This window comes from Mastigoproctus giganteus, chromosome 1 (assembly GCF_048544385.1).
Source record: "Mastigoproctus giganteus isolate SK-2022 chromosome 1, ASM4854438v1, whole genome shotgun sequence".
In the NCBI taxonomy this organism is placed as follows: Eukaryota; Metazoa; Arthropoda; class Arachnida; order Uropygi; family Thelyphonidae; genus Mastigoproctus; species Mastigoproctus giganteus.
In genome coordinates this window covers 199,734,026-200,887,458 of record NC_143575.1, presented here as the reverse complement: position 1 = coordinate 200,887,458, position 1,153,433 = coordinate 199,734,026, and the positions used below count along the sequence as shown (strand labels likewise).

Below are 1,153,433 nucleotides of genomic sequence, written 5' to 3'. Positions count from 1 at the left end.
ACTATAAACTTCTCCAGGGCAAGTTTAGCATTATTAGAGGAATATGATGCAAGAAAGCAAGCTTATATAGCATTAGCCAAAAAAAAAAAAAAAACACCTCCCATTTCAACCATCCATTCACTCCAAATGTTTGTCTAGTTCTAACTTGAACCTATTTAAGTTGTTGACCTCCATTACAACAGATGGAAGTTTGTTCCACCCGCTGGCTAAAGGCAAATTTCCAAACATCTATTCTACAGTTGTCTTTCCTCAATTTGAATTTCTGTCCCATCATGTGAGTAAACTGAGCAAGAGAAAGAATCCCATTAGCATTGAGCTTGCTCAAAACATTCAAAGCCTTAAACACCTCAATTAGATCACTTCACAAGTGCCTAGTCTCCAGAAGCTGCAATTTGCAGAACTTAAGCCTTTCTTGGTAACACCACCAACCCTTTGTTCCACTCACCAATCTCATTGCCCTTCTCTGTACTCATTTCAGCAGCTCTACAACTTTCCTAAAATGAGGCCTACAGACCTGTATGCAGTACTCAATGTGCGGCCTGACCTTTGCATTATACAAGGGGACAATAACCCCCTTATCCCTGCTACCAAAATTCCTGTATATCATTGACAAGACACCATGAGCTACTCTTGCAGCCAGTATGTACTGCTCAGAAAACTTTAATATCTGACTGCACAATTACCTCCAGGTCCTTTTCATTCTCCACTACTCTGAGTATAGTACCACCCAGTTGATACATTATTCTGGAGTTACTGCTACCTATATGCAATATGACATTAATATGCAATATGACATTAATGATAGTAGCATACTATCATTACTGTCATTAACAACCCTGCCAACCTTGGTATCATCTGCAAACTTAGACCGTAACCCGAATATACCATCATCGATATCATTGATAAATAACGAAAACAACAATGGGTCCAACACCGAACCCTGGGAGACTCCACTAATAACATTAGTCCATGAAGAGCAGTGTCCAGTGATAACCACTCTGTCTTCTCCCACGCAACCATTCTTTTATCCATTGTAGCAACTTGCCCTTAATGCCATACTGCTCCAATTTGTACAGTAGTCTTTCGTGTGCCACAGCATCAAAAGTTTTCCTAAAATCCAAGTATATGATATCGAAATTATTTTTTGCATCCAGTTTCCTTTATGACCACATCATAGTATCCAATCAAATTTGTCAAACAACATTTCCGTTTAACAAATCCATGCTATGTCTGAACTATAACTGCTGTCTTGACCAGATGATCCTGTAATGCTTCCTTAACTAGTGACTCCATTATTTTCCCTGGAACAGAAGTTAGACTAACAGATCTGTAATTACTCGTGTCACTCTTTGATCCCCCTTTGCGAACTGGGGACACATTTGCACATCTCCAGTTCATGGGAAGCTCTCCTGAGTCCAAGGAAGCTTTCATAATTATGGATAAAAGTTTGCTTACTTCCTTTGGTGTTTCCCTTAATATAACTGAATAGATCCGATTCATCCCAGGTGCCTTGCTTATGTTCAATTTCAACAATTTCTCCTCCACTTTACTCTCAGTTATTACAAAATCATTTAGCTCCTTGCCAGAGTTTGATAAGCTTCTGGCCTCCACTTCCCCACAGACCTCCTCATGTGTAAATATAGATGCAAAATACTCATTCAGTTTGTCAGCTACCTCAGCAGGTTCATCAACAATTGAACCGTTGATGTCAAGTGGACCAATCTGATTCATCCCCTTATTTCTAGAGTTTATTTAAGTAAAGAAGCCTTTACTGTTTTTCTTTGCATTGTATGTCAAAGATTTCTCGTAATCTACCTTTGCTTGCCTAATGTCCTTTGTGACTTGATTACAGACTACCTTATATCTACCATGGGCATCTGTATCTCCTGAAAATTTATATGCGTCCCATCAGGGCCGCCGTGTGGGTGTCAGCCACCTGATCGCTAACTTTCATAAGACTGCCCTCCACTAGAAAAGGGTTACAAAAATAATTAAAAATTTTATTATATATTTATTATTCTAATCACAGTACAGCCAGTTCTAAGTATTGTTAAATATATCATAAAAACAGAAAAAAAATAAATAGGTAACAAAATAAATTTTCGGCATAAAAGAAAGATTACATAGTATGATAATAATCAATTCAACTTGTTAATAATAACTATCACTAAAAAAGAATTTAAATTTCTTTATTATTATTTTAGTAATCAAAGTACATCCAGTTCAACTTGTACAATATATCACAAAAAAAAAAATATATATATATATATATATATATATATATAAAAAAATAAGTAGGTGACAAAATATTTTTTTGGCAGCACCAAAAGATTACATACACTGAGTGATCACTGAATTATGACCACCCCTATGAAAACTGAATGGGACCCACTGACCACGTGAGGTACAAGAGTGCACAGTCAGTCAACCTACGTAGCATGGATAAGGTGTCAGTGAGTTCAGTAGGTAGTAAAATTCTGACCATGACGGATAAAAGGAAGGATTTATCGGACTTTGTTAAAGGACAGATTGTGGGAGCTCGATGAGCCGTGCCTCAATTTCCCAAACGGCTGAACTCGTGGGGTGTTTGAGAGCCGCCGTTGTTAAAGTGTACCAGGACTGCCGTCTAAATGGTCAAACAACGACATGACAGCAAAACTACAAAGGTCAGCGAGAGGTTGATGTAGAGGTGAGTGCCGAATCAAACGACTCGAACAGGTGAAAAGGCGCAGCACTGTTGAAGAGTTGACTACCCAATACAACATGGACCAACCTGGAACAATATCTGGCATGACCATGCATCGCACATATAGGCTATAACAGCTGACGACCCCTATGGCATCCTCGCCTAACCAAGGTTCATCGGCGTAAAAGAGTCACCTGGTGCAAAAAGCATGCAAGTTGGACATTAGAAGACTGGAAGAAGGTGTGTTGGTCAGATAAGTCACGTTATTTACTCCACACTTGGTCGTGTACAGATGGTCGTGTAAGATTTGGCGTCGACAACATGAGGCTCTTCATCCATCATGCATAGTATCAAAAGTGCAGGCCGGTGGAGGTTATTGTTATTTGTTATTTGGTTTTTTAGGAACATTAGCAACTAAGGCCATATTACTCTGGGGATATGCGGTGGTCATTCCCTGACCTTTCCGCATCCTCCATATTTGGTGGTCACGGGCTCGAACCCCGGTCTAATCAAGAAGCGTGTGCTATGCACTGCTGCTCCTGCCCACCTGGCTACGGAGGCACCCTACAGTGGAGGGGCATGCACTTTTGATACCATGGTGTGAGGCATGTTTCACTGGCAGGAACTTGGACCCATGGTGCATGTGGAACAACGTATCACTGGTCTCCGCTATCGTCAACTGCTTGCTGACTGTGTACACCCCACTATGTTACACTTTTTCCCAAATGGCGATGGTTTCTTCCAAGATGACAATGCGCTGAGCCATCGGGCACTTGATGTGCAGGAATGGTTTGAGGAACACAGTTCTGACTTCCAGCATATCGACTGGCCTCCGAACTCCTCCGATATCAATCCCATAGAGCACTTGTGGGACACTATGGAAAGGCATATCAGGCGTCTGGATACACCAATCACCTCCATACCTGCATTGCTAGCCGCATTGCACAGCTTGGTTGGCCATACCACCCGAACGCTTCCGAAATCTTGTTGAATCAATGCCACATCGGATAGCTGCTGTACCAAGGGCAAAAGGAGGACTTATGAAGGTAGGTGGTCATAATTCAGTGATCACTCAGTGTATATAAGCAACTATTAGTCTAATATTCTAATTTTATGTAATATATATAATAACTATAATCAAATAGCAGTCTATTGCACTAATATTTAGTAGTATGTAAATTTGTATTATATTTTTATATAATCAAGGAATTTAATCACACACATTATAATTAAATTAACTACATAATTTGTACTCTTCGAGCTTTTGCAGCTACAAAATTCTTGATTAATGCACCAATGTCCAAATTATCCGTAATATAATTTTCTACAGATATTATATATAAATTTTCCTCTGCCGTAGTTGATCGTAAATATTTTTTTATAATTTTAAGCTTCGAGAAACTTCTTTCCCCTGGAGCAACTGATGCTGGCAGTGTCAGAAAAATTCTTAGGACTACTGAAATATTTGGAAACGCATCCTGTAAATTGTTCTCACATATAAAATTTAATAAATCGCGAGGAGACGTTTCTTTTTTTAAAAAAGATTGTAAGGATTTTCCTCAAAAAGAGTTATGCTATCAAATCACGATCATTCAAATTTTTGTCATCGCTTAATTTCATTTTCAAATCTTTGCAATGTTTTAATATATCATCCTCATTCCATTCTTTTAATGTGTTGATATTATCAACAATTTTAAACACTTCATTATTCTCTTTCAACAGCATAAACCTTTCTCTTTGAACAGCATAAGAGATGACAGAGTAGTGTCAAGTGTCAAGAAAAAAAAGTATTTTAAAATTATCTTTGGCATTGTTTATAGGTTCATCCCTTGCTTCATATTCAAACATGTTTTTCTTTGGTCTTTTTCAAACCTTGGGAAAAACAGGATCAATATCCAAAATATTCACTATTTGTGTTGCAGAATTAATAACATTTTCAAATTTCTGGTCTGTTCTATAATCTTTTAAATGATTTACAAGATATTCAACACGTTCAGTAACTGTTTCTATATTAAATGACGTGTTCTGCATCATTTTACTGATGACATTAATTTGGCTTAAAATATCATGCCAAATAATGATCGAGCAAAGAAATTTAAATGAAGTTATTTTTGAAATAAGATTATTTGCCTGAGCTCTTGAATTGATATCTTTAGTTATCACCATTATATCCAAGAGGGCCTGATAAATTTCCAAAATGTTAATTTTAAGAGGCTTTGATTCTATTCGACTTTTCCATCTTGTATTTGATAGCGATTTTAGGCTTAAATTTTGAACGTGGGATTTTAATATAGCCCAATGCTTAGTAAATGAGGAAAAATAATTGTATAATTCCTGTATAACATGGTACAAAGAAGGCTCTAGAATTTGCTTCAATAATTTTTTGTTAGAGCCAGTTATTGTCTACCGCGCATATTTGCAACGTTATCATATCCTTGATCGTGTAAATCCAAAATGTTAAGATTTAATGAATTTAAATTATTTGAAATAAATGTATATAATCCCTGGCCAGTGGTATTGTCAATAGAGCAAAATCCCAAAAAATGTTTGTGATTTCTGCAGTGTTTTTATTTTTATTAAGATACACAAACCTGATAACAAAAGTTAATTGTTCTGTTAGGCATATATCAGGAGTTGTATCGAGAATTAAAGAATATTTTGCATCTTTAACCATATCTAAAATATTTTGTTTTATACCTTCAGAAATTATATGAATTCCTTCATTCTGTATATTATCTCCCAAACAATATGCAATATTCTTTTTTTGGGATGTTTGAATGCAACGTGGATGTTACGACATTATTGAATCAAATTTAGCAACCGTTTCTACTAATTTTAGAAAGTTACCATTGTTCTTATCATATAAATTTTTGGAAAAATCTCTAAAAGCAATACACTACCTTGATAAATACTGTATTATGTATATTAAATGTTCAATAACTGACTGCCAATATTTTTTCTCGGTGTCGTACAGTCTTTTCTATTACGTCAATCATTTATTACTTAAAGACAGTTTGAGTTCACAATACAGTCATACTTCAGTTAACATTACCTCTGATAACGAAGCTTCGATATAACGAAGTCCGCAATTTCAAGCCCCATTTAACATAAAAAATATTCCAATTTAAGGCCAACGCCTGACAATCATCCGGTTGGTGGCTGACGGCGACTCATTACATACTCCCGAGATGTGGGTGTGTCTGTTATAACAGTTTTGCATGTCATTCGCCTAATTTAGTCGTTGTTTACACTTCATAGGGTGTGTTTCAGTGTGGTGCATTGCAATACATGATTGATGAAAAAAAGCATTATTTTTGTTTAATCACTTGAAATCTAAACAAACTGAAGAAATTGGGGAAACTTTTGGGGCTTCTCGTGGTTGGTTCGAGAAATTTAAAAAATTGGCCAGGATTCATAGCGTAAAATTAACCGGAGAAGCTGCAAGTGCAGATGTTGAAGCTGCAAAAAAGTTTCAAGAAAAACTAAAGGAAATAATTGAACATGAAAATTTTCCACCAAATTTGGTGTTCTATGTTGATGAAAGCGGTTTGTTCTGGAAACGGCTGCCATCAAAAAGCTTAATTTCTATTGAAGAAAAATCAGCTGCTGGGTTCAAAGCAGCCAAAGACCGTTTAACGTTACTCTTTGGATCAAATGACTCTGGTGATTAAAAATTAAAATTGTTATTAGTTTACCATTCAGAAAATCCGAGGGCATTAAAAGGTAACACAAAAAAGAATTTACCTGTAATATGGAAAGTAAATAGAAAAGCATGGGTTACCAAAGAGTTATTTACTGATTGGTTTGTTACCCACTTTTGTCCTGAAGTAAAACGGTATTGTCAAAAAAACAACTTTGAAGAAAAAGCTCTTTTGATGTTAGACAATGTTCCGGGACATCCTACTGATCTTAACACGTTGGACACGCATTCCTGTCAAAGTTGTGTTTCTTCCAGCAAACACAAGTTCCCTGATTCAACCATTGGATCAGGGAGTAATAGCATCATTTAAAGCTTATTATCTGCGTCGAACATTAAGCAATTCAATTGAACTAGAAGATAAAGAAGAAATGACAGTTAAAACTTTTTGGAAAAACTACACCATTAAAAACGCAATTGAAAACATTGATAGTTCTTGGAAAGAAGTAATTAAGAAATGCTTAAATGGAGTTTAAGCATTTCTTAATGACTAGAAATTTGTACTAGAAATTAGAAATGAAGTTATCCAGATGGCTCAATCGACAGGTTTCGAAAATGTTGAAGAGGATGTTAGAAATTTATTGAATGCAGAAGATGATGGTTTTTCAGTGGAAGATTTAGAAAACCTTGTTCGCAACGAACACAAAGAAAATGAAGACGAAGTTAAAGAAGTTCCTGCCGAAAAAGTGTTAAAAACCAAAGATTTAAAAAGGTGCTTAAATGACATTGAAAACGTTTTAAATTTTTTTTAGTGAAAATGATCCTGATTTAGGAAGAAGTGTTATTGTTAAGAGATCAGTGTTAAATGCAATAACTCCGTATAGGCAATTGTTAAATGAAAGAGAGAAAAAGCATAAACAATCAACTTTAGACTCATATTTTAAAATGTGATTTCACTTTGTATGTAAGTTGACTGTTTATTTAATAAAACTTTTCTTTGTTTGAAAAAAAGCTTTTCATTTTCTTTACATAGGAACGTATCCCTATTCTGGCCATAGTATTTTTACCTCTGAAAACGAAGTTTCGCTTAACGAAGTAATTTTGTGGAATGCATTCTATTCCTTAATCGAGGTATGACCATACTTTGTACTATTTTTAATATGGAGGGCACTTCTCTCATGTCTTCTTAGTACAGGTGATAAATGTTGTCAATCATTAAAGCCATATTCACTGCTAAACTGTGATTTTTGATTACAAATAGCCTACAATAGTAGCAAAAAACAGAATTTCGCAATTTTGAGTATATATCAAATAATTTCTTTTGACTTTTTCCTTCTAATTACAACTGTTTTTCTCAGTTCATGTCCATCACGCAACCTTTTGTTCGTCATATAATGTAACACAAGGATTACCGTTACAGAATTTGAGCGTTTCTGTGGGAAAAAATAATAATAATATAGGATATATATATATTTTTAATTTATTTATTATTATTTTTTTAATATTCAACTAATTGAACCCAAATGTCACCCCCTTGATGAACCACATGTGTGCAGGGCACATCCTGAACACCTGCACGTGGCGGCCCTGCATCCCATGCATTTTTCTTCTCTGCCACAAGTCTCATTAGGTCATCTGACATCCATTTAGGCCTAATCCTTGAACAGTATTTCTTAGTTGGTATGAAAATCCTAGTAGCTTCCAAAATTAATTCCTTGAATGCTTCCTATTTAGAATTTGCTGTTGGTAAGATCGTCATTTGGTCTCACTGTATAAAATTTTAAAAATCTCGAGATCACTGTAACCACTTATGAAAGCAAAAACTGTTCCTTTTACCTGTGGGATTTACTTAAAGATGTAGTTACATCTTTAAGTAAAAAGTTACATCTTTAAGTAAATTAGTTACATCTTTAAGGAAATCCCACATTAGTATGCTGTGTTCACTGCCACCTAGTTGGTTCCTTTATCTGCAGATTCTTAATGCATGAAGGATCAATACTGATAATCGGATCTAGAGTATTACTCCCTCTGGTTGCCTCTCGAACATGCTACTGTAGAAAACAATCATCCAATAAATCCAGAAAAGCCTTGCTACTGTGTGGGTAACCAACCCACAAGTTCCAGTCTATATCTGGGAAGTTAAAATCTCCCATTATAAGACAATTTGATTTACTGGCCCACTATTTCCCTGTACAATTGTTCGTTGTACTCATCAGAGTCATTAGGCCTATAACACACTCCTACTCTCAACTTGGTTTTCAAAGTGCTTGTGTCACACCAAACCAACTCAACACTGCACTCTCCGCCCATGTCAACTGGATGCACTTCCTTATATTTTGTGTTTCTTAACTAACAGCATCACCCCTCCTCCCTTTTCTATCCTTTCTGTACACACTGTATTCTCCAAATTCCAATTCTGCATTCCTTTAACTTTGAGTGTTACCATGTCTCTGATATCCCAACAACATCAGCCTTTGTCTTCGCCAGCACCTCAAATTGATCAAATTTATTTATTATAACTACTAGCATTGGTGTACATGTAAGTATACATGTACTATTCCTACTCTTAGTTACCCTAATTCTCTACCCATGTATTTACTACCCATGTTCCGTGATGACTCCCAGCAGCCCTTGAAATCCCCAGTACCTCACTTTCCAGGCTGTTGCTCATTCCAATAGAAGCAGTGCTAGAATCATTTTCAACTCTGCCTGTAACTACTGTTAATCTATTAGTCTGTGAATTCCCCCAAGCTAGCAATTTTCTGACCCATCTAACACTGCCTCGACAGCATCAGCAAATATTCTTCCACCCTTCCTATTTAAGTGTATCCCCTCCCTGTAGAAACAAACTCTCCTGCTAACAAGCACAGACCACGCTGAGAAAAATTCTGCCTCATGAGCCTTGCACAATCTCTCCAGGGCCGAATTGATTGAAGGCTCTCATCATATACTCGCTCCTATCATGTCTGGGCAGAATTGCAGACACTTTCAAATTTAACCCTAACTTGCAACTTTTTTTTCAACACTGACCTGTACTTGTTAATTAAGTCCACAGATCTCCTACTCCTAATGTCATTAATGCCAATGCATACAAAAATATCACCCTTTGTGTCCTTAAAATATTATATCTTCTCTACAGTATCATCAACTTTTGTCCCTGGCAGACATACCCTGGTCCTATTCCACCTATTCTTTTTGGACAATATATTTCTAGTCTCCCTGACAACAGAGTCACCAACTTAACTAGCTCCTATGGGAAGTTAGTGGATATTAAAACAGCACCCAACAAATCAGGCATGAAAACTAACAAAGAGGGAATTACTGTCTTACTGTGTGCAAACAAGACTGGAAACCACAAGCTAAAGCCATTGTGCATCAGTAAAAGTCAAAGTTTTGAGCATATCAACATGATATTTCTACCTGTGATTTATAAAAATAGCTCCAATGCTTGGATGACTTGATATTTTTGCTTCATGGTTTGAAAGTGAGTTTGGTACCATCAGTGAGACACCTGATTCCCAAAAACTTGAAGATATGGCTCTCTTACTGCTGGATCACTGCCCCAGATCATCATTCAGCTGATGTCCTGAAATCAAAAGATGGCAATATCAGAGTTACATTTCTACCATGGAACAAAACTGCACTAATTCAGGGAATTATTCGAGCCTTCAAAGTCTATTACTGTCGTGAGCCACTTGCTGGTATTGTGAACTCCAAAATTCAAGCTCTAGAATTTCTGAAAACATTAATACTGAAAGACGTTGCATACAATATTGGATTAGTGTGGGAGAATGTAAGCTAAACGGCAAATGAAAACTGCTGGAAAAAAATGGGAAAAGATGAGATCACTAATAATACCCTTAAACTAGTAGCATTTTCAGAACTAGAAGCAAAGGCCACTTTTAACGTACTTACTGGTGGTCTTGGAGTAAATGACCTAAGCTGCCTGGTTGAGCTGGATGTGGAACATCAGCAGTTGCACATTACCTGAGCGAGGAAGAAATCACAGCCTCTGTGAACAGTGGGAAGACAAACAGAAGGCTGGTGACACAGGGAATGACTCAAAAGATAATGTCGATGACTTGTGTAAGGAAAAAGCAGCAGAAATTAAAGTGCATGAAAACATTAATGAGGTGATGACAAAGTTAGAACGTCACAGACAGATAGCAAACATCTTCATTTATTGAGTCCGACCACCATTAAGAATTATGTTCTGAAAAAATGCTGTCGTCAGTTCCAGCAAACATGACTATTTCAGAACAGATGCATAAAATGTAGGTCCATAACAGCATTACGTATTAGTAGAATGTAAAGGGAATGATATAACCTTTAATAATGTCTTTTAGTCTGTATACTCATAAAACATTAGTAAATAAATTATATGAAATAAATACACTTTATTTACATTAGTAAATAAAGCGTATTTCTGTTTAAAAACTGGAATAAAAAAAATGGAAAAATTTTTTTGGCAATAACATGCTTCACTTATAACATGGGTATTAAAGTTGTCCCCTGACACCAATGTTATATCGAAATTTCACTGAGTGCGTGCATGTGTGTGTGTGTGTGTGCATGCACACATATATATACACATACAGAAAAAACAACAGACAGCTAATTTCACAGTAAGTTCACCTTCATTTGTAATTCAAGAGATTATTGAGGCTCAAAATAAGAACCTAATAATGTGAGGCTATTTGCCAGAGTTTTAATCAAATCTCAAAGTTGGAGACAGGAGCTTGTCAAATGTAAATAACAAATATGAAACCTCAGCAAAGTGGAAAAAATATATAACCTTTGAAACAGAGAAAGCATATACCTGATAATCTTTTAAATTGTAGAGCTTACTGCACAATCTAAAAAAAACTGTACAGTAAACTGTCGCAATCAGCACCAAAATCATCATTAAACAGAACATTTTATTCTGTATGTTCGGTTCAGAACATTTTAATCAGTATTCAGAAAAGGAGTAAATTAAGTTTTAAGACTTACAAAAAATAAACTCTTTTTAAATTCAAAGTGAGAAGGTATGGTGGTACAATTATATTTACTATATTATATATGTTCAAGTAAAATATTAATTACAGTTACAAATATGGTGAGGGAGGTTAACAATTACTTTTAAAATCAGAATTAATTCTAAGCATAAAAAACCATGTGTAAATATCTGGATGATATAAAAAATGTTATGAGATCTGAGTGAGGATTTATGTAACAAATACAGGGCAATATCAAGAAAAGGTCTCAAGTTAAAATTAAATTTGGGTCTGGAATTCTGCCGAGACATGAAAGGAAGGAGTACATGATAAGACCGCTGTAAATCATTTCAGCTCTGGACAGGCTGCACAAGGGGTAGAATTTTTCTCAGCTTAGTCTGTGCTTATTAACAGGAGTGTCTTTTTACAAGGATGGAAGAGTTATATAGAAGGGGTGCAAGATTGTTATTGTTGTTTGTTATTTTTGATTTTTAGGAGCATTAGCAACTAAGGCCATATTGCTCCGGGAAATGTGGTGGTCATTCCCTGACCTTTCCGCATCCTCCGTATTTGGTGGTGATGGGCTCAAACCCCGGTCTAATCAAGAAGCGTGTGCTATGCACTGCTGCTCCTTCCCACCTGGCTATGGAGGCGCCCAGGGGTGCAAGAATTTTTGCTGATGCAATTGAGGCAACGTTAAGTGGGTTGAAAAACTGCTAGCCTTGGGAAATACACTGACTAATAGTTTAACATGTTCAACGTTGACTTTTCTGATAATCTTTTTGACCCAGGATTGAGTCAATCTGGATCGCAAAGAGCAGACACATTTTTGGACTATCTTCTTACTATGACCAAATTTAATCAGCCTCCCTCCGGTGAAGGTTGCTTGACAAAAATATCTGGTTTCTCTTCTGTCAAATTGGAAAAAAAAAGCTCCAAAATTGGGTGGTTTCCACTCCAAGTGGATTAAAAATCCGATGCTACATATTTTCACCACGAGCAATAGGCAGAGGTAAAATTTGTTCTTGTGCAGCTGTTATTGGGATGCAAAGCAGCCAAGAAAACAAGGTGTGGGAATTACAGGGCCTGCATATCACCCTCACGGAACATACAAGGGTTGTGTCTGAGTTACTAGGAACAAAAAAAAAAAAAAAAAGGTACATATATATACTTGCTCGTGCACTAATGCTAAGAATATAGTAAACAAATCTGATAAATTTGAAGTATTGGGTTAAGTCATCAAAAGCAGATGTAGGCATATCAGAGACATTTTTCACATCAGACATATGGGATGTGAAATTTGAATATGGCGAGTACAATGTGATATGTCAGAAAGGATAGATATGACAGTAGGGTGGAAAGTAGAGTTATACACTTGGTACTTCTTAGTACACAGAATCTAAGAGAGTGGACTCAGTCTGGTGAGTCCACTCTCTTAACAAAAGCACTGTAAAAACAAAAATAAGAATAAGTGTGTGTTACAGGCCAAATTACTGTGATAAATACTGGGTTCTCTACAGACAAATAGAACCCAATATTAGAATCGCCACTACATGATATCAAAATGTTTTATAATGGGGGAGTGGAACTTTCCAGATATTCAATGGAACTTGTGGATCGGTCACATGGTAGCATGACTTCTCTGGATTAACTGAATGACTATTTTCTACACCAGCATATCAGCAAGGCAACAAGAGAAAGCAATATTCTTTATCTAATTATTGGCAGTGATTCTTTGTACATGAGGAATCTCAATAAATGAACTACTGGGTGGCAGTGATCACAGTATGCTGATGTGGAATCTGGTGTATTTAAAAAGTTTGTGGCTTGAGTATGAAGGGTTATATGAAGAGTATGGTAACATGTTACTTTTCAACATAGTTCCCTCTGAAGTCAATATACACTATAGTGTTGCCAATGATGCTGCAATGTATTGATTCCAACTGCAAAATTAGGCATCCACTGCGGCAACGACATCACTGTTAGTGGGAAAATGGATGCCAGCTACGTATTTTTTCATTTTAGGAAATAGGCAAAAATACAATAGTATTAGAATTGACAAATATGAAGGATGGTGCAAGATTTCAAAGCTGCACTCATGCAGTGCAATAATAGCAACGATAGAGTTGTAATGGTGGAAGACTCCTTTGATGAGTTTTCTTAACCATTTGATTTTTGATGTTTTCATGCAAATCCTCACAATGTCAGTTATATGCCCCTGTAACTGTCTGGCCCTTCTGAAGGTAATCCACTAGCAATGCTCCATCAGCAAGCCAAAAAAAACTGATACCATCACCTTGGCAGCAGAAGAAATCGATTTGGCTTTCTTTGGAGAGGAAGAAGAGCTGTTTTCATTGTTTAGACTGTTCCTGATAATGCCTCCTCATTTAAATTCTGTTGCCAACTTCTTAACCATGGAATTCTGTTACTATTTTAAATGTTATACATTAAGTACAGAAATCTGTAACAGTACCACTATCCTTTCATACAAAGTTCACAAAATTTTCGAATGCCCCTTGTATAACTACTGTCAAATACAAAGGGTATTTGACAGTAGGGGTTTGCTTTCGTAAAAGTGACTAAAATAATCTGAGACAGTTTTTACATTCTTTCAGTGGAACCAATTGATGTTACAAATGCAAATTCTAAATGGGAAGAATTTGGGGAAGTAAATGCAGAAGCTACTCAGCTTATATGCCAACTAACAGATACTGCTTAAGACTTAGATCTAAATGGTTGTTAGATGAACTGACAAGACTAGTGGCAGAGAACAATATATGGGGTGCTTTCCATTATCAGGGAATACAGAAACCTAGAATAAGCATAATCTACTCTAAAATTAAAACATTATGGGGTTATGCAAGCTAAGGAAGGTTATTATCAGATGTCAGAGACTTCTAACAATCTTCCTTAGCCTGCATCTGAAGTCCTTGCCATGGGTATCGGCAGGATATTTTGCAAGGTGGTGCAAAAAAAAAAAAAAAACCTACAGTAGAATGTCAATTATCTGAACCACCACCTCCTCCCAAAAAAATTGCAGTATCTACTTTCAGTGCACTGGTTGTTATGCTGAAATATCACTCCTGCCACTTAATGCATTCGTTTCCGATTATTTATTCGAAGATATATGCAGTATAGCATAGAAATAGTCTTAATTTGTCATTACAGAAGTTACAAAACAAAAGTTGGCTTTAGCTGCATAGACCCAGGACAGTCTCCCAAGACCTTCATGTGTCATTGTCTGTTGTCGGCACAGGAATATGGTAGGGGGGGGTTTGCTTTCACTGTCTGCTGCAAGCTACTGCAGTGTGAGGTTATTGCAGGCATTCTGTTTCTCATCTCTCAATGTTCGAGTTTTTGTTCATGGCTATTTCAAAATGAAACACCGTGTCATTTTGCTTTTTAATTTTAATACTGCTGCCCCTTTATGTTAAGAATGGCATCTACAGGCAAAAGAAACCGCAATGTTTTGTCAATAGACGACAAGATAACAATTATTAATAGACTAGAAAAAGGGCGAAACTACGTATCTCTTGCTAAGATTTTTAACATTGGCAAAGCAACCATATCTGATATAAAGAACAGAAAAAATGAAACTGAAGTTTTCTTCAAAGTTAGACAATGAAGATGGCTCTAAAAAAAAAAGGAAAACTATGAAAAAAATCTAGGGATGAGAAATGAGAAGACTGTTTATTCATGGTTTCTACAAAAGAGAAGTCAAGGCACACCTATTTCTGGACCTCTGTTATGCGAAAAAGCATTACAATTGAATCAAAAGTTTAAAAGTCCATCTGAATTTAAAGCCAGCACAGGATAGCTGAAAAATTTCAAATCTCGTCACAGTATAAGGGAGCTTGAAATTCAAGGAGAAGCTTTATCAGGTGACATCCCGGAAGCAGAAGCTTTTAAAGGGTCTTTTCTGAAAATGGTGGAGGAAGAATGTTTTTCCAAGGATGATGTTTACAATGCAGATGAAACTGGTCTTAATCAGAAGTCACTCCCTCATAAATCTGGACAGGCACTTTCTTTAAACCCCAGGAGCTCACATCTGGCGAGTATGGGCTTGGCAAACCCACGGTCCTGAACTGGATATCATATTCTTCTCTTTCTTGGTGATTCCTTTTTACTTCTCTCTCTCTCTCTCTCTCTCTCTCTCTCTCTCTCTCTCTCTCTCTCAGGGTAATTCGGGAAATTTTTTTGGCTGGTGCAGCATACGCCTCAGACCCACTCACGCAGAGGTGTAAATAACAGTCTGAATGCAGTTCTACGGAGATACTGCTATCAAAGAGGATGAGAGACCTCGTCGCAAGAAAAAAAAGACAATCTTGCATGGTTGAAAGAAAACTTCAAGATTACATATTTTAAAAAATGAATCTTCCCACGATTCATTATACTCTTATTTCTGTTTATGTAAAAAAAAAGTGTGGTTTATAGTTTAAACCATGTAAAACAATTAGCTAAGTTCAAAATAAATGTAATATAAAATATACATTGTTTCTTCAAAATGTTTTGGTTATTATTTACAAACCATTTCCTAAATCAATTATTTTTTTTTATAATACTTCATATTTCAAAATGCAGTAGTAATAACCTTGCACAGTAAGGTTATATCCAAAGTAGTAGCATTTGAACCAACCTTAGTCCCAATTAATTCAGATAATCGATGTTCTACTATATTACATTAGGGTCACCTGGTAAGTTATTACATATACCCATTTGTATTGTGTTTGTAAATTGCATGTGTTCTCTGGTGGATTTGCCTGTTTTGCTGGACAAAAAACCCATTTCCTCGAGAGGGGGGGGACCTTGCTATCTACGCCTGAGCCCAACCAACTCAGCGACAGAGTGAAAAACTCGCATAAAAGTTGCTTGTGTCATCGACAGGATTCAAACTCGGGCCTTTTCCACTCTGTGTGGGGAAGATGTTGATCACACCACTGTGCTACCCATGCAGACTGAAGGTGGTGCACATATGGAAAGAAATTTTTTGTTCACTAAATTTTCAAATACATGCAATATCTTAATTAAGTCAAGTTTGACTGATTTCTGTGTACAGGCGAGCCAACGTTTACTGATCAGTGGGAGAAAGTACTGTGCATTCGGGCAGAGTGAAAAAGAAAAAGGCACGAAATTTCGTCATTGGCAATGAAGATTTTATGAATACAACTATATCAAACTATATTCGTAGAGAAGCCGAGAAGATTGCAATTTTAATTTAAAGATAATGAAAAAAATTAATGGGGTCTAATTCTGTTTTTTAAGAGTTATTTTAATTTTGTTGTTGTTTTGATAAATTATTTGAATTAATATTTGTTTTTTTTTGTAGAATCTGCATGTTTTGATGTTTCAATAAATTAATGAAAATATTAAAAATTGTGTATTACTTCGACATCCAAAGGTGGTACACTTGCACCACCTTATTATTATTATTATTATTGCTGCTCTTATATTATTTCTCCCTGATTGGGGGTTCCACCTCGTGACAGGTACTGCTACCAAGTACACAGGGTGGTTGTTGTTACGTCTGATGTTACTGTTGGTCGAAGAACTCTCTGACAAACCTACAGGTGTTCAGGATTGCAACTTTCTGGAGTTCCTTGTAGGTGTTCGCTGGGAGACCTGTTGCTGCTAGGCTGTTATGTAGAGTCTTCGGCACATACCTGTGGTTGACACGATGATCGGGATGGTCGTTACTTATTGCATATACCACATCTCTTTGATCTCCTGTCTTAGGTTCGTGTACTTCCTGATTTTTTCCCCATGGGTTTTCTGCAGGTTGCCAGTGTTGGGTACCACTATGTCAATCAGATGTGTAGCCTTTTCCTTCTTGTCCACAAGTGTTATGTCCGGTCTGTTGTGCGGGATTGTCCTATCCGTTATGGCACGGTCCCAGTACAGCTTGTGGGTTGGGGTCTCTAGTACTGCCTGGGGTTCGTACTTGTAGTACGGTACACTTTCTTCGATCAACTGGTATTTCCTTGCTAGCTTCTGATGTTTGATTCTGGCTACCTGGTCGTGTCTATGAGCGCACTCAGTCTACTAACTCAATTTTTTTTAAAAATTGTATAGTCGTCAAGCATATTATTCCAATAAAAATGCTTGTGAAATTTACATTATTGCTATTGTTAAAAGAAATATACCTCATTTAAAAAGGATTGAGAAATCATGTAGAGCAGGGGTGGCCAACAAGTCGATCGCGGCCTTAATTTCGGTCAATCATGACAAATTTTAAATATACAGTCATCCCTCGATTTGCACGATCAGGTATACTACCAAAATTTTATATTGCACAGCAGGTTTCGCTACCTGTGCGTTATTTTATTTATTTTTTTTTTTACGAAGCTTCAAAAATAGGAATGAAGAGTAGAATTTCAAAATTTATTTATTATTTTTTTTTTTTGCATGATTGAAGATTTCATTGAAGGAGAAACGCATTTCACCATAATAACGTAAAATCCCACAGAATTCCAGCTGTCAGTATTATTGCAAATGCAAGAAGATTGAGTTTACTACCCGTTTATAATTAGATTCACTAACAGTAAAGCCCAATAAACCGGAAAGTGCAAATTGTTTTTATTGTTTTATGGTAGTGACCTCCAGAAATAGCTTTAGAGAAATATCACAAAGACGTTCAAAACTAATTCTTATAATGATATAACCAAACAGAGCAATAAATGGTGGTGTGTTTGTCTGGTTATTTTGGAAACAACTTCCTCATTCAGGAATCCTCTTCATCAATTATCCTACATTAGCTGTTCAGACAGAATATTTTTCTGGTTCGTGCAACTTAAAGTGTTTTAATCAGTGAGCATTGCTTTTGCTGATTTAATAACTGGACAGTACTTATGTGTTAATTTAATACCTTTTGATTTAAAATGAAAACTACTAAAAAGAGTAAAATGTATCATTTTCATCAAGAGTGGGAACTAGAATACTTTTTGTAATAGTGAAAGAAAAATGTTGCTGTTTGATTTGCAATGCTTCCATGGCTATACCCAAAAAAGGAAATTTAAGCTGAGGCCACACAGAGCGCTACGTACGCTTTGTTTGCTATGCGTGGGAAAAATAGTTCGCTTTATAGACAACGTAAGGGGCCACACAGAACTGCGTATGCTATGTATGCTATGTTCGCTGTCTAGCTACGTCGCCGTGTTGTTTGATTTTTGGCTATATTTTTAAGCGTCGCTGATGACGGGCATGTGCAGTAGACCCGCATGACGATAGAAAAAGAAATTTAGTTCTTTTTCTCTGCTGAAGTCTCGTACGAATCGTAGCCAGTGTAGCGAACGTAGCAAACATAACATACAAAGCATATGTAGCATACATAGCATAGCGTTCTGAGTGGCCTCGGCATTAGAAAGGTACTTCAACGCACTCCATGGTAAATACCAATTGGATTTTCCACCGAATAGTGACCTTAGAAAAAATAAATTAGAACTTAAATCCAGATTATTCACACAAAAAATTTCTTCATGACACCAAATTTATAGTCTAAAGCAGCAACTGTAGCATCATTTAAAGCGAGTCATCTTCTTGCAATAAAAATGCAAATCATTTTCTGATGTCAATTCATCAAAGACGCATTTTTAGTTCGCTTTATAGACAACGGATTCACTTTTTGAAAATTTTAAGAACAAAAATGAAACTAAAAGTGCTATATCTCGAAATACTGTGATGCGACGCATCGAAAAAATGAGTAAAAATTTGAGCGAACAATTGCGTGCTCATATTGCTAATTGTGTGTCCTTTTCTTTAGAGATGAATCTACAGACGTCAGTGATACAGCTCAATTGCTCGTTTTTGTTCATATGGTTTTGATGATTCTGCAACTAGAGAAGAACTGCTGGGTATGGTTTTGTTAAAAGAAAGAACTAGAGGTCTTGATATCTTTAACTCATTCAAACATTTTATTGAAAAAATTAAATTAAATTACCACTATTTAAGCTCGTATCAGTAACAACAGATAGAGCTAAAGCAATGATGGGTCATCTTAACGGATTCATCGCGTGCCAAAAGGTTGATGAATTCCCAGATTTTTTGAGTTACCGCTATATCATCCACCAACAAGTGTTAGCCAGCAAAAGATTATATACTAAAAGTGTTATAGACATCGCTTTCGAAATCGTGAATTCCATCAGAGGACAAAATGCAACTCGATGAAAATGAACCAGATATGATATTACACAGATGTGAGGTGGCTGAGTCGGAGTAAGTTTCTACAGAGATTTCAAAATTTGCTGAATGAAATTAAAAAATTTGTTGATCAAAGGGGAGATGATTATCAGCAGCTACAAGATACGGAGTGGTTGTGTGATTTGGCTTTTTTTTGACAGATTTTTTTTTTTTTTTTTTTTTTATGTGAACCCCAAACATGAGAGGTATTAGAACCTATAGTACTTAGTACCGTGCTTGGGTTAACAATTTACCAGTAAATTAAGTGATCTGAATTTGGAATTACAAGGAAAAAATAAAAATGTGGGTGACATGATTAGTAGTATTTCTGGATATAAATATCAATTTTTAGCAATGGCTAAGGATCTCAAAGGAAAAAAATTCGATCATTTTGCAAAAATATCCTGTTTTTGAATTTAATAGTGAGAAATATGTTTCTGAAACTGAGAATGTTGTTGCTGATTTTGAAACTAGATTCAATGATTTTAAATCTCATATTTTAAAACAATTGAAGACATTGTTCAATATATTTCTTATCCATTTAATGTCGACTTAGATACGAAACAAATTGCAGAAAAAAATCGCTGCTATTTTTCACATGGAGAAAATATTACTTGAAAATGAAATTATTACACTGAGAAACGATATCTTCCTAAAAGGCAGATAAATCATCAGAAAAAGACTTTTGGAAATATGTTTGCCGAGAAAAGTACCCAAATGTAAAAAAATGCAGTGAACTTTTAAATTCCTATTTTGGTTCCACATATCTGTGTGAATCGGCCTTTTCGTATTTGAAACAAACAAAGAATCGCTGTGCTCTCATGGACTTGCATACAGAAGATTCTTTACGGTCGGGCTTATCACAGTATATCTCCGATTTTGAAAGCTTTGCAGATGACATGAAGACATAAACTTTGCATAAAATTAAAAATTTAAATACGTACGAATTTAAAATAAGAATTCTGAATTGTATTTAATTTTAAAATTTATAAACAACATTTTTCAATATGTGTTGATTAACCTTTTTAACCATGTGCAATGAAATTCTTGAGACGGTAGATCGCGGCACATTTTGAAGGAAAAAAGTAGATCGCATCACAAATTAAGTTGGCCACCCCTGATGTAGAGTATGAATGAAAAAGTTTCAAAAAGTGTTAAGAACCTGATTACAGGATATCAGTTAAAGATAATCTGCTATAAACCAGATGAACAAGTTAGTTCAATGCATCATTTCAGTTCATAGCAAATCACCGAAGTAGGTGAAATGCCAACCTTTTAGTTACATCTCATATTGTGAATGCCATCAAGAATTGCCTGTTATTGCACTACTTTGAATAAGCAATGCTTCCCCAGCAGAGAAGACTAATGTTCCTTATTCTTGGCAGATACCACAGATTACTGCACTACTTCGAAGCTTGTCGGCCTCTCATTAGTGAACAGGTAGGTTTCTCGGTGATACGAGTGACAACCCAATTATGAAGTTTAACTCAACGATATGAGAAATGCTAAATGGTGTGCAATAGAAAAGTATTAAAAATAAATAAATAAATTTTCTTTTTATACACCGGGGTGACAACACAATCAGAGGAGTTCACAAGAATACAAGAAACAGCACCGTATTTAAAGGGTTTGGGGATCAAAGCCTCAGACTAGGGGAAATTTACTAGATGAACAAGTTAGAGCAATGCATCATTTCAGTTCTTAAAAAAATTACTGAAGTAGGTGAAATGGCATCGTTTTTGTTACATCTCATATTGCAAAAGCCTTCATAATGATGCCTGTTACTGCACTACTTTGAATAAGCAACACTTCCCTAGTAGAATAGACTAATGTTACATATTCTCGGATACCACCACCCAGATGGCACTGTTTCAAAGTTTGTTGGCCTCTCATCAGTGGGCAGGGGTACACCAGTGATACAATGTTCACAATATGAGATGTAACAAAAATGATATTATTTCATCTACTTCAGTGCTTTACTAGGAACTAAAATGATGTTTTTCACTAACTTATTCATCTAGCAAATTTCCTGAAGTCTGAGGCTTTCAGCCCTAAACCCTTTTCAATACTTCAGCTATAAATCCTATAAGTATTTTATCAATAAAACTGGGTAATGGAAAACTGAAAGCCTGCTATATGAAAATCACAACAACAAAAGATTTCTAGTCACTGCCAAACCTGTCAAATAGCAGTCTCAATTTTGTTGTCATTAATCTACCAACTTGACCAAATGGCAGCCTCAAATTTCTTATTACCCATTAGGATTGAACTGAGAAAATAGGGAAAATTCTTAGATGGTCTTGCTGTTTTCTAGTGCCTTGTTATGGTCACCAGTACACTTCGGGATCCAAACAAAAATACTTCTCATTCATAAATATGTAAAACCATAAAAAATATTGCCGCCTACAGTTCATAAACTTCTTATACATGGAAAAGACATAATAAAAAGACAATTGTCCCAATTAGCCATCTTTCCAAGAAAGCACAGGAAGCAATCATTAAGAACTATAAAAGACAAAGAAAATGAAATTCCAAAAAATTTTATACAAAAACAATTTGATGTTTTAATAGGATGATACTAATAAATTATTTGCATAATTTAAGAAATCAAAGTACACCAGGATGATGAACAGAGCATGGTATGTTATTTAAGTGCTAATAACTCTAATGATTAACTCTGGACAAAAATTAGCAGCATGTTTAAATTAGCTGGGATTCTGCAAAGGCACTAGGAATTTTTAAGGCCAGCTACTGCTACAAAATTGTGTATTTAAAATTTAAAGTCAGACAATTAAAAAATGTGTTAATCTGATATGGTTAGGAAATGATACATGGTGAATATTCATTAAGATAAAATAAATATATATATATATATATAAAAACCATATTTGTAATTTTAAAAAAATTTTTTTTTTCAATCTATATAATATAAGAGAGTGCTTTAATATATACATATATATTTTATATATAGTGCATTCATATACAATCAGGCACCACACAACTGTGACATGCCTCCAAGATTATAAATATCAATCGTGTTTTTTTTTTTTAATTGGGAATGTCCAAACATTCTTTTAAAAATTCTCTCAGGTGTAAGCTTGTGAATAAATAAAGTTTTTACTTACGTACAATGTTCCAATATCAATGACTGATTAAAATATTTCCTTAAACATTTTTTATATACCTTTTTATAAATATACTACATCTATCCACTTGCATATAAAATGGATTAAATAAACTCTTCCAGACACCACAGTATTTGCAGTCATATATAACAAATAATGATATTATTATTATTGGCCATATGGTGCAAGGAAGCCTAAGGCTTACTCTGCATCAGCAAAAAAAAAAAAAAAAAATTCAGAATTACCCTGAGACAGAGAGAGAGAGAAAAAAAAAAAAAAAAAAAGAGTCAGAAGTAGAAAGGAATCACCAAGAAAGAGAAGAATGATGATATCCAGCTCAGGACCCTGGGTGTGCCAAGCCCATACTCACCAGATGTGAGCCCCTGATATCAACGTCACTAAACAAATTAACGTTGTGTACATTAACTTGCATATGTAATTACACTTAAATCAAAAGGAAATCTCAACAAAAAAACATATCACACTTTTTTTTTAACCACTTGTTTCCATAACTCTTCCAAAATTATCTTCCTCTATTTTTCAGGCTTATTCATAGTGGGAGTGAGGGTGCTCACTCTCACTATGAATCCCATGCAAAATGAGCACCCAACATCAATGTTGGGAGAAAATAGGTATGTAGTATTGCTGAAAGTGAGGGATGTTATGATAACACATCCATGCATCATGCAAAAACATAAAAATAGCTTTAGAGTGAGTTAATAGTTCATTACAGGTAAGTACTCTTGTTTGTTTAAATATATTAACTTCAATAACATAGATTTGTAAATTTTAACTACAGCAATGTTAAGTCTAAAATCAAATTAAATAGCATCATTAACAAACATAAAAATTTATCTCCTTCACTAAATGGGAATTAAATACAGGTAACCCCCGTAGAGCATGATAGTTAGGTTCCTATAAAATGTCGTATTGTGCGAAACTGTGTTATACAGGACTAAAAAAAAGTACAAAAAGGTGGGTTACATTCCAAAAGCTAACAAAAATGCATTATTTTGTTAACAAAATGTTAACAAAACTAACAAAAATACACCATTCTAGATTTCGTGTATCTTCTGCACTCTTTAAAAAAAATCAGTAATCTGGTTTTGTTTGCTTTAGCTTCATAAATCTTTGTGAATGTCATCGTATGGAACTAAGCATTTTTGAAACTCCCTTTTGAACTTTGGGCTCCTTTCATTCAAAACTCTGCATTCAAAAAATAAGATTCTAATTGCTCGGCTAACTTTTATGCCTTCCCATATGCTTTTTAGTGTAAAATTTGTAAGTTTAGAATTTTCATCTGTGCTATCATCCTCTGAATTGATTTGGTTTACCTCCGATGCCATTTCCACCAAATCTGCTTCACCAGCCTCTTTATCTACCAGTAATCCTTGAACATCTTCAGTACTCATATATATTTTTAAGAGCACCGACGACTAAGGCCATGTTGCTCTGCATATATTGTCTATAAATTGGTTGTGTCCTAAAGTTAATTTTCTATTTTGATGGACAAAGTAAAATAAAATAAATTAATTTTCTCTTTATACTCTGGGGCGACCAAACGGTCAGAGGAGTTCGCATGATAGATTGAATACAAGAAACAGCACCATATTCAGTAGTCACAGGCTTGAACCCAGTCACTCAAGGCATGTGTACTTAGGCACCCGCACGCCTGACCACTAGGCTACAGCAGCCTTCAAAGTATCCGAGTTTCTGGGAGAAAAAAACATGCTATCCTTGCCTGAGCCCAACTAAATCAGCCATGTTGTGAAAAAGATCCATAAAAATTCCTCCCGTTATCAATGGGATTTAAACTCAGGTATTTTCCACCCAGTGTGGGGCAAAGGGCAATACTATCAACTGTGCTACCCACGAGGGCTTCAGTAGTCATATCATCAAAACCTTCCCCTCCTACCAACGTAGCAAGTTCTACTATCACACCGATTCCGTTTTCTGATGGTTCGAACTGACTTTGGCCATACATTTTTCCACATGTATTTAATGATGACTGTTTTACTTCTTTGAGCAATAAAGCTATGATTCCGATACATTCCACAATTGAGAAATGTTACCATGCCTCCATTACTTCAATAGATTTGGAATAAATTTTTTCCAAAATCCATTGTAACAATTTTCTGATGTAATGAGTTTTAAAGGTGAATATAATGCCTTGATCTAATGGCTGAATGAAAGAAACTGTATTAACACAACTGTGGTGGTAGAAACATAACTTCAAAGTTTGAATGACTGAAATATTTTGGATGGCCTGGCATGTTATCCAATAGAAACAGAACTTTGAAATCTAGATTGTTCCATAAGTTCAACAAGCACAAGTTCAATAGCACAGAACATAACACAGGATTTCCTAACAAAATAAAATACGAGGATTTCTCTTTTTTTTCTTTTTTTTTTTACCAACGAGTCAACAGCGGAGATTCAAAAAGAGTGGAAATGTTGAAAAATTAAATCCAACATAATAACAGGGTTTTCCCCGCACAAAAGCTGAAAAATACCCTCTTATGCAAGGTTTGCCGAAATTCTCTAATTGTGTTATATAAGTACCGTGTTGTGTGAGGATTCCTGCAATTTATCAATTATGTTAGAATTACCATGTTATATGGGGGTTGCCTAAATATTAACTGAGACAATCATTCTACAGCTGCATATGTGCATGAAATTTGCAAGTGGTTCCAAGTGTTTTTGTTTTGCTTTTGAATTTGCATTGTATTTCTGAAATTTTTTTCCCCTCTTTTCCATATTTCATAATTTTCGCAATAGGCAGAGTGATTACCTCTACAGTTTGGACACTGTAAAGACTGTGCAGAACATTCAGCATAGGTGCGTTTCTTGGACCCAAATGAACCACATACAGCTGTCCTTTGACATACTGCAAGTGAAGGCCCAAATTTCAGACATTTTAAGACTCTGAAAGGGTTTATTAGTATATATAGTCTGTCATAACACTACTGTTACATATGTTGGTGGATTTCTTACATTAAATGTTAGTATATGTCTTGATGAAACTAAGGCACCACCTCTTTTAACAATAATAATTTAACAATAAGGGTTATAAGGAATGCAGAACTGGAATTTGGGGAGTACAACGTCTACAGAAAGGATAGACTGGATAGGAAAGGAGGAGGGGTTATGCTATTAGTTAAGAAATACATAAAATCCAAGGAAGTGAAGCCAGTGGACATCGCTGGCTGGTGCAGATTCGAGCCAGTTTGGTATGGCATAAGCATTGGGAGATCAAAATTGAGAGGAGGAGTGTGCTATAGGCCTAATGACTCTGATGAGTATAATAAGAAACTGTACAGGGAAATAGATTGGGCCAGTAAATCAGAGAGTCTTATAATGGGAGATTTTAATTTCCCAGATATTGACTGGATTTTGGGGGTTGGTCACTCACACACTAGCAAGGCTTTTGTGGATTTATTGGAAGATTGTTTTCTACATCAGCATGTTCGGGAGGCAACTAGAGGGAGGACTACTCTTGATTTGATTATCTGCAGTGATTCTTCATGCATTAAGAATCTGCAGATAAATGAACCTAGGTGACAGTGATCACAGTGTGCTGAAGTGGGATTTACTCAAAGAGGTAACTACCATTAGGGGTAAAGCGAAGGGTTATTGCTTTCGTAAAGGCGACTACGATGGACTGAGACAGTATTTAAATTCTATACAGTGGGACCAACTGATGATGTTACCAACAGCAAATTCAAAATGGGAAGCATTCAAAGAACTTATCTTGGAAGCTACTAGGCTTTACATACCAACTAAGAAATATTGTTCAAGGTTTAGGCCTAAATGGATATCAGATGAACTGATGAGGCATATGGCAGAGAAGAAACATGCATGGGATACATACAAATTAACACATGACACAGAAGCCTATGATAGATACAAGTTGATCTGTAACCAAGTTACAAAGGAGGTTAGGCAGGCGAAGGTAGATTACGAGAAATCTTTGGCAAGGAATGCAAAGAAAAACAGCAAAGAGTTCTTTACTTACGTAAACTCTAGAAGGAAGGGGATGAATCAGATTGGTTCACTTGATATCGATGGGTCAACTGTTGATGATCCTGCTCAGGTAGCTAACAAATTAAATGAATATTTTGCGTCGACATTCACATGAGGAGTTATTTAGCGAGGGGAAAGCCAGAGGTGTATTCAACTCTAGCAGTAAGCTAGAGAATCTTATAATAACTGAGAGTAAAGTGGAGGAGAAATTGTTGAAGATAAACACAAGAAAGGCACCCGGGGTGGATGGGATCTATCCAGTTATATTAAAGAAGGCAGCAGAGGAAGTAAGCAAACCCTTAGCCATAATTATGAGAGCTTCCTTGGACTCAGGGGAGGTACCCACAGACTGGAGATATGCAAATGTGACCCCAATTCACAAAGGAGGATCAAAGGCTGACACAAGTAATTATAGACCTGTGAGTTTAACGTCTGTTCCAGGAAAATTAATGGAGGCACTAGTTAAAGAAGCACTGCAGGATCATTCAGACAAGAATTCAGTTATAGCTCGGACACAGCATGGTTTTGTTAAGGGGAAGTCTTGCCTGACCAATTTGATTGGATACTATGATGCAGTCACAAAGGAACTGGATGCAGGGAATAACTTTGATATTATATACTTGGATCTTAGAAAGGCTTTTGATACTGTTGCACATGGAAGACTGCTGCACAAATTGGAGCAGTCTTCCATTGGAGCAGGCACTGGAGGCAAATTGCTGCTATGAATAAAGGGGTGGTTGAGGGGGAGAAGACATAGTGGTAATCAATGGACACTGCTCGTCGTGGACTAATGTTATTAGTGGAGTCCCTCAGGGCTCAGTGTTGGGTCCATTATTGTTTTCTGTATTCATAAATGATATTGATGATGGTATATCAAGCTTAATGTCGAAGTTTGCATATGATACAAAGGTAGGCAGGGTTGTCACGGACACTACTGACACTATGCTGCTGCAACAGGATCTGGAAAGGTTGAGCAGATGGGCTGAGAGGTGGCAAATGAAGTTTAACATTGACAAATGTAAAGTACTACACATGGGAAAAAGCAACCCCAGAGCAACGTATCAACTCTGTGGTACTACACTGACAGTGGTAGAGAATGAAAGGGACCTGGGGGGTGGTTGTGCAGGCAGATATGAAGTTCTCTGAGCAGTGCAGATGGGCTGCAAGAGTAGCTCATGGTGTATTGTCAATGATATATAGGAATTTTTCAAGCAGGGATAAGGAGGTGATTTTTCCCTTGTATAAGGCAATGGTCAGGCCACACCTAGAGTACTGTATACAGGTCTGGAGGCCTCATTTCAAGAAGGATGTAGAGCTGCTGGAACGAGTACAGAGAAGGGCAACAAGATTAGTGAATGGAACAAAGGGGTGCTCTTACGAAGAAAGGCTTAAGTTTTGCAAATTACAGTTTCTGGAGACTAGGCACCAGCGAGGTGATCTGATAGAGGTGTATAAAGCCTTGAATGGTTTGAACATGCTCAATGCTGATGGGATTCTTCCTCTCGCTCAGAATAATCACCTGAGAGGGCATAAATTCAAATTGAGGAAAGACAGATGTAGGATAGACGTGCGGAAATTTGCCTTTAGCCAGCGGGTGGTTGGTTGGTGGAACAGACTTCCGTCCCTTGTCGTGGAAGTTGATAGCCTAAATAAGTTTAAGGCTCAGCTGGACATGTATTTTGAACGAACAGAGGGGTGAAGTGGAAGTGGTTTTTTTTTTTTTTTTTTGGCTGATGCTGCATAAGCTTGCTTTCTTGCATCAAATGCCTCTACTAATGCTAATGCTAATGCTCTTGGCCAGAATTTCATTTTCATCCAAGAGTTCTGCGCAATCTCTTCATCGAATATACTTCTCTTCATAGATATACATAGAAGTCCCATTTTGTTATGACTCCTTTCAAGTGGAATGGGGGGGACTTGCATTCCTTCAATCCATTCAAGTAACAGTTCACATTGGTGCCAGCTGTCAATTTTCAAAAAGATAGATATCAAATAATTCTGAGCAAGAGAAAAACAGGAGCTTTTTGGAAAAAGCAGGATATTTTTAAAATCCAGACTTTAGATATGATGTTAAAATCCACTGACAACATCACATTTTACATTAAAATATAGCTGAAAGAATGTGTACCAGTAACAGTACGCTTTAAAAGCATATCTAGAATTTTTCTGTCTGTATATTTCTGTTTGGACTCTGTTAGACATCAATTGATAATGATTACTTCAAGAAAGATACTCCTGCAGCCTTTATCCTCATTAGAAATGCTCAGCCACTAGCCTCATAAGTTCATCTCTCATCCATATATATCTAAATCTTAAACAATGTCACTCTTTGTGTGAGGCGCCTCCGTAGCCAGGCGGGAAGGAGCAGCAGTGCGTAGCACACGCTTCTTGATTAGACCAGGGTTCGAGCCCGTCAGCACCAAATACGGAGGATGCGGAAAGGTCAGGGAATGACCACCGCATATTCCTGGAGCAATATGGCCTTAGTTGCTAATGCTCCTAAAAACCAAATAACAACAACAACTCTTTGTGTGAAAAGCTTGGTAGCTTCTACAGTTACTTCCTTGGGTGTTTCCCATTTAGAACATGAAGCTGGTGGCATTATCAGTCAGTCCAACTGAAAAGAATTTAAAAACTGTCTAAGACCATTGTAATCACCTTTATGAAAGCAATATCCCTTCCTTTTACCCTTGACAGTAGTTACATCTTTAAGCAAATCCCACATCAATACACTGCGATTACTAAGACCTAGCAGTTCCTCTATCTGGAGTTTCTTAATGCATGAAGAATTACTGCTGATAATCAGCTCGGGAGTATTGCTTTCTTTTGTTGGCTCTTTTCCACTAGTGTAGGAAGCATGTAATCCAATTAATCAAGAAAAGATTTACTGGCTGGTCACTGTGCAAGTGACCAGCCCAAAGATGCAATCAACATCTGGAAAATTAAAGTCCCCTGTTGTAGGACATTCTGATTTACTAGCCCAATCCTAACTTATACAAATTTGTCTATATTACACATTATATCATTTGGCCTATAACATACCCCTACCATCAATTTGTTTTTCTAATGCTTATGTTACAATTGACTCAACTTTGCACTAGATATCCATGTCAACCAGATGCACTGCCTTCGAGTCAATGTGCTTCTTAACCAAGAGGTAAACACTCACCTTCCTGTCCTGTCTGTAAGAATTGTACACGCCATATTCAAATCCTGCATTTTCCTTCATCTGAGTGGCACTATGTTTCTACTAGCCTTATGATGATTGCATGTATACTTGCGTGTACACCAATGCTAGGAGTTTGGTAAATAAATTTGATGGATTTGAAGTATTGCTCAAAGCATCAAAGGGGGATATTGTTGGGATATCAGAGAGGGTGTCACACAGATATAAGGAATGCAGAACTGGAATTTGGGGAGTACGGCGTCTACAGAAAGGATAGACAGGATAGAAAGGGAGGAGGGGTTATGCTATTAGTTAAGAAACACATAAAATCCAAGGAAGTGAAGCCAGTCGACATCGCTGGACAGTGCAGTGTCAAGTCAGTTTGGTGTGACATAAGCATTGGGAGATCAAAACTGAGAGTAGGAGTGTGCTATAGGCCTAATGACTCTGATGAGTATAATAAGAAACTGTACAGGGAAATAGAGTGGGCCAGTAAATCAGAGAGTCTTATAATGGGGGATTTTAATTTCCCAGATATTTACTGGAATTTGGGGGTTGGTCACTCACACACTAGCAAGGCTTTTGTGGATTTATTGGATGATTGTTTTCTACATCAGCATGATCAGGAGGCAACTAGAGGGAGTAATACTCTTGATTTGATTATCAGTAGTGACTCTTCATGCATTAAGAATCTGCTGATAGAGGAACCACTAGGTGGCAGTGATCACAGTGTGCTGAAGTGGGATTTACTCAAAGAGTTAACTACCATCAGGAATAAAGGGAAGGGTTATTGCTTTCATAAAGGCGACTACGATGGTTTGAGACAGTATTTAAATTCTATACAGTGGGACCAACTGATGATGTTACCAACAGCAAATTCAAAATGGGAAGCATTCAAAGAACTTATTTTGGAAGCTATTAGGCTTTACATACCAACTAAGAAATATTGTTCAAGGCTTAAGCCTAAATGGATGTCAGATGAACTAATGAGACATATGGCAGAGAAGAAAAATGCATGGGATACATACAAATTTACACGTGAAACAGAAGCCTATGGTAGATACAAGTTGATCTGTAACCAAGTTACAAAGGAGGTTAGGCAGGCGAAGGCAGATTACGAGAAATCTTTGGCAAGGGATGCAAAGAAAAACAGCAAAGAGTTCTTTACTTATGTAAACTCTAGAAGGAAGGGGATGAATCAGATTGGTTCACTTGATATCGATGGGTCAACTGTTGATGATCCTGCTCAGGTAGCTAACAAACTAAATGAATATTTTGCGTTGACATTCACACATGAGGAGTTATTCAGCGAGTGGAATGCCAGAGGTGTATTCAACTCTGGCAGTAAGCTAGATAATCTTGTAATAACTGAGAGTAAAGTGGAGAAGAAATTGTTGAAGATAAACAAAAGAAAGCCACCTGGGGTGGATGGGATCTATCCAGTTATATTAAAGGAGGCAGTAAAGGAAGTAAGCAAACCCTTAGCCATAATTATGAGAACTTCCTTGGACTAAGGGGAGGTACCCATAGACTGAAGATGTGCAAATGTGACCCCAATTCACAAAGGAGACTCAAAGGCTGACACAAGTAATTATAGACCTGTGAGTTTAACTTCTGTTCCAGGAAAATTAATGGAGGCATTGGTTAAAGAAGCACTGCAGGATCATCTAGACAAGACTTCAGTTATAGCTCAGACACAGCATGGTTTTGTTAAGGGGAAGTCTTGCCTGACCAATTTGATTGGATACTATGATGCAGTCACAAAAGAACTGGATGGGGAACAACTTTGATATTATATACTTGGATCTTAGAAAGGCTTTTGATACTGCTGCACATGGAAGACTGCTGCACAAATTGGAGCAGTGTGGCACTGGAGGCAAATTGCTGCTATGAATAAAGGGGTGGTTGAGGGGGAGAAGACAGAGAGTGGTAATCAATGGACACTGCTCATCGTGGACTAATGTTATTAGTGGAGACCCTCAGGGTTCAGTATTGGGTCCATTATTGTTTTCTGTATTTATAAATGATATTGATGATGGTATATCAAGCTTAATGTCCAAGTTTGCAGACGATACAAAGGTTGGCAGGGTTGTTACGGACACTACTGACACTATGCTGCTGCAACAGGATCTGGAAAGGTTGAGCAGATGGGCTGAGAGGTGGCAAATGAAGTTTAACATTGACAAATGTAAAGTACTACACATGGGAAACAGCAACCCCAGAGCAACGTATCAACTCTGTGGTACTACATTGACAGTGGTAGAGAATGAAAGGGACTTGGGGGTGGTTGTGCAGGCAGATATGAAGTTCTCTGAAGAGTGCAGACGGGCTGCAAGAGTAGCTCATGGTGTCTTATCAATGATATACAGGAATTTTTCTAGTAGGGATAAGGAGGTGATTATTCCCTTGTATAAGGCAATGGTCAGGCCACACCTAGAGTACTGTATACAGGTCTGGAGGCCTCATTTCAAGAAGGATGTAGAGCTGCTGGAACGAGTACAGAGAAGGGCAACAAGATTAGTGAATGGAACAAAGGGGTGCTCTTACGAAGAAAGGCTTAAGTTTTGCAAATTACAGTGTCTGGAGACTAGGCACCGGCGAGGTGATCTGATAGAGGTGTATAAAGCCTTGAATGGTTTGAGCATGCTCAATACTGATGGGATTCTGTCTCTTGCTCAGAATAATCACCTGAGAGGGCATAAATTCAAATTGAGGAAAGACAGATGTAGGATAGATGTGCAGAAATTTGCCTTTAGCCAGCGGGTAGTTGGTTAGTGGAACAGACTTCCATCCCTTGTTCTGGAAGTTGACAACCTAAATAAATTTAAGGCTCAGCTGGACAGGTATTTCGAACGAACGGAGGGGTGAAGTGGAAGGGGTTTTTTTTTTTTTTTTTTGGCTGATGGTGCATAAGCTTGCTTTCTTGCATCATATGCCTCTACTAATGCTAATGTCCACATTTCATGAACTAAAAAATACTTCAAATTTCTGAAATTTGTTTACTATACTCCTAGCATTAGTGTAGCAAGTATATATGTACCTGTTTTTGCTCCTACTAACCCTGACACATCTGATGTAACTGCTTGTCACATGAGGGTTATTAACACACCTTGTAATCCCATACATGTTGTTTTTCCTAGCTGCTGTTACCCAATAGAAGCAGAGCCAGAATCAAAGCTGTGTATCCCCCCCCCAAACACTAAAAGATTACTAATCCACCTAACGTTGCTTCAATTGTAGTTTTAGTTGGGTTTTAGGAGCATCAGCAACTAAGGCTGATTTTCTGTTTTTGCTGGATGAAAAACCCAAGTTTCCAGGTGAAAAACCTTGCTACTATCAACCACAAAAACTCAGCCACATTGTGAAAAAGACTCACAAAAATTCCTCCCATCATCGACAGGATTCGAACTCTGGTCTTTTCCACCTGGTGTGGGGAGGACGGCAATCCTACTAACTATACTACCCACGAGGGCACATTGCTTCAATACCATCAGAAAATATCCTTGCATCCCTTCTATTTATGTATATTGCATCCCTTCTATTTATGTATATCGCATCCCTCCAAAAAACACTCTTCCTTGTTAAAAAGCACAAGCCATCAGTCATGAGCCTCAGATGCCAAACTGACTGACAAGGTTCTCATCATTTACTACCTCCTGGACAGAACAGCAGATGCTTTCAAATTTAATCTTAACTTGCAATTTTTTCTCAACATTGACCTATACCTATTAAATAAATATTCAGATCGCCTATTCTCAATATCATTAGTGACAACACTAATGAAAAGTTGATGAGCATCACCTTTTGTGCCCTTAAATGGCAGTAATTGTTCTACAACATCATTAACTTCTGTTGGTATCAGGCATTCCTTGGTCCTATTCCACCTATCCTTTTTGCATATTTTCCATTTCCTAAACTAAAGATCCAACAATAGCTACTTCCTGCAGAAACACTTTCTGCCATTGGGATTGTTGCTGATACACTACTGTACATGTTGGTAATGAGGTGGCACTTGATGGGATCCCCATTTTAATTCCTTTAAGGGGCTTCAATTCCTCGAGCTCTCATACCCATCAAAACACTGAGTTTGTGCTGAATTTCCTCACATTCTTTTGCATTCACAAAGACATCCCCTTAGATAGAAACATATCTCACTCCACAAACATCGAACAAGAAGCCCTTTTTAAAAAGCTGTCTTGTAGGAAAATGCCCTCTTCAGTTTTCCCCTAGCGAGAACAGCTCTTTGAGCTCTCTGCTTCACTGCTCTACTCCAAGGAATGATTTCTGTTTAAATTTAATTTATTTTGAGAATAATACACTAAAATGAAAGGAATGCCTAAGTAACAATCAATAAGATCAATAATAAAACTACACTCTTCACACATTATGCAACATAATATGTATTATGCTTACATTGTATATTATGCTATACAGTTATGTTCATAATGTTATAAACTTAGTTTATAGCTTTAGTAAAAACACTTCTAATATTAATTATACTCCTATGGAACTACAAAAAATGAATTCATCCACCATAGCATTGACTATGGTGGATAAATTCCCTCTGACTCATTTTTAAGCAGTTTTGGAAACTAAATATGAAACAATTTCACTTACTTTATCAAATAAACACAAATAATACCTGCACTACTAATTTTAAAATGTCCTTAACAGAGTACAAATAATGGTACCCACTGAATTTCACTCTACTTCATACACACCTACGTAATCTATTATGTTCTATGATATACACTGAAAGGACAGAATTCGTGGGATACCTGGTTCCTGGGCAACACGACGCCGTCAGTCACCCCTCTCACTAGTGGATGAACTTACTGCTTGGCAGGTATATAGGTACACTGCTTTCACATAGACAGTAATTCAATATCAATATGGATAAATGTTGGGAGTTAATTGACTTTGAAAGAGGTTTGACAGTGGGTGCCCAATGCATGGGGATAGATGTCTATCACTATGTCTATCACAGAGGTGGTACAGAAATTGCATTATCCCCGTTCAACAGTATCAAGAGTGTATTTGGAATACATCTTTTCTTAAATAACAGCTCATTGTGGACAGTGCTGTGGGTGGAGAAGGTGGCCGTCGACATCTGTCTTGAATTGTTTCAGCCAACCGGAGAGCAACAGTGGCACAAATCACCGCCGACTTCAACAAGAGAGGTGCCAAAAACGTCTCCACCAAGACTATCCAGAAATCATTAGCTGCAATAGGTAAGGGGACCCACCGACCCACCAGAGTCTCACTGCTAACACCACTGCTAACTCTACTCCTCAACCGGGCGAAAGATCGGCATTGGACCTTGGATGATTGGAGATGGGTCTCCTGCCCTGATGAGTCCCGTTTCCAGTTATTTCGAGCAGACGGGAGTTGTGTGTATCTGGCGGAAGCTGCATGAAGCTATGCACCCATCATGTCAAAAGGAACTGTTCGGGCAAGTGGACAGTCGGTAATGGTCTGGGGCGTGTTCAACTGGCACATGTTGGGACCTCTGGTATGCCTAGACGCATCTCTGAATGGTCCAGGTTACGTGTCCATCCTTGCAGACCATCTGCATCCCATCACGCACCCACAGGGCAATGGACTCTTCCAGCATGACTGACCCCCCAAGGAGCCATGGTGACTAGAATATGATTCAAAGAGCATTCTGCAGATTTTTACCACATTGGAATGGCCTCCCCGTTTACCGGAAACGAAACACGGGGAGCATTTTTCGGATGCTGTGGAAAGGTCTGTTTCAGCTTTGGATCCTCCACCCAGGAATGCGACGGAATTATGGACAGTGGTGCAGCAAGCATGGACGGAAATACCTGTGGAATGCTTTTGTGAACTAGCAGACTAAATGTGTGACTGCCCTTATCCGGGTGAAAGGTGGGTTTACCGTTACTAGGTAGGTATCCCATGATTTCTGTCCAATCAGTGTATTATGTTGTATGATAAATGATGTGAATAAATATTCAACACTTATGATAGTATTATCATCACTGTGAAATGCTGCATCTATTTTTGCATTTATTTCTACACTGTGTATATTGTCTTTAAGTTTATTTGCTTCAATATGTCAAATAAATGTCAATTTCAAATGAACTAATGAGACTCGTGATATAGAAGAAAAATGCATGGGATGCATATAAATTATCAAGCGACTCAGAAGCCTATGGCAGATATAAGCTAGTCTGTAATCAGGTCATAAAGGAGGTTAGGCAGGTGAAGGCAGATTACGAGAAATCTTTGGCAAAGGATGCTAAGAAAAACAGCAAGGATTTCTTTACTTATATAAACTCTAAAAGGAAGGGGATGAATCTGATTGGTCCACTTGATGTCGATGGTTCGACTGTTGATGATCCTGCTCAGATAGCAAACAAACTGAATGAGTAATTTGCATCTACATTCACACATGAGGAGTTATTAAGGTTTGAAAATGGCAGAAGGTTATCAAATTGTAGCAGGGTGCTTAATGATTTCGTAATAACTGAGAGAAAAGTGGAGGAGAAATTGTTGAAGTTAAACATAAGAAAGGCACCTGGGATGGATGGGATCAATCCAGTTTTATTAAAGGAGACGGCAAAGCAACTAAGCAAACCCTTAGCCATAATTATAAGAGCATCCTTGGACTCAGGGGAGGTCCCCACGGACTGGAGATGTGCAAATATTTCGCCAATTCACAAAGGGGGATTGAAGGGTGACACGACCAATTAGTTTAACTTCTGTTCCGGGTAAAATAATGGAGTCACTGGTTAAAGATGCATTGCAGGATCATCTAGACAAGACTGCAGCAATAATTCAGACACAGCATGGGTTTGTTAGGGGAAGGTCTTGTCTGACAAATTTGATAGGATATTATGATGTGGTTACAAAGGAACTGGATGCAAAAAATAATTTTGATATCATATATTTGGATTTCAGGAAAGCTTTTGACACTGTTGAGCATGGAAGACTATTGTACAAATTGGAGCAGAATGGTATTAAGGGTAAGTTGCTACAATGGATAAAAGGATGGTTGAGTGGGAGAAGACAGAGGGTGGTAATCAATGGGCTGATCTTCGTGGACTAATGTTATTAGTGGAGTCCCACAGGGTTCGGTGTTGGGTCCAATGTTGTTTTGTATATTTATCAATATACAAAAGGTATATCGGGGTTGTTAATGACAATAATGGCAGTGTGCTACTGCAACAGGATCTAGAAAATTTGGGCAGATGGGCTAAGAAGTGGCAACTGAAGTTTAACCTTGACAAATGCAAACTACTGCATATGGGTAGAAGTAACCCCAGAGAAACGTACCAACTGTGTAGTACTACACTTAAGGTGGTAGAAAATGAAAAAGACCTGGGAGTAATTGTGCAGTCAGATATGAAGTTTTCTGAGCAATGCAGACAGGCTGCCAGGGCAGGTTATGGGGTTTTGTCAATGATATATAGGAATTTTGCTAGCAGGGAAAAGGAGGTGATTGTCCCTCTGTATAAGGCAATGGTCCGGCCACACCTTGAATACTGTGTACAGGTCCAGAGGCCTCATTTTAGGAAGGATGTAGATTTGCTTAAGAGTGTACAGAGAAGGGCAACAAGATTGCTGAGGGGAATGAAGGGATCCTCTTAGCAAGAGAGGCTTAAGTTCTGGAAATTGCAGTGGCTGGAGACTAGGCACCTGTGCGGTGATCTGATTGAGGTGTATAAGGCCTTGAATGGGTTGAGCACGCTGAATTCTGATGGGATCCTTCCACTCGTTCAGATTATGAACCTAAGGGGGCATAAATTCAAATTAAGAAAAGACAGACGTAGAATAGATGTGCGTAAATTTGCCTTTAGCCAGCGGGTGGTTAATTGCTGGAACAAACTTCCATCTGTTGTTGTGGAAGTTGATAGGTTATATAAATTTAAAGAGGAACTGGACAGGCATTTGGCGGGAATGGTGTGATTTTTTTTTTTTTTTTTGGCTGATGCTGCATACACTTGCTTTCTTGCATCACATGCCACTACTACTACTACTATTTCCCTCCACTTGAAATTGAAAAATCACATCTACATACAGTACACAAAGCAAAAAATTTTATTCTTTCCATATTTCACATACATAGAAATTCTTTCACGTCTTCTGAAATTTTACATTCTATTTCTTTGGAATCTTACTGAAGATCACTGTTAATTACTTTCATACAACACATGAAAAAGAAAGATAAATACAATGAAATGTTATGGTATCAAAAATCAACACTAAGCATTTCTGGCATTCTAACTTCCATATACTTCAAGCAACACAGACTAGAAGTCTGACAGCCAATTCATTAATGAAATGAAAATAAGGAAAAATACACAGAATTTTTTAAAATTTCTGAATTTAATGGTAAAGCCGTAGTTTTACTCTTTATTATTTTTTTTTGCAAAAATGAAGTAAAAATATGTTAAAACAGTGTGTGTGATGGAAGAGTCAAAAAGACTGATTCTCTATCATAAATCTAAAGCACTAACAGGGAGGGTTCAGAGTATCTCTGTTATGTTGTTTTAACAGAAGGAAAAAGGACTCACACCAGAATGTTAAGTCCTTTTGGCGTAGGACAGATTATGTCACTGTCATCTGGTCAATCATCTGTCTCTAAAGTGGTTCCAGGGTGCATAAGATGGAGTATTTGCATAATCCATATTTGCTTTTTAAGTCTATAACACTTTTCTGAAGGGCTGAAAGGAGCAGCTAAGCAAAGGCTGATGCAGTGCCACCAAGTGGCCAAGATAATCAGAAATTAGTAGGGTTAATTATGTTAATTTAAGAGAAAAAAGAAAGGTAACTTTCCTTTCTGAAAACTCTGCTGATTCCTTGTAGCAAAGGAAGACTTATTAAGTAGAGAGATAAAAAGAAAGCACCATAAATGTAATGAAAATCCAAACCTCCCAAAAACTTGATTCATTTCATTTTCTTACTTTTTCTGATAGTATCCCAATTATCAATTGTTTCAACCACTTCTCAGTTTTAGAAGTGGTTACCAAAATAATCAATACAATAGTTAGAAGAAAAGAAGAATGCTAGGGTGTCAGCTTTATCTTTAGCTGAGGATGCAACATAACCATAAGATTTTAACAAAAGTGGAAGTATAGATGGACAGAAGTTGCAACCAATAGTTTGGGCAAGACTCAACAGTCATTTGTGTAAAAGCAAGTTTTTTAGCACATTTATTGGAAAGGGGATAAGGAGGAATGCAGATTTAAGGATTTCATCCCTAAAGAATAATTTCACTGACACAATCTGAGGAAACATTGGGATCAGAGATTTAAAACATAACCAGAAAAATCACAAGGCAAAGTTGGTGCACTGTCGGGAATGACATGAAGCTAAGTGGTGCAGCATGTGGATCTTGTTAGGAAACCACTGCAGGAGAGATTAAAAGTTACTTTGAAAACTATTACCCATGAAATATCTAATTATCATGACTCTATTCTGGTACTAAGCAATGGTTAATTGTCATTAAAATCACTGTTATTAGCAACAATGATAGTGATTTTTAAATCAATCCATTTTTGAAAAATGGAGGGGGTGGATTATCTTCTTAAGTTTTTGAAATGGCAGTACTGCTAAAATCACAGCCAAGGCATTATTGTTGTTTTAGTAAAAGAGCTTTACCATAAAAACACAATTTTTCAATTTCAATATAATGCTATTTGGGTTGCATCTGTTTTTATTGCATCTAAAATTACAATGTCATGAGGTCTATTTTGCACATTCAGCAAATTCAGTGCCAAGCACATAACCTGGTGTCACTTCTATATGGTCTTGACACCATCTATTTTTCATTACAAATGAAATATTTCACTCCTGTCATTAAGTAATAAGAATAAATTGAAATATACTCTTCAAAAAAAAAAATAATAATAATAAATAAATAAAATAAAGCCTGTATTTCACTTACCATGGATTCTGAATCACAAACTGAAGAAGACCACTACGTAATGATTCAATAGTAGATTTTTCAAGCAAAGACCATTCACGGATTACAGCTTGTTTGAGTAATGAAGCTGCTTGAAACTGGACATAGTCTACTCTACTATTCTCTGGATAAAGAGAGAGAAAAAAATTGTGAATGTATAATTCAATATAAAGAGGCAAAAAGCAATTACTATTTTAGCTTTTTTCAGTGTGTTGATATAAAGACTAGGGCAGAATAACAAACAGAAAAAATAACACAATACAAAGTTTACAGAGAGGAAGCCTATATCTGTTGAAAATTCTTGGTGTTCTTTTACCAAGTACCTTCTTGCTTGTGCAATACACCTATCCCTATGTTTTCGCATATTGTAAATCCTGTAAACTAATTTTTTTAATGTCTTTAGAACTAACTCAAAACAGTGATCAGTTCCACATCTGTTTAAGCTTTTCTAACCTGCGCCTTTAAATGTGTTTCTGAACTTTTACATAGAACTCAACATAGAAAACAATTTTGTACAGCATGCAGGCAAACAGTTCCTCTTGCATTCCATCTTTTAGTTTTAATGGATATAGGAAATATACATTCCTGCAAGCAGAATATATTTTGTTTGTTTTGAAATTATGTGGATTTAAGGTTGCATCTGCAGCAAACACAGTTTTCAACTGCCTCCAAACCCTCCTCACTAAAAGTGAACTCAAACACAGTTAAACTTCATCAAATTTCTGATGATTGATGAAATGTCGTGTTATAAAATTCTTACCTTACAAATGCGGGAAGCTTCCAACTGCAAGAGATCAGCTACTAAGACAGAGTGGATGAAACAATGTTGATTACCTATATATATATATATATATATATATATATACACACATAGGCCAGATAGTACTATCTGCAGTGAAACCAACACTCAACCATAACATTATTCTCAAGGCCAAATACTGAATGAATAAAACCATAATATAGATTATGAAGAAAAAAAGTCATTATCAATAATAATAAAATAAATACTCTCATAAATTTTATTGTCATCAGGCTTGCAATCATCAAGAAAGAATTACTCATTATACATTAAAAAGAATACAAAGCTTTTTAAAATTATTGATCAAAATCAGACATGTGTTCGCTACTAACTGACACAGATTGGAGGAATAATATTGACTTATCTATCTATATACAATTTTGTATGCTGGACGGTTGGCCAATTATAGCAATGTATAGATTCTAGTCAGAGGTTTTAAATTGTGATTGGTGGAAACAGTGGCCTGATGATATGAATATGAGAGAAGATCCTTGGGGCAAAGAACAAACTTAATCTTCTTTTGACAGATCCTTATGTCTTATATAAGGACATATTCCATATGTCCTTATATAGGATATATGGAATATTATGAAATAAACACCCTTATACCATGTGATAATGCATTAACATTTTATTCACCTCAAATACAATGACTAAAAAGCTACATTTTAAGTTAATGACTAAAAAGCTACATTTTAAGCTACATTTTTACGTCATCAGCCTGCAATATGCATTATGTTAAACAATTTAGTATGCCTTATATTACAATAGGAAATATTAATATCAGGTTTTTGGTTATGATGGCAACTATACATTTCTTCTGAAGCAATTACAGTAAACTCTTTAAAATCTAGTATCTTCAGGGATTGAGAGGTGCCAGATCGTAAAATTTGCTGAATTTTAGAGATGTATACCATGAAGGTTGAGCAGTTTTGGAAAATCAAATTCAAATGAATATTTAACAGCTCAATTTATTTTAATCTGTAAACATTATAACTGGCTTGTCCTTTCATCTGTTTTTGCAAGATTTAAACTGCATGGATAATGCAATAGTCTTTATTCTCATAGCAGAACAAACTTATCTTCATAATGAGTTGCCCTGGAATTTCACAACTTTCAACAGACAATTTAAGCTACATTACAACTTTGAAAAAAAAACTCCAATTTCAAATATAACATCGAACAACTTCTTTACAACCATTTTGTCCAAGTATTGCTTCTAGAGACCACCTGCTATCTGATGAGGAACCAGTTGGCCCAATAACAGGCTGTCATAGCAGCCTCATCTTTTAAACAAATTGCCAATTAACTAAACAGCAAGCCATCTGTTTGAAAGCAGTGCAATACTAAGGCAACTCAATGCAAAGGCAGGTTTTTGTTCTCCTATGATTATTAAGGCCATGGCATTATCTATGCAGTGTAAATCCTGTTGGTTGCAAAAGCAGATTAAAGGACAAAATAATCCTGCAAGAATCTTATAAAGAAAGAAATTTCATTCTTTTTTTGCATGGATTCTTAAGAACAAATGGAATCATTGATAAGAGTGCCTGATTACTTTTTTTAATATTTCCAAATTGCAATATGTTGATTTTTTTTAGAAAACTGTGCCAAACTCCATTACTGTATATGTACAGTTATCCCCCCACTGTGTTTTCAAATGGGAGAATCTTTCTCCATGCAAAAAGAATTTAGGCAATTATAACTGGTCTATGTGATTAATGTGATTAAGACAATCTTCCTATATGACAATATTAAAATGTAACAGAAATTATGTAACTAAATGTTTCCACTCATTAGCAATCAATTAAAATTTGATAATGTCAACCGATGTGTGAGGGGAGATTAACCACATGCCAAAAAAATCTTATAACAATGTTTATGAATAGTTGTCAGTTAATTTTTCCCCTCTGGCCAGCATGTTCATAACATTATTTTTAATTTAAAAAATGCTTTGTTTTCACAAACTAAATTTAAATATTTACAGCATGACAACCAACAGATTTTTGCAAAAAATTTATTTAGTAGATAAATGCTGAAAAAATTCACTAATGATATATACATTAAAAAATATATATATTGTATATACAGTAAGTGCCGGTTACAGTGATCGCATTTTCAAATTTAATTTTGACTTTAATAAACGGCGATTCTAATAAGCAAAATTCAACAAATATTATCCACAGGCTATATAAAGCACAAATTTACACTTTGTTATCAAAAGTTTATTACTAATTAAATGATTCGTGAAAATCAGAAGAATATTATCCACAGGTTAGCAAAATAAAAATAAATTTATACTTACGTTATGTATATAGCTTAATTAATATATATATTAATTAAACAACACTTTGTAATATGATTATATGCAATTTTAAATAGTCACTTTAGTTTGCTTTAAATTATCATGACAAAGTCTATTTATAGATTTTTTTCAATATTGTATAACAGTCTATACAACAATACACCACATAGCACTGATAATTGGTACCAAAATTGTTCCCTGTTATGTGAAACCTTGCTGATTGAGGTATAATTATAATGGGTTTTAATTGAATGCATACCAGAGAAATAGTCTATAAACAAATTATAATAAATCTATAAACAATTTGCACTTGACAGACAATTAAAAGGATTTGAAATAAAATATATTGCAAAAATTTTATTAATGAAATGGTAACATCATGAGAGATGAGAAAAAAAGTTTACTGTTTATTTTGATATTTCAATAATGAAGTCTGAAGTCATCTCTTCTTTTTCTCAGCATGCAAGTCTTTGTAGCATTGAATCCCATCGTAAAATTTGCCAATCTTGATGCTACGTTCAACATTCGGATCTCCATTCATAATCGCCTCGCAGGCCATACAACCTCCCAAAAAACTTTCTCCAATTCTTCTGTTGAAAATTCTTTTGGTGCCACTTCAGTGTTATCCACTTCAGAATTGTTTTCCTCTTCTTCATATGCAGTTTGCTCATCAATTTCAAGGAGAGTTGCACTGTCTAAGTCATTTGCATGTGAGTCAATGCAGTCACGTACATTGGCAATGTCCAAAGTTTCAAATCCCAAGTCTTTTCCATTCTTCACAATGTCTTCGGCAATTGTCTGAACTTGTGATTCAAAAACAGTGAAATCATTAGCCAAATGGGGCAAAACATGCTGCCAAACAAATTGCATGTTGTCGGCAGTGATTTCTAGCCAAGATGCAAATATATTTTCGATCACATTCCTGATGTCATAATTTTTCCAAAATGTTTGTAAAGATGATGATCCCACTCCTGCTGAAGCTTCAATCACTTGGGAAAAAGTTCACTGCAGATAATATGCCTTGAATGTAGCAATTACACCTTGATGCATGGGTTGTAAGAGAGATGTTGTGTTAGGTGGAAGAAAGTATATTTTTACATTTTCATTGAGATCAGAAATTTCAAGTGGATGGCTTGGTGCATTGTCTAAAAGCAACAAAATTTTGAACTCCATCCCTTCATCTTCACAGTAATGTTCAACAGTCAGACAAAAATAATTTGTAAACCATTCTGTAAACAATTCCCTTGTAATCCATGCTTTCTTATTGGATCACCAAATTACTGGCAATGTGTTTTTTACGCAACTCTTTAAGATTTCTTGGGTTTTCTACTCAGAACACGAAGTAGAGGCTTCAATTTAAAATCCCCAGATGAATTTCCACTAAACAAAAGTGATAAACCATCTTTTGATGCTTTATATCCAAGGTTGGGCCTTTTCATTTTCAGCTAAAAAAGTTCATGAGGGCATTTTTTTCCAGAACAGTCCAGTTTTGTCGACGTTGAAAATTTGATTGTCCTTGTGGCCACCTTCTTTAATGATATCTTTTAATTCACTGGGAAATCTTGCAGCAGCATCTTTGATTGCACCTGCACCTGAGATATGAACATTGTGAAGGCCAACACGGTTTTTAAAGCGGAAAAACCAACCAAGACTGGCTGTAAATATTTCTTTAGTCTCCTCCTCTTCATTTTCTTCTTTTTCCTTCAGTGTGTTATAAAGGCTCGTGGCTTTCGGTTGAATGATGTTTTGACTCAAAGGAATTCTCTTTTGATTACAATCTTCTATCCATATTAATAAAAGACGTTCCATATTAAACAACAGCAAACTTCTTTGCTTAGTTATCACTTTCATCATGTAAGATGATGTAGAAATTCCCTGCTTTTTATACTGATCCTTCTTTCAAATAATCATTCGCACTGATGCTTCATTCATTCCATTTTCCCAGCATTTTAGTATACAATGCACCATCGTCATGGCACTTGATAATATCAAGTTTTTTTTTCTAATGTATTTAAAGGAGTAAAAGAAATGAAAAGTTTGAAAAGTTATCACGTTGTCTCATCAGAATGGAACGCTGAACACTTGCATGTTGATGCTGACTGCCTGAGGCAGGGCTACTGGCACATGTACATGTGAGAAATAGAGTTGGCACTGCAGCATATATGTATGCATACCTAGGCTATAAGGCAGCATATATGTAGAGTACTTGTCTAGCCAATTACTGAAAATTTAACTTAAACTTAGTCATAAATTTTATTTCTTCCTCCGAAAAATAACAGATTTATTATAAGTCAAGTACAGTGGTACCTCGGGTCACAAACTTAATTCGTTCTTTGACTCTGTTCGCAAACCGAAACAATTTTTCCCATTGAAATTAATGCAAATCCAATTAATCCGTTCGCCCGCCCCAGAAACATATTGTTTTTTGACTTTTTTATGGATTTAATGTGTGGCAAAAATATATAATATGAAATATACAGTATAACTTTACCTTTGTGGTTGATAGTTGCTGGCACAGGTAGATAGTAGAGGAGGAAGACTACTCCTTCGAAGGAGAGTCCCATTCCATAATAACATCGGGCATTTCTGGTGTTTTTTCTCTTATTTGTATCCTGGGAAGTGGTTCGATTGCTGGCTTGGTGGCTGGTGTTTTCACAAGATAACGATCCAGAGACATTTGTCTTTTTCTTTGTTGGATAATTTTCAGAAAATGGGACATCACGTTGTCATTTAAAATGTCCATTGCTCTGCTGGTCACAGTTTTGTTAGGGTGATGTTTCTCCATGAAAACCTGCACTTCACTCCACTTGCTACAAATTTCTTTGATCTCAGCACTTGAAACATGTACCATCTCTTCCTCCTCCTCTCCTGAGTGCTCCTCCTGCATAACTTTCATCTGTTCACATTGCAACTCAACAAGTTCTTCTGTGTTGATTTCTTGTCTGCGGCTCTCCACCAGCTCCACCACATCCTCCCCGTTGGCCTCCAAGCCCAAACTCTTGCCAATGGTCACAATCTCGTTTACTAGAGTTACATCTGTCTCCTCGAAGTCTCTATCAGGCACACAACCTGGCCAAAGTCTCCTCCAGGCAGATTGAAATGTGTGGTTAGAAACATTGTTCCATGCCTTGTCAATGAGGTTTATTGCAATGAAGGATATGGAAGTGATCCTTCCAAAAATCACGCAGGGTCAAATCCGTGTCGTTGGTTACCTGGAAACACCTGGAAAAAAGAGCCTTTGTATATAACTTCTTAAAGTTGGAAATTACTTGCTGGCCCATGTGCTGGATGAGAGGAGTGGTGTTAGGAGGCAGAAATCTGACTTTTATGAAGTCATATTCAACATCATGGTCTTCTTCCATACTTAGAGGATGGGCAGGAGTGTTGTCCATAACCAGCAGACACTTAAGGGGCAAATTATTTTCCTAAAGGTATTTCTTGACAGTTGCCGTAAAAACTTCAGTCAACCACTCCATAAAAAGTAATCTTGTTACCCAAGCCTTACTATTCGCAATACCGGAAGTTTACCCTTTAGCACTTTATTGCGTTTAAAAGCGTGCGGGTTTTCAGAGTGGTAAACTAAAAGAGGCTTAATCTTACAATCCCCACTTGCATTAGCGCACAATAAAAGTGTAAGCCTGTCCTTCATTGGTTTGTGGCTAGGCAGTGACTTTTCCTCTTGGGTTATGTAGGTCCTTCTTGGCATTTTTTTCCAAAAAAGTCCCGTTTAATCGCAATTAAAAACTTGATGCAGTACGTAACCTTCAGAGTTGATAAAGTTCGCAAATTCCTCCATATAGGCATCTGCTGCTTTTTTTGTCCGAACTAGCTGCCTCTCCAAGCCTAACAACACTATGAATTCCAGTTCGTCAACGAAACTTCTCGAACCAGCCTCTACTTGCTTTAAATTCATCAACGCTAGCATCACTTGTATTCAGCGTTTTCGCCACTAAATCACCGTGCAAAAGTAAAGCCTTCTCGCATATTAGGGCCTTGCTAACACTATCTCCAGCAAGCTGCTTTCATTAATCCAAACTAACAATTTTTCTACTTCTTCTAATACTTGAGACCTTTGCTTCATTAACATAGTCACTCCTTTAGCCACATCAGCCATCTTTAGCGCATCTTTGTTCTTTAAGATAGTACAGATCATAGATTTAGCCATGTCGTACTGCATGGCAAGATCAGAAACACAAACACCATTCTCATGTTTAGTTATTATTTCCTTCTTCGTTTCTACTATAATACGCTTAGGCTTCTTTACACCACTGTCACTAAGGCACCTCCGTAGCCAGGTGGGGAGGAGCAGCAGTGTGTAGCACACGCTTCTTGATTAGACCGGGGTTCGAGCCCGTCACCACCAAATACGGACGATGCGGAAAGGTCAGGGAATGACCACCGCATATTCCCGGAGCAATATAGCTTTAGTTGCTAATGCTCATAAAAACCAAACAACAACCACTGTCACTAACACTTTTCACTTTCTTGGGAGCCATAATGAGGGTTAATTTAATGCAAAAAGCAAAAAAAAATTTTATCAAGAACAACGCAACGACAAACAATGTTCACAGCGCGCAAACCTGAGTACAACTGATGCTGTTCACGAGCTGAAAACATGGCACCAAAGCCATGTTTGTGCGTTCGTGCGTCAAGGCATTGTTTGCGGGTCAAGTCAAAATTTGTTTGGAAATTGTGTTCGTCAGCCGATTTGTTCGTGACTAGAGGCGTTCGTGACCCGAGGTACCACTGTATATAATATTGGTGTAAATACACCACAGTTAACCCATAAGTTTAACTACATAAGTAGTGTAAAGGCATTGTTTAATTTTATCTCATATTAGTAGTGGCATGTGATGCAAGAAAGCAAGTGTATGAGCTTATGCAGCATCAGCCAAAAAAAAAAAAAAATCACACCATTCCCTCCAATATTGTGGTTACCTTCACAATGAGATAGCATGTATTGCACTACTTCGAATAAACAACGCTTCTCTAATGGAGGAGACTACTGTTATTTATTCTCGGTGGGCACCACCACACAGACGGCACTGTTTCAGAGCTTGTAGGCTCACTCTTCGGTGGGCGGGCAGGTAACCTGATAAGGCAAACATGCCATGACGGTTGCCAAGTTAATTCCACAATATGAGAGATAATAATAATATTTTGCAGACTAAATGCACAAGGCATGTTATGGGTTGAATTTAACTATATAATATTGGTGGAAATACACCATGGTTTACCCATAAGTAGTGTAAAGGCATCGTTTGATTTTATCTCATATTGTGGCTACCTTCACGAGATACCAGGTATTGCACTACTTCGAATAAACAACACTTCTCTAATAGAGGAGACTACTGTTATTTATTCTCAGTGGGCACCACCACCCAAATGGCACGATTTTGAAGCTTGTTGGCTCACTCATCGATGGGCAGGCAGGTACCCTGGTAATGTAAGCATGCCATCACGGTTATGAAGTTATGAAATTAACTTTATTCGAGTTCATTTTCCTCCTCCTTGGCAAAATTATCAGTAACAGACTGGGCAATTTCTTCTTCTTCTATTAAAGCTGTAGTAACTACCCGTTTATAACAGATTGTACAAACAAAAAGGCCCATTAAACCAAAAACTGTGAATGGTTTTTACTGTTTTATGGTTGTGATCTCTAGAAATTTGACCTCCAGAAGTGTGCTTCAGAAAAATATCACAGAGCTGTTCAAAACGGATTCTTATAACCGAAGATTCTAATAAATTATGAAAGTGTACTGCATTTTATCAATTTGAATCAGTTCTTTGAAATTTGATTCTGTAAAGCGGCTAATTCTAATAACCAGTGATCACTATAACTGGCGCTTACTGTATATATATTTATTTTTAAAGTTTCTTACTTAGTCAAATGCATACAGGGGGTGGGGGAGCAGAGAGAGAGAGAGAGAGAGAATCAATAACAATATTGTTATCAGAGAATTTTGCTCTATGCTTTAACCTATTTGCATGTACTGCACTGAACTGCTGGTTCAAGAGCCCACCAGCAATTACTGACATACAAAAAATGTCTAATTCCATTTTCTTCTGAGTTTGCTGAATGTGGTAATCATCCCATTGTTAAGTTGAATTACTGAAATAGCAGTGTACTGAAGTTACTAAATGTGTTGCATCACCGTCCAATTCAAGTGCTTTTTTGTAAAGCAATCATGCATTACACATATATACATAATTTCATCCCGTATGTCATGTACTTCCAATATCTTCCCTTATATATTTTTAACTTCTTCATTTGAGAGACAAATTTTTTTTTTTTTATTCAAACAGACTGTCATTGGACACTAAGAAATTTAGATAGGTACATGCCATCATTAATTGAAACTACTTAATAACAACTCATCTCTGTAGAACCCATGTAAAATGTCTCTATATGATGACAAACTATAGCTTCTTTGGTTTTATACGGTATTTTCAGCAAACTGCATAATCTGCATCTGCATAATCCTTCCGTTAAATGAAAAATCCTTCTGTTAAATCCCTTCATAGAAGTATAATACCAAAACGTGACTAAAGTAATTAATTTTGTAGGATTGGGTGAAAATCCTTCCAGGACTGTTCCTGGTCTGGGAATCATTGTTTTGAAAACATTCCCAACCCCAGTACAAATTCCTACATATGTTGAAAGCCACCACTTCATCACCAAAATAAATTCAACCATAAGAGCTGCATACCAACACTGCAGATGCATGCAAATGATATTTCTGCATACGAAGCACTTGTAGTGCTTCGTATGCAGAAATATCCTTCAGTAATGTTAACAGGTTTTGGGCATACAAAAAAAAAATTAGCTGTCAACTTTTCTTCTATGCCTGCTATGAATTGAGACATCTTCTGCTGTCTCTTTTATTTAGCAACCCACATTAAATTTGCCCATATTCAAAATTCAGTAAACCCTAAAAGGAAATTGCAATACCATTATACAAGGTGTGGCTATTAAATAATGAGACTGTTGCAATAAAATAAATAATGAAACATTTCACACCTTACAAGTTATCCCCTTCAATATAATTATTTATTTCTTCATAAATAAATATATAATCATATATTTCTTCCAAGCACAGAAACATTTCTGAAAGTAATCTTCTGTAAGCACTTTTAATGCTTCGGTCATTTTTTACCGAATATCTTCAGCGGTCTCAAAATTTGGTTCCCTTAAGAACTTCTTGTTGGTTTAGAAAAAAGAAAAAAACTCACAAGGGATTAGGTCCGGCATTCACACAGAGAGATTTCTTTTTTGTTCAGAAACTGGCAAACAGAGAGTGTGTTGTAGGCTGGATCATCAAACCATCCTTCCACAATTCCAGTCTCTTGCTTCAAATTTTTTCATACAGTCTTGTCAGAACTTCAAAGTGGGATGTTTGATTGACATTCTGATTTGGTGGGACATATTCAGCCATAATAATCCTTTAATATTGAAGAAAACAAGGAATGTATTTTTCATTTTGACATTTTTTCTCTTTTTTGGTCTAGGGAATTGTTTTGTCTTCCAATGTGTTGACTGTCTTTTAGTTTCTGAGTTTTAATGGAACAGCCATCATTCATCACAAATAATTACAGGAATCAGAAAGTCTAGATCGAGGATTCTCAAAGTGGTCAGTAGCAACCCCCAGAGGTCTTTGGGCAAGTTTGAGAGCTCGTTAATTCCTAATAAAGCCACTGGGGGTCGGTAAGATTATTAAAGAAACTATTTCCTCATAAAGATAATTCTAGAAATCTAGAATTAGTATACAAAACAAGTCATTAACTCAAGTCGCTAATGAAATAAGTTGTTAACTCAGGCAGTCAGCAAAGTGGCTTAGGGTGGAATCACACTATTGTCACCTCATGTGAGGTTACATGGAAACAAGTCAAAAATATAGGAGAGAGAGCTATATTTCCCATTTTGTTTACTGGTCGGAGACAAACTGTTGGTAATAGCTGTAGTCGCAAGTAACGCGTTGGCCTTATCGGCTAACGCGTTATCTTGCAAACTGCGAACACGTCCTCACGAGTTCGCAGTTTTCTGTTTGAGCAGAAAATTTTGTACGCCGTGAGTTTTCTGTCACACTGATAAAGATGGCCAAAGGAGGAAAATAGACCAACAGTATTACAATTTACAAATTTAGAGGAGGAACAAGTCGATCATTTCAGTTTGTACAACTCAATTTCTAACAAGTTCGATTTTTAGCATTGTGATGTTGTTTTTGTTATTAAATTTAATTGAAAAAAAATTTTGTTTTGTATTGTGATTGAATAAATCCTTATTCCAAATTAAACATTATTTCAACTTAAACATACAACTAATTTTTCCTTACCGTTGACTGAATTTCGAAATTGCGTATTTTGCCCTTGTATGTCATCCTTAATTAGATTACATTGGAAATTAAATTCTACTTTATTCATCTGTAAGTACATCTTAAAACGATTTTAATCTTCTTCTAAGTCCTGCAATAAATGATGGAATTCGTCTTTTTCTGTTCTCTTCCAGTTTATGTTGTGTATCTTACTCCCTTTTGTTTTCTTGGCCATCATTAACCGGCTATGGTCCTCATTTTCAATTTAAATATTTTCTGAAGTAGTGATAAAAAATTAAAGTTATATATTAAAGGGGCCCCAAAATTAAATATGGCCGGGGAAGGCTATTTCATCCTTAATCCACCTCTGTTCTCAGCTATAAGAAAATCATTTTCTAAATATTCTTCAAAATCTGAAGAAGAGGATGAAGTGTGGCAATTCATTTTGCCTCAGCTTTCCCCAAAGAGAACAACACATACATAATGTAGCATGGTAGTAATGTATCTCCTATGACCGACTTCGCAATTTACACTGAACAGTGTGTTTAAGGTAAAATGGCATGGGGGAGGGGTTCTCCCTTCTCCGAGTGACACAACATAAGGTGACAATCACTGTGTGCCCTTTAAAACATAAATAAATTGTTTTAGTTAGTGTACAAGCAGTTTTTCTTTCTAGTGGTCACACTCAGTTTTCATTTTTGCTGTCATCAAACTTCAGTGCTATTTCTAGTGTCAGCAGATATTTTCGTTCTGCAGTGTGTATTATTCATTTTGTTTTAATAGTTTCTTATTAAAATTATTTTAGTAAGAGTTTGAGTTGTGTTGAAATAATTTCTTACAGTAAACTCCTAATGATCATGTGTGACGCAAAAAAGAAGTGTCGTCAATATTCAGTAGAATATTTATATTTCAGGTTTGTGCCTTCTCCCAGTAATGACACAAAAACAATGTGACTTATGTAAGAAAACGTTTAGTGGTGATGCTATGAAACCTTCAAAAATGAAAGAACATTTAAAAAAACAGCATAATGATAAAAGTGACAAAGACCTTGAATATTTCAAGACAATGAAGGAAAAGTTTTTAAATTGTACAACACTTAAGCCCTTTATAAAATCATCTGCAGTACTGGCAGCCAGTGGTGGACTACAAGCATCATATGATATTGCTCTCCTAATTGCAAAGAAAGGAAAGTCACATACTCTGGGTGAAGAAATAATTCTACCCGCTATAAAAGTAGCAATAGAGTCAGTTACAAAAAAGGATGCTAATCCAGTTTTAAGGGGTATTCCACTTAGTAAAAATACAGTGCAACAGAGGATTGCTGAGAGGGCAAATGATGTCCAAACAACAGTAAATTCAGAGCTGAAAGAGGTTATGTTTGCTATGCAATTAGATTAGTCAACATTTGGAAGTATAATATTTTAATGTCATTTGTACTGTATTACAGTACAGTAAACCCCCGCTATTCGTGGTATCTGTATTCGCAGTCGCTGATTTAATATAAAATGAAACCTAAAAAAATGTGAATTTTAAAGCGCCTTGAATATTTTCCGCCATAAAAAAACATGGGCGTGGCTAAAATTATCTTTCTCAGTCAAAACAGCGCTTAGTGGGTGGGGGGAGAGGGGTGACAAAATCGCGAGTGTGGATGTTTCTCGCTAATCCTTGTTCAGTATGTGTTATGCGCTTGTCATGGAAGGTTTCGTCGTTTGCTTTTAATTTATATGCTTAAAAATTGAATAAATTTATAAATTGATATGCTTACAAAAGTGATAAATCTACCGTTTTGCAGTGTAAAACAGACTTTTTCGAGTGTGTTAACGGAAGAAGATGACTTTATTGTGGACAAGTTCTTTCTAACCCATACAAAAATATGGCTACAAATAACAAGAGAAATGTGAAAATATCAAAGAAGGTGATGACATTAGCGAATAAAATTGAGTTATTCGAAAAATTTCTAATGGTGAAAGTGTCTCCTCAGTGGCAAAACATAAAATCAATGAGTCAAGGGTACGATCAATCAAAAAATCGGAAGAAAAAATCTGCCGTAGTGGCCGTGAAAATGCGCTAATTGCTTCAAAAATTTGCTCTGTAACTCGTGATGTTAAATTAGAAAAAATGGAAAAGCTTTAAATCTGTGGATAGAAGACCGAACTCAAAATAAAATTCCGTTAAGTTCACTCATCATTCATGAAAAGACAAAACTCCTTTATCAACACTTTAGCGAAACTGGTGAGAGCACTGGCGGGATAAGTTTTTTTTGCTAGCAAAGGTGCTGGTTTGAAATTTCTAATAAATATCACATTTAATATTAAATTGTTTCTTATTTTCATTTCGATGCCTTATGCTTGCATTTCACTATGTACTGTCTACGTACATAGTCATATTATGAAGGTACATATAATACATACATAGACAAAATTTTAGAGTAGTTTTTCTTATATATTTCATACTTAGGAACGGAACCCATTTATTACTATGGGAGCCATAACTCAGTATTCGCGTTTTCGGTATTCACAACATTTCTCAGGAACGTAACCCCTGCGAATAGCGGGGGTTTACTGTACAAGTAAAAAAAGCAATAATTGATGAATTCCTTTTTGCCAAATCTTAAAAAACCAAAGGTGAAACAATTTTTAGATGTGTGAAAAGTACAACATTCCCTTTAGTAATATAACTGCAATTGCAACGGATGGGGCTCCACCTATGGTTGGTAAGTACAGAATATTTTTTGCTTTAGCTAAAAAAAGAAAATCCTAAAATACAAACAGTACATTGCGTTTTACACAGACACCACCTTGTTGCAAAAAACATAAGTGAACAATTGCATGCTGCTTTGCAAATTTGTATTAAGGTAATAAATAAAATAAAAGCAAATGCTCTTAACAGCCGACTGTTTGCTATGCTATGTGAAAAAAATTATGAAAATTTCAACCAATTGCTCCTTCAAACAGAAGTAAGATGATTGTCAAAAGGTAACTGTTTGCAAAGACTTCTAGAACTTTATAACTCAGTGGTGGGATTTCTGTCCGAGCACAATCAATCATTTGCTGATAAATTTAGTCAGTGTAAAAACCACCTCTTTTACCTTGCTGATATATTTTCAAAATTCAATGAAGCACAAAAAAAAAACTGAAAGGCAAAGACATCACAATTATACAGAGTTGTACAATTATTTTGGGATTTCAAGAAAAGTTAATGCTCTTCAAAACTTCACTGGGTCGTAGAAATTTTCACTTCTTTCCAAATGTCATCTTTAGAACAAGAAGCCGATGGAAATTTTTCAGATGCCGACATATTTATTTATGTAGCTCACCTCGAGCGCTTAAAAGAGGATTTCTAAAATAGATTCAAGGATCTCAAAGTTATGAAAGTTCCAGAATGGATATGTCTCCATTTCATGCAGAGGGTGATAGGAACAATTTGAATCTGGATTTGCAAGAGGAAATTATTCAAATGAAGATGGACCTAGAAGCTAAATCACTGCACTCAAAAGAAAGTTTCAGGGGATTTTGGACAAGTAAAAATATTATTGAAAACTACCCCAAACTGTATAAAACTGTTGAGCCTTTATTATTGACCTTTCCAACTTCATACTGGCAGAAGCCGGCCTTAGCCACACTAACAGTATTTTAACTAAACAGAGAAATCAACTAGATCTGAAAAATAATGGAGATCTAAGATTAAAACTAACAAATCACAAACCCAATATTTCCTCTCTTCTAAAAGCACATCAACCACATCCTTCACATTAGACATGCAGTAAGTGTTAGTGTTCATTAAATTTTTTTAATATGCATTGCAAATCATACATTTTCTAAAAAAATTGTTTATAAAATATATTAACTCAAAGCTTATTGTTCTTGGGGATTTTTGTTATTACTGAATTTTTACTTAGGGGGTCTCTGACCAAAACATTTGGGAACCCCTGGTCAAGATCTTCTTCAATGTTTTTCAAAACATCTCCACAAACTTGGAGTCTTCTCGTTCTTTGATCTTATCTACATTCAAAATTTCTGGCATCATCTTGGCACACACATTTTTCATGTCTAATTTTTCAGTTAAAATTTGTCTTTGTCCATATTGAGTTCTCATGCAACCATTTTAATGCTTAAATGATGATTACTCCTAATCAATGTCCTTGGCTGATCCAAATTTTCATCTGTGCCATTCAAACATGTAAGCTCTTAACGTAGTACCTTCCCCATAATCTTGACATAAGTCATAACTTTCAAACTTTCAAGATGGTGTTTTTTTTTTAGTTTTGTTAAAAATTTGAGGTTGATTTGTTGTTCAATTCTTTTGTCTGTCATTTTTCTGGCAAACAGAAAAAACGCAAGATAATGAAAACATGTTTCACTGCAAAGCGAATGAGCATCTTAGAACACGATTTGGCAGACAAATACGGAAAGGTTCAAGGTCAACTTCTGTGACCTTGTTTAACAAGTGGCACTTGGTATGTAGTGGCTGCACATGCAGTCTCATTATTTAATAGCCCCACCTTGTACTCAGGACTCCACAAATAGTGTTGAAATCATGATGATGCCTGAAATAGGGATATACAATATTACATTTGGTTGGCAAAAATTTAGGATTCATGTTGGATTTATTCACGTTGGATTTGCTTGGCGTTTTTTTTTTTTTTAAGAAAACTCCAATACTTTAGCATTAGCATTAGTAGAGGCACATGATGCAAGAAAGCAAGCTTATTCAGCATCAGCCAAAAAAAAAAAAAAAAAAAAAAACACACACCACTCCCATTTCACCCCTCCGTTCGCTCGAAATACCTGTCCAGTTGAGCCTTAAATTTGTTTAGGCTATCAACTTCAACAACAAGTGATGGAAGTCGGTCCACCAACCAACCACCCGCTGGCCAGAGGCAAATTTCCGCACATCTATCTGACATCCGTCCTTCCTCAATTTGAATTTATGCCCTCTGAGCTGATTATTCTGAGCAAGATGAAGAATCCCATTGGCATTGAGCATGCTCAAACCATTCAAAGCCTTATACACCTCTATCAGATCACCTCGCCGGTGCCTAGTCTCCAGACTCTGTAATTTGCAAAACTTAAGCCTTTCTTCGTAAGAGCAACCCTTTGTTCCATTCACTAATCTTGTTGCCCTTCTCTGTACCCGTTCCAGCAGCTCTACATCCTTCTTGAAATGAGGCCTCCAGACCTGTATACAGCACTCAAGATGTGGCCTAACCATTGCCTTATACAAGGGAATAATCACCTCCTTATCCCTGCTAGAAAAATTCCTGTATATCATTGACAAGACACCATGAGCTACTCTTGCAGCTCATCTGCACTGCTCAGAGAACTTCATATCTGCCTGAACAATTACCCCCAGGTCCTTTTCATTCTCCACCACTGTCAGTGTAGTACTGCAGAGTTGATACGTTGCTCTGGGGTTACTGTTTCCCATATGTAGTACTTTACATTTGTCAATGTTAAACTTCATTTGCCACCTCTCAGCCCATCTGTTCAACCTTTCCAGATCCTGTTGCAGCAGTATAGCGTCAGTGGTGTCCTTAACAACCCTGCCAACCTTTGTATCATCTGCAAACTTGGACATTAAACTTGATATCCCATTATCAATATCATTCATAAACACCGAAAACAACAACGGACCCAACACTGAACCCTGAGGAACTCCACTAATAACATTAGTCCACGTTGAGCAGTGTCCATTGATTACCACTCTCTGTCTTCTGCCACTCAACCATCCCCTTATCCATAGCAGCAATTTGCCTCCAAACTTGGACATTAAACTTGATATCCCATCATCAATATCATTCATAAACACCGAAAACAACAACGGACACAACACTGAACCCTGAGGAACTCCACTAATAACATTAGTCCACGTTGAGCAGTGTCCATTGATTACCACTCTCTGTCTTCTGCCACTCAACCATCCCCTTATCCATAACAGCAATTTGCCTCCAATGCCACACTGCTCCAATTTGTGCAGCAGTCTTCCATGTGCAACAGTATCAAAAGCCTTTCTAAGATCCAAATATATAATATCAAAGTTATTCCCTGCATCCAGTTCTTTTGTGACTACATCATAGTACCCAATCAAATTGGTCAGGCAAGACCTGCCCTTAACAAAACCATGCTGCGTTTGAGCTATAACTGAATTCTTGTCTAGATGATCCTGCAGTGCTTCTTTAACCAGTGCCTCCATTAATTTACCTGGAACAGAAGTTAAACTAACAGGTCTATAATTACTTGTGTCAGCCTTTGATCCTCCTTCATGAATTGGGGTTATATTTGCACATCTCCAGTCTATGGGTACCTCCCCTGAGTCCAAAGAAGCTCTCATAATTATGGCTAGGGGTTTGCTTACTTCCTTTGCTGCCTCCTTTAATATAACTGGATAGATCCCGTCCACCCCAGGTGCCTTTTTTATGTTTATCCTCAACAATCTCTCCTCCACTTTCCTCTCAGTTATTACAAAATCATCCAGCTCACTGCCAATGTTTACTTTACCTACATCATTCTCCTTCCTGAATAACTCCTCATGCGTGAATGTAGATGCAAAATACTCGTTTAGATTGTTAGCCACCTGAGCAGGATCCTCAACTGTTGAACCATCAATATCCAGAGGACCAATCTGATTCATCCCTTTCCTTCTTGAGTTTAAATAGATAAAGAACTCTTTTCTGTTTTTCTTTGCATCCTTTGCCAAGGATTTTTCGTAGTCTGCCTTTGCCTGCCTAATCTCCTTTGTGACTTGGTTACAGACCAACTTATATCTATCATAGGCTTCCATGTCACCCATTAATTTGTATGTATCCCATGCATTTTTCTTCTCTGCCTCATGTCTCATTAGTTCATCTGACAACCATTTAGGCCTAAACCTTGAACAATATTTCTTAGTTGGTATGTAAAGCCTGGTAGCCTCCAAGATTAGTTCCTTGAATGCTTCCCATTTTGAGTTTGCTGTTGGTAACATCATCAGTTGGTCCCACTGTATAGAATTTAAATACTGTCTCAGACCATCATAGTCGCCTTTACGAAAACAAAAACCCTTCCCTTTACCTCTGATGGTAGTTACCTCCTTGAGTAAATCCCACTTCAACACACTGTGATCACTGCCACCTAGTGGTTCATTTATCTGCAGATTCTTAATGCATGAAGAATCACTACTGATAATCAGATCAAGAGTATTGCTCCCTCTTGTTGCCTCACGAACATGCTGATGTAGAAAACAATCATCCAATAAATCCACAAAAGCCTTGCTAGTCTGCGAGTGACCAACCCACAAATTCCAGTCAATATCTGGGAAATTAAAATCCCCCATTATAAGACTCTCTGATTTACTGGCCCACTATTTCCCTGTACAATATCTTATTATACTCATCAGAGTCATTAGGCCTATAGCACACTCCTACTCTCAATTTTGATTTCCCTATGCTTATGTCACACCAAACTGACTCGACACTGCCCTGTCCATCGATGTCGACTGGCTTCACTTCCTTGGACTTTGTGTTTCTTAACTAATAGCATAACCCCTCCTCCCCTCCTGTCCTGTCTATCCTTTCTATACACATTGTATTCCCCAAATTCCAGTTCCGCATTCCTTATATCTGTGTGACACCACGTCTCTGATATCCCAACAATATCTGCCTTTGATGTTTTGAGCAATACCTCAAATTCATCAAATTTATTTAACCGAACTCCTAGCATTGGTGTACACACAGGTATACATGCACCTGTTTCTATCTTGGCTACCCTAACACAACCCATGTGTTTACTTGTACCGCAATGACTCCCAGCAGTCTCTGAAATATCCTGCATCTTGTTTTTCAGGCTTCTGCTCATTTCAATAGAAGCAGTGCAAGAATCACTTCCACCTCTGCCAGTGGCTACTGTTAATTTATTAGTCCTTGTATCCCCCCCCCAACTAGCAGTTTTCCGATCCTCCTATATTGCCTCGACAGCATCAGCAAAAATTCTTGCACCCTTTCTATTTAAATGTATCCCATCCCTGTAGAAGCAATCTCTCCTGTTAACAAGTACAGTCCAGGCTGAAAAAAATTCTACCCCTTGAGCCTTGCACAATCCCTCCAGGGCCGAATTGATCGACAAGGCTCTCATCATATACTCCCTCCTATCATGTCTGGGCAGAATTGCAGACACTTTCAAGTTCAACCCTAATTTACGGCTTTTTTTCAACAGTGACCTGTACTTGCTAAGTAATTCTGCCGGTCTCCTACTCTTAATATCATTAGTGCCAACGTGTACAACTATATCACCTTTTGTGCCCTTAAAAGATGATATCCGCTCTACAACGTCATCAACCTTTGCCCCTGGCAGACATACCCTGGTCCTATTCCACCTATCCTTTTTGCAAAGCATGTTCCCCGCTTCCCTGACAATAGAGTCACCAACAACTACTAGTTCCTGTGGGACCAGCGCATTCTGCCTAGGGGGCTGCCTCTGTGTTGCCTGATGACCAAGTGCAAGCTCTGGCGTTGATGTGGGCGGCTGAGAGCTTGATGGGCCCCTCAATTTATTTCCTTCGAGAGCATCCACCCTGTCCTTCAAGCTCTCATAAAGGCCCATAACAACGCTGAGTTGTCGCCTGATTTCCTTGCACTCCTTACATCGTGCACACACAAAGACATCCCCCTTGGCAGTATAATGTCCCGTACCCGACTGCTCCGGAAACATCAAGCAAACAGTGCATTTTAAAAGACTGTGATTCAGAGGGCAACTGCCCCCCCTCAGTTCTCCCCTGAACCACAGCACTCCCATTAGCTTGAGCCTTTTGCTTTGCTGCTCTGGTCTGAGTCATGATTCCAATTTAATTCAATAAAATTTCCAAACAAAATTAAATCCTTAAGTTATATCCCAAAACAGTTATAACGCTATATTTATTTTTTTCGGTATCTAGTGTTTTCTACGAGTTCCCTTTATATAACTTCCGTATCACGTGTACCACTATAGTTATGTATTAATTATTTGTTACGATTAAGTTGTTATATATATTATATATAGAGTTAAAAGTACAATTTAATTGACAATAAAGTTTATCAAGATTAATAGATTTACTGATTAATTGACAATATTATATTATGCACTATACTACACTAAGGTTATGCTATCATGTAAAAATGGCGGGAATTCACGAACGGTACTTCTACGGACTCGTAAGTATTGATTAGCTTCCAAATCTCGCTATCTCAATTTAGAATAAACTAAGGACCCTGACTAGGTCTATAATCTACTTATAGAAGATAATTTAATATAACAATTGGTTAATAAATCGACTAAATTTGGTTAAAAAAAAAAAGACCTCTCGTTCAATTTGTAACATGTGGATTTGATACCGTTACCGATACTAAGTAATACCTACAAAATCTCTGTCTAAGTTAAACTTTAAACTAAGTATCGTAACTAGGAATATAAAGCTACTCTAGGAATAAGTTAATATGACAATTTAAGCTAATAAATCAGGAAAAACTTCTCTGTTCCAAGAACGTCAAAGAGCTTCGTCCACACATGCTACTCTCGTACCCAGACTTGTTCACATTAAACTTGAATTTCAGCAGATTGCAATTTTCAGAAAATACAAGTGAAGGAAGGTTGTTCAAAAAAACTAAAGTTGCAGGAATAAATGAGGAAGAAGAAAAGATGGTTCTGTGTACCTGAAGTTGACTAGTAAACGGATATTCCATGGTTGTGGCAGGTGTTTGGATCGGTTCAAAAAAGGAAGTTGGAAGACTCACATCTGGTGAGTATGGGCTTGGCACACCCTGGGTCCTGGAGCTGGATATCATCATCCTTCTCTTTCTTGGTGATTCCATTCTACTTCTGACACACACACACACACACACACACACACACACACACACACACACACACACACACACACACACACACACACACACACACACTCTCTCTCTTTCTCTCTCTCTCTGGGTAATTCGGAAATTTTTTTTTTTTTGGCTGGTGCAGCATAAGCCTCAGGCTTCCTTGCACCATATGGCTAATAATAGTGATAATAATTACAGAAGCCTATTCAGAAGGACAGTGCCTATGGAAGTATCTCTAGAAAAGGCATGTAGCAAAAACGGAACGTCTATGAGACTGAGAAATGGAGAGATTTTGTAAGAGTGTGTGTGTGCTATGGGGGTTTATCGGCACATAAGCTGCTGTGGCTATAATGCGCCTATTCACATGAAAATGCTAAACACAAAATTTAAGCATAGCTAAAAACATGATTTAGGCATAACAGCTTGGTTGCGTTTACAGAGATATTTTAGAATTTATCATAAAGTCCAATTATTTTCAAATAAGAGAAAAAACTCGTTGATGTTTGCATCATCTCCAATAATATGTTGCAATGTCATTTGTTCTCGTAGATTTCTCAGGGAACACAGGACGGATGTTCTGTCCTGTTGATATTGAGGGCAGTCAATCAGAATATGTTTGACTGTTAAATTTTCTGAACAGTATGGACATTGAGGAGGATCTTCGCCTCTGAGCAGATGGAGGTGGGTCAGATATGTGTGTGTGTCCAATACGTTCCCGTGCAAGAACCACTTCTTCTCTTCGCACTGTTTTGGTGCTAGAGCGCCAATGCTTTGGATCCTGTTTCAACTGATAGAGTTTATTATTCTTTTGCGTGTGCCATAGCTCTTTCCACTTCGCGAAACCTGCTGTTCGTATGATGTGACAGTAGTCAGAGGCTGGAACCGGAATGGAGGTTAAATCAAAGGTTGACGGATTTTTAGCATTTTCATCAGCAAGTTCGTTACCCTTTATCCCCGAATGTGCTGGGATCCAGCAAAAGGTCACTGATTGATGGCATTCTTCAATTTGTAATAGGAGTCTTCCGATTTGATTTAACACAGGATGAGCCTTGTAGGAGGAGTTTTGCATTGCAGTTATTGAGCTGAGAGAGTCTGTGTATACAACATATTTTACAGATGGGTTGAGATTCAGGTTTTCTAAAGCTAATTTTATTGCATGAAGTTCTGCGGAGAAGCTGCTGTACTCAGGTGGAAGGGCAGCTGAGATGATAGTAGAGGGGAAATACTGCCGCTGCTCCAACGGCTGAATGTGATTTGGAGCCATCAGTATATATGGGTAAAAAATCAACGTATTGCTGAATATGGCTTGCATGGAGTTGTTTCATATTGAGTGTTGGTAGACGATTCTTTCCCCATTTGTCAAGATAAGTATTCAAATATAACTGAGGAGGCGGAATCCATGGAGGTTGGGAGTAATTCATTAAATGTTGCCTGTTGAAAATTTGAACATTCCAACTCTGCATTAACTCAATGAGGCGTAAGCCTGCCGGTCTTATTTTACTGGGTTTATTTCTATAGAGGTTTTGAAGTGGTGGATTAAAGAGGTATGGCTGAACAGGATGATGACCGCAATTTTGTATTCGGGCTGCATACTTTAGAAGCAGCGTTTTTCTGCGGAGGTGAAGGGGGGCTCATCAGCTTCAATGTACAAACTATGAGTAGGAGACGTCCTGAAAGCACCAAGTGCAATCCGCAATGCGCTATGCTGTATAGGATCCAGCCATCTCAATGTACTCTTACGGGCGGAATCATAAAGAGGAGCACCATAATCCAATCAGGATCTGATCAATGCTCTATATAAGAGCAACAAAGATGTACGATCTGCTCCCCAAGACAAGGCAGATAAAGCTCTTAGTATGTTCAGCTTTTTGAGGCAGGATATACGCACAGATTTAATGTGCTCAAGGAAATTTAGTTTCCTGTCAAGGATTATTCCCAAGAATTTGATGTTGTTAGTCACTGGAACGGTAAAGTTTTGCATCTGAAGTTCGGGATCTGTATGCATTTTCCGTTGATTACAAAAGTGGATTGCAACAGTTTTCTGCTGTGACAGATGACAGCCATTTAACTCTGCCCACCTTTGGACTTTATTTAAAGATATCTGCAGCTGCCGTTCAATGGATCTCATATTCAGAGAATGGCAAGAAATAGAGAGATCATCGGCATAAAGGTAGGTCTCAACAGTATTTGGAAGATCTTTTGTGATGGAATCGATTCTTAGGGCAAATAGGGTTGCACTCGGTATGGACCCTTGTGGCACTCCTTCTTCCTGTAAAAATGTCATAGAAAGCGAGTTGCGGTATCGAACTTGGAACGAACGAGTCCTGAGAAAGTTCCTGATGAATATAGGAAGGTTGCCTCGTAGACCTAGAGCATGGAGGTCACTGAGAATGCCACGATGCCAGGTAGTATCAAATGCCTTTTCTATGTCTATGGAAACCATAACATGATGTTCATTTTTCACAAAGGCATTACGAATTGCAAACTCAGCTTTGATCATGAGATCTAAGGAGGACCTGTTCTTTCGAAAGCCATGCTGATTATTGCTAATTAGTTGTTGCATTTCGATGATCCAAACAAGGCGATTATGGATCATTTTTTCAAGTAATTTACCGAGGCAACTGGATAGAGAAATAGGTCTATAACTGTTAGGACAGGTAGGATCTTTACCGGGATTCAAAAAGGCAAGAACTGTGGCATGATGCCAAGAGCTGGGATAAATGTTTTCCATAAATATCCGGTTATAATAGACCAGCAGTATTTGTAAATTTCTGTCACCAAGGTTTTGTAACAATGTAAGATATTCCATCTGGCCCAGCGGCACTGTTGCGTGTTGTTTTAATGACATGTATAAGTTCATGATATTGAAGAGGCTGATTATATGGAAAGAAAACTGAGGTTCGAAAGTTGATGGCTCGTTGTTCAGTCTTGGTCTTTATTTTCTGGAAATCCGGAGAATAATTTGATGCCGCAGAAACTTCGGCAAAAGTTTTAGCCAAGGCATTTGCAATTTCTTGAGGAGTAGATAGTTCTTGCCCATTCCATGAAAGAATTGGTGAAGGGGTGGTTGGAAATTTTCCGGAAATCTGCCTGATTTTCTTCCATATTGACCTGGAGTTAGTGTTTCTGTTTATGGTAGATGCAAACCGAATCCAAGAATTTTTCTTTGCTTCTCTTTGAGTGCGACGTGCTTTTGCTCTTAGTTTCTTGTAATTGATAAGATTAGCTGTGGTTGGGGATCTACGAAATAAATTCCACGCTTTATTTTTTAACTTCTTAGCTATTGTGCATTCTTGATTCCACCAATAGTTAAGGTGCCGTCGGGATTGGGGATTCGACAATGGAATTGAACATTTAGCTGCAGATATTATATGTGAAGTGATATAATCTGTGGCTTCATCTATTGACTGTGTTCGTATATATTGTTCATCCAGGGTGACAACTGATTGAAATTTGACCCAGTTGGCTTGAGAGAACTTCCATTTCCTGCAGGGTATGACTAACGGTGGTTGTGCAGTGAGCAGATCGCAAATAATCGGAAAATGGTTGCTGCCCATGGGATCGTCCATAACAGACCATTCTATAATTGGAAACAGAATCGGGGAACATATTGATAGATCGATTGCAGAGGTTTGTCCAGTTGGTAGTTGTATGTGAGTAGGTGCACCAGTATTAAGAACAGTAAGGTAATATCCAGAAAGGTTTCAATTACGCGGCCATGTATATCTAATTTTGTCGATCCCCATAAGGGGTTATGGGCATTGAAATCACCCAAGAGACAGACGGGGGGGTACTAGTTGCATTAGCAGGTTTTCAAGATCTTGGTAAGAGAAGGTATGACTTGGTGGGAGATAGACTGATACCAGTGTTAAAGCAATCTGGGTTATCAAACGTACGGCGACAACTTCAATTGTAGTTTGCAAAACAATTTGCTTGGTCGGGATATTTGAGCTGATTAAGATGGCCACACCCCCACGGGCAGTATTTGAATTATTACGATCGTGCCGATAGATGGCATAGTTCTTTATGTTGGTGGAAATTTGCAGAGTTAGATAGGTTTCCTGTAGACAGAAACCAACTGGAGAGTAGCGGTTAATTAAGACTTGAATATCATTAAGGTTGCTACGAAATCCTCTACAATTCCATTGTAGAATGTAAGGCATTACTGATGTTTAGTAGAAGAAGTTGCTTCTGACTGTTTTTTTAATGTGACTGTCTTGTGACGTTCAGGCCTTGGTTTGTCTTTTTTTGGGAATAATGGTTGACCAGTGTCCATTTCTTCTTCCGCATATATTTCTAAGATCGGTTCTTCCTGTCTGGATGAGTCAATAGTATCCATAGACATTTCTTGGATATTCTTTTTTAAATTTGTATTACAATTGTTCGATACAGAAGAAATCTCACTGGGGGAGGAGAAGGAGATGTAGCTGGTACTGTAATTGCAGTATTACTTGCCTGGTTCAACTGTTTTGGGACATTGGACTGTTGCTGAGAGAGAACAGTCCGAGCCCAGCCAGAGATTGAGGTGGTAGAAGGGCCTGTAACATCAGTTTGGGTGGCTACTGATTGATATTTTTGCGCAATATTGGCATACGTACGTTTATTCATACTGGGAGCAATTAATTTCCGTGCTTCCTGAAAGCTCACTTTATTTTCTATCTTATATTTAACGATTTGCTTTTCAGTTTTCCATCTGTCACATGTCCTTGAGTAGGCAGGATGGTTTCCCTTACAGTTGGGACAAGTCATTTCTTTTGCTAAACAGTCACTTTGGGTGTGGTCAGCGGACCCACAATTAGGGTAAACCTGGTTTCCTCTACATGCCGTTTGAGAGTGGCCATACTTCTGGCACTTAAAACATCTCAATGGGTTAGGAATATATGGTCTAATGCGGCAGAGTAAGTAGCCTGCTTTTATCGATGGTGGTAGATTTGGCATGTTAAAAGTTAGAATAATATTCCTTGTAGGTGTGAGTGAGTATATTTTCTCTTTTCACCATAATTCTTTTCACAGCAATGACATTTTGATCTTGATTTTGATTTGGTAGTTGTTGGCGCATCGGCTTCTGTGGCCATATTGCACCTCCCAAGGTTTTTGCAGTACTTTGACCCAAGCCCGAGGCGAGAATCGAACCTGCGACCTTTGGGTTGCCGGGATTTTGATCTTGAAGCTCTTGTGTTATCTCCTCTTCCGCGATATTCAATAGATCCTAGCTGGATATAACACCCTTAGATGTATTTAGGGTAGCATGGGGAGAAACTTTTACTGGAATTCCAGCAAAGCTTGTAAGTTTAAGCAGTTTCTCTGAATGTTTACAATTCACTGTTTCCAATAGAAGGTCGCCTGATTGTAGCCTCTTGACTGTCTTAGGAGATCCTGCCAGACTTTCCAGGTGTTTCTGGATAAGGAACGGAGAGAGCTTACTGAGAGGCTGATCTGTAAGAGAGTGCATTATAAGGAATGTAAGATAAATTGTCGCTGAGGAAGTGGTTTTCAACCTTTTGGGTTGCCACATGTTATGGTCAATGTCTATCTCTGGCCGAGAGCTTGTCGGCTCTAGAGGCGGAAACGTATTTTGGTCCATGCTTGCTCCTTTTGGCCCTTGGCAGATTAGCTTTTCTGCCAAGATTTCCGGCCCTGCCACGGGGAGGCAGGAGCAGTGCCCGGTGTGACCAAGCGTAAAGTAGTAAGTGTTAGTACAAGAAATATGAAAAATAAAGAAAGGTAACTTTTCTTTCTTGCTCTGTACAAATACTTTTGTAACAGTAGCTGATTTTAAATAAATAAATAAACTTGTAAGGGCAGAAACTTAATATAACTCAAATCGCTTTTGGATAATCACACTTTATGCACAGAGAAAACGCTCGATCACAATCGCTTGGCACCCGTGGCCGATTTTGTAAGAGATGAGTCATTAATTAACCTGACCACCCTTGAATGAAGTCTAGATTAGGTTAGGTTATGATTTGGATTTTACTGGTGCAAAAGCAACTAAGGCTATGGTGCACCATGATTGTGACATCTAGAAGCCTGAGAGAGGTTTTGGAGGCATCATCCCAGATACAGAGCGAGTTGTTTAGAAGTAAAATAATGCTGAGAGCGAAAGAGAAAACCCATTTTTTAGATGCAAAGGAATCAATATTTGTGATGTGCTTAGGCTAAGAGAGATTAGAAGTGAGAGTAATCTTGTCTATAAATCTGAATGTCATGAAATATAAACATAGGAGCAGAAGAATCCTTTTTGCGAAAAATAAAACAGAACTGAGTTTTAGAAGGACTGAAATTAACTAAGTTATCTTTGCCCCAATGCAGAATTACCTGGAAATAAGCATTTCAGAAACTGGTAGAGAATATTCCAAAAGTTGAAGCAGGGCAAGATTTCTCAAACTGGAAAGTGGAATGCAATGTCTATCATCAGCAAAACTATGGATCAGATTTCCAGTATGGAAGAAAGTCATGAACATACAAGAGAAAAAGAGCGGGAGAATGAACTGAACTTTGGGAAACACCAGGATTAGTGGAGAAGTTAAAGACAGAGAGCCAACTACAATCAAACAGCAGTGAGCAGTCAGAAAACCAAAAACCCAATTAAAAAAAAAAAAAAAAACAGTCAGCAATCCATAAGATGAAGGATTATTTTGAAGCGGTTTCATGGTGGTGAGCATGGGCTTGGCACACCCAGGGTATTGAGCTGGATATCATCATTCTTCCCTCTCTTGGTGACTCCTTTCTACTCCTCTCTCAACAATGCAACTGGGAAATTTTTTTTGGCTGGCACAGCATAAGCCTGGGGATTCCTTGCATCATATGGCTAATAATAATAAAAGCCTTTGAAAATGTCGAGAGTAACTGCTTGAGTTTCACCACTTTTCCATTGAATTTTTTCATAGATAGACAAGGCCTTCATAGCCAAGTGGTGAAGAGGGGGAGTGCAGTAGCACACGCTCTTTTCAAGTAGACTGGGGTTCGAGCCCCTGACTGCTAAATATGGTCGATCTGCCAACCCACACTGGACCAGCGTGGCAGATTATGTTCCATTTCCCTCAACATGAATTGCTGAGGACGCTTCCATCGTGCAGTGGGTTGATAATGGCAGCAGTTTACTTTAGGCAACATAAGCCAGTATTTCACCAGTGAATCAACAATGACAGAATCCACATTGGTGATCACTGACCAGATGGAAAGTTTTAAGATAATTTAGGATTTAGCAGTTAATGGATTTCTCCATTACTTTATAAAGAGTAGCATGCAATGGGATAATAACTGGATAGGAGAGATTTGTCATCCTTTTTAGAAACCAGTTAGATAAGAAAAAATTTCCAAGTAGAAGAAAAAGCACCAGTGGAATAAAAATTGTATTCAGGTGACACATGACAGGACTAAGCTGAGGAGCAAAGGTTTGGAGAACAAATCTGCAGCTGTTTTGGCATCAATATTGTTCAAAATTCTTCAGACATCCTTCTGACGGAAGACCACAGGAAGAATTGAGTGCAGTGTACTGGGAATGGTGAAGAGAGGAGCAATGGAACCATCTGGTTTCAACAGAGGTGGGAAGAGAAAAGAGCAAAAGTTGTGGCCAATAGCTTTGGTAAGAGATCAGAATGCTCAACCATTTGGACAAGAAGCAAATTTTCTACTCTTTGCCTGTTCAAAATCTAGTTTAGACTGATTAATAACTGCTTTTCAACCGTTGTGAGCTTTGGTGTAGGCAGAAAATAAACCTGGAGATCTGGACACAAACCAATTATAATATGCAACATTCTTATCTTGCCTTAGCACATTTACTGGAAAACCAAGGTTTAGATAAAGGACGAGATTTTAAAGTGGAGTGCAGAAGAAAGGACTTCATCCCTACGAGAATAATTTCATTGAACAAAGATTGACGGTGAAGGCAAAGAAAGCCAACACAAGAACCATAGCAAACTACGGAAGACTTACCAGACAAACTGGTATGCTGCTACAGCAGTTTCTCCCTGCATTCTCAATAAACAGACAGTGCGTGTTATCAGTAGCGGCATTAGAAGTCGAGAACGATATACTGATTGACACGAAGTCGGGACAGACTGATTGGTGCGTGAACATAACAGATGATAACATCATAGCGTTAAGTGATTGATCGATGTTATGTTGTTATTTGGTTTTTAGGAGCATTAGCAACTAAGGCCATATTGCTCCGGGATATGCGGTGGTCATTCCCTGACCTTTCCGCATCCTCTGTATTTGGTGGTGACGGGCTCAAACCCTGGTCTAATCAAGAAGCGTGTGCTACACACTGCTGCTCCTTCCCACCTGGCATTCTGGATGGCATTCAACACACTTTCTTCCATGGCGGGAGTTCGTTCGCGTCGAACGTGGTCTGCCTGCACTACTCCTGTTACCTCTAAATGACCCATAATTGCACAAATTTTGATGCACATGCGCAAACAAATGGTGGTCCGGTACATGTCTGTCTGGGAAGTGTTCTCCAGAAATTCATTGAGCAGCTCGTCCATTGCCCTCTGCTAATCCATACACTAGGTGCATGTCTGCCAGCTCACAGTTCGTATATCGATGCATGCTCTTCATGCGGTGGCTACTGCTTGAATGAGTAAACCAGAAATTTTCCCTCTCACGAACTGATGAACAGCGCCGTGTACTGACTTACAGCGATGTTTCCGATTATGGGTTCCTATGCGATTCACATTCCTTTAGATGTTACCTACCTCCCCTAAATGTTTGTACCAATATTTTTGAAACACCCTGTATGTATATGTGTGTGTGTGTATATATATATATATATATATATATATATTTAAATAATGGCTTAAAAGTTTAACATAAAATAAGAAAATAAATAAATAAATATTAAGCTATCATTAGAGGCAGCAAAATGCACATCCTCCACATGAAGCCCAGATACAAAGGGTACTAGGAAAGTTTTGCAATATGATGCAACAATGAATCACAGGAAGCTGCTTGTTGCTGCATGTTGAGACATGTTCATACGTGCATAGTAGCCGCCGCGCCAAGTCGATGGGCTCAGTTATTCATTAGTAGTGAGAGTGTAAAGTGCTTGCGATGGCATCGTGGTCACGAAATGAGATAAGGACAGTTTTGCGGTATAATTTCGTGCGTGGTTTAACCATAGACCAGTGCTTAGAAGAAATGACTCTTGCACTAGATGATGATTGTCCACATCGTACAACGATATTCAGGTGGTATAGAGAATTCCAAAGGGGAAATTTCACTCTGGAGGATTCTGAGAGGCCGGGAAGGCCACGAACGTCAGTTACGGAGGAAAACGTTACTGCTGTGAGGAAAATGCTTGACGAAAACAGGCGAGTGACCTACCAACAGATAGAGGATACTTTGGGCCTAAATGCACCAGCAATTCATTCGATTCTGCAAGATCATTTGCACGTGAAGAAACTTTGTTCTCTCTGGGTGCCGCATCAACTGACTGAAGAGCAGATGACACGACGTGTGACTTGGTGCCGGGAGATGTTAAAAAAGTTTGATAAGGGACAATCTCGGTATGTGAACAACATCGTGACAGGTGACGAGACTTGGCTGTACTATTACGATCTGCCGACCAAGGCTCAAAACAAAGTTTGGGTCTTTGATGATGACGACACACCCGTAATTGTCAGAAAATCCCGATCTGTAAACAAGAAAATGATAGCTGTATTTTTCAAATCGAGTGGAATTGTGGAACGTGTCGTTTTGGACACGCAGAAGACAGTCACAGCTAAGTGGTATACTGAACAATGCCTGCCTAAAGTCATTGGATCTATGAAGAACCTGCGGCCAAAGTCAAGAATGGACACCTGGTACCTCGATCACGATAATGCTCCAGCTCACTGCGCCAAAGCCTGCACCGAATATTTGACCACGACAGGACTGAAACTTCTTGAGCACCCTCCCTACAGTCCAGACCTTGCTCCCTGCGACTTTGCACTGTTCCCGCATGTGAAAATGAAGCTAAAAGGGAGGCGGTTTTCCAGTGATGAGGACCTTCTACGGGCTTGGGACAATGAGTGTGCTTTACTCCCTAGTGAAACTTTGCAGAACTGGTTTAAAGATTGGTTTCGGAGGATGGAGAGGTGTATTGAATGTAGAGGAAATTACTTTGAAAAAATTAAATAAACAAAGCTGTATTGCAAAACTTTCCTAGTACCCTTTGTATATCCGATAAAACAAAATAAAATAAAACATAGGCCAGTAGTATGGCAAAAACTGTAGAGTGAAAATTAACATAAAAATAACATAAAATAAAATAACCAACAGGTTATTTTATTAGAAAGTACTATTCTCCACTTTATAAATAAAGTAAATAACGTTATTTATAAAGTGGAGAATAGTACTTTAAATCCAATTAATTGGATTTAAAGTGCTAAATTATATAGGGGACTATCGGCTACTGTTTATGTCTTATTACCTTTACTTCCCCCTCCCTGTTGGTTATTTTATGTTATTTTTATGTTAATTTTCGCTCTAGAGTTTTCGCCATACTACTGGCCTATGTTTTATTTTATTTTGTTTTATTTTGAATTATCGGATATATATATGCATACAGCTTACACTCATTGAAAAAGTTGTACCTATATTTGTTCCTAAGGTAGGAATTATTAACATTTTAACTTCATTTTATATAATTTCTTCATTACTATATGGTAAAATATATCAACCTAAATGCCATCTATCCTTTTCAATTTTCACTGGATATTCTATAAACAATTTCAACAGTATTTTCAGATTACTTGTTAGTTCTATAATCTTTACTAAAATATTCAGAGAGCACTGCTGCCTCTGTTTAAGGTTAATTATTTAATTTATTTCTTGGTCCTTTAGACTTCAGAATAGCGATGGCGCTAGTATCTCTAACTGTTATGTATTTTGTAACACGTGCTCAAAGGTTCATTCTTTCTTTCACGTTGAACAGTTCTACGTGGTAAGCTGCTGCTAACTACCTGCTTTTATTATTTGTTCAATATAGTATATACACCATTTTAAGAAATGGGATAATTTATTATAAATCTGTTAGTTATATTGTATTAGGAATTAGCCATTCCTCTTATATTTCTATATTATTCTATACTTCACCATTATTTTAATCTAATTAACTCTAGAAGTTACCCTCTTATAAGCATACCAGGATCCCTTACTAAGGGTCGGGCAGTTACGCTCCCGGTACTATCCCACGTAAAATTCTAAAGGCTTTTTCTTTACTTTTCACTTTCTACTATCTAACTCTAATCTTTTCATATCCCAAGATCTATTAGAGCAATTCGAGGGAAATTGAGGTACTATTACTATACTTTTCCCTACTTCCTTTCTCCTAATGTTAGCTATTGCTTTCTTTCATATAAAGAAAATGTATACCACAAAAGGAATTGAAAATTATAGTTGGCCTTCTCTTTTTATTTTATTTTATTTTCTTGTTTCCTTTTCTATATATTTATTTCGAAAGTATCTGTCTGACTAAATGTCATCTTGCCTGTTTGCCACTGAATTATATCATAATTAAGTTTACGTTTTGGACACAGTTAAACAGGCAGAGGGCAAACAGAAACAGATAGCTCTGTTAATTGTTGGTGGGATATATTGAGAGGGTTAACCCTTGAAAACGTTCCATTCAATGTATCTCTACACCAATAGTTAACTACTACATAATCATCATTGTAAAGTATATCTTTTATATTTTATTTATAAAAATTATATGTATTTTTCCAGGGTTCGGTTTTGTAGGCTAGCATTGGCTTTAGTAGTCCTTATAAGTTATTTTTGGCTGCAATGGTTTACTGTTAGCTGTATATCGTTGTGTTCATATACATGTTCAGCTGCTGTATAATACTTATTGCGTTTACTATAATAACTAGATTACAGACTGATGTAATGTACAATCAACTATTGATGGCATTAATCTGATCTGAAAATTATACTTTCATATTTATACTTATCCCTATTGTTCTTATATATATATAAGAATATATAATATGTAAAGAATATGTAAAGAATATATAATATGTAATATTTACATTTGATATATAAATATATCAAATGTAAAGTACTACATATGGGTAACAGTAACCCCAGAGCAATGTATCAACTCTGCGGTACTACACTGACAGTGGTGGAGAATGAAAAGGACCTGGGGGTAATTGTGCAGGCAGATATGAAGTTCTCTGAGCAGTGCAGACGAGCTGCAAGAGTAGCTCATGGTGTCTTGTCAATGATATACAGGAATTTTTCTAGCAGGGATAAGGAGGTGATTATTCCCTTGTATAAGGCAATGGTTAGGCCACATCTTGAGTACTGTATACAGGTCTGGAGGCCTCATTTCAAGAAGGATGTAGAGCTGCTGGAACGGGTACAGAGAAGGGCAACAAGATTAGTAAATGGAACATAGGGTTGCTCTTACGAAGAAAGGCTTAAGTTTTGCAAATTACAGAGTCTGGAGACTAGGCACCGGCGAGGTGATCTGATAGAGGTGTATAAGGCTTTGAATGGTTTGAGCATGCTCAATGCCAATGGGATTCTTCATCTTTCTCAGAATAATCACCTCAGAGGGCATAAATTCAAATTGAGGAAGGACGGATGTCGGATAGATGTGCGGAAATTTGCCTTTGGCCAGCGGGTGGTTGGTTGGTGGAACCGACTTCCATCACTTGTTGTTGAAGTTGATAGCCTAAACAAATTTAAAGCTCAACTGGACAGGTATTTCGAACGAACGGAGGGGTGAAATGGGAGAGGGTTTTTTTTTTTTTTTTTTTGGCTGATGCTGAATAAGCTTGCTTTCTTGCATCATATGCCTCTACTAATGCTAATGCTAATATATATATATATATAAAGAATCTTTCTATCTTTTCCTATTCAAGAAGTTAGGTAAAGTAACTTTTAAAGTTAGGTAAGGAAACCTTTTCCTATTATTTCCTAACCTAATATTTAAGGTCAGGTTAGGAACTATAATGAAAAATAAAGAAACCTTCGTAAAACTTCAGAGCAGGGTGCACACTCCATCATAACCTAACCTTTTTTCACTAGCCTATTTGAATTCATCCTGAATTAGTGGCATAAGCTAACCTAAAGCTTTTTTTCACTAACCCAAAAGGAGTCTATTAAAAAACCCACACTAATAACAACCCACCATTAAAAAACGCCGACAGCCTGGAGTATGCACCCTGTTTTGAATTTAGCCAAAAACAGTAAACCTTTTTCTTTTTCCTAACCTAACCCTAAAGGTTAGGTTAGGAAAAAAAAAAAAGAAATCAGTAATATGGTTTTTTTTAATAGCGTGTAATAATAGCATTTAATATTAATTATTAATTTATATTAATTTTAATAGCATTTAATATGGTTTTTTTAATAACTCATGAATTCCAATAATCTCTTTTAATAATGAGAAAAAACTAATCATTACATTGTCTGTTACGCCTATGTGTCAATCAATATATCATTCTCGACTTCTACTGCTGCTACCGATAACATGCACTGTCTGTTTATCAAGAATGCAGGGCGAAACTGTGGTAACAGCAAACCAGTTTGTGGAGTAAGTTTCCCATAGTTCGCCTTGGTTCTTGGGTTGGCTTTCTTTACCTTAACCAGATTGACATAAGAAAATTTAAAACAGTAATCCAACCAAGGAAAAGAAAACAGAAATCTTGCAGATCATCCCATTTTGCATTCTTGTAATGCCAAACACCATGAGGTTGAGAATGACACAACAGAATAGCTACATTGAAGATGAGTCTATTACCAAGTTGTGATCTGAGGTGCCTAGAGGACCACTCACCTCAACCATGTAGTTGGATGGATCGTTAATCAAAGAGAGATCAAGTGTGTTGGCTGTGTGGTTTGGATTATCTGGTAAGAAAATGAACAATCTGTGTAAAGTCATTAGTAACTGCAAAGCTTCAGAATCTCGGTCAGCTGGGTCTGTATGAACAGAAAACAGAAGCCAGCTGGAGTTGTGAACATTAAAATCACCAAGGAAAATTACCTCACTGTTAGGAAAGTTGGACTGGAGAATATCAAATTTAAAATAAGGGAACTTAAAGAGTTGAAGTAATTATTAGAGTTGGGAGAACAGTAGAAACAGCAGATGACAGAATGTGGTAAAGACTTGAAGCAAAAAGACCTAAAAGAGGAGATTCCAAATTCTGCATCTCTGACAGAATATCAGAGCAAACATAATTAGGACAAATGATATGAGCAGTGTTTGAGGCAACTGAGAATTGAGGTTCTATCGGAAAAAGTAAATGGAGCTTGACAGACTGCTGCCAAAAACACACATCAAGATTGGAATTGAGATAACATATATTTGTGAAATGAATGAGAATGTTTTTGAAAATGGCATATATACACAAATAATATACCCGACCCCTTGACATAACGTGGCTTTGACAATGTCCCCCGCAAACACACTAATCAGGCTCTCTCCAGTCACTGTCTGGCACAGCAGAGACAGCAAGATTCTACACTAGCTGATCCAGATGCTTCCTAAAGAGTTACCAAAAGATTCAGTCCTGCGGACTATCTAGCGGCTGGCCTGCAAACACCGTTTTAGAGCTGTACCCTTGAAAAGTAAGGAAAACTGGATCTCACCATGATGCCCCACCACAACCTCAAAAGATATTGATGATACTGTGTTATGGAAGGGATGGGGATTGCCAGAACTTTGTTCTGGAGACTAAACATGAGTTTCACCACTTCAAGTCTCCAATAAGCAAAGGGTAGCAATACAATGGTTGATGAGTCATCTATCACCAAGTATTGTCTCATAACACATAAGCATGGCATTCCTCTATGTGGAGTGGATGCCACACCTTGACCCCATCCAAGTATGAATGCAGGTTCACACTTGGGTAGTCATATCCAGTATACCTGGTGCAGCATTTCAGAACTTGCACTCAGGAGTTACACCCAAAATTATTAACAGTCCCACCATTACAAAGGTGCAAGAAGAGGATTTGGCTGATGCAGAATGACCAGACTTCACTGAAATTCAGTCCACTTGACTCAAGTCACCAGAACATCAGTTCCATCAGCATTTTAGACTCTCAGGTAGCAAGCCCTACCTTACGTACCTGAGAGAATATCTTGACAAACCTAAAGGACCAAACCTGCCCATCTTAAAACAATAGTTAGAGAAGGAATGATTAAGGGGCATGAGAGGATAATGGTTCATTTAGAGAAGAGAAAATAAATGGACAGAGACATGATTCATTCAGAAAAAAAAAAAAAAAAAGGATAAACGAACAGTGGCCTGAAGAAAATTTTTAAAAACTAACTGTTACCAAAACACTATGCACTTTTCAATTTATTATCAATGGTTACAATTATGCACAGGTGAGAGTTGCTATACTCAGATTATTACAATACGAAAATGAAATATTTATAATAGTAACTTAAAACCATAATTAAAAAAGAGCAGCAAAAGTTTAAAATTTATTTCTTGCTCTAAGCATAGCTTTTAAAAAGGGACTTAATTAATTTGGGAGTCCTGTGTACCAAAACATATCTGAAACTTTGAATTCAGAGAACTGTGTAATGGAAACCAGAGAAAAACACTTAAGAATAGGTGGATCCAGCAACCCGATCTTAAGTAAAATGAGACCTGTTGAATCTTGAGATGGGTAGTTGTGAGGTATAGTTTCTTCTTGAGAGAAGAATCTGCTATTGGTTGTTTGTTTGTTTGTTATTTGGTTTATAGGAGCATTAGCAACTAAGGCCATATTGCTCGGGGAGGATATGCGCTGGTCATATCCTGACCTTTCCACATCCTCCGTATTTGGTGGTCACGGCTCAAAACCCAGTCTAATCAAGAAGCGTGTGCTACGCACTGCTACTCCTGCCCACCTGGCTACGGAGGTACCCTCTGCTGTTGGAGTTTTGAACGGGGCCAAGTCAGGACTTTATTTCTGTGGGCTACTGGTTTTGTGGACATATGCTATATGGTTTCATGTTCAAAAACTACTTGTAAAGATTAATCATTTGGAAAGGCCATGGTCTAAGTTAGAGGAAGTAATGATGCTTGTCATTACTTCTGTTTTGATGTAATACTATCAATTCTACATCTATTTATGTATCATTTTATTCAATTTCAAAGTTCTGGTTCTGAATTCCAAAGAACTAACTTCTTTAGGTCAAAATCAGATAAAATGTCTGACAAGTGCAATCACCACCAAAAATTTTCAAATCAATTTATGATTTTAAATAAGAGATAAGAGTTGGCTACACTTATTGGAGCTTAGAGGGGGAACAGGTATTGTGTGTTATCAGACACTCAGTCTAAAACACTGATGGATCCAATATCTTTCTATTACAGAAGATTTAGAAGAAGTCCGGTTGGCCTGCCTCCCTAAAATCCACTCATGCACACCTTCTCAGTGGTAAGCCCTGTTACGTCACTTAGGTGGCAATGAACGTATAGAGTGGTTCTCTTCAAGACGCCTGGTCAGTGTGAAGAGGAAAAGACCAAACCCTCCAAGCATATGACAGCACAACGAAACAAATGGCCCTCAGTCCCCAGCGACTTTCACTCCCCCCTCTTACGACAGCGAGAGGATCCGAGTGGAAGCAGAGGGTGCTAAGAATCTCTGGGTACGACCAGGCTGCCATGCACGGAAACTGAACTTGGCCTGTTACAACGTAAGATCGCTCATCGGTGAAGACAGAATATTAGAGCTGGAAAAGGAATTAGAAAATGTGAATTGGAATATCATCGGTTTGGCTGAAACCAGAAGAAGAAATGAATCACTTATAAGTTTATAAAGTGGCAATCTGCTGTACACCAATAGTAACAGTGAAAGGAGTGAAGGTGGAGTTGGGTTCCTGGTCCAGAAAGATTTAAAAAACAACATTTTGGAATTCAAAAGTACATCAACAAGGGGTGTCAAGAATAATACTCAAGATTTCTAAGAGGTACAAGCTAAAGGTTATAATGATTTATGCACCAACATCGAGCCATGATGATGAAGAGGTTGAAGAAATGTACACCAAAATTGAAAGTCTTCTAGATGAGCAGAAAACCCACTACACTATTATTATGGGGGGACTTCAATGCTAAGGTTGGAAAAATGCAAAACAGTGCAGAAAGGGGAACTATAGGAAATTTTAGAATTGGTGAAAGAAATGAAAGAGGTGAAAGACTTGTGGAATTTGCAGAATCTTAAGGATTGTCAGTAATGAACACTTTTTTCAAGAAAAGGGTGAACAGAAAGTGGAGATGGAAGGGTCCAAATGGATTAACTACTAATGAAATCAACTTCATCCTCACTAACAGAAGATATATTGTAAATGATGTTACAGTCCTGAATAAGGTAAATGTTGGAAGTGATCACAGAATGGTAAGATGTACACTTGATATAGATGCAGGAAAGAAAAAAACTGACTCGAGTAAATAATACAAAGGTCTTTGAGATAACAAAAGAGGAGAAAAAGCAGTATGTACTGGAACTTAAGAACAAGTTTGAGCTTCTGCAGACTGCTCAGGACCAAGATATCGACGAGGAATATTACAACTTTCTGAAAGTGATAAAGCCCAAGAAACCTATAGAGAAAAAGAAATCCAAAGAAAAAATTAGTCAAGAAACACTTATGATGAATTGAAAGCAACAAATGAAGAGCAAGATAAACACTGACAAGGAGAATACTGAGTTATACTGAGTTATGCAAATCCATTAGAAAGAGACTCAGAGAGGACCATAAGAAGATTTAACACAAGAAAAGTAGAACAAGCATTAAGGGAAAACAAAGGACATAAATCAGCAGCCATGAGCAGTAATACAGAAAGACAAATGATACTGAAACTGAAGAATAGCGATGGTGTACATATAAATAGCAGAGAATGCATAATTCAAATAGCAGAAGACTACAACAGAAAATTATACAAGGAGCGAGGGAATGATGCCAGAAGTGGGGAAGGTGGATCGCAAATTAGCAACACATACGACATACCCAATATTCTTCCTGATGAGATAGAACATGCATTGAAGAAAATGAAGAATCAGAAAGCCCCAGGGGGAAGATGAAATTACTGCAGAGTTGTTAAAACTGGGAAGAAGAGACATAACACAAAAACTGGCAAGGCTGTTCACAAAGTGCATTAGAAAAGGTGCGATGCCTAAGCAGTGAAATAATGCAATCAGTTTTGCTGCATAAGAAAGAAGATAAATCAGAAATTGGACTGGTCGCAGTCCAATTTCTTGATGGCATTAGACTGGTCGCAAAAAGGAGTCAATGTGAATGGAGAGTACCCAAACCATTAACGATTTGCAGATGACTTTGTGGTCATAAGCCACGATCCCAAAGAATTAGAGGAAAATCTTAATCAGTTATGCAGAGTTAGTAAGGATTTTGGACTAAAGTTGAATATGGCTAAAACAAAAGTAATGATGAACAAGTATGCCACAGAAAGGGAAATAATGATTGAAAGAGCAGTAATTGAAAAGGTGGAGTCATATACTTATCTGGGACAAGTTATTAGCTGTAATAATGATAAATCGCTGGAAGTCAAGAGAAGAATAAATTTTGGATGGATAGCACTGAGGAAATATAGTCACATACTGAAGAGCAATATCCCAGTTTGTCTGAAACGTAAAATAATGAACCAGTGTATACTCCCCACCATGACTTATGGAAGTGAAACTTGGGCACTCACCAAAAGAATAGAAGAGAAGCTGAGAACTACACAGCGAAGAATGCAACAAATTATATCGGGAATCAGGCTGTTAGATAAGAAGAGAAACACATGGATTAGGCAGCAAACTCAAGTAAAGGACATTCTTATCAAAACTAAAGAACTAAAATGGTCTTGGGCAGGACACATAGCTCGGAGACATGATGACAGATGGACTAAGAAAATAACAGAATGGTACCCAAGAGGAGCTAGAAGAAAACCCGTAAGACAACGGCAGAGATGGATAGATGAAATTCATGAGTTTATGGTAGTAAATGGATGGATTGAAAAGGCTGATGATGATGATCAGAAGATTTGTAATAGAAACATTACCTGAAATGACTTTGAAAAATGTATATACATTTCTCAATTACTGTGTTTTGATTTCATCTGCATCATTAATTGCTTTGTTATCAAAAAAAATTTGGCCATGAAAACAGTTTGGAAAAAATGAATTAATTAAAACATTTATGCAAGCTTATCCTTGTATATAATCATCAAGTGCTGAAAAACAAGAATTCAAAATTAATGACATTCTCTTCAGAGCCTGCACACACAAAATGTTTATATATAGTCGGGTCTCCATATTTGTGGGGTTATGTGTCAACACTAATCGTAAAAACATGAAATTCCGCAAAAATCTGTACTCTCGCCCAAATAGCCCCGGATGTTTTCTACGCATGCCTAAACACTTATGCAACCATTTACAATTAACTGAAAAATGTTTAAAAGGTTTAGTGTTTTACAATAATGAGTAACATTTTGGACCCATGTTTCGAAAACACTGTATAAAAACTTTATTATATAGTTAAGAACAAGGCATGCACCAGAGTATTCACCACGGGATTCAGTACACCTCGGTAGCAGGGATCTCAGTGGCTGGAGAAGAAGCAGGGTTGGCTGATGTCAAGGCTTGTGGTTCAGGGATATGAGGAGTTTTAGGCATTGATATAGAAGTTGTCCTTTTCAGGAACAATGTGATGGGAAGCTGCTGCTTCTTTTGTTTGAACTCGTTGAACATGGCTGTGTATGGTGTTAAAATATCCTTGAGGCTTTCCTTCGACTTCACAGCACAAATCATGTCATCGTCATATTCATAGAAGAAGTCCGCAAGGCGTATGGCATCATGCATTGCCTGCACTAGGTTTTCCAAGTTGAACTTCTTCTCTTGGCATGGTTCTTCCTCAAGCTCCTCAAACAAACAAACAAACTTGGAACAAACAAGCTCCTCAAATTCATCATCTGTTACTGTTGTTGCCGGTCCATCAATTAAATCGTTGATGTCCTCCTCCTCTAAGCCCTCAAAGCCTAAACCCCTTATTGTCTTGGCCAACTCCTTTATTTCTGCGATTGGTTTCTTGCACTTTTGTCTGGAATAGTTCATAATAAGACTTACAATACCAGGATCCCGGTTATTTTTTTCCAGTATTCAAATACCGATATAGATACAAAAATACCGATTTTTCGGTACTAATTTAAAAAAAAAAGCTTATAATTTAATCACATAAAGGTAATAAAATCACCTTTATGTGATTATGACGTTCTTATCTCTACTAGCAAATGTTTGATAAATCATCAATAGGACACCATGCAACATTGCAACCTGTCCACAATTCTCGGACAACTTCATGTCTGACTGTATCATAACTCCCAAGTCCCGTTCCTCCACTACTGACTTTAGTTCAACTCCACCAAATATATAAGTTATTTTGGGGTTGCTGTTACCCAGGTGTAAGACCTTGCATTTTGCTGAATTAAAGCATATAGCTGACACTTTTCTGACCATCCCAGAAGTCTATCTAGGTCACTCTGAAGAAGCTCTGCTTGGCAGTGATCATTAACTACTCTACTGATCTTTACATCACCTGCAAGTTTAGACATCACACCCTATATCCCTTCATAGATGTCATTTAAGATAATCAAAACCAACAGTGGTCCCAATACTGATCCTTGGAGAGCCCCACTTCTTACATTAACCCAATCTGAGGAATAACCATTTATCACAACCTTCTGCCTCTTGCCCTGAAGCCGTCCGAATCCAGCTATCCGAAACTTTGAATTCAGAGAAATCAAAGGATTTGATTTTCCCTATGATTCCAGCCTGCTACAACTTATAAAGTAACCACTCATGTGGGACTGAGTCAAATGCTTTGCTGATATCTAAATAAACGATGTCGAAATTATTCTCTAAATCCAACTCACGAGTGACCTGTCAAAATGGCTAACCAGATTTGTTAACATGATTTTCCCTTTACAAAACCATGCTGTGTATCCTACAGAATTCCATTTCCATTTAATGAATCTGAATTCCACCCTTGATCATTGCCTCCATGATTTTCCCTACTACTGAAGTTAGACTGGCCAGTCGGTAATTTCCCGTTCAACTAGAACCTAGAACCGCCTTTATGTTCCAATTTACACCAATTCAACGGAATCTCTCCTGAGTCCAGTGATGCTCTCATAACTAGCCTTAATGGGTCAATGCACTCACTTGCCACTTTAAGATTATAGGGTATATGCTATCAACCACAGGAGCCTTACTAGCCTGTGGGCACAAAAGTTTTCTCATTAAATCAACATGTGAAATTTCAACATCATTAATTACATTTTTTTAAACTTCACTCCCATTATTTCTCATTGACGTGAAGGGTTTTCTTCTGTAAATATCAATGATTTTTTTTTTTTTTTTTTTTTTTTTCCTTGTTAGTTGTTGGCGCATCAGCTTCTATGGCCATAATGCATCTCCCAAAGTTTTTGCATTTTACTGTGATCCAAGGCGGAAATTGAACCTGCGACCTTTGGGTTGCCAGGCATGCACTTTACCTACCTGGCTAGCCCAGTCGGCAAATATCAATGCAAAGTAACTGTCGAGTACATCAGCAACATCAGTTGGGGTATCTAATACTATCCCAAGCAATTACATATGCAACCGATCTGGTTTGTCCTTCTCTTCTTTTCATTTATATATGTGAAGAATTCCTTTGCTCTTTTTATTCCTTATCCCCACTCTTTGCTCCCTCCCAGACTCATTAAAGATACTATAGTGAAAATTATACTTCACTGAATAAAATGTCTTTCTCCTTCAGAAAACGATGAACATAATTCAACCACAGAAGACCAATGGAACAGAACATCAGTGTTCCACAAATTCTTTCCGAAATAAGAAATTGCCCGACTCCAATGAGATTTTAAAAGATGAACTTGAGTCAGAAATTAATGAAATACTTTTAACAATTTTTGCTAAAAAAGTTCAAACCTCAGAAAATATGGACTGAGATCGTCTATGATTATCTCAATACAATAGTACCAGAATAGAATCCGAAAGGGCGTTTAAGAACATATTCTTAAACTCTCCAGCTATTTCCAAGACTGCAAATTACAGAGGTTCAGCTGTAGTAGAACATGCCTGGGAAACTGGGCATGGCATTACTGCTAAAGAAGCTGTGATCGCGGATAAGGAACATGGCTTTTGGAACCGGAAATGGCTGGAGAGTTTAAGAATATGTTTGTCCGAGTGCTACAGTCTTAATAGGGACAAGGGCTGTCGCATTCATCCACTCTTTGAAGCCCTTATCCTACAAAGAGACAAACGGTTTAGAGTGGCCCGTCCATTTTCCGGTTCCAATGCATGAGAAGTGAACCGTGCGCAGATGCCATAGTTTGTGTCGAAGACCTGCTGAGATGTGTGGTACATATAGATTGTCGGTCATCCTGCAACCACTACAGCTGATGAAGGCAGCCACTGCTGCTGAAAGCTCGTGTATTAGTGGTTTTAAACAACTTTTATCGCTTTTAATTTTATATATTTGACTGAATTTTATTCTTGTTATACAACATTTATTTTATTTTATTTTGTTTTAATATTTTAACATAGTTATATAATCAGTACGCATGTATTTTATTTTATTTTATCATAATAAAGACGTTTTACAGATTTGTCAGTGTTATTTAGTAGCATTACAGATGAATTAAGGTGAAGTGCTTCCAAAACTGAATGTTGACATTGTCGTCACTGTCCACGGCCTCAAATTTGGTCCATACGCCTCTTCGTGTAGTTAGCCTTAAAGACCGTGATTACTCCCTGTTCGAGCAGCTGGGCAAACGATAAGGGAGGTAGTGTTAGGGGATAGAATGACCACTTCTACATCATCATTTGCATAGTTTGTGCATCATTGGGTGTCCTGGGGCATTGTCCAGTACGAGGAGGACTTTAAATGGAAACTCCTTTTCCTCCAGGTATTCCTTGACTTTGAAGATGAAGCAGTGGTGGAACCAGTTCAGGAAGAGGTTCTTCAGCGTGCAGGCTTTTGCATCCCACATCCAGTACACAAGCAGTATAATTCTTGTTATGTTCTCTAAAAACTCTTGAATTCTGCACGTAGAAAATTAGGCCAGGCTTTGTCATATGGACTGTTGCATTGCTGCAGACTACCAACATAACCCGATCTCGTGCTGCCTTGAATCCTGGGGCCGCCTTCTCTTCAGCAGCTATATAGTTGTGCCGAGGCACCTTCCAGAATAATGCTGTCTCATTGGCATTGAAAACATGTTCGGGTTTATATCGTTTCTCTTCGACGAGCTGCTTGAGTTGCGCAGGGTAGGCCTTAGGAGCCTCGTGATCAGCTGAAGAAAACTCACCCATAATCTTTATGTTATGGAGTGAATAACGCCTCAAATTTCTGAAACCAGCCTTTGCTGGCAACGTTTGTTTGTTTGTTATTTGGTTTTTAGGAGCATTAGCAACTAAGGCCATATTGCTCCAGGGGATATGCAGTGGTCATTCCCTGACCTTTCCGCATCCTCCGTATTTGGTGGTCACAGGCTTGAACCCCGGTCTAATCAAGAAGCATGTGCTACACACTGCTGCTCCTGCCCATCTGGCTACGGAGGCATCCTGCTGGCAATGAAAGTGGTTTCCACAGTGCTGCTGGTACGGGGGGGGGGGGGGGGGGTTTGCTGCTTAAATCTGTTGTAAAGAGCGAGGGCCTTTGTGGAAATCATACAAATATTCACAGGCAAGTTTTTCTTGTGCTGGTCTTTGATCCAAATGAACAGTGCATTCTACATTTTTAACATCACTTTATCACATACATAAGCCATGTATTTAGCAGTAAGAATTCCACCAGTTTGCACGGCCTCTCTAATCTCAGTTTCTTGTGTCCTTATGTATCGTATGGTACTTTCATTGATACCAAACATACGGCCTAAGGCCACATATATGAGCTATTCTCAACATTTACCTAGAATCTGCATTTTCTCATTCAAAGTCATCACTTTCTTAGCCCTTTTAGGCTTTTGTCCATCACTGGATGCACTTCATTCAGAACTCATGCATATTCACATAAACACAGGTAATTTTAAGCACAAGTAGCCTAACTAGACACACACAACACACAAAGGTCACAAGTCATCCAACTTGGATGATGCTCACTCTGAGATTGAAACCAAACCAAAACTATTATATTAGCAGTGTTCTCCCCAGAAAATTTTGCCAGCCGGGTGGCATTATAAAGTAGCCAGGTGGGGAAGTGTGATACTTTGCAATATTATAAAATTTTCTGTTATTTATAAATGTGACAAGCGATACAGAGCAAAAATTAATTGCATAATTTAACATTATATTGATTTAATGATAATTTGTGCAACAAACATTGAAAAATTTTAATATTGGCCAGTGTTATATTTTTTAACTTAAAAATGAAAATTCCAACACATACATATAAACACACTAACACTTAAGGTACTTTAATTTTAAAAGTAGAACATTGTAATAACAAGTTTAATAAAACAATTTCATTAGAATTCGATGTAGAAAATAATAATGAAAAATATTTAAATCCTTATAGTGATTTTAACTCAAGAATATTTTAAATATTAATTCTTCTCTTTTTCTTAGAGGCCCAATTGTCTGCAGCTTTTTAAAAATCAAAGTCTGTTGGATCAGGACCTTCTAGTGAAATAAACATCAGATTATAATTTTTTTTTTTTTTTTATGAAAACCATAAACACGAGAGTTATTAGAACCAATAGTACTTAGTACCGTGCATGGGTTGGAGGTTGAGAAGACGAAAGGAGATAATTGTTGACATTAGACCTGCCCTTCTATAGACTGTAATTTTCAGGAATACCTATGAAGGAAGGCTGTTCAAGAAAACAGCCTTCATACAGTTGAATGAATAAACGAGGAAGATTTAAAGTTGGTTCTGTGAGTTTGAAGATGGACAGTAAATGGATGTTGGCTGGTGGCAGCACATGTTTGGACTGTATTGAAAGAGAGAGCGGGAGTTATAGAAGCCAATTAAGAAGAACAGTGCCCATGGAAGTATCTATAGAAAAGGCATGCAGCAGAAACAGTACATCTATGAGCCAGAGAGTGGAGAGACTCTGTTAGAGATGAGTCATTAATCAACCTAACTGCCCTCTTCTGAATGGAATCTAGAAGAATGAGAGAGGTTTTGGGGGCATTGCCCCAGATGTGGGAACAATATTCAGTGGTAGTGCAGTTGAAATTTAGAAGGGTTGAAATCAACTAAGTTGTCTTTTCCCCACTGGAGAATTACCTGGAGATCGGCATTTAAGGAATTGGTAGCGGATATTTGAGAAGTTAAAGATTATTGGGCAGGGTAAGGTTTCTCAAACCGGAAAGTGGAATGCAATATGCTATCATCATCAAAACTATGGATAGGATTTCCAGTCAATCAAAGAAGGTCATTAATATACAAAAGGAAAAGAGTGGGAGAAAGAACTGAACCTTGGGGGGACACCAGCATTAGTGGGAAAGTTAGAAGACAGAGAGCCATCTACCATCACCCTTGGAAATAAAACTGGATAGTCAACTCCAAAAAATTTTAGCAAACCATAAGATGGAAGCTTCTTTAGAAGACCTTATTGCCAATCACGATCAAAAGCCTTTGAGATGTCACGAGCAACTGCTTGTGTTTAACCAAACTTCTCCAATGAATTTGTCCATAAGTGGGTAACATAAGAAAGAATATCACCAGTGAATCGACAATGACAGAATCCATACTGGCGATCATTGATCAGACGGTAGGTTTCTAGAAAGTTTAAGAGTTGGCAGATAATTGATTTCTCCATTAATTTAGAAAAAGTAGAAGTAATTGCAATGGGATAATAACTGGATGGGAGGGATTTGTCACCCTTTTTAGGAACTAGCTGGATATGAACAAATTTCCAAGCAGAAGGAAAAACACCTTTGGAATAAGAAAGTGAAAAAAAAAGCGACAAAGGACAGCAGTAAGTTCAGGAGCAAAGGTTTTGAAAACAAGTGGAGAAATGACCTCCGGACCTGGAGCTATCTTATTCATCATCAAGATTCATCAAAATCCTTCTGGCATCCTTTAGACGGAAGACCACAGGAAGCATTAAATAGAGCATACTAGGAATGGTGGGAGTTGTTTTAACAAGATCATTAATACATGAGCTGGAAGGAAAATGGGATGCTAGCAGGTCAGCTTTATCCTTGGCTGAAGTGACAAAAGAACCATCTGGTTTTCACAGAGATGAGGCCAATAGGTGTGACATAAGCACTGCGAAAGCAAAAATGTGAGGAGTAGGAGTGTGTTATAGGCCTAATGACTCGAATGAATACAATGAACAATTGTTTGTTTGTTATTTGGTTTTTAGGAGCATTAGCAACTAAGGCCATATTGCTCCGAGATATGCGGTGGTCATTCCCTGACCTTTCCGCATCCTCCGTATTTGGTGAATGAACAATTGTACAGAGAAATAGAGTGGGCTAGTAAATCAGAATGTCTTATAATGGAGGATTTTAACATCCCAGATATTGACGGGAACTTGTGGGTTGGTCACTAGTCAGACTTTTGTAGGTTTATTGGATAACTGTTTTCTGCAACAGCATGTTCGAGAGGCAACAAGAGAGAGTAATACTCTTGATCTCGTTATCAGCAGTGATCATTCGTGTATTAAGAATTTGCAGATAAAGGAACCACTATGTGGCAGAGATCACAGTGTACTGATGTGGGATTTACTTAAAGATTTAATTACCATCAGGGGTAAAGGAAAGGATTTTTGCTTCCGTAAAGGTGAGTACAGTGGTCTCAGAAAGTTTTTAAATTCTGTACAGCGGGATCAGTTGACGATGTTACCAACAGTAAATTCTCAGTGGGAAGCATTCAAGGAATTAATCGTGGATGCTACTAAAAGTTTCATACCTATTAAGAAATACTGTTCAAGGTTTAGGCCTAAATGGCTATCTAATGAACTAATGAGACTCGTAACAGAGAAGAAAAATGCATGGGATGCATATAAATTACCAAGCGACTCAGAAGCCTATGGCAGATATAAGCTAGTCTGTATTCAGGTTACAAAGGAGGTTAGGCAGGCGAAGGCAGATTACGAGAAATTCTTGGCAAAAGATGCTAAGAAAAAAGCAAGGATTTTTTCACTTATATAAACTCTAAAAGGAAGGGGATGAATCTGATTGGTCCACTTGACATCGATGGTTCGACTGTTGATGATCCTGCTCAGATAGCAAACAAACTGAATGAGTATTTTGCATCTACATTCACACATGAGGAATTATTAAGGTTTCAAAATGGCAGAAGGTTATCAAATTGTAGCAGGATACTTAATGATTTTATAATAACTGAGAACAAAGTGGAGGAGAAATTGTTGAAGTTAAACATAAGAAAAGCACCTGGGGTGGATGGGATCTATCCAGTTATATTAAAGGAGGCGGCAAAGCAACTAAGCAAGCCCTTAGCCATAATTATGAGAGCATCCTTGGACTCAGGGGAGGTTCCCACGGACTGGAGATGTGCAAATGTATTCCCAATTCACAAAGGGGGATCGAAGGGTGATACGAGTAATCACAGACCAGTTAGTTTTAACTTCTGTTCCAGGTAAAATAATGGAGTCACTGGTTAAAGATGCATTGCAGAATCATCTAGACAAGACTGCAGCAATAATTCACACACAGCATGGGTTTGTTAAGGGAAAGTCTTGTCTGACAAATTTGATATGATATTATGATGTGGTTGCAAAGGAACTGGATGCAAAAATTAATTTTGATATCATATATTGGATTTCAGGAAAGCTTTTGACACTGTTGCGCATGGAAGACTATTGTACAAATTGGAGCAAAATGGTATTAAGGGTAAGTTGCTACAATGGATAAAAGGGTGGTTGACTGGGAGAAGACAGAGGGTGGTAATCAATAGGTGCTGCTCTTCGTGGACTAATGTTATTAGTGGAGTCCCACAGGATTCAGTGTTGGGTCCACTGTTGTTTTGTATATTTATCAATATACAAAAGGTATATCAGGCTTAGTGTCGAAGTTTGCAGATGACACAAAGGTTAGCAGGGTTATTAATGACAGTAATGGCAGTGTGCTACTGAAACAGGATCTAGATAATTTGGGCAGATAGGCTAAGAAGTGGCAACTGAAGTTTAACCTTGAAAAATGCAAAGTACTGCATATGGGTAGAAGTAACCCCAGAGAAACGTACCAACTGTGTGATACTACACTTAATTTGGTAGAAAATGAAAAAGATCTGGGAGTAATTGTGCAGTCAAATATGAAGTTTTCTGAGCAATGCAACCAGGCTGCCAGGGCAGGTCATGGGGTTTTGTCAATGATATACAGGAATTTGCTAGTAGGGAAAAGGAGGTGATTGTCAGCCCACGCCTTGAGTACTGCGTACAGGTCTGGAGGACTCATTTTAGGAAAGATGTAGATTTGCTTGAGCATGTACAGAAAAGGGCAACAAGATTAGTGAGGGGAATGAAGGGATCCTCTTACCAAGAGAGGCTTAAGTTCTGCATTGCAGTGGCTGGAGACTAGGCACCTGCGCAGTGATCTGATTGAGGTGTATAAGGCCTTGAATGGGTTGAGCACACTGAATTCTGATGGGATCCTTCCACTTGTTAAGATTACGAACCTAAGGGGGCATAAATTTAAATTAAGAAAGGACAGATGTAGAATAGATGTGCGGAAATTTGCCTTTAGCCAGCGGGTGGTTAACTGCTGGAACAAACTTCCATCTGTCGTTGTGGAAGTTGATAGGTTGAATAAATTTAAGGAGGAACTGGAGAGGCATTTGGAGGGAATGGTGTGATTTTTTTTTTTTGACTGATGCTGCATAAGTTCATACACTTGCTTTCTTGCATTACATGCCACTACTACTACTTCTTTGGCAAGAAACCAGAATGCTCGGCTACCATTAGAGCAAGAAACAAGTTTTATACTCGTAGCCTCTTCAAAATCTAGTTTGGACTGATTAATAACTGCCTTATAATTGTTGCAAGTTTTGGTGTAGGCAGAAAATGAAACCGAAAAAGTGAGAAGAATGTTGCATATCGTAATTGGAAACAAGCCAATTACGATATGCAACATTCTTTTCTTAAACAGCCTTAGCACATTTACTGGAAAACAAAGGTTTAGATAAAGGAAGAGATTTTAAAGTGGAGCATGGAATAAAGGATTCCATTCCTACAAAAATAATTTCACTGACACGATCTGAGCAAACATTGAAATCAGAAGTTTTAAAACAGTAAGCTGACCAAGAAGAAAAGAAATCTTGCAGATCAACCCATTTTACATTCTTGTAATGCCAAACAACACGAGGTTGGGAATAGCCATGAGATAAAGGCTCCACTAGAAAAGAGACAATCACCACGTTGTGATCTGAGGTGCAAAAGGATCACTCACTTCGACTTTGTACTTAGAAGGGTTGTTTGTGAGAAAAAGATCAAGCGTGTTGGCTGTATGGTTAGGATTGTCCGGTATTCTGGTATGTGAATGAACATCTGTGCAAAGTCATTAGTAACTGCAAAAGCCTCAGCATCTCGACCAGCTGGGTCTGTATGACTAGAAAATGGAAACCAGCTGGAGTTGTGAACATTAAAATCACCAAGGAAAATTACCTTACTGTCAGGAAAGTTGGACTGGAGATAGTCAAGTTTCAGAGAGGAAGTCAGAGTTGCAACTGATTAGTGGAATTGGAAGAACAGTAGAGACAACAGATAAATTTGAGAGAATGAGGTAGAGAGATTTTAAGCCAGAGAAGATCAAAAAGAGGAGATTTCAAAGTACTAAGTCTCTGAGAGAGAATATCGGAACGGACATATGCATATGCACATGTACCACCTTTGAGACGAAAGGAATCATACAGTGAATAAGTTGGGCAACTCAGATGAGCAGTGGTTGAATCAAACAATAACTTAGATTCTGTCAGAAAAGGTACATGGGGTTTGGCAGACTATAAGTGGAAATGGAAATCGTTGAGATTGGAACTGTTTGTTTGTTTGTTTGTTTATTTGGTTTTTAGGAGCATTAACAACTAAATCCATATTGCTCTGGGATATGCAGTGGTCCTTCCCTGACCTTTCCGCATCCTCCGTATTTGGTGGTGACGGGCTCAAACCCCGGTCTAATCAAGAAGTGTGTGCTACACACTGCTGCTCCTTCCTTGGGTGGTTTGGATCTTTTCGCAGATTAGTAATCTATTGGTTTGACAATTCATGGTGTATTCAATAGTAAGACAAAGTGGGGGGGGGACATGCTGTATGAAGTAATGAAATTTTTGGATATGGCATACCTTAACATTACATGGCCCAAAATTATGCCCCACGCATACACACTACTCAGACTTCCTCCATTCACTATCTGGCAGAGTAGAGGTAGCACGATTTATACACTAGCTGATCTGGAAGCCTCCTTGTGAGTTACCAATTGGTCGGTTCAGTGTAACTATCAGCTGGCCTGCGAACACCATTTTAGAGCTGTACCCTCGAAATGTAAGGAAGTTTGGATCTCGCCATGGTGATCATCATAACCTCAAAAGACATCAATCATACTGCATGATGGAAGAGATGGGGAAGAGTTGACCGGAACTTAGCTCTGGAGACTAAACATGGGTTCCACCACTTCAAGCCTCCAATAACCAAAGTGGTGGTATTGTACTGATCGATGAGAGTCATCTACCTAGTGTTGCCAGGTGACTCAACCCTTGCTTACTTTGGTTCACACCTGGGTAGTCACCCACAGTGTGCATGCATATGGGGGTTATACCCAGGATTATTAACAGTCCCACCATCATAATGGTGCAGAGGATTTGGCTGTCACAGACAGTCTGGACTTCACCGAAATTAGGTCCATTTGTCTTGAGTATCACCCAAATATCAGTTCCACCAGCATTTTAGTCTCCCACGTAGCAAGCACAGCTTGTCTTGCATATCTGAGAGAATGTCTGCAACAGCCTCAAGGACCAATTTTGTGTACTCTGCTTCATGCAATTCCTTAAACAGGTTTAGAGTGGGAAAAAACCTCTTTCACATTCAGCTGTGCTTACAGGTAAAGCCAATCCAATGGCAGCTAGTTTTTCTAAATTTGGAAAAGATTCTTGGAGCTCAGGTGTTTTTGAAAATTTAAACATTATTTGTTTTGCCTCTAGATTTTTGTATGACTGTCCTTTAAACAATTTTTCTGCAACTGCCCATTCTACTTTACTATTTTCATAGTTTAAAATTGCAAGACTATAATTTTTATAATAATGCTCAATAAGAATCTCAGAAGCCTCATTTTGATCAAGGCTTTCTGGATTGAAATGAAAGATTGAAAGAAATTTCTGGAAATGATTGGCATATCTGTAAATCTTGTTTCTAGGTGGGTAATAACTGTGTCTACGTATTTATCATAGATTATTGTCTTAAAAGCAATAGCATTAGAGAGGCACATAATGCAAAAAAGCAAGCTTATACAGCATCAGTCACGGGAAAAAAAAAAAAAAAAAAAACTTTCCCATTTCACTGATCCATTCATTCCAAATGTTTGTCTAGTTCTGTCTTGAATTTATTTAAGCAATCAACTTCCACAACAGATGGAAGTTTGTTCCAGCAATCAACTAGCCGCTGGCTAAAGGCAAACTTTCACACATCTTATTCTACAACTGTCTTTCCTCAGTTTGAATCTATGCCCCCTCAGATTCATAATCTAAGCAAGAGGAAGAATCCCATCAGCACATTAAGCATGCTCAATCCATTCAAGGCCTTATACACCTCGATTAGATCACCTCGCAGGTGCCTAGTCTCCAGATGCCTCAACTTGCAGAACACAAGCCTTTCTTTGTAAGTGCACCCATTTGTTCCTCTCACCAATCTTGCCCTTCTCTGTATTCATTCTAGCAACTCTACATCCTTCCTAAAATGAGGTCTCTATCCCTTTACGCAGTACTCAAGGTGTGGCCTGATCATTGCCTTATACAAAGGGATAATCAACTTTTTGTCTCTGCTAGCAGAGACAAAACTTAAGCCTTTCTACATAAGAGCACCCCTTTGTTACCTTCACCAGCCTTGCTGCCCTTCACTGTACTCGTTCTAACAACTCTACATCCTTCCTAAAATGAGGCTTAGAGACCTGTACACAGTACTCAAGGTGTGTAGCCTGACCATTGCCTTATACAAGGGGATAATCACTTCCTTATCCCTGTTTGCAAAATTCCTGTATATCATAGACAAGACCCCATGACCTACTCTGGCAGCCTGTCTGCACTATACAGAAAACTTCATATCTGACTTCATAATTACCCCCAGGTCTCTTTTCATTCTCCACTACCCTGATTGTAACACCTCCCAGTTAGTACATTTCTTTGGGGTTACTGCTACCCATACTTTATATTTGTCAATGTTAAACTTCAGTTGCTACTTGTCAGCCCATCTGCCCAACTTTTCCAGGTCCTGTTGCAGCAGCATACTGTCATTACTGTTATTAACAACCCTGCCAACATTTGTATCATCTGCAAACTTTGACATTAAGCTTGATATACCTTCATCAATATCATTGATAAATATACAAAACAACAGTGGACCCAACACCGAACCTTGTGGGACTCCATTAATAACATTAGTCCATGAAGAGCAGTGCCCATTGATTACCACCCTCTATCTTCTCCCACTCAACCATCCTCTTATCCATTGTAGCAACTTACCCTTAATACCGTTCTGCTAAAATTTGTACAGTAGTCTTCCATGCGCAACAGTGTCAAAAGCTTTCCTGAAATCCAAGTATATGATATCAAAATTATTTTTTGCATTCAGTTCCTTTGTAACCACATCATAATATCCAATCAAATTTGTCAGACAAGACTTTCCCTTAACAAACCCATTCTGTGTCTGAATTATTGCTGCCGTCTTGTCTAGATGATCCTGCAATGCATCTTTAACCAGTGACTCCATTATTTTACCCAGAACAGAAGTTAAACTAACAGGTCTGTAATTACTCATGTCAGAATTCAATCCCCCTTTGTAAATTTGGGACACATTTGCACAACTCCAGTCCGGGGGGACCTCCCCTGAGTCCAAGGACGCTCTCATAATTATGGCTAAGGATTTGCTTACTTCCTTTGCCGCCTCCTTTAATATAACTCGATAGATCCCATCCACCCCAGATGCCTTTATGTTTAACTTCAACAATTTCGCCTCCACTTTGTTCTCAGTTATTACAAAATCATTAAGCATCCTGCTACAATTTGATAACCTTCTGGCATTTTCAAACCTTCATAACTCCCCATGTGTGAATGTAGATGCAAAATAATCATTCAGTTTGTTTGCTATCGGAGCAGGATCATCAACAGTCGAACCATTGATAACAAGTGGACCAATCAGATTGATCCCCCTTCCTTTTGGAGTTTATATAAGTAAAGAAATCCTTGCTGTGTTTCTTAGCATCCTTTGCCAAAGATTTCTCATAATCTGCCTTCGCCTGCCTAACTATTTCATACCTATTTCTTAATAGGTATGAAACGTTTAGTATCTTTCACAATTAATTCCTTGAATGCTGCCCACTCAGAATTTGCTGTTGGTAACATCATCAGTTGACTCCACTGTACAGAATTTAAAAATGTCTAAGACCACTGTTTGTTAGTTTGTTATTTGGTTTTTAGGAGCATTAGCAACTAAGGCCATATTGCTCCGGGATATGCGGTGGTCATTCCCTGACCTTTCCGCATCCTCCGTATTTGGTGGTGACGGGCTCGAACCCCGGTCTAATCAAGAAGCGTGTTCTACGCACTGCCGCTCCTTCCCACCTGGCTACGGAGGCGCCCTCTAAGACCACTGTAGTCACCTTTACAAAAGCAAAGGCCTTTTTCTTTACCCCTGATGGTAATTATATCTTTAAGTAAATCCCACATCAATACACTGTGATCACTACCACTTAGTGGTTCCTTTATCTGCAAATTCTTAATACATGAATGATCACTGCTGATAACCAAATCAAGAGTATTACCCTCTCTGGTTCCCTCTCGAACATGCTGCTGCAGAAAACAATGATCCAATAAATCCACAAAAGTCTTACTGGTGTGCGAGTGACCAACTCACAAGTTCCCGTCAATATCTGGGAAGTTAAAATCCCCCATTATAAGACATTCTGATTTACCAGCCCACTATTTCTCTGTACAACTGTTCATTGTACTCATTCAAGTCATTAGGCCTATAATACACTTCTACTCTTATTTTTGCTTTCACAGTGCTTATGTCACACCAAACTGATTCAACGGTGTACTGTCCATCTATATAAACTGGATGCACTTCCTTAGATTTTGTTTTTCTTAATTAACAGCATAACCCCTCCTCCCCTCCTATCCTTTCTGTACACATTGTACTCTCCAAATTCCAATTCTGCATTCCTAATATCTGTGTGACACCATGTCTCTGATCTCCCAAACAATATCCGCCTTTGATGTCTTGACCAAAACTTCAAATTCATCAAATTTATTTACTATACTTCTAGCATTGGTATACATGCACCTATTCTTATTCTTAGTTACCCTAACACATCCTATATACCCACCTGTTTCACGAAGACTGCCAACAGTCCCTGAAACCCCCAGCACCCCTCAATCCAGGACGCTGCTTATTCTAATAGAAGTAGTGCAAGAATCACCTTCACCTCTGCCTGCGGCTACTTTTAACCTTTTAGTCTGTGAATTCCCCTAAGCTAGCAGTTTTCCGACACACCTAACGCTACCTCGATAGCATCAGCAAATATTCTTGCGCCCTTTCTGTTTAAGTGTATCCCATCCCTGTAGAAGCAGTCTCTCCTGTTAACAAGCACAGACCACGCTGAAAAAAATTCTACCCCATGAGCCTTGCACATTCCCTCCAGGGCCGAATTGATCGACAAGGCTGTCAACATGTACTCCCTCCTATCATGTCTGGGCAGAACTGCAGACACTTTCAAATTTAACCCTAACTCATGACTTTTTTGCCACATTGACCTGTACTTGTTGAGTAAATCATCAGATCTCCTACTCTTAATGTCATTGGTGCCAACGTGTACAACAATATCACCCTTTGTGCCCTTAAAAGATGATATACGCTTCACAACATTATAACTTTTGCCCCTGGCAAACGTACCCCTGGTCCTATTCCATCTATCCTTTTTACACAATATATTACCCATCTCTCTGTCAATAGAGTCACCAACAATAACTAGTTCCTTTTGGGACCAGCACATTCTGCCTTGGAGATTGCTGCTGTGTTGCCTATGCACAGGAGTGAGCTCTGACGTTGAGTTGGGCAGCTGAGAGCTTAATGGGCCCTCAATTTCTTCGAGAGCATCTATCTTACACCTCAAGTTCTTATAGATGCCCATTAGAATGCCGAGTTGATGCCTAATTTCTAGACACTCTCTGCACCTGGCATGCACTAAGACATTCTCCTTGGCTAGATCATGTTCTGTTCCAGAGAGTTCCACAAACATTTCACTAGTTGCACATTTTTTTAGGCTGTGATGCATTGGAGAATCGTACCCCCCCCCAGTTCTCCCCCCGAGTCACAGCACTTTTGCCACTTTGTGCCCGTTGCTTTGCTGCTCTAGTCTGGGGAATAATATTTTAAATTAATAAGATCAATAAATTTAATTAATTAATTGTCAATACTACACTATCTAATAGAATCCTAAATGCAGCAATGCTATATGCTATTAATTATGCTATATGTATTATGGTATATAATTTTACGTTCGAGCTACCTAGTTACCACAATTAAAAATTTGAATTCCCTACATCTCTCTGTACATAAACAATGGCTGCAAGATTCGAACAAAACAATGGTTTTACGTATATTAAGTAGTAATCTACAAAAACTCTTATTTAAATTAAAAATAAATACAACCAGCATAACTAGAACTATAAGGCTACTTATAAAGTACAATATAAAATAACAATTAGGTAAATAAAACGGCAAACACATCACTTTTTCGGAGCCTGTAATTCACAGCTGTAATTTTTACAGCTAGTGTGCGAGTGACCAATCCACAATTCCAGTCTATATCTGGGAAGTTAAAATTCTCCATTATAAGACACTGATTTACTGGCCCACTATTTCTCTGTATAATTATTCATTGTACTCATTAGAGTCATTAGGCCCATAACAAACTCCTACCCTCATTTTTGCTTTCCCAGTGCTTATGTCACACCAAACTGACTCAACATTGCACTGTCCATCTATGTCAACTGGATGCACTTCCTTAGATTTTGTGTGTTTCTTCACTAACAGCATAACCCCTCCTCCCTTCCTATCCTTTCTGTACACATTGTACTCTTCAAATTCCACTTCTGCATCCCTTATACCTGAGTGACACCACATCTCTGATATTCCAACAATGTCTGCCTTGGATGTCTTAACCAGCACTTCAAATTCATTTACTATACTCCTAGCATTCCAATAGAAGCAGTGCAAGAATCATTACCACCTCTGCCAGCTTCTACTTTTAATCTTTTAGACTGTGAACTCTTGTAACATTCTTACACCGGTGTATTTAAGTGCATCCCATCCCTGTAGAAGCAATCTCTCCCGTTAACAAGCACAGACCATGCTGAGAAAAATTCTACCCCATGAGCCCTGCACAATTTCTCCAAGGCTGAACTGTATGACAAGGCTCTCATCATATACTCCCTCCTATCGCGTCTGGGCAGAATTGCAGACACTTTCAAATTTAGCCATAACTCGTGACTTTTTTCAACATTGACCTGTACTTGCTAAGTAAATCCGCAGATCTGCTTCACTTAATGTCATTAGTGCCAATGTGTACAACGATATCACCTTTTGGATTAGCATCTGAACAATCAATACGAAGGTCTGAATGAATTGAAAGAAACCCTTGCTAATCATTTTAAAAATCTCCATCTACACCTGCAAGATGTAGATGGAGATTTTTAAAATGATTAGCAAGGGTTTCTTTCAATTCTGCAATGCTTAGTTTTGTAGCTTCTAAGATTGGGTCTATTTCTGTAAAATTAACATCTTGCCTTTGCAACACTTTAGAAAATTTAGACAAATGAGGTAGCACATCTGAAATCATTAAAAGTGAAACTACAAAATTGTATGTTCTCATACATCTGCTTAAACCTTCAGCTGTGATATCATTTCATTTGGTGGCTTCTCTTTCCAGTGCAGCAATGATACTCACCAAGACTGTACTCTTAAAGACTGTACAGCAAAGTCAACAGACAGCCACCTAGTGCCACTAGCCATTTTAAGTTTAATCTGAGGAATGTTCAGTATATTTTGGATTTTAGTTAAACCAGTCAACCTAACAGATGAATTTTGAAAGAAGAAAAACAGTTGTCTTAAGATATCATTAAATTTAGCAAATAAGGCACCTCAGCAGCTGCCTGGGCACTAGCAAGAGCCAAGCAGTGGTTTATACAATCGCAGTTGACCATGAATCAAACTTTCATCTTTTAGTACTTTTGCTATTCCTTTCTGCTTCCCAATCATCATCACTGCTGCTCCATCAGGTCCTAGACCCACAAGTTAGACATTTTCAACCCTATAATGCCAACTGTTGCAATAATTTTGTTAGTTATGGTTTCAGCTTTACCATAAATGATATTACAAGTTGATATAAAACTAACACTGATCTCTTTTTTAAGTTGACAACATATTTAATGTATACTAGGGGGATTCACCCCCTGCTCACTTCTTTTGATAAAGTAAAATAAAATACTTACAGAAGCTTTCAACACTGTGTATGTCTGTTCCTCTGCTATGACTGTTACATGTGGAAATCAAGCGTGATCATCCTTAAACTCTTCACCCATTGGCTGAATAAATATCACTAGAAGGTTTTTATTTTTTATGTATAGAAAGATAATAAGCTGCTTCAAAACTGAGATGTCTGTCATTTCATCACACAGAACAATGAAATAATTTGCCAAATAAATGCACATTTTTTAGTATTTCACATCTAATTTCTGAAGCCAAAATGTCAAGAAATTCTTGCATTATTCTTTCCGAAGTACAATGTGCATTCTTTCCAATATCAAGGTGGTTTAAATATGTGCAACCCATAGCCTTACAATGCTCGAGCAATTTTTCGTACAATGTAGTGTGTGGTAGTTCATTTTTTGCCAACCAATACATAGATCTTAAAGCTCCCACAAAAGCATCTCTCTCTGCAAGTTATTCAAAACTGAAATTGATCATTCAATTTGTCCCAACCCAGATTCTTCAAGTACACGTTTTGATTTATATCTGAACAGGAATCAGTGTGTAACCTGCTTTCTTCATGGTCAATTAAACTTTCTTTTCGAAGTCTTTTGCATGGTATAGTCACTCAAGTCACTTCCTTGTTTCTGGGTCATCTCTTTCCATATTTCATACATATGGAACACATCATTCCATTATCTTTTACCACTAACCAATTAAATGTTTGAAACCAGTCACTCTTTACAACTGATAAGCAGTGTTTAGAAGCACATTCTTCATTTGAAACAGACCATGTTTCCTGAGATAGAGCAGCCTCTGCAATGTCCTTGTCGGAAATTGTGGGCTCTGTTGTTGTGTTCGTAATTTCATTTTTCTTAAAGAAACTTAAGTGTTGTTTTCTGATTTAACTTCTTACTCATTATGGGTTCTTATTTTATTTCATTTCATTGCAATATATATTATTCTATTTGTGCACCTGTATGGAAACCAAGACAAACGATGCATCTAACAGTTCACAAAATTTAATGTGGTGCACTAACTTGCTGAATTTTAATACTCAGCTTGCTGTAGAGATGGCTAGAGTAAGTATGTCAATACACTGAGTCGACTCAGAAAGTGTCCAAAAGATCTGAATAACAAAAGTGAATCTGAATCAACTCAGTGAATCACAGAATTCAACCAACATATCGATGCCGTCAACCAACTGATATCTGATAGCTCAACATAAAGCACACAACAATATTCTCAATAATCTGGATTTGCAGCACTGAGCTACGCAATGCCACGTGACGTCAAAGTGATGGTCGAATAAGTGTAAAGTGTATTTAGGGTCTAATGGCACCAGGGGTTCCCCATCTCTGCATTGCTTTCATTGTAGGTGTGAGACAGTACTCTGTCAAGGCCAGAGGTTTAAAAGCGTGTGGGCAATGTATGTGTAGTGTTGTGTACCGTTGTTCCTCTAATTTTTTAGCCATTGGGCCCCTGATGGGACCAACCGTTTTCACACTTTGCCGAGGGGAAGCAGGTCAGGTACCCAGTAGATTTAAATTGTACTCTGGCAGGCCCTGCCACCTAGTTTCCTGAGATTTCAGTGGCTAGGGTCTATATATTAAAAAAAAAAAATTATTTTTTTTTTTATAGGGGAGAATGCTAGAGATTAGAAGGCCAAAAAGTTTGACCGTGATTTAATTTTGACGTAATTAAATTTTGGAACTTGTGTGGGGCATATAGGTAGAGTGGGGAGGAACCAAAGGCTGGGGGATGACAGGCAGAAATATGGGGAGGATAATGAAGGTGACCCCAAGTGGTCAGAGAGGCTGGCCCAGGCCCCACCAAAATGAATGGCAGGGAGGGGACAGAGGGCCACCTCCCCCCGAGGGGATGTGGTAAGAAAGAACTGTGCAAGGGAGCGCAGGTGCAAATCACCATATGGCATTGGCAGCAGAGCTGCAAGGAGTCATTCTTGGTAGAGTCCAATCTGAGAAGGCTGGTGCTGAAGGTTTATCTTCCTGGGACAGAGAGGTCCAGTCCAAGAAATGAAGTCATATCGGCCATGCCTTGGTTAGTTTGGAACCGAGTCCACATTCGTAAATTTTTGAATTTGGTTCATAAAGGTCATTGGAAAAACCATCAGCAAAAATATTAAACAATCCTCTTTTTTTTTTATTCCCCAATTAATCTCAAAATTCTGTTATGAGAATTATAAGAAATGAACTTTGTTATCATCATCATCAACCATTTTCCATCCAATGCAGATGAAGGCCTCTCCAGCAAATTCCCACTAACTTCTGTTTTGTGCAATGCCATTTACTACCCACGAACTTGTGAATTTCGTCTGTCCATCTCCATTGTTGTCTTCCAGGTTTTCTCTTAGCTCCTCTTGGTTACCATTCTATTATTACCTTTGTTATATGTAAAGTAAATTTGCATGTAAATATTGACTAACTTCAAGGTTCCGTGAAAAAAAAAAAACTTATGTAGGAAAATTAGTAGGCAACACAACCATCCCTATAACATAAGTCTGCTATATATATTCCTATTTTGCATACTGGGGCAGATAAAATTTAATTGTTTAATACAGTGCATAATATCACATTATTCAATATTTAATCTTTTTATCTAAGCGACATTTGTGAACTTCAAGGCCCTGTCTAATCACTCAAAAATGCCTCCACCTTCTGATAAACTGTTCAAGTGAACGTACCATATATATAAAAATCACCCTTTGTTTTTTCTGTGAAAATAAAAATAATCCAATTAATATGTTAGAACACGTGGTTCTCAATTAATGGTTCAAACCTAAAGAAAATTATCTCTCTCTCTTTATTATAATTTTATTAGTACATATGTAACTAACTAATGCTGAGGAAAAGGGGCAGTTTCAGTGATGCAAGATAACAAAATTATTGGCCTGTTAAGAAAAAAAATTAAATTTAATTAATTAATTAATTTAAATTACATTAAAAACTAAAGTAGCCAACGTCAACTTCCCTCACATCATTTACCTATTCCTTTCAAGAATTTATCCAATCCATCCTCAGATGTAGATAAATTTCTGAATTCCACAAGAATAGGTGAGAAATTTGTTAGTCAATTGCTCTTTGACTATAGGAAAATTTTCAGATATCTAGTTTGCAATTAATATCTAGTTTGCAATTACCCATATCTCAATTTAAATCTATGTCCACTTGTGTATATTACATGACTAAGTATAAAAATTCACTTAGAATTTAGTTTACTCAAACCTTTCAAGGCCTGAAGCATCTTAATCAGGTCCCCTCAACAGATAACTGGTTGCCAAACACTCTTGCTTACAGAACTCTTCTCTGTTGATAAGAATATCCCTTTGAGCCCACAATTAATTTTATTGCTCTTCTTTATAACTTCAACAGGTCCACATCTTTCTTATGTGGTCTTTTTCCAACAGTACTTAAATATCTTATAAACCTTAGTTTTGCTGAGTGAATAGCCAAATAAAAACAACTATTTTGAACTACTGGTTTCCTCTATTTGTTTCATAATACACTGGTTCAGCCTTTCATGCAATAAATAAGAGGACAGCTCATACAAATTAGTTTCAAGGTATGTAAAATTAATCATGCTAATAATTTACATGCAATTTCATACTCAAACATATTTTTTGTTTTGCATTAGAATATAATCATTCAAATCATTCTGAGACTTCCTCAACAAAAACATTTCATTAGCAACAATTAAAATACTCTATTAAAACAAAGTATGTTCAGTTGTTAGTCTAAAGAAAATTTTCTCACACAATGTGTTTGCATCTTACAAACAATTAGCATGCAAGCAATCCAAAACCAAATTAAAGCATCTTACTTCAATTGTTGTAGTACCTCAGAATGTTTTGTCAACATACACATAAGAGTGGTAATATAGCTTTAAACACCTCAGTGCTAACTTAGCACTTCCAGTGCCAATAGTTACTACTTGAATGAAATGAGACTCTATAAAACAAAACAAATACTGTACATAGTTTTCCAGAGCAATGTAGAAAAGTTCTGCATCCAATTATGAATTCACACACTGGATTTACACATCTTTTCAATAATTTAATGTGCTCTTAGCTTCATCATTATAGCCAATGTCTAACATAGTACATATATATATATTTTTTTTACCCCATAATTGTCTCTAATCTAGCTTTCTGTCACATATCAAGTAACAAACTTATTTTAAGTTAAATATAAACTCATAACTAAGATAAATGCATTAAACAATTAAATTTAAAAAAAACAGACTTACAATTGTTTATTTGACATTGCACGTGTGCACACACACACACACACACACACACACACACACATACAAGAAGGTTTAAGCCTAAAATGAGATCTCCAAGCCCACATGCAATATTCAAGATATAGGCTAACCATTGCTTTAATTAATGTAATAATTGCATCTTTATCTCAACTACATCTTTTCAATAATTTAATGTGCGCTTAGCTTCATTATAGCCAATGTCTAACATAGTATATATATATATTTTTTTTTTTTACCCCATAATTGTCTCTAATCTAGCTTTTTCTGTCACATATTAAGTAACAAACTTATTTTAAGTTAAATATAAACTCATAACTAAGATAAATGCATTAAACAATTAAATTTAAAAAAAACAAACTTACAATTGTTTATTTGACATTGCACGTGTGCACGCACACACACACACACACACACACACACACACACAAGAAGGTTTAAGCCTAAAATGAGATCTCCAAGCCCACATGCAATATTCAAGATATAGGCTAACCATTACTTTAATTAATGTAATAATCACATCTTTATCTCAACTACACAGCTCCTACATCATTAACATGAACTATCCTGGCAGCATGTCTATACTGTTGAGAAAAACCTCATATTGCAATGCACAGTTATTAAACCCTTTTCATTAACAATCTTGAGGTTGGTGTTAAACCTCGGCTATCATTTCTCAGCCCATCCAAATAATTTATCTGTCTTGTTGAAGTTGCATATCTTATTACTGTCATTACTGACTACCATGCCCACTTCTATACCATCAGCAAACTTAGACATTAAACTTGAATTACCAATATTATTTATAAATATTAGAAATGGTATGGAGCCAAGAATCAAATCCAGTGGGATCCCATTCATAACATTAGTCCATAAAGAGCTATTGCAATTTATAACTATTCTTTTTTCTCCTTCCACTTAACCATCCCCCTTTATTCATAGTAATAACTTTCCATTAATGACATAATGATTCAATTTATACAAAAATCCTTAATGTGGATGTAATAAAAGCTTTACTAAAATCTAAGTAAATGATATCAAAATTCTTCTATTCAATTCTTGCTGAAAACCTCGCAGCAGCTAATTAGATTAGTCAAACATGATTTGCCCTTAAAGTCCAATCTGCAATTCCTCTGTAATTCCATACATATCCACATGACCCTGTATTTAATCCTTAACTAAGGCCTCCAAAATCTTGCTTAATACAAAAGTCAAACTGACAGGTCTATTTTAACTCATTTTACCCGTTTAGCCATTTTGTGAATAGGAAACACATTTCCACAGCTCTAATCTATAGGGGCTTCACTAGAACCCAAGAATACTTTCATTCTAACAGCTAATGTTTACTCACACCTGTTGCTTCCCTCAATATAGATTCTGCAGCACCTGGTGCTCTGTTCACTTTTAATTGTAACAACTTTTCTCCTAAATCCCTGTTTGTTATTATTAAAACTATTACTCACAATTAGTATTAGCAAGTCCAATGGCACTCTCTTTAAGAATTACCTCCTGTGTGATTCTGGATGCAAAATATTTATTCCATTCATCAACAACCAATTCAGAATCATCAGATATCAAGTGAACCAATATGGTTGATTTGCTTCTCCTTTTACAGCTAACATGAGCAAAGACTTCTTTGCGGCTATTCTGTTCTTTGCACTTAGCTAAGGACTTCTCATCTCGTGGTTCAGCAAGCCTCAAGTCCCACCGAAAAAGTGGGAACCATTGTAATGGTTAAAGTCTAAGAACACTGTAATGTCCCTTATAAAAGCAAAACCCTTCCCCTTTCCTTTGACAGTAATTTATTTTTTAAATAGATTCCACATATATCCATATTTTATTGTTTTATTGTAAATATATTGCATATCCATATTTGTAGAGGCATATGATGCAAGAGAGCAAGCTTACACAGCATCAGCCAAAAAAAAAAAAAAAACTTCCCATTTCTACCATCCATTTGCTCCAAATGTTTGTCCAGTTCTTCCTTGAATTTATTTAAGCTATCAACTTCCACAACAACAGATGGAAGTTTTTTCCAGCAATCAATCACACGCTGGCTAAATGTAAATTTCAGCACATATATTCTACAAGTGTCTTTCCTCAATTTGAATTTATGCCCCTTCAAGTGTGTAATCTGAACAAGGGGAAGAATCCCATCAGCATTGAGTTTGCTCAAACCATTCAAGGCCTTATACACCTCAATCAGATCATCTCGCAGGTGCCTAGTCTCCACACGTCTTAAGTTCTGCAATTTGCAGAACTTAAAGCCTTTCCAGATAGGAGCAACCCTTTGTTCCCCTCAAAAATCTGAGTGCCTTTCTCTGTACTCATTCCAGCAGTTCTACATCCTTCACAAAATGAGGCCTCCAGACCTGTATGCAGTAACCAAGGTATGGCCTCACCACTGCCCTTATACAAAAAGATAATCATCTCCTTATCCCTGATAGCAAAATTCCTGTATATCATTGACAAGACCCCGTGATCTGCTCTGGCAGCCTGTCTGCACTGCTCTGAAAACTTCATATTTGACTGCACAATTACCCCTAGGTCTTTTTCATTCTTCACTACCCTGAGTGTAGTACTGCACAGTTGGTACATTACTCTGGGGTTACTGCTACCTATATGCAGTACTTTGCATTTGTCAATGTTAAACTTCAGTTGCTACTTCTCTGCCCATCTGCCCAACTTTTTAGATCCTGTTGCAGTAGCATACTGTCATTACTAACCTTGCCAACCTTCATATGGTCTGCAAACATGGACATTAAGCCTGATATACACCTTCATCAATATCACTGATAAACACAGAAAACAACAATGGGCCCAACACCAAACCCTGGGGGACTCCACTAATAACAAGTCCACAAAGAGCAGTATCTATTGATTACCAGTCTCTGTCTTCTAACAGTATCGAAAGCTTTCCTGAAATTCAAGTATATGATATCAAAATTATTTTTTGCATCCAGTTCCTTTGTGACCACATTGTAGTATCCAATCAAATTGGTCAGACAAGACTTCTCCTTAACAAACCAATGCTGTCTGAACTATAACTGCAGTCTTGTTTTGATCCTGCAATGCTTCTTTAACCGGTGACTCCATTATTTTCCCTGGAACAGAAGTTAAACTAACAGGACTGTAATTACCCTTTGATCCCCCATTGTGAATTAGGGATACATTTGCACATCTCCAGTCAATGGGGACCTCCCCTGAAACCAATGATGCTTTCATTAATATACTATAATCTACTAATATTAATATACTATGATCACTGCTTGCCAGTAGTTCCTTTATTCAAAGATTCTTAATATCTTAAAGATTTTTACAGATAATAGGATGAGAACATTTTGTTCCCTTGTGGTATCTCTAACATGCTGATGACAATCCGACTACCCACAAGTTCCCATCAATCGCTGGAAAATTAAAGTTCTGAATAACAAGATGCTGTTGTCCACTATTTGTCTGTAAAGATGTTCATTATACTCATCACAGTCATCTGGTCTATAACAAACTTTTACTTAATTTTTGCTTTTCCAATGCTTATCTCAAACCATATTGATTCAACATAATATCTACTGGATATGCTTGGCAATTAAAAGCAATAACCCCTTCATGCTATATTCAAATTCTGTATCAGATACATCAGAATGACACCACGTTTCTGATATTCCTATGATGTCTGCATTTGCTGACTTACCTCGAGGCTCGACAAATCAGGTTGCCGCTGGCAACTAGAATTTACAGGTTGGTCTAGCTGCTGTGAAGTTAAAACTTCCAGTTCTTTGTTTTACAATTACTGTAGTCTATATCCTGTCAAGGACTGGCAGATTGTTAACAGAGTTATAGTCTATTCATAGCATTCATTCACTCGTATTTAATCATGGGAGGAGGGGAATAAATGATTATGTGAACATTTTTCACTTGTCAAAACACTGTACTAGTTCTGATATGATAAAAGTAAGATGTGAGAGTATGTAGAAATGAACACACACTCACTTAGATTATGCTTAACATCTTTACTCACCCATACCTCTTGTTATTATGTCTTGAAAAGAGAGACCAAAGAGATTCAGAACATTAACTATTGTGTAATTGAATTAATTTATTTGAGGAATTTGTTTGGTGTAATCTGTAAATTTCATTAAACTAATCATCATCATTCTACTTTTCCGTTTGGCATGGGTTGAGTCCCTATTTATATATCGTCCTCCATTGTTGTTAATCTCTTGAATCTTGTATCATTTGTTGATAACTCTGAAAGTCTGTATTTTCCTTTAGGCATTGGAGCCATTCTCTTTTGAGTCTTCCTGGTGGTCTTATCTCCAATTCTTCCTGTCAGTACTAAATTAGGCAACCTGTGTTGTTTCATCCGGTTCACATGTCCAAACCACTGAAGTTGTTTTTTGTAGATCTACTCTATTATTCTGGGTTCAAAATTTAGATCTCTCCTTACTTGTTCATTAGTTTTATATTCTCTCCAATTTTATTGATTTTCCTTAGACATCACATTTCAAATATCATTATTTTTTGCCTTTCTTTCTTATTTATTCTCCAAGTTGCTGTGGGTATGATGACAGTTTCATATAGTTTAATTTTTAGACTATTTGAGATTTTATTGCTCTTCCATATGTTTTTGAGTTTGTGTTTGTCCATCCGATGTTCAGTCTGTGATTAATTTGGTCAATATTACTTAGGTTTCCGGTTATTAGAGAGCCCAGGTATACAAATTTTTGTACTTGTTCTATTTGTTGATTTTGGATGTTTATGTCTTCTATGTTTTTTCTGATTTTCATTACTTTGGTTTTATTTATATTAATATTAATTCCATAATTGTTCCTTGCTTTGATGAACCGAAGACGACAAATGAAAAGCAAGAAAAACATTGAGAGGGAGAAAACTGAGTATACTGAGTTATGCAAAGCCATTAGAAAGAGACTCAGAGAGGACATAAGAAGATTTAACACAAGAAAAGTAGAACAAGCATTAAGGGAAAATAAAGGATTTAAATCAGCAGCCATGAGCAGTAATACAGAAAGACAAATGATACTGAAACTGAAGAATAGCGATGGTGTACTTATAAACAGCAGAGAAGGCATAATTCAAATAGCAGAAGACTACTATAGAGAATTATACAAGGAGCGAGGGAATGATGCCAGCAGTGGGGGAAGATGGATTGCAAAGTAGCAACACATACGACATTCTTCCTGATATTCTTCCTGATGAGGTAGAACATGCATTGAAGAAAATGAAGAATCAGAAAGCCCCGGGGGAAGATGAAGTTATTGTAGAGTTGTTAAAATTGGGAAGAAGAGACATAACACAAAAACTGGCACAGCTCTTCACAAAGTGCATTAGAAAAGTTGTGACGCCTAAGCAGTGGAATAATGCAATCACAGTTTTGCTGCATAAGAAAGGAGATAAATCAGAAATTGGAAATTATAGACCAATTAGCTTGTTATGCCACATCTACAAGTTGTTCACAAGGGTCATTACTAACAGATTAGAAAGAATACTTGATGAGAATCAACCGAAAGAGCAAGCTGGCTTTAGGACAGGATTCTCAACTATGGATCACCTTCACGTAATGGAGGTGATCCATAGGAGGTGATTCTCAACTATGGATCACCATCACAGCTAATGGAGAAAGCAAACGAATATAAAACACCATTATGCCTGGCATTTGTGGATTATGAAAAGGCATTTGACTCCATACAGCATAAGGCAATGTTTCGGGCACTGCAAAGACAAGGCAAGGCATAGATAACCCATATATTATGATTTTGAAGAAAATATATGAGAGTGCTACCTTCTTTATTAGACTAGACAAAGACAGTAGGAAATTTAAAATTGAGAAAGGAGTTCGACAAGGAGACACTATCTCCAAAGCTGTTTACTGCTGCCCTTGAGGAAGCTTTCAGAAGATTAGACTGGTCGCAGAAAGGAGTCAATGTGAATGGAGAGTACTTAAACCATTTATGATTTGCAGTTGACATTGTGGTCATAAACCACAATCCCAAAGAATTAGAGGAAAATCTTAATCAATTATGCACAGTTAGTAAGGATTTTGGACTAAAGTTGAATATGGCTAAAACAAAAGTAATAATGAACAAGTATGCCACAGAAAGGGAAATAATGATTGAAGGAGCAGTAATTGAAAAGGTGGAGTCATATACTTATCTGGGACAAGTTATTAGCTATAAAAATGATAAATGGCTGGAAGTCAAGAGAAGAATGAATTTTGGATGGATAGCATTGAGGAAATATAGTCACATACTGAAGAGCAATATCCCAGTTTGTCTGAAACGTAAAATAATGAACCAATGTATACTCCCCACCATGACTTATGGAAGTGAAACTTGGGCACTCACCAAAAGAATGGAAGAGAAGCCGAGAACTACACAGCGAAGAATGGAACGAATTATACTGGGAATCAGACTGTTAGATAAGAAGAGAAACACATGGATTAGCTAGCAAACTCAAGTAAAGGACATTCTTATCAAAACTAAAGAACTAAAATGGTCTTGTGCAGGGCAAATAGCTCGAAGACATGATGATGACAGATGGACTAAGAAAATAACAGAATGGTATCCAAGAGGAGCTAGAAGAAAACCTGGAAGACAAAGGCGGAGACGGATTGATGAAATTCATGAGTTTGTGGGTAGTAAATGGATGGCCAGTGCTCAAAACAAAAGAAACTGGAAAGTTGCTGGAAAGGCCTTCATCCTGCAGTGGATTGAAAATGGTTGATGATGATGATGTTTTTTCTGATTTTCATTACTTTGGTTTTATTTATATTAATATTAATTCCATAATTGTTGCTTGCTTTATCGATGTTTTGTTAATATTTCTTTGGTTTCTGTTAAAATCACAATATCATCTGCATATTTTAGGTGTTTTATATTTTTTCCCATTTATTATTGTGTCTCTTTTTTCTTCAATTAATTTCATTAGTTCTTCTAGGTAGGTATTAAATAGATATGGAGATAAAGGGCATCCCTGCATGACTCCTTTCTCTATTTAAAATTATTCTGTTTTAAGGTTGTTGAATTTTACTATTGCTCTGTTTTTGTAGAAATTGTTTACAAACGTGATTATTTCATGATCAAGTTGGATTTTTTGTAGTTGCTTCATTAAATTTTCTCTGTTTACAGGGTCAAACGCCTGCTTGAAATGGATGAGGCACAGATAAAGAGGTTTCTTCTTTTTCCATATTTTTCTGCAATGATCTTTAGTGTGAATATTTGGTCTATTGTTGATCGGTCTTTTCTAAATCCTGCTTGTTCTTCCCCTATTGTTTCTTCATATATTTTAAGCATCCTATTTTGTAAGATCCTTATAAATATTTTATATACAGTGGATTCCAGTCATTTGAGCCACCGGTTAATCGGGGCAGCCGTTTATTTGGGGCAAATCTTAAAAAACGAAACCAATCGAGAAAATAGCCAGGATTTACTTCGCTTAATTGGGACAGCATGCTGTTTAATCGGGGCAGGAGACGCAGCACTGGAGATTACCCTACGATTGTCTCCGACGGTACCACGTGGTTCGGTCAAAATTCCGGAGGTCACAACCATAAAACAATTAGCATCACCTGTTTATTGGGCTTTTCTGTTAGTGAAATCTATCATAAACGGACAGTAAACTCGATATTATTGAATTTGCGATAATACCGACAGCTGGAATTCTGTGGGTTATTATGGTGAAATGTGTTTACACTTCCATGAAATCTTCAATCAAATAAAAAAATTTATTTTCAGATCTTCTCTTCATTCCTATTTTTAAAGCTTTGTAACTCGTTACTCCGTTCTCACTTGCGCGTATCGTGTTACTTGCAATTTGTGTGTGTGCCGTATTCTTTGTTATTGATTGCTTATCTTTTTACTGTTTTAAATTTTAACCACCCACCCACAAATGTCAGTGAACAGAAATGTCAACTAGTTTGTATGTACATATTACAGTACGTATTAATTATTCCAATTATCACGTATATTCTTCAGATTTTCACGTATTTTTTAATTGGTAAGGTAATGAAGGGTAAATTTGTGCTTAATATATCTTTGCTTTTATAGCCTGTGGATAATATTCCTCCTATTTTCGCTAATTAGAATCGCTGTGTAATAAAATTAAAATTCAATTCACAAACTTGATCACAATGACCGGCGCTTACTGCACATTGTATAGTGAACGGTACTTTACTATGTTGAGTTCGTCGTAACGTGATTTGATTGTACTGTGAACCAATTGTAAAAAAAAAAAGGGGGGGTACATTGTATTTTTAACTATTTACATGAAACTTCGGATAATTGGGGCAGCCACTTAATCGGGACAAAATGCACTAGTCCCGATGTGTTCCAAATAACCGGAATGGACTGTATATGGTTTAAAAGGGTAATGGGTCTGTAATTCTGATGATTTTCTTTATCTCCTTTTTTGTGTATAGGTACTATTATTCCACTTTTCCAGTCTTCTGGTATATCACCTGTAAATAAAATTAGATTAAACAATCGTGCAAGGTGTTTTAACATTGCATCTCCTCTGAATTTCCATAGTTCTGCTTGGATACCATCATTTCCGAGTGCCTTGTCATTCTTCATTTGGCTAATTGCTTTCTGAACTACTTCTTTTGTTAACGAGGGTGCTTTATCTCTTCTATTATCTAAGTTAAGAGCGTTTTTTCTTTCCCCTTTAAACAGGGTTTGGTAATATTCTTTCCACATTTTTTTTAATTTCTTGCATGTTTCCTGTTTTTATATTGTTTTTATTTTTCATCATCAGTGTTTTCGGGATGTATGTTTTAGAGAGTTCCTTTATAACCCAGTAAGTTGTTTTAGAGTCATGATGTTTATTTGCTTCTTCAAGCTGCTTTGCTTTGTCTTCCAACCATTTACTTTTAGCAGCTTTACATAGGTTGTCTATTCTGTTTTTTAGGGTTTTATATTTTTTCCTTTTTCTTGACAATTTTCTTTGTTTAGGAGGTTTTTCATTTGTCTTTTTTCCATCCATACATCTAAAATTTCTGCTGTAATCCAAGGATTATTTGGTTTTGGTTTTGTTCCCAAGGTTTCTATGACTGCATCTTTAGTCATTTGTTTACTTTTCTCCCATATATTTTCCACAGATGATGAATAGCTTATATCTTTTAATTTTTCTTGTAGTGTTTTCCCATAAATTTCCTTTATTTTGTCTTCTTCAAATCGTGATATATTTAATGTTGCTCTACTGTTCTTTGGTTTTGTATTTTTAAATTTCCATTTAATTGTTCTACTAGTAGTTCATGGTTGGTATCAAAATCTGTACTTCTAAGAGTTTTAGCATTTTGAATGGATGATTTCCAGTTGTTATTTATTAAAATGTAGTCAATGCAGTTTTTTGTATTTCCATCTGGTGATGTCCATGTATACTTATGTTGAGATCTGTGGTAGAACAGTATGTTAGTGATGAATAGTTTATTTTCTTTGTAGAAGTTCAAGAGTTCTTCCCCTCGCTCATTTCTATTTCCTATCCTGAACTTTCCTAATACGTCGCTGAAGTCTGTGAAAAGCCTCCAACTTTTGCGTTAAAGTCTCCCATTATTAGTCTGGGGCATATACCTGGATTATTTTTATGAAGATTCCTTTTTCTTTACCTTTTATTCTTAAACTTATCATTCTTGAGCTGTGTGGGTGAATTTCTATTAATGAATTTAATAGATATTTCTTTACTATGAAAGTGACTCCTTCTCTATGTATGTTGTCTTTTCTCCCTGAGTAAAATATTCTTCCCTCTGTCACATTCAGTGTTCCTTCTTCTGTCCAATGTGTCTCTGACATTCCTACGATATCCCATTTGATCTTTTTTCAATTCTTCTTCTTCTACCAATTTTATTTTCCCAGGCTTGTAAAGGATTCTTACGTTTAGTGTTGAGAGATACATTTGAGTTTTGACTGACCATATAGCTTTCTTCACAGCTGATCTCCATGGTATAAGAACAGTCATGTCAGTTACCCCGGACACGGTAGCATGAATGTTTATCTTACAATGCCTGAGATCCATAGGGTTTGAGGCAGATAATGCAGACGGCTTGCCATTCCTCTGCTGCATAGTCTACAATTTAGATGGGACTTTAAACTAATTAGTTAAGCATAATTTTTTCCTAAGTTTGTGTATTCATTTCCACATTAAGAGTTGTACTGGTTTTCTTATGGTACTCTGTTCGTAGGCACAATCCGTAACTCAGATAACTACAAGAGACGATAAATATTACCTGGTAATATTTATCAACCCTTATAGTTTTTTATTTGTGTTGCTTTGATATGCTGGTAATGATTTATCATTTATAATAAATATATAGTAATATCATTTATAATTAATTTAGCATACAGCTAAAAGTAAATCACAAAGAAATTTATAAGCTTTTAATTTTCACAGGGTTTAGTTATTAACTATTCTTTATGACAGCACAAGTTTGATTGCTACTGACCACTTTGGGAGGTTAGCATTATTTAACATTAACAAGCAAGGTAAACGTGGGTATTTTTACTTCATCTCATGACATAAAGATGTGCATTTTTGTGTAATGACTGTTCTAGAAAACCTTTTCTTTTAGTATTTCCAGCTCCTTACATGGCAACTAACTTTTCACAGGTGACAACAAGATCTTAAACAAATTTGTCAAGGGCTGATTTAACTAATACAGTCGATTCCGGTTATTTGGGACACATCGGGACTAGTGCATTTTGGCCCAATTAAGCGACTGCCCCAATTATCCAAAGTTTCACATAAATACAGTAGTTAAAAATACAATGTACCCCCCCCTTTACAATTAGTTCACTGTACAACGTTACGACGAACTCACCGTAGTAAAGTACCGTTCACTATACGATGTGCAGTAAGCGCCGATCATTATGATCACGTTTGTGAATTGAATTTTAATTGTATTAAACAGCGATTCTAATTAGCAAAAATAGGAGGAATGTTATCTACAGGCTATAAAAGTAAAGATATATTAAGCACAAATTTACCCTTTATTACCTTACCAATTAAAATATACGTGAAAATCGGAAGAATATACGTGAAAATCGGAATAATTAATACGTACTGTAATATGTACATACGAACTAGTTGACATTTCTGTTCACTGACATTTGTGGGTGGGGGTTAAAATTTAAAACAGTAAAAAGATAAGCAATCAATAACAAAAAAAAACACTGCACACACAAATTGCAAGTAACACAATACGCGCAAGTGGGAATGGAGTAACGAGTTACAAAGCTTTAAAAATAGGAATGAAGAGAAGATTCTGAAAATTATTTTTTTTTTTATATGATTGAAGATTCCATGGAAGTGTAAACACATTTTACCATAATAACCCACAGAATTCCAGCTGTCAGTATTATCGCAAATTCAATAAGATAGAGTTTACTATCCATCTACGATAGATTGCACTAACAGAAAAGCCCAATAAACAATTAAACAAATTAAAGTCCCATCTAAATTGTAGACTATGCAGCAGAGGAATGGCAAGCCGTCTGCATTATCTGCCTCAAACCCTATGGATCTCAGTCATTGTAAGATAAACATTCATGCTACTGTGTCCGGGGTGACTGCTAATTGTTTTTATTGTTTTATGGTTGTGACCTCCAAAAATCCAACCAAACTATGTGGTACGGTCAGAGAAAATCTTAGGGTAATCTCCAGTGGTGCGGTCTCCTGCCCTGATTAAACGGCATTTTGTCCCAATTAAGCAAAGTAAAATCTGGCTATTTTCTCGACTGGGTTCTGCTTTTTAAGATTTGCCCCAAATAAACGGCTGCCCCGATTAACCGGTGGCCCAAATAACCGGAATCCACCGCACCTCAAATTCATCAATTATACTCCTACCATTGGTGTGAAAACATGTGCAAAACAAGCCTTATGTTCATTGCAGCTAATACATCCAACATAGTTGCTTACAACATGTTCTTCAGAGCAGGTATACACTTTAATACCTGTTCCCTTCAAGTCACATTGTCAAATTAGTTGTCCACTAAAAAAAAAAAAAAAAAAGCATTCGCTTTTGTTTCAAGTGGCAGAAGTTGATAGCCCTGAGCAATCACAGCCAAAATGGTTTCCAAAAATTATCCATGGGCCACAGACCAAAAATAACTCAAAAATGTGTGTGCAATGTTTTTGTGATATTACCTTTTTTCCCAAACCATCTTGATGATGCATTTTGCTAGAACAGAAAATAACAAACATGATTATTACTGAGGTCACCAGAGCTTTTCCACACAGCAAGTTAAAAAAAAGGTAAAGTGCAGCCATTATCAACCCACTGCAGGATGGAAGCCTCCTCAACAATTCATGCTGAGGGAAATGGACCATAATCTGCCACGCTGGTCCAGTGCGGGTTGGCAGATCGACCGTATTCAGAAGTCAGGGGCTTGAACCCCGGTCTACTCAAAGAGCGTGTGCTACTGCGCTCCCGCTCCTGACCACTCGGCTACAGAGGCCCCACAGAAAGGCACAACACCACAAACAAAGGTATAACATTAGTAACTATCTGGAAGCTACTATTAAATTTTAAAATATAACAGAAATTAAGCATATAACTAAAGTTTGCTGCTACTGAAACTTACAGAATTTAAACTTAAAAGTTCAAAAAAGAAAATATCTTACAATAATTAACTTTTCTAAATGTAAGAATTACATTTACAAAAAAAAAAAAAAAAAAAAAAAGCGATTTCAGAAATTAAATTTTTAGAATTATAAAAATTAAGCAAAGTAAACATGGTGCTTAAGTCTTAAGCCAAACACGGAATAATCTGTAAGCATCAAAAAAGTGCATCTGCTGTCTACAACTGCCAACTGTAAATCAGTTAAAATGGAATACAGTTAAACAAATTAATTTGAAGCAAAAGGGAAATTATCAAAAAACAAAGGCTGTTTATAACAGCTTTTAACCCTATTTAGCCTATGGAACTGAGACCTGGACAAGGGAAAAAAACGAACTAATCAAAAATTGTAATCATCAGAAAAACAAATAGAACTAACAGGTGGAAGCAATAAGGAAATACAAAAATAAGCAAATTCCAAATGAGGAAATACAAAAATAACCAAACACATATATTATATTCTCCAGGAAGACAGCCACTCATCTCAGATGTTTCTGGGTTGAGGGGATATAGAAACATCACATTCTTCCTTTTCCCACTAGAGTGCCTTGTCATCATCATCAGCCATTTTCAATCCACTGCAGGATGAAGGCCTCTCCAGCAACTTTCCAGTTTCTTCTGTTTTGAGCACTGGCCATCCATTTACAACCCACAAACTCATGAATTTCATCTATCTATCTATCTCCGCCTTTGTGTTCCAGGTTTTCTTCTAGCTCCTCTTGGGTACCATTCTGTTATTTTCTTAGTCCATCTGTCATCATGTCTTCGAGCTATGTGTCCTGCCCAAGACCATTTTAGTTCTTTAGTTTTGATAAGAATGTCCTTTACTTGAGTTTGCCGCCTGATCCATGTGTTTCTCTTCTTATCTAACAGTCTGATTCGCAATACAATTCGTTCCATTCTTTGCTGTTTAGTTCTCAGCTTCTCTTCCATTCTTTTGGTGAGTGCCCAAGTTTCACTTCCATAAGTCATGGTGGGGAGTATAAAATTGGTTCATTATTTTACATTTCAGACAAACTGGGATATTGCTCTTCAGTACGTGACTATATTTCCTGAATGCTATCCATCCAAAATTTATTCTTCTCTTGACTTCCAGCCATTTATCATTATTACAGATAATAACTTGTCCCAGATAAGTATATGACTCCACCTTTTCAATTACTGCTCCTTCAATCATTATTTCCCTTTCTGTGGCATACTTGTACATTATTACTTTTGTTTTAGCCATCCATATTCATCTTTAGTCCAAAATCCTTACTAACTGTGCATAACTGATTAAGATTTTCCTCTAATTCTTTCGGATTGTGGCTTATGATCACAATGTCATCTGCAAATCGTAAATGGTTTAGGTACTCTCCGTTCACATTGACTCCTTTCTGCGACCAGTCTAATCTTCTGAAAGCTTCAAGGGCAGCAGTAAACAGCTTTGGATATATTGTGTCTCCTTGTCGAACTCCTTTCTCGATTTTAAATTTCCTACCGTCTTTGTCTAGTCTAATAAAGGAGCTAGCACTCTCATATATTTTCTTCAAAATCATAATATGTGGGATATCTATGCCTTGTCTTTCCAGTGCCCGAAACATTGCCTTATGCTGTATGGAGTCAAATGCCTTTCTAATCCACAAATGCAGGCATAATGGTGTTTTATATTCATTTGTTTTCTCCATTAGCTGTGATATTACATGAAGGTGATCCATAGTTGAGAATCCTGTCCTAAAGCCAGCTTGCTCTTTCGGTTGATTCTCATCAAGTATTCTTTCTAACCTGTTAGTAATGACCCTTGTGAACAACTTGTAGATGTGGGATAACAAGCTAATTGTCTGTAATTTCCAATTTCTGATTTATCTCCTTTCTTATGCAGCAAAACTATGATTGCATTATTCCACTGCTTAGGCGTCACACCTTTTCTAATGCACTTTGTGAAGAGCCTTGCCAGTTTTTGTGTTATGTCTCTTCCTCCCAATTTTAACAACTCTACAATAACTTCATCTTCCTCCAGGGCTTTCTGATTCTTCATTTTCTTCAATACATGTTCTACCTCATCAGGAAGAATATCGGGTATGTCGCATGTGGTGCTAATTTGCAATCCATCTTCCCCACTGCTGGCATCATTCCCTCGTTCCTTGTATAATTCTCTATAGTAGTCTTCTGCTTTTTGAATTATGCCTTCTCTGCTGTTTATAAGTACACCATCGCTATTCTTTAGTTTCAGTATCATTGGTTTTTCTGAATTACTGCTCATGGCTGCTAATTGAAATCCTTTGTTTTCCCTTAATGCTTGTTTTACTTTTCTTGTGTTAAATCATGTCCTCTCTGAGTCTCTCTCTCTAATGGCTTTGCATAATTCAGTATACTCAATTTTCTCCTTGCTCTTCATTTTTTGCCTTCGGTTCATCATAACAAGTGTTTCTTGACTGATTTTTTTCTTCTTTGGATTTCTTTTTCTCTATAGGTTTCTTGGGCTTTATCACTTTCAGAAAGTTGTAATATTCCTCGTCGATATCTTGTTCCTAAGCAGTCTGCAGAAGCTCAAACTTGTTCTTAGTTCCAGTACATAATGCTCTTTCTCCTCTTCTGTTATCTCAAAGACCTTTGTATTATTTACTCGAGTCAGTTTTTTCCTTTCCTTTCCTACATCTCTATCAAGCGTACATCTTACCATTCTGTGATCACTTCCAACATTTACCTTATTCAGGACGGTAACATCACTCACAATATATCTTCTCTTAGTGAGGGTGAAGTCGATTTCATTAGTTGTTAATCCATTTGGACTCTTCCATGTCCACTTTCTGTTCACCCTTTTCTTTAAAAAAGTGTTCATTACTGACAATCCTTGAGATTCTGCAAATTCCACAAGTCTTTCACTTCTTTCATTTCTTTCACCAATTCCGAAATTTCCTATAGTTCCCCTTTCTGTGCTGTTTTGTCTTTTTCCAACCTTAGCATTGAAGTCCCCTATAATAATAGTGTAGTGGTTGATTTTCTGCTCATCTAGAAGACTCTCAATTTCGGTGTACATTTCTTCAACCTCTTCATCATCATGGCTCGATGTTGGTGCATAAATCACCTTTAACTTGTACCTCTTAGAAATCTTGAGTATTAGTCTTGACACCCTTGTTGATGTACTTTTGAATTCCAAAATGTTGTTTTTTGGAGTGCCTTGTAGTGTTCCCTAAAGAGATGAGATATAAGTGGCTAAATTTGCTGTTACATTTTCTCAGGTTTATTTTTGCCATCCTTTCTTTACATAGGTCACACAACCTCTGTTTTCGCTCCATTAGGTTCTTTTAAAATTCATTTCAGTTTGTGAGAGTTCTTGTCCAGTAAGGAGACATATCATCTTGCTGGTTTCCCAAAGTTTTTCACTTCTGAAAATTCTCTTCTCAGTTATGTAATTTATTTAGGATATATTTATGTTTGGCACATCGGCTTCTGTGGCCATAATGCACCTCCCAAAGTTTTTGCATTTTACTCTAATCCATGCCCAAGGCAGGATTCAAACCTGCGACCTTTTGGTTGCCAAGCAGGCACTTGACCCACCTGACTAGCCTGGTTGGCATATATTTATGTGTGAAAGACATCTCACAGACATTTTATAGTTATCCTTCTTTCTCCGACCATTTCATTCACCTTGTGCAAGGGCAAACTTTATTTATTCCCTTAAAATTTCATTAAAATTTTTCATATTTCCGTTCCCACTTCTGTTCAATCAGTGACTTCTAGAATATTAATGTATCTTATTCCTGAACTCACAAAGGACTTTTATACTTTATTGAAATAAGTAAATTCCAAATGAAGTAAGATGAGGAAATAATGCAATTAAAAATAACAGAAGAAAGAATAAGATGGTGCCCACATAGAAAGGATGGGAGAATAACAATTAGCTAGCTAAACAGATATTCAAAGGTAAAATGAAGTAAAAGATCTAAAGGCAGACCAAGAGGAAACTGAATCAATGGTGTCAAGTAAGCATTAGAAAAGAGGATTTACACAGACTAAGATTAAAAATCAAATAGGAAATAGAATGGCATGAATCAAAACAGAATTAAAGGCTAACAATCTGAAAATAGCATAAATTATGAACAGAAAACAAATTAAAGTAACAGCATCTTACTTAGCACATACTTTTCTTTGCTGAGACATGGTAGTACAGTATGATATTCTTGATTTTTTTGAAAAAAAAAAAAAATTAAGACTAAACAATTATATTCAGACCAAGTTAATAATCAAAAGCATTGACCTCTCCACAAGAAGTGTGTTTCAACTTGTTTTATTAAATCCACTCGAACACAAGCAATGGTCATTAGTGATTCTGCAGTTCAATCTAAAACTCGTCAAGCTCAATTTACTTTTTGTCTATTCATCCATCTCCTCTATTAGGAATGGCCTACTAAATGTTACAACACATTCTATGTTATAAAAATTCCAACTCTTTCACTGTAACACTAAGAACAAGCATTTAACTTTGTGAAAAATAAAAAACAAAAATGACTGCACTGCATTAACTAAACACTAATGAAAGATAATATAAAAGCATCTATATTTATGCATACCCAGTATATATTTACACAGTTCAAATGGTGACTTAGTTTTCTGAAAGTTAAGAAACACTGTTTCTGCTGCATGCCTCTGCTGACTGGTTACAACATTTGGTGGGGCCTGCAAAAAAAAAATTATAATGAAATAATATAATAAAAAATATTTCAATATATCACTCAAAAAGAGATAATTTACATTTTATGAGTGAAAAAAGGAATAGTAACCAATAGCAGCCACCAATGATTTAAATGGTGGCAAAACAAAAATAAATAAATAAATAAATATTTTCTTTTTTTTTTCATTAAATTTCAAGTCTATTATTACAAGTAGTAGTGACAAATAATGCAAGGAAGTAAGCTTATACAATGTCAGCCAAAAAATAATAAAAATAAAACTACTCACTTCATCAGTCCCCTCTAATAATGTATAATTCTTCCTTAAATTTATTAAAATCTATCTATAAAAAATCTATAAAAAAAAATATGCTCCTGCCCACAGAGGTGCCCTATATAGGTATTTCTGTGAAATAATAATACTATATACTGCTTTTAACAATAAAACAAGAAATTAAATAAAATAATTAAATATATTTTTCCATGGAGGAAATTTTTCTTAATAATTCTTCATTATTTACTATTTCTTTATAAAATTCTTCACAAGAATTAGCAAAATTGCACTTAACTTGTAGTACTGCTTTCAGCATTTCTAGTGTTGTTTTTTCTGACATCCACAACTTATTTACTAGGGAAAAAACTCTTTCCGTTATACTATTGATTCCAAGAAAACATAATGCAAATCCAATTACTGTTTTCAAATACTTCCAAGGTATGTCCCTTGTGTCAAAATGTTTAAATATTTCGACCCAACTCATATCACACAAGGATGCAGAATAAAATAAAAAATGGAAAATTGTGATTCATGATAAAAGTATGGAGGCTACATAACCAATCTGGGGCATTTTCCGGGGCAGTTTGCAATGCGGGGAAAACAACTTAAATCTAGGACTGTCCCATATAATCTGGGATGTCTGGTCACTTTAAGTATGGGTAACTGTTTGGAAGCAACCAGCATAAAAGTCACTTTGTCTCCAAAGGAAAATTTAAATCCCTATGTTAATTATGTGCAACTGTGTATTGAGTATGGAAACTTCAGTTTCCTTCAACAAGGAAACTGAACTTTCCATACTCAACACACAGAACAGCACAATACCGAATTAAAGTTATAGCACTTGTGCCTTAATTGTCTCCAGAGCACTAAAACACTATTAGGCATAAAACATGACATTTGAAGATAACAAAGCACTCAAACATTAGTTGGTTTAATTATGTTTATTTCTGATTTGGAAATATATACATAATGGAATCTAATGTTTCATAGTATTATCTTACTACTTCAGCGAATGACGATAACTAAGGGTTATTATTAAGTAATTCTTGAAATTCTATAGAATTAAATATAGAATTGCAAGCGAGGTTGCAACTAACATGATTTGCATGGAGTGACAAGTTTACAAAGCTTAAAGAAAAAAGAGGATGATGATAAAATTCTGAAAATTTATGTTTTTTATATGATTGAAGACTACAGTGAAAGGGAAACACATTTCACCATAATAATGTAAAAACCCAGAATTCCAGCTATCAGTATTTTTGCAAATGTGATAACATTGAGTTTACTACCCATTTATAATTGATTGTGCTAAGAGAAAAGCCCAATAAACTAGAAAGTGCAAATTGTTTTTATTGTTTTATGGTCGTGACCTCCAGAAATGTGCTTTAGAAAAATATCACAAATGCGTTCAAAATTGATTCTTATAACGAAACATATGATAATGAAAGTGCAGTGTGTTTTAATGATTTGAATTGGTAACTAATACAATTTCCATTATAAAAATGACCTTTTAGAGAGATAAATATTGAAAAAAAAAAAACTCGTAAACCCTGGAATCCATGCTTGGAGCCATTCCAGCTCAGTTGAAGCTAGGCGTACCGAGATTTCCAGAGTGAGAATGGACCTGGTCAATTGTGGCTATCCAACCCACATATTGAACAAGTGCAAGAGCTCTCGATCCACCCGAGACCGTCATCAACACATGACAATATACATACCACCTACATTCCCTACTATCCGGGCATGTTGAGGCAGATTTCAAAAATCCTCCAGGAATACCACATAAAATACGTGCAACTAACTACCCAGTAGAAGCTTGCATTCTCTGGTTTCTAAAGTGAAGACTCCGATCGCCCCTCTTTTACGCAGCAATGTGGTATATACTGCATAACTTGCAAAGACTGTGGCAGCTGCTACATAGGGGAAATCTCGAGATCCCTTCAAGACCGCTTTGCAGAGCACGACAGGTAAATTTGCCTTGGTGAGACTGACCAATCCACAATCGCGGAACACTTCTGGGCGACCCACCATGACCTTAATCCCAAGCGCGACTACAAAGTGACTGACCAATCTCAACACTTTCGCCACCGCCTCTGGCTAGAGTCACTTAACATCTAGTGCAATTCAAGAACTATGAATCGCTGCAAGGGCACGAGGCTACACCCTATCTTAGAGGCAACTATCTTGAAACTGGATAAACGCTGGCAGCAAATCCACACACACACACATCCATGCAACAATGAGCAGCATCCAAGTAGTTTAATGTTTAATTTCATGCACGCATCACAGTACACACAACTCTGTATCTGTTAAATTTGTCTCTAACGTCTTTGTCGCATTAGAATTTTGCTAAAGAAAGGGTCCATTTAACCCTGAACGCTACATGTCATTTATCATTTATTATTAAAACTTTACTGGATCACACAGAATCTGTCTATTTAAGTCAAGAATATCTGATATACCTAGAAATTGGTTGGGGAAAGCAGTATGTATCTGGTCGCATTTGGTGAAGGAGGGTTTTAGTCTCTTCTAAAGGGACATTAGTGAACATACCATCAAAAAACAAAGGAGACCAGATCTTCAATATTGATGTTGGTGTTTTTAGTGGGTTTTTACCTTAAAACCTAAAGTTTTTCAACTTTTAAAACATCTTCCGTGAACCTACCAATAAGGCCACCAAGATAAGTAATCACTCAAGAAATAGGTTAACAACTTTGCATCCGATTCATATTTCAGTAAGTATAAGAATTCTGGAAGATTTCTTTCTGGTATGTTGCATCCTCACAGTTTTTTGGCATCTATGTGAAGAGAGTTAAATATTTTTGCTGCAGTTGATGGGAAAAATCTTTGCAGGCTACTAAGATTATTCAAGATTAGACTATCTCTAACCTTACTTCTTTTCTCTTCTTTTGCATATATCTTTCTGCCTTCCTTATTCTCTTAAGTCATTTCCTTATCGTATACTATATGCCTACTAGTTACTTTAATTACCTTTTCTACTTAAATTCACCTGTGCTAAGCCTTCAATTAGGACCTAGCAGAGGTGAATACTATTTCTTTTTGGCAGTTTACTACTCTCTTCCATATAATTCGAAAGCAAAAAATAAGAGGAGTGTGTTATAGGCCTAATGACTCGAATGAGTACAATGAACAATTGCATGGAGAAATAGAGTTGGCTAGTAAATCAAAATGTCTTATAATGGGGGATTTTAACTTCCCAGATGGAACTTGTGGGTTGGACACTCACACACTAGTAAGACTTTTGTGGATTTATTAGATATCTGCAGCAGCATGTTCGAGAGAGGGTAATACTCTTGATCTGGTTATCAGCAGTGATCATTCATGTATTAAGAATTTGCAGATAAAGGAATCATTAGGTGGCAGTGATCACAGTGTACTGATGTGGGATTTACTTAAAGATATAATTACCATTAGGGATAAAGGAAAGGGTTTCTGCTTCCGTAAAGGTGAGTACAGTGGTCTCAGACAGTTTTTAAATTCTGTACAGTGGGATCAACTGACGATGTTACCAACAGTAAATTCTAAGTGGGAAGCATTCGAGGAATTAATCATGGAAGCTACTAAAAGTTTCATACTGATTAAGAAATTTTGTTCAAGGTTTAGGCCAAAATGGTTGTCAAACGAACTAAAGAGACTCGTGACAGAAAAGAAAAATGCATGGAATGCATACAAATTATCAAGAAACTCAGAAGCATATGGCAGATATAAGCTAGTCTGTAATCAGGACACAAAGGAGGTTATGCAGGTGAAGGCAGATTACGGAGAAATCTTTGGCAAAGGATGCTAAGAAAAACAGCAAGGATTTCTTTAATTATATAAACTCTAAAAGGAAGGGGATGAATCTGAATGGTCCACTTGATATCGATGATTCGACTGTTGATGATCCTGCTCAGATAGCAAACAAACTGAATGAGTATTTTCCATCTACATTCACACATGAGGAGTTATTAAGGTTTGAAAATGGCAGAAGGTTATCAAATTGTAGTAGGGTGCTTAATGATTTTGTAATAACTGAGAGCAAAGTGGAGTTGAAGTTAAACATAAGAAAGGCACCTGGGGTGGATGGGATCTATCCAGTTATATTAAAGGAGGCAGCAAAGCAACTAAGCAAACCCTTAACCATAATTATGAGAGCATCCTTAGACTCAGAGGAGGTCCCCACGGACTGGAGATGTGCTAATGTATCTCCAATTCACAAAAGGGGAATCGAAGGGTGACACGAGTAATTACAGACCAGTTAGTTTAACTTCTGTTCCGGATAAAATAATGGAGTCACTGGTTAAAGATGCATTGCAGGATCATCTAGACAAGACTGCAGCAATAATTCACACACAGCATGGGTTTGTTAAGGGAAAGTCTTGTCTGACGAATTTGATATGATATTATGATGTGGTTACAAAGGAGCAGGATGCAAAAAATAATTTTGATATCATATACAGTGAAACTTCCCTTTAACGGACAGCCATGGGGAACGAAAATGTGTCCGTTAGAGAGAAGTGTCCGCTAACAAGAAGTCTGAGGGAGGGAAAAAAAAAAAAAATCGTTAAACGTTTAAGGTAAAATTAAATTAAAATATACAGAGATTTTGAACAATATTTTTGTAAATAATATGCATACAATTGTGCTATGCATATTATGACTATCTTAAGAAAAATACATACAGTAATCACTTATTTTCTTCTGCACCTTCTTCCGGCTGATAATTTTGTTTTCAACATTTGTTTGGAGTGAAGAAACCATCGAAAGTCCTTCAGTATCTTCTTCAGCGGTGAAAAACATTTTTAAACGATTGATTTGTACGAGCGCTTCTTCTATTTTCATCGTGGTTCGTCGTTAATATGTTCTTCGACAGAATGACCTCCTTCCATTTCTTCATCCTCATGGGGAACTTCTTGAAAAATATCGATGATAATGTTGTTGATATCTAGAGCACCATCTTCTGTAGTGAGGTTCGAGTCTATATCTTTGTAACCAGGGTCATTTGTAGCGGAAGTATCGTACATTATCAATAGATGTTGAAGTTCTTGTTCTTCTTGGTGCTCCACATTGCTGTTCACAACTTCAATTTTTGCATTTGAGAAGCCAGACTTTACAAAACAGTTCACGACAGTTTGTTTTCTAATTGCGTTTACTGAAGAGGAAATCCATTGAATCGCATCTAGGATGCTGATTTTCTTTGCAAGGTCACTCGCACGTGTTACATCGTTCATGTTTGCAATGAGATGTCTTAAAACACGTTTTCTGTTGTGAAGTTTAAATTTTTTTATTATCCTTTGATCCAAGGGCTGACACTCTGCAGATTTGTTTGGTGACAGAAAAACGATTTGAATGTTGGACAATTCAATGTGCGGGTGAGATGCAGCATTATCCATGAAAAGAATAATTTTTCTGTTTTGACGAATCATGTTTTGGTTAAAGAAACTTACCCATTCGCTCATGATATCTCGTGTCATCCACGCTTTTTTATTAGACTTCCAGTCAACATTCAAAAGATTCAACTTTATGCCCTTGAAACAAGGATTTTGTGGTTTTCCTATAACAAGAGGTCGTTCAAAGTCTCCCAGCATATTTGTACACAATAGAACAGTCAAGCGTTCCTTAGAAATTTTTCCGCCCTGGCACTTTTCATTTTTTAGACTCATTGTTTTTTCAGGAAGAGCTTTAAAAAACAACCCTGTTTCGTCACAGTTGTAAATACCCTTAGCTTCAAAATCACGACATAAATCTTAAAATTTGACGGTCCACTCTCTTACAACCCCAGTATCAACAGATCCACTTTCACCACTTACGGTTTTCCAAGAAATTTAATGCCGAGTTTTGAACTTGTCTAGCCATCCCACAGAAGCTATGAACTCATTTACTCCATAGATTTTGCAACCTCCAAAGCCTTTTCCCTAATAATAGGCCCATTAATGGGAATTTTTTTAGCACGTTCGCAACAAAACCACTCATACGTAACATTGTCAATTCGAAGTCCAACAGTTTACGGGAATGATTTTGAACTTGATCATTTCCGTTTTGCCAAAATTGTTTGAGAAGTTCATTTTTTCTCTTTAGGATGTTGCTTACCTGCGTCTTCCCGATTTTGAATTTTGCAGCGAGATTGCGAACGCTATTTTTTTGCCGATCATACGCATTAATGAGTTCGACTTTATCTTTTAAAGTTAAATGTTTACGAGAAGACATTGTGCACTTCACACGACACTGAACAAAACTGAAAACTGAAACTGAAAAGACGAAAGGCCGACCATATTCCCCCCCCCTCCTGCACACACCGAATTCATCAGAAGTTTTACGTGCCTTAAAATTCTTGAAAAAGGGTTTAGAACCGCGACGTAAACCTTGATAAAATTCAGAGAATCGGAAATAGAAAATAAGCATACGGCTAAGGCAATACGTGGAAGAAAAGTTCCTAGAAAAAGGGCCGTAAGCTCGCCCGCTGTCCGTTATGGGGAGATCAACTTAAGTGCTAATCTAAACTAAACAGTGCAGATTGCCTGTCCGTGTCCGTTACAGAGAATGTCCGCTAGACAGAAGCTGCAAATACGTTAAAACCAATAGAGGTGAGTTGGGGAATTTGAAAATGTCCGTTGTAGAGAGATGTCCGTTAACGAGAGGTGTTCGTTAGGAGAAGTTTCACTGTATTTGGATTTTAGGAAAGCTTTTGACACTGTTGCACATGGAAGACTATTGTACAAATTGGAGCAGAATGGTATGAAGTGTAAGTTGCGACAATGGATAAAAGGATGGTTGAGTGGAAGAAGACAGAGGGTGATAATCAATCGGTGCTGCTCTTCGTGGACTAATGTTATTAGTGGAGTCTTACAGGGTTCGGTGTTGGGTCCACTGTTGTTTTGTATATTTATCAATATACAAAAGGTATATCAGGCTTAGTGTCGAAGTTTGCAAATGATACAAAGATTGGCAGGGTTGTTAATGACAGTAATGGCAGTGTGCTACTGCAACAGGATCTAGAAAATTTGGGCAGATGGGCTAAAAAGTGGCAACTAAAATTTAACCTTGACAAATGCAAAGTACTGCATATGGGTAGAAGTAACCCCAGAGAAAAGTACCAACTCTGTGGTGCTACACTTAAGGTAGTAGAAAATGAAAAAGACCTGGGAGTAATTGTGCAGTCAGATATAAAGTTTTCTGAGCAATGCAGACAGGCTGCCAGGGCAGGTCATGGGTTTTGTCAATGATATATATGAATTTTGCTAGCAGGGAAAAGGAGGTGATTGTCCCTCTGTATAAGGCAATGATCAGGCCACGCCTTGAGTACGGCATACAGGTCTGGAGGCCTCATTTTAGGAAGGATGTAGATTTGCTTGAGCGTGTACAGAAAACGGCAACAAGATTGGTGAGGGGAATGAAGGGATCCTCTTACCAAGAGAGGATTAAGTTCTGCAAATTGCAGTGGCTGGAGACTAGGCACCTGCGTGGTGATCTCATTGAGGTGCATAAGGCCTTGAATGGGTTGAGCATGCTGAATTCTGATGGGATCCTTCCACTTGTTCAGATTATGAACCTAAGGGGACATAAATTCAAATTAAGAAAAGACAGATGTAGAATAGATGTGCGGAAATTTGCCTTTAGCCAGCGGGTGGTTAACTGCTGGAACAAACTTCCATCTGTCGCTGTGGAAGTTGATAGGTTAAATAAATTAAAGGAGGAACTGGACAGGCATTTAGAGGGAATAGTGTGATTTTTTTTTTTTTTTGGCTGATGCTGCATAAGCTCATACACTTTCTTTCTTGCATCACATGCCACTATTACTACTACTATTCAAGAATATTTTGCCTCAACTCTATTCTTTACTTTATTTACCATTTATTAGTTGCCATCTTTTTTCCTCCAATCACATACACAGCATCCTATTCAGACAAGTGACCAATTACAATAATTAAATTATCTATATAACAACCATTTTGTATAATTTAATTATATTGTAAATTTAAATTTGGAACATAGCATATGGACCACTATCCTAACCAATGCAGTTTCTAAACCTATCACTGTATTATTATTACTGTCTTGCTCATGTGGTCTGAACATATGAAACACCATATCCAAGATGGATGTCCCTGACAATGTTGCAATGATAATCCATCCTCTTATATTTTTGATATAACCCCAGGGGCTCACATCTGGTGAGTATGGGCTTGGCACTACCAGGGTCCTGAGCTGGATATCATCATTCTTCTCTTTCTTGGTGATCCCTTCTACTTTTGTCTCTCTATCTCTCTCAGGGTAACACTCGGGATTTTTTTTTTTTTTTTTTTTTTTTTGGCTGGTGAGGCTTACTTCAGGCTTCCTTGCACCATATAGCTAATAATAATAATAATAATATTAATGTTTAAAATGTTTGCTTTTCACCTTTTCTTGGCCTTTAATAATAAATTTCTTCAAAATGTTTGCTATTTTTCCTTTTAATGGAAATTTCCTTAACTCCTATGTGTCAGTACTGATTCATAGGAATTAATTCATCACAGCTATTATATGGCTATGATCTATCTTACAGTATATTTTATACATATCTTAGTTTTTTTCACCATTTTTTTTGTTACTTTTCCTTATTACTTTCCTCCTTGTAGGCTAGCAACCTATACAATGAAAATCTCAACCTACCGTTTTCACACTTAATTTCTGATCTATATACATATGAGATGCTACCCAAATGTTCCCAAAATATGAATGTTGCACGGGAATTACGTCTAGTACAGACTTGTGGTGCTAGGTAACACTGCATGCATCCTTTGTGAATCAGTGTGACACATTGCATCGGGCTGGATAGTCATTAAATATTTATGCGCAGTTCTTTGGTGGTGTGTTTTACGTAGTTTGCACTGTTGCGATGGCTGATGTGAGAGAGCAATGTGCTTGCATCAAGTTTTATTTCCTTCTTAACAATACAGCAGCAGAAACAAGCTTTTGATGACAATGCATTAGGCCAGAAGCAGACCCACTACTGGTTTAACCATTTTAAAAACGGTCGAATGTCAGTTGATGACGATGATCACTCTGGGCGTCCATCATCAAGTACCACCCCAGAAAATTTCACAAAAGTTTGAGCAGCAATCTGTGAAGACCGCAAGCAGACCATCCACGACATTTGTGGCATTGTAAGATTATTGTGCGGCACATGTCAGAGGATTTTGTCAGACAAGTTGAACATGAGAAGGTTTGCGGCCAAGTTTGTGCTACATTACTAAGACCAAAAGTAGCATTGCATGGAAGTTAGCAGAGATCTTCAAGAATGGGCCAGGAGTGATCAAAACTTCCTTTCTACAGTCATCACAGGTGACAAGAGTTGGGTATGAGTATGACCAAAAACCAAGCAACAATCATCACAGTGGAAGAGCCCATCTTTGCCACGACCAAAGAAAGCCCAACAAGTGAGGAGCAATGTGGAGTCCATGCTGATCTGTTTTTTGGACATTGAATAACTTTTGCCCACCTTCAATCTTAATTATGTGCTGTATCCTCATCAATAGATCATGAACCAATTTCCAAAAACAGGCAACTGATAATTTGGTCCATTCAGCTATTAATTATGGGTGTGCTGGTAGGGGCAAAACTGATGTCCCAGTTTATCCCAAAAGTGTTCAAAGGGGTTACGGAAAAGCTCTACACAAGCCAATGAAGCTTTTGTACAATATGAAATGGTGCACTGCCATGCTAAAAGAAATATGGGTTATCCCCACTGTAATTGTCATCACAGAATGGGGATGACCCATACTTTGGTGACAATTACAGTGCAGGCAGAGTGGAATTGTCCTGAATATTGCATAGCATTCAAAGTTTCAGAAATGACAAACTATGGTCAAAGCTCAAACACAAAAAACAATTTATTTTATTTATTTTTATTTTTTTTTCATGCTGGCACTGGCTTTGTTCAGTGAAGGATTTGTTTATTATTTCTTTACTCTTTTATTTCCTCCTTTCTTCAGTTTCAATCTTTTCTATCTAAGGTGTGAAAGTGTCTGTATATGAGTGGCTCCAGCATGCCAGTGGAGGATTTTTCTTTGTTTCCCATTCTTTCTTCGGGACATTTAGTACATTTGTGGAGGCCTGCATCCATATAGCAAAGATGGATACCAGGAAGTCGTGGTTAGTTGTTTGCTTCCTGATAGCTACATGGCCAGCCAACATCACAACATCACCCAAAGACTACACTTCACAGATAAGACTTTAATCCCATGACTGACTAGAGTAACTAGCACTAGCTAGTTACTCTGTGACTAGTAACTAGCACTAGCTAGTTACTCTGTGACTAGTAACTAGCACTAGCTAGTTACTCTAGTCTGGTTTTCAACGGTAACTTTTACAAGGAAGGAGAACTAGCATGCAAGTTCTTGTGTGTTGGGTGCTATATCTTTCAATTTCCCTCCTAGGGTTCCCAACGGAGACTAACAGATAGTGGATCTGATTTATACTAAGAACAGAATAATCCTCATGTGTAACTGTGGGATAAGCATGGATGTGTGGTAACCATTCTGATATCATGGTATGTTGCTTGTACTGCATTAAAGCATGTCAACAAGGAGACAAGAGTTATAGTTCACATCACAGAGATACCAAAAGTAAATTCATCTAATGATGGGACTCAAAAGAAGGAGAATCGTGGGATCGTGTGTAGCAAAGTAGATTGCAATAAAGACTATGGCAATTTATCTAATTTAATTTATCTACAGCATCATGGAGGCTAGTGGGCAAATAGGTAAATAAAAGATCTGGATCCTAGTGGTGAATTCGCAATAACGTCTGAACTTGTACTAGACATAGACAAACCTGTGCGTCTGAACTTGTACTAGACAAACCTGTGTGGTAGGTTGCTTGTACTGCATTAAAGAATGTCAACAAGGAGACAAGAATTATAGTTCACATCACAGAGATACCAAAAGTAAATTCATCTAATGATGGGACTCAAAAGATGGAGAATCGTGGGAACGTGTATAGCAGAGTAAATTGCAATAAAGACTATGGCAATTTATCTAAAGCATTATGGAGGCTAGTGGGCAAATATGTAAATGAAAGACCTGGATCCTAGTGGTGAATTCAGAATAACACGTCTGAACTTGTACTAGACAAACCTGTGTGGCTGCTTGTGATGTTAAATCACCTGGATGTTTGCACTACATGGAATATCGCATCTGACCACACAATGAGAGGCCTGTGGCTCCTTGTGCTATATAATCTGTGGATGTTTTATTTGTGCTATATAAATAATACTGCAAGCTACCTTCTTAAAACTTCAGTATTTGTTTTTCCTTCTCTATTTGCAATTTTGTGTCAATCCGGGTAGACTTTTGGAACTGCAACATATTAGATACAGAAGTGAAATGATCTTTTGATTTTTCATGCATTGTGATTCTTGCATGTGCATTTTTCCAGTCATCGAATCCAGTTTGAAATTGATTACATATCTCATTAAGTCCATCCTTAAATAACATACACACACATAACAATACACTTTTCCAGTAGTTTCTGAGAATATTAGCCAGTCTCTTTTAACGACCTCGCCATTTCCAATTTTCCTATAAAACAATTATTTTCTTGCATATCTTACTTTTCGCCAAATTTTTTAGATGTTGATTTCAAATTGCACTCAATTCTAAGATGGCACATTTTAGACAACGTGATGAGTGAGATCAGCGTTTATTTTTCATTTAGACAGACCAGTACTGAAATCCAATAGTCAGATGTTTTTTGGGTACGTATGTCATTCACAGGCTCTAATTCATCCTTATGTGCAATTACAACAATTGTCGATGTTAACACTATGGAATCTATCTGGTCTGATCCTAATTCTATATCAACTTGACCTTTATTTTTCCTTCATGGGTAGGCCTAGAGGTAGTCCTATGAATGCCATCACTGAAATCTTCAGATTGGAAAAGAGTAGGCTTATTGCAGGAGTGGTTTGGAACATTTATATATTTCAGCATTGAATTTTTCATTTTACCCAAAGCTTTTTCTTCTTTCATAACCAGATTCGTGTTTTCACATTTATCAGTCAGACATTAAATCATGTCAAACACAGTTAACACAATAAATTCTTCTAGGATCACAATATGAAAAACTGAAAATACAGCTCACCAGTCTTCTTTTAAAATTCATACTATTTTCTTAAAATAGTCACACCACAAACTTATTCCACTATTTACTACTGCTCTCTTTACATATAACTCACGCGTACAACTGTTTTGAGTACAACTGTTTTGAACAGGAGAATGGACGTCTAACTCTACAAAACAGGTTAGTTTAACAAGATAAGCATGAGACAACAGTCATACATGTTTATACACTTTCATACATGCGTACACTGCTGTGCTGATCAACTGTTCATACTTACATTACATCAAAATATGTAATTTGCAGTCAGTGTGTTAATAACACTATCATTTATTATAAGAAATATTTTACTCCTCTTTTCCCACTTTTCAGAATAAAAGTGCCCAGGGCCTACAAACATTAAAATCCAGCCCTGCACAAAAGTATACAAATTGAAAGCAGATAGATGAATGACCATGGTTGAAGTCCATGTGAATACTAAATATTATGGGTATTAGTAGTGGCAAATGATGTAAGAAAGCAAGCTTATACAGCATCAGCCAAAAAAAACCTTCCCATTTCACTTATCTATCTCCTCCAACGTTTGTCTGAAATTTATTCAGGCCATCCACTTTCACAATATCAAATGGAAGCTTGTTCCGGCAATCAACTACCCATTGGCTAAAGACAAACTTCAGCACATCTATTCCACAACCATCCTTCCTCAGTTTGAATTTATGCCCCCTCATGTGCATAATCTGAGCAAGAGAAAGAATCCCATCAGCACTGAGCTTGCTCAATCCATTCAAAGCTTTAAACACTTCAGTCGCCTCGTATGTGCCTGATCTCCAGACATTGCAATTTGCAGCACTGAAGCCTTTCTTGGTAATAACATCCCTTTGTTCCCTTCACCAATATCGTTGCCCTTCTCTGTACCTGCTCCAGTGGCTCTACATGATTCCTAAAATTAGACTTCCAGACCTGTATACAGTACTCAATATGTGGCTTGACCATTACCTTATACAATGGAATAATCACCTTATCCCTACCAGCAAAATTCCTGTATATCATAGAAAAAACTATGTGTTGTCCTGGCAGCCTGACTGAAATGCTCAGTGAACTTCATAACTAACTGCACAATTATGCCAGGTGTTTTTTTATTTTCCACTAATCTGGGTGTAGTACCACACATTTGGTATGCGAATCTGAGATTACTGCTAACTTTATATTCAGTACTCTGCATTTGTCAATGTTAAACTTGCCTAATTGCCATTTCTCAGCACAACTGCTAATTTTTCTAACTCTTGTTGCAGTAGCATACCATCATTACTGTCCTTAACCATGTTGCCAACCTTCAATATCATCTGCAAACTTGGACATTAAGCCTGATATAACTTTATCAACCACCAACTTAACATTTCATCACCATAAACAGTGTTTAATAAATACAAAACAAAAATGGGCCCAGCACCAAACCCTGGGGTTATCCATAACAGTAACTTGCCCTTAATGCCACAATGCTCCAATTTGTCCAGCAGTCTATTATGTGCAACAGTATCAAAAGCTTTTCTGAAATCCAACTATATGATATAAAAATTATTTTTTGCATCCAGTTCCTTTGTTACTGCATCATAGTATCCAGTCAAACTGGTCAGACAAGATCACCCACCCCCTTGCTGTGACTGATGTATAAGTGCACTCCTGTCTAGATGGTCCTGCATTACTTCTTTAACCAGTGACTTCATTATTTTCCCTAAAAGAGAAGTTAAGCTAAAGTTCAGAAATACTCATGTCAATCTTTGATTGCCTCGCCTCTTGTGAATACATTTCCACATCTCCAGTCCATGGGACTTACTCTCATTATGTTCTTATATGTTATCTTTTGAATACCTTGAGGAGTTCACGCTGATCAGAGTTTGAGGGTTGGAATAAAATCTTTACATCTCAAAATGCTTACAGTTTGAAAACTTTTGAGGGCGAAAAAGTATTTTTGAATGAAAAACTGCCATTTGAGATTTCTGAATGAATTTTTTTTGAATGACTGTTAATATTATGATATCTTCAAAAGTAAATTACCACGTTCATATACTTACAACGGTTAATTTTTTGGAAAACTAAAGAAACAAGGTTTTTTATGATTTACTAACTGAAGCATCATATTCTAACTCTTTGAATCATTTTCCTAAAACATTAACATTCAAATAAAATGTGCAACACACAAACAGGTAATCTTTACTAAAAATAGTGAAAATTGTACTTTGCCAGTAGTAAGTTATGGTGTTTCACTGCTTCAACAAAGCTCATATTACTGAATATCACATTTCTTTATCACAATCTGCATTAATGTTGCAAATGATTCATTGCACTGCAGGAAAAACAGCAAAGCCAGTGTTTGTTAAAAAATGAGAAGCAGGAGGAATGAAAACATGAAAAGCAAAAGTGGGCATTTCTTAATTAGCTATACATCCGGAAGTTAATTAGCTACAAAACTGGGAGTGCCTTTCATCAAGTCAAACAGAAAAAGTTTCGTAAAGTAAAAGTATGCTTATTTTATTTTTTATTATTGTACTTCTCCAGTTTTAACAGAATCAATGATGTGAATTAATCAAATGTAAGAACGATACTTGGGTAATGCTAAATTTGACATTGTCATTCTGATAGATATTTAATTTTCAATATTTAAATGGCTTTGTAATGGAGCATCGTGCTACATCTGAGGTGTGGCAATAAAGTTGCTGGACAGGTGTAATAAAAAGAACACAGTGGTGGAGCTCAAAAATGGTTTCATTTTTATTCAAAATAATCACCACCTAAATGAATGCACTTATTGCACCATTTTAAAATTTTCTGAAGAGTCAGCAAAGGCATCCAAAGAGATAATGTTCAGTTTGGCAGTTATATTTTTCTGTATTATTACTAGCCATGTAGTGCAAGGAAGCCTGAGGCTTATGCTGCAACAACTGAAAAAAAAAATTTCCAAGTTACCCTAAGAGAGAGAGAGAGAGTGAGTGAGTGAGTGTCAGAAGTAGAAGGGAATCACCAAGAAAGAGAAGAATGATGATATCCAGCTCAGAACCCTGGGTGTGCCAAGCCCATACTCACCAGATGTGAGCTCCTGGGGTATATGTCCTCAACATCCTGAAATCTCCTTCCTTTGAGGACAGTTTTCATCTTAGGAAAGAGGAAGAAGTCCACTGGTACTAGGGTGGGAGAGTAGGGTAGATGGCTGATCTGCACAATGTCATGTTTCATCAGAAATGTCTTCATAACAAGTGCAGCATGGGCAGGAGCATGCCCATGCAACAAGAAACAGCTGCCTCTCCCGAAATGAAATTGAATTGTACACAACAGAGGCCTCAGAGTGCCTCAATAGTCTTTGAAGCATCTGTATATAGAACATACTGATTTTCTCTCCTAAAGATACAAATTCCTTGTAAATTACACCTTGTTTGTTGATAAACACGATCAGCATCATCTTGATCTTGGACTTCTGAAAATGAAACATTTTGGACTTTGGTGATGATTTAAGTCCGCTGCATGGTCTGACGTGTCATCTCCAGTGACAATATGAGCAGGGAAATTAAGTCTGTACTGATAAATCTGGATGAATTCTTCTCATGATGACAGTCTTCGTTGTTGCTTCTGCTCATCCATAAGGCTGTGCAGCACAAATTTTGCTCAGACCTTCTTTTCACTAAACCTTCACTCAGAATTTGACAAACAGTCTCCATATTCATATCCAACCCATCAGCCATCATTCTGAGGGTCAAACGACCATCTCTTGCCACAATTTCCTAAACTTCTAAACTCTGACCTCATTTCAAGAGATCCAAGAATGGATCCAAGATGGATTCAGTATGGGGTTGTTATGAACATCCTCACATCCATCTTTGAACCACATAAACCATTCAAACACACTAGCACAACTTAACATTTCATCACCATAAACAGATTTTAACATTTCATGCATTTCTGTTACGGCTCATCCCAGTTTAGAGTAAAATTGGATATTTGTTCATTGTCCATTTCAAATAGTGACATGGAACTTTAACACTACTAACAAAACAGGTTATTATTTGAAAACCTGTCAGCCTACTGAACAATCTCTGTACCACCAGCTGTTGGAGCAAGTTTGAACAACAACATAGCATTTCCATTTATTTTCAAATTCGTCGCATATGACTGCAACAGCACCAGTCAGGGAACCTTACTGTTACACCTCGTATTTGTAGCTCTTTATACAGTGACACCCAGCAGAGATGTCAAAAAACATCTTGGCAAGTCACGTTTCAGCTGATAATGTTAAGACAATAACATATCTGCAAATGACTACTGTGCACCAGACAAATAAATTTTACCATTCTTTCTAATAACTTTCCTCCTCTCCCCAAAACCTTTGCGGTCTTTTAAGCCTAAATTAAGCATCTGCACAATTAATTACCGAAAAGATTTTCGTCTTAATTTTGTCCTAATAAATTACTTAAAAAATTAATTATTTCGTTACAACGTAACGTAAAAAATTTGTACTTTACATGAAAAAATGTCAGGATTGCCATTACAACTATCTCCGCCACTCATAGTCGTAGATTTTGAAGGGGTGACAACTCGTCACGTCTTCCGTGACAGCCTTTATTTACGTTACGAAAACCTATTATCAAAATATTCCTGTCGTAACAAAATATCTACGAATACCTTCTTCATTTCGCTTCGCCATGCCTACAACAATACATAACACCGCGATACCAATCACAGGCCCTCACTGATTCTGTGGCTTCTCTATGCCATTATAGATTACCTTCTGGTTCCGTAGTTATAACGGGTGTCAGCCTGAAATCAGAAAACGCATAACAGGAGCACAATCCGGCGAAAACAATAATACCAATCTCTGCTTCTTCTCCTCTTTTTTTTTTTTTTTTTTGTCATTATATCTTACAAATAAAACACCAAAAAAAAGAAAATACACATTACCAATAACACTCCAGCAGATCCCTCTAACTCGCGAATAACTTGATCAGCCATAGCTGTCAACTTATGCCGAGATTGCTAGCTTAATTGCCGCCAGGTGCCACCAGAGTAAAAAGTGTGATCAAAACGTTCTGAGTAAAAGACATATGTACAAAATGCCATACATATTTTATTTTTCAATGTATAGTATTTACTTCGAAGTTCAATGCACTCATTGTATTTAATCTGCAAAGAGTTTAAAAAATAAAAAAAAATTCTTCAGGTTGAACATCAAACCAGGATTCGACAGCTGCTTTTAGCTCTTCGTCATCTTAATAAAATTATGATGATATATAATTAAGGAAAATATATAATTAAGGAAAATTTACGGATATATAAGTCAGAGCAAGTAAGTCATGTGTTTATTAAGTATTAAACTATTAAACACAATTTGGCATCTTTCATATTGTTGAATTATTTAAGCACTAGATTGTCAACTCTTATAACATCGGGTTACCTATCCACCCACCCATGAAGGGTCAAATAGCCTTGAAACTTGCCGCCTGGATGTGGTGTTCACCGAGGAAAAAATAACGATCTTCTCTATTGGAGAAGCGTTACTTCTACGAAGTATAATCGAATAAGCAATTACATCTCATATTCACAATATGAGATGTAACTAAATGATGCCTCTACAATAGCTTCGATTCATTTACTGTATACAGACATGATGCATTTGCACTAACTTATATGTTGCTTAATCTTCTTTAAAATGAATTCTACGAACCTTTTACTTCACTTTTTTGAACAAATAATAGTCATTTGTACTCAGACCTCAGCTGTAAAGGGGTGAGGGTGAGGGTTAATTGTTTAAACCCATATTCAACCCGGTCTTTGTATTACCATGTTAAAACCCCAGGGGCTCACATCTGGTGAGTATGGGCTTGGCACACCCAGCGTCCTAAGCTGGATAACATCATTCTTCTCTTTTTTGGTGATTCCCTTCTCCTTCTCTCTCTCTCTCTCTCTCTCTCTCTCTCTCTCTCTCTCTCTCTCTCTCTCTCTCTCTCTCTTAGGGTAACTCGGGAATTTTTTTTCGCTGGTGCAGCATAAGCTTCCGTCTTCTTGCACCATACAGCTACTACTACTAATAATAATAATAATACGAATACTTCATTGGATTTACCTTCCCCAAGGTCGGAGTGACGGCTGAGGTATGTAGTGGCGCCATCTTGTGTCACTCGCGAGAACTAAATAAATAAAAAACCAATTGACATGAGCCGAAGCTAAAGAAGTCCACCTACTTATATGGATAATGTCGCAAAGAAATATTATTCGTACTGTATCGAGTATGGCACAGGATAAAGTCACTCGCGTTCAGGCCTTAGGCAGAGGGGTCGGTTCGAAAAGTTGGAGACAGTCTCCCAAGCAAGACAGTGGAGCAAGTGACGCTGTCCCCGTAAGGCTACCTCAAGAGAAGGGCAAGAGCATCCAGCCCCACCAACTGGAAGTGCTTCCGGTGCAACTGCCCTAGTGACCACCCAGAAAGGAAGAAAACGCCAATGCATGAAGTGAAGCATTGAAATGAATACGTACATCATGCGAGCATACTATGATATAATCAGGATAGAGACCGATATGACAATGTACAGGTCACAATTACATACCTAACGGTTGGAACGATACCTGGATATTCAGGTCACCGAACAGCGATTAGCGGACCAAAGAAGGACCACCGTCACTAAGAACCTAATAGCTCCTGCCATCTTGGAAAAAATCGAGCAGGATGTGAGTAATCAACTACAAAGCGCAAATATGGTCAATATGGAACCAGAGGAGGAAGAGCAAGAAGAAATACAACCCAGAGAAGCAGAAGTGGAAGGAGACGAAGTCATGCTATCCAGAACAGAAGACAAGTGGAAGAAGGCCCTAACAGAATTTGAAGGAATAGATCCTACAAAGAACTAGAAGGAATAGACCCCACAAGAACCCACGTGATACCTAAGCAGAAGCCAAATAAAATTCTGTGTAGAGTAACAGACCACCTCAATCGGAAATAATGCCACATTACCTTGACAATAATGGTGCAACGCTGGAGGCTATCCACACAGCCGTATACTGTGCTGCCATAGCAGCTACTAGGATTAATAGAAAATAAACCAGAGACCACCAGCAGCAGAAGAACTGAAAACAGAAGGAACCGCCAGTTTGGAAAAGACGAATTCAGCAAAGATAGAAGAATTAAGAGTCAAGATAGGCCAGTTGACCCAGTACCAACAGAGTAATAGAAGTAAGAAATTGATTGGAAAGGTAATGAGCATCCTCAAAAGGTACAGCGTCCACAACAAACATGAGACCAGAAATCAGAGAATGGGAGAACACTTAAACACAATGAAGCAGAACCTCCTTGCATTCAGCAAGAGACTACACTGATACAAAGAGAGCTCCCAGAGGAAAATAAACAACCGAGACTTCGATGAGGACCAAAGAGCCTTCTACAGGAAACTGGGTGAACATGAGAAAGCAGGAAACGGAACACCCAAGAAGAAGACGATCGAAGAGTTCTGCGGAAATATCTGGAGCAGTGAAATAAGACATAGCAACAGAGCACCCTGGATAGAAGTAGAACGGAATAAAACCAATTACATACAAGAGATGAGACAGTGGGAATTCGAGAAGAAGTAAAACAGTCGATCAGGAACACCCACAACTGGCGAACACCACGAATTGATAACATCCACAACTACTGGTACAATAAGCTAACCTACACACACAAGCACCTAGCAGAGCAGTTCACTCAAATAATAAGGCACCCGGAGAAAAACCCGAAGTTTCTCACTGTAGGAGTCACATATCTGAAGCCTAAAGACGAAGATACAAGAAATCCAGCGAAACACAGGCCAATCACTTGCCTCCCAACGATGTTCAAGATTCGATAAGAAGAAGTAAAACAGTCGATCAGGAACACCCACAACCAGCTGCAAAACAAGAAGATATCAGACCACTTAGAGAATCAGAACATAATGACCGAACAGCAGAAAAGATGCACATGGAGGAGCAGAGGATACAAGGAGCAATTAACCATAGATGCCGCAGTTATGGAGTAAGCCTACAAGAAGCACTGCAACCTATACACGGCCAACATCGATTACCGCAAGGCCTTCGACTCCGTACCTCACAGCTGGCTAATAGAAGCTCTACAATCCGATAGTTACAAACTTACTAGGAGCAACAATGGCGAAATGGAGTACCACGATTAAGGTCGAGAACATCACAACCAGGCCAATCCCCATTAGAAGAGGAATCTTTCAGGGAGATGCTCTGAGCACACAATGGTTCTGTCTAGCACTCAACCCGCTATCCACCATGTTTAACAGTAGCAAGTATGGATATAACCTCATAGAAAGACGAAAGAACCTATACACCCTCACCCACCTGATGTACATGCATGACATCAAGATCTACGCGACAACCGAGAATCAACACCAGCAACTACTCCGGATCCCCGAAGAATCCAGCAAAGACATCACGATGGAATTTGCTCTAGACAAATGCAAGACCCACACCAGGGAAAATTAGTTGCCTAAACTACCAGCTGCTGACTGGTAAAGAGATCGAAGCTCTGACAGAAGGAGAGACCTACGAATACCTAGGGATGATGCAGGCTCAGTAGCTAGAGCACAAGGAAATCAAGAAGCGCCTGACCTAAAAATATCATTACAGACCCAGAAGCCTGCTGAAAGCAAAATTGAACGGAGGGAACACACTTAAAGCCATAAACACCTATGCAGCTCCAGCACTAATAAACGGCAACAAATCGCATATAACCAGAAACTGAAGCCAACTTTCGTCTGGTGTATGCATTCGTTCTTCAAGCCATTGAAGTCCCCAAGCATCATTATACAGGGTGTTTCAGTTAAACGTTTCAGAACTTCTAAGAGGGGTAGGGTACATCCTGACAACTCGAAATCATATACCAATGTGCAGAATCGAAAATTCCGAGCTTTAGTGCAGGGAATCTTAATTTCGCACAAGAACGCCAAGTTAGTAGGATGGATGATTACACGAACGCAGAGTTAGCCGATATGCATTTGGCGTACGGGGCTGCAAATTGTAGTGGGCCAGCCGCACAGCGTTTGTACGCGGAACGATATCCGACGAGGCGTATTCCCAGTCATAATTTCTTTGCAAGACTGCACCAGAGGTTAGCTGAGAGAGGTTCATTTGAAAGAGCTGACAGGGACAGGGTAAGAACAGCACGGACTCCAGCCGTCGAACAGAATGTGCTGCAGCATGTACAGGGAAATCCAAGAACGAGTACACGAAGTCTAGCAAACGCAGTCGGGGTTTCCCATTGCAGCGTCTGGAGGATTCTCCGAGAACAAGACATGCATCCGTTTCACGTGCAGCGTGTCCAGACACAGCAACCGGAGGATTATGCACCTCGTATTGCTTTCGCACAGTGGTACCTTGGAAAATGTGCTACAAATCCCCTTTTTCCTGCTGAAGTGTTGTTTTCCGATGAGGCATCCTTCACAAGGGAAGGAATTTTCAACACGCATAACGACCATATCTGGGCGGTCGAGAACCCGCATGCAATACGACGTCGTGCAGCACAGATTCGATTTTCGGTCAATGTATGGGCCGGTATTATGGGAGATCACCTCATCGGACCTTACCTGTTACCGTGTCGTCTAACCGGACCTATCTACTTGATCTTTCTGCAGCAAGTATTGCCACAACTTTTGAGAGATGAACAGATTTCTGCATCGACGCAACAGACAATGTGGTTCCAACACGATGGAGCCGCTGCCCATTATAGCGGAGATGTTCGTAACTACCTGGATGTCACATTTGGTCAACAGTGGATCGGACGTGGTGGTCCCGTGCGTTGGCCTGCTCGGTCACCCGACCTATCATGTCTTGATTTTTATTTCTGGGGTCATATGAAATCGCTAGTTAATGACACCCCTGTTGACAATGCTGAGGAGCTGGTTGCAAGAATCGCAGTAGCTGCCGAAGAAATTCGAAATTCGCCTGGAGTATTCCAGAATGTTCGGATGTCCATGCGTCGGAGATGTGAGGCGTGCATTGTAGCCCGTGGAAGAAACTTCGAACACTTACTTTAATCCATGTACCTTTTGCTTCTTTTCATGTATTATTAAAACGATTTCTCACTTGCAGATGACCTCATCCTCCTTATCAAAGCTGATTCTAGAACTCAGCTTGAGCAAATTGCCTCCCCTGCCTTAACGATCCTCCAAAATTGGGCAAACAACCACAAGTTAGTCATCTCTGGGGAAAAAACGAAGACAATCCTCCTCAAAGGATCCTTGGACATAAGAAGACCACCCCAAATTAAAATCTCTGGGCAGACATTGCAACTCAAAACAGAACTAAAATATCTAGGAGTAACCTTTGACTCCCGATTAACATTCTTACCTCATCTTAATTACCTCTCCAATAAAATACGTCGTTATACTGCCATGATCGTAAGAATTAGCAGAGCAGACTGGGGTTTGAAGAGGAGGACTCTCATTCTACTTTATAAAACCATCTTCTTACCAGCTGTGTGCTATGGTGCAGCCATATGGTTCCCTCGTGCCATCATTGCACGTAATAAAGCAAAGCTACATACAATTCAACGCAATATCCTACTCACTGTGACTAGAGCATGCCGCACAGTCAGTAATCCTGCCCTGCAGGTCTTAGCAGGCACTCTTCCTCTGGACCTGGAGGTTATTCGTCGCGGCCTTGCATACCGCATAAAGAGAGGAATTGCCACCACCATTCTGGATATAACACTCGATCTAGCTAATGATCCAAAAAACGAAATGAAACAGATTTACACTAAGCTCTTCCAGCATTGGCAAAGATCTTGGGAGCAAACAACCAAAGGTGAAACAACTAAAAGATTTCTTCCACAAGTTATGATAACTGCACCAAAACCTCCTCCGTGGTACTCACCAGGCCTTCACGTCTCGTTCTTCCTCACTGGTCATGGATCGTTTCGGGCCAAGCTGCATGCCCTGGGTCTCACCGATTCTCCTCTCTGCACATGCGGTGACAATGAAGACTGGATTCACCTCATGTATAATTGCCCTCTTTATGATTTACCCAGAAGTCTCCTAATTACCAAAACTGGAAATATACCCAGTGGGCAGGAACACCTCTACATAATTGACGAAACCAACTACAAAGCCTTCACTACTTTTGCCCAGACTGTATTTGAAATGCGTCAAATTCACCTACAGCAAACTGTTCAACGCACCCCCATCTTATAATGAACCCAAAACTCAATTCACAGAACATATCCTGAATGGAATCAAAGAAAACACAAACAGAATATTGATCTTTGTCATGACCTAACAGGAATCTCTCGACGTTCACAAAGGAAGCTATCTGACAAACCCACGAACCCAAAAAGGACTTTTCTACAATAGCCACAAGAACTCCAAGCAATCCTTGAGTTTCATGAATCCATGTGCCTCCTCTCATCCCCTAAGAGAAGATTATCCAAGTCCCAGTGTGGGACACTGCCCATTGCCTACAAGTCACCCTTGGATGAAGAAGATTAAATTGTTGACCCTGGGCCCCCTGCCCATTGTGGGACCCACTCACTTGCTGGCACCTCTTCTCTTCAAGGTGTATGACAATATCTGATTTTCCTACTTGTGCAGGAACTCATATAAATACTCCTCTGGGAGTGGGGCTGGCATTTGACTTTCAAATGCAGGATCATGCTATTAGGCAATCTGACTTTGTGGGTCACTTGACCTCACAACCTTTTCTCTTCTTCCTGAGGTAGGGTGGGCTCCCCCAGGGGGGAGCCCACCCTACCTCACCCTCTCTCTTCTGCTTACCTTCTTTCTTCTCCTCAATCTCTCACCCCTTCTCCTATTTCAAAAAAAAAAAAAATTTTTTTTTTTTATTTAATTTTTTATTTTTATTTATTTTATTTTATTTATTTATTTTATTTTTTTATTATTATTATTATTTTTTTTTATTATTTTTTTTTTTTTATTATTATTATTTTTATTTTTTTATATTATTTATTATTATTCTTTTTTATTTTATTTTATTATTTTTTTTTTTTTTTCTCGGCCCTCCCTGGGAAGCTCAGGCTAACCCCAGGGTCGGCCAGCCAGAGTTCTCTTTCCACATACCTGGTCCGGCTCCCAGTGCCAGTGACGGTAACTAGCAGTCTGTGGTGTTCCACAGACCCTAGGCTAAGCGGCCAGATGAACAACATAACCCGCACTAAGCAAACATGAACATACACTAACATATGATATCTGGCCTTGACAGTACTGTACTGTCTTACTTCACAAGAGATTCAAATGCGGAGTTGTGCGAAAGCACCGGTGCCGCTTGTCAAAAAACACTATGTCACTATGTCTCACTTACGGTCTCTTTTCTTTATGGTGCTTCTGTGTACAACACCGCTTCAGGAAAGTATTTCCGACCCCACATTGCTATATGATTTCGAGTTGTCAGGATGTACCCTACCCCTCTTAGAAGTTCTGAAACGTTTAACTGAAACACCCTACATACATCAGTGGATTATTTACTATATCTAAAGTATGAGAGGCAGTCTGAGTGTAACTCATTGCTTGTCTTCATTCTGTTGACATACAAATGAGTGCGTTATATAACAACGGTTATAAATACAAATTAATGCAAATCTTATATTAATATAATAAGTAAGAAATACAAAAATACAAAAAAAAGGGTCATAGATTGGTCTAACAGACCAATCTATGACCCTTTTTTTTGTATTTTTGAAGCTAGAAGATATCATGCGAAAGACAAGGACAATGATGACGAAGAGCCGCTAACACCACCCGAATTCAGCAGTGGAGAGACTAACAATAGCTCGGAAAGCATTAGCATTAGTAGAGGCATATGATGCAAGAAAGCAAGCTTATGCAGCATCAGCCAAAAAAAAAAAACACTGCCATTCCACCACTCCGTTCTTTCCAAATACCTGTCCAGCTAAGCCTTAAATTTATTTAGGCTATCAACTTCCACAACAAAGGATGAAAGGCTGTTCCACCAACCAGCTACTATCTGGCTAAAGGCAAACTTCCGCACATCTATTCTACCTCTGTCTGTCCTCAATTTGAATTTATGCCCTCTCAGGTGATTATTCTGAGCAAGAGGAAGAAACCATCAGCATTGAGCATGCTGAAACCATTCAAAGGAGGAAGGGTCCTGATAGACCTGATCGAGCAACAGAAAACAGCGATAGTTAACCTGAAGGATTACTTCGAGAACAATACAGCACCACTCCACCAGGCCATAAGAAAGATAGATAAGAGGTATACCCCCACTCAACCTAAGTGAGGAACCCCCTCCCGCCCAGACGGCACAAAAAAACGAAGTTAGAAAGATGGGCAAAGAAGACACTCCATGACAGACACTACAATTTCCTCCATCAAGATCACATCGATAACATTGCCTCCAATGTATCGCTCACAAGCGGGACGCTCTTCCCAGAAACTGAAGGATTCATGCTGACCATCCAAGACCAGGTAATCGACACCAGAAAGTATAGAAAATACATCGCAAAAGAGCCAGGAACGTCAGATGACACATGTCGACGATGACACCTGGCCTCAGAAACGATCCAACACATCACCGCAGGATGCAATGATCACCCAGACTGAAACACTCATAGACACGACCAGGTAGCCAGGATAATAGATCAGAAGCTAGCGAGGAAATACCAGGTGACCAAAGAAAGTACACCATACTACAAGTACGAACCCCTGGCAGTAATAGAGACCCAAACCCACAAGCTTTCCTGGGACGGCGCCATAATAACCGATAAGATCATCCCACACAACACACCGGACATAACCCTTGTGGACAAGATGGAAAAGGCTACCTTCCTGATTGACAAAGCGGTGCATAACACTAGCAATGTCCAGAAAACCCATGAGGAAAAAATTAGGAAGTACACGAACCTGAGACATGAGGTCAAGGAGATGTGGCATATGCAAGAAGTATCGACCATCCCGATCATTGTGTCAACACACAGGTATGGTGCCAAAGACTCTATCTAGCAGCCTAGCAGCAATAAGTCTCCCAGAGAACACCTACAAGGAACTCAAGAAAGTCGCAATCCTGAACACCTGTAGGATAGTCAGAGATTTCCTCGACCGACAGTAACACCAGACATTACAACCACCCTGTGTAATTGGTAGCAGTACCCGTCACGGAGTGGAATCAATCAATCAGGGAGAAATAATATAAGAGCAACAACAATAATAATAAATCAAAACCCAGTGAACTAACTTTCCTCGTCTTTTTTTGAAAATACAGTTTTTAACTTTCGCAAAATGCTGGGATAATAATCCTCAGCCACTGTGTTTTTAGGAGGATTTTTATAACACAAAGGATTTTTATAACACAAAAATCCTTTTGTCTTATAAAAAATCGAGACGAACAGTTTTCCAGCCGATGGTTGGATACGATCCCTTGCGCTACCATTGCATACTTTCTAATTTGGATTCAGCATCATAAAAATGTAGCCAGGTTGCAAGAACCGTCACCAAACGGGATAAAAATCTATCTGGGCAAAAAATCAAGGCAATGGTTAGGCCACACCGAAAGTTCTGTGCAGAGGTCTGGAGGCCTCATTTTAGGAAGGATGTAGAGTTGCTAGAACGAGTACAAAGAAGGACAAGATTGGTGAGGGGATCAAAGGAAGTGCTCTTACCAAGAAAGGCTTAAGTTCTGCAAATTGCAGCGCCTAGAGAATAGGCACCTGCGAGGTGATCTGATTGAGGTGTATAAGGACTTGAATGGGTTGAGCAAGCTGAATGCTGATTGGATTCTTCCTCTTGCTCAGACTAAGAACCTGAGGGGGGCACAGTTTCAAATTGAGGAAAGATAGTTGTGGAATAGATGTGCGGAAATTTGCCTTTAGCCAGACGGTAGTTGACTGGTGGAACAGGCTTCCATCTTTTGTTGTGGAAGCTAATAGCCTAAATAAATTTAAGGCTGAGGCTGGACAGGCATTTGAAACGAATGGAGGGGCGAAATAGGAGGGATTTTTTTGGCTGATGTTGCATAAGCTTGCTTTCTTGGATCGTATGCCTCTACTAATGCTAATGCTAATCTGGAGTAGCAAATATTAATTTTAAATTCTTTTTTGGTGATTCCACCATCTGATGTTTTTCGTAAATGGAAAAATTTCTGGGAAGGGAATCCATCTTTTATAAAATTTGAATATTCCCGATGCACGTGTATTATTGTTAAAATGCTTCAATGGGAAATGTTAAGTACTTTTTTTTTTTTCGAATTCGGCCGTTAATTCTTCGGTATTCTATTTTTTTTTTTTTTTTTCATTCTTCGACGATGGAAATAGTTTCAGAACGGATTGCTTCAGATGACAAAGAAGATCCTGTATCACCCTCAATTGGCTCCATTTCTCTTTTGAACAATATACAAAATTTAATTTTAGAAACCACATGAGATATTGATATACAATTTTTTCATATTATTTTAGAAGACATGAAGCTATCAAAATAACGTGTTCAATGATTATTAATACATTTTATATGTTCTGTTCTCAAAACTTTTTGACCGCCCATCGTGTACTCTAATAACTGAGTCGGTCTTCTTCCTCCAACAGGAATCCAGTTGAAAGAAGAAGAACGAACAGAGCACTGCCAGACAGCAACAGCTGAAACAATGGTTCTCATAATACATGTAGGAAAAATAGAAGATGTTTTGATTCTAACTGAAACAGGGGAGCACCAGAGAAGGGAGAGGTTGGCTGCTGGGACCGACACCCATCTTAAACCACTCGATTAAAACGAAAAAAAAAAAAAAAAAACCTAAAAATCAGTAATTTTCTATGGGTCAAACCAATTTTCTGGCCACCAATTTCTCCCAAAATAAAATACTGTGCTAAAAGTAGGGAATTCAAAAATATTGCGAATATGACATGTTGCTAGAACAAGAAAAAAAAAAACGAAGTAGTACTTATACAATACTGACCGGAGTGAACGGGTAGAGAAGAGAGAGAGATTTCTCAGTATCTCGCCTCTTCTTGAGACCCAAGAGAACTTACTTATAGCAACGTAGCTGTGGCCAGGCGCAAGGGTTCGTAAGTACACGTGCCTTGAGTGACCGAGGTTCGAGTACGTCACTGTTAAATACGGTGTTGTTTCTTGTATTTTCTTTATTTGTGAAACCCAGTGGCTCACATCTTGTGAGTATGGGCTTGGCACACCCAGGGTCCTGAGCTGCATATCATCATTCTTCTCTTTCTTGGTGATTCCCTTCTACTTCTCTCTCTCCCACTCTCTCTCTCTCTCTCTCTCTCTCTCTCTCTCTCTCTTCTCTCTCTCTTTCTCTCTCTCTCTCCTCTCTCTCTCTCTCTCTCTCTCTTTCAGGGCAACTCGGTAAATTTTTTTGGCTGGTGCAGCATAATCCTCAGGCTTCCTCGCACCATATGGCTAATAAAATAATTTAGCAGCCTAGCAGCAATAGGTCTCTCAGAAACCACCTACAAGGAACTTCAGAAAGTTGCAATAGAGAACGAGTGTAGCATTGTGCAGGCAACGTTTTTACTGCTCCTGGAATAGAGAAAATTTTTTTCTGTTTTATTAGCTTAAATTGGCATATTAACTTATTTTCTAGAGTAGCTTTATATTCCTAGTTACGATACTTAGTTTAAAGTTTAACTTAGATAGAGATTTTGTAGATATTACTTAGTATCGGTAAGGGTATCAAATCCACATGTTACAAGTTGCAGCTCCCAGAACGAGAAGTTTTTTAGCCATATTTAGCCGCTTTATTGACCAATTGTTATATCAAATTATTTTCTATAAGTAGCTCATAGACCTAGTCAGGATGCTTAGTTTATTCTGAATTGAGACAGCGAGATTGGGAAGTTAATTAATACTTACGTGTCCATTGATTTACAGTTCGTAACTTTCCGCCATTGTTATACGATACAACGTTATATCCCGAACTAGATAGCGTTAGCTTAGTATAGTATAGTATATAATATAATATTGTCAATTAATCAGTAAAATCTATTAATCTTGTTAAACTTCATTGTCAATTAAAATGTACTTTTTAACTAAATACATATAACGACTTATATTTTACAAACGTAACATAATTAATTAATACATAACTTGATACGGAAGTTATATAAACAGAACTCGTAGATAATGCTCGATACTGAAAAATATATATAGTGTTATAACTGTGTTGGGATACAAGTTTAGGGTTATAATTTTATACTGAAATTGAAATTTTATTGAAATTAAATCGAAATCACGACTCAGACAAGAGCAGCAAAGCAAAAGGCTCAAGCTAATGGGAGAAGTGAGGGGGGAGTTGCCCGCTGAATCACAGCCTTTTAAAATGCACTGCTTGCTTGATGTTTGTGGAGCAATCGGGTACAAGACATGATATTGCCATGGGGGATATCTTTGTATGTGCGAGATGTAAGGAGTGTAAGGAAATCAGGCGACAACTCAGCGTTGTTGTGGGCCTATATGAGAGCTTGAAGGACAGGGTGGATGCCCTCGAAGGATCTAAATTCAGGGCCCATCAAGCTCTCAGCTGCCCACATCAACGCCAGAGCTTGAACTTGGTCAACACGCAACACAGCGGCAACCACCAAGGGAGAATGCGCTGGTCCCATAGGAACTAGTAGTTGTTGGTGAAACTATTGTCAGGGATACGGGGAACATGGTATGTAAAAAGGATAGGTGCAACAGGACCAGAGTATGTCTGCCAGGGGCAAAGGTTGATGACGTTGTAGAGCGGATATCATCTTTTAAGGACACAAAAGGTGATATAGTTATATACGTTGGCACTAATGATATTAAGAGTAGGTTACTTAACAAGTACAGGTCACTGTTGAAAAAAAAGCTATGAATTAGGGTTGAATTTGAAAGTGTCTGCAATTCTGCCCAGACACGATAGGAGGGAGTATATATGATGAGAGCCTTGTCGATCAATTCGGCCCTGGAAAAATTGTCAAGGCTCGAGGGGTAGAATTTTTTTTCAGCCTCGTCTGTACTTGTTAACAGGAGAGACTGCTTCTACAGGGATGGGATATACTTAAATATAAAGGGTGCAAGAATATTTACTGATGCTATCGAAGCAGTGTTAGGTGGGTCAGAAAACTGCTAGCTTGCGGGAGGGATACAAGAACTAATAGATTAACAGTAGCTACTGACAGATGTGAAAGTGATTCTTGCACTGCTTCTATTGAAATGAGCAGCAGCCTGGAAAACAAGTTGCAGGGTATTTCAGACACTGCTGGGAGTCATTGCGGTACAAGTAAACGCATGGGTTGTGTTAGGGTAGCTAAAAATAGGAAGAGGTACATGTATACTTGCCTATACACCAATGCTAGGACTTTGGTAAATAAATTTGATGAATTTGAGATATTGCTCAAAACATCAAAGGTAGATATTGTTGGGATATCAGAGACGAGGTGTCATACAGATATAAGAAATGCAAAACTGGAATTTGGCGGAGACAATGTATACAGAAAGGATAGACAGGATAAGGAGGGAGGAGGGATTATGCTATTAGTTAAGAAACATAAAATCCAAGGAAATGAAGCCAGTCGACATCGCTGGACAGACAGTGCAGTGTCAAATCAGTTTGGTGTAACATAAGCATTGAGAGATCAAAATTGAGAGTAGGAGTGTGCTACAAGCCTAATGACTCTGATGTATAATAAGAAACTGAACAGGGAAACACAGTGGGCCACTAAATCGGGGAGTCTTATAATCGGGGATTTTAATTTCCCAGATATTGATGGGAATTTGTGGTTGGTCACTCACACACTAACAAGGCTTTATAGATTTATTGGATGATTGTTTTCTACATCAGCATGTTCGGGAGGCAACTAGAGGGAGTAATACTCTTGATCTGATTATCAGTAGTGATTCTTCATGCATTAAGAATCTGCAGATAAAGGAACCACTAGGTGGCAGTGATTACAGTGTGCTGAAGTGGGATTTACTCAAAGAGGTAACTACCATCAATCAGGGGTAAGGGAAGGGTTTTTTCTTTCGTAAAGGTGACTACGACGGTCTGAGACAGTATTTAAATTCTATACGGTGGGACCAACTGATATGTTACCAATAGCAAATTCTAAGGAATTAATAGTGGAAGTTACTAAATGTTTCATACCTATTAAGAAATATTGTTCAAGGATTAGGCCTAAATGGTTAACAAATTAAATAATGAGACTCGTGGCACAGAAGAAAAATGCATGTGATGCATATAAATTATCAGACTACACAGAAGCCTATGATATATATAAGCTAGTCTATAATCAAGTCACGAAGGAGGTTAGGCAGGCGAAGGCAGGTTATGAAAAATCCTTGGCAAAGGATGCAAATAAAAACAGAAAAGAGTTCATTACCTATGTAAACTCTAGAATGAAAGGGATGAATCAGATCGGTCCACTGGATTTGATGGTTCAACAGTTGAGGATCCTACTCAGGTGGCTAACGAACTAAACGAGTATTTTGCATCTACATTCACACATGAGGAATTATTAAGGAAGTGGAATGCCAGAGGTGAAGTAAACTCTGGCAGTGAGCTACATGATTTTGTAATAACTGAGAGGAAAGTGGTGGAGAAATTGTTGAGGATAAACATAAAAAAGGCACCCGATGTGGATGGGATTTATCCAGTTATATTAAAGGCGGCAGGAAAGGAAGTAAGCAAAGCCTTAGCCATAATTATGAGAGCTTCTTTGGACTCAGGGGATTTGCAAATATGACCCCAATTCACAAAGGAGTATCAAAGGCTGACACAAGTAATTATAGACCTGTGAGTTTAACTTCTGTTCCAGGAAAGTTAATGGAGGCACTGGTTAACGAAACCCTGCAGGATCATCTAGACGAGACTTCAGTTATAGCGCGGACACAGCATGGTTTTGTTAAGGGAAAGTCATGCCTGACCAATTTGATTGGATACTATGATGCAGTCACAAAAGAACTGGATGCAGGGAATAACTTTGATATGATATATTTGGATCTTATTTATTTGGATTTTGATACTGTTGCACATGGAAGACTACTGCACAAACTGGAAGCGTGTGGCATTGGAGGAAAATTGCTGCTATGGATAAAGGGATGGTTGAGTGGGAGAAGACAGAGAGTGGTAATCAATGGACACTGCTCATCGTGGACTAATGTTATCAGTGGAGTCCCTAAGGGTTCAATGTTGGGTCCATTATTGTTTTCTGTATTTATAAATGATATTTATGATGGTATATCAAGCTTAATGTCCAAGTTTGCAGACCATGCAAAGGTTGGCAGGGTTGTTAAGGACACTACTGACGTTGTGCTGCTGCTGCCGCAACAAGATCTGGAAAGGTTGAGCAGATGGGCTGAGAGGTGGCAAATGAAGTTAAACATTGACAAATGTAAAATACTACATATGGGAAACAGTAACCCCAGAGCAACGTATCAACTCTGTGGTACTACACTGACAGTGGTAGAGAATGGAAAGGACCTTTAGGGTAATTGTGCAGGCAGATAGGACGTTTTCTGAGCAGTGCAGATGGGCTGCAAGAGTAGCTCATGATGTCTTGTCAATGATATATGCAGGAATTTTTCTAGTAGGGATAAGGAGGTGATTATTCCTTTGTATAAGGCAATGGTCAGGCCACACCTTGAGTACTGTATACAGATCTGGAGGCCTCATTTCAAGAAGGATGTAGAGCTGCTGGAACGAGTACAGAGAAGGGCAACAAGATTAGTAAATGGAACAAAGGGGGCTTAAGTTTTGCAAATTACAGTGTCTGGAGACTAGGCACCGGCGAGGTGATCTGATTGAGGTGTATAAAGCCTTGAATGTTTTGAGCATGCTCAATGCTGATGGGATTCTTCCTCTTGCTCAGAATAATCACCTGAGAGGGTATAAATTCAAATTGAGGAAAGACAGATGTAGGATAGATGTGCGGAAATTTGCCTTTAGCCAGCGGTTAGTTGGTTGGTTGAACAGACATCCATCCCTAGTTGTGAAAGTTGATAGCCTAAATAAATTTAAGGCTCAGATGGACAGGTATTTCGAACGAACGGAGGGATGAAATGGGAGTGGTTTTTTTTTTTTTTTTTTTTGGCTGATGCTGCATAAGGCTAATGCTAACACCTGTATAGTCAGAGAGGTAAACAACCAACAGTACCACCAGACATTACAGTCACCCTGTGTACTTCCAGCAATACCCCTCACTGGGTGGAATCCCCCAATCAGGGAGAAACAATATAAGAGCAAAAACAATAATAATAATAATAATAATAAATCTTGTGACCGTTTGATCGTCCAGGAGTATAAACAAAAGATTTATTTATTTATATTTATTTAATTTAGAAGAAATAAAATTTAAATAAATAAATATTAATAGAAAATTTAAATATATTCCTTGACTACGTATATGTCAAAGAGTATGAAAAGGCTGTTTAAGCATGAGTAATGCATTTCCATCATTTGTACTACTCAGGTAGTATGCATGCATCGTTTTATTATATCTCATATTGTGAACACCTTCACAAGGCGTTGCCTAGGTATTGCACTACTTCTAATAAATAACGCTTCACCGGTAGAGAACACTACTGTTACTTATTCTCCGATGGGCTCCACCACCACCACCCAGACGGCACCGTTTCGAAGCTAGTTGTATATGTGTGGGATAATAACTCTACTATCCACTTGTCCCTATTAAATTTAGAAAAGCAAAAAATTAGAGGAAAAGTTATAGTAGGTTTTGTTTTGTTGTTTGTTTGGTTGGTTTTTAGGGGCATTAGCAACTAAGCCATATTGCTCCGGGAATATGCGGTGGTCATTCCCTGACCTTACTGCATCCTCCGTATTCGGTCTTCACGGGCTCGAACCCCGGTCTAATCAAGAAGCATGTGCTACGCACTGCTGCTCTTTCCCATCTGGCTACGGAGGCGCCAGTTATAGTAGGAGAGGAAGCAGAAAAGAAACGGTGCAGAAGAATGAAAGGGACTAACTCCTTCGACTCACACCACTCAAAAACTCAGACTCCCCGAATAGGCAACGCTGCCCGGTAGGGAAGACTGTTGTTACGTTTTCTCGGAAACTCACGGCAGCATAAAGCACCTCCAGGTTCGAAGCTGGTTGGCTTCATCATCGGTGGGTGGGCAGGTACCCAATTGCAATAGAAATAATCGATTTATGAAGTATAACTCCACAATATAAGAGATGCTTGATGGTGTGCACGTTTTAATCTAAATATTTCTAGTATGCATGCATCGTTTTATTATATCTCATATTGTGAATATGAGTGGCTTCTCTACCAGAGAAGCGTTAATTAAGCGTTAATTGTGAATGTATTCACAATATGAGATATAATAAAACGATGCATGCATACTACCTGGATAGTAGAAATGATGGAGATGCATTACCCATGCTTAAACAGCCTTTTCTTATTTAAAAATTGTTCTGAATATTTCATTCATAAGTCATGTATTTGTTATTTTGTTCTTTATGACTTCAAATTTTCGTGGTCTGAAATGTGTGACAATGGAAATAGCGTTATTTGCTCAAAGCTCAGACGTGTAACTCGCAGTTCCTCACCACACACGGCTGAAACGTAATGTAGTGATGTCTTGTGTTTGGTTGTATTATTTTATTTTTGATGAAAAAGTGAAGCCCGAAACAAGTTAAGCACCTAAAACTAAATAGTATAAATGAAAAAATAAACAGCGATATAAAGAGGCATTAATATCTATATTACAAATTATTAATGTGGACTAAATAGAACTGCGCAAAGAATCAATTCATTCCGCAGATCTATCTTAATATTGTTATTATTATTATTAATAGCTACATGGTGCAAGGAAGCCTGAGGCTTATGCTGCACCAGCCAAAAAAAAAAAAAAAAAAAAAAATTCCCGAGTTACCCTGAGAGAGAGAGAGAGAGAGAGAGAGAGAGAGAGTTCACCAAGAAAGAGAAGAATGGTGATATCTAGCTCAGGACCCTGGGTGTGCCAAGTTCATACTCACCAGATGTGAGCCCCTGGTTCAGTGAAAATTATCAAAATTTTAGAAATAAAAAAAAAATTGAATTGTGTCATAACATAAACGGGGATAATTCATGCAGAGATTGCGTTCATTGTATATTTAATGTTATTTGAAGACACAATTTGCGTATTTGCACATACTTTATTATTATTATTACTAGCCACATAGTGCAAGGAAGCCTGAGGCTTATGCTGCACCAGCCAAAAAAAATTTTTCCGAGTTATCTTAAGAGAGAGAGAGAGAGAGAGAGAGAGAGAGTCAGAAATAGATGGAAATCACCAGGAAAGAGAAGAATGATGATATGCAGCTTAGGACCCTGGTATGCCAAGCCCGTGACTGCACGTTGTTTTCCCCATAATTATCCACCAGACAGTCCAGGAAATCTATAATTTATTTTTCATTGTCTAATAAGAACTCGACTGTTCTTTCTCTATGTATGAGAGAACTCATTTCTGAATTCTAACACTTAAATTCACTAAACTGCACAAAGATGCAAAAAATAAAAACGGACACCCTTCCCAAAGCACAAACGTTGGCTTTAAGAAGGCCAGGTGCTCAGAAAATAAAACTTACTAAACGTCAAACAAATGAGCAAAATTTACCAATCCAAACCAATATTCAAATGAGATACGCACCTGGTCACATAAACAGGTAAAGGGCCATGATAATCATTATAAATTTTTACGGATGTAAACCTGAACGAAACCAGTTACAAAACTGGCAAATTCCTGAAGCTATATCCGTATCGTGTTGGGCCACCGTTCGCACCGAAAACAGCCGCTGTTCGCCTAGGCGTTGACTCCACTAGATGTCTAAAGACGATCGTAGGGACGTTTTGAGATATCTAATGGAGTCAATGCCAGAATGTAAAAGCGAAAGTGTAGTCAATGCCTGGAAAGTGAAAGTGGAGCTAATGCCTGGAAGGTGAAAGTGAAGTCACTGCAAGGCAGCATGGCTGCCTGCAAGGCTTTCCACAGTGTCAGAATAGATCAGCGGTTCCCGATCAGCGGTTCCCGACCAGCGGTTCGCGAACCCCCAGAGAGAAAAAATCTTGCTACCTACACCTGAGACTGACTAACTCAACCACAGAGTGAAAAAAGCCCATTAAAGTTCCTCGCGTCAGCGATCGGATTCGAACCCAGGCCTTTTCCACCCGGTGTGGAGAAGACGGTCACGGTACCACTGTGCTACGCTCGCGGAGAAGATCTGCCGGTAAATCTCACCAGTGAAACATTGATCCATATGCAGCAGGGTTCCTAGTACTTGCCACCAATGCACGATGGGTCCACGGACTCGTGTTGCTTGTGCCACACACGAAGGCTTGCATCTACATTTTGCACCAGGAATTTGGACTCATACAACCAGCACGCTCGTTTTCAGTCCTCCAGTGTTGCATTAGCCATCTACCACTGACAATGAACAGCAGTGATGAGATGGCGTCTCTTCGGTTGTCCTGCTGTGGAACCCTATACATCTGAATGTGCAGCGCATCGTCATTTGGGATATTTATCTTTAATTCCCAATATTTTATTGAGATATCAACTGTCGCACAGTGACCTGCCGTTGAGCATGTCAAAGGCGCCGCACCCTTTGCTCATCACAATCATCCACTTGCTTAATCCTTTACAATTCTATCAGGTGGAGGTGACCTGACAGTTCATCATCATTCTTTGTGCATCTTAAACACAGCGGTCCGTGAGTAACCGACAAGACATGGGATGGGATACACTTAAATAGAAAGGGTGCAAGAATATTTGCTGATGCTATCGAGGCAGTGTTAGGTGGGTCGGAAAACTGCTAGCTTGGGGGGGAGACAAAGACCAATAGATTGACAGTAGCCACTGGCAGAGGTGAAAGAGATTCTTGCACTGCTTCTATTAGAATGAGCAGAAGCCTGAAAAACAAGATGCATGGTATTTCAGAGACTGCTGGGAGCCATTGCGGTACAAGTAAACACATGGGTTGTGTTAGGGTAGCTAAGAATAGAAACAGGTGCAGGTATACTTGCGTGTACACCAATGCTAGGAGTTTAGTAAATAAATTTGATGAATTTGAGGTATTGCTCAAAACATCGAAGGCAGATATTGTTGGGATATAAGAGACGTGGTGTCACACAGATATAAGGGATGCAGAACTGCAATTTGGGGAGTACAACGTCTACAGAAAGGATAGACAGGATAGGAAGGGGGGAGGGGTTATGCTATTAGTTAAGAAACACATAAAAACCAAGGAAGTGAAGCCAGTCGACATCGCTGGACAGTGCAGTGTGGAGTCAGTTTGGTGTGACATAAACATTGGGAGATCAAAATTGAGAGTAGGAGTGTGCTATAGGCTTAATGACTCTGATGAGTATAATAACGAACTGTACAGGGAAATAGAGTGGGCCAGTAAATCAGAGTGTCTTATAATGGGAGATTTTAATTTCCCAGATATTGACTGGAATTTGGGGGCTGGTTACTCACACACTAGCAGGACTTTTGTGGATTTATTGGATGATTGTTTTCTACATCAGCATGTTCGGGAGGCAACTAGAGGGAGTAATACTCTTGATTTGATTATCAGCAGTGATTCTTCATGCATTAAGAATCTGCAGATAAATGAACCACTAGGTGGCAGTGATCACAGTGTGCTGAAGTGGGATTTACTCAAAGAGGTAACTACCATTAGGGGTAAAGGGAAGGGTTATTGCTTCCGTAAAGGCGACTACGATGGACTGAGACAGTATTTAAATTCTATACAGTGGGACCAACTGATGATGTTACCAACAGCAAATTCAAAATGGAAAGCATTCAAAGAACTTATCTTGGAAGCTACTAGGCTTTACATACCAACTAAGAAATATTGTTCAAGGTTTAGGCCAAAATGGATGTCAGATGAACTAATGAGGCATATGGCAGAGAAGAAAAATGCATGGGATACATACAAATTAACACATGACACAGAAGCCTATGATAGATACAAGTTGATATGCAACCAAGTTACAAATGAGGTTAGGCAGGCGAAGGCAGATTACGAGAAATCCTTGGCAAGGGATGCAAAGAAAAACAGCAAAGAGTTCTTTACTTAGGTAAACTCTAGAAGGAAGGGGATGAATCAGATTGGTCCACTTGAAATTGATGGGTCAAGTGTTGATGATCCTGCTCAGGTAGCTAACAAACTAAATGAATATTTTGCATCGACATTCACACATGAGGAGTTATTCAGCGAGGGGAATGCCAGAGGTGTATTCAACTCTAGCAGTAAGCTTCAGAATCTTGAAATAACTGGGAGTAAAGTGGAGGAGAAACTGTTGAAGATAAACACAAGAAAGGCACCCGGGGTGGATGGGATCTATCCAGTTATATTAAAGGAGGCAGCAAAGGAAGTAAGCAAACCCTTAGCCATAATTATGAGAGCTTCCTTGAACTCAGGGGAGGTACACATAGACTGGAAATGTGCAAATGTGACCCCAATTTACAAAGGAGGATCAAAAGCTGACACAAGTAATTATAGACCTGTGAGCTTAACTTCTGTTCCAGGAAAATTAATGGAGGCACTGGTTAAAGAAGCACTGCAGGATCATTTAGACAAGACTTCAGTTATAGCTCAGACACAGCATGGTTTTGTTAAGGGGAGGTCTTGCCTGACCAACTTGATTGGATACTATGATGCAGTCACAAAAGAACTGGATGCAGGGAATAACTTTGATATTATATACTTGGATCTTAGAAAGGCTTTTGATACTGTTGCACATGGAAGACTGCTAGACAAATTGGAGCAGTGTGACATTGGAGGCAAATTGTTGCTATGGATAAAGGGGTGGTTGAGGGGGAGAAGACAGAGAGTGGTAATCAATGGACACTGCTCATCGTGGACTGATGTTATTAGTGGAGTCCCTCAGGGCTCAGTGTTGGGTCCATTATTGTTTTCTGTATTTATAAATGATATTGATGATGGTATATCGGGCTTAATGTCCAAGTTTGCAGAGGATACAAAGGTTGGCAGGGTTGTCAAGGACACTACTGACACTATGCTGCTGCAACAGGATCTGGAAAGGTTGAGCAGATGGGCTGAGAGGTGGCAAATGAAGTTTAACATTTACAAATGTAAAGTACTGCACATGGGAAACAGCAACCCCAGAGCAAGGTATCAACTCTGTGGTACTACACTGACAGTGGTAGAGAATGAAAGGGACCTGGGGGGTGGTTGTGCAGGCAGATATGAAGTTCTCTGAGCAGTGCAGACGGGCTGCAAGAGTAGCTCATGGAGTACTGTCAATGATATACAGGAATTTTTCCAGCAGGGATAAGGAGGTGATTATTCCATGGTATAAGGCGATGGTCAGGCCACACCTAGAGTACTGTATACAGGTCTGGAGGCCTCATTTCAAGAAGGATGTAGAGCTGCTGGAACGAGTACAGAGAAGGGCAACAAGATTAGTGAATGGAACAAAGGGGTGCTCTTACGAAGAAAGGCTTAAGTTTTGCAAATTACAGTGTCTGGAGACTAGGCACCAGCGAGGTGATCTGATAGAGGTGTATAAAGCCTTGAATGGTTTAAGCATGCTCAATGCTGATGGGATTCTTCCTCTAGCTCAGAAAAATCACCTGAGAGGGCATAAATTCAAATTGAGGAAAGACAGATGTAGGATAGATGTGCGGAAATTTGCCTTTAGCCAGCGGGTGGTTGGTTGGTGGAACAGACTTCCATCCCTTGTGGTGGAGGTTGATAGCCTAAATAAGGTTAAGGCTCAGCTGGACAGGTATTTTGAACGAACAGAGGGGTGAAGTGGAAGTGGGTTTTTTTTTTTTTTTGGCTGGTGCTGCATAAGCTTGCTTTCTTGCATCAAATGCCTCTACTAATGCTAATGCTAATGCTAAAGACATGCCGTTTCTGATATGGAAGCATCCAGCCCCATATCATTTCATAAGGGGTATGGAGCTAATGAGCTCTATACCCCTTATGAAACTCCCTGATATCTTTATTAAGTCCCATGACTTCTATTTTATCACTTTGACTTTGCACAACCAGATGCCAATTACCATTGCTCTAGCGCACGAATCTGTTCGGCTTATTATACTGCGAGCTATGCCACATAGTCATTTGTGGATGTGGTGATCACTGAGGGTATATTGAAACTTTCATCCAAACAACTAGCATGTAAACCTGTATTTTCAATATTAAAAATAAAATAGCGTTTACGCGTCAATGGGGGAAGAAATTTTATAGGCTCTTTCTCTTTTTTATTATTATCATTTAATACATTATTATTATAATTACAATATAATACAGTACATTGGTGTGCAATATTTAAGGACCAGTCAGGTTTTCACCTGTAGCTTCTCATAGGAGTGGGCTGGATATGGGAAAATCATACCAAAGGAACCTCGTGAGGTACATAAATGATAAAGAAACAACACCGACACAACAACGGAAACAAAACGGTACAGAGGGACTTTATTCAAAAATGGTAACATAGCACTGGCTGCGTAGAGATGTATCACTGCCAAACATGGAACAAAGGGGTGATCCTCAGTAGGAGATATGGCCACCCCTAATGTCGATGCAGGCTTTGCACCGCCTGTCCATAATTAGAACAATGTTGTTGATAAGTTCTTGCGGTAACATCGTCCATTCCTCTGTCAGCAGCATCTTCAGCTGGTGAACATTTTGTTGTGGGTGTGGGCGTGCCACTAGGCGTCTCCCCAGAGGGTCCCATATGTGTTCGATGGGATTTAGATCGGCAGAAACAGGCAGGCCAATCCATACGAACAATGTCTTCTCTTCCCAAAAGCATCGGTGGCGCCACTGCTCTCTCTCTCTCTCTCTCTCTCTCTCTCTCTCTCTCTCTCTCTGTGGTTGTTTGTGTGTTTACTCGTATTAAATTAGTTTGTATTTATGGATATAAAATATTCTAACGCCCGCCATCGATTTCAACTGGAAGAACTAATCATCTAGGACTCTCAGATGAATTTTTGAAATATTCTGTATGATAAATTTAAAGAGATCAATGATTGAAATATTTACTTATGTAATCGTGTATATGCTATGGCTGCCACTACATACATTTCTAGAGCGATGATATAGGCTACTGTTTACAGCTGCGTTAATAAATTAACTGCTTGTTGGTGATTATACATATTACAATGATATACTATAATGCCTGTGTTATCGCCACAGTGTGTCATTTGATTTATTGCAATGCTCATAATTTGTTAACTGCTCTTCTACACGTCGCGATTACAAATGTCTACCGTTACTTGTAAAAAAGGCTCCGCTACTGTTGTTTCCATAGCCGCGACTACCAGGGAAGTGGCTTTCCTCTGAAATACTGGCTTAAATAATAAAAATACTGACTTAAGTACATATACTGAAGTCCATATTATTTTAAGACTGATGCCCTATCATATTACTATGTCTTTGTTTACTTTTCAAATGCAATCCCAATTTGTGTGCAAATTTCCATCTCTCCGTTCTCCTGATAGTGAGATCTAAAAAGTGGCAGTAGGATATTACCGGAAAGAGGGAGCATTCCTCAATTACAGGCAGCCAAACTGAGTTTATAAACACTACTTGTACAGAAACGGACGTGGCGAACTCCAAAAAATTGTGACAATAACCCCACTGCTAGGGAAAGAAATGTACTTATCTCAGTGGAAAATGAATTTAATAATGAAGGTAATGCAGGGAAAACTGCCAACAACCCTGCACCAAAGGAGTGTGAGCCTTTGGATGCAATCTCACCAGAACTCTCCATAACGCCCGAGGATCTAAAATAGACCTCGTCATTGCTCTTAGCGGGAAATCTCCTAGGCACTATAAAACAAGGATCTCAAATCACAGAGAAACTGATATAAGACGTAACAAATATGGAGCCACCTGGAAAGGCTTCTACTAGAAACAGCGATAGAGAAGGAGAAGCTAAAGACAGCCTTCCAAGAGAAAAAAGTACCACTAAGAGCTTTACAGAAAAATACCAGGGAGCAAAAGCAGATGAGGAAGTGACTCAATCAGTCAAACCAGACAATCCCCCCGACATCACTACTGACACCCCATGCCCATAACACGAGGGCCCATGCTCGCTGCTTGACACCAATTATTATCCGCATTAACCCACACATACAAGAAATGGATAAGACTGCCCAAAATTCATTTCATGGATGTACTGAATGCCCGAATACGCAGAGCGACCCACCTATAACAGAAAAAAAAAATGACGAGCTGGAAGATACCAGACTCAGCCCTGCCTCTAAAAACAATAGTTGGAAGATCACCTAGTGAACCAAAAAAGCCACAAGACCACTCAGGCTCCCAAGTAGCAGTCCCTGACTTAACTGATGCAACTAAACAATCAGAGTCAACCGTAGATCCCACCCTGCCAGAGGGCACTGCCCTATAGCAGATGTTAACCCTCAGAACACAGCTCGAGGATTTAATAAAGGAATCCTGTAACAGCATCAACACCGTCCTCCGTGGAGACACTGTGATACTTCGGAGCAAATTAGAAACAATCCTATTAATTTCTCACCTAGAGTCCAAAAATAATGCCGCCAAGCTTGAAGCATTCCTTGAAGGTAGGGAAAACCAAATGTAACTGCCCGCCCCTACTTATACAGACGTGCTGAGGACCGATAAACAGACCACTGCGACAACCAGACAAATCCCAAAGAAGAAACCACCAACTAAGCAACCACACGTAGTGGTACTTCGCCCGCTTGACACAAGTGTTCACCAGTCCCATGAAGGGGTTAAAACCCAAGTTATCACCAATTTGCGAGAAGGATTTAAAACAACGAGAATTAAGACAATTGTAAGACAAGAAATATAGGTGTTGTTATTGAGACGGAGTCCAAGGAGGAGTCTTCGACCTTGGCAGGGATATTACTGCAGAACAACTCACTCAGGAGATATATCAACGCAACCTCCTAAACTACCTACCCAACCAAAATAATCAGAAATTCAACACCAAAATTCTCAACAAAGTCCAAAACCGGACACACCTACAACTGAGTTGTTGAACTGGCACCAAGCGCATAGCAGTTTCTTAATATGCAGTTAAGAATTTACATCAACTGGGACAGCCAGCGCTTTCGTGAACACGTGGCTGTACCCAAGTGCTTTAAAGGCTGCAGATTTGGGTACACATCCCACACCTGTGGTCAGGCTGTTTCCATGTGTGGCCACTGCTCATAGAAAGGGCACAATTATAACACCTGCCCAAACAAAGCTCAGCAGCCCGTCTGTGTGAATTGCGAAAGCCTGAAGATGAACGGTGCCCACTCCTTACTGGACAACAAGTGCCCAATTTATCAAAACACCAGAAGTTACTACCAAACAAGAACCGATTATGGCTCCAAACCTTGAAGGATTCAATGCAACTGTGATCAAAATTTTCCAAGTCAACGCACAGCTGGCACGAGTTGTGCCTGACCAAGTTCGGCTAAAAGCGGATGAAGAAAACTCGTATCTCATTATACTTCAGGAACCACATACCCACATGCGCCGGGTCAGGGGTACCAATTAAGATACAAAATTATTCAGTCGGACGATGATACCTCATGGGCTGCTATTGTAGTCCGAAATCCAAACCTCATGGTAACCAATATTACCCAACTCTGTATAGCCTGGCAATGTGTGCCCACATTATCAGTCCCATTGGAAACTTCTATGCGATCTCCTGTACTGCAGGACGGAGTAGGACATTGATCCAGCCATCAGATACCTAGAATCGGTCCTGCAAATACTCCCGAATGAAAAGATCGTCGTGGAGGCCAATGTCAAATGTTGCTCCCCAGCTTGGGACAGCTCCACACCAGATAGACGAGGAACAAGAAATGGTCAACGGCTGGAAGAGTTCCTTTCCAAATCTTCCTTTACAATACTCAACCGTCCAAATAACCTCCCAACATTCTGTAACACCCTGTCGGAGGCAATGATTGATGTTTCGCTCGCGACCAGATCCTTTCTCTGGCAACATTACAGATTAGATGGTCCAAGATTCATGGACCACATCGGACCACCGAGTCATCACATACCAATTGAACAGAAACTTCGCCCGACAGTGCCCACCCAAACGGATAATACTCAGATATGCAATCCAGAAAGCGAACTGGGAGCTCTTCAAGGCTCTGCTGGCGGTGGATGCAGCAGTATTTACACCGGATTACTGCTCTCAAAAGGACCCAGATGAGCTCCAGCAGGAAGTCACAAAGATTATCACAAATGCGGCTGACAAAGCAATAAGGAAAAAGAATCCTATACCTGGCGCAGTCCCTTGGTGGTGTCAGGACTTGGTCCGTCTACGGCGAGAAAAAATTTCAAAACGTCCAAAGAACGCGGCCTTTCTGGCCTGCACAAGAGATCGAAGCCGTAAGAAACCTATACAGAGAGGCCCACAATAGATACACAACAAAGATAAGAGAATGCAAAAAACGCTCCTGGGAAACATTAGTGTCCACTACTGGTAATGACAACTACCACCTGGGAGTGGTGTTCAAAGTCCCAACCAATAAGCTCCCCAGGAAGAAGTGGTCACCACTAGGACCCCCACAAGGTACCGTGACTAATTCTTGGGAGCAGACGGTCTGCAACATTCTGGACGTCACCTTCCAGCAGCCTGCGGCCCCAGCCACAGAGGAGCAATTGCAACTCTACCTTGATAACAACTACAAAATCCAGAACATGGAACATCCCTTTAACTTGGAAGAGCTACACGCTGTAGCAGCATTCATTAAAAACAAAACATGCCCAGGGACAGATCTTCTGGAGCCGGAAATAATAAAAAAGACCATTGAATTCTGCCCGGAAATGATTCTTGATCTCTTCCACTGCAGCCTACTAGCTGGAATTTTCCCCAATGACTGGAAAGTTGCAAACTTAAAACTAATTCCAAAGAATCCCAACAAGCCCCCTGACCAATCACAATCCTACAGGCAAATCGCTTTACTTCCTGCTATAAGTAAGCTCTTTGAAAGACTCCTATACCAAAGAATCTTCGAGCACTATGAGAATGCTAACCTTGCAGCTATAAACTAACCAGGACTTTCTATTGTCGACACCCTTCACAACCTGCTCACATCGGCTGCCAAATGTGACAAAAAGTATTTTTTGCTGATTTCTGTCGACTTCGCCAGGGCGTTCAACACTCTCTGGTGGCCGAGCATCCTCGGCAGGTTGCGCAGAGCCAACATACCAAGGAACCTATATGAAACTATCAAAACATACCTCTCAAACAGGAAAGTGGTGGTTAACGCACCATACCAGAGTGTTTCTAGAACAGTTCTCTGGGGCTGTCCACAGGGCTCGGTGTTGGGTCCTCTGCTCTGAAACATTGTCATGGATGGTTTCCTCAACAAGGACCTGGGGGAGAAAAATCGCCAAGCTTATGCCGATGATCACTGTGGCTGCTGACAGTAGAGCCCGCCCCTGGCAAACCAAGCCTTCCATACTCTCCAAGAATGGGCCTCAGACAACAATCTCCATCTATTCCCAACTAAAACCAATTCTCTCCTACTCACAGGCAAGCTGGATATCAGAAGACCCCCGCTGATCAGAATCAGTGGAACAACTATCAAGTTCTCAACAGAATTAAAGTACCTAGGAGTTTTCCTCACCACAACATGCTCATTCCTACCTCATCTGAAATACCTCAGGAAAAAGGTACGAAATTATGCAGCCCTGGTTGCCAGGGTCTCACGTCGTGACTGGGGACTCAACCGGAAGACCTTATCTTTATTCTTCTAAACTGCTTTCACACCGATAATAACATATGCTTCTGGAATCTGGTATACCAAAGCTACCACTGTGCCACCAACAGAAGGATGCTGGATGCCATCCAACACCCCATACTGCTCTTCACCTCCCGTGCCTACCGCACAGTGAGCACTCACGCACTCCAGGTCCTGGCTTACGCCTAACCTCTCGACCTCGAGGTCTTTAGAATTGGTCTACTGTACCACTTTTCTAAGGGAAACCCACAAACCTTCCTTAACTTTACAATTAATCCAGCAAATGGCAAGACAGCTGAAAAATATCGCCCCCGTGTCCATCTGCCGCAGGAATCGCAAACCAGGTGGTCAAACTCTACAAAGGGAGAAATCACCAGAAAATTCCTACCAGATGTCAATAGAACCTTCCCCAGACCCCCACCATGGTTCTAGCCAGGCCTATACACAACGTTTCTACTTACTGGTCACGGTTCTAAAAATGCTAAACTCTTCGCTCTCAGCATCACAGAGGACTCAATATGTACCTGCGGGGGGCTTGAGAGTTGGCATCACCTTGTTGTTGTTTTTGGTTTTTAGGAGCATTAGCAACTAAGGCCATATTGCTCCGGGATATGCGGTGGTCATTCCCTGACCTTTCCGCATCTTCCGTTTTTTGTGGTGACGAGCTCGAACCCCGGTCTAATCAAGAAGCATGTAATACGCACTACTGCTCCTTCCCACCTGGCTACGGAGGCGCCCGCATCACCTTGTCTACGACTGCCAGCTATATGAGGACCTTTGTTGTTTCTTCATTACGAAGATCAGATATATTCAAAAGGATCAAGGATCTCACCTCTTATACACCCAGGATGAACACAGTGCCTTCTTTTGCTTTGCAAAGGATCTCTTCCGGAGACGAATAACCGTCCTTGTGCAACAAAGGCAGACTTGAATAAGATGATCCCCAACAGCGAAAGTTATATCAGCAGAACCAAGATGCCCATTAGTAAAACAGAACAATTAATAACAGAACTGTAAGGACAATTCTTGACCCCCTCCAGACAAACCTGATGAAATCGACAACCACTAATTTGGACTTTACCAACTGGAATGACAACACCAAAAGCTTTTTGGCAACCTACACCAGGACTCCCTTGCACGGTGCCTTCTTTACCACTTCCCGGGGGAGGGGAGGGCCCTGTCCCTCCCCTCCTCGCCTCCCCACTCTTCCTTCTGGTGGGACATGGGCCTGTCTCACTCTTAATTGCAGGGGTCAATCTCTCTATCAACCCCTTACTTCCAACTTCTAACTCCCAGCCTTCAGTCTCCCCACCTGGCCTGTCTACTTCTCACAGTGTATACCCCACACAGTCGAAACTTAAAAGTACTAAAATTCTATTCACCCAATTTTTCGGCCTTACACACCTTTCTGCGTATAACCCCTACAGAGTTGTTATTTTATTTATTTATTATTATTTTTTTATTTATTATTATATATATATATATTTTTTTAGGCCCTTGCCATTGAATTCCCAGGAAATTAGGTGGCAGGGCCTGCCAGAGTTCAAATTATGTGATGGTGCACCTAGTCTGCCTCCACGGGGCAAAGTGTGGGCAACGTTGGGTCTCATTAGGGGCTCAGCGGCTAAATGACCAGATGAACAATGGTACACAACACTACACTGTACAATATCCATACACTTTTAAATCTCTGGTATTTACAATTACTGCACCACACTACAATGTAAACTCGCGGTGATGGGACAAATCCCTGGTACCGTTTGACCTTCAACACACTGAACTGAACGCTTTCTAAAAGCATATCAACAGTTGCAGTGCGATGGGGTGTGGCGTTATCACACATAAACACGAACTCGGGACCAATGGCACCTCGGAACAGACGCACATGGGGAAGGATTACCTCAGTACAGTAGCGTGCACCGGTTACAGTACAGCCTTCCAGTATCTGGAGTTGTGTACGTCCATTCAAGATAATGCCTCCCCAGATGAGAACACCTCGACCGGCATATCGATCCCTTTCAGTGATGTTTGCGGGGTGATACCGTGTTGCAACCTCTCGCCAGATTAGCTGACGTCCAGAATCGCTACTGAGACTGAATCTACTCTCATCAGTAAAGAGTACTTTAAGTAAAGATTTTGTGATTAACCTTTAGAAATAGTGTTGGTCTTTAAGTTTTGCACAGCAGTGTAATAATATAATATATTATATATAATTCATATTATAATATTATATATTACATAAAAGACTTTACAGCTTCGTAAGTGTATAGAAATTTATGCAGGAGACTTATATAATTTATTGAACTGTTATATTGTAGCAAAAAACTTCAAGTTTCACCTAGAATAGTCATTTTGGTTCGATGTGACTTCCATTGGAGATACGGCGGACATCCTACCTGAAATCAATTTTCTCCCAAACACGACGTAACATATCCGGCGTAACTTCTGTAACTGCTGCGGTGATTTTGTTTTGAACTCGGCATTGGTAGGTAAGGATTGATCAAACACTCTTTAATGAACCCACATAGAAAAAAGTGTAGAAGTTTCAAATCTGGGGAACGAGGTGGCCATGCTAACGTCCCTGCTCGACCAATCCACCGACCTGGAAAACGATTATTGAGGAATTCCCATACCTCGGTCAGGTAGTGAGGAGTTGCTCCGTCTTGCTGAAAGTGAAAGCGTCCTTCGTGGTCATCTTCGTCGAACTGTGAAATGAGAAAACTTTCTGGCATATCCAGATACACGATACCGTTGATGGTTGTCTCATGGAAACAGAAGGGTCCGTAAACTTTTACTTTACTGAGGGCGCAAAAAGACATTCACCTTTCGGCTGTCACGAACATGTTCCAGACATGCAAATGGGTTTTCGCCAGCCCAAATCCTGCTGTTGTGGGTGTTAACCCTACCACTAACATGAAATGTTGACTCAACATTAAAGATTATGTTGTGCAGTAATGTCTCGCCTTCCTCTGTCCGTTGTAATATGTCTGCCTAGAATTCCTGACGAGCAGTCTTATCTGAGTGAGCAATTTGTTGCACCATGGTAAACCGGTATGCACACGGCAAACGGTCGGTTTTGGGAAGTTAGTCTCAAGGGACGCACGTCGCGTTGATTTCACAGGATTCCGAACAAACCTCTCCCTCACTTTTTCCACGACAGCATCAGAAACACGTGGGAGTCGTGGAGTTTTGTCCTGGCGAACAGAACAACCTGTCTCAACAAAAGTCTTGTGCCATTAGTACATTGTAGATCTACTGGGAGACTCCTTTCCATATTTAGTGCGAAAATTCCGTTGCACTGTTGTCGCAGATTTCGTTTCTTCAAATCAACCCACACACACCGAGCATGCTCCGTCCTATGAAAGTAGCCATTTTTGAAATGCAAGCCGCTGGCGTTCGCGGTGACGGATTTCGGTACTACAACACTACGAGAAAAACTTGATGTTTTTTGCTACAATATGACAGTACAATAAATTATATAAGTCTCGTGAATAAATTTCTAAATACCTACGAAGTTGTAAGTGTATAGAAATTTGAATTACCCTGTATAATGTAATAATAATATTAATATAATAAATCCATACAATACCCTTCACGGCACCATGCCAGGGGATAAGTACACGTGCCTTGAGTGACCTGCGTTCAACCTGTGAGTGCTGAATACGGTGCTGTTTCTCGTATTCGTCTACAGCTGCAGTGCGATGGAGTGTGGCGTTATCACCCATAAACACGAACTCGGGACCAATGGCACTTCGGAATAAACGCACATGGGGAAGGATTACCTCAGTACAGTAGCGTGCACCGGTTACTTATGAACTAATCTGGTTGTCTCGGAGTACATATAAACAGAAATTTTATTTTATTTTATTTTATATATATATCCAGAAGAGCTTAATAAAATTATTGGTTCTCAAACACAATATAAAAAATTATTGATGCCATAATTCTGCTTAATCAGGAAAATACCTATTTTGTTTTTGTCCCTTTCATTTAATAAAAACACACAGAGAGAGAGAGAGAGAGAGAGAGAGAGAGAGAGAGAATTATTTAATTTTTTTCATACACTTAAGGGTTTATGGTTAGGTTTTTTTTTTCTTTTTATATCAATTGTATATTGGCTGTGCACTGATGCGATACCACGTCAACATGGTCAGACGGAAAATAAAAGACTCACCGAGAAATTAGAACTTTAGGGCGCCATATATATTTAAACAGGTTATATAAAGTAGGTTCGTATGGTTATAAAATATCCTTTATTATAAGTTTCAAATTTGAGACTTTAATAAAGGATATATAAGTAATTAAACATTTTATTACACAGTCCTAGTAACCATTTTAACAACACGAACCTAATTTATATAATCTATTTAAATATATATGGCGCCCTAAAGTTCTAATTTTTCGGTGAGCCTTTTATCTTCAGTCTGACCGTGCTGACGTGGTATCAAATCAGTGCAGAGCCAATATTTGTGGTCCTGCAGATACCTGGATGCAACTGCTGACATAAAAGAAAAGTACATACATACATATTGGGTTATCAGAAGTACTCTTTAAAGAGTAGATGTGTTATTTTTTTGTTATTGCTACTAGGGGCGGCTCGTTGGTAGGCATAACGAAACTGCAGCAGCAGCCCTACTTTTTAAATCTAAATATACAGTCAACGGAGTTACATGAAATTTTGTGAAGAACAATGCAACACAATGAATATTTTTATTAACAGATCCAACATAAAGTATACTCATCCTCTATTTCCAAAAATAATAATAATAATAATAATAAATAAATAAACATTTTAAAAATAAAAAAAATATTTTTTTTTTTTAATACAAGTATTAAACAGAGCTGGGGACGTCCAGGCGCAACCATAGCCTAAGGCCTTTGGTTCATGGGAAAACAACTATTTCCGATACTCATTCCAATAATAAACGAATAAAAACAAGAAATCGTTTTCAACTTTGAACTGTAACTGTACGCGAAAACTGTGCGCTAGACAGTTCCAAATTTTGCTCCCATTGGTTTAGTCAATGCTTGCTCAGTGGGTTGCCAAAGCGCATTTTTGGAGATGACAAAACGAGTCAAAGGAACTGCAGAGCGAGCAGTGCCGATTTGAACAGTGCACCAAACTTGAATGAAAAAGTTATAAATCTATTTTCAACAAATAAAAACCGAAGAATTCATTTTATTTTTAAATAAAATTTCAAGATTACCCAAATCTGTTCATGGTAAGTGTCCAGTTAATGTTTTGAGTTTTGTAGTATTTTTAACTTACTTATTATTATTACTATCTATGTCTTCTTATAACCAAGACAATTCAATGTAACTTTAAGAAGCAGCACTCCCATACATCAGAGCCAGGGTTGCTATATACTGTTTTATTAAAACTTTTGTTACTCGTGTCAGTATTGTACTCTTTCCATCTTAATAAATTAAAGTCATTAACTCCTTTAAAAACCGCAAAAACAAACTTTTTCTTAAAATATTGTTTCTTTCTTTAATTATTGTACCATTTTGAGGTGGGAGACAGCATAATAACATAAAACCGATTATAATAAAATGTGTTATATTTCATATTTATGTTGATATAAATACAATTATTGCAGTATAGCATTCTGGGAGAATATTCACTATGCTTCTCCTATATATCCGCTACACTTTTCAATATTGGTTAATTTTACTTTTTGTTTTTATTAATAACAAGATACACAACAGTAGGGTTACCATTTTCTGCACTCATAAAAAGAGGACATTTACATGTTTTGGAGCGAATAAAAGAGGACAAAAAGTTCATCTTGGATTAAAAAAAAGAGGACAAATATATTATGCAAATAATAAAATAAAGACAATGTAAACCACATTTACTGATGTTTAGGATTAGTACATTCATATTTGTCTTGAGAACTTATTTCTTTCAATAGCTCTGGATTGCCTCTCAAATATGTGTAAAAATCAACGCATGAACTGCAAAAACAAAATACCTTTTACAGAATCGACATTTAACCTATTCCTTCCTTTCGTCCACTGACTTTGCATTAGAGAGAATACTCTTTCTACATTTGCATTGTGAGGAGGAATTGCAAAGAAAGAAAAACTGGGCACTTTTCAACAATTCTGAATGAAATTCAATATTTTTTGAATTACTAAAATATTTGGCCCACTTTTCATGTATAAGCATATTTTTAAAGTCTTTATTATTCATTTGACCCTTAAAAAATTTCTTCAAATTGTTAAATTGGTCAAAACACTTAACATCATCAATTGTTACCCCTTTGTCAATCAAGTAGGAAATGGAACATTCTACAACTTCGAATTGGTACTGCATCCATTTTCATCCATATAAAACAGGAAATGGTTTCCATATAGTGAAGCCACTTATCTAAATATTCCATGCAATTTCTATACAGATTTTTTGTATCACTAGAAAATTTTTCACATTCAAGTACAAGTCCTTCATCATGTTTTTTATAGTATTTCCTTTACTCTTAATGGCATGAAGTTGTGATCCATCTGTTTCTAGATAATTTCTTTCACTGAGACTAAGACATCTAGCACTTCTGCAGCTGAGTTACTTTCCCTTTCAATTCCTTGTATGTGTGTATGGGATACACTCATAAGTGATTGCATGAACCAAAGATGAATCTCACTAAATCCATTTTCAAAGACACTTTTAATCACAATGGGAGGTTTTTCTTGGGACAGAAAATAAGCCTGTAAAGCTGGAAACATATCTATGAGCCTTGTGATGCTTGGAAATAATGAAAGCCATCTCGTCTTGCTGTGAGAAAGGAGCTGCTGTCTATATTCAATCTCAACAAACTCACAGTATTCCTTAAGCTCTTCAGTCCGGATTGTATAATTATGAAAATACTGGTAAATTTTAAAAACAATGTTCTCTTCATCAACTTCCCAAAGTTCTGCGGCATTCTGAAGACAATTGTTCAAAATATGTGCAGGGCAGTCCACCCCAATCAAAGTCTTGTTATGCAACAATTTCTTTAATTTTGCAAAGACATTATTCCCTTCTTCATTTCGGCTCAGTCCTCCAAACATTGTATTGCAATTGTCCCCAGTGAATGCAATACATTTTTCACACAAACCATTTTTTTCAAGAGTTTCTTTAACATACGTATAAATGGTATCTGCAGTCTCATTAGGCATCTTCTGTAATTCAGTTAATTTTGTTTATAACCCTCCTTCATTTACATCAAAATACTGAATGGGAAGATTTTTTCAGAACCATGATTACTTCCATCAGTTGAGACTCCACAGTATGCAATTTTATTTTCTTTTAAAGTTTTTACAGTAACATTAAGAGAATGATTGGCAAGTACAAAGTTTACAATGGCTTCTGTCTTGGTTCGAGCGCAGGAAAATCTTTTTGCTATCTCAGAATCAAAAAATACATTTTTTACTCTCTAAACCAAAATATTGTATTGCTAGACTATATATATATAATTTATATGTGCGTAAATTCCGAAGCAGGCGTGGGTTGGTAACAATCTCAATGCACTAAACTGAGCGTCATCGGGGTCTTCCGTCTAATTGTCAACGCGGAAATTCGAATTGAAGAATCGGCTCCTATTCAGAAAAATATTCTGTATAACATAACTCGGTAGTTTTCGTCTAGCTTGCATAAAAAAATGGCGTATAATATAAAAATCCGGACATTTAGACAAATTTATAAAAATCCACTCGAACAAAAATTTTAGACAAAAAATCCGGACAAATGCGGTTAAAAGAGGACGGATGGTAACCCTACACAAAAGGTAACCATTAACAGTGTATCTGAGAGCAGAACAATGAACACAATTGATAACAATAATAAGAGATCCAACAGGAAGATAAACAGTGATACAGATTCAAACATTAAAATCATATGTACAAAACAGGTATGCATTAAGTTAAGTTGCCGGTAAAATAAATAATAAAGAAATTAATTGGAGAATAGGAAAATAATAATTAAAAAAATATAAAAAAGTAATAATAAGTAAAACAAAAATAGCTGAATATACGAGTGATTCCGATATTTTGCACAGTATTCAAAGAACTAGTGACAGTAGCGATGTAGTACTAGTGGCATGTGATGCAAGAAAGCAAGTGTATGAATTGATGCAGCATCAGCCAATAAAAAAAAAAAAAAAAATTCACACAACCGTTCCCTCTAAATGCCTGTCCAGTTCCTCCTTTAATTTATTTAACCTATCAAATTCCACAATGACAGATGGAAGTTTGTTCCAGCAATTAACCACCCGCTGGCCAAATGCAAACTTCCGCACATCTATTCTACATCTGTCTTTTCTTAATTTGAATTTATGCCCACTTAGGTTCATAATCTGAACAATTGGAAGGATCCCCATCAGAATTCAGCGTGCTCAACCCATTCAAGGCCTTTATACACCTCAATCACATCGCAGGTGCCTAGTCTCCGTTGTTGTTGCTATTTGGCTTTTAAGAGCATTAGCAACTAAGGACATATTGCTCCGGGAATATGCGGCGGTCATTCCCTGACTTTTCCGCATCCTCCGTATTTGGTGGCGACGGGCTTGAACCCCGGTCTAATCAAGAAGCGTGTGCTACGCACTGCTGCTCCTTCCCACCCGGGTACGGAGGCGCCTGCCTAGTCTCCAGCCACTGCAATTTGCAGAACTTAAGCCTCTCTTGGTAAGAGGATCCCTTTATTCCCCTCACCAATCTTATTGCCCTTCTCTGTACACACTCAAGCAAATCTACATCCTTCCTAAAATGAGGCCTCCAGACTTCTACGCAGTACTCAAGGTGTGGCCTGACCATTGCCTTATACAGAGGGACAATCACCTCCTTTTCCCTGCTAGCAAAATTCCTATATATCATTGACAAAACCCCATGACCTGCCCTGGCAGTCTGTCTGCATTGCTCAGAAAACTTCATATCTGACTGCACAATTACTCCCAGGTCTTTTTCATTTTCTACCACCTTAAGTGTAGTACCACACAGTTGGTACGTTTCTCTGGGGTTACTTCTACCCATACGCAGTACTTTGCATTTGTCAAGGTTAAACTTCACTTGCCACTTCTTAGCCCATCTGCCCAAATTATCTAGATCCTGTTGCAGTAGCACACTGCCATTACTGTCATTAACAACCCTGCCAACCTTTGTATCATCTGCAAACTTCGACACTAAGCCTGATATACCTTCATCAATATCATTGAGAAATATACAAAACAACAGAGGACCGAACACCGAACCCTGTGGGACTCCACTAATAACATTAGTCCACGATGAGCAGCACCCATTAATTACCACCCTTTGTCTTCTCCTACTCACCATCCTTTTTTCCATGGTAGTAACTTTTTTTTTTTTTTTTTTTTTTTTTTTTATGAAAACCCCAAACACGATTCCTTTCGCCTCAAAGGTGGTACTTGTGCATATGTCCGTTTTGATATTTCTTGTCAGAGACTTGGCAATTTGGAATCTTCTGTCTTTGATCTTCTCTGGCTTAAAATCTCTCTACCTCATTGTGTCAAATTCATCTGTTGTCTCTACCGTTCTCCCAACTCCACTAATCACTTGGAGCTCTTTGACTTCCTCTCTTTGCAACTTGACTTTCTCCAGTCCAACTTTCCTAACAGTGAAGTAATTTTTCTTGGTGATTTTAATGTTCACAACTCCAGCTGGCTTCCGTTTTCTAGTCACACCGACCCAGCAGGTCGAGATGCTGAGGCTTTTGCAATTACTAATGACCTAGCACAGATTGTTCATTTACCTACAAGAATACCGGACAATCCTAATCATACAGCCAATACGCTTGATCTTTTTCTCACAAACAACCCTTCTAAGTACACGGTCGAAGTGAGAGGTCCTTTAGGCACTTCAGATCACAACTTGGTGATTGTCTCTTCTCCAATGGAACATTTATCTCATGGCTATTCTCAACCACGTGTTGTTTGGCATTACAAGAATGCAAAATGGGATGACCTGCGAGACTTCTTTTCTTCTTTTCCTTGGTCGAATTACTGTTTCAAAACTTCTGATGTCAACATTTGCTCAGATCGTGTCAGTGAAATTATTCTTGCAGGAGATTCCCTGTGTTGCAACGATGTTTAGAGTGTTCCCATAAAATACGGATTCTACTCTGGATTATCAATTCCCTGGACTGTGACGACCATTTCAGTGGATGCAGCATCGCTTTCTCTACCTGCAGGTAAAATTTTATCTTTTATTTGATGTGGGAAGGCCATTTTACAAGCAAGTGAAATATATCGTCGTATCTTCCCTATGGAAACCCACGTGGTCGCCGTAGAGATAGTGTCACTGAGGCAGTGAAACCTGTAAACTGTGAAACTGACTGGGAACGGAGTTCTCCCAGGAAACTTTTAAACTGGTCACCTCACATACAACGTCTTTATTTTAGATCATAGCAGTTTATTTTACCTTTTACCATGTTTATCGCCAGTCTCCTTTGTTCGCCACCATATTGTTTCACTTAGCGAACCTACGTTTTTCGAGTTGGCATTAAGAAGCTTCCTGCTAATTGGCTATAAATTCTAGCTGTTTTGAACAACTTCAAAAAATAAAAAAAATAATAATAATAATAAATAAATGAGTAATAATTATAATACATGGATAAATAATAATAGGTGAATAATAATAAATAATTGATAATAAATAAAATAGTAATAATAAACAAAAATAAAATTAAAGAAAATATGTCAAAAATCGAATCTCAAACGGGAAACAGTACTCCCGTAGTTGTGCTATTGCGCCCTTCATGCAGAGCACGGCACACCTCAAGCAACCAGGAACTACGTGAAAACACCTGCCCAAACTCGGCTCTGATTAAACAGCTCAACAAACAACCAGCTAAGTTAGGCACTGATGTTTCCTCGCAACGGGATCCAAATAATAGCAATATTATTATTGATGAGGAGGTCGCGGGTGTGGACACCAATATGAATAACCCCACCCCTCCAGCTGAGCGAAAACGGCTAAAACCCAAAAAAAAAGGTCAAGAAATCCACTAAAACCTGTTCTCCTTCAGCTACTCTCTGGGAGAACCTAGAAGAAGAACTGAACTCCATGCAGTCCTCACTAGATAAGGATTGCTCTCACTTGGAGAAAATTATGATCCTCAGGTCCATGATGGAATGCTGCCTTCGCTTTGAAGGAAGTAGAATAACCAAGCCAGCTGCCCAAAAAGTTACAGGCTGCTGGGGTACCCTCGAGAAAATGTTACATGACCTAATACTACAGAATGTAGTATTACATTCTGTAGTATTAGGGTACAATTAGTGTACCCAAAACGCAATATCCTACTCACTGTGACTAGAGCATGCCGCACAGTCAGTAATCCTGCCCTACAGGTCTTAGCAGGCACTCTTCCTCTGGACCTGGAGGTTATTCATCGCGGCCTTGCATACCGCATAAAGAGAGGAATTCCCACCACCATTCTGGATATAACACTTGATCTAGCTAACGATCCAAAAAACGAAATGAAACAGATTTACTCTAAGCTCTTCCAGCATTGGCAAAGATCTTGGGAGCAAACAACCAAAGGTGAAACAACTAAAAGATTTCTTCCACAAGTTATGATAACTGCACCAAAACCTCCTCCGTGGTACTCACCAGGCCTTCACGTCTCCTTCTTCCTCACTGGTCATGGATCGTTTCGGGCCAAGCTGCATGCACTGGGTCTCACCGATTCTCCTCTCTGCACATGCGGTGACAATGAAGACTGGATTCACCTCATGTATAATTGCCCTCTTTATGATTTACCCAGAAGTCTCCTAATCACCAAAACTGGAAATATACCCAGTGGGCAGGAACACCTCTACATAATTGATGAAACCAACTACAAAGCCTTCACTACTTTTGCCCAGACTGTATTTGAAATGCGTCAAATTCACCTACAGCAAACTGTTCAACGCACCCCCATCTTATAATGAACCCAAAACTCAATTCACAGAACATATCCTGAATGGAATCAAAGAAAACACAAACAGAATATTGATCTTTGTCATGAGCTAACAGGAATCTCTCGACGTTCACAAAGGTAGCTATCTGACAAACCCACGAATCCAAAAAGGACTTTTCTACAATAGCCACAAGAACTCCAAGCAAGCCTTGAACTTCATGAATCCATGTGCCTCCTCTCATCCCCTAAGAGAAGATTATCCAAGTCCCAGTGTGGGGCACTGCTCATTGCCTACAAGTCACCCTTGGATGAAGAAGATTAAATTGTTGACACTGGGCCCCTTGCCCATTGTGGGACCCACTCACTTGCTGGCACCTCTTCTCTTCAAGGTGTATGACAATATCTGATTTTCCCACTTGTGCAGGAACTCATATAAATACTCCTCTGGGAGTGGGACTGGCATTTGACTTATCAAATGCAGGATCATGCTATTAGGCAATCTGACTTTGTGGGTCACTTGACCTCACAACCTTTTCTCTTCTTCCTGAGGTAGGGTGGGCTCCCCCCCAGGGGGGGAGCCCACCCTACCTCAGGAAGAAGAGAAAAGGTTGAAGAGAAAAGAGTAGGGTAGGCTCCCCCCCTGGGGGGAGCCCACCCTACCTCACCCTCTCTCTTCTGCTTACCTTCTTTCTTCTCCTCAATCTCTCACCCCTTCTCCTATTTCAAAAAAAAAAAAAATTATTTTTTTTATTTATTATTATTTTTTTTATTTTTATTTTATTATATATTTTTTATTTATTTTTTATATTATTTTTATTTTTTTATTATTAATTTTTAATTAATTTATTTATTTATTATTATTTTATTTTATTTATTTTATATTATTTATTTATTTATTTTTATTTTATTATTTTTTTTTTTTATTATTTTTTCGGCCCTCCCTGGGAAGCTCAGGCTAACCCCAGGGTCGGCCAGCCAGAGTTCTCTTTCCACATACCTGGTCCGGCTCCCAGTGCCAGTGACGGTAACTAGCAGTCTGTGGTGTTCCACAGACCCTAGGCTAAGCGGCCAGATGAACAACATAACCCGCACTAAGCAAACATGAACATACACTAACATATGATATCTGGCCTTGACAGTACTGTACTGTCTTACTTCACAAGAGATTCAAATGCGGAGTTGTGCGAAAGCACCGGTGCCGCTTGTCAAAAAACACTATGTCACTATTCTTGCAGGAATGGAATCCTTTATCCCACACTCCACTTTAAAATCTCGTCCTTTATCTAAACCTTGGTTTTCCAATAAATGTGCTAAGGCTGTCCAAGAGAAGAATGTTGCATATCGTAATTGGCTTGTTTCTAATTCTTCAGTTTCATTTTCTGCCTACACCAAAGCTCGAACAGTTGTAAAGCAGTTATTAACCAGTCCAAACTAGAGTTTGAACAGGCTAAGAGTAGAAAACTTGCTTCTTGCCCTAATGGTAGCCGAGCATTCTGGTCTCTTGCCAAAGCTATTGGCCGCAACTTTTGCCCATCTTTGCTCCCACCTCTGTCCAAACCAGATGGTTCTGTTGCCACTTCAGCCAAGGATAAAGCTGACCTGCTAGCATCCCATTTTTCTTCCAGCTCATGTATTAATGATCTTGGTAAAACACCTCCCACCATTCCCAACACGCTCCATTCAATGCCTCCTGTGGTCTTCCATCAAAAGGATATCAGAAGGATTTTGATGAATCTTGATGCTAAGAAAGCTCCAGGTCCTGATGGTATTTCTCCACTTGTTCTCAAAACCTGTGCTCCTGAACTTACTCCTATTCTTTGCCGCCTTTTTTCACTTTCTTATTCCAAAGGTATTTTTCCTTCTGCTTGGAAATTTGCTCATATCCAGCCAGTTCCTAAAAAGGGTGACAAATCCCTCCCATCCAATTATCGTCCCATTGCAATTACTTCTACTCTTTCTAAAGTAATGGAGAAATCAATTAACCGCCAACTCTTAAACTACCTAGAAACCTTCCGTCTGATCAACGATCACCAGTATGGATTCCGTCAGTGTCGATCCACTGGTGATATTCTGGCTTATGTTACCCATTTATGGACTAATTCAATGGAAAGGTTCGGTGAAACACAAGTAGTTGCTCCTGACATCTCAAATGCTTTTGATCGTGTTTGGCATAAAGGTCTTCTAAACAAGCTTCCATCTTATGGTTTGCCAACTGTTTTTAGTAATTGGTTATCCAGTTTTCTCTCTGATCGCTCACTGAGGGTGATGGTAGATGGCTCTCTGTCTTCTAACTTCTCCACTAATGCCGGTGTCCCCCAAGGTTCAGTTCTTTCCCCCACTCTTTTCCTCTTGTATATCAATGACCTTCTTCCATTGACTGGAAATCCTATCCATAGTTTTGCCGATGATAGCACATTGCATTCAACTTTCCATTTTGAGAAACCTGTCCTGCTGAATCAGCTTCAACTTCTCGAAAATCTGCTACCAATTCCTTAAATGCCGATCTTCAGGTAATTCTCCAGTGGGGCAAAGACAACTTAGTTGATTTCAACCCTTCTAAAACACAGTCTTGTCTTATATCTCGCAAAAAGGATTCTTCTACTCCTATGCTTATCTTTAGTGACACTCCGATTTCTAGGCAAAATGATATATCTCTTTTGGGGATTACCCTGACTTCTAATCTCTCTTGGCACAAGCACATTACAAATATTGCTTCCTCTGCATCTAAAAAACTTGGTTTTCTCTTTCGCTCTCGGCGTTACTTTTCTTCCAAAGAGCTGCTCACTCTGTATAAATCGCAAATTCGCCCTGCCATGGAATATTGTTCCAATATCTGGGGTGGTGCCCCCCAAAACCTCTCTCCTGCTTCTTGATTCCATTCAGAAGAGGGCAGTTAGGTTAATTAATGATTCATCTCTAATAGAGTCTCTCCACTCGCTTTCTCATAGACGCACTGTTTCTGCTGCATGCCTCTTCTACAGATACTTCCATGGGTACTGTTCTTCTGAATTGGCTTCTATAATTCCTGCTCTCTTTCAAAACAGTCCGAACACGTGCCGCCACCAGCCAACATCCATTTACTGTCCAACTTCAAACCCACAGAACCAACTTTTCATCTTCCTCATTTATTCATTCAACTGCCGTTTTCTGGAACCACCTTCCTTCATACGTATTTCCTGAAAATTACAATCTACAGAAGTTCAAGTCCAATGTCAACAAATATCTTTTGTCTTCTTAACCTCAAACCCAAGCACGGTACTAAGTACTATAGGTTCTAATACCTCTCGTGTTTGGGGTTCACATAAAAAAAAAACAAAAAAAAACACGAAAACCTATAGTACTTAGTACCGTGCTTGGGTTGAAGGAGAAGTATGGGGGGATAGGGGGAGGGGGTGCCGGAAACTTTGCTCTAGAGACTAAACATGGGTTTCACCACTTCAAGCCTCCAATAAGCAAAGTGGTGGTATTTCACCGGTTGATGAAAGTCATCTACCACCTCAAAGCTTACCCTTAATACCATTCTGCTCCAATTTGTACAATAGTCTTCCATTTGCAAAGTGTCAAAAGCTTTCCTCAAATCCAAATATATGATATAAAAATTATTTTTTTGCATCGAGTTCCTTTGTAACCACATCAAGCAACTTTGAGGTAAACTTTCCGAAGATGAAACGTTGGCAGATTTGCAAACCGCGTCGAGGCTTTCACTGTATTTTGCCTCTACATTCTCACACGAGCAGTTATTCAATGAGGGGAATGCCAGAAGTTTATCAAACTCTAACAGGGTGCTAAGTGATTTTTTTAATAACTGAGAGCAAAGTGGAGGAGAAATTGTTGAAGTTAAACCTAAGGAAGGCACATGGGGTGGACGGGATCTATCCAATTACTGTATATTAAAGGAGGCAGCAAAGGAAGTAAGTGCATCCTTAGATTCAGGGGAGGTCCCAATGGACTGGAAAAGTGCAAATATATTCCCAATTCGCAAAGGGGGTTCAAAGGGTGACACGAATAATTAGTTTAACTTCTGTTCCAGGAAAACCAATGGAGTCATTGGTTAAAGAGGCAATATAGGATTACCTAGACAAGACGGCAGTAATAGTTAAGACACAGCATGGGTTTTTTAAAGGGAGATCTTGTCTGACTAATTTGATTAGATACTATGATGTGGTCACAAAGGATTTGAATATCAAAAATAATTTTGAAATGGAAGACTGCTGTACAAACTAGGGAGGTATGGCATTAAGGGTAAGTTGCTACATTTGATAAAGGGATGGTTGAGTAGGACACGACAGAGAGTGGTAATCAATGGACGCTGCTCTTCATGGACTAATGTTATTAGTGGAGTTCCCCAGAGTTCGGTGCTGGGCTCGTTGCTTTGTGTATTCATCATTGATATTGATGAAGGTATATCAGGATTAATGTCGAAGTTTGCAGATGATACAAAGGTTGGCAGGGTTGTTAACGACAGTAAAGACAGTATGCTACTCCAACTGGATCTAGACACGTTAGGAAAATGGTCTGAGAAGTGGAAACTGAAGTTTAACAGGTTCCACTTCTTAAGGCCATATTGCTCTGGGAATATGCAGTGGTAATTCCCTGACCACTGCATGTGCGGTGAGAGAGAAAGAGGTGGGGGGGGGGGAAAGTTGTGAAGGCACCCACCTGTTTGAAAGGAGGAACAGAAGATAGGTGGCAGTGGGGTTACCACTAGGCAAGAGGGGAAGATTGCACCCAGATTGGTGGAAGGAGATGGGGGAGTGAGAGATCAACAACCCAGGTGGTAGGAATGAAAGAACCGAGGGTAACAATTTCTATGCAGGAGCACCTGCATTATTGCCTTATCCCAAACTGGCCGGAGAAGGGGGTAAGCCATGCTGGCCAGTAGCAGCATCCCACACCACTGACGATCATCTTATTCGGAGGGGATAGACATATATTTGCTCCACTCATAATCCACTTTCACACTACTTCCATTCAATTATGTGATTTTTCTTACATTTTATAATTTTTAAACCTTTTTTCTTACATTTTCTGGTTATGTTTTTCCTTTTTTTTTTTTTTTTCATTCATTCATCCTCTTTATCACACACCAGGGGGGATGCAATGGTTTGTAATGTAAATTAATATACTAGTACATAATAATTAGGGTTAGATAAGTATAAGGTTGTTAGAAATTTAAAACTAGGGTTAGTGTGTACTTAACTGTAATATTTTATGGCTTATGTTCTTTCTCTCACACATTCACATTCTCATTCATTCTTCTGGCTTGTATTTCGCTTAATCAACTCTTTCTTTCAGCACTCTCTGGGCATCTCGACTTACTGTTATTGTTCAGTTGAGGTACAAGCCCAACTGCAACTTTTTTTGCAGGCGAAGGGAGAATGCAGTGGGTGTGTTTATGGTGTTAGATTATAATAATTTTATTTTGTTAGTATATATAAACTTTGATTTTTGGTGGTGCTCTACATAGTGATTACAGAGAATTAGAGATTACAGGGTTCAATACTGCTTTTAAATAATTTATTTAGTGTATTGTAAAGTTTATTTTGATGTTTTTTTCCCCCCCTGTAATACTGTAGTTTGATTTTTGTTATAAATTACTTTTATTTGATATTGAGTAAATTTAAAATGGTTGTCACAAGATCTGTCTTGAACACTTCGTCGGAGGGTATCACGACTCACGAAAATAGCTGATGGCGATTTCCGGGTGAGTCATGATTTTATCCTTTGGCAGAACCTGTGGCATGTATTCCAAGTGGATAATCATTGCTCACCTGGTTTTTCTTTTCTTTATCACCGTTGTATGGAGTGTATCGATCTTAAGTTAAAATATGGTGCATTGCTAGAACAATTTGAGACACTGAAAAATACGGTTGCTTGCCCTCGAGAATAATGTAACTGGGAGCTCGTCAGAGACTCGATACTCTAGTAACTTACCAAGTGATGCACCCCCGATTCGGGTTCCAAAACAAAATAACCAAGTGCAAACTACTCTGGTTCAAAATGACTTAGTTCTAATAGGAGACTCCATTGTCAGGGAAATGGAAAATATATATTTTTTTGTAATGAGGATAGGTGGCAGGGCCTAGGGAGTAGACCTCAGAGGGGTGCAGTACTGATCTTTGAGGGGAGCAGTTTTATAGATTATTATTTTGTTTAACCCATATAAAAAATGCAACTGACAATTTATATTTTTTATTTTAAGATAAATACCACAACAGTGCTGTGAATTATAATTAATTATAACGTTTATAAAAAATTCTATACTTTAAAGGATGTTGTGCATGGTTAAACATTCATTAGTCAATTTTACAAGAAGCTACAACAAAATAAGGAAGCCGATTTAAATTCAGCTACAAGCCAATTGCAAGTCACCAAGAATTAATTACATTGTGGGGTGCAGGTGTGATGATGGCTTTCAATAAGTTTTGATAGATGCTATTGATCTAGAGATACTACCAAAGTTTGAGATAGAACACGTTAGAAAAAGGAGAAAGAAACGACAGTCTGAGCATGAGGTCCAAGAAGAGGGACAACAAGATCCATAGCAGGTATTCAAAGTATGTTTCTATTATGCTGTCTTAGACATAGCCATACAATCTGTTGAAGAGAGACAATAGCTACAACAGCATAATTCCCTATTTGGCTTCCTGTACGATATATACAGTATCAACAAAAAATCTACTGAAGATTTGTTGATACTGTATATATCGTACGTGTTGATACTGTACTTAAGGCAAAAGATATCTGTGCTGTGAACTTATAGGAATAGCTCGACGACTTCCAAAGTCTATGCCACTACAAGGAGTATTTCTCTTCATACTACAACAAAAACTCTTGGATAATGTGCCTGTTTCTGTTGCTCTAAGGATGCTTCTCACACTTCAGTGGAAAGTGGTAAAAGCAGTTTCTCAAAACTCAAACTTATAAAAACTTAAAGAGACTAGTTGGCTTGGCATCAATATTAATTGAACATGCCCACTTAACCAGAAGGAATTAGTGAGAAAATCTGCAATGTGAAATTTTGATGTGCCTGAAATTTAAACTTTTAAGAGACTTAAATTTTAACATCACAATTCACAAGATTATTCAAAATGATTTGTGTGCTAAAACATTTTATTTTGTATTTGAGAAAGTTAATGAAAGATTGCTGTGTTACTTATTCTTGCAATTTAAAATAAATTTAGCAGTTTCAAGTTTTGTGCTTTTCATTTTCTCTAGAAGACATGTTTTTGAAAATTGAAGTTGGCAATTTTTTTTCGGGTGTGCCTTGCCTAGGGCGCGAAATATCCTGGCACCGGCACTAATAAGTGGACTAGAACCAAAGTGTCTGCTGGGAGCAACTATTAATGATGTCACCAACAAACTGTCAGATTTTTAAATGGAGTAAAGAGAATATTATTATTAATGTGGGGACTAATGATATTAAGCATACACGATCTGACGATTTGTTAGACAAATACACGGACCATGCTGAAAAAATGCCGCGAGTTAGGTCACAATGTCTGTGTCTGCAATTCTCCCTAGGCACGATAGGAGGGATTATATGCTGAAAGCCTAGTGGATTAACTCACGACCTGCAAGGTTTTTGAGGGGAAATTTCTATCAGCTTGGCACACACTTGTAGGTAGAAGGAATCTGTTTTGTAGAGACGGGATACATTTAAACAAATGTGGTGCAAGAGTTTTTGCCAGTATTATTGAGGACACCCTAAAGGTTCAGGGAAACTGCTAGTTTGGGGGGACAAGGGTGATATAGATACGCATTTATCTGATAATACTGGTCAAAGTAACGCTTGCACATACCTCAAGAGTTCTTGTTTGTTACTGCAACAGAACATATTATTATTATTAGCTATATGGTGCAAGGAAGCGTGAGGATTATGTTGCATCAGCCAAAAGAAAAAAAAAAAATTCCGAATTACTCTGAGAGAGAGAGAAGTAGAAGGGAATCACAAGAAAGCGAAGAATGATAATATCGAGCTCAGGATCCTGGGTGTGCCAAGCCCATACTCACCAGATGTGAGCCCCTGGGGTTAATTAGCCAGATGTTCTGAGGGCAGAAACGTTTCAAATAAGCGGGTAGCTAATGCCAGGGAAACGATCTTAAATAAATTGAAGGGGTGCGTCTAGGTAGTTAGCTGTACAAGAACACTAAGTCAGTTGTTTATGCAGTAATGTCAGAAGTGTCGTTAATAAAATGAGTGAATTTGAACTGCTTGTTAGGACAAGTAACACCGACATAATAGGGCTTACGGAAATGTGGTGCCACCCGAAAATAGGGGATGATGAATTTTATTACAGTATTTACAATGTATTTAGGAAAGATAGGGCAGATAGAAGGGGCGGTGGGATCATGTTTCTTATCAAAAGCAAGTCGAGAGCGACGAAAGTTTTCCTTGATTCAGACCTTTTGCATGCTAGTATAGAATCTGTATGGTGTGAGATAGTTGGAAGCAAAGGTATAATGAGAGCGTGAGTAATCTACAGGCTAGGTCATTGTGAAGATTATGATGCCAGCCTCTACATGAAAATAGAATGAGTAAGTAATCGTGAATGTCTTATTACGGCTGATTTTAAGTTACCTCTAATTGATTGGAGTAAATGGGAAGGAAATTCTATATGGGGGGCCAAAATTTTAAAATCAACTAGATGATTTTTATTTTTACAAACATGTCATCAGGGAAAGCGCTAGGGAAAAGAATATTCTAGACCTCATCATCACCCATGATGAGCAGGAACTGATCGCAGATGCCTTGAATGGGTGTATACCATTAAAAAAAAATACTCCATGAGGATTCCAAGTTTCATGAATAAGGAAGTTACCACATTACTTGAACAGAAAATGATGGTGTGGAAAAGTTACAGAGCAATAAAATGTACTGAAGCCAATAACAGCTACAAATTGATCTGTGTAATAGTGCCACAGAAGAGACTGCTAAAGGCAGATTATGAGAAATCGCTGGCAAAGAGCCGGGATAAGGAATTCTTCACATATATATATAAATGCAAAGAAGAGAACAAACCAGATCGGACCCTTATGTAAAGGGACAATGATCAAGGGTGGAATTTAGGGTCAATTAGATAGAAATGGAATTCTGAAGCATACCCAGCATGGTTTTGTAAAGGGAAAATCATGTTTAACAAATCTGGTTAGCTATTTTGACAGGGTCACCAATGAGCTGAATTTAGGGAAAAAATTGTGACAATGTTTATTTAGAACTCAGCAAAGCATTTGACTCAGTCCCATATGAGCTGTTAATTTATAAGCCGGAACAGGTTTGGAATCACAAGGAAAATCTTAGATGGATAGCAGGATGGCTTCAGGGTAGGAGGCAAAGGGTTGTATTATTCTTCAGATTGGGTTAATGTAATAATTGTGGTACCTCAAGGATTAGTATTGGGACCACTGTTGTGTTTGATTTTCTTAAATGACATCGATGAAGGGATAGAGAGCGTGAAGTTTAAATTTGCAGATGATGTAAAGATCAGTACAGTAGTTAATGATTACCACCAAGCAGAACTTCTTCAAGAGTGACGTAAAAAGACATCAGGGATGGTCAGAAAAGTGGCAGCTATATAGTGGAGGAAAGAGACTTGAGTGTTACAATTCAGTCAGACATGAATTGCTCTGAGAATTGTAGACAGGTTTCAAGGAAAACTTGTGTCCTATCAAAAATTTATTGTAACATTTGCTGGTAAAAATATAGACGTCATAATCCCATTATATAAGGCTATTGTTAGACCACACTTGGAATACCGTGTTCAAATATAGAGATCGCACCTAAAGAAACACATTGGGCTTCTTGAAAAGGTCCAGAGATGGGTAACTGGCCTGGTGAGTTTGGCAAAAGGGTTGCCATATGAGGAAAGACTTCAAATAATGTGGGTTGCAGAGCTTGGAACCTAGGCGCCTTAGAGACGTGATTGAGATGTATAAGGCTCTGAGAGGCACGAGTAAAATGAATGAGGATGAAATTTTTATGGTTATAAATGATTCTAGAAGTAGGGGCCATAAATCCAGGTTACGGGTGGGACAAAGATGTTTAGACTGGATTGCAGGAAGTTTCATTTTAGGCAGTGAATATCAATGGCTGGAATAAGTTATCTGCATGGATGGTAGAGGCTGACGGTTTGGGGAAATTCAAAGGTCAGCTGGACCTGGTCACCTACGGAAGGAAGAAAATGCATAGATTGACTATTTCCTTTTGTTTTACATAAATATTTATTTTTTAAAATTTTTTTCTCATTATTTTATTATTTTTTTGGCTGGTGCAGCATAGGCTTCTGGCTTCCTTGCACCAAGTGGCCATCGCTAATACTAATATAAGTTAGTAGCATTAGTAGAGGCATTTGATGCAAGAAAGCAAGCTTATGCAGCATCAGCCAAAAAAAAAAAAAAAACCCACTTCCACTTCACCCCTCTGTTCGTTCAAAATACCTGTCCAGCTGAGCCTTAAACTTATTTAGGCTATCAACCTCAACAACAAGAGATGGAAGTCTGTTCCACCAACCAACCACCCGCTGGCTAAAGGCAAATTTCCGCACGTCTATCCTACATCTGTCTTTCCTCAATTTGAATTTATGCCCTCTCAGGTGATTATTCTGAGCTAGAGGAAGAATCCCATCAGCATTGAGCATGCTCAAACCATTCAAGGCTTTATACACCTCTATCAGATCACCTCGCTGGTGCCTAGTCTCCAGACACTGTAATTTGCAAAACTTAAGCCTTTCTTCGTAAGAGCACCCCTTTGTTCCATTCACTAATCTTGTTGCCCTTCTCTGTACTCGTTCCAGCAGCTCTACATCCTTCTTGAAATGAGGCCTACAGACCTGTATACAGTACTCTAGGTGTGGCCTGACCATTGCCTTATACAAGGGAATAATCACCTCCTTATCCCTACTAGAAAAATTCCTATATATCATTGATAAGACACCATGAGCTACTCTTGCAGCCCGTCTGCACTGCTCAGAGAACTTCATATCTGCCTGCACAACCACCCCCAAGTCCCTTTCATTCTCTACCACTGTCAGTGTAGAACCACAGAGTTGATACGTTGCTCTGGGGTTGCTGTTTCCCATGTGTAGTACTTTACATTTGTCAATGTTAAACTTCATTTGCCACCTCTCAGCCCATCTGCTCAACCTTTCCAGATCCTGTTGCAGCACCATAGTGTCAGAAGTGTCCTTGACAACCCTGCCAACCTTTGTATCGTCTGCAAACTTGAACATTAAGCTTGATATACCATCATCAATATCATTTATAAATACAGAAAACAATAATGGACCCAACACTGAGCCCTGAGGGACTCCCCTAATAACATTAGTCCACGATGAGCAGTGTCCATTGATTACCACTCTCTGTCTTCTCCCCCTCAACCACCCCTTTATCCATAGCAGCAATTTGCCTCCAATGTCACACTGCTCCAATTTGTGTAGCAGTCTTCCATGTGCAACAGTATCAAAAGCCTTTCTAAGATCCAAGTATATAATATCAAAGCTATTCCCTGCATCCAGTTCTTTTGTGACTGCGTCATAGTATCCAATCAAATTGGTCAGGCAAGACTTCCCCTTAACAAAACCATGCTGTGTCCGAGCTATAACTGAAGTCTTGTCTAAATGATCCTGCAGTGCTTCTTTAACTAGTGCCCCCATTAATTTTCCTGGAACAGAAGTTAAACTCACAGGTCTATAATTACTTGTGTCAGCCTTTGATCCTCCTTTGTGAATTGGAGTCACATTTGCACATCTCCAGTCTGTGGGTACCTCCCCTGAGTCCAAAATTTTCTTCTCATTATTTTATTATTTTTTTGGCTGGTGCAGCATAGGCTTCCGGCTTCCTTGCACCAAGTGGCCATCGCTAATACTAATATAAGTTGTTTTAAATATGCAATTATTTGGCCTATTAGATTTGCTCCTTCACTCATTTCTATTTACCATAACTCATTTTTGTTTTTATAATGGGTTACCATCTTTCACCAAAACTAACATTCATTCTCTTTTGCCACAATGCCTTTTTCACGCCATCATTCAGTGTTCTTTCACTCAGCCTTTCATACTCTTTCATTCATTGTACATTGCATTCCCTTTCTACTAGCTTACTAATATTTTTTGGCTTAGCTGCTACTTTCCTGCACTTTGCCCCCCCCCACATGGGTAATTATTTGGGTTGGCAGGGTAGTCCTGGGGGTACCCTGTTCAGTCCAGTTTAGTCTTATCAGATTACTGTTAGGGTGCTGATACAGCTATCCTGACAGTTTTTTAAAGTCATCATCTGGGTGTGGTGGGAGACAAGGACAATATGATGAACAAATCTGATACTAATATGGAGTTCTCATTCATGTTTTTCAGTGAAGCAGTTACCACAAATGAGCCTACCGACAGCAAGACATCTGGTATGACAATGAAATTAGCTGGTTCAGGTGGAGCAGAATCTTTGCACATCATGAACATTTTTAAACTTTGGTTCCAGTTCATCAACTCTCCTCTGTGTAAAGCAGTTATCATATACACTACCAATGAATTTCAATGGGTACAATCTGCTTTCAGAAAATCATAACTTCTCTTCATCTTCTTTAATACAACATTCCACTAACAATGACAACTCCAGTGGTGGAAACTAATCCAACATAACTCCCTAGATCAATGATTTCACATTAAATATACAAATGGAAATAGTATTAATGCTGGAAAATGATTTTTAGGAAAAAAAGCTCATATGGCAACACCAAACAAGAAAAAAAAAAAAAAAAACACTTACTGTTATTAGCCACATGGTGCAAGGAAGCCTGAGGCTTATGCTGCACCAGCCACAAAAAAAAAAAAAAAAAAAAAAATCCAGAGCCACCCTGAGAGAGAGAGAGAGAGAGTCAAAAGTAGAAGGGAATCACCAAGAAAGAGAATGATGATATCCAGCTCAGGATCCTGGCTTCACACATCACCTGTCCAGTCTTTGTTCCACTGATTAACTACCTTCTGGTTGAAAGCAAATTTCCACACATCTATCCTGTGTATCCATCTCTCTTCAATTTAAATTTATGCATATGTTATTTCAGCAAGAGGAAGAATGCTATCAATATTTAGCTTACTCAATCCATTCAAAGCCTTAATCTCAATCAGATTTTCTTGCAGGCACCTAGTATCCAGACACTGCAATTTGCAGACTCAAGTTTTTTTCTTGATAAGAGTACCCTTTCATTCCATAAACTAATCTCACTGCTTTTCTCTGCATCAGTTCAAATTGATCCATGTACTGCTTAAAATGAGGCTTCCAGACCTGTACAGTATGTAGTAATCAAAATGTGTCCTTACCACTACCTTGTACAGCAGAATAATTATCCTCTTATCTTGACAAAATTCCTGTATATCACTGAAAAAAATTCCTGCTTAAAAAAGAAAGCTGTAGTCTGCCACTATTATTACTGTACTCCTAAGAATGATTTAAACACAATTTAGTTGTCTTCTATGTAATTCTGTGGTACAGTAGTATACTTAATATCAGAAGTTTTTTATTTTAGAAGCTATAAATTTATAGCAACACAAACATGATTTCATAACATCACATTATTGCATTTTACATAATGCAACAATATACTGTAGTGTTATGATATTTTTATGCTTCAGAAAAGAGCAGTAAAGCAAAAGACTCAAAGCAGTGGGCATGCTTTGGCTCAGGAGAGGACTACCAACAGTAGTTCTCTTATGAATCAGGATATTATAATGTGCTCTACTTGTTGCCTTTTTCAAAACTGCATTTAGTCAGACAAAATACAACCAAAGGGGATGTCTTTTTTGCACATTCATTGCAAAGAGTTGAGGAAGTTAAGTGAATTTAGCATTTTTATGGGCTTATACAAAGGATTTGAAGAACAGGGCTGATACCCGTGAAGGAATTAGAGAGGGACTCATCATGTCATGTCAGTACTAATGATATTAAGAGTAGATCTGAGGATTTATATAACAAGCACACAGCAAGGTTCAGAAAAAGTCACTAGTCAATTTGCTGCTGCTGCTGCTACACAAGCAGGGTTATTGTAACCAACACAGAGAGAGAGAGAGAGAGAGAGAGAGAGAAACAGCAGCCTGGAAAGCAGAGTCAAGAATATCAAAGCCCGCTGGGGATCCTCGTGGAACAAGAAAATACATGCAAAAACAGGTACATATACAGGGTTATTATGTGACTGAACCACCTACCTAGTATCCAGAATATGTGCCTTTTGCAGCATGCAGTGCACCCAGGAATTCCTGTAGGTTCCTTGGTGGAGGATCCATCCATCCATCAAAGCGGTCCCATAGATTTTGAATTGGGTTAAGATCCAAGGAATTCGGTGGCTAAGGGAGTAGCTTGAAGTCTTCGTTGTGCTCCTCAAACCACTCACGGACAATTCTGGCAGCATGGCATTGTCTTGCTGATAGATACCATCGCCCTCACGGAACACAGTCAACATGTACGGGTGTACTTGATAGGTGACGATCGATGGTAACCATTTGTGTTCAGGGTGTCCTCCAGAGGTATCAACCCATGCCACAAAAACATTCCCCAGACCATAATGTTGCCCCCACCAGCCTGCCTTCTGCCAACAATCGTGTCTGGGTGTCTGTTCTTAGAGGTTTCATGCCTAATACACCACCGTCCATCCACTTAGTGGAGCATAAACCGTGACTTATCAGAGAAGGCCACTCATTGCCACTTGGCCAGGGGTCCAGTGTTGGTACTGCTGTGCAAACTGACACTGCTGTTTGCAACGAACGGCTGTCACAAAGCGTTTGCTCCAGAGTCCAATGCGCAACAGGGTTCACTGCACTGTTGTGTTGGAGATCTTTCTGGTGGCCTCACGGTTCACTTGGACAGCCAGTTGAGCGACAGTAGCGTGCCACTTCAGCCAACATTCACCTCTGGGATCAATGGCACACAGGGCTCCACAATTGGCACGTTGAGTCGTTAAAACTGTCCCATTCATCCAGTCTTGATACACTTTCACCACTGCAGTACATGAGCATTTCACAAAGTCCGCTGTTTTGGAAATGCTGGAATCCTGGCCCAATAGCCGATGAACGTGCTTTTTTCCAGGTGCGATAGGTTGTGTGCTTTGCCCATGACAGAGGCTGTTACTGTGTTCACGGATGCCGAACATCAAGCCTTATATGCTTGCGGTGTGTGAACTTGACACGTGCACTGTATGATTCGCTAAGCGTGTGACGTCTGCATTGAGGGGTGGTCATAATATTGTGAGTGGACTCTGTATACTTACATATATACTAATGCTAGGAGTATAGTAAAGGAATTTGATGAACTTGAAGTGCTTGTTATGAAATGCAGACATTGTACAGATATTGGCGACATGATGTCACTCAGATAGAAGGGATGCAGAATTTGAATACAATGTGTAACAGAAAAAACAGGAGTTATTCCCAGAATCTATGATAGTACACCTAGTTGACTGGGTGTCCAGTGATGTTGAGTCAATTTGATGTGAAATAAGCACAGAAAACAAAAATGAGAGGCCCAATGGCTGTAATGAGCATAATGAATAACAGTACAGAAGTATTATACAGAGTGAGCCAGCAAATCAGAATGTCATATAACAAGGGATTTTAACTTTCTGGATATCAACTGGAACTTGTGGATTGGTCACTCACTCCATAGTACGACTTTTGTAGATATATATTGGATGACTTTTTTTTACACCAGCATGTTAGAGAGGCAACTCTTCATGTATTAAGAATCTGCAGAGAAAAAAAGGGGCTAGGTGGTAGTGATCACAGTGTATTGATGTATTTACTTAAAGATGTAATGATGAAAGTAATGACAGGGAAGGGCTTTTGTTTTTGTAAAATTGACTATAATGGTTTCACACAGATTTTTAAATTCTATTCAGTGGGAACAACTGATGACGTTACCAACAATCAAATTTTAAATGGGAAGCATTCGGCAAAGGAATCATAGAAACTACTAGGCTTTTTTATAACTGAGAGAGATATAGTTCAAGGCTTAGACCAAAATAAATGGCATGAATTTGTGAGACTCATGACAGAGGAGAAAAATGCATAGGATACTTATGAATTATTAGACAATACAGAAAACTACAGTAGATATAAACCAGTCTGCAAACAAGTTGCAAAGGGAATTAGGCAAGCTAAGGCAGATTACAAGAAGTCTCTGGTAAAGAAAAGGAAAGTAGCAAAGACTTCTTTATTTATGTCAACACTAGGAGGAAGGGAAACGAATTACAATGGTCTAAAATAGTTTAACTGTGAATGTTGATGATGCTACTCAGGTTTTTGATGCCCTGAACAGATATTTGGCATCTATGTTCAAACAAGAGACATTTTTTAGGGATGGGAATACTAGAAATGTATCAAATTCTAAAAGGGAGCTAAATGATGGTAACTGAGAAAGTGGAAGAGAAACTGCTGAAGCTAAAAGTAGACAAGCTACCTGGAACTGATGGGACCCCTCTAATTATATTAAGAGAGCAGCAAGAGAGGTAAGCAGGTTTTTGACCACAATTATAAGAGCATGTTTGGATTCAGGGATGTCCCTATAGTTTGGAGATGTGCAAATGTCTCTTATATTCACAAGGGAATCAAAGAATGAAGTGAGCAAGTGCAGACCTGCTATCTTAACTTTTCCTGGGAAAATAATGGAGCCACTGGTTAATGAAGTAACTCAGGACCATCTAGATGGAGGCATGCAGTCACATTATGCATTTCATAAGGGGCAATTTTTTCTGAACTATATGAGTGGATACTATGATGCAAAAAAGTATTATTTGAAATCATGTGCATAGATTTAAGAAAAGCTTTTGATACTGTACCACATGAAATTCTTTACAAATTGGAGCAGTTTGGAATGAAGGGAATAATATTATTATTAGCCATATGGTGCAAGGAAGACTGAGGCTTATGCTGCACCAGCCAAAAAAAATTCTCAAGTTACCCTGAGAGAGAGAGAGAGAGAGAGAGAGAGAAGTAGAAAGGAATACCAAGAAAGAGAAGAATGATGATATCCAGCTCAGGATCCTTAGAGTGCCAAGCCCATACTCACCAGATGATACGAAGGTTTGCAGGTTGGTTAATGACAGAAATCAGCAACAAGATCTAGAAAAATTAAACAGATGGGCTGAGAAGAGCAATGAGATTAGTGAGAGGGAACAAAAGGTTACCCTTACTTTTCTAGATACCTGTGTTTTCCGACTGATGGGTTTAAGTGGATTGAGTAAGCTAAATGTTGATGGCATCCTTCCTCTTGCTCAGACACACAGGGAGACATTTAAATTGAGGAAGGATGTTTGCTGGATAGATGTGCAGAAATTTGCCAGCAGGTAGTTGATGGTTGAAAAAATTCCATCTAGTCTAGTGGAAATGAATATGTTGAATAAATTAAAAGAATAATTAGACAAATTCTTACAGTGATTGGACAGGTGATGTGGGAAGTGTTTTTTTTTTTTTTTGGTTTTGTTTTGTTTTATTTATAAGCTTGCTTCCTGGCATCATTGCCACTGCTAATACTACCCCCCCCCCCCTTTAAGTGTATGAGTCTGTGTAAAAGATTTAAATATGTGCATTTGTCTAAAGTAACTTCCCTTAGTTAATCCACAAGTGATTTTAAACACTTATGATTGCTGTTTATTTGTAATAATGAATTTATTGAATATTCAGTCAAAGATTTTGTTATGCTCCATTATGAAGTTAAAATGAGAAATAAAAGAAGAGGAGAAATGCAATTTGTTAAACTTATCTAGATAATTTATATACATTATAGTTGTGGCCACTTGTAGTTCAGAGGCTGCCAATCTGTATGTTTTATTTTATCTTTGTGTATAATGGAATGGCATCTGTTACCACAGTAATAAATTGTTTCTAGAACCTGTCTCAGCTAGTTAAAGACATTCTTAATAAATAAATATCTTTTTTTTTTTTTTTAGTCAAATTAAAACGTGCATAGGGTAGAAAGAATCATTTACCGGATTTGGCAGCATATGAGATGCATGGACATATAGGACACACCACCATTTGAGAAAGGAAAAAAAAGTTTTAGTGTATTTAGGCATTTAATATTTATTCTAATCTGTATTAGTAGAAAAAAATCTCATCCTAAACATGTGATCAAAACAGCAAGAAAAATACTAATACTGTATAATAATACATTATTTAATTATTATTAATTTACCAATAGAGCAGTTTAAAAGAGAAATAAAAGAAGCTTAGCTACATTAGAAAAAAAATTATATGAAGTAAACTGGAACTAAAACTGAAAATGAACAAAAAGATAGTGAGGGAATTGGTAAAAAACATTAGCATTCTGCAAAGGGAAAAATTTCAGAAGTTCAGTCATTTTTGAAAATCATCACCTTCAAATCCTAAAAAATCTTCCTTGCAAATGTTGATATCACTGTCTTCAAATAATTCAGTGTCTTCAGTGCCAACATTACTAATTCCAGTCTTCTTGAAAGACTTTATAATTATTTTACCACTTATATTTTTCCAAGGTTCCTTAACCCATTCACACACTTGTACAATGTTGGGCCTCTTCTTTCTTCCTGTGGGTGTGAGGTCATGATCAGGTTCTCCCATCCATTTGTTCCACTGTTCTCTCATGTTTTGCTTAAATGGCTTGTTCACTATGCTGGAAGTTTGAATGGTCAAGTAAGATACGATGGAGGAGTTTTCAAAGGCTGAAATTGGCTTGTCAGTCCACCAGGAATGATAACTACCTGGTATTCAATTCCCTCACCCTCTTTTTAATGACTTCAGTTCTATGGGATCTGAACTGGTCGGTCTCAAATGAGAAGGGATGGTTTCTTTAAGAGATCACCAGGATGTCTTGCCCATATTTTTTGGATCCATAAATTCATTCCAGATTCATCCATCCATCCTTTTGGATGAACATGGATAAATACACCTGGAATTTTTTTCTTAGGTGGAGTTTTTCTTTTAAATATTAGTAAAATAATAAGAGGAGTTTACCTCAATATAGTACGCAGAACACTTCAATATAGTACGTAGAAGTGTTCTACGTACTATATTGAGGTAAACTCCTCTTATTATTTTAATAATATTATTATCAACATAGAACATATTGAGTAGTACGGCTCTGATTCATACTATCTAATTAATTTTTAACCTCTTATTGACTATTTCATTCACTTTCTGTCTCTCCAGCAGTAAACAATCGATACACACAACTATGGGAGATTTTTTGAATGCTTGGTACAAAATTACATTAAATCTACACTAAGGTACTTGGCCCAAAGTACCATATTTCTTTTCTAAAATATTGCCTTCAAAACAACATTGTTCCTAAGTTTTCCAGGGTGAATTTAAATCAAAAAATTTCATGCATAAAACAACTAACACTGGCGACATCGCGTATTATTGTTAAGCTTGCCTTAAAATCATGATATTCGAATAAACAAAAATATCTTTCTCAGGTTACGAAGCTTCGCGATAAATTAAAAAATTATCTACATCCGAACGATTGATCTGTATTGAAGACCTCCATAGATTTGTGACGGGAAGCACTGGCCTCAGAAATAAAAAAACAGACACGTTAATAAGAAGTGTTCTACGTACTATATTGAGGTAAACTCCTCTTATTATTTTACTAATATTATTATCAACGTAGAACATATTGAGTAGTACAGCTCTGATTCATACTATTTTTTAAATATTAAAAATGGTGGTAGCTTTGTGCCATCAGCATAGCAGGCCAAAACTACTGCATCATGTGTTATCATATGCCTGGTGTTTTTATTTACACTGTTTTAGACCCTTTGAAATTCACAGTTGGTTGGATGATGCATCAAAAGTTAGTGGGACCTCATCCATAATTCCTATTTGGCCAAGTTCGTTTTCATGCCTTTATTACAAATTTATGGAATTCCAGGATTTTTTCTTCATAATCTGCAATTTAATTTTTGTGCAACTGATGTTTTTGTATGCACTGATAAACTATGCCTTTGCATGAATCAGTAACACCAACCTTCTGTTCCAGAAATATTCGGAATTCCTCATCGTTCTGCTAATATCCTGGCCATATGCATAATCATTTTGGTAAAAACACTTCTTCCTAAATTTCTTTCACCTACTACCCACTTTTTTACATCTTCTTCAAGTTCTGGTCAATATGGGGTGGGGCGACAAAGGTTATGTTTACTTTTTTTTTAGAAGCTTTCTTCTTAAATTTCTTTGTCTTGCTTCCACCAGACACATATCATTTTTTCCATAGGCAGTGACCCAAAAACCTTTCCGAAGCTCTGTTACCATGTTTTTTAGTGTGATCTGTTAAGTTTAGTTTATATCAAAGAGTGTAACTCGACCTCTTTTCTCCGACAGCCATTTTCTGGGAGTAAAATACTTTAAAATAATGTCAAACGCCAAAATTAAATAATATTGTTACGAAACAGGATTCTGATTAAAAACAACTGGTATAAAGTTAACACTGTTCTTTATTTTATTTCAGTCACCCACAATGATTACAAGTCATTGTTGTGATTATAGTCACTTCACACACAATTAAAGTACATTACCGTGCATGGATACACACTCAATATGATGAAAGCCTGTACAAAACTAACTAACTGGCCTGCTGGTCATGCCACCTTTTAAAGGATCGGCAAACTATTGAGAAACCTGTAGAAGAACCTTGAAGCTTCCATCACCTTCTAAGGCTTTTCCTGTGTTCCCTGGCTTTCAAAACTTCTTGGAACTGATTTCAAATAACTCTGCAAGTCCAAAATTACCCTAGGGTGTCCCGTTATCCTTCAGAAATGAAAGTATTCTGACCGAACAGTGAAATACAACCTGCTCGCTCGCCCCGACACCAATGAGAGAGGGCTCACTTCTGCATATAGGATACAGAGGGATTTTTCAAGCCATTTTTTCGGGAAAACAATGCGTCTTATATGGTGTCAAATATGGTATATTAGGATTTGCATAACTGCAGTGATGGTTTTATTTGTTGAAAATTAGATTTAAAAGCAGACGCCGTCACACAGTACTACAATTTACTTGTTACGAGATACAATGTTTAAACCAAAATCATCAATAACAAAGGCTCTATGAATATTAAGTTGTAACTTAAGAAATTCTTAGCTAAAATCAAAAATAAGCCACTTTATATGATTAGGACATGTTTGTCAGGCTGTGCTAGTGGTTTCCCACAAAACTGAACCTGGTGACACTGTGTTGATGCAAAACTCTGCAAAGCCAGATGAGTGTAAGTTGTGTTGGTGTGTTGTTCATCTGGCCACTTAGTTACTGGGAGGCACAATCACCAAGAAAAGCTCTTTCCAGCATCTGTCCACGGTAGGAGAGATATCTCATGGAGCCTCCCCTCCAGCCAAGCAAGGAGGGAGAGCCCAGGAAAAGAAATGGGATAGGAAGAGAGTTCAATGTAAGGGGGGAAAAGGAAAGGAGTAGACATACAGGGAATGTCCCCAGGTGAGCAGGAGTGCAAAACCACTAGTGGGTAGGGAGCTCTACAGGAGGGATGAAGGAAAAAGTGGGAAAAACAGTAGGGCAGTTAGCTTAAAAAAAAACAAAAAGGTCTGAGTCAAAAACCGAGTAATCCTACACTGGGAAAATCCAGCAACAGTGTCTAGTCTGGAGTACACTCCTAGAAGGTGAGTTTATTGATGAGCAGTGGCAGCACCAATCTTCTCCTCTTGAAAAGATTTCAGCTGAAGTGAAGGAGATCAGTGAATGCCTCTTCGCTTTTTATCAGGTTGTGGTAAGGCTCAAGCGAAGTAAGACTGTTAGACAGCAGAAGATGGTTTCTGAGATCAAGGTAAATATTACAGTTCTGCATGAGATGGATCCAGTCCTTTGGCTTGCTGCAAAAACACTTGTCATCATCATCCAGTTCCAGATACTTTAACTCGGTTCTAATTGAACTGTGGCCAGTTCAATTAGAACCAAAAATGTAGGTCATTTCCAAGTTAGGAGTTAGCCAGGTCAAGGTGCTGGGAGAGAGGAAGCTTATCTCAGGAATGAAGTTCTGGGTTATCTCCCCTTTATTACTAAGAGTCCACCGAGTTTGCCAAAGTTTGTGTACTTTGGTCCATACCCACTTCTTTTCTGTTTGAATTTTCTGATTGAGCATAGTAGTGAGCCCTATAAATTCTACTGGCTGATGTTGACGTAAGTTGGCTGTGTGTCAATCCAAGGAAGGCAATAATTATGTAGGACCGCAGGTAGCATACTAGTGATAACTTGTAGGGCTGCGGTGGATGTTATGTGGCAGGCCCTAGTCATTCTAAGGAGAAAGAGTCTCTGGAACTGGCTGTTTGTTTGCAATTGTGATTTTATCTACTCTGCAAAACTGGACTAGGGCCCCATAAGAGACAGTTGAGAGGAAAATTGCTTTATACACAAACCACAGAGCTCTTCCCTTGAGACCCCAATCTGTTTTGGTAGCCTCAGCTAGTAATATGATATGATTAGGACAGTTAAAACTATTTACTAAACACAGTGTAAGGTGGTAAATAAGTAAAACCTACCCGTTTACAAGAACACGAATTTTTAGTAGCTGCACACAGTAGCCTCCTACTCCATCCAGCTCATAATGATTGACTTTTCCATTAGAACCACATTTGTATACTATTAACCTTACCTATACTTGAATTAGGGATAAACTACATTGCATTACATATTAATTACATTTATTAATTTAGAAAATGTTAATTTACTTTAGCCTGTTATGATTTCAGCCTTAAAAACTTCATCAGAGGCATAACAAAACACAAGATTAGACTAAATGCACTTTATGCTTGTCATGAAATTGCTCTATAAACTACTGTCTTGTATCACAAGACAGTTCTCACATAAGAGGGCTAATCTTTTGTGATGGAAGTCCATAGATTGTAGGACAATAAGCATGTCAACTGTATTTCATTTAATTTTATTCTAAACAGCTGTAGAAGGGCATAGTCTCATTCTGTAAGTGGCAACAAGCAAACTAGGTTTGTGTATCAATATCATGTTGTAGTCATTTCACTGAGTTACCTCGACATTGTTCCAATGGAGAAATATATTGCCATTGATTAATGAGCATGCCATTATCCATACTGCAATTTCGATCCTTTTGGGATTTCACTGGTGGATAAGTATACAATGTGAAGACCTGAATGACCCTGTGACAAGGTATATCCACAATGTGTCAGATGCAAGATGATGTAGCATTCAAGTAATTTAGGGCAAGCCTTGTGCTAGGAGAACAATACAATATTACTGCACAAGTGGAGCACAGCCCCATTTTGTACACGGCAATGAGAAAACAATGACCAATTTCAGTGCATTAATCTCGTATCTCACTGATGACCCAAAAATGGTTCAAAACACAGGTATGAGCAATTGCATACACTTTAAATAAATGGCAATATATTTTTCCATTGGTATAGTGCTTTTTATTTAAAGAAGTAAAATAATGGCATAACTTGAGGTGAAGTGTCTCCGCAATATGAGATTGCTACATACAAATGAGGCTATATCTTAAATTTTCTTGAAGTGATCAGTAATTGCTAAACAGAATATTTCTCTCCATTAAGTGTGCAAGTTTAGTTAGAAAAAAAATTGTACTAACAATATAGTGCAAGGAAATCGGAAACTTTGGTTACACTGACCAAAATATATATATACAGTAAACCTTCGCTAATCCGGTTACAGTTAATCCTGATCGAAATATGAAAAATTCTGTTCACAGTTTAGTACTTTGAAAGACACACAGAATTTAGGAAGTCAAACGAGTAACTTTGACTGCGTGCTGATTAATTGTGCAGAGAGAGAGACAGAATATACATTACATTGTCTTGCGTGTTGTTCAGTATCATTGTTGACTTTGAATTGGACTCAGATGTATGCACATAAGTCAACATATTCTATATAATTATGGGTTGTAAAGAATTAAAAAGTGGAATAAAAAAGAAAACCTGCAACTTTAACTTTAATTAACAAACTCAAAGTGATAGAACAACTTGAAAATGGTGTTACAGGGGGGGGGGGGGATTTCTGAATAATTTGGCCAACAGACTGCGTCAGATATTACAAAATAAAAAGAATCCATAAAGACATTTGCTTTAAAATTCGATGCGGGGAGTGATAAAAGTAGTGTATCAAATAGCCAGACATTAAAAAAGCCAAAAGAAGTGTCAATCAGGTGGCACTGACAACTCGATCGACACTTCTTTTCCCAATGCCACCTGATAAATGTAAAAAGACAATACAATTTATCCATCTATCGGGTGGATAAATGTATTTAAATAAAGGCTCTACAGTGACATTTTTTATTTATTTTTATCACCACATCATTAAATTTTCCATTTATTTGTGTTCTAAGTTTTTTTGTCTTTTAGGACTATCTTTTGCTTCACAAATCTGGATTATCGCTTAATCCAGATTAGTGAGGGTTAACTGTGTGTGTATATATACAGGGTATCTCAAAAATATTGGTACAAATGTTTAGGGGAGGTACGTAACATCTAAAGGAATGTGAGTTGCATAGGAACCCATAACCGGAAACGTCACGGGAAAGTAGTAGCAGAGGCACAAGAAGCAGAAATGACACAAGACAGTAATTAGTGGCAAACATTTATTTGAAATAATATTAACAATGGAGTACGAGATGGATGCATTTCATGATGTTACAACAGCTGCTCGAAGATTCCACCATGAGATGCGATGCATGCGTGACACCGATGCAGCACGGATTGGCGGAAACGGTCGAACACACCGGGAGTTTCTTTGACAGTAGCAGCACTGCAGACGAGTCTCGCCACGAGATCCATTTCTGTCTCCACAGGCAATTCATACATGACAGATTTGAGGGTCCCTCACAGAAAGAAATTAAGGCTCGATAGATCAGGTGAGCGTGGGGGCCAGGCAACGGGTCCACCATGGCCAATCCATCGACGCCTAAAACGCCTGTTCAAGTGGTCACGAACACACCTTCCATAATGGGCAGGAGCCCTGTCATGTTGAAACCAAATGTTGCGTCACATTTGCTGGAACATCGTCAAGTAACTCTGGTAGAACTTGTTCAAGAAAGATCTGATATTTAGCGGAGTTCATGCGGGATGGTAACAGGTATGGGCCGACTAAGTAGTCACCGACCATATCTGCCCACACATTTATTGCGAAGTGATGTTGTGCTGCATGGGGACGCACACCGTGTGGGCCCTCTGCTAATCCATACACTAGGTGCATGTCTGCCAGCTCACAGTTCGTATATTGATGCATGCTCTTCGTGTGGCAACTACTGCTTGAATAAGTAAACCAGAAATTTTCCCTCTCGCGAACTGATGAACAGCACCGTGTACCGACTTATGGTGACGTTTCCGGTTATGGGTTCCTATGCGATTCACATTCCTTTACCCTAAACGTTTGCACCAATATTTTTGAGACACTCTGTATATATATATAAAATAAAAAAATAAAAATATTAGGTGTCTGGTTACTGAGCTAAGCAGCCCATCTTTTCTTGTATGGGCACCCTTTTGCAGATCTTACTATGTGGACTGCTTGTCTTTGGACTCTTAAGAAACACATTGTCTTATAAAGCGGGATCATGAACTCCGAATCTCCATAAGCAGATGCTCGATAGATTACTGACGGGACATTGCAGTCTTCCCTTTCCACCTGTCAACACTGCTTGGGAATATCATGTCTGACAACATCATCCCAAATCCTTTCCTTCCTCTACTCTTTTAATTCAACCCCACTGAGTGTATAAGTTATTTTGGGGTTGTTTTCTTGCATTTTGCTACATTAAAACATAACTGCCACCTTTCTGAATATTCTTGAAGCCCATCCAAGTCATTATGAAGGAGAACTGCTTGGTGCTGATCCTTAACCCCTCTTCTAATCTTCACATTCTGCAAATATTCTGCATCACACCCTCTAATCCCTTCATCAATTTCATTTATAAAAATTATAAACAGTGGTCCCAGAACTAATCCATGAGGTATTCCAATTCTAATATTAGACCAGTCTGAAGAGTAACTATTAATAATAACTCTCTGCCTCATGCCTGGCAGCCACCCTGCAATCCATCTTAGAATTTCACCTGTGATTCCAAAATGATCCAGCTTATACAGTAACTTTTTTTTTTTTTTTTTTAGGAGCATTAGCAACTAAGGCCATATTGCTCCGGGATATGCGGTGGTCATTCCCTGACCTTTCCGCATCCTCCGTATTTGGTGGTGACGGGCTCGAACCCCGGTCTAATCAAGAAGCGTGTGCTACGCGTTGCTGCTCCTTCCCACCTGGCTACGGAGGCGCCTGTTATACAGTAACTTCTCATGATGGACCGAATTTAATACAGTAGACTTTCAGAATAACAGCACCTTCGGGAATTTAAGGTGCCATTATTCCGATTTTCCGTTATCAAGAAAGTTTTATTTTTAACATATTTAATGCAGCAATAACGAGGCTAAATAAGAAATAGAGAGTTTAAGTATGCAATTTTATTAACTGCACATAAAAAAACAAACATTTTGACGATTCAATGTTATATTCTGCCATTAATACATTCCTGCTTACGGCCCTTTCTATTTTCTTTATTATATCAAGTTTAGTCTGCGTAGTAGCACAGTAGTATTGTCACAATTCTCCCCACACAAGATAGATAAGGCTCAGGGTTCGAATCCCATCAATAGCAAGAGGAAATTTTATGGGACTTTTCCACTCTGTGGCCGAGTTAGTCAGTCTCGGGCATAGATAGCAATGCTTGTCCCCCCCCCTCCCAGAAAGTGGGTTTTTTTCATCCAGCAAAAGAGGCAAATTGACCAGAGAACGCATACACATGCAATTTACAGACACAATACACATGGGCATATGAATTAACTTTCCAGTTGACCACAATGTAATAGATTATATCAAATCTGTCACTAGGCTTTAATGTTGTTCTTTTTTTCTCTGTATGAAGTTTATTAACTTTAGGAGCCATAATGAGATGTTATCAATTTAAAATAAATGTAAAACAGCAGTATAATCCGTGATATCACTACAGAATTCATTTTCAAAATGGCGAACGTAAACAAATACAGTAATCACGCGACTTGCCATTTTTTTCGGCACTGCTAGACTTCAGCACCACATGTAAACATCCGATTTAAATGTGCCGTTAGCTTGACTGTTCCGTTAATTTGAAAGCCTACTGTACTTTAGTAAAATACATATACGAGGTGGTATCAAAAAGTTTGTACCCTTACCTAGAAATAATAGCCCTAGAAAGGATGACTCTTCACAGGAACTTTAATCCTTTTCAATGTACTCTCCATGTACAGTGACACATTTCTCCCATCTATGGATCAGTTGTTTAATGCCTTGATCATAGAAGTCCACACTTTTTGCCTGAAACCATAATTCCACTTCATTGATGACTTCCTAGTCTCCGGTTCATACTGGAACACCCAGCATTCGTCTTTTATCACCAACAGATCAAAAACAGTTCACAACATTAGCATTACACAAATCTAACAGTTGGCGAGAACACTGCATTCAACACTGCTCCTGCAAAGGCATCAGCAATCTTGGAACCCATCGTGTAGAGACTTTAGACATGTGCAAATGGTAAAGTAAAATGCTGTGGACAGACACGTAACTGATTCCCACTGCATATGTGATGAAATGAATTGTCACATGTCAGTCACTCAGCACCAGCTGCTCACCCTTTGCAACCATCTCACTGTCTGTGGATGTTGATGGCCTTCCTTCTTTGCCTTGTCAAAGACACTTGTACGACAGCACTCGAATTTCCTTTTCCACTTTTTTAGTGTCATAGAATGGACAGTTCTGTCCACATGCAGCTTTCATTTCTTCGTCAATTTCCTGAGCTTTCTTGTCCTGCAATGCAAGAACTTCATCACTGCTTGATACTCCACTTTGTCAACCACAGCGTCCTTCCTTAGGTTCCGGGCTCAATCTACGCGAACGAAATTTGACACGTTAGTTATTGAATATGTAGACAACTTATAATAAAAACTGCACCTTCCTACTGATGTTTTATCTAGGTTAGGGTATGAACTTTTTGATACCCACTCCTACAATGTTGAAATTGAAAGTGGCTGTTTTTTTTTTTTTTTTTGACGTCTAACCGCTGTTATATTTCCGAAACCAATAGTATAAACAATTTATACTTATTTTGTCGGGTATATAAGGCCGTCGACGAATATACAAGAAAAAATTTGAAATTTTGATATTTAATATAATTTTTTTCGAAAAAACTAAAAAGTTCACAATTTGGTCATTTGCTGTTGCACCTTGGTTAATTTCACTCTCTATAACTTCTAAACTACGATAAATAGACATAAACAGTAAGCAACAAAATTCTTCAGTCGGAAACATAGTTTTTACATCTACAAATAGTTTTGATGTAGCTCTTATGGTTCCCAAGTAACAGCGATGCAAAGTTCAGAGAGTTGAAAAATTCGAGCATTTTCAAGTTTGTTTTCGCAATAACTTGAAAACTATAAATGATAGACAAAAACAGTAAGCAACAAAACTGTTGCCCTTTGAGAGATCTACAAGGATATATAACTAGATTCAAATCGGGGTTATAGTTTTTGAGAGTTGAACAACTTGTTAAATTAACTACTTCATTCAGTTACTTCACATTTGTCTAGCAGTGCAGTTGTGTTTCATTTAGTTAAGTTGTGACGAAGTTACATCAACTAAACATGTTCAAAGATTTCAACAAAATCACAAATCTGAAAAGCAAGCAAAGTCAGTGGCAGAACACAAGAGAGAGAGAGAGAGAGAGAGAGTCATCTAGATTCATGTTTCGTTCCAATTTCCCTTTCTTTCTTTCACAATATAACTTCGAATGCTGGGCTGTAGATTTTGGCATGCGTTGTACTTGTTGCATGCAGTGATGCAACAAGTACAACGCATGCGCTTAAGAAAACTCAATTGTACGCAACAAGTTGCATCGGGTTTTTATTTTTCGAGAGATGAACAACTCGTTAAAGTAATTAATTCGTTCAGTTACTTTGCATTTGTCGAGCAGTGCAGTTGTGTTTAATTTAGTTAAGTTGTGACGATGCCGAAAGTTAAATCAACTAAATGTGTTCAAAGATTTCGACAAAATCACAAATCTAACGTTGAAATCAAGCAACAAAGTTGGTGGCAAGAGCGAGAGTCGTAAGTGTAAACGTGAGCAAGATCAATTAGAGGCAGATGTTCGGCCATCAACATCGAAAAGAACAGTGCAAACATGCAACAATAAAGGTTACCACAAATCTTTGTTGTTGATTGTAAATGAAAATACCGAATAAAATAAAACTGATTTTATTAAGCCTAAATTGTATTTTTTTCTATCAAATCTACATCCTTTCCAAAATGAGGAACCCCCCCCCAGACCTGTATGCAGTACTCAAGATGCAGCATAACCACTGCCTTGTACAGTGAAATAATCATTTTATCCCAGCTAGCAAAGTTCCTATAATGGGGAACATGCTTTGTAAAAAGGATAGGTGGAATAGGACCAGGGTATGTCTGCCAGGGGCAAAGGTTGATGACGTTGTAGAGCGGATATCATCTTTTAAGGGCACAAAAGGTGATACAGTTGTACACGTTGGCACTAATGATATTAAGAGTAGGAGACCGGCGGAATTACTTAGCAAGTACAGGTCACTGTTGAAAAAAAGCCGTGAATTAGGGTTGAACTTGAAAGTGTCTGCTTTTCTGCCCAGACACGATAGGAGGGAGTATATGATGAGAGCCTTGTCGATCAATTCGGCCCTGGAGGGATTGTGCAAGGCTCAAGGGGTAGAATTTTTTCAGCCTGGACTGTACTTGTTAACAGGAGAGATTGCTTCTACAGGGATGGGATACACTTAAATAGAAAGGGTGCAAGAATTTTTGCTGATGCTGTCGAGGCAGTGTTAGGTGAGTCGGAAAACTGCTAGTTGGGGGGGATACAAGGACTAATAGATTAACAGTAGCCACTGGCAGAGGTGGAAGTGATTCTTGCACTGCTTCTATTCAAATGAGCAGAAGTCTGAAAAACAAGATGCAGGATATTTCAGAGACTGCTGGTAGTCATTGCGTTACAAGTAAACACATGGGTTGTGTTAGGGTAGCTAAGAATAGAAACAGGTGCATGTATACCTGCGTGTACACCAATGCTAGGAGTTTGGTAAATAAATTTGATGAATTTGAGGTATTGCTCAAAACATCAAAGGCAGATATTGTTGGGATATCAGAGACGTGGTGTCACACAGATATAAGTAATGCAGAACTGGAATTTGGGGAATACAATGTATATAGAAAGGATAGACAGGACAGGAGGGGAGGAGGGATTATGCTATTAATTAAGAAACACATAAAGTCAAAGGAAGTGAAGCCAGTCGACATCGATGGACAGGGCAGTGTCGAGTCAGTTTGGTGTGACATAAGCATAGGGAAATCAAAATTGAGAGTAGGAGTGTGCTATAGGCCTAATGACTCTGATGAGTATAATAATATATTGTACAGGGAAATAGAGTGGGCCAGTAAATCAGAGAGTCTTATAATGGGGGATTTTAATTTCCCAGATATTGACTGGAATTTGTGGGTTGGTCACTCGCACACTAGCAAGGCTTTTGTGGATTTATTGGATGATTGTTTTCTACATCAGCATGTTCGTGAGGCAACAAGAGGGAGCAATACTCTTGATCTGATTATCAGTAGTGATTCTTCATGCATTAAGAACCTGCAGATAAATGAACCACTAGGTGGCAGTGATCACAGTGTGTTGAAGTGGGATTTACTCAAGGAGGTGACTACCATCAGAGGTAAAGGGAAGGGTTTTTGTTTTCGTAAAGGCGACTATGATGGTCTGAGACAGTATTTAAATTCTATACAGTGGGACCAACTGATGATGTTACCAACAGCAAACTCAAAATGGGAAGCATTCAAGGAACTAATCTTGGAGGCTACCAGGCTTTACATACCAACTAAGAAATATTGTTCAAGGTTTAGGCCTAAATGGTTGTCAGATGGACTAATGAGACATGTGGCAGAGAAGAAAAATGCATGGGATACATACAAATTAATGGGTGACATGGAAGCCTATGATAGATATAAGTTGGTCTGTAACCAAGTCACAAAGGAGATTAGGCAGGCAAAGGCAGACTACGAAAAATCCTTGGCAAAGGATGCAAAGAAAAACAGAAAGGAGTTCTTTACATACTTGAACTCGAGAAGGAAAGGGATGAATCAGATTGGTCCACTGGATATTGATGGTTCAACAGTTGAGGATCCTGCTCAGGTGGCTAACAATCTAAACGAGTATTTTGCATCTACATTCACGCATGAGGAGTTATTCAGGAAGGAGAATGATGTAGGTAAAGTAAACATTGGCAGTGAGCTGGATGATTTTGTAATAACTGAGAGGAAAGTGGAGGAGAGATTGTTGAGGATAAACATAAAAAAGGCACCTGGGGTGGATGGGATCTATCCAGTTATATTAAAGGAGGCAGCAAAGGAAGTATGCAAACCCCTAGCCATAATTATGAGAGCTTCTTTGGACTCAGGGGAGGTACCCATAGACTGGAGATGTGCAAATGTAACCCCAATTCACAAAGGAGGATCAAAGGCTGACACAAGTAATTATAGACCTGTTAGTTTAACTTCTGTTCCAGGTAAATTAATGGAGGCACTGGTTAAAGAAGCACTGCAGGATCATCTAGACAAGAATTCAGTTATAGCTCAGACGCAGCATGGTTTTGTTAAGGGCAGGTCTTGCCTGACCAATTTGATTGGATACTATGATGTAGTCACAAAAGAACTGGATGCAGGGAATAACTTTGATATTATATATTTGGATCTTAGAAAGGCTTTTGATACTGTTGCACATGGAAGACTGCTGCACAAATTGGAGCAGTGTGGCATTGGAGGCAAATTGCTGCTATAGATAAGGGGATGGTTGAGTGGCAGAAGACAGAGAGTGGTAATCAATGGACACTGCTCAACGTGGACTAATGTTATTAGTGGAGTTCCTCAAGGTTCAGTGTTGGGTCCATTGTTGTTTTTGGTGTTTATGAATGATATTGATGATGGTATATCAAGTTTAATGTCTAAGTTTGCAGATGATACAAAGGTTGGCAGGGTCGTTAAGGACACTACTGACGCTATGCTGCTGCAACAGGATCTGGAAAGGTTGAACAGATGGGCTGAGAGGTGGCAAATGAAGTTTAACATTGACAAATGTAAAGTACTACATATGGGTAACAGTAACCCCAGAGCAATGTATCAACTCTGCGGTACTACACTGACAGTGGTGGAGAATGAAAAGGACCTGGGGGTAATTGTGCAGGCAGATATGAAGTTCTCTGAGCAGTGCAGACGAGCTGCAAGAGTAGCTCATGGTGTCTTGTCAATGATATACAGGAATTTTTCTAGCAGGGATAAGGAGGTGATCATTCCCTTGTATAAGGCAATGGTTAGGCCACATCTTGAGTACTGTATACAGGTCTGGAGGCCTCATTTCAAGAAGGATGTAGAGCTGCTGGAACGGGTACAGAGAAGGGCAACAAGATTAGTAAATGGAACAAAGGGTTGCTCTTACGAAGAAAGGCTTAAGTTTTGCAAATTACAGAGTCTGGAGACTAGGCACCGGCGAGGTGATCTGATAGAGGTGTATAAGGCTTTGAATGGTTTGAGCATGCTCAATGCCAATGGGATTCTTCATCTTTCTCAGAATAATCACCTCAGAGGGCATAAATTCAAATTGAGGAGGGACGGATGTCGGATAGATGTGCGGAAATTTGCCTTTGGCCAGCGGGTGGTTGGTTGGTGGAACCGACTTCCATCACTTGTTGTTGAAGTTGATAGCCTAAACAAATTTAAAGCCCAACTGGACAGGTATTTCGAACGAACGGAGGGGTGAAATGGGAGAGGGTTTTTTTTTTTTTTTTTTTTTTTTGGCTGATGCTGAATAAGCTTGCTTTCTTGCATCATATGCCTCTACTAATGCTAATGCTAATGATAAAAACCCCATGCACTGATCTGGCAGTCTGCTTGCTGCTCAGAAGTTCATATCTAACTGATATAATTAATCCAGGTCTTTTTCGTTTGAGACTACCATCACTGTAATACCACACAGCTGGTATGTTAATCTGGGATTACTACAACTCATATGTAGTACCTTGAATTTGTCAATGTTAAACTTCAACTGACATTCCTCAGCCCATCTGCCTAATTTTTCTAGATATTGCTGTAGTAGTTTACCTTGAATATTGTCACTAACCACCCTGCCAACCTTTGTATCATCTGTGAATGTAGACAGTAAGCATGATATACCTTCATCAATATCATTATTAAATACAGAAAATAACAATGGGTGCGGCACCGAACCCTGAGGGACTCTCCCCTAATAACATTAGTCCACGAAGAGCAGTATCAATTAATAACTACCCCTCAACCATCCCTTTATTCACAGCAGTAACAGTAACTTTCCCTTAATGCCACACTGCTCCAATTTACACAGCAGTCTTTTATGTACAACAGTATCAACAGCTTTCCTGAAATCCAAGTATATAATATAAAATTATTTTTTGTAACCAGTTCATTCTTTTGCTACTGCATCACAGTATACAACCAGATTGGTCAAACAAGATTGCTACTTAACAAATCCAAGCTGTGACTGCAGTAGAACTGCATTTCTGTGTAGACTGTCCTGCATCAGTTCTTTAACCACTGACTCCATTATTTTCTCTGGAACAGAACTTGAGCTAACAGGTAACTTCTTAAGTCAACTTTTGATCCACCTGAATCCAAAGATGCCCTCATAATTAGGGCTATATCTATCCATGGATATGAAGGCTTCAATACAGTCTCTTGAGCGGATGTAAAATGCTGTGGGCAGACCCATAACTAATTCCCACTGCATTTGCGATGAAATGAATTGTCGCACATCTGTCACTCAGCACCAGCTGCTCAACCTTTGCAACCATCTCACTGTCTGTGGATGGCCTTCCTTCTCTTGGCTCGTGAAAGACACTTGTCCAACTGCACTTTTTTATAGTGTCATAGAATGGGCAATTCTGCCCATACAAGGCTTTCATTTCTTTGTCAATTTCCTGAGCTTTCTTGCCCTGCAAAAGCAGAAATTTTATCACTGCTCAATACACCACTTTGTCAACCACAGCTTCCTTCCTCAGGTTCCAGACTCCACCTCTGGTGTACAATCACCTACTGGAATGAAATTTGACATGTTAGTTATTGAATATGTAGACAACTTATATTAAAAACGGCATCTTCTTACTGATGTTTTTCTCTAGGTCAGAGTATGAACTTTTTGATACCCCCCTCGTAGAATGGCCAGATCCAGCATAACTTGATCTTTCTTTGATTTTTTTTTCATTAACCCCCAAACTCTTTAAGTCACCAGCAACTTTTACTGAATCCCAAGGGACTGCACTTTGACACTTCACTTTACTCTGAAGATTACCCATTTATAACTTCCCTGTCTTCCAAAGAACTTGTAATTCACTGATTGATTTTCCAAGCTATCCCGACCTAGCGTAATTTCTACAACAACCTCTCATAAGGAATTATACCATACCTTACTAAATTCCAGTTATATAAAGTCGCAGTTGTGTTTTGTTTCAAGCTACATCATAACCATGTCAGTAATTAAGAGATTTGTCAGGCAAGATTTCCCCTTCACAAAACAATTTAGGATACCATTCTTGTTGAGATGGACTATACTGCATCTTTAACCACAAACTCCATATAAATCTTGCCAACCACAGATGTAAAACTGAATGGTCTATAACTGTCCATTGCTTTTTTTTAGCTACTCCCTTATGGATCTGGGGAGATACTGAAACTTCTTAATACAAGAGAACAATCCCCAAACCTAATTATCTCATTAACATCATTAGTGGTTAAATACCACACCTGCTGTCCTTTTCAGTATAACTGGATATACATCATCTGTCCCTGCAGCTTTACATACACATACACACTCTTTCCCCGCCTCAATGGCTTTGAAGATAAATGGTTCTCTGATAACGTTATGTCACAAATTTTACAGTGGTTCAAATGAACTTTATTATTCTCCCTTGGCAATAATGTGGTCAGTAGCAAAATATCTATTCAACTGAGCTGCCATTTTGGGTGGATTGTTGATTACATCATCACTCTGATCTCACAAGGGGTCCCGTTACGTGTGCCCTCTGCTTCTTTTGCATTCACATAAGAATAAGGCCACTTTCCGAAGTTCTTAGCTCTCTCCACCAGTGATTTTTCATACCCATCTTTTTTCACTCCTTCCATGGTTTTACTATGTATTTGCTTATATAAGATAACCTGTAACTATCCCATGCATTTTTCTTCTTGCATAATTAAGTCTTTCAGCTCCTTTGACATCTATATTGGCATCTTTTTTGCAGTACTTATTAACATCTTAGTTAATAAGTGTCTGCTTAAGTGTCAGAATGTGTCTGCTTATGCCACCCCCAAATAAATTCTTAAGCATTCTTTATAATGCATTATAACAGATAGGGAAAAAAACGGCACCTCAAGTGCTCCCTTGACCTTTTCTTCTATAGCATTAATACAGAATGGAAAGCCAAGTAAGCAACTCACCTTGAGAGCCTGTTTTTCTCCCCTCCCTGCAACAATATCAAACAGAATACAGTAGTAATTCCAGATAATAGAACTCAAAGACTGCCATAGCCTCCAATCAATGAAATTAAGAGCCCTACCCTTTATGATATTATTAATACTTGCCACCATTGGCTCCTTAACTGTCACATTTTTGATATTTCTTGAATCCTTGGCGGGAATTAGGCCAAGGATATTTGACCTCATGCTTTTTCTAATGTGTTGTAATAAATAGCAGTCATTTAGTCAATTCAAGAAACTGCTACTGCTTACGTTATGCATATCATTCAAGTTGCATAAAGAGATTTTTATTGTACTCTGAATTGCTCGGCCTGTAACACATGCCCACTATAAACTTTCCACTACCACTAGTCAAGTCAGAGCACACGGAGTCAAAATTTGCCTGGACTTGATCAGGCTCTAAGAATCGTCTTGTCACATTCAACCAGCATAACCACCCCACCTCTTTATCCCTCCCAAAATTATATTTATTTTTTTTTTACTTTCCTAATTATTTACCTAAGTCTTTCTCTGTGGCAGGTAACTCCTTGAGATTGTTGTGTCTAATTCATTGGGCCTTTCAATGCATACAGAAGAACATGGGGTATGCCATAATTCTACATGCATGGAAAGGTGTTCTCAGGTAGATTGCAAATGTAATTTTGGTTGATTTCCTTAATCTGAATCTTACCACAAAATTCTCTTTCTCACCAGTTAGCACTACCTTTAAGGTCTTCTCCATGGCAGACCACTGCAATGTCACCTGACCTTATTGGGAGTAACAAGCAAACTGGCAACTAGCTTCTCCGAGAACACGTTTGGAGGAAATTCAGCATCAGAAACTAATCATTCTGGAATAAAATTCAATGGGTTAATTCATTTAAATTTCATCTCTTTCCTTTCCTTTGTCTGTTTAGAACTAAAATAATGTTATGTTCCTGAAAATAATAAAACTCAACTACATACTGCAGCAGGCCAAGCCGAGCAATCCTTATAAGTATTGCTGAGTTCCTTAACTCAGCAATACTTATAGCGCTCAAGCGTTATGTTGAGCAACAGATCATATTAGCAAGATGTTCTGAAGAGCAGGTAGCTAATGCCAGGGAAGCAAGCTTAAATAACTTCAAGGGAATGTCAGGGTAGTTAACTATACAAGAACACGAAGTCTTACTTGTTTATACAGTAATGTCAGAAGTGTCATCAATAAAATGAGTGAATTTGAACTGCTAGTTAGGACAAGTAATGCTAACATATTAGGACTTATGGAAACATGGTGCCACCCGGGAAGAGGGGATGAAGTTTCATTATGGCATGTACGTTGTATTTAGGAAGGACATGGCAGATAGGAATGGTGGGACCATGCTTCTTATCAAAAGCAGCGTGAGCGCAACAAAAGGTTTCCCGGATTCAGATGTTTCGCATGCTAGTATAGAATCTGTATGGTGTGAGATAGCTGGAAGCAAATGTATAATGAGAGTGGGAGTAATTTACAGGCCAGGTGATTGTGAAGATTATGATGAGAGCCTCTACATGCAAATAGAATGGGCAAGTAAACGTGAATGTCTTATTACGGGTAATCTTAATACGCTTCTAATTGATTGGAGCAAATGGGAAGGAAACTCTACATGGGGGACAAAATTTTAAAATCAACTAGATGATTGTTATTTGTATTAACATGTCAGGAAAGTACTAGGGAAAAGAATATTCTAGACCAGATCATCGCCTTTGAACCAGATGACAACAGGGCTGACTGTGCAGGAAGTCATCAAAGAGTCTTATAGTGGATGATAAAGAGAGAGAGGTTGCAGTAGAAGGCAAAGGAGAATGGGTTATAATTTCAGGAAAGGGAAATTATGACCAGTTAAGGTGTTACATGGCTTTTATTAACTGGGTAGATATCTCACATAAAGCGAATACAATTGAATTATGGTATACCTTTAAAGCATTAATCCCAAAAGCCTTGCAAGCATAAATACCATTAAAAAAATACTCCATGAGGAGGATTCCAAGTTAGGTGGATAATGAAGTTATCAGATTACAGGCTGGCCTCGATTAGTGCGATTAATTAGACTCGTGAATGAATTGCGCAAAACGCGTTAATCAAATATAATAATCAATAGGAAAAATTATAATTGGTCCATAAAGAATTTTAAAAATACCTTTTAAATAATGTTTTAACTGTATACCATGTAAAAGATAATAAAAATAATTATAGAATCAAATGTTTATTGCATAAAACAGATAACGAAACTATTTGCTATGGAAATATTTGAACAGTTTTGGCTTTCTTTTTTTCATCATACAATTTCCAATAGTCAACAACAAGCTTCTCCAGGCCCTGGCGAAATAATATGCTTCTTTCGATGTTAGGATCAACATCCATTACCTTTTGTTTAAAGTTCTATGTGATACAAAAGATTTCGCCTAGTTCTTTTACTGTTATCTCCTTTGTTGTAACATTTTTATCTGGCTCTTTATCTTCAGTTTCTTCGTATGCACAGTGATCCACTATTTGAAGGAGATTGTCTCACTTAGCTGTTCTGAATGCGAATTCAGTGATTCTCGAACGCTAGCCGTATCCAAGCCTTTGAAACCAAGGTCATTACCAATATTAGCTATGTCTTCAATAACTTTTTGAACTGCGTCTTTGAAGCCAGTAAAATTGTTTGACCAATGGGGTAAAAGATGCTTCCAAACTGCTCTCATATTGCTGGCTGTCACTTCTTCCCATGCTGCATGGATATTTTCAATGGCTAATTGTATGTAATGTTTTTTCCAAAATACTGGTACAGAAATTGCACTGTCTCCTGTTGTAGCTTCAAGTGCCTGCGCAAATGTTCTACGAAGATAGTAACCCTTGAAAGTTGCAATCGTCTCCTGGTCCATAGGTTGCAATAACAAAGTTATATTCGCCAGTAAAAAAAAAAAAACAACTTTCACATTTTTATTTAAGCCACCAAGTGCAGAAGGATGTTCAGGTGCATTATCTAAAAGCAACAGAGCTTTAAAATTAAGATTATTTTTCTTGCAATATGCTTCAACTGTTGGAGAGAAATAAGATGTAAACCAATCTTGGTCATCCATGCTTTTTTATTTGAATGCAAAATGACTGGAAGAGTTCGATGGATATACATCATCTGTCCCTGCAGCTTTACACACACACACACACACACACACACACACACACACACACACACACACACACACACACACACACACACACACACACACACACACACACACACACACACTCTCTTTCCCCGCCTCAATGGCTTTGAAGATAAATGGTTCTCTGATAACGTTATGTCACATATTTTACAGTGGTTCAAATGAACTTCATTATTCTCCCCTGGCAACAATGTGGTCAGTAGCAAAATATCTATTCAACTGAGCTGCCATTTTGGGTGGATTGTTGATTACATCATCACTCTGATCTCACAAGGGGTCCCGTTACGTGTGCCCTCTGCTTCTTTTGCATTCACATAAGAATAAGGCCACTTTTCGAAGTTCTTAGCTCTCTCCACCAGTGATTTTTCATACCCATCTTTTTTCCCTCCTTCCATGGTTTTTACTATGTATTTGCTTATATAAGATAACCTGTAACTATCCCATGCATTTTTCTTCTTGCATAATTAAGTCTTTCAGCTCCTTTGACATCTATATTGGCATCTCTTTTGCAGTACTTATTAACATCTTAGTTAATAAGTGTCTGCTTATGCCACCCCCAAATCAATTCTTTACACTTACAAATAAATTCTGTATCCTTTTAAAGCCCTAGGATTTTGTGTATGGTACACAAGCATAGGCTTCAATTTAAAATCACCTTCAGCGTTACCTCCTAATAAAAGCGTTAGTCGATATTTTGAGACTTTATACCCAGATTGGGATGCTTCATTTGCAGCCAAACAAGTTTTAGTTGGCATCCGTTTCCAAAATAGGCCCGTTTCGTCAACATTAACTGTTTGCTGATCGCCGTAATCACCATCCTGAATGATTTTTTGCAATTCTGCAGTAAATTTGGCTGCAGCATCTTCATCAGCACTAGCAGCTTTCCCTGTTACTTTAACATTATGCAGTCCTGCTCGATTTCTGAAACGTTCAACCCACCCCGAACTAGCAACAAACGTTTCAGTCTCCTCTTGGTATTTTGTTTCTTTGAGCTTAGTAAAAATGTTAATAGCTTTGCTCTGAATATTGTCCTTAGATAATGGAATTCTTTTTTGATTGCAATCTTCTATCCAAATTGATAAAAGACTTTCCATTTCAATCATTACTGGAGTTCTGTACTGGTATTTTGTAAAACAAATGGAAGTTGATGAAACTTTATCTTTCTCTTTATTGTTGTTATTTGGTTTTTAGGAGCATCAGCAACTAATGCCATATTGCTCTGGGGATATGTGGTGGTCATTCCCTGACCTTACCGCATCCTCCATATTTGGTGGTCACGGGCTGAACCCCGGTCTAATCAAGAAGAGTGTGCTACGCACTGCTGCTCCTTCCTACCTGGCTATGGAGCTTTCTCTTTATATTCGTCCTTACGGCTCAAGATAGATTGTATTGTAGACAAACTGTATCCTGGATCTCTTACGATTTTTGCATGATTTGCACCACTTTCATGTTTTTTAATAACTTCAAATTTTTCAGCTAAAGTAATAGCTTTTAATTTTTTTTTATTGCAATCACATTGTTTTTCACTCTTTCTTTTATCCATAATTAACAGGGGTAGAAAATTAGAATTTTTAAATACGTTTGCATGTGACTTTATTAGCAGGAGACAAACAAGTAACATGTCTACTTCCGATGGTTGATGGAACACACTGAGGTGGGCAAACGCTTGTTTACTGGCCGTCAGGCGCTTAAGGTGCAATTCGAATCTTTTTCAACTATCACATAAAAAAGATCGCGTTAACTGGAAATCTGAATCGCGTAAAGTAAAAAGTGGTATATTTTTTTCAATTCGTGGCAACTGAAAATCACGTAAATCAAACTCGCATTATGCAAGGCTTGGCTGTCCCTGAGCAGAAAGAGATGGTATGGAAAAGTTAATAAAAAGCACTGAAGCCTATTACAGCTACAAATTGATTTGTAATAGTGCCACAGAAAAGGTTAGGCTGGCAAAGAGAGCAAAGTGTGGGGATAAGGAATTTTCGCATATATAAATACAAAGAAGAGGACAAATCAGATTGGACCCTTATGTAATGGTTGTGGGATAGTATTAGATACCCCAGCCGATGTTGCAGATGAACTCAACAGTTATTTTGCATCGATATTTACAGAAGAAAAATCCTTTATGTCAATGAGAAATTATGGGAGTGAAGTTGAAAAATATGTAATTAATGATATTGAAATATCACATGATTATTTAATGAAAAAACTTTCGAGCCTCCTGGGGTGGATGGCATATACTTCATAACTTTAACCGAGGTGGCAAGTGAGTGCACTGAACAATTAAAGCTAATTATGAGAACATCAATGGACAGGAGAGATTCTGGTGGATTGGAAAAATGCCAATATATCCCCAATATAAAAGGGCAGTTCTAAGAGTGAAGTGTGAAATTACTGACTGGTCAGGGTAACTTCAGTAGTAAGGAAAGTCATGGAGACAATGATCAAGGGTGGAATTCAAGATCAATTAGATAGCAACAGAATTCTGAAGGATACTCAGCATGGTTTTGTAAAGGGAAAATCATGTTTAACAAATCTGGTTAGCTATTTTGACAGGGTCACAAATGAGCTGGATTTAGGGAAAAAATTGTGACATTGTTTCTTTAGATTTCAGCAAAGCATTTGACTCAGTCCCACATGAGCTGTTACTTTATAAGCTGGAACAGGTTGGAATCACAAGAAAAATCCTTAGATGGATAGCAGGATGGCTTCAGAGTAGGAGGCAGAGGGTTGTATTATTCTTCAGATTGGGTTAATGTAATAATTGTGGTTCCTCGAGGATTAGTATTGGGACCACTGTTGTTCTGATTTTCTTAAATGACATCGATGAAGGGGTAGAGAGCATGAAGTCTAAATTTGCAGATGATGTAAAGATCAGTACAGTAGTTAATGATTACCACCAAGCAGAACTTCTTCAAGAGTGACGTAGATATACATCAGGGATGATCAGAAAAGTGGCCGCCATGCTTTAATTCAGCAAAATCCAAGGTGTTACACCAGGGGAACAGCAACCCCAAAATAATTTATACATTGGTGGAGTTGAACTAAAGCTAGTAATGGAAGCAAGGGACTTTGGAGTTACGATATGGTTAGGCATGAAGTTCTCCAAGTATTGCAGTCAGATTGCAAGGAAGACCAATTGTGTCCTTTCAATGATTTACTGAACATTTGGTAGTAGAGATAAGGACATCATAATCCCTCTACATAAAGCTATTATTAGACCGAACCTAAAAAAAGACATTAAGCTTCTTGAAAGAGTCCATAGACGAGTCACTCACCTGGTGAGATCGGCAAACGGGCATCCATACGAGGAAAGACTTTAAATATGTGGTTTGCATAGCTTGTTAACTAGGACCTTAGAGGAGACTTGATTGGGGTGTTTAAGGTTTTGAGAAGCAAAGGTAAAACGAATGAGAATTAAAATGATTTTAAGGTTATATAAATGATTCTACAACTAGGCCATAAATTCAAGTTATGGGGAGAAGTTTAGACTGGATTGCAAGAAGTTTTATTTTAGCCAGCAAGTTATAAATTACTGAAATAAGTTACCTACAAGGGTGTTTGAGGCGGACAGTTTGGGGAAATTCAAAGGTCAGTTGGAGAGTTACCTACGGGAGGAGGGAAATGCATAGGCTGTCAATTCCCTCTTTTTTTATTGTTTATTAACCATTTTATATTTATTATTTTACTCTTTTCTTTTTTTTTTTTTTTTTTTTGCTGGTGCAACAAACTTTAGACTTCCTTGCATTATACAGCCTTTACTAATACTATCACTAACTCTGGAGTCAATCCATAAGACATTCGCCATATTGTCATTCCTATCATACCTGAGCAGATTGCAAACACTTAACATTGCCACATTGCCACTCTCTGTCCTTTCCCACTCAACCATCCCTTTATCCATAGCAGCAATTTGCCTCCAATGCCACACTGCTCCAATTTGTGCAGCAGTCTGCCATGTGCAACAGTATCAAAAGCCTTTCTAAGATCCATATACAAGTACTCCTCGACTTACATATACTTAATCAGTATTTTTTCATGTATGTAAGTCCGTTTTGTACATAAGTCCATTGCAGAGATTATAACCCCCAACAAACTTCATCATGTATAGCATTTTAAGATTTATAACCAAGTTAAATGAGGCTGAAAAACCATACAATGAATAATAATTTAGAGTACAGTATTTTTAAAATTATTTTTATAAATAAATTATAAATTATAATTTTATTAAATAAATTAAATTATTTATTTAATCTAAATAGGATACATAATCTCCGATCGACTCTCCAAAATAAAACTGTTCACTACTGTATACAATATGTAGGAAGTGCCGATCATTGTGAACACATTTGCAAAATTAATTTTAATTGTATTAAATGGCAATTATAATAAGCGAAAATAGGAGAAATATTATCCACAGGTTATAAAAGTAAAGATACAGAGCACAAATTTACACCTTACTTCCTCCAATTAACAAAATTAAATGATGCATTAAAATCGGATGATTATTTCCCCACAGGTTAGCAAAACAAAAATAAATTTACGCTTACGTGCATAGCTTAATTAGTATGTACTGTAATATGTACATATTAACTAGTTGATGTCTCTGTTCACTGACATTTTCAGGGATGGTTTTAAATTTAAAACAGTAAAAAAGATAAGCAATCAATAACAAAGAACATGGCATACACAAATTGTAACTAACACGATATGCACAAGTGAGATATAGAGTACTTTATGAAGCTCAAAAAATAGGAACGAAAACAAGATTCTGAAAATTTATGTTTTTTATATGATTGAAGATTTCAGTGAAGGGGAAGTACATTTCATCACAATAACGTAAAATTCCACAGAATGCCAGCTATCGGTATCATCGCAAATACAATAAGATCGAGTTTACTACCCATTTTTAACAGCTTGTACTAAGAAAAGCCCAATAAACTGCAAACTGCTAATTGTTTTATGGTGGTGACCTCTAGAAATCGGCTTTAGAGAAATATTACGAAGGTGTTCAAAACTGATTCCTAAAACCGAACATAACAACAGCTTTGATCTTTGTACGTATCTGCGAGTTGTATGCAAGTCGTTTGTAAGTAAGTAGAGGAGTGCCTGTATATGATATCAAAATTATTCTTTGTATCCAGTTTCTTTGTGACCACATCATAGTATCCAATCAAATTGGTCAGACAAGACTTCCCCTTAACAAACCAATACTGTGTCTGAGCTATAAATGAAGCCTTGTCTAGATGATCCTGCAGCGCTTCTTTAACCAGTGCCTCCATTAATTTCCCTGGAACAGAAGTTAAACTGGTTGTTGTTTATTATTTAGGAGCATTAGCAGCTATTGCTCCGGGATATGCGGTGGTCATTCCCTGACCTTTCCGCATCCTCCGTATTTGGTGGTGACGGGCTCGAACCCCGGTAATCAAGAAGCGTGTGCTACGCACTGCTGCTCCTTCCCACCTGGCTAAGGAGGCGCCTTGAGAAGTTAAACTAACAGGTCTGTAATTACTTGTGTTGCCCTTTGATCCTCCTTTGTGAATTGGGGTCACATTTGCACATCTCCAGTCCATGGGTACCTCTCCTGAGTCCAAGGAAGCTCTCATAATTATGGCCAAGGGTTTGCTTACTTCTTTTTCTGCCTCCTTTAATAAAACTGGATAGATCCCATCCACCCTAGGTGCCTTTCTTATGTTTATCTTCAACAATTTCTTCTCCACTTTACTCTCAATTATTACAAAATCATCTAGCTCACTGCCAGAGTTTAATTCCCCTCCCTGAATAACTACTCATGTGTGAATGTAGATGCAAAATACTCATTTAGTTTGTTAGTTAGCTGAGCAGGATCATCAACGGTTGAACCATCGATATCAAGTGGACCAATCTGATTCATCCCTTTCCTCCTAGAGTTACATAAGTAAAGAACTCTTTGATGTTTCTCTTTGCATCCTTTGCCAAAGATTTCTTGTAATCTGGCCTTTGCCTGCCTAACCTCCTTTGTGACTTGGTTACAGACCAGATTATACCTATCATAGGCTTCCGTGTCACCTGCTAATTTATATGTATCCCATGCATTTGTCTTCTCTGCCGCATGTCTCATTAGTTCATCTGATATCCATGTAGGTCTAAACATTGAACAATATGTCTTGTTTGGTATGAAAAGCCTAGTAGCTTCCAAGATTACTTGGAACCAGAGTATTCTTTATTTTATGATCAATTTCTGATGCCCATCCCTTTGGGAAAGCTCCTTCGGTTTTTGGTACTGGACACTTTGGTAACTGATGAGCCCCTTGATTTGTTATTCTCCAGGGCAATTACTCATCTTTGAGACTCAATCTCACCCATTAGCAAACCATGTTTTGGCCTAAGATAGTTGCACTGAGCATACATGTGACAATTTGTGCAAGAAACTCACAGCTGAATCACCAATGGTAGTACTGAAGAGACACACTATCCTGATGCATGTTCAGTTCTTTTTTATTTTGGTTTAATTTTTAATTTTTTTTTTTTTTTTTTCATTTCCTGTGGTCTTTAGGAAAAAATTTGTCTCGTTATCAAAATAAACTGTTTGATTGGCATGTTGGTGTATTTGAGACCGAAAAACAGTAAAACTTGAGTTTAATTATCTATTATCACATAACTTATTTCTAAAAGATGTTTTTTGATCTTACAAAATATACTGTTAGAATTAATATAAAATTTTGAAGTCTCCCAATTTAAACCATTTCTTGCTATCCCCCCCCCCCACACACACACAAGAAAAAAAAAAATAAATAAAGCTTTGTGAAGCAAATACTGTGCCTGATGTTGTTATGAATGACAGTTAGAGAGAGAGAATAAATTTTTCAAGTTTATGATTTTCAATTACGTCTTGCTGTTTATCCCAAACAAACTTGTGTTGAGATACAGAATTCACCAGTCAGATGAATTATGTACACCAATGCATCTCCTGTCACGACTTTTTTTTTTTTTTTTTTTTTTCCACGACTGCAAAAGGACACAAACAAACAAACCAGTTCGACTAATGTGGAGAAGCATCCTTCGCACCAATGCAACACACCATAAAGCATTTATTACTGTATATGCTTCAAGTACGTGTGTGCAAAAGAATGCCTTTCATCTCAGAGATGTAACCAATTTCCAAATTCTTGTGTCACAAGTGCTGCAGAAATGAGTTCCCTCCTCTTCTCTGTGTAATGAACATCATAGTATGCATTACTGCCTATATTCTTTAGTGCACAAATAGAAACAATTCAAATTGTAGCAGCTTATTTAAAAAAGAACGATTATTAAAATCAAACTGGTTTATTCCAGACGTGTTCAACAGGTTTACAGTCATCATCACAGTTTTTCACATGCCAGGGTGCAGCCACCAGTTTCAGGGGACCGATTAAAGGTTACCAGCCAGTGCCTCGCTAGAACAAAGGCTTGCAATACACTTTTACAAATCAACAAGAGATTACTGTTTTAACAGCAAATAAACTAATTAATAAATCAGAATACATCATTTTAACAGAATGTTTGCACGTGAATTAACAACAGAACGTTTTGTATCATGATCACAAAAACTCCAGGACTGATTAACAAAACTGGGAAGTTAGTAGATGCTAATACTTAACAATCCAAATGACTACAGCAGTGCAGTGTGTAAACATACAATGCATGGAAATATTTCAGTACCTGTAGCTAAACTAATGAAGACTTAAACACAAAATATGAATTACATGCACTACTTTATTAAATGCGGTCCCAAAAGCCAATTTAAAGGTGTTTCAAACTTGGTTATATAAATTTGCTGAGGAAAGATTAAGAATAGAAAAAGTCTAAAAAAAAAAAAAAATCATTATAGTGCAAATTATCTGGCATTATCAGGAATGTTTACCAGTAATTTCATTTCATGATGTGTGAGGACAAAATTTGCTATGTTGGCCATGCAAATAAATTTCAGATGATTAATGGACCTTTCTGGAAACCAAATTGCTAGAAAGTATTTCAGCTACATCAATTACCCAACTCACAGTGGCTTTAAAAGTTCTAAGAACACCTACGGATTTAAATTTGTATTTAACACTTAATGATTAAATTTCACTAAACACTGTAATACAATGCTCAAAATATTTAAATTTTTTTAATATTTGGCACAACAGTTTAATTTTATGAAGATTAAAATCCCTTCAATTAACATTAAAACATTTATTCAAAATATTATTTCTTGAGTATATCTGTAAATATAATTTTTAGTTATGAAGATGTTCACATTCTGAAATGTTATTACAAAGTACATATTTCTAGAAAGGCCCATTCTGAAAATGAACAATTCTGCTTGTGGATATCCCATTGCAGCTGGTGGCACTAATCAGAACACAGTTTCTTCTGAATGGCTCACCTAATGCATCACTCAGTTCTCAGGCCTCTTCACTGTATATTATTTTCCTACTCCCTTACACTTGAGCACAAAAATATGCCCCCCCCCATCACTTTTCTATCACCAACACTGCTAACATAATTCAAATGAAGGCTTTCTCTTCCTTACAATAAGGATACCTCCTCTATGGAAAACATAGTTAGTTTATGCTGGTTCAACCCAGCCACAAGCAGAAGCAAAAAAAGTACTTTGCTACACTAGCACACACACACACACACACACACACACACTAGATCTGCCTGCTGTGGGAGGATAAATTGGCAGATCTAAGTGGATTTCTCAACCTCACTGTTGATCAAAGGAATCCTGATACCACTGGGGGTTGTTCCTCGCAGCCCACCTCCGGTAGCTGTTGTAGTTTGAGGAGTCCAGTGGCTGTTGAGGAATTGGCTGGCTACCCCAAGCGCCACCAAAAGTAGCTCTACTGTTCTGAATGTGCCATTTAGAGTCCCCTTGGTTCTGGTGGCTCCCAACGAACTTATGCTTACCGGCCAGACTTTCCTGTGGAACGACCCCAGGAGTGGGAATTAGGACTGGACCAGGAATTCCATGGGTTCCCCCATGAGTATCGTGGGCGAGGGCCAGGGGGAGAGGAACCAGGGCCTTGCCATGGTGCAGTTGGTGGCCAACGACGTGTCCAAGGGGTATACCACGGCCACCACGAGCCTGCCAAGAGATAAAAAAAAAAAAAAAAAAAGCATAATCAGATGCCATTTTAATAATAACATAAACAATAGCTTATCATTAAAAATGATTTAAACTGTGGCACTGTAGCCATTAGGAAAATCAGGGCTACCAACTGTGAATTACTGAAAAAGTTGATTATGTGGATTAATAAAAGAAGAAAATGTGTATTTAATAATTTTATTTATGGACATGAATCAAACAATACTTTTAAACTTACTGAAAAAAAAAAAAAAAAAAGATGATAAAATATGCAAATAAGAAATGATTTTTCAAAACATATGAAAAACAGCAAAATGCATACTTTACACAGCCTTTAATTCTATAGCAAGTTACACAATTAAAGAGTTTTCAATATTTTTCAGTCAATTTTTAAACACTTTTTAACTGAGGAAAAAAAAAAAAATTGTTTATATATATATATATATACACATGTTAATCCACGAAGCTATTAGAAGGTATAACTTAAATATACATATACAAAAGTATGATTTTCGTGTCTTCTCATGGTCCACAAGATTTAAACTGCCTAATAAATGCAATGGTCTTAATACGGAAATATTTAATACCAAATTCACCTTTACCAGGAGTTACCTTGTTATTATTCCACTTTTATCTATAAAATATCTATCACTTACTTCTGACACCTTATGAGACCATATTTTGTAAGTTACCAATTCACTGTATCTAAACACTTGCTATCTGATAAGGGCTCAGAAAGTTACAGACTATTTACAAGACAATTTCACTGAGTAGCACATTCCAAAAAAAAAAAAAAAAAAAAAAAGCCTCAATAACAATAATCATATTATAACCCCCCAAACCTCTTAACTACAACTTGCAACACAATGGGTGGTATAGAATAAAAGGACTCAAAGCTGAAGCCACAGATCTATGGAAAATTAAGAGAAGAGCAGATAATGAATGATGTTTGAGCGAAAAAATGCCTCATCAGATGTATTTTGTACAGAAACAGAATTGTGAATAATTTTTTATGGCCATATTTCTCCACTTAAAAATTCATCTGGACTCCATCTAAAAATTCATTGAACTCCCTTGCATCTGGCAAGGGAGTTCAATCCTACAGGGCACAAAAACACAACAGATGATACGATGAGAAGATCTTCCTACTTTTCACAAGGCCAAAACACAATTACTACTTTTTAATTTTGAGGTATAACTTTTTTTTTTTTTCGTCACAGGTAGTTAAGATTAATTAAACGCTTAGTATTTGATGCAGTATATACAAACTTCTTAACTGTAGCAACAACCCATTTATCCTTAAGAGCTCCACCGGGAATAAATGTAACCATGAAAACTTCCAGGTGAAAATAACTTAAGGGAAAAAAAAAGCAATTATATCTATATTAAAAAAAAAAAATTTGTTTTTGTCCCCAAGAATGAATTAGATGTTTCATACTAGAGTAATACTTCTAATTCCAAACTTATTTTACAAAAAATAAAAAATAAAAAACCAATAATCTAGAAATTATTCTACAAAAAATTTAAAAATTAAAAAACCAATAATCTAGAACTTATTCTGCAAAGGCTACACTTCTTTAGGTGCTATTGCTTTGGCTTTTATAAATTATACACAACAATAGAAAATCTGAATGTAGCTTTCTGAAGCAGCACTCCATCAGAAAGCTGCACTAAAATTGAATAATTTTTTGTCCAAAAACTTTTCTGTAGGGGGTTTGGCAATCACAGTGTATCATTTATCTTAAGCAACTTTGCTGAACAATCGCATTCTAAAGCAGTGACAAGGATAGGTCCCAAAAAACAAATTTGGTTTCATTAGGTTGGTTCTGCTTCAAAGTTGGTTCTGCCCAAGAAGTAAGTGGAGATTGCTGATGCTGTGCACAAAAATGTAGAGTGGTTGTTCTTTATACCTAAACATGTTTATTAACTGGAGGTGCTCTTTATTATTATTATTATTTATTTATTTTTTTATTATTATTATAATATTTTGGCTTTTACTTTTTTTAAACTTAAGTTGACTAAGTAGATTGCAACCTAAGGTTTCTCAAAGACATTCTCCCAGGTATGACAGGCCAGAGCTTGCTGGAATGAAGCTGATAAAGAGGTCTAATTTGCATATCAGAACAAATGAAATTAGTGAAGTCTGGTTGTTCTGCAATAACTGGATACTCTGGTTGCACCTGCATGATGGGACTGTCAGTAACACTGAATATACCCCACAAGGGCAAGGTGTGAAAACTGTACTTGGCATACTGCATACTGGAGGTGATCACCAAGATGTGAACCAAAGTAAGCAGGGATCAAGGTGTGGCATCCACATCATACAGAGGATGCTGCTCTCCCCCCTTTCAACAGGCAATACTAGGTGGTTGATGACTCTCCCCATTCAGTGCAAAACTAAGACTTTGCTGGAGGATTCAAGTTGTAAATCCCATGTTGCAAAGGTCCAGCAGCCACATCTCTTTTTTCATGCAGCATAAGTGGATGACTCTTGAGGTCATGATGAGATCCAATATTTCTCATATTCTGAGGGTACAGCTCTAAAAGTGTTTGCGAGCTGGCCATTATAACAATGGACAAACTCTGGAAGGTATCTGAATCAGCTAATCAGGATGACTGGAAGGGGTCTGAGTAGTATGTATACAGGAAGCATTGTAGACGCCACATTACATTATGTCAGTGAACTGGGTGTGTACACCATAACCAAAAATTTCATTATTTCACACAATGTCTCCACCCTCTATGTCTCCTCACCAACGTTCAATTTCTGCTGCATAGTGTATAAATACTTACAAGGATACTGTTCTTTTGAACTTTGTGTAACAGTACACAACCATTCACTATTCCACTCCAAACTCACAGAACTTTTCCTCTCCTCTGTTCCTTCTAGTTTTTGGAATTAGCTTTCCTTCACATGTATTTTGTGAACATTACAATCTCCATAAATTCAAACACTAATGTCAACAAGTATCTTTTGTCTCCTCAGCCTCCAATCCATGCATAGTACTAAGTACTACAGGTTCTAACAGCTTCTGTTTCTTTCGTGTTTGGGGCTGTCATAATAATAATAAATAAATTAAAAAGTGGATGGTTTTAAAAATGTAAACAACAGATTTGGTGAAAGCTTGCAGTTGTCGCTTTGTGCTTTAAATCTCGGTGAAAGTAAAGAAAGCCAACGCAAGAGCCACGGGAAACTTTTAGCGGTCAAATGCGTTTCCCGGTACTGCAGCTTCTCCCTGCATTCTCAGTAAACAGATGGTGCATGTTAACGGTAATGGCAATAAAAGTCTATAACGATGTACTGATTACCTTTTTCTCATTATTAAAAGCAGATTATTGGAGTTGCCTTTGCGGCTGAAATTTAATTACCGGTACACCCTCCAGACTGCCTCAGTCTTAGGGTGTTTATACATCCCCTTCCTGCTGTTTTAACTTGATAGAAAAACAACTTCTACTGCAACTATTGATAACACAGACCGCCTGTGGAAGTCGTTTTTGTATCGGGTTAAAACAGCGGGGAGGGGAGGGATAAACACCCTAAGACTGAGGCAGTCTGGAGGGTGTACCCATAAGTAAATTTCAGCACACTTATGAACTCTGATAATCTGCTTTTAATAATAAGAAAAAAACTAATCAACACATCATTATCAACTTCTACTGCCACTACCAATAACATGCACGTTCTGTTTACTGAGAATGCAGGGAGAAGCTGCGGTATGGGAAAACGGTCTTGACCAGTAAAAGTTCCTGTGGTTCTCGTGTTGCTTTCTTTACCTTAGCATAAATCACAACCCAGATATTTAGTATATTGAATGTAATTAACTTTTAACCCTTTGGTAGATGTAGTAGGCTGTATTACAGTTCCATCCATTTCACAGATATTTTTCTTATAGAAATACACTGCACCCTTGATATAATGTGGGTATTGGTGGGCTACTTTAACCCCCCCCCTTCCTCCGCAAGGATGTACTACTACCAATTGTGTTACAAATAACAGAAGCAAATTTTACAGATTGCAATACTGCAGTCTGTAACAGAGAACACTAACTGCAGTCAATAGCGGCAACTTATAAAAATACACAAACTATTCATCATGCACTTTGCAATTATTGTTTCTTGCAATTTGAAATATGATTTTATCCTAGAAACAAATGTTACATGTTGTTGTTTACAAAAATTCATAACTGAATAAACTGATACTGACAAATATGGTAGCTAGTTACCGTCTCAGAGGCCAATGTCTATTTTTGCCAGTGTCCTGTGTGAAAGTCAGTGATACACAGGAATTTTGCTAGCAGGGATAAGGAGGTGAATGTCCCCTTCTATGAGTAAATGGTCAAGCTACTGCTTGAGTATTGTATACAGGTCTGGAGTTCTCATTTTAGGAATGATGTAGAGCTGTTGGAATGAGTACAGAGATGGGCAACGAGATTGGTGAGTGGGAAAAAGGGTTGGTGTTACTAAGAAAAGCCAAGTTCTGCAATTTGCAGGTTCTGGAGACTAGGCACTTGCAAGGTGATCTAATTGAGGTGTATAAGGGCTTGAATGGTTTGAGCAAGCTCAATATTAATGGGATTCTTCCTTTTACTCAGTTTACTCACCTGAGGAAACAGAAATTCAAATTGAGGAAAGACAACAGTAGAACAGATGTGCGGAAATTCACCTTTCCAATCCTTCCATCTGATCAATGATCACCAGTATGGATTCCATCAGTGTTGATCCACTGGTGATATTCTGGCTTATGTTACCCATTTATGGACAAATTCAATGGAAAAGTTCGGTGAAACACAAGCAGTTGCTCTTGACATCTCAAAGGCTTTCGATCATGTTTGGCATAAAGGTCTTCTGAACAAGCTTCCATCTTATATATTGCCAACTGTTTTTTGTAATTGGTTATCCAGTTTTCTTTCTGACCACTCATTGAGGGTGATGGCTCTCTGTCTTCTAACTTCTCCACTAATACTGATGTTCCCCAAGGTTCAGTTATTTCCCCCACTCTTTTCCTCTTGTATATTAATGACCTTCTTCCATTGACCGGAAATCCTATCCATAGTTTTGTTGATGATACCACATTGCATTCCACTTTCCAGTTTGAGAAACCTAGCCTTGCTCAATCACCTTCAATTTCTCGAATCTGCTACCAATTCCCTAAATTCTTATCTCCAGGTAATTCTCCAGTAGGACAAAGACAACTTAGTTGATTTCAATCTTTCTAAAACCCAGTCTTGTATTATATCTCACAAAAAGGAATCTTCAGCTCCTATGCTTATCTTTGGTGACACTCCGATTTCTAGGCATGATGATATATATCTTTTGAGGATTACCCTGACTTCTAATCTCTCTTGGCACAAGCACATTACAAATATTACTTCCTCTGCTTCTAAAAAACTTGGTTTTATCTTTCGCTCTCGGTGCTACTTTTCTTCTAAACAGTTGTTCACTCTGTACAAATCTAAAATCCGCCCCTACCATGGAATATTGTTCCCACATCTGGGGCGGTGCCCCCAAAACCTCTCCAGCGTTGTAGATTCCATTCAGAAGAGGGCAGTTAGGTTAATTAATGATGCATCTCTAACAGTCTCTCTCCACTTTCTGTCTCATAGATGTTCTGTTTCTGCTGCATGCCTTTTCTACAGATACTTCCATGGGCACTGTTCTTCTGAACTGGCTTCTATAATTCCCACTCTCTCTTTCAAAACAGTCCAGTCCAAACACGTGCTGCCACCAGCCAAAACCTATTTACTGTCCAACTTCAATCTAACAGAACCACACTTTTTTTATCTACCTCGTTTATTCATTCAACTGCTGTTTTCTGGAACAATCTTCCTCCATACGTATATCCTGAAAATTAGTCTAATGTCAACAAATATCTTCTTACGTCTTCTCAACCTCCAACCCAAGGACGGTACTAAGTACTATACTATAGGTTCTAATACCTCTTGTGTTTGGGGTACTCATAAAAAAAAGTTTGACCTTTTCACTCCATTTTTTTTTAAATTCTCTTTTACATTCTTGGTGAGTAGACAATTGAAAATAAATTTTCTCTCGTTATTTATTTTACCTGAAATTCATCCTAATTTGGATTTTACTTATTTGAACCTTATTTTACCTGAAATTCATTCTTAATTTTAAAAATGTGGAATTGTAATGAAATTAATGTGGAATTGAAAAGAATTGTAATGAAATTAATGTGGAATTAAAAATGTGGAATTGTAATGAAATTACAATTCCACATTTTTAAAATTAAGAGATCTCACATTTTCTATTCTTTCAGCAGTTCGTAGAAACTATAATTTGTTCAGCTTCAATTTGTCGTATTTATTATGAGTAAGCACAGCTTTTGTATGCGGTATTTCTTAATTATCAGCTGATGAAGTAATCTGTCACTTCTTCAAATAATCCCTTAATTTACACAAATTCGGGAATACCTATTATGCCAAAAAGGAAGTGCAAGTTTTGGATGACTTGAGGATAAAATATCCAGGTTTTTGAAAGAGAACAGTAGATGAGGTGGCAGAATGCATCGTTTGCAGTCCAGAAAGCTACATCTTGGTTGCTAATAAGGGTTCAGGTGATTTGAGCATCCAACATGAATTCAGAGAAACATAAGAACATTAGATTTGAAAAATGTTGCAGCAAGGTAATGGATTTTTTAATAAACGTCCCTAAACGGCTTGATGCAAGAGTGTTGCTGAAGGAACCTTTGCCTTTCATACAGTGGCACATCACCACAGCTATAATTCGATGTCTTCTACAACAGAAGTTGATATGCTCTGATTCAGATATTGCTAGGAGATTATCTTGTGCAAAAACAAAGACTGAAGCCATTAATAATCCTGTCTTAGCAGTCCATTCAGTTGAAGAAGTTGTTATGTACAGTTTTTTGGAGTTTCCACTGATGCCAGTAATCATGGATTTTTGAAAATTTTCCCTATTCTTGTGCATCATTTTGACTGGACAAATGGTGGCTCAAAGGTTAACAAGAATTAAATAAGTCAGGTAAGACTGCAGCTACTATTTCTGGCTATGAAAAATATTGCATTAGGTGGAGATAATTGTTAACACAATGTTTGGAGGAGTGCAGAGATACAATGAGAATAATGTATTTTAAAATTTACAAAGATTATTTGGTTGACCGCTAATAGGAGTGGGCTGCACTGCCCACATTCTGCATAACTGTATCCAGCATGGAGCAGATGCAACTGATGTAGATATTGACTCTTGTTCCTAAGATTTTTAATTATTTCAGTGTCTACACACTACCTGTTGAAAACCTAAAAAAATTATGTGAATTTACAGAGGTTACCTATAAAAAACTTCTGTATCATAGCAGAACATGCTGGCTTTCTCTATTACCTGCAATTGAAAGGATTATAAGTATTTATCCAGCCCTAAGGTCTTTCTTTTTGTTTCAAGAAATCTCCACAAGATTTTAACTTTTCTTTGAAGATGAGTTTAGTGAAAGTTATCTTGTTCATTGCTGAACCGTAATGTCAGTCTTCAATTCACATATAATGAGCATTTAAAGGAATGACAATTCTTTGATAGAAGTTATTGAAGCTCGTGCTTCCGTAGGTGATACTTCTTTCTGTCAGAAAGAAGTAAATGTCAGTTAATTTCCCTCAAAGTAAAGTAAATGTTGGAGAAGAGCCAAGAAGGATATACAGAGAAATGCAGAATTTTCAGAAGAAATATCCAGAAATTATATTCATCATGCACTGAATACTTGGACATGTGGTTGAAACCAATGGATGAAGTTTCTTCATTCAGGTGGATGTCTTTAAGAGAGCCACTTGAATGGGATAGTGCGGTTTCAACAATTAGGTATCTTCATACAAAAGGAGTGTGTGTGTGGATGATGTGAAGTGCTTTGATCAGTTTTGTAATTAAAAAAAAAATTAGTAGTGGAAATTAAGGATACTGAAGTTTCTGTTCCTTGTAATGTAAGATGGGCTAATCATTTTAGCCACTGTAAGAATGAAGAGCTGTTAATAATTCCTCAATTTTTCTTTTCAATAAATGCATTTATTGAAAGACTGTTTTCAGTGATAGAAATTCGATTGATGTGGATTCAATTAAGAGACTATTGCTTACAAAATTCAATTTCAGTGACATGCTGTGTAAAGATTTCCATTCATATTTATCCTAAAACACATATTTACAGAGAAAAATTGCATCAGTGGAAAAATATAAAAGAAATGTAGAGAACAGCAAATAAATTATGCTGAGAAAAAAACAAAAGTATTTTTTTCATTCATAACATAATTAAATTTTTTTGTGCATAATTTATTACGAATTAACAATCTGCATAAGAATGGTAAGTGTGAATTCTGTTAATTAAAGGGATTTGAGCTATTGAATTAAAATATTTAACATGTTATTACATTGCGAGTGATGTGTCATTACCCTATTATCATAATAAACTGTTATTAAAGATTCAGGCATTTTTGAAAAGACTGTAAGAGAATGTAAGCTGTGTGTTGGTAAAATAGAGAAAGGCATCCTCAAAAGTCCAGATTTTTTGCCCAAATGTAAGGTTAGAGAGGTGGCAGCCCTACCTCCTTTAACAGAACTGTATAGATCCCATCCACCCCAGGTGCTTTTCTTATGTTTAACTTCAACAATTTCACCTCCATTTTCCTCTCAGTTATTACAAAATCATAAAGCACCCTATTACAATTTGATAAACTTCTGGCATTTTCCTTCCTTAATAACTCCTCATGTGTGAATTTAGATGCAAAATACTCGTTCAGTTTGTTTGCTATCTGAGCAGGATCATCAACAGTCAAACCATCAATATCAAGTGGACCAATCAGATTCATCCCCTTCCTTCTAGGTTCATATAAGTAAAAAAGTCCTTGCTGTTTTTATTAGCACCCTTTGCCAAAGATTTCTCGTACTCTGCCTTCGCTTGCCTAATCCTTTTTATGACTTGATTACAGACTAGCTTATATCTGCCGTAGGCTTCTGTGTCGCATCATAATTTATATGCATCCCATGCATTTTTCTTCTCTGCCATGAGTCTCATTAGTTCATTTGACAGCCATTTAGGCCTAAACCTTGAACAATATTTCTTATTCAGAATGAAAAGTTTAGTAGCTTCAACAATTAATTCTTTGAATGCTTCCCACTTAGAATTTGCTGTTGGTAACATCATCAGTTAGTCCCACTGTACAGAATTTAAAAACTGTCTGAAACCACTGTAGTCATCTTTACGAAACTAAAAATCGTTTCTTTTACCCCTGATGCTAGTTACCTCTTTGGGTAAATCCCACATCAGTACACTGTGATCACTACCACCTAGTGGTTCCTTTATCTGCAAATTCTTAACATACCAATGATCACTGCTGATAACCAGATCAAGAGTATTACCCTCTCTGGTTGCCTCTCGAACATGCTGCTGCAGAAAACAATCAACCAATAAATCCACAAAAGTCTTCCTAGTGTGCGAGTTACTAACCCACAAGTTCCAGTCAATATTTGGGAAGTTAAAATCTCCCATTATAAGACATTCTGATTTACTAGCCCACTTTATTTCTCTGTACAATTGTTCGTTGTTATCATTCAAGTCATTGGGCCTATAACATACTCCTACTCTTAGTTTTGCTTTCCCAGTGCTTATGTCACACCAAACTGACTGAACATTGCACTTGTTTAGATTTTATGTTTTTCTTAATTAACAGCATAACCCCTACTCCCTTCCTATCCTTTCTGTACAAATTGTACTCCTCAAATTCCAATTCTGCATTCCCAATATCTGTGTGACACCACGTCTCTGATATCCCAACAATATCCACCTTTGATGTCTTGACCAGCACTTCAAAATCATGAAATTTATATACTATACTTCTAGCACTGGTGTAAATGAAAGTATATATACACCTATTCTTATTCTTAGTTACCCTAACACTGTCCATGTATTTATTTGTTTCATGATGACTAGCTTCAGTCCCTAAACTCCCAGCACCCCTCTGTACAGGCCGCTGCTCATTCTAATAGAATTAGTGCAAGAATCACCTTCACCTCTGCCGACTTCTAATTTTAACCTTTTTGTCTGTGAATCCCCCCAAGCTAGCAGTTTTCTGACCCAGCTAATACTGCCCCGATACAATCAACAAACACTCTTGCATCCTTTCTATTTAAGTGTATCCCATCCTTAAAGACGCAGTCTCTCCTGTTAACAAGCACACACGCTATGCTGAAAAAAATTCTATCCCACAAGCCTTGCACAATCTCTCCAGGGCTGAATCGATTGACAAGGCTCTTATCATATACCCGTAACTCACGACTTTTTTTCAACACTGACCTGTACTTGTTAAGGTTTTTTTTTTTTTTTTTTTAATGTAAACCCCAAACACGAGCGGTATAAGAACCTATAGTACTTAGTACCGTGCTTGGGTTGGAGGTTGAGAAGACGAAAGAAGATATTTGTTAACATTGGACTTGAACTTCTGTAGACTGCAATTTTCAGGAAATAAATATGAAGGAAGGTCATTCCAGAAAATGGCAGATGAATGAATAAACGAGGAAGATGAAAAGTTGGTTCTGTGAGTTTTAAGTTGGACAGTAAATGGATGTTGGCTGGTGGCGGCACGTGTCTGGACTGTTTTGAAAGAGAGAGAGCGGGAATTACAGAACCCAATTCAGAAGAACAGTGCCCATGGAAGTATATGTAGAAGAGGCATGCAGCAGAAACAGTATGTCTATGAGACAGCGAGTGGAGAGACTCTGTTAGAGATGAATCATTAATTAACCTAATTGCCCTCTTCTGAATGGAATCAAGAAGCCTGAGAGAGGTTTTGGGGGCACTATCCCAGATGTGGGAACAATATTCCATAGCAGGGTGGATTTGCGATTTATACAGAGTGAGCAGCTGTTTGGAAGAAAAGTAACACCGAGAGCGAAAGAGAAAACCAAGTTTTTTAGATGTAGAGGAAGCAATATTTGTAATGTGCTTGTGCCAAGGGAGATTAGAAGTCAGGGTAATCCTCAAAAGAGATATATCATTTTGCCTAGAAATCGGAGTGTCACTAAATATAAGCATAGGCGCAGAAGAATCCTTTTTGTGAGATATAAGACAAGACTGAGTTTTTGAAGGGTTGAAATCAATTAAGTTGTCTTTCCCCCCTGGAGAATTACCCGAGGATTGGCATTTAAGGAATTGGTAGCAGATTTTCGAGAAGTTGAAGCTGATTGAGCAGGGCAAGGTTTCTCAAAATGGAAAGTAGAATGCAATGTGCTATCATTGGCAAAACTGTGGATAGGATTTCCAATCAATGGAAGGTCATTAATATACAAGAGGAAAAGAGTGGGGGAAAGAACTGAACCTTGGAGGCCACTAGTAGAGAAGTTAGAAGACAGAGAGTCATCTACCATCACCCTCAGTGAGCCATCAGAGAGAAAACTGGATAACCAATTACTAAAAACAGTTGGCAAACACGATCGAAAGCCTTCGAGATGTCAAGAGCAACTACTTTTGGTTCACCAAACCTTTCCATTGAATTAGTCCATAAATGGGTAACATAAGCCTTAATATCACCAGTGGATCGACACTGACGGAAGGTTTCTAGGTAGTTTAAGAGTTGGCTGTTAATTGATTTCTCTATTACTTTAGAAAGAGTAGAAGTAATTGCAATGGGACGATAATTGGATGGGAGGGATTTGTCACCCTTTTTAGGAACTGGCTGGATATGAGCAAAATTTCCAAGCAGAAGGAAAAACACTTTTGGAATAAGAAAGTGAAAAAAGGCGGCAAAGAACAGGAATAAGTTCAGGAGCACAGGTTTTGAGAACAAGTGGAGAAATATCATCGGGACCTGGAGCTTTCTTAGCATCAAGATTCGTCAAAATCCATCTGACATCCTTGTGGCGGAAGACCACAGGAGGCATTGAATGGAGCGTGTTGGGAATGGTGGGAGGTGTTTTATCAAGATCATTAATACATGAATTGGAAGAAAAATGGGATGCTAGCAGGTCGGCTTTATCCTTGGCTGAAATGACAACCGAACCATCTGGTTTGGACAATGGTCGGAGCAGAGATGGACTAAAGTTGCAGCCAATAGCTTTGGGAAGAGACCAGACTGCTCGACATCAGACATCAGGGCAAGGAGCAAGTTTTCTACTCTTAGCCTGTTCAAACTCCAGTGTGGACTGATTAATAACTGCTTTAGAACTGTTGCGCGCTTTGGTGCAGGCAGAAAATGAAACTGAAGAATTAGAAACAAGTCAATTACGATATGCAACATCCTTCTCTTGACCAGCCTTAACACATTTATTGGAAAACCAAGGTTTAGATAAAGGACGAGATATTAAAGTGGAGTGTGGAATAAAAGATTCCATTCCTGCAAGAATAATTTCACTGACAAGACCTGAGCAAACGTTGACATCAGACGTTTTAAAACAGTAATCCGACCAAGGAAAAGAAATCTCGCAAGTCATCCCATTTTGCATTCTTGTAATGCCAAACAACACGAGGTTGTGAATAGCCATGAGATAAAGGCTCCATTGGAGAAGAGACAATCACCAAGTTGTGACTGAAGTGCCTAAAGGACAATTCACTTTGACCATGTACTTAGATGGGTTGTTTGTGAAAAAAAGATCAAGCATGTTGGCTGTGTGATTAGGATTGTCTGGTATTCTTGTAGGTAAATGAACAATCTGTGCAAGGTCATTAGTAATTGCAAAAGCCTCAGCATCTCGACCAGCTGGGTTGGTGGGACTAGAAAACGGAAGCCAGCTGGAGTTGTGAACATTAAAATCACCAAGGAAAATTGCCTCACTGTTAGGAAAGTTGCACTGGAGAAAGTCAAGTTGCAAAGAGAGGAAGTCAAAGAGCTCCAAGTGATTAGTGGAGTTGGGAGAAAGGTAGAGACAACAGATGAATTTGACACAATGAGGTAGAAAAATTTTAAGCCAGAGAAGATCAAAGAGAGGAGATTCCAAATTGCCAAGTCTCTGACAGGGAACATCAGCACAGACATATGCACAAGTACCACCTTTGAGGCAAAATGAATCATACAGCAAATAATTTGGGCATCTGAGATGGGCAGTAGTTGAATCAACTGATAACTGAGATTCTGTCAGAAAAAATACATGGGGTTTGGCAGACTGCAAGTGGAAATGGACATCATTGAGATTAGAATTGAGACCACGTATATTTGTGAAATGAATTAGGAAAAGTTATTGGGAGGTTTAGATCTTTTCGCAGATAAGCCTGCTCTATTAGTTTGACAATTCATGGTGTATTCAATAGTAAGAAAAAGTGGATGGGACACGCTGTTTGAAGTAATGAAATTTTTTGATATGGCGTACACATGGTAAGAATATAATGTGGCCTTGACAATGCTCCCCGCATACACACACCGCTCGGACTCCCTACAGTCACTATCTGGCAGAGTAGAGGTAGCAAGATTATACACTAGCTGATCTGGAAGCCTCCTAAAGAGTTACCAATAGGTTCGGTCCGGTGTACTAAATAGTGGCCGGCCTGCGAACACCGTTTTAGACGAACACCCCATCATAACCTCAAAAGTCATTATTCATACTGCATAACGGAAGAGATAGGGAAGGGTTGACCGGAACTTAGCTCTAGAGACTAAACATGGGTTCCACCACTTCAAGCCTCCAATAAGCAAAGTGGTAGTATTTCACCTGTTGATGAGAGTCATCTACCACGTAGTACTGCCTGGTAACATAGAGGGGTGGCATTCCTCCATGTGGTGTGGGTGCCACACCTCAACCCCTGCTTACGTTGGTTCACACCTGGGTGGTCACCCACCATATACTTATGCATGGAGGTTATACCCAGGATTACTAACAGTCCCACCATCGTGAGAGTGCAAGCAGAGGATTTGGCTGTCACAGACCGTCCGGACTTCGCCAAAATTGGGTCCACTTGACTTGAGTGTCACCCGAATATCAGTTCCATCAGCGTTTTAGACTCCCAGGTAGTAAGTACAGCTTGTCTGGCATATCTGAGGTAATGTCTGTGACAACCTCAAGGACCAAGTAAATCTGCAGATCTCCTACTCTTAATGTCATTGGTGAAAACGTTTACAACAATATCACCCTTAGTTGCCTTAAAAGATGATATCTGCTCTACAACCTCAACTTTTGCCTCTGGCAGACATGCCCTGGTCCTATTCCACCTATCCACAGAGATCTCACATATCTTTCTGAGTAAAAACTACAATATTTATTTTGGTTAAAGGGCATCTGGAAAGAGAAGTAATTTATTAATTTTTCATTGGCTTGGAAAAAAAAAATAATGATTACCTAAACTAGTTAAAAAAAATAAAATAAAAAGTAAATCTGCTTCTAACCATGCTAAGGAAAAAAACATCCCCAACTGCATTCTTTTATTTTTAATTGTAAAAATATATATTGCACATCGTACAATTTTAATTGATAATTATTGACTTCAGCTGCAGAACTGTGCCATCTGTGGCTGAATTTATTCTTTTATGAGATCAACTATGTCTCTCTTCTTCATTTCCATTAAACTACACATTTCTTTTTGTTTTCTTATTTTAATTAAATAAGCTTTTAATTATGTTAATTGTTTTCACTTTATATATAGCTTACTTTCATTTATTTGAAGCATTTCTTGAAGTTTCTATCATGTTTTAAATAATTTTAAGGTGTGTAAGTCCCCAGCAATGGACCCTGCTCTGTGAATATTTCTCCAGGCAACGGTAGCATTCAATAGCATTCATGTTTTTCAAAAGATATTGTGTGCTAACTGAGAAACTTTTCTCAACAGATTCAACATGAGATAACATTAAAATCTTGCATATGAAACCAACAAGAGCAGTAATGCACACAGTGCTTTTACTCAAAAAAAATGTCAGCTGATGAATCATGTTTTCTCAATGAAATTATTGAATGGTGTTGTTCCTTGAGAAACATTTAGGGATGGAATCAATGTGATGTCACGTGAATTTTGGTCATTTGAATTACAATACTCAACATTTATCATCTTTTCTCAGAAAATGGTCTTCTTTAATCATTTTCTAATGCTGATTCAAAAAATGACTTCCATTTATTTCCATCAGGTGAGGTGTCTTACCTCATTAATTTTCTTGCAGATCCATCTACTTTATAGTCCCTCTTCAGTAGCCAGCAATGTTGCCTCTGTAGCCAGGTGGGCAGGAGCAGCAGTGCGTAGCACATGCTTCTTGATTAGACCGTGGTTCAAGCCTGTGACCACCAATTATGGGGGATGAAGAAAGGTCAGGGAATGACCACCGCATATCCCCGGAGCAATATGGCCTTAGTTCTAATGCTCCTAAAAACCAAATAACAAACAGCCAGCAATAGTCAGCCATCATGCTGACATTCCACCTCCCCTGATACCTCATCTCCATGTCATTATTGTTGTCCTAGTGAAACACTTCCTACATTTTCTGCAAAGTAGTTGATGTGAGAGTGAAAAAATATACCATGATACCTCATGTTGCAGCTCCGCTTCTTAAACTTTGCCAACATATTTTCAACTACAGTCCATTCCGGTTATTTGGGACACATCGGGACTAGTGCATTTTGGCCCGATTAAACGGCTGCCCCAATTATCCGAAGTTTCACGTAAATACAGGCATACCTCGAATAACGAATAGGATGCGTTCTACGAAATTACTTCGTTAAGCGAAACTTCGTTTTCAGAGGTAAAAATACTATGGCCAGAATAGGGATACGTTCCTACGTAAAGAAAATGAAAAGCTTTTTTTCCTAACAAAGAAAAGTTTTATTAAATAAACAGTCAACTTACATACAAAGTGAAATCACATTTTAAAATACAAGTCTAAAGTTGTTGTTTATGCTCTTTTTCTCTTTCATTTAGCAATTGCCTATACGGAGTTATTGCATTTAACACTGATCGCTTAACAATAACACTTCTTCCTAAATCAGGATCATTTTCACTAAAAAAATTTAAAACGTTTTCAATGTCATTTAAGCACCTTTTTAAATCTTTGGTTAACACTTTTTCGGCAGGAACTTCTTTAACTTCGTCTTCATTATCTTTGTCTTTGTTGCTAACAAGGTTTTCTAAATCTTCCACTGAAAAACGATCATTTTCTGCATTCAATAAATTTCTAACATCCTCTTCATCGACATTTTCGAAACCTATTGATTGAGCCATCTGGATAACTTCATTTCTAATTTCTTGGATGTTATTTTCTTCTTCTAGTACAACTTCTGGCCATATTTTGCGCCAAACTCCATTTAAGCATTTCTTAGTGACTTCTTTCCAAGAACTATCAATGTTTTCAATTGCGTTTTTAATGGTGTAGTTTTTCCAAAAAAAGTTTTAACTGTCATTTCCTCTTTATCCTCTAGTTCAGTTAAACTGCTTAATGTTCGACGCAGATAATAAGCTTTAAATGATGCTATTACTCCCTGATCCAATGGTTGAATCAGGGAAGTTGTGTTTGCTGGAAGAAACACAACTTTGACAGGAATGCATGTGTCCAACGTGTTAAGATCAGTAGGATGTCCCGGAGCATTGTCTAACAACAAAAGGGCTTTTTCTTCAAAGTTGTTTTTTTTTGACAATACCGTTTTACTTCAGGACAAAAGTGGTTAACAAAACAATCAGTAAATAACTCCTTGGTAACCCACGCTTTTCTATTTGCTTTCCATATTACAGGTAAATTCATTTTTATGTTACCTTTTAACGCCCTCGGATTTTCTGAATGGTAAACTAATAACAATTTTAATTTATAATCGCCAGAGGCATTTGATCCAAAGAGTAACGTTAAACGGTCTTTGGCTGCTTTGAACCCAGCAGCTGATTTTTCTTCAATAGAAATGAAGCTTTTTGTTGGCAGCCGTTTCCAAAACAAACCGCTTTCGTCAACATTGAACACCAAATATGGAAAATTTTCACGTTCAATTATTTCCTTTAGTTTTCCTGGAAACTTATTTGCAGCTTCTCCTGTTAATTTTACACTATGAATCCTGGCCCGTTTTTTTAAATTTCTCGAACCAACCACGAGAAGCCCCAAAGGTTTCCGTAATTTCTTCAGTTTGTTTAGATTTCAGGTGATTAAACTGGAATATATTTTTTTAAATGTTAAATGGGGCTTGAAATTGCCGACTTCGTTATATCGAAGCTTCATTATCAGAGGTAACGTTAACCGAAGTATGCCTGTAGTTAAAAATACAATTTACCCCCCCCCCTACAATTAGTCCACTGTACAATCGTTGTTTGTTTGTTTGTTATTTAGTTTTTAGGAGCATTAGCAACTAAGGCCATATTGTTCCGGGATATACGGTGGTCATTCCCTGACCTCTCCGCATTCTCCGTATTTGGTGGTGACGGGCTTGAACCTCGGTCTAATCAAGAATCGTGTGCTACGCACTGCTGCTCCTTCCCACCTGGCTACGGAGGCGCCATCCTGTACAATCAAATCACGTTACAACGAACTCACCACAGTAAAGTACCGTTCACTATACGATGTTCAGCAAGCGCCGGACATTGTGATCACGTTTGTGAATTGAATTTTAATTCTATTACACAGCGATTCTAATTAGCGAAAATAGGAGGAATATTATCCACAGGCTATAAAAGCAAAGATATATTAAGCACAAATTTACCCTTTATTACCTTACCAATTAAAATATATGTGAGAATCGGAAGAATATACGTGATAATCGGAATAATTAATACGTACTAGTTGACATTTCTGTTCACTGATATTTGTGGGTGGGGTTTAAAATTTAAAACAGTAAAAAGATAAGCAATCCATAACAAAGAACACGGCACACACACAAATTGCAAGTAACACGATATGCGCAAGTGAGAACGGAGTAACGAGTTACAAAGTTTTAAAAATAGGAATGAAGAGAAGATCTGAAAATTAATTTTTTTATTTGATTGAAGATTTCATGGAAGTATAAACACATTTCACCATAATAACCCACAGAATTCCAGCTGTCGGTATTACCGCAAATTCAATAAGATCGAGATTACTGTCCGTTTATGATAGATTGCACTAACAGAAAAGCCCAATAAACAGGTGACTGCTAATTGTTTTTATTGTTTTATGGTTGTGACCTCCAGAATTTCGACCGAACCATGTCGTACCGTCGGAGACAATCGTAGGGTAATCTCCAGTGCTGCGGTCTCCTGCCCCGATTAAACGGCATGCTGTCCCAATTAAGCGAAGTAAACCCTGGCTATTTTCTCGATTGGTTTCTGTTTTTTAAGATTTGCCCCAAATAAACGGCTGCCCCGATTAACCAGTGGCCCAAATAACCGGAATCCACTTGTAGTCTGGATCCTTGTTGTCGCCTAAGTAGTTCTCAACAGACCTGAAGCTAATCCATGCCTTTTTCATAGTTCCCTCAAAATCTCGGATCCTCATCAGTTTGCGTATTTGACGTCCAACAAAAACACTGTGTTTTAGCTTTTCTTCGGTAATTGATGGGATCCATGTCTTTACTATTGTCCTAGGGAAACACTTCCTAAGATTTTCTGCAAAGTAGTTGATGTGGGAATGTAAAAAATGAACCATGTTACCTCATTTTGCAGCTCAGCTTCTTAAACTTTGCCTATATATTTTCAACTATATTCTAGTAGTTTGGATCCTTGATATTCCCTAAGTTCTCAATGACAGACCTGACGCTAATCCATGCCTTTTTTCTCTATTTTATTCTTATAGAATAAAATCTCCCTCAAAATCTTGGACCTTTGTCAAATAGTGAATTTGACGTCCAACAAAAACACCTTGTTTTAGTTTTTCTAGGGTGATTGATGGGAATTTAGTAAAAAGGTAGTTGAAGAAGGGACCTTTTTGATGTAAAGCTTTCACAAACTGTTTTACCAAATCCAGTCCGAGTGCAAGAGTAGAATTAGGACAGTTTTGGGGGTCTATGAACTATGTTTTTGGATCCAGGCAAAAAACTGGCCCTCTCTGGCCAGACCTTGACACCCCAGTGCTTACTCCTTGGCCTACTGTCCCACTCACACAAAAACAAGGCATTTTTCTGTAGCCAGATTGATGTCTAAGTAACATGCCTATCACTTTAAAGTCAGCATAGACCAACCATGTTCTTCATACTTAATATATGTCAACAACTTCTTTAAGTTTTCATATATTTCTTTCAAGTGCACAGAGTGAGCTACTGGAATTGACACGTATTTATTTCCATTGTGGAGCAACACAGCTTTGAGACTCCTATCTAATATTGATCTAATAACTCCTATCCTTGATATTGATGGGTCAACTGTTGATGATCCTGCTCAAGTAGCTAACAAACTAAATGAATATTTTGCATCGACATTCACACATGAGGAGTTATTCAGCAAGGGGAATGCCAGAGGTGTATTCAACTCTAGCAGTAAGCTACAGAATCTTGAAATAACTGGGAGTAAAGTGGAGGAGAAATTGTTGAAGATAAACACAAGAAAGGCACCCGGGGTGGATGGGATCTATCCAGTTATATTAAAGGAGGCAGCAAATGTAGTAAGCAAACCCTTAACCATAATTATGAGAGCTTCCTTGGACTCAGGGGAGGTACCCATAGATTGGAAATGTGCAAATGTGACCCCAATTCACAAAGGAGGATCAAAGGCTGACACAAGTAATTATAGACCTGTGAGCTTAACTTCTGTTCCAGGAAAATTAATGGAGGCACTGGTTAAAGAAGCACTGCAGGATCATTTAGACAAGACTTCAGTTATAGCTCGGACACAGCATGGTTTTGTTAAGGGGAAGTTTTGCCTGACCAATTTGATTGGATACTATGATGCAGTCACAAAAGAACTGGATGCAGGGAATAGCTTTGATATTATATACTTGGATCTTAGAAAGGCTTTTGATACTGTTGCACACGGAAGACTGCTACACAAATTGGAGCAGTGTGACATTGGAGGAAAATTGCTGCTATAGATAAAGGGGTGGTTGAGGGGGAGAAGACAGAGAGTGGTAATCAATGGACACTGCTCATCGTGGACTAATGTTATTAGTGGAGTCCCTCAGGGCTCAGTGTTGGGTCCATTATTGTTTTCTGTATTTATAAATGATATTGATGATGGTATATCAGGCTTAATGTCCAAGTTTGCAGACGATACAAAGGTTGGCAGGGTTGTCAAGGACACTACTGACACTATGCTGCTGCAACAGGATCTGGAAAGGTTGAGCAGATGGGCTGAGAGGTGGCAAATGAAGTTTAACATTGACAAATGTAAAGTACTACACATGGGAAACAGCAACCCCAGAGCAACGTATCAACTCTGTGGTACTACACTGACAGTGGTAGAGAATGAAAGGGACTTGGGGGTGGTTGTGCAGGCAGATATGAAGTTCTCTGAGCAGTGCAGATGGGCTGCAAGAGTAGCTCATGGAGTATTGTCAATGATATACAGGAATTTTTCCAGCAGGGATAAGGAGGTGATTATTCCCTTGTATAAGGCAATGGTCAGGCCACACCTAGAGTACTGTATACAGGTCTGGATGCCTCATTTCAAGAAGGATGTAGAGCTGCTGGAACGAGTACAGAGAAGGGCAACAAGATTAGTGAATGGAACAAAGGGGTGCTCTTACGAAGAAAGGCTTAAGTTTTGCAAATTACAGTGTCTGGAGACTAGGCACCAGCGAGGTGATCTGATAGAGGTGTATAAAGCCTTGAATGGTTTAAGCATGCTCAATGCTGATGGGATTCTTCCTCTAGCTCAGAATAATCACCTGAGAGGGCATAAATTCAAATTGAGGAAAGACAGATGTAGGATAGATGTGCGGAAATTTGCCTTTAGCCAGCGGGTGGTAGGTTGGTGGAACAGACTTCCATCCCTTGTCGTGGAGGTTGATAGCCTAAATAAGTTTAAGGCTCAGCTGGACAGGTATTTTGAATGAACAGAGGGGTGAAGTGGAAGTGGGTTTTTTTTTTTTTTTTTTGGCTGATGCTGCATAAGCTTGCTTTCTTGCATCAAATGCCTCTACTAATGCTAATGCTAATGAGTCAATAAAAAGTCTCCACTGTGTAGAATTGTAATTAATTTCTAAATAGTTCATTAAGTCATTTATCATCATCAGCCATTTTCAATCCAATGCAGGATGAAGGCATCTCCAGCAACTTTCCAGTTCTTTCTGTTTTGAGCACTGGCCATCCATTTACTACCCACAAACTCATGAATTTCATCTATCCATCTCCGCCTTTGTCTTCCAGGTTTTCTTTAACTCCTCTTGGGTACCATTCTGTTATTTTCTTAGTCCATCTGTCATCATCATGTCTTCGAGCTATTTGCCCTGCACAAGACCATTTTAGTTCTTTAGTTTTGATAAGAATGTCCTTTACTTGAGTTTGCTAGCTAATCCATGTGTTTCTATTCTTATCTAAATGTCTGATTCCCAATATAATTCGTTCCATTCTTTGCTGTGTAGTTCTCAGCTTCTCTTCCATTCTTTTGGTGAGTGCTCAAGTTTCACCTCCATAAGTTATGGTGGGGAGTATACATTGGTTCATTATTTTGCGTTTCAAACAAACTGGGATATTGTTCTTCAGTATGTTACTATATTTCCTGAATGCTATCCATCCAAAATTTATTCTTCTCTTGACTTCCAGCCATTTATCATTATTACAGCTAATAACTTGTCCGAGATAAGTATATGACTCCACCTTTTCAATTACTGCTCCTCCAATCATTATTTCCCTTTCTGTGGCATACTTGTTCATCATTACTTTTGTTTTAACCATATTCATCTTTAGTCCAAAATTCTTACTAAATGTACATAACTGATTAGGATTTTCCTCTAATTCTTTGGGATCGTGACGTATGGCCACAATGTCATCTGCAAATCGTAAATGGTTTAGGTACTCCCTGTTCACATTGACTCCTTTCTGCGACCAGTCTAACCTTATGAAAGCTTCCTCAAGGGCAGCAGTAAACAGCTTCGGAGATATTGTGTCTCTTTGTTGAACTTCTTTCTCGATTTTAAATTTCCTACTGTCTTTGTCTAGTCTAATAAAGGAGGTAGCACTCTCATATATTTTCTTCAAAATCTTAATATGTGGGGTATCTATGCCTTGTCTTTCCAGTGCCCGAAACATTGCCTTATGCTGTATGGAGTCATTTATACTAATGGAAAAAAAGAGAGTCATCCTCAAAAAAGTAGGGGACTAGTTCTTGTTCTCTGAGTCTGTACCATAAGGAAAACAACAACAGTTGGGGAATGCCAATTTGCCACACATTCAGCCCTATGGTGGTTCTACAGCAAAAAGCCCAAGAGACACCCTCTCTTCAGCACTGTCGAGGGTGAATTGTGTCAGTAACACAATGGTTGGACAGTGGAGAACTGGAAACGTGTGTGCTGGTTGGATTAGTTCAATTACCAGGTGCAACATGCAGATGGATGCCTTTGTGTATGGCACAAGCAGTACAAGTCCATGGACCTATCGTGCATGGTGCCTACTATCCAGACAATTGGCAGTGGTTATGAGGCCCATTTGCTGGCAAGAAGAAGGGGGCCCCTGTTGCATATGGACCAAGATTTCACTGGTGAGGTCTACCGGCAGCTCCTAAGAGACCATGTGGACCCCGCCATGTTGCATTTTTCCCTGGACAGAAAGAGGATCTTCCAAGATGATAACAAACTGAATAATCAGGCACACACACCTTGCACGAGTGGTTCCAGAAGCACCGTTAAGACATCACCCATCTTGATTTGTTTCGAAATTTGTTTCACCTCAAACCAACCGAACACCTGTAGGATGTTTTGGAACCGGAACTGAGGTGCATGGAGAAGCATCTATTCCAACACTGCATCTATTCCAAGCATCTATTCCATCATCTATTCCAACACTGTGGAAAGCCTTGTAGGCAGAATGGCTGCAGATCCCTACAGATGCTCTCAGATATCTAGTGGAGCCAATGCTCAGGCATATAAAAGCTGTTATCCGTGTGAATGTTGCATGCACGGATAAGTCACTATTTGTGTCCAAAGTTTGCACAATATATGGTAGGTGGTCACAATTCAACAATTATTCAGTGTAAAGAGAAGGTGCAAGAATATCTGCTGATGCTATCAAGGTTGTATTAGGTGGGTTGGAACATGGGCTATACTGATGGGGATATTCAGACTAATAGATTAATTAATTAGAGCCACAGGCAAAGGTAAAAGAGGTTCGTGAACTGGAACATGCAGCAGACTGGAAAGCAAGGTGTCGAGTATTTCAAGACCTGATGTGGGACCTCATAGAAGAAGCAAATACATGGACTGTGTTAAGGCAACTAAAAGTAAGAACAGGTGATGTGCACTTGCATGTAAACCAATGCTAGAAGAATAGTAAATAAATTTGATGAATTTGACGTATTGATTAAGTCATCAAATGGAGACACTGCAAGGATATTGCAGACATGGTGCCACTCAGACATAAGGGATGCAAAATTTGAATATGGGGAGTACAATGTGTACAGAAAGGGCAGATAGGACAGTAGGTGAATTTTGTTCTTAATAAAAACACACATTAAATCTAAGGCAGTGCATCTAGTTGACATGGAGGGCCAGTGAAATTTTCAGTCAGTATGGTGTGACATAAACATCACAACAAACTGGGAAAACAAAAATGACAGTAGGAATGTGTTTTAGGCCTAATAACTGTGATGAATATATTATGCAAACAACTATACACAGAAATAGAGTGGTACAGTAAACCAGAATGTTTTAAAATGCAGGATTTTAACCTTCCAGATATTTACTGGGAACTTGAGTTGGTCACGCACTCACACATTAGCAAGAATCATGCAGATTTAGTAGATGACTGTTTTCTATAGCACCATGGTAGAGAGCAATATATCTTGATGTGATTATCAGCAGCAATTCTTCATGCATTAAGAATCTGCATATAAAAGATCCATTACGTGGCAGTGATCACAGTGTACTGATGTAGGATTTACTTAAAAATGAAACTGCCATCAAGGGAAGAGACGGGCTTTTGCTTTCATAAAGGGGCCTACAACAGTCTCAGAGAATTTTTATATTCTATAGAGTGAGAGCAACTGATGACATATTACCAACAGCAAATTCTAAATAGAAAAAATTCAGGAAAATAAACATGGAAGCTACTAAGATTTCCATTCCAACTCGGGCCTGGCCAATCCAAATCATTCTGAAGGCAGAATTGATTTGGGTTGGACCTTGGACTACAATTGCTTCTGGCCGCACGTAAAATAAAAAATCAAATGCCATAAAAATTTATTTATTCATTTATTTTCATTATATATCTATATCAATGAGATTTTTACTTTTCTTAGCGATTACTCAATTTTTTTAAAATCTACTTCAATACTGGTAGTTGCACATCTTAATTGATTTTTCAGATTTTCATCTGTTATTAAAGCTCAAGATTTACATTTAATAAATTTCATTTTTGAAAAAGTTTCATGAAAGTATGTGGATCTGAAGGTGCTCACAATTTTTTGTGCAAAATATCTTACTTTGGGATACTTTTCCGCTGTCACATACGTGCTATAAAACTTGATTTTTGATGTCATGGCACAAATGTTTTAATTCATTGTTGCACTGTAAATCAATTACTTCCATCTGCAGAGTTTCTCGTTCGAAGAAGGGAAGGAATGGTGGGTATTTAGGGGAGTACAGCTGGTCTAGTATTATATTTCTAGTTATTTATCATGCCTGGTGTAGCTGGTGAATGATTTCCCAGGCCTGAACTAAGAAATACTGTTCAAGTTTTAGGCCTAAATGGATGTCAGATGAACTAATGAGATTCATGGCACAGAAGAAAAATGAATGGGATGCATATAAATTATCAGGTGATACAGAAGACTATGGCACTTTAGAAGGTTAAGCAAGCTAAGGCAGATTATGAGAAGTCTCTTGCAAAGAATGGAAAGGAAAGTAGTAAAGGCTTCTTTATTGATATTAAGAGTTGATGGTTTAACTGTTTATGATCATGCTCAGGTAGCTGACAAGCTGAATAGGAATTTTGCATCTACATTCACACTTGAGGAATTTTTTAAGGATGGGGATTCAAAAAGTGAGTCAAATACTGGTGGGGAACTGAATAATTTTGAGATAATGGAGAGAAATGTGGAAGAGAAGTTGTTGAAGCTAAACATATAAAAAGCACCCGGGGTGAATAGAATCTACTTAATTATATGAAGGAAGGCAAGCAAAGGAGGTAGAAAACCGTCAGTCGGAATTATGAGAGAATCTCTGTATTCAGGGAAGATCCCTGTGGACTGGAGATGTGTAAATGTATTCCCAATTCACTAAGGGAGATTAATAGGTGACATGAGCAATTATAGACCTATTACTTTAACTTTAGTTCCAAGGAAAATAATGAAGGCCAACCTAGACAGCAGTGTAATTATAGTTCAGTCACAGCATGAATTAGTTAAGGGCCAATCTGAATGGATACTATGATGCAGTAACAAAGGAACTGGATACAAAAAATAATTCCGATAACATAGAATTGGATTACAGTAAAGCTTTTGATACTGTTGCACATAAAAGATAGCTGTACAAATTGGAACAGTGTGGCATTAAGGGTAAGTTACTACTACAGATAAAGGGATGATTGAGTAGTGAAAGACAGTCTTTGACCACTCACCCATCAATGGACACTTGGACTAATGTAATTCCCCAGGGTTCAGTAATGTCGAGCCATCTAGACAGGAATGCAGTTATATGGCAATCAAACCATGGATTTAATATTAATATTAATATTAGCAAATGATGCAAAAAGGTAAGTTTATACAGAATCAGCAAAAAAAACCCCCTACACTTCCCACATCCCTTCTAACAATGTGCTTAGTTCTTCCTTGTTCAAGCTACCCACCTCTAATGCCAGATGGGAGTCTGTTCCAACATACTGACACTTTCCTAAAAAGAGGCCTCCAGACTTGCATGCAATATTGAAGATGTAGCCTGACCATTGCCTATACCAGCGTTTCCCAAACTGTGTTCCGTGAAAAATAGTAATTAATAATTAAAAAATAAAATAAATAAATTTTGCATATTTGTAGTGTACGCCACTTTTGTATCATTATAATATATTTTTTTCAGTTATTAATATACTGGCATAGACTAAGAATCAAATAAGACTGCAGAACACTTTATTATGGCAGGCTTTTGCATAGAGAAGTATGCGTAGGGGTAATGTCATCTACAAAAAAGTAGCAATGTAGTGATCTAATATGCCATTCGTATGTGATTTAGCCTGGAGTACATGGGTTGAAGGAGAGGGAGAAATGAACCGATACCACAACTAAACTCACTTCCTTGTATAATTTTTTTTTGATAATTTTTAGCGAAATACTAATATTATTAAAATGTGACCATAGATTTGTGGTTGAAAAAAGGAACTTTAAAACGAGAAGCAAGTACTCCTAGCATTGCAACTGTGGTCGATGAAAATGAACACAATATTGTCATGCTTCAAAGTGAGAATGAACAACCGCAGCTTTCTGTTCCCCAAAAATCTGAAGTGAAAAAATAGGAAACGCCTAATAAAAGGCCAAAACGAAAGTATAATGATAGTTATTTGAATTTTGGCTTTACATGTGTTGGAAATAAAGATGCTCCTGGTGCACAGTGTGCCATATGTAATACAATATTAGCAAACAATTCTTTGGCTTCCACTAAACTTGTGTTCTGTAAGAGTTCTGTGAATACACTGTGAGATGAAAGGTGTTCCGTGAATATGTTGTGAGATCAAAAGTGTTCCCTGACTAAAAAAGTTTCGAAAAACTGGCTCATACAATGGGATAATCATCTTCTTATCCCTGGTGGAAAAAAATCCTGTATAATACTGACAAATTCCTCATGAATAGTTCTGGGAGCCTCTCTGCACTGCTCAGAGAACATCATATGTAACTGCACAATTACCCCCCAGGTCTGTCTCATTCTCCACTGTCCCGACTGTTATACCACACAGCTAAAACTTTAACCTGGAATTACTGCTTTCCATATGAAGTATCTTGCATTTGTCAGGACCATGTTACAGTGGTACCCTGCCAATCCCAGGGGCTCACATCTGGTAAGTATGGGCTTGGCACACCCAGGGTCCTGAGCTGGATATCATCATTCTTCTCTTTCTTGGTGATTCCCTTCTACTTCTGACTCTCTCTCTCTCTCAGGGTAATTCAGGATTTTTTTTTTTTTTTTTTTTTTTTGGCTGGTGCAGTATAAGCCTCAGGCTTCCTTGCACCAATATGCTAATAATAATAATAAAAATCTTTGTATCATCTACAAACGTTACACTGATATACCTTCAACATCATTAAAACCACAATGGGCCTTGCATTGAACCCTGGGGAACTCTACTGATGCCATTTGTTGTGGGCAGTCATGCCAATCAACCTGAATCATTTGCAACTCCTAGTACTTATACTAACATGTAAATAAACCTGCATGCATCACCGTTTTACAAGTGAAGGTCAAACAAAGCAGACGAGCAACACATGGGCCAAATGAATAGTACTAATTAAGTTAGATCTTGCGGTTATAAGCAGGGTACTATATTATTTACTGAATTTCATTTCCTCAAAAAAAAAAAAAAAAAAACCCCAAAAAACTATCATGCTTGAATCTAAATTAACCACTATTTTTATTCAAATAAATATTCTAGCAAAAGCTTATTTTTCCGGTACTTACCTCATTTATCCGTGTTAACTACACTGAAGTTTTTGAAGGCGAAGACATTAAAAAGCACAAATTAATTAAAAGTAGAAAGATTAAGATACATTAATAATTTAATTAAGATTAAGCCCAGAAGAAATTCCTACAGGCTTATTCTTGTTTTGATTATCAGCAGTGACTCATCATGTTTTAAGAACCTTCAGATAAAAGCCTCATTAAGTGGCACTGATCACAATGTGTTAATGTGGGATTTACTCAAGGATGTAACTATTGTCAGCAGAAAGGGAAAGGGCTTTTGTGACTACAGCAGTCTTGGATAGTTTTCAAATTTATGCAGTGGGTGCAACTGAAGAAGTTACCAACAGAATATTCTAAATGGGGAGCATTCGGGGATCTCTCACAGAAACTACTAGACTTTTTATACCAACTAGGAAACAAAGTTCAAGGCATAAACCTAAATGGATGTCAAATGAACTGATGAGACTTGCAACAGCAAAGAAATATGCACAGGATGCATATAAATTATTATATGATACAGATGCCTACAGCAGATTACAAGAAGTCTCTGGCAGAGAAAAGCAGCAAATACTTCTACACTTATGTAAACAGTGGAAGGTAGGGGTTGAATCAAATTGATCTGAATGGATTAACTGTTGATGATCCCTGCTCAGGTTGCAGCCAAACTTGAATAGGTATTGTGCACTTACCAATTCGCATGTGAAGAATTTTTTTAGGGATAGGGATGTCAAAAGAGTCAAATTCTGAAGATGTGAAAATGTATCCCCAATTCACAAAGGGAATATAAGGGAGACATGAATAATTACACACCTGTTAGCTTGCTTCAATTCCAGGAAAAATAATGGAGTCACTGGTTAAAGAAGTAATGCAGGATCACCTAGACAGGAATATAGTTATACTGCTATGACTACAGTATAGCTATACTGTAGTCACAGCATGCAGTTGTTAAGGGGCAACTTGTATGACCAATCTGATTGGATACGATTGCGCAGCAACAAAGGAACTGGATGCAAAAAAATAATTTTGACAGCAGTGTGGCATTAAGGGCAAGTAGCTGCTATGGATAAAGGGATGGTTGAATGGTAGAAGACAGTGGTTATCCACAAGCACTGCTCTTCTTGGACTGTCATTAGTGGAGTTCCCAGGGTTGAGTTCTGGGTCCATTGTTGTCTTCTATATTTATTAATGATATTCATTAAGGCATATAAGGCTTAAAGTCTAAATTTGCAAATGATATGAAGGTTGGCAAGGTATGCTACTGCAACAAGATTTAAAGAAACTAGGAGGATGGGCTGAGAAGTGAAAACTGAAAATTAATACTGACAAATGCAAAGTACATCATAATGGGAGCAATACTCTCAGATTAATGTACCAGCTAAGTGGAAGAATGAAAAAGACATGGTAGTAATTGTGCACTCAGATATGAAATTCTCTGGGCAGTGCAGACAGGCTGCCAGGACCATTTACTTGGAACTGCAGAGTAATGTGGATTTCTACATGTGTTCAGGTGTTCGTGAACTGAAGATGTGTTTGACAAAAGACACAAGAGTCGAGATCACATTATTGGTTGGTTCAAGATCAGCAGGGGAGACTGCAGAGGGATTTAATGCTAGGCATTGTAATTGTGAATCCATAACACACAGTTGCTACAGAAATTCAAAGAGACAGGGTTTCTGTTGGAGAAATCCTATGAGTGAAAGTGTATTCTGAACAACAAGAAGATGAGCACCTTCATTTTGGAAAGCTTTGGTGCAAGTCCCAGTATGTCACTGCATCATATGTTAAATTAGACTAAGGTTTTGACAACATGTTTCAGCAGAATTCTGCATAAAAACAAGTGGCATCCATATAAGATGCAGTTGTTGCAGAAATTGAAAGAAGATCCCGATAGAAGGGGACAGAGCTCTGTTAATGGACCATTGAGGATATTAAATAGACCACTTTCCATCAAACATTTTTTGTCTCATTCTTACATCTCCGTTGAAGTAAACAAATGAAATTTCCAATATGGCTGCCAGATAATTCCCAATGGAGCGACCCTGCAAGGAACAAGGATGTCCTAGAGCAGGGGTGGACAAGGTTTTTAAATGGCACACCAAATAAAATGTATGTGAGGTACACACAGGATTCATAATTATTTTTATTATGATTTTTAGGATTATTAAAATGATGTATAATGAAAAAATTGTCATAAACAGTTTTATGTTATTTATTGTAATATTTATACACTCATACATTTAATTAATTTTATTAATAAGAAAAACAAAATACAAATTGAAGTTAAAGTACAAAAATATAATTGTAGTAACAAAACGCAAATACAATTCCAGTAACAAAAATTGAAATATTTTATTTTTATAATATTTAATGAGAGATTTAATACTGATTATTTTTTTCAGTGTGAATCAATATCTGGATTGATATTTGTCGTAGCAATACTGAGAGTATTTTCTAAATTTACATCAGAAATTTGTGATCGGATGTGCTTTCAAATAATGAGTTTTCTTTGCATTATCTATCACCCGGGAAATTTTTCTCAGTTCAAATTTTTATAAAATTTGTGTTGAGATAATTCCAAAAATTTCATTATATGCATTTTGAAAACACCTGGAGTTGGCCCACTGGTTGCCCACCTCTGTCCTAGAGTAATGGTGCAGTGTGGGATACGTAATGATTTAACTGTGAGATCTCACTTCGTGAAGAGCAGTCAACAGAGAAAATTATCTAGCAATGCTGGAGGAAATCATGTTCAAAATTTTGAATGAACATGGTACATTTATTTCCAGAATGGTACCAGCAAGACGGTGCCTGCCCATTATGTTGTGATTGTGAATGGTTAGATGATCAACCAACTGACCCACTGTGGAATTCACTGTTTTTTTATTCATGACTTTCATAAATAATACACAATTGAAGTAACAGTGCAGTATCTTACCTACTTAAAAGATAAACAAGATGAAAAAAAAAAAAAAAAATGCCGTCTGATTAGTTTGAGTCATAAATGACATCAAACTCCTTCAATCCAATAAATACAAGAAACAGATGTGTACTACAATAATCCTGCAACTTGCTTTGCATCTATCGATGGCATGCAACAAACACCCACCAATGTTTACAGAAACTACAATCTTCTGCTCTCAGCGAGAGTGGGTACACAAAGAACATAAACAAGAGAAATGTTTTAATTTGCTTATTTATTTCACAGAAAGGAATTCAAGGGAGTGTAAATAAATATTTTTCTAAAAAATAAAAATTATTTATTTATTATTATTTTTTTTATCTACTGCAATTATAAACATGAAATTTTATATTTGCAATGCCAATACTACTGTTAACTTGGCAGTAGAATTGCATCACCTGACAGGCTCAGAGAGAAAATATTTAATCCTGGTCATTCTTTGTTTGAGGTAGTTGTTAGCTTTTGTATTGTATTAATGGTCTTTAGCTTTGTATGCACTGCTCGTTTTTGTCCATCTACATGGTTGTTCACTTTGCGTAGGCCGAGTGGGCATGTGATGCTACATGATATTGTCTACATTACTCCATTATGTCTTCTGGCAAAGTATGGTTTGTGTTTTAAAGGCTTTGTGTTTTAAAGTGTTAAAAGTTGTCCACTGCCTATGTGGATATTATCACAGAAAACGAGAAAAATTCCAGTTGAATTTGTGGCCACAAACAGTAAATCAGCTAATTCAAGTAAATTTTCATGCAGTGAATATAACAAGGTCCTTGGGGGGGGGGGGATGCAAGTGATTTTGCATTACTATTTCATACTTATAATATTTGTTATATACATAAGCAGAATTAGTAGAATTTTATTATTATTATTATTTATTTTTTTTTTTATTCTTAAATATTAGCTTAAGTTATTGTATTGGAGAAATTTTTTTTTTTTTTTTTTTTTTATGAAAACCCCAAACATGAAAGGTATCAAAACCTATAGTACTTAGTACCGTGCATGGGTTGAAGGAGAAGTATGGGGGGAGGGGGATGCCGGAAACTTTGCTCTAGAGACTAAACATGGGTTTCACCACTTCAAGCCTCCAATAAGCAAAGTGGTGGTATTTCACCGGTTGATGAAAGTCATCTACCACCTGGGAAATGCTGAATTCATGGAATCAATGATTCTAAATTTAAATTTGGCACAGATCCTATCATGTTTCTATTTTATTACCATTTTTCTGAAAATTTAAGTCTAATTAATTATTTTTTTTTCATTAAAACTAACAGGTATTTTAAGTGGCCAAGAAACATTTGCAAAATTTGATTATTTAAAAAAAAAAGAAAAAAAAAAAGAAATATAAAATTAATAAGCATCAGTAAAAGGTCAAGCATTAATATATGCTTTGCACAATTCTTAAAAAACCAAATACTTTTTTCAAATATTAAAGTTAGTATCTGGGGCCTTGTTACGGAACGGGGTGATAAAATTTCCGATTAGCAATTTTAGAGAAAAATTAAAAATATATTTATATAAAGTAAATTATAAAATTCCGTTAAAATATATAAAGTATATTTTAATGAAATGAATGCAGTACAGGCAATCCCCGTATAACACTGTACTTCTACAACATGGTTTCACTCCAACACGACTGATAAATTGCTGCAATCCTCACACAACACGGTATTTAAATAACGTGGTTTTGCTCTAACATTGTTATAGAATTTCGATAAACCTCGCATAACCAGGTATTTTTGAGCTTTTGTGCGGGGAAACCTTGCTATTATGTTAGATGTAATTTTTCAACTTTTCCACTTTTTCAATTCCCGCTGTTGACACGCTAGTCAAAAAAAAATTATTGAGAAATCTCCATGTTACGTTCTGTGCTATTGAGCTTGTGGAAAAATCTAGATTTCAAAGTGTTATTACTATTGGATAGCACACCAGGCCATCCAAAAGATTTAAGTCATCCAAATGCTGTGAAGTTATGTTCCTAACACCACAGTTGTACTAGGTTAATATAACTTCTTTTATTCAGCCATTAGATCAAGGCATTATTATCCACCTTTAAAACTCATAACATCAGAAAATTGTTACAATGGATTTTGGAAAAAATTGATTCCGAGTCACTTGAAGTAATGGAGGCATGGAAACGTTTCTCAATTGTGGACTGTATCAGAATCATATCATAGCTTTATCGCTGAAAGAAGTAAAACAGTCAACAGGTGCATGTTGGAAAATTGTATGGTCAGAGTCAGTTCATTGAGGAAATATGATCAAACCAGCAGAAAATGGAATCGGTGCGATAGTAGAACTTGCTATGTTTTGATGGTATGACTAGTGAAACCCTCATGGATAACACAGTTGATAGAATTGTCCCCTTCCCCACCCTGGGTGGAAAAGACCCGAGTTCGAATCCCGTCGATGGCAGGAGGTATTTTTATGGGTCTTTTTTCACAATGTGGCTGAGTTTGTTGGGCTCAGGCAGCATGGTTTTTTCCTCCAGGAAACTCAAGTTTTTCATCCAGCAAAACAGAAAATTGACCTAAGGACACACGCAATTTACAGACAATATACACAGAGTAACATGGCCTTAGTCGCCGATGCTCCTAAAAAAAAAAATAAAAAATGGATATAATTACTGAAGACATTCAAGAATTACTGGTAGAAAAAGAGGATGGCGAAGCGGATTTGGTGGAAATGACATTGGAGGTAAAACCAAATCAATTCAGAGGATGATAGTGCAGATGAAAATTCTAAACGTCCAAATTTTAGAACTAATAAAAATAAAGTTAGCCGAGCAATTAGAATCTTATTTATTGAATACAGATTCTTGAATGAAAGGAGCTCAAAGTTCAAAAATGCTTAGTTGTATATGATGAAATTCACAAAGATTTATCAAGCAAAAGCAAACAAACCCAGAGTACTGATTTTTTAAAGAGAGCAAAGACACAAGAAATCTAGAATGGTGTATTTTTGTTAACCTTTGGAATACAACCCCCCCGTTTTGTATTTTTTCTTAGTCCCATATAACACGGTTTCGCACAACACAACATTTTATAGGAACCTAATTACCATGTAATACAAGGGTTACCTGTATTTCATTTTAATAAAGATTACAATATTACTGAATATCCAGAAAAATTTATTGAGACAGACCTAGTTCCAGCTAAGCAACAGCACTTTCTAAATCGTTGGTATAAGACAGCTTGCTTTTTTTAATAAATAAACACTACCAATATAAAAATGATGTTTATTTTTTTGATTGATAAATAAATAAAGCCATATTGATTGATAAATAAAAAAATAATAATAAAAATATCGAGCCATCTAGTTCTGGGAGTGTGTAACCAAACTGCATATTTCAGACAAAGTTTAAATACGAAATAATAGTCCTAACCCACAGAGATCCCATGTACCTCTAAACTAAACCACATCTGTTTTGCAATAATACACATTAGTTACTATATATCCTGTCATATACAGTAAGTTATGCTCTGAAGCATTAAAAATTCTGAGGTTTTTATATGCTGGATCTAAAATCCTAAGCTGAATTACAAGCATGAATTAACAACGTATATTCACAATTTATTATACATGAACAGTAATTTGTTTATCTTCCTTGCCAGGTGAAAACAGTCCTCAAAATTAGCATTAGCATTAGTAGAGGCATATGATGCAAGAAAGCAAGCTTATTCAGCATCAGCCAAAAAAAAAAAAAAAAAAAAAAACACAACCACTACTCCCATTTCACCACTCCGTTCATTCGAAATACCTGTCCAGCTGAGCCTTAAATTTGTTTAGGCTATCAGCTTCAACAACAAGTGATGGAAGTCTATTCCACAAACCAACTGCCGCTGGCTAAAGGCAAATTTCCGCACATCTATCCGACATCCGTACTTCCTCAATTTGAATTTATGCCCTCTCAGGTGATTATTCTGAGCTAGAGGAAGAATCCCATCGGCATTGAGCATGCTCAAGCCATTCAAAGCCTTATACACCTCTATCAGATCACCTCGCCGATGCCTAGTCTCCAGATTCTGTAATTTACAAAACTTAAGCCTTTCTTTGTAAGAGCAACCCTTTGTTCCATTCACTAATCTTGTTGCCCTTCTCTGTACTCGTTCCAGCAGCTCTACATCCTTCTTGAAATGAGGCCTCCAGACCTGTATATAGTACTCAAAGTGTGGCCTGACCAATGCCTTATAATACAAGGGAATAATCACATCCCTATCCCTGCTAGAAAAATTCCTGTATATCATTGACAAGACACCATGAGCTACTCTTGCAGCTCGTCTGCACTGCTCAGAGAACTTCATACCTGCCTGCACAATTACCCCCAGGTCCTTTTCATTCTCTACCACTATCAGCATAGTACCACAGAGTTGATACATTGATCTGGGGTTACTGTTTCCCATATGTAGTACTTTACATTTGTCAACGTTAAACTTCATTTGCCACCTCTCAGCCCATTTGCTCAACCTTTCCAGATCCTGTTGCAGCAGCATAGCATCAGTAGTGTCCTTAACAACCCTGCCAACCTTTGTATCGTCTGCAAACTTGGACATTAAGCTTGATATACCATCATCAGTATCATTTATAAATACAGAAAACAACAATGGACCCAACACTGAACCCTGAGGAACTCCACTAATAACATTAGTCCACGTTGAGCAGTGTCCATTGATTACCACTCTCTGTCTTCTGCCACTCAATCATCCCTTTATCCATAGCAGCAATTTGCCTCCAGTGCCACACTGCTCCAATTTGTGCAGCAGTCTTCCATGCGCAACAGTATCAAAAGCCTTTCCAAGATCCAAATATATAATATCAAAGTTATTCCTTGCATCCAGTACTTTTGTGACTACATTATAGTATCCAATCAAATTGATCAGACAAGACCTGCCCTTAACAAAACCATGCTGTGTCAGAGCTATAACTGAATTCTTGTCTAGATGATCCTGCAGTGCTTCTTTAACCAGTGCCTCCATTAATTTTCCTGGAACCGAAGTTAAACTAACAGGTCTATAATTACTTGTGTCAACCTTTGATCCTCCTTTGTGAATTGGGGTTACATTTGCACATCTCCAGTCTATGGGTACCTCCCCTGAGTCCAAGGAAGCTCTCATAATTATGGCTAAGGGTTTGCTTACTTCCTTTGCTGCCTCCTTTAATATAACTGGATAGATCCCATCCACCCCGGGTGCCTTTTTTATGTTTATCCTCAACAATTTCTCCTCCACTTTCCTCTCAGTTATTAGAAAATCATCTAGCTCACTGCCAATGTTCACTTCACCTACGACATTCCCCTTCCTGAATAACTCCTCATGTGTGAATGTAGATGCAAAATACTTGTTTAGATTGTTAGCCACCTGAGCAGGATCCTCAACTGTTGAACCATCAACATCCAGTGGACCAATCTGATTCATCCCTTTCCTTGTTGAGTTTAAATAGGTAAAGAACTCTTTTCTGTTTTTCTTTGCATCCTTTGCCAAGGATTTCTCATAATCTGCCTTTGCCTGCCTAATCTCCTTTGTGACTTGGTTACAGACCAACTTATATGTATCATAGGCTTCCATGTCACCCATTAATTTGTATGTATCCCATGCATTTTTCTTCTTTACCATATGTCTCATTAGTTCATCTGACAACCATTTAGGCCTGAACCCTGAACAATATTTCTTGGTTGGTATGTAAAGCTGGTAGCTTCCAAGATTAGTTCCTTGAATTCTTCCCATTTTGAATTTGCTGTTGGTAACATCATCAGTTGGTCCCATTGTATAGAATTTAAATACAGTCTCAGACCATCATAGTCGCCTTAACGAAAGCAAAAACCCTTCTCTTTACCTCTGATGTAAAGGGAAGGGTTTTTGCCCTCTCTGATATCCCAACAATATCTGCCTTTGATGTTTTCAGCAATACCTCAAATTCATCAAATTTATTTACTAAAACTCCTAGCATTGGTGTAGACGCAAGTATACATGCACCTGTTTCTATTATTAGCTACCCTAACACAACCCATGTGTTTACTTGTACTGCAATGACTTCCAGCAGTCTCTGAAATATCCTGCATCTTGTTTTTCAGGCTTCTGCTCATTCCAATAGAAGCAGTGCAAGAATCTCCTTGAGTAAATCCCACTTCAGCACACTGTGATCACTGCCACCTAGTGGTTCCTTTATCTGCAGATTCTTAATGCATGAAGAATCATTACTGATAATCAGATCAAGAGTATTACTCCCTCTAGTTGCCTCCCGAACATGCTGGTGTAGAAAACAATCATCCAATAAATCCACAAAAGCCTTGCTAGTGTGTGAGTGACCAACCCACAAATTCCAGTCAATATCTGGGAAATTAAAATCCCCCATTATAAGACTCTCTGATTTACAGGCCCATTCTATTTCCCTGTACAGTATCTTATTATACTCATCAGAGTCATTAGGCCTATAGCACACCAAACCGACTCGACACTGCCCTGTCCATCGATGTCGACTGGCTTCACTTCCTTGGATTTTATGTGTTTCTTAACTAATAGCATAACCCCTCCTCCCTTCCTATCCTTTCTGTAGACGTTGTACTCCCCAAATTCCAGTTCTGCATTCCTTATATCTGTGTGACACCACGTCTCTGATATCCCAACAATATTTGCTTTTGATGTTTTTAGCAATACCTCAAATTCATCAAATTTATTTACTAAACTCCTAGCATTGGTGTACACACAAATATACATGCACCTGTTTCTATTCTTAGCTACCCTAACACAACCCATGTGTTTACTTGTACCGCAATGACTTCCAGCAGTCCCTGAAATATCCTGCATCTTGTTTTTCAGGCTTCTGCTCATTCCAATAGAAGCAGTGCAAGAATCTCTTTCACCTCTGCCAGTGGCTACTGTTAATCTATTAGTCTTTGTCTCCCCCCAAGCTAGCAGTTTTCCGTCCCACCTAACACTGCCTCGATAGCATCAGCAAATATTCTTGCACCCTTTCTATTTAACTGTATCCCATCCCTGTAGAAGCAATCTCTCCTGTTAACAAGTACAGTCCAGGCTGACAAAAATTTTACCCCTTGAGCCTTGCACAATCTTTCCAGGGCCGAATTGATCGACAAGGCTCTCATCAAAATTCATTAAAAATGATGTTTTCTGATTTCATTTTTGAGTTTTGGAAAAGTAATCTTTCGAGGCTGCCAATTTCTTATTCTTAATACACTTCGATATTATGGCAATGTTTACAAAGAAACCAATTTGTAGTACAGTACTAAACTAAGTCCAGTGCCATCTGGATACATGGTCACCATGTAGGCCACAAAACTTGGCCCAAAACAATGCTAAAGTAGCATCTAGTGGTGAGGATGTGTTCAATGGGGGTTGAGGTGGGGACCTAATGATGTCCACAAAAACAACTCCAAACCATGATACTGCTGCTACCAGCCTGCTTTCACCCAACCATGCATTGTGGTTGCCGCTGTTTCCCAGCTTGCCATAGAATATGCACTCATCCATCAGCACGATAGAACTGGAACCTTGTTCATCCAATCAGGTAACTGTTTTCCAGTCGTTCAATGGCCAAGAACGGTGCCCCAGTGCCCACTGCATGTAGTGGATCTGATAGCCAGTCATCATAGGTACTTGAACAGATTAACTACTCAGTAGGCTTATCTGCAAGTGTCTGCTGAATGATGTGCTCAGAAATGTTTCTATGTGAACCCTGGTTGTAATCTGCTGTTAATTGAGGGACTGTGCACCATCTGTTGTCCTGGAAAGCATGTGCCAAGTGCTGTTCACCTTGGCTGTCAACCAGTGTAAATCTCCATGTCCCAGCATGTTGGATGGTTGTGTGTCCTTCTTTGGACCATTCCTACCACACCTTTATTATGGTAGCCCTTGAATTCAACAATGCCTGTGGTTGCTGAGATGCTGGCCCTTGCCCACCTAGTGCTCCAAATCACTTCCTGTATCTGAAGTGTCTGATGGATTTATTTTCAGTAAATCCACCAGCTACTTCCCTTTCTCCCTTGCATGGGCTTTGTACTGGTGGGCACTGCCCGTGCTCTCACTATATGTATGCTGCATCAGTCAGTGCTGTCACTCATGGAGATAGGGAGGTCATAATGTTTCTGTTCATGAGTATATATATACATGAGTATAGACAAGTGCATCACTGAGAGTGTATAATGTAACGAAATCCACTCTACACTAAAAAGGTGGATTTACTGAGGTTGGAGTAGTGTAGTTACTCCACTGCAGAGTCTCTAAAATCACAGGGTTTTCCATAAACCTGTCCATGTGATGTATGCGAGTTGGAAATAAAAACTGTCGGGTTATTTCATTTAGGGAGATTGTACTAAACCATATACATTGTATAAAAAAAAAAAAAAAAAGGTTGCAAACAATTTGGTTTATATAAATAAAACTATGTCTCAAATCTGTAGTTAGGGAGGAATTCCTACTTATAAAAACCTTGTATGAATACTACTGACTAATATATCACAGTAATGATAAGAACTCATGCTCAGTGAGCAATGAATTATGACCACCCAATTTGTAATGGACTTTATCGCATAGTTTGCAGTACAAAAAGCCAAACAGCTTTGTATGTTAGAGCAGTGGTAATTTGAATATGGTCATGCAAGTCAAAGTGATAAAATAGCAGTCATGAGACGTAGTAAAGATATTACAGAGTTTCAAAAGGGCATGATTGTGGGAGCTCATGTGTTGGGAACAGCTTGTCTTGTCGGTTGCTCAAGGCCCACTGTGATTAGGGTGTATAAAGAATGGCACTGGATGGGTCAAACCACCTCCCACTAATAGGACTGTAAAGGATTAAGCAAGGTCAATTTGTGGTGAGTAAAGTGAGCTGCACACGTTGTATGGGCTCAATGGCAGGTCACTGTGCAACAGTTCACATTGCAATACAATATGGGGAATGCAAAAACAATATCCTAATTAATGATGGACTGCACATTCAGACATATGGGGTACCACAGCAGACAACCCAAGTGACACCCTCTCCTCACAGCTGATCATCGTCAACAGCAAATGCTATGGTGTCAACAACACACGGGATGGACAACGGACGACTGGAAACGAGTGTGATGGTCGGATGACATAATCAGCAACGTGACTCCACAGACTAATCATGCATGGTGCCCACTATCAAGGTAGATGACAGTGGTTGCTTATTATGGGGCATGTTTGAAAGAACTAAAAACCCTGGGTGTGTAAGGATCAATGTTTCACTGGTGAAATATACCAGAAGCTCTTAGGAAACCATGTGGACACTGCCATGTTGCATTTTTTCCCCAGACAGAAATGGGATCTTCCAAAACAATAATGCATTGTGAATGACTGGTTCGAGAAACACAGTAACAACATTACTCATCTTGATTAGCCTGCAAATTCACCTGATCTCAATACAATTGAACACCAGTGGAATGTTCTGGAATGGGAAGTGAGGCATATGGACATGCAGACCCCTACAGACTTCTTCAGACACTTAGTGGAGTCAATGCTAAGGTGAATGCTGGCTGTATGGTAGCCCAACATAGTATTAGGTAGGTGGTCATAATTCAGCGATCACTTAATTATATATAATACTGAACGATACATTTAATGATGCAAAAACATGCACCTTCAACTGCTGCCAAAATAGTGACATAAAAATCAATAACACCTTCTGGAGATAGTATACAAAATATATGTGAAACAAATAAATATAAACATACTTTTTTTATTACCCAGTGCAAAATTTTAGTATTCTTATTTGTGAAGTTTTATAATTTATTATTTTTTAAAATTATTTAATGATTAAATTTAATCTAGTTATTATGAAATAATTTAATAAAAAGTGTTAATGGAAAATAAAGGAAATGCCCAAAAATTTAGCTATTCTAATTGCAATTAATACATCTTAGTATTTGGCGGTAAACTTTTTGTCTGTGGTTTGGATTTACAGTATTTTTTTTTTTTTTTTTTTTTTTTAAGTTCATCCCAATCAAAGCAGAAAAAAAGTCCATCCATAGTAAAATTTTTAAGGATAAAGTTCCAAGCATTATGGTTGTTAAACCACTTTTTCCAAAATGTTAAGATACACACTGCTGATACATAAAAGGATAAATTTGTGATATATATATATAAAAGACAACCTTGATATAACACAAATACTGGGGTAGAATTTACAGTGTTGCAGATGAAAATAAAATTTCCAATTTTTTTCTGTAAAAACACAATAACCAAAAGACATCGGCAATTAGGCAAACATCTTTACTGTAAACAAATTTCATTCTGCACTATTTTTTAAATCTTTGCCATTTTAACAGTAGTAGACTGAATTCATTAAAATTTTAAACATGAAAATAAAGAAATAAACAATGACTATACTTTAAAATTGAAATTTAACAATTGCCAACTTCTTATAGAGATCACAATTCTATACTTTAAAATGTGGAATTTTTACTGGAAAGCCAATTTACTGTACAGAAAGGTAGTACAGCAGAGCACAGTAATACACATTACATGAACTGGCTAAGATTCATAAGAGCTAATTTTAGCTGTTGTTATAGTACACTATCCTACAAAAAGTCTGAAATATCTGTAGTTATAAAGAAAACGATTTTATTGTAAAAAATATATAGCATGATGCCTCACCTTTGTCATATTACTTCAATTGTTGTGGAGGATTTTCTTTTTGTAGCCGAAAGAATATTCCAGTGTTATTCTTTTCAGATCATGCATTCATAATCCCTGCTTGCTAATATATTTATATATTTCTTTATAATGTGAACAAGTTCACATTATAGGCTGATTCCATATGATTGTCACAAAGCTAATTCCATATAATTGTCACAATACAGAACTGTAAATATCATGAATTTGCCTTTTGTGATTCCATAAACTGCAACCAATGGACACAATCTATACAAGAGTTTCTCCAACTTTTTTTTTTTTTTTCAGATATATAATATATAGGGCTACTTTCATATTTAAGGTAGAGGCTATGGATCACAAAAATATTAAACTATGCAAATAGATTCAGGCTAACACATTGGGTACTAAGCATTATCCAGGCATCAACATCCATACCCAAACACATCATTTAGACTAGACTTGTTGCACTACAGGGCAGATTTCCACTGACCCATAGACTATGTTCAGTATGCGAACTGGTTGTGTGTATGCATTTAATTTTGTTATCGATGGCTTGTGGACTGCAGCTCGTCGTGAATATTAATTGCCTGCAGCTCTCTGTATGTTGTGGAAACAATTAAAGTGATTCTTTATAGCTCCAAGCTCAAGATTCCCCTTATGGCCTAAGGGGCGTGACCACTGTAGAGCCTAACAAATGAGGTAACCAGCTACTTCAAAGTGAGCTGGCACCTGTCAGTATTTTAGACCTATCTGGATGTTTCAAAGGCTCAATGACACCCTCATACATTTCTTCAGAATACTGCCAGTTTTCAACTTGGGAATGTTAATTTCTGAGAGCAATAACATACAACACATTTTACTTCCCATGATATCCAACTAATATTGCGCCCCCCTCCCAAACATTCTGTTAGCACTTTGCACATGCTTATTGTGTGTTACACATGCGAAAATGTATTCCTGGGTACCTACTGATCACTTTATAGGCAAAGGTATTTGCATATTTTGTAGTTGCATACAACTTCCTACAATCGACGTGCCCATTATTTATTAGTACAATATAGTTTTATGGAATTCTGATGGAACAAGCACTCTGAGGTAGCAGTAAAATATACTTACAAATTATCTGTGAAATCAGTTTCTTCTTCCTGTATTTCGAAAGAAATAACTAGTGATTTTCAAAAAGTTCAAGACAAAATGAATATTGGTAGTTTTGTTCTTAATGGCTTGTGCAAAGTAGATTCCAGATGTAATATGGTCAGTAAGCTACAGGCTTTGATTACCAGGAGATTCATCAGAGAGTATAGTAATTTGTTATACTTATTGTTTTCTGTACAATTTAATCTGATGTTCTATTAGAAAAGTAGCAATGCCTAGAGCAGTAGTGTACAACCTACGACCAGCGAATAATTTTTATACGGCCCACACAGAAAGTGAACTAAAACAGCATTTTAGAGAGTCACACCACTGCATGTACAGGTATGCAAGCATTGAGCTCAACTGTATCAAATATGTAAAAATATAGTATGTATGTATAAATCTTTTCATGTTGTGAAATTGTACTATTTTCATTTGACTTGTTCATTGTATTGAATTATTATTAATTTGTGTTTAATTAAAAAATCACCATTAAGAATGTTCCAAAAGAGAAAAGTTGATTTGGAGTGCACTGTTTTTAATGAAAGGTGGACTGACGGCTATTCCTTCATTGAGTATGATGAAAAAGCAGGGTGTTAGGAGACTGTCAGTTTTTAAAGAATATAATTATAATTTAAAATGACACAACGATTCCAAGCATAAATCTTATGATCAATATAAAGGAGCGTTCAAAGTTACAAACTAACAAAACACACTGCTGTAAGTGCCAGTTAACAAGTTGCTCATTTTGAAACAACATTTTGCAACATTGTGCAACATTATGCACAAGTTTCACTTTTGAAAGTAAACCGTTCAGTGATGGTAAATTTGTTAAAATTTGTGGAAGAAAGTTGCCTGGAGATACAAACAATTGTTTCGAAACAAAACACAAATGAAATATTTTAGTGTGATGCTGGATAACAGTAATGACGTAAATGACAGCCCAACTCCTGATCTTCATACATGGAATTAATGATAATTTTGTACCAGTTGAAGATTTAGCTGATCTACAGAGTATGCACAAAACAACTACAGATGAAAATCTTCTTTAAAATTTTTGCCAATTAAATATTAAAAACCTGGTAGGAGTCACAACTGACACTGCAAAAAATATGATTGGTAAAAACATTGGGCTTATGGATAGAATAACCAAGAAAATAACAGATATTAGAGCTGAACCTCTGATTGGAATTCACTGCATTGTGTACCAAGATCTCTGTAAGAAAGTATTGGATCTCCAACACGTTATGAATGTGGCTATTTCAACTATAAATTTTATAAGATCACATCGCCTTAATCACCGTATGTTTCAACAGTTTCTTGCAGAAACTGAAGCTGAATAACAAGATATAATTTTACATAGTGCAGTGAGATGGGTTAGTCACGGCAAAGTATTATAACGTTTCTTTAGACTGCATTATGAATTTGATATTTTTATGACAGAAAAAGGAAAACCAATAAAACAACTATCAAATATGGAGTGGCTGTTTGATCTTGCAATTCTTACAGACATTTCTAGTCATTTAAATGCTTTTAATTTAAAATTACAAGGTAAAGAAAAATTTGTCTGATTTGTATTGTGACATGAAATCATTTCAGAATAAGTTATTATTTAAATCCCAAATTGGTCAAGACTAGTTCATTTTAAATGTTGTACTGAGCTAAAAGAGAAACCCATATTTCCAAAGAATTATTACCTCTCATTATTACAATTACTTTTTGACAAGTTTAAAAGTCAATTTACTGATCTCATGAAAAAGACAAGCTTGTTTGAAAATAAATTTTACTTATATGGCTGAAAACTACAATTCCAGCTTGAAATGATTGATCTTCAAGCCAAAAAATGGTTCAAAAATAAGTATATAGACTGCTAAAATAAAGTACATTAATTCTACAAGACTTCCCCCCCCCCCTGAAGATTTTCTGGTAATAAAAGAAAATGCCATGAAAATGGCTACTTTGTTTGGACCAATGTTTGCAAGAAATTTTTTCATGCATGAAATCTAATAAATATTTAAAAAGAAACAGAGCAACAGATGAGTATCTGTTGTTCTGTTTCATTCTGTATTGAGAATTGGCATCACAAAATTTCAAAGAAAGTTTGAACAATTATCTAAAAATATCCAGCAGCAATCACCTCATTAAATGTTAAGTTTTGTTCAGTAAATGTTATTGTGCATTGTACATAATAAAAATTTTGAATATTTTCAATTTTAAGTGTATCATTATATTTATTTATTCACCTTAATATTGAAAAGCAGTGATTCTTTTCAGGTTGTAAATTTTCGAAAGTGAGCATTTAAAAGCAAAAGGAAAATGTAACACACAAATTTTTCTCAAGTCACTCAGTGCGGCCCACAAAACACATCTAACTTTGAATATGGCACCTGTACGGGAAAAGGTTGGACGCTACCGCCCTAGAGAATAATGGCAATATTTTAATTACGTTGCAGTGAGTATATAATCATAACCAACCAAACGCAAATGATGCTCTTCTCCTTTGCCAACCTCCTGTTTAGTCTCTAGAGCAAAGTTTCCGGCATCCCCCTCTCCCCATACTTCTCCTTCAACCCATGCACGGTACTAAGTACTATAGGTTTTGATACCTTTCGTGTTTGGGGTTTTCATAAAAAAAAAAAAAAACAAACAAACCTCAAACTATCTAAGCTTGATAAGACATAAGAATAAAATGTAAACAATACTTCAGTTCATTTCAGCAATTGGCTATTAAGCATATTGTACGCTTAAGATTCGCTACACAAATTGTGTGCTATATTAGCACATAAAATCATCATCATGCTAAAAAAAAAACCAATTCCTAGATGCCTCCAATTTTTTTTCTCAAAAATATAATTAAACCATGACCTTATCTTAAAAAATAAAATTTCATCATACAGTAGAACCATGCTGCCCAAACTGTAAAGTGAACTGCGACAAACTGCTGTGCCTCATTGTGATTAACTTTTAATGACAGAAGAATTGCATCGTGGTACATTTTAAAATCCCTTTCAAAATTTAAAAATGAAAAGTAAAAACCAATAAATCAGTAAAAATCTGCCCCATGCCTTTACCAAAACACATATTACAGTCTCTTCCTAACTGGTATCCCTCAAATTCCATTAATGCACTATCAGAAATCATTACATAAGAGGAAAATTGGCATCTTCGAAACAATTTTCCACAGAAAACAAGATAAGGGGTCATGTTACATTATGTTATGGATAATGTATACCGGATTCCACCTACAAGGAATGTAGATTCCAGGTTTGGAAATATATTTGCCTATATAACTGAAATCCTGAATAATTTGCAAAAAAAAAAAAAAACAAAAAAAACATCATAAATGCAACAACAACAACAAAAAAAAGTAAATATATTTACATATATACTGTGTTCATATTTAAAAAAGCATACTAGGGAAGATGACATAAAATTTAATAGGTACATATTTTAAAAAAGGAAAGGCCTAAAGTTTGCATTTTCCCTTGGTTTGCCTTCCTCCAAATGCCACTAACTAAATTTTGCATTATTGTCAGAGAACAATGTCATTTTTATTCCATATAAGTGAATACAGACTTGTTAAAATTGACATTTGAGCATGTTTCATATATTTATTGATGAGTTGAAGTTTTTATTCAATAGAAAATATAACTTGTGTGTATTTTAACATGAAATAGAACATCAATGACAATATAAAAAAAAAAAAAAAAAAAATTTGAAGAAAATTAAAATTAAGCTAGTAGGTAGAAAGAAAAGATTGAGATGAGGTTCCCATTAATACAAGGATCCTGACTACAGAAACATTACAAATGTTTAAACAGTTAACCAATTTTCTTATTCTCTGATTTCATAGTCTAGAAAAGATATCACGCAATGTTTGCTTACGACAGTTTGCATTATAACCATATATATCATAAATGATAAAAGCAGCACCTTGTTCCCTCTCAATAAATGTTTACTTTTATAAGTTTTAAATGTATAATTAGCATTTAACTGATGATTTTTTTAAAATATGTCTTGCTGGGCTGAGATCAGGAAGAAATTGCCATTCTAGAGTAATCAGTATTGGCACTGGCAATGTGATGCAAATAAGTAAAGCTTAGATACACGCAAAAACATCACTTCCCCATTCCTTATAGTAATTTGTCAAAACTTTCCTTCAATTTGCTTAAACAACCTACAGGTGGAAATTTCTGCTGACAACTGATTACTATTGAATGCAAATTTCTGCACATATATTCTACAACCTTTCCAATTTAAATGTATGCCCCTTGTGTGTTTATTCTGAGAAAGAGTAGAGCCTTACACACTTCAATCAGGTCACCAATTAGATGTGCTTACTTTCAAGAAAACCAATTTACAGAACTGCAGTCTTTCTTGGTATCCTTTTGTGCACCCAAATCTTGCTGATCTTCTCTGCTGGCAAAGTTTCTGTATATATACTGCTCAGAGAACATTGTGTCAGACTGTACAATTGCCCTAGATTTTTTTAACACATTCACTGCCTTTTATATTCACAAGGGTCCTTTATGTGTGGCTTAGGATGCTTCTATGGGTTGCTGGAACAAGTAGGTACTACTTTTTAGTAAAGGAATTTTATCTATGAAGGATCATCACTCCAAGCAATGCCGGCATCTGTTGTTTGTAGCATGCTAACATCAACAGATGCACTTTAACAAGATTCAGAATCCATATCACTTAAATAGAATTCTATTTCAGTATCAGATGACATATTATAGGCACCTCCGTAGCCAGGTGGACAGGAGCAGTAGTGCATAGCACATGCTTCTTGATTAGACTGGGGTTCGAGCCCGTATCCACCAAATACGGAGGATGCGGCAGGTAAGGGAATGACCACCGCATATTCCCAGCCCGGATAAAGGGTGAGGGTTGGCGTCAGGAAGGGCATCCGGCCGTAAAAAAAAAAAAAAATATTGCATGCCAAAACAATAAAAACGCTGACTCCATATAATAATCGGAAAAGGAGACGACAAAAAAAAAAAAAAAAAAAGACATATTATAAAGAGCTGATTTAATTTTATCAGCTTCAAATACTGTCCATCCCTGTTCCTTTTCAGTCCTGATGTCCCAAGCTGTGGATCCATTATAACAACCCTTAGGTTAAAATTTTATAGGAAAACACTTTTTACAAAATTTTATCAGCAGGCACACACTAAGGGTGATCTTTTCATTTTCACCAACTAAAGAATTAAGCATACATAACCTTCAAAAAATTTTACACATTCTTCTTGTGAAAAAAAACTAAACTAGATAAAATAACTTCCAACATAAGTTCAGTAACTTCTTCATAAGCAAAGAACACATGAAACCGTGAACCAAGTATAGCTGAAACCCGTTAAAACGCGATTCTGCTTATAACACAATGCAAACATGGCTCCCATTTTTCATCAGTTGAAATGTGTTTTTAGTCACTGAAGATCAACATTTTGTATTCCTTGTAAACATGTGGCAATATTTTCAGTTTAATGCAAATCTGCGATATGCATTATCCTTTGATTTCTGTAAGAACAATAATAAACGATTTGTTACTTTACTTGTTGACTTGTATCATGGAGGCACTTGCCGGTTTGCAAACTGGACTTAAATATTAAAATGTGCAAAAGTTTGTTTTCTAATGCTACTTAGTAGTTGAAAGAACAAAAAATGCATTATGTTTTCCTTTTTCTCCCGTTTGTTAATTTTAAAACACAAACCTAATATACAACCATATGAAAAACCAGTTTTTTTAAGTATTGATTTGTATTTGTGACAAAAGGTGTGTTTATGTATATTTACCAACATGAATATTGGTTTCTTAAATACTTTAATGTACAGGACATCGATAAAAGTTTGAAACTATGCAATTGCATATTATTTCCATTATTATGCTTTGCGTGATTTTTCTTAGACGTAGTATTGCAATTATTACATAAAAAAAGAGATGAGCAACATTGATAGTACATATGAAGTTTGAATGCTAAAAAAATGACTAGAATATTCTAATGTGATCCCGCTTATATTGAAATTTGATTCTTCGGACTCTGAGCATCGTGTTATAACAGGTTTCATCCATATACAGCTTTTACATTGCTTTCTGGAGCATGTGAATGGAGCTAAGCAAAATCCCAGCTGGGCAATAACCCATGGCTCAATTAGTGGGCTCATATCACTCAGTTACAGTATTCATTTCATGTGCCATTCCTTTTACAGAGATTGCAACTGAATTGACCCATATGTTTAGGCACAAAAATTGTAGTTCATTTTGATGAAATTTTATGTCGGGGCAGCAAATGTGTTAACTCCACTAAATTGAGATGATACTGAGTACTACTGAAATGGCATGTTATTATGGGATTACTGCTATGCAAATTCAGTTCCTTTCATTTAACAATGTTAAACATGATTTACATTTTTCAGCCCGTCCAATCACTTTGCATAAATTCTTAAAACTGCACACCCTAAATACTGTCAATAAACTTTGTGCCCGCTTTTGTATCATTAGCAAACTAACACATCAAACTTGAAACACTTAACATTAATATCATCAATAAACATTAAAACAATAAGAGGTCCAACACTGACCCCTGTGGAACTAGTATCACCATAATACTCCATGAAGAGTATGAAGAGCAGTGGCCATTTATAACAATAAAGATAAATGATCAATTCTAACCACTCTCTGCCCCTACTAATTAACCATCTCTATAGTAGTACTTTCCCTTAATACATCTTGCTCCTATTTATACAAATGTACACATGCTATACTCTCAAAGATTTTACTGAAACCTAAGTGTATAACATCAAAATTGTACTTTGCATCCAAGCAAATCAAACTGGTGAAGCATAATCTATCTTCTACAAACCAATGATGTCACTGACTTATGGTTCTGCTCTTCAAGATGATCTTACATTACTTCTTTAACTCTTGATTACATTATTTTCCATGACACAGAGTAAAATTATGGGTCTGCCCAGTTCTGCCACTTATAATGAAGTTGTGTAATATAACCTGGATATTGCTTTACCTGTTAAAATTTGTAATCTAATTATTACTGAAATAGTTAAATGAATAAATGAGGAAGAAGAAAAGTTGGTTTGGTGAGTCTGAAGTAGGACAGTAAAAGGATGCTGACTGGTTAAGGCATGTGCTCAGACTAGTTTGGAAGAGAGGGGGGAATTACAGAAGCAATTCAGGAGTACAGTGCACAGAGGTATCTATAGAAAAGGCATGAAGCAGAAAAGGAACGTCTATGAAACAGGAAGTGCAGAGCCTTCCTAACAGATGGGTCATTAATTAATCTTATCTCTCCAACTTTTAAATGGAGTCTAGAAAACTCAGTGAAGTTATGGGGACACTGCCGCAGATATGTGAACAATATTCCCAGGTAGGAAAGATTTGTATAACATAAGTTTTTGGATTTGTATAACATCAGTAGCTGTACAGAAGGAAAGTAATGCCAAGGGTGAAAGAGAAAACCCAGTTTTTCAGATGCAGAGGAAGCAAGGTTTGTGATATGCTTATGCCATGAAAGATTAGAAGTCAGGGTAATCCCTAATAGAGATATGTGATCTTATCTAGAAATCTAAGAGTTGTTGAATATAAGCATAGGAGCATAAGAATCCTTTTTGCAAGATATAAGACAGGACTGAGTTTTAGTAGGACAGAAATTAATTAACCTATCTTTGCTCCACTGGAGAATTACCTGGAGATCAGTATTTAAGGAATTGGTACCACATATTTGAGAAGTTTAAGCTGTTTGTGCGGGGCAAGTTTCTTAACTGGAAGTTGGAATACAATGTGCTATCATCAGAAAACTATGTATAGGATTTCCTGTCAATGGAAGAAGATCATTAATATGCAAGAGGAAATGAATGGAGAAAGAACTGAACCCTGGCTGGGGATACATCAGCATTAGCAGATAGAGACCCATCTACAATCACATTTTTTTTTAATTTATTTTTTTTTTTTTTTATGTAAACCCTAAACACGAGAGATATTAGAACTTATAGTACTTAGTACCGTGCATGGGTTGGAGGGTGGTTGAGCAGACAAAAAAAGAAAAAAGAAATTTGTTGACACTGGACTTCAAACTTCTGTAGACTGTAATTTTCAGGAAATACGTATAAAGGAAGGTTGTTCCAGAAAATGGCAGTTGAATGAATAAACGAGGAAGATGAAAACTTGGTTCTGAGATGTTTGAAGTTGGACAGTAAATGGGTGTTGGCTGGTGTCAGCATGTATTCGGATTATTTTGAAAGAGAGAGCAGGAATTATAGAAGCCAATTCAGAAGAACAGTGCCCATGGACGTATCTGTAGAAGAGGCATGCAGCAGAAACAGTACATCTATAAGACAGTGAGTGGAGAGACTGTTTAGAGATGAATCATTAATTAACCTAACTGCCCTCTTCTGAATGGAATCAAGAAGCCTGAAAAGGTTTTGGGGGCACCACCCCAGACGTGGGAACAATATTCCATGGCAGGGCGGATTTGCGATTTATACAGAGTGAGCAGCTGATTGGAAGAAAAGTAACGCCGAGAGCGAAAGAGAAAACCAAGTTTTTTAGATGCAGAGGAAGCAATGTTTGTAATGTGCTTGTGCCAAGAGAGATTAGAAGTCAGGGTAATCCCCAAAAGAGATATATCATTTTGTCTAGAAATCGGAGTGTCACTAAAGAGAAGCATAGGAGCAGAAGAATCCTTTTTGCGAGATATAAGACAAGACTTCGTTATAGAAGGGTTGAAATCAACTAAGTTGTCTTTGCCCCACTGGAGAATTACCTGAAGATCGGCATTTAAGGAATTGGTAGCAGATTTTCGAGAAGTTGAAGCTGATTAAGCAGGGCAAGGTTTCTCAAAATGGAAAGTAGAATGCAATGTGCTATCATTGGCAAAACTGTGGATAGGATTTCCAATCAATGGAAGGTCATTAATATACAAGAGGAAAAGAGTGGGGGAAAGAACTGAACCTTGGAGGCCACTAGTAGAGAAGTTAGAAGACAGAGAGTCATCTACCATCACCCTCAGTGAGTGATCACAGAGAAAACTGGATAACCAATTACTAAAAACAGTTGGCAAACCATAAGATGGAAGCTTGTTTAGAAGACCTTTATGCCAAACACAATCAAAAGCCTTTGAGATGTCAAGAGCAACTACTTTTGCTCTTGACATCACCGAACCTTTCCATTGAATTAATCCATAAATGGGTAACATAAGCCAGAATATCACCAGTGGATCGACACTGACAGAATCCATTCTGGCGATCGTTGATCAGACGGAAGGTTTCTAGGTAGTTTAAGAGTTGGCAGTTAATTGATTTCTCCATTACTTTAGAGAGAGTAGAAGTCAGGGTAATCCGCAAAAGAGATATATCATTTTGCCTAGAAATCGGAGTGTCACTAAAGATAAGCATAGGAGCAGTAGAATCCTTTTTGCGAGATATAAGACAAGACTGAGTTTTAGAAGGGTTGAAATCAACTAAGTTGTCCCCCCCCCCCCCACAGAGAATTACCTGAAGATTGGCATTTAAGGAATTGGTAGCAGATTTTTGAGAAGTTGAAGCTGATTAAGCAGGACAAGGTTTCTCAAAATGGAAAGTGGAATGCAATGTGCTACCACCGGCAAAACTATGAATAGGATTTCCAGTCAATGGAAGAAGGTCATTAAAATACAAGAGGAAAAGAGTGAGGGAAAGAACTGAACCTTGGAGGCCACTGGCATTAGTAGAGAAGTTAGAAGACAGAGAACCATCTACCATCACCCTCAGTGAGCAATCAGAGAGAAAACTGGATAACCAATTACTAAAAACAGTTGGAAAACCATAAGATGGAAGCTTGTTTAGAAGACCTTTATGCCAAACATGACTGAAAGCCTTTGAAATGACAAGAGCAACTACTCGTGTTTCACCGAACCTTTCCATTGAATTAATCCATAAATGGGTAACATAAGCCTTAATATCACCAGTGGATCGACACTGACGGAAGGTTTCTAGGTAGTTTAAGAGTTGGCGGTTAATTGATTTCTCCATTACTTTAGAGCGAGTAGAAGTAATTGCAATGGGACGATAATTGGATGGGAGGGATTCGTCACCCTTTTTAGGAACTGGCTGGATATGAGCAAATTTCCAAGCAGAAGGAAAAACACCTTTGGAATAAGAAAGTGAAAAAAGGCGGCAAAGAATAGGAATAAGTTCAGGAGCACAGGTTTTGAGAACAAGTGGAGAAATATCATCGGGACCTGGAGTTTTCTTAGCATCAAGATTCGTCAAAATCCTTCTGACATCCTTGTGGCGGAAGATCACAGGAGGCATTGAATGGAGCGTGTTGGGAATGGTGGGAGGTGTTTTACCAAGATCATTAATACATGAATTGGAAGAAAAATGGGATGCTAGCAGGTCAGCTTTATCCTTGGCTGAAATGACAACCGAACCATCTGGTTTGGACAAAGGTCGGAGCAGAGATGGGCAAAAGTTGCGGCAAATAGCTTTGGGAAGAGACCAGACTGCTCGACATCAGACATCAGGGCAAGGAGCAAGTTTTCTACTCTTAGCCTGTTCAAACTCCAGTTTGGACTGATTAATAACTGCTTTACAATTGTTGTGAGCTGTGGTGCAGGCAGAAAATGAAACTGAAGGATTAGAAACTAGTCAATTACGATATGCAACATTCTTCTCTTGAACAGCATTAACAGATTTATTGAAAAACCAAGGTTTAGATAAAGGACGAGATATTAAAGTGGAGTGTGGGATAAAGGATTCCATTCCTGCAAGAATAATTTCACTGACACGATCTGAGCAAACGTTGACATCAGAAGTTTTGAAACAGTAACCCAACCAAAGTAAAGAAATCTCGCAAGTCATCCATCCCATTTTGCATTCTTGTAATGCCAAACAACACGAGGTTGGGAACAGCCATGAGATAAAGGCTCCATTGGAGAAGAGACAATCACCAAGTTGTGATCTGAAGTGCCAAAAGACCTCCCACTTTGACCATGTACTTAGAAGGATTGTTTGTGAGAAAAAGATCAAGCACGTTGGCTGTATGATTAGGATTTTCTGGTGTTCTTGTAGGTAAATGAACAATCTGTGCAAGGTCATTAGTAATTGCAAAAGCCTCAGCATCTCGACCAGCTGGGTTGGTGTGACTAGAAAACGGAAGCCATCTGGAGTTGTGAACATTAAAATCACCAAGTAAAATTGCCTCACTGTTAGGAAAGTTGCACTGGAGAAAGTCAAGTTGCAAAGAGAGGAAGTCAAAGAACTCCAAGTGATTAGTGGAGCTGGGAGAACGGTAGAGACAACAGATGAATTTGACACAATGAGGTAGAAAAATTTTAAGCCATAGAAGATCAAAGAGAGGAGATTCCAAATTGCCAAGTCTCTGACAGGGAACATCAGCACAGACATATGCACAAGTACCACCTTTGAGGCAAAATGAATCATACAGCAAATAATTTGGGCATCTGAGATGGGCAGTAGTTGAATCAACCGATAACTGAGATTCTGTCAGAAAAAATACAGGGGGTTTGGCAGACTGCAAGTGGAAATGGACATCGTTGAGATTAGAATTGAGACCACGTATATTTGTGAAATGAATTAGGAAGTGCTTGGGAGGTTAGAGAGAAAACTCGATACCTAATTACAAAAAAAAAAAAAAAAAAAAAAAACATACTGGCAGTCCATGAGATTGAAGCTTATTTAGAAGACCTTTACACGAAACACAACATAATCAAAACCCTTTGAAATATCAAGAGAAATGGCTTCTGTTTAATCAAACTATTCCACTGAATTTGTTCATAGACAGATAACATAAGCCAGTATATCCCCAATCGATCAACACTGAGAGAATCCATACTGGTGATTACTGGTCAAATGGAAGGTTTCTAGATAGTCCAGGACTTGGATTTCTCCATTACTTTAGAAATATAAAAGTAAGTACAATGGGATGATAACTGCACACAAGATCAACAATACAAGAGTTAGAAGAAAAGTAAGATAGTACCAGTTAGCTACCATCCTACTTTTCATTTATCTTTAGCTGAAGTGGTAATAGAACTATCGGGTTTTGACAGAGGTGGGAGTAGAGATGGGCAAAAGTTACAGCTAATTGCTTTGACAAGACACCAGAATGCCTGACTATCATTTGAACAAGAAGCAAGTTTTCTAATCTTTGCCAATTCAAAATCTAGTTTGAACTGATTAATAACTGCTTTATAATTTTTGTAAGCTTTGGTTGTAGACAAAATGAACCTGGAGATTTGGATGTGAGCCAAATGCGATAAACAGTCTTATCTTGAACACCCTTAACACATTTACTGGAAAACCAAGGATTAGAGCAGGGGTTCTTAACCTTTTGCCTTAATTGAGCAAGAATTTGCAGCTTACAATATGTGTGAGCACCATATATTAAAATATAAATTTTTTTTGTTAAAGATTAAAAATGCATTTTTTAAATTAATTTTTTAGCCATATTATGCACACAAGAATTATATTTCTCAATTAAATTTTTTGTAAGTGTGAACTTTGACTTCGAAAAGATGATGCCAAACCTTTGAAATTAATTTCTTCATTATGAACAAAAAATCAAATTTTCTTCCAAATGTGATGTCAACAATCTTGTACCTTTTTTTGTTTTTGATATTGTTAATTAATGAAAAAACACTTTCACAAGTGTATGTTGATCCAAACATAAAGTACTTTGAATGATTCTCTTTGTAATAAAGGAAATTTTTTTGAATTCAGAAGAACGCCAGAATTTTAAAATAGTTTTGTGCTAGAAAAGACATTTCAGAGCTAAGGACGACTGCATATCAACAAGTTCTAACTCGGCAGCTTACTTCATTTTGATTTAAAATTTGTCCCAAGTTAATTTCAAAATTTCTGTAATTTGTTAATTCAAATTTTGGGATGTGCTCTTTCACGTATTCAAATCTTTCTTGGAAGTGGTCACTAAGGTCTTTGATTACATTCATTACAAATGATGGGCACTACTCACCATTTTTAAGACAGACATTTTTAAGAGTAGGAAAATGAAGCAAATTTCCTTTTAAAACTTGATTTGGAAACACTTGAAGTTTTTTCTCAAATGCAATAATCTCCTTGTATGAAACTACCACAAATTTATCCTTTTCCTGCAGCCTCAAATTTAACTCATTTAAATGGCCGAAGATGTCAACTATGAATGAAAGTGTAATCTTGAAATCTTCAGTAAAAATTTCCTTAATAAGATTTTCTTTATTGCTTTCTATTAGAAAAGCTTTTACTTCAAACACCTCCCAAATTCTGGAGAGTGCCTTTCCACAACTGAGCCAACGAACCTCTGTGTTCAAAAATATTTTTAGAAGTCGCTTATTTAGGGATTTAGCAATAAAATGGTTGATGACTTTAACAATTACTTCAAGACATCCTATAATTTCTTTTCCATCTTTCATTCATGAACTCAAGGCCTCAAGACAACTCAAACAGTGATAATGCACAAAATTAGGTATCTGCTCATCTCTATAAGCAATAACGACTTTGTTTTTACCTATCATGGAAGGCGCATCATCAGTAACAACTGATATAAGTTTACTCAGATCAATTTTGTGCACTGTAGGGAATTTGGTAAGTGCATCATATTCATTTTTTCCAGTTGTATGAGCAGTAAGTGGCAAAATAACCAAAAAATCTTCTTTACAGCTGCCATTATGTTGAATCAAAAGAGCAAAGCACGAGTTGTGATATGCCCCCAAACATCAGTCGATTCATCAAGTGCCAGTGAAAAAGAAAAACACAACTTTTGATTCTAACTAATATTCGCTGAATACTACATCTGCCATTTTATGAACTCGACTTGAAACTGTATCGTTACTAAAAGGAATATTTTTGGCGTAGTGAATAAAGGTAGTTTACTATTTTTCTGGTAAGATGCTAGCAAGCACTTCTAGCAATGACACCACACAATTTTTTATTATTTCACCACTAATGTAAGGCAATGAATTATATTTGATAAAACAAATTAGCTTGACCTAAATTTAAAACATTTTTGTCTTTCAAGTTATTTTTTCCTTCTTGAAGTTTAGCTTTTCTATTATCACTAAATTTGAGAAAACCTTCATGAAAATTCCTATGGCATGTTTGGCAATGTCTTTCACAATTCGACTTCCAACAGCCAGCCAAACATGCCTGACATATTAAGCAAATTACACCAGTTACACTACTATTATCTATTACCAAATAATCATATTCCCAAGAGGACTGAAATGCATACTTTTTATTTTTTTATTTATTTATTTATTTTTTGCATTTGAAACGTGTAAGTCTAAATGAGACAATTGCAAAGGTAGTGTTAATACAGCTCTTTTTTCCTCATCATGATTGTTTCAGTTTCTTTTTAAAAACGTATCTATTTTGAAAGGATTTAGTAACTTTAGTTAAATCTGTTAAAAGAAAATAGCTTTAAGCATTTGCAAACAAAATCAAAAGATTTCTTACTATAACACTTTCATCACTATACATATACAGTACCTATTGCAGCAGTGTAACTGAGAAAAACACGGCAAAAACCTGTTAAAATCAAAAACTGAGAATCTCATGAGGCAGTATCCTCAGTCTGTAGCAACACAACAGCAGCAACAATGATCATACTCTCAACAAAGTATTTTGCAAAAATTTTTCTTACTAAATAAACATCAAATTAATAATAATTAATAAGAAAAAAATTTTAAATAGTATAAACCAGAGCTGTAATGCTCAATATGTTCTACGTTGATATCAATATTTGTAAAATAATAAGAGACGTTTACCTCAATATAGTATGTAGAACACTTCCGTATGATACTCCCAGAAATTAAAACGTAAAACTTACATTAGAGAAACAAATAATAAATAACAAAAAATAAATTTAACGCAATTAAAAATAAGAAAATTAATTAAAAGAATTAAATGAAAAAATTGCAAAACGATTTTCCTTCCTGAAGCTGACAACGCTTTTCGACTGTATGTTGTGATCACAGGAATAAAAATTACTGAATAGGGGCGACTGTGAAACTTAAATATGGATTATTTGTCTTTGCGTATGTGCGTAAAAGCCAACGAATCGGAGATGAGATATGGCTGATGAACGTTAACAGAATTTTTGTGCAATTTAATTTCTAGGGTTTCTGCAATTAATAGTCACGTATAATTACATTGGTAAGACGAGTCGCAATCACCGCAAGAAATGTTGTATAGCAGGTCATTAATTTGTGTTGTGAAGAGGAAAGGACTGAGTGATTGTTCAGTATAGTGTGTAATTTCCGTTACCAAGGTTCAATGTGTTTTCCTTTGAATATTCGTGTTAATCAACATGTGGGTTGATTAACACGAATTTTCAGCAGTGTCAGAATTTGCCTTTCATGCTGTTAACGAAAAACATACTTTTTTATTTAACGAGGCCAAAATACTTAGTGTCCCAACGTAATTATACGTGACTATTAAATGCAGAAACCGTAGAGATTAAATTACATGAAAATTCTGTTAATGTTCGTCAGCCCTATCTCATCTCCGATTCGTAGGCTTTTACGTGCATGCGCAAAGACAAATAATCCATATTTTAAGTTTCACACTCACCCCTATTCAGTAATTTTTATTCCTGTGATCACGACATACGGTCGAAAAGCGTTGTCAGCTTCAGGAAGGAAAATCGTTTTGCAATTTTTTCATTTAATTCTTTTAATTAATTTTCTTATTTTTAATTGCACTAAATTGATTTTTAATTATTTTTTAAATTATTTGTTTCTCTAATGTAAGTTTTTCGTTTTAATTTCTGAGAGTATCATACGGAAGTGTTCTACATACTATATTGAGGTAAACGCCTCTTATTATTTTACAAATATTGATATCAACGTAGAACATACTGAGCATTACAGCTCTGGTTCATACTATTTAAAATTTTTTTTCTTATTATTTTTAATTTGACATTTATTTAGTAAGAAAAATTTTTGCAAAATACTTTGTTGAGAGTATGATCATTGTTGCTGTTGTGTTGCTACAGACTGAGGATACTGCCTCATGAGATTCTCAGTTTCTGGTTTTAACAGGTTTTTGCCATGGTTTGCTCAGTTGCACTGCTGCAATAGGTACTGTATAGTGATGAAAGTGTTATAGTAAGAAATCTTTTGATTTTGAAACCGTAGAAATTAAATTACACGAAAAGTCTGTTAATGTTCGTCAGCCATATCTCATTTCCATTTCGTGGGCTTTTACACGCATGCGCAAAGACAAATAATCCATATTTATTCAGTAATTTTTATTCCTGTGATCACGACATACGGTCGAAAAGTGTTGTCAGCTTCAGGAAGGAAAATCGTTTTGCAATTTTTTTGTTAAATTGATTTTTAATTATTTGTTACTCTAATGTAAGTTTTTCGATTTTTTCGTGTTAATTTCTGGAAGTATCATACTGTTTGTTTGTTATTTGGTTTTTAGGAGCATTAGCAACTAAAACTAAGGCCATATTGCTCCGGGATATGTGGTGGTCATTCCCTGACCTTACTGCATCCTCTGTATTTGGTGGTGACAGGCTCGAACCCTGGTCTAATCAAGAAGTGTGTGCTATGCACTGCTGCTCCTTCCCACCTGGCTACGGATGTGCCTTGGAGAATATCATACGGAAGTGTTCTACGTACTACACTGAGGTAAACTTCTCTTATTATTTTACAAATACGAAAAAATTTTAAGAATACCATCAAAGTTGGACTGTTTTTGAGATTAAAACGTTGTGAAATATATAATTTTCTTCCAATCAGTAACAAAAGAAAGGATTTATAGCAAAGATTAGCATGAATTTTTGTAGAATATCTTAGAAAGTTGAGTAATAGAAAGCACCTTTTTAAAATAAAATTTATATATAAATTTTTTTGCTTAAGCGAAGATGCTCGCAAGCACCCATTTTAGGATTGGTAGCGAACAAAATTTATTTTTCAAAGAGCACAGTGGTGATCACGAGCACCAAGTTAAGAACCCCTGGATTAGAGAAAGGATGAGTGTGGAATAAAGGGCATCATCCCTGGAAGAATAATTTCACTGACACAATCTGAGCAAACATTGACATCAGAAGATTTGAAACAGTAATCCAACCAAGGAAAAGAAGAACAGAAATCTCACACAGATTGTCTATTTTGCATTGTTGTAATGCCAAACAACACAAGCTTGAGAATGGCCACATGGGAAAGGGTCCGTCCACTGGAGAAGAGACCATCACCAAGTTCCAATCTTTGGAGCATAGACCACCTTGACTGAGTAATTGGAAGGGTTGTTTGTGAGGTTAGAATTGTCTGGTATTCTGGTAGATAAATGAACAATCTGAGCAATGTCATTAGTAACTGCAAAAGCCTCAGCATATCAACCTACTGAGTCTGCGTGACTAGAAAATGGAAGTCAGCTGGAGCTGTGAACGTTAAAATCACCAAGGAAAATTACCTCACTGTTAGGAAAGTTGGACTCGAGAAAGTCAAGTTTCAAAGTAAGGAAGTCAAAGAGATCCAAGTGATTACTGGAGTTGGGAGAACAAAAGAGGCAACAGATGAATTTAACAAAATGGGGTAAAGAGATTTTAAGTCAGAGAAGATCAAAAAGAGGAGATTCCAAATTAATAAGTTTTTAACAGTTATACATACATACATATGCACAAGCAGTGCCATCGTGATATATTTTTGTACCCTAGGAAAATCAGGCATTTGCCTAGAGCATATGGATTACCCATAAAATTAAATAATCTGCACAACGGCGAAGCCACACCCCACCCAAATAGTGGCCTAGGCATTTGCCTAGATGCCTACCATACCACACCACAATGACACTATGCACAAGTACCACTTTTGAAGAAAAAGGAATCACAGAGCAAATAAGTAAGATAACTGAAATGAGCAGTGGTTGAAATAACTGGTAACTGGGATTCTGTCAGAAAAAGTAAGGGTGACTTGGGTGATTTTAGATGGAAATCACTAAGATTTGAATTAAAAGAACATATATTTATGAAATGAATGAATAAGCTTTGGGAAGGTTTAGCTCTTTTTGCAGATAAGTTTCTACTATTACTTTGATATTTGTAATGCATTCCATAGATAAAGAAACTGTGAGGAGTGAGATATGTTGTACTGTGCAATAAAATTTTTGGATTTGTTATACACACAGCTAAAAAATAGTAAGCTCCTTGACATAACATGCTCCCTTCCCCCACCATATACACACTTCTTAAACTCCCTCTAGTCACTAGTTGGCAGTGTAGACCAAGCAAGATAATACACTAGCAGATTTCGACGGCCCCCTAAAGAGTTATCAATAGGTTCAGTCTGGTGGACTATCTAGCAGCTGGCCTGTGAACACCATTTTAAAGCTTAAACCTCAAAATATAAGGAAGATTTGATCTTTGCCATGGTGCCCATCACATCCTCAAAAGACATCAATCATAATGCATGATGGAAGAGATGGGGAGGGGGCTTCAAAAAAGGTACTGTACCAGACAGTACCTACCTTGAAAAGTTGGTTCACGGTTTTATTTAACACGACATCACTTTTCAAGACTTGGTTGTCAAGAGCATTTCCAAAACTGCACAAGAAAGAGATCTGACTTCAGTTCCCCCCACCCCACTGCAATTTAGTATTAGTATTAATAGAGGCAAATGGTGCAAGAAAGCAAGCTTATACAGCATCAGCCCCTCCCCTTCTCAAATCCCATTTCACCTATCCATCCTCTCCAAGAGTTTGTCTAGTTCTTTGAATTTATTCAATTTATTCACTTCCATAACAATGGATGGTAGTTTGTTTTAGCATTTAACCACCTGTTAGCAGAAGGCAAACTTCCACACATCTATTCAGCAACCATCCTCTCTCCATTTGAAGGATCACAAGGAAGAATCCTATCAGCAATGAGTTTGCTTAAGCCATTCAAAGCCTTACACACCCTTGCAGGTGCCTAGTCTCCAGACAAAGGAATTTGCAAAAGTGAAGCATTTCTTGGTAAAAGCACCCCCTTTGTTGTCTTCACCAACCTCATTACCATTTCCTGTGCCTGTTCCAGCAACTCTACATCCTTCCTAAAATGAGACCTTCACACCTGCATATTACTCAAGATGTGGCCTGACCACTGCTTATACAATGGAATAATCATTTGTATATCACTGGTAAAATGCCACGAGCTGTCCTGGCAGCCTGTCTGCACTGCTCAGACAACTTCACAGATTGCACAATTATCCCAAAGTCCTTTTCATTTTATACTAACAAGAGTGTAGTACCACACGGTTGGTGCATTATCACTCTTCTGAGATTACTGCTATCCATATGCAGTACCTTGCACTTGATATTAATCTTCACTTGCTATTTCTCACTCCATCTCGGCAGGAAAAATGGACCATTCGCATTCTATCAGAGACCCGAACTGTCCAGTTTATCTTAAAGTAAAAGGGTTATACCAGTCACAAACCGACTATGGAGAGATGCTCTAAAGAGTACAACAGATACAAAATTGCAATAATACAGCATAACACGCAGAGGAGCTAGATCAGTGGCCCAGCAACTTAGAGTCATAGTGGACAAGGAAGCAGCAGATGTCCTACTATTACAGGAACCATGTACCTACTCAAAACAAGTGTGCGGATATTCAACAGCATACAAAATAGTCCATGATGAGAGTGGCACCCCATGGGCTGCGGTTCGCAATCACAATTAAACTGTGACTAAAGTAACACAGCTTTGTGCACCCTGGGCGGCGTGTGCCCACATCTTAATGCCTTTGGGCCAAATCTATGCTGTGGCACTTTACAGCAGGCCGGGCGAGGACATCACGCATATCACCAGGTACTTGCAGGCCATGACCGACATGCTCCCTGATCAAAGAATCATAATTTGGGCAGATGTAAACTGCTGTTCTCTAGCCTGGCACAGTCTGACCCCAGACAGGAGAGGTACCAGAAATGGACAGATTTTGTTTCGAATTCCCGGTTCACTATCTTGAACAGACCACACCAGATGCTTCCATTTTGTAATACCCTGTGGGAGGTGACTATTGATGTCACATTGAGGATTGGATCGTCAGAGACTCGTGGACAACTTCTGACCACAGGGTGATTACCTGCCAAATCAGAAGATCATTAAACAGGCTACTGATACCTAAAGAAACACTAAATCACTTTGCCAACTGCCGGGCGAACTGGAAAAGGTTCAGAGAGGTCTTAATGCCTGCTGCGGCCCAACACCAGGAAACAACAAACCAGAATGGGGAACCAGATGAGAATCAAAAGAGGGTAATAGAAATAATACTTGAGGTGAGTGAAGCATCAACGAAGAGGAGAAATCCCAAACCGGGAGCAGTCCCTTGATGGACTTGCGAGATCCAGAAACTCAGGAGGGAGATCATGAAAAGAAGAAAACAGTTTCAATGGGCAAGATGCACATGGCCTGCTGCTGAGGTCCAGATCCTTTGCACACATCAAACAAAGAGCCTGGAAAAACTTCGCAGGCATAACAGGAAATAATGAGCCATGGGGGTAGCCTATAGGATAATCACAAACTCCTCAGGGTGGAAGTTATTTCTACCACACTGACACCACAGGGGAGCAAGACCACCACATGGCAACATTAAATCACCAATATTTTCTGGGTGCTATTTTCTTGCAGATTGATATGCCTACTTCACCTGAACAGCATAGAATATGCCAAGAAAATGACATATACACCACTGACTCCTGTGACACCATTCATGCTAGATGACATCAAATCCGCGGCAACTCACATAAGAAATAATAAGTACCCTGGCCTTGATTATCTTGAGCCGGAAATTATCAAAAAAGTAAAGGGCCTGACCCCCCCCCGAACTCCTCCTAAATTTGTTCAATAACTGTTTGGATCAAGGCATCTTCCCAAGAAACTGGAAGACTGCAGGACTGAAGCTGATCCCAAAAACACCAATGAAGCCTCCACAACAGCTAGCCACCTACAGACCAATAGCTTTGCTACCGGTGATCAGAAAACTATTTGAGAGAATGCTATATGAGCAAATTGACACACATTACAAGAGTGCTGAACTGCACGTCTACCCAGTTCGGCTTTAAGCCCAAGTCTTCAACAGTAGAGGCACTTAGACATCTGCTGCACGGTGTGGCCAGTTGCAACAGTAAATACTACCTAATCATCTCCATTGATTTTGCCGGGGCGTTCAACACCATTTGGTGGCCGAGTGTCCTGGCAAGACTAAGGAGGGCAACCTTCCCTGCAACATGTATCTTACTATCAAGTTTTACTTTACCGGCAGGAGTATTAGTGTCATGGCACCCTATGGTAGGGTAAACCGCTGTGTCTGCAGGGGTTGCCCCCAGGGCTCCATCCTGGGACTGCTCCTGTGGAACACTGTCTTGGATGAGTTCCTGGCCATGGACCTCCAAACCCAAGCTTTTGCAGACAACTTGATCTTGAAAATTGCTGTTGACAGTAGGAGGTAAAAGCAAACCATGCCATCAAGGTACCACAGGACTGGACTATCTTACACTGCCTAAAAATCCAATGCCACTAAGACATCCTCAATCTTACTAACAGGCTTCCCTGACCTGTGCAGGCTGCTTCAAATAAAGGTGAACAACCCCACAATTAAACTCCAAAGCCAGCTTAAGTACCTAGGGGTGATATTAGATTGCAATCTTTCCTTCAAGCAGCTTCGCACACATCTAAGGACAAAGATATGGAAGTACTCTGCACTTTTAGCTTGTGTGGTCCGTCGTGACTGGGGACTTAAACGTTGTGTACTCTCCTTATATATATGTATAATCGACTCAATCCATAGAACTATCCTGTTAACCATTACCAGAGCCTGCAGCACCACTAGCACTGTTGCCCTACAGGTCTTGGCCTGAGTCCTTCCTCTTGACCTGGACATCATGTGCACTGCAATAACCTATTATACAGGGTGTCTCAAAAATATTGGTACAAATGTTTAGGGGAGGTAGGTAACATTTAAAGGAATGTGAATCGCATAGGAATCCATAACCAGAAACATCACTGTAAGTCGGTACACGGCGCTGTTCATCAGTTTGCGAAAGTGAAAATTTCTGGTTTGCTCATTCGAGGAGTAGTCGCCGCACGCGGAGCATGCATTATGAGCTGGCAGACATGCGCCTAGTGTATGGATTAGCAGAGAGCCCACACGGTGTACGCCCCCATGCGGCACAACATTGCTTCGCAATAAATGTGTGGGCAGGTATGGTTGGTGACTGCTTAGTCGGCCCATACCTGTTACCATCCCGCGTGAACTCTGCTAAACATCGGATCTTTCTTGAACAAGTTCTACCAGGGTTACTTGACGATGTTCCAGCAAATGTGAGACACAACATTTGGTTTGAACGTGACGGGACGCCTGCCCATTATGGAGGGTGTGTTCAGGACCATTTGAACAGGCGTTTTGGGCATCATTGGATTGGCCGGGGTGGACCTGTTGCCTGGCCCCCACGCTCACCTGATTTATCGAGCCTTGATTTCTTTCTGTGGGGGCCCTCAAATCCATCGTGTATGAATCGCCTGTGGAGACGGAAATGGATCTCATGGCGAGACTCATCTGCGCTGCTGCTACTGTCAAAGAAACTCCAGGTGTGTTCGTTCGGTGCCAATACATGCTGCGTAGGTGTCACGCATGCATCGCATCTCATGGTGGAACCTTCAAGCACCAATATTTTTGAGACACCCTGTATAACCAAAGGAATGTCTTGCATCCACCTAGACTACACAGTGGATAACAGCGCAACTCACAAGGCTGCAGAAATACCTAAAACAAACCTGACAATACTGCTGGACAAACACAACAAAAGGGAATATCACCAAAAAGTTCAACCTGGACGTAGACACGCACTGCTGCTCCTTCCCACATGGCTACGGAGGCGGCTATTATGACAAGTGACTCTATATGCAGATGGAATGAGAGATCAAGTGTGGGGGAAACTCACAAGGGGGAGGCAAATTTATAAATAAATTTAATATATATTTATTATATAAACAACATGATTATTAACCAGATGACATCAGAAGGCTCACAGTACAGGAAACACTAGTAGGAAGTCCTTAGTGGAAAAGGAAGAAAGTGATTGCAGTTGTTAAAGGAATAGGCATGTGTTTTAATTTTAGAAAATGGAGGCTATGACAGTTTAAATGCTCCTTTATCAACTGGACAGAAAGCAGTCTGAATAAATTTAAGGTTTGATTTTAAGAACGTAGAATACACAAATTATTACAGTGAGTGGAAGGCTAAGGTGGAGCGGGTTTTTTTTTTTCCTGATTCTGTATTAGCTTGCTGCTCTGCATCATTTGTCACTACTAATGTCTTAGAATTACAGAATATCTTTAAAACCACAGTTCCAGAAGCCATTGCAGATATATTGAAGAAGCCAATGAAGAAATTATATAAAGCATGCGGGGGGGGGGGGGAGAATATAAGGATAGAAAGTGAAGGAGATCGAGTAATAGAAGAGGAAGAGAATAAAGGACAGGAAGTTACAGTGATGAAAAGCAGTGAAATCTATGACAGCTACTACAAGTTGATTTCCAGATTGCTGGCTAAGAGAGTAAAGAACAGGAACAAAGAGTTTTTGACATAGTAGTAGTAATGGTGGCATGTGATGCAAGAAAGCAAGTGTATGAGCTTATGTAGCATCGGCCAAAAAAAAAAAAAATCACAAAACTGTTCCCTCTAAATGTTTGTCCAGTTCCTCAAATTTATTTAACCTATCAACTGGTGCATGCATACCTGCGTGTACACCAATGCTAGGAGTTTGGTAAATAAATTTGATGAATTTGAGGTATTGCTCAAAACATCAAGGGCAGATACTGTTGGGATATCAGAGAAGTGGTGTCACACAGATATAAGTAATGCGGAACTGGAATTTGGGGAATACAATGTATATAGAAAGGATAGACAGGACAGGAGGGGAGGAGGGATTATGCTATTAATTAAGAAACACAAAGTCAAAGGAAGTGAAGCCAGTTGACATCGATGGACAGAGCAGTGTCGAGTCAGTTTGGTGTGACATAAGCATAGGGAAATCAAAATTGAGAGTAGGAGTGTGCTATAGGCCTAATGACTCTGATGAGTATAATAATATATTGTACAGGGAAATAGAGTGGGCCAGTAAATCAGAGAGTCTTATAATGGGGGATTTTAATTTCCCAGATATTGACTGGAATTTGTGGGTTGGTCACTCGCAGACTAGCAAGGCTTTTGTGGATTTATTGGATGATTGTTTTCTACATCAGCATGTTCGTGAGGCAACAAGAGGGAGCAATACTCTTGATCTGATTATCAGTAGTGATTCTTCATGCATTAAGAACCTGCAGATAAATGAACCACTAGGTGGCAGTGATCACAGTGTGTTGAAGTGGGATTTACTCAAGGAGGTAACTACCATCAGAGGTAAAGGGAAGGGTTTTTGTTTTCGTAAAGGCGACTATGATGGTCTGAGACAGTATTTAAATTCTATACAGTGGGACCAACTGATGATGTTACCAACAGCAAACTCAAAATGGGAAGCATTCAAGGAACTAATCTTGGTGGCTACCAGGCTTTACATACCAACTAAGAAATATTGTTCAAGGTTTAGGCCTAAATGGTTGTCAGATGGACTAATGAGACATGTGGCAGAGAAGAAAAATGCATGGGATACATACAAATTAATGGGTGACATGGAAGCCTATGATAGATATAAGTTGGTCTGTAACCAAGTCACAAAGGAGATTAGGCAGGCAAAGGCAGACTACGAAAAATCCTTGGCAAAGGATGCAAAGAAAAACAGAAAGGAGTTCTTTACATACTTGAACTCGAGAAGGAAAGGGATGAATCAGATTGGTCCACTGGATATTGATGGTTCAACAGTTGAGGATCCTGCTCCGGTGGCTAACAATCTAAACGAGTATTTTGCATCTACATTCACGCATGAGGAGTTATTCAGGAAGGAGAATGATGTAGGTAAAGTAAACATTGGCAGTGAGCTGGATGATTTTGTAATAACTGAGAGGAAAGTGGAGGAGAGATTGTTGAGGATAAACATAAAAAAGGCACCTGGGGTGGATGGGATCTATCCAGTTATATTAAAGGAGGCAGCAAAGGAAGTATGCAAACCCCTAGCCATAATTATGAGAGCTTCTTTGGACTCAGGGGAGGTACCCATAGACTGGAGATGTGCAAATGTAACCCCAATTCACAAAGGAGGATCAAAGGCTGACACAAGTAATTATAGACCTGTTAGTTTAACTTCTGTTCCAGGTAAATTAATGGAGGCACTGGTTAAAGAAGCACTGCAGGATCATCTAGACAAGAATTCAGTTATAGCTCAGACGCAGCATGGTTTTGTTAAGGGCAGGTCTTGCCTGACCAATTTGATTGGATACTATGATGTAGTCACAAAAGAACTGGATGCAGGGAATAACTTTGATATTATATATTTGGATCTTAGAAAGGCTTTTGATACTGTTGCACATGGAAGACTGCTGCACAAATTGGAGCAGTGGGGCATTGGAGGCAAATTGCTGCTATGGATAAGGGGATGGTTGAGTGGCAGAAGACAGAGAGTGGTAATCAATGGACACTGCTCAACGTGGACTAATGTTATTAGTGGAGTTCCTCAAGGTTCAGTGTTGGGTCCATTGTTGTTTACGGTGTTTATGAATGATATTGATGATGGGATATCAAGTTTAATGTCTAAGTTTGCAGATGATACAAAGGTTGGCAGGGTCGTTAAGGACACTACTGACGCTATGCTGCTGCAACAGGATCTGGAAAGGTTGAACAGATGGGCTGAGAGGTGGCAAATGAAGTTTAACATTGACAAATGTAAAGTACTACATATGGGTAACAGTAACCCCAGAGCAATGTATCAACTCTGCGGTACTACACTGACAGTGGTGGAGAATGAAAAGGACCTGGGGGTAATTGTGCAGGCAAATATGAAGTTCTCTGAGCAGTGCAGACGAGCTGCAAGAGTAGCTCATGGTGTCTTGTCAATGATATACAGGAATTTTTCTAGCAGGGATAAGGAGGTGATTATTCCCTTGTATAAGGCAATGGTTAGGCCACATCTTGAGTACTGTATACAGGTCTGGAGGCCTCATTTCAAGAAGGATGTAGAGCTGCTGGAACGGGTACAGAGAAGGGCAACAAGATTAGTAAATGGAACAAAGGGTTGCTCTTACGAAGAAAGGCTTAAGTTTTGCAAATTACAGAGTCTGGAGACTAGGCACCGGCGAGGTGATCTGACAGAGGTGTATAAGGCTTTGAATGGTTTGAGCATGCTCAATGCCAATGGGATTCTTCATCTTTCTCAGAATAATCACCTCAGAGGGCATAAATTCAAATTGAGGAAGGATGGATGTCGGATAGATGTGCGGAAATTTGCCTTTGGCCAGCGGGTGGTTGGTTGGTGGAACCGACTTCCATCACTTGTTGTTGAAGTTGATAGCCTAAACAAATTTAAAGCTCAACTGGACAGGTATTTCGAACGAACGGAGGGGTGAAATGGGAGAGGGTTTTTTTTTTTTTTTTTTTTTTTTGGCTGATGCTGAATAAGCTTGCTTTCTTGCATCATATGCCTCTACTAAAGCTAATGCTAACTTCCATGACAGATGGAAGTTTGTTCCAGCAATTAACCACCCGCTGGATAAAGGCAAATTTTCTATTCAACAGCTGTCTTTCCTCAATTTGAATTTATGCCCCCTTAGGTTCGTAATCTGAACAAGTGGAAGAATCCCATCAGAATTCAGCATGCTCAACCCATTCAAGACCTTATACACCTCAATCAGATCACCTCGCAGGTGCCTAGTCTCCAGCCGCTGCAAAATACAGAACTTAAGCCTCTCTTGGTAAGAGGATCCCTTCAATCCCCTCACCAATCTTGTTGCCCTTCTCTGTACATGCTCAAGCAAATCTACATCCTTCCTAAAATGAGTCCTCCAGACCTGTATGCAGTACTCAAGGCATGGCCTTTCAGCCGACCGGGCTAGCCAGGTGGGTAGCGGGTTCGAATCCCGCCTCTGGCTTGGATCAGAGTAACAATGCAAAAACTTTGGGAGGTGCACTATGGCCACAGAAGCCTATGCGCCAACAACTAACAAAAAAAAAAAAAAAAAAAGCATGGCTTGACCATTGCTTTATACAGAGGGACAATCACATTCTTTTCTCTACTAGCAAAATTCCTGTATATCATTGACAAAACCCCATAACCTGCTCTGGCAGCCTGTCTGCATTGCTCAGAAAACTTAATATCTGACTGCATAATTACTCCCAGGTCTTTTTTTTTTTTTCATTTTCTACCACCCTAAGTGTAGTACCACACAGTTGGTACATTCCTCTGGGGTTACTTCTACCTATATACAGTACTTTGCATTTGTCAATGTTAAACTTCAGTTGCCACTTATCAGCCCATCTTCCCAAATTTTTTAGATCCTGTTGCAGAAGCACACTGCCATTACTGTCATTAACAACCCTGCCAACCTTTGTATCATCTGCAAACTTCGACACTAATCCTGATATACCTTCATCAATATCATTGAGAAATATACAAAACAACAGTGGACCCAACACCGAACCCTGTGGGACTACACTAATAACATTAGTCCACGAAGAGCAGTGCCCACTGATTACTACCCTGTCTGGTCTGTCTTCTCCCACTCAACCATCCTTTTTATCCATTGTAGCAACTTACCCTTAATACCATTCTTCTCCAATTTGTACAGTAGTCTTCCATGTGCAACAGTGTCAAAAGCTTTTCTGAAATCCAAGTATATGATATCAAAATTATTTTTTGCATCCAGTTCCTCTGTAACCACATCATAATATCCAATCAAATTTGTCAGACAAGACTTTCCCTTAACAAACCCATGCTGTGTCTGAATTATTGCTGCAATCTTGTCTAGATGATCCTGTAATGCATCTTTAACCAGTTACTCCATTATTTTATCCAGAACAGAAGTTAAACTAACTGGTCTGTAATTACTCGTGTCACCCTTCAAACCCCCTTTGTGAATACAAAGAAGAAAAGAACAAATCAGATCATATCCTTGTGTAATTGGGTGCAGGTTTTAAGTCTTGGTTAATCCCATGTGCAGATGAATTGAACAGATTTTTCACAGTGATATTTACAGACAAAAGATCCTCCATAACAAAGAGACTGTGTGAACGATGCTGATCGATATGAAATTATAGAAAATTATAAAAGTACTTCAGCCTAAAGACAAGTAAGGCTCCTGGAGAGTGTGCAGTGAATCATTAAGATTAATTTTGAGTTCATCGCTGAATTCATCAACACAGGAATATAGGATGTGATGTCCAAATTTGCAAAACTTCTTGTTGCCAGCAAATTACAGCATATTGTGCCAACAATGTATTATATCTGTACACGTGTGTGTGTGTGTGTGTGTGTGTGTGTGTGTGTGTGTGTGCGTGTGCGCGTGTGCGCGTGTGTGTGGTGTTGTTTCTTCACAAAAAGAAAAGCATGCACTGATTTTCTTTTTGTGAAGCTTAAAAATGCAGAATATCCCACATGAGAACTTTGTTCCCTCTGCTGTAGACTGTTTAAATATAGCTTTGATTAAAAATGACTTAAATTTTCCTCCAACTGTTAACAGGAATCAAACCAAAACCTCTGAAAATAAGCAAAAAGTGACAAAACCACCATACTTTCATGGTTCATCACCACCAAGGATGGTCAGAAGAGTGGCAATATGTTTAATGAAGCAAAATGCAAAGTCAGAGTGTACTGGGGAAATAGCAGCCCCCATATCACACCCTACCCTGCCCACAGTTTTGCTGATGATAGCACACTACATTCCACCTTCTAGAAACCTTGCCCTTATACAAAGAGCTCCAACTCAAAACCCACTACTAATTTCTTAAATGTCAATCTCCCAGTAATTCTCCAATCAGACAAAGAAAACTTAGTTAACTTTGATCCTTATAAAACTAAATTATGTTACATTTTTACAGACAAAATCACATATCTCTGTTAGGAATTACCAACTTCCAATCTCTCTTGGCATATTTTTGATGATCTTTCATTACAAATATTGTTCCCCCAGCATCACTTTTCTTCTGAAACAACTGCTAACTCTGTACAAATCTCAAATCTACTTGCCAATAGAATTTTATTCCCCACATTCTGGGATGCTCCCCCAATTCTCTCTCAGGCTATTAACCCCCTTTCAAAAGAGAGCAGTCAGGTTAATTAATGACCAACCTCTTAAAAAGTCTCACCACAAACTGTCTCATAGCCACTAGTTTTTGCTGCATGCCCTTTCCATAGATACTTCCACGGGCACTGTTCTTCTGAATTGGGATCTGTAATTTCCCCAATCTCTTCCCAAACCAGTCTGAAGATGTGCCACAGCCAGTCAACATTCATTCACTTCCCAACTCCAAACTCATAGAACCAACTTTACTTTTTTTTTATCTGTAATTCTGTTTTCTTGAACAACATCCTTTACATGCATTTCCCGAAAATTATATATACATTCTATTATATTCTACTGAAATTCACTGTCTTTATGATTTCAGAAGTAGGGATCATAGCTTTAAATTACAGGGAAAGAGATTTAAATTGGATTCTAGTAAGTCTTCTTTTTCCAGCAAGTTGATAATTACTTTAGTAAGTTGCTCCTGTGGGTAGGTAAGGCTGACAGATTAGGGAAATTCAAAGATCAGGCAGAAACAACTCATAGGTAGTTTTTCTTTTTTATTTAATTTTTGTTACCATTATTTATGTTTATTATTTATTTATTTTTTGTTAAATATATATATTTTTTATCATTATCATTGTGGTTTTTTTTTTTTTTTTTTTTTTATTTGCTGGTACAGCAAGAAACCTGTAGCTTTCTTGAACATTATATAACTAATATTATTACATTCTCACACACACACACACACACACACACACACACACACACACACACACACACACACACACACACACACACACACACACACACACACACACACACACACACACACACAATTTAAAAGCTAAACTCTTACCACACACATATATAAGTATAACAGTGGATGGACCTCATTCTTAGTAATACTAACTATTAATTTGGTAAATTAGCTATCCGTCGGGCTAAATGTCATCACGCCAGTCTACGGCAAAATTTTATCATACTTTATTATAATACATTGATAACCTTACAACCTTATGACGTTTAAATTTTCGGGTATCCCCTCCACCCTTGGGTATTAACTTTTGGAACTCTCATTTTTGTATACCACATTTATGTATACTTTTACTATTATTTGGAAATTGTTGGACTGGATGATGATAACAGAAACGGATAGCTTGTTAATTATGGTTGATTAGCATTAGCATTAGCATTAGCAGAGGCATTTGATGCAAGAAAGCAAGCTTATGCATCATCAGCCAAAAAAAAAAAAAAAAAAACCCACTTCCACTTCACCCCTCTGTTCGTTCAAAATACCTGTCCAGCTGAGCCTTAAACTTATTTAGGCTATTAGGCTATCAACCTCCACCACAAGGGATGGCAGTCTGTTCCACCAACCAACCACCCGCTGGCTAAAGGAAAATTTCCGCACGTCTATCCTACATCTGTCTTTCCTCAATTTGAATTTATGCCCTCTCAGGTGATTTTTCTGAGCTAGAGGAAGAATCCCATCAGCATTGAGCATGCTTAAACCATTCAAGGCTTTATACACCTCTATCAGATCACCTCGCTGGTGCCTAGTCTCCAGACACTGTAATTTGCAAAACTTAAGCCTTTCTTCGTAAGAGCACCCCTTTGTTCCATTCACTAATCTTGTTGCCCTTCTCTGTACTCGTTCCAGCAGCTCTACATCCTTCTTGAAATGAGGCCTCCAGACCTGTATACAGTACTCTAGGTGTGGCCTGACCATTGCCTTATACAATGGAATAATCACCTCCTTATCCCTGCTGAAAAAATTCCTGTATATCATTGACAATACTCCATGAGCTACTCTTGCAGCCCGTCTGCACTGCTCAGAGAACTTCATATCTGCCTGCACAATCACCCCCAAGTCCCTTTCATCCTCTACCACTGTCAGTGTAGTACCACAGAGTTGATACGTTGCTCTGGGGTTGCTTTTTCCCATGTGTAGTACTTTACATTTGTCAATGTTAAACTTCATTTGCCACCTCTCAGCCCATCTGCTCAACCTTTCCAGATCCTGTTGCAGCAGCATAGTGTCAGTAGTGTCCTTGACAACCCTGCCAACCTTTGTATCATCTGCAAACTTGGACAATAAGCTTGATATACCATCATCAATATCATTAATAAATACAGAAAACAATAATGGACCCAACACTGAGCCCTGAGGGCCTCCACTAATAACATTAGTCCACGATGAGCAGTGTCCATTGATTACCACTCTCTGTCTTCTCCCCCTCATCCACCCCTTTATCCATAGCAGCAATTTGCCTCCAATGTCACACTGCTCCAATTTGTGTAGCAGTCTTCCATGTGCAACAGTATCAAAAGCCTTTCTAAGATCCAAGTATATAATATCAAAGTTATTCCCTGCATCCAGTTCTTTTGTGACTGCATCATAGTATCCAATCAAGTTGGTCAGGCAAGACTTCCCCTTAACAAAACCATGCTGTGTCCGAGCTATAACCGAAGTCTTGTCTAAATGATCCTGCAGTGCTTCTTTAACCAGTGCCTCCATTAATTTTCCTGGAACAGAAGTTAAGCTCACAGGTCTATAATTACTTGTGTCAGCCTTTGATCCTCCTTTGTGAATTGGGGTCACATTTGCACATTTCCAGTCTATGGGTACCTCCCCTGAGTCAAAGGAAGCTCTCATAATTATGGCTAAGGGTTTGCTTACTTCCTTTGCTGCCTCCTTTAATATAACTGGATAGATCCCATCCACCCAGGGTGCCTTTCTTGTGTTTATCTTCAACAGTTTCTCCTCCACTTTACTCCCAGTTATTTCAAGATTCTGTAGTTACTGCTAGAGTTGAATACACCTCTGGCATTCCCCTTGCTGAATAACTCCTCATGTGTGAATGTCGATGCAAAATATTCATTTAGTTTGTTAGCTACCTGAGCAGGATCATCAACAGTTGACCCATCAATATCAAGTGGACCATTCTGATTCATCCCCTTCCTTCTAGAGTTTACATAAGTAAAGAACTCTTTGCTGTTTTTCTTTGCATCCCTTGCCAAGGATTTCTCGTAATCTGCCTTCGCCTGCCTAACCTCCTTTGTAACTTGGTTGCATATCAACTTGTATCTATCATAGGCTTCTGTGTCATGTGTTAATTTGTATGTATCCCATGCATTTTTCTTCTCTGCCATATGCCTCATTAGTTCATCTGACATCCATTTTGGCCTAAACCTTGAACAATATTTCTTAGTTGGTATGTAAAGCCTAGTAGCTTCCAAGATAAGTTCTTTGAATGCTTCCCATTTTGAATTTGCTGTTGGTAACATCATCAGTTGGTCCCACTGTATAGAATTTAAATACTGTCTCAGTCCATCGTAGTCGCCTTTACGGAAGCAATAACCCTTCCCTTTACCCCTAATGGTAGTTACCTCTTTCAGTAAATCCCACTTCAGCACACTGTGATCACTGCCGCCTAGTGGTTCATTTATCTGCAGATTCTGAATGCATGAAGAATCACTGCTGATAATCAAATCAAGAGTATTACTCCCTCTAGTTGCCTCCCGAACATGCTGATGTAGAAAACAATCATCCAATAAATCCACAAAAGCCCTGCTAGTGTGTGAGTAACCAGTCCCCAAATTCCAGTCAATATCTGGGAAATTAAAATCTCCCATTATAAGACTCTCTGATTTACTGGCCCACTCTATTTCCCTGTACAGTTCCTTATTATACTCATCAGAGTCATTAGGCCTATAGCACACTCCTACTCTCAATTTTGATCTCTCAATGCTTATGTCACACCAAACCGACTCAACACTGCACTGTCCAGCGATGTCGACTGGCTTCACTTCCTTGGTTTTTATGTGTTTCTTAACTAATAGCATAACCCCTCCTCCCTTCCTATCCTGTCTATCCTTTCTGTAGACGTTGTACTCCCCAAATTGCATTTCTGCATCCCTTATATCTGTGTGACACCACGTCTCTGATATCCCAACAATATCTGCCTTTGATGTTTTTAGCAATACCTCAAAATTCATCAAATTTATTTACTAAACTCCTAGCATTGGTGTACACGCAAGTATACCTGCACCTGTTTCTATTCTTAGCTACCCTAACACAACCCATGTGTTTACTTGTACCGCAATGGCTCCCAGCAGTCTCTGAAATACCATGCATCTTGTTTTTCAGGCTTCTGCTCATTCTAATAGAAGCAGTGCAAGAATCTCTTTCACCTCTGCCAGTGGCTACTGTCAATCTATTGGTCTTTGTCTCCCCCCAAGCTAGCAGTTTTCCGACCCACCTAACACTGCCTCGATAGCATCAGCAAATATTCTTGCACCCTTTCTATTTAAGTGTATCCCATCCCTGTAGAAGCAATCTCTCCTGTTAACAAGTACAGTCCAGGCTGAAAAAAATTCTACCCCTTGAGCCTTGCACAATCTTTCCAGGGCCGAATTGATCGACAAGGCTCTCATCATATACTCCCTCCTATCGTGTCTGGGCAGAATTGCAGACACTTTCAAGTTCAACCTTAATTCACGGCTTTTTTTCAACAGTGATCTGTACTTGTTAAGTAATTCTGCCGGTCTCCTACTCTTAATATCGTTAGTGCCAACATGTACAACTATATCACCTTTTGTGCCCTTAAAAGATGATATTCGCTCTACAACGTCATCAACCTTTGCCCCTGGCAGACATACCCTGGTCCTGTTCCACCTATCTTTTTTACAAAGCATGTTCCCCGTTTCCCTGACAATAGAGTCACCAACAACTACTAGTTCCTTCGGGACCAGCGCATTCTGCCTTGGGGGTTGTCTCTGTGTCACGCGATGCCCAAGTGCAAGCTCTGGCGTTGATGTGGGCAGCTGAGAGCTTGATGGGCCCCTCAATTTAGTTTCTTCGAGGGCATCCACCCTGTCCTTCAAGCTCTCATATAGGCCCACAAGAACGCCGAGTTGTTGCCTGATATCGATACACTCCTTGCATCGCGCACACACAAAGACATCCCCCTTGGCAGTATCATGTCCCGTTCCCGATTGCTCTGCAAACATCAAGCAAACAGTGCATTTTATAAGGCTGTGAGTCAGAGGACAACTGCCCCCCTCAGTTCTGCTCTGAGCCACAGCGCTTCCATTAGCTTGAGTCTTTTGCTTTGCTGCTCTGGTCTGAGTCATGATTCTATTAATTAATTAATTAATTATGTTATGTTATTAATTATGTTAAATATAATTAATTATATTACGTTTGTAATCTAAGTCGTTATATGTATTTATTTAAACGTACAATTTAACTGCTAACGAAGTTCAACTAACGCTATCTAGTACGGCATACAACTATCGTATCACAATGGCGGGAAAATTACGAACGGTACCGGAGTTGAAACACGTGGAAACCTTTCAACGTATCTACTTACCTATAATTAACATGTTAATAATTTGTATATGTTGCATGTGTATATATTATTTTTTTCCAGTTTCCATTGGCGGGTACTCGGGTCTTCATGTCTTGATGGGTTATGGCATATCACAGGCTACAATGGTTCTACACTATACTGACCTATATATACCTCACCTTTGAGCTACATTTAACTACTACCATATATATATATATATATATATATATGGACAAATATTAGGAAGAGGAAGACTACATCCATGTCTCACCTCTCTACCTTTGACCCTAGTTATAGTTCCTTTGGCAATATTCTATTTCTCAAATCAATTTCCGTATCCTTCGGTATGTGTGTCTATTTTTTCCAATTTACCCATCAAATGCATTTTAAAAATGCAAAACAAACATTCTTATTTTTATCTTAATGTCATATATATTTCCATATTTTTTTCCCATCACAATTCCCTTATTATTCCTATTGCATCCCTCATTCCTTTCCCTTTCCATAATCCTCTCCTCTCCTCTCCTATGATTTCCTCCATTCTTTCCTTCTGTCTATTATCATCGGCAAGCCGTGTACTGCATTCAATATCAAACTAATAGTTCTGAAATCATTCAATTTGACTGCATTCCTTTTCTTCTTTATTGAAATAATAGTAACTGCAGACCTCTGCTCATTGATAATAAGTGATGAACACTAATCTTGTACACAAATAGTAATTATGCTAGTGATGAACAAAACATGGCATGCAATCTAATTTCAGGAACAATTTGAGGTATTGCTCAAAACATCAAAGGCAGATATTGTTGGGATTTTAGAGACGTGGTGTCACACAGATATAAGGAATGCAGAACTGGAATTTGGGGAGAACAATGTCTACAGAAAGGATAGACACGATAGGAAGGGAGGAGGGGTTATGCTATTAGTTAAGAAACACATAGAAAATCCAAGGAAGTGAAGCCAGTCGACATCGCTGGACAGTGCAGTGTCGAGTCAGTTTGGTGTGACATAAGCACTGGGAGATCAAAATTGAGAGTAGGAGTGTGCTATAGGCCTAATGACTCTGATGAGTATAATAAGAAATTGTACAGAGAAATAGAGTGGGCCAGTAAATCAGAGAGTCTTATAATGGGGAATTTTAATTTCCCAGATATTGACTGGAATTTGGGGGCTGGTCACTCACACACTAGCAAGGCTTTTGTGGATTTATTGGATGATTGTTTTCTACATCAGCATGTTCGGGAGGCAACTAGAGGGAGTAATACTCTTGATTTGATTATCAGTAGTGATTCTTCATGTATTAAGAATCTGCAGATAAATGAACCACTAGGTGGCAGTGATCACAGTGTTCTGAAGTGGGAGTTACTCAAAGAGGTAACTACCATTAGGGATAAAGGGAAGGGGTATTGCTTTCGTAAAGGCAACTACGATGGACTGAGACAGTATTTAAATTCTATACAGTGGGATCAACTGGTGATGTTACCAACAGCAAATTCAAAATGGGAAGCATTCAAAGAACTTATCTTGGAAGCTACTAGGCTTTACATACCAACTAAGAAATATTGTTCAAGGTTTAGGCCTAAATGGATCTCAGATGAACTAATGAGACATATGGCAGAGAAGAAAAATGCATGGGATACATACAAATTAACACGTGACACAGAAGCCTATGATAGATACAAGTTGATCTGTAACCAAGTTACAAAGGAGGTTAGGCAGGCAAAGGCAGATTACGAGAAATCCTTGGCAAGGGACGCAAAGAAAAACAGCAAAGAGTTCTTTACTTATGTAAATTCTAGAAGGAAGGGGATGAATCAGATTGGTCCACTTGATATCGATGGGTCAACTGTTGATGATCCTGCTCAGGTAGCTAACAAACTAAATGAATATTTTGCATCGACATTCACACATGAGGAGTTATTCAGCGAGGGGAATGCCAGACGTGTATTCAACTCTGGCAGTAAGCTAGAGAATCTTGTAATAACTGAGAGTAAAGTGGAGGAGAAATAGTTGAAGATAAACACAAGAAAGGCACCTGGGGGGGGGGGGGGATCAATCCAGTTATATTAAAGGAGGCAGCAAAGGAAGTAAGCAAACCCTTAGCCATAATTATGAGCTTCCTTGGACTCAGGGGAGGTACCCATGGACTGGAGATGTGCAAATGTGACCCCAATTCACAAATGAGGATCAAAGGCTGACACAAGTAATTATAGACCTGTGAGTTTAACTTCTGTTCCCGGAAAATTAATGGAGGCACTGGTTAAAGAAGCACTGCAGGATCATCTAGACAAGACTTCAGTTATAGCTCGGACACAGCATGGTTTTGTTAAGGGGAAGTCTTGCCTGACCAATTTGATTGGATACTATGATGCAGTCACAAAAGAACTGGATGCAGGGAATAACTTTGATATTATATACTTGGATCTTAGAAAGGCTTTTGATACTGTTGCACATGGAAGACTGCTGCACAAATTGGAGCAGTGTGGCACTGGAGGCAAATTGCTGCTATGAATAAAGGGGTGGTTGAGGGGGAGAACACAGAGAGTGGTAATCAATGGACACTGCTCATCGTGGACTAATGTTATTAGTGGAATCCCTCAGGGTTCAGTACTGGGTCCTTTATTGTTTTCTGTATTTATAAATGATATTGATGATGGTATATCAAGCTTAATGTCCAAGTTTGCAGACGATACAAAGGTTGACAGGGTTGTCAAGGACACTACTGACACTATGCTGCTGCAACAGGATATGGAAAGGCTGAGCAGATGGCAAATGAAGTTTAACATTGACAAATGTAAAGTACTACATATGGGAAATAGCCATATGTAGTACTTATGTAGTACATAAGTACTACATATGTATGTAGTACATACCCAGAGCAAAGTATCAACTCTGTGGTACTACACTGACAGTAGTAGAGAATGAAAGGGACCTGGGGGTGGTTGTGCAGACAGATATGAAGTTCTCTGAGCAGTGCAGACGGGATGCCAGAGTAGCTCATGGTGTATTGTCAATGATAGTAGTAGTAGTAGTAGTAGTAGTAATAGTAGTAGTAGTGGCACATGATGCAAGAAAGCAAGTGTAGGAGCTTATGTAGCATCAGCCAAAAAAAAAAAAAAAATCACACCATTCCCTCCAAATGCCTGTCCAGTTCCTCCTTAAATTTATTTAACCTATCAACTTCCACAACGACAGATGGAAGTTTGTTCCAGCAATTAACCACCCGCTGGCTAAAGGCAAATTTCCGCACATCTATTCTACATCTGTCCTTTCTTAATTTGAACTTATGTCCCCGTAGGTTGGTAATCTGAACAAGTGGAAGGATCCCATCAGAATTCAGCGTGCTCAACCCATTCAAGGCCTTATATACCTCAATCAGATCACCGCGCAGGTGCCTAGTCTCCAGCCACTGCAATTTACAGAACTTAAGCCTCTCTTGGTAAGAGAATCCCTTCATTCCCCTCACCAATCGTGTTGCTCTTCTCTGTACATGCCCAAGCAAATCTACATCCTTCCTAAAATGAGGCCTCCAGACCTGTTCGCAGTACTCAAGGCGTGGCCTGACCATTGCCTTATACAGAGGGACAATCACCTCCTTTTCCCTGCTAGCAAAATTCCTATATATCATTGACAAAACCCCATGACCCGCGCTAGCAGCCTGTCTGCACTGCTCAGAAAACTTCATATCTGACTGCACAATTACTGCCAGGTCTTTTTCATTTTCTACCACCTTAAGTGTACTACCACACAGTTGGTACGTTTCTCTGGGGTTACTTCTACCCATATGCAGTACTTTGCATTTGTCAAGGTTGAACTTCAGTTGCCACTTCTTAGCCCATCTGCCCAAATTATCTAGATCCTGTTGCAGTAGCACACTGCCATTACTGTCATTAACAACCCTGCCAACCTTTGTGTCATCTGCAAACTTCGACATTAAGCCTGATATACCTTCATCAATATCATTGATAAATACACAAAACAACAGTGGACCCAACACCGAACCCTGTGGGACTCCACTAATAACATTAGTCCACGAAGAGCAGCACCCATTGATTACCACCCTCTGTCTTCTCCCACTCAATCATCCTTTTATCCATTGTAGCAACATACCCTTAATACCATTCTGCTCCAATTTGTACAGTAGTCTTCCATGCACAACAGTGTCAAAAGCTTTCCTAAAATCCAAGTATATGATATCAAAATTATTTTTTGCATCCAGTTCCTTTGTGACCACATCATAATAACCAATCAAATTTGTCAGACAAGACTTTCCCTTAACAAACCCATGCTGTGTTTGAATTATTGCTGCAGTCTTGTCTAGATGATCCTGCAATGCATCTTTAACCAGCGACTCCAATATTTTACCCGGAACAGAAGTTAAACTAACTGGTCTGTAATTACTCGTGTCACCCTTCGATCCACCTTTGTGAATTGGGGACACATTTGCACATCTCCAGTCCGTGGGAACCCCCCTGAGTCCAAGGATGCTCTCATAATTATGGCTAAGGGTTTGCTTAGTTGCTTTGCCGCCTCCTTTAAAATAACTGGATAGATCCCATCCACCCCAGGTGCCTTTCTTATGTTTAACTTCAACAATTTCTCCTCCACTTTGCTCTCAGTTATTACAAAATCATTAAGCACACTGCTACAATTTGATAACCTTCTTCCATTTTCAAATTGTAATAATTCCTCACGTGTGAATGTAGATGCAAAATACTCATTCAGTTTGTTTGCTATCTGAGCAGGATCATCAACAGTCGAACCATCGATGTCAAGTGGACCAATCATATTCATCCCCTTCCTTTTAGAGTTTATATAAGTAAAGAAATCCTTGCTGTTTTTCTTAGCATCTTTTGCCAAAGATTTCTCATAATCCGCCTTCGCCTGCCGAACCTCCTTTGTGACCTGATTACAGACTAGCTTATATCTGTCACAGGCTTCTGCGTCACCTGATAATTTATATGCATCCCATGCAATTTTCTTCTCTGTCACGAGTCTCATTAGTTCATTTGATAACCATTTAGGCCTAAACCTTGAACGATATTTCTTAATCGGTATATAAAGTCTAGTAGCTTCCACGATTAATTCTTTGAATGCTTCCCACTTAGAATTTACTGTTTGTAACATCGTCTGTTGATCCCACTGTACAGAATTTAAAAACTGTCTGAGACCACTGTACTCCCCTTTACGGAAGCAAAAACCCTTTCCTTTACCCCTGACGGTAGTTACCTCTTTGAGTAAATCCCACTTCAGCACACTGTGATCACTGCCATCTAGTGGTTCCTTTATCTGCAAATTCTTAATACACAAATGATCACTGCTGATAACCAGATCAAGAGTGTTACTTTCTCTGGTTGCCTCTCGAACATGCTGCTGCCGAAAACAATCATCCAATAAATCCACAAAAGTCTGACTAGTGTGTGAGTGACCAACCCACAAGTTCCAGTCAATATCTGGGAAGTTAAAATCCCCCATTATAAGACATTCTGATTTACTGGTCCACTCTATTTCTCTGTACAATTGTTCATTGTACTCATTCAAGTCATTAGGCCTATAACACACTCCTATTCTTATTTTTCCTTTCGCAGTGCTTATCTCACACCAAACTGACTCAACAGAGCACTGTTCATCTATATTAACTGGGTGCACTTCCTTTGATTTTATGTTTTTCTTAATTAACAGCATAACACCCCCTCCCTTTCTGTCCTGTCTATCCTTTCTGTACACATTGTACTCCCCAAATTCCAGTTCTGCATTCCTTATATCTTTGTGACACCACGTCTCTGCTATCCCAACAATATCCGCCTTTGATGTCTTGACCAACACTTCAAATTCATCAAATTTATTTACTATACTTCTAGCATTGGTATACATGCAAGCATACATGCTCCTATGCCTATTCCTTGTTACCCTAACACATCCCATATACCCAACTATTCCATGATGACTGCCATCCGTCCCTGAAACCCCCAACACCCCTCGCTCCAGGTCGCTTCTTATTCTAATAGAAGTTGCGCAAGAATCACCTTCACCTCTGCCTGCGGTTACTGTTAAACTATTAGTCTTTGTATCCCACCAAACTAGCAGTTTTCCGACCCACCTAACACTGCCTCGATAGCATTAGCATTAGTAGAGGCATTTGATGCAAGAAAGCAAGCTTATGCAGCATCAGCCAAAAAAAAAAAGAAATAAAGTAAAATAAATAAATAAAAAATTCTAGCAGGGATAAGGAGGTGATTATTCCCTTGTATAAGGCAATGGTCAGGCCACACCTAGAGTACTGTATACAATACTCCAGGTGTGGCATGGAGGCCTCATTTCAAGAAGGATGTAGAGCTGCTGGAACGAGTACAGAGAAGGGCAACAAGATTAGTGAATGGAACAAAGGGGTGCTCTTACGAAGAAAGGCTTAAGTTTTGTGAATTACAGTGTCTGGAGACTAGGCACCAGCGAGGTGATCTGATAGAGTTGTACAAAGCCTTGAATGGTTTGAGCATGCTCAATGCTGATGGGATTCTTCCTCTTGCTCAGAATAATCACCTGAGAGGGCATAAATTCAAATTGAGGAAAGACAGATGTAGGATAGATGTGCGGAAATTTGCCTTTAGCCAGCGGGTGGTTGGTAGATGGAACAGACGTCCATCCCTTGTCGTGGAAGTTGATAGCCTAAATAAGTTTAAGGCTCAGCTGGACAGGTATTTCAAACGAACAGAGGGGTGAAGTGGAAGTGGTTATTTTTTATTTATTTATTTTACTTTATTTATTTTTTTTTTTTGGCTGATGCTGCATAAGCTTGCTTTCTTGCATCAAATGCCTCTACTAATGCTAATGCTAAATGCTAAAAAGAAACACAAGTCCTATAATAATGAAAATATAAAATAATTTTTTTAATGTTCTATTACTTATAATATAACTAATACTTTGGATTAAAAATATAAAACAAAAGTTTCTTCTCTCATAAACATAACTGTCACTATTTGTCTTTATTGTTCTGGTTTAGGTTTCAGAAAACAACAAAATGGTGATTTTGTTGTTTATAAATTAACACAAAATTTATAATGCCATTAATGATAAATAAATAATTTCATTGTCTATTCATTTATAATCAACCTGAATTTTTTTTTCTCCCTTCTCAATTCAACCTCATGCTAAAAAAAGGTTGTTCAATGCTAAATTAAGCAATTACATGACCAAACAAATTTCTCAAAACAGCACGGACTTGAGCCAAAATCTCCAACCTACACAATCAGCACTGGCACAATGCTTTGATAAACGGTCAAGCTAAGAACTAAGAACCAGCACAGTGATTAAATTATATGGATACAACTAGTGGTGAGCTATAGTGGGCTCGCAAGAGCCCATTGTTATTTTTTTTTGAAAATTTGTGAGCCCACTGTTGAGATGATCATTTATTTTACAAATGAAATCCTGAATGCAATTATTCAGTATCCAGAGCCAAAACTATGGCAGGGACACATCCCCACATTTTAATGGCGCAATTGACCAGTTATGTATTTTAAAACTGTTTCATTTTCGATTTAATTAAATAAGACCTCTGTTTAACAAAGTTCTTTATAGCTAATTTTTTTTTACTTCTCCTTGGTAATTACGATAGTTTCCGTTGAACGAAGAAAATTTTTATATAACGGATTATGAGAGACAACTTTGTATACATTGTTTTCACCTTTGGCCTTTAGGTAATTGTAATAGTGGGCTTGCAAGAGCCCACTGTTGAGATGATCATTTATTTTTCAAATGAAATCCTGAATGCAATTATTCAGTATCCAGAGCCAAAACTACGGCGGGGTCCCATCCCCCAGCAATTATAATGGTGGAATCAACCAGTTATATTTTAAAATTGCTTCATTTTTGATTTAATTACAGTCGGACCTCTGTTTAACGAAGTTCTTTATAGCAAATTTTTTTGAATTCTCTTTGGTAATTACAATAGTTTCCGTTGAGCGAAGAAAATTTTTATATAATGATGGATTACGAGAAACAACTTTGTATGCATTGTTCTCAACTCTGGCCTTTAAGCAATTTAGGTAACTGGAAAGTGCAAGTTAAGGGTGAAAGGATTACCATTTCACAATGTTAGTGGCGTCCGTAAAACCTATGCAGCCATATACTGAAAAGTCGTGCTAGTCAATATGGTTGTTATTGTTATTATTATTATTATCATTAGCCATATGGTGCAAGGAAGCCTTATACTGCACTTTTTTTTTTACGCCTGGGGGGTCAGAACAAGGGTCAGAAGTAAAAGGGAATCACCAAGAAAAAGAAGAATGATGATATCCAGCTCAGGACCCTGGGTGTGCCAAGCCCATACTCACCAGATGTGGGCCCTTGGGGTCACATCTGGTGTCGAAGGACAGAAGATTCTCAACATGGATAATAGCCTCTGGTCAGCCTGTGTTGTGGTTCTCCTTTACTCCGACAAACAGGCATATGTTTTTTGGAGAAGCGAGTGATCCACGCCTTCTAGTAAATTTCTGGAAGGCGTGGATTACTCTGAATATTCTAGTGATTTCGACATTTTGCACAGTATTAAAACAACTGGTGACAGTAGCAACGTAGAGGGGGTGGCAGGGATTGAGGCAACCAAGATATTATATAAATTTTACAAAGATAAAATGTTGCCAGATTTTGAAATTTCATCGAGGCTTTCACTGTGCAGAAAATGTTCTAAAATATAATGGCATACAGGCAATAATTAAAAAAAAAAAAAAACCTGTGCGCATTATATCACCAATCTCCAAAAAACCAGCACGAATTAAGAATGATTGCTGAAGAACTTGATGGGCAAACTATAGAAATCAGCCATGTGTTCAGGCCACGATGAGCAGTTTGTAGCTTGCAGACGGCAATTGCCAGTTGGAGGAATTATACATATCCCAGTTTGTGCAAAGATTTTGAATCAGAAGTTAAATATTCCGGATTATTAATCCGACTTTTAAATCTGAAATTTCTTAGACATTTAGAACTAATGATCGACATCCTGCAGGAGCTCTCTTAACTTTCAAAAGCTTTACAGAATCGCTATGGTAAAAGCAGATAAATTAATTATTCAAACTATCAATGCTATTGCTAATTTGAAAAATTGTGAAGGAAATTATGAAGCTAAAATTGAGAGCATGATGAAGTGTAAAGAATTTGAAGGAATCAAAATAGAAAGTAAGAACACATTTAAAAAGTGTGACCTCATGACAAGTTATTAAATGCACTGTTTATCCTTAAAGGATAAGTTATTAATGCAACACAGTGATTTTAAATGAAATAAAGAAAATAATGATACCATTGACAACGACGAATTGAAAGAAATTATAAACGTTTGTTACCCAAAATCATGGAATATGAAAGAGCTTTGGTCTCGTTGGCAAGACGGTGAAAGCCAAATAAGAAATTTTAAGTTTTCTGATAAAATAAGAAATAAAAATTAATGATTTTAGAGATTTTGCCAAACTCAGTTTATCTTTAAAATTGAGTGAAATTTCCTTTTCAATTAAGAAAGCCAGAAATCTCTTTGAAACCACTGTGATTAGCAGTGCTGAAGCTGAGCAAACTTTCAGCGTAATGAATAATATTGTATGAAAGAATGAATAATGTTGAAAATTAAACATGTTGCAGATCATGATGACCATACAGCTAAATGGAAAACCATCGCTTCAATATGATTCAGATTACGTCAAATCATTCCTCTGTAATCATTGCTCAGCTATTCAGAAAAACAGAAGATCAACAAAAAATATTAATGAAGAATTAGTAAATTGTATATGGCAATTTTTAGAATAAGTTTTTCTTGAATATTTGTGTAATCATTTTTTTTTTCATGTAATCTGTGATTTTTGTGTACCTTTTCTAGAATAGTTTTTTTTTTATGTAATATTTGTTTTTATATTGTGCAATGTTTTGTGATAGTTTTTATGTTATTTGTGATAGGGAAAATTTCATGTTATTTTTTATTTGCAATATTAAAATTTTATCATGAAAAAAATTTAACCATATTTCCCTAACAGTTAAAAAAAAAAAAAAAAAGGAATAAAAAAGTTCTGGATGTGCCAAGCATATGTGGTAGACGGTTTATGTGAAATAAACCGTCTACCATGCGTTTCTTTTAGATATTTTGATTATGAAATAAAAGAGCTTTTTTATTGTAAATATTTTATTGATCATTCACAATTCTTCATAATTTCTGGAAGACAAGATTAAATCGATTTATGATAACTAAAGTAAGAGATGTATACTTGCGATTTCAACATATCTATTGAGTCTCTGCAAAACAGCGTCGACTGAAGTACCGTTCCTTTAGTTGAAGTGACATACGCAGCTGTTAGGGATACTTAACAATGGAATGAAAAATAGAAATTGTTGATGACAAATACTATATTTTTGCAGTCATAATTACTGCAGTAGTAACTTCAGGAGGAAGTATGATTGTGATGTCGCACTAATCAAAAATTCAAAAAAAAAAGTTAGGACTCCAGACACTGGAGTCCTAACATGATTATTGAAAGTTATACTTCTTTTCAAATGGTTGTGGTAACCATATTCTATTAAAGATGATTTAATTCATCAAAATTTCTTATAAATCAGACATTTATAGCCATTGCAAAAAAAAAAAAAAAAACCCATATTTAACTGAATAATAAATAACATTTAAGGTTTTATTTATACTCGAATAATATCCTCTCACTGCCTATTTCCAAAGTTTTTCACAAAAGTAATAGCAGCTTAACCTTTCAGTGGTGGGCTCTGTGGAGTAGGTTATTTTGTGAGATTTTGTAAATATTGTTTTCAAAATAAAAATATTCACTATCTAGCTACTCTTCTCTGTACTAAATTTGGTTTGGATCCAACTATAAACACTACAGTTCTGAATGGAGTGCTACACTTTGTGTGGTGGCCATCTTGTTTCCAGATGGTACACTGAAATAAACTGTTTCCATCTGAATATTATAGCCAGCTACACTTTTACGAATACAGTTTTGACTTCTTAACAAGAGGGGTTAAGGTAATGTGTAACCTGAATGATAGCCATTTTGTTTCAAAATCATTGAGTTAAAAAAAAACATATCCATCAGAGTATTTAGAATATCTTCAAATTTAATAGAAATTTACGTGTGCCTGTAAATAATGAAGTTCCATCTGGATGGTAATTATAATCCGATCAGACTGTAATCACTACCATTTATTTTGATCAACCGAGTCTTGGGACAAGTCAGCTGATTAAAACAAAAATGCTCCTATCAAAATAGTCCAGTACCATTCACCTGTAGCATAAATTTGGTTTGGATTGGTTTATAAATGCAAGAAGTCTGCATGTGTGGTAGACCTGTTTTACAATTTGTGTGGTGGCCATCTTGTTTCGAGATGGGTAGTGAAACTGTCCCCAATTGGTTACTCTAGAATATACAAGGTTTAGATTAGATTAGATTATGATTTTATTAGTGCATTAGCATTAGCATCTAAGGCTATTATGCACCAGGATACATACAAGGTATGGCAATAAAATTCCCAGACTGGTGCTGCTAGGTCATGTTCAATGAGTTTGAAAATAAACAGAAGTGGTATGTTGTAGCTCAAATTTCGTTAAACAGATTGTTGTAAGACAATGTCCACTAGACTGACAGGTTGCAAGTAACAATCAGTTTTGTTAGTAGTGCTACGTTCCATGTCATTATTTTGCAATGGAGCAATGAATGGATATCAAATTTTGTTAAGTGAGAAAATCTGCAACAGAAATGTATGAAATGTTAAAAACTGTTTATGGTGATGAAACGTTAAGTTATACCATTGTGTTTGAATAGTATAAGAGGTTCAGAGATGGATGTAAGGTTGTCTGTGATCACCCAAGAAGTTGGCAATCCATCAGCTTGTTGATATGAGAACAGAGTTGCAAAGGTCTGGAAAACTGGTAAGAGATCATTGTTTGACCCTCAGAATGATGTCTGAGCAGGAGCAACGAAGAGTATTATCATGCAAAGACTTCATCCAGACTTGTCAAGACAAATCCTAATTTCTTCAACTGAATTGTCACTGGAGATGAGTGTTGGGTATTTCAGTACGACTTAGATATTGTTCGAACAAAGGGTCAAGCATGCAGTGGCCTACAAAATTATCTCCAAGTCCAAAAAAAAAAAAAAAAAGTTTTGTTTATAGAAGTCCAGGATCAAGACGATGCTGATCATCTTTTTCACCAAACAGGATGTGTTTCAAAAAGAATTTGTATCTGAAGGGGAGAGAGCAAACACTTCATTCTAAGTACAGGCGTTTCTAAAACTACTGAAGTACATTTCCAGGGGGTAGAACACAATTTTGAAAGGCAGCTGATTCTTTTTGCACGACAAATCCCTCCAATCCATTCTGCACTTGTTGCGAAGACATTTTGGACAAAACATTGCATTGTACAGAACCACCCTACTTCCCCAATCCAGCACTAGCAGACTTCTTCCTCTTTCCCAAGGTGAAAACTGCCCTCAAAGGAAAGAGATTTCAGGATGTTGAGGATATAAAGAAAAACATTATCACCAAACTGAAAATAACAGTGCTTTTTTTTTTTTTTTTTTTTGTTAGTTGTTGGTGCATCGGCTTCTGTGGCCAGCCATAATGCACCTCCCAAAGTTTTTGCATTTTATTGTGATCCAACCCCGAGGCAAGATTTGAACACGCAAACTTTGCAAGGCAGGCACTTTACCTACCTGTCTAGCCTGGTCGGCAACAGACTGCTTAAGGGAGATACTGAGTCACTTCCTGTATGACAGGATGCCTGACATTCTCTTACATTTGAATAGAACTAATAAGGGTAAATAATACATGATGCAAGCTTACATAGCATTTCTTCCCCACCACCAATTCACTTTCTTATCATCTGACTAACAGTCTATCTAGTTCTTCCTAGAATTTATTCAAACTGCCAACTTCATCATCTGCAACACTAGATCCAGCTGTCTTCACTTCCCTGATTTGAAGTCATGCCTCCCCTCACACATATCACTCAATGAGATCTCGCAGGTGCCCAGTCTCCAGACGCTATAATTTGCAGAACTGAAGCCTTTCCTGGTAAGAATACCATTTTGTTCCCCTCATTAAATCCTGTGCTCTTCTCTATACTGATTCCAACAGATCCACATCTGCCATAAAATGAGGACTCAAGACCTGTATGTAGTACACAAGATGTGGTTTAACCACTGCCTTATATAACAGAATAGTCATCTCCTTATCCCTGCTGGCAAAATTACTGTATATCATTGACAAAACCCCATGATCTGTCCTGGCAATCTGGCTACACTGTTCAGAGAACTTCTGCTTGACTATAACAATTAGCCCTAGGCTTCTTTTTTTTTTTTTTTTTTTTTAACTAATCTAAGTGTGGTACCAAATGATGACAGTTATTCTGTGATTCTGCTTATTAATATGCGGTATTTTGTATCAACAATTTTAAACCTCATTTGCCAAATCTCGGCCCATCACCCTAATTTTTCAAGATCTTGTTGCAGTATCACATCCTGATTACTGTCATTAACCACCTCCTCTGTATTATATGAAAAATTAAGATATTAAGCCTGACAAGGTTTCATTAATATTATTAACATAGAAAACAATAACGGGCCCAGCATGGAACCCTGGGGAACTCAACTAATAACTGTAGTCCAAGCACAGCAGTGCAACCACTCTTTGTCTTTCTCCCTTTATCCATAGCAGTAACTTGCACCAATACTACACCAATATGGACAGCAGTATCTAAAAGCTTTTCTGCAACAAGGATAAGATGTAAAATAATTCTTTGCATCCAGTTTATTCCATTATTACTTCCTCACTGTATCCAATCAGACAAGATCAGCCCTTAACAAATCCATGCTCTGACTTCATTCCTGCCTAGATGGTCCTACATTATTTCTTGACCCAGTGGCACCACAATTTTCCAAGGAACAGAAGTCAAGTTAACAGGACTGTAATTACTCCTCTCACCCCTTGTAAACAAGGGATATATTCGTATAACTCCAGTGTCCATAGCGATATTCCCTTATGGGTAAACATTTGCTTACCTCCAACACTGCTGCCTTTTTTTCTTTTCTCTTAAAAATAATTCAATAATCTGATAAATTTCTGGCATCTCTAGCTCTAAAATTACTCATGTGCAAATTTAGATGCAAAATATGTATTGTTTGTTAGGAAGCTGAGCAGCATAATCAACAGTTAAACCATTCATACATATTGGACCAATATGAATCTCCCTATCTTTTTCGTTTTACTCAAGAAAAGAATGTCCTGCGGCTTTTCTTTGCCAGAGCTTCTCGTAATCTGCCTTAGTTTGGCTAATCTTTGTGACTTGATTGTAAACTCAATTATACTACAGGCTTGTGTATTGCCTGATAATTTATGTGCATCCCAGCCAAGAGTCCCATTAGTTCATCTGACATCCATTTAGGTCTAAGCCTTGAAGATTATCTCTTAGTTAAGGAACACCTAGCAGATTCTATGATTACTTTCCTAAACTTCCTATTTATAATTTGCTATGGTAACATCATCAGTTGGTCCCCCTGCATAGAATTTAAAAGCTGTCTAAGGCTATTGTAGTCGCCATTACAAAATCAAAAGATTTTGCTTTGCCCTTGACATTAGCTACATCTTTAAATAAATCTGCTCCTGACCACTCGGCTACGGCCGAGTGGTCAGGAGCGGGAGTGCAGTAGCACATGCTCCTTGAGTAGACTGGGGTTCAAGCCCCTGACTGCTAAATAGAGTCGATCTGCCACCTGCCAACCCACACTGGACCAGCATGGCAGATTATAGTCCTTTTCCCTCAACAATTCATGTTGAGGGAAATCTTCCATCCTGCAGTAGGTTGATAACGGCTGCAGTTTACCTTTTTTATTATGCTTTCCTAATTTCTGATTTGCTATTTGTGCGTATAGCTGTTCATTATACTCACTGCAGTGATTGGCGTATAACATACATCCCCTCTCATTTTACATGCTTCTTAACTGTATATTTATTTTATGCATTTATTAGCTAAGAGCATAACTACTCTCTCCCATCCTGCTCTCTATCCTTTCTGTACACATTCCACTCCCCTTATTCAACTTTTGCATTGCTTATGCTTGAGTGACACCATGTGTCCAATATTCCTACAATGTCAGCATTTGATGACTTGTACTTCGAATTAATCAAATTTATTCACTACACTCGTGCAATAGCATACACACTTTGCATCCTTTGGAATCAGTTGTGCAAAGAAAAACAGCAAAGACTTCTTCTTTACATGTGTAAACTCTAGAAGGAAGGGAATGAATCACATTGGTCCACTTAATATCTATGGTTCAATTATTGATAATCGTGCTAAGGTTGCCGACAAGCTGAATAAGCATTTTGCATGTACATTCATGCATGAAGAATTCTTTAATGGATAACAGAAGTTTATGCAGTACTCAAGGTGTAGCCTGGCCATTGCCTTATACAAAGGAATAATCACCTCCTTTTGCCTACTAGCAAATTCCTGTATATCATTGACAATACCCCATGACCTGCTCTGGCAGCCTGTCTGCATTTCTCAGAAAACTTCATATCTAACTACACAATTACTCCAAGATCTTTTTCATTTTCTACAACCCTAAGTGTAGTACCGCACAGTTGGTACGTTTCACTTGGGTTACTGCTACCCATATGCAGTACTTTGCATTTGTCAATGTTAAATTTCAGTTGTCACCTCTCAAGCCCATCTTTTCCAGATCCAGTAGCACACTTCAATTAATGTCACTAACACCCCACCAAGTATCACTTACTACTACTCTGTGTGATGATGGTGACCTCCAGAAATGTGTTTCAGTAAAATGTGAGCTCGTGAGGTGATAATAGTGTGTTTTCGCTTAATCATGTGAAGTTTTTTACAGAAAATTTCATTTTGACCGTTATCATGGTGCCGAATAAGAGAATAAGTGACAAAGGTACTAGTAAATCTACCAAGAAAAGGAAAGCGATTGATTTGGATCCGAAAATTAAAATAATAAGGATGTATGAAATGGTCAAACGTTAACAGGTATTGTGCTCAATTTAGATTTGTCTGTGTCAACAGTGAACACAATAATAAGGGGTGAAGGGATTGGCAGCAATTAAGTCAACAATAATAACCAACTACCAAGGTTAAGAAATAAATATCAGTTTTTACAGTATAAAAACATTCGTTTTTTCTTCCTTTATGTTTTCTTTTTTTTTTTTTATGTGCCATTCCGGCTTCTTCACTGCTATTCCCAGATAAAGTTTTTAATTGAACTAATTAAAAATATATAACTATTTTTCTATATACAAGCAACCCCCACATAATACAGTACATCTACAACACGGTTTCGCTCTAACACGGTATTTTTGAGCAGGGAAAAACTCTGCTATTATGTTGAATGTAAATTTTCAACATTTCCATTCTTTTTTGCGAATCCTGCTTTTGGCTTGCTAATCTTTATGCAAAAAAAGAAAAAAAAATATTGGGAAATCCCCGTGTTATTTCTGTGCTACTGAACTTGTGCTGGTTGAACTTATGGAAAAATTTAGATTTCAAAGTTTTATTACTATTGGATAACATGCCAGGCCACCCAAAAGATGTAAGTCATCCAGATGTTGAAGTCATGTTCCTACCACCTAGTACAACTTCTTTAATTAGATCATGGCATTATATCTACCTTTGACACTCACATAACATTAGAAAATAGTTACAATGGATTTTGGAAAAAATTGATTTCGAATTGAATTAACTGAAAATTGAGTGATGGAGGCTCGGAAATGTTTTTAAATTGTGGATTGAATTGGAATGATGGCTTTAGTACTCCAAGAAGTAAAACTGTAATTTTAAATGCCTGTTGGAAAAATGTATGGCGAGAGTTAGTTCATTCAGGAAATATGATTGAACCGACAGAAAACGGAATCAGTGCAATAGTAGAACTTGCTAGGTCAGTGGGAAGAAAAGGTTTTGATGATATGACTACTGAAGCCCTCGTGGGTAGCACAGTTGGTAGAATCTCTGTCATCCCCACACCGGCTGGAAAAGACCTAAGTTCAAATCCCGTCGATAGCAGGAGAAATTTTTATGGGTCTTTTTCATAACATGGCTGAGTTAGTCTGTCTCAGGTGAGGGTAGCATGATTTTTTTCTCCCGGAAACTGAGTTTTTCGTCCAGAAAAATAAAAATCGACCTCAGAACAAGCAGAGCAACATAGGCGGCTTAGTTGCTGATGCTTCTTAAAAAAAAAAAAAAAAAAAAAAAATTACTGAAGATGTTCAAGAATTACTGGTAGAAAAAGAATTGGAGGCAAATCAAATCAATTCAGAGGGTGAAAATTTATTTATTTATATTGTGTGTGTACACAGATGAAAATTCCGAAATTATAAATTTTACACTAAAAAGCATATGGGAAGGCATTAAATTAGCCGAACAATTTGAATCTTATTTTTTGAATTCAGATTCTTCCACTGAACGGAGCCCGAAGTTCAAAAGGGAGCTTCAAAAATGCTTAGTTCCATATGATGAAATTACAGAGATCTATCAAGCAAAAGCAAATAAACTCAGTTTAATGATATTTTAAAGAGAGCAGAAGATACAAAATCTAGAATGGTGTGTTTTTGTCAGTTTTGTTAACAAAATGGGTGTATTTTTGTTAGCTCTTTGAACCTAACCCCCCCCCCCCTTTGTGTACTGGCTCTTAGTCCTGTATAACACAGTTTTGCAGGAACTTAACTACTGTGTTATACGGAGGTTACCAGTGTGTGTATATATATATATATATAACTAATATATAAAAAAATATATAACTAATTAATTGAAAAAAATATAACTTTTTTTTTTCATTCTTCTGAAGATACTATGTGGTTTTTGTAATTTTCGCACATCAGGGAAATAGTAGCAATATTTTGTTAGTCATTCCTGAGTTACATAAAACTCGACTTACATAAGCAGTCCTGGAACATATCTCTTACATATGTCAGGGACTTACTGTATTTATTAAAGATGTTGATGAAGGTATTTCTGAGGTTAATTTCTAAGTATGCAGATAAGGTTGACAGGGTGGTTAATTAGGTAATGATGGTATGCTACTGCAACAAGATCAAAAAATTATGCAGTTGGTTGGGCTGAGATGGTTGGTTTGGTATACGATTTTACTAGCACATTAGCAGCACTGGCTATTAAGTTCCAAGATAACGGTTGGACTGAGAAACAAGAATTGAAGTTTAACAGACACAAATGCAAAGTACAATATATATATATATGAATAGAAGTAACTCTAGATTAACTTACCTACTGTGTAGTAGTACACTCAGGGTAGTGGAAAATGAAGAAGAAAAAAAAAAAAAAAAAAATCTGGAGTAATTGTGCAGTCAGATAAAAAGTTCTCTGAGCAGTGCAGACAGGGTGTCAGCAGAGCACATGGGGTTTTATGAATGATATAAAGGAATCTTGCTATTAGGGATAAGGAGGTGATTATTTCATTGTATAAGGCATTGGTCAGGTCACATTTTGGCTACTGCATACAGGTCTGGAGGCTTCATTTTAGGAAGGATATCTAGAGCTGCTGGAGTGGATAGAGTGAAAAGCAGAGATTGTAGATTTTAATAAAGGATTGTACTCTTACCAAGAAAGGCTTCAGTTCTGCAATTTGTAGTTTCTGGAGACTAGGCACCTGTATGATGATTTGACTCAGATGCTTAAGGCTTTGAATGGATTGAACAAGCTCAACATTGATGGGATTCTTCCTCTTGCTCAAACTACACACAAGAGGTGGCATAAATCCAAATTGAGGAAGGATGGTTGCAGAACAAATGTGCAGAAGTTTGCCTTTAGCCAGCAGACAGATGATTACTAGAACAAATTTCCATCTGATGTTATGGAAGTGGATAACTTTAATAAATTCAAGAACTAGACAAATGGCTAGAGCGGAAAGATAAGTGGAAAGCTTTTTTTTTCCCCTTGGCTGATGTTACATAAGCTTGCTTTCTTTCATCATTTGTCACTACTAATACCTCTGCTTTCATATTTGTGCAGTTTCAGCAACAGTGATTGTAAATATTTCTTTGGATTCTCATTGTTTCTGCTCTTCCAGAACTGTAAGTCCCCCCCCTATTTTTCTATTGGAAAATATATTTCTGAATTGCACATATCGTGCAGATGCATGATCCATGCAACTCAGACCTTTCTATGGTTAAGTATGGAAATAAACATCTGGCATGGAGTACATGATCGCCATGAAATGGAACATCATCCATTATCGCATTTCTTTTTATGTATGGCAGATGCATAAAAAGAAAAAGAAGTATAAAGAAACCTTTATACTTCTTTTTTGCAAGAATTTGAATTTATTGTATTTCCCATGGCATGGGATGGAAAAATCGTATCTACATATAGCATTCAAACCAAGTACGTTACTTTTTTTTGGATTTTACAATACGTGGAAAATCATAAATCAAAATTTTTCATTGTAAATTTTTTTTTGGCATTTCACTGAAAGACACTATTAATTGGCTTTGCTCTATATAAGTAATATGAAATGACTGCACATAACAGAGAATGATGCTACTGCCCTTCATTTCTGTTTTGCAAAAGCAGAATATACATTTGATGGCCAATTTGTTAATGAAATGGCAGCAAATATTTACAAAATTAAAAAATTACAGTTACAATTTCAATGTAGTTTTATTATTTTAGTGAAGATAAAGGGAAAAACTGAGTTTTTGCAAAGAGCCAGATAAACGTTTTTCAGCAAATGTATTGTGGGTGAGTCGAAGAAGGGTCAAGTCAAATAAAAAAGATGGATTCCACATAATTTGGGAGTTACCAGTTGTGCCTGTGGCTTAAAATCAGTTTACCCCAATCTGTCAAATTCATCTGCTGATTTTATCATTCTTCAAACTCTACAGATCACTCAGAACTTTTGCTGACTTTTATCTGAAAACCTAATTTCTCTGTAATCTAACTTTCCTAACACTGAATTAATTTTCTCTTGATAATTGTAATGTTCACAACTTCAGCTGTTTCAGTTTACCCGTTTCACTGATCAAGTTGATGAGCTACTGACAATAACTAATGACCATACAATTCTCACTATGTACCCAATACTTCTCATCATTTCCCTACCAAAAACCCTTCGAAGTACACAGTTAATGTTAGTGGTACTCTAGTTACCTCGCATCACAATTTGAAGTTATCTTCTCCAATGGATCAGCCTAATGTCTCTCAATGCGAGAATGTGAAACTGGAAATTGTGTGAATTCAATTCCTCTTTCCCTTGACTGGTTTACTGTTTTAAAGCTTCTGGATCCTAATGACGTCTCAGATTGCGTTAGTGAAATTTATGAAATCCTTTATTCCTCATTCCACCATAAAAGCTTGTCCTTGATTTTCAACTAAACCTTGATTTTCTAATAAACATGCTAAGGCCAAAGGAAGATTGTAGCATACTGAAATTTATATTCAATCAATGAAACTTGATTTTCAACAGACTAAGAATGAAAAACTTCCTGCTTGTTCATATGGCAGTTAGGCCTTCTGGTCCTTACTGCATTATCAACTAAAGATACCTTTTATTTCTTCTCTTTTATTGATGACCTTGTTTTGTGTCTTATATCAACACACCGACTCCACTCAATGCCTCTCCTGGTCTTCCAGCAGAAAATATTAATTGAATTCTTAACTTGACAAACTACATATCTGACTGCACAATTACACCCAGGTAATTGTGCATATGAAGTTCCCTTTCATTCTCCACCACCCTGAGTAACCCCAGAGGCTTACATCTGGTGGGTATGGGATTGGCACACCAGGGTCCTGAGATGGAAATCATCATTCTTCTCTCTCTCTCTCTCTCTCTCTCTCTCTCTCTCTCTCTCTCAGGGTAACTTGGAATTTTTTTTTTTTTTTTTTTTGGGGCTGGTGCAGCATAAGTGTCATGCTTCCTTGCACTATATAGATAATAATAATAATAACACCAGGCCCCGATGGTGTTATAATACTTGTTCTCCAAAACCTTCGGATCTTCAAATGCCCAGGTTTTGAGACATTATCAGTCATTGGACCAGACTCTGCTGAAGTAGTCCAATATATATGCCACGTTATAAGATTGGTATTGGACAAAGTAAAATAACTGCTTCCATAATAGGATGTACGCCGATGAGACAAACATTATGACCAGCAAGTCGTTACGTAAACCAAAACAACTGCAGGTTGAACTACATGCAGGTTGGGACATGGCATAAAAAACACCTAATACTGAGCTGCTTTAATCAGTGTTACTCTTGTTCCTCAGATGGGAAAGGCAGTGGACTTAAGCGAGTTCGACAAAGGCCAAATTGTAATGGCCAGACTAATGGGTCAGAGCATATCTGAAATGGCACGGCTGGTGGGGTGCTCACGGTCAGCCGTGGTTGGTACCTACTGAAAGTGATCCGAGGAGGGAAAACCCACGAACCGAGGTGTTGGACCACCACAGCTATCGATGCTCGAAGTGAGCGAAGGCTCTCCCGGATGGTACGTGGCAACAGAAGGGCAACTGTGGTATAACTCACCGATAATTTGAATGTTGGTGACGGGAGTAATGTGTTATAACACAAAGTATATTGAACCCTGATGGAAATGGAGCTGCGTAGCCACAGGCCTCTCCGAGTGCCCGTGCTAACCATGGTTCACTGACGACAGCATCTACAATAGGCACGCGAACATCGAAACTGGACCTTGAGTGATTGGAAGAAGGTCGTCTGGTCCAATGAATTATGTTTCCTGTTGCACCATGTGGACGGCCGGGTATGTGTGCATCGTTTACCTGGGGAAGTGATGGCACCTGGATGCACTGTGGGATGAAAACAAGCCGGTGGCGGCGGTGTCATGCTTTGGGCAATGTTCTGCTGGGATACCCTGAGTCCAGTCATTCATGTGCCGGGCACTCTGACGTCTACCACCCACCTAAACATCATTGCTGACCAGGTACACCCTTTTGTGGCAACGGTCTTCCCCTCTGCGATGCCGCCTTTAAGCAGGATAATGTGCCAGGCCACACCACCCGGTTTGTTCGAGACTGGTTCGCAGAACATGAAGGAGACTTCCAGGTATTGCCCTGGCCTACAAATTCTGTACGAGCTGTTTTGGCTGCACATGGAGAGCCAACATCATATTAGGTAGGTGGTCATATTAGGTTTTGGCTCATCGGTGTATGTAGGTTCCACAATTATGAATAATGTTGGAACCCACCAACACATATATAGGGTGCAAATCTACATATATGGAGTGCTTCCAACCAGGAATGATGAGAATCACATGCACGGTCAAAAATTTAAACACTGGAATGTAGGTTACTGGTGTGAGCAGCATGTTAATTGTAACCCACATTTCAATGTTGAAATTTTGGACTGCATGTGATTCTTGCCATCGCTCCTGGCATGTGTGATAGGCTCTGTTGTTCTGCAATATAATGATGATATGCTATACTATGTGTCTTTAAATGTTGACAAAGGGGCTCGTTGTTCTGAAAGTTTCTTGGTGTATATATAATTTTTTTTATTATTTTTTAAAAAAATTTATCGGTATATTTTATTTTCTGTTTTAACATTTACTCGTTCTGCTGTAACGTGCGTTTTAGCAACACAAATTTGCTCCAATGCAACTGATATATTAGGGAACAATGCGAGTATAACGTGATTTTCACATTGGCTCATGCACAACTTCATCTGCAAGTAACACCAGGTGAACGCAAAGCCCGGCACCATGCTGAATGTAGCTAGTTGCTCAGCAATAAATTCAGAAATGAGGAGTACATTTCTGAAGGACACTGCCATAAAACAATCTGAAGTTCCAGGTTTATTCGGCTTTTCTGTTAGTGATATCTAATTACAAATGGGTAGTAAACTCTATCTTATTGCATTTGCAATAATACCAATTGCTGAAATTAGGTGAGTTTTTATGTTATTATAGTGAAATGTGTTTCGTTTTGCACAAAATGTACAATCATATAAAACACAAATTTTCTGAATCTTCTATCCATTCCTATTTTTTAAGCTTCATATTTTTTACAGCATATCTCACTTGTGCAATTTATGTGTGCCATTATCATTGTTATTGATTGCTTATGTTTTCTACTCTTCTAAATTTTACAGTACAAAAAAAAAAATCACTGAACAAATATATAAATTAGTATGTATATATTACAGTGCTATATTTATTGTAATATTTATTTATTAGAAATTTAAGATGTTTAAACCTGTGTTAGCAATTTTATTGGATTTCTAACTTTTTCTTTTAGTGTTTTACGTACCACACCGAACTTTTTTTTTTTTGAGTGCACTGCCCCTTATTCCTATTTTCACTATAAACCCTGTTGTTTTTGATGTGCAAAATTCCATAAATCGGAGATTTTTAGGAACACATGTACCGCATTATAGCAGAACTGACTATATATAAAGTTACGTTGTGCTGTACTGTATTTATTTTTTTCACTATATTTGTAGGGTAAATGCCCTCGAAAAAATTAATTTGAGTGGGACCATCAAGCTCTTAATCTGCTCAACTCAATGCCACAGTTCACTCCTGTGCATTAGACAACACAGCTGCAACCTCCAAGGGAGAATGCACTGGTTCCACAGGAACTAGTTATTGTCGGTGACTCTATTCTAAGGGAGATGGGGAATATAGTATGCAAAAAGGGTAGGTGGAACAGGACTGGGATATCTCTGCCAGGGGCAAAAGTTGAGGACATTGTAGAGCACATATCATATAGGGTGCAAAAGGTGCTATTGCTGTACACATGGCACTAATGACCTTAAGAGTAAGAGATCTGCAGATTTACTTAACAAGTACAGGTCAATACTGAAAAAAAGTCGAGAGTTAGGGTTAAATTTGAAGTGTCTGCAATTCTGCCCAGACACGATAGGAGGGAGTATATAATGAGGGCCTTGTCAATCAATTCGGCCCTGGAGAGATTGTGCAAGGCACATGGGGTAGAATTTTTTCAGCATGGTCTGTGCTTGCTAACAGGAGAGACTGCTTCTACAGGGATTGGATACACTTAAATAGAAAGGGTGCAAGAATATTTGCTTATGCCATTGAGGAAGGGCGTGGTGGGTCAGAAAACTGCTAGTTTGGGGGGGTTTCACAGACTAAAAGATTAACGATAGCCCCAGGCAGAAGCCAGAGTGATTTTTGCACCGCTTCTATTGTAATGAGCAGCAGCTTAGAGAGAAAGTTGCTGGAGATTTCAAGAGCTGCTAGGAGTCATCATGGAGCAAGTAAATATGGGGAGTACAATGTGTAGAGAAATGACAGACAGTGTAGGAAGGGAGAAGTGGTAATCCTGTTAGTTAAGAAACATAAAATCGAAGGAAGTGCATCCACTTGACACGGGTGGACAGTGCAATGTTCAGTCTGTTTGATGTGACATAAACACTGGGAAAGGAAAAATGAGAGGAGGAGTATTTTATAGGCATAATGATGCTGATGAGTACAATGAACAGTTGTGCAAAGAAATAGAATGGGCCAGTGAATCAGAATGTCTTGTAATGGGAGATTTTAACTTTCTAGATATTGAATGGAACTTGTGGGTTGGTCATTCGGGCGCTAAGAAGACTTTTGTGAATTTTCTGGAGGATTGTTTTCTACAGCAACATGTTCGAGGGGCAACCACAGGGAGTAATACCCTTGGATCTGATTATCAGCAGTAATGACGCATGCATTAGGAATTTGCATGATAAAGGAAACACTAGGTGACAGTGATCACAGTGTACTGATGTGGGATATACTTAAGGGTGTAACTACCATCAAGGGTAAAGGGAAGGGTTTTTGTTTCCATAAAGGTAACTATGGTGGTCTCAGACAGTTTTTAAATTCTATACAGTGGGATCAACTGATGGTGTTACCAACAGTGAATTCTCAATGTTCAAGATTATTAAGTCCCTGAAAGGACTTAATCTTGGAGGCTACTAGGCTTTTCATATCAACTAAGAACTATTGTTCAAGGTTTAGGCCTAATTCGATTTAGGAAGAATAGTGAGGCTCGTGGCAGGGAAGAAAATGCATGGGATGTATATAAATTATCAGGCAACACAGAAGCCTATGGAAGAATATAAGCTAGTCTGTAATCAAGTCACAAAAGAGGTTAGGCAGGTAAAGGCAGATTACGAGAAATCTTTGGCAAAGGATGCATAGAAAAACAGCAAAGAGCTCTTTACTTACGTAAACTCTAGAAGGATGGGGATAATTCAGATTGGTCACACTTAACATAGATGGTTCGACTATTGATGATCCTGCTCAAGTAGCTGATAAACTGAATGAGTATTTTTCATCTACCTTCACACGAGGAGTTATTCAAGGAGGGGAATGCCAGACATTTATCAAACTTTAACAGGGAGCTATGTGATTTTTTGATAACTGAGAGCAAAGTGGAGGATAAATTCTTAAAAGTTAAACCTAAAAATGGCACCTGGGCAGATGGAATCTATCCAGTTATAACGAAGGAGGCAGCAAGGAAAGTAAGCAAAAACTTGGCCATAATTATGAGAGAGCATCTGTAGAGTCAGGGGATAGATCCCCTGACGTCAGGGGAGTTAGGGGAGATCGTCTGCTGACGAGGCTACTAGGAGATGGTTGTGTTCAAAGCCGCTAAGTGGATTTTTCTTATTTATTGATTTGAAATTATTGTTTTTCTAAAACTTTTGATTTAAATTTAGTATTATAACATTATTTTGTGATTTTCTGATTTTTTTTGATTTGGCATTTGTTGGCGCATCGGCTTCTGTGGCCATATTGCACCTCCCAAGGTTTCTGCAGTACTTTGATCCAAGCCCGAGGCGGGAATTGAACCCGCGACCTTTGGGTTGCCGGGCAGGTACTTTACCCACTCGGCTAGCCCGGTCGGCGTGATTTTCTGATTAAATTGGTGTATTTATTCTTTACTCGGCCTTTTAATTGCATAAAAGTATCGGTAAGGGTATCCACGTGTTTGCAACTCCGCTGAACGAGAAGTTCTTTAGCCATATTTAGCAGCTTGATTGAATATTTTTTACATCGAATTATTTCTGTAAGTAGCTTATAGACCTAGTAAGGATCGTTAGTTTATTCTGAATTGAGACAGCGAGATTTGAAAGTTAATTAATACTTAAGTGTCCGTAGATTTACCGTTCGTAACTTCCCGCCTTTGTGATACGATAGTTATATACCGTACTAGATAGCGTTAGTTGAACTTCGTTAGCAGTTAAATTGTACTTTTAAATAAACACATATAACAACTTAGATTACAAACGTAATATAATTAATTATAATTAATTAATAAATTAATAGAATCATGACTCAGAGCAGAGCAGCAAAGCAAAAGGCTCAAGCTAATGGAAGTGCTGTGCTCAGAGCAGAACTGAGGGGGGGGGGGGAGTTGTCCTCTAACTCACAGCCTTATAAAATGCACTGTTTGATAGATGTTTGCAGAGCAATCGGGTACAGGACATGATACTGCCATGGGGGATGTCTTTGTGTGTGCGCGATGCAAGGAGTGTATCGATATCAGGCAACAACTCAGCGTTCTTGTGGGCCTATATGAGAGCTTGAAGGACAGGGTGGATGCCCTCGAAGAAACTAAATTGAGGGGCCCATCAAGCTCTCAGCTGCCCACATCAACGCCAGAGCTTGCACTTGGGCATCACGTGACACAGAGGCAACCCCCAAGGCAGAATGCGCTGGTCCCGAAGGAACTAGTAGTTGTTGGTGACTCTATTGTCAGGGAAACGGGGAACATGCTTTGTAAAAAGGATAGGTGGAACAGGACCAGGGTATGTCTGCTAGGGGCAAAGGTTGATGACATTGTAGAGCGAATATCATCTTTTAAGGGCACAAAAGGTGATATAGTTGTACACGTTGGCACTAATGATATTAAGAATAGGAGACTGGCAGAATTACTTAACAAGTACAGGTCACTGTTGAACAAAAGCCGAGAATTAGGGTTGAAATTGAAAGTGTCTGCAATTCTGCCCAGACACGATAGGAGGGAGTATATGATGAGAGCCTTGTCGATCAATTCGGCCTTGGAAAGATTGTGCAAGGCTCAAGGGGTAGAATTTTTTTCAGCCTGGACTGTACTTGTTAACAGGAGAGATTGCTTCTACAGGGATGGGATACGCTTAAATAGAAAGGGTGCAAGAATATTTGCTGATACTCTCGAGGCAGTGTTAGATGGGTCGGAAAACTGCTAGCTTGGGGGGGGAGACAAAGACTAATAGATTGACAGTAGCCACTGGCAGAGGTGAAAGAGATTCTTGCACTGCTTCTATTAGAATGAGCAGAAGCCTGAAAAACAAGATGCATAATATTTCAGAGACTGCTGGGAGCCATTGCGGTACAAGTAAACACATGGGTTGTGTTAGGGTAGCTAAGAATAGAAACAGGTGCAGGTATACTTGCGTGTACACCAATGATAGGAGTTTAGTAAATAAATTTGATGAATTTGAGGTATTGCTCAAAACATCAAAGGCAGATATTGTTGGGATATCAGAGACGTGGTGTCACACACACAGATATAAGGGATGCAGAACTGGAATTTGGGGAGTACAACGTCTACAGAAAGGATAGACAGGATAGAAATGGGGGAAGGGGTTATGCTATTAGTTAAGAAACACATAAAAACCAAGGAAGTGAAGCCAGTTGACATCGCTGTACAGTGCAGTGTTGAGTCAGTTTGGTGTGACATAAGCATTGGGAGATCAAAATTGGGAGTAGGAGTGTGCTATAGGCCTAATGACTCTGATGAGTATAATAAGAAACTGTACAGGGAAATAGAGTGGGCCAGTAAATCAGAGAGTCTTATAATGGGAGATTTTAATTTCCCAGATATTGACTGGAATTTGGGTGCTGGTCACTCACACACTAGCAGGGCTTTTGTGGATTTATTGGATGATTGTTTTCTACATCAGCATGTTCGGGAGGCAACTAGAGGGAGTAATACTCTTGATTTGATTATCAGCAGTGATTCTTCATGCATTAAGAATCTGCAGATAAATGAACCACTAGGTGGCAGTGATCACAGTGTGCTGAAGTGGGATTTACTTAAAGAGGTAATTACCATTAGGGGTAAAGGGAAGGGTTATAGCTTCCGTCAAGGCGACTACGATGGATTGAGACAGTATTTAAATTCTATACAGTGGGACCAACTGATGATGTTACCAACAGCAAATTCAAAATGGGAAGCATTTCAAAGAACTTATCTTGGAAGCTACTAGGCTTTACATACCAACTAAGAAATATTGTTCAAGGTTTAGGCCAAAATGGATGTCAGATGAACTAATGAGGCATATGGCAGAGAAGAAAAATGCATGGGATACTTACAAATTAACACATGACACAGAAGCCTATGATAGATACAAGTTGATATGCAACCAAGTTAAAAAGGAGGTTAGGCAGACGAAGGCAGATTACGAGAAATCCTTGGCAAGGGATGCAAAGAAAAACAGCAAAGGGTTCTTTACTTATGTAAACTCTAGAAGGAAGGGGATGAATCAGATTGGTCCACTTGATATCGATGGGTCAACTGTTGATGATCCTGCTCAGGTAGCTAACAAACTAAATGAATATTTTGCATCGACATTCACACATGAGGAGTTATTCAGAAAGGGGAATGCCAGACGTGTATTCAACTCTGGCAGTAAGCTAGAGAATCTTGTAATAACTGGGAGTAAAGTGGAGAAACTGTTGAAGATAAACACAAGAAAGGCACCCGGGGTGGATGGGATCTATCCAGTTATATTAAAGGAGGCAGCAAAGGAAGTAAGCAAACCCTTAGCCATAATTATGAGAGCTTCCTTGGACTCAGGGGAGGTACCCATAGACTGGAGATGTGCAAATGTGACCCCAATTCACAAAGGAGGATCAAAGGCTGACACAAGTAATTATAGACCTGTGAGCTTAACTTCTGTTCCAGGAAAATTAATGGAGGCACTGGTTAAAGAAGCACTGCAGGATCATTTAGACAAGACTTCAGTTATAGCTCGGACACAGCATGGTTTTGTTAAGGGGAAGTCTTGCCTGACCAATTTGATTGGATACTATGATGAAGTCACAAAAGAACTGGATGCAGGCAATAACTTGGAAATTATATACTTGGATCTTAGAAAGGCTTTTGATACTGTTGCACATGGAAGACTGCTACACAAATTGGAGCAGTGTGACATTGGAGGCAAATTGCTGCTACGGATAAAGGGGTGGTTGAGGGGGAGAAGACAGAGAGTGGTAATCAATGGACACTGCTCATCGTGGACTAATGTTATTAGTGGAGTCCCTCAGGGCTCAGTGTTGGGTCCATTATTGTTTTCTGTATTTATAAATGATATTAATGATGCTATATCAAGCTTAATGTCCAAGTTTGCAGACGATACAAAGGTTGGCAGGGTTGTCAAGGACACTACTGACACTATGCTGCTGCAACAGGATCTGGAAAGGTTGAGCAGATGGACTGAGAGGTGGCAAATGAAGTTTAACATTGACAAATGTAAAGTACTACACATGGGAAACAGCAACACCAGAGCAACGTATCAACTCTGTGGTACTACACTGACAGTGGTAGAGAATGAAAGGGACTTGGGGGTGGTTGTGCAGGCAGATATGAAGTTCTCTGAGCAGTGCAGACGGGCTGCAAGAGTAGCTCATGGAGTATAGTCAATGATATACAGGAATTTTTCCAGCAGGGATAAGGAGGTGATTATTCCCTTGTATAAGGCAATGGTCAGACCACACCTAGAGTACTGTATACAGGTCTGGAGGCCTCATTTCAAGAAGGATGTAGAGCTGCTGGAACGAGTACAGAGAAGGGCAACAAGATTAGTGAATGGAACAAAGGGGTGCTCTTACGAAGAAAGGCTTAAGTTTTGCAAATTACAGCGTCTGGAGACTAGGCACCAGCGAGGTGATCTGATAGAGGTGTATAAAGCCTTGAATGGTTTGAGCATGCTCAAAGCTGATGGGATTCTTCCTCTCGCTCAGAATAATCACCTGAGAGGGTATAAATTCAAATTGAGGAAAGACAGATGTAGGATAGACGTGCGGAAATTTGCCTTTAGCCAGCGGGTGGTTGGTTGGTGGAACAGACTTCCGTCTCTTGTTGTTGAGGTTGATAGCCTAAATAAGTTGAAGGCTCAGCTGGACGGGTATTTTGAACAAACAGAGGGGTGAAGTGGTAGTAGGTTTTTTTTTTTTTTTTTTTTTTTTGGCTGATGCTGCATAAGCTTGCTTTCTTGCATCAAATGCCTCTACTAATGCTAATGCTAAAATGCTACTCCCCATGAACTGGATATATCCCCAATATACCCCAAAATATATCCCCAATTCACAAAGAGGATTCAAAAGGTGACATGAACAATTATAGACCTGTTAGTTTAACTTCTGTTCCAGGGAAACCAATGGAGTCACTGGTTAAAGAGGTGATACAGGATCTCCTAGACAAATCAGCAGTAATAGCTCAGAAACAGCATAGGTTTCTTAAGGGGAAGTCTTGTTTGACCAATTTGATTGAATACAACAATGAGGTCACAAAGGAACTGGATGCTAAAAATAATTTTGATATCATATTCTTGGATTTCAGGATAGCTTTTGATACTGTTGCACATGAATGACTGCTGTACAAATTGGAGTTGTATGGCATTAAGGGCAAGTTACTGCAATGGATAAAGAGATGGTTGAGTGGGAGATGGCAGAGAGCGGTAATAAATGGACACTGCTCTACGTGGACTAATATTATTAGCAGAGTCTGCCAGAGTTTGGTGCTGGGCCCATTGTTGTTTTGTGTATTTATCAATGATATCGATGAAGGTATATCAAGCTTAATGTCCAAGTTTGCAGATGATACAAAGGTTGGCATGGTTGTTAATGACACTAAAGTTTAACATTGACAAATGCAAAGTACTGCATATGGGTAGCAGTAATCCAAGAGAAATGTACAAACTCTATGGTACTACACTCAGGGAGTGTGGAGAATGAAAAAAACCTGTGGGGGGGCAATTGTGCAGTCAGATATGAAGTTCTCTGAGCAGTGCAGATGGGCTACCAGAGCAGATCATGGCGTTTTGTCAATGATATATATAGGAATTTTGCTAGCAGAGAAAAGGAGGTGATGATCCCTCGGTATATAAGGCAATGGTCAGGTCACACCTTGAGTATTGTATACAGGTCTGGAGGCCTCATTTTAGGAAGGATGTAGAGTTGCTAGAACAAGTACAGAGAAGGGCAACAAGATTGGTGAGAGGAACACAAACGGGTGTGCTTATGAAGAAAGGCTTAAGTTCTGCAAGTTGTAGCAACTGTAGACCAGATACCTGCAAGGTGATCTGATTGAGGTGTATAAGGCCTTGAACAATTTGAGGAGGCTCAATGCTGACGGGATACTTATGCTTGCTCAGAGGGAGCATAGATTCAAATTGAGGAAAGATAGTTGTAGAACGGACTTCCATCTGTTGTTGTGGAAGTTTATAGATTAAATAAATTTAAGGCTGAACTAGACAAACATATGGAGTGACCGGATGGGTGAAATGGGAAGGTTTTTTTTCCGATGCTCTGTAAGCTTGCTTTCTTGCATCATATGCCTCAACTAATACTGATGCTAAGTTTTAATATTTTCTTCAGTAGTTAAAGATTTACATGCACCATGCACATATGTTTGGTGCAACTGATAAGCCAAAAAATTATGATCAGTGAGTGGTTATGCAAATCGAAGCAACTGCAGGTGAACTACAGCACATGTGCGAGTCAGGACATGGTATAAAAAACACCTAATACTGAGCTGCGTTAATCAGGTTTACTCTTGTTCTTCAGATGGAAAAAGGGGCAGAAGACTTAAGCAAGTTCGACACAGTCCAAATTGTAAAGGCCAGACGAATGGGTCAGGGCATATCCGAAATGGGACAGCTGGTGGGATGCTCACAGTCAGCCGTGGTCAGTGCCTACTGAAAGTGATCCGAGGAGGGGGAACCCATGAGCCGCTGGGAAGTTGTTGGACGACCATGGCTCATTGATGCTCGAGGTGGGTGAAGGCTATACCGGATGGTACGTAGCAACAGAAGGACGACTGTGGTGCAACTCGCAGTGATCGGAATGGTAGTGATGGGAGTAATGTGTCACAACACATGGTACATTGAACCATGTTGAAAATTAGGCTGTGTAGCGACAGGCTGCTCCGAGGGCCCATGCTAACCACAGTTCACTGAAGACAGTGCCTACAATATAGTGCCTAAAAATAGTAACACAATATTATCCACTTTTAACAACACAAAACTTAAATGTGGTAGAGAAAATCAATGCTCTGTTTCTTACCTATTACCAGAAATTCAAGATGAATTTATTCATTTATTGTTTCTATAGTAAGGAAGCAATTAATAAATGAAAAAATAAATACTATGGCATTTTACTTGATTAATAAGCCAGATAAGACCGAATGCCTGATCTTTCACATTAAAAGCAGTTATCTTAGGAAATTAGGGTGGATACTGATTTATAAACAAGAAAATAGAAATTAAGGAATCATTTCTGTGTTATATTGAGGTACATACCAATGATGCAGCAAAGTACACAAAATGTTTTTGCAAATGTTTTGGACTCCAATAACCTATTTTTTGCCTACTGTGGATCTCAATGCTATGATAACACAGCTATGATATCTGGACATAAATCATGTGTTCAACAAATGATCTGTGATAGAAATCACATAACACTGTTTCTCCGTTATACCAATCGCAATTTCACTTTGACAAGAGTAAATTCAGCCAAAACAGACCAACTCAGTATAACATTTTTTTTGGTATCATTGAGTATTTATCTGTTTTTCTCTCATTTAATTCTTCATTGGGAAGAACTAGAGAGTACTTACATATAACAATAAAATATCAATCTGAAACACAGTGGAGTGCAAGGGAAGATACCATTAAGGTCATTTTATGGACTAGATGACCTAATAGGATTAGAAGAAATATTGTCAGAAACTGCAAGTGCTACACATGGAACTAGGAATGAATCATAGTGCCTTTTACAGAATATACCCAACTTTAATTTTATAGTTTTAATACAATTCTGGCATGGGGGTTCTTAGAAGAGGTGATTGTATCCAAAAACAATTACAGAATCCCACCATAAACTTCAGAGATACATCTTGTGACCTTGAGTCCTTGGAGGTCGAACTTAATAATACAGTGGACCCATACTTTACAATATTAATCGGTTAAAGAGACACCATGATATCATGAAAATATCGTGAAGCTGATTTCCTTTGGTTGACATCCAATAAAAGTGACACCCCATGACACCCTAAACTGGTCCAGGGCAGTAATAACAGAATGGAACTTATAAATTAACTGTATCAGAAGAGAAAATCATCTAAGAGCTACTTGAACAAAGAGCCATCCATGCAAGGAGAATCATGAATTGAAAAGATGGTAGTGTTGTTCTTACAAGAAGCAGAATTCTCACTTTTAACTCTCATAACATACGAACATCTGTCAAAGTAGTCTATCTCCACTGACTTGACATACCTAATACCGTCAGGTGCTACAAGTGCCATAAATACATTCACTCTCAAATTGCATGTCACGGTGAGGCTATATGTGCTAATTGCGGTTCAAAGGAGCACAACCAATCTGACTGCACTGTTAGCACTCCTCATTGCGCGAACTGTAAGGTAACTACTCTTTGTTCTTCAAAACATGTAAGCAGTGGAGGCAAGGGGAAAAACTCCAGACACCATCGTATCATTAAAATATCGTAATGCAAACCCAATAACACATTGTTTTTTTTTTTTTTTGGTAATTCGTTCAAAGACCCCAGAAGTTGAAAATTTCCCCATATAACTAGCCTTTTTATTTATCTCTCTAAAAGGTGATTTTTATAATGGAAATTGTACATATTGATTAAAGCACAACACAAAAAATCAGGGGGGGGGGGGAACATGCCGCCCACACGGTTAGAAATGCTACTATTCGCCGAAAGGAAAGACCACGTGGCCAATTCAGAGACAATTGTAAGCCCATCCCTTGTAAAGTTAAATTAATAGGTGCTGGTTAGCATGGTCACTGGTTAGAAGAATCAGCCAATTTATAGAATAAAATTTAGAAACCAATTCAAATTATTAAAATGCACTACATTTTCATCATTATCGTTATATATATTTCATCGTTATATATATGTTTGGTATCAATTTTGCGTCCGTAGCCGAGTGGTCAGGAGCGGGAGTGCAGTAGCACACGCTCTTTGAGTAAACCGGGGTTCAAGCCCCTGACTGCTGAATACGGTCTATCTGCCAAGCCGCACTGGACCAGCGTGGCAGATTATGGTCCATTTCCCTCAGCATGAATTGTTGAGGAGGCTTCCATCCTGCAGTGGGTTGATAATGGCTGCGCTTTATTTATTTATCAATTTTGAATGCCTTTGTGATATTTATGGAGGTCGCAACTATAAAACAATAACGACAGTTTGCAGTTTCCGGTTTATTGGGCTTTTCTGTTAGTGCAATCTATTATAAATGGAGAGTAAACTTAATCTTACTGCATTTGCGATAGTACCAATTGCGGGAATTCTGTGGATTTTGAAGTTATTATGGTTAAATGTGTTTTCTCTTCCATGGGAATCTTCAACTGCATAAAAAACATAAATTTTCAGAATCTCCTCTTCATTCTTATTTTTAAAATTTTCGTAAACTTGTTACTCACTTGCATGTATCGTGCTAGTTGAAATTTTATGTGCCTTGTTCTTTGTTATTGATTGCTTATCTTTTTTACTGTTTTAAATTTTACAAAAAAAAATCTCAGCAAACAGAAATATATATTTATTACAATAGTGATTACGCTACGTATGTTAGCATAAATTTATTTTTATTTTGCTAACCTGTGGAAAATATTCTTCTGATTTTCACATATCATTTAATTTTGTTATTGGCAAGGTAATAAAGAGTAAATTTGTGCTTTATATCTTCACTTTTATATCCTGTGGATAATATTCCTCCTATTTACACTTATCAGAATTGCAGTTTAATAGAATTAAAATTCAATTCGCAAATGGGATCACAATAACGGGCAGTTTTTTTTTTTTTTTTTTTTAATGTAAACCCCAAACACGAGAGGTATTAGAAGCTACAGTACTTAGTACCACGCTTACCACATAGTGAACAGAGAATCCATTGTAAATTGATTTATCATAAAGTGAACCAATCCTTAGACAGGGTCCACTGTATTCGAGATAGTTTTTGTGAAAATGCAAAAACAAAATGTCAACAGTGAGGATTAGTAACTGAAGCTTGACGAGGGCAATGACGAAAATGCCAGGCTGTTACACATGTAATGAAGTTGCACTTTTTTTGCATTACAGATTTAAATTCGAAGTTTGGATTCCACCTTGATATTAAAATTCTTCTGAGAATATAAACAATCTTCATAAAGAATGAATTGATTTTGGTAATTTTTATGATTCCGATGTTGAAGGCAAAGAAACTGTACAATTAAATTTGTGACTGGAAAATGTTACTTAATACTTGAAATATGCTTTATTGAAGAACCCACTGGAACTTCTTTCATTTATAATTTATGTTTGGTATTTGCTAGCAGTGAACACTCTCTCTCCCCTATATAAGAGCGCTGATATAACAAAAATGGCCTTAGTGATCTGACTTTACTAAGTTGTAGAAAAAGAAACTAGAGAATACTGATTTTAGTGACATTGTTCACAAATATGCAGTATTAAAGGCCAGAAAAATTAATCTTTATATATTTTTTGTTTAGATTTATAGAATTTACCTTCAGTATTTGTTCAGTAATTAATACAAGATAAAGATGAATATACTGATTATTTTTTTTTAATCTCTCAATTGTGTGACAGTGTTTTGCATTCAGTGTTATCTTTGTGAATAAAACAGCAATAATAATTATTATTTTATTTTTGTATTTAAATAATTTACATTTGTAGAAAAATAAGAGAAATTTATCTCAATATGATATTCACATTGAGCATCACAGATCTGGTTTATACTATTAAATAATTTACATAAATGGGAACAAATATATTGCACTGTCCCTAGGCACCATATAGCTTCATGATATCTCTGCTTATAAGTTGGGAGGGAGGAATGAGCACTGTAAGATAATTGGTAGTCATATTACACAGGAGAAACTAGCAGAAGAACTACTGAGAATACAAGAAATTGAAGGTATTTAACTAACCATACTGAAGGATGATGCAAACAGTACATCGAGACATGATGGTTAATCATGAAGTCATTGTTGGCTCAGGGCCAATCCAGTGGAATAAGGACATGCAATTATTATTATTAGCTATATGGGATTATGCTGCACCAGGTAAAAAAAAAAAAAAAAAATTCTGAATTACCCTGAGAGAGAGAGAACAAGAGCCAGAAGTGTAAGAGAATCACCAAGAAAGAGAAGAATGATGATATGAGGGGAGATAAGGATGAGATGGTTAACTATAGACAAGTAGGACTGATCTCAATGGAGAGGAAGTTAATGGAGTCAATGGTCAAAACTGTTCAAACTAGAATTGGAACAATTTTGACATTATATATATATTGGCTTAAATCAGCATCTTACACAGAAAGTTACTGTATAAGGTGGAGCATACTGAGATTCTGGACAAAATACTGGAAGACTGAATGATAGTTGAAGACAGAAATTTGTTATAAATGGTTGTACTCTGTAGCAGGCTGGATTATAAGCTCACCACACCACATGATTTGATGCCGGGCTGGGTTTGTTTAATATTCGTGAATGACATTGACAAGGGAATGAATGATGTCCCCAGGTCTTTTTCATTCTCCACTAACCTGAGTGTAGTACCGCACATTTAGTATGTTAATTTGCAGTTGCTGCTACCCATATGCAGTACTTTGCATGTCAATGTACCATCTCTCAGCCCATTTGCCTAACTTTTTCTAGATGCATTTTTCTTCATTTAGACGAATCAAGCAGCCTATCCGCACTGCTCAGAAAACTTCATGTTTTCTGACCTAGGGGTAATTGTGCAGTCACAATTACCCCCAAGTCTTTACACGAGTCACATTAGTTCATCTGACATCCACTTAGACCTAAACCCTAAACAGTATTTCTTAACTGGTATGAAAAACCTAGTAGCTTCCAACATTAATTCCTTGAATGCATCCCATTTACAATTTGCTGTTGGTAACATCATCAGTTGATCCCACTGCATAAAATTTAAAACCTGTCTGAGACCACTATAGTCACCTTTATGAAAACAAAAATCCAACCTTTACCTTAATGGTAGTTACAACTTTAAGTAGATTCCACATCGGCATGCTGTGATCACTGCCACGAAGTAGTTCCTTTATCTGTAGATTCTTAATGAAACAAACTGATGTGACATAAGCACTGGAAATGACACTAGGAGTGTGTTATAGGCCTAATGACGCTAATGAGTACAACAAACAATTGTATAGAGAAATAGAATGTGCCAGTAAATCAGATTGTGTTATAATGTGGGGATTTAAACTTTACAGATATTGAGTGGAACTTGTGGGTTGATCACTTACACACTAGCAAGACTCTTGTAGATTAATTGCCTATTGAACACCTCTTGATCTGGTGATTAACAGTGATTATTCGTGTATAAAGAATTTGCAGATAAAGGAGCCACTTGGTAGCAGTGATCACAATGTGCTGATGTGAAATTTACTTAAAGATATAATTACCATCTGGGGTAAAGGGAAGGGCTTTTGCTTTCGTAAAGGTGACTACAATAATCTCAGACAGTTTTTAAATTCTGTACAGTGGGATCAAGTGATGATGTTACCAACAGCAAATTCTAAATAGGAAGAATTCAAAGAATGCCTTGGAAGCTACTAGGTTTTTCATACCAATTAAGAATTATTGTTCAAGGTTTCGGATTAAATCGATGTCAGATGAACTAATGAGACTCTAGGGCGAGAAGAAAAATGCATGGAATGTGTATAAATTATCAAGTGACACAGAAGCCTACGAGAGATATAAGCTAGTCTGTAATCAAGTCACAAAGGCAGTTAGGCAAATGAAGGCAGATTATGAGAAATCTTTGGCAAAGGATGCTAAGAAAACAGCAAGGACTTCTTTATTTATATAAACTCTGCAATGAAGGGGATGAATCAGATTGGTCCACTTGATATCGATGGTTCGACTGTTGATGATCCTGCTCAGATAGCTGATAATCTGAATGAGAATTTTGCACTTGCATTCACACATGGAGTTTATTAAGGAAGGAAACTGCCAGAAGTTTATCAAACTGTAACAGGGTGCTTAATGATTTTGTAATAACTGAGAGCAAATTCGAGGAGAAATTGATGAAATTAAACATAAAAAAAGGACATGGGGTGGATGGAATCTATCCACTTATATTAAAAGAGATGGCAAAGGAAGTAAGCAAACCCTTAGCCATAATTATAAGAACATCTTGGGACTCAGCGGATGTCCCTATGGACTTGAGATGTGAAATGTGTCCCCAATTCACAAAGGGGGATCTAAGGGTGGCACAATAAATTATAGACCTCTTAGGTTGACTTCTGTTCCGGGGAAAATAACGGAGTCACTGGTTAAAGAAGTGATGTAGCATAACCTAGACAAGACTGCAGTAATAGTTCAGACACAGCATGGGGTTTTTAAGAGGAAGTCTTGTCTGACAAATTTGATTGGATAATATGATGTAGTTACAAAGGAACCGGACGCAAAAAATAACTTTAAATCACATACTCGCATTTCAGGAAAGCTTTTGACACTCTTGCATATGGAAGACTACTGTACAAATTTATAATAAACACTGTATAAAAAATATAATAAATTTAAGGCTGATATAGACAAACATTTGGAGTGACCGGATGGGTGAAATAGGAAGGGCTTTTTTTTTGGCTGATGCTACTTAAGCTCATACGCTTGCCTTCTTGCATCACCTGCCTCCAATACTACTACTTTCTAAAAGGATACTAATTTATTCTTAATTGGCAATATTTTGTCAAAGAGAAGAACAGAAACCTTAAATGCAACATTGAAATAAAATTATATTGATAATTTGCTTTTGATATTTTATATCTTTGCATCCAGTTTTAGATTCTTTATAGTATTAGTATTAATAATGGCAAACGATGCAAGACAGTGAGCTTAAACCGAATTAGCCAAAAAAAAAAAAAAAAAAAACCACTTTCTAATAGTTTGTCTAGTTCGTCCTTGTATTTGTTTGTTTGTTTGTTGTTTTGGTTTTTAGGAGCATTAGCAACTAAGGCCATATTGCTCCGGGATATGCGGTGGTCATTCCCTGACCTTTCCACATCCTCTGTATTTGGTGGTGACGGGCTCGAACCCCGGTCTAATCAAGAAGTGTGTGTTACGCACTGCTACTCCTTCCCACCTGGCTACGGAGGCGTCTGTCCTTGTATTTATTCAAACTACCAATTCCACACAGGCCGAAGCAAATTTCCACAGATATAACCTGCAACTAGCCTTCCTCAATTTGACTTTATGACCCCTCTTGTGTGTAGTCTGAGCTTACGCCATCCATTTAAAACCAGTCTGTTCTCACAGGTGCAGTCATCAGGTACTAAAATTTGCTGAACTGAAGCCTGCCTGGTAAGAGCACCCGTTTGTAACCCTTGCTAATCTGACTGCTCATCTATGCACCAAACAGTGTTCTAATCATTGCCATATAAATTGGAAAATCAACTTCTTATCTCTGCTTGCAAAATTCTTGTATATCATTGTCAAAACCCCATAAGCTGTCCTAGCAATCTATCTTCACTGCTCAAAGAACTTACTTCTGACTGCACAGTTGCAATATTATTCTGGGATTGCTGCTAACCCATATGCAATACCCTGCATTTGTCAATGTTATAACTTCAATTGTCGCTTCTCAGAGCATCCACATAATTTTTTAGATTTTTTAGATTCGTTGCATCTGAACCCTGGTAACTCGACTAATAACAGTAGTACAAGAAGAGCAGTGCCCACTGATAAACACTCTGTCTTGTCCCACCCAACTATCCCTTTATCCATAGCAGTAACTTGCTTCTATAGTCACCAACTTGTATATAATATCTCCAACTTGTACAATTGTCTTTTATATGGAACAGCATCAAAGGTTTTTCTGAAATCTGATAGTAAAATTATTATTTTTTGTATCCAATTCCTCAGTGTACAAAGGAACTGGATACAAAAAATAATTTGCGCCTTCTAGTGTATAATCAAAATAGTCACACAGGATCAGCTCTTCATAAACCGATGCTGGGACTGCAATCCTCTGTAGATGGTCCTGCTTTAACTAGTAAGCCATAATTTTCCCTGAAACAGAAGTCAAGGAACAGGTCTATAATTACACTTCACCCTTTGTGAGTTGGGTATACATTCACTTACCTGCGGTAGATAAGAATGTACCCCTGAAACCAATGATACTCTGAAAATTATTGGTTTGTTTACCCATAATTATATTACGGGAGGAAGAGGTTTGCTTACCTCTAATATAATTCGATAGATCCAATCCACTGCAGGTCTCTCTTTTAGGTTTAGCTTCAAACAATTCCCTTTCACTTTGCTCTGGGCCAGCATTTCCCAAACTGAGATCCATAAACCACTTCCAGGGAGTCTGTGAAACAGTGATCTCGACCATATCACTCACTCACACACAAATATATTATATATATGGGTCCGCAAACTGTTTTGATATTTGAAGGGGGTATGTGAACTTTTTTTTTTTTTTTTTTTTTTGAAAAGGTCCATAGATCTCAGTAGCTTGGGAACCACTGCTCTAGGTTATCACAAAATCATTTAACTCCCTTTTAGAATTAGATACATTTCTGACATCTTTATCTCTAAAAAAATGCATATCTGTGAATGTAAATATAAAATATCTATTCAGTTTGTCACCAACCTGAGCAGCATCAAGTAAAACAATTCATATTTACTGTTTATATAAGTAAACAGTAAATATGAATAGTTTACTGCTACTGTTGATATAAGCAAATAAGCATTTCAGACTTTTCTTTGCCAGACTTCTCATAATGTGACTTGATTGCAGACTACTTTATATACACCGATAAGCCAAAACATTATGACCAGTGAGTCGTTATGCAAATTGAAGCAACTGCAAGTGAATTACAGCGTGTGCGTGGGTCGGGACACAGTATGAAAAACACCTAATACACAGTTCAGTTAAACAGTGTTACTCTTGTTCTTCAGATGGGAAAGGCAGCGGACTTAAGCAAGTTTGACAAAGGTCAAATTGCAATGGCCAGACAAACTGGTCAGAGTATATCCAAAACGGCATGGCTGGTGGGGTGATCACAGCCAGGCGTGGTTAGTACCTAACAAAAGTAGTCCGAGAAGAGAAAACCGCCAGCGAAGTGTTGGATGACCACAGCTCATTGATGTTCGTGGTGAGCGAAGGCTCTCCCAGATGGTACGTGGCAACAGAAGGGAGACTGTGGCACAACTAGCTCGTAATTGGAATCCTGGTTACGGGAGTAATGTGTCACAATACACAGCAGTACATCGAAACCCTGCTGAAAATGAATAAAGGCTGCTCCGAAAACCCTGCTGAAAATGAATAAAAGGATGCTCCGAGTACCCATGCTAACCACAGTTCACCGGCAACAGCGCCTACAATGGGCATGCAAGCATCGAAACTGGTCCCTGAGTGATTGGAAAAGGTCGTCTGGTCCAATGAATCATGTTTCCTCTTGCACCATGTGGACACCCGGGTACGTGTACGTCGCTTACCTGGGAAAGTGATGGTGCCTGGATGCCTGTGGGATGAAAACAAACCAGTGGCGGCGGTCTCATGCTTTGGGCAATGTTTTTCTGGGATACCCTGGATTAGGTCATCCATGTGCTGGGCACTCTGACGCCTACCACCTACCTAAACATCATTGCTGACCAGGTACACCCTTTCATGGCAACGGTCTTCCCCTCTGACAGTGCCGTCTTTCAGCAGAATAATGCACCGTGCCACACCGCCCGGAGTGTTTGAGACTGGTTCGCGGAATATGAGGAAACTTCCAGATATTTCCGTGGCCTGGAGGACCAACGTCATATTACGTAGGTGGTCATAATGTTTTGCCTCATTGGTGTATACTCTGTAGCACTTGATATTTTATAGACTCTCGGCAAAACGCACGGCAACATTGCAGTTTCAGTACCACCACGCTCTTATCACATGATCGGCAACTGTTACCCCACTCTGCATCATGTGATAAGTTACCATCAACTCAAATGAGTCAACTGTTGCAGTGATCCTCGAATACAGCTAGGTACTGGGTCATTTTTTCCCAGTTAATGCTTGTTCTCTGGGAGATACCTCCTTTTAGCGGAGTACTTGTGTTGTGTAAGGTTAATATGCCCGGTAAGTGTGTGAATAGTCCAGATGACTTCTGTTACATATGGGGAGAAGTCACGTTAGCTTCAATAAAGCGCCCCTTAACTCGAGCCATAAAAAAAAAAAGGCCTGGGTTTAAAGCAGGTGACCAGGACAAGAACTGGGCTCCACACATATGCTGCACTACCTGTTCATCAAAACTCATGTTTTATGCCCTTTGCAGTGCCCATGGTATGGAGGCAGTCAATAAATCATCACAGATTGTTACTTCTGTATGATGTCTCCTATTAGAAAATGGGATGACAATGAAGAAAAAGTGGACAGTGACGTACCAAAATATACCATCTGAAATTCGTTCCGTGCTTCATGGCGAAGTACTACCTATTCCCGAACCACCCGACCGTTTTTCTGTACACTCTGATGAACATCCACTCGATATACACGAAGGACAGCAGCCACCTACATCAAGGGATCCACCATTTTGTCCACATCTTTATCCTTCTGAACCACATCACAGAAAGTGAACTTAATGACCTCATCAATGATCTCAAGCTGCTGAAGAATAAGGCATAGCTTTTGGCCTCGAGGCTACAACAGTGGAATCTTATAGATCAGCGTTTCACAAACTGGGGTTTGTAGACCAGTTTCAGAGGGTCCGTGAAATATTCAGAAGGTATCAACGTAATATGCATTTATTTTCTTAAAAGATATACGGATAGAATCAAAATGAATTTCATTATAGAACGCTACTTATTTTCAATACGATTAGTATATATATGAACTGTATACATATTTGAAATGATTCATTTACTATGTATAGCAAATTGATAATAAATAAATAAAGTTATAATTACATATCTGTATAAAAATAAAAATAAAGTTGAGTTACTTCACACATAAACATATGCAAACACACATGTGCTGTGCGTATATGTGTGTGTGTGTGGGGGGGGGGGGCACAAATTGTTTTGATTTTTGAAGGGGTCCGTAAATCTCAGTAGTTTGGGAACTGCTGTTCTAGATCCTTTTGTTAAATTGACAATATTTCTTACTTGAAATATAGACTATGATAAATTCTATCAAACAGAAGGTGAACTCACTGTTTGTGAGGATGTTGATGGTCTAATGGCAGCAATGAACATGAGGCATGTTCCCGAAAAAATGGAGACTACTTATAGATGCTTCTAAGATTAGCCATAAGGCTGTGTTATTACACAATGGAAATATGCTGCCTTCAATCTCTTGTATATGCTGTCCACAAAAAAGAAACGTGCAAACATCCTTTTAGGTGTACATTATCAGAAGTATGAGTGGTAGATATGTTGTGATTTAAGGTAATCGCCATTTTATCACGACTACAAAAGGGTTACACTAAGTATTTTTGCCTTCTCTGCGAGTGGGATAGTCGTGCCAAGGATATGCACTATGAGAAGAGGAGTTGGCTCCAATTAAAAAGATTAACACCTGGAATGAAGATCGTAGCATTTGAACTTCTGGTAGATCCAAATAAAGTTTTGCATCCACCACTCCACATAAAACTGGGAATCATGACAAATTTCATGAAGTCTTTGGAAGTGAACAGTTCTGCATTCACATACTTGCAAAAGAAATTCCCAAGACTTAGTACAGAGAAGATTAAGGCAGGTGTTTTCATTGGTCCACAAGTATAGCAACGTTTCAAAGACGAACAGTTTGAATGTGTCCTTAGTGATAACGAGATATCAGTGTGGAAAGCCTTTTGAAATGTTTTCCACATGCAACATGTCATTGAAGATGCATTTTTTGCACTTACACCTGGATTTCTTCCAGCCAAACTGTGGTGCAGTCAGTGATGAACATGGCTAGTGTTTCCATCAAGACTTTGCAGCAATGGAAGAAGGATGAAAAGGGATGCTCCCGAAGCTGAATACAAGCGAAAGGCGAAAAGTTCCTGCCTTTCACTTGTATTCAGCTTCAGGAAATAGTGCTTAAATGGAAATTTAATCACTATTTCCATGTTTAACACCCCCAAAATCTATAAAGTAAACTTATTTGCATGCCCATAACAAGATATGTCCAAAGATTTGTTCAGTGCAGATGTAAATCAAAAAAAAAAAAAAAAATAAATAAATAAAAATAAAAAATAAAATAAATAAATAATAATACAACATACAATTAAGGGAAACCTGCAACAAAAAAAAAATGGAATTCACTCTTCTTTTGTAATAATTATATACACAGAGCAATTTTTTTTTTTTTTAAGGTAAAAAAAAAAAAAAAAAAAAGTAATCCTTAACATATATATATATACAGTCCATTCCAGTTATTTGGGACACATCGGGACTAGTGCATTTTGGCCCGATTAAGCAGCTGCCCCAATTATCCAAAGTTTGACGTAAATAGTTAAAAATACAATGCATCCCCCCCTCCTTTACAATTGGTTCACTGTACAATCAAATCACGTTACAACGAACTCAACATAGTAAAGTACCGTTCACTATACGATGTGTAGTAAGCGCCGGTCATTGTGATCATGTTTGTGAACTGAATTTTAATTCTATTAAACAGCAATTCTAATAAGCGAAAATAGGAGGAATATTATCCAAAGGCTATAAAAGCAAAGATATATTAAGCACAAATTTACCCTTTATTGCCTTACCAATTAAAAAAATGAAATGATACGTGAAAATCGGAAGAATATACGTGATAATTGGAATAATTAATACGTACTGTAATATGTTATTTGTTTTTTAGGAGCATTAGCAACTAAGGCCATATTGCTCCGAGGATATGCAGTGGTCAATCCCTGACCTTTCCACATCCTCCGTATTTGGTGGTCATGGGCTCGAATCCCGGTCTAATCAAGAAGTGTGCTACGGACTGCTGCTCCTGCCCACCTGGCTACAGAGGCGCCCACTGTAATATGTACATACGAACTAGTTGACATTTCTGTTCACTGACATTTGTGGGTGGGGGCTAAAATTTAAAACAGTAAAAAGATAAGCAATCAATAACAACGAACATGGCACACACAAATTACAAGTAACACGATACACGCAATGAGAACGGAGTAACGAGTTACAAAGCTTTAAAAAGAGGAATGAACAGAAGAGCTGAAAATTAATTTTTTTATATGATTGAAGATATCATGGAAGTGTAAACACATTTCACCATAACAACCCACAGAATTCCAGCTGTTGGTATTATCACATATTCAACAAGATCAAGTTTGCTGTCCGTTTATGATAGATTTCTCTAACAGAAAAGCCCAATAAACAGGTGACTGCTAATTGTTTTTGTTTTATGGTTGTGACCTCCAGAATTTCGACCGAACCACGTGGTACTGTCGGAGACAATCATAGGGTAATCTCCAGTGCTGCAGTCTCCTGCCCCGATTAAAAGGCATGCTGTCCCAAATAAATAAAATAAATCCTGGCTATTTTCTTGATTGGTTTCTGTTTTTTATGATTTGTCTCCCCAAATAAACGGCTGCCCCGATTAACCGATGCCCCAAATAACCGGAATCCACTGTGTGTGTGTGTGTATATATATATATAAAATGTGGTTATTACGTTTAGATGTATGTATTCTTTTAGATTTTCGTGTTCTTCTGTGCTGTGTTAATGCCATTGTATTTTTGCCATAGGCCAATTGTACATTATATGCGCCAGTATATATTCATTTAATTGTAGATTGTTACCGATTATTGGTGTTTTTCATATAAGTATTAGTGTTCATACAAATTTGTAATCAAATTATCCTAGTTTGGTTATCTTCAATACATATGGCCTATACATTTTGAGTTAAGATAAAAAGTATAATGCTAAATGATAATGATTTTTCATAACATTTTACTAATGAAAACATTTTATCTGTAGCAGGATAATTATTAAATCTTAATTTCTGTATAAATTTATATAATAATACTAAATCTTCAAGACTGTACAAATTTATATAATAATATAACATATTGCATTACACCACGTGGACGTCAATCCCCTACTTCATCGGGGGGCTTTGAGTGGATTGACAGCCTCTTTTCAACGTAATGCCGCATTACGTCGAAACAATGCTTCTTGGTTTGCCAGTTTATTTCCGAAAAAGCAAATCTTGTGTGTGAACGTGCACCTTACTCTGGTGAGTAAGGTGCATGTTCACACACAAGGTTTGTGTTTGCAAGTCCAAGGCAATTATTTTGAAGGGGATAATTTGTAAGGTACCAAATATTTCATCATATTTATTTTCATCCTTGTCACTTTTTTTTCTTCCCTAAATTGAAAAGTGTATTTAAGGGCACCCATTTTCAGTTCACTGAAGACATTAAAAAAAAAAAACCTGACGTGTTAAAAGGGCTTACATGAGATGACTTCCAAAAATATTTCTGTGCTTGGAATAAACATATGGAACAGCGTTTGCAAGTCCAAGGCAATTATTTTGAAGAGGACAACTTGTAAAGTGCCAAATATTTTATCATATTTATTTTAATGCAAGTCTTATTTAATAGCCACACTTTGCAAATGGCTACCCATGCAAATTGTATAAATTTAGAACTAAAATAAAACATAATCCAGTGTAATTTATTTCTAAGTTAATACACTTTGTGAGGGTAACTATTTACTAAATGTATTTTACTGTGGCCAGATAAGAATGTCAAAGAGGTGTGCAGTACCATAACAGCAAATCATACAGCCAACACTCCATATATACACAATTCACCTCATATGGAATGCTGTTGCAACGAATTCCAATCCATATGAAATGTAGGCCTATTATGGGAAGCATTTATAAAAAAAAAAAAAAAAACATTTATGAATTCACTCTAAGTTAATGCATTAATACTTTTGTAAAACTAAGCTATAGGTGAGAAAAATTATACTTAAGAGCAAATGTAATCTAGCTGTTATAGCTAAATGAATGAGAACAATGATGGATACTAGAATGAAAATAGTTTAAGTGTTTGAAAGGTCTCATTTACACAAAGATTAAATGCACCTTGGGTTGTATGTATTAGAAGTACACTGGATAGCATCAACTTAGAAGGAACCTTTTGAAAAGGGCAAGGCTTGCTGGGACCAATTTTGTGAACTGTATAACTTGTGCTTTAATAAGCACAAGTTATACAGCACACAAAATTGAATTTGTAAAATAAAATAAGAAAAAAAAAAAAAAAAAAAAAAAAAGCAAGCAGAATTACACTCACCAGGGACCCATCTCAGGAATGAGATTAAACTCCAGTGGTCAAAATTCTAATTTCTTTTTTTATATTTAATACAGATTAACATAATTATTTTTACAGTGTAGTTTATAACATACAATTATTATTCATGGGTATATCAATCCTCATGTACATATGTTATATTTAAGCTGCTTATGGATGTATACACAAATGTTGCATGGAATATATATGTGTATATATGAGGGAACAGAGGAATATGAATTTCATAATACCATCAAAAATCTGAATTTAAAGTCATGATTGGAATAGCAATAGTTGAGTGGTAAGTTTATCAGTACAGAATTACTTACATTACTTGTTCAAATCCACAGATATGGTAATGCTCAAGTATTCCTTATAGTGTAAATTTCCCCACCCCACCCAATGTGGCCCTCCTGATGTATACACTGAAAATTTATGAATTTAACACCTGAAAATATTATGTCTACAAAAGAGGTCCATGATTGATGTGCTGGCAAAACTACTGGACTCTGCTTCAGTGCACTCCACTGTTTCCAAGTGATATACAAATTTTACCTGTAGCACATTCATATATGATAAAAAAAAAAAAAGTCTTTTTAAACGTCACTGTAACCGGTTTATTGCAGCCAACATAGCAGTGTAGTAGATAACAATGGGTGTGCAATTTTTGTGAAAGTGTATGGAATTATTTTGTAGCAGGATAATTATCAGGTTACCAATGAATATCTCTCAATTGTCAGTAGTGAGAATGAAAGAAGGGAAAGAAATGAGCATATCAAGCCATGAGTTGAAGAAAAACTAAATACACAATTATATGGGAACTGCATAGAGCCATGGTGATAACAGATCTTGAACATTACTTACAAGTTTGGATGGATATGTTTTGGGTGCAAAGAGGGATTCACAGAGAGGTGAAGTCAGCAAAAAATCAAACAGTATGGTAACTGATTGAAGCATTATTTTAATAAAGTTTCTACATGAACTAAGTAAACCAAACTGCTTAGGAACTTTTCTCAGGTGATATACCCAACATTGAAATTGTCACAGAAACTTGCAGAACAGATGTATAAAAATTTACCTTTAGCTCCAGCAATGGACTACAGAATAAACTTCTGCCACCTATTAATAGTGGTAAGTTTTTCTAAAATTTCAAAAAAAAAAAAAAAAGACTGGAAAAAGGTAGTAGGTTACAAACAGTTAATATATTTTTCTCTTTTTTTCCCCTAATTTTGATGCTAAAAACACCTCATTTATTTTGCCAATATTAATACTATTAAAAAAAGATTGGAAAAAGGTCACATAGGTTGTATTTATTTATTTTTTTGGATGCTACATACACTCCTTGCACTATTTTGCTAATAGTAATATTAATACTCCAGTAACAGTGGAACAAAGTTACTGCAGTAACATGGAAGCAACATCATTGTAAACTAATTCAAATTAAAGATTTATTTAATATCTCTTATATTGTAGTTAAAATATTAAAAAAAATTAATCACTGTTGATTCCTAGGTATTCTTAACTTTATTTATAGTTCCAATATGCTTTTCTGGTTTAGTCGTACTAAAAGAGGAGCTTCTGAATATGAGAATACTGAAAAATTACACTCTTATGCCTCACACATTCCAATCAGCAATAATAGTGATGGAAGTGTAAATTAGTCTATTTTTTAAAAAAATGTTTCTTGACTTTTTAATTATTTTTGCTAGCAGTTAGTGTTACCATATGGTCATGGTAGGGTTTCATGCACATTTTATCCAGCTGCACGAAGATAATAGCACACATCTCAAATCTAACAGAATTAATTAGCGGGTCAATGGAAATGGATGAAAATATATGTTCTATCTCACCAAAAACAAACTTATGAAAACAATGTAGCAGTTAAGAATGGATGCCTCCCCTGAAATTTAGCTTTCTAGTGCATTTTTATGTGAAAGCATTATCTTATGCAGAATTTTTTTTTTTTTTTTTTTTTTGTTAGTGGGAATTTTTTACATTCTGGGATAATAATTAATATGCAAATGATATGTTTAAACAATTTTTTTATATATTATGTGCTGAAATTGCAGCTTTCCATAGGAAATATTAACCTTGGGCTCAAGGTAATGAGTAAAGTAAGCAACAATAAACTATCATATGTACAGATTAAGCAATTTCATTGAAAATATTACAAAGTACTGTATATTGAAAATAAAAAAAAAAATAATAATTTTTACCACATATTCAATTCCACAATTCCTCCATTTTGATAACCAAGTTCCCAAAGTTGTACACCAATGGACATGTTTTTAATGAGACATATCTTTATTAATTTCGGGACACAAAGGAATAATTATGGTTCTTAAATTCAATCTATTCACGAGTAAAGAAGGTTTCTGGCAGAACGTTTTCCCTTTGTAGAAATCCCACAAGAAGATACATTCACCTAGCCATTCAGCTTTACAAATAAAAGTGTGTACATTCAAGATGGACGCAACATTCTATCAGTTCTTTATGCCATTGATCTAGTCTGATACTTTACTCTATAGCTATTATTTAATACTTTTCTTCCTTTATTTAGCTTACTCGATCCATTCAAAACCTCAATCGGATCTCCTCACAGGGTGGTTAGTTTGCAGATAGTCCAATTTGTAGAACTGAAGTCTTTCTTTGTAAGAGTACCTTATTGTATAGGTTCGTATATGCATACACATACACATATATAGATGGTGGTGCATGAAATATTGATACATCTAAATGATTACTAAGAAACTGATTTATTGTTTCAACAATTAATCTTATGAATTATGAAATTCAAACAAATTTTCATTCTCAAGATTCTTAGAAAATATTTTAACTCACATTCAATATGTCCATGTTTTGTGATGAATAAAACATGAATGCACACACCAATAATTGTAATAACACATCATAATCAGCTGCACTGCATTACTGATTAATCACTGCTTGAGTCCTTCAGCAAAGTTCCCTGAAAGAAACTTCACTCTCAAAAAAAAAAACTCCACAAGAAAAACTCACACGGTGACAAGTCTGGATGCAGAGGCAGCAAAAAAAAAAAAAAAAAAAAACTACCTGCACTTGCAAAGTAAGTAGTAGGATTATGGGCTATACATTTGTAGTGGTTCAAAAATATGCACAAGATCGATGACTTTAAGACATCAACTTAATCAGTAAAAATGAACTAAAATCAAGATGACACTTTCAAAATAATTAGAAATCTTTCCTTTCAGGTTACTAAGGTCGCAGGAAGAGTATTTTGGAACAGTTTTTTTTTTTTTTTTTAATACTGACATTAATTTACTTATACAAAGTTCTTGTTTTCATTCTTGCTAAATGTGCACTCCTGCTAAATTAATTTAGATATCAGTTATGGAAAATTAACTGTACAACTGTACCACAATGGTACAGTGGACTTGCCATTCATTTGGAAAAGCGGATTCAAATGTTGCCCAAAACTGGATGAATTTGGATCCTCTTCATTTGAGGTTATAGCTTTGTGATCTCAGGTGATGGAAGTACAGTTCCTTTCCCCATCAGTCATTCTGGGTTTTCATACCATGTAACAAGTGGATCAACCCGCGAATATATGCAAACTGGAAATGATATAACACCATTAAAAGCAATCACACATTGACACAGTGCACTAAGACCAAAGCAATTGCAGTCCATAGAAAATTTCTCAAAAATGCAAACCAATGCCGTTTTTCAGTAACAGTGAAGCATCTGAAACAAAATTTAGGTTTGTCAATTAAATATGATATATTTAAAAGAGCACAAAGTGAATCTATCTTTTGATGAATGGCAGAACAGATCATTGCAACCAAACAAGAACTTCAAGGACACGCTAGTCTTGTTTTTCCACCACTGATCTTCCAGAAACTGTGCACACAACATTGGATCTGTGTCATCATTATTCAACTGTAGCAGAACTGCATTTCATTAGTTATGTGGTTTTTATTCTTATGGCATATCATCTGGCAAGGAATTCTCAATCAATGTGCATAAGGATCACGTTTAGGGCTTGGAACAGACACCATAACAGCATTCTATTTCATCATATGCACCAATAATGTCATGTATATGTGTTAACTGCCTTCTGCACTTACCTTGGCAAGCATTTTGTTTCAAAGTTTTCCATTTTGACCCCTGATCATGATGGTGGTGGTGCAGTGATATGACTGAGTGCCTGAAAGTGTTTTGAATTATCATGCATATCCTTGGTTTATTTATACACCTCATGGCAAATGACAAATGCTCAGCCTGCGATATAAATCCTCATGTGGCTATGCATCCACCAGAGTCAATATACTTTAAGCATTCCTTCAGCTGCATTAAAACTAAAATTAAATATGTATACCATCCTAAACATTGGTAGAAAACAATGCTTTTATGTAGGCCCTTAAACTAACAGCTGTCAACTACACAGTACTGAAACAAATGAGTATAAGCACTGTTTTTGTTGTTATATTAGTTCTGTATCCGGTGTTTCTCAAAGTAACACACATTCACAAGCAAAATCTTATCAAGCTCATTTTACCTACATATCTCATTTTGCAACACAAAGTTTACTTATGGCTAAAGCTCAGCTTCTCATATCCAGTCGATTTAATTTTTACATATGCAGTACTGTACTGTACTATACTATACTTTACAGATACTTAATTTCAGCTCTCCTAAAATCATAGTCACATAAAAAGGATCTCTATCATGACAATTTGAAACTTTGCTTCAGCGCATTACTGAATTGGATTTTCGACAGTTATAAGATCAATACATTTACAAAGCTATATATATGTTTTATTAGCCGGAGAAAAACTTTGCTATTTAGAATCAGCGAGTTCCTTCATCTGCAGTATGCTATAAAGCAAGTGATATTTATAGCTGAAATGACCAGTTGGCCACAAGGCATTGACAACGAACAGGACAGCAAATGACACAAGAACACTGCCAGAACCACACTTGCTTGCTAATATAACTACATGATACTAACTGTTTACCTTCTCAGCTCTACACTAATCAGTTTCTCCTTATGACTATCTCATTTATGGACCATGGAGTTCAACTTTAGTTTTACTGCAAAAACAATTCAGCACACGTTTCAACATGCGTGCTGAATTTGAAGAGGGTATGATGAGAACCTTGTCGATCAATTCGGCCCTGGAAAGATTGTGCAAGGCCCAAGGGGTAGTATTTTTCTCAGCTTGGGCTGTGCTTGTTAACAGGAGAGACTGTTTTTACAGGGATAGGATACATTTAAATAGAAAGGGTGAAAGAATATTTGCTGATGCTATTCAGGCAGAGCTAGGTGGGTCGGAAAACTACTAGCTTGGGGGGGGGATACATGGACTAATAGATTAACAGTAGGCGATGGCAGAGTTGAAAGTGATTCTTGAACTTATATTGAAATGCAACTGAGCAGTAACCTGGAAAGCAAGGCAATGGGGATTTCCAGGACTGCTGAGAGTCATAGTGGAACAAGTAAATACATGGGCTGTGTTAGGATAATTAAGAGTAGAAACAGGTGCATGTATACTTGCATGTACACCAATGCTAGGAGTATAGTTAATAAATTTGATCAGCTTGAAGTGCTAGTCAAGACATCAAAGGCAGATATTGTTGGGATATCAGAGACTTGGTTTCACACAGACATAAGCAGTGCAGAATTAGAATTTGGGGAGTACAATCTGTACAGAAAGGATAGACAAGACAGGAAGGGAGGAGGGGTTATCTTGTTAGTTGAGAAATGCATAAAATCTAAGGAAGTGCATCCAATCAATGTTGGTGGACAATGCAATGTTGAGTCTGTTTGGTGTGACATAAGCACTGGTAAAGGAAAAATGAGAGTAGGTGTGCATTATAGGCCTAATGATTCTGATGAGTATGTTGAGCAATTGTGCAGCAAAATAGAGTGGGCCAGTAAATCAGAGTGTCTTATAATTGGGGATTTTAATTTCCCACAGATCGACTGGAATTTGTAGTTTGGCCACTCACACACTAGCACGGCTTTCGTAGATTTATTGGATGATTAATTTCTACAGCATCATGTTCGGGAGGCAACTAGAGGGTGTAATACTCTTGATCTGATTATCAGTAGTGATTCTTCTGCATTACGAATCTGCAGATAAAGGAACCAATAGGTAGCAGTGATCACATTGTGCTGAAGTGGGATTTACTCAAAGAGGTAACTACCATCAGGGGTAAAGGGAAGGGTTTTTGCTTTAATAAAGGTGACTATGGTGGTCTGAGACAGTATTTAAATTCTATATGGTGGCACCAACTGATGATGTTACCAACAGCAAATTCAAAATGGGAAGCATTCAAAGAAATAAAATTGGAAGCTACTAGGCTTTTCATACCAACTAGTATTAGCATTAGTAGAGGCATTTGATACAAGAAAGCAAGCTTATGCAGCATCAGCCAAAAAAAAAAAAAAAATAAAAATAAATAAATAAATAAATAAAAAATAACCAGTTCCACTTCACCCCTCTGTTCGTTCGAAATACCTGTCCAGCTGAGCCTTAAACTTATTTAGGCTATCAACTTCCACGACAAGGGATGGAAGTCTGTTCCACCAACCAACCACCCGCTGGCTCAAGGCAAATTTCCACATATCTATCCTACATCTGTCTTTCCTCAATTTGAATTTATGCCCTCTCAGGTGATTATTCTGAGCTAGAGGAAGAATCCCATCAGCACTGAGCATGCTCAAACCATTCAAGGCTTTATACACATCTATCAGATCACCTCACTGGTGCCAAGTCTCCAGACACTGTAATTTGCAAAACTTAAGCCTTTCTTCTAAGAGAACCCCTTTGTTCCATTCACTAATTTTGTTACCCTTCTCTGTACTCGTTCCAGCAGCTCTACATCTTTCTTGAAATGAGGCCTCCAGGCCTGTATACAGTACTCTAGGTGTGGCCTGACCATTGCCTTATACAAGGGAATAATCACCTCCTTATCCCTGCTGGAAAAATTCCTATATATCATTGCCAATACACCATGAGCTACTCTTGCAACCCGTTTGCAGTGCTCAGAGAACTTCATATCTGCCTGCACAACCATCCCCAGGTCCCTTTCATTCTCTACCACTGTCAGTGTAGTACCACAGAGTTGATACATTGCTCTGGGGTTGCTGTTTCCCATATGTAGTACTTTACATTTGTCAATGTTAAACTTCATTTGCCACCTCTCAGCCCATCTGCTCAACCTTTCCAGATCCTGTTGCAGCAGCATAGTGTCAGTAGTGTCCTTAACGACCCTACCAACTTTCGTATCATCTGCAAACTTGGACATTAAGTTTGATATACCATCATCAATATCATTTATAAATAGAGAAAACAATAATGGACTCAATACTGAACTCTTAGGGACTCCACTAATAACATTGGTCCACGATGAGCAGTGTCCATTGATTACCACTCTCTGTCTTCTTCCCCTCAACCACCCCTTTATCCATAGCAGCAATTTGCCTCCAATGCCACACTGCTCCAATTTGTGCAGTAGTCTTCCATGTGCAACAGTATCAAAAGCCTTTCTAAGATCCAAGTATATAATATCAAAGTTATTCCCTGCATCCAGTTCTTTTGTGACTGCATCATAGTATCCAATCAAATTGGTCATGCAAGACTTCCCCTTAACAAAACCATGCTGTGTCCGAGCTATAACTGAAGTCTTGTCTAGATGATCCTGCAGTGCTTCTTTAACCAGTGCCTCCATTAATTTTCCTGGAACAGAAGTTAAACTCACAGTTCTATAATTACTTGTGTCAGCCTTTGATCCTCCTTTGTGAATTGGGGTCACATTTGCACATCACCAGTCCATGGTACCTTCCCTGAGTCCAAGGAAGATCTCATAATTATGGCTAAGGGTTTGTTTACTTACTGCCTCCTTTAATATACCTGGATAGATGCAATCCACCCCGGGTGCCTTTCTTGTGTTTATCTTCAACAATTTCTCCTCCACTTTACTCTCAGTTATTAAAAGATTCCTGCCAGAGTTGAATACACCTCTGGCATTCCCCTCGCTGAATAACTCCTCATGTGTGAATGTCGATGCAAAATATTCATTTAGTTTGTTAGCTACCTGAGCAGGATCATCAACAGTTGACCCATCGATATCAAATGGACCAATCTGATTCATCCCCTTCCTTCTAGAGTTTACATAAGTAAAGAACTCTTTGCATCCCTTGCCAAAGATTTCTCATAATCTGCTTTCGCCTGCCTAACCTCCTTTGTAACTTGGTTACAGATCAACTTGTATCTATCATAGGCTTCTGTGTCACGTGTTAATTTGTATGTATCCCATACATTTTTCTTCTCTGCTATATGTCTCATTAGTTCACCTGACATCCATTTAGGCCTAAACCTTGAACAATATTTCTTAGTTGGTATGTAAAGCCTAGTAGTTTCCAAGATAAGTTCTTTGAATGCTTCCCATTTTGAATTTGCTGTCGGTAACATCATCAGTTGGCCCCACTGTATAGAATTTATATACTGTCTCAGTCCATTGTAGTCGCCTTTACAAAAGCAACAACCCTTCCCTCTACCCCTATTGGTAGTTACCTCTTTGAGTAAATCCCACTTCAGCACACTGTGATCACTTCGCCTAGTGGTTCATTTATCTGCAGATTCTTAATGCATGAAGGATCACAGAACTAAGAAATATTGTTCAAGATTTAGGAAGAAGAAGACAGAGTGGTAATCAATGGACACTGCACTTTGTGGACTAGTGTTATTAGTTGAGTTCCCCAGGGTTCAATGTTGGGTCCATTGTTGTTTTCTGTATTCATTAATGATATTGATGATGGTATATTAGGCTTAATGTCCAAGTCTGCAGACGATACAAAGGTTGGCAGAGTTGTATCGTGGCAACTGAAGTTCAATATTGACAAATGTAAAGTACTGCATATGGGAAGCAGTAACCGCAGAGTAATGTATCAACTGTGTAGTACAACACTGACAGTGGTAGAGTGAAAAGAACCTGGGGGTAATTGTGCAGGCAGATATGAAGTTTTCTGAGCAGTGCAGATATTATGCAAGAGTAGCTCATGGTGTCTTGTCAATGTTATACAGGAAATTTTCTAGCAGGGATAAGGAGGTGATTATCCCCTTGTATAAGGCAATGGTCAGGCCACACCTTGACTAGGGTATACAGGTCTGGAGACCTCATTTTGAGAAATGAGAAGGATGTAGAGTTGTTGGAACGAGTACAGAGAAGGGCAGCAAGATTAGTGATGGAACAAGGGGTTGCTCTTATGAAGAAAGGCTTAAGTTTTGCAAATTACAGTGTCTGGAGACTAGGCACCTTGCGAGGTTATCTGATTGAGGTGTATAAAGCCTTGAATGGTTTGAGCATGCTCAATGCTGATAGGATTCTTCCTTTTGCTCAGAATAATCGTCTGAGAGGGCATAAATTCAAATTGCTGAAAGATAGCTATAGGATAGATGAGTGGAAGTTTGCCTTTGGTTAGTGGGTGGTTGATTGCGGGAACAAACTTCCATCTGCCATTGTAGAAATAGAGAGCTTAAACAGATTCAAGGCAGAACTAGACAAACATTTGGAGCAAGTGAATGGGTGAAATGAGAAGGGGGGGGGGGTGTGTGTGTGTGTGTGTGTGTGTTTTTGGATGATGCTATATAGTCTTGCTTTCTTGTATCATGTGCCATTGCTAATGTGTTTACATGTTTTTTTGTATTTCTGTAAAATGCAGAATCATTACAAATGCACACACGCATTTGTGCATGCAAACTACTGTGAAACTGACAAACTTACTTTTTCAAAAGAGGATCAGATAACTAAATAAAAAAAATTCTTATTCACTTTCTATTTTTAAACAAGGGAATATGGAGGGTGTACACCCCCCCCCCAGTTTATTGGTTAAAAATAGCAGTCACAGTTTGAGAATTTGGGGTGGATGGGATCTATCCAGTTATATTAAAGGAGGCAGCAAAGGAAGTAAGCAAACCCTTAGCCATAATTATGAGAGCTTCCTTGGACTCAGGGGAGGTACCCACAGACTGGAGATGTGCAAATGTGACCCCAATTCACAAAGGAGGATCAAAGGCTAACACAAGTAATTATAGACCTGTGATGTTAACTTCCGTTCCACAAAAATTAATGTAGGCACTGGTTAAAGAAGCACTGCAGGATCATCTAGACAAGACTTCGTTATAGCTCGGACACAGCATGGTTTTGTTAAGGGGAAGTCTTGCCTGACCAATTTGATTGGATACTATAATGCAGTCACAAAGGAACTGGATGCAGGGAATAACTTTGATATTATATATTTGGATCTTAGAAAGGCTTTTGATACTGTTGCACATGGAAGACTTCTGCAAAAATAGCGGCAGTGTGGCACTGGAGGCAAATTGCTGCTATGGATAAAGGGGTTGTTGAGGGAGAGAAGACAGAGTGGTAATCAATGGACACTGCTCATCGTGGACTAATGTTATTAGTGGAGTCCCTCAGGGTTCAGTGTTGGGTCCATTATTGTTTTCTGCATTTATAAATAATACTGATGTGGTATATCAAGCTTAATGTCCAAGTTTGCAGACGATACGAAGGTTGGCAGGGTTGTCAAGGACATTACTGACACTATGCTGCTGCAACAGGATCTGGAGAGGTTGAGCAGATGGGCTGAGAGGTGCCAAATGAAGTTTAACATTGACAAATGTAAAGAACTACATATGGGAAACAGCAACCCCAGAGCAACATATCAACTCTGTGGTAATACACTGACAGTGGTAGAGAATGAAAGGCACCTGGGGGTGGTTGTGCAGGCAGATATGAAGTTCTCTGAGCGGTGCAGATGGGCTGCAAGAGTAGCTCATGGTGTATTGTCAATGATATATAGGAATTTTTCTAGCAGGGATAAGGAGGTGATTATTCCCTTGTATAAGGCAATGACTAGAGTATGACAGGCCACAACTAGAGTACTGTATACAGGCCTGGAGGACTTCTTTCAAGAAGGATGTAGAGCTGCTGGAACGAGTACAGAGAAGGGCAACAAGATTGGTGAATGGAACAAAGGGGTGCTCTTACGAAGAAAGGCTTAAGTTTTGCAAATTACAGTGTCTGGAGACTAGGCACCAGCGAGGTGATCTGATAGAGGCGTATAAAGCCTTAAATGGTTTGAGCATGCTCAATGCTGATGGGATTCTTCCTCTCGCTCAGAATAATCACCTGAGAGGGCATAAATTCAAATTGAGGAAAGACAGATGTAGGATAGACATGCGGAAATTTGCCTTTAGCCAGCGGGTAGTTGGTTGGTGGAAGACTTCATCCCTTGTTGTGGAAGTTGATAGCCTAAATAAATTAAAGGCTCAGCTGGTCAGGTATTTCGAACGAACAGAGGGGTGAAGTGGAAGTGGGTTTTTTTTTTTTTTTTGCCTGATGCTGCATAAGCTTTCTTTGCATCAAATGCTATTGCTAACACTAATGTTGCATTTAAAAACTCATTCACCTTTCCCAATTTTTAAACAAATCCCCAAAAATCAATCTCTCAAACAAACATGGGGGGGGGGGGATTAAAGAAAAACTGAAAATTGAAACCTGTAAGAAGCTGCAATGTTATTTTAAAAAATTTTCCAAGTCAATGATTCACTCATTTTTCTAATTTACAAGGAAACAGGTAAGGTCACTTTTCGACTGGACACGGATGCATGATGTATCTTATAGAAGGCATCTCCTAAATTTTAGTTTACTCTCTGCCGTGGTTCATTCGAATGATGCAGAACTATGTGAAATGATCGCAAATGTGTAGGTAATGTTATTTTTGTAATGTGTCCATGTTTTTTTAGTTGTTCCTGGCCATTTTGCTACCAGGAAGTCAATCAAGCTGGTAGCCAATTAGCCAGAAATAACAAAACAACTACTTTTCGGAACAGAAACAACAAAATTTTAAACTATCCAATTAACTAAAGTCCCACTCTCAACACAGAAACATTATGCATCAGGAAACTAGAATTAATCTGTATTTGGTATTTTGTTCTGAGGTTTGTATCATTTCTTTGGTGATGTTTTTTTTTTTTAAATGGCAAAACGTATTACGGCCTTTACACTTGCTGGTGCTGTTATGGCATCTTACAATAACCAGTGCTAGATGAGTCTCTGAATCATATATTTTTAAAAGTCCATACTATGAAGAGACCATAGTATTTAATATGAATAGAATGCAAAAAATAATGTATATCAGAAAGATATTATTTAATGTAAGAAATAAAATAAGCAATAATCAAATTAAAACAAAACATGCTTAACAAAATATGTTACGTCTTGCACTAATTGTTAGTCCAAGAACAAGTATTTAGAGTACTTGTTTTCATTTTTGGAAATCTCATTTCTGATAATAAAAAAAAAATAAAATAAATAAATAAAAAAAGTATCATAAACCACTGTTTTGAAAATCTATTACCTTCACCTACAAAGACTCAATTCCAAGAAATACATTCTTATTATGAAACATACTCTAACAGGACAGCAAATTTTTAATTATTCTTCAGTTGTTTTCTGAGGTTCAAAATATATTTGAAAATGGATTCCATTTGAAATCAAGAAAACTTTTATTTCAAAAATAAAAACTGAAATGTGTAAATATATCTTCACTTGCATACTCTCTGTGTCTTCAAACAGATTTTTGAAATTCATGAAGACTACACTCTGAAGTAAATTTTTTGGACAATGCTAACCAATTCATATAAATTTGGCAGTTTACTTAAAGATGACAACACTGAAAACTGTTAAATGTATTGTGATACAAGTCAGCAATGTAAGGTTTAGAAAACATTTTTTGTTTCCCAATTGGGGAATGTCTTCAATTTCACAAAGAAAAAAAATTTAATTTCAATCAGCAAATCAGAGAAATTAGCAAGATTATTTCCTCTCGGCCATGAAATAGTGTATTTTGACTTATTTTTTTCCTAACTTAGAATCATCAGCAGTCAGAAGCACGCTATAATGTACAACGTATTATAAAAATCATCTTGAATGTAAGATTGTTCATGATACTGGCCTCTGGTTTTGCATCAATAAAGATAAATCATGTATAATTTGAAAACCTGCAACCAGGAATCAAGTTTCTGATATTAACTAGAATTTAATGAATTAATTTTTTAAATATGACATTTAGTCATTTATATGTCAGTTATTTATACTAACTCACATTATAAATCAGAATATTATAAGCACAGTGACTACAGATGGACCAGTAAAGTAATGGGTAAAAGAGTCATGTTTTTATTATTTGGGATTTATGTGATTGAATCTACAAAATGGCAGTCCTTCACTCCACAACTACTTCTATATTCTTTCATTTTACCAGCCAGGAAGGGAATTTGCTGATTTTCACTAAATATTTAAACAATTTCTGACCTACAGAGATGCTAAAATACCTTGGAGGTCTTTTTTAACTGAAATTTTGTGAATTTAGAGATGCTATCAAAAATATCTTTACCTTTTGTAGTTCCCTACATCAAGAACATACCACATTTCTCTAATTGCTGATTTGCAGTTTGCTGAATAGAACTGTGCAACTAATATCAAAAAGGCAATAGCATTTATGTCTCTGCTTTTGTCCAGAGTTAGGCTTCATATTCCCAGATCATTTTTAACTGCACATCTGTATCTTCACCATGTCATGGTTTTCAATTTTATACAACACAGCTAATGCAAGCTAATGCTTGGATGGACCTCCCCCCCCCCTTTACTAATTTAATTAAGCCACTTTTGGGCCTATCTTCATAATCCATGCAGAAAAACAATATTTCATTTAGTGTCTACTGTTGTAAAGCCTTACAACACTAGACACAAAGTTTAAACTATGCATGAAGGGATGGGCGAGTGGCATGAGACAATCGTTATTAATGGGCACAGCTCTTTTTCTTGGTCAAATATTATTATTGGGTTCACTGCTAGCCCGGTGACTGTTTTCAATATTTATTAATGATACTGTTCACAGCATATCAAGCTTACTGTCTAAATCTAGACATTATACAAAGGTTAGCAGGGAAGTTAATGACAAGAATCATGATGTACTACTGAAACAAGGCCTAGAAAAACTGGACAGATCAGTTGTGAAGGTGCTTTGGAGATTTACCACTAATAAATGTAAGGTGCTACCCAAGGGCAGTAGTAATTCCAGAACAACGTACCAGCTGAGAGGTATAACATCTTACTGAGAATGAAAGAGTATTAGGGATAATTGTACAGTCCTACATGAATTCTCTCTCAGCAGAGTTAAAAGTCTGCTAGGTCAGCTCACTGTGTTCAAGCAATGATATACAGAAATTTTTCAAGCACAGCAATAAGGTGACTATTCAGTTAATGGAATGGTTAGGCAATAAGGCAATAGTTAGTTTTCATTTTGAATATAAAAGTCTGGAATCCTAATTTTAGGAAGGATTGGGATCTGTTAGAATGGGTGCAGAGAAGAACACAAGATTAGACAAGAATGCAGAAACATACTCATATCATGAAAGACTTCAGTTGTGCAAACTGCATCACTTGGAAACTAGGCACTTGCAAGGAGAACCGATGTTTATGGTTTTAAAAATGGATTAGGTAAAATGCTGATGGCATTCTTAATTTTTCTTGGATAAAACACACACACACACAATTTTAAATTGCAAGGAAACTGATATGTTTAAGGTTTTAAAAATGGATTAGATAAAATGCTGATGGCATCTTAATCTTTCTTGGATATCACGCACAAAAATAATTTTATTTTAAATTGAAAAAGGATGATTGCACAATGCAGTACTGATTAGCTTGCTTCTTTGCAATATTTGCCACTCATTATACTTCAGAAGCAGTTATACCTCACGTCACACACAGAATGGGTTTGTTAAGGGCAATTCTTGTCTGAGCAATTTAATTGGATACTATGTTGTAGTCACAAAGGAAATGGATGCAAAAAAATAATTCTGATATCATATACTTGGATTTCAAGAAAGTTTTTCATACTGTTGCACATAAAAGACTGCTGAAAAAATTGAAACAAGGTGGCATTAAGGGCAAGTTGCTGTTATGGATAAAGAGATAGTTTAGTTGAGTGGGAGAAGGCAGAGAGTGATAATCAATGGATACTGCTCTTCGTGGACGAATGTATTTAGTGGAGTTCCTGGGGTTCGGTGTTGGGCCCATTGTTTTTTTCTATATTTACCAATGATATTGATGAAGGCTGTTACGCTTAATGTCCAAGTCTGCAATAACAGTTAATGAGAGTAATGACAGTATGCTACTGCAACAGGATCTAGAAAAGTTATGCAGATGGGCTGAGAAATCCTAATTGAAGTCTAACATTGACAAATGCAAAGTACTGCATATGGGAAGGAGAAACCCATAGAGTAACATAACTGTACTGTGTGGGTAGTGGAAAATGAAAACAACCTGGAGGTAAGGACTGCTGAAAAAATTGAAACAAGGTGGCATTAAGGGCAAGTTGCTGTTATGGATAAAGAGATAGTTTAGTTGAGTGGGAGAAGGCAGAGAGTGATAATCAATGGATACTGCTCTTCGTGGACGAATGTATTTAGTGGAGTTCCTGGGGTTCGGTGTTGGGCCCATTGTTTTTTTCTATATTTACCAATGATATTGATGAAGGCTGTTATGCTTAATGTCCAAGTCTGCAATAACAGTTAATGAGAGTAATGACAGTATGCTACTGCAACAGGATCTAGAAAAGTTATGCAGATGGGCTGAGAAATCCTAATTGAAGTCTAACATTGACAAATGCAAAGTACTGCATATGGGTAGGAGAAACCCATAGAGTAACATAACTGTACTGTGTGGGTAGTGGAAAATGAAAACAACCTGGAGGTAAGTGTACAGTCAAATATGCAGTTCTCTGAGCAGTGCAGACAGGCTGCTAGGGCGGCTAATAGAGTTCTGTCAATAATATACAGAAATTTTGCTGGCAGGGTTAAGAAGGTGTTCATACCATTGTATAAAGCAATGGTCAGGCCACATCCTGAGTACTACATACAGGTCTGGAGGACTCATTTTAGGTAGAATGTAGAGCTGCTGGAATAAGTATACAGAAGAGAAACAAGATGGTGAGGGGGAACAAATGGGTCCTATTACCATGCAAGGCTTTTTTCACAAATTGCAGCTTCTGGAGATTAGGCACCTCTGAGGTGATCTCATTGAGCTGTTTAAGGCTTTGAATGGTTTGAGCAAGTTCATTACTTATGCAATTCCTCCTTTTGCTGAGATTATGCACAAGAGGGGCATAAATTCAAGCTGAGGAAGGACTGTTGCAGAACAGAAGAGAAGTTTGCCTTTAGCCAAAGGGTGGTTGATGTTTAAATAAATTCAAGGTAGAACTAGAGAAACTTTTGGTGGGTATGGATGGGCAAAATGGGCAGTGTTTTTTTTTTTTTTTTTTTTTTGCCTGATGCTGTATAAACTTGCTTTCTTGCATCACACGCCACTAGTAATGCTAATGATGAAAATTTCTTAATTTTGATATTGATGTTAAATTAGAAATATTTTTAATTTAAATGTAGAAGAAAACACTACTTATGTTTTAAAGCTATTAGTCAACTGAATAAGTATAATCTAATCCATGATAAGTTTGTAGTAGGGATGATATCTTAATATTTACCTTTTCCAAAAAGTGAATCTGAATGTATTTAGAGAGTCCAAATTCTCATTCTCTACCCTGCCAAATCTGTTATTATAAGATAAATTATATTCATACATGCTTTACTTTGACTGTGAGTGGAATTCATGCACTTGGTGTGCAAAAGATTCTGATAAATTTTACTTGACACGGGACAGATAAGGAAGCAAGTACTGGGGTTGTTGTTTGTTTTTTGTTTGTTTTTTAGGAGCATTAGCAACTAAGGCCATATTGCTACGGGGATAGGCGGTGGTCATTCCCTGACCTTTCCGCATCCTTCGTATTTGGCGGGCACAGGCTCGAATGCCGGTCTAATCAAGAAGTGTGTGCTATGTACTGCTGCCCCTGCCCCACATGGCTACGGAGGCGCCTCGCAAGTACTGGGGTAATAAACAGCAAAGCATCATACCAAAACTGTGACAAAGAAAATCTTTCCACTCACCACTCAGTGGCTCTACATTTTTATTTAAAAATTTTCATATGTGGCAACAGATCCCGCCATGCTTTGCTCTAGAATTTTTTGATTTTATTCATTTTAATATTTCCAGTAGAACTTTTTTAACTATTCTGTGTGGTTTAAGAAATTTATAGGAATTCCCAATTTTCTTCAAATGAAGATGTCATGAATTAGTGTGAGGAGCATTTATGCAAATCGAGTAGATATCATGCCAACTGGGCTAGCCGGGTGGGTAAAGTGCCTACCTGGCAACACAAAAATTCGTGGGTTCGAATCCCATGTCGGGCTTGGATCAAAGTACTGCAAAAACCTTGGGAGGTGCATTATGGCCACAGAAGTTGATGCGCCAATAATTACCAAAAAAAAAAAAAAAGTAGTATCATCTTAGATTGGGGTTACTGTTGGTCACACGCCACGAAGCATTTTGGCACTGGGAACAAAAAAAAAATAACTGTAGACTTCCTGAAATAAAGCCTCCTTTTTCATGCCTTATAAATATCTGGCCTGAAAAAATTCTTTTTATGGCAGAGGCATGTTCTTCTCAAAGTCAAACAACAGAATATGCAAAAATTTCAGTTTCTAGAACTGCCTTTTTAGCTTGCTTTGTACTACATTACAAATGCAAGCAACAAATTTCAAGCTCCAAGAAATAAGTTTTTTGAAGCCATTTGCCATTTTATTTAATTAATTGTAATATTATATCATACTTTATAAGATGCTTTACTGTCCTAGTTATGCTTATTTTTATTTAGATAGAAATTTTGTAGGTTACTACTTAACCCCTTCATGGATTATCCCTAGAAATTTCATTTTTAGTTTTAAAAGTTATTTGGTACTACATGAAATATCCTGGGATACAATAATAGCCGAAGCAAACAATAATACTCCAAATTTACGATTGAAACGTATTTTCTCGGGCATTTATCTGGCTAATTTTGCATTAACCAGGTAAATCCCGAGATTTTCTTACACTTGGCAGCAGACATCTATCTTTTCATTTTACTTATATTAACTTATTATACAGCAATGTCAGAACAGTAAAGTGCATTCCTATGTGCCACCAGCAAGCAAAATAAAATTTGCCGTCCTAAATGCTGAATACTAATAAGCATTAACCAATTAGAAAACAATATCGAAAAATATTTCGGCACCCTCTTGAAATTCAGCCTGTAAGCGATGATTACCTTTCCTATCCACTTGTGTCGCCTATGTGTCAGAATGGAGTTAGTTCACGATTATCAGTTGTGGCTGGAGGTTACTGCTTGTGCGTGCCACTTGATATTTTAAATTTATTTATATAATGAGTAGTGAAGAGTGTTTTTCTGTTCCTTTCTTCAGCTCACCTTTTGCCCCTGAAAGATATCATCTTTCAGGGGCAAAAGGTGATACAGATGACTCCCGCTTAATGCCGATAATTTGTTCCCGAAAAACAGAGCGCTAAGTGAGTGCCGTATTCCAATAATGTAGCCTATCTATTTGTGAGTCACAGTCTATGCCATTGGATATTTCCTAATCAATAATAAACGGTAGTGAAAAGACGCACAAATGTCGGTCAAAATATTTAATATTAAAAATTTGTACATATAAAATATTCTCCATTATATATGTATATAATTATGTGATAAGTAAGTATGTTACCTATCTAAATTAAACTTAACATGCCAATAAAAATCATGAATTTATTAATCTGATGGCCCTGAGCTGTTGAGTTTTTGTATCTTTGGTCAATTTTGGGCCTCTTCCCAGTAAACTAAAAGGGTTTTCTTTAAAATCCCCAGCAGCACTAGCACTCAACAATAGAGTCAACCGATTTTCGCTGCTTTGAAGCCTGGCATGCTTTTTGTTGACAAGTATACCACCCCTATTCGATAATTTTTAGAAGTTCTTTTTTGAAAGTTTCAGCTTCTTGATCTGCACTTGCAGCTTCTACCTGGATTTTAAATCTATCAAACCAGCCCTTACTGGCTTTAAATGGTTCCACATTTTTTTAAGGTGATCTTTCTTCAGATCATCATATAGGCTAATTGCTTTTTCTTTAATAAAATTTAACTTAACGGAATTGGCCGCTGGATATTATCTTCAATAAAATTATTTAGATGTCTTTCCATATCAATTATAATAGCCGGCTTAGCTATTATCAATTTAGTTGCTTGCAGTGGAACAGCTGTCTTTCCCGCTCTAAAATTAATTCTTTATTTTTTATAATTGTTCTTACAGTTGAACTTGCCAGCCCTACATTATTGAACACATCCACTTGTGGTTGAGCAGAATCAATTCGCTTCAAAACGTATAATTTAATTTTTAAATTCAGTCCTTTTCTTAATAGACTTCGTACCGCATCCAGACGTCGTTACTTTTTAATTCTTATCTGCCATTATTAATCTTCAAAAATGTAACTGCGTTGCATTAATTATGACACAATGTTCAAGTAGACTGTCTGTTATGGACGATGTCTAACACTGTACTAAGTGATGACTAGACTTCAAATAAATGCATATAATGCAAATATTACAAGCAATATACTTCATCATTTTTTAAAATGTTGATCTTGGAACTATGTAACAAGTCACTGTATTGCAATTAAATTAAATTAGCGTGGGAGAAAATTTCACCAAGGGTGAGAAAATTTTCCAAGTTGGTGTGGGAAACTTTGCTATTCATTTTCAAGCTATCGACATCAGATGAAATGTTTTCATTAATTAACCATGCCAAAAATTCAATCTGTATGCTGGAAAAAGAGCGTTATAGTGAGTTGTGACAGCATTAGAATGAGATATGGGTTATAATACAAGAACAGCCTTATAGCGAATGAGCATAAAGCAAACCGCATTATAACGAGAGCCTGCTGTATTGTTGTACACATTGGTACTAATGACCTTAAGAGTAAGAAATCTACAGATTTAATTAACACATACAGGTTAATGCTGAAAAAAGTTGTGAGTTATGGTTAAATTTGAAAGTGTCTGCACAATTCTGCCCAGACACGATAAGAGGGAATATTTGATGAGACCCTTGTCAATCGATTTTGCCCTGGAGAGATTGTGCAAGATAGACTGCTTCTACAGGGATGGGATACTCGGGGTGCAAGATTGTTTGCTGATGCTTGAGGCAGTGTTAGGTGGGTCAGAAAACTGCTAGCTTGTGGGGGGGGGGATTCACAGAGTAAATGATTAACAGTAACCGCAGAAAGAGGTGAAAGTGATTTTTGCACTGCTTCTATTAGAATGAGTCTTGAAACCCCCCAGCTCTCAGCCTTTCCCCCACCTCCACTTGGAAGGTGGGGAAAGGGCTGGGGGGTTTCAAGGAATGGTGGGAGCCATCATTAAACAAATAAATACATGGGCTGTGTTAGGATAACTAAGAGTAAGAACAGATGCATGTACACCAATGCTATAAGTACAGTAAGTGAATTTGATGAATCTGAAGTTCTGATCAAGACATTAAAGGCAGATATTGTTGGCATATCAGAGATGCAGTGTCAGATAGATATAAGCGGAGCAGAATTGGAATTTGGGGAGTGCAATATGTACAGAAAGGATAGATAGGATAGGAAAGGGGTCATGCTATTAGTAAAGAAACACACAAGATCTAAGGAAATGCATCCATTTGACATAGACAGTGCAATGTTGAGTCAGTTTGGTGTGACTAAGCACTGGGAAAGCAAAAATGAGAGCAGGAGTGGGTTATAGGTCTAATGACTCTAATGAGCACAATGAACAATTTTACAGAGAAATAGAGTGGGCCAGTAAATCAGAATGTCTCATAATGGTGGATTTTAACTTCAGATATTGACTGGAACTTGTTGGTTAGTCACTTGCACACTAGCAAGACTTTTGTGGATTTATTGGATGATTGTTTTCTGCAGCACCATGTTCAAGAGGCAACCAGAGAGAATAATACTCTTGATCTGGCGATCAGAAGTGATTATTCATGCATTAAAAATTTGCAGATAAAGGAACCACAAGGTTGCAGTGATCAGTGTACTGATTTTGGATTTACTTAAAGATATACCATATTTCATGGCATAGAAGACACATGAGAATATAGGATGCACCCCCATTTTAGAAATGAAAATTAAGGGAAAAAAGTTTTAGTATATTTAGGCACTTAATATTTATTGTAATGTGCATAGTAGAAAAAATTGTCCTAAACTTGTGATCAGAACAGCAAGAAAAATACTTATACTGTATAATAATACATTATTTAATTATTATTATTAATTTACCAATACCACAATTTGAAAAAGAAATAAAGAATCTTAGCTACATTAGAAAACATTTAAGAAGCAAATTACCACTAGAATTGAAAATGAACAACAAGACATTGAGGGAATGGTAAAAAACATTAGTGTTCTGCACATGGCATGAACAATGATTCAAGGCATAAACTTTGCTAAAAGTTTGTGCCTTGAATCCCCACTGATGATCACAGAGTTCAGCTAGTTCTTGCATATCACCATCTTTGTGAATATACTGCTGCTGATTCCCACTTTGTTTCTTCCATTATTACTTGTGGTAAAAAAAATATGACTATGACCCAGAAACAAAGGCCCATTCTCAATGGAAGCTTCTATCTTCACAAACTCCCAAAACAGCAAGGCAATCTTGATAAAACGTGAAGCTTATACTTATTGTTTTTGATTCATGGGGTATTGGTCAGTATAAATGTGCCCTACAAAGTCAAAGAGGGAGAACCATGAATGTTACAAAACAATTCTTGATGCTTTCTTCCATCATTACTGGTGATAAATCATGGGTATGTGTATGACCCAGAAACAGTGTTGGTAACCATCCCGATATGGCCAGGATTGTTCCGATTTAGAACTTCAAGTCCCATTTCCTGATAATACCATCATTTGTCCCGATAAGAGAGGGAAAAAACTGTTAATTTGTTGATTTTACGTATTTTTAATTAATTCTTATTGGAATCTAACGGATGTGTTAAAAATTAATTCTAATAACAAAAATACAATTAGAATTGAGGGCAGGAGCGGCAGTGCGTAGCACACGCTTCTTGATTAGACCGGGGTTCGAGCCCATGACCACCAAATACGGAGGATGCGGAATGGTCAGGGAATGACCACCGCATATCCTCGGAGCAATATGGCCTTAGTTGCTAATGTTCCTAAAAAAAAAATAATAATAAAAATAAAAATAAAAAATAGAACTGAGAAATGTTTTTTCTCTTGGTTGTTTTAAATTACAAGTATAACATATTAATTTATCTGTGCCATACATTATTTTAATAATAATTCTCAAATGAATTTTCGTTTTTATGAATTGTTAAAGTGAAGTAATTTCGAAAATTAAAAAAAAAAAACAGTAATAATCATTTAAGATAGTGTAAAGTGCAGTGAATAACCACATTCAAATGCTTCATCAGAAAGAGTTTTCAGCTTAATGAAAACTGCTTGGCGGAAAGAAAGAAACTGTCTTATTAGAAAAGTTAGAAGATGAACTTATGGCAAAAGAAAACTATAGCATGTCCTGTTCAGAATTTAAAAACTTTTTAAAATCTTTGGAAGAAGAAGAAATTTTAAAACTAGTGAAATCTAAAGAAAAATATTTAAAATAAAAGTAAAAATAAAACTATTTTTAAAATAACCGCTACAAATATTATAGTTTATATAGGACAAATACATATTAACAACGATCATATAACAAATAAATATTATGATTGGTTGATAAAAAAATTTATTTTAACTGTAATTTTATATTTTTATTTTACGTTTCAAGTTGTCCCGCTTACCAATTTTCAAAATAAGGCCGCCCTGCCCAGAAACAAAGGCCCACTCTCAGTGGAATCCTCTGTCTTTTCAAATGCCTGAAAAAGCAAGCCAATCTTGATAAACTGCGAAGCTTCTACTTATCATTTTTGATTCATGGGGTATTGTTCATTATAAATGTGCTCTACATAAGCAAAGAGGGAGAACCATGAATGCTACAAAAGTTCTACAGTAATGGCGTGATGCTTTTTAGAGAAATTTAGCTCCGTGTGATTTTTTTTTTTTTTTTTGTTTCCTAAGCTTGAAAGCCCATTTGAAAGATCACAGATTTGCATTGAGTAAGGATATTATTCAAAACGAAACATAGGAATTATCTGCAATTCCAAACAATGGCTATCAGGAGTTTCCAGAAATAGCGGAAACATTAGAATCAGTGTTTCTACAATTTTGTCTCAAGGAGATCAATTTGAAGGGCTGGTAGGCTTCAGTTCCCAAATAAGAGTTCAGCCTGTGAACTTTTTGATCGCATCTCATATTTATAGAAATATGGAGTACATACCGATGCTTTACAATTCTTTATAAACAAAAGTGATTTTATTGTACATGGTTTAAATAAATTTCATTTTTAATTTACTGAAAATTTATTTACATAAATTTGTATTTTTCTTTATAAACAAAAGCGATTTTTTTCTTACATGGTTTTACGTTAATTTTATTTTAATCATTTTTTGGACTGCACCAAAAGCCCATGACTTCCCTACACTACATGGATAAAACGACTAAAGCAGAGAAGATATAAAAAAAAAAAAAAAAAAAAGGTGCTTTTGAGGTCATTTTCTTGGCTTCCCATGCTGTTCTAACACTATGGAAGAAAAGGTCAAGTTGATGGTAACCTTGAGATAGCTGTCCCCCCCCCCCCTTCCATGCTGCATACTAATATATGAAATCACACTGTGAAGTCAAACATACAAACTAAATTCTCAATAACATTTTTTTCTTTTAAACAGGGACAGCAAATTACTTTCCATTCGCAAAACGAAACTCTAAGTCAGAAAGATGAGTCAGTTTACAGTGTTCTACCATTAACATCCTGACACCTCCATATTTATAAATAACCTTTATTTGGAAGAAAACTTTATTTGTGCTGAAATCTTTAACCTTATGACAGTCTCTAGTCTCTGTGGAACACTCTCCACCAGTGTTTTGGAAATGTTCTTTTAATCCATGGTAGTAGCTTGCTCCTGATTTTACTGTGATCAAATTTATGATAGAATTGTTCATGTAGAAGAAAGGAGTATATGTACAATATGGTGAAGATGCCTCATTAAAAGATTATGTGTGTATATATATGCCTAGCACAAATAACTTATGATATAAAAAAGTCGTCAAATGATCACATATATAAGGCAAGTATTTGTTGCACTACAAAAAAGAATTTTGGAAAAAAGAGTATTATTGTATCCAATACTGCATCTAAACTGTATGTGCTAGAAGTGTGAAAAATTTGTTTATGGTCACTTTTACTGTTATGTATGAGGGCTGTTCCGAAAATACGCAGACTGAGATCACTGCTCTGAGTCTTAGTCACTTGGGAGGTTGGTATGGGTCTCCTTTTCAAAATGTGTCCTTCACATTCTATACACCTTTTATATTGGTTCACTACCTTCTGAAACACATGCTGCAGCACAATTTCTGAAAGGCAAATGTGGCAGATTTAACTTCTTCACTTGTGTTAAATTTTTTTCTTCTCAACTCTTTTTTTGAGGCTCGGGAAAGCCCAGAAATGGCATGGTGCAAGGTCTGGGCTGTATGGAGGGTGGTCCAGTGGTTGACCACCAATTTTCTCTAAAGCTTGCATTGCTGGTTGTGCAACATGTGGCTTAGCATTATCTTGAAGAAGAAACCGTGCTTGATTAAGAAGTTCCGGTCTTTTTTTACAAATTGTTCCTTTGAGGTGAACTGACGTGTTAGCATAATATTCTCCACTTACAGTTTGTGTCTCAGGAACTCAATGACTCGCGATCAAAATGTTTAATGCAGGACTCGTCACACATGATTATTTTATTCGAAAAGGCGGGCTCTTCTTCCACCTTGTCAATAAAGGCTTGACAAAGTTCAATGTGCCATTCTTTTTGCTCTGTGGTAAGATCGTGGCATACCCATCTTGCGCAAACATGTGAAATATTAAGGTGTCCCTTTACAATTTTGCGACATCTTGCCGCATCAACATTCAACTGAACTGCCAGATCACAAATCGATAAATGTCTATTTTATTTCCATAACATTTTGGCTTCCTCAATGTTTTCATTGTTCACTGAGGTTGACGGGCGCCCACTTCTTTGTTAATCTCATATGCTTTTTTCCCCATCCTTAAAATGCTTCCACAATGTTCTGCCCAAGGCTTCTTCACTGCATGCTTCTTGAATTATCTCAAACATATTTTGACCACTTTTGCCTAACTTTACACAAAATTCAATTGCGATTCTTTGTCTAATAATTAATGAAATATCTTTCTCAATTGCCCTTCAGAAAACACACTTCACATAAACTGTTATAACAAACACAAAAATGAATACTACATGATACACTTGCACAAACTAAGAAAAGGTGGAGGAACGTTCGTAGACCGCAAAATCGTCACCATAGCAATGAAGCAGTGTTGCCAGTCAGTGTATTTTCTGAACAGCCTTCATATATATAAAAATGCCAGTAATAGGTATCAAATATGCTAGTGTTTGACAGGAATAAGTGAACTGCTATGTTCACAGAACATTTGCGGTGGCAAAATTTGGAAGGAGATATACATTCTTGCAGAAAATGCAAAAATGAATTATGAAACAACACTTCACAGCTGAGTTAATGTGAACCAACTCGAGTGGTGCCACATGTATCTCTCTTTCTCTACCCAAAAAATTCAAATCAGTATGCAAAGCATTGGCCAATGTCCTTTTGGCAAATTTGCAGTGCAGAAGTAAGTCAAATTGAATTTTTGCCACAAGGTTTGACAACTAATGGTCATTATTACAGTAACCAGCTATGTAAATGTTGTGTACCAGCCAGTTCAACAAAAGACCAAGGAAAATGTCAGAGCAGATTATCATGTTACAAATCAATGCAAGAATGCACACTCGTAAGCTAGGCAAAGAAATAATGAGCCAGCCTCTATATATGCAGAACTTGGTCCTTACTGATTGTTAGCCCATATCTTTCTTTGGCAGGCATCAAGTTTCTTTCCCTGACAATGAAATTAATGTGTCAGCACAAAAAAGTCATCACCTTTTTTTATTTTATTTATTTATTTATTTATAGATATTTACTTAACTAAATCTTACTAATTGTATATTGAAGTACCTGAAATAAAAAAGAGAAGATAGTTGATTTTAGTTATAGTGCCTATGTATTACACACTGTATGACTCAATAACGAGAGTTGCAGGAATCTACTTAAATGTGATTATTCCTAATTCTGCCTACACAATCATTTACAAGTCAAAATTTCTACTTCTACTGGTGAAATAATAACTGAGGTTTTATGTTAACATCATTCCAAGACCATCAAGCTCTTGTTTCAAATTTAATTATAGTGCTTTTCACGAAGTATGACAACAATGCTAAGTGAACTGAATTAAAAATAACAGTGGGAATTAAAATGCAAGTATATTCTGTGTATCTGACAGCACTATGTTTGAAATAGTTTAAAAAGCAATCAAAGTGAAAAAAGCTCTATTCATAAAAAAGTTCAACTTTTTTATTTTCCTTATTTCAGTCCAATGAACTGCTCGGCAACACTGTATATCAGAACATCATATGAATATACAAGTCGGGGAAAAAACTCAATCCAATTTCATATATATTTTGGACATTGTGTATGTATATATATGTGTGCATATACATACATACATATACAATACACACACACACACACAGTTATATGTATGTGTGTGCGCATGTTTATTTTTCACCATCAACAGACTTTGGATTGAGGACGTATGGCACAAAAAGCTTCACTCTCAATCTTAACACGACATTGAATATCAAAATCACACTAAAAGAATTTGTAGTGTTTCTAATCAGGTGAGTCACAACAAAACATACAGGTATGAAATTCTATTAGATTAATTTAAATATATATATATATATATATATATATATACATAAATATATATATATAAAGACAACTGTACACATCTTTCTATTTCACAGAGACACAAAATTTAGTTCATCCTCCCTCCCAGATTCTAATTCTTCCATTTTATTATCCCCTTTGACAAGTAAGTAATTCTTACATAAAAAAATAAAATAAGTGATTACAATGATCTCAGCTTTTTTTACAGAAAGATTTGAAGTGTGTGAAATGCATTCACACTATACAGAGGTGAAAAAATTAATAAATTTAAATATGTGTAGTAAATTTATGGAATAAAGCAATCATTTTAACCAAAATGCACAATGAATATAGTAACTCAGAAATTGAGAAAATAACGTTAGCAATATGAGCAATTTGGTAAGTCTAGTACAAAAAACTTAAAAAAATAAAAATAATAAAAAAAACCAGAGATCATAATGCACTTTAAATACCATTCATGGGAAATTTAGCTATTTTCAGAAATTCAAAAAATAATTTTAAAATAAAATAATTTTATTACCTAGTTTTCATTTTCTGAAAAAAAAAGGACTTTTAAAAAAAAATCTTTTCAGTCTATATGAATTACAGGTAAAATTAAAGAAAAATTTCATTGATAAAATATGTCAACAGCAAAGCATAAGTAAAAAATTAATCCAGGTAATTAAATAAAATTCTGGAATACTAAAAGAATTAATAGATGAAAATTATTTTAGTATATTCATCAAAGGGCATTTCTGATGGATTAATACTTTGGTATATGACACTATTCTGCATAAAAATTAATTTATTAGTTGCCTAATAGATACCACATGTGATGCCTTTCTCTGGGAGATATCGTCAATAGTTCTATACACAAATCATAAAAGAAAAATATATATACAGCGAAAAAGCAGATAACTGGAACATGATAATAACTGGATTCAAATGTTGTATGCTACCACTTTTGACTTTCCTAACATATCATATATTCTGCTCATTACTAAGAGAGCCACGCTAAGGTACACACTGTACCAGTGGTACACTAATTTCTCCTCCCCTGCTTGCAAAAGCAGGGGAGGAGAAATTAGTGTGAGATTGGAACCGAAATTTGAAGGATGTTCACTAAGCATTTCACAGGTTTCTTTTATAAAAGAAACCTGTTTTTCTTTTGAAGAAAGAAACAGGTCTAGAAATGTTTTCTGAATTAGCTTTGGAACTAGTTTTCTAAATTAGCTTTGGAATTACCAAAGCTAATTCAGAAAACTAATGCCTATTATAATATGTATAGTAAAGTCATGGAGCAGAAACTGAGGATCACAATATTTTATGGAATGAGAGATTGAAAATTGTACAGATTTGGAAACCCTTAAAAAAAATTATAATGGGAAAAGAGTAGTTGTTTTGATGCAAAGACAGCAATATTTGTAATTACACTTGACTTCCAACTTCTAAGTTTAGTGTGTTGATTTCGTCCATAAAAGAACCGAACCGAACTTTAAAGGATGATTATTCCAGTGTAAACAATCTAAGCAAATATCTGAATCAGAGGGGTGTGTACACATAGTGATCCAACTAGGGATGCTGATAAATTATAGGTCATTTTAGTAACAGAAATTTAATCAGTCTTGGGTTTGTACAAGAAGAAAAATGAAGCCAGTCAGAGTTGCAAACACTAAAATCACCACAGAAATTTACTTCATTATTTGGAAAGGTAGAGCAAGGAAAGCCATTTCAAAGAAAGAAACAAATTCAAAAGATGAATCATCTAAGGAGTTACCAAAGTGACAGGGGGCAAGAAATGAATCTGACAGAATAGGTAGATTTAAAACCACAAAAAATTAATAAAAAAAAATAATAATAAAGGGGGGGGGGAGGAAATTCCGGATTATGAAGTATCTTATAAGGAATCCCAAACTGTACAAGCATAAGAACCACAATCTGAGCCTTAAGAATCACAAAGCATATAATTAGGAGAAAAAGTCAGATGAGTGCTGGACAAGGACACCAATTGCTGAGATTGACAGAAATTGTAAATAACTTAGCAGACCATAGACAGAAATGGGTGTCACTAAAGTTAAAAATTAATTGTTATATATTTGTACAATGTCTTATGCAGATTTTTTTGGAAAGTAGTTTTTTGTGCAGTTAATGTTCACTTATTTTGACTCTACATGATGCACTGATGTGAAGAAGATTCTGAGTATTCCATGTGACAGACAGATTGGTTTATGGCCAAAGTTTTTATCCATCCATATTTCAACCTCTGTTACAACCTGATGGTTATGTTATATCCCCAGCTAAAGATAACACTACTTATTAGTGTGCTACTTTGCCTCCAACTTTTGCTCTGGTGATTTCTGGTATATTACTAACTACCATGCCAAGAAAAGTCGCTTAATTCTTCTCATGTTCTTGTAACACAATAGCATTAGAAGAATCTGGAACTATCTTGATGCTAAGAAGTTTATTGTCCTGATAGCACTTCTCCACTTGTTCTCAAAGCTTGTGCTCCAGGGCTTAAGCCTGTTTCCTGTCCCCCTTTGGCATAGAAATTTGTTCATATCCAGTCATTTACCTCTAGTAAAGAAGTGAAGAAATAAGCCAAATAAATGAGGGACAGGAAGGATTCCAACAGTTATCTTGGCCAATGATACTCATCTTTGAACAAATTTGATGAAAAAGTTCTGAAAAACTGAAGTAGCTGCTCCTGACTTATCCAAGGCTTTTGGTTGTGTTTGGCAAAAAGGTCTTAAGCAAGCTACCAACATATAGGATGGCTTTGATTTTTGCAATATGGTAGCCAGTTTTCTTTTTGACTGCTTAATGCGAGTGATGGTGGATGGGTTTCTAACTTCAACTAATGCTGGTGTTTTCCACAGTTCTTTCTTGCACTTTCTCCCACTCTTTTTCTTATATTGATGACTTTCTTCATCTGCTGGGAAATCATCCTACTGAATATCCAGCACCAACTCCTTAAATACCAATATGTGGTTAATTCTTCAATGGGGTGAAAAAAATGTGTTGCTGTCATGCTCACCTTTGACAACACTCAGATTCTAAACAAGACACATTTTTAATGAGGATCACTTTATAACTGACTTGTAACCTTTATTCACATAAGGACATAACAAAAATTGTTTCCCCTGCTTCAAAAACTGGGTTTTCCTTTTTGATCTTGACATTACTTTTCTTAAGAACTACTGACTGTGTACAAATCTACCCTGAAGTGGAATATCATTCCTGCATCTTGGGTTGTGCCTTAACTCTTTCAAGCTCCAACACCAGTGGTTCTCAAACTTTCTCGGCAGACAGTACCCTAAAATTATGCACTATGATTTGACACATGCCCCAAATTTACAAATGTAAATTTAGTTCTACTGTAGCAAAATTTTACAAGTTTATTCTTCTGAAAGAAATGCTGCTGAATTTCTTTTACAGTAGAATGCTGGTCAACCAAATCATCAGTTATTCAAACTGAAAAGACAGGTGAGTGAATTCCACGAAGTTTGTCTCCCAATTTGGGCAACTTTCTCAGAATGCAAATTCAATAACACACTCCACTCTACTGATTGTTAAAAATAAGTCTACATGTTTATCAAAACTTTCTGAGAATGGAAATTTAATTACACTCTCCACTCTACTGATCATTAAAAATAAGTCTAAGGATTTATCAAATTCATGAAAAAGGAGATAAATTTTCAGGAAGTTCATGGCATCTCTATAAAAAGTATGAGCACCCAGTTTGCAAACCACTGTCAAACCACCTAACACTCCATTCTCCATGGCAGTTGTTCAGTTTCTGTTGCATGCCTTTTCTAAAGATATTTCGATGGGTACTGCTCTTCAGCAATTCCACCGCTCCCTTACAAACCTTCCAGAAACTTTTATTTCCTCTCTTCTTTAATTACCTTTTTTTTTTTTTTTTTACTTCCGTTCTTTGCAACAACCTTTCCTTCACAAGTATTTTTAAGTAGTCCAACTTACATCAATTCAAGTCTAATATCAACAATTACCTTCAACCTACACATAGTATTAAAGTACTATAGGTTCTTATTCGTTCTGTAACTGGAATTATAGCAATAATAATAGTAAAAAACCCTGTCAGCACAATGACGTATCAGCAGTGGCACCTGCACATACACACTACTTTGATTTCATTAACCTAACATAATAATTAGAAAAGTATTTAAAATGGAATAAAACTACAAGAACTCATAATGGATGAAATAATGGAATATTAAGAGAAAAAAATACACACAAAAAAGTGGAGTATAAGATATTGTATCCTTAAATGGCTATATTACAGAAATTCAGAGGCAGATGCTTTTAAAGTTAATTAATTAACCACAGGTATTAATTAAATTATAGGGATCAATTAATCCCAGTTCGTCCTTATTACAAGTATATAGGGCCCCAAATCAGGTCTTACAATAGCTCATGACAACTATTCATGACTCCTGTCCTTTTACTGCCATTACTGAAGTAGTAATTCAAAACTGACCTGTAAATTCTGTATCGGTGAAATTACTACAGACATATGTATGGAAGTCTCTGAGAGTAATGCAAATGTCCAGGAATGAAATCACCTTTCCTTTTCGAGAGAAAACCTGATATTATTGTCCTGACAAAATTTAAGAACAAAGACATTCTGCGAAGGAAGACTATAGCCAGAATGGCAAAAGCATAATAAGGGAATGATACTCTGTTTGCATTAGAATTGAGTTTATGTTAATGTCAGAATTCACTGAATAAAATTGGTTTTGTTACATGAAATCCTTGAGACATGCTCACGAGCTTTGAAATGAAAAAAAATTCCTTAGCCGTCCCCTTTCCAACTTGAAAGCTTACATGCTACCCCTAATTTACAGAACAGTAAGTTACATCTGTAAAATGAAAAAGACTATGACATTCCTGGATATCTCTATGACTATCAAGGATGGTACTATCCATACTTGTCTACAGAAAACCCACAAATGTCAGGTGGGATTGGAACCATCATTCTGCCTTTATGACTTCTAACTATGCAATCATATTAAAGGTACAAGCCATTAATATAGAGTAAAAATTTAAATAACTGATTAATTTGAAGAGCTAGAAGTCATTTTAGACGAATGTGGAGCTGGCTGGTCAAACAGAACAGAAAAAGATAGCACTGGATAGTTACAGATTGATAAAAATAACTGAAGCCTACAACAAGTACAAATTGATCTGAAATAATACCACAAATAAGGTTAGAAAGGCCAAGGCTACATATGAGAAAGTACTGGCTAAAAGAGCAAAGAATGGGGACAATAATTTTTTCATGTATGTGAAGCCTTAGACTACCCAGGTGATGTTGAGGAATTGAACAGGTACCTTGCATCCGATTTCACTGAAGAAAGAGCCTTCATGCTTAGAAGAGGCTGTGCGAGTGAGGCTGAGTCACAGGAAATTAGCAATTTCAAAATTACAGATAACTGTTTATTAGAAAAACTTATGGGCATAAATGCAAGTAAAGCTCCTAGAATTGATGGCATATACATAGTAATTTTGAGGAAGGCCATCAGGGAACGTATTCAACCATTGAAGTTAATTATGAGGGCATCTCTAGACTCGGGAGAGATTCCTTTGGATTGGAGAAGTGCCAATTTTTCACCAATACATAAAGGCAATTCTAAGAGTAACTACAGACCAATTAGTCTTAATTCAATGCCAGGAAAAATCTTAGAGGCAATGATTAAGAGTGCAATCCAGGGACATTTAGATTAGATATAGAATTCTGAATAACACACAGCATGGTTCTGTTAAGAGAAAACCATGTTTAACTAAGTTAGTAAGCTAATTTAACACAGTTACTCATGAGCTGGAGGTAGAGAACAATTTCAACATAATTTATTTGGATTTTGGCAAGGCATTTGACCCAGCCCCTCATAAGGGACTGCGTCAAATGCCTTGCCAAAAAAAGTTACCGTATAAGCAGGAACATGTTGAGATTACTGGAAATATTCTAAGATGGACTGCTGAGTGGCTGTAGGGCAGAAGGCAGAAGGTTAAGATTAATGGATATTATTCAGATCAATGTAAAGTCTGAAGTGCCCCCCCCACCCCCCAAGGTTTGGTTCTTGGACCACAGTTGTTTCTCATTTACATAAATGACATCGGCTAAGGGAGAGAAAGGATTGATGTCAAAATTTGCAGACAATGTAAAGACTGGTAGATTAGTTGATGTTGAGTACCAAGAAACACTCTTTCAGAATTACTTGAACAGACCTCAAAGATGGTCAGAAAAGTGGCAGCTTCGTTTCAATGCAGCAATATGCATGGTTTTGCATAGGGGAATAGAAACCCGAAAAAGGATTATACACTTGATGGAGTTGAATTAAAAAGAGTAAAGGAAGAAAGGGATCTGGGAGTTATAATACAGGCAAATATAAAGTTTTCTGAGCAGTATAAACAGGCAGCCAGGAAATCCCATGGTGTTCCATAGATGATTTATTGAACGTTATCCCGTAGAGATATGGAGGTCATAATCCCACTGTATAAGGCAATTGTAATACCATTTTTTGGAGTACTGTGTTCAAGTATGGAGACCTCATCTGAAAAAAGACATTGAGATTCTTGAAAGGGTCCAAAGATGGGCAACTCGAATGGTGAGATTGGCAACCTAGGCATCTTAGAAGTGACCTGATTGAGGTTTATAAAGCTCTGAGAGTGGTTAGTAAAATGAATGAAGAAAGAATTTTCACTATTAGGGAGAAATCCAGAAATCGGGGACATAAATTCTAATTACAAGGGAAGAGGTTTAGACTATATTGTAGGAAGTTTTCTTTTAGTCAGCAAGTCACTGATTGTGAGAACAGGTAATTGAGGCTGATAGTTTGAACTATAACTTCAATTTATCATAATATAAGGGAAAATGTATCAAAGCCAGTAACACATTACTGAAATTAATCCAAAGATTAATATGAACAGAAAAACAATCTCTCCCACCACCTGCTTTTTGTTTTCTTGTAGCGCTAACACTTCTCTTAAACTTTCTACTTCTCTGTCCCCACTCAGATTCTCAGGAAACCAAATACTGCTTTACTACAATTTACACTCTGTTATTGGTACTAGAGTATAAAAGTAGAAATGGGCACTGGCATAAAAACACTTTGTGACATCTTATTATATTCAGAATCACAAAATCACAATAAAATCCAGAACCAAAAAAAAAAAAAAAAAAAAAAAAAATTTTTTTTGTTATTTTTATTATTATTATTATTATTATTTTTTTTTTTCTGTGAGTGTATATGCACAGGGCAACACTGATGACGACTCCCAGGGAGAAGTCGTACCATATGGTATCAGTGCAATTTTTTAATTAACTAAGAAATTTACTTTCATGTAGAGTAGTCGCATATATCTAAAATTACGTACACTCACTGAGATATCAACAAGTCACAAAAGTGTATACCTTAGGAAAATTTAAATATAAATAGCTGATTACAGATTTATAACACTAAATTTCAACAGCTGGCAATGTAAAACACAATTTTATACATGCCTTACAAGGACAGAAAGTATGTGCTCACATCTTAACAAGTCCCAGAATTTTTTTATTATTACTGTTTTTTCTTTTTAATGAAATTAATTTAAAAATTGTGTGTGTGTGTGTGTGTGTGTGTGTGTGTGTGTGTGTGTGTGTGTGTGTGTGTGTGTGTGTGTGTGAGTGTGTGTGTGTGTGTGAGTGTGTGTGTGTGTGTGTGTGAGAGAGAGAGAGAGAAGGGAGTAAACATTATTTATTTGTGTTTACTCCCTCCACACAACGCACATTTCCCATTTAATATATATATATATATATATATATAAATATTAAATGGGAAAAATTTTAAAATCCATTTTTTTTAATGAAGAATATAAGATTAACTATTGATAGCATTATATCAATTATAATATTTTATGTAGACTCGTGGTCCCCACGTGGAAGAGTTTCATTTTTATTTTTGGCATGTGACTAATATTCTTTCACAGTCACAAAACATTAATATAACCACAAAATATACATAGTGTAAACAAGAGTTACACTGCGAAGCAGTAAATGAGTGGAGATAACATTTAACTTGTACAGCATGAACAATAAAATTGAACAACGGAGAACGATTTACAGCTTGAATACTAAGAAAATTTTTTTGTTTACAATTTTTCCACATTCACATTTAACAGACAGGGTAGGACATCTGAATAGAATTAAGTCTTGTATTTTGTTAAAACAGAAGCTGGTAAACACAGAGCTTCTTTCTTTACACTGGCGATGAATAAAAAAACACATTATACTCCAAGTAACAGGCTGTAATCCTCCTGTTACAGAGCAGTAACAGACCTATACATTTGATACAAAGTCACATTTCATCTCTGTATATCAGAGTAAATAAATTATCATATCCGAGCTTTCACTCTTAGAGTGATGGTACAGAAAATTTTTATCATCACTCTAAGTATGGGGGAAGGAGATGAGGAAGAAAATGAAGGAACAGAAGAAAAATGCATTTTTTCCCGGCGTTTTATTAGGTGTGTATTATGTGTGTGTGTGGAGCATGTGAATGAGAGCAAACGTGAAGCTCGGATATGATAACCTTGTAGTGAAAGGATGCCTTTCATTTCAGAAAAGGGAGAAGGAAAAAAAGTAAAGTACAGTACTTCTTTTAAAAGGCATCACAGTTCACCCCAAGTTAATTAATGCTTTCTTTTTATTAAGACTACCGACCAATTAAATAGGACAGAACATTCCAGTAATATAACCCACCCTCTCAGGTCCACCACGGGCTCGACCCACTGGTTCCCTGGGTCGTGGTGCAGTTCCATAGCCATAGTCATAATAGTCATCATAACAGCCATAATAATCGTCATAGTAGGGGTCCGCATAGCCTCCCTGATAGTCACCATACCCGTAGTAGTCGTAGTCATAATCTGACGAAAAGTAATAAGCACGTCTGTTCTAATAGCTCCAAACATTTGGGGCGAATTTAAAAGAAAAAAATCAAGTTGCATGAAAATAAAATGGAATGCTTGGAATGTGATTTGTTTTTACATGCCGGGAAAAACAAACACACAATAAATAAAAGAAATCATGTAAGATAGCTGTTGACAAGCAAGAGAGAGAGAGAGAGAGAGAGAGAGAGAGAGAGAGAGAGAGAGAGAGAGAGAGAGAGAGAGAGAGAGAGAGAGAGAGAGGGAGAGGGAGAGAGAGGGGGGGGTGAAAATAAAAGTTATAAAAAAGGAATAGTATCACAAACTTACCATAATTACGAACTGTTGAAGGTGCTACTCGGCCACCTCTTCCCCGGGGCGGCGGGGGTGGTATGCCCATCATCCTAAATTGAATTGTTGGTATCATTACACAGAACACAATTAGTTACAAATCCCTAAACTATATACATATATGAAATAGCCATATTATTTAAAAACTGCAACAAAACAAAATAATTTTTCTCAACTGCTCAGTGAGTATCAATCACTTAAGTTTCTCTCCTAAACAATAAGTGTAGGGTGTCCACAAACCTCCTTTACAAAACTAAAACCTTATTGTGTGAATAGGGTACATAATACAAACCTGAACCCATTCAGGAGACAGGGGATAACTTCATTCTGTTATTCCCCAACAGGAAAGTGTGCATGATGTAGAATATTATTACTATTATAAATAGTAGTAGTTGTTATATATGATGTAAGAAAGAAAGCTTAGACAGAATAGGCGGGGAGGACACACTTCCCATTTCAACTAGCAGTTTATCTAGTTCTTTCTTGAATTTATTCAAGAAACATCCACAATACTACAAGGCAGTTTACAAGGCAGTTTTGCTCTAGCAATTCACTACTGCCTGGCCAAAGGCAAATTTCCGCACATCCAATTGCAATTTGAAGTGTGTAGCCCGTATGTGTGTGTAGTTTGATTAAAAGGAAGGATTCCATCAGCATTGAGCTTCATCAATTCATTAAAGCCCTTAAGCACCTCAATCAGCTCTAGTCTCCAGATGATGCAATTTACAAACTTATGACATTCCTAAGAAGAGTAGCCTTCTCAAGAACATCATAAGTTAATCACCTCTGTTGTTTTGTATATTTATCAATGATATTGATGAAGGTATATCAGGCTTAGTGTCGAAGTTTGCAGATGATACAAAGGGTGACAGTGATGGCAGTGTGCTACTTCAACAGGATCTAGAAAATTTGGGCAGATGGGCTAAGAAGTGACAACTGAAGTTTAACCTTGACAAATGCAAAGTACTGCATATGCGTAGAAGTAACCCCAGAGAAACGTACCAACTGTGTGGTACTACACTTAAGGTGGTAGAAAATGAAAAAGACCTGGGAGTAATTGTGTAGTCAGATATGAAGTTTACTGAGCAATGCAGACAGGCTGCCAGGGCAGGTCATGGGGTTTTGACAATGATATATAGGAATTTTGCTAGCAAGGAAAAGGAGGTGATTGTCCCTCTGAATAAGGCAATGGTCAGGCCATGCCTTGAGTACTGTGTACAGGTCTGGAGGCCTCATTTTAGAAGGATGTAGATTTGCCTGAGTGTGTACAGAGAAAGGCAACAAGATTGGTGAGTAGAATGAACGGATCCTCATACCAAGAGAGGATTAAGTTCTGCAAATTGCAGTGGCTGGAGACTAGGCACCTGCGTGGTGATCTGATTGAGGTGTATAAGGCCTTGAATGGGTTGAGCACGCTGAATTCTGATGGATCCTTCCACTTGTTCAGATTACGTACCTAAGGGGACATAAATTCAAATTAAGAAAAGACAGATGTAGAATAGATGTGTGGAAATTTGCCTTTAGCAAGCAGGTGGTTAATTGCTGGAACAAACTTCCATCTGTCGTTGTGGAAGTTTACAGGTTAAATAAATTTAAGGAGGAACACTGGACAGGCATTTAGAGGGAACAGTTGTGTGATTTTTTTTTTTTTTTTTTTTTTTTGGCTGATGCTGCATAAGCTCATACACTTGCTTTCTTGCATTACATGCCACTACTACTACGACTTAAATGACAAAATCCCAGTAGAACGACAAAACGCCACGATCTCTTCTGGCAGTCTGCCTGCACTGCCCAGAGAATTTCATAAATGTCTGCACAATTACCCCCCCCCCCCCCCCCGGGTCTTTTCATTCTCCACTGCCCTGAGTGTGGTGCCACACAGCTGGTATACATCTGAGATTACTGCTCCCCATATGAAATACCTCGCATTTGCTCAGATTAAACTTTACTTGCTATTTCCCAGCCTATCTGCATAATTTGTCTAGATCTTAATGGAGTAGAATATCCTCATAAGTGTGGATAACTACCCAATCAACCTTTGTATCTGCCGAAAACTTAAGACATTAAGCCCAACATCCCTTCAATCAATATCATTAATAAATATAGAAAACAACAATGGGCACAGCATTGAAAAATGGAGGACTCAGCTAAAAACATTAGTCCAAGAAGTGCAGTGTTTTTTGATAACTACTCTCTGTCTTCTCCCACTCAACTAACCCTTTATCGATATAGCAGCAACTTTCTCTCAATTGCTCCAATTTTTATAGCAGTCTTTGTGTGCACTAGTATAAAATGATATTCTGAAATCTAAGTACATGATGTCAAAATTATTTCTTGCATGCATTAGCATTAGTAGAGGCATATGATGCAAGAAAGCAAGCTTATTCAGCATCAGCCAAAAAAAAAAAAAATAAAAAAAACACACCACTCCCATTTCACCCCTCCGTTCGCTCGAAATACCTGTCCAGTTGAGCCTTAAATTTGTTTAGGCTATCAACTTCAACAACAAGTGATGTAAGTCGGTTCCACCAACCAACGACCCGCTGGCCAAAGGCAAATTTCCATACATCTATCCGACATCCGTCCTTCCTCAATTTGAATTTATGCCCTCTGAGCTCATTATTCTGAGCAAGATGAAGAATCCCATTGGCACTGAGCATGCTGAAACCATTCAAAGCCTTATACACCTCTATCAGATCCTGTATACAGTACTCAAGATGTGGCCTAACCATTGCCTTATACAAGGGAATAATCACCTCCTTATCCCTGCTAGAAAAATTCCTGTATATCATTGACAAGACACCATGAGCTACTCTTGCAGCTCGTCTGCACTGCTCAGAGAACTTCATATCTGCCTGTACAATTACCCCCAGGTCCTTTTCATTCTCCACCACTGTCAGTGTAGTACCGCAGAGTTGATACGTTGCTCTGGGGTTACTGTTTCCCATATGTAGTACTTTACATTTGTCAATGTTAAACTTCATTTGCCAGCTCTCAGCCCATCTGTTCAACCTTTCCAGATCCTGTTGCAGCAGCATAGCATCAGTGGTGTCCTTAACAACCCTGCCAACCTTTGTATCATCTGCAAATTTGGACATTAAACTTGATATCCCATCATCAATATCATTCATAAACACCGAAAACAACAACGGACCCAACACTGAACCCTGAGGAACTCCACTAATAACATTAGTCCACTTTGAGCAGTGTCCATTGATTACCACTCTCTGTCTTCTGCCACTCAACCATCCCCTTATCCATAGCAGCAATTTGCCTCCAATGCCACACTGCTCCAATCTGTGCAGCATTCTTCCATGTGCAACAGTATCAAAAGCCTTTCTAAGATCCAAATATATAATATCAAAGTTATTCCCTGTATCCAGTTCTTTTGTGACTACATCATAGTATCCAATCAAATTGGTCAGGCAAGACCTGCCCTTAACAAAACCATGCTGCGTCTGAACAATGCCATTCCTTTGTTACTGTGCCACAGTATCCAATCAGGTAGTAGTAGTAGTGGCATGTGATGCAAGAAAGCAAATGTATGAGCTTATGCAGCATCAGCCAAAAAAAAAAAAATCACACCATTCCCTCCAAATGCCTGTCCAGTTCCTCCTTAAATTTATTCAACCTATCAACTTCCACAACGACAGATGGAAGTTTGTTCCAGCAATTAACCACCCGCTGGCTAAAGGCAAATTTCCGCACATCTATTCTACATCTGTCCTTTCTTAATTTGAATTTATGCCCCCTTAGGTACGTAATCTGAACAAGTGGAAGGATCCATCAGAATTCAGCGTGCTCAACCCATTCAAGGCCTTATACACCGCAATCAGATCACCGCGCAGGTGCCTAGTCTCCAGCCACTGCAATTTGCAGAACTTAATCCTCTTTTGGTAAGAGGATCCCTTCATTCCCCTCACCAATCTTGTTGCCCTTCTCTGTACACACTCAAGTAAATCTACATCCTTCCTAAAATGAGGCCTCCAGACCTGTACACAGTACTCAAGGCGTGGCCTGACCATTGCCTTATACAGAGGGATAATCACCTCCTTTTCCCTGCTAGCAAAATTCCTATATATCACTGACAAAACCCCCATGACCTGCCCTGGCAGCCTGTCTGCATTGCTCAGTAAACTGCATATCTGCCTGCACAATTACACCCAGGTCTTTTTCATTTTCTACCACCTTAAGTGTAGTACCACACAGTTGGTACGTTTCTCTGGGGTTACTTCTACCCATATGCAGTACTTTGCATTTGTCAAGGTTAAACTTCAGTTGCCACTTCTTAGCCCATCTGCCCAAATTATCTAGATCCTGTTGCAGTAGCACACTGCCATTACTGTCATTAACAACCCTGCCAACCTTTGTATCATATGCAAACTTCGACACTAAGCCTGACATACCTTCATCAATATCATTGATAAATATACAAAACAACAGTGGACCCAACACTGAACCCTGTGGGACTACACTAATAACATTAGTCCACGAAGAGCAGTGCCCACTGATTACTACCCTGTCTGGTCTGTCTTCTCCCACTCAACCACCCTTTTTATCCATTGTAGCAACTTACCCTTAATACCATTCTTCTCCAATTTGTACGGTAGTCTTCCATGTGCAACAGTGTCAAAAGCTTTCCTGAAATCCAAATATATGATATCAAAATTATTTTTTGCATCCAGTTCCTTTGTAACCACATCATATTATCCTATCAAATTTGTCAAACAAGACTTTCCCTTAACAAACCCATGCTGTGTCTGAATTATTGCTGCAGTCTTGTCTAGATGATCCTGCAATGCATCTTTAACCAGCGACTCCATTATTTTACACGGAACAGAAGTTAAACTAACTGGTCTGTAATTACTCGGTGTCACCTTTCGATCCCCCTTTGTGAATTGGGGATACATTTGCACATCTCCAGTCTGTGGGAACCTCCCCTGAGTCCAAGGATGCTCTCATAATTATGGCTAAGGGTTTGCTTAGTTGCTTTGCTGCCTCCTTTAATATAACTGGATAGATCCCATCCACCCCAGGTGCTTTTCTTACGTTTAACTTCAACAGTTTCTCTTCCACTTTGCTCTCAGTTATTACAAAATCATTAAATATCCTGCTACAATTTGATAACCTTCTGCCATTTTCAAACCTTAATAATTCCTCACGTGTGAATGTAGATGCAAAATACTCATTCAGTTTGTTTGCTATCTGAGCAGGATCATCAACAGTCGAACCATCAATGTCAAGTGGACCAATCAGATTCATCCCCAACTTTTAGAGTTTATATAAGTAAAGAAATCCTTGCTGCTTTTCTTAGCATCTTTTGCCAAGGATTTCTCGTAATCTGCCTTCGCCTGCCGAACCTCCTTTGTGACCTGATTACAGATTAACTTATATCTGCCATAGGCTTCTGAGTCGCTTGATAATTTATATGCATCCCATGCATTTTTCTTCTCTGTTACGAGTCTTATTAGTTCATTTGACAACCATTTAGGCCTAAACCTTGAACAATATTTCTTAATAGGTATGAAACTTTTACTAGCATCTACGATTAATTCCTTGAATGCTTCCCACTTAGAATTTACTGTTGGTAACATCGTCAGTTGATCCCACTGTACAGAATTTAAATACTGTCGGAGACCACTGTACTCGCCTTTACGGAAGCAAAAACCCTTTCCTTTACCCCTGATGGTAATTAAATCTTCAAGTAAATCCCACGTCAGTACACTGTGATCACTGCCACCTAGTGGTTCTTTTATCTGCAATTCCTAATACATGAATGATCACTGCTGATAACCAGATCAAGAGTATTACTTTCTCTGGTTGCCTCTCGAACATGCTGCTGCAGAAAACAATCATCCAATAAATCCACAAATGTCTGACTAGTGTGTGAGTGCCCAACCCACAAGTTCCAGTCAATATCTGGGAAGTTGAAATCACCCATTATAAGACATTCCGATTTCTAGCCCACTCTATTTCTCTGTACAATTGTTCATTGTACTCATTCGAGTCATTAGGCCTATAACACACTCCTACTCTTATCTTTTTGCTCTCTACTCTTTTTGCTTTTGCAGTGCTTATGTCACACCAAACTGACTCAACAGTGCACTGTTCATCTATATCAACTGGATGCACTTCTTTTAATTTTATGTTTTTCTTAATTAACAGCATAACACCTCCTCCCTTCCTATCCTGTCTATCCTTTAAAGATCACCCCCTTTAAAAAAATCCATGCTGTGACAGCAGTATAATTGTATTCCTATCTGGATGATCCTGCATTACTTCCTTAACCAATGACTACATTATTTTCCCTGAACCAGAATTCAAGCAAAACAGGTCTGTAATTACTCAAGTCTCCCTCTGATACCCCTTTGTGAATTGGGAACACATCTCTGATCTATAGGGACCTCTCCTGAATCCAGAATGTTCTCATAATCATGTGCAAAGGTGTGCTTATCTCTTTTGCTGGGTCTTTAATATAACTAGATAGATCCCATCCACCCAAGGTGCCTTTTTTTATGTTTAGCTTCAACAATTTCTTGTCCACTTTCCTCTCGGTTATCACAAAATTAATCAACTACCCACCACAATTCTACTCACTTTTTGGCATTGCCATCCCTAAAAAATTCATCATATATGAATGTAGATTCAAAATACCCATTCAGTTTGCATGAGCAGGATCATCAACAGTTAATCCAATCACATTGAGTGCATCAGCATGATACATCATCTTCCTTCTACTTTTAACATAAGTAAAAAGTAAAAAAGTCCTCGCTGTTTACCCTTCATTGTTTTATAGACTTTTCATAATTTGCTGTAGCTTGCCTAAGGACTTGATAATTCATAATTAATGGTTTATGGACCAAGGACATTGCCAAAATTAAGCAGAAGGAACCCAACGACCATAATGGATACACATGTTTGTAGGTAGCGAGTGGAATATGCAGACTAGTTAAAATTATTGCAGGCATTTTTTTTTGCTGCCACGAGTCACATCAGTTCATCTAATGCATTCAACTGCATCTCTTAGTTGGTATAAAAAACCTGGTAACTTCTACAAGTGATGTACAGAAGGTGGCAACATAACTGCAAAACTATTACAGTGGAATTTACCAACCCTGAGCAGGCATAGTGCATTTTTTTGTTGAAAAAAGTGGTCTGTCACTACTGTTATGCATAAATATTGAACATGGTTTAAAATAGAAATCACCAAATAGAAGCCAATTAAGTGGTACAGAAAATTCATTCAGAATATTTGCTTGTGCAATCATCCTGGCCAATGTGGTGGCCAAAGAAAATTGAGGACACAGTGGAACTGGTTCAAGGAAGGTTTACATGAAGCCCAGAGAAATCTACAGACTTTCCATTCATGATCTAAACATGTCAAGGTCAACAATGTATAATGTCACCATCCAAGGACTAAATCATACAAATTACAACACGTGCAGCAGCTGTCAATCAATGAAAATCCCAAGAGGGCGGAAATTTGTTCAGAAATGTTCCAGTTTATGAAAGGCAGTGACAATTTTCTGGAAAGAAGTACATTTCGTGAGAAGTGTGCTTTTCAGATCAGCAGGAAATCAAACAAGCAAAGTGTGAGAATACAGAGCACAGAAAAACTGCAGGTAATTTTGTAATGGCAGTGCAACCTCCAAATATAATAAGTTTTTTCATGATAAGTTTATACAAAGTGTAAGTAGGTAAGTGAGTTTCATTTATTTGTATATACTTTATTTCATTTATTTGTATATACTGAAGTTCTGTATGGGTTTTAATCATAAAACCCATACAGAACTTCTGTGAAACTGAAGCATAAAGACAACTGAAAGGTAGTGATTAATCTAAATCCATTCAAGAACTTGATGCTTTTATCACTGATGCTTTTATCACTGTACTTTTAGCTCACAGAGCATATGATGCTATAAATTTAGAACTGAATAGTTTGTGGTCAACCGTATGGGTACCTGAATTTTTTCAGGATGCAAAGTCATGTAACAACTTTCATGAAATTAACCATTTCATAAGATTCAAAATACATTCTTCAAGGAAGGAGTGCCGAGGAAATGATGCATTTGCTTTAGTTTCAGAAATATGGCACAAATTTATTTCAAATGTAAAAACTGCTATATACCTGGAGAAAACATTACAATAGATGAGCATCTATTTCCAACTAAAGCTAGATGTCAATTCACCCAGTATATAGCAAAAAAAAAACAGACAGCTTCAAAATATCTACTAAGTGGCTTTTCTTATTTGAGGAAACATAATATACACCCAGCTGGTCAACTGCTTTCTGAATATGTTGCCAAAAACTAATTGAACCATTTTTCAATTGAGGTAGAAATGTAACTACTGATAACTTCTTTAGCAGTTTTGAAATGGCAAAGATTTTAGCCCAAAAAAATACTACTAAAGTGGAAACTGAATTGTACTTGTAGAGAAGTTCTACGTCCAGAAAAAAGAAGGCGGAACTATATTCTACTTCAGTTTTCGAATCTGATGATTATACTCTGATGATTTATCAGGTCAAAGCAAATAAATTTGTCATAATCTCAAGCACACATTAAACCAAATGGAAAAAAAAAATTCAACAAAAGCAGGTTCATGTAGATGACCAAATAAACGCAAATAAACAGTACAGCAGGCCCTCGTTATGGCGCAGTCCGCTTTATGCCGATTCACTATAATGCTGTCACAAATTACTATAAAGCTCTTTTACCAGTGTTCAGATTGCATTTTGGCATATTTAATGAAAACATTTCATCTTATGGATTCGCCAGCTTGAAAATGAATAGCAAAACAGCATTAAAACGTTTCCCATGCTCAGTGAAATTTTCTTGCATGCTAATTTAATTGCAGTACAGTGACTTGTTATGTAGTTCCGAGATCAACATAAAAAAAAAAATGATCAGGTATATTGCTTGTAATATTTGCGTTATATGCATTTATATGCATTTATCCGAAGTCAAGTCATCACTCAGCATGGTATTAGACATCATGCGTAATGGACAATTTATTCAAACATTGTATCATAATTAATGCAAATAGGTGGTAGATGACTTTCATGAACTGGTGAAACCCATGTTTAGTCTCTAGAGCAAAGTTTCAGGCATGCCTCTCCCCCCATACTTCTCCTTCAAATATATATTTTATAACTGATTTGGCATTGATCATTGATATTTTAAACGAAATTTCTCTTCTTTCAAATGCACTGCAAGCAAGAAATATAGACATAATAAAGGCTGAAAAACTCGTGATAAGATCTATTAAAGCATTTCAAATGCTTGGAAAGGAAAAGGGTACATAGGAAAAAAAAGTTGATGAATTTATTATTTCAGAAACTTTCAAAAATAAAAAATTTGTAGAAAATCATCGATTTGTCTCGGGCTTCCTCGGAAAAGACTTTTAGAAAACATCGTAACGAATTTGAAAAAAAAAAAAAAAGACTAATGGATTGTGAACATTTAAAAGCAAGTTGTAGCCAATTTCAAGATAGGAATAAATTACAATTTCTCAATTTTTTGGATCCAGATTGCTGGAATATTGAAGAAGTACTAGTTCCATGGAAAGCAGCTGAATAACAATTGCTCGTATTTAATGACATTTTTAATTACCAAATTGATATTAAAGATTATCGAGATTTCTTTGAAAACGTTTTAAAAAATTCTCAGAATTATGCAATTCCTGAAAGTGTTCAAAGAGCTAAAAATATTGTCAGAACAATTGCTGTAAGTTCAGCAGAAGCGGAAAGGGATTTTTCAAAGATGAACATAATATGTTCAGAGAAGAGAAGTCGCCTAACTGTTTCTAATATATCAAACACAATGACTATTAGTCTAATCGGCCGACCTCTAAAGGAATGGGATCCTACTCCTACAGTGGTTAAGGATAAATCACTCAGCCGATGATGCTCGGATAAAAGCGAAGAAAATTGCAAGCAAGGATGTCAATCAAGAAGCAATACGGAAATATCTTAAATAACAGTTTTATTGTTTTTTGTCAGGTATTATTTAATATTTTTTCATTAATATTTTAAAACTCTTTCTTATAACATAATCTAGTTTTGTGGACCTCTTTTATTGTTCTTATTTAAGTATTAACTGCATGAAATAATAAACTACCTTTCGGTATATAGTTTTTTATACTTAGAACGGTCATTAGGGTAGCGAACCGGTTGTTGAATTATTTGAATCCCACCACTGGTGGTAACACTGCGGGAATTTTAATATTAAAACCCTTTTAGTTTACCAGGAAGAGGGCCAAAGTACAAAACCCAAAATTGACACATTTTTCATGATTAAAATTCATGATTATTCTAGACATTCACTGGAATAATGACTGTCATATAAATAACAGAAAATATTTACAGCCCACAACCTGGCTCAAGTTGACTATAGTGCATCATGTCAACTTATATGAATCAACTACAACAGCATCGTCACACAGTTAAAATTAACTCAATCTTCTTTCAAAAATAAATTCTTTATTCTCTTGAGACATATGACATACACACTTAAATTTCCACAATCCTCATTTAACAACAAGAACAAATACAACACACCACCCAGAACTACTGACAAACAGTAACAATGATGGTGCACTAAACTTGAGTAAAAGTACTTGAGACTTGAACACAAGTAGCATTCTTTGTTCTCTGACACTACTTAATTTCACTCAAAAATGTTTTGTTGTCTTACATCAAAATTTTCTACAAAAATTGTCCTGAGTGGTTTTAAATTACTGATTTTAGTTTATGTTCCACCATGAATACAGGCTCCTCTAGGCTAAACACCATATTCATTTATTGTTTGCTCTGTGCATGGATATTCATAGTTTTACAGGTGAACAGTTAGTGACACCATGCAGTATTTGAAAATTTCATATCATTAGCTTTCTTTTACTCAGTTATTTGCATTTTCTTGGGTTCTCATTTAAAATGTTCACCCTTTATAAGGAAAATGGAATTTATTTGATTTACAACAATCACAAACTGACACCAGAAATAATGCATTCCCCATTTCAGCTTTTAACCACATCCTCTTCAAGCAGGAAATAACACATCAACGATTTTCTTATAACCAAACCTTGTTTTATTATAATTACACACACTTGGTTATGTCTACAAAACTATTAATAATGAAAGCAAAACACTAATGGTCACAAACTGGTTAATGCTACAATTAGCTACCATATTGCTACCTGAATACAAAGACACCCAAATATTAAAATAAAATAAAATCACAAATAAAAATTTCGTAAAAATTTTTTTATCTTGAATTAGACCCAACTGACACAGTTCTGCTCTATAAATAAGCCTAAGAAAGTTAATTTCAATGAAGTGGGATTCCATATTAATGAAGTTCAGGGGTAATAATGATATGCTTTTCAGGTCAAAAACAAGAACTATTTATAATTCAAAAAGCCTGAATTTCATTCATAAAAGATTAAAATTTGTTTACTCTTCTATAAAAATAAATAAGAAAACAGTACTTACATAGCTCTTTGTTGCATCATCTGCATCATTCTTCTTTCACGATTCCTTAGAATTTCTTCTTTTTTCTTTTTGTCTGAGGGGGGCTTTGCAAGAGATACCTCCATTGCAGCTCCACCAACTTCTTTGCCGTTAAGTTCTTTCATGGCTTTCAGGGCATGGTCCCTTTCTTCAAAATGGACAAAAGAATAATCCTTAATTTTTTTCACCCTCTCTACTTTACCAAATGCTTCAAACATTTCCTTGAGCTTGTCTTCTGTGACTTCTGATGTCAAATTTCGGACATAGAGAACTTTTACCTAGGAAGCATGACATGAATTTAAGAAGAATCACATTTTTCATATTTTGAAAACAGTACTTAAAAGCAGAGTAAAATTTAAATATATATAAATATCATATTGAAAAAAAGGTTTATACAATAACTTCATTGTAATAAAGTTAAATCTCTATAATAATTTGCTTATGTCACTTTATCTGGAATGTTCTTTGAACTTCAATAACTCAAATTTTAAACAAGCTTTTGATTTGAGTCCTTCCGAAACAAGTTTTATCGAGATGTAAAATGGGGGGGGGGGGTTCACTGATTGATTTTCAAATCCTAAAAATTGGTTTAGTTCTGGGTAAAACTATCTTGTAGATTATTTTGAAGAGAAGACAATTACTTAGCTTTTGTCATAACAATCAACAAATCTCAGGGTCAGACTTTCAACAAAGTTGGCATTTTTGCAGACTTTTTATGTACAAAAATTTATGTAGCAGAATCCAGGTCCAGATAATTTTTGTGCAATAACTAAATTTTTTAAAGGTTGATACACTTGTGCACGTCAAAAATTATCAAACTGATTTTTTATCCAGGTCCATCCCACTGACACCTTAGCAAGTAGTGAAGGGAGCCAAAGGAAAGGTTTTTGTAATTAATTCAATATTAATTGTTACTTATTCTCTGAAAGAATTTTGGCAAAATATTCACCATAGGTAAGCAAAATAGTAGTACATATTTTATTTAATAAATATATATATTAAATTACGAATATATTAAATTACGAATTAAGTTAATATATTAAAATGCCATCCATAAAGAATTATGGATGGCATTTTTGGATATAAAGAAAGCATTTGATGCCTAAAGAGAGAAAAAGTGTGGGAGGTTTTGAGAAGCTTGGGGATAGAGGAACATCTTGTGGAGAGAATTGAGAATGTGCACCAATACAGTGAGCAAAGCAAGGACAGTGATGGGGTTGACGGAGAGCTTCGAAAAAACATCAGGTTTGAGGCAAGGAGGCATCCTGTCACCAGTACTATTTATAGCTGTCATGGATGATGTGCAATGTAGAGTGGTGGAGCAACTTGGACAGGACCAGATGAAAGTCATGCGCTTCGCAGATGACCTCTGCATATGGGGAGAGAGAGAGCAGGGAACAAGTGCAATGACAAGTTGATATATGGGCTAGTATGGCCAATGAATTTGGAATGGTTTTCAGTCAGGAGAAGAGTGAAGTAATGGTTCTAAAGAGGAGTGAAGAGCTTGACGGATACATTACAATGGAAGGGAAAGAGCTAAAAATGGTCAACAACTTCAACTATCTAGGAAGCACAATTACAAAGATTGGAGTGATAGACGAAGAAATAAGTAGAAGGATACAAGTGGGCGGGAATTTCTATAGGCAGACAAGAGATCTGATCTGGAACAGGAACATACCACTGAAGTGTAAGAACAGGAACATACCTCTGAAGTGTATATCAGGCCTATTGCATACCAATTCTGACATATGCATCTGAAACTTGGACTATGAGGAAAAAGGATGAAAGCAGAATTCAGGGGGCAGAAATGAGATTTGTGACGAGCATAGCCAGAAAGACACAACACGACAAAAATCAGGAATAATGTGATTAGGGAGAGAATTCAGGTTGAAAAACTACAGAATAGGTTCGAAAGGTCCCGTTTGAAATGATTTGTGCATATCAAGAGGATGAATGAGAGGCATTTGCCAAGAAGAATATTTGATCTACAATTAAGGGACAAAAGACCAAGAATGAGATGACAAGACATGATAAAGACCAATGTCATTAAGAGAGGAGGAAACTGGAGTGAAATCAACAACGGAGAGCAAGTACATGAACAGGGCATTGTGGCTAGGCTTCATACGTTGACCCATGGAATAGAGGAATGATGACAATATATATAATACTGGTGTGACAAATATATATACATATATAAAAAATAAAGAATGAATGGACAACGATTGAAGAGCAAAAAAGAAATAGAAATATTAGGTCTTATGGACCAGGGACTTTGTTTGCCTAGGCAAACGAATTCTACAACATAATGTATAAATAGTGATTTATTGAAAGAATGAAGAGGAAAGCTGTTATTATTGAATTTACGGTACACATGAGAAATTAAAAAGAGATGAGGCAACACTACTATAAAGGACAAGAGGGAAAGAATATGAAATGAGGTAAAATAGTATAAAATATAAAATAAAATGAGATAACACATTGCCGTATTAATCACAATCTCAGTTATTTGGTTTTTAGGAGCATTAGCAACTAAGGCCATATTGCTCCGGGATATGCTGTGGTCATTCTCTGACCTTTCCGCATCCTCCGTATTTGGTGGTGACGGGCTCGAACCCCGGTCTAATCAAGAAGCATGTGCTACGCACTGCTGCTCCTTCCCACCTGGCTACGGAGGCCTCACAATCTCAGTGTCTTTGTCAGAGATCATCCACCAAAATTATGAAAGAGAGGGCAATAGGTAGGCCTCTGTTTCCAACATAGTCTGTATGCTAATGAACACGTGGTGTGAAATAGGTTTGAATTTAGTGGAAAGAATAGAGCTGAATAAGGTACGCCAATCATTATTTGTAGAGCATATAGATCATGGATGACCTTACAGAGGCAAGAAGAGAACAGAAAAATTGAAGTATATTGATGAAAAATGAGATACGGTTAAACAGACTGTAGGAATGAACAAGTAAGGAACTTACCGTAACCTTGTAGAACTGAAAATCACCAATATTGCATTTTATGTACATAAATGTATGTACATTTATGTATGGCGCACTAGCAGTTCCTAGTTTTAGAAAAAGGTAGTAGTAAAAAAAAAAAAAAAAAATGAAGATATAGTTGAAAGATTTTATATATGTAATTCTAGCTGGATGCATAAGTATATATAGAATTTATACAATGTATGTCATGAAAAGAAATTAAATTCAGTAAGCACCTGTTGATCACTGGTTATTAGAATCAGCCATAGAATCAAATCAATAAAATGCACTAAACTTTCATCGTTTATTAGAATCAAATTTTCGGTTATAAGAATCAATTTTGAACGCCTGTGATATTTTTCCAAAGCATATTTCCGAAGGTCACAACCATAAAACCAATTTGCAGTTTCCAGTTTATTGGGTTTTTCTGTTAATGCAATTCTGTTAGTGCAATAAATGGGTAGTAAACTTGATCTTATTGCATATGCGATAATACCGATAGATGGAATTCTGTGTTTTCACATTATTATGGTGAAACGTGTTTCCCCTTCACCGAAATCTGCTCTTCGTAACTTTGTCTCACTTGCATGTGTCGTGTTAGTTCCAATTTGTATGTGTGCCAAACGCTTTGATATTGATTGATGCTTATCTTTTTTTTTACTGTGTTTTAAATTCTACTAACTAAAAAAAAACAGTCAGTAAACAGAAAGAGAGTGAATTTAAGTGAAAAGGACAAGTTATGTATTATAGAAATGTACGATAAATTAAACTGAGGCTATATGTCTCAAAGAGAAGTGGCAGTAAAATTAGGAGTGCCTCAGTCATCTTTATCAAAATTATTAAAATCACATCACACATTAAATACTAACGTGATTAGTGAAACCAGAAAAAGGAAGCATGAAGGGCACCGCTTTGCTTATTGGAGGCTTGAAGTGGTGAAACCCATGTTTAGTCTCTAGAGCAGGGGTGGGCAACTCTTTTTGTCAGCAGGCCGAATGAAATTTATGTATCATGATGCGGGCCGGAATAGATTGAACGATTTAATAAAAAAAATCAGAACCTAAAAAAATGTTATATTACTTGAATTACCAAATTATTAACGTATTTTTTAAAAAAAGTAAATACAATATTTAAATTTGTCAGAGCTCTGTTTTGACAAAATTTTCAAAGTATTTTGTTGCTTACGCAAACCACATTTAAAATTTTCTGCTTCAATTTTCATTTGTTCCGGTGAAAATACCTTATATTTTACGAAATGTTTTTTTTGAATTAAAAATTGTAATAATTAGAAAAGGCATAAAACATAAAATATCTCGCACCAATATTATTTTTTTCAATAAGAAGTCAAACCCAAAGGAACTTCATTCGATCGATGCTACAATAATAATTAGGAAATAACTCTTTGACGCTGCGTAGAATCACTTGGTTACTGTTGTACTGGCCGCGATTCCCGACTGAACCGAATTAAGCCGAACGTTTACGGCGAGTGTAGTCAGGTATGGATTTTCTATATTTATGCATTTACCGAGGGGGCCGGATTCAACATCGTTGCGGGCCGGCTGTTGCCCACTCCTGCTCTAGAGCAAAGTTTCTGGCATCCCCCTCTCCCCATACTTCTCCTTCAACCCATGCACGGTACTAAGTACTATAGGTTTTTGAGACCTTTAGTGTTTTGGGATTTTCATAAAGAAAAAAAAAATATACCATACAGCAGATGGATGAAGTTCTCTTCATTTGGTTCAAACATATTTTTTTTTTTTTGGTGGTAGTTGGTGCATAGGCTTCTGTGGCCATAATGCACCTCCCAAGGTTTTTGCAGTACTTTGATCCAAGCCCGAGGCGGGAATCTTTTTTTTTTTTGTTTTTTTTTTTTTTTTTGTTTTTTTTTTAGGAGCATTAGCAACTAAGGCCATATTGCTCGGGTGCGGTGGTCATTCCCTGACCTTTCCGCATGCTCCGTATTTGGTGGTGACGGGCTCGAACCGCGGTCTAATCAAGAAGCGTGTGCTACGCACTGCTGCTCCTTCCCACCTGGCTACGGAGGCGCCTGAGGCGGGAATCAAACCCACGACCTTTGGGTTCAAACATGCCAGTTCATTTAATGCACCAATTAGCTGCTATTGGCAAGTCAAATCTAAGTGATATTGACTAGAACAAAGATGTGTGCTTTATGTAGTCATATTTTATTTTGTAAGTTTTGTGCACACATCTTTGTACTCAATGCATTCGAAATAAACAAAGAAATGCATCAATCAATCATAGCATTCTTCTTCAAAATGCTAATAATTTTGCTGAAGAGTTTAAGGCAACGGGCAGATGGCTGGCAAGATAGAAGGCGAGGCATGATATTGTTTACAAAAGACTTGACGGAGAAAAACAGGATTCCGATGGTTCTGCAGCTGACACCTGGTTGAAACCCTCTTGGCAAACTGTGTTGCGCAATTATAATCCTGAAGACATTTTTAATACAGATGAAACAGGGTTGTACTACAGGGCTATCCCAGACCAGTGAATGATTATTAAAAATTCACTCTGCATCTGCAGGAAAGAAGATAAAGGACAGGATTGCAGTTCTTTTGACATGCAACATGATGTGAATAATCAAGATGTCAAAATATGCAATGCTTGGTTGATAGCTTCTTTTTCTTTCAAGATTATATTGGTAAATGGGATTTGCAATTGGATAAGAAAAACTGAAAAAATTTAATTGGTTTTGGCAACAGCCCAGCTCATCCAAAGTTGACTTTCAAAAACATTGAATTAGTTTTTCTACCTTCAAATACGAAGTCACTGATTCAACTTCTTGACCAGGGATTAATAAAAACCTTTAACACCTTTTATAGATCGGAAATGATGCAAAGCATCATCCAGTCTATAGATGAACATTTTGGACCATCATCCGATATTACAAAGCAGATAACTATTCTAGATGCTATTGTTATTGTTATTTGGGTTTTTTTTTAGGAGCATTAGCAACTAAGGCCATATTGCTCTGTGGATATGCGGTGGTCATTCCCTGACCTTTCCGCATCCTCCGTATTTGGTGGTGACGGGCTCGAACCCCGGTCTAATCAAGAAGCGTGTGCTACGCACTGCTGCTCCTTCCCACCTGGCTACGGAGGTGCCATTCTAGATGCATTTCATATGAAAATGAGTGCCTGGAATGAAGTTTCCAAAACCTGCATTAGAAACTGTTTCAAAAAATGTCGATTAACTATTCATGATTGTCAACTAAGTCATGATACTGATCATGTTCAAAAGCCTTAAGACATTGGCAAACAGAAGCTTAATGACTGGGTGGACACAGAAGGTGATCTACAAGTTACTACAGCTTTCTACAGATGAAGAAATTGCCCCATCTACTACTGCTAATTTTGCCAAGGAGGAGGAAATGAAGATGAACCCGAACGAATTCCAGTTCGAAAACGGCAAACTCATGAAGCTATAGCCATCGTGAGCAGAGAGTGTTGGAAGAAACTGGTGCAAGTGATCGTGAATATAGACTGTTATATAATGTTGAAAAATCTATAAATAGACTTTGTAGTGATAATTTAATGCCATCTAAAAATAAGTAGCTATTTAAAATTATAATCATATTACAAAGGACATAGAAGGTGATCTACAAGTTACTACAGCTTTCACAGATGAAGAAATTGTCCCGTCTACTACTGCTAATTTTGCCAAGGAGGAGGAGGAAATGAAGATGAACCCGAACGAATTCCAGTTAGAAAACGGCAAACTCATGAAGCTATAGCTATCATGAGGAGAGAGTGTTGGAAGAAACTGGTGGAAGTGATCGTGAATATAGACTGTTATACAATGTTGAAAATCTATAAATAGACTTTGTAGTGACAATTTAATGCTATCTAAAAATAAGTAGCTATTTTAAATACTTACATATGCTATGTAAGCAAAAATTTATTTTTATACTTACAATTTTCAAGTATCATTTAATTGGAAATAAACCTTTGGAAATAAAAAGTAAATTTGTGCTTTAGATTTTTATTGTCTCTGGATAATAGTTGTTGATTTTTGCTTATTATAATAAAATTCAATTTGCAAACATGATCACTGTAACCAGCGCTTACTATACATGATGTACACACTGCCCAGAATAGCTAAGAATTATCATAGCTTTCAAAGTAGCAGTGAACAGCAGCTAAAACTTTGTTAAGGCGAAGTATAGGTTGGGTAAAGGAAGGAGGTAGCATTCCGATTTTGCATTTGTAAAACTAATGGCTCAAGGGAAATAAGATGTAGGGACAAAGGAAAGCAGAAAGATAAACAAAATAGAGATAAATAGATGGGCTTGCACAGTTCGAGGTTGCAAATCCTATTCCAGTAGTTAGGACCCTGAACGAATGTCTGGGAGTGTGTGTATCTCGTGTATATAAGGTCAGTCGTATGGGCAAGAAAATAAAGGAATGAAGACATAAAATATATACAATTATATACAGACTTAATACACTGTATAAAAACAATTAGCAGTTTCTGGTTTATTGGCCTTTTCTGTTAAGTGTAATCAATTATAAACAGGTAGTAAACTCGATTTTCTTGCATTTGCTATAGTACCGATAGCTGGAATTCTGTGGGTTTTCATGTTATTATGGTGAAATGTGTTTCCCCTTCTGAAATATTCAATCATATAAAAAACAAATTTTCAGAAACTCATTATTACTCCGTATCATGTTTGTTGCAACTTGTGCATGTCGGGTTCTTTGTTATTAATTGCTTATCTATTTTTACTGGTTTAAATTTTACAACTAAAAAAAAAAAAAAGTCTGTGAACAGAAATATCAATTAGTATGCACATGTTACAGTATGTATTAATTAAGCTATGTATGTAAGTGTAAATTTATTTTTATTTTTCTAACTGGAAAACATTCTTCCGATTTTCACGTATCATTTAAAGCAGAGGTCCACTGTATTTTGTTGGGAGATCCCTGGGTTCAGTTCTGTGCTAATGAACTTGTGTTTGTTTGAGACCATAAAAAATAATTGTGACCTCGAAGAATGCAGTTCGTGACTTTTAAAGAGAGCAGACGGTACAGGAATTCTAGATGCTGCAGAAGAGATTGCTTAGCAGCGATGAATAGGAAGAAAATTAAATGAACATACATTATCTGACAACACGTTTGTTCAGTTATTACTATTTAAGTTACTACTATTATAAAAATTAAATTACCGATAGTTATTAAAAAAATGGCGTATTTTTTGTTAGCTTTTGGAGTGTAATCCCCCTTTCTACTGGTTCTTAGTCCCGTATAACGTGGTTTCGCATTACACGAGATTTTGTAGGAACCAATCTACTGTGTTATACAAGGTTACCTGTACACTATGTACAGACCTGTAGAATATCTTAGGTTATAGCTGATTACATTATTTATTGGTTGGCAATTATATTTTTATATTTGATAATATTGAGAGTTCTGCTAAAGTTGTAGTAAAGATATGCTGGAGGAAAATGGTTATTGATCAGATTTTTAAAATAACATTCTGATGTTATTGATAGTTATGTACGTATTGCTACATATAGTTGTTATCCTACTGCATAGCACTAGGAAAACGGCATGCACTCTTTTAGTTAAGTTGGATTGCCACTGTGTAAGATTGACTAAATTAGAATGAAATGTGTCACGTTTATTATACACATTTATAATTGCATTGCATTTGTCTATTGTAATATTGAGATACTGAAAATTGGCTGTAGTATCACTGCTGTTTGTTTTTTCTAGTGTGAATTCATTGGGATATAAGTGTCCATACTCTTTGAGAAAGTTTGGGCAGTTCATTAGTATGAGGTCATCTATATATCTGTAAATGCTAAGTTCTTGTATGAAGGAGGTTTCAGACTAATATAGGTTGTAATGACTATAGATATAGGTTGGCTATTACATGTGAAGCAGGACTCTCCATAGGCATTCCATTAATTTGTTGATAGACAGTATCACAATCATACACAAAGTTATTGGAGACATATAGGTTAACTAAGTTATTATTATCCATATGATGCAAGGAAGCCTGAGGCTTATGCTGCACCAGGGGAAAAAAAAGGTTCGAGAGAGAGAGAGAGAGAGAGAGAGAGAGAGAGAGAGAGAGAGAGAGAGAGAGAGAGAAAAGTAGAAGGGAATCACCAAGAAAGAGAAGAATGATGATATCCAGCTCAGGACCCTGGGTGTACCAAGCCCATTATCACCAGATGGGAGCCCCAGGGGTTAAGTTGTTCCAGTAAGTGGTATTGCAAGCTATTGTCTGTCTGTATTTTTTGTATAAATTAGCACAGTTTTTAATTTGATTTCATTGATACCAGTGAATAAGCTATGGAAATCAAACGTTTGTATATTTGAAATATTTCCTTTTTGTTAGGCTTCTAATACTGGTAGGCTATTGCCAATGATTTTTCTATTTGGTATGGCACTTAACAAGGATTTTAATAAGTGCTCCAAAGTTTTTCCAGGTTTATGTACATAACTACTCTTACACGAGGTTATAAATCTGAAGCCTATAGGATTTTTATGGAATTTGGTTATAAAATATATATATGGCAGACAGTAATTACTAATGTTCAGTTTTAATTTTTTGTCAAAGGCGATAAAGTTTCTTTGTGATAATATTGTAGGAAGTGGATATAGGTTTGTACATATTGCTGGAATTGAGTTCATTTCTTAAGGTATATGTATAAAATGCTTTGAAAAAAAATGCATAGTAGCTAGATGCTTCATCCACAGGTGTAATAATAAAATGCTCTTGTAGCTCTAGCAGTTTGTTTTAGTTTGGCTAGGTTATTGTTGCAGACATTGCCCTCTGGATAGTTATCCTAATTCTGTGTTGTATATTTATTGATTAATAATGTGAACATAGTGGTAATTCACATTTGATAAGCTTCTATTTATTTATCTCTACTTCATTTATCTTTCTGCATTCCTTTGTCCCTACATTTTATTTCCTGTGAGCCATTAGTTTTACAAACGAAAAATCGGGATGTAACCTCCTTCTTTTGCTTCACCTTAAAGTTTTAGCTGCTGTTCACTGTACTTTGTTGTTTGTTTGTTTGTTATTTGGTTTTTAGGAGCATTAGCAACTAAGGCCATATTGCTCAGTGAATAAGCGGTAGTCATTGCTGACCTTTCCGCACCCTCCATATTTGGTGGTGACAGGCTCGAACCCTGCTCTAATCAAGAAGCATGTGATATGCACTGCTGCTCCTTCCCACCTGGCTACGGCTGCTACTTTGTAAGCTATGATAATTCTTAACTATCCTGGGCAGTGTATACATCATGTATTTAATTGCATTCATCATCACACACACATCATATCAATTCGCTATATACTTATACATCCAGCTAGTACTACATACATAAAATCTTTCAACTATACACTGTTTTTTTTTTTTTTTTATTTCCGCCTTTTTCTAACACCAGGAACCGCTAGTGCACCATACATAAATTTACACATACGAGGCCATATTGGCCATTTTCAGTTCTACAAGGTAAATATAAGTTCCATACTTGTAGGAGCATATAGACCATGTCAGAAACAGAGGCCTACATATTGCCCTCTTCCTCAGAATTTCGGTGGATGACGTCTAACGAATAAGACACTGGAATTGTGAGTAATACAGCAATGTGTTATCTTATTTCATTTCATTTTATATTATTTTACCTAATTTCCTATTCTTTTCCTCTTGTCCTTTATAGTAGTGTTATCTCATCTCTTTTTAACTTCTTCTGTGTACCGTAAATCCAATAGTAACAGCTTTCTCCTTCACTCTTTCAATATATATATATATATATCTAAGTTTCAGTTTCACCCTATTATATTAATCACTTTACTGATATACAGTTAATGGTTTGCAAAGTATTAGGTGAAAGTGATGTGCCCAGTTGATGCCAAGGGGGAAAAAAAAAGGATAAAAAAATTCTTTTTGTTAAATTCAACTCATAACTGTGCTTCAGGTTTATTTAATGAAGCATACCTATGAATCAAATGCTGTTAAATCTTCTTTGCTCTCTTCTTGTTTCCTTCATCTCTCTTCACTGTAAAGGAGGAAATGTTATTCAAACTCATGTACAACAAACAGTTTAAATGTAAACACTTCAAATGAAGTGGAAGTGATTTTAATAAGAACTATCGATTGAAGCAATTACTAAATTTATGAATTTGCTTGTTGAAACATTGTTCTTAGATAATTAAAAAGCAGCACACATGACTTCCAAATACGACTGAACTGAGAAATGACTCCTGGTAAGTAAAAATGACCTTACAAAGAATAACTGCAAACATCATGATCTACTGTAACCAAAAATTGAATTAAATCTCACAAGGTATAGTCCTAATTAAGGGAATTCCTTACAATGATTCTGATCAGGAATTTTTGTTAGAAAAGCAGACGTTTTGGAGAAGAGGTTGGGCAAATACTCCCATCTTCACTGTAAGTATCAATTATTGTGCTTTAAAAATTGCAGTTTATTCATAATGTGCGATGACAGTTCCCCCTCTATCTACTAAACTTACAAAATAAGAAATAATGTCAGCAGGTCCAAAGTCTGATCTCCAAGTACAACAGACCAACATATGTTAATAAAATTAATTTCATGAAATCACAGTGTGATTTAAAAGAATTATTTATTTTTAGGAGAGCATAAGTTATCTATAAAATAAAAATGTTATAGTATATCAGGATAATCTCTTCTCAATATACCAGTAATCACTTTTTATTTTCTTTATGCAAGATCTGATGCTATTGAGATTATGAATTTTAAATTTATAGCTACATCTTTGCAAAAAGCAATTACAAAAATATGTGAAATTCAATGGATTCGTTTTTTATTATTAAAGTCACTTCTAAACTCATTTCAAATGTACATATTTGAACTAGTTATGTTGTTGTCTCCTTTGAACAGTGTGTGTGATCCATTAAAATGGGGGACTCACAGGAACAGAAAGCAAATTAGAACAGAATAGCATTTAATTCATAGTACACTCTGATAGATAAAATATGCACACTCAGCTAATAAAATATGCTAGATATGTTAACTTACAAATCTGAGTAGAAGCAATTAATCTTCAGTCTGTGAGTGCATAGCCACACAAGTTAATATACAAATAAATTTAATCAAAAGTCAAGTAACAAATTTTTACAAATTTATTAAGTTAACTAGGGAAATTCTTTCCAAATTTCTTTACATTCAAGATTACAGCAATTTTCTGTAATCCACAAGCTAAGAAAAAATACTATCAACAAATATGAAACTTATTACAAATTGTAATTCATTCTTGGTACATACTTTTTACAAATACTGCTATAAAATACTTTCTTCTAATATACAGAATCCTGAAATTTAAGTGTCCTGGTGTTAAATGTAAATTATTAAAATTGGATTAGAATTAATTGAAACACTAACTACACATTTTAAACAAACAGTTTGTTTTCATTCATGTCCACAACCTTCAATCTACTAATCTAATTGCTTATTTAGAAATAAGTTTTAGAACCCACTTTTGGATTCTGTCAGCAAGTAACAAACAAACAAACAAACAAAAAAAAGGATTATCTTCAGACAGATATGAAAGAAAACTCAGTTTCCTTTCATATCAGTATTTCTATTTCATAAATAGAAAGGGTGCAAGAATATTTGCTGATGCTATCGAGGCAGTGTTAGGCGGGTCGGAAAACTGCTAGCTTGGGGGGAGGCAAAGACGAATAGATTAACAGTAGCCATTGGCAGAGGTGAAAGAGATTCTTGCACTGCTTCTATTGGAATGGGCAGAAGCCTGAAAAACAAGATGCAGGATATTTCAGAGACTGCTGGGAGTCATTGCGGTACAAGTGAACACATGGGTTGTGTTAGGGTAGCTAAGAATAGGAACAGGTGCATGTATACTTGCGTATACACCAATGCTAGGAATTTAGTAAATAAATTTGATGAATTTGAGGTATTGCTCAAAATATCAAAGGCAGATATTGTTGGGATATCAGAGACATGGTGTCACACAGATATAAGGGATGCAGAACTGCAATTTGGGGAGTACAACGTCTACAGAAAGGATAGACAGGATAGGAAGGGGGGAGGGGTTATGCTATTAGTTAAGAAACACATAAAAACCAAGGAAGTGAAGCCAGTCGACATCGCCGGACAGTGCAGTGTTGAGTCAGTTTGGTGTGACATAAGCATTGGGAGATCAAAATTGAGAGTAGGAGTGTGCTATAGGCCTAATGACTCTGATGAGTATAATAAGGAACTGTACAGGGAAATAGAGTGGGCCAGTAAATCAGAGAGTCTTATAATGGGAGATTTTAATTTCCCAGATATTAACTGGAATTTGGGGGCTGGTCACTCACACACTAGCAAGGCTTTTGTGGATTTATTGGATGATTGTTTTCTTCATCAGCATGTTCGGCAGGCAACTAGAGGGAGGAATACTCTTGATTTGATTATCAGCAGTGATTCTTCATGCATTAAGAATCTGCAGATAAATGAACCACTAGGTGGCAGTGATCACAGTGTGCTGAAGTGGGATTTACTCAAAGAGGTAACTACCATTAGGGGTAAAGGGAAGGGTTATTGTTTTCGTAAAGGCGACTACGATGGACTGAGACGGTATTTAAATTTTATATGGTGGGACCAACTGATGATGTTACAAACAGCAAATGCAAAATGGGAAGCATTCAAAGAACTTATCTTGGAAGCTACTAGGCTTTACATACCAACTAAGAAATATTGTTCAAGGTTTAGGCCTAAATGGATGTCGGATGAACTGATGAGGCATATGGCAGAGAAGAAACATGCACGGGATACATACAAATTAACACATGACACAGAAGCCTATGATAGATAGAAGTTGATCTGTAACCAAGTTACAAAGGAGGTTAGGCAGGCGAAGGCAGATTACGAGAAATCTTTGGCAAGGGATGCAAAGAAAAACAGCAAAGAGTTCTTTACTTATGTAAACTCTAGAAGGAAGGGGATGAATCAGATTGGTCCACTTGATATCGATGGGTCAACTGTTGATGATCCTGCTCAGGTAGCTTTTTTTTTTTTTTTTTTATGAGAACCCCAAACACGAGAGGTATTATAACCTATAGTACTTAGTACCGTGCTTGGGTTGGAGGTTGAGAAGACGAAAGAAGATATTTTTTGATATTGGACTTGAACTTCTGTAGATTGTAATTTTCAGGAAATACATATGAAGGAAGGTTGTTCCAGAAAACGGCAGTTGAATGAATAAATGAGGAGGATGAAAAGTTGGTTCTGTGGGTTTGAAGTTGGACAGTAAATGGATGTTGGCTGGTGGCGGCACGTGTTCGGACTGTTTTGAAAGAGAGAGCAGGAATTATAGAAGCCAATTCAGAAGAACAGTACCCATGGAAGTATCTGTAGAAGAGGCATGCAGCAGAAACAGTGCGTCTATGAGACAGCACGTGGAGAGACTCTGTTAGAGATGAATCATTAATTAACCTAACTGCCCTCTTCTGAATGGAATCAAGAAGCCTGAGAGAGGTTTTGGGGGCACCACCCCAGATGTGGGAACAATATTCCATGGCAGGGCGGATTTGCGATTTATACAGAGTGAGCAGCTGTTTGGGAGAAAAGTAACGCCGAGAGCGAAAGAGAAAACCAAGTTTTTTAGATGCAGAGGAAGCAATATTTGTAATGTGCTTGTGCCAAGAGAGATTAGAAGTCAGGGTAATCCCCAAAAGAGATATATCATTTTGCCTAGAAATCGGAGTGTCACTAAAGATAAGCATAGGAGCAGAAGAATCCTTTTTGCGAGATATAAGACAAGATTGAGTTTTAGAAGGGTTGAAATCAACTAAGTTGTCTTTGCCCCACTGGAGAATTACCTGAAGATCGGCATTTAAGGAATTGGCAGCAGATTTTCGAGAACTTGAAGCTGATTGAGCTGGACAAGGTTTCTCAAAATGGAAAGTTGAATGCAATGTGCTATCATCGGCAAAACTATGGATAGGATTTCCAGTCAATGGAAGAAGGTCATTGATATACAAGAGGAAAAGAGTGGGGGAAAGAACTGAACCTTGGGGGACACCGGCATTAGTGGAGAAGTTAGAAGACAGAGAGCCATCTACCATCACCCTCAGTGAGCGATCAGAGAGAAAACTGGATAACCAATTACTAAAAACAGTTGGCAAACCATAAGATGGAAGCTTGTTTAGAAGACCTTTATGCCAAACACGATCAAAAGCCTTTGAGATGTCAAGAGCAACTACTTGTGTTTCACCGAACCTTTCCATTGAATTAGTCCATAAATGGGTAACATAAGCCAGAATATCACCAGTGGATCGACACTGACGGAATCCATACTGGCGATCATTGATCAGACGGAAGGTTTCTAGGTAGTTTAAGAGTTGGCGGTTAATTGATTTCTCCATTACTTTAGAAAGAGTAGAAGTAACTGCAATGGGACGATAATTGGATGGGAGGGATTTGTCACCCTTCTTAGGAACTGGCTGGATATGAGCAGATTTCCAAGCAGAAGGAAAAATACCTTTGGAATAAGAAAGTGAAAAAAGGCGGCAAAGAATAGGAGTAAGTTCAGGAGCACAAGTTATGAGAACAAGAGGAGAAATACCATCAGGACCTGGAGCTTAATTAGCATCAAGATTCATCAAAATCCGTCTGATATCCTTTTGATGGAAGACCACAGGAGGCATTGAATGGAGCGTGTTAGGAATGGTGGGAGGTGTTTTACCAAGATCATTAATACATGAGCTCGAAGAAAAATGGGATGCTAGCAGGTCAGCTTTATCCTTGGCTGAAGTGACAACAGAACCATCTGGTTTGGACAGAGGTGGGAGCAGAGATGGGCAAAAGTTGTGGCCAATAGCTTTGCCAAGAGACCAGAATGCTCAGCTACCATTAGGGCAAGAAGCAAGTTTTCTACTCTTAGCCTGTTCAAACTCTAGTTTGGACTGATTAATAACTGCTTTACAATTGTTGCAAGCTTTGGTGTACGCAGAAAATGAAACTGAAGAATTAGAAATAAGCCAATTACGATATGCAACGTTCTTCTCTTGGACAGCCTTAGCACATTTATTGGAAAACCAAGGTTTAGATAAAGGACGAGATTTTAAAGTGGAGTGTGGGATAAAGGATTCCATTCCTGCAAGAATAATTTCACTGACACGATCTGAGCAAACGTTGACATCAGAAGTTTTGAAACAGTAATCAGACCAAGGAAAAGAAGAAAAGAAGTCTCGCAGGTCATCCCATTTTGCATTCTTGTAATGCCAAACAATACGAGGTTGGGAATAGCCATGAGATAAAGGTTCCATTGGAGAAGAGGCAATCACCAAGTTGTGATCTGAAGTGCCTAAAGGACCTCTCACTTCAACCTTGTACTTAGAAGGGTTGTTTGTGAGAAAAAGATCAAGCGTATTGGCTGTATGATTAGGATTGTCCGGTATTCTTGTAGGTAAATGAACAATCTGTGCTAGGTCATTAGTAATTGCAAAAGCCTCAGCATCTCGACCTGCTGGGTCAGTGTGACTAGAAAACGGAAGCCAGCTGGAGTTGCGAACGTTAAAATCACCAAGGAAAATTACCTCACTGTTAGGAAAGTTGGACTGGAGAAAGTCAAGTTGCAAAGAGAGGAAGTCAAAGAGCTCCAAGTGATTAGTGGAGTTGGGAGAACGGTAGAGACAACAGATGAATTTTACACAATGAGGTAGAGAGATTTTAAGCCAGAGAAGATCAAAGAGAGGAGATTCCAAATTGCCAAGTCTCTGACAGGGAATATCAGAACGGACATATGCACAAGTACCACCTTTGAGGCGAAAGGAATCATACAGAAAATAATTTGGACATCTGAGATGAGCAGTAGTTGAATCAACTGATAACTGAGATTCAGTCAGAAAAAGTACATGGGGTTTGGAAGACTGCAAGTGGAAATGGACATCGTTGAGATTAGAATTGAGACCACGTATATTTGTGAAATGAATTAGGAAGTCCTTGGGAGGTTTAGATCTTTTCGCAGATAAGCTTGCTCTATTATTTTGACAATTCATGGTGTATTCAATAGTAAGAAAAAGTGGGTGGGACATGCTGTATGAAGTAATGAAATTTTTGGATATGGCGTACATGTGGTAAGAATATACCCAGATCCTTGACATAACGTGGCCTCGACAATGCTCCCCGCATACACACTACTCGGACTCCCTCCAGTCACTATCTGGCAGAGTAGAGGTAGCAAGATTATACACTAGCTGATCCGGAAGCCTCCTAGAGAGTTACCAATAGGTTCAGTCCAGTGTACTAACTAGTGGCTGGCCTGCGAACACTGTTTTAGAGCTGTACCCTCGAAATGTAAGGAAGATTGGATCCCACCATGATGTTCACCATAACTTCAAAATTCATCAGTCATACTGCATGATAAAGAGATGGGGAATGGTTGACCGGAACTTAGCTCTAGAGACTAAACATGGGTTCCACCACTTCAAGCCTCCAATAAGCAAAGTGGTGGTATTTCACCGGTTGATGAGAGTCATCTACCACCTAGTACTGCCTGGTAACATAGAGGGGCGGCGTTCCTCCATGTGGTGTGGGCGCCACACCTCGACCCCTGCTTACGTTGGTTCACACCTGGGTGGTCACCCACCATGTACTTGTGCATGAAGGTTATACCCAGGATTACTAACAGTCCCACCATCGTGAAGGTGCAAGCAGAGGATTTGGCTGTCATAGACCGTCCAGACTTCGCCGAAATTGGGTCCACTTTGACTTGAGTGTCACCCGAATATCAGTTCCATCAGCGTTTTAGACTCCCAGGTAGCAAGAACAGCTTGTCTGGCATATCTGAGAGAATGTCTGTGACAACCTCAAGGACCATATTGGGTCCTTGAGGTTGTCACAGACCACAGACCAATGAACGTTGGGTCCATTTAGCTAACAAACTAAATGAATATTTTGCATCGACATTCACACATGAGGAGTTATTTAGCGAGGGGAAAGCCAGAGGTGTATTCAACTCTAGCAGTAAGCTAGAGAATCTTGTAATAACTGAGAGTAAAGTGGAGGAGAAATTGTTGAAGATAAACACAAGAAAGGCACCCAGAGTGGATGGGATCTATCCAGTTATATTAAAGGAGGCAGCAGAGGAAGTAAGCAAACCCTTAGCCATAATTATGAGAGCTTCCTTGGACTCAGGGGAGGTACCCACAGACTGGAGATGTGCAAATGTGACCCCAATTCACAAAGGAGGATCAAAGGCTGACACAAGTAATTATAGACCTGTGAGTTTAACTTCTGTTCCAGGAAAATTAATGGAGGCACTAGTTAAAGAAGCACTGCAGGATCATTTAGACAAGGCTTCAGTTATAGCTCGGACACAGCATGGTTTTGTTAAGGGGAAGTCTTGCCTGACCAATTTGATTGGATACTATGATGCAGTCACAAAGGAACTGGATGCAGGGAATAACTTTGATATTATATACTTGGATCTTAGAAAGGCTTTTGATACTGTTGCACATGGAAGGCTGCTGCACAAATTGTAGCAGTGTGACATTGGAGGCAAATTGCTGCTGTGGATAAAAGGGTGGCTGAGGGGGAGAAGACAGAGAGTGGTAATCAATGGACACTGCTCGTCGTGGACTAATGTTATTAGGGGAGTCCCTCAGGTTCAGTGTTGGGTCCATTATTGTTTTCTGTATTCATAAATGATACTGATGATGGTATATCAAGCTTAATATCGAAGTTTGCAGATGATACAAAGGTAGGCAGGGTTGTCAAGGACACTACTGACACTATGCTGCTGCAACAGGATCTGGAAAGGTTGAGCAGATGGGCTGAGAGGTGGCAAATGAAGTTTAATATTGACAAATGTAAAGTACTACTCATGGGAAACAGCAACCCCAGAGCAACGTATCAACTCTGTGGTACTACACTGACAGTGGTAGAGAATGAAAGGGGCCTGGGGGTGGTTGTGCAAGCAGATATGAAGTTCTCTGAGCAGTGCAGACGGGCTGCAAGAGTAGTTCATGGTGTATTATCAATGATATATAGGAATTTTTCTAGCAGGGATAAGGTGATTATTCCCTTGTATAAGGCAATGGTCAGGCCACACCTAGAGTACTGTATACAGGTCTGGAGGCCTCATTTCAAGAAGGATGTAGAGCTGCAGGAACGAGTACAGAGAAGGGCAACAAGATTAGTGAATGGAACAAAGGGGTGCTCTTATGAAGAAAGGCTTAAGTTTTGCAAATTACAGTGTCTGGAGACTAGGCACCAGCGAGGTGATCTGATAGAGGTGTATAAAGCTTTGAATGGTTTGAGCATGCTCAATGCTGATGGGATTCTTCATCTCGCTCAGAATAATCACCTGAGAGGGCATAAATTCAAATTGAGGAAAGACAGATGTAGGATAGACGTGCGGAAATTTGCCTTTAGCCAGCGTGTGGTTGGTTGGTGGAACAGACTTCCATCCCTTGTCGTGGAAGTTGATAGCCTAAATAAGTTTAAGGCTCAGCTGGACAGGTATTTTGAACGAACAGAGGGGTGAAGTGGAAATGGTTTCTTTTTTTTTTTTTTTTGTGGCTGATGCTGCATAAGCTTGCTTTCTTGCATCAAATGCCTCTACTAATGCTAATGCTAATACACCTTAATTAATGTGTTTCATTATTTCATTAGAGGAGTTAGTAATTACAATTTTTGTGGCAATAGAAAAATGGAAAGTTAACTTTTCAAGAAATCTATGCAATGGACGATTGTTGGTTAATTTAATTGGTTATAAGGGGTGCACTTAACATTTGGTTCTAGCAAATTTGTAGTTTATGTACTATTGATGTAAAAGCAATCTTAACTGTAGAGGGTGGGGGAGAAAAGAAAGGTAAAGAGAGAGACAAATGTAAGATAGCAAATATGAATCTTACATATGAATGTAAGATTCACATTTGCTAAATTCTCAAATTTAGCAAATATGAATACGTTATGGCTTTCTGCACATATTATGGCCACATTTCATAGCTTTTTTTTTTTTTTTGCAACCCACCTCAGCATCAGCAACATGATATATCAAATTTATCAACACAAAAGGGCACCTACCTTTAGACATTTGAGTTGTTAAAAATTCCCAAGGAGAACTCGTTTATTTTGATCAGAGCTGGTTTTCCCTTCAAACATATGTTAGCCTTGTTTCAGGACAAATTTTTGCAGCTCACTGCCCTTGTCAGTAACAGCAAACTGATGTGTCAAATTTTTAGCCTACAAGGAAAGCAAATTTCGACTTTTGTTCCTTCAATGCAGGATATCTCTTTGAGCAATTGTTAAAATTTTCCAAGCAGTAGGTTACTTTTTAAGAGGAAGCCTGTCTTTTAATCATTGTTCCTCTGTGTTGAGTATTCCATTGTGCCAATGGCAAAAAATTTATAAACGGTACACAAGCCTGACATTCCAACATACAAAATATTAGCTGCACTTTCTCGTGGCTGATACGACTGCACTGTCACACTCAGGAATTTTGTCTAGCTACCCAAGAGAATAACTCAGCATTAAAAAAATAAATAAACAAAAATAAAATGAAAGTGAAAAGCAAACCAACAAAAAAAAAAAAAAAAAAAAAGAAAAGAAAAAAAAAAGTGATCGGAGGAGGGAAAAACCATGAATGGTGAGGTGTTGGACGACCTTGGCTCACCGATGCTTGAGGTGAGCGAAGGCTCTCCCGGATGACACGTGGCAACAGAAGGGCGATTGTGGTGCAACTCGGCAGTAATTGGAATGCTGGTGAAGGGAGTAATGTGTCACAACACACAGTACATCAAACCCATCAAACGGGTAAAATAATGGAGTCGCTGGTTAAAGATGCATTGCAGGATCATCTAGACAAGACTTCAGCAATAATTCAGACACAGCATGGGTTTGTTAAGGGAAAGTCTTGTCTGACAAATTTGATAGGATATTATGATGTGGTTACAAAGGAACTGGATACAAAAAATAATTTTGATATCATATATTTGGATTTCAGGAAAGCTTTTGACACTGTTGCGCATGGAAGACTATTCTACAAATTGGAGCAGAATGGTATTAAGGGTAAGTTGCTACAATGGATAAAAGGATGGTTGAGTGGGAGAAGACAGAGGGTGGTAATCAATGGGTGCTGCTCTTCTTGGACTAATGTTATTAGTGGAGTCCCACAGGGTTCGGTGTTGGGTCCACTGTTGTTTTGTGTATTTATCAATGATATTGATGAAGGTATATCAGGCTTAGTGTCGAAGTTTGCAGATGATACAAAGGTTGGCAGAGTTGTTAATGACAGTAATGGCAGTGTGCTACTGCAACAGGATCTAGATAATTTGGGCAGATGAGCTAAGAAGTGGCACCTGAAGTTTAACCTTGACAAATGCAAAGTACTGCATATGGGTAGAAGTAACCCCAGAGAAATGTACCAACTGTATGGTACTACACTTAAGGTGGTAGAAAATGAAAAAGACCTGGGAGTAATTGTGCAGGCAGATATGAAGTTTTCTGAGCAATGCAGACAGGCTGCCAGGGCAGGTCATGGGGTTTTGTCAATGATATATAGGAATTTTGCTAGCAGGGAAAAGGAGGTGATTATCCCTCTGTATAAGGCAATGGTCAGGCCACGCCTTGAGTACTGCGTACAGGTCTGGAGGCCTCATTTTAGGAAGGATGTAGATTTACTTGAGCGTGTACAGAGAAGGGTAACAAGATTGGTGAGGGGAATGAAGGGATCCTCTTATCAAGAGAGGCTTAAGTTCTGCAAATTGCAGTGGCTGGAGACTAGGCACCTGCGCGGTGATCTGATTGAGGTGTATAAGGCCTTGAATGGGTTGAGCACGCTGAATTCTGATGGGATCCTTCCACTTGTTCAGATTACGAACCTAAGGGGGCATAAATTCAAATTAAGAAAAGACAGATGTAGATTAGATCTGCGGAAATTTGCCTTTAGCCAGCAGGTGGTTAATTGCTGGAACAAACTTCCATCTGTCGTTGTGGAAGTTGATAGGTTGAATAAATTTAAGGAGGAACTGGACAGGCATTTGGAGGGAATGGTGTGATTTTTTTTTTTTTTGGCTGATGCTGCATAAGCTCATACATTTGCTTTCTTGCATCACATGCCACTACTACTACTACACAGTACATCATAAAATGGGGCTGCGTAGCTGCAGGCAACTCCGAGTGCACGTGCTAACCACAGTTCACCGGTGGCAGTGCCTACAATGGGCATGCGAGCATCGAAACTGGACCTTGAGTGATTGGAAGAAGGCCGTCTGGGCTGATGAATTGCGTTTCCTGTTGCACCATGTGGATGACCAGGTACACGTGTGTTGTTTACCTGGAGAAGTGATGGCACCTGGATGCACCCGTGGGATGAAAACAAGCCAGTGGTGGCAGTGGAATGCTTTGGATGATGTTCTGCTGGGATACCCTGGGTCCAGTCATCCATGTGCCAGGCACCCTGACATCTACCCCATACCTAAACATCATTGTTGACCAGGTACGCCCTTTCGTGGTAACAGTCTTCCCCGCTGGCAGTGCCGTCTTTCAGCAGGATAATGCGCCCTGCCACACCGACTGGACTGTTCAAGACTGGTTCATGGAACACAAGAAAGACTTCCAGGTATTGCCCTGGCCTCCAAATTCTACAGACATCAATCCCGTCACGCATCTGTGGTTTGTGATGGAACAGGCATTCCAATCTGTGGCATCTCAACCACGGACCTTACAGGAGTTAAAGGATCTGCTGGTTACATGTTGGTATCGGATACCACAAGACATATTTGGAAATCTTGTAGCCTCCATGCATTGCCGGGTATGAGCTGTTTTGGCTACATGTGGAGGACCAACATCATATTAGGTAGGTGGTCATAATGTTTTGGCACATAAGTGTAGTAACACATTTTATTTTAACAAGGTACAGCCTGTAGATACTGCAATGTATGGTTAGTAATGGAAGAAAGACCAAAGTTCTGGGGCTATGTTGATCTGACTGCAACAGCACCAGCCAGTTCATTGCAACTGATCCTAATGTGGCTTGGGATCCAACAAAAGCAGATATTAAATAAACATTCAGGAAGAAAATGTAGCATCTGCTGAACTTGTGAAGGAATGGATAAGAATTTTGTTTCATTTGTGATAAAGCTTGTAATGCTAAGAAAGAATTTGTATGTGTCATACATCTTTGATTATTCAAAGATTCTGAAGATGATGCTGACATTCGTCCAGAGATAGGCAAGAAGTCAGGTGCTGGCCATTCTGCAATTTTTAATGGAGAACTTGCACAATGATATATAACCCTGATGGGGTGGAAGGAGTTGCCTCCATTAGCACAAAACATTGTCTATCATGATGTTAAAATCTTTGAGTAGCTCTTTGGCATGAATGCTGAAGAGATAGTTGGCAATCTTCTGGCTATTACAGAGCTATTTCCCCACTGTGGCTCAAAGTTGGATGTCTCCATGGAGTGGTCGGGCAGGAATTATTCTGCAACAACTGCTTTCATCAAAGCATCTATACAGAGAAACAGATTGGGCCACTATATAGAAGATATTATAACTGGAGATTTTAACTTTCCTGATACTGACCAGAACCTTCGGTGTGGTCATATCCACAGTAGCATATCTTTTCTGAATTTATTGGATGACTGTTTTCTACAGCAGCATGTTAGAGAAACAATGAGAGTATGAAAGAGCCTTGATCAATCTGATTATCAGCAGTTATTTCTTATGCATTAAGAATATCCACATAAAGGAACCACTAGGTAATTATAATACAGGCATACCTCGGTTAACGTTACCTCTGATAACGAAGCCTCGATATAACGAAGTCCGCAATTTCAAGCCCCATTTAACATAAAGAAAAGCAATTTCTTTGGAAACTAAACTAAATATCGTACGACGTGTTGAAAGCGGCGAAAGAAAATCCGATGTGGCACATTCTTTAGGATTAGCGCAATCAACTTTAACAACCATACTAAGTCAATCAGAAAAAATAAAACAGTCTGCTCAGAATTGTACAGATGTTACAGCGGCAAAATTAACTCGCTTAAGGAATCCAATTTTAGAAAAAATGGAGAAAATGTTAAGTTTGTGGATAGATGATATGTCACAACGTCATATGCCTTTAAGTCAAATGGTCATTCAAGAAAAAGCATTATTTTTGTTTAATCACCTGAAATCTAAACAAACTGAAGAAATTACGGAAACCTTTGGGGCTTCTCGTGGTTGGTTCGAGAAATTTAAAAAAACGGGCCAGGATTCATAGTGTAAAATTAACAAGAGAAGCTGCAAATAAGTTTCCAGAAAAACTAAAGGAAATAATTGAACGTGAAAATTTTCCACCAAATTTGGTGTTCAATGTTGACGAAAGCGGTTTGTTCTGGAAACGGCTACCAACAAAAAGCTTCATTTCTATTGAAGAAAAATCAGCTGCTGGGTTCAAAGCAGCCAAAGACCGTTTAACGTTACTCTTTGGATCAAATGCCTCTGGCGATTATAAATTAAAATTGTTATTAGTTTACCATTCAGAAAATCCGAGGGCGTTAAAAGGTAACATAAAAATGAATTTACCTGTAATATGGAAAGCAAATAGAAAAGCGTGGGTTACCAAGGAGTTATTTACTGATTGGTTTGTTAACCACTTTTGTCCTGGAGTAAAACGGTATTGTCAAAAAAAACAACTTTGAAGAAAAAGCTCTTTTGTTGTTAGACAATGCTCCGGGACATCCTACTGATCTTAACACGTTGGACACATGCATTCCTGTCAAAGTTGTGTTTCTAACAGCAAACACAACTTTCCTGATTCAACCATTGGATCAGGGAGTAATAGCATCATTTAAAGCTTATTATCTGCGGCGAATTTTAAGCAATTTACCTGAACTAGAGGATAAAGAGGAAATGACAGTTAAAACTTTTTGGAAAAACTACACCATTAAAAACGCAATTGAAAACATTGATAGTTCTTGGAAAGAAGTCACTAAGAAATGCTTAAATGGAGTTTGGCGCAAAATATGGCCAGAGGTTGTACTAGAAGAAGAAAATAACATCCAAGAAATTAGAAATGAAGTTATCCAGATGGCTCAATCAATAGGTTTCGAAAATGTCGATGAAGAGGATGTTAGAAATTTATTGAATGCAGAAGATGATGGTTTTTCAGTGGAAGATTTAGAAAACCTTGTTAGCAACGAAGACAAAGATAATGAAGGCGAAGTTAAAGAAGTTCCTGCCGAAAAAGTGTTAACAACCAAAGATTTAAAAAGGTGCTTAAATGACATTGAAAACGTTTTAAATTTTTTTAGTGAAAATGATCCTGATTTAGGAAGAAGTGTTATAGTTAAGCGATCAGTGTTAAATGCAATAACTCCGTATAGGCAATTGTTAAATGAAAGAGAAAAAAAACATAAACAATCAACTTTAACCTCATATTTTAAAATGTGATTTCACTTTGTATGTAAGTTGACTGTTTATTTAATAAAACTTTTCTTTGTTCGAAAAAAAGCTTTTCATTTTCTTTACGTAGGAACGTATCCCTATTCTGGCCATAGTATTTTTACCTCTGAAAACGAAGTTTCGGTTAACGAAGTAATTTCGTGGAACGCATCCTATTCGTTAATCGAGGTATGCCTGTATACTGATATGGGATCTATTTAATAATAGTACAGGAACCAGTAGTAGGAAGTGATCACAGAGTTCTACAGTGGACGATGAAGAGAGAGGTTTGTTATTTAGTTGCTAATGCTCCTAAAAACCAAGGCAATATTGCTCCGGGATATGCGGTGGTCATTCCCTGACATTTCCGCATCCTCCGTATTTGGTGGTAACGGGCTCGAACCCCAGTCTAATCAAGAAGCATGTGCTACTCGCTGCTGCTCCTTCCCACCTGGCTATGGAGGCGCCTTCCCACCTGGCTAAGGTGCTACATGGCCTCTATCAACTGGGTAGATATCTCACAGAGAGTGAATACAATTTAATTATAGTATACCTTTAAAACATTAATCACAGAAACCTTGAATGCATATATACCATTAAAAAAATTGCATGTGTACCCTGTACACACAAAAAATGTTTTATGTAAAAACATCCTTGGCTTCGAAGAGGTTAACAAAATCCATTTGTAGAATAGTATGATATGCCACTAAAGAATCATTACCATGATTCTTGTGTGACGTCATACTTCCTTAGTATGATTGCAATGTGTATTATGTGTATTTGTTGTGCCCTGTAACGAAGTATGATTGCAAAGTGTGGGCATAAGGAATTCTTCAAATATATAAATGCAAAGGAGAGAAGAACAAATCAGATACAGGCAATAATTGTTTGGCGATCACAGCTGATTTCACTGGTGTATCTGCCAAATCCATTCCCCTGATAATAATAATGGGCTGGGGATCAGGCAGAAGGAATTATCAGATTCAGAAAGATACTGCAGACTGCTATACTCAAGCCAGGAATGGATAAGGATTATATTTCATTGATAACAAAGCCTGCAACAAACACAGAGAATAAGTATACACAATACATTTTTGGGGTGCTAAGTTTGTATATGATCCAAGTCTAGCTCTATAGTGTGCAACTCTGCAGTGAATATGCTGCATTCAGTGGGAATATGTTCGGGATATCATAGCAGTAGATCCCACAGACATTTCAGCCTCCTAACCATCTGTTTAGACTGGCAAGAAGTCAGAATGTTCAACTGACTTTTTCCCAGTCAGCCTGAATGTTCTGAATGTTCCGGGTGGTGTGCTGAATAGAGTTATATGTAGACATAATCTGGAGTGTTACACTTTCCCCAGTTGTTAATGATGAAAATGCAGGCTGGAAAACGAGCATACCAAGGTGGAGGGGTGTTGAAGCAACCTTGTCTACCATGATAAGTAAATTGTTGAGGTGACTCTTGGATACGAATGTGCTTGAATATGCTGAGGTGACTCTTGGATATGAATACTAAAAGGATGGTTGGCAGTCTCACTGAAGAAAGAGATTTTTCCAATATAGCTGAAAAACTGATGTCTACAAGGAGTGGTCATAGAGGGATTTCAATAAAAGCATACTGTAAATACAACTGCTTTTGAAGAAATAGGGAAGGTTCATTCGCTTCCACTTATAAACTTTGAACAGGAGATGTTCTGTATGCTATAACAATATGAATAGTCTGATGACGGACAGCGTTCAAGCCACCAAAGCAGTCTATATCTGGCAGATGCATATACCTAAGATTCATAATCTAATTTTGATTGTGCAATATAGACATAGTAAAGTGCACCAATCAGCACCCCAATAAGTAGAAGTGAGACAGAGAGTAATGAATGTTTAACTCTTCCCTGCACTTTGTTCAAAGTTGAAGAATATGCTGAAGAAAGGTCAAGTTTTATGTGAAACATCCTTGGTGTCACCACCAATGGAGTAAATCTGATTGGTCATGTAAAAAATGCATCACGGAAGTGATTACGTCATCTGCAGCTTCCACCAGATGGGCTTCCCACGCTCCCATCACTAGTTTGTGCAGCGCATTCACTAGTAGTGTAATTAGATGTGTGACGCATTTTCCGTGACCAGCATGATATCTCAAGTTCTAGCGAACCAATCTACAAAATTCAAATGGCATTCATTTGGATATCGTCGAATTCCATTAGAAAAACGTGATTAAAAAAAAAAAAAAAAAATGTGTGTGTATTCTGTACGCACAAAAGATGGTTTATTTTATGTGAAAACATCCTTGGCTTCGAAGAGGTTAGCAAAATCCAAGCCAATAGTCTAATTACCCATTTGACTGTAGCCATTTGTTGATAGTATGACATTACAATCCTGCAGTTACTACTGCAGGACTTACGATCACAACAATACAAGTATTTGTCATGACTACAACAATACAAAGTCAAAAATTTCATTTTTCATCTCGCATTCCGTTACATTCCATTGTTAGGTGGCAATAATTTTTGAAAATAGAATTTGAGTGTTCAACAATGCCGAAATCAAGTGCAGATCGTTCTCGAGAGTATCAAGCAAGAACAAAAGCGACAAGACCTAAGAAAAAAAAGACGAAGATAGTAATGAGTAGGCAAGAATGGTAAGCGGGGAGAAAAAGACTATCGAGATTGCTTTAAAGACAAACAGAAAATCAAGCGTTGGATTTAGCAGTGCCTTTAACGAACTATGCTGCTCCATCTAACAATGGAGCAGCAATGGTGTACCCAAAGTGAGTACAAAGGAACATTTCTCCAATTGAGGAGCAGATGAATTTAAATGATCAAGCTCCTTTTCCTTGAGCCAACTACTATATACATAAGAACGTGCATTAAGAGTTTGAAAGGAGATTTATGAAAAATGATTTCTGTTCAAACCATAGACGATTGAAAATGTATGCTACATTCGCAATCATCTATGGTTTGAAAACAACACAAAGAAACCAGCTGCTAAAGATACACCATTGACATGCACTCCATTTCCCAATGTTGACGTCCACAGGATTCTTGCATGTAATAGCTGTAGAGGATCACACCATTCCAGCAGTATGTAAGTCGAACAGCTTTGTCTACCCAGAAATTTTGTTGCATTTACCGTTACTGGATTCACTGATAGAGAGAGGCTAATTTCTCCTCGATTACCGTTCATGCAGTTAAGGCGACTGAGACACGCATACAGACAATACAGTATTTTGGGCCAAATGATCAATGTGCCTGTTTCAGTCAACACAATGGTCCATCTCTTGCTAAGTGAGTTTGATGACGACCGTTGTATATATGTGATATAAAATGCAAGAAAATACACAAGTCCAGCTATTTTAAGAAAGCAAGTGGTTAAGGTGTGGCTTCAGTATTTGGTCAATATACCTCTCTATCAATTGTATCAAATCACAATACATCAGTCATTCTTTGATGACAGTCACATGGAAATTAATTTGGCTAAAGATAACATAAGTGAAGCAGTTCCAATTGAGGAAAGTCTCATTGCCAAACAACAGACGATATTGTAGAGTGAAGATAAATACCTTAGAATTGCTTCAGACTAACGTACCGCGGAGCTTATTGTTTGATGAGCATGCAGAGGAAATAAGGAAATTGCATGTGTCTGTCATCAAAGAATGACTGAATTGCATAAAATACCCATGATTATGAGTGCCGATTTCAATGCTAACTTCAGATTGGAAGAAACTAAATTGTCAATTACCATCCTGCAGGAAACGTTCGATCTAACTCTTAACACTAATCCCTATCAACTACAATTGATGCTATTTTCAAGAAACATTAGATATGTTGCAATCATAAGTATACATCTCTTACTTTAGTGATCATAACACCCTTCTATCTTGTCTTCCAGCGGAAATTATGGAAATTTGTGAATGTTCAATAAAATACTTACAATGCAAAAGCTTTTTTATTTAGAAATCAATATAACTAAAAGGTATGCGAAGGATGTTTCACATAAAACCATCTACTGAACACGCGGCAATTTTTTTTTTTTGTCAAATAGGAGTCCCAAGAATTTTGTCTCGTACTTCCAGAATAGCATTTTGTCTAAGCCTCAATATTAGGTGCTGGTTGAAGGCTACACTTTTGGGAAAAAATGTACATAAACAGTCTTCTGTGGTGAGAGCCTGAAGACACTAGCCACTGCCTGGAATTTAAAACAGTCAATAACTTGTTGCAGCAGTCTTTCAATAATATGCATGTTGTAAGACTGGAAAAACATGCTTAAGTCGTCAATATAACTGGCATCTTCGCCCAACTGTAAACTTGTGCACTATTTTTTTGTTATTTGGATTTTAGGAGCATTAGCAACTACTAAGGCCATATTGCTCCGGGAATATGCGGTTGTTTGTTGTTTTGGTTTTTAGGAGCATTAGCAACTAAGGCCATATTGCTCGGGGATATGCGGTGGTCATTCCCTGACCTTTCCGCATCCTCCATATTTGGTGGTAACGGGCTCGAACCCCGGTCTAATCAAGAAGCGTGTGCTATGCACTGCTGCTCCTTCCCACCTGGCTACGGAGGCGCCCAGGGAATATGCGGTGGTCATTTCCTTGACCTTTTCGCATCCTCTGTATTTAGTGGTGACGGGCTCAAACCCCGGTCTAATCAAGAAGCGTGAGCTATGCACTGCTGCTCCTTCCCACCTGGCTATGGAAGCGCCATAAACTAGTGCACTGCTTACATTTGGAGAAAGCTATTAAGTAATGGAATTTACTTTAATGGCAAAAAGCATAACACTTAAAACAGATCCTTGCAGTACATCCTCCTCTTGGCAAAGACCTTCGACGTTTTTGCACTATTAAAAGAAAAATCATCATCATCATCGTGGCAAAGAATCTGAGATAGGGCAGATCCTGCATGAACTTGGAAACAATAATGGTATAAAAAGATTTGTGAAGTGGTGGGAGCTTCTTAGATTTAAATACTAAATCTCCAAGTTGTGTCATATGCTTTTTTTCCATATCAAAGAAGATGGGCACCAGGTGCTCTCACGTTAGTAATGCATCTCAGATAGATGCTTCCTGTCTAATTAAGTGGTAAAAAGAGGATCTATCCTTTGAAAGCCATATTGAATGCAGGAGAGGATGTCATTTGATTCTCAGTAACATACAAGGCATTGATCATACAAGCATTGATTATTCTCTGCAATATTTTTCACATAGAGCTAGCCAGAGCAATAGGACAGTAATAGTGTTGCAATTTTAGGATCCCTTCCTAAATTTGCAACAAGATGTTTAATCATTTCATAATGGATGTTATCTGGTCCAAGGGCACTAGCCTTCATATGGGTTCCCTTATGAAGGTATGCTATATGTGTTATATTATGTATGATGGTCCATTATATGGGTAAAAATTGTTTGAAGTAAAATTAAGTACCTGTTTTTTAGGACAAGGAACTCTGGAGAAAAAGATAATATCGTAGAGACGTAAGAAGTCATTTCCCCAAGAGTTGACTACCGCAGGTCAGTCTGCAACAGCACATCCACTATATTACAGGACTGATAAGGGGTGCAATGTGCATTTTCCCTTCATTTTCTGGTTTTGTCCCAGACTGCCTTAGTACTAGAAGCCTAGTTAATGGTGGGTGTGAAGTGGATCCATGCTTCCTTTTTGGCTCCGACATCGAATATAGCGTGCATTGGTACATGCACATTTAAAGACTATGAGAAAGATTGTGGTGGGATAATGTCAGAATTCTGAAATCATTGTTTTGAGCGTTTCTGGAATTGCAATTACAGATGCATGGATAACATTTTCTGTTGATCATGAGCTAATGATGTCACACAGCCAGATGTTGAACTCATTCCAGTAATCCTGATCATGCTTCCAGGAGAATAAACCAAAAGGAAGAAAGCCTCCCAATAAGAAATCAAGTATTCACATCAGTAGGGGTTTTGCCTCCCAAGTAAGTGAAGGGAGTAGAGAAGGGGGGAGTAGATAGAAAGATCAATGGCAGAGCACATACGGATAGACATGGAAAAAAAAAGCGTTAGTTTCTACATTTTAAAGGGAGAGATCATTGTCAGCAGGCATATGCTCTAAATATTGTTCCCTTTCATTAATGTCAGCACTATCCCACAGGGTAGTGTGTCCACGGAAATCTCTAAGCGAAAAGCAACTACATAATGAGATCAGGGTCTGTCTCGGGGTCAGTTCCAGATATCAAATAGAGAGAGCACACTGTTAATAAAAATCTTACCGTCTCTATGTTGGTAAGCAAGTGAGTGAGATTGAAATAAGGTCTGGTTGCGATTAGAATTAGTAGAGGCATATGATGCAAGAAAGCAAGCTTATGCAGCATCAGCCAACAAAAAAAAAAAAAAAAAAAACCCACTCCCATTTCACCCCTCCGTTCATTCGAAATACCTGTCCAGCTGAGCCTTAAATTTATTTAGGCTATCAACTTCCACAAGGGATGGAAGTTTGTTCCACCAACCAACTACCCGCTGCCTAAAGGCAAATTTCCGCACATCTATCCTATATCTGTCCTTCCTCAATTTGAATTTATGCCCTCTCAGGTGATTGTTCTGAGCAAGAGGAAGAATCCCAACGGTATTGATCACACTCAAACCATTCAAGGCTTTATACACCTCTATCAGATCACCTCGCCGGTGCCTAGTTACCAGACACTGTAATTTGCAAAACTTAAGCCTTTCTTCATAAGAGCAACTCTTTGTTCTATTCACTAATCGTTTCCCTTCTCTGTACTCGTTCTAGCAGCTCTACATCCTTCTTGAAATGAGGCCTCCAGACCTGTATACAGTACTCAAGGTGTGGACTGACCATTGCCTTATACAAGGGAATAATCATCTCCTTATTCCTGCTAGAAAAATTCCTGTATATATCATTGACAAGACACCATGAGCTACTCTTGCAGCCCGTCTGCACTGGTCAGAGAACTTCATATCTGCCTGCACAATTACCCCCAGGTCATTTTCATTCTCTACCACTTATATCTATCATAAGCTTCCATGTCATCCATTAATTTATATGTATCCCACGCATTTTTCTTCTCTGCCATATGTCTCATTAGTTCATCTGACATCCATTTAGGCCTAAACCTTGAACAATATTTCTTAGTTGGTATGTAAAGCCTAATAGCTTCCAAGATAAGTTCTTTGAATGCTTCCTATTTTGAATTTGCAGTTGGTAACATCATCAGTTGGTCCCACTGTATAGAATTTAAATACTGTCTCAGACCATCGTAGTCGCCTTTACGAAAGCAAAAACCCTTCCCTTTACCCCTGATGGAGTAAATCCCACCAGCACACTGTGATCGCTGCCACAGTGATTCAATAAATCATCCAATAAATCCACAAAAGCCTTGCTAGTGTGTGAGTGACCAACCCACAAATTCCAGTCAATATCTGGGAAATTAAAATCCCCCAATATAAGACACTCTGATTTACTGGCCCGCTCTATTTCCCTGTACAGATTCTTATTATACTCATCAGAGTCATTAGGCCTATAGCACACTCCTACTCTCAATTTTGATTTCCCAATGCTTATGTCACACCAAACTGACTTGGCACTGCATTGTCCAGCGATGTCGACTGGCTTCACTTCCTTGGATTTTATGTGTTTCTTAATTAATAGCATAACCCCTCCTCCCTTCCTATCCAGTCTATCCTTTCTGGACACATTGTACTCCTCAAATTCCAGTTCTGCATTCCTTATTTCTGTGTGACACCACGTCACTGATATCCCAACAATATCTGCCTTTGATGTTTTGAGCAATACCTCAAATTCATCTAATTTATTTACCAAACTCCTAGCATTGGTGTACACACAAGTATACATGCACCTGTTCCTATTCTTAGCTACCCTAACACAACCCATGTGTTTATTTGTACCACAATGACTCCCAGCAGTCTCTGAAATATCCTGCATCTTGTTTTCCAGGCTGCTGCCCAATAGAAGCAGTGTAAGAATCACTTTCACCTCTGCCAGTGGCTACTGTTAATCTATTAGTCCTTGTATCCCCCCAAGCTAGCAGTTTTCTGACCCACCTAACACTGCCTCGATAGCATCTGAACAAGGATAACAACTCCTCCATGGGTGGGAGTTGTTATCCTATATGACTATCCATAAGGATAGAAATGGGGGTGGTCCACCACCCCCATTTCTATCCTTATGGATAGTCATAATGTTATGGAAAGTAGTCTTCATTTACCTTTAAAATAACATCTCCAAGCAAATGCATATTGGTTTATACCTTTGTAGAAGGACCTTGGTGTCATCTATATTTTGCTGGAATCCACAAGAATTTACTTATTATTGGGCTTGGTGGATCCATCAGCTGGCTTCTGAATTGCTAGGGGCTTGTTCTTCTCAGACTTGGATTTATCTTTTTGGTGAAGAATGGACACTGTCCTGTGTCCATTTATTACTCCGCAAAGAGTTTCACAACTGAATATTCAGGTACCTCCTTTGCTACCTCAACCTCCATTTTTTCCTTGGATCACTTCAGGTTTTTGTGATTTCCCTTTAACACTTGGTTTTGATGATGTGGGGAACAGAAGGAGAAACTCATATAGCAGAGAAGGAGCTGACTGTTCTTTCTGTGTGGGATTTCCTGAGCTTAACGAATAGCATGCAACGGGCATAAATAACTCTTCAGGTAGAATAGTCATTTCAAGTTTGTGTTCCGATGGAACACTACCCCATAATCTTTTGTGGCACATGAAGATTTATCTATATATTTTTTATTATTTTTCATTTGCAGGTTACTTTATTTGCATCCTATTACAATATGTTTGGTTCTGCCATTAATCTTTGTTTTTTTTTTTCTTCTTTCCACTGTTGGCATGCTTGTGGGTAAATTTCAGAGCTAAACATACAGTAACGTTGTGGTTCTTTGCTCCATATTAAGCATGGGAAAGGGTACCATAATGATTTAGGTGCCTCCATAGCCAGGTGGGAAGGAGCAGCAGTGCGTAGCACACGCTTCTTGATTAAACCAGGGTTCGAGCCCGTCACCACCAAATACGGAGGATGCGGAAAGTTCAGGGAATGACCACCGCATATCCCGGAGCAACATGCCTTTAGTTCCTAATGCTCCTAAAAACCAAATAACAAACAAACAAACAAACAAACAACAAACCACAATGATTTGTGAATGTCCATATTTCTAGCACTTAAAGCTCATTAATGGATTTGGAATATATGGCCATAGTGGGCAGTTTATATAGTCAACTTTGAATTGAATGTAAGGATGAGGTTTCTAATGGAGACAAGATTCCCATCACCACACATGTATATACTTTTGTCTTGCAACTAGTACAATTCCTTGAGTTTTGTGTTCAGAAGTTTCCTCTCCAGGCACTTCAAGGAGCTTCCATTCTGAGGTAATTCCTCAGGATCAGGATGAGTTGAGTGTCTTGTGGGGTTATCATAATTGGCACCCCCCCCCAAATTTCTGGCACTGAGGAGCTGTTCTGAATGTTTATTGCACTCAATGAGGACATCCCCAGGACGCTGCCATTTTACAGATTTAGAAGGGCCTGCCAGCCTCCCACAACTTTTGCAATAAAGAAAGGTGGCAATTCCTTATGACTCCTCATCGATGGGATGGATTATTAGATATCTGGATGTTGGACCTGATATAATTTCAGTTCTGGGCATCTTTAATGATGTGACATCTGCTTCAGGATCATTATTTTCTGGCAGAGACAGTTTTGGAGTTTTAGACGAAATTAGATTTTCCTGAGTCATAGTACATTTTATTTTGTTTCGGTACCCAGGATCCTCACCCACCACCATAGAGCTTAAGGTGACTCCCGCTACCTGGCAAGCAATAAATGTGCTACAGAGTGGGGCATGGCTTCTGCAGGGTTGACTCTTTAGACTCTCACAGGTGAACCCACTAGCCAATTGATTCTAGATGAGGTGAGCCATCTCGGGATTGCCCATCTAATCAAAGCAAAAGTATCATGGGGAAGAGGGCCCGTAAACCACTAGATCCGCTTTCTGAGTTTCCATAGTGAGTGTTGGATACCACGGATGTTAATCTGGATCACCAGCAGCAGAATTACTGCTGGTGATTCCATTTCAAGGGGTCAGGATTTGAAATCTGTAATAAAAGGGGGATTCTGCTGGAATCTTCAGGAATGCCCTAATGTGTACTTATAAACATTATTTAACTGAGTAATTCATTAATCTGAAATTCCTTCTATTGTCTGTCTTTTAAGGGAGGTTCCTAAATAGAATTCTCCACGATTTTACACCTTGCTTTATTAAAATTAATTGACAACAGTTTGTAGGTGGTAGATGACTTTCATCAACCGGTGAAATACCACCACTCTGCTTATTGGAGGCTTGAAGGGTTGAAACCCATGTTTAGTCTCTAGAGCAAAGTTTCCGGCATCCCCCCCCTCCCCCCATACTTCTCCTTCAACCCATGCATGGTACTAAGTGCTATAGGTTTTGATACCTTTCGTGTTTGGGGTTTTCATAAAAAAAAAAGGGCTTTATCTGCTCAACTACTTCTAATAATTTTCCATTTTTATTCATTATGAAAATAAAGGGTATTTCACCATGACATGTCTAAACAGTCTTGTTTCTCAAATTTTTCTACTGACAATGTTTTATAGTTGGATATATGGGTATATTTGGTGGAAATATTATTAAGGGTATATAGGCTTTGAAAACAATGGTGCTTTTTTTTTTTTTTTTTTTTTTTTTTTGTTAATCTGCTAGTTGAAATTCATAATTTCAACTAGTAGGTTCATTCAATTAATCTACTAGTTGATGTTTTTGCCCCTTTTACTTGTTCCTCTCTTGCAGCTTTATATGCGACAGTATATAAATATGGGTAGTACCTTTTCTCAGTTAAATTGCACAACTGGAAACCTATAATCCTTTTATTACTATATTTTGTGTACTATAATTAGTGAAAACTAATTATACTCTGAAGGTCACAGTCTCTATTAATTTCTTCGGTTAATCAGATTACTGGGCAGAAAAATTTACTCACTTTGTTTGGTTACTTGTAGTAGATGTGGCAATGGTAAGGGCACGACAGTTATTCATTCTGAAATAACTTATCTATTTCTCTATAGTGCTCAATTTGGTCATCTCTTGTAGGAAATTTTCTGGCTTTTGAGATGTATATTGTATAGTAAAATAGCATATAACAAAGATGCCTTATGGTTTACCAAGTCAATAACTAAGTTAGTTTTGAAATTTAAGTGTGTTCCTGTGCAACATCTTTGGATTTGGTAGCAAGTAACATCCTTTATGGAACTGCTAGTGGGTGCTGCCTCTTATACTGAATACACAAATCTTGGGTCTCATTAAGGTTGTTTCCATTTCCAAACTGAAGAAGAGCAGCAGATTGAAGAAATCTAATAATCTATATCTATATAAAGCCTTGAGTGGGTTGAGCAAGATCAATGCTGATGGTATTCTTCCTCTTGGCTGGATTAATTGCCTGAGGGGACATAAATTCCCACTAAGGAAAGCCAGTTGTGGAATAGATGTCAGAATATCTGCCTTTAGTCAGTGAGTAGTTGATTGCTGGAACAAACTCTCATCTGCTGCTGTGTGTGTGTGTGTGTGTGTGAGAGAGAGAGAGAGAGAGAGAGAGAGAGAGAGAGAGAGAGAGAGAGAGAGAGAGAGAGAGAGAGATTTTCTGTATGAATGAGGATAACTTGCTGAGAACTATCATCTTGCTTGATCTGTTTAGGATTGCTTTCACTTTTCTTCCAATTCAGAAATTCTTTTCAATCATCAATGTATCTTCTTTAAAAATGTTTGTGTTTTAAGCTGGATTTGAACACGAGTAGGTGCCACCACTATTGATCGCTTGTTGTACTTTTAAATATGGTACTGTGATCGTGGCTTTTCTCCATGAAAACCAGTCCGGTTACAAATTTGACCCAAGAGTGCAGACATGTACATATTCTTCATACTATTTTTAACTTCAGTGGCATGCATCAGTTAAAACTGATTAAATCCATCTTTCCTTTTAATAGACAAGAGTAAATTTCAAAAGTATTTATCAACCTTTTTCAGCACACAAATTAATAAAATGACAAGGGGAGCCTATTACCACCAAGTGGTCTATCTCCTTTCCATTATGGTTTTAGGCATACCATAACAGTTGCATTATCAACACTAAGTTCCAGAATATGTTTGCAAGAATCCCACATGTTTTAAGCTTGTTCAGAAGAAGTCTAATATTGTATCCTGGAGCCACCTTCCAGTTTTTAATAAATTTTGTAAGTTTGGATGTTTATCTTTTTTTATGTTTTCTTAATTGAGTGTAGATATCATCCCTGAGTCATTTCTTATGCAATACAGTGAAAACTAAAAAATGCTCCGGAATAAAGTTTATTCCCTAACTTGCTATTTTTTTTTTTTTTTGCAGCAACTGAACCTTTATGCCAAACTATTCTTAGGTGTTGTTAGAATTTTCAAAAACTTCTGATTTTCAGTTTTACTATTTTATTGCAAAAAAGGCAGAGAAACTCTGTTACAAACTAGATTAAAAAGGATAGTGTCATAGAAAGCATCAAACAGTCAAAAAGAAAGATTATCCATTGCAAACATGGTAAGTTGAAAGCTATATACATGTACAAAATAAATCACAACATGGCTTTAAGGAAAAATCTTGTTTGACCACACTGATAAAATACTCTGAAGCATTTACACAGAATTTGGATTCAAAAACTCTGACTTCACTTTCCTAGTACATGAAGTTTGTATACTTAAACTTGATATACTTTGAAAGGCAAGTCAGAGCATTGTTTTTAATGGTCAATATTTAACATGGGCTAAGATCAGGTGGGATCTCTCAATGTTCAGTATAGCACTCTCTCATTTCCAATGTTCTTGAATGATGTCAATGTGGGATTACAGAATACAACATTGTACACTGCGTAGACAGAAATTGTGGGATTCCTACCTAGTAACAGGTAAGCCCACCTTTCGCCCGGATATGGGCAGTCACACAGCACGGAATTGAGTCCACCAGAGTCCCATTGCTTGGTGTTAGCAATGGGACTCTGGTGAGTCGGCAACTCACATAACCCATTACAGTTAATGATCGCCTGGTGGTCTTGGTGGAGACGTTTCTGGCACCTCCCTCATTGAAGTCGGCGGTGATTTGCACCATTGTCACTCTCCAGTTGGCCGAAACAATGTGAGACAGACATTGACGGCCAACATCATGTACCTTTCTACACCCACAGTGCTGTCCACAATGAGATGTAATTCCAGAAATGGTGTATTCTCGACACACTCTTGATACTGTCAAACAGGGATAGTGCAATTTCTGTACCATCTCCATGAGAGTGATCCATGCATCGGGCACTGACTATCATCCCTCTTTCAAAGTCAGTTAACTCGCGATGTTTATCCATACTGACATCAAATTACTGTCTATGTGAAAGCAGTGTATCTATATACCTGCCAAGCAGTGGGTTCATCCACTGGTGAGATGCGTGACAGCATCGTGTTGCCCAGGAACCAGATATCCCACGAATTCTGTCCTTTCAGTGTAATAATATATTGTAATATACAATATATAAGTTAGCAAGGCACGCTAGATAAGCTTCTTCAGAATAATTTGGATTGACTTGCAGTAAGATCAGAAGTGGCAGTTTTGTTTCAATGATACCAAACATAAGGTTCTACATTTGGGAAATAACACATGAATATCTTATACTCTAGGTAAAGAGACTTGACTGGTATGATACAATCAAACATGGTTGACATGAAGACACAGTGGTAGAAATGAATTTGAAGTAATGAGTTCAAGTTAGAGGGTATCACATAAGGAAAGGCTTTGTTGAAAGGATTCAAAGCAGAGTGACTTGTGTGATAAGAACAACAAAAGAATATCCTATAAGAAGAGACTACATGTATATTACAGATATTGGAAATCATGGATATCATGGGGTGGGTAGAACTACATTATTCAGATATATAAAGGAGTAGGGAGGAGCTTAAAGTAAAAGTTTCCCATTAAAAAAGAGAAAAGGAAAAAAAAAAAAAAATGCATAAATATAAACTCTAGGGTAAAATAAACATATACTGATTTTAATGAAGTGTTTTCAATCAATTATATTGCAATCCTGAATACCTGATGTCTGTAGCCTGATAAAATTTAACTCTCTCACTCTCCAAAACTACCAGTGTAGCTCTGCACTGGTAGTTTTGGAGAGTGAAAAAAGCATGATTATAAAGGTAGAGATTATGCATATGCCAACTTTTGACTTTCAAAAAGAAAATAAAGCAATAAACAGGAAGGAAAACAGGACATTTTAATAAAAACCAGAATGATTTTGTAAAGTCGACACAGTACCACAAATTAAATTTCATCTACAAATCATACACAATTTATATCAAAATATACACGTGGGATTGTTTATGACTACAGTGTTTACTTTCAAACATTACCTTACTTAGGATTTTTCTATCTGTGGATTTCTGCTTGGATTTTATGTTATGACATCAACTGATTTTGATTGCTTAAAGAAAGATATCGTTGCAGACTTTGCCCTCTTCACATACGTGAGTCAAAGTTTTGTTCATAGCTTTGGAGCATTTCCAAAGCTTCACCAGGAAGATCTGAATTTCTTGTTTTTGTTTTTTTAACTTGACTGAATATTCTCCTACCATCAGCATTTCTAAGAGTAATTTGGTAAAATGCCAAGAATAACATGACAATTTGTTACAAAGCACGACCATTCTTCTTTCAAAACGGCTACATAATATCGGTGTAGATACACCATAGATAACTCTTAAGAAACTACGATGGTAGTGTGTGTGGCATCATTTGCTCTGTATCTCATATTGTGCTCTTCCTTCTCAATGAGTTTCCATGATATTGCACTACCTCAAATAAGTAACGCTTCATTAATAGAGAAGACTATTGTTACTTATTCTCAGTGAGTACCACCACCCAGACGACACTGTTTCAAAACTATTGGCCGATTATTGGTATTGGTATTGTACCCTGGTATTACAGACATGGCAACCCAATTGTATTTGAGGTAGTGCAATACCATGGCAACTCGTTGAGAAGGAAGAGCACAATATGAGATACAGAGCAAATGATGCCTCCCATACTACCATCGAGTTTCTTAAGAGTTATCTATGGTGTATCTACACCAATATTATTTAGACATTAAACTCTTACTCTTAACATAATGTCTTGTTGCATTTAGTTATTTTTCATAACGACATCTGGTAGTTTCTCACGGTGAAACTGACGGGACTGATATATGGTGAGTAAAAAAGTTTTGTTCATAACAATGGTCCTTCTGTCTAGACTTGCTCTCAGGAGCATTCTCAAGGCCTCACCAGAAAGAGAAGATCTGAATTCAGTTTTTGTTTTTCTAACTTGACTGAATATTCTCTCACCCTCAGCACTGCTAAGATTAATTGTTAAAATACATAGAATAATTTGTTTTATTTCAAGCTTCCTTGTGCACTTGTTCCTTTGTTGGGGGACTGATTGTACACCAATTTCTTCTTCTTTCATAATAGCATATTGTAGTTTCTTACAGTGAAGCTGACAGAACTGATGATGCAAAATGTCTTTTTCTTCATCTATTCCTGTATCTATAAATGACACCAAGAAGTATTACAAACTTCTTCATAAAAAATGTGATATAACTGAAAGTGCTCATATTGCAATTTTTCTTTAAACAGCCTTTTCAAAAACTCACAGTGTTTTACCAGTCTAATTATACATTTTAACCAAAGACAGCTAATAGATATACTTGAAAATCTTTTTAACTTGAGTGACAATCAAAAGATTTCTTTTCTTTTTTTAAATTACACTTTGTGTGTGTGTACATGTGTGTTTTAGCAAATGGTCACCACAATGAGATGCAGCTTGGATTCACTTTGACTACTTCGGCAAGTAACAATCAAAAAAGACCCATTTTTCAGTCGTCACTACTTCTTTTGCTATCCATGCAATTTCACTACCAATACACTTTGCTTCTGTTTATACTAAACCTCCCCCTCCCCCATTTTTTGCTATTTCATTATTTCACTGTATGAAAAGCACATCTCAGAGGAAGATTATGTAACGTAACAAAAGATATAAATAAACATATTTTTTCATTTTCTTGCCTGACTAATTTAAATTAATTTCAATAACAGAAATAAATATCAATTACACAAGAAATAAATATACCACTTACATTTAATAATTAAATTTTAATCCACACATCAAATAAAACAATGACAGAACTTACAGCTTTATAAAATAAAAGAAAGAGCAATTAAACCGTTAAGGCAAAAATGAAAGTGCTCTTTCCCCAATTGTTTGTGGTGCCTGGGAGCAGTGCAAACCACAGTTTAAGAACTCCTGAAGTAAGAAAAGAAAAATGAAAACACCAAATTTCAGAAGAGCATGAAAAATGTTTTTAATAAACCTAGTTCTACAGTGAAAATCAAAATCTGTGCACAGTACGGATAACCACTGTATCAGATATTCCATCTTTAGAAACTATAATCCAATTTCAATAATTTCTTCTTTTTATTCAATTTCAACCACTCAATAGTAAAATTGTTTTTACAGTCTATACACCTCTTGAGAACAAGTTTCATATAATACAGAATTCTCCTCCTCTGCTGAAATGTTTATCATCTAGGTTTAACTTTTGTAAAATAGCTCTACAATGTCAGTGAGCAATTATTTCAATATACACAACAATCCTATCAAGGTGATGAAACAAATAAGATTGTGGCAACTCAAAGAGATTAATAAACAAAACAATTTAATTGTTCAAAATTAAATGTCTATTAATAGCATTTTAGTTCTGCTTAATGAGCTCTTAGATTTAATTTATTTTCAAGATATAAAATATAATACCTCTGTAGCCCTAATCTTTTAATAAATTTTATAAATAAATTTCATACTTGAAAGTATTTTTATTTATTATTATTATTATTTATTATTATTATTTTTTTTCAACAGAAAACAAAGTTCATATCCAATACCTTAATACTATTACCTAAACTAGAAAACCAAATTGACCCATTTTTACATAGCTTCACAAAAAGACTTACTTTTGACATGGTTTCTGCATCTGGTTCCTCTTGCGGATCTGCCCAGTCCACAATAATATCACAGCCCCAAACCTTTATTCTGCCAGTGCTGAGCCTTCTTTTTGCTAAAGAAGCAGCTTTGTGAGACTCATACTCAAGGAAACAGAATCCCCTATTTTTCTTTTTGTCATCTGGAGAGCTATATATGATGACTTCAGTGAGACCTGCTATATAACAAAGAAAAATATTTTGTTTTAAATAGCATCATCAAAATCAAACAGCTGGCAGTGGCACACTCTGTTATTAATTTAGATAACTATTATGTTGTTTAAATTTGCACTGCTCTGTAAACTGAGACAATCTTCAGTTGACCATTTGATATATTAACCAATATTAGTCAAGGTTACCCTTGAGGTATTTAGCACTGTTCCTACAGAAGGAACGTTAATTCTGTAATGTGAGATCACAATTCACTCCAAACTGAATGGAATATAGCACGACCCAGCATGTATATTTCTAATTTTTTTCCCTCTCCACCTGGTAACTAATACAAAAACTACCACAAAACTAAAATATGATATTTTTAACAGCAAGTTATTTTTATATAATTTTAATAACATGAAGGATGACCGTCACACTACCAGATTTAGAATAATAAAATGACAGGGAAAAATCTCATTTTGTTTACTTTTTATCTACAGTGATAAAGAAACTAAAAAATAAGGTAAAATAAACAACATTCTTTATTTTATTTTAATGGATGCACACTGTAATTCCCCTGGAACTTCACTTATAAATGTATACTATAAGAACATTTATCATTAATTCTTTTCTGCTTGGTCATTTATAAAAAAAAAATAATAATAAATATTAAAAAAAAACCCTTCAACCAACTGAGCAAATAATGATAACAATGTACCCTGATGGATTAATAGAAACAGTTATCTCCTTTGTTTATTATGCATTTTTCAGAGAGAGAGAGATACTATGCTAAAGCCTGTGCCCTGTCTTAATAATATTTAAGATAAAAACAGCCATGTATGTGAGAGCTCTTGTTCCCTTTCTTATAGTGTGTGTGTTATCAGGAGACTGAGATATTGCAGCATGCATGCTGCAATATCTCAGTCTCCTGTTGTGTTGAGTGTACTCAGCTGATGGTTTTCAAAAAAAAAAAAAAAAAAGTATTTTTTTTCCAACAGAAGACATTTCTTCAAATATCTTTAGGTAAGGTAAATAACTTCAGAACCATACCTAAATGATAAAATATCACGCATAAATTTATTTATTTTATTTTATGCTGGTGCCATAAAATAATTACAGTAAGCACTGGTTACTGTGATCATGTTTGTGAATTGAATTTTTATTCTATAAACTGGCAATTCTAATAAGTGAAAACCACAGGAATATTATCCACGGGCTATAAAAATGAAGATATAAAGTGCAAACTAACAATTTTATTACCTTAACAATTAACAAAAGTAATAAGTGAAAATCAGAAAAATATTATCCACAGGTTAGCAAAATAAAAATAAATTTACGCTTATATACATAGCTTAATTAATACATACAGTACTAACAAAACATAACACTTTGTAATCTCATATGGTTTACCAAAGATTTTATTCCGTATCATGAAGTATCGTGAACGAGAAGGAAAAATGGGCAAAGTCTTGATTATCCTAGACAATGCACCACCACATCCTTCAGTGGAAACATATACTTATTGGAGCTTATTGGTGGGTGGGCTGGTACGCCGGTGTTGCAAAGATGACAACCCATTGTGAAGTATAACTCCTGTGAGATGCCTGATGGTGTATTTGTAATTGAAAATTATATAATTTGTTTAGGGCAATAGCCTCAGGTTATGAAGAAGTTAACTAACGTATAGATTTGTGCTATAGCATCATGTTTATACGTAGCCCATCACATCATGTTTATACATTGCAATACCAGGGTATCTGCTCATTCACCAATGAAGAGCCAATCAGCTCTGAAACTGTGCAGTCTGAGTGGTGGTATTCGTACAGAATAAGTAACAGTACAGGCAGTTCCTGCTTTATGAGTTCCCGGGTTTAAGAGATTCTCCCCCCCCCCCAAATATCAAGTATCAACAAAATTGAAAATATGAACATTAATTGCAAAAATGAACACTAAACATTCATAAATCCTGCGTAGCTATACAATATAGTGCACCCCGCTTTATGTTATTAATTTGTTCCAGAGACACCATCGTATCGTGGAAATATCGTAATGTGAATAATGTATAAGCTAATGCTAATGATATTAGAGAAGCGTTACTTATTTCAGGTAGTGCAATACCATGGCAACTCGTTGTGAAGGCATTCACAATATGAGATATACTCAAATGATGCCAATTTTTTAACTACTTAGCAGTCAGCTACATATAAACATGATGCTATAGCACAAAAGTATACGTTAGTTTACTTCTTTGTAACCTGAGGCTATTGCCCTTAACAAATTATGTAATTTTCGAGTGCAATTTGCTTATTGGAGGCTTGAAAAAATGGACCACATATTTAGTTTCCAAAGCAAAGCTCTGGCAAAGTGCCCCCCACCTCTTCCATCATGCAGTATGATTGATATCTTTTGAGATTATGATGGACATAATGGTGGGGAAAACCAATCTTCCTTACATTTCAAGGGTAGAGCTCTAAAATGGCATTTGCAGGCCAGCCACTAGAAAATCCACCAAACCAAATCTATTGGTAACTCTCTAGGAGGCTTCCGGATCAGTTAGTGTATAATCACACTGCCTTTACTCTGCCAGATGGTGACTGGAGGGGGTCCAACTAGTGTATATGTGGGGACATTGTCGAGGCTACATTATATCAAGGAGATGAGTTCATTCTTGTCATGTGCACACCATATCCAAAAATTTCATTACTTCATACAGCATGTCCCTCCCACCCCAAATTTTCTTTATACTGAATACACCATGACTTGTCAAACTAGAAGAGCAAACTTTGTGAAAAGATCTCAACCAACCAAACACACTTCATTCATTCTTTTTTTTTTTTTGGTAGTTGTTGGCGCATAGGCTTCTGTGGCCATAATGCACCTCCCAAAGTTTTTGCAGTACTTTGATCCAAGCCCGAGGCGGGAATCGAACCCACGACCTTTGGGTTGCCAGGCAGGCACTTTACCCACCCGGCTAGCCCGGTCAGCGACCTGGGTTGTACATGAAGGAAGTAATTGTTCAAATTGACATACATCATAATGCATCTCTGCTTTGTACAGATGTGCATTATGATGGAGAATGCAAATCTTAATGAAACCACCTTTTTTGTCAATTTTCACTCCAAAATTGCAGCTTTTAACTTTCGCATAAGGCTGGCATAATACTCCACCCTCCTGTAATTCTGGTTTGGTGAGAAAGTGAACGGCTCCTTATCTTGGTGATTTAGCTTTCAAGTTAGCTCTTGGATAATCCTTTTAAAATTGTGTTCTTGCCCACCCACAGTATAAAAAAATGTGTACAAAAAGAACATGAAGTTCTGGTGAGTTAGAAGATGCTATTTTTACAGCTGATAGTTTTGGATTCTCCATTCTTGAAACGATACAAATTTCCATTATTGCTTTGGTTGTTTTGTTTATACTTTTACATAATGGCTGCCATTATATGTTTTGCTTGAAACTGTCAGCTCCAATTATTGATTGTGCTTGCTCTCTACCTCAAAGTCTCTGAGCTAGACAAAAAAAAATTGTATTTTTGGACACATGGGGGGGTTGCATGTCATCGGGGGAACACAGTTTGGACATTTCGACAACATTGTTGTGTTGGCTTGGGAATTTTTTATGTAACATTAGCTTAATGCAGAATACAATGGTCTTAATGGTAAAGATAGCCAGCCATCTTGCCTTCTTCATCAGTCTCAACTGTCATGGCGTAAACGAGCATACTTTTGGCGCAATTTTACTTACAGGAAGCTGCCATATTGTCATAACATCACAGTGAATATGAAATACTATTGGCCAAACTTGTATATTGTCCTAGCATATTTTGAGTTCTTTTGCAAATATGGATACATATACTGTTATGGCGTCTCTGCGCATTAATTCTGGCGGGTCTTACATTTAGGAAGCTGCCAATTGTATTGAACTGATATTGAGGTGAAATATATAGCAATAGTGAATATATTGGCTTTGCAAAAGAATGCTTATTATGGATATAAATATGTATATTATGGTTATAAGGCCTAGGTTAAGGCCCCTGGTACCTGTTCCTACATAAAAATATCAATATTTATTGATTTTTTGCAATTTTTCAAAATTGACTTTTTTGGACAAAGTGCCCAATTACTTCTTTTTTGGGAGTTTTTCAAGTACCCCATACTGGATGGTTGGGGAGACAAAAAATTTCATCAAAATTTAAGATATTTTCTATTTTGTCTGGCTTTTCAATCAGGTTTTATCAAGCTATCCTTTGGGAAATATAGTGACATGCAATTTTATTTTGGTAAACCTTAATGGATACCTTGTAGTAATTACTTACATTCAATTTACTTGCTAAACAACTTAACTAAAGGGTATTGAGAGCCACCCCGTTGTATAATTGATTGCACATTTGTGCTAACTATACAGATCTGTTCTAGAGGGTTTCCTGCTACTCTGTGTTTTGGTGATAGCTTGTATATTAAAGATATACTTGTTTAAGCTATAATTGTGTGCAACATCAAAATTTAACGTTCAAGATTATTAACTCCTTTATAAGAGAATACTCTTATAAAGGAGTTAATAAGGGCTTACCGAATAATTGTAAAATAATACAGTCTAATACTGAAGTTACTGATGTGGAGAGAAATGTTGTAGCCAGAGTGTGGGCGACCATGGTCATGGCCGATCCTGGTATCACCGTCACAAAAATCAATAGTCTCTGCATAAATTATGTGGTTTCTGCTAGTTGGGAGGGTGCCTTGGGGCAGATATTTTTCATGTCTCTGTACATGAAATGTAGCCAGGACACGCAACCCACTGAACCATTCTTAACTTACTTGGAAAACTTGTTGATTAGACTTCCTGGAAAAAGAACTGTCATATTGACTGATGCAAACGCTGCTTCTCTTTTATGGAACAGCCCCATCTCCAATCCGAAGGTAGAACTGCTGGAAGATTTCATTCACACAAAAGATCTAAATTTATGGAATACACAAGGTCACCCTTCTACTTTTGTTAGGTCTACTGGGCAGTCATTTAATGACCTAACACTTTCTAATCATTCATTTGGAATACATTCAAAATTGGCAAGATCATACATCGTGATCAAGTAGCAACCATAATGTAATAGCTTTTGATGTAATGTATAAAACTGATTCTTGGAATCCAAGAACGCTTTATGACTTTCCACGCTTTAAGACAAGCAATGTTGATTGGAGCCAATTCGACCAAAAATTCTGTGCTGCTATGTTTGATGAATTCATTATCAAGAGGGTGAAGAAAAAGAGGGTGAAGGTAAAGAAAGCTTGCACAAGAAGCATGCAAAAGTTTGATGAAATTTACTGGTAAAAGTACTTTGCCGTAATGGCATTTGTATTGTTGCTCGCTCGTTAAAGACGGTGGGTGTTATCGGTCAGGTGTAGACATTGAATCCCATGGGAGATTGAAACCCTCCCAAAGTGGAGGGGGGTAACCTGACCTTTTTTCTTTAGAATCACTGGTGGACTAGTGGATAAACTGTTTATTAAGAGAAAAAAAAAAAAGAAAACACAACAAAAAAGTCCACATAAGAAGCATGGGAAACTTCGAAAAAGTTTACTGGTGAAACTGCGTTACGAACATTTTTTACAATGCCAGAACTTCCAATATGACTCTGTTTGTGATTCAATTAGTGATTCTAAAGAAAAAAACTCAGGTTCTCCCCCCTTCACTTCGGGAGGGTTTAAATTCCTGTGCGATTCGATTTCTACTCCAGACCGGTAACACTCACCGTCTGTTTACCAAGCGAGCAACAATACAAATACCGTTACAGCAAAGTACTTTTACTGGTAAATTTCATCGAACTTTTGCATGCTTCTTGTGTAGGCTTTCTTTATCTTAGCCAAGAAGAGACAATGCAGTGCCTTGGTGGACACGACAATTGACCAACTTAAGAAATGACTTGAAATCCGCCAGGCGTGACAATCAGTGTGCAGAAGCAATAGCAATACAGAGGAAATTGAATGTTTGGTAGAGCTGTATAAGGCTACAAAAAGATTATATTTTAACACCATCCACAAAGAAAAGTGCTTAGCTTGGGACTGTTTGATTCAGAAAATGAGCCATGAGGGGTTAGCCTACAAGATCATTGCGGAAACAATTCCACTGAAATCTCGACAATTATTAAATCTAATCATACAGAGACATTATCTTGGCAGAAACTATGAATGCTATCCTCAATGTATATAAAGTGCTTAGCATCATAATCTATCATTGAGGATTTCATTGAGGATAGCATCATAATGCTATCCTCAATGAAATCATTCATCAGGATTATTCATTCCCTGAATGTACAGACCAAACTGATATGCATATGCAACATTTAATGCATGTTGGTCCTGCAAATTAGGATCCATTTACAGCGTCCTGCAAATTAGGATCCATTTACAGCATATAAATAAATAAATTATCTGTTTATACTCCGGGACGACCAAGCGGTCAGAGGAGTTCACAAAATAGACAGAATACAAGAAACAGCAGCGTATTCAGCAGTCACAGGCTTGAACCCCGGTCACTCAAGGCACGTGTACTTATGCACCCGCGCGCCTGACCACTAGGCTACGGCGGTCTATGAAGTCTGATGCAATCTGTTCCATGCGGGATGGAAAATGTCCATGGTTAGATCTTGTAGAGGTATCAGTCCTCAAAAGGATCTGAAGGTTGAGGCCAAAGCTTATCACTAATATCATGAACACCTGACTAAATGCTGGCTGTTTCCCAGAGCCAAGGAAGCTGGCAAACTTAAAAAGTTTGCTAAAATCTCCAACCAAACCTGCAGAAGCACCAACATCGTATTGCCCCATTGCGCTTCTCCCCATTTTAGGGAAAGTACTAGAGAAGCTAATTGTATCAAGATTTAAAAATTATTATACTTCCAGAAACCTATCTGTTCCTTTTCAATTTGGTGAAACCAAATTGAAAAGGGCAGGTGTACTACAGACGCAATCAATATGGCACGAAATACTGTTTCTACTTCAAATTCTAAATACGCCCTCAGTCTTTTCGTGGACTTCAAACGGACCTTTTACACCCTGTGGTGGCAAAGTGTCCTGGAGAGATTCCGGGGTCTCAACTCCTTTGTACTGGTTGGCTACAGATATTTCAACAACAGAAACCTTGTCTCCTTGGGCATTTGCTCGGTCATGAGACAGGTTACTCGTGGCTGCCCTCAAGGATCCATACACGTTGGAATGTGGTCCTTGATGGGCGGCTAGTTTCTGATCATGGCAATGTCTATAAGATTGCCTATGCAGATGACCTGACCCTTTTGATTATGAGACACTCAAGATAACAGCTAGAGCAAAAATCAAATAACATCTTGAATGACCTTAAATCATGGTGCAAAGTGCACAAATTAGTTATTTCCATTCCCAAAATAAAACAGACTTCAGACATAACTTCAGCTGTTAAACTTAATAATCAAAGCATCAAACTAGAAAGAACACACAAATATCTTGGTGTAATGTTTGATCATAAGCTTGCTTTCATTCAACATGCAAGTATATCTTGAACAAGATTACAGCTTTAACAAGGAAAATACTTATAATTAAAAAAATGTTTGGGGTATAAAATCAAGTACATTAAAGCTATACTATAAAAGTCTATTTTTGCCTATTATATGCTATGCAACGTGTGCATGGGTCTTTAAGGTGGTTAAATAGCATGGTGAAAAAATGCCTCATCTAATCAGCATTTTTTCCTTCTTACCACCTCCAGAGTGTATAGAACTGTTTCTACTGTTGCTCTGAAGGTTGAATACTTATTAACTGTGAAATAATACTGCAGTATCTATTATATCACCAAAGAAGGGATCCCCCAGCTATTATTGGTAACTATACTTTGAATATGGATTTATTTGAAAAGCAGGATGCTGCTAGATTAAGATCTGAGTTTATGAGAAACTGGCAATTTGAATGGAATGCTGCTCTTTTGGGCAAGATTACATATAGTTTTATTCCTAATGTGTTTGAATACAATAAGCAGTTAAAATGGTTTGGTGCTGGCTTAAATGTCACATTTATGATTACATGTCATGGGAGTATAAACTCCAAATTAAATGCACTCGGATTGTCCGCATTGCCTCTCTGCCCTGGTGGAGCTGTTGACAAATGTATATAGTCCCTTTGATTTTCCACAGCTGGTGGAAACTAGGAAGGATTTTTTGTATTTCTCTGATTTTGCTGATAGTGTTTATGAGACAAAAATGCATTGTAAATGTAAATCCTTAATGAGGTGTTACACCAAAGAGTTTATGAGGTTTTCTTGGCTCTGAGTTTCAACAAGTCTTATATTGTAAGTTGCTTGTAAGAACTGTTGTTGAAAATTAAATCCTGTACATGATATACATTATAGATATTGAGTTTTAATGACTATGTACAAGACCAAAGGTATTAACTTGCAGGAAACTACATTCTAGAAGATAGTATTGAAAGCACTAATGTTTTCTTGCTGTTGACATTTATTATGAATATTTTTCTCTTGGAGACTTGTATGGCAGTCAACGTTACTTGCTGTCTATAGGTTGTAGACTTGTATATAATTTTCATTGATACTGTTTAGTTGCTAGCTTTGCAGTTCTAATCAAATAAATCTAAGAATCTTTACAGTTCATATCGAATATAGTTCATAATACAGGAACTCCCCGACTTACGTAAGGGTTGCATTCTGGGAAAAATACGTGTCGGAATTTCCCCCATGTTTGTGCAGCACTCGCAACTGTGCTCGCTGAATTGATTGAATCAAAAAAGAAAAATTCGACTAACTAAATAGAATTATTTACTGTATTTATTTAATTTTTTATCTGATGCATAGGAAAAATTACAAAAACGGCAATTTAAAAAAATTTCAAAATAATAAAATTACAAAAAAAGAGGGGACACAGACATTTTTTTTTTTTTTTTTTTTTTTTTTTTTGATTTGGTAGTTGTTGGCGCATCGGCTTCTGTGGCCATATTGCACCTCCCAAGGTTTTTGCAGTACTTTGATCCAAGCCCGAGGCGGGAATCGAACCCGCGACCTTTTGGGTTGCCGGGCAGGTACTTTACCCACTCGGCTAGCCCGGTCGGCTTTGACACAGACATAACTTCAGTAAGTTTTACTTCGAGCATCGTTGCCAGAATCGACGTCTTCAGCTGATAAGTATGTCACTGTGGAGTTTGAGGCCTGTGAAGATTTAGAAGGGGTTGGCTACTCAACCTTAAGAAAGAACATATTAATGGATGACTGGACAGTGGCTTTTTTCTTTTCTTTGTAGCAAGCAAGCATATCATTCACCTCTCTGTTAACTTCTTTTAAGAATCGTTTGCTGTCAGATCCATCTTCTCAAACGTTGCTATTACCGATGCAATTTCACAAAATACCATTGCCATCTCTCTCTCTGGCGATGAAGCATCTAGGCTCCTCATTTGGTTCATCTTGAGCTTCGTCAGCATTTTCTTCTTTCACTATCACTGCCTGAAAGTCAATAAGTTCTTTGTTAGATAATTCCTTCGCTTCTTTCTCTATTAACTCCTCTACATCTTTGGCAACAACCTCCAGCTGAAGTAGTCTGCAACCTTTACAATCTTATCTATAAGCTCTTCATATAATTTGTCTTTTTCAAACCCTTCAAAGCCTTTTACGTGCCATGGGCATATTTTCTTCCATGTGCCATTTAAACAACTTTTAGTAATTTCCACTCAGGCCTTATTAATGTTTAAGATGGCGTGGTAAATATTGTAAGATTTCCAAAAGTCTGTTAACATAAAATTTTTCTCATTGTATACTGCAGACAATGCCTGAGGAAATGTTGTGCGTAAATAGTATGCTTTTAAATTCGAAATAAAACCCTGATCAATAGGTTGGATGAGTGAAGTCATGTTTGGTGGCAGAAATATGACTCTCGCATTCAAATTGAAATCATCTAGATGCGTAGGATGTCCAAGAGCATTATCTAATAGAAGCAAAATCTTGAAAGGAACATTGTTGTCTTTACAATATTTTTCAACCTCGGGAATGAAGCAAAGAGAGATATTGTTATCCATGCTCTCTGGTTCAATTGGAAAAGCACAGTTAGGGTGACTTTATTGATGCCCTTAAATTCACGAGGATTTCCAGAATGGTACACAAGCAGTGGTTTTAATCTGTAATCTCCTGCTGCATTAGCCCCAAGCAAGAGCGTGGCCCTATCTTTTGAAGCCTTGAAACCTGGCATTGTATTTTTCTCTTTGGCAATGTATGTTCATCTTGCAACAGTAGCAAACTGGGTGATACTCCCCCAAACACTTTAATCATTCTTTCTTAGATTTTTCAAAAATTTTATTACTTAGGTTAGGAAGTATTATTACTTAAGTTAGAAGGTATTATTACTTAGGTTAGAAAGTTGAGGCGAAGGAAGAGACTTTTCACTTCCCTTGAAAACAAAATTTAGATGTTTAGGAAAGGTAACAGAAAATATTATTATTATTATTATTATTTTATTTATTTATTATTTTTTTATAAATCAAAATCACTTGTATAAACAACTAATTGTAAGATTCCTCTGGCTTTCTGTGTAAGGAATCACTAGGGTATAAAATTTATGTTAATAAAGAATCTTATTATTATTATACTACCAGCAAACTAACCCAGTTAAGCAAACTTTATGTTATCCTGGTATCCATAACAAAACTTATGTTAGAGATAAAAAAAAGTACGTTAAACCATGACTAACATACAATAGAAAATTCTTTTCTATGTCAATGCATTTAAAATATTAGTTAAACAATAAAGAATCTTATGGAAAAGCACCATAATGACTATAGTCAAATGTGAAAGTATATACAATTTAATTAGTAAAGAGAAGAGACGATTGAAGGAAACCAACACTATTGTCATTGGCCATTTCACAAAATGTGTACCATCAAGTATTTAAAATAACTAAGACACCTACTTATAATCACACACCCTGCTATTGCAGTCACAGAAATACATCTTATAAAGGTCTTAATAAAACATTAAAATAGCTATAGTAGCACTCAATGCGAATGCAGCAGCAGACTTAACATCTTTAAAAAGGTCATAGTTAAAATTTTCACCAATCAGTACAAGAAATTGGTAATACAACTACACTCAATATCAGTTCTTATTTTAGATAGTATACAGTCACTTTCTATTAACGTCAATGATAGGTCAGAGTACAGTTCTGTTCGATATCAGTCCCAAACCAAAACATGCAAGGTTAGGAAATTAAAGTCCAATTAGTCACAGTCCATTATATAACCATACATTAGTAGGTGATGAAACCATATCACACAGACAAACCAAAAACATCTTAAAACATCTAGCAGTTTTCAGGTAAATGTAGTAGAGGTCAGCATCACTGAGCAGCCTGAAGCAATGCAGAACAAACACAAATCAATGTATTTGTATTTCTGAACCGTCAGTGAAAACATTGGATCTTACAAGTATATAATCTGATCTTGACAATAAAAACCCAACATAATTTATAGGCAACAACTGACAGACTTATAAAGATAACAATTGACAGTCTTATGTACATATATAAGCACACGCCAGCAGTGAGTAAGTAGCACACAACCAGGGAAGAAATTGCTACCTTGCAATTACATTTAATTATCAACTAAATTACAGTAATTACCATAAAAGTTATAACAATTAACTGAAAACTCATCAACCGGTGAAATACCACCACTTTGCTTATTGGAGGCTTGAAGTGGTGAAACCCATGTTTAGTCTCTAGAGCAAAGTTTCCGGCATCCCTCTCCCCCCATACTTCTCCTTCAACCCATGCACGGTACTAAGTACTATAGGTTTTGATACCTTTCATGTTTGGGGTTTTCATAACAAAAAAAAAAAAAAAAACTCTGAAGTTATACTACAAAACTGTGTTTCTATCCATCGTCTGCTATGTGGCAGGTGCTTGGGGTCATAAAATTAATCATTCTTCAGTTGAAAAGTACCTCTGCAAGTGCAAAGATTCTTTCTTTTGGCCACCTCTTGAAATTGCAGGACAGTGTCCACCATTGCTTTACAGGTTGTTTGTGGTAGAATTCCTATACATTTCGAAGTAATAGTTCACTAGATACTTTACTTTCAACACAAAAACATAGCAGCTAGAACAGACACATGTTATTGATTTATGCAGTGAAATATTTTCCAGGACAAGTTTAAATGCATAGAGCTCAGCAGTACAGCTGCTGCATTCAGCTGTAAGTGCAATAGAAACAGTTGCATTAGTTAAGACCGCAGCTGCACCCACTTAATCAAAAATTATATAAATATCTAGCACCTTTCAACTCAATGTAGTAGAGATCAGCACCACTGAGCAACATGTGGCAATGCGAAACAAGCACAAATCGATATATTTGTGTTTCTCAACCATAAGACACAACATTGGATCTTTCAAGTACATAATCTGACTTCGATGATAAAACTGCCACCTGATTTATAAGAAACCAACAGACTTAAAAAGATAAAAATTGATAGTCTTATGTACATACATAGTGCACCAATTAAATAACGAGACTGTGCACGCTCTGCATTTAGTATTAACATAAGAGGCCAAAATAGTACATGATTAGTTCCACTACAGTGTACTCTTTCCAACAAGTGCAAGTTGAAACTTGCCTGGTCAGTAGTTCGTGACTTATGACGGAAAGAGTAATAGTAGTTTTGTGCATGTTGTCACAAATTTGAAAATGGAACAAAGAGCAGTTCTCAAATTTTATTGTAAATTGAGAAAAACTGCTATGGAAACTTTTGATGATTTAAAAAAAGTTTATGCTGATGAATGTTTGTCTTGACCAAGTGATTGAATGGTTTTCTCGTTTTCATAAAGGACATGAGTTGTTAAAGTATGATCCCCAACCTGGCAGACTGATCTCTGTTTGGTCGGCCAGGAATTCGTCAAGCACTTTTTGGCAAAAGGCAACGAACACCCCCATTTTCTCCAAATTTGGATCCCGCAGATTACTTTTTTGTTCCCCAAAATCAAAATAGCCATGAAAGGAACAGCTACAGGCTGAAAGAAATACTAGAAAGAGTTCCAGAAGTGTTTTTAAAACTTGTATAAAAGATGCATATGATGAGAGCCCTGTCAATCAATTCGGCCCTGGAAAGATTGTGCAGGGCTCAAGGGGTAGAATTTTTTTCAGCCTGGTCTGTACTTGTTAACAGGAGAGACTGCTTCTACAGGGATGGGATACACTTAAATAGAAAGGGTGCAAGAATGTTTGCTGATGCTATCGAGGCAATGTTAGGTGGGTCGGAAAACTGCTAGATTGGGGGGATACAAGGACTAATAGATTAACAGTAGCCACTGGCAGAGGTGAAAGTGATTCTTGCACTGCTTCTATTGGAATGAGCCGCAGCCTGGAAAATAAGATGCAGGATATTTCAGAGACTGCTGGGAATCATTGGGGTACAAGTAAACACATGGGTTGTGTTAGGGTAGCTAAGAAAAAGAACAGGTGCATGTATACTTGTGTGTACACCAATGCTAGGAGTTTAGTAAATAAATTTGATGAATTTGAGGTATTGCTCAAAACATCAAAGGCAGATATTGTGGGGATTTCAGAGACGTGGTGTCACACAGATATAAGAAATGCAGAACTGGAATTTGGGGAGTACAATGTCTACAGAAAGGATAGACAGGATAGGAAGGGAGGAGGGGTTATGCTATTAGTTAAAAAACACATAAAATCCAAGGAAGTGAAGCCAGTCGACATCGCTGGACAGTGCAGTGTCGAGTCAGTTTGGTGTGACATAAGCATTGGGAGATCAAAATTGAGAGTAGGAGTGTGCTATAGGCCTAATGACTCTGATGAGTATAATAAGAAACTGTTCGGAGAAATAGAGTGGGCCAGTAAATCAGAGAGTCTTATAATGGGGGATTTTAATTTCCCAGATATTGACTGGAATTTGGGGGCTGGTCACTCACACAGTAGCAAGGCTTTTGTGGATTTATTGGATGATTGTTTTCTACATCAGCATGTTCGGGAGGCAACTAGAGGGAGTAATACTCTTGATTTGATTATCAGTAGTGATTCTTCATGCATTAAGAATCTGCAGATAAATGAACCACTTGGTGGCAGTGATCACAGTGTGCTGAAGTGGGAGTTACTCAAAGAGGTAACTACCATTAGGGGTAAAGGGAAGGGGTATTGCTTTCGTAAAGGCGACTACAATGGACTGAGACAGTATTTAAATTCTATACAGTGGGATCAACTGATGATATTGCCAACAGCAAATTCAAAATGGGAAGCATTCAAAGAACTTATCGTGGAAGCTACTAGGCTTTACATACCAACTAAGAAATATTGTTCAAGGTTTAGGCCTAAATGGTTGTCAGATGAACTAATGAGGCATATGGCAGAGAAGAAAAATGCATGGGATACATACAAATTAACACGTGACACGGACGCCTATGATAGATACAAGTTGATCTGTAACCAAGTTACAAAGGAGGTTAGGCAGGCGAAGGCAGATTACGAGAGATCCTTGGCAAGGGATGCGAAGAAAAACAGCAAAGAGTTCTTTACTTATGTAAACTCTAGAAGGAAGGGGATGAATCAGATTGGTCCACTTGAGATCGATGGGTCAACTGTTGATGACCCTGCTCGGGTAGCTAACAAACTAAATGAATATTTTGCATCGACATTCACACATGAGGAGTTATTCAGCGAGGGGAATGCCAGAGGTGTATTCAACTCTAGCAGTAAGCTAGAGAATCTTGTAATAACTGAGAGCAAAGTGGAGGAGAAATTGTTGAAGATAAACACAAGAAAGGCACCTGGGGTGGATGGGATCTATCCAGTTATATTAAAGGAGGCAGCAAAGGAGGTAAGCAAACCCTTAGCCATAATTATGAGAGCTTCCTTGGACTCAGGGGAGGTACCCATTGACTGGAGATGTGCAAATGTGACCCCAATTCACAAAGGGGGATCAAAGGCTGACACAAGTAATTATAGACCTGTGAGTTTAACTTCTGTTCCCGGAAAATTAATGGAGGCACTGGTGAAAGAAGCACTGCAGGATCATCTAGACAAGACTTCAGTTATAGCTAGGACACAGCATGGTTTTGTTAAGGGGAAGTCTTGCCTGACCAATTTGATTGGATACTATGATGCAGTCACAAAAGAACTGGATGCAGGGAATAACTTTGATATTATATACTTGGATCTTAGAAAGGCTTTTGATACTGTTGCACATGGAAGACTGCTGCACAAATTGGAGCAGTGTGGCATTGGAGGCAAGTTGGTGCTATGGATAAAGGGGTGGTTGAGGGGGAGAAGACAGAGAGTGGTAATCAATGGACACTGCTCATCGTGGACTAATGTTATTAGTGGAGTCCCTCAGGGTTCAGTATTGGGGCCTTTATTGTTTTCTGTATTTATAAATGATATTGATGATGGTATATCAGGCTTAATGTCCAAGTTTGCAGACGATACGAAGGTTGGCAGGGTTGTCAAGGACACTACTGACACTATGCTGCTGCAACAGGATTTGGAAAGGTTGAGCAGATGGGCTTCGAGGTGGCAAATGAAGTTTAACATTGACAAATGTAAAGTACTACATATGGGAAACAGCAACCCCAGAGCAACGTATCAACTCTGTGGTACTACACTGACAGTGGTAGAGAATGAAAGGGACCTAGGGGTGGTGGTGCAGGCAGATATGAAGTTCTCTGAGCAGTGCAGACGAGCTGCAAGAGTAGCTCATGGTGTATTGTCAATGATATATAGGAATTTTTCTAGCAGGGATAAGGAGGTGATTATTCCCTTGTATAAGGCAATGGTCAGGCCACACCTAGAGTACTGTATACAGGCCTGGAGGCCTCATTTCAGGAAGGATGTAGAGCTGCTGGAACGAGTACAGAGAAGGGCAACTAGATTGGTGAATGGGACAAAGGGGTTCTCTTACGAAGAAAGGCTTAAGTTTTGCAAATTACAGTGTCTGGAAACTAGGCACCAGCGGGGTGATCTGATAGAGGTGTACAAAGCCTTGAATGGTTTGAGCATGCTCAATGCTGATGGGATTCTTCCTCTAGCTCAGAAAAATCACCTGAGAGGGCATAAATTCAAATTGAGGAAAGACAGATGTAGGATAGATGTGCGGAAATTTGCCTTTAGCCAGCGGGTGGTTGGTGGGTGGAACAGACTTCCATCCCTTGTCGTGGAAGTTGATAGCCTAAATAAGTTTAAGGCTCAGCTGGACAGGTATTTCGAACGAACAGAGGGGTGAAGTGGAAGTGGTTATTTTTATTTATTTATGTTACTTTTTTTTTTTTTTTTTTTTTTTTTTTTTTTTGGCTGATGCTGCATAAGCTTGCTTTCTTGCATCAAATGCCTCTACTAATGCTAATGCTAATGCTAATGCAAACTGTGTGTACACATCGAAGATGATTACTTCGAAAATATATAACCTTACTTTGCCTTTAATGTTATTCTTTTTTTTTTTTTTTTTCGTAGCAGCATCAGTATTGTTATTTAATTGGCACACTGTGTGTCAATAACACACAGCAAATGATAACATTTCTACCTTGAAACTGCATTTAAATATCAACTAAATCACAGTAATTACTATTAAAAGTTATAACAGTTCTAAACAAGTAATCAAAACTCAGCAAATCCACGATGCCGAGAATCTCTGGTGAGGGACCAGTTTCTTTTATTACCAATCCGTCTCAGACTGATACTTTTGTAAAATACAAATTTCACGGACCGTAATGGACGAATTGTTGGGGACCATTAATGTCTGCAACCAACTTTCAATTCGTCACGGACTGGTAACAAACAGTTTACGTACCAGTGCTGGTCAATGGACCACATTTTGAGTAGCACTGTTCTGTAGTTTTGGCACTCAACACATTTGATAAATGTCAAATGTGTTGGTGTTGCGGCCCACAGGTTTCCCCCATTAACCACTTAAGTGCATCTATGATGAGGCTTTTGCCATGCCCGGTCATACATGTGTAAGAGTTGTGATGTGTTCTGTTGGTGTGCTGTGTGACTGGTGTCTTAACAGGCATGGAGCATCCAACACCTGTTCAGCTGCTCCCTCCCTGCCATCCTTTGTCACATGGAAGCATGCCAGGTTGTATACGTTATACTAGGTCTGCCAGAGACTGGCTCTGAGAGGGAATAGTGGGAGAAGTATGGGTGTAAGGGGGAAAGCTAAGAGTAACGATGGGGGGTATAAGTAGTAGGTTCTCCCAAACGAAGGAAGTTAGTAGGGGAAGAATGGAAGACAGGACAGTGCAATCTCACACTGAGTGGGCCCTCAGAGTCAGAAATGGGTATCTCATCCTGCTACAAGGTTAAAGTCGTGATGATGCAATCCTGCATCAAGATGAGGCCACCATTGATCCCACCCTGCATAGCGGGATCAGCTAGTCATATTGGTTGTGTAGTCAAGTCGGGGATGTTTTTTTTTAGTTGAGGTTGTTCTTTCCAACCTTTAGTTTCCTATCTGGGGAAGATTGTCTGGTTTGGAATAGATTGTCAGTTTTGGTAAGTGAAATCCGGTGTTGTCATGTTATTTTATTTTCTTCAGTGTATCCTAGGTGATATTATTGTGGTTCGCCTCTTAAAAGCTTGACCGCAAAGTTGCAGAATGCATTATAGTTCTCCCTTCTGCACTAGTTCTAGTTCCATTCCTGGCTGCAAGGTTCCTGCTTGTAGATCCGGTTGGTATCTGTAATCTATATATGCAGGCAGTAGTGCAGTTTGGGATCTCTGCTATTCCCAATTTGTGTAGCCTCTCATTTAGGCTTCCATGCAAAGTCAGCAGGAAGGTGGCCTGGAGACTGAATGAAAACCACTGGCACAATATGATTTGGGATATTCTTGTACTATGCCTGTCCTAATGGGGTGGTCTCCCAGCTGGCCTGCCAGCTCTATGGCAGTAAGTCTGTACCTAATTCTCTGCAGTTCCTGTTTTTAATTTATTATCTTATTATTATTGTTGTTATTATTAAATTTATCTTATTTTGAATTTAACCAGCAATTTTTGGAATTATGACTCCTGGAGTTGGTGCCAATATTATTGGACTAGCCGCCATATTGTAGTCAATAAGAAATAGCGTGCGAATAATTTCAGGGCCCCTAAGAGAATTAATCCTGCTATATATATATGTGTATATATATATATCTTGAACTGATAGTGTAAGGTATAAAGTAAAACTAGATAGCGTAATACGAAGCACTGTATTAGGAATATGTTAGCTTATTATAGTATTATCAATTAATCAAAAATAATATTAATCTTATTACAATTCATTGTTAATGAAATTGTATTTAAATGGAAATCATGACCCAGATTTGGTAGTTATTGGCGCATCGGCTTCTGTGGCCATATTGCACCTCCCAAGGTTTTTGCAGTACTTTGATCCAAGCCCGAGGCGGGAATCGAACCCGCGACCTTTGGGTTGCCGGGCAGGTACTTTACCCACTCGGCTAGCCCGGTCGGCTTCATGACCCAGACTAGAGCTGCGAAGCAAAGATCACAGATTAGTGAGAGTGCTGTGACTCGGAGGAGAAACTAAGGGGACAATTGTCCAATGCATAAGTCTCAAAGAATGTGTGAAATTGAAATGTTTGCCGACCTATCTAAAACAGGACATGATCTAGGCAAGGAGGATGATTTTGTGTGTGTGCTCGGTGTCTAGAGTGCACAAGAAATTAGGTGCCAACTCAGAGTTCTGATTGGCGTCTATGAGAGATTGAGGTGTAGAGTAAATGACCTCGAAGAAATTAATATGAGAGACCCATCAAGCTCTCAGTTGCCCAGCTCAATGACCTGTGCATCAGGCAAAACAGAGGCAATCTCCAAGACAGAATGTGCTGGTCCCACAGGAACTATTTATTGGTGGTGACTCTACTGTCAGGGAGATGGGGCATATACTATGCAAGAAGGATAGGTGGAAAAGGACCAGGGTATGTCTGCCAGGGGCAAAAGTTGATGACGTTGTAGAGCAGATATCATCTTTTAAAAGGGCACAAAAGGTGATGTTGTTATACATGTTGAAACTAATGACATTAAAAGTAAGAGATCTGCAGATTTACTCAACAAGTACAGGTCAAAGTTGAAAAAAATTTGCGAGTTAAGGTTGAATGTGAAAGTGTCTGAAATGCTGCCCAGACACAATAGGAGGGAGTATGTGATTAGAGCCTCGTCGATCAATGCAGCCCTGAAGAGATTGTGCAAGGGTAGGCTCAAAGGGTAGAATTTTTTTCAGCCTGGTCTGTGCTTGTTGGCAGGAGAGACTATTTCTACAGGGATCGGATACACTTAAATAGAAGTGGTGCAAGAGTGTTTGCTAATGCTATCGAGGCTGTGTTGGGTGGGTCAGAAACTGCTAGCTTGGGGGGGATACACAGACTAAAAGGTTAACAGTGAGTGCAGGCAGAGGCAAAAGTGATCCTTGCACTGCTTCTATTAGAATGAGCAGTAGCCTGAAAAGCAACGTAATGAAGCTTTTCAGGACTGCTGGGAGTCATAGAGGAACAAGTAAATACATGGGCTGTGTTAGGGTTACTAAGAGTAGGAACAGGTGCATGTATACTTGTATGTACACCAATGCTAGGAGTATAGTTAATAAATGTGATCAGCTTGAAGTGCTAGTCAAGACATCAAAGGCAGATATTGTTGGGATATCAGAGACGTGGTGTCACACAGATATAAGCAGTGCAGAATTGGAATTTGGGGAGTACAATGTGTACAGGAAGGATAGGAAGGGAGGAGGGGTAATGCTGTTAGTTAAGAAACACAAAATCTAAGGAAGTGCATCCAATTGATTTTGGTGGACAATGCAGTATTGAGTCTGTTTGGTGTGAAATTAGCACTGGGAAAAGAAAAATGAGAGTAGGTGTGTATTATAGAATGGTGTGATTATTATTTATTTTTTTATTATTTTTTTTTTGCTGATCTGCATAAGCTCATACACTTGCTTTCTTGCATCACGTGCCACTACTACTACTACTAGAAATGTACCAAGTGTGTGGAACTACACTCAGGGAAGTGGAAAGTGAAAAAGACCTTGGGGTAATTGTGCAGTCAATTATGAAGTTTGCTGAGCAGTGCAGAGGGGTTGCCAGGGCAGGTCATGGAGTCTTATCAATGATATATAGGAATTTTGCTAGCAGGGACAGGGAGGTGATTATCCTGTTATACAAGGCACTGGTCAGGCCACACCTGGGGTACTGTGTACAGGTCTGGAGACCTCGTTTTAGGAAGAATGTAGATTTGCTAGAATGAGTACAAAGAAGGGCAACAAGATTGGTGAGGGGAGCAAAGGAGTGCTTTTACCATGAAAGGCTTAAGTTCTGCACATTGCAGTGCCTGGAGAGTAGGCACCTGCAAGGTGATCTGATTGAGGTTTATAAGGCCTTGAGTGGGTTGAGCAAGCTGAATGCTGATGGGATTCTTCCTCTTTCTCAGACTAACAACATGAAGGGGCACAGTTCCAAACTGAGGAAATATAGTTGTACAATAGATGTGTGGAAATTTGCCTTTAGCCAGCGGGTAGTTGATTGGTGGAACAGACTTTCAACTTTTGTTGTAGAAGCTTATAGCCTAAATAAATTTAAAGCTGAGCTGTACAGGCATTTGGAACTAATGGAGGGGTGAAATAGGAGGCTTTTTTTTTTTTTTTTTTTTGGCTGATGCTGCATAAGCTTGCTTTCTTGCATCATATGTCAATGCTAAAGGTGTTGTGGTGTCCAAATTAATATCTGATATCACAGTTGGAAAGGCTATCTTGTATCTGTATTTTAGATAGTGATGCATGATCTCCAACTGAATAGCAAGTTTTCCCTTTAGGACCTACAGGGCTAGGGTAGATACTGTTCTGCAGCCTCTTGATATTACTAGCACTATGGCCTTTTGTGCCTGGTTAAGCTGTTCGATGATGGTATACTTGTTAGCCCTCTACCCCTATGCCCCAGCAACATAGGTCATTATTGGTAGAAAGACTACATGATAGTACAGATTCAGGGTTCTAAGTTTTAAACCCTATTCCTTCTTTGCTATTCTGATAATTAGTCTGGAGTACTATTTTAATATTCTCTTAGATGTCTGCCGTGATGAGCAACGGAGAGTTTGTTGTCTATAATAACAGAGGTAATTGCACTTGGTTATGTATTTTATTCTTTATTTATTTATTTTTTTCATTACATTTTATTTATGAGGGGAGGTTTATTTCTGTCTAGTTGGTTTGGTTTTTTTTTTTTTTTTTTAGGAGCATTAGCAACTAAGGCCATATTGCTCCGGGATATGCGATGGTTATTCCCTGACCTTTCCGCATTCTCCATATTTGGTGGTGACGGACTCGAACCGCGGGCTAATCAAGACGTGTGTGCTACGCGGTGCTGCTGCTGCCCACCTGGCTACGGAGGCGCCATTTCTTTCTGTCTAGTGAGCCTTTTAGTAGTATCGGAATTGTTTTCTTGGTTGATACTGTTAGTTTGTCGTTTTGCATCCAGATTGCAAGGTCTTGTAGAACCTGATCTGTCTTCATTTCCAAGTTGCCCCTAGAGTTTCCTTTAATTAGTATTGCCAAATTAGAAGCACATGCAATGAATTTAACATTGGGATACTCTCTCTCTCTCTAGCCGGCCAGCTGTCAAAAAACATATTCCAGAATGTCGAGGAGTATGGATCCTGCAGAAACCCACTTATGACTTATCAGATTACCATCCTCAAAGTAGCTGCTTATCATTTTATAGAGGGATTCGGATATCCCAGCCTCCTGGGTTCTCTCCAAGGCACTCTGCCACCATGGGGTGTCAAAGGATCCTTTGAAATCAACTAAGAGGCAGAGGCTTTCCGCTGTGGATCTTGTTTTAATGACCTAAGCAACTGCATCCTCTGCACTCCTTCCCTTTGTGAATCCATACTGGTTCCGAGTCCCTAGACCTGTTTTATCCTGGTCTACATGACTTTTTCCATTGCCTTGCCCATGACTGGCAGAAGGGCAATGGGTCAGCATGAGCTTGGTTCTTGCACTGGGCTGGACTAGTTTTTGAGCAAGATTTTAAGGTCTGCCTCTTTCAATTTCCTAGGAAAACAAACCCCTTCCTTTAGGCATACATTATATGCCATCCTGATTGAGATAGGTGTTATCTTCCAGGTTTCTTTAAAGCCCCCCCCCCCCCCCGCCTATGTTATCCAGGCATACTGGTTATTACTTCTTCCAGCTCTATAGCAGTAATTTCTGGTTCTTCAGGTTGTGCATTGTATGTGAGATGGACTATTCTTAGATTATTTTGTATGGTATTTTCTCTAGTTGTCGTATCCTATTTGATTAGCTCAACTAATATCTTGTCAATTGACTGTGGCCAAGTTGTGGTTTCAGCTTCTTCCAGAATTTTTATGGTTGAGTGGGTTTCTCCAGGATGGAATTTGCCAGTCACCAGTCTGTGGACAAGCCCCCAAGGATCTGTATTGCCATTTTCTTGAATTAGTTTCTTCCAGGATTGTTTTTTCTGGGAGTATATTTCCTTATGGTAATTCTTCCTGTGGGTCTTGTATGTGCTGTATAGTGCTTCAATATCTTCGCTGGGTCTACTGTTCCTTTTTGCTCTTCGGATTAGTTTCTTCCAGGATTGTTTTTTCTGGGAGTATATTTCCTTATGGTAATTCTTCCTGTGGGTCTTGTATGTGCTGTATAGTGCTTCAATATCTTCGCTGGGTCTACTGTTCCTTTTTGCTCTTCGGAAATCTCTTGTGGAGGATCTGACCTGCATTCTTATTCTGGTAAGGTATGCTGTCCCCCATGAGATGTTATTTTTCTTCGGTTTTCTCTTCATCGTGACTGCATCACTTGCTTCAGTGATTATCTCCTATATGGCTTGAACTTGTTCTTCAAATGTCTTTGATTTCAAAGTTGTGAGGAGACTGTCTGAAAGGGATTCTCTCAAGGTTTTTTTTCAAGCTCTTGAATCCTTCCTTCCTTTCAGTTTTTTCAGTCTGTAGGATTACTTTGGTGATCAAATATTCCACTGCAGTCCAGTGATTCAATTTGCAAGACAATTTCTTTTTTTGATCAGCCTTCCTGATTCCATCAATATCTCATTTAAGACTCTATGTATGGCATACATTTCGTCAAAATGCTGCATTGAATGTTCCTGCTGAACTGATATTGAGCTGCTCTTTGTCTGTGTCATCATCTTCCGATTCCCTAAGTAGGAGGAACTCTTCATTTCTTGACTTCTGGAGAGTGGCCTTTGAAGTAGACACTGGCTTTGGTACCTTACTTGTACAGAAAGGAAATGTACACAGTGCCTTCACTGTGTACATTTTTCATTTGATTGAGCTTCCACCCAAAGTTGCCACCTGGGTTTTCGCCCATGTTTGACTTTGTTCTCATTTGTATTTCTTCTTCTACCAGTCTAGTACATTATTTCAAGAAAAAACACAACACCAACAAAAAACAATAAATTTATCAATAATTTCGACCATTTGGCCTTGGTGCGGGAGTGGGACAGGACTATCACACCCCACACCACAAGGAGGTAGGTTGCTACTGCCAGCTGGGCATAGCTCTACTTCTTACATAGGTAACTTTAGTAAATTCCAAAAAGTACCTATAACTGTTACAATCATTAATCAATTCCTTTAAATTATAAACAATAAAAGCAAGCATCCCTTGCTCCAGCCTTGCTCTGATGTGCTCGTGCAATGGACACTCCAGCACCACGTGGATGCCAGTCTCTGGCTCTCCGCACCCACATAGCTCCGTCGGCACTGTGTACATTAATTATATTTAATTATTTATTAATTAAAGCAGTCCCAGCCAACCAATGACAACCCCACTGTCAGTTACACATAATTTAGCAGAACAAGGAGCTGGAATTGCAGTGGATATAGCAGACTCATCCCTCTACCAAAGCAAAGCTTTTCAGAACAATTTCACAAAACTTTAGGTAATTCGGCACTACACAATACCGCATTACAAATCCAAGGCTTCCAGTTGCAGAAGAGTCTTCCGCCTAAGAAATATTACAGTTGCAAAGGCTTGGAAAGCCAAGAAATTCTCCTGTTTATCAACTAGAATTCTCTCGCAGCCTTCTGCCATAAGATTGAGATTACTAACCCAAGGTACCAATTCAATTCTTAGATCGCTATACTCCACACAATTGTACATAATATGTTCCCATGATTCTCTTTCACCAATGGTAACTAGATCTTTCAGTGATTCCTAAATCATGCAACTTTTCACTAATCAAACCATGACCAGTCAATAAGAACATAGCTTGTAAGTTTGGTGCAAACTATTTGAATTTTATAGATGCTGCATTTCTTAAATCTGGGAAAAATTTGTGGGTAATCTGCCCTTTTATCACAAACACTCCAATGCTCTTGACACATTTTTACCAAATCATCCCAGATTCTTGCTTTCCTTTCTGGACTGCCCAGATGTCCACCTCTATATTCAGAAAAGAACAGGGAATGCCATGGCAGACAAAATAAGCCAACGCAAAATACACAAAATGCAGATCAATAGGCAATTTTGCAGTCACAACTTGCAAAGCTGGGGTCGACACAGTTCTGCATGCCATGCACATCCTAAGGAGCATTACTCTTTGAATGGAACTGAGCTTTCTAGTAAATACTTTTCCACTTATACGCTCAAACCAAATTGGTGCACCATACGTTACCATGGGGGTAAATGCACATTCATATAGCAAGTTCAGCGCCTCAGCCAACTCTAGTGATTTGAGTAATCATTCAAATAAATTTCCTCACCTTTTCTGGTAACATATGAGTTGAAAGTCAAAGATCTATCAAACATAATGCCTAGATATTTTAATTGCCCTGCCGATTTTAGGCTCAACCCATTCATTCTCATAACTGGGGATCTTCTACTCGAAAAATGACCCTTAAAGACCATTAAGTTCAAGCAAAACCTGCTGTAACCTGGTTTCTAGTTACATCCATGAATTTCCTTCAATAGGCACTACAAGATCATCGGCATATACCACCATCTCTATATGTTCGAAGTCCCTACGCAACCAGTCCTCTAAAACTAGGTTCCATATTAGTGGTCCAAAAAACCGATCCTTGCGGGCATTCCCTGGTCACCTCTTGTACAATAGAGCCGACAGACAACTTAAAAGTCACTGTACAGTGCGTGAAGTAGTCCTTTACCACACTAAAGATCTTAGTCGAACAGCCTGCAAGTTGCAACATCATAAGAATGCTGCTCCATTGAATGGAGTCAAAAGCTCCCTCAAAGTTGATAAAGATTCCAAGGACATACTTACTGATCAAGCCTAATATATAGTTTTGCAATGCCCAAAGCACATCTTCTGTTCCACGAACTGGAGTAAACCTATATTGTCTGCCAGACCAGTGCAAGTTTTTTTTTTTTCAGTATAATCAGTAATCTGTCTCGCCAACATTCTTTCAAACACCTTTCCTAATCGAGGGAGGAGGGCAATAGGTCGATAAGATCGTGGATCATTCTTTGGCCTAGATAGTCCTTTCAGTATCAGCTTTATTAAGGCATCCTTCCATGGTGATGGAAAGACCCCATCATGCAGGCAGCTATTAAAGACTTCAAGAAGGATCCCTGGTATCAGCCAATGAGCCTTTAATGACCTCTCCTTCAGTGAGAATGTCCATCCCTGGGCACTTTTGTTCCTTATGCACTGTACTGCAACACAGAGTTCAATCAGGCTAAAGGGATCCTCATCATGTAGCCCAGAGTAAGCATGATTAAGCCTTTTCACCAACATCTGTTCCTCATCAGCTTGCTCAGAGATAGTATCTCCAATCAGATGATCCAAAATTGCAGACTTTCTTCGTCAACACCACCAACAGAGTATGCCGTATCTCCATTATATATTTTAGTCTTGCCAGTACATAGCTTATATACAATTCCCCATGGGTTCTCATTGCCCACTGTTCTAAACAATGTTCTCCAGGCAGTTAATTTTGATTTAGATATTATACACACGCATGCACTCCGTATCCTCTGATACTCTACTTTAAGTACATTAGCTTCCTCCTCCCCACTGTTACACCAATTTCTTTGGTACCTTTTCGACACTTTATGGAACTGCTTCCAAAGTTGACTGAACTCATCAGACCACCATTTAACTAGAATCCTATTACAGTTCTTTTGCTTCATAGATGTGCTGGAAGCCTCAAAGAGAGAATGCTGAAGTAAGTCCACTGCATTCTCTCCAGACATCTGACAATGCCGAGATTCCCAAGTTGGACATGAATATGTTCGTCAAACCTACTCCACTGTGCATTTTTGATAGCAAATCGTCGTAACTGTTCATGAGATGGAACTAATTTTGCCAAGTCCCTGACAGAAAATACAATGGCCCTATGATCAGAGCAGATCCAATCTGCTCTTAATCGGCAATCGTCCACGATACCAGCTGCCCTCACGTTACAGATTGTCAAGTAAATATTTGTTTCTCCATTAACAGTGAAGAAAGTACCATCTGAGCTTGGTAGGTTTTATATAAGCAAGCAATCCACAACAAGCCAAGAATTCATCTAATTGATGGCCACAATCATTTGTAATTCTATCAAACCGCAATGCTTATCTTGCATTAGAATCCATCGCAAATATTACTGAATTACTATCCAAGCGATTTTGAACCAGTTCCATGTATCTGATGTAGATATTAATGTCTGTTGAGTGATGACAATACATACAACATAGGCGCCTCCGCAGCCAGATGGGCAGGAGCAGCAGTGTGTAGCACACGCTTCTTGATCAGATCGGGATTTGAGCCTGTGACCACCAAATACAGAGGAAGCGGAAAGGTCAGGAAATGACCACCGCATATCCCCGGAGCAATATGGCCTTAGTTGTTAATGCTCCTAAAAACCAAATAACAACAACAAATACAACACAGAATGATGTAAGATCTGACTCCACTCCTATGCACACCATCTGTGAAGAGTAAAATAAATTTATAACAGTGATAACTATGTCCTTATTAAACACTACAATTGCAGCTTGTAAGTCTGGTTCATCTGTGCAGAGTATACATGCTGAAAGTGGATATCCTGCAGGCCGACCTTTCACTAAGTATGGTTCCTGTATGCAGGCTATGTCAATATTCTCTCTGCTGCACACTAGTATAACTTCATCAGCCACTGATCTTGATCTCTGAGCATTAATCTGTAGTAATCTGTAGGTTACTACAGATAGTAATCCAATAGTAATCTGTAGGTTACTATTGGATTTTACATTGTGCTGATTAAGAATTAAGTGATTATCAATATCTGCCACTAACATTATCAAATTGCTGTGCTCTTTGACCAACTTTAGTACATTCAAGTATTCTGGACACCGTTTACTCCTACAGAATGATTTGCGGCTTGATTTTTTGCCTTACAATTGGAACAGATCAGCTGTGCTCGCTGATGAGTACAGAATGTGTAGGTGAGTCCTATACCTGCACAGGGACTGCAAATAGGGTCTCTGCAGTAACATGTTCTGGATGTATGACCAAATCCCTGGCAATTATAGCATAAGGTAATTAAATGAGTCATTGAGCTTATACGACATTAAGCCAATGAAAATCCTACCCTGCAGTAACAAATGACTCCCAATATGCCTTAACACCTGGAGGACCCAACTGTTTCCTGTTTTGTTTCATTATTACTACAAAAAACAGACAAATATCTGTCTTCACTTCCTCCCCGGAGATATTCATACTTACTAAATTTCTGTTGTATAAGTCTTCTAACAGGTCTTCCTTGTTGATCATTTTTTCCACATCACACAATATTATCTTCCGAAGCCTCCTTATCCTAATTTTCTTTAAGCTGCTTTTAAGCTCTTTAGCTGCTAAATGCACACCTCATCACTATTTTTCAATCTTGATCCCTCAGCTGCTTTCACTACCAGAACATGCCCTCCTGTCCCATCCAATGATCAGGAAGACAAGCACACCCAACTTTCATTTCTGTCCTTAGTTTCTTCTCGTCCCTTGATGTTCACCTGATTCTGAGGTATTCTATGCTGGATTACCGTACTATATAGTTCTCTTATCATATCACTTTCTTTATTTTTCAGTCCAAATTTTTGTTTGTATTCCTCCAATTTCACCTCCAAGGATATAACATTACCATTTAAGCATTTATTTTCTGCTCCCACCAACGAAGCATTAAACAGTTCCTTAGTAAGCCAGTTTTCCTTGATCTGGAGCTCTCTCAGTTGTTTCTCATTCAAATCTAGTACCCTCTCTAAGCCAATGACCTTCTCCTTTAGACATTCATTTTCAATGACAACATCATGTAGAGCACTTTGAAAGTACTCCATTTACAATCCTCATACCCACACCTTTTTTTCTCTTGAAAAAGAAATTCCTCCAGGTCCTTGCACGGGCAGATAGAAAGCTCACTAAATGTTTTAAAAGATATTTTCTCAGCTAAATCTACAGGTTCCCTCACATGATCCAGCTAAAAATCCGTTTGACCTAGCATACTCTGTGTTCCATCACATGGAGACAAACCAAGGGAAACAGATGGTGTGCATTTCATTAACTTCTCCAAATTCCTATTTGCCTTGGCTAAGTCAAGATCCTTCTGAACATTGTACATAGTATTCTTCAAACTGGTACTTACTTTGGAACGTTGCACCCGTTTACCTTTGGCACTTTTCCAAGGCTGTGGGTATAATACTGCATGATGACGTAGCTGTGCCCCGTGAGGTAGGGGTGCCCCTTGAACTGCCAGCCACTCTATTAGACCTATTTCGAAGCCTAACTGCTCTAAAACAGCCAGGAGACCGACATGGAAGAGAATGGAGTAACCACTCCCAAGTCACCAGTCATCTGCAAATCTTCACTTCTGCATTCCTCCCAAGTATCTAGTCTAGTTAATGTTCTATTGGTTTTATTCTTAAAGTTCTTCGGCCTACCCTTTCCAGAACTTCTTTGCATAGTTCCAGTGGCTATTGAATCTGTTATTTTCTCATGACTCCCCACAGACATGTAGATTTCACTATATTCATATTCTCCATTATCAACTTCGTCACCCCCAAATCCAGTCATATCTCTTACCCTATTTATAACTCCACTAATTTCTCCAAGATTATTCCATTTGCCTGATCAGACTGTATCTAGAACAACCTCGTAATTCGAATATCCTTCGCACAAGCAATCGTTACTTCCCTTCACTATGTCTTGATTATTCCCTGCTGTGAGAAAGCAACTCATTCACCAATTTTCCATTGTCATCAAAATCACTCTTTTCCACCCGACAATATTTTATTGTCCTTTGTTTCCATAATTACTGTATTTTCCTGTGTTTCCATATCTTCAACTAAACCCATACATCTATCTCTGTCCCCTAAATCATGTAATTGTCTTTCCCTAATCTCACCTACCTAAATCATGCAATTGTTTTTCCCTAATCTCACCTATTTCCTTTGCACCTTCTAAACCCTTAGCCATTATCCGTTCATCCATGGTGAGAATCCGCAACCATAAACTTTATGAGAAAGTAAACGGTAATACAGCTTATGCTACCTAAAGCTTATTGAATCCTCCTTTACAGTTTACATTTATGACCAATTTAAGAGATGCCTCAACAGTTCTTTTACAGCTAACGTAAACCCTTGTTAACAGCGACCTGACTTAAAATCGTTGGGCCTAGAATACTATCAATAATTTAAATACTAGCCACTGGGCCCTCTTTACCTCTACAAATGTAATGCTGAGCTAGAGGTTTTAATTTCCATGACCTAAGATAAGACTGTCAGTAAGAAACAGTCCCAGAATTTTGAATCATATTAGTTCTCATTTCAAAATTTCAAAACCCATGTAAAGCATAGGAAGCCATTAAAGGCAGTTATGTTTAATTAATTACATAAAAGGCAGTTACGTTCAATTAATTCATCAATTAGATGAATTAGAATTCATCTAATTGATGGCCACAACTTTCAACTGCCGCGACGTAAATTTGTATCTATATTCTATATATTTACCTTTTCCTTTTTATTTACCTTTCTATATATTTATTCTATATATATATATATACAATTCTTGACTAAAAATATTGAAACCAGAAAGCAAACAGCTTCCTCTACCAAATCCATGTATTTCTTTAATCAAGACTTGCCAATATTACTGTTTATTTAAAGAAAATATTAGAGCAGTAAAAAACCAGAAGTGTACAATGATACACCAGAGGAGGGGTTATGCTCTTAATTAAAAAGCACATAAAATCTAAGGCAGTGCAACGTTGAGCGAGTTTGGTTTGACAAAACACTGGAAAAGCAAAAATGAGAGGAGTGTGTTATAGGCCTAATCAGTCTGACGAGCACGATGAACAGAGAAACAGAGCGGGCCAGTAAATCATGTCTTATAATGGGCAATTTTAAATTTCCAAATATTGACTGGAATTTGTGGGTTAGTCACTCGCATACTAGCAAGACTTTTGTAGATTTATTGGATGACTTTTTTATACAGCAGCATATTAGAGAAGCAACAAGAGAGAGCAAGTTTTTTTCCCATTTGATCTGATTATCAGTGGTGACAATTCATGCTTTAAGAATCTGCAAATAAAAGAACCAATAGGTGGCAGTGATCACAGTGTACTGATATTGAATTTACTTAAGGATGTGTAGCTACCACTGAGGGTAAAGGGAAGGGATTTGCTTTTGTAAAGGTGACTACAATTGGTCTCAAATTTGTTCACAGCAGATCAGAAGCATACAAGAAGTTGTCATTGTCAAGTCAAATGAACATTTGTATTATTTTCAAGCAGATTCAGTAAATTCCCTTGTAAGGTTCGTGACCACAGTTGAGAGGTAGGTCCATCCCTTTCAGCCAGACAAAGGAGCAAAGCCAGGTTGATTTTTTCCATTTACAAGGTGATGGCACTGATTTTATGGGACACTGATGGAGTGATCCTAGTGTATTACACTTCACAGACAGTCAGACGGGCATAGGGGCATACTACACAGACATTGAGGCATTTGCATCAAAACATTTAAGACAAATGCTGAGGAAAACTCAGCAAAGCAATATTGTTGCACCAGGACGACAGAGCTGCTGACAAGTCTGTCATTGCCATGGCTTCAATGCATTAGTATGGCTTTAAAATCCTAAATCCTCCACCATATTAACTGTATCTAGCAACATTGAACTTGAATACCTGGTTAGCATCCATTCTCTCACTGATAACATCACTACTACAGCTGATGCATTCCTAGAGGTCCAAGAGAAACGTTTCTTCACCGCTGGAATCAATGCATTGCAGCATCAATAGCAAACGTGTACTGAGTCCATAGAGGACTATGCTGAAGAGTAATATAGTTATCAGACTACTAAAATGAAACCTTTATACTCCTCGAGCCAGAAACTTTTCAAATGTCCCTCAAAGTTTACTGTCTAAGTTTGCCAATGACAGAAAGCTGGACAATGTAATTAATTACAGTAATCTGAACAACACTGTCAGTATAATAATAATAATAATGATGATGATGATGATGATGATGATAATAATAATAAAAAAAAGAAGCATTATAGCCTTTCTTGTGTTCTGCACTTTCTTAAACATACTCTTTTTAGGTGGGTGGGATTTCATTGCAATGGATACTGTATAGTTTTAAGATAACTTTTGATAGGTGTAGACCATTTAAAATATATTTTGAAAATGTCTCTCCAACATTCAAACAAATTGAAAACACCATGCTGCCAGAGTTCCCTTTATTCTCTGTTAACAGGTGCAGCACAAACTCTGCAGACCAGAGCTCCTGTTCAAAGTTCTTGTTAAAATGCAATGGTATGATCTGATAGATACAGAAGTTTCTTCGGTGATTTTACAAATATTAATCTTCAGTCATTTCACACCAAAGTTAACCCCTGAGAAAATGTCATTATTTGATTATTTGTGGCAATGGGGGTCCATCCAGATTGCAGATCAACTTTCACATACTACCTACCAAAAACAATACTAGCGGTTGAAAACCTGTGTACAGTACACTGCAGAATCACAATATGCTCTTTTAGCTGATAACAGGCCACTGTAGGCAAGTTAACAGCCTACTGTACGTACTTAAGGATTGGGTATTTCTAAATACGTTATTTTTTTTTTGTCACAATGCGATCTGTTGTATCAAACTTGAACAATATGCATAATCCAGATATTTTTTGAAAAGAACCCATACTTCTTGTTCCATTCCATACAAACTTTACATGAATGAAGAAGCAAAATATTTATTCAGTTTGTCAAAAAGCTGGAAAGGACCATGAATGGTTATTCGATTCATATCCACTGGAGATTTTTTAAATTATTTATTCATTTTTTAATTATTGTTTCGTTTATTTCATTATTATTGTATGAATAACTGCTGTAATTAAGAAATATCCTTATCTACTATCATGGCAGAATAACAAAATATATCTCGCTTTGCATCTCACTAGTCATAGTATCATATTATCTCACAGATGTTATTTTTACACCAATGTGACAATGGTGTTAACCACTCTCTTTTACTATGTAAATTTAATGAACACTGATCAATATCTATATAGTTAACTACAATGAAGTTTTATAGTTATCTGTAAAGAGATATAATGCTTAAGCTTAGTCATTCACTTTAAAGAATGTAGTCTCTTGGGTCTAAATCCAGGACCATTTCTTAAAAATTACTTACAAATAAACACATTGAAAGGTCAAAACTATGGCATTTGCTGACATAGATAGCAAACATAGTTTTAATAATATCACTGAAGATTTGGGTCTGAACATGAAACCAAAATCTTCAATGAATAGTTTCAATGAAGGTTTGGGTTTCATGAACAATAAAAACTGCATATTAAAACTACATGCAGTTTTAATATGGGAAAGAAATAATTCCCATATCACCTCTTGCCATCTGTCTCCAATAATGTTTAATTCCAACTTAAATTTATTCAAACTGCCTGCTTCAACAAAATCTGTTGAAGCAGGCAGTTTGTTGAAGCAGGTGCAAATTTGTCCAAAAATTATCTAACTTCTGGATGAGGTAAATTCCTGCACATCTGTCATGCAACCATTCTGACTAAATTTAAATTTATGCACTCTTGTGTGTGTGTGTGTGTGTGTGTGTGTGTGTGTGTGTGTGTGTGTGTGTGTGTGTGTGTGTGTTATCAGAGTAAGAGTGCCGTCAACACTTACCTTAATCAATCCATTCAAAACACCTCAATCAGATCATGCAGATGCCCGATTTTCAGATGCTGCCATCTGATGAATTGAGGTCTTTTTGGTAAGATGCCCTTTTCTTTCCCTTACAAATACCATTGCACTTCTCTAGGCTCATTCCAACTGATTCATATCCTTACTAAAATGAGGCTTTCAGACGTCTATGCAGTACTCAAACTGTGTCCTCATAATTGCCTTATACAACAGGGTAATCAATTCCCTATCTCTCCTGGCAAAATTCTTTTATATAAATTGACAAAATCCCGTGGGCTGGCCTAACAGCCAGTCTGCACACTGATCAGGGGCCTTTGTGTCCAACTGCACAATTATTAGTTATCTACCGCCTTGAGTGTGACAAATTAAACTGCAACTTATATGCAGTATGTTGCATTCGTTAACATTAACCCTCAACCGCCACTTCTGCCTAATATTTCTAGATCATGTTACAGTAGGAAATCCTGATTATTGTCAGTAACTACCATACCAACCTTTGTATCATCTGAAAATTTTGATGTTACGCTTGATATCAATATCATTAATAAATATTGAAAACTACTGTTGGTGGCCCAGCACTGAACTGGAGACTTCACTAATAATATTAGTCCAAGTACAGTAATGCCCACTGATAACCACTGTTTTCTCCCACTCAACCATTCCTTTTTTCGAAGCAGCATCTTGTTCCTAATGTCAGACTGCTCTGATTTGTACAGCAGTCTTATGTGGAACAGTATTAAAAGCTTTTCTGAAAAGAATATGACACCAACACTTTATTTTTTGCATTGAGTTCCTTTGTTACTGCATCATAGTATCCAAGCATAGTGATCAGACAAATCACCCCTTAACAAACCTAATCCATGATGTGATTTCCATATAACTGCATTTTTGTCCACATGGTGTCCTCCGGTAATTTTTTAATCATGACACCATTATTTTCCCTAGAAGAAAAATCAAGCATAGAGGTCTGTAATTACTCACATCATCCTTTGATCCACCTTTTGTGAATTGTGGAGACATTTGCACAAAATATTTTCTGTCACTGATAACAGGTACCTCCTGTGAGACCAGTGCATTCTGATTGGGGATTGCTGCTGTGTTGCTTGATGTACATGTGTGAGTTCTGGCATTGAGTGGGCAGCTGAGATATGGGGCTGAATGATGGGGGCCCCATTTTAATTACTTTGAGGGTCACTTTTCTCTTCAAGTACTCATAAATGCCCTCAGAACACTGAGTTTGCACCTAATTCTTTACACTCTCTACACTGTACACACAGACAAAGATATCCCCTTGGCTGTATCATGTCCGGTTCCAAAAATAACTGCAAACATTGCACAAGTAGCATATTTTGTTAAACCATGGTTTGTAGGAGAATTACCCCCTTCAGTTCACCTTCAAGCAAGCCACAGCACTTCCAATATTTTGAGCTCATAGCTTGCCTGCTCTAGTCTGGGGCATGATTTCCATTTAAATTTAAATAATTTAATTTGACAATACTACACTAAGCTAATATATACCTAAATTCAATAATACATATTATGCTTTCAAGTTTACATTATACTTTAGTATCATTGTCCATGTGAAACGTTACATCTATATGGATTTCTTTCTACACAGTGCATGTTGTCCTTGTACATATTTGGTTGCAAAATGGCTGATTATGAAGCACTTGAAACTGAAAAGTTACATCTACCTATAGCACACAAAAAATGTGTAAAATCTTACATATATATAGGCAGTTTTCGCTTTACGAGTTCCCGAGTCCCCCCCCCCAAGTATCAACAGGCCTCCGTAGCCGAGAGGTCAGGAGTGAGAGTGCAGTAGCACACGCTCTTTGAGTAGACTGGGGTTCAAGTCCCTGACTGCTAAATACGGTCGATCTGCCAACCTGCACTGGACCAGCATGGCAGATTATGGTCCATTTCCCTCAACATGAATTGTTGAGGAAGCTTCCATCCTGCAGTGGGTTGATAACGGTTGCAGCTTACTTTTTACTTTTTTATCAAGTATCAACAAAACCGAAAATATGAACATTAATTTCAAAATATGAATACCGCATTCCAAACCAAGTGCGTAGCTATACAATATAGCGTACCCAGCTTTACAATATTAATCTGTTCCACAGACACCATCGTATCGTGAAAATATTATAATGTGAACCCAATAACACATTGTTTTTTGGTAATTCGTTTCAAGATCTAAGATGCTGAAATTTTCGCTGTATAACTAAGATATTTATCTTTCTAAAATGTCATTTTTAAGGTCACAAGCGTGACCTTAAGGCCATATAAAAGGTCATGAGCGTGGTTTGTAAATTGTATTAGTTACCAATTCAAATCATTAAAATGCATTGCACTTTCATCGTTATCATATGTTCCATTATAAGAACCAATTTTAAACACCTTTGTGATATTTTTCTAAAGCACATTTTGGAGGTCACGACCATAAAACAATAAAAACAATTTGCACTTTCCAGTTTATTGGGCTTTTCTGTTACTACAAGCAATTATAAATGGGTAGTAAACTCGATGCGATTGCATTTGCAAAAAAACCGATAGCTGGAATTGTGTGGTTTTTTTTTTTTTTTTTTACATTGGTGAAACGTGTTTCCCCTTCACTGAAATCTTCAATCGTATAAAAAAACATAAATAAATTTTCAGATTCTTCTCTTCATTCCTGTTTTTTTAAGCTTCGTAAACTTGTTACTCCGCGTGAATTGTGTTAGCTGAAATTTGTGTGCCGTTAAAAAATGCTTATGCATGCAATTGTGAAAGAGAAGATTATCTTGGAAATAAATGCCTCTTGAAGCATTTCTGAAGAAGACGACTCCTTGTGCAACAAACCAACGAGTGCTGAGCCAATAATGAGTGATCAACGAGTGTGCATTTAGTCGATAATGATGAAGAATAAACATTCTTTAATATTTGTAAGTCGTAAATATTTCTTTATTATTATAAGTTGCTTGATTTTACAGGATGCGTTTTCTTTTATTTCGATAAATCAATCATTGTTTAAACATAAACTAATTAGCTAACTAATTTCATTGTTGATAACGCAACCCCTATATTTTTAACCCTATGTATATGGAGAATAAATTTCCACTTTACGAGCACGTGCTAGGAATGAATTAACTGGTGAAGTCGAGAACCACCTGTATATCACATGAAATTTTACGCTGTATTTCTCTGGCATCTCATCGAAGGACAATGTTAATTACCTGTGCAACACACACACAGAAGAAAAAAAAAGTAAAATGTACTGTTGTGTTCACATATAACAGAGAACAATACTGAATTCTGCATTGTTTGTGTAATTCTGATGAGCCCACCTGACTGCCAATTTGCTAACAAAAATAAGTGGAAATCTATAAATTTCTTTTAAATTATTCTGAACTTAACAGCAAAACTTGAGATTTTACTATCATTTGTTCTAAAAGACAGAGAAAAACTATTTTTTTTTTTTTTTTTTTTCAGAAAAACAGAGAGTCAAAGAGTCACACTACACCCTAAATCTAGGTAATTGGCAGGTATATATTGTTGTATTTACAATATTCTGTTCTGCTTAACAGAATGATTAAGGTTTCCATGTACAATAAATAGAATTATAACATTTGCCAGTTGAAATAAGTTGCAAGCAATGCAACAATGTGCCTGCTCATGTGGCTTTTCTTACTAGCTGCAAAAGTAGGACTGGAAATGAAAAATGCTTGTTTATCTATGCTTTTCATTTATTATTTCAATTAAATGTCTTTATAACTATAACCAAGTAGATAGCATATAACACAGAATAATGCACATTTGAATGCACATAATAGGGAGGAAATCCCTATTATGTGCATTCAAATCCCCTCTATAAACTCCTCTGATCCCATTTGACAATTCCAGAAACACGAACGATGGAAATAAATAGCAAAATGTCATTTACTCCTACAAGACTGATTATGAGAAAATTAAAACAATTTTAGTAGATTATTTAATAATGCATTTAAGGTAAACATAAATCATCGAAACTATTTATCAGTTCACTTACGTGCATGTTTGGAAAATTCTTCAAATAATTCATCTTTTCCTCTATTTTTTGGTATATTTCCAACAAACAGCCGGTGGTTATTTATCGATACCGTCACTCCTATGAATTTTCCCTTTCTGATTTCATAATTATCCAGCTAAAAAGAATTTTTTTTTTTTACAATAATGACAAATATTTTATGATAGATATATAAAGTCAGTAATGGGTAGAATTATAGTAGCGACTAAGACACCAAGTTCTCTAAAAACATACATAGTTTACACAACTTAGGATTGCAAATATATACAAGGTGTGTCAAATATAAACACTGCTACTTCCATGTTAAAGTACATAATTTTTATAGTACATAATTTAGCTATATTTATAATTAATCCGTGCAAGGAATGATCTACAATTAATAATTAGTTTCAATATGGATTATAATGCTATCACCTTGACGCCTTGAATTTTTGGTTATTTACTGTAGTCTGTATATAATCCAGTGCAGTTATGCTGGATTATATGTAGACTAACTTATTTTTGGGTATGGACGTGTATTTCTTTCACTTGCAGTTTTTAACTATAATTCATTATATGTTTACTGAAATGACTGATACCCATTTCCAGCAATGAACATTCTTAGAATTAAAAGCATTCCATATGGACAGATAGGAAAGTGAGCTTAAGAGTTAGGTGACCTTAACATTAAACAGAATTAGTAACATTAATCTTGTATAATGAACTTCAATGCTAAAGGCTTTGACACAGTTAGACTAGACATGCTGAAGTGGAACATATTAGAGTAAAATTTAAGGTAGTTAAGTTAATATAACAGTGGCAACCACAGCTATAAGTAATATTTTGAAAAAGAGCAATGAGTTTAGAGAATGCACATGATTGCAAATCAACAAAAATTCTTTGCATGAGACTAAAGCTAATTATGTTGTCAGCTGAAATATTTTGTTTCTTGCTGCCAAACTTAAAACAAGCCAAAAAATATTTAGATATCCAAAACCTGTGATCCACTGAGAGCTCAATGGCCACTTACTGAACAATTTATACTCTTTAATTAATGGATCAAGGAATGCTCTCACGACAATTTATCGATTTAAGAGGATGCAATTTACAGGTAAGAACTTAGAGTAATTGTTTATCTTACTATGAAACTCTTCTTTCTAGTACACAGCAAATCCTCTGATTACTGAACTTAACTTTTATATGTTTAATGAGTGTTCGTTTCACCATCTTTGGTGTACCTCACTAGTGTCTACTAAAATCACCTGTTGAATGATTTATGATAATTTAGTTTTGGTTTTCATTTAAGTAGGGTTTGACATCCAAATACATTATATAGATTGCAAGGTGGAGAAGAAATAAAATTGAGTAAAAAAAAAAAAAAAAAAAAAAAAAAAGACTCTCCATCATAACTTTGGACAGTTGGTAGCTATAGCACTGTCTGAGCAAGAGTAAGGATGCTGTCAGCACTTACGTTAGTTATCCTATTATTACTAATGTAGAGCATTAATTCTGCTTTAATTTTAGGTATGTGCAGTATGCCATATGACTTATGCCAGGTAATATTAGAGCTAAAGCATGCTTCGTGTATTCCACCAATTATGTAGTTACAGGTCTAGACCAGTGATGGCCAACCCTCTTGCAATGGGCCACATATTATATTGAAAATGTGCTGCTAACCAACACATTTCCAACATAAGTTGGTTTTATTGTTAACCAACACATTTCCAACATATGTTGGTTTTATTGTACCACCCAAGGGGCCGGTCCAAAAACCACTAAATAAAGTTCCTAATGCTTAAATGTCTGATAAAGCCTTTCTTGAGGTTCCATTACATAGCACTATTAGTTTAAATTGACCAAAACCGAACTCCGATTATTCTTCCCCTGTGCCTTCAACTGAAAAGGGTATTTAAAATGTGCCAAACTATCATAAAGCAATTCAAAATTTTGACATTAAAGCCAGAGAAGTAAGCCATTCGTACCACTGCAAATAACAAATTGCATTATGGCATGTAACAAAACCTTTGATGAGTTTTGTTACTTACCAAGTTCTTTATATCACATAATATTCTTTATTTTGAATTTAATATCTCTGAATACATAAACAAATGTTATTGTATTCATTAATTTAACTCTATTGATTCATTCCTTTCAGATGTCCATCAGATTAGCACATCCATTAAGGAAGCTAGGGCTAAACTGTAGCTCCTCTTGAATGAGAATGACTGAGAATAACTTGATCGTGATGTGGAAAAAGCACAAAAACTCCTTCTGTCTTTACGGGACTTGAACCCAGGCTACCACACACATTATTTAACACCTCTATTTCATTTTCATCTTAAATTACCAATTCAATTTCAGTCACTGATTTTTTTTCCACCTCATTACTGAATTCTTGTAATAAAATAAAATATTAATCTAGTTTTACTGAAATTTACAAGGCATAAAAATGTAGCAATTTTTTATTCTTTGGCAGAATATCTAAATCTTACTAACAAATAAAATACAGTGGACCCCACTTTACAATTGGTTCACTGTATGATCACATCACTAGGCCCTTTGTCGATGGACTCTCCATAATAAAATACCATTCACTATTTGATGTGTGTTAAGTGTGGTCATTGTGATCACATTTGCGAATTGAATTTTAATTCTACTAAACAGCGATTGTAATAAGAAAAAAATAGGAGGAATATTATTCACAGGCTATAAAAGTAAAGATAACAAATTTACACTTTATTCTATTACCAATTAACAAAATTAAATGATATGTGAAAATTGGAAGAATACTTTCCTCAGGGTAACTAAATAAAAATAAATTTACACTTACATACATAGCTTAATTAATGTGTACTATAATATGTACATACTAATTAGTTGATAAGGATGCTATAATGAGTTGATAAGTTTCCTTTCTGTTCACTGACTTTTTTGGGGGGTTGTAAAATTAAAAACACTAAAAAAGATAAAGCAATCGATAATAAAGAACATGACATGCACAAATTGCAACTAACACGATATGTGCAAGTGAGATACAGAGTAACAAGTTTATGAAGTTTAAAAAATAGGAATGAAACACACTGCACCTTAATAACGTAAAAACCCCAGAATTCCAACCATCGGTATTATTGCAAATGCAATAAGATCGAGTTTAGTTTACTACCCACTTATAATAGATTGCACTAAGAGAAAAGCCCAATAAACCAGAAACTGCAAATTGTTTTTATTGTTTTATGGTAGTGACCTCTAGAAATGTATTAGAAAAATATCACAAAGGCATTCAAAACTGATTTTTATAACCGAACCTATGATAATGATGAAAGTGTGGTGCATTTTAATTATCTGAATTGGTTTTTTGAAATTTGATTTTATAAAGCAGCTGATTCTACTAACCGATGATAATTTCCATTAATCAGTAGACTAGGAACCTGCAAGATGATCTGATTGAGGTCTTTAAGACCTTGAATTGTTTGAGCCGGCTCAATGCTGACGGGATTGTTCCTCTTGCTCAGATTACAAACCTGAGAGGGCAAAAATTTAATTTGAAGAGATACAGTTGTAGGACAGATGTGCAGAAATTTGCCTTTAGCTACCGGATAGTCTAAGGTCAACAAATTGCTATAGACTTGGTTTACATCTAACAAAATCTCAAAAACTGTACGATGGCAACTTCATGCGATGGGTTGCCAACTTCCAGTTTTATGGGCTCCCGAAGATACACAAACTGGGCATTCCTCTAAGGCCCATTGTTTCATGCTGCAACTCAACCTAAACGAGCTTTCAAAGTCCCCAGACTGTTAACACCCTTTGTAGGGAATACCAACTGTACTGTTTCCAACAGTGTGGAATTTCTGCACCTCATTAAAGATCTCACCACCTCTGAAGACCAGGTTATGACCTCCTTCGACGTAGTCTCCTTATTCACTTCTGTTCCAGCACAACAAGCCATTACTTGTGCGAGATAACTTTTAGACAGTGTTACTACCTTATCCGACAGGACCTCACTCTCTAGAGATAACATTTGTGCGGCCCTAACCTGTGCTTGACTGGCAGAGTGATTGTGTTTGGAAACTCTCTATTCCGTCAGTTCCATAGGATGGTTATGGGAGCCCCAGACAGTTCGATCATAAACAACATTGCCATGGAGGAGCTCTGGAGAGCTATATATTTTAAAGCCTGCCCGTCACCATTATCCCCAAGGGATCAAAAACCCAAGTGCTGCAACACCTCAACTCCCTGTTATCCTTCATCCAGTTTACCATCGCACTAGAAAGAAACACCCTCTCCTTTCTGGATATTTTAGTACAATGCATGGACTTGAATTTAAGAATTTTGGTTTATAGAAAACCCACATGTGCAGGCCAGTTTACAAACTACGGGTCTGCACACGCGCTCAGCCATTTACTTCGTACCACATGCGTCTTACTTATCCAAGCTTGGACCTATTCCAGCTCTATAGGTGACAGGCAATTGGAAATTTCGAAGATAAGAGCTGACCTTTCAAGTTGCAGCTATCGTGCTCATATTCTAGGCAAGTGCAACTCACATTCTCATGAGTTTGTTGCATGACCTAATTCACCCCATAACAATGAAATAATCTCAAATGCCTACACTCCCAACTACCCAGTTGGATGGGTGTTTTGGAACACCTTTCCAAAATCCTACACACCTACTGCATAAAGTGCCTACAAATCGCTGGCAGGAAATTATGATCATCTAGGTGAAAACACCAATTCCCTCCTTCTTACGAAGCAGTTCTGTACACTGAATTACATGCCCTCATTGCAGTAGTTGTTACGTCAGCAAAACTGCTAGAAGGGTACAATATAGAGTCTTGGAACATGAAAGGGCCCTCCGGTCCACTGACTCCAAAAACTCCACTGTTGCCAAACACTATAGGTCTGAACAACACGGCCTCAATCCTCGAAGTGATGTTGTTGTTGTTATTTGGTTTTTAGGAGCATTAGCAACTAAGGCCATATTGCTCCGGGAATATGCGGTGGTCATTCCCTGACCTTTCCGCATCCTCCGTATTTGGTGGTAATCCTCCAAGTGATGTCAAGGTTGTTGGTCACTCACGTAACTACTGCCAATGATCGTGGCTTGAAATGCTACACAAAACCAAATGTAGTAGTCTTCAACCGTCACAGGGGTGCACGCATGCACCCAATTATGGAGGCAGCTGTTTTACAATACAGTGAGGGTTGGCATATGTCTCACGTATGTACCTTACATACTCAGCACCACGAAGTGTCTGATTCTGCGCAGTGACTCATTCATTGTTCCTTTCCATATAACATTCATCAAACTTGTGCACGTGCCTTACTCTGTCACATAATCACGTCCAGTCTTATATTGATATTTCATATATAACGTATTTATATAGATATAACATCCAGCTGAAGAATGTGCACATCACTCTGAAAGCTCCTGTTTGTTTATATTTTTGTATCTTAAGTTATTTAAAATAAATGCATTCATTTCTGTGTTTTCGGTTGTGGCAATATATTTTATGCAATTATAGCACCTGAAACAAAAGGCCTTTTCACAAACTTCAATCTGTTGTGGAAGTTGATAGTTTAAATAAATTCAAGGAAGAAGTGAAAAAAACTTATGGAGTGAAATAGGAAGTTTTTTTTTATTTTTTTATGGCCACTGCTGTATAAGCTTGCTTCCTTGCATCATATGACTCTGCTAATGTTAAAAAAGTGCATACTTGTTTCACTTTACAATGGGCTCAACTGTCTCTGACTGGATCACAAGGTCCTATCTCTCAGCAAATAGCAGAATTTGTAAATGTGTTGTTTTTGCTTTCTTTAGCTGAAGTGATTTTTTGTGTTGCGCTTTAATCAATATATTAGTTTTAATAAATTTTTTTAATCAATATGTACAATTTTCATTATAAAAATCGCCTTTTAGAGAGAAAAATAACTTAGTTATATAGCAAAAATTTCAACCTCCAAGGCCTTGGAACGAATTACCAAAAAACAATGTGCTATTGGGTTCCCATTACGATATGTTCACAATACAATGGTGTCTTTGGAATGGATTAATATCGCAAAGCAGAGGTCCACTGTAATATATATTATGAAGCAGCAAACAACAATATTAATAAAAGCATTCAAGGCAAAATTTAAAAAAAAAAAAAAAAAAAAAATTACTACTTCCTAATTAAATCATTATAACAGGTTGTTTGTCCCAATATTTCAACATATAATTTAACCAACGCATCCATTTTTAATTCACCATGGTCTTAAAAAAACAGTAAACTGGAAAAAAATCTCTGTTAAGCTGCAAAATATACACCTAATTCTGTTTTTGCACGAACTTTTTTTACACGAATTTGGTTTAACACGAATTCAAAATAAATATTTCATTCTCTTTTTACGCGAGTCATTTTGATTTAACACCATTTCTATGAATTTTTTTTTGCCTAAATTCTAAGAAAATTTTTTTTATTTGTGGCATATTAGTATCATTTCTATATTACATGCATCAATAGATTGGATAACAGCTAGTGTATGCGTTTTGAAACGCGTGCTTTTGCTTACCAATGTTTTCGTCTAGGTATCTATGAATCATCAACGTTTTTATTGAATTTGGTGCACATCTACAGTATTCGTGCATTGTATCTTCGGCAGACATGTAGTAGTAAGCTCTATTTCAAAGTGAAAGAATCTTTAGTGAAATTTGTGCACATATAAATTTATTAATTTTGCCGATAGTCAATAAATCGTAAGTTTACAAAATTTTCATACCTTTTTTTATTAATTATAACTGAGATATTTTTCGGTAGCCCTTATATAATGTCGAATAATTCGCCTATTACCAAAATGAAAAGGAAAGCGAGTTCTTTGGAACTTAAAATTCAAATTTTAGATCGTCTTGCAACTGGACAAGGGGCTATGTCTGTAGGAAAGCATTTTGGTGTACATGAAGCTACCGTAAGAACTATTAAGAAAAATGAAGCTGCAATTAGGAAGTCGGTATGTTCTGGAACAAAAGTAAGTGTTAATTCATCATCATATACAAGAGATATTGTCAAGGAAAAAATGGAAAAGGCCCTGGTAATATGGATAGAAGATCAGTCACAAAAAAGAGTAACAGTAGATGGAAATGGCATCAAGCAAACAGCACTAAGAATTTACAGACAGATTAAAGAAAAGGAGCCAAGCACTTCATCTCAGTTAAACAGAAAGTATGAATTTTCTGCGAGTACAGGTTGGATGACAGGGTTTCTTAAAAGGAATGCTCTTCATAATATAAAAATTAAAGGTGAAACTGCATCTGCAGATGAATCGGCTGCTAAAGTATTCCCGCAGGAACTTGCAAAAATTATTGAAGATGGAGGATACACTCCTGATCAAGTGTGGAATGCAGATGAAACTGGTTTCTTCTGGAAACGAATGCCGAACAGAACGTATGTAGCCAAATCGCAGAAAACTGCTGGTGGTTTTAAGGTAGCTAAGGATCGTGTGACCTTGTTATTTTCCTCCAACGCTTCAGGAGATCGTATGTTGAAACCACTGCTGGTAAATTGAGCCCTAAACCCACGTTCAATGAAATGTGTAGATATCAATAAACTGCCTGTTCACTGGATGGCAAACAAGAAGGCCTGGGTGACCACTACTATTTTTACAGAATGGTTCAACAAATGTTTCGTCCCAGAAGTCAGACGTTATATGAATTTGAAAGGTCTCGAATTTAAAGTTCTTCTGATTCTTGACAATGCACCCGGCCATCCTGTCTTGGAACACCCAAACGTACAAATTTTATTTCTGCCACCTAATACTACATCTTTGATACAACCGCTAGACCAAGGTATAATTGCGACAATTAAAACATACTACGTAAAACGAACATTCCAACACAATTTGGACAAACTGAATGATGAAACACTAACAGTCATTGATGTGTGGAAGAAATTCTCAATTATGGATTGTATCAATCAAGTTGGATTAGCGTTTGAATTAAAACCAGCAACTTTAAATGCATGTTGGAAAGCGGTTTGGCCACAATGTGTAAAAAGCAAAGATCCCATCATCCCTAATACGACCGAATTTCCCAACATCATTACAATGGCACACAAAATTGGTGGAGAAGGATTCGATGATCTATCGTTTGAAGATATTGATGAATTGTTAACCGACAAAGCCCTAAGCGAAGATGAAATATTAGAGGTTGTCCTTGGGACTCCTTATCCCACAGAATGTAGTGGTAATGAAGAAAATGATCCTGTTCTAAATGCAGATTTAATAAAAGAAGGTCTGGAACTGGCCAGAAAATTAGGTAATCATTTTGTCAAACATGACCCTAATGAGGAATGCGCTGGGAAGTTTCAACGTGAACTGAAGTTGTTGACAGCCTCTTACAGAGAATTATATAATGGCCTAACCAAAACACGAACACAACGATTAATAACTGCATTCGTTCGTAAAACCAGTGAAACATCAGCACCAGAGGAGACTCGTGCTGATTTTGCTGAAGAGATCACAGAAAGAATTTCATTAATAGAGGAAGAAGACGATGTCCACAACATTTCTAGTGATGGCAGTGATATTCCAGTCGTGCGCAAATGTATGCGCCGTTTATTATCAGAAACTGAAAATGAATAAAATCTTGTTATGTGTAAAACAAATTTTTTTTGTTCATGAAGAATTTTTTTTCATTTCATATGCATACAAATTTATTTTAGTACATTTTAATTACATATTATTACATGTGTATTTTGGTGAAATAAAATAATAAGCTTAAAACGAATATTTTATGTGTTTTATTTAAATTATTTTTACTGATTTTTTTAGATCCGGAACCAATCTTCTTTTCTTCCATAAATACAATGTCTTTTTTTACACGAATTTTTTTTACACGTACTTTTCAGGAACGTATCTATCGTGTAAAAACAGAATTAGGTGTATGTTCTTATATACAAGAAAATAGATTTTAAGAGGTACCTGTTTAACGGCATTTTGGGCTTCGTCTTTAGCTGTGTATGTGATAAATGCATAACCTCTATTCTGCCCCGTTAGAGGATCCATCATTAACCTCAAATCCCACATTGCACCACACTTTTCAAATAGAGGTATTAGTTCATCTTCGTATACATCTTTTGGTATCTTTCCAACAAATATCTAAATAAACACAATAATCACACTATCAATTGCAATTTAAAATTATATGATGAGCAATGCATATATAATAAAGAGTTGTGTATTCATCAAACACACACACGTGTGCATGCACATGTACATGCACGTATATCAGAGCAGAGACGTCAGTGGGAGATAAAATCAGTATAAATTTTGAGAAAAATCTGTATACAGTTAAATAAAAATAAAAAAAAAGGGGAAGAAAATATGAATTTTTATAAAATTCATGAAATATTTATTTTTGTGATGTTAGTGGACTTTTAAAATTGATCAAATATTTTAAAAAATGCGAGTAAATGTACAGATCAAGATGAGTGTTGTATCTAGGAAGAAGATAAACAGGTTTGTTTGTTTTGATTTTATTGGCGCATTAGCTACTAAAGCTATAATGCGCCAAGACCATTTCATTTATAAAAAAATTTAAACTTTCAGTGACCTAATTAGTTAGGTCACTATGTCAAGAGGTATAAGAACAATGTAAATTTTATAAACGAGCAAAAATATTTATTGATTTTAAAAATCTAAAAATAGCAGACACATTGTCATTGTTGGATAAAATCTGACTGAGTGTATACGGCTCAGTCAGATGATTAAAAGCAGTAAAACGGATATTACTAAAATCTGGACAATCAATTAAAATGTGTCTCATAGTTAAAATTGTGCCACAGGACACACACATAGGAGGGTCATCAGCCCTCAGCAAAAACGAATGAGTTAAATGACTGTGTCCTATGCGGGTCTGGGCAAGAACAACTTCCTCCTTACGATTCCTGCGCAGACTAGACTGCCACGGTTCAATTAGCATTAGCATTAGCATTAGTAGAGGCATTTGATGCAAGAAAGCAAGCTTATGCAGCATCAGCCAAAAAAAAAAAAAAAAAAGTAACATAAATAAATAAAAATAACCACTTCCACTTCACCCCTCTGTTCGTTCGAAATACCTGTCCAGCTGAGCCTTAAACTTATTTAGGCTATCAACTTCCACGACAAGGGATGGAAGTCTGTTCCACCCACCAACCACCCGCTGGCTAAAGGCAAATTTCCGCACATCTATCCTACATCTGTCTTTCCTCAATTTGAATTTATGCCCTCTCAGGTGATTTTTCTGAGCTAGAGGAAGAATCCCATCAGCATTGAGCATGCTCAAACCATTCAAGGCTTTGTACACCTCTATCAGATCACCCCGCTGGTGCCTAGTTTCCAGACACTGTAATTTGCAAAACTTAAGCCTTTCTTCGTAAGAGAACCCCTTTGTCCCATTCACCAATCTAGTTGCCCTTCTCTGTACTCGTTCCAGCAGCTCTACATCCTTCCTGAAATGAGGCCTCCAGGCCTGTATACAGTACTCTAGGTGTGGCCTGACCATTGCCTTATACAAGGGAATAATCACCTCCTTATCCCTGCTAGAAAAATTCCTATATATCATTGACAATACACCATGAGCTACTCTTGCAGCTCGTCTGCACTGCTCAGAGAACTTCATATCTGCCTGCACCACCACCCCCAGGTCCCTTTCATTCTCTACCACTGTCAGTGTAGTACCACAGAGTTGATACGTTGCTCTGGGGTTGCTGTTTCTCATATGTAGTACTTTACATTTGTCAATGTTAAACTTCATTTGCCACCTCGAAGCCCATCTGCTCAACCTTTCCAAATCCTGTTGCAGCAGCATAGTGTCAGTAGTGTCCTTGACAACCCTGCCAACCTTCGTATCGTCTGCAAACTTGGACATTAAGCCTGATATACCATCATCAATATCATTTATAAATACAGAAAACAATAAAGGCCCCAATACTGAACCCTGAGGGACTCCACTAATAACATTAGTCCACGATGAGCAGTGTCCATTGATTACCACTCTGTCTTCTCCCCCTTATTACAGGCTTTATGCAATATAATTTATTTCCAGTCTGTCTATTCCACGAGTCCTGCCATTGGGAGTATATGTTTTGGTGTATTATTTGCCTGTAGTCTGTATAGGGGACTGACAGGCAGCGGTTATTATTGGGAATTGCTGATTTGGCTGCAGCGTCAACCAAATCATTTCCCCTAATCCCAATGTGGCTGGGAATCCAGCAGAAGCGGATATCATATTCACGTCCAAGCAGGAAGTGAATCTTCTGCTGAATACTAGACAGAACTGGATGAGGATTATACCTCACAGATATTAAAGCCTGTAACACACTGAGAGAATCGGAATATAAAATGAACCGTTGGTATTGGCATTCACTAATGTGATCCAAGGCTAACTCTATAGCATGCAGCTCTGCAGTAAATATACTGCATTCAGAGGGAATCTGCTCCGATGTAGTGCTGTCTGTAAAGACCGCAGCAGATGCCACATATGATTCCGACTTCGAGCCGTCTGCGTAAACTGGCGCGAAGTCAGAATGTTCAGCTCGGTGTGCTGAATAAAGCTGCAGGTAGACCGATGACGGAGTGTCCGACTTTCCCCAATTTCTAAGGGACAAGTCACATGCCGGGACATGAGCATGCCAGGGTGAAAAGGGTTGCTTTGGTGTTTGGGCAACCTTGTCTATCTTGATATTAAGTTCTTTGAGTAGCTCTTGGAGACGAATACCAAAAGGACGATTGGCAGTCTTACGGGTACTGTATAAATTTTCCCACCGTGGCTCAAACACAAATGGCCACGTAGGATGGTCTGGCAGGGATTTCAGTTTTAAAGCGTACTTTAAAGGCAACTGCTTACGTCGAAGCAATAACGGTGGTTCGTTTGCTTCGACGTATAAGCTCTGGACAGGAGATGTGTGATATGCTCCAGTAGCAATACGTAGGGCCTGATGATGGACGGGGTCCAGCCATCGCAGGACACTGTCTCTGGCTGAGGAATATACCTGGGACCCATAATCTAGTTTGGATCGCACAAGTGCACAGTAAAGCCGAAGAAGGGTACATCGGTCTGCTTCCCAAGATGTAGAGGAGAGCGAGCAGAGAATATTAAGCCCACGTGTGCACTTTGTGCGGAGTTGACGGATATGATCCAAAAAGGTGAGTTTTTTTTTCAAATATGAGTCCCAAGAATTTTATGTTCGCTGCTACTGGAATAGCATTTTGTCCATGCCTTAATTCGGGTTCAGGATGAAGATTACGTTTACGACAAAAGTGTACGCAAACGGTCTTCTCCGGCGAGAACCTGAAGCCATTAGCAAGTGCCCAGGAATTCAGATTATCAATGGCTTTCTGCAGTTGTCTTTCAATAACCCTCATGTTGCACGACTGACAAAAAATGCTAAAGTCATCAACATAGAGGGCACTGTTTACAGTTGGAGGAAGTTGTTCTGTTATTGAATTTATTTTTATGGCGAAAAGCGTGACACTTAATACTGATCCTTGTGGTACTCCCTCCTCTTGGCTGAATGAAGGAGAGAGTGAGGATACCACGCGAACTTGGAAAGATCGATTGGCTAAAGAGTTTTTAATAAAAATTGGGAGTTGCCCCCTAAGACCAAGGCTATGCAGATCTTTTAAGATGCCAAATTTCCAAATTGTGTCATACGCTTTCTCCATGTCAAAGAACACCGACACCAAGTGTTCGCGTTTTAGAAAAGCATCCCGGATGGATGCTTCCAATCAAATAAGATAGTCCAAAGTGGACCGGTTCCTTCGGAAGCCGCACTGGATGTTGGAGAGAAGGTCATTTGATTCTAGATACCATATTAAACGAGAATTAACCATTCTCTCCAGGATTTTGCACAGACAGCTAGTCAGAGCAATAGGACGATAATTGGTGGTGACTTTTGGATCCTTTCCTGGCTTAGGAAAGGCAAGAACGATTGCCTTTCGCCAACAGTCCGGAAACTGCCCTTCAGTAAAGATTCTGTTATACAGAAGGAGCAGACAATCCATAGATATTGGTGAAAGATGTTTAATCATTTCATAATGGATGCCATCTGGTCCAACAGTACTTGCTTTGGAAAGAGTGAGGGCTCTTTTCAGTTCCTCTACAGTGAATGCCCCGTTGTAGGGATAGAGGACCTGGGACTTAAAATTAAGTGCCTATTTTTCGATTTTCTGTTTCAGCAGCAGGAACTCTGGGGAATACAAAGATGTTGCGGAGATGTTAGACAATGTTTCCCCAAGAGCATTTGCTATTGCAGTTGGATCTGCAATAGTGCATCCATTATAATCTAGGATTGAAGAAGGGTGGGATGTATATTTTCCCTTCATTTTCCGGATTTTATCCCAGACTACCTTAGAGTTGGTAGACTGGTTAATAGATGATGTAAAACGGATCCACCATTCCTTTTGACTCTGACGACGGATGTAGCGTGCTTTAGCTCGTGCGCGTTTGAAGGCTATAAGGTTGATCGTGGTAGGATATCGGCGGAATATCCCCCACGCTTTGTTTTGAGCCTTTTTTGCTGCTGTGCATTGTGAATTCCACCAAGGTTTGGGAAATGGTGGAAACCGGGCAGATGTTTTTGGAACAGCATTCGCAGCTGCTTGGACAATATTTTCTGTGATGTACTTAACTGCATCATTGATAGGCTCTTGACTGACGGTGCTAAGATCAAAATTTGCCTGATGTTGGAAGGCATTCCAGTCACCCTGATCAAACTTCCACCGTGGTAACCTAAAAGGAACACACGGGCTCCCACTGTGTAACAAGGTTATCACAGGGAAGAGATGATCACTTCCGTATGGATTCTCCTCCACTTCCCAAGTGAGTGAAGGGAGTAGAGAAGGGGAGCAGATAGAGAGATCAATGGCAGAAAAAGTACGGGTAGGCATGTGGAAGAAGGTGTTTGTTCCAGTATTTAGAAGGGAAAGGTCATTGTCATTCAGCATACACTCTATGACTCATCCCCTTCCGTTGATGTTAGCACTACCCCCAAATCCCCAAAAAGTAAGAAAGGGGGAAGCAACTGCGTTACAAGATCATCAAGGTCTTCCTGGGAGATGTCAGTCCCAGGTGGCAAATAAATAGAGCAGACCGTTAATAAAAATGAGTCTGCTGACGAGGCTACTAGTGACGGTCGTGTTCAAAGCCGCTAAGTGGATTTTTCTTATTTATTGATTTGAAATTATTGTTTTTCTAAAACTTTTGATTTAAATTTAGTAGTATAACATTATTTTGTGATTTTTTGATTAATTTGGTGTATTTATTCTTTACTCGGCCTTGTAAAAGTATCGGTAAGGGTTTCCACGTGTTCGTAACTACCGTTACCGTTAGTAACTTTCCCGCCATTGTGATACCGTACTAGATATACCGTAGGTTATATACCGTACTAGATAGCGTTAGTTGAACTTCGTTAGCAGTTAAATTGTACGTTTAAATAAATACATATAACGACTTAGATTACAAACACGTAATATAATTAATAACATAACATAATTAATTAATAAATTAATAGAATCATGACTCAGACCAGAGCAGCAAAGCAAAAGGCTCAAGCTAATGGAAGTGCTGTGGCTCAGAGCAGAACTGAGGGGGGCAGTTGTCCTCTGACTCACAGCCTTATAAAATGCAGTGTTTGCTTGATGTTTGCAGAGAAATCGGGTACAGGACATGACACTGCCAAGGGGGATGTCTTTGTGTGTGCGCGATGCAAGGAGTGTATCGATATCAGGCAACAACTCGGCGTTCTTGTGGGCCTATATGAGAGCTTAAAGGACAGGGTGGATGCCCTCGAAGAAACTAAATTGAGGGGCCCATCAAGCTCTCAGCTGCCCACATCAACGCCAGAGCTTGCACTTGGGCATCCCGTGACACAGAGACAACCCCTAAGGCAGAATGCGCTGGTCCCGAAGGAACTAGTAGTTGTTGGTGACTCTATTGTCAGGGAAACGGGGAACATGCTTTGTAAAAAAGATAGGTGGAACAGGACCAGGGTATGTCTACCAGGGGCAAAGGTTGATGACGTAGAGCGAATATCATCTTTTAAGGGCACAAAAGGTGATATAGTTGTACACGTTGGCACTAATAATATTAAGAGTAGGAGACCGGCAGAATTACTTAACAAGTACAGGTCACTGTTGAACAAAAGCCGAGAATTAGGGTTGAATTTGAAAGTGTCTGCAATTCTGCCCAGACACGATAGGAGGGAGTATATGATGAGAGCCTTGTCGATCAATTCGGCCCTGGAAAGATTGTGCAAGGCTCAAGGGGTAGAATTTTTTTCAGCCTGGACTGTACTTGTTAACAGGAGAGATTGCTTCTACAGGGATGGGATACACTTAAATAGAAACGGTGCAAGAATATTTGCTGATGCTATCGAGGCAGTGTTAGGTGGGTCGGAAAACTGCTAGCTTGGGGGGAGACAAAGACCAATAGATTGACAGTAGCCACTGGCAGAGGTGAAAGAGATTCTTGCACTGCTTCTATTAGAATGAGCAGAAGCCTGGAAAACAAGATGCATGGTATTTCAGAGACTGCTGGGAGCCATTGCGGTACAAGTAAACACATGGGTTGTGTTAGGGTAGCTAAGAATAGAAACAGGTGCAGGTATACTTGCGTGTACACCAATGCTAGGAGTTTAGTAAATAAATTTGATGAATTTGAGGTATTGCTCAAAACATCAAAGGCAGATATTGTTGGGATATCAGAGACGTGGTGTCACACAGATATAAGGGATGCAGAACTGCAATTTGGGGAGTACAACGTCTACAGAAAGGATAGACAGGATAGGAAGGGAGGAGGGGTTATGTTATTAGTTAAGAAACACATAAAAACCAAGGAAGTGAAGCCAGTCGACATCGCTGGACAGTGCAGTGTGGAGTCAGTTTGGTGTGACATAAACATTGGGAGATCAAAATTGAGAGTAGGAGTGTGCTATAGGCCTAATGACTCTGATGAGTATAATAAGGAACTGTACAGGGAAATAGAGTGGGCCAGTAAATCAGAGTGTCTTATTAATGGGAGATTTTAATTTCCCAGATATTGACTGGAATTTGGGGGCTGGTTACTCACACACTAGCAGGACTTTTGTGGATTTATTGGATGATTGTTTTCTACATCAGCATGTTCGGGAGGCAACTAGAGGGAGTAATACTCTTGATTTGATTATCAGCAGTGATTCTTCATGCATTAAGAATCTGCAGATAAATGAACCACTAGGTGGCAGTGATCACAGTGTGCTGAAGTGGGATTTACTCAAAGAGGTAACTACCATTAGGGGTAAATAAAGGGAAGGGTTATTGCTTCCGTAAAGGCGACTACGATGGACTGAGACAGTATTTAAATTCTATACAGTGGGACCAACTGATCATGTTACCAACAGCAAATTCAAAATGGGAAGCATTCAAAGACCTTATCTTGGAAGCTACTAGGCTTTACATACCATCTAAGAAATATTGTTCAAGGTTTAGGCCAAAATGGATGTCAGATGAACTAATGAGGCATATGGCAGAGAAGAAAAATGCATGGGATACATACAAATTAACACATGACACAGAAGCCTATGATAGATACAAGTTGATATGCAACCAAGTTACAAAGGAGGTTAGGCAGGCGAAGGCAGATTACGAGAAATCCTTGGCAAGGGATGCAAAGAAAAACAGCAAAGAGTTCTTTACTTATGTATACTCTAGAAGGAAGGGGAGGAATCAGATTGGTCCACTTGATATTGATGGGTCAATTGTTGATGATCCTGCTCAGGTAGCTAACAAACTAAATGAATATTTTGCATCGACATTCATACATGAGGAGTTATTCAGCGAGGGGAATGCCAGAGGTGTACTCAACTCTAGCAGTAAGCTACAGAATCTTGAAATAACTGGGAGTAAAGTGGAGGAGAAACTGTTGAAGATAAACACAAGGAAGGCACCCGGGGTGGATGGGATCTATCCAGTTATATTAAAGGAGGCAGCAAAGGAAGTAAGCAAACCCTTAGCCATAATTATGAGGGCTTCCTTGGACTCAGGGGAGGTACCCATAGACTGGAAATGTGCAAATGTGACCCCAATTCACAAAGGAGGAGCAAAGGCTGACACAAGTAATTATAGACCTGTGAGCTTAACTTCTGTTCCAGGAAAATTAATGGAGGCACTGGTTAAAGAAGCACTGCAGGATCATTTAGACAAGACTTCAGTTATAGCTCAGACACAGCATGGTTTTGTTAAGGGGAAGTCTTGCCTGACCAACTTGATTGGATACTATGATGCAGTCACAAAAGAACTGGATGCAGGGAATAACTTTGATATTATATACTTGGATCTTAGAAAGGCTTTTGATACTGTTGCACATGGAAGACTGCTACACAAATTGGAGCAGTGTGACATTGGAGGCAAATTGCTGCTATGGATAAAGGGGTGGTTGAGGGGGAGAAGACAGAGAGTGGTAATCAATGGACACTGCTCATCGTGGACTGATGTTATTAGTGGAGTCCCTCAGGGCTCAGTGTTGGGTCCATTATTGTTTTCTGTATTTATAAATGATATTGATGATGGTATATCGGGCTTAATGTCCAAGTTTGCAGACGATACAAAGGTTGGCAGGGTTGTCAAGGACACTACTGACACTATGCTGCTGCAACAGGAACTGGAAAGGTTGAGCAGATGGGCTGAGAGGTGGCAAATGAAGTTTAACATTGATAAATGTAAAGTACTACACATGGGAAACAGCAACCCCAGAGCAACGTATCAACTCTGTGGTACTACACTGACAGTGGTAGAGAATGAAAGGGACTTGGGGGTGGTTGTGCAGGCAGATATGAAGTTCTCTGAGCAGTGCAGACGGGCTGCAAGAGTAGCTCATGGAGTATTGTCAATGATATACAGGAATTTTTCCAGCAGGGATAAGGAGGTGATTATTCCATTGTATAAGGCGATGGTCAGGCCACACCTAGAGTACTGTATACAGGTCTGGAGACCTCATTTCAAGAAGGATGTAGAGCTACTGGAACGAGTACAGAGAAGGGCAACAAGATTAGTGAATGGAACAAAGGGGTGCTCTTACGAAGAAAGGCTTAAGTTTTGCAAATTACAGTGTCTGGAGACTAGGCACCAGCGAGGTGATCTGATAGAGGTGTATAAAGCCTTGAATGGTTTAAGCATGCTCAATGCTGATGGGATTCTTCCTCTAGCCCAGAAAAATCACCTGAGAGGGCATAAATTCAAATTGAGGAAAGACAGATGTAGGATAGACGTGCGGAAATTTGCCTTTAGCCAGCGGTGGTTAGTTGGTGGAACAGACTTCCATCCCTTGTGGTGGAGGTTGATAGCCTAAATAAGTTTAAGGCTCAGCTGGACAGGTATTTTGAACGAACAGAGGGGTGAAGTGGAAGTGGGTTTTTTTTTTTTTTTTTTTTTGGCTGATGCTGCATAAGCTTGCTTTCTTGCATCAAATGCCTCTACTAATGCTAATGCTAAAATCCCACTGTAAGGCGAATTGCAACAGCTTCTATGCTAGTTGTAATTAGCAAGGGCTGAACTGGCGTCTGGTTTCCCACAAGGATAGCCACTCCTGCATGAGCAGGACCATCCGCAATTAGCATTAGCATTAGTAGGGGCATTTGATGCAAGAAAGCAAGCTTATGCAGCATCAGCTTGCATAAGCTCGTGAGTGGAACGCCAGGGCTACCCAGACACTATACCCGCACCGCCGCCAGCCTGAATCCTGTCCCTCGGACCATGAGGGTAGGGGCGTGGCATTGAAACAGTTGACCCTCGCAGGCAAGCCTACTAACCGATTGATCCTAGCCGGGCCTTCCAGGACCACCCGTCTTGTCGAAGCAGGGGCCAAAGTGGTGTATTGAAGCTGGGCCCCTCAAGCACCAGGATCCCCCTTTCCGAATTTCCACGGGTCGCAGCGCACGGCAAACACGCCGGATTCCATTGATGTAAGCCTGGAACCTGGGCTGTGGGCGTTGGATTCCAATGATGCTACTCTGGAAGTCCAGCAGCGTCACTGGGAAGTCCCCTCACCACGTACAGGTGCCCACGTCAGGGGGAGATAAACAGGTTTTATGCATATCTGACTCACTTCCTCATTCGAAATTATGGTATAAGCTGGAACATGTTAGGATTACTGGAAATATTATAAGACAGATTGCAGGATAGAAGGCACAGGGCCGTGATTAATGGATATTCTTCACATTGGCGTAACTTCAGAAGTGAGGTCCTCCAGGATCGCATTTTGGACCACTATTGTTTGTTTGTTTGTTATTTGGTTTTTAGGAGCATTAGCAACTAAGGCCATATTGCTCCGGGATATGCGGTGGTCATTCTTTGACCTTTCCGCATCCTCCGTATTTGGTGGTGACGGGCTCGAACCCCGGTCTAATCAAGAAGCGTGTGCTATGCACTGCTGCTCCTTCCCACCTGGCTACGGAGGCGCCGGACCACTATTGATTCTGAGTTTCAAAAACATCAACAAAGGGATAAAGGATATGATGTCAAAATTTGCACACAACGTAAAGACTAGGAAAGTCGTTAATAATCATTAAGTAGTAGTTCATGATGACATGAACAGGCATCGAGAATGGTCAGAAAAGTGGTGGCTATATTTTAATGCAGCAAAATGCAATGTTTTATATTTGGGGAATAGCAATCCCAAAATAAGTTATGCACTTTGTGGGGTTGAATTCAAAGCAACGGAGGAAGAAATGGATCTGGGAATTATGATACTGGTGGCTATGAAGTTTTTGCAGCAGTGTAAACTAGTGGCCAGGAAAGTCCATGGGGTCATGCTGATGTTGAACAATAGCCAGTAGCAATAATTCCACAGTACAAGGCAAATAAAAGACTGCATTTCTTTTTTATATATATATTTTACCTCTAAAATAAAAATACATAAAAAAGATATATATTTTAGATGAGGTCTCCAAGTATGGAAGCATCAACTTAAAAAAAAAAAAAACATTTAGCTTCTACAAATGGTCCAAAAGGCAACTTGTATTATGAGATCAAAAAAAAGATGACCACATGAGAAAAGACTTCGACTGGGTATGCTACTGAACTTGCCAACCAGGCACTTTACAGGAGACCTCATTGAGGTTTATAAGGCTCTGAGAAGTTAGCAAAATGAATTAAGGCAGAATTTACACTATTATGAAGAATTCCTGAAATAGGAGCCACAAATTCAAATTTTCACAAGCCTTTATACCATTGCTATAAGGATTGTTAATATGCCAAGCAGCATAACTTGGGATAATTTTTATATTTCAAACCTTCTTATTCATTTGTCAGTCCTCCTGCCAAAGATCACCATACATCAATTCTTTCTTCTGTATAGCTCCAGTAGGATCTACCGCCGAAATTGCAGAACCGAAGGCAAAATCATTTACTGCTTCACCTTTATCAACACAAAGAAGTATTGGAAACTTATCCACTAGAATTTCAAATTTGAAAATGATGCACTGCCAAATGGTCAAATTCCTTCTTATTTCAGTATTTTTCAATGGGAACTTGCTGGATGGCTGCATGGAACCATCTGGTCACATGCAGCCATAATGTACTTCCTCACTGAACAAAAGAAAAGAATCTTTTCCTGTTTTAGACACTGCCATGACTCTGGCTGTCTTAATGCCTATAACTTAGTCAGAATCATATTTAGTCTGAACCTTAGTCTCTGTAGCAATCAATTTCCAAAGTGGAAGTGGGATATTTAAAAGCTGTTGGTATAATAAATTTTAACATAACATTCTTCAACATATCTAGGAGTAATGACCTGTACATGGATGTGTGGTACGTAGGATCAAAGAGTTATGTTCAGATTTATGTTGGCATAACTTTTTAAAGAAACAAGCCAACTGCTTTATTCAAGACAGAAGATAGAAATATGAAGAGACTTTCAGCACAAGCAAGGATAACGTACCCATCATTTATAAAAAGTGTTGGGTGAAAAAGTTTGAATAACCCATAATATGTAACTGAACAAAATGAAAAAAAAATCTGATTCTTTTATAACACATTTTGTTCTCCTTAGGAACATCTGATGAATTACTCAGGATTATGTGTATTAAGCCTATAGAGAGTAACTTTGTGAGCAATCTCAACGGTCATTCGCCTATCATTTTGCATGAGTTTCTTCATTTCTTGACTTTTCGGTCATTGTGTCATCCACTGTAAGGTTCACCCCTTCCAGTGTTTCCTGTCTGTTTTTAAACCAATTAAGCCACTCATAAACTGCTGCTTTCTTCAAAAAAATCATCTCCATACACTTTCTGTAATGCTTTCGGCATCTCTGTAGCACTTTTCCGAAGTTTAAAGAACTTGATGTTTGCACACTGTTCAAACTGCGGCATTCCACAATCAATCAGCTTGAGTGTAACACATGAGTGAAGTGGTTGAGCCAGTTCCCACTAGGCATGTTTCTGCACGAAGGTCAATGTAAATGCCCCATAAAACCTTATGCCATATTGCAAACCATTAAAATATCATCATGCAATTCCAGGAAGTTTTTGAATGTATCAAAGTTTTATGGGGTATTTTCCTTCAACATAAAGTTATCATCTTCAATTAATTTTTCCAAAATTTTTTGGAAAATTGCTTTCTGCTTCATTACCCGAAGATTCTTCAATTATTTTAACATTATTCAAATTATTAAACTTTTAAAATTTATCAAATTAATGAGCACTTGCGCTAAAATACTGAACATTCATTTTTAGTTACCTCTTTATACAAACGTTGGCTTTTTTTGTAAAACAGACATCAAAGCATATAATTTTAATTGTTAGGCTCAATCTACAATAACCTCTCCACCTTTTCAAGACACACACTTACTGGTGCTGCACTTTTAAAAATGTTTTTCATTTTTTTTTTCCAAATTTGCCCAAATGATATGTACAAGTACCTCAGAAGATTTTTTTTTTTTTTTTTTTTTATGAGAACCCCAAACACGAGAGGTATTATAACCTATAGTACTTAGTACCGTGCTTGGGATGGAGGTTGAGAAGACGAAAGAAGATATTTGTTGATATTGGACTTGAACTTCTGTAGATTGTAATTTTCAGGAAATACGTATGAAGGAAGGTTGTTCCAGAAAACGACAGTTGAATGAATAAATGAGGAAGATGAAAAGTTGGTTCTGTGGGTTTGAAGTTGGACAGTAAATGGATGTTGGCTGGTGGCGGCACGTGTTCGGACTGTTTTGAAACAGACAGCGGGAATTATAGAAGCCAATTCAGAAGAACAGTGCCCATGGAAGTATCTGTAGAAGAGGCATGCAGCAGAAACAGTGCGTCTATGAGAAAGCGAGTGGAGAGACTCTGTTAGAGATGAATCATTAATTAACCTAACTGCCCTCTTCTGAATGGAATCAAGAAGCCTGAGAGAGGTTTTGGGGGCACCACCCCAGATGTGGGAACAATATTCCATGGCAGGGCGGATTTGCGATTTATACAGAGTGAGCAGCTGTTTGGGAGAAACGTAACGCCGAGAGCTAAAGAGAAAACAAAGTTTTTTAGATGCAGAGGAAGCAATATTTCTAATGTGCTTGTGCCAAGAGAGATTAGAAGTCAGGGTAATCCCCAAAAGAGATATATCATTTTGCCTAGAAATCGGAGTGTCACTAAAGATAAGCATAGGAGCAGAAGAATCCTTTTTGCGAGATATAAGACACGATTGAGTTTTAGAAGGGTTGAAATCAACTAAGTTGTCTTTGCCCCACTGGAGAATTACCTGAAGATCGGCATTTAAGGAATTGGCAGCAGATTTTCGAGAACTTGAAGCTGATTGAGCTGGACAAGGTTTCTCAAAATGGAAAGTTGAATGCAATGTGCTATCATCGGCAAAACTATGGATGGGATTTCCAGTCAATGGAAGAAGGTCATTGATATACAAGAGGAAAAGAGTGGGGGAAAGAACTGAACCTTGGGGGACACCGGCATTAGTGGAGAAGTTAGAAGACAGAGAGCCATCTACCATCACCCTCAGTGAGCGATCAGAGAGAAAACTGGATAACCAATTACTAAAAACAGTTGGCAAACCATAAAATGGAAGCTTGTTTAGAAGACCTTTATGCCAAACACGATCAAAAGCCTTTGAGATGTCAAGAGCAACTACTTGTGTTTCACCGAACCTTTCCATTGAATTAGTCCATAAATGGGTAACATAAGCCAGAATATCACCAGTGGATCGACACTGACGGAATCCATACTGGCGATCGTTGATCAGACGGAAGGTTTCTAGGTAGTTTAAGAGTTGGCGGTTAATTCATTTCTCCATTACTTTGGAAAGTGTAGAAGTAATTGCAATGGGACGATATTTGGATGGGAGGGATTTGTCACCCTTTTTAGGAACTGGCTGGATATGAGCAAATTTCCAAGCAGAAGGAAAAACACCTTTGGAATAAGAAAGTGAAAAAAGGCGGCAAAGAATAGGAGTAAGTTCAGGAGCACAGGTTTTGAGAACAAGTGGAGAAATACCATCAGGACCTGGAGCTTTCTTAGCATCAAGATTCATCAAAATCCTTCTGATATCCTTTTGACGGAAGACCACAGGAGGCATTGAATGGAGCGCGTTAGGAATGGTGGGAGGTGTTTTATCAAGATCATTAATACATGAGCTCGAAGAAAAATGGGATGCTAGCAGGTCAGCTTTATCCTTGGCTGAAGTGACAACAGAACCATCTGGTTTGGACAGAGGTGGGAGCAGAGATGGGCAAAAGTTGCGGCCAATAGCTTTGGCAAGAGACCAAACTGAATGCTCAGGCTACCATTAGGGCAAGCAGCAAGTTTTCTACTCTTAGCCTGTTCAAACTCTAGTTTGGACTGATTAATAACTGCTTTACAATTGTTGCGAGCTTTGGTGTAGGCAGAAAATGAAACTGAAGAATTAGAAACAAGCCAATTACGATATGCAACGTTCTTCTCTTGGACAGCCTTAGCACATTTATTGGAAAACCAAGGTTTAGATAAAGGACGAGATTTTAAAGTGGAGTGTGGGATAAAGGATTCCATTCCTGAAAGAATAATTTCACTGACACGATCTGAGCAAATGTTGACATCAGAAGTTTTGAAACAGTAATCAGACCAAGGAAAAGAAGAAAAGAAGTCTCGCAGGTCATCCCATTTTGCATTCTTGTAATGCCAAACAATATGAGGTTGGGAATAGGCATGAGATAAAGGTTCCATTGGAGAAGAGACAATCACCAAGTTGTGATCTGAAGTGCCTAAAGGACCTCTCACTTCAACCTTGTACTTAGAAGGGTTGTTTGTGAGAAAAAGATCAAGCGTATTGGCTGTATGATTAGGATTGTCCGGTATTCTTGTAGGTAAATGAACAATCTGTGCTAGGTCATTAGTAATTGCAAAAGCCTCAGCATCTCGACCTGCTGGGTCGGTGTGACTAGAAAACGAAAGCCAGCTGGAGTTGTGAACGTTAAAATCACCAAGGAAAATTACCTCACTGTTAGGAAAGTTGGACTGGAGAAAGTCAAGTTCCAAAGAGAGGAAGTCAAAGCGCTCCAAGTGATTAGTGGAGTTGGGAGAACGGTAGAGACAACAGATGAATTTTACACAATGAGGTAGAGAGATTTTAAGCCAGAGAAGATCAAAGAGAGGAGATTCCAAATTGCCAAGTCTCTGACAGGGAATATCAGAATGGACATATGCACAAGTACCACCTTTGAGGCGAAAGGAATCATACAGCGAATAATTTGGGCATCTGAGATGAGCAGTAGTTGAATCAACTGATAACTGAGATTCAGTCAGAAAAAGTACATGGGGTTTGGAAGACTGCAAGTGGAAATGGACATCGTTGAGATTAGAAATGAGACCACGTATATTTGTGAAATGAATTAGGAAGTCCTTGGGAGGTTTAGATCTTTTCGCAGATAAGCTTGCTCTATTATTTTGACAATTCATGGTGTATTCAATAGTAAGAAAAAGTGGGTGGGACATGCTGTATGAAGAAATGAAATTTTTGGATATGGCGTACATGTGGTAAGAATATACCCAGATCCTTGACATAACGTGGCCTCGACAATGCTCCCCGCATACACACTACTCAGACTCCCTCCAGTCACTATCTGGCAGAGTAGAAGTAGCAAGATTATACACTAGCTGATCCGGAAGCTTCCTAGAGAGTTACCAATAGGTTCAGTCCGGTGTACTAACTAGCAGCCGGCCTGCGAACACCGTTTTAGAGCTGTACCCTCGAAATGTAAGGAATATTGGATCTCGCCACGACATTCATCATAACCTCAAAAATCATCAATCATACTGCATGATGGAAGAGATAGGGAAGGGTTGGCCGGAACTTACCTCTAGAGACTAAACATGGGTTCCACCACTTCAAGCCTCCAATAAGCAAAGTGGTGGTATTTCACCGGTTGATGAGAGTCATCTACCACCTAGTACTGCCTGGTAACATAGAGGGGCGGCGTTCCTCCATGTGGTGTGGGCACCACACCTCGACCCCTGCTTACGTTGGTTCACACCTGGGTGGTCACCCGCCATGTACTTGTGCATTAAGGTTATACCCAGGATTACTAACAGTCCCACCATCGTGAAGGTGCAAGCAGAGGATTTGGCTGTCATAGACCCTCTGGACTTTGCCGAAATTGGGTCCACTTTGACTTGAGTGTCACCCGAATATCAGTTCCATCAGCGTTTTAGACTCCCAGGTAGCAAGAACAGCTTGTCTGGCATATCTGAGAGAATGTCTGTGACAACCTCAAGGACAATATTCACTAGATACATTTCCTTTTGTGGCCATTCAATCACTATTTCTGCAAGTTTGCTTCAAACTCATAGGGTCTTATAATGGCAGATCCTATGAATGCTTAAAGAAAAGTTCATAGCAGTCAAATGTGTAATTGTGATGCACTATCACAAATATACATTTCTAGGCAATTAGTCTCTCTCTCTCTCTCTCTCTCTCTCTCTCTCTCTCTCTCTCTCTCTCTCTCTCTCTCTGTGTGTGTGTGTGTGTGTGTGTGTGTGTGTGTGTGTGTGTGTGTGTGTGTGCGCGCGCAGCTATAATTTGTTTAGATTTACGAAGATTCTGGAATGCCAACGTGGTATACAAGTTAACACAAACTGTTTACTGTACATTTTTCACATCTCTTTTAAAACGTCTCAACCCTGTTAAATTGGTAAACATCTTTACTTGACTACAGATGTCCAGAATAAATCAGGGTTGTGTATGTTTCTGATTTCTTTATTGTTTTTCTTGTCTTTCCTAAAATTGTCTAAATTTTCCATACACTTTCCACTTTGCATGAAGAATAATTATTTTATTTTAAGACTGATGCTGCCATTCAGATTTTTTCTGAAAATATCAGCCTTGAGAGAAAGTTTTATTAAAGTCCTAACTTTCTCATTCCCCTTATATAGAAGCATTTCCAGTTAAAATTTTACTTGAAATCTGAATTAGTTCAAAGTACAATTTGTCTCAATTTTCAAATATACCACTCTAAAATAAATCCATAACTAAAAATAGCTAATCACTCCATTATTTGCCCTTGACATTATTCTAACTCCTTTCCAAGAAGTAAATAAAGAAACAGCAGTCACAGCGTAGGCTAGATTAGGAAAAGTCAATATATTTCCAAAGTGCAGTGGCTTCTTGTTTCTGAGCATGTTTTTAATTATAAGTCTGTAAGTTCACATAGCTATACTATGTGAACTTACAGACTTACCTCCATGGTCACGATAAGTGCTTTATCGTGACCATGGAGGCTTCACCCATACGAAACAAGCTATACAAAAATATGTAAACCAAACTGCAGTGTGTGACATGCAGGACAAAAGTGACAAAGCTGTGCGACTCAACCAGTGCCCACAGCAATTCAATTCTGTTCAACTCAATCATTCACTCAAATCATAATCATCGCTAAAAGATATCTGTACACTGCACAAAAAAAAAAAAAAAAAGTCTACGATAGTGAGGTATGTTTATGAAGGCCACTGATCTCTCACATTAACTGGAAAATGCTACTGTGTTGGTGCCAGGATTGCAAGACCATGTTGTTTTAAAGCTTCCAGAGTTTTAAATATTATTTCGTATTCCTTGATGGTCAACTCCATTTGCAAATTGTCTATTTCTTCATCAGCATTGTTGGCTTCTTCAAACGCACACTGCTGATCTAAATTAAGGTCTCTATCAGTCATTTCTTCCGTATGCAATTCAAGAAAGTCACGGACATTTGTACTGTCCAGTTCATCTAAATCGAGCCATCTCCCAATGTCTATTATTTCTTCGACAACAGCTTGCGCTCCTAGGGAAAGCTATCAAAATTATTTGCGCAATGAAGCAAAATGTGTTTCCAGACTACACACATATTTCTTCCAGTTAATTCTTCCTAAGCATGAGAAATATTTTCCATTGAATCTTTGATGCTATATATTTTCCAGAAGTAAATTAAAAGAAATTGCATTGTCGCCTGTTGTTTGAGCAATTTCCTCTGCAAAAACTCTTCTTAGGTAGTAGGCTTTAAATGTTGCGATTATTCCTTGGTCCATGGGCTGCAATAAAGATGTGTTTTCTGGTAAAAAAAATGAATTTTATATTCTCGCATAATGTATGAAGTGTAGTTGGATGACCAGGACCATTATCTAAAATCAATAATACTTTAAAAGCAATATTGTTATTCTTGCAATAATTTTCAATAGCTGGGCAATTATAGGTTGAAAACCAACTAGTCTTCAAAGAGCTTTGGTCACCCATGCTTTCTTATTTGAAGGCCAAAATACTAAAAGCAATCACTGATTGTAGCCTCTGAATGAAAGGATTCAATGAACGATAAAGGAGTATTAGTTTCTATTTGAAATCTTCTCCTGCATTGCTTCCCAATAAGTGTTAAATGTTCCTTATCCAATTTATATCCAGGTTGACTTTTTCCTTTTTTGGAAATATAAGTTCTTGAATGCATCCTTTTCCAAAATAATCTAGTTTCATCAACATTAAAACTTGTTGGTCTGTGTATCCACCTTCCTCTACTGTTTTCTTCAAAATATCAGGATATTTAACTGTAGCTTCTTTATCTGCACTGGCAGATTCACCAGTAAATTTAACATTATTCAATTGAATTTGATTTCTAAAACAGCCAAACCAACCATTGCTTGCAATAAAAGTTTCTTCAGTTTCTGCATGAACTCCATTTTCTTTCACTGACATAAAGAGACTCAAAGCTTTTGTTTGAATTGCTGATACCTTTTTGGTTGCAGTCTTCCACCCACACAGATAAGAGACACTCCATTTCTACCATTGTAATGCTCTATTCCTGATGTAGCTGTTTGCAAGCCACAAAAGCTGATGCACCATTACCTTTTTCTTTTATTTCACCTTCATGTTTTATTAATATTACGTACAGTAGATTCATGCATTCCAACATCTCGGCCTATTTTAGAATTGCTATTGCCACGTGCATTCATTTTATTACGTCAAATTTTTGTTCTAATGTAATAACAAGCCTCCTCGTTTTTGTATTATTTGCACTACAAGTAGTCTTCTGCTTGTCCATATTTGCTAGGAGCAGTTTATTAAAATTTAAAATATATTAATATACTACTATACATGTATATAGGATAACAAGCTGCAGTACGTCTTCACATGACAATATCCATATGTGGACTGACCAGTGAGTGTTTGGTTGGTAGTAGTCAGGTGGCAGCAAAGGTGATGGCGTGGAGCACTGCAGTGTGAGTCAGATAACAAGCTGTAGCACATCTTCACACAATAATAGGCAGAGGTGGACTGACAAGTGAGTGTTTGGTGGTGTAATGCGGTGTGAGTCATTGATAACCAACATATACTTTTGCCACAATTTGGAATAAAAACTCATACTATCCGAATTTTGACTTTTATTAAATCAGGTCTGGTATCATTTTATAATTCATACTAAATTGAATTTCGTACTATCCAAATTCGTACTAATCAAGGCTTCGCTGTAATATAATAAGTTCCAATTTATGCTTTCCAGCAGTGATAGAAACATGTACATATGAAGGAAACCACTTAGGTCAGTGGAAGCTACTGCAGATCAAGCAGGTACATTCAGAGATGTTGTGCTTACCCTCCTACAGAATTATTTTCAGGATGACAATACAAGTATCTACTCCTCTACATGTGACAGTGACATATGTGGAAGAGTAGTGCAAGGAAGACTTCATTTACAAGTCTTTGCTAGGCCAGTCTCTGGATCACAATCCCACCAAGTATCTATGGGTATATTCATCAGCACAATCCTCTTCCCACATCACTCCAGCAATTGAAGACAGTTTAGTTACATGAAGGGTCTAACATGCCTCATTTTACTTTTCAAACCTTGTTGACTCCATTGCATGTTACACTGAACTGGCACTGTTAGACTGCCAGTGATTTTTGGCAGTCTACTAAATCACTTGTTCCTTATAAAATAGCCAGGTAGTGTACACAATGATAAATAGCTGCCAAGTGGATTAGCCTTACACATACCATGATGCGCTGTGATTAATATGGCATTTCCTATATACTGACACTGAAAACCAAGTTTTACATCATGTCTGAAATTTAGTTTTTCCTATAAAATGTGGAAAAACAGTATTTTTTTTTTATTTGTTTGTTTTAAGTCCATATTTAAAATTTATTATTTTCTTTTTCATTTAGTGAAACTAGGATTTTTGATATGGCAAATTAAATCTATGAGGCTTCACCATGTGAATGTGTTTCATTTCAAAATAATGATCTTTTGCTGTACAAAAAAAAAAAAAAGAAAAAAAAAACCAAGAAACATGGAAATAACAAAGGATTCTCCCTCTGTCTGTCTGTCTGTCTGTCTGTCTGTCTGTCTGTCTCTCTCTCTCTCTCTCTCTCTCTCTCTCCTTTTTTTATCTGTATAGTTGAACAAAGCTGAAACCAACCACTGAAATACTCAGACTGAAAGAAAAAAAGAAAGAAAGAAGTGTGTCTGGGTTGTCAACTTTACTGTTATTGTTGTTTGTTATTTGGTTTTCTAGGAGCATTAGCGACTAAGGCCATATTGCTCCGGGGATATGCTGTGGTCATTCCCTGACCTTTCTGCATTTCTGCATCCTTCATATTTGGTGGACACAGGCTCGAACCCCTGTCTAAACAAGAAGCCTGTGCTACGCACCGCTGCTCCTGCCCACCTGGCTACGGAGTAAATAATTATATGAAGAAAGTACAATACATTTACTGTATAACAAAAAAAAAAAAAAAAAAAAGTTATGTAGTAGCTGACCTTTCTGTATGAAAATTAAAATACATAACTACAAAGAACAGCTAATAAACATACCTGTTATTTCACATTTTGTAAGGCATGTTTTTAAAATATTTCTCTTCAAAAAAATAAAAAACACACATTGTCTAGTAAATACTAAGAATATAAAACAGAATAATTTCTGATGTCAAAGAAATCAACCAACCTCGCATCCATTTCCTGGTTGTGGTCCCTCCCAACCAGGAGGTGGTCCTCCATATTTTCTCTGTCCAGTTGTTACATCTAATGTGTATCCTGTTCTCTCCAAAATGCCCTAAATTGAATGAATAAATGTAAAGATTTTACACAGAAAATAAAACATACTGTACAAATGAATTAACACACCTTGTGTGATCGAATCTATAACCAAGTGGTTGAAAATACAGAAGATTCGCATTCCACTACAAACACCTGGTTGGAATATGCATCAAAACATAATATTATCTTTATCTAAGAATAAAAAGCAAAATATTTATTTGTACTTTTTTTTTTAAATTAAATATTGCTATAAGATAATTCCTGATGATTATCAAAGGGCAGAGATGTGATTAGAAAAATGAAATGCCTAGAAAAATAATTTAACAAATGAAAAATATCTACACAGTAAATGAAATGTATAGAATTCTATTAAATCTCTATAGTCAGAAATGTCCTCAAGGAAATGACAAATAAGGAATTGCTATGTTTGAAACCTCAGACTGCAAATATAGTAATATGGGATGGAAAGAAGAAGCAGAGTACAGGAATTTTCTAGTAATACTGTAGATGATATCAGTAATAAGATGGAAACTGTGATAGTGTCCAACCAACTTACTCTTTATTCCTTGCAAATGAAAGTCTTCTGTGAGATTAAGCATGACATCATTCTCGTGCTCACAGATTTTTTGGAATATATCATGCTCGAAGAACATGGATAAATATGAAAACACAAACATTTTAATATGAAGGAAAAGTGAAGGAACCAAGCAACAGCAATAATCTGAAACCACATTCAAAGGATCCAGAGGCCTTGGCTTATAAGCATATAAACTCTGGTATTGCTTTAAATATGTTTCATTTGTCATGATTAACAAACATTTGAAGTACGGGAATTTTTTTTATGGGATATCACCTCCATTGGTGGGGTCTACAATGTGGTAAATAAAAGCCATTTTGGGAAACAAGAGATAAGAGAGAAAGAGATAATGGTATCCTATAAATCTGAATGCAAAAAACTGATATGAGAGTAAATTTAGAATCAACAACTGCAAAAGTTTTAATACCATTTACAATTTGGAGGGTGCAAAAGTTGTGTTCTTAAAAAGAGGTTTAAATTGCTTAGTTATTTAACTGTTGAAAAGATTTTGGGTAACTGATAAAATCAACAGAAACTTATTGAATTATAAAATTAATAGAATATCTAAATAAGGAAAGAAATTTAACAAACACATAATGCACTATGGGATAATCCAAATGAAGGATAGAAGGGAATGATGGTTAGAAAGGCTGATGAAATAATTTGATGTTATTTGATGAAATGATTTGATGTTATTTGATGATGCCACTGATGTTATACAGGTGTGTAACATCAATGGCATATTAGTATGGCGGGGTCCAATATCCATAGTCAAAAAGTTCCATGAAAGTGTAAAGGTTAAGGAAATGATAGATAATGAGAAATATACTTCCATGTTATAGCAATTTGTATCTGGGAAACTAAACTTGCAAGCTCAACTTATTTTTTCGAGTAAATAAAACTTAATCAAGCCTAGATTAACAATACTTTTATCGATTCAATATACAATTAACATGCATATTATTTATTGTATAGTACTTCTTGTAAAGAAAATTCCTCTCCTTCTAATGTCAGGAATTTAAAAGCCTAAAAAATTGAGGGCTGTGGATAAATAAATTCAAAATGGATAACCAGAGCATATTAGCCTTTTTCCTCTCACTCACAACATGCTTGTAGCAATGAAGATCAGTTTTAATATCCCTAATAACCTTGGGAGAATTCTTCCAGGGTCATTAGGAATGATTTCAGATAAGTATCTGGATACTTTCTGAATTTGGATACTCATCCAAGAGCTCCTTCATTGCTTTCTCATGCTGAAAGAAATCCATCAGTATCCAAGTTCTTAGCTTCTCCACATCTTCACCAGGTTACTCCTCTAGGGCCTTTAATTAATTCAGCATGTGGCTCACACTATTCCCCAGCATCAGAGGTTTTAATTCCAAGCGCAAGTTTGTTATGTAGCCATAATGTTTTCCTGCATTTTTTCAAGTGTTTCCTCTTGGAATTCTGGTCCAGAGTTGGCAGTTGTGTGTGTCAAAAGATCCATCCCCCCCCCCTTTTCTTTTCAAATACAGTCTATCCAAAAATGGAAAGAGAGAGAGAGAGCCCTGCTCTTCCTGGACTACTATTATTAGTGGGGGTCTCTCAGCGTTTCATCTTTAGTCTCATAACGTGTTGTTAAAGTCTTAACAACACGTTATGAGACATCTTATTGATGATACTGATATACACCTATCAAGTTTCTCCAATTTGTTCATGATATAAAGATGGGAAGTGGGATTAACAACAGTAATCAAGGCATGCTACTACTACAACTCAAATAAATCAGACATATCAGCTGAAAAATAGCAGATGAGGTTTAACATTGATAAATGCAAGATACTGCATTTGGGTAGCAACATTCCTAGAACAACATATCATTAGGACAGATCCTAAGTAGTCAGTAATGAAAAAGATCTGTGAGTAAATTACACAGGCTGACACAAATTCTCTGAGCAGTAATGCCAGACTTCTGGGATTGCTCAAGTTGTATCTGTCAATGATATAAATTAGTGCATTTTAAATACTGAAGCAGTTCTTCAAAATTTGCATCATTGACAAGAATCTGTGATTCCTGCAAGTTTAATAGAGAACTATATATATATATATTTCTGGGTACTTGACTGTTGAGGACATTCAATGAGGATATGCTTGACTGTTAGCTGGGATTGGCAGAATGAACACTGAGGAGAGTTCTCTCCTATGAGCAAATACAGTTGAATGGGAATGACTGATGCAGTCTTGCCAAAATTACTTCTTGCATGTTTTTCTTGAAACTAGGTGTCCACAGTTGCCATTTTTTTTTTGTTTTTTTTTTTTTTTTTTATCTGCAGGAGTTTATTAATGATTTGAAATGGCACAATTGAATATAGTGACTCCTACATGCTGTTTTAATAATGGATTTGTAGCCAATGTAAGATACTTTCAGCTGACAAGAAGTACTAGAATCAGGATGCTTGGTGGCACGATCAGCACATTCATTATCTGGGATCCCAACAACTAGGGATCCAGGCAGAAGGTGAATGTCTGGTTGGATGTTTGATATTGACTTAATCTAGATCGGATCTGTTTCAGGATGGGATCAGAGGGATAAAATGTGGAAGGAGTCGTAGTGACCACACTTAAGGAATCTGTATATGTCAGAGAATTCTCGAAGTGGAGATTGTTTATATTATCTAGGACTAGTTTCGTTCCATATCTGTAGTACAGATACTGCATTCATTGGGAAATGAGTATTGCAACTGTGAAGGTGGAAGAAACTGCTGCAGTACCTACGGCTGCATCTGTTTTGGTGCAATCAGTATAGATATGCAATTCATTTCTTACTGAAAGGAACTGCAGTGGATTTATTTTGCTAGGGAATAGCCTCGATTCTATTTTGGCTATTGAAAGTTGAAGATGCCTTTCAAAGGTATTTGTAGTTTGTGACTGACAAGAGATGAAGAGGTCATCAGAAAACATGTACAATTCATTTGTATTTGGAATGGAATGTCCTTTGGAATAATTCTCATCGAAAATAAAGTTGCACTCAGAATGGATGCCTGCAGTTTTCCCTCCTCTAGTTCAAATGATCTAGATAAGTTGTTCAGATAACTAATCTGAAACGTTCTGTGGCTTAGAAAGTTTTGTATAAATTGAGGTAGTAGTCCTCTCAAACCAAAATAATGACTATCTTGAAGAACATCTCGGCAGGTAGTGTTGAAGGCTTTCTCAATATCGAGATTAACGATGACCAGATGTTGTCTCCTTATGAAAGCATTGTGAATGTTTGCTTCTGCTTTGTTCATTATATCTAATGTGGACCAATTCTTCTGAAATCCATACTTTTGATTATTGTTTAGCAAGTTTTTAGTTTCCAAGTAGCTGCCTGTGAACCATTTTTTTTTCTAGGACTGTGCCTAAACACCTAGTCAGATAAATTGGTCTGTAATTACATGGAAAGGCATGATCCTTTCCTGGCTTTGGGAAGGCTAGGACAATTAAGTGATGCTAGGAGTCTGGATAAGTATTTTCTAAAAATACTCAATCGTAGAAATTTAACAGGGAGCTTTTTGCTTTAGTTCTTTCAGTATTATGTAGTACATTCCATCTGGACTAGGCACTATTGGATGTTTTCTTGAGTTTCTAAAATTTCTGCTAGTGTGAATAGTTGGTTGTATGGGTGTGTTACCATAGTAGCAGCAGAGTTTGTTTTATGATGTTCTGCAGATGCCTAAATTTGTTGAAAGGTTGGGTTATAAAAGGATACTGCCTATATACTAACAAATGATTCAGCTAAGGCATTCGCTACTGCTGCCAGTGGCGAAAGCTCCTGCCTTTCCCAATTTAATATTGGGGCTGGGGACTGCACATATTTGCCATTCAGTGTTTGAATTTTCCTCCAATGAGTCTACTGTGTGTCCTTGCTAATGGTTGAAGAATAACTAATCCGGGTATCTTTTTCTTTGCTATTCTTCTTATTTGGCTTTGAGTCTTTTAAAGTTTCTTAAAAAAACTCAAATTTCCTTTTAAAGGAAATTTGTGAAACATATTCCAAGCACTACTGTTTTGCTGTTTAGAGTCTGTACATTCCTGAATTTGCAAACCATATTCCAAGCTCTATTGTTTTGCTGTTTAGCATCTGTACATTCCAGATTCCACCAGTAATTGCTGTTTACATTTTCCAGGAAAAGATTTTGTTACTGCAGAGGTAGCAGCTTGTAAAACGTGGCTGGTTATATGTTCAGTAACATCTGTGGGCTACATCATTAATGTGAACATGAGAGGTATATACATTCCAGTGTGCCCCACCAAATTTCCAAGTAGGACGAGACAAAGGAGGCAAGTTTACCTGCGCTTGGATCTTGCAAAGAATCAGTTGATTGATTCAATGATTGCTATTTAGTAGGTTATCCAAAATTGACGACTCTGCTACTATATATTAGCATATATAGTAGGAGAACAGACTGAAAGGTCTATTGCAGTTGTAGATCCTGTAGAAAAATGGATAACAGAGCAAATTGACACACTGAATTAAACAGAGCAAATTGATAAGCATAAAGCAGGGATTCTATTAGAATACCTCTCCTGTTGATTGTTGGAGAACCCCACAGTGGATGAAGAGCATTGAAATCTCTGATTAAGCTGAATGGAGAAGGCAGCTGATCTATTAGACTTTCTAGATCATCTGAGGAGAACAATAAATTAGGAGGAAGATATATAGAAGCTACTGTAAGTGTGATACAAATTTTAATACGTACTGCCACTACTTCTAAACAAGTCTGAAGAGAAACATGTTTGGATGGAACATCGCTTCTAACAAGAATTGATATGGGCTGGTGAGTCAATACTCCTATCTCATCTAAAGATGGTATAATTTTTAATGGTAAGACACAGTTTAAGTAAATTTCGTGTAAGGATGTGCCTGCTGGTTCATGTTGATGTATAAGATCTTGAAAATCATCCTTTCTGTTACAAAAGCCTCTACAATTCCACTGATGTATTTTTTCTGTTATGTATCGTATTTTCCCTAGATCCCCACAGATGGAGGCCTGTTTTTTACTTCCCGCAGTACAAAACATTGAATGCAAATTGGGAATATTTTGATCAGATCCTGAGGGATGCTGCTACACTGGAAAATGTACATCACACTGCACAGATACCCTGTTGTGCAACAGGCTGAATAGGTCTCAAATCTGATCACCTCTGTATGCAACACTTCTTTAAAAAGGAAAAACAGAAAGACTAATTCTGTCCAATGGCGGACCCAGCACTTAACGAATCTTAGATATAAAATAAAAATGGCTAGATGTAAGCTGCAGCATGCTAGGAGTAAGAGATCAGGATCAGGTGGATTGTCTTGCTGTTTGTTGTTTGTTATTTGGTTTTTAGGAGCATTAGCAACTAAGGCCATATTGCTCCGGGATATGCAGTGGTCATTCCCTGACCTTTCCGCATCCTCCGTATTTGGTGGTGACGGGCTCGAACCCCGGTCTAATCAAGAAGCATATACTACGCACTGCTGCTCCTTCCCACCTGGCTACGGAGGCACCTTGTCTTGCTGAGTTGTATAAGGTGGCTAGAAGGTCATATCTATCAGATCCACGAGATCGACTGACTGACCTGAGACTGGTTCCAAAACCATCATCAATAGCCTAAAAAATCTTGACACTACTTAGCACAGCTCTCTCTCTTCAGATTAATCCAATGAAATTTGCACAAATGGTGTTCTCATTTAAATCAAACCCAACTCAACTAAACCTGAAAATCCATGGAACATCCATTCCTCCAGTAACCAAGCACAGAGATCTTGGGATCATCTTTGACCCTAAACTCAGCTTTAAACACCATGTCGCAGATTTTCACAACATGGTCTGCCGATCCAGATGGCTTGCCAAACAACACCTCCTTCATGTCACTGAGTCTCAGTACACCCTTCAATATATTTACAGGTTTCTTCAGCCAGTCATCACATACGTACCTGAAATCTAGGCATTGGCAATGAAAACCATCATCTGATGAGTACTGGCTTCTTTGTTGGATGACCTTCAAGCACAAACTTCCACCCCTCACACTTCATAAATGACCAAACTTTTAAACTACAGAACGGATCTTCAGCCTCCATTTACTTGTCTCAATTAAAATGATAGCAGGTGAAATCAATACACGAAGTGTTTGGCAGACTTGTAATTGAATAATCCCCCCAAAACCCTTAAGAGCCATCCCTTCTTTACAGTCTGTGGCATGAAGGCTCAGGAAGGATGAGAGATTCCTGCCAATGGAGGTGCTCCAAAACATACAGGAGATAGATACAGAATACAACAAATTCATTGAGGACAAAAGCCTATAGAACATGTATCATCATGCAGCAGCTCTCCTCTTCAGCTAATGACTATCGTTGTTTTTCTTTGATCAGTACATTGACATTGTGGGTAGGGAACTGTTTTTGTGTGTTTACAACTTCTCTATTTTTTTTTTTTCTTCCTGTTTTAGTTCCTTTCTATGTTAAACCCCTAGCATTGTTGCTGTTATGGGTATTGCATCAGGCATGTATGTAAAATTTTTACTGATTGCAATAAAGATATTATATTTTAATAAGATTCAAGAGAAGAAATTAGCATGGGACCGATTGCTCCAAGCTACTATGCATAAAGAGCTATGGGGCAAGGCTTACTAAATTATAGCGGAAAAATGCACCCATCTGAAATCTTTTAACCAATTTTAACATTAAATAATCTGGAAACTCTCACATGGAGCAACTCTATGAATGCCATCTAAGATGGCATTATTCATCAGGACTATTCATTTCCAGAGGGCACGGAACAGACCTCGAGGAGACTGTTGCATCTTACATTTGCTGGCCTTACTTCAGAAGACCCCTTCACACAGGTTGAAATATCGGAAGCTATTAATACTATGAGAGATGGTAAATGTCCAGGGAAGAATTGAACCGAGGTTGCTGTGTTAAAGAGAGTACTGACTGTCTGTCTGTCCTCAATTAATTACTGAAATTCTAAATTCTTGTCTTCAGGGGAAGGTTGTTTTCAAAAGTCTTGGAAACAAGTTAATTTTAAAATTTTACTTAAGAGCACTGGAAAACCTCTAAATGAACTATCATCATACAACCTATTGCGCTTCTCTATGTACTTGGAAAAGTACATAGAGAAGCGCAATAGGTATTTGGAAAAGTACTTGAAAAACTGATTGTCGTCATATTTAGGCACTATTACTCTGCCAAAGACCTTTGGGAAGCTGTTCAAAATGAGGTGATCACTAAGAACAGATCTACTGTAGATGCTATCAGGAAGGCCTTGAATGCTGTTACAATGTCTGACTCCAGATATGTCCATGGCCCCTTCTTGGACTTCAAAGGGGCCTTTGACACCTTATGATGGCAAAGCGTCCTGGCGAGCGAGGTTCAGGGATGCCGGGGTATCAGCTCCACTATATTGCTTATTTATGGATTATTTTCAAGATAAAAGTCTTGTTGTATCTTTGGGATCTTGTGAGATCACTAGACAGGTCACTATGGGCTGTCCTCTAGGATTCGTTCTCAGTCCTTTCTGTTGGGATGTGGTCCTTGATGGGTGGCTTACCACAATACATCATCATCTTCTTCCAGTCACATAGCTCACCGAAGGAGCTGTTGTGGCCACCAACAAATTCCTCCAGCTGCATCGATCTATACGAGCAGCATCGCAAAGTGTCATGCCCAGAAGTTCACTAATCCCATCCTTCCACCTAGTTGTAGGTCTTCCTCTGCACCTCTTCCCCTCAGTTTTTCTTCCATAATATTCTTCAACAGAAAGTTTTCCATTCTCTACATGACAAAAAAACTTGAGTTTTCTTTTGTTGATGCTACGAAGAAGAATTTTATGCCTGCCAATTTTATTCAATACCCACTCATTTGTTCTTCGATCCAAGTAAGAAATACGCAGTATTCTCCTGTAACACCACATTTCAAATGCCTCCATTTTCTTCCTCTTATTTCTTTTCAGATTCCATCCTTCACATCCATAAGTGGCAACTGGAAAAATTAACGAATCGATGATTCTCAGTTTCGCCTTTAGGGGCAGATCATGATCACTCCCATAATTTTATCAGATCAGCAACCAATGTTTTAGCACTTGCCTGTCGTCTCTTTACATCGTTTGGGCAGTCACTATTTTTATTTATTCTTGAACCTAAGTAATCAAATTCATGAACTTCTTTGATATCTTGCCCATTAACATTCACTTTACTGGGACAGAGATTAACACCAATCACCATAATTTTAGTCTTACACACATTCAGAAACAATCCTTTTCTCTTACTTGCGTTTCTTTAAGATGATCCTTAGAATTACAAATCAGCACAGTATCATTTGCATAATGAAGGTTGTTTATCTTCAGTCCTCCAATTTTGATGCCAGTCTCTAAATCTTCCAAACCTTCACGCATGATATCTTCGGCATAATGATTAAAAAGATGAGGTGACAGAATACAGCTCTGCCTGACGCCATTACCTATTGTGAAAAGGTCTGTTTCCCATGTTCCTTCTCACAGTTCCTTCCTATTCCTGGTACAGTAGCTTAATCAGCTGAATTATGTGGATTGGGAAACCGATAATAGTCATCGTTTCCCATATTTTCTCGTGTTGAACACAATCAAATGCTTTTGCATAATCTATAAAACACAAAATGACTGGAACATTGAATTCTTTGCATTTTCCAATAATCAGTCGTAGACTTAAGATCTGATCTCTGGTTCCACTACCCCTTCTTAAACCTGCTTGCTCTTCTGGCATTTCTTCTTCAAGTTTTCTTGAGATTCTGTTTAATATGATTTTAAGAAGAACCTTGCTAGGGTGAGAAATTAGGCTAATAGTCCTGTAATTTTTAGCAAACTTTCAGACCTACTTTTTTTTTGGTAAGGGGATGAAAACTGATTTCTTCCAATCTGATGCCACCATCCTGTTTCCCAAATTTTTACAATAATTTTATGAATAAAACTCTGTGCCCTTCACACCTGTAGCTTTAATCAATTCCACTGGGATTTCATCAATTCCCGGTGACTTGCCACACATTAGTTCTGTGGCTTTTTCAACTTCTTCCTTCAGTGGAACTGGTTTGTGATCACACTCTTGAAAAGGGAGTGGCAGATCATTAGTGCCAGCAGGTGCTCGGAAGGGTTGCTCACAGTATTCTTTCCACCTTCCTTTGATTGTGTTCTCCTCTGTTAAAATTTCCCCTTTGGAGTCCTTAATTACATTAAGTTTTGGTCGAAACTTTTGACTTAAGGACTTAATTACATCATGCATCTTTTTATTGTTGTTTCGCTTGTTGTCGTATTCGATTTCTTTACACTTTCGATCGATATAATCCTGTTTGTCCTGGCTTAAACAGGGCTTGATGACTTTGCTTAGTTCCTAATACACTTTGTTTCTTTGTACACCCTGGGCTTTTGCAGTTCTTCTCTGTTCAATAAGTTTAAAAGTGGCTTCTGTAATCCAAGGCTTCCTGATCTTTAACCTTCCTCTAATGTGTCTATTTGCTGAATCCTTAATAATGCTTTTTTGTACTTTCCCACATTTCCTCAGACAGCATATCGTCATCTAGTTCTAACAGAGCTTGAAAATGATTGCCTGTTTCAAGCATATAATTGTTTGGAATATTTTCTACATCCAATCGTCTAGGGAAAACCTTATTCATGATCTTTTTCAGCTTCAGCTTCAGCTTCAGAATGATGTTGCGTAGCTGATGATCACTGCCACAGTACATCATAGGGTGCAGAAAATTGTGTATGTCAACAATGCGGTCATATTAATTTTTGGAGACTTCAAGACCAGAATCAGCAAGAAATATCTAACGACGTCTTACAGGACCTGCATTAATGGTGTCAAATATACAAATTGGAAATTTCAAATCACAAAACAAATGTTATTAAAGGGTCACTTAAATGTTAACCATCGTCCCACTATTAAATTGAATGGTCAGTCCATCAAATTAGAATGCACTTACAGGTATTTGGGCATCAAGTTGAATGATAGACTGAATTTTTTTCTCACATGCTAATTATATTCTACATAAAATAAAAGCCGTAACAGAAAAAATTATTACAATAACAAAAGTACTTGGGGAATTAAATCGTCGACATTAAAATTATACTATAAGTGTATATTTCTCCCCATCATTTGTTACGCTGCTGGGGCTTGGGATCATAAAGGAAATCATCTCACAGTTAGAAAATATCTCACTCAAGCACAGTGCTTTTTCTTATTAGCAATATCACAAACCTGGAGAACTGTATGTGCTGTTGCTTTGCAGGTGTTAAATGGCAAAATTCCAGTTCAGTATGAAATTATAGCTCAATATTTATTATACCATGGGCATAAAAATTTGCCTGCTGGAGTTGGTAATTACGTATTAGACCTGAATGTTTTTGAAAAGTTAGATATGGTTCGTATCAGGAATGAGTTTTTTGCAGGATTGGCAGGCAGAATGGTCTGTTGCCCAGTTGGGCAGATTGACTTACAAATTTATTCTGAATGTTTTTGAGTTTAACAAACTAAATGGTTTTGTCCTGGATTGAGTACTACATTCCTACTGACCGGACATGGTAGTATTAATTCTAAGTTACATGTTTTTGGTCTTTCTGTTACTCCTTTATGTCTTTGTGGTAATATTGAAGGAGATGAGCATTTACTCTTTGACTGTAATTTATATTTAGATTTAAAAATTCAAATGCAGGTTAGAAGCAGTGTTTATAATCATGAGGACCTAGCAGAATTGGTGATCAATGAAGAAAATTTCTTTACTTGAGCGAATTTTGCAGATAGGCTTTTTAAGAGGAGGAAAAGAATTGTAAATACTGACTTGGATGTTTAATATTAATATTTGATGGCTGTTGGGATTGGCTTTATATCCATGATATAAAAAAAATAATAAAAATAAATAAAAAAAATTCTGTCTGCTGAGCCCCTAGTTGAGCCCTAGCAGTTATTTGGTACAGTTAATTAATAAGTTGAGAATTGTTGCTGAGTTGTAGAATGGATCCTAAATGCCAGTTCTAACAATTGTTGGGCAAACATGTATGCTGTGTACATTATGAATAGAATTTGACCTAAGTGAGTGTTTTCATTTCATTGGTAGGAGAAATAAAATATTTGTGACGGAAAGTCTATTAAGATAAGAGATCATTGTCCTTAGAGCTACAGAGTTTGTTGCTCTACCTATCAATTTGATTTAAATAGTGTATATATTTGGTGACTGACAATGATTACTGGAACATTCTGATAGAAACCTGGTTAACTGAGTCATTGGACTAATGTGTATTTAGTTATTATCCCCGTAATGGCCAAGATCTGAATAATTCTGATTGGGATTAGATCAGTAATTAGATTGGCCTTGAGGTATTGGTGGGTTTTGATTTTTGGTTGGACTGACTGATATTGCTTGTTAATAATAAAAATCTTTGAATGGGTTGTGACGCTTGTCAATACTTATAGAATTGGCTGTTGGTGTTTAATTGTAATATAGGTGACGCTGTTTGGAAAAATACTGGATATGGTAATTGATGATGATAAATTTTGGAATAGAGGTAACTAATTTTTGATGACATACAAAAGTACTGATGTTATGTTAGTGTTTATTCTCTGACTCACTCCTTTCAGGTGGCAGGTAACTCCCTTTAGGAGTTCCGTATCTTAAAGCATTACTTGATGAATGACACAGTTGTATTAGAATTAATTGGGGATATTGTATTAGATTGGATATTTAGGTGGGGTTAACACTGGATTAATTCTATACATAAATTATGTATATTCCGGTCTTTTGTGTTTTATTTAGAGTTGATCTATGAAAGTTAATGCAAGAAGAATGTCTCTCTCTCTCTCTCTCTCCAACATGCACTAGATGAGGAGATTAAATTTATTACTGGCACCTCCGTAGCCAGGAGCAGCAGTGCGTAGCACACGCTTCTTGATCAGATTTGGGTTTGAGCCCATGACCACCAAATACGGAGGATGCGGAAAGGTCAGGTAATGACCACCGCATATCCCCCAGAGCAATATGGCCTTAGTTGCTAATGCTCCTAAAAACCAAATAACAACAACAACAATTGAATTTATTTAAGTAAAATTCTGTAATGTAGTGTATTTATTAATTGTTTTGCTGTCTGATTGACAGCTGGTTTTGTGTTTCAAATATCCCAGTCGGGATCTAGTAATATTTTGCGTTGTCCTGATGACAACTATACTTTTCATATTATTTTTCAATATCCATAAGTGCGGGATACATAGATTTTTTATTATAATGTTTATGGACAATATAGTCTACTAGCTGTATTCTTATTCTCTTCTATTTCTGGGAGATGTCTTTTTCTTTCATCTCCCATCTTTTCTAATACTTTCCCATCCTCCCCGCCTTTCCTTACTTCTCCCACTATTATCCCATTTCTTTTCATAATTTACCTTGGGGTTTCCAGGTAATCCCTGGAAGCCCCCAGGACGAGACTTTTAGTTCAGGGTCCCTGGTGCACCTCCATGTAGCTTGGAATGGGAGTCAGGGGGGCTGGGGACCAGGTGTCCTCTGCCCCATGGCTGCAAAGACACCAGGTGCCTATACTCAACATTAAACAGAACAACACATTAGTGTATGTGTGCACTATGCACCAAACACTGTCACACTCGTGGGCTCTGGCTCATGCTTTACAGATGCAACTGCAGCATATAGGGGAAAGCTGGAGACCGCCAAAAAATACAAATTATACTTGAATAGGGTTTTATGGGTTGTTTTTGATTCTGAGTACTTTTTAGTTGTAGATTGCTTGAAACAGATCATGGCTTATAAAGATCTATTTTTATTTTGTATTTCTTAGGAAAATAAGGGCATGTTATATCCATCTCATTGGTTGTGTGGAGTTCTACAACTCCATTATCTGGATCATTCTGTTAATCGATATCCATTCTGGTAGAAAATGATGGCTGCAGTTTGGTTTCTGTCACTTTTGGTTTTGTTGATGGAGAAACACTAACTGGAATGGTAATTGAGATAATACTGGCTTGTTCAGGTTTTTTGTTATGAAGGATAGTTTAGAAGTTGGGACAAGGAAATTGCCTAATGAACAATAGATATATTTGAGAAACTGATAACATTGTCTGAGTACCTACTGATTCAAAATCTTGAGCCAATATGACATACTGTGATTGGTACACTATACAATCAAATTATTTTACGATGGACTCTCCACAATAAAATATTGCTCACTATAGGGATGTGTGGTAAGTGTTGGTCATTATGATGATGTTTTCGAATTTAATTTTAATTCTATTAAAAGGCAATTCTAATTGCAAAAATAGGAAGACTATTATCTGCAGGGTATAAAAGTAAAGATCATAAATTTATGCTTTATTCGATTACCAATTAACAAAATTCAATGACACGTGAAATCGAAATAATATATTTTCCACGGGTTAGCAAAATAAAAGTAAATTTAAGCTTACATACATAGCTTAACTAATACTGTAATATGTACATACTAACTAATTGATATTTTTGTTCACTGACTTTTTTTTTTTTGTAAATCTTACGTAAAATTTGGTTGCAAAATTTAAAACAATAAAAAAGATAAGCAATCAATAATAAAGAACAATGCATACACAGGTTGCAAACAACTCGATATGCACAATTGATATATGGAGTAACAAGTTTATGAAACTTAAAAAGTAGGAATGAAGACAAGATTCTGAAAATCTATGTTTTTTATATGAGAGAAGAGGAAAGGAAACACATTTCACCATAATACCGTAAAATCCCACAGAATTTCAGCTATCGGTATTACTGCAAATGCAATAAGACCGAATTTATTGCCCATTTATAATAAATCGAACTAACAGAAAAGCCCAATAATCTGTAAAGTGCATATTGTTTTATGGTAGTGACCTCCAGAAAAGAACTTATGAAAAATATCACAAAGGCATTCAAAATTGATTCTTATAACCGAACATATGATAACAAGGAAAGTGTAGTGCATTTTAATGATTTGAATTTTTTGAAATTAAAGCGGCTGATTCCATTAACCAGTGATTGTGCGGGCTTACGACTGTCTTCGACCAAACCACCTGGTCTTTCCTTTCAGCAAATAGTAGAGTTTCTAAATGTGCTGGCCGCATGTTTTGTTTTTGCATCCTTTAGTTGAAGTGATTTTTTGTATTGTGCTTTAATCAATATATTAGTTTTAATAATTTTTTTTAATCAATATATAAAATTTCCATTATAAAAATCACCTTTTAGAGAGATAAATAGCTTAGTTATATAGCGAAAGTTTCAACTTCCGAGGTCTTGGAACAAATTACCAAAAAACAAAGTGTTATTGGGTTCGCATCACAATATATTAACAATACGATGGTGTCTCTGGAACGGATTAATATTGTAGGGTGGGGTTCCACTATATTGTCTCTGACTATAACGCTGCCACAAATCACTATAACGCTCTTTTAGAGATTGCATTTTTGGCATATTTAACGAAATCGTTTCATTTGATGAAGTTGACAGCTTGAAAATGAATAGTAAAACAGCATTAAAACGTTTCCCATGCCGACTTGAGATATTTTCCCACAGTCAGTGAAAATTTCTCACACGCTAATTTAATTTCAGTATAGTGACTTGTTACGTAGTTCTGAGATCAACATTTTAAAAAATGATCAAGTATATTGCTTGTAATATTTGCTCTATATGCATTTATCCGAAGTCTAGTCATCACTCAGTACAGTATTAGACGTCAGGCGTAACGGACAGTTTACTTCAACATTAAATCGTGATTAATGCAACCAATGCAGTTACATTTTCGAAGAGTTAATAATGGCCGATAACAATGAAAAGGCAACAATGTCTGGACGCAGTTTGTTTGTTATTTGGTTTTAGGAGCATTAGCAACTAAGGCCATATTGCTCCGGGATATGCGGTGGTCATTCCCTGACCTTTCTGCACTCTCCGTATTTGGTGGTGATGGGCTCGAACCCCGGTCTAATCAAGATGCGTGTGCTACGCACTAGCTGCTCCTTCCCACCTGGCTACGGAGGCGCCTGTCTGGACGCAGAACAAAGACCATAAATGTAAGATAAAAAGACTGAATTTGAAAATTAAATTAGGCATTTTGATGTGAATCAATTCCAGTCAACGACAAGCAGATGTGTGCCGTAATTTAGGACTGGCAAGTTTAACTGTAAGAACATTTATAAAAAATAAAGAATTAATTTTAGCAGCGGGAAAGGCACTGCATGTAACTTGGGCTAGGCCAGCTATTAGGATTGAAATGGAGAGACTATGACTAATTTTATTGAAGATAATATTCAATGTAGAATTCAGTTAAGTTAAATATTATATATATATATAAAAAAAAAAAAAAAAAAAAAATAGAGAGAGAGAGAGAAAGATTAGCCTATATGATGATCTAAAGAAAACTCACCTAAAAAAAAAAAAAATGTGGAACCATTTAAAACTAGTAAGGGCTGGTTGAATAGATTTAAAATCCAGGGAGAAGCCGCAACTGCAGATCAAGGAGCCGAAACTTTAAAAAAAGAGCTTGTTAAAATTATTGAAGAGGGATATTATGTGTCATACTTCTCAACAAGTTTTTAACATAGATGAAGCAAGACTTTTTTGGAAACGAATGCCTAAAAGAAGTTTCATATTGAAAGAAGGGAAAAAAACATGCCAGGTTTCAAAGCGGCGAAGGATCGGTTGACTTTATTGTTGGGTGGTAACGCCGCGGGGAATTTAAAATTAAAACCTTTCAGTTTACCAGGAAGGGGGCCAAAGTACAATTCAAAATCGACACATTTTTCATGATTAAATTCATCAATTAAATTCATGATTTTAACTGGAATTTTAAGTTTAATTTTGATACGTAAGTAGTTACCACATAATTATATATGTATGTAATGCAGAATATTTTATATGTACAAATATTTGAATATAAAATATTTTGACCAACATTTGTGCATCTTTTCACTACCGTTTATTATTGATTAGGAAATATCCTATGGTACTGACTGCAACTCACAAATACATATGGTACCTTATGGGAATGCGGCACTCACTTAGCGCTCTGGTTTTCCGTAAAGAATTATCAGCGTTAAGCAGGGATCACCTGTACTTACTTCCACGGACAATGTTTTCTGAATTGGCATCTATGATTCCCCTACTCTCTTCCAAACTAGTCCAAACACATTCCACAAACAGTCACAGCATACAATTCAGTGGGGTTTTCCCCCCTCCCACTTTTTTTTTTTTTTTTTTATCTTCCTTTTTCATCCTTTCTTTCTATGCCTTTTGGAACAACTTTCTTTCTCATATATTTCACACAAATTGCAATCTCAGAAATTCAAGTAATGTTAACAACCAAGTACCATAGGTCTTAACACCTTTTCTCACAAAATGTGGGACCCTAATTTTCCTACTACAGCATCAGAATTTTTTGTTTATTCAGTTAAATCATTATTTCTTTCTAATATGCTGTGTGAAGGAGGGTAATTTTATATTCTACAATTTTGAAATCACATACAAAACTCACTTAAATGTTATATGTAATCCTAAGTTTAATGAAATTTAACAGAATCAAGAAAATTATTTTTCACGCTTTGGAGTTCCTTGGGCTCCCTTTTCAATGGTTAACTGCTGTCTACTTGTATTCATGGCAAATGCAATTAAACTGAATTGCAAAGTTGATTTATAATATAAATTATGCAAATTGAAACTAATAAATTTTTCATCTGAAAGTATGGAACTTCAGATCTGCACAAAGGACTCATACAAACATCTCTTACACTGAAAGATGTTATTACCATCATGTTGTTAAAAAAAAATAAAGGAGTTCTAGTCTATGATGTATCCTTATATTTGACCAATACCCTCCCATGTTTCTGGTGACACATGGAATCTGCTTTGATCAACTATACATTATGCAATAACAGGAAATTTAGTTTTCCTCTAAGGTCAGTGTTGTAGTCACTCGTTCCAATCTGATTAAGTTAACTTTAATTAAATTAATATATAAATTAGTATAATGCCTTTGTAACAAAGTTCTTAGTCATTCCATTCTCCCAAATTCACATCTGGTTGGTTTTGCTTTGGAGGTTATATATGTGGTTTTGTTCACTGAGTAATTTAATTCTGATACTAAAATGGTTCTCAATTTTTCTTTTGTATATCTCAATTTGAGACATACAATAATGGATTCAACTATGTTCACCAATTTGTTAAAGATGAAAATATGTACTATACAGAAATCATACACACTATGACGGAAACGGATCTAAATATGAAGTGACAATCAAATCCAGAGCCAAACATTTCTCATGCAGCAGCCAGAAATGCCCTACATACCGTTTTACATTACATTAACTAAAATTCTGATTGAACAGTCAACAATGTAATGTTTATTTAAAAAAAAAAAGAGGTATGAAACTATTGTACAAAACATCACATCTCATTACCTAATTAGATGAAAACTGTTTCTATGTAAGTGAATACACACATGTATATAATAATAATAATTTATTTATCTCTATTTTATGTTACACTTTTTTGGGAAATAACAGAAAAAAAAGAAGGGAGAACACACAAGCCAATGGCTTTTTAGGGAGTGTTCCCTTAAAAAATCGATGAATATACAAATATACAGTTCTGAAATTGTCCTGAAAATATACAGTTCTGAAATATGTTCAATAGAAAAAACATAAATAAATTGGAGTTTTTTGTACATTTCTTTACAGAAGACTTCGAAAAACATCACTACTTATAATATTAGTGAACATTTTTACAATTGAATGAGGAGAGAAAAGAAAAATGATGAGATACATGCATAGAAATTTACAAACTATTTGCCAACTGCTAACTTTAACATTTGTACATTATTCCCATGTTGGTGTTTTTAAAATCCAGGAGTTGAGTGGAAGGCAATTTGAATCAGACATCCTTGGTGATGTGTTCAATTAGTAGTTTCTTGATTTGATTTACTGAAGTGATATTTTTGATTTTTGTAGGAAGTTTGTTCCAGGTTTTAGCACCTCTGTATTTTACACTTTTCTGAAAAGCAGAATCTTCAGGTTGGCTTAATTTCTTAGATTGTATGATATTTCTTCTTCTTCTATGGTTATGAAAAGGATCTGAAGAGAGGTAGAAACTCTAGTGTCTTCAATGTATTGTAAAGAAAGACCGCCTCGGCCTTCTGTAGCAGTTGGTAGATGCTGAGGAGTCTCACTTCCTTGTATCTCAAACTAACCGATGCGGATGCGTTCCAGAGAAGGCCATAAATTGAACAAACACATCGATTGAGAATGGAGTTGATTCTCACAAGGTTTTCTTGGTTGGCAGTATCCAATGAAATGATTCCATAGGTGAGGTGCGACTGAATTAAAGAAAGAACCCAGGCAGAGGCCCTGGCGAGTATTTCCGCTAGTGATGAAGTTTTTTTTCATTTGTTTCTATCATTTATTTTGCCCAACTTAGCTTATCATCTAGTCAGATTCCGAAAAACTTGGTTTCATTCGCCCTTTCAAGTTTTTTCTTTGTATGTTGCGTCTAAATCAATATTTAGTGGTTTGTTTTTCATTCTAAACACCATATATTTTGATTTTTCTGGATTCAGTATAAGCTGATTCTTTTGAAGTCAACTATGCATCACACAGAACAGGGCAGAGAGTTGAGTTGAAGCTGATTAGGGTCTTTATCTGTGATCAGGATGGAAATATCAGCATACGCTACTAGGTGAGAAGATGGAATAAGAGAGAAATTAATCGATGCAAAGAACAAATATGATAGGTCCAAGAAGTGAGCCTTGAGGTACTCTCCTGGTGAAATAACAGATGTCGGAGTATGATTGATTTGTTCTTATGACAAACGGCCGATCAGTAAGGTAGTCTTCAAGGAGAAGGTTAATTTTCCCTCTCAAGCCAAGATTATTGAATTGAAGTAGAATATTATGATTTATGCAATCAAAAAACAGTGCTATACCATAGTGACCCTTTTCAAGACTATCAATGATACTTGAGCAGAAGTCAACAATTGCAAGATCAGTGGATCTTTTACAGCGATAAGCATACTGTTTTTGATGGAAGAGCCGATTTTCTTCAAAAAAAAACCCATGAGTCTGCTATGAAGAATTTTTTAGAATAATTTTGCAAAAACTGGGCGAAAGTTGTTGACAGAGTTACAACGGTTTCCCTTTGGAACAGGGATGATTATTGCTTTTTTGAATTGAGAAGGGAATTTACCAGACTGAAAGGAGAGATTGAATATATACTTCAGTGGCGTAAGAATTGAGCTAAGGACCTTTTGAAGCAGTGAAGGAGATATTTCATCAAAGCCAGGGGCTCCCTTTTCTTTCAATTGATTCCCTGCCTCTAAAATCTCTTGATCGCAGAGGGGAGCGAGAAAAAAAAAGAGTTCCTAATTGAGTACTTGGCAGATCCTCTCATTTCATTGTCTCTGAAATCAAATTCGTCTTGAAAGAGGTTATTTCCACTTGATATAAGTGGTTACAGAAGGCAGTAGCTTTTAAGCTCGTCATGAAAAACGAGTACCTCGTTTTCAACTACATCTCCAACGTAGCTCCGTGATTTCAGTTTCCTTCTCAGAAATAGTTTGCTCAAAACCGTCCATTTTTTTCTTGCCTATTGTGATACCTGTAAGTTAAGAACTATAGTATTTTCTTAGTATATGTATCAGTTAAAACATATACCATAGTATATGTTTTAACTGAAAGGTGCCTCCATAGCCAGGTGGGCAGGAGCAGTAGTGCATAGCACACACTTCTTGATATAGACCGGCATTCAAACCCGTGACCACCAAATACAGAGGATGCGGAAAGTCAGGGAATGACTACCGCATATCCCCAGCCGTATAAAGTGTGAGGGTTGGCGTCAGGAAGGGCATCCGGCCGTAAAAATTGCATGCCAAATCATTAAAAAAGTATACATGTGTACCTTAAGAATTTTATTTTCAGTTAAAACATAAATATATATATATATATATATATATATATATATATATTTATGTTTTAACTGAAAATAAAATTCTTAAGGTACACATGTATACTTTTTTAATGATTCCCCACTTTAATGACTTTTTCAATTACCAAACAACAGGTTTCAGTACAACAGATAGAGGACTTCTTTTGTAATAGTCAATAGAATATTATTACAGATCTAAAAGAACGATGCATTCAGTACAACATATGACTGATTTTTACAATGCCATATCAAATTAAGGGAACTTACAAAAATGCAAAACTAAAATAATTACTTATTGCTTGAAAAAGCAATTCCATGTAAAAAGTTCATCACTATGATTTGTTCACTGCAGTTGGCTTGTGAGAAATGAAAGTAGTAAACTGAATTTTATCTCCTGAAGTTTAACAAATACACAAGAAATTAAACTGAGAAAGCAAGTCAGCAACAGAATAAATAAATATTTGGAATGAATTGTTGGTAAAGTACTGTGCAATAGCTTTTCTTTAACAAATTAAATTAAGTTTACTTGATCAACTGTCTTATACATACTCTTTGTTGGTTATAATACAGATTACATTGGTACATATTCAAAATTTTTGTTTTATTACTGTTATCCACTGCTTGCTTCCCCCCTAGGTTTATGGGACACTCATACGTGGAAAATTTAGTTAACCAGAATGCCCAAATCCTTGTTTATGCTATATATAGCAATACTTTTACTGTACCTCAAGATAAACAAAAATCAGAAGTTTCTTTAGAAATGAAACAATCTAAAAAATCCATTAAATATTAAGGTCCACATGACTTATATATAAAAATAAATGTTACCTTAATCTTTTCTTCATCTGGTCCCTTTGATGATCCAGAGCCTGTATTCCCTGGTAGTTTAACTTTCTGTCTGTAAGTTTTCATGACACCACACAAATAAGCACTCTTGTTTGACACGTGTTCTAAACTGCTATCCAGGAACTGTTTCAATACTGTCATAGCACCATCCACTGGAAATTCTTTGAGAGCATCTAACGCTCTTTCGTCAAGATCAGAGTATGCTAGTTTTCCTAAGAAAAAAAATTAAGGGAAATAAATAAAAATATATCAACAAATTTTAGAGAGATCAATACAATAGATTTAGGATGAAATTTCCAGAAAATCTTAAATGGGCAGCCAATCAGGTTAGCCTACTTTGTTATTTGTAAAAGAAAGCATTATTTGTAAGTATTCATTACATATCTCATGCATATATTTCTCCTCTCTCTTTCAATATTTCAATGAAGCAATACATAAGTCAACATTCTCCATAATGTTTCTATTAAAACAAATATTAATCTGTATAAATAACAATGGTATCACCATTCTTCTATAATCTGTTAAAGAAATATTCCATTCTTAAATGTATTGAGTACTATCTTTTTTTTTTTTTCTTTCTTTTTTGTTACTGAAAAAACAAATTTAACAGATATCTTTCCTTTTTTTCTGAATGTTTATGCATACCAACCCTCCTTTGGTCAGCACTGCATAATATAATGGTCAAAACAGAATGCATTCTTTATCATATACACTGTACTCAAAATTATTGCAATTCTTTTATTTTAATATTTAAATATAAAGTTTATAACAGCATAAAAATTTTCCAGACCAACTCAAGTTTTAAAAAATTATGATTATAATAACTTGCAATAATTTCATAAAAACAACAGTATAAGCTAATAAAACTGAAAATCAAGTGATTCTCACATTTTCATGAAAAAACTTAGGAAATAAATTATTTAACAATGTTTTCTGCAAACATATTTTAACATATTGCATGTTTTCGGATGATTCCTGTTTCTAGGCCTTCTTCATTTATTGGGATTTCTCTTCTCCATAATTATATTTTTAATATTTAGCTTTAAATCTGTATTTCTCTGCAGCTAAGAAATTAACAGCAATTTGCAAACTCAGCCTGAGTTCCTTACATTTATTTACTTGTTTTCACAAAGGATGAGAGGACATATTTTGTGGCAACAAATCACTAAACTTAACTTTCTAATGAAAACAATCTAAAGCATTCAGCAAAAATTTGATTCGAATGTTTCACAAACTTTAATTCTGGATACACATTACCCAGTGGGGTCAAATTTGAACCAAAATTCATTCTTATTTTATAATCAATAAATGAAATGCTTTATTATTATTATTATAAAAAAAGCATGTAGATATATCTAATACTCAGAATAATAAGCAAAAACAGAAGAATATTTTGAGGGAAAAATTTTAATATGAAGTAGGCAAAAATGATTGTAGTCAAATTCTGACTCCACGTGGTATACCCGATGTTAACCTGACTGAAACTACAATTAACATAGTAGTAGTAGTAGTAGTAGTGGCACATGATGCAAGAAAGCAAGTGTAGGAGCTTATGCAGCATCAGCCAAAAAAAAAAAAAAATATCACACCATTCCCTCCAAATGCCTGTCCAGTTCCTCCTTAAATTTATTTAACCTATCAACTTCCACAACGACAGATGGAAGTTGTGGAAGTTGATATGAAGTCTATCATGAAGCATAACTAGAACAGACTACAGTATGTTCTTTTATTCTTCCATTCAATTTCCAATAAATTAAAATCCAAATCAATATATAAAATTGAAACTGTTGTTCCTATTTTATTTATTGAATTGGATTTATTTAATTAATACCACATTATAAATAAAGGTAACTTACGTGCAAAATAAAGAGCTCAAAAGCATTAGCTACAACATACACATTTTCTCATATTTAAGATTTCTTGTGAATATTACCAAACAAGTTCATGCACAATAAAGAGCTAAAAAATTTTAACTACAACATAACATATTTTCTCATAATTAAGGTTGTGGAAATTACCAAACAAATTCTGAATAGGTCAACCTGTACTTATTTATTATACAAATGTTACACTAGCTACAGCTTTCACTAGTTAAAAATAATTATACAAAATTAAAATTTATTTTTATAGTCTCATGCAATCCCAAGGTAACTCAAGTCAATAGTCTCCAACTCAATCTACAGGGTCAGGCAAAAACTACCTATTTCAAAATTGGGCCCATTTTGCAGCAGTTGCAGTGGGGATGCCGCAGTTCGTGTCTTTAAGTAGGGTACACTAAAGCATTCAGTAAAAATGGAGACATGCTTGAATAAATATCATGCATTTACTGTCAAATCATTTGTCAGGTGACTTTGCTGTGGATATTCAATGTGAATTTAGACAACTTCAACACTGGAAGGATGGTAGTGTTCCAAGTCGAAAGACCTAACATGTTGGTTTTATAAATTTAGAACAACAGCATCTGTAAGAGATGTGAAACCACGAGGCCAGATGCATACAGCACATACCCCAAAAAAACACTGAAAGAATCAGAGCAATCTTATGATGCAGTCCTCAAACATCTATTAATCATCAGTCTGTGGAATTTAACAATTGGAACAAGGTGTAAATTGTATATTGCATATCAATTTAAAGTTCCACTCATAAAATGCAAGTAGCTCAATAATTACTTCATACGGATACATGTTTGAATTACTTAAATATATTCTTCTAGAAAATGAACAATTATGCAGACTTAATCAATCATTTAATCATCATATAATTACTATGCACACTTTCATTTGAACGGCTATATCAATAAACAAAATTTTAGATAGTGGGCAACCAAAAATCCAGGTAATTGTTCTGCTTGGTCACTATTGTTGTCAATTTCATAATAAACTCTGAAAATGTCATAATCAAATAATCTGCAAAAAATCCATTATTTGCTCTTACTGAAATAACTGATTGTAATTCATTCAATTACACCAGCACTAATTTAAGTGCCATCATTTTCAAAGGCCGAGGAGTGTAACAAATTTTTTGATGTATATTATTAAACTAATAGATAGCAGAGCTGCATTGGCTTAATACGTTCTACATTATATATCAATTAGTTAAAAAAAGGAGGAATTACCTCTATGATGCCTTGCAGAACACTTCTTTGCTGATACTCTCCATTGTGGAATCAACTGTAGAAACAGTTTACATGTATTTCTCACACTCGCAGACAAAATCAATGATCAAACACGCCGGAATTGGAGGGCCGTGGACCCAAAATACATCGAATCACCAACCCTAATCTTTGAGTGAAAGAAAGTATGGACTTATTGTCCATACTTTATCTTTAGTACAGACTTATTGTCTTTCAGTACGGACTTCTTGTCTTTCACTCAAAGGTTGGCAATTCGATGTTATTTTTGAGTCGGGTTTGGGGTCCACAGGCCTCCGATTCCAGGGTGCATTCGGTCATCAATTTTGTCTGCCAGTGTGAGAAATACATGTAACCTATTTGCATAATTGATTCAACAACGGAGAGTATCAGCACAGAAGTGTTCTACAAGGCATCACAGAGGTAATTCCTATTTCAATATGTCTATTCCAATTTGCACAGTAGTCATTTCATTTCTAAAATAGGTAGTTGTTTCTGCCTACTCCTATATGAGTACCACAGTTAATAATCGGCTGGGCACTTCTTGTGGAAACATGCAGGCGTGATCCCAGAACATGCATATTTGCATCTGCATATGTGTGTCACAACCACAAGTCCCTTTGAACAGAATTATTTTCACTCTATAATCTCACACTCACACACGCATGCACTCAGATTTTGATTTCTCCACTATAGCCTCAGGAAAAACACAATTTGCTTAATTACGTTACCATGCAAAACTATGGAACCTCTTGTGGTTCCATCTATCCAAATACCACATTCCTCAAATATGATATGCAACCCCATTTTTTCTTTTACAAATTTAAAAAAAATTCTTGATCAGATTCTTTCATTTTGAAATAATATAGTGCCAATTTTCTGTGATCAACTGTAATATCTAACACTGAATCACACATCCCACCAGAGTCCACATCAACTATTTTTCACTCCCTTCCCTTCATTGTAGTGGCTGACCAACAGCATTTCCACTATGAAAGATATGAATCTGCTCATGTATGATACTATTTAAATTCCCATAGATATCAGATTAATCACAGCCAAAATTCCTCCAATCATTACTGGTTTCAGCACTAATTCTTCCTTTTCTCTTATTTCCATTTTGTGACAAACTTATACTTCTAATACAATCCCCAATTTCTTTGGCTTCATTTATGATCTTCAGGTTTTTCTCTTCATTTTCAGACAACTGTTTGATTGGCATTTCCGATTGGTAACAGGTTTTATAAACAGGGATTTCACTTAAAACATGACAATTCAGTTCTCACAATGGCTAAGCCACTGTCAGAAATGAAGTAGCTCTCACCATATCTCCCCTGATATAGTATTTTTTCTCAATGCATATCAATAAAAACAAACTTGGATAAATTTGGTAATTTAATTTCAGCTGAACCGCTCTCAATAAGTCAAAAAACTGTGCTTACTTGTTGTGCAAATGGAGGTTAAACCAAATTCTATATGCTCGGAAACTCTACATCAGGGGCCAGCAACCTTTTCCACCATATGAGCTACTTTAAAATAAACAAGGTCTTGAGATCTACCTATCAGTTTTTTACAAGCGTATCTCTATATTAAATAAAATATGTTTGCAGAATTATTACAAATTTTATTATAAAAGACATTAAGTAGTTACACAAAAATAAGAAATAAACTCAATTAAGCAAGTATTTTTTTTTTTTTTTTTTTAAGTAATTAATGAAATATCTGACACTGGTGTTCTCCAGATAATTCGATCATCTTTTTATTTCTAAGAACTACAAACTATCTTTTTCCAACTCAAGGTTGGAAAAATTACTAGCTTGGTGGGGAGGGGAGCTGACAGTTTAACCAGAGCCACCGGCAGAGGTGGAAGTAATTCTTCCATAGCTACTATTGGTACATGCAGCAGCCTTGAAAGCAAGGATTTCAGGCCCTTCTGTAGGCCTTCATGGAACAAATGAATAAATGGGCTGTGTTAGGATAACTAAGAGTAAGAAAACATGCATGTATACTTGCATGTACACTAATACTAGGAGCAGTGTAAATAAATTTGATGAATTTTAAGTACTGATTAAGTCAATAAATGCAGTCATTTTAGGAATAGCAGAGACATGGGGTGACTCAGACATAAACTGATGCTGAAATTGAACATGGGGAGTATATTGTACTTAAGATGGACAGACAGGGCAGGAGAGGGATTATGCTCGTAGTTAAGAATATTAAATCTAAGGCATTATTCAAGATGGGTTACCAATGCAACATTGATCAGTCTGGTGTGATATAAGCACTAGGAAAACAAAATTGAGTAGGAGTGTGTCGTAGACCTAATGACTGTAATATGTATACCAAATAGCTAAACACAGAAATAAAGCAGACCAGCAAATCAGAATGTGTCATGATGGGGGCTTTTAACTTTACATATGTTGACTGGAATTTGTGGAATGGTCACTCACACAGTAACAAGCCTTTTGTGGATTTCATGGACAACTGTTTTCTACAGCAGCATGTTGAGGCAACAAGAGGAAGCATCTTGATCTGGTTATCAGCAGTGATTATTCATTCTTAAGAATCTGCAGGTCAAAGACAACTGTTTTGCAGCATTCACAACATACTAAGGTAGAATTTAATTAACAACATAACTACTGTCAAGGGTAAGTGGAAAGACTTTTGCTTTCATAAGGGCGACTACAGTGGTCCCAGACAGTTTTAAAATTCTGTGCATTAAGACCAACAGCAAATTCTGAAAGGGAATTATTTTGGGAAGTCATCAAAGAAACAAAACAAAACAATTCAAGGAACAATACTGTTCTTACCTCCTCTGAATCCTCCTCAGTGTGAATATATCACTAATTCATAAAAGGATATTAAATGCCAACATGAGTAATTTCAGACCTGTTAGCTTAACGTTGATTCTGGGGGGGGGGAAATCACTGATTAAGGAAGTAATGCAGGACAACTGAACAGGCATGCAATTATACTACAATCACAACATGGATTTGTCAAGGGGTGGTCTTGCCTAACCAATCTGAGAGGTTACTATGATGCAGTGACCAAGGAACTGAATGCAAGAAATAATTCTGACATCATATACTTTAAGGACTAATTTAAGGAAGGATTTTGATACTGTTGCACATAAAAGACTGTTGTACAAACTAGAGCAATGTGGCATTAAAGGAAAGTTACTACTATGAATAAAGGGATGGATAAGTGGACTAAAACAGAGAGTGGTTATCAATGGGCACTGCTCTTCATGGACTAATGTTATTGGTGAAGTTCCCCAGGGTTCACTGCTGAGTCCATTGATGTTTTGAACATTTATCAATGATACTGATGAAGGCATATCAGGCTTAATGTTTAAGTTTGCAGATAATACAAAGGTTGGCAGGGTGGTTACCAACAGTCATCAGGTGAGCTACTTCAACAAGATCTAGGAAATCTGGATTGATGGGCTGAGAAATGGCAGTGTAGTCTTTTTAACATTGACAAATGAAAAGTAATGCACATGTGCAGCAGTAATTCCAGAGTAACTTATAAACTGTGTGGTACTACACTCACAGTAGTGGAGAAAGAAAAAAGACTTGGGAGTAATTGTGCAGTCAGATATGAACTTCTCTAAGGAGTGCAGACATGTTGCCGGGATAGCTCATGGGGTTTTGTCAATGATAAACAGAAACTTTGTTAGCAGGGGATAAGGAGGTTATGATCCCTTTGTATGAGGACATGGTTAAGCTGCATCTTGAATACTATATATAGGTGTGGAGGCCTCACTTTAGGAAGTGATGTAGTAGATCAGCTGGAACGGTTGCCAGATTGGTGAAGGGAACAAAAGGGTGCTCTTACCTAGAAAGGCTTCAGTTATACAAATTACAGTGTCTCAAGACTAGGCGCCTGTGGGGAGATCAGTTTGAGGTGTTTAAAGCCTTTACTGGATTGAGTAAGCTGAATGTTAATAGTATTCTTTCACTTGCTGAGACTACACACACATGAGGCATAATTTCAAGTTGAGGAAGGATGGTTCCAGGATAGATGTGCAGAAGTTTGCCTTCAGCCAGCAGGTAGTTGATTGTTGGAACAGGCTTTGATCTGTTGATATGAAAGTAGATGGGTACAATAAATTCGAGTGAAAACAAGACAAATTCATGGAATGTCCAAAGGGCTGAACTGGTTTTTTTTTTTTTTTTTTTGGTTGATGGTATATAAGATTGCTTTCTGGCATCATTTGCCATTACTACTACTATATGTACAGTTCAGTCAGAAGGCCATTAGACCTATTTAAAGATAATAATTAAATTACACTGTAAGCAAAGCCCAAAAAAGAATTATTCTTTAATTTTCATTTACAGTGAACTCACAATTCAAAAAATTGGATACACAGTAAATGGCGGTTATAACAATCATGATTCTAATAAACAGCGATTCTATTAAGCAAAAATCAACAAATATTATCCAGAGGTTATAAAAATAAAGATATAAAGCACAGTTTTACACTTTATTACAAATTAAATGATACTTGAAAATTGGAAGAATATTATCCACAGGTTAGCAAAATAAAAATAACTTTATACTTACGTACATTGCTTAATTAATACACATAGTAATTAAATATAACACTTTTGTAATATGATTATAATTTTAAAAGTCACTTTTTTTAGATTGTTTAAATTATCACTATAACGTATATTTATGGATTTTTTCAAAATTGTATAACAGTCTATAGTCAGGATCACTTGCACCAGTTTTCTTCCAATGCTCTCTCCTCAGAACGGTATAGCTTCACAAATTTGCCATTTTGTAACTGGAATTCATTTGGAGTTATCCATATTTTCCACATCCTCCTCGGCAAAATTACCAGTAGTAGACTGACAATTTCTTCATCTGTTAACACTGTAGTAACTTGTAGATCACCTTCTATCTGCCCAATCATTAGATTCCTGTTCACCCATGTCTTAAGGCTTTTGAATGTGATCAGTATCGTGACTTAGTTGACGAGTTAATTAATCCACATTTTTTGAATCAGTTGCTAATGGAAACTTCATTCCAGGCACTCATTGTCATATGAAATGCATCCAGAACAGTTATCTGCTTTGCAATATTGAATGATGTTCCCAAACCTTCACCTATAGACTGGATGATTCTTAGCCTCATTTCCAATCAATAAAAGGTCTTAAAGGTTTTTATTATTGCCTGTTCAAGAAGTTGAATTAGTGATGTGGTATTTGAGGGTAGAAAAACTAATTCAATGTTTCTGAAAGTCAACTTTGGATGAGCTAGGCAGCTGCACAAAACCAATGCAATTTTTTTGTTTTTCTTATCAAATTGCAAATCCCATTTCCAAAGATAATCTTCAAATAAAGAAACTGTAATCCAAGCATTGGCATATTCGACAGGTTTGGTTTGGTTTGTTTGGATTTTTTTGGCGCATTAGCAGCTAAGGCTATAATGCGCCAAGACTATGTAATATTTAAAAAGTTTAAATTCTCGGTGACCTAATTAGTAAGGCCACCATGTCCAGATATATAGTAATGTAACAATAGCATAAATTAAATACAATTAAAAACTTTTATTGATTTAAAATAGCTAAAAACAGCAGACACATTGTCATTGTCAGATAAAATCTGACTGAGTGTATACGGCTCAGTCAGATGGTTAAAAGCGATAAAACAGATATTGCTAAAATCTGGACAGTCAATTAAAAGGTGTCTGATAGTTAAAGTTGTGCCACAGGACACACACATAGGAGGGTCATCAGCCCTCAGCAAAAACGAATGAGTCAAATGACTATGTCCTATGCGGGTCCAGGCAAGAACAACTTCCTCCTTACGATTCCTGCGCAGACTAGACTGCCACGGTTCAATTACAGGCTTTATACAATATAGTTTATTCCCAGTCTGTCTATTCCACAAATCCTGCCATTGGGAATGTATCTTCTGCTGTATTGTTTGCCTGTAGTCTGTATAGGGGACTGACAGGCAGCGATTATTATTGGGGATTGCTGATTTGGCTGCGGTGTCAGCCAAATCATTTCCCCTAATCCCAATGTGGCTGGGAATCCAGCAGAAGCGGATATCATATTCACGTCCACGGAGGAAGTGAATCTTCTGCTGGATACTAGACAGAACTGGATGAGGATTATATCTTACAGATATTAAAGCCTGTAACATGCTGAGCGAGTCGGAATATAAAATGAACCGTTGGTATTGGCATTCACTAATGTGATCCAAGGCTAACTCTATAGCGTGCAGCTCTGCAGTAAATATGCTGCATTCAGAGGGAATCTGCTCCGATGTGGTGTCTGTAAAGACAGCAGACAGATCCCACATATGATTCCCACTTAGAACCGTCTGTGTAGACTGGAGCGAAGTCAGAATCTTCAGTTCGGTGTGCTGAATGAAGCTGCAGGTAGACAGATGATGGAGTGTCCGACTTTCCCCAATTTCTAAGAGACAAGTCACATGCCGGGACATGAGCATGCCAGGGTGGAAAGGGTTGCTTTGGTGTTTGGGCAACCTTGTCTACCTTGATATTGAGTTCTTTGAGTAGCTCTTGGAGACGAATATCAAAAGGACGATTGGCAGTCTTACGGGTATTGTATAAATTTTCCCATCGTGGCTCAAAGACAAATGGCCACGTAGGATGGTCTGGCAAGGATTTCAGTTTTAAAGCGTACTTTAAAGACAACTGCTTACGTCGAAGCGATAACGGTGGTTCGTTTGCTTCGACGTATACGCTATGGACAGGAGATGTGCGATATGTTCCAGTAGCAATACGTAGGGTCTGATGATGGACGGGGTCCAGCCATCGCAGGACACTGTCTCTGGCTGAGGAATATACCTGGGACCCATAATCTAGTTTGGATCGCGCAAGTGCACGGTAAAGCCGAAGAAGGATACATCTGTCTGCTCCCCAAGATGTAGAGGAGAGCGAGCGGAGAATATTAAGCCCACGTGTGCACTTTGTGCGGAGTTGAAGGATATGATCCAAAAAGTTCAGTTTTTTTATCGAATATGAGTCCCAAGAATTTTATGTTCGCTGCTACTGGAATGGCATTTTGTCCGAACCTTAATTCAGGTTAAGGATGAAGATTACGCTTGCGACAAAAGTGTACGCAAATGGTCTTCTCCGGCGAGAACCTGAAGCCATTAACAAGTGGCCAGGAATTCAGACTATCAATGGCTTTCTGCAGTTGTCTTTCAATAACCCTCATGTTGCACGACTGGCAAAAAATGCTAGTCATCAACATAGAGGGCACTGTTTACAGTTGGAGGAAGTTGGTCTGTGATGGAATTTATTTTGATGGCAAAAAGCGTGACACTTAATACTGATCCTTGTGGTACTCCCTCCTCATGGCTAAAAGAGCGAGAGAGTGAGGATCCCACACGAACTTGGAACGATCGATTGGCTAAAAAGTTTTGAATAAAAAAGGGGAGTGCCCTCTTAGGCTTAGGCTATGTAAATCTTTTAAAATGCCAAATCTCCAAGTTGTGTCATACGCTTTCTCCATGTCAAAGAACACAGACACCAAGTGTTCGCGTTTTAGGAAAGCATCCCGGATGGATGCTTCCAATCTAATAAGATGGTCCAAAGTGGACCGGTTCCTTCGGAAGCCGCACTGGATGCTGGAGAGAAGGTCATTTGATTCTAAATACCATATTAAACGAGAATTAACCATTCTCTCCAGGATTTTGCACAGACAGCTAGTCAGAGCAATAGGACGATAATTGGTGGTGACTTTTGGATCCTTTCCTGGCTTAGGAAAGGCAAGAACGATTGCCTTTCGCCAAGAGTCCGGAAACTGCCCTTCAGTAAAGATTCTGTTATACAGAAGGAGCAGACAATCCATAGATTTTGGTGAAAGATGTTTAATCATTTCATAATGGATGCTATCTGGTCCAACAGCACTTGCTTTGGAAAGAGTGAGGGCTCTTTTCAGTTCCTCTATAGTGAACGTCCCGTTGTAGGGATAGAGGCCCTTGGACTTAAAATTAAGTGCTTGTTTTTCCAGTTTATGTTTCAGGACCAGGAACTCTGGGGAATACGAGGATGTTGCGGAGATGTTAGAGAATGTTTCCCCAAGGGCAGTGGCTATTGCAGTTGGATCTGCAATAGCGCATCCATTATAATCTAGGATTGCAGAAGGGTGTAATGTATATTTTTCCTTCATTTTCCGGATTTTATCCCAGACTACCTTAGAATTGGTAGCCTGGTTAATAGATGAGGTAAAACGGATCCGTGATTCCTTTTGACTCTGACGACGGATATATCATGCTTTGGCTCGTGCACGTTTAAAGGCTATAAGGTTGGTCGTGGTAGGATATCGGCGGAATATCCCCCACGCTTTGTTTTGAGCCTTTTTTGCTGCTGTGCATTGTGAATTCCATCAAGGTTTGGGAAATGGTGGAAACCGGGCAGATGTTTTTGGAACAGCATTCGCAGCTGCTTGGACAATATTTTCTGTGATGTACTTAACTGCATCATTGATAGGCTCTTGACTGACGGTGCTAAGATCAAAATTTGCTTGATGATGGAAGGCAGTCCAGTCAGCCTGATCAATCTTCCACCGTGGTAACCTGAAGGGAAGACATGGGCTCCCACTGTGTAACGAGGTTATCACAGGGAAGTGATCGCTTCCGTATGGATTCTCCTCCACTTCCCAAGTGAGGGAAGGGAGTAGAGAAGGGGAGCAGATAGAGAGATCAATAGCAGAAAAAGTACGGGTAGGCATGTGGAAGAAGGTGTTTGTTCCAGTATTTAGAAAGGAAAGGTCATTGTCATTGAGCATACGCTCTATGACTCGTCCCCTTCCGTTGATGTTAGCACTACCCCACAGGGTGTTATGTCCATTAAAATCCCCGAGAAGTAAGAAAGGGGGAGACAGCTGCATTAGAAGATCATCAAGGTCTGCCTGAGAGATGTCAGTCCCAGGTGGCAAATAAATGGAGCACACAGTTAATAAAAATCCCACTGAAAGGCCAATTGCAACAGCCTCTATGCTGGTTGTAATTAGCAAGGGCTGCACTGGGGTCTGGTTACCCACAAGGATAGCCACTCCCCCATGTACAGAGCCATCCGCAATTCTATCCTTTCGAAAAACTGTGATGTTGTGCATGGTGGGATCATCATTTGCCTTTAGATATGTCTCCTGCAAGCAAAAGCAAACTGGCTCGTGCTTTTGCAGGAGGGCCTTGATGTCATCAATATTTCGCCGGAATCCACGACAATTCCATTGTAGGAATTTAACCATTATTTTGGCTTGGTGGGTCCATCAGGCGGCTTCCCAGGTGCTCAGGGCTTACTTTTATCAGTCTTGGATTATCTTTTTTGGGGAAGAATGGACGCTGTCCCGTGTCCATTTCCTCCTCCGCAAAGAGTTCCAAGAATGAATCTTCGGGTACGTCCTTCTGCTCGACATCCATGTTTTCTTGGGTACTAGGGGAGGACTTCCCCTTTCTTATTCTTTTCTTTCATAATTACCTTTGTTACTTGTGGAGCATTAGGAGGTACCGATATAGGAGTGGCAGCTGATTGGTCCTTTTGTGCAGGTTTTTGAGAACTTAAGAGATACCGCGCGATGGGAGTGAAAGACTCCTTTGGAGGAATGGTCATGTCCGTCTGAGTTCCTACGGAACATCTCCCTGCTACCTTCTGGGCGTAGGTAGGTTTGTTGATATTCAGGGGTTTGACCGATTTTCTTGCCTCCTGGTATGATATATTTAGCTCTGCCTTCAGCCGTTGAATTTCTTTTTCTTCTTTCCACCTCTGGCATGCTCGTGAGTAGGCCGGGTGTTCGCCTTCACAGTTAATACAGGCGGGTTTAGCGGCTGAACATGCTGTTGTTTCGTGGTCCTTTGCACCGCATTGAGCGCATGCAAGGACTCCACGGCAGGCCATTTGAGAATGTCCATACTTCTGGCATTTAAAACACCGTAAAGGGTTTGGAACGTATGGACGCACTGAACAATTAATGTATCCAGCTTTAATCTCGTCAGGAGGTTTAGGAGAGTTAAAAGTCAGGATAACGTTCCTGGTTTTAACAATTTTTTCATCCCTTCGCGTGGTAATTCTCTTGACGGCAATAACTCCCTGGGGTTTTAATTCAGAGCAGATTTCCTCCTCGGTTACATCGAGGAGGTCCCACTCCGAAATGCCACCTCTCGATGAATTGAGTGTTCTGTGTGGTGTCACTGTTATCGGTATTCCTCCGATTGATGTTACTCGGAGGAGATGTTCTGATTGCCTGTCAGTTTTGGTTTCAATTAAGAGGTCTCCAGAACGGAGCCTCTTAACTGATTTGGGTGACCCTGCTAACCCATCTAACCCTTTCTGTATGAAGAAGGGAGACATTTTGCCAATCAGTTTTTCAGTGGTGGAATGCATGATTAGAAATCTTGGAACAGGCCCTGATGATATTTCTGTTCGCTGCCTCTTTGTAGCAATAATGCTATCTGGATCTTTATCTATGTTTTCTGATAGGGACCGGGTTGGGGGCCCCTGAAGAAGTTAATTTATCAGGATTCATGAAGTTTTTTATATGGTTCAGTGCCCGGGCTCCCCACCCACTACCCGGCATGCAATAAATGCGCTCGGGAGTGGAACGCCAGGGCTACCCAGACACCATACCCGCACCGCCGCCAGCCTGAATCCTGTCCCTCGGACCATGAGGGTAGGGGCGTGGCATTGACATGGTTGACCCTCGCAGGCGAGCCTACTAGCCGATTGATCCTAGCCGGGCCTTCCAGGACCACCCGTCTTGTCGAAGCAGGGGCCAAAGTGATGTATTGAAGCTGGGCCCCTCAACCACCAGGATCCCCCTTTCCGAATTTCCACGGGTCGCAGCGCACGGCAAACACGCCGGATTCCATTGATGTAAGCCTGGAACCTGGGCTGTGGGCGTTAGATCCCAGTGATGCTAGTCTGGAAGTCCAGCAGCGTCACTGGGAGGTCCCCTCACCACGTACAGGTGCCCACGTCGAGGGGCATATTCGACAGGTAGCTCAGCTGTTTTACTCCTTTAAAACATCTAGGCAATTTATTGAATCATGTCATGTTGTATATTAAAACAACTGTATTTCTGTCCTTGATCTTCTTTCCTGTAGACACAGAATAATTTTTAAAAATCATGCAATGATCTGGGGTAGCCCTGTAGTAGAACCCTGTTTCATCTGTATTAAAAATGTCTTCTGGATTATAAGTGCTTAACACAGTTTGTCAAGAGGTTTTCAACCGGGTGTCAGCTGCAGAACCATCGGAATCCAGTTTTTTCTGTGAAGATTTTTGTAAACAATATCATGCCTCTCCTTCCATCTTGTGAGCCATCCGTCCATTGCCTTAAACTCTTCACTTAGTTTTTCAGCAAAATCATTAGCTTTTTGAAGAAGAATTCTACGATTGATTGGCACATTAAATGAGCTGGTCTGTTTGAACCAAATGAACAGTTCCATTTACTGTTTGGCATTTCCCTTCCCATTTCCTTTTTCTAGTTTCACTAATCATATTAGTGTTTAATGTGTGACGTGATTAAATAATTTTGATAAAGATGACTGATGCACTACTAATTTTATTGCTGCTTCCCTTTGAGATGTATTGCCTAAGTTTAATTTACCATACGTTTCTATAGTTTGTAACTTATCTTTTACACTCAAATTCACCCACTTTCTGTTCACTGATTTTTTTTTTTTTTTGTAGTAAAAGTTAAAACACAAAAAAGATACGCGTCAATCAATAACAAAGCACACTAAAATTGGAACTAACACGACATGCAAGTGAGACGAAGTTTAGATACAGAAATGAAGAGCAGATATCAGCAAAGGGGAAACACATTTCACTAGCTATCGATATTATTGCAAATGCTGCAATAATGTCCAATTTACTACCCATTTATTGCACTAACAGAAAAGCCCAATAAACAGGAAACTGCAAATTGTTTTTATTGTTTTATGGTTGTGACCTCTATAAATGTGACCTTCAGAAATATGCTTTGGAAAAATATCACAGAGACATTCAAAATTGATTCTAATAACCGAAAATATGATTCTAGTAAACAATGAAAGTTTAGTGCATTTTATTGATTTGATTCTATAATGTGGCTGATTCTAATAACCAGTGATCACTATAACCGACACTGTATATAAATTTAAATTTTTGACATCGGTCTTGCTAGTTGTGAACTCATAATCTCCATCTTAGAGACTTTCGTGTGACTTCATAAAGCATTACCTTTTAAAAGTAAAATGAGTAAGAATGAAATATATTTAGCGTCTAACATAAACTGTACATGCACTATAAAGCATTTAGGGCTAAAGCCTCAAGCTATGAAAAAGACTAGACTATGTATAAGTTAAGTGCAATAGCATCATTAATACATAGCCAAATCTGAATTAACAGAATATTTGCAAGGTGGCATCGTTTTAAGTTATATCTCATATTGTGAATACCTTCACGAGTTGCCATGATATTGCACTACTTCGAATAAGTAACGCTTCACCTGAGGATAAGACTAATGTTACTTATTCTCAGATGAATACCACCACCCAGATGGCACCGTTTCAGGGCTATTTAGCCCTTCTTTGGTGGGTGGGTAGGTACCCAAGTGATGCAATGAGGGCAAAACAGTTATGAAGTATAACTCCACAATATGAGAGATGCCTGATGGTGTATAATGTGTTTAGACTATAAAGTGTTTAGGGGTAAAGCCTGAAGCTATGAAAAAGTCTAGACTATGTATAAGACGATGCTGCCTTGAAATATTCTGTTAATTCAGATTTGGCTATGTATTAATGATGCTATCGCACTTAACTTATACATAGTCTAGACTTTTTCGTAGCTTGAGGCTTTATTGCAAATATTCTGTTAATTCAGATTTGGCTATGTATTAATGATGCTATCACACTTAACTTATACATAGTCTAGACTTTTTCATAGCTTGAGGCTTTAGCCCTAAACGCTTTATAGTCTAAACACATCATACACCATCAGGCATCTCTCATATTGCGGAGTTATACTTCATAACTGTTTTGCCATCATTGCATCACTTGGGTACCTACCCACCCACCGAAGAAGGGCCAAATAGCCCTGAAACGGCACCAGGGGGAACCTGATGATGTCCGGAGATTCCAAGAATAGGTAACAACAGCCTTCTCCACTGGGGAAGTGTTGCCTATTCGAGGAGTTTGAGTTTTTGAGTGGCGTGAGTTGAAGGAGTTACTGTCCCTTTCATTCTTCTACACCATTACTTTTCCTCTTCCACTCCTATTACTTTCCCCCTACCTTTTTGCTTTTCTAAGTCTAATAGGGACAAGTGGATAGTCGAGTTATTATCCCACACATATACAAAATATGCCCTGAAACGGTACTGTCTCGGTGGTGGTATATCCATCTGAGAATAAGTAACATTAGTCTTCTCCTCAGTTGGTGTTACTTATTCGAAGTAGTGCAATATCATGGCAACTCATTGTGAAGGTATTCACAATAGGAGATATAACTTAAAACGATGCCGCCTTGTAAATATTCTGTAAAAGTAAAAGTAAGGCAGGATGGAAGTCACTGCAGGATGGAAGCCTCCTCAACAATTCATGCTGAGGGAAATGGACCATAATCTGCCACGCTGGTCCAGTGCAGGTTGGCAGATCCACCATATTCAGCAGTCAGGGGCTTGAACCCCGGTCTACTCAAAGAGCGTGCGCTACTGCACTCCCACTCCTGCCCACTCAGCTACGGAAAACCTTTTGAGTGGCGTGAGTTGAAGGAGTTACTGTCCCTTTCATTCTTCTACACCATTACTTTTCCTCTTCCACTCCTACTATTACTTTCCCTCTACCTTTTTGCTTTTCTAAGTCGAATAGGGACAAGTGGATAGTCGAGTTATTATCCCACACATATACAAAATATGCCCTGAAATATTCTGTACGTGCACTTAAATATAGTATACTATTTCAAGTATATTTTTATGATCAAGTAGAAGTGATAAAAGTGTAAATTACCAAAGGTATCTCCTGTTAAATGAGAGATTTATGTTTAGAATAATTCAATTAATTTACTAGGGAAGTGTTTGCTATTAATTCTAAAATTACTTCATGTTTCCAGTGAGTAAATAAGCAATTTATTGATAATTTTATTGAAACACTGCTTATTTAATATTGCAGGCATTGGGACCCTGGCAAGATCTTGGAATTTTCCAGACTGAGTGAGCCTTTCAATTCATGCAAAAAATTAAATAAATAAATAAAATAATAATACATGCTGCACAGTACTATAGAAATGTATCCTACATCCAGAGAATGGTAATGTATGAGTTGCTGGCAAAAAGTTCAGCAACTGAACAAATATTTACAAAATGATAGGCTTACCAGCTATGTGAACAGTTTTCCTTCAAAACAATCTGTACACAAGTTCCAACTGTTCTCCAACTCATGAAGCATTTGCAGTAGGTTTCTTTTGGGATTGCTTACTGTCTGTCTTGTTTTCTGAATAATTTTCTCAGTAGTTACAAATCCTGGCTCTTTCAAGCTTAAAGCTGGGATGGGGTTCACAGGGAATACTACAAGATTGCAGGGGTCATTCAATGACTTTCAAATTTAATTTTAATTCTGGAAAGACACGACTGAAATCATATCTGCTCCCTTTAAAGGTGAATTATAAGTACTTATCTATGATCAGTATTTGATCATCAATGAGAGCAGAAAGTCTCTCAATGACTGAAATTTAAACCAGATAACAAGTATGAAGTGCAAGAAATTCTTAAATGGAAAGTTTGAGTGTGTAGAGACATTTACACTTTTTTGGCTATTTTCTCTAAACAGCTCTGCAATACAATTGCCACAGAGCTATATTCCTGGTGTTTGATCCATGCCCTGTAAGTCAAAAAATACAGGGTATATGAGAATTATCTTTACAACTTTGATAGTATACAAAGGGTACTAGGAAAGTTTTGCAATATGACGCAACAATGAATCACAGGAAGCTGCTTGTTGCTGCATGTTGAGACATGTTCATACGTGCATAGTAGCCGCCGCGCCAAGTCGATGGGCTCAGTTATTCATTAGTAGTGAGAGTGTAAAGTGCTTGCGATGGCATCGTGGTCACGAAATGAGATAAGGACAGTTTTGCGGTATAATTTCGTGCGTGGTTTAACCATAGACCAGTGCTTAGAAGAAATGACTCTTGCACTAGATGATGATTGTCCACATCGTACAACGATATTCAGGTGGTATAGAGAATTCCAAAGGGGAAATTTCACTCTGGAGGATTCTGAGAGGCCGGGAAGGCCACTAACGTCAGTTACGGAGGAAAACGTTACTGCTGTGAGGAAAATGCTTGACGAAAACAGGCGAGTGACCTACCAACAGATAGAGGATACTTTGGGCCTAAATGCACCAGCAATTCGTTCGATTCTGCAAGATCATTTGCACGTGAAGAAACTTTGTTCTCTCTGTGTGCCGCATCAACTGACTGAAGAGCAGATGACACGACCTGTGACTTGGTGCCGGGAGATGTTAAAAAAGTTTGATAAGGGACAATCTCGGTATGTGAACAACATCGTGACAGGTGACGAGACTTGGCTGTACTATTACGATCTGCCGACCAAGGCTAAAAACAAAGTTTGGGTCTTTGATGATGACGACACACCCATAATTGTCAGAAAATCCCGATCTGTAAAGAAGAAAATGATTGCTGTATTTTTCGAATCGAGTGGAATTGTGGAACGTGTCATTTTGGACACGCAGAAGACAGTCACAGCTAAGTGATATACTGAACAATGCCTGCCTAAAGTCATTGGATCTATGAAGAACCTGCGGCCAAAGTCAAGAATGGACACCTGGTACCGCCATCACGATAATGCTAAAGCTCACCGCGCGAAAGCCTGCACCGAATATTTGACCACGACAGGACTGAAACTTCTCGAGCACCCTCCCTACAGTCCAGACCTTGCTCCCTGCGACTTTGCACTGTTCCCGCATGTGAAAATGAAGCTAAAAGGGAGGCGGTTTTCCAGTGATGAGGACCTTCTACAGGCTTGGGACAACGAGTGTGCTTTACTCCCTAGTGAAACTTGGCAGAACTGGTTTAAAGATTGGTTTCGGAGGATGGAGAGGTGTATTGAATGTAGAGGAAATTACTTTGAAAAAATTAAATAAACAAAGCTGTATTGCAAAACTTTCCTAGTACCCTTTGTATAAAATTTTAATCAGGAGTCACAGAACAATATTGAAGGTCTCATCTTAAAGAAAAACTTTCAAAGTTTCACTGCGTACCGGTAGATGGACACACATCATGACAAAGCATATTAGAGACAGCCCCAAAATTAATGTGTGGTGTGGGCTAATTCATGATCATATGATTGGAGCCTTTATCTTCATTGAATAAACAGTCAACTCTAACATCTACCTAGACATGCTGAAAAACTTCTACCCACAGCTGGAAGTACAACCTGGTTTCTTCTTCCAGTAAGATGGTGCCCCGATCTACTGGGGCTTGATTGCACGTGAGTCTCTCAACAAATTTCTGAACTGATGGATTGGGCATGATGGTCTCATACCTTGGCCACCTATAACACCCAGATATCACGTCCTGTGATTTCTTTCTATAGGGATATGTTAAACACCATGTGTACTAAAAAATGAATAGCAAATGCTTAGAAAACGGTACTCACCTTGTATAAATCTGCAATAAATTTTTTTGATAGATGGTGGTTAAATTTAGCTTGGAAGAAGCATTAAAAAGAACTAAGGCGGGGAATGGGGTGAAAATATTTTAAACAGATTTTAAAATGAGCGCAAGGAAGTAGAAATGCAGATCTCCAATCCTTGGTTGTCATAAAGAGGTTGAAAGATGTAAATGAAAAAAGAGAGGAGACCGGTGGTGCCAATAGTTGTTACGAAGGACTTTCGTGAGTAAACCGTCATCAGTTGGCAAATGGAAGAGAAGTGAGCACATGTTGTATTTAAAGTTTATCTAAACTCCCATGATGCTCTTTTTGACATGTGGGAACTTTAGCCGCGAGAGGTTCCAAGCCGGTGAAAGGTTGAAGGGAAGTTTAGCTTTAATAATGTTGAGATCGGAATGGTGTCGGTACCATTCGATGGTGAGGGCTTCATACTGAAGAATTCTGTAGCTCGATCTAAGTTTAATAATAGTGATGGCGGAGTCAACAAGGGGGGGTGTGGTTGTGGGTTTGAGCATGGGTTGTTAACTCAGTGCAGGATTGACTTGAAACTGTTGAAGCGGTAGTATGCGCGGGTATTGGAAGTTGTGGAGGAACCGAATTTGGTGGTAGTGCTGCAGATGTAACAGTTGTAGCAGTTCGGTTGGCATTTTATGAGTTATATTAAGTTATTGAGATCATTGATGGGATATTTGTGTGTATCTTTATAAGAATTAAATAGGGAACCTAGTTTATTGTAAGTGGAGAAGGTGAGGGAGATGTCGGTATCTTTGAATGTACGTCGGAATTGTGCTGCGAGTTCACTATGGTAATGGAGAACTATGCAAGTATTTGTCTTGTGACTGTGTCTGGTGGGGTTATTAATACTGTTTTTAACAGTGGATATTGTGTGTTGGATGAGTTGAGGGGGGTAGCTCCTGGCTATGAATTTATCAGTAAGGTATTGAAGTCCATTGTGTAGATCGTTTTGTGAAGAGGTGAATTTGATAGCATTGTAGATTTGGTTGTGTAGGATGGCTTTTTTGGTACAAAGAGGATCATGTGAAGTGAAATGTACATATTTACCGGTGTGCATGTTTTTTCTGAAAATCTTGGTATTTAAATTTGTGTCTGTTGTATAATAGTGTTGCCACCGGACGCCTGGATTGAATATATTAACCACAACAATATACATATCAATACCACCATCCAACACATAGCACAAAAAACACACCAAAAAATGGAACACACTCACATCCAAACCCCCCCCCCTCCCCAAAAAATCTCAACCGTTAACCTCTCCTCAAAATCCTTCACCCCTTCCGAACTCTCCGGCCTAGAATTCAGCTTCAATTTTGCCATTAAAGAACAACACTATCCAATAAAAGATTGTATAATCAAACTCCAGTCTAAACTCGATCAACATCCCGATAAGTGGCGACTTATACACCAGTCTAATAGGATAATAAATTCTAAACTCACATCTCTCCCTAATATAAAAAAACAACTCTCGGATTTACAAAGACTAAGCAAAACCCCAAATATCATCATCCAAAAAGCTGACAAAGGAGACACAATCGTTATCCTGGACAAGAACACCTACACAGAAAAAATGGAGTTAATTTTATCCGACCAAGATACATATACAAATGACAGCAATCACAACATTACAAAATTTAAAAATAAAAAGCAGTCCTACACAACCAAATCTACAATGCTAACCTCTCGCGAGAGGTTAGCATTGTAGATTTGGAACCTCTCGCGGCTAAAGTTCCCACATGTCAAAAAGAGCATCATGGGAGTTAGATAAGCTTTAAATGCAACACGCACTCACTTCTCTTCCATTTGCCAACTGATGACGGTTTACTCACGAAAGTCCTTCGTAATGACTATTGACACCACCGGTCTTCTCTCTTTTTTCATTTACGTCTTTCAACCTCTTTATGACAACCAAGGATTGGAGATATGCATTTCTACTTCCTTGCGCTCATTTTAAAATCTGTTTAAAATATTTTCACCCCATTCCCCGCCTTAGTTCTTTTTAATGCTTCTTCCAAGCTAAATTTAACCACCATCTATCAAAAAAATTTATCATATACAAGGTGAGTACCGTTTATAGGTGAGTACAAGGTGAGTACATATACGATATACAAGGTGAGTACCGTTTTCTAAGCATTTGCTATTAATTTTTTAGTCAGATTTATCACGGTATTACAAGGTTACTATAATTACACCAGGTGTACAAAACTACAGTGGCTGACATTAATGATTCAAAGGGAAAAAAATCACAGTTTAAATGAAAAACATTGACAAAAACATGCTGCAGCATACATGGCAGGAATTGGAATATTGTTTGGATATTTTCTGCTTGACTAACAGTGCCCACATTGAGTGTTTGTGACTTTCAAGAAAAAACGTTGACATTTTCTCCTTTAGAAGTTTTTCAATAAAGTTGTTATTTCCAAAAGTAAAGTCGTAAAAATAATTCTCATACACCCTGTACAATAAGCACAATCAGGATGCTTGACTGAAATTTTCTTTCCTCCTTTTTTTAAAGGGGGAAAAGGACCTTGGAGGAGATGGTATTCCACTGTGTGGGCCCAGGTACTCCCCCCCCCCCGCCACTCAAAAAAAAAAGGAAAAATGTAGCGAGGAAAATTTCTGTGAAGTGTGGTGATTGTGCTTATTGCATTTTTTTGACTCAAGGCATTTTTCATTGTGGGATTTCAGCTGAAATGCATCACATTCCCAAATCTTGTATTAAAATTGATTGACATGTCCCATACCAATTTATATTATACCATACCAACAATTAACTTTACAGATAGTTAAATGTTTTTCGCTACTGATCACATCATGAACACCAGTAATGAAATTATTTGGTTTTGAAACTGAAGAGCGTCCAGATCAACAATCTTTGACGTACGATCAGCCCCCAATGCACTCTACTAAAAAGTATTGGAATAACAGATAGCATTTTCTCCGAGAGATAGTTTCAACATTTTGGGTTCCTGTAGGCCTTCCCTAATTTGAAGCAAATTCACTGCTCATTAAAATACAGTGATTGAAAAGTCCGTGAACTTTTCAATCATACCTCACATATGAATAATTATAATAATGTAGAATACAGTAAAAATAAATTACTTAATAGTATTAAAAGTATAATAAGTAGTAATAGCTATTTTAAAGCTCGATTAATACAGAAAACAATAACAAAAAAAAAAAAAAAAAAAGTGAGGGAGATGGAGAGTGACAGAAGGTAACTAATCAAACATGCATAATAAGAAATAAATAATTACAAAATTAACAAAAGAACAATATTGCCACACAACTTACAAAACTGGCCTCTCATCAGGTATCAATGGCCAGGACTGCAAACAAAATAGCAACATGCACCTTCATTTCTGATGAAACAACAAACCAAAAGGTAAAAACCATGCACTAGACTACTTCCTCATTTTTCTATCTACTTATTTCCACTTTCATGTTATTCTATTTTATGTTATCCTTGTTATACCCAAGGAAACAAGAAAGTAGAAAAATGGTGAAGTAGTCAAAGGTAGTGAATTTTAAACCTAAGCAAAGTGTGGACAATGAAGCAAGAAAAAAAAAAAAATAAATAAATAAAGTTAGAAAGGTAGAATATAACTAATAAAATATGCATAATAAGAAATAAATAATTATAAAATTGATAAAATAATCACAAAATTAATAAAATAAGGATGTTGCCACACGGCTTACAAAACCAGACTCTCATCAGATGTCAATCGCTGAGATTTCAATTGAAATAACAATATTATATATATAATATAAAAATAGCATCACTGGTGTAAACCACAAGCCAAGGGTAAAAAGCATAAACATAAATAAAAATGAAAACAAAATTATTATGTTTATGCTTTTTTTCATTTAAAAATAAATGTAATTATAAAATTATTTATGTTTATCTTTGTTCATGTTTTTTTATGTTTATGCATTTTATCTTGCTATTTTGCTTGTAATCCTGCATTGACACTGATGAGAGGCCGGTTTTGTTAGTTGTGTAGCAACATTATTATTTTGTCAATTTTGTAATTACAGTGGATTCCGGTTATTTGGGCCAGCCGTTTATTTGGAACAAATCTTAAAAAACAGAACCTAATTGAAAAAATAGACAGGGTTTATTCGTTTATTAGGACAACATGCCATTTCATCGGGGCAGGAGACAGCAGCACTGGAGATCAGCCTACGATTGTCTCCGACCGTACCACGTGGTTCGGTCAGATTTTTGGAGGTCACAACCAGAAAACAATTGGCAGTCACCTGTTTATTGGGCTTTTCTGTTACTGCAATCTATTATAAACGGATAATACACTCGATTTTTTAAATTTGCGATGACGCCGACAGCTGGAATTCTGTGGGTTATTAAGGTGAAATGTGGTTACACTTCCATGAAATCTTCAATCATATAAAAAAATTAATTTTCAGAATTTTCTCTTCATTCCTATTTTTAAAGCTTCATAACTTGTTACTCCATTCTCACTTGTGCATATCATGTTACTTGCAATTTGTGTGTGCCGTGTTCTTTGTTACTGATTGCTTATCTTTTTACTGTTTTAAATTTTAACGCCCACCCACAAATGTCAGTGAACAGAAATGTCAACTAGTTAGTATGTACATATTACAGTATGTATTAATTATTCTGATTATCACGTATATTCTTCCGATTTTCACGTATCATTTAATTTTTTTAATTGGTAAGGTAATAAAGGGTAAATCCGTGCTTAACATATCTTTACTTTTATAGCCTGTGGATAATATTCCTCCTATTTTCGCTAATTAGAATCGCTGTTTAATAGAATTAAAATTCACATTTACAAAACATGATCACAATGACCGGTGCTTACTTTGTTTGTTTGTTATTTGATTTTTAGGAGCATTAGCAACTAAGGCCATATTGCTCCGGGATATGCGGTGGTCATTTCGTGACCTTTCCACATCCTTCGTATTTGGTGGTGACGGGCTCGAACCCCGGTCTAATCAAGAAGCATGTGCTACGCACTGCTGCTCCTTCCCACCTGGCTACGGAGGCGCCTGCCGGTGCTTACAACACATCGTATAGTGAACAGTACTTTACTATAGTCGGTCCACTGTATTTTTAAATTTTTACGTGAAACTTCGGATAATTAGGGCAGCTGCTTAATCGGGCCAAAATGCACTAGTCCCGATGTGTCCTAAATAACCAGAATCGATTGTACTTATTTCTTATTATGCATATTTTATTAGTTATCTTCTGTCCCTGTTCTATCATTTTCTATCCCCCCCCCTATATATACAGTGTGTTTCAAAAGTGATGGTCAATAATTTAAAGGTGAAATGCACAGACTACAATATGAAAAAAAAGCCTAGTAAACATGGGTCCTTAAGTGAATCGTTTTCGAGATATTGCACATTTCTGGTTGGGATCCACCACTGAATTGTTTGTTTAGGTTAGTTTATGCTCATTCTCTTCATATCTCCTCTCTCAATGCTCTGAGACGTAGCAGGCATACTAGTACTTGTCAAAGGATAATCAACATGCAAAGAGGTTACAGCAATGAAGAGTGTGTGGACATGCACTTCGTGTATGGTAAAGCCAATGGCAGTGCACTCGAGGCTGCATGTTTGTACCAAGAAGCATTTCCTGCCAAATGCAGCCCAACAGGCGTACATTCATCGGGGTACATCAACACCTTGGCGCTTTGCACATAGAGTACGAGCAGGTAGGTCCAGAAACAGAACACCTGATATTGAGGAAAGGGTGTTAGAAAGAATATCCTGTAACACGTAACATTTGTAAAATCCTGAGGCATTGAAACCAAAAATTAAAAGTGTATTATCTTATGTTTAATAAAACCACCCTTAGCAAAGGATTCACAGATTTTTGCTAAACTAGTGCTCCCATAGTTAGTGGCAGATCTTAACAGAAAATGTGCTTGTTTGTTATTTGGTTTTTAGGAGCATTAGCAACTAAGGCCATATTGCTCCGGGAATATGCGGTGGTCATTCCCTGACCTTTCCGCATCCTCCGTATTTGGTGGTCATGGGCTCGAACCCAGGTCTAATCAAGAAGCGTGTGATACGCACTGCTGCTCCTGCCCACCTGGCTACGGAGGCGCCCAGAAAATGTGCATTGTCTCGAATACTGTTCATTTGCGGCCCGATGTGCACTGGGTCTTTTTTGCTTATTTTAGTTTGTACTTTTCACCTTTAAATTAATGACCATCATCTTTGAAACATCCTGTATATCAGTGGTGTAGTTTACTTGTGGGAACTAGTGGAATGGACTGCCACCCACAGCCAGTGAGTGGGCTTTCTAAATGCTCCTGAAATTCTTATATTCAACCTATAAAATTAACAACTGCAGGCACAAAAATAAAATTTTACCCTAAGGCCCTACAAGGGTTTGATCACTCACTCTCACACACACGCACACACACAATTAATGATATATTAGCATTTCAATCGCAACAATGCAAATATTTCAAACATATAGCGGGTGGTCAGAAGACCGTAGTGTCAAAACGGTTATAGCTAGTACCATGAAAATTGGTGGTTATGTCCTTTAAGGTATGAGGAAGGAATCTGTAGAAGAAAAAAAATTAGTTCAAATTTCCGCCACCAGGGAAAAAGGCACTGCACATAAGTAAAAGTTGTCATTACTTCAAAACACACTGCTTATGCAAATGACATCCTATTAGTTAAAAGCTGAAAGACGGTCAATAACCATTATGGCTCTTACAAAAAAGGAACGTGCTCTTTTAGTAAAACTGTTCTACCAAAATAATAGTAATGCTAATGCAGCACTACATGAATATTGGAAACTTAAAGGTCTGCATAAAGGACCTTTGACATCAGAGGGGCTTCGAAAACTAAAGAAATTTCAAGCGACCAGGAAGCTAGGTGTAATTCCAGGTAGAACACGGTCAAGTATCGGAACGGAGGTAGTGGCGGCTGCAATGGCCTTCAGTTCAGAATGCAAAACACTACCAATCAGTAGTGCCTGCCAGAGGTGGGTCAATAGACTTGAACCTTCCATGGTTTACTGTATGTAAAGTGCTTCAAATAATTTTACGTTGGTTCCTGTACAAGATTCATGTAGTTCAAGAACTAAAGTCTTCTGATCAGAAGACTTAAGTTCTTGAACTACACGAAGAACTAAATTCTTCTGATCAGCAACAATGAACAGACTTTGCTCTACAATTTCTGGCTCATATGGAACTTGACGATTCATGTGCTCGAATGACCTTGTGGTGTAATGAGGCACATTTCACTCTTCATGGGGCTGTAAATACAAAAAAACTGCCGAATATGGGGAAATTCTTGTCCATCAGCTGTGCATGAAAGACCACTACAAAGTCTATACGTTACAGTATGGTGTGGATTCACAGCAGAGTTTATAATCAGACCATTTTTCTTTGAAGAGTCTACACCTCAGAGCCCCGGAAGGTGTATGGCAACTAGTGCAGGGTACTGTGCTCTTCTAAGAGATCACATTATTCCCGCTCTGTAAGAAAGGCAAGGATTGGAGACCATAGTATTCGTGCAAAATGGTGCCCTTCCCCACGTTGGTCGACAATTAAAAGAACTGCTCTAGTCAACATTCAGAAATGATCATCATTTCTAGAGACTTTCCTCAGTTCTGGCCAGCCCAATAAGCAGAGCTCAATCCCTGTGATTTCTGGCTATAGGGATACCTGAAAGACAGTTTAGTGTGGTGGCATACAGATGTTTGTCGATATGAAAGCAAGCATTAAACAGCAGGTAGCCAAAATGCCAAACGAGATGCTATGCGATATTGGGTCACATGCAGTTCTCCATTTTCAGAATGTCATCTCAAGTGAAGGAAAACACATAGAACAATATCTGTAGATTTCTAAGTTCTCATATTAAAATCTAATCCTAAGTTAAGTATTGCATCTCATGTTTACAGTGCCAATTTCTCCCCTGGTGGCAGAAATTGTAACTATTTTTTTTTTCCTTCTACTAATCACTTCCCCATACCCTAAATGACATCCACCGATTTTCACATCGCTATTTCTAACCGTGTTGATTGACCGTCCTCTCCAAGGTGGCCTAGGTATTAGACATCTATGATTTAGCTCAGGCCTTAAAGTAATTTTTAAGTGTTTTTAAATGGCATATGTAAAATGTGTGCACCGCTATGTTCCTTAGATGATTACCTACAGCCTGGATTTTATGAAATCTTCATAAAGATAAGCACTATTTATTTACATTTAAGTTTTGATAGGGTGTAACATTTCTCGGTGAGCCTTTGTTTGGCATAGCTCCAAACAATAACCACAATTTACATTTGATCTGAAGTGCTTCCTTTGTCATAAGATTGATTTATGACCTTGGCATTGTTCCTGCTTTGGGTAAAGTCATGCAGCCCTCTAGCAATTTTGCAGTTAGCCACACCCACATCCGAACTGCTGTCTTGTCACTCGTGACATACCACTACATTGTATGAGTTTGGTCTCACTGCTCTAGCTGAATTTCTTCAATTGGGCTCCTCAGGAGCACACGTGACCATCAGGGATAGCCCAAAATACCGCAAACTTTTCAGATTGATGCCTAATAGTGCTACAGACTTGCGATGGGTGTCATTCCTCAGCTTTTGGCTTGCTTTATCTAGTGGAATATCTAACATCTTGATAATCTGACCAGACCCGATTATCCGCATCCAGAATGAGTGACGTAGAATTTGAGATCATTGCTGTTAATCAAGACCAACAGCCCATCCTGCCCTTTCCACACCTAAGATGAAACCAAACTAGAATGAGGTAACAGAAGACACTGATGACATGTGGCCTTCCGCATCTAAGAAAAGAAACTGGAAGCCAACTGTTCCCAGATCGGACAGACAGACTAGGAGCACTAGTGAGCCTAAGAATGCCCAGATGACTGCTCCGACACTTAATGATATCCAGGACAAGGGAAATAAACAGCAAGAGGCTAGCCCCATATTTGATCACACTCTTCCAGAGGAGACCCTGCCGAAGCAAATCTTGGCTCTTAGAGCTCAACTAGAAACCCTGATGGTTAAATCGAATAATAGAATTACCACAGGTCTGTGTGGCTAAATATTAATATATGGACCAATATGGAAACCTTATTGCACAGCTCCCACGTTCAGCAAGAAAAGGCAAATGCAAAATTGGAGGCTATCCTCCTAGACAGAGCAGAACAAATGCCACAGCATGCCCTATCTTATGCCGACACAGTGATGAAGCCAGCTGACAAGCTGCCAAACAAATTGCACCAAAGAAAAGACCACTAATCCAACACTGTGATTGTGAAATCTGCATCTGAAAATGCTCCGAAAACTAGCGAGGGAGTTAAAACAACTTAGTCACGAAATTGAAGGAAGATTTAAGGAACACCAAGATTAAATCCATTCGAAAAACCCAGACAGTCAGAGTCATTACAGAGACTGAAATGTAGGAGGAAGCTGCCAGAATCCTAGAAAATCCACGGATACAGTCGCTTTGGCTAGTTGCAGAGAAACCCAAGAGAAAGTGAACAGCAATCATCATTTTTGACGTTGACAAAGACATTACTCCGGAGATATTAAAAGAAGACATACAACATAGAAATCTATAGATTGACTTCACAAATGCAGAAAAAGAGTGCATGTTCATACCAAGACAAAATCAAGAAATGGGGGACCTACCAACTGGGTAATACAGCTTTCTTCCTATGCTTGGCAAAAGATCTCCACGCAAAACAGAGTTTATATAGAATGGGGTAGCCACCGCTTTAAAGAGCATGTGGCAGTCCCCAAATGTTTTAAATGTTGCCAGTATGGACATACCGTGCATACAGGCATTATCAACCAGTGGGCATTGTGCAGAGAAAGGACATGAGTACAATACATGCTCCAACAAATCAGACGAGCCTGTCTGTGCAAACTGCAAGGCCCAGAACATGGATCATAACTACTCCATACGGGACTTAAAACAAGACTATTGACCAAACAAGAACTGACTACGGGTAATGTTGGCGCCTCCATAGCCAGGTGGGAAGGAGCAGCAGTGTGTAGCACATGCTCCTTGATTGGACCGGGGTTCGAGCCTGTCACCACCAAATACGGAGGATGCGGAAAGGTCAAGGGAAAGACCACCGCATATTCCTGGAGCAATATGGCCTTAGTTGCTAATGCTCCTAAAAACCAAATAACAAACAAACGGGTAATGTTTTAATACTAGAGAAATCAAGTTTATTCAAATCAATGCACAAAGGGCTCGTGCAGTGGTAGACCAAATTCAGATTAAGGCTGATGAAACTAATAGACATAATTCTATTAAAAGAGCCATATACAAACAACAAAAAAGTGAGAGGATATTTACTCTCCTACAAAATAATTCAAATAGAAAAAGAGACACCGTGGGCAGCAATCGCTGTTCCGAATCCCAAGATCACAGTAATGAAGGTCGCACATCTCTGCTCAGTCTGGGCGGCTGTGTGCAGCTTTACACTCCACTCTTGGGGATTTTTATTTATTTATTTTTTTTTTATGTGAACCCCAAACACGAGAGGTATTAGAACCTATAGTACTTAGTACCGTGCTTGGGTTGGAGGTTGAGAAGATGAAAGAAGATATTTGTTGACATTGGACTTCAACTTCTGTAGATTGTAATTTTCAGGAAATACGTATGAAGGAAGGTTGTTCCAGAAAACGGCAGTTGAATGAATAAATGAGGAAGATGAAAAGTTGGTTCTGTGGGTTTGAAGTTGGACAGTAAATGGATGTTGGCTGGTGGCGGCACGTGTTCGGACTGTTTTGAAAGAGAGAGCGGGAATTATAGAAGCCAATTCAGAAGAACAGTGCCCATGGAAATATCTGTAGAAGAGGCATGCAGCAGAAACAGTACATCTATGAGAAAGCGAGTGGAAAGACTTTGTTAAAGATGAATCATTAATTAATCTAACTGCCCTCTTCTGAATGGAATCAAGAAGCCTGAGAGAGGTTTTGGGGGCACCACCCCAAATGTGGGAACAATATTCTATGGCAGGGCGGATTTGCGATTTATACAGAGTGAGCAGCTGTTTGGAAGAAAAGTAACGCCGAGAGCGAAAGAGAAAACCAAGTTTTTTAGATGCAGAGGAAGCAATATTTGTAATGTGCTTGTGCCAAGAGAGATTAGAAGTCAGGGTAATCCCCAAAAGAGATATATCCTTTTGCCTAGAAATTGGAGTGTCACTAAAGATAAGCATAGGAGCAGAAGAATCCTTTTTGCGAGATATAAGACAAGACTGAGTTTTAGAAGGTTTTTTTTTTTTTTTTTTGATTTGGTAGTTGTTGGCGCATTGGCTTCTGTGGCCATATTGCACCTCCCAAGGTTTTTCCAGTACTTTGATCCAAGCCCGAGGCGGGAATCGAACCCGCGACCTTTGGGTTGCCGGGCAGGTACTTTACCCACTCGGCTAGCCCGGTCGGCAGTTTTAGAAGGGTTGAAATCAACTAAGTTGTCTTTGCCCCACTGGAGGCCTCCGTAGCCAGGTGGGAAGGAGCAGCAGTGCGTAACACACGCTTCTTGATGTAGACCGGGGTTCGAGCCCGTCACCACCAAATACGGAGGATGAGGAAAGGTCAGGGAATGACCACCGCATTTCACGGAGCAATATGGCCTTAGTTGCTAATGCTTCTAAAAACCAAATAACAAACAAACAAAGCCCCACTGGAGCATTACCTGAAGATCGGCATTTAAGGAATTGGTAGCAGATTTTCGAGAAGTTGAAGCTGATTGAGCAGGGCAAGGTTTCTCAAAATGGAAAGTTGAATGCAATGTGCTATCATCGGCAAAACTATGGATAGGATTTCCAGTCAATGCAAGAAGGTCATTGATATACAAGAGGAAAAGAGTGGGGGAAAGAACTGAACCTTGGGGGACACCGGCATTAGTGGAGAAGTTAGAAGACAGAGAGCCATCTACCATCACCCTCAGTGAGCAATCAAAGAGAAAACTGGATAACCAATTACTAAAAACAGTTGGCAAACCATAAGATGGAAGCTTGTTTAGAAGACCTTTGTGCCAAACACGATCGAAAGCCTTTGAGATGTCAAGAGCAACTACTTGTGTTTCACCACACCTTTCTATTGAAGTAGTCCATAAATGGGTAACATAAGAAAGAATATCACCAGTGGATCGACACTGACAGAATCCATACTGGCGATCGTTGATCAGACGGAAGGTTTCTAGGTATTTTAAGAGTTGGCGGTTAATTGATTTCTCCATTACTTTAGAAAGAGTAGAAGTAATTGCAATGGGACGATAATTGGATGGGAGGGATTTGTCACCCTTTTTAGGAACTGGCTGTATATGAGCAAATTTCCAAGCAGAAGGAAAAACACCTTTGGAATAAGAAAGTGAAAAAAGGCGGCAAAGAATAGGAGTAAGTTCAGGAGCACAGATTTTGAGAACAAGTGGAGAAATACCATCAGGACCTGGAGCTTTCTTAGCATCAAGATTCATCAAAATCCTTCTGATATCCTTTTGACGGAAGACCACAGGAGGCATTGAATGGACCATGTTGGGAATGGTGGAAGGTGTTTTACCATGTTCATTAATACATGAGCTGGAAGAAAAATGGGATGCTAGCAGGTCAGCTTTATCCTTGGCTGAAGTGACAACAGAACCATCTGGTTTGGACAGAGGTGGAAGCAGAGATGGGCAAAAGTTGCGGCCAAAACTCTGGCAAGAGACCAGAATGCTCGGCTACCATTAGGGCAAGCAGCAAGTTTTCTACTCTTAGCCTGTTCAAACTCTAGTTTGGACTGATTAATAACTGCTTTACAATTGTTGCGAGCTTTGGTGTAGGCAGAAAATGAAACTGAAGAATTAGAAACAAGCCAATTACGATATGCAACATTCTTCTCTTGAACAGCCTTAGCACATTTATTGGAAAACCAAGGTTTAGATAAAGGACGAGATTTTAAAGTGGAGTGTGGGATAAAGGATTTCATTCCTGCAAGAATAATTTCACTGACACGATCTGAGCAAACATTGACATGAGGAGTTTTGAAACAGTAATCCGACCAAGGAAAAGAAGAAAAGAAGTCTCGCAGGTCATCCCATTTTGCATTCTTGTAATGCCAAACAACACGAGGTTGGGAATAGCCATGAGATAAAGGTTCCATTGGAGAAGAGACAATCACCAAGTTGTGATCTGAAGTGCCTAAAGGACCTCTCACTTCGACCGTGTACTTATAAGGGTTGTTTGTGAGAAAAAGATCAAGCGTATTGGCTGTATGATTCGGATTGTCCGGTATTCTTGTAGGTAAATGAACAATCTGTGCTAGGTCATTAGTAATTGCAAAAGCCTCAGCATCTCGACCTGCTGGGTCGGTGTGACTAGAAAACGGAAGCCGGCTGGAGTTGTGAACATGAAAATCACCAAGGAAAATTACCTCACTGTTAGGAAAGTTGGACTGGAGAAAGTCAAGTTGCAACGAGAGGAAGTCAAAGAGCTTCAAGTGATTAGTGGAGTTGGCAGAACGGTAGAGACAACAGATGAATTTGGCACAATGAGGTAGAGAGATTTTAAGCCAGAGAAGATCAAAGAGAGGATATTCCAAATTGCCAAGTCTCTGACGGAATATCAGAACGGACATATGCACAAGTACCACCTTTGAGGCGAAAGGAATCATATAGCAAATAATTTGGGCATCTGAGATGAGCAGTAGTTGAATCAACCGATAACTGAGATTCTATCAGAAAAAGTACATGGGGTTTGGCACACTGCAAGTGGAAATGGACATCGTTGAGATTAGAATTGAGACCACGTATATTTGTGAAATGAATTAGGAAGTCCTTGGGAGGTTTAGATCTTTTCGCAGATCAGCTTGTTCTATTAGTTTGACAATTCATGGTGTATTCAATAGTAAGAAAAAGTGGGTAGGACATGCTGTATGAAGTAATGAAATTTTTGGATATGGCGTACATGTGGTAAGAATATACCCAGATCCTTGACATAACGTGGCCTCGACAATGCTCCCCGCATACACACTACTCGGACTCCCTCCAGTCACTATCTGGCAGAGTAGAAGTAGCAAGATTATACACTAGCTGATCCGGAAGCCTCCTAAAGATTACCAACAGGTTCGGTCTGGTGTACTAACTAGCGGCCGGCCTGCGAAAAGCGTTTTAGAGCTGTACCCTCGAAATGTAAGGAATATTGGATCTCGCCACGACGTTCATCATAACCTCAAAAGTCATCAATCATACTGCATGATGGAAGAGATAGGGAAATGCTGACCAGAACTTAGCTCTAGAGACTAAACATGGGTTCCACCACTTCAAGCCTCCAATAAGCAAAGTGGTGGTATCTCACCGGTTGATGAGTCATCTACCACCTAGTACTGCCTGGTAACATAGAGGGGTGGCATTCCTCCATGTGGTGTGGGCGCCACACCTCGACCCCTGCTTACGTTGGTTCACACCTGGGTGGTCACCCACCATGTGCTTGTGCATGGAGGTTATACCCAGGATTACTAACAGTCCCACCATCGTGAAGGTGCAGGCAGAGGATTTGGCTGTCACAGACCGTCCAGACTTCGCCGAAATTGGGTCCACTTGACTTGAGTGTCACCCAAATATCAGTTCCATCAGCATTTTAGACTCCCAGGTAGCAAGTACAGCTTGTCTGGCATATTTGAGAGAATGTCTGTGACAACCTCAAGGACCTTTATGCCATTTCTCTATATTGTAGACATGGCAAAGATGTATTGCCAGCCATTAGATACTTGGAAATAGCTCTGGCAGAAATACCAATGGCGAGACTACTAATTAGTGAAGATGTCAATTGCCATTCAAGACTTTAGCATAGCAACACTGAAGACCAACAGGACACAGGAAATGGACAGTGTCTGGAAGAATTCTTGGCTAATTCTACTCTTACAGTCCTCAACCTGCTCCACAACCTTCCCACATTCTCCAGTTGTTGTTGTTGTTGTTGTTGTTATTTTGGTTTTTAGGAGCATTAGCAACTAAGGCCATATTGCTCTGGGGGTATGCGGTGGTCATTCCCTGACCTTTCCGCATCCTCCGCATTTGGTGGTGACGGGCTTGAACCCCGGTCTAATCAAGAAGTGTGTGCTACGCACTGCTGCTCCTTCCGTCCTGGCTACGGAGGCACTTACACACATTCTTCAGTACCCTGTGGGAGACTTCCATAGATGTAACCCTTGTTACCAGATCAATGGCAGGTTACCTCCAGAACTGGGTTTCCAGGAGGCTTGGACCAACTCTACTCACCGGGCCATTACCTTTGAAATGAAGCGCTCCATTGCCCACATTCTCATCCAACGATTGATGGTACAAAGATATGCAGTCGATAAGGCAGACTGGGCCCTCTTTCAAAAAACCCTGTGCGACCTCTTCCACCAGTTACCAGCAGATGACTCTAGGCTAAATGACCCAAACTGTCACCAAACTCATCACTAATGCATGTGACACAGCAATGAAGAAGAAACATCCGAGACCAGGTGCTGTCACCTGGTGGTCCCCAGAGTTACAGGATCTTTGACAAGAAGTGAACCAGAGGAGGAAAATCATCCAGCGTGCCAGGAGATCTTGGCCAACTGCTGAGATTGAAAAATTAAAACACAGGAACATCCGAAATTAGCACACTGCTCTAATTAGAAAAAGAAAACAAAATCATGTGAAGATATTGTCACCTCAGTTGGAAATCAAGACCCCTAGGAGGTGGTATAAGGTTAACACCAACAAACTCCCTAGAGGAGAAGTTATCCCATTAACAATAACACCAACGGGAAATATATCAAACATCATCATCATATGCATGATGATGATGCGACAAAAACCCAAGCTTCCTTTCATATTTTGCCCTATAACGTAAGTAAACTTTGGAATGAGAAACGCCAAAAAAACAAAAAAAAAAAAAGGTTCTGAAAGAGAAGTGTCATTTTTCCAAATTCCCTCTCTATAATACTGTATAATTCATTCACTTTTCGATAATATTCAATAGCCACAATAAATATTATCAATTCTTTTTCAGTTTTCTTGAATTGTATACATCGGAACAGTAACATCAATAAGTTTCCTATTTATAGCTTTGTGCATCCTGAATGATGGCAACAGCTTGATATGTCTTTAGTGTTTTTTCCTAACCCTTCAGAACTTCAGTTAGATAAATTTCATTCTGGCTTTCTTTGTACTAAACCAATTCTGCAACTCTCACAATCAATATAAGAATATTCACTACATAAGCAGTTCATATTTACTAATGTTAAGCTGTCTCAAGTGATCCCTTATTTCCTCTCACATTTTTTGTCTTCTCACATATTGCAACACTCATGAATATAAAGAAAAAAGTAAACAATGATAAATACCACAAATTAATGAAATATAGCAACAAATGTCACTCCAAAATGAAGGTAATTCAATGGAACAAAAATGTAACCATTCTGAATAAGCTATGCTCACATCAGTTTATCAGTGCACTAGACAAATCAGCTCATAACATTATTTCATTATCTCAAACAAGGTAAATAAAGACTGATAGACATCTGCATTCCTAGCAAACAGTCAAAGCCAACTTGTGGTTTAAGACATAAAAATGTCCAGTAAAATAATGTTCTTTAAATATCAGATAACTTTTCATACCTTTTTATAGAAAATTTCTTCACCCAACGCTCAACATCAACATCAAATTTCTCTGGTATATACATAGTATAAAAGATCTAAGTTTATAACGCGACATTATCCATACTAAAAGATAGTTAATTTATACGGGTTTCATAAAACTAATTTTGCATTCAATTCCCAATGCCTACTCGCTGCCACCATGGAAGAGCAAAGCAAAGCTGATGCACATCAAACAACTGGTCCTTGAAGTTGTCACAGACTTTCTCTCAGATATGACAGACAAGCTGTACTTACTACCTGGAAGTCTAAAATGCTGATGGAACTGATATTCGGGTGACATTCAAGTCAAGTGAACCCAATTTCAGCAAAGTCTGGACGGTCCGTGACAGCCAAATCCTCTGCTTACACTTCAAAATGGTGGGTGACCACCCAGGTGTGAACCAATGTAAGCAGGGGTCGAGGTGTGGTGCCCCCACCACATGGAGGAATGCCACCCCTCTGTTACCAGACAATACCAGGTAGTAGATGAACCTCATCAACCAGTACAATACCACCACTTTGCTCTTTGAAGGTTTGAAGTGGTAAAACCCATGTTTGGTCTCCAGAGCTAAGCTCTGGTCAACCCTTCCCCATCTCTTCCATCATGCAGTATGATTGATGACTTTTGAGGTTATGATGAACATAGTTGCGAGACCCATTATTCCTTACATTTCGAGGGTACAGCTCTAAAACGGTGTTCACAGGCCGGTCGCTAGTTAGTACACCGGACCGAACCTATTGGTAACTCTCTAGGAGGCTTCCGGATCAGCTAGTGTATAATCTTGCTACCTCTACTCTGCCAGATAGTGATTGGGGGGAGTCTGAGTAGTGTGTATGTGGGGGGGGGCATTGTCGAGGCCACATTATATCAAGGATCTGGGTTTATTTTTACCACATGTACACCATTTCCAAAAATTTTATTACTTCATACAGCATGTCATGGGTGATGATGAGGTCTAGGATATTCTTTTCTCTAGTACTTTCCCTGACATGTTGATACAAATAACAGTCATCTAGTTGATTTAAAAATTTTGTTCTCCATGTCAAGTTTCCTTCCCATTTACTCCAATAAATTAGAGGCAAATTAAAATCACCCATAATAATACATGGATGCTTACTTGCCCATTCCATTTGCATGTAGAGGCTTTCTTCATAATCTTCACAATCACCTGGTCTGTAGATTACTCCTACATGCATTATACCTTTGTTTCCAACTATCTCACACCATACAGATTCTATACTACCATGTGAAACGCCTGAATCCGGGAAAGCTATCGTTGCACTCAGGCTGCTTTTGATAAGAAGCATTACCCCACCACCCTTTCTATCTATCCTATCCTTCCTAAATACATTGTACAAGTCATACTGAAACTCATCATCCCCAATTTCCGGGTGGCACCACGTCTCCATAAACCCTATTATGTCCGCGTTACTTGTTTTAACCAGCAGATTGAACTCGCTCATTTTATTGACGACACTTCTAACATTACTATATAAACAATTAAGACTTACTGTTCTTGTATATTTAACAACCCTAAAACAACCCTTGAGGATTTTTAGGCTCGCTTCCCTGGCATTAGCCACCCGCTCACTTGAAACATTTCTGCCCCCAGAACATCTAGATAACATGTCCAGTTGGGGTAACAGATAAGAACTCTTGGTCTGTAGATTACTCCTACATGCATTATACCTTTGTTTCCAACTATCTCACACCATACAGATTCTATACTACCATGTGAAACGCCTGAATCCGGGAAAGCTATCATTGCACTCAGGGTGCTTTTGATAAGAAGCATTACCCCACCACCCTTTCTATCTATCCTATCCTTCCTAAATACATTGTACAAGTCATACTGAAACTCATCATCCCCATTTTCCGGGTGGCACCACGTCTCCATAAACCCTATTATGTCCGCGTTACTTGTTTTAACCAGCAGATTGAACTCGCTCATTTTATTGACGACACTTCTAACATTACTATATAAACAATTAAGACTTACTGTTCTTGTATATTTAACAACCCTAAAACAACCCTTGAGGATTTTTAGGCTCGCTTCCCTGGCATTAGCCACCCGCTCACTTGAAACATTTCTGCCCCCAGAACATCTAGATAACATGTCCAGTTGGGGTAACAGATAAGAACTCTTGGTCTGTAGATTACTCCTACATGCATTATACCTTTGTTTCCAACTATCTCACACCATACAGATTCTATACTACCATGTGAAACACCTGAATCCGGGAAAGCTATCGTTGCACTCAGGCTGCTTTTGATAAGAAGCATTACCCCACCACCCTTTCTATCTATCCTATCCTTCCTAAATACATTGTACAAGTCATACTGAAACTCATCATCCCCATTTTCCGGGTGGCACCACGTCTCCATAAACCCTATTATGTCCGCGTTACTTGTTTTAACCAGCAGATTGAACTCGCTCATTTTATTGACGACACTTCTAACATTACTATATAAACAATTAAGACTTACTGTTCTTGTATATTTAACAACCCTAAAACAACCCTTGAGGATTTTTAGGCTCGCTTCCCTGGCATTAGCCACCCGCTCACTTGAAACATTTCTGCCCCCAGAACATCTAGATAACATGTCCAGTTGGGGTAACAGATAAGAACTCTTGGTCTGTAGATTACTCCTACATGCATTATACCTTTGTTTCCAACTATCTCACACCATACAGATTCTATACTACCATGTGAAACGCCTGAATCCAGGAAAGCTATCGTTGCACTCAGGCTGCTTTTGATAAGAAGCATTACCCCACCACCCTTTCTATCTATCCTATCCTTCCTAAATACATTGTACAAGTCATACTGAAACTCATCATCCCCAATTTCCGGGTGGCACCACGTCTCCATAAACCCTATTATGTCCGCGTTACTTGTTCGCTCATTTTATTGACGACACTTCTAACATTACTATATAAACAATTAAGACTTACTGTTCTTGTATATTTAACAACCCTAAAACAACCCTTGAAGATTTTTAGGCTCGCTTCCCTGGCATTAGCCACCCGCTCACTTGAAACATTTCTGCCCCCAGAACATCTAGATAACATGTCCAGTTGGGGTAACAGATAAGAACTCTTGAGGTATGTGCAAGAGTTACTTTGACCAATATTATCAGATAAACGCGTGTCAGTATTACCCACATCCACACTAACTAGCAGGTAGTGTGGATGTGGATACCTTAAATGTTCCCTGAACATTTAAGGTATCCTCAATAATACTGGCAAAAACTTTTGCACCACCTTTGTTTAAGTCTATCCCGTCGTCTCTACAAAACAAATTCCTTCTACCTACAAGTGTGGGCCATGCTGATAGAAATTTCCCTCCTAAAGCCTTGCAGAGTCCACGTCTTGAGTTAATCCACAAGGATTTTAACATATAATCCCTCCTATTCTGTTTGGGCAGAATTGCAGACACATAAGCATTGTGGCCTAGCTCGCAGCATTTCCTCAGCATGGTCCTGTATTTTTCCAACAAATCGTCAGATTGTGTATGATTAAGATTATTAGTCCCCACATGAATAATAATATTCTCTTTACCCCCCTTAAAATCTGACAATATGTTGGTGAGATCATTAACAGTTGCTCCCGGCAGACATACCCTGGTTCTACTCCACCTATCCTTATTACAAAAAAATATATACCCCGTTTCCCTGACAATGGAGTCTCCTAATAAAACAAAGTCCTTTTGAACCAGAGTAGTTTGCACTTGGTGTTTCTGTTTTGAGGCCCGAATCGGGTGTGCATCACTTGGTAGATTGCTGGAGTCTTGAGTCCCTGACGAGCTCCCAGATGCATTATTCTCAAGGGCAAGCACCCATTTTTTCAGTGAATCAAATTGTTCCATCAGTGCACCAAATTGTAATTTAAGATCGGTGCACTCCCTACATCGATCACAAAGAAAAGAATCCCCAGGTGAGCTATGATTAGTAACCAGGTCAACCTTGAAAAACATTCCGCAGGTTCCGCAATAGATAAAATCATGACTCACCCGTAAATCACCATTGGCTATTTCCGTGTGAGTCACGAAACCCTGTGACGTGTTTAAGGCAGATCTCGTAACTACCATTACAAAATTAGCTAAATATCAATGAAAATTAACTTTAAAAAATTATATAATATTATAAAAATCAAACTGTTACAGGAAAACCTATAACAAAATAATGCAACAATATCCAAAAAAATCGACAATAATCCAATCCACTTAACCGAGGAGCCCTAACGAAGCGTGTCCTATCACATTGAATTCCAGTCCAATGCCAGTCCCTCACTGTTAGGAAAGTTGGACTTTCTCCAGTCCAACTTTCCTAACAATGAGGTAATTTTCCTTAGTGATGTTCACTAAGGCTAAGATGCATTTAGGGCTAAGGCCTCAAGCTTGCAAGCAAATTTAGACTATTAATGATGATATTGCACTTAATATATACATGTTCACAAAGGCTTAAGTTTTGCAAATTACAGTGTATGGAGACTAGGCACCGACGAGGTGATCTAATAGAGGTGTATAAAGCCTTGAATGGTTTGAGCATGCTCAATGCCGATGGGATTCTTCCTCTTGCTCAGAATAATCACCTGAGAGGGCATAAATTCAGATTCAGGAAGGACATATGTAGGATAGATGTGCGGAAATTTGAATTTAGCCAGCGGGTAGTTGGTTGGTGGAACAGATTTCCAAACCTTGTTGTGGAAATTGATAGCCTAAACAAATTTAAGGCTCAGCTGGACAGATTACGAATGAACGGAGAGGAGAAATGGAAGTGGGGTTTTTGTTTTTTTTTTCGGCTGATGCTGCATAAGCTTGCTTTCTTGCATCATATGCCTCTACTAACGCTGACTTCCATTTTCTAGTCACTCGGACCCAGCTGGTCGAGATGCTGAGGCTTTTGCAATTACTAATGACCTTGCACAGATTGTTTATTTACCTACAAGAATACTGGATAATCCTAACCACACAGACAACAACACGCTTGATCCTTTTCTCACAAACAACCCTTCTAAATACACGGCTGAAGTGAGTGGTCCAGTAGGCACCTCAGATCACAACTTGGAGATTGTCTCTTCTTCAATGGAGCCTTTATCTCATGGCTATTCCCAACCTTGTGTTGTTTCAAGAATGCAAAAAGGGATGACCTGCGAGATTTTTTTTCTTCTTTTCCTTGGATGGATTACTTTTTCAAAACTTCTGATGTCATCATCTGACATTTGCTCAGATTGTGTGTTAGTGAAATTATTCTTGCTCGAATGGAATCCTTTATTCCATACTCCCCTTTAAAATCTCGTCCTTTATCTAAACCTTGGTTTTCCAATAAATGTGCTAAGGCTGTTCAAGAGAAGAACATTGCATATTGTAATTGGCTTATTTCCAATTCTTCAGTTTCATTTTCTGCCTACACCAAAGCTCGCAACAATTGTAAAGCAGTTATTAATCAGTCCAAACTAGATTTTTAACAGACTAAGAATAGAAAACTTGCTTCTTGTGCTAATGGTAGACAAGAATTCTGGTCTCTTGCCAAAGCTATTGGCCACATCTTTTGCCCATCTCTCTTCCCACCTCTGTCAAAACCAGATGGTTTTGTTGTCACCTCAGCCAAGGATAAAGCTGACCTGCTAGCATCCCATTTTTCTTCCAACTCATGTATTAATGATCTTGATAAAACACCTCCCACCATTCCCATCACACTCTATTCAATGCCTCCTATGGTCTTCCATCAAAAGGAAGTGAGAAGGATTTTGACGAATCTTGGTGCTAAGAAAGCTCCAGGTACTGATGGTATTTCTCCACACCTGTTCTCAAAACCTGTGCTCCTGAACTTACTCCTGTTCTTTGCCGCCTTTTTTCACTTTCTTATTCCAAAGGTGTTTTTCCTTCTGCTTGGAAATTTGCTCACATTTAGCCAGTTCTTAAAATTAGTTACAAATCCCTCACATCCAATTACTTCTACTCTTTCCAAAGTAATGGAGAAATCAATTAACCACCAAGTCTTAAACTACCTAGAAACCTTTTGTCTGATCAATATGCCAGTATGGATTCCGTTAGTGTCTATCCACTGGTGGTATTCTGACTTATGTTACCCATTTGTAGACAAATTCAATGGAAAAGTTCGGTGAAACACAAGCAGTTGCTCTTGACATCTCAAAGGCTTTCGATCGTGTTTGGCATAAAGGTCTTCTAAGCAAGCTTCCATCTTATAGTTTGCCAACTGTTTTCTCTAATTGGTTATCCAGTTTTCTCTTTAAGCACTCCCTGAAGGTGATGGTAGATGGCACTCTGCTTCTAACTTCTCCACAAATGCTGGTGTCCCCCAAGGATCAGTTCTTTCCCCCCACTCTTTTCCTCTTATAGATTAACGACCTACTTCCATTCACTGGAAATCCTATCCATAGCTTTGCCGATGAGCACATTGCAATCCACTTTTCAGTTTCAGAAACCTTGCCCTGCTTAATCAGTCTCAACTTCTCGAGTATCCACTACCAATTCCTTAAATGCCGATATCCAGTAGGGCAAAGACAACTTAGTTGATTTCAATCCTTCTAAAACTCAGTCTTGTGTTTTATCTTGCAAAAAGGATTCTTCTGCTCCTATGGTTATCTTTGGTGACACTCCAATTTCAAAGCCAAATTATATATATATATCTCTTTTGGAGACTACCCTGACTTATAATCTCTCTTGTCACAAGCACATTACAAATATTGCTTCCTCTGCATCTAATAAAATTGATTTTCCCTTTCGCTCTCGGTATTACTTTTCTTCCAAACAGCTGTTCACTCTATAGAAATCGTAAATCGGCCCTACCATGCAGTATTGTTCCCACATCTGGGGCGGTGCCCCCAAAACCTGTCTCAGCTTCTAGATTCAATTTCGAAGAGGGCAGTTAGGTTAATTAATGACTCATCTCTAACAGAGTCTCTCCACTCCCTGTCTCATAGACGTACTGTTTCTGCTGCATGCCTTTTCTACAGATCCTTCCATGGGCAGTGAATTCTTCTAAATTGGCTTCTATAATTCCCAATCTTTCCTTCAAAACAGTCTGAACGCGTGCTGCCACCAGCCAACATCCATTTACTGTCCAACTTCAAACTCACAGAACCAACTTTTCATCTTCCTCGTTTATTCATTCAACTGCTGTTTTCTGGAACAACCTTCCTTCATATGTATTTCCTGAAAATTACAGTCTACAGAAGTTCAAGTCTAATGTCAAACAAATATCTTCTTTCATATTCTCAACCTCCAACCCAAGCACGGTACTAAGTACTATAGGTTCTAATACCTCTCGGGTTTTCATAAAAAAAAAACCCAAAACTAAACCCACCAGCAATAACAGACTGGAAGTCGATGGCAATTGTCAAACTATGTAAAAATATTCAAGACTAAACTTCTTTATACGTGACTAGGTTATTTCGATTACGAACCGTGTTCACAAGGACTTTACTTCTAAACTGACCATAGCCAAGTAATAATTTTTAAGTACAAATTTTGCATGCCAGTTCAAAGACCACAAACTACGATAATATTCTTGGAGTATCTATCTTGTGAACTCCTTTGATCATATGTGGCCATCCCAGAGTATACACCTTTTATTTATTTATTTATTTATTTATTTATACCATAAGGAAATTACATTTGCCTGTTAGTTGCTGAGGACTGCAATAAGCTGTACTTTACCTTGGTTAAATTATACAGGTGGTGCCTCGCAATTCAACGTACCGCTATTCGACAGTCGGATTCCACAGGCCAGCGAAAACGCTACATGATATTGCACGATAGAATTCTTTGCTGGACTACGTAACTGCGTTTAACGTTACTAAATAGCACTAAATAGTGATGGCTGCTTCATACATTTTAACCAATGGTATTAAAGAGCGAGAGTAACATTTAACCAATGATAGATAAAGCCGGAATAGATCCCTCAATCGTTCAGCTACATTAGCCACCCTCAAAGATAGCTACAAGTATGCCGTCACTTCTTCCTCAGTTATGAAACAACATTATCTCGTTACTAATCATAGTCTGAGATCACGTTTGCTCTGGTTGTTTGTGCTAATTTATAATTCTGCATTTCTCATAAAGTAAAAAATTTCGTGCTTTGGCAGTTATTTATTTTTTGAGTGAAATTTGATAATGGGTCCAAAGAGAAGTGAACAGCGGAATAATTCAGGAAAGAAACACACTTGGTTGAGCATAAAAAAGAAGAAAGAAATTATAGAAAAAGTGCAGAAAGGTAGAACAATTACAGATGTAGCTCAAGAGTATGGCGTTCCTAGGTCAACCATGGCAACTTTTTGGCAACAAAGAGACAAGATTATAGGTGCTAGGGTGTTCGCTGGAGCAATGAAAATTTCTGACAGAAACAGATCTTTAATCAATGAAGAAATGGAAAAGCTGCTTCTTACCTGGATTAGAGAAAGACAGATGAAAGGAGGTACAGTAACTCAGGCAATGATCTGTGAGAAGGCTAGGTTAATTTTTGAAGAATTGCAGAAGAAAATTCCAGGACGTATCTCAGATCAAACTGATGAATTCAAGGCAAGTCGTGGGTGGTTTCACAGATTTAAAGGTAGAACAGGTATCCATAGTGTTCTCAGACATGGTGATGCAGCTAGTGCAGATAAAAAGGCTGCAGAAGAGTTTGTGAAAAAATTTGAAGATTTAATCATGAAGGAAGGCTACTTGCTGCAGCAAATTTTTAACGGGGATGAAACTGGGTTATTTTGGAAGTGCTTACTAAATCGAACATACATCATGCAAGAAGAAGTGACGCTCCCAGGACATAAGCCTATGAAAGATAGGCTTACCTTGTTATTGGCAGCAAATGCAAGTGGAGACTTTAAAGTAAAGCCACTTCTCGTTTACCACTCTAAAAATCCTCGCAGCTTTGGGAAGAAAATCAAGTCCAAACTGCCAGTGATGTGGAGATCCAATGCAAAAGCCTGGGTAGACCAGAAAGTCTTCAAAGATTGGATTTTTGAGGAGTTCGCCCAGAGCATAAAAAAATTCCTCGTTGACAACAATTTACCTTTGAAAGCACTGCTGATTCTTGACAATGCATATATTCTTCCAGTTTTTGCCTCCAAACACCACATCACTGATCCAACCCATGGATCAAGAAGTAATTGCCTGTTTTAAAAATCTTTACACCAAGCCTTTGTTTTCACAGCTTTTTGATGTGACTCATTCTTCTGATAAGACACTGAAGGAGTTCTGGAAGACTGAGTTCAATATTCTTCATGCCATTTCCTTTATTAAAACTGCCTGGGAGGGAGTGACACAGAGGACCTTTCGTGCATCATGGAAGAAACTCGTTCCTTCCTTTTTTTCGGGATGACAAAAATGCAGTCCAAGCCACTGAAGAATCAAAAGCAACTGCGGCCATGCAAGAAATCATTTCGACGGCAGAGAACCTCGACATAGGAGAAGTTGATGAGGCTGATGTGGAAGAGTTTGTGGAGGATCACGATGATGAACCAACCGTGGAAGAACTCAAAACACTCAGCAAACAGGAAGCAAAAGAGAGAGAAAAGGAAATTTCACATGAAGAAGAAGACAGGGAAAAAGGGCCAATGTCAACAGCTGCCATTAAAGAAATTTTATTCCACTGGGAGAAGGTGCAGTCTGCTTGTTTAAAATCGCACCCCAACACTGCTGTTGTAACTAGAATGACAGACTTGTTTAACAACACTACTGTGCATCACTTCAAGGCTATCTTGAAAAAGAGGGAGAGACAGTCCACCCTTGATCAATTCCTCATACCCATTCAAGCCAAGAGGAGAAGAGAAGGGGTAGAACAAGATAAATAAAACATCCTTCCAACATCTAGGGCTCAATGAAATGTATGTACTCATTATGTATTTTGTAATTTCGTTTGTTATATGGTAGAATATAGTAAAGTCAATAATACTGTGCATTTCTCTCCGACAACGAATTAATCAATTTTCCATAAACTTATAGGGAAAATATTGACCTGCAATTGGACAAATTCGCAATTCGACTCTAATTCGGCGACGGATTATAGTCGAATTGTGAGGCGCCACTGTAGTAAGTAGGAATCAAATTAATTTATTTATGTATGCTTTGTGATTTCAGCTTTTTGCTGGATTGAAAAGAAAACCAGGTTTCTCCATTTAGCTCTATCTTCTCGCCATTCCTCTCTCTCCAGCTCCTTCCACCTAATGTCTCTTTTCTAGACATTGCTCTTCATCTCCTCTCACCATCTTATTCTCTGGTGTCTTGGTCTTTTAGCCTCCATTTCCATTTCTGTCATCCTCTGCCCATTTTTATATGTCCAAATCATCTCAGTCTGTTCTTGTAATCTTTCTTCTCCAGCATTCTCTCTAATGGCCAGATTTTCTAATTTTATCCTTTTAGTTTTTCCACCCACCACTATCAGAAACTTCATTTCCACTGCTTGCATTCTGCTGATATCCTTGTCCCATATTACCTACAATTCTGATCCATAAGCTATCATTAATACGTAATATGATCTACAGAGTGTCATCTTGCACTTCTCAACCACTACAAATGTTATTATAATCTACTTTTTCCAGGCAAAAATATAAAACATTCCTTCTTGACCTGCTCTTCTACCTATTATTCTCTTTTCTTTTTCTACTTTTCTCCCTAAATATGTGAACCTATCCACTTCTATCTTCTTTCCCTAAACAAGAGTGTTATTGTGTCAATTACATCTTCTCCTTCCTTGTCAGTCTCATCGAATTACTCTGTGCATCCCTAAATTGTATGTACAGTGGATTCCGGTTATTTGGGCAGCCGTTTATTTGGGGCAAATCTTAAAAAACAGAATCCAATCAAGAAAATAGCCAGGTTTTACTTCGCTTAATCGGGACAAAATGCCGTTTAATCGGGGCAGGAGACCGCAGCACTGAAGATTACCCTACGATTGTCTCCGACCATACCACGTAGTTCGGTCAGATTTCTGGAGGTCACAACCATAAAACAATTAGCAGTCATCTGTTTATTGGGTTTTTGTGTTAGTGAAATCTATCATAAACTCGATCTTATTGAATTTGTGATAATACCGACAGCTGGAATTCTGTGGGTTATTATGGTGAAATGTTTTTACACTTCTATGGAATCTTCAATCATATAAAAAAAAATAATTTTCAGAATCTTCTCTTCATTCCTATTTTTAAAGCTTCGTAATTGTTACTCCGTTCTCACTTGCACGTATCATGTTACTTGCAATTTGTGTGTGCAGTGTTCTTTGTTATTGATTGCTTATCTTTTTACTGTTTTAAATTTTAACCCCCGCCCACAAATAACAGTGAACAAAAATGTCAACTAGTTTAGTAAATATGTACATATTACAGTACGTAATAATTCTTCCAATTATCACATATATTCTTCCAAATTTCACATATCATTTAATTTTTTAATTGGTAAGGTAATAAAGGGTAAATTTGTACTTAATATATCTTTACTTTTATAGCCTGTGGATAATATTCCTCCTATTTTCGCTAATTAGAATCGCTGTTTAATTGAATTAAAATTCAATTCACAAACGTGATCACAATGACCGCCGCTTATTATACTATACACATCGTATAGTGAACGGTACTTTACAATGGTGACTCCATCGTAACGTGATTTGATTGTACAGTGAACCAATTGTGGGGGGGGGGGGGGGGCATTGTATTTTTGACTATTTACGTGAAATTTCGGATAATTGGAGCAGCCACTTTATCGGGCCAAAATGCACTAGTCCTGATGTGTCCCAAATAACTGGAATCGACTGTATTTGTTTCCTACAACCAAAATTTTACCTCTTCCTGTACCTCCTTTTCTCCATCCACATAAATCGACATATTGTCAGCAGCAAAAATGTCATCACTTTCATTTTTCCTATCACAATCCTTTTCTTCATATATTTGCAATATTATTCATTACAAGTACCCTTAGCCAAGGGCAGACTGCACGTCCCTATCTCAATGCATTATTAATTTTAAACTAGCCTGTGTCTCCATTGTTTTCACACACCATTCAGTTACTCTGTATAAACAATGCTTTTACTACTCTGTTTCTTTAACACTTCCCATACCTTTCCCCGCTATCACACACCTTTTCTATATCCAACAATCGTTAACTGATCTTATGAATTTTATTTAGCAAAAGTAAAACATTGTATTGTATGATTTATGAATAAACACAATGGCACTGGCATTATCCGAGTGGTCAATCAAAAAGGGGCATAAAAAGTACGCACAGTTTGAGTGACTATCGTTCAAGCCTATATGACTGCTAAATGCAGTGCTGTTTATTGTATTCTTTCACTATTGTGAACTCCTCTGATCATGTGGTTATCTCTGAGTATAAACAGAAAAATTAGTTTCATTTATTTTTATTTATGAATGGATTCAATTAAATGGGAAATAATGCCAATGCCAAAGAAACTATACCATTAGAATAAATAATTTTTATAATTTTATTAATTATCCGTTCAAAATTGAATATTTGTGTAAATTTTACTTAATGGATTGTACCATCGGTAAATGATGTACTGTAATTTAAAGTTTCTCTTATGTTTCATCAAAATTTTTAAAAAAATTCATGTGAACTTAAAAAAATAATAATCTTGAATTATCAATGCTTTCTCTCCTGATTACCCAGGCCCCTGGGTAATTAGGGGTTACAAAAAATGCTTCAAACATCAGTTAATGAGCATCACCTGATAGATATTTTATCCAAATGAAATGAGAAATCCTTCAAATGAAAGGAAATAACCACAAGAAAGTAAACAATGACTTGGAAGTACCCAAAAAAGTTTAATAGGAACTGAATCACACATCTCTGTATAAAACTTTCATTTTTAAAGAGATATACCAGTTTCCAGCAGTTGGTATAAATGCATGAGAAGGGATGGATTGTGAACTAATAATTAAAAGGCAGCATTTCAAATTCTACTCATAATTATTATTGAGTTTAAAATGCTCATTAGACAGCAAATGCTTGGCTATGTAAAAAGACATTCCAATACTTCTTTCATAAGTGCTGAATCTGAATAAATGCTTATGAAAGAATTTGATCTCTTTTGAAGGAAGGACTAATGATCTTCTCTTTTGAAGGAATTTCCATTTTTTCAAAAGAGAAGACCCTGAGCCAATTTTCCAGCACTAATGAACTGTCTTGTTTTCAGCTTGAGGAATATATATCCTGTCTGTTTTTCTACCCAAGCAGATCACACTGGAAGAAAAACTGGTGTATTACTCGGGGTTGTTTCAATGTATAACTGGCAAACTATTTTTTTGCTACTCAAATTAGATTGTATAAATCCGTAATTTTGGATTGAAATTTGTACAACCTTTACTATTAAGGTATTAAAACAAATGTCTGACAACATTTTGTCATGTATTTATGCCTAGTTAAATTACATGATGAAACTAATGCTAGGAACCAAAGAAGTGTCAACACAAACTTTAACCATATATGTATTTCTCATTACCACACACAAAATTTAAAAGAATTTACTGTAACTTAAAGACACCAAAGCTTTCAGTGGATTAGGATAAAGTCATTTGTGTGTAATCAGTTACTGCACACGATTTAAAAAAAAAATCAGTGGGAAAAGCTGTCCATATGCACCTCCAGATGGGTTCTGCTATTGCTTAAACCAAGCAGGCCATTTTACTGTGTCCCCTCAAACTAATGAGATGGTCTAGATATATTCTGTTTCCAAATATTCAAGAATTTAAGACAATACATGTATGCTTCTTAAGCTGGAAACTTATTTCTTTTATTCTAGTTTCTTACAACAGTCGAACACAAAACTCATCCATCCTATTTATACAAGGATTGCAGATTATAACTATCTGAAATTTTAATGGGCTATGTTGCCTTATTTAATACACATGAATCAGAAATGTAATTTTAGAATTCAGAGAGAATGACAGCTGGAAACATTTCTTTTATTCTACAGTTTCTTACAATTGTCAAGCACAAAACTTATCCATCATATTTATACAAGGATTGCAGATTATAACTGGCTGAAATTTTTAATAGGTGATGTTGCCATATTTAGTACACATAAATCAGAAATGTATTGGATTGGATTTTTTTCGCCGCATTAGCAGCAGTGGCTATTATGCACCAAGACAAAGATAAAAATAGATTCCGGTAAAGTCAGAAATGTAATTTTAGAATTCAGAGAAACAATACAAAATAATATTGGAAACTTATTTATTTTACTTTACAGTTCTTACAACTCAAATGCAAAACTTGTCCAGAACATTTAAATAAGAATTTCAGATTATAACTGGCTGAAATTTATAATGGGTGACATTTCCATCGTTCACAAGAATCAGAATGTAATTTTAAAATTCAAAGAGACAATATAAGGTGATGACAGAACGCATGCACAAATTTATAAAATGTGATTTATAAAAAAATGGGACACTACAAGAAATTTGAATGTTATCCAAAATAATAAAAAAAACGAATTGAAACTTCCTCTGCAGTGTACAGTGAGATCTGGATATCCACCAATATCCCAATCCAACACTATTATTCTCATATCTGTTTTTTTTTTTTTTTTTCTCTCTCTCTTTATAGACTATTTAACAATTTTATTCTTGTAGCTATCAGTGCTCTTACAAGTGACCACATTCCTATTATCTCACAGAATCACGTATGTAACTTCCTATTACTCATTCAACAGTATTATTCTGCCACAAACACTTCTAAAGAGAATATCAAACCAATTCTCCACCAGTTTGGTGTCTTATTTACTTTTATTTTTGTAATAAAATCAGTGCCTCTGAATGCAAAGTCAAATGAGAAAACTAAGGAGCCAAGTATTTAAAAAAAAAAAAATAGTAAATGAACAGTTGATATAGGGACACAGATGATTAAGAACATGGCAATACTGCCTACTGCAGTAAGAACTGTGGCAATAAACAAAAGTATAAACATACAGGTAGCAAAATAAGCAGTGCCTGACAAAATTAAGTGTTTAAGAACCAGAAAATGTTTTTCAGAAAATACAGAAGATCGGTACATTACTCTTGGGTTACAGTTATAATGTTAAACTTCAGTAGCCATTTCTCAGCCCATCTGCCTAAGTTTTCTAGATCCTGTTGAAATAGCATACAGTCATTACATACCCTGCCAACCTTCTAATCTTCCCATATCGTCTGCAAACTTGGACACGGAACCTAATGTACCTTCAGCAATATCATTAATAAATATAGAAAACAACAACGGGTCCAACACCAACATTAGTCCATAAAGAGCAGTGACCATTGATTAATACTATCTTCTCCCACTCCATCTTCCTTTTATTTATAGCAGCAACTTGCCCTTAATATCACACTGCTCCAATTTGTACAGCAGTTCTTGATGTACAACAGTATCAAAAGCTTTTCAGAAATCCAAGTATATGATCATATCAAACTTATTTTTTGCACCCAGTTCCTTTTTGACAACATCATATATCCAATCAAATTGATCAGACATGATTTCCCCTTAACAAACCGATGCTGAAGTATACTTGCTATCTTGTCCAGATGATCCTGCATTACTTCTTTAACCAGTGACTCCATTCTTTTCCCCGAAACAGAAATTAAACTAACAGGTCTGTAATTACTCCTTTCACCCTTTGATCCCACTTTGTAAAGTGAGGATACATTCAAACATCTCCAGTCTGTAAGGAACTCTTCCGAATCCAAGTAAGTTCTCATAATTTTGGCCAAGGGTTTGATTACTTCGTTCACTGCTCCCTTAATATAACTGTATAGATCCCATCCACCTCATGTGCCTTTCTTTTGTTTAACTTCAACAATTTCTCTTACACTTTTTTCTCAGTTATTACAAAATCCTTTAGCTCCCTGGTACAGGTTTGATAAACTTCTGGTCTCTACTACCCTCGTGTGAAAATGTCGATGAAAATACTCATTCAGTTTGTCAGCAACCTGCGCAAGGTCATCAACAGTCAAGTTATCAATATCAAGTGGACCAATATGATTCATCCCTTCCTACTAGTATTTACATAAGTAAAGAAGTCTTTGCTGTTTTTCTTTGCATCCTTTGCCAAACCTCTCTCATAATCTGTCGTCGCTTTCCTAACCTCCTTTATGATTTGATGATAGACTAGTTTATATCTACCATAGGCTTCTGTGTCGCCTGATAATTTATATGCACCCCATGCATTTTTATTCTCTGCCATAGGTCTCATTATTTCATCTAACACCCATTTAGTACAGTAGGACCCACTCATACAGCAGGTTAGGTTCCAGACCCCTGCCGAAAAGCGAAAATCACCAAAAAGTGGAACATGGCTTTTTTTTTCACTTGCAAATGCATACAAAAGCCTAATAACATGTTTAACCTACATACAAACTATCAACTATTAAAGGTCAATTACCTAAGGGAAGAGGTAAATGCATAGGTTGTCCATTTCCTTTTCTCGTATTAATTATTATTTTATTTTTTTTTAATTTCTTATTATTATTAATTTGTTTTATTTATTATTTTATTTTTTTTGGCTGGTGCAGCATAAGCCATACACTTCCTTTCACCATGTGGCCATTACCAATACTAATATATTAAGTGAGCAACAGGCCTCAAAAATGATGCGAAAATCAAATGAATATACAGTGCACATAAAGATTAAGTTAATATTTTCGCCCATAGCTTATAGTGATTGACGAATGTAAATTTGGGAAAAAAATGATATATTTATTATAGGAAGGATGAAGGAGATGGCACATTTTCATCATCTGACTCATTAAAAAATCTTATTCATTTTGACAATGGAACTTGGTTGAAGCTCTTGCAGGGATTTGTGTTGCTGTTGATGTTGAAGATTGTTCAAGGCTAGCTGTTGCTGTTGAAGGTTGCGATGGTACTTTCATAAAGTAGGAAAACAATGAACTTTGCCTCATGAATTTCCGTCTCCTTTCCCTTAATTTCTTTATAGCATGCAATACGTCTAGAAGTCTTGCATTCACTTTAGAACTTCTTTTGAAATTTGGATCAATTCTCTCAAAAGCTGCCATCCCCCGTTTCTATACAGTTGATAGCTTCTTCCAATTCCTCAGTGGTCATTTCTCTAGGGTTAGCAGGAATATCATCAGGATGGGACTCCTCTTCATGAAACATCCTTCTTTGCTCTTCAATCAGAAGAAGATCTTCATCCATTAGGGTCTCATCATGAGAGAAGCATTTCTGCCAAATCCTCAGGCCCGACTTCCAATTCTATTCCCTTGCCATTTTCACAACATTTGTAGTGACTTCCTTCACTGAATTCTCAAAGCCTTCAAAATTGTCCATAAATGTGGAAATTAGCATCTTCCAAGCACCTTTCAATGTTGTTTCTTTAAATTCCTCCCATGCATATCTAATAGTTTTTATACCATCCAAAGTCGTGAAGCCTTTCCAAAATGCTTTTAATTTATTTTGTTTATGCCCAGCCACTGTATCACTGTCTAAGGCATTTATAGCTGTAGCAAAAGTTCTTCTTAAGTAATACGATTTAAACACTGCAATTACACCTTGGTCCATAGGCTGCAACAATGAAGTTCTATTTGCAGGTATAAAAATAACATTTATCTCCTTGTACAAACCAACTAGAGCTCAAGGATGGCCAGGGGCATTGTCTGCAAGAAGTAAAATCTTAAAAGGAATTTTCTTTTCCTTGAAATAAATCTCAAATGTAGGCTTAAAATAGTCCATGAACCAATTTGAGAAAAGATCTCCAATCATCCAAGCTTTTGAATTAGATTTATAATAAACAGGGAGGCTAGCTTTTGCATAGTTCTTTAGAGCCCTCTGATTTTCTGAGCAATAAATCACCATAGGTTTTGAGTTGCAATCACCAGATGCATTAGCCCCTAACAAGAGAGTTAGCCTGTCTTTTGCAGCTTTGAAGCCAGCAATTGACTTCTCCTCTATAAAAGTCCTTCTTCCAATATAGGGCCATTCATCTACGGTGAAAATCTGCTGCTTAGTAATCCACCATCTTTGATGATCTTAGAAAGCTCACAGGGATAACTTTCTGCAGCTACTGTATCAGCACTAGCTGCTTCACCCTGCACTTTGATGTTGTGGAGATGGCTTCTTTATTTAAACCAGCCTCTGCTAGCTTCAAATTTATCCTCAGCAGCTTCCTCATCTCTCTCAGCCTTCATAGCATTGAATAGATTTAGGGCCTTGTCCTGGATGACAGCTTGGCTTAAAGGAATGTTGTGACTGGTTTGATGTTCAATCCACCTCAGTAAAGGTTTTTCCATGTCAGCAATAAGGCTATCACATTTTCTTATAACTTTAGTGTTCACTGGTGGAGCACTTCTAATTTCCTTCAACACTTTGTCCTTAGTGTTCACAACTGTACTAACTGTTTGTTGAGCCAAACCTACCTTACAGCCTATCTCAGCCATAGACATACCTTGCTCACTTAGTTTAATCATTTCTAACTTGGCATTTAAAGTAAGATGCTTACGACTCCTTTTTTATACCTAGTAAAAAAAAGTACTACACTTAGATGCCATAGTAATTAGCACAAAAATGTTACATATAATACAATATAATAACTTTAAAAAGTTTGAAAGTTTGGAAAATTACCAGAATACAAACAGATGTAGAGCGCACAAGTGCTGTAAACAAACTGAATCACCGACAATAAAAATGGCACGCGACGCCATTCTCAGACCCCCTGCTGAGCATGTCATGCGCAAAAATGCCGAAAGAGTGGAACAGGTGCTGAACATAGCAAACATGGATACACATGTAATTGGAAACTGCCATATTAGCAGAACACCGTAAAGTGGGGACCTACTGTACTATACTTTGACCTGTATTTCTTAGTTGGTATGGAAAGCATAGTAGCTTCTATGATTAATTCCTTGAATTCTTCCAATATAGAACTGATTGATGGTAACATTATCAGTTGGTCCCACTGTATAGAATTTAAAAAATGTCTGAGACCACCATAGTCACTTTTACGAAAGCAAAAAGCCTTCCTTTACTGATGATGATGGTTACATCTTTAAGTAAATCCCACAGCAGTACACTGCCACCTTGTGGTTCTTTTATCTGCATATTCTTAAGGCATGAATAATCACTGCTGATAATCAGATGAAGAGTATTACTCCCCCTTGTTGTCTTTTGCATATTCAATACTGCTGTAGAAAACATTGCTGTAAAAAATTGCATTGCTGTAGAAAACAGTCATCCAATAAATCCACAAGTCTTGCTAGCGTGTGAGTGACCGACTCACAAGTTCTAGTCAATATCTGGAAAGTTAAAAATCCATTAAAAGGCATTCTGATTTATTTACCCACTATTTCTTTGTGCAGTTCTTTTCGATATTAGTCCTATAAACTATTCTAATTTTTACTTTCCCAGTGCTTATGTCAAACCAAACTAACTTAATATTGCAATTCCCCCACTCCATGTCAACTGGATGCACTGCCTTAAACCTTATGTGCTTCTTAACTAAGAGAATAACCCCCCCCCATCCATCTGTCCTTTCTGTACAAATTGTACTCCCCCATACTGAAATTCTGCATCCGCTACATCTGAGTGACAACACATCTCTGGTATCCCAACAAAGTCTGTATTTCAGGTCTTGACCAGCACTCCAAATTCATGAAATTTATCCACACTTACTCTTAGTTTGCAAGTAGTGCTGGGAATCATCATGGAACAAGTAAATACACTTGTTGTTCCTGATATTTACTTGCTTCATGATGACTCGTAGCAGTCACTGAAATTCCCAGCACCTTGCTTTCCAGGCTGATAATGCTCATTTTAATAGAAACAGTGCAAGAATCACTTTCATCTCTGCTTGCAACTATTGTTAATCTATTAGTCTGTGAATTCCCCCCCCCCCCCAAGTTTTCTGACACACCAAAAACCATCAAAAACATCTGTAAATATTTTTGCACCCTTTCCATTTAAATGTATCCCATCCCTGCCTCTTCTGTTAACAAGCACAGACCACTCTGAGAAAAATTCTACTCTATCTCTCCGGGACCGAATTGATTGACTAGGCTCTCATTATATACTCCCTCCTATCATGTCTGAGCAGAACTGCAAACACTTATCCAAGGCCTTGAATGGGTTGAGCACGCAGAATTCTGATGGGATCCTTCCACTTGTTCAGATTACGAACCTAAGGGGGCATAAATTCAAATTAAGAAAAGATAGATGTAGAATAGATGTGCGGAAATTTGGCTTTAGCCAGCGGGTGGTTAATTGCTGGAACAAACTTCCATCTGTCGTTGTGGAAGTTGATAGGTTGAATAAATTTAAGGAGGAACTGGACAGGCATTTGGAGGGAATGGTGTGATTTTTTTTTTTTTTTTTTTGGCTGATGCTGCATAAGCTCATACACATGCTTTCTTGCATCACATGCCACCACTACTACTACTTTCAAATTTAACCCCAAGTCATGACTTTTTTTTCCCAGCACTGCCCTGTACTTATTAAGTCCACAGATCTCCTACTCTTAATATCATTAGTTGTTGAAAGCAGGGACGTCGAAGCAGGAGCGGTAGCCCCGAGCCGGGATATCATGTATGTGTGGAGGCGGAGGAAGTTGGTAGAATCTGAAGGAAAAAGAGGAAGAACTGAGGGGAAAGGCGCTAATGAATGAATGTAGAACAATTTCATATTTTGTGCTATTAAAAGATATCTGCTCCTCTACAATGTCATCACCTTTTGCTGCTGGCAGACATACCCAGATTTTATTACATCTATCCTTTTTGTACAATATTTCCCGTTTCCCTGACAATAGAAGCACCAATAACAGCTAGCTCCTGTGGAACCAGTGCCTTGGGGGGCTGGTGTTTTGCCTGATGATCAAGTACAAGCTCTCTAACTGATGTGTGCAGCTGAGAACTTGATCCGTCACTCTTCATAAGATCATGATTCAGAGGACAACCACATCCTTTGGTTCCCCCAGAATCATGGCACTCCCACTATCTTGTGATCTTTACTTCGCTGGTCTGGTCTGAAGCACAATATCCATTCAAATTCAATATAACTAAAATCACTACACTAAATTTATAAACCTAATGCAGTAATAACACTATGCACCAGTTATGTTATGAAATTTATATTATTAAAAAAAAATATATATATATATATATATATATATAACATTTTTTTTTTAATTAATTGTAATACCAACTAGATAAATTGGAGAATTTAGCATAAAAGTATTAGGGGTGATAAATATACTCATTAGTTCAAAGGGCCAAGTTTAGTTAACCTAAGTTGGACTTCTTTGTTGTACCCTATAAATAAACACATATAATAAAATAAAATAAAATGAAACAGTAAAATTAAAATGATAATATAGCCAATTATAGATATATGGATACACTGAATGGAACGTTAACTAGGGCTAGCTCCACTCAATATATCCCATCAAAAATTAGCTGAGGCTATCTGTTTCTGTTTGCCATTTTGCTATGTTCAAATATACTGAGAATTTACTGTGAATAAATAATCAAATAGGCTTAATTACTTTAATATACCTTAAATTTAGCAGGCCTTAGTTGTTTTACTCTATTAGGTTATATGAATTGGCTAATAATAACATTATGAGCTATTATACCACAAATAATAATAAGATACTATGTCGGTCGCATAGGATAAATTGTACTGCGGATTCCACTGAGGCTCTGGGTGGGCTGATAAGTAACACTACTAGCCATACAGCATTTAATGCTTTAAGTTCTCAGAAAGACTCTAATAACGAGACACTCAAATAGAGATAATTTTGAGACAGGCCACACTACAGATATTAAAGGTAATTCAAATTCTTTAAATAGACCATTGCTTCTAGCAGCTCAGCAAAAGCAACATATAAATCACAATTTTCTAAAATTTAATCCATGTGGTAAATAGCTTTGTCAAACATGTCCAGTCATGCACCCTATGCATAAAACATCGAATATAGATTATCCAGTTTTTTGCCACACTAGTGGGGTAGTTTACCTAATCAAATGTAATGAATGTGAATCTAAATATATAGTACAAACTGGTGGACAGTTACATATAAGAATAAACATGCATAGATCACATTTAAAAACTTTCAACAATAAAAAAAGAGATAGAACTGCAGCATTTTGAAGTTCACAGTTTCAAAAATGTAATTATTACTATTTTAGCTATAGAAAATAATACTGTTAAAAGATTGGGTTTAGAAAACCTCAACAATCTAAAATATAAATCACTCTATCCATATGGGCTCAACAACACATTCAATGGGCAATGTTTAACCAGCAACAAGCAAGACCAATGTGTTTATAAAATTTTCCAAATGGTAAAAAGACCAACATTAAGATACACGTGTCAGGAATACTGTCAATAAAATGGACAAAAAAACGCGTACAGCCAGCAAAATAGGTAAATTTGCATTACTTTTAAAATCATGGGATAGTTCGGTTATAAATATTAAGCATACACACGACATTGTTTTTGGTCTAAACAATAGTATACTAAGAGCCTTTTAAAAATAAGTAACACTTATGGCTATAATAATCAGCATATAAATCATTTCTTGATAGATATATTTAAATTCATATTGGGTAATAATATATCATTAAACACCAAAGAATATCTTAACTACAGATTTATAAACATAGTCATGGACAATATTTATACTGAACAAATTATCAAACAATTTAACTTTGCTCTGCCTATTGCAAGCCCTAGTATCAGTATACGTTTTAGTTACACTAAGCCAACAGGATTAACCATCTGTAATTACAAGCAAGTGGCTAATAATCTAATCAAAGTGATCAAGAAGCAGAATCCTTATGGTATCTCCCCAAATATCAAGCATTTTTAGATGAACACCATAAGCATGTTATAACAGGTAATTTAGCAATAGTTCCACATATGGAATTAAGAAAAATGTTAGCCTATGGATTCAAATTTAGACCATGTACAAAAAATAGTTTAAATCTAATTAAAAAGCAATTGAGAAATGACTTGATACAGTTCAGTTTAAAAATGGCTTACAAGCATAATACACCATTGGAGGCCTTCCAAATGTGGATTAAACTTACTTACGAAGCTTTAGAAAAGAAAATATGCCATTTGTACAAAAGGATTAAACCAGCCAGGATATTCAATTTAAGATTAATCAAGCAACAGCTACTAGACTTACAATCTAAATTTATAATTACCACCATTGATAAAGCAGCCAATAATTATAGTATTATATGCAAAAATTTCTACACCTCCATCTTACTTGAATGAACTTAACAATAGTACCACATATAATATTGAGAATTCTAAAAGCAGTATTATCATTAAGAAAATAATGGCCATGTGCAAAAAATTAAAATTAAATAACCCAAATACTAAATTTCCTTATATACACTGGATACCAAAATTGCACAAAGCACCCATAGGATTTAGATTCATTACATTGTGCAGAAATAGTTATGCAAAGTTACCACACAAAAAACTGGAATCTCTGCTCAATATCATCTATAGTAACATAGGAGCATCAAAAATTATTATGAACAATGCACCAGTAATAGATTATTTAAATAACACCCAAAGCATCAAACACATAAGCACATTTGATTTCAAAAACCTATTTACAAGTATATCTCATAATAACTTGAAATATGTTTTTAACTGCTATTATAATAAATTTCATAATACATTACCCTGTGACCAGTACTATTGGGACTATCATAAATTTATGTCTATTTAACTGCTACATCTTTAATGGTAGTAACATATATAAGCAGCAGATATGAATAGCTATGGGGCATGCAGTTCTTGTATAGTAGCAAATCTTTACCTACACTATTATGAAAAGAATATAAATAAAAGCATAATACTATATTGTTACATTAACAATCTTATTGTAATAAATGAACCCCACTTTCAGAAAGATATCGCACCGCAGTATCCTCAGGAGTTACAACTGGAAAGTACTAATAAAGTTAGCACTTCAGCTGCAACATATCTTGATATAGATATACATAAAGTTGACAATAATTGGTATACCAAAGTATATGACAAATGTAAAGACTAACTTTGAAGCTATTAGCTTAACGCATTGGCATTCCAATATTGCAAAAATATTTCATAGTAACGTTATTATTTCACAGAATTTTAGATTAATAAAAATAGGTAATAACAGCAATGGTATTAAGAGTAATAATATTAAGCACTGGTAGAATTCCTTATTGGTAATCATTAATCATATTGAAGGTTTCAAGATAGCATTAGTAGAGGCATATGATGCAAGAAAGCAAGCTTATGCAGCATCAGCCAAAAAAAAAAAAAAAAAACCCCCACTTCCACTTCAACCCTCTGTTCGTTCGAAATACCTGTCCAGCTGAGCCTTAAATTTATTTAGGCTATCAACTTCCACGACAAGGGATGGAAGTCTGTTCCACCAACCAACTACCCGCTGGCCAAAGGCAAATTTCTGTACGTCTATCCTACATCTGTCTTTCCTCAATTTGAATTTATGCCCTCTCAGGTGATTATTCTGAGCAAGAGGCAGAATCCCATCAGCATTGGCATGCTCAAACCATTCACGGCTTTATACTCCTCTATCAGATCACCTCGCTGGTGCCTAGTCTCCAGACTCTGTAATTTGCAAACCTTAAGCCTTTCTTCGTAAGAGCAACACTTTGTTCCATTCACTAATCTTGTTGCCCTTCTCTGTACTCGTTCCAGCAGCTCTACATCCTTCTTGAAATGAGGCCTCCAGACCTGTATACAGTACTCAAGGTGTGGCCTGACCATTGCTTATATAAGGGAATAATCACCTCCTTATCTCTGCTAGAAAAATTCCTGTATATTATTGACAATACACCATGAACTACTCTTGTAGCCTGTATGCACTGCTCAGAACTTCATATCTGCCTGCACAATTACCCTCAGGTCCTTTTCATTCTCTACCACTGCCAGTGTAGTACCACAGAGTTGATACACTGCTCTGGAGTTGCTGTTTCCCATATGTAGTATCTTACATTTGTCAATGTTAAACTTCATTTGCCACCTCTCAACCCATCTGCTCAACCTTTCCAGATCCTGTTGCAGCAGCATAGTGTCAGTAGTGTCCTTGACAACCCTGCCAACCTTTGTATCGTCTGCAAGCTTGGACATTAAGCTTGATATACCATCATCAATATCATTTATAAATACAGAAAACAACACTGAACCCTGAGGGACTCCACTAATAACATTAGTCCACGATCAGCAGTGTCCATTGATTACCACTCTCTGCCTTCTCCCCCTCAACCACCCCTTTATCCATAGCAGCAATTTGCCTCCAATGCCACACTGCTCCAATTTGTGCAGCAGTCTTCCATGTGCAACAGTATCAAAGGCCTTTCTAAGATCCAAGTATATAATATCAAAGTTATTCCCTGCATCCAGTTCCTTTGTGACTGCATCATAGTATCCAATCAAATTGGTCAGGCAAGACTTCCCCTTAACAAAACCATGCTGTGTCCGAGCTATAACTGAAGTCTTGTCTAGATGATCCTGTAGTGCTTCTTTAACCAGTGCCTCCATTAATTTTCCTGGAACAGAAGTTAAACTCACAGGTTTATAATTACTTGTTAGCATTAGCATTAGTAGAGGCATTTGATGCAAGAAAGCAAGCTTATGCAGCATCAGCCAAAAAAAAAAAAAAAAAAAAAAAAACCCCACTTCCACTTCACCCCTCTGTTCGTTCAAAATACCTGTCCAGCTGAGCCTTAAACTTATTTAGGCAGTCTGTTCCACCAACCGACCACCCGCTGGGTGGTCGGTTGGTGGAATTTCTAAGCAGAAGGAAAAACACCAGTGAAATAAAAAGTGTAAAGAGGCAAGTTCAGAAGGGGCACAGGTTTTGAGAAATAGTGGAGAAATACAATCAGGACCTGGAGCTTTATTGTGTCAGCCTTTGATCCTCCTTTGTGAATTGGGGTCACATTTGCACATCTCCAGTCTGTGGGTACCTCCCCTGAGTCCAAGGAAGCTCTCATAATTATGGCTAAGGGTTTGCTTACTTCCTTTGCTGGCTCCTTTAATATAACTGGATAGATCCCATCCACCCCGTGTGCCTTTCTTGTGTTTATCTTCAACAATTTCTCTTCCACTTTACTCTCAGTTATTACAAGATTCTCTAGCTTACTGCCAGAGTTGAATACACCTCTGGCATTCCCCTCGCTGAATAACTCCTCATGTGTGAATGTCTATGCAAAATATTCATTTAGTTTGTTAGCTACCTGAGCAGGGTCATCAACAGTTGACCCATTGATAAGTTTAGAAGATAGTGGTAAATAGACATCTTCATTACTAGGTCAATAATTAGATGGGAGGAATTTGTCACACTTTTTAAGAACTGGCTGGATATGAGCAAATTTCTAAGCAGAAGGAAAAACACCAGTGAAATAAAAAGTGTAAAGAGGCAAGTTCAGAAGGGGCACAGGTTTTGAGAAATAGTGGAGAAATACAATCAGGACCTGGAGCTTTATTGGTATTAAAGATTGTTTAAATTCTTCTGGCATCCTTTTGACTGAAGACAGGAGGCACAGAGTGAAGTGTACTAGGAATGGTAGAAGGTGCATTACCTAGGTCATTAATATAAAAATTAGAAGAAAAATAGGAAGCCAGTAAGTCAGCTTTTTATCTTTAGCTGAGGAGCTAATAGCACCATCAAGTTTTAACAGGGATAGAGCTTAAGATGGGCAAAAGTTTCAGCCAATTGCTCTGGGAAGAGACTTACCAGTTGGACAAAAAAGCAAATCATCTACTCTTATCCTATTCAAAATCTATTTTGGACTGATTAATAACTAGATATCAGATTATCTGCATGAAAAAAAAAAAAACAGGTCACACGTGCATGCATATATGCACTAAAATATGCACCAAAATGTTAATATATGCACTATAAATTTTACATTTATTACTCGTTTATTACAATTGAACCACAATTTCTTTGTATTCAATATGTTAAAATAATAAAACCACTTATGAAGAGTTTTAACATCTTTTTTTTAAAAATGAGCAAATTTCTAAGCAGAAGGTTTAAGTTTTCCCTTTCGAACTCACACCTGGAATAATGCATGTATGTTATAATACATAATAATATATTTCTCCAAATGGTCCATTGTTAATTTGTTACATTTACTGTCCAAGGTAATTTTATATGCAGAGAATGCCCTTTTCTACTTCTATGGAAGTGACTAGGCTGTACTTAAAAATGTGAGCTTTTCAAGCCTCTACTTGAAATGGAAGTTAATTTCTTTTCCCATTTATAAATTCATCTATTTTCCTTAAAGTGTGAAATCCTGAGTTCTTTTCTAAAAGCAGAACAATTCTCCAATTGTTCTGCTTAAAGAAAGTCCCCACATTCAACATTCAGTTATACAAAACTAGCTGAAATGAATATGGATGAACAATAAATGTTTTATAGCCAAAGAATAATCAGAAAGAATAATAAACCAATAGCTGCTGAATGCATACTATCGAAGGAATAAACAATTTCTTTTATAGAATCAAAATTTTTAGGATAAAATGATGCCACTTGTAACCACATTTCCCATCTTACGAGAACAGAATCAGGTGGGAGAGGGAGAGTAGGTAGCATATTTCTGTAGTTGCTATTCTCAAAGGCACTTCTGACAAAATCTTTTTTTATATGAGAAATAAGTTTGTTAATTTCACCAGAATTCTCCCAAATTGCCCCTGCCAATCTATGTAAGCTATTGGCTAAGCAAGTAACAGGGATCAGACATGGATAAAAAAAACTTGTAACGCAAAAGCGGCTTTTTTTTTTTTTTTGTACTTTATTGCACCCTCCAGGGAAAGTAGTGTCATTAAAATTTCATTCTCACTCAATATACTTCACTTCTTAAAGCATTATACACCTTAATCAAGTCTCCTCTAAGTATCTAGTTTCCAAACTGCATTCCAGAATTCTAAGTCTTTCCTCATATGGATACCCTTTTGCCAATCTTAAGAGAGAAGTATTGCCCATCTTTGGATTCTTTCAAGAAACTTGATGTCACTTTTTAGTTACAATCTCCATGTCTGTACACAGTATTCCAAGTTTGGTCTCACCATCACATTATACAGTGGTATTAAAACCTCACTATCTGTACAAGTGAATGTTTACTAAATCACTGATTGGACATGTGGACCTGCCTTGCTGCCTATCTGTGCAGCTCAGACTACTCCCTAATTTCTTTCTTCCTCTTCTGTTTTTCAACCAAGTGTGCAAGTTATTTTGGTGTTACAGGATTTTGGGAACATAATAAACACCATGATGCAGGGTATTTCTTACAAGGATGTGAACTTCCAGTATTATCAGTTACAACCAACAGTTATCAATAACCATTTTATAACAATTTTTGAATCAAATATATTTCTAAGTACAGTAGACTCTTGATTTTCCAGGATAGATGGTAAAAAACAAATCCCGGATGATCAATTTCCCAGTTAATCCAAAAATACAAAAGTCCACGACATATGTTCCAGGACTTCACGAGTTTTACATAATTCGGGAATGACTAATAACATATTGCTACTATATTATTATTTACAATATCTGAATTCCATGCGATACTTGTTAATGTTTGGCCATTTTGATACATCCTTATTATAATGATTCCTTAAAGATTAAACAGATGCACCATTTTCAAACTTTTGAATAATTTCAAGTTTTTGTTTAACTAAAAACGCAACTCTTTTGCATTTATCCATCATTTCAAAATTTCTAAACAAAAAAAAAAAAAAAAAAAAAAATACTATAAAAAAAAATTGTCATCCCTGACATAAATAATGAAACAAAATGTCCTTTTGGGCTGCAACAGGACACAACAATCGACGTAACGCACTAAAACAAACTAAACATTTGGTCTCTCTTTTTTTTTTTTTTTTTTTTTTTGTTTGAGCAGTGGATGTAAAGACAGCGAGGGTTGCAAGATATAGGTACACTAATCTCCCAATGACAACTAATAATGCCGCTTGTCGCTTATTTACGACTTGCAAAATATCTGTTTATACCTATTCTAGTTATTACTTTAATTCTTTTGATTTCTGGTTGGGTTTTTTTTTTTTTATTTTTTTTTTTTATTTAGTCTGGAAGTGTCCCAGTTAAGCGAGAGTTTGCTGTATCTGTTTTAGTAATTTTCTTAGGTTATGCTGAAATACTGGAATTCTAAGTGATAAAAGCAGCCACAAATTCCAGTAAAGTTCAAAAATGTGCATAATTATATGTAAATAATAAATAATGGCTGCTAGGGATTTTTTTGTGTGATATTTTTGAAGTGATATTTTTACCCAAAAATGCAGACAGACTAGTAAAGTACATTAGGCAAGTTATTGATTTCTTTTCTTTTCACCAAGTTTTTTCAATGTCACATTAATACAATTACAAAGCTCCATGCATGCACACACATAACTAAGTACATATATTACACAAATGTTACACATGTAAGACTTATTCCTAAATGTTAGTAAAGAGTAAGGTTGATACCAATTTTATAAATGATTAAAGTAACTAATCGTCGTTGATACTCCAATACGCCCGTATGTCAAAAAATACCAGTTTGGGATTATGGCACCTTTGTAATCAAAATAACCAGTTCTACCTTTTTGCAAGATGTTGTACGTGGCAGGCCAACAGCAAGGGAGGAGTGCATGCAGCAGCAGCAACAAGACCAATGTCTAATGTACTGCACCAAAACTGTTTCATATGCCTGGAGCTTTTTTTGATATTATCAGCAACATTATTTTTTACAGAATCAACTTTGGCATCTGATGAAGTTTAATTTGGGGGGGGGGGGTCCAATTTTAGTGCAAGTCAAACCAAATGGAATATACCCACATATATTATGTACATGTTCTCTGGCCATGTTGCTCTTGCTTGAGATCAAGTAACTCAACCTTGATGTTAAAAAAACTCCACCCAGTTCCTTGCAAGACTGAAAGTATTCAAACCCAAGCATTTCCAACATGATGTGGAAAGATTATTATTATTAGCCATGCAAGGAAGCTTCTTGAGGCTTATGCTGCACCAGCCAAAAAAAAAAAAAAAAAAAATCCCCGACTTACCCTGAGAGAGAGAGAGAGAGAGAGAGAGAGAGAGAGAGTCGGAAGTAGAAAGGAATCACCAAGAAAGAGAAGAATGATGGATATCATCATTCTTCTCTTTCTTGGTGATTCCTTTCTACTTCTGACCAGCTCAGGACCCTGGGTTTGCCTGATATCCAGCTCAGGACCCTGGATTTGCAAAGCCCACACTCACAAGATGCAAGCCCCTGTGGTTAATATGGTGGCATAACCAGTGGTTGGCTGGTTGTTTAAAGATTTTATAGAGCATTAGCATCTCAGGCTATAATGCACCATGTTTTTTTTTTTTTTTTTTTTTTGCACAAAAGAGGACAAATTTGAAGATCGGATGAATCAGCATTTTCTGGAATTGAGAAACGTAAAATACGACTGAATGCAGTGGAATGAACTCTGTTTTTTTGCTGATGCCTCTATTATCACCAAAACAGATAGCATACTGTGCAAAAAAAAAAAAGAGGGTAGGTGGAATAGGTTCAAGGTCTGCCAGGGTGATAATGATGTTAAAAAGCAGCTCAAAGGTGCTATAGCTTTGTCAATCAATTCAACCCTAGAAAAAACATGCCAAGGCTTACAGGAGACTTTATAGGTATGCACAAACTTAAATGTATTTGTTTGTGCCATCCCTATAAAGAGGGTGCAGGAATATTTGCTGATGAGAAAGATAAAGTTGGTTTTACGAGTTTGAACCTGGTCAGTTAATGGAAGCTAAGTAATTGCAACTAGTTTGGGGGGGGGGGGGCAGAATAAGAGGAGCCAATTCAGAAAAACAGTACCCATGGAAGTAGCCATGAAAAGCCATGCAGCAATAACAGAGTAGAGAGACTTTGTAAGACACAGGTTATTAATTACTCTAACTGCCCTATTCTGAATGGAGCCTAGAAAACTTGAGTGTCACTCAAGATAAACAGATGAGGTGCAAACTCTTTTCCAATAAGTCAGAAGTACTGAAATTAGCTAAGTTATCTTTTCCCCACTGAAGTATTATACGGAGATCAGCATTTAAGGAATTGGTGGTGGATATTCCAGAAGGTGAAGCTGTTTATGCAGATAAAGGTTTTTCAAATTGGAATGTGGAATACAATATGCAACCATCAATAAAACCACAGATGGAATTTCCACTCAGTGGAAGATCATAAATATACAAGACGAAAAAAGTGGGGGGAAAACTAAAACTTGGAGAACACCAGCATTAGCGGAGAGGTTGTTGTTGTTAGATTTGTTGGTGCATCAGCAACTTAGGCATTAATGCACTAATTACTATCTAGTGGAGGGGTAAAAACACAGAGATCTATCAACCAGCATGAGCAGTCAGACAGAAAACTGGATACCCATTGCAAACACAACCAAAAGCCTTACAAATGTCAAGAGCAACTTCTTGTGATTGACCAAACTTTTCCATTATATTTTTACACCGAAAGTAACATAAATCAATATATTACCAGTGGATTGTCACTGATATAATCCACAATAGCAATCACTGAGCAGAAGACTTCAAGATAGCTTAGGCATTAGCTGTTAATGGATTTCTCCATAATTCTGGAAAGAGTTCAGATAAGTGCAATGGGCCTATAATTGAATGGAAGGGATTTCTTACAATTTTCAGGAAATGGTTGGATATGAGAAAATCTTCAAGCTGAAGAAAAATGCCAGAAGAATAAGGAAGTCTAAGAAAGCAACACAGAACAAAATGCCAGAAGAATAAGGAAGTCTAAGAAAGCAACACAGAACAGAATGCAAGCTGGAGCTGGACTAACAAGGTATAAATATGGTTCAAAATTCTTCTGGCATTCCTTCTGAAGGAAGACCACAGGAGGCACTGAGTGAAGTGTACTGGGAATGGTAGGAAGTAGTTTACCAAGATCGTCAATACAACAGATAGAAGAAAACTAGGATTCTAGTTAGTCAGCTTTAGTTGAAGAGGAAATAGAACCATCAGGTTTTAACAGAGGTGGGAGCACAGATGGACAAGAGTTGGCTGCAACTTTTGTCCATCTTTGGCAACAGATCAGAATTCTACTCTACAATGTAGACAATAAGCAAGTTTTCAACTATTAGCCTGTTCAAAATTTATTTGGGATTGATTGTCTTCAATTCTTGCAAGTTTTAGTGTAGGCTGAAAACGAACCTGGAGATTTGGATGCAAGTCAACTGCGATATGCAACATTCTTATATTGGACAACCTTAGCACATTTATGGGGAAACCAAGGAAAGCAGCATTCTTATATTGAACAGCCTTAGCACATTTATGAAGAAACCAAGGTTAAAGGACAAGACTATAAGGAATAAAGGATTTTATTCCTACAAGAATAATTTCAGTGACATGATCTGAACAAGGACTGACATCAAAAGATTTAAAAGTTATCCAAGGAAACAAAAAATAGAAATGTTTTGCATTCTTATAATGCCGAACAACACAAGGCTGAGAATAACAATGTAAGAAATCTCTGTTGGAGAAGAGCATATCACAAAGTTGTGATCTGAGGTGCCAGGATTTGTTTGTTTGTTATTTGGTTTTTAGGAGCATTAGCAACTAAGGCCATATTGCTCCGGGATATGCGGTGGTCATTTCCTGACCTTTCCGTATTTGGTGGTGACTGGCCCGAACCCCAGTCTAATCAAGAAGCGTGTGCTACGCACTGCTGCTCCTTCCCACCTGGCTACAGAGGTGCCGAGGTGCCAAGAAGACCCCTCACTTTGGCTGTATAATTTGAAGGGTTGTTTGCAAGAAAAGCTCAATAGTGTTGGCTGTATGGTTAGAATTGTCCAGTATTTTGGCAGGTAAATGATCTGTGCAAGTCATTAGTCATTGCAAAAGCCTCAGTAACTCGACCAGCTGAGTCCATACGACTAGAAATCTGAAGCCAGCCGAAGTGAACATTAAAATAACTAAGGAAAATAATTTCAGTGTTATGAAAGTTCAACTGGAGAAAGTGAAGTTTAAAAGAAAGGAAGTCAAAGTTCCAAGTGATTACTGGAATTGGGAGAATGAGAGATAACAGATGAATTTAACAGAATGTACAGAGATTTTATGCCAGAGGAGATCAAAAAAGAGGAGGTTCCAAATTAGCAAGTCTTTGACAGTTATATCAGAGATACATGCAAACTACCATTTTTGAAGAAAAACGAATCACAGAGTAATAACTAACCTGCACAAATAATTCAGATGTTTAGAAAATGAAATATTTTAATAGATTGGAAATTGTCTTCTACACAATTTGAAAGGAATTGTACAATCTGAGGGACATACTGAATCCAGGGAATGAGAAAAGTCTTTCCAGTGCCAGTAACTTCTGTTGCTATACAATGTTCATGCAAGACTTTTACAATAATTCATGTCATGTTAACTAATCTATTATCAGAGTTTAAATTTCTCATTAACATTAAGATGTTAATCATGTTAATTACGATGGTGATTAGTTTCAGATATAGTCTATGCAATGGCAAACCAGATGGTGATAAACTGTTCAATAACTCGATAGGGCATAGCTGTTCATCTGATTGATCTTCATAATCTAGTCTCTACACCACAGCAAGTTTTAGATTCATGGTAGATTAAAGTTTTACGGTGTTTTCATTTATTTTGGTGCAATCTTCATTTTTGGCACAGTATTACAGAATTGTTTAAATTGTTATTACATTCATTAATGGAATCTGTTTGGAATGTAAGCTGAATATGATCATCATAGCTACTTTTACATCATACTGGTATTTCGATAGACTCTGGATACATTTTATTCACAGGAAACATTCTGATCCCATGGTTACTGAACGTAACCATGGGATCAGAATGTTCAGTAACCATGGACTAAATTTACTGTCTTATAGGTCGCATATTATGTGTAAGATTCCTGATTTTGATCAAATTCCAAATCTGATTTTTCTCTTCATAACACTACAAGTAAAATATAATTATCACTGTACTTACATTTTAAGTTTCATTACAATAAATAACAAAAAAAAATTACAATAAGGTTTCTGAATATAAAATCAATATTTATTTATCATTTTGCACTTCTCTATTATATTATTGCGTCTCATACATTATGGAATCTGCGAGATGCAAATTCCACAATATGCACCACACAAAAATACTGTATTGTTATTTACACATAATACGCCTACATATTAGTCAACACATATATATATATGAAGGTATAACTATTAGTTATGTACTCAAATGCACACATCATAAGGGATATCACATGCTACTCACACAAGGAATACAGAATTTGAATATGGTGAATGCAAATGTTAAAAAAAAAAAAAAGTCTAAAGGTTAGCCAAAAAAGCTTCATCACACCATGCATATGTCTGTCAATTGCAAGTGTTCTTTGGTAATTTTACCTGTTTTTGCTGGATGAAAAACCCCAAAAACCTTGCTATCCTCACCTGATGCTGACAAATTCCAATAGAAGTTAATTGTCATTGACAGAATTCAATCTTAGTGAGTACAATAAGCAAATATAGACAAATAGGGTGGGCAAAAATATGATCGCATATTAAAAGGCAAGATTTTAAGATTCCTGATGTTGACTGAAACACGTGGGTTGTTCCCTCCCAAAGTAGCAGAAATTTTCTGGATTTATTGGATGATTGTCTTTTAAAGCAGAATTTTAGAGGCAACGAGAGAAAGCAATACCTTGCATTTGATTATCAGAAATAATGACCCTTAAGAACCTTCAGGTAAAGTAACTACTCAATGCCAATGACCATAATACACCAGTACCATAATAATACAATCAGGTGGAATCTACTTAGAGATAATTGCTGTGGTGGTAAAGGGATTTTGCTTTCATAAATATGATTACAATGGTCTCATCCAGTTTAAATTCATTTCAGTGGAACCAAATTAAGATATTTTACAATCTGTAAGCAGCATTCTTGACTATTGCTAAACTTAGCTGTTTTAAGGAACACTATTTAATTAGTTCATATATAGTTTGCAAAATATATTTACCTTATTAATCCTAGGAATTCTTGATGCATGTTCAACACGCTTTCACTTTCGGGTATATTTTGTTCAATCATATTTTGCAATTTAATTAGTGGGCCAGTAAATCAGATTGCCTTATAATGGGGGATTTTAACTTCCCACATATAGACAGGAACTTGTGGATTGGGCACACGCAAGACTTTTGTCGATTTATTGAATGATTGTTTTCTACAGCAGCATATTTGAGAGGAAACCAGGAGTAATACTCTTGATTTAATTATCAGCATCGATTATTCAGGCATTAAGAATCTGCAGGTAAAGGAACCACTAAGTGAACACAGTGTACTAATGTGGGATTTACTCAAAGATGTAACTACCATCAGGGGTAAAGGGAAGAGTTTTTGCTTTTGTAAAGGTGACTACAGTGGTCTCAGACAGTATTTAAATTCTATACTGTGGGACCAACTAGCGATGTTACCAACAGCAAATACTAAATGAGAAGCTTTCAAGGAAATAATCTTGGAAGCTACTAAGCTTTTTATAACAACTAAGAAATACTGTTCAAGGTACTAGCAACTCTCGATTTACGAACAAGTTCCATTCCAAGACGTTATTCGTTATGTGTATCTTGCATTCCTGAGTTTTACGATATACAAAGGGTACTAGGAAAGTTTTGCAATACAGCTTTGTTTATTTAATTTTTTCAAAGTAATTTCCTCTACATTCAATACACCTCTCCATCCTCCGAAACCAATCTTTAAACCAGTTCTGCCAAGTTTCACTAGGGAGTAAAGCACACTCGTTGTCCCAAGCCCGTAGAAGGTCCTCATCACTGGAAAACCGCCTCCCTTTTAGCTTCATTTTCACTTGCGGGAACAGTGCAAAGTCGCAGGGAGCAAGGTCTGAACTGTAGGGAGGGTGCTCGAGAAGTTTCAGTCCTGTCGTGGTCAAATATTCGGTGCAGGCTTTCGCGCGGTCAGCTGGAGCATTTTTGTGATGGAGGTACCAGGTGTCCATTCTTGACTTTGGCCGCAGGTTCTTTATAGATCCAATGACCTTAGGCAGGCATTGTTCAGTATACCACTTAGCTGTGACTGTCTTCTGCGTGTCCAAAACGACACGTTCCACAATTCCACTCGATTTGAAAAATACAGCTATCATTTTCTTCTTTACAGATCGGGATTTTCTGACAATTACGGGTGTGTCGTCATCATCAAAGACCCAAACTTTGTTTTGAGCCTTGGTCGGCAGATCGTAATAGTACAGCCAAGTCTCGTCACCTGTCACGATGTTGTTCACATACCGAGATTGTCCCTTATCAAACTTTTTTAACATCTCCCGGCACCAAGTCACACGTCGTGTCATCTGCTCTTCAGTCAGTTGATGCGGCACCCAGAGAGAACAAAGTTTCTTCACGTGCAAATGATCTTGCAGAATCGAACGAATTGCTGGTGCATTTAGGCCCAAAGTATCCTCTATCTGTTGGTAGGTCACTCGCCTGTTTTCGTCAAGCATTTTCCTCACAGCAGTAACATTTTCCTCCGTAACTGACGTTCGTGGCCTTCCCGGCCTCTCAGAATCCTCCAGAGTGAAATTTCCCCTTTAGAATTCTCTATACCACCTGAATATCGTTGTACGATGTGGACAATCATCATCTAGTGCAAGAGTCATTTCTTCTAAGCACTGGCCTATGGTTAAACCACGCACGAAATTATACCGCAAAACTGTCCTTATCTCATTTCGTGACCAGGATGCCATCGCAAGCACTTTACACTCTCACTACTAATGAATAACTGAGCCCATCGACTTGGCGCGGCGGCTACTATGCACGTATGAACATGTCTCAACATGCAGCAACAAGCAGCTTCCTGTGATTCATTGTTGCGTCATATTGCAAAACTTTCCTAGTACCCTTTGTATGTAGAGTACCTGTCTAGGCTATGAATGAGTTTTAATATGTACAGTAAATTTTAAACTTAAACTTAATTGAAAACCGTGTTATAGTGAAACCCGTGCTGCTTGAAGCCGTGCTAAGCGAGGTATTGCTGTATTTAATAATAAATTCATACAAAACTTCAAAATAAAATCTTTTCAATTTTTTTTTTTTTAATGAGAAACATGAGCTTGCTTCTGTAAACATAATATTTTTATATCAGGTTTCATCCTTGAAATGGCTATGCATAACTCGTGATCCAGACTTTTTAATGATGATCTCTTCGAATTCTTGACAGTCATGATCAACGAGAAACTTTGTTCGCACAAATAGTGGTAGCAAATGAAAGAAGAGCGCCAACTGCTTTTTCTCCGATTGAAGGAAACTCCTTTCTCGTCATTAACCAAAATTCGGATAATTAAATTGTACTTGAAGGGTGCAATCGTTTCTTAAACCTAACAGCTCTTCTTTTTCTTTCTTTGTTAAATGTAATGGTGGAATTTCTAGGTTAATGCAAATGGATTTGGAATCAAATCAAATTTTTTTTATATCAAGTATTTCAAAATAGTGATGAAGTTTTCCCTCAAGCAAACACAAATGTTGCTCTACTCATCCCAATAATTCTTCTTTAGGATTTAAATTATAACATAAATTAAACATAATTAGTGATCCATTTTTAACCTCAGTTTTCCAAAGTTGAATTTTTTTCTTTGAATCCATAAACTTTGTCCATGTATATTAGTATGTTTTCATGTGATCCTTGCAATTTTTGATTTAGCTAATTCAGGTGCTCAAAAATATCAGTTAATTAAGCTAGTTTTTCGAGCCAATAACTATCTTTCGTTAAATCTGCAAAGTAAGTATTATTCACAAAAAACATTTTCAACCCTTTTCTTAGCTATAAACTCTTGATAAAGCTCTTCCTTTGGACAGCCAATGTACTTCAGTGTGAAATAGCAAAGAGTGGCATTCCGTTCCCATTTCTTCACACAATGCTGAAAACAGACGTGGCTTTAATGACTTGGATTTTATTAAATTCGCTTTCTTGATAACATCATGTAATGTGGAATTCAGGTCCACAAGCAAACTTTTAGATACGAGAGCTTCTCTGTGAATAAAACAATGTATTGGTTTACAATGGTTTACAACGAACTCGATGTAAAATCTTTAACACTTCCGGTCATTGCAGTTGCACCATCAGTACACAAGCTTAAGCAATCTTTTCATGATATCTTATTTGTCTCAAAGTATTCATTTACTACTTTGAATATTTCATCTCCAGTAGTGTGATTTGGCAAAACAAATAATGGTCTTTCAAGCATTTCTTTGCAGAACAAATAATGTTCTTTCAAAACATTTCTCTCCAATTATTCTAGCTAGTGCTATTAATTGAGCACAGTTACTAAAGTCTGTAGATGCATCAATTTGTAATGAAAATTTTTTAGATTTGTTAATTCTCTGATTTAATAGATTTGAAAGTGGCACTTCTTCAATTTCCTTTGTTTCTTTTGCCCCAAGCATGGTGTTAACAATTTCAATGCAGGCTGGTAAAATAAGCAATTCTGCAATTGTATGAGGCATTTTGGATTTGGCTACCAATTGGGCGACCTTATAATTAGCCTCTTTAGTTCAATTTCATACTGTTCTAATCGAATTCATAAAAGAACATTGCTTCCTATTTGGCATTTGAAGAAACTTAAAAAAATTCAAATCTTTTTCCACATATGGATGTTTTGTGATAAAGTGCTGGCATAGTTTACTTGGTACCATTGCTTCATTTGATAACTCTTCTAGGCAGATAAGACATGTGTTGAGAAAGAGAAGAATTATCGGAGCATACAAATCCACATTTGATATATTCCTCATTATATTGCCTAAATACCAGCTTTATCTTTATTTTTGGACTACTTTCTTTGTCCCGTGAATCTGATGACTTTCTAGCTCTCTTCAAAAAGTTTTGCATTCAAAAAAGTTTCTCTAAATTTCATTGTTATTATATTCTAATATTACGGTGGAAAATAAATATCTACAAAGGTTAAACTTGGTTAAACATAAAATAGTTAATGAAGCAATTTAATAAACATATTTTGAATAATTACTTATTTTTTGATATAAACAGATTTCAATTTTTTACTTCAAATTTGATTTTTATTTTTAAAAGTAAGCAATAACTTATTATGCGTATATCTTTTCAGTAGAAAAATGTGAAAGCTGGTCAAAAATAATTTGAAAAAACCAATAGGCAAAACAAATCACAACCAAAGTAAGTAAAATCTTTTTTTTTGCATTAATATGGAACTATTTTCATATAAAAAATTGATTTTTATCAAAGATAAGTGAAAAAAACATTATCATATTATTTACAGTGTTCTGCTAATTTTCTGATTATATTTAAATTATAGAAATTTTTCTTGCATAGGAAATGGTTTAAGTCGTCTTCAAACTTGCATTAAAAAGATTTTTTTCAAATTTAAGTTAAAAGAAACAAAGAAGAAATGGAAAAGAAAAAAATAAAGACAACATGATTTTTATACTTCCAACAAAGGTCAAACTGAAATGCTGATAAACTAAAATCAGTGGCTAGTGGAAATCGCATTCGGCTACCTGGTTAGTAATTCCACAATTCATTCTAATTATGCTATTATAATATCTTTTTGTATAATAAAATTTCAAAGTAATAAAATTTTGAATAGTTGTACAAATTGGATTTCATTTTATATAACTATGAAAATTTTATAAAATTAAATCTCTCTCACCAGTTGACAAGGTTTACTCTACTGTTTCACTAAATTTCAATGTTATTATATTCTAATATTACAGTGGCCACTATTAACATTAATTAAGAGTAGTGCTAAGAAACTGACAGTACACTTCTTTTTTTGTAAATCTTTCTTTTGAAATTACTAAACCTTTCTGTGAATTCATAAACACACTGCCATTTGTGTTATTTGAAAACGTGTATTTAATTTTTACAATCATACAAGTCACAGGGGACTGAATCCACCACCCTAAAAAAGTTCTTTCAGTTCTAACCAACTTAAAGAACCTTTTGTGAATAAAAGAAATACATACTTATATTTATTTACTTTATTTTGAGAGGGTGCCATCGTCTGTTAAGAACTTGCATATAATTTCGTTGAACTTTTCTTACATTTCTGATCCTTCTGTTTAGTTATAAATTTTATATGCTCAACCATTTGTTTACTTTTAGGGTCAGTCTGTCTGAATGCTAAAAACCTGACAACCCATTAAGAAGGAAGTGTTCAAAAATGTAACAAAGTGCTGTGACAAGGAAGGGTTTGGAGATGTAACCAACAGCAAATTTTAAATGGGAAGTATTTAAGGATGTAAACATTGAAATTACTAAGCTTTTAACACCAAAAGAGATGTGGTTAAAGGTTTAGACCTAAATGGTTAGATGAACTGATGGGCTTAAATGAAAGGGTTCTGCTTTAGCAAAGGTGACTATTTAAAAAGTATTTAATAAATTATTTTCAGAGGAACCAAGTGATGTTTACATTTGCAAATTCAAAATGGGAGGTATTTGTGGAAGTAACTGCAGAAGCTACTAAACAAATCCTCCCATAATTATACGAATATCTTTGAATTCAGAGGGGGATCCCTACAGATTGGAGATGAGCTAGTGTCTCTCCTATTCACAAAGGGTGAAGTGAGTAATCACAGACCACTAAGCTTGGCTTCTCTTCAAGGGAAAATAATGGAATCAGTCTTTAAAGAAGCAATGTATGATTATCTTGACATGAATACAGTTAAATGGAAATCACAGCATGGATTTGTTCAGGGAGAGATCTTATTTGACCAATTTGATTAGCTAGTATTATATGCAAAAAATAAATCTGATATCAAAAACATAAATTTCAGTAAAGCTTTTAAAAGACTACACAAAAAGACAACTGTAAAAAGTCGAGCAGTGTAGTATTTGGGGCAAGTTACTGCTATCCATAAAAGGATTTATGAGTGACAAAAAGACAAATTAGAGCACTGCTCTAATTTGTCTTTTTGTCACTCATAAATTAGGCTTATGTTATTAGTGAAGTCCTTGAGAGTTTAGCACTGGGTCGCTTATTGTTTTCGATATTTATTAATGATACTCATGAAGGCATATCGAGTTTACTCTCAAGTTTCCAGATGATACTAAGGTTTTATATACATATACAGGGTGTGTCAAAAATATTGGTACAAACGTTTAGGGGAGGTAAGTAACATCAAGGAATGTGAATCACATAGGAACGCATTAGCATTAGTAGAGGCATTTGATGCAAGAAAGCAAGCTTATGCAGCATCAGCCAAAAAATTTAAAGTAAAATAAATAAATAAAAAATAACCACTTCCACTTCACTTCCGGTTAAGTCTCCAAGCAAGCAGAATGGAGATGTTAGCTAGTCTATTAGATTTTCTAGGTCACCTGAAGAGAATGAGAAATTAGGAGGGATATATATTGATGCTATTGTAAGAGTGATGCCAATTGCAATATGCACTGCCACTGCTTCAAAAGTAGTCTGAAGAGCAATATGTTTCGATAGAACGTTGTTTCTCACAAGAATTGCCACTCCTCCACAGGCTGGCGAGTCTATACTCCTATCTCATCTGAAGATGGTATAATTTTTAATGGTGGGAAACAGTCATGCATTTAAGTAGGTTTCCTGTAGGGATATACTTGCTAGATCATACTGGTCACTGAGATCATGTAAATCATCTTTTGTATTGCGAAAGCCTCTACAATTCCATTGGAGGAATCTTTCCATTAAGTGGTTTTGTTGTTTATTTTTGTTTCTGACTGCATTTTAGTTGAAACTTGCTTGCAGAGATCCAATTTTGCTTTCTCTTTCTCTGGAAAGTAGGAACGTATGACGTCCATCTCATTGGTCACATGAAGTTCTAATATACCATCACCTGATTCATTGCATTGCTCAACATCCATTTCCGTTGAAATTGATGGGTTCGGTACCTTAGTTTCTGTCACTTTTGGTTTTTCTGTTTAAGGCATGTCGACTGGAATGGTAATTGGGGTGTTACTGGCTTGTTCAGCTTTTTGTTGTGAGGGACAGTTTGGAAGCAGAGAGCAAAGAACATGCCCAATCAGCGATGGATATATCTGGAGGTACTGTAACATCTGTTTGGATACCTACTGACTGAAATTGTTTAGCAGCAGTGGCATATGTACACTTTGGTTCTGTTTTGAGTATTTGTCTTCTCGCCTCTAAGTGTGACTTTATTCTCGACTTTATATTTTTGGACTTTTTTCCCTTGTTTCCATAATTCACATATTTTGGAAAAAGCTGGGCGATTACCTTTACAGTTTGGGCAATGAGAAGTAGCAGTGCATTCAGATTGGTTATGATCCTTCGATCCACAATTAGGAAATATCGCCTCACCTCTACATGCAGTTTGGGAGCGTGCGTATTTTTGGCACTTATAGCATCTGACTGGATTTGGGATGTAAAATAGCCAGCTTTAACAGATGTTGGTAGGATAGGAGAGCTAAAAGTGAGGATTATACTCCTTGTGGAAACAAGTGTACCATCTTTCAGTCAGGATTCTCCTTGCTTGGATTATTTTTTGTTCACAAAGCTCTTGGACTATTTCCTCCTCTGATACACTTAATAAGTCCCATTCTGCAATTACTCCCTTCGAGGAGTTTAGTGTGGCATGGGGAGTAACCTTTATTGGTTGTCCGCCAAAGATAGTCAGCTTTAATAACTTTGCAGAATGTTGAGATTTAATGGTCTCTACCAGAATATCCCTGGACTGAAGTTGCCTTACCATTTTCGGTGAACCTGAAACAGACTCAATACATTTCTGAATAAGGAATGGTGATAACTTACTCAGAGGCTGGTCTGAATGAGAGAGAGAGAGAGAGAGAGAGAGAGAGAGAGAGAGAGAGAGAGAGAGAGAGAGAGAGAGAGAGAGAGAGAGAGAATGAGGAATGATGGTATCTCCTCTTGACGGGTTGTTCTCAGCCTCTTGGGCTGAGAGAAGTCATTTGTGTCTCGTCTTGAGCTCAATAACTCTAAAGGTGGATACATATTATTATCCATCTTTGCTCCTTTCAGCCCTGGGAGAGTGGATTTCTTCCCCCAGGTTACTGGCCCAGTCATGGGGAGGCAGGAGCAGTGCTGCTAGAGTGACCAGGCGGTATAAAAGTTAGTACGATAATTTAAAGAAAAAAAGGTGTTTTTCCTTTCTGAAACTTGCTTACGATTTGTAAGACTAAGTTGCCTATTAATTAATGGAAAGTAAGAAAACTTTTATAACTGAAACAGAACTATACCTTTGAGAAAACGCTCTAGGAATCACTCAGAGAATCGCTTGATCACTATAACGCTTGGCACCCGGGGCCAGCAGTCCAGGTGTGTGCATGTGCACACTTTACAATAAAAAGTACTTGTTGGCTTGTGTTATATAAATAAAATAAAGAAGTCCCTAGGCTCAGACCTCTTCAGAAAGATGCTGCTCTTTTTTTTTAAGTTTTATTTTTTTTATTTTTTTTATATAAAATTTATATCATCCCACAAATTTCCCCACTAGTTTTTGCTAAACAATAACAGTATTTTCTGGTTTTGTTTCAATTTATTAGAGTGCAAGAGGTTGGCATCTGGCAAGCTTTTTTTTTTTTTTTTTTTAAATTAGCTGACGCTGTTTTGTGCTAAAACTGCTCATGCAGCAACCATAATTCATCTTCACCCATTCTAACTGGTGGATGGGGATGTGAATTATGTGGAATATATTTGCACCAACGGCATATTATAATTTGTCTTGTAGTACAAAGGTAAGCAATATAAATAATTTTATTTAAAATAGGAATTAAAGTTACTTATAATGTGCCCTTTAATAAATAATTCTTTTGTAGATGTAGATACATTTTTCCTGAAAAGCAGACTTCAGAGAAAGGAAACAAAACTATTTAAAGAACAGGAACCAAAGCTTTCCAAAAATCCATGTCTCCCCCAGTGGCAACAGTTAACTCACACAGACTAGTGCATATTCATGCACAAAATGCACCCAGGTAGAAAAGAATCACATGCAAGACTAAGCACCACACACACACACACACACACACATATATATATATACACACACACACACACACACACACACACACACACACACACACACACACACACACACACAAACATATACACAAATTACCCACATGCAAAATCAAAGCTTACCTGTTTTAAAAATTTCCTCCAACTTGCTAACAACTTTTTCATTCAAACCATATTCTACCAATTTTTTGAATTCTTCAGACCTTTCTGACAGATTTGTTCTTTCTGAATGATCCATTGGCTCAACTTCATCTTTCTGATTTGGGGTTTCTCCATTCCCCTCTGCCATCCTGCAAAGTGTTATGTAAGTGTTATCTTCTGCTAACGTTTATACAACTATGGAAATTAAAGCAGTCAAGTTGCTGTTTTTAAAATGAAGTGATATTAGTGGTTTTTTCCTTGAATATTTCTGAAAAATGTTTCAATGATTTTTTTTTGGACATATTTTTGAATACTATAAACTTCCTTCAATTTGTGGCAGGGGGAAATGTTCAATTTTCTGTTTCTGTGTGTGTACATACACATGCAGGTGCGGGTATCAGAGAGAAAAACTAAAGTTCACTCATTTAAGCCATCATCACACACCAAACAAAAGACAATGGACAATCATGCAAAGGTATTACTAGATCACTCATCAGAGTACAAACATGCAAAGGCAAATTTCCATGACTACACAAACAGACATTTAGGTAAAATTTTAAAAATTATACTTCGCATGTTTCAATTTTAGTAGTAAATGCGACATGATATATTGAATATATTATTTGAAAACAAAATCTAACAATCAATTTCCAAGCAAATGTCAGTTTATTTTATTTCTCTTTCAGGATTCCAAATTATTCCATACAACTAACATTGCTAGGACACTTACCAGGTGAAAATAAAAATTATAAAGGCAAATTTGTTTATAATCCACAAGAGACTTAGAAGAACATCTTTCTCGTTATGAGACCTATATTAACCTGGCAACTAGCCATGCTCCAATTACATTTTCATATATTTACACAAGGTGCTTCAGTTAAAATGCACTGAGGTCTATCTCGCTTAATTTTGGGTGCTAGGCTTTTGTTGTATTTGGGCTGATATTTTGGAATTTGATGTTAAAATTTAAAATTCTGCCTCAACAACTGTTTTCTCAATGTGAAAGTTGTTCCCCATCATCTAGTCAAAAGAGATCATCTATGTACTTCTGAAATGAACGTAAGCTGATTTGATTTGAAGGGGGGGGGGGAAAAACAATCAAACAGTTGTATGTCATGGTTGATTTTTGATAACTGTGTTTAGTGTCATTTCTAACAGCTAGCTGTATAAGGGCAGACGTGTTGCAACCCTTGCAAATAATGATAAAAAAAGTTATTTTTTTTTTAAATTCTGGGGGTGAAAAGCAGTAATTTCATGAAACAGGAATTTAAGGGGAAAAACAAATGTGCAATAATGAATTTATTACAAGGGGGGAAAAAAGTGATAAACAAAACAATGGATATTTCAATGCTTAACTTTGCAATTTTTGCCTTTTGTTATCAGGATCAGTTATACACAACAACCTTGCTTGGCTGCTGCTATTATTTCCACAAATGGAAGATAACAATGTAACTAATAACAGCAAGTTCAAATAATTGTAATCTTATACCAAAATAGCAGATACACACCAAACAAAATTTACAACTTTCTACATTGTTTACAGGAATGGTACAGCAAATAATAATTTAAATAATGCAGGCAGCATAGTTTCAAAAGAAAGTGTAAATATACTTGCTTTTGCATATATGGAAATTGTTGTTTTGAACAACCCATGAATTGTGACTATTTCACTGGTCTTCTGGGAATGACAATTACTTTGCAGCAGCAAAGAATTTTATGCAAATATGGACATGAACTTTGCTGCATCAATTGATACAGCAAAACCACAATATGAACTGGTGTGTGGTGCAAGCATGAAATTTACATATTACAGTTTGGCTTAGCTACATAAAACTGAATGAAGAGTGCAGTGAAATTCATTAAAGTACAATTTCTTAGTGTTTCTTCACATGCACATTTGTAACATTGTGTGAAAGCATGTTTCCAAAAACAATACGTGATATGGCATTATTGTACAAAGCATTTAGCTGAAATGCTACAGCAACAGCAAGATTATTTTCAATACCAAACATCACAATTATGTGCGATGTGAATTGCTTTATGCTAACTGGAAGCATGATGCATATAAAAAGGACAGAATTTGGAACATGTTCAAAAAGAACAAGAGGTGGCCTACTTCCTGTGTGGGAAGCTTCTTCTGGATTTTGGATATGCTAACTGTATCGGGGAAAAGTTGTCATAGTCCATGTGCTGCTCCTTTTAGCACTGGAGGTTTTCTTTATCACCGAGGTTTCTGGCTCAGCCATGGGGATGAAAGAGCAGTGCCACATGGTGACTAAGTGGCTGAATTTGTTTGTTAGTTCTAGAAAAGGAAACAGAAAGATGATTTTCCTTTCTGGGAGTCTGCCTATTTCTTTTAGTGCAAAAGAGCTATTCTGATATACAAATCAAGAAAACAGTTGTTGAAACAAAAAATCTGTTCACTGAAAAACTATTCAGAGAAAATGCTTTCTGAAACACAATGAAATCATTTGGCACCCGGAACCTTGCTATGGATATGGTTTAGTGACAGGAGAAAAGGGGATATGCCTATGTCACTCTTTCCACTGTTTCAATGTTCATAGTAGCATTAAGTTTTATTATCACATCACACAGCAACCAGTTCACACGAAATTTTTGTGCCATTCGTAAACAGAGGGTCTGTAGGGTGGATTTCAGTTGTGATGCAGAGCAAAACTTTTCTTGTTTTAACACTGCTGACTTGGTTTCCTCAAATAAAAACACATACTGTTCTTTCTCTTCTGCACTTGAAAAATACACCATTTTAAGTTTTTCCTAAAGCAGTGCTTCTGATAGACACAACACCCCAATAAAACCAATATATTTCTCTTTACTGTGATGCTGTTTGGTATTAGCTATATTCTGAAAAGAAGCCACAGGTTTTTGTTGCACTGGCCAAAAAAAAAAAAAAAAAATACAAATTATGCACTTCCCTCCTCAATGTACTTACATTGAGGAGAGAAGCTGACACTTGATATCATGCAATTGCAGATTTGGAGGATCCTTCAAAACAACATGCTCCTGTCATTTGTTTTACAACAAATGATAGGTTTGCATAAAGATGATGACAAAATTATTGGAGGTTTTAATTTTCTGTTAACCAAGGTAAAATGAAATCCCGGTTTCCTTAGCAAACTGTGGACTGATAAGGCCAGCTTCACTCGAGATGGCGTTACCAACAGACAATTCCTGCTACTGGACTCCTGTCAATCAAAACCCATACTGTTGTAGAAATATTTAGTCCTTGACAGGTGTCGCAGACATTCTCACAGATATGACTGGCTGTGCTTGCTACCTGGGAGTCTAAAACACTGATGGAACTGATATTCAAGTGACAGTCAAGTAAAGTGGACATAATTTCGGCAAAGTCTGGTCGGTCTGTGAAACCAAATCCTCAGCTCGCACCTTCATGATGGTGGTACTTTAGTTAACTCTGGGTATAATACCAATGTGCTAGTCCTGAAATGCGGTATCTAGCACACTTGCTGAATGCCCAGGTGCAAACTAACATAAGCAGGGGTCAATGTGTGCCACCCACATCACATATAAGAATGCTGCCCCACTGTTAGATGACTCTCGTCAACCGGTGAAATACCACCACTCTGCTTATTCCACCTGTTCCAAAACTTTGAACGGGTGAAACCCATGTTTAGTCTCAAGAGAAAAGCTCCGGCAACCTACCCCATCTCTTCCATTATGCAGTATGATAACTTTTCAAGTTACTGTGGACATCAAGGCGAGATGCAATTTGTTACATTTTGAGGGTAAAGCTCTAAAACCATGTTCACAGGCTGGCCATTAGTTAGTACACTGGACCAAACTGATTGGTAACACTCTAGGAGGCTTCCGGATCGGCTAGTGTATAATCTCACTGCCTCTACTCTGCCAAATAGTGACTGGAGGAACTCTGAGTAGTGTGTATGCAGGGGGCATTGTCGAAGCCACATTATGTCAGGGAACTGGGTAAGTTCTTACCATGCATACACTATATCCAAAAATTTCATTACTTCACATGGCATTCCCCCAGCAACCAACTTTTCTTTCTACTGAATATACAGTACTGAAAGCACATCACAAATATTGCTTCCTCTGCATCTGAAAACTGGATTTTCTCTCTCACTCTTCACATTACTTTTCTTCCAAACTGTACATTCACTTTGTACAAATCTGACCTACCATGAATAATTGTTCCCACAACTGGGGTGATTTCCCCAAAACCTCTCTCAAATGGAATATCTCTCGATAGAATATTGTTTCCACATCTGGGGTGGTGCCTCCAAAACTTTCCTCAGGCTTCTAGATTCCATTTAAAAGAGGGGAGTTAGGTTAATTCAAGACTCATCTCTAACAAAGTCTCTCCACTCTCTGTCTCATAGATGTTGTTTCTGCTGCATTCCTTTTCTATAGATACTTCCATCCGCACTGTTCTTCTGAAATGAGTTCTATAATTCCTGCTCTCTCTTTCAAAACAGTCTGAACACATGCTGCCACCAGCCAACATCCATTTACTGTCGAACTTCAAACTCACAGAACCAACTTTTCATCTTCCTCGATTATTCATTCAACTACCGTTTTCTCGTATATATATGAAGGAAGGAACAACCTTCCTTCATATGTATTTCCTGAAAATTACAACATACAGAAGTTCGTTGAATGTCTACAAATATCGTTTTATCTTCTCAACCTACAACCCACGCAAGGTACTAAGTACTATGAGTTTTAATACCTCTCGTGTTTGGGGTTTTCTCATTAAAGGGGGGGGGGGATTTTCACATATCCCAACACCAGACCATCTCACCATTAGGTGAGATGGTCTGGTGTGACATATGTGAAACACCTTGGCGTCAATCAATATATCGTTCTCGACTCCTCCAGACTGATAGCACACGTTACATGTTTACCATGAATGCAGCACGAAGCTGCGGTAGCAGCAAACCAGTTCGTATGGTAAGTTTCCCATAGTTTGCCATGGTTCTCATTTTGGCTTTCTTTACCTTAGCCGTTTCTTTTTTTTCCCCCCTTAATTCTGCTTGCTTCTTTTCTTAATGAATCTCAGTATATTGTATGTAATTTTTAATGAAATTCAAAAATTTAAAAATGCAGTGTTCTTTGCAGGTTATTTTTAAAAAAGAAAAAACTTAATTCAACATGTTTTTAATTAAAATTAATTCTGTAGAATTAATATATATATATATTTTTTTTTTCTGAAAATTAAAAAATGGATTTACACTCATTTAAAACAAACATGAAAGTAACATTTTTCAGTGTAAAGAACTTTTAAGCACAAAATTTAAAACTGATGTCTACATATTTAATGTTTTGTCAAATAAATAAAGGAATAACGAAATATATAATAATAATAATTGGAACAAGAATCAATTTTACATTAATTATAGACAAAAACCACATTTTGTACAACAATTAAACATAAAACAAAGAGGAACTACTTTCTGTAGCAGATGCATCTGAGAAATGTCAGCCGAAGCACCATGTGTGAGCAGCAAAGTTTTGTTTATGGAACAATAAAAGCAAAACTAGCGTAGTGCAGCAAATGGCAAAAATAGTAATTAATCATGCTGCACCTGACAAGTGCTTTGCATTGCATAATTCCAAGTAAACAATTTCTCACTTCTGAAACATCTCAAAAGTTAGCCTATCTTTCAGCAGCTAAAGAAACAATTCACATGTTTAATCATTAATTAAAAATTAATATGCAATAGTTATTTTCAAAATGTACATGTTGGGTGCAACACAGCAGGCAGCCAGTTAAAAGAATTCTAACATTTCAAAGATATCTAAGTAAAACTCTCATACATCTGAACGTGCATGTCATCTCACAGCCAAATCATATTCCTCAATATTTACATTTGGTCTTGACGGCTATTACAGAAACTAACTGGAGAGTGATTAACTTGATCAGATAATTACTTCATTTAAATAACTTATCTGAAACAATAAAGATGAGGAATTAATTTTAAAATATATTTTTTTTTAAATGTAGAATTGTGGATTTCCGTAATCAGCAATTGTGTCTAACAGTAACAATAGTCCCAAAAGTGTAATAAATAAAATTGATGTACTCTGAGTAGTAGAATTACTGCATCATGTTATTCGTTATTCGTATTAAGAATACAACAGTTACACATTCTTTCCTTCAAATGAAATCAAGACAGATGTTACATGAATGGAAATTCTCTTTGAAATCATGCATATTGTGATAGCTATTTAACGCATCTTAAAAGAGGCTAAACAATTCTGGGTGGCTGTACACAGTCTTTATTTTAATTTATGCATCTTAATACAAGTGTGTGTGTGTGTGTGTGTGTGTTGCTGGGGGAGAATATGATCAATGTGCCCAAGTTGGCTCAGAAATCTGCTACTCCAAATGAACAAATCAAGAGTCATATCATTGCATTAAAAACTTTTTTTTCCTACAAACAACATATACTCTTATCAAACATATGCTGCATTTACCATCTTCATAAAACCTCAATATCAATAAAGTAGGATTTTTCATATTCTAATACAGCTGTGAATTAAAATAGTGCAAATGCTAATAGCGCTTAATGTGGAAGAGTGTAGTCTATATTCAAATAAACAGTATAGTACCTGTGTGCCTGAAGGACTGTTGGTTGTGTTTTTCATAGCCCAACATCAAAGGTCATATATCCACCAAAATTAATCCTCTCAGAAAAGTAATAGCAATTACTTCATCTCTCAGAAAAAAAAGCCAGAGAGAGAGAGAGAGAGAGAGAGAGAGAGAGAGAGAGAGAGAACAAAAGAGGTGGACACACTAGCCTCAACTTACTTGATGTAGAAAAATGCATCACCGATGCCTCTCTCATCCCCTGGGAGGCCTTACAGACTTGTAACCAAGAACTATCTGTGAGACTGGATCAACACAGTTGCAAAATATACTGCCTCTAAAAAAAATCACAATTAGTTCACATACCAGACTTTGGTGGAACTACTCAAAATTGAAACAACAGCTCCATCACACATGGAAACAGTCACAAAATGTCAGTGACCACATCATCTATTCAAGGGCACAGGCTCGGTTCAACCACCTGAAATCTCAGGCAATCAAAATGTACATTAACAGTGATCTGACTAAAGGGAAAACTCCATATAAGAAAGTGAAAGCCCATACATTATTCAGCCACTTTTAATTATCTTCAACCAGTTGCTCTCAAACCCGAGGGGAAAAAAACTCAGACCTTTAGCTAAAGTACAGTCACCATCACAACCTAAACGCTACCGACTCAAACCCATCTCCAACTCCTCTCACCTGCTGAAGCTACTGGAGAGGGCCTTACTCCACATCCTCACTAAGCAGATCTTGCCCAGGAAACAACCTGGGCAGAAAAGACAAGAACTAGCTATTACTTCCTTAGACATTGAGGCTGCATTTGATGCCATCCAAGTAAACCAACTTCTCACTCTTCTGGAATGCCACTTCCAGATCACAGGAAACATACTATACTTCCTCCCCTCTCTTCTGCACATGGTTGTAAAGCTTCATACAAAAGACTGCACCCTTATAAGATTTGTCACTGTAGGAGTCTCACAAGGAAGGGTCCTCTCAGGTCTTCTGTTTTCATCTGTCATCTCCCCACTGGTTGCACTCAGTGTCTATTGAACTATGCAGATGATATCAAAATACTCACTCCCATCATCCCCACCTTGATTTAATAAAAGCAGAAATTAACAACATTCTCACCACAGTCACATCTTGCCTCTGCATGTTCGGGGTCAACATCAATCCTGCTAAGTCTGAATTCATGGTATATTCATTGAAACAAAATCCTTCATCACTCCAGCCTTCAGTCGACAGCACCCTCATCCCAATTGTGTTCCGCCATCACATAACCTAGGGGTTGTGTTCAACTCCAAACTTCGATTTAATGCCCACTTATACATGCTTCAAGATTCTGGTGTAAGAATATGTAAGAAATGTGCAGAGCAACATTTCTTACATATTACTAATAAAAAGATAACCGTGAAGTATATTAGAACAGTTACTTTACTCTATGCTGCTGAAATTTGAGCCTCAGGGGCACCATCAATAAAGAAACCACTCTTTGCAGCACAATTCTGGTGCTGCAAAGTGGAGCCAAGAGGAAGCACAACCTTCCATCTCTGCTTCACATCATGCAGTTTGCAGACTCCCTCGGAATTTCATGGCTTCCCACCTTAATCAACAACCAACTCCTAGCAACAGTCAAGATGATAACAGGCATAACTGTAACACCTTCTTTCTGAGATACCTGTGGCTAGAGGATTTCTCTGCTGCCCTAAGAGCTCTATCCACATTCAGCATAACTCCATCTTTCGGACAGGTTCCTCCCTCAGCAGATGCTCAAGCAGACTCAGAATCTTGACACAGAACTGAACAAATTCGTCATTGATCAGAGATATAGGAATAAAAATCTCAATAGTAGGACTAATCAGTCATAATTCATCTGTAACTTTACATCTGCTTCTGTCTGAATGAGCTTATGGTCTTATCTCGATGTTAAGCCAGATCAATCAAAACTTCTGTGGAGTTCTCTCCTTAATATTGTAATATATTTTCATTTGTAGATAACTATATAGTTACCTTCATATAGTTTTGTTTTCATTTTGTAAATAATTGTTTGAGAATCCTGTAAGTATTGGGAGGCTGTGAAGGGCATCCTGTAATCTTTTGCAATAAAGACTCTCTCTCTCTCTCTCTCTCTCTCTCTCTCATATCTGTGCCCCATGTTATTTTGTTGTCAAGTATCATGATGACATAGATACATAAAATTTCAGTTGGTTATACCACGCAAATTGGCTGTTGTTGCTTGTTCTTTATCTTCCAGAATGTCTTTTAGGGATATGCACTGTTTTCTGTAGTAAGAAGCAAAACTCAATTTTCTTTTGTATGTTGAACATTCTACTAAAATGTGCTTCTCTGTTTGGTTTGTATTAGAGTTCTTGAACCATGGGGGTTCTTCAGCTCTGAGCGAGAAAGTGTGTGTGATATGAACATAATCCATAGCCTTGTTAAAACAACGTCTTCTCAATTTTTGGGAGCTAGTCGTTCAGTTTCAATTATTTGCCAATGATCATGGCTATGTCTTTTTATTACTGCTTTATAATCATTAGGTGAAAATGATGGCTGTTTGTTTAGTGAGGCTTCACCCTTTTCATTTTCTAGAATTCCTGTATGTCCGGGGAATCCAGCAAAAACATATTTTGTTCATCTAATTTGGATCAACAAGAGAAAACAGTCTACCAAATCAGACTAGTTGTCTGATTCAGAAGAGAATTGGATGGTTGGAGAAGACAATGTATTGCATTACTTACATTACACTGCATTAGCCTGTATAGTTCATTCCTTTATATTGTTGAGTGGTTTGGAGATATTCAAATATTGTTATTTGGGTGTTTTTTTTTTTTTTTTTTTTCAGGAGAATTAGCAACTAAGGCCATATTGCTCCGGGGATATGCGGCGGTCATTCCCTGACCTTTCCGCATCCTCCGTATTTGGTGGTGACGGGCTCAAACCCATTTGAACAAATTTTGGCAGGTGTCCGTGTAGTCCTGCATGATACATCCCTGTTGGATAATAAACATTTTCAATGTTGAAAAATACTGAAACCAAGTGATGTCTCTGATCTCTGTTTCGATACTCAAGTTAATCCAGAATCAATCTATTCCCCCAAAATCCACATAGTGTTGGTAAACCAACTTTTGTTTATTTCCAAGTACTCCTAACCATTTGTTGATGATTTTCTCCAATATTATACCTAAACAGCTAGAGAGAACAACTGGTCTATAGTAAACAGAAAAAGCTTCGGTCTTTCTCAGATTTTAGAAAACCTAAAGCCAGTATGATTGTGCAATGCCATTTGTTTGAATAGTTATTCTAAGAAAATTCAATTAGTACATTTTAAGTAGATTTTCTAATTCTTCATAATTAAGGTGCACAAATATTTCATATCTTATTATTTTCTGGGCTGCTTCACTCGGTTTGTCTTGCTCAGTGTATTTTTCAGTTCATACGGTGAGACTGATTTGTTATATGAATCACTTATCTTGTTTCAAAGTTCAATATGTTTTTTATTAAAAATTCTGCTGGGTGTGATTCTATTGCTGATACACTGGCATGGCAACACACTTCCTCCTAGAATGTCAGCTTGTTTAGCTGGGCCATTGATGCCATCTCCATTCTACTTGGAGAATTGGGGATGGTCTTAATCACTCATTCATTTTACGTATATAGTTTCATAATGCTTGAATGCTTATGTGATTCTGCTTATAGAGGAAGAGAACTGTATCGAGAAGTGCTGTTTGGCTTACTTCAAGTATATCTTGTTATAGCTCTTGCTTGCTTGTATATAATATGATTATTGGGGGGGGGGGTTACTTCCAGAAGGTCCATGCTTTATTTTGAAATCTTATTTACGCAGAGTACACCATCTGCAATGATTCTAAACATAAGGGGAAACAGGCTGGAGCTTGCAAAGTTGCCTAATATGCTGCACAGATGAGATGTTTCAAAGATTCACTAATTCAATTTTCTCATATAACCCATGGATTAAAGGTTATCAATTGCTGAAACTTTTTCCCATTTTTTTCCTCCATTTTCCAATAGGACTTTCTTCTAGTGTTGCTGGGAAGTTTATCTAACAGAGTATTTATTGCTGGTTCTTGGTCACCGTTGTACAGGAATTCAAAGACATCCAGTGATATGTTCTCAGAAGGGCAGGAGTAAATATAGTGGAGCCTATCACTATAGTTGTGCAATGCAGATTAATGAAAATGTGTGTTTGCCATTATTGAATAGACAGAGATAATTCTGATGGGCTTTTATTTCTTCTGTAATTTTGCCTCCTCTCTTGGTATCCTTACTTCCCCAGTGAACACCGTCCATTTACATCTCCCATTAAACAAACAGGGTTGGAAACTGGAGGATAAGTTTGTCTATCTTAGTGTATGGGACATATGACTCCAGTGGAAAATACATTAAACTGATAGTTACATGAGAACCTATCATTATAATTATAGCTATTATTTCTAGATTACTGTCTAGAGGAATTTTTTTTGGCTGGGCTTCCTTGCTATTACTGACTAGGCTTAATGCAGCTGAATAGTCAGGAGTACATGTTCTTTGAGTTGACTGTGGTTCAAGCCTGTGTGCATATTAAATATGATTAATGATTGTATTTCTGATGTACTGTAAACTCCTTTGACCTGGTGGTCGTGCAGGATTATTTTTCTTTCTTTTTTTAAAGATGGTCACACCGTAAAGTGTCATCCAAACTCCAAGCCTGTTTTTTCTATACATTATGTAGTTTTGTATCGCAATCATTATCTTGATGCCAAAGATGACTTTCTTGGAGAGAGATGCAAATTGGGTTATGGTTTGTGATAAGTACTTCCATGTCAGCATAATTTGCACACAGTCTTCTGCAATTCCACTGAAGAATCTGATCTTCAGAAAATCTCTAGTATTATGTCATCTTTTCACCGGATCCAACTGCTCTTTAAAACAAATATAGTTAACTCTTTAACATCCAGCACTCTCATCTCAGAGAATCAAGAAGTGGCAGATTTAAACTTTTCTAGATTTTTGAGAGGTATACCTGGAGGGTTCAGCAGTTTTAGAGAAGCACATTTCAATAAATATCAAACAAAAACAAATTAATTTATATACATCTATAAGCATTTATCATAATTAACTTGTCGTTTCACATGTTTTAGTGGCTAGCAGGATTTAAACTGCAAAGGCAATGCAACAGTCTTAATTACAGGTCACTGTTGAACAAAAGCCGAGAATTAGGGTTGAATTTGAAAGTGTCTGCAATTCTGCCCAGACACGATAGGAGGGAGTATATGATGAGAGCCTTGTCGATCAATTCGGCCCTGGAAAGATTGTGCAAGGCTCAAGGGGTAGAATTTTTTTCAGCCTGGACTGTACTTGTTAACAGGAGAGATTGCTTCTACAGGGATGGGATACACTTAAATAGAAACGGTGCAAGAATATTTGCTGATGCTATCGAGGCAGTGTTAGGTGGGTCGGAAAACTGCTAGCTTGGGGGGAGACAAAGACCAATAGATTGACAGTAGCCACTGGCAGAGGTGAAAGAGATTCTTGCACTGCTTCTATTAGAATGAGCAGAAGCCTGAAAAACAAGATGCATGGTATTTCAGAGACTGCTGGGAGCCATTGCGGTACAAGTAAACACATGGGTTGTGTTAGGGTAGCTAAGAATAGAAACAGGTGCAGGTATACTTGCGTGTACACCAATGCTAGGAGTTTAGTAAATAAATTTGATGAATTTGAGGTATTGCTCAAAACATCAAAGGCAGATATTGTTGGGATATCAGAGACGTGGTGTCACACAGATATAAGGGATGCAGAACTGCAATTTGGGGAGTACAACGTCTACAGAAAGGATAGACAGGATAGGAAGGGGGGAGGGGTTATGCTATTAGTTAAGAAACACATAAAAACCAAGGAAGTGAAGCCAGTCGACATCGCTGGACAGTGCAGTGTGGAGTCAGTTTGGTGTGACATAAACATTGGGAGATCAAAATTGAGAGTAGGAGTGTGCTATAGGCCTAATAACTCTGATGAGTATAATAAGGAACTGTACAGGGAAATAGAGTGGGCCAGTAAATCAGAGTGTCTTATAATGGGAGATTTTAATTTCCCAGATATTGACTGGAATTTGGGGACTGGTTACTCACACAATAGCAGGGCTTTTGTGGATTTATTGGATGATTGTTTTCTACATCAGCATGTTCGGGAGGCAACTAGAGGGAGTAATACTCTTGATTTGATTATCAGCAGTGATTCTTCATGCATTAAGAATCTGCAGATAAATGAACCACTAGGTGGCAGTGATCACAGTGTGCTGAAGTGGGATTTACTCAAAGAGGTAACTACCATTAGGGGTAAAGGGAAGGGTTATTGCTTCCGTAAAGGCGACTACGATGGACTGAGACAGTATTTAAATTCTATACAGTGCGACCAACTGATGATGTTACCAACAGCAAATTCAAAATGGGAAGCATTCAAAGAACTTATCTTGGAAGCTACTAGGCTTTACATACCAACTAAGAAATATTGTTCAAGGTTTAGGCCAAAATGGATGTCAGATGAACTAATGAGGCATATGGCAGAGAAGAAAAATGCATGGGATACATACAAATTAACACATGACACAGAAACCTATGATAGATACAAGTTGATATGCAACCAAGTTACAAAGGAGGTTAGGCAGGCGAAAGCAGATTACGAGAAATCCTTGGCAAAGGATGCAAAGAAAAACAGCAAAGAGTTCTTTACTTATGTAAACTCTAGAAGGAAGGGGATGAATCAGATTGGTCCACTTGATATTGATGGGTCAAGTGTTGATGATCCTGCTCAGGTAGCCAACAAACTAAATGAATATTTTGCATCGACATTCACACATGAGGAGTTATTCAGCGAGGGGAATGCCAGAGGTGTATTCAACTCTAGCAGTAAGCTACAGAATCTTGAAATAACTGGGAGTAAAGTGGAAGAGAAACTGTTGAAGATAAACACAAGAAAGGCACCCGGGGTGGATGGGATCTATCCAGTTATATTAAAGGAGGCAGCAAAGGAAGTAAGCAAACCCTTAGCCATAATTATGAGAGCTTCCTTGGACTCAGGGGAGGTACCCATAGACTGGAAATGTGCAAATGTGACCCCAATTCACAAAGGAGGATCAAAGGCTGACACAAGTAATTATAGACCTGTGAGCTTAACTTCTGTTCCAGGAAAATTAATGGAGGCACTGGTTAAAGAAGCACTGCAGGATCATTTAGACAAGACTTCAGTTATAGCTCAGACACAGCATGGTTTTGTTAAGGGGAAGTCTTGCCTGACCAACTTGATTGGATACTATGATGCAGTCACAAAAGAACTGGATGCAGGGAATAACTTTGATATTATATACTTGGATCTTAGAAAGGCTTTTGATACTGTTGCACATGGAAGACTGCTACACAAATTGGAGCAGTGTGACATTGGAGGCAAATTGCTGCTATGGATAAAGGGGTGGTTGAGGGGGAGAAGACAGAGAGTGGTAATCAATGGACACTGCTCATCGTGGACTGATGTTATTAGTGGAGTCCCTCAGGGCTCAGTGTTGGGTCCATTATTGTTTTCTGTATTTATAAATGATATTGATGATGGTATATCGGGCTTAATGTCGAAGTTTGCAGACGATACAAAGGTTGGCAGGGTTGTCAAGGACACTACTGACACTATGCTGCTGCAACAGGATCTGGAAAGGTTGAGCAGATGGGCTGAGAGGTGGCAAATGAAGTTTAACATTGACAAATGTAAAGTACTACACATGGGAAACAGCAACCCCAGAGCAACGTATCAACTCTGTGGTACTACACTGACAGTGGTAGAGAATGAAAGGGACTTGGGGGTGGTTGTGCAGGCAGATATGAAGTTCTCTGAGCAGTGCAGATGGGCTGCAAGAGTAGCTCATGGAGTATTGTCAATGATATACAGGAATTTTTCCAGCAGGGATAAGGAGGTGATTATTCCATTGTATAAGGCAATGGTCAGGCCACACCTAGAGTACTGTATACAGGTCTGGAGGCCTCATTTCAAGAAGGATGTAGAGCTGCTGGAACAAGTACAGAGAAGGGCAACAAGATTAGTGAATGGAACAAAGGGGTGCTCTTACGAAGAAAGGCTTAAGTTTTGCAAATTACAGTGTCTGGAGACTAGGCACCAGCGAGGTGATCTGATAGAGGTGTATAAAGCCTTGAATGGTTTAAGCATGCTCAATGCTGATGGGATTCTTCCTCTAGCTCAGAAAAATCACCTGAGAGGGCATAAATTCAAATTGAGGAAAGACAGATGTAGGATAGACGTGCGGAAATTTGCCTTTAGCCAGCGGGTGGTTGGTTGGTGGAACAGACTTCCATCCCTTGTGGTGGAGGTTGATAGCCTAAATAAGTTTAAGGCTCAGCTGGACAGGTATCTTGAACGAACAGAGGGGTGAAGTGGAAGTCGGTTTTTTTTTTTTTTTTTTTTGGCTGATGCTGCATAAGCTTGCTTTCTTGCATCAAATGCCTCTACTAATGCTAATGCTAATTCTCAGAGCATTACTCATTGTAAACAAATGTGTTGTTACTGTAGACCTGCTATCTAATGAGGAACCACATAGCCCTGAAACAGACTGTCATAGTAAACTCATCTTTTCAACAAATGGCCAATTAACCTAACACCATCTATTTGAAAGTAATATAACACCAGAGTAACTCATTGCAAAGAAAAGGTGCCCCCCCCCCTCCCCAGCCATGAGAATTAAGGCAATTGCATTATCTATGCAGATTAAATCATGCCTGCCCACAAAAATAAATTTAAAGCAGTCCTACAAGTATCGTATAGAGAGAGAGAAAAATCATCATATTCTGCATGAATTCTTTTGTAAAAAGATGAGTGACATTGCTTTCTTGAGATTGCAAAATGTTTGGGTTTTTTTTTTTTTATAAAATGTGGATTTTAAAGAATTCCAGATTGCAAATTTGCAAAATTCACTTATAAATGCCAAACAGGAAGTATTAAGGGATGTAATCCTAAATGCTACTGTTCTTTTTATTAAGAAAACAGTAACTTTTTCTAAAAAGAGCTGCTGTTAAAGGTTAGACCAAAATGGATGTATATGAACTGGTGAGTTTAATGGCATAGAGTTCTGAACTAGGGATGATCGTTTCATTTGCAGACTGGTGCAAGATTTGTGTTTACCATGCAAACTTCCTATAAGTGCTACTGCAGGTGCTCTCCCTGATCACTACCGAGCACTCTGTATGCGCATACCAGTACTTGTCGAGCTAGTGTTGCGTGAAGAGAGTTTTTTTACCCTCATGTCACTGACGATTGTTTCGAAGCAAGTATCATGTATGACATACAAATTGCATAACAATATGTGATTTGTTATTGTATCAGACAGGGCTTAAATGCATTGCAAACAGTTAAAAAGATGAATGAAGTGTATGGTAATGAGTGTCATGGTAGGATGGCCATATTCCGGTGCCATCTGGCATTTGAGTGAGTTACATCCCAAAATGCCACCCGGGTTCTCACCCATATGAGATTTGGTTCTTATTCATGTTTTCAACTCCACCAGTGTAGTAAGTTAATTTAGCAAAACACAAAGACCCAACTGGTCAACACAAAGCAATAAAAATTTAATTTAATTTCGACCATTTAGCCTTCTGACGGAGACTGTCCAATCACACGCCATACCACGAGGAGGTAGGTCGCTACTTCTAGTAGGGCATCGCACTTCTTCTAACAAAAGCGACTTTTACAAATTCTACAAAATAATTGAATGTGTATCAACAAAGAGCTCCTCCAAAGTGGAATCAGAGAGAGCAAGTGTCCCTCGCTCCAGTCTCGCTCTAATATCCACATGAAGTGGACAATTCAACAGTATATGGTGGCCAGTCTCTGCTTCTCCGCAAGCAGATAACTCTGTTGGAGACAACCCCAACTGAATCAACCTTGACTTCAGGTCATGCCCCCGCAAGAACGAAACAAGCTGCAAGCCCAAACTGGAGCCAAGAATGTCATCCTCGGCTCACAGCATGAACAGAAGGAATAAAGGTGTAAAGATGACAACCTTTCTCAAAATTGGTCCACTGCATTTGCCGGAAGGCCTCCAATTCTTCGTTGATTCGCCGTTATTCGAGTGTCAAATCGGGCAGTCCAGCAATCAGCCCCACTGGGCATGGTAGGACAGCCATATTCCTTGATGGAGAAACCACTTCACAGTGTGAAGTGGTTTCTCCATCAAGACAATGCCAACCCCCATGTGATTTCTTCCTGTTTCGACATCTGAAGAAAGCTCTGAAAGGGAAGTGTTTCACATCCAACACAACAAAAGCAATTAGTAGTCTATCGAAAAATGGCTTGCAAGAAGCATTTAATGCATGGGCACAATGGTGGCGAAAGTGTGTAAAGTACAAAGGAGAGTATTTTGAGAAGGAGAAATCCACAGAAGATACAGATGATAACAATTAAGATAAGATCTTGCACCAGTCCGCGAATTAAATAATCACCCCTCGTAAATTAGAGGAGGACAGAGAACATTATAAAAAGTATAAACTAGTCTATATTCAAGTTATTATGAGAAGTCTATAGTGTAGTGAGCAAAGAAAGTTGCAAAGAAATTCTTTACTTATGCCAACTATAATGAAATAGACAACCATCAGTATTCGAAGTGGCAAATGATGCAAGGAAACATACACATCGTCAAAAAAAAAAAAAAAAAAAACATTCTGTACATCTCTAAAAATTTGTCCAATCTGTAAATTTATTAAAACTACCCACTTCCACACAACAACAGATTAAAGTGTTTGTTCCACTAATTGTTCATAGGTGGACTAGAATCAGGAAATGTCAGCCTGAAATCACATTATGAGGGGGGCATTATTATTCATGTGGGTTGTTGTTGTTATTATTTAGGAACATTAGCAACTAAGGCCATATTGCTCTGGGAATATTCGGTGGTCACTCCCTGACCTTTCCGCATGCTCCGTATTTGGTGGTGACGGGCTCGAACCCCGGTCTAATCAAGAAGCGTGTGATACGCACTGCTGCTCCTTCCCACCTGGCTACGGCGGCGCCTATTCATGTGGGGTGCTAATGATACTGAGCACACAAAACCTGATGATTTGCTGGAAGAATATATGACCATGTTGAAAAATGCCTTCACTTAGGTCAGGATGTGAATGTCTGCATTTCTGTACAAGCATGACAGGAGAGATAATATTCTGAAAGCATTGTGGATTGGCTCATGACTTCAGAGGCATCTGAAAGGCATTGAATGGGTGGGGATTATAAATATACTCCAAACTTGTAGGTAGAAGAAATCTGTTTTGTAGCAACAGGATATATCTGAACAGGGTAGTGCAAGCATTTTTGATAGTATCAATATGAGGATACCTTAAGAGTACATAGAAATGCTAGGGGGAGAAGTAACAAAAATGTGCTTATGTGATGATATCAAATTAATACTTGTCCACATCTAAAGAGCCACAAGAGCTTACAGTGGTAAAATGTTCAGAGGGCAGTAATATTTAAAATAAGTGAGAAGCTAAGGAAACAAGATTAAATTACTTAAAGAAGTGTATCAGGGAAATTAAACACAAGAATTCTTACTCTTAAATGTATACAATTAAGTCAGAAGTGTAAAACAGTAAGCCGCCCATAGAAAAGAGACCTAGAAATCACAGCAAGCACCTCATTTTTAAACTTGTAACATGCCAAACAATACGTGGCTGTGAATGGCCATGAAATAGAGGCTCCATTGGAAAATAGACCATCACCATGTTCAGATCTATGATACCTCTACCAGGGGCAAAAGCTGATGATGTTGTAGAGCAGATATCATGTATTAAGGACACAAAAGGTGATAGTATTGCACACGTTGGCACTAATGACATTAAAAGAAGGGAATCTGCCGACTTATTTAACAAGTACACGGAAATGTCAAAAAAAAAAAAAAAAAAAAACTTGGGAGTTAGGGTTAAATTTGGAAGTGTCTGCAATTCTGCCAAGAAACGATAGGAGGGAGCATATGATGAAAGTCATGCCAATCAATTCAGCCCTGAGAGAGATTTTGCAAGACTCAAAAGGTAGAAACTTTCTCAGCATGGTCAACAGATTAACAGGACAGACTGCTTCTACAAGCATGGCACACTTAAATAGAAAGGGTGCAAGAATATTATGATGATCCCCCATCAAGGTAGTGTTAAGTTGGTCAGAAAACTGATAGCTTGAAGGGGGATTCACAGATTAATAGATTAACAATAACTGCAGGCAGGGGAGAAAGTGATTCTTGCGCTGTTTCTATTGGAATCAACAGCATCCTTCAATGCAACAAGATGGAGAATTTTAAAAACTGCTTGGAGTCATCATTAATTAAGTATATACACTGGCATGTTAGAGTAATTGAGGGTAAGAACAGATGCAAGTACAGGACCTGATTAAGTATAAAATAGGCCCCTGGCCATATTTAAATTTGAGTCCCTTTAATATATATATTGCACATACAGGTAATTACAAAATACCACTTTTTGTGAATAATAATTCCTTGATAGAATGAAAAATAAGAGGTTCAAGGTGTTTTGCTTTTTTCACTTGAAAAATAAAGTAACAATTTTAACTTATTTTAATTGAAACTTAACTTATTGTACAATAAAAAGGTATAAGAATAAACACCTAACAAGCTGCACTGAAAATGAGGCCCCTCTTTAAATGAGGCCCACGGCCATGGCGGCCGAATTGGCCTAGCGTTAACGCAGCACTCTGCATGTATACTTACTTTGTGGCGTTAACGCAGCCCTCTGAATGTATACTTACTTTGTGGCGTTAACGCAGCCCTCTGAATGTATACTTACTTTGTGGCGTTAACGCAGCCCTCTGCATGTACAACAATGCTAGAAGTATAGTTAATAAATTTGATGAATTTGAAGTGCTGATCAAGTCATCAAATGCACAAAATTGTAGTAGTAGTAGTAATGGAAGCATGAGATGGAAAAAAATAAGTGTGTGGGCTTATGTAGCATCAGCCAAAAAAAAAAACCAATTTCACACACCATTCAATCTAAAACTTTGTCCAGTTCAGCCTTAAATTTACTTAAGCAATCAACTTCCACAACAACAGATGGAAGTCTATTCCAGTAATTAAATATCGACTGGCTAAAGGCTAATTTCCGCAAATCTATTCTACAACAGTCTTTCCTCAATTTGAATTTTTTGCCCCTCAAGGTTTGTAATCTGAGCAAAGGTAAGAATCCCATCAGAATTCAGCTTGCTCAACACATTCAAGGCCTTATACACATCAATCAAACACTTGCAAGCAGGTGCCTAGTCTCCGGTCACTGCAATTTGCAGAAAGTAAGCCTTTCTTGGTAAGAGGACCCTTTCATTCCCCTCAGCAGTCTTGTTGCCCTCCTCTGTACATGTTCAAGCAATTCTATATCCGTCCAAAAATTATCCCTTCAGACGTGCACGTGGTACTCAAGGAGTGCCCTGACCACTGCCTTATACAAAAGTATAATCACCTCATTTTCCATACTAGCAAAACTTCTGTACATCATTGACAATACCCCATGACCTGCTCTGGCAGCCTATCTGCATTGCTCAGAAAACTTCATATCTGACTGCACAATTACTCCCAGGTCCTTTTCATTTTCTACCACCCTAAGTGTAGTACCACACAGTTGGTACGTTTCTCTGGGGTTGCTTCTACCCATAGGCAGTACTTTGCATTTTTCAATGTTAAACTTAGTTGCCAATTCTCAGCCAATCTGCCCAAATTTTCTAGATCCTGTTGCAGCAGCATACTGCCATTACTGTAATTAACAACCCTGCCAACCTCTATATCATCTCCAAACTTCGATATTAACCATGATACACCTTCATCACTATCATTAATAAATACAAAAAACAGTGGGCCCAACACCAAACCTGGGGGATTCCATTAATAACATTAGTCCACGAAGAGCAGCATCCGTGCTCTGTCTTCTCCCACTCAACCACACTTTTATCCATTGTAGCAACTTACCCTTAATACCGTACTGCTCCAATTTGCACAGTAGTCTTCCATGTGCAACAGTGTCAAAAGCTTTTGTGAAATCCAAGAAAATGATACCAAAATTATTTTTTGAATCCCATTCCTTTGTAACCACATCACAGTATCCAATCAAATTTGTCAGACAAGACTCCCTTAACAAACCAATGCTGTGTCTGAATTATTGCTGCAGGCTTGTCTAGATGATCCTGCAATGCATCTTTAACCAGTGACTCCATTATTTTACCTGGAATAGAAGTTAAACTAACTGGTCTGTAATTACTCGTGTCACCCTTCGAATCCTCTTTGTGAATTGGGGAAGCATTTGCATGTCTCCAGTCCATACGGACTTCCCAAGCCTAAGGATGCTCTCATAATTATGGCTAAGGGTTTGCTTGCTTCCTTTGCTGCCTCCTTTAATATAAGTGGATAGATCCCATCCACCCCAGGTGCCTGTCTTTGATTTTTACCTTCAACAATTTCTCCTCCACTTCGCTGTCAATTATTACAAAATCATTAAACATCCTGTTACAGTTTGATAAACTTCTGGGATTTTCCTCTCTTCATAACTCCTCATGTGTGAATGTAGACAAAATACTCATTCAGATTATCAGCTATCTGAGCAGGATCATCAACAGTCAGACTATCATTATCAAGTGGATCAATCTGATTCATCCCCTTCTTTCTAGCATTTATATAAGCAAAGAATTCCTTGCTGTTTTTTTTAGCATCCTTTGTCAAAGATTTCTCATAATCTTCCTTCACTTGCCTAACCTTCATTGTGACTTGATTACAGACTAGCTTATATCTGCCATAGGCTTCTGTGTCAACTGATAATTTATATCCATCCGATGCATTTTACTTCTCTGCCACAAGCCTCATTAGTTCATCTAACATCCATTTAGGCCAAAACCTTGAACAATATTTCTTCATCATTATGAAAATCCTAGTAGCTTCCAAGATTAATTCCTTGAATGCTTCCCATTTAGAATTTGCTGTTGGTAACATCATCAGTTGGTCCCACTGTACAGAATTTAAAAAATGCTTGAGACTATTGTAGCCACCTCTATGAAAGCAAAACCCCTTCCCTTTACCTCTGATGGTAATTATATCTTTAAGTAATTATATCTTTAAGTAAATCCCACATCAGCACAATGTGATCATTGCTACCTAGCGGTCCCTTTATCTGCAAATTCTTTATACACAAATAATCACTGCTGATAACCAGATCAAGAGAATTATCCTCTCTGGCTGCATCTCAAACATGCTGTTTCATAAAACAATCAACCAGTAAATCTACAAAAGTCTTACTAGTGTACGAATGACCAAACCACAAGTTCCCGTCAATATCTGGAAAATTAACACCCCCCCCCCCCCGCCATTATAACACAATCTAATTTACTGGCCCATTCTATTTCTTTGTACAACTGTTCACTGTACTCAATAGAGTCATTAGGCCTATAACACACTCATACACTCATTTTTGCTTTCCCAGTGCTTATGTCACACCAAACTGACTCAAAATTGCACTGTCCATCTATGTCAACTGCATGCACTTCCTTAGATTTTATTATTTTTCTTTATTAACAGCAAAACCCCTTCCTATCCTGTCTATCTTTCCTGTACACATTGTACTCCCCCAAATTCCAATTCTGCATTCTTAATATCTGTGTGCCAACAGGTCTCTGATATTCCCAACAATATCTTCCTTTGATGTCTTGACCTGCACTTCAAATTCATCAAATTTATTTACTATATTCCTAACGCTGGTGTACATGCAAGTATACATGCACTTACTCTTATTCTTAGTTACCCTAACACAGCCCATGTATTTATTTGTTTCATGATGACTCCTACCAGTCCCTGCAAACCCACCCCACCCTCCAAGGCTACTGCTCATTCTAATAGAAGCATTGCAAGAATCACTTTCCCCTCTGCCTGCAGCTACTATTAACCTTTTAGTCTGTGAATCTCCCTCCAAGCTTGTAGTTTTCCGACTCAGCAAACACGGCCTCGATAGCATCAACAAACACTCCTGTGAGGATATCAGAGATGTGGTATGAATCAGATGCAAGAGACAGGATGAGCAATGTACACAGAAAGGACAGACTGGGGGGGGAGGGTGTTATGCTCTTAGTTAAGGAGCACAAAGTCTAAGGCACTGAATCCAGTTGATATGAGTGGCCAGTGAAATTAAGCGAATCTGGTGTGACATAGCAGTGGGGGGGGGAAGTATATTTGGAGTACGTTGAATTTCTGTCACAGTACATTGAAGTGACAGTACACTGGCCTAATGACTGTGCTAAATATAATAAACTGTTGAGAAATAAAGTGGGCTAGTAATGTGACATTTTAACTTTCCAGATATTGAATGGAACTGTGGGTTGGTCACTCAAATACTATACAGATTTTCAAGAATTGATTGGATGACTGTTTTCACAAGCAAAATGTTAGAGAGAGAGAGAGAGAGAGAGAGAGAGAGAGAGAGAGAGAGAACAAGAGGAAGTAATACTCTTGATCTGATTATTATTAGGGATTATTAATGCATTAGGAAAATGCAGATAAAAAATATCTAGGTGACAGTGATCACTGTATTGATTTGGGATTTACTTAAATATGTACAGATCTGTTAGTTTAACTTCTGTAACAGGGAAAATAATGGAGTCACTGTTAAAAGAAGTAATGCAGCAGCATCTAGACAAATCTGCAATTATACTTCAAACACATCATGAGTTTTTTTTTTAAGGAGAAATCTTGTTTGACCAATTTGATCAGTTAGTATAATGTGGTCACAAAGGACCTGAATCCAAAAAAATAATTCTGATATTATATATACTTGGATTTCAAGAAGGCTTTTGATACTGTTGCACACATAAATGACAGGTGTACAAATTGGAGCAGGGCACAATTAATGGAAAGTTGCTGCTACATATTGCACACTACCCGGACACCCTCCAGTCACTATCTGGCCGAGTACAGGTAGAAAGATTATACACTAGCTGATCCGGAAGCCTCTTAGAGAGTTACCAATGGGTTCGGTCCGGTGTAGTGGCCAGCCTGCGAACATCATTTTAGAGCTGTACCCTCAAAATGTAAGGAAGATTGGATCTTGCCACGATGTTCATCGTAACCTCAAAAGTCATCAATCATACTGCATGATGGAAGAGATGGGGAACGGTTGACCAGAACTTAGCTCTGGAGACTAAACATGGTTTCCACCACTTCAAGCCTCCAATAAGCAAAGTGGTGGTATTGCACTGGCTGATGAGAGTCATCTACCACCTAGTACTGCCTGGTAACACAGAGGGGTGGCATTCCTCCATGTGGTGTGAGCACCACACCTCGACCCCTGCTTACGTTGGTTCACACCTGGGTGGTCACCCACCATGTACTTGTGCATGAAAGTTATATCCAGGATTACTAACGATCCCACCATCGTGAAGGTGCAAGCAGAGGATTTGGCTGTCACAGACCATCCAGACTTCGCCGAAATTGGGTCCACTTGACTTGAGTGTCACCCAAATATCAGTTCCATCAGCGTTTTAGACTCCCAGGTAACAAGTACAGCTTGTCTGCCATATCTGAGAGAATGTCTGTGACAACCTCAAGGACCATGTACACTGGCCTAGTGTTCCTAAAAAAGGTGACAAATCCCTTCAATTGGGTCCCAATTATCGTCCCATTCGATTACTTCCACTCTTTCTAAAGTAATAGAGAAATCAATTAACCACCAACTCTTAAACTATCTGGAAATCTTTCATCTGATCAACAATCACCAGTATAGATTCGGTCAGTGTCGTTCCACTGGTGATATTCTGGGTTACACTGCCCTACCAATAATATCTGGACATCCCCTCCATGGATGGGAAAACAGGTAGCATGCAACACATTACAGAACCTGCTATAAATATGCACACTGGGCTTAACAGACAATTTCAAAAGTGGGCATGCAAGATGACACATTAAAAGAGAATTTCCTCAATAGTTGAACAAAACTTATCACCTGCTAGACACTGATTAACATGGTGTAAGGAGCACGAATCCTGGACTAGTGGAAAACAGTGCTATAGACAAACGAGTTGACGTTCGCACTCTACCAGTCTGATAGCCATTCCTGGGTGTGGTGAATGCCAGGAGAACAGGTCCTTCCTGATTGTATCCTCCCTACAACGAAGTTTGGTGGAGGCAATGTCATGATATGGGGCTCCTTTCATGGTTTGGCTTGGGCCCATTAGTCGTTATTGACAAAACTATGAATACTTTGGAATGCATTCCAACATTATGGCAATACTTCGGGGAAGGTCCATACATGCCATACTGCTCACGTCATAACAAAGTGGTTTGAGGAATGGGTGTGGAAAAGTTGTATTGGCTAGCCCTGAGTCTTGATCTGAACCCTATTGAGCATCTTTGGGATGTATTGGATTGTCGGGTACGTGCACGTTGAGATCGCCCAAAGAACAAGGCCAAACTGGTAGCTGCATTAAAGGTCAAGTGGAGGAACATATCACCTGACATTTATAAAAATGTTGGTTGAGACTATGCCGCAAAGACTGAAGGCCTTCATAAAAGCAAAAAATTTTCAACACAAAATATTAAATGAAACAATAAAAGCTCTTTTATGTCTAAAGGCTGGTGTCCGGATATTAATGGTAGGGCAGTGTATGTTGCTCATCTATGGACAAATTTAATGGAAAAGTTGGTGAAACTCAAACCATTGCTCTTCTAATCTCTCTTGGCATAAAGCACATTACAAATATTGCCTTCTCTGCATCTAAAAAACTGAGTTTTCTCTTCCATTCTCAGCGTTACTTTTCTTCCAAACAGTTGTTGACTCTGTAGAAATCGTAAATCCGGCCTACCATGGAATATTGTTTCCACATCTGGGGCAGTACTCCCAAAACTCTCTCAGGCTTCTAGATTCCATTAAAAAGAGGGCAGTTAGATTAATTAATGTCTCATCTTTAACACAGTCTCTCCACTCTCTGTCTCACAGATGCAAATTTCTGTTTCTGCTGCCTGCCTTTTCTATAGATACTTGCATGGGCACTGTTCTTCTGAATTGGCTTCTATAATCCCCACTCTATCTTATAAAGAAGTCTGAACATGTACTGCAACCAGTCAACATCCTTTTACTGTCCAGGTTCATACTCACAGAACCAACTTTTCTACTTACTCATTCAACTTCTGTTTTCTGGAACAACTTTCCTTCATATGCATTTCCTGAAAATTACTATCTACAAAAGTTCAAGTCTTTTCAATCTTCAACCCATGCATGGAACTATACGTCCTTACAAAAAAAAAGTACATGTACATAACAATGATCCTTGAGAATGAAAGAAAAATTTAGTATGGAAAACATCTTTATTTAACATGATATACTATAAGACAGAAACTAATTATAAGGAATTGTAGGATATGTGGTTTCTTTCTTTGACAATTCTTTACTTTTTATTTAATTTTATTTTACTTTGTTTATTATTAGTTATATTTTGTAATTTACAATAATATACCTATGTAAATCTAAGCAGAAGCCATTACACAATTTTTTGTGCAAACCCCCAGGGGTTCAACTGGTTGGGGACCACTGCAGTAGATTATATAGCGGTTAATGCTATATAAAAGGAGTTTAAATTTTTGAAAATCAGCAGTAATGATTTTAAAAAGTAAGAGATGCATTCATTGGGGATTAATTGGGACTGTGTGAATCAGCATGAAAACATGTTTAAGAAAATAAGGAAATGTTGTGAGCTTAATGGTTTGTGAGAAAACTATTTTTAAATATATTCAAAATAATTAAGTGAAAATATTACATATTGTTACACATTGAAGGGAGAAGAGATAAACTAGTGCCACCACACTGAAGATATAAATAATAAATAGAGCAATACTAATGAATAATGCCTATATATACAGTACTCTCGATTTTCCATGATAGATGGTAAAAAAAAAAACCCGGATAATCGATTTTCTAGTTAATCCAAAAATATCGAAAACATTCAGCAACCTAAGTAAAAAATATGGCAATAGATAAAAAAAAAAAAAAAACTTTATCATGCACCACTCACGTGTACAATGCTTCGCTTTATTTTTTACGATGTAAATTTTAAATGTAATAGCTTCCCTTTATTTTTTTGCAATATCACGTATGGTTTGATTCAAATTTTTTTTTAATTGATTTTATGGTTTGATTATAACGGTTCATTAAAGATTTAATGGATGCACTGTTTTCAACTTTAGAATAATTTCAACTTTTTATTCAATCGAAAGCACAACTCTTTTGCATTTATCCATCATTTTCACGATTTCTAAACAAAGAAAAAAAAAATATATATATATATATTTAAAAAAATTTACTATAAAAAAATTGATATCCCTGACATAAATAACAAAACAAAATTTGTCTTTTTGCAGTGCAATGCAACACAACACAACAATCCACGCAACACACTAAAGCAAACTAAACATTTGAGTGGTGGGTGTGAAGGCAGCAGGGGTTGCAGGTAATAGGTACATTAATCTCTCAATTGCAACTAATAACACCGCTTCCTGTTGCTTATTTACCACTTGAAAAACATCTGTTTATACCTATTATATTTATTACTTGAATTTTATGATTTCTGTTTGTTTGGTTTTTTTTTTTTTTTTTTATTTAATTTGGAGTCTTGAAGTGTCCCGGTTAATCTGCTTCCCAGTTAACCCAATCCCAGTAAATCGAGTTTACTGTATGTGTGCGTGTCATATAAATAATAATTAGTTGCAGTGAAAAGTAAAAGCTAAAAAAATAAAGATAAATTAATACAAAGGGTACTAGGAAAGTTTTGCAATACAGCTTTGTTTATTTAATTTTTTCAAAGTAATTTCCTCTACATTCAATACACCTCTCCATCCTCCGAACCCAATCTTTAAACCAGTTCTGCCAAGTTTCACTAGGGAGTAAAGCACACTCGTTGTCCCAAGACCGTAGAAGGTCCTCATCACTGGAAAACCACCTCCCTTTTAGCTTCATTTTCACATGCGGGAACAGTGCAAAGTCGCAGGGAGCAAGGTCTGGACTGTAGGGAGGGTGCTCGAGAAGTTTCAGTCCTGTCGTGGTCAAATATTCGGTGCAGGCTTTCGCGCGGTGAGCTGCAGCATTTTTGTGATGGAGGTACCAGGTGTCCATTTTTGACTTTGGCCGCAGGTTCTTCATAGATCCAATGACTTTAAGCAGGCATTGTTCAGTATACTACTTAGCTGTGACTGTCTTCTGCGTGTCCAAAACGACACGTTCCACAATTCCACTCGATTTGAAAAATACAGCTATCATTTTCTTCTTTACAGATCGGGATTTTCTGACAATTACGGGTGTGTCGTCATCATCAAAGACCCAAACTTTGTTTTGAGCCTTGGTCGGCAGATCGTAATAGTACAGCCAAGTCTCGTCACCTGTCACGATGTTGTTCACATACCGAGATTGTCCCTTATCAAACTTTTTTAACATCTCCCGGCACCAAGTCACAGGTCGTGTCATCTGCTCTTCAGTCAGTTGATGCGGCACCCAGAGAGAACAAAGTTTTTTCTTCACGTGCAAATGATCTTGCAGAATCGAACGAATTGCTGGTGCATTTAGGCCCAAAGTATCCTCTATCTGTTGGTAGGTCACTCGCCTGTTTTCGTCAAGCATTTTCCTCACAGCAGTAACGTTTTCCTCCGTAACTGACGTTCGTGGCCTTCCCGGCCTCTCAGAATCCTCCAGAGTGAAATTTCCCCTTTGGAATTCTCTATACCACCTGAATATCGTTGTACGATGTGGACAATCATCATCTAGTGCAAGAGTCATTTCTTCTAAGCACTGGTCTATGGTTAAACCACGCACAAAATTATACCGCAAAACTGTCCTTATCTCATTTCGTGACCACGATGCCATCGCAATCACTTTACACTCTCACTACTAATGAATAACTGAGCCCATCGACTTGGCGCGGCGGCTACTATGCACGTATGAACATGTCTCAACATGCAGCAACAAGCAGCTTCGTGATTCATTGTTGCGTCATATTGCAAAACTTTCCTAGTACCCTTTGTATATTGGGATGGTTCATGGATGCAGGGCATGCTAGTAATAGCAGAAATACCCAGCAACCATAATGGAATGTATATAAGTAGATTAGAGAATGATGACTTGTCAAGTACAGTTACAAGGGGAAATTTAAATAAGTGCCTGAAAAATAAAAGCAGATTAAATAAAATATCTATAACAGCTTAAATAAAACATCTATAGCAATAAGTACATTTTATAGTATTTCATTTAATTTTATTTAATCCTCTTATTTTTCAGGCATGTATTTAATTTTTCCATTGTAACTACATCTGAAAGGTCAGCATTCCCCACTCATACTCTAATCCAGCTTTTCCCAAACTGTGTTCCACAGAACACTAGTGTTCCATGAAAAATGATAATTAATAATTTAAAAAAATAAAATAAAATAAATTTTGTATATTTGTAGTGTATACCACTTTTGTATCATTATAATTTTTAACATTTTTTTTTTTTTTTTCTATTAATATACTGGCAAAGAAAATCAAACAAACCGCAAAACACTATTTTGGCGGGCTTTTGCATAGAGAAGTATGCGTAGAGGTAATGACATCTACAAAAAAGTAGCAATGTACCGTAGCGGTTTAATATGCCATTTGTATGCAATTTAGCTTGGAGTACATAGGTTGAAAAAGAGGGGGAAGTGAAACGATATCATAACTAAACCCACTTCCTTGTATAATTTTTTTTTGATAATTATCAGTATTTCGAAATATTATTAAAATAAATCACAAATAGATTTGTGGTTGAAAAAAGGAACTTTAAAAGAAGAAGCAAGTACTTCTAGTAGTGCAACTGTGGTCGATGAAAACGAACACAATATTGTCACACTTCAAAATGAGGATGAACAATCACAGCCTTTTGTTTCCCCAAAAATCCGAAGTGAAAAAACAGGAACCAACTAATAAGAGAAGTATGTTGTTGTTTGGTTTTTAGGGGCATTAGCAACTAAGGCCATATTGCTCCAGGGATGTGCGATGGTCATTCCCTGACCTTTCCGCATTCTCCATATTTGGTGGTCACGGACTCGAACATGAAAGTATGGTGACAGTTATTTGAATTTCGTCTTTACGTGTATTGGAAATAAAGATGCTCTTCATGCACAGTGCATCATATATAATAAAATATTAGCAAACAGTTCTTTGGCTCCCAGCTAAACTTGCGTTCCGTAAATATATTGTGAGATGAAAAGTGTTCTGTGACTAAAAAAGTTTGGGAAACGCTGCTCTAATCTACTTATATATATCTGGTCATATAGATGTTAATGCATCCATACACCTGTCCCAAGCCCACATAAATGGAGAGGGCTGGATAAAGACATGGTGACCTACTCCAGTATTTTTTCATTGCATAGAGAAGTACACAAAAAAATTTTAGGTACGACCTCAAGAATTAATCAGAAATGATACCTGAAGGTGGACCCCTCCGGACTGGAAAATATCAAACATGCTACTGGAGAAGAGCAACAACATGTTTCTAGTAATGTGGGTTAAAGCCTTCAGGAGACCTGCTTGCTGAAGCAGCCCACATGGAAAGGGAACAGTCTGCACTGTACAAAAACACACAAGAGTGGCACATGGAATGTTTGAAATTTGAATCATAGAAAGCTGGATATCATTAATAGAGACATGGTTAAGACTAAGATTGACATCCTTGGTGTCAGTGAATTAATTGGATGGGAAATGGCTACTTTCAGTCAGACGATTTTATAGTTTACTACTCTGGGAATGAAAAAAATCAGGAGAAATGGTGTGGCATTTATAGGGAAAAAGAGAACTGCCAGATCAGTTGATAGTTATAGATCAGTAAGTGAGAGTGATGGCCATCCGCATTAATGAAAAACTGCTTAAAGTCAATGCACCAACAACAGACGCAACTGAAGATGAAATTAAATAGTTCTATGCAGAAGCTCAAGATGCACCGAGTCGAACAAAAAAAAAAAAAAAAAGAAAGACTGTATGTTCTTGGAGACTTCAATGTGAAAAAAGGAGACAGAGAGGAAGATGTGTTTGCTGGCAGATTTGGTCTGGGGGATAGGACCAAAGCAGAAAACTATCTGGTGCAGTTCTGTCAAGAAAATCGATTAAGGATTACAAACACATGGTTTATCCAACCTAAGCACCTTTGTATACATGGACATCCCCAAATGGATTTCACTGCAATCAAGTTGACTACATATGCAATCAAAGATGGAAAAGCTGGGTTTTTTTTGTGTGAAAACATAACCTGGTGCAGACTGCGGCTCGGACCACCAGCTCTTAGTGACCAAAGTCAGGCTCACATTTGTAACATCAAAACGAAGGCTGCACTGTGGAAATATGATGCAGTCAGTCCACGTATAGCACGATAGTTGTGTTCCTAGAAACCCTAGTGCAGCATTTCCCAATCGGGGTCCATAGAAGCTTTGAGGGGGTCCACAAGAAAAAAATTGTATTTCGGGGGTCCATAATATGAGCTAAGGGGTTCATGATAAAATATTATAAATAAAATAATTTGCTAAATAAAAATAATAATAATAAAATAAACTAATATCATAGAAAAGTCCAGAAATTTGCAGTTAGAAGATACTGGTATTTTCTGGAACCTTCTTTAGTTGACGCAAAAAAAAAAAAAAAAAAAAATTCTTTCCATAGAAAATTCTCGAAGAAGAAAACATTATTTAAGCACCGACTAATCTAGAAAGAGTCAGTCGGTCAGAGGCAGTCATTTCATTCTATAGTGAGTAATCGGCACTGTTGTGGTGAAATCTATTGTTTGTGTTATTGAACATTATTTGTTCTAGTGAACTATATTTCCATTAGTACCTAACAAGCATTTCCAACATTAAATATTTGAGGTTAATAATATTATTATTGTTTTCAGATTACCCATGGCTCATGCAAAGAAGAAAACAAGACAATATTTGACTGAATATCTGTCGTATGGTTTTATTGAATCACCAGAGAATATCACAAAACAATGTGTCTTTTATGTATGACTGTGTTGTCAAATGATAGCATGAAGCCAAGTAAGCTTCGTCACCATTTGGAGACAAGGCACAGCGAAAAGAAAAATAAATCAGTGGAGTATTTCCGAAAACTATGAGACAATTTTCAAGAAAGAAACAAATTGGATCAGATTTTTAGTAAACAAGCAAGCAATAAAGATAGCAGTTTATTAGCATCATATGAAATCAGCAAAACAATAGCAAAATCTGGAAAGCCACGTAGCATTGGTGAAACTGTCATCTTGCCTTCGACATCAGTTGTAATTTCAACAATGTTAAACAAAAATGCACGTGAAATTACCAATAACCTCCCTTTGAGCAATAACACAATATCCAGACGCATCGATGAAATGTCCGAAGATGTAGAAAATCAACTTATTGCTCAATTACTAGTGAAACTGTTTGCATTGCAACTCAATGAATCAACTTTGATGGACAATGAGGCACTTTTATTGGCATATGTAAAATGTATGGATGATAATCAACTCAGAGAGGAAATGCTTTTTGCAAGACTCCTCAAAACAGATACTAAAGGTGAAATAATATTTAATATTCCAGTGGAAAAAAATATTCCACTCGAAAATTTAATGGCTTGTGCTACTGATGGCGCTCCTTCCATGGTCGGTAGGTAGAGAGGGTTTATCACTCATTTAAAAAATGCATTGCCAAAAGTATTTTGCATACATTGCGTGATTCACCGCCAACATCTGGTGGCAAAGAGATTGGGTGGATGTCTTCATGAAACCTTAACTCTTGTAATAAAAGCTGACAACTTCATTAAGGCTAATGCTCTTCAAGATCGTCTCTTTCGCAAATTTTGTGATGAAAATGAAGAAGGATTTGACCATCTTGTACTGCATACAGAAGCACAATGGTTGTCTAAAGGCAATTGTCTTCATCATCCTTTGGAACAGTACTGTACCATTTCTAAATGAAAAGGAGATTGGAAAACAGTTGGTTGCCATGAAAACAGACATATTTTACCTCTCAGATGTTTGTTGTTGTTGTTTGTTATTTGGATTTTAGGAGCATTAGCAACTAAGGCCATATTGCTCGGGGGATATGCGGTGGTCATTCCCTGACCTTTCCGCATCCTCCGTATTTGGTGGTGATGGGCTCGAACCCCGGTCTAATCAAGAAGCGTGTGCTACGACACTGCTGCTCCTTCCCACCTGGCAACAGAGGTGCCACCTCTCAGATGTGTTTGAAAAACTGAATTCTCTTAATAAGCTGCAGCAAGGACATAATTGTGATTTAATATCTAGCAAAGAAGCCATTAATGCATTCCTAGGAAAACTCAAATTGTACAGTCTTAATATCTCACGCCGTGCATTTGACCAGTTTCCAAACCTTGCTTCAGTTAGCAGTGATTTAAAAGATGATGATTGTGTTGTGTATGTTGATCATTTAAAAAAAATTTATGAACACATGCAAGTTTGGTTAATACCGGATTAGCGATTCTGTATATATTTTAGGTATCATTTGCTTCCATTTTAAATACTTTTTTAAAATGTATTTTGAATTTGGCTAATTTCACACTATGTGAAATTATGTATTTTGCTTACTGCAGGGTTGTGGCTATTGAATTTCTTGTTCCCATTATTACTAAGCAAAGACAATAATAAATATTCCAAGAGCAACTTGGGCAAGACTGAATGTTTTTGAACTAGTTGGAGATTAAAAACAAGTAATATGAAATTATAAATGTATGTGCAATTCGAAACTTTGTGGCAGATCACCTATTATGTGACTTGCCATATACTAATATATGCAAATATTGGTGCATCACCTGACAGGTTCTTACACTCAGTTACTTTTTCAAAACTGTAAAATTGTTTCATAAAGGATATATTAAAAGTTCCGTATAGTTAGGTGGGGGTAGGTAAAAATTTCAGATTTTTAATCACTAATTAACCCTGCAGATGTGATACTGCAGCTCTGATATGGAACTCGAAAATAAGGAGGTCATGTTAATTATTTTTATTTATATTTAATTATTGACTGAAAATAAAAATTGTACCTTCCTAAATATAGACAAATTTTTATTTTGTATGGTTTTTGAATTTTTATTTATCGTTTTCCCAGAGTTATAGCATTAATGCACACAGCAGGTACAGCCCTGCCACTTTTGTTCTATATGTAATCACAGCTGACTGCTGCTAATACTATGAAGTTTAATAGCATTATGTGTTTCTTTCTAGTTCATATAATTTATACAATGCACCCAATGATCTAACAATTATTAATAGTTTATAAACTTTGTAAATTCTTTTTGAAAGATTCATTTGAAATATTTGTTATAATTTTAGAATAATAAACATGGAAAACAATACTCAGGATAGAGAGATTACAGGAGAGAACTTCTACAGAGATGGGATACACTTAAATAGAAAGGGTGCAAAAATATTTGCTGATGCTATCAAGGCAGTGTTGGTGGGTCGGAAAGCTACTAGCCTTGGGGTGATTCATAGATATTAACAGTAGTAGCAGGCTAGAAAGCAAGTTGCTTCGGATTTCGAGAGCTGCTGGGAGTCATCATGGAACAAGTAAATACATGGGCTGTGTTAGGATAACTAAGAGTAAGAACAGGTGCATGTACACCAATGCTAGAAGTATATTAAATAAATTTCATGAATTTGAAGTGCTGATCAAGACATCAAAGGCAAATATTGTTGGGATATCAGAGATATGGTGTCACACAGATATAAGAAGTGCTGAATTGGAGTTTGGGGAGTACAATGTGTACAGAAAGGATAGACAGGATTGGAAGGGAGGAGGGGTTATGCTGTTAGTTAAGAAACACATATAATCTAAGAAAGTGCATCCAGTTGACATGGGTGGACAGTGCAATGTTGAGTGTTTGGTGTGACAAACACTGGGAAAGGGAAAATAAGAGTAGGAGTGTGTTATAGGCTTAATGACTCGGATGAGTACAATAAACAGTGCAGAGAAATAGAGTGGGTCAGTAAATCAGAATGCCTTGTAATAGGGGATTTTAACTTTCCAGATATTGACTGGAACTTGCGAGTTGGTCACTCGCACGCTGGCAAGACTTTTGTGGATTTATTGGAGGATTGTTTTCTACAGCAACATGTTCGAGGGGCAACCAGAGGGAGTAATAATACTCTTGATCTGATTATCAGCAGTGATTATTCATGCATTAAGAATTTGCAGATAAGGGAACCGCTAAGTGACAGTGATCACAGTGTACTGATGAGTTAAAGATGTAACTACCATCAAGGATAAAAGGAAGGAATTTTGTAAAGGTGACTACATTGGTCTCAGGCAGATTGTAAATCCTATACAGTGGGATCAACTGATGATGTTACCCACAGTGAATTCTAAATGGGTAGCCTTCAGGGACTTAATCTTGGAGGCTACTAGGCTTTTCATACCAAAGAAGAAAAACAGTTCAAGGTTCATGCCTAAATAGATGTCAGATGAATTAATGAGGCTTCTGGCAGAGAAGAAAAATGCATGGGATGCATATAAATTATCAGGTAACACAGAAGACTACAGCAGATATAATCAAGTCACAAAGGAGGTTAGGCAGGCGAATGCAGATTATGAGAAATCCTTGGGAAAGGATGCATAGAAAAACAGCAAAGACTTTACTTATGTAAACTCTCAAAGGAAGGGGATGAATCAGATGGGTCCACTTGATGTTTGTGGTTCGACTGTTGATGAACCTGCTCAGATAGCTAACAAACTGAATGAGTATTTTGCATCTACATTCACACATGAGTTATTAAGGAAGGAGAATGCCAGAAGTTTATCAAACTGTAACATGGTGCTTAATGATTTTGTAATAACTGAGAGCAGAGTGGAGGAGAAATTGTTACAGTTAAACATAAAAAAGGTACATGTGGCAGATGGAATCTATCCAGTTGTATTAAAAGAGGCAGCAAACCCTTAGCCATAATTATGAGAGCATCCTTAGAGTCAGAGGAGGTCCCAATAGACTGGAGATGTGCAAATGTATCCCGAATTCACAAATGGGATGCAAAGGGTGAAAAAATTATTATAGACCTGTTAGTTTAACTTATATTCTGGGGAAAATAATGAAGTCACTGATGAAAGAGAAGATTTGGGTAATCTAGACAAGACTGCAGTAATAGTTCAGATACAATATGGGTTTGCTAAGGAAGTCTTGTCTGACCAATTGGATTGAATACTATGAAGTTGTCACAAAGGAATTGGATGCAGAAAATAATTTTGACATCATATACAGTTGTGCCCCCGTATCCGCTGATTCAATTACCCACGGTTAACCATGGAAAAATAAAATAAAATAAAAAAATAAAAGTTCATAAGTTTCAAACCGCCCGCCAAGTGAGTAGTCTGTCCTCTTATAGCAGGATAGTTGTGTTCCAAGAAACCCCCGTGCAATGCAAAATCGTGCAATATAAATAACAGGCCCTATGTATAAAATGGGATTAGGTTCCGACCACCCAAGATTGAACACACATTTGTAACCAAAACATTACCAAACACAATAAATAACCGTAATAAAATATTGCTAATGCTTTTGCTTCTATTGTAAGCAAACATGTTCTTTGTTTGATCTTCTATCCAAACTGATGACAGCTATTCAATCTCTTCCAATTCTTTGTGTTTTGATCTAATGGACTTTGTTACACTTTGAGTTGTTCCTACTTTTTAATTCTTGGCACTGCCTCATTTAGGCCAGTAGCATGTGCAATATCCATTACCTTTCATTTCTCTCAAAGCATTTCACAATTTCATATTTTTTCTCTATTGACAGAGGCGGACTGGCCACTAGCCTTACTGCGGAAATCCCGGTGAGCCAGAGGTCAGAAGACGATGGAGGCTGGTGTGATTTTTGACCATAAACGCTAGTATGAGGCCGCTACAAATTTTCCGGGGTAAGAATTTTTGACTCAGTCCACCTCTGTCTATCGATATTGCTTTTCATTTTCTCTCTGAATCTGTAGTGTCTTCACCAGGATGCTTTCTTTTCACACACTTTAATTATTTTACTAATTTTTAGAGAATAAAGCACAATTACAAAATGAGGAGGGATGCTTGATACACATAAACAAAGTTGCACGCGTGTAGCAACTGAATAAACAACACCATAAAAGGCAGAGAAACATTATTAATGCCTCACTAGCTCATATTTTACTAAAGCAGATTTCTTGAGATCACTACCATGAAGGGCGCCTCCATAGCCAGGTGGGCAGAAGCAGCAGTGCGTAGCATACGCTACTGATTAGACCGGGGTTCGAGCCTGTGACCACCAAATACGGAGGATGCGGAAAGATCAGGGAATGACCACCGCATATCCCCGTAGCAATATGGCCTATGTTGCTAATGCTCTTAAAAACCAAATCACAAACAACAACAAACTACCATGAAAGAATAAAAACAATTTCCATTTGCGTTTCTGCAAGTGGAATCTGTTATAAACTGGTAGTAAACTAGATCTACTATTACCATATTTAATGATTTCTATTATTACCGTATTTAATGTTGGTAAGGTCTTACTGTGTGTTTAATTTATCAATTAAACTTTATTATATGTATGTATGTATGTATGTATGTATGTACAAGAAAATCACGTTATGAGGTCAGCAGGTGTTCGCTTATATCTGTGGTTTCAGCCACCCACAGTATCCCCCTCGGATATGGGGGTCTTTCTGTACTTGGATTTCAGGAAAGCTTTTGATATTGTTGCACATGGAAGACTGCTGTATAGATTGGAGTGGTATGGCATTAAGGGCAAGTTGCTGCAATGGATAAAGGGATGGTTGAGTGGGAGACGGCAGAGAGCTGTAATAAATGGACACTGCTCTATGTGGATTAACATTATTATTGGAGTCGCCCAAGGTTTAGTGCTGGGCTCGTTGTTTTGTGCATTTGTCAATGATATCGATGGAGGTATATCAGGCTGAATGTCCAAGTTTGTAGATGATACAAAGGTTGGCAGGGTTGTTAATGACAGTACAGACAGTATGCTACTGCAATAGTATCGAGGGAAGTTAGGCAGATGGGCTGAGAAGTGGCAACTGAACTTTAATATTGACAAATGCAAAGTACTGCATATGGGTAGCAGTAACCTAAGAGAAATGTACCAACTGTGTGGTACTATACTCAGGGAGGTGGGGAATGAAAAAGACCTGGGGGTAATTGTGTAATCAGATATGAAGTTCTCTGAGAAGTGCAGATGGGCTGCCAGAGCAGGTCAGAGTTTTGTCAATGATATATAGGAATTTTGCTACCAGAGAGAGGGAGGTGATTATCCCTTTGTGTAAGGCAATGGTCAGCCGCAATTTGAATACTGCGCACAGGTCTGGAGGCCTCATTTTAGGAAGGATGTAGAGTTGCTAGAAAGAATACAGAGAGGGGCAGCAAGAGTGGTGAGAGGAACAAAGGGGTGCACTTTGAAGAAAGGCTTAAGTCTGAAAGCATCTGGAGACTAGGCACCTGTGATATGATCTGATTGGGGTGTATAAGGATTTGAATGGTTTGAGCAGGCTCAATGTTGATGGAATACTTCCGCTTACTCAGATTAAGAACCTGAGGGGGCATAGATTCAAATTTAAGAAAGACAATTGTAGAATAGATGTGCAGAAGTCTGCATTTAGCCAGTGGGTAGTTGATTGCTGGAACAGACTTCCATCTCTTGTTGTGGAAGTTGATAGATTAAATAAATTTAACGCTGAACTTGACAAGCATGTGGAGTGACCAGATGGGTGAAATGGGAAGGCTTTTTTTTTTTTTTTTTTGCTGTTGCTGTGTAAGCTTGCTTTCTTGCATCATATGCTTCAACTAATGCTCATATGAATTTTTATGATTAGTAATAGTAATGGCAAATGATGCAAGGAAGCAAGTTTATAAAGTTTCAGCAAAAAAAAACAAAAAAGGAGAAGAAAAAAAATAAGATAGAAAAAGCAAAAACACTATCGATCTTATCTTTCCATTCCCTCTAATTATGTTTAATTCTTCCTTAAATTTATTCAAGCTGACCACTTCCATAATACCAGATAGCGGATTGTTATAAGAATTAGTTACTCTCTGTCTTAATGCAAATTTTTACTTATGTATTCTGGAGCTATCTTTTCTTCAATTTTAGTTTGGCATTTTGTGTGTGCTGCTGTCTTTGTTTTGTATTTTTTGGTCCAAGGGCTATTTAGGCCATATTGCACCTATCAACGATATGAATGGTACACATGCATTATGACTGCTATGACATCGGTTAAACATAATTTTATCTGTTCAATAAAGAGGAAAAACTCCAGCAGATTAGCATCGTTACCTATGATATGGCAGAGTGTCAGGGGCTTTAAAGTTTGGCAGAAAGCTGAATGAGACTTGCCATGCAGTGATGTACAAATACATTCAACAAAAATATGTTTCATTGTAAGTGGAGTATTGCATTACGTGCAGTAATGCAATACTCCACACAGAGGATCATTACCCGTGAGGAGATAAAGGTGAGTAAGTTGACTGTGGCAAATTCACACTTTGGCTAAGATTACTTCCTCCTTTCTGTTTACATGGAAGTTGGAAGTCCATAACTGCGGTAGAGGTTTAATATGAAGGAGTTTGTTCTGCGTTTGAGATTGTCATTGAATTGTCCATTGTTCCCTACATATATTTTTTGTCTATTACATTTATAGTCAGGATATGGAATGTAATAACGTGACAATTCTTTGCTGGATGAATATTTAGTGGCATAGTCCACATATTCATTTTCTGTTATCCCAGCATGGCTTGAGATCCAGCAGAAGTTGATCACTCACTGGAGTTCTTGGATATACATCAGTTTGGATTTTATGAATTTTATTAAAGGATGTGTATGAGAAGAGACTCCGTAGCCGAGTGGGCAGGAGCGGGAGTGCAATAGCACACGCTCTGAGTAGACCGGGGTTCAAGCCCCTGAATACGGTCGATCTGCCAACTCGCACTGGACCAGCGTGGCAGATTATGGTCCATTTCCCTCAACATGAATTGTTGAGGAGGCTTCCATCCTGCAGTGGGTTGATAATGGCTGCACTTTACTTTACTTTATGAGAAGAGATATTCTGTAAAGCTATAAGTGCATTCTGGGAATCATTACATATCATGCTTTTTTTGGACGGACAATGGAGAATACTTTCTAGTGCAAGCTTGATGGTTTATAATTCAGCTGTATAGCTGCTGCATTCAGTGGGAAGTGATACAAAAAAGGTTTTATTAAGGAAAATGGCTTCAGCACCCACTCCACTTTCAGACTTTGACCCATCAATACATATTTTTGTAAAATGCAGATAATTTTAGGTGTGAGCAATATGGTGTTGTTACATGTCAACATTTGCAAGAGAGTGCTTTCCCCAGTTTAGGAAATAACTGTCACAGGATGATTTAATAGCGGACCAGGCGGAATCCAGACTGTTTGGATCTTGGAGAACTTTGTGAAGATGTATATTCCAAGCTTGTGAGTGTGTGCTGTCCAGGAATCATACCATCATCATTAAGTTTACTCAATCTGTTTAAAGCCTTAAACACTTCAACCAGGTATCCTTACAAATGTTTTTTTTTTTCTCCCAAGCACTGTAATTTGTAGAATTAGTGTTTTCTAATAAGACTACCCCTTTGTGTTAATGACTAATCCAGTTGTTCTTTGTACCCATTCCAAAAGATGTATCTTTTTTTAAAATGAGGCTTCCAGACCCGTTTGCAGAACTGAAGATATGACCTAATCATATCCGTATGCAATGGGATAATTACCTCATTGTCCCTGCTGACAAAGTTTTAGTATAATACTGACAGAACCTTATAATCTATTTTAGCAGCCTATTCACACTTCTCAATGACTTCTATAATAGTAACCCTTTTTTTTTTTTTTTTATGTGAACCCCAAACATGAGAGGTATTAGAACCTATAGTACTTAGTACCGTGCTTGAGTTGGAGGTTGAGAAGACGAAAGAAGATATTTGTTGACATTGGACTTGAACTTCCGTAGATTGTAATTTTCAGGAAATACGTATGAAGGAAGGTTGTTCCAGAAAACGGCAGTTGAATGAATAAATGAGGAAGATGAAAAGTTGGTTCTGTGGGTTTATAGTTGGACAGTAAATGGATGTTGGCTGGTGGCGGCACATGTTCGGACTGTTTTGAAAGAGAGAGCAGGAATTATAGAAGCCAATTCAGAAGAACAGTGCCCATGGAAGTATCTGTAGAAGAGGCATGTAGCAGAAACAGTACGTCTATGAGAAAGTGAGTGGAGAGACTCTGTCACAGGTGAATCATTAATTAATCTAACTGTCCTCTTCTGAATGGAATCAAGAAGCCTGAGTGAGGTTTTGGGGGCACCACCCCAGTTGTGGGAACAATATTCCATGGCAGGGCGGATTTGCGATTTATACAGAGTGAGCAGCTGTTTGGAAGAAATGTAACGCCGAGAGCGAAAGAGAAAACCAAGTTTTTTAGATGCAGAGGAAGCAATATTTCTAATGTGCTTGTGCCAAGAGAGATTAGAAGACAAGGTAATCCCCAAAAGAGATATATCATTTTGCCTAGAAATCGGAGTGCCACTAAAGATAAGCATAGGAGCAGAAGAATCCTTTTTGCAAGATATAAGACAAGACAAGACTGAGTTTTAGAAGGGTTGAAATCAACTAAGTTGTCTTTGCCCCACTGTAGAATAACCCGAAGATCGGCATTTAAGGAATTGGTAGCAGATTTTCGAGACGTTGAAGCTAATTGAGCAGGACAAGGTTTCTCAAAATGGAAAGTGGAATGTAATGTGCTATCATCGGCAAAACTATGGATAGGATTTCCGGTCAATGGAAGAAGGTCATTAATATACAGGAGGAAAAGAGTGGGGGAAAGAACTGAACCTGGGGGGACACCGGCATTAGTGGAGAAGTTAGAAGACAGAGAGCATCTACCATTAGCCTCAGTGAGCGATCAGAGAGAAACTGGATAACCAATTACTAAAAACAGTTGGAAAACCATAAGATGGAAGCTTGTTTAGAAGACCTTTATGCCAAACACGATCAAAAGCCTTTGAGATGTCAAGAGCAACTACTTGTGTTTCACCACACCTTTCCATTGAATTAGTCTATAAATGGGTAACATAAACCAGAATATCACCAGTGGATCGACACTGACGGAATCCATACTAGTGATCGTTGATCAGACGGAAGGTTTCTAGGTAGTTTAAGAGTTGGCGGTTAATTGATTTCTCCATTACTTTAGAAAGAGTAGAAGTAATTGCAATGGGACGATAATTGGATGGGAGGGATTTGTCACCCTTTTTAGGAAATGGCTGGATATGAGCAAATTTCCCAGCAGAAGGAAAAACACCTTTGGAATAAGAAAGTGAAAAAAGGTGGCAAAGAATAGGAGTAAGTTCAGGAGCACAGGTTTTGAGAACAAGTGGAGAAATACCATCAGGACCTGGCGCTTTCTTGGCATCAAGATTCATCAAAATCCTTCTGATATCCTTTAGACGGAAGACCACAGAAGGCATTAAATGGAGCGTGTTGGGAATGGTGGGAGGTGTTTTACCAAGGTCATTAATACATGAGCTGGAAGAAAAATGGGATGCTAGCAGGTCAGCTTTATCCTTGGCTGAAGTGACAACAGAACCATCTGGTTTGGACAGAGGTGGGAGCAGAGATGGGCAAAAGTTGCAGCCAATAGCTTTGGCAAGAGACCAGAATGCTCGGCTACCATTAGGGCAAGAAGCAAGTTTTCTACTCTTAGCCTGTTCAAACTCTAGTTTGGACTGATTAATAACTGCTTTACAATTGTTGCGAGCTTTGGTGTAGGCAGAAAATGAAACTGAAGAATTAGAAACAAGCCAATTACGATATGCAACATTCTTCTCTTGAACAGCCTTAGTACATTTATTGGAAAACCAAGGTTTAGATAAAGGATGAGATTTTAAAGTGGAGTGTGGGATAAAGGATTCCATTCCTGCGAGAATAATTTCACTGACACAATCTGAGCAAACGTTGACATCAGAAGTTTTGAAACAGTATCCGACCAAGGAAAAGAAGAAAAGAAGTCTCGCAGGTCAACCCATTTTGCATTCTTGTAATGCCAAACAACACGAGGTTGGGAATAGCCATGAGATAAAAGGTTTCATTGGAGAAGAGACAATCACCAAGTTGTGATCTAAAGTGCATAAAGGACCTCTCACTTCAACCGTGTACTTAGAAGGGTTGTGTGTGAGAAAAAGATCAAACGTGTTGGCTATATAGTTATGACTGTCTGGTATTCTTGTAGGTAAATGAACAATCTGCGCAAGGTCATTAGTAATTGCAAAAGCCTCAGCATCTTGACCTGCTTGATCAGTGTGACTAGAAAACGGAAGCCAGCTGGAGTTGTGAACATTAAAATCACCAAGGAAAATTACCTCACTGTTAGGAAAGTTGGACTGGAGAAAGTCAAGTTGCAAAGAGAGGAAAGTCAAAGAACTCCAAGTGACTCCAACTTGCACCTAATGACACACTGCTCCAGTTTGTATTTCAGATTTATTTCACCATCATTTGCATTGAACATTGTCAAAAGCTGAAATCTAAATATATGCCATCAGAATTTCTTATATCCAATTCCTTTGTTTCTGCGTCATAGTAGCTAATCAGTTGGTCAGGTCTGACCAATTTATTGGCTACTTAGATTATGACGAGAGCCTCTACATGCAAATGGAATGAGCAGGAAAGTTTGAAAGTCTTATTATGGGCGTTTTTAATTTGCCTCTAACTGATTGGAACAAATGGTAAGGGAAACTTCACATGGGGAACAAAATTTTTAAATCAACTAGATGATTGTTATTTGTATCAACGTGTCAGGAAAAGTGCTAGGGAAAAGAGTACTCTAGACCTCATGATCACCCATGAACCAGATGACATATTGGGGCTGACAGTACAGGTACCAGTAACAGGAAGTGATCATGTTGTTCTTCGGTGGACGATGAACAGAGAAGTAGCAGTAGCTAAAGGAAAAGGAATGGGTTTTAATTTCAGGAAAGGAAATTACAACAGCTTAAGATGCCAAATGGCCTCTATTAACTGTGTAGATATTGCACAGAGAGTGAATACAATTGAATTATGGTATACCTTTTAAACATTAATCACAGAAGCCTTGAATGCATATATACCATTAAAAAAAAATACTCCATGAGGAGAATTCCAAGTTTGATGAATAATGAAGTTGCCAGATTATTTGAACAGGAAAAGATGGCATGGAAAAGTTACAGAGCAATAAAAAGTAATGAAGCCTATAACAGCCACAAATTGATCTGTAATAGTGCCACTGAAGAGGTTAGGCTGGCAAAGGCAGATTATGAGGAATCGCTGGCAAAGAAGGGGGGGGGATAAGGGTTCTTCACACATATAAATGCAATGAAGAGAAGGACAAACCAAATAAGACACTTATGTAATTGACGTGGGATAGTATTAGATACCCCAGCTGAAATTGCAGATGAACTCAACAGTTACTTTGCATTGATATTTACAGAAGAAAACCCTTTACGTCAATCAGAATTTTTTTTTCTTATGTAAACACCAAACGAGAGGTATAAGAACCCATACTTAGTCGGGTCAGTTCTTTCCTTTCTTTTATGTATATCAAGTGTGCATCTTACCATTCTCTGATCACTTCCAACATTTACCTTGTTCAGGACAGTAACGTCATTCACAATATATCTTCTGTTAGAAAAGGACACCGTCCTTATTGTCTGGGTCAGCCGGATGGATTGGGACTTAAGTCGACATAAACACACAACTCATGTATAATGCCATATTCAGGGGTCTTGTTCCACAGGGCCATAACAGACCCTAACTACCATAAACTAGAATCTACAGAGAGATTCTTCCTACTAATTAGCAGCATTAGCAGAGACATATGATGCAAAGCAAGCTTATACAGAATCAGCCAAAAAAAATAAAAAAAAAAACCCTTCCCATTTCATCCAGACAATCACTCCAAATGTTCGTCTAGTTCAGCCTTAAATTTATTTAAGCTATCAACTTCCACAACAACAGTTGAAAGTCTGTTCCAGCAATCAACTACCCACTGCCAAAAGGCAAACTTCTGCACATCTATTCTACAATTGTCTTTCCTCGATTTGAATCTATGCTCCCCTCAGGTTTTTAATTTGAGCAAGCAGAAGTATCATGTCAGCATTGAGCCTGCTCAAACCATTCAAATCCTTATACACCCCAATCAGATCACCTCGCAAATGCCTAGTCTCCAGATGATGCAACTTGCAGAACTTAAGCCTTTCTTCAAAGTGCCCCCTTTGTTGTTCTCACAATCTTGCTGCCCCTCTACATCCTTCCTAAAATTAGGCCTCCAGACCTGTACGCAGTACTCAAGGTGTGGCTGACCATTGCCTTACACAAAGGGATAATCACCTCCTCTGTGGTAGCAAAATTCCTGTATATCATTGACAAAACTCAATGAGCCGCTCTGGCAGCCCATCTGCACTGCTAAGAGAACTTCATATTTGACTGCACAATTACCCCCAGGTCTTTCTCATTCTCCACCTCCCTAAGTATAGTACCACACAGTTGTACTATACTCAGGTACAACTGTGTGGTACTATACTCAGGTACAACTGTGTGGTACTATACTCAGGTACAACTGTGTGGTACTATACTCAGGTACAACTATAGGTTTCTCTTGGGTTACTGCAACCCATATGCATTTGTCAATGTTAAACTTCAGATCTTGTTGTGGTAGCATACTGTCTTTACTGTCATTAACAACCCTGCCAACCTTTGTATCATCTGCAAACTTCAACTTTAAGCCCGATATACCTTCATCGATAAATACACCAACACAACAATCAGCCCAAGCAGCAAACCCTGCGGGACTCCACTAATAACATTAGTCCACATAGAGCAGCATCCATTTATCACCACTCTCTGCCGTGTTTCACTCAACCATCCCTTTATCCATTGCAGTAACTGCCCTTAATGCCATACCGCTACAATTTGCAGCAGTCTTCCATGTGCAACAGTATCAAAAGCTTTCCTGAAATCCAAGTACATGATATGAAATTTATTTTTTTTTGCATCCAGTTCCTTTGTGACCACTTCATAGTATACAATAAAATTAATCAGACAAGGCTTCCCCTTAACAAAGACATACTGTGTCTGAACTATTACTCCAATATTGTCTAGGTGATCCCATATCATCTCTTTAACCAATGCCTCCATTATTTTCCCCGGAACACAAGTTAAACTAACAGGTCTATAATTATTTGTGTCACCTTTGCACCTCCTTTGTGAATTCGGGATACATTTGCACATCTCCAGTCTATGGGGACCTCCTCTGACTCTAAGGATGCTCCCATAATCTAAGTATGCTCCCACTTCCTTTGCTGCCTCCTTCAATAAAACTGGAGAGTTCCATCTGCCCAGGTGACTTTTTTATGTTTAACTTCATCAATTTCTCCTCCACTTTGCTCTCAGTTATTAGCTCCCTGTTAGAGTTTCATAAACTTTTGGCATTCCTCTCCTTGAATAACTCATCATGTGTGAATGTAGATGCAAAATACTCATTCAGTTTATCAGCTATTTGAGTAAGATCATCAATAGTTGAACCATCTATGTTAAGTGGACCAATCTGATTCATCACCTCCCTTCCAAAATTTACATAAGCAATGAATTCTTTGCTGTTTTTCTTTGCATCCTTTGCCAAAGATTTATCATTATTATTATTATTATTATTATTATTATTATTAATGGCCATATGGTACAAGGAAGCCTGAGGCTTATGCTGCACCAGCCAAAAAAAAAAAAAAAAATTCCCAAGTTACCCCCCTGTGTGAGAGAGAGAGAGAGAGAGAGAGAGAGAGAGAGAGAGAGAAGTAGAAAGGAATCACCAAGAAAGAGAAGAATGATGATATCCAGCTCAGGACCCTGGGTTTGCCAAGCCCATACTCACCAGATGTGAGCCCCCGGGGTGAATAATCTGCCTTTGACTGCCTAGCCTCCTTTGTGACTTGATTACAGACTAGTTTATATCTGCCATCAGCTTCTATGTAATCTGATAATTTATATGCATCCCATGCATTTTTCTTCTCTGCCACGAGTCTCATTAGTTATTCTGACATACATTTAGGCCTAAACCTTTAAAGTATTTCTTGGTAAAAAGCCTAGCAGCCTCCAAGGTTAAGTCCCTGAAGGTTTCCCATTTAGAATTCACCATTGGTAACATCATCAGGTGATCCTACTGTAAAGAATTTAAAAACTGTCTGAGACCACTGTAATCACCTTTATGAAAACAAAAACAGTTCCCTTTACCCTAAATCGTAGTTACACCTTTAAGTAAATCTCACATCAGTACACTGTGATCACTGTCACCTAGTGGTTCCTTTATCTGCAAATTCTTTATGCATGATTAATCACTGCTGATAATCAGATCAAGCATATGACTCCCTCTGGTTGCCCCACGAACATGTTGCTGTAATCACTTATGCATGCCATACAATTAGTTCAACCCCCCCCCCTCCAGGTACTAAGCAAGCATGTTTCCTCTGGACCTGGAGGGTCATTCAACGTGGACTGCACTACCACCTGGCTCAAAGTCTTTAAGCAACTATCCTGGGTCATACCATTAATCCTCTCAATGACAGGAAGACGGAGAAGACGCTCCTGGCCAACAAGCTTGTTAATATCTAGCAGGCGAGATGATCCAGCTCAGATAAAACGCAAAAAACTGAAAGTTTTTCCCTGATGTGGGAATGGTGTTCCAAAAGTGCCAACTTGGTCTTCACCAGGTCTTTACTCTACATTTCTATTGAACGGACAATGGGTTCATTAAATTTAAACTCACCTCTATGGGCATTTCAAGTAACCAGCACTGTATGTATGGCGAGATTGAAGACTGGTCCCATCTACTATGCTGCTGATTCTATTACGAAGACCTCAGAAGCATATTCTTTACCACTATTCAAGACATTACGCCAAGGGCAAGAAAATCTTCTAATACTGGATCAATCCAAATGCCAAGGTTTCATTAAATACACATAGGACCTACTCACAAGTCGCAGGACACTTCAGGCCATCCACGCTGAAAATTCTTGAAAATGCACCCCTCTCATTTATCAACTCACTCTCATAAAACCTAAGTTGCTATACCTGCACTCCGTGTTTACAGTAAATCATTCCACCTGTCAGATGGGTCATGCGCAGCAACCTGACCCACAGCAGTGGACATTACTTCCTTCATGGAATGGACACTCCTTGCAAGTAAACTTACATAATCTTCATCGACCTACCTGGACTTGACTCTCAATCCACATGCTTCTCTAACTGGAACTGCCTCTTTATAAGTATACCCACTTGACCCTGGATATCACCACCTCCATGGAACGGATGCTGCCTAGCAGCAAATCACAACCTTTTCTGATTGAACTTTCTACTTGGCTATGACTTTCTTACTCAATTACTTCACTCACTGGAATTTCCCTCTCCCGAAGTGAAGTCAACAGACTCTCCACCTGGATTGACACCCCGCATATGACCTCCCAAGCCAGAAGAACCTTACCATCTTCTGGCAGAGCACTTGTTTCCCTTCCAGTATCTTATGACCATGACCTCTTACATAAGTGCCTGCTAACCCTGGACTATTGTCTCCACAGTAGGATCTGATGCTAACTCAGACTGTGTTCTGGACAGGTTTTTTGCAATACAACCAGAAATTCCCTGCCAGGGTTTCCCTTGCTGCCGTTACTCCATAGCATGGAGTAATATTAACGCCTTGGGGGTAGGATCAATGCTGACACTGCAGTGAGCCTCACTGATGTGTCTGATCATTCGCAACCTTATGGTGTTCTCATGGGAACACGTGCCTCCCATGGCTTTCAAAACTTCTCTCTTCTCTGAGGATTCTCCCCTCCCAAATTTTCACGTGGTGGAGCAAGAGGATGTACTGGGTTTATGCTACTCTTGTTCTGCTATTTTTTCCTTTCTCTACATATCTCCCTGCCTTTCTGCTGGTATAATCTGTATCCCCTATGCATTTTTAAGCTCCTGTCAGAAAGTTGTTGACCCTAGTTTGGGTTTGCCAGTAGGCTTAACACCTTCCATCTGACCACTTCCTCTGGGCTAAGGATGGTAATGAGGGAACCCACCAGAGGGGACCCTTGGTCAGTTCACATGTACAAAGACTCCTTACAAGATGGTGTGGTGGGTACACATGCATTTACCGTGAACATACTGTGAACAACACCAAACTATGCGAACCTATATGTATCGTTTTTCTGGCTTTTGTAGTGATCAGTTTTACATCACAATGACATGAACCCAACCCAGAGATTCGGGAAACCTGTGGTGTTGGTTGACCCTCAACACGCTACCCTTTATGTACCCAATGTGTAGAAACAAATGCATGTTTAATTAAAAGTAAATATTGTAAATTAAATGTAAAAATCATGAACACAAAGTAATATCTGTGATAGTCTAATATACAAAAGGTCCTCGTTATAACCCATAGTTATTAGTGAGATATGGGTTATATTATAACCCATATCTCACTCTAACGCTGTCACAACTCACTATAACACTCTTACCAGTGTACAGATTAAATTTTTGGCATGTTTAATGAAAACGTTTCTGATGTAGTCAACAGCTTCAAAATTAATAGCAAACAGTATTAAAAAGTTTCCCATGCCGACTTGCGAAATTTTCACACGCTTATTTAATTGCAGTACGATGGCTTGTTATGTAGTTCCGAGATAAACATTAAAAAAACTTTTAAGTATATCGCTTGTAACATCTGCATTATATGCATTTATCTGAAGTACAGTCATCACTCAGTACAGTGTTAGGTTACAGACAGTTTACTTGAACATTATATAATAATTAATACAACACAGTTACATTTTCGAAGATTAATAATGGGGGATAAGAATTAAAAAGCAATGCCTGGACGCGGTATGAAGCCTACTAAGGTAAGAAAAAGACTGAATTTGAAAATTAAATTATACTTTTTGAAGCAAATCGATTCCGTTCAACAACAAGTAGATGTGTGCAATCATTTAGGAATGGCAGAATCAACTGTAAAAACAATTATAAAAAATAAAGAATTACTTTTAGCAGTGGGAAAGACAGCTGTTCCACTGCAAGCAACTAAATTGGTTACGGCCAGGCCGGCTATTATAATTGAAAATGGAGAGTTCTAAATAATTTTATTGAAGATAATATCCAACGCACAATTCCGTTAAGTTAAATATTATTAAATAAAAAGCGATTAGCCTATATGATGATATGAAGCTCACCTTAAAAAGAAAAAAAAAAAAAAAAAAAGTGGAACTATTTAAAGCTGCTGATTCGATGAGATTTAAAATTCAGGGAGAAGCCATAAGTGGAGATCAAGAAGGAGCTGAAGCTTTCAAAAAAAGACTTCTTAAAATTATTGAAGAGAGGTGTTATACATCTCAACAAGTTTTTAACATAGATAAAACAGGACTTTTTTGGAAACGAATGCCTAAAAGAAGTTTCATATCGCAAGAAGAAAAAAACATGCCAGGCTTCAAAGCAGCGAAGCATCAGTTGACTTGATTGTTGAGTGGCAACACTCTGGAGGATTTTAAAATAAAACCCCTTTTAGTTTACTAGGAAGAGGGCCAAAGTACAACCCAAAATCGACCCATTAATAGATTCATGATTTTAATTGGAATTTTAAGTTTAATTTTGATAAGTAATTTTATATGTACAGATTTTTAATGTTATATATTTTGACCGACATTTGGCGTCTTTTTGCTACCGTTTATCATTTGCAAGTCTCGGTGGTATAGACCATGACTTACAAATACATATGTTACCTTATGGGAATACAGCGCTCACTTATCACTCTGTTTGTCCGGAAACAAATATCAGCGTTAAGCAGGGGTCACCTGTAAAGGTATTGTATGCATGAGTGATTGACTGTCTATCTGTGATTATGTGTGTGAGAAAGCATAGGTGAGAGGGGACTGAATTTGCTTGTATGTATGTGTATGTATGTGTGTTGGGCGCATGTTTGCAAGTCATTAAGTAATTATAAATATTGTTATTATCTCACACGTGTATCTCTATTCAAATGGTAGGGAAGAAATCTGTCTGCTCAACCTGCAAATGGAAAAAAGTGCAAGTGTGGTCCTACTCAGGGTACTGTAGTGAGTGAGATAAGTGAGTGATAAGGATGGCTGAATGATAATGTTCTATGACCATACCTTTCTTATGTAGGTACATCATACTATGCCCAATCACCTCTAGTTCAAGGTGCAGATCCCCTGCTAGGACAAAATTCAGAAGTTTTCTCTAAATAAATTTAAGGAGGAGCAGGACAAACATTTAGAGGGAATGGTTGTGTGTTTTTTGTTTTCTTTTTTTTTTTTTTGGCTGATGCTACATAAGCTCATACGTTTGCTTCCTTGCATCACATGCCACTATTACTACTACTTTCAACATAAAACATTTCCATGTCCAAAAAAAAAATTCACAGCCATCAGCCAGCCATGTTAACTGTTGTTTTGGAATTAAGTCTGGTTCATTGAAACACTGTAAAAGCTTAAAAAAAAAAAAAAAAAAAAAGGAAGGAGGGGGGTGGGGAAACAATGTTGCTCCAACGATACTAGTTTATTCTTATAACCTTTTCAAGAAATTTTCTGCTAGATTTGAATTTGTTCCACATTCTCCCTATAGTCTAGATTTGGCAAAGAAAGGTTAAGGCAGCCACAAAAAGATGGCTAACTTCTCAGTCAAATGAATTTTACTTGCATATCATACAAAATTTGTTAAGAGTTTGAGCAAATAAATCAAGTTCAGTGGGATATAGGCAGAAAAATGATATATGAAAGACATTTCTTTTTTTCTTTTTTTTTTATCTACAAGTCTATCTTCTTTTTAATTTATCACACTTCCTTCAAAAGCTACGCAATAAGATCCATTACTGTTCAGCTCACCCTCATAAAATCTAATCGGGAAAAAAAATTTAAATAAATAAAATAGCTAGCCTTTGATAATCCTGGCTACCTTTAACAACAGAACCACAGGTCATACAATTTTTAGAAAATTCAAAACTACTTCAGTTTGATTTTGATGTATATGTCATATTGTGAGCTCAATCATCACTGAATTACTCAGTGCTACAATGATGGAGGTCAAAATAACCATTTGAGTAGTAGAGTGCATGCATAATAGAGGAGTGAGGCAATGGAAATGCACAAAAGTATGTATCAGAAAATAACCAATGCCATAAAACCAAGCAACTTGACTACATGCATACTGAGGGAATTATTGGGAGTGGGGACCTGTATATCATTTTTTTAAATGCATTAATATTTTCAATGAGTTATTAATATTTCTAATTGGTACCTTCTGTAAGAATGCACTATTATCATTTAGCAGATGTTGTAAGTAAGAATGAGTGAAATATATTTCATTATATCAGGTCTTTAAATGCATTATATTAAATGTCTATGAACAAGAAGAAAGATTTAAAACAATCATGGAAATTTTCTGACATTAAATTATGATATTCCAAAAACATCTGGCATATTTTAAATTTAATAACCAAACCAATTGGTGAATAGAATTAAGCAAAAAGGCTTTCTGGGATAAATGGCAAGAAATGGTTGAGAACTAGGAACTTTTAAAATGAATTCTTAATTTTTACACTATTGGTAATTCCCATATGATGCAAAGAAGCCCCAGGTTTTCCTGGCAAAAAATAAATGAGCAAGATACAAACAAAACTACTGTTTCCCATCCTCATGTAAATATCTATCCAAATGAACTATGAATTTCCCAAAACTTTCAGCCTCAAGTTATTTATTCCAAGAAACCCATTGGCTGAAAGCAAACTTCCTACGATCTAAATCACTTTCCCATAATATGAATTTTATGTCTTTGAGGTTATAGAAACACAACCCCAGGGGATCACATCTGGTAAGTATGGGCTTGGCATACCCAGGGTACCGAGCTGGATATCATCATTCTTCTCTTCTTTGGTAATTTTACAACTGTCTTTCTTTAATTTGAATTTATGTACCCTCAGGTTTGTAATCTGAGCAAAAGGAAGAATCCCATCAGCACTGAGTCTGCTCAAACCATTCAAGACCTTATACACCTCGATCAGACCATCTCGCAGGTGCCTAGTCTCCACACGCTGCAATTTACAGAACTTAAGCCTTTCTTGGGAAGAGGGCCCATTGGTTCCCCTCCCCAATCTTGTTGCCCTTCTCTGTACTCATTCTAGCAACTCTACATCCTTCCTAAACTGAAGCCTACACACCTGTAAACAATACTGAAGACATGATCTGACCATTGCCTTATACAAAGGGATAATCACCTCCTTATCCCTACTAGCAAAATTCCTATATATCATTGACGAGACCCCCATGACCTGCTCTGGCACCTGTCTGCACTGCTCAGAGAACTTCATATCTGACTGCACAATTACCCCTGGGTCTTTTTCAATCTCTACCACCCTCAGTGTAGTACTACACAGTTGGTAAGTTTCTCTGGGGTTACTTCTACCCATATGCAGTAACTTTGCATTTGCCAATGTTAAATTTCAGTTGTCACTTCACAGCACATCTACCCAGCTTTTCCAGATCCTGTTGCAGTAGCATACTGTCACTACTGTCATTAACAACACTGCCAACCTTTGTATCATCTGCAAACATTAAAGGTCATTAAAGCTTGACATACCTTTGTCAATACTGATGATAAATAGAGAAAACAACAATGCGCCTAACACCTGGGGGACTCCACTAATAACATTAATCCATGAAGAGCAGTGTCAACTGATTACCACTCTGTTGTCTCCCACTCAACCACCATTTCATCCATTGTAGCAACTTGCCCTTAATGCCATACTGATCCAATTTGTACAACTATTTTCCATGTGCAACATTATCAAAAGCTTTCCTGAAATCCAAGTATATGATATCAAAATTATTTTTTGCATCCAGTTCCTTCGTGACCACATTGTAGTATCCAATCAAATTGGTTATTCTCCTTAAACCCATGCTGTGTCTGAACTAGGGCTTACAATACCGGGATCCTGGTCATTTGTTTTCAGGATTTGAAATACAAGTATTGATACAAAAATACTGTTTTTTTGGTACTAATTTAAAAATTCAATGTTTATGATTTATTCACATAAAAGGTTATAAAAATCTACAACAATAAATCATTAATATTACAGAATATGCAACACAGGGATTGTTATACACAATACAAATGCAACGAAAACCTGAAAATGTCATGAAACTAAGACAAAATCTTAGAAATATATTTCTCTTAGTAAGTATAGTGTGCGGAAGTGAAGCACTTAAGGAATAACAAAAACTTCATTACGGAAATATTTCCATTAGTGGGAGTAGGCCTGGTAGGGCACTTAAAGAATATGGTAAACAATGGCATGGCAGATGCAGAAGAGTTAAAATTAAAAGCTTCTGAACAATAGTTTAATCCCTCTACCGCTACTTGAGGATGTGTCACTTAGTGCATTCTGAGAAAGGGTATGGAGCACTTCAAATGTAGTCAGCAGGGAGAAAAAAAAGTTTTTCCTACACAACAATTCTCTCAATGAAAAACATTCTGCTTTTCCCACAAAAGGAAGAAGAGTGAGTTTAAAGAATAACACCATGATTGGGTCAGGTTTAAATTAGATAGGTGGAGATACGTAAATGAAAAGGAAATAGATAAGGTTCTCGCAGCAAAAGAGTGGATTGTGGTTATTGTTCAGAGGAGTTGCAGACTTGCAGTGGTCATTCTGGGTTCAGTTTGGGGAGTGTCCCCCTATATAGTGAAGAGTTCGACCGGGCATTTTCCTGTGCTAGAAGTTAATCCGGAAGCTGAGTAACAAGCCAGTCAGATAGTGCCCTGGAAATTACCACAGCAGTAGTGGCTTCTACTACTGCTGTGGTAATTTCCTTCGGTATTAACAGAGAACTGTTCCCAAAATCCCGAAATAAGACAGTACTGGAAGAGTTATACAGCAGAATTCAACTAAGAAGAAAGACTTCACCGCTCTCTGTGGAAGGAATCTGCACAAAGAAATCCCATCATGAAAGAGAAGGGAGGTAAGTCCTCTGAACTGTGTTGTTTTGAAAAGGGTGCTTAGATAAAACTAATTATTTTAAAGTAAGGATGAAGTTAAAAAAATTATGAGAAATTTACAGAAATGCTTAGTATTGAGTTGGTTTATTGGTTGAAGTTGTAACGAAAATTGATATTGCTAAATTAAGACAGAGATATATATGGAATTGTTAGTATTAAATCAGCTTATGGATTGCTGTTGTGAAGAGAATTGATATTGCTGATTAAGATAAATATGAGGACATGATTAATATTGAATTAGTTTAATGTTCGCAGCTCTAGAGAGAGAGAGAGAGAGAGTTGATGTTTTTTTAATTGAGAGAAATTTTATGGACATGAGAGCATGTATTAACAGATTAAATGAGAAAAATGAATAGATTAGATGTAAATGAATACCAATTATGTATATACGTATAAGTAGTTTTGTATGATAAATGACTTTTGTTTTATAACATTTGTCATTGCTCATGAGAAACTATGGGAAAATCCCTCAGTTACTGCAAATTTGATTTTTTAATGCAGTCAGGTAGCTTGCGAGCCTCAGTGCTTGAGGGGAGCTGCTGTACGAAAATCATAAAAATGGCCACTGACGGCAATACTAAGGTACAGGGAAATAAATATTAATAAATAACCCCCACATATTAGATTTGGTTTCCTCACCAAGCTTAAACATCAATCCCTTTCTTTCATTAATACATGTACAGATATAGTGCCATAAAAAGTCAAAAAGGAAATAAGATTTTTTGAAAATGAGGGAATAAGGGAGGGGTAAACTGCAACTCGTCTACGACTATTTCAGTACAATAGCACCAACTAGCACAGAATCCAAAATGAAGTTTTCTGCCGCTAATTAAATATGTACCAAAATTAAATCCAGTTTAAATGATAACACTGTTGATTGCTTATGTTTCTAAAAAGATCACTTTATTTGGACAGGTAGTGTGGATGCTTAGACAACCAAATTTACAGTTTCAATATGTATATTTTCTTGGGTTTAGAATAACTCTATGTTTAATATTTTTGGTTAGAATATTTATTATTGTAATAAAAGTTTGATTTAAAACATTAATTCAAGTAATTACTTGTTTTTTTTTTCCTTACTTTATTGCACCTAATTGTCATCAAAATTTATTGAGAAAAATGGGGGGGTTTGGATTACCAGTATCTTGGTTTCATAAATTAAAAATACCGAAATATCAGTGTTAAGATTTTGACCGATATTGTGAGCCCTAGTCTGAACTATAACTGCAGTTTGTGTAGATGAAAATAATGGAATCACCAGTGATTCCATTATTTTCCCCGGAACAGAAGTTAAACTAACAGGTCTGTAATTAGTCATATCACCCTTTGAGATTGGAGATGTCCCCCCTGAGTCCCTCATAATTATGGCTAAGGGTTTGCTTACTTCTTTTGCCACCTCCTTTAATATAACTGGATAAATCCCATCCACCCCAGGTACCTTTCTTATGTTTCTTATTTCTCCTCCACTTAACTCTCAGTTATTACCAAATCATTAAGCTCCCTGTTAGAGTTTAATAAGCTTCTGTCCTCCACTTCCCTACAGAATTCCTCATGTGTGAAAGTAGATGCAAAATACTCATTCAGTTTGACAGCTATCTGAGCAGGATCATCAAGAGTCAAACCATCGACATCAAGGAGACCAACCTGATTCATCCTCTTCCTTCTAGAGTTTATATAAGTAAAGAAGTCTTTGCTGTTTTTCTTTGCATTCTTTGCCAAAGATTTCTAGTAATCTGCCTTCACTTGCCTAACCTGCTTTATGACTTGATTACAGACTAGCTTAAATCTACCATAGATTTCTGTCTCCTGATTTATATGCATCCCATGCATTTTTCTTCTCTGCCACAAGTCTCATCAGTTCATCTCACATCCATTTAGGCCTAAACCTTGAACAGCATTTCTTTGTTGGTATAAAAAGCCTAGTAGCTTTAAAGATTAATTCCTTGAATGCTTCCCATTTAGAATTTGCTATTGGTAACATCATCAGTTGGTCCCACTGTATAGAATTGAAAAACTGTCTGAGACCACTGAAAGGAAACCTTTATGAAAGGTAGATCACTTCCCTTTACTCCTAATGGTATTAAGTCTTTAATACCAAGTAGAGATATGTGATCTTATCTAGAAATCCAAGTGTCATTGAAGTGAGCAAAGGACTAATAGACATTTTTTTTTTCCGCAAGAATTATAACAGGACTGAGTTTTAGAAGGATTGAAGTTTTCTTTGCCCCAATAAAGAATTACCTGGAGAACAGCATTTAAGGAAGAAGTAAATCTCACATGAGTACACTGTGATCACTGCCACCTAGTGGTTCCTTTATCTGAAGATTCTTAATGCATAAATAATCACTTGCCTCTCGAACATGTTGCTATAAAACAATCATCCAATAAATCCACAAAAGTCTTGCTAGTGTGCAAGTGACCAACCCACAACTTCCAGTCAATATTTGGAAAGTTAAAATCTCCCATTATAAGTCAATCTGATTTACTGGCCCACTATTTCTCTGTACAATCATTCGTTGTACTCAGTCACTAGGCCTATAACATACTCCCACTATAATTTTTCCTTTCCCAGTGTTTATGTCACACCAAACTGACTCAACATTGCACTGTCCATCTATAAACTGGATACACTTTCTTAAATTTTGTGTTTCTTAACTAACAGCATAACCCCACCTCCCTTCCTATCCTGTCTATCCTTTCTGTACACAATGTACTCCCCATATTCCAATTCTGCACTGCTCATATCTGTGTGTACCCATGTCTCTGATATCCCAAAAATGTTTGACTTTGATGTCTTGACCAGCACTTCAAATTTCAATGGCAATTTGTTCGTAAACAGTTCTCAGGATTGTTGCAGATAGAAACAGCTCACTAAAGTGCAAGCACCAACTGAGGCTAAAAAGTTGCACAGGGTAACAAAATGGCTACAGTCAAATAGCAACTTTGACATTTTAAAAGGTACAACTCATTATACCTTGTAATGGGTGAAGTATTACAGCTGATGACCAAACTGCGTGTGCCTACCTAATCCTGAGTCCAATTTTCTTCCACAGTTATAGTGGACTCGGGAACAATGCCAACAACAGATAGTGAGGGATTGGAAGAACTTTGCCTAGTCTAATAACTACTGCTTGCTGATTGTTTCACGCTGATGGGAGGACTGATATATGGATATGGAAAAAACAGAACAAGTCCATCAAGCCATCTCGCCAGGTGTCAATAATGGTGGTGGTGGTGGCAGCAGTGTATTGGTGAAGCAAGTATTTTCAAGATGCACACAGTGCTTGAAACCAGTGGAACATCATTCAGATGGCACAAGCTATCTGGAAACTGTTTCCAACCAGGCACATCCTTTCATGGCTACAGTGTATCCATCTGCCAATGGGTTATTACCAGAGGATAATGTGCCATACCTCAGGGACAATATGTACATAACTGGTTCCAGAATATGAGAATGAATTCAGATCTCAAACCAGTTGTTTCTCCTCATTCTACAGGTCTCCACCGGTACAATGAGGAGGAACAAGCACTTTAGAATAGAGATCTGCTGCCATCTAATTTGCAACATATCTCTCTCTCTCTCTCTCTCTCTCTCTCTCTCTCTCTCTCTCTCTCTCTCTCTCTCTCTCTCTCTCTCTCTCTCTCTCAGGGTGGCGCAGGAATTTTTTTTTTTTTGCTGGTGCAACATAAGCTTCAGGCTTCCTTGCACCATATAGATAATAATAATAATAATAATATTGAGTCATCATGAACTGACTCAATATCTTCCTATCAGTGAGGTAATTAAAAGCATCCTTGTGGAATGCTTTCTATACCTCGCTGAGTCCATGCTACAATGAATCCAAACTGTTCTTAGGGCTAAAGGGGATTTATTTACCATTAGTAAGGCCAAGGAAGCAAACTTTTTCTGCATCTGCCAAAAATAAATAAAATAAAACAGAATCACCATACCATTCCAGTTATTACACTTAGTGGACAGAAATCATGGGATACTTACCTAGTAACAAGTAGGCCCACCTTTCACCAGGAGAAGGGCAGTCACATGGTGAGACACTGAATCCACTAGTTCATGAAAGCATTCCACAGGTTTTTCCATCCATGCTTGCTGCGCCACTGTTCATAATTCCATCACATTTCTGGGTGGAGGATCCAAAGCTCGAACTGACCTTTCCACAGCATTCCAAAAATACTCCACAGGGTTCATGTTGGATAATGGGGAGGCCATTCCATGGTAAAATCTGCAGAATGCTCTTCGAACTATGTTCTAGTCACCACATCTGTGTGGGAAGGTGCATTGTCCTGCTAGAAGAGTCTATTGCCCTGTGGGTGCACAATGACCATGAAGGGATGCAGATGGTCTGCAAGGATGGACATGTAACCTAGACCGTTCAAAAATGTGTCTAGACGTACCAGAGGTCTCAACGTATGCCAGTTGAACATGCCCCAGTCCATTACCAGCCATCCATCTGCCTGAACAGTTCCTTGTTGACATGACGGTGCATAGCTTTGTGTGGTTTCCACCAGATATGCACCCTCCTGCCCACTCTCAAAATAACTGAAAACAGGACTCATTGGACCAGGAGATTTGTCTCCAATCATCCAAGGTCCAGTGCCAATATTCTTTTGCCCAGTTGAGGCATGTAGAGTCCTGTGTCGTGGTGTTAGCAATGACTCTGGTAGGTCGGTGGCTCCCATAACCTATTGCGGCTAATGGTCTTGGTGGAGACGTTTTTCTGGCACCTCCCTCGTTAAAGTTGTGATTTGTGCCACCGCTGCTCTCCAGTTGACTGAAACAATGTGAGACGGGCATCGACGGCCACGTTCATCCACACCTTTCTCCGCCTACAGCACTATCCCCGAAGAGATTCTATTCCGGAAATGGAGTATTCCCAATACACTCTTGATACTATCAAACGGGGATAGTGCAATTTCTGTACCACCTCCGTGATAGAATAACCCATACATCGGGCACCCACTATCATTCCTCTTTCAAAGTTGGTTAACTCAGGATGTTTATCCATATTGACATCAAATTACCGTCTACGTGAATGCAGCGTACCTATATACCTGCTAAGCGGTGGGTTCGTCCACTAGCCAGAGGGGTGACAGCTTCACGCTTCCCAGGAATTCTGTACTTTCAGTGTACAAGGTAATCATCCAATTCTGTTTTAAGCAGGTAAGTGAACTGAATAATATGGGCACTCAGTGTATTTTAACAGCAGTGTATATGCATTTGTGGTTCCTGTGACTACTGCTATAGATATATTCCAATATTCTAACGTATTTGCCATCCCTGTATCATCATATGCTAAGTTGACAGAGGCTATGTAAAACCTTGAACTCTCACATTCTTCATTTCTGAAATTAGAACTTATGCCTTGTCCTTTCACAACTGCAACCTCTTATTGGATAACAAGATCAAAAACATCATTTGGAAGGAGCCTTGTTATGTAGAAGGGGTGACCATGATGGCCTTAGGAATCAAATTTCAGACAAAATCTAAGTGAGGTAGGGATGGTAGGATAGCACCATTTAAGGCAACATAACACCTTAATTTTTCACAGCTATACTTCACCAATCAAAAAATAATTAAAGACGCAAAAGATTATGGGAAAATACCATACTTCAGGAAAATTAAAATTCAAACTTTTATTTTTAAAAAATTCACCGAAAAATCACTAACATTTGTTTTTGGTTGCTGGAGTACATCAACATACCCTTGAGAGTGAGTTAACATCAATTTTATAAATGAAAGAGGGTGCCATTATAACTAATTTTAAAATAGACATGATTGTAGAAGTCAAGTAGTCTAGCTAGTTACAAATAATCTATCACTTCGGGAAGTGTTATTTGTGCAGAACACTGCAAAAAATATGCACCAAATTATACAAATTGCAGTAAATGCCTCACAATATATGAGATCAATGGCACACCTTTTAGTGCTCCCTCCCCTTAGTTCTTCATATAATAAAATGTCAAGTATTATGATTTCACAATTTATTTTATTAAATGTATTTATTGTCTACAGTATTCTTATTTCTAGTTTTAATGTTGCTCAGAATGAACACATTAAAGTCCATGTTAAAAGAAATGATGCACTTTAAATGAAATAACAGTAAACACTACTATAACAAATGATATAAATAAGGGTTTATTTTTTCAATTAAATGGTGAAGATGCAGAACTGAGAAATGTTCCTTGCACTTTCTCCAAGTAGTCTACATTAAGTCACTACATATCTTGAGTATGACTAGATCTGCTTGACAGTTATCACTTGATGTTTTTTTTTTATATATTACATGTAATAGGACTCAAGGATTTATAGGTAATTATAATATTTATTAAGGTATGATAAGTCAAGTAAAAAATTTCCAAGCGAATTCAGTTAGTTATTCTAACTATAATAATTAACAGAATACATTTCTAGTGGAAAATAGGTCTAAATATTTGTTTTAACAATATGAACCATATGCAAATTTAACCCAGCAGTTGTGACTAGTCACCTGACAGGTGACGCTCAAAAATGACATTCCTGCATTAAATGTTAATCAATGATTAAAAATCTGAAATTTTTTCAACCTTCCTAAATATATGCCTGAATAACAAAGTGATTTTTATGGCTTAATGTAGAAATTGAACATGAAAACCTGTTATGCAACCCAACTTCTACTGACTATCTGGCTTTTTTGCTTGAAGAGTGGTGTGGTACTGTAGAAGCCCTAATGCTATATTTGTTTAGTTTCAGGTTACTCTTTTTCCCCTTCTCCCCCTAATTCAATAAACATCTACATATTAACTGGGTAGTTATTGAGTCCTGATCCACAAACAAACAAGTTTCTTTCTTCTTGTGGTTAAGAGAGACAAGACATTCTTTATAGTGATGCACCACATATTCAGATCTTCAGTTAAAATGTGCTTGTGATTTATTATTGTTTTCACATTGTAAACACAAGTAACCTCATTTTCTCAAGACAGTTGCTACACATGTAGTTTTGAATTTCACACATTGCAAGGTGTGCCAAATTTGAAATAAACCTGAAAACTGAAGTAACTAACAGTATCAATTATGTTGGGGTTTTTTTTTTTAATATTTATAAACATGATAAACAAATAAATGCAAATGACCATGTTTGCGATTTTACAAGAAAATAGAAGCGAATAAGAGACCAGTGTTTTTGTTTTACATCAAAAACTTTTTTCTCCCCAATTTCAGCAGAATTGCTATTCTTGTTGCTTTTTAAATAAAAGATGTAAAGCACATAGCATGTTTTGAAGTTTTTAGTTTTCTGAAAACTTAAAGAGTACATACAATAAGTAATACAATCTATTAGAAAAAGATGAGACACTGCAGCTGTTTAAGAAAAAGACAAAAAAAAAATTATTTTTTTTCAGAAATAAAAAAAAAAAAAAAAAAGGTTGGGCAATCTGTCAGGTACAATAAATACTTTGGTAACAATGTAATTTCCAAATTAAATATGCTTCAATGCAATGTGCAGTTATTCAAAATTAGCCATCCCTTAATTCTTAGCAATGCCTTCAGCTTCTTTCTTATCAAGTTGAATAAATAATATAGTTAAAACAACCCCCACCTCCCCTTTATCCCCCTCTCTCTCTCTCACAAAGGCAGCACATAACTTTGCCTCACAACATAAGATAACCTTTAAAAATGAAATGCTACAGATCAAGACTCAAAACCTAACCTATAAGTAAACACACCTGCAGAGCAAGTAAGGAATCACCACCATCTCTCATGACGTAATGAAAGACCTGCAAAGCCAAGTACCACATTAGTAACCACGTGACTTCAGTTACCACTCCAATTCTTTTTTAGCTTTTTGCACTCTAAAACCATTCTGTACACTTAGCAGTAATTCAACATATTCAAGAAGAGGTCCTCAACACCAAGTTTAGGAGATTAAAAATGTGACCAGGTTAAAATAACTATATGGAAGCATCCCTACTAGCAGGTTAATGAAAACTATATCTAAAAAATTTCAGTACTTAGAAAAGCAAACAAGCTTGTATTTACACTGTTGTTTCTCTAGATTTGAGGGGTATTATTTCCACATGCAATGGTGTCAATATTTGTGATGTAGGGTGTGCATTCCCAGTTTAGGAAAAAACTCTTTAAAAAATAATAAAATAATATATACAGCAAACATATCACACCAATCACAGACAAAGTAACAGCTAATAGGCAGAACAAGATCCAATCATGTCTAACTTCCGTAACACAGCCATTACTTATTAGTGTTCCTATTTTTAAACTAACAAGCTGTACCTGTAAAAAAACATGCATTAATAGTGAAATGTGTGGATGTTCTGAAAATTCATACTTTAAAATAAAAATCATTTAATAACACGTACATTTCATAATGAATGTATCAGATCCAACATTTTTCAAGTTCCCAAAGTATCTTCATTCATTTATATCTATAGGCAACACTTCAATATTTATATTATAAATAACAACTTTCAAACATATAAAGTTCTCGCTGCAGAAGCCAGGTACTGTGTAGCCAGATTGGCATCTTAAGACACTGCAATTGGTCAATGATTACAGATCAATGTGTTTGCTGAAATTCTCCCTCCACCCTAGTAAATAATTTAGGTTCATCAACAGCAGAAAACTTATGCTAATATCCTATATGTTGGCTACGCCTGCATTAACACAAGATGTATGAAAACAGTGACATGGTGCTGACAATAAATATCGATGAACAGAACACACTCTTCAGCACAGCTCTTTTTGGAACTTTTAATCACCTGAAATAAACATCTCGGATAAGACATTAACATTTCTACTAGACCTCATACCCTCCCAATAAATACTTGAAACAAAAGTGCTTCACTTATGTAGAGTTTATAGTCTATTTATTATCAAAATAGTCTAATGTGATTGTTAGACTATTAGTAAAAATAGATTCTAAACTTAAGATGGGTTAAAAAAAAAAAAAAAAAAAAAAAACTTTCCTTTTGAGTATTTCCATCAAGATTACTTCTCCAACATCCATTCAAATGTTATATTAGTCTCGCTCCCAGTCTTGCTGACGAGATAAAATGAAAAGAGAATAGCAAAATAAGGTTATACATCCAAAATAATATCTATACCTTCCTCCTGGAGCACTGGAAGGTGGATCCTGGGCAAAAGACAAAAAAAGTGCCATGACTGTATTCATCCAGTATTGTCTCCAATTAGACTACAAGTAATTTTAGATTTTAGGCAGTAGGGTTTAGAAGGAAATCAAAAGAGATAAGTATATTCTATATTATTTTGCTTCGTGAGTGCATTTGATAATTTTAACATTTAATTAGTCTTTCTATGTACTATGCTAATTTAAAGTCACTGTCCGAGCAACTTGTATTTAATTAAAAATTCCAAAAATACACTTACCCCGTGAGAGTGTTCTGTTCATTAATACATTTTTAACAAAAATCACACTTTAATTGTAACATATACATGAAGGGAAAAGTGAACTGTGTAATTTATTTGCCTACATGATGAATACCTTTAAAGATTGCATCAGGGGCTCCTACAGAAAAAAGTCCTTCTCCTGAGAGGTCGAAAGAATAGGTATCCAGGAGATCAGATGCAAGGTGCAACTTGTTTTCCTAAAAAGATGTAGATCCGAGAATCAGAGGTAAAACAACATAGGTATCAAGGAGATCAGATACAAGGTGCAACTTGTTTGCCTAAAAAGATGGAGATCTGAGAATCTGCTTTCCCATCCATCCCCAAAACAGTCTCTAACTCAAAAACCCATGAAGAGTACCAGAGTTAGAGTTTTCAGCCCAGGTATTGGCAACCTGATGCTCAAGAACATTGCACTGCTCCCATAAATTACTGAGTGCCCTCCAACAAGCCCTGAAGTTTTTTTAAAGTTCACTGCTTAACTGTGAAAAGTACATCTCTTAAGTTGACTGACTGGCACCCAATACAGAAAATGGTTGAGAACCCCTACTCTAGAAAATGCCAAAATGAGCTTTCTCTAAATTGTATGAAGGACATTAGATTCCAGCACATTCCAGTAACTATCAAGTATGTCTATTTCTATAAACTCATGGTAGAGGAACTAGTAAATAGAGAATTTTTCTGCCCATAGCAGAATGAACAGCCACAACACAAGAGAATGCATACCAGCACCACAATTTTGTACTCGACAATGAAAGATATATTGCTGGAATGACCTAATGTTGGAAGAGCCATGCTTCAAAAATAGCTTAACTTTGTGTTCCTCTGCAAGTGCCCCTCCTGTACTTTGATTTCTTGACCAGTTTCACACACACATGTATGTCTAAAATAATCAATACAGCAAGTGTAACAACCTAAACATAGATCTACATTACAGCCAAGCATTAAACAAATACAACTACCAAACAATCCAACTTTGGAAGAACAATGTAAACAGCCATGCTGGTAGGCTTTGATATTGATTCCATGCTAACCAGTATAAAAATCTCTACAAAATGCCAATAGTACTCTAGTCAAAACATTAGACTGTAATACACTGACAACCACAGACTTCAAACAAAAAAAAGGATTATGAATCTTATCAATATGTCAGCTACAAGTCTTTTTCATCTACCACTTGACACCAAGTGTTCTTTCATCTACCACTTGACATCAAGGTTAAGTATGTGGGTCATGAGGAACCTCATGACCCACATACTTAAACAAGATCTTCATCCCAAACTTACCATGCAATCAAACAGTCACATACAAATCCAAACTGTGGACCAAATATAATGGTAAAAATCCTGGTAATCTGGAACCAACCTAGTTCTGTAAACATTCCCCAATCACATCTACTAACAACACAGCTGGCCCTTGCCAATCACAACTGCAATATTTGTGGGAAAATTCTGGGATCATACCTCACCATTTACAGACCAGATGCTTACACATTCAGAGCTGCCCTTGCCATTTGCAATGAAATCACAATGCATGTGGAAATCAATATGGAAGAATAATATATATATATGGTTGTCACTTACTATAAGAATAAATATTCTTCTTTTATATTGCAAATTACATTGCTTTATTTTGCATTACAATGCAAATAATTTTTATTTTATTCATTAATTAGCTGAGGCACACCTGGTTGGGAAAATTCAATATTTAACATACTATCATAACAGCCGAGAAGCATATTAACATTGTAAATCCATCCAATCACTCTCAATAAATCATGTTGATGAACACTGAACAATTTCTAAATAATTTGAGTCAATTTCTTGGTAAAATGGTAATGATTCTGAAGCAATGTGGTGAAAACGTTATCAAAAGACTCACTGCAGTAGTGGAGTGGGTGTGGTGGGAAATAGCATTGCAATGCCCAGCAGGGTAAAATTTTTGATTCAGTCAATCTTGAACATCTGGATGAGACTACTTGATTATAAAGAACTGCTGGATCACTACCTAACTGCAATGAACAAATGCCCCACTTATGGGAGAAGGAGGAGGACTCAATTTCGGATCCAAATAACCACTGGCCTTTACCTGAATGAAAGAGACCATGCAAAGTTCGGCTGCACTGGCTCTGATGAGACAAACGTTTCAAAAGTACATATTAGAACGACACCATCTGACATCTTGCACTTTCTATAATAACACATACCTACAATGGTTTTGGGGTATGGCCAATTATGTGTATCCTTTAAGTTGTGTATGGTGAATTCAAAAATGACAGTCATTTTACTCCATCACAGAGATTCTTGCAAAACAATTCCTTTTTTGCTTTAAATATATAAAACTATACTGCATCTTTCATTGTTACAGGATTCATAACCAATGATTGACAATGTTTCTAGTATGATCATAAACAGAATTTTCAGCTCCCACTTTCATTCTCAACATTGTAAATCCATCCAATCACTCTCATAAATCATGTTGATGTTGAGAATGAAAGCTGGCATTAGTATAGAAGACTACTAAGTACCATTTTCTGTAATAAATTGTCTTTCTTAAATTTATTCAAATTACCCCACCTACACAATATCAGAAAGAAGTTTATTCCAATGACTGATTACTCTTTGGGTGAGTGCAAATTTCAACACATTTATTCTGCAACTATCTTTTTAAAATGGAAATTTATGCCCCAATTTTGAGTATTTCATTTGAGAAAATGATAATGATGCCATCAGCATTTAGTTTACTTCACCCTTTTAAAGCCTCGTACATTTCAATTAGTTCACCATGCTGATGCTTAACTCCTAGACTGCAATTTGTAGAATCCCAGTCTTTCTTGGTAAGGATATCCTTTTTTGTGCCCCTAACTAATCAAGCTGTTCCTGAATCCTATCTAACAGATCTGTCCTTCCTAAAATGAGGTTCTAAAACTGTACGCAGTATTCCAGATGTAGCTTAACCCTTATACAACGGGATACTCCCGATTGTAACTGTTGGCCCATTTGTAATGCTCAGAATTTCACATATAACTGTACAATTACCCCTAGATCTTTTCATACTCCACTACCTGGAGTTTGGTACTACCCAGAACATACACCATTCTGAGATTACTGCTACCCAAATGCAGTACCTTGCACTTATCAATTTTAAACCTTAATTCCATTTTTCAGTTTCCCTATTCAGTATCCAATTTTAGATATTCTTAAAAAAGCATAATTTATTTACTGTCATTAACCACTGTACACAATTTTATAACATCAGCAAACTTAAACATCTACATTGATATCATTAATAAATATTAAAAACAGTAAGGAGCCCAAAGCCAATCCCTCTGGTACACCTCTCATCACATTAGTCCATGAAGAGCAGTGGACATTAATAACCACCTGTCTCCTATCACTTACTCATCCCTTAATCCAGTTTCCCAAACTTTTTAGTCACAAAACACTTTTCATCTCGCAATATATTTATGGAACACTTACAAAACACGAGTTTAGCGGAAGTTAAAGAATTATTTGCTAATATTTTATTACACATGATGCACTGTGCATCAGGAGCATCTTTATTTCCAACGTATGTAAACCCGAAATTCAAATAATAACTCTCATCATACTTTCGTTTTCGTCTTTCAATAGTTGGTTCCTGTTTTTTTCACTTTTGGATTTTTGGGGAACAAAAGGCTGCAATTGTTCATCCCCAGTTGGAAGTGTGACAATATTGTGTTCGTTTTCATCAATAAGAGTTGCAATACTAGAAGTACTTGCTTCTCGTTTTAAAGTTCCTTTTTTCAACGACAAATCCATGGCCATTTATTTTAATAATAATTTTGAAATACTGATAATTATAAAAAAAAAATTTATACAAGGGAGTTTAGTTGTGAAATCGGTTCGCTTCCCCCTCTCCTTCAACCATTGTACTCCAGGCTAAATCGCAATAAATGGCATATTAGACCACTACATTGCTACTTTTTCGTAGATGGCATTACCTCCACATATACTTTTCTATGCAAAGTCCACCAAAATAAACTGTTCCGTAGTCTATTTGATTGTTAGTCTATGCCAGTAAATTAATAATCGAAAAAAATTAATGTTAAAAATTATAATAATACAAGAGTGGTGTATGCTACAAATATGCAAAATTTATTATTTTTTTTTTTTTAATTATTAATTACGAATCTTCACAGAACTCTTGTTCACATCTCATAGAACAATTTGGGAAACACTGCCTTAATTCTTAGTTGTAACAAGCCATTAATGTCATGTTGCTCCAATTTATATAACAATCATACATGTGAGAGGCATTAATGAAATCTAACAATACAATGCCAAAATTATTCCTTGCATTCAGTTCCTTTAACAATTTCACAGCAATCTAATCAGACTGGTGAGGCATGGTCTCCTTTAACAAATCCATGCTGTGAGTGCCTTATGGCTCTGCTCTTATGAAGATATTGCATTGATTCCATTATTTTCCCTGGCATAGAATACAAAAAGCTCTATAGTTACCCACTTCACCCTTTGAACCACTGTTATGAATAGTAGATTATATCTGCATATCTCCAATCTGCAGGTACTTCTGAATCCAAGTATGCTCTCATGATAATGGCAAAAGTTATCTACCTGTTTTGCATCTTTTTAATATAACTGGATAGATTCCATCAGCCCCAGGTGCTTGTTCACTTTTAACTGCAGCAATTTATCTTCACACTTTACTTTCTGTTATTATAAAATCACTTAATTCCCAATTGACATCTGCTAGCCCCATCTCTAAAAACTTATGTAAAATATTTACTCAGTTTATCAGCAATATGTAAAGTATCATTAGCATTTATATACATTCGTTTCCAATGGACCAATGTCACTCATCCTTCTATTAGAAGAAGTAGCGACCTGGAGCGAGGGGTGCTGGGGGTTTCAGGGACTGATGGCAGTCATCGTGAAGCAGGTGGGTATATGGGATGTGTTAGGGTAACTTAAGAATAAGAATATGTGCATGTATACCAATGCTAGAAGTACAGTAAATAAATTTGAAGGATTTGAAGTGTTGGTCAAGACATCAAAGGTGAATATTGTTGGGATAGCAGACACGTGGTGTCACACAGATATAAGGAATGCAGAACTGGAATTTGGGGAGTACAATGTGTACAGAAAGGATAGACAGGATAGGAAGGGAGGAGGTGTTATTCTGTTAATTAAGAAAAACAAAATCAAAAGAAGTGCATCCAGTTGATATAGATGAACAGTGCACTGTTGAGTCAGTTTGGTGTGACATAAGCACTGCGAAAGCAAAAATAAGAGTAGGAGTGTTATAGGCCTAATGACTCGAATGAGTACAATGAACAATTATACAGAGAAATAGAGTGGGCTAGTAAATCAGAATGTCTTATAACGGGGGATTTTAACTTCCCAGATAGTTACTGGAACTTGTGGGTTGGTCACTCACACACTAATAAGACTTTTGTGGATTTATTGGATGATTGTTTTCTGCAGCAGCATGTTCGAGAGGCAACCAGAGAGAGTAATACTCTTTATCTGGTTATCAGCAGTGATCATTCGTGTAATAAGAATTTGCAGATAAAGGAACCACTAAGTGGTAGTGATCACAGTGTACTGATGTGGGATTTACTTAAAGATATAATTACCATTAGGGGTAAAGGAAAGGGTTTTGCTTCTGTAAAGGTGAGTACAGTGGTCTCAGACAGTTTTTAAATTCTGTACAGTGGGATCAACTGACAATGTTACCAATAGTAAATTCTAAGTGGGAAGCATTCAAGGAATTAATCATGGATGCTACTAAAAGTTTCATACCTATTAAGAAATATTGTTCAAGGTCTCGGCCTAAATGGTTATCAAATGAACTAATGAGACTCGTGACAGAGATTTTTTTTTTTTTTTTTTTTTTTGATTTGGTAGTTGTTGGCGCATCGGCTTCTGTGGCCATAATGCACCTCCCAAGGTTTTTGCAGTACTTTGATCCAAGCCCGAGGCGGGAATCGAACCCGCAACCTTTGGGTTGCCGGGCAGGTACTTTACCCACTCGGCGTGACAGAGAAGAAAAATACATGGGATGCATATAAATTATCAAAGCGACTCAGAAGCCTATGGCAAATATAAACTAATCTGTAATCAGGTCACAAAGGAGGTTAGGCAGGCGAAGACAGATTACGAGAAATCTTTGGCAAAAGACACTAAAAAAAACAGCAAGGATTTCTTTACTTATATAAACCCTAAAAGGAAGGGGATGAATCTGATTGGTCCACTTGATATCGATGGTTCGACTGTTGATGATCCTGCTCAGATAGCAAACAAACTGAATGAGTATTTTGCATCTACATTCACATGAGGAGTTAAGGTTTGAAAATGGCAGAAGATTATCAAATTGTAGCAGGGTGCTTAATGATTTTGTAATAACTGAGAGCAAAATGGGGAGAAATTGTTGAAGTTAAACATAAGAAAGGGACCTGGGGTGGATGGGATCTATCCAGTTATATTAAAGGAGGCAGCAAAGCAACTAAGCAAACCCTTAGCCATAATATTATGAGAGCATCCTTGGACTCAGGGGAGGTCCCCACGGCCTGGAGATGTGCAAATGTATCCCCAATTCACAAAGGGGGACTGAAGGGTGACACGAGTAATTACAGACCAGTTAGTTTAACTTCTGTTCCGGGTAAAATAATGGAGTCACTGGTTAAAGATGCATTGCACGATCATCTAGACAAGACTGCAGCAATAATTCAGACACAGCATGGGTTTGTTAAGGGAAAGCCTTGTCTGACAAATTTGATTGGTTATTATGATGTGGATAAAAAGGAACTGGATGCAAAAAATAATTTTGATATCATATACTTGGATTTCAGGAAAGCTTTTGACACTGTTGTGCATGGAAGACTACTGTACAAATTGGAGAAGAATTGTATTAAGGGTAAGTTGCTACAATGGATAAAAGGATGGTTGAGTGGGAGACGACAGAGGGTGGTAATTAATGGGTTCTGCTCTTCGTGGACTAATGTTATTAGTGGAGTCCCACAGGGTTCGGTGTTGGGTCCTCTGTTGTTTTGTATATTTATCAATGATATTGATGAAGGTATATCAGGCTTAGTATCGAAGTTTGCAGTGATACAAAGGTTGGCAGGGTTGTTAATGACAGTGTGCTACTACAACAGGATCTAGATAATTTGGGCAGATGCGCTGAGAAATGGCAACTGAAGTTTAACCTTGACAAATACAAAGTACTGCATATGGGTAGAAGTAACTCCAGAGAAACGTACCAACTGTGTGGTACTACGCTTAAGGTGACATAAAATGAAATACCTGGGAGTTTGTTTATTGTTTTGTTAGTTGTTGGCGCATCGGCTTCTGTGGCCATAATGCACCTCCCAAAGTTTTTGCATTTTACTCTGATCCATGCCTGAGATGGGATTCGAACCTGCGACCTTTGGGTTGCCAGGCAGGCACTTTACCCACCTGGCTAGCCTGGTCGGCTACCTGGGAGTAATTGCGCTGTCAGATATGAAGTTTTCTGAGCAGTGCAGACAGGCTGCCAGGGAAGGTCATGGGGTTTATTATTATTATTATTATTATCCATATGATGCAAGGAAGCCCGAGGCTTATGCTGCACCAGGAAAAAAAAAAAGTTCCCGAGTAGCCCTGAGAGAGAGAGAGAGAGAGAGAGAGAGAGAGAGAGAGAGAGAGAGAGAGAGAGAGAGAGAGAGAGAGTCAAAAGTAGAAGGGAATCACCAAGAAAGGGAAGAATGATTGTTTAATCAAGGATATACAGGAATTTTGCTAGCAGGGTTAAAGGAGGTGATTTTCCCTCTATATAAGGTCAGGCCACATCTTGAGTACCTGCATATAGGTCTGGAGGCCTCATTTTAGGAATGATGTAGATTTGCTTCAGTGTGCACAGAGAAGGGCAACAAGATTGGTGAGGAGAATGAAGGGATCCTCTTACCAAGAGAGGCTTATGTTCTGCAAATTGCAGTGGCTGAAGACTAGGCACCTGCACAGTGATCTGATTGAGGTGTATAAGACCTTGAACAGATTGAGCACGCTGAATTCGGATGGGATCCTTCCACTTGTACAGATTACGAACTTAAGGGAGCATAAATTCTAATTAAGAAAAGACAGATGTAGAATAGATGTGCAGAAATATGCCTTTAGCCAGCAGGGGGTTAATTGCTGGAACAAACTTCCATCTGTTATTGTGGAAGTTGATAGGTTAAATAAATTTAAAGAGGAACTGGACATGCATTTAGAGGGAATGGTGTGATTATTTTTTTATTTATATTTTTTTTTTGGCTAATGCTGCATAAGCTCATACACTTGCTTTCTTGCATCACATGCCACTACTACTACTTCTATTGTTAACATAGGCAAAGATATACTTGCTGCTTTTCTTTAAAATCTTAGCCAAAGACTTCTCATAATGTCTTATCATGCCTCAATTCCCTGAGTAACTTCATTACAGGCTAGGCTGTCCTTATGGTATGGCTCTATCCCCCTGAAAATTTATAATCATCCTATGCATTTTAATTCTCTCCCACTATGCTGATTAGTTCATCTGACATCCATTTTCGTCTAAATTTTGAACATCTCTTAGATGATATAAAATGTTTAGTGGCTCTATAATTACTTCTCTGAACACTTCCCATATGGTATTTACATTTTCAACACCAAAATAGTTCCACCATAAAGAGTCTAAAAAATTTCTGAGTTCATTACAATCACCTAGCAGAGCAGACGGGCTGCCAGAGCAGGTCATGGGGTATTGTCAATGGTATACAGGAATTTTGCTAGTAAGGAAAAGGCAGTGATTATCCCTTTGTATAAGGCAATGATCAGGCCACACCTTGAGTACTGCATACAGATCTGGAGACCTCATTTTAGGAAGAATGTAGAGCTGCTTGAGTGAGTACAGAGAAGGACAACAAGATTGGTGAGGGGAACGAAAAGGTGGTCTTACCAAGAAAGGCTTAAGTTCTGCAAATTGCAGCGTCTAGAGACTAAGCAACTGTGAGGCAATCTAATTGAGGTGTATATGGCTTTGAATGGGTTGAGTAGGCTCAATTCTGATGGGATTCTTCCTCTTGCTCAAATTACAAATCTTAGGAGACATAAAATCAAATTGAGGAAAGCCAGTTACAGAATAGATGGTCGGAAAATTGTCTTTAGACAGCGGGTAGTTGATTGCTAGAACAAACATCCATCTGTTATTGTGGAAGTTGATAGCTTAAATAAATTCAATGAGGAATTGGACAGACATTTAAAAGGACTGGATGTGTGAAATGTGTTTTTTTTTTTTTTTTTTTGGCCCGAGGCTACATAAACTTGCTTTCTTGCATCACATTTCTCAATTACTACTACCTTTACAAAAGCAAAAACTCTTCCCTTTACTCTTTACAGTAGTTATTTCTTTGAATAAATCCCACATCATTATGCTATCACTGCCACCTAAGGGTTCCTTCACTTGAAGAGTCTTTATACATGATGAAATCATTGCTCATAACTAATAAAAGATATTAAAGTATGGCAACAAAAGGTGCATAAACTTGACATTTTGCCACTTGGCTAGATCTGTCTTCACTCTAGCGATCTCATTACGTCTTTCATCTGCAGAGCTGGAGTGGGTACAGGCACAGGTTAATAAGCTCCGTGCTGTACTAAGAAAGTGGCCACAAGCATGAGTTAACCGCCAGTTAGTGAACTGGCTAGCACACATTGGTTTACGATAGACGGAGGTCCTTAGACGTGTGCCCTCACACTGAACAAGGATATCCAAAAATGGAAAAACATTGTCCAACTCCAGCTCAACGGTGAACTGAATGAAGGGTGAAAGATAGTTGAGATGCTGTAAGCATCGGTCTCCTGACTCACAAAGAATGATGGTAAATATATTATTGACACCAAAAGGCTATGGGGTCTAGCAGATCTACAAATGAGCAATTCTTGAGTTCCTCCATGGCAACGTTGGGCGTAACTGAGCTGATGGGGGCACCTACAGCTGTACCATGGATGTGCCAGTAAGGGGAATCATCATACATGACCACACTACCAGTCAGGCACAATTTAAGGGTGGTACAAACGTCAGCAGAAAGTAAAGTCCTGCTGCTCAGAGTTTGGTCACTGTCCAGAAGTTTAGCACATGTGATGGCCAGTTGGATAGGAATTGAAGTAAAGAGAGAGAGATACGACGTCAAACGATGTCATAACCTGATCCTCCAAAATGGGTAGAGTGGAATTAGGTTAAGAAACTCGCTGCTGTTGGAGATCGTGTGAACAGTCTTGCCTACCAAAGGCAAAAGTAGGTTGGCAACGAATTTTGACAATTCATATGCCCGGGAATCACAACAGGAGACAATGGGTCTTAGTACAGCACAAGCCTTGTCCTGTGCCTGGACCCACTCCAGCTCCACAGATGAAAGACATGATAAGATTGCTACAGTGAAGACACATCTAGCCAAGTGCGGTTACCCCAGAAGTACCTTGGATAGAGGCAACGTACAGTCCCGTGACCACACGGCAAACCTTAGGACAACGCTCAACGTTGAACCAACCTCTACCGCTTTTATCCCATACTACCCGAACTTGACACGGAAACTGCCAAAGGCCTTAAGGAATTATGGGATAAAGTGCCTGCTGCTTCCAGGCAGGAAGTTGCAGTCCCTTGTGTCAAAGGTAAAGATGCCGGTTCTCCCACTCTTACAGAGTGGTTCAGTGCAGCATTTCCTGCTGTGACTACGCTGGCTGCTACATTGGTGAATCTGGCAGAAGGCTCAAAGATCAAGTCGCTGAGCAGAGAGAGCAATCCGCTCTGCTGATGTGGAGCACTCAGCCATCGCTGAACACTTCTGTGAACCCAGCACAACATTAAGGTTATTGACCGTTCTGTTCTCATCAGTACCACCATTGTGTCTGGTTAGAATCACTACACATTACATCTTGTCGTGATTCTTTTAACCAGAACAAAGGAGGTCATGTCCATCCCATCATTGAAGCAGCCATCCTCCTGAATGATAGACATTGGTGCACACAGCAAGCCCAATTGCAGTTGCAATTGCAGCCACAAGCCCCTACTTCCAACTGCTAATTGTTGTCAACACCTGTTCATGTGGTTCACCTCACATTACCACCATACCAGGCATTCTTTATTATTTATTTTGTACCAACATTTTTTGACTGAAGATGGGCAACCTATGCCTGAAAGCTAACTATGTATGTTTATTTTAATTGTTTATTATAACTTATTATTTCTACCTGTCTACCTATCAATGGAATTTAAACCTGTATTCTGTATTTCTCAGAAAAAGCTGAATGTATTGACAAGATTAATAATTGTTTGTTTATTATTTGGTTTTTAGAAGCATTACCAACTAAGGTCATATTTCTCCGGGGATATGCGATGGTCATTCCCTGACCTTTCCGCATCCTCCATATTTGGTGATCACGGGCTCAAACCCCGGTCTAATTAAGAAGTGTGTGCTACGCACTGCTGCTCCTGCCCACCTGGCTACGGAGGCACTCCAAGATTAATAATTAAAATTAAATAAATTAACATTAAGTAAATGGATAACTATGAATCAACTCTTGTAATGCTGTCCTTATGACACCATCAGCCTCGCATACAAAAGACTGGTTTACAACTCATTATATTTATGTTCTGTACTGAATCTCAGACTACGAATGTTGTGAATAAAAAAACTCTACTTAAAAGGTAGAGTTTTATTCACAATTATTCATTATATTATAGGGGCCAAACATCGGTTAGTTTTCAGTTGAGCATATTTAGAACGAGATTAGGGATATCTAATCCTATAACATCCAAACCTCTATTCTTGTTCTAAATTGGAGGCTTGAAGTGGTGAAACCCACGTTTAGTCTCTAGAGCAAAGTTTCCGGCATCCCCCTCCCCCCATACTTCTCCTTCAACCCATGCACGGTACTAAGTACTATAGGTTCTAATACCTCTCGTGTTTGGGGTTCACATAAAAAAAAAAAAAAAAAAAATACTCACCTTCAGCTACAAACTAACCTATGATTGACCCCAGGATCCCCAAACCGAAGTTTTATTCAAAACGTTCTTAGTTTGAGAGCACAGTATAGAACAGGGGTGGGCAACAGCCGGCCCGCGGCGATGTTGAATCCAGCCCCCTTGGTAAATGCATAAATATAGAAAATCCATACCTGACTACACTCGCCGTAAACGTTCGGCTTAATTCGGTTCAATCGGGAATCGCGGCCAGTACAACAGTAACCAAGTGATTCTACGCAGCGTCAAAGAGTTATTTCCTAATTATTATTGTAGGATCGATAGAACGAAGTTCCTTTGGGTTTGACTCCTTATTGAAAAAAATAATATTGGTGCGAGATATTTTATGTTTTATGCCTTTTCTAATTATTACAATTTTTAATTTAATATAATTTATAGCCCATAAAATGAGCCAATTAAAAAAAAAAGAAAAATTGATGCCGAATGCCGCATTTTCAATGATAATTGGACATTCAGATATTTTTTTAAAAGTACATTAATAATTTGGTAATTCAAGTAATATAACATTTTTTAGGTTCTGATTTTTTTTATTAAATCGTTCAATCTATTCCGGCCCGCATCATGATGCGAAAATTTCATTCGGCCCGCATCATGATGCGAAAATTTCATTCGGCCCGCTGACGAAAAAAGTTGCCCACCCCTGGTATAGAACAATAAATATAATAAATTGTAAATCTGTCTTGGTATGTCAGGCTGATGGTGTCATAAGGATAGCATTACAACAACAGTTATCATAGTTATCCATTTACTTAATGTTAATTTATTTAATTCTAATTAATCTTATTAACAAAATTAATAACGAATGTTAAATTATTTAAAACTTAAAATTTAAGCTTTACCTGAAGTCTGCTAATAGCTATTGTTAATTAAATAAAGACTAAACATTAAATTAACAACTCAGACTAACACAAATTAACAACTTCAATCACCACAATTTACAGCTTCTACTGTCTTTACAGTCACTGAAGAAGTGGTACAGAAAGTACCACAAAACATCCGATAATAATCTATTAATTCTTTAAGAAATTAATGGTAGATTACACTCCAACAGGTTTAAGTGCTCATTATTTCACCAATTTCCAGTACTTAATATACCTGCACACCATGCTGCTAAAAGAATCAAGTTAACCATGGACTCGACACAAAGTTTGCTAAACTTGTGTTTAACATATGAACTGTAGTCAAGGTAAGAAAAAGTCTTTGCCTTTTCCTATTCTCCCATGATTTGCAAGCTGAGAAGCCAAAAGATGAGTTACTTTTGCTTATCCAAAGTGCAAAGTTATAGAACTAAGAATAAAAAGCAAATTTTCCAACGTCTACTATAAAAATAATTGCATAGGGATCTAATCTGCCACACCTTCTCCACAAGCAACTCCCAATATTATTTCATCAGATTCTTAATGTAATGTATAGGGCAAAAAAATTTTCTGAGCATGAAAATGTGCGTCAATTAGAACAATTCATACAAACCAAGCTAAATGATTTGGTAAGAGATTTGAGTCTTTTGTAATCTTCTTCAGATATTCTGAGTTCAACTCTCTGAGATAAAAACTTATTCTCTCCAGATACATAGTGAGGAGTTCATTCAATATTTTTCTCAGGAAATTTCACTTCTCTATTATGACAATATTTCCAGAATGACTGCATTAGGATCTCCAGAACATAGATCATATTTCAATTAAAAAGTATAGTTGTCCATAATACTTATAAAGGATCAGCAAAAAAAAAACACTTCCCACATCACCTGTCCAATCTCTTACAGTTTTTCCAATTCTTCCTTGATTTATTTAAGCCACCCACTTCCACCAACAACACCAGATGGAAGTTTGTTACAACAATCTATCAATTACCAGCTGGCTGAAAGCAAGCTTACGCACACACATCTAACCTATAACCATGTTCCTCAATTTGAATTTATATCTTCCACCCCCTCATGTGCCGACCGGGCTAGCCAGGTGTGTAAAGTGCCTGCCTGGCAAACCAAAGGTCGCGGGTTCAATTCCCACCTCGGGCTTGGATCAAAGTACTGCAAAAACCTTGAGAGGTGCATAATGCACCTCTCAAGGTTTTTGCAGTACTTAGGCCACAGAAGCCTATGCGCCAACAACTACCAAAAAAAAAAAAACCATCATATGTGTGTGTAGTTGGAATAAGAGGAAGGATTCCAACAGCAGTGAGTTCACTCAATCCATTCAAAGCCTTAAACACCTCAATCAAATCTCCTCACAGGTGCCTAGGCTCTAGACAGTCCAATTTGCAGATTTGAAGCCTTTCAAATTTTCCTTTTAATTTCCTTTTAATTTAAGTTTAGACTATTTGTTGTCTGGAACTTTGTCATATTTTAGCTGCAATTTTTGAATTTGATGTTAAAATTAGATTAAGTATTATCATTTAGATTTCACAATTTCTAAATTTACATTTTTCCTAATCAAATCCTTTTTTGCTCCAATGGAAAAGTTGTTTCCTATCCTCTGTTTCGTCTGAAGCTGTCGTCAATACTTCTGAAATGAATGTGAACTGATTTTATTTGAAGAAAATCAAAAAACAAACAGTTTTAAGCATGAGGCAAATTGCCCCCCCCCCCAACACACCAAATAAAATCTGTATACGTTCACTTTAAAAATACACAATAACATTTTTAGACTAATATGAAGATGAAAACAACTTTCACATTATGGAAAATATGTTAATTAGTCAAAATTGAAATTTAGAAAGTAATAAAATCTAAAAACGGGTTTTTCGATTTTACTATCAAATTCAAAAATTTCAGCCAGAATATGATAAATTTTGAGACAACAATAGCCTAAAACTAAAAATAAGTGGGCAGACCCCAGAGTCTAAGTGATGACTGTTCACTGCTTCCTCCAAAAGCAACTCTCCTTCATAAGTGAAATACAGAAATACCTAACTTGGCATGGCTTCAAACAGCACAGAAGTCACTATAACAGGGTTTACAATTAAGTTTAAGTCGAAAATTTACCGTACATATTAAAACTCATTGAATAGCCTAGACATGTACTCTACATATATGCTGCATTGTCATAGCTTAAGTACGCATACATATATGCTGCAGTGTCAACTCTATTGTCTCACATGCACATGTGCCAACAGCTCCCCTCAAGCAGTCAGCCGCAACGTGCAACAGTGTTCAGTATTCTTAATTCCATCCTGACGAGATGGACATTATAGCTTTTCAAACTTTTCATTTTGAAATTTAATTTTTACTGCTTTAAATATAAAACGATGAGTCAAAAAAGGAAAAGTAATGAAAGCGGTGGAGCTACTAACATAAATGGCTTACATTACAGGGGGGGAAAAAAAACGATATTATCAAGTGTCATAAAGATGGCGCATCATGTGCTAAAATTATAGGGAAAAATATAATGAATGAAGCAGCAAATGATTATTCAAAAGAAGGATTAGTATAAAGAGCAGGGAATTTCTACAGCATCTTATATGACGAAAATAATAACTAAACAAAGAAGTTCGCTATTGATTAATATGGAATGTGTTTGATTAATATGTATAGAAGATTGCAATGAAAAGAGAATTCCTTTGAGTCAAAACATCATTCAACTAAAAGCCATGAGCTTTTATAACACACTGAAGGAAAAAGAAGAAAATGAAAGAGGAGATATTTACAGCCAGTCATGGTTGGTTTTTCCATTTTAAAAACCATGTTGGGCTTCACAACGTTCTTATATCAGGTGAAATGCAAGTGCAAACAAAGACGATGCTGCAAGATTTCCCAGTGAACACCCCAGGGGCTCACATCTGGTGAGTATGGGCTTGCAAACCCAGGGTCCTGAGCTGGATATCATCATTCTTCTCTTTCTTGGTAATTCCTTTCTACTTCTCTCTTTCTCAGGGTAACTCGGGAATATTTTTTGGCTTGTGCAGCATAAGCCTCAGGCTTCCTTGCACCATATGGCTATTAATAATAATAATAACTGAAAGACATCATTGAAGAAGGTGGCTACAGGGATGAAGGAATTTTTAACATCGACGAAACAGGACTATTCTGAGAAAAATGCCCTCATGAACTTTTATAATTGAAAATGAAAAGGCCCAACCTGGTTATAAAGCATCAAAAGATTGTTTAACACTTTTGTTGGGTGGAAACTCATCTGGGGATTTTAAATTGAAGCCTCTACTTGTGTTCAGTGCAGAAAACCCACGGGCTCTACAGGGTTGTGTAAAAAGCACGTTGCCCATAATTTGGCAATCCAATAAGAAAGCATAGATTACAACAGAATTGTTTATAGAAAGGAATCACAAATTATTTTTGTCCGAAGGCTGAATGTTACTGCAAAGTTGAAGGGATGGAGTTCAAAATTTTGTTGCTTTCAGACAATGCACCAGGCTATCCACCTGAAATTTCTGATCTCGATGAAAATGTAAAAATATGCTTTCTTCCACATAACACAACATCTCTCTTACAACCCATGGATCAAGGTGTAATTGCCACATTCAAGGCATATTATCTGCGGCAAATTTTTTCTCAAGCAATTGAAACTTCAAACAGGAGTGAGATCATTATCTTTACGAACATTTTGGAAAAATTATAACATCAGGAATGAGATCGAAAATATATCTGAATCTTGGCTAGAAATCATAGCCAACAACATGCGTTGTTTGGCAGCATGCTTTACCCACAAATGATTTCACTGGTTTTGAATCACAAGTTCAGACAATTGCCGACGACACTGTGAAGACTTGGGATTCGAAATTTGGACACTGCAAATGTACGTGACTGCACTGACTCGCATGCAAATGATTTAGATGATGAAACTCTCCTTGAAATTGACGAGCAAACTGCATATGAAGAAGAGGAAAACAATAATTCTGAAGTGAATAACACTGAATGACAAGAAGTAGATAACAAGAATTTTCAACAGAAGAATTGGAGAAAGTTTTTCAGGGGGGTTTGACACGGCTTGCAAGGCGATTATCAATGGAGATCGAATGTTGAGCGTAGCATCAAGATATAGCAAATTTTACAAGATGGGATTTGATGCTACAAAGACGTGTATGCTGAGAAAAAGAAAACTTCATCGGACTTCATTATCGAAATACCTATATAAACAATAAATCTTTTTTCTCATCTCTCATGGTGTTACCCTTTCATTAATAAAATTTTTGCAATATTTTTTATTTCAAATCCTTTTAATTGGCTATCAAGTGAAAATTGTTAGAGATTTATTGTAATTTGTTTATAGACTGTTTTGCTAGTACGCATTCAATTAAAACTCATAATTATACCTCAATCAGCACAGTTTCACATAACATGGTACAGTTTCGGTACCAATTATCAGTGCTATGAGGGGTATTGCTGTATTTCAGCTTCTATTCCAACTACACATTTAGTCCATTTAAAAGATTTATGGAAATCTCAAACTTATTAATATATTAAGTTTGGGATTTTCGGATATGAAGGACATGATGGGCTACTTTCTTTGAAACCTCATGGTTCTACGCATGTTGCTGGGTCAGCAATCAGATTATACTAAAATGACATGCTTCGTATGTGAATGGGACAGTAGAACAGCATAAAGTCAATACCAGACAAGGAAGCAATAGCCATGCAGGGACAACCTTGTATTGGGTTCAAAATAACAAACACTGAAGTCTGACCCAGTCTGACCCCCAAAAAGTCCTATTACTTCCACTATTTATATCAAACACCCCCAGGGGCTCAGGGTCCTGAGCTGGATATCATCATCATTCTTCTCTCTCTCTCTCTCTCTCTCTCTCTCTCTCTCTCTCTCTCTCTCTCTCTCTCTCTCTCTCTCTCTCTCTCTCTCTCTCTCTGTAATAGGGATTTTTTTTTTTTTTTTTTTTTTGGCCGGTGCAGCATAAGCCTCAAGCTTCCTTGCACCATATGGCTAATAATAATAATAATGTGATCTGTAAAGTCACTAGACAAGGATGGAGAGTGCCTAAGTATATTTACAAACCATTTCCAAGTTCAATAGATTAAAAACTCAATAAGAATTTCCTCTGGTTCACAGATAACAAAGCTAACTTTGGGTGAGTAATTTAAAGGAATACTGAGAACTGCTGAAAAATCATGGATAGATTTCAGATGTGTGCATAATATAAAGGAACAAGAGGGATGGAAATTATACTGCTAAAAATATGCTGAATATATTTCAAAAATTAGGATGTAGTGAGCTTGAAGGTTTATTTCTTACACTCCTACACTTTTTTTTTTGCTGAAAAATCTTAGCGGTCAGCAAACAGGGTCACCAAACATAAAAGGAGATGGAAAAAAGATACCAAAGAACATAAACCTAAATATGGTGGTGGACTTCTGCTAGTCTTTGAAAAGGAAGACAATTGGCATAATATAAAATAAAATCACAAAACATTTCTTTGAGACTAATGACCTAGAATTTATTCCAATAAATCAAGTGAACCTACACAGACTTTCACTATTGTATTAATAGTCTTCTAATTTCTTCACTTTAATGGAGTTTGTCCATTTTATTAATAAAAAAAAAAGTACACAAATTATTATTTGGATAAATTAAAAATTTACAAAATAATGCTAAACATGTTTTACTTTTTCCCAATTTGTCGAAAATCCTTGTGTGATTGGGGAGGGAAATGGATGTCAATTTTCAAATCAGCATAGCAAACTTGAGGGAAGGTAGAGTATTAGAATAGAAACCCAATTCTACAAGTTACAATTTGGGGGCCTGTAAATTTTTAACATATATGCAGTAATGAACAAAAATATTTAAACCATAGTTATCAATTTGTATATTCAGTATAAACATATTAAAAAATATAAAATAATAAATAAAGCATTAAAATTCACAATTGTAAATAATACATAAAAAATGCAATATTGGTTTTAAAAACATTAAAACAAAAGAAAATCACAAAATTCTGCCTATACACCATGAAAATTTTTTAATGTTATAAATATTCAAGTTACAAGTGGAAATACAACTATCCGAATTAAGTTACAATTATGAAAATCAATATGAATAAAGTGCACTGCATGAATAATAAAATATATTTTATACAAAAGTATCTTTGTATGCTGAAAACTTAAAGCATCTTTAAGGTTGTCAATCAGAGTTCTTAAGAAAAAAGTAATCCCTGGAATACCCAATATATCAACTTCCACAAGATTTATTCAATACTGTTGTTACCAAAAATGTTATATTACACAAAACCATAATTATTGTATACTGTGTGTGTGGATAGACTTGATGTATTGGATTTTGTCAGTAACAAGCTCACCCAAATATCTGGCATTTCAATCATAACAATGAATTTCATACATCTTTCCTAACTGCAGAATTGTAATGGTTTCTATACTTACATGAAACTTATAATCACGACCACATCACTACCTGAGAGCTGATGCAACTAGTATCATAATTAGCAATTAATCCTTTTGTAACATCATAAAATGGCCCAATATGCTGTGGCCATGAGAAAAATCAATGTCCTCAGAGAGCCTTTTGGACATCCACACCACCATTTTGTACTGCAAGCAGGACCAGACTATTCCTGCGTTTACAGATATCCTATTTAGTCAGTAAGCCAATATCAATAAAGTTTTCGATTATTACTTCTTTAACTGTAATGGCTTTAATCCATAATAAATTCACATCCTTCTATGCAGTTGTTTTCTGTTTAACCTTCTACTACTAGTATGGCTTCTGAAGGATGCCACTTTTTAAAATTTTTCTGTTGTTTTTTTTTTAAATTCGTAATTTAAATCAAATCATTCGTTCCATGTGCCTTTGCCCACCAACATTCTCCAACTTGTTATACTGCATTTTCTTTTTCATTTCATTATATTATGAATTACGCAAATTTTGTTTGCCATTTAACAGATCAGCATCTCCTGTCTTTTAAGCAATTCCCATTCCTACGTGGCATCTGTGAGATGCCAGCAAAAAGTGTCTAATTTTGTTGAACTTTGGTTTTGCTGGTTAAAAGCAGCTAATAAAAAATATAGACATTCGCGCTGCATCTGTGTTTTTTCAATTCAGGGGATGAGGGACCATAAATTTGAAAAAACATGATAAAAACTTTATTATTGGTTTTTCTCATTTATTTTCATTCAATATTTTTATTGAGTTTATTACACAAAGTTTATTTATTGAGTTTATTAGCAAATCACAATTAGGAGATCAGTTTTGATTCAGTTAAAAAGCTAAAAATTATTATTTTTGTAATTAAAACAAAATGGTGTATCTCACAGACACCATGCAAGCATCTTTATTAAATTGAGGGTGGCAGAAGGTCAATTATACATTCACCTTCATAACTCAAAGTACTCATTCAATACAGGTACTAAAGCATGGCACACAGTAGAATATTATATACAGTCGAACTTGGTTATAACAAGCATCAAGGGACCAACAAAATTTCCTCGTTATAATCGTTACTCGCTATATCAGCGATGAGTTAAATCTACCTCCTATTTTTTTTTTTTTTTAATTCTCAATAACTTGATAAAAAGATGGATTCAAAAAACAAAAGAAATATTAGAGAGAGAAAAACAATACAGTAATAGTATATACCTACATATTATTTGTATTAATATGCTTGTATTCTGTTTTTAAAATCAATCCATCCAACCGTTGTTACATACAAAATTGTTGTGTCCAAACTGTTTAGCTAGCAAATTTTTCCGCTTGGACCTTCAAGATCTGATCGTCTATTGAAAATCTTATATATATATATATATCCATTATTTTAAATTAAATAAAACATAAGCCAGTAGTATGGCAAAAACTGTAGAGCGAAAATTAACATAAAAATAACCCAAATAAACAATCGAACGAAAAGAAAGAATAGATATAAATAGTAGCCCAGAAACCCTAATATAATTTCAATCTTTAAATCCAATTAACAAAAACTATACAAATTTTAGGATAATGCCAATTAGTTATTAATTTAGCGGTACCCCCCCGGTTCCGAAAGACGTGAAATATCACCCAAAGAGGGTTAAAGGAACTACCAAACGATAACAAAATCAAAATAAACTAAAATAAAAAAAAGAATAGACTGACCATCATGCCCCATATCGACAGAGGACCACGAGGCCAATAATGGTCATGGATTCGCTGCATTTCAATCATCATACAAAACATCGCAAAGGCAGAAATATCGAAGAACCAAACCACCCTTCCATTCTCCGATAGATCAACCAATGCAGAGGATTTGCATGGCGGTGGTCCTTATGCAGCGAAAATAAACTATAGAACCGACAGCACTCTAAAGCAGAGCCACACCACTGACATACTGTAAGCTGAATCAGCTTATATTGAAAAAAAAAAAAAAGGAAATAGATGGCGGCACAGGCGTTGCTAAATTAGCATATCGACCCATTACTATTGAATTATATTAAATATTTAAATATTAAATATTAAATGAGGAATTGCATGTCGCTGCCTCTAATGAATGCTTAATTATTTATTCATTTTATTATAATTTAACTTTATTTAATATAATTCAATGATAGTATATATTTCGGCTTCATATGGAGGAATTGCAAGTTGCTGCCTCTAATGAATGCTTAATTATCTTAATTATTTTAATTTTTTATTATAATTTAGTTTTCGTCAATATTTAATATAATTCAATAGTAATGGGTCGATATGCTAATTTAGCAACGCCTGTGCCGCCATCTATTTCCTTTTTTTTTTTTTCAATATAAGCTGATTCAGCTTACAGTATGTCAGTGGTGTGGCTCTGCTTTAGAGTGCTGTCTGTTCTATAGTTTATTTTCGCTGCATAAGGACCACCGCCATGCAAATCCTCTGCATTGGTTGATCTATCGGAGAATGGAAGGGTGGTTTGGTTCTTCGATATTTCCGCCTTTGCGATGTTTTGTATGACGATTGAAATGCAGCGATTCCATGACCATTATTGGCCTCGTGGTCCTCTGTCGATATGGGGCATGATGGTCAGTCTATTCTTTTTTTTATTTTAGTTTATTTTGATTTTGTTATCGTTTGGTAGTTCCTTTAACCCTCTTTGGGTGATATTTCACGTCTTTCGGAACTGGTACCTCTCGGGGGGGGGTACCGCTAAATTAATAACTAATTGGCATTATCCTAAAATTTGTATAGTTTTTGTTAATTGGATTTAAAGATTGAAATTATATTAGGGTTTCTGGGCTACTATTTATATCTATTCTTTCTTTTCGTTCGATTGTTTATTTGGGTTATTTTTATGTTAATTTTCGCTCTACAGTTTTTGCCATACTACTGGCTTATGTTTTAATTAATTTAAAATAATGGATGTATTTCAGCTTCATATGGAGGAATTGCATGTCGCTGCCTCTAATGAATGCTTAATTATTTATTCATTTTATTATAATTTAACTTTATTTAATATAATTCAATGATAGTATATATATATATATATATATATATATATATATATATTTTTTTTTTTTTTTTTTTTTGTTTTTAAATATATGAATAAAAATATATTTATATATATTTTTTTATATAATGTATTAGACAAAATGCATAATTTCTTAGGGGGTTTAGGTAATTAACTATATAATATCGGTGTAGATACACCATGGTTTACCCATAAATTTGAACTGCTTATGTAGTGTGAAATTATGCCATGTGCATTTCATCGTCTAATACATTATTATTTATTTGGAAAATTAAATGCACTAGGCATAATCCTTATGGGTTTTGATAATTAACTATATAATATCGGTGTAAATACACCATAGTTAACCCATAGATTTGAGCTACGATTGTAGCGTAGAAGGCATCGTTTTAATTGTATCTCATAATGTGGTTGCCTTCACAACAAGACAGCTACTATTGAATTACTTCAAATAAATAACACTTCTCTAGTAGAGAAGACTACTGTTATTTATTTTCAGCGGTACCACCACCCAGATGATCGTTTCGAAGCTGTTTGGCTTCGTCATCAGTGTGGATATAACTTCGCAACTGAGATGGCTTGTTGTATTACCTGGGTACCTGCCCGCCCACTGATGACGAAGCCAAACAGCTTCGAAACAATCGTCTGGGTGGTGGTACAGCTGAAAATAAATAACAGTAGTCTTCTCTACTAGAGAAGCATTATTTATTTGAAGTAATTCAATAGTAGCTATCTTGTTGTGAAGGCAACCACATTATGAGATACAATTAAAACGATGCCTTCTACGGTACAATCGTAGCTCAAATCTATGGGTTAACTATGGTGTATTTACACCGATATTATATAATTATTATCTATACACCACTTAACATCTCTCATATTGTGGAAATAACTTCAAAACTGTGATGGCATGTTGCATTACCAGGGTACCTGCCCACTCACTAACGAAGCCAAAAAGCTTCATGAAGGCACCCACAATATGAGATACAATTAAAACGATGCCTTTCACACTACATACGTGGTTCAAATTTATAGGTAAACTATGGTGTATCTACACCGATATTATATAGTTAAATACAAAGTTCTTAGATGTCCCGTTGACAAAATTCTTAGACGTCCCGTTGACAAAATTCTTAGACATCCCGAAATGCATACAAAGTTCTTAAGAGTCCCACTGACAAAATTCATTGAAGTCCCAAAATAAATTTATGGTTCAGTGATTACAAGACAATCTGTAAATAGGGTAATGCAACAAACAGAACGCCAATGCAATATTGTATAGCCCCTGTCCCCGAAAGGACAAGGTCATAAACCGGCTGCCGATGTAATGCAGCGGTCATAAAAGCTAAGTCGCTCTTTTAATTTTTATCTATTCCAAGAATTGGGTTTTTTTTTTGACCCCGAGAAATTAAGTTATTTGTTATTTTTGGTTTTTAGGAGCATTAGCAATTAAGGCCATATTGCTCCGGAGTTATGCAGTGGTCATTCCCTGACTTTTCCGTATTTGGTGGTCACGGGCTCGAACCCCAGTCTAATCAAGAAGCATGTGCTACGCACTGCTGCTCCTGCCCACCACCGAGAAATTAAGAATGTTTGCATAGTTACCATAATTTGTATGGTATATCCGTGTAGTACACTCGTTATAACAGTGAGCGACTGTATGGGAATACACAAATTAAAATCATTATGGCTTTTTGCTCGTTACAGCAGTGATCTCGTTATTTCCACGCTCATTATAACTGAGTTCGACTATATTCTATTATATTCAGGAATAACAACCTGGTTGGAGGAAAAGAACAAGACATTCCAGCAAACCAATATAACTACCGACTTCCTCCACTCTTTAAAAGTCATTTCTTTGGTAGTCAAATTTGATATAGTTTTTCAAATACAGACAGTGAATTTTAAAATAAAGTTAATACTTGTTTAACACAAAAGACAGGTTCCTAAAAAAAAAAGTAGTGTTACACAAATACTAGAATTCCACAAAAACCGTATGAAAGGTACAAAATAATCATACGAGATAACTACCATAAGTATTGTATTTTATTATATTGCCCATATTTTAAGTCTATTAAAGCAAACAATTAGCAGGAAAGTACTGGCACTATAAAGTAATGTATTGATACTATAAATCAACGGTTCTCACAGTGTGGTCCATGGACCCCTGAGGGTCCCAAGATCCTTTCAGGGGGTCCGCATGTCAAAACTATTTTCATAATAATACTAAGACATTATACTAAGACTTTGGGGTCCTCAATAACTTTTAAGAGTGTAAAGGGTTCCTGAGACCAAAATGTTTGAGAACCACTGCTATAAAGTATGTATGTATGCCTGAACAACCCTTAAAGGTAGAGTTTTATCTTTTATGTTAATTTCACACACACCTGAAATTAACCCATACCTGGTTGCACAAAGGATTTATTATACCTCTTGGTGTGCAAGGGGTAAGTGACAGAGCATACAGTCAGTCCTCGTATAACACGTGTTTACATTACACAAATTCGATCATACACAATTTATAAATAAGGGAACGATATCTTACATAACACGAACCGGATTCGCTTATGCACGATTCGCCTTTGTGTTTACAAGAAATGGTAGCCGAACGCAGAATCACCCCAACGGATTATAACTTTATATCAGTGAAGGGGAAACACATTTCACCATAATAATGTAAAAACCAACACAATTCCAGCTATTCGCAAATGCAATTAGATCGACTTTACTACCAGTTTATAACAGATTCCACTAGCAGAAACGCAACTGGAAATTGTTTTTATTGTTTTATGGTAGTGACCCCTAGAAATGTGCTTTAGTAAAATGTGAGGTGTTAATAGTGTATCTCTGCCTTTACGGTGTTGTTTATTCAGTTGCTACATGCATGCAGCTTTGTTTATGTGTACCAAGTGTGCCTCCTCGTTTTGTAATTGTGCTTTATTCCCTAGAAATGAGTAAAATACTTAAAAGGTGTGAAAAGGAAGCGTCCTGGTGAAGACACTGCAGATTCAGAGAGAAAAAAAAAAGAAGCAATATCGATAAACAGTGGCGGACTGGGTCAAAAATTCTTACCCGGGAAAATTTATAGTGGCCTCATACTACGGTTATGGCCAAAATCACACCGGCCTCAGGCCCACCGGGGTTTCCCCGATAAGGCTTATGGCCAGTCCGCCTCTCGATAGAGAAAAAATACGAAATTGGGAAACGCTTTGAGCGAAATGAAAGACCATGTGATATTGCACGTGCTACAAACCTAAATCAGGCAACGCCGAGAATTACAAAGAATGCAGAGAAAATAAAAACTTTCATAGCAGGAACAACTCAAAGTGTAATTAAAAACCATTAGATTAGGACACAAAGAAGTGGTAGAGATGCAACGGCTGTCGACTGTTTGGATAGAAAATCAAACAAAAAACAAGTTTGCTTAAGATAGAAGCAAAAGCATTAGCAATATTTTATTACGTAATAGTCGTAATAAAATACGTAAGTATTATATTATGTAATAAATAGTTGTAATAAAATACGTAAGTATTATATTATGTAATAAATAGTTGTAATAAAATACTTACGTATTTTATTACAACTTAATAAATTACATAAGTATTTTATTACGATTATTTATTGTGTTTGGTAATGTTTTGGTCACAAATGTGTGTTCAAACTTGGGTGGTCGACACCTAACCCTATTTTTCCCATAGGGCCTGTTGTTTATATTGCACGATTTTGCATTGCACGAGGGTTTCTAGGAACACAAATATCGTGCTATACGAGGACTGACTGTATGTGCAATTCAAAAACCCATAGTGTGCCAACAATTATGAAAATTTTTTCCTAGTAATACTATCCAGTTCAGAAAGCTAATATCTAATGGGCTCAGTAGTTAGGTTTCTACAAAAACCCACATTTATTCCAGTTCATTTTCAATCTGATGCTAGTTTTTAAAAATTTATGAGAGTTTCAAATAAAAAATTTTCCCTGAAATTTTATCAAGTCAAATATATATCAAAGCAAGATTCTGTAAACATAAAAATTTCAAGAAATAAACTGTTACGAACAGAATTCCCTCTAAGCTGTATGCCTGCACAATAGTTTTAGAAGTGCTGCGCACTAATTTTTTTGAGAGCAAACTACATTCTGGAATGCAGCTAAACGTGTCCAAACCTGGGATCACCCCTGGCAAGGACTCCTTCTCATGAAGGTTTCACATATTTCCTATTGTGGGAAATATGTACTTATATACTGGTGTGCAAAACCTAAAGACCAACACTATTTCTAAAGGTTACAACCACAAAATCAAACGAAACAGCCTGTGGCAATTTGCATAACTATGGCAGTTCAGTAGAAAGCTGATGCACATGCAAAAATTTGAATCGTGATGAGAGGGCTCACATAAACAAATAAAAGCAGCAGTTCAGCATTAATATGCAAATTACTGAATGGTGAGCACGATTGTTACAGACATTCGATTGGTTTCATACAGTGCTACAGACAACAAAATGGCCAGTAGACAACATCTAGATGACTTTACCCGGGATCGAATAATTGGGAAGCTCGAGGAAGGTCAAAGTGTGAGGAGTGTGGCTGCAGAGTTTGGTATCGCCCGTAGCATCATCTCATGTGTGTGGTCGGCCTTCAGAACAACAGGTACAACTGTTCGAAGGACCAGTGGTGGTCATCCACGAAAAATGCCCAACGATGACTGCTATATACTCCTACAGGCCAAGAAGGACCGACATCAGACAGCGGGATCCACTGCAAACCAACTGCACGCAACGCAGAATATCGCGGTTTACTGTGGCCAGGCAACTCCACAAAGGTGGACTGTTTGCCCGACTGCCAGTATGCTGTGTCCTTTTAATACCTGCCCATCGGAGACACTGTTTACAGTGGTGCATCGATCACAAGGACTGGACAGCAGCGCAGTGGGGTAAGGTACTCTTTACTGATAACAGTAGATTCAGTCTCAGCAGCGATTCTGGACGTCAGCTAATCTGGTGAGAGGTTGCCACACGGTATCATCCCACCAACATCATTGAAAGGGATCGATAGGACGTTCTCATCTGGGGAGGCGTTATCTTGGATGGATGTACACAACTCCAGATACTGGAAAGCGGTACTATAACCGGTGAACGCTACTGTACTAAGGTAATCCTTCCCCATGTGCATCTGTTCCGAGGTGCCATTGGCCCTGAGTTCATGTTTATGGATGATAACACCACACCCCATTGCACTGCAGCTGTTGATATGCTTTTGGAAAGTGAGGACATTGTTCGTACGGATTGGCCTACAGTTCCACCGATCTAAATCCCATCAAACACACATAGGACTCTCTGGGGAGATGCCTAGTGGCACATCCACACCCACTACAAAATGTTCACCAGCTGTAGATGAAGCTGACAGAGGATAGATGGACAGTCGGTGCAAAGCCTGCATCGACATTAGGGGTGGCCATATCTCCTATTGAGGACACACACCAGGCAACTCCACAAAGGCAAACAACAAAGGGAAGAGGTGGCAACTCCACCTCTTCCCTTTGTTCCATCTTTGGCAGTGAAGCATCTGTATCATTGCAGCCAGTGCTATGTTGCCATGTTTGAATAAAGTCCTCTGTACCGTTTTGTTTCCATTGTTGTGTCAGTGTTGTTTCCTTCATCATTTCTGTACCTCACAAGGTTCTTTTGGTATGCTTTTCCCATATCCAGGCCACTCCTGCGAGAAGCTACAGGAAACCTGACTGGTCCTTAAATTTTATTCATTTTATTCAGTCCCAATATTATTTAGTGATCACTGAATTGTGACCACCCCATCCATAATGGACTACGTCGCAAAGCTCACAGTAAAGCTGAACAGCTTCATACGCTTGAGCAGTGATAATTTGCATCTGGTCATGCAAGGCCAAGTGATAAAGTAGCAGTTATGGGATGTAATACATATATCAAGAATTTTCAAAATGGCATGATCGTGACAGCTTGTGCATCAGGTGCTCCCATATCAAAAACGGCATGTCTTTTCAGTTGCTCATGGCCCACTGTGGTTATGGTGTATAAAGAATCGTGTTGATGGGTCAAACCACCTCCTCCCACTGACAAAACTGCAAAGGATTGTGGATGCTTGTGCTGAGCAAAGGGTGCAGCACAAACAGCCACCACTGTGCGGCTCAATGGCAGGTCACCATGCAACAGTTAACATCGCAATACATGGGAATACAAGAACAGTATTCCAAATGACGATGCACTGCACACTCGGACATAATTTCGAGAAGGCTTTTCATACTGTTGCACATAAAAGATCTGTACAAACTGGAGCAATGTGGTATTAAGGGCAAGTTACTGCTATGGATAAAGGGATGGTTAAGTGAAAGAAGACAGTAGTTATCAATGGGTACTGCTCTTCATGGTTACTAATGTTAGTGGAGTTCCCCCGGGTTCAGTGCTGGGCCCAATGTTGTTTTCAATATTTATCAATGATACTGATGAAGATATATCAGGCTTAATATCTAAGTTAGTAGATGATACAAAGGTTGGCAGGGTGATCAACAGGTAATCAGGGTGAGCTACTGCAACAAGATCCAGGAAAATCAGGTCAATGGGCTAAGAAATGGCAGTTCAAGTTTAATATTGGCAAATGCAAAGTACTGCAAATGGGTGGCAATAACCACAGTGTAATTTATCAATGCATGGCAATACACTCAGGGCAGTGGAGATTTAAAAATACCTGGGGATAATTGTACAGTCAGACATGAAATTCTCTGAGCAGTGCAAACATAATGCCCATTATGCCCCATCTCAACAGAGGACCACAAGGCCAATAATGGTCAGGGAATCGTTGCATTTCTATCGCTAGACAAATCGCCGCAAAGGCGAATCGATCGAAAGATCAGTCCACCATCCGATCCCCAAATCAAACTGCCAATGCAGAGGACTTGAATAGCAGTGATCCTGATACAGCGAAAATTAAAAATAGGACAGGCAATCTGTCTAGCGATCAAAATGCAGCAATTCCCTGACCATTATTGGCCTTGTGGTCCTCTGTTGAGATGGGACATAATGGTCAGTCTATTTCTGCTTTTATTTTATCGTAGTTGTTTACATCTCTGCTCATGATATTTCACATAAATTTGGACCTGGTGCCCGTCAGAGGGGGCGCCGTTAAATTTCATTTAATTGGCTATTCAAAATTTAATTGATTATATTTTATTATCTTTGTATTTAGACTTTCTAAATTATCTGGGTGAGTTTCTGCTGCAATAATTTTATTCTCTTCCCTCCCTGTTGGTTTGATCGTTACGTATAATTTCACAATTTTCACTCTTCTGTCTAGCCATGCTGCTGGCAACAAAAACTGCTGTTAAACTGATCCCAGATACCACTGTGTGCCCATCAAAATTAAATTTAAGAAAGAAGAGGGTAAATGTGGCAACATGGAATGTAAAAAGTTTAAAAGAAGGCAAGATGGATATGGTCATCAATGAAATGGATAGGTATAAAATTGACATTTTAAGAGTAATTGAAGTCGTGGGCAGGACAAGGTCATTTCAAAACTGGAAATGGGTTTTTGATTGTTTTTTCTGGAATTGACCAAGTAAAAGAACATGGTGTCACTGTCATTTTGAATAAGGAATGTTCAAGGTCTCTTCTTGGATACAATCCTATTAATAGTAGAATTTTCAGAGCCAGCCAGTAAATCTCACAGTTTTAGTAGCATATGCACCGACATCAACATCCACAGACGAAGATATGGACGTTTATTCTGAAAATCTCCAGTCAGCTCTTGATCTCATCCCAAAAAAAAAAAGGATGTTATGATACTCATGGGTGATTTTAATGCAAAAGTAGGCAAGACAGTTTCTTCTAGTCCAGAATGTGGTAGGTTTGGTCTTGGCACTAGAAATGAGCGAGGTGAAAGTTTATTGAATTTTGTCATCTGAATGGTCTTGTCATATGTAACACCTGTTTCAGCAATACCCGAAAAGGCTCTACACATGGAAATCTCATGATCATAAAACAAGGAATCAGATTGATTATATTCTTATGCAGCAAAGGTGACATTCCAGTGTAATCACAGCAAAAACACTTCCTGGAGCAGATTGTGGCAGTGATCATCAGCTATTCCACATCATTCTCAAGCTGAAGCTGAAAAAGATCATGAATAAGGTTTTCCCTAGACGATTGGATGAGAAAATATTCCAAACAATTATATGCTTGAAACAGGCAATCATTTTCAAGCTCTATTACAGATGTTCCCAACCTTTCTCCATTCACAGCGCCCTTAGTGTCCCAGTAATTTTTTCATGGCACTCCTAAGCCAAAATAAATACCTAACACAGTGGTTTTCGTTCTTTTAATATATACCTATATAATAATTTTATTCTTTATATAGAAGTACTAAATAAAGATCAATTATAGATCACCACAAAATTAAAAAGATATGGTACAATGGAAATTGTACCCTTTTATAATGAAATAAATACATAAATTTCAAAATAATAATAACTTTAAGCAATTTAAACCCAAATTACATGGCACCCCAAGGATGTTGTTGCGGCACCCCAGATGAAAACCACTGCTCTATTAGAACTAGATGACCATATGCTGCCTGAGGAAATGTGGGAAAATACAAAAAGCATTATTAAGGATTCAGCAAATAAACACATTAGAGAAAGGTCAAAGATCAGGAAGCCACCTTGGATTACAGAAGCCACTTTTAAATTTATTGAACAGACAACTGCTAAAGCACAGGGTGTACAAGGAAACGAAGAGTATCAGGAACTAAACAAAGTCATCAAGCCCTGTTTAAGCCAGGACAAACAAGATAATATCAATCGAAAGTGTAAAGAAAATGAATACAACAACAAATGAAACGTTAAAAAGGTGTATGATGTAATTAAGTCCTAAAGACAAATGTTCAGACAAAAAACTTAATATAATTAAGGGCTCCAAATGGGAAATTTTAACAGAGAAGAACACAATCAAAGGAAGGTGGAAACAATACTGTGAGCAGCCCTTCCAAGCACCTGCTGGCACTAATGATCTGCCACCCCCTTTTCAAGAGTGTGATCACGAACTAGTTCCACTGAAGGAAGGAAGTTGAAAAAGCCAGAGAACTAACGTGTAGCAAGTCACCTGGAATTGATGAAATCAGCCGAATTGATTGAACCTAAAGGTGTGAAGGGTGCAGAGTTTATTCATAAAATGATTGTAAAAATTTGGGTAACAGGACGGTGGCCATCAGATGGGAAGGAATCAATTTTCATCCCCTTACCAAAAAAAAGTAGGTCTGAAAATTTGCTCAAATTACAGGACTATTAGCCTAATTTCTCATGCTAGCAAGATTCTTGTTAAAATCATTAAATAGAATCTCAAGAAAACTTGAAGAAATGCCAGAAGAGCAAGCAGGTTTCAGAAGGGATAGAGGAACCAGAGATCGGATCTTAAGTCTACAACTGATTATTGAAAAATGCAAAGAATTCAATGTTCCAGTCATTTTGTGTTTTATAGATTATGCAAATGCATTTGATTGTGTTCAACATGAGAAACTATGGGAAACGATGACTATTATGGGTTTGCCAATCCACATAATTCAGCTGATTAAGCTACTGTACCAACAGGAAGGAACTGAGAGATCGAACATGGGAAACAGACTTTTTCACAATAGGTAACAGTGTCAGGCTGGGCTATATTTTGTCACCTCATCTTTTTAATCTTTATGCCTAAGATATCATGTGTGAATCTTTGGAAAATTTAGAGACTGGCATCAAAATTGAAGGACTGAAGATAAACAACCTTCGTTATGCAGATAATAATGTTCTAATTTGTAATTCTAAGGATCACCTTAAAGAAACTCGGAGGAGAGTATGTGAAGCAAGTAAGAAAAAAGGATTGTTTCTGAATGTGTGTAAAACTAAAATTATGATGATTGGTGATAATCTCAGTTCCAGTAAAGTGAAGGTTAATGGGCAAGATATCAAAGAAGTTTATGAATTTGATTACTTAGGGTCAAGAATAAATAAAAATAGTGACTGCTCAAACGATGTAAAGAGACGACAGGCAAGTGCTAAAACGTTGGTCACTGATTTGATAAAATTATGGAGAGATCATGATCTGCCCCTAAAGGTGAAACTGAGAATCATCGATTTGTTAATTTTTCCAGTTGTCACTTATGGATGTGAAGGATGGAATCTGAAAAGAATTGAGAGGAAGAAAACTGAGGCATTTGAAATGTGGTGTTACAGGAGAATACTGCATATTTCTTACTTGGATCGAAGAACAAATGAGTGGGTTTTGTTGATGCTATGAAGAAGAATCTTATGCTTGCCAATAAAATTGGCAGGCATAAAATTCTTCTTCATAGCATCAACAAAAGAAAACTCAAATTTTTTGGTAATATAGTAAGAAGGGAAAACTTTCTGTTGAAGAATATAATGGAAGGAAAAACTGCGGGGAAGAGGTGCGGAGGAAGAGTTACAACTAGGTGGAAGGATGGGATCAGTGAACTTCTGGGCACAACACTTTGCGATGCTGCTCGTATAGCAACGATCGATGCAGTTGGAGGAATTTGTTGGTGGTCACAACAGCTCCTCAGGGAGATATGTGACTGGAAGAAGAATCAGGCCTTTGTAGCCGAGTAGTCTGAGCAAGAGTGCAATAGCACACACTTTCTGAGTAGACCAGGGTTCAAGCCCCTGACTACTAAATAGTCGATCTGCCAGCCCACACTGGACCAGCAAGGCAGATTAGGGTACATTTCCCGCAACATGAATTGTTGAGAAGGCTTCCATCCTGCAGTGGATTGATAATGGCTGTAGTTTACCATTTTACCATTAACACATCTCTTGTAATGCTCTTTTGTTTTAATTATAAAAAAAATTTTATTTTTAGCTTTTTTACTGAACTGAAAACGGTGATCTATTTTATGATTTAATAAACCTAATTAAAATATATAGAGTGAAAATAAATGAGAGAAAACAATAATAATAATAAAGTTTTTACCATATTTCTTAGAATTTAAGGTCATTGATTTCCCAGACAAACTCAGACTTGTGTGGCATCTGGAAGACACAATCTGCATGTATTTTTGTCAGCTGTTTGTCAAATCATTATAGCAACATTTTGTAACAGCAACCCACAAGTTCTGGGAAATTAAACTACTCCATTATAAGACAATCTGATTTATTGGCCCACTCTATTTCTCTGTACAGTTGTTCATTATACTCATCAGGCTTATAACACACTTCTACTCTCAATTTTGCTTTCCCAGTGTTTATGTCACACCAAACTGACTCAATACTACACTGTCCACCCATAACTGGTTGCACTTCCTTTGATTTTATTTAACAATATTTAATGGTGAAATGGGTACTAAAATATTTCATCCCTTAGAGCAGGGGTTGGCAACCTGCAGCTCTTTGAACATGTAACTGCGACTCTAACTTTTAGCCCACATGAAGCACAATTTGAAATGGAGCTAGAAGACTTAAAAATCAAGCCAATGTGGAGTGCAAGACTAAAATGCCTTAAAACTGAAGTTGATGATTTGGAGAGGCAAGAGGCTGCCCTTGCAATTCTACACAAATGGACGGCGATAGATGAGTTGAAAAAGAAATACCAAATTGTGTTCGATGCATGGAGTAAGCTTACTGGACACACACAAATTTAAAAATATTTGCGTTTGGACTTATCTCAGTTTTTGGTTCGACAAATTTCTGCGAGCAAATATTTCTCGAACGTGAACTATATTAAAAATAAATCAAGAAACCATCTGAACATGAGTCTCTCAGCATGTTTAAAGATGAAAATTACAGCATACTCGCCTGATGTTGAGAGACTCGCTCAAGAAGTTCAGCAGCAGAAGTCACATTAATTCGTACCTAATTGGATGTTCGTTGTTTTTTCAGTATTAATAAATAATATTTAAAAATATATTTTTTTTTAATAAAACATGTACCCACTATTCCATTTCTTAAAAAAACTCCCCCACCCCTCCCCCTAGTTTGAGCTGAGGCTCTTTTTTGTTTCTCCCTTTTTTTTTTTTAATTAGATAAAAAATGGCTCTTCACTCAAAAAAGGTTGCCAACCTCTGCCTTATAGGGATGAAATCCTTTTTGTTGAAGGACAAGATTTAAAGGTGGGTTGGGGACTACTGGATTTCATCCCTACAAGGGATGAAATCCTTTAGTCCCCAAAAGTCAAAGTGAGTAGTCCTTTAGGCACCTCAGATCACAACTTGGTGATTGTCTCTTCTCCAATGGAGCCTTTATCTCATGGCTATTCCCAACCTCATGTTGTTTGGCATTACAAGAATGCAAAATGGGATGACCTGCAAGATTTCTTTTCTTCTTTTCCTTGGTCAGATTACTGTTTCAAAACTTCTGATGTCAACGTTTGCTCAGATCGCGTCAGTGAAATTATTCTTGTATGAATGGAATCCTTTATTCTACACTCCACTTTAAAATCTCATCCTTTATCTAAAGCTTGGTTTTCCGATAAATGTGCTAAGGCTGTTCACAAGAAGAATGTTGCATATCGTAATTGGCTTCTTTCCAATGCTTCAGTTTCAATTTCTACCTACACCAAAGCTCACAACGATTGTAAAGCAGTGATTAATCAGTCCAAGTTTGGTTTGGTTTTTAATGGCGCATTGGCAAATCAGTCCAAGCTAGATTTTGAGCAGGCTAAGAGTAAAAAACTTGCTTCTTGCCCTAATTGTAGCCAAGCAGGCTGGTCTTTTGCCAAAGCTATTGGCCGCAACTTTCGTCCATCTCTTCTCCCACCTGTCAAAACCATATGGTTCTGTTTTCACTTTAGCCAAGGATAAAGCTAACCTGCTAGCATCCCATTTTTCTTCCAACTCATGTATTAATGATCTTGGTAAAACACCTCCCACCATTCCCAACACGCACCATTCATCTTCTGTCAGAAGGATTTTGATCAATCTTGATGCTAAGAAAGCTCCAGGTCCTGATGGTATTTCTCCACTAGGTCTTAAAACCTGTGATCCTGATCCTTACTCCTATTTTGTGTTGTCTTTTTTCACTTTCTTATTCCATAGGTGTTTATCCTTCTGCTTTGAAATTTGTTCATATTGAGCCAGTTAATAAAAATGGAGACAAACCCTCCCATCCAATTATCATTCCATTGCACTTACTTCTACTCTTTCTAAAGTAATGGAGAAATCAATTAACTATCAACTCTTAAACTATCTAGAAACCTTGTCTGATCAATGACCACCAGTATGGATTCTGCCAGCGTCGATCCACTGGTGATATTCTGGCTTATGTTTCCCATCTAAGAACAAATTCAATGGAAAGGTTTGGTGAAACTCAAACAGTAGCTCTTGACATTTCACAGGTTTTTGATCATGTTTAGCATAAAGGTCTTCTATTTAAGCTTTCATCTTATGGTTTGCCAAATGTTTTTTTGTAATTGGGTATCTGGTTTTCTTTCTGACCCTCACTGCTATTGATGGTAGATGGGTCTCTGCTTTCTAACTTCTCCACTAATGCTGGTGTTCTCCAAGGTTCAGTTCTTTCTCCCACTCTTTTCCTCTTATATTTAATGACCTTCTATTGACCAGAAATCCTATCCATAATTTTGTTGATGATAGCATATTGCATTCCACCTTCCAGTGTGAGAAACCTTGTCCTGCACAAACAGCTTTAACTTCTCAAATATCCACTACCAATTCCTTTAATGCTCATCTCCAGATAATTCTCCAGTTGAGCAAAGATAACTTTCAATCCTTCTAAAACTCAGTCCTGTCTCATATCTCGCAAAAAGGATTCTTCTGCTCCTATGCTTAACTTCAATTACACTGATTTCTAGGCAAAATCATACATTCTATTGGAGATTATCCTGACTTCTAATCTCTCTCTCTCTTTGCATAAGCACATTACAAATATTGCTTTCTCTGCATCTAAAAAACTGGGTTTTCTCTTTCACTCTCAGTATTACTTTTCATCCAAACAGCTGTTCACTCTGTACAAATCTGCCCTACCATGAAATATTGTTCCCACAACTGGGCAATTTCCCCAAAACCTCTCTCTCAGGCTTCTAGATTTCATTCAAAAGAGGGCAGTTAGGTAATTAATGACTGATCTCTAACAGAGTCTGTCCACTCTGTCTCATGGATGTTCTATTTCTGCTGCATGCCTTTTCTATAGACACTTCCATGGGCACTGTTCTTCTGAATTGGCTTCTATAATTCCCATTCTCATTCTTCTAAAGCAGTCTGAACACATGCAACCAGTCAACAACCTTTTACTGTCCAATTTCAAACTCACAGAACCAACTTTTCTTCTCCCTCCATTATTCATTCAATTTCCCTTCATATGTATTTCCTAAAAATTAGAATCTACAGAAGTTCAAGTCTAATGTCAACAAATAACTCTGGCTAAGGTAAAGCAAGCCAATACAAGAACCACGGCAACTTCAGGGGCTCACATCTGGTGAGTATGGGCTTGGCACACCCAGGGCCGAGCTGGACCTCGATCTCGATCTCTCTCTCTCTCGGGAATTTTTTTTTGGCTGGTGCAGCACAAGCCTGAGGCTTCCTTGCACCATATGGCCAATAATAATAATAAAAACTTACTGGACAAACTGGTTTCCTGCTACCGCAGTTTCTCCCTGTGTTTTCAGTAAACAGACCATGCATGCTATCAGTATTGGCAGTAGAAGTCAATAACGATCTACTGATTAGTTTTTTCTCATTATTAAAAGGAGATTATTGGAGTTCGTGAGTGTTTTTGTGGCTGAAATTTACTTACTGGTACACCCTCCTGACTGCACCTCGGTCTTTTTTTTTTGGCTGGTGCAGCCAAATGTGGCAATTTTTTTTTTTTTGGCTGGTGCAGCACAAGCCTGAGGCTTCCTTGCACCATATGGCCAATAATAATAATAAACTTACTGGACAAACTGGTTTCCTGCTACCGCAGTTTTTCCCTGCATTCTCGGTAAAGAGACTGTGCGTGTTATGACCTACTGCAACTACTGATAACATGCAGAGTCTGTAGAAGTTGTTTTCCAATTTAAAAACAGCGGGAAGGGGGGAATAAACAACCTCAGACTGAGGCAGTTTGAAGGGTGTACCTGTAAGAAGTGGTGCATAGCAGATTGCAGGTGAAAATGAAGCAGGAAGTTTTAGATTTTTTTTTTTTCAGTCAAGTTTACTCTATTAGCTTGACTGTTCATGCATCCCGTTGGGTGACCACGGGTTACATGCAATGTGGATCGGATAAGTTTGCAGGTTAGGTATAGCTCCGGTTTTTTTTTTATAAATAATTCATTGCCATACAGCACTGAAAGAACAGAATTAAAAGATTCAACAGAAAGAAACAGAAGGAAGGCAGATGATTTGTTTGATGTGAAGATTCAAGCAACAAAAATGTTGAACCCCCACCTCAATAAATCCAAAATTATATTCCAATATTTCCAAAACCAATTTCTAATGACAAAGATTTTTAATTAAAGTGGTGGGGAAAAGAAAGATTTTTTTAACAAAACTTGAAGCTCTGGCTTGGATTATTCCTGCCCTCCCTAACCGAAGAAGGAACACAGAAATTCTTGATGACTGTCCTCTTTCTGCAGAGCAAAAATGCGTAAAATTATTTATGTTCAGAATATATTTTCACTATATTTTTCTATTTAATTATTTTTTATTATATACAATTAAAATGTTAATACTGATGATGACTGATTTTTGCATTGTTACTGTTGTGTAAAAATTTATGACAAATTTTCTCCATGAGTCAGGGTTTTTTTGCAGGTATCAATGATGTGGGTCAGATTCAGGTGCAGGTCTAATAACAATGGACTCACACAGGCCTAATTCATGATTCATTCGGCAAAAAGAAAAGTGGAGGGAGGGAGGGAACATGTTTGAATTAATGAATTTTTTGGATATGGTGTACACACAGCTCCTTGACATAACACGGCCCTTACAATACCCACAAATACATGCTACCTGGACTTCCTCCATTTACCAGGTGGCAGAGTAGAGGTAACACGAATATACACTAGCTGATCCAGATACTTCCGGGTCAGTCCATATTTAGCCTTCAGAGCTTTTCTCTAAAGACTAAATATGGGTTTGTCCACATCAATCCTTCAACACGCAAAGTGATGGCAATGCACCGTACAATCGTCTACCATCTAGTTTTGCCTGATTACACAGACAGATGACATTTTGTCTGCGTGATGTGGATGTCACACCTCAACTCCTACTTACTTCGATTCACACCTGGGTAGTCATCATTTCAGTACATAGTGTTCAGACCTTACTCAAGGTTACTAAACAGTCCCACTATTATGATTGTTTGTTATTTGGTTTTTAGGAGCATTAGCAACTAAGGCCATATTGCTCCGGGATATGTGGTGGTCATTCCCTGACCTTTCTGCATCCACTATTATGAATGTGCACGCAAAGGTCTGGCTGTTACAGAATGACTTTTGCAGAATGAATATCAATGAAATTCAGTCTGCTCGATTTACAAGTGGGACTTCAATATCTGTTCCAACAGCATTTTAGATTCCCAGGTAGCAAGCCCTAGCATGTCATGCCTGGAAGAATGTCCATGACAAGCCTCAATGGGACCAAGTGACTGAAAATAACATATGCTATTACAACCTGGCCAGCGCATCCATAGCCAGGTGGGCAGGAGCAGCAGTGCGTAGCACATGCTTCTTGATTAGACCGGGGTTCGAGCCCGTGACCACCAAATACGGAGGATGCAGAAAGGTCATGGAATGACCACCACATATCTATCCCTGGAGCAATATGGCCTTAGTCTGGGGGTCTTTGTCTCCCCCCTAGCTTGGGGGGAGACAAAGACCAATAGATTGACAGTAGCCACTGGCAGAGGTGAAAGAGATTCTTGCACTGCTTCTATTAGAATGAGCAGAAGCCTGAAAAACAAGATGCATGGTATTTCAGAGACTGCTGGGAGCCATTGCGGTACAAGTAAACACATGGGTTGAGTTAGGGTAGCTAAGAATAGAAACAGGTGCAGGTATACTTGCGTGTACACCAATGCTAGGAGTTTAGTAAATAAATTTGATGAATTTGAGGTATTGCTCAAAACATCAAAGGCAGATATTGTTGGGATATCAGAGACGTGGTGTCACACAGATATAAGGGATGCAGAACTGCAATTTGGGGAGTACAACGTCTACAGAAAGGATAGACAGGATAGGAAGGGGGGAGGGGTTATGCTATTAGTTAAGAAACACATAAAAACCAAGGAAGTGAAGCCAGTCGACATCGCCGGACAGTGCATTGTTGAGTCAGTTTGGTGTGACATAAGCATTGGGAGATCAAAATTGAGAGTAGGAGTGTGCTGTAGGCCTAATGACTCTGATGAGTATAATAAGGAACTGTACAGGGAAATAGAGTGGGCCAGTAAATCAGAGAGTCTTATAATGGGAGATTTTAATTTCCCAGATATTGACTGGAATTTGGGGCTGGTTACTCACACACTAGCAGGGCTTTTGTGGATTTATTGGATGATTGTTTTCTACATCAGCATGTTCGGGAGGCAACTAGAGGGAGTAATACTCTTGATTTGATTATCAGCAGTGATTCTTCATGCATTAAGAATCTGCAGATAAATGAACCACTAGGTGGCAGTGATCACAGTGTGCTGAAGTGGGATTTACTCAAAGAGGTAACTACCATTAGGGGTAAAGGGAAGGGTTATTGCTTCCGTAAAGGCGACTACGATGGACTGAGACAGTATTTAAATTCTATACAGTGGGACCAACTGATGATGTTACCAACAGCAAATTCAAAATGGGAAGCATTCAAAGAACTTATCTTGGAAGCTACTAGGCTTTACATACCAACTAAGAAATATTTTTCAAGGTTTAGGCAAAAATGGATGTCAGATGAACTAATGAGGCATATGGCAGAGAAGAAAAATGCATGGGATACTTACAAATTAACACATGACACAGAAGCCTATGATAGATACAAGTTGATATGCAACCAAGTTACAAAGGAGGTTAGGCAGGCGAAGGCAGATTACGAGAAATCCTTGGCAAGGGATGCAAAGAAAAACAGCAAACAGTTCTTTACTTATGTAAACTCTAGAAGGAAGGGGATGAATCAGATTGGTCCACTTGATATTGATGGGTCAACTGTTGATGATCCCGCTCAGGTAGCTAACAAACTAAATGAATATTTTGCATCAACATTCACACATGAGGAGTTATTCAGCAAGGGGAATGCCAGAGGTGTATTCAACTCTAGCAGTAAGCTACAGAATCTTGAAATAACTGGGAGTAAAGTGGAGGAGAAACTGTTGAAGATAAACACAAGAAAGGCACCCGGGGTGGATGGGATCTATCCAGTTATATTAAAGGAGGCAGCAAAGGAAGTAAGCAAACCCTTAGCCATAATTATGAGAGCTTCCTTGGACTCCGGGGAGGTACCCATAGACTGGAAATGTGCAAATGTGACCCCAATTCACAAAGGAGGATCAAAGGCTGACACAAGTAATTATAGACCTGTGAGCTTAACTTCTGTTCCAGGAAAATTAATGGAGGCACTGGTTAAAGAAGCACTGCAGGATCATTTAGACAAGACTTCAGTTATAGCTCAGACACAGCATGGTTTTGTTAAGGGGAAGTCTTGCCTGACCAACTTGATTGGATACTATGATGCAGTCACAAAAGAACTGAAAGCAGGGAATAACTTTGATATTATATACTTGGATCTTAGAAAGGCTTTTGATACTGTTGCACATGGAAGACTGCTACACAAATTGGAGCAGTGTGACACTGGAGGCAAATTGCTGCTATGGATAAAGGGGTGGTTGAGGGGGAGAAGACAGAGAGTGGTAATCAATGGACACTGCTCATCGTGGACTAATGTTATTAGTGGAGTCCCTCAGGGCTCAGTGTTGGGTCCATTATTGTTTTCTGTATTTATAAATGATATTGATGATGGTATATCAAGCTTAATGTCCAAGTTTGCAGATGATACAAAGGTCGGCAGGGTTGTCAAGGACACTACTGACACTATGCTGCTGCTGCAACAGGATCTGGAAAGGTTGAGCAGATGGGCTGAGAGGTGGCAAATGAAGTTTAACATTGACAAATGTAAAGTACTACACATGGGAAACAGCAACCCCAGAGCAACGTATCAACTCTGTGGTACTACACTGACAGTGGTAGAGAATGAAAGGGACTTGGGTGTGGTTGTGCAGGCAGATATGAAGTTCTCTGAGCAGTGCAGACGGGCTGCAAGAGTAGCTCATGGAGTATTGTCAATGATATACAGGAATTTTTCCAGCAGGGATAAGGAGGTGATTATTCCATTGTATAAGGCAATGGTCAGGCCACACCTAGAGTACTGTATACAGGTCTGGAGGCCTCATTTCAAGAAGGATGTAGAGCTGCTGGAACGAGTACAGAGAAGGGCAACAAGATTAGTGAATGGAACAAAGGGGTGCTCTTACGAAGAAAGGCTTAAGTTTTGCAAATTACAGTGTCTGGAGACTAGGCACCAGCGAGGTGATCTGATAGAGGTGTATAAAGCCTTGAATGGTTTAAGCATGCTCAATGCTGATGGGATTCTTCCTGTAGCTCAGAAAAATCACCTGAGAGGGCATAAATTCAAATTGAGGAAAGACAGATGTAGGATAGATGTGCGGAAATTTGCCTTTAGCCAGCGGGTGGTTGGTTGGTGGAACAGACTTCCATCCCTTGTGGTGGAGGTTGATAGCCTAAATAAGTTTAAGGCTCAGCTGGACAGGTATTTTGAACGAACAGAGGGGTGAAGTGGAAGTGGTTTTTTTTTTTTTTTTTTTTTGGCTGATGCTGCATAAGCTTGCTTTCTTGCATCAAATGCCTCTACTAATGCTAATGCTAGTCGCTAATGCTCCTAAACACCTTACAATACCCACAAATAATAACAACAAGTTCAATGGCCAAAGATTATTCGTTAATTTGCAAGATTGTCAAAAGACTTGCTGAATTCATTCCCAGAAGAATTCTAGTTTTAATTTTAATGAAGTTTAACATTAGCTAATTTTTGTAATATTAACTTCCAACAATCTCCAAATACCTATTTCGTGGCAATCATTTAATTACAGTAAACTCCCAATATAATGAATACAGTTTTAAAAAGACAGGTCTAAGTCCCAACCAAACCAAAACATATTATTACTGCTTTATATACCTCATCTGAACACAAGAGTTTTGATTAAAAAAAAAATTCAGTACAAGAAATTATTTTTGTCAATCTATGCCTAAAACACTGTAATATGTCATGTGAAATGCAAGGAGGCCTTAAGCTTTTGTTGGCCCAACTAAAAAAAAAAAAAAATTAAATTAATTAATTAATAATAATAAATAATGAAATACCTATATGACTCCAACCTCACAATTATAAGATTAAAATTAGAATTTAATTAACGCACGTTATCAGCCTCGACCATAAATGGAAGCAACTTAATGAGTAAAACTTGCTGGCTAACTGAAAATTTCCTGCAATCCTTTAAATCCCTATAAAATTTTACAAAAAAAAAACAAAAACACTTATTATAAAATTATCAAAGGCACTTCGTATCCTCTTTCTAAATCTGGATAGGGAAGAAATCACTTGATTTAAAAAAAAAAAAAAATGGAAGTATAAAAAAATAAAAAAAAAACCACATTTTCACACTATATACATTTCCATTTTAATAATTCTTTTCTGAACTATGCTTCCTCTCCCATGGCATCTGCATATTTATAATTGCACTTAATGTGAGAAAAAAATTGAACATTAAAAATGATAGTTAATTACTGTCAAGCATAATGATAAGTTGTCTACCGTATCACGTTTTATGAATAAAATGAGATTTCAAAACAATACACTATGAACAAACATTTTTCCTTCTTTTTTAGTACACATAAGTTGACATTTAACCGATTTATTAATAATCTTGAAGTCATTTTTAAGGAAAATAAAGCAGGTATTACTACCTTTCTAATATACATATTAGAAAAGTACAGCAGTTATTTATACAAATAAATTTTTTTGCAGTAATTTTCATCAAAGCAAAATTCCATTTAAATAAAATATGATTCATATTTTATTTAAATCTGAATAAATTTAATTAAATCTGAATTAATGTTTTTGCATGTCAATAAGAATGCAATTTACTGCTATTATGGACATGTACTTTCAACACATTACCAAAAAGAAATTTTTTTTTTTTTTTTTTTTGGTATCCCTAGTCAAGAGAGACCATGTATTTTTTCTATTAGGTTGTTTGATACTAAAAGTTGGTTTACACATCGTTTCTATTTCCAAAATCTGTTTTAGTATTTGCATTGGCAAATGATGCAAAGAAGCAAGCTCATACAAGATCAACCAAAAAATTAAAAATTCCATCCCTCCAATAATTTATCTATCTCTTCCTTAAAGTTATTCAAACTAATCGCTTCTATAACCACCAGAAGAATGTTCTTCTACAAGGTTTGATGTTTGTAAATTAATAGTGGGTTTTAAATCAGTTTTTTTTCTTTGATTTCAGAAACGTTATTAATTTTTTTCTATCATGTATCATTTTTGTCAGAAATCACTTAAGTTGATGTCATGACTTATATTACTCAATGTATTAAATGCTGGAAATTTCTAACCTAAATCTTTACATGGTGGCAACACTGCCTTCAGTCTTGTTTCTTGAACTTGAGAGCTCCATGCAGCATCAATCAGTGTGAGCTCAATTGAGAGATTATTTTTGAGGTTATCCTCTCAAAATTGTGCTGAAAACGTGAGTAAAATGTTTTCACATAATTGTTTGAACAATCCAAACTTATTTATTTTGCTATATTTGTGGAAGCTATGTAGTCCTCAAGCAAAGGCAAGATATTACAGAATTTGTAAAAAAATGTGTATTGTGCTTATTTTGGAGTGAAACTTAATAACCGAGATAAAGAATGGGCTCCATATAAAGTTTGCCAAACCTGCGTTGAAGCATTGAGATTGTGAAAAATGGTAAAAAGAAGACTATGCCATTTGCAATTCCCATGATTTGGTTGTTGTTGTTATTTGGTTTTTAGGAGCATTAGCAACTAAGGCCATATTGCTCCGGGAATATGCGGTGGTCATTCCCTGACCTTTCCGCATCCTCCATATTTGGTGGTGACTGGCTCGAACCCCGGTCTAATCAAGAAGCGTGTGCTACTCACTGCTGCTCCTTCCCACCTGGCTATGGAGGCGCCTGAAACTGAAGTCTACATGGCTGTAGACACTGAGTCCAGTACTCAACTGTTTTCACAGGATGATCTCAATGATCTAGTAAGAGATTTAAATTTACCAAAGGAATCTGCAGAATTCCATAGTTCTAGACTTAGGTCAAAAAATCTAACACATGGTTGTTGTTGTTTTTAGGAGCATTAGCAACTAAGGCCATATTGCTCCGGGATATGCGGTCGTCATTCCCTGACCTTACCGCATCCTCCGTATTTGGTCGTGACTGGTTCGAACCCCGGTCTAATCAAGAAGCATATGCTACGCACTGCTGCTCCTTCCCACCTGGCTACGGAGGCACCTCTAACACATGAGATATTTTTTCTCATGGTACAGACGGAATAAGAACTAGTCCCCTACTTTTATGAGGACGATTCTACAGTTTCTTGCAGTAATAAAAATGACAAACTATTAAGGAATTAGTTACAATCCTACACAGTTGAGATTTTTTACTGACTCATTAAATGAGTCTGAAAGGTGTATTGCTACACAATGAAAATAAATATGGGTCAATTCCAATAGCTTACTGTGTGCATTTAAAGAAACATATGAGTACTTGAAGAAGTTTTTGACAAATATTAAGTATGAAGAACATGGTTGGTCTGTGCTGATTTTAAAGTGATAGGCATGTTACATGGACAGCAATCTGGTTACACAAAAATGCTTTGCTTTTTTGCATGAGTGAGACAGTCAGACCAGGAGTAAGCACTGGGATGTCAGGGTCTGGCCAGAGAGGGATAGTTTGTTGCCTGGATCAAAGAACATAATTCATAAGCCACTGGTAGACCCCAAAACTGTCCTCCTTTCACCCATGCAAATCAAACTGGGTTTTATGAAACAGCTTGAATGCTTCATAAAATGCCTCAGGCCAGGAGTAAACACTGAGATGTCAAGGTGTGGCCAGAGAGGGGCACAAGGTCCCTGCTTCGATGACTTTTGTACTAAATTGCTATCGATCACTCAAGAGAATCTAAAACAAGATATTTTTGATGGATCTCAAATTTGCAACCTGATGAGAGACCAAGATTTTGTGGGAACTATGAATAAGAGAAAAAGAGGCATTGATTAGCTGCAGGTCTGTCATTGAGAACTTCTTAGGAACAACAAGGATCCAGACTACAAGAATATAGTTGAAAATATATTAGCAAACTTCAAGCTGGGCTGCAACACAAGTGTCAAAGTTATTTTTTACAGTCCCACATTGACTACTTACCAGAAAATCTAAGAAGTGTTAGTGAAGAATAGGGTGAAAGGTTTCAACAGGACATTAACGACATGCAGATGAGGTACCTGGGCAGGTGGGATGTCAACATAATGGCTGACTATTGCTGGATGCTGAAGAGGGACTGTAAAGTAGGTTCTGCAAAAAAATCAAAGAAACGAAAATTTGACCCATCACAGATCAGTTTTTAAAATGAGAGGCAAGTGTTAGTGGATTTTTTAAGACACTGCCCTTTTTAATAATGTTTTCAACGTGTAATTAAATATAAAAGTCTGGTAAAAGTATCACTTCGTTATAATTTCGGTGCACAAATTCTATCAAATTAATAACAATTTGTGAAAAATCAAAATTTCGTCATGATTTCTGAAGCAACCTGACATGACGGAAACAAACGAAAGTCATTTTTGAAATCAGCATTAGATAATGAATCAGAAACACCCTTTGCTGAGAAAACATGAATGAATTTTTTCAAAATGCAGAGTAGTGTTGCGAATTTCCACACATCTATCTTGCAACCATACTTCCTCAATTTAAATATGTGCCGCCTTATGTGTTCGACTGAGCTAGAGTAATGATGCCATCAACAGTTAGCTCAATCAATCCACTCACTGCCTTAAGCTCATCAATCAGATCTCCTTGCAAGTGCCTAGCTTCCAGATGTGCAGAACTACATCCTTTCTTGATAACAGTACTCTTTTATTCCCCTCACTAATCTCACTACTCTCCTCTACACCCATTCCAACAGATCCATATCTTGCCTAAAATGTCACTTCCAGACCTGTATGCAAAATAATTACATCCAGATCCCGGTAGGAAAAATTACTGTTTATCAATGACAAAACCCCATAAACTTTCCTAGCAGCCCATCTACAGTGTTCAGGAAACATCATCCTGACTGCATAATTACTCCCAGATCTTCCTCATTCTCTACTGTCTTTGGTGTGGTACCACACAGTTTGTATGTTAATCTGGGATTACTATGACAAATGCAAGGTACTGCATATGGGTTAATGTTAAACTTCAGTTGCAACTTCTCAGCCTATCTTCATTTGCTCAATTTTTATAGATCTTATTCAGTAGAACACTGATTACTGTCATTAAGCATCCTACCATCTGCTGTATCATTTGCAAACAAACAGTAAGCTTGTATGCCTTCCTCAATATCATTAATAAATACTGAAAACAACAATTGGCACAGCTTGTTTGTTATTATTATTAGGTTTTTGGGAGCATTAGCAACTAAGGTCATATTGCTCCGGGGCAATATGGCCTTATTCCCTGACCTTTCTGCATCCTCCGTATTTGGTAGGCACAGGCTCGAACCCCGGTCTATTCAAGAAGCGTGTACAATTGGCACAGAAAGTTTTGCTGCTCAGTCATGAATTTTTTTGCAATTCCTTCTAGTAAATGCAGAACTTTCATTCCATGTAAATTGGCAATATCCCCCCGTAATTATGAGCTTCTCTCCCCACCCCCAAATTTTTATGCAGGTTAATTTGCAAAGACTACCATTCTTGAGCTCTTTTTAACACTAAGACAACATTTCTGTAAAATGCTCTTTCCCATATTTTATGTCTTCTAGATTGGTTACAAATGATTCTGTCCAAAGAGGTTCCTTCATATTAAATGATCCCTCTTTTTCAAACTCACTCCGCCACTTCCCTCATCTATTGCTGGTTGCATGCTTTTTTATGGATTGGATAACTTTTTTCCCCATTCCTCCATCAGTATACAATTCATCTAAAATTATCCCTTTCCTTGTTTTTCTTAAACATTTTAAATCCAACTATCTGTGATGTCCCTTTCTCCCAATCCTCTTCTGAATTCCATGTTCCCTCCTCCATTAATGCTCTACATCTATATTCAATTTCATCACATTTTGTAGGATTGTGTAATTGTTTCCAACCTTTCCTGCTTACAATTAGTCACATCTTTCAAGAAAAGTCCTCCAATCTCGATATGCTAGTAAAAATTCCACAAGTCTTAACAGAATCAAAAATGATTTAGTTATACATTAATTTTTGGTTCATAAAAAATTACTGCTTAATCAAACTATACGGTCACGTGGCATATTTTGGTCCCATGACAGGTGTGCAAAAACTATAGATGAACGAAGTCTAAACTGGCTAATCATTTTACTAAGAAATAAATATGAAGCTACACTAAAAATAACACATGAATGATTCGCTGAAAATTATTTCGGGCATTTGATTTTCCGATCGTGCTTAGGGCTCAAAATGCACGTGACAGCTGATAGGAAAACATTACTCTGTTACACGTTAAAGACAGATAACGATTAACTAAAATTTCATAACGTTGAACTCTCCACAAGTATTTTTCTTTATATAATTTTTTTAATAGCTGCATATTACTTCACATCCCATAGAGCCCAAAGGGCGGGGTAATCCGCAATTTTACATTACTACGAAAATTAACCTTTCACTTCGTAATAAATATACCAGTGGTACCCCCCTTCCTGTGTATTTTATATTAATTTAACATCTGAAAAATTAATTATTTCGTTTCCACGCGGTCAAAGATTGACGTCATAAAAAGCGCGCAAGAGGTGAACGGTGTCTATTTAACCAACCACAACTTGTCGCCATTTTGTACAGCGTTTGCTTCCACGGCGGCACTAGTTTGTCAATTTTGGCGCTCAAATTTTAAAAAACGTACTCGCCCCATTGCAGCGGCTCAATATGTGGTTTAGGGAATATAAGGTTACAAAACATAATACAACACTACGGATATCAATAATTTGTATACTGTTTTAACTCATCTTCCATTACCGGTATCAATGTGTGCTATGATTTACAGAAGGCAAAGCAAAGGTTACCGGTCAACAAGCTGATACATACAACTAGCGGTAACGTGTTGGTGCGCAGCATGCTGGTTGATACAGTGGATATAACCGTATTTGATACAGTATTGTCAGTGAGATAAATGTCATTGACTCCTTTTAGCAAAATATAAAATATGATATTATGGTTGAAGCGCCTATTTACTTACCCTTGTTGGCGCTTTTCTTCCACACAAATATGTGGATAAAAATCTTCCACACTCCCCTCCTCTTCCAAATAAAGAGTAAGGTGTACAACGTGATTGGTTCACTACGGGGCTATTGAAGTTATATCAGGGGCGTTGTACAAAAATTGATAAATACACGAAAGATAGTTTCTTCTTCTTGTAGCTGTAAATATAAGAAAATAATTTCCACTATTACAAAAAACAATAACTACTTCCTGAAATCACTGACATTTCGCTGCCCTTATTGTAGAACTTTATATTAACGCGCAAGAAGACCATATCTCATTTTGAAGATTGAGAGTAGCGTACCGTTTGAGATGGTGAGAAATGTCGCCGTTAGTAAGTTTGCATCTTAAAATTAGATAACATTTACACACTAATGCCAAATGGTAGTATTCATCGGAATTCTCCAACGATATTCAATGATATAGTTTAATTTGAAATAACATTAGTTACATCGTTCACAAATAACAACGTATCCTCTAACAGCTTACCAATATCATGCTGAGCCAACTTCATTGCAAATGGTTAAAGCAAAAGGAATGAATTTTGGGAAATATAAAAGAAGTTTAAATTCAGCATTAATGTACATTTTGTTTTGGTTTTTATTTTGAATGGTTAAAATCGTACGCTAATCTGAGAGATTTCAGTAAACTAGTCTGATTATTTTTCACAATATGTAGGGAGCCGAAAGATGGGGGGCGGGGGTTTCTGAGTAGGAAAATTAAGGAGTGGAAGAAGAATTCATAATGAACAATCCAAAGAAGACAAAGATATAAAAGAAAATCAAACCCCCGTTGCATTGCAAAAGAATTTTTTGTAAAAAAAATTATAAATCCAATCCTAAAATAAAAATAAAATACCGATTAAAAGCCCAGGGTTCATTCAATGGCTCTCCTACGTAGCATGATATATTCATTAATAAAGCACCTTTCCAGACAGGATTAAGCATTAAAAAAAAGTATTAGAGTGCTTAACAAAGTTAAATTTCGATATTCTGCAGAAGGGAGTTTATAAGATGAGACGAATGCTGATTCCGTGTATACTTCACATCGAGCCGTCGCTGAAGCTAACCCATTAAACACAAGGTATAAGCACTGTTCTTCACACATAGTGTAGTAAATGCCCTGGATCAAACCATGTAAATGACGTGAACAATGTTTATACTTTTTTGTTTTTCACAACATTGATTCAGTTGGCAAGTCTCAAGCAACAGTCGCATGCTTTTCTTTGAACCACGGGATAAAAAAAAAAAAAAAAAAAAGACCTTAATCGGGTTTTTCGACCAGCACATAAAAAAATCGACGAAGGATACACGTAATTTAGATATAATATACGCTACAATGTTCTGAAAGTTTGGAATTATAGGGTATGAAAACAGTTTGCGATAAATTCTTTCATATTAGCTGTGAGTGAGAGTATAATGTAAAACACATGAAATTAACAGACAGCACAGCATATCAATTAAATATTCGGGTGGCCCAATTTCTTTTTTTTTTTTTGGTACCCAACATAATTCACACTCATCTGTCCTTGCACAGTCCTCTGTCTTTACAATGCCACTAAACGCGGTTTTGTGGGAAACCGCTGGCATCGCCTAACAAAGACACTATAAAATAAAAAAATAAAAGTTTTATAGAAGCAGGACTTCATGGTAGAAGTGTTAAACGCAGGGCCGCGCCGAGCCATTTTAGTGCTTAAGGTAAGAATGAAAAATTGCGCCCTACTATTAAGTATCGCAAAGTTGGCAATCATTTAATCTTTCTTTTGGCGCTTCTTTCGGTTTTCACGCAAGGCAAGAACTTCGGTCGCCTCACCCTCATTCTGATAGGATTCTTCCACTTGTTCAGATTACGAATCCAAGGGGTTATAAATTCAAATTGAAGAAAGACAGATGTAGAATAGATGTGCGGAAATTTGCCTTAAGCCAGCGAGTGGCTAATTGCTGGAACAAACTTCCATCTGTCGTTGTGGAAGTTGATAGATTAAATAAATTTAAGGAGGAACTGGACAAAGATTTAGAGGGAATGGTCGTGTAAATTTTTTTTTTTGGCTGATACTGCATAAGCTCATACTACTACTACTACTACTACCCTCGGTACGGCTCGGGTTAACAAGCAGGGCGGCAGATGTACACACGAGAATTTTTCAAATTGGATGCAGACATGGAATTTCTCTGTTCCTATTGAACTCAGCTAGTATTTCAGTGCAGCAAGTCGTCGACTGCGTTTAGATAACAGTGTTATAGTGTTATTTTGTGCTCCATTTCACCGGCGATCGCCCTGATCGTGGTTTGTCCTATAAACTGCCAATGTCCTTGAAATGTCGAATGGGAGTTTTTACTCCGTTAAATGCAACCACTAGTTGTTGCCAATACTTCTCATAGAATAACATTCTTTATGCAGAGTTATAAGTGGATTTGACGATTTCTCCTCAGTATTATGATAGCTGAATTGCGATCTTTCTTGTATCGCTTTATAAGAACTTATAATGTTATTACAGCCGTTTGCCATCTTGACTAGCCCAGAAGGGAAGCTTCTCAAAAATCCAGGACAAATCTGATTAACTAGGCGTCTAGACAAAGTGAACGCATGAGTTCACCAGGAGGTAGAATACTTAGGGTGAACTTTTTTTCTTAGTGCAACAACTAATGGCTTTAGACAAAGCCTGGTAAATATAAGCTTCAATCAGGACAGCAGCAAAGTTCATTAAACCGTTCTCATCATCACTGGGGAAATAGAAAGAGTTGGAAAAAATGTATAACATCCATTTAACATTCCTCAAGGGCAAATTTCTCCACTAATGCCGGTGTCCCCCAAGGTTCAGTTCTTTCCCCCACTCTTTTCCTCTTGTATAACAATGACCTTCTTCCATTGACTGGAGAGCCTATCCATAGTTTTGCCGATGATAGCACATTGCATTCCACTTTCCATTTTGAGAAACCTTGCCATGCTCAATCAGCTTCAACTTCTCGAAAATCTCCTACCAATTCCTTAAATGCCGATCTTCAGGTAATTCTCCAGAGGGGCAAAGACAACTTAGTTGATTTTACTTGTTAACAGGAGAGATTGCTTCTACAGGGATGGGATACACTTAAATAGAAAGGGTGCAAGAATATTTGCTGATGCTATCGAGACAGTGTTAGGTGGGTCGGAAAACTGCTAGCTTGGGGGGAGACAAAGCCCAATAGATTGACAGTAGCCACTGGCAGAGGTGAAAGAGATTCGTGCACTGCTTCTATTAGAATGAGCAGAAGCCTGAAAAACAAGATGCATGGTATTTCAGAGACTGCTGGGAGCCATTGCGGTACAAGTAAACACATGGGTTGTGTTAGGGTAGCTAAGAATAGAAACAGGTGCAGGTATACTTGCGTGTACACCAATGCTAGGAGTTTAGTAAATGAATTTGAGGTATTGCTCAAAATATCAAAGGCAGATATTGTTGGGATATCAGAGACGTGGTGTCACACAGATATAAGGGATGCAGAACTGCAATTTGGGGAGTACAACGTCTACAGAAAGGATAGACAGGATAGGAAGGGGGGGGGGGAAGGGGTTATGCTATTAGTTAAGAAACACATACAAACCAAGGAAGTGAAGCCAGTCGACATCGCCGGACAGTGCAGTGTTGAGTCAGTTTGGTGTGACATAAGCATTGGGAGATCAAAATTGAGAGTAGGAGTGTGCTATAGGCCTAATGACTCTGATGAGTATAATAAGGAACTGTACAGGGAAATAGAGTGGGCCAGTAAATCAGAGAGTCTTATAATGGGAGATTTTAATTTCCCAGATATTGACTGGAATTTGGGGCTGGTTACTCACACACTAGCAGGGCTTTTGTGGATTTATTGGATGATTGTTTTCTACATCAGCATGTTCGGGAGGCAACTAGAGGGAGTAATACTCTTGATTTGATTATCAGCAGTGATTCTTCATGCATTAAGAATCTGCAGATAAACGAACCACTAGGTGGCAGTGATCACAGTGTGCTGAAGTGGGATTTACTCAAAGAGGTAACTACCATTAGGGGTAAAGGAAAGGGTTATTGCTCCCGTAAAGGCGACTACGATGGACTGAGACAGTATTTAAATTCTATACAGTGGGACCAACTGATGATGTTACCAACAGCAAATTCAAAATGGGAAGCATTCAAAGAACTTATTTTGGAAGCTACTAGGCTTTACATACCAACTAAGAAATATTGTTCAAGGTTTAGGCCAAAATGGATGTCAGATGAACTAATGAGGCATATGGAAGAGAAGAAAAATGCATGGGATACTTACAAATTAACACATGACACAGAAGCCTAAGATAGATACAAGTTTATATGCAACCAAGTTACAAAGGAGGTTAGGCAGGCGAAGGCAGATTACGAGAAATCCTTGGCAAGGGAGGCAAAGAAAAACAGCAAACATTTCTTTAATTATGTAAACTCTAGAAGGAAGGGGATGAATCAGATTGGTCCAATCGATATCGATGGATCAACTGTTGATATCCTGCTCAGGTAGCTAACAAACTAAATGAATATTTTGCATCGACATTCACACATGAGGAGTTATTCAGCAAGGGGAATGCCACAGGTGTATTCAACTCTAGCAGTAAGCTACAGAATCTTGAAATAACTGGGAGTAAAGTGGAGGAGAAACTGTTGAAGATAAACACAAGAAAGGCACCCGGGGTGGATGGGATCTATCCAGTTATATTAATGGAGGCAGCAAAGGAAGTAAGCAAACCCTTAGCCATAATTATGAGAGCTTCCTTGGACTCCGGGGAGGTACCCATAGACTGGAAATGTGCAAATGTGACCCCAATTCACAAAGGAGGATCAAAGGCTGACACAAGTAATTATAGACCTGTGAGCTTAACTTCTGTTCCAGGAAAATTAATGGAGGCACTGGTCAAAGAAGCACTGCAGGATCATTTAGACAAGACTTCAGTTATAGCTCAGACACAGCATGGTTTTGTTAAGGGGAAGTCTTGCCTGACCAACTTGATTGGATACTATGAGGCAGTCACAAAAGAACTGGATGCAGGGAATAACTTTGATATTATATACTTGGATCTTAGAAAGGCTTTTGATACTGTTGCACATGTAAGACTGCTACACAAATTGGAGCAGTGTGACATTGGAGGCAAATTGCTGCTATGGATAAAGGGGTGGTTGAGGGAGAGAAGACAGAGAGTGGTAATCAATGGACACTGCTCATCGTGGACTAATGTTATTAGTGGAGTCCCTCAGGGCTCAGTGTTGGGTCCATTATTGTTTTCTGTATTTATAAATGATATTGATGATGGTATATCAAGCTTAATGTCCAAGTTTGCAGATGATACAAAGGTTGGCAGGGTTGTCAAGGACACTACTGACACTATGCTGCTGCAACAGGATCTGGAAAGGTTGAGCAGATGGGCTGAGAGGTGGCAAATGAAGTTTAACATTGACAAATGTAAAGTACTACACATGGGAAACAGCAACCCCAGAGCAACTACACTGACAGTGGTAGAGAATGAAAGGGACTTGGGGGTGGTTGTGCAGGCAGTTATGAAGTTCTCTGAGCAGTGCAGACGGGCTGCAAGAGTAGCTCATGGAGTATTGTCAATGATATACAGGAATTTTTCCAGCATGGATAAGGAGGTGATTATTCCATTGTATAAGGCAATGGTCAGGCCACACCAAAGTACTGTATACAGGTCTGGAGGCCTCATTTCACGAAGGATGTAAAGCTGCTGGAATGAGTACAGAGAAGGGCAACAAGATTAGTGAATGGAACAAAGGGGTGCTCTTACGAAGAAAGGCTTAAGTTTTGCAAATTACAGTGTCTGGAGACTAGGCACCAGCGCGGTGATCTGATAGAGGTGTATAAAGCCTTGAATGGTTTAAGCATGCTCAATGCTGATGGGATTCTTCCTCTAGCTCAGAAAAATCACCTGAGAGGGCATAAATTCAAATTGAGGAAAGACAGATGTAGGATAGACGTGCGGAAATTTGCCTGTAGCCAGCGGGTGGTTGGTTGGTGGAACAGACTTCCATCCCTTGTGGTGGAGGTTGATAACCTAAATAAGTTTAAGGCTCAGCTGGACAGGTATTTTGAACGAACAGAGGGGTGAAGTGGAAGTGGGTTTTTTTTTTTTTTTTTTGGCTGATGCTGCATAAGCTTGCTTTCTTGCATCAAATGCCTCTACTAATGCTAATGCTAATGCTAATGATTTCAACCCTTCTAAAACTCAGTCTTGTCTTATATCTCGCAAAAAGGATTCTTCTGCCCCTATGCTTATCTTTGGTGACACTCCGATTTCTAAGCAAAATGATATATCTCTTTTGGGGATTACCCCGACTTCTAACCTCCCTTGGCACAAGCACATTACAAATATTGCTTCCTCTGCATCTAAAAACTTGGTTTTCTCTTTCGCTCTTCGCGTTACTTTTCTTTGAAACATCCGCTCACTCTGTATAAAACGCAAATCCGCCCTACCATGGTCCCGCATCTGGGGTGGTGCCCCCAAAACCTCTCTCAGGCTTCTTGATTCCATTCAGAAGAGGGCAGTTCGGTTAATTAATGATTCATCTCTAGCAGAGTCTCTCCACTCGCTGTCTCATAGACGTACTGTTTCTGCTACATGCCTTTTCTACAGATACTCCCATGGGCACTGTTCTTCTGAATAGGATTCTATAATTCCCGCTCTCTTTTTCAAAACAGTCCGAAAATGTGCTGCCAACATCCATTTACTGTCCAAATTCAAACTCACAGAACCAACTTTTCATCTTCCTCCTTTATTTATTCAACTGCCATTTTCTGGAACAACCTTCCTTCATAGGTATTTCCGGAAAATTACAGTCTACAGAAGTTCAAGTCCAATGTCAACAAATATCTTCTTTCGTCTTCTCAACCTCCAACCCAAACACGGTACTAAGTACTATAGGTTCTAATACATATTGTGTTAAGAACTTACAAAAAAAAAACCCTTGAGGTCTCGAGCAAGCGGAGAAGGAATCGATGAAAAGCTAACATTTGTACATCAGTAATAATTTATGGTTTATTCAGTTACAAAATTTCATTTAGTAATATGTGAAGTTAAGTTGACGGAAACAAGGGAGATATCAATGTTAGAACCGCCAATGTGAAGTGCAAAAAGCAAATAGTTTATTAGGCAGATTTGAGACTACTAACTGATGCAAATATGAAATCATTAAAGAAAACTACTCGGGAGTCAGTAACACTGTAATGCCTTTATTGTTATAGTAGGGTTTAAGGAGCAGGAGTGTAGAGTGTGTTTAGTGTCAAACGGCACCAAGGGTTTCCCCTATCTCCGCGTAGTATACATTGTGGGTGTGGAACAGAACACTGTCAATGCCAGAGGTTTAAAAGTGTATGGGGTTTGTACATGTGTAGTGTCGTGTGCCGTTATTCCTCTGGTCATTTAGCCGCTGGGCCCCTAATGGGTTCCAACGCTGTCCACACTCTACCCCGTGGAGGCAGACCAGGTACACCAGTATTATAGTTATTTACTCTGGCTGGTCCTGCCACCTAATTTCCTGACATTTCAGTGGCTAGGATCTATAAAAAAATTAAAAAAAAAACGCTACAGATAGGGGTCAGCCAAAGGGATTACTGATTATGCAACTGATGTTTTTATTAAGTTTTTGGGTGCAGGGCTCAGGCAATTTAGAGATGGTTCAGATGCTCGTTATAAGTTAGAGAAGGGGAAGGGAGACTGCTGGGGAAAAGACAGAGATAAGGGGTCCACAGAGAAGATGACCCTCAAATCAGTGGTGTAGGCCCATGCCCCACCAGAGAGAAAAGAGGGAAGGCAAGGGGACAGCCGACCCCCCCTGCCTGGGTGGTGGAGAAAAAGAACCACGCAAGGGAGTGGTAAAGAAAGCTTAATGGCAGCAGCTGAGCTGTGCATTGGAGTGTCATAGCTGGGACGAAGGTCCAGTCCCATCTTGTCTTCTTTTTCAGAGTCTGGTAAGGCTGTCACACTTGGGACTGTACGTAATGTGTCCCACCCGATGTATACTTGTCACTACGAGTTCGGAGCTTTCAGGTCTGGTCGTAAAGTGTGTGGTTATCACTAGACTGTGTCACTAGTACGGGTCTCACCGCGGATTTGTCCCTTTTGTTAAGTCAAAATTAGAGATGTATGTTTACTGCAGTCTGACTTTGCGGCAGTTTCAGGGCTTCTGTCCATTTGGTCACTGGGTCAGCAGAGCTGCAGAATATCACAATTTGTAAAGAGTCTATTTCAGGAAGGTCCAAAAACAGTGTTGTCATTCGTGAAACAGAGGTCCCATCCCAATAGCGATGGTAGTCATTCACAGTCCAGCTTGAAATTGATTCAGCAGAGCTGCATAATATCACAGTTTGTAAAGAGTCTAAATCAGGAAGGTCCAAAACAGTGTTGTCGTTCATGGAACAGAGGTCCCATCCCATTAAAAATGGTAGTCGTTGAGAGTCCAGCTTCAATTTGGGCAAGATGAGTTAATCAGGCGTACGTTCGTTCCTGCGGTAGGGATCTTCTTCTTGTGAAGAGCTCGTGGCAGTATTGCGAAAAGGCCTTGTTCTCTCTGTCGCTGTCCAACAAGTAATGCTCCTGGAGTTTTGGATTGAAGTTAATTCTGCTAATCAGAATGCAGCGAAGGTCCTCATATAAACGGCAGTCATACATTAGGTGAGACCAATTCTCCAGCTCTCCACAATGGCAGAGGGGATCATCAATAATTCCAACACTTGAGAGTTTGGCTCTGATGGATCCGTGAGCTGTTAGCATGAAAGTTGTGTACAGGCCGGGAGAGAACCATGAAGGAGACTTGGGATATACCTTGTTGATATGTGGGATAAATTTCCTAGTGATATCTCCTTTAGTTGAGTTAGCCCATCTATCTTGCCATATCTGCTATAAATTGAGGCTCAGGCTCTTCTTTTCAGCAATCAAGTTATTAGTGGGATCGATGGTGTGGTCCATGAACGTCATCAATGTGCCTTTTGATAGTTGGTAGAGGAGCCCGCAATGTATCACCTCCAGGTCCAAAGGAAGGGCTCCTGCCAGCACCTGAAGGGCATGGGTGCTGACAGTACGGCAGGCCCTGGTAATGGTGAGGAGGATAAATCTTTAAATAGTTTCGAACTTCTTTCTGTTTACTGCTATTTTTGCTCTCGGATACCATATCCCTGCAGTGTATGTAATCGCCGGTAGAAATACTGCTTTGTAGAACAGCGAGAGAGTGCGGCGGTTGAGGCCCCAATCCCGACACGTAACTCTGGCGACCAAGGCTGTATAGTTCCTTAACTTTGTCTGCAGGTGTTTCAAATGTCGGAGGAATGTAAGTCCTGAGTCCAGGATTATTCCTAGATATTTCAGTTCAGTAGAGAAACATATTGTGGTCTCGTTTATCTTGATTTGTGGACGGCTTCTGAGGGACCCGTTCAGTAAGATGGAATTAGTCTTCATTAAAGAGATTTGAAGATTATGATCCCTTGCCCAGTTTTGTAATATCAAGAGAGCCTGATTTGCAGAATTTTCTAGCTGCGCTCTGCAGTGTGCAGACACAGCCAAGATCAGATCATCTGCATAGGCCTCGGAGATAACTTCATTCAGGTTAGTGTTAAGGAAGTCATCAAGTACAACATTCCAAAGGAGCGGCCCCAGCACCGAGCCTTGGGGACAACCCCTGTAAACCTGGCATTTGACTCTGCAGTATGGTGCATTGACAATTATTTCTCTGGCTGTGAGGTAGCTTCTTATGTTTTATAAAGCTTTCCGGGAAGACAGGCACGTCTTAGTCGGCTGAGGACGTTCGGCCACCGGAAGAGTGAGTCGAACGCCCCAGCAAAGTCTATGGCAATAATCAGGAATTATTTTCTATTGGAATTTGGGGCAGTTGTAAGGATATTCTGGAGTGCGTCAACTGTAGAGCATCCTTGTTTGAAACCATATTGGCTTGTAGAGGATAAATTTGCTGCATCCAATTAAGGCCATATTGCTACGTTTCTATACTACATGAAAATTTCTGGTCTGCCTCCTCGTCGCATGAAGATAATTTTAGACAGCCTTTGCTTCCTCCTAAAAAAGTTCTCAGATACCATTAAACAACACATCAAAACAAATCTCACATTGCAGAAACATATAACAGTATAATTTTTTGCCATAAACAAAGTTCAGAATCATTGAAGTATTGTTGATGACCATATTACATTCGCATACGTCAAAATTGATATAGTTTAAAAAATATCTTTTAACGTTTTTGTTTTCAGCGAGAGATTTGAACGAGGCTTAATAACAGACTGATATGAGCCCCCACATTTTGCTTAAAGAATGCAAAAGAGTGAATAAATTCTTCAGTCTACCTTGAAAGTCTGCGCGGGTAGCACAGTGGTATCGTCACCGTCCTCCCCACACCGGGTGGAAAAGGCCTGGGTCCGAATCCCGTCGGTGACGCGAGGAACTTTAATGGGCTTTTTTCACTCCGTGGCTGAGTTAGTCGGTCTCAGGCGTAGATAGCAAGGTTTTTCTCCCCAGTAACTGGGGTTTTTCGTCCAGTAAAACAGGCAAATCGACCATAGAACATACGCAATTTACAGACACTATTACAGGTTAATGTATTTAATTACGGGCAACTCTAAAATAATAATAATAATAATAAAAAAGTCTACCTTGAAAAAAGATCGTTGCAGCAGTGGAAATAGTAATGGAAAATGAAAGCTGATGCTATGCAATCCTGCTTTCTTGCATTGCATCAGCCAAAAAAAAACAGAAAACAACAATCAATCAATCGCTGTTTGAAGGCAAACTTCTGCACTTCTGTCCTACAATCATTCTTCCTCAACTTGTTGCCGTCTCATGTGTGTAGTCTCAGAGAGAGGAAAAATGCCTTTCACATTCACCTTACTCAAACTATAAACGGCTTAAATACCAAAATCAGGCCGTGCTGCAAGTGCTCCAGACGCCCCAATTTGCAAAACTGAAGTTTTTCTAGATAAGATCACACATTTGTTCATTAAACCAATTTAATTTCCGTTTTCTCCATCCGTTCCAACAGATCTACAACTGTTCTAAAGTATGGACTGCAGACCTGTATAAAATACTCTAAAAGCAGCCTAACCATGGCCTTTTAAAAAATAAATTATGACTTCCTTATCCCTACTAGCAAAGTTTCTGAATACCATTGGCAAATTCGCATGAGAGATATTATTTTTTATTATATTCAGGCCACCTGAATAATTAAATTCATCTGCCGTGCTGTGTCTTATGTCCGTTAATTGCGTGTGTTCTATGGTCTATTTGTCTGTTTGCTAGCTAGACGAAAAAAAACAGTTTCTGGAGAAAACACCTTGCTATCTACTCCTGAGACCGAGTAACTCAGCCACGGAGTGAAAAAGTCCATTAAAGTTCCTCGCGTCATCGACGGGATTCGAATCCAGGCCTTTTCCACCCGGTGTGGGGAGAACGGTGACGATACCACTGTGCTACGCGCGCAGACAAATATTCTAGGAGCCTGTCTGCACTGCTCAGAGAAATTCATACTTGACTACACAATTATTATTATTATTATTATTATTATTATTATTATAAGCCATATGGTGCAAGGAAGCCTGAGGCTTATGCTGCACCAGCCAAAAAAAAAAAAATTTCTTGCATTACTGACACAGAGAGAGGTCTTTTTAATTTTATGCTAACCTGCGAGTAGTTCCGCACAATTCGTATTAAACTTTGAAGTTACTGCTACCCAGATGCAGTATTTTACATTTTTCAATCTTAAACTTCAAATACAATTTCACCCTACCTCGCCCTCTTTCCTCTGCTTACCTTCTTTCTTCTCCTCAATCTCTCACCCCTTCTCCTCTTTCAAAAAAAAAAATTTTTTTTATTATTATTTTTTATTTTTTAATTTAATTTTATTTTATTATTATTATTATTATTATTATTATTATTTATTTATTTATTTATTATTATTATTATTTATTTATTATTATTTTTTTTTATTTTATTTTATTATTATTTTTTATTTATTATTATTATTTTTTTATTTTATTTTATTATTATTTTTTATTTTTTTAGTTTTATTATTTTTTTTTTTTTTGGTTCTCCCTGGGAAGCTCAGGCGAACCCCAGAGTCAGCCAGCCAGAGTTCTCTTCCCACTTACCTGGTCCGGCTCCCAGTGCCAATGACGGTAACTAGCGGTCTGTGGTGTTCCACAGACCCTAGGCTTAGCGACCAGATGAACAACATAACCCGCACTAAGCAAACATGAACATGCACTAACATATGCTATCTGGCCTTGACAGTACTGTCTTACTTCACAAGAGATTCAAATGCGGAGTTGTGCGAAAGCACCGGTGCCGCCTGTCAAAAAACACTATGTCACTAATACAATTTCCCAGACATGGTCACAATTTCTCAAAATCTTATTGCAAAAGCATACCGTCAATACTGCCGTTAGCCACCCTTCCAATTTGTATCATCTGCAAACTTAGACGTTAAGAATGATATATCTTAATCAGTATCATTAATAAATACCGAAAACAATAATGGGCTTACCATTGAACCCAGGGTATGACAAATGATAATATTAGTCAAAGAACTTTTAAAAGCATTTCTGAAATCCAAGTATATGATCTAAAAATTATTTTTGCAACCAGTTCTTTGGTCACTGCATCGTAGTAACCTATTATATTGGATATTCAAGGCGGCGCCAAAAACAATTCATGCTGTGATGGCTGTATAATTGCATTCCTGTCCAGATGGTCCTTCAATACATCTTTAACAATTGACACCGTTATTTTCCCAGCAACATATTTTAAACTGAGAGGTTTGTAATTACTACTGTCACCTTTTGATCCCCCTTTAGGAATTGGGAATGCCTTCGCTAGTATCCAACCCATAGGGACGTCCTGTGAATGAAGGATGCTCTCATAATTATGGCTAAAGGTCAGATCATCTCCTTTGATACCTCGTTTAATATGATTGGATAGATCGCGTCCAGCCTATGTGCCTATTTATTTTGAACAGTTTCAAAAATTTCTCTTCCAATTTGCTTTTAGTGATCACAATGTCATTTAGCTCCTCATTAGAGTTTGATAAACTTCTGATATCCTCTTCCCCACAGAATTTCGCATGTATGAATATACATGTAGATACAAAATACTCATTCAGATTGTCAGTTATCTGAGAAACATAATCAACGGTCGAACCATCATGATTTAATGATTCAACCCCTTTCTTCTACAGTTAATAAAAGCATAGACGTCGTTTTGCTTTTATCTGCATTATTCTGCAGAGAATTCTCAATACCTGCCTTAGTTTGCCTCACCTTTGTTTCTTGATTACAGACTAATTTATATCTACTGTACACTTCTGTATCACTTGATAATTGCATCGTTTGCTATTTTATTCTTCGCCACGAGTCTCAATATTTCATCTGACTTCCATTTTGCTCTAAGCGTTGAACAGTATTTCTTCATTGGTATGAAAAGCTTAGTAGTTTCTTTGATTACTTTCCTGAATACTTCCCATTTAGAATTTGCTGTTGGTAGCATCATCAGTTGGTCCCACCGCATACAATTTAAAAACTGTCTGAGACGATTGTAGTCACTTTTACAAACGCAAATCCTTTCCCTTTATGTAAATTCCACATCAGTACATCACGATCGCTGTCACTCAGTGGTTCTTTTACCTGCAGATTCTAAATGCATGTAAAATCACTGCTGTTAGCCAAATGAAGAGTATTGCTGCTTCTTGTAGCTTCTCTAACATGCTGATTAGTAACCAGTCATCCAGGAAAGATACAAAAGTGTTGCTAGTGCGTATGTGACCAACACAGATATTCAAATCAACATCTTGAAATTAAAACTCCACATTGGAAGTCATCCTGATTTACTGGCCCATTCAATTTCTCAATATAACTGTTTCGTGTTATTGGAATAGCTCTTAGACCTATACTACACTCCTTCCCTAAATTTTGATTCTTAGGGCTTAAATCACTTCATACTGACTGAACATTAAACATCTCTGAGACAGACAGGTTCCAGAGCAAGTCATGGAATTTTGTCAATGATATATAGGGATTTTTCTAGCAGAGACAAGGAAGTGATTATCACTTTCCATAACGCAATGGCCACACCTTGAGTACAGCGTACATGTATGGATGCCTCATTTTAGGAAGGATGCAGAGTTTTGCAAATGCAATGAAATGGAGTTTACTACAGAGTGTCCTCCGGACTTAGATCTCAAATTGACAATTTTCCACAAGATGGAAACAATACTACATGACCAGTACTTTGAAAGTGAGCGAGCCACCACTCGACTTCATGCTTACATAGAATGCGGGGCAAGTAAAATGCCACAGCGCGCCCCGACATATTCTGAAGCGCTGAGGCATAAAGGCGCCACTGCTGCCGATTCCATGACCACTACAACCACAAAATCAGCAACTAGGAAGACGCTGCTCCCCACCCCACATCTCGTGCTACTCAAACCGACCAACTCAGATACGCTGAAAACAAGTGAAGATGTCAAAAAAAAGGTTATTGACTCGCTAACGCAGGAATTTAAAACAGCCAGAATCCGCTCCATACGGAAAACTAGAAACACTGGTGTGATAATCGAAACGGAAAATAAAGAAGACGCTAAATTGATTATCAACAACACCAAGATCCCTACACTCGGTCTCATGGCGGAAACTCCTAAAGAAAAAGGTCCCTTAGTCATCATATTTGGCCTAGACCCGAATCTGACTCCGGAGACAATCTGTAAAGAAATCTTAATGCGAAATCTGCAACAAGACGTCCCCGACGGAGACTACAAAGGTTAAGTAGTGCCCAAACATCAAACCAGGACGAGGGATGGCAGCTCGAACAACTGGGTGGTCGGATTGACCCCTGAAGCGTGGAGAGTCATCACAAAACAAGAAAGGATCTACATATGCTGGAGCTCCCACCGCTTTAGGGAACACATCGTGGTGCCAAGATGCTTCCGATGTTGCCGATTCGGTCACACCACCCACACATGCGCCCAACAGGAACCTACCTGCGGACACTGTGCCGAGAAGGGGCACAACTATGCTAACTGCCCGAACAAAGGAAAAGAACGAGCCTGCGCAAACTGCAAGTGGCAGAAGCTTCCCCACACGCACTCTGTTCGAGACAACAAATGCCCGATATACGTAAAAGCAAGAAGTGCACAACAAATAAGAATAAATTATGGGAACTCTCCCTAAAAGGTACAATAACAACTGTATCAAATTTCTTCAACTGAATGCGCAGCGGGCTATTGCCGTAGCTGGTCAAATTAGACAAAAAGCTGAAGAAGAGAACCTGGACATCCTTCTGCTGCAGGAGCCCTACACCTGCGCGGGTGCTGTCCGGGGTTACCCACTCAGCTACAAAATTGTTCAGGTAGAGGGGGCCACCCCCTGGGCTGCGGTGGCTGTCAGGAATCCTGACATAACTGTGACAAGAATAACCCACCTGTGCTTGGAGTGGGCGGCCTGCGCTCACATTGTTACTCCACTGGGAGAGCTATATATCATCTCTCTGTACTGCCGCCCAGGAGCAGACATCCAACCAGCCATCCAATACCTAAATCAAGTACAAACAGAACTTGTGGGTTCTAGGATCCTCGTATCTGCGGACCTAAACTGTCGATCGCCATTGTGGCATAGTGAGACTCCTGAACGTCGAGGAACTAGGAATGGTCAATATATGGAGGAATTCCTGGCTAACAGCAGCTTCGTTGTCCTAAATCGACCAAACAATCTCCCCACATTTAGTTCCACTCTCTGGGAGGTCACTATAGATGCAACAATGGCTACCAGATCCCTTGCTGGGCACCTAAATGATTGGAAGGTACAGGAAGACTGGACCTCCTCAGACCATAGGGCTATCACCTTCACGATTCACAGATCGCTTCACCGGGCTCCAACAAACAGCTACAAACTCAACAGATATGCCGTTGATAAGGCCAACTGGAACAACTTTAAAGAAGCCATAATTAGGAAGACAGAGAACCTGTCTTCCAATAACCTCCACAACCAAACCCCCGATCAACACCAGCGTGCTGTCACTAATGCCATCCTACAAGCAGCGGACCAGTCGATCCGGAGAAGGGCCCCCCGGCCAGGCACTGTGCCGTGGTGGTCGCAGGAACTTGACCTACTTAGGAGAGATATGAACAGGAAAAGACGTGCCTTCCAAAGAGCCAGACGATCCTGGCCTCCTCCTGAGGTTGAACCCCTCAGACAACAATACAGGAAAGCCAGGAATAACTACACTGCAATGATCAGGCAGCGGAAGAAACTGTCCTGGGAGCATCTGGTTTCCACAGTCGGCAATACAGACCCATGGAGCATCATATATAGAATAACCACAAACAAGTTACCAAGGGGAGAGGTCACGCCCTCCACCATCACCCCACAAGGCACCATGACAAAAAACTGGCACGACACCGTCAACAACATTCTCAATGCCACCTTCAAACCCATCGAAGAGGACAACACACCTCAACAGCATCAGCTGTGCCACGCCAACAAAACCTACCAATCGGCCCGTGTGGAACAACCATTCACCCTGCAAGATTTACAAACTGCCATACAAAAAATAAAAAACAAAAGAACCCCAGGACTGGACATGCTTGAACCAGAACTGGTAAAAAAGGTGGCCGAGTATGTCCCGAACTTGCTGTTAGACTTATATAACCACTGTCTTCTTCAGGGCTGGTTCCCCTCGGACTGGAAGGTAGCCAGCATAAAATTAATCATAAAAAACCCATCAAAGCAGCAACATATACCGGAGTCCTACCGACCTATATCTCTCCTGTCTGTACTCAGCAAAGTCCTGGAACAACTTCTTAGACAGAGGCTTGAAGTACATTACACCGCAGCAAATTTAACAACAGACAAACAATTCGGATTCAAAACGGGGAAATCCACTCTGGATGCACTAGAATATATCATGAATGCCGCGTCAAACTGCCAACGAAAGTACCTTCTTCTCATCTCTGTGGACTTTGCAGGGGCGTTCGACGCCCTCTGGTGGCAGAGCATCCTCGCAAGACTAAGAGCTGCCAACCTGCCATCAAACCTATATGGATGCATTCAGAGCTACCTGAACAATAGGAAGGTCCTAGTGCAGGCTCCCTACTGCAAGGTTGAACGTCAGGTACACAGGGGCTGCCCTCAGGGCTCTATACTGGGTCCCCTCCTTTGGAACTACGTGCTGGATGAGTTCCTCTCCCTGGAACTGGGGGGGTGTGCAAGCGCTCGCATACGCAGATGACCTCTCCCTAATCCTCTCTGCTGATTCAAGAGCACAACTGGAAACGCTTGCCAACTCAGCACTTTCTACACTAAGAGAGTGGACCGAAACTCATCACCTTAATATCTCTGCCACCAAAACCCAATCTATCCTACTAAAGGGATCTCTAACTCCTACCAGACCACCGCAGATAAAAATCTACAACAGAACGATCAAGTTGGCCACAGAACTCAAGTACCTGGGAGTGATCCTGGACCGAAATTTATCATTTACACCCCCACTTAAAATACATCCAGAAGAAAATGAAAAACTATGCTGCCATGCTTGCCAGGATTACCCGCCGCGACTGGGGGCTGAAAAGAAGAACCCTTGCAATACTTTACAAAGCAGCCATCATCCCTGCGATTGCATATGCTTCTGGCGTCTGGCACCATAAGGCCTCTACGGCGGTAAATCGTCGGCTACTCAACATCATTCACCGACCGATTTTATTAACCCTCACCAGAGCGTGCCGCACTGTATCTACTCATGCACTGCAAGTACTCACTGGGACCCTCCCTCTTGATCTTGAAGTGATTCGCCTAGTTATGTTACAGCAGCTTAGACGCGCAAATCCAACTACCTTCCAGGATCACACCACAGACCCAACTGCAAATCGGACAGTGGAGAAGAAAAGACTCCAGATCTATTTGCGATCGATATGGCAGCAGCGCTGGACGACCTCCACAAAAGGGGAAGTCACGCGGAGGTTCCTCCCCGATCTACAACAAATATACCCACAGTATCCAGTATGGCTTTGCCCTGGATTGTACAGCACGTATCTCCTAACAGGACATGGAGCGATCCGCCACAAATTACACCTTCTCGGACTCGAAAACAACCCAATGTGTGCATGTGGCTCTGTGGAGACCTGGGGACACCAGATGTATGACTGCGAATTTTATGAAGATCTTCGTGTTGAATTAATCATCCAAGTGCGCCTTAATCCCAAAAACCGGGAACACTACTTACTGGAAGATGAAGCCTCATATATAGCGTTCACCAAGTTTGCCCAGAACCTGTATGCTAGACGCTTGACTATTCCTCTGCCTGCTAACTTCGAATAGATGTGTCAAACAAAGCTTCTCAGAGACCCCCAACCAGATGTCAGGTTTGACTGCTTGATCCTTCATGCAAGACAAAACTGGAACTCTTATGAGAAGTGAGAAAACTCCACTTCCCAGAACATTGACTACCGGACGGGACAACAGTCCCATGAATGACTGCCAACTGTGACATTTTGCACAACCTGTTCAGCCAAATCAACATTGGATCGCCTCTGCTGGGCCTCAAGTTTTTCTGGATGGTGCGGACCTGACTCTGCGGTCTGGTTTGCTCCCACCCATGCACACAGGCCACATTGGCAACCTGAGCCAGCTCTCTTGTCTGGCTCACTGTCTCACCTCTTCCTGGCAGGTGGGGAGGGGACAGTAAACTGTCCCCTCCCCACCCTGCCACCCTATTTCTTCCCTCTGGTGGGGCATGGGCATGCCCCACTGTAAACTGGAGTTGCCTTCCCTTTCGGCTCCATATTTCTGTCTATTTTCCCCCCAGTCTTCAGCCTTCACCCCGCTCTATCTGATAGCAACGTGAACACGCCCCACACAATCTAAAATCACCAATCTAAATTAATTTTGCCCAACATTTTGGACTTCTAGCGCTCCCCGCGACGCGTACGCGATTTTTTTTTTTTTTTTTCTAAGGTCCTAGCCACTGAAATCTTAGGAAATTAGGTGGCAGGACCTGCCAGAGTGAACTATATACTAGTGAGTACCTGGTCTGTATCCACGGGGCTAAAGTGGGACAACGTCGGGCCTCAGTAGGGGTCTGGCGGCTAAATGACCAGATGAACAACGGTACAAGGCATCAAATATATACAAAGTCCATACACTTTTAAATCTCTGGCTTTTCCAGTCAACTGGTTCACCCACAATGTAAACTACGCAGAGATGGGGGAAACCCCTGGTGCCACTTGACCCTAAACACACTTTACACTTTACCCGTTTATAATTTAGTTTGGCAAGGGACGACTGCAGTAAACAGACGAATCCTGGATTCCACTCAACGCACGGTCCTGCTCTCCATCTCTCGTGCCTGCTGCACTGTGAGTACTCACGCCCTCCAGGTCCTGGTGGGGGCCCTCCCCTTCGACCTGGAGGTGGTGAGAAATGGAATGTTGTATCATCTCTCTAAGGGCGTGTCTCAGACCTGCTTGGGATTCGAGCTGAATCTTACCAACAACCAAAAATTTGAGAAGAGGAGACTTCAAGCACACATGCAGCGGGTGTGGCAGGACCGCTGGACAAATTCAACCAAGGGGAAATCACCAGGAGATTCATCCCAGATGTTAGCAGAATCTATCCAAAATCCCCATTATGGTTTTCTCCAGACCTGTACACCACATATTTGCTTACTGGCCATGATTCAATAAAGGCAAAACTAACAACCTTTGGCCTAGAAGAGGACCCAACATGCATCTGTGGAGGAATTGAGGACAGGGATCACTTCATGCACAAGTGCACCCTCTACGATGACCTCCGATGCCAGCTTATCACAAAGCTGACATATATACCAAAAGGCAAAGAAAACCACTTACTGGATACTAAGGAAGAGTATCAGGCTCTCACCAACTACGCACAGCAGCTTTTCTTGAGGAGAAGACAATTAATTGCAACAACATGATAACCCTCTACTAAATGAACCCAGGGACCCTGATGGTACTGGTACAAGGCAGCTAAACTTGACCAGCATTACCATCATTGGTGTGAACTACCACACATTCTCCAAAATGCCACCCACCAAAGATAATTACCAAATAACTACCTTTGAATAGTGACAACTCACAAATTAAGACAATCTAAGAAAGACAAAAGGTTCTTATACTTCTGGACTTGTCTCTCACGGATGTGACCAATAAGACAATCTCCTAGATAAAGACTGACAACTCCACCGGCGTGCCATTAGATGTCAACTGCTTTTCTTGGCCAACCAGCATTGCGAACCAGGTAGCATTAGCATTAGCATTAGTAGAGGCATTTGATGCAAGAAAGCAAGCTTATGCAGCATCAGCCAAAAAAAAAAAAAAAAAAAAAACCACTTCCACTTCTCCCCTCTGTTCGTTCAAAATACCTGTCCAGCTGAGCCTTAAACATTTACGCTATCAACTTCCACAACAAGGGATGGAAGTCTGTTCCACCAACCAACCACCCGCTGGCTGAAGGCAAATTTCCGCACGTCTATCCTACATCTGTCTTTCCTCAATGTGAATTTATGCCCTCTCAGGTGATTATTCTGAGCGAGAGGAAGAATCCCATCAGCATTGAGCATGCTCAAACCATTCAAGGCTTTATACACCTCTATCAGATCACCTCGCTGGTGCCTAGTCTCCAGACAGTTAGGTACCCTAACTTGGTTCACTTTAATACCCCCTCCCCTGGTAGGGAGAGGGAGGGGACGGATTTCCGTCTTCTCCCCTTCCCTTCCCTGCCACCCCTTTTTTTCTCCTGGTGGGGCCAGTCCCCACTGACCTTTGTGGGATTGCCTTCCCTATCATCCCCATATTTCTACCTGTCCTCCCCTTCCTAAGTCTTCACCCCTACTCTAACTAAATATGCATTTTATTTTTTATTTTTTATTTTATTATTATTATTATTATTATTTTTATTTTTTTAGTTATTTTTTTTTATTATTTTTTAATTTTTTTATTTATTTCTTTATTATTTATTTATTATTTTTTTTAAAATTTATTTATTTATTATTATTTTGTTTATTTTTTATTTTTTTTTAGGGTCTTGCCACTGAAATCTTAGGAAATTAGGTGGCAGGGCCTGCCAGAGTACTTACTTCTAATTCGATCTCTCTATGCCTGACCTGCCTCCTCGGGGTTAAGTGTGGGCAACGGGGGGTCCCACTAGGGACCCAACGGCTAAGTGGTCAGAGGAACAACACAACATGACACTTCACAACATAAATATGTACTTTACACTTTTTAAAATCTCTGGCCTTCACAGTGTTCTGTGTTTCACAAACAGAGTACACAACACGGAGATGGGGGAAACCCCTTGGGCCGTTAGACAATGAACACTTTACACTTTACCCGTTTATAATTAGATGCACGAACAGAAAAGCCCAATAACACGGAAAGTGAAAATTGTTTTTATTGGTTTTTGGTAGTGACCTCCAGAAACATGCTTTATTTAAATGTGAGCTCGCATGGGGTGATGATAGTGACTTTTCGCCTAAGCCCAGTGAAGTTCTTTACAGAAAATTTCATTTTGACTGTTATCATGGTGCCGACTAAAGAATAATTACAGCGGTACTAGTAAATCTACCAAGGAAAGGAAATCGATCGATTTGGATCAGAAAATTAAACTAATAAGGATGTATGAAAATGGTCAAACATTAACAAGTATCGCGCTGAATTTAGATTTGTTAATAATAATATAGTAGCAATATGTTATTAGGCATTCCCGAGTTACGTAAAATTCGATGAAGTAAGAAGTCCTGGAACGTAACTTTACGTATGTTGGCGACTTCTGTATTTTTGGATTAACCGGTAAATCGATTATCCGGGATTTGTGTTTTACCATCTGTCCCAGAAAATCGAGAGTCTACTGTACTTTCATGAAGTCTGCGCGGTAGCACAGTGGTATCGTCACCGTCCTCCCCACACCAGGTGGAAAAGGCCTGGGTTCGAATCCCGTCGATGACGCGAGGAACTTTGATGGGCTTTTTTCACTCCGTGGCTGAGTTAGTTGGTCTTAGGCGTAGATAGCAAGGTTTTTCTCCCCAGTAACTGGGGTTTTTTCGTCCAGCAAAACAGGCAAATCAACCATAGAACATACGCAATTTACAGACAGAAATACGGGTTAATGTATTTAATTACGGGAAACCCTAAAATAATAATTTTTTTTTGTACTTTCATGAAATTGATTCAGTTAAAGATAAGCCAGGAACTGAAGGGCCCTAAATAAACTAGAAGAATTTGGTATCTGTTAAGCAAGCTTTTCAAACAAAGCAAAAAAAAAACTCAAAAATCGCAAAGACGGGAAATCGTTGTTATTATTATTACTCTTATTATTTCTCCCTGATTGGGGGTTCCAAGTCTTAACGGGTATTGCTACCAAGTACACAGTGTGGTTGTTATGTCTGGTGTTACTGTTCGTCGAGGAACTCTGACTATCCTACAGGTGTTCAGGATTGCGACTTTATGGAGTTCCTTGTAGGTGTTCGCTGGTAGACCTATTGCTTCTAGGCTGTTATATAGGGTCTTTGGCACTATACTGGTGGTTGATAAGATGGTTATAACTAGTTGCTTATGCCACATCTCTTTGATTTCCTGTCTTAGGTTGCATCTCGGGTTTTCTCTATCATATAGTAACGCCTCTTTAACTTTTTGTTAACATCATGTGTTTCTTCTCGGCTTTCTTCTGTTATAGGGTTATATGTAAAAAACTTACATTGATTGAATGTCATCATGAGATTAACTAAAGTCTGATTTTCTGTTCCCACATAAAACATACAGAACTCATTTAAGGCAGATGCAGAACAAGGAAGCTTGAAAAATTCGTCCACATTTGGTAACAATGTGACTGTCATTAGCTATATCTTTGTGAGTATTATTAAGTACTTTGAAAATTTTTTCTATACACTGAGAATCTCCTTTTAATGCCTCAGGAATCTGGACGTAGCCCAGTGGTCAGGAGCCAGAGTGCATAGCACGCGTTCCTTGATTTGACCGGGGTTCAAGCCCGTGACTTCTAAATACGATAAATATTTGTATTGACGATTTATTGTAAACTCTACTGACTTGGTTGTCGTGCCGGAGTATAAACAGAAAGTTTATTTATTTACTTACTGATTTTTTCCGCATGGGTTTTCTGCAGGTTGACAGTGTAGGGTACCTCTATGTCAATCAGATAGGTAGCCTTTTCCTTCTTGTCCGCAAGGGTTATGTCCGGTCTGTTGTGCTGGATTGTCCTATCCGTTATTATGGCGCGGTCCCAGTACATTTGTGGGTTTGCGATCTCTAGTACTGCTTGGGATTCCTACTTGTAGTACGGTACACATTCTTCGATCAATAAATGGTATTTCCTTGCTAGCTTCTGATGTATTATCCTGGCTACCTGGTCGTGTCTATGAATGTACTTAGTCTGGGTGATCACCTTGCATCCCGCGGTGACGTGTTGGATCGTTTCTGAAACCAGATGGCATCGTCGACATATGTCATGGAACACTCCGGGCTCCTTGGATATGTATTTTCTATAGTTCCTTGTGTTAACACCTGGTCTTGAATGGTGAGCATGAATCCTTCAGTCTCGGGGAAGAGCGTCCCGCTCGTGAGCCATGCATTGGAAGCAATTTTATCTAGGTGATCTTGATGGAGATCATTGCAAGACTGAAAATTGCTAATGAATAATACACAAATAAACCATCTAAATTACAATAGATCTACCAACAAATACTTCCTAAAAATAACGCAGATGAACGCGAAAAAAACGTTCAGGTTGCATTGTAGATGAACTAAGAGCTTCATGTTTGCAGGATAAAGTAGACATTTTGGCTATTCAGGAGCCCTACTAGACAAACCGATAAGTTGTATTATGTTGTTGGATACCCAGTAGTAGCTAGAGTCGTTGCATGGGAATCCAAGCAGCCAAAAACTGCCATTGTTGTATTTAATGGAGCTCTAACTGTAACAGTCATATCTTGTTTTTGTACATCCTTTTCTACCTGCATCCATATTTCTACCCAATTTTTAGACTTCTACGTGGTTTCTTTATATTGCGCTCCAAATGATAATATTGAGGTACCGATGCATCTTTTGGAAGAAATTTTAAGCACTTTTCCTAGTGCAAATATATTGGTTTCAACTGACTCCAATGCAAAATCTGAACTTTCGTTTAGCGAACGTAACGACGCTAGAGGTTCTGTGTTTGAAGAAATTATATTGACTAACCATTGGAATGTACATATTCTTCCCAACATGCCAACAACCTTTTGGAACGTTCACGGGCGGTCTAACATAGACCCTTTCCTCTCCATGCTTGTCGCAGTATGTAAAAAACTGGATGGTCTGCCTGGATGTATGCAATAGCGATCACCGTGCTATCACTTTTGATTTAGTATTAAATGTTAGGGATGCAGGTTCTTCTGGTTAACTTCAGGATTTAAGCCGCTTCTTTATCAGAACCACGAACTGGACCAAATTTAAGCAAGTCTTGCAACAAGAATTTTCAGATGATAAAACTGCACAATTGAGCAGTTTATCTGCAAGAATATGCGTACTTTGTGCAAAACAGTCTTTACAGAACTTTGACTGAATCGACTAAAAGAAAAGTTAAGAGACCTGGCTTCACTCCATGGTTGAATCCCCAGTTATTTGTTTTGAGAAGACGGGTTATAGATGCAAGGAAGAATATCCAGACCCACAGATACTAAACAGAAACAGACGTTAGGCAGAAACTAGTGTCCCATACAGGTAATTCTGATCCATGGGGATTAATATACTAAATTTGTCGGAACAAACTTGTAACTCCTGAGATTTATAGTTTTGTTTATTCTAACGGAAGTCTGACTATTGATTGGCTCTCCACGGTTGAAGCTATTATAGAGAGACTTTTCCCTGATGATCACCCAAAGCAAGACGCAACCGAACAAGATCAGATAAGGTTCGTTATTGGATCTTACAAGGGACCAAATGACACGAAACTACTTAGTCTAGATGAACTTGCACTTGTAATTTCTAAAATCAATCTGTCAAAATATCCTGGAATGGGCTTAATTAAAAATGCGACAATCAAAAGATTTCACCAAAATTTTCCACTTATATTGTTGAATGAATTCAACAAATGTCTTTTAGAGGGGACTTTTCCAAATTTTTGGAAGATTGGGTTAGTAAATATGCTCAGGAAGCCTGGAAAATTTACAACGGATCCCAAGGCATATCTCCCTATATCCCTTCCAGGAAAACTTGGAAAGCTGTATGAGAGATTATTATCGTCAAGAATGCAGAAGGTTTTGGCTAGAAGTAATATGATTTCTATTTCACAATCCGGCTTAAAGAAAGGCTCCTCCACTGAAGATGCTATCATAAATTTGGTGAATCTATTTAAAACTACACACAAGAAATACATGATGGTTGTTTTTATCGATTTTGAGGGCGCTTTAGATACACTCTGGTAGGAGAGCGCCTTCAGATCACTTCGAGTGGCCGAATGTGATGATTTACTATATCAGGTTTTTATATCTTATTTTTCAAATAGGCAGATAAAAGACATCTCACAACACTTGGTATTTTCCAAATTCATTTCCAGAGGATGCCCACAAGTCTCGGTCCTTGGGCCTCTCCACTGGAATTCTGTTTTAGGCCAATAGTTACAAAAATAAAGTCAAATTTGTAATAAAATATCAAATTCCGACGATTTAGTGCTATGCATAACAGGCAGGTCAAGACTTTTTGCTAGAAACACATGGGAAAGAAATCCTGGATAATTTGCTGCAATGGTATAGTATCAACAAATTAAAAATTTCCGAGATGAAAACAAAATTGATTATCTTTAATAATAATCGAGATTATAACAGACCTCCTAAACTTCATATCAACAATGTCCAAATTCCTTATGTTTCTCAAAATCTTGGTCTCTTAATTGACGATAAATTTTCTTTTATCCCCCACGTAAAGAACTTAGATGAAAAGATTACGACGTTTACTACGAATTTGATAAGGCTCTCAAGAGCTGAATGGGGTATAAAGCACAAAAATTTGGCATTCTATTATAAGGCTATATTTTTGCCAATTGTAGTATATGCTGCTGCCATATGGTTTCCTAGGGTTCCTCATGTCACAGTGAAGGCCAAACTTTTATCATTGCAGAGAAAGATGATATTGGCAACACTAAGGTGCTGCAGAACAACATCAACTAAGGCATTACAAGTGATCCCAGGTTGTATTCCGATTGACCTTTATGTGGCAAAGCAAGGCATGATTTCTAACTAAAGAAAGGATTGGCAACTCAAATTCTCCACATTACAAGTAATCCAGACACGGACATTCGGCAGGAGAAAATTAATCTTCGGACAAAATTCACTGAGAAGTGTGAATACAGATGGCAATCCAGTGAAACAGGACTCACTACCAGGGAGTTCATTGAAGATGCAACGTTTGCTGTAAATAAGAAAGTTATGGAATTGTTTTATCCTTCAATCACAACGTCGTATTTAATTACTGGACATGGTTCACTGCGGTATGAATTGTGTAAATTTGGACTTGAACCTGACCCTTTGTGTTTTTGTTGGGCAGTAGAAGATTGGAGGCATGTTCTGCTTTATTGCCCGGCTTATGACGACTACAGACAAGAACTATTTAACAGAACTCAACCTATTGGGACTGATAACTTCGATATTTTGATTCAAGATGCCAAGAACTTGGCAGCATTCCAAACCTTTTCTGACAAGGTGTTTAAAAGAAGACGCACCTTGTTTACTAATTCTAGAAGTGGACAGTAGACTGATGTATTCATGAACTTTTATTTCTACCTTTTAATTTAGAAACTTTGGCTGTTAATTTAGAAACTACATGTTGTGTTCTTAAAATGGTAATAATATAGAATGTTTATAATGGTATTAACTAAACATAGAATTTTTTTTACCTAGAATTTTTTATTATTATTATTTTTTTCTATTTATTTTCTTTTATTATTATTTTTTTTTCCCTCTCGGGTTGGGCAGCCTGAGGGCTCCTGTCCTTTGGTATTGCACTCATTCCACTGGACGGCAAATTGGTCCAGCAGCACTAGATAATAGAACCAGCACAACTCCTTTTGCTTAGAAATGGGCAGGGATTGACTAGGTGTTGATCGCTGTAGAGTGTAGCGTTTCTAAGATCCAAATATATGATATTAAAGTTATTTCCTGCATCCAGTTCCTTTGTGACCAAGTCATATTATCCAATAAAATTGGTCAGGCAAGACTTTCCCTTAACATAACAATGCTGTGGCCGAGTTATAATTGAAGTCTTGTCTACATGATCCTGCAGTGCTTCTTTAATCAGTGCCTTTATTAATTTTCCTGGAACAGAAGTTAAACTCACAGGTCTATAATTACTTGTGTCAGCTTTTGATGTTCCTTTGGGAATTGGTGTCACCTTTTCACATCTCCAGTCTATGGGTACCTCTCCTGAGTCCAAGGAAGCTCTCATAATTATGGCTAAGGGTTTGTTTACTTCCTTTGCTGCCTCCTTTAATATAACTGGATAGATCCCCCCCCCAGGTGCCTTTCTTCTGTTTATCTTAAACAATTTCTCCTCCACTTTACTCTCAGTTATTACAAGATTCTCTAGCTTACTGCTAGAGTTGAATACACCTCTGGCATTCCCCTCGCTGAATAACTCCTCATGTGTGAATGTCGACGCAAAATATTCATTTAGTTTGTTAACTACCTGAGCAGGATCATCAACAGTTGATCCATCGATATCGATTGGACCAATCTGATTCATCCCCTTCCTTCTAGAGTTTACATAATTAAAGAACTCTTTGCTGTTTTTCTTTGCCTCCCTTGCCATATATTTCTCGTAATCTGCCTTCGCCTGCCTAACCTCCTTTGTAACTTGGTTACAGATCAACTTGTGTCTATCATAGGCTTCTGTGTCACGTGTTAATTTGTATGTATCCCATGCATTTTTCTTCTCTGCCATATGTCTCATTAGTTCATCTGACATCCATTTAGGCCTAAACCTGGAACAATATTTCTTAGTTGGTATGTAAAGCCTAGTAGTTTCCAAGATAAGTTCTTTGAATGCTTCCCATTTTGAATATGCTGTTGGTAACGTCATCAGTTGGTCCCACTGTATAGAATTTAAATACTGTCTCAGAGCATCGTAGTCACCTTTCCGAAAGCAAAGCCCCTTACCTTTTTCTCTAATTGTATAGTTACCTCTTTGAGTAAATCCCACTTCAGCACGCTGTGATCACTGGTTCTTAGTGGTTCCTTTATCTGCATATTCTTAACACATGAAGAATAAATACTGATAATCAGATCAAGAGTATTACTCCCTCTAGTTGCTTCCCGAACATGCTGCTGTAGAAAATAATCATCGAATAAATCCTCAAAATCCTTGCTAGCGTGTCAATGAACAACCCACGAATTCCAGACAATCTATGGGAAATTAAAATCCCCCATTATAAGACACTGCGACGAAACCCTATCTAAATAACAGGTAAGATAGGCAATTTCCTATTTACTCGCATATATATTTATTTCTCTCTTGCGATATATGACTCTTCTTCATCAATAATTTTCCATTTTGATCCAGAAACTGACTTACTCGTTTTAAATCGTAACATAGGTAATTTACTTATATCAGCACTTACAAAGAAGAAAAATATTTGTGCACAGATTTGAGGAAAGGGACATTGAAAAAGGAGTTTAAGTGCTTTACTTTGTGGAAAAAATATTAAATTATTATTATATTAATATGCACAGTTTTCCAAAACTTTAGGAACCACCACCATTTTTAAATGTTACAACCACAAAATTTTTACTTAAGATACTCTTTATGATGAGAGTAGATTCTGTCTGAACAACGATTCTGCATGTCATTCATCTAATCTGGCGAGAGGTTGGTACACGACATCACACCACAAACATCACTGAAAGCGATCTATATGGCGGTCCAGGTGTTCTCGTCTGTGGAGGTGTTATCTTGGATGGACGTACACAAATCCAGATACTGGAAGGCGTACTGTAACCGGTGCACGCTACTGTACTGAGGTCATCCTTCCCCATGTGCATCTGTTCCGAGGTGCCTTTGGCCCCGAGTTCGTGTTTATGGATGATACTCCTTGGCTAGATCATGTCCGGTATTAGAAAGACCGGCAAACATTTGACGTTTCGCACATTTTTTGAGACTGTGATGCGTTGGAGAATCGCCCCCTTCGTTTCTTCCCTTAGTCACAGCATTCTCCCTAGTCTGTGAACTTTGCTTTGCAGCTCTAATTGGGGTCATGATTTCTGTTGAAATACAATTTAATCAACAATGAATTTTAATAAGATTAATATTATTTTTGATTAATTCATAATACTATAATAAGCTAAAAGATTCCTAATACAGTGCTTGTTATTACGCTATCTAGTTTTACTTTTTGCCTTACGCTATTAGTTCGAGATATATACTGGGTATTTCACTACCATTGCGACAAAGACGAATCGGAATCACATAGCATTGCAGGGTCCGAAATGCCTTCGTCATGTGGCAGAGGACGTTGAACGGGAGGTCGCGTGAACAGCGATCCCGCTGGAAGTCAGCATTTGCGAACCGGTTCCCGAGGCAGTAGGATGGACGAGTATTGAAACGTTGAACTGGCCGACATGCACCTCGCGTATGGAGCTGTGGACTGTAACGGGCGCGCCGTTCTGCGCTTGTACCAAGAACGTTTCCAGCAGAGGCGTGCTCCTCATCATACGATTTTCGCACATGTGCACAGAAGGTTACGTGAGACTGGTTGTTTCACGAGAGGTACCATGAATCGAGAGCGAACGACGAGGACGCCAGACAATGAGGAGAATGTCCTACGTCTTGCAGAAGCAATTCGAATACGAGTACTCGAGCGATAGGCCAACGATTGGGCATTTCCCAATCCACTGTATGGAGGATACTGTCAACAAACCAAATGAGTTCATACCATCTGCAACGCGTCCAATCATTGGAGCCTGCGGATTACCCACCCCGGAGGACTTTTGCTACTTGGTTTCTTCAACAGAACCGGTTCGCAAATGCTGACTTCCAGCGGGATCGCTGTTCACGCGACCTCCCGTTCAACGTCCTCTACCGAATGACGAAGGCCTTATTTCGACCCTGCAATGCTATGTGATTCCGATTCGTCTTTGTCCTCCCTATACCTCCTGCAAGTTTGTCGCACTGGTAGTGAATCATCCTGTATACGTTAAGCTATTGCTTATTGACTGCAATATGGCGGCTAGTTCAACAATATTGTCTGGAGACTAGGCATCTGCGAGGTGATTTGATTGAGGTGTATAAATCCTTGAATGGTTTGAGCATGCTCAACGCGGATGGGATTCTTCCTCTTGCTCAGAATAATCGCCTGAGAGGGTATAAATTCAAATTGAGGAAAGACGGTTGTAGGATAGATGTGTGGAAGTTTGCCTTTAGCCAGCGAGTGGTTGATTGCTAGAACAAACTTCCATCTGTCGTTGTAGAAGTTGATAGCTCAAACAGATTCAAGGCAGAACTTGACAAACATTTGGGCAAGCGGTGGATGAAGTAAGGGGTTTTTTTTGGCTGATGCTATATAAGCTTGCTTTCTTGCATCATGTGCCTTGCTAATGCTAATACTAATGCTAAATGCAAATGCCAACCCCGGGAGTCGTAACTTCCAAAAATCCTTGGCTAAATTCAAAAAGAAGCTAACGCACCCTACTAAACCTATGTAATATCTATATCAAACAAAATGTACTATGTTAATTAACGAAGAATGCGGTGAAAATTAAAAATACTTATCCATTTATACCAGCCAAAAATTCACCGACTCCCTATTAGGTTTTTTATTTTAGAGTTTTATTTTAGTTCATGCAAGAACTGAATAAAAAAAAAAAAAGAAAAAGAAAAAAGAAAGATAAAAGAAAAATTTAAGGAGCAAAATAGAAGGAGAAAAAAAAAGAATTAATAGTCTCCTATTAATTCTTTGACAATATTTCCAATCTCTATGCTGGCAAAAATCCCACACCTACCGGAGGTAGTGCAACACCAGTGGGAGCTAGCAAATCTCGTGCCCATTGCGCTACGAGTACGTAGAGTATCTATAAATTTCTAAATCAGAGGCGCTGATTGAGAAGAGTATGCAGAAAAAAAACTAGTTTCAGTACCATCCTCCCCTTAAAAAAAAATTGCTCGTTGTGCCCCTGCATTTGAAGGGAGTAGATAAACCTAAGAAACAGTATTGGATAATATAACGAAACTAAATTTGAAATTTAAACAAAATAATAACCACAACTTATAACTTAAATTTGAATTTTATTAAATATTTTTTTTATTTAGAAAATTTATTATTTTGCCATGACTATTATATCAAGACCATTATTGGTGTATATGTAAATTGCGTGTGTTCGCTGGTCGATTTGCCTGTTTTGCTGGACGAAAAAAACCCCAGTTTATGGGGGAAGGAGGTTAACATTGCTATTTATACCTGAGACTGACTAACTCAGTCACGGAGTGAAAAACACCCATTAAAGTTCCTCGCTCCATGATTATATAGAAACTAAATGTGGCTTTAAAATTAATTAATATCCTCGGAGGAAGGACTACGATCATATTGCTCCTCGTATATTTTCTTTAAATTGCGTATGTTCTTTTGATGATTTCTGGACGAAAAACTGGAGTTTCCGGAAGAAAAAGCATTCAATCCTCTCCTGAGACCATCTAACGCAGACAAAAATTCAAATGATTATTTTATTAGAGCCATCCGTAATCTCTTACATATATCCATATATGTATTATGACTGTAAATTGTCGATTTGCCTGTTTTGCTGGACGATAAAACCCCAGTTTCTGGGGAAAGACCTTGCTTCTATTTTATTATTAAAGAAAGAGAGAAAGAAAAAGAGAGAAGAGAGAGAGAGAGAGAGAGAGAGAGAGAGAGAGAGAGAGAGAGAGAGAGAGAGAGAGAGAGAGAGAGAGAGAGAGTAGAAGGGAATCACCACGAAAAAGAAGAATGAAGATATCCAGCTGAGGACCCTCGGTGTGCCAAGTCCATACTCACCAGATGTGAGCCCCTGAAACCGACTAAATCAGCCAACCAGTGAAAGAACCCACTAAAATTTCTCGCTTCATAGACGAGATTCGAAAACGGGCCTTTTCCAACCGGTGTTGGGAGGACGGTAACGATACCACTGTTCTACCCCCGCAGACACGTTCTGCCAAACGCTAAAAAAATTCTTCATGTTATCGACGAATCTCTAACCCAGGTCATTTCTAACCGTTGTGGGGAAGAACGCCGTTCCCTCCTGTGCCTGATTTCTTACGAATTTCTTCTTGAACTACCTGACTTCGGTGTCCTTTCCAGTCATAGATCTCATTTCAGCCGTGCGCATGTTGAATCAGGTTTAATAAGCTCTTTGTAATAGATGTCTACTATCAACCAATTTTCTAAAACCATCCACAGCAATTATATCACCATGGATTTGCATCCTGTTGCATGCTTCGAGACCCTGTCGAGTCCGTTCCACCCTGAATGCTTGCAGTTCTGAGGGCTAACTGTGGACATACTCTCTGTTAGGTTGCTTTCGGTGGTATTAGAGGTGGTAGGATCGCCGTACTCCCCACACCGGGTGGAAATGACTTGGGTTCGAAGCTCGTCCATGACGGGTAGAATTTTTGTGAACTTCTTTCTCTGAGTGGCTAAGTCAGTGTGTTTCAGACAAGGGTTGCTTGACTTTACGACCCTGTAAATCCGGTTTTGTCGTCCAGAGTACAGAAAATTGATCTGAGATCACACGCAATTTACAAACAATATACACAGAGCAAGATGGCCTTAGTCGCGATTGCTCCTAAAACCTTTCTACAACTACTACTGGTTTATTAAGTTGTATGATTGTTGTAGACTTTTGACACATCAGCATCTTAGGTGATATTGGGAGTTATGTAAAATACGTTGTGAATTGCTTGAGCTCTTAACTCAATTTGTAGTTTATTGGACAAAATACTCGAGAAATATCATTCTACTCACGCCCGAAACTTTGTAATTCAGCAACATTGTGAAAATGCCCGTTACTCTTCAAGGTTTAAGCCTGTATGGATGTCAAATGAGCTAATGAGGCTCGTGGCAGAGAAGAAAAATGAATGGGATGCAAAAAAAGTATCAGGTGAAACAGAAGTCTATGGTAGATATAAACTAGTCTGTAATGAAGTAACAAAGGAAGTTAGGTTGGCGAAGGCAGATTCCGAGAAATCCTTGGCAAAGAATGCAAAGAAAAACAGCAAAGTGTTTTTTATTTATGTAAATTCTAGAAGGAAAAGGAGGAATCAGATTGGACCACTTAACGTAGATGGATTGACTATTGATGATCATGCTCAGGTAGCTGATTAACTGAATGTGTATTTTGCATCAATATTCACACATGAGAAGTTATTCAATGAGGGGAGTGCGAGAAGTTTATCACACTCTAATAGGGAGGTAAGTGATTTTGTAATAAATGAGAGCAATGTGGAAGAGAAATTGTTGAAGTTAAACATGAGGAAGGCACCTTGGATGGACGGGATCTATCCAGTTATATTAAAGAAGGCAGCAAAGGAAGTAAGCAAACCTCTAGCCATAATTATGAGAGCTTCCTTGGAGTCAGCGGAGATCCCCATGGACTTGAGTTGTGGAAATGTATCAACAATTCACAAAAGGGGTTCAAAAGGTGACACAGGTAACTGCAGACGTTAGTTTAAATTGTGTTCCGTGGAAAGTAATGGAATCACTGGTTAAAGAATCATTGCAGATCATCTGGACAAGTCTGCGGTAATACTTAAGACACAGCATGTGTTTGTTAAAGGAAGGTCTTGTCTGACGTATTTGATTGGATATTATGGTGTGGTCACAATGGTAGTGAATGCCAAAAATAATTTTGTTATTGTTTACTTGGATTCAGGAAAGCTTTTGATACTGTTGCACATGGAAGACTGCTGTACAAATTGGAGAGGTATGGCTTTAAGGGTAAGTTGCTACCATGTATAAAGGGATGGTATACAAATGTTATTAATGGAGTTACCCAGGGTTCGGTGTTCGACCCATTGTTGTTTTGTATATTTATCAATGATATTGATGAACGTATATCAGGTTTAATATCCAAGTTTGCAGATGATACAAAGGTTGGCAGTGTTGTTAACGAGAGTAAAGACTGTATGCTACTTCAATTGATATAGATAAGTTGGGAAAATGGGCTGAAAAGTGACAACTGAAGTTTAACATTGAAAGTGCAAAGTACTGCATATGTGTAGCAATAACCGAAGAGAAACGTTCCAACAGTGTGGGACTACACTCAGGGAAGTGGAAAGTGAAAAAGACCTGGGGGTAATTGTGCAGTCAAATATGAAGTTCGCTGAGCAGTGCAGAGGGGCTGCCACGGCAGATCATGGAGTAATGCGAATGATAAATAGGAATTTTTCTAGCAGGGAGAGGGAGGTGATATTCCGTTATACAAGGCAATGGTCAGGCCACACTTAGAGTATTGTGTTCAAGTCTGGAGGCCTTATTTTAGGAAGGATGCAGAGTTGCTAGAACTAGTACAAAGAAGGGCAACAAATTGGTGAGGGGAACAAAGGGGTGCCCTTACCAAGAAAGGCTTAAATTCTGGAAATTGTAGCGCCTTAAGGGTAGGCACCTGCGAGGTGTTCTGATTGAGATGTATAAGGCCTTGTATGTGTTGTGGCAGCTGAATGTTGATGGGATTTTTCCTCTTGCTCAGCTTCAGAACCTGAGTGGGCACAGTTTCAAATTGAGGAAATACAGTTGTAGAATTGATGTGCGGAAATTTGCCTTTAGCCAGGGGGTAGATGATTGGGGGAAACAGACCTCCATCTTTTGTTGTGGAAGCTGATAGCCTAAAATAGTTGACAGCCTTTTTTTTTGGCTGATGCTGTATAAGCTTACTTTATTGCATCGTATGCCTCTACTAATGCTAATAAAAATTCCTCATCAAATTGACGGGATTTGCACTCACCTCTTTTTCGCCAGGGGTTGACGGTGTTATTCCTAGTGTGTTTCCCACACGAGGGGCTTTCTCTCTTAGATATGTTATCTAATGTAGTAATGTGCGAGTCTATAACGATTTCACAATTTCAGTTGATTCTGTCCTGTTCATCTTCATTTAAAAATTATTGGAAACTTAAACAGACCCCTGAATTACGCTATTTTAATCTACGCCGAACATAAATGCAAGCTTAAACTTCGATTGCTCGGCCTGTCTTTTTTTGTGTAGAATGAGTTCCATTCTCTAATATCGAATGCCATAAAATAATGTAATAAAGTGTAGTAACATCCGAATATAAATATACTTTAAGTTACTGTCTTGTATATTCTTTCTTGAATGTAACTAAAACATACTGGATATTTACTTCTCCACTTTTTTTTAACAACTTGTTTGCTGGGAAGGAAGATCATTTACCGAACTAACAGGGTCAAAACCGAGCATATAGTAACAGTATAGACGGAACACGTCTTAAAAAAGTGTGGGGAGGAGTGCTTTAGATGCTACGCATCCAGTCCTAGACCAGAAGAGGCAACCCATAAACTTTTCTTAAATGATTATAACGCAGTTTATCAAAGATAGGGTTGGGGATCATAACCACACATGCACCCAAGTCTCTGGATACCATTTGAAGGTCCTGCATTGGGACCGCATCAAATATCACGATAATTCCTGCAGTTGTCTTTTGTGGTGGTGGATTTATCCTTCCGAGTATATTTTTAAGAAATAAATAAATTCATTTACTTCTATTACCAAATATTTACCAAAGATTACCAAATAGCAGGAATACAATGTTTTTTGGAAATTAGTGCCCTCTACGTGAACTTTTCTCATACAAAATGCAAACTGAATTCAACATGGATCCGCTAAATATACCGTTACCAAGTGGATCGTGTAACAGTGGTGGCGATGCTTCAGATTCTCTTTTTCAGAATTTTTATGTGGAGGTGAGTATAATGTAGTTAAGCTTGTTTTACTTATAAAAGATTTTATCTAGTCGATTTTGTCAATGGCCGTTATTATTATTATTTACCCTGTATTACTATGTAAGAACAACCAAATATCAACAATCTACAAAAATTCCACTGAATTTGAACTTCTGTTTTTGTCTAGTTAATTTTGCAATATTAAGAATATTTTGTGTTGCTGAAGGCAAATTTGAATATTTTTGGATATTTACCATCTAATTTTTAATAATGTTTGGGATGTTAAAGTAAGTGCGATTGACGTACTCAGAAAAGTTTTTGGGAAAACGGCGGTTGGGTGTCAAAACTAAGGACAACAATAAATATTCCAATAAAATGTATGACAAAATGCAGTGAACCACATTTTCCATTTATATAACATGAAAACAATAAGGTTGACATCACAAAAAAAAAAAAAAAAAAAAAAGAATAAGACTACATACATAGATCCCACAAAGTTAAGCTATCAACTTCCACAACAGATGTAAGTTTGTTCCAGCAATCAACCACCCGCTGGCTAAAGGCAAACTTGCGTGCGCATCTGTTCTGGAACTGGCCTTCCTCAGTTTGAATTTGTGCACCCTCGTGTGTCTAGTCCAAGGAAGAGGAAGGATCCCATCGGCTTTACTCAATCTATCCAAAGTCTTAAACTCATCAATCAGATCACCTTGCAGATGCCTCGTCTCCACATGCTACAGTTTGCAGAATTGGAGCCTTTCTTGGTTAGCGTACCCCTTTGTTCTCTTCACCAAATTCGTTGCATTTCTCTGTACTTGTTCCAACCTTTTTTTGACTCTCGAACCCCTTTCAACATAATATTTTTATTGCGAACCACTAAGCCTATATTCCCAGAAATCATTTAATAGTTCCAAATTTTTATTATAAAATATTTCCAGTACTATGTTTTTATAAGCAGTATTGCATAATATATATCTATACATAATAGTGTTTGAGAATGAAAAAAAATTTAATATGGAAAACATTTAATGCGATATACTGTAAGATAATAAACTAATTACAAGGAATTGGGTGAGATCTAGTTTCTTTCGTTGGCAATTCTTTAGTTTATATTTAATTTTATTTTACTTTACTCTATCTTTGTTTATTATCAGGTATAATTTTTTATAACCTTTTTACCACAGCTAAACGGTGCGATACATATTGGCATGTTTGCATCCAATCTCCACCTTCACTAACATCCTGTCGTGTATGCCCACTATGTAAGGGTGCATGACTCAAACCACAACTAAATATAAATTTTGAACCGAACCGCATAAATTAATATTAAACTATTTTGTAGTTTACAAAAATATACCTATGTAAATTAAGCAGATGCCATTACAGAATTTTTAGTGCAAAACCCCCTGGAAGAACACTTTCAAAAATCCCTGGGGATTTGGGAACCGCTGCCTTATACAATGAGATAATCACTTCCTTATCCCTTCTAGCAGAACCTCTGTATATCATTAATAAAACCCTATGAGCTGTCCTGGCAGTCTATCTGCATTGTCAGAGAACTTTATATCTGACTGCACAATTATTTCCAGGTCTTTTTCATTTCAACTACACTGAGTGTAATGTCACATGATTGGTATGTTACTCTGGGGTTACTGCTACTCATATATATGCAGATACTTTGCATTTATCAATGCACATCTGCCTAACTCTTATAGATCCTGTTGCAGTAACATACTGTCATTAACTACCCTGCCAACCTTTGTAACATCTGCAGACTTGGATATTAAGTCTGATACACCTTTATCAGTATCATTGATAAATATAGAACAGAACAGTGGGCCCAACATCAAAACCTGGGGTACTCCATGTATAACATTAATCCATGAAGAACAATGTCCTTTGATTACCACTCTCCATCTTCTCCCACTCAACCATCCCTTTTTCCCTAGCAGCAACTTGCCCTTAATGCCACACTGCTCCAGTTTGTACACCAGTCTTTTATGTACAACTGTATCAAAAGCTTTCCTAAAATCCAAGTATAGATCAAAATTATTTTTTGCATCCAGTTCCTTTGTGACCATGTCATAGTATAGTATCCATTCAAATCGGTAAGATAAGCCTTCCCCTTACCATGCTGTGTCTGAACTATAACTACTGTCTTGGCTAGACAATCCTGCAGTGCTTCTTTAACCAGTGACTCCATAATTCTCCCTGTAACAGAAGTTAAATTAACAGGTCTGCAATTACTCATGTCACCCTTCGATCCCCCTTTGTGAATTGGGGATACATTTGCACATTTCCAGTATGTGTGGACCTCCCTTGAGTCCAAGGATGCTCTCATAATTATGGTTAAGTGTTTGCTATTTCCTTAGCTGCCTCTCTCAGTAGAATGATATATCCCATCCATTCCAGATGCCTTTCTTATGTTTAACTTCAATTTCTCTTTCACTTTCCTCAGTTATTACAAAATCATATACAGTGGTACCTTGGTTTGCGAGCATAATTCGTTCCGGAAACGTGCTCGTAATCCAAAGCACTCGTATATCAAAGCGAATTTCCCCATAAGAAATAATGGAAACCCAGATGATTTGTTCCAAAACTCAAAAATATTCATATACTGTAAAAATGATTAATACAAAATACATACATACCTTTTTATATTTTTAATATTTAAATTTAATATACATAAACAATCGAATTTATTAATTATTGGGTAGGACGACTGTCACTAACGGAATCACTGCTATCTGTTGACTTTTTCTTTTTGTGCGACTTTAACAAGGAACCTATCCAATGAAGCTTTTGCCTCCTTTTGAGAATTTCACAGAAATATGACATTGCATTGTCGCTAAACAGATTCATCGCTCGCGCTATTACAAAATGAGGAGGCACTCTTGATACACATAAACAAAGCTGCACGCGTGTAGCAACTGAATAAACAACACCGTAAAGGCAGAGATATACTATTAACACCTCACATTTTACTAAAGCACATTTCTAGGGGTTACTACCATAAAACAATAAAAACAATTTCCGGTTGCGTTCCTGCTAGTTCCTGCTGTTATAAACTGGTAGTAAACTCGATCTAATTGCATTTACGATTATACTGATAGCTGGAATTGTGTTGGTTTTTACGTTATTATGGTGAAATGTGTTTCCCCTTCATTGATATAAAAAACATAAATACATTTTCAGAATCTTCTCTTCATTCCTATCGTGTTGCGTTTGGTTGGGGTGATTCTGCGTTCGACTGCCATTTCTTGTAAACACAAAGGCGAATCGTGCATAAGTGAATTCGGTTCGTGTTATATAAGATATCGTTCCCATATTTATAAATCGTGTATTATCGAATTCGTGTAGTGTAAACACGTGTTGTACCAGGACTGACTGTACTTGTATTGCAAGACCTCGCTCGTTTATCAAGTTAAAATTTATTAAAATTTTTTGATCGTCTTGCAAAACACTCACAGACCAAGTTACTCACAATCCAAGGTACCACTGTAGCTCCCTATTAGAGCTTGATAAACTTCTGGTAATCCCGTCTGTAAAGAATTCCTCGTTTGAATGCAGATGCAAAATACTCATTCAGTTTGTCAGCAACCTGAGCAGAATCATCAACAGTCAAACTATCAATATTGAGTGGACCAATTTGATTCATCCCCTTCCTTCTAGTGTTTAAGTAAAGAAGATTTTACTGTTTTTTTTTTTTTTTTTGCATCCTTCCCAAAAGATTTCTTGTACTCTCTCTTCACTTGCTTGACCTCCTTTGTGACTCGATTACAGACTACATGATATCTACCATAGGCTTCAGTGTGCCTGATTATTTATTGCATCTAATGCATTTTTCTTCTCTGCCGCTTCTTTCATCAGTTCATCTGACATCTGTTTAGGCTTATACCTTGAAGTATATTTCTTAGTTGGGATTAAATAAATTCAAGGAAGAACTAGACAAACTATTGGATGGAATGAATAGGTTAAATGGGAGGTCTCGTCTTTTTTTTTTTGTCCGATGCTGTATAAGCTTGCTTTCTTGCATCATTTGCCATTACTAATGCTAAATGTCAGCTTTCCCATAGGTTACAGGTTACATTCTCATTTGATGTGAAATACTTTCTTGTCATGCTTCAGTATTCAAAGTGTTAGAAAAATTAGGCCACAATACATTCAGAAAATACAGTCAAAAACATGAAAATCTATAGGGACAGAGTGACCTATCCTGTCGTCATTGAGAGGATAGACTTTGTTGGTTCCCAAAATATATGTTTTGGCACCTTGGGCTATTACAACCCATTTCAAGTGTGCCACAAAATTAGTGCTAATTCTTTAGGCCTGACATGAATATGCAATCTTTTTAAATCCAAGTGGCAGAAATTTGGGAACCAGTGGGGTAGGGCAGTGGTTTTCAACCGGGTTGCCGCAACAACATTCCAGGGGTGCCATGTAATTTGGGTTTAAGTTACTTAAACTTATTATTATTTTTTAATTTATATACTTGTTTCATTATAAAAAGGTGTACAGTATCTTTTTAATTTTGTGGTGATTTATAATTGATGTTTACACTAGTACCTCTATATAAAGAATAAAATTATATACTGTACTGTATATATATAATTTGTATTATGAAATGTACTTTTATAATTATATTATTATAATAAATATCATATAACATATATATTTTTTAATATTATATATATATATATAGAGAGAGAGAGAGAATCGTATCTAACAAGCTGAAAATTGAAAATTTTTTTTTCAGATAAAAGGTGCATTGTGTACACTGGAAAATACAGTATTGAGTATTCTGTATAAAACTAATACAATTTCCATTATAAAAATCACCTTTTAGAGAGATAAATAGCTTAGTTATATAGCAAAAATTTCAACCTCCAAGGTCTTGGAATGAATTACCAAAAACAACATGTTATTGGGTTCACATTATGATATTTTCATGATACAATGGTGTCTCTGGAACACATTAATATCGTGAAGCAGAGATCCATTGTATTTGTAAAAAATACAATCAAGGCATTTAATCGTATACTATAAGTTATATATTTATCATATTATATCTAAGTTATGCATATATCAAATCTTAGTTATACATATTGTATTATATTTAAATTATATATATACTATACACTCATAAGTTAGTGTAGATACAATCAGATGTCTTGATCAAGATTCACTTAACTTGAATTCGTCCATAGATGAGTAACATAAACCAATATAGCAACAGTACAATGAAACTGAATGAATCCATAGTGACCCTCATTTCCAATCATCAATAAGATGGAAGGCTGAGATAGTTTAGGAGTTGGTGATTAATAGATTTCTACATTACTCTGGAAAGTGTAGAGGTAAGTGTAATGAGACAATAGCTAGATGAGAGGAATTTGTCACTGTTTGTGGAACCTGCTGGATATCACCAAATTTTCAAGCAGAAAAATAACACCAGTGGAATAAGAAGGTATAAAAATGTGATGCAGAACAGGAGTAAGCTGAGGAGTACAGGTTTTGAGAACAGCTGAAGAAATTCCATCAGGACCTGGAGTTTTCTTAGTATCAAGATTACTCAAAATTCTTCTGATATCCTTTTGACAGGAAGTACAGAACAAGTTGAATGAAGTGTACTGAGAATGATAGGAGGTGGTTTGCCAAGGTCGTCAATACAAGAGTAAGAAAAAAAATAGAATGCTAATAATTGGTTGGAATGCTAAGTGGAATGCTAATGGGTGATTGGTTGTTGGAACCGACTTCCAGTTGTTGTGGAAGTGGATGGGTTGAATAAATTCAAGGGAGGACTAGACAGATTCTTGGAGGTACAAATGGGTGAACTGTGTTTTTTTTTTTCTTTGGCTGATGTTATACAAGCTTGCTTTTTTTCATCATTTGCCACTACTATTACCAGAGGCGGACTGTGTCAAAAATTCTTACCGGGGAAAACAAACAATGTATCAGAGCTCAGAGTGTAATATTGAAAATCATAATGGCCTCTGTCCTCTGGCCCACCGGGGTTTCCCCCGCTAAGTCTTATGGCTAGTCTGCCACTGACTATTACTACTACTACATGCACCATCTACAATCTGTGGTAGGTGTGAGCAATGATTTGCTTTGTTTAAGTAGACTGGACTGAACCGGTCTAAATAGAGTAATGCAGATTGTAAAACTTTAGTATACAAATATAAAACTAAGTTAACTCAAATCTGTAGTTGGCAAATTTGAGGTTGGGGAGGCATTAATGTATATAAGATGCCCAATACACTGGCAACCTGGGGAATCTCGTTAATATTGCATTATTAGATGTTTTCTAAAAATGCTTGTAATTGTGTATTAGGGTTACTATTCCAGCACACATTAACAAATAGATGTTTCTAAAGAGTCTAAGCCCAAGTACTGCCACCATTATTTTTGGGGCAATAATGCCCCAAGATGGTTAACAATGCAGAATAGGATTATTTTATAGAACTATATTACAAAAAACATTTAGGAAGGCTCCAGGTAACCAAATTTCAATGTATTCTGCATGCTATTTATTATATACAGTATTTTGTCTAGCTATTATTTTATGCAAATCATTTTAATTTTTTATTTTATAAAAGAAATTAAAATGATTTTTACATAAAAATCATTTTAAATAAATCAAACAATAAGGTGTTATTTTTAGTTTTTCTAAACACTGTGCTTATGGCATGATGTTAAGTCAGTTTTGCTGGAGGCAAAAGTGAGTTGGCATAATGAGCCAGTAGTTGATAAAAGGAATTCAGTATTACTAGTGTTGTCACACTAGCAATACTGAATTCCAGTATTACTAATGTGAGGTGGAAGGAAAACGGAATATGCGACACTTATAATGGAGACAGATTATACTATTTGGGAAGCTCCAGTGGGGTAAATGGTGGTGGGATCCTTGTAGCAAAGGACATGATAAAATATGTTAACAACTTCATTCCAAAATCTGATAGAACTGAGGGGCAATCCAATAAATATTAACCTGATTCAAATTTATGCTCCTACAACTGATAAGGCAGATGAAGAAGTGAACAAACTGTATGAAAAAATCCAGAGTTTGATGAAGCTGACTAAGAAACAAGAAATAAATATAGTCATGGGTGATTTTAATGCGAAGGTAGGACAAGAGGCAATAATGGACATAGTTGGAAAATTTGGACTGGGAATTAGAAATGATAGAGGAGACAGTTATTCAATTCTGTCAGGAGGAGGAGGACTTGAGAGTTGTCAATATGTGGTTTAAACCGCTACCAAGAAGGCTATATACTTGGAAATCACCACAAGACACAGAGAACAAAATTATATGAAATCAAATTGATTATATAAGGATCAACAAAAGATTCCACAATAGTGTGTAACAGCAAAGACATATCCAGGAGCAGATATTACATCAGTCCATAATCCAGTGGTAACAGTCCTAAGAACAAGACTAAAAGCTCCCAAAAAGACAGAAAAAAGAAACCTTCAGATAGACAGAAGAAAGCTGAACAACGACGAGATAGCACAGACATTTACAAAGATCACAGAAACACAGGTAGAAGTTTGGAGTCAGAATAGAACCAAAGAAGTAAACGAAGAAAGTCCCGAAATGATGTGGGATAACATGAAGACTGCCATTAAGATAGCAGAGAAAACCCTTCTGAAAAAAGGGAGACAGAAAAGGAAACATGCCTGGATGACAGAGGAGATATTAGAGCTGATGGAAAAGAGAAGTTACAAAAACAAACATGAACAAAAATATAAGGAGATAAGTTGTAAAATTGAACAGAAGATCAAGGAAGCTAAGGGCCTATGGCAGGAAGAAAGATGCCAAGAAATTGAGGAACTGCAGAAAAGGCATGATTATTCTCATCTGCATAGAAAAGTAAAGGAGATGGCTGGATTGTACAATAAAAAGACCCAGATGCACATAGTTGATGAAACAGGGAAAGCATATATGGATTTGAAAGGAAAAAAAGCAGACCTGGAAAAGTATATATCGCAGTTGTTCAATGAGGATAAAGAAACATGAAGGAAACAGATCTTGATAGCCCACAGATACTTAAAAGTGAGGTGATGAAGGCTTTGAACATAGCAAAGAGTGATAAGGCTGCTGAAGAGGATGGAATAGTGACAGAATATCTAAAACTGCTGAATGGCATTGATGAGCTTCATGAGTCATACATTAAAGATATTCTTAAGAATAATCTATCTTATCTTCGCATCCAGGGTAAATGTGAAAAGGAAACAAGGAAGACTCAGTTTGGATTTAGGAAGGGTGTAGGTACCAGAGAAGCTTTGTTCAGTCTTTCAGTATTAATAGAAAGATGTTTGAAAATGCAACGAGATGTCTATGCTTGTTTCATAGACTATGAAAAAGCATTTGACAAAGTTTAACATAGAAACTTGTTTGCTATCCTGCACGAGATAAACCTAGACAGCAAAGACATTCAAATAATTGAGAATCTGTACTATAATCAGAGTGCTATGGTGAGAGTGGAAGATGAGTTTACAGAAGAAATTAAGATAGAGGTGTTCGACAGGGGTGCATTCTATCTCCATTACCGTTCGTTCTATATTATGATAAAATTATGAAGGAGGCATTGGAAGATAGAGCAGAAGGAATTGTTTTAAATGGAATAGTCATCAATAATTTTCGCTATGCCGATGATACAGTTATCATTGCAAGAAGTGATCCTGATCTTCAAACACTTGTGGAAATAGTTAATGCAGAAAGTAATAAGATGGGTCTTCAGATAAATCCCAGTAAGACTAAATGGATGGTAGTTGGCCCCAAGAATTTACGAATCTCATACTTATGGTTAATGGGAGACTGATTGAAAAAGTTAATAGTTATGTCTATTTAGGAAGAGAAATTAATAACAAAGGGGATGATTCAACTGAAATTAAAAGAAGAGTTGAAATAGCAAGATTGGCCTTTTGCAAAATGAAAGATGTTTTATGTAATCTGCAATTGGATCTAAATCTTCGACTAAGAGTAATGGAGTGCTACATTTGGTCCAGACTGCTCTCTGTCTGCGAGACTTGGACATTAAAAAAAGCAACAATTAAGAAATTGGAGGCATTTGAGATGTACGTGTATAGAAGGATATTGCGTATTCCACGGATAGCTAAAGTTACAAATGTGGAAGTGTTGAGATCAGTCAGCAGAGAAAGGAAATCTCTAATCAAGAAACGAAAAACTTCTTTTTTTGGTCACATTATGAGACATCAAGAAGAATATGCAATGCCACAAATCATCCTGACTGGAAGAATTAATGGTGAGAGGAAGAAGAAGAATATCATGGCTGGATAATTTGAAGGAATGGACAGGTGAAACTGTGGAACAATTATTTCATGATGTTTACAACTGATGCTGATTGTCAATCCCAGATGGGATGGCAACCTAGGATGATGAGTTGTTGTTGTTTTGTTGGTTTTTAGGAGCATTAGCAACTAAGGCCATATTGCTCCAGGATATGCGGTGGTCATTCCTTGACCTTTCCGCATCCTCCGTATTTGGTGGTGACGGGCGCGAACCCCGGTCTAATCAAGAAGCGTGTGCTGCGCACTGCTGCTCCTTCCCACCTGGCTACGGAGGCGCCTATGATGATGAGTGTTGTCACTGCTATTGTAACCTTCCTCCCCTCCAAGATGCTCAAGATGCCTAGAGTAGAATAAAATAAACAATCATTTGCTTATTTTATTGCAGGTGCCTCCATAGCCAGGTGGGAAGGAGCAGCAGTGCGTAGCACACGCTTCTTGATTAGACTGGGGTTCGAGCCCGTCACCACCAAATACGGAGGATGTGGAAAGGTCAGGGAATGACCAACGCATATTCCCGGAGCAATATGGCCTTAGTTGCTAATGCTCCTGAAAAAAAAAACCAAACAACAACAAACAACAACAGCTTATTTTATTCTACCCTAGGCATCTTGAAGGAGTGCAGCTGCTTTTTTTTTTTTTTTTTTTTAGCAGAGGTTAATTAATAGAAAAATTCTGTTTTGAAGAACATTTGTAATTAAGTAGATGAGTTCTGTTTTACATTTGTTTAAACTTACAATTTTCATTGTAATGATTATGTGACCGTAATTGGTTTTTAAATTAGATAATTAGTTCAAAAATTACATTAAATATTTTATGCTGCCATCAGATGGGCAATAATGAGTGAGTGAAATCAATAGTTTGTTAACTTTAGCAATTTTATATTATAAATTGTGGTGCAGGATATTTTGAAAAGTATATCAGTTTTATATTTAATATTGTGTTCAGTATATTGTGATGTTTTTGGAATTTTTCCCTTAAGTAAGGATGATTTAGCAGATTTCAAATGATTCTTGTATGTCATCAGCTTGTGTAGTATATTGAATGTATTCCAAGGTCACTTTTACAGATAGTCTTGTTTCAGCCAGTAATTATCTTCGGTTTCCTAGATATATGGAGGTGGTGAGCTAAAATTAAAACTTGGTATATTGCTGAATGAGATTGAATCATTGAGGAAGGGATTCAATCTCCAGTTTCTTTTTTGCTGCAGAGCAAAAGGAAATTGGAAAATCATTAGAAAATAAAGTATTCATTAAGCTGCTAGGTATTTGTATTTGCAAAATTGTGCAAGAATGTAATACGCATCAGAGCTGCATACTTTATACAGCATCGGAGTCCTGTCACTATGTATGAGAGTACAGTGGTTTCACCACTTGTCACTTGAATAAAATAAATAAATTTCCTGTTTATGCCTTGGGAAAACCATATAAGATCAAAGGCATTCACAAAATAGAGTACAAGAACCATATTTAGCTGTCACACAGGCTTGAACCACATTCAACTCAAACATGTGTACATACTGCCGTACCCTCATGCTTGACCATTCAATATTTGTTTGAAGAGGATTGGGATTGAATTCTGTTGGAGATCGGAGGAATTCTTAAGAAGCATCTTGGATTAAGGCTGTAGTTAACTGATTTCAGACAGAGGGGAATAGGATTTTTTCTTGCGAGTTGTTCAGTTTTTCATCCTACACAACACAACTTCAAATCTACTTGTGAACACACGCATACTTATATAGACATACAATGCAATATGACCTTAGATGCTTATGCGCTATGTAAATGTGCTATGTCAACCACCAAAAAAAAAAAACCTATTACTCAATTTATTTGTCCATCAATTTTCATTGTCCAATCCACTTTTAAATTTATTAAAATAACTACTTCCATAACTTTAAAAACGTTTATTCTAGTTCCGTGATTCACTACGTTTGACTCAGTATATATCCCAGAATGGGTCTGTGCATAGTGCAGTGCTTTAAGCATTATGTTCTGACACATTTTCAGGTATTTAAAAGAATTTAAAAATGATTCTCATTATTGCTAGAAGATGGTGCATGGAATAAAATAAGTTGCATTAATTTTTCGCTCATTATTAAATATTTTATATTGTGACATAATAACTCAGGTAACATGTACCACTAATATGGCTGAGAAAATACCAAAAAAAAAAAAAAAAAATTGCATTGAACACATACATGAGTATTTAGTAGATAGACATGTAGGGCAGCTCCAGAACTATACAGAACTCTGAAAACAGCCAGAAGTTTGTGTAATGTTGTCTGTGTTGTTTCTGGCCACTTTGTCACCTGGAAGATTACATGTAAAGCCTGCTCAGGCTGCACAACCAGAAAGGAAAGCATACTTGCATTATACGGGTATATCAGTGTGCCTGACATCCTTGCAAATCTAGGTTTAGTGCCTTGTGTCACTTATACATAGATTGAGAAAACACTTCTGCAGTTTCGGATTTAATACAACAGCATATGAGGGAAAAGTGATGTATGCTTGGAAACGTAAAATTATCATATAAAATAATAATAATAATAAAAAAAACTTGTATTATTCTAGTAAAAGTAAAATTATGAAAATTTAATTTTTACCAGTATTCTGAGGAGGGGGTGTTTTTCCCCCCTATCCGGCTGTTTTAAAATCGTTAAATGAGTTCGCGATTTAAAAACAGCGTCAAGTGGGAGGAAAACACCCTAGGCATTGATTGTATGGTTGAATTCTGTGATTGGGTGATTATTGTGAAGATGTTTTCTTTCTGATTGTTTTGTGTCATTGAATAGGGGGCGGGGGTGTTTAGCTAAAGTAGGGTGTTTTCCTCACTATCCCGCTGTTTTAAAATCGGTAAACGAGTTTGCGATTTAAAAACAGCGTCAAGTGGGGGAAAACACCCTAGGCACATCAACATAGGAGGAGAGTGGGCAGGGAAAGCAGTGAGTGGCACCTGTCAATCACTGATCCGGATTTACCTACTTAAATAATCTTATTATAATAATAACAAGAAAATGGGATATTTTTTCCGGGATTAGTCAGTCAATACTACTCAAAATGATCAATCGAAAGACTAATGTTTTTTTTTTTTTTTTTTTTTTAATTTTCATAATTTTACTTTTACTAGAATAATACAATTTTTAATTTTTTTTATTTTTATTACAATAGCATAATACAACGGTTTCCCCTCATATGCCATTGTATTAAATCCAAGCTGTGATTCCCTGCAGAAGTGTTTTCTCAATCTTTGTATAAGTGACACAAAGCACTAAACTTAGATTTTCAAGAATGACGTCAGGCGCATTGATATACCCCGTATAATGCATTTATGCCGGAAAGTGTGTATCCGCTATACATGTCTCTACATGACCCTATGACTCCACACTCCTTCAGAAACCCACCTCCCATCCAAACATTTCTCCTGGTGAACCGTACTACCACGAATCTTTCTCTCTTCTTAACATTCCCTCCCCCCTGTGGAGAATGAGCTCATTCTACAGGGGTACCCCTCTATCCCTTTAACTTCTGCTCTTCGGATGGAAGTCTTTGTCTTCACTTTCATATGTATTCTCCTATTCAAACTGTCTCCCCCACACTCCTTTGCAATAAAAACTTCCCTTTTTTTTTTTTTATTTTGGGCCCTCCTTGGAAATCTTCAGTGACAAAGGGTTCACTCCGAGAAAACCTTACATTCTACGACCTGGCCATCCCAAACCATCTATACAGCTAGACCTCGCATAACGCGAGTTCGATTAACGCGATATTCAGTTAACGCTATTTGAAAATGATACCACTTTTCACTTTACACGATGCAAATTTCCATTTAACACGATCTTTTTTTTTTTTTTATGCGATAGTTGAAAAAGATATGAATCGCGCGTTAAGCTCACCGCTAGTCGTACGGTCAATAAACAAACGTTTGCCTGCTGCCCGCCTCGGTGTGTTCCATCAACCATCCGAAGAAGACGTGTTTGTCTCCTGCTAATAAAGTCAATGCAGACTTGCATTTAAAAATTCAGATTTTTAAATGAGCCAGATGAAAATGTTACCGCGAAGGAGATAACGGTAAAAGAATTAGATGAAATCTTTCGTATTGCCTAGAACCTCAAACAAAAGGTTTGATGTTCTCTGCGATATTTATTTCGCCAGGGCCCAGTGAAGATTGTTGTCGGCTATCGGAAATTGATTGATGAAAAGAGAAAGTCAACACTGTTCAAATATTTCCGCAACAGTAATTTCTTCATTGTGTATTTTATGTCAGAGGTTCCCAAAGTTTCTCGGTTCACGGCGCTTTTAATGTCTCTGTAATTTTTTAAAGCCGCAACCAGACCAAAAGAAATACCTAACAGTTTCGTTTAGTAGTTAGGTCCAAACAACTTAATAAGAAATGCTGAAACTGTGACCTACCTCAAGCTAGTAGTTCGCGCAGTGTCCGACAGATGTCGAGTATTGCTGTGTTTCCCTCGAAAATTTAAAATATTCCGCAGCGCACAGTTTAAGAACCGCTGTTTTATGCAATAAACATTTAATTCCATAATTATTTTCATTATCTTTTACATTATATACAGTTAAAAAGTTATTTAAAAGGTATTTTTAAAATTCTTTATGGACATTCCAGAAGGTCAAGGACCAATTATAATTTTTCCTATTGGCTATGATATTCGATTAACGCGTTTCTGTTTTGCGCGATGCACTCGCGGGACGAATTAATCTCGTTAATCGAGGCCCACCTGTATCAGTCAAGGATCGATATCTAAATTGTAACTTTAGACTATACATTCCATATCCTCTTCATTGCTTTAAATGCCAAAAGTATAGTCATTCACAAATTGCTTGCAATGGAATTGCTGTCTGTTCTAACTGTGGATTTCAGGGACACATCATTTGCCCTATTTCCATTTGCTCTATTTTCCACTTGCTCTAAAAGCATATGCCCTATGACAGATATAAGCTGGTCTGTAACCAAGTCACAAAGGAGATTAGGCAGGCAAAGGCAGATTATGAGAAATCCTTGGCAAAGGATGCAAAGAAAAACACCAAAGAGTTCTTTACTTATGTAAACTCTAGAAGGAAAGGGATGAATCAGATTGGTCCACTGGATATTGATGGTTCAACTGTCGATGATCCTGCTCAGGTGGCTAACAAACTAAATGAGTATTTTGCATCTACATTCACCCATGAGGAGTTATTCAGGGAGGGGGGATGCCAGAGGTGAGTTAAACTCTGGCAGTGAGCTGGATGATTTTGTAATAACTGAGAGGAAAATGGAGGAGAAATTGTTGAAAATAAACATAAAAAAGGCACCTGGAAAAAAGGATCTATCCAGTTATATTAAAGGAGGCAGCAAAGGAAGTAAGCAAACCCTTAGCCATAATTATGAGAGCTTCTTTGGACTCAGAAGGTACTCGTGGACTAGAGATGTACAAATGTTGACCCCAATTCACAGAGGATCAAAGGGCAACACAAGTAATTATAGACCTGTTAGTTTAACTTCTGTTTCGGGAAAATTAATGGAGGCACTGGTTAAAGAAGGACTGCAGGATCATCTAGACAAGACTTCAGTTATAGCTCAGACACAGCATGGTTTTGTTAAGGGAAAGTCTTGCCTGACCAATTTGATTGGATACTATGATATGGTCACAAAGGAACTGGATGCAGGGAATAGCTTTGATATCATATATTTGGATCTTAGAAAGGCTTTTGATTCTGTTGCACATGGAAGACTGCTGTACAAATTGGAGCAGTGTGGCATTGGAGGCAAATTGCTGCTATGGATAAAGGGATGGTTGGGTGGGAGAAGACAGAGAGTGGTAATCAATGGACGCTGTTCATTGTGGACTAATATTATTAGTGGAGTCCCTCAGGGTTCAGTATTGGGTCCATTGTTATTTTCTGTATTTATAAATGATATTGATGATGGTATATCAAGCTTAATGTCCAAGTTTGCAAATGTTACGAAGGTTGGCAGGGTTGTTAAGGACACTGATGACAGTACGCTGCTGCAACAGGATCTAGAAAAGTTGAGCGGATGGGCTGAGAGATGGCAAATGAAGTTTAACATTGACAAATGTAAAGTATTATATATGGGAAGCAGCAACCCCAGAGTGACATATCAACTCGCTGGTACTACACTGACAGTGGTAGAGAACGAAAAGGACCTGGGGTAATTGTGCAGGCAGCTATGAAGTTTTCTGAGCAGTGCAGACAGTCTGCAAGAGTAGCTCATAGTGTCTTGTCAATGATATACAGGAATTTTTCTAGCAGGGATAAGGAGGTGATGGTCAGTCCACACCTTGAGTACTGTATACAGGTCTGGAGGCCTTATTTTAAGAAGGATGTAGAGCTGTTGGAACAAGTACAGAGAAGGGCAACAAGATTAGTGAATGGAACAAAGGGTTGCTCTTACGAAGTAAGGCTTAAATTTTGCAAATTACAATGTCTGGAGACTAGGCACCTGCAAGGTGATCTGATTGAGGTGTATAAAGCCTTGAATGGTTTGAGCATGCTCATTGCTGGTGGAATTTTTCTTCTTGCTCAGAATAATCATTTGAGAGGGCATAAATTCAAATTGAGGAAAGACAGATGTACGATAGATGTGCGGAAGTTTTCCTTTAGCCAGCGGGTGGTTGGTTGGTGGAACAGACTTCCATCCTTTGTTGTGGAAGTTGATAGCCTAAATAAATTTAAGGTTGAGCTGGACAGGTACTTGGAACGAACGGAGGGGTGAAATGGGGGAGTGTTGTTTTTTTTTTTTTTTTTTGGCTGATGCTGCATAAGCTTGCTTTCTTGCATCATATGTCTCTACCAATGCTAATGCTAAAAAATGGCACCATTTTGGAACTTGTTGGCTCCTCATCGGGGTGTTACCCCACTTGTCCTAATTCATATGCCCTAATAGTTTAAGCCCTATTTCCCACTTGCCCTAATAGCTGAAGTCTCATTTCCCACTTGCCCTATTCGCATTTGCCCTATTTCCCACTTGCTCTAAAAGCATATGCCCTATGTCCCACTTTCCACAATCACATTTCTATTGTGTGTATGTAACCATATCCTGTTTTTTAAAAATATAAATTTTTAAAGGAGCGATAAAAATATAAAAATGGACTTCAAAAACATAATGAAATAAATAAACAAATATAACATCAAAATAATTATCAATTTATTTTCTTTATGCAAATACAATACAACTGTCTTGATATCAAATAAAGAAATAAACACAGGTTTAAAATACAAATACAATTTATTAAAGTTTAAAATTATACTAATCATTTAGTGGAAGAAAGTAACCAACTGCTTGCACAAAAGTGTGTAAATCGATATCCCCGTTTTGTCTATCTACTGTTAATTTCATTAATTTATTATTAATGCCTTCGTAGTTGCATTTTTTTACCAAGGTGGAAGATTTCCAACATTTACTAATCCTATTATTCTCTTAAAGTTATCTTGTAGTTTTTAAAAGGGTAATCATCTTCAGTATATTAACATGATGGTGCCCCATAGATTTATTTAAGGCATAATGCCATCCTTCCACCTGATTTATTATCCTAGGACCAAAATTAGCATGATGATTCCACAATGATGGTGGAAAGTGAGCAGTGGGTCCAATCAAATTTGTTTCGAAGTATTTTACAAAGACTTTGCACTTTTCATATGAAGGATATTCTGATGGTGGACGTTCTCGAATGATTCCTTCCCAAGTTTCCTTTAATTTCTCTAAAGAAACAAATGCTAATCCCGCCATTGACTTCACTAAATTTCTGGCAATTTGTTCCTCGATGTATGCGAATCGTAATCCTAAACGTTCTTCTTTCCGCCAAATTGCTTGACTGAAATGAAATAAACAGCCCTTAGCATCAGAAAATGCTTCTTCTATGGACCTAATCACAGCATTTTCGTAATCAACTTGAAATTTTCTTGGTTGAAACTAGGGCTTACAATACTGAGATTCCGAGATCCTGGTAATTTTTTTCCGGTATTCAAATCCCTGTATTGATACAGAAATACCGGTTTTTCAGTACTAATTTAAAAAATAATTATCCATGGTTTATTCACATAAAGGTTATAAAATCTACAACAATAAATCATTAATACTGCTGAATTCAAATGAGGGATTGTTATACACAGTACAAATGCAACGGAAATCTGAAAACATCATGAAACTGTAAGACATAAAATCTTACAAATATATTTCTCTTAGTAAGTATAGTGTGTGTAAAGCACTTAAGGAATAATGAAAACATCATTACCGAAATATTTTCATTAGTGGCAGTAGGCCTGGTAGGGCAGTTAAGAAATATGGTGAACAATGGTATGCCAGGTGCGGAAAGGTTAAAAAAATTAAAAGATTCTGAACTATAGTTTAATCCCTCTATTAAACCGCTACTTGAGGATGCTACACTTAGTGCATTTTAGGAAAGGGTGTCGGTATGGAGCAGTTCAAAAGCGTTGTGAACAGGTGATGTATAGGTAAAAGATGAAAGCATTTCGTTGTGTAGGAAAAATATTCTGTTTTTCCCACCAAAGGAAGAAGTGTGAGTTTAATGAATAACACTGTAATTGGGTCAGGTTTAAATTAGATAGTGGGAGATACGTAAGTGCCCCATTTGCTCCACTCTGCAGACGCCCATGCATGATGCCGTACTTATGCCGTTTGTTTTGAATGTACTGTCGAAAAACAAACCTTCCATGCCACAATATCATAGACTCATCTAAGCGAATCTCACATCCTGGATAATATATTTCCGACATTTGTGCATTCAACAGATTCACCATTTTTCGAATATTATATAGGCGATCCCGTGGACACACCTCTTTTTTTTTTTTTTGGATTTTTTGCAAAATGCAAGGCCCGCAGTAATAATAAGAAACGATTCCTGCTCATGTTATCTGCGAACACATGTAATCCGAACAGTTTATCTGTTTTCCAATAATCTTGTATGCGGTTCAGTCGACTGGTTCCCATATGTAAAATCAATCCAAGAAATACCAGCATTTCATCTCTAGTGGTGTCCTTCCATGCATTTATTTGAGAATGTTCTTTATTTTCTCGGTGAAGAAGTATTTCACGAGCATAAACATTTGTTTGTGTAATTATTTCATCCAAGATATTATCGGTCAATAATTGATGAAAGTAATCTATAGGATTATCACCTGACACAGGTTGCAGCAAAGACTCGGATTTTGTAAAACGAAACTGTTTCATCGATGTTACGTCATTTTCCCACATGACGTTTTCCAACTCACTGGACTCCTGCTGTGGAAGTGTATCCTCTTCCCAATATTTTCTTCATCTACACTTTCCAAATCCGAAGCATCCTTTGGAGGGATAAAATCTTCGTCATCATCGTAACTGATGTCACTGGGATATACATCAGATAACTCTTCCAACATGTTTGCAATTTCTTCATCTGTAAGGGATTTTTTACGTTGCACTTATCTTCTTTTTGGGCGCGATGGGCCTGCTAAACTATCATCTGCACAACTCATATTACAAGGCTTTTCCGCACGTCACGTAACAAAATGTTCAACACCACATACAACTACATATAGTTTACACCCTTTACTTGATGGCAAAACAACTATACACAGCAGAAACTGAAGTTGAGAACTTCATACTAACGTCTAACGAATCCTGCGCCCACGTGTGATTGGCTACTGGGTAATGATGCCACATCCCACACCTGCATGTGATCGGCTCTTCAATACTGCTGCGACATCACATGCTGGCGCGTGATCGGTAGCGAACGTGTTAATACCGGTATCCTGGTTTCATAAATTAAAAATACCAAAATACCGGTATTAAGATTTGACCGGTTTTGTGAGCCCTAGTTGAAACGTTGTCCTGATTTGCAATGCTTTCTGTTGAATTATTGAAACATGCGATTGTAAGTTGATTTTGACTTATCTGGAAGAAGAATATAATGAAATGAAAACATTTGGCCTTTATGCATAATACACAAAAACCCTGGATCCAGGATAAAAACTTGGCGGCAGCAGTAGCATGGTCTGATGATAGGTATCAGCAGGGCTGGATTAAGAATGAAAGAGGGCCACTGCCATATTTAAATTTGAGGCCCCTTTAATATATATATAAGCTAAATTAAAATAGGATATTTGCCAGTAGCGGGGCAAACCAGTAGCCAAATAAAATAACATAACAGTAACAGAAAAACAAGAGGGTAGTGTTGAAGCAATGGTCCTAAAATAATTTAGAAAATCAAGCCAATTAAAAGAAATTTAGCGGCGCTCCCCTTGATGGCACCCATTTCCAAATTATGTGAAATCTCACCAAGATGTAAACTTAGACTAACAACATTACATGACCAAATAGATTGAAAATAATAATTAATAAATGAAATAAAATAGACTGACCATTATGCCCCATCTCGACAGAGGACCACGAAGCTAATAATAGTCAGGGAATCACTGCATTTTGAATGCTAAACAAATCCATGCAACGACGGAATGATACTAAAATCAGACTGCCGTTGCAATAGATTTGCATGGCAGTGGTCCTTATGCAGCGAAAAATAATAAAACAGAAAGCCTAGTACTAGCATGGTCAAATTTGGAAACATAAGCCTGAGAGAGGTTTTGGGGGCACCACCCCATATGTGGGAACAATATTCCATGGTAGGGCGGATTTGTGATTTGTACAGAGTGAACAGCTGTTTGGAAGGTAAGTAACGCCAAGAGCAAAAGAGAAAACCAATTTTTTAGATGGTGAGGAAGCATTTGTAATGTGCTTGTTCCAAGAGAGATTAGAAGTCAGGGTAATCCCCAAAAGAGATATATCAACTTGCCTAGAAATCGGAGTGTCACCAAAGATAAGCATAGGAGCAGAAGAATCCTTTTTGCGAGATATAACACAAGACTGAGTTTTAGAAGGATTGAAATCAACTAAGTTGTCTTTGCCCCACTGGAGAATTACCTGGAGATCAGCATTTAAGGAATTGGTAGCGGATATTCGAGAAGTTGAAGCTGATTGAGCAGGACAAGGTTTCTCAAAATGGAAAGTGGAATGCCATGTGATATCATCTGAAAAACTATGGATAGGATTTCCAGTAAATGGAAGAAGGTCATTAATATACAACAGGAAAAGAGTGGGGGAAAGAACTGAACCTTGGGGACACTAGCATTAGTGGAGAAGTTAGAAGACAGAGAGCCATCTGCCATCACACTCAGTGAGCGTTCAGAGAGAAAACTGGATGACCAATTACAAAAAACAGTTGGCAAACCATAAGATGGAAGCTTGTTTAGAAGACCTTTATGCCCAACACAATCAAAAGCCTTTGAGATGTTAAGAGCAACTGCTTGTGTTGCACAAAACGTTTTCTTTGAATTTGTCCATAAATGAGTAACATAAGCCAGAATATCACCAGTGGATCGACACTGACAGAATCCATACTGGCGATCATTGATCAGATGGAAGGTTTCTAGGTAGTTTAAGAGTTGCAGTTAATTGATTTCTCCATTACTTTAGAAACAATAGAAGTAATTACAATGGGACGATAATTTGATTGGAGGGATTTGTCACCCTTTTTAAGAACTGGCTGAATATGAGCAAATTTCCAAGCAGAAGGAAAAACACCTTTGGAATAAGAAAGTGAAAAAATGCGGCAAAGAACAGGAGTAAGTACAAGAGCACAGGTTTTGAGAACAAGTGGAGAAATACCATCAGGACGTGGAGCTTTCTTAGCATCAAGATTCATCAAAATCCTTCTGACATTATTTTGATGGAAGACCATCAAAAGGATGGTAAAACACCATCCTTTTGATGGTCTTGGTAAAACACCACCCACCATTCCCAACACACTCCATTGAAAGGAGTGTATTGGGAATTGTTGGGGGGTGTTTTACCAAGATCATTAATACATGAGTTGGAAGGAAAATGGGATGCTAGAAGGTCAGTTTATCCTTGGCTGAAGTGACAACAGAACCATCTGGTTTTGACATCTGGACTGATTAATGACCGCTTTACAATTGTTGCGAGCTTTGGTGTAGGCAGAAAATGAAACTGAAGAATTGTGATATGCAATGTTCTTCTTTTGAATAGCCTTAGCATGTTTATTGGAAAACCAAGGTTTAGATAAAGGATGAGATTTTAAATTGGAGTGTGGAATAAAGGATTCCAACTACAAGAATAATTTCACTGACACGAACTGAGCAAATGTTTAGCATTAGCATTAGCAGAGGCATATGATGCAAGAAAGCAAGCTTATGCAGCATCAGCCAAAAAAAAAAAAAAAAAACCACTTCCATTTTACCCCTCCGTTCGACCGACCGGGCTAGCCGAGTGGGTAAAGTACCTGCCCGGCAACCCAAAGGTCGCGGGTTCGATTCCCGCCTCGGGCTTGGATCAAAGTACTGCAAAAACCTTTGGAGGTGCAATATGGCCACAGAAGCCGATGCGCCAACAACTACCAAATCAAAAAAACCCCTCCGTTCGTTCGAAATACCTGTCCGGCTGAGCCTTAAATTTATTTAGGCTATCAACTTCCACAACAAGGGATGGAAGTCTGTTCCACCAACCAACTACCCGCTGACTAAAGGCAAAATTCTGGACATCTTTCCTCAATCTCAATCTGAGCAAGAGGAAGAATCCCATCGGCATTGAGCATGCTCAAACCATTCAAGGCTTTATACACTTCTATCAGATCACCTTGCCGGTGCCTAGTCTCCAGACACTGTAATTTGCAAAACTTAAGCTTTTCTTCGTGAGAGCAACCCTTTGTTCCATTCACTAATCTTGTTGCCCTTCTCTGTACTCGTTCCAGCAGTTCTACATCCTTCTTGAAATAAGGCCTCCAGACCTGTATACAGTACTCAAGGTGTGGCCTGACCATTGCCTTATACAAGGGAATAATCACCTCCTTATCCCTGCTAGAAAAATTCCTGTATATCATTGATAAGACACCATGAGTTACTCTTGCAGACCGTCTGCACTGCTCAGAGAATTTCATATCTGCCTGCACAATTACCCCTCAGGTTCTTTTCATTCTGTAACACTGTCAATGTAGTACCACAGAGTTGATACGTTTCTCTAGGGTTGCTGTTTCCCATATTTAGTATTTTACATTTGTCAATGTTAAACTTCATTTGCCACCTCTCAGCCCATCTGCTCAACCTTTCCAGATCATGTTGCAGCAGTGTACTGTCATTAGTGTCATTAACAACCCTGCTGACCTGATATACCATCATCAATATCATTAATGAATACAGAAAACAACAATGGACCCAACACTGAATCCTGGGGGGCTCCACTAATAACATTAGTCCACAAAGAGCAGTGTCCATTGATCACCACTCTCTGTCTTCTCCCACTCAACCATCCCTTTATTATCTAGAGCAGCAATTTGCCTCCAATGCCACGCTGCTCGAATTTGTGCAGCAGACTTCCATGAGCAACAGTATCAAAAGCCTTTCTAAGATCCAAATATATAATATCAAAGTTATACCTTGCATCCAGTTCTTTTGTGACTGCATCATAGTATCCAATCAAATTGGTCAGGCAAGACATTCCCTTAACAAAACCATGCTGTGTACGAGCTATAACTGAAGTCTTGTCTAGATGATCCTGCTGTGATTCTTTAACCAGTGCTTCCATTAATTTTCCTGGAACAGAAGTTAAACTCACAGGTCTATAATTACTTGTATCAGCCTTTGATCCTCCTTTGTGAATTGGCGTCCCATTTGCACATCTCCAGTCTATGGGTACCTCCCCTGACTCCAAAGAAGCTCTCATAATTATGGCTAGGGTTCTCATAATTATGGCTCCTTTAATATAACTGGATAGATCCCATTCACCCCAGGTACCTTTTTTATGTTTATCCTCAACAATTTCTACTCCTCTTTCCTCTCAGTTATTACAAAATTATCTAGCTCACTGCAAGAGTTGAATACACCTCTGGTATTCCTCTCGCTGAATAACTCCTCATGTGTGAATGTCGACGCAAAATATTCATTTAGTTTGTTAACTACCTGAGCAGGATCATCAACAGTTGACCCATCGATATCGATTGGACCAATCTGATTCATCCTCTTCCTTCTAGAGTTTACATAATTAAAGAACTCTTTTCTGTTTTTCTTTGCATCCTTTGCCAAGGATTTTTCATAATCTGCCTTTGCCTGCCTAATCTCCTTTGTGACTTTGGTTACAGACCAGCTTATATCTATCATAGGCTTCAATGTCACCCATTAATTTATATGTATCCCATGCATTTTTCTTCTCTGCCATATGTCTCATTAATTCACATGACATCCATTTAGGCCTAAACCTTGAACTGTATTTCTTCGTTGGTATGTAAAGTCTAGTAGCTTCCAAGATAAGTTCTTTGAATGCTTCCCATTTTGAATTTGCTGTTGGTAACATCATCAGTTGGTCCCACTGTATAGAATTTAAATACTCTCTCAGACCACAGTAGTCACCTTTACGAAAGCAAAAACCCTTCCCTTTACCCATGGTGATAGTTACCTCTTTGAGAAAATGCCACTTCAGCACATTGTGATCACTGCCACCTAGTGGTTCCTTTATCTGCAGATTCTTAATGCATGAAGAATCACTACTGATAATCAGATCAAGAGTATTACTCCCTCTATTTGCCTCCCGAACATGCTGATGTAGAAAACAATCATCCAATAAATCCACAAAAGCCTTGCTAGTGTGTGAGTGACCAACCCACAAATTCCAGCCAATATCTGGGAAATTGAAATCCCCCATTATAAGACTCTCTGATTTACTGGCCCACTCTATTTCCCTGTACAGTTTCTTATTATACTCATCAGAGTCATTAGGCCTATAATACACTCCTACTCTCAATTTTGATCTCCCAATGCTTATGTCACACCAAACTGACTTGACACTGCACTATCCAGCGATTTCGACTGGCTTCACTTCCTTGGATTTTATGTGTTTCTTTACTAATAGCATAACCTCTCCTCCCTTCCTAACCTGTCTTTTCTTTCTGTACACATTGTACTCCCCAAATTCCAGTTCTGCATTCCTTATATCTGTGTGACACCACATCTGTGATTGTCCCAACAATGCCTTTGATGTTTTGAGCAATACCTCAAATTCATCAAATTTATTTACCGAACTCCTAGCATTGGTGTACACGCAGTTATGCATGCACCTGTTCCTATTCTTAGCTACCCTAACACATCCGCAGTGACTCCCAGCAGTCTCTGAAATATCCTGCGTCTTGTTTTCCTGGCTGCTGCTCATTCCAATAGAAGCAGTGCAAGAATCACTTTCACCTCTGTCAGTGTCACCTCTGTTAATCTATTAGTCCATGTATCCCCCCCCTCCAAGCTACCAGTTTTCCAACCCACCTAACACTGCCTCGATAGCATCAGCAAATATTCTTGCACCCTTTCTGTTTAAGTGTATCTTATCCCTGTAGAAGCAGTCTCTCCTGTTAACAAATACAGACTAAGCTGAAAAAAATTCTACCCCTTGAGGCTTGCAGAATCTTTCCAGGGTCGAATTGATTGACAATTGATTGATTATACTCCCTCCTATCGTGTCTGGGCAGAATTGAAGACACTTTCAAATTCAACCCTAGTTCACAGCTTTTTTTTTTCAATAGTGACCTGTAATTGTTAAGTAATTCTGCCGGTCTCCTACTCTTACATTGATATCAGAAGTTTTGGAACAGTAATCCGACCAAGGAAAATAAGAAAAGAAACCTCGCTGGTCATCCTATTTTGCATTCTTGTAATGCCTAACAATATGAGGTTGGGAATAGCCATGAGATAAAGGCTCCAGGGTTGTTTGTGAGAAAAAGATGAAGCGTGTTGGCTGTATAGTTAGGATTGTCCGGTATTCTTTTATGTAAATGAACAATCTGTGTAAGGTCATTAGTAATCGGAAAAGCCTCAGCATCTCGACGAGCTGGGTTGGTGTGACTAGAAAACGGACGCCAGATGAAGTTGTGAACATTAAAATCACCAATGAAAATTACCTCACTGTAAGGAAAGTTGGACTGGAGAAAATCAAGTTGCAAAGAGAGATGATTAAAGATCTCTTAAAAAGTGTTGGGTCCTCTGTTGTTTTGAATATTTATCAATGATATTGATGAAGGTATATCAGGCTTAGTGTCGAAGTTTGCAGATGATACAAAGGTTGGCAGGGTTGTTAATGGCAGTGTGCTACTGCAACAGGATCTAGATAATTTGGGCAGATGGGCTAAGAAGTGGCAACTGAAGCTTAACCTGGACAAATGCAAAGTACTGTATATGGGTAGAAGTAACCCCCAGAGAAACATATCAACTCTGTGGTACTACACTGACAGTGGTAGAGAAGAAAAGGACCTGGGGGTAATTGTGCAGGCAGATATGAAGTTCTCTGAGCAATGCAGACGGTCTGCAAGAGTAGCTCATGGTTTCTTGTCAATGATATACAGGAATTTTCCTAGCAGGGATAAGGAGGTGATTGTCCCTCTATATAAGGCAATGGTCAAGCAACGCCTTGAGTACTGCATACAGGTCTGGAGGCCTCATTTTAGGAAGGATGTAGATTCGCTTGAGCGTGTACAGAGAAGGGCAACAAGATTGGTGAGGGGAATGAAGTGATCCTCTTACCAAGAGATCAAATTCAGATCAGATCCTCTTACCAAGAGTTCTGCAAATTGCAGTGACTGGAGACTAGGCACCTGCGCAGTGATCTGATTGAGGTGTATAAGGCCTTGAATGGGTTGAGCACACTGAATTCTGATGGGATCCCTCCACTTTTTCAGATTATGAACCTAAGAGGGCATAAATTTAAATTAAGAAAAGACAGATGTAGAATAGATGTGCAGAAATTTGCCTTTAGCCAGTGGGTGGCTAATTGCTGGAACAAACTTCCATCTGCCGTTGTGAAAGTTGATAAGTTAAATAAATTTAAGGAGGAACTGGACAGGCGGGAATGGTGTGATTGGTTTTTTTTTTTTTTTTTTTGACTGATGCTGCATAAGCTGATACACTTGCTTTCTTGCCTCACATGACACTACTACTACTCTTCCAAAATGTAACTGTGTTGGTTGCATTAATTATGATACGATGTTTGAGTAAACTGTCTGTTACGCACAAAGTCTAATACTGTACTGAGTGATGACTAGACTTTGGATAAATGCATATAATGCAAATATTACAAGCAATATACTTGATCATTTTTTAAAATGTTGATCTCGGAACTACATAGCAAGTCACTGTACTGGAATTAAATTAGCGTGTGTGAAAATTTCACTGAGCGTGGGAAAATTTCTCAGGTCAGTGTGGGAAAAAATTTTAATGATTTTTGCTATTCATTTTCAAGCTATTGACTCCATCAGATGAAACATTTTTGTTAAATATGCCAAAAATGCATCTGTGAAAGAGCGTTATAGTGATTTCTGACAGCGTTATAGTCAAATACAGGTTATAATATAGGAACAACGTTACAGCGAATCGCCCTAAAGCGAATTGCGTTGTAATAAGGGCCTGCTGTATTACAAAATCATTAAGCTCCCTGTTAAAAGTTTAATAAGCTTCTGTCCTCCACTTTCCTACAGAATTTCTCATGTGTGAATGTAGATTCAAAATACTCACTCAATTTGTCAGCTTTTTGAGCAGGATCATCAACAGTCGAACCATCGATATGAAGTTGACCAATCTGATTTCTAGAGTAAATAAGAGTTTATAAAAGCAGTCCTTGCTGTTTTTCTTGGCATCCTTTACCAACGATTTCTCGTAATCTGCCTTTGCTTGCCTAACCTCCTTTGTGACTTGATTACGGACTAGTTTATATCTACCATAGGCTTCTGTGTCGCCTGATAATTTATATGCATCCCATGTATTTTTCTTCTATGCGACAAATCTCATTATTTCATCTGCCATCCATTTAGGCCTGAACAGTATTTCTCAGTTGGTATGAGAAGCCTAGTAGCTTCCGCAATTAATTCCTTGACTGCTTCCCATTTAGAATTTGCTGTTGGTAACACCAGCAAACTATATATATAATATATAATAATATATAGTTGTATATTTTGGACATAATTATATATAATACAGATCGACCGTCACTAATCCAGCAGCATTGGGACCTGTGGTTTGCCGGATCACCAGTGATTATTTTAGCATATGCAGTTTACCCATCAGCTAACCACCTCATCCTACGTTTAACATGTTGACTGCCAAGCCAGTTTAAGAAAAAAATTCTCCAGGGGCCAAAAACTATTTAGCAAATAATTTGATTAGTAATTGTAAGATAAATATTGTAATGTCAGTGTTGTCGTTTTTTCGCTTAAAATATATAAAAAAAGAGACTTTTTTATGTCGCATGTATGTGGCCGACGTGGCCCAGTAGGTTACTTTATTTTTGAGAAGACGTGTTGGCCACATACGTGTAATGCTATTACGGCATACATACGAAGGTCGTTTGTGATTAGTTTATTGCACGTGCGGCGAGCGCTGCAGTAAAACTAATTGCTATAAAATAAACTCTCAAACGTTGCAATACGTTTGTCAGTATTGTTACAGATTTTGTGAAAACAAGTTCATTACTGTGTTGTATTATCCATCATATTGTATTGTGCTTTTTCTCAAGTTTGTACAAGTGTGTTGTAAAAAAAAACAAAAAAAAACTAGAAAATAATGGCTAAAAGACAATTACTGAAATAACAGGAACTGAGAAAAATTGCTGGAATTTACAATTAAGCAGAATTAAACTTCTCACAGGACACACTGCTGTCAAGTTTTTGAGAAGTTCAACCTTATCTGTTATGTACAATGTTATAGTGATTTCTGACAGCGTTATAGTCAAAAACAGGTTATAATATAGGAACAACGTTCCTATATTATAACCTGTATTTGACTATAACCTGTATTTGAGAGGCACTTCCTTTATGCATTGGAACCGTGGCTGGGGCTAAATGTGAGCAGGTTATAATAATAATAAATGCAGAAAAGCAATTTGGAATGGCTTGCTAGTGTTTACGAGTTTGTGCCAACAGCAGATGCTGCAACCAACACCATCAAAACAGTGGTGGCAGATCGGTGCACCGACCTGGGAAATTTGAAATTACGTTCGGAAATTGTCCGAATTAAAGGTGGAATCGGATTACTGGTGGCCAGATTTGTGATGGTCAACCTGTATATAATTATGTCCAAACTATATTCCAAACATGCAGACAGAACCCAAGAGTTAATATTATACCAATTCCCCATGCGCCTTAGGAACAGTATTAACTTTCAGTGAACTTGAACACAATAATTTAACCAAGCTGATCCTTCTCGGCCTTGACTTACCACAGCCTGTCAGTTCTCAGCTTGACCTCTGGGCCTTGTTGTGTATATATGAGTGCAGTGTGCTTGCTTTATCCATGTATGAATTTACATATCTTGTGTGTGTTTGACTGGTTGAATATTAAATAATTAAACTTCACACCAACCAGTACTTGAAAATATTTTAATACTGTAACTGAAAACACTGTATTTACAATAAAATGATTAAAACTAGTTTAAAATATATAAATAAAAACAGTAAAATATGACTGAAAACAAATATTAAAGAATATTAAAAATTAAAATATACCGTAACAACTATAGCTTTCGGAGACGGCAGCCCCCTTTCTCAACAGCGTACATCTTGCTGTATGCCACATCCTTAAATAGCAGGTCCACGGCATTTGTCACATGGTTCCCCAGGAATGTGATTGGTATTTCCCATTTGCACCCCAGAACTGGAAATGGCTCGGGAGTGCACTACCCGAAACCGTTCATAGTGTCCCAAGACAACCATTCCAAAGAGAGGGTGTAAATGTACACCCTTATCTCTATTAATGGTATTACTGGCTACCCCAATGCGTATGCTCTCAAGCCATTTACAGTTCCAGAACCCCTGTGCATGATCTGTGATGATAGCATCCTCCGGGAAGATCTCATGTTGCTTCTCCCAGAAATGCTCTGCCACAGCAGACTTCCCGTAATTTGCAGTCTTTATTGCATTCATGTATTCCCCCAGCCGGTCCTTAAGTCGCTGCCCCGTCTCTCCCACATAACATACCTCACAATCCGGGCATTTAATTTCATAAACTACCCCACTGCTGTCTTCCTTCTGTATGGGGACTTTTAACTCTTGATATCACTGTGTGCAGCCTCCGTCCCGGTAGTTGCACACAACGTATTTGACACCCCTGAACTATTCATGCAATGCGTTCCGTAAGGTCTGGATAGTAAGGAATGTATGCAGTGCCTATACAGGGGTAGACGGTTCACTACTGGTAGACATCACTCCCCTAATGAATCTGTCTAAGACACTGTGGTGGTAACCACATTTCTTAAGGTCTGTTGTGACTGATAATCTCATTATCTTTATCCTCTGAGATGGTACAGTGGGAACCCACCCTATCAATTAAAGCCTTGACTACACTGTTTTTGTGTTGGCTGGTCTGTGCCAACTTGTAATTGGTATACTGACCCCGGCACATAGGCTTCCTAAAAACATTGGTCTTAAGCCTAAATCCTTCTCTGACCACCAACACGTCAAGAAATTGTAGGGTTCCCTCTGTCTCCACCTCTGAGGTGAATTGGATCAACGGGGAGAAGAAATGTGGTTACCCCCAGAGTGTCTTAGACAGATTCATTAGGGGAGTGATGTCTACCCGTAGTGAACCATCTACCCCTGTGGGCACTGCATACATTCCTTACAATCCGGGCCTTAAGGAATGCATTGCGCGAATAGTTCGGGGGTGTCAAATTCGCTGTGTCCAACTACCGGGATGGAGGCTGCAAACAGTGATATCAAGAGTTAAAGACCCCATACCGAAAGAAGACAGCAGTGGGGTAGTTTATGAAATTAAATGCCCGGATTGTGAGGTATGTTATGTGGGAGAGACGGGGCAGCGACTTAAGGACCGGCTGGGGGAACACATAAATGCAATAAAGACTGCAAATTACGGGAAGTCTGCTGTGGCAGAGCATTTCTGGGAGAAGCAACATCAGATCTCCGTGGAGGATGCTGTCATCACAGATCATGCACAGGGGTTCTGGAATTGTAAATGGCTTGAGAGCTTATGCATTGGGGCAGCCAGTAATACCAATAATAGAGATAAGGGTGTATGTTTGCACCCTCTCTTTGAAACGGTTGTCTTGGGACACGATGAACGGTTTCGGGTAGCGTGCTCCCGAGCCATTTCCAGTTCTGGGGTGCAAATGGGAAATACCAATCACATTCCTGGGGAACCATGTGACAAATGCCGTGGACCTGCTATTTAAGGATGTGGCATACAGCAAAATGTACGCTGTTGAGAAAGGGGACTGCCGTCTCCGAAAGCTACAGTTGTTACGGTATATTTTAATTTTTAATATTCTTTAATATCTGTTTTCAGTCATTTTGTTTTTATTTATATATTTTAAACTAGTTTTAATCATTTTATTGTAAATACAGTGTGTTTAATTACAGTATTAAAATATTTTCAAGTACTGGTTGGTGTGAAGTTTAATTATTTAATATGAGTTTTCCCAGCCTCGTAGGCCTATTTAGAGATATGACTGGTTGAATTCTTGTGTACCAGGTCATGTATAGTTGAGAAAGAATATGTGCATATTTATGGATGTGCGTGTGAATGGTTTTGATTGGGAGATTGTGTATGCATGAGCGTTAAATTAACATGTGCTACAATGTTTAAATACTGTGCTATCTGTCTGACCTAGTAATATTCGTATATGGGCTTTGAGCTGTCTGAATGTCTTGTCACCTTAACAAGTACAGGTCACTGTTGAAAAAAAAACCATGAATTAGGGTTGAATTTGAAAGTGTGCAATTCTGCCGAGACACGATAGGAGAGAGAGTATATGATGAGGGGTAGAATTTTTTTCAGCCTGGTCGTTACTTCTACACTTAAATAGAAAGGGTTAGGTGGATCAGAAAACTGCTAGCTTGGGGGGGATACAAGGAATAATAGATTAACAGTAGCCACTGACAGAGGTGAAAGTGATTTTTCCACTGCTTCTATTGGAATGAGCAGCAGCCTGCAAAACAAGATGCAGGGTATTTCAGAGACTGCTGGGAGTCATTGCGGTACAAGTAAACACATGGGTTGTGTTACGGTGGTTAAGAATAGGAACAGGTGCATGTATACTTGCGTGTACATCAATGCTAAGAGTTTAGTAAAAAAATTGATGAATTTGAGGTATTGCTCAAAATATCAAAGGCAGGTATTGTTGGGATATCAGAGATGTGGTGTCACACAGATATAAGGAATGCAGAACTGGAATTTGGGGAGTACAATGTGTACAGAAAGAATAGACAGGATAGGAAGGGAGGAGGGGTTATGCTATTATTAAGAAACACATAAAATCCAAGGAAGTGAAGCCAGTCGACATCGCTGGACAGTGCAGTGTCGAGTCAGTTTTGTGTGACATAAGCATTGGGAGATCAAAATTGAGAGTAGGGTGTGCTATAGGCCTAATTACTCTGATGAGTTTAATAAGAAACTGTACAGGGAAACAGAGTGGGCCACTAAATCAGAGTCTTATAATGGGGATTTTAATTTCCCAGATATTGACTGGAATTTGTGGGTTGGTCACTCGCACACTAACAAGGCTTTTGTGGATTTATTGGATGAATGTTTTCTACATCAGCATGTTCTTGAGGCAATTAGAGGGAATAATACTCGTGATCTGATTATCAGTAGTGATTCTTTGTGCATTAAGAATCTGCAGATAAAGGAACCACTAGGTGGCAGCAATGTGCTGAAGTGGGATTTACTCAAAGAGGTAACTACCATCAGGGGTAAAGGGAAGGGTTTTTTCTTTTGTAAAGGCGACTACAATGGTCTGAGACAGTATTTAAATTCTATACAGTGGAACCAACTGATGATGTTACGAACAGCAAATTCAAAATGGGACGCATGAGAGAATTAATCTTGGAAGCTACTAGGCTTTTCATACCAACAAAGAAATATTCTTCAAGATTTAGACCTAAATGGATGTCCGATGAACTAATTAGACATGTGACAGAGAAGAAAAATGTATGGGAAACATAAATTAACATGTGACACAGAAGCCTATGTTAGATATAAGCTGGTCTGCAACCATGTTACAAAGGAGGTTAGGCAGGCGAAGGCAGGTTATGAGAAATCTTTGGCAAAGGATGCAAATAAAAATAGCAGAGTTCTTTACTTATGTAAACTCTAGAAGGAAGAGGATGAATCAGATTGGTTCACTTGATATCGATGGTACAACTGTTGATGATCCTGCTCGGGTAGCTTACAAACTAAATGAATATTTTCCATCGACATTCACACATGAGGAGTTATTTAGGGAGGGGAATGCTAGAGGTGTATTCAACTCTGGCAGTAAGCTAGATAATCTTGTAATAACTGAGAGTAAAGTGGAGCAGAAATTGTTGAAGATAAACACAAGAAAGGCATCTGGTGGTGGATGGAATCTATCCAGTTATATTAAAGGAGGCAGCAAAGGAAGTAAGCAAACCCTTAGCCATAATTATGAAAGCTTCCCTGGAATCAGGGAACCCATGGACTGCAGGTAAAAAAAGGTAAAGTGCAGCCATTATCAACCCACTGCAGGATGGAAGCCTCCTCAACAATTCATGCTGAGGGAAATGGACCATAATCTGCCACGCTGGTCCAGTGCGGGTTGGCAGATCAACCGTATTTAGCAGTCAGGGGCTTGAACCCCGGTCTATTCAAAGAGCGCGTGCTACTGCACTCCCGCTCCTGACCACTCGGCTACGGAGCCCTCCTTGGCCGAGCGGTCAGGAGCGGAGATGTGACCCCAATTCACAAAGGAGGATCAAAGGGAGACACAGATAATTACAGACCTGTTAGTTTAACTTCTGTTCCAGGGAAATTAATGGAGGTACTGGTTAAAGAAGCATTTCAGGATCATCTAGACAAGACTTCAGTTATAGCTCGGACACAGCATGGGTTTGTTAAGGGGAAGTCTTGTCTAACTAATTTGATTTGATACTATGATGTAGTCACAAAGGAACTGGATGCAAAGAATAACTTTGATATCATATATTTGGATCTTAGAAAAGCCTTTGATACTGTTGCACATGGAAGACTGCTGCACAGATTAGAGCAGTGTGGCATTGGAGGTAAATTGCTGCAATGGATAAAGGGATGGTTGAGTGGGAGAAGACAGAGAGTGGTAATCAATGGACACTGCTCATCGTGGACTAATGTTATTAGTGGAGTCCCTCAGGATTCAGTGTTGGGTCCATTGTTGTTTTCTGTATTTATAAATGATATTGATGATGGTATATCAAGCTTAATGTCCAAGTTTCTCGACGATACGAAGGTTGGCAGGGTTGTTATTGACACTAATGACAGTACACTGCTGCAACGGGATCTAGAAAAGTTAAGCAGATGGGCTGAGAGGTGGCAAATGTAAAGTACTACATATGGGAAGCAGTAATCGCAGAGTAACGTATCAACTCTGTGGTACTACACTGACAGTGGTAGAGAATGAAACGGACGTGGGGGTAATTGTGCAGGCAGATATGAAGTTCTCTGAGCAATGCAGACGGTCTGCAAGAGTAGCTCATGGTTTCTTGTCAATGATATACAGGAATTTTTCTACAGGGATAAGGAGGTGATTATCCCCTTGTATAAGGCAATGGTCAGGCCACACCTTCAGTACTGTATACAGGGCTGGAGGCCTCATTTTAAGAAGGATGTAGAGCTGTTGGAATGAGTACAGAGAAGGGCAACAAGATTAGTTAATGGAGCAAAAGGTTGCTGTTATGAAGAAAGGCTTAAGTTTTGCAAATTACAGTGTCTGGAGATGTCATCTACGAGGTGATCTTACTGGGTGTATAAAGCCTTGAATGGTTTGAGCATGCTCAGTGCTGATGGGATTCCTCCTCTTGCTCAGAATAATCGCCTGAAAGGGCATAAATTCAAATTAAAGAAAGACGGTTGTAGGATAGATGTGCGGAAGTTTGCCTTTAACCAGCAGGTGGTTGATTGCTGGAACAAACTTCCATCTGTCGTTGTAGAAGTTGATAGCTTAAATAGATTCAAGGCAGAACTTGACAAACATTTGGAGCGAGTGAATGGGTGAAGTAAGGGGTTTTTTTTGGCTGATGCTATATAAGGTTGCTTTCTTGCATCATGTGTCTTTGCTAATGCTAAATGGCAACTAGTGCTCCCATAGTCAGTGGCTAATCTTAACAGAAAATGTGCATTATCTTGAAAATGGTTCATTTGCAGAATGATGTTCACTGGGACTTTTTTGCTTATTTTAGTTTGTACTTTTCACCTTTAAATTATTGACCATCATTTTTGAAACACCATGTATATGAGGTGTACTGCGTGCGTGTTGGTTGAGACTGGTGTGCAATTGATTGTGTGTGTGTGTGTGTGTGTGCTTGTTGAAAATAGTAGGCCCTGCGCATTTGAGATTGCAGTTCAGGGCAAATCCCTTGGGAAATCCTTACTGCCGTAGGTGATGCCATGCTGGTTCCTTTTCTCAGGTGATATGGTGTGGGATGTCAGGAATTGACAAAAACAGACAAGACAAACCAATTCCCCAGTAGGATACTCTAGCCATATAACCTTTCCCCTCACTAAAATCTTACTCCTTTCTCTTCCCTCCTCTCCCAAATCTTCACCTAGTGGACTCTACCACACTAAATACCTTCAACTGCTCTTATCAGTCCCATTCTGTGGGTTGCCTTCGCAGGGATGCCCCTTTTATTTTGTGTTCTTCTGTTTTCTGCCAGAAAGCCTTCCTAACATTCACCCTTTCTCTTCACCTTTCATCCCAAGTTTAAACTGTTATCCTCTCACTCATTTCAGTGTTATTAGTGCCAACTCAGTGTTGGCACTAATAATATTAAGAGTAGGAGACCGGCAGAATTACTTAACAAGTACAGGTCACTGTTGAACAAAAGCTGAGAATTAGAGTTGAATTTGAAAGTGTCTGCAATTCTGCCCAGACACGATAGGAGGGAGTATATGATGAGAGCCTTGTCGATCAATTCGGCCCTGGAAAGATTGTGCAAGGCTCAAGGGGTAGAATTTTTTTCAGCCTGGACTGTACTTGTTAACAGGAGAGATTGCTTCTACAGGGATGGGATACACTTAAATAGAAACGGTGCAAGAATATTTGCTGATGCTATCGAGGCAGTGTTAGGTGGGTCGGAAAACTGCTAGCTTGGGGGGAGACAAAGACCAATAGATTGACAGTAGCCACTGGCAGAGGTGAAAGAGATTCTTGCACTGCTTCTATTAGAATGAGCAGAAGCCTGGAAAACAAGATGCATGGTATTTCAGAGACTGCTGGGAGCCATTGCGGTACAAGTAAACACATGGGTTGTGTTAGGGTAGCTAAGAATAGAAACAGGTGCAGGTATACTTGCATGCACACCAATGCTAGGAGTTTAGTAAATAAATTTGATGAATTTGAGGTATTGCTCAAAACATCAAAGGCAGATATTGTTGGGATATCAGAGACGTGGTGTCACACAGATATAAGGGATGCAGAACTGCAATTTGGGGAGTACAACGTCTACAGAAAGGATAGACAGGATAGGAAGGGGGGTGGGGTTATGCTGTTAGTTAAGAAACACATAAAAACCAAGGAAGTGAAGCCACTCGACATCGCCGGACAGTGCAGTGTTGAGTCAGTTTGGTGTGACATAAGCATTGGGAGATCAAAATTGAGAGTAGGAGTGTGCTATAGGCCTAATAACTCTGATGAGTATAATAAGGAACTGTACAGGGAAATAGAGTGGGCCAGTAAATCAGAGAGTCTTATAATGGGAGATTTTAATTTCCCAGATATTGACTGGAATTTGGGGGCTGATTACTCATACACTAGCAGGGCTTTTGTGGATTTATTGGATGATTGTTTTCTACATCAGCATGTTCGGGAGGCAACTAGAGGGAGTAATACTCTTGATTTGATTATCAGCAGTGATTCTTCATGCATTAAGAATCTGCAGATAAACGAACCACTAGGTGGCAGTGATCACAGTGTGCTGAAGTGGGATTTACTCAAAGAGGTAACTACCATTAGGGGTAAAGGGAAGGGTTATTGCTTCCGTAAAGGCAACTACGATGGACTGAGACAGTATTTAAATTCTATACAGTGGGACCAACTGATGATGTTACCAACAGCAAATTCAAAATGGGAAGCATTCAAAGAACTTATCTTGGAAGCTACTAGGCTTTACATACCAACTAAGAAATATTGTTCAAGGTTTAGGCCAAAATGGATGTCAGATGAAGTAATGAGGCATATGACAGAGAAGAAAAATGCATGGGATACTTACAAATTAACACATGACACAGAAGCCTATGATAGATACAAGTTGATATGCAACCAAGTTACAAAGGAGGTTAGGCAGGCAAAGGCAGATTACGACAAATCCTTGGCAAGGGATGCAAAGAAAAACAGCAAACAGTTCTTTACTTATGTAAACTCTAGAAGGAAGGGGATGAATCAGATTGGTCCACTTGATATTGATGGGTCAACTGTTGATGATCCTGCTCAGGTAGCTAACAAACTAAATGAATATTTTGCATCGACATTCACACATGAGGAGTTATTCAGCAAGGGGAATGCCAGATGTGTATTCAACTCTAGCAGTAAGCTACAGAATCTTGAAATAACTGGGAGTAAAGTGGAGGAGAAACTGTTGAAGATAAACACAAGAAAGGCACCCGGGGTGGATGGGATCTATCCAGTTATATTAAAGGAGGCAGCAAAGGAAGTAAGCAATCCCTTAGCCATAATTATGAGAGCTTCCTTGGACTCAGGGGAGGTACCCATAGACTGGAAATGTGCAAATGTGACCCCAATTCACAAAGGAGGATCAAAGGCTGACACAAGTAATTATAGACCTGTGAGCTTAACTTCTGTTCCAGGAAAATTAATGGAGGCACTGGTTAAAGAAGCACTGCAGGATCATTTAGACAAGACTTCAGTTATAGCTCAGACACAGCATGGTTTTGTTAAGGGGAAGTCTTGCCTGACCAACTTGATTGGATATTATGATGCAGTCACAAAAGAACTGGATGCAGGGAATAACTTTGATATTATATACTTGGATCTTAGAAAGGCTTTTGATACTGTTGCACATGGAAGACTGCTACACAAATTGGAGCAGTGTGACATTGGAGGCAAATTGCTGCTATGGATAAAGGGGTGGTTGAGGGGGAGAAGACAGAGAGTGGTAATCAATGGACACTGCTCATCGTGGACTAATGTTATTAGTGGAGTCCCTCAGGGCTCAGTGTTGGGTCCATTATTGTTTTCTGTATTTATAAATGATATTGATGATGGTATATCAAGCTTAATGTCCAAGTTTGCAGATGATACAAAGGTTGGCAGGGTTGTCAAGGACACTACTGACACTATGCTGCTGCAACAGGATCTGGGAAGGTTGAGCAGATGGGCTGAGAGGTGGCAAATGAAGTTTAACATTGACAAATGTAAAGTACTACACATGGGAAACAGCAACCCCAGAGCAACGTATCAACTCTGTGGTACTACACTGACAGTGGTAGAGAATGAAAGGGACTTGGGGGTGGTTGTGCAGGCAGATATGAAGTTCTCTGAGCAGTGCAGACGGGCTGCAAGAGTAGCTCATGGAGTATTGTCAATGATATACAGGAATTTTTCCAGCATGGATAAGGAGGTGATTATTCCATTGTATAAGGCAATGGTCAAGCCACACCTAAAGTACTGTATACAGGTCTGGAGGCCTCATTTCAAGAAGGATGTAGAGCTGCTGGAACGAGTACGGAGAAGGGCAACAAGATTAGTGAATGGAACAAAGGGGTGCTCTTACGAAGAAAGGCTTAAGTTTTGCAAATTACAGTGTCTGGAGACTAGGCACCAGCGAGGTGATCTGATAGAGGTGTATAAAGCCTTGAATGGTTTAAGCATGCTCAATGCTGATGGGATTCTTCCTCTAGCTCAGAAAAATCACCTGAGAGGGCATAAATTCAAATTGAGGAAAGACAGATGTAGGATAGATGTGAGGAAATTTGCCTTTAGCCAGCGGGTGGTTGGTTGGTGGAGACTTCCATCCCTTGTGGTGGAGGTTGATAGCCTAAATAAGTTTAAGGCTCAGCTGGACAGGTATTTGGAACGAACAGAGGGGTGAAGTGGAAGTGGGTTTTTTTTTTTTGGCTGATGCATAAGCTTGCTTTCTTGCATCAAATGCCTCTACTAATGCTAATGCCAATTTCAAATCTTCACCTTTCGTCCCAAGCTTGAACTGTGATCCTCTCATTTCCAATTTTCACCTTTAATCCCAAGCTTAAACTGTCATCTTCTTGCTCATTTCCAGTCTTCAACTTTCGTCCCAAGCTTAAACTGTCATCCTCTCACTCATTTCCAATAAAAACTTCAATTTTTTTTATTTTTGAGCCATCCCTTGTAAGCCCTTGGTGATGTCAGGATTCACTCTTCTAGAGACTCGCACAATCCTACTGTATGTGCCCCAGCAATGGTGGGGTTCTTGGTTTCCCAGGGGTTCAGGGGCTAAGAGGTTTGATGAATAACAGACCATCATAGCCCAGCACCACACTACATAAATCACACAATAACTCATACTATCTGGCCTTTACAGAGTTGTATTGCATCACAAAAGTTATGAATGCGGTGTTGAGGAAGACCCCCCCACCCCATTGCTCGACTTGCAACACTAGGCCTGTATATACTGTACTCCCCAAACAATTCAGCATTGTTTATATTTGAATGACACCATGTTTCTGATGTCTCCCTACAGTGTCTGCGTTTGATGACTTAATCAGTACTTCAAATTTAACAAGTTTATTTACAATACTCCTGGCATTAGTGTACATGCAAGTAGACACATGTTCTTACTCTTAGTTACCCTCCCATAGCCCATGTATTCCCTTGTTCCATGATGACCCTCAGCAGGGTTTGAAATCCCAGACTCCTTGCTTTCTAGGCTGCTGCGTTTTCCAGTAGAACAAACTAACAGATTAACCAGAGCTGCCTGGAGCTCTGGTTAATCTGTTAGTTTTGATTTGAATCTGTTAGTTAATTTGATTGGTCAACCAGGCTTGCTGTCTACAGGCTACCCTATTCTCCATGAACATATCGATTGGCTACCTCTTGGATTTCTGGCTAGTGAATAAGCTGAGTTAATCCTTCTGGCTAGTGAATAAGCTGAGTATGATTTTTCTGAGGGTAGCCTCTTGAATTGAGCATGCAGTTGTTGCTTTTCCTTAAATTTGTGCATAACGGTTTGGACTACCATGGCTTCGAGTGTGGGCAGATGACATGGCCACTCTTGCAATGAATAACAACCGTCTCTGAAACAAAAATGCTGCTTCATCAATATCAATTTCACTGAGAGTTTTCTAGGGGTGGAGCCTAAAGAGGTCAATTGACGTTTCAATTTTTAAGTATTTTGGATCATAGACAGTCTTTTTAATCTTTTGGATCGGGATCGATTGGTTACAGCATTCCTTTGCTACAAGGATCATAGATGCCTCAGTTGGCCTGTGGTTGGAGATAAATATTGAATTAATGCTGATTACAGCTTCTACACTACCATAGCTGGAAAAAATTTTCTGTAGTATGGCTCTCCACGAGAGGGTGGTACATAGATGCCATGGATATTGAGATTAGACAGATCTGAAATTAACCTATCAAAGAGCTTTGATGCAGATGGCAGGGGCAGATTGAAGTCTTCCAAAATTATCACCCTCTGTTTGCACTTGATTGAGGTCAAGAGCCAGGCAGAGAAGTTAATAATGTATTGATCTTAGAGGTGGGGTAAGTAAACTGTGCATACTAGCAACTGGATTCCCTAGACTAGGTAGTAGCCAAGGATGGCCTCAAATTCGCTACCAGGGTATGCCCAAGATTTGATAAGAGGGAGCTGTTGCCTCTGGCCGATTGACTCCTCCTCCTTTCATATCTTTCCTGTTTGCCAGAATTGACTGATAACCGAGGTTGGTGGTTAAGTGCAATATGTCCATGTCGTCACAAAGCAGGTTTTAATTAGGACAACAAAATCGTAATCCGCACTGAGAAGCATCTCAGTCAGAGTGCTGAGCTTGTTCTTTAGGCTTCGGATGTTCTGTGTGAAGCATTTTACATGTTTTTCGTTGGAGAACTTAATCTGGATTAGGTTTTTTGGGTTCCTTTCCCTGAGAAGGGTAGGAGATGGGAGGTGGATTCCTCTTGGGCAGGGACTGGAGCTAGCACTCGACCTCCTCATAATGTGCACTTGAATCTGGCTATCTGAATTGGTTAAATTGTTGTACTCAGTCGGAGTGGCAGCTGCTCTTCTTTCAGCCGGTTGCAGCATGCCCCTCTTATGTCATATTCTTCATCAATGTGCTGCTGACCCACATTTTGTTTCTTCCATAATTACTGTTGCCAAATCTTGGATGTCTCACTATGACCCAGAAACAAAGACCAGGTCTATTCCATTTGTTTATTTGATAAAATCTGCCTACAAATTGTGTAAATTTATAGGCAGATTTTTTTAAGTAGTTTTTCAGTTTTATTATTTACAGTAATAGAACATTATTTTTTTAGTGCAGGCAAGGTAAAGAGGAGAAACTTAAATGCTTAAAACATTTAATTTTATTTCAGTGCAATTAATTCCTAATGCACAAATCCTTGAATTTCCTCCAAATTCACATCCTTCAGAAAAAGTAGTTTACTGGTTTGCCACCTGGCCTTACTGAACCACCTAGTGGCATCCATGAGCACTGCATTGGACAGTCCTATTCTTTAGGACAGCTTCCATTCTGTACAATGCACTATATGCCAGCTCCAATCTAATCCTCTACCACACAGCCACCCTACATCTCACATAGTCATTCAGACAAGGGCTGAAACACAGTTGTTAACAGCACAGTGTCAGATATTACAGTTGCTAAAGGACTATGTGGTCAGTGTTCCCATCAAATGAAACTCCTTGTAAAGATTGGAGAGAGAGGTTAATGCCTCTCCTGGCTTCACTACAGAAAAATTACTGAGGGCACAATATCAGGAAGTTCATGCTTCTTATTGTCATCCAACACAGGGCTGCTGCCTTCCAAAAATATGCAAACCTAGCGTTTCACTACATTCTGTTGTGTGCATGTATAGAGGTTTTCCCCATGTTAGCCTTTTTATGCTTGGTTTGAGCCTTCTTTCACCCCTAGTAGGATGCATTTCTCCACAGAATTCCTAAATGACATCAAGAATATCCATATTAAGATCATGACCTCACTTGATGTGGCCTTACTCTTTATCTCCACTCCTGTATATCATAGTATATAACAGAGCTATGGTACTCAATAAATTCTACGTTGATATCAATATTTGTAGAATAAGAGAAATTTACCTCAATATGATACGTAGAACACTTCCGTATGATACTCCAGAAATTGAAACGAATAAAAGATTAACACAAAATAATTACAGTAAAAAATCAATTGAACACAATTCAAAAATTAAATAAAATTCAAAAAACAATTTAAAAAAAATTATTAAAGTTAAATGTAAATTTCGAAAATTAGGAAGGGAAACTGTTTTTCAAAATTTACTTTAATTGATCTTTTAATTAATTTTTTAAAATAGTTTTTTGAATTGTGTTCAATTGAATTTTTACTGTAATCATTTTGCTTTAATATTTTATTTGTTTTAATTTCTGGAGAGTATCATACGGAAGTGTTCTATGTATCATATTGAGCTAAATTTCTCTTAGTCTTCTACAAACTCCTGTATTTCATACCATAGCATGACCATAAGACCTTTGAGAATGAACCCATTTTCAGCATCAGGCCTAGCCTAGATATGTCCAGCATTGTAATGCATTATTCGTTGGTAGCTTTTGTTTTGGGTATAGTGGGATTCATCTGCACCAGAATATTGTAAACCACACTAAAATTATTCTTTAAGTTGTTATATTACTTTTTACTATCTGAAAAGTTCTCATACATTTGTAGTGCATTCCCGAACTTTATTATTCTCATGTCAAGTGAGAACAACATATAACAAGATTATTGAAATTACTCATATCATCATGAATTGGTGATATGAGTAATTTTATTTTCTAAATCTCTCTCTCTCTGCACCTAGTAGGCATGTGAAATACTTCTTTGGAGATCATAGCCACCTGAGCACCGGACAATCCTGGGGTGCCAAATTTTCTGGGATGTCATATGACTATGATTTGTGATTTCAAAATTAACCAACGAGTGGGCATGCCCTGTCATAGAGTACCCCAAGCATGGTTCTTCTCAGGAAATCTCCGAAACGTGGCTGTATTCCTTATGGAAAGTCTATTGTATAAGGTAGTGTTGTAGACATTGATGAAATCTAAATACAAGGACATTTTCTTTCTACCCACTCTCAGAAACAACAGGTGAAGGAATATATGAATCAAACACTCAAATGCTAACAGATTTTAAACTTGATTTAGGCAATTGCAGAGGCCAGAGTTATGACAATGGTGCCAATATGAAAGGCAAAAACAAATGTCTCCAGGCTAGAATTTTAAAGCGCAACTCACAAGCATCTTTTATGCCTTGTGGATGTCACTCTTTAAATTTAGTAATCGGGGACAGTGTAGCAAGTTCAACATTTTCTAAGAGATATTTTGGTATAATACAAAGGATTTATATATTGTTTTCAGCTTTGGCTTATAGATGGGGATTACTGAAAAAACACATTAAATGCTTGATCCCTAAATCTTTGTGTGACACTAGGTGGGAATGTAGAGGTGAAATCATTAAAGCTGTTAAAAATGAAATTTTAGAATTAAGGAATGCCTTAACTGAGTTTGCCAAAAGCCCAAGCACTGAATCCATTTATGCATCTGAAGCCGAATCTCTAATAGTAAAAATTGATGATTTTAGTTTTTTGATTACCCTTTGCATGTGGAGTGATGTTTTATTTAAGATCAATATGGTAAGCAAATCAGTGCAGGACCCTGACATGGACATAGCACTACAGTCATGCTTATAAAAATTGTACAGAATTTCTAAAGAAATACAGAAACTCTGGTTACGTAGAAGCCTTGAGATCAGCAAAATGTTTGGCAGAAAGATTAAACTGGGGTTTTTTGTACAATATCAAAAAAGATATGGCCCATGATGAATTGTTAAAAAGATGCAAAAAGCTTGAAATAAATATTGATAGCAATGAATGTGATGTAAATGGTGAAGAGTTATGCCAAGAAATTGAGGCGTTGGTGGTGCCTTTGCCTGAGAATGTAACTGATAATGCTCTAGGTATTTTGAAGTTTAAGTTTATAAATTCAAACAAAATGCTAGCAAACTTGTGGATTGCATTGCAAATTATGCTAATTTATAACTGTGGCAAGTAGTGAAAGAGGTTTCAGTAAACTTTTTAATTAACTAAAAAGTTAATTAAAACATGCCTGCAATCGTTGATTGCAGAGACAAGGTTCAGTTAACTGGGAATTCTATCTTTCGATAATGACAATAGCAAAATTGGATTTGTCAGAAATTAATAATAACTTTGCTGACATGAAATATAGGAAGAAGATACATTAAGTAAACTATTATTGATTTCAGTTTTTTAAAGGTGTTCCACCTTTTAATCAACCTTTGAAACGTGGAACAAGACTGGTTTGATAGGTGGAACAGAACCAGAGTATGTCTGCCAGGGGCAAAGGTTGATGACGTTGTAGAGCAGATATCATCTTTTAAGGGCACAAAAGGTGATGTTGTTGTACCCGTTGGCTAACAAGTACAGATCAATGTTAAAAAAAGCCATGAGTTAGGGTTGAATTTGAAAGTGTCTGCAATTCTGCCCAGACACAATAGGAGGGAGTATATGATGAGAGCCTTGTCGATCAATTTGGGCCTGGAGAGATTGTGCAAGGCTCAAGGGGTAGAATTTTTCTCAGCCTGGTCTCTGCTTTTTAACAGGAGAGACTGCTTCTACAGGGATGGGGTACACTTAAATAGAAAGGGTTCAAAAATATTTGCTGATGCTATTGAGGCAGAGTTAGGTGGGTTGGAAAACTGCTAGCATGGGGGGAATACACAGACTAATAGATTAACAGTAAACATTGGCAGAGGTGAAAGTGATTCTTGCACTGCTTCAATTGAAATCAGCAGCCTGGAAAACAAGGTGCATGGGATTCCAGAGACTGCTGGGAGCATTGTGGAACAAGTAGATACCTGGGTTGTGTTAGGGTAGCTAAGAATAGAAACAGGTGCATGTATACTTGTGTGTACACCAATGCTAGGAGTTTGGTAAATAAATTTGATGAATTTTTGAGGTTTTGGTCAAAACTTCAAAGGCAGATATTGTTGGGATAACAGAGACGTGGTGTCACACAGATATTAGGAATGCAGAGCTGGAATTTGGGGAGTACAATGTGTACAGGAAGGATAGACAGGATAGGAAGGGAAGAGGGGTTATGCTATTTGTTAAGAAACACATAAAATCCAAGGAACTGAAGCTAGTCGACATCGCTGGACAGTGCAGTTTCGAGTCAGTTTGGTGTGACATAAGCATTGGGAAAGCAAAATTGAGAGTAGTAGTGTGTTATAGGCCTAATGACTCTGATGAGTATAATGAACAATTGTACAGAGTAATAGAGTAGGCCAATAAATCAGTGTCTTTTAATGGGGGATTTTAATTTCCCAGATATTTACTGGAATTTGTGGTTGGTCACTCACAGACTAGCAAGACTTTTGTGGATTTATTGGATGATTGTTTTCTGCAGTAGCATGTTTGGGAGGCAACTAGGGGGAGTAATACTCTTGATCTGATTATCAGTAGTGATTCTTCATGCATTAAGAATCTGCAGATAAAGTAACCACTAGGTGGCAGTGATCACTGTGCCGAAGTGGGATTTACTCAAAGACGTAACTACCATCAGGGGTAAAGGGAAGGGTTTTTGCTTTCGTAAAGGTGACTACTGTGGTCTGAGACAGTATTTAAATTCTATATGGTGGGACCAACTGATGATGTTACCAACAGCAAATTCAAAATGGGACGCATTCAGAGAATTAATCTTGGAAGCTACTAAGCTTTTCAGCCTCCATAGCCAAGTGGTCAGGAGTGGGAGTGCAGTAGCACAGGCTCTTTGAGTAGACCCGGGTTCAAGCCCCTGACTGCTGAATACGGTCTATCTGCCAACTTGCACTGGACCAGCGTGGCAGATTACGGTCCATTTCCCTCAGCATGAATTGTTGAGGAGCCTTCCATCCTGCAGTGGGTTGATAATGGCTGCACTTTACTTTTTTTTTGCTTTTACCAACTAAGAAATATTGTTCAAGGTTTAGGCCTAAATGGATGTCAGATATACTAATTAGACATGTAGTAGAGAAGAAAAATGCATGGGATACATATAAATTAACAGGTGACACGGAAGCCTATTAGGCTACTTTGTGATTTTCTTTGCAAAGCCATTTTTAAGAAGTAGATTTTTTTATATGTAATTATGTTATTTATACTTCTAAGGATTACACATAACTGAATTTATAAAAGGTGTGAGGAAATGCTTAGTGATTCTCAGTTGGGCTTCTGACAAGGACTTGGTACCAGGGAAGCCCTGATTGCAGTTTGGACTTTAGTAGCAAGATGTCAAGATGTGAACCAAGAGGTATTCATCTGCTTTTTGGATTAAGAGAAGGCCTTCGATCAGGTAACGCATGACAAACTGTTCCAAATCTTAGAGAAGATTGGAATTGATAGCAAAGACATGAGAATAATGGTGAACTTGTATTGGGGACAATCAGCAAAGTTGTGCATAGAAGGAGAAAAATCGGAAAAGATAAATTAAAAGAGGAGTTTGTCAAGGTTGTATTTTATCACCATTGTTGTTCAACGTGTATGCTGAAGAAATTTTTAAAAAAGCTTCAGAGGGATGTATAGAAGGGATAAAGATTAATGACAATACAATAAATATGATCAGATATGCAGATGATACTATATTGCTGGGAAGCTCTGAGAAGGATTTACAAGCGCTAATGGATGAAGTTAATAGAATAAGTGAAAATTTTGGTCTGAAGTTAAACACTAAGAAAATAAAACTTATGGTGATCAGTAAGAAAGAAGTGCGAACAAAAATTACAATCAATAATGAAGAAATTGAAAGGATTAAAAGTTATTGCTATCTTGGATGTATGCTGAGCGAGGACTGGGACCATTCTATTGAAGTACAGCAGGCCCTCGTTATATTGCGGTTAACTTTATGTTGATTCGCTATAACGCTGTTCTTATATTATAAACCGGTATCTGACTATAATGCTGTCACAAATCACTATAACGCTCTTTTACTAGTGTACAGATTGCATATTTGGCATATTTAACGAAAACATTTCATCTGATGGGGTTGATAGCTTGAATTTGAATAGCAAAACAGCATTAAAACGTTTCCCACACCGACTTGAAATTTTCCCACGCTCAGTGAAATTTTCACGCACGCTAATTTAATTGCAGTACAGTGACTTGTTATGTAGTTCCGAGATCAACATTTTAAAAAATGATCAAGTATATTGCTTATAATATTTGCGTTATATGCATTTATCAGAAGTCTAGTCATCACTCAGTACAGTATTAGACAACGTGCGTAATGGGCAGTTTACTCGAACATCATAGCATAATTATTTTAACCAACGCAGTTACATTTTCGAAGAGTTAATAATGGCGGATAAGAATGAAAAAAGCAACGTCTGGATTCAGTATGAAGACTACAAATGTAAGAAAAAGACTGAATTTAAAAATTAAATTAGATGTTTTGAAGCGAATCGATTCCGGTCAATGACAAACAGATGTGTGCCATAATTTAGGACTGGCAAATTTAACTGTAAGAACAATTATAAAAAATAAAGAATTAATTTTTATCAGCTGGAAAGACAGTCGTTCCACTGCAAGCAACTAGGGCTAGGCCGGCTATTAGGATTGAAATGGAAAGACTAACTAATTTTATTGAAGATAACATCCAGCGCAAAATTCAGTTAAGTTAAATATTATAAAAAAAAAAAAAGAGAGAGGGATTAGCCTATATGATGATCTGAAAAAAGCTCACTTAAAAAAAAAAAAAAAAAAAAAAGTGGAACCATTTAAAACTAGTAAGGGCTGGTTGAATAGATTTAAAATCCAGGGAGAAGCCGCAAGTGCAGATCAAGGAGCTGAAACTTTCAAAAAAAGAACTTGTTAAAATTATTGAAGGGGGGGTATTATGTGTTATACTTCTCAACAAGTTTCTAACATAGATGAACCAGGACTTTTTTTGGAAACGAATGCCTAAAAGAAGTTTCATATTGAAAGAAGAAAAAAACAAAACATGCCAGGTTTCAAAGCAGCAAAGGATCGGTTGACTGTACAAATATTTGAATATTAAATATTTTGACCGACATTTGTGTATCTTTTCACTACTATTTATTTGATTAGGAAATATCCTATGGCACCGACCGCAACTCACAAATACATATATTACCTTATGGGAATGCTGTGCTCGCTTAGTGCAGATTCACTTAGCGCTCTGTTTTTCTGGAACGAATTATCAGCATTAAGCAGGGGTTACCTGTATACTCAAGGATTGAACAAGCACATGCAGCCTTCCAAAAATGAAGAATCTTTTGTGCTACAGTGATCTTACACTTCCTTTAAGAACAAGAATATTGAGATGTTTTGTCTTCTCTGTTCTCCTTTATATAGTTGAGACTTGGACACTGACAAAGAAGGTCCAGAATAAGTTAAATGCTTTGGAGATGTGGCGTTAAGACAAATGTTGAGTGTCATGGACTGATAAGATAAAGAATGATGAGATCATGAGATGGATGAAGAAGTTCTTCCATCATCCATAAAATCTAGTCAGTTACCCCTAGAATGCAGTGCCTTTACTGCTGAACTACATGCCATACAAATGGCCCTAGAAACTATAAAATTGCACCATAGTTTACTCATAGTATTATTTTTACCGACTGTCGCAGTGCCCTTCTCGCTTTGCAGCAACTAAGAAAGCATCACAACTACCTACTTGGTAATATTCAAACCTTGCTGACTGATTTAGCTAGGAACACGAAAGTAGTAAAATTTTATTGGGTCGCTGGCCATGTTGGTATATCTGGCAATTAGAGTGCTGACCATGCAGCCAAATCTATTGTGGAACCAATTGACACTTCTTTTAAAATCCCTTTCACCGACTATAAAAGCCTTATAATAAGCAAAGTATGAATCACTGGCAAACCATCTGGCAAAACCAGGAAGCAATAAACTCCTTTGGATTAAACCGGAACTTCAATCTTGGCCATCTAGTTTCCGCTCGAACTGAATGGAAGAAGTCACACTTGCAAGCTTACTACGAATAGGACATACACACCTTGCTCACTTATCTTCTTTCTTCCTCAGATCTGCCTTTTGTCTGAACTGCCATGCACAAATCACAGTCCAGCATATCATAGTTGATTGCCTTCTCTATAATGGAGTATGGCAAACCACCTATTTTGCAACAAATATTAGACAACAGATCTGACAATAATGCAGTTTTCGCTTTCCTAAAAAGGATAAAATGCTTTGACAGAATATAATGCTTAAATCCCACATAATACATATATATCACATTTAATAACACCTGAAATCTACCATTGTTTGTTGCATAATGGCCTTTAGCTGCTGTTGCACTTAAAACCAACAAAAATGTATGAAGAAAAATGATGACAAATATAAGTTGTTGCAATTGATAATCCAGGGCAAGATCAATGGAAAAAGAAGTCGAGGGAAAAGAAGGAAATTTTGGTTGGCAAATCTCAGAGAGTGGTATGATCAGAGTAATGAGTGGTTGTTTAGAGCTTCTACCTCACATTCGTCCATTGTGAAGATGACAGCCAACCCCCACAAAGAGATGGTACACTGAAGAAGAAGAAGATTATTTACCCTTAAGCAAAGGCCCAGTGTTTTTTGAGGATCACATGTTCACCCAGAAAAAGTTATCCCCATTTATAACCTTAAAAATCAAAGAAATAGAGAATTGTTCACTTTTTGATGCAAGCATTATTTTCAATATATTATACACATAACTGTGAAAAAATTTTTTTATATTAAAAGATATTTTTAATTGCTTTTTTTTTTAAAATAAAAGCTCCTCTGCAGCACTTTAGATGTATGTGCTTTAATTTTCTTTTTATCATCTCCCTTATTTGGGAATTATCACTGTGAACAAAAAAATTCATTGCTGTCATGATAAACAATTTGAAAATTGTAGATCTCTTAAAGTACCATTTATAATTTGTTTCCAACTATATAATTTCAATTGTTTTAAATTTCAACATTGACAACCAAGGACAAAGACGTGCACTTCTACTTCCTTGTGCATATTTTAATTCTGTTTTTAAATCCTAACTTATTCACGCTAACTTAAATTTAAAATTATTATCCATTTTATTCCAACATCAATGCAGATTATAAAAAGATGAGTACCATAATAAATTAAATTAAGCTACGCTATTATATTGTGTCATGATAAACTTAACTACTGATTAGATAGATCTACATAATTTAAATATATTGTTAAAATGCAGTGTTCTAACAAACTTTTTCTAATGTTTTATTTATTAATTTTTTATTTTGGCACTACCAATTGAAATTACCAGTGGTTGTTATTAGTAGATAATTTTATGTAAAATTTTAGTCTGCCTATTAATATGAGGAGCATTCAATAAATTATCTACCTACCTATGAAGGAAATGAGATAAAGGCAAAAATCTTTTTATTTTTCAATGTAACTCCACTGAATTCAATACACTTGTTCCATTTTGTTGGCAGTGAGAAAATATCAGACAAATAAAATTCTTTGTCCTGTCCATCAAAGAACACAGAAACAGCAGACTTCAGTTCATTATCATCAGCAAACCAACCTCCATGTAAGTTTTTCTTGAGGTGTCAAAACAGGAAATAGTGACTGGAGGTCAGATCTGGACTGTAAGGTGAATGGGTAAGTTCTGTGAAGTCATAGTCTCTCAAAGCAGCAGCAACAGCATGTAACCTGCACACTGGTGCATTGTCCTGAAGAAGCAGCACACCTCTGGCAAATGTTACACGGCATTTTTCCTTTATGACATTCCTTAGGTTGTACAGTAGGGATGCATATGACTCCCCAGCGACTGCCTGCTTGTGTTCCATGTAGGGAATGTAAAAAATTTCCTCAGCATCCCAAAAAATGGTGGCCATAATCTTGCCAGCTGCAGGTTGTGTCCAAAATTTTTTGGGTGGGGAAGAACCCTTGTGCTTCAATTGCATTGATTCTTGCTTGGTCTCAGGATCCCAGTGTTGAACCCATGTTTCATCACCCTTAACAATTTTGGAGATGAAAGTTTCAGGATCCCTTCCATAAAGCTCTAAATTCTCCTTACAATGCTGTACTCTGAATTGCTTCTGCACAAGGGTCAGAAATCTGAGGATCCACTTTGCACTGACCTTAGTCATCCCCAAATGTTCATGGATTATGGTTATAAATGTTCCCTCAGATATGTCACATTCCTTAGAGTTTTGGGACACCTTTAAATGTCTGTCATTCAGCATAAAGGTTCCACAGCTTGACGCATTTCTGAGTTGCTGCTGTCACAGGCCTTCCTTGATGCGGATCATCTTCGATGGACTCTCTACCCCACTTGAATTTTTTTTACCAGAATTTCACCTGGTGCTGTGAAGGTGCACTATTGCCATACACGGCCACCATCCTTTCATGAATGAATGGCATTTGGCCCATTTCCTTCTTTGGTGAGAAACTTGATGACTGAACAATGCTCCAATTTCAGCAAATCCATAATTTGATACAGGTGTCTTCCTTCTCTCTGTTACAGCAGCACAACCTAAAAACATAGTAGGATCAAAATTAGTATGATTCAAGTTGAGACATGTCATGAGAATGTGATAAATCATGAATAATTTATCACATTCCTACAGCATGTTATGGGTAAACAACATGTGAATAAATTATCCTTTTATATGATAACTTTTGTACGTTATATTATCCTATGCATTTTATATCTATTGAGGTATATATCCTAACATGATTATATTACTATAATCCTCCATAATATTATAAAAATACTATATACAACACATTATGGACATAATGCATCCATTGCCACTGCAAGTGCATTAGCCCATAAATACAGTTTATTGTCAGTGTATTAATGATTACCTTTCATAGTACTCATTATGTATATACACTTTGCTGTGCAGGTTAAAGAAATTGAAAAAAGAGATTCTGTGTTGACTCCAAAGCAACAGATAGATAGATTGCTTCGTCCAGGATCAACATATTTCAATTTAAACCCTTTTGAGGTAAGATGAAGGATTATTTTGCATTTTAAATATTATTTATTGTATATTTTAAATAGTATTAGTAATAGCCATAAAATGCAAGGAGGCCACAGGCTTTTACTACACCTGCCAAAAAAAAAAAAGGAAAGGAAAATAAAATAAATAATTAAGTAAGGCACCTATATGTTTTCTCTCCTTATATTGGTAAGTATCCAGATGTCTTGAATTTCTACAAGCTGTCATGATAAACTGTCTGCCTTAAATACCCATGGAGATAATTTATTCCAGTAATTAACAACCTTTCTGGCTAAAAAAAAAAAAAAGAAATGAAATTTAAATTTATGGCTCCTGGTTAAGGACTCATTTTTAATAATTTTTCATTTTACTTTTCTCCTCATAGAGCCTTATATGCCTCAACAGTTCTTAGAAACACTCCACTTCTAATGTTTGCCCAATCTGAAGAATAAGAATCAATCACAATCCCTGTCTCTTGACTTGTCGCCACTCTGCAATCCATCTTAAAATCTTACCCATGATCTTAACACATTCCAACTTATACAGTAACCTGTAAGCTTATATGGCTAGGGTATGCCTGGCAGGGGCTAAAGTATATGACGTAGAGCAGCTGTCATCTTTTAAGGGCACAAAAGGTGATATTGTTGTACATGTTGGCACTAATGATATTAAAAGTAGGAAATCCGAGGATTTAACAAGTACAGAGCAATGTTGATAAAACGTTGTGAGTTAGGATTGAAATTGAAAGTGTCTGCAATCCAGCTGAGACATGATAGGAGGGAGTACACGAGCCTTGTCAATCAATTCGGCCCTGGAGCAATTGTGGAAGTCTCATGGGGTGAAATTTTTCTCAGCATGGTCTATGCCTGTTAACAGAAGAGACTGTTTCTGGAGAGATGGAATACACTTAAATGGAAGGGGTGCAAGGATATTTGCTGATGCTATCGAGGCAGTGTTATGTGGGGTTGGAAAACTGCTAGCCTAGGGAGATACACGACTAATATATTAACAGTGGCTTCGGGCAGAGGTGAAAGTGGTTCTTGCACTTCTACTGAAACATGTAGCAGCCTGGAAAGTAAGGTGTTGAGGATTTCTAGATCTGCTGGAACAAGCAAATACATGGGCTCTGTTAGGGATAATAAGAGCAAAAATAGTTGTAGGTATACATGTATATACACTAATGCCAGGAGCATAGCAAATAAATTTGAAGTACTGATTGAATCATCAAATGCAGACATTGTGAGGATATCAGACACGTGTCACTCAGATACAGCAGGCCCTCGTTATAACGCGGTTCGCTTTACGCTGATTCGATATAACACTGTTCTTATATTATAACCCGTATCTGACTATAACACTGTCACAAATCACTATAACGCTCTTTTACAGATTGCATTTTTGGCATATTTAATGAAATCGTTTCATTTGACAGAGTCGATAGCTTGAAAATGAATAGCAAAACAGCATTAAAAAGTTTCCCACGGCATGAGCAATTTTCCCAAGCTCAGTGAAATTTTCTCACACACTAATTTAATTGCAGTACAGTGACTTGTTACATAGTTCCGAGATCAACATTATAAAAAATGATCAAGTATATTGCTTGTAATATTTGCATTCTATGCATTTATCCAAAGTCTAGTCATCACTCAGTACAGTATTAGACATCGTGGGTAATGGGCAGTTTACTCAAACATCGTATCATAATTAATGCAACCAATGCAGTTACACTTTCAAAGAGTTAATAATGGTGGATAAGAATGAAAAAGCAACGTCTGGTTGCAGTACGAAGACTACAAATGTAAGAAAAAGACTGAATTTGAAAATTAAATTAGACGTTTTGAAGCGAATCGAGTCCGGTCAATGACAAGCAGATGCATGCCATAATTCAGGACTGGCAAGTTTAACTGTAAGAACAATTATAAAAAATGAAGAATTAATTTTATCTGAGGGAAAGCCAGCTGTTCCACTGCAAGCAACTAGGGCTAGGCCGGCTATTAGGATTGAAATGGAGAGACTTTTACTAATTTTGTTGAAGATAAAATCCAATGCAGAATTCAGTTAAGTTAAATATTATAAAAAAAAAAAAAAAAAGACAGAAATTAGCCTATATGATGATCTGAAGAAACTCATCTAAAAAAAAAAAAAAAATGTGGAACCATTTAAAACTAGTAAGGGCTGGTTGAATAGATTTAAAATCCAGGGAGAGCAGCAAGTGCAGATCAAGGAGCCGAAACTTTCAAAACTGAACTTGTTAAAATTATTAAAGAGGGTATTATGTGTTATACTTCTCAACAAGTTTTTAACATAGATGAAGCTGGACTTTTTTGGAAACGAATGCCTAAAAGAAGTTTCATATTGAAAGAAGAAAAAACATGCCTGATTTCAAAGCGGCGAAGGATCGGTTGACTTTATTGTTGGGTGGTAATGCTGCGGGGGGATTTAAAATTAAATCCCCTTTTAGTTTACCAGGAAGAGGGCCAAAGTACAACCCAAAATCGGCACATCTTTCATGATTAAATTCGCTATTTTAATTGAAATTTTAAGTTATATTGGAAAATTAAGTTTAATTTTGATACGTAAGTAGTTACCACATAATTATATACATATGTAATGCAGAATATTTTATATGTACAAATATTTGAATATTAAATATTTTGACTGACATTTGTGCATATTTTCATTACCATTAATTATTGAATAGGAAATATCCCATGGCACCGATCGCAACTCACAAATACATATGTTACCTTATGGGAATGCAGCGCTCACTTAGCGCTCTGTTTTTCCGGAACGAATTATCAGCGGGAGTCACCTGTATAAGGGAATCAGAACTGAATATGGGGAGTAAAACGTGGATAGAAAGCAATGTATAGAGTTTCCATTAGCCCTAGGGGGTTTCCTCAAATTGCACGTTGTAACTCTGTGAAGGCCAGATAAGGTGCATATTGTTGGTTTCTGTACTATAGCGTTAGGTTATATTGTTCATGTGGCTACTTAGCCTAGGAGCCCACGGAGCACCGCTTGTTCCTAGTTTTCCATCATGGGCACACTGAGTCTGGTCAGGTAAATAGGGACTTTGTGGCAGGGTGAACCCTGTCATTGCCTGAACCTACCAGATAGAGTCCAGGAAAAAAAAAAAAAAGTGAAGTTTTTGTTGGAAAGGAGTGTGAGGGTGACAGGGTAAGTGTGGAGTACGGCTGAAGGCAAAGGTGTTAGTAGGAAGTAGAACAGTATTGGACAGAAGGGGCACCTCTGTGGAGGGAGCCCATCCTCCAGGGGGGGGGATGATAAGAACGTATAAAGTGTGATGTATGGCTCACCAGGCAAAAGCTTTTGGGTTGTTGAGGGTAGGGAGAGGGACTAATCCCTAGGAATAAACAGGATTTAGTCATAGGTACAGCGTGTCCAATGTGTGGTTGGTTGCCTGCTGGCTTGGCGCTCAGTTTATTGGGCAGTTAATTCCACACTGGTGGCAAACCACCTGCCTCCAGTCTTAGCATCCCACATCATGCTGCCAAGGAGGAAGCAGAATTTGCCTTTTTAGGCCCTGACTTTTTTGGCTAGATACTTTAGATGTGGAAGGAGGTTGACTTATTGTCAAACACAACTCCCAGGAACTTTAATTCTAGTACTATTTTTATAGATAACTCTGACTGGAGACACACCTTCTCAGAAGTACCCTTTAGATCAGGGGTGGGCAACAGCCGGCCCGCGACGATGTTGAATCCGGCCCCCTCGGTAAATGCATAAATATAGAAAATCCATACCTGACTACACTCGCCGTAAACGTTCGGCTTAATTCGGTTCAATCGGGAATCGCGGCCAGTACAACAGTAACTAAGTGATTCTACGCAGCGTCAAAGAGTTATTTCCTAATTATTATTGTAGCATCGATCGAACGAAGTTCCTTTGGGTTTAACTTCTTATTGAAAAAAATAATATTGGTGCGAGATATTTTATGTTTTATGCCTTTTCTAATTATTACAATTTTTAATTTAATATAATTTATAGCCCATAAAATGAGCCAATTAAAAAAAAAAGAAAAATTGATGCCGAATGCTGCATTTTCAATGATAATTGGACATTCAGATATTTTTTTTTAAAAATACATTAATAATTTGGTAATTCAAGTAATATAACATTTTTTAGGTTCTGATTTTTTTTATTAAATCGTTCAATCTATTCCGGCCCGCACCATTATGCGAAAATTTCATTCGGCCCGCATCATGATGCGAAAATTTCATTTGGCCCGCTGACGAAAAAAGTTGCCCACTCCTGCTTTAGACGGATAGCTTTAGTATTTTGTTGTTGTTGTTTGGTTTTTTAGGAGCATTAGCAACTAAGGCCATATTGCTCCGGGATATGCGGTGGTCATTCCCTGACCTTTCCGCATCCTCCGTATTTGGTGGTGACGGGCTCGAACCCCGGTCTAATCAAGAAGCGTGTGCTACGCGCTGCTGCTCCTTCCCACCTGGCTACGGAGGCGCCTAGTATTTTGTGCTGAGATGGATAATTTATGAAGCTGCACCCCTGTTGTAGTTTAAGACAAGGTTGGCTTGTTCTTCCAGTACTGCACTGGTGTCACCCTTGACCACAATTACATCATCTGCAAAGGCAGCTTTATCAGTTGTACTAAGATCCTGTTGAGAAATTCATCCAGTACCATGGTTCAGAAGTATGGACCCAGCATTGATCCTTGTGAAAGCCTTTTGTAACTGTACTTAATTTATTGAAATCTGGAGTGCACAGTGACCCTTTCTATCTGTAAGATAGTTCTTATGGCATCTATACAGATTGATTGGTGTGCTTATGTGACAAAGCCCTGACAAAGTCCACAGAGATGGCCAGCATATACTTTTTCTGAGTTGAGACTGCTGCAGTGACAATGTAGTGCATTGCATTTTCAGTTGAGCTGCTTGTTTAAATCCAAATTGTTCTGAATACAGTTTTGCCTCTTGGTAGTGGCCTGTTAATCTATAATATTAACGTTTCAAGTATTTTCCCTAAAATGGGTGGGGTGCTGAATTTTTAAAATTAACCTCAGATTTGCCAGTTTCCATGCTGTTGGAAATATCCTTTCAACAAGGCATTTATTAAATAACTGCAGGAGGTGATCTGGAAGAATGTCTGCAAATTTTTTAATGATTTCAACCTCTAAAAGGTCATGGCCAATACATTAATTGACTTTTGTTCTATCTTTTGCTGCATTTAACTCTTCGATTGTGAAGGGTATTTTCTGTGTGTTATTACTATAATTTTCTATGCATATTTCCATTTGCCCAGGGCTAAGTGCCAGATCATCTGGGGTAAAAAGGTCGTTAAGAGTATTTTTTTTATTTTATTTTATTTTTTTCAGTATCCTCCCATATTAAAGTTTGGGACCTATCTGATGTAACAGCAGTATTGATTAATTCTCCTCTTGGTGGCTTATTAGTGATGATCCGGTAGACCACACACCCCATGGGTTGCCATTTCCGGATGTGCCAACTAGAGCTTGCTACGAGTATTTTTCTTTTTTCTGATCAGTGCATTATAGGAATTCTTCAGGTTTTTATATTGTTCTCTTTCAACGTTTGTTTCATTTAGTGGCCATCTTGTTCTAATTCTTTGGAAATGTTTTCTTACCCTGCATATCCTTTGCATAAGGTTATCGAGCTCGGAGCACCACCAGGGGGACAGCATTAAATCTGGGCTTCTTTTTCCTCATGGATTGGTTACGGGTTGTTATCAACGTTTCTGTTAGTTTTTTGGTAAGTTCATTAGCATCTATTTGATTATAGTTATCCTAAGGGACTCCTAGCAAAAAGTGCCTATGGGAATCCTGAATGCTTCCCAGTTGACTGTTTTTTAAAGTTGTACCTGGTGATGTCAGGTACTGGAGGGCGGGTTACCACATCCTTCTGGAACAAGTTAAAAGTTGTGGCATGCCCCTTACACATGCCAGTCAACAAATTTGGTTGCAATTGCCTGTGTGACGACAGTGACATCAGTGTCACTCTTCTGCATAATACTACTATAAGTAGTCAGATTATATGGGTGCTTTAGCACCCTCAATGATGTAGTTGCTAAAAAAGCCTTCCAGCTGTATGGCTATGCCATAGTGCTCAGCGACAGTTGGCATCCATGGAAGCAAGTCTGCCACCGGGTGAGATGGTAAGAGCATTCTGCAAGTAATCAATGCTAATAGCTATACTTTCTCCTGGTCCACAATACAGGGAGATCACATGGATTGAGTCCAGCTGGCTTGTGATATGCACATGCCACCAGTGGTGTTCATAGTGTATTTACCTTAGCCACTCTGAGGGTGGTGTTTCTTATGGCTATGACTGCCCACTTGCAAATTCATTCTGAGGAAGATCTTCCAGAGTTCCCCCCTAAGTACTTAATGTGGGACAGGGCTTCAGTACCCCTGCTGACTGCCAAACAGCACTCCATTTTTGCAGGCTCCTGGCCCTGCATTCTATTTTCCTCTTTCCCTGGGTTGGGTGGGCTCTCCAACCAGGGGTTCCCCCAATTACTTCACCCTTTTCCCTTCTCCCTCTACTGGAGGGAGAAGGGGAAGGGGTGAAGTAATGCTTCTTCATCTTTCTTTTCCCCCTTGCTGTCACTCCCACTCTACTCCTATTTCCTCCACTCACTTTTGTTTTGTTTTTTTTAATTTGGCCTCTTTCAGGAAGCTCTACAAAACAACACACTGCAGCTTCCTCTTTCTGGAAGCTGTAGTGTATTGTTTTGTGTGCAAGTAGTGTTGGATTCTGTTGTTCTTCTGGCCTTTGGCCACGGGCCCCTAATAGACTCTACAATGCCCTGTGGCCAAACAACAGGATCCAACACTAATCGAACACAAAACAACACACTACACTTACTTCTGGCATTTACGTGATTAAAGGTGTAGTCAATTTTGTGCCTCTAAAACATCTTGGATTTTTGATTTTCCGATGACTAAAAGCCTTAATTTTTCACCAACTAGCATAGTGATTCTTTCTTTGCTTTGTTTTCTGCCAAAACATTTATCATCCTTAAAAGCAAGTGTTCTATTTGGTAAACATTTAAAGAATAAACCCATTTCGTCAGCATTAAAAACATCCTTAGGTTCATATTCTTCCAAAATCTTCTTTAAGGTATTGTTCCTCCAACTGTTGCAATCTTCTTCGCTTACATTAACACTTTCTCCACAAATAACCTTTTCCACAATTCTGTGACACTTAAATTTATCTAGTCACCCAGTGCTCGCATTAAATTCTGTATAAGGGACTGTGCAAATTTCAGAGCTTGTTGCTTAATTATTGGGCCCAATATTGGTATATTCTTTTCACGTATCATTTGCACTCATTTTAGAACAGTTTTATCAACATCTTCGTATATACACAACTTAATTCGCTTCTTGTCTGCTCCTCCTTCAATTGCATTTAAAACTGATTCTTGATTTTTTAAAATCGTAGATAAACTGCTTGCAGGAATGCCATATTTCTCTGCAACATTTTTTTTTCTTAAAACCCTGGTCAATATCAAAACAATCTTTGCTTTATTATTAATACTTTAAACACTTTCTCTTCGACATTGTTTTTGCAATTGTAAAAATTACTCGACTGCAGCTCTTGCCGATACATACACCATAAACTTCGCTGTGCTGGTCATGTAGTGAATTGTTAGTACTGCCTACTCAATGATGTTTGCTTGCCAATTCAACAGTATCACTTGACCTTTCCTATTAATCATTTTGAAGAAATATATGACTTTGTGAATTTATTTTATTCTGCTTTCATTCATATATACACAAAAGAAAATTTATGATTAATGTATGCTGTATGTTACTTTTCAGAAAAAAAAAATACAAGAGTATATAGCCATTGTAATTGATGACAAATTGTTCTAAAAGAACGAAATAAAAAAAAAAAAAAAAAATTCATGAACACCATCTACTGGGAGTCTTGTTAGATGAGAACCGACATATCATATAATGATTGACAGGAAGGTCACGTGGTACTGTTGAGGTGAGAAGCGAATGTCACTCAGTAGGCATTACTAAAAACCGACTATGGTAGCATTCTATATATTGCCACCGCAGCATGCTAAAGGTTTACTGCAGCAAATTTCGTTTTCCCCTTACCCAACATTAATTTACAAATCTACCCTATTTATTGTAAATTTTATGACCACTTTTAAGAAAACCCATTTGGTTTTATAATTGTAACAAAAATGAAACAAAGACCCTCCTACGGGAATGAATGGCCACAAGTGTTCACTAAAAGGATGATTAATTCCAGAGGAAAGGAGGCAGTATAATTGAGCGGCTGTTTAGCAGTAAATGTTTGAAAATCTTCAAAAATGCTTTTACTAATTTTTTTAAAAATTCGTTTTAGAGAGACTAACACTTCGCTATATGGGGTTAATTTTACATGTAATTTCGTTTCAAGGTGCAATGTTTTGCAAAAAAATTCGTAATATAGAGAAATTTGTTAAATATAAGTTCGTAATAGAGAAGTTCCACTGTATATATATATATATATATATATATATACAGCGCTTTTTTTGTAAAAAGATAGGTGCCGGTACTCATTCTTTGCTATCAGGAAAAATTCCGTGCCAGCACGGCTGGCACGCAGTGGGTGTGATGCCAGCTGCTTCCGTCTGTTAAGGAGATCACGTGACACTGGGCGGAATCAGCACCCGTCAATCACGGCTGTATTTCTCGAGATTAATTTTATTAACACAGTTTATTAAGCGTAAATTTATTATACAAGTGTATAAAAAATAAGTCAAAGGTGAGTCTTATTTAATAAATAAAAAATAATAAGTAAAATGTAAAAATAAGTACCAAGTAAAAAAATAAGTAAAAATAATTTCATAATGAAGTTTTGGTTGAGATTCAGAAACGGGTACCCCTTTCAGACTGCTAGCGATATGGCCATGATTGACGGGTGCTGACTCCGCCCATTGTCACGTTATCTCCTTAATAGACGGAAACGGCTGACATGGTTGACACGCAGTGCGTGCCAACCACATGATGTTAAGAAAGGTGCCGATATGCTGTACCGTTGCGTACCGCCACAAAAAAAGCCCTGTATATATATATATATATATATGGTCGACCACAGTTGATAACATATGCATGTGTTATATATAGGGGATCCACAAACTTTTTTTTTTTTTTTTTTTAATATATATATTTGAAGGGGTCCATGAACTTTTATATATTTGAAGGGATCCAAGCACATACTCACTGGATGTAACCCCAGGGGCTCACATCCAGTGAGTATGTGCTTGGCACACCCAGAGTCCTGAGCTGGATATCATCATCATCATTCTTCTCTTCCTTGGTGATTCCCTTCTCTCTCTCTCCAGGTAGTTCAGAAATTTTTTTTTTTTGGCTGGAGCAGCATAAGCCTCAGGCTTCCTTGCACCATATGGCTAATAATAATAATAAAAATAATATATTTGAACCAGCTCAGCAGCCATAACTTTATCAGCATTACTGTCTTGTTTAATTGTTATAAGTGTAGATAACAACTGATTTTGACTGACCTGATTATGGAGTTGTTGGTGCTGTATTCCAGAAGCATGCTTTTTAATATCATTTTCTCCTCCATGAGATATAGTAATTAACTTATTACATACCTTCCAAAATGCTGTTATCTTCAGGTAGTTCTTCACCCACCATATTTTACTAACTATTCATTTTGAAAAATACACATTGTTTTAGGGTTCTTTGAAAGAATCAAAGAACCCTAAGACAATGTGTCGTCCTGTAAGTACTAACGATGCTAAAAATATGAATGTCAAATGATTATACACAATTAAAATATATATACCTGCAAAATCAGGCTTAAAACTACAGCAAGATTAATTTTAGTTTGTTCACTACCAGCGAACATACATTAGTAACACAGCAGTAACAATGGCCGGCGAATGATTATGTACAGAGTGGGAGAGAACAAATAGTTCCCAGTGTGCAGATAGTGGTACAGTGTCCCCCGAGGTGTGCCAGCTAAACAATGCTGCCATTTAGATTTTATGTAGGTAGTAGAGTTCATTTGGCTGATTACAGGACATTTCAACCCAGTTTAGGGATGCAGGATTTTAAGTGCATTTTTGGTGCTCCCACGAAAATCTTCATGGGTGGTTGCCCTAAGAGGGGTTGAAATGAACAGCAGTGCAAAAATTAATTAGCTACAATCCGTAAGGGATTAAAACATGAATCCAGCAATTCCTCATTTATGGGTTTACAGCAATTTATGGCTGAGCTATTAAAGAGATGCTTGATGAGGGGTTAAGCGCAGGAAACGAAACTATTGCTAATATTTTGCATACAATTACAGCTGAGAAAATTATAATCATGTATACAATCCTGATCTCAGTTAGAAGTGCTTATGTATGCACTGTTAAATTTTTTTAGTAACAGTTTCAGTTGAATATTGAGCGAAAAAACAAATGGTAGCATAGTATCTACTTTGTTGTATGCCATGACAAATAGCATCAATCATCAATTGTGCCATTGATACTGTAGGAACAAAAATTGGTCAGAAGTAAGCTTAAAACTGTATAACATAGTAAAAATGCTCTCACCTGATAGCCAGCAACTTTATTCATATATGCCCCAGAAAATCTATTATTAATGCTTAAGAAATATGGAACATGAATAAATGTGGTCCAACAGCCAAGATGGTGACGTTACAGAAAATACAAAGTATTCATAGTATTCTTGTATTATAGGCAGTCTCCAGGGGTTCCCCTATACACCATTAATGCATCTGACCGGGCATTTGCCAAGGCTGACAAGTGGGCGTAAATGTAGGTGCTTTGAGGATATTTTTTCCTTAATCACAAATGCTTAAAAGTCCTTACAAGTATATTGACAATTCGTCTTCACGCAATTTCACTTTTTACAGTAGACTTTCAGAATAATGGCACTTTCGGGGATTCAAGGTGCTGTTATTTTGATTTTTCCGTTACTAGGAAGTTTTATTTTAAATATATTTAATGCAGAAATAATGAGGCTAAATAACAAATAGAGAGATTAAGAATGCAGTTTTATTGATTGCACATAAAAAAACATAAACATGTTAACGATCCAGTGTTATATTTTGCCATTAATACACTTCTACTTATGCCCCATTCTATTTTCTTTATTATATCAAGTTTAGTCTTTGCAGGGTAGAAAAAGACCAGGGTTCAAATCCAGTCGATGACGTGAACCTTTATGGTCTTTTTTTCACTTCGTGGCTGAGTTAGTCGGTCTCAGGCGTAGATAGGAAGGTCCCCCCCCCCCAGAAACCAGGGTTTTTTGTCCAGCAAAACAGGCGGATCGACCAGAGAACACACACAGTTTACAGACACGATACACATGGGTATATGAATTAACTTTCCGAGTGACCCTAATGTAATAGTTTGGATTATATCAGGTTTGTCACTAAGCTTTAATGTTTTTCTTCTTTTCTTCTATGTATGAGCTTATTAATTTTTGGAGCCATAATGAGAGGTTTTTAATTTAAAATAAATGTAAAACAGCAGTATGTTCTGTGATATCAGAGATGAACGTATACAAATACAGTAATCATGTGAATTGTCGTTTTCTTTTTTTCATCACTGCAAGAAATCAGAAATTCTGAAGAAATATTTGACAACATATGTTTTGAGACAAATGAACTTGAAGCACTTCAGAGAAGCCCTCACAATGTTCAAGCCACGTGGACTGTGTCCCATTGGCTCTTTCTTCGGAGAATTACACTCTAGCCCTTCACCTCTACATCCTTTCCTTCCAGATTGTAGAGTCACTTCAGTTTTGTTTGAGAGCAAAGTGGGAGCTTTTGTTTGCATTTTGTGTAATATTTGTTAGACGTCGGGTTATTCTGGTGAAGTTGCAATTGTCCAACCATTTTTGATGACATCATGTCAAACTATCATCGTGTAGTGCGTGCTTCATTCACATATCGTAAGCTGTGGCAGCATCTCTTGTAACTTAACCCTGTGAAGCTTTGACAGAAAATTTCATTTTGACCATTATTATGGTGCAGCCTAAGAGAATAAGGCTGCACCATAATAATGTTCACTTCACTGTTGTCTCCAGATAAAATTTTTAATTGTTATGGTATATAACTATTTTTCTTCATTCTTTTGAGGATATTATGTGGTTTTTGTGATTGCTACTATATCCCTGATATGCCAAAGCATATCAGGGATATAGTAGCAATATTTTATGTCATTCCTGAGTTATGTAAAACTCGACATGTAAGAAGTCCTTACATAAGTATCTCTTACATACGTTGGGGACAGACTGTATTGAGGTCATTACTCAGAGATATGTTGAAGACTGCTATGTGCAAAGTTGTTATATTAGCAGTTTTAAAATTTTCCACTTTGTTTTGGAAATTGATTACCAGATGGACGATTCTGATTTAGTCATAGGCATTTCTATTGTCGTAGTTGTGGAGATTCTAAAACAAGAGAAGATTTTGTTTATTGAGGAACTACTTTATTGCTGCATATGACTACATGGTTATAAATTTCTATTGAAAAATAATATTACTATAAATGCTGAGGTAGCACAAATTTTATCAACTGGCAGCAAATTTAAAATTTTTTGTAGAAAAGTTTCCATTACTTCTTGGTGTTGTTAAAGAAATAGATAATTTGCAGCCCCATTTCTCTAAGTTTCAATGTGAGAATCTACCAGATGCTATTATAAAAGAAGAAAGAATTTATGTACAGTGGTCCTTGATTGGGGAACTGACAAGTGCACGTGGAAGCTTGAAATATAACAAATTATGCCAGGTCAAGCTTGGCATTTTAACATTTATTTTTAGCAATGCTGAGTGTGAAAGAATATTAAGTCAGGTTAGAAAAACAAAAATGGAGTTCAAATCTATTTCGGGGTGAAGTTTTGTAAATGTTCCTGACAGCCAGGAGTCTAGGCAGCAGGGACATCGTTATGAACATAATTTTGAATCAACATTTCTGAAGAGCGTAACTGGTAAACAGTCTGAACACTACTGATAAACAATCCTATATCTATATTTTAATATAAAATATATATTTTGTCAGTGAAATAAAATTTCTAGTTCAGTGTGGACTTTATAAAAAACCTTCCTTTTCAAAAATCTCCTGTTTTGTGTGATGAACTGCTTTTTTTTGCAAAAAACGTCTTTTTTGACTTAAAAATCTCTTATTTCCTTTTTTTTTTTTTTTCTAAAGAACTGCTTTTTGCAAAAAAAAACTGTTTCTTGCCAGTTTTGGCCTAAAAATCTGTTTTTCTCCAGTTTTTTTTGAAAGTCAAAGGTTGGCAGCTATGTCTATACCATCAGCATTTATGAAAATTTGTTATTAATTTTTATTCCTTCTTCACTAATACTATGCAGTTTGCAACACTAAAATATCATAATCATAATTTTAGTAATTATTTTATTCCATTTTGTTTCAATTTGTTGCTAGTTTTTAGAAGCTATATCATGCAGTTGTCAGTAGACAATTTTTCCTTTAGATTTTGTTGTATGCCAAATACACCTCTAAAAAAGGTGCTAACAATGCGGTTTGGAAAAAAAAAATAATAGTAATAATAAATTCTTTTTTTTTTTGTGTAGTATGCAATTTTTTTTTCTTAAGCACAATGTTGAGGGCAGTATGAAATTTTCTACTTGGCACTAAGGTTTTTCAGATTATATCAGTGCTGCTAGTGTATAATTTTCTTTGAAGTTTAGTTATTTCTTAGATCAAGTAAACAGTGTATAATAATAGGTTTTCCAAAAAAACAGCCATTATGAACAGATGCATTTTCCTTGTGTAACATGAAAGTGGTCTGAAGATTTCTTTGGCACTAATTTTTATTAGTTTCTAATGAAGATGCCATTAGATAATTTTCCTTAAAATTTTGAAATATTCTATATTTCAGATAATATTTCATGTATTTATAATATATTCCAAAGAAATATGTTATAATACAAATTTTAAAGAACAGTGCTCACTTTTTTACTTTTGTGTGCAGCATGTGGAAACATCTATTCCAAGATAATTTTCTGATAGATCAAACATGCAGCCACAAGGATTTCTATAATCTTTTTTCAAAAAAAAGATTACAGTAGTTCTCGACTTTGAGTTAATTCGTTCCTAGCGTGTGCTCGTAAAGTGGGAATTTATTTCCCATAGACATAAGGTTAAAAATAGGGGGTTACATTCTCAACAATGAAATTAGTTAGCTAATTAGTTTGTTTAAACAATGATTGATTTATCGAAAGAAATGAAAATGTAGCCTGTAAAATCAAGCAAATTATAATAATAGAGAAATTATTTACAACTTACAAAAGTGTTAGTAAACTTATAAAAGTGTTAAAGAATGTTTATTCTTCATCATTGTGTGGTAAAAAACCACACAATTCCAGCTACCGGTATTTTCGCAAATGCAAGAAGATCGAGTTTAGTACCTGTTTATAATTGCTTGCAGTAACAGAAAAGCCCAATAAACCGGAAAGTGCAAATTGTTTTTATTGTTTTATGGTTGTGATCTCCAGAAATGTGCTTTAGAAAAATATCACAAAGACGTTTAAAATTGATTCTTATAATGGAATGTATGATAACAATGAAAGTGTAGTGCATTTTAATGATTTGAATTGTTAACTAATACAATTTACAAACCACGCTCACGACCTGTTATATGGCCTTAAGGTCATGCTCGTGACCTTAAAAATGACTTTATTTTAGAGAGAGAAATAGCTTAGTTATACAGCAAAAATTTCAACTTCTGAGATCTTGAAATGAATTACCAAAAAACAATGTGTTAAATGGGTTCACATTACGATGTTTTAACGATACGATGGTGTCTCTGGAACGGATTAATATCGTAAAGCGGGGCACACTGTATTGTATAGCTATGCACGTGGTTTGGAATGCGGTATTTATAGTCGCCTCCGTAGCCAGGTGGGAAGGAGCAGCAGTGCATAGCGCACGCGTCTTGATTAGACCGGGGTTCGAGCCCGTCACTACCAAATACGGAAGATGCGGGAAGGTCAGGGAATGACCACTGCATATTCCCGGAGCAATATGGTCTTAGTTGCTAATGCTCCTAAAAAAAAAAACAGCGGTATTTATGAATGTTTAACATTCATTTTTTTGCAATTAATGTTCATATTTTCGATTTTGTTGATACTTGATACTTGGAAAAAAAAACTCGTAAAGCGAGTACTGCCTGTATATGCTATGGTATGCCCATGTTTTTTCTTTTTTTTTTTTTTACATGCAACAGAGTGCTTGTGAAGTTGTTTTCTGTTGAGCTCTAGTTTTTTGGTGGTATATACCAGGAATGTTAATAAATAATATTCCTTAAAGTTCTTGTTACCAGATCAAATACACATCCAAGAAGGTTTTATGATGTATTTTTTTTATGTAAACATTATATCTATGTAGCTTCATCAGCATTTAAAGCTAATTTTTTTTTTTTAACTCTTGTATCACATATGTATTTTTTTTCCCCGAATAATTATTATTTCTGTATAAATTGTAAATTTTCACTACATAGAAATATCTTGGGTGGTACCTCCTTTAAAAATCCTTGCTCAAAGGAGAGCAAGTGGGTCACCACTGTAGTCAAACCTATGCCTAGAATATAAAATTCAGTCATGCACTCTACTGTAAATACTACTTATGTGCTATAGTATTACTCATACTTGCCAGTGATCTCTGCTAGCTTTTTATTGATCTAAAACAAATTAGCTTTATTTCTATACTCTGTCTGATGTTCAGTTCATAAAGTTCACTGTGACTAAAAGTTGGAAATGTTTGTCAGGTTAAAAAAAATATAAAGTAAGTGAAATTTTAAAGTTTATCAGTAACATCAATTGCATTTTACAAATCAAAATAAAAAAAAAAAGCCACCATGGGAATTGAACCAAAGTTTAAACACAAATGTCCCATGTTAAATTGTGTGATCAAGTGCCGTTATTACCATACAAAGGGTACTAGGAAAGTTTTGCAATATGACGCAACAATGAATCACAGGAAGCTGCTTGTTGCTGCATGTTGAGACATGTTCATACGTGCATAGTAGCCGCCGCGCCAAGTCGATGGGCTCAGTTATTCATTAGTAGTGAGAATGTAAAGTGCTTGCGATGGCATCGTGGTCACGAAATGAGATAAGGACAGTTTTGCGGTATAATTTCGTGCGTGGTTTAACCATAGACCAGTGCTTAGAAGAAATGACTCTTGCACTAGATGATGATTGTCCACATCGTACAACGATATTCAGGTGGTATAGAGAATTCCAAAGGGGAAATTTCACTCTGGAGGATTCTGGGAGGCCGGGAAGGCCACGAACGTCAGTTACGGAGGAAAACGTTACTGCTGTGAGGAAAATGCTTGACGAAAACAGGCGAGTGACCTACCAACAGATAGAGGATACTTTGGGCCTAAATGCACCAGCAATTAATTCGATTCTGCAAGATCATTTGCACGTGAAGAAACTTTGTTCTCTCTGGGTGCCGCATCAACTGACTGAAGAGCAGATGACACGACGTGTGACTTGGTGCCGGGAGATGTTAAAAAAGTTTGATAAGGGACAATCTCGGTATGTGAACAACATCGTGACAGGTGACGAGACTTGGCTGTACTATTACGATCTGCCGACCAAGGCTCAAAACAAAGTTTGGGTCTTTGATGATGACGACACACCCGTAATTGTCAGAAAATCCCGATCTGTAAAGAAGAAAATGATAGCTGTATTTTTCAAATCGAGTGGAATTGTGGAACGTGTCGTTTTGGACACGCAGAAGACAGTCACAGCTAAGTGGTATACTGAACAATGCCTGCCTAAAGTCATTGGATCTATGAAGAACCTGCGGCCAAAGTCAAGAATGGACACCTGGTACCTCCATCACGAAAATGCTCCAGCTGACCGCGCGAAAGCCTGCACCGAATATTTGACCACGACAGGACTGAAACTTCTCGAGCACCCTCCCTACAGTCCAGACCTTGCTCCCTGCGACTTTGCACTGTTCCCGCATGTGAAAATGAAGCTAAAAGGGAGGCGGTTTTCCAGTGATGAGAACCTTCTACGGGCTTGGGACAACAAGTGTGCTTTACTCCCTAGTGAAACTTGGCAGAACTGGTTTAAAGATTGGTTTCGGAGGATGGAGAGGTGTATTGAATGTAGAGGAAATTACTTTGAAAAAATTAAATAAACAAAGCTGTATTGCAAAACTTTCCTAGTACCCTTTGTATATTCTTTGCTCTTAATTTTTGAAGGTGTCTTGTTGTTTTTTTTTTTTTTTTTGTTACCCAGTGATGGTGGTGGTAGTGCCCCAAAGGATAGCAAACATAGTAACAGTGCACCTGTGTTTGCTATCCCTTTTCTACAAATTTATTTTACATTTCTGGAAAAAGTTTTGGATTTTTTTGTATTCTGGTTGAATTCAAAAATGTTTTATTTCAGCCTTTCTGAATAGTTTGCAATTTTTATTTAAAAAAAAAAATGTAATAATTACTACAAACTAAAAAAAAAAAGTTTTTTTTCCAGTTGAGAAGACTGTTTAAGCACACAATTTCAAAAATGCATCTATTTATGCTCATTATGTGTACAAATTCTTTTAAGCTTTAGAAATTTATTAGCTACTATTATTTACTTTCATTTTCAAAAATTTATTTCAAATTTGGCATGCTGTGAAATGTGCTCAATTTGGACTCGCTTTGCTTAATGTATTGTGTAGTGTAATAGACATCTTAAGTGAATGTTGCATTTCATGTTCTCATCTTTATTTCTGCATAAACAGTAACAAATATTTTAAAAACAACTTCTGCGAAATTGTAGATGTTTTTATAATTCGTGGCAGAGGAAAAGCAAGTAACCTTGAATTACAAACAAACATGTAATTCAAAACTTAGTAGCAGTGTCAGTACCTATCAAGAACCATGTCACTTTTCACTTAGTTAGTTGCAAAGGTGGGTGGCACTGTGCACGCATGCACACACTTTTAATTACTCTGTACAAGCTGTGAAAATCGCTTCAGGAACTATCGTGGTAAAAGTTTGTCTATATTTAAGAAGCTAGAAAAAATTTCGGATTTTTAATCACCAATTAAAGAGTGCAGTGGGTTTGCTATTTTGAAAACTACACCAGTGTGGTGTAGCCACTGAAAGCCATGTTAACTAAGCAATTTTTAATATTTGGTAATTTGGACAATTTTATGTATATCTTATATAAAGGTATGTATAGCATATATTGTTCATTGTAACTAAGAGTTGTAATTTTTTTTCCATTGCTATTAATGGGATCACATCATAAATAAATAAGTATCACTCAAAGAAATTACATTGTTAAGGAGGAGTGGCTCACCCTGAACAGCATATGGCCAGAGGGGGGTTCATATCAAAATTAATATAACAGAAATACATGACATTTAATTATACACATTTCAAAGATAACAAAAAAATGGATATCAAATTTAAATTTAAAACCCAGTGTAGAGTAGGCAGCCAGTGGAAAACAGAAAATATTAAAATGCAGAGTATTTCATTTAAAATTAATTGTAATTAAAATGACAAAATATCCTTTATTTTTAAATTATATACATTTCAGATATGTTTTAATTTAATTTAAAATGTATTTGTCCCTAGCATTGTATGGCCATAGGAAACTGTCGTATCTTTTCAAAGTAGCAGATTTACCAATGATGATGTTTTCTGATATTCGTGACTGATAATTGCTGTTATCTGTATGTCATATAAACTTTTATAGATATCACTTTTTTTTTTTTTTTTTTTTGTAATTATGTGAAGTTTAGGAAACTTTTCCATGTTTACTGCTTTTGCAGCTATGGATTAGCTTCTCCTAGCAGTGTGGGATACGGTAAAGTGCCAAGAATTGAGAAAAGATAATAAAAATGTAAACTGCAGCCATTATCAACCCACTGCAGGATGGAAGCCTCCTCAACAATTCATGCTGAGGGAAATGGACCATAATCTGCTACGCTGGTTCAGTGCGGGTTGGCAGATCGACCGTATTTAGCAGTCAGGGGCTTGAACCCCAGTCTACTCAAAGAGCGTGTGCTACTGCACTCCCGCTCCTGACCGCTCGGCTACGGAGAGAAAATGTAATACAGGGACATTATCTAAAATTAAAATGATGATAATAAACATTGCTCATGTACCAAGCTTATGTAATGAGCAGTTTTAAATAGCAATAGCTATCAGTTGATTAGTAGCAGTAAATGAGAGACGTACATGACACAGTGTGATTCACATTGGAAAACATGCTACTTCTTGAAGCTACCCTTTTTTTTTTTTTCTTTTTTTAATAAAATTTTCTTCACATATTGATTAATATGGAACGTCTTTTATTAATATGGATAGAAGATTGTAATCAAAAGACAATTCCTTTGAATCAAAACATCATTCAAGTAAAAGCCATGAGCTTTTATAACACACTGAAGGAAAAAGAAGAAAATTAAAGAGGAGGAGGCTAAAGAAATATTTACAGGCTGTCACGGTTGGTTTTTCCGCTTTAAAAATCGTGTTGGTTGGGCTTCAATGTTTGTATTTCAGGCGAAAGTGCAAGTGAAATTGCACACAAAGACACTGCTGCATGATTTCCCAATGAATTGAAAGACATCACTGAAGAATGTGACTGACTACAAGGACAAACAAAACTACTCTGAAAAAAAAAAAAAAAAAAGGCCCAACCTGGATATAAAGCATCAAAATATCATATAACACTTTTGTTGGGTGGAAACTCATCTGGGGATTTTAAATTGAAGCCTCTACTTGTGTCCAGAGCAGAAAACCCAAGAGCTCTAATGGGTTGCGTAAAAAGCACATTGCCTGTAATTTGCTGATCCAATAAGATAGCATGGATTAAAAGAATTACAAGAGAAATTGTTTACAGAATGGTTCAAAAATTATTTTTGTCCGACGGTTGAACATTACTGCAAAGATGAAGGGATGGAGTTCAAAATTTTGTTGCTTTTAGACAATGCACCAGGCCATCCACCTGAAATTTCTGATCTCACTGAAAATGTAAAAATATGCTTTCTTCCACCTAACACAACGTCTCTCTTACAACCCATGGATCAAGGTGTAATTGCCACATTCAAGGCATATTATCTGCGTTGAACTTTTTCTCAAACAATCGAAGCTTCAACAGGAGTGGGATTATCATCTTTACAAACATTTTGGAAAAATTATAACATCAGGAATGCGATCAAAAGTATATCTGCATCTTGACTAGAAATCACTGCTAACGACATGCATTCTATTTGGCAGCATGTTTTTCCCCATCTGGCAAATGATTTCACTGGTTTTGAATTGCAAGTTCAGACAATTGCCGGAGACATTGTGAAGATTGGAAAAGACTTTGGATTTGAAACTTTGGACGCTGCCAATATACATGACTGCATTGACTCACATGCAAATGACTTAGATGATGCAACTCTCCTTGAAATTGACATGCAAACTGCATATGAAGAAGAGGAAAACAATTCTGAATTGGATAACACTAAAGTGCCACCAAAATAATTTTCAACAGAAGAATTGGAGAAAGTTTTTCGAGTGGGGGGGGGGAGGTTGACATGGCCTGCGAGGCTATTATGAATGGAGATCCGAATGTTGAACATAGCATCAAGATATGGCAAATTTTACAAGATGGGATTTGATGCTACAAAGACTTGTACGCTGAGAAAAAGAAGAGATGACTTCACTAGACTTCGTTATTGAAATACTTAAATAAACAAAGCTTTTTTCTCATCTTTCATGATGTTACCTTTTCATTAATAAAATTTTTGCAATTTTTTTAAAATTTCAAATCCTTTTAATTGGCTATCAAGCATATTTTGTTTATAGATTTACAGGAATACCTCGCATAGCACAGTTAATTCGTGCCAAAAAAAATACCGCGCTATGCGAAACCGCACTGATCGAGGTATTATTAGTATGTATTTTAATGTAATGCGTTCCAACAATTTGATTAATGGGTCAAGTTGCAAAAATATATAGGTGTTTGTTTACCCTAAATTGATGCACACGAAGTTTTTGCAAAAAAAGAAATTAAAATGATAAAAATGAAAAATACTAGTAAGTATAGCACAAATGATTTTATAGCAGTATGTACATACCAAAAGAATATAATTGAAGTATGTACTGTATTTTTATTTTGAAAAATAACTGATCAGCTTAGTTTGCCCAGTTTTTTTCTTCTTTTTATCTGCATACATAATCTTAATCGAATGTCATTTTGCAACTCCTGCTTTACTTTCATACCTCGTTCGATGTTTTGATCTAGAACTCTCAGTGTCATTACATTTCTTCTTTCCACTCATATTTATGTATAAAGGTGTAATGTTTTTAAAAAATAATCTTTAATAAAAATACACAGCAAAAAATATTTGTACAGCTTACGCACAGTGAACGACCTTACCGCTCGGAATCTAGAGTGTCATACTAATGTATGAATGCTAGTAGAGTCCGTATATAATTGGAGTTGCGACAACGGTCAGCGTGGCCTTGAATCCATAACGCATTGGCCTATGTGCTGGCATTATAATATATACATACATATCAAATGTATCGGTGCATTATAATATATACATACATATCAAATGTATCGGTGCGTAATGCAGTTAATTTTTTTTTTTCAATTTGTAAACAGCGCTATGCGAGGTATTCCTGTATTATAATTTGTGTATAGACTGTTTCTCTGGTACGCATTCAATTAAAATCCATTATAATTAGGCCCCGGGTGCCAAGCGTATTTTGAGGCCAAGCTATATTTTTGCGATTCATAAAGTGCTCTTGATAAGCGACTGAAATTATATTTTACGTTCACATTTCTTTCAACAGTCTTACTTTAAAAACAGTTCTATACTTGAAAAGTAACAAGTAGAACACAGAAAGGAAATACACCTTTCTTTACATTTCCTTCTATTTATATTTTTACTAATTAACTAACACTTCAACTGCTTGGCCTCCGAGCGGCACTGCTCCTGCCTCCCCGTGGTGGGGCCGGTAACCTGGGGAAAAAGTTATCCTCCAGGGCGAAAAGGAGTAACGATGGATATAAATGACTATCCACCACTAGAGCCTTCAAATTCAAGGCCAGACAAACCAAATTATGATGACCTGAACCAACCAAAAAGACTCCGAAGAGAAGTGCAGTGCAATGAGATGCCAAACTTCCTTGTAATACATTCACTCTCCAACCAGCCTGTCGGCAAATTATCACTATTTGTCATCCAAAGATTTTTGGAATCCATTGCTGGTACACCGAAAATGGTTAAACGACTGCAATCCGGAGACCTCCTAATCGAAACAGCCTCCTCAAAACATTCAGAGTGGCTGCTTAAAACAACAACGTTTGCTGGGCTACCGGTATCTATCACTCCCCACAATATGTTAAACTCATCAAAAGGTGTCATCACAGAGTGGGACCTGATTACAGTATCTGAAGAGGAATTAGTGCAGGAACTGGGCAATCAAAAAGTAATTAGTGCAAAACGTATAAAGACCAAAAAAGATGGAAATCTTGTTCCAACCCGATCCATAATTTTAACATTCAGCACCCCAGATTTACCATCCTCAGTAAAAGCTGGCTATTTAAACTGCCGAATACGGCCTTATATACCTAATCCCATATATTGCTTTAAATGCCAAAAATATGGACACTCGCAACAAGCATGTAGAGGTGATGCCATTTGCCCAATTTGTGGTTCCAAGGAGCATACACAAACAGACTGTTCAGCCTCAAGTCCCATTTGCCCCAACTGCAAAGAAAGTCACCCAGCCGTTTCCAAATCTTGTGAAATGTGGAAAACGGGGAAGAAAATCCAAAGATATAAAATAGAGCACAAAGTTACGTACCCCGAGGCACGCAGACAGGTTATGTCGACCATGCCCAGTCGTTCATATGCATCTCACACTCGAAGCTTTAATTCAATAGCAGCTCAAACAGATGTATCAATACTTCCCTGCACATCTCTAGCTAACTGGGTTAAAAACACATTATCAAACCCAATAAAAGACTCATCAAATTAAAATCAGTGAATCGACCAACACTCCAATCAGTATCCCGATTGAGACTCGGACAGTCCCACATGACAAAGAAAAACTACTAAACACAACAATAAACCTGAATCATCCACTAGTAGTATGGAAGTAGATGTAAACCCAGATCATGAAGAACCATTACTAGAACTTCACGCAAATGATACTACGGATACCGGACGCCCTACCTTCCCGAAAAAAGACCAAAAGAAATCCTCCTCAAACAAAAAACAGTCAGATGAATCATCCTCAACTAAACCAAAATGAACCACAGGATCTTACAATGGAATTGCAGAGGCTTTCATTTCAACACAGACAATATTCAATACCTAATTAACCAATATTCTCCGGTTGCCTTTTGTTTACAGGAAACTTACCTAACCACACAAATTTCTCCTTTGATAAAGAACTATTGCATATATCGAAGAGATCGAAATACTGCTAGCGCTGCCCATGGTGGTGTGGCAATCCTAGTAAATTCAAAGATCCCAACTAAACATATCCCACTCCAAACTAAAATAGAAGCTGTTGCTGTTCGTATAATTCTCCATAGTGCAATAACACTAGTCTCAATATACCTACCATCAAACTGTACTAACTCTTTAAAAGATCTTGAAGACCTCTTTATATAGATACTTCCACCTTTCTGTATATTAGGGGACTTTAACGGGCACCACCCATTATGGGGCTCTCCAAAATTGGATAGACGAGGCTGACTAATTGAAAGTTTTTTGGAGGCACTAAATCTCAGTATACTCAATACAGATGCACCGACACACGTACAGCTTCCAACAGGACACACCTCAGCAATAGATCTCTCAATTTGTTCTCCAGTACTAGTCCCAGCCATAGAGTGGTATGTAATAAATGATCCCATGGGCAGTGACCACCTCCCAATAGTATGCAACTTTCTGAAAGCAAAGACTCCTTCAATTCAACCCTGCAGAAAGTGGAAATTTGTCCGAGCAGACTGGGCAAAATTTCAGTCATCAATTGACCTTGATGAGGAAAAATCTGCCTCCAACACATTGATGATGTGACAGATAACATCACGTCGCATCTTCTAAATGTGGCTAAAGACACAATACCACTATCAAATCCGCCAGGCCGAAAGCATTATAATTACTGGTGGAATGACAAATGCACCACTGCAAAGTGAGCAAAAAATCAAGCCTGGAATTTGTTTCGGAAATGTCCGAGCACAGTCAATCTCATTAATTATTAGAAATTAAGGGCAAAAGCATGCTTCATACAAAAGCAAGCAAAGAAAGAATCCTGGACCCGTTTTGCATCCAGTTTTCACAGAAATACTAATCCCAAAATAATATGGAAAAAAAATTAGACAGCTGTCTGGCAAGTTTCCTACCATACCTTCTCCAATCCTCTCCTGGAATGGGAAAGATCTCTCTAATCCTGTAGATATAGCTAAAGCGTTAGGCAATACTTTTGCAGAAATCTCAGCAACGTCAGCCTATACTACTTCATTCCAAAGAATTAAAAACACTAAAGAAAAGCATGTTATTCATTTTCAAACTGCCCATCTTCTCCCATATAACAAACCTCTGCAATATTCTGAACTTTTACATGTCATTAGAACAGCTCGCAATGGTGCTGCTGGGCCAGATGGGATTTATTATGTCATGCTACAACATCTTGATGACAAAGCTTTGCGCTTGCTGCTGGTTTTTTGCAATCGCATATTTTTAGAAAATGTTTTTCCAGCTTCTTGGCATCACTCTACAATTTTTGCATTCCTGAAGCCTGGAAAAGATCCATCCAACCCGAATAGCTATAGACCCATATCTCTCTCAAGCTGCCTCAGTAAAATCCTTGAGAAAATTATCCACAGAAGACTCATCTGGATCATTGAGTCGGAACAGCTAATGAGCCATAGTCAATATGGCTTTCGTCAAAACAGGTCATGCTTAGATCTTATGGTCAAGGCCGAATTTGCCATCTGTAATGCTTTTGTCAAACATGAACATCTAGTAATGGTTTCAATAGACGTAGAGAAGGCTTTTGATATCACCTGGCGGTATGGTATACTTAGTGATCTTTACCTTCTCGGACTACAAGGCAACCTTCCTATATTTGTTCAGAACTTTCTACATACTAGATCATTTCAAGTTCGATACCAACATGCCGTTTCCCCAACTTTCATCCAGGAAGAAGGTGTTTTACAGGGATCAGTACTGAGTGCCACTCTTTTTGCTCTGAGAATAGATCCTATCACTAAGCAGCTTCCAAATACAGTTGAGACTTACCTTTATGCAGATGACCTGTCCATCTCCTGTCATTCTCAAAACATGAGGTCTATTGAAAGACAGCTTCAGATATCACTTAATAAAATTCAACAATGGGCGAGCCTCAACGGCTATCGGCTCTCGCAGCAGAAAACAGTTGCCATCCACTTCTGTAGACAACGCAAACTTCATCCAGAACCTGAACTTCAAATTTCTAACGTCTTTGTCCCGGTCACTAGCAACATCTGATTTCTAGGATTAACCCTTGACAATAAGTTAAATTTCCTAGATCATATTAAAAATGTACGGACTTCATGTCTAAAAAAGTTAAACATACTCAGAGCTTTATCTGCCCAAACATGGGGTGTAGATCGTACCTCCCTTCTTCGGTTATACAGGGCATTAATCAGATCCCATCTCGATTATGATGCTCCAATCTATGATTCTGCCAGAAAGAGTGCATTACGCTGGCTTGATCCCATTCAGCACAGTGTTTTGAGAATTGGTGCATTCAGAACGTCGCCAGCACATAGTCTCTACATTGATGCTCATGAGCCCCCACTATCTTTACGCAAGAAAACACTGTTACTGAAATATGCTGTCAAGATACAAAGTTGTGCCTCTCATCCCGTTCAGTCATACCTTTTTAACCCACCGTTAGAAATCCTATGCAGAAACAAGCCTAGCATAGTAAAACCAACTGGTCTTCGCCTTCTTGAACTGGTGCAAGTTTGGAATATTTCCATCCATTCCATAAAGCAGGTAGCAACTTATACTCAACCTCCATGGACTCCTCCTCCTCTTCCAATCTGTAACACTTACCTCTGTCAATGGAGAAAGAATTCTTTGCAAGCATCAAATGTCAACCAAATTCATGCAGTTCACACTCCAAGATATTCTGATTTCTCCCCAATTTATACAGATGGCTCTAAATCTAATTCAAATGTTGGAGCAGCTGCAGTGTTTCCAAATACAGTTGTATCAGCTTCCCTTCCATCAGAATTTAGTATATTTTCTGCTGAATTATATGCAATAAAACTAACTTTAGAAAATCTCTATTCTGACTGTTCCTTAAAATCTGTTATTTACACTGATTCCCTCAGCTCAATCATGTCGTTATGTAATTCCTCAGATAAAGTTCACCCTGTTCTAGATGAAATTAGAAGCTTATTACTGCAAATTAAAGAACGCAATCAACAGGTCACTTTTTGCTGGATTCCAGCACATTCCGGTATTTTAGGCAATGAACTGGCCGATAAAGCTGCAAAAAATCCAACTACCTTAGATTTAACCAACATCCCTGTTCCAGCATCAGATTATGCACTAACCGTTCATGCTGCTTGCCTATCACAATGGACAGCACTCTGGCACTCTCAGACTAATAATAAACTCTTTCAGTTTAAACAAGACCCAAAAATTTGGCGCTCCAGTGTCTGTACATCGAGACGAGAAGAAGTCCTCTCAAGGGCAAGAATAGGACATACACTCATCTGACCCACCTTCATTTACTGACAGGAGATGATCCACCACAATGTACATATTGTTCTAACAGTTTGACTGTAAAACATATTCTTATTGCCTGCCTCTATTATAAACAAGCCAGAACTTCATCCTTGATCTCACTGGTTAATCTTCATAAACCAGTAACTCTTGAAAATCTGATTGGTGATAAGGCAAATATTTCTGAATTTTTTGACTTTCTCGGGCAAACTGGGCTTTTTAATTATTTCTGATTTCAGATTTTCTTCTGATTTACGGAAAACTCATGTTTTAATGTAATAAGTGAATAGGCACATTATAGCCTTAGCAGCTTATGTGCCATTAAGCCTCCATAACAACAACCATTATAATTATACCTCAATCAGCATGGTTTCACATAATACGGTACAGTTTTGGTACCAATTATCAGTGTAATGTGGCGTATTGCTGTACTGTGAATTATGAGACATTAATTTTTTGTTTGGTGTGTAACCTATGCCCGGCAAACAAACATGTCTCTCTTCTAGGCAATTCCCATTTCCACTTGGTTTCTGTGAGACATCAGTGACAGGTGTGTAACCTTGTCATAGAATTTTGGTTTTGTTGACTAAACATAAACAGCTGACAATATAGACATCCACATTGTATCTGCGAGATGTCACGTAGACATCTCGCAGATTCAAGTTTCAGCCTGAGGGATGAATGACATTAAATTCTAAAAAATACAATAAGAACTTTTTTTCATTTCCATTATTGGTTTCTGTTGATAATTTTGTAAATTAAATTTAGCAAATCATAATTAATAGATCATTGTTTTCAATTCAGTAAAATGGCTAAAAATGATTTTATAATTTAGACAAAAACAGTGTGTCTTTTGTTAAATTGAGGGTGCAAGTGATAGAAGGTTAATATTCTTTCATTGTAGGTTTGAGTTTCATTCTGCATCATGAATTGGCACCTCCGTAGCCAGGTGGTGGGCAGGAGCAGCATGCTTCTTGATTAGACTGGGGTTCGAGCCCATGACCACCGCATATCCTCAGAGCAATATGGCCTTAGTTGCTAATGCTCCTAAAAAAAAAAAAAAAACCAAATAACCAAACCAGTAGCATCATGAATTGTATTAGAATTCAAGAAGTTCTGGCTGTAAAAAAAAAAAAAAAAATCAAAACACCAAGAACCTGCTTGTGTTATTTTTAGATGACTAACTTTAATTTTTTTTAATTTTTAAAGTTAAAAAGTGTAATATTAAAATAACGAAAAAAATTAAGAATGGACAATCCCTTTATTTCAAATTGCTGCAGCTCTCTTCTTTTTAAAGTTATATTGACTGATGTATAAAATATACCAAAGTGGTCTTCATTGTTGTTACTCAAAATTTAGTTTTTCCATTTTTTCTGGTTATGTTGCAATCTTTGAAGGTGTCATTGTGTGCAATTTTGAACTGTTTATAACTTTTTTTCCAGAAGTATTAAATGGTGTATATATGGTATATAAAATTCACAAGTACCCGTTTGCATTTTTTTTTTTTTTTTGTCATGCCTTCTAAAGGGTTACTGAATTTTGAATTGAACCATGAGTAAATGGCTGACTGCTTTATCGTGTGATCATATATTGGTTTTTCAGTCAGCATTATAAATATGATGAGAGAAGAGATTTGTTGAAAGATTAGAAGTAAAGTAAATGTAGATTTATTGCTGTTTTTTTTTTTAATGGAAGATTGTTATGTCTATAAGTAGTTCCATGGATGGGTGCAAAGGTCAGTAAAAAGAAAGATATTGGTATAGTGAAACCAAAGTAAAGTAAATGAATGTGAGTTTAGGGTTAGAAAGTGAGAAGAGACTGTTGATTTCTTCTTTTTTTTTTTTTTTTTTTTGATAAAAAGATAAAGTAAAAAAAGGTTGCTTTTTTATGCAAGTCCCTTGAAGCCTATGTTACTCAAGTCCTGTGGATGAGTTGGGTGTTAAAGAGCCAGGAGAAATTAGACATGGACAAGAAGTAACAAAAAAAATAAACTAATCCTTTATTTACTTTCAGGGCTGTTCTCTTTGGTTGCTAGCCCAAAGCTCATGCATTGCACAGGAAATGCATAAATTTCATGTCTGTAATGTGGCACGTTCACTGAATTGTTTTATACAACAAATTGAACTGGCTTGATGGTGTATTTTTATTCATACTCTTATTTAATTAAATTTTTAGAGAAAAATACTGTATTCACATATATAATAATTGCTTATTAGGTTTTGCAGATTGAACCAGAAACACCAATGGATGATGTGAAAAAACAATACAGAAAGGTATGTGTTATATATTAAAATAGTGAATTTTAATAAAAATACAATTGTAATACTGAAGTAACTTATGGTAATGATGCATCATGTGAGAAGTCATTTTTGTTAAAGAAAAACATTTTTCCTAGTGTAAATTTCAATTTGTCTTTACCTGTCACAGAAGGATATAAGTACTTCTGTTATTAATAGCATTTTTCTAGCCATACTGTTTTTCTAGTTTTCATCCCTACATTCATAATGCTAATAAGATATTTGAAGGTAAAGTTAGGCAAACTGTTAGAAGAATACAGTAAACCCCCGCTATTCGCGGTTTCGCGTATTCGCAATCGCCGATTTAATATAAAATTAAACCTAAAAAAATGTGAATTTTAAAGCTCCGTGAATATTTTCCGCCATAAAAAAAACATGGGCATGGCTAAAATTATCTTTCCCGGTCAAAACAGCGCTCAGTGGGTGGGGGGGAGAGGTGTGACAAAATCGCGAGCGTGAATGTTTCTCGCTAATCCTTGTTCAGTATGTGTTATGCGCTTGTTATGGAAGGTTTCGTCGTTTGCTTTTAATTTATATGCTTATAAATTGAATAAATTTATCAATTTATATGCTTAAAAAGTGATAAATGTATTAGTTCCTACCCGGAATATAATCCTTACTTTTGATAATCCTAAACCACCAACATTGATCAAATCCGGTTACCTTAACTGCCTAGTTAAACCATACATACCAAATCCATTACGCTGCTATAAGTGCCAGAAGTTTGGGCACTCACAGACGGTCTGCAGAGGAGCAGCTGCCTGTGCCACATGTGGATCTACTGCACATACTACTAGTGACTGCACTACCACAACACCAAACTGCGTTAACTGTAAAGAAGCCCATCCGGCGTATTCAAAGGAGTGTCCCCTTTGGAAACGCAAAAAACAGATAGTGATACAAAACTGAACATAATGTAACCTACCAAGAAGCTAAAAAAATCCTTACCAGTTCCAAATGCTAACAAGCCAACTTATGCCCAAATAACCAAAAATCACATATCAATTGCTATCCAAACAGAGGTAACCATACCACCAACAAAGTCACTAGCTGAATGGGCAAGGTCAATATTGTCCCCATTACCAACACCCCAAACAAATGCCACTCAACAGCAGAATACTACAGTACCTACCACTCCTGACTCAAACCAAACAGACTACATGGATTCAGAAGATAATTCAAACCAAGATGGACAGGTTTTAGAACTGTTTACTGAAGAGGAGATGGATACAGCGAAATCTTATTTCCCAAAGAAGGGAAAAGGTAAGCTTGAGTGATCTAAACCTTCTGTACTTCGAAAACAAATTGAGGGCTCTACTGAACCAAAATAATGCTTACTTTCTTACAATGTAACTGTAGAGGCTATTGCAGTAATTTGGCTGACATCCGAGATCTCCTTTCGCAATATGATCCTATTGCCTTCTGTCTACAAGAAACCAATCTAACACCAAATATAATTGTTTCCCTTCAGAAATACATAATACATTGGCAAGATCATGTTGCACACAATTTGAACAATCTTGCACATGGAGGAGTAGTGCTGATCATCAGCCGACCGGGCTAGCTGGGTGGGTAGAGTGCCTGCTTGGCAACCCAAAGGTCGCGGGTTCGATTCCCACCTCGGGCATGGATCAAAGTACTGCAAAAACTTTGGGAGGTGCATTATGGCCACAGAAGCCTATGCGCCAACAACTACCAAAAAAAAAAAAAAAAAAAAGCTGATCATCAACTCCCAGATACCCTCAAAAGCAATCCCACTAAAGACAAATCTTGAAGCAGTTGCTGCACGAATCAATGTTAATTTTGATTTAACCATAGTCTCATTATACTTACCACCTAACCAAAACATAATAGCTATGCTGAATTAGAAGAACTAGTGATCCAGCTTCCCAAACCCTACTGTATCCTAGGAGACCTGAACAGTTACCATCTTCTATGGGGAAACCATAACCTGGACAAGCGTGGAAAAACTATTGAAAAATTACTTGATCAATACAATCTGATAACTCTCAATAATGGAGCGCACACTTATACGCATTTCCCTACAGGATCTACCTCAGCTGTTGATGTCTCTTTATGCTCAGCAACCATATACCCTCAGTTCGGATGGACTATTCACAGCAACCCACTGGGCAGTGATCATTACCCTGTGATATGCCGCATTGATACAAACGTTCCCCATATTTTTTACCGAATTCCAAAATGGATATTCTCCAAAGCTGAATGGGATATGTACAAGCAGCTAGCTACACTAGAAGAAAAACAGGTCCAACAAACACCCATAAACTTGGCAGTAGAACATATCTCTAACAAAATACTGAAAGCATCGGACAAAGCAATTCCGAAACGATCCATTAAAATATTGGCCCGCTCTAAAGTGTGGTGGAATAATGTAGTGCCACAAAAAAAGGAGAACAGAGCATGAAACATTTTCAGAAAGTTCCCAACAACAGAAAACCTCATCTGCTTTAAAAGGGCAAGGGCAAAAGCAAAACGAGTTAGACAGACCAGCAAAAGGGAAGCATGGAGGCGTTTCTCTTCCACAATTACAAACACAACAAAAACCCAAACAATTTGGGCCAAAATACAGCGTATGTATGCAAAACATCCAAGTGTCAACTGTCCCATGCTCAATGTAAATGACTCTGATATTACAAAACCAGAGGAGATTGCAAATGCTCTAGGTAGATCTTTCATGGAAATATCAGCTGTGACATCATACTCGCCACAATTCCAGACACACAAAGCACAAGCTGAAAAACACTCAATTAATTTTGAATCAACATCCAGTGCTGCATACAATCTCCCTTTCACAATGTCAGAATTATATCCTGCTCTAGCCTCCACTAAACTCAGTGCAGCAGGGCCAGATGGAATACATTACATCATGATAGCAAAACTTACTGAACCCGCACTCAAGACACTATTATTGCTCTACAAAAGAATATTCAAAGAAAACACTTTCCCTGACAAATGGCAGCATGCTTATGTTTTGGCTTTTCCAAAACCTGGAAAAGATTCTACAAATCCACAGCATTATTGACCTATTGCACTCACCAGATGTATATGCAAGGTAATGGAAAAAATTATCAATGCCCGGTTATCCTGGTTTTTAGCTCGAAATAACCTTATGAATCCAGTACAGTGTGGCTTTTGTGAAGGTAGATTCACTCTTGACCTTTTGATTAAGACAGAAATAAACATCCGTGACGACTTTGTACACAAAGAACATCTTGCGATGGTCCTATTTGACATTGAAAAAGCATTTGACACTGCTTGGAGATATGGTATAATGTGAAATCTATACGATCTGGGATTACGTGGACACCTACCACAGTTTATAAGAAACTTCCTACAACACCGCCCATTTCAAGTTCGATTTCACAACCACTTATCTTCAAAGTTCATACAGGAAGAAGGTGTGCCACAAGGATCAGTGCTAAGTGCTACCCTCTTTAATATAAAAATGAATTGAATAACACAGGACCTGCCACAAACAGTATCCACTACCCTGTATGCCGATGACTTTAGTATCGCCTGCCATTCGCCTAATATGCGAATGGTAGAAAGACAGCTGCAGTGTGCAATCAACAAAATAGCAAAATGGGCCCAAAACAATGGTTTTCGCCTCTCAACCCAAAAGACTGACGGTATACACCCAGAACTTCGACTAGAAAATCAAATCATACCAGTTGTCCCTAGTGTCCACTTTCTTGGTGTGATACTTGACCAAAAACTCACCTTTCTGGAACATATAAAAACACTCAGGATTACCTGTCTTAAAAAGCTAAATATCTTAAGAGTTCTATCAGGCACAACATGGGGAGCTGACCGATACACACTATTACAGTTGTACCATGCGCTAATATGTTCACATCTAGACTATGGTTCTGTTTTTTTATAGCTCTGCTATACAAAGCGCTTTACGCTGGCTTGATCCTGTACACCAAAGTGCTCTTCGTCTTGCACTGGAGGTGTACCGTACATCACCTGTCCACAGCCTATATGCTGAAGCACATGAAACCTCCCTGCAGCTACGCAGACAAATGCTTTTATTACACTATGCAGCAAAACTCAAAGGGCATCCAAACCATCCCACTTGGAACGGACTTTTCTCTCCTGAATGGGTAAACCTATACCGAGTCTATCCATCAATAAATCCACCAACCGGGATACGTCTTTGCTCATTGCAGACCGATTGGCAAATTGACTTTAGTAAGATACAGCCCACTGCCTCTCATACAGTCCCACCTTGGACATATTATATACCACCGTGTGACTTTTCATTGACAGCCTGGGAAAAACACACCTTACGCAATACAAAAAATGATAACCCCTGGTCACGCTGGAATTTCTGGAAACGAACAGGCTGACCTAGCTGCCAAAACTGCTACCGATCCTATAGACCAATCCTTCACTACACCTGCATCTGGCTATAAGTACATTATAAATAAATGATGCCTTGAACAATGGCAACATATCTGGCAGAATCAAGTCAACAATAAGCTACTTGGCATAAAAAAAGATCTAAAACCATGAAGATCTAGTATATGTGAGAACCGACATGAAGTTGTATTAGCCTGATTAAGGATAGGCCACGCGCACCTGACACATCTTTATTTGCTTGCAGCCACTGACCCACCACTGTGTATAAACTGTAACACCCAGCTCACTGTTCATCATCTACTTATTGATTGTCCCATTTACAGTACTGAGCGACAAGCTATGTTTTCTCTCTCAGCATTTCTGACCTACTAGCAGACACACCACATGTGACCAAAATTTTTGATTTCTTCAAACAGATAAAACTATACAACACAATATAAACTTGAATAACATCTATACAGATAGAACTATGTATTTAACATCACCATAGTTAGGCACATTATGGCCTTTGCTGTCCTTGCGCCATAAAGCCCTTAAGCAACAACAACTATGAGACAGAGAGTGGAGAGACTCTGTCAGAGATGAGTCATTAATTAACCTAACTGTCCTCTTTTGAATGGAATCTAGAAGCCTGAGGGAGGTTTTGAGGGCACTACCCCAGATGTGGAAACAATATTCCATCGAGAGATATTCCATGTGGGAGAGGTTTTGGGGAAATCGCCCCAGTTGTGGGAACAATATTCCATGGTAGGGTAGAGTTACGTGCAAAGAGTGAACAGCTGTTTGGAAGAAAAGTAATGCTAAGTGCAAAAGAGAAAAACACAGTTTTTTTGAGGCAGAGGAAGCAGTATTTGTGATGTGTTTATGCCAAGAGAGATTAGAAGTCAGGGTAATCCCCAATAGAGATATATGATCTTGCCTAGAAATTGGAGTTAGTATTAGTAACGGCCGCATGGTGCAAGAAAGCCTATGGCTTATGCTGCACCAGCCAAAAAAAAAAAAAAAAAAAAAAAATGAATAAAACAATGATAAAAAAAAAACTAATAATTAATAAAAGAAAAGGAAATTAAACCAATCATCCTATGCGTTTCCCTCACCCGAAGGTACTATCCAGATGACCTTTGAATTTCTCCAAACTGTCAGCCTCTACCACCCATGTAGGCAACTTATTCCAGTAATTTATAACTCGCTGGCTAAAATAAAACCTCCTGCAGTCCAATCTAAACATCTCCCCCTTAACTTGAATTTATGTCCCCTAGCTCTAGCATCATTTATAATCTTGAAAATTTTGTCCTCATTTATCTTACTGATGCCTCTCAGAGTCTTAAATACCTCAATCAAATCTCCTCTGAGGTGTCTAGTTTCCAAACTCTGCAACCCACATATTCAAAGTCTTTCTTCATAAGGACGCCCTTTTGCCGATCTCACCAGGCGAGTTATCCATCTTTTCACCCTTTCAAGAAGCTCGATGTCTTTCTTTAGGTGTGGTCTCCATACTTGAACACAGTATTCCAAGTGTGGTCTAACAAAAGCCTTATATAATGGGATTATCACGTCCCTATCTCTACTTGCAGAAGTTCGATAGATCATCGATAGGACATCATGGGCCTTCCTTGCAACCTGTTTACAATGCTCAGAGAATTTCATGTCTGACCGTATCGTAACACCCAAGTCCCTTTCCTCCAGTACTGGGTTAAGTTGAGCTCCACCAATGAATAAGTTATTTTGGGATTACTGTTTCCCAGGTGTAATATCTTACACGTTGTTGGATTAAAGCATAGCTGCCATTTTTCTGACCATTCCTGAAGTCTATCTAGGTCTCTCTGAAGAAGCTCAGCTTGACAGTGATCATTAACTACTCTACCAATTTTTTCCATCAAAGTTCCATTGAAGATAAGCATAGAAGCGAATAAATCCTTTTTTGAGATATAAGGAAACAGGACCAGGTATAGAACGATTGAAATTAACTAAGTTATCTTTGTCCCACTGGAAAATTACCTGGAGATCAGCATTTAAGGAATTGGTAATGGATATTCAAGAAGTTGAAGCTGTTTTTGCAAGGCAAGGTTCTTCAACTTGGAAGGTGGAATGCAGTGTGCTATCATCAGCAAAACTGTGGATAAGATTTCCAGTCAATAGAAGGAAAGAGTGGGAGGAAGAACTGAACCTGGGAAACACCAGCATTAGCGGAGAAGTTAGAAGACAGAGAGCCATCTACTATCATCTGCTGGGAGCAGTCAGAGAGAAAACTGGATACCTAATTACAAAAAACAGTCGGCAAACCATAAGATGGAAGCTTATTTAGAAGACCTTTATGCCAAATGTGATCAAAAGCTTTTGAAATGTCAAGATCAACTGCTTGAGTTTCATCAAACTATTCATTGAATTTCTCCATAGATAGGTAACATAAGTCAGAATATCACTGACGGATCGACACTGACAGAATCCATGTTGGCAATCATTGATAAGTTGGAAGTTTTCTGATAGTTTAAGGTTTGGTGGTTAATTGATGTCTCCATTACTTTAGAAAGAGTAGAAGTAATTGCAGTGTGACGATAGTTGGATGGGAGTGATCTGGCACCCTTTTTAGGAACTGGCTGGATATAAGCAAATTTCCAAGCAGAAGGAAAAACCCTTTGTTATAAGAAAGTGAAAAAAGATGACACATAATAGGAATAAGTTCAGGAGCACAGGTTTTGAGAACAAATGGAGAAATACCATCAGGACCTGGAGCTTTCTTAGCTTAAAGTTTTATCAAAATTCTTCTGACATCCTTTTTGACAGAAGACCACAGGAGGCATTGAATGGAGTGTACTGGGAATGGTGGGAGGTGGTTTACCATGATTATCAATACACGAGTTGAAAAAATAATAGGATGCTAGCAGGTCAGCTTTATCTTTGGCTGAAGTGGCAATATAACTATCTGATTTTGATATAGATGGGAACAGAGATGGGTAAAAGTTGCGTCAATAGCTTTGGTAAGAGACGAGAATGCTCGGCTACCATTAGGGCAAGAAGAAAGTTTTCTACTCCAGCCTGTTCAAAATCTAGTTTTAACTGATAAAAACTGCTTTACAATTGTTGCATGCTTTGGTATAGGCAGAAAATGAACCTGCAGAGGCAGAAACAAGTCAATTATGATATTCAACAGTCTTCTCTTGAACAGCCTTAGCACATTTGTTGGAAACTCATGATTTAGACAAAGGACCCCCATCCCTACAAGAATAATTTCACTGACACGATCTAATCGAACATTGACATCAGAAGATTTGAAACAGTAATTCAATAAAGAAAAAGAAGAAAAGAAATCTCACAGATCATTCCATTTTCATTCTTTTAATGACAAATAACACAAGGCTGGGAATGGCAATGAGAGAAAAGCTCTGTTGGAGAAGAGACCGTCACCAAGTTGTGAATTGGGGTGCCTAGGGGATTACTCACCTCGACTGTTTGCTTAGAAGGGTTGTTTGTGAGAAAAAGATCAAGTGTGTTGGCTCTGTGGTTAGGATTATCTGGTATTCTGGTAGGTAAATGAACAATCAATTTGTGTGAAGTCATTAGTAATTGCAAAAGCCTCAGCATCTCGTACACCTGGGTCCAGGTGACTAGATAATGGAAGCCAGCTGGAGTTGTGAACATTAAAATCACCAAGGAAAAATATTCCCTGTTAGGAAAGTTGGACTGAAGTAAACCAAGTTTCAAAGAGTTCCAACTGATTAGTGGAGTCGCAAGAATGATAGAGGCGAAAGATGAATTTGACAGAATGTGATAGAGACATTTTAAGCCAAAGAAGATCGAAAAGAGGCGATTCCAAATTATTGTCTCTAACAGAGAATATCAGAACGTATATATGTACAAGTATCACGTTTGAAGCAAAAGGAATCGTACAGTGAATAATTTGGACAACTGAGATGAGCAATGGTTGAATCAACCAATAACTGAGATTCTGTCAGAAAAAATACATGGGGTTTGGCAGACTCTAAGTGGAAATGGACATCATTGAGATTAGAACTGAGACCACATATATTTTTGAAATGTGAACAAGGAAGTGTTTGGGAAGTTTAGATCTGTTCCCAGATATGTTTGCTCTATTAGTTTGACAATTCATGGTGTTTCAATAGTAAGAAAAGGTGGGGGTGAGATGCTGTATGAAGTATTGAAATTTTTGGTTATGGCATATACATGGTAAGAATATACCCAGCTCTTTGACACAACATGACCTTGACAATGCCCCCGCATATACACCACTCAGACTTCCTTCAATCACTGTCTGGCAGAGTAGAGGCAGTGAGATTATACACTAGCCGATTCCAAAGCCTCCTAGAGAGTTACCAGTAGGTTCACTCTGGTGGAATATATTGCGGCCAGCCTGTGAACACTGTTTTAGAGCTGTACCCTTGAAATGTAAGGAAGATTGGATCCTTCTATGATGTTCGTCATAACCTCAAAAGACATCAATCATACTGCATGATGGAAGAAGATTTACTGCTCTGGAGACTAAACGTGAATTCACTATTTCCAGCCTCTAATAAGCAAAGTGGTGATATTGTACTGGTTGATGAGAGTCATCTGCCACCTAATAGATACCTTTAAAACAGTACACATTTGCCTGTTTGACTTATAAAAAAATTAAACAGCATACAAAATATGTAAAGAGAAGAAAGTAACAAATATGGTTGTAGTAACAACCTGAGAAAAGAGAAATAACACTACCCGACAAAAATTTTTTTTCATCATACCTCTGCAACAAAAGTTGGTTATTCTGAACAAAATTAATGTCCTGATTATGAAAATATAAATATTTTACTTTTGTCACATCTGTATCAAAAGATATATGCATTTTTTAAATTCCTTGTTTTTATACAATATCAGCATACATGGTTGTAATTATTACACACAATATATGGTACTTAGACATGTTTCCCACTCAACGATTTCTTTTTATACACCAGATTGCTTTCCCGTTTGAGGAACCAACAGTAGTATCCCATCATGGCAAAGTCCCAGCAACCTTTGTATTGTTTTTCCATTGCAGATACATCCTGGTGGAAGCGCTCTCCTTGTTCATCACTAACATCTGCTAAGTTTTCAGGAAAGAAATCCAGATGGGAATGAAAGAAATGCATTTTCAATGACATTTGGCACCTATGTACACCAGCCTTGAAAGATCTCCGTGCAGCCAGTTCAACATCATTCAGGTTTCTTTGAAATTCTTCATCTTTTAGGAGCTTTCTTATTTGAGGACCTATGAAAATTCCTTCCTTCAGTTTTGCACGAGATAAATTTGGAAACATTCAGTAACTATGCGAATCCTCTGCTGCTTTCTTTATCCAGTGCCTTAGTGAAATTCTTAATCAGTCCAAGCTTGATGTGTAAAGGGAGAAGAAAAACCTTTTGTGGATCAACCAATAGAACATACTTTTACATTGCTTTTGCTGGGAATATATTCATTTCTCTTATCCCAGTGTTGTACAATATATTGTTTGGCTCTTGCACGACTATCCCACAAACACAGGAACAACAGTATTTAGTGAAACCACCTTGCAACCCAACAAGCAGTCCAATCACTTTGAGATCACCACAGATATTCCAACCATAGTCATTGTGACATATAGCAGCAAGAATCTGGGACATACTATCGTAAGTTTCTTTCAGGCCAACAGCATGAACAAGAGGAATTTATGGGAAAGTATTTCCATTATGAAGCAATACTGCTTTCAAACTTAGCTTTGAAGCATCAATGAACAAACGCCATTCAGAGGTATTGGGATCAATGTTCAGTTCGTGCATAAGACCAATGACGTCTTTGCAGACACACATGTTGTTTTCCATTGCAAAATATCTTGAAAACTCGTCATTTCGCTTACGGTATATTGTAATGTTTGTACCTTTGGCGAGTAAGTTCCACTGTTGTAGTCTGGATCCGAGTAATTCAGCCTTCTCTTTGGGTAAGCCCAAGTCTGATCAAGTTGCTTAATTCTTCTTGTTCAGTGTAGTGTGGAGCCTTTTCTTTTTCTGGCTCGTAGTCCAAATCATGTGAAGTACATGGTTCTGCAACATCTGGTAAAACGATTTCTTCTTCATCACTACTTCCAGCACTCCACGATTTTGGTGGCACAGGTACTGGCAGTTCTTTACCGTGTGGCACTGGCCTAATTTGCTGATGGGATGTTTATTGCAGTGCTTGCTCTTTTTGGAAATACCTTTTATTTTTGTCATGCAGAAATAGCAGTCGTTGAAATGATTCTTGGGTTCACGCCACGCCATAGGGACGGCAAAATGTAATTCTCAGCTTGCCATATAACCACTTAAGTTCATTGTACAAGTAATACAACAGATATGTGGAGCCCAATTTTGTTCTTGGTCACCGATCTTGCAGCTGAAGTACAGTGAATATGCAACTTTTGTGACATTGTATATTTTCTTCCTCTGAGTTTTTGGGGTTGTGTCCACAAACATAGCAGAAGTTGTCTGGGTGATCGACACAAGTTCTGTGCTTTGTCTTCTCCATTTTAACAATGCATTATCCTAAAAACAGTAAAAGCAATTGGTAAATTTGAACAGAATGTAGCGTAGTTTATAATACACTATATATTGAACAGTTGAATGGTGTAATAAAATTAATAAAAATACTGACTTGTCTGGAAAAGTGCATCAAAATCAAAATATATTATATTGCAAGAACAATAATGATGTACTTTCTTAACTTTTAGCCCAATAAACAAAACCAACCAAAAGTTAATAGTTTAAAGATTGTATTTCAAACATTAATGATATCTTTGTACACAATCCAGTTATCTATCTATATCTTAAAACTGAAATGTGATAGGAAATTTTTATGATTGATTTTAAATTCTATACATAAAACTTGACCAGAAACAACCATTGATTTGCTGGAGGTAAAAATCATGTTGGGTAGTATAATTGTTCAGTTAGCCATTAAAAAAAAAAAAAAAAAAAGCTAAATTTATTCTGTAGATTTTATTTCCAACACAGTACATACCATATGCACCAGTAATGATATGTCTCTGAATTTAGGAGCCTATAAAGATTAACAAAATACTTTATTAAAAACTGATATCAATAAAGCTTAATTTTTGAAGAAAAGATATGTATAGGATGGGACAACCCAAAGTACCACTCACCTCTGTCAGTAAATTGGTAAAGGCTGCCTTCCTTTTCAATCATTGTTATTAAAGATGAAAGAATGACAATGTCATGAATATCTAAACAGGTTGATGGATGAGGAAGTTTTCAGTAGCCTGCCAATAACATTCATAACAAACTTCAACTGCAAATGTTTTATACACATAAAAAAAAAAAAAAAAGCATGTGTACTTCTACCAATGTTTTCCTCTGAAGGTGATCTGTGTGCTAGTATGATCCAGTCAAGTGTTATAACCTCAAGTATTTAATACATTCATATCAGAGGTCAAAAGACTTCATAAATAAATTTGGTAAATTGTGGATTTAGTTTGGCAGCAACCTTGGAATAAAATCAACCTTTCTGAATAGTATTTTGAAGTAATCATAATCATTCGATGTCTGTGGAATTCTCTCCAAATAGAATTCCAGGAGACAAAAAATTCCTAGATTGTATGCTTTCTATAGCTGTATTTTAATATAAAATGCATGTACTATCAGTAAAATTTAATTTCAAGTCTACAGTCTGGATTTTAAAAAAAACCCTGCTTACAGTAACTGAAGCTCAAGTTTGTTTGAAAGTCAAAAGTTGGCAGGTATGCATGTTTAACATTATCATGTTGAAAGAAATTAATTTTATTCAGTGATAAATGTATAATTGATAATATTCCTCAGTATAGTTTGCTGTAACCACACACTTGTTCCATCATGCCTGCCACTGACGAAAACATTTTTGGAAATCTTCCTTTGCAAATACATTTAGCCAGTCCATTGTGTTTGATTGGATTTCTTGAATCAATTCAGATTATTTTCTTTTCATGTCCTGTTTTAATTTTGATTATAGCCAAGAAGGTGGTGTCAACTCAGGAAAATGAGATGAATTGACAAACTTCAACTGCGTGGTGTCAACTCAGGAAAATTTTCCTGAGTTGACAGTCAAAAAATGCAATCAGCGTGACTTTTACGTTATTTTGATTCCCCCCAAAACTTTGTTTTTCAATGGGAACAACTTTTGACCTTGGGTCATATCCACCCACCCAATACTCATCACCTGTTATAATATTATATAACCTTTGTTAAAAATGCAGGTTCCAGTGCATCTTTCTCAAACAACTCAAGTTAAATAGGATTTATTGCTTGCTCTTCTGTAAGCTTTGACCTCAAGTGAGAATATGTGGAAAAACCTTGGACACTTACTAGTCTTTTGTCCAAATCTTCTGTCGAAATCACTCTAACTGAACCAAATGAAGCATCTCACAGCAGTTTCTCAGACAATCATCCGGTTCAGTGATGGTACTGACTGATGTTTTGAGCATTTCAGGATGTTAATGGGTGATTGCTTTTTTCTTCACCTTCAAGCAAAACATTTTCCTCATGAAACCTTTAACACCAATTCTTTTTTTTTTTTTTTCATCATAGCATCATCTCCATAAACTATGACTAGAATTTCACGTTTTCACATTTGACCTTTCAAGTTAACAAAAAATTTAATGTTCTCTTTTGAAATTTTATTGTTTTCATTACTGCTACATGGGCATGTACCAAGTTAAAACTTGGTGTGAACATACTCAAAAGATGTAAGCTCTGCCCACAGTTTTTTAGCTACCTCTATATACATTCAAGAATTTTAAGGTCATTCAAGTTTTTTTGATCAGTACTTGTATTTATATGTTATACTATGTCTGGGATCCTAAAAGCTTGAAAATTATCTAAAGTTTAAATGAGATAAAAGTTAGGGAAGGGATGAAATATATAGCAAGTGATGAAGTTTTTGGATATATTTTTTGGAGGAAAGCATAATTCACTTTCTTCCCATGTAAAAACCTTGATCTTGATTCATTCACTCTCCTCAAGATAACAGTATCACTACATCCAAGCTAAATGACTTTCATCTGAAACCTGTAGCCTGCAAAGTAGTTTTCTACTTCCAAATAGTTTTGTTTGATTTTGAATATGAAAGATTTTTGGGGTGATTGAAACTTTGTTGAGCTATTACTTACATATGAATATTTCTAATTTTTTATAGTTTTATACTTGACATTTTTGTATTATATTAAGAATTTGTAGAATTGGTACTTGTGTCAGGAGTTAATTCAGTATTTGCATCAAATTATTATCTTTTCTCTCTAGCTCTCAATTTTAGTGCATCCTGATAAAAATCCAGATGATAGAGATAGAGCTCAAAAATCTTTTGACAGTAAGTATATATATTCAATATATATTCTTTTTATCTTTTGCCAAGTGAAAGAATTTTCAAAATGATGTGAGTACTTTTTCAAATCAGTTGGCTCCCCCTCTCTTTCTCTGCCCCCATCGCATGCATGCAGTGAATCCCTTATTGCAAGTTGAAAACTATGGATTTTTTTGACTTTGTTGTATAATTTATGCAAAAATTAACCAAATCTAAAAGTTTATATGCTGTGTGACAACATGCGGAATAGCAATATAAAGATGAATTGTGATCTGACTAGTGCCCAAATCAGTTTACTGCGAGTAGGGAATGGACAGGATTCCATGGACTTCCAAGGTAGGTATGACTGTCGGTGTGCATTTACACAGCCTTCTACAGCAGAGAAGACAGCTATTTTTGTTGAGTGCTATTCAATTGTTTAACAAATAGAAAGATTCCTGGAAAACATCTGGGAACAAGAACCTGCAGTTGAAAATGTTAGGTGATGGAGCAAAGTATTTGATGGTCTGGAGCAGCTTATTAAGTGTAATCATTGTCACATAATGAAACAGTTGACATCTGCATTTAATACAGAACATCAAAAACGGAGGCGGATTTACCATGAAGCTAATGAAGCTTAAGCTTTAAGGCCCACACTTGCATGGGTTCTTCCAAGGCCCTGGGAGGGGGGAGTCCTAGTAGTGTTCACATGGTCATATGTTTTTATAAAATTTGAAAAGTAAGATATTTTAACCACAATTGGTTAAGATCGCTGTCTCTTTCCACTTTGATTTCTTATTTGACACGAAATACTGGCATCGACGAAAAGAACATAAAACTCAAAATATGCCACTACAATGAGGACTTCATTGACAAACTGGTTAATGAGTGTCGTCAATTCAAAGAGTATTTAAGATTAGTCACTGTAGTGCACAAGAAAACTTGAAATGCCCTGAAATCTTATAACTCATATATGAAAGAAACTTGATAGAGATTTTCCCAAATTGACAACAGTCCTAAAATTTTACATGACATTACCAGTAACAAGCTGTGAAGCTCAAAGAAACTTTTCTAAACTATCAATAATAAAAAAAAACAAATTTTGATCAAACATACTAGAGGAAAGAATGATCTTTCTATTCTCTCTCTCTATATAGAAAATGATATTACAAAATCATTGTCATATGAAGAGGTGATCAAAGAGTATGCAGCCAAATAATGTAGGGAAAAAATATTATAGAGGTGTGTCAGGCAGTTAATTATTAAAAATATTGTGTTATTTTTCTGGATTTTGTGATGTTTGCAGTATTTGTCAGGTTTTTTAAAATTTGTAATTTGTTGTGATTTATTTTCTCATTCTAAATGAATGAGAAATTCACTTTCACACCTAATTTCATATTTGTAATTTTGTATTCTTTTTCTTAAAGAGGGCCCCAAAAATTGTATAAGCTTCAGGCCCCACAAAACCTGGATCCAGTCCTGATCACAAAGCATCATTATCCTTTATGCTGCAATTTACGCAAAAATTATCCAAATCTAAAAGATTACATGCTGTGTAATGACCTGCAAGAAAGTGATGTGTGTGTGTGTGTGTGTGTGTGTGTGTGTGTGTGTGTGTGTGTGTGTGTGTGTGTGTGTGTGTGTGTGTGTGTGTGTGTGTGTGTGTGTGTATGGTAGTAGTGACATGTGATGCAAGAAAGCAAGCTTATGAGCTTATGCAGCATCAGCCAATAAAAAATTAAAATTACAAAACAATCCCCTCTAAATATTTGTTCAGTTCCTCCTTAAATTTATTTAACCTATCAACTTCCACAACGACAGATGGACGTTTGTTCCAGCAATTAACCACCCGCTGGCTAAAGGCAAATTTCTGCATGTCTATTCTACATCTGTCCTTCCTCAATTTCAATTTATGCCCCCTTAGGTTCGTAATCTGAACAAGTGGAAGAATCCCATCAGAATTCAGATTGCTCAACCCATTCAAGGTCTTATACACCTCAATCAGATCACCTCACAGGTGCCTAGTCTCCAGCTGCTGCAATTTGCAGAACTTAAGCCTCTTCTGGTAAGAGGATCCTTTCATTTCCCTCACCAGTCTTGTTGCCCTTCTCTGTACATGCTCAAGCAAATCTACATCCTTCCTAAAATGAGGCCTCCAGACCTGCACGCAGTACTCAAGGCGTAGCCTGACTATTGCCTTATACAGAGGGACAATCACCTCCTTTTCCTTGCTAACAAAGTTCCTGTATATCATTGACAACACCCCATGACCTGCCCTGGCAGCCTGTCTGCATTGCTCTGAAAACTTTATATCTGACTGCACAATTACTCCCAGGTCTTTTTCATTTTCTACCTCCTTAAGTGTAGTACCACACAGTTGGTACGTTTCTCTGGGGTTACTTCTACCCATATGAAGTACTTTGCATTTTTCAATGTTAAACTTCAGTTGCCACTTCTCAGCCCATCTGCCCAAATTTTCTAGATCCTATTGCAGTAATACACTGCCATTACTGTCATTAACAATCCTGCGAACCTTTGTATCATCTGCAAACTTCGATACTAAGCCTGATATACCTTCATCAATATCATTGATAAATATACAAAACAACAGTGGGCCCAACACCGAACCCTGTGGGACTCCACTAATAACATTAGTCCACGAAGTGCAGCACCCATCGATTACCACCCTCTGTCTTCTCCCACTCAACCATCCTTTTATCCATTGTAGCAACTTACACTTAATACCATTCTTCTCCAATTTGTACAGTAGTCTTCCATGCACAACAGTGTCAAAAGCTTTCCTGAAATCCAAGTATATGATATCAAAATTATTTTTTGCATCCAGTTCCTTTTTTTAACCACATCATAATAACCAATCAAATTTGTCAGACAAGACTTTCCCTTAACAAACCCATGATGTGTCTGAATTATTGCTGTAGTCTTGTCTAGATGATCCTGCAATGCACCTTTGACCAGTGACTCCATTATTTTACCCGGAATAGAAGTTAAACTAACTGGTCTGTAATTACTTGTGTCACCCTTCGATCCCCCTTTGTGAATTGGGGACACATTTGTACATCTCCAGTATGTGGGGACCTCCTCTGAGTCCAAGGATGCTCTCATAATTATGGCTAAAGGTTTGCTTACTTCCTTTGCCGCCTCCTTTAATATAACTGGATAGATCCCATCCACCCCAGGTGCCTTTCTTATGTTTAACTTCAACAATTTCTTCCCCACTTTGTTCTCAGTTTTTACAAAAGCATTAAGCACCCTGTTACAATTTGATAACCTTGTGGCATTTTCAAACCTTAACTCCTCATATGTGAATGTAGTTTCACACATGAGGAGTTAAATGTAGCAGGATCATCAACAGTCAAACCATCGATTCAAGTGGACCAATCAGATTCATCCCCCTTCCTTTTGGAGTTTACATAAGTAAAGAATGCTTTGCTGTTTTTATTTGCATCCTTTGCCAAAGATTTCTCGTAATCTGCCTTTGCCTGCCTAACCTCCTTTCTGACTTGATTATAGACTAGCTTATATCTGCCATAGGCTTCTATGTTGCCTGATAATTTATATGCATCCCATGCATTTTTCTTCTCTGCCATGAGTCTCATTAGTTCATTTGACAACCATTTAGGCCTAAACCTTGAACAATATTTCTTAATAGGGATGAAACATTTAGTAGCTTCCACTATTAATTCCTTGAATGCTTCCCACTTAGAATTTGCTGTTGGTAACATCATCAGTTTGTCCCACTGTACAGAATTTAAAAACTGTCTGAGACCACTATAGTCACCATAATCTTAGGTGATGGAGCAAAGTTCTTGATTGTCTGGAGCAGCTTATTAAGTGTAATCATTGACAAACAATGGAACCGTTGACATCTGCACTTAATACAGAACATCACAAAGCATCATTACCCGGACCATGCAAAAAATCTGACTAGTGTATGATCTGACTAGTGCTCAAATCAGTTCACTGTCATTAGGGAATGGACAGGATTTCATGAGCTTCAGTAGGTATGACTGTCAGTGTGTGCTTACACAGGTGCTACAACAGAGAAAACAGCTGCATTTGTTAAGTGGTTAAAGACTACTGCCATTCAATTTTTTAAGAAATAGAAAAATTCTCAAAAACACATCTGGGAACAAGTACCTGCATCAAAAATGTTAGGTGATGGAGCAAATTTCTTGATTGTCTGGAGCAGCTTATTAAGTGTAATCATTGACAAACAATGGAACAGTTGACATCTGCACTTAATACAGAACGTCACAAAGCATCATTACCCGGACCATGCAAAAAAGCCCTACAAAGAATGCATTGTGGGAATACACCTTCACAGAAGCCAATAATCTCGGACATAATCTGGAAAATATGGCTGTCTTAAAGCAAGTCATGTCTGATAAGTTGCAATTTATACTTTTCAGCACTGATAGTAGAGTGCACATATAGAGGAAATTGCATAAGGCACTTGAACCATCCTGTTGGGTACTGACATTACAGGCTGTTGAAGGAGTTGTAGTAATGTGGGGCCTTTTTTTATGGCACAGAGATGAAGTGTCAAAAATGTGTTGCACAGCAGTGGTATAAAGTGTCAATTTGGGTATGTAACAACATAGCTAGATGACAATGAAGCTGGATGTCATATGGTGGTGGAAGGAGAAATGTACAAGGTGATTCAAAATTCATGCATCCATCCCAAATTATAAGTGTTAATTTATCATTGACAGTTTGATGGGGATGACCAGTGCTGCTATAGTAGCAGCACTGGCCATCCCCAGATGCCCAGTAATTACTGTTGTTATATGTTAACTTTTGGTCACTTAACCAGTTGCTTTGTTTACTGTGATGGCTATGTATGTTTGCAATTGAACATCATAAGCACTGGTTTTTTATCTTTTAGACTGCTCAAAAGGCATAGTCCAGAAGATATACTAACAACCTTCACATATTGGAAGAATTAAAAGTTGATATTGAATCAGAAATTTCAGTGGTAACCAACACTATTACAAGTCTCTTCAACCATGGTGCGAAGAGTTTGTGCTTAGCTATGGGAAGGAGGGCGCTTTCAGTATTTATTGCAATCTCTATATTATTTATAGAGATTATAGAGAGTTTATAATAATTATAACAAAGTAAAACTGAAAACATGCGAGTTGCATGTCTTTTGAATCACCCTATAGCAATAAAAGTTCAAGGGACAAAACTGTAGATGAATTGAAAAGTGAAGAAATCAAATTACATGGATCTGCAAGCTGCCTTGGTACTCTTATTAAATTGCTAATAATACTGTTAAGGACTTTGAAATATATTTTTATATTCTGAGCATAATGAAGAACAACATTATAAAATGACAATGTAATAGAAGCTTTACTGATTACACAGCACGGCTTCTGATTATTGCTTTCAAAAAAGTAATACAATTGGGCAGGGACAGCCATCTACACATGATTAAATTTGTAGTTATTAATGTTTAACACTTTAATTAAAGACATTAATAAAATTAATAATAATAATAATTAATGTTTAACACTTTAATTAAAGAGTTTAAAATAATTATGTTGTTTTATTTCTATTTGTATTCTTTGAACTCTTTGTATTCAGTTTAAACCATTTTCAAAAAACAAAATTGTTTTTTCATCATATTTGCATCCAAATACTATCTAAATTAGTATATGTTTACTTGATTATGACACTAAATCAATATATGTTATTATACTTTTAATTTTTTTTTATAAGCTACAACTGGAAAAAATATATATAGTAAACCTTGGTAATAGACTTAGGATATAACAGACAGCACACACTGAACTATGCTATTTATCAGTATGAGACCCATTGATATATGCCTTATCATCATCAGTGTTCTGCCAAGGGGCAGATTCCAGCATATGACTTAACATGTTCACTGTTATCTATATTTAAGAGACTGCATCCACTGTGTTTAATTTTTGGAGTGTTGGAAAACATCAACATTGCAACATCCAAAGCATTCCAAAAATTGATAAATAATGATTGAAAATAAAAAGTTTGTAATTCATAGCTAAAAGCAAACACTTTTGTACTGAGCTATAAATCAAAGCAATTCTTAAAATTTTATAAAAAAAATTATTCATGTATGTAAACTAACATCAGCATAAGCAAAGAACAAATAAAACTGTGTGCCAATTCTATGAACAAAAACCAAGCACTGCCGCAAAGATTTAAATCAATGTGCTATTTTTATGGCACTCAGTTATTGACTGCTTAGGAATGACCACTCACATGCATTAACAGCATAGTGCTTGGGTGTTTTTTTGAACTCATATATATGTGACAGCATATCATGTCCTTCTAGTGCCATTTGGTGCTTATAAAGGCAGCGATTGTTAAAGGCCACTTCTCCATATTTCCCCAACTTTTCTGTCTAACACATCTTGCCTTACATCTCCAATCCAGTTTATCTTCCACATTCTGTTTAGTTCAATCAAATATCTCTTCTCATTCCTCCTCAAAACCTCATTTCTCACTTTATTGACCTATATTATCTTTTCCGTCCTCCTCTATAACCACATCCCTAAACATTCCAATCTGATATCTCCCATTCTCAGTGCTCATGTTTCTCTTCCATAGAGTACCTCCCTCTATACTAGACATCATACCAATCTTTTTCTTAAACTTATTCCTAATGTCCCACATAATATTCTTCTTTGCTTCTCAAGAGCTTTTATCAATGGCTATTCTTATTTCTCTGCTGCTCTTTGATCCTTCTACCATTAGGCCTCTCAAATACCTATTCTTGCTCACGTGTTCTATTATCTTTCCTCCTATAAGTTGGGGACAAACAACACCCTTATTTCATAAGTCTTATCTCTATGCTATCAGTGTCACCTTGTCCTGCACTAACTGTTACCTTTTGTTCCCAATATAATCAATATTCTTATCACATTTATTGCATCCCTTGATCCCCTTCCCGAAACAATCTTCCCTCTCACATTTTCTTCCATTATTCTGTTCTTACACTGTGCATGGCTTTCCTTTTCTATTAGTATCATTACTGGTAAATAATATTATTAGTATCATTACTTAAAATCTTCTGGCCGTTCTTCTTGCTCACACATTAACCTCTATAATTCCCTTAAACCTACTTCCCCTAGTGACCTTATAAGGTCCACTGGTATTCCATCAATGCTTACGGTCTTATTTCTCTTCATTTCCTCCAATACTGTAATTATGTTGCTCCATTATCACTGGTCCCAAGCTGTCTTTATTCATTATTTCTTCTTCTTCAAGAGGAGTGTTTCCATTTACAGTGGGTTTCCTCAGCCTACAAGTTATTTTTTGGTAGGAATTTTTTCCCACCACAAAGTGCAGTTCAAGGTACTTGGTCAGTTAAACCTGGGGATGTCATGCACTTCCATACGCCATCCATCCACCCATATCTTCCTAGGTCTTCCTCTTCTTCTTCCTGGAGGTATCCATTCCGGGATAGCCTTTGGATATCTGGTTTCATGCATCTGTTTTACATGTCTGTACAATATTAAACATTTTTTTTCTATAGTAGAAATAATATTCTTTTTCGATTCCATTTTCTCTCATGTCTTCATTCTGTTTTCTGTCTCTTCTAGAAGTTCTTGCTGAGCAGCTCCAAAATTTCATTTCTGTGGAGAGCAATTTGTTTTCCCTTCGCCTATTCAAAGTCCAGGTTTCCACTCCATACAATAAAATACTTTGTTTACAATTGTTTGAAATATAAGTTTCTTTGTTTTATTTAAAATATTTCTGCTCCATAGAACAGAATTTAGCATGCCTATTGCCTATCTGCTGTCTGCAATCCTCGTATTGACTCTGCTTGGGATGATCCATCGCTTTAAGATTGATCCCAAATATTTGAATGTATTGACTTGTTTCATTTGAAAACCTTCAATATTTAGAATGTATCCTGAAGACAACATTTCAGTCTTGCTAAAATTAATTTTTAGACCCCATCGTTTATATTCCTCAAACAATTCAAGACGTGCATAGTCTGCATCTTCTAAGTCTTGTACTGTCACCACCTGATCGTCTGCAAAATGTAAATTATAAATATAGATGTTCTTATTGATCAGCAATCCCATTTTATTTCATTTTTTTTACCAGGATCTCAGACAGATGGCAATATAAATTTTGAAAAGTGTTGGTGACATCAACAGCCTTTTTTGAAGTGTGGAATTCAGGTGACAAAACTGATCCCACTTTAATTCTGCATCTATTATTCCTGTAAATTGTCTTAATAATGTTAATCAGTTGTCTACTAATACTTGCTTCTTTCAGTGCTTCCCATAAGAGTTTTCTTGGAACACTGTCATATGCCTTTTCAAGGTTAATGAAAATCTTAAATATTTCTTTTCCCTTTGATTGACATTTTTCAACGATCTGTCATGAGATATGTTCTATAAATGACCTCTCCCAGCTGAAAACACTTTGTTCTTCTGACACCTTGATTTGAGCTTCTAAATCAGTGGTTTTTGACCTTTTTTTAATAATGGCACCCGTAATCCGTTCCAGGCCCACAGTCTAGAGCAAAGCTACCATCCAATACAACAATTTAAACAAGGAAAAAATGTAATACAAAATGAAAAATATAAGTGTAAAAATAATATAAAATTAATTTATTTAACTTTTATACACTGTACATAAAATTTGAAAAGCATAAACAATCTAACGCACATGAAAAGGATAAACAATCTTTCCCTAGTGAAAACTGTAATCAAAGTTTCCATAATAAAAGTATAAAAAATCTTTCATACGTGAAAAGCATAAACAATATTACCCCAGTGAAAATATAAACAAACTTTCCCTAATAAAAATCATAAAAAATCACATAGAGGTGGAAGAAGAGGAGTCATCATTCCTACTCATCTTGGGTGACTGTCTTGCAGGAGGTTCATCAGTTGGTGGGTGTTTGACCACCTTTTTGAAGAATGAATCCGGGGTTGACTGCTTTATCATGGATTTTTGGACCCTCCAAAAGTGGGCCATCAAGGTGTCATTAAAATGATTTAGGCCCATTTCCACAGTGACAATATCTGGGTGATAATCTTTTATAAGTTTGGATAGTTTATTCCAGCAAGAGAACACCTCTTTATTTATGGGTGTTCCAGTCCTCAGCTGGAATGCTGTGACTTTTTTTTCCTTGTCTCCGAAAGCTTTCCTCTTCTTCAGTGCCTCTGCCTCTTCATTGTAAAGCTCTGCTAGCTTTTTCCTGTGTCCTCCACCAATTCCTCCACGTCCTCCTCATTGATCTCCAGGCCCATGGAACTGCCGAGACACAATTTCCTGCACAATAGGCTCTTCCTCCAACTGTTGAAAGCCTTCGAAGTCCTTTGGAGCCACAGCGTCAGGCCATAATGGCCTCCAAGCCGAATTCAAGCACCTAACAGAAACCTCCTTCTAAGCAACCACAATTAGGAAAACAGCATCCACTATATTGAAATGACCCTTCCAAAAGTCCTTCAAAGTCACATCACTGGAAGAAGTGGCCTCAAAATATTTCCTGAACAGTGCCTTAGTGTAGAATTTTTTAAAATTTGCGATCACCTGCTGGTCCATAGGCTGGTCCATATTAAGTGGCAAGAAGTGAACCTTGATAAAACTGAACTCATCTGGTAATTCTTCCATCAAATTAGGAGGGTAGGCTGGAGCATTGTCCATGACCAAAAGAACCTTCAATGGAAGATCCTTCTCCCTAAGGTAGTCACAGACAGTGGGGCCAAACACCTCAGTCACCCAGTTGGAGAAAAGACTCCTGGTCACCCAAGCCTTGTGGTTGGAACACAACACTCCAAGGCGGTTTTTCCTGATGTTTTTAAAAGCTCTGAGGTTCTCCAAATGGTACATGAGCAGTGGTTTGAACTTGCAGTCACCCAAAGCATTAGCACAAAAGAGAAATGTAAGCCGGTCTTTCGTTGGCTTATGGCCAGGCAAGGTGGTCTCCTCCTTCATGATATATATTCTGCGTGGCATTCTCTTCCACAAAAGGCCAGTTTCGTTGCAGTTAAACACCTGCTGCGAAAGAAAGCCTCCATCCTCAATTATTTTCTTAAATTTATCACAATGTTGCTCAGCAGCATCCCTATCTGCACTGGCAGCCTAACCATGCCTCACAACACTGTGTAATCCAGTCCTTTTCCTAAATCCAGTAAACCAACCCTTGGTGCCAAAAAACTACTTCACAGTACTTGTACTAGGAGCCTTAGCACCAAGTTCCTCAAACAATTGTTTGGCCTTTTCACAAATAATCACCTCAATGACACTATCGCCTGCCATTTGTTTTTCATTAATCCACACTAATATCACGGAAAAGATGGAAACTCTTCTATTAGTGTTTGAACTGGTTAACCCGGAGATTCCCTTCGCAACCTGTGCACTTTTTATTTCTTTCTTATTGTTTAAAATTGTATTGATTGTTGGTTTAGCCATACCATACCGTATTCAGCACTTAGATCTTCTACACTTTTTCCACTTCCTTGCTTGGAAATTATTTCTTTCTTAATGTCTAACTTAATTAGCTTTCTCACTTGAAAGTAGTTTTCAAAAGTGCAGTCAGTTTTCATTTACACGTGTAGGTCATTTAGCATTTGTGTATTTTTTACGCTGAATGAGGAGCTAGCCCATTGTAGCAACCCTCAACCTGAAGGACCAGGTATCTCTCTCTCTTAGTCTGCCCCACTCTTTGACCTATCCAACTTGGGAGGCCCTACCCTATCTAAGCTACCACTGATTTAGCTCTCTGGGTCATCAGGGCACGCAAGATGGAGTATACCCTCGGGGGTATTCATTATTCCTACATTATAAAAATCATCTTCCTACCACTTGTTGGATCCAAATAACTCCCTTATATATTCTCCCATCTCCCACTCATTTCCTCTGATTTTCTTAGTACCTTTACTCTGTAACACCCTGATAACTTCCTCTTTCTTGTTTTTATTCTTTACCCTAATATATTAAATCGTATCTTTCAACCTTTCTAATACTTCTAATTCACTACAAAACCCATCCAATAACTGCCTCAGTCTGATGGAATTTATGAGGGCCACCGAAAAAGTTATCTACCTTGGTAATAAAAAAACAGCATAGCATAATTGAAGGTTTTTTTTTTTTTTTTTTTTTTTTTTTCAATATACGTTCCCTTAAGTTCAATATGTATCCTCCATTTTGAGGGAACAAAGAGGAAAAGAGGAAGTACCTAAAAAAAGCCATTTACAGCTTCCTTCAGGAAAGGTGGGTTGTTTTAACTCATGGAATCTGCAGTCTCTCAGAGCAGCAGTTGCTTTATAGGACTTATGTACGGGAGCATCATCGTGAAGAAGCATAACACCTCATCTCAGTTTCCCTCTTCTTTGTTCTGCTATGGGCCCCTCTTAGCAGAACAAAGAAGAGGGAAATTGAGATGAGGTGTTATGCTCTCTCAAAGCAGCAATTGCTTTATTGGGGGCTTGTATAAAGGAGCATTGTCATATCAAGGCACAACACCTCATGTCAATTTCCCGCATCACAGTTGTTTTATGGCTCCTTTTTAATTTTTGAGAACAGCAGTTCAATCAAATATCTCTTCTCAAGAGATATATATTTATATATATGATGGTCTTGACCCTCCTGGCAACAAGTTAAGTCCTGAATTTTTTTTTTTTTTTTTAAAGTAGTGACTCATTTTATTGTTAGTATGTGGACTCCTGTTTTGTTTTTGAATCGATGTTTATCCCAGTTACAACTCTTTAAAAGTGAATCCCATTTACAATTCCTAAAAGAAATGGCTGCATGCAGCCTTTTGTGATATTTATTGCAGCGTTTTTTCGTACTTACCTTAACTGAAACTGTGATATGATTTTAATAACTTAGTTAATACAGGATTACAGTTGAATAGAATAGTTCTGGCTTTATGAAGTTCCATGTAATTCTTTCATTTCTTTTCCATCACTTCACTGAACTGATTACAAAGAAACATATGGGTCATTGATGGAATATATAGGTATCCTTGATTTAATGCCTTGACTGATGAGTACAGTAAAACTTCATTAAATTGAAGTTGAAGGAATCAAAATACTTCCATTTCAATTTAACTGGGTTTAAAGTGTGCCACTCTTAAATTAATCAAGAAAATTTTTTAGTCATTCTTATTACTACAGCAGAATTTCTGTAATTCTCATTTCAAATATTAATAATCTTTTGGTTTCGTTGTGATAGATATTCATGAGTCACTATGAGAAAGATAGCAGTTGTGCTGTGAAGAATTCAGTAAATTTCTCATGCTTGATAACAAGATTGCTAAGTTTTGTTTTTTGCATCCCTTATACAGTTTGGTATAATGGAGGCAAGCTATGCATAAAAGGAAGCACTGTATGTTGTGTATATTTGTACATACCTTCGAGAGAGAGAGAGAGAGAGAGAGAGAGAGAGAGAGAGAGAGAGAGAGAGAGAGAGAGAGAGAGAGAGAGAGAGAGAGAGAGAGAGAGAGAGAGAGAGAGACCATATTTTTAGCTAGCATTTGATATTTAATATTTGTTTATTGCCTTCAATAAACTATGTAATAACTAATTGCAAATTACTCTTGCTACATGGCGAGGTAAAGGTAAAATTCCCAGTGTTTAGGTACAGCTGAAAAATGTTTGAATACAGTTATAAAATTTTACCTTTGTTATATATATATATATATATATATATGTATATATATATATTTTTTTTTTTTAATGCATGTAAATAAGTTGCTGTTTACCAAAAAGAAAACATTACATGCAACTAGTAATGCATAACAGAAAAAAAAAAAAAAAACAATTTTCAGGATATTAGAACTGTTCAGTTTGAACATGGAAGTTTTTATATTTTTTGTCAACAGATTTAACTTGTTCATAGTTAGTCATTTTTCCTAAATAGCAACTTTATTTATGTATCCAAAAAAGTTGATTTAATTCCGTACAACCAAGGTAAACACAACTGTAATCAGTTGGATATTTATAATGCTCTACCTGCCCACACACTCGGCTCTCTCTCTCGTTTCTACCTTAAGGTAACATAAAATTGGTCATTGCCTTGTGCAAGCACATAGTTTAGCACTATGTTACAGAGTTTACCGAATGAGCGGCAATGCAAGAAGAGAGAAGTTTCACTTTTTTTTTTTTTTTTTTTTTTGCACAGATTATAAGTTTTAAACAGGAAATAATACCCAAAAATATGGATACTCTCTTTTTAGAAGGTATGTGCAATTATACATAATAAATAACAGCCCTTATTTTAATGAACAGCTCATATTCATCAAACTGCATGACTATTACGCTCATATGCATCAAACTGCATGACTATTACGGCAACAAACACAGCACTCGCATCATGTGCAAGAAAAATTACAAAAGATTCCATTTTCCTCACTTGGAATTCCTTAGGGAGAATTTTTAATTTTTTTTTTTTTTTTTTAATCCTTCAATGTAAAATTATTTTTTTCTCTCTGAAGTTAATTTATTATCATTTTCTCTCAAATTGAGCATATATATTTGTGCGCACGCACACACACACACACACACACACACACACACACACACTTGAAGATGCACGCTGTCTGTGTTGGGAAATCATGCATATTTTTATTGTTAGCTGTCACTATACTTTCCTATTATTTTTATTTATTTATTTATTCTCTTGGTGTAAACAAAATGGATTATATATGTACCTATATATGCGAATTCTCCTTGATTCCACATGCGATTCTTCTTAGGGAAGTGAATAGAAATACAAAATTTAAAAGTAATGTATAACAGTGTTTGCAGTTTTTCAAATTATGCAAACTATTCACAATTTGCCAGACGTAATTTAGACTTGGAATCTGCAATAGAATGTTTAATAGTTGAATTCAAAATAACATTAGCTACATTATATGTGTGTCTATCTGCATCCATCCATCTCACTCCCTGTAAAAAGCAGGGAGTGAGATGGATGGATGCAGATAGACACACACACCCTGTAAAAAGCAGGGATTAATAAAATACCAAATCCCATACTGATGCTAGGTGAGCAGCCAGTATAAAGGAAAAAATAGAACAATTCTGCCACTGTAAGGCAGGTATAAGCAATAAAGATGGGAATAGTAAAAATCTAAGCACTTCAAACTGTATCTTTAATTTCTTAAAGGAATACAGATACTGCTCATCCTGCTATAACACTGCATCTTACATTGTGCATTTCAAATTATGCGCGTATTTACTTTACACCTTATCAAGCGAGAAGCCACTCACTTGGCTTCTCACTCCACACTAATGCTCTGGAAGAGAAGGCTTAGTATGGTAACTAGAGCTGTTATTTTTTCCCCAACTTTAGTGGCATTTCAGTTTATGGTTGTCTGTGAGCACATGTTGGATACTTTGATTTGTTATATTTTGTGCATAAAATTTTACATACAGTTCCTATATGTACATTTTCAAAAAAAAAGTATTAAAAACGTATTGGTGATAGAAGCTGCACATTCAAAAGAAAATTGGTTGATCAGATCAGTAATTACAGATTTATTTATTTTGAGAGAGAAAGCTAGGAGGGTGCTCTGGTTGTAGAAGAGAACAGTGGTGGATTTTTGGCTGCTGTAAAGGGATAAGTAGTTTTGATATTTTTTCCGTATTCTTCATTAATTAACATACTACATTGTGTTCTACAAAGATATTAAATGGGTTTAGTAGCGTTCGTTAGCTTCTTTTTTTGAATTTAACTAGTGATTTTTGGAAGTTACGACTCACCGGTTTGGTGCCAATATTATTGAACTAGCCGGCATGTTGTAATCGATAAGAAATAGCATAATGTATATATCTTGAACTGATAGCATAAGGTATAACATAAACTAGATAGCATAATACAAAGCATTGTATTAGGAATCTGTTAGCTTAGTATAGTATTATCTTAATCAAAAATATTTATTAATCGTATTAAATTTAATTGTTAATTAATTGTATTTAAATGGAAACCATGACCCAGACTAGAGCTGTGAAGCAACGTTCACAGACTAGCGAGAGTGCTGTGGCTCCAGGAAGAAATGAAGGGGGTGATTCTCCAGTGCATCACAGTCTCAAAAAAATGTGCAAAATGTGAAATGTTCATGGACTTTTCTAAAACAGGACATGATCTAGCCAAGGAGGATGTCTTTGTGTGCTAGGTGCCTAGAGTGTCAAGAAATTAGGCGCCAACTCAGCATTTTGATGAGCATCTATGAGAGCTTGAGGTGTAGTGTAAATGCCCTCAAAAAAATTAATATGAGGGGCCATCAAGCTCTCAGCTGCCCAGCTCAACAGCATAGCTCACTCCTGTGCATCAGGCAACACAGAGACAATCCCCAAGGCAGAATGTGCTGCTCTCACAGGAACTAGTTATTGTTGGTGACTCTGTTGTCAAGGAGATGGGGAATATACTAATCAAGAAGGTGGAACAAGACTGGGGTATGTCTCCCTGGGGCAAAAGTGGATGACTTTGTACAGCAGATATCATCTTTTAACGGCACAAAAGGTGATATTGTTGTACATGTTGGAACTGATGACATTAAGAGTAAGAGATCTGCAAATTTACTCAACAAGTACAAGTCAATGTTGAAAAAACATCATGAGTTAGGGTTGAATATGAAAGTGTCTGCAATTCTGCCCAGGCATGGCAGGAGGGAGTACATGATGAAAGCCATGTCAATCATTTCGGCCCTGGAGAGATTGTGCAAGGCTCATGGGGTAGAATTTTTTAAGCATTGTCTGTGCTTTTTGACAGGAGAGACTGCTTCTACAGGGATGGAGTACACTTAAATAGAAAGGGTGCAAGAATATTTGCTGATGCTATTGAGGCAGTGATAGATGTGTCTAAAAACTGCTAGCTTGGGGGAATACACAGACCAAAAAGTTAACAGTGGCTGCAGGCAGAGGCAAAAGTGATTCTTGCACTGCCTCTATTAGAATCAGTAGCAGCCTGGAAAGCAAGGTGCTGGAGATTTCTAGTACTGCTGGAGTCATAGTGGAACAAATAAATACATGGGCTGTGTTAGGGTAACTAAGAGTCGAAACAGGTGCATGTATACTTGCACATACGCTAATGCTAGGAGTGTAGTTAAATTTGATGAGTTTGAAGTGCTGGTCAAGACATCAAAGGAGGATATTGTTGTTATTATTATTTTGGTTTTTAGGAGCATTAGCAACTAAGGCCATATTGCTCCGGGGATATGTGGTGGTCATTCCCTGACCTTTCCGCATCCTCCGTATTTGGTGGGCACGGCTCGAACCCCTGTCTAATCAACAAGCGTGTGCTACACACTGCTGCTCCTGCCCACCTGGTTACGGAGGCGCCTAGGAGGATATTGTTGGGATATCAAAGATATGGTGTCACACAGATATAAGCAGTGCATAATTGGAATTTGGGGAGTACAATGTGTAAGGAAAGGTTAGACAAGACAGGAAGGGAGGAGGGGTTATGCTGTTAGTTAAGAAACACAAAATCTAAGGAAGTGCATCCAATTGATGTTGGTGGACAATGCAATATTGAGTCAGTTTGGTGTGACGTAAACACCAGGAAAGGGAAAATGAGAGTGGGTATGTGTTATAGGCCTAATGAATGTGATGAGTATAATGAGCAGTTGTGCAGAGAAATAGAGTGGGCTAGTAAATCAGAATGTCTTTAATCCCACAGTATTAGAGTTGCCAAAAGGTGTATGTGATAATGTTTAAGTAAGACTAAATGCAACTGGGCGTACTTAAACATTATTACGTACACCTTTTGACTTCTCTCATATTGTGGGGTTATCTTCACAACTTGGTTGTCATATTTGCAATAACAGGGTGCCTGCCCACCCACTGATGAAAGGGCAACAAGCCTTTAAATGGTGCCATCTGGGTGGTGGTGGTGGTGCCCATTGAGAATAAGTAACAATAGTCTTCTCTATTAGTGAAGTGTTACTTATTTCAGGTTGTGCAATACGTGGTAACTTGTTGTGAAGGATGAGCACAATATGAGATACAGCTGAAATGATGCCCTTTAAACTCCTATCGTAGTTTTCCCCCTTTAAGAGTTGTCTATGGTGTTTTTACACCTTAGACAACTCCTATCTATGTTATTATATAGATAATTATAACTATTAAAAGTATTATGCCCAGTTGCATTTAGTCTTACTTAAAAAATAATAAATTTTATACTATTTAACCAATTAACCAATCTCATAGCACACACTGTATTCACGGTACACCTAAAGTGTGATTGCCATTGAACTTATTTTTTCCCCAGTCTCATAGCACACTTGAAGAAGGTTGCAACATACCACAATGCCAAGACACAAAGTTTGGGAACCATTGCAGTCTATATGCTCCACAACTCTCTTATTAATACCACACTCACAACATTGCATGTGGGTGCATTGCTACCTCCCTATAGGTTTTTGTGTTTTTGACTAATATTTGTGTTTTTCCTCAATGTAACTCATGACTTGAATTTCAAAGTATTTTCTGAATACTTTGAAATTGTCCATGTTTTGCATTATCAAGTGAAGGTGCAACCTCAGTGGATAGTTTACATTTTTTTCTTATAGTATTGTCATTCTTATCATTTTATGTTCTATAAATGCAAAATTAACCAATTTTTATATTTTATTGGCATATTTATTGTTTTTCTGACAACCTTTGTTTTTTTTTTATGGAACCTTAGTCTTGGCAACTAGTTTTGTCAAATGCTGCTTTTCAGGACCATATCCCTGAAGTTGGCAAAAATTACTGTAATAATAATAATAATACCTTTTCTTATTCTACTGTCTTTACAGTCACTGGAAAGCCACTTTGGTGTGGGAAGTACCATGAAATGTCTGAGAATTATCTGCATTTCTTTAAAGAAAGACAATTCACTCTGTACTGGTTGAAATGCTTTTAGATTTTTGCCATTCAGCATTTTGATTTTCCTGTGTATTCTCCTCCTGGAGAAAAAGAACTATCCTCCTGGCAAAAGACCTCATGTTGTTGCCAGGGGGATAGCCAGTGTTAGCATTAAAAGACTGGAGACAAGCTATTATTGGCATTGATGTTGATTCATGTCATCTAGAAGGTGATTCATCAAGTCTATTTAGAACATTTAGGTACTACTGGTTTGTAGTAGTTATTTATTCAGAAGAGATCTTTTTCTTGAATACCCTTGTGACCATGAATTGGAAGGGAGAATATGATACTAAGTTTCATTCTAAGAGGTTGATATATGTGGGAGAGTCATGTAAAACATGCTCCCAATTCTTCAGCTTCATAGAAACACTGAAAGATATTACTGGTCCCTGGAGTAGCCAGTTACTTTTGAGTGATCCATGGCTCAAGAGAAGAAAAGCGATGTACAACCCTAGGTATGAACTAAGGGTTCTTCTCTGTGATGAAGTTGAGTAATCAGTCCTACAACCACTGTTTCTGTCCAGTTACCAGTTGAATGCAGTGTTTTTACTGCTGAACTGTATGCAATAAAAATGGCTTTAAATGTCCTTAACAATCCTCTAAACACTCAGATCATAATATACACAGACTCTTTAAGTGCTGTGAATGCCCTATAGAACAAATCACAAAATTTCCATCGACTTATCGCACAAATTAGATCTCAGTTATATCACCTCAGTGAAAATAAGCAGATTGTCATGTTTTGCTGGATACCCAGCCATGTTGGAATTCCAGGAAACGAGCATGTAGATGAAGCAGCAGAACACCCTGCTTGCTTCAATTACATCCCAGTTCCTTATTCTGAGTACAAACCAATCATACAGCAGATATGTACTGAGCTTTAGTCTGAAATGTGGCATAAACCAAACAGGTAACAAGCTCCTTCAAATAAAACAGAATCCACAGTTATAGAGATCCAGTTCCCAATTAAACAGACAGGAAGAGGTTGTGCTTGCAAGGGCACGAATTGGCCATACACATCTAACACACCTATTTTTACTGCTAGGTGAAGATCCTCCACCTAGCAGTAAAAATAGGTGTGTTAGATATTGAACTACAAGGCTTTGCTCACATTGTAGTTCCACACTTACCATATGAAGCATATTATTGAGTGTCCACATTACCATTAAGCTAGAATTGCATGTTTCAGATCTCTACTAAATTCACAAAAACCACTGCAACTAAGACATATACTTGGAGATGATGTGAATTTATCACAATTGTTTATTTATCAAAAAATTATCAAGGTATACAACCACTTCTAGACCCATCTCTAATGTATTGATGAACATTTGAAAGTAACAGGTGCAATTTGGCCATAGCAGCCCTTGTGCCAATAAATCCCACTACAACAACTGTGATGAAGTTGGTCTTTTGGAGAAACATTTGATGGCTAGACCCTAGGTGATATTGCTCCATCTGTTTTGCCAGATTACAAGTTCATTGTAAACTCACCTTACTTTCATATTTGATGTCTGCCTCCATGGTCAGCTGTATTTTCATGAATTTGACATGATTATTTTCTATAATGTTGAGGCCATACCCTGAAAAATAATCCAGGTTGAGTGGGTTATCACTCATCAGAACTTGCAAGCTTTTATAGAAGCATAGAAACAGTTCTGCAGGCTCTGGTGATAGTAAGCACAATGCACTTTTAGATCACCTTTAACTATTTAATGGTTGCAACTTTATGACTCTACGGAATACAATACTGCCCCTTTGTCTGGATCAAAATGTAGTAGTAAAGTAAGTTTAGAGCCTTGGATTTTAGGTTGTTGTCCTGTCTGGTAATATAAGTAAGCGTGGCAAAAAATACATATTGATTTTTTCCTTAATGTAAAGCACATGCTTATTAAAAGACCATTTTCCCTCTAATAGAATTCCAAGTTATTTCTGACTAATTGAGTAAAATAAGAAGAAATTCCTCCCTTCATCCTCAGTTGATTCCTGAAAGAGTTAATTAATTTTCAATGGAGGCTATTAGTTAGCCAATCTCAGGCAGAGGAAATAGAGTTCCACTGAGTTATTCTGCAGGGTTTTTCAGCCTGCGGAACATGCAAATCAGCTCATTTTTTTGACAGAATATCGCAAGAGGCATTGGAGTGTGTTGGGAATGGTGGGAGGCATTTTACCAAGATCATTAATTCAGGAGTTGGAAGAAAAATGGGAAGCTAGCAGGTCAGCTTTATCCTTGGCTGAAGTGACAATAGAACCATCTGGTTTTGACAGAAGTGGGAGAAGAGATGGACAAAAGTTGCAGCCAATAGCTTTGGCAAGAGACCATACTGCTCTGCTATAGGGCAAGAAGCAAGTTTTCTACTCTTAGCCTGTTGAAAATCTAGCTTGGACTGATTAATAACTGCTTTACAATTGTTGTGAGCTTTGGCGTAGGCAGAAAATGAAACTGAAGAATTGGAAACAAGCCAATTATGATATGCAACATTCTTCTCATGAACAGTCTTAGCACATTTATTGGAAAACCAAGGTTTAGATAAAGGACGAGATTTTAAAGTGAAGTGTAGAATAAAGGATTCCATTTCTACAAGAATAATTTCACTGACTCTATCTGAGCAAACATTGATATCAGAAATTTTGAAACAGTATTTCTACCAAGGAAAAGAAGAAAAGAAACCTCGCAGATCATCCCATTTTGCATTCTTGTAATGCCAATAAATATGACGTTGGGAATAGCCATGAGATAAAGGCTCCATTGGAGAAGAGACAATCACCAAGTTGTGATCTGAGGTGCCTAAAGAACCACTCACTTCAACCGTGTACTTAGAAGGGTTGTTTGTGAGAAAAAGATCAAACGTGTTGGCTATATAGTTAGGACTGTCTGGTATTCTTGTAGGTAAATGAACAATCTGCGCAAGGTCATTAGTAATTGCAAAAGCCTCAGCATCTCGACCAGCTGGGTTGGTGTGACTAGAAAACGGAAGCCAGCTGGAGTTGTGAACATTAAAATCATCAAGAAAAATTACCTCACCTTTAGGAAAGTTGGACTGGAGAAAGTCAAGTTGCAAAGAGAGGAAGTCAAAGAGCTCCAGGTGATTAGTAGAGTTGGGAGAATGGTAGAGATAACAGATGAATTTGACACAATGAGGTAGAGATATTTTAAGCCAGAGAAGATCGAAAAGAGGAGATTCCAAATTACCAAGTCTCTGACTTGGTAATATTGGGACAGACATATGCACAAGTACCATCTTTGAGGTGAAAGGAATCATACTGCGAATAATTTGGGCAATTGAGATGAGTAGTAGTTAAATCAAGCGATAACTGAGATTCTGTCAGAAAAAGTACATGGGGTTTGGCAGACTGCAAGTGGAAATGGACGTCGTTGAGATTAGAATTGAGACCATATATATTTGTGAAATGAACTAGGAAGTGTTTTGGAGGTTTATATCTTTTCGCAGATAAGCTTACTCTATTAGTTTGACAATTCATGGTGTGTTCAATAGTAAGAAAAAGTGGGGGGGGGACATGCTGTATGAAGTAATGAAATTTTTGGATATGCCGTATTGTGTTTAGAATATACCCAGATCCTTGACATATCGTGGCCTTTACAATGCACACTACTTGAACTCCCTCCAGTCACTATCTGGCAGAGTAGAGGTAGCAAGATTATACACTAGCTGATCCAGAAGCCTCCTAGAGAGTTGCCAATAGATTTGGTCCGGTGTACTAACTAGCGGCCGGCCTGAGAACACCACTTTACAGCTATACCCTCGAAATGTAAGGAAGATTGGATCTCACCATGATGTCCATCATAACCTCAAAAGACATCAGTCATACTGCATGATGGAAGATATGGAGAAGGATTGACCGGAACTTAGCTCTGGAGACTAAACATGTGCTCCACCACTTCAAGCCTCCAATAAGCAAAGTGATGGTATTGCACCGGTTGATGAGAGTCATCTACCACCTAGTATTGCCTAGTAACACAGAGGGGCAGAATTCCTCCATGTGGTGTGGGTGCCACACCTCGACCCCTCCTTACGTTGGTTCACACCTGTGTGGTCACCCACAGTGTGCTTGTGCATGGGGGTTATACCCAGGATTACTAACATTCCCACCATTGTGAATTTCACAATGGTGGGAATTTCACCGGACTTCGATGAAATTGGGTCCACTTGACTTGAGTGTCACCCGAATATCAGTTCCATCAGCATTTTAGACTCCCAGGTAGCAAGTACAGCTTGTCTGGCATATCTGAGAGAATTTCTGCTACATCCTGAAGGACTAGCATTATACTTGTCCTCTGGATCTGTTTATAAACATTCCCATGACAGTAATGTTTACTGACTTACAAGTTTGTCTTCTGTGCTAGAGAAAATTATAGTTATTAATTAAGAAGTACAAGATCATCTGGTTAAGAATAGTGCTATAAAGCAAATTTCAAAGGAAAATAATCTTAACCAGTCTGATTAGTTAGTGTGGTTGTCACAAAGAAACTGATGAAAATAATAATTTAACAATACAGTAGGCTCTCAATTTAATGGACTAACTGGGGGAACGGGCATCTGCTATTACTGCAAATCTGTTAAATCAAATGTATTTTAAAAACACATATTAATAACGAACTTACAATGTACAGGATGTATTAAAATGTTGTTATAATATGAATAAGTATGAATAAATTATTATAATGTACATTGAGTAATTTGTGCATGCCACTAAAAACATCTGCTAAAAATATAAAAATAAATTTACGACAGGAACCATATTTTATTTAAATTAAACATGTCAAAAACTATACAAAACTAATGGAGTGGTTCCACCACTTTTTTGTTTTTTCTTAAACCTCAAAAAGTTGTTTTCAATGTGAACATTAGTTTTTTCATTTAAATCCATTTTAGAGGGAAATAAATACTTTAAAATTCTTAAACCCCATTGAATAAAAATCTTTTTATTTTATTGAATACAAAAACACGTTAAAAAAAGGATACATTAATATTCAATATTAATTTAAGAATCACAATTTTCAGTTAGAAACAACTGTCATTTGGTGGGATATGTGTTAATTCCTTGCTGGTAGAGGGTTCTGGTGAAACAGGTTTAGTTGATGAAGTGGTCTTGAAGAACTCATCAAGCTTCAGTTGCCTGACACCTTGGTGCTGCTTCCTTATTACAGTAGGTCGAAATTCTCTAAAATGTTCATAATAAGGATGCACATCAGGGTCTGACGATGATACAATATAATGTATAATGTCATCGATATGTTATCTTATAAGAGACAATTTAGGATGAGGTGCAACTGATTCTTCGTCTTTGTCATCATCGTCCTCTTATTCTCCATGAAGAACATTTTCTGTAGTCTCTACTTTACAAAAAATTTGATAGTCTGGATCACCTTCATCATTTTCAAGCCACTGTTCCATATCATTCTCAGTTGCATTTTTGTTGCCAGCCCTCAGAAGAGTGTCCTGAAACTTGGACACCTCAGCTCCCTCAAAGTCCATTTCAGGTTCTACATCGTACAACAACTTCTTCCAAGCATTGGCCAAAGTAGTAATCTTCGTATCTTTCTTTCCACGCAGCTGCTAAGTTGAAGTTATCAGAGCTGACATTATATGCATGTAAATTTTGCAGTGTCCTGGTGCCTCTTGTAGCTTCTTCTGTTTCTTCCAAAACAACCATCACCTCTTCCAAACACTTCTTATGCAACCTCTTACATGCAACGATTACACCTGATCCATCGGCTGTATCAGTGAAGTAGTGTTAGGAGGCAGAAAAACACATTTAATTCTCCCATCCCTGCTAACTAACCTCACAGCATTAGGCTGAGCAGGTGCATTATCTAGGAGTAAAACGACCTTTATTTCATGAGAAGGAATTTTCAGCACATCTGATGTGTGGTGCTGTCAGATATAAATAGGTTCTAAATTATGACTTTAGTACAGAAATTTTTTGTCCATTAAATCGAGGGCCTACTGTATTTAAGTAAAATTAAATGAAAACATTTGCCACCACATATTTTTCAGTTCAAACAATTACTTTATTGATTTTCCAAAGAATTACAAAAGTTCCATTCACCTTGCTGACTTACCTAGCTTTTGACAGTGCTGCAGATCCACTGAGGAATTCATTCTTGAGTCCATAAATAGCACGGAAAAAATGAAACTAGTTTAGAAATTTCAGATTCAAAATGAAAACCCATAGTTCTAAATATACAAATTTACATCAAAAATCAGGATAGCTGAAGAAACTGCTAATTTTGTCAGTCAAACTTTGGTTGACAGTAGAACCCTTGTATTTTTTTAGGTGTGGCAAAAGATGAGAATTTCAGAGACCTCTAATGACAAAATTATCTATGCTGTGAATGGTTAATTTGTTTTCTCTCTAGTTGTGGTGTATATTATATTGTTATCCCGTAAACCTCAGACCGGATTAAAATACATCATAGTACATTAATAAAAATCTAAACTTAGTATATCCAAAAGTTTTAAATTATGGATTAAAAGGACTAGAAAGAAAATTAAAGTAAACCAAATATCAGAAGAACAAAACATAATGAATGGGTGAGGGGGAAACAAGCTGCCTCCCAATCCTAGTTTCAGTTACAGTTACCTTTTAATTTGGTTCTGATGGCATAATATATAATTATTACAGAAGAAAATTAGTAATAACATCCATTAATGGTACCACACTAGCCATTAGATTTCAATTTCAGTTAAAGCTGAAGAAGGATGGTTGCAGGATAGATGTGTGGAATTTTCTTTCATTCAGTGGGTCATTGATTGTCAGAATAAACTTTCATTTGTCGTTGTGGAAGTGGTTAGTTTGAATAAATTCAAGAAAGGACCTGACAATAATTACTGGGGAGAAGGACAGGTGATGTGAAAAGTTTTTTTTTTCCTCCCTGTTGTTTTGTAAGCTTGCTTTCTTGCATCAATTGCCACTAATTAGATTTGCTTTTATCTACATTTTGAGGAATTTATCTACGTTCTCTTTCATCTCCTTTTTCAATTTGTGAAAATTACTGGATTGCATTACAAAACCCATGCTGTGTCTGAATTATTGCTGTAGTCTTGTATAGATGATCCTGCAATGCATCTTTAACCAGTGACTCCATTATTTTACTCAGAACAGAAGTTAAATCAACTGGTCTGTCTGTAATTACTTATGTCATCCTTCAATCCCCCTTTGTGAATTTGGGATACATTTGCACATCTCCAGTCCATGGGGACTTCCCCTGAGTGCAAGGATGCTCTTATAATTATAGCTAAGGGTTTGCTTAGTTTCTTTGCTGCCTTTCTTATGTTTAACTTCAACAATTTCTCCTCCACTTTGCTGTCAGTTATTACAAAATCATTAAGTGCACTGTTACAATTTATCAAAAACTTCTGGCATTTTCCTCTCTTAATAACTCTTCATAACCTCAGGGGTCCACATCTGGTGAGTACGGGCTTGGCACACCCAGGGTCCTGAGCTGGATATCATCACCCTTATTTTTCTTGGTGATTCCCATATCTCTCTCTCTCTCTCTCTCTCTCTCTCTCTCTCTCTCTCTCTCTCTCTCTCTCTCTCTCTCTCTCTCTCTGGGTAACTCATCAGACATTTTTTTATTTATTTATTTTTTATTTTTTTATTTTTTGGCTGGTGCAGCAAAAGTGTTGGGCTTCCTTGTGCATCATGTGGCTAATAATAATAATAATGTGTGAATGCAGATGTAAAATACTCATTCAGTTTGTTAGCTATCTGAGCAGGATCATCAGCAGTCGCACCATAGATTTCAAGTGGACCAATCTGATTCACCCCCCTTCCTTCTAGAGTTTAGGATCTAGAAAATTTGGGCAGATGGGCTCAGAAGTGGCAATTGAAATTTGACATTGATAAATACAAAGTACTGCATATGGGTAGAAGTAACCCTAGAGGAATGTACCAACTGTGTGGTACTACACTTAGGGTGGTAGAAAATGAAAAAACCTAGGAGTAATTGTGCAGTCAGATATGAAGTTTTCTGAGCAATGCTGCCAGAGCAGATCATGGGGTTTTGTCGATGATATACAGGAATTTTGCTAGCAGGGAAAATGAGGTGATTATCTCTTTAAGGCAATGGTCAGGCTAAGCCTTGAGCACCATGTACAGGTATGGGGGCCTCATTTTAGGAAGGATGTCGATTTGCTTAAGCATGTACAGAGCAGGGCAACACGATTGGTGAGGGGGATGAAGGGGTCCTCTTACTAAGAGAGGCTTACTAAGTAAAATAAATTACGGCTTTCTCAGAGCGAATTGTAACAGGTTTAATAAATATACATAGAAACATACAAAGCTTTCTGTTGGTTAGACAACCTTCTTCACTTGAAACAAAAACATAAAATGACAGTTAGAATGGAGGTGTGTGCTGCCAATCTGGTACGTGAAGTGCGTGGCTAATTGTTTGAGGTTGAAGCCTGTGGCTGTGATGTATGTGGACGTGGCCAGCGCTTGTCAATGGACAGGACTATTGCTTCGGTGATAGGGTGGACTTGACAACCACTGTTCCTGTTCATTGAGGTATTGGAGCATTTGATGTTTAACGATTCCAACCAGGCGTGGCGCAGATAATGGCGGGACTTATCCACAATCACGACATCGCGGTGTGGGTCAATGTCGTGGTGGGTTGCCCAGACGTGCTCAGCAATAGCTGAGTGCTCCACATCCGCCAAATGGATCGCCCTCTTGTGTTCGGAAAGGTATTTTTGGAGCCGCCTTCCGGTTTCCCCGAAGTAGCAGCTAGTGCAGTCACGGCAAGAGATGCAGTAGACTAACCCGCTCTGCAGTAGGGTGGGAACAGGTGGTTTTACGTTGGAAATGAGGGATCGTAGTTTCCTGCCTGGGAGTTGGAGGCACTTTATCCCATGCGATTTTAAGATCCTACAGACCTGTTGTGATATGTTTGGGTAGTATGGGATAAAGGTGCTCGTGGTTGAGTCACCACTTTGGATGTTTCTGTTGGTCGCTACGTGGTCGCGTGCCTATAGGTCACACCTGTCAAGGGTATTGATGGGATAGCCACACCTCGCAAGGTCCGCTTTGACTCTAGCGATCTCTGTGCGCCTCTCACTTACAGATCTAGAGTGTCCAGGCGCAAGTTAGCAAGGTTCACACAGTGGCAAGAAGATGACTACGTGCGTGTGCTGACTGGAAGTTGGTCAATTGGCCAGCACACATGGGTTTACGATAGACCGTCGTCTTCAAGCATGTGCCCTCGGGCCGGACAAGGATGTCTAGGTATGGTATGGTGTTGTTCGACTCTAGCTCGATCGTGAATTTTATGAAAGGTGACAGAGAGTTGAGGTGGGCTAAGATTCGTTGACCTGAATCTCTGGGGATAACTATGAACACATCGTCCACGTAGCGACACCAAAAGGCAATGGGATCTGCCACATTTGTAAATGCACGACCCTCTAACTCCTCCATCGCGATGTTTGCTGTGACCGAACTAACTGGGGAACCCATGGCTGCACCTTGCACTTGCTGGTAAACGGAGTCGTCAAACATGATAGCACCACCTGTTAAGCACAGTCTGAGGGCGGTGGATATCGTCTGGTGTCAGTTTGGTTCTGCTGTCAAGGGTTTCATCACTGTCCAAGAGTTGTTTCGCATGAGTGATGGCAAGTTCCACTGGGATGGAGGTAAAAAGTGATACTACATCAAACGATGCCATAACCTGATCTTGTGAGATGGACATAGTATGGATCCTTTCTATGAACTCGCTACTGCTGGAGACGGTGTTGGTGGTCTTGCCTACCAGGGGAGAAAGAAGCCTCGAGACAAACTTAGATAACTCGTAACTCGGTGAGCCACAACAGGATACAATGGGTCTTAGTGGAGTGCCCTCTTTGTGTACCTTCGGTAGTCCGTAAAATTGTGGGATCTTCTCGAGGCTTACTAAGTTCTGCAAATTGCAGCTGCTGGAGACTAGGCACCTGCGAGGTGATCCGATTGAGGTGTATAAGGCCTTGAATGGGTTGAGCAAGCTGAATTCTGATGTGATTCTTCCGCTTGCTCAGAATATGAACTTAAGGGGGCGTAAATTCAAATTGAGGAAAGATAGCTGTAGAATAGATGTGTGGAAATTTGCCTTTAGCCAGTGGGTGGTTAATTGCTTAAATAAATTTGAGGAGGAACTGGACAAACTTTTAGAGGCATGGTTGTATGAATATTTTTTTTTGGCTGATGTTACATAACCTCATACGCTTGCTTTCTTGCATCACATGCCTCTGTTACTATATTACTATTCTTGCATTACAGCCACTGCCCAACTTATGTAAGAGTTGCATTTCGCAGAACTCTACATAAGTCGGAATTTTCCTAAATGCTTATGCAGCACTCACAACTATGCCCGCTGAATTTGATTGAAACAAAAAAGAAATGTTTGATGAATATGTAAATAGAATTATTTATTCAATTTTTTTAGCTCGTGCACAGAAAAAAATTTCAAAATTATAAAATTACAAAAAGAGAGAGGAAGTATACATAACATCAGCAAGTTTTACCTTTCAAGAGGAAGTATGCATAACATCAGCAAGTTTTACCTTTCAAGAGGAAGTATGCATAACATCAGCAAGTTTTACCTTTCAAGAGGAAGTATGCATAACACAGCAAGTTTTACCTTTCAAGCAGGTAGGCATAACATCAGCAAGTTTTACCTTTCAAACAACATTACCAGAATTAACTCTCCAGGTGATAAACTCGCCGTTATGGAAGTTGAGGGCTGTGAAGATTTAGAAGGCGTTTTTTCCAACACATCACAATTTCTCTGCATCTGAAGAATCAGCACTGACTTCACCACGTACTTTAATGTTTTGGAAACCAGCACGATGCTTGAACCTATAAAACCACCTGTTGCTTGCCACAAACTTGGCTTGGGGTTTGCTGGACTTATCCTTAATATCTTCATAAATACTTGTTGCTTTTTCTTGAATGGCCATTGGATTCAGTGGCACTTGCTTCTGAATCTGATTTTCCATCCATATTATTAATAGCTTTTCCATCTTTGATATAGCACCTGAATGCTGTTTTGTGATCAGTGGTGATCCTTTAACGTGTTCTTTTATACTCGCACTGTCCCTTAAAATAGTATTCACAGTTGAAGCAGCAAGATGTAATTCCTGTGCAATAGATGAAAAACTTTGTCATGCTTTGTACTTCTTAATTAATCACCTTCATTTCTAAATCAATTTTGTTTCGTTTCCTAGCACTGCCAGCACTTGCACTTTCCGTTGCTCCCTTTTCCATCACCATTGTAATAAGTAAATAGGAATGAAGAGAAGATTCTGAAAATTTATTTATTGATGTTTTTTATATGATTGAAAATTTCAGTGAAGGGGAACTCATTTCACCATAATATCATAATGTAAAAACCCACAGAATTTCGCTTATTGGTATTATTGCAAATGCAATAATATCAAATTTACTACCCATTTATGCCGACCGGGCTAGCCAGGTGGGTAAAGTGCCTGCCTGGCAACTGAAAGGTTGCGTGTTCGAATCCCGCCTTGGTCTTGGATCAGAGTAAAATGCAAAAACTTTGGGAGGTGCATTATGGCCACAGAAGCCGATGTGCCAACAACTAACAAAAAAAAAAAAAAAAAAACTACCCATTTATAATGGATTGTGCTAACAGAAAAGCCCAATAAATCAGAAAGTGCAAATTGTTTTTATTGTTTTATGGTAGTGACCTCCAGAAATGTGTTTTAGAATCAGAATTGATTCTTATTATGGAACATATTATAACGATGAAAGGGTAGTGCAATTTCCATTAATAAAATGACCTTTTAGAGAGATAGGTAGCTTAGTTATATAGCGAAAATTTCAATTTCTGAGGTCTTGGAATGAATTACCAAAAAAACAATGTGTTATTAAGTTCACATTGAGATGTTTTCATGATACCTCCATTTATTCCTATGGAAGGAATGCAAAATATGTTTCCGCAGATTTTTTTAAGCTTGCACCAGCCGGCAAAAGCTTAATGTAAAGTCGAATTTCCTTAAGTCGAGTATTATGTAAGCCGGAGAGTGCCTGTATATATATATATAATATCGGTATTTGTAAAAGAATAAGAGAAGTTTACCTCAATATAATACATAGAACACTTCCGTATGATAGTACGGAAGTGTTCTATGTATTATATTGAGAATTGTTAAAACGAAAACAATTTTTAAAAAAATCGAAAATCTTGCATTACGGTAAGAAATAATAACAATAATTAAAAATCAAATGAACACAAAAATCAATTTAACAAAATTAAAAATTAAGTAAAAAATTAATTTAACAAAAAAAATGCAAAACGATTTTCCTTCCTTTTTTTTCGTTAAATTAATTTTTTACTTAATTTTTAATTATGTTCATTTTATTTTTAATTATTGTTAATTATTTCTTACTGTAATATAAGGTTTTCAATATTTTTTTAAAAATTGTTTTTGTTTTAATTTCTGGAGAGTATCATAAGGAAGTGTTCTACATATATTGAGATAAACTTCTCTTATTCTTTTACGAATATATATCAACGTAGAACATATTGAGCATTATAGCTCTGGTTCATAGTATATAATATCGGTATAGATACACCTAGTTCACCCATAAATTTTATCTACATATGTAGTGTAAAGGCATCGTTTAAATATATCTCATGTTGTGGCTACCTTTACAACAAGATACCAGGTATTGCACTACTTCAAATAAATAACACTTGCCTAGTAGAGGAGGCTACTGTTATTTATTCTCAGTGGGTGGTATGAGATAAAATTAAATTATGCCTTTACACTACGTATGTAGTTAAATTTATGGGTAAACTATGGTGTATCTATACCGATATTATATAGTTAATTTTAACACATATCATATTATGCCTTGTGCATGTAGTTTTTAAATATATATATATATATATATTATGTATTATAGTTAAAGGTCATTGTCTGGCTGTTTAAGTCACAAGATAGGCGAGTAATTGCATATAAATTATTCATACAAATTGCATACACAAATAACATATATATACGCACACACACACACACACACACACAGTATATATATACAGCAGACTCTCGATTTACTGGGATCGGATTAACCAGGACACACTGACTCCAAAAAAAATATCAACCAGAAATCATAAAATTCAAGTACTAACTAGAATAGGTATAAACAGATGTTTTGCAAGTCGGAAATAAGTGACAAGAAGCGGTGTTATAAGTTGTCATTGGGAGATTAGTGTACCTATTATCTTGCAACCCCTGCTGGCTTCACACCTACTGCTCAAAACAAGAAAAAAAAAGAGACCAAATGTTTAGTTTGTTTCAATGTCTCGTGTTGATTGTGTTCCGTCACACCGCAAAAGGACAAATTTTTCGGTGTGACAAATTTTGTTATTTGTTTCATCATTATATATTTACTATAAAAAAAATTCCGACATCAGGGATGTTAGAATTTTTTTTTATAGTAAATATATATATATATATTGTTTAGAAATCGTGAAAATGATGGGTAAACTCAAGAGTTGCCCTTTCAGTTAAACAGAAACTTGAAATTATTCAAAAGTTTGAAAACAGTGTATCCGTTAAATCTCTAAAGAACCATTATAATGTTGGTGACCAAACCATACGCGACATTGCAAAAAATTAAGGGAAGCTATTAGATTTAAAATCAACATCACAAAAAATAAATGAAAGAATCGTGTTGGACACGAGAGTAGTGCACGGTAAGTTTTTTTCATTTTTTATCTATCGCCATATTTTTTATGTAGGTTGCTGAATAATTTTCAATAAAATAAGTCCCCGTAATGTAAATTTTTTTCACTCAGTTTTTTTTTTTTTTTTTTTTTAGGATTGTAAAATTTAAAACAAAAAAAAAAATAATAAGCAATGAATGACGACGATTACGGCCTGCACAAATTGCAGAAGTGAGATACAGAGTAACAAGCAAAAAAGTAGGAAAGAAGGGAAGATTCTTACAATTTATTTGTTTTTGTTTTTTTTATATGACTGAAGATTTCAGTGAAGGGGACACACATTTCACCATAATAACGTAAAAACCCACTGAATTTCAGCCTATCAGTATTTTTGCAAATGCAATAGGATCGCGTTTACTACCCGTTTATAATATATTGCGCTAACAGAAAAGCCCAGTAAACTAGAAAGTGCAATTTGTTTTTATTGTTTTGTGTCGGTGACCTCGAGAAATGTGCTTTAGTAAAATGTGTGCTCGTGTGGGGTGATAATAGTGAGTTTTCGCCTTAACCCTGTGAAGTCCTTTTCAGAAAATTTCATTTTGACCGTTATCGTGGTGCCGACTAAGAGAATAAGCAACAGCGGTACTAGTAAATCTATCCAGATAAGGAAAGCGATCGAGTTGGATCAGAAAATTAAAATAATAAGGATGTATGAAAATGGCCAAACATCAACAAGTATCACGCTGAATTCAGATTTGTCAATAATAATATAGTAGCAATATGTTATTAGTCATTCCCGAGTTACGTAAACTCAACAAAGTAAGAAATCCTGGAGCATATCTCTTATGTTTGTCAGGGACTTCTGTATTTTTGGATTAACCGGAAAATCAATTATCTGGGATTTGTTTTTTACCATCTATCCTAGAAAATCATGAGTCTACTGTACACACACACACACACACACACACACACACACACACACACACACACACACACACACACACACAGTTGGGTCTCCATATTCGCAGGGGTGACGTGTCAACACTTCCCATGAAAATTCTGTACTGTCACCCAAATAGGTGACAGTACAGAATTTTCATGATGATTTTTTCTACATATGCCTAAACACTTACACAAACATTTACAATTAACAGAAAAATGTTTAAATGTGTTTGAAAAGTCTTTAACGGTGTTTTACATGTTTTAGACCCATGTTTTGAAAATACTGTGTCAAAATTTTATTACATAGTTAAGAACAAGGCATGCACTAGGGTATTCGCCACAGGATTCAGTACTCCTCAGTAGTAGGGGTCTCAGAGGCTGAAGAAGCAGGGTTGACTGATGTCGAGACTTCCGGTTTGGGGATCGAGGGGTTTTAGGCATCGATGTAGAGGTTGTCCTTTTCAAGAACATTGTGATGGGACGCTGCCTCTTCTTTTTTTGAACTCGTTGAACATGGCTGTGTATGGCATTAAAATATCATCGAGACTTTCCTTGAACTTCATTGCACGAATCATGTTGTCGTATTCATAGTATTGCCTGCACTTGGTTTTCCAAGTTGAACTTCTCTTGACGCGGATCTTCCTCAACCTCGTCCTCATCCTCTTGTCCTTGATGTCTACCATCGTGTGTTTTATTAAGAAGAGACTGTCAGCTGTAGTGAAGTCCTTCCAAAACTGAATAATGTTGAGGTTTTTGTTGCTGTCCATGGCTTCAACGAATTGGTCAATGCACCTCTTTGTGTAGTTGGCCTTAAAGGTTTTGCACCTCTTTGTGTAGTTGGCCAAGTAGAGCAGCTGGATAAGGGAGGTAGTGTTAGCAGGGTAGAAAGACCACCTCTATGTCATCATTTGCATAGTCTTTTGTATCACTTGGGTGTCCTGGGCCATTTTCCAGCACGAGGAAGACTTTAAATGGAAGCCTCTTTTCCTCCAGGTATTCCTTGACTTCGAGGTTAAAGCAGTGGTGGAAGTTCAGGAAGATGTTCTTTGTCGTCCAGGCTTTTATGTTCCACATCCAGTACACAGACAATATATTCTTGTTATGTCCTCTAAGAACCCTTGGGTTCTGCGTGCGGAAAATTAGGCCATTTGTCATATGGCCTGCTGCAAACTAGAAGCGTAACCCTATCTTATGCTGCCTTGAATCCTGGGCCTTCTTCTCTTTGGCGGCTATGTAGGTGCGCTGAGGCATCTTTTTCCAGAATAATGCTGTCTCATCTGCATTAAAAACCTGTTTGGGTTTATGTCTCTTCTCCTCGATGAGCTTCTTGAGTTGCACAGGGTAGGCCTTAGCAGCCTCTTGATCAGCTGCAACAGACTCACCCATAATCTTTACATTATGGAGTGAATGACGCCTCTTGAATTTCTGGAATCAGCCTTTGCTGTTAATGAAAGTGGGTTCACAGTGCTGCTGGTACAAGGGGTTTGCTGAAGGGCCTTAGCGAAAATCATACAAATGCTCACAGGCAAGATTTTCTTGTGCTCGTCTTCTACCCAAATGAACAGGGCATTCTCCTTTTTTAACATAACTTTATTACTTACATAAGCCATGTATTTAGCAGTAAGAATTCCACCAGTTTGCACTGCCTCTCTGATCTCAGTTTCCTTATGTATTGTACGGTACTTTTGTTGATACCAAATATACGGCCTCATATGTGAGCCCTTCTCAACGTTTATCTAGAATCCACACTTTCTCATTCAAAGTCATTACTTTCTTGGCTCTTTTAGACTTGTTCGTCACTAGATGCACTTCATTTAGAACCCATGGGTATTCACATAAGTCCAGTAATATTTTAAGCACAAGTAGCCTAACGCCGACACACACAGCACACAAAGGTCACAAGTTGTCCTACTTGGATGATGCTCATTGGAAGACTGAAGACTCGCGTGCCCCACCATCACTCAGGGTTGATTTCATCGAGCAGCAGCCAAATTTTTAGTATGATAAATTTCGTGACCACCAACGTAAAAACACAAATCAATCTGCGAATATTGAGACCAGACTGTATATATAATCCAATTAATTCAAAAATTAAATAGAGAGATAGAAATGAATAAAAATATATATTAGCATTAGCATTAGTAGAGGCATATGATGCAAGAAAGCAAGCTTATTCAGCATCAGCCAAAAAAAAAAAAAAACAACCACTACTCCCATTTCACCCCTCAATTTGTTCGAAATACCTGTCCAGCTGAGCCTTAAATTTGTTTAGGCTATCAACTTCAACAACAAGCGATGGAAGTCTATTCCACAAACCAACTGCCCGCTGGCTAAAGGCGAATTTCCGCACATCTATCCGACATCCGTCCTTCCTCAATTTGAATTTATGCCCTCTCAGGTGATTATTCTGAGCAAGAGGAAGAATCCCATCGGCATTGAGCATGCTCAAGCCATTCAAAGCCTTGTACACCTCTATCAGATCACCTCGGCGATGCCTAGTCTCCAGGCTCTGTAATTTGCAAAACTTAAGCCTTTCTTCGTAAGAGCAACCCTTTGTTCCATTCACTAATCTTGTTGCCCTTCTCTGTACTCGTTCCAGCAGCTCTACATCCTTCTTGAAATGAGGCCTCCAGACCTGTATACAGTACTCAAGGTGTGGCCTGACCAATGCCTTATACAAGGGAATAATCACATCCCTGTCCCTGCTAGAAAAATTCCTGTATATCATTGACAAGACACCATGAGCTACCCTTGCAGCTCGTCTGCACTGCTCAGAGAACTTCATATCTGCCTGCACAATTACCCCCAGGTCCTTTTCATTCTCTACCACTGTCAGCGTAGTACCACAGAGTTGATACGTTGATCTGGGGTTACTGTTTCCCATATGTAGTACTTTACATTTGTCAATGTTAAACTTCATTTGCCACCTCTCAGCCCATCTGCTCAACCTTTCCAGATCCTGTTGCAGCAGCATAGTATCAGTAGTGTCCTTAACAACCCTGCCAACCTTTGTATCGTCTGCAAACTTAGACATTAAGCCTGATACACCATCATCAATATCATTTATAAATACAGGAAACAACAATGGACCCAACACTGAACCCTGAGGAACTCCACTAATAACATTAGTCCACGTTGAGCAGTGTCCATTGATTACCACTCTCTGTCTTCTGCCACTCAACCATCCCTTTATCCATAGCAGCAATTTGCCTCGAATGCCACACTTCTCCAATTTGTGCAGCAGTCTTCCATGCGCAACAGTATCAAAAGCCTTTCTAAGATCCAAATATATAATATCAAAGTTATTCCCTGCATCCAGTTCTTTTGTGACTACATCATAGTATCCAATCAAATTGGTCAGACAAGACCTGCCCTTAACAAACCCATGCTGTGTCTGAGCTATAACTGAATTCTTGTCCAGATGATCCTGCAGTGCTTCTTTAACCAGTGCCTCCATTAATTTTCCTGGAACCGAAGTTAAACTAACAGGTCTATAATTACTTGTGTCAGCCTTTGATCCTCCTTTGTGAATTGGGGTTACATTTGCACATCTCCAGTCCATGGGTACCTCCCCTGAGTCCAAAGAAGCTCTCATAATTATGGCTAGGGGTTTGCTTACTTCCTTTGCTGCCTCCTTTAATATAACTGGATAGATCCCATCCACCCCGGGTGCCTTTTTTATGTTTATCCTCAACAATTTCTCCTCCACTTTCCTCTCAGTTATTAGAAAATCATCTAGCTCACTGCCAATGTTTACTTCACCTACGACATTCCCCTTCCTGAATAACTCCTCATGTGTGAATGTAGATGCAAAATACTCGTTTAGATTGTTAGCCACCTGAGCTGGATCCTCAACTGTTGAACCATCAACATCCAGTGGACTAATCTGATTCATCCCTTTCCTTCTTGAGTTTAAATAGGTAAAGAACTCTTTTCTGTTTTTCTTTGCATCCTTTGCCAAGGATTTCTCATAATCTGCCTTTGCCTGCCTAATCTCCTTTGTGACTTGGTTACAGACCAACTTATATCTATCATAGGCTTCCACGTCACCCATTAATTTGTATGTATCCCATGCATTTTTCTTCTCTGCCATATGTCTCATTAGTTCATCTGACAACCATTTAGGCCTGAACCTTGAACAATATTTCTTGGTTGGTATGTAAAGCCTGGTAGCTTCCAAGATTAGTTCCTTGAATGCTTCCCATTTTGAATTTGCTGTTGGTAACATCATCAGTTGGTCCCACTGTATAGAATTTAAATACTGTCTCAGACCATCATAGTCGCCTTTACGAAAGCAAAAACCCTTCCCTTTACCTCTGATGGTAGTTACCTCCTTGAGTAAATCCCACTTCAGCACACTGTGATCACTGCCACCCAGTGGTTCATTTATCTGCAGATTCCTAATGCATGAAGAATCACTACTGATAATCAGATCAAGAGTATTGCTCCCTCTTGTTGCCTCACGAACATGCTGGTGTAGAAAACAATCATCCAATAAATCCACAAAAGCCTTGCTAGTGTGTGAGTGACCAACCCACAAATTCCAGTCAATATCTGGGAAATTAAAATCCCCCATTATAAGACTCTCTGATTTACTGGCCCATTCTATTTCCCTGTACAGTGTCTTATTATACTCATCAGAGTCATTAGGCCTATAGCACGCTCCTACTCTCAATTTTGATTTACCTATGCTTATGTCACACCAAACTGACTCAACACTGCACCGTCCAGCGATGTCAACTGGCTTCACTTCCTTGGATTTTATGTGTTTTTTAACTAATAGCATAACCCCTCCTCCCTTCCTATCCTGTCTATCCTTTCTGTAGACGTTGTACTCCCCAAATTCCAGTTCTGCATTCCTTATATCTGTGTGACACCACGTCTCTGATATCCCAACAATATCTGCCTTTGATGTTTTGAGTAATACCTCAAATTCATCAAATTTATTTACTAAACTCCTAGCATTAGTGTACACGCAAGTATACATGCACCTGTTTCTATTCTTAGCTACCCTAACACAACCCATGTGTTTACTTGTACCGCAATGACTTCCAGCAGTCTCTGAAATATCCTGCATCTTGTTTTTCAGGCTTCTGCTCATTCCAATAGAAGCAGTGCAAGAATCTCTTTCACCTCTGCCAGTGGCTACTGTTAATCCATTAGTCTTTGTCTCCCCCCAAGCTAGCAGTTTTCCGACCCACCTAACTCTGCCTCGATAGCATCAGCAAATATTCTTGCACCCTTTCTATTTAAATGTATCCCATCCCTGTAGAAGCAATCTCTCCTGTTAACAAGTACAGTCCAGGCTGAAAAAAATTCTACCCCTTGAGCCTTGCACAATCCCTCCAGGGCCGAATTGATCGACAAGGCTCTCATCATATACTCCCTCCTATCGTGTCTGGGCAGAATTGCAGACACTTTCAAATTCAACCCTACTTCACGGCTTTTTTTCAACAGTGACCTGTACTTGTTAAAAAATTCCGCTGGTCTCCTACTCTTAATATCATTAGTGCCAACGTGTACAACTATATCACCTTTTGTGCCCTTAAAAGATGATATCTGCTCTACAACGTCATCAACCTTTGCCCCTGGCAGACATACCCTGGTCCTGTTCCACCTATCCTTTTTACAAAGCATGTTCCCCGTTTCTCTGACAATTGAGTCACCAACAACTACTAGTTCCTGTTGGACCAGCGCATTCTGCCTTGGGGGCTGCCTCTGTGTTGCAAGATGACCAAGTCCAAGCTCTGGTGTTGATGTGGGCAGCTGAGAGCTTGATGGGCCCCTCAATTTATTTCCTTCGAGGGCATCCACCCTGTCCTTCAAGGTCTCATATAGGCCCATAACAACGCCGAGTTGTCGCCTAATTTCCTTGCACTCCTTGCATCGTGCACACACAAAGACATCCCCCATGGCAGTATCATGTCCCGTACCCGATTGCTCCGCAAACATCAAGCAAACAGTGCATCTTAAAAGGCCGTGATTCAGGGGGCAACCGCCCCCCTCAGTTCTCCCCTGAGTTACAGCACTCCCATTAGCTTGAGCCTTTTGCTTTGCTGCTCTGGTCAGAGTCATGATTTCGATTTAAATGTCAATAAAATTACAATTTCAGAACAAAATTAAAACCTTAAACTTGTATCTTAACACAGTTATAACGCTATATTTATTTTTCGGTATCGAGTGTTATCTACGAGTTCCCTTTATATAACTTCCGTATCAAGTATGTATTAATTATTTGTTACGTTTGTACTCTAAGTCGTTATATATATATAGTTAAAAGTACAATTTAATTGACAATGAAGTTTAACAAGATTAATAGATGTACTGATTAATCGACAATATTATATTATGCACTATACTATACAAAGCTAATGCTATCGAATTCCGGATATGCTGTATCGCGCTTCAGTAACGAGTGTTATCTACGAAATCCCTTTATATAACTTCTGTATCAAGTTATGTATTAATTATTTATTTTTACTAATTATTTATGTTCCGTAACCTAAGTGGTTATATGTATAGTTAAAATTACAATTTAATTGCCAATGAAGTTCGACAAGATTAATAGATTTTACTGATTAATTTTCACGTAACAATGGCGGCCGTTTATGAACGGTAAACACGTGGATTTGATACCCTTTCCGATACTAAGTAATACCTACAAAATCTCTATCTAAGTTATTTTAACTTTAAGTACCGTAAATAGGAATATAAAGCTACTCTAGAAATAAGTTAATATGTCAATTTAAACTAATAAAGCAGAAAATAAATCAGAAAAAACTTCTCTATTCCAAGAGCGGCAGAAAGGCACGTCCGCACAGGAAACCCTCGACCTCAGATATATTAAAAATAATTAAGAAAAAATTGTAGGAAAGCTAACATCGGTGGCAGCAGAAAAGCACAATCCACTACATGTTGCTTATAATAAGCTAAATTAAAATAAGATATTTGCCAGTAGCATGGCAAACTAGCAGAGTGAAAAAAAAAACTTAGCCAAATAAATTAACATAACAATAACAGAAACGTATATGGGGGGGGTGATAAAGAAGAAGAGGATAGTGTTGAAACGTTCCTAAAATAATTTAGAAAATTAAGCCAATTAAAAGAAATTTTGCGGCGCCCCCTTGATGGCATCCATTTCTGAATTATGTGAAATCTCACTAAGGTGGAAACACAGACTAACAACATTACATGACCAAATAAATTAAAAATAATAATTAATAAAATTAAACAAAATAGACTGACCATTAGGCCCCATCTCGATAGAGGACCACGAGGCCAGTAATAGTCAGGGAATCACTGCATTTCGAACGCTAAATAAATCCATGCAACGACGGAATGATACTAAAATCAGACCGCCGATGCAATAGATTTACATAGCGGCAGTCCTTACGCAGTGAAAAATAATAAAACAGAAAGGCTAGTACTCGCATGGCCAAACCACACCACTGACAAAACAATAGTTGAACTGAAAATATATAGAAACAAATTAGGCTATAGATGGCGGTTCGTACCGCTATCTATAGCCTAGTTTTGAAACATTACAAATTAAGTCAAAGAGAAGAGCCTAATAAATACTTCAATCCACTGTAGTTCCTCTCTTGAAATTGAAGCTTTTGCCTTTTCCTTTGACCACACAAATTTCTTTGGTAATTAAAATCATTCAGATGTTCCAAAAAAAAAAAAAAAAACAACTGTTTCTAGCCATATTATCCATCCACAATATGCAATCTATGAAAAGTAAGTTGAAATTGCCCATAATGTAACAGTACTGCTTGCTTGTCCGTTCATGTTGCTTGAGATTTTTGTGATACTCGAGTCATTTGTCTGTAACATATCCCACCCCATCCCCACTGTTCCTTAACTTCAAGTAATCTCACAGCATGCAGACTCAGCATCCATCTAAATGTGATCTAGATCAGTGCTACCCAAAGTGTGGTCTGCAGACCGGCACCGGTCCACGAACTGTTTATCAGTCCAAGACAAATTGGAAATTTGGCAATGTGAGAATCATCACAGACCGATAACATCTGCGAAAATTCATACGCTACCTGTCTGCAATGGATTGCAAAAGAAAATGGTCCTTCATCACAGATGTTTGAGAAGCACTGATCTAGATGATTGTGATCCAAATCCATCTAAATTTGAAGAAGATTGAGAAGGTTTGGCAACTTTTGGGCAGAAATTGATAAGAAGCATGACCAAACACTTCCCATCTCTCCCAAACACACAATATTCAATTATAAAATTCTTCATCTGCTGTTTCAGGATGACACCATGTCTCAGTTAGCCTTATAATAACAGCAGTTGTCCTAATCAAAAGCTAAATTTATTTAATGTACAAGGTATGATCAGAAAGTTTGTGAGCTCACTCTGTATTTTGAAAGTGCATTATTATAAAGTTGCAACTTGTCACATGTTCATTGACTCATCTAAATGTAATAATGCATTTAGATGAGTTATTTGCAGTTTGTCTCAATTAGCATGTGTTGGAAAGAAGGCATGATTTTAGGGATTTTACTGAGTGTTTAATTTACCGAGCAGCAAATTTGCATCAAATTTTGTTTCAAATCAGGAAAAAGTGCAATAGGAACCCACGAAATGTTAAAAATAACCTTTTGTGCAAAATGCAGTGGGTGGTCAAAGATTTTTTGATCCTTTGGCCACCCTTCAACTTCAAACACCAGTGACTCAGTCACTTGTGTCTGTGATCTTATCAGGAATGATTGGTATTTAACTGTCCACAAAGTTGCCAATAAAATTGATATTTCTTATATTACATGTCAATAAATTTTAACACACGATTTTGGGAATGCAACATATTTAGGCCAGTTTGTGCCCAACATTCTCACTGATGATCACAGAGAATAGTAAGTTAATGCATGTCTGGATTGTTGTCAGTGTGCTGTTGCTGACCCACAGTTTGTTTCTTCTGTCATTACTGGTGATGAATCATGGGTATATGAGTATGACCTAGAAACAAAGGTCCAGTCCTCTTAATGGGAGACACTGTCCTAAGGCCCAGAAAAGCAAGAATGTCTTAATGAAATCTGAAGATAATGCTTATTATACTTTGACTCAAAAGGCACTGTTTATTATGAATTTGTTGTACGTGGTCAAATATTGAATGAGGAATACTACAAAACAGCCTACAATGATTGCAAAATGCTGCCTTGAAAAAGTGGCTAGGAAATTGGTGCTTGCATCATGGCAACCCATGCACACTTGATACTTTCCATTCACGAATTTCTCATTAAGTACTCCATCACTGTTGCCCCCCACCTTCCATCCTCGCTGAATTTAGCTCCCTGTGATTTTTTTTTCCCTTCTATTCCATCTGAATAGTCAGCACACTTCATTTCCTAAATGTTAGTTTAGTCCCTGAATTTTTTTGATCACGTCATGTACACTGTGGCCATTTTATTATGTACAATTATCCTTTCCACGAAATGGAGGAGTAACAACATCACAAAACAAGTGATGCTGTTACTTCTTCAGTAACAGCATCATTTGTTTGTACTATGGGATATAAAGTACGTTGACAGATATATAGAGATGCTAGGTATGTGCAGTTTTGTGCAACAATGCTCATGAATTCTTGTTTGTTACTTCAACAGCCTATGTTCATAAGATGTTCTGAGGGATAGCAATGTTTCAAATGTGAAGGGGGTGTAGGATAAAGCATAGGATATAAACCGAAATAATTTCAAGGGTGTGCGTATGGGTAGTAAACTATAGAAGGTTACTTAGTCTTAACTGCCACCTGGAAATTGGGGATGACAAGTTCCACTATAGTATGTATAATGTACTATCTAGCATTGTCGCTGTTGTGGGTATTATTGCATCAGGCAATCATGTAACCAATCACTGCCTGCAATAAAGATATTAATACATACCATAGTGGAATAATTATTATACATACCATAGTTATATCTGCCAGCAAAGAATCTGCGTGGTGTGAATTAGTTGGAAGCAAAGGTATAATGAGAGTGGGAGTAATCTACAGAATAGAAGATTGCAAAGAGTATAACAACAGTCTTTACATGCAAATAAAATGGGCAAGCAAGCATGAATGTCTTATTATGGACAACTTCAGTCTGCCCGATTCTTGTGCACTGGGTGTGGAATAAGTGGAAGGGAAACTCATTTTGGGAAATTTTTTTTTTTTTTCCCCTATATAAACTAGATGATTATTATTTGTAGCAGCATGTCAGAGAATAATACCAGGAGTGAGAATATTCTTGAACTCATCATTATTCACAAATTAGATGACATCACAGGCTTAAAATACAAGAACCACTGGCAGCTAGTGATCATGCAGTCTGTTGGAAGATGAAGAAAGATGTTGCAGTTGTTAAAAGTAAAGGCATGGGTTTTAATTTAAGAGGAGGAAAGAGGCAAAAATCACAGAAGCCATGAATGCATACATACCATTTAGAAAATATTGCAGGAGGATGCTGCTGAAATGGATGAATGCAGAGCTGGCTGGTCAAATAGAGCAGAAAAAGATAGCATGAGACATAGCAAAGGAAATGCAGATAGTTATCTGTGTGAGGAGGGAAGCATATAATTTGTATTTTCTTGTCTACTTGTTCTTTTTTTTTTGTGCCAGTGCAGCAAAAGCCTGTGGCTTCCTTGCACTATATGGTGAATACTATTGCTGTTACTATTTAAGTGACTTTGAAAATGGCATAATAGTCATTGCTGCAACCCTTATGATGTTTTCACATGTGACTGTCTCAGGTGTATTGAGATTGGATCAGTCACCAAATAACATCAAACCAATGTCAGTACTGAAGTGGAACCAGCTCATAGATGCAAGAGGCTGACGAGATTTGCTGGGTAACAGAAAGGCTATAGTCAATCAGATAACAAACCATTACAACAGTGGTAACCAAAGAGTGCATTTCAGAATGCACTGCCTGTCATGCATTGTCAGAGATGGGGGGCATTGCAGCCAGCTGTGGTTCACTCCTGTTAACAATAAACAAGAAGATATGGTTACAGTGGGCTCAGTAACACCAACACTTGGACAGTAGAGGTTTGAAAAAACACTGCTTTGTCTGATAAATCCTGGTTCCTGCTAATGGGAAGATCAGAATATGGCAAAAACAGCATGAGTCCATGGAACCATCCTGCCAGCTCTCTACATTGCAAGCTGCTGCTGCTGCTGGTGGTGTAATGGTGCACACAGGTGGGCTTCTTAATACCACTGGAGCAACATTTGGATGTCAGAGGTTATCTGGAAATTGTTTCTGACCATGCACATTCCTTTGTGGCTTGGGTGTGTCCATCTGTAAATGGGTTCATCCACTAGGATAATGTGCAATGTAACAAGACCAGAATTCTGTGGAACCAAGAGTATGAGAGTGAATTCAGCCTACTGTGGTGGCCTCCCCATCTGCTAGATATCAATCCATTTGAATGCATGTGGCATGAGATATAATGGGCTGTATCAAGTAGAGATATGCAAAATCCAATTTGCAACAACTGTGGGAAGCAGTTCAGTCACCATGAAATATCATCCTCTGGTCACACTTTTGATACCTCATTGAGACTATGCCACATCAAATCCAGGCTGATCTAATAGCTAAAGTTGGACCTACTTGCTATTAGGTAAGTGTATTTAATAAAGTTGCCACTCACTGTATAAATACAAGGAGTGGTCAATAGTTCTGACACTGGATTATAAAAGACAGCTACAAAATTCTATGTTTTTCTTATTTTGCAACATATTCACTCTAAAGTTCAATACATATCATATCATATTTAATCTGCAAAGAATTTAATCCTTCAAAAAATATCTTTTGGGTTGGGCATCAAACCAGGCATCCACAGCTGCTTTTAGATCTTCATCTTTGAAATATGTTCCATGAAGGTGGCACTTGATGTTTCTGAACAAATAATAGTCATTTGGGACCAAACTGGGCTGTTTAGTGTGTTTTAATGTGTTTAAATCTACATTCATAATTTTAGCCTGTGCAACCTGGGTTTTGTGCACAGATGCATTGTCGTGGAAAAGCAAACCCAACCAACTTTCATCATCTCATTTCATGAATTGCATATTTTAACTGTGGCATAAGGCTGGCATAATATTCACCTGTTGTGGTTTTAGTACAAGGTAATTAATTAACAACAACAGAAAACGTTTTCTGTCCAAGAAAATTGAGGCCAATACTTTTCCAACTGATGGTTAGGTTCAAAACTTTTTCAGGGTTGAAGATCCCTTGTGCTTCTACTGCATGCTTTCTAATTTGGATTCAGGATCATAAAAATGTAGCCAAGTTTCATCATCAGTTCACCAGGTGTGATAAAAACCTATCTGAATTAGCAAAAATGTATTTTTAAATTCCCCTTTGATAACTCTGCCCTCTGATGTTGGTCATGAATGAAAAAGTTTCTGGGAATTCATCATGTACAAACTTTGAACATTCTCAAATGCTCGTGTGCATTACCCTACCATTAATATCCAGACAACTGCATATCTACAAATAACCTTTGTGTACAGGAAAACTAATAATGTGTACTGAAATCATTAGACTTTATGATGGCTCCTAGTCGCTGTGGAACTTTCCACCAGAATTTTTGTGAATGTCCTCTGATTATTTTGCCATTTGACCTTCAAAGCAGCAATCAGTTCAACTCTGTTTTTTTTTTTTTTTTTTTTTTTTGCAGTCTCTCCTCACATGCACCCAATAATCCAGTTTAACCTCTGGGACGAATTTGATCATCAAGTGCATGTGAACAGTATGATGTAGAGCATTATCCTGCTGGTACAGATATGGGTCTTCCCTGATGCACTGCTACAATGTAGATAACACATTACTGCCCAGGTCATATAGATGGACTTTAGTATTCATGGTTTTGTCCAAAACAACTGATGGTCCCAGTCCAAACCATGAAAAATAAAGTTCAAGAGGTAACTTTTTATGAGCATTTGCCACACCCAGGGATGACTATCAGACTGAAGACCATGTACTATGACTCATCACTGAATAGCAGGCCTTACACTAAGCCTAACAGTGCCTGGCATTAGGGTGATTAGTGGCTTATGGGTGGTTGCACAACCATGGTAAGCCATATCATCCAGCATCCTGTACTGATGCTAACATGTCTCAATCATCACACTAAGGGCCTGTGTGTGTGCACGCGCTGTGACAACAACAACGTGCATTCTGAGCAGACAATTCTTTGCAGGCATCTCTTATTGTGTTTCATCAGCTTCAGAGATTTTTTCGATTATTTTGTGATGGTTTCAGTACCATCGCTTCCATTTGCAAATCACGTCACCAATCATCAACACCTAGGATTTTCAGTCCCATCGCGATGTCGTGTGCAGACTAAGTTCTTATGTGGCACCTTTTATCATTCTGTGCTGGAAGTCTGTTAACTCAATTGTGACATTTTGCATCCAGAATTGTATTACCGTTCTCCTTGAAGACTTATGACCATATTTATAGTAGTGGGTGAGATCAGTGAATGGGCACCTGGATATTAATGGTAAGGCAGCGTATTATTCCATGGAAATGTTAAGTACTTTTTTCAAGTTCACACACTTTAATTATTCTGTGTTTTCTAAAAATTTTTTCTTCAATGATGGCAATTGTTTCAGAATTGATTGCTTTAGAGGACCCACCTGATCTTGGATCGTTTTTAATCAACTGCTATCTTCATTTGAACCCTGCAACCATCTTGCACCAGTAAGCATAACTGGGTGATACTTCCCCCTAAAATGCTACTTACTTTTTCATGGATTTCATTAGCATTTCCGCCTTTTTTTTTTTTGGTCAAAAATTTGATTACTGAATTATTCTTGATTTGCTGAATATTCATTCTTCTTCCACCTAACAACATAAAAAATTAAATTTTAGAAACTCTTATGACATACAGTTATTCTTTTTTATTTTATTTTATATGACATTAAGTTATGAAACTAATCTATTCTATAATTGATTAATACATTTTATATCTTGCTCTCAGAACTTTTGACCACCCCTCTATATGACCAGGGTTCGAGCCCATGACCACCAAATACGGAGGATGCAGAAAGGTCAGGGAATGACCACCGCATATCCCCGGAGCAATATGGCCCTAGTTGCTAATGCTCCTAAAAACCAAATAATAACAACAACCCCTCTATATATGAAGAGCAGTACGAAAGTAATACCTCCTATTTTATTCCTCAGAAAATTTAATTCCTACAACTACGCCTTTTACATCAATTAATCCTCAATCATTAATAAACACACTGTTATTTTCCCACAACGTCACCATTTTTATGCACTCTCCCATCTTTGAGTCAGACACTGTATTCCAATCCTGTAAAAGTCCTTACTCTTGCTCCGGAGGGTTTTGCGAACACTGTTCTTGAGCTGGTTGTTGTCTGCAAAATGGGTTCCGTGGAGTGCATCCTTCAGCAGGCTGAAGAGGTGGTAGTTGGAATGTGCAAGATCCGGGCTTATGAAAAGGATGAGGAAGAACAGCACACCCCCCAGTGCAGAAACAGTGCTCGTGTGTCGGCATTTTCAGGACCCATCGGGTGCAAATCTTGTTGTAGCATGGTTCCTTTATGATGGTTATCACGGCTGGTTTCCTCATACCACTGCATCGCACAATTTGTGTGTTGTGATGCGGCAGTCCTCTTTGATCAGCGTGTCGATCTGGCTCTTGTTGTCTGTTGTCACTGACGTTACTGGCTGGCTGCTTTGGGGCTTGTCAGCAATGTCACTTTCCTCACTCTTAAAGTGTCTTACCCAATGTCTAACTGTACTCACGTCTACAACGTTGTCACCATAGACATTTTTGTGACTCGTATGGATTTCGATAGGCCTCACTTCTTCCTTTGTAACAAATTCAGTCCTCACTCTTTGCTTGATACGTATATCAGTAACATCCACCATTTTGAGCTGTGTGCTGCACCCAGGAGACTGAGTGCAGCACACAGCACCACTCAGTATGGTGAAACTAGAGACTTGTAGTGAAACACGAAGTGATCTACAGTGCCATATTTGAAAGCAAAAAATTAAGAGGCATTACTTTCATACCGCTCCTCATAAGGTAGATAATGTATGGTCAGTGGCACCTACCACATACCACCAGGTCTGCCAATGGGGTAAGCTTGCCAGCTAGTTTGGTGTGGTTAGATAGAGACGTTACTCAAACTACAGTACTCAGCATTTGTACTGTAGTTTGAGTAAGGTCGTTGAATAAATACTCCACCAGTTTGTACATTAGCAGCTGTAACTGAAATGTAGATAGTTATTATAATGATATTAGATATTGTATATAGATATTATAATGAAACATAAGAGGTTAGAAGCATACTTTGGTAGCAGTGAGGCATATAGTGATTTATCAGGTGAGTGTGTCTGATAGCATCAAAGGGGCTAGTATGCACTGGCATAGAAGAGTTTTATTGGCAGTCATGGGAATAGTTCAAGGAGTTCAAAAGAACTAGCTATAGACAGTAAAAAGATATCAGAATTAAAGGAGCAAGAAGGCTATAAACCAGATAAAACTCAAATTTACCAGCACTTTCATTCCCATCCCTATAGCTGAGCCTTGATAGTAGCATTATGGGATATATATATATATAATTTACAAAAACTGAAAAAGAACTAAAGTAAACCAAACTAAAATAAGCATTTTTTTTATAATTCATGGTCAATTGTATGCAATTAGCAGTTACTTGCTGGTACTCTGTGATAAGAGAGTTGTAAAATTGTAGTTTATAGGAAAGCAGAAACTTCTATTCCCTTCAAACTTAATAGTTCAGAGCTTCAGAAAATTAGAAGCAAATAGTAGAAATATATATATATATATATAGAGAGAGAGAGGGGGGGGATGTATAATACAAGTTTACCCAGCATCAAGTGATGCAATATTGGTTCATTCTTTCTTTCCACTCGTAGTTGAAACTTCATAGCTGTCCTTAGAATGCCTAGTTCAGCATCCAAGTAACTTTGATTAAGTATTAATTTATACTTGCTGTAGGATTCTGTTTCTCTGACAATTTGTCATGAAACGCAGAAAGGTTTTCTTCCTTCCGCTGTTTGTCTAACATCCATTTTGGTCTAAATATTTTAATAACTATTCATCTTTTTAAATCAGTTCTGTTTTTGACCTTTTGAAAGGAGTTGATATGTAGCAGGTATATAGTTGGTTTAAGAGAAAGTAGTGTAAGATCTTTACACTTTGATTTTTCATCCTTTATAAAACAGACCAGTCAAGAACACAATTTATGGAATCTTTGTTTACTCAAACTTTTGCACATTTTGCAGACTAATTTTTAGTTATTTCTGCCTGTATTATCTAAATTTAGTATCGAGATAGAGACAGCAGTATTTCACCTTGTGCATTATTGAGGTTAACTTGCTTATTACTCTGATGTTCTCTGATTATTGTGAAAGACAACACACTCACACACTCACTCACACACTCACTCACTCACTCACTCACACTCTCTCTCTCTCTCTCTCTCTCTCTCTCTCTCTCTCTCTCTCTCTCTAAGTATTTACATTCAGGGAAACTGAAGCTGAAAGAATGGGGGTTTATAAGAAGGTATTTCAAGGAAATGTAAACTAGGTTTTGATGTGTTATTTTTCATGAACTTTTAAGATTGCACACTGCTGACCTAAATGCTGTGCCAATTTTTTGCAGATAAACTGTCTTATTTCTGTGATTGCTTTTTGCTTCCATAAATTTTTTGTACATCATGCATTTCTGTTGAGGAGTTGGCATCAGTGATCTTTCTTGTGTTTCTCCTTGAGTAGTCATAACACACTTCCTTAATCAAATTATGACCCCATTTCAGTATAATTGCTAATAATGGTAAATTTTCTAATTTTGCCTTTCATATTTTAATACAGAAAACATATACATTTGAATCATTGCCTAGAATAGAGATTAAGAGTTAGTAACATGAAAATTCTCTATCCTGATACCATTCTCATAACTATATATGATGCAGCTGCACAAAGGATAGTAATGAGCACATTGCCACTATGCCAGGTACCCAGTCTGAAAATTGAGTCCAGCACTTCTCGAAACTTTTCATACCTGCAAACAATTCCTGTACCCTTATGTTTGTTAAATAGAGATCATAATTAGGCACACATTTGCTAATGTATGTGAGTAACTCTTTCTGAAGTTTCACTCCACTCCAGTGGGCAGATGAACAATTCATCTTAGCAGCAGAATATTAACTCTGCATGGCTTATTTTAGCATTAAATCAGCTCACACACCAACCATAAGAATAAGTATTTACTGTAACTAAAATATGTACAAATTAAAATAAAATAAATATTTACAAAAACTGCTATTATATTAAATTAAATTATATACATGTAAAAAAAAAACAAAACATTAAAACTGATAAAATCCTTGAGATAAAATACACTAAAATAAACTGGATTAAAAACGATAAAAATCTCTGGAGCTTTCGGAAGCATTGGCTTCCTTCCTCAGCAGTAACAAAACTTCCTGCAGCACGCGCATATATAACAGGCTCACGGTATTTATACACGTGGTGCAGTCGGCACATGGTCTGAACTGGAAGCGGAAATAGCTCGGGAACGTGTTAAGCAAAACCGTTCATCCGTACTTAGGATGATAGGGACAGAGTATGCATATGCATACCTCTGTCCCTATTCATAATATTGTGGTCGGACGCATGCGCTCGATCCACGATAACCGCATCCTCTGGGGAGATTTGATGCTGCTTCTCCCAAAAATGTTTGGCCACAGCAGACTTATTGTAATCAGCGGTTTTTATAGCATTTGCATGCTCCCCCAGACGATCCTTGAGCCATCGTTTTGTCTCGCCCACATAACATTCCCCACAATCCGGGCATTTTATCCTGTATACTACTCCACTACCCAGGTCCTTTGCTATTGGGTCTTTTACCTGAGACAATACTGTGTACAACTTCTGACCGGGAAGCTGCACACAGCGTGTTTTATAACCCCGCAAAACTCTAGCAAGATGCTCAGTAATGCCCGGATAGTAAGGAATGTATGCAGTAGCCACAGGAACAAACGGTTCCTGACGGTTAGACTCTATTCCTCTACTAAACCTGTGTATGATCCTCTGGGGGTATCCGCATTTTCTAAGGTCTGCTGTGACTCGTCTAATTTCAAATTCTTTGTCCTCAGAGGTGGTGCAGTGTTACCCTGCTCTATCTAGTAGAGCTTTCACTACACTATTCTTATGCTGCCCAGCTTGTGCTGAACTATAATGGGTGTACTGGCCTCTGCACATAGGTTTTTTAAACACAGAAGTTTTGAGCCTAGGGCCTATCCTAGAGACCAGTACATCCAAGAAAGGAAGGGTACCTCCTGTCTCCACCTCTGAGGTAAATTGTATAAATTGGGAGAAGCTATTAAGCCAATGGAGTGCATCATCCTTTCTTCCCTTCTGGACCACGGTGAAGGTATCATCAACATACCTTTTCCATTTCTTTATGGGAAACTGACATCCACTAAAAACCCTGTCCTCTAACTCCTCCATGGCCAGATTGGCCACGATGGCACTAATAGGAGATCCCATGGCTGTACCGTGAACCTGTTTGTACATAACACCTTGGTACACCATAGTGGTGCTGGCCAGACAAAGTTCCACACCAGAACAAATATCCTCTACATTTAAAAGCAATCTATTACCCAAAGAGACGTCATTACTCAAAGATTTTCTAACACAATATATTCCATGTTTAATTGGAATGCATGTGAATAGTGACACCACATTAAAAGAAATCATGCTCTCGTTTTCATTTACAATCAAATCTTTCACAAAATTCACAAATTCTTTACTGTCTTTTATGACATAGTTGGATATAGTGGGTTTCGCCCACTATAGGCGAAATCAATTTAGCCAAATACCCTGACAAAGCATATGTGGGGCTTCCTATAAATGATACAATAGGTTTGAGTGGTTCTTCTGTCTTATGAGTTTTTGTAAGTCCATAAAACCTAGGGAGTTGACATCCAGTAGCATGTAAGAACCAAAAGGTCTCCCTGGAAATCTTCTCTGCCTTTAACCAATCCTGTACCAGTTCATATGAATTTGCCCAACCTCAGAGGCCTTTTTCAGGATATCTGTATGGCTTGTCTGATCCATGGAGTTAACGTGTATTTTACATGCTCTTATGCATGTCTTACAATGCCACTTTCAGTGATTGTTCAGAACCAGTGTTTATATTTCTTACCAATGTGAAGGCATCATATACAGTTTTAGGTATGTAAACCTTAAGAGGCCTTGGTACTCAAGTCCCTGTATATAGATGTGGTGTAAAAGTACTGCTTCTTTCCTAGGTTGAAGTCCTCAGTAATGGTGTATCTGTGTACTTTGTCATTTTGATTTCTTGATGTTTCATGAACTAATATTGACTTCTGCCTTGAAACATAGTGTCAATTAGGATTTGCTTTAATATTGCTGGACTTTTCATATGCATATCATATAATCTTTACTGAAAAGTAATTTAACGTGGCAGTATCCTTTAGCAGTATATGTGCCACTAATTATGCCTCTGAAAGTCACTATTATTACTAAGCCATTATGCTGCAAAGGCTTTTTTATGTTTGTACATTTTGTCTAGATATTGTATGTTTGCATTCATAAATCATGTTTATAGATTTATTTTAATAAACATCGCATTGGAGCAATGTTTACATTGCTCAGATGCAATCAGAGAATTAACTTTATTGTTATTAGTTTAGTGTAAGCTACCATCTGTTTGACTTCAGAAAATGTTCTTAAAGGACTGTGCTTTGAAGAATATTTATTAAAACAGTTAAATCTTTATGAAATGTTAAGGTAAAAATTTATAAATGTGTTAGACAGTTGCAAGTTTACTTAGAAATAAGTAAAAGAAATCAAAATTGAATTTTACTCACAAAGCAGAATAAAGTTAACAGTTTTCAGTGAAGATCTACTGATTAATTTTTGTATTTTTCAGTAATTAACAAGGCTTATAAAACTTTGGAAAATGAGGAACTGCGTAAGAAAGCATTAGAAATAGTTGAAGAAGCAAAAGGAAGAACAGATATGATGGTAAAATATAGCTTCACTTTTCTTGAATAAAGAAAGAAAGAAAGGGAAAAAAAAAAAAAAAAAAAAAAAAAAAAGATAAATACCAAAAAGGAAAGCAAGTCATTTTGCTATGGTTTATTTTTTATTATTATTTTTTTTAATTTTTTTTAAATCAAAGTGGTGTAATAACAGAGCAATGCATGGAATATCAAGTTCATTTTAAGAAAGGATGTGGGGAGTAAATCCATCCATATTACAGCTGTATTTTATTCTTGTTATATAATCTAACAGAGGATATGTTCTGTTAGTGCACAACACACACATACTTTATAGCATTCAAAATTAAATGAAATGTTTTCTAATGCAGTTCTATCTCAAACTGTATAATTCTACTGGAAGTGAAATTATACAATTGGAAAAACTTTAACCACTGAATGGGATTGGCATAACTAATCATTCCACCTATCGTAACCCTTGGTAACTATTATGGTAGCTTTATTTTTACATAATCTATAAGCAAAAACTTTGTCCTCAGTATTTAATCAAAACAGAAATTTTGAGTTTGCTCTTTCATTAGAGTGAATGTTATAAACCTAATTCATTTTATTTGTTAATAACTGGCTTCATTTAATGGAGGAGATGGAACTGTCATTCCACTTAACTTTTAATTTGTATATAGTGATTTAGGATACACTGAAACTTGTTTCAGTGTATCCTAAAGGATACACTAGGGGAAACAGATTGCATTTGGTTTCAAAGATTCAATATCAAATAGAGCAGTATAGGCTTAATAGACTGAAAAAAATGGAAATTAAGACTTTAAAAAAATTAGCATACTTTCCTTAGCTCATCAGTAATTTTTACGTTTATACCTCGATTAAAACTAAACTAATAGTACTGTGGGTGAGGTGGAGGGGGGGGGTCTTAGAATAGGTATTCTGTGTTAGAGATATGAGGTATATTTTATTTGGATCTACTATGTTGAAATAATATGGCAACCGTTGAACTTTTGTGTTTATAGCATTACATAAACTAAATTTCATTATGAATGGATGGGGTGGCCTCATGTTGGGGATATTATTTCTATCTGCCATCTTGAAACAAGAAGCTCAAATTATAGGTAACATTCATATAGATTTTCTGTGTTTTTACTGTATGGGAGGTGTTCTTAGCTTTTTATATCAACCCATTGTCTTGAAATGTGACTGCAGTAAGCCTTTTAGCACTACATAGAACTTTATATTAGCTTATGATATCACTTATTAGGACAGTATATTCTTTATTAGTCTTACTGAAATTTTAATTTTGAATGATTTTTGAATTTTAAATGTAAATGGAAGGATTTGTCATTGATAAATAGCATTGTAAATAGATTCTTATTATATATCATTGCATAAGCTAATCCTGTGTAACAGTTTAGTGAATTCAGTACTTGTTGGTTATTCGGAAAGAGTTATTTTTGAGAGTTAGGGATAGAGGTTTTCAGCTGTTCCAAAGGAATGAATAAAGTTTTGATCTGTAAATTACTCAGTATTTCAGCCTTCTCAACGTACAGTATGGCTCATGAACACACATTAACTGCTGCTGTAGGTGTGCTATGTTGCAGTTGTATGTGTTTAGGTGGGGGAAGGCATATCCGCTAATCCCTGCCCATAGCTAACAAGCTGAATATGCAGTTATTGTTATTATTGTTGTTATATTATTTCTCCCTTCCACCCCGTAACAGGTACTGGTACCAAGTGCATGGGGTGGGTTGATATGTTTATTATGTAATTGGTGATTTCATATTGGAAACTGGAAAAAGCAAATCCTGTATACACTCGCATCTACTGTACATTCTACTACCACATTTCCAAGAGGGGAAATTAGCTAAAAATTGGCTTTATATTCATTTTGATATACAGGTAACCTTCGAATAACACGATAGTTAGGTTCCTATAAAATCTTGTGTTGTGTGAAACCGTGTTATACGGGACTAAGAACCAGTACAAAAAGGGAGTTACATTCCAGGAGCTAACAAAACTGACAAAAATACACCATTCTAGATTTCGTGTATCTTCTGCTCTCTAAAATCAAGCCTTTGCTTGATAGATCTTTGTAATTTCATCGTATGGAACTAAGCATTTCTGAAGCTACCTTTTGAACTTTGGGCCCCTTTCAATCAAAGAATCTGCATTCAAAAAATAAGATTCTAATTGCTCAGCTAACTTTATGCCTTTCCATATACTTTTTAGTGTAAAATTTGCAAGTTCAGAATTTTCATCTGCGCTATCTGAATTTATTTGATTTGCCTCCATTTTCACCAAATCCACTTTTTTGAGATATGATTACTGAAGACGTTCAAGGATGAATGTCTTCAGTAATCATATCTCTGTCTTTTATTTTATGGGACATCGGTGACTAAGGCTATGTTGCTCTGTGTATTCAAATTGCATGTGTTCTGAAGTTGATTTTCTATTTTTCTGGATGAAAAACATGAGTTTCTTGGAGAAAAAACCATGCTACCCTCGTCTGAGACCGACTGACTGACTCACCCACGTGAAAAATACCCATAAAAATTCCTCCCGTCATTGACAGCATTCGAACTTAGGTCTTTTCCACCCGGTGTGGGGAGGACAGTGATTCTACCAACTGTGCTACCCATGAGGACTCCAGTAGTCATATCATCAAAACCTTCCCCTCCTACTGACTTAGCAAGTTCTGTTATCACATGGATTCTGTTTTATGTTCGTTCGACCATATTTCCTGAATGAATTGACTCTGGCCATACATATTTCCAACACACATTTAATGTTGACAGTTTTACTTCTTTGAGCGATAAAGCTATGATTCCGATACAGTCCACAATTGAAAAATGTTTCCATACCTCCGTCACTTCAATTTTCCATCAATTCAATTCGGAATCAATTTTTCCAAAATCCGTTGTAATGACCTTCTGATGTAATGAGTTTCAAAGGTAGATATAATGGCTTGATCTAATTAAAGAAGTTGTACTAAGTTTTAGGAACATTGCTTCAACATTAGGATAACTTAAATCTTTTGGATGGCCTGGCATGTTATCTAATAGTAATAAAACTTTGAAATCTAGATTTTTCCACAAGTTCAGTAGCACAGAACTTAACACGGGGATTCTCAATAATTTTTTTTTATAACAATTAGCAAGCCAAAAGCAAGGGTTCACAAAAAAGAATGGAGATGTTGAAAAATGACATCCAACATAATAGCAGAGTTTTTCCTCACACAAAAGCTCAAAAATACTGTGTTATGTGAGGTTGCCGAAATTTTCTAACTGTGTTAGAACGAAACCATGTTATATAAGTGCCATGTTGTGCCAGGATTTCAGCACTTTATCAGTCGTGTTAGTGCGAAACCGTGTTGTAGAAGTACCATGTTATACGGGGGTTGCCTGTATTCAGTTGCAGAGTAATTTTTGTAAACAGCAAGGTTTGTCAGAGGCTTATTATTATTATTTTTGTTGTTATATTATTTCTCCCTGATGGGGGTTGCACCCCCATGAAGGGTAATGATACCAAGTGCACAGGGTGGTTGTTATGTCTGGTGTTACTGTTGGTCGAGGAACTCTCTGACTATCCTACATCTTCAGGATTGCAACTCTCTGGAGTTCCTTATATGTGTTCTCTGGGAGACCTATTGCTGCTAGGCTGTTATGTCAGTTACAGAGTAATTTTTGTAAATAGAAAGGCTTGTCAGAGACTTATTATTATTATTTTTGTTCTTTGAGAAACCACCGGTATCTTTTGCAAGATACCAGTGGTTGACCCCATGATTGGGATGGTCATTACTCGTTGCATACGCCACATCTCTTTGATCTACTGTCTTAAGTCCGTGGGTTTTCTGGAGATTGCCAGTGTTGGGCACTGCTATATCAATCAGATAGATAGCATTTTCCTTCTTGTTATCAAGGGTTATGTCTGGTCTATTGTGTGGAATTGCCTTGTTTGTTATTATGGTGCGATCCCAGTACAGCTTGTGGGTTTGGGGTCTCTAGTGTAGAGCCTGGGGCTTATACTTGTAATACATATGTATTACAAGTATGAGCCCCAGGCTGTGTCTATGAGTGTGCTCATTCTGGGTGATCACCTTGCAATCTGCGGTGATGTGTTGTTTCCTTTCTGAGGCCAGGTGGCATCATCAACATGTGCCATCTGACACTCAGGGCTCCTTAGCGATGTATTTTCTTTAGTTCCTGGTGTTAATTACCTAGTCTTGGATGGGATGGTGAGCATGAATCCTTCAGTCTCAGAGAAGAGTGTCCTGCTCGTGAGCCATGCATTAGAAGCCATTTTATCTGTGTGGTCATGATGGAAGTTATTGCAATGTCTTCTTTGCCTACCTTTTTAGCTTAGTTTGCTTTGTCCTGGTGGGAAGGGACTCCTCGCTTAGGTTGAGTGGGTATGTCGCTTGTCTATCTTCCTCATGGCCTGGTAGAGTGCTGCTGGGTTGTTCTGAAAGTAATCCTTCAGGTTAGCTATCACTGTCTTCTGTTGCTTGAGGTCTCTCAGATCCCTTTCTCCTTTCTGAGCTATTGTCAGTCTCTCCACTGCTGACTTTGGGTGGTGTTGGCAGCTCTTGGTTATCACTGTCCTTGTCGTTCTCATGATATTCTCCAGCTCGGTGTTAGTCTAGTTTATAATCCCAAAGGAGTATCTTAGCACTGCATAGGTGTTTATGGCTTTGCCATAAACACCTATGCAGCTTTGCCTTGAGCAGGTTGCTGAGTCTCTGATGGTAGTTTTCTGTCAGGCAGGCCGTGATCTCCTTGTGCTCTAAACTGCTGAGCCTGTATCATCCCCAGGTATTTGTAGGTCTTGCCCTTGTCGTGGCTTTGATCTCTTTACCATTCTGTAGCTGGTAGTACTTTCCGCCAACTAATTTCCCCTGATTCACTCCGTGGGTCTGGCATTTGTCTGGACCAAGTTCCATCCTGATATCATTGATGATTTCTTCGGTGACACAGAGTAGTTACTGGAGGTACTTCTTGTTTGCCGCGTGGAGCTTGATGTCATTTATGAACATCAGATGGGAGAGAGTGTATAGGTTTTTCCTTCCTTCCTTGAGGTTATATCCATACTTGCTGTTGTTGAGCAAAGTAGATAGTGGGTTGAGTGTTAGACAGAACCACATTGGGCTCAGGGTATGTCCCTGAAAGATTCCTCTCCTGATGGGGATTGGTCTGGTTGTGATATTCTCGACCTTGATAGTGGTGCTCCATTTTGCCATGGTTGCTTCTAGGAAGTTTGTCACTGTCAGATAGCCTTTGTAGATCTTCAGCCAGCTATGTGGCACAGCATTGAAGGTCTTGTGGTAATCTATGTAGGCCTTGTACAGGTTGCAGGGCTTCTTGTCGGCTTTGTTCTCTAACTGTGGCATTGATGGTTAATTGCTCTTTGCATCCTTTCTACTGTTCGGCCATGATGTTCTGGTTCTCCAAGTGGTCTGATATCTTCTTGATTATGCAGCTGGTCAGGATCTTGTACTTCTTTGGGACACAGGTGATCTGCCTGTATTTTGCCGGGTTTCTTATATCTTGGTCTTTAGCCTTCATATATGTGGTTCCTTGAGTAAGAAACTCTGGATGACTTATGATTTGCATGAACTGCTTTGCTGCGTGCGTGTGTGTGTGTGCGCGTGCGCATGCACACGCAAGTGAGCTGCTTGTACCAGTATTATTATTATTGTTGCTTGTTTTAAGTAAAATAAATGTTCCTGCAAAAAAAAAATTAAAATTAAGATTAATTGGCAAAAATTTGAGAGAATGAACTAATATTCTATGTTTAACATGGAAGAAACTACATCAAATATACATTACCTCATTGCTTTAGCTATGTACAATTAAGCTCTTTTTTTCTTTTTTGTGGATGTCTATATATTCTAAATCATAAATAGCATTTTTACGACATAAATTCTCTGAACTGCAATATAAGTAGAATTAGTGAATGAGCTATCAGCATGAATACTGCAGTTTCAGATATTCTGTGGGTATGATCATGTCCTTTAAAAACAAATTATGAAGAAAAGTAGTGTTCAAAGAACTCGTAATTTCATATTGGAAACTGGAAAAACCGAATACTGTATATATACACACATCTGCTGTACATCTTACTATCATATTTCCAAGAGGGGAAATTAACTAAAAATTGGCTGTATATTTGCTGTGATATATTCAGTTGCAGAGTAATATATATATATATATTTTTTTTTCTTTCTTGTAAACAGCAATACTTGTCAGAGACTAATTATTGTAGGCACCCAGTTTCTTCCCTCAGTTAGAGATGCAATAAAAGAGTATATCAGTGGAATGCTAATTATAAACAGCTACCTCTGGAGAATATTGCTACCATTCATCAAGTATGTTACATTAGTTACAAAGTAAATTTTGTAAACAACAGCACATGACATCCTTTCAACTAGAAGTTTCACTTAGGGTAGCAAAAACTGCTAAGTACTAAACTAGACAAAAATTTACATGAACTGACAAGTGATTTATGGAGAAATCATGTGACTTCACTTCAGCACTGATAGGCTGGACAGTTTAGTTTTGATCAAGTTTTTTCAAAACACAGTAAGTTTTAGGGCATCAGAAATAAATACATGGCAAAATTAGTAAATCAGTAGGACTGAAGTAATGGCCACCAGTTGAAGAAAAGTTAAAGATTATTGAAAGAGTTAAGAGTGGCGAAACAAAATGCAGTATATTTCGTGAGTGGTCAGAAGGAACAATATGTGGTTGGATGAAAGAGTAAGAAAAATTGTGTTCATTCGTAGACCCCATAGAAGATGAAGTAGGCCTTCAAAGTGATGTGGACCAATGTGTGACAAGTGGTTTCTACAGAATCATAGTGAAGGGATACCGATAAATGGGGCAATTTTGAAAGCACAGGCACTTAAATTTCATAAGCTACTTGTTGGAGATGATGACATATTTAAAGCTTCTGAAGGGTGGCTTTGGAGATGGAAGGCTCAATGTAGGATATCTCAAGTTAGTCTTGTAGGCAAATTTGCATTTGGTAATATTACAGCAGCAGGAGTGTTTCCTGAATTTCTGTGTAATATGATTCAAGATGGTGAATTCACAAATGAACACTAGTACAACTGTGATGAAACAGCACTATGCTATAAACTTCTCTCCAAGAAGTCACTGGATATTAAAAAAACACCCAACAAAGTGGGCGTGAAAAGTAACAAAGAGAATTACCGTGTTACTGTATGCAAACAAGAATGGAAATGACAAGCTGGCACCTCCATAGCCAGGTGGGCAGGAGCTGCAGTGCGTAGCACACGCTTCTTGATTAAACCGGGCCGTGACTACCAAATACGGAGGATGCGGAAAGGTCAGAGAATGACCACCGCATATCCCTGGAGCAATATGGTCTTAGTTGCTAATGCTCCTAAAAACCAAATAACATAACAACGACGACGACAAGCTGAAGCCATTGTGCATCGGTAAAAGTCAACGTTCCTGGTGTTTTAAGCACATCGGCATGAAATCTCTACCTGAGATTTACAAAAATAGTTCAAACACTTGGATGATGAGTGATATTTTTGCTTCATGGTTTGAAAGTAAGTTTGTACCATCAGTGAGGTGGCACTTGCTTTCCAAAAAACTTGAAGAAAAGGCCCTGTTACTGTTGGATCATTACCAGCTGATGTCCTGAAATCAGAATCGTGTTTCTGCCAAGAAACAACTACACTAATTTAGCCCATGGATCAGGGCATTATTCAAGCCTTCAAAGACTACTGTCATGGCGAACTACTTGCTAGTGTCGTGAATTCAGAAATTGAAGTTCTAGAATTTCTGAAAACATTAACACTGAAAGATGTTGCATCCAATTTTGGATTAGCTTGGGAAGTAAGCTTAATAACAATTAAAAACTGCTGGAAAAAATGTATTGGAAAAGATGATTACTAATAATAACCTTGAATTAGCAGCATTTTCAGAACAAGAAGCAAAGGCTGCTTATAACATACTTGGTGGCAGTCTTGGGCAAATGACCTGGCTGCTTGGATTGCAGAAGCTCCAGTTTAGCATTACCTGAGTGAATAAGACATTGCAGCCTCTGTGAACATTCAGAAGACAATTGACAAACCAAGGGCCAGTGACATAGGGAGTGACTCAAAAGATAATGTGAATGACTTGTGTAAGGAAAAAGAGCACAAAATTAACAAAGTGCTTGAAAACATTAACAAGGTGATGGTGTGGTTAGAACATCAGAGTGATAGTGAACATCTTCATTTATTGCATCTGACCACTATTAAAAATTATTTACTGAAAAATGGCCTTCGTTAGTTTCAGCAAACAAAAAACATGACAATTTCTGAATGGGTGCATAAAATGTAAGTCCATAACATCATTGTTATCAGTAGAATGAAAGGGGAATGATATAACCTTTAATACATTGTCTTTTAGGCTCTATACTGATAAAACATTAGTAAAAAGTATTTTTTTATTAGTAAAGTGTATTTATGTTAAAAACTGGCAAAACAAATGTTAAATTGTTTTTGGCCATAGTGCACTTTTCTGGTAACATGGGTATTAAAATTTTTGCCTGACACCCTCATTATATGATTAATCAGCATACAACACAATTTAAAAAGAATACTATAGCCAGTACAACTATTGAATTGGCTTTAATAGCTGATGTATTGTGAAAAAACACAAGACAAACAATTGGTTCTCAATTCTTACATTCGGAACTCTTTAGTCTTTGATTCTTCCCTCAACGTGGGCATCTGTATGTGGTGAGGGGACCTCCCAGTGATGCTGTTGATCCTCCAGCTTAGCATCACTTGGATCCAACACCCACAGTCTAGGTTCCAGGCTAACATTAGTGGAATGCAGCGTGCACTGTGACCCATGGAAATTTGGAAAGGGGGATATCCTGGTGGTGGTGTGGGTACAGTGTCTGAGTAGCCCTGGCATTCCACTACCACGTGCATTTATTGCTTGCCGCATAATGGATGTCCCTTTGGGCTCCGTGGTGGGTGGGGAGCTCAGGCACTGAACCAATATTAAATTCTCATGAATCCTGATAAATATATTTCTTCTGGGGCCGCAACCTGGTCCCCATATGAAAAGTTTACCATTGACCCCGATAATATCACTTATGCTAAGAGATGGAAAACTGAGGTTATATCAGGTCCCAACACCTCGCTGTCTGATAATTCATTCCACCAGTGAGAAGGCCTTAGGAAAAATGTCACCCTTCTTTATCCAGAAGGGTTTGGAAGGGTCGGCAGGCTCTCCTAAATCTGTCAAACAGTTACAATCAGATGACATATTTGTACAGACCTGAAGTGATAAACATTCAGAGCAGCTTCTCTGAGCGATAACTGTGGTAAGAATGCCCATCACTGTTACCTCCCACAAGACACTGAACTCATCCTGTGATGTTATCGCGGAATGAGATCTTATGGATGTGACAAGAGGAAATCTGTTCTGAATTAAAACCACAAGTAGTGATAGCTGTGAAACAAATATCCATTCATGTGAATGAGAAAATCATCCCAACAAGAAACGTCATCCTGACATTTAATTCATCAACGTCTCCTAATGAAATCAAAGCTGGCTATATTAGCTGTCCAGGGCATCTGTACATACCAAATCCTTTACAGTGCTTTAAGTGGCAGAAATACGGACATTCAAAAATGGCCTGCATTGGAGCCCTTGCATGTTCGTGATGTGCAGCAGAGGACCATGAAACTACATCATGTTCAGCCACAAAACCGACCTGTGTTAACTGCCAAGGAGACCACCCTGCTTATTCACGAGCATGCCAGAGGTGGAAAGAAGAAAAAGAAATTCAAAGACTTAAGGCAGAGCTGAACATATCATATCAGGAGGTGAGAAAAATGGTGAAACCTATGGATACAAACAAACCTACCTACGCTCAGAAGTTAGCAGGGAGATGTTCCATTGGAACTCAAACTGAAATGACCTTTCCACCAAAAGTCATTCACTCCCATCGCACCCTACCTGTAAAGTTCAAGAAAACGCGCACTGAAGGACCAATCAGCTGTCACTCCTATATCCGTACCTCCTAATGCTTCACCAGTAGCGAAAGAAGTTACTGGAGAAAAGAACAAGAAGCCCGAAATATCCCATAGTTCCCAAGGAAAAAACGGATGTCGAGGAGAAGGAAGTACCAGATTATGCAGTCTTTGAACTCTTTGCAGAGGAGGAAATGGACACGGGACAGCATCCATACTTTCCCAAAAAAGATAAATCCAGGACTGACAAAAGTAAGCCCTCGGCACCTGGGAAGCCGCCTGATGGACTCACCAAGCCAAAATAATGGCTAAATTCCTACAATGGAATTGTCGTGGTAAAATACCGATGACATCAAGGAGAAGCACAAGCCAGTCTGCTTTTGCTTGCAGGAGATTTACCTAAAGGCTAATGATGACGCAACCATGCATAACATCACAATTTTTTGTAAGGATAGAATTGCAGATGGTCTTGCTCATGGAGGAGTGGCTATCCTTGTGGGAAACCAGACCCCAGTTCAGCCTTTGCTGCTTACAATCAGCATAGAGGCTGTTGCAATTCGCCTTCAGTGGATTGTTTGTTAATCATCTGCCCTATTTATTTTCCACCTGGGACTGACATCCCCCAGAAAGACCTTGATGATCTTATCCTGAAAAAAAAGGCCTCTGAGGTTGGGAAAATTCATATTTTAGCATTAAATCAGCTCACACACCAACCATAAGAATAAGTATTTATTGTAACTAAAATATTTACATATTAAAATAAAATAAAATAACTATTTACAAAAACTACTATTATATTAAATTAAATTATATACATGTAAAAACATTAAAACTGTGATAAAATCCTTAAGATAAAATACACTAAAATAAACCGGATTAAAAGCGATAAAAACAATAAAAGTCTCTGGAGCTTTCGGAAGCATCGGCTTCCTTCCTCAGCAGTAACAAAACTTCCTGCAGCACGTCCATATATAACAGGTTCACGGTACCTATACACGTGATGCAGTCGGCGCATGGTCTGAACTGGAAGTGGAAATAGCTCAGGAACGTGCTAATCAGAACCGTTCATCCGTACTTAGGATGACCGTTTCAAACAGAGGATGCATACGCATACCTCTGTCCCTATTCATAATATTGTGGTTGGATGAACAGATTCGTAGGCTCTCGAGCCATTTACGGTTCCAGAACCCATGCGCTCGATCCACGATAACTGCATCCTCTTGGGGAAATTTGATGCTGCTTCTCCCAAAAATGTTCGGCCACAGCAGACTTATCGTAATCAGCGGTTTTTATAGCATTTGCATGCTCCCCCAGACGATCCTTGAGCCGTCGTTTTGTCTCGCCCACATAACATTCCCCACAATCCGGGCATTTTATCCTGTATACTGCTCCACTACTCAGGTCCTTTGCTATTGGGGCTTTTACCTGAGACAACACTGTGTGCAACCTCCGCCTGGGAAGCTGCACACAGCGTGTTTTATAACCCCGCAAAACTCTAGCGAGATGCTCAGTAACGCCCGGATAGTAAGGAATGTATGCGGTAGCCACAGGAACAAACGGTTCCTGATGGTTAGACTCTATTCCTCTACTAAATCTGTCTATGATCCTCTGGGGGTATCCGCATTTTCTAAGGTCTGCTGTGACTCGTCTAATTTCACATTCTTTGTCCTCAGAGGTGGTGCAGTGTGACCCTGCTCTATCTAGTAGAGCTTTCACTACACTATTCTTATGCTGCCCAGCTTGTGCTGAACTATAATGGGTGTACTGGCCTCTGCACATAGGTTTTTTAAACACAGAAGTTTTGAGCCTAGGGCCTACCCTAGAGACCAGTACATCCAAGAAAGGAAGGGTACCTCCTGTTTCCACCTCTGAGGTAAATTGTATAAATTGGGAGAAGCTATTAAACCAATGGAGTGCATCATCCTCTCTCCCCTTCTGGACCACGGTAAAGGTATCATCAACATACCTTTTCCATTTCTTTATGGGAAACTGACATCCACTAAAAACCCTGTCCTCTAACTCCTCCATGGCCAGATTGGCCACGATGGCACTAATAGGAGATCCCATGGCTGTACCGTGAACCTGTTTGTACATAACACCTTGGTACACCATAGTGGTGCTGGCCAGACAAAGTTCCACACCCGAACAAATATCCTCTACATTTAAAAGCGATCTATTACTCAAAGAGACATCATTACTCAAAGATTTTCTAACACAATATATTCCATGTTTAATTGGAATGCATGTGAATAGTGACACCACATCAAAAGAAATCATGCTCTCGTTTTCATTTATAATCAAATCTTTCACAAAATTCAAATTCTTTACTGTGGGGAATGTTATGTGGGCGAGACAAAACGACGGCTCAAGGATCGTTTGGGGGAGCATGCAAATGCTATAAAAACCGCTGATTACAATAAGTCTGCTGTGGCCGAACATTTTTGGGAGAAGCAGCATCAAATTTCCCCAAGAGGATGCAGTTATCGTGGATCGAGCGCATGGGTTCTGGAACCGTAAATGGCTCGAGAGCCTACGAATCTGTTCATCCAACCACAATATTATGAATAGTGACAGAGGTATGCGTATCCATCCTCTGTTTGAAACGGTCATCCTAAGTACGGATGAACGGTTCTGCTTAACACGTTCCCGAGCTATTTCCGCTTCCAGTTCAGACCATGCGCCGACTGCATCACGTGTATAGGTACCGTGAGCCTGTTATATATGGACGTGCTGAGGAAGGAAGCCGATGCTTCCGAAAGCTCCAGAGACTTTTATTGTTTTTATCGCTTTTAATCCGGTTTATTTTAGTGTATTTTATCTTAAGGATTTTATCACAGTTTTAATGTTTTTACATGTATATAATTTAATTTAATATAATAGTAGTTTTTGTAAATAGTTATTTTATTTTATTTTAATATGTAAATATTTTAGTTACAGTAAATACTTATTCTTATGGTTGGTGTGTGAGCTGATTTAATGCTAAAACCTTGATGATCTTGTAATGCAGTTTCCTTCTCCTTTCTTACTTCTTGGGGTTTTTAATGGACATAATACCCTGTGGGGTAGTGCTAGTATTAATGGAAGGGGACGAGTCATGGACTTCTAAATGTGGGAATTTTCTGCTATTGATCTTTCTATCTGCTTTCCTTCTCTACTTCCTTCACTTGAGAAGTGGAGGAGAACCCATATGGAAGTGATCACTTCCCTGTGATAACCTTTTTACATAGCGGGAGACCATGTCTTCATTTTAGGTTACCGCAGTAAAAGCTTGATCAGGCTGACTGGAATGACTTCCAACTTCTGGCAGGGTTTGACATCACTGCAGTCAGTAAGGAGCCCATCAATGATGCAGTCACATACATCACAGAAAATATCATCCAGGCTTTGCAAATCCAGTAATGTCATTCCAAAAACATCTACCCAGTTTCCACCTTTTCCCAAATCATGATGGAATTCACAATGCACAGTAGCAAAAAAGGCTCAAAACAAAGCCTGGGGGGAGTATTCCAACAGTATCCTACCTTGGTTAATCTAATAGCTTTTAAATGCGCATGAGCCAAAGCACGTTACATTTGCTATCAGAGCTAACAGGAATCATGGATCCATTTTACATCATCTATTAGCTAGTCCACCAGCACTAAGGTGGTCTGTTATAAAATCCGGAAAATGAAGGGAAAATATACGTCTCACCCTTCATCGATCCTAGAATATAATTGATGCACTATTGCAGAGCCAACTGCAATAGCCAATGCTCTTGGAGTAACATTTTCAAACATCTCTGCAACATCGTCCTGTTCCCCAGAGTTCCTGGTCCTGAAACATAAAATCGAAAAACAGTCACTTAATTTCAAATCAAAGGGCTTTTATCCCTACAACCGGCCATTTCCTATACAGGAACTGAAAAGAGCTGTCATCCTTTATAAGGCAAGTGCTGTTGGACCAGATGGCATCTGTTATGAAATGATTAAGCATATTTCACCAAAATCTATGGATTACCTGCTCCTTCTATATAACAGAATCTTTATTGAAGAGCAGTTTCTGGATGCCTAGCACAAGGCAGTCATTCTTGCCTTTGCAAAGCCAGGAAAGGATCCTAAAATTTGTACTAATTATCACCTGTGCCAAAATCCTGAAGAAAACGGTAAATGCCCGTCTTATATGGTATTTAGAATCAAATGACCTTCTCTCCACCATGCAGTGTGGCTTCTGAAAAAACAGATCAACTCTTGATCATGTAAGTAGACTGGAAACATCCGTCCGGGATGCTTTACTAAAACAAGAACATATAGCATCGGTATTCTTTGACATGGAGAAAGCATATGACACAACTTGGAGATTCTGCATCTTAAAAGATTTGCATAGTCTCGGTCTTAGAGGGCATCTCCCTATTTTTATTAAAAACTTTTTAGCCAACCAGTCTTTCCAAGCTCTTGTTGGATCATCACCCTCTCTTTCCTTTTGCCAAGAGGAGGGAGTATCACTAGGATCAGTATTAAGTGTCGTGCTTTTCTCCATCACAGAACAACTTCCTCCTACTGTAAAGAGAGCTCTCTATGTTGATGACTTTAGCATATTTTCTTAATCATGCAACATGAGGGTTATTGAAAGACAACTGCAACAAGCCATTGATCACCTTAATTTGTGGGCATTTGCTAATGGATTCAGATTCTCGCCGCAGAAGACCGTTTGTGTACACTTTTGTTGTAAGCATAATCTTCATCCTGAACCTGAGTTAAGACTTGGACAAAATGCTATTCCAGTAGTGTCAGACACAGAATTCTTGGAACTCGTGTTTGATAAGAAGTTGACCTTTCTAGAACATATCCGTTAACTCCATACAAAGTGCATGAGAGTACTAAATATTCTTCGTTCTCTCTCCTCTATGTGTTGGGGAGCAGACTGATACACCTTATTACATATCCACCCTGCACTTGTATGATCCAAACTAGATTACAGGTCACAGGTATATGCTTCAACAAGAGACAGTGTACTTTGATGGCTGAACCCTGTCCACCATCAAGCTATCCGTATCGCTTCTGGTTCATTTCAAACATCTCCTGTCCACAGCCTATACATCGAAGCAAATGAACCGCCACTTGCTTCGACATAAGCAGTTTTCTTTAAAGTATGCTTTAAAACTGAAATCCATGCCAGACCATCCTACATGGACATCTGTTTTTGAGCCACTTTGGGAAAATTTGTGTAATGCCCATCTGACTACCAACTGACCTTTCGGTATTTGTGTCCAAGAGCTACTCAGAGAGAGAGTAACATCACGGTAGACAAGGTGGCCTAAAACACCAAAGCATATCTTTCCACCCTGGCATGCTCATATTCCATCATGCAACTTTTCCCTTAAGAACTGAGTAAAGTCTGTTGACTCCATCTGTCTACATGCAACTCTATTCAACATACCAAGCTGACATTCTGACTTCCTGCTGTTTACATAGACAGCTCAAAGTCGGAATCATGTGTCGGATCTGCTGTTGTCTTTCCAGACACTTTTATTATTATATCAGCAAATTCTTCCTGAGTCCGTCCTATATACTGCAGAGCTGCATGCTATAAAGTTAGCCCTGGATCACATTAGAACTTGTCAATACCAATGGTCAATAATATATTCCAATTCTTTGAGTATATTACAGGCTCCATTACCTTTGAGACACAACTCCATCCAGTTCTCTGTCGGGTTCCACAGAAGATACATTCTCTTTATGAACACCACTTTGATATTCGCTTCTGCTCGATTCCTAGTCACATTGGGATAAGGGGAAATGAATTGGCTGACACGGCAGCCAAATCAGGAACTCCCACTAATAATCTTTGCCTGTCAGTCCCCTATACAGACTACAGGCAAATAATACACAACAAGATATACTCCCAATGGCAAGAACTATAACAAATAAATTATACCAGATAAAGCCTCTAATTGAAACACGGCAGTCTAGTCTGCACAGGAATTGTAGTGAGGAAGCTGTTTTTGCTCAACTCTGCATAGAACATAACCATCTAACACATTCATTCCTGCTGAGGGCAGATGACCCTCCTATGTTCAAGTCTTGTGACACCATTTTATCTATAAAGCATATTTTGATTTTTAATTGATTGTGTTAATTTTACCCGTACAGGTGGTGCCTCGCAATTCGACAGTCGGATTTCACGGGCCGGCGCAAACGCTACATGATATTGCACGGTAGAATTCTTTGGACTACGTAGCTGCGTTTAACGTTACTAAATAGCACTAAATAGTAATGGTTGCTTCATACATTTTAACCAATGGTATTAAAGAGCGGGAGTAACATTTAACCAGTGATAGATAAAGCGGGAATAGATCCTACAATCGTTCAGCTACGTTAGCCGCCCTCAAAGATAGCTACAGGTATGCCATCAGTTCTTCCTCAGTTATGAGACAACATTATCTCATTAATAATCGTAGTCTAAGTTCATGTTTGCTCGAGTTGTTTGTGCTAATTTATAATTCTGCATTTCTCATAAAATAAAAAATTTTGTGCTTTGGCAGTTATTTATTTTTTGAGTGAAATTTGATAATGGGTCCAAAGAGAAGTGAACAGTGGAATAATTCAGGAAAGAAACACACTTGGTTGAGCATAGAAAAGAAGAAAGAAATTATAAAGTGCAGAAAGGTAGAACAATTACAGATGTAGCTCAAGAGTATGGCGTTCCTAGGTCAACCATGGCAACTTTTTGGCAACAAAGAGACAAGATTATAGGTGCTAGGGTGTTCGCTGGAGCAATGAAAATTTCTTACAGAAACAGATCTTTAATCAATGAAGAAGTGGAAAAGTTGCTTCTTACCTGGATTAGAGAAAGACAGATGAAAGGAGGTCCAGTAACTCAGGCAATGATCTGTGAGAAGGCTAGGTTAATTTTTGAAGAATTGCAAAAGAAAATTCCAGGACGTATCTCAGATCAAACTGATGAATTCAAGGCAAGTCGTGGGTGGTTTCACAGATTCAAAGGTAGAACAGGTTTCCATAGTGTTGTCAGACATGGGGAAGCAGTTAGTGCAGATAAAAAGGCTGCAGAAGAGTTTGTGAAAAAATTTGAAAATTTAATCATGAAGGAAGGCTACTTGTCGCAGCAAATTTTTAACGGGGATGAAACTGGGTTATTTTGGAAGCGCTTACCAAATCGAACATACATCACGCAAGAAGTGACGCTCCCAGGACATAAGCCTATGAAAGATAGGCTTACCTTGTTATTGGCAGCAAATGCGAGCGGAGACTTTAAAGTAAAGCCACTTCTCGTTTACCGCTCTAAAAATCGTTGGTGCTTTAGGAAGAAAATCATCAAGTCCAAACTGCCAGTGATGTTGAGATCCAATGCAAAAGCCTGGGTAGACCAGAAAGTCTTCAAAGATTGGATTTTTGAGGAGTTTGCTCCGAGCGTAAAAAAATTCCTCATTGACAACGATTTACCTTTGAAAGCACTGCTGATTCTTGACAATGCTAGTGCCCCCCCCCCCCCCAAGACTTGGCGAACATTCTTGAAATTGACTTTGATTTCATCAAAGTCCAGTTTTTGCCTCCAAACACCACATCACTGATCCAACCCATGGATCAAGAAGTAATTGCCTGTTTTAAAAATCATTACACCAAGCCTTTGTTTTCACAGCTTTTTGACGTGACTCATCCATCTGATAAGACACTGAAGGAGTTCTGGAAGACAGTTCAATATTCTTCATGCCATTTTCCTTTATTAAAACTGTCTGGGAGGGAGTGACACAGAGGACCCTTCGTGCATCATGGAAGAAACTCGTTCCTTCCTTTTTTCAGGATGACAACAGTGCAGTCCAAGCTGCTGAAGAATCAGAAGCAGCTGCGGCCATGCAAGAAATCATTTCGATGGCGGAGAACCTCGACATGGAGAAGTTGATGAGGCTGATGTGGAAGAGTTTGTGGAGGATCACGATGATGAACCAACCGTGGAAGAACTCAAAACACTCAGCAAACAGGAAGCAAAAGAGAGAGAAAAGGAAATTTCACGTGAAGAAGACAGGGAAAAAGGGCCAATGTCAACAGCTGCCATTAAAGAAATTTTATTCCATTGGGAGAAGGTGCAGTCTGTTTGTTTAAAATGGCACCCCAACACTGCTGTTGTAACTAGAATGACAGACTTGTTTAACAACACTACTGTGCATCACTTCAAGGCTATCTTGAAAAAGAGGGAGAGACAGTCCACCCTTGATCAATTCCTCATACCCATTCAAGCCAAGAGGAGAAGAGAAGGGGTAGAACAAGATAAATAAAACATCCTTCCAACATCTAAGGCTTAATGAAATGTATGTACTCATTATGTATTTTGTAATTTCGTTTGTTATATGGTAGAATATAGTAAAGTCAATAATATTGTGTATTTCTCTCCGACAACGAATTAATCAATTTGCCATAAAGTTATATGGAAAATATTGACCCGCAATTCGACTTTAATTCGGCAACGGATTACAGTCGAATTATGAGGCACCACTGTATTTGCAATATATATTTTACCGCTTTTACTCATCTGACTGGGCCTTATACACCAGTCAGATTTCATCAAGTCAGACAACGACCATGTGTCAGCATACACACAGATCTAAATTAGATAATATATTTTTAAAATTATGCTTCTTTTTATATTTATATAACAATTTGACGAGGTGACATTTTTAAAGGTTACTAGAATCTCTATCTTCTTTTGCATTTCCTGGCACAGTATAACCATAGTGGTTTTCGCAACAGTAAAATCAAAAGCAACCCAATCCAAGTCCTTGATTCTTACTTCTTACATCTCTCTTAAGTCCTTGAAATATATTACATATTTCAAGGACTTATTTGAAAAGAATAAAATGTTCATTTCATTGGAGGAAATTTGAAAAATTAATTATTTTGCATATCTTTGCCTACAAAGATATGCAAAATAAATTAGTCTTAATCACCAGTAACTTAGAAGTCTTCAGAATGCTTTGACTTTTTATAATGAGAGGCACTCTGACTAGGACTTGCATAACATTATCTAGATCAGAGGTTCTTAACCTTTTTCTTTAAGTGAGCAAATTTTGCAGCTTACAATACGTGCGAGCACCATATATTAAAATGTAAATTTTTTTGCTTAAAGATTAAAAATGCATGTTTTTTTAAAATTAATTTTTTAGCCGTATCACACATACAAGAATTATATTTCTCAATTCAAATTTTTGAGCACTAATATTTATTACCTTATCAGTGTGAACCTTGACTTTGAAGAGATGATGCCAAACTGTTGAAATTAATTTCTCCATTATGAAGAGATAATTGCAAATTTTCTTCCAAATGTGATGTCAACAATCTGTCCTTTTTTTTGTTTTTGATATTGTTCATTAACAAAGAAACACGTGTACATTCATACAAACATAGAAAGTACTTTGAATGCTTCTCTTTGTAATAAAGGATATTTTTTGCAGTCGAGAGAACCCCAGAATTTTAAAATAGTTTTGTGTCGGAAAAGACATTTTCAGAGCTAAAGATGACTGCATATCAACAAGTTCTAACTCAGCAACTGCTACTTCATTTTGATTGAAAATTTGTTCCAAGTTACTGATTTCAAAATTTCTGTAATCTATCATTAATTCAAATTTTGGGAGGTCCTCTTTCAAGTATTCAAATCTTTCTTGGAATTGGTCACTAAGGTCTTTGATTACATTCATTACAAACGATGAGCACTCCCCAGCAGTTTCCTCCAGAAATTAAAAGTAGGTAAATGAAGCAAATTTCCTTTTAAAACTTGATTCTGAAACACTTGAAGTTTTTTCTCAAATGCAATAATCTCCTCCTATGAAACTACCATGTATTTATCTTTTTCCTGCAGCCTCAAATTTAACTCATTTAAATAGCTGAAGATGTCAACCATGAATGAAAGTGTAATCTTGAAATCTTCATTAAAAAGATTTTCTTTATTGCTTTCTATTAGAAAAGCTCTTACTTCTTCAAACACCTCCCAAATTCTGGAGAATGCATTTCCACGACTGAGCCAACGAACCTCTGTATGGGTAATAAGGTCAGGATGCAGTGCTTGAAGATCTTTCAAAAATATTTTTAGAAGTTGCTTATTTAAGGGATTTAGCAATGAAGTGGTTGATGACTTTAACAATGACTTCAAGGCATCCTATAATTTCTTTTTGATCTTTCATTTGTGAAAGCCTCAATACGAATCAAACAGTGATAATGCATAAAATTAGGTATTCTTTCATCTCTATTAAGATAAGCAATAAGGCCTTTGTTTTTACCTATCGTGGAAGGCTCACCATCGGTAACAATTGATACAAGTTTACTCAGATCAATTTTGTGCACTGTGGGGAATTTCATAAGTGCATCATATACATCTTTTCCAGTTGTATGACCAGTAAGCAGCAAAATAGCCAAAAAATCTTCTTCACAGCTGCCATCATGTTGAATCAAACGAACAAAGCATGAGTTGTGATATGCCCGAAGCATCAGTCGACTCATCAAGTATATCTCTAAATAGGCCTACAAGGCTGGGAAAACTCATATTAAATAATTAAACTTCACACCAACCAGTACTTGAAAATATTTTAATACTGTAACTAAAAACTGTGGTTTTTGGACTAGTGTTGTGGGTATTTATAAACAGAGGCAAATTAGTAAATTTAATAGGTTGTTAGAGGAGACAGCAACCACACGTAGCAATGATAATACTAATTTTATTTGTAATCTTAGTAGTAAGTGGGTGACTAGAGATCAGGAGGGAGCGTTAAACTTAGGCACAAAGTTTGCTTTGACACTCAATAAACCACCTGTCGTGGAAATAGCAATGGGCATTGAGAAAGCCATCTACAAGTTACCAGTGGCCCAAGCTAATGAAATCCGTATTAGAACTGTGGCTATTTTGAGTCAGGCCAAGCCTGCTCCCTCCAATCTTAGTGCCAGTCATAGCAAGGCTTTGAAAGAACTCAAACAGGATAATGAGATCATAGTTTTACCCGCGGATAAGGGGAGATCCACGGTCAAATTGGACAAAAAAGAGTATTGCTATAAAGCCTTGGAACTCTTACGGAATAATACTACGTATAAAGTCACTCAAAGGAACCCGTTGGTTAGTTTAGAGCAGCAAGTAAATAATCTTATACAGTGTTGGCAAAAGGCAGGATGGATATCGAAGGAGATTTATTGGTCCTTACAATTTTTTTTTTATGTGAACCCCAAACACGAGAGGTATTAGAACCTATAGTACTTAGTACCGTGCTTGGGTTGATGCTACTGGATGCCGTTTACCTAAATTTTACGGTCTCCCAAAGATACATAAAGTAGGTATACCACTTAGACCAATTGTATCGTTCATCAATAGTCCTACCTATGCCTTATCAAGATACTTAGCCAAGCTGATTGCACCCATAGTAGGACTTTCCAGTTTTGTGATTAAGAATAGTAAAGAGTTCGTGGGTCTTATAAAAGATCAGATTTTACGAGAAGATGAGATTATGATCTTCTTTGATGTTATATCTTTGTTTATCTGTATTCCGATTAAGTTTGGAGTTCAATGTGTTAGAACGGCATTAGAAAAGTATACATCTCTAAGTACTAGGTCGCTTTTAAATGTTAATGATATTTGTAAAGATGTGGAATTTTGTTTGTCTAGTACCACCATGGTCTTTCAAGACGTCATGTATAGGCAGGTCCATGGCACAGCCATGGGTTCCCCTATTAGCGCCACTGTGGCCAATTTGGCCTTGGAAGAGTTGGAATCGAGGATTTTTAAGGATTTGGAATTCAAATACTCAATGTGCTTAACAGCTTCTCCCCGTTTATCCAATTCACCTCAGAGGTGGAGACAGAGGGAACCCTACCATTTCTTGACGTGTTGGTGGTCAGAGAAGGATTTAGGCTTAAGACTAATGTTTTTAGTAAGCCTATGTGCCGGGGCCATTACAACTCGGCACAGACCAGCCAACACAAAAATAGTGTAGTCAAGGCTTTAATTTATAGGGTGGGGTCCCACTGTACTACCTCAGAGGATAAGGATAATGAGATTATCAGAGTCACAGCAGACCTTAAGAAATGTGGTTACCCCCAGAGTGTCTTAGACAGATTCATTAGGGGAGTGATATATACCTGTAGTGAACCGTCTACCCCTGTGGGCACTGCATACATTCCTTGCTATCCGGGCCTTACGGAACACATTGCACGAATAGTTCAGGGGTGTCAAATACGTTGTGTGCAACTACCGGGATGGAGGTTGCACACAGTGATATCAAGAGTTAAAGACCCCATACCGAAAGAAGCAAGCAGCGGGGTAGTTTATGAAATTAAATGCCCAGATTGTGTGGTATGTTATGTGGGAGAGACGGGGTGGCGACTTAAGGACCGCCTGGGGGAACACATGAATGCAATAAAGACTGCAAATTACAGGAAGTCTACTGTGGCAGAGCATTTCTGGGAGAAGCAACATCAGATCTCCCCGGAGGATGCTGTCATCAGATCATGCACAGGGGTTCTGGAACCGTAAATGGCTTGAGAGCTTACACATTGGGGCAGCCAGTAATACCATTAATAGAGATAAGGGTGTACGTTTACACCCTCTCTTTGAAACAGTTGTCTTGGGACACGATGAACAGTTTCAGGTAGCACGCTCCCGAGCCATTTCCAGTTCTGGTGCGCAAATGGGAAATACCAATCATATTCCTGGGGAACTGTGTGACGAATGCTGTGGACCTGCTATTTAAGGATGTGGCATACAGTAAAATGTACGCTGTTGAGAAAGGAGACTGCCGTCTCTGAAAGCTGCAGTTGTTATGGAATATTTTAATAATTTTCTTTAATATCTGTTTTCAGTCATATTTTAATTGTTTTTATTTATATATTTTAAACTAGTTTTAATCATTTTATTGTAAATACAGTGTTTTTAGTTACAGTATTAAAATATTTTCAAGTACTGGTTGGTGTGAAGTTAATTATTTAATACGACTCATCAAGTGCTAGTGAAAAAAATACACAACATTTGATTCTACATAATAATTCACTGAATATTACATCTGCCATTTTATGAACTCGATTTGAAACTGTATCATTACTCAAAGAAATATTTTTAGCGGAGTTAATCAAGTTAACTTCTGTTTTTCTGGTAAGACACTAGCAAGCACTTCTAATGATGACATTGCAAATTTTATTGTACTGTAATAAATTTTTCATTTATTGATAAAATAAATGAAACTTCATTTGCTAGCACTTTACTACAGTTAGCTTGACCTAAATTTAAAATATTTTTCTGTCTTTTACGTTTCATTTTTGTTTCTTCTTGAAGTTTAGCTTTTCTAATATCATTAAATTTGGGAAAAGCTAAATGAAAATTCCTATGGCATGTTTGGTAATCTCTTTCACAATTTGACTTCCGATAGCCAGCCAAATACGCCTGACATAATAAGCAATTAATACCAGTTCCGCTACTAGTATCTACTACCAAATAATCACATTCCCAAGAGGGCTGAAATGCATACTTTTTTATTTTTTTTTTCTTTGCATTTGAAACATGTAGGTCTAAATCAGACAACTGCAAAGGTAGTGTTCATGCATCATTTTTTTCCCCTCATTATGTTCATTTCGGTTTCTTTTTAAAAACTTATCCATTTTGAAAGGGTTTAGTAACTTTAGTTTAATCTGTTAAAAGAAAATACTTTTAAGCATTTTCACACAAAATCTAAAGATTTCTTAATATAACACTTGCATCACTATACATAGCACTATACATAAAGGTAAAGGTAAAGTGCAGCTATTATCAACCCACTGCAGGATGGAAGCCTCCTCAACAATTCATGCTGAGGGAAATGGACCATAATCTGCCACACCGGTCCAGTGCGGGTTGGCAGATCGACCGTATTCAGCAGTCAGGGGTTTGAACCCCGGTCTACTCAAAGAGCGTGTGCTACTGCACTCCCCCTCCTGACCACTCGGCTATGGAGCACTATACATATACAGTACCTATTGCAGCAGCACAACTGAGCGAAACCAGCAGAAACCTGTTAAAACCAGAAGCTGAGAATCATATGAGGCAGTATCCTTGGTCTGTAGCAACACTACAGCAATAATGATTGTACTCTCAACAAAGTATTTTGTAAATTTTTCTTACTAAATAAATGTCAAATTCATAATAATTAATAAGAAAAAATTTTAAGAATACCATCAAAGTGTCAAACTTTTACCGTTTTTGAGATTAAAATGTCACAAAATATATAATTTTCCTCCAATCACTAACAAAAGAAAGGATTTTCTTGCGAAGATTGGCATGAATTTTTGAGAATATCGCAGAAAGTTGAGAAACAGAAAGCACCTTTTTTAAATACAAAGATTCATATATAAATTTTTTAGCTTAAGTGAAGGTGCTCGCAAGCACCCATTTTAGGATTGGTCGCAAGCAAAATTTATTTTTTAAAGAGCACAATGGTGCTCGCGAGCACCAGATAATGCTCATTGTTTATCAAGAGAGCTGAAACAATACCTAAGATGATAAAATCACCAATAACTTAGACAGAAGTTTACCTTCAGAATGCTTTGGCTTTTTACAATGATAGGCTCTCTGACTAGGAAGTGCATAAACCATCATCTAGATAATGCGCATTGTTTGTCAAGACACCTGAAACAATATCTAAGATGATAAAATAAAATATCTGTTAATGTAATAAAAGAAAGATGTAACATTTGTTGTTCATGATGAATTAAGTGTGAATAACTCTAATTAACCCACTTGATTTGTTTTACTGAATTTTATTGTATTATTAATGAAAAACCCAAACATGAAGGGTAATAGAATATTTAGTGCTGTGTGTGGCCAATGCATGTGAAAGAAGCCTGTTCCAGAAAACAGAAGAAGGGATAAATGAGGAAGAAGAAAAGTTGATTCTGTAAATTTGGAATTAGCCAGAAAATGGGTGTTGACTGTTGCGGCATGTGTTTGGACTGGTTTGGAAGAGAGTGGGGGGAGGGGTGATTAAAAATAGGAAGAACAGTGCCTGTAGAAGTATCTACAGAAAACACCTGCAGCAGATACAGACCGTTTATGAGACAGACTGGAGAGACTTGATAAGAGATGGGTAGTTAATTAACCTGACTGCCCTCTTTTGAATGGAGTCTAGAAGTTGGAGAGAGGTTTTGGGGGCACTTCCCCTCCAAATAAATCAGGACCGAGTTTTAGAAGGACTGAAGTTAACTAAGTTTTCTTCACCCCATTAGAGAATTATCTGGAGACTGGCATTTAAGGAATTGGGGGGTGACTATCTGAGGGTTAAAGCAGTTTGTGGGGAGTAAGATTTTTGAAAGTGGAATGTACAATGCTATAATTTCCAGTTAGTTGAAGAAGATCATTAATGTACACCAGGAAAAGGATTGGAGAATAAGCAGCCCTGGGGGAACACCAGCATTAATAGAGAAGTTAGAAGACAGATTGTCACCTACCATCACCTGCAGCTAGCATTCAGAGAGAAATTAGAATACCCAATTGCAAAAAACATCAGAAAACAATAGCTGCTCAGTTTGCCAAACTTTTCTGCTGAATTTATCCAAAGATGAGTAATATAAGCCAGTTAAGTGGATTGAAATTGGCAGAATCCATATTGGTGATAATTGATCAGATGGAAGGTTTTAAGATAGTTTATGTTGATGGATTTCTCCATTACTTTGGAAAGAATAGAAGTAAGTGTAATGGGGTAATAAATTGTGGGAGTATAGATGGATAGAAGTTGTGGCTAATAGCTTTGGCAGGAGATAGAATGCTTGATTCATTTGGAAAATAAGTTTTCCACTCTTAGCCTGTTGAGAATTGAGTTCAGATTAATTAGTAACTGTTTTACAATCATTGCAAACTTTAATGAAGGCAGAAAAAAAAGCTGGAGATTTGGATACAAACCAAATGTTGATATGCTACATTTTTATCTTTAACAACCTTAGCTCACTTACTTGAAAACCAGGGTTTAGATAATGGATGAGATTCAAGTTGGAATGCAGAATAAAGAATTTCATCCTTACAAGAATAATTTTGCTGACATGATCTGAACAAACACTGGGATCAGAAAATTTAAAACAATAATTTAGGCAAGGAAAGGAGAAATCATAATCACACAGATCATTCCATTTAGCTGTCTTGTAGTGTCAAATGATACAAGGCTAAGAATGGCCAAGAGAAAGAGATTCTGTTGGAGGGATGATCACCAAGTTGTGATATAGGACACTACAATTGATTGTTGTGAGGAAAAGATCAAGAGTGTTGCATGTGTAGTTTTGGATTGTCTGGTATTCTAATAAGTATGTGAATGAGCTGTATGATGTCATTAGTAATCATAGAAGCCTCGTTATCTATACCATCTGGGTCTATACAGATAGGAAACTGAACTCAGCTATAACTGTGAAAATTAAAATTCATCAAGTAATACCTTGCTATTATGAAAGTTAGTCCAGAGAAAGTCAAGTTTCAAAGAAAAGCCGACAAAGAGTTCCAAGTAATTAATGGAGTTGGTAGAATGATAGAGGTAAGAGGTGAATTCATCAGAAATGGAGGGGGGAGAGTAGAGAAATTTTAAGTCAATGAAGATCAAAAAGAGGAGATTCCATAGGAAGTTTCTTACAAGGAATATCAGAGTGGGCATATGCATCAGTACCACCTTTGAAACTAAAGGAAGCATAGAGCAACTGAGATGTGTAGTGTTTGAAGCAATGATAATTGAGATTCTGTCAGAAAGCGTAAGTAAGAGGGAATTGACAGATTGTTGATGAAAAAAGCACATCGGTGAGACCATTTTTATTTGTCAAATAAGTTTTTGGAAGGTTTATATCCTCAGTTAAGTTTGTTCTGTTAGTTTGTTTAAGTGAATGATATTTATGTGTAATTTCACTGCCTCCTGCGCACACATCCCCTCCAATCACTATCTGGCAGAGTAGAGGCGGTGATATTATACACTAGCTGATTTGGATGCTAGTAGGTTCGGTCCACTGGACTGTTGGCCTATGAAAACTGTTTTAGAGCTATATCCTCAAACTGTAAAAAATATTGGATCTTGCTGTGCTGTCTATCATAACCTAAAAAGACATCTCTTATATCGCTGTGTGATATAAGAGATGGAGATAGCTGCAGCTTTGCTCTGGAGACTAAACATGAGTTTCACCACTTCAAGCCTTCCATAAACAAAGTGGTGGTACTTATTTAATCAGATGATGAAAGTCATTTACCACCTAATATTGCCTGGTGACACAGAGGGGCAGCATTCCTCTTGTGTGATCTGGAGACCATGTCTCAACCCCTGCATATGTTGGTTCACATCTGGATGGTCACCATCAATGTAATAGGTGCACTGTTTTATCCTTTACCAACAGTCCCACTGAAGTTGCAGAATGGCTGGACTTCACTGAAGTTTGTCCACTTGACTCACACCGGGACCTGAATATCACATCTGCAGCTTCTTCACATCTTCCAGCTGTCATACCTGGAAGAATGTCTGTGGCAGGCCTCAAGAACCATTTGGTGATGTCTCTGAATTTCTTATTGAATCCTGTCATCTTGCCTCAGGATTGAGATATTAAAGAAACCAAAATTATACTATATTAATTTTAAATTAAAAAAAAAAAAAAAATGCATAGAAGTGTATAAAATGAAGGGAAAAGGATGTGGAATTGTGAAAGGAACCCAAAAAGTGATTGGAGAGGAAAACTTGGGTAAGAAATAGTCAACTTCCTTCCAAGAGTTTTTCTTTTTATAGAAAACCATATGTGAAGTTACTAATGATACGCAGAATCATACATTTCGTATTTAAAAATTAACAAAAAAATGTATGTTTCAAATGATGCCACATATTTAATTAATTTAGCCATTTGAAAAATTTAAAATTTTTTAAACCTCATCCTTAGATAAAATATTTTTGAGCAATGAATACTAATAAATGTTATTAGTATTATTCTAAAGACTTACCTACAATGCCACCAAATCTTTCCTGATTAAGTACCATTTGCTGGACAATAAGATGCAACCAAAAGAAAAAGAAAGAATTTTGGAATAAAAATATTTTATTGCATATACACTGGACCCCAGCTTTGATTGGTTCACTGTACGATCAAATCACTTTACGATAGACTCTGTATAAAATATCATTCACTGATACGATATGTAGTAAGCACCGGTCATTGTGATCAGGTTTGCGAATCGAATTTTAATTCCATTAAATGGCAATTCTAATAAGCGAAAATAGGAGGAATATTATCCACAGACTATAAAAGTAAAGATATAAAGCACAAATTTACACTTTATTACCTTACCAATTAACAAAATTAAATGATATGTGAAAATTTGAAGAATGTTTTCCAAAGGTTAGCAAAATAAAAATAAATTTATGCTTAGTACATAGCATAATTTAATACTGTAATATGTACATAATAATTGATATTTCTGTTCACTGACATTTTTATTTATTTATTTTTTTTTTTGGGTTATAAAATTTAAAACAGTAAAAAAGATAAGCAATAGATAACAAAGAACATGGCACGCTCAAATTGCAACTAACAGGATATGCGCAAGTGAGATACGGAATAACAAATTTATGAAGCTTAAAAAATAGGAATGAAGGAAAGAAGATTCTGAAAATTTATTTATATTTTTTATATGATTGAAGATTTCATGGAAATGGAAATGCATTTCGCCATAATACTGTAAAATCCCACAGAATTCCAGCTATTGGTATTATCACAAATGCAATAAGATCGAGTTTATACCCATTTATAATAGATTGTGCTAACAGAAAAGCCCAGTAAACTGGAAACTGCAAATTGTGTTTATTGTTGTCCGGCATGTTGTCCCAATTAAGCGAAGTAAACCCTGGCTATTTTCTCGATTGGGTTCTGTTTTTTAAGATTTTCCCCAAATAAACCGATTAACTGGAGGCCCAAATAATCAGAATCCACTGTATATATTTTAATATTTATATACATAATTTACACAGAAATCGAAATACATGCTCTTAATGAAGTTATAAATGTTGATAATGTTTTCTTTTTTTTTAAATTATGAACAGAATAAGTTTTGTTTTGATTATAAAGTGTTTAGGGCATAAGCCTCAAACTATGGAAAAGTCTAGACTATGTATAAGTATAGTGCGAAAGCATCAATAATACACAGCCAAATCTGAATGAACAGAAAAAGCGTTTAGGGCGTAAGCTTGAGGCTTATGCCCTAAACGCTTTATAGTCTAAATACATCATACACCATCAGGCATCTCTCATATTGTGCAGTTATACTTCATAATTGTTTTGCCATCATTGCATCACTCGGGTACATACCCACCCACCGAAGAAGGGCCAAATAGCCCTGAAACAGTGCTGTCTGGGTGGTGGTGGTATCCATCTGAGAATAAGTAACATTTGTCTTCTCCTCAGGTGAAGCGTTACTTATTCAAAGTAGTGCAATATCATGGCAACTCGTGAAGGTATTCACAATATGAGATATAACTTAAAATGATGCTGCTTTGCTAATATTCTGTTCATTCAGATTTGGCTATGTATTATTGATGCTTTCGCATTATACTTATTCACAGTCTAGACTTTTCCATAGTTTGAGGCTTACGCCCTAAACACTTTATAATCAAAACAAAACTTATTCTGTTCATAATTTAAAAAAAAAAGAAAACATTATCAACATTTATAACTTCATTAAGAGCATGTATTTCAATTTCTGTGTATATTATGTATATAAATATTAAAATATATATACAGTGGATTCCGATTATTTGGGCCACCAGTTAATCGGGGCAGCCGTTTATTTGGGACAAATCTTAAAAAACAGAACCTAATCGAGAAAATAGCCAGGGTTTACTTCGCTTAATTGGGACAACATGCCGTTTAATCGGGTCAGGAGACCGCAGCACTGGAGATTAGCCTGCAATTGTCTCCGACCGAATCACGTGGTTCAGTCGGATTTCTGGAGGTCACAACAATAAAACAAAGACTATTAGCAGTCACCTGTTTATTAGGCTTTTCTGTTTGTGCAGTCTATCATAAATGGATAATAAACTCGATGTTATTGAATTTGTGATAATACTGACAGCTGGAATTCTGTGGGTTATTATGGTGAAATGTGTTTACACTTCCATGGAATCCTCAGTCATATAAAAAAATAAATTTTCAGAATCTTCTCTTCATTCCTATTTTTAAAGCTTGGGATCGTGTTACTTGCAATTTGTGTGTGCCGTGTTCTTTGTTATTGTTTGCTTATCTTTTTTACTGTTTTAAATTTTAACCCCTACCCACAAATGTCAGTGAACAGAAATGTCAACTAGTTAGTATGTACATATTACAGTATGTATTAATTATTCCTATTATCACGTATATTCTTCCGATTTTCACATATCATTTTATTTTTTAATTGGTAAGGTAATAAAGGGTAAATTTGTGCTTAATATATCTTTACTTTTATAACCTGTGGATAATAGTCCTCCTATTTTCGCTAATTAGAATCGCTGTTTAATTGAATTAAAATTCAATCCACAAACGTGATCACAATGGCTGGCGCTTACTACACATTGTATACTGAACGGTACTTTACTATGGTGACTCCATCATAACACGATTTGATTGTACAGTGAATCAGTTGTAAAGCGGAAGTCCATTGTATTTTTAACTTTTTTTGTGAAACTTCGGATAATCGGGCCAAAATGCACTAGTCCCAATGTGTCCCAAATAACTGAAACCGACTGTATATTGAATGCATTTTAATTTTTTTTTAAATATTGATTAACATTTCTTAATACAGTAGAACTCGGATAAGAAATTTCTGCTTAAGAAGTTTTCCTCTGTATGTTGTAATGTATCATTTTCCCGCTTAAGAAGTTTCCTGGGTAAAATGTTTTCCCGCATAAAAAGTTAGTGAAAAAGAATACACAATGTATTATTATAATGATGTTTTCCCACTTAATACGTTTTTTTAAATATAGAAATTATTTATTTTTAATATTAAAAAATATTGATCGATATAAACATTTGGTAACTGAACAAGTTAGTGCTAAGCATCATTTTAGTTCATTGTAAACCACCGAAGTAGGTGAAATGGCATCGTTTTTGATATTCATGTATCTCATATTGTGAATGCCTTAACAACGAATTGTCCCGATATTGCACTACCTCCAATAAGCAACGCTTTGCCAATGGAGAAGACTAATGGTACTTATTGTAGGCAGATACCACCACCCGGCATTGGAGGAGACTAACTTTACTTATTCTCAGCAGAGAATAAGTAAAGGATAAGTTATTATCCGCTGAGAATAAGACCCTGTTTGGGGGTGCTGCATCTTAAAGTTACATTAAATTGCCTTGGTTAAAAGACATCAGTTGATTGCAATATAAACATGTAGACATACACAATAATAATAATAAGCAAGTTAAAAATACTACAAAACATTAACTAGACATTTACCATTAACAGACTTGAACTTTTATTTAAAAACAAAATCCATTCTTCAGTTTTTATTTGTTGAAAATAGATTAATAACTTTTTCATTCAAGTTTGGTGCACTGTTGACCAAGCTTTACTCTATTGAATGCATTGTTTGAGCATTTAGCTTTTCCTGATTCATAGAGTTCCTTAAAAATGTTTTTATTCTTTTTAATGTTGAATGGCAGCGTTCAGACTCTGAAGTAGTTATCGGAATGGTCAAAAGAACTTTTATGAGTTTTGTAAGTTCGCCAAGAACTTCACCTAGATTATTTTCTGAGATAAATTTCAGCAAGTCAGTTGATTTGCAATAATTGTGTAGATCATGTCTGCTACAGAAAACTTGTAATTCCGTATGAAGTTTAGTATTAGTATTAGTAACGGCCGTATGGTGCAAGAAAGCCTATGGCTTATGCTGCACCAGCCAAAAAAAAAAAAAAAAAATCCGAACAAAACAATGATAAAAACAAAAATTAAATAAATAAATAATAATAATTAATAAATAAATAAAAATAATAAAATGAAATTAAAAATTAAATAAAAAGGAAATTAATCCTATCATCCTATGCGCTTCCCTTACCCGAAAGTACTATCCAGATGACCTTTGAATTTCCCCAAACTGTCGGCCTCTACCACCCATGAAGGCAACTTATTCCAGTAATTTATAACTCGCTGGCTAAAATAAAACTTCCTGCAGTCCAATCTAAACATTTCCCCGCGTAACTTGAATTTATGTCCCCTAGTTCTAGCATCATTTATAATCTTGAATTTTTCTCTTGAGTTTTTGATCTTGAGTTTTTCTCTTTCAATCATGGGATATGCCTCAGTAGTCTTCCGTACCTCTTCCATGTGCATTTTCGTACGAAAAATAACAAAGTTCTCCTTTTTAAACAATTTAGCAGCAATTAATTGCTTTGCAAAAGAATATCTCTCACCTATGTCAACGCTTATATAGTCACATACTTCCTTTGCTTCAACATGAGTGTTTTTGAAGGATTTTCACAGTACATTTAATTCCTGTTTTTTAGAATGGCATTCTTAAAAGTTTCCTATATATTCATGTATTTTATCTGCCTCAATTTCTCAAGATTGCATTTACTTATAAATAACTTCCACATGAGGCATTATCTGATGGAAAAGTTCTAACCAGAACTCGAATTTTTCATTACTCAAGATGTGTAAAATTCCAGTTGCTTCTGAAATTGTCTTATCTGCGTTTGATGTAGCATGTAGTTCCTCCATGCACTTTTTTAAGGATTCAAAATTTTCATAAATGCTGTTCATGGTGCGTATATCAAAGTCCCATCTTGTAGGGGAAGGTCAGGCAACACGGCTGTCCATATGCTTTCTGAGAACAGAGCAACTCTATGGTGATCTCAAGAAAGATGTCGATATATATCGACATGAGGTTCGAAAAGAATATTCTTAAATCTCGGGTACTACTTGCTGCATTTCTCATCATCAGATTCAGTTGGTGTGCATAGCAGTGAATAAAATATGATTTTTGTACTCTTGTTTTATTTTGGCCTGAACTCCCCCTTTTCATCACACTTGCGCCATCAAATGTCTGAGCAACCAGTTTTTGAGTATTTCCTTCAAGGATTATGTCTAACTGATCTAGACTGCACTTCGATATTCTGTCTGCCGTTTGATTTTCCAGAGTGAAAAAAAAGCTCAAAAACGTCTCCATTCAGTTCATATCTCAGAACAATTACCATTTGTATATGTTCTGAAACATCTGTTGTGTCATCAGCTCTGACAACTACGAATGAAGCTTCTTTAATTTCTCTTTTTATTTCATCCTGACATATTTGCAGCAAACAGTCAAGAATATCATTCTGAATAGTTTTTGAAATGCCTTTAAATGCGGCATTACTTTCTAAATGGTTCTTTAAATTGGAATCTAATGAACAGGCAAAATTTATTAATCCTCTGAAATACTCCTGGATTTTTAGAATCGTCTTTTTCGTCATGTCCACAAAATTTAATGCAGTCTATTATTTTAGATAATACCTCACGATTCTTGGTAACTTTTCTGTTATGTTTGCAGATCGAAAGTCTGTAGACCTCACTAAGCTGTTCTTTAATATTTATGCTTCCTAAAAGCGATAGTGAAATCACATTATCAATATGTTTCTTCGAACTCATGTTTTAGAGTTTTTTTCCCTTTCATTCTGTTTGTTTGTAAAGCTACTTTTTGTCCATGTTAAGTCACCTCCAAACAGTAAACATGGAAAAGAAAACAATGCATTTTTAACTTCACAACCACGAGGCCAACTTTTCCATTGGTACCATTCAGTTTTAAAACTGTGAATATATTTCTTATTATTACTTATTCCCCGCTGAGAAATTTGAATCTTTAATGTTGGACGGCCTTCTTTTTCAATCGCATTTTTTTCTTGGAGAGATAATTGTGAAAAACTAAGTTGCTGAAGTTTATTCACTGTCACATGATGTACTTCATGGGGAAGCATGGAGGCCATGATCAAATCAAATTTCACAAAACGTGCGTTGTGAAAATAATGCACTTTACCAAGTTCAAGCTCTTGAAATTAAGCTGTAATCACATAATTACACTGTTGAGTATTGACTTAACACCAGTTAAGTCAATACTCATATTATTACAGGCATACCTCGAATAACGAATAGGATGCGTTCCACGAAATTACTTCGTTAAGCGAAACTTCGTTTTCAGAGGTAAAAATACTATGGCCAGAATAGGGATACGTTCCTACGTAAAGAAAATGAAAAGCTTTTTTTTCGAACAAAGAAAAGTTTTATTAAATAAACAGTCAACTTACATACAAAGTGAAATCACATTTTAAAATTGATTGCTTATGCTTTTTTTCTCTTTCATTTAACAATTGCCTATACGGAGTTATTGCATTTAACACTGATCGCTTAACAATAACACTTCTTCCTAAATCAGGATCATTTTCACTAAAAAAATTTAAAACATTTTCAATGTCATTTAAGCACCTTTTTTAAATCTTTGGTTGTTAACACTTTTTCGGCAGGAACTTTAACTTCGTCTTCATTATCTTTGTCTTCGTTGCTTGCTAACAAGGTTTTCTAAATCTTCCACTGAAAAACCATCATCTTCTGCATTCAATAAATTTCTAACATCCTCTTCATCGACATTTTCGAAACCTATTGATTGAGCCATCTGGATAACTTCATTTCTAATTTCTTGGATGTTATTTTCTTCTTCTAGTACAACTTCTGGCCATATTTTGCGCCCAACTCCATTTAAGCATTTCTTAGTGACTTCTTTCCAAGAACTATCAATGCTTTCAATTGCGTTTTTAATGGTTTAGTTTTTCCAAAAAGTTTTAACTGTCATTTCCTCTTTATCCTCTAGTTCAGTTAAACTGCTTAATGTTCGACGCAGATTATAAGCTTTAAATAATGCTATTACTCCCTGATCCAATGGTTGAATCAGGGAAGTTGTGTTTGCTGGAAGAAACACAACTTTGACAGGAATGCATGTGTCCAACGTGTTATGATCAGTAGGATGTCCCGGAGCATTGTCTAACAACAAAAGAACTTTTTCTTCAAAGTTGTTTTTTTTGACAATACCGTTTTACTTCAGGACAAAAGTGGTTAACAAACCAATCAGTAAATAACTCCTTGGTAACCCACGCTTTTCTGTTTGCTTTCCATATTACAGGTAAATTCATTTTTATGTTACCTTTTAACGCCCTCGGATTTTCTGAATGGTAAACTAATAACAATTTTAATTTATAATCGCCAGAGGCATTTGATCCAAAGAGTAACGTTAAACGGTCTTTGGCTGCTTTGAACCCAGCAGCTGATTTTTCTTCAATAGAAATGAAGCTTTTTGTTGGTAGCCGTTTCCAGAACAAACCGCTTTCGTCAACATTGAACACCAAATTTGGAAAATTTTCACGTTCAATTATTTCCTTTAGTTTTTCTGGAAACTTATTTGCAGCTTCTCCTGTTAATTTTACACTATGAATCCTGGCCCGTTTTTTTTAAATTTCTCGAACCAACCACGAGAAGCCCCAAAGGTTTCCGTAATTTCTTCAGTTTGTTTAGATTTCAGGTGATTAAACTGGAATATTTTTTTTTTATGTTAAATGGGGCTTGAAATTGCCGACTTCGTTATATCGAAGCTTCGTTATCAGAGGTAACGTTAACCGAGGTATGCCTGTATTTAGTTACTTAATGGGAATTCGGGCAAATAACAAAAAAGACACCGACATTGTGGCTACACACCCATCACGGTCAACAATGAAATCTGCAGTGCGTGCTTTACAGTGACTTTGATTCATTTCACTTATAAAAAATGTATATTTGCAAGTTGTCAATGACAACCAACTACCAGATATTCACTGGAATGCAAAATGTGTCACTGCCTGGCACATGCGCCTCCATAGCCAGGTGGGAAGGAGCAGCAGTGTGTAGCACACACTTCTTGATTAGACCGGGATTCGAGCTCGTTACCACCAAATACGGAGGATACAGAAAGGTCAGGGAATGACCACCGCATATCCCGGAGCAATATGGCCTTAGTTGCTAATGCTCCTAAAAACCAAATAACAACAACAACAGCCTGGCACACAGTGAAGCCTACTGTTAATTCAACTTCAAAGTTGGAAACAATTTCGTGTTTTTATTCGTTTATTAATGAAATGATTACTGGAAATAGAGGATGCGCATACTATATGTGGGTCCTGTTAATAAAAATATTCATCGTGTTGCATTGTTCTTCACAAAATTTCATATAACTCCGTTCACTGTACATCTAGATTTAAATAGCTGGGGGTGCCGCAGTGCCTATGGACAAGCCGCCCCTGAACATTAGTCTTCTCTATTGGAGATAGTGCAATGTCAGGGCAACTCATTGTGAAGGCATTCACAATATGAGATATAACAGAAACAGTGCCATTTTACCTTCTTTGATGGTTTACTATGGACTAAAATGATGCTTGGCACTAACTTATTCGATTAGTGAATTTCTTTAGTCTGAGGCTTTTCAGTGCTAAAACCTTTTTAGTATAAACATTTTGATGTAATGGAAGTGATATATTGGAATTGTCTAACACTGTACTGAATGATGACTAGACTTCGGATAAATGCATATAACGCAAATATTACAAGCAATATACTTGATCATTTTTTCGAATGTTGAAAAACAATAAGGATATTGTTTGCATCAATATCCTTAATTGGATATGTCAACCACGTTAAGAGTTAAGTTCTGATGGTTGTGAATAGTTCTGAATAACTTAGTGGGCTGTTGCTCTGTCTTATTGTAATTGTGACCTTTTAAGAAGTGTTGAAACTCCAAAGGAGCTCATTCTTTCAGCGTGGTAATGAGTTTAATGAAAAGAATGTTAAGGAATTAGAAATCCTCAGTTTAAATATGTTTCCCATAGGCAGAGTAAAATATTTATAAATTCTGAAGTATTACTTAAAGATCATCTTTAACTTATGTATGTATATACATAAGTTAAAGATAATAGATGTAATAATTAACAAATAAACATTGTAACGTGGTTTTAAGATCATTCTTTAGAACTGCATTATACAGTATTCTATATTTATGAGAGAAGAACACTAGTTTTTTTAACACTGTGTAGATTATGAGTTTTTAGTCAATAGATGTTTTAATATATTTGTTTCCACCAGTGGAACATATTTTATATTACTTCTCCCTGGTAAAAATTCCTCACTCTTTTCCTGCTGCTGCACAGTATAATGTTTTTCTGTTGAATGATTGGTTATATAAAACAACAGTATTTAGTGAGAGTCCCCTATAGAGACAAATGGGTAATCCAGTTACCTTAAGATCACCGCAGACGTTCCAAGAAAAGTCATGGTACTTTATTGCCCTCAGGATCTTGGATGTACTTTCGTGTTTCTTTCAAGTCAACAGCATGAAGTAGAGGAAGTGATGGAAATGTATTTTCATTGTGCAGCAAAACTGCTTTTAAACTTAATTTTGAGGCATCAGTAAATATATATCATTCATTAGGATTGTTTTCACTGATTAGTGTGTGTACTAATATCTTTTCAGAAATATAATTTTCCATAACACGATATTATGAAAACACTGATTTTTTGATATACAGCAGGCCCCCGTTATAACGCGGTTCATTTTATTCTGATTCGCTATAACGCTGTTCTTATATTATAACCCGTATCTGACTATAACGCTCTTTTGCAGATTGCATTTTTGGCATATTTAATGAAATCGTTTCAGTTGATGGAGTCGATAGCTTGAAAATGAATATCAAAACAGCATTAAAACGTTTCCCACGCCGACTTGAGAAATTTTCCCACGCTCAGTGATATTTTCTCACACGCTAATTTAATTGCAGTACAGTGTACATAGTTCCGAGATCAACATTTGAAAAAATGATCAAGTATATTGCTTGTAATATTTGCGTTATATGCATTTATCCGAAGTCTAGTCATCATTCAGTACAGTGTTAGACATTGTGCGTAACAGACAGTTTACTCGAACATTGTATCATAATTAATGCAACCAACACAGTTACATTTTCGAAGAGTTAATAATGGTGGATAAGAATGAAAAGACAACAACGTCTGGACGCAGTACCAAGACTACAAATGTAAGAAAAGGACTGAATTTGAAAATTAAATTAGACGTTTTGAAGCAAATCGATTCCGGTCAAAGACAAGCGGATGTGTGCCATAATTTAGGACTTGCAAGTTTAACTGCAAGAACAATCATAAAAAAAATAAAGAATTAATTTTAGCAGTGGGAAAGATAGCTGTTCCATTGCAAGCAACTAGGGCTAGGCCGGCTATTAGGATTTTATTGAAGATAATATCCAATGCTGAATTCAGTTAAGTTAAATATTATAAAAAAAAAAGAGAGAGAGAGAGAGATTAGCCAATATAATGATCTGAAGAAAACTCACCTAAAAAAAAAAAAAAAATGTGGAACCATTTAAAACTAGTAAGGGATGGTTGAATAGATTTAAAATCCAGGGAGAAGCCGCAAGTGCAGATTAAGGAGCCGAAACTTTCAAAAAAAAGCTTGTTAAAATTATTGAAGAGGGATATTGTGTGTTATACTTCTCAACAAGTTTTTAACATAGATGAAGCAGGACTTTTGTGGAAACGAATGTCTAAAAGAAATTTCATATTGAAAGAAATAAAAAACATGCCAGGTTTCAAAGCAGCGAAGGATCGGTTGACTTTATTGTTGGGTGATAACTCTGCAGTGGATTTAAAATTAATACCCCTTTTAGTTTTTATTTGGAAGAGGGCTAAAGTTCAACCCAAAATCGACACATTTATCTTGATTAAATTCATCAATTAAATTCATGATTTTAATTGGAATTTTAAGTTTAATTTTGATACGTAAGTAGTTACTACATAATTATATACGTATGTAATGCAGAATATTTTATATGTACAAATATTTGAATATTAAATATTTTGACTGACGTTTGTGCATCTTTTCACTACCGTTTATTATTGATTAGGAAATATCCTATGGCACCGACCGCAACTCACAAATACATGTGTTACCTTATGGGAATGCGGCGCTCGCTTAACGCGGATTCACTTAGGTCTCTGTTTTTCCGGAATGAATTATCAGCATTAAGTGGGGGTCACCTGTATTACAATTTTAGTTCATGATTCAAGTATCTTAATTAATAGTGCAGCACATTATAATTTTATGGTTGGTAGTCCACATCTGTTGAAGTGAATGGTCCAATAAAGTCTGCAACAGATGTGGAAAATGATCCTGCATTGGTAGGTTTCATTATGTGAAACAAGCCTTATTTATATGATATGCTAGAATATTTAATGCTGTTCTGCTTTTTCTGTATATCCCTGATATTTTTGTAATGTGGAAATAGCAATCATCAATGTGGTTACAGGGTTCTCATCCCATACCATTGGAACAGCAAAAGGCATGCTTTTAATTTTCTCAGTTAGCCACATCTTAAAATTTGTGGTGCAGGTAATACAGCTCATATGTGGAGCCCAAGTTGTGTCCTGATCACAAATTTTGCAACCAAAATATAAAAGAATGTGCGTTTAGTAACGCTGTAGATTTTCTTCTTCTGAGTTTTTGTTGTAAACTGATGCACGTAACAAAAAATTGTCAGGATCATTCAGACACTTCCTTTGCTTCTGCTTCAAACATATTAATAATACAATGCTAAGCAAAACACAGAAGAAATAAATAACATGCAATAAATACACAGATAAACTGTTCACTTACAATACAACTGCCTTTCTGTTAGTGAAAGAGAGAGAGGTGGGAGGCAGACAGACAAGGCTGAACATATTAACTTTCCCCAACACTACTGCCATCTTTGAGCACATGCAGATATAATTTTCAGGTAATGCAACAGATCAGTATCATATTTACTTCCCGAAATTATAGTAAGATATACATATTATGGATAAACATAAAAATTGACTGCAAACAACTGATATATCATTAGGAATAAAACTCATGTTGGCTAGTGTTATTAGAAGAAATAGCCAACCTCTTTACTCTGTAAAGAAAATGAATACCACATTGTATTTCAATGTTGAAATACATTGAAATTAAACTCAGAATATGTTATGAATAATTTTTAATTTCAAGATGAGCAATAAGGGTTTAGAAAAGGAAGATCACATACTCTTGCAGTATTTATATTGAAACAAATTATAGAAAAGTAAATTAAATTTAATGTGCCAGTATTCCTAGGTTGTTCTGGAAAAATAATTTTATAGAGTAAGATTGAAAGATTTAGTAAACACATAAAAAAAAAAAATATATATATATATATATATATATATACCAAAAAATCTTATTAGAATAGTGAAATAAATTTTTACAGAAAATTAAACACCGAAAACTGTGAAAACATTATTTAAAGAAGTAGTAATTATAAAAGGTATAAGACAAGGTGATTCATTGAACCCAATCCTTTTCACTCTTATTATGGATGAAATTTTTGAGAAATAAATCTAGAAGTTAAGTATGATGACACAGTACTTCTTCAAAATATAATATGAAAATTTTGTTAAATAAAACAAAATTGTTAACAGTTTCTAAGGACCCTGTAAGAGATCAATTGTAATTAGTAGGAAAAACAACAGAACAGGTAGTGGATTTAGTCCAACCAGGCAGACATTGCTAAAAAAATAACTGGATGCTTAAACAGTACTATTTAGTATTATTATTAGCAATGGTCACATGGTGCAAGGAAGCCTGTGGCTTATGCTGCACCAGCCTAAAATAAAATAATAATAAGAAGAAAATTTTAAAAAATAATAATTAATGAAAGAAAAGGAAAGGAAATAGACAACCTATACGTTTCCCTCCTCCCATAGGTAACTGTCCAGCTGACCTCTGAATTTCCCCAAACTGTCAACCTCACCCACCCATTATAGGTAACTTATTCCAGTAATTTATAACTCGCTGGCTAAAATAAAACTTCCTGCAATCCAATCTAAACATCTCCCCCATAACTTGAATTTATGGCCCCTAGTTCTAGAATCATTTATAACCATGAAAATTTCGCCCTCATTCATTTTACTTATGCCTCTCAGAGCCTTAAACACCTCAATCAAGTCTCCTCTAAGGTGGTTAGTTTCCAAGCTCTGCAACCCACATATTCGAAATCTTTCCTCATATGGATGTTGTTTTGCCCTTCTCACCAGGCGAGTTACCCATCTTTGGACCCTTTCAAGAAGTTCGATGTCTTTATTTTGGTGCGGTCTCCATACTTGAACACAATATTCCAAGTGTAGTCTACAATAGCCTTATATAATGGGATTATGACGTCCTTATGTCTACTAGCAATGGTTCAGTAAATCATCGATAGAGCACCATGGACCTTCCTTGCAACCTGTCTACAGTACTCGGAGAATTTCATGTCCAACTCTTCGTAACACCCAAATCCCTTTCCTCCCTACTGACTTTAATTCAACTCCACCAAGTGTATAAGTTATTTTGGGGTTACTATTCCCCATACACTTTGCTGGATTGAAGCATAACTGCCATTTTTCTGACCGTCCCCGAAGTCTATCTAGGTCACTCTGAAGAAGCTCTGTGTGGCGGTGATCATTAACTACTCTACCAATCTTTACATCATCTGCAAATTTAGACATCACGTTCTCTATCCCTTCATCCATGTCTCTTATGAAAATCAAAAACAGCAGTGGTCCTAATACTGATCCTTTTGGAACCCTACTTCTTACATCAACCCAATCTGAGGAATAACCATTTATCGCAACCCTCTGCCTCCTGCCCTGAAGTCATCCAGCTATCCATTATCCATCTAAGGATTTTCCATGTGATTCCAACCTGTTCTAGTTTATAAATTAACTGCTCATGTGGGACTGAGTCAAATGCTTTGCTGAAATCCAAATTAACTGTGTTGATGAAATTATTCCGTAAATCCAGCTCATGAGGTACCCATATATAATAGCTAACCAGATTTGTTAAACATGATTTTCCCTTTACAAAACTATGCTGCATATCCTTTAGAATTCCATTTCTATCCAAATGATCCTGAATTCTATCCTTGATCATTGCCTCCATAATTTTCCCTACTACTGAAGTTAGACTGACCGGTCCTAATTTCCTACTACACCCTTAGGAACCACCTTTATGTATTGGGCATACATTGGCACTTTTCCAATCCAACAGAATCTCTCCTGAGTCCAGTGATGTTCTCATAATCAATGGTTCAATGCACTCACTTGCTGCTTCCCTTAAGGTTATAGGGTGTTTACCATCAACCCCAGTAACCTTACTGGCCTGTAGGCTCGAACATTTTTCCATTAAATAATCATGTGAAATTTCAATATCATTAATTACATATTTTTCAACTTCACTCCCATAATTTCTCTTTGACATGAAAGGTTTTTCTTTTGTAAATATAGGTGCAAAGTAACTGTTGAGTTCATCTGCAACATCAGTTGGGGTATCCAATACTATTCCACATCCATTACATAAGGGTCTGATCCAGTTTGTCCTTCTCTTTGCATTTATATATGTGAAGAATTCCTTATCCCCACTCTTTACTCTCTTTGCCAGCAATTTCTCATAATCTGTCTTTGCCAGCAATTTCTCATAATCTGTCTTTGCCAGCCTAGCCTTTTCTGTGGCACAGTTATTACAGATCGCTTTGTAGCTGTTATAGGCTTCGGTACTTTTTATTGCTCTGTAATTTTTCCATGCCATCTTTTCCTGCTCAAGTAATCTGGCAACTTCATGATTCATCCAACTTGGAATCCTCCTCATGGAGTATTTTTTTAAATGGTGTATACACATTCAAGGCTTCTGTGATTAATGTTTTAAAGGTATACCATAATTCAATTGTATTCGCTCTCTGTGCAATATCTACCAGTTAGAGGCCATGTAGCACTGTAAGGCATCAAATTCCTTTTCTGAAATTATAACCCATTCCTTTGCCTTTTACTACTGCTACCTCTCTCTCTCTCTCTCTTCATCGTCCACCGTAGAACTCCATGATCACTTCTTGCTACCGGTTCCTGTACTGTCAGCCTTATTATGTCATCTGGTTTGTGATGATGAGGTCTAGAATATTCTTTTTTCTAGTACTTTCCCTGACTTGTTGGTACCAATAAAAAAATTTAGAACAATAAGAACTAAAGAAACAAAAACAAGAATATATAAAGCATTTGTAATGCCTGTTTTCACCTAAGGATACAAAAGCAGAGCTAAAACATGAAAATACCAAGCAAAAAAATGAATCCACAGAGTAATAAATAAGAACACACTGATATAATTAAGAGACAAAATTAGTTGTTCTGCAATAAGAGATGAATTTGAAACTGAACCCATCATCAATTGAATAAAAAACAGAAGTACAAAGTGGAATGAACATGTCAATCGAATGGAAAACGTAAGATTACTTTTTTAAAAAAATCCCAAATGAAAGTGAAGACTGCAATCTGGCTGGGGTACTGATTGGTGTGACAAGCTGCTAGCTTAATGTGGAAAGGAACATTTTTTGATCATTCATGGGCATTTTGTGTTGTAAATTTCAGGATATTTTGTTGTTATTTCTCATTATTCCATGCTTTCATAAAGGCCTTTGTGGATTAGTTAATGAGATCTGCTTGATTGGAATTATTTATTCCCCTCCATCATTATCATCTAATTCTTTATAGGCTTTTCCACTGGAGAAACCAATTTATCACCATACAAAAAATAAATTTACCTTTAGAATATAAACAAACACGCTGACTGGGCTAGCCGGGTGGGTAAAGTGCCTGCCTGGCAACCCAAAGGTCACGGGTTCGATTCCCGCCTCGGGCTTTGATCAAAGTACTGCAAAAACCTTGGGAGTTGCATTATGGCCACAGAAGCCTATACGCCAACAACTACCAAAAAATAAAAAAAATAAACAAACACAAAATACATATGCTATGGCCTGAGTTACCTTTGAACTATCTGCAAAGAGATTTATGCAAAAGTAGTAATAGTAGTAGATTATGCTTACTACGTGATTCAGATTTACCCATTGTCTTTTTTAAAGAATTGTATGTATTTAAATCACATGATTATTTCATTCATTCAGTTTATTTTAATTTTTTTATTTATAAAAAAATTGCAGTCTGTAAATTTAGATATTAATATCAGAATAACTTTGCACATATCTTTAGATTGAAGAAAAAAGGAAAAAGCAAAAAAAAGTTGGAAAAGACACACAAGTGGAAGAAGATGATCCTGCCAAAGTTAGTAAATATGTATTTTTAATTTTATACATTTTTTATGTATGGGTAACCCTCATGTAACATGGTAGTTAGATTCCTGTGAAATCTCGTGTAGTGCAAAACTGTTATATTGGGACTAAGAAGCAGTCCAAAAAGGGAGTTACTTTCCAAAAGCTAACAAATATATACCATTTTTTTATAACTACCCGAAACTTAATTTTTATTAAAAATAGTAATATCAGAACAACTGTCTTTGGTCCTTGAGGTTATCACAGACATTCTCTCAGATATGCCAGATGCTTATCGTAGTTTAAAAAGTACTTGCTATCTGGGAGTCTAAAACTCTGATGGAACTGATATTCAGGTGACATTCAAGTCAAGTGGACCCAATTTCAGCAAAGCCTGGACGGTCTGTGACAGCCAAATCCTCTACTTGCAACTTCATGATGGTGGGACTGTTAGTAATCCTGGGTATAACCTGAATGCACAAGCACACTGTGGGTGAACACCCAGGTGTGAACCAACATAAGCAAGGGGTCAAGGTGTGGCACCCACACCACATAGAGGAATGCTGTCCCTCTGTGTTACCAGGCAATACTAGGTGGTAGATGACTCTCATCAGGCACTTCCATAGCCAGGTGGGAAGGAGCAGCAGTGCATAGCACATGCTCCTTGATTAGACCGGGGTTCGAGCCCGTCACCACCAAATACAGAGGATGCGGAAAGGTCAGGGAATGACCACCGCATATCCCGGAGCAATATGGCCTTAGTTGCTAATGCTCCTCAAAAAACGAAATAACAATATCAATGACTCTCATCAACCGGTGAAATACCACCACTTTGCTTATTGGAGGCTTGAAGTGGTGGAACCCATGTTTAGTCTCCAGAGCTAAGTTCCGGTCAACCATTCCCCATCTCTTTATCATGCAGTATGACTGATGAATTTTGAAGTTATGGTGAACATCATGGTGGGATCCAATCTTCCTTACATTTCGAGGGTACAGCTCTAAAACAGTGTTCGCAGGCCAGCCACTAGTTAGTACACTGGACTGAACCTATTGGTAACTCTCTAGGAGGCTTCCGGATCAGCTAGTGTATAATCTTGCTACCTCTACTCTGCCAGATAGTAACTGGAGGGAGTCCAAGTAGTGTGTATGCGGGGAGCATTGTCGAGGCCACGTTATGTCAAGGATCTGGGTATATTCTTACGATGTGTACGCCATATCCAAAAATTTCATTACTTCATACAGCATGGTCCCCCCCCCCCCACACACACACCTTTTCTTACTATTGAATACACAATGAATTGTCAAACTAATAGAGCAAGCTTATCTGCGAAAAGATCTAAACCTCCCAAGCTTCCTAATTCATTTCACAAATACACATGGTCTCAATTCTGATCTCAACGACGTCCATTTCCACTTGCAATCTGACAAACCCCATGTACTTTTTCTGACAGAATTTCAGTTATCAGTTGATTCAACTACTGCTCATATCAGTTGCCCAAATTATTCGCTGTATGATTCCTTTTGCCTCAAAGATGGTACTTTTGTATATATCCGTTCCGATATTCTGTGTCAGAGACTTGATAATTTGGAATCTCCTCTTTTCAATCTTTTCTGGCTTAAAATCTCTCTACCTCATTGTGTCAAATTCATCTGTTGTCTCTACGGTTCTCCCAACTCCATTAATCACTTGGAGCTCTTTGACTTTCTCTCTTTGCAACTTGACTTTCTCCAGTCCAACTTTTCTAACAGTCAGGTAATTTTACTTGGTGATTTTAATGTTCACAACTGCAGCTGGCTTCCGTTTTCTAATCACACTGACCCGGCTGGTTGAGATGCTCAGGCTTTTGCAATTAGTAATGACCTTGCACAGATTGTTCATTTACCTACAAGAATACGGGACAATCCTAAACATACAGCCAACACACTTGATCTTTTTCTCACAAACAACCCTTCTAAGTACACAGTCAAAGTGAGTGGTTCTTTAGGCACCTCAGATCACAACTTGGTGATTGTCTCTTTTCCAATGGAGCCTTTATCTCATGGCAATTCCCAACGTCGTATTGTTTGGCATTACAAGAATGCAAAATGGGATGACCTGCGAGATTTCTTGCCTTCGTTTCCTTGGTCGGATTACTGTTTCAAAATTTATGATGTCAACATTTGCTCAGATTGTGTCAGTGAAATTATTCTTGTAGGAGTGGAATCCTTTATTTCACACTCAACTTTAAAATCTTGTCCTTTATCTAAACCTTGGTTTTCCAATAAATGTGCTAAGCCTGTTCAAGAGAAGAATGTTGCATATCGTAATTGGCTTGTTTCTAATGCTTCAGTTTCATTTTCTGCCTACACCAAAGCTCGCAGCAATTGTAAAGCAGTTATTAATTAGTCTAAACTAGAGATTGAACAAGCTAAGAGTAGAAAACTTGCTTCTTGCCCTAATGGTAGCCGAGCATTCTGGTCTCTTGCCAAAGCTATTGGCCGCAACTTTTGTCCATCTCTGCTCCCATCTCTGACGAAATCAGATGGTTCTGTTGTCGCTTCAGCCAAGGATAAAGCTGACTTGCTAGCATCCCATTTTTCTTCCAACTCATTTATTAATGACCTTGGTAAAACACCTCCCACCATTCCCAACACGCTCCATTCAATGCCTCCTGTGGTCTTTCGTCAAAAGGATGTCAGAAGGACTTTGACGAATCTTGATGCTAAGAATGCTCCAGATCCTGATGGTATTTCTCCACTTATTCTCAAAATCTGTGCTCCTGAACTTACTCCTGTTCTTTTCCGCCTTTTCTCACTTTCTTATTCCAAAAGTGTTTTTCCTTCTGCTTGGAAATTTGCTCATATCCAGCAAGTTCCAAAAAAGGGTGACAAATCCCTCTGATCCAATTATCGTCCCTATTGCAGTTACTTATAATCTTTCTAAAGTAATGGAGAAATCAATTAACCACCAACTCTTAAACTACCTAGAAATCTTCCGTCTGATCAATGATTGCCAGTATGAATTTTGTCAGTGTCGATCCACTGGTCATAATCTGGTTTATGTTACCCATTTATCGACAAATTCAATTGAAAAGTTCAGGGAAACACAAGCAGTTGCTCCTGACATCTCAAAGGCTTTCGATCGTGTTTGGCATAAAGGTCTTCTGAACAAGCTTCCATCTTATGGTTTGCCAACTGTTTTTTGTAATTGGTTATCCAGTTTTCTCTCTGATCGCTCACTGAGGGTGATGGTAGATGGCTCTCTGTCTTCTAACTTCTCCACTAATGCTGGTGTCCCCTAAGGTTCAGTTCTTTCCCCCCCCCCCTCTTTTCCTCTTATATATTAATGACCTTCTTCCATTGACTGGAAATTCTATCCATAGTTTTGCCGATGATAGCACATTGCATTCCACTTTCCATTTTGAGAATCCTTGCCGTGGTCAATTCGCTTAAACTTCTCGAATAGCTGCTACCAATTCCTTAAATGCCGATCTCGAGATAATTCTCCAGTGGGGCAAAGACAACTTAGTCGATTTCAATCCTTCTAAAACTCTGTCTTGTCTTATATCTCGCAAAAAAGGATTCTTCTGCTTCTGTGCTCATCTTTGGTGACACTCTGATTTCTAGGCAATATGAAATATCTCTTTTGGGGATTACCCTGTCTTCTAATCTCTCTTGGCACAAGCACATTACAAATATTGCTTCCTCTGCATCTAAAAAACTTGATGTTCTCTTTCGCTCTCAGCGTTACTTTTCTTCCAAACAGCTGTTCACTCTGTACAAATCGCAAATCTGCCCTACCATGGAATACTGTTTCCACATCTGGGGCGGTGCCCCCAAAACCTCTCTCAGGCTTTTAGATTCCATTCAGAAGAGGGCAGTTAGGTTAATTGACTCCTCTGTAACAGAGTCCCTCCACTCTCTGTCTCATAGATGTTCTGTTTCTGCTGCATGCCTTTTCTACAATTATAGAATTGGCTTCTATAATTCACTCTCTCTTTCAAAACAATTCGAACACATGCTGTCACCAGACAACATCCAGTTACTGTCCAACTTCAAACTCACAGAACCAACTTTTCATCTTCCTGGTTTATTCATTCAACTGCCGTTTCCTTGAACAGTCTTCCTTCATACGTATTTCCTTAAAATTACAGTCTACAGAAGTTCCATTGGCAAAAATTCAAAATACCACAAAAATTCCATTGGCAAAACTCACAAATCAATATATTTTTAACAATTACAATCTGTAAGTGGCCGTGAAAATTCATCGCAAAAAATCTGAGCCATTCTTTGGCAATCCATAACGTTAAACAAAAACCTCTGGTAACCTGCTGTTTGGTCAGTTTTTTAACCATCTCCATGCCACAATATTGCACAAGTATCAGCCCAAAAGATTGTTTACTTATTGAAATATTTGTGTGAATATGCAGCCAAAATTTGAAACACCAAATTTGGTGTTTCAAATTTTGTTTTTCTAGTACCATTGGAAAGAACAGATTTTTCTCTACTAGAAACAAGTTTCCCCATTTTGGTGTCTTTTCACGTACGGTATGAAAGAAAGCTTTGAAGATCATGCACTTCCTTGTGCAATATATATTCCTTGGTCATTGGTTAACATGACATGGGGCCAAGACCCCAATATAGAAGCTTGAAATTTAGTACACGTACCTAACTTTTTGTTCTGAGCACAAGAATTTGTTTTATACTTTAAATGATAAAATTTATTATTGTACTTACTCTGTCAAAATGAAATTTACCATTTGTCTTTTTAATTTTAATTCGATATACACCCACCTGTACTTCACCTTAATGTTTTTGCTGTATTAATTGATATGTGTTCTCTTTAATATTTAAAGATGACTAGTACTTGAATTTTAAGAGAATTTTGTCCAATAATTACACCACTCTGCATGGTTTTTGATCTGTTATAAACTAATGCCTGTTTTTAACTCAGTATTTTATACTGATTTCAGATGTGGTATTCATTTTTTTCTGGCACATTATTTTTTTCACAAGTCACTTAAGTTGATGTCATGAGTTGCGTTATTGAATGTATTAAGTTAGGAGTAAATGCTGGGAATTTGTAAACTAACTCTTCACATGTTGGCAACACTGCCTTCAATCATTTGTTCCTTGACCTTGAGAATTTCACGCAGCAGCATTTATTCAGTGTGAACTCAGCTTATTTTTAGGTTATCATGTCAAACGTGTGCTGAAAAGTGAATAAAATGTCTTCACACAAGTGTTTGAACAATCCAAACTTATTTTACTACATTTGTGGAAGCTGTGTAGTCCTTAAGCAAAGATAAGATATTACAGAATTTGTAAAAAATGTGTATTGTGCTTATTTTGGAGTGAAACTTACTGACCAAGATAAGCAGTGGACTTCAAAGTTTGCTGAACCTGTGTTGAAGCATTGAGAATGTGGAAAAATGGTAAAAAGAAGGCTATGCCATTTGAAATTACCATAATTTGGCAGGAGCCTACAAACCACTGTTATTCCTGTTACTTTTGCTTAGTAGAGAGAAATACAATGCAAAAAGTAAAAAAGGGCATTGTGTATCATAATATTCCATCTGCCATTAGACCAGTCCCACGTGTAGATAACCTGCTGATTCCATGCCCTCGACTTATATTGGAGAATGTAGCAGCAGAGAGCATTGAAAGTGAAGCTTTTGAAGATCAAACTGAAGTCTACACGCCTGGAGACATTGAGTCCAGCCCTCGACTGTTTTCACAGCATGAACTGAATGATCTGGTAAGAGATTTAAATTTACCAAAGGAATCTGCAGAACTCCTTAGTTCCAAAAAATCTAACACATGGGATGTTTTTTCTCGTGGTACAAACAGAATGAGAACTAGTCCCCTACTTTTATGAGGACGATTCTATGGTTTCTTGCAGTAATATAAATGAATTAACAAACTATTAAGGAATTAGTTACCATCCTACACAGTTGAGATTTTTTACTGACTCATCAAAGGAGTTTCAAAGGTGTGCTGCTGCACAATGAAAATAAATATGGGTCAATTCTCAAAGCTTACTGTGTGCATTTGAAAGAAACATATGAGTACTTGAAGTTGTTGACAAATATTAAGTATGAGGAACATGGTTGGTCTATGCTGATTTTAAAGTGATAGACATGTTACTTGGACAGCAATCTGGTTACACAAAAATGCTTTGCTTTTTGCGTGAGTGGGACAGTCAGGCCAGAAGTAAGCACCGGGATGTCAAGGTCTGACTAGAGAGGGATAGTTTGTTGCCTGGATCAAAGAACATAATCCATAAACCACTGGTAGATCCAAAAACTGTTCTCCTTCCACCCTTGCACATCAAACTGGGTTTGATGAAAACAGCTTGTGAATGCTTCACCTCAGGAAGGTCCTTGCTGCAACTATTTTTGTACTAAATTCCTATCGATCACTCAAGAGAAGCTAAAACAAGGTATTTTTAATGGACCTCAAATTTGGAACTGATGAGGGACCGAGATTTTGTGGAAACTATGAATAAAAGAGAAAAACAAGCATTGATTAGCTTCAGGTCTGTTGAGAACTTCTTAGGGAACATCAAGGATCTAGGCCAGTGGTTCTCAAAGTAGGTGCCGTGGCATCCTAGGATGCCACTTTTTATAGGGGTGCCACGACGTCAAATTTAGCATCGGCTTACGTCGTGGCTATCGCTACAAAAGATCGTTGGATTTCATGCAACTGTGTAAATTAAGTTGTCATGAAATAACTGCTGACTGCATCGCAGTGTTTATATACATACACCTACATATATACGGAACAGCTGAACCGTCCATCGCGTACACTATAATTGAAACAGCATCACCTTATAAAATATTCTGCCAGCACCCATTGCACCCAGTGCCAGGAATTTTTCATAATGGATTTAGGGTGTCTTCACATTAAAAAGTTTGCCAACATATTTTCAAACATATTCTTTTAGCCTAGATCAGTAGTTCTCAAAGTTCAAGAAGCTGGGCTGCTGTAAAATGAGTGTCAAGGTACCTTTTTTTTACAGTCCCGCATTGACTACTTCCCAGAAAATCTAGGAAGTGTTAGTGAAGAACAGGGTGAGAGGTTTCACCAGAACTTTAATGATATGGAGATGAGGTACCAGGAAAGGTGGAATGTCATCATCATGGCTGACTTTTCCTGGATGCTGAAGAAGGGCTGTATAGTTGTAAAGGATCTGCAAGAAATCAAAGAAATGAAACTTTGATGCATTGTAGATCAGTTTTTAAAATGAGAAGTGAGCATTTATTGAACTTTTTACCACACTGCCCTTTTTAATAGTGTTTTCAACATGTATTTAAATATAAAAGTGGTAAAAGTAGCATTTTGTTATAATTTCAGTGCACAGATTCTGCCAAAATTAATTAAAATTTGTGAAAAATCAAATTTTCTCATGATTTTTGAAGAAACCCGACATGAGGTTTCTTCTTTATGTCAGGTTTCTTCAAAAATGAAAAATTATACAGAAAAGCCCTTTTCTAAACAAACATCAGAGAATTTTTTTCAAAATTCAGAGCAGTGTTATTGCAAGTCCAAAACCACAAGCATTTCTAAGTACCTCTGAGAAGCTTTAGAAGCCAATATTTAGTGTACTTAAGTTTTTTAAAACAAATTGTTTTTACTTCAGAATATTGAACCTGGAATCGGAAAATATAGGAGATAAGCTCACTACATGCACCATAGGTTGCGCTGCAGTTTCATGCCCCATGTGGTGTTCCTTCAGAGCAAATATAGGATGAAATCAATACACAAGTTTTCACTAGAAGATCGGAAGTTGATAAGCCTGCACTGTGAAGTGAAATTCAATGACACATCCACCTACACTTACACAATGAAGCTTTTCTTTTAATTAAATTTGAATTTTTGCAAAAATCTTGTTGTAATCTTTTTGGGAAGAAAAACCACATCAAGAAAAACTCAAGAGTAATCAATTTCTCAACTGTAGTCTATTTGAAAGACCTAACTAAAATTGATATATAGCCAGGCTTAAGCTTTACCTGTCAAAGAAAGCAGATTAATAACTAGAAGGCACAACAGGCATCATTAGCTTCTTCAGGATGTTATCAGGATGATCAAATGGATGCTTCCGAAAGTCTCAATGCAAGCTTGACAGCTATAGAGTTTCTCTTCTAAATTTCAACAATTTTCTAAGAGGGATTCATAAAGTTATGTGAAGTGTAACATTAGTCAAGTACAAAACGTAAATGTCAACAGAATTGCAAATGTTTGAGGCCTAACCTCTGTGATATTGAGAAACCTGGTACAAGTAAGCAGCCATATGTGGATATTGTTTAGATTGTGCTCAGCTATTGGAAGAATTGAAGCAAAGATTGAAAGTATCAAGAGTTTTTTCTGTTTTATTAACTTAAATTGGCATATTAACTTATTTTCTAGAGAAGCTTTATATTCCTAGTTACTATACTTAGTTTAAATTTTAACTTAGATAGAGATTTTGTAGGTTATTATTTAGTGTCGGTAAGGGTATCCAATCCATGTGTTTTGCAGCTCTGGCAAACAGGAAGTTTTTTTAGCTATATTTAGCCGCTTAATTGACTAATTGTTATATTAAATTATTTTTTATAAGTAGCATATAAGCCTAGAGAAGATCCTTGGTTTATTCTAAATTCAGACAGTAAGATTTTGGAAGTTAATTAATACTTAAGTGTCCGTTCATAACTTGCCGCCATTGTATACGATACAACATTATATCCCGAACTAGATAGCGTTAGCTTAGTATAGTATAGTATATGATATTATCAATTAATCAGTAACATTTATTAATCTTGTTAAACTTCATTGTTAATTAAATTGTACTTTTTAACTAAATACATATATCGACTTAGATTTTACAAACGAAACATAATTAATTAATACATAACTTCATACGGAAGTTATATATCAGAACTCAGAGATAATACTTGATACTAAAAAATATATATAGATATATAGTGTTATAACTACGTTGGGATACAAGTTTAGGGTTATAATTTTTTACTGGAATTGAAATTTTATTGAAATTGAATCGAAATTATGACTTAGACCAGAGCAGCAAAGCAAAAGGCTCAAGCTAATGGGAGTGCTGTGGCTCAGGGGAGAACTAAGGGGATGCAGTGGCCCTCTGAAACACAGCCTTTTAAAATGCACTGCTTGCTTGATGTTTGTGGAGCAATCAGGTACAGGACATGATATTGCCAAGGGGGGATGTCATTGTGTGTGCGCATGATGTAAGGAGTGTGAGGAAATGAGGCGACAACTCAGCGTTGTTATGGGATTATACGAGAGCTTGAAGGACAGGGTGGATGCCTTCGAAGGATCTAAATTGAGGGACCCATCAAGCTCTCAGCTACCCACATCAATGCCAGAGCTTGCACTTGATCATCACGCAACACAGCGGAAACTTCCAAGACGGAATGCGCTGGTTCCACAGGAACTAGTAGTGTTGATGACTATATTGTCAGGGAAACGGGGAACATGGTATGTAAAAAGGATAGGTGGAACAGTACCAGGGTATGTCTACCAGGAGCAAAGATTGGTGTTGTAGAGCAGATATCATCTTTTAATGGCACAAAAGGAGATATTGTTGTACACGTTGCCACTAATAACATTAAGAGTAGGAGACCGGTGGAATTACTTAACAAGTACAGGTCACTGCTGAACAAAAGCCAAGAATTAGGGTTGAATTTGAAAGTGTCTGCAATTCTGACCAGACACGATAGGAGGGAGTATATTATGAGAGCCTTGTCGATCAATTCGGCCCTGGAAGGATTGTGCAAGGCTCAAGGGGTAGAATTTTTTTCAGCTTGGTCTGTACTTGTTAACAGGAGAGACTGCTTCTACAGGGATGGGATACACTTCAACAGAAAGGGTGCAAGAATATTTGTTGATGCTATCGAGGCAGTTTGTTTGTTGTTTGGTTTTTAGGAGCATTAGCAACTAGGGCCATATTGCTCCGGGATATGCAGTGGCCATTCCCTGACCTCTCAGCATCCTCCGTATTTGGTGGTGATGTGCTCGAACCTCGGTCTAATCAAGAAGCGTGTGCTACACACTGCTGCTCCTTCCCACCTGGCTACGGAGGCACCTTTCGAAGCAGTCTTAAGTGGGTCGGAAAACTGCTAGCTTGGGGGGGATACAAGGACTAATAGATTAACAGTAGCCACTGGCAGAGGTGAAAGTGATTCTTTCACCTCTGCCAGTCTCACATCTGATTGAGGTGTATTCAGAGACTGCTGGGAGTCATTGCAGTACAAGTAAACACATGGATTGTGTTAGGGTAGCTAAGAATAGGAACAGGTGCATGTATACTTGTGTATACGCCAATGCTAGGAGTTTGGTAAATAAATTTGATGAATTTGAGGTATTGCTCAAAACATCAAAGGCAAATATTGTTGGGATATCAGAGACATGGTGTCATACAGATATAAGGAATCCAGAATTGGAATTTGAGGAGTACAATGTGTACAGGATGGATAGACAGGATAGGAAGGGAGGAGGGGTTATGCTATTAGTAAAGAAACACATAAAATCCAAGGAAGTGAAGCCAGTCGACATCGCCGGACAGTGCAGTGTCGAGTCAGTTTGGTGTGACATAAGCATTGGGAGATCAAAATTGAGAGTAGGAGTGTGCTATATACCTAATGACTCTGATGAGTAAAGAAGAACCTGAGAAAATTTGGCAAACGATGCAAAGAAAAACAGCAAAGACTTCTTTACCTATGTAAACTCTAGAAGGAAAGGGATGAATCAGATTGGTCCATTGGATATTGATGGTTCAACTGTTGATGATCCTGCTCAGGTGGCTAACAAACTGTGTATTATGCATCTACATTCACACATGAGGATTTATTTAGGGAGGGGAATGCCAGAGGTGAATTGAACTCTGGCTGTGAGCTAGGTGATTTTGTAATAACTGAGAGGAAAGTGGAAGCAAAATTGTTGAAGATAAACATAAAAAATGCACCCAGGGTGGATGGGATCTATCCAGTTATATTAAAGGAGGCAGCAAAGGAAGTAAGCAAATTCTTAGCCATAATTATGAGAGCTTCTTTGGACTCAGGGGAGGTACCCATGGACTGGAGATGGGCAAATGTGACCCCAATTCACAAAGGAGGATCAAAGGGTGACACAAGTAATTATAGACCTGTTAGTTTAACTTCTGTGCCAGGAAAATTAATGGAGGCACTTGTAAAAGAAGCACTGCAGGATCATCTAGACAAGACTTCAGTTATAGCTCGGATACAGCATGTGGTTTTGTTAAGGGAAAGTCTTGTCTGACCAGTTTGATTGGATGCTGTGATGTGGTCACAAAGGAACTGGATGCAGGGAATAACTTTGATATCATATATTTGTATCTTAGAAAGGCTTTTGATACTGTTGCACATGGAAGACTGCTGAACAGATTGGAGCAGTGTGGCATTGGAGGCAAATTGCTGCTTTGGATAAAGGGATGGTTGAGTGACAGAAGACAGAGTGGTAATCAATGGTCACTGCTCGTCGTGGACTAATGTTATTAGTGGAGTACCTTGGGATTCAGTGTTGGATCCATTCTTGTTTTCTGTATTTATAAATAATATTGATGATGGTATATCAAGCTTAATGTCCAAGTTTGCAGACGACATGAAGGTTGGCAGGGTTGTTAAGGATACTGACATTACGCTGCTGCAACAGGATCTAGAAAAGTTGGGCAGGTGGCCTGAGCGGTGGCAAATGAAGTTTAACATTGACAATTGTAAAGTACTACATATGGGAAGCAGTAATCGCAGAGTAATGTATCAACTCTGTGGTAGAGACACCGACAGTGGAAGAGAATGAAAAGGACCTGGGGGTAATTGTGCAGGCAGAAAAGAAATTTTCTGAGTAGTGGAGACGGTCTGCAAGAGTTTCTCATTGGTGTCTTGTCAATGATATACAGGAATTTTTCTACCAGGGATAAGGAGGTGATTATCCCTTCTTATAAGGCAATGGTCCTCTTGGGGTTACATTTGCACATCTCCAGTCCGTGGGAACCTCCCCTGAGTCCAAGGATGCTCTCATAATTATGGCTAAGGGTTTGCTTAGTTGCTTTGCCGCCTCCTTTAATATAACTGGATAGATTGCATCCACCCCAGGTGCTTTTCTTACGTTTAACTTCAACAATTTCTCTTCCACTTTGCTTTCAGTTATTACAAAATCATTAAGTATCTTGTTACAATTTGATAACCTTCTGCCATTTTCAAACCTTAATAATTCCTCACGTGTGAATGTAGATGCAAAATACTAATTCAGTTTGTTTGCTATCTGAGCAGGATTATCAACAGTCGAACCATCGATGTTAAGTGGACCAATCAGATTCATCCTCTTCCTTTTAGAGTTTATATAAGTAAAGAAATCCTTGCTGTTTTTCTTCGCATCTTTTGCCAAGGATTTCTCGTAATGTGCCTTCGCCTGCCGAACCTCCTTTGTCACTTGATTACAGATTAACTTATATCTGCCATAGGCTTCTGAGTCGCTTGATAATTTATATGCATCCCATGCATTTTTCTTCTCTGTTACGAGTCTCATTAGTTCATTTGACAACGATTTAGGCCTAAACCTTGAACAATATTTCTTAATAGGTATGAAACTTTTAGTAGCTTCCACAATGAATTCCTTGAATGCTTCCGACTTAGAATTTACTGTTCGTAACATCGTCAGTTGATCCCACTGTACAGAATTTAAAAACTGTCGGAGACCACTGTACTCACCTTTACGGAAGCAAAAACCCTTTCCTTTACCCCTGATGGTAATTAAATCTTTAAGTTAATCCCACGTCAGTACACTGTGATCACTGTCACCTAGTGGTTCTTTTATCTGCAAATTCCTAATACATGAATGATCACTGCTGATAACCAGATCAAGAGTATTACTTTCTCTGGTTGCCTCTCGAACATGCTGCTGCAGAAAACAATCATCCAATAAATCCACAAAAGCCTGACTTGTGTGTGAGTGCCCAACCCACAAGTTCCAGTCAATATCTGGGAAGTTAAAACCCCCCATTATAAGACATTCCGATTTACTAGCCCACTCTATTTCTCTGTACAATTGTTCATTGTATCCATTCAAGTCATTAGGCCTATAACACACTCCTACTGTAATTTTTGCTTTCGCAGTGCTTATGTCACACCAAACTGACTCAACAGTGCACTGTTCATCTATATCAACTGGATGCACTTCTTTTGATTTTATGTTTTTCTTAATTAACAGCATAACACCTCCTCCCTTCCTATCCTGTCTATCCTTTCTGTACATATTGTACTCCCCAAATTCCAGTTCGGCATTCCTTATATCTGTGTGACACCACGTCTCTGATATCCCAACAATATCCGCCTTTGATGTCTTGACCAACACTTCAAATTCATCAAATTTATTTACTATACTTCTAGCATTGGTATACATGCAAGTATACATGCACCTATTCTTATTCTTAATTTCTCTAACACATCCCATATACCCACCTGTTTCACGATGACTGCCATCCGTTCCTAAAACTCCCAACACCTCTCGCTCCAGTTCGCTACTTATTCTAATAGAAGTTGTGCAAGAATCACCTTCACCTCTCCCTACGGCAACTGTTAAACTATTAGTCCTTGTATCCCCCCAAGCTATCAGTTTTCCGACCCACCTAACACTGCCTCGATAGCATCAGCAAATATTCTTGCACCCTTTCTATTTAAGTGTATCCCATCCCTGTAAAAGCAGTCTCTCCTATTAACAAGTACAGTCCAGGCTGAAAAAAATTCTACCTCTTGAGCCTTGCACAATCTTTCCAGGGCCGAATTGATCGACAAGGCTCTCATCATATACTCCCTCCTATCATGTCTGGGCAGAATTGCAGACACTTTCAAATTCAACCCTAATTCACAGCTTTTTTTCATCAGTGACCTGTACTTGTTAAGTAATTCTGCCGGTCTCCTACTCTTAATATCATTTGTGCCAACGTGTACAACTATATCACCTTTTTTGCCCCTAAAAGGTGATATCTGCTAATGCATCATTTATTGCATCATGTGCCTCTGCTAATGCTAATGCATGAGAACGCCAAATTTTGACACTAGCACCAGCCAGTTTGACAATAAGGAAGACAGTGGAAGAGTTTGATGTTTCAGAACAAATGGTCAGAAATGCCAGCAAGTTTAAAATAGAAAATGGAATCTTTGCCACAGTTGGGGGGGGGGGGGTGGAGATGCATTCTATACATGTGAAGCAGAAAGTGGTAGACTTCTTTGAAGATGGTGAATCTAGTCAAATATGTGCTGGAAAGAAGGATTTCATTTCTGTTAGACTGCTACAGAAGAAAAGGTTCAGGTGCAAAAGCGATTACTGCTTAGCAATCTGAAAGAAATGTATGTAGCCCGTCAAGCCCAGAATGGACCTGAAGTTGAGTTTCAAAATATTGTGAGCTCTGGTCCAAGTGTTGTGCATGATGGTTGGTTCAACAGGACACATTCCATTTGTTTATGTACAATTCATCAAAATGTTGGATCTGTGTTAGCTTCAAGTCCCATTCAGGAAGATCGCAAGGTTCTCATTGATAAGTCTGTTTGCAGTTTAGACTCCGATGGTTGTATGTGTCAGTTGTTTGAATAGCCCTGGAATCAAGGCACCAGAACATTCCTATCCAATATTTTTGAAGACAATGACCCTGAAGAAACGATTGAATTCAAACGATAGTCCACACTGATTGAGATACACTGGAATCAAAACAGCTAATGATAGATACTTTTATTGCAGAATTAGCCACAAAAATTTCAAATCTTTCCTGACACCATTATATATACATTGGCAGAAAAGATTTGAAATTATATATTTGCAAAGCACCAAAATTAAGAAAAGAAAACTTAAAGCCAGGGGAACTAGTTATTTTGATGGATTTCGCTGAAAACTACTCGTTTGTTGTGCAAGACTCCACAAGGCTTTCACTTGGAAAATAGCTAGGCTGCATTACACCCATTTGTAGTTAAACTGCTTGGGCACTGTTGAAATTCAGAGTATCAGCTTCTGTGTAATCAGTGATTGTTTGTGTCACAAACAATTGCAGCCCATATTTATTTGATGAAATTGAACAGTTATCCAAAGAGCACCTTCCCAGAAATCAAGCATATCTCTTATTTCAATAATGGTTCTGCTGCTCAATATAAGAATTATATTAATTTGTGTCACCTTCACAGTGATTTTCGTATTACTGCAGAATGGAATTTTTTTGGAACAGCAAAGTGGCTAACTACACAAGCAAGCTTCACTGCTCTTTAGAAAACCAGATCCTTGTGTCAGTTGACTTTGCATTTTGTGATGAGAACTTGAATGGAATTAAATTCTTCTTTGTTTCAAAGAAAGAAATTGAGCCAGACAAGCCACCTCAAGAAGAAAGATTCAAAGATGGTCGTACTGTGCTGGAACAAGGGAAAACCACCACTTTTGTACCTATTGATGAAAAGCAGAGTGTCAAATGACACAGTGTCATTTATAGCTGACATTGACCAATCTCTAGACCGTATTGGTTTATAAGTTTTAAATCTATAGCCTGGATAATATGTATTTATGACACCAACTGGTGGATTGGTAATGTTTCTGAAACTTCACTTGAAAAGCATGATGCTTTAATCAACTTCATGCATTCTCGTGGAATTGCTCATTCATTCCATTGGCATTCATGAAAAGACACCTGTTGGATTCCCAAACAGCACATTATTGCCATTCTTTCAGTTCCCATAGCAATGACGACAATGGGACAACAGTACAGTTTACCTGCAAAAGTTTATTAACTATTCATAAAAAAGTCCAGCTTGTTTCAAAGCTGTAATACTTTGCAGCATTCAGGCTTGAGAACCGAATAATGAAGAAACCCCACTGTAGGCTTGGGATCCTAGACAAAGACACCACTTTAGGCTTGGGATCCTAGACAAAGACACCACTTTAGGCTTAGGATCCTAAATGAAAGCACCATTTCAGGTGGATCCTAGGTAAAGAAACCTACACACCTGTGGCTTAGACATGCCACAGGTGGGTATAATTAGTAACCCCATTGGCCCCTTGGCAATTGGGTTACTAATTATAAGATTGGTACTGGTATAGCCACCATGGACCAACACAAGGCTTTTACTTAACTCCCTATAAATGTTCCTGTTCTGCATACTCAGTTGCAATATCTCAATCATTAAATAAACACTGGAGCTGCAACTTAAACCACTTGTGAAGCATCCCTAAGTTGGTAAACTAGCCAATCAGAAAGTTACCAAAAGTTTCTATTTTAAATTTTATTTTCTCAGCATAGTCTGTGCTTGTTAACAGGAGAGACTGCTTCTACAGGGATGGGATACACTTAAATAGAAAGGGTGCAAGATATTTGCTGATCCTATTAAGGCAATGCTAGGTGGATCGGAAAACTGCTAACTTGAGCGGAGGGATTCACAGACTAATAGAGTAACAGTAGCTGCAGGCAGAGGTGAAAGTGATTCTTGCACTGCTCTATTGGAATGAGCAGCAGCCTTGAAAGCAAGGTGCTGGGGATTTCAAGGACTGCTGGAACTCATCATGGAACAAGTAAATACATGGGCGTGTTAGAGCAACTAGAGTAAGAACAGGTGCATGTATACTTACATGTACACCAATGTTAGAAGTATAGTAAATAAATTTGGTGAATTTGAGGTGCTGGTCAAGACATGAAAGGCAGATATTGTTGGGATATCACGGATGTGATGTAGTAGTAGCAGTGGCATGTGATGCAAGAAAGCAAGTGTATGAGCTTATGCAGCATCAGCCAAAAAAAAAAAAATCACACTATTCCCTCCGAATGCCTGTCCAGTTCCTCGTTAAATTTATTCAACCTATCAACTTCCACAATGACAGATGGAAGTTTTGTTCCAGCAATTAACCACCCACTGGCTAAAGGCAAATTCAGCACATCTAATCTACATCTGTCTTTTCTTAATTTGAATTTATGCCCCCTTAGGTTCGTAATTTGAACAAGTGGAAGGATCCCATCAGAATTCAACGTGCTCAACCCATTCAAGGCCTTATATACCTCAATCAGATCACCGCGCAGGTGCCTAGTCTCCAGCCACTGCAATTTGCAGAACTTAAGCCTCTCTTGGTAAGAGGATCCCTTCATTCCCCTCACCAATCTTGTTGCCCTTCTCTGTACACGCTCAAGTAAATCTACATCCTTCCTAAAATGAGGCCTTCAGATCTGTACGCAGTACTCAAGGCGTGGCCTGACCATTGCCTTATACAGAGGGATAATCACCTCCTTTTCCCTGCTAGCAAAATTCCTATATATCATTGACAAAACCCCATGACCTGCCCTGGCAGCCTGTCTGCATTGCTCAGAAAACTTTATATCTGACTGCACAATTACTCCCAGGTCTTTTTCATTTTCTACCACCTTAAGTGTAGTACCACACAGTTGGTACGTTTCTCTGGGGTTACTTCTACCCATATGCAGTACTTTGCATTTGTCAAGGTTAAACTTCAGTTGCCACTTCTTAGCCCATCTGCCCAAATTATCTAGATCCTGTTGAAGTAGTACCCTGCCATTACTGTTATTAACAACCCTGCCAACCTTTGTATCATCTGCAAACTTCGACATTAAGCCTGATATACCTTCATCAATATCATTGATAAATATACAAAACAACAGTGGACCTAACACCGAACCCTGTGGGACTCCACTAATAACATTAGTCCAAGAAGAGCAGCGCCCATTGATTACCACCCTCTGTCTTCTCCCACTTAACCATCCTTTTATCCATTGTAGCAACTTACCCTTAATACCATTCTGCTCCAATTTGTACAATAGTCTTCCATGCGCAACAGTGTCAAAAGCTTTCCTGAAATCCAAATATATGATATCAAAATTATTTTTTGCATCCAGTTCCTTTGTAACCACATCATAATATCCTATAAAATTTGTCAGACAAGACTTTCCCTTAACAAACCCATGCTGGGTCTGAATTATTGCTGGAGTCTTGTCTAGATGATCCTGCAATGCATCTTTAACCAGTGACTCCATTATTTTACCCGGAACAGAAGTTAAACTAACTGGTCTGTAATTACTCGTGTCACCCTTCGATCCCCCTTTGTGAATTGGGGATACATTTGCATATCTCCAGTCCGTGGGAACCTCCCCTGAGTCCAAGGATGCTCTCATAATTATGGCTAAGGGTTTGCTTAGTTGCTTTGCCGCCTCCTTTAATACAACTGGATAGATCCCATCCACCCCAGGTGCTTTTCTTACGTTTAACTTCAACAATTTCTCCTCCACTTTGCTTTCAGTTATTACAAAATCATTAAGTATCCTGCTACAATTTGATAACCTTCTGCCATTTTTAAAAATTAATAATTCCTCATGTGTGAATGTAGATACAAAATACTAATTCAGTTTGTTTGCTATCTGAGCAGGATCATCAACAATTGAACCATCGATGTCAAGTGGACCAATGAGATTCATCCCCTTCCTTTTAGAGTTTATATAAGTAAAGAAATCCTTGCTGTTTTTCTTAGCATCTTTTGCCAAGGATTTCTCGTAATCTGCCTTATATCTGCCATAGGCTTCTGAGTCGCTTGATAATTTATATGCATCCCATGCATTTTCTTCTCTATTACGAGTCTCATTAGTTCATTAGATAACCATTTTGGCCTAAACCTTGAACAATATTTCTTATTAGGTATGAAACTTTTAGTAGTGTCCACGATTAATTCCTTGAATGCTTCCCACTTAGAATTTACTGTTGGTAACATCGTCAGTTTATCCCACTGTACAGAATTTAAAAACTGTCGGAGACCACTGTACTCACCTTTACGGAAGCAAAAACCCTTTCCTTTACCCCTGATGGTAATTAAATCTTTAAGTAAATCCCACGTCAGTACACTGTGATCACTGCCACCTAGTGGTTCCTTTATCTGCAAATTCTTAATACACGAATGATCACTGCTGATAACCGGATCAAGAGTATTACTTTCTCTGGTTGCCTCTCAAACATGCTGCTGCAGAAAACAGTTATCCAATAAATCCACAAAAGTCTGACTAGTGTGTGAGTGACCAACTCACAAGTTCCAGTCAATATCTGGGAAGTTAAAATCCCCCATTATAAGACATTCCGATTTACTAGCCCACTCTATTTCTCTGTACAATTGTTCATTGTATCCATTCAAGTCATTAGGCCTATAACACACTCCTACTGTAATTTTTGCTTTCGCAGTGCTTATGTCACACCAAACTGACTCAGCAGTGCACTGTTCATCTATATCAACTGGATGCACTTCTTTTGATTTTATGTTTTTCTTAATTAACAGCATAACACCTCCTCCCTTTCTATCCTATCTGTCCTTTCTGTACACATTGTACTCCCCAAATTCCAGTTCAGCATTCCTTTTATCTGTGTGACACCACGTCTCTGCTATTCCAACAATATCCGCCTTTGATGTCTTGACCAACACTTCAAATTCATCAAATTTATTTACTATACTTCTAGCATTGGTATACATGCAAGCATACATGCTCCTACTCCTATTCTTAGTTACCATAACACATCCCATATACCCACCTATTTCAGGATGACTGCCATCCGTCCCTGAAACGCCCAACACCCCACGCTCCAGGTCGCTACTTATTCTAATAGAAGTTGTGCAAGAATCACCTTCACCTCTGTCTACGGCTACTGTTAAACTATTAGTCCTTGTATCCCCCCAAAGCTAGCAGTTTTCCGACCCACCTAACACTGCCTCGATAACATCAGCAAATATTCTTGCACCCTTTCTATTTAATTGTATCCCATCCCTATAGAAGCAGTCTCTCCTGTTAATAAGTACAGTCCAGGCTGAAAAAAATTCTACCCCCTTTAGCCTTGCACATTCTTTCCAGGGCTGAATTGATCGACAAGGCTCTCATCATATACTCCCTTCTATCGTGTCTGGGCAGAATTGCAGACACTTTCAAATTCAACCCTAATTCTCGGCTTTTGTTCAACAGTGACCTGTACTTGTTAAGTAATTCTGCCGGTCTCCTACTCCTAATATCATTAGTGCCAATGTGTACAACTATATCACCTTTTGTGCCCTTAAAAGATGATATCTGCTCTACAACGTCATCAACCTTTGCCACTGGCAGACATACCCTGGTCCTGTTCCACCTATCCTTTTTACAAAGCATGTTTCCCATTTCCCTGACAATAGTCTCCAACAACTACTAGTTCCTGTGGGACCAGCGCATTCTGCCTAGGGGGGTGCCTCTGTGTTGCGTGATGACCAAGTGTAAGCTCTGGCGTTGATATGGGCAGCTGAGAGCCTAATGGGCCCCTCAATTTAGATCTTTCGAGGGCATCCACCCTGTCCTTCAAACTCTCATATAGGCCCATAACAACGCTGAGTTGTTGCCTGATTTCCTTACACTCCTTACATCGCGCACACACAAAGACATCCCCCATGGCAATGTCATGTTCCGTTGCAGAGAGTTCGGCAAACATTTTACAAGTTGTACATTTTTTTAGGCTGTGATGCATTGGAGAATCGCCCCCCCCCCCCCAGTTCTCCACCGAGTCACAGCACTCCTGCCACTTTGAGCCCGTTGCTTTGCTGCTCTAGTTTGGGGCATGATCCTTTAAATTAATAAAATCAATAAATTAAATTAATTAAATGTCAATACTACGCTATCTAATAGAAACAGTGAAGTGTAATACTCTATAAATTATACGTTAGAGCTACCTATCTACCTCAATTAAAAATTTGAATTCCCTACCACTATATACAAAAACAATGGCTGCAAGATTCGAACGAAATAACGGTTATTAAGTATTACGTATATCTACAAAAACTTTATCTAAATTAAAATAAAAATAACCAGCGTAATTATAACTATAAGACTACGTATTAAGTACAATATAAAATAACAATTATGTAAAATAAAAAGGCAAACACTTATTGGTTTTTTCGGAGCCTGCAACTAACAGCTGTAATTTTTAAAGAGAGTCAGTGCCCTCTCACACAGTATAAAGAATGCAGAATAGGAATCTGGGGAGTACAATGTTACAGAAAGGATAGTGAGGAAGGAGAGGTTATGCTGTTATTTAAGAAGCACAAAATCTAAGGAAGTGCATCCAGTTGACATGGGTACACAGTGCAATGTTGAGTCAGTTTGGTGTGATATAAGCACTGGGAAAGCAAAATTGAGAGTAGGAGTGTGTTATTGGCCTAATGAGCATGATGAGTACAATGAACAGCTGTACAGAGAAATAGAGTGGGCCAGTAAATTCGAATGTCTTGTATTGGGGGATTTTAACTTCCCAGATATTGACTGGAACTTGTAGGTTGGTCACTTGCACACTAGCAAGACTTTTGTGGATTTATTGGATGATTGTTTTATACAGCAGCATGTTCAAGATGCAACCAAAGGGAATAATACTCTTGATCTGATTATCAGCAGTGATTCTTCATGCGTTAAGAATCTGCAGATAAAGGAACTACTAGGTAACAGTGATCACAGTGTGCTGATGTGGGATTTATTAAAAGATGTATTCTAAATGGGAAGCATTCAAGGAAGTAATCTTGGAAGCTACTAAGCTGTTAGTCCCAACTAAGAAATATTGTTCAAAGTTTAGGCCTAAATGGATGTCAGATGAACTAATGAAACTCATGGCAGAGAAGAAAAATCCATGGGATACATATCAATTATGAGCTGACAAAGAAGACTGGTAGATATAAGCTGGTCTATAATCAAGTCACAAAGGAAGTTAGGCAATCGAAGACAGATTATGAGAAATTCTTGGCAAAGGATGCAAGAGGAACAGCAGAGACTTCTTTACTTGTGTAAACTCTAGAAGGTAGTGTATGAATCGGTTTGGTCCACTTAATATCGCTGGTTAGATTGCTGATGATCCTGCCAAGGTAGCTGACAAATTCAGTGAGTTATTTTGCATCTACATTCACACATGAGGAATTCTGCAGGGAGGTGGGGGCCAGAAGCTTATCACACTCAAGCAGGGATTTTGTAATAATTGAGAGCTAAGTGGAGGAGAAATTGTTGAAGTTGAACATAAGAAAGGCACCTGTGGTGGGTGGGATCTATCCAATTATATTTAAAGGAGGCAGCAAAGGAATTAAGCAAACTGTTAGCCATAATTATGAGAGCTTCCTTGAACTGAGGGAAGGTCCTCGTGGACTGTAGATGTGCAAATGTGTCCCCAAATCACAGAGAGGGATCAAAGGGTGACACGAGTAATAATGAAGTCACTGGTTAAAGAAGCATTGCAGGATCATCTAGACAAGACTGCAGTTATAGTTCAGACACAGCATGGGTTTGTTAAGGGGAAGTCTTATCTCACTAATTTGATTGGATTCTATAATGTAATCGCAAAATAACTGGATGCAAAAAATAATTTTGATATCATATACTTGGATTTCAGAAAAGCTAAGCTTTTGATACTGTTGCACAGGGAAGACCACTTTCAAATTGGTGCAGTGTGGCATTAAGAGCAAGTTGATGCTATGGATAAAGGGATGGTTGAGTGGGAGAAGTCAGAGAGTGGTAATCAATTGACACTGCTCTTCGTGGACTAATGTTATTAGTGGAATCCCCCAGGGTTCGATGTTGGGCCCATTGTTGTTTTCTGTATTTATCAGTGATATTGACCAAGGTATATCAGGGTTAATGTCCAAGTTTGCAAACGATATGAAGGTTGACAGAGTCAACCTTCGTATCGTCTACTATGGTTAATGACAGGAATAATGGTGCACCACTGCAACAGGATATAGAAAGTTTAGCAGATGGCCTGAGAGGTGGCAACTGAAGTTTAACATTGACAAATGTAAAGTACTGTATATTGGTAGTAGTAACCCCAGAGCAATGTACCAATTGTGTGGTACTACACTCAGGGCAGTGGAGAATGAAAAAAACCTGGGGGAAAATGACTAGGCACCTGCGAGGTGATCTAGTTGCTTCTGTATAAGGCTTTGAATGGTTTGAACAAGCACAGTGCTGGTGGGATTCTTCCTCTTGTTTAGATTACTCACATGGTGGGATATAAATTCAAATTGAGGAAAGTACAGTTGTAGAAAGATGTGCGGAAATTTGCCTTTAACCAGTGGATGGTTGATTGTTGGGACAAACTTCCATCTGTCATAGTGGAGGTAGACTACTTAAGTTCAAGGCAGAACTAGACAAACATTTGGAGTGAATGGATGGGTGAAATGGGAATGGGTTTTTTTTTTTTTTTTTTTGGCTGATGCTATATCAGCTTGCTTTCTTGCATCACATGCCTTTGCTAAAACTATAGATTACCAAAGTATGGATCAAATTTGTTTGTGTTGAACTTTCATGGCCACTTTCAGACTTAATTTTGACAAATATACAGGCTTGGGAGTTTTGGCAGTGCAATTTCTGTGTTTACCACAAATATTGAGTAAATATACCAAATATCTCAGGCTGCTAACTTTTGGGGTCATGGCCACGTGACATATTAAACTTCCCAGTTCAGTTAATAATATGCTTACGGTGTGACAAAGTGTATGATCTTTAAAGCTCTTTTTTTTATATACCTTGAGTGAAAAGGCACCAAAATGGGAAAACTGGTTTCTAGTAGGAAAAAATTTGTTATTTCCAATGGTACTAGAAAAAAATAAAATTGGAGGTGACACTTTTTTAGGTATTTGGCTCTAAAGTAGGTCAAATTTGATGTTTCAAAATTTGACATGTTCATGGACAAATATCTCAACAAGGAAACAAGCTTCTGGGCTGATACTTGTGCAATGCTGTGGCATGGAGAGGATTGATAAACTGGCCAAACAGCAGGTACTGGAGGTTTTTATTTTAATGTTTGAAATTGCCAAAATATGGCCCAAATTTTTTGCAATGAATTTTCATGGCAACTTGCAGACATTATTAAAATTTTTTGATTTGTGAGCATTACCAATGGAAATTGTGTTCAGCACAAAAGTTGAACAAGTTTACCAAATTTCAAGGTGCTAGATGCTGTAGTTGCAAAATAGCAACGTGTGAAACTGCAAATTCTTCACAATCTAATTCATGTTTCATGGATGACTTGCACAGAAAAAGCCCTAGCACCTGAACCATATTATATATAGAGCTGAAATTTTGCAGAAGTTTATAGGGCATATGTATGTAAAGTTTGAACAAAATTGATGATGTTCAAGCTAAGACTATATTCAAATTTGGGACACTTGATATGGAATGACCCACGTCTGTTCATAAGTTAGATGAGTGAATGCAGTGATTAGTCATCTTATTTTGCACAGATCTACTTAGATTCTTATTACTGAATACCCTTTTTCCTTGCAAAAATTATATCCTTGTAAGGTAATATCCCAAAAGTAAACACATTCTTTTTCACAAAACCCATGTTACTGTACTGCTACTACTAATAATAATATAATATAATATTTATTAGTCTTCATCAATTAGATTACAATAAAAACTCATTAAGGATTGTATCAACAAGTTATTGTTAAACAATTGCTTAGACAGATTTGATTATACAATTCTCAAACCCACTTCCTGTAGAGGAAGGGGAAAGAGGGAAAAAGAGATCAAAAATTAGGTGATTCCACCAAACCAAGATAGAGAACAAGTAGCAATGATAATTCTTATGGTAACTCATTAAATATTAAATAACTTTGTAAAAGTAATTTCATCTGAGTGTTTGTATAAAAAAACATTATGGGAATCCTATTGTCTCGAAACTTATTAGACAGATTGGACAGACAACTGTGTAATCAAGATCCACTAATATTTGTAAAATCGGACAAATGCTAACTTATTGTGATTTTCTTTTGTAGTGGATCTGTGTCCTCATTTTGAATTTAAATCAAATAAAAATAGAATATAAAGAAGGGCAACAAGATTGGTGAGGGGAACAAAGGGGTGCTCAAGAAAGGCTTATGTTCTGCAAATTGCAGTGCCTGGAGAGTAGTCACCTACGAGGTGATCTGATTGAGGTGTACAAGGCCTTGAATGCGTTAAGCAAGCTGAATGCAGATGGGTTTCTTCCTCTTGCCCCCTCAGAACCTGAGGGGGCATAGATTCAAATTGAGGAAAGACAGTTGTAGAATAGATGTGGAGAAATTTGCCTTTAGCCAGCAGGTGGTTGATTGGTGGAACAGACTTTCATCTTTTGTTGTGGAAGTTGATAGCCTAAATAAATTTAAGGCTGAGCTGGACAGGCATTTGGAACGAATGGAGGCGTGAAATGGGAGGGCGTTTTTTTTTTTTTTTTTTTTTTTGGCTGATGCTGCATAAGCTTGTTTTATTGTATCGTATGTCTCTACTAATGCTAATCTCTTCGTACTGAATACTAGATGCAAAACATTCACCTGCAGGAAAAGACATCACTTTTGCAGCTTTCTGCATAGTTGCTGATTCTGTGTGTTACCCTTCATATGTCAATGAGCTTTTTAAGACACTGGTATTGGTTTACAGCTTGGCAACCCGCAACAAGTCTGAAGCTTATTTTACTTCAAAATGGCAATAAATATCCTGTAGCTCTGTCAGTTCATCGAAAGATAGCCATGAAAATGTGAAGCATTTATTGGAAGATAAACTGCAAATGGTATTACCATGAGGACTTAAAGATACTAGGATTCCTTCTTGGATAGAAATGTGGTTATGTTATGTACCCTTGTTTCCTTTGTCTGTAGAACGGCAGAGAAATAAGCCAGTACTATATTAGAAGAGAATGGCCTGTCAGGCAAGAATTTATGCTTTGGAAACACAGTATTTAACAGTACTCTGAGCCAAATAGAAAGGTCTTGCTGCTAACACCTCAAATTAAGCTGGGGGTATTGATGTTGATAGCACTGGCTTAATGTGAATTTATCAAAGCTTTGGGATTACTTATGGATACTCAGTAATACCATCCAGTATATAGGCTTGATCTTTCCAAAATTTTCTGAAATGAAAGGTATCATATTTATCATATAACACAAAATGACTGCTATTGAAAAGAATGTCTGTCGAGCATTAAAGCTTGAGTTCCTAGACAACAAGAGTTTGAACTGTAAACAGCTATTTGAAGGTTTTATTTTTCCTTTTACAGACTAAATTTAGGTCACATGAGTGAAGCTTGAAGGAACATTACCATCAAGACATTTGAGTAAAGATAAGAGGTGTCAGTAATGGTGGGTTTGCAATCAAAATGATCCCAAATACAAGAAAAATTTTTTTAGTGTTCATTTTTGATGGAAATGGCCTACTAAAATTATTTGTTCTGAAATGATATATGAACTTCCTCTTTTGTTGTAAAGGGGTCTGGTTTCTTCCACTAATTAGGTAAATCTTGTTAATAAACAGATATACATATTTTCTTGAAAAACTCTTTTTTTTTTTATGGAAAACCAGGAAGGCAGTGAAAAAGATCCATATCTTATTCAGCTTATCGAAAATCATAAAAATGAATATAAATAGAAAATTTATATAAATTTGTTATGCATCGTTATTCAGAACACCATAAACAACTTTTGTAATCCCTGTTACCATTCTTTACTGCCCTGGTCTTTGAGGAAAACTAGAAAAAACAGCCAAGGGCCAAAAGGTACTTTAAAAGAAATGGGAAATTAATAAAATAGATTGCAAGACCTTCACCTGTCCACCCCAGGCGCCTCCGTAGCCAGGTGGGAAGGAGCAGCAGTGCGTAGCCCACGCTTCTTGATTAGACCAGCGTTCGAGCCCGTCACCACCAAATACGGAGGATGCGGAAAGGTCAGGGAATGACCACCACATATTCCTGGAGCAATATGGCCATAGTTGCTAATGCTCCTAAAAACCAAATAACAACAACAACAACAACAACTGTCCACCCCATTGGAGATCAAATATTGTACAAGATTTGTCTGAGAAGTTTTAGGGCTGTTTTTTTTTTTTTTTTTTACGGTGCTACTAGCTAGCATCATGCATTGGCATCTATTGAAACTATTCACTGCCAAATTTCATTAGTGTGCACAAATGGCCATTCTGCTGAAAAGTTGTCTAAGTTGGCACAATAAAATCACAATGTCATGAATTCAAGGACCGAGCAAAGAGTGGCAAAAAATTGTTTTTAAGCCAGAAAAAGTTCAACTGAAACAGTTGCAATTGGTGAGTGCAGCTTATGGACATGAAGCACTATCACGACAACATTTTTCAGTAGTATGGGCAGTTCCGTGAAGGGCAGGAAGATGCTCAGGGTGATGCATGAAACAAAAAGACAGTCAGCTGCATGCATTGGAGAAAATTTGTCAAGGCCAAAGAAACTCCAGTTCCAAAAGTCTCGAACCGAAATGAATTTGGTGATTTTTTTTTTATGGCAAGTAGTTGTGCACAAAGAATTTGTACTGGAAGGACAGAGGGTTGATGAACAGACTAGATTGTTGAAAAGAATTCAGTTTGTTAAGTCAGACACAGCAGAGTCAGTTGAGTGGTTCTTGTATATGAAGTCACATGCCAGTGTCGTATATTACGGTGTTCAGTCCTGTTGAAAAATGAAGCGGTTGGAGGAGCATGCTAGGTTGAGCTGCCTAAACTTTGATGACATTCGTCACTCCATTGCAAGGAAGCAGTCTTTTAACTTAAAATGCTTAAAATACAAACAAGGTCATAGTTTCACAGATTAGATAGGGTGCCTACGTAGCCAGGTGGGCAGGAGTGGCAGTGCATAGCACACGCTTCTTGATTAGACCGGGGTTTGAGCCCGTGACCACCAAATACGGAGGATGCGGAAAGGTCAGGGAATGACCGCCGCATATCCCCAGAGCAATATAGCTTTAGTTGCTAATGCTCCTAAAACCCAAATAACAACAACAAATTAGATAAAAAGTCTAAGCTGGAACCTTAACCGTATTAATGTGAAGACTGGCTCTTGCGTCTACTTCATTGTATTTTACTTTAATCATCTTTGAATGAGTCATATTCTTCATGCAACTATCCTAAAGCTTGATAAAAATGAGCTACACTCGTCATGCCACAATAAAATCATTATTTAGCAATATGTTACACCAGCACTTTTAACAGAGCCTTAATTACTTGAAAAATTAATGCTCCTAGAAAACAAATATAATTCCCAAAAGAGACCTAAGATGTGTTAAGTCTTGAATGCAGAGACCAACTTCCTTAACTGCTTTCTAATTGGTTAAAAATTAGCCAAAAATCATCTAACTGTTATTATTGAATAATCTTTCCAGAAGTCCAAAAAAGTTTGTTTGATTGAAAAGCACTATTTGCAAGTTTTACTTGTATCCTTTTGCAGACCAAATTTGGGTGACATGAGCGAAGAGTGTTTTTGTCAAAATTTCTAATTAAAAAATACATCTTTGATATTCCATTTGGTAAAATCTTTTCTTTTCATAGTATCTTAAAATTATTCTTGTTATACATGGATTTGCACTCAGTTACTGAACGTTTTTTTATTACCTTTTTAAATGTGTTTGTTTGTTTGTTTGACTATATATGTTTTTCTCATGTACTCTGTCACATATACAGTCGTACCTCTCTTTAACAAACTTCCATATAGCGAATTTTTCTATGTAGTGAACTTTTTTGTTACCCCTTGGTCATTACATTGAAAATAGTTTCCGTATAACAAACTGATTTCGAGAGACCTGGGTACACATTGTTCGCACCTCTGGCCTTTAGGCAATAGAGCTGATGCTGTAGAAAGTAAGAATTAAGAGCTAAAGCGTTCTACAATTTAGTGGTGCCAGTAAAACCCTGGCAAAAAAATGGTCATTTCTATGGCCAACCATAGAAAAAGATGGAAGGTTTTGGGAGAGGCCCTTGCTCAGTAGTGTGTCAGCAGTGGCTAAAAACAACTAAAACCTATGCAACCTATACACTACTGTACCGAGAAGTCTTGCTGGTCAACTGCTATCTGTGTCCACAGCCGTTGGCATATTCCTGACATGGTCATTGGCTCTGGTCAACCTGTTTTCTACTGTAAACATCCTATTAGAGAATTAGGAGAGAGTGATTTCCACATCTTGTGTGTAGTGTTAGTTGTTTGACAGCACCAGGGGTTCCCCAGCCGACCGGGCTAGTCAGGTGGGTAAAGTGCCTGCCTAGCAACCTAAAGGTTGCGGATTCGAATCCTGCCTCGGGCTTGGATCAGTGTAAAATGCAAAAACTTTGGGAGGTGCATTATTGCCACAGAAGCTGATGCGCCAACAACTAACAAAAAAAACAAAAAAAAAACAGGGGTTTCTCCGCATCGTGTGTGTAGCGGAAGTGCTTAGTTATAGATTGGAGCATTAAAGAAAAAAAAAGAAATTGCTTTAAAATTTGGTATTCCTGCCACTAGTGTGTTAACCATTCTGAAAAACTGTTTCGATTTTCAAACTGTTTGAGGAAAGGGGACACAGTCGGAAGCGTGCAAAATTATGCATTTGTGGAGATGTAGATGCAGTTTTTAAGTGGATGAAGTCGATTCGAGATCAAAATGTGCCGATATCAGGGCAATTAATAAAACAACCTCAGTGTTTCAAAGGAGTAAAGTTGTTAGAGTTGGATTGCAACTACAACAAAAAAATCTTGGATGACAAGTGAAATTTTTTAGCAGTGAATTTTAAATTTCGATAGAAAGATGACGAAAGAAAACCAAAAAATTGTGTTGATTGTCGATAACTGCCCACCTTCACTCGGAAATTTCGAAACCTAAAAGTGTGAAGCTTGTTTTCCTCCCTCCGATACCTCATCTAAACTGCAGCCACTGGACAAAGGATTTTAAAATGCACTGCCGAAGGCGCATACTTAAAAACAAATTATACTGAGAATAGAAATGAACCAACCTATAGATTCTGTTATAGATTTGCGGGTGTGCATATCGGAATTAGCAAAAGTGTGTGTGTGGGGGGGGGGTCAAGATGTAACAGAAACAAAAATTAAGAATTGTTTCACAAAAGCAGGTTTTGCTCAAACACTAACAGCGATTAGAGGGATGAATTACTACAAGACATTGAGCAATCTTGCGAGTTCCAAGCAAGGTTTGATCAGTGAAGAAATTGTTCTTGACGAATTGTTATGAGTTGATAATGATGTCATAGTAGCCAAATATCCGAGTGACTCCAACGTTTTGGAGCGTATTTGAAGAACTAGTGACAATATTGACAACTAGTGACAACTAGTGATAGTTTCGTACACTAGAGCAGTGATAGTTTGCATCTGGTCACAAGTCAAAGAGATAAAGGGGCATAGTAAAGATAGCAGTAGTAATAGAGGCATGTTATGCAAGAAAGCAAGCGTATGAGTTTATGTAGAATCCGACAAAAAAAAAAAAAAAAAAAACACACAATTTCACACAACCATTCCTTCTAAAAGTTTGCCCAGCAATTAACCACCCGCTGGCTAAAGGCAAATTTCCATACATCTATTCTAGAACTCTCTTTCCTCAATTTGAATTTGTGCCCCCTCAGGTTCGTAATCTGAGCAAGAGGAAGAATCCCATCATTTTAGCATGCTCAACCCATTCAGGGTCTTATACACCTGAACCAGATCAAATCGCAGGTGCCTAGTCTCCTACCGCTGCAATTTGCAGAACTTGGTAAGAGGACCCCTTTTCTCCCTTCACAAATATTGTTGCCTTTTTCTGTACACACTAATGGTAACTCTACATCCTTCCTAAAATGAGGCCTCCAGACCTGTGTGCAGTACGCAAGGCGTGGCCTGACCATTGCCTTATACAAAGGGATAATCACCTAATCACCTCCTTTTCTCTGACAGCAAAATTTCTGTATATCATTGAAAATACCCCATGACCTGCTCTGGCAGCCTGTCTGCATTGCTCAGAAAACTTCATATCTGACTGCACAATCACTCCCAGGTCTTTTTCATTTTCTACCACTCCAATTGTAGTAGCACACAGTTGGTACGTTCCTCTGGAGTTACTTCTACCCATATACAGTACTTTGCATTTGTCAATGTTAAACTTCAGTTGCCACTTCTCAACCCATCTGCCCAAATTTTCTAGATCCTGTTGCGTAGCACACTGCATGCCATTATTATCATTAACAACCATGCCAACCTTTGTATCATCTGCAAACTTTGACACTAAGCCTGATATACCTTCATCAATATCATTGATAAATATACAAAACAACAGTGGGCCCAACACGGAATCATGTGGGACTCCACTAATAACATTAGTCCACAAAGAGCAGCATCCATTGATTACCACTCTCTGTCTTCTTCCACTCAACCACTCTTTTATCCATTGTAGCAACTTACCCTTAATACCATACTGCTCCAATTTGTACAGTAATCTTCCATGCACAACAGTGTCTAAAGCTTTCCTGAAATCTTACACAGGATTAATTTACAAGAGATGCTGTCACACCTTATGATATGCGAATGAAGCACACACTACACGATGACAATTTGACGTGAAGTCATTTAAAATGGTGGTACAACCTGAATTTCAACTTCACCACAATAAACCGACGTGTAACAAATATTACATACAAAATGCAAACAAAACCTCCCACTTTGCTCTCAAACAAAACTGAACTGATTCTACAATCCAGTAAGAAAAGATGTAGAGACAAAGAGCTAGAGTGTAATTCTCCGAAGAAATAGTCGATAGGACACAGTCCACATGGCTTGAACGTTGTGGGGATTTCTCTGAAGTGCTTCCACATAGTTCACCTGTCTCAAATACATGTTGTTGAATATTTTTTTCAGAATTTTCTAAAGCAGAAAATGAAATGTTAACTCCAGTTATTTACCTAGATTCCAGCAACACCACAGGCCACCATCCACCATAGCTCGTATGGGAATGAAAATAAAAACTTGTACTTATTGTTCCTGACTTACAGAACAATAAGTATCACAGTTTCAAAGGGGAATGATTGTGGCAGCTCATGCATTGGATGCTTCCATATCAGAAACAGTACATCTTGTCAGTTGCTGACACCCCACTGTAGTTAAAGTGCACAAAGAATGGTGTTAAACGGGTCACACCACCTGCCAACAGAACTGTAAAGGATTACTCAAGATGGATGTTTGTGGTGAGTGAAGGGTGCAGTGTGTTGTTTGGCCTTAACAATACAATATGGGGAATGCAAGAACAATATCTCAAATGACGATGTTCTGCACAATCAGATATATAGGGTTTCACAGCAGATAATCCAAGAGACACCCGATAAATGCTGTGGTGTCAATAACACACTGGTTGGACATTGGAGTACTGGAAACGAGGGGGCTGCTCAGATGAGTCCAAATACCTGGTGCACGCCAATGAATGCCTTCGTGTATGGTACAAGTCCATGGACCCAACATGAATAGTGTCTGCTATACAGGCAGGTGACAATGGTTACTTAATATGTGGTATATTTTTCTGGAAAGAACCAAGACCTCTGATGCATATGGACTAATGTTTCTCTTCAAGGACTATTGGTTGCTTTTAGGAGACCATGTGCACTTTGCCATGTTGTATTTTTTCCCAGACAGAAATCAAATCTTCCAAAATGATAATGCACTGTGTCGTTGGGCTCACACTGTGCACAAGTAGTTTGAAGAACACAGTGAAGATATCACCGATCTTGATTAGCCTCCAAATTCACCTGACCTCAATCCAATTGAACACCAGTGAGATGTTTTGGAACATGAAGTGAGGCATATGGACATGCAACCATCATCTATTCTGACACTGGAAACCTTGTAGGCAACATGGCTGTAGTTCCCTATGGACATCTTCAGACATCTAGTGCAGGGGTGGGCAACCTTTTTAAATTGGGGATCAAAAATAAAAATGTTGTCACAGTACACATGGGCCAAATATTTTTTTAGCTTTCCCCGATTTTAAATGGTTATTAGCATTAGCATTAGTAGAGGCATATGATGCAAGAAAGCAAGCTTATTCAGCATCATCCAAAAAAAAAAAAAAAAAACACACCACTCCCATTTCACCCCTCCGTTCGTTCGAAATACCTGTCCAGTTGAGCTTTAAATTTGTTTAGGCTATCAACTTCAACAAGTGATGGAAGTCGGTTCCACCAACCAACCACCCGCTGGCCAAAGGCAAATTTCGGCACATCTATCCGACATCCGTCCTTCCTCAATTTGAATTTATGCCCTCTGAGGTGATTATTCTGAGAAAGATGAAGAATCCCATTGGCATTGAGCATGCTCAAACCATTCAAAGCCTTATACACCTCTATCAGATCACCTCGCCGGTGCCTAGTCTCCAGACTCTGTAATTTGCAAAACTTAAGCCTTTCTTCGTAAGAGCAACCCTTTGTTCCATTCACTAATCTTGTTGCCCTTCTCTGTACCCGTTCCAGCAGCTCTACATCCTTCTTGAAATGAGGCCTCCAGACCTGTATACAGTACTCAAGATGTGGCCTAACCATTGCCTTATACAAGGGAATAATCACCTCCTTATCCCTGCTAGAAAAATTCCTGTATATCATTGACAAGACACCATGAGCTACTCTTGCAGCTCGTCTGCACTGCTCAGAGAACTTCATATCTGCCTGCACAATTACCCCCAGGTCCTTTTCATTCTCCACCACTGTCAGTGTAGTAACGCAGAGTTGATACGTTGCTCTGGGGTTACTGTTTCCCATATGTAGTACTTTACATTTGTCAATGTTAAACTTCATTTGCCACCTCTAAGCCCATCTGTTCAACCTTTCCAGATCCTGTTGCAGCAGCATAGTGTCAGTAGTGTCCTTAACAACCCTGCCAACCTTTGTATCATCTGCAAACTTGGACATTAAACTTGATATCCCATCATCAATATCATTCATAAACACCGAAAACAACAACGGACCCAACACTGAACCCTGAGGAACTCCACTAATAACATTAGTCCACGTTGAGCAGTGTCCATTGATTACCACTCTCTGTCTTCTGCCACTCAACCATCCCCTTATCCATAGCAGCAATTTGCCTCCAATGCCACACTGCTCCAATTTGTGCAGCAGTCTTCCATGTGCAACAGTATCAAAAGCCTTTCTAAGATCCAAATATATAATATCAAAGTTATTCCCTGCATCCAGTTCTTTTGTGACTACATCATAGTATCCAATCAAATTGGTCAGGCAAGACCTGCCCTTAACAAAACCATGCTGCGTCTGAGCTATAACTGAATTCTTGTCTAGATGATCCTGCAGTGCTTCTTTAACCAGTGCCTCCATTAATTTACCTGGAACAGAAGTTAAACTAACAGGTCTATAATTACTTGTGTCAGCCTTTGATCCTCCTTTGTGAATTGGGGTTACATTTGCACATCTCCAGTCTATGGGTACCTCCCCTGAGTCCAAAGAAGCTCTCATAATTATGGCTAGGGGTTTGCTTACTTCCTTTGCTGCCTCCTTTAATATAACTGGATAGATCCCATCCACCCCAGGTGCCTTTTTTTATGTTTATCCTCAACAATCTCTCCTCCACTTTCCTCTCAGTTATTACAAAATCATCCAGCTCACTGCCAATGTTTACTTTACTTACATCATTCTCCTTCCTGAATAACTCCTCATGCGTGAATGTAGATGCAAAATACTCGTTTAGATTGTTAGCCACCTGAGCAGGATCCTCAACTGTTGAACCATCAATATCCAGTGGACCAATCTGATTCATCCCTTTCCTTCTTGAGTTTAAATATGTAAAGAACTCTTTTCTGTTTTTCTTTGCATCCTTTGCCAAGGATTTTTCGTAGTCTGCCTTTGTCTGCCTAATCTCCTTTGTGACTTGGTTACAGACCAACTTATATCTATCATAGGCTTCCATGTCACCCATTAATTTGTATGTATCCCATGCATTTTTCTTCTCTGCCACATGTCTCATTAGTTCATCTGACAACCATTTAGGCCTAAACCTTGAACAATATTTCTTAGTTGGTATGTAAAGCCTGGTAGCCTCCAAGATTAGTTCCTTGAATGCTTCCCATTTTGAGTTTGCTGTTGGTAACATCATCAGTTGGTCCCACTGTATAGAATTTAAATACTGTCTCAGACCATCATAGTCGCCTTTACGAAAACAAAAACCCTTCCCTTTACCTCTGATGGTAGTTACCTCCTTGAGTAAATCCCATTTCAACACACTGTGATCACAGCCACCTAGTGGTTCATTTATCTGCAGATTCTTAATGCATGAAGAATCACTACTGATAATCAGATCAAGAGTATTGCTCCCTCTTGTTGCCTCACGAACATGCTGATGTAGAAAACAATCATCCAATAAATCCACAAAAGCCTTGCTAGTGTGCGAGTGACCAACCCACAAATTCCAGTCAATATCTGGGAAATTAAAATCCCCCATTATAAGACTCTCTGATTTACTGGCCCACTCTATTTCCCTGTACAATATCTTATTATACTCATCAGAGTCATTAGGCCTATAGCACACTCCTACTCTCAATTTTGATTTCCCTATGCTTATGTCACACCAAACTGACTCGACACTGCCCTGTCCATCGATGTCGACTGGCTTCACTTTCTTGGACTTTGTGTTTCTTAACTAATAGCATAACCCCTCCTCCCCTCCTGTCCTGTCTATCCTTTCTATACACATTGTATTCCCCAAATTCCAGTTCTGCATTACTTATATCTGTGTGACACCACGTCTCTGATATCCCAACAATATCTGCCTTTGATGTTTTGAGCAATACCTCAAATTCATCAAATTTATTTATCAAACTCCTAGCATTGGTGTACATGCAGGTATACTTGTACCGCAATGACTCCCAGCAGTCTCTGAAATATCCTGCATCTTGTTTTTTAGGCTTCTGCTCATTTCAATAGAAGCAGTGCAAGAATCACTTCCACCTCTGCCAGTGGCTACTGTTAATCTATTAGTCCTTGTATCCCCCCCAACTAGCAGTTTTCCGACCCACCTAACATTGCCTCGACAGCATCAGCAAAAATTCTTGCACCCTTTCTATTTAAGTGTATCCCATCCCTGTAGAAGCAATCTCTCCTGTTAACAAGTACAGTCCAGGCTGAAAAAAATTCTACCCCTTGAGCCTTGCACAATCCCTCCAGGGCCGAATTGATCGACAAGGCTCTCATCATATACTCCCTCCTATCGTGTCTGGGCAGAATTGCAGACACTTTCAAATTCAACCCTAATTCACGGCTTTTTTTCAACAGTGACCTGTACTTGCTAAGTAATTCCGCCGGTCTCCTACTCTTAATATCATTAGTGCCAACGTGTACAACTATATCACCTTTTGTGCCTTTAAAAGATGATATCCGCTCTACAACGTCATCAACCTTTGCCCCTGGCAGACATATTATTTTTAGGATTATTAAAATGGTGTATAATGAAACTATTGCCATACACAGTTTTGTTATTTATTGTAATATTTATATGTTCCTGTACATATAATTAATTTTTTTAATTAGAAAAATGAAATACAAATTCAAGATAAAATTGCAAAAATACAATTATAGTAACAAAAATTGCAATATTTCATTTTTATAACATTTAATGAGAGATTTGTTTTTATTTATTTTTTATCAGTGAATCGAAATCTGTATCGATATTTTTCATAGCAATGTGCAGAGTATTTTCTAAATTTATGTCAGATATTCAGGATACTGATGCAGGATATTTCAGAGACTGCTGGAAGTCATTGCGGTACAAGTAAACACATGGGTTGTGTTAGGGTAGCTAAGAATAGGAACAGGTGCATGTATACTTGCGTGTACACTAATGCTAGGAGTTTAGTAAATAAATTTAATGAATTTGAGGTATTACTAAAAACATCAAAGGCAGATATTGTTGGGATATCAGAGACGTGGTGTCACACAGATATAAGGAATGCAGAACTGGAATTTGGAGAGTACAACGTCTACAGAAAGGATAGACAGGATAGGAAGGGAGGAGGGGTTATGCTATTAGTTAAAAAACACATAAAATCCAAGGAAGTGAAGCCAGTTGACATCGCTGGACAGTGCAGTGTTGAGTCAGTTTGGTGTGACATAAGCATAGGTAAATCAAAATTGAGAGTAGGAGTGTGCTATAGGCCTAATGACTCTGATGAGTATAATAAGATACTGTACAGGGAAATAGAATGGGCCAGTAAATCAGAGAGTCTTATAATGGGGGATTTTAATTTCCCAGATATTGACTGGAATTTGTGGGTTGGTCACTCACACACTAGCAAGGCTTTTGTGGATTTATTGGATGATTGTTTTCTACACCAGCATGTTCGGGAGGCAACTAGAGGGAGTAATACTCTTGATCTGATTATCAGTAGTGATTCTTCATGCATTAGGAATCTGCAGATAAATGAACCACTGGGTGGCAGTGATCACAGTGTGCTGAAGTGGGATTTACTCAAGGAGGTAACTACCATCAGAGTAAAGGGAAGGGTTTTTGCTTTCGTAAAGGCGACTATGATGGTCTGAGACAGTATTTAAATTCTATACAGTGGGACCAACTGAAGATGTTACCAACAGCAAATTCAAAATGGGAAGCATTCAAGGAACTAATCTTGGAAGCTACCAGGCTTTACATACCAACCAAGAAATATTGTTCAAGGTTCAGGCCTAAATGGTTGTCAGATGAACTAATGAGACATATGGCAGAGAAGAAAAATGCATGGGATACATACAAATTAATGGGTGACGTGGAAGCCTATGATAGATATAAGTTGGTCTGTAACAAAGTCACAAAGGAGATTAGGCAGGCAAAGGCAGATTATGAGAAATCCTTGGCAAAGGATGCAAAGAAAAACAGAAAAGAGTATTTTACCTATTTAAACTCAAGAAGGAAAGGGATGAATCAGATTGGTCCACTGGATGTTGATGGTTCAACAGTTGAGGATCCAGCTCAGGTGGCTAACAATCTAAACGAGTATTTTGCATCTACATTCACACATGAGGAGTTATTCAGGAAGGGGAATGTCGTAGGTGAAGTAAACATTGGCAGTGAGCTAGATGATTTTCTAATAACTGAGAGGAAAGTGGAGGAGAAATTGTTGAGGATAAACATAAAAAAGGCACCCGGGGTGGATGGGATCTATCCAGTTATATTAAAGGAGGCAGCAAAGGAAGTAAGCAAACCCCTAGCCATAATTATGAGAGCTTCTTTGGACTCAGGGGAGGTACCCATGGACTGGAGATGTGCAAATGTAACCCCAATTCACAAAGGAGGATCAAAGGCTGACAAAAGTAATTATAGACCTGTTAGTTTAACTTCGGTTCCAGGAAAATTAATGGAGGCACTGGTTAAAGAAGCACTGCAGGATCATCTGGACAAGAATTCAGTTATAGCTCAGACACAGCATGGGTTTGTTAAAGGCAGGTCTTGTCTGACCAATTTGATTGGATACTATGATGTAGTCACAAAAGAACTGGATGCAGGGAATAACTTTGATATTATATATTTGGATCTTAGAAAGGCTTTTGATACTGTTGCGCATGGAAGACTGCTGCACAAATTGGAGAAGTGTGGCATTCGAGGCAAATTGCTGCTATGGATAAAGGGATGGTTGAGTGGCAGAAGACAGAGAGTGGTAATCAATGGACACTGCTCAACGTGGACTAATGTTATTAGTGGAGTTCCTCAGGGTTCAGTGTTGGGTCCATTGTTGTTTTCTGTATTTATAAATGATATTGATGATGGTGTATCAGGCTTAATGTCCAAGTTTGCAGACGATACAAAGGTTGGCAGGGTTGTTAAGGACACTACTGATACTATGCTGCTGCAACAGGATCTGGAAAGGTTGAGCAGATGGGCTGAGAGGTGGCAAATGAAGTTTAACATTGACAAATGTAAAGTACTACATATGGGAAACAGTAACCCCAGATCAACGTATCAACTCTGTGGTACTACGCTGACAGTGGTAGAGAATGAAAAGGACCTGGGGGTAATTGTGCAGGCAGATATGAAGTTCTCTGAGCAGTGCAGACGAGCTGCAAGAGTAGCTCATGGTGTCTTGTCAATGATATACAGGAATTTTTCTAGCAGGGACAGGGATGTGATTATTCCCTTGTATAAGGCATTGGTCAGGCCACACCTTGAGTACTGTATACAGGTCTGGAGGCCTCATTTCAAGAAGGATGTAGAGCTGCTGGAACGAGTACAGAGAAGGGCAACAAGATTAGTGAATGGAACAAAGGGTTGCTCTTACGAAGAAAGGCTTAAGTTTTGCAAATTACAGAGCCTGGACTCTAGGCATCGCCGAGGTGATCTGATAGAGGTGTACAAGGCTTTGAATGGCTTGAGCATGCTCAATGCCGATGGGATTCTTCCTCTTGCTCAGAATAATCACCTGAGAGGGCATAAATTCAAATTGAGGAAGGACGGATGTCGGATAGATGTGCGGAAATTCGCCTTTAGCCAGCGGGCAGTTGGTTTGTGGAATAGACTTCCATCGCTTGTTGTTGAAGTTGATAGCCTAAACAAATTTAAGGCTCAGCTGGACAGGTATTTCGAACGAATTGAGGGGTGAAATGGGAGTAGTGGTTGTTTTTTTTTTTTTTTTTTTTTTTATATTGGCTGATGCTGAATAAGCTTGCTTTCTTGCATCATATGCCTCTACTAATGCTAATGCTAATATTAATTTTTCACATCTGTGCGTGCTTCCAAATAATGACAGAATTTGAACCGAGAATTTCCACCTGTGGAAATTCTCGGTTCAAATTGTTAATGAAATTTATGTTGAGATAATTCCAAAAATTTCATTCTCTTCGGAGGGCCATTTATTATATATACAGTCAGACCTCAATCATTTGCTTGAAAAAATTCATTAAACAGAAATATCGTTATAAAGAAATATGATCTTTTCACTGTAATTCAACATTCAGAAATATAATAAAATATGGGAAATAAATCATAAATAAGTGGGAATGAATAAATTTTATAACATTTTAAAACAGTTAATTTATTAATTAATACATGCATATTAAGAAATGACTACTTATATGATGCGCACAATATATTAGTTCACTTTTAAGAATTATGTCGTAAAATATTTGGTTATTTTTTTGTTGTACACCGGATTTTACTTATAAAAATGGTTCATGAGAACAGTGACATGAATAGGACCTGTAAGATGGAGCAAAGTCATGAAAATAGTTACGGAGGCCAATCAAGTAGGCCAAAATGATGTATTTACCAATAAACGGATGTCAGTGGTTCCCGCCCGGCCGGGGCGCCTCCGTAGCCAGGTGGGAAGGAGCAGCAGTGCGTAGCACACGCTTCTTGATTAGACCGTGGTTCGAGCCCGTCACCACCAAATACGGAGGATGCGGAAAGGTCAGGGAATGACCACCGCATATCCCGGAGCAATATGGCCTTAGTTGCTAATGCTCCTAAAAACCAAATAACAACAAATCCCGCCCGGCCGGCGCGGCGGGAGCGAGATTGCAACATGTGCTTATTTACTTATACTTAGACGTATACGATCTCAGTCTCATTTTTGCGCATCGACATACAAGTGAGCGTTAATGTTCTAAAATTCATCAACATACATATTATAATTCAATCGTTATTCATTCACGAACTAAACTTCTCTATGTTGAAGAGTTGAGCAGGGCCGGTAGTTTTGTACATCCTATAGAAATACGTGAGTAGGTATATTATTTAGACTTGTTACTTTTGCTTACTGACTTCAATTTTAATTATTTTGTTACAAACCCAGTAACCACAATGGCAGCTTCAGATTCTAAAAAGAAATGCAGACAATATTCATTAGAATATTTGAAACTTGGGTGTATTGCTTCATTAACAAAGAAACGAGGCCTATGTGTCTTCTTTGTGAAAAAACTTTTAGTAACGATGCAATGAAACCAGCAAAAATGAAAGATCATCTTCAAAGACTATATCCCAATAAGAAAGATAAAGGTCTTGACTTTTTTAAAGAACTGAAAGAGAAATACACACATCAACCAACTATAAAATCATTTATGAAAGCACCTGCCGAAGCTGACAATAAACAGCCTCCTACAATATTTCTTTTAATATAGCAAAAAAAGGAAAACCATATACAATTGCAGAGGACATTGTTATACCCGCAATCAAAGAAGTAATTGAAACCATAATGAAAAAAAGATTCTGGCCCTGTTTTAAAATGCTTACCATTGAGCGCGAATACTGTGAAAAGGCATATTGGTGAAATGGCTGAAGATGTAGAAAAAACTGTAGTATCAGAACTCAAAAATAGTAAGTTCTCCATCCAACTTGATGAATCCACATTCGATAGTTCTATTCTTATGGCTTATGTAAGATTTTATAGTAAAACCAAACATCAAATTATTGACGAATTTTTATTTACAAAATATCTTGAAAGTGATGGAATGGGGTTGACAATTTTTCAGCGATTGGAGGAATATTTAAATAAGTATGATATTCCATTTACTAATATAACAGCAGTAGCCACAGATGGTGCACCTGCAATGGTGGGCCATTATCAAGGTTTTGCTGCCTTTCTGAAAGAAAAAGTTCAAAGTGTACGTACTGTTCACTGTGTTGCACTGAAACCATTTGGTAGCAAAAACTCTCAGTGATGAACTGCATGATACTCTAAGAGTGTGTATTAAATCTGTTAATCAAATTAGAGCTCATTCTCTTAAATCGCGATTGTTTGCCAAACTTTGTGAAAAAAAATAATGAAATATCAAACCAATTGCTCTTGCATACTGAAGTAAGATGGTTGTCTAGAGATGCAAGTCTACAAAGATTTGTTGAGTTGTTCGACTCAACCCTAGAGTTTCTTACAGATGTTAATTTGTTTTTGAGTGATGAACTGAAGAGAAATAAGAATCATATTTTCTAATTGGCGGACTTATTTTCAAAATTTAATGACGTACAGACCCGTCTACAAGGTAAAGATGTCACGATTATTCAAGCTCGGACGATTCTTTTAGGCTTCCAAGCTGAATTAGCCTTATTTAAATCATCTTTGTTACGAAAAGATTTTCAGTAGTTTTCAAATCTACGGCAATTGGAAGTAAAAGATGAAGACTTAGAAATATACACAAAACATCTTCAAAATTTGAACGATGATTTTAAATTGCGCTTTGCAGATTTTGAAAACATGCACATTCCAGATTGGATTATCACGCAGTTTTCTGCAGATATTGAAAATATCGAGTGTAACCTACAAGATGAACTTATTGAATTGTCAGTTGATCTTGAAGCTAAGAGGCTTTTTAAAAATAAGACTTTAAGTTACTTTTGGACAAATGTAAACGTAGAAAAATATCCAAAACTTTCTGAAGTGGTACTCCCCTTTTTGCTTGCATTTCCAAGCTCGTGCATGGTTGAAGCTGGTTTCAGCCATGTTAATTCCATTTTAACAAAACAAAGAAATAAGCTAGATATAGAATTCTGTGGCGACATAGACATAATTTCGCATGCTTCTGACCAGGTCCCATTTCCTTAAACAGGTTTAAAAATAAAACATGGCTTTTCAGAATGGTTGACACTACTGGTAGGGATACCAAATTTTAAAGCAGTTTCTTTTTTTTTTTTTTTAATGCCCCAATCTACACTATTAAGCACTTTCACTTTTCTACTACACTCAAGGATTTCCTCTAAGACATTGTAAGATTACTTTCTCAGCAGCTAAAACAAAACTGATTTAGGGACATGTACTTACCATACAGAGACAGGTGAAATTTAGTGAAAGTATAGATGACTCATTTCTGCAAAATAACACTAATTTCCAGGATAAAGGAAAATCACTCTCCCCTAATTCTCTAATGCAGTGTTTCCCAAACTGGGGTCTGCAAAATCCTCCGAAACTGGTCATATTATTCATTCTATGTATAGCAAATTTATGATAAATAAAGTTATTATATATTTATGTAAAAATAAGAACAATGCTCGAGTTGTTTTAAGCATAAAACTTTGAATTTTCTTTTCAGAAAACCCGGTGCACGCGCGCGCACACACACACACACACACGCACACGCACACACGGGTCTGCAAACGTTTTTTGATTTTTGAAAGTGTCCGTAGATCTCAGTAGTTTTGGAACCACTTCTCTAATAGGATGCTTACAATAGAAAATAGGCTGACCAGAGCCAATGTCCATGTTGAGACTATGCCTTAATCTTTGCCAATGGCTGTGAATAGAGAGCAGTTGACCAGTGTGACCTCTTGGTACAGTAAAGTTGGTTATATAGGTTTTACGGGCACCACTAAAGAAATGGAAATTTTCTTTGTTATATAGAAACTATTTTCCGTGTAATGACCAAGGAAAGTCAAAAAAAATTCGCTATATGGAAGTTCATTAGAGATCCGATTGTATATTGAAAATGGCTGCATGCCAGATTATGCACGTTCACAAGCCGGACTTGGCCCACAGACCGTAGGTTACACCCCCCCCCTAATCCAGTCGAGTCAGTGCTTAGGCAAATAGTGACTGTTATCCAAGCAAACTGTGGCCCAACACCACAGTATTATGTTAATTCAGTAATCACTAAATATATAGCCTTTCTAAAATCTAATTTTCTTCTTTGGTTCCCATTTTCCTTATTCCCAAATTTATCAATATTTTTATTTGTTAGTTTTCCTATAAAACCACAAAATGAGAGAGAGAGAGAGAGAGAGAGAGAGAGAGAGAGGAGAGAGAGACTACAGATACATTGTCTACAGGCCATTCAGTATTCCATATCTCTCTCTCTCTCTCTCTCTCTCTCTCTCATGCTCACCCACTTATATCATTGACTATAACTGCAGTATAAACCATATGTTGTATATTTACTCTTCCCTTCTCCATTATTCAGTTTGAATGATTAGGTGGAAAACTAAATGACATTCATAAACTTGGCTCATTATTGCTGTTTGCTAATAATTTAATAGCAACGGAACAAAAAGGAAAATAATTTTTTTATATATTTTTACAGTACAAACATGCAGTTTATGTAATGACAATGAAATTGTTTGCTGATCTTGAACGCAAAAGGAGGCAGCAAGAAGAACGTGATATGGAAGAAAGGTAAGATTAAATTACATCCCCACCCCAGCCTTGCTTTAAGCCAATGATTCGTAAATTTTTGGCCAAATACCTTTTGAGGTCTGCTGGGTATTTCTTAGATTTGCAATGAGTTTCTTAAATTTTTAAGGATAACCAACTGATGATCTCTCTCTCTCTCTCTCTCTCTCTCTCTCTCTCTCTCTCTCTCTCTCTCTCTCTCTCTCTCTCTCTCTCTCACACACACACACACCTGAAAAATATTGTCGGTTGCTTGCTGTCAGATAAATGGTAGATGCAATAAAAATAATAATACTTAATATACTGTAGACCCAACATAATGTGGCTCGATATAACACTGTCAAAAGTTGGACCCCAATTCTATCACCCTCTCTTTTTCACATGCTTCAAATTTGATCGATTTGTGATTTGTTCCAGGGCATTTATCAATTCAGTGAACATATATAGTTGCTGGTTTTTTACAGGCCCTGTGGAACGATTAGTGCAATTGCTGTCTGTAAACATGATGTACTACGTATAAACTTTATAATACCCTTTTAATTTCTTTTGTTGTTTCAGTCATATTACTGCCTCATTTGCCTTTGTAATTAGGCAAATACAGCTCAAGTTGGAAGCACCTGTGACTAATTTACAAAGATGTTCAAATAATAATTCTCTATTTTTTTTTGTCTTTATTTTATTTTAATTTTTGTTTATTTTATTTTCCTTTTTTTTTTTATCTTTATTTTATTTTACTTTATTGATTAAACTACAGCTTTTGTGAGTAAGTTCATTGATGCAAATAAACTCAAGCTGTCCTGGAAAGGTGAAAGGTGCAACAGTGATCAAGTTTACACATGCTGTTTGGAAATTGGATGTAAGCTTAATCCAAATAATGTTAGTGTGCGTTTTCAAATTTTTTTTTCTTTTCTTTCCTTTTTAATAAAAAAAATTATGTCTATGGAAAGTTCTCAAAAGAAAAGAAAAGCATGGTCAGTTCAAGAAAAGCTAGCTACACTGGACTTACTAAAATGGGGAAAGATGCAAGCGGAGGTGTGTGGGAATCCACTCTCAGGGGATGGATTAAAGATGAAGCTAGCCTACAGCAGTTAACAAGCAACTAGTGACAGTCTAAAGTGAAAGTGACTTAAGACAGCAAGTGACAGCCCACTTGATAAGGGTGTATTCACATGGTTTAAACAAGAATGTGCAGTGGGAATGCCTATATCTGGTGAAATTACCAGGAGTCAAGCTGAAAACCTGAAGAAAGAATTAGACAACCAGTGTGGAGTACAAGTGTACGAGAAAGAATTCAAAGCAAACAAGGGCTGGTTCAGCTGATGGAAAAAGAGGTGCGGAATTCGCTGGGTTGCAATTTCAGGCGAAATTTGACCTGCAGACATAAAGGCCGCTTTGACTATCCAGAAAAAATTTACAATTGTGATGAAACAGAATTTTGTTATCGCATGCTTCCCAATAAGATGTTGGCTTGTAAATCCAATGAACAAAAGGCACAGGGCTTTAAAGTGATGAAGGACAGGGTGACAATGCTATTTTGTGTTACTAAAACCAGCACACACATACAAAGTCAAACCACTGTGCATAGGAAAATCCAGGATGCCAGATGTTTCCATCACAAAAACATGCAGTCATTAGCATTTTCGTATCACCACAAAAAGAATGCCTGGATGACAGAATTTTTGAGGAATGGTTTCATAAACTTTTTGTGCCATCTGTGCATGATCATTTAAGAAAGAAAAATATGGAACCTAAAGCACTTTTGCTGCTGGACAACCGTCTTGCCCATCCTCTTGCAGAAAACTCATAAGCCATGATGGTAAAATAAGGGTGAGCTATTTGCCAAAGAATACACCCTCAAAGATCCAACATTTGGATCAAGGCAGTATATCGACATTCAAGATGCACTATAGGAAAAATTTAATTAAATGAATAATCGTTGATGAAGTATCCATAACAGAATGCCTGAACACTGGCTAGTGTTTTTGACTTGGCAGAGAAGGCATAGGGAACCATATTGCCATCTACAATTGAGAAGTGTTGGGAGCAAGGTTTTCATGAAGCATTTGCAATTACACCTGACTCAGAGGAACAAGAAAAAGGTGAGGAATAAGAGTCTGACTTGAAGGAAGTTTTTGGGGGGTTTACGCAAGAATACATCAACAAGGCAAATGAAGTTTATCAGGACTGGTTATGCAGTCCAGCAGTCACAACATTTATGACTGGATCCATGTTGATGACGATTGTCCAACTTTATGAATGCTTAAGTGACCAGACGAGATGGCAGAGGATTTAAAAGAGAGAGGATGGAGGAGAGAGGAAGCCCAGGATAGGTAGGAATGGAGGAAAAGAATTAAGGACGGAAATGCCGACCCCATATAAACGTGGGAAGAAGGCAAAGATGAAGAAGAAGAATAAAAAGATACACTACAACTTTGATTTAAACAACATATTTACAGTTTTACTTCATTTTACTTTCAGGCCTGTACATAGTGTATAATTTTATACCCCGCAGACTGTCGTGTTTCAGAGTATAGAAAGCTTGTGCCCACAGATTGTCTACCGATGGGGGTATTGTATTTTTGTTTTGTCTACTTTATTTTTATTTCTATTTTCATCCTTGTTACATTTCTTTGATAACAATACCATTATTGACTTAAACACTTGAAGCATTTGTCCAGTCATCCGTCCAGGGACCAACTGTGGTACGGTTTTGCAACCCCAGACAGCCCGAGCACAACTATATTTCCCTCTCTTCCAGTTACTTTCTACTGTCCTTGATTACTACAACTTATTTCTTGTGCACGATTAGGTTGGCCGAAAGCAATATCGAGATACCATTCCTCTACTATCACTACTTTTTTTTCTTCTTAAAGTTTATACCATGCACACAGTAAGTTTTCTTATTTTTCCTTCTTTTGGATTTCATTCTTTTTTTTTTTTTTTTTTTTACAGGATTCTATCGGCATTATTTTAGCTTTACTTTATTCATTATTTTTATTATTTTTTATATATTCTGTAATTTTAATCCTTCCTTTTGGTCTCTGCTGGGTCGGCTATGATGTATACATACACATTCTTTTCAATGTGTAAGTCATAACAGAAACAGAGACCCGGCTTATTGCGGTGGCTCCTACGATTTTCGTTGCCAACCCCATTGATTGACAAAGTAGTTAAAGTCCTAGTACCACGGCTTTAGGTACTATTTTTTTTATTTTTATGTTAAACTTTAATTTCATTTTATTTAAGGTATTCTGTTTTTGCCATGCATGTGTTCTCAATTTTTCCATGATAATTACACCTGACAGTTCAGCACCTCCACCTAATACACTAATAATAATATATTCATCTACATATATATGGATATATATACAGTGCTGTAGTCATAAAATTATCAGAAGGTATACTTTTTACAGAAGTTTTATTTTTGTTTATAGTGAATCGTAAACTGGACAATAATGGAACCGAAGATTTTTTATGCCAAAAGAAATACACACCAAATGGAGGAAGCTATTGAAGACATTGCAAATCAAGAATTTAATGATAATGAGGTTTTCGAAATTTGGATGAGTTGACAGATTGTGAAGAGTTTGTTGAAGCTGTTTTACAGGACCTTAATTCATTTCCAAAAGAAATTCCTGGTTCTATGGAAATTTCATTTGAAAATACCAATGGAGAAGATGTTTTACCCCTGGAAATAGATGATGTTCCAGAAGATAAAAGTGGTAGTAATTTAACAATATATTTTGATTTCGAAAAAACAAAATGGCTGAAGAGACATCTGGAATATGCAATTTTCGGAACAAATGAACATTATTTTACAAGTGGGTTAGATACTGTGAAAAATGACTTAAAAGATTGTCCCCCACCCAAAATATTCTAAAAATCTTTTAGTGATGAAATCGTAGACTATGTATGCGAATAAACGATAATATACGCTCAACAAAAAAAAAAAAAAAATCGTGAATTTACTATCGCTAACAAAGAAATGCAAAGTTTTATTGCAGTATTGCTTTTGACAGGATGTCATAACCTTCCTCAAGAAAGAATGTATTGGTCGCTGGACAAGATCTTGGGTGTCTCGTGCATTTATAATGCCATTTCAAGAGATCGATATCTAGAAATAGAGATTTGTACATCTGGCCAATAATGATGAAATTATCAACATCAAATGTACAAAGTTAGGCCAATAATGAATATGCTCATAAAACAATTTTGCCAGTGGTGGATTTTCCACAAGATGAGTCAATGGCAAAGTATTTTGGACATAATCCAGCCAAACAATTTATCAAGGGGAAACCAGTGAAGTTCAGTTACAAAATTTGGATGGTAAGTAGTTCTTCTGGGTATTGCTATGCTTTTGACGTCTATTGCAGAAAACCAACTAAAAATGTGAAGAGTATACTTGTAGGTGCAAGAGTGGTTATTGATTTGTTGAAATATGTGCCGGATCCATCAAACCACGTATTTTTTTGACAATTATTTTACAATGTACTCGTTGATATTTTTAAAAAATAAGAAAATAAGAGCTACAGGAACTGTGAGGAACAATCGAGTTCAACACTATCCTATTATGGCATCTAAAAAATGAAAAAAATGGAAAGAGGCTCTTACGACTATAGGTGTGATGTTATCAACGGCATATTATGTATAAAATGGAAAGATAAAGTATGGTCTATTCTTACCAATTATGATTTTGTTGAACCATTACAATATATAAAACGGTGGTCAAAAACTGCAAAAACTAAGGTCAATGTAGAACAACCTGTGTCATTTGCATCATATTATAGTGGAATGGGTGGCATAGATAGATACCCATAGATAAACAGTGGTGGGCCCTGTTTACATGCATGTTAGATATGACCATCACTAATGCATGGAAGTTGCACGAAATGACAGCAGAGATAAAAATGAATCCATTAGATTTTCGTCGAAACATCGTACAAAGTTATTTGAAAGATGCAGCATCAATAAGAAGTGAAAAGCCGAAAGTTCTATGAAAATTAGTGAAGGCCATCACTTTCCAGAAAAACTTGATAGAAAATTAAAATGTTGTGTTTGTCATATGAAATCTTAGGTGGTCATGTAAGAATTGTCAGAAAACAATGTGAATTGAAAAAGGCTGCTTTGATATATACCACTTATCTACCTAATGTCCCCATTTGAGGATGCCAGTTTTTCTAAAATAATAAATATATTTTCTTTGAAATTTTAGTATTATTTCCTTAACTTATAATCTCACTTAATATTGAGCAAAATTAGTTTAGGCATTAATGGGCTAATCAATTTCCAGATGGTATATAGAGTATACCTGTGTGTGTGTGTGTGTGTGTGTGTGTGTGTGTGTGTGTGTGTGTGTGTGTGTGTGTGTGTGTGTGTGTGTGTGTGTGTGTTAAAAATAATAAAACTAAGTATTGCCTAAGAAGCAAATGCTAATAAATTTATTTTTTAATTTTTAGTAAATGTTTTAATAATATTTATTTTTTCAAGTCTTTCAAAAACCAGAAGGGGTATATGCAATTCACCCCAAAAAATCCAGAGGGTATATGGTGTATACCCTCCACTACAGCCCTGGTTATATAGTAAAAGTACCCAAATCTTTGTGTATGATACAATTGTCTTCTGAACTAATTAGGTTATGATGCCTCTGTAAAGTGTGTCCATAAAGCAGAAAAGAGCAAGGTGCAGCCTTCAGCTGTTGCAGAACAACTAAACTAAAGTATACACTTGATTTATTATTTAGTATTGCAATTCTTGATGTATTCTTGAAATGGCATCCCACAAGGAAACATTATCTTGAAGAAACTACACTCATTTTGCATTTACATTTTCTATTGATATAGATGGAACTAAGTATGCTATGAATGTATTCATTAAACCACATGATTTCTATACATGTGTGTATATATAGACTTCTGTATATGTTTAGAGTATATATAGATTTCTGTATATGTATAGAACAATACTCATGTTTCATTTTATATTATATTTTAATTGATACATGTATAATCTCTTGAAGCACCCCATCTTAGTTAGCTTTTTAATTTAATATAATTGAGATTGCTTTTAGTCATTCATTATTATTAGTTATAAAGAATTGTTAGATAATATCACAGTAATACTTAATAAAGATTCAAGGCAAAAGCATTGGACTCTGGGAAAATTTACAAACATATCAGTTAGTACAAATACATCATGTCTTATATACAGGAAATTAACCAAAGTTATTTTAGTGGCATTGTTTCATTAGATCTCATATTGTGATTGCCTTCACAATCAGTTGTCTGTTCGGTTATACTTTGAATAAGTAATGAGAAGGCTATTGTTACTTATTCTCATTGGATACCACCAACCAGATGGCCATTTCAAGCTATTTGGCCCTACATCAGTGGGTGGGTATGTACTCTGATAATATTAGTATTAGTAGAGGCATATGATGCAGGAAAGCAAGCTTATACAGCATCAGCCAAAAAAAAAAAATTCCCATTTTACCCAACCATTCATTCCACATGGTTGTCTGGTTCTGCCTTGAATTTATTTAAGCTGTCAACTTCTATAACGACAGATGAAAGTTTGTTCCAACAATCAACCACCCGCTGGCTCAAGGGGCAAATTTCCGCACATCTATTCTACAACTGTCTTTCCTCAATTTGAATGTATGTCTCCTCAGGTGATTAATCTGGGCACGAGGAAGAATCCCATCAGCATTGAGCATACTCAAACTATTCAAGGCATTATAAACTTCAATCAGATGACCTCGCAGGTGCCTAGTCTCCAGACACTAATTTGCAAAACTTAAGCCTTTCTTCGTAAGAGCAACACTTTGTTCCATTCACTGATCTTTTTGCCCTTTACATAGGTGAAGAACTCTTTGCTGTTTTTCTTTGCATCCTTTGCCAAAGATTTCTCGTAAACTGCATTTGCCCACCTGACCTGCTTTGTGACTTGATTACAGACCAGCTTATATCTACCATAGGCTTCTGTGTCACTTCTTAATTTATATATCTGCTGCATTTTTCTTCTCTGCCACATGTCTCAGACATGATGCATCTGACATCCATTCAGGCATAAACCTTGAACAATATTTTTTAGTTGGTATGAAATGCCTAGTAGCTTCCAAGATTAATTCTTTGAATGCTTCCCATTTAGAATTTGCTGTTGGTAACATCATCAGTTGGTTCCACTGTATAGAATTTAAAAACTGTCTCAGACCCACCGTAGTACCTTTTCGAAAGCAAAAACCCTTCCCTTTACCGTTGATGGTAGTTATCTCTTTGAGTAACTCCCCCATCAGCACATTGTGATCACTGCCACCTAGTGGTTCCTTTATCTGCAGATTTTTAATGCATGAAGAATCACTACTGATAATCAGATCAAGAGTATTACTCTCTCTAGTTGCCTCCCGAACATGCTGATGTAGAAAACATTCATCCAATAAATCCACAAAAGCCCTGCCAGTGTGTGAGTGACCAGCCCACAAGTTCCAGTTAATATCTGGGAAATTAAAATCCCCCATTATAAGACAATCTGATTTACTGGCCCACTGTATTTCTCTGTTCAGTTGTTCATTATACTCATCATAATCATTTGGCCTATAACACACTCCTACTCTCAATTTTACTTTCCCAGTGCTTATGTCACACCAAACTGACTCAACACTGCACTGTCCACCCATGTCAACTGGATGCACTTCCTTAAGTTTTATGTGTTTCTTAACTAATAGCATAACTTCTCCTTCCTGTACACATTGTACTCCCCAAATTCCAATTCTGCACTGCTTATATCTGGCTTATATCTGTGTGGCACCACGTCTCTGATAGCCAAACAATATCTGCTTTTGATGTCTTGACCAGCACTTAAAATTCATCAAATTTGTTTACTATACTCCCTGCATTAGTATACATACACCTATTCTTACCCTTAGTTACCCTAACACAACCCATGTATTTACTTGTTCCATGATGACTCCCAGCAGTCCTTGAAATCCCCAGTACCTCGCTTTGTAGGCTGCTGCTCATTCCAGTAGAAGCAATACAAGAATCGCTTGTATTGCTTCTGCTGGAATACAAACGATTCTTGTATTGCTTCTACAATACAAGAATCGCTTTCACCTCTGCCTGTGACTACCGTTACTCTATTAGTCTGTAAATCCCCCCCCCAGCTAGCAGTTTTCTGACCCACCTAACACTGCCTCGATAGCATCAGCAAATATTCTTGGACCCCTTTCTGTTTAAGTGTATTCCATCCCTGTAGAAGCAGTCTCTCCTGTTAACAGGCACAGACCAGACCAGGCTGAGAAAAATTCTACTCCTTGAGCCTTGCACAATCTCTCCAGAGCTGAATTGATTGACAAGGCTATCATCATATACTCCATCCTATCGTGTCTGGGCAGAATTGCAGACACTTTCAAATTTAACCCTAACTCATGGCTTTTTTTTTCGACATTGACCTGTACTTTTAAGTAATTCCACCAGTTTCCTGCTCTTAATATCGTTACTGCCAATGTGAACACCAATATCATCTTTTGTGCTCCTAAAAGATGATATCTGCCCTTCAATGTTATCAATCTTTGCCCCTGGCAGACATACCTGCTCCTGTTTCACCTATCCTTCTTGCATAATATATTCCCCATTTCCCTGACAATGCAGTTACTGACAACAACTAGTTTTGGGACCAGTGCATTCTGCCTTGGAAATTGCCGCTGTGTTGCCTGATGTACAAGTGCATGCTCTGGCATTGATGTGGGCAGCTGAGAGCTTGATGGGCCACTCAATTTAAATCCTTTGAAGGCATCTACCCTATTCTTCAAGCTCTCATATAGGTCTATAACACCGCTGAGTTGGCACCTGATTTCCTCGCACTCCTTATATTGAGCATGCACAAAAACATTCCCCTTGGTAATATCATATCCCACTCCTGAATGTCCACAAACATCAAACAAGCAGTACATTTCAAAAGGCTGTGATTCAGAGGACAACCCCCTCTCCTCAGTTCTCCCCTGAGCCACAGCACTCCCACTAGCTTGAGCCTTTTGCTTTGCTGAAGTTATTATTTCAGTTAATTTACTGCATGTAGACACAATGCATATGTACTAACTTGCGTGTCTAATTTTTCCTGCAGTCTGAGGCTTTTTCCCTGAATCTTTATTAAGTATTGTACTAATGAACACCATTTGACATCTCTCATATTGTGGACTTCATTTCAAAACTGTGGCGTTAGGTGTAACATCATCAGTAGGTACCCTGATGTTATACCATCAGGATACCTACCCATCGATGAAGGGCCAAATAGCCCTGAAAGAGCCATCTGGGTGGTGGTATACGTTGAGAGTAATAACAGTCTTCTCTGTTAGGTATGCATTACTTATTTGAAGTATAACCGAACAGGCAACTTGTTGAGAAAGCATTAACAATATGAGATGTAATGAAATGGTGTCACTATAATAACTTTTGTTAATTTATTGCATATAAACATGATGCATCTGCACTAACTTATATATCGCAGTAATAAGAAAATTTCAAGCATTTGACAAAGCTTGTTAATCTCATTACTTGGCTTCTAGCACTACCGAATTAGTCATTATAAATGTTTACAGATGAAAATAATTTCGGTTGTTAGTGCTTAATTCGAGGTCAGAGGAAATTGCCACCATGGCATCGAGGGTAGCCTGTGCGGACGAAGCTTTTTGACGCTCTTGGAACAGAGAAGTTTTTCCTGATTTATTTTCTGATTTATTAGCTTAAATTGTCATATTAACTTATTTCTAGAGTAGCTTTATATTCCTAGTTACGATACTTAGTTTAAAGTTTAACTTAGACAGAGATTTTGTAGGTATTACTTAGTATCGGTAACGGTATCAAATCCACGTGTTACAAATTGAACGAGAGATCTTTTTTTTTAACCAAATTTAGTCGATTTATTAACCAATTGTTATATTAAATTATCTTCTATAAGTAGATTATAGACCTAGTCAGGATCCTTAGTTTATTCTAAATTGAGATAGCGAGATTTGGAAGCTAATCAATACTTACGAGTCCGTAGAAGTACCGTTCGTGAATTCCCGCCATTTTTACACGATAGCATAAGCTTAGTGTAGTATAGTGCATAATATAATATTGTCAATTAATCAGTAAATCTATTAATCTTGATAAACTTTATTGTCAATTAAATTGTACTTTTAACTCTATATAAATATAACGACTTAATCGTAACAAATAATTAATACATAACTATAGTGGTACACGTGATACGCAAGTTATATAAAGGGAACTCGTAGAAAACACTAGATACCGAAAAAATAAATATAGTGTTATAACTGTTTTGGGATATAACTTAAGGATTTAATTTTGTTTTGAAATTTTATTGAATTAAATCGGAATCATGACTCAGACCAGAGCATCAAAGCAAAAGGCTCAAGCTAATGGGAGTGCTTTGGTTCAGGGGAGAACTGAGGGGGGCAGTTGCCCTCTGAATCACAGTCTTTTAAAATGCTGTTGTTGTTTGGTTTTTAGGAGCATTAGCAACTAAGGCCATATTGCTCCCGGAATATGCGGTGGTCATTGCCTGACCTTTCCGCATCCTCCGTATTTGGTGGTGACGGGCTCGAACCCCGGTCTAATCAAGAAGCGTGTGCTACGCACTGCTGCTCCTTCCCACCTGGCTACGGAGGCGCCTTTTTAAAATGCACTGTTTGCTTGATGTTTCCGGAGAAGTCGGGTACGGGACATGATACTGCCAAGGGGGGTGTCTTTGTGTGTGCACGATGTAAGGAGTGCAAGGAAATAAGGCGACAACTCAGCATTGTTATGGGCCTTTATGAGAGCTTGAAGGACAGGGTGGATGCCCTCGAAGGAAAAAAATTGAGGGCACATCAACGCCAGAGCTTGCACTTGGTCATCAGGCAACACAGAGGCAGCCCCCTAGGCAGAATGCGCTGGTCCCACAGGAACTAGTAGTTGTTGGTGACTCTATTGTCAGGGAAGCAGGGAACATGCTTTGTAAAAAGGATAGGTGGAATAGGACCAGGGTATGTCTGCCAGGGGCAAAGGTTGATGACGTTGTAGAGCGGATATCATCTTTTAAGGGCACAAAAGGTGATACAGTTGTACACGTTGGCACTAATGATATTAAGAGTAGGAGACCGGCGGAATTACTTAGCAAGTACAGGTCACTGTTGAAAAAAAGCCGTGAATTAGGGTTGAATTTGAAAGTGTCTGCAATTCTGCCCAGACACGATAGGAGGGAGTATATGATGAGAGCCTTGTCGATCAATTCGGTTCAAGGGGTAGAATTTTTTTCAGCCTGGACTGTACTTGTTAACAGGAGAGATTGCTTCTACAGGGATGGGATACACATAAATAGAAAGGGTGCAAGAATTTTTGCTGATGCTGTCGAGGCAGAGTTAGGTAGGTCGGAAAACTGCTAGTTGGGGGGGGATACAAGGACTAATAGATTAACAGTAGCCACTGGCAGAGGCGAAAGTGATTCTTGCACTGCTTCTATTGAAATGAGCAGAAGCCTGAAAAACAAGATGCAGGATATTTCAGAGACTTCTGGGAGTCATTGCGGTACAAGTAAACACATGGGTTGTGTTAGGGTAGCCAAGAATAGAAACAGGTGCATGTATACCTGCGTGTACACCAATGCTAGGAGTTTGGTAAATAAATTTGATGAATTTGAGGTATTGCTCAAAACATCAAAGGCAGATATTGTTGGGATATCAAAGACGTGGTGTCACACAGATATAAGGAAGGCGGAACTGGAATTTGGGGAATACAATGTGTATAGAAAGGATAGACAGGACAGGAGGGGTTATGCTATTAGTTAAGAAACACATAAAGTCCAAGGAAGTGAAGCCAGTCGACATCGATGGACAGGGCAGTGTCGAGTCAGTTTGGTGTGACATAAGCATAGGGAAATCAAAATTGAGAGTAGGAGTGTGCTATAGGCCTAATGACTCTGATGAGTATAATAAGATATTGTACAGGGAAATAGAGTGGGCCAGTAAATCAGAGAGTCTTATAATGGGGGATTTTAATTTCCCAGATATTGACTGGAATTTGTGGGTTGGTCACTCGCACACTAGCAAGGCTTTTGTGGATTTATTGGATGATTGTTTTCTACATCAGCATGTTCGTGAGGCAACAAGAGGGAGCAATACTCTTGATCTGATTATCAGTAGTGATTCTTCATGCATTAAGAATCTGCAGATAAATGAACCACTAGGTGGCAGTGATCACAGTGTGTTGAAGTGGGATTTACTCAAGGAGGTAACTACCATCAGAGGTAAAGGGAAGGGTTTTTGTTTTCGTAAAGGCAACTATGATGGTCTGAGACAGTATTTAAATTCTATACAGTGGGACCAACTGATGATGTTACCAACAGCAAACTCAAAATGGGAAGCATTCACGGAACTAATCTTGGAGGCTACCAGGCTTTACATACTAACTAAGAAATATTGTTCAAGGTTTAGGCCTAAATGGTTGTCAGATGAACTAATGAGACATGTGGCAGAGAAGAAAAATGCATGGGATACATACAAATTAATGGGTGACATGGAAGCCTATGATAGATATAAGTTGGTCTGTAACCAAGTCACAAAGGAGATTAGGCAGGCAAAGGCAGACTACGAAAAATCCTTGGCAAAGGATGCAAAGAAAAACAGAAAAGAGTTCTTTACATATTTAAACTCAAGAAGGAAAGGGATGAATCAGATTGGTCCACTGGATATTGATGGTTCAACAGTTGAGGATCCTGCTCAGGTGGCTAACAATCTAAACGAGTATTTTGCATCTACATTCACGCATGAGAAGTTATTCAGGAAGGAGAATGATGTAGGTAAAGTAAACATTTGCAGTGAGCTGGATGATTTTGTAATAACTGAGAGGAAAGTGGAGGAGAGATTGTTGAGGATAAACCTAAAAAAGGCACCTGGGGTGGATGGGATCTATCCAGTTATATTAAAGGAGGCAGCAAAGGAAGTAAGCAAACCCCTAGCCATAATTATGAGAGCTTCTTTGGACTCAGGGGAGGTACCCATAGACTGGAGATGTGCAAATGTAACTGCAATTCACAAAGGAGGATCAAAGGCTGACACAAGTAATTATAGACCTGTTAGTTTAACTTCTGTTCCAGGTAAATTAATGGAGGCACTGGTTAAAGAAGCACTGCAGGATCATCTAGACAAGAATTCAGTTATAGCTCAGACGCAGCATGGTTTTGTTACGGGCAGGGTTTGCCTGACCAATTTGATTGGATACTGTGATGTAGTCACAAAAGAACTGGATGCAGGGAATAACTTTGATATTATATATTTGGATCTTAGAAAGGCTTTTGATACTGTTGCACATGGAAGACTGCTGCACAAATTGGAGCAGTGTGGCATTGGAGGCAAATTGCTGCTATGGATAAGGGGATGGTTGAGTGGCAGAAGACAGAGAGTGGTAATCAATGGACACTGCTCAACGTGGACTAATGTTATTAGTGGAGTTCCTCAGGGTTCAGTGTTGGGTCCGTTGTTGTTTTCGGTGTTTATGAATGATATGGATGATGGGATATCAAGTTTATTGTCCAAGTTTGCAGATGATACAAAGGTTGGCAGGGTTATTAAGGACACCACTGACGCTATGCTGCTGCAACAGGATATGGAAAGGTTGAACAGATGGGCTGAGAGGTGGCAAATGAAGTTTAACATTGACAAATGTAAAGTACTACATATGGGAAACAGTAACCCCAGAGCAACGTATCAACTCTGCGGTACTACACTGACAGTGGTGGAGAATGAAAAGGACCTGGGGGTAATTGTGCAGGCAGATATGAAGTTCTCGAGCAGTGCAGACGAGCTGCAAGAGTAGCTCATGGTGTCTTGTCAATGATATACAGGAATTTTTCTAGCAGGGATAAGGAGGTGATTATTCCCTTGTATAAGGCAATGGTCAGGCCACATCTTGAGTACCGTATACAGGTCTGGAGGCCTCATTTCAAGAAGGATGTAGAGCTGCTGGAACAGGTACAGAGAAGGGCAACAAGGTTAGTGAATGGAACACAGGGTTGCTCTTATGAAGAAAGGCTTAAGTTTTGCAAATTACAGAGTCTGGAGACTAGGCACCGGCGAGGTGATCTGATAGAGGTGTATAAGGCTTTGAATGGTTTGAGCATGCTCAATGCCAATGGGATTCTTCATCTTGCTCAGAATAATCAGCTCAGAGGGCATAAATTCAAATTGAGGAAGGACAGATGTCGGATAGATGTGCAGAAATTTGCCTTTGGCCAGCGGGTGGTTGGTTGGTGGAACCGACTTCCATCACTTGTTGTTGAAGTTGATAGCCTAAACAAATTTAAGGCTCAACTGGACAGGTATTTCAAGCGAACGGAGGGGTGAAATGGGAATGGTGTGTTTTGTTTTGTTTTTTTTTGGTTGATGCTGAATAAGCTTGCTTTCTTGCATCATATGCCTCTACTAATGCTAATTGCACAACAAGTGTATGGAGAGAATTGTCTGTCTCGTGCACATGTTCAAGTGGCATAAACATTTCACCCATGAAAGGGAATCACTGGAAGACAATGAACATCTGGGTCCAGCAAAAATGGTTTTGATAATAGTTATTATATGTCAAATAACTTTGACATATAATAACCCAGGATTTGAAAAAAAAACAAAGGTCTGTGCACAGTTTGTTCCAATTTATTAACACAATGACAGGCATAAGTTGAACACTGCAGAGAACTCATTGAGGCTGCTGAAAGCAAACCCAACTTCTTGAATTCAATCATTACCGGTGATGAAACATGGTGTTTTCATACAACCCCCACCATGCTATTACTTTCTACAATAGCAAGGGAATTGTTCACAAAGAGTTCATGCCCAATGGCCAAAGTGTTATTGTTGCTTGCTATCTGGATGTTTTTAAACATCTGTTGTAAAGAATCCATCGTGTGCAACCTCAGTATGGAGAAGACGGCAACTGGCTCCTCTTGCATGGCAAAGCACCAAGCTACAAAGCTCATTGTTCTGGAGTAAGTATGTGCAGTGTCACACCCGCTGTATTCAGACTTAGCCCCAATGCAACTTGTTCTCGAAGTTCGTGGCACTACTAAAAGGCTGTTATTTTGATGACGTTGTCACAATTCAAAGAGCTGTGATGATAACATTGAACAGTATACCAGTCACAGCTTCCCACCAGTTCCAGTCATTTCATGATCATTGCATGTGGGAGACAGTTACTTTGAATAAACCAAGGTCACTCTCGTTTTCTAATTACCACACTGTGTAGGTTGTCCTTATCATCTTATTAATTTGTGTACTGAAAAGGGGATTACATGCCTTCTTGTGAAAGGAGTTGATATTTGATGGGAATTTATTTCTATCTAGAAAGAAGTGCTAAAAGAAAAGATAGATTTAAACAATTTTGACTGATATATGCTGGCTGTCTTCGGTTAAAATGTGTAACTAGACTGGTAGAATAGTGGCAAGCTTTGACAAAGAAGAGATTAGAAGTGGTGAGAAAAGCCATACAAGCACTTTTTTGGAGTTACCAAATTGAACAAGCCCAACATGCAATTACTAGTGAGTGACACTGACTCTTATCCAAATCCAGAAGGTTTGAAAGAAGACAAATTGATGAGCTCAAAAAAAAAAACAAAAATTTTTAAGAATTGCAGACCTCTGGTGAGAGCAATGATAACCAATCAAGCAAGCTGATAATTATAGTAATGTTATCCTCACTCATGCATTAAGTTTGCTTACATGCCTCTCTTCTGGCTTGAAATAAATCAGTTTACTTGTTTCTTTTAAATGTTACATGCTAACATATGAAAATCCAAAACATAGCTATTCTGCCCAATATATCATCTGTATACTTAAGATTATTATACCAGCAGTTTTTAAATTTTCCACTTCCATTTTGGAAGTTGATTATTGTAATTAACCAGAAGGATGATTCTGACCTAGTCATAGATGTTTCTATGACAAGGTCATGGAGAGTCAAAAATAAGAGAAGCTTCTGTTCTTTTGCTCAGTGAGGAAGTACTATATTGCTGCATGTAACCACAGTGCACAAGTTCCTATTGAAAAATTATTTTCTTAAAAATGCTGAGGTAGCCAAAATTTCATCAATTGCCAGTGCATCATTTTCAAATTTGAATTTTTTTGTGAACAAGTTTCTGATACTTCTTAGCACAGTTAAAGATTAAAAAAAAAAAAAAAGATGAAGCAATAAGTATTTTTTAGCATCATTTCCTATAGTCTGGTGAAGCTTTGGAAATGCTCTTAACAGCCAAGTCTAGGCAGCAGAGCCATTTTCATGAACAAAATTCTGTCTCAACATTTCTGAAGAATACATGTTCTTCAACATCATCTTTCTTGAAGCATGATTGCTTCAAGTTGCTATCCAACAAAAATCTACAGAGAGAAAAATCTTAGTTAAGCTAATACTTTAAAGCATGCTTACTGTTAAACCATCCTATATTTATATTTCAGTGTAAAATGTGTATTTTGTCAGTGAAGTTTGATTTCTGGTGCAGTTTAAAATTACAAAAACCTGCTTTTTCCAAAAAATCTCATGTTTTAAATTACAACTTTTGTGAAATTAAAATATTGTCATACCAAACTGAAGAAATAGCTGAAAGCTGAAACCAATAGTGCTGATGGGGTACTAACTGCCACCTTGCTACGAGCAGAAATTAGAATAAAAATTAAAAATTGTCCCTCCCCTTTCTCTTTATGATTATATTCTTTAATAGGATTACCTGTATTCTAATTTAGTTTGTTAATTTATTTTCATTTATTTTCACATAATCAATCTAATTTTTGTAATTAATTTGCAGTTTTGCTTCTTAATTCCGGTTATTAGATGTAATGTTACATATTTGCATTTTGCTGTGGCTTGTCATTTGGATAGTTGGCATCTAGTTTGTATTTTGTCTTTTAGTTTGCTTCATAGGTACCAGAATAACTGTATTTAAGTTGTGTTTTCTGTTGTCTTGATTGCTTGCATCAGAGCATCTGTAGTTCTTTTGCTGACAGAAATGCAAATGTTTGGAAAATTCCGAAAAGGCTAAGGTAAAGAAAGCCAGCATGAGAACGACGAGAAGTGTCAGATAACTTACGCAAAAAATTAGTTTCCCGACATGGCACTCTAGTGCTGCTTGCTTGGTAAACAGATGGTAGGTGTTATCAGTCTGGAGCAGAAATCAAGAATATATTGATTGACAGGTAGGCGTGGCAAACGATGAAATGATTGGTGGTGGGCGCAACAGACGACAAGCTACAGGGCATATTATTGAACAAGAAAATAAAAATACAGTCATAAAAAAAATTATTTTTTTATGACTGTGATTCTAAAGAAAAAATGTTAGGTTACCCCCTCCACTTCAGGAGGGGTTCAAGCTCCCATGGGATTCAAGTCAAGGTAACCTGACCTTTTTTCACCATTACAAAATAATGGTGAAAAAAGGTTAGGGCAAGTTATCATTAGTGCTACTAAAGTAATACTAAACCGATGTTATCGTGTGTTGTGTTCGCACACCAATCAGCACATCGTTTGCCACGCCTACTTATCAATCAATATATTGTTCTTGACTTTTCTCCAGACCGATAACACCTACTGTCTGTTTACCGAGTGAGCAGCACTAGAGTGCCATATCGGGAAAATAATTTTCCGCATAAGCTATCCGACGTTTCTCGTGTAGGTTTCTGCTTATTTATGAATTTTTATTTTTATTTTTGCCCTTTTGCAATTGTTTCTTTAACATAGCATAATAGTGTTTAAATTCCACAAAAATCATTATTTGATCACACCACATTTTATCTTCAACTTTTAATCTCTTTTCCTCCCATTTTTTTGTCTATTTTGGCCCAGAAATCTTTTGCTTTTTTTTTCTGCTTACAAGATCACCAGCTTTTTGAATGTCAAAAGTTGGCAGTTCAGGAGAGAGTTTACCGTATTATTAAATACTTAGTCCTTCTATTTGGTTGGCTTAACTTTTATCACTGCAGCAAGTGAAGCCCTTGGTCTCCATTACTACCTAGTGAATTGCATCATGCAGAGACATAAAATGTGAATATTTTTAGGTAAAGTTTCAGAATGCTGCTAAAGTTTAGGGGTTGTGTTTTTTTATTTATTTATTTATTTTACTATAAAGGAGTGAGGTATGTTAGGCTTAGAGAGCGAGTTGCTATATTTTCATGAATTTGAGACGTTGGATTGAGCAGTGTGCATGTATTATTTTGAGCAAATGAAGTCCAACAACAGTCTGTTAGCTCAGACTTTTATTGACCTTGTTGCTAATATCACTTTGTTTCTGGAAATACATGAGCTTCATCAATACATGGTGCCATGGGTTATAGTAAAGTTGACAGGTTGAGACTGTTTTGATGAAGTAGGCCTTAATTATCCAACCTATTTGACCAGATAGTTGTAATTTGATCATCTTCATTTTTACGTCCATTTAAAAACTTCATGCTCTGATGGATCCATTTATGTAGTATGTTTTGCCATTCACATATCCAGGTCTGTCATCTACTGTAATTTAAATTATCGATTATTCTCTAATAAAACAGATCTTGTGGTACACTTAATCTTTAGGATCCTGGTGGAAAATCCAAGTCAGAAGAGCAGATCTTATTCCTCTATTGCTAATTACAGTAATTTAAGATATGCTCTGTTCTTTCCTCCCAGGTGCCTTTATATATTTAAGCTCAACTTAATGCTCCTTTAAAGTGAGAAGAAATGAAATAGTTACTGTATCACAAGATTTTGCAATGTCAACTCCTACATGATTTCTCCACCAACTTAATTTCTAACTTTGTGTTCAGCCAGCTTAACAAGGAAAGAAACTCTTTGTTCTTTAAAATTTCTTTTCAGTGAATCTAAAGTTATTAATAGTAACCTTTCATTATCAAACATACTGGTTTATTTACAGAAAAAGGAAAAGGGAGAAAGAAATAGAAGAAGAAGAAAGAAAGAAAGTTGAACAAGAGTGGCAAAAAAATTATGAAGTAAGCATTTATTCCAAAACTGGTTTTAAAAAAAAGAAGTCACTAAAAATTTGAATATCCAATATCTGAGAGATTCTCTTTCATTCCTATCATCCATTTTAACAATACCTGTATGGTACCAAATATTAACACATTATTAAATAAGAACATTAGAATATTTAATATATTCTGTCCACCTTATAAAAACTTCAGACTATCTGCAACCCATATGCAAATGGGACTTTATTAAACTTCACTGGAATCTAACACCACTTACTATTTGGTTAAAATGTTTTTTCCCTTGCTCTTAATTTTGCAAATTTATCAGTTATGCTGTCATAATTTATAGAGTTCATTATCTCAGACTCGATAAATAATAATGATAAATCAGACATTTTTTCCTGAATTAAATTATTTCGTAAATAGTTATTTTTATTTTTTTTTTATTCTTTTTAGTGCTGAAAAAGTCCATTCACCACTTGCGTTTATCACAGACATTATGAGAAATATTTTCAGAATTGTTTCAACATTCAGAAACATTGATCTAAGTCCATCATTAATAATATTATACTCATATTTGAAACATTTTCTTCTTTGGCATAGTTTAAAAATTGTGCTATTTCTGATTTGTATTGTTCAATATCAATGTTATTTTTATAAACATCCGTTAATGTGTCATTACACAAATCAAACTTGGTTTCCTTACCATAGGGAGGAAAATTAGTTTGATTTCCTCCATGTCATTTATAAAAGCACTAAACATATTGAATATCTCTGTGTATACACAGAGATATTCAATATGTGATTGATGATTTAATTCAGCAATAAGCTTATCACAAATAACATTAGCAGTGTTAACAATGAATGTTCTGCCAGTTTCTTATTTTGGTCGTACATAATTTTACTTTTCTTTATTTGATTTCATTCATCTCTATATTCAGTCTCATCTTTTAATAATTTAGCTTCATTTTCAGTTGTTTCAAAACTATTTGTAGCATCTAAAATAAATTCTTTCAATGATTTTAAAAGATTCACACGTTTAAGTAAATTTATTTTTGGGTCCGGAAAGGATTTGTTAATAGCATTTAGTCTCGCTAGCACTTAATTTCAAATTGTTGTTAAATAGAGTTGTTTTGTATTTGCCGAAATGGTTGTCTGATTTTGTAGGCTCACTAGCAAAATGGCTTTTTGTGTTCAGATGTTGAAATATTAATAAGAGCTTCTTTAATTTTTTTTATATCCTCTTTTCAGTGCTCATACAGCATCCATTCTGGCTGACTATCACATGTCACTGATTTGTTTTAATGTAAATGAATTTACCAGTAAACAATTTTTTAATATATTCAGTCGTCTCGTTGACAAATAAAAAAATATATATACAAATTTCGAACAAAATCAAAATAATGTAATGCAACTGTATATAAAATGCTGTGGGACTGTGTTGCTGTATTCTAGCTTGTAAACCAGAATATTTCCCAGCCATATTGGCAGCATTATCGTAACTTTGCCCTGAGTGCCTCCGTGGGCAGGAGCAGCAGTGCATAGCACACGCTTCTTGATTAGACCGGGGTTCGAGCCCATGACCACCAAATATGGAGGATGTGGAAAGGTCAGGGAATGACCACTGCATATCCCCGGAGCAATATGGCCTTAGTTGCTAATGCTCCTAAAAAAACCAAAATAACAATAACTTTGCCCATTGCATTTTTCGATATCAATAGATAACTCAAATAACTTGTCTAAAATGATTTTTTTCAAGATATTCTGCATTGTGATATTCCATTGGAAGAAAACCTAAGAATCTTTCTTTAATTTTACCATCTTTTGAAACATATCTGATTATTAGCACTAATTGATCAATGTGACTCATGTCGGGCTTAGAGTCGATAACCATTGAATAGCATATAGCTTGTTTTACTTCAGATATTAAAGTTTCTTTTGTCTTATTTGCCATTAAATACCAACCCACTGATGATACCTCATAATGCATCATACACATTCTGACTACTGCAACCAATGCCATACCCAAAATCCATACTTTCCATTTTAACCATGCTAACTACTAATGGAATGATGCATGCTGATTTGCCAAAAAGAGAAAAAGTGGGAATAGAACCTATTTTGTAAGTATCCAAACAACTGAGAACCTTATAAATTTCAAAAAAAAAAAAAAAAAAAAACTTAAAGCAAATGCACGGTTTGTAAGGAAAAAAGCTAAAAAAGATAAAGCAAAGGCTCGGTTTGTAAGAAAAAAGGATTCGGTTTGCCTATACTATAAAAAATAATACCAAAAACAGAATAATTTGGAACAAAATAAAAAATAAATAAATAAAAAAAACTGAATTGCAAATTTCCGCCAGCATCCTTTCCCATATTGTAATGTTATGAGTAAGATTTGTCATCACCAGTAGAAATAGCCAATGCTCTAGCAAGAAAATTTTACAAAAATCGTAGATTTATCTGCATATGAACCATCTTTTTAGCAGCATAAAATAAAGGCTGAGCAATGCAAATTAAATTTCAGCACAAGACTATCACTTCCATGTAATCGGTCCTTTACAATGTGGGAGCTACAGGATGCTCTAAACAAATCAACAAATTGGGCATCTGGTCCTGATGGATATTACTACCTCACATTTCAACATATAGACAAAAAGGCATTAAACTCTCTATTGCATTTTCTGATTTGGATTTTCTCCGAAAGCTAGGATAGTAGAAAAGCTAGAAAAGCCAGGTTTAGGAAAAGCTAGCTTTTCCTGAACCTGGAAAAGATCAGATGAATCCATGCAACAGACTTGAAGGGTACCTGGAATCGCACTTAATCTTCAGTTAGTCAATATTAATGATTGGTGCTCTGCAAAAACCAATCCACATTAGACCTTATGGTGAAAGCTTGAGTGTAACACATGGATCACCTTTATCCGAAAAGTACACCTTGTCATCATATGAAATGGACATCGAAGAGCATTTGATACCATAGCACCACCTGGTGCTATGGCATTCTTCAAGATCTGTATGCTAAGGACTTTGGGGGTCGGCTCCTGATGATCATAGAGCATTTCCTTAAAAAAAAGAACTTTCCAAGTGAGTTGTCACAATGCTGTTTTGCAATCTGGTGTTCAAAGAGGTGTACCACATGTATTGATGCTCAGCTCTCCACTCTTTGCTCTTAGAATAAACAATTTGGTGTGGAACGTTCCAGTTGACATAGACATCTGTCTTTATGCCGCCAACCATGTAATATCTTGCCATTCCCAGAATATATATTCCATTGAAAGACAACTGCAGCTCACAATAAACAAAATAGTGTCATGGACTTCGAGTAATAGTTATCATCTATCAGCTTCAAAAGCTACATCCAGAACCTGACCAATACCACTTACCAACAATATCCAATTCTTAGACATACAGGTGCCTCCGTAGCCAGGTGGGCAGGAGCGGCAGTGCGTAGCACACTCTTCTTGATTAGACTGGGTTCGAGCCCATGGTCGACCAGGCTAGCCGGGTGGGTAAAGTGCCTGCCTAGCAACCCAAAGGTCATGGGTTCGAATCCCACCTCGGGCTTGGATCAAAGTACTGCAAAAACCTTGGGAGGTGCATTATGGCCACAAAAGCCGATGCACCAACAACTACCAAATAAAAATAATAAAATCGAGCCCGTGATTCACCAAATACAGAGGATGTGGAAAGGTTAGGGAATGACCATCGCATATCCCCGGAGCAATATGGTCTTAGTTGCTAATGCTCCTAAAACACCAAATAACAACAACAACAACAACAACTTAGACATACATTTGACCCAAAACTGACATTCCAGAAAATGACATTATTACAACCATGAATTCTCTGTATGAAAAAAACTGAGCATACTTAACATCATCTTGTCCATGACATGAGGAGCTGATTTCTGATAGACGATAACCATAACTGCGGGAAAAACTCTGTTAGCATGTCTTAACACAGTACAACATAGTGTGCTCAGGATTGCTCTTTGGGCATTCAGGACATTGCCAGTTCAAAGACTATATATAGAAGCCAATGAACCCTCACCTTTGGAGAAAGATGCCGCTTTCTCCTCCTATCTGAAAATGTCTCATCCTATCTGGTTATACCGCTATAATCCTCAGTGGGTAAACTTTTTTTAGAAATAAATCCTATGAAAACAAACCTACAGGAATCTTGCCTATAAGAGCTAATTCAGCAGTGGAATATGCATCTGACTAATGCTCATCAAGACAAAGAAACTGTACAACCCTCCATGGAAAATGCATACTTTCATGTGATAACTACTTCCGTTGTTGGGAAAACTGTCCCTGGACATTCCATTTAAGCCTCCTTCAAGCCGCCATTCCCTAGGCCGAAGCCTATCCATGGCTTAGGTCTTGAAGGGAATTTGTATCGGAGTCTTTGAATTCAGTTTATTTATTTAAAGTTAAAATTAACGCAACTAACACAAAAGGAATTATTAACATAACTATGGCCACTTAGCCTCTCCTAAAAAAGATCATTTTTTAACTTTCGTTCACATATCTTAGTGAGGAGAGTTACCATCCCTTCCACTTGGAGGCAGGCCTCTACTATCCAATATATGTCTCTTATTAAAAACTTTCTCTACATACCTATTAAAGTACGAGAACATTCTTTTATCAGTAAACATGATAGGCAGGGTCTCCTTCTCTAAGATTCCTAGCGACAAACTTAATTCATTTCTGTATTCCATGTAAATTACACAGTGCAACATAATGTGTCCCGAGGATTCCTGTTGACCACGATAACATAAGTCAGTATCTCTACGCCCCAGTTGTTGCAATCTCAGGGCGAGTCCATGTCCAGTTAGGAGGAAGGTAGCATGTAATCCAAATTGGAGCCATTTCTTCCTTCCACCCACCACATCCACCTTTGGAAAGAATAGATATTTTGCCGCCCCTTGTCCGAAGTGTCCCAATCTTCTTGCCATTTTTCCATTATTTTTTTAACAATTCTCATTTTTTCCTGTTTTTTTATCAGATTTACTATAACTTTTATTAGTATCCAGGCAAGAGGTAATTCCCATATATGTTTTCTTTATATTTCTTTTTGGTAGATATAACATTCCGGACAAGAGCACAGCATACTGAACAGGGATCCTCCCCGAGATCACTTGTAAGGCCTCTGTCGAGACGGTTCGACACGCTCTGGTGATACTAAGAAGAGCAAACCTCTGGGCTTGCAATAAGTATTTTCGAACTATTACTGTTTAAACTCTATGCACCCAAGCTCTGGAGGCATAAGTGACTATAGGGACAAACAAGCATTCATATAATAGACTTATTGCACGTCCTTTTATGCCCCAGTCCACTCTTATTACTCTCCAGAGCTTCGCATGCAGAGTCCTAATTTTTTCTTTTAAGTATTTTACATGTTCCATAAAAAATAGTCGTTCTTCTATTTTTAAACCAAGATATTTGGTCACTTTCACGTATCGAACTGCGTATCACCCAGAAGCCTCACAGTAGGGGCACGATTCTGACTTAGTTTCCCCTTCCATAGCATTTGAACTGTCTTTAGATATTTCCAATTTATTTTCCTTTGTCCAGTTCTTCAGGTCAATAAACACCTCACAAGCTTTCCCTTCAATTTACGATCTGGTATTACCTTCAATTAGGAAAGCCAAGTCGTCCGCATACGCTATTTTTGTTACACCATCAACATTTACATTTAGAAACTCGTCGAAAACAATGTTTCAGGCAAACGGGCCTATCACCGAGCCCTGCGGACATCCTCTGAATATATTTTTAATAATCTGAGTGTATTTCGTTTTTATCAGTACTTTCCTTTCACTAAAATAATTCATAAATACTTTGTATAATTTATTTGAACATTTAGTTTGTCTAATTCTATGGAGGATACCCTCCCACCACAGCCTGTCGAATGCCCCTCTAAAATCAACAAATATTCCAAGTACATATCTCAAACCACTGCCCTCAACTCTCTGTACCAATTCATGTGTGGCATCTTCTGTAGAATTATTCTTTTTAAAACCATACTGGTTTTTTGACATTAATCCTTTGTTTTCATATAATTTCATAAGCCGATTTATTACAAGCCATTCGTAAACTTTAGTCAATACAGAGAGGAGGGCTATAGGTCGATATGCACCTGTCTCATTTAACATACGATCTGTACCTTTAACAAGTAATTTGATTTGTGCAATCTTCTAGCTAGGTGGGAAGGCTCTTTCTTCTAGATATTTATTATACATTTGGACATACACATCAGGATATACTTTAAAGGTTCTTTTCATAACTTCCACATCTAATTTGTCTAGGCCCGGCGATTTGCCACTCTTTGCCCGGTCCACTGCTTCCGCTACCTCATTAAAGGAAAAATCCTCTTATATTTCATCGCTATTATATTTTGTGTTGCATTCTTTAATCTTTTAAAGGTTAGACTGTCCCTGGACAGTCAAACCTTTCAGAAACTACATGTGACTCACTCCTTGGCAAATGCACAAACTCTTGCAAATTTATACTGATGGCTCAAAAAGACAGCTGTGGGAGCAGCTGTAGCTCTACCAACATCAATAGTCTGTCTCATTACCCCAAGAATGTAGTGTGTTCACTGCAGAACTCTATGCCATCAAGATAGCTTTGACATTTCACACTAATGATTTCAGTCCAAAGGCCATAATCTATATAGACTCTTTGAGTGCAGTGATAAGACAAATTTCACTCTTCACATCCATTTGTAAAACAAATTAAATCTCAAATGTTGGAACTTGATAACATTAAACACCTTGTCACGTTCTGTTGGATCCCTGGGCACACTGGAATACCAGGAAATGAGCATGCAGATAAAGCAGCAAGAAACCCCCTCTGACAACAGACATATCCAGATTCCTTATACAGATTATAAACCAATCATATGCCAACTGTTCAAAGAAAAATGGACAGAAATTTAGCTTAACCAGTGATATAACAAGTTAAGAAACATGAAATAAAATCCACAGCTATAGAAATCCAGCTTCCAAACAGACATGAAGAGGTTGTGCTTTCTAGAGCATGTATTAGTCATACCCACCTTAAGCATCTCTATTTGTTACAAGGAAATGATCTTCCACTTTTATTGTGTGAAACTGTAAACCATATTCTTATAGAGTGCTGTTTATCCACTGTCTAAAACTAATTAATATATATATGGTCTTCTAAACCCATCTTAATAACCTGTACACAGGAACAGATCCAATTTCTCTCTCCACAGGAACAGATCCAATTTGACCATGTAGTCCTTGCACCAAAAAAAAACCACAACAACAACATTGCTTTGATGCTCTACTGTATTTTGTTGATCTGCTTAATTATAGCATGAACACAGTTGCTCTTATACTTCTTTCTGACATGTGGGTGGCAGGTTTAGTTCATTTATCACAAACCCAGGAGTGAAGATACTTTTGTGGCTATACAGAATATATAATTGTGTATACCAGTGCTGGCACTAATGTTTTTGGTGCCCATATGCAGAAGTGTATTTGGCGCCCTTGAAGATTGTAATGACTACTACAATTTTGAATAAATAGTAATTAAAATTCATTTTTTATTAATTTTATTTTCATCAATAACATTCTTAATTTATGTGCTTTAATATTGTAGTACAGGTACTGGCCATCTGAATCGATTTTAATCATTGCCACTGCTGCTAGGGGCGAATTGTTTGGTGGCAGCTTGAACCAATTTTGTCTCTCGTGATCTTTTAAATTTTGCTAGTGGATGGCGCCACAGGACTTTCCAATAAAAGTAATTTTGGTAGGAATTCCAACTGAGGTCTGCATACTTTACGAATAAGTGTCCTAACCACGGGGTTCGTTAAACTTTTTTTTTTTTTTTTTATGAGAACCCCAAACACGAGAGGTATTATAACCTATAGTACTTAGTACCGTGCTTGGGTTTGGAGGTTGAGAAGACGAAAGAAGATATTTGTTGATATTGGACTTGAACTTCTGTAGATTGTAATTTTCAGGAAATACGTATGAAGGAAGGTTGTTCCAGAAAACGGCAGTTGAATGAATAAATGAGGAAGATGAAAAGTTGGTTCTGTGGGTTTGAAGTTGGACAGTAAATGGATGTTGGCTGGTGGCGGCACGTGTTCGGACTGTTTTGAAAGAGAGAGCGGGAATTATAGAAGCCAATTCAGAAGAACAGTGCCCATGGAAGTATCTGTAGAAGAGGCATGCAGCAGAATCAGTGTGTCTATGAGAAAGCGAGTGGAGAGACTCTGTTAGAGATGAATCATTAATTAACCTAACTGCCCTCTTCTGAATGGAATCAAGAAGCCTGAGAGAGGTTTTGGGGGCACCACCCCAGATGTGGGAACAATATTCCATGGCAGGGCGGATTTGCGATTTATACAGAGTGACCAGCTGTTTGGGAGAAAAGTAACGCCGAGAGCGAAAGAGAAAACCAAGTTTTTTAGATGCAGAGGAAGCAATATTTGTAATGTGCTTGTGCCAAGAGAGATTAGAAGTCAGGGTAATCCCCAAAAGAGATATATCATTTTGCCTAGAAATCGGAGTGTCACTAAAGATAAGCATAGGAGTAGAAGAATCCTTTTTGCGAGATATAAGACAAGACTGAGTTTTAGAAGGGTTGAAATCAACTAAGTTGTCTTTGCCCCACTGGAGAATTACCTGAAGATCGGCATTTAAGGAATTGGCAGCAGATTTTCAAGAACTTGAAGCTGATGGAGCTGGACAAGGTTTCTCAAAATGGAAAGTTGAATGCAATGTGCTATCATCGGCAAAACTATGGATAGGATTTCCAGTCAATGGGAGAAGGTCATTGATATACAAGAGGAAAAGAGTGGGGGAAAGAACTGAACCTTGGGGGACAGAGAGCCATCTACCATCACCCTCAGTGAGCGATCAGAGAGAAAACTGGATAACTAATTACTAAAAACAGTTGGCAAACCATAAGATGGAAGCTTGTTTAGAAGACCTTTATGCCAAACACGATCAAAAGCCTTTGAGATGTCAAGAGCAACTACTTGTGTTTCACCGAACCTTTCCATTGAATTAGTCCATAAATGGGTAACATAAGCCAGAATATCACCAGTGGATCGACACTGACGGAATCCATACTGGCGATCGTTGATCAGACGGAAGGTTTCTAGGTAGTTTAAGAGTTGGTGGTTAATTGATTTCTCCATTACTTTAGAAAGAGTAGAAGTAATTGCAATGGGATGATAATTGGATAGGAGGGATTTGTCACCCTTTTTAGGAACTGGCTGGATATGAGCAAATTTCCAAGCAGAAGGAAAAACACCTTTGGAATAAGAAAGTGAAAAAAAGGTGGCAAAGAATAGGAGTAAGTTCAGGAGCACAGGTTTTGAGAACAAGTGGAGAAATACCATCAGGACCTGGAGCTTTCTTAGCATCAAGATTCATCAAAATCCTTCTGATATCCTTTTGACGGAAGACCACAGGAGGCATTGAATGGAGCGTGTTAGGAATGGTGGGAGGTGTTTTACCAAGATCATTAATACATGAGCTCGAAGAAAAATGGGATGCTAGCAGGTCAGCTTTATCCTTGGCTGAAGTGACAACAGAACCATCTGGTTTGGACAGAGGTGGGAGCAGAGATGGGCAAAAGTTGTGGCCAATAGCTTTGCCAAGAGACCAGAATGCTCAGCTACCATTAGGGCAAGAAGCAAGTTTTCTACTCTTAGCCTGTTCAAACTCTAGTTTGGACTGCTTAATAACTGCTTTATAATTGTTGCGAGCTTTGGTGTAGGCAGAAAATGAAACTGAAGAATTAGAAATAAGCCAATTACGATATGCAACTTTCTTCTCTTGGACAGCCTTAGCACATTTATTGGAAAACCAAGGTTTAGATAAAGGACGAGATTTTAAAGTGGAGTGTGGGATAAAGGATTCCATTCCTGCAAGAATAATTTCACTGACACGATCTGAGCAAACGTTGACATCAGGAGTTTTGAAACAGTAATCAGACCAAGGAAAAAATGACCAAGACCAAGGAATTTACTTACAAGACTGAAAATGTGGTACTAGAATGTAATTTGAACACAATTTTTTTAAATTAATTATTTTAATAGTGTGTAATGAGGGTATTTAGAATGTAATTTGAACAAAATAATATTTCCTCACCTGAAAATATAAAGTGTGTTTTTAAAAATTATTCATGAATTTTAAGTTTTCACATTAGTGCTTAATGAACAAAATATTTCCCCAACTGAAAATATAAAGTGAGAGTTTTTAAAAAGGATTCATGAATTATAAGTAAATATTTAATTTCACTAAGAAACACAGATTTTTAATGATTTCGTGTTTTTTTTATTGAAAGCTATTTACATAGGAATCAAATAATAAAAATGTGCATGAGTCTTACAATTCACACACGTGCCTAAGCTCTAAATAGGCATAGGGTGCTATTTCTCTAAACAATTCAACAATAGTTTGTTTTTATATCGAGATTAAAGTCGTTATTTACTGACTTTAACTTAGATACTTTTATTGAATATTATTATAATAAAAATTTTGAATTTTGGCACCCCCAGATGTTGGCTCCCCTATGCCCTGTTTACTGTTTTCTGCCTGCCCCAGTATATACTGATTTGATATATGCATATTTGTCTTAACTTTTTCTCGGTTAAGAAAAACATTTATTCATTGTACTAGTATTGCTTTTTTAAATAAATCTCTCTACAGTTTACTTCCTGTGGATCCACTCCTCCATTTTTTATTTGCTAACAGTTGGGCATCCCTCTTTTACCAAATTGCTCCAGCTCACATTCTCTAGTTTTTATCACTGAGACATCATTTCATATTTGACTCACTAAATTCTAGAGAAAGAATCCACCGGAATTGTTTTCAACATTCCAGGTTTTCCATTTTTTATTTATTATTATTTTTTTTCCCTTATAAATTTTGATCCTGGCACACAAAATAACCTGAAAACCTAATAAAAATCTCTCTTCCTACCATATTTTGACCAGATTACTGACAAAAGCTATCCAGCTGAATGTGAACTGAAATATTTTTATTAGACCATTGGTGCAAACCCTCGAGGAGGCATTCTTGCTGGAGTATTATTCATGGCAATTATTACGCCACTGATTTGGAACACCAAGATATTCACAGTTATGCTGACAATTTAAAGATTCTCACCCCAAATGAGGATTTTTCCTGATAGCTGCTTTAATAAATGCTAATCTTATTAAAATTTCTCCCAGGAAATTTGCCTTCGTGTCAACCCAATGAAATTGGAAATCATCTCCTCTTCCCCCCCCTCTCTCTCTCCTGCATGATTGAAGAGATGACAGGTATTCTAATGCTTATATGATGCAATGAATTCAGCTTATGAGGCCATATCAGATAAACTATGAAAGTTTCTTCAAACATCTATGCAACCACATCAAAATATTTTGCAGTCATCCTTTTTAATATTGTCCTTGAAATGCAAACTGTTAACTTTCAGATAAGTTGACTATATGTATAAAATCTTCACGTGCAGTGTGGCCACATAAATTGCATCATCCTCTTAAAAGTTTAATATTTCTTTAATAATTTCCTCTATAGATAAAATAATGTCATCTCAAGACATTGTTACATCATCATCCTCTAAAACTAGTATGATATAACATTGTCGTTCTGTAATATTAGAGTGGTATTGCATCATCTTGTATATAAAAGCATCCACCTGCTGCCCTCTCTTTGCTTTCTAAACAGGAAGTGGAGAGAGAGAGAGCAGCAGTAGGGTTATAGCCAATCTACTGTGTCAAGGTTACTTAAAAAGAGACATGAGACCAGAGATCTCAAAAGAAAACCTGGAAAAGATTTTCTTTTGACATCTCTGGTCTCACATTTCTTTTTAAGCGTAACATTTACTAATCAGGTCCAGGGAAATCCATACAATATGCCAGTGTTGAGAGTGTGTAACGTGTTATATCGCCATCTGAGGATGACACCATACAACTTATACAAGTTTCAGTGAAAATATTCTTGTAGGGATGGAATCCTTTATCCACACTCCACCTTAAAATCTCATCCTTTATCTAAACCTTGTTTTTCCAATATATGTAACACATATATTGGAAAAATTCTATATATTTAGAGACAAATTCTAAAGCTGTTCAAGAGAAGATGTTGTATATCATTATTGGTTTGTTTCCAAACTCCAGGTTCATTTCCTGCCTACACCATAGCTTGTAACAAGATGAAGTTCCTGTTCTGATATATTAGAATTCGAACCTATATACAGAATGTAATAAATTTGTTACTGTATTAATAACTATTTCTTGTTTTTGGGCAATCTTGGAACCATCATATCAATGCAAACTCTGGAAAAGTGAGTGGAGAGCTTTCATAAAGTATTCCTTTTCTGTAGGGGTCATGTACAAAAGAAATAGATAAGGAAATGTTGGAAACATTAAAAAGAGCATTGTTGTTCTTATTTAACCAATAAGTATTGTTGTGTCTATTTCAAAAGGGGGAGATTTTGATGTTAAAGGTAATGAAAGGTCGGGAAAATCCATTTCTGTTAGAACTCCAAAAAGCATCAACAAAGGGATACTTTTAGATGCTCAACTTTTTGTGATGTGTTTTCACTACTACTAGACATGAGGAAACCCTCTACAAAATGGATCCTCAGTGTGAAGTATTTCACATTCAAATTTCTTGTGTTTTTGCACTTTAGGAGACAAGTTTCATTTAAAACCAGTTGTATGCAAGGTCATTTGTATCTTTTCCGAAGGGGATGGAACGGAAGAACAGAAATCCAATCCATTAGTATCTTCCCCCCCCTCTCAATGGCATTCATACCAAAACATTTCATTCAAAATAGAATTAGGATCTGACTGCAATCTGTCTGCCATTTCTAGACATACTTCTACATTCTATAGTAGACTCTCGATTTTCTGGGATAGATGGTAAAAACAAATCCCGGATATTCGATTTCCCAGTTAATCCAAAAATACAAAAGTCCCCGACATACGTAAGAGATACGTTCCAGGACTTCTTACTTTGTTGAGTTTTACATAACTCGGGAATGACTAATAACATATTGCCACTATATTATTATTGACAAATCTGAATTCTGCGCAATACTTGTTAATGTTTGACCATTTTCATACATTCTTATTAGTTTAATTTTCTGATCCAAATCGATGGCTTTCCTTTTGTTGGCAGATTTACTAGTACCGTTGTCACTTATTCTCTTAGTGGGCACCATGATAATGGTCAAAATGAAATTTTCTGAAAAGAACTTCACAGGGTTAAACAATTTGCATCTTCCGGGTTATTGCATTTGCGATAATACCAATACATGGAATTGCATGGGTTTTTACGTTATTATGGTGAAATGTGTTTCCCTTCACTGAAATCTTCAGTCATATAAAAAAAAAAAACTCATAAATTGTAAGAATCTTCTCTTCTTTCCTATTTTTTTGCTTGTTACTCCGTATCTCACCTGTGCAATTTGTGTGCTGTGATCGTCGTTATTGATTATTTATTTTATTTATTTATTATTTTTGTTTGTTTTAAATTTTACAATCCTAAAAAAAAAAAAAATAAATAAAAATTGAGTGAAAAAAAATTTACGTAAATCCATAGTTGCGTAAGTCGGGGACTTACTGTATCGAAAAATGTTCAGCAACCTAAATAAAAAAATATGGCGATAGATAAAAAACGAAAAAACTTACCATGCACTACTCGCGTGTCCAATACAATGCTTCCCTTTATTTTTTGCGATGTCGATTTTAAGTCTTTATAATGGTTCTATAACATTATAATTATAATGGTTCCTTAGAGATTTAACAGATGCACCATTTTTAAACTTTTGAATAATTGCAAGTTTTTGTTTAACTGAAAATGCAACTCTTTTGCATTTACCCATCATTTTTGCGATTTCTAAACAAAAAAAAATTTTTTACTATAAAAAAAATTCTGACATCCCTGACATAAATAACGAAACAAAATTTCCTTTTGCGCTGCAACGGAACACAACAAAATCGACGTAAAACAAACTAAACATTTGGTCTCTTTTTTTTTTTTTTTTTAACGGCGGGTGTGAAGACAGCAGGAATTGCAAGATAATAAGTACACTAATCTCCCAATGACGACTTGTAATACCACTTGTCGCTTTTTTACAACTTGCAAAATATCTGTTTATACCTATTCTAGTTATTACTTGAATTTTTTTTTATTTCTGGTTGTTTTTTTTTTTTTTTTTTTTTTGTTTTTTTTTTTCTCTTAAATTTGGAGTCTTGAAGTGTCCCGTTTAATCTAGAGTCTGCTGTACTACCAAAATCAGCATCATTTGAGCTCATGACCTTGAAAAATTATAGATCTATTATGTGAATTCTGGGGGGGGGGAACTCCCATAAATCAGAATATTTAACTGAATAATTTTTTTCTGAATTCACCTTGTTTAAAAAGTCTAGGAAATAACAGATGTGTCTTTTACTTTCAAGTAATACATGAAAAAGCACTAAACTATCATTGTTTGAGAATCATGCAGTTTGTGACTTGCTCCCAGATGATTTCTTATTCATTGCCTTTATCATGTTTTTGAACTGAGAAGAGAGGGGACATAAGTTAAATAAGTGTTATACACCAATTATAATTTATTGTCACAGTATATGCTTTGAATTATGTTTCATAGCCTTCATATTAAATTAAATGATATAGATAAGTCATTATGGAAAGCCCTACAACAGATGTCAATTGATCCAGAACTTGTTGAACTGATTGGGGAATCATACGATAACAACGTGGCATTTATTAAAGTTGGAAAGTATCTATCTAACCCAATCTATCCAACAAATGGACTGAGGCAAGGCTGTAGCTTATCTCCTTTATTGTTTAATGTTTTCTTGGAATGCATCTTGCAAGAATGGGAAAAAAATCTGTTGTGGAATGGGAGTACCAGTTAATGACAGATAAATAATGGAATCTCAATTTTGCCGATAATCGGGTCATCATAGCACAAGAAGCATATGATTTTGGAATACATGTTAAAAAAACTGCATCTTATATGTAACCAGTGGGGCCTCAATATCAATTTCACAAATTGATCAATATCAATATCAATTTCACAAAAGCAGAATTTCTAAGCACAGCAGAGCATCTAGACGAATTGGAAGTCACACAGTCTATACATCTAAAACCTATTGACTTCTTCAAGTATCTTGGCTGTATTATAAATAAGGAAGGACTGGGGAAAGAGGAAGTTAGCACATGAATTCACCAAAGTAGGAAGATTCTTTGCACCCCTCAATGCTATCTGGTGGGACAACAATATCTCCCTTAGAACAAAAAAACATCAGTTGTTAAGGAATCGGTACTTTGCTATGGATGTGAGGTGTAGACTCTGAAAGAGGATGACAAAAAGAAGCTTAAGACCCTAGAGATGGGCTACCTTCTTCGAAGTGCTAGAGTTTCCAAGTTTGAGAGAGTTACGAACGAGGAAATTAGAAGGCGTGTGCACGCATATGAAGATATTATAGAACAAATTGAAAATAGAAAGCTGAGATGGTTTGGACATCTATGCATGAACAAAGAGAGATGGCCAAAAATTTTATGAATGGATACCACAATGGAAGAGAAGACGAGGACACTCTAGAAAATCATGGAAGGAGGATGCGATATCAGCTATGAGAGAGAGAAATTTGAAAGTTGAAGATGCCCAAGTCCAGCAACTTTGGAAAATGGGTACGACAGGGCGACGATCTGTCATATAGTCAAACATAGATAGATTGATATGTCTCTCTTTAAAAAAAAAAAAAAAGACTATTGATAATTTCAAACTAGTTACTATTTTTTTTTCTTTTTCAAATGGAAAAATTTTTTTAAGTTTATATCCTTAGAATGTAGTAAAAAGTTTTATTGATGTTTTAGACTTAAAGTAATCTTACTGGGTATTCCTGTATTTCTAGGAAAGCAGAGAAAGTAGAGTTAACAGCTGGAAAGCATTCAAAGCTGGAGCCAAAAGCAAGAAACTAAAAGAGTTTCGGCCTCCTAAACACAAAGCAGAATCAAGATGAATTTATCTATCATCACTAACTGTGCCGTGCATATAAATATAGGACCGAGTTTCAGATTTGTGAAAGTATCTTCACTGTGATGTTTGTATTAGACAAGTTCTTGCACAAGTGGAGTACTTTTATTATGATGCCGCTAACTGGTTCGGGAGCTGAGCTTCAATGAAATGACTGCCAAGGTTGACAATGATGATAAATGCCCAATTTGAGAGAGAGAGCTTGATGGTCTTTTGTATTTTTAAAGTTTCTAACATATGCTAGCCTATGACAGGCTGCCTTGATTAAGAAACATTTCCTCATGAAAAACACTTAAAATATGTGCCATTATATGATTTCTGGCACTTGTTTTGAAGGAAACATTTGTAAAATTTTTGCAGCCAGAAGTTAAGTTATTTCTAGTATTCATGAAATGGTATAAGATGCTTCAAAGTTATTTTAATGATGTTTTTTTATTTCTTGAAAAGATTTCCTATCACAGCAGTAGTAAGTAAATATGACTACATTATAACATGATTTTAAATAAATGTTTAACTTAATTGCTCTCTTCTTATAAAATTCTGATTTTTTGTAGTATTAATTACTTGTTTTTTTTTAAAAGAAAGAAAGAGAAGAAAAGAAAAAAAAAGTAGTCAAACCTCTGAGTTCGTGTGAAATACTCATAGAACCAAAATTTTTGCCATTAAAAATGAAACACAGGTCATTTCTTATAATTATTTCATCCCCAAAAAATTTTGTAACATGGACTTGTTATGATATAGATGCTGTCCAGTGTTTTTATTTACTCAACCCTGCCCCCCCCCCATTTGGCATTGAAATATGCCTCTTTTTTTATTATTATTATTTTTTTATTTTGAATAAATAAGGCCTCCATATTTTTCTGTATAATTTGCATCAGTGAGTAAACTAGTTGTCTTTGTAAATATTTTGAAATAACTTGTTACAAAATCTTCAGGTATAACAAGTTTGATTACTATTATTGTACCTTTGCCAGAAATATTTTCATTTTTCCTCACATGAAGTGATATTTGTTTTGTCTACAGAACTATATTAAAAAATAACAATTATTTCAAATAAGATAAATATTCATTTGTTCATTTCCTGTCTTATTTTATTAGAGAAACTCTTTCTGCTTTCCCTATTATGCAATTTTATGATTTTGCCTCTAATTTTGCATTTTTACTGCTGTTTAAAAAGTATTGCATTTCATATGTAGTTTTTCATTCACATTTGTGCTGATTACAAGCTAATTATTACTTCTGTCATTCTCTTAACTGTAAACAATTGTGATTATTTTATTTTCTTTTTAAATTTAATTACAAATCTGAAATACGGGTTTTTTTTTTTTTTTTTTTTTTTTCTCTTCCCCTCCTTTCTTCTTTCACCAGTAGGATGTAAAACAGATATAGTATGATTGATATGAGCTCAGAAGAATTTTCAGAAAATAAAGAAAATCTTTTTATATCTTAAAATGTCACCGTTAGTTTTTTTTTTTATTTTTTTTTTTAACAACAGTAATTGTCTAGTAGAAATGGAAAACACCAAAGAATAATATGTATACTGTTGTGCATGCTTGCATGAAGTACTATAAAATATCGGAATGTGCATGTTCCCTCATGAGTTATTTGTGAAAAGGCTTAAATGCCTGCCATGCTGTCATCATTTAATGTGTTTTTTTTTTTTTTTTTTTTTTTGTTAATTTATTATAGTTACATGTGTCTTAAACAAAATTTTATGATATTAAGAAGTGGAAAAGAAAATTCTAAGCTGTAATTCTCAAAAGAGTGGCAGAATAACTACACACAACCTAACTACTTGATTAGGACTATGGACATTTTAGGCTTTATGCAACAATCTGTACAAAAAAATTATAAATTGAAGATGCTATATGACATGTGACACATAAGGAAAATGCTGTAAAGCTGTGCGACTCGAATAGTACCTAAATCAGAATGGACCACAGTTTGCATTCTTCCAGAGAGGTATGATTTCATTGCACATTAAGCAAGTACTGCAGCAGAGAGGATGGCTGCACTTGTTGAGTGTTCAGAGCCTATCATTTGATTCTTTAAAGAATAGAAAAATACCTAGAAAGCATTTGTGAGCAGATACATCTGCAACCAAAAATATAAGGTGATGATGAAGTGAAGTTCTCTACATCTGGCAATGGTTATAATTGAAGCAATTATAATCACTGCCAGAAGAAGTTTTTTACATGACACGGACCGATGCCTTATAGCTTTCATGGGAGCAACTAACTAATCTTAGACACCAACTGGAAGAAATACAACTGTGCTTGTGCCAGGAATGCAAAGGATAGACAGAGAACTGTAGGTATGGTCCACTACCAGAGTCCTGATAAATGTTTTTCAGCATCGATGGAAGAATGCATTTATGGAGAAACCATACAAAGCCCTGGAACTTACCTGTTGTTCACAGACATTATAGGCTACTTGAAGAGGTGGGTGGTGTGAAGCACATTTTCATGGCATGCCTTTGGTTCTTTAGCCCCGTATGAGACACCATGAATGCCAGGCATTACTGAACATCATTACAGATCAGATACACCCAGCAGTGTTGTCTGTTTACCCAAGGATGTGCTCAGAGCTAGCATAAACCAGCTCTGAGCACATCCAAGATCATTACATTACATGCACTTCAGCCTTACCAGTTGAAGCACATGTAATGTAGATGTTACAGTACCGGTCTGTATTACTCGAAGCAGTTGTATATTTCCATCAACAGGCAAATCATAAACATTTTTCTGCAACTAGCTGGGCCAGTCAAGAATATTTTAATCAGTTCACGATTGGGAGATAACAGACTCCAAATTTTGGAGTCTGTTATCTCCCATATATGAGTATGAGTAGAATCTTTTGCTTGTCATTGGCCATTCTCATTATGTTGCAGAAATCCTCGTTGGTCATCAAGTTTTTGCGTTTCTTTACAATTGTGCTGAATCCGTTGAGCGTGGCGAGCTTTAGATCCTCCTTCATCTTGCTGTTTGGATGATTGTAAAAGTTTTGAAAGGGTCTTCTTCTCACAGTCACATTACAAGGCTATGCAGATCATTACTGCATGCTTCGTCAGGGTCAACGTCATCGTTGCCTTGACATATCATCTTACATATTTGAATAGTTTTGCAAATGTCCAAGTCTGATTCATACAATTTACGATCTAGTATGAGCTCTTCATTGTTGTCATAGATCTTGACACAGTTCACCTCTGACATTATCTCTGTTTCCTCATTGCGAAATGGAATGTGCAGCATTACTGTCTCGTGCTTGTACTCGTTGAGATCCTGAGCCAAGTCATACTTTTAATAGCATATTATGTGTGGATATTGTTGTTTCTTGCTGATCTCGTAGCACTGCATGTGTAATTTGCAACAAAGCCTGACAGAGTAATGTGATCCAACATGATAGTATGAATGTAACAATACAAATACTTGTATTGTTGCAATCATACTATTCAACAAATGGCTACAATCAAGTGGGTAATTAGGCTATTGGCCTAACCTCTTCCAAACATTGATTTGGTAGAGGAAGCAGCGGGCATGTGTATCCTATTTATCACTAACATTGATTCGGTAGAGTAAGTAGCAGGTGTGTCGATACCACTTACTTATATTATTCGTGATTTCAATTCTAGCTGTTCGAAATTTAGTAGATGTCAAAGATGTTTACACCTAAAACATCTTTCGTGCATACAGGGTACACATGCAGTTTTTTGTTAAAAAGTACAAATGTTTTGTACTTTGCTAAAAAGCCAACAGTATCAAATGGCAGTGATGTTATTGTTTTTCTTTCATACAAATGCTCTTTCATGAAGTCAAATGCCAAGTTTTTCAAAAAACTTTGCTTTCCATCTTGTGATTACTTTCGTTGATTTGTTAAATGCCTTACTGAATAGGCCAATAATTTGTTAAATACCTTACTGAATAGTTGGAACATATTCAGCCAACTGTTGATACTTACTTTCAAGGCATTGTAGTCCAAAATGATGTCATAACCCTTTGAAAACTTAACAATATCGACTCCTCTCTCTGTGGTGGCAAAAATTCCACAGATCTTTTACTCAGTACCGAGACATGCCAAGTTCCTTTCCAAGGGAAATCTTCCCACTGGACAACTGATGTACCAGTTGGCAACATTTATAAAACAAATAATATTGTAGGATTTCTCTGGGAACCGTCCAAGTGGCTTAATAGCTTCTGCATGATGTGTTCAAGGGAGTTGGATACTTTGTAATTCCCTTCTTCCTGTGTACCACACTACACCTTCAAGTTTCTCGTATAGAAAGTTTTAGAATCACATAATGCAAAAGTCTTGAAACCAAGTTTTGCTGGGTTTGTTTAGTATTTATTGGATTGGTTCAATTCAAATTTATCATCTAATGTGACAGTCTTCTCAGTGAGTAACAACACTTGCAGTTTGCCACAAATGCTTCCATAAAAGAATGGATTCAAGCCAACTCATCTACTTTTCTCCTCTCCTCTCCCCCAGGGACTTCACCATCAGTATCGTACTCCATCAACTCAGAGACCGCATGAGGAAACAATCTTTTGTAAGAATTGAAAATTTTGAAAAATTCTGTAAGAATTAGGCCAGTTAGAAAGAGTGCCGGAAATTTGGTTCATGGTGTTTCATTTGCATCCCAATTTTTAGAATAAGTGATACTTCCTTTTCTTTGATTACTGTATGCATTTGTATATGTCACGATTTTATCTATTATATCTATATCCACAATGTAGTGAAATGGTGGCACTTTCCTGTGCAGTTTTCGACAACTATTTTTAGTTCTGGTGATGGTTTAACAATAATTTTACTTTTCATTTTTTGAATGTGACCACCTGTTTCTTCCAAGTAGTCAGACCATCTCTGCCGATGAAGACCCCTCGACATGGGCAGCTGTATGTGGTGAGGGGACCTCCCAGTGAAGCTGCTGGTCCTTGGTTCCAGGCTAACACCATCTGACATGCCTTGTACTGCAACTCATGGAAACTTGTAAGGGGGGGGGGGATTCTGGTGGTTAAGGAGCCCAGTTTCAACACACAACTTGGCCCCAGCTTTGAGATGGGTAGTCCTAGATAGCTTGGACTACCCATCTCAAATGGCCAGGATCAGTTAGCTAGTGGGTTGCCTGCAAGGATCAACCATGTCAATGCCATACATACCCCTCTCCTCTGAACTGCTAGTCTGAACAGGATTCAGGCTAGCAGAGGTGCAGGTATGGTGTCTGAGTAGTTCTGGCATCCCATTATTAATTTTGGTTCAGTGCACTCACCATGGAACCCAAATGGTATGCCCATTACCTGGCAAACAATAAATGCACTTGTTTATTTGTGCATTTATTGCTTGCCAGGTAGCGGGCATACCATTTGGGTTCCATGGTGAGTGCACTGAACCAAAATTAAAAATGCTATGATTCCTGAATAGAGTTTCTTTACGGACCCCAACGCAGTCCCTATCAGAAAATTAAAATGGTGAAACAGAAAATTTCAGTGCAACAAAGACACCACGAACTGAAGTTCTGTCAAGTCCCATTCTAAGATTTAGAATCATACATTCTAACACTGCGAAACGTGTTGGGAAAATGTCACCCTTTTTCATACAGAAGGGTTTAGAGGGGTTAGCAGGTTCCCCAAAATTAGTAAGGCTTCATTCTCGGAATCTCTTAATTGAATCCAAAAATGACAGGCACTTTGAGCAGCTACTACGAGCAACTGCAGAAATAATGAAGACATCAAGGCCCTCTTGTGAAAGTACAAGCTAATGTGCTTCTGCTCACAGGAGACATGTTTAAAGGCAGATGATCCTTACATGCATGGGTGTACTATTATTCAGAAGGACAGATCTTCTGATGGACCTCCCCACAGAGGAGTTGCCAACCTACATTACTGACCATTACAGTAGAGGCCATAGCTATTTGCCCCACACTAGGGTTCCTTCTATTTGCCACCTGGAAAAGACATCCCCCAGGCAGACCTTGATGAACTCATTAAACAATTGCCACCTCCTTTTCTGTTATTAGGAGATTTCAATAGATGTAGTACTCTTTGAGGTAGCACTAATATCAATGGAAGGGGTCGGATTCAGAGCATATGCTTGAAAATGACCTGGCCCTTTTAAATGAATGTGGAATCTAATACTTTTTTACACATGCCTACCTGTACATTTACTGCTGTTGATCTTTCCATCTGCTCCACTTCCCTCCTACTTGTGTGTACATAGGAGATTGAAGAAACCCTTATGGTTTCTTCAATGATATATACACCATTTGCAATGGTAGATCATGCCACCCATCTATGATATCACTTTTGGCGCATTATAGCCTTAGTTGCTAATGTGCCAATAAAACACAACAACCAACCAATCTATGATATCGCATTGGAAAATCGATCATGCTTACTGGAATGCCTTCATACTTCTGGCAACATTTAATACAACCACAGTCAGCAAGGAGCCAATTAATGATGCAGTTAAATACATCACAAAGTATGGTCCAAGCAGCAGCAGCAATTGCAATTCCGAAGACATCGACTCTGTTTCCACCATTTACAAAACCATAGTGGAATGCAGAATGTACATCCTAGTGGCACCACCAGTGGTTTCCCATGTCTGTACCTACCATAAGTACCCTTGTGGAGAAATACAGTATACTGTAAAAGGCAGAAAAGGTGTAGTTAGTGTGTTATATGTGTTGGGTTCTGTTGTAGTCTGCTACTTGGCCGCAGGGACCTTTAGTGGGACTCTGCATTGCCCGTAGGTGGATGGCCTGCCTCACCGCTGGGATATGATGCACGCCATCTACCATACTCTGGCTTCTCTCTGCCAGTGTCACCTGAGCTTTCTGACAGAGAACAAGTTAAAAGAAAATGAGCACAGGGAGATAGAGAGTGCGAGGTAAAGAGGGACAGTCATTGTGAAGGAAGCCACCAGGAGTAAGTGAACAGAGGTCAAGTGAAATGTGAAAAGGGACAGTAGGGGAAAGGATACCCAAAGTAAAAGACAGTCTTGGGTTAACCTATGTGAGTCACCAGTGGCATCCTGTGCCGGGTGAGCACTGGCAATCCCACATCAGTATAAGCTGATGTCAGCAAGTTAATACAGGGGTCAAGTCTAGAGTAGAGTTATGAGGTATCATTTTGGTCCTCAGGACATGATGGATTCACTGTTAGCCTGCAGTCATTTCTTCAGTGTTGGGTGAAAACTTCCTGCACAATTTGTGCAGGAGGTTTTCACCCAATATAGCTGCCCTGGTCAACAAGGAAGAGGTGTTGGTGTCCAGATGGGAGTCCTCATGCTTATGATAAGTCATGCCCTGGAGTCCTCATAGAGCGTATGGTGGTATAAGATATAATCTCAGCTTTTTTGGGAGCCCATAGGAGCAGAAGGATCTTTGATTATGCCCTGGTTGGCTAGTTTGGCTTTTAGTGAGCTAGTATAAAGATGGAGAGGCCTGGGGAAAAACAGGGAGGTGGCTTAAGTCTTGTAAATGCAACTTGAGAATAAAATTTGTGATGAGGCCCCTAGTTGTCAAGTCCTATCAGGATTGCCAAATCTGATACAGGTGGTTGGATATATTTTTCTCAGCTTTGTTCACTTGCTAAAATGACACTGTAGTTCAGGGTGGTAGTAGGGATATCTTTCTTGAGTCTGCAGAGGAGTCCAATTAAGATGACCTCTGGGTCAAAGAGAGGAAGCCCACCAGAGCCAGTGTGCTGACTGTACAGCATGCCTGTGAGCTCATGAGAGTAAAATGTGTTGTGTGGATTGTAATTTCTTAGAATTCGTAGCAGGTATGGCCCTAAATGACCTGGCACTAGCTCAATAACAGATGATAGCGGAGACCCCAGTCTTTGCAGGTTAAAAGGAACACCTAGTTAAAAGGTGTTCCTTTTAATTAGGGCAGAGTATTTTTACCAAAGTAATGCAAATGTGGAATAAAGGTGAGGCTGCAGTCTATTATAATCCCGAGCTATTTTAGTTGAATAACCAAGCGGATATTGTTAGAGTTAGTCTTGATAAAAAGCTGTCACTCAAGGACCTTTCCCAAGACCAAGAGCAGGACTATTGAACAATATGACCTAAGTAGGTAAGGTGGCTTCCCAGGGTTCTTAAGTGTAAGTTTTACATGTGCATTCCTCCAGGCATCTGGAAATGTACCTTCAGCAAGGCACCTATTAAACATAGAGAGTAAAGTATTTGTGTGGGCTTCGGCTATCTTCCTTGCAACCTTGATCAGGTCAGACCCAAGGCACTTTTTATCCTTTGTTTTTGCTAGGGCGATGGAGAGCTCCTATCTGGTAAATGGTTCTTCGGTGAGATGATCACAGTACGTCTGATTTCATTACATGTGTTTATTTGGTGTGCTGTAGTAGCTTGGATGTCCTCAGAAAAGGTGGTCCCGGATATTATGAACTGTGGAGTGCCAAGAAAAAATTGAGCAGGAGTAATGGTCGAGTGGGTTATTTTCCCTCTGGGTAGCTTTTCCGTGGTAATACCATAAGCGAGTCCACTTGGGTTGCTATTTCCCGTGATGGAGACCAGGGTATGGCAGGACTCCTTTGTTCTAATGAGGTTGGTGTATTGATTTTGTAGGGTTCCATAAGCTTCTCTGCAAGCATCAATTTCAGGTTGGGGCATTTTGAGGCCATAGCTCGCTGGAAATTTTTCTGAGAAGAATGGATGGCTCTACGAAGTTGGTCCAGTTCTGGATGACACCACCATGGGACAGTAGTGATGTGAGGTTCCATATTTTTGATGGCTTGATTGCAAGTATGAATGGTAGTTTTAGGGTATTTAGCTATTTAGTTGCAGGGGCAATAGCTAGAGAGGCATCGTTGGCATCCCGCAGTTGTGATACAATAGTTGAGGTGAAGAGATCCCAATTTGTGGATCCAGGCCTCATGGACTTGCCACTGTTGAAAACATTGAGAGATTTATCTTGAAGCTAAGGTACCATCTATTGTACTCTCCCAAAGCATACTGCTGTATGTTAGGAAATGGCCAGGTTTGTTCCAGAAGTCTTATAGGACAAAGTCCGTATGTTGAAGGGCAAATATATATCACACTCTATGAAGCCTACATTCAGCCATTTACACAATGGGAATTGAATGTGGCACTCTCTCATTCCCAGGCAAGTGCTGCCTAGCTAGACGACATCCATTATGAGTTGATTAAACATCTTTCATCAGAATCTATAGTATGTCTGCTCTCTGTACAACAGAATCTATCTCAAAGAGTAGTTTCTGGATTCCTAGCACAAGGCAATCATACTTTCCTTTCCTAAACCAGGGAAGGATTCAAAAATTCCAAAAATGAGGGGTGACCATTTAATACAGACTGGGCCAAGATTTGCTGCTTACTGTGTAAACTTTCCATAACTGCCACTAGAGGTGCTCTCCCCGATTGCTACTGAGCAGACTGTGTGCATGCCAGTACTTGTCGACCTAGTGTTGTGTGAAGGGAGTTATTTTAACCACATGTCACTGACTATTGTTGTGTTGCCAGTATGTAGGACATACAGATCGAATAGCGATATGCAATTTGTTATTGCATCAGGTGGGGCTTAAATGCATTGGAAACAGTTAAAGAGATGAATGAAGCATGTGGTATTGAGTGTTTTGGTAGGATGGCCATATTTAAATGCCACAAGTGATTCGGTGAAGGCCATGAGTCTGTTGCAGATGACCCAAGACCTAGGTCACCTGAAAATGTCACGCATCTGTGCCTGCTAGATCCAGACAATTTGACTCTGGAACAAAAACAGCAAAGAGTCGACTTGGGCAAAGAAATGCTCAGAGTCAAACTTCGCCATGCCATTTGTGAAAAACGTCAAGAACTTTCCGGTGTGTGAAGTGGTTTCTCCATCGAGACAATGCCAGGCTCCCATATAGCTAATATTGTGCAGCCAGTGATCACTGCCATGGGTGCTGAGGTTCTGCCACATCTCCCTTATTCATTGGACTCAGCCCATGCGATTCCTTCCTGTTTCATATCTGAAAACAAGCTCTGAAAGGGCAAGCATTTCGCATCCGACTACGAAACTCGCAGAGCCACAACAGAAGCACTTTGCAGGCGTTCAAAAAATGGCTTGCAAGAAGCATTTAATGTGTGGTACAATGGTGGCGAAAGTATGTCAAGTTCAAGGGAAGAGTATTTTAGGAAGGAGAAATCCACAAAAGATTCAGATAATGACAAGATCTTGCACCAGTTAGCAAATAAATTAAATTATCAACCCTCATAATTTTTGTCATATAACTCTGATGAACTGCTTATGCAATATTCTGGAACAAATGATTAATCCTTGACTTATGAGATACTTAGAAGCTAATCATCTCCTTTCCAGGGCACAATGTGTCTTCTGAAAAAACAGGTTAATACTCAACCATTTTATTTGAACAGAACAGAACATCTATGTGTGATACCTACCTGAAATGCAAGCACCAGGTATCAATTTTCTTTGATATGGAAAAAGCGTATGACACAGCATGGAGATTTGGAATTTAAAAGATATGTACAACTTTTAAAACTTAGGAAACACTGCTATTTTTATTAAAAATTTCCTCTGAAACCAGTCATTCCAAGTTCGTGTAGGATCCATTCTCTCTCAACCATTTTGCCAAGAGGGAGTTCCTCAAGGATGTCTTAAGTGTAATGCTTTTTGCTTTCAAAGTTAATTGTATTACTGCTAAACAGCACCCTCTTCTTTGACAACTTGAGCATCTTTTTACAGTCATGCAACATGAGGATTATTGGAAGGCAACTGCAGCTTGCCACTGACCATGTGAACTCTTGGTTAAAGGCTAATAATTTCAGGCAGTACCGTCTTGAGATATTTTTGCACCCTAGGCAAATCAAGCATTTGCCTGGGGCACATAAATTACCCATAAAATTTAATAATCTGCACAACGGCAAAGTTCTGCGGATTATTTGGATGCCTACCATACCACGATGACACTGGTTTGAGGTTTTCATCCCAGAAGACCATTTGTATGTCCACTTTTGTTTAAAGCAGAACCTTCACCCTGAACCAGAACTATAGCTTGAACAAAACACAATTCCTGTATTATCCAAAACAAAATTCCTGGATTTATATTCGATAAAAAGTTGACTTTTTTTACAATGCATCCATCAACTTTAAACAAAGTGCACAATGGGCCTGTGCATGTTGTTAGCTATATTATCTAACAAGTGGAGTGCAGATCATTGCATCAGTTAGAAACAGCCTATTGCAATGGCTGCACCTAGTCCACTATCAGGCCATTTGCATTGCCACTGGAGCATTCGAAACATCTGTCCAGAGTCTATTTGTCAAAGCAACCAAAACATCCTTGTTTCTTCAATAAAAGCAATTGTCATTACAATACACCTTTAAACTAAAATTCCTGACAGACCACCCCACTTGAGCATCTGTTTATGAGCCATGTTGAGAAATCTATACAGGTAGGTCCCACTTTGTGATGCTTCAATTTACACAGTTTCACATTAACGCCCTTTTAAAATAATAATGAAAAATTTTTAAAAAAAATATATATATAAAATGTGAAAGCTCAAGCATAAATGCAGCACAGGAAGTGGGTACCTAGGCGGCACTAGCGTCAGTGTCAGTAGCGTTCTCCTCGTCCGCCAGTGTGTACGTGTTGTGAGCTGTGCCTTAAATTTTAATACTGTAATTTCCTGTGTTCATTAGTGCTGTATTATTTTAAATTGTGCAACCATGTCTTCTAAGTGTAGTGGTGAATCTGCCTGCACATGTTAAAAAAAGCTGCAAATCTCTAACAATTGAAGTGAAAATGGACATTATTCATCATATGGAATCTGGTGAGTGGCGTTTGGAAATGTGCAAGACCTTAAATTTAGCACCTTCTACTGTTACGACCATTATGAATAATGCTGAGAAGATCAAGCAGTCGTCACATATAGGAATTTTAAATGTAAGCGTTTCTAGAACAACTTATTCAAGGAGTGACACAATGGAGAAGTTATTCGTGGTGTGGATAGACGATATGAACCAAAATAACATTTCTGAAACACATGCAGTAGTTATGGACACAGCTAGGAGCTTATTCAATGAAATTAATGAGGAATTTGGAGGAACTGAATCAGCAGGGGCTGGTTTTCTCGGTTCAAAAACAGGACCACAATTCACAATGTAAAAATTAATGGTGAAGCAGCTAGCGCCGACACTGCAGGTGCTGAAGAATATTCTCCTATATTCCAGAAGTTAATGGATGAAGGCTGCTGCTATACCCCAGACATGGTGTTTAATGTTGATGAAATGGGACTGTACTGGAAGAAGATGCCTGGTAGGACATAGCCTGTGAAGAGAGGTCTGCCCCATGGTTATAAGGCTGGAAAAGATCGGCCTGCATTACTTCTGGGGAGTAATGCATCGGGCACTTTTAAGTTAAAGCCGATATTGGTGTGCCATTCAGAGAATCCACATGTTATAAAGGGCATTGTGAAGACTCGACTTCCTGTTTTTTGGCGCTCTAATAAGGTGTGGACGACCCAAACCCTTTTTAGTGAATGGCACCCTTCATACTTTTGTCCTGAGGTGACTCAATTTTGTGCAGCAAACAACTTGCCCAAAAACGTTTTAGTCCTCGACAATGCTCCAGGACATCCAGTATCCTTGAAGATATCCCCAACAACATTCTGAATGTGAAGGTCATTTATTTGCCACCCAACACCGCTTCACTGTTGCAGGCATCTAACTCAGTGACTGTGAGGAATTACTAGAGGTCCTACAACGTCCTTAAGGTCATAAGTAACATTGCTGAAACCTGGAAAGAAGTGGCCTGATGCAGTGTCTTACTTTCTTGAGTTTGAGCCAGTTTCAGCCATGGCTGAAGTGTCACTCGGATGGCTGAGATTATTGGCCTTGACAAGGTTGACATTGATGATGCCAGTGAGTTGCTGCAAAGCCATGGTGAGCCTCTTTCAAAGGAGGACTTAGAGGAGCTGGCTGCACAACTGGCTAAACAAGATTCTGAGGAGGAAGAGTAGGAGATTGTGCTAATTAGGACTCTCAGCACAAAGACACTTCATTCAGCTTTGGCACAAATACAAACAGGCTGTGAAACTCTGTGATAATGACCCAGACTGGGAATGCAGCTCTTCCATCCAAAGAGCTGCAAATCATTAAAACTTTTTTAAGCTCATTTAAAATTTACCTTTTTATACCTCTTTATATAATTTTATTGTTATACGTTCTGATGTAGCAACCCAATTGGCTTACCTCACTGAAATATTAACTACAGTGGATTCCGGTTATTTGGGCCACCAATTAACCGGGGCAGCCGTTTATTTGGGCCACCAATTAACCGGGGCAGCCGTTTATTTGGGGCAAATCTTAAAAAATAGAAACCAATCGAGAAAATAGCCAGGGTTTACTTCGTTTAATCGGGGCAGGAGACCGCAGCACTGGAGATTACCCTACGATTGTCTCCGACGGTACCACATGGTTCGGTCAAAATTCTGGAGGTCACAACCATAAAACAATAAAAACAATTAGCAGTCACCTGTTTATTGGGCTTTTCTCTTAGTGAAATCTATCTTAAACGTACAGTAAACTCGATCTTACTGAATTTGCGATAATACCGACAGCTGGAATTCTGTGGGTTATTTATTATGGTGAAATGTGTTTACACTTCCATGAAATCTTAAATCATATAAAAAATTAATTTTCAGATCTCTTCATTCCTATTTTTAAAGCTTTGTAACTCGTTACTCAGTTCTCACTTGCGCGTATTGTGTTACTTGCAATTTGTGTGTGCTGTGTTCTTTGTTATTGATTGCTTATCTTTTTACTGTTTTAAATTTTAACCTCTCCCCGCCCACAAATATCAGTGAACAGAAATGTCAACTAGTTCGTATGTACGTACAGTACGTATTAATTATTCCGATTTTCAAGTATCATTTAATGTTTTAATTGGTAAGGTAATAAAGGGTAAATTTGTGCTTAACATATTTTTGCTTTTATAGCCTGTGGATAATATTCCTCCTATTTTCACTAATTAGAATTCTGTCAATGACACAAGGGACTTTATTGGGATTTTTTCACTCCACGGCTGAGTTAATCGGTCTCAGTGTGGATAGAAGAGTCCTCCACCAGAAACTTGGGTTTTTCAAACAGAAAAACAAGCAAATGACCAAAAACACGCAATTTGTGCACATAGCATTAGTAGCGGCATACGATGCAAGAAAGCATGCTTTATAGAGCATCAGCCAAAAAAAAAAATTTCCTATTTCACCTATCCATTCGCTCTAAAAATTTGTTCAGTTCTTCCTTGAATATATTTAAGCTATCAACTTCCACAAGGACAGATGGAAGTGTTTCACAGGTTTTCTGTTATCAGGTGCTTGCTTGCTGGGTAATGCTCTACTAAGGGAGAATACTATTACTCATCATTCAATGTGTACAATCAGGTTACCGGGCAAGTTGAAGCACTTACATTGATGTTCCAGAAAACGCCTGTGTTTTATATGATCGACTAGTGGTTTAATTTTAGGACAAACATCTTGTGTTCTCAAGACCTATTCAGCATCGTGGAGAATAAGCTCGCAACATCAAGAAGGCGTGATTTTCACTCTGAAACCCTCCCTGAAGTTAGACCTTAGAATGCTGCAGAATATGGTTCTTTTATTATAACTTGTGCTGTGGATAGTGTGTGGCAAGAGAATGGCTGAGACAAGGATGAAACAACAAAACATGGTTTATGAAACATAAACATATCATACAAATGGGTAAAAGAAACAAATGGTTGTCTTTGGTATGGTAACATAAACTCTATACTTCTCTTTCTGATTAAACAATGGACTAACATGATAATGGTATATATCTGTAGATTTGTCTGTCGTCTTCATGTGGCCTTTGGTAGATAACTATTGCCCGTACTCTCAGGAATTGACAAACATCTCACTGTCCAAAAATTTAAGTACCAGTGTAAAGTTGACATGTTAGTTTAACGATATTGATAGTAAGGTGGTACTCAATAGTGGGTCATGTTGATGATACATAAAATATGCATTTATCATAGTGTATGGCTAGGAGGAGGGATGTCCGCTAGTGGCATCAGTAAGAAAATGGTAAGTCTTATTGTCGAACAGTTTCATATGGTTAACTATTAGGAAATTAGGATGGATTATGCTCCAGGGTTGACAATTCAGGATAACCGCAATCGCATCTACTTCTCGTCGGCCAATCTCTCTCCGTACCCATTCTATCTCTTCTTGGACGACGACCTTCTCTGCAACAACAACTCCAACAACCAACACATCAACCTCCCCCCCCCTTTTTTTTTGTTCCCCGCGCTTGTATTGGTTCACAGTTTAGCTTTGCGGGAAGAAGAAAAGCCAGGGACTGTCATCTAGGAGACCTGATACAGCCAAAAATGGGATTTATGAGGAGCAAGGGGAACTTCATATCTGCATGGGGTTATGTCTCCGAACTGCCCAACGGAGGTTACCAGACATAAAGTTCGCCCACTCCTACACAAAGAATCTCCAAACAACAAGCACCCCGTAGATACCTGGTTCAGATTACACTAAAAAGTATGTTCCTTACTAACGTTACTCTCTTCTCTCCGACGAAAGTCACATACTTTCTCATCGTTTTTATAAATATTACGTGCATGACGTTCGTCCAATCCGATCGAGTGACGATCTCTTGCTGTGATTCAGCCGGACCCATTACGGTGGAATAGTGTTTCGACTGCTGTTTTTCCTAGCGCGGCGTCAACGAGTGCGTGCTAGAGCGAAATAAAAACAGCCTTCACAGAAAGTGGATGTTGTTATTCTCCAAATAAAGTGGCAAAAATACAGGGTGGCTAGGAGAGGAGACTGCTTCTTAAGGCAAGCCAAGAGGTAAAAATGAAAGCATAATGAAAAATGAAAGCAAACTTCTGTAAAAATGAAAGCATTTTTACAGAAGTTTGTTCCAGCAAACAACCACTCGCTGGCTAAAAGCGAATTTCTGCACATCTATTCTGCAACTGTCTTTCCTCAATTTGAATTTAAGCCTCCTGAGAAAAAGAATCACATCAGCATTGAGCTTGCTCAAATCATTCAAAGCCTTATACACTCAATCAGACCACTTTGCAGGCACCTGCGAAGTGATCTAAAGGCTTAAGTTCTGCAAATTGCAGAATTTAAGCCTATCTTGGCAAGAGCACTCCCTTTGTTACCATCACCAATCCCGTTGCCCTTCTCCATACTCATTTCAACAGCTTTATATCCCTCCTAAAATGAGGCCTCCAGATCTGTATGCAAATACAGGTGGGCTTATAAGACAATGTGACATAATACACATGGGCTTATAAATTCTGATTTGGGTGGCCCTAATAAGATAGGTTTTATTTTTTTTAAACCCAGTTTCCCCACACACATCACTTGCAATGGAGGGCTATTTTGTTTGTTTGGGTTTTTTTTTTTTTTTTTGCAAAAAATTTGGGTAAAAGTGAGCAAAATTTTTTTGCAGAAGAATAATAAATTACTAATTTTAAAGAATTAGTTCTAATACTAATTTAATTAAGTTTAGAATTAATTCAAATTCTAAAGAATTAGAATATTGTCTTAACTTAGAACTTCTTAAATCCACAGTATAAAAATTTTTACCGTTGATATACTAAGTTATAAATAAATAAGTTATAAATAACTTTAAATAAATCTTGAACTTATTATGAAATCGTCTCAAATTTTCACCATAATTAAAATTACTAGGAATGTCATTTTCAATCGAAAATTACCCACGTTGTTAACCAGTTTTTGAAGTATCGTTGACCTCATGTCTTTATAACTTTTAGTTTCGAAAAATTTCTTTCCCCAGATGTCAGAATGACAGAAAAAATCAGACGATTTCTGAGACCAATGTAAGTACACTGGCTACCATCGCCAGATTTTAATGTTTGAGTAGTCCCTAGGCACTTTTATTCTGAAAAGTGGGAAGAGAAGTAAAATATTTCTTATAATAAATTATACTGTATTAAAATTTGAAAATGAAGGCAGGGCCGGATTTTAATGTTTCTACGTCTTAGGCACTTTTATTCTGAAAAGTGGGAAAAGAGGCATAAAATGTTTCTTATAATAACTTATACTGTATTAACACACTGACTGCGAATTATGTCTTTTGATGTAATGTAAGTACTGTATGTGCAGTTGATCAGCGCATGCACGTATGAACGTGAATGACTTGTTTCATGCTTGTCTTGTTAAACTGACTTGTTTCGTAGACAATTAAACGTGCATTCTCCTGTTCAAAACAGTTATACTCACAAATATGTACATGTGAGTTATGCGTAAAGAGAGAGCGGTTAGTAAATAGTGGAATAAGTTTGTGGTGTGATATTTTAAGAAAATAGTGTGAATTTTACAAGGAGACGGTGAGCTGTATTTTAAATTTTTCATATTCTGATCCTAAAATAATATATTGTGTTAACTGTGTTTGATGTGATTTTAAATGTCTGACGGATATATGCGAAAACTCGAATCAGGTTACGAGAAAAGAAAGAAGAAAAGCTTTGGGTAAAATGAAAAATTCAAGGCTGAAATATATAAATGTTCCAAAACACTCCTACAATCAATAAGCCTACTCTTTCCCAATCTGAAGGTTTCAGTGATGAATTTCTATTGTTTTCGACCCTATACAAGGACAAAACATCTCTGGCAGAATTAATAAATGTACATATAAAAGACAAACTGTAATCAGGTTCCCAAACGTACATATAGCATTAAGAAATTATCTATCCATAATTGGATCGAATGCTGAAGGAGAGAGCTCATTTTTGAAACTTAAGCAGATCAAGAACTGTGCACGCTCAGCTACGAGCCAAGATTGATTATCGTTGGCATTTCTATATCCCTTTGTATAAGGCAATAGTAAGGCCACACCTTGAGTACTGTATACAGGTCTGGAGGCCTCATTTTAGGAAGAATGTAGAATTGCTAGGACGAGTACAGAGAAAGGCAACAAGATTTGTGAGAGGAACAAAGGGGTGCGCTTACGAAGAAAGGCTTAAGTTCTGCAAGTTGCAGCATCTGGAGACTAGGCACCTGCGAGGTGATCTGATCGAGGTGTATAAGGCCTTGAATGGTTTGAGCAGGCTCAATGATGATGGAATACTTCCACTTGCTCAGAGTAAGAAACTGAGGGGGCATAGATTCAAATTAAGGAAAGTCAGTTGTAGAATAGATGTGCGGAAATTTGCCTTTAGCAGATAGTTGATTGCTGGAACAGACTTCCACATGTTGTTGTGAAAGTTGATAGCTTAAATAAATTTAAGGCTGAACTAGATAAGCATTTGTAGTGACTGGATGGGTGAAATGGGAAGGGTTTTTTTTTTTTTTTTTGGCTGATGCTGTATAAGCGTGCTTTCTTGCATCATATGCCTCAGCTAATATAACGAGAACGATATTACTCGTTATGTAAACTTCGAGGACGTTATTAAAGATTTTGCTACAACGGGAAGACAAGAAACTTTTGTAATCTTAAGAAATGTTACAAGTAATCTAGATATTGTAGATTTTGTTCCTTTTTAATTTCAAGTATAATTGAAGTTTTATTGTTGCATTATTTTTAAGTCTGAAAACCTTTTCATTCCAATTTTTTTACTTTTTTTCCCCTTCCTTCATAGGCCGTAGGCACAGTGCCTGATAGGAAATCCAATCCTGCTGGCTACCATTAACATCCGGATACTTGCATTTCTACAAATAATCTTTATTTACAAGAAAACTAATTAGCGTGTTCTGAAAACTTAAACTGCCTCTGGTATCCGTGCAACATTCTCCACTGGTTTTTTTGTTAATGTCTTCCCATATTTTCAGCAATTCAGCCTTCAAAGCGGCGACCATTTCAGCTGTTTTTGAGCTGCCTTTCCTGACACGCACCCGATGAGCCAATTCATTCTAGAGGTTCTCTATAGGACTGAGTCAGTGTTTTGGGTGGGCCAGTCCAACATTTCAACGTTCATGTCTTAAAACCAGTCCGTCACAACGTGAGCAGTATGACACGGAGCATTTTCCTGCTGATATAGGTATAGTCTTCTCCGACAGGCTTTAACGTAGGTAACGCATTACTCTCCAGGATATCTAGATAGACCTCAGCATTCATGATTTTGTCAAAAAGAACTAAGGGTTCCAGGTCAAACCATAAAAAATAGCCCCATACCACGTGCTGCCTTTACTACACTTCATTTTCAGGACGATACAGTCTGGCAGGCAGCTGTATCTGGGCATCCACCACACCCAGAGAAGACCGTCAGATTGGTAGACCAGCTTTCCATTAGTCTACAAACTAAGAACTGTGGGCCTTGCACTAATCTAGATGCCATTATTAGTCGAGGTGTTAGTGGCGGGGGAACAGCATTACCTTCGTAACCCATATTTGCAGCGTTGTGCGCACTGTACTGGTGCTGACATGAGTTCCAATCGTCTCACTGACAACCCGTGTGTGTTACGACAATGTCGATCTGCATTCGGAGCAGATGATTCTTTTCAGGGCTCTCATGTGACGTTCCAAAAGGCAATGTCCGAAAGACAAGAATATACAGGGTGGCCATAATAAAAGTATCCCTATTTAGAGCTCTGTGTAGCTCTAAGAAGTAATAAGCAGAATGACAATAAAATTAGTAAGTAAACTATTCAAGAAGGATCCCGTGAAAAAAACAGTTCCAAAATCTGCCGATAGGGATAATGTGGCGCTGTACAAGTGGAAAGACATTATTATTGTTGCTCATATTATTTCTCCCTGATTGGGGGATTCCACTCCTTAACGGGTACTACTACCAAGTACCCGTTACGGAGGGGAACACCAAACATTACAACCAGGGTGGTTGTAATGTTTGGTGTTACTGTTGGTGAGGAACTCTCTGACTGTCCTATAGGTGTTCAGGATTGTGATTTTCTGGAGTTCCTTGTAGGTGTTCTCTGAGAGACCTATTGCTGCTAGGCTGCTAGGTCGATACTTCTTGCATATGCCACATCTTGACCTCATGTCTAAGGTTCGTGTACTTCCTAATTTTTTCCTCATGGGTTGTCTGGACATTGCTATGTGAATCAGGTAGGTAGCCTTTTCCATCTTGTCCACAAGGGTTATGTCCGGTCTGTTGTGTGGGATGGTCTTATCGGTTATTATGGCGCGGTCCCAGGAAAGCTTGTGGGTTTGGGTGTCTTTTACTGCCTGGGGTTCGTACTTGTAGTATGGTACACTTTCTTTGGTCAACTGGTATTTCCTCGCTATCTTCTGATTTATTATCCTGGCTACCTGGTCGTGTCTATGAGTGTACCCGTCTGGGTGATCACCTTGCACCCTGCGGTGATGTGTTGGATCGTTTCTGAGGCCAGGTGGCATCGCTGACATGTCATCTGACATTCCGTGCTCCTTTGCGATATATTCTCTATAGTTTCTGGTGTTAATTACCTGATCTTGGATGGCCAGCATGAATCCTTCAGTCTCGGGGAAGAGCATTCCTCTTGTGAGCCATGCTTTGGAAGCAAAGTTATCGATGTGATCTTCATAGAGTTCATTGTAGTGTCTGCCATGAAGTGTTTTTGCCCATCTTTCTAGCTTCGTTTCTTGTGCCGTCTGGGCCGGAGGAGGCTTCTCACCTAGATTCAGCGGGGTATACCACTTATCTATCTTCCTTATGGCCTGTTGGAGTGGTGCTGTGTTGTTCTCGAAGTACTCCTTCAGGTTAGCTATCATTATTTTCGGTTACTCTATCAGGCCCCTTCCTCCCCCTTTCCGAGCAATTGTTAGTCTCTCCACTGCTGACTTCGGTTGGAGTTTGCGACTCTTGATCGTCATTGTCCTTGGCGCCTCCGTAGCCAGGTGGGAAGGAGCAGCAGTGCGTAGCACACGCTTCTTGATTAGACCGGGGTTCGAGCCCGTCACCACCAAATACGGAGGATGCGTAAAGGTCAAGGAATGACCACCGCATATCCAGGAGCAATATGGCCTTAGTTGCTAATGCTCCTAAAAAAAAAACCAAATATCGTCATTGTCCTTCTCTTTCACATGATATCTTCTAGCTCGGTGTTAGTCCAATCTATAACCCCAAAGGAGTATGTTAGTACTGGAGCTGCATAGGTGTTTAGGGCTTTAACTGTGTTCCCTCCATTCAGTTTTGCTTTCAGCAGGCTTCTGAGTCTTTGATGATATTTTTCGGTCCGGCACTTCTTGATTTCCTTATGCTACTGGGCCTGCATCAACCCTAGGTATTTGTAGGTCTCTCCTTCTGTCATAGCTTCGATCTCTTTACGAGTCAGCAGCTGATAGTTTCGTCCGACTAATTTTTCCTGATGCAGTGTAAGGGTCTTGCATTTGTCTAGACGAAATTCCATTCTGATATCCTTGCTAAATTATTCGGTGATCCGTAGTAGTTCCTGGAGTTGCTTCTCGGTTGCCACGTAGAGCTTGACGTCATCCATGTACATCGGGTGGATGAGGGTGTACAAATGAGCTTCTTGTACCAGTAGTTGTGGATGTTATCAATTCCTGGCCAGTTGTGGGTGTTCCTTATCGACTGTTTTTCTTCTCGAATCTTTCATTACGTACGTCGTTGGTTTTCTTCCGATCTACTTCTGTTCAGGGGGTTTGGCTGTTGTGCTTTCTGGAGTTACTTGTAGGTGTTCTCTGGGTGACCTATTGCTGTTATGTAAGGTTTTTGTCACCATACCTGTGGTTGACACGATGATCGGGATGGTCGTTACTTTTTGCATATGCCACATCTCTTTGATCTCCTGTCTTAGGTTCGTGTACATCCTGATTTTTTCCCCATGGGTTTTCTGCAGGTTGCCAGTGTGGGTCCCACTATGTCAAACAGATAGGTAGCCTTTTCCTTCTTATCCACAAGGGTTATGTCCGGTCTGATGTGCGGGATTGTCCTTTCCGCTATTATGACGCGGTACCAGTACAGCTTGTGGGTTGGGGTCGTTAGTACTGCGTGGGGTTCGTACTTGTAGTACAGTACACTTTCTTCGATCAACTGGTATTTTCTTGCTAGCTTCTAAGGTATTATCCTGGCTACCTGGTCGTGTCTATGAGTGTACTCAGTCTGGGTGATCACCCTGCATCCCGCAGTGATGTGTTGGATCATTTTTGAGGCCAGGTGGCATCGTCAACATGTGTCATCGAACACTCCGGGCTCCTTGGCGATGTATTTTCTATAGTTCCTGGTGTTGATTACCTGATCTTGGATGAATCCTTCACTCTCGGAAAAGAGCGTCCCACTTGTGAACCATGCATTAGAATCAATTTATCTGTGATGGAGATCATTGTAGTGTCTTCTCTGCCCATCTTTCTAGCTTCGTTTGTACCTCCTGGTTGTGGGGGACTCCTTGCTTATGTTGAGTGGGGTATACCGCTTGTCTATCTTCCTTATGACCTGGTGGAGTGCTGCTGTTTGTTTCTGGAAGTAATCCTTCAGGTTAACTATCGCTGTCTTCTGTTGCTCAATGAGGTCTATCAGGCCCCTTCCTCATTCTTCCTGGGCAATTGTTAGTCTCTCCACGGCAGATTTCAGGTGGTGTTGGCGGCTCTTGGTCATCATTGTCCTTGTCTTTCTCGGGATATCCTCCAGCTCGGTGTTAGTCCAATCTGTGACCCCGAAGGAGTATGTTAACATTGGGACTGCATACGTGTTTATGTCTTTAACTGTTTACCCTCCGTTCAGCTTTGCTTTCAGCAGGCCTCTGAGTCTCTAATGGTATTTTTCGGTCAGGTAGGCCTTAATTTCCTTGTGCAATAACTGCTGAGCCTGCATCATCCCTAAGTATTTGTAGGACTGTTCCTCTGCCATGGCTTCGATCTCTTTACCAGTCTCCAGCTGGTGGTTTCGGTTGACTAATTTTACCTGGTGCAATCCGTGGTACTTGCATTTGTCTGGGCCAAATCCCATCCTAATATCATTGCTGAATTCTTCAGTGATCCGCAATAGTTGCTGGAGGTGCTTCTCGGTTGCTGCGTAGAGGACGTCATTCATGTATATCAGGCGAGTGAGGGTGTACAGGTTCTTTCTTCCTTCCCTCTTTGAGGTTATATCCGTACTTGCTACTGGTAAGCATTGTGGATTGCGAGTTAAGTGCTAGACAGAACCACAATGGGCTCAGGGCATCTCTCTTAAAGATTCCTCTCCTGATGGGGAATGGCTGGTTGTGATGTTTTCGACCTTAATGGTGGTACTCTGTTTCGCCATCGTTTTGTCTTAGGAAGTTTGTCAGTATCGGATTGACTTTGTAGATGTTCAGCGCCTCTATTAGCCAGCTATGAGGCACGGAGTCGAAGGTCTTGCGCTATTCGATGTAGGCTGTGAATATGTTGCGGTGCTTCTTGTAGGCTTGCTCCATAACCGTGGCATCTATGGTTAATTGCTCCTTGCATTCTTTGCTCAGCTGCTTGCATCCTTTCTGCTGTTCGGCCATTATGTTCTAGCCCTCCAAGTGGTCTGATATCTTCCTGGTTTATGCATCTGGTCATTATCTTGTACATTGTTGGGAGGCACGTGATTGGCCTATATTTCGCCGGGTTTCTTGTAGCTTCGTCGTTAGGCTTCAGATATGTGATTCCTTGAGTGAGAAACGTCGGGATTGTCTCTGGGTGCCTTATCATTCGGGTGAACTGCTATGCCAGGTGCTTGTGTGTGCAAGTGACCTTGTACCAGTAGCTGTGGATGTTATCTATTCCTTGAGTTCGCCAGTTGTGAGAGTTCTTGATCGTCTGTTTTACTTCTTCCCTAATCTTCCACCCTCTCATTTATTGTATGTCCTTGGTTTTCTTGCCTTCTAATTCTCTCCAGGGGACTCAGCTGTTATGTCTTATTTCCTTGCTCCATATGTTTCCCCAGAGCTCCTTAATTGTCTTCTGCTCGAGTAGTCCTTTCCCTTCTTTTCCCGTCGTCTCCGAGACTCCTGTAGAAGCCTCTTTGGTCCTCATCGTAGATTCGATTGTTTATTTTCCTCTGGGAGCTCTCTTTTTATCGGCGTAGTCTCTTTCTGAGTGCAAGGAGGTTCTGCTTCAATGTGTCCAAGTACTCTCGTACTTTCTGATTTTTTGTCTCATGTTTGCTGTGGACGCTGTCTGTGTCTGCGTGTGTAGCACAGTGGTATCGTCACTGTCCCCCCACACCGGGTGGAAAAGGCCCGGGTGCGAATCCCTCGATGACGCGAGGAACTTTTTTCACTCCATGGCTGAGTTAGTCGGTCTCAGGCATAGATAGCAACGTTTCCCCCCAGAAACTGGGGTTTTTTTGTCCAGCAAACAGACAAATCGACCACAGAACACACGCAATTAACAGATATAAGACACAGCATGGTAGATGAATTCAATTATTCGGGTGGCCTAAATATAATAGGTTTTTGTGGACACTGTCTCTCTTGAGGATGCTCTTCACTTTTCCAATTAATTTCTTACTCCTATTGCCCCGTTTGAACTGGGTCAATTGTCCTATCTTGACCGTTAATTCTTTTATCTTCTGCTGAAGTCTTCTTTCCCAAGCTGGGGTTCCTTCTGTTTTTGGTTCCTCTGCTGCTGGTCTCTAGTTTCTCTTCCATTAATCCTCATGGCTGCTACCACAGCACAATACATGGCTGTGTGGATGGTCTCCAGTGTTGCACCACTGCTGTCGAGGTAATGCAGTATTATGTGCCGATTGAGGTGGTCTGTTACTCTCCACAAGGTTCTATTCGGTATCACGTGAGTCTTTGTGGGGTCCATTCCTTCGAATTCTGTTAGGGCCTTCTTCCACTCGTCCTCTGTTCTGGATATCATGACTTCATCTCTTTTCACTTCAGCTGCTGCGGGTTGTATTTCTTCTTGCTCTTCCTCCTCTGGTTCAGCGGTGATATGTTCTTCCTCCTTTGGTTCCATATTCTTTATCCTTTGTAGTTGATCGCTCTCGTCCTGTTTGATTTTTTCCAGGATTGCAGCAGCTATCAGGTTCTTCGTGACGATGGTGTTCTCTGGTCCGCTATTCTCTGTTTGGTGACCTGAATATCCAGGAATCGTTTCGGTCACTTGGTATGTACTCTCGCCCTTTAAGTTTTCATATCGATCTCCAGCTTCGTTATTTAGTAGTATGCTTGCATAATGTACGTATTCATTTCAATGCTCCACTTAGTGCGTTGGTGTTTTCTCACTTCCTGGGTGGTCACTAGCGCAGTTGCGCAGGAAGCCCTTCCAGTTGGTGGGGCTGGATGGTCTTGCCCTTATTTCTCTTTTTGCCCTTAATAATAATAATAATAATAATTATTATTATTATTATTATTATTAGCCGTATGATGGAAGGACGCCTGAGGCTTATGCTGCCCCAGCCAAAAAAAATTCCTGAGTTACCCTGAGAGAGGTGTTACATTGGCCTTTATCTGGACATCAGTGTTATGCTACAAAACCTTGATTAAAGTATGTCCCAGAAAACGCCAATGAACTTATGTGACTGCCTAGTGGTTTTTATAATAGGACAATGATCTCGTGCCCTAAAGATCTATACAGCAATGTGGAGAGTAGAACTTGCGGCATCGGATCAGCGTTGCGTTTTTCACCCCAAGGCCCTATCTATTATAGTCAGATCTTGGAATGCCGCAATAATAGTTCTTTTACTGTAAAACGTGTGCTATGGCTAACGTGTAGCAAGAGAACAGGTATGAGGCAAGGATACTCAAACAAAACATTTATTATTATTACTATATCAGAAACGTACATATAATAGACATATGAGAATAGAACATCTTTTTCTTACACTTACATTACTACCATGAATAAGAGAGATACCTTGTGTCTCTAGGTGGTGGTGTGGATTAGTGACATTTTTCTGTTCTTCGTGTAATTCTTCTATGGTATCTTGCTCAACTTCTGATTTGCAATCCACATCTCACAGAAGTAAACAGGTATGTACATGTATGCATAGGTACTGTACTAAAGCTTTGAGTAACAACTGAGTACTGTGTGGTCACTTTAATACTAATGTATTAAATAGATGAGACAGTAGATATGCTAATGAGGAGGGATGCTTATGTATAAATACAAAGAGGGTAAGAGTAAGTAAAAATTACCAGTATTAGGAATGATTCAATCCAACCATATCTGGAACAGCAAATGTATTGTTCCGTCCTATTCAGCTCTGCTGGAAACTTCAGCTAGGTGATCTCCGTGTAATGAGGTTCCTAGATAACTACGGCTATGTCTTCTTCGATCTAAACGGGGTTTCTCTGGATTTCTCGGCAATTCTTCTATCTGTCTAGAACTAAGGCCAAAAGTAGCATATGGTCAAGCAAAAGCTATATTCAAAAGCTCTGACAGCAAGAGTGTGTGTGTCTCCACAAAGTCTGTTCCATCAAAGAGCTGTCTAGAAAAAAGGCTTTAGTTGCAGTCTTCTCTTTCTCTCTTAACTCTCAACCCTTAACCCCCAACTCTTAGCCCCCATACTTTGTTTCACCTGAGTATACATAGGTCCCACCTCCCCTTATGCTCCCATTGGTCCGGAGCTCATTTTTGTGGGGGAATTAAATTTCCAGGACTGGTAACTGGGGACCAAAAACGGCAAAAAAAAAAGGAGTTACAACTGTTCCGAAGTCGTTTCTGTAATAATGTAGGGCGCCTGCTGGGCAGTGTTTAATACGAATATCAAGACTCCCAGGCAGGTTTCCAGCACTAAAATGAGAAACCAGAAAGACTAGGACTTTATATGAGCGTCTAGCGTTAAATTAGGACAAAATCCTGTGCTCTAAAACTCACCCAGATGGACGTTGGGCAAGAATGCAGCAACGAGAATTGCGTTGTGATGATTAACTCTGAGGCCCTTTTGTGTATTGGCCTTTGAGCCCGCCTTTAACGATGGTTTGTTTAAATATTTATGTGTATGCAATCAAAAGTGTGTATTTAGGAATAGTCCTGAAGAAAGATAGATCAACAAACAAAGTGTAGTTTATTATACATACATGGACTTGTGTATTTATTTACAGTAAAAGAATTAATAAGTAAAACAGGGAATTAGAATTATATTATGTTGTAAGTGTTAGCTTTACTCAGGATAGCTTTACTTTTACTAGTTAATGGATAGTAGTAACATGGCACCTTTCTGCCATTCTGTCTACATTCTTCATGTAGTTTCGGTAAACAATCGTTGTTAATATACAATAAGTAGAAGAGCATCCAGCTATTCGAATTTATAGGCGAATGTGTAAGATTGACATATAGTTATGTTTACCGTTACTGGAAACGCAGTATCCAGTAGTTGGTACAATAGATGACACATTCTGGCCTTAATATAGAAAATACATCTGTGAATTTAGCTGGGAGGAGAGAGGTTAGTATGTGATATTAGGTGGGGAATATAATAGCAGATGTGGTCGTTCGGTAATTCCAGATAACCGGTCGCTAAACTAAAAGACGAACTTACCCAAATACTTTCCTAGCGACTTGCCAGGTACTACTTCTTCTTCTTCATCTCTCATCATTGAAGTTTTAGCTCCTTTTTCCATCTTCATCCCGAACTCCTCGTTTTTCCCATATTCCCAATATATACCTCCCTTACCCCTTTGGATGGCCCCGTTTTTGATTGGTTAGGAGCTTATTTCTGTGGGGAAAAGCAAATCTAGGATCACCTGTCCTAGTAATTAGACACGTTTAATTTGAGAAATGTAGCGAGAGAAAGGAGTAAATTATTAATTGATATACGATGATACTTCCGGGTTATACCAAGGTATTCTCTTCATACAAAGTCTATTTACCTCTGTCCATTTTCCGACAAGAGTCAATTCGCAGTAATCAGTTCGAATTTCTTTCAGGAATACCTTCCTGACTCCGATTTACTCACTAGCCCCCACAGATTTTGCCACTGTATACCTGAGTTATACTAACGTGGCACTACTTAGCTGATCCTATCGAATGTCGGCTTCATGCAGTGGATCGACTGAAACTATGTGAGTGAGATGGAAATTCGATTACTGCTTACTAAGAATAGAATCGTACAAAACAACTTTCAACACGGCCTTATTACTCCATACATATAGTGACTGGCAAAAGTAATGTACGGCTATTTATGAGAATATTTTACGATGTAAAAATGTTCACATTGTTACACACCTCCCATCCACGCCGAAAATTTTCGAGCAGGGGGGAATGAAATGACCTCTTGCTCAAAATTTTAGGTTTTGCGATGCTTTTGTAATAATAAAAAAAAATTGCATGGAGCTTTTCGGATGGGGGGGTAACCAACGTCTCTCCTCTAACACAATTGAATTACCCTTATCCAATATACATAATACAATATCGAAAGATAATAACATAACAATTTTCCACGAGCCATTTGGGTTCCTCTGGACAATAAAGTTATCTTGCTACTTTAAACAGAACAGTTCCTCCCCCCTTTTTGTCTCTTCAACCTACCTTGGTCGTCACAGATTTCTTTCTGCAAGATCACATATGAACAAGCACTAATATATTTTGTAATGTTCTGTTTATGAAATAACAAATGTCTATAGGTTGTATAAAACATAAAAATGTCTCTTATATCGCGCACTGTTCTTTATTGACTACGTAAAAGTGTTCTCTCGTTGATGACTGTCAATCTTGGGGAAACCATGCTTTGAGCTCCTGGAGAAACACTACACTAACGGTCCAAAGGGCACTAAGGTAATTTCCTCTTCTAGGACTGGCTGCATGTAGCTGCTCCGTCAAACTCTTCTCTCCAATGTAACATGATATGAAACAGAGATAAACAACAATTAGTATCTGCTCTCGGCTTTAAAGACATTTACAAAGTATCATATACCTTTAGCATTAAACATGCTTCAATACCAAGTAATACATTATACATACAATGTTATTCAATGATTACATATATATATATTTAGCATTGGATATGAATTTTGTTCCTGACCGTTATTATATAGTCAGCCTATACCTTAAACACACATGGTTATTATACACTCACGTTGATAAACATTTTGGTTACACATAAAATAGACTAGTTGATAGGATAATAAATTTGGTTAACTTAAAAATATAATTCTGCACGGGGTTGCATGGCTATTTTTTTTTTTAATTATATAGTCATACGTGCAGCAGAAAAATCTTCATATATAATAAGCTAATATGACAAACGCTATATTGCTGTCTCCCCAAAAATGTAATCAGTTTCAATATTGCCTGGCTATAATATTTGGCTAGAAAAAGATGTAATATACTACCATAGAATGATGTAAGCTCTCCTAGAATAAGAACATCTACATATCCGCCATTGGATATGTTCATTAGATAGATTACATAATGGATATATATATAACATATACTTAACATAGGTGGTACATATGATTAGATAACACTGCAAGTTTCTAATATACAATGCTTCCTGCAATGCTCTATGAGCACCAAGTTTACTATTAATAGTTATTCTGTTACTCCAACCCACCAAGGAAAAGTTTTTTTTTTTTTTTTTATAATTTTTTTTGGTTTTTTTTTTTTTTAATAGATATAGTAATTTCAATTAGTAAGGTAATATATTTGGTTACTTAAAAATATGAATAATATTTGAGAACCTTATTATAGCTATACATACAAAGTGTGGTTACAAGGGTACATAAAATAAAATGACCTCTAATAGCAATATATTAAGCACTGTACAATGGAATTTTATTCCCACCATTCCTGGGTTGAGACAGGTCTGATCTTTATGAGGCCCTCGAATTCTGCCCATTGTGTGAGGACACCTACTGATCGGACCGCACAATGCTTTTCTTGGTGGTCCCAGGGGCACCGGAACTTGTGGTCCCTCACCTCAGGGAGTGCTTCCTGTTTGTGACAGAAGTCTTGTATATTAAGGACTGTCTTAAAAGGCAAGCTGCCTTGAAGGATTCGTGCTTTCATCTTTCCATCCGTAAAGATGATCTTGTAGGGTCTTATCATGGGGCTTAACCATGTTCCGAAATGTGGGGATGAGAAGGTCCCTGGATTGAAAATGGCCGCCAGATTTTGATTGTTGCATGTTATCAATGCAACTTCCTCCGGGGCAAGCGGCCCTTCCCGATCCCACACGAAACGAACATCAATAAAAACCCAACTAGGAAACGGGATTGCCATCATCTTGCGTGGATGTTGGGTCGTAAGAAACACACCTGGAGAAACTCTGATGGCAGTTGGTTGAAAATCTACTCTCTGCTCCGGTGTCTCATCCCTCCGTGATCTCTTTATGGGTTGTGACCCTATTGATCTACGTCTTCTATAGGGCTCAGTAAGTACCCGAGGCGTCATCAGCAAGTCTGCCTCAGGGCGCTCCTGGCTTGTGGCCTCAGAAGAGGGAACATAAGTAGAGCCGGCAATCATCCGTTGCACCAGAGTACTGAGGTAGGACCACATTCTGATGAAAAAGATGGTCACTGGTGAAACTGCAGATGGGAAGTCAGCAACACAAAAAAAAATAAGTATCAAAAGATGGGAAAAAGATAATTCCATTCACTCACTTCTTCTCTCAGGTCCTCGTTTCAGTCAAAAGATTTGCTTCATTTACTCTTCTTTCCTTCTCCTTTTATGCATAACTCCGTGAAGAGAGAAGGGGGGGTGGGTAGAAAATCTTATAGCATTTACGCTTCTCAGTTATACTTCCCATTTATTCTTCTTATTCTCACTCTCTGTCATAATTATCACTGTTTTGCTTCCCTTTCATTCGTCTTCAAAAAAAAATGGTTCACTTAATTTATTTGCGAAAGCATGCCAAACATGAAGAAACCACAAATATACCCAACAAGGCTATAGATAAGAGCAAAATTGGTATTTTGATCCAGGAGGTAAATCCTCCACCAACTAATTGATGAAACCATACTGACCAAGGTGATTGCCCTGGTGCAAAACTAGATATATAGGATACTTGTGAAAAGTTAGGGTGACTTATTTGTAGCGTTGGGTCTTCCAAACAAAACTCTGTCTTTACAGGCTGTGATAGTTCGAGCAATTAAACACAAATTTTCTTTGTGACATTTAGTATCTGTCTTGAACTGGATAGTGTAAGTGGTTGTTTCTTGGGTTAATTTAACTGATCTTGTGGCCACTAATATGTTTTGGAAGTTTACTGAGACAGTTCCAGCTAGGCATGTCGAAAATGCTTGAAAAGTAAGAGTAGCTAGTGTGTCACATGTAAAACATCCAATTGGTCTAGTAATGTCTTCCACAAATTTGGGGCACACTGTCTGTGTTTCCAGATAAAAATCAAACTCAAAAAATGACAGATCCAGGGTCAATGGGACTGATTGTATCATTGTTGATGTGAGCCGACCTGAGGGCTCGATTTCTAACTGGTGAAAAACTTGAATTTTTGGAAGTTTATTGATTTTGTTTGCTACCATTTGTTCCAAGTAAGATTCACTTTTTTGACATCTTATCTTCTCTTCATAAAACTGACATTGTATCATCCGGTCATCAAAAATGAACTGTTTTGAAACACTGTAATTTGCTTGTACATCACCGATTTCTCCGTATTTTGGTCTTGACACTAAAGCTGCTTGGTCTAGATAAGCCTCACTATTATCACCTACTCTCAAAATCACATGATGTTCAAGGATATCGGTGGGCTGATCGAAGGTTCCCAAGACTTGAATCTCAATATTATTTCGTGTAATTGCAAAATTCTTTAGAGAAATAGTTTCAATGGTCTCATTAGCACGTGTCTGAACTTCAACTATGTAACGACAAGAAACTCCTTCAATTTTACGGACTTCGTACACCTGTGTAAAGTCTGGAACTAACCATACTCGATAGTGTAAACAGGATTGACTATCAATGATGAGACAGTTTGAACCACTGTCTCCTGCGATGCAGTTAGTAATTCCTGGCCAACTCAAGGATTCTTTGGTGATACCCTCAAAAAGGTAGTCGCCCACACAATGTTGGCCCCAAGCACAGTAGGCATTCTGGGGGCATGCCACTTGACTTATGAGATGTAATTCTGTGGGGAAAGTGTAATACATTCGTTTTGTCTGCCAATGACAATGCACTTGTTTAAAGGTTAACTGCAATTGGAAAAGAGTTTGTTCTGTGTCAGAAACGAACCATAGGCACTGTTTGTATTCCAAATTTAACAAAGTCACACGGGCTTTAGTGGTGATTTTACAAGGCTGAGATAAGTCTGCTTCACATTCTTTTATTTTGGCATGTAAGATCTGGTGATTGGTACATGTTGAACCAACTATAAGTATAAGGGCTGATAAGTATAAAATGATTTGCAGCGGTGCAGCCTACAAAAGTCGTCTCGGCTCCATGGGGATATGTTCTTCCAAATATTCCTGTACCCTTCCTGTGGTTCTAATAGTTGCCCCGGTGGTTAGGCCTGCCATGCTTGTTAGGTGCCAAACAATTCGAAACATTTTCCACATGACACTAATCAACATGAAAAATCCCCTGACTGTGTGCACTATAGATTCAATGATGAGCTTAGAGTACCAAATAATGATTGCTGCTAGAATACCCAAAACTAGGTACAGTAATACCCCGAAGTTACGCGATAGGTGGGTCCGACGAAAATCGCGTAAGTCGAATTCGCGTAAGTCGGGGTACAACTTTGCATATAAATACATATAAATTTTCCTTAATTGGGACCAAGGACTAACAAAAACACTAGTTTAGAAGAAAAATATTAATAAAATTGCAGTTCTTTATACATATTAATACAAAATATGTATTAAAAAAAACAAATGACTTACGTAAAAAAGTTATTTCGATGTCGATGGCTTCATAAAATCTAACAAATTCGTCTGACGACACAGCGCCTTCTTTTTTTCACGCAGAATTTCGTCGTAGCAAGCTAATAATTTTTTTATTCCTTGCTTTGTAGCTATAACGCGTTCTTCGTTGGAGTCTATGTTTTCTAAAATTTTTAAGCCCTTTTCAATTTTCAACCTGTCAAGTTTGCAATTGTCATGTGCTTTTCGCCGTTGCTTCATTTAGGCCTGTAGCACGTGCAATATCACATGGTCTTTCATTTCGCTCAAAGCGTTTCACAATTTCATATTTTTTCTCTATCGACAGAGGCGGACTTACCGGGGAGACCCCGGTGGGCCAGTGTGATTTTGGCCATAAACCATAGTATGAGGCCACTATAAATTTTCCCCGGTAAGAATTTTTGATCCAGTCCGCCTCTGTTTATCGATAATTGCTTTTCTTTCTCTCTCCGAATCTGCAGTGTCTTCACCAGGACGCTTCCTTTTCACACCTTTTAATTAAGTATTTTACTCATTTTTAGGGAATAAAGCACAATTACAAAACGAGGAGGCACGCTGGATACGCATAAACAAAGCTGCGCGCATGTAGCAACTGAATAAACAACACCATAAAGGCAGAGATACACTATTAACACCTCACATTTCTAGGGGTTACTACCATAAAACAATAAAAATCCATTTGCGTTTTTGCTAGTGAAATCTGTTATAAACTGGTAGTAAACTCGATCTAATTGCATTTGCGATTATACCGATAGCTGGAATTGTGTTGGTTTTTACGTTATTATGGTGAAATGTGTTTCCCCTTCACTGATAGAAAAAACATAAAAGCAGCAAAGTTGAATTTTGTTCATCTTTCGCTCTCATTCTCCGCCGTCGCACCGTATATCGATAACATATGAAAAACGACCTTGAAGATAGTGGGCGGCAGCGTTGCCAAACGAAAAAATCAAGAACCGCGTAACTCCGAGTTCGCGTAAGTCGGGGTAGCGTAAGTCGGGGTATTACTGTATATTAAATAAGATACAATAGGTGGGAAGCAATGTCTATTGTTTATGAATTCCCAACAAAAAATACAAGTCATCCTCTTACATTCATCTCTTCCTGCCAAATGTATTGTTCCTTGCATTATTTTCCCTTGTTGGGAAACAAAAAGAAATTTTAGTGGTCCTGGGGTTAACATAAACTCGTGAGGAACTTCTGCCTGAAATAGCTCTTTATCTATTACAAAAGTTCGTTCATGGCCAAACCTTCTTATTATTAAGGTACCCCTTTCTAATGTAGAGAAAACCGGGTCTGTAAACTTGACTTCTAATCCTTGTTCTTCAAAATGAGCTTGCTCATCAGACAACACGTGTCTTGTGTGCCTAATTCGATGCACATGTTCAATGGGCGGTGTCAAACAGACTTTATAGGAAATCACTGGCGGATTCCTGATAGTCTGCGAGCCCCACTCCACTAGCCAATATGTTTCAGCTGGTTGTCTCTGACATACACATGACGCTTGCTGATTGCACTCAGTTTCGTAACAATATTCAATACTTCCTCTGCATCTTTCTTTGCTACACTCACAACTCTCTCCATTTCTTTGACACTGATAAATAACTGAAGTGCCATTCTCTTTCGGGGACTGTTTTAACATAAAATGGGCTGGTGGGACCAAAGTGCCGTTTTCAAGGAGAATTCGAGATACCCATTGCTTGAGGCAATTTCCGCAGTTCATTACTGAACAACTATTCTGGGGAAGTGATTTTCGTAGAGACAAAGAGGGTTTGGTCATCTCGCACTCGTACACTCCATGTTTTACTTGGCAAATTTCAACTTCAGCTTGACAAAACAAGAGAAAAGTTCCTAGGATGATCATTCTCAGCAAACATCTCATATTGAGCGTCACACTTGTTATAGGACACGAAAACCAAACTATAAAGGGAGAGAAAAAAAAATTACTCAGGTGCATCTTTACTGCGTCCCACTAACAACAACAAAAATATCTTCTCTCTCTTTTTTTTTTTCAATCTTTCCATGCATCTCTAATAAGACCCACCAAATCAAGTCCTTTGTCTTCATGTTGTGGGTCTAACCTTGATGCAAGCGGACCTAACATCCACTGTAGTGCCCTATCGACACCACTTGGCTGTTCATTTTGATTAATATTTTCCTGCTCACTGGGGGGATTATTTGGTTCTGCTCTTTCTCTTCCCACCGGAACTGATTCAGGAACTAACACTTCATTTTGGGTTGGAGGTTTGATAGTTACTACATGTGGAGTGTGGGTCACATGATCACGTCTGCGCAAGTTATACCCATGTGACGGGGTTGGTTTATGGGCAGCTTCCACTAATGCTTCAGGTTGTTTTGTCTTTGTTTGCGCATTTTGATCCTTATTGGGGAGGAGGTTTAAAGGGATTGACACTGGAATAGTTGCAGCTCTTCTAGTTGGCTGGGTTGTCACTGGTAGTGGGTCTACAGGGGGCGTACAATCACACTCTTCCACAAGGGGATCATCAAAGATCCAGGTTTCTTTAGGTATTGTTTCAGTACATGTTTGATCTGATAATTCACTGTCTTCTGATTCCTCCATTCTGAGATCAGGAAAAACTTTCCTATCAATTAATTTTGTCAATCTATCTACATGCACTAACTGTCTGTCCTTTGGAATGTATAAGTTCTGTATTTCAAAATTGACTGGAGAGGTCTGATTGATTACACGGTATGGGCCTGTACTGAGGCGAGCTAGTTTCTTGGTAGTTCCCACTTTCACCTTAGGTGTGAAAAGATAAACTAGATTTCCTACACGAATGTTTTTATCAACGGCCACTGTGGCTCTTCGTTGCTCTTGTTTCTGGACAGCTTCCTCCAAATGTTCCGAAACAATTTCATAAGCTCTCCTAAGTCGTGCACACATTTCTTCTGAATATTTCTCTAAAGATGCGTAACTTTGCCGTATTTTTGCATGCCATAAGTCTGAAGGTAACACTAAATCTCTGCCATAGATTAAGAAATTGGGTGTTTCTTGAGTAGAACTGTGAGTGGCAGCATGATATACAGCGACAGCCAATGGGACCATTTCGCCCCAGTCTGACTGAGCCTGGTTCACCACATGTGACAATATGTTCGCTAAGGTACGATTTAGACGTTCCACCTTGGCATTGCACTGGGCGTGATACTTAGAGGTATAAATTTGGTGAATATTCAATTTTTCACATACTTGTCGCAATAATGAGGACATGAAATTAGTACCTTGATCTGTGAGTATGTATTTAGGAATCCCATGCCTTGTAATCACATTGTTTATGAAAGCTGTGGCTACTTCATCTGCCTTCTGAGTATGGAGTGGAATTACTTCAGCATAACGCGTAAAATTATCTACGGCTAACAATAGATATTTATGTCCTCTCAAGGACATAGGGAGAGGTCCTAGAATGTCCAATGACACTCGCACCCAAGGTGAATTTTCAACGGGAACTCTCATCAGAGCTGCTTTGGCTTTAGGGTTATTACCTTTACGTTCCATACATGATGGACATGACTCAATATAGTTCCTTACTTCCGAAAACATCCCAATCCGAAAAAAAATTTTTCCTGAGTTTCTCCAATGTCTTCTGTAGCGCAAAATGGCCTCCACTTAAAGAATTGTCGTGGCATGCCTTCAACACTTCCGATTTCAGGCCAACGGGCACTACTAGTTATTCTGTTGGCTCTTCCCTCGTCGCTCCAGGATCAGATAAAGTGTAGTGATATAGTATTCCCTCTTTAGATAAGTAGAAGGAATCTGGGATTTTCACTGATGCTTGGGGTATTCCCTCCAACTGTTCGATTAACTTTTGCAAAATTGGATCTTCTCTTTGCAGAGTTTTAATCAGAGTTCTGGTTTGTTGCTGAGGCATAACCAGTGATTCTATGGTTACATCAGCCGATATGGGAGCGACTAACTCAGTTGTTCTTGTTACCTTTGACCTTTTTGGTTTTTCCTCTGCTTCTAACACAGGTCGCGAGAGGAAATCTGCATTTGAATGCACTTTACCCGGATGATACACAATTTTATAGTCATACTCTTGTAACAGCATGCTCCATCTCGCTAAGCGGGGGGAAGGATTTTTCAAATTGAGCAGAAAGCTCAATGGTTGGTGGTCCGTTATGAGCGTAAAGTGATTGCCCACTAGAAAAGGTCTAAATTGCATAACTGCAAAGATAATAGCCAATGCTTCCTTTTCTGTTGTACTATAATTTACTTCGGATTTCTTCAACAATCTCGAAGCATAGGCAACTGGTTATCTTGAATTTTCATCTACTTGTGATTCTAAACATGCGGCAATTGCATAGGACGAGGCATCGGCCAAAACAAAGAAAGATTTAGTGAAGTCAGGGTAAACTAGGAGTGGAGGAGTGGTCAAAATAGTTTTCAGCTGGTCAAAAGCCTGCTGCGTAGAGCAATCCCAAACAAATGGCGTTTCCTTTTTGGTCAGCTGGGTCAATGGACGGGCGATTTCAGCGTAATCTGGAATAAATTTCCTATAAAATCCCGCCATTCCCAGAAACGATCGGACTTGTTTGATGGTCCTCGGAATTTTACAATCCCGGATTGCAGCAACGTTGGCCGGATCCGGACGAATACCGTCACCGCTGACTAAATGACCTAAATATTTCAATTGCTCCTTCAGAAACTCACACTTCTTAGGTTTCAATTTCAGATCACATTCTCTGAGACGCTGAAAGACTTTTCGCAATTTCAGGAGATGTGAATTGAAGTCGGATGAGGCGACAATCAAATCGTCCAGGTAGGCAAAAATGGAGTCTTTATGCAAATTTTGTAAGGTCAAGGTCATTGCTCGCACAAAAGAACATGGCGCGTTCTTTAATCCAAATGGCATTTTTCGGAACTGAAATAAGGATTCACCAGTGGTGAAGGCAGTTTTGTGACGATCGGCGGGGTGAACTTCAATTTGGTGGAATCCGCTCTGCAAATCAAGCGAAGTAAAGTAGCGCACTTTCCCTAGAAGCTGAAGAATTTCATTCAAATCCGGGATTGGGTACGAATCCGAAACAGTTTTAGCATTGAGCTTGCGAAAATCTATGCAGAGCCGATATGTGCCATCCTTCTTTACTAAAACTATCGGGGCAGAGTAAGGTGAATTGCTGGGTTCGATAATATTTGATTCCAAAAGATCGTTTACCTGCTTCCGGACTTCATCTTTCAACATGAAAGGAACTCTATAAGCTGATTGCCTAACTGGTATACTGTCTGTCAATTTAATTCTATGTTTAAATACCTTTGAATTTCCTAGCTGAGCTGGACACTTGGCAAAAACATCTCTATATTCATACAACAAGTCCGATAGTTTATGTTTCTGATCACCAGTCAAATGATCAAGATCAAAGTCTTTTAAAGTCACAGGAGATGCCTTATTTTCTTCTACTTCCATACCTGCAAAAGTAACTAGATTATTTTTAACCCTTTCCAAACTAGCAATGCCCATCCCCTTTGGAAGATGTAAAGGCTCAGCCGACAAATTTGCCACCAAGACTGATACCAATCCATCGGACTGTACTTTGTCGATCGAACACCTGACAGCTAAGTCTTCACTACTTAGGTTAAAATTAGGCTCTGTTAGCACCAATTGTTCAGTGGAAACAGCAAGCTGGTTACAATATGCTATCACTACCCTCTCTGACGCAGGGGGTAGCACATGTTTACATGTGAGCTTAGCTACCAAGGGTTTAGAACTCATGACTTGTTCCCTAACACCTACTTCTCTTAAACAAATATTCAATGGAATTGATCGGATCATTTTTTTGCCTAAGTCAACTATGAAAGAAAAACGTCTCAAAACATTCAACCCCAAAATAACGTCATATTGCCCTTTAAAATTACTAGAAGCCACTAAAACATTCTCCTGAAAGGTCGCATTATCCAATTTAAGATTAGCTGTAATTTCCATATTGATAGGAACAATGTAACCTGATACTCCCATTACGGTCAAATCTGGTGACCTTGGGTTTAATAATTTCTCATGCTTGATTTTATTATACAGATCGGTACTTAAAAGGGAGACACTTGCTCCTGTATCGACTAAAAATTTAGCTGGAACATTTTGAACAAATCCGGATATTATCGGTAATTTGGCGTCATTGTCCAAAATATACACCCCATGTTGCACTATTTTATGTTGGGTACTAAGTTTATGGGTTCTATAATAATCTTGACATGGTAAAACGGTTCTATGACCTTGACAGTCTCTTTTATCTAGTCCTGACCTCTGTTTTAGTCAAAAAGATCTCTCTGCACCTTGTCTACAACTTCCACTGCCTACCTGATTAATTGGCCTACCTAAAACTGCTTTAGGGGATGTTCGATCAAAAATAAACTCATTTCTAAATATCCCCCTTCTTTCCCGTGGATATGAGTTCATATTTCTGCTATTCTGACTGTTATAATACCTTCCATTTGCATTATTGCCTCTATTCCCATCAAAATTGTAACTTTGCCTATTAACATGGGGCGTCCTAAATTTTGGTAATGCAGTGTATTCGTTCGCTCCGCGATTTGTGTACCGATAAGGAGAAGAAATTGGCGTCGGGCGATAGGTGCTCTGTTGACCGCGATATGTAGAACGATTCTCCCTTTGTCTTGCTCCACAGGCAGTATTTGGTAATAGATGCCTCTCAGCATGGTGTGTAGCAGGAGAACGGCTCCAGTAACGTCCTCTGACCTGCGCGGTCAAGGCCACGGTGTCTAGAAAGACACCGTGGCCTTGACCTACCAGAAAGACTAGGACTTTATATGAGCGTCTAGCGTTAAATTAGGACAAAATCCTGTGCTCTAAAACTCACCCAGATGGACGTTGGGCAAGAATGCAGCAACGAGAATTGCGTTGTGATGATTAACTCTGAGGCCCTTTTGTGTATTGGCCTTTGAGCCCGCCTTTAACGATGGTTTGTTTAAATATTTATGTGTATGCAATCAAAAGTGTGTATTTAGGAATAGTCCTGAAGAAAGATAGATCAACAAACAAAGTGTAGTTTATTATACATACATGGACTTGTGTATTTATTTACAGTAAAAGAATTAATAAGTAAAACAGGGAATTAGAATTATATTATGTTGTAAGTGTTAGCTTTACTCAGGATAGCTTTACTTTTACTAGTTAATGGATAGTAGTAACATGGCACCTTTCTGCCATTCTGTCTACATTCTTCATGTAGTTTCGGTAAACAATCGTTGTTAATATACAATAAGTAGAAGAGCATCCAGCTATTCGAATTTATAGGCGAATGTGTAAGATTGACATATAGTTATGTTTACCGTTACTGGAAACGCAGTATCCAGTAGTTGGTACAATAGATGACACATTCTGGCCTTAATATAGAAAATACATCTGTGAATTTAGCTGGGAGGAGAGAGGTTAGTATGTGATATTAGGTGGGGAATATAATAGCAGATGTGGTCGTTCGGTAATTCCAGATAACCGGTCGCTAAACTAAAAGACGAACTTACCCAAATACTTTCCTAGCGACTTGCCAGGTACTACTTCTTCTTCTTCATCTCTCATCATTGAAGTTTTAGCTCCTTTTTCCATCTTCATCCCGAACTCCTCGTTTTTCCCATATTCCCAATATATACCTCCCTTACCCCTTTGGATGGCCCCGTTTTTGATTGGTTAGGAGCTTATTTCTGTGGGGAAAAGCAAATCTAGGATCACCTGTCCTAGTAATTAGACACGTTTAATTTGAGAAATGTAGCGAGAGAAAGGAGTAAATTATTAATTGATATACGATGATACTTCCGGGTTATACCAAGGTATTCTCTTCATACAAAGTCTATTTACCTCTGTCCATTTTCCGACAAGAGTCAATTCGCAGTAATCAGTTCGAATTTCTTTCAGGAATACCTTCCTGACTCCGATTTACTCACTAGCCCCCACAGATTTTGCCACTGTATACCTGAGTTATACTAACGTGGCACTACTTAGCTGATCCTATCGAATGTCGGCTTCATGCAGTGGATCGACTGAAACTATGTGAGTGAGATGGAAATTCGATTACTGCTTACTAAGAATAGAATCGTACAAAACAACTTTCAACACGGCCTTATTACTCCACACATATAGTGACTGGCAAAAGTAATGTATGGCTATTTATGAGAATATTTTACGATGTAAAAATGTTCACATTGTTACACAACTATTTGAAAATGAAACTCATATTTGTTCGGGGTGAACTCAGGAATCCAATTCCTGCCAAAGGAACTGGCTGATACAATCTACTCTGCAGTTATTAGATTCGGGTTTCCCTTTAAAAGTCTGTTTTCAATAGTCATAACTTCTTTTTGTGCGATAAAATAATCAAGCACCTCCTTGTTATCCGCACTTCCATCTCCCATAATGGTCAGAAGCTGATCAAGTAACAGCCGCCTGTTGTGCCGTGACCCAACTAATAAAGGTAGGATTGCATCACAATTACTGACATTACTTAATGTGACGCTAGAGAGGCGTGCGTTCTAGTGGAGCAAAAGAAGGTTATTTAGTTAGGTTTTTTTTGGTTTTTAGGAGCATTAGCAACTAAGGCCATATTGCTCCGGGAATATGCAGTGGTCATTCCCTGACCTTTCCGCATCCTCCGTATTTGGTGGTGACGGGCTCGAACACCGGTCTAATCAAGAAGCGTGTGCTACGCACTGCTGCTCCTTCGCACCTGGCTACGGAGGCACCGGCAAAAGAAGGCGAGGAACGCTGATAAGTGTGGTGTTGTATTTCGTACTACCTAAAGTACAGTGAAGGGAAAAAGTATGGGGTAGCTTAAATGCGGGTGATAGGTAAAATACAGGTATTTTACAGAGGAATCAACAAAAAAGAGAAGTATGATGATATCCAGCTCAGGACCCTGAGTGTGTCAAGCCCATACTCACCAGATATGAGCTCCTGGAGTTAATGACAAAGTACCAACAAATAAATAACTAGGACAAACTTTAATGAAATTACAAATTTTTATTTGTGCTCTTTGCAAAAAAAAAGAAACTGAATTGCACTAAAGTTTTAAATCCAAACTAAAAAATAAGACACCTAAGAGAGCAGAAACTTTACATAAATCTGAGTAAATTTAATTTTCCCAGCAAAGGCACAATGTGAACATCGCAAGCGTATTCTGTAAGTTTACAGTTAATGCATCTCACTATGCCTGATCGCGCTTTAATTGCGAAGTTCTTCCACGTTAATGGATGCAATGCAGCAGCCGCTCTGCGTGAAATTAGACGCTGTAAGAACTTACGTCAAGGTCCTTTATCAGCTACAGCAGTTAGAAGGATGATTAACAAATTTCGGGAAACTGGATCCTTTGTTATTAAGCCTGGAAGAGGAATGAATCCTGTTTCACCTCAGGTAGCAGAGAAAGTTGCGATGGCTATCATCGACCGATCCATGGGTACAGCTGGTGGAACTAGTAGCAGTGCACGGGGAGTAGCCAGGCAATTGGATGTCCCATATTCCACTCTGTGGAAAATTCTTCGGAAGCTAATCCACTATTATCAATACAGCAGCAGCTGCAAAGAGATGATCCTGAAAAACGAATGTAATTTGCTCTAACGTTTTTGGCCATGGAACATTCTTTGGAGAGACGAGGCCCATTTTTATCTCGATAGAACTGTCAACACTCAAAACTGCCGAATATGGGCTTCAGAAGCACCGTATACAATTCAGCAAATCCCATTGCACTCGCCGAAAATCATCGTCTCGTGTGGTGTTACTTCAAATTTTATCCTAGGACCTTACTTTTTCGAGGAATTGCACCCAGCAGGAGCAGCCACCTGTTCCATTACAGCACAAAAATATCATCATATGCTGAACAGTTTCATGTTCCTCAACTGCAGCAAAGAGGATGCCTGGATCAGACAATTTTTATGCAAGATGGGGCTGCTCCTCATATTTCAGACCAGTACAGCAGCTTCTCCGGCATCACTTTACTGCAGAAAGAGTCAGTCGTCTGTTTCCCATTGCATGGCCACCACATTCGCCTGACCTTACACCGTGTGATTTTTGGCTGTGGGATCTCCTCAAGGCCAATGTCTATCGAGGTAGTGTCCCAGAACAATGGTAATCACATCGAAAGTCAACTCCACCATCAGCGACATCATCGACCATCGGGAATAAACTGTGAGTGAAACTGCCAGAGAAACCATTTTCTCTGGCAGTTTAGTTCAGTTTCTTTGCAGAGAGCACAAATAAAAATTTGTAATTTCATTAAGGTTTGTCATAGTCATTTATTTGTAGGTACTTTGTCATGTCTTTCCTCTTGTACAGCGCAATATTATCCCATATCGGCAGACTTTGAAATTTTTTTTTTTTTCACGGGATCCTTCTCCCCATGCCTTGAAGAGTTATTATTATTATTAGCCGTATGGTGCAAGAAAGCCAGAGGCTTTTGCTGCACCAGCCCAGCCAAAAAAAAAATTGAGTTATCCTCTGTGTGTGTGTGTGTGTGTGTGTGTGTGTGTGTGTGTGTGTGTGTGTGTGTGTGTGTGTGTGTGTGTGTGTGTGTGTGTGTGTGTGTGTGTGTGAGAGAGAGAGAGAGAGAGTCAGAAGTAGAAGGAAATCACCAAGAAAGAGAAGAATGATGATATCCAGCTCAGGACCCTGGGTATGCCAAGCCCATACTCACTAGATGTGAGCCCCTGCGGTTGTTTACTTACTAATTTTGGTGGCATTCCGCTTATTAATACTTTAATTATGGCCACCCTGTATACTAACCAAAGAAAATCAACATCATTTGATTACTCGATTGGAACTAAAGAATTCGAGAATTAAATCTTTGTAAGAGTGAAGCTAAAATCTTGGGTTCCAGATTACAGGGATGAAACTTTATGGCAGAACACAAAACCTTATCTGTATATAGCAGCTGCTAAAAGGATTTGATATAATTTTTCTTGTGACAGAAACTCGTACTTTCTGCTGTGATATTGACGGCTTAATGGATGCTCTAGGTCACAAGTATTACTTTGAAGGTTGGAGGTTTTTTATAGAGTGGTTTAAAGCGTGTTTTAAAGTTCGCGCTATTAAATAATGGAATTCCACCTCAGAATAATTAATTATAGAAAATATAGCTAGAAAATTTGTTAGATCTGAAAGTGGTTTCACTTTTGCTGTATTTGCCACTCTTGGTTTCACCAAATTTTACTGTTTCGTGTGTGAACAAGGTAGTAGAGCAAGGTGTTCAAATTCTATTATCAAGAATTAGTCATCTCAAAGAATACATATTTTCGGGGGAAGAAGAACGTTCACTATGCACAATTTGTTAATAAGAAAAGGATTTTATTGTCCCGTCTACCTATCAAATTTGGCTTAATGAAAACACTGTAAAAGAGCTGGATAAAGATGGATTAGTTTATAATTCTTGAAACAAAAATTTCATGGACTTGGTGACCCAAATAAAAAAAAAGAGAATACTCGTTGGTTTACAAATAAAGATGCTAAAAAAAAAAATTAAAAAATGCATATATATATTATATATTTTGTACTATTAGTTTACTTCCATGTTCAGATTTATTTCAAATTTCGTGACTGTGCTGGGTTCCCCCGTTAGATTTGGGTTAGATGTAGCTTTTGAATGTATCGGTTGTGACGTCATAGTGAATTTTTGTGAATAATTTCAACGTTACTTTTTGTGGAAATGCATTGTGGGTGTTAATATAGACTCAAAGTCAAGTCAAAGTATTTTATTATTTTTTGGCGGGCTCCAGGGTTTCCACTATTCACCGCTGAAAGTAATCTATACATTGTGTACAATTTAAAATGATTAATTATACATAAAAAGTACAATGATTAATTATACATAAAAAAGACTATATACAATGATGGTACAAAGAAAGACTATATACAACGACGGTACATAAAAAGACTATATACAATGATGATACATAAATAAATACTGGGCTTCGGAGTCCAGCAGACTGATCAATACATCAGGTAACAATAATCCAAAGAAACAGTCTAGTATTTTACTGAACCTCAGGAGCAAGAATTCTTTTCCTCCGTTTAAACAATTTCTCTGCATAGGTGGAGAAGGCAGTATAATATTCAGAACAGTTAACCAATCTTGGCAGTTCGGAGCAGTCAAATACATTTGTGAGAAGTTGAAAGTCCAGTCTTAAATCATCGTACAGGGGACAATGAAAGACGAGGTGCTCAACAGTTTCTTGAGCACCACAACTACAGAGAGGAGTATTTAATCCTAGTGAGAACAATTTAAAGTTAAGAATGCCATGACCAGTATATAAAAACGTAATGTATAAACCAGGATTGAACCAGTCCATTTTCTTGTCGTAGTCAACAACCTCGGGAAAAAACTTAAAGGTCTCCCTACCCAAAGTAGAGGTAAACCAGGTATTTTGCCACGCTCTACAACATTCATTTCTCATTCTTTTAATGTCTACATTTTCTTGCAAGTCAGTATTATTTATATGTTATACCATTTACAATCGCAGGAACATTTTTTCTTCTACAATATAAAAGATAGTGTAACATTACTTCATATTGGATTGGCAGGCGATGACTGAGGACCTGGAGAGCAGCTGTAGAGACAGTTCGACGAGCTCTACTTACAGCGAGAAGAAAGAATCTTTGTGCTTGTGTAAGATATTTTTGAACAAGGGAGTTACCGATTCTGTAGCCCCAGGCCCCAGCCACATTAACACAATTGGTATAAATATACAAGAGTAGTATAATTTAATAGATTTATTTACACCAAAAGTACTCCTGGTAATCTTAATAATAATATAGGTCACAGCTTTTATTTTCTGAAGTACATATTCTGCATCGTAATTAAAATTAAGACGGTCATCAAAATAAATTACTAAGTATTTATGCTGCCGAGTATTCCTAATCATTTCTCCATTCAGCTTAATAACAGGTGATCTATTCACATCAAGGGAGCTCTTTAGCAGTATTTGTTTTATTAGTCGAGATTTGAAGTTGATGTGTTTGACACCAGATATTCAACTCCTCTAGAACTTCATTTGTTAATAGGGACTGTATTTTGGAGATATTTATGCTGTGGGGGAGGGCCGCAATCCTCTCCGCCCCGCGTCTGCGTTGCAGACGCGCACCTTGTGTGCGGGATGAAAAACTTTTTTTTTCTTTTTTCTTTTTCTGAAAGATAAATTCCTTGTTGTTTCCAACTGAGACCTGAACATAAAATTCCACAGATCCATCTGTTCTTGAAAATCTGAAAAGTTAAACCTGTGTGTTGATTTGAAGTCTTGTGACTTTGTTTGCAATGTTGGTTTGTAAAATCTGTTCCATAGTAACTGTTAATAAAAGATTATTACCTGTTCTTGAAAAGCTGAAAAATTAAAACCGTGTGGTTGTTTGGAGTCTTATTAGTTTAATAGGCAATGATTGTTAATTTTCTCTTACCTCTGTGTATACTCGATGTGTGAAATCTATTTAAGATTTAACTCTTAAAAGGTTGCGGCACCTTGTGTGCGGGATGAAAAACGTTTTTTATTTTTTCTTCTGAAAAATGGGGATGCTTATGCTGTGGGGGGGGGGACGCCACAGCCGTTGCCTGCCCGTACCACTGCAGCACGGCACCGTCGCCCGCCCAGCGTCGGTGACGTGTACCTTGTGTGCGGGATGAAAATTGTTTTTTTTTTTTTTTTTTTTTTCTGGAAGATAAATTCCTTGTTGTTTCCAACTGTTGCTGAGACCTGAAAATAAAATCCGTATTCTTCCAGTTTTTTCCTTCCAAAGTTCCATCTGTTCTTGAAAAACTGAAAATTAAACCTCTGTATATGTTGATGTGTAAAACCTATTCCAAGTAAAATTAGGCAGTTGTTAAAACGTTATTACCTGTTCTTGAAAATTAAACTTTGTGTGTGTGTGTGTGTGTGTAGTCTTGTCTGAAACCAATGATTGTAATTTTTTGTAACCTCTGTATATGTTGTTGGTGTGTAAAATTTAAGGTTTTAAGATTAAGTTGTTAAATGGTTATTTTTCTGCTTCCTTGAAGTCTTGTCTTGTTTTTCTGCACTGATAGTAATTTTTTTTTTTTTTTTTTTTTTTTGTAACCCCTGTATATACTTGATGTGTTTTGTAAAATCTATTCCTAGGTAAGATTTAACAGTTGATAAAAGATTCTTACCTGTTCTTGAAAAGCTAAAAATTAAACCTCTGTGTTTCCTTGAAGTTTTGTAACTTGTGAATATCGAGAACTAGACAATTCGATTTTATTCTTTTTATATTGCTCTTCTTTGGAGTTAAAATGGATATTTTCTCTTGAAAAACTATACAGAATATATATTTCTATCGTAAACAGTTTATTATACCCCTATATCTCTATTCATAGTTATTAAATTTTCTGTTTTCTTCAAGTTTTTCTTGACCAAAGTTCCACCTTTTCTTGAAAAGTTGAAATTAAACCTGTGTGTGTGTGTGTGTGTGTGTGTGTGTGTGTGTGTGTGTGTGTGTGTGCTCGCTTTTGAAGCCTTATCTAGTTTATCTGCAGTGATTGTTATTTTCTCAACTCTCTGTATATGTTGATGTGTAAAATCGATTCCAAAGTAAAATTTAAGATTAAACAGTTGTTAAAAGGTTATTACCTGTTCTTGAAAAGTTGAAAATTAAGCCTATGTGTTTCTTGAAGTGATATGAAGTTTATCTGCAATCTGTTTTTTTTCTCAAACCTCTGAATATATCCACGAGTAAAACTTATTTAAGATTTCAAATTAAACAGTTGTTTAACGCTTAAAAAGGTTATTTTTCTCTCTAATACTAAATAATCAACACAGACACAGATAATATTTGCGAAAAAGAATAATTTTTATAGGGGTAAACAACAGACAAATTCTATAGATGATACCAGTAAGCATATAAATTATTTTCTTAATTAACAACAGAATGTGAAATTCATGTCCATAAATATAATAGTCACTCACATATTTTTTTCACAGAGCACATTTTCTGTCTTTTTTTTTTTTTTTTTCCTTCTAGTTGAACGGGAAACCACTATATTTGCGATTATAATTGGACTCCAGTTCTCTCATCATGCCTACAACGGCTTGGTTGATGGCATAGCAGTTGAATTTTGATTGTCTATCTTCTCTCTTACATTTAGCTAAAAATTTTAGCACCGTAATAAAAGGACTTGCTGTGTGTACATAGTGTTCATAAACAGGTAAAAATGGTATTTCGAACGAACCAGGAAAATATTCACATCTCAATTGCTCACGTATCTGATCGAGGTCCTCCATGACTGTTAGCTCCATTAGATGGAATAACGATTTTTCTGATTCCAATAATTGTAAGAAATCATCAATATATGGAGTTTTAATGCATAATACCTCCAGATAGGAAATGTCAAGAGTTAATTGAATTTCTGTCCCTTTGTCAGTGAGCGCTCTTATAGTTGCCTTGGAATAACCTGTTTCAACTGTTAACCGATGCAGATATAAAGTCTCTTCTGCCCTTCCACGTAGAAGTTATAAAAATGCTATCATTTTTATCCCTTTCGCTCGCTTTTAAGAAGCATTTATTCCTCAAAGTGTCCTATACTTTTTCCGCAGCCTGTATAACTAAAGTAGCTTAACTCCATCGGAATTAGTTGCATTTCACTTTCGTTTTCGCACGTGCAACCAGCACCGCCCCAGGGGGGATGCGGTCGTTGAAACATTACACCTCCGTTAAGTGTCCAGTCAATTAGTGACGTCAGGTCCTTCTCCCGATAGTAGCAGGCATGCAGTGAACACGTAATAGCCCCAAGAACGACATGGGGAGAACGCGACTTTTGTCAGAGAAAGGTGAGTAAGCAGAACAAGAGACATGATTTCTTACGCAATCGAATCCGATAAACGTTGACTGTCATTTCAAAATTCCGTACGTAAAAGTGTATCGATTTAGATTTATGTTCGATGATCGCGATTGTAAAACAAAAGAAACTGCCCTACACAAATATGAGATTTCCCTTTTACATATAACATATAATTTTTAGTAGTGTCAAATCTCAAAAGTTCACAGTCTCCAAGTGTAATTCTTTGCCCCACATAATTAACCGTGAAATCAGAACAGGTCATGGGAAACTTGGGAAGGGGGTATATATTCGAAAGGGCGATAGAAAACGAGGCAGTCTTTGGGTAGATTTTGGAGGATTCGGAGTTGTAAGGGAGTCTTTGGGTGGATTTTGAAGGATTCGGAGTTGTAAGGGCTTCTTTGGGTAGATTTTGGAGCATTCAGAGTTGTGAGGAGTCGATTTGGAAGTCGCTGATTAGATTCGAGAGGTTACAGAGTTTGAAGAGATTTTCTAGAGCCAAGTGTAGTCAGCAGAGCCTTGAAGAGCGCCGGACAAAGAAAACCGAGGGAGATCGCAGATCTTTTCAATTGAGCAGATATCCCCAAAACTGTATTAATGGAGTGAAGAGTAGAATCCAGAAGTGCTGAAGAAGAACGACGATTTGTTGGTAAGTTGACTAGCCTTTTTTAGAACAAACCAAACCCGACCACTCAAAGGTAATCCTACTCCTCTCCCCTCTAATTTTAACCTTATCCACGGACCTCTCTTCTCATGGACACATTCTGACAATTGTTTAGCTACTTTTAGTAATTAGAATTTAACAGATAACGCAACCTATCAACCTAGTTGTTAAAAATACTAATTGTAATTGTTTAATTGGCATACTTCCCTATTCAAGCAGTAGAACAGTTGTATGGTATGACTGACACCAGCCATTGTGAATACTCGTGAGAGTAATGGTGGAAGTGCTAACATGAAGAACACTGTAAAATTGTAATACTAGTAGCAGAAAGATTATACCTGCTATTCAGTTAGATTCCAAGCAATCAATTGCCAATTATGCTAAAACTTTGACCGGTTCTTTTGTAACTATTTGTATGATTAATATGTATAATAAACCTTGTTTTGTTGATCATTTTGCCTAGTGACATTTCTCTGCTACACATAACTCACTGAGTTGATCAAGGATTTTGAACCATAGTTAAGCGGCACTCAAAGATCCAATTTCAAAGAAAGATTTTTGAGTGAAATCACAACGCAATCTTCGATGCTGCGAGCTTGCTCTCAGTGTCAATCTGAGTGAGTCTTGAGGGCACAAGATTTTTGTCCTAATCCAAACTATTGCACTATCGTATGAAACCCAGGTTTTCTGGATACACATATTAGCGTGCGTTCTTACCGGCAGGAGTACAATTCACAGAGAGCTTCGATTGACGGCAAGATAGAACCAGCGGCACACGGGTAAGCTCACACGCTATAACAGAAAGAGCCTGCGGAACAAAGTACAACGATTTCACACATTTTTGACTTCAATTCTAGCCACTGGTTTTTGGATAGTCTTATTGAGCTACTAACATCCTCTAACAAGAGAGATGGCTGGAAATCAAAAAACAAAACTCGAATTGTTGAGTGCGTACCCGAACGCCTATAGAAAACAACATTTTCCTTTTCCAAGACGGACGTATCATAGAGTAGCACTAGTCATTTTTATGAAGCGTACAAACAGAGATCAAACTGATAATGACAATCTTAAACAGAGCAGTAGCATCTGTCGGCTGTGACATGTGCAGTAATCTTGATGAACTTCACCTCTTTCCTTATTAGGGGCTCCTGCGTTTAATGGAAACAAGCCCAGACTTGATCTTTTCAACTGTGAATCATATCCTGTTGAGCTTTTTGACGTCACATATCTCTGGATGTTTCTTCTCAACCTAGCAAACTCTGTAGCATCCGCTTATTTACAAAGTCAGGATTCCAGGATATTTGCAGGATATTTCAGAGACTGCTGGGAATCATTGGGGTACAAGTAAACACATGGGTTGTGTTAGGGTAGCTAAGAAAAAGAACAGGTGCCTGTATACTTGCGTGTACACCAATGCTAGGAGTTTAGTAAATAAATTTGATGAATTGAGGTATTGCTCAAAACATCAAAGGCAGATATTGTGGGGATTTCAGAGACGTGGTGTCACACGGACATAAGGAATGTAGAACTGGAATTTGGGGAGTACAATGCCTACAGAAAGGATAGACAGGATAGGAAGGGAGGAGGGGTTATGCTATTAGTTAGGAAATACATAAAATCCAAGGAAGTGAAGCCAGTCGACATCGCTGGACAGTGCAGTGTCGAGTCAGTTTGGTGTGACATAAGCACTGGGAGATCAAAATTGAGAGTAGGAGTGTGCTATAGGCCTAATGACTCTGATGAGTATAATAAGAAACTGTACAGGGAAATAGAGTGGGCCAGTAAATCAGAGAGTCTTATAATGGGGGATTTTAATTTCCCAGATATTAACTGAAATTTGGGGGCTGGTCACTCACACACTAGCAAGGCTTTTGTGGATTTATTGGATGATTGTTTTCTACATCAGCATGTTCGGTAGGCAACTAGTAGGAGTAATACTCTTGATTTGATTATCAGTAGTGATTGTTCATGCATTAAGAATCTGCTGATAGAGGAACCACTAGGTGGCAGTGATCACAGTGTGCTGAAGTGGGATTTACTCAAAGAGTTAACTACCATCAGGAATAAAGGGAAGGGTTATTGCTTTCGTAAAGGCGACTACGATGGACTGAGACAGTATTTAAATTCTATACAGTGGGACCAACTGATGATGTTACCAACAGCAAATTCAAAATGGGAAGCATTTAAAGAACTTATCTTGGAAGCTACTAGGCTTTACATACCAACTAAGAAATATTGTTCAAAGTTTAGGCCTAAGTGGATGTCAGATGAACTAATGAGACATACGGCAGAGAAGAAAAATGCATGGGATATATACAAATTAACATGTTACACAGAAGCCTATGATAGATACAAGTTAATCTGTAACCAAGTTACAAAGGAGGTTAGGCAGGCGAAGGCAGATTACGAGAAATCTTTGGCAAGGGATGCAAAGAAAAACAGCAAAGAGTTCTTTACTTATGTAAACTCTAGAAGGAAGGGGATGAATCAGATTGGTCCACTTGATATCGATGGGTCAACTGTTGATGATCCTGCTCAGGTAGCTAACAAACTAAATGAATATTTTGCATCGACATTCACACATGATGAGTTATTAGCGAGGGGAATGCCAGAGGTGTATTCAACTCTGGCAGTAAGCTAGAGAATCTTGTAATAACTGAGAGTAAAGTGGAGGAGAAATTGTTGAAGATAAATACAAGAAAGGCACCTGGGGTGGTGGGATCTATCCAGTTATATTAAAGGAGGCAGCAAAGGAAGTAAGCAAACCCTCAGCCATAATTATGAGAGCTTCTTTGGACTCAGGGGAAGTACCCATGGACTGGAGATGTGCAAATGTGACCCCAATTCACAAACGAGGATCAAAGGGCGACACAAGTAATTATAGACCTGTTAGTTTAACTTCTGTTCCCAGAAAATTAATGGAGGCACTGGTTAAAGAAGCACTGTAGGATCATCTAGACAAGACTTCAGTTATAGCTCAGACACAGCATAGTTTTGTTAAGGGGAATTCTTGCCTGACCAATTTGATTGGATACTATGATGCAGTAACAAAGGAGCTGGATGCAGGAAGTAACTTTGATATTATATACTTGGATCTTAGAAAGGCTTTTGATACTCTTGCACATGGAAGCCTGCTGCACAAATTGGAGGCAAATTGGGCAAATTGTTGCTGTGGATAAAGCGGTGGTTGAGGGGGAGAAGACAGAGAGTGTTAATCAATGGACACTGCTCATCGTGGACTAATGTTATTAGTGGAGTCCCTCAGGGTTCAGTATTGGGTCCATTATTGTTTTCTGTATTTATAAATGATATTGATGATGGTATATCAAGCTTAATGTCCAAGTTTGTAGACGATACGAAGGTTGGCAGGGTTGTCAAGGACACTACTGACACTATGCTACTGCAACAGGATCTGGAAAGGTTTACCAGATGGGCTGAGAGGTGGCAAATGAAGATTAACATTGACAAATGTAAAGTACTACATATGGGAAACAGCAACCCCAGAGCAACGTATCAACTCTGTGGTACTACACTGACAGTGGTAGAGAATGAAAGGGACTTGGGGGTGGTTGTGCAGGCAGATATGAAGTTTTCTGAACAGTGCAGACGGGCTGCAAGAGTAGCTCATGGTGTATTGTCGATGATATATAGGAATTTTTCTAGCAGGGATAAGGATGTGATTATTCCCTTGTATAAGGCAATGGTCAGGCCACACCTAGAGTACTGTATACAGGTCTGGAGGCCTCATTTCAAGAAGGATGTAGAGATGCTGGAACGAGTACAGAGAAGGGCAACAAGATCAGTGAATGGAACAAAGGGGGTGCTCTTACGAAGAAAGGCTTAAGTTTTGCAAATTACAGTGTCTGGAGACTAGGCACCAGCGAGGTGATCTGATAGAGGTGTATAAAGTCTTGAATGGTTTTAGCATGCTCAATGCTGATGGGATTCTTCCTCTTGCTCAGAATAATCACCTGAGAGGGCATAAATTCAAATTGAGGAAAGACGGATGTAGGATAGAAGTGAGGAAATTTGTCTTTAGCCAGCGGGTGGTTGGTTGGTGGAATAAACTTCCATCCCTTGTCGTGGAAGTTGATAGCCTAAATAAGTTTAAGGCTCAGCTGGACAGGTATTTCGAACGAACAGAGGGGTGCAGTGGAAGTGGTTATTTTTTATTTATTTTTTATTTATTTTTTTTTTTTTGGCTGATGCTGCATAAGCTTGCTTTCTTGCATCAAATACCAATGGTAATGCTAAGTCATAACAATTTCTGATTGGTCGAAAATATAACCTGATATATACTTCCCATCTTCGGAATGAAATTTATACGTACATTTTTACCCATTATCTGTAGCTAACTTTTTGAATATCTAAACTCATCAAACACTGTTAGGTGTGTTCTTGTTATCCACACTAGGGAAAACAGACACGATTGTTGGGTTTATTTTAAATTTTTAAATATTTTGAAATGGTTAATTTCGAAAGCCCATAAAGCTATTCCCCTTTCAAAGGGAGCGTACTGGTTTAGTGTGGCGCGGATATTAGGCGGCGAACATCAAAGCGATAATTTCCACCCTTAAAAACAGATAGCATTAACACAGACATACATGTAAAAACGATAAAATGTCTCTTCTTTTGGATTAAATGGATATATATTTTTCTTTGAAATTAAATAGATATTTTCCCACTGGAAAAACTATACAGATTTTTTTTTTCTTTCATATCTGTAATTGTTTTAAAATCTAAAATAATACACATCGCTTTCTGTATTTTCAAAAACCAAATCAAAACCAACACATTTACACGGATAAAAACGGCACGTGTGTTTATTTTCCAATATACATTTTTATCTTTTCGCTTAAAATTATGTTGTCCGAACCCACCACGGCATCTTGTTTGTGTGCGGGATGGAAAACCTTACAGGACGAAAAACCTCCCTTTCCTGAAAGAAAAAAAAAAAAAAAAAAAAAAATTCCTTGCTGTTTCCATCTGTCGTTGAGACCTGAAAATAAAATTATCTGTATTTTTATGGACATGAATTTCACATTCTGTTGTTAATTAAGAAAATAATTTATATGCTTATTGGTATCTTCTATAGAATTTGTCTGTTGTTTACCCCTATAAAAATTATTCTTTTTCGCAAATATTATCTGTGTCTGTGTTGATTCTTTAGTATTAGAGCGAAAACTAACCTTTTTAAGCGTTAAACAACTGTTTAATTTGACATCAAATAAGTTTTACTCGTCAATATATTCAGAGGTTTGAGAAAAAAAACAGATTGCAGATAAACTTCATATCACTTCAAGAAACACATAGGCTTAATTTTCAGCTTTCCAAGAACAGGTAATAACCTTTTTAACAACTGTTTAATCTTAAATTTTACTTTGGAATCGATTTTACACATCAACATATACAGAGGTTTGAGAAAATAACAATCACTACAGATAAACTAAATAAGGCTTCAAAAGCGAACACACACACACACACACACACACACACACACACACACACACACACACACACACACACACACAGGTTTAATTTTCAACTTTTCAAGAACAGGTGGAACTTTGGTCAAGAAAAACTTTAAGAAAACAGAAAATTTAATATCTGTGAATAGAGATATATGGTTTTTGGGTGGTTTTTTTTTTTTTTTTTTTTTAGGAGCATTAGCAACTAAGGCCATATTGCTCCGGGAATAGGCGGTGGTCATTTCCTGACCTTTCCGCATCCTCCGTATTTGAGAGATATAGGGGTAAAATAAACTGCTTACGATAAAAATACAGGGTGATTCACTACCAGTGCGACAAACTTGCAGGAGGTGTAGGCGGCACAAAGACGAATCGGAATCACATAGCATTGCAGGGTCCGAAATGCCTTCATCGTGCGGGAGAGGACGTTGAACGGGAGATCGCGTGAACAGCGATCCCGCTGGAAGTCAGCATTTGCGAACCGGTTCCCGAGGCAATAGGATGGACGAGTATTCAAACGTTGAACTGGCCGACATGCACCTCGCGTATGGAGCTGCGGTCTGTAATGGGCGCGCCGCTCTGCGCTTGTACCAGGAACATTTCCCGCACAGGCGTGCTCCTCATCATACGATTTTCGCACGTGTGCACAGAAGGTTACGTGAGACTGGTTGTTTCACGAGAGGTACCATGAATCGAGAGCGAACGACGAGGACGCCAGACAATGAGGAGAATGTCCTACGTCTTGCAGAAGGCAATCCGAGTACGAGTACTCGAGCGATAGGCCAACGATTGGGTATTTCCCAATCCACTGTATGGAGGATACTGTCAACAAACCAAATGAGTTCATACCATCTGCAACGCGTCCAATCATTGGAGCCTGCGGATTATCCACTCCGGAGGACTTTTGCTACTTGGTTTCTTCAACAGAAACGGTTCGCAAATGCTGACTTCCAGCGGGATCGCTGTTCACGCGACCTCCCGTTCAACGTCCTCTACCGCATGACGAAGGTATTTCGGACCCTGCAATGCTATGTGATTCCTATTCGTCTTTGTGCCCCCTACACCTCCTGCAAGTTTGTCGCACTGGTAGTGAATCACCCTGTATATATTCTGTATGGTTTTTCAAGGGAAAATATCCATTTTAATTCCAAAGAAGAGCAATATAAACAGAATAAAATCGAATTGTCTAGTTTTCGATATTCACAAGTTACAGCTTTTGAGAAAAAATAACATAATCATTGCAGATTGAACTGACAAAACTTCAAGGAAACACCGAGGTTTAATTTTTAGCTTTTCAAGAACAGGTAAGAATCTTTTATCAACTGTTAAATTTTACCTAGGAAAAGATTTTACAAAACACATCAAGTATATACAGGGGTTGCAAAAAAAAAAAAAAAAAAATACTATCAGTGCAGAAAAACAAGACAAGACTTCAAGGAAGCAGAAAAATAACCTTCTAACAACTTAATCTTAAAATTAAATTTTACACACCAACAACATATACAGAGGTTACAAAAAATTACAATCATTGGTTTCAGACAAGACTTCACACGCACACACAAAATTTAATTTTCAAGAACAGGTAATAACGTTTTAACAACTGCCTAATTTTACTTGGAAATGGTTTTACACATCAAATACAGAGGTTTAATTTTCAGTTTTTCAAGAACAGATGGAACTTTGGAAGGAAAAAACTGGAAGAATACGGATTTTATTTCCAGGTCTCAGCAACAGTTGGAAACAACAAGGAATTTATCTTCCAGAAAAAAAAAAAAAAAAAAAAAACAATTTTCATCCCGCACACAAGGTACCACGTCACCCACGCTGGGCCGGACGGAAGTGACGTGCGCCGGCGGATGTTCGGGCGTGCGACGGTGCCGGGCTGCGGTTCGGGGATGCTTATGCTGCTGGCGTCCCTCTCCCCACAACATAAGCATCCCCCAAAATGCACCTTCCCCATTAATCGTTCAGAAAACAAAGTTTTTCATCCCGCACATAGGGTGCCGCAATCTTTTAAGAGTTAAATAGATTTCACACATCGAGTATACACAGAAGAAAGAGAAAATTAACAATCATTACCATTAAACTGATAAGACTTCAAACAACCACACAGGTTTAATTTTTCAGCTTTTCAAGAACAGATGGATCTTTGGAATTTTATTTTCAGGTCTCCACAAGGAATTTATCTTTCAGAAAAAAAAAAAAAAAGTTTTTCATGCCGCACACAAGGTGCGCGGCGGCGTCTGCAACGCAGACGCGGGGCAGGCGACGGTGGAGGGGAGGGCGGCTGCCCTTCCCCACAGCATAAACATCCACAAAATAGTCCCTATTAACATAGTGTTTTTGTTTTGTTTTTTTTTTTTTATATATGCCAGCAGTTGGCGCAATGCCTTACATACGGAGGATATAGGGGAAACCCTGGATGCCTCCAATAACGTACATAAACACTTAGTTCCTATTAACACCCACAATGCATTGCCACAAAAAGTAACTGAAATTAGCATTAGTAGAGGCATTTGATGCAAGAAAGCAAGCTTATGCAGCATCAGCCAAAACATAAAAAAAATAAATAATAAAAATAAAATAAACAAATAAATAAAAAAATAATAAATAGATAAATAAAAAATAACCACTTCCACTTCACCCCTCTGTTCGTTCGAAATACCTGTCCAGCTGAGCCTTAAACTTATTTAGGCTATCAACTTCCACGACAAGGGATGGAAGTTTATTCCACCAACCAACCACCCGCTGGCTAAAGGCAAATTTCCTCACGTCTATCCTACATCTGTCTTTTCTCAATTTGAATTTATGCCCTCTCAGGTGATTATACTGAGCAAGAGGAAGAATCCCATCAGCATTGAGCATGCTCAAACCATTCAAGGCTTTATACACCTCTATCAGATCACCTCGCTGGTGCCTAGTCTCAAAACACTGTAATTTGCAAAACTTAAGCCTTTCTTCGTAAGAGCACCGCTTTGTTCCATTCACTAATCTTGTTGCCCTTCTCTGTACTCGTTCCAGCATCTCTACATCCTTCTTGAAATGAGGCCTCGAGACCTGTATACAGTACTCTAGGTGTGGTCTGACCATTGCCTTATACAAGGGAATAATCACCTCCTTATCCCTGCTAGAAAAATTCTTATATATCATCGACAATACACCATGAGCTACTCTTGCAGCCCGTCTGCACTGCTCAGAAAACTTCATATCTGCCTGCACAACCACCCCCAGGTCCCTTTCATTCTCTACCACTGTCAGTGTAGTACCACAGAGTTGATACGTTGCTCTGGGGTTGCTGTTTCCCGTATGTAGTACTTTACATTTGTCAATGTTAAACTTCATTTGCCACCTCTCAGCCCCATCTGCTGAACCTTTCCAGATCCTGTTGCAGTAGCATAGTGTCAGTAGTGTCCTTGACAACCCTGCCAACCTTCGTATCGTCGAGAAACTTGGACATTAAGCTTGATATACCATCATCAATATCATTTATAAATACAGAAAACAATAATGGACCCAATACTGAACCCTGAGGGACTCCACTAATAACATTAGTCCACGATGAGCAGTGTCCATTGATTACCACTCTCTGTCTTCTCCCCCTCAACCACCCCTTTATCCACAGCAGCAATTTGCCTCCAATGCCACACTGCTCCAATTTGTGCAGCAGTCTTCCATGTGCAACAGTATCAAAAGCCTTTCTAAGATCCAAGTATATAATATCAGAGTTATTCCCTGCATCCAGTTCTTTTGAGACTGCATCATAGTATCCAATCAAATTGGTCAGGCAAGACTTCCCCTTAACAAAACCATGCTGTATCTGAGCTATGACTGAAATCTTGTCTAGATGATCCTGCAGTGCTTCTTTAACCAGTGCCTCCATTAATTTTCTGGGAACAGAAGTTAAACTAACAGGTCTATAATTATTTGTGTCGCCCTTTGATCCTCGTTTGTGAATTGGGGTTACATTTGCACATCTCCAGTCCATGGGTACTTCCCCTGAGTCCAAGGAAGCTCTCATAATTATGGCTAAGGGTTTGCTTACTTCCTTTGCTACTTCCTTTAATATAACTGGATAGATCCCACCACCCCAGGTGCCTTTCTTGTATTTATCTTCAACAATTTCTCCTCCACTTTACTCTCAGTTATTACAAGATTCTCTAGCTTACTGCCAGAGTTGAATACACCTCTGGCATTCCTTCGCTGAATAACTCCTCATGTGTGAATGTCGATGCAAAATATTCATTCAGTTTGTTAGCTACCTGAGCAGGATCATCAACAGTTGACCCATCGATATCAAGTGGACCAATCTGATTCATCCCCTTCCTTCTAGAGTTTACATAAGTAAAGAACTCTTTGCTGTTTTTCTTTGCATCCCTTGCCAAAGATTTCTCGTAATCTGCCTTCGCCTTCCTAACCTCCTTTGTAACGTGGTTACAGATCAACTTGTATCTGTCATAGGCTTCTGTATCACGTGTTAATTTGTATGTATCCCATGCATTTTTCTTCTCTGCCATATGTCTCATTAGATCATCTGACATCCATTTAGGCCTAAACCTTGAACAATATTTCTTAGTTGGTATGTAAAGCCTAGTAGCTTCCAAGATAAGTTCTTTGAATGCTTCCCATTTTGAATTGGCTGTTGGTAACATCATCAGTTGGTCCCACTGTATAGAATTTAAATACTGTCTCAGTCCATCGTAGTCGCCTTTACGAAAGCAATAATCCTTCCCTTTACCCCTAATGGTAGTTACCTCTTTGAGTAAATCCCACTTCAGCACACTGTGATCACTGCCACCTAGTGGTTCATTTACCTGCAGATTCTTAATGCATGAACAATCACTACTGATAATCAAATCAAGAGTATTACTCCCACTAGTTACCTCCCGAACATGCTGATGTAGAAAACAATCATCCAATAAATCCACAAAAGCCTTGCTAGTGTGTGAGTGACCAGCCCCCAAATTCCAGTCAATATCTGGGAAATTAAAATCCCCCATTATAAGACTCTCTGATTTACTAGCCCACTCAATTTCCCCGTACAGTTTCTTATTATACTCATCAGAGTCATTAGGCCTATAGCACACTCCTACTCTCAATTTTGATCTCCCAATGCTTATGTCAAACCAAACTGACTCAACACTGCACTGTCCAGCAATGTCGACTTGCTTCACTTCCTTGGATTTTATGCATTTCTTAACTAATAGCATAACCCCTCCTCCCTTCCTACCCTGTCTATCCTTTCTGTAGACATTGTACTCCCCAAATTCCAGTTCTGCATTCCTTATATCCATGTGACACCACGTCTCTGAAATCCCCACAATATCTGCCTTTGATGTTTTGAGCAATACCTCAAATTCATCAAATTTATTTACTAAACTCCTAGCATTGGTGTACACGCAAGTATACATGCACTTGTTTTTTTTCTTAGCTACCCTAACACAACCTATGTGTTTATTTGTACCCCAATGATTCCCAGCAGTCTCTGAACTATCCTGCACCTTATTTTCCAGGCTGCGGCTCATTCCAATAGAAGCAGTGCAAGAATCACTTTCACCTCTGCCAGTGGCTTCTGCTAATTTATTAGTCCTTGTGTCACCCCAATCTAGCAGTTTTCCGACCCACCGAACGCTGCCTCGATAGCATCAGCAAACATTCTTGCACCCTTTCTATTTAAAATTATTCACCAAAATCTACTATGACGTCACAACTGCTATCTAACGGGGGAATCCAGCACAGTGACGAGCTACCTGATTGCTCGGACAAGGGTGTACACAGACTGGAGTTCGCATCGGGTGAGGGATCTCCTGATGCGTACCCAATGCTTCAAATGTATGTCCTACGGACATGTTGCTAAATATTGTCGAGGTGAGGTGTTCTGTGGCCACTCATTTAAAGAATGCCAAAAGACGGAGGATTCCCTTAAGTATGTCAACTGCTGGACGAGAAAGTGCTCCTCTGGACATAGTGCAGTAGACAGCTTGTGTCCTGAATTTTTCAGGGTTCTAGACATTCTCAAGCGAAGAACTGACTATGGTGAATAGTCCAAAATATATAATTATGCTGATAAATGCACAGAGAGCACTGAATGTGGCCTCACAGTTGGCACTTGCCATTGAAGAAACAAAGGCTTAACTATCCGAGGCAGTACAGGGTGGAGGCTTCAGTGACTCCATACTCACCAGATGTGAGCCCCTGAAGTTATTATTAGCCAGTGAGCTTTTATCGAAACAAAAAGTAATTATTGTAGTATTAACACTTCAAAAGTTATTGAATTATCGGAGGTGATAGAGAAAAGATTCTTGCATAGTTACGGAAATAGTAACGTCATTCGACTTCGTAAAATATATGATCCAGCAACAAAACCACAAATTCTACGTATCGCGAACGGGCCCTTAATAACTATGCCAAACCGTGGCGAACCTGATGATACGGTGCCTCTGCTAGTGACGTGACCTCAATCTTTATGGCTTTTCTCATTCGTTTTCAGTGAAACATGGTCGACTGATGTCAAAATTGATGCCATTTTCACACAAAAACTTAATACATATTTATTTTGGATATACGTACATACTTTTATTATTTTTAGTTCCCTTCTTCTGGGTTCATTTTTAAAGAGACCAATCGCAGTTTCTAGAATGAATTCCGTTAATAAATATTGTTACTATATTTTGCATATAAGCCATACGAAATCGGCTTTATTGAAATTTAATCTATAAATTTTTAATATCAATATGGTAAATTTATTAGTGCTAATCGTGTTTAGCATTAAACACGATTTTAGGGCTAATTGATCAGTAGTCATGAGTATAAACAGGTATTATCTCGGAATATAATGTGAATTGACATAAATTTCGAAGAAAAAATATAATGGAAATACAATATTCTCGAAAATCGCATTCCCCGTTAATACGTACGTTAACAAAAAAAAAAAAAAAAAAAAAATATCTATAAGAATTAATTTAGCATGACAGTAACATAACGTTTAGGGAAGTTACTGTATATTATTTGAAAGTCAAAACAACTATACAAAATTTATACATTGATGACCACGAACATATGCAAGTACATAGTGAACTTCGTAGTTATCTGAAACACACACCGGGGAGAGTTACATAACTTAAAACAGAGAGAGAGAGAGAAGTAAAATTTTACGTTTTATAATCCAGAGTTTTCATAAAGATTAGTGAACTTTGCGATAAAAGTTATAAAATTAAGCAAAACAAGAAATTAATTATTACACTGTTCGATAGTCTCAGAATTTGTTCACGTAATGTGCTTAACAGGCTTATCAACTTCTTTTGGATTTTCATCAACAAGCCTTTTCGACCATAGAATCGATGTTGGCTTGATATTATTTAGTTATTGGACCAATTTTATAGACCCGAGACACAATCGTACGTAAAAACCAGAGAGCAGCTGCAGTTTCTGAAATAGTTATACGGCGCGTTTGGCGCCAACTATCATGCCACATTCAGAGTCACTTAAATCTTTCTTCTTTGCCCATACTGAATTACCCACATACAGCGTCCATCTGCCCACTTGTTTTAGCACGGTACGTGATGCTATTATTAAAGGCGCGCAACATTTCTTAAAAAATGGTAATAAATGTACCTAATAAAGTAATCACAGTGTGTGTGCAAAAGATCTGAAAGATTTCATTCAGAGGCGCAGCTAGTGAGAGGGAGAGTGAAAACCAAGTGGTCAAAGCATAGTTTTTTTTATATAAAAATAATTTCTTATTATTATCTTTGCACACATTACAAAAAAAGATGAAATGCATATTTTAAGGATTAATATCCTCCGCAAAAGACTTACCTTTGGGACGACCTCTACATAGCTAGTCTGCTTAACCGTCAACTACAATACCTACTTTTGGAGATCCGACAATCGGGAATGAGATGGTTCTGAGCTGAATAAAGGAAAACTGTACATGTACTTGCAAAATATAGTCGTTTAACAGTCATTTTGATTAAGCCTAACACTGTCACGAAAGTGTAAGATGAATAACACTGTTTTAAAAAATTATCCATTCAAAATTATATCCAATTGTTTTCAAGCCTTTTCAAGAAAGCACCCCTCTTTTATACAAATTTACTAGGGGAAAAATCAAAGTAATTGCTCACAAATGACACTTGTGCATAAATTTCACAGCAAATGTCTCTGACATTACATTTCTAAAATATCAACTTGATTATAAAATTTATTGTTGTATCATGCTCAGAAGTGGTTCAATAAATTCTATTTATATTACTATTTCCCGTTTAAGGATTATAACTTAAATACAGTATTCAAATTATGTATAGTAGGCTATATTTCAAAAGTTTTACTCTATTTAAATGAGCCACTAACATCAGTACGAACACTAAACAACTTATACTGCCGAAACTTTCATTGTATCGCATCATTTAACACACTGATACAGTCAAACGAGAATGGAATGCAAAAAATGATGCCCTCTAGCGGCGTACTACACAAATCATCGGTGGTATTTGTTCTCCATGTGCTTTTATCGCGAATCAGTTAGCCGTTGCTACGGTTACCATTCGCTGATCAATGCATACTTTTGAGGCTACATTTACTTCTTAGCCAGAGAACAGTCGGCAGTCGACAGTCTCTCGGCAAAATGGTGTCTTACGCCGAAGTGAAATCGTACCTATCGAAACGTGAAATTCCGCAGCTTTTTGAAAGCCTTATGGCTGGATTGATGTACCATCGACCTGACGACCACATCAAATATTTAAAGGCCTGTTTAGATGAAGTTAAGGCAGGCAATATTGCTTCTTTTCACTGGAACGCGTTTGTCAACGGCAAGAAACGCAAGACTCGAGAATTACCACCTCTGACGCCTAAAGTGCTATCAAGAGAGTCGTCAGGTTGGGTTAAGGACAGTTCGCGGCAAAGTACTCCACTCCCACCCATAAGCGGTAAGAAGAGAAGAGAACGATGGAGAGACGGAGATAAAAGGTCTCCCATTAGAAGCAGCTATATCCTGTACCACAACCCTCCACCCCTTCTTACACCTCCTGTGGTTCCAGTAATCTTCGTCCTTGGAGGCCTCGGTACGAGAATCGACACTCTGTGCGAAGATATCGTGTGTCGTGTTGCAGAAGTCATTCATATTTCAACGTGCTCCATGATGAAACCTCGAATGACAGTCGAAGGATTTAACCGCATCGGAACAGTGCCAGCATGCGCTGTAGTTGATTCGGTGCTCCAGGCAATGTCTGTTGTCCAGGATGCTAAAGGTGTTCTTGTGACAGGTTTCCCACGAAATCAGGCGGATATCGAAGAATATCGAGGACGAAAGGTGAGACTTGATGGCGTTTTGTTAGTTGATTTTGAGGAAGACATACTAAAAGGTTTCTTACAAGCAGAAGTAGATGCGGGCTTATTGCAATCTAATGAGGTAGACAGTGAACTCGAGAGATATAAACAAGACTTGATATCAGTAGCAGACTACTATGACGATAGAGACTTACTGGCAGTAGTAATGGGTGATCAGGAAGAAGAGGAAATACTGACAGAACTTATTGAAATTATTGAAAAGGTAATAGAAACGCGAAAAGATCTTTCAGCAGAAGATGCTCAAGATACAGAAATATGTGACATCAAAAAGCCACGTGATATGAGCGCCTTGATGCGAGCCAGAAGCGGAGCGCCTCCAGAAAAGAAGCGGGCTGTAGCCAAAACTGATGATTTGCTGTCTCTAGAGCCAATTGACATCACTGCACTCAAAGAAAGCAGTCTGCCAGTTATATTCATTATAGGAGGGCCTGGAATTGGTAAAAGTACCCTATGTACAAAAATTGTGGACACTTTTCATTTCGTTCATTTTTCTCCTGAAGGATTAGTCCATCAGGAAGCACGTTCAGGTACCCAAAGAGGCAAACTTCTCAAAACAAAGCTAGAGAGTGGAAGTGCCATATCATTTAAATTAGTTCTTCACTTAATGAAAGAAGCTATGCTATCTGATCTCGAGAATTGTCGAGGATATGCAATTTCAGGATTTCCTAGAAGTGTTGAAGAAGGTAGAAAATTTGAGAAGGAAATTAAGCAGTGCACAATGGCCCTATACTTAAAAGGAGACGAAGACACAATGATAGCAAGAACACAAAAAAAAAGGAGAGAAAAGGTACTTCCTCAAGAGAGTGAAAAAATTCTTCATGAAAGAGTAATGAAATATGAGAAAGAGAATAAATTAGTTTTAACGGCATACAGTGATAAAATTGCAACTGTTTCTGCCCTGGGAAGTCCAAGTCAAATATTTGAGAAAACAGTTCCTTTAATTGAAAATATAGTAGGTTCTATAGCTTTAGAACTAAATGGTAGCGAACAAACACAACTAGAGGAAGAGCATCAGGATGCAACTGGCAATGAAGAATCGGAAATCTTGAAATCTGCAGAACTTTCAGAACATCAAAAACTAGAAAGGATGATTTCTGACGACAACAAAGATATGCCAGACGATGAAGTTTTTGAGGCTGATGATGAAGAAAGTCAAGGTTGTGAAGTCTCTGATAATACTGAACAGTCAGATGATTCCAAAGAGACAAAAGACGTAATATATCAAGAACATGAAACTACAGAACAAATAGATTCTCAAAGTACAGGAATGGCGGAAGAGGCTCAGGAACCAGAAGTCAACACAGAACCGAAAGAAGAAATCCAAGAACCAGAAGCCAGTAAAGAGCTGGCAGAAACGGCCGAAGAAACAGAAGCCGATACAGAACCGACAGAAGAGATTCAAGAGCAAGAAACAAACATAGAACAGAAAGAACAAGCCCAGGAACTAGAAGCCATTCCGAAAGAAACACAAGAGCAAGAAATTAGTTCAGAACAGGCACAAGAGTCAGAAACTAGCGAAACAAAACTAGAAACTCAAATTTCAGAAGATAGTGAAGAACTAACCGAGGATGTCCAAGAACCAGAAGAGATTCAACAGCCAATAGAGACCCAAGAACGGGAGACTGGTTCAGAACAGACAGAAGGTACGAGTGAAGCAGAACCAACAGAACAGACGGAAGAAAGAATTGAATCTAGTGCAGAACTTGCAGAAAATGCTCAAAGCACAGAAATTAGGGAAGAATCAAAAGAAAATTCCCGAGAACAAAGAACTGCTGTCGAATCAAGTGAAGAGGTCAGTGAGAAAGAAGGTAACCAAAAACGAGAAGTTCCTACAGAACCAACAGAGGACATCCAAGGACAAGAAGTTAATTCGGAGCCAACAGAAGACGCCCAGGAACAAGAAGTTAGTACAGTGTCAACAGAGGACGCCCAAGGACAAGAAGTTAGTACAGAACCAACAGAAGACGCACAGGGACAAGAAGTTAGTACCGAACCAACAGAGGATGCCCAAGAAGCAGACGTTATCTCAGAATCGACAGAACATTCCAAAGAACTGGATGCTGATAGAGTGCCACTAGAAGAAATCCAAGAATCAGAAGAGACACAAGAATATGAACGAGAGGCTACTACAGAAATGGCAGACTTTAGTAAAAGCCCGACAGGAGAGAGCCTAAAACCTGATGAAGAATTTTCAGAGCAGGTCCAGCAGCAAGAAACTAGCACCGAAATGACCAAAGAGAACCAAAAAACAGACGAGCCAGAGTCGGAAATTGCTGCTGAAGAGGCCACAAATCTGGAAATCAGTGGGGAACCACCAAACGCTCGGGAGTTAAAAGAGAGTACTGACCTGCAAGAGCAAGAAGCTAGTAGAGAACAAACAGAAATGGCTCACAAGCAAGAAGCTAGTACAGAACAGACAGAAGAGGATCAAGGGCAAGAAACTAGAACAGAAGAGGCACAAGAGCAAGAAGCTAGTACAGAACAGACGGAAGAGGATCAAGAGCAAGAAGCTAGTACAGAACTGACGGTAGAGGATCAAGGGCAAAAAGCTAGTACAGAACAGACGGAAGAGGGTCAAGAGGAAGAAGCTAGTACAGAAGAGGCGCAAGAGCAAGAAGCTAGTACAGAACAGACGGAAGAGGGTCAAGAGGAAGAAGCTAGTACAGAAGAGGCGCAAGAGCAAGAAGCTAGTACAGAACAGACAGAAGAGGATCAAGGGCAAGAAGCTAATACAGAAACTAGTGCAGAACAGCCAGAAAAGGATCAAGAGCAAGAAGCTAGTACAGAACAGCCAGAAAAGGATCAAGAGCAAGAAGCTAGTACAGAAGAGGCGCAAGAGCAAGAAACTAGCACAGAAGAGGAGCAAGAGCAAGAAGCTAGAACAGAACAGCCAGAAAAGGATCAAGAGCAAGAAGCTAGTACAGAAGAGGCACAAGAGCAAGAAACTAGTACAGAAGAGCCGCAAGAGCAAGAAGCTAGTACAGAACAGACGGAAGAGGATCAAGGGCAAGAAGCTAGTACAGAACAGCCAGAAAAGGATCAAGAGCAAGAAGCTAGTACAGAAGAGGAGCAAGAAGCTAGTACAGAACAGCCAGAAAACGATCAAGAGCAAGAAGCTAGTACAGAAGAGGCGCAAGAGCAAGAAACTAGTACAGAAGAGCAGCAAGAGCAAGAAACTAGTACAGAAGAGCAGCAAGAGCAAGAAACTAGTACAGAAGAGCAGCAAGAGCAAGAAGCTAGTACAGAAGAGCAGCAAGAGCAAGAAGCTAGTACAGAACAGACGGAAGAGGATCAAGGACAAGAAGCTAGTACAGAACAGACAGAAGAAGATGAAAAGGCTAGTGCAGAACAGACAGAAGAGGATCAAAAAGCTGGTGCAGAACAGACAGAAGAGGATCAAAAAGCTAGTGTAGAACAGACAGAAGAGGATCAAAAAGCTAGTGTAGAACAGACAGAAGAGAATCAAGATCAAAATGCTAGTGAAGAACATACAGAAGAGGATCAAGATCAAAAAGCTAGTGAAGAACAGAAAGAAGAAGATCAATATAAAACAGCTAGTGCAGAGCAGGGAGAAGAAAAAGAAGAGTATCAGGAGCAAGAGGATAGTACAGAACAAGGAGAAGAAAAGGAAGGAGCTCAGCGGCAAGAAGCTAGCACAGAACACGCAGAAGAAGCAGCTCAGGAGCAAGAAGTTAGTATAGAACAAACAAAAGAGGTCACAAAATCAGATAATGGTAATGAACAAAGAGAAGAGGTTGAAGAGCCAGAAATTAGTAGAGAAGAGCCCAAAGAGCTAGAAGCTGGAGGAAAGACAGAAGAGGCTGAAGAGCTTGAATCTGGAGAACCCACAGAAGAGGCCGAAGGGCAAAATGCTGGTATAGAATGTACAGAAGACAGCAAAGAACAAGAAACAAATGAACAGACAGAAGAGATAAAAGGGACTCAAGAGCAAGAAGGTAGTATAGAACTGCCAAGAGAGATACAAACACCAGATTCTACAGAACAGGCAGAAGTAGAAGATCCAGAAATTGGCACAGAAGAGACCAAAAAGCTAGAAGATAGTACAGCACCAATAGAGGATGCTCAAGAACAAGAACCTGGAATAAAACAAACAGAAGAAGCAGAAAATACCAATGAACAAAGAGAAAAGTTCCAAGAACAAGAATCTAACGAATTGAAAGAAGCGAAGACGCAAGAACAGGAAGCTACTGCCGAACAAACAGCAGAAGCTAAAGAAATGGAAGTTGACGCAGAACCGGAAGATACCCAAGAGAAAGAAGCGATTATAGAACCAACAGAAGACACTAAAGATCAAGAGGCTACAACTGAGCAGACAGAGGAAGTACAAGAATCAGAAGATAGCAAAGAACTGATAGAAGAATGTAAACAACCAGGAGTTACTTCAGAAGATACAACCGAACAAGAGGTTACAACGAAATCATCGGAAGAAGACCAGGAAACTGAAGTTAGCATAGAAAAGACAAAAGAGACCCAAGAGCCAGAGGCTAGTGGGGAGCTGACAGAAGATCCTCAAAAGTCAGAATCCAGCTCAAAAGAGACAGATGATACTCACAAATCAGAACCTACAGATGAACATGTAGAAGATACTCACTCAAATGATAATACAGGAGATACAACCGAACAAACTGAGGGGGGAAATGAAGAAGTGCAAATACCACTAGCTACAGAGGAAAATGAAATACTCTTTGGAAATGGAAATCACACTGAAAAAGAAATTGCATCAGATAACATTAATGAGAATGGGAAATGCGAATCTCCAGAAGATCACAGTCGTGACGTACGTGAGTCTATAGCAGATCGTGATGAACCAAGTGACGATGCCCGCGAACGTACAACTACTCAAGAGGAGCCCACCGAAGATGCAGCTGAATCACTAGTTTCACAAGAAGACCATACAGACCAATCAGTTAATCAAGACAGCACGGGAAATGAATTTACACTTCAGGAGTCAGAAGTTACTGAAAATTCTGAGGATAAACATGCTGCTGATAAATCTCAAGCAAGTGATGAACATCAGAAATTCATTACAGAAGAAGTTCAAAATATATCTGAATCGACAGATAGCGGAGAACTTCAGAAAGATGCACAAGAAAGAAAGGAAGGAAAATAAACAGTAGGAAAAAATGCTGAAAGTGAAACTAAGCTAATATTGAGTTTAGTGGCGAAAAACTAGAAAGAACACTGTGAAACTATACAATTTTTATACTCCTGAGAAGGAGTCAAACTGCACTGAGATAAAGGAACGGATAAAGATAATTCTTATATTCTCAGGTAATATTTAAACTGTTTGAGATTTGAGAATTTTAGATTTTGATACATACTTGTATATAAGACGATTGAGCAGAGCATTTTATAGTAGGCACAGTATATATAAGAAGATATATATTTAATTTGTATATCAAGATATATATATAAATCTTCAGTGTGGGTAGAAAAAAAATAAATAAACAATGGAGAAGAAAACAAATGAGTAAAGTGCAAAGAGAAATAGAATTATCAACGTTCATATTCACGTGAATTAGCAGCGAAGATCAAAATAATAAGAAATTTAAACAAACATCCAAAAAGGTCAAAAACATGCACGACGAGAATAACTATAATAATAAACTCTTTGGCAATAAACACATATAGCTTCAGTGAAAGTAAAAGTATACTGTATATATACATATAAGCCTTTTTTTTTTTATATCTTACACGAAGTAATGATTGCATTTTCTGCCTTTTCATGGTTCTCGTAGTCAAGAGAGAAGTTATATTTATCACGAAACAATCACAATCATTTCTTGTTGGTTTTGTGTGATATAGATGGTGTTCTCTGTGAACTGCTACTTAAAACTGAGATTATCTTGTTCCTAAGCTTTTCTGTTAATATGCCCTTTGCTAAAATGTGCTTTCGCCGATTATCTTCAAAGAATTGTGTCAGTAAGGCTGTTAGCCTGTTCCAGCCATAGCTGCAACTGAGAGTTGTGTATATTAACATTTTAGTGTTTGTCTGACTTATCGAGTATGAAGTGCCAAGAAGAAAAAGGAACCCTCCACTGCGTCCAGTACGTGCCTTATTTTGTGTTTAGCGTGCAGTTGTGTAACGTAGAAGAGGCTAAAGCCTTCTAGCGAAGTTCCTAGTGAACATTAGTACGATAAGGTAGCCGATAATATTGCATTTTATTTATAGTCTGCTTTTATATTACTAGGCTTAATACGAAAAATGCAAGTTTTTATCTTGTGATATTAGTAGTACAGTGCATGGATTTTTTAAAAAATTACATTCTACACCATTGAAAGATGGTGTAGAAACATCTCTGGAAAGATTTATAAATTAAAGAAGATTCAAATTGAATAAATGTTTTCATTATGGAATGTACTGATGTGTACAAATTAAATCAAATACTTAGCAATTGCTTCTGTTTATAATGCTAGCGTGAATTGTACCCACTACAACGATTCCGAAATAAAGTTTTAATACTGACCACTAGATGTGTTTTAACATCGCACAAATACTACAGATTAATACCTAATCGGTGACTATTACTTAATTCCGTTTTAGATAATGCAGAACATTTTTGGCGGAAATTTGTAAGTTTAAATCTGAATGGATAAAACTAAAGTTTTAATTTTCTGTTTGTTAACCTAATCTTATAATGTCGACGATTGTCAAATTAAAAGTAAAATCTCATGAAGTTTATGTTAGTCCAGATAAATCTATTACTTACTTTTGTCAAAAATGCATATTTTTAGTGCAATATGGAAAACAGCGCGTTAACTTTATTTTATATATATATTTTTTATTTTTATGATTATATTTATTTAAACCTAAAGCTTTAAAAGCAAATTCTTTGTCCTTTGAAAATTTTTTAAATGTTTTTTTTTTTTTTTTCACAAATAAATCATCACTTATTACTCATCCAATTGATGTGTCGCCCAAATGGAAAGTTTAGGAATTTGTTTAGCTTTATTTAGACCACGAGGAGTCAGTATATTGTGTCTTTCATCCTGTGGTCTATAGCTTATTAGATTGCAGGATTAAAAAAAAAAAAAAAAAAAAAAGCAGAATTTTCAGGTGTGAGGGAAACTTATACCTGACTTCCGAGACCAATTAACTCAGACATAAAATTCGCCCCACAAAACGATGAAAAGTTTTTAATTCTCTTATTCATTTTTTTCTCTTAATTTTAAACACTGTGCATCTTTCAAAACTAATGAAATTTTTTCTACAAGGAGTGCTGATTTAGACTGCTCAGTATAGCCCATTTTTTGGAAATGTTTGGAAATAACTGCGCTATTTATAACAAATTTGTTGTATCGTTGAAGTGCCAGGCTTTGCACATGTTGTAGTAATAAAACCCCTCAAACGTGAAAAACTGGCATCACTCATTAACGTTTCTTCCAATTATGTTGTTGGTTGAAAGATTTTCATGGTTCCCTCATTCATTTATAACATCGCAAATTTGGTCATGGTATTAACCCAGGACCAAATTCCAGCCACTGTAATTTGCAAAGCTTAAGCCTTTCTTAAGACCAGCCCTTTGTTCCATTCACTAATCTTGTTGCCCTTCTCTGTACTCGTTCCAGCAGCTCTACATCCTTCCTAAAATGAAGCCCCCAGACCTGTACACAGTACTCAATGTGTGGCAGGACCATTGCCTTATACAGTAGACTTTCGAAATAATGGCACCTTCGGGGATTCAAGGAGCCATTATTTTCATTTTTCCATTATCTAGAAAGTTTTATTTATAATGTATTTAATTCAGAAATGATGGGGCCAAATAAGAAATAGAGAGATTAAGAATGCAATTTCATTAACTGCACATAAAAAAACAAACATGTTGACGATCCAATGTTATATTCTGCCATTAATACACTTCTGCTTACGACCCGTTCTATTTTCTTTATTATATCAAAAAAAAAAAAGTCCTTGTTTATACTCCGGCACGACCACCAGGTATGTGGAGTTTACAATAATTCAATCAATACAAATATAAATCGTATTTAGCAGTCACGGGCTTGAATCCCCGTTCAATCAAAGAGCATGTGCTACTGCACTCGTGCTCTTGACCACTCGGCTACGTCAGGCCAGTTTAGTCTGCTTGGCTAGCACAGTGGTATCGTCACCGGTTCGAAAGGCTCGAGTTCGAATCACGTCAATGACGAACTTTTATAGGCTTTTTTTACTCCATAGCTGAATTAGTAGGTCTCAGGCGTATATAGCAAGGTTTTACCACCAGAAACTGGGATTTTTCGAGAACACACGCAATTTACAGACACAATACACATGGATATATGAATTAACATTCCGTGTAACCCTAATGTAATAGTTTGGATTATATCAAGTTTGTCACTAATCTTTAATGTTGTTCTTTTTTTTCTCTGTATGACTTTTATTAACTTTAGGAGCCATAGTGAGGGATTTTTAATTTAAAATAAATGTAAAACAGCGGTATAAACCGTGATATTAGTACAGAATTCACTTTTAAAATGGCGAACCTAAACAAATATAGTAATCACGTGACTTGCCGTTTTCTTTTCTTTTTTTCAGCACTGCAAGACATCTGCGCTGTACGTATACATCCGATCTCAATGTGCCGTCATTTGGGGTGCCGTTATTTCGACAGTCTACTGTACAAGGGGGATAATCACCTCCTTATCCTTGCTAGAAAACTTCCTGTATATCATTGACAAGACACCATCTCTTGCAGACCGTTTGCACTGCTCAGAAAACTTCATATCTGACTGCACAATTACCCCCAGGTCCTTTTCATTATCTACCAGATTAATTCTCTAAATGCTCCCGATTTAGAATTTACTGTTGGTAACATCACCAGTTGGTCCCACTGTATAGAATTTAAAAACTGTCTCCGACCACCGTAGTCACCTTTACGAAAGCAAAAACCTTTCCCTTTGCCCCTGATGGTAGTTACCTCTTTGAGTAAATCCAACATCAACACACTGTGATCACTGCCACCTAGTGGTTCCTTTATCTGCAGATTTTTAATGCACGAACAATCACTATGCGTACACTTAGCACATTACCAGATCGAGACGGAAAAAATGAAAGACTCATTATTAACGGGCTTGCCTGCTGCAGTAATACATTTACAACGAAGTTGTAAGCTGCTCCGGCCATGGTGACATTACGAAGAGAAATTTATGCATGCGAAAAGTTGCCCTCATGGACAGCACAGTTGGTATTATTGCCATCTTACCCAACGTAGAAAAAGGTTGGCATGGAATTCCGCCAATGACGGAAGGAATTATTATTATATGAATGATATAGGCCTGCTGACTTATAACTCGATATAAGGTCAAGAAAATACTGTAAGTGAAAAAATCTGCAATTACAAAAACTGTTTCTGATAAATATACCTACTATAGAGTAGAAATCTTGGTTTGTTTATTTGAAACAGTGAGACTGAAGCAACTCATTGTGAAGGCAAAGCGTTCTCTTCCATTACAGAAAAAAAAAAGGTTTTTTCCCCCACTCTTCTAATGCAGTACTTGATTAATGCTTCTCTTTTCTTATAGAAAAAACTTTTTGTTTTTTCTATAAGAAAAGAGTATTAGAAAAAACCTTTTTGTTTTTTCTAATACTGAATAAACTTCAGTTTATTTGAAGTAGTGCAAATTTACTCTCCACGTCAATGGACTGCGGAAGAGATTTATTTATTTATTTATTTTTTTTTTTGTTAGTTTTTGGCGCATCGGCTTCTGTGGCCATAATGCACCTCCACAGATTTTTGCATTTTTTACCCTGATCCAAGCCCGAGGCGGGATTCGAACCAGCGACCTTTGGGTTGCCAGGCAGGCAATTTACCCACCTGGCTAGCCCGGTCGGCGGAAGAGATCTATGCTGTTATAAAATTCCACGGACTTCGCTAACATAAATTTCCACTATTTACAACCAAGTAGAATATTCTGGAGATAATTCAACACGTTCCCTCATTCTGGTTTTGCTGAATTTAGTTGTGACATTCGAATTATGCAAATAAACATTTTGTGGTTTGTTTGAAAAATTTATATTTTATTTCTATTTATTTTTCTTTTGGTAAAATCTAGATTTACTTAGCCATCACAGCGCCCTCTTACATCATCACCGATATGAATAAAAAAAATAAAAATTACAACAAAAGAAATCGAATTATACGTATAGGAAGTCACTATGAATAGCATAACAGCGTTAAAAATATTGCGATAGGTATAAACCTGGTAAATACAACAGTATAAATTAACTTAAGTAAAGATAGTATTGTTTTTCGTTTGACTTATTCTTTACTTATTGCCCATTGCACAGGAAGCGTGCACTAGAATGATTTTATCAGAGCTATTGTACTCTGCTAAGGTAGGCCTATGTAAGTTTGTTATTATGCTTAAACCTCAAATAAAGCATCTTATTTATTCTAAAAATTATTGTGGCCAGTCACAAAGTGATTTAAATCCATTATAATATTTTCTAAAATAGTTTTATTTCTGTTGTCGCTGTTACAGGTAGAAAGTATTCGTTTTAACCGAACTTCAGCTATAATATTAAATCCACAGTTACTATGGTTGTGGATGTTTATTTTGAATATTTTATTAGCTAAGAATAAATAAATGTGATCTCTCAAGTCCCAACCCTTGAACATTTAAAATAGTATGGAAAAAAATTGAGATTGCATTTAGCAATATGCGAAACCCACCTAAACAAAAAGTGCCACTTACAGTCGCATCACGTGCGCCTTCAAATCATAGAAGCATTTGTTTATACTGAAACATGTCCAGAAATGTTTAGTATTAATGTCTTTTTTTTTTCGCCGTGATTAAAGGAGGGTATTTCAATCTGTATTAAATAGCATATGCAGCAAATTACCTCCATTTCCCTTATCTTCTTGCTTGTAGAATAAAGAGTGTTAGCACAGAATGTTAATTATTGCTGTTTGCTATATTGAATAAAGCGAAAGTTGAATATTTGCAGCTGACATGTACTGTATTAAATATGTATGGTATTTTTAATGGTTCTGTGATTGCTGTTTTACTGTGTGAAATAAACATTGTTTTGCACCATTCCTATAGTGTACAATATTTGCTTGTAAAAATCAACATATTTTCTCTCGGTTAATTTCCAAAAAAGGACAAAAAAGAAAAGAGAAAAGAAAAGAGGCGTATTATGAATGAAAGGTGAATTAGAGAATAATGAATTAAAGCTATATTAAATGTGACTATTGACAGGCTCACACAACACAGCATTTATCGCAGCATCGTGTCACAAAAAGAATTTGTTTGTCCACTTGTCACGTTATTTCTGGTGCACACTGCATTCATTTGAATTGTTAGATGTAGTTATTGCATATCATTTATAATATGTGAGCACTTTGATGTTATTCATTATGAATAATTTTCTTTTAAGTGGATACATTTACTAATTATGCCATTGCCTTTTATAACTGGAAAATTTATATTCTGATAACTAACTGTATAATGAATTTAACTTCTAATTTTTAACAGCAGAGTATGAGGGTTGATTAGGTATAATTCTGCTCCACGCAAACCTGTTATGAGTAGAATTGCTAATTATGATCTCTCTGTTAAAAAACCCGAATTATCCTAGCTTCAGATTTTTTAAGAGAGAGAGAGCTTAAAAAGATTTTTTTCAAAAAAGAAAACTAACCTTACGTTAAAAATTATAAATGTACAATGCAGAGAAGTAACTAAAAATTCTGCGACTTCCCCACGAGATTTTTGAATGCCCCCTCCTCCCTGCTTATTAACAATACATTATTGTCGCCAGAGACCAAATGGGTCAGTTTCGCCGTTGATATACGGAAAAACTAAAAAGTAATGAGGTTCATATTCCAAGCAATAATATTCCAAACAATTCTTGTACACTGGTGTTCAAAGAAAGTGCAACACCCCTTAAAATTTATTCGAATAACGTAAGTATATGGCAATATTTCTTACAGATTGCATCAAATAAGATTGGCACGCGTATGTGGTGACGTAATATTTCATCAGCTGTTATTTTCAGCTATATAAGCACGCTCTGTAAGAGTTGCAGTCATTCCTTGCTTGTGTCAGGATGGTGAGTTACGTGCAGTTGACGCCACGAAGAAAGAGTGCTATTGTTGCTTTACGTGAGGAAGGATGTTCTTCCCGTCATATTGCTTATAGAGTGTCTTGTAATCAGTCGACAGTGAGTAGATTTCTTTCCAAACTCAAGAATACTGGTTCTGCTGAGAGAAAAAAAGGAACCGGACGCAAACGAGTCTCTAAGCCAAAACAGGACCGCGTTTTGAAGCGCTTATGCCTTAAAAGCTTCTTCGTATGAGCTGTAAAGAGAATGGGAAGAACATACAGGAGTGGTAGCAAGTGCAATAACAGTCAGAAGATGCCTCTTCAAAAATGGACTTGTAGCCCGTCGTCCTAAGCCCCTCATCACACAAAAAATGAAAACGGCCAGATAAATTTGGTTTAAGGAGCATGTCAAATGGACATGTGTGGTTGTAAAGGGCGGCACCTAGAACATCTGTTCAACTCCGCCTCGTATCTCTGTGAAGAACAGTATCACTACAAATGGGCCAGATATGTGTGTGATGGAGGTTTGTGTGTATTATGTGTGTGTTCTGTTGTTGTGTCTGGCAGCTTGGCTACCCAGAAGCATCAAGGAGCATGTCAAATGGACCCCCGAGCAGTGGAAGTCAGTTATATTCTCGGATGAGAAGAAATTCAACCTGCATGGCTCTGATGGGAGACAAACGATTCGCCGTAGACATGGTGAAGAATACCATCCAGGCTGTATGGTGTCTACAGTGAAATTCCCTACCAGCCAAATGAAATGGGGGTTCATTACGTATCGCGGAGTAGGTCACCTGCAGTTTATAAAAGGTTCCGTAAATGACAGTGGATACCTTGCTATATTGGAAGGCAAATAGCTGCCAACCATTAGAGACCATTTCAACCTGCCAAGTAACTGCATCTTTCAGGACGGCCCTGCTTCTTGTCATCTGGAAAAAAGTGTAAGTAGGCACTTCTGTAGTTACTTTAGCTTCATTTCTGCATTAGAGGTTCGACAGTAATGTGTTTACATTTGTTACAGGTCAAAAAATGGTTGGAAGAACCGTCCATTACAACTGTTACTGGCCAGGAAACATCCCGGACCTGAATCCTATAGAGAACTGTTGGCATGGTGTGGAATCTGCAGTTGCCAGAAAGAAACCAAAGATCCTTCGTGAACTTCATAATTTGTGTTTGGAAGCACGAACTATCAGTTGATTGTTTTCAGAAATTGATCTTGTCAATGCCTCGATGGTGTGCTGCTGTCATCAGGGCCAGAGGCAGTTCAACTAAATATTAGTTTGCACCTGGTGAACTTTTCATTTTGTTTTCCATTTAAAACGATAAACTGAAGCAAATTAAGGGCTTCTGATTTCAGCCATAATTGTCGCATTTACCGAAACTGTTGTATAAAGGTTGCAAATGCTCATTTTGGAATATTTTGAGAGCACCTGTCAAATATTACTTAGCTTTGCCTTAACTATTAACAAATATCTTTTGTTTATATTATATTTGTGATGCTAGTCATTAATGTAACATACCATCGCGAAAAAGGGTTAGAAATGTGAAATTCCTAGGTGATGCACTTTCTTTGAACACCAGTGTATATGAAAGGGAATGTGAGGGCAAAGATATATAAATAAAAAAACCTGAACATGGAATATTGTAAAGCGGCAAGCTTTTTTAGGTGAAATTTTAATAAAGTATCAAAATCTCTTTTTTGGTGTTACTGGGTCACTTATAAACTGGAAGAAATTATATAAAGAAGCCGAATGTGAGACCCACCTTTTCAAACTCTATAATATGAAAATGAAAACGGGAATTTATTTAATTGTAAGTTATAATAAATATATTATATTTAAATAACAAACTTTGAACATGCTTCTGGGAAAAATGTATGTCGTTATCCAAGTGAAAAAATTAATATTTCAATGACAAAAAAAGAATGGGATCATAATATGAGACTCTACAAATAATGCTTAAATTAATTATTTTTGCTTTCTTAAAATCTGTGTTTAGCACAGGTGGCAAACAAATTGCGAGTTGGTTCACAGCCTTCGTGGCCTGTGACTGCCCTGCTAATAGAAATAGCAGCAGAACAATCACTTCTGATTTTGTCAGAGCTTTAATTGGATGATATTTCACCGTCCATATTATTCTACTGAAGCTCTAAGGAACGTTTCAGCTATGATTAGATAGTATGAATGAAAAAAAAATAATTGCTTTTTACCATAAGAAATGCGTATGAAACAGGGAAGATTTAAAAACACCGGCAGTATAATTTTACTTAAAGTTACATTGGTCGATGCTTCAGATATAACAGAAAATTAGAATGCAAATTACAACAACGTGAAGACAAAAGGTATTTGGTATAATTGAATTACAATTAAACAAAAGAGTATACATTCCTATAGAGTATACATTTCAATTTATGCTGAAGCATATAGAAATTCTGTAAATTTTCTTGTACTATAGCTGGACCGTATAAATAGAGGACTTCCAATAAATCTAGAAGAATGGACAAATGGGCAATGTACTGAGGTTGCCATTATGCACATTCCCTCATCATTCGGCAATAACCGCACTGGAGCGATAACAAATTTGCTGGATCCAACTTTCACCCATTTCGATCTCGCAGTCTCACCTTTTAAAAGTAAATTGACTTACTGCCGAATATAACACCACTTTCAATGTGTGTCCCTATCACATTTCATCAGCGACATAATTACAGATAGATTCCTGGATCAAGCCTGTCTCTTAAGTTGTTGGTAATCATACAAAATACAGTAGTTTCAATACCGAAGACGTTTTCTCCACTGCTCGCTAGGATTAGTCTCCTCGTCTTTTTTAAAATTATTGAAAAAGCGTGTCCACTTTTTCAATAACTTTTTCTTCTTCGTCCGCTATACAATGTCAATACGCTCCACTGTCACGTGCTTTCAACTTATTGCAAAAAAATATTTTTGATAACCGAAATTCTAATTGCAAGTTGCATATTTCTAAATCTAATAGTATCATTTCACTCAGCACATGCTATTGAGTGAAATGATCTAGTGGTTATCATTTCACTCAATAGCATACACTGAAAGGACAGATTTCATGGGATACTTGGTCCCTGGGCAACGCGACGCTGTCATCCCCCTGGCTAGTGGACGAACCCACCGCTTGGCAGTATATAGGTACACTGCATTCACGTAGACAATAATTCGCAGTCAGTGTGGATAAATGTCGTGAGTTAACTGACTTTGAAAGAGGGGTGATAGTGGGTACCCGACGCATGAGTAACTCTATCGCGGAAGTGGTACAGAAATTGCACTATCCCTGTTCGACAGTATTAAGAGTGTATCGGGAATACGCTATTTCCGGAATAACATCTCATCGTGGACAGCGCTGTGGGCGGAGAAAGGTGGTGGATGAACGTGGCCATCGACGTCTGTCTCGCATTGTTTCAGCCAACCGGAGAGCAACAGTGGCACAAATCACCGCCGATTTCAACGAGGGAGGTGCCAGCAACGTCTCCACCAAGATCATCAGGCGCAGTAAGTTATGGGAGCCGCCGACCAACCAGAGTCCCATTGCTAACACCACGACACAGGACTCTACGCCTGAACTGGGTGAAAGAACATCGCAACTGGACCTTGGATGATTGGAGACCAGTCTCCTAGTCCGATGAGTCCCATGTCCATTTATTTCGAGCGGACGGGAAGGTGCATATCTGGCGGAAACCGCACAAAGCTATACACCCGTCATGTCAACAAGGAACCGTTCATGCAGGTGGACGGTCGATAATGGTCTGGGGGCGTGTTCAGCTGGCACTCATTGGGACCTCTGGTATGTCTAGACACATTTCTGAACGGTCTAGGTTATGTGTCCATCCTTGCAGACCATCTGCATCCCTTCATGGTCATCGTGCACCCACAGGGCAATGGACTCTTCCAGCAGGACAATGTGCCTCCCCACAGATGTGACTAGAACATGGTTCGAAGAGCATTCCGCAGATTTTACCACCATGGAATAGCCTCCCCGTTCACCGGACATGAACCCTGTAGAGCATCTTTGGGATGCTGTGGAAAGGTTCATTCGAGCTTTGGATCCTCCACCAAGGAATGCAACGGAATTATGGACAGCTGTACAGCAAGCATGGATGGAAATACCTGTGGAATGCTTTCGTGAACTAGTGGACTCAGTGCCTCGCTGTGTGACTGCTCTTCTTCTGGCGAAATGTGGGCCTGGCGGTTACTAGGTAGGCATCCCATGATTTCTGTCCACTCGGTGTACACTGAGTGAACCTCCATTCTACTTTTCAAGGATTATTTTAGACCAAATGGATCAGCTTAAAAATTCTTGGAGAAAATCTTCACCCAGGTCCTATTACTTTTCGGATCAAACAACGTGATTGTAAAAGATGCAACAGTAGGTAATACCACAGGACGACAGCATTATCTTTTCCATTCCTGCGATATCATTTCCCTCATTCTGTTCACACGCGCATATTTGTGTATACTCAATCCCTCTTTTTGTCTCGCATAGGCAAAACATCTTATACTGAATTTTTATCTTCTTCTCGTATCAGGAGGAGTAAGTAGGGCTTCCGCCTATCAGTTAATGCTGATTTTTCATCCCACACAACAAACAAATTAACTTTTGAACCTACATAGTATAAATCTTTATCAAAGCAAAGTTCTACATTTACACTCGCAGAGTGTTTTGCACGATAAACGACATTATGAACTGGCGTACAGTACGTGTACAAAGTAGCCGATTTTTTTTTTTTTTTTTGTCTGGTGCAGCATAAGCCTCAGGCTTCCTTGCACCATATGGCTAATAATAATAATGTAAATAATTTCCCAAAACAACTAAAGCATCTATCTCATCGCACTGAACTGAATTCGGGAATTCGAAAGTCTAGGAGGTGGGGAGCAGGATCGAAAGATTTTAAACCCTTGTACATGATCCAAAAACCAAAATTGCGCCTTTCACTTTTGTAAAGGAAAGTTACTTCCTGGCCTATCTTTCAGTCATAAGTAAATTGCCAAGCCAAGCCAAGGTGAAGGTTTGTGTAATGATATCTTTCCGGGGTATGGAGGTTCAACAAATGCTTGCATGCATTGCGTGACTAGGGTCTCTCTCTCTTTATTGCTAGTTGTGTGTTTCGTAAAAAAAAAAAAAAAAAATGCCCAAATAGGTGTTTGCTGCCATGAAAATAAATTTTGAGAATATTAAAGAAATTAATAATTATATAAAGATTATTGTTGCAGCGAAATACTACATATAAATTATCGAGTCACGTGGATTCGAACATAGCGTGAAGAAGTTTTAACTGACATTTTGTAAGCGCTTATCATTTTGTCCTAGTAGGTTAAAAGCGAGAAACAGTTTACTTGAGGTAACACATCTTTGCCTTGAAGGATTAAAAATCAGATCTGAGTTGCTGGAAGAACCTCATGATCCGAGGCGACAAACTCGTTCATCCTTAAAAATGCCTTTAGAAGCTCTGCCGTCACTAACAGAAATAAATTACTCCGATCTGACATCAGACAAATGGAGCACCATCTGTGTTACAGGTGGAACTGTTCATCAACAAAGATTTGGATTCGATTAACATGAGATATAAAGACATATTGGAAAATTTCTCGGCGTTATATGGAAAGGAACATCGAAGTGTAGAACTGTACCGTACTAACAATTTTCGTGGTTCCCAGCTGGAGACTCGCTCGCCGCCATGTTATTTTGTTTTCTTTCTTTCTTTCTGTATTATTTATTTATTTATTATTATTATTATTTTTTGGCGGGGATTATCTGAGTTCCTTTTTTTAAAAAAAAATAGTTTAATAAAATATAACTTGCTATTTTAACTGGAGGTGACCCTTAACTGAAGTTCTTCTCGAGCGTGCTTCATGTTAAGAAATTGTCAGCACATTCTGGGACTCTTTGAACTACAAATGCTTGCCGAAAATTTTGTCCCATATTTTTGTCAAAGAGCAGTTTTGTGTGTGTGCAAGTTTTTCAATAGTCTCTTACGGTGTTACTTCTACATTTACACTCGCAGAGTGTTTTACAGATACGTTGACCCATTTTATCAGCTCCACTACTACTGCTTGGACCTCTAATAGTTCTGATGTGGGCTGCTGTGGATAATCATTTAAATCAATTTACCCTTACATCCCGCAGCTTTTGGCATACTGCCAAGATTTATTTGTCTTCTGTTAATACTGTACATTAAGCATTGTATTTTAATTCCATATTTCATTATACGAGATAATTTTCCCCATGTGAATTTTGTACTTTATCGATGTTCCTGGAATATTTTAGACAGCGTTGAGCAGACTCACACTATGCTCAAGTTAATTAAATATATATATATTTATTTATTTAATTAACTTGACTAATTTTGACTATACAACGCTGTATTTCCTAGTAGAATAAATCTTTATCAAAGCAAATAAGTTTGTATTATTTTGCCGATTTGTTCCATCCAGTAAGTGTATTGCATTGATCGTCATTGAAATTTCCCCACCTATAAAGGATGAGGAATTTATCTGAAAATTTGTATGCATAACTGTGAAGTATATAGGCTCAAACGATTAACGTATCAAGCTAATTGCGTAGTAGTACATCTAATAACTAATTTATTACTTTCTGACGTAGGAATCTGAATGTGCTATGAAAACGTGTTCAAATGTTAGCGGGCAAATAAAACGGTGAGAATATGACTAAGAATGTGCAATGCTTTTAGCACGTGTAAGGCGACGTTATGTACAGGCGATGATTTGTTTGGGTTATCAGAAACTGGATGGTCAACACGACATTAATGTGGATCGTGATGCCCAAACGGTTGGACACTGCTGGCAACAATTGGTATAGGAAGTTACTCAGATTGCCAAGGCTCTGCTGCCATGAAAAGAACGTCAGAATGGAAGGATCGATGGATCCGCCAAATAACGACAGGAAATAGATCTGCCACAGTTCTCCAGATTTCTAAAATTGTGACGCTATTCTTGTCTACGTCTGTGTTGGGGAGCACGATTGCGAGCAGACGACTGCGAGAAGTGGATTGAATTCTCGCTTTCCGCTACTTCATCTGCTTCTAATGCCATCCCTTCGCTGTCTGCAGTGTTGCAGGGGGAGAGAGTTTCCTGGAGACAAAGATGATATCGTGTTTATTTAGTGATGAATTCTGTTTCTGTGTGGACTCTCGTGACGGCCCTTGCGCATTTGGAGACACACTGGATACAGATATAGCTCGGTCTGCATTAATGATTGACATACTGGGATAACGCCCGGAATTATGGTTAAGAGGAGAAATTAGTTACAGTAGCCGTTTACTTCCAGTCGTTATTGATGTACGCTGACGGCAAGACAAAAAGTTGAAACCATTCAAATCCAGTGATTCTGCCATTTTTACGCTCCAACCCAAACGCTATTTTACAACAACAGTGTCCCCTCCCACATAACTCTGATATCCTGATAGTGCCTACATAAGGTAGACATGCAACCTTGTCCCGCACGTTCAACAGATTTGTTGCCTATCCAATTGCTTTGGGACATTCACTGATCTTCTTCGCCCTCTCAGCCCCTCCCCCCCCCCAATATTTCCTAACTCACAGTAATGCAAGAAGCATTTGCCACCATTTTTTTGAAAGTTACCACTTGTATCACTGTTCATAGAGATGTACCGCCGCTGAACTCCACTTAGCGGTACACCCTCCAAAATGGCGACGGGAAGCGGGGAAAGCAGTGATTGACAGGTTGTGACTCTGCCCACTGACTGCATCCCCCTCTTCGTTTCAGGCGAACGTCACTGGAGCGCTAAATGCGAAATTCGTCGCGTATGGTTTCATTTGCATGCTGGTTTCACATTTATATTGCTCGTTTGGTTGCTGCTTGCCAGGTGGTTTCTCATTTAGTCCTGAGTTTCTGTGTCAGTTACGTTCTTTAAAAAAAAAAAATCTATTTGGGTATTGTGTTTATACAAAGAGGAATTTTATTGTTCATTGCACATGTTAATTGACTTTCATTTGTGTTTAGCGAAAAAAGGTTAGTTTTTACGCGAGCTTGAGAGGGATTCAAGCAAAACCGGTCGTTAGAAAAAAAAAAGTAATTATAAGAGGGGGGGTCATGTTTTTAATCGACTTTCATTTGTGTTTAGTAAAAAATGGTTAAGTTTTTACGCGACTTCGGGAGGGATTCAAGCAAAAACCGGTCGTTGGCCGCATGTCGTATTACTTTTTGTTTCTTGTTTTGAAAAAAAATTGCCGTTTTTGTGTTAATTTTTCTTCATTTTAACTCTGAGATATTGCGTGATATTTTCTCTTCCCCGAATAAATTGCATTTCTGTTACTTGCTGCTCCCAAAAAAATTGCTGTTTTGCCTTTAATTTTATTATTTTTTAGCTCCGACATACTGTTATGTTACGTGACATCTGCCACGGGCAGTCATCGAGAAGAAGAGGGGTAACGCAGTGAGTTGGCGAGGTTACGAACCGTACGTCACTGCTTTCCCCCTCTTCTCGACACCATTTTGTAAGGGGTACCGTTCTCTGGAGTACTACCTGTACCGCATTTTCCTGAGTAAATATTGCTGAATTTATAAACAAACTTAATTCTTGTTTACATCGATATCTGCCCCCTCTGCTTATTTTGAATTCGAATCGTGCCCTCCTTTTAGGTTGGGAAATGTCATTGAAGCAGTATATTTCATGCTGCAGTATTTTGTCAAGCATCCACAATGCTCTACCTGGAATGTTTCTCTTAGTTAAGAGTATGTTGCTCGACTCTTCCTCCCACTTACGGCTAATACAGATAGTTACGATCGCCATGAATAACGACTAGAAGTATAATCACAATGTTCCCATACTTTGTATAAGATGAATGAAATTCTGAATGACGCGAGGAACTTTTAGCGGCCTTTTTCATGCCGTGGAAGAATTAATAAATCTCGGACGGGGGGGGGGGGATGAACAACTTTTTTTTTCGGTGGAATCTTTTTTTCTTCGGTAGTCCAGAAAAACAGAAAACATTTTACAAACTATTGTATTTAAGCATGATATGTTCATACAAAAGTATTACACTTTTGGCTTTCATACATTTTGTTTATACGCTGGTACACATCTTTAGGCGACTAAAAGTTGTTCTGATGGGGGTTTAGGCGCATCAGCGACTTAGGCCATATTGCGCCTTATATATTGTCTGTAAATTTTTTCTTTGGTCAGTTTTCTTGTTTGCTGGACGGAAAAATCACAACTTTCTTCTGATACCAATTAATTCAGCTGCGTTCTGAAAAAAGGGCCTACAAAAATTCCTCGCATCATTTACGGCAGTCGAACTTTTTCAGCCGGTGTGTTATTTCAGCTGCATCAACTACGATGATTATATCAACTGTGCAACCTCAAGGGCAGCTACTAAAGTAATGAAGGGTTAGTATATTGTCTGTAAATTGCTCTTTACTCTATTTTGTTTGCTGTTTACGAGATGAAAAACCAGAGTTTCCGGTAGATAAAGTCACTCGACCTTTCGCCGAGGCTAATTAACTTGACACGTCATTTTTTGAACTTCAGCCTGCAACGAGATTCAAATAAGGATTTCCCTCACGGTGTGAGAGCAGCGCTACATACTTCGCTTGGCTTTATGAGTTTAAGTTACTGAAGGAATTTGAATGAACTTATTTGCTTAGTGTTGTTGGAAGCTTTCACCCCATTACGCTTTAAGTTTGTTTACGTTATAAACGGATGCCCTTTCTTTCACAGAGGAGATCTGTCTTATTACTAAGGAAAGATTTATCTGCATTGCCATCGTTATTTTTTGCATTTGTCCGTCTTATTGAAGGCAATCTGTTTCCAGCTGAACTATTAGGTAAGTTGTTTGTTAGGGTTACTTGCCGATTTATGAAAGTGAGGGCTGGTTGTACCTAAAATTATCATAGGTGTCTGTCTTGCAGAGTTAAAGTTGCATTTACTTGGGCAGTATTTTGACACCCATTACCTTAGGTGTCAAAGTTTCACTTTCCTTCCCCAGTTGAAAGAATTTAAAATGCCTTTTAAGGTGATCAATTTGACGGTTAGCACAATATTTTATGTAACAGTTTGATATGTTATGCATTTCTTACGCTGTGTCTGCATATTGAATTACTACACTAGTAGGTTGACGAAAGAAAACAAGCGTTTTGATTAAGATTAATGTTGGATAAACTTTGTTATTGCTTACATTAGTCACATTACAAACATGCACTACTTGACACCAGAGGTAAGTTGCAGAGTTAGTCAACAGCTATTGTATACTTATAATATTTCACACGTAATTATCAATTTATCACATTTTCCCTTTATTTTAACTAAATTTTTGGATAAATATGTAATTTTGGAATCTAGCCTCTTCTGATTTTCGTGGTCACGACAAATGTGACGATAGTACATGCAGTGCTAAAAAATTGCGTTCTTAACTCTTAATTACGTATTCAAATGTGTCACCGCGACTGTTTTGGTCACAGTGACACCATGATTGAATCACATGAATTTAATTGCTAACTTTTAGCAATGTTTCTGTGAAGAATCCGTAATAATCCATCAGTTATTTTCTTGCACTTATAGACAAGTAGGTGAGTTGTGCTGGCTATCTGTTTACCGACGGATGTCTTGTAACTGACGCCATTTGGCAATAACGGTGTACTCCGTGATTGCATGGCCTCTGCCCTGTGATTTATCGTTTTCTTGTGCTGTCTGCTTAGTTCTGTCTTACATTAAATAATTATAAGTTAATGAAAAAAAAAGCCTACTAAAAAGCTGACACTAATATCATCTTTAACTTTTAATTATTGCCGTTTCTTTGCGTAAAAGCAATTCGCTCCTAACTCTAAGTTCAGTTAACATTAGATTGTTTATTCACCAGGAAATAGTCATCCGTAAGAAAGGTAACGTGATTTTATCTTCTTCAGTGTATCAGTCTATCGACTGGTTTGTCCCTTTGATGAGCTGTCTCTATTTCTCCCGGTCTTGTGCTAGGGGTTTCACTTCTGCATAGTTTCGAAGCCCCAGTTCCCTTCAGAATTGTATTTATCATGGTGTTTCTTGGTCTTCCTTTTTTTCTTTTTCCCAGTATTTTGCCTTCCAATAACATGCCTCATGGTGTGTCCGATCCATTGTAGCCGTTGTCTTCTGAATCTTCTTAGCAATTCTCTTTCTTCTCCTACACGTTGTAAAACCATGTTATTACTCGTTTTTTCTGTCCAGCTAATCTTTTCCACTCTTCGCCAGCACCATATCTCAAAAGCCTCTAGTTTTTTCAAGTTGGTTTTGTTTAATGTGTGATTTTATACATCACTTAATCTGGTTGATTTTTTTCAGGTTGGAAATGGTAATCTAAAGAAACGTAATTAATAGGTTACCTTACGTTAGATTATAGTTTTACGCAATGAAAATACTAGTATAATTTAATTTATAATTGTGTACTTATTTTTAACAGCAAAAGTAACACGCTACTTATACACTGAGTGATCACTGAATTATGACCACCCCTATGAAAACTGAATGCGACCCCTTGACCACGTGAGGTACGAGAGTGCGGAGTTAGTGGACCTACGTAGCATAGATAAGGTGTCAGTGGTTCAGTAGGTAGTAAAATTCAGAGCGTGATGGGTAAAAGGAAGGATTTATCGGACTTTGATAAAGGACAGATTGTGGGTGCTCGACGAGCTGGGGTCTCGATTTACCAAACGATTGAATTGGTGAGGTGTTCGAGAGCCGCCGTAGTTAAAGTGTACCAGGATTGGCGTCAAAATGGTCAAACAACGACCGGACGGCAAAACTGCAAAGGTCAGCGAAAGGTTGAAGTTAGAGGTGAGCACTGTTTCCGAAGACTCATACAGGCGAACAGGTGCAGCACTGTTCAAGAGTTGACTACCCAATACAACATGGGCCAACCCTGGACAATATCTGCTATGACCATGCGTCGTACGTATGGGCTATACCAGCAGACGATCCCTACAGCATCTTCTCCTAACCAAGGTTCATCGGCGTAAAAGACTCGTCTGGTGCAAAGAGCATGCAAATTTGACGTTGAAGACTGGAAGGTGTGCTGGTCGGATGAGTTACGTTATTTACTCCATACCGTGGATGGTCGTGTACGGATTTGGTGTCAACAACATGAGGCTCTTGATCCATCATGCATGGTATCAAAAGTGCAGGCCGGTTGAGGCGGTTGTATGGTGTGGGGCACGTTTCACTGGCAGAAACTTGGACCCTGTTGTATGTCGAACAACGTATCAGTGTTCTCCGCTATCTTCAACTTCTTGCTGACTATGTACACCCGACTACGTTACACTTTTTCCCGAATGGCGATGGTGTCTTCCAAGATGACAATGCGCCGAGCCATCGGGCACTTGTTGTGCAGGAATGGTTTGAGGAACACAGTTCTGACTTCCAGCATATCGATTGGCCTCCGAATTCCCCCGATATCAATCCCATAGAGCACTTGTGGGACACTATGGAAAGGCATATCAAACATCTGGATACACCAATCACCTCCATACCTGCATTGCTAGCCGCATTACACACAGCTTGGTTGGTGATACCTCCCGAACACTTCCGACATCTTGTTGAAACAATGCCACGTCAGATAGCTGCTGTACTGAGGGCAAAAGGACGTACGAAGTATTAGGTAGGTGGTCATAATTCAATGATTACTCAATGTATGGTAAACAGTATGCAAGTTATTTGAATTATTTTTTTTTACGATGATTTTTCCTACTCAAAATAAGTTATGTTCATCGTATAATATCTATAGTCACGATGATACCTTTTGATTGGAACGGTTATTTTCTCCTACTCCAGAACATTACGCTCTGCAATAGGAGAAAATAACGTTTATTTGTCTGACCATTTCCAGTTCTTGCTGCTTCAAGCTGATGGAAGGACCAGAATATGGTTAAAAGTAGCATCAGTCCTTGAATCCATCCTTGTGCAGGCTGATATTGGGGTGTAATGGTGTAGTGAGTGTTTTCGTGGAACACCTAGCCCCTTGGATCCAGTGTAGCAACATTTGGATGCCATAGGTTTATTTGGGAATTGTCAGCCCAGATGCTTCCCTTTCGTCCAAATGCTTCCCTGCACTGTATTCGTCTGCAAGTGGATTCTTTCCATTTTTCAAGGACAGAATTGTCCTTGAAAAATGGAACGATACGGTCTTCCTATTCACAAAATCTCAATCCAGTTTAGAACAAGTGGAACCACCTCTTCGGAGTTGTGATCTGCAACCATCCGGTTTGCAACAACTGTGGGAAGCAATTAAATCAACATGGATCAATATCCCTGTGGCACGCTTTCAACACCTCATTAAATTGCCACGAATTCATACAGTTCTTAGGGCTAAAGGTGGTCCTACTCGTTGTTAGGTATGTGTACCTAATGGAGTGGCGACTATGCAAGAACAATTTGATAATATCTAATAGATATTACTGAAATATAAAATATAGCTCAACTTGAAGTTTTGGGTTTTTTTCTTGGAGGCCCGCCTCCCCGTGGGGTGATAGTGAGGCAGACGTTTAGAGGAAGTGACGCTTTTTTTCTCCCTGAACTGTTCACTTGCCAAGTTGTTGTAATGGGTCTTTAAATACATGGTCAGAAAATTTAAATTTTGCAAAAAAAAAAAAATAAAAAAAAATAATCAAATTTTATGACCATGTATTTCTATTCCGTTTTAGAAAGCAGACTAATGGAAGTGACTGTACATCAGGATTAAGAACTCCTTGGCTTGAAGATAAGCATATACATTTTTTTAATTTTTTTTTAAATACGGGCGGAGCGATCAGTTTGCTTCTCAGGGCCGTCGATTTTCTGCTGCACCACTGTTTTGCACCAGGAAAATTATTCATTATAACTTGTAAACCCCACCCCCCTTCGGAATTGCAAACTGTGGGCGAATGCTTTGTTTAGAATTAAAAAAAAAGTAATTTAGAAGGTCTACGAGTAACTCCGTTAGTGGAATCATGATGTTGAGTGTAATATCAATAAAAGACAACTGATCGGGTGAGTTCTGCAGTTTCTTTCTTCTCTTTTAGAATATTGCTAAGATTGCCATCCCTCTTTCGATATTGTTAAATAATAAACAGCAAATGCAATGGATGAAATATTTAAGCCGTTAGTGTCCAACCATCTAACTTTTTGTTTTAGAGAAGAAAATCCTTATGTATAGCCAAAACTTTCCTCTTCAATATAGAGTGGCGAATTATTAATGACATCTACTTGACAATTCGTGCATAATTTAGTGCAAGAAAGGCATTGCTATTTTTTCCCCCAAACAGAACTCTTCAGCAGTACACGCAAAGTTAATAGATCGCAGTTTATACTTTGCATGCTTGTCTTCTAACATATGTGGCTAATGACCTGATATGGGTGGTACCTTGGCAGGCAACACCTTCGCTAGAGTTGAAAGACGATGTTTAAATAGTCATTATAATTGCAAGGAGGACACATTTGTCTACTTGATGTTTTTCATACTTTTTTTCTTGTATCCTAAAAGCTATTGATTGAAATGGTTAAAAGTACATGGAGACTTTTCATTAAAAAGTTTCTACTTATTTGAGAAGGTCGAAAAGAATGCACTTACTTTTTGAATATGGCAGAACGTGTTGGAATAAGAATTTATTTGCCAGCTTCACGGCATCTGTACACTGAAAATAATTTCTGGAAATGTTCGGAAACCATTAAGATCGAAGTAGTTCGTCATTTCTGCTGCAGAAAGCTCAAATAATTCATTTATCTATTTTTTGGCAAGTACCACTCCTTGTGATAAAAATCTCATTTTTAGTTTAACTTCTTAGGAAAAATCTTATTCTCATAAAATAAATTGTAATTTGATATTTAATTTTAATAAAGTTGTACTACGAGGCTGTGAGGCCAATCATATTGATCTCTTCCGCGAGATCAGCATAATTACTTTGGATACTGTAATTTCTTCCGCGAATTACTGTTTTCCTTTTATATCATTATTATTACTAGCCACATAGTGCAAGGAAGCCTGAATTTTTTCTGGTATCCTAAAAGCTATTGATTGAAATCAATAGCTTTTAGGATATCATCATTCTTCTCTTTCTTGGAATCGCCAAGAAAGAGAAGAATGATGATATCCAGCTCAGGACCCTGGGCGTGCAAAGCCCATACTCGCCAGATGTGAGCCCCTGGGGGTATATAATGGTTGTTCATGATCTGTCGGGCAAATATTGATAGATTAATTATTTTAGTGGTGAATACTCTCGTGTCTCCGATACTACTGATACATTGGAGCCTAAAATTTCTTTTCTAATTTTTATCATAAATTATGACGTGTTTTCAAATAAGGCTGAGTGTTTTTGAGAAACCTCGCTTAAGATCAATATCACAACCTTTTTTTTTAAGTTTAAATAATTAAAACATTAGCCATTCTGATCCAAAAGAGTTGAAACTAATATGTAAACCTAATTTAATAAATCAGCACCAAATTGCACTGGAATTTTTTTGACTCTGTTGCAATCAGAGATATTTTATTTTTTTACAAAATAAAAATTCGTTAAGAATTATTATACTATAAAATATCGGTGTAAATACACCATAGTGAGCTTATAATGAAAAACTACGTAAGTAGTGTAAAGGCATCGATTTGATTGTCTCATATTATGACCACCTTCACAACGAGTTACCATGTATTGCACTACCTCGAATAAGTAACGCTTCGCTAATAGAGAAGACTATTGTTACTTATTCTCAGTGAGAACATCACCAGACGGCCCCCTTTTTTAAAATTGTATTGGATAAAACGCTGTGTTATCCACATACTATCCGTATTAGATTTATGAAAGCAAAAAAGGTGTAGGCAAGTAATAGTAGGAGAGAAAGAAGAAATGCCATCGAAAGAGGAAAGGGACAGTTACTCTTCCCATTCACTCAACTAAACCTATTCATGAATTCCCCGAATAGGCAACGCTTCCCCGTTAGGAAAGACTGTTATCTGTTCGCGGTAACGAGTGCTCCATCCAGACGGCACCGTTTCAAAGCTTGTTGGCTCTTCCTCGGTGGGTGGGCAGGTACCCTGGTGTTGCAGTCATGCCAACCGAGTAGTGAAGTTATTTCCACAATATGAGAGATGCCAAAAGGTGTGCAAGATTATACTTAAATAAAATGTGAATGCTCAAGGCATAATATATTATGAGTTAAAATACACTATAAATACTTGGTATCCTGTTTATGATATATAGGATCTTCCAAGTAGAGAAAAGGATGTCATCCCTTTATATAAGCTGATGGTGAGATCACATTTAGAATGTGATCAGACTGGTGAGGGTGCTAATCGATTAGCATATATGAAAAAGGGTTTTAGGAACTGCGGACTACAAAGCTTGACAACTAGACATCTTAGGGGTGGGGGTTGCAAATATAAAATTTTGGGAAGTAATAGAACAGAGGGTTTGGATCTCACTGAAGTTTAGTTTTGGGCAGTGTTGTAGATAATTGGAATGAATTGCCTGCCAGAGTGATTGAGGTGGATAGTTTGAAGTTCAAAGCTGAATGGGGTAGTCACATTTTGGCGAGGGGGAAAGTATAAGTGTCAGATTATTATTTTTTTCCCGCAGATGCAGAAAATGTCCGCTTCTGCATCACTTAGCCATTATAATACTAATACTGTTATGGACTTGATCAGCACTCGTGATCCTGATTGTAGGTTGATAGTACAGGAACCCTTTAAGGGGTGTGATCATGGATAATTGAGTGCTAAAGTGATGACATGTGGGGCGTCTGTTATTAAAGGTGAGGGATGAATCTCATGGGTTTCAAGAATAGGAAAGGAAACTAAGGCAATCCCTTTATCAGCTGTAAATGGCAAAAAAAGATTCCTATGGAAAATATAACACGAGGTGGATAGATAAGGAACCCTAGTTTAACGGAGTAAATAAAAAATAAAAAAAGTGTTTGCGGAGCACGCATAGCGGAAGTTAAGTGAAACTTCTTTATGCGAATAATTTGACCGAGGATCCTGTATTGACCGTCCTGTATGAATGCGAGCCTCGAGATACGATACGTTCCGTTACCAAATCTAGTTTTGGTAAGTGCTGTGGCATCGGATGATATTTAAAACCATTTGACTTCGATAGAGCTGGAATCACTTTGTTCTTGAGGAAGCCACGACAGCTGTTACAGGCCGACATTTGACTTACATCCTCATTTGGAAATGCTGTTTGAAGAAGAGCGTCATCTCGAGCTCTTCACATCGTTCTTGAACCAAAGCCGATCACACAGAGAACAGAGACTGAACCGAACCGAAATCATTGTCCAGGAACGTACGTTTAAACTGTGCGTGGATGTTTCTATGTTTCTTAAAATCATCTTGCTGTGTATTGCGTGTTGAACGATTTGATGGAGTACTTCTGGCAGTCGGTTTTGGCTTCTTCTCTTTTCGTTTACGACTGGGCTTCGAAGACTCTTCATCGTTTTCATTTGCAGTATCAACTTCCATGACTCCTTCCAAATTCACTTCTAACATTTCTGGGGAGATGTAAGGCTCTGAAGGTGTGGATGCTTCTCTGGCTTCTTTGTTCAACATTGCACGCTGTAATTTCTTTCCTCTGTCGAAATAGCTTAGATCTCTGCTTTGTACTCAATGGAGGTGGCTTCGGTGGTTGCATTGCACGTGCTCTATACGCCTTACAACGCTCACTATTAGTCTTCGGCATGTTGAATTATAAAATTTTTTTCCGTCGAAAATTTTTTTTTTATTAAATACAGCGGAGCATGACGCAATCATTAGGGATACTGATTGGGTCATGCGTCACATGGTACAATGGTGGGGGATAAATAATTTCGTGTCGCATTTTCTTGGTGATTTTTGTCAATACATGGACGAATTGCACGTGTACGTACGCTATACGCCCTACAACTCATACTGCAATGGACCCCCCCCCCCGTTTTACGATTGGTTCACTATACGATATGTAGTAAGCGCTGGTCATTGTGATCACGTTTACAAATTGAATTTTAATTCTATTAACGGCGATTCTAATAAGCGAAAATAGGAGGAATATTATCCACATGCTATGAAAGTAAAGATATAAAGCGCAGATTTACACTTCATTACCTTACCAATTAAAAAGAAAGGAAAGCAAGAAGTCAACTACATCGGGTATTTCCAGGAGTTCACCCTCCCAATTACTAACCGGGCCTAACGCTGCTTAATTTCGCTGATCGGAAGAGACCTGTGCATTCAGCCTACCATGATAAGTTGGCTTTTAATGGCGCCTGTAATGCGTTTTACTTATGGCTTAGTTTGCTCTGTCGCATTTTCGTTGCGTTTTTTTGTCAAACCACGAACGCAAGTTACTCCCATCTGAAAACTGCCTGGAGCGTGCCTAAAGAAGTCACTTAAAAAAAAACAAAAAAAAAAACGATAGGACAGTTACAGAGAGGTGAAAAGCTCTGAAACATAAAATGGTTATAAGTTGGTCTGTAACAGTGCCATAGAAATGGTTAGACGAGCAAAGGCCGAGTATGAGATATCACTAGCTAAGACCGCAATAAAAGGGAATAAGGAGTTTAATGCGTATGTAAACACAAATCACATCAGATTGTGCCATTACGTAATGGCGCAAGATAGTCGTTTATAACCGAGTTAATGAGTTGTGGGTACTTAGTATCGATCTATACATATGAAAGCCCTTTTATGACTGGAGACACGCTGCTAGTGAATTTATGCGCTGTGAAATCAGCGACAGACTTAATGTAGCCGAGTGGTCCGGAACGTGAGTCAGTAGCACACGCTCTTTGAGCGGACAGTAGTTCCAAGCCAGCGTGGCTGCTAAATGCAATTAACGATTGCATTCATGATTTACTGTAAACTCCTCTGACCTGGTGGTTGTGCCGGAGTATAAACAAGAACATTTAAAAAGTATTTTTTACTAGGAAAACTTTTGAGCCTAATGGAGAGCAAGAGTTCTGGCATAAATTACAAATACTGTGCACAGCTATTTTAAAGGAAGCAGTGAGGGAGTGATCAGACCATTAAGGTTAATCATGAGTGCTTCATTTGACTCGTGTATGATTTCTTTGGATTGAAGAAGTTCGGATGAGTTGCTCACCTGATGAGATTGTCAAACCGCACCCATATGAGGAGAGAATTGGGCTGTAGGGTTCAGTAATTAGGTGCCTTATCTAACTGAGGTACGTAAGGCTGCGAGAGGGGAAAGCTGAATGAATGAAGGTGAAAATTTCCCGGTTTTTAGAACGTTAGAACCAGGAGGCATAAATTAAAATTGGGGGGGGGGGGATAGACTGGGTTGTAGTAAGCTTTTCTTTAGCCAGTGCGTTGTTAACCGGTGGAATAAATTTCCTGAGTAGTTGAGGCTTGAAGCATTGACAGAACTCAGACCAGTCCTGTTTATAACCGCGAGGGTAGGGATTTCTTTATTTTATTTAACTAGTGCAGGAAAAGCTTAACTTACTTGCGCTATATGACTAATACTAATCCGTACTATTGTTTATCACTGTAGATTATGCATTGTTCCAAATAAATAAATTTCCAGTAGAATCTTCCTTATTGAAAAAAAAAAAAAAGTATTATAGAAATATAAGATTTTGTTATATTTTTCAAACATTTTACAGGAGAGGTGAAAGTACTGTTTCCGAATATTAAAATAAAGCAGTCGAATATCGATAGAGAGGAGCATAAATCTAAAATAATAGTTAGCTTTCAACACAAGTTACATTATTGAATTTTTTTTTAACTATTACATTATGAACTACAGATCGAATTTCTTATCAAAATACTTCGTGTCAAGCATTAGGATAAGTGCATCTTCGCACTGTAAGCAACTATACCAGACTTTGGTATGCAGTCAGAAACACGCCACTTGCTGTGTGGAATTAAAAAGTACTTCGAGCTTGCTTGGCACGAATACCGAAAACTTAAAATAAATTTAAGCTGTAAAAACAACGGAAAAATCGTGTTGCCTAGTTAAATGAACCAGTAGCGAATGCATTTAGGAGAAAATTGATTAGTTCAGAATAATAAATGAAAAGCGTGGAAAACGAACAGGTGAACTAAAACTTCGCCTTCTTCCTTAGCCAGCTGCCATTTACAGTTTAATCATTTAAAACACTTCTTTGGTAATAACAAAAATAAAGGCAAGGAAATAAACCATTAATGAAATGGAACGATTAATAGAAAGAATATTATGTAGTATAAATAATAGACATATGTCAGCCATAAACTCATTAAATTTAATTACACGCAAAACAAAACGCCTTTTTGTAAGTTTGCACACTGACCTAGAGAATGCTTGACGTGCATTGAACAGACATTTCGTGAGATCCTTTTCCGTGCTGGTAAAGTTGAATTGTTAATCCTCTTTCGTGCGAGTTAAACGTTAGCCTTATGAAATAGGAGTATCACAGCTTGGTAGACGTAAAACGGCAAGCTCAACAACCATGGCACTAGATAAGAAATGCCCGTTAGCTTTATTAGGCAATTCTTTGTTACGTTAGCAACCACGTTGGCTCGAGTTGTTTGCTACATAGAGCATTTTTCTTCTTGAATAACATGCTTCATAAGCATGTTCTCCGCTTCCAGAGAACATTTTCTCTCTCTGTAGTTTAAAAGTGAATTGAGCAATAGAAGTTCAAGGGATTAATTGTGCGTGGGAATGTACGATTAATTCTATAAGTAAATAAATCTGCATCCATTATCAATCCACTGGAAGATGGAGGCCTTCACAACATCATTCTGAGGGGAAATGGACCGTAATCTGCAACGCTGTTTCAGTGCGGATTGGCAGACCGATCTCGTATTTAGCAGCTGAGGGCTTGAACCCCGGTCTACTCCAAGAGCGTGCTATTGCAATCGCGCTCCTGACCTGACCACTCGGCTACGGAGGCCGTACGATACTGGGTAAAAGACGGTAAATTCTACACAAGTTCAACTAAAATTGTTAGCTTATTAGCTATGGTGTGTGCCCATAGAATTTAGTTGGTTAAAACTACTTCGCCTTCGAAAATAGGCCTGTACTTAACCACTAGACAAACTTACTCTTTTGTGACAATTGACCCGACTCTGAAGATCGTTATCGAGTCAAAATGAAAATAAAATAGAGGAAGAGGTCAAATGAGGAGAATAGTTTCTAAATCATGTTAGCCTAGATGTAGAATATTTACAAGAGATTAATGCCATTATACTGTATGTATTTTTTCCTAAATCCAAACTGAGGGATGCTACAGTGGGGATGTTAATAAAGAAAATCTTTTCTGTTAAGCAAACTGATGTGTCCCACGAAGCGACGTGTCTCCCGAAGTCCGAATTCGACTAATGGGAACACGTTTCATTAGCGAAACTAACAATTTTAGTTCAGATCTTAGTGGAGTTGAGTGTCTTTTGTACTTAATATTCATATTTTGTAAAAAAATAATTTCTAAATTTGTACTTAGTATTCGTAGAATTATTTATGACATAGCCTTTTTGAGCAGCGCAAAACTTCAGTTCAGATGGAAATAACCAAACTTCATGTGTTTTATGATTATGCAACATAGCTTAGTTACTTTAACGCTTAACACATACATAACCTAACCTGAGCGCTTCCTCGGACTTTGTTTTTGTTTCTACTGTAATATAAGTCAGTATGGTGGCTATGGTGCATTACATCTGTGTACTGCAGTGACGTGTCATCTCCAGCATAATATTACTGAAGATATCGTTTATTTTAAAAACAAATGAATGGTTTCTTATGCTTTGTGCTGACGGATGCGGTCCTGCTTTCTTTCCACACCAATTCAGCGCTATATCTTGAAGGCAAACAAGTTTGAATTAAGAAAAACTATTTCCTGCAAAATGGCATTGATCTTTCATATGCCGTATCATCACCGCTAGTTGTCTTGGTATTGTATTAAATTTCTTTCGAATAGTATTATTATCTTCCATTGGTAAGTGGGAGTGGCTCCAATTTTTAACATCATAACCGGAAATTCTGTAGCAGAATTTTTGGTGTGGCCTTTTTAGCTGAATATGCTAGCTTTAGGGTGATGTAGCTGAATGTAATGATTGTTGCAATTTAGTATCTTGTTGACAGATCAGTCCAGTATGTATCGTGTTTTAAACACGAACGCCATTTTCAGTTTTAACTTTTTATGAGCAAACAATTATTTTATTATTATTAGTCTTATGGTGCAAGGAAGCCTGAGGCTTATGCTGAACCAGGCAAAAAAAAAAAAAAAAAAAAAAAATTCTAGAGAGAGAGAGAGAGAGAGAGAGAGAGAAATCACCAAGAAAGAAGAATGATATCTAACTAAGGACCCTGGGTGTGCCAAGCCCATACTCACCAGATGTGAGCCCCTGGGGTTCGATATATAACTGTTTTATTCAATTTAAATATTGAACATCGTAAAATATTTTGTTTTGGTATTGTTTATATATATTTAAAGAGAACTGTAAATGAAAAGAGGTTTTATTTTTCTCTTTAACGAGAAACTGCAGTAGTCGTAAAATAATATTCAAATTACTGTTTTAACTGCCTTAGCGCTTGTCGATCATATCCATATTATCGTGTGTTTGTCTGCAGAAGTGTGTATTGTCCGGACAATAAATCGGGATCCTACTGCCTCCACTCTAAGGTTGGCTAATTACAGCTTCGATTGAAGAAGACTTTCCATTATAATGTTTGAATAGCACGTTGCACAGATTATCTCGATCAAATACCTGAAAGCACTCCACCTCTTTACAATCTGTTTATTACTAACAGAGGCTAAAAACCATTCATACGCTTTGTGGCTGTTTTCTCCTCTATCCTTTTATTGATTGTAATCTTGCTGTTACACTGTCTCAAAAACACTAAAAAGACCAAACTAACAAACTTAATTTGTCAGTTTCAAGTATTTATAAATTCCTCCAGTCGCTGACGGGAATCGAGTCAAGATCCCTCTAAAAAGTGAAAAGTGGCAGACGGCTGTGTATCGTGCTGACTAAACTTGAAGGAATTGGACGACTTGAAGCCGGGCAGTCGCAGGCGGACGTTGGCTTGATATGTCGCGTAATGTTCGTCTCGGCACTATGGAAGCCGTTTCAGGAGACTGGAACCATTACAAGAAGAGCTGGCCAGAGTCGCCCGAGGGCTACTTCAATCAGAACAGACCGCCATCTGGCTCTAACAGTAAGACGGAACCCTACGATGTCTTATCATCAACTGTCTCTTGATGTTGCTGCGGCCACAAGTGAAAACATTTCCAACTGTATTGTATTAAGAAGGCTCATTTGAAGTGAACTCTACATAACGAAGCCAGTGGTTTGTATCCCATTAACCCCAAACCACCGACATCCGTTTCTGCTGGATCCCTAGCCACACTGTGATCAAGGGTAATGAACTGGCTGACGCTGCAGCCAGATCACCGCAACCCCAGAAGAACCGTAGCCTGTTAGTCCCCTATACAGACTACAGGCAATTAATACGCAAAAGGTTACTCTCCCAGTTACTCTTGGCGTGGGCAGGTCACGAACAAACTCTATCAGATAAAGCCTGTAATAAAACCATGGCAGTCGAGTCTGCGCAGGAACCGCCGAGAGGAAGCAGTTCTAGCTCGCCTCCGCATAGGACACAGTCATCTTACTCATTCATTCCTGCTGAGGACGGATGACACTCCTATGTGTGAGCAGTGTGACCTTTTTAACACTCGGACATATTTTATCCGAGCGCCCACTTTACAGGCACGAACGTCGTCTATCTTTTACTGCTTTTAGCCATCTGACTGAGAGTCATGCACTCAGTGCACTAAAATAGCTATTTTTAGCTATTTAAAATGTTTAAATATTTTTACACGTATTTAAAAGTTACCGTCTTTATAAACTTTTTACATATCTTTATTTCTATACATCATGACGTAGTGACCTAATTTTTTAGGTCGCTGAAATATAAATCTTTTCTTTTACATGACCTGGTTCTGGCGCATTATAGTCTTAGTCGCTGATGCGCCAATAAAACCCAAAACAACCAACCCCAAACCACCGCAGAGCTCGATGAAAGTGGTGCCACGAATACTTGACTTGGAGCCCTGACAAATGGAGTACAGTTCTGTTCTCTGAGTCCCGTTTTAGCCTACAGACAGATTCTAGACGTTATTTCATCTGGAGACAACGAGGAATGCTGTACCATCCCTCCAACATCAGAGAAATGGGAACTCTTACGGTGGAGGCAGTGTTCTCGTGTGGGACGGAATAATGATCAACGGCCGCACCCCTCTTAATGTTTTTGATACGGTACCGTAACTGCTCAGTTATCGAGAACAGATCCTCGATCCGTATGTGCCACTTTTTAGGGTTTGCGATTGGCCCAGATTTTATTTTCATGCACGAAAACGCCACTGCATATAGAACTGAAGTAGAGGAATATCTTGAAACTTAACTTATCGAACGACTGCCGTGGCCAGCACGATAACTAGACTTAAATCCGATTGAACATGTGTGGGATGTTCTTGGGCGTCGCATTGCACGCCGACAGCCAACCCCTCGTTCACTTGGTGAGCTAAGGTGTGCACTGGCGGAAGAGGCATTTGTTGCCACAGAATCTTATACATGCCCTTATATTGAGCATCGTTTACCGCTCTCAGGAATGTTTAGCCGTTGGAGGGGATTATACGCCGTACTGATGTCAAGTGACCATATTTTCGAGCATCTTGTGCTGACTTCTGTAATGTGACCTTTTTGGTATTTCTTGTACAATCCCTATAAATGTCCCCTATACCAGTCCAAAGTTTCTCACTGTCTTCTCATTTCATCGTTATGTAATGGTACACTACCATATTAAATTTTGTCCAGCTGCATCGCAAGCTGCACAAGTTACACCACGTTTTCTACGTGTTCTGTTAATTTTGTCGAGCAGTGTAGATCAGGATCTAGTCTTAAAGATAATGCTGGTCTTTCGAGAGAGAGCGACATAGTAATAAGATACTTTGCTAGGAATGAATAGTTGGCATTGATGAATGACTTATTAGAATTATTCATACAAATCGTGTAAGAAATTAAGGATCTGTATAAGTTTATTCTTATACATAATGTTTAGCTGCGTAATGGACGCAGGTAAACATTAGGTATAAGAATAAACACTATGTAGAAAGAAAGAGAGCTTATTCTTATACATAATCGTTTTAATTTTGGTGCTTGTGTACGCTTTCGATTTTGCTGTCTTCATTTAGTATGTTAGATCAGCCTCATCACGCCAGAACAATATGCTATTTTCACGTGTTTGATTATTATAGCGTTCGCCATGCTGCCCACCGATAGCAGTATTGACTTTAGAGGTGAGATACGCTCGAAAACTGTTTCTAGCTGCACGCAAAGGTGAGGTGCATATCGTGAGGGTACGGAAGAGCAGTTGACAGATCAGGTACGGTGTTCGAAATCTTATCAAACATAAGGATGAAATCAGGGTAATATATTTGTGACTGCGTGTAATGCCAGAATAATGTGTCAAAATAAGTTATATCCAGCGCCTGTTGAAAGTTGCGCCAATCTATTCTTAAAACGGATTTCACATTTACTGGCGTATTTATTTATTTATTTTTTTAATTAATTCACTTACTGTGTGAGAATCTGACTTCTTAATGAAATTTAAAATTTAACCGAATGCGAAAACAACATGAAATTTTACAATGCGGAAAGTACTTAATCCATTCTCTTCTATCGTTTACTTTAGATATTTTAAAATCTAAATGTAAAATTCGGCCTTCTTGGTTAGCTTAGCTTGAAGGAGCATACAGGGTTGTCAAAGTGTTGAGACACCAAGCGACTATACATCGAAGTGGCAAAAACACAATTTCAGTATGACCATATCTTCGATGCAGCAATTAACCCATGCGGAAAATTTTTAAAAAGTTAATGAAAACATTTGGCCATTAGCTTGCGAAGTCTGTTTCATAGTCGATTTTTGTATGAGTTTAAGATTGGAGCTCTGGGGCAGCCATTCCAATGGTAGCACGTTCTCTTCAAACCTGCTCATCACGCATTGTGGGATGGCAGGAAGCATTGTATTACTGAAACGCGTATAATCATGTTTATACGCGTTTCATGTTTATTATTATTATAATCAGTCACTGTAAAATTTCGTCGACGCAAGAACTATAATAATGTCTAGAATATTATAAATTCAGTTCACTTTTTTTATAGATAGTTCACTGAATGAATTGAATCGTTTGCAAAATTAAGGCGACCCGACGCCATAATTTTGAAATGTCTCTCAGCACGAGCGTACTTGGACTATCAACTGTACCTCACAGTTGGGATGATGCAATCTATATGGAAGGATAAGAGCCAGGTACCGGCGAACAACGGAACACATCATAACATTTACACACCCAACTCACTACATACAAATGGCCGGTTTTGGCGTAAGCTTCAACACAAGATATACAATAGCGGCTAATGGGGTCCGCCACAACAACACATGAATACCCCTCCCCCGCGTATGGAAGGATAATTAAATTGCCCGATGTTGAAACAATATTTGAGAATTAAAATTATTGCGCCAGTTGATAGTGAAATGTCGCTTTTACATCTAGGAATAAAACCTCTAGTTGAGACGTGCCGTTTATCGCCGTCTGAATTCTGAGAAGGGTGTCCAATAAATTGTTTGGGTGGATCTTCTTAGGGATGACTGAGTGCGAGTAGGAAGATATCTTAGAAAAGCAGTGGGGTTATGAGCTGTAGCAGCATTGTTTATTATTATTTTTTTTCAAGTAATTTAAGTAACCTATATCCAGAGAGAGAGAGCCCTTTAAACCTGCATTAAAGGCATCAAGTTTAAAGTTTCAACAATATGTACACTACAACTATCCACATAAGGGATTTGTGTGGATTTCATGGGTAACGTATAGATGGATATTATTGCAATTGTGATGGCAATTTTGTTCTGAGGCCTGTTCTCTCAGTATACGCGGTTATAGCTTTACGATTCGGCTTCTATTTAATTTATTCTTCTACTTCCATATGATGTTTCATGGAACGGTTCCATGAGAACTATAAGGCTTGTTTGTTTACAGGCTTTACGGCCCAACGGCAGCAAGGCCTTAGTGGGCCTAATTATAGAGCCTCCGAAATCCCTCTACCACTAAGTCCTATACCCAACTTAGTTATCCACGTTCGAACTGAGCTCCGCTTCGCTTGATATTTTGCTTGAAAGTGAACGGCACACATTTTACAGTTCAATTTATATTCATGGTCTCTTGTATTGCCCTCTACATTATTACTACACATGATATTTTACATATAATGCGACTATCCTATGGTGTCCCAATACTTTTAAAAACAGTACATGTATTTCTTAAAAACTACGCTCATACTGGTATTGAAATATTTGTACATCGGCATTAATAATCGGTTTTGATTTATTTTTCATATTGCCTGATACACTTAACTTTTTAAAAGATTCACCTATATAGTACATTTATATTAAAACCACAATCAGAATTATCAGATAACATGTGTACATGATGGAATTCTGTTAAAATATTTTGTGGAAAAATGTTGTAAGACTCAATTATCCATTAAATTGTTAGCAGATTGTTTAGAGAAAGAATGACGGATTTAAATATAAGCGAAGTAAAGTCAACCAGTGGCGGATTTAAATATAATTGGGATAAAGAAGATGCTTAGGGCCTCTAGAATTTACAGGCTCTTGGAAACTACTCTATTTGGGTTACAATGTCAAGAACAAACAAAATACTTCCTTCACCAATTGATGTACTAATCTTATGAGGATGTTACCTGTGTATCGTAATCAGAAAACAAATTAATAGAACCTCCCCCCTAATCCTTCCCTGATTTTGCTCGCTACTTCCCCACCCTACACCTGGCCAAAACACACAGCATAAGGGTGCTTGCAGGTAGCCGCTTACCAGAAACCAGCAGCGACATACAGCTGAAGCTTCTCACTGGCTGTGAACACACAGAAAGCAGTTTACCAGTGTAACTTCTCAATATGCGATGGGGGAGGATATACGGGTGCCACTGAATTGCGGTACATATGATTTTTCAAAAGTACTGACCGTTCAATAGTGAATCTTAAGCATAGGCCCATCGATTCATGCAAAATAATTGCCTTAGTTCATACTATTACACACCATCAGGAATCTCTCTTATTGTGGACTTCATAACTTACTATTACAATTTCCTGCTACTACTACCTGCCCACCCACCGATGAGTAAGCCAACAAGCTTCGAAAGGGTGGCGTCTGATTGGTGATATCCTCCGAGAATAAGTAACATTAGTCTTCTCCACTGGTGAAGCGTTACTTATTCAAAGCAGTGCAATACCTCGGCAACCCAGGGGCTCACATCTGGTGAGTATGGGCTTGGCACACCCAGGGTTCTGAGCTGGATATCATCATTCTTCTCTTATTTGATGATTCTCTGTCTCTCTCTCAAGGTAACTCGGGAATTTTTTTTTTTTTTTTTTTTTTTGGCTGATGCAACATAAGCCCCAGGCTTCCTTGCACCATTTGGCTAATAATAATAACTCGTTGTGAAGGTTGATTCACAATATAAGATACAATTAAAACGATGCCATCTTGAACAGCTCACTACGAATAAAACATGGTGCAAAATCAATGACGGTTCAGTGGTGAATCTTAAGCGTAGTTTATTACTAAGCTAAATACAATATGTAGTTTTAAAAATAATTACGTTTCATTTAATGTTGATTTCAGATTGAAAAACCTAGATTAATTAGGAAATATGAAAGCAGTGAGTGTTAGCAATTACTGTACTTTTTTTTTTTTTTTTTTGGGACATGCTTTAAAATATTAATGCATTTTTTATGCACCTTGCAGGCCGCAATTTGTTTAAAAGTTTTTAAAAACATTTATTTACAAAAGAAATCAATGATAATAAAATCAAGTCTGATATTTTCAGAAACAGAGTAAGTATAAATCTGAAAACTGGAGTAATAAAAAGTTATTTTACATATTCCGAAATGTTATTTCTTCGTTTGTGATACTGATAAATTTTTGCTCAATTTTTTTTTTTTTTTCTTTCAAGATTTTAAAACAATAAGGAACTGATGAGTATATCCCATTCCCGTGCATTATAGTAGACAAATTTTTGGATATCATAATTTATGTAATGAATTGGAAGGTTATGAAGGGCAATTTTAAATATATCAGAACGAATCGAGAAACATGTTTTTAAGTTCAATTGGTTTGAGCAAGCTGAATGTTATTCTTCTGTACTTGCCGAGACCACACACATTCGATTAATAAAAACACGGACTAACTGACTAATTCTGATTTATTTATTAGCACTTCACATATAAATATCAGAAAAAAAGAACTATGGTATACCTGTTTTAATGCAGTTTGACATTTTTTGTCCCATAATACTCGTTTTACATAAATCCATAAATGTTTGAAATTTAAATTTTAGTAGCCATGCTTAAAACTTCAGTATTACAAATATTTTTTAACGTTAATATTTTTATTATACTTACTCCCATAACTTACATTCATTTAGGCTACTTGTGGCTGCTGGTTACAGGTAAGCACCCTGACATACCACTGCTATTAGAAGCAGTGAAGTGAACACAGCCAAAAATGCACACCATTTAGCATTATTTAAAAGATTAGATAACCCTTTTCACTCATAGGCAATACTCAAGAGTACATGCAATACTCAATACAGTACTAAGAAATGGCTTCGAAAACAAAATTAGCATTAAACTTAGAACATGGCCAGCCAGTATCTTGCTATGGTGGGTGTCGGGAGAGCACGGCCTTCCTCCAATTTGGCACGGTCCGATGATAAGGGTGAGCTTTATCCACCGAGCATTAACACCTGCCTAGCAGTGACTGTTTATACGGAGCGCTTGCACTGATAGCCAGAAACGACACAGAGTACCATGCAATAATTTACTAAATTAAATTTTCAGCCATAAACCACAGCATTCTCATTACGTTAGCCAAACAGTTGCCTGCCTACAAACATTAATGAAAATCCGCATGTTCGAGGAAAAAGAAAATTGCTTTGCACATTGCGTTTCTAAAGCTAAATTTCTGAAGGCCGCGTTAATCATTCCAAGGAAGAATTATATATCATATTCTGCATGCCTTGTCTAATAAACAACCATCCAACGTCAAACTAGAGTATATCAAAATATATCATCTTCTCTTATAAATCCAACAACCCATCATTGCATCTTTATTTAGTCAGACTTGGCCTTCGTCCAACTGAAACAATCAAATTCTAGGAATACGGGACGCGAAGGACTTGCAAACAGAATATCAGTGAGTCAAAGCGCTAAAGGCTCTTATTTAAAATAATAATAAAAAAATTATCATTTTAACGGTACCTGAGTTCTGTCGCTCATACAACTACACATGTGCAGTTTTCAACATGCAAATTAATCATTGAACAGTGCTACAGAAAACTGCACATGTGCAGTTGTCTGTAGAATAGTGGGTACGGAAGTGCTCCAATAACTGGTCCCACCTCACCTCCTGAATCTCGTTGTGTAGCAGCCACTGATAGAGCTTATGCTGTAATAATCTCAAGACCTGTTTGAAACTCATGTTTTGATAGACATGACGACATCAGTATCTGAGACATGGTGGGCCGAAAAACTCAGGAAGTTACCCTCCTGCGCTCTGCTCCAATCTAAAAAAAAAAAAAAAAAAAACTGTCTACTCAAAAAAGCCTTTTTTTTTCCTAATGCTATCTTTGAAGCACCCGACTTCAACAAGATAGAGCTGAATTTGTGGGCCAGTGATTCGACGAAACCTGTGGAGTCAACCTGAGTCCATGGACTCCTGCTGTTATCATAGCAACTGTACTTTTTGTAAAGTAGTAGTTGCCCATTCTGACTACCGTCATACACGTGCCTCTACTTGTACTGTTTTATTTTATATACTCTTGGTGCGTGATGTTCCTTTTGATTTTTAAAATTTTCAGTTGATTGTAAGATACAATTGCCCCTTGTACGGCGTGCAAGCCCGAGGGTTGTAAATTGTATTTTGTAAGGTTCCTCTGATAACCGGTATAAGCTAATCAATCTGCATTTTCAGTATTATCAAAGAATAATATTATTATTATTATTGTCATCAATATATACGTATCAGACTTTCATGAAATTATTACTAATTTTAAAGCAGGGGTATAATCTGAGTCTCCATAGTGTTTTGAATTATGATTCGCACTAATCTATCACGTATTACTTTGTATTATGTTAAAGTGTTACGTACTACACAGGAGTATGAACTCTGTTTTATTTTATTGTTATTTATTTTTTTGGCTAATGCAGAAAAAGTCTGCTTCGTTTACCATTTGCTTTATCTTATTACCACGAAGTTCACACCTGTGATCTTCGTGGTAATGAGATTGCAACGTTTAAAGACCTAACGTTCACCCGTTTATAGGAACGCTTCTAGATTCAGTCGAAGTACTGCTCCCTTAAGAACATTTATTTCCTCTTACAGATATCGCATTTCGAAAACACTGAGACAGCCTTTGTATAACGAGTAGAGTTCTTTGAACCAACAGGTTTCTTGGTTTCCATGTAAACAACTTGTAACTTGCAGCCGCCAAACGAGGAAATCGATCTGCGCAGATACCTGTCTGGCTGCAAATTCTCGTTATGGTACTTAACCACACTCGCGTGAAATAAATCAATATAAAAGTTATGACGTCAATGCCTAGCGTTTACTATAGGTTTTATGCAGATTCGATACCAAGAAATGGGAGGAAATATGAAGTTCTCGTGTTACTGCAACACGAAGTTCTCGTAAAGCACCAGCTACCCACTTCCTGGCATGTACCTTTTTCTTCTGAACACGGTAATTTAGTAACAAGGGTATTAACAATGTTTCAAAATATTTTCTGAAATATATGAAAAGTTGCAGACCATTTATTAAGAGGATGGGAAAAGCCCAGGATAGGAACATTCGTACCTAAAGAAGTACAAGCGAGGATTTGAGTTCTGATTGTTTGTTTGTTTCGGAATTTATTGGGTGCATCGGCAACTATGGCCATAGTGCGCCATTTGAGTTCTGAATAGCCACAGCTTGTCCTGATATCTGTGTTGTAAATTGCTTGTCAAGAATTATTTTTCTGGACTTTACTCAAATTCTTTATTTGCAGAGGATCTGTATTTTGCTGTTCACTGCTTCTAAGAAATTTTCATACCAACAGTATATGATACTTTTATACAGTACATGTATTACAATAGTAATGTTACTTGACATGTTTCTCACCACAAATTAAATTTTATTTTTATTTGATAATCATAAGAACGTCTTTACCTGCAGAAATTTCGTTAGTGCAGTAAAGTCGCTGCCAAGCAACACGTAAGGAGAGAAACAAAACAGAGGACCATGACCTCTGACGCAAATACTGTTTCATATTCCGCCCACGACGATCCAGTGCCATACAGATTGAAATAGCTTACTGAACATTTATCATGCATGGCCGGAAATACTTTTGTCAGTTTCCACTGAAAGTGAAGGAAGGAACTCAATTACCCGAATGAAAGTAGAGACACTGATAGTTCATTGCCACGTATAACATGAACTGCTGCAACTAGCCTAAGCACATCAAGGTTGACATGTGTGATTACCAGCGCAGAGCAGGCAGGGGTGACTGAACTGTGTTGCAGATAGAAGAAATCAATAAATGAAAAAGAGAAATTTATCTCCCTCTTTTTTGGGGGAGGATTCAGAGAGTTTTCACTTAGCTTAGTGATTTCACAGTTGATTGCGGCTGAATTGGAGATTTTACTGTTTCAATATCAGGTTTAGGACTTGCTGTTTTCACAGTGAGTCCGAATTTTAGTTGCATTCTTCGAAGTTTTTGTTTGCTACATACAATTGTTGGCAACTTTGTGGCACCTCATCATCTGAGGTAACATTCTGCCAGTGTATTAATGCTGTGCAAGTCTGTTGCCAGGCCTTTTGTATGTTATGTACGGGCTGAAAAAAATCCTGCTTCCCCTCCAAGCTATATCCCCAGTTGAGGAGGCTTTCAAGAATTCCGACGAGATTCGCACCAGTCATTAAAATACAAGTCTGAAATGGCCCTCCATAAGTTACAATGCTTTTGAACTCTGCATCCTCAAATATAGTAGTGCTTTTGAAAATTGAATATATAATTAGGACATGTGGAATGAATTCAGACACGAAATAAAACTTATAATTAGCATCCAAATTGATTAAGTAAATTGTGCAGTTCTGGTAATTCAAGCAATGCAGATTTCACAAAAGCATAGTAACTTATGGAGGGCCATTTCAGACTTATCTTGGCTCACTGATGGCTTTGCTGATAATGTGGCAAAAAACCATAAACATTACCTAACTTAGTCTTTTGAGCATGACAAAGTTATATACTCTACTGTCTTCCTCTACTGGCTCTCCAAGTACTATGCAGATGAAAACTTAGCCTCTCTGACCCAATATGGATACAAGCCAGGTCTCAGAGGATTCCATACTGAAATTAATAACATCAACCATCACTGATTCCAGGTATTCGCTTGCCATCATGATTGATATTGCTGAGGCCTTTTGACCAACTATGTGGCTCAGCTTAATAAGGAGGCTGAAGCTTGCTAAAAGTCCACTTAATTTGTATAAGTGTACTGAATCATATATAAGTCCCAGTCTGGGTGTTGTCACTGCCAGGTACCACTCAGTCACTAGAATTGTCGCTTGCGGTTTCTCCCAGAGCTCGGTCCTACCCTTTTTTTTTTTGGTTCATTGTCCTGGACGAGTTTCTTGGAATGGGTCTTGAGCATGTTGCTGACACAAGAGCTGGCCTGGAAACTCATGCTAACAGTACCCATTCAAAGCTTCAGATGTGGGCAGCTACTCATCTGCTGGTCATCTCTGGCGAGAAAACTAAATGAATATTGCTTAAAGGAACGCTGTAGCTAACTAGACCACCAGTCATTAAAATAGACAATATTTCAGTAAGGCTCTATCCGGAAGCTAAGTATTTGGGAATGCTTATTGATATGAAGCTCACTTTTCACTCTCATCTAAAGTATCTGGACGACAAGAGTAGGAAGTACTCTGCTATGTTTACCTGGATTAGTAGAGTGGCCCTTGATGTTAATTTACAGATCTGTTTTCGGTCCCATCATCTCCTATGGTGCAGCTGTCTGGTGTACCAGGGCTACACTCTTACGAAATCGCAGCAAACTAAACTCCATTCAAAGAACCAATGCTACTTATATTTACTAGGGTGTGCCGCACAGTTAATACCCTTGCAGGCTGCCTGCCCCTCCATTCTTATTATTATTAGCTATTATATGGTGCGAGGAAGCCTGAAGCTTTTGCTGCACCAGTCGAAAAAAAAAAAAAAAAAAAAAAAAAATGAGAGAGAGAGAGATTGCCAAGAAAAAAAGAGAATGATGATGATATCCAGATTAGGACCCTGGGTGTGCCAAACTCACTTGGAGGTCATCTGCAGAGGTCTCTTCCAGTGCTTGAAGAGGGGCATTCCAATGACATTAGCTGATATTATCCTTGATCTCACAAATGATCCCGGGCATGAAAAGAAAATCACCGAAAAACTTACTAGAATCTGGCAAGAGAGTTGGGAAAACTCTGACAAGGGTGTAATTACCAGAAAATTCATCACATCAATTGCATCTACTAGTCCTAAGTCTCCTCACTGGTATTTGCCAGGCCTACAAGCTACCTTCCTCCTTACAGAACATGGGCATTTCAAGCTGAAACTGACAATGCTGGGGATTGAAAATGACCCTCTATGTACATGTAGAGATGAAGAAAGTTGAGACCACATTGTGCACTTGTTTTATATACGAAGACCCCGACTCAGGTTAATAATAATCGAAATCCTGGAAAACCCACAGCTTAATGAGCACCTCTTACTGCAGGATGAGCGTTGCTATCTTGCCTTTACTGAGTTTGTGAAATCAGTCTTTGAAATTAGACGAGTCAACCCCATAATAGACAGATGACAATCAGGACAAATGGTCCTTCCCTATTGTCCACCTGGACACTCCTGGGAAGTCCACCAAATAGGGTGGACTTCCCAGTCCAGGAGTGTCCAACCTCACATTCCTTCCCTGCCTTCCTCATCATCTGGAGGATGCCTTCTTTCTTTGTCCTTCCATCTTCCTCTACACTTTGACTCCCATTCTTTGGCTATCACCCTTGTTCACCTTTTTTTTCAAGATGGTAATTTATGCAGATTTTTCCCCCAGGAAGCTCGGGCAACCTTGGCAGAGTCCAGCCAGAGAATGATAGGCAGCCTGGCTTGCCTCTTAGCGGTGGTTGTGGACAACGTAGGGTTTCACTAGGGGCCCTGTGGTCAAGTAACCAGGAAACAACAGAATCCAACACAATTCTATACACATACAACACATACCTCTGGCATTTACAGAGTTCTGTATACTTCACACAAATACTGATGGTGGAGATGTGGGGAACCACTGGTGGCACCTTACCTTAAATATTATGCCACTGTGTACCGTCTGCACCCTACTGAGCATGGGATATCCCTACAGAACATAAGGCCAATGGCGCTCACCAGGGGTCAGGTGCCCTTGACTTTAATTCACTATACCCTCTCCCTACTTTGCTTTAAATCACCAGGTGGACCCCTTCACCTTGTCCACCCTTGTTCTTTAACAAACTTCTGACTCACTCTACTCTATTTTCTAGTGTACGCTCTTCAACAATTTATTTATTATTATTTTTTAAACTTTGCCTGTCAGGAAGCTCAGCTGACCCTGGCAGAGATATATCGACCACTGGCTTACCTCCTAGTGGTGGGGGCAGGAAACCTAAGTCCCATTAGGGGCCTTGCAGCAAGAACAACAGAACCCAACACTACTCTAACACAAAACAGCACACTACATCCACTTCTGGCATTCAGAGTTCTGTTCATTTCACACATGAAATAATGGTGCAGTTGTGGGGTACTTGCAGATGGCACTCCAACCCAAAACAGTATGCCACTTTCTGCTGTCTGTGCAGTTAGCACAGTAGTATCATCACTGTCCTCCCCACGCTGGATGGAAAAGTCCCAGATTCGAATCCCATTGATGATGCCAGGAACCTTTATCGGCTTTTTGCACTCTGTGTCTGAGTTAGTTGGTCTCAGGCGTAGACAGCATGGTTTCCTCCAGAAAATGAAATTTTGCATCCAGCAAAGCAGACAAATCGACCAGAGGACACATGCAATTTACATGAAATAACTTTCTGGTGACCCTAATGTAATAGTTTGTTTTGTACTTTACTGTAGTCTGCGCAATAGCACAGTGGTATCATCACTGTCATCCCCACGTGGGATGGAAAAGGCCTGGGTTCGAATCCCATTGATAATGCGAGAAACTTGTATGGGCTTTTTTCACTCCATAGCTCAGTTAGTAGGTCTCAGGCATAGATAGCAAGTTTTTTTTCCCCCAGAACCTCAGATTTTTTGTCCAGCGAAGCAGGCAAATCAACCAGAGAACACACAATTTACAGACAATACACATGGGTAGATGAAATAACTTTCTGGGTGACCCTAATAAATAGTTTTTTGTATTTATTGTACTGTATCTGATACCTCCTCATGGCAATGGATTCACAACGTGGGGTCTCACTAAATGCCCTGTGACTAAATGCTGGAGAAACAACAGACCAACACCAAAAACTTGCAGTATTTCTGGCATCTACAGTTTGTATTGTGACACGAAGTATACTACACTGAGTTAAGGGACCCCAGTGCCACTTGGAAAAAAAAAAAAAAAAAAAAAACACTATATATTGTAGATATGAGTTCCCTCAACAAAATTAACAGAACATGTAGAAAACCTGGTGTAAGCTGTACAGCTTGAAATGACACAGGATAAAATTTGGTATGTTAATGTACCATAGAATAACAATGAATGAATGGGATTCGTTGCCACAGAATAACAATTCTGTGGCAACGAATCCCATTCTTTCAATAGGTGACTGAGGAGTTTGTGTCAGTACAATGCAATGCTCAAGGGCATCCAACATACGTTCAATCGGATTTAAATGTAGTGATTGTGCTGGCCAAAGCAGTTATCAGATATCTTCAATTTCAAGAATTACCAAAAAGATCACATTACAGTTGATACAAGATGGTTGAAAATATGGTCATGACATCAGTACGACGTATGGCCCCCTCCAATGGCTAAACAGGCCCTATAGCAGTGAACCATGCTCTATATAAGGGTGTCTATAAGATTCTGTGGCAACGAATCCCATTCTTTCACTAGGTGACTGACGAGTTTGTGTCAGTACAATGCAATGCCCAAGGGCATCCCACATATGTTCAATCGGATTTAAATGTAGTGATTGTGCTGGCCACAGCAGTCATCAGATATCTTCCAATTTCAAGATATTCCTCCATCAGTTGAGCTCTATGTGCAGCATTTTTGGGTATGAAAAGAAAATTTTGGCCAACCGCACCCCTAAAATTTCACATAGGTTTCAAGGATTTATTCTCGGTATCTCTGAGCAGTTATGGTACCCCTATCAAAAACATGCAGGGGTGCAACCGTTAATCATTATTCCACCCCATGAAAACACTGCCTGCACCGTAAGTGTTCCTTTCTCTGACAATGGATGGTACTGTATTCCTTGTCTCCAGATGGAATAACATCTAGAATCTGTTTGTAGGCTGAAACGGGCCTCGGATAACAGAACTGTACCCAAGTTATCGGGGCTCCAAGTCACATGTTCATGGCACCAGTTTTGACGATCCTCTGCAGTGGTTTGGATTAATGGGATAAACTACTGGCTTCCTTGTGTAGATTCCACTTGAATTTTGTCTTCTGAATACAGTCAGGTTGGAAATGTTTTTACTTGTGGTTGCAGCTACCTCAGTTGACAGGACATTGTTGATGATAGGACATTCCAGTGTTATTGTTTTGAGTCAGATAGTGGGTAGCCCTCAGGCAACCTTGACCAGCTCTTCTAGTAATGGTTCCTGTCTCCTGAAACTGCTTCCATAGTGTTTTGTGGTAGGTGCCACCAGTGATTTCCCACATCTCTGCCATGGTACTTTGTGGAGAAGTACAGATTCTCTGTAAAAAACCAGAAAAAGTGTAATGGCTAGTTTGTCAGAGTAGTGTTATGTTGGTTGATTGGTTTAGAAATTTATTAGACGCATCGGCTAGTGTTATGCTGTTGTCGTGTATCTGGCTACTTGACCGTATGGCCCTAGTAGGACCTCTATGTTGCTCACCGCCACTGCTGGGAGGTGAGCCAGACTTCCATAGTGCTAAGATGACACCGTGTGACACATTAAGCCAACATTCCACCTGTGACTGCCTGGCTTCAAGTTGTCCAACAGCCTGCCATCTCAAAGAATCATCTAAATGATGATGACTTGTCATTCTGAGTACTGGAGATGTGGCTATACAACTGAGTAAGCCAAAAAACTGGAATGAAGTGATATGTTCACAACCTGTGTTTTTATAGGTACGAATAATTTGCATAATGTGCTGCTCTGTAACGTGGTTTATCAATTTATATTGGATACTTGGAATTTGCGTGCCAGGATGATGCCTATAATGTCACTTCTTTGGTGACGCTGTTCACAATAAAATATTGATGTAACACATTTTGTGGAGCAGTGTAGATCTCCACTCTTTGATTCTCTAAATTGATGAGAATTTAATTCAGAATGAACAGTATGCAGAATTAACAAATATGTAGGAAAAATCCTAGGAGTCCAACACCAGTAAAGGATTTGTCATTGCCCTGTTGGACCTTCTGTATAACTGAATGATGTTATCAATATCCTTTTCAGTTTTAGATATATTATAAAATGTGATAAAAATGAAGACAATTTGAAGTTGTTTTGTGGGGCTTCTGTGCAGTTTGATGTAATCCAGATACAACCAGAGCTTTGTTATATTGATCTTTTACCTTATTATAAAGGTTGGGAGCATTAAGCCAATTCTGTTCTAAGGTCAACTGATTCCCCCTTGCAATGTCAACCTAGAAGTCTCAAGATAATAGCTGAGGAGAGGTGGAGTCTGATGACTAAGTCGATCATGTGGAAAATTGTCATCTTGTGATTAATGGCTAAATTTCCTATTTTAACCTTATGGAATCCTTTATGAAAGTTTCTAATGGTGCATCTGGCTGGAAGTGAAATTATTATTACATTGTTGGCAGGCTACACATATTGACTATGTCTCTCGCCTGCTTTTCCCCCAATCCATGAGAGTTTGTTGCCTCACCAATTCTGCCTTACCTGCCTTGTGGCAGGTAAGGCAGAATTGTTCACAATGCCACAATATACATCTGTGTTCATGGTTTTATCGGTGACAACCCGTAGATTAAATGCAGGCCATGTAAAAGAGGCCATCCACTAAACCTCATTATTTATGTAGTATAGTCTGAGTGAAACTGTTATTTGGAAAGATGCCACACTTGGGTGCATTTATCTGATGCCTTGACAGTGTAGAGCAGTGGTTCCCAATCTTTTGTCACTCAAGTCACACTTTAAGTTAAAGGATGCATATTTACTTTACACCTAAATAGTGATTGCTGCTGAACTGAGTGGAGTTTTCCAAATTTTGTGGCACTCTGTGAGAACCACTCAAATGCTATGTAGAGTAATTGGTCACATTTTACCTCTATTGTGATTTCTCTAATGCTTGTTATATGCATAATGATGTGCAGTAATATACCACTGGGTGACAACTTTGGTTTATGAGAAAGTTATGTGGCCACGACATCCCATTTTGTGAAGTGTTTTGCTGATGGTTGCTGATCCTATGTTTATACCAGCTGTGCCTACTGTCTTTTGAGTCACTCATTAGCAACTTCCATTCACTATCATTTTCAACTGTCGATAAGTTCTGAGATCATTAGTAGTTGTCTTTCTGTCCTCCATGAGATGAACCACATGATGCAAACTTTTATAATAAAGTACTTTACACATTCACTATTACATGAGAACTGTAAATTCAGTGAGATAGTTTTGCATTAGAATATCTCCAACTGTGACTTCATGTGCAACGTATGTCCCAAGTGCCACCAAGTATCATACTCTGTTAGGGCAGGGCCTGGCACTGTCCTTACATATAGACCATGGTACACCAGTATTTCTGGCAAAAAATATGCCAGAGATAGGACCTCTGAGTTCCAATGGGATGGGGAAGGATGATTGTTAGTGCCAAATTAGTGGGACAAGTACCTTTGACACAGCAAAGCCATGTGGCTATATGGCATGTTCTCTCTATAGACACAATGTCACGGTGTAGCAACTGGCCACAATACATTATAATAACATGTGGGGGCAGCATGACCCATTTCATCATGGACCATGCGTCGGCGACTAGCACAGCTGAGCTATGCTAGTCGCACTGTACCTTCAGTGGACACAGGAGTAGAGCCATTGGAGAGCAGTTGACTGGAAATGGGTTGTCCTGTCTGATGATCCAACTGTATTACGCAATTGGATGAGTGCCATGTATGTAACACGAGGCTCACAAATCGTGCACAAAAGCAATTTTAAAAGCCAGCAAGGCAGTGTAATGGTGTGGAGCATATTTTGATGGATGTTCAACACCTTGGTACTTATAAATCAGTTCTTCACTACAAACATGTACATCATCACTTCTGATGGTGTGCATCCATTTATGCCCTCAGGTAGCACACTGCATATAGGCACCATCCTCTTCACACTGGGTGGAGAGGTTCCAGGTTCAAATCCTGTTAATGATGCAAGGATTTTTTGAGCTCAGGTTTTTTTTTTTTCTTTTCCAAGTGGCTGAGTTTAGTTGGTTTTAGTGAGGTTTTTATGTACAGCAAATGGGCAAATTGACTGGAGAACACACAATTTACAGACAATATATATATGGTGCGATACAATCTAGGCCACTAATGCATTAAAATCTACAGTCAATTAGCTATGAATGCCATCCTTTTCAATAGATTAGAATGGCACCTCAGTGGTGGAACTTTTATTGGTGTGCATTTTCATAAACATGGCCTAGTTATTCGGTTTCGGGAGAAGGTTGCTGCGATTTCTGTCTTAGAAAATCTGGTTTTCCTTCCAGAACATAGCAAATCAACTGAAGAATGCATGCAGTTACTTACTCAACATACTGATGCCTTATAGCCTTAGTTGCATTAGCACTTTTCATGCTAAGCATCTGTTTATGGTATTGTCTTCCTGGACCACCAAGACAAATTTTTAACAAGACTTTGTTGCAGAGCTGCAAACAATAGTGTTGGATTGATTAAATGAATTCCAGCACATTCTCTCTTCTCCCATGGTAACCAAACTCATTCTGTCTCAACTCAGTTGAACAAACATGTGTAACAACTTGTTTAGAACCAGTACCATCAAATAGCTGGCAACTGTATGAATTTAGTGTGTCAGATTAGTTACCATACTTGTGGATACTCTCCACTGCTTTGTGCAACCTATGTCACTTTGTATGCAGGCTGTGTTGTGTGCTGAAGGTGGTAGGAACAAGAGGAATGTGCCTAATGCAAAGCTATCTGTGTATATCTTAATGATTAAAACGTTAATTTTTTTAATATATATAAAAATAAATAATTAATATAATATATTATATATTTTAATTCTTGACAAATAATTTTAGTGATTTTCCTGTTTTTTAATGTTCAAATAACTTACATTTTTATCTGGAAACTAGACAACTTCAAGATCAGATTGAGGCTCATTGAGTAAGCTTAATGCCGATGGAATGCTTCCTTTTGCCCCAGACTATACACATGAGGGGGCATAAATTCAGATTGGGAAGGATGGTTATAGGATAGGTGTGCAGAAATGGGTAGCTTGAATAAATTTAAGGAAGAACTAGACAGAATATTATAGAGAAAGGACAGGTGATATCAACCTCAACTACCTGAAGTGGCAACTTCTAGTAATTAATAACTCGCTGGCTAACTGAAAACTTAATACAAGCTAGTCTGGACCTCTTCTCCCATAATTTGAATTTATGGCCTCTAGTTCTGGAATTTCTTATAATTGTTAAAATTTCACCTTCACTCATTTTACTAGCCTATCTCAGAATCTAAAACTTCAATCAGGTCCCATCTATGGTGCCTGGTTGCCAAACTGTAGCCCACCATAAGTCTTCATTCGTACACAGTCACCCTTTCGCCTATCTCACCATGTGAATTGCCTACCTTTTGGACCTTTTGAGAAGCTTAATGTTTTTATTTATTATGTCTCCATACTTCAACATAGTATTCCAGGTGTGGTCTTGTAATTCACCACATGGCTGAGTTATTCAGTCTCAGACAAGGTTAGCACGGTACTCTCAAATTTGGATTTTTTGTCTGGTTAGGTAAATCAACCACAGATGACTCAATTTACAGACATATATAAGGCACAACATGGCTTAAGTTGTTGATGTGCTTAAAGCTTAATCTGCAAATTTTTACATCAAACCCCCTATCCTGTTGTCCATTTTGCTTATGAAAATTGGAAACGAAAACAAGTAGTGCAAGAACCGATCCTTGGTGGGGGGACCCCACTTCTGATGCTACAATCTGAAAAATGTCCATTAATCAACTTTCTGCCCTGTGGCCATTCTGCTGGTAATCCCATTTTCAACTTATATTAACCACTCATGGGAGATTTAATCAAATGTTTTGCTCAAATCCAAATAGATTTGTCAAAATGAGCTGGATGTTCCCTACATCCAGCTCATGAGTAGCTGTGTCATAATAGCTTACCAGGTTAATTAAACATGATTTTCTCTCAACAAAACCATGTGTGCTTTGGAATGCCATTTCTGTCTAAATGTCCCTGGATTGCACTCTTAATTGCCGCCTCTTAAGATTTTTTTTTCCTACCACTGAAGTCAAAGTGACTGGTTCACTCTTAGAGCCACCTATGTATTGGTGATATGTTGGCACTTCTTCTATCCAGTGGAATTGCTCAAGTCCAATGATGCCCTCATAATTTATCTCAACCTTTAGTCTCGAAAGTTTTTCTAATCAAGTCATGTAATTTCAAAATTAATAATTTTACGTCTCGGCCTCTCTTCGCCACGAAGGAGTCTTTTGTCAGTAAAAATCAATGCAAAGTACATATTCTGTTCATCGTCAGTTGGGTTATCTAAGACCCAGTACACAAGGTCTGACTCATTTTCTTCTTTGTATTCACATCCTTGAAAAACTGTCCTCATTCTTTGTTAGTTATAGATCTGTTTGTAGTCTTTAGTACTTTTCATCACTCTGTAACTTCCGTGCCATCTTTTTCTGCCCTATTAAACTGACAGTTCATTATTAATCCATCTTGACATCCTCCTATGCTATATTTTCTTAACGGTATATATTCATTCTTGTCTTCTGTAATTTTGCTTTAAAGGCATTTCATAATTATGTATTTGCCCTCCCTCTGCAATCCACCCAATTAATAGATGCCACATAGCATCTTAAACTGTCATAGCTCCCTTTTCTGAAATTAAAACCTGTGCCTTTTAACTATTGCAACACCTTTATTCTTCTTCCAACTAATGACTCTGTGATCACTATCTGCCAATAGTTCCTGTACTGTATGCCCTATAATTTCATCTGATTCATGAGTAATGAGGTCTAGAATATTTTTACACCTATTATTTTCTTTATCATGCTGGTAGAAATAATAATCTAGTTTATTTAAAAAATTGTTTCCTGTGATGAGCTTCCCTCCCATTTATTCCAATCAGTTAGGGGCAAATAAAAATCAACTATAATAAAACATTCATACTTCTTCATCCATTCAATCTGCATGCAGAGATCCCCATGACCAAGTGCACCTTCGGAACACAGCATGGTCTCAATCCTACCTCTCACATCAGCACTGCCTCACAGACTGAATGGACCCGAAGCTGCCGTGTCGATTTGGGCGGCAAGAAGGGTCAGCATGTATCCTGATGCGGAAGTCACAGCGGAGACAAATAGACAGTATTCAATAGGGCTGCGAAATAAAAGCCCTCCTGTTCATTCCACCCAACCTCATATAACTGACGACTGATGAGTTCCTGTTGCCAATGCCGAGTAACTTCAAAGCTGCGCTACTAAAACGTGTACTATCGGAGTTTGATACCTTCTACGATAAGTGTTACAGGCTTTTCTCTAGCAAAATTTGTGAGGATGTGAAACGCAACATAAGTCATTCTATTCCTGACTCAGAGTGTTGCTGAAAAGCTGCAGAAATCGATCACTACACAGAGAAAATATTGCATTCCCATGCAAAAGGCAATAATATACCTGCAATGCAGTCCTCAACCGACACGGTAAATGAAAAGGTAAAAATCCACTGAGTGAGGAATTCCATGTCCCTTCCAACCAGCCATACACAGCCATCACGAGTGCCTCACAACCTATATACCTGCACAACTCATCAGTCGTGAAGAAAGTCTGAATTCTGTTTTTGGAGAGGGGGTAAGATCTGGCATCTCTGTCACAACTGCCCACGATCCTCAGTACGACAGTTTCTACCATTCAGTGAACAACCCGCGCTATAACTCTGAGAATTTTCACATGATTTTGTGTTTTTTCGCATAAATTTTTTGTAAATTCATTAACCATCAGTTCTAAGAAAGTTAATGAGAAGAGCCAAGCAACGAAGAAAATGGTTAGGATCACCATGGAGGTGAAAAAAGAGATTGTTGAAAAGTATGAAGGTGGCATGTGTATCCGGGACTTGGCTGCTGCATGCCGTATGCCGAGAACGACGGTATCTACGATTGTGAAAAACAAAGACGTTATTAAATCTGTTAACGTTGCGAAGGGGGTGAAATCGATTACCAAAGATCAGGGACCTTAGAGCATGTTAAGAAATTGCTTTTGATCTGGATAACAGAAAAACAGTGTGCTAGCAATAGTGTATTGGAAGCAATGATTTGCAAAAAGGCAAAACTGATGCATGCCGATCTTTTGAAAAACAAGGCAGGAACGAGCCAAGAAAATGAAGTGTTTAAAGCCAGCCATGGCTGGTTTGATAATTTTAAGAAGAGGACTGGCATTCACAGGGTTGTGAGGCATGGAGAGAGAGAGAGCCAGTGCTGATAAAGATGCCGCGAATGATTTTGTTACAGAGTTTGGGGAATTTGTGGAAGCTGAGATTTTGTTCCCCAACAAGTTTTCAATTGTGACGAAACAGGCCTGTTTTGGAAGAAAATGCCTAACAGGACCTATATTACACGAGAGGAGAAGGCATTGCTAGGGCACAAGCCAATGAAGGACAGGGTAAACTCTCTTGTTCTGTGGCAATGCAAGTGGGGATTGCAAACTGAAGCCTCTACTGATCTACCACTCTGTAAACCCGAGGGCCTTTATAAGAAACATAACGTGCAGAAAACTCAGTTACCTGTGATGAGGAGGTCAAACAGCAAGGCTTAAGTAACCAGAGAATATTTCAGCGAGTGGTTTAATGTTATGTTTGGGCCAAGTGTAAAAAGTTATTTAGAGGAGAAAAACCTGCCTCTGAAGGCCTTCCTCATAATGGACAGTGCTCCAGCTCACCCTCCAAGCTTATAGGACTATGTGCTGCCAGAGTTTGACTTCATCACTGTAAAGTTCCTTCCCCCCTAACGTGACTCCTCTCATTCAGCCCATGAACGAGCAGGTCATCAAGCAATTTCAAGAAACTCCACATTAAAGCACTATTCCGAAGGTGCTTTTAAGTGACCTCTGACACAGAATTAACCCTGAGAGAGTTTTGGAAAGATCACTTTACTATCGTCCATTGCATATCTCTCATTGACAAAGCCTGGCAGGAAGTTTCCTACAGAACAATGAACTCTGCTTGGAGGAATTTGTGGCCAGAAGCAGAAGAAGAAGGGACTTTGAGGCTGTGCCTATAGGTGCCTCCATAGCCAGGTGGGAAGGAGCAGCAGTGCGTAGCACACCCTTCACAATCTTCTAATCTGTAAATTACTTCCACTTTCATTACACCTTTGCTTCCAACTAATGCACACTGCACAGATTTGATTCTGGGAGATGTAGCTGCTGACTCAGCAAAAACTCTTCACTCAGACTGCTATTGATAAGCATGATCACACCATCCCTTTTATCTTCTCCCCATCCATCCCATATACATTGTACATACCGCAGTGAAACCACATCCCGAATTTCAGGTGACACCACATTTCTGTTAATCCTATTATGTCAGCATTAGTTGTCCTAACCAGTTCAAATTCATACATTTTATTCACAATACTCCTAACATTACTGTAGACACAGTTAAGACTAAGTATTCTTCTACAGTTTACCATCCTGACACACCCTTTAAGTTGTTTAAGCTTGTTTCCCTAGCTTTTATCTTCCTTCTCATTTGAAACTTTGCCACCCTCAGATCATCTTGTCAACATCAGCTATTGCAGCTGCAAACAAAAATTCTTGATGTGTGTAAGCATTACTTTTGCCCATATCAGATAAATGTCTATATTACTCACAACTAGTAATTTCCCTTAAGGTACCCTCAACGATACTGGCATAAACCCTTGACCACCCTTATTCTAATGGATACCATCTTTCTACCTACAAGAGTGGTCCATGCTGAAAAGTTTTCCTCTAAAAAGCCTTGCAGTCTCAAGTCTTAGATTGATCCAAAAGGCTTTCAGTATATAATTTCTCTTATCGTTTCTGGGCAGAATTGCACTCATACACATTCTGAACCAAATTCTGGCATATTTTCAGCATGGTCCTATATTTTTCCTACAAATTGTCAAGTTGTGTTCATTTAATAGTATTATTCTCCACACAAATAGTAATGCTTTATTTACTCCTTGTTTAAAATGTGACAGTCTGTTGGTAATATCATTAATTGTTGCTCCTAGCAAACACACGCTGATTCTTGTCAGCCTATCTTTATTGCAAAAAAAAAAAAAAGTTTGTTTCCCTAATAATAGTCTCCCAATAAAGCCAAATCTTAAACCTGAGCAATATGCACTAGACTATTCTATTCTGAGACCAAAATTGGGGGTGCATCAGTTGGAAGGTCATGAGATACTTGAGTCCTGGATGAGAACCCAGTTATATTTGTTTCTAGGGCAAGTTCCTGTTTCTACAATGATTCAAATTCTTCTAGCAATGTATCAAGGTATGCTCCTTACGCTGAGTGCAAAGAAAAGAATAGTCAGTTGGGTCTAGTTTGTTTACTAGACTGACTGTAGAATATATGCCAGCAGCTGATATGTCTGGGTTATGATATCCTCAGACAATGTATTGAAAGTGTATATTGCAATAACTATTATTTAGGTAAAATATGAACTTAAAGATTACAAAATTTAAATTTACAATATATTATAGAAATTAAACTTATCAAACTTCATCCACTAGTGAAATTAAAATTAAGTTAGAAAATTCACCACCAATAATGTGACAGTAGAAATACTTTAGAGGATTTAAGAAAATATTCTAGAATTTAATTTCATAAAATTAATAGGCACAATTTGGCCTTAGCAGCCATAAAACAACATAACCAAACCAACAGAAAGTAAATTTAGAAAAGTAAAAAAAAAAAAGTCAACACCTAATCTTAATTCCTTCAGTTAATCTGAGAGAGAGACTTGGCATAACTAAACAGTCCGCTCAAATGCATGCAATACTAAACTCTCATGCTTGACCACCTGGCTAAATTGGGCTGTAAATACTCAGTAGTTCCTATATCAAAACAGTGCTGTTGTTGGTTTTTTTATTAGCATTAGTGACTAAGGCCATATTTCCTCATATATACTGTTTATAAATTGCATGTGTTCTGGGGCCAATTTTCTGTTTTCTGGATGAAAAACCCCAGTTTCCAGGAGAAAATACCATGCTTCCTCACCTGAGACATCAACCACATTGTGAAAACGGCCCACAACAATTCCCCACACCATTGACGGGACTCGAACACAGGTCTTTTCCACCCGGTGTGTGGAGAACAGCAATTCTACCAACTGTGCTACCAGCAAGGGCTCAAAGCAGTGCATCAGAGTTTAACAGCATTTAATTTTTTTTCATGTTGACTAGAAGTGTACTGTATTACATAACATAACAGCCACATCATGCTACAAATTTATAACCCTGGTATTTAATACCGACCCTTATTTTTTAAATAACTATTGTAGATTTGGTAATTTGGACAGCACAATATTTTCATGTTTCAAAGGAATTTTACTTCAAAACAATACATAATGAAAATTTCAAATAAATGTGATTTGTCTTGAGAATGTTTGCTTTGAGTTGTGTGCCTCCTAAGTTTAACCCTTTTTCTTCACGAGTTTATAAGCACTATGTGGGCTTTGAGCAACAAGCTGTTTTTCTGGAAATTCGTAAAAATGAACTTTGTGCTAAATG

The 1,153,433-nt window shown here is 37.7% G+C and overlaps 6 protein-coding genes across 17 annotated transcripts in view; 4 read left to right on the top strand and 2 right to left on the bottom strand.

The window, feature by feature from the left end:
- The window catches only part of LOC150091450 (exportin-4-like), a 748,459-nt gene extending 610,905 nt beyond the window's left edge, over positions 1–137,554 (bottom strand). Inside the window, exons 1-3 of the mRNA XM_090383995.1 lie at positions 137,465–137,554; positions 120,049–120,154; positions 39,699–39,840 (exon numbers count right to left, since the gene is read on the bottom strand). Of these exons, the coding sequence (XP_090240121.1) occupies positions 39,699–39,840; positions 120,049–120,154; positions 137,465–137,515 (299 nt within the window). The 5' untranslated portion in view covers positions 137,516–137,554. The remainder of the gene's footprint in view (positions 1–39,698; positions 39,841–120,048; positions 120,155–137,464) is intronic.
- An 86,569-nt stretch (positions 137,555–224,123) lies between these two features.
- Syp (synaptotagmin binding cytoplasmic RNA interacting protein) lies at positions 224,124–723,856 on the bottom strand. Of its 11 annotated transcripts, none has more exons than XM_090375502.1 (13): positions 723,806–723,856; positions 723,294–723,474; positions 674,502–674,604; positions 610,224–610,390; positions 529,633–529,862; positions 508,189–508,296; positions 486,722–486,898; positions 477,771–477,906; positions 440,411–440,616; positions 397,953–398,248; positions 386,441–386,514; positions 385,947–386,110; positions 224,124–225,928 (listed from the first exon to the last, which is right to left on the bottom strand). In XM_090375502.1, exons 4-13 carry the CDS (start codon positions 610,387–610,389, stop codon positions 225,548–225,550), a joined length of 1,938 nt encoding a protein of 645 aa, XP_090231628.1. In that variant the 5' UTR covers position 610,390; positions 674,502–674,604; positions 723,294–723,474; positions 723,806–723,856; the 3' UTR covers positions 224,124–225,547. The 11 variants fall into 11 exon arrangements, with proteins under 11 accessions (XP_090231628.1, XP_090231654.1, XP_090231637.1 ...); XM_090375528.1 differs by having other exon boundaries at positions 440,411–440,613; XM_090375511.1 differs by lacking the exon at positions 723,806–723,856 and adding an exon at positions 723,621–723,732.
- A 35,336-nt stretch (positions 723,857–759,192) lies between these two features.
- Positions 759,193–1,029,466, top strand: LOC150091448 (dnaJ homolog subfamily C member 8). Of its 2 annotated transcripts, none has more exons than XM_090383974.1 (9): positions 759,193–759,288; positions 810,726–810,827; positions 839,791–839,847; positions 853,531–853,597; positions 906,044–906,138; positions 950,221–950,292; positions 994,059–994,150; positions 1,013,066–1,013,141; positions 1,029,045–1,029,466. In XM_090383974.1, exons 1-9 carry the CDS (start codon positions 759,199–759,201, stop codon positions 1,029,150–1,029,152), a joined length of 759 nt encoding a protein of 252 aa, XP_090240100.1. In that variant the 5' UTR covers positions 759,193–759,198; the 3' UTR covers positions 1,029,153–1,029,466. The 2 variants fall into 2 exon arrangements, with proteins under 2 accessions (XP_090240100.1, XP_090240109.1); XM_090383983.1 differs by lacking the exon at positions 1,029,045–1,029,466 and adding an exon at positions 1,018,204–1,018,443.
- An 11,480-nt stretch (positions 1,029,467–1,040,946) lies between these two features.
- On the top strand, positions 1,040,947–1,041,309 carry LOC150091447 (putative CENPB DNA-binding domain-containing protein 1). The gene has a single exon (XM_090390369.1). It carries the CDS (start codon positions 1,040,947–1,040,949, stop codon positions 1,041,307–1,041,309), a length of 363 nt encoding a protein of 120 aa, XP_090246495.1.
- A 51,089-nt stretch (positions 1,041,310–1,092,398) lies between these two features.
- LOC150091446 (adenylate kinase isoenzyme 5-like) lies at positions 1,092,399–1,094,671 on the top strand. Its single transcript, XM_090390348.1, has 2 exons — positions 1,092,399–1,094,623; positions 1,094,665–1,094,671. The coding sequence occupies exons 1-2, from the start codon at positions 1,092,399–1,092,401 to the stop codon at positions 1,094,669–1,094,671; spliced, it is 2,232 nt and encodes a 743-aa protein (XP_090246474.1).
- Positions 1,094,672–1,094,763: 92 nt separating this feature from the next.
- On the top strand, positions 1,094,764–1,098,251 carry LOC150091445 (uncharacterized). Its single transcript, XM_090390336.1, has 2 exons — positions 1,094,764–1,095,188; positions 1,095,269–1,098,251. The coding sequence occupies exons 1-2, from the start codon at positions 1,094,833–1,094,835 to the stop codon at positions 1,098,249–1,098,251; spliced, it is 3,339 nt and encodes a 1,112-aa protein (XP_090246462.1). The 5' UTR covers positions 1,094,764–1,094,832.
- The last annotated feature ends 55,182 nt before the right edge of the window (positions 1,098,252–1,153,433 follow it).

Excerpts from the sequence above, each read along its gene's own strand:
- LOC150091445 (XM_090390336.1), top strand. The coding sequence starts at position 1,094,833 with ATGCTCAAAGCACAGAAATTAGGGAAGAATCAAAAGAAAATTCCCGAG. Across the intron at positions 1,095,189-1,095,268 it reads AAGAACTGGATGCTGATAGA|TAAAAGCCCGACAGGAGAGA; the intron begins GTGCCACTAGAA and ends GGCAGACTTTAG.
- Syp (XM_090375502.1), bottom strand. The coding sequence starts at position 610,389 with ATGGCAGAGGGGAATGGAGAAACCCCAAATCAGAAAGATGAAGTTGAG. Across the intron at positions 486,899-508,188 it reads AACCAGGAAATGGATGCGAG|ATATTTGTTGGAAAGATACC; the intron begins GTTGGTTGATTT and ends GTGTTTATTTAG. Across the intron at positions 398,249-440,410 it reads ATGCAGAAACCATGTCAAAA|GTAAAAGTTCTCTATGTCCG; the intron begins GTAAGTCTTTTT and ends CATGCTTCCTAG.
- LOC150091447 (XM_090390369.1), top strand. The coding sequence starts at position 1,040,947 with ATGGACATTATTCATCATATGGAATCTGGTGAGTGGCGTTTGGAAATG.
- LOC150091448 (XM_090383974.1), top strand. The coding sequence starts at position 759,199 with ATGGATCCGCTAAATATACCGTTACCAAGTGGATCGTGTAACAGTGGT. Across the intron at positions 759,289-810,725 it reads TTCAGAATTTTTATGTGGAG|GTTAAAGAAATTGAAAAAAG; the intron begins GTGAGTATAATG and ends TTTGCTGTGCAG. Across the intron at positions 853,598-906,043 it reads AGCTCAAAAATCTTTTGACA|TAATTAACAAGGCTTATAAA; the intron begins GTAAGTATATAT and ends TGTATTTTTCAG.
- LOC150091446 (XM_090390348.1), top strand. The coding sequence starts at position 1,092,399 with ATGGTGTCTTACGCCGAAGTGAAATCGTACCTATCGAAACGTGAAATT.